This window comes from Moschus berezovskii, chromosome 6 (genome assembly GCF_049115385.1).
Source record: "Moschus berezovskii isolate FMDL1 chromosome 6, NW_MosBer_1.0, whole genome shotgun sequence".
In the NCBI taxonomy this organism is placed as follows: Eukaryota; Metazoa; Chordata; class Mammalia; order Artiodactyla; family Moschidae; genus Moschus; species Moschus berezovskii.
Window position 1 is genome coordinate 40233692 of NC_142465.1, and position 1040490 is coordinate 41274181.

A 1040490-nucleotide genomic window follows, 5' to 3' on the forward strand; every position below is an offset into this window, starting at 1 on the left:
TAGGTAGATATATTCCTAAGTATTTAATTATTTTCATTGCAACAGTGAATGGAATAGTTTCCTTAATTTCTCTTTCTGTTTTCTCATTATTAGTGTATAGGAATGCAAGGGATTTCTGTGTGTTGATTTTATATCCTGCAACTTTACTGTATTCATTGATTAGCTCTAGTAGTTTTCTGGTAGAGTCTTTAGGGTTTTCTGTGTAGAGGATCATGTCATCAGCAAAGAGTGAAACTTTTACTTCTTCTTTTCCAATTTGTATTCCTTTTATGTCTTTTTCTGCTCTGATTGCTGTAGCCAAAACTTCCAGAACTATGTTGAATAGTAGTGGTGAGAGTGGGCACACTTGTCTTCTTCCTGACTTTAGGGGAAATGCTTTCAGTTTTTCACCATTGAGGATAATGTTTGCTGTGGATTTGTCATATATAGCTTTTATTATGTTGAGGTATGTCCCTTCTATTCCCACTTTCTGGAGGGTTTTTTATCATAAATGGATGTTAATTGTGTCGACGGCTTTCTCTGCATCTATTGAGATAATCATATGATTTTTATTTTTCAGTTTGTTAATGTGGTGTATTATGTTGATTGATTTGAGGATATTGAAGAATCTTTGCATTCCTGGGATAAAGCCCACTTGGTCATGATGTATGATCTTCTTAATGTGTTGTTGGATTCTGATTGCTAGAATTTTGTTCAGGATTTTTGCATCTATGTTCATCAGTGATATTGGCCTGTAGTTTTCTTTTTTTGTGGGGTCCTAACCAGGTTTTGGGATTAGGGTGATGGTGGCCTCATAAAATGAGTTTGGAAGTTTCCCTTCCTTGGCAATTTTCTGGAAGAGTTTGAGTAGAATAGGTGTTAGCTCTTCTCTAAATTTTTGGTAGAATTCAGCTGTGAAGCCGTCTGGACCTGGGCTTTTGTTTGCTGGAAGATTCCTGATTACAGCCTCTAGTTCCGTGCTTGTGATGGGTCTGTTCAGATTTTCTATTTCTTCCTGGTTCAGTTTTGGAAAGTTGTACTTTTCTAGGAATTTGTCCATTTCTTCCAGGTTATTCATTTTATTGCCATATAATTGCTGATAGAATTCTCTAATAATCCTTTGTATCTCTGTGTTGTCGGTTGTGATCTCTCCATTTTCATTTCTGATTTTATTTATTTGTTTCTTCTCCCTTTGTTTCTTGATGAGTCTAGCTAGTGGTTTGTCAATTTTATTTACCTTCTCTAAGAACCAGGCTTTGGCTTTGTTGATTTTTGCTATGGTCTCTTTTGTTTCTTTTGCATTTATCTCTGCCCTAATTTTTACAATTTCTTTCCTTCTACTGACCCTGGGTTCTTCATTTCTTCCTTTTCTAGTTTCTTTAGATGTAGAGTTCGGTTATTTAGTTGACTTCTTTCTTGTTTCTTGAGGTGTGCCTGTATTGCTATGAACTTCCCCCTTAGCACTGCTTTTACAGTGTCCCAGAGGTTTTGGGTTGCTGTGTTTTCATTTTCATTCATTTCTATGCATATTTTGATTTCTCTTTTGATTTCTTCTATGATTTGTTCATTATTCAGCAGCGTGTTGTTCAGTCTCCATATGTTGGCGTTTTTAATAGTTTTTCTCCCGTAATTGAGATCTAATCTTACTGCATTGTGGTCAGAAAAGATGCTTGGAATGATTTCAATTTTTTTGAATTTACCAAGGCTAGATTTATGGCCCAGGATGTGATCTATCCTGGAAAAGGTTCCGTGTGTTCTTGAGAAAAAGGTGAAATTCATTCTTTTGGGGTGAAATATCCTATAGATATCTATTAGGTCTAACTGGTCTATTGTATCATTTAAAGTTTGTGTTTCCTTGTTAATTTTCTGTTTAGTTGATCTATCCATAGATGTAAGTGGGGTATTAACGTCTCCCACTATTATTGTGTTGTTGTTAATTTCCCCTTTCATACTTGTTAGTAATTGTCTTACATATAAATATTTATAATTGTTATATCTTCATCTTGGATTGATCCTTTGATCATTATGTAGTTTCCTTCTTTGTCTCTTTTCACAGCCTTTGTTTTAAAGTCTATTTTATCTGATATGAGTATTGCTACTCCTGCTTTCTTTTGGTCTCTATTTGCGTGGAATATCTTTTTCCAGCCCTTCACTTTCAGTCTGTATGTGTCCCTCGTTTTGAGGTGGGTCTCTTGCAGACAACATATATGGGAGTCTTGTTTTTGTATCCATTCAGCCAGCCTTTGTCTTTTGGTTGGGGCATTCAACCCATTTACGTTTAAGGTAATTATTGATAAGTACGATCCCGTAGCCATTTTCTTTATTGCTTTGGGTTCGAGTTTATACACCCTTTCTGTGTTTCCTGTCTAGAAAAGATCCTTTAGCATTTGTTGGAGAGCTGGTTTGGTGATGCTGAATTCTCTCAGGTTTTGCTTGTCTGTAAAGCTTTTGATTTCTCCTTCATATTTGAATGAGATCCTTGCTGGGTACAGTAGTCTGGGCTGTAGGTTATTTTCTTTCATCACTTTAAGTATGTCTTGCCATTCCCTCCTGGTCTGAAGAGTTTCTATTGAAAGATCAGCTGTTATCCTTATGGGAATCCCCTTGTGTGTTATTTGCTGCTTTTCCCTTGTTGCTTTTAATATTTGTTCTTTGTGTTTGATCTTTGTTAATTTGATTAATATGTGTCTTGGAATATTTCTCCTTGGGTTTATCCTGTTGGGGACTCTCTGGGTTTCTTGGACTTGGGTGATTATTTCTTTCCCTATTTTAGGGAAGTTTTCAACTATTATCTCCTCAAGTATTCTCCCATGGTCTTTCTTTTTGTCTTCTTCTTCTGGGACTCCTATGATTCGAATGTTGGAGCGTTTAACATTGTCCCAGAGGTCTCTAATATTGTCCTCATTTCTTTTAATTCGTTTTTCTTTTTACCTCTCTGTTTCATTTATTTCTACAATTCTATCTTCTAGCTCACTTATCCTGTCTTCTGCCTCTGTTATTCTACTGTCTATTCCCTCCAGAGTGTTTCTGATCTCATCTATTGCATTATTCATTGTATATTGACTCTTTTTTATTTCCTCTAAGTCCTTATTAAACCTTTCTTCCATCTTCTCAATCCTTTTCTCCAGGTTATTTATCTGTAACTCCATTTTGCTTTCAAGATTTTGAATCATTTTCACCACCAAAATTCGAAATTCTTTATCAGGTAGATTCCCTATATCTTCCTCTTTTTTTTGTGTTGGTGGGCATTTATCTTGTTCCTTTACTTGCTGGGTATTTCTCTGCCTCTTCATCCTGCTTATATTGCTTTGCTTGGGGTGGCCTTTCCCTCTTCTGGCCGTTTGTGAAGTTCTCTTTATTATGTAGTTTCCTCGCTGTGTGTGGGGTTGGACAGGTGACTTGTCAAGGTTCCCTGGTTATGGGAGCTTGTGTCGGTGTTCTGGTGGGTGGAGCTGGATTTCTTCTCTCTGGAGTGCAATGAAGTGTCCAGTGAAGACTTATGAGATGTCAGTGGGTTTGGAGTGACTTTGGGCAGGCTGTATATTGAATCTCAGGGCTAGTTTCCTGTGTTGCTGGAGAATTTGCCTGGTATGTCTTGCTCTGGAACTTGTTGACCCTTGGGTGGTGCTTGGTTTTAGTGTAGGTATGGAGACGTTTGATGAGCTCCTGTCAATTAGTGTTCCCTGTAGTCAGGAGTTCTCTGGTGTTCTCAGGATTCGGGCTTAAGCCTCTTGCTTCTGGTTTTTGGTTTTATTCTTGGAGTAGCCTCTAAACTATTCTGTCATTTCCAAGGTGGTTCCCTCTGTTTTAGCTTCTGTTTGCTGGTCTCTTCAGTGTCTAATTTCTGCTCTGATACTAGGGTGTGGGTGGACACTTTTTAAGGCTCAGTTGTTCAGTCCTGTTCTGGGAAGGGAGGAACGCTGCAGACGAATATCTCTGGTGTCTGTGGGGAGTGCTCGAAGCGTCTCAGCCACACTGGGTTTGCCCCCGCTCACAGCGCGTGTGCTGGCCCAGTCTACACTGCACAGGCTCTAGGTTGCTCTGCCGGGAACTGTCCGAGGCCAGCGCCGGGTTGTATGCACTTCCCAGGTCTGAGCGGCTCAAGTTCAGGTTTTCGGGTACTCCACAAAGGCGCAGACTTGGTTGGGCCTGCGTTTTGTGCCTTCCCTGGTCTGAGCAGCTCAGGGGACCAGGTGTTTGGCGAGCGTGGTCGCTGCGACTTGTCACCTCCCCAGTCCTTGCCACTCGGTTTTCTGGGTGTACAACTGGCGCATGTTCTCAGGGGGATATCGACTGGCCCGAGCGCAAGAAGTCCTGATTAGCAACAAGCCTGTCAGCAGTTTGCATCGGATGCCTTTTTGGGGCCGTGGTTGCCCGCTCCGGCTCTGGCTGCCCTCCCTGCCTGTCTCGGCGGGAGATGGGAGATGGGCCGACCTCAGCCGGCTCGCTCTGCTCAGCCCTTTGTTCTGTGAGCGGGGCTGGTGGAGTCTTAAGTTAGGGCTTTCCGCCTTTTTGCGGGGAAGCTATCCCAGTCTTCTTTGCTATCCCCAGTTCTCTCAGATTGTTCACGCGGCATTCAAGCCCAGTCCTCTCTCTAAGCAGTTCAGCCGGCTCCTCCCTGCCCAGCCCCCGCTTGCTAATGGCGTATGCAGGCGTCTGTGCTGCGTCTCCAGTGGGAGTTACCGTTTGGCGGGTAATCTGTGGGTTTTAAAAAAATCTTAAAAAAAAAAAAAAGAGGGTTATGTGGCCCTCTGAGATTCCAAGGCTCGCCACAGACTCGCCAGTGAGAGTGTTTTCTGGTGTTTGGAAACTTCTCTCTTTTTAAAGCCTCCCTTCCCAGGACGAAGCTCCGTCCTTACTTCTTTTGTCTCTCTTTTTATCTTTTATGTTTTTTCCTACCTCTTTTCGAAGACAATGGGCTGCTTTTCTGGGTGCTTGATGTCCTCTGCCAGCATTCAGAAGTTGTTTTGTGGACTTTACTCTGCGTTCAAATGTTCTTTTGATGAATTTGTAGGTCTCGCCGTCCTATTCCTCCGCCATCTTGTTCCTTCTCGTCCACATTATAAATTAAGTTAATAAACTAGTGCAAATCATTGATCTTTTCAACAGTTCTCATTAGGCCCACTTTACAGATGGTGAAACTGAGGCATAGTTAGCAGAAATGAACATTATAAAGTGTTACAGCTAGTAAGTGGGCAGAATCAGGATTAAGCACAGCAATCTGAAACCAGAGCTCACCTTACTCTAACTCTCATTCTTGATTAAGAAGGCTAAAGAAATTTGGGCAATTAATGGGTTAAATACACTTATTTGCAGACTAATGGTCCTTGAAAAAAATTATAAATGTAAAAATTATCTGTAAAAACACTTTTATATACTGTGTAGTCTCACATAAAGCATAATTTCCAGTTTATAACACAATAAGAATTTTTTCAGAGCAATCCAATGACTTGGTCATGAGAGAAACTGAGTCTGCTTTGTGATTTCTCTCCTGGAGTTTGAACACTGGTCATCATCATCCTTTAGAAGTTGTTTGATCCATTCAACAGACTATGACCTGTTAAATTAATTCCAATTAATAACATTTACCTGTTTGTGCAAGCTGTCAACAGATTACTATAAATATGGCAATTTGACAAATCAAAGGCAAAAAATAATTTATTTCTAGAGTGCAGAACTATTGATTGATTTCCTACCATGTGCCAGTTACCAAAGATTGGGTCCTTTCACTGTTTTAATTACACCTCAATAAACACAAGGGCTTCTCTATTGGCTCAGACAGTAAAGAATCTGCCTGCCAATTCAGAAGACACAGAAGACACAGGCTCAATCCTTGGTTTGGGAAGATCCCCTAGGAAAGGAAATGGCAACCCACTCCAGTATTCTTGGCTGTAGAATCCCATGGTAGAGCAGCCTGGTGGGCTACAGTCCATGGGATCACAAACAGTAGGACACAATTGAGTGACTAACATTCACTTTCAAACATAAGACTTGGTCTCCTGATTTTGGTATAGAGAAAGAAAATGACTGAATTTTTAATATGACAATTTTAGAACCAATAGTGGCTTTATATACAATTCGTTTTTTTCTCTGCATCATGATATTGTTTTCTTCTAATGAGTTATACATCAGTGCCCCTAGAAAATGATGCAACTTTCTTCAGTGATTTTCTGAAAGAATGTTTTCAAGGTGTCATTATTTGCAGAGAAGGAAGTACTATTAATAGTTGGTGTGCTAATCCAGCGCTGCCCTTAGTGACAGAGTAACCTGAGATGAGATTTGGGACACAGACTTTTAAATGTTTCATAAAATGGAAGCTTGCTTTGTGTTCTGAGTGGTGCTCACTAATTAGTGCTACATGTTGTCAAAACTTTTCCAGCATCTCATTTTGATAGCATAGAGGAGAGTGAAAAAGTTGGCTTGAAGCTCAACATTCAGAAAACAAAGATCATGGCATCTGGCCCCATCACTTCATGGGAAATAGATGGGGAAACAGTGGACACAGTGTCAGATTTTATTTTTGGGGGCTCCAAAATCACTCCGGATCCTGATTGCAGCCATGAAATTAAAAGATGCTTACTCCTCGGAAGGAAAGTTATGACCAACCTAGACAGCATATTAAAAAGCAGAGACATTACTTTGTCAACAAAGGTCCATCTAGTCAAGACTATGGTTTTTCCAGTGGTCATGTATGGATATGCGAGTTGGACTGTGAAGAAAGCTGATTGCCGAAGAATTGATGCTTTTGAACTGTGGTGCTGGAGAAGACACTTGAGAGTCCCTTGGACTGCAAGGAAATCCAACCAGTCCATTCTAAAGGAGATCAATCCTGGGCGTTCATTGGAAGGACTGATGCTAAAGCTGAAACTCCAATACTTTGGCCACCTCATGTGACGAGTTGACTCACTGGAAAAGACTCTGATGCTGGGAGGGATTGCGGGCAGGAGGAGAAGGAGTCGACAGAGAATGAGATGGCTGGATGGCATCACTGACTCGATGGACATGAGTTTGAGTGAACTCCAGGAGTTGGTGATGGACAGGGAGGCCTGGTGTGCTGTTATTCATGGGGTCGCAAAGAGTTGGACACGACTGAGAGACTGAACTGACTGACTGACTGAATCTTAGCCTGATTCTTACTGAACACCTACCTCTGCTAGTTTTCCTCAACAGGCTGTGTGGAGGGAGAAAAATCAACAGCCCATTTATAACCTCAGTGAGATGAACAAGTCCAGGAAGAGACTCAGTCAAATTTTGCATCCTCCTGACAGTGAAATACATGCTTTTCTTATTTAGATGCACAGTTTATAAGCCATAATTGACAGTTTTGCAGAACTTCTCAAGGTTAGATCTTATGGTTCTATAAGGCCTTACTGAGGGTGCTATGAGTACATCTATAACCACCCTTTCCTGCCAAGTTCAATTCCATAGAGCTTTCTATTCTTGAATGTGCTCAATAAATGTTAAGGCTAGCTAAGTAACTGGAAGAAAGCTATTCATCATCTGCAAAGCTGGGTGGTAGTGATTTAACAGAGAAATCTGAACAATCAAAAGGTACAAGTTTAGAGGGATTATGTTTTTTATTCTAAATATCTGCCAAATGTATTATGAATTTTAACTTACTTAATCTTGCTGATTGTTGGAGATAGGGATGGACTTCTCTTGTGGCTCAGCTGGTAAAGAATCCTCCTGCAATGTGGGAGATCTGGGTTCGATCCCAGGGTTGGGAAGATCCCCTGGAGAAGGAAAGGGCTGCCCACACCAGTATTCTGGCCTGGAGAATTCCGTGGACTGCATAGTCCATGGTTTCACAAAGAGTCAGACATGACTGAACGTCTTTCACTTCACTTCACTTCAGAGATAGGAATAATGGAGGGTTGATTTAATCAGAGCTGGAAGTCATTTTTTGTACTTGATCGTAATTGATTCATCCTGGTAAGTATATGGCTACTGTTACTCTTAAACTTAAGGCAGAATATACTAGTGGAAACTTACAATGGAGCAAAAGCTGCACTTTTTATACTGCTTATCATGAAAGATGCAACTCTGTTAAGTCATGACTCCTATACAGAAATAGGAATAGTCCTGGAATGTTATTTAAATGAACACTGTTGGAAGTAAACAGATTTGAGGGGAACCAGACTTTAGTTCATTGTGTCACTACTTACCTTTCCAAGAAGAAAGTCACCTATGTTCTTTTTCTGTCTTTTTCTCACCGACCTTTCCAGAGCTGTATCACTTTAACCATATATCCACCTATTCCTGCTAAACTCCCTTTTTCCAGGTGTAATGACATAAATTTCCACTAACAATCATTTACAGAATGGTTTACATCTCAAAAAGAATATCCATTTCATTTCTTAGTACAGTTCTTTCAAGTAAGATCCATTTAATTCCAGATGTTCATGTGATGAAACTGAGGCTCGGGACCATTGAGCACGATTTTCCATGGCCATGTGCCAATAACCAACAGAGTAGGGAAGGCTACATGGGTGCCACAATTATGCTGCTCTGAATATTTCTGCACATGTTTATATCTGAATTGTCTGAGTAGTTTTTACAAATGGTGATTTCTGGGCTCCATCCCAGAATTACTGAATCAGAATCTCTTGCAATACAGCCTATAAATCTCATTTGAAGTAAGTACTACAAGTAATTCTGATGCACACTCAGTTTAAGAATCCCTCTATCATACTTTAGTACCATTGAGTAAATCATGTACATAAGATTTTGGTTTTATTTTTGTTTGTTTGCTTTAACACAGCTCATCGTCAGAACAAACCTGGTTGTTGTACAGAACAGGTATTAACTTTCTGCTTCTCCCTTTCCCCCAGTGTTTTTTAAGATAGATAAACTGAGACATGTGGAAAATGATTTTTCCAAAGTCACATAGCTTGTCCCAGATTTAAAAGCATTCATGCACTTTAAAGTGCCATTACCAGAAATCATTTGAGTAAGACTGCCTTTTACTGTGAGCTTATACTCTGTTTGCTATGGAGGAAAAGATTGTTTCAGTAATGCTCATTTCTGTGGTGTAGTCTGTGACTATGCAGACTTTGAAGATGGAGTGTAGATTTCTAAATTAGGAGTAATGAGCAAATCTTGACAGAGAATGCAATACTGCTCTTTGAGAGTGACTTTCTATACTAAGTTCCATTTTGTTATATTATTTGTTTAGGTCTCTAAAGGTCTAATTCAAGAAAAGGAGGTGATAAGCTCAAAGCCTCTGCTGTGGGTCACTGGGGATGTGTACCCTTTGATTGTGACTATTGGAATGAATGATGCCCCTACAATATGGAAGACATCATCATTGACTAATGATCTTTTCTGCCTTTGTTGTCCCTTTTGAGCACTTTCCTATTTGTGGCACTGTGGAAGGAAATCAGTTTGGCATTTACCTAGGAGGACATATTTTATTTTTTGCCGTTAAAATTGGGGGGAAATGACATGGAAATTGCCGTTGAAAAAAGGCAAGTCACAGATAAAAGAGCAAAAAGATTGTGGATGTTCTGTATTGAATTGATTGGTAACTCATTCTTCTATCACTTTCTCCTCGTCCATCTCCCAAAGATGAGTGCAATTTTGTGGTAGTTTGAACATTCTTTGGCATTGTAAATTTGGAAAACTCATCAGGGCCACAGGACTGGAAAAGATCAGCTTTCATTCCAATCCCAAAGAAAAGCAATGCCAAAGAATGCTCAAACTACTGCACAACTGCACTCATCTCACACACTAGCAAAGCAATGACTCAAAATTCTCCAAGCCAGGCTTCAACTGTATGTGAACCGTGAACTTCCAGATGTTCAAGCTGGATTTAGAAAAGGCAGACAAACCAGAGATCAAATTGCCAATATCCGTTGGATCATTGAAAAAGCCAGAGACTTCCAGAAAAACATCTACTTCTGCTTTATTGACTGTGCCAAAGCCTTTGACTGTGTGGATCACAACAAACTGTGGAAAATTCTTCAAGAGATGGCAATACCAGACTACCTGACCTAAGAAATCTTTATGTAGGTCAAGAAGCAACATTAGAACAGGACATGGAACAACAGACTGGTTCCAAATTGGGAAAGGAGTACATCAAGGCTGTGTATTGCCACCCTGCTTATTTAACTTATATACAGAGTACATCATGCAAAATGCCAGGCTGGATGAAGCACAAACTGGAATTAAGATTGTTGGGAGAAATATCAATAACCTCAGATATGCAGATAACACCACCCTTATGACAGAAAATGAAGAACTAAAGAGCCTCTTGATGAAAGTGAAAGAGGAGAGTGAAAAAGTTGGCTTAAAACTCAACATTAAAAAAACTAAGATCTTGGCATCCAGTCCCATCACTTCATGGCAAATAGATTGGGAAACAGTGGAAACAGTGGATGACTTTATTTTTTTGGTCTCCAAAATCACTGCAGATGGTGACTGCAGCCATGAAATTAAAATATGCTTGCTCCTTGGGAGAAAAGCTATGACTAACCTAGACAGCATATTAAAAAGCAGAGACATTACTTTGCCAACAATGGTCCATCTAATCAAAGCTATGGTTTTTCCAGTAGTCATGTATGGATGTGAGATTTGGACTATAAAGAAATCTGAGCACCGAAGAATTGATGCTTTTGAACTGTGGTGTTGGAGAAGACTCTTGAGAGTCCCTTGTACTTCAAGGAGATCAAACCAGTCTATCCTAAAGGAAATCAGTCCTGAATATTCATGGAAGGACTGATGCTGAAGCTGAAACTTCAATACTTTGGCCAACTGATGTGAAGAACTGATTCATTTGATAAGACCCTGATACTGGGAAAGATTGAAGGTGGGAGGAGAAGGGGAACGGCAGAGGATGAGATGGTTGGATGCCGTCACTGACTTTATGGGCATGAGTTTGAGTACTTTCTGGGAGTTAGTGATAAACAGGGAAGCCTGGCATGCTGCAGTCCACGGGGTCACAAAGAGTTGGACATGACTGAGTGAATGAACTGAACTGATCCCCCAAATATATGACCACTTTGTGCAGGATGCAAGTCCTTGTTCCAAACTTGGGCAACTCTAAAGCGCTCTCCCAGCTCTAGAGCTCCCTGTACATTGGGTAAATAAATTTCAATCAAAATAAGAACTTAAGGATGGTCCAGTCACATCACTAGTTGTTGATAGGCTGAGACCAGCACAAAACAGATAGGAAATTAGAACAGCCTGTATTTGCAACAAGAAAATAGAAGTAACAGATCACAATGGCAAGGAGACAGGAGTTTCCATATTCCAGAGGGATGCTGTGGCTGGTGACTGTGCTAGAGCAGTATTGATGTGACTTCAGTAATGAAGAGCCAAGGGATATATTAAGTCTAGGGACAGGAGCAGAAGGAGAGTTAAAGGATGCTGGCTGATAACTGTATACCCATGTCACTCTCTGAACTCTATATCAAGGGTTATTGGAGTAAATGTGTGCATGAGATCTCCTGAGGGATCTTCACTGTTCATCTCGTCTATCTGAGCTCTACACTTCCACATGTTTATTATATTTTCCCCTCTCTGATTCAATCTCCTCCCCCTTGTCTCTCCTCCCCAAATCACTATTCTCCATCCCTAGCAAATTTTCCTTAATTTCTTAAGGAGATCAGCCTAGTTATCTGTTTGTCTTACTCCTCATCTATGACCCAAATTGCCCCCCAAGTTATATAGCTAGCCTGGCTGTTGTTTAAGTTTTGGACCCAGAGCCATTTAAAATATCTGTCAAAACTGGAGAAAGCTACAACGCATTTTTATTTATTGTAGATTTAAAAAATTTATTTATTCAAAATTATTTGATGATGCTTTCAAGAAAAAAAATATGAGAAAGAGAAGATTCCTTAAACTTAGGAAATAAAGGGACCCAGTGTTATTAGTTACTCAAGATGATTTGATTGCCATAATTAGACCTTAATTTTACTGAATTAAATTTTCTGGCACGAGAGAAAAAAAAAAGATGAGAGAATTATGTAGCACTGATATTCTGGCAGAAGAAAATATTTAAACTAGTCAACAGAAATTTTTTCCATAAACTAAAGTCAAGCATAAATGTATTGCATGTCATTAAGTAAGAGATGATATGACTTGCAAAAGATGTATATTAATAAATGCTTTCAGAATGGACAGCCCTTAAGTCGATGTTATTTGAAGCTAGAGGGCATGATATTACATTGTAAGGGCAATTCTGTGGAATAGTGGAAAACACACTGGACTTGGAATCAAAGATTTAAATCTGAATTTTGTAAAACATTTAGAGAAACTCTGATTAACATTTTTATCTCTAAAGAATACTGCTTGTTCATGAGTCTTTTTGTGGAAATAAAATAAATTCATATATATGAAAGTGCATATATTTGCCTCGCTTAAACTAGAAGATAAATCTTTTTTAAATCTAACCTGGGAGGAAGAGGAAGCTATGGGAACATATTCATCTATCAACTGCATATATTTGTCACAGGGCATTTAACTTTATTTTTTGCATTTTACATGTATAATTTTCTTTCAGAAATGTTATTCACATTTTAGAGAAAGAAAAGAGGTTCTTGATTCTGGGATGATCTTGGTCCATAGAGATTCACAGCTTTTCAAAAAAATTAACAGAACAACAGTAATACCATTTTTCTTGATTGTTCTTCTAAGGATGTGCTATTAGCCTCACCTTCTAAGACAGGGGAGTTTCACAGTGGGCTGAGCTGTCTCTGCACCTGAAACTGGAAACTAGTAGGCTTCATAGCTTGAGGGAGAACAGAGCACAAGGTTCTTCTTGGATCCCAATAGGGGACTGACAACCTTCCAGATTAGCCCAGAGCAACAGAAACTGTTATCCTCTCACTCGCACACAAGGGAATACTGCCGCTCAAGATGTAACTAGAAGCTTTTTAAAGATCCTATTGTGAATACATCTATGTATGGCAACAAAATATATTAACTTCTCTAAGGAAAATTAAACGTCCTTAAAGACACTCAATTATAGCCTCTCAAAGGACTGATTTTCAACTTAAATGTTTAATAAATAAATATTAAAAAAGAATTGAAATTATTGAGAACCAAAATGCTTGAGAGAACTTAGTTTCTCAAAATACAGAGGAAAAACACAAAGGTATGCAAACCATCAGGGAATATGTAAAAGACTTGGAAGACAGATTTAATAAACAGAACATAGACTAAATGGGAATTCCAGAAGAAGGTAAATGAGTATATGGAAGAAAGGCTATAATTTACAGAAGAAGAGAAGGAAGAGGAGTGAGAAATTTCACCCAAGCTAAAGAATTACTTGAATCAATAGATTAGAAGGGCTTACTGAGATCCAGGAAGGAAGGACTGAAAAAAATAATGATCACATGTACCTAGGGATATCCTGGAAAAATTTTTGAACTCTAAAAAGAAGAGGAAAACACACACGTTTCCAATAACAATGAAAACTCTTCAAAAGGAAAAACAATTTTGTATCAGACTTCTCAGTAGCAGCAATAAAAGCTAGAAACAGTGGGAAAAACCTTAGGACTGATGAGAAGAGATGACTCCAACCTAGGAATTTCTGAGCATGATATTCTCTACTGCTGCTGCTGCTACTGCTAAGTCACTTCAGTCGTGTCCGACTCTGTGTGACCCCATAGACGGCATCCCACCAGATTCCCCCATCCCTAGGATTCTCCAGGCAAGAACACTGGAGTGGGTTGTCATTTCCTTCTCCAGTTCTCCACTAGTTAGGATGAAAATTTTGAGGATACACAAATTCTAAGAATATGGCATGCTACCACCCTGTCAGAGAAAAATCACTCAAGAATAGACATAAATGGATCCGAGCAGAAACTTCATGATAGGAGATGTGTAGGAGGAAAGGCATTAATTTTGAGCAGCTAGTTCTGCACTTGCATAGTTAAATCTAAATAGTTAATAATAGAGTGATTGGAGACACGCAAGAGGAATACTAGATAATGATAATTAAAAAGAAGGAACACCCTGCGATCGGGACAATCCCTAAGAGGTTGGGTGGCCCAGAGCACCTCAACGATGTGTGATGAGAAGAATAATAGCCTCCCAAAGATGTCCATGTTCTGATCCCCATGAATGTGCTATGTTACATGGCAATGGGGACTTTGCAAATGTGATTAAGTGATAAACCTTGAGATAGGAAAATTATTATAGATTGTCAATCTAAGTACATGAGTCATTTCCATAGAAACTTTCCAAGATATGGACAGTGGAAAGTTTTACTACAGACGAATGGCCAAAAATATGCCACATCACTGACTTTCAAGAAGGAGTAAAGGTCCATAAGCCAAGGAATTTGGGAGTCTTCTAGAAACTGGAAAAAGTACGTATCCTTCCCTAGAAGTGAAGTGAAGTGAAGTCACCCAGTCGTGACCCCATGGACTGTAATCTACCAGGCTCCACCGTCCATGGGATTTTCCAGGCAAGAATACTGGAGTGGGTTGCCATTTCCTACTCCAGGAGATCTTCCCAAACCAGAATTGAACCTGGGTCTCCTGCATTATATGCAGATGCTTTACCGCCTGAGTCACCAGTCTCAAGAAAGGAACACAGTCCTGCTGATAGCTTGATTTTAACCCTTTGAAATCCATGTTAGACTTCTAACTAACAGAACTGTCAGATAATTATGTGCTGTTTTAAGTCACCAAGTTTGTGGCAATTTGTTATAGCAGCAATGGGAAGCCAAAACATGGTAGTGTCCACTCAAGTCAGCTGCACTTAAAAGAAGCCCATACTGTTACTGGTAGCACTATATGGGGCTAGCCTGACAAATTCTATTAGAAACAGGAATGGGGACTTCCCCGGTGGTCCAGTGGCTAAGAATGTGCCTTGCAATGAAGGGGACATGAGTCTAATCCCTGGTTGGGGAACTAAGATCTCACATGCTGCTGAGCAGCATGTGGTGCTGTGCACCACAATTTTTGGGCCTGCATACTATCATTGGAGAATTTGTGCACCACAACGAAATATCTGCATGATGGCATTGAAACATGTATGTTGTCATATGTGAAACGAATCAGCAGTTCAGGGTCGATGCATGTTACAGGATACTCGGGGCTGGTGTGCGGGGATGACCCAGAGGGAGGATAAAGGGAGGAGGGAGGTGGGAGGGGGGTTCGGGAGGGGGAGCTCATGTACACCTGGGGCGAATTCATGTCAATGTATGGCAAAACCAACCAATATAATATTGTAAAATAATTAGCCTCCAATAAAAAATAATTAATGAAGATAAAAAAAATAAATAGCTATACCCTACTTGACAAGTTATATTCTGTAAAAATGTATTTTGGAGAATGGTACTTTGAATATAGGCCAAAAGATAGTACCTATATTAATACTTGGGGCAAAATATTTATGTAAGAAATTTTGAATCAAAATAGTATACATTTAGAATTTGTGTAGAATTTAACAATTTCTCAATACCTGAGGGGTTATCGGCAATTAAAAATGTTGTGGTCTAAAAAAAAAAAAATATCCACATGATGCAACTAAGACCTGACACAGCCAAATTCATTCATTAGTTAATAAAATAAAAAATAACGACAGGAATGGTCACTTCGGTTAAAAAAATACACTTAGGCATTGTTACTTATAGGAAATACCCTTAAAACAAAGTAATATCATATTGAACATGAAAGGAGTCTAATAAAGTTACAGTGGCAATATTGTTGCAGGAAAGGGGACCCCTTCCAGGGCCAGAAACTGGGCTCTTGTCTAACACTCAGAAAAGAATTGTCCGAGGAGACATGTGCTGACAAAGCAAGAGACGTTATTGGGCCAGGGCACCGGGGTGGAGAGCAGCAGGGTAAGGGAACCCAGAACTGCTCTGCCATGTGGCTCACAGTCTCGGGTTTTATGGTGATGGGATTAGTTTCCAGGTGGTCTTTGGCCAATCATTCTAATTCAGAGTCTTTCCTGGTGGCACACGCATTGCTCAGCCAAGATGGATGCTAGCGAGAGGAATTCTGGGAAGTGGACAGACACACGATGTCTCTTTTCGATCTTTCCTGAACTCTTCCGGTTGGTCGGTTGGTCGTAGCTTATTAGTTCCATATTCCTTATCAGGGTCTCCTGTCATAAAACAACTCATGCAAATGGTTACTATGGTGCCTGGCCAGAGTGGGCAGTTTCAATCAGTGTGCTTCCCCTAACAATAACAGTATCAGGTAAGAGAGAATTTAAGGCTAAAAGCTCTAAAGAGTAAAGATATTGCAAAATATTAAAGTACTACTTATGAAGACAACAGTGCATCATGTACGACAACCTAAGCAGCTTTTCGCAGAAGTCCCTTTGTCTTGTCACTTTGGCAAAGCTTTATTTTAACTAACCTTTATACCAGGTGACCCCGTGCTTAACTAACCTCTGAATAAAGTACACCTTTCAAATCTTTTGATCACATGATGACTCACTTAACCTATTGATTCTTTTCTTACATTAAAGAAGCAGAAATAAAAAATAAGTAATTAATGGATGACTAGATCACTTCCCCAACTTCCCCTTCAGTAATCTTGTGAGCGGATAGTGTGAACAGATAGCTTCTAAAAAAAGATCACATGGAGTTAACAAGCCTGCACGCGCTGGGAGATGGTAAAGAATCTGACCTCCTACCTCAAGAATTAACTGAGATCATTTTCCTTTTTTCCCTTTAAAATCTTTCATGGCTGAGTGGAGTCTTCAGAGTTGGTTCCAGGACACAAGTTCAAAAAAAGAAAAACAACCTTTTCCTTTCCTATTCTTGTCTCTAGAGTATTTGTTTTTGAACAGTGAGCAGTGAAACCTGAGTTTTGTAATAGTTTTACAAACATATATTTTTAAAACCCTTATTGGAAATGCAAAGAAAATACGATTTTAAAATATAGTCATAATATTTTAAAATGTAGTCTTAATATTTGTTTAAACTTTTTGGACTTTAAAAAAAATCAGTTTTGGTAAAGGAAATTAGAGAGCTTTCTATTTTTTCCCCTAAATCTTATAATAGCTTAGGAAAAATATTGCTTTCTTTAAGAAAGAACTCCAGTTTGAATAACCTCTTGTCTCTGGTAAATTTTTAATGGTACCTCTTTAATGATTCCCCAAAATCTTCCAGAGCAATTGATCATTTGCTTTACTCTTTTAAGGGATTAACTTTGAAAATTTGTATTTTACTGGGATGCTGTGCTGGGCTTAGTTGCTTAGTCCCATCAAACTCTTTGCAACTCCATAGACTGTAGCCCACCAGGTTCCTCTGTCCATGGGGATTCTCCATGCAAAAATACTAGAGTGGGTTGCCATGCCCTCCTCCAGGGGATCTTCCCAATCCAAGGTTCGAACCCAGGTCTCTCACACTGCAGGTGGAGTCTTTACAGACTGAGCCACCAGGGAAGCCCAAGGAATCAAACCAGGGTCTCCTGCATTGCAGGAGGATTATTTCACCAGGATAGTTTTCTATAATTGTATCTGAATTTTTCTTAGTATTCCATGATAGTTTTTTGAAACTTTATCTTATTTTTCAATTTTCCATAATTGGTCTTTACTCTACATTTTCAGTTCCATCTTGAGTTAATCTGCTTCACACTTCTGGCCAATCTTCAGCAAATTACCAATCCCTTCCACATCATCCTTTTCTTTGAATGGTCTCCTGGCCTTCATGCTCTGTCTCAAGTTAGGTTTCCTCTTAAATCATCACTTCCCTTGAAGCCCTTTCAGACAAGAGAAATGCTGTGACCTTCTTACTCTTAACTGTTATTTCTAGACCATTTCCCTTCTTCTGTACATCTGTAGAAATCCCAGGTGATATCCTGCAATGTTTTGTTGTTTTTTTTTTTTGAGTCCTCTACACCCCATCATCATTTCATGACTATTTATTTGGCCCCCTGTTATTGCAAAGGGTACCTTTGCCATAAATGTATGACCAACTGTTGAAATTCTCAACCAAACTGGAGAGAGTTTCTCCCATCTAGTCCTAAATCTTGGTGATTTAAGACTGTGTCCAATGCTGTGGACCCTAGGCTCCTTAATGTCTTCTGCAATATTCTCATCTTTATCTGTGCTTGTGCCACATCCCTCTCATGGAAAATCCTAGGACATGTTACTGCTAATAACTACATAACCTTCCGTGCACATGTGTGTGCCCACTAAGTCACTTCAGTCATGTTCGACTCTTTGTGATCTTATGGACTGTAACCCTCCAGGATCATTTGTCCATGGAATGAGAATTCTGGAGTGGACTGCTATTCCCTCCAGGGGATCTTCTCCACCCAGGAATGGAACCTCAGTCTCTTACATCTACTGTATTGACAAGTGGATTCTTTAGCACTAGCGCCACCTGGGAAGCCTGCACGATCTTGGTAATATGGATTTCAGCACTCCTCTCTGATTTTAACCTGTGCTGTGCTTAGTTGCTTAGTCTTGTCTGACTCTTTGTGACCCCATGGACTGTAACCCACCAGGCTTCTCTGTCCATGGGGATTCTCCAGGCAAGAATACTGGGGTGGGCTGCCATGCCCTCCTCCTGGGGACTTTCCCAACCCAGGGATGAAACCCAGGTCTCCCACACTGCAGGCAGATTCTTTACTGTCTGAATCACCAGGGAAGTGATTGTAATCTATTAACTGGTTTACTCTCTCTGTTATCTACATTTCAAAATTCTGTGACTCTGTTCATATAGGCATATAATCAAATGGTCACCTTCACAGTCCTTCTCATCCTTTAATGTGCTCTCTTTCCTTATATGCCTACATTCCATATTCCATCTATTTTTTCTTTTTTGTGTACTCTTATCTTTTGTGCCTTTTTCTTCCTGCAATATATTTGTTTGACAAAAGCCTGTTAATGCCAACTATCTGCCTATTCGAACTCTATACTCACCGTTTATGTCGTGGTTGGTAAACAGGAAAACTGTGTTGACTTTTTCTTCTTCACTTCAAAACTAACCATTGTGTTGTCTGCCAATCTGATAGTGTTTCCCTAGCATTTCTCTCATCCTCTCAGACAAGTATGTCACAACTTATCCTCTCCCTTCAGAATTCTAACACCTTTCATCCCCTTTTACCTAATGATGTTTTCTCTTTCATTGAGGCAAAAAAACACCAAAACCTGAACCAGTAAGACCTTCCACTCCCTGGAGACCTACAGGCTCACGTTGTAGCTCCCTACTCACTGTATCTAAACACTTATGCTCTGCCCTCCCACCTGTTTCCATAGCTCTGAGTTACTCTTTCCACCTGTGCTGTAACTACTTCAGTCTCTCATCCCTGAAAACATCTAGCAATTATCCCTTATTTCCCTTACCTTTCTCTCTCTACTGAGTCATGCCTAGCAACATACAGCATAGAGTAATAATTTCCTTCATAACAGTTCTTCTCATGGTATCTTTTCTCCTCCAGCTACGTCTCATTTTGCTATTCTCCCTTTAACCAAGGGATCACCCTAGAACCATAGAAACTCAATGTTTTCACTCCCTCCTTTCTCATTCTTTCTAAAACCCACCTTAATCAGGTTTTGTAATTCACCATTCCAATAAAATAGCTCTTATCAAGGTCACCTGTGGGCCCTACCTTGCTAAACCCAATGACCATTCTCAGTCTCCATCTTACTCAACTAACTGGCAGATTCAACACATGAATCATTCTTTAAAAAAGAAGAAGATTGATGGATTGATTTTTACAGTTTTGACTGTGGTGGGACTTTGTTGCTGTGCAGGCTTTCTCTAGCTGCCATGATCAGGTGCTATTCTTCATTGCAGCGTATGGGCTACTCACTGTGGTGGCTCCTCTTATGTGGAACACAGGCTCAAGGTGCGTGGGCTTCAGTAGTTGCAGCGTGTGGGCTTCAGTAGTTGCAGCTCAAGGACTTTAGAGCACGGGCTCAGTTGCTTAGCAGCATGTGGGATCTTCCAGGCCTCGCGATCAAACTGGTGTCCCCTGTATTGCAAGGCAGGTTCTTAACCACTAGACCACCGGAGAGGCAAGATCACTCTTTTCTTGAAAAATCGTCATGATTTGGCTTCTGGGACATCATCCTCTTGATTCTCATACCTCACTGGCTACTTACACTTAATCTCCTTTACTAGTTCTCCCTAATCTCCTGACTTCTAAATTTCAGAGGATGCCCGAGCTCAGTGTTAGAATATCTCTCTACCTCCACTTGGTGATCTCATCTCATCTCATGGCAAGAAGTATCATCTCTGTCCTCACTACTTCTAAATTTATGTCCGTCTCTCCCCTGAACTACAGATTCATATAATACTTCATTTGCTAGGACCAAATCCTTGGAGTCATCTTTCACCTCTCTCGTACATCACATAAAAAATTTAATTTGTCAGTAAAAGTCTTTTCAGCTTTATTTGAAAACTACATCAAAAATTAAACTATTTCTTGTCACTCTTCCATAGCTATTTTAGTCCAAATCAGCATTATCCCCAAAATGTATTTCAGTAGTCTCTTTTTCCTGACTCTGCTTTTGACCCCCTAGATGCAAATGGCAGATAATGCTACTCCTTAAAATAGTCTCCAGAGTCCTAATATTTTCTATTTAAAAGTGATCTGTGGACCAACAATCATTGCATCACCCATGAGCTTGTTGGAAGTGCAAAATCTCAGGCCCTATCCCCACACCAACTGAATCCAAATTTAGAGATTTAATGAGCTCTTCAGGTTGTTCATATTTCACACCAATGAGAAGAAAGGCCCTCTGAGTTCTGTCCCTCTCCCACACTCCCCATCGCTTCTTGCCATGGTCCCCGTTGATCCTGCCCTGGAATCACTACATCCTTCCTTGCTCATTGCTGTTCTCTGAATGCATCTGTCAGGCTTCATCTTCAAGGTCTTTGCATTAACTGTTCCTTCAGTCTGAAATGTACTTCTTCCAGATACATGTTGTGCTAAGTCGTTTCAGTTGTGTCTGACTCTTTGCAACCCCATGGACTGTAGCCTGCCAGGCTCCTCTGTTCATGGAATTTTCCAGGCAAGAATACCGGAGTGGGTTGCCATTTCCTCCTCCAGGGGATCTTCTCGATCCAGGAATCAAACCCACATCTCTTATATTGCCTGCATTGGCAGACAGGTTCTTTACCACTAGTGCCACCTGGGAAGCCTGTTTCCAGATATTTGCAGTGTTCTTTAGTCATGATTCTTCTCAAAAGTCACCCTCTCAGAGAGATCCTTGCTGACCACCTCATCTAACAGAGCAACCAAATCCCCACCCCTACATTCTCTTTCTCCTTTTCCCAGCTATATTTTGCACAGCTGGTGTATTAAAATTTTATTTGTTTTTTATATATGTCTCCATGTTAAAATGTAAGATCTATGAAAGCAGGAACTTTTTATCATCTGCCTTGGGAGTCTCTGGTTCTAGCAGGCCATCAATAAAACATTTGCTGAGTTCATGAACAAATGCAGGGGGCGCCTCAGCTGCACCTGACTCTTTGCCATCTCCTGTGCGTACCCTATCCATGTGTCTCCCCATTGTCTTCTATTGAAATGCCATCCATACCCCAAACCTTCACCCAAACGCTGTCTTCCACCAGGCCTTGCCTAACTTCTCCAGGTGAAAATAACTTTTCTTTTCTCCTTTCATATTTAACTTTGTATTGTTATGGTAGCACCTGCCACATCCTGCCTCATGCTTTGTGTATTCAAATTATCAATGATCTTTTTTTATCAATTTGACTGAGATAAAAATTTACATGTAATAAAATACACACATTGTAACTGTGTAGTTTGAGGAGTTGACAAATGTGCACCCCATCCAACCACTGACTCAATCAAGATACAGATTGTTTCCATTACCACAGGGACATCTGTCATCCCTTTTGCAGTCCGTCTGCCTTGCCCCGCTGACTCCTGTATCAGGTAACGACTAATCAACTTTGTATCATTAGAGCTTACTTTGCCAATTATAGGGCTAAATGAATCATATAGTACAAACGCATGAGGATTTTATTTATTTTACCCAGTATACTCTTGGAAATTTACCAGTGTTGTTATGTGTAGCAGTAGTTTCTTCTTTTTTCTTGCTGAGTAGTGTTCAATTATATAGATATACCATAATTTCTTTATCCATTCACCCATTGATAACCATTTAGTCATTTCCAGTTTGAGCTATTTTGAATACAGGCCCAGTGAGCATTTGTGTGGGTGCCTTTTGTGGACATAAGATTTTATTTTGTGTAAATACCTCAGGGTCAAAGAGGTGGATTTTATAAGCATTGTTTATCTATATAAAAATTAATTACATGTTTTTGAAAGTGGTTATATAATTTATACTCCCACCAGCAATGTATGAGAGTTTATTTTGCATTTCCCTGATAACTAAAGATGGTGAGCATCTTTTCATGTGCTTATTGGCATTCTTATATCTTCTTTTATAAAATATCTATTTAAGCTTTTTACTTATTTTAAAAATGGACTTGTCTTCTTATTGTTGAGTTGTAAGAGTGTTTTATATATTATTTATACTGCTGCTGCTGCGTCACTTCAGTCGTGTCCGACTCTCTGTGACCTCGTAGACGGAAGCCCACCAGGCTCCCCCGTCCCTGGGATTCTCCAGGCAAGAACACTGGAGTGGGTTTATTTTCATATGTACTTATATTCTGAATACAAATAATTTATTAGAAATTGCAAATATTTTTCCCATTGTTGCTTGCCTTTTTATTTTCTTAAAATCATATTTTAAAGAGCAAAAATTTATCTTTTTTGTAAGTACTATTTATGGTCTAAAAAATCTTTGCTTACCTTAATGTCACCATTTTACAGTCAATAATTATTTCTAATTCTAGGCAACTTTTGCAAGTATTTAGTGATGATTATATGACTGTTGAATTTAAAAGTATTAAAGCTGGCAGAGCATGGCTCTAATGTAGCTAATTGTCACCACAGTTGTTTAGCTAACGATTAAACATATGGGTGGTCAGCTCAAGTCATACGTGACACTACCAAAATGGGATGCTTCTGTCAGAATGTTCCTACTAACTATGATCTTAGCAATCACTTTTCTATAGGCACCAAAGAAGCATAAATTCAGTATCAGTCACATAGCTGGAATCAATAGGAATCAGATCTGCTTTATGAAAAAATAGATTTGTAGAAAGGATATTGATACTTCCCTGGTGGTGGTGTGGGATCAATTGCTGGTCAGGGAAATAAAATTTCCCCATGCTGCATGCTACGCAGTGTGGCCAAAAAAGAGAATAATAATTTAGAAAATAATAATAAAATAAATAACAGAAAGGATATTGAGTAGCTCACAAGATTTAAGGGAATCTACTAAGGCAGGCTTTGTAAACAGGCAGGAACCTAGATGGCTCTGGAAATGGAAGATTCTAGCATGCTGCTTCCTCTGCCTGCACAGTGGTTTTTGTGGACATCATCTCTGGTGACTAGCTCCTCTGAACATCTTGACATCTATGGTCCACCAACTGGAGTGAACTTTAACTGTCCCTTAATTTCTGCATTATTTGTTCATAAATCAATATTATGGGGATTCCCAGTTCACACTAGTGGCAAAGAACCTGCCTTCCAATGCAGGAGACATAAGAGATGTGTGTTTGATCCCTGGGTTGGGAAGATCTCCTGGCATAGGAAATGGGAACCCACTACAGTATTCTTGCCTGGAGAATCCCATGGACAAAGGCACCTGGTGGGCTACAGTCCATGGGGTTACAAAGAGTTGGACATTACTGAAGCAACTTAGCATCACACATGCAATATTATGGGTAGAAATATCAAATCCCTTGAGTTTTTTGTGTGTCAAGCTGCATTCTAGGTGCTGAAGATCTCCTTACAAACAAAATATATAAAAGTGCTCTTTCTTATGAAGCTTAAGGTATTGAAGAAAGTGCAGAAAATAATGATAAATTTGATAAATATGCAAAATATATAATAGGGTGATGTGCCTGTTATTGGTTTTCTGGAAGTAAGTAGAAAATGTATCTCCTATTTTGGCTCCTATAATAATCAAGTGGGCACTTTATCACATATAAATGTATGTGATAATTACCTAATGAGATGTTGGGGAGGCAAAAAGAAAGAAAAATATTATAATATGGCTACAGTTTATTTTAAAGCATGGATGAATGCTTATTATTCACATTTGCCCAGTAACATTTATTGAACTCTTTATTCCAGGTACTATACAAATCAGTTTCATATGTATTATTATTTCATTTTATTCTAATAACAATCCTATAATCCCTAAATTACTATCCACATTTTCTTGAGATAAGGCAACTGGGAGTTGAGAATGATTGAACTTATTTGAGGTTGGACAATAGAATTTATCCCCAAGCCCTTTTATTCTATATCTTTTGTTTCTTTCACTATGCCATTCATTTAGTTAACAGTGAGGATTGGCTACTGGCATTTTGAATGAGAGGATGTTTCTTGTCTGTTCAAATTCCTTCACATGGTTCCTGTTCCCTACCCTGACACATGATAAATTCCACAAATGTCCCTAATCCAACAGAATAAGTGTTAATGATTTTACCTATAGACTTCATTGATATTTCAAAATAATAACTGGCCTCTACTGCAGTTCAGGGCTGATCATTTCCACTTCTGGGGATAAGAAGTCAGAGGAAGAGAAGCAATTATTGCATCTTGCACTGACTGATGAAGTGCTTCTCATCCATATCAAGTCAGATCATAAAATACATAGAACTGTGTAAAAAAATTACCAGCAAGTAGGAAAGTGTTTCTACTGACCTCAAAAACACTCAAAGTGCCACTAATCTGGGGGTCACAAGAAGGACCATTATCATTGCTTGTTTTCTTCCATTAAGTGTTTACACTTGGCATTCTATTTGGCAGTAAGCTCAAGGTTATGCTGTCAGTGCAAGATCATTAGCTTTACAATTTTGCAAAAAGCATTTACCTTAGCAAATGCTCATCCCAACCAGAGTGAACATGTTTATGTCCAGGTGTAAATTCTGTTGCTGGAAGATCTGCTTGCTAATTACACTGGCTACTGTTCTTTATTTCTCTATGCATGAATTGGGCAGCAGAAATTCATCAGAAACCTTTTCTTCCTGAACGACATTAGCTGAAGATTTTAGCATAAGCTTAAATTGTTGTGCCTTGGTAAGCAATTTCCTCCTGCCAGCTGTCCAGGGCAAGGTCTAAGGAGCTGTGCCTCTTTCACCCCAGCATCATCAAGGCAGCTAGAGAAAGTGACAAATGTCTAGTTGTTTTTGGTTAAAGTGGTGTCAGTTTGAGGTCAGAAAATGTCTAGACTGATAAATATCTTCACTTTTTTCTTCTCTGAATGCTCTTTGAAAAGGAAAGATGTGATTTAGAGGGGAGGCAGAGGGAGTTGGTAGATGAAAATAACACTTCAAAGAGGAAGTAGAGCTTGGTGGAGACTGTGTTTAGGGCTTGATAGACAAGGATGATGTTGTCCCTACCTACAAAAAACTCCCAAAACCAAACCCTAAAACCCTCAGTCTAGGAGACAGAAGACCATGTAACAAAGTTGTTGCAATATATTGCAATATATATTTGTTACTAAGATTGGCTCAGGTGATAATAGAGGGCAAGAAATCCTATAGTAATGCTGTCTGCAAGCTGGAGAATCAGGAAAGCTGGTGGTTGTAAGACAGTGGAATAAGGAATAAGGTTAGACTTGCGAGTACATTGGAGTGGCTGCCATGTGGAGTGTGTTAGAAAGTATGGCAAGATGAGGGAGAGGGAAAGTTAAATGTTTCTAGAGTTCCAAGAAAAAGAGGGAGCTTCAAAATTATGGCACACTTGGTAAGGATATAGTTGAAGTGACATACTGGATGTAGAGACTAGGCATGTGGAGTGATTGAGTAACTAAAGTCAGAGATAGTAAATCATCTAGGATAACTTCTTCTTTCATTACTTGAGCATCTGGGATCTGGGTGAACTGTAGGGCCATTCATCAAATAGGAAATGGATGCAAACTGTTTTACAGCCAGTTTGGCAGGGCAGAAGACAACAGCTTATTTGTAAATATGGTATCCTCTGGCAGAGCAGAGGTAGATGGGGGGTCTATGCTTTCTCTTACCCACAAATTTGCTACTGGCTGGCATGCCACTGTGAAAGCCAGTCTTAGGCCAAATTCTACTAAAAACTCAAACATGACTAGACAAAAGGCACAAGGACTGCTGACATGAACAGCTGACTCACTGAAAAAGACCATGATGTTGGAAAAGATTGAAGGCAGAAGGAGAGGGTGACAGAGGATGAGATGGTTGGGTGGTATTACCAGTTCAATGGACATGAACTTGGGCAAACTCAGGGAGATGGTGAGGGACAGAGAAGCCTGGCGTGTTGCAGTCCATGGGGTCGTGAAGAGTTGGACATGATTGGCAACTGAACAACAACACAAGAACAGTGCCACATGCTGCATTGGCCACCTGACTAGCACCTTGCAGAAAAGGCTTAGGATAAATGATTCCAGAACTTTCTGAGAAAAGGGGCAAACAACTTTCTAGCCTGGTTAGGTTACAGAGTTCTGTGTGGAGGGACAGATGGCCCCTGTTGGCACGTTAGCCAGAGGCTTTTCAGTTCAGTTCAGTCACTCAGTTGTGTGTGACTCTTTGTGACGCCATGGACTGCAGCACTCCAGGCCTCCCTGTCCATTGCTTTTGCTGGGTCCTTATTCTCTGCTATTGCAAGTGAAGACTGTAGAACATTCCTAGCCAGTCTATACAAAGCGTATAGATGAAAAGGAGGGATGAAATGAACTGGCCTGAGTGAAACTAAAATATGCTTCTCCTTGGAAGAAAAGTTATGACCAACCTAGACAGCATATTAAAAAGCAGAGACATTACTTTGCCAACAAAGGTCTGTCTAGTCAAATCTATGGTTTTTCCAGTAGTCGTGTATGGATGTGAGAGTTGGACTGTATAGAAAGCTGAGTGCTGAAGAATTGATGCCTTTGAACTGTGATGTTGGAGAAGACTGTTGAGCGACCCTTGGACTGCAAGGAGATCCAACCAGTCCATCCTAAAGGAAATCAGTCCTGAATATTCATGGAAGGACTGATGCTGAAACTGAAACTCCAATACTTTGGCCACCTGATGGGAAGAGCTGACTCATTTGAAAAGACCCTGATGCTGGGAAAGATTGAAGGCAGGAGGAGAAGGGGACAACAGAGCATGAAGTGGTTGGATGGCATCACCGACTCAATGGACATGAGTTTGAGTAAACTCTCTGGGAGTTGCTGATGAACAGGGAGGCCTGGCGTTCTGCAGTCCATGGGGTCGCAAAGAGCTGGACATGACCGAGTGACTGAACTTTACTGAACTGGAGCAGTATACAGATAAGCTACAAATTTATTTGCTAATCAACCCTGTGTGGATTTCCTGATTTCCATTCCTCTTGGATAATAATCAGAATATAAATCTCAAATAACCCTGTGAGGTTGTTCTTGTTCTGTCATTCAGTTTTGTTTGACTCTTTGTGACCTATGGTCTGCAGCACGCCAGGCTTCCCTATCCTTCACCATCTCCCAGAGCTTGCTCAAACTCACATCCATTAAATGGGTGATGCCATCCAACCATCTGGTCTTCTGTCATCCTCTTCTCCTTCTGCCTTCAATTTTTCCCAGCATCAGGGTCTTTTCCAGTGAGTCAGCTCTTCATATCAGGTGGCCAAAATTTTGGAGTTTCAGCTTCAGCATCAGTCCTTCCAATGAATATTCAGGACTTATTTCCTTTAGGATTGACTGGTTTGATCTCCTTGCTGTCCAAGGGACTCTAAAGAGTCTCCTCCAACACCACAGTTCAAAAGCATCAATTCATTGATGCTCAGCCTTCTTTACAGTCCAACTCTCACAAGCACACATGAAAAAACATGCTTTGACTATTCAGACCTTTATCAGCAAATTAATGTCTCTGCTTTTTAATATGCTTTCTGGGCTTGTCGTAGCTTTTCTTCCAAGGAGTAATATCTTTTAATTTCATAGCTACAGTCACCATCTGCAGCAATTTTGGAGCCTAAGCAATTAAAGTCTCTCACTTTTTCCATGTTTCCCCATCTATTTGCTATGAAGTGATGGGACCAGATACCATGATGTTCTGTTCTGTTCAGTCGCTCAGTCGTGTCCGACTCTTTGCAACCCCGTGGACTGTAGCCTACCAGGATTCTCCATCCATGGGATTCTCCAGGCAAGAATACTGGAGTGGGTTACCATTTCCTTCTCCAGGGGATCTTCCCGACCCAGGGATCGAACCTGGGTCTTCCGCATTGGAGGCAGATGCGTTAACCTCTGAGCCACCAGGGAAGCGCCACCATGCTGTTAGTTTTTTGAATACTGAATTTTAAGCCAGCTTTTTCACTTTCGTCTTTCACCTTCATCAAGAGTCTCTTTAGTTCTTCTTCACTTTCTGCCACAGGGGTGGTGTCATCTGCTTAACTGAGGTTATTGATAGTTCTCCCAGCAGTCTTGCTATTCTACTTATTGTAGATGAAGGAACCAAATCACAAATAAGTAACTTCCCCAATATCACATAAGTCCAAAAATAAAAGCAATATGGTGCCTGTGCCCTTTGCACTAAAGTAAAAATTAAAGTTTTGTTAGCAATGAAGACAAGGGAGGTGTTTTTACCAGGTGAGTTAAACAAGTAAACATAGAGATTTTCTTTCTTTTATTTCTAAAATAGAAAATCAAATTACTCTAAATAAAAACTAAATGCCCTCCTTCTGGAAGGCCCAGTCTGTCTCAGAGCTTAATGAAGCTTCTTAATTAAACAATGTGATCACTGGGAAGAAGCATTTCTAAGTGGCAAGTTGAAGGAGAGGGCAGACAGCAAGAGTAATCCAACTTGGAACTCTCTGGAAATAGTGATGTCTGATTCTCCCCATGAGAGAAGGGAATTAGTTTGGCTTATCAGGAGGTCAGGTACTCTTGAGGAACAACTCTCCCCAGACAGTCCTTACCGGCTGTGTCTCCCTGGATGGCTGTGTGTCCTCTTCTCTCTACCATATGAGGACTTGAACTGAATTTGCAGCTCTCCTGGGGCCACCAGGTAGAGAGAGAAATAGTTCCAGGTCTCAGGTCACAGGGCAGCCCTGGGTCACAGCTATGAATTCTTTGTGTGGTCCCTGAAAGCACATTCCAATGGCTTTTCCTCTGGAGACAGATCTGGCTACCAGCTCCGTGTGGCCTTTCTTCTCCTTGAGGTGGTTGCACAGGCTGGTTATGCTAGGGCCTGCGAGTGTGGGGTTTGGCATCTCACATTAGCAAAAAAAATTTTTCTTGTGAATAAAAGAAAAATTTTCTTTTTTTTTCCAAGATGACTTCATGGACCTGCATAGAGGCAGAGGCTGTGGAATGTGGGGTGTATAAAGAGACCAGCAGGGTTCAGGTGCCAGGTTTACCCTTGCCAGCTGTGTGACACTTGGGGCCCTCGTGTCATCCTTCCCTGCCTTAATTTCCTCACCTGTAAAAGGAAGATTAGGGCTTCCTTGGTGGTACAGTGGTAAAGAATCTGCCTGCAATGCAAGAGACTTGGGTTCAGTCCCTGGGTCAGGAAGATCCTCTGGAGAAGGGAATGGCAACCACTGCAGTATTCTTGCCTGGAGATTCCCATGGACAGAGGAGCCTGGCGGGCTACAGTCCATGGGGTCCCAAAGAGTCAGACATGACTTAGTGACTAAACAACAACAAACTAAAGATTATCATACTGTCTACTCCATAGCTACTGAAATTTTAATAGTCCCATGATAGGACATAGTAAGTGTTCAGTAAGTGTCAGCTGCTATTGTTAAATGGGAACCGCTAACTGAAACTGCTACCCTGGCCAGGCACCATAGTAAACACTTACATGAGTCATTTTACAACAGGGAGTCTTGGTAAACAACGCAGAACTAACAAGCTACCACCAACTGACAGCAGGAGTTTGGGAAAGGTCAAAAGGAGAGAGGAGACTTTAGGTCACATGTCCTACCAACCTCCCAGCATCCTTCTTGCTGGAATCCACCTTGGCTGAGTGATGCATGCGCCACTAGGAAGGACCCTGAGTTGGCAGAAACAACCCAGAAACTAACCCCATTACCATAAAACCAGATACTGTGAGCCCCGTGGCCAAGCAGGTCTCCTGGTTTCCCTTACCCTCCTGTCTCCACTGGGTGCCCCTTCCCAACAAAGTCTCTTGCTTTGTCAGCGTATGTGTCTCCTTGGATAATTCATTTCCGACTGTTAGATGAGTCCATTCTCAGGCCCTGGAAGGGATTCCCCTTCCTGCAAAACCACTATAATTATTATATGCAGTCAGAGAGTGAAAGTGGGAAGACTTGGCTAAGGCATCCTTTATATAACTCTACCTGTGACTCACCTGTCTGTAATATACCATGAATTAATATCTTTCAGAAATTCCATTATGATCTGATAAACAAGACAACTATACTGCAACATGCATTATATACTTATATTTTTCTATTTAAAGAATTTTTTTTAAAGTAATAAGACAAACTCGTTGGACATAAATCTCTGGATGACTGTATTTGATGATGCGGACTGACTCTTTGTGACCACCTCGACTGTAGCCTGCTAGGCTCCTCTGTCCGTGGAATTCTCCAGGTAAGAACACTGGAGTGGGTTGCCATTTCCTTCTCCTCTGCTGCTGCTGCTGCTGCTAAGTCGCTTCTGTCTCTTCTTGTCAGCACACTAATCCTGTTAGATCAGGGCCCCGCCCTTATGACTTCCTTTAACCTTAATTACTCCTTCCTTCTCCTCACAAGGATTAGTGTGCTGACAAGAAGAGACACCAGAAAGCCCACCAGAGAACCTCTCCCTCTCCCTCCCTTCCTCATCCTCTCTCTGTGTGTCTCTCATCTCAGCATGCACTGAGGGAAGACCATATGGACACACAGAAAGTGTCTGTCTGCAAATATTGAAGAGAATCTTCAAGAGAAGCTGAATTAGGTAGAACCTCCATCTTGAATGTCTAACTTCCAGAATTGTGAGAAAATTAACTTGTATTGTTTAAGCCTCCAAGTCTAGGGTATGTTGTTATGGCAACCTGAGCCAATTAATACAGTGTTCAGTTCAGTCGCTCAGTCGTGCCCAACTCTCCGCGACCCCATGAATCACAGCACACCAGGCCTCCCTGTCCATCACCAACTCCCAGAGTTCACTCAAACTCATGTCCACAGAGTCAGTGATGCCATCCAGCCATCTCATTCTCTGTCGTCCCCTTCTCCTTCTGCCTTCAATCCCTCCCAGCATCAGAGTCTTTTCCAGTGAGTCAACTCATCGCATGAGGTGGGCAAAGTATTGGAGTTTCAGTTTTAGCATCAGTCCTTCCAATGAACACCCAGGACTGATCTCCTTTAGAATGGACTGGTTGGATCTCCTTGCGGTCCAAGGGACTCTCAAGAGTCTTCTCCAACACCACAGTTCAAAAGCATCAATTCTTCGGTGATCAGGTTTCTTCACAGTCCAACTCTCACATCCATACATGACCATGGGAAAAACCATAGCCGTGACTAGACGGACCTTTGTTGGCAAAGAAATGCCTCTGCTTTTTAATATGCTATCTAGGTTGGTCATAACTTTCCTTCCAAGTAGTAAGCATCCTTTAATTTCATGGCTGCAATCAGCATCTGCAGTGATTTTGGAGCCCAAAAAAATAAAGTCTGACACTGCTTCCACTGTTTCCCCATCTATTTGCCATGAAGTGATGGGACCAGATGCCATGATCTTTGTTTTCTGAATGTTGAGCTTCAAGCCAACCTTTTCACTCTCCTCTTTCACTTTCATCAAAAGGCTTTTTAGTTCCTCTTCACTTTCTGTCATAAGGGTGGTGTCATCTGCATATCTGAGGTTATTGATATTTCTCCTGGCAATCTTGATTCCAGTTTGTGATTCTTCCAGCCCAGCATTCCTCATGATGTACTCTGCATAGAAGTTAAATAAGCAGGGTGACAATATACAACCTTGACGTACTCCTTTTCCTATTTGGAACCCATCTGTTGTTCCATGTCCAGTTCTATCTGTTGCTTCTTGACCTGCATACAGGTTTCTCAACAGGCAGGTCAGGTGGTCTGGTATTCCCATATCTTTCAGAATGTTCCACAGTTTATTGTGATCCACACAGTCAAAAGCTTTGGCATAGTCAATGAAGCAGAAATAGATGTTTTCTGGAACTCTCTTGCTTTCTCCATGATCCAGCGGATGTTGGCAATTTGATCTCTGGTGCCTCTGCCTTTTCTAAAACCTGCTTGAACATCTGGAAGTTCACGGTTCACATATTGCTGAAGCCTGGCTTGGAGAATTTTGAGCATGACTTTATTAGTGTGTGAGATGAGTGCAATTGTGCGGTAGTTTGAGCATTCTTTGGCATTCCCTTTCTTTGGGATTGGAATGAAGACTGACGTTTTCCAGTCCTGTGGCCACTGCTGAGTTTAACAAATTTGCTGGCATATTAAGTGCAGCACTTTCACAGCATCATCTTTCAGGATTTGAAATAGCTCAACTGGAATTCCATCACCTCCACTAGCTTTGTTCGCAGTGATGCTTTCTAAGGCCCACTTGACTTCACATTCCAAGATTTCTGGCTCTAGGTCAGTGGTCACGCCATCGTGATTATCTTGGTCGTGAAGACCTTTTTTGTACAGTCCTTCTGTGTATTCTTGCCACCTCTTCTTAATATCTTCTGCTTCTGTTAGGTCCATACCATTTCTGTCCTTTATCGAGCCTATCTTTGCATGAAATGTTCCCTTGGAATCTCTAATTTTCCTGAAGAGATCTCTTGTTTTTCCTAGTCTGTTGTTTTCCTCTATTTCTTTGCATTGATTGCTGAGGAAGGCTTTCTTATCTCTCCTTGCTATTCTTTAGAACTCTGCATTCAGATGCTTATATCTTTTCTTTTCTCCTTTGCTTTTTGCTTCTCTTCTTTTCACAGCTATTTGGAAGGCCTCCTCAGACAGCCATTTTGCTTTTTTGCATTTCTTTTCCATGGGGATGGTCTTGGTCCCTGTCTCCTGGACAGTGTCACGAACCTCTGTGCAGAGTTCATCAGGCACTCTATCTATAAGATCTAGTCCCTTAAATCTATTTCTCACTTCCACTGTATAATCATAAGGGATTTGATTTAGGTCATATCTGAATGGTCTAGTGGTTTTCCCTACTTTCTTCAATTTCAGTCTGAATTTGGCAATAAGGAGTTCATGATCTGAGCCACAGTCAGCTCCTAGTCTTGTTTTTGCTAACTGTATACAGCTTCTCCATCTTTGGCTGCAAAGAATATAATCAATCTGATTTCGGTGTTGACCATCTGGTGATGTCCATGTGTAGAGTCTTCTCTTGTGTTGTTGGAAGAGGGTGTTTGCTATGACCGGTGCGTTCTCTTGGCAAAACTCTATTAGCCTTTGCCCTGCTTCATTTCGTGCTCCAAGGCCAAATTTGCCTGTTACTCCAGGTGTTTCTTGACTTCCTACTTTGCATTCCAGTCCCCTATAATGACAAGGACATCTTTTTTGGGTGTTAGTTCTAAAAGGTCTTGTAGGTCTTCTTTGAACTGTTCAACTTTGGCTTCTTCAGCATTACTGGTTGGGGCATAGACTTGGATTACTGTAATATTGAATGGTTTGCCTTGGAAGTGAACAGAAATCATTCTGTTGTTTTTAAGATTGCATCCAAGTACTGCATTTCGGACTCTTTTGTTGACCATGATGGCTACTCCATTTCTAAGGGATCCCTGCCCACAGTAGTAGATATAATGGTCATCTGAGTTAAATTCTCCCATTCCAGTCCATTTTAGTTCACTGATTCCCAGAATGTCTACATTCACTCTTGTCATCTCCTGTTTGACCACTTCCAATTTCCTATTCATGGACCTAACATTCCAGGTTCCTATGCAATATTGCTCTTTACAGCATCGGACCTTGCTTCTAGCATCAGTCACATCCACAACTGGGTATTTGTTTTGCTTTGGCTCCATCCCTTCATTCTTTCTGGAGTTATTACTCCACTGATCTCCAGTGGCATACTGGGCACCTACCGACCTGGGGAATTCCTCATTCAGTATCCTATCATTTAGCCTTTTGATACTGTTCACGGGGTTCTCAAGGCAAGAATCCTGAAGTGGTTTTCCATTCCCTTCTCCAGTGGACCACATTCGGCTGTGGTCCAGTTGATGTATTATCTGCCGTGTTTGTTAGGGTTCTCCGCTTGTTGCACTCATTCTTTCTATTATTTCCTTTTTTTCTTTTAAAAAAGAACTTACCCTCTTTTTCTGCCTTCTCTGGATGGTTTGAAATGAACATTTAATATGATTCAATTTTTCTCCTCTCTTAGCATACCAATTATATTCTTTTAAAGTTCTTTTTAGTGGTTGCCATCAGGTCTGCAATGTATGTATCAACTAATCTAAGTCTACTTTCATATATTGCTGTAGTGCTTTATACGTTATGCAAGTCACCTTATAGCCAAGTATTACCACCACCCTCCCATCCCTTAAAACCATGCATTTCACTCATCCATAAGCCATAATCACCCCAAATACTGTATATTAACACAAAAATATGGAATTTAAAAAGATGGCACTCATGATCCTACATGTAGGGCAGCAGAGGAGACACAAAGAACAGACTTTGAACTCAGTGGGAGAAGGCGAGGATGGCCTGATTTGAGAGAATAGCACTGAATCATGTACATTACCACATGTAATAGAGATGACCAGTGCAAGGTTGATGCATGAGGCAGGGCGCCCAGATGCTCTGAGGTAACCTGGAGAGATTGGGTAGGGAGGGGAAGGGGGAGGGTGGTTCAGTGTGGGGGGACACATGTGTACCTGTGGCCAGTTCCTACCAGTTTGGGGCTCCAGTAGCTCCTAATCCATATAAGTGGATGCCACCTGTGATTCTCTGTGTTTGGATGTGATCCTCTGTATTCACCTGTCTTTCCCACTGTCAGGGTGACAATTTGCCCCCGTGGCCTCTATTTCTCTGACATATCTCAGAAAAGTTGTTGATTTTCAGTTAGTTCAGCTTTTTCATGGTGTAAAGATGGGAGCCTCCAAGTTCTTTACCTGTTGTAGCTGGGGTAAGAAATTCATCCATTTAAATGATCAACTGCTTATTTGTTTCACTTGCTTATTATGCTACAATTGGGCTTAAGCACTTGGGTTAATGATTGCAGAAGAACAACCACTGATTGGCTAAAAACCATTTCAACCTGCAGTGATGGAATTTTATTAGACTTTCCTTCTACCACCCACTCACCAACTTGCCAAGTTAAATACCAAGGTCTGTTACTTTCTGGCATATTCTATTCAAAATAAGGAAATAACCACACTGATGTATTCCTGCAGGTGGCCTTTAGTTCAGTTCAGTTCAGTTCGGTCACTCAGTTGTGTCCGACTCTTTGTGACCCCAGGAATCACAGCACGCCAGGCCTCCCTGTCCATCACCAACTCCCGGAGTTCACTCAAACTCATGTCCATAGCATCGGTGATGCCATCCAGCCATCTCATTCTCTGTTGTCCCCTTCTCCTCCTGCCCCCAATTCCTCCTAGCATCAGAGTCTTTTCCAGTGAGTCAACTCTTCGCATGAGGTGGCCAAAGTATTGGAGTTTCAGCTTTAGCATCAGTCCTTCCAATGAACACCCAGGACTGATCTCCTTTAGGATGGACTGGTTGGATCTCCTTGCAGTCCAAGGGACTCTCAAGAGTCTTCTCCAGCACCACAGTTCAAAAGCATCAATTCTTCAGCGATCAGCTTTCTTCACCATCCAACTCTCTCATCCATACATGACCACTGGAAAAACCATAGCCTTTACTAGATGGACCTTTAATGACCTGAATCAAATCCCTAATGATTATACAGTGGAAGTGAGAAATAGATTTAAGGGACTAGATCTGATAGAGTGCCTGATGAACTATAGAAGGAGATTCGTGACATTGTATAGGAGACAGGGATCAAGACCATCCCCATGGAAAAGAAATGTAAAAAAGCAAAATGGCTGTCTGAGGAGGCCTTACAAATAGCTGTGAAAAGAAGAGAAGTGAAAAGCAAAGGAGAAAAGGAAAGATATAAGCATCTGAATGCAGAGTTCCAAAGAATAGAAAGGAGAGATAAGAAAGCCTTTCTCGGTGATCAATGCAAAGAAATGGAGAAAATGGATCAATGCAAAGAAATGCAAAATAGAATAGGAAAGACAAGAGATCTGTTCAAGAAGATTAGAGATACCAAGGGAACATTTCATGCAAAGATGGGCTCGATAAAGGACAGAAATGGTATGGACCTAACAGAAGCAGAAGATATTAATAAGAGGTGGCAAGAATACACAGGTGGCCTTTAAGAGTAATTCAAAAGAAAGAATATGGTCATAGATCACTTTGCTTTTTAGTGAAACTCTACAACATCCATTTGGGTTGATTGTTGAACTGTGGAGACACAGAGCCCAAAGAGAATGACAGTCTGCCTACTAGCTCTCCAGATTTCCTTTCTCAGTGCCAGTGAGCTCTTCTCTTGGACTCACTTTAATATTTCCTTGCTCATGCCCTGCCACCCACTCATATACCAGGATATGATCCTGAAACCATCTGCTTCAGAATTAATCTGGACTGTGTGTATTAAAGTGCTTGCTCTAGTTCCTGGGTCAGGACCTTGGGGTTTGAGGTGTAGAATCTGGAAATACAACTCCTTCTTATTCCTGACCTACCACCACCACCATGGTTCCTATATTCACTTAGAACATTTGAGTCAGTTCTAATGAGGTGGATAAACCTGAAGCCTATTATACAGAGTGAAGTAAGCCAGAAAGACTAGTACTGTATATTAACACAAATATATGGAATTTAGAAAGATGGCACTCATGATCCTACATGTAGGGCAGCAAAGGAGACACAGACATAAAGAACAGACTTTGAACTCAGTGGGAGAAGGCGAGGATGGCCTGATTTGAGAGAATAGCACTGAATCATGTACATTACCATATGTAATAGAGATGACCAGTGCAAGGTCGAGGCATGAGGCAGGGCGCCCAGAGTCTGTGCTCTGAGGCAACCTGGAGAGATTGGGTAGGGAGGGGAAGAGGGAGGGTGGTTCAGGGTTGGGGGGACACATGTGTACCTGTGGCCAGTTTATGTTGTTGTATGGCAAAAACCATCACGGTATTGTAAAGTAATTATCATCCAATTAAAATAAGTTCATTAATTAAAAAAATTCTTAATGCCACTGCTCTTACATTAAACATTTAAGAAACCACTACGTTTAACTGAGTTTGAATGGATCTTCCCAACCCAGGGATTGAATCCAGGTCTCCCGCATTGCAGGCAGATTCTTTACCAGTTGAGCCACAATGGAAGCCCAAGAATACTGGAATGGGTAGCCTATCCTTTCTCCAGGGGATCTTCCCGACCCAGGAATCGAACTGGGGTCTCCTGCATTGCAGGTGGATTCTTTACCAATTGAGCAATCAGAGAATCCCTGAATGCATAGCAGGCAATTCAAAGGTATCAGTTCAGTTCAGTTCAGTCGCTCAGTCATGTCCGACTCTCCGCGAACCCATGAATCACAGCACACCAGGCCTTCCTGTCCATCACCAACTCCTGGAGTTCACTCAAACTCATGTCCACAGAGTCGGTGATGCCATCTAGCCATCTCATTATCGGTCGTCCCCTTCTCCTCCCGCCCCCAACCTTTCCTAACATCAGAGTCTTTTCCAGTGACTCAACTCATCGCATGAGGTGGCCAAAGTATTGCAGTTTCAGCCTCAGCATCAGTCCTTCCAATGAACACCAGGTGGATATATACTACCACTGTGCTATAAAGAACATCAAATGAAGGTGTGATTCATGCCTTCAAACACTCAAAGTTAGTAGAGGAGGCAGAATAAAATGATAAATTATGGTGTTTATTATACCTGCCTCTTGAGAAACCTAAATGAAGGTCAGGGAGCAACAGTTAGAACTGGACATGGAACAACAGAGTGGTTCCAATTAGGAAAAGGAGTACGTCAAGGTTGTATATTGTCACCCTGCTTATTTAACTTCTATGCAGAGTACATCATGAGGAACGCTGGGCTGGAAGAAGCACAAGCTGGAATCAAGATTGCTGGGAGAAATATCAATAACCTCAGATATGCAGATGACACCACCCTTATGGCAGAAAGTGAAGAGGAACTCAAAAGCCTCTTGATGAAAGTGAAAGAGGAGAGTGAAAATGTTGGCTTGAAGCTCAACATTTAGAAAAAGAAGATCATGGCATCTGGTCCTATCACTTCATGGGAAATAGATGGGGAAACAGTGGAAACAGTGTCAGACTTTATTTTTTGGGGCTCCAAAATCACTGCGGATGCTGATTGCAGCCATGAAATAAAAGACGCTTACTCCTTGGAAGGAAAGTTATGACCAGCCTAGATAGCATATTAAAAAGCAGAGACATTACTTTCCCAACCAAGGTCCACCTAGTCAAGTCTATGGTTTTTTCCGTGGTCATGTATGGATGTGAGAGTTGGACTGTGAAGAAAGCTGATCGCCGAAGAATCGATGCTTTTGAACTGTGGTGTTGGAGAAGACTCTTGAGAGTCCCTTGGACTGCAAGGAGATCCAGCCAGTCCATTATAAAGGAGATCAATCCTGGGTATTCATTGGAAGGACTGATGTTGAAGCTGAAACTCCACTACTTTGGCCACCTCATGCGACGAGTTGACTCACTGGAAAAGACTCTGATGCTGGGAGGGATTGCGGGCAGGAGGAGAAGGGGTCGACAGAGAATGAGATGGCTGGATGACATCACCAACTCGATGGACATGAGTTTGAGTGAAGTCCGGAAGTAGGTGATGGACAGGGAGGCCTGGTGTGCTGTGATTCATGGGGTTGCAAAGAGTCAGACACCACTGAGCGACTGAACTGAATTGAACTGAAACTTAGATACATGTGGTAACAGAAGCAGGAAAGACTATTTCTGAGTAAGGGGATCAGGAAAGATTAGTGGAGGGGGTGACATTTGCATTTAAGCTTTGAAAGTTAAAGAAGGAAAAGTGTGTGTTCTATGCAGAGGGAACCCCAGGAGCAATAGCAAGGATCTTGTCAATGACCGACAGGCATGTGCAGCTGTGGGAAAACTGGAGAAAGAGATGAAACCAGACAGTAAGCTGGTGACAGCCCTTGAATTCTAATGTAAGGAATTCTGTCTTATTCTCATAAAAAGAAAAGAAGTATGGGGGGTGGTTATTGAAGGTTTCTAAAGAGTGGGTGACACTGAAATAATATGGCAGAAATGTGAAAGCCAAGATCACAATGAAAGACAGGTGCGAGGTTGTGGCAATAATCCATGTGATAGACAATAAAAAGTTAGTCTGGGTGGGTAGTAGTGGAGGTAGAGAAGAAGGTATCTGAACTATATATTAGAAAGGTTTAGATTTGCTGCCAATTTCAATGTATTATTTTTGTAATTTATTTATTTTTTTGTAATTTATTTAATTGGAGGCTAATTACATTATTGTATTGGTTTTGCCATACATTGACATGAATCTGCCCCGGGTGTACATGTGTTCCCCATCTTGAACCCCCCTCCCAACATATTAAAGTTGATGCTGAAGTTTCTGGCTTCTGTAAGCAGGTGAGTGGTTAGCAGTAACCAAATGAAACAGACTTAAGTTAATTGAATGATGCACCCCTCTAGATGCTTCTATAGATAAATGTAGTCTCTAAAAACTTGAGATAATGAAGATTATGTATTATGCATTAAGGGTAGCATATCATAATGAAAGCAGATCTTAGACAAAATTCTACCTCCCAAGTCAACATTTACTAGATATTTTCTAAATAGGCATGAAGGAGTGCATACAATCTGTCTTGTAATCTTATCAATACCCCATCTCTCTGTTCTCTTAAGTGACTTAAAACAACTTGCATGAAAGATTCACCTGAGGCAGACTGACAATACTTTAGAGGCAGAATGTGGTCACTTTTCTAGTAACCATCAGGAAACAAGGATTCTCTGGTTTGGTGGCTGGTCCTGTAGGGATTAAGTCTTGAGTGCCTTCTCTGAGTGACTTTCACCAGATCTGTGAGGTTTTTATTCTGCATTCATCCAAAAATGACAAGTATCATTAAAATATCTTCATCTCTTAAATATTATTAAAATATCTTATTACTAATTTCACCAATGAGAGATGATTTCTGGCATTCATCATCCTGTGTAGTAAGATCAGTTCTGAGATCAACATAACTGGAACACTGTTGAAAACACTTTGAGGTACAACCTTTCTGATCTAATGTTAGCTTGCTAGCTGACACCCCTAGAAATGAGATTTCCTATCAGGACCACTTACTGCCTAAAATATATTTCAAATAAATATGCACATTTTGTGTCACCGTGTGTTGAAGAATTTTAAACTAATTTTTACATAACAGCAAAATCTGTAATACAAGAGGGATGGTTTTGAGGAAGAAAAAGTAATTTGCTTATGTAAATCCTGACATTTTACAAAAATATATAGCTATGCATAATAGGAGGATTTTGATCATTGGAAACAATCTCTTTTCAAATTTACTTATTCTTTGCTTTTCCTTGGTATCATGTAAAATCCTCTGCCAATAGAAGCATATAGCAAAAGCTAAAAGCGGTTTTCCACTAGTGGTTTTCCAATTTTTTTCCCCTCTGTGGGGATCTGCATTTGAGTAAACTGGTTTTCCAAAGTGAAAAAGAAAAATCCTATCAGAGAAAAACTGGCCAAAGAAATAACACATTTCCACATGTAGGAATTTTAAGTGTGTTAATTCTGAGTGTTGCAGAAAATGAAGCATACAATATGTCTATAATCAAATTTGATTCAATGGTACTGAGACTTCCCCCACTTTAAATTCTATATGTTGCAGGGAAAGCACGAAAAATAAATTCTGTTTGTAGGGCCATGGTAAAGGAACACAATAGCATAGGCAAAAAGAATGAGTTGAACTCTGCTAGGATCTCTGATTTCTCCCTCCCAGGCCTCCTGCTGTCTTCCCCTCACACTACTGGTATGAAGTCAGTGTACAGAACAGAGCAGGCTACACATATTGCCGGGGAGGAAGAAGTTACCTATTTTTCTAGGTTCTTTGGCTGATCATAGAATTAAATTGACATAAGATAGGTTAACAGGAGAAAATCAAGCAAAAGTTTAATGACACATACATGGTAGAGACCCAGGAAAACTAAGAAACTTGCCCAAGATGGCCAAAGCCCTCACCTTAAATACCATCTTCAGCGAAAGACAAAAGAGGATGTTAGGGATAGTGGTTTGAGACCTCCAAGTGGAAGAAGACAATTCACGGGGAGACGGAAAAGCAAATGTTTGCTGTGGCAGGCAGGGACAACAAGACACAGAGTGGACTCTGATCTCTAGGCCCTGCCTGGAGTTTCCTCTACCACAGCCAGCCCAAATTCTTTGCAAATATTTCTGGTTTTATTCTGCAGCCATGAAATTAAAAGATGCTTGCTCCTTGGAAGAAATGCTATGACAAACCTAGACAGTGTATTAAAAAACAGAGACATCACTTTGCTGAAAAAGGTCCCTATAGTCAAAGCTATGATTTTTCCAGTAGTCACATATGGATGAGAGAGTTGGACCATAAAGAAGGCTGAGTACCAAAGAATTGATGCTTTCAAACTGTGGTACTGGAGAAGACTCTTGAGAGTCCCATGGACAGCAAGGAGATCAAACCAGTCTATCCTAAAGGAAATCAGTCCTGAATACTCATTGGAAGGACTGATGCTGAAGCTGAAGCTCCAATACTTTGGCCACTGGATGCGAAGAACTGATGCACTGGAAAAGACCCTGATGCTGGGAAAGATTGAAGGTGGGAGGAGAAGGGGACGACAGAGGATGAGATGGTTGGATGGCATCACTGATTTGATGGACATGAGTTTGAGCAAATGCTGGGAAATATTGAAGGAGAGGGAAACACAGTGTTTTGTGGTTCATGGGGTTGCAAAGAGTTGGACATGATTTAGCAACTGAACAACAACTACTTGTGATAGCTTTATTCTGGCAACAGACCCTCTACCTGAATTCTTTTAGGCAGTTAACTGGATAAAGTCAAGGTTCCTTCTCCAAGTCTTTTGAACCTAGAGTGTTTTCATCTCCAAATAATACACAAGCCAAAGAGATGTTGTGGTAGCAAACTTTGCTTGCCTATGATAACTGTGTATCTATAGATAATTTATATGCCTATAAACTTGAATCTGGCTATACTCCTTACTAGTTCTGCAACATTGCCCACCACATCTCTGAACTTCTCTGAGCCTCAGTTTCTTAATCTGTAAAAAGGATACAATGATTATGTCTATCACGGAGATTACCTGGGGATCAAATGAGTTAATGAGTATGACGTGCTTTAAAAAGAGCCTGGTTCACAGTAAAGGGTTCAACACATGTCATTGTGTGTACTGCTGTTCAGTATTGGATGAGACTGAACTCGAAATTTTTGCAGCAGCTGTGGTTCTTTGCTAGGGCAACTCTCTTGTGTTTAGGTAAGAGTCTGATGAGTAGTTCTTCTTAGTTATGTGAAGGCTGATTTCCCTTGAGGAAGTTGGAGCAGGCCATTTGGTCATGACAAGGGAATTACCTCCCAATTCCCCTTGATATGTAAAGGAGAGTAAAAATATAGGGCCCAAAAACCTCCTGGGAGGGAGAAAGATCTCCATCACCTCTTTGAGATTCAATATTATCCCATGCTTTTAGTTAGTTATCTGGCAAAAAGGAACAACATGGGCCCTAAAAGGGTGTGTGCCGCATGGAAAGGGAGCGTCTAGGTTCAATACAAAGTTTAAAAATGCTTTGGAGGCGGGACTGCTTTCAGTCCATCATGATACCAAGGCCGATGGAGTCTCAGAACCCAGCATCCTGTCCACTGCATTGTGCTTTGTATAAAAAATGGCCCTACGCTGAGGATAAATAAACTAAAGAGCTGTACTTTGGGAACTCAAAGACAGGAGCGGGGGATTCCTCTTGAGCCTATTCTTTTTAAAGGCTATAAATTCCTAAGGGTGTCATCTTAGCAGTGTGAATCAACCCCTGTGACTAAAAGGGACCAATTTCCAACAGCAACTCCATATGGCAACGAGGAATCAATAATGAAAATGGACTTGGCACTTCTCTCAGATGCAGACGGGACTAGTGACCTGGGTTAACAACTGCAGTGAGAACACTTTAGAGAGGTGTTACTGGATTCTGGATAATTTGGGCAAGTCGGATTTTAGTTAGGAAAATGAAAACCATATTATATCACCTTATCGTATATTATGTAAAGCTCTCATACCACTTACATCGCATTCATTAATCCTTCCATTCATCTATCCACTTATTCTTTCATTAATTCCTTTATTTATTTATCCAATCAATATGTATTTATTGAAGATGCTCTTTAAGATAGACAGCTTTGTAAGATATATTTTTTTGCTATGATGGGTCAATAACCCAATCAACCAGACAAGTTTCATAGAGTAGCTCATAAAAAAATACGATTACATTCAATTCGTTACTCTCTTGCCAATGAAACATTGTATAATCTGAAAATCCAAATCATCACTTTGTGCTAAATTATTTCACTTTGTGTGTGTATGTACCTGTATGTGAGCACACATGATTGGCAAGTTTTGTGTTTATAGATTTAGGGGAGGACAGAATACTTAGGCTGGTCTGCTTGGTTTTAGTATCTGTTCCGTTCAGTCGCTCAGTCGTGTCCGACTCTTTGCGACCCCGTGGACTGTAGCCTACCAGGCTTCTCCATCTGTGGGATTCTCCAGGCAAGAATACTGGAGTGGGTTACCATTTCCTTCTCCAGGGGATCTTCCCGACCCAGGGATCGAACCTGGGTCTCCTGCATTGGAGGCAGACGCTTTAACCTCTGAGCCACCAGGGTGGTTTTAGTATAGTGACTGCTATTTTGGTGTATAAGTTTGTTTTACAAAACAAAATAAAAAATAAAAGCTCTATAATGCACTACGTGGAGAAGAAAGCCTTAGAAAACATGCCCTGGGTGGGATCTTCCTCATCTGTCTATGGAGATAATTGGCTCCTAAGGAAGCATTTCTTGTCTTTTCTTCTTATGCCCACACTGAGGAGGTAATGATGAAGATATCTTGCCTAATCATCTCATATTCATGAATATCCATACCCTAACACATCAGCTTTTGTGGTTCTAGAATAAATGAATTCCCACCTGGCTCCCTTGGTAGCTCAGATTGTAAGCAATCTGCCTGCAATGCAGGAGATTTGGGTTCACAATACCTGGGTCAGGAAGATCCTCTGGAGAAGGGAATAGCAATCCACTCCAGTATTCTGGCCTGGAGAATTCCGTGGACAGAGGAGCCTGGCGGGCTACAGTCCATTGGGTCCCAGAGAGCTGGACACGACTGAGCGACTTTCACTTTTCATGGATTAGCAAATATTTCTGCATCTGTCTAATAAAGGGAATATTATTAATAGCACAGTAAAAATAAGGCTGCATCTATGTGCATCTGTCTGTTTCTTTGCTAATCTTCTATATTTTGCTTTTTGACCTCACGATGCTGTAATAAACATGTTCTTTGGATGGAAGAAGACATCTGACCAATATTCCCTAATTAATAGACTCTCTGAAAAAGCATCCCAATATCCTTAGAAAGTCTTTGAGCACCCAGGCAGAATGAGGAAGGAGCTCACTGCCTTATTTAAGAATTCCTATTCATAGCAGCATCTCGCTGAAGTATTCTAATCAGCTGTTGGGCAGGCAAGTCTCCCCACAGCTTCTGGACAGCCCCAAGGCTCACAGAAAGACGGTGGAGAAGGGTCAGGCTGAAAGATTGTTTTTGCTGTCTTAATGAGCACAAGCTAACTGATTTTACTGAAAAATCTCTCTGGATTATGATGGACACAACATCTTTCATAACATGATATGTTTTCAGTGAGCAGTTCGGGTTTCTTCCTGTGGAAGCTGCCAATCCAGCTTACTTGTTCTAGTTTATTCCTTGTCAATATTTTGCCATGATGACTCAGCCTCAGCAATTTCCCAAATACACAAACACAAGATTAGAAAGCAGAATATGTCATATATATGTATGATCTTACGGTCCAAGTGGTGTGTGTGTGTGTGTTTATATATATATATATATCCTTTTTTTCCCGTAACCTGGGATGTCCAATGATAGAGGTTGACATCAACTGCTGAGTTATTTTTTCTATTTGGTTGTTTAATTTCTCCTTCAGGGTGAATACTTTCTGTGAGCATTAGCATTTGCTACAAAGACCTTAACACTTTATCACTCCTATGTCTGTGCATATGCCTCCACAACACTTGACTGGTTTGCCAGGCCACTTGCCACAACCTATAAGTCCATATACATTCCAAACATGGGTTACTTTTTCTTTCCACACAAAATATATGACCAGATAAACCAACCAGAGCTCTGCCCATTGGGAAGAATTTCCCTTTCCAATGTTTTTCAAGGCCATCCCTTAATGAGCCATATTAGATTTGGTGTTCAGCTGACCATCATATTCCAAGCCGAGTCATCCATAAACCAAGCCTGAGTTTTGTTTGTTTGTTTGTTTTTTCCCTTTTAGTTGGTCATTTGGGAGCTGCCACATATCTGAAAAACAGATGAGGCAAGGATACTATCATAACAGAGGTGGATACTGTCTTAGTTCAGGCTGCTATAACAAAATTTCATAGATGTAGTACCTTAAACAACAGACATTTATTTCTTACATATCTGGAGGTTGATAAATTCAAGATCAAGGTACCAACAAGCTTGGTGTCTGGTGAGGGCCAGCCTCCAGGTTCAGAGACAGCTGCCATCTTGCAACATCCTCATGTGGCAGATTCCATTCTGGGATCTTTATCTCCTTGTAAGGGTACATATCCCATCATGGGGTCCCTACTCCCAAAACCTCATCCAAACCTGGTTGCCTCCCAAGTCCCCACCTCCTACTGCCATCACACTGGGGATTAAGCTTCTGTACATGAATTTGGGGAAGATACAAACCTTTAGTTTGCAGCAGATGCCATGGTGGTGGGACGGGTCTGGCTTACCCTCTTTCACCCTTATACATGCTCTCTGGTCCTGCCTGAAGCCAGATGTATCACTCTTATCTGACAGTGAACACTCCCTGGGTGTACCCAACCTATAGTTGGCTTATAAGCAATTGAGCTATATGGTTAAGTGGTGTTCCATCTCTACCAGGGCCTAGTCCCATGTCAAGAGTTGTTTTACACATGTTTTACACTCTGCTGCAGATGGCATGGTCTAGTTCCAGAAACCCAGGAAAACTGCTGTGATTTTCTCAGTGGGACATGGCACAAACACCACTCAGCCTCTTTTCACATCACTGATGCCTCCGGCACTGTAGGGCCTGTTGATCTTATGGTCCAAGTGGTGGCAGAGTTTTTTGTTCCTCACCTAAAAACTGCTGAAGTCCTTTCTTAATCAAAGCTTAAATCCACTTAAACCTGGAAGCCTTTCATGTTGCCTGCTATATGGACTGGGGCTATGTTACTATATGTGAAGTCACATTAGCATCGTGATTCTTCTTTTCTTTTTGGTGGTAAATCCACTAATTTTGAAGAGGATGTGTCAGTATGTTCTCAACCACTGGACCCTGAAAATTTTACAAATGTATCAGGTACTTGCACTTTTTGAGGGCCCATTATCCTCTAGGACACATACCTCTTACCAAGACCTTCTGTGTGTTAACCATCTTTTGCTCATTTGGCCCTGAAAATAGAATAGCATTGGTAAAATGAGTCAGTGTGAAGTTCCATAGGATGTTTAAATGATCCAGATTCCTTTGGACCATGTTTTGATGAAGAGTAAGAGAGTTCTCCTTCGATAATTATTTATCTCCTTCTATATTTATTAATAAATAAACACTTCTGTTTGATTCATATGAATGAAATCTGACACTCCTTTTTAATTTTTTAAAAATTTTATATTGGAGTATAGCTGGTTAACAATGTTGTGATAGTTTGCAGTGGACAGCAAAGGGATTCGGCCATTCTTATACATGTATCCATTCTCCCCCAAACTCCCCTTCCATCCAGTCTGTGATACTACTTTTTGGTTAACTTAGAAAATAATGCACTTGATTTGCTACAGGAATGCTGAGTCCCTGGGCAAAGTGTCTCTGCAGCGGAGACTGGCCTGAGGAGCTGACAGTTGGAGATGTCTGCTGATCTGGGCAGCTCATCTCCAAGTTCACCACAAGTCATTAAGAGGATGTTATTGGTATTGTTGGTGTTTGGGGACAACTATTTGCAGAAACAAGGTTTCTTTGCTGTTTTGTTTTGTGAGTGGACCAGAGCTAGAACTAAGATACACAATCACCTTTTGACTTGCATGTTATCTATTTATGTAAACCCAGACAATGCTTTCAACTGTGCTGCTGGAGAAGACTATTTTGGGGGTTCCAAAATCACTGCAGATGGTGACTGCAGCCATGAAATTAAAAGACGCTTGCTCCTTGGAAGAAAAGTTATGACCAACCTAGACAGCATGTTAAAAAGCAGAGATATTACTTTGCCAACAAATGTCCATCAAATCAAAGCTTTGGTTTCTCCAGTTGTCACTGTATGGATGTGAGATTTGGACTATAAAGAAATCTGAGCACTGAAGAATTGACACTTTTGAACTGTGGTGTTGGAGAAGACTGCTGAGAGTCACTTGGACTGCAAGGAGATCCAACCAGTCCATCCTAAAGGAATTCAGTCCTGAATACTAATTGGAAGGACGGATGCTGAAGCTGAAACTCCAATACTTTGGCCAACTGATGCGAAGAACTGACTAATTTGAAAAGACCCTCATGCTGGGAAAGATTGAAGGCGGGAAGAGAAGGGGATGACAGAGGTTGGATGGCATCACCGACTCAATGGACAAGAGTTTGAGCAGACTATGGGAGATAGTGAACAGGGAAGTCTGGCGTGCTGCAGTCCATGGGGTTGCAAAGAGTCTGACAAAATTTAGCAACTAAACAACTAACCCAGACACATCTGTTGATTCAGCCTTGTTCAGTCACTGAGTGACCCCCATCCAAATTTATCAATGTCTGAAGAGAGCCATCCTCAGCAGTGTGATGTGTTCTCATAAGCCAGCTCCCGTTTGGGGTGGGGTGGGCATGAAGATATTTTTCCCTTCATATTTGGTGTGTCCAGTTGGCAGGGACAGAACACAGCCTGGTCTCTCACCTATTGTCCAGCTCTACTGGTAACCTCCCTTAAATCCCACACAACTGCACGGAGGCCGCATGCCCTAGGAAACAAAAACTGGTCAGTCTCCAAGCCCTGAGTCATCCCTATAACCCTGCTTAGGCTTCCCCCAGGAAAGCTTTTTGCTTCAAGCTAGATAGATTGCTCTGGAACCATGACAACACTGTGACAACTTTAGCAGATTCCGTTGCCACTCCTCCCATCAGATCCCTTGGATACGAAGCATTTTCTGCCTTCTTGAATCATCATTCCTTGGCCCTTTCAAATGGACGAACTGCACAGGGAAATGAAGCCCTCAGCTCTGACTCTCATTTTCCTCAATGTCGATTCATAACCTTGCTTTTCAGGTTTGCGCTCTGACACATACTTGAGCCCTTGGGTTTCAGAAAAAGACTCTGCTCTGTCCTTTAGAATAAACAACAGGGAGTGAGGTGGAGCACGATACAGCATACATTCACTGCTTGGAATTATGAGGTTGTTGTTGTTCAGTTGCTAAGTCATGTCTGACTCTTTGTGACCCATGGACTGCAGCACACCAGGCTTCCCTGTCCATCACCAACTCCCAGAGTTTACCCAAACTCATGTCCATTGAGTCAGTGATACCATCCAACCATCTCATCCTCTGTCGCCCCTTTCTCCTCCTGCCCTTAATCTTTCCCAGCATCAGGGTCTTTTCCAACGAGTTGGCTTTTCACATCAGATGGTCAAAGTATTGGAGCTTCAGCTTCAACATCAGTCCTTCCAATGAATATTCAGGGTTGATTTCCTTTAGGGTTGACTAGTTTGATCTCCTTGCTGTCCAAGGGACTCTCAAGAGTCTTCTCCAGAACCATAGTTTGAAAGCATCACTTCTTCAGCACTCTGCCTTCTTTATGGTCCAACTCTCAAAATCATACATGAATACTGGAAAAACCATAGCTTTGACTATGTGGACCTTTGTCTGTGACATGTCTGCTTTTTAATACTCTGTATAGGTTTGTCATAGCTTTTCTTCCAAGGTGCAAACATCTTTTAATTTCATGGCTGTAGTCATCATCCACAGTGATTTTGAAGCCCAAGAAAATGAAATGTGTCACTGTTTTCACTAACAGGTGACTGATGATGAAACGCCAAGGCAGCAGAATGAGAAGACATGAGACATTTCCTCCCTGATGATTTTCTCCCCACACAGCTGTCATTCCTCTGGATCTCAGGCTGGTGAGACTGGCTTAGATACTTACACTTAGACCCCACACAATTGATTCAGTTAGGGCTGTGTGCCAGTTTTTTTCTTCCAGTCCCTCCAAAACTAATCAGATTAATGGATGCCACTGCTGGTTCTCATCAAATGCCATTAAAATATAACTCTTTCATGAATAATTCTAAACATTGACTCAAAGCAATTGATTATGAGAACTACATATTTCAAATGAGAAGAATAATTGATGTTTTCAATATGTAAATGTCTTCTAAGGAATTCTGAGACACAAGTTATAAGAGTACGGCTATAATCACTGTTCATTTGAGTCCTAGAGCTCCTAGCTTCTTGTTTGTTTTCTAATTTTGGCTTCCAGAGAACGACATGTAAAATCTTGCAAATCTGTTCCATCATCTCTCTTCACTCCGAGGTATCCTTCCTGTGGATACCCTGAGTGCTTTGGGTCTGCAGAGAGCTGTGAACTACTCACAGTGCTACGTAGAATGAGGTAGTGTACTTCTTTTCTTCTAAAACCAGCATCTCAGAATACATGGTCAGTCATCATGTCACTGCCTGTGCAATCAATCAGAGTAAACTCACCCATGCTAATCTGTAGCAGAAGCAACTGACGATTCAGGTGAGGATATAGAACCTCTCTCTCATGGACTGGAACATGGACTTCCAGTTGCCACTCTGATTGACTGCTCTTTGTTTTAATTGCCTCTCCTGCTTTGTCCTGGTTTGGTTCTTAGCACCTATCTTGAGCCTCCTTTACCTGAGGAAGAGTTTGTACACATTTTCTGGCTCAATTGTGACACCCCATTTCAATGAGATTTTGGTTAATTTTATGTGTCAGTTTGAAGGGCCATGCATTGTTGCTATTGTTCAGTCACTAAGTTTAATCTGTTTTACGACCCCATGGACAGTAGCCCACCAGGCTCCTCTGGGATTTCCCAGACAAGACCCTGGAGTGGGTTGCCATTTCCCTCTCTCAAGGATCTTTCCACCCCAGGGGTCAAACCTATGTCTCCTGAATTGGGAGGCGGATTCTTTAATACTAAGCCAACAGGGAAACCCAGGGCCATAGTTGCCTAGGGTTTGCTACCATGCAATCTATTTAGGGCTTGAAAAGAATGGAAATTCAGAGGAAGGAGCAGTCTGCGCTCTTTTCCTGCTTTGCTGATTGAGAGTGAATGTCTCATCTCATCTTCTCCTGCCCTCGTACTGAGATTTGTGGCATCAGTTCCACTCGTTCTCAGGCCTTAGCGCTCTGAATTACATCACCACTTTCCCGGGTCTCCAGCTTGCAGAGAGCAGCTGTGGGCCTTGTTTGCCTCCACCATCTTTTGAGGTAATTCCTCATAATAAATCTTCATGTTTGTGTGCACATATCTGTGCATCTTCTATATCTATATGTTCTATTGGTTCTGTTTCTCTCGAGAGCCCTTGCTAGTGTACCCCTCACTCCCCAGATCAAATGCAAAAATTTATCCTATTTCCCACCTAACAAAGAAATTGTTTGGCTGAGGCCATTCCCTTATAACATTTATCATCAAGGGGGTCAGAGAATCTGAGAATATTATGCTACTCAAATGAGACAGTTTCAAGTACAATAACACTGCTTCACTATATAGCTATTCAGTCAAATTTTACCTCAAGTCATTGCTATATGCAAGATCAAGGACTTTATAATTGAATAGGAGATTCAGATATGCAAACCTATAAAGAAAGAGAATGTTAAACGCTTTGTTAGATGAATGTGGGTCATGTATGGGGAGTCGTTTTCAGTTTGGAAGGTGAAGAAAGCCTTAAAGAGATGATACTTGAGTTAATCCTAGGGGTCGTGGTGGAAAAGGGTATTTCAAACAAGAGACACTGGCAATAGCAGGGTTAAGTGATATGGTGGCTCACTAGGGGAGTAGTAAGCAGTTAAACATGGATGGATGTTCAGAACCCTGTGGGCATGGACGTCAGAGACAGTCTTTAGTGCCAGAGAGAATTCTGCACTTTAGCAATGATCCCTGAATTGATGTTTGTGAGACAGTCACCTATGCAACTTTTAAAACTCAGCTCTGTGGCAGTTCTATCGTAAAGCCACTGAGTTTGAACTCCTAGATGTGAGACATGACTGGGTTTACATTTTAAAATGCTTTCCAACTAGAAATTGCAAAAATTGTCCCTGTCCTTTGTAAGCAGGGAGCGAAACGTGTTTCCTAGAATCCCTTGTAGTTAGGCAGACCCCGAAACAGAATTTTGGCCAAGAGCATGGGCTTCTCAGGTGGCTCAAGTGGTAAAGAATTCACCTGCCAATGCAGGAGATGCAGGCAGAAGATGTAGATTCGATCCCTAAGTCAGCAAGATCCCCTGCAGGAGAAAATGGCAGACTCCTGCAGTACCGTTGGCTGGGAAATCCCATGGACGGAGGAGCCTGGTGGGTTATAGTCTACAGGGTCACAAAGAGTTGGACACAACAGAGTGACTGAGCACACACATGCTGAAAGTGATGTCGGGCACTTCTAGTCTGTTCCTAAAACTGACTGTGAGATTTTCCTCACCTTCTCTCTTTTCTCACCAGACATCATTTTAAATACACAGAAAACTCTTGTGTTCCAACCATTGTTGTAATATGTCTGGATCCCCAAATGGCTGAATGGAAGGTCACCCAGTGGACATCTGATTCAGTTGCAACACGAGCAAGAAATGACATCCTATTATGTGTAGGCATGGGGAATTTGCAGTTGTGCACAATAGTATTAAAAACTACTACTGAGCAATAAGTGGTCACTGAAAAGGTAAAGTAGTATGACCAGATTTAGAAAGATTGTTTCATTAATGTGTGGAAAACGGATTACACCGGATAAAGGCGAGCATTGGGAAGAACACTGCAGCTATCCTGGGGAGAGACGATGAGATCGCTGTGTGGCAGTCAATGATAATGACAGGTAGCAGGAGACAAGACCTGTGAGACACAAAGCAAACGCAATCTGTTCCTACTGGAGACTATTTGGATATGTAAATGGCAGAATCTGCTGGCTTTCTGGCATATTTGAAACTCTAAATATTGCTCATAAAATTCAGGAACATTATAATTTGTCCAAAAATAGTTTTATAGTAATTTCATCATTGTCAAATCTGAATAATAATTGTTAGAGTTGTCTTTCTTGATTTGGCCATTGCTTTTTCTCCCATCTTACGCATTTTGTTTCATTCGAGAGTGATTTTTAAGTACAAATCTTTTCTCATGTTGGTTAGATTGAAGTCAACTGGACTATCCAGATAAAATAATGTATTCAAGGCAAATATCTCTAAGCTGAATGGAAAACCACAATCCTGTTTTTAAATATCATTCTTTGAAGCACCATGGCTTGGCTGAAGCATCACCTTAATGCCATGGGATATGCAGTTGGGCTTTTTCTGAAAGGCAAGGCTGGAGCAACACCCTGATTCAGAAATGGCTACCTCGACTGCATCCTAATACAGTTGGAAGATGCTGAAGGGCAGGGGCTCAGGTGTGTGTGTTGGCTCTTGTTTAAATGTGAGGACACAAGCCCTTTCACTTCAGGATTTATGAAAGGTGGTGGATTACTGGCACGATGAAAAAGTCCTGATACGAGAAGCTAGTAAAGCAATCATAAAAGGAAGGAAATAATTGAAGAACTCTAGAGCAGAGGAAACCTTGAAGAATAAGTTTGGCTCAGCAGCTCCAAGGGATTATGGTCATTGATTTCAGACAATTTAGCCACTTGCTCCAAACTAAGGAATCTGAACTTCCATTAAAAGTGAAAAGGGATTACATTGCAATTTGCAGAGTTCAAAACCACTACAGAGAGACAGAAAACGGAACAAACAGGCTAACCACTTTCAATGCTGTCTGGAGCTGCTGGTGAAGGCAAGTCCCCGAGCTTCCTGGAAAGATGAGCACTGGAGGGACCTGAATGGCCTGGGACATTACCTCCCACTTGCACGGCTTGTTCACAGGGTGAGTTCACATGCAGTCTAAGCTTATTCTTTTCAAAAACTCTGTGAGCTATTCCCATTTTATGGATGAGAAACTAAAGTTCATAGTGTTCAAGGGTCATATTTTCAAGATCAGTGCTTGCAATGCAGCTTGCTCACCTTGGTAAAGACTTTAAATGATAAATTATGGATGATGACTTCAAAATATGGTTGTTTCCAGAGTCCATGTTCAACTTATGCTTTCTAAAACTGGCCAATCACTAAGCATTTTTTATAGCTTAAATATTCATAACTACATATTATTATTCTGGCATCTGCCTGAGGTTTCATTTAAAATATGCGGAGGTCCATTCTTTCCTTTCCCATCAGGAAAGGAAACCAGGCAATAAACCAGTTCCAATGTTGGAGATTGTATTAGGACAAATCTGTGTTGTGGTTCTATAAATGTAGCTTAAATCAGAACACCTGGCAATGAATGCCATTTAATTCAAACTTACCTGTTTCAATCATATGATTTAACTTGCAATTGCTTCCAGACAGCTGTTTGAAATTATTTAATTTAGATTCTTGAGAGATAAGAATTGCTAGAAAGCATGCATCTTACAGTGTTACAACTGCTTCTCAGGTCATCCTCACCAAAGATCCTGTTTGAAAGATACTCTAGTTTAGATGGATCTTTATGAAGGATTGTAATGGAAAATAATGGGGCTTTGGATTCAGGCAAATTTGGGTTCACATCTCAACTCTGTATTTGCTAGCTTTATTATCTTGGACCAGTTAATAAACCTCTCCGAATCTATTACATCACCTATGAGATTAAATTAGGGCTTCCCAGGTGGTTCAGTGGTAAAGAATCTGCCTGCCAATGCAGGAGATGCAGGTTCAATCCCTGGGTCTGGAAGATCCCCTAGAGGAGGAAATGGCAACCCACTACAGTATTCATGCCTGGAGAATCCCATGGACAGAGGAGCCTGAGGGCGACAGTCTATGAAGTCCATACTTACTCTTAATGGTTAATGGGAGGATTAAATGGGATAATTTGTTTGCACATAGAAAATAATCAAAATGGTATAATATTGATATGAAGAATGAACAAAGATCTAGATAGAACAAAATATTTAAGATGAGGAACATCTATAATTTGTTTCATTACTGTAGTTCTCAACTGTAAATTATAGTGGTCCTTCTCAACCATGCAGGTTAAGCCTTAAAAAACCTAGTAGTAAAATTATGTGGTGTTAAAAAACTTGAAACCTTATGAAAAATTATGTTACAGGACAGAGCTTAGAAATAAGCCAATGAAATATATTAGATGTGTTTCATATTCTCTGAAGTAAAATAACTGATACTTCACACTCAAAATCAGTGGTATTTTACATGTGTTAAAATAGTAATAATACTACCTTTTTAGTGTTTCTCACTAAATTTTTAGTATTTCTCACTAAAAATTTTCAGAATGTCTATCCCAAAGGATCTGCAAAATACTTTTGTTCACAAGATGTCAGCTTTTATATGCTAATAAGCTACTGCAGACGTTGCTCTCAGGTCTGTTCTCTCATCAAGGAAGCTGCAGCCTTTCAACTGTTATGTGTTGATTTCGACCTTTTCATCTCGTGTTGCCCCCTCCACCAACACCTATGTCTGAAGGTTGTTTCCAAGGTCCCATACCCCCACTTTTGGGTCTCACCACACTCCCTGGGGCAGACGTGGCATCATTTGAGTGTAAGGATGCTTAGGAAACCATCCAACCTTTTGTGTCACCCCCTCAGTTGTATTCAACATCTTTTGGAGTTTCTTGCCTAACAGGCAGGAGTATAGTCCTCATGATAACTTCATGTTGAAGTTCCTTTTACAACAGCCTCCCTCCATTCCCTGAAGTTTCAAGGCCCATTTGCACTAAAACTGCCATTTTTCGTTTCCAAGACTTCCTTGCTGCGTTTCAATCCACGCTCTCCCATCTGCCTAACCTTCTCTTTCCATTATAAATATCCATGTAATTTTCCAATTATCTTCAACAAGAGTGACTTGTAAGCCACAAATGCTACATCTCAACTTCTCTAATTGTTCAATTATAGTACAGCCTGGTCCAGTCTGAATGGTAGCAAGCCAAACATGCCTGACCTTGGGTCTCATGTCTATGTTTGTTCTCATTAATCACAACCGCATGTACACAAACATGTTTAAAAATAAAAATAGGGATAAAGAAGAAAAGTGACATTTTATCTGCTGCAAAACTAGTTCAATTGCTTTCTCCTTTCTAAGGGCAGAAGTGGTTAATAGATTATATAGTTTTGTTCTGCGGAAGAAAGCTGGGGAAAATCAGGCCAGATAGAGTAGGAAGTCACATCTCCACCTGAGAGAGAAAAGTCAATAAAAGCACAATACCCAGATTGGGGTTGCATACCCGAGAGTGGCAGAAGGCAATGGCAACCCACTCCAGTGTTCTTGCCTGGAAAATCCCATGGACGGAGGAGCCTGGTAGGCTGTAGTCCGTGGGGTTGTGAAGAGTCGGACACGACTGAGTGAGTTCACTTTCACTTTTCACTTTCATGCATTGGAGAAGGAAATGGCAACCCACTCCAGTGTTCTTGCCTGGAGAATCCCAGGGACGGAGGAGCCTGGTGGGCTGCCGTCTATGGGGTCGCACAGAGTCAGACACGACTGAAGTGACTTAGCAGCAGCAGCAGCACCCAAGAATGAGGGCTTCCCTGGTGGCTCAGAGGTAAAGAATCCGCCTGCCAGCGCAGGAGATGTGGGTTTGATCTCTGGGTTGGGATGCTTCCCCTGGAGAAGGAAATAGCTACCCACACCAGTATCCTTGACTGGGAAATCCCATGGACAGAGGAGACTGGCAGGCTAGAGTCCATGGGGTCGCAAAGAGTCTGAAACAGCTTAGTGACTGAACAGCGACAATAACCCAAGATGAAGTGTTAGTTTGCAGTAGGACAAGTAAGTGGTAAGAAATGGTAGCGTGCTGAGATTTTGGCTTAGTGTCAGGTAATACAGTTGGCATCATAAACTGTCTTCCTCAGGCGCTCAACAGTAAAGAACTCACTTGCAAAGCAGGATACACAGGAGATGCAGGTTCAGTCTTTGGGTTGGCAAGATCCCCTGGAGGAGGGCATGGAAACCCACTCTAGTGTTCTTGCCTGGAGAATCCGCGTGGACAGAGGAGCCTGATGGGCTATAATCAATAGGGTTGCACAGAGTCAGACATGACTGAAGCGACTTAGCATGAATGCATGAGTCTCATAAGACAGCCAAAGAGTGTAACAGAATTGCTCATAGAGCCCAGTCATGAGATATGACAGTGCTATCGACTCTTACTTTCAAATATGAGTGTCTGTGTTGAACAACTTTCTGTTGTCTTGTCAGCTGGTAGTGCTACTGGACACGACTTGTGAAATCTGAGGCTATAAAGGTGACAGGGGATTTTGTGTCTGAGGACTCTTAGAATAAATGAAGAAGAAATAATTCTTAACATTTCTAATAGGATTCACTGATGATCTTAGATGTGCAAGAAGATAATTGAACACAATAAGGAGCCACCATGGGGAGATGAGATAACTGACTGTGGTTATGTAATCTAAATGGGTATGTGATGATAAGATTTATGTCTAGGAATATATTATAAGGCATAAATTCAAGTGTTTATTTAATTTTTAATTTAAACTGCTAATGAAGTACTCTATGATATAGGATACTAAAATCATGTCAAATTAGTACAATTTCTACACTGCACAGAAGAAAATACTATAATTACTGAACAGTAGAAATATAATTGTTTATAGTCCTTAAGCATTACAGCAATTAAGTTATCACATTTGTTAGGCTTTCTTTAGAATTTTGGTTAGTAATTTTTAATCCTCTTCTTTTAACTCTCCATTTTCTGAATTTACTACACATTTTTTTGAGTGTCCTTGATAGTCCAACAGTTTTGCTATTCATAAAGCTCTGTGGAGTCATAACCCAGTGACATACAAGTCCAGATCTGAGACTAAGCATGGATGGGTGTGATTTTGACTTTGATTTTATTTCATTTCCTAATCTTTAGTTGGAATAGGTGTAGATGGAATGTACAATACATCAAAAGAGGTAGCAAAAGGAGGGAGACCCCTGTGCAGATGAAAAGGTCAAGAGTGGGCTATGCAACTGAATACTGGAAGCCTCTGAAGGCTTGAATCTTGTTTGACTATTTTAAAATGTCACCCTTGGAAATTATCCCATTTGATACTAAAATTCATGGAAACTTTAAAGACATATTTTCATATCAGCTGACATCCAGTTTCTTCAGTCAACCCCCTAAATCACCTAAGCATAGTGCTCTAAGGTTGATGGATTGGTTTGTTTTTTATCTTATCTCTGCTGACAAGATTCCTTCATGAAGTACTTCTTTAAGAGCCATGCAAAGATCCTCAAATAATGTTTTAATAAGGACTACATACAGATAATAACACCCACTTTCTAAATCAATTCCTTCCTCATTCTGCAAGACAATGGCTTTCAGAAAAAATAAAAATATAGTCTTAAGTGGCATAAAATACTTGTCCCAGAGCCAAAAGTTGAATCCTCCATGCTATGGAGATTTGATAATGGCCAGTGTTCCTACATATCAGGGATAATGTGGTAAGTTCCTTTGCACAGAAGGGTCAGTGGGTTACCATAGTGAGTTTGATCTCTGCAATTTTAGTGTCAGAGATATTTATGTTCCTAAGTACCCCATGCATACTATTAAAGGTAAAAGAAATAGCAGGGGCATGGTTCCAATTGCTGAGCAAACAATGGTAGAAAGATGTTTATTAAAGCTGACTCTCAAGTGACAGATAAATGCATAGTTCTATTATGCATGCTAATTTCAACATGCAGCAAGCTTAAAAGCAGATAGATCAAAACAAGAGAGGTTTTAAAAAATCATAAAGACAAAATAGAGCTATGTTGGTATGTGACAAGAAAATAATTTTGCCTTAAAAGTGAGTCTTCCTCAACCCCCTCAAGAAACATGTAACCACAATTTATGGAACAAAATTAAAAGCAAGTTGGAATTGTTCCATTTCTTAGCTTGCCTGGCTTTGAGTTTAAAAAAAGTGGGGGGAGCTGTTGTTAAATTAAGATACAATTGATCCTTCTATTATAAACAAAAAACTAGATCACATAATTACTGATGTATAATTCTGATTTATTAATGTGCAATGTTTAGTTCTTAAAAAAAAAGGAAAACAACACAAACACACACGAAACAAGCCAATAAACAGACTTTTTCATGCGCATCTTCTTTTCTACCTCACAAAGTTCCATGGCATGAATTTTAGAGGTGTTCCCTTGCTCAGGGTTGGCATATGTTTTTCAATTTTCACTGTCCAGAGCCATATTTACAGAAAGATGTACAAATATTGTAGATGGTAGGCTGCACAACCCTCACATGATTAAAACTTCAGTTCCTTGGTTTTCTAGGGCTTTGTGTAAATGCCAATAAACTTCAGAGTTTACCTAACTGTGCCTCTCAACCTTTGGTCCCAAAGGTGAAGGGCAGGATTTTTAATCAGGTAGCAATTTATCTGTAATTAGGAAAACATAATTACGTATTATCATCTAATTGCAGTTACTGGTTGGAGAAAGTCACATTTCACAGGCAGTGACCCATGCTGGATTATTGTTCTCCTATTACTGAATTCTGCATCTGTATTTGTATTTGGCAGGAAGCCAATAAAAATTCAAAGGTAATCACTATGCTTCTCTGCAGTCCAGCTGTCAAAGTCACCAACTCCACTGCTGAATAAGAAAGCGAGACATACTTTCTGAACCACATCTTGGCTATATCTGTTTCCTGCTCAGACATCAAGTGGAGATCAAAATAATTGTATACAAAAAAAACCCCATGTGAAGTAGGTTAGAGAACTGTTCCACGCTTCATTTCTGGTACAGTTAAAAAGTTTAATGTCTCAAGGCACCACTATGGTTGAACATTGGATACGCGGGTAACCAGCTAATCTAGTAGGCTGTAAAGTCAGTAAATAGCTTGTGCAACTGTGAAAAGCAATCTCTAGAGGACTGTTAGATATACTGTAGGCACAGGTATCATAATAATACAAATAGAAAACAATGAGTCCTAGAAAAAGCATGTTGAGCACCGTTGTGGCATCATTTGTATTTCTTTACCTAACGCTATGTAAACCTCACATTTACGAAAGGAAAGACTAACTTCTGAAAGTTACACTCAAGGTTGCTCTTTGTGCTTTCCCCGAAAGTGGATCTAGTTCGTTGGTGTACTTTTAGAAGTTGTTGGATCCCCATCACCCTCAGTGGTGCTGGTTGATTCATTCAAGTGCGAGCTCAAGTTCTCTGATGTTAGGTGGGAAGACTTGTAGACAATCTCATTGAAGTCAGACCTGATGCACACCAAGGCGGGGTCATTCAGTGGGTCTTCCACCGAGGCCTGGGTGTTTTCTCTTGTGATTCCCATGTCCTTGCTGTGTTCTGAGGGGGATTTTCTTCTCATGCGAGTGTAAGTTTTGTCTTGATTCTCCATGCCTTGCTCATTTTTCAAAAACCGTCCAAAGAACCAAATGAAGAATCCAAACCACACAAAAGCTATTAAACTTGGAACAAAAGCCAGACACTTGACATCAAGGCTTGCCCCTATGAACCTGCTGTGGAGGAACATGTCTCCCTCAACATAGGTTTTATTAGTCTGAGGGTTGGTGTGGTTGGACCGCCATTCCCAGGATAGCTTGGTTCTGTTCAAATCCTTTAGACTCTCTGAGTCTTTGACTGTATATATCTTCTGTCCTGGGCCAATATACTGTCCATATTCATGAGGCTTATAAAATATCTGATTCTTCCACATATTAAGATCCAAAATCAAGACGAGAAAGATAATTCCATAGTTAAACCATTTACCTGCATTAAAAAAGAAATACCGTGTATTAGTCAAAGACTGATAAAACTGCAATAGGGTTTTCTCCTATAAAATGGGGATAATGGTATTACAGCATAAACTGTTACTGTTTTAGCCCTGTTAACAATTTTTTGAGAGTACTATGCTGCCATTAAGTCAATTGGCAAAGGGAATTTCCTAAATGGATATTAAGCATGTGAAAATGTAACTCTTGATCCCAGAGCCAGTAATTTATGGTATTTACACTAACTAGACAAAGTCTCCTGGCTTTTAAGGCACCACTACAATACTCTCATTGGGTTTCATGTAGGTTATTCTCTAGAACATTTCAATTAAGGTTTAAAAACAAGTTCTAATAAAATTCTTAGAAAAGTCCAACATATGATTGAATATCTCTTTCGGTTTTATAATTATGCCTGGGAAAGAAATAAATCATTTTGCAATGTAAGCACAACAGTGCATCAATTGAATTCACATTGCTGTTTGTTGGTGACCTGTTGATTAAACTATTAGTCGATGTGGTTCAGATCAATAATCCTTGAGCATTCATTTCAAGACTTTAAAAATAATTGCATCAAATTCTCATTGAACAGAATCCATTCATCAGACATATAAATATAACCAAAGCTTTAGAAGATATCATTTGGAGGGACTATAACCACGATGACTTCTTTGTAGGATTTAAAAGTCCTAAATAAAGAAGATATTATTTAGAGACATATTATCTAGTGAAATCGTTGCATCTTTAAATGGAAATAATGTGGAAAAACTTTGAAGGGATACTATATTCAATTACAATTTTTATTATAATTTGTTCCAAATTTTACAGTATGAAGTGTTAGCTTAGTAATACCGCATAGTTTTGGTATAGCAAATAATGTGATATATTTACAGATTCTAAAAACTTGAGTTATAATTATTATATATATTATGTCCAAATTATTTTGAATTTAAAAATAACAATATTGAACATTATTAAGTTACTGCCTCACATGAGAGCTAGGATCTTGGGAAAACGTCTTAAACTAAAACTGGTAAACACGTATTTTGTAATACTTCAATAGAACACATAGCTTAAATATGACCTTGGGTAAGGAAAGGAGGTTAGGAAAATATTTTATCCTCATCATTACACATTTTCAAGCACATAAGTGCAAATACGAGGGCTTTCCTGAACTGAACTGAATGAGGGCTTTCCCAAATCCTTGTCTGGATTCTAAAACCTACTAGCTACATTAACTTGAGTTAGTTGCTTAAATTCTCCAAACTCCAATTTCTTTACAAGCAGAAAATAACAGTACTTATTAAAGCAGTTAACATTTTATGAGATTATTAGATACTAAGCACAATGTTTACTATATAATAGGAACTCAGTAATTGTCACTATTATTATCATCAAAGCCTTGCCTAAGTCATGATAATGTCTTCATTTGCATGGAAAGGTACAACTTCTCTATGAAGAGAATTTATTTAAACCACAGGAAGGGAAATTATAATGGCCTGTCCTAAAATCATTCAGCTATACAGGGTTTATAATATTTGTAATGAAAATTCTTGCCTGGATGATTAATTTGGCACACCTAAACTATAAATTAAGTGGGGACACTGGAAACATTTCCAGATATGAAAAGATGCTTATAACACCTTGTACTGTTAAGTTCAAGCCACTCCTGCCCTCTTGTATCTTCAAAATGAAAACAGAATCAACCATAAAATAAATCAAGAAAGCTCAAGCCAGAGAAATTCCACCAAATACAAAGGCGGGCATCATTGCCAGATATTTATTGTATTCATAATAGACTCTGTGGAGGATACCTTAGTAGATCCTGAGGACATATGTTACTGCCTTCAAGGGAGAAAACAGAACAGAGACATCAACTGATAAATAATAATAATAAGAGGCCACATCTAAGAGGTGCCAGAGGAGTGATACAAACCATAAAGCTGCAGATGTTGAGAAAATGGAGTAAAAACTGAGTGCTAACTTCTGCAGAAAGGATTTTGAAGGAAGTAGCAATTCATGTGGTCGAGAAAGAAAAGGAGGCCAGGGAACAGTTTGGAAAACGTTATGCTTCTTTTAGTATATGTTTTTATTATGCTGCAGGTAGAATAATGTACAGAAAAAGATGAGCTAATGTGAAAGAGAGGGGGCAGAGAGAAGGGAAAGAATGGAGAGCATCAGGAAAAGAAGGCACAGCACACTGAGAGGTGATATGAAGAGCTCAGGGATTCTCAGTCAGTATTACAGAGGCACTAAGTTTGCAGCTTTCGTGACTGAAGCAGTTAGGAGAGGAGTTTGGGGTCCTTCTCTGTTGTAGGAGGTCCGTACTTATTCTCTTTTTGTAAACTACATCGGTTATGAAGCTTTGGGGAGGGAAGAGGTCCTTGAACCTGTATGACTGACCATCAACTTTTTGACTCACAAAGTGAAAAAAGTGAAAGTGCTAATTTCTCAGTCATGTCTGAATCTTTCCAACCCTTTGGATTGTAGCTCAACAGGCTCCTCTGTCCATGGAATTCTCTTAGTAAGAATACTGGAGGAGGTATTCCCTTCTTGGGGGATCTTCCTGACCAAGGGAGGAAACCCGGGTCTCCTACACTGCAGGTAGATTCTTTACCATCTGAGCTTACAAAGACCCCTTGGAAAAACCCTGCTTAGATCACATTTATCAACTCATGAATAGAGCAGCCTCCCATACGGGGTTTCTGTTTCTAGGGTAATGATGTCAGAAATTGAACATAAGCAGCACCACAGACGGAGAAGGCAATGGCAAGCCACTCCAGTACTCTTGCCTAGAAAATCGCATGGACAGAGGAGCCTGGTGGGCTGCAGTCCATGGGGTCGCTACTAGTCTAGTCGGACATGACTGAGCGACTTCACTTTCACTTTCACGCATTGGAGAAGGAAATGGCAACCCACTCCTGTGTTCTTGCCTGGAGAATCCCAGGGATGGCGGAGCCTGGTGGGCTGCCATCTATGGGGTCGCACAGAGTCAGACACGACTGAAGCGACGTAGCAGCAGCAGCAGCACCACAGAATCAGAAAGGAAAAAGAGGAATGTTCATGAAGCTTAGAGAAGGGTGCTTTTCTGGTGGCTAGAAGATGCTCAGTGAATAATAGTAAAAGGAAAAAAAATATCAGGGAAAAAAAGTGGTAGTGAATGTACAGTGATCAAACTGAAAGAACCTTGCAGATAGAGCTTTTTTTCATACTTCCAAATTATTTCCTCTACCCAAGTTGAATGGTGCTGGGTCAGCTTGATCACTAAACATGCACATTAAAAAATCATGTTATGTCACTTCTCAAGTGACCTGGTATCCATATATTAAGACAAGAGGAAGGAGACACCAGTTAAGAATGTGTTGCCTAACATGGATACCATTACTCTGCCTCTTGATGAAAGTGAAAGAGGCGAGTGAAAAGGTTGGCTTGAAGCTCAACATTCAGAAAACAAAGATCATGGCATCTGGTCCCATCACTTCATGGGAAATAGATGGGGAAACAGTGGAAACAGTGTCAGACTTTATTTTTTGGGCTCCAAAATCGCTGTGGATGCTGATTGCAGCCATGAAATTAAAAGACGCTTACTCCTTGGAAGGAAAGTTATGACCATCCTAGATAGCATATTAAAAAGCAGAGACATTACTTTGCCAACAAAGGTCCGTCTAGTCAAGGCTATAGTTTTTCCCGTGGTCATGTATGGATGTGAGAGTTGGACTGTGAAGAAAGCTGATCGCCAAAGAATTGATGCTTTTGAACTGTGGTGTTGGAGAAGACTCTTGAGAGTCCCTTGGACTGCAAGGAGATCCAACCAGTTCATTCTAAAGGAGATCAATCCTGGGTGTTCTTTGGAGAGACTGATGCTAAAGCTGAAAGTCCAATACTTTGGCCACCTCATGCGAAGAGTTGACTCACTGGAAAAGACTGATGCTGGGAAAGATTGGGGGCGGGAAGAGAAGGGGATGACAGAGAGTGAGATGGCTAGATGGCATCACCAACTCGATGGACATGAGTTTGAGTGAACTCCGGGAGTTGGTGATGGACAGGGAGGCCTGGCGTGCTGTGTGATTCATGGGGTCACAAAGAGTCGGACATGACTGAGCAACTGAACTGAACTGAACTGAACACATCTTTACTGATTTGTGAGAGGGGAATCATAGTGACAAAAGCTGCAGCCTAGACACCAGCAGATGGAGATCAAATACTCAATACAATGTGGGTAATGTGTTTAACCTCTCCAGATCTCAACCATTTTAGTTTCAAATTGAGTTAACAGAAATAGATGCCTTTCAGTTCTATGATTCTGTCCTCTTTCCCCAAACCCTTCTTTTTGTTAACTATGTAAATTCAAATTTTTTGTGCTGTGAAATGGAGAACAACACCAGTGTTGTTGTTCAGTTACTCGGTCATGTCCGACTCTTTGTGACCCCATGTACTGTGGCATGCCAGGCTTCTCTGTCCTTCACTATCTCCCTAAGTTTGCTCAAATTCATGTCCATTGAGTCAGTTATGCCACCCAACCATCTCATTTTCTGTCATCCCCTTCTTCTCCAGCCCTTAATCTTTCCCAGCATCAGGGTAGTTTCCAATGAATCAACTCTTCACATCAGGTGGACAAAATGTTGGAACTTCAGCTTCAACATCAGTCTTTCCAATGAATATTCCTTCAGGGTTGATTTCCTTTAGGATTGACTGGTTTGATCTTCTTACTGTCCAAGGGACTCTCAAGAGTCTTCTCCAGTACTATAGTTCAAAAGCATCAATTCTTCAGTGCTCAGCCTTTATGGTCCAACTCTCACATCCATACATGACTACTGGAAAAACCATAGCTTCAACTATCTGGACCTTTGTTGGCAAAGTAATGTCTCTGCTTTTTAATATGCTGTCTAGGTTGGTCATAGCTTTTCTTCCAAGGAGCAAGCGTCTTTTAATTTCATGGCTGCAGTCACCATCTGCAGTGATTTTGGAGCCCAAGAAAATAAAATCTCTCACTGTTTCCATGGTTTCCCCATCTATTTGCCGTGAAGTGATGGGACTGGATACCATGATCTTAGCTTTTTTGAATGCTGAGTTTTAAGCCAGCTTTCTTACTCTCCTCTTTCACTTTCATCAAGAGGCTCTTCAGTTCCTCTTCACTTCCTGCCATTAGGGTGGTGTTATCTGCATATCTGAGGTTATTGATATTTCTCCTGGCAGTCTTGATTACAACTTGTGCTTCATGTAGCCCAGCATTTCACATGGTTTTTCCCGTGGTCATGTATGGATGTGAGAGTTGGACTGTGAAGAAAGCTGATCGCCGAAGAATTGATGCTTTTGAGCTGCGGTGTTGGAGAAGACTCTTGAGAGTCCCTTGTACCACAAGGAGATCCAATCAGTCCATTCTAAGGGAGATCGATCCTGGGTGTTCATTGGAAGGACTGATGTTAAAGCTGAGACTGCAATACTTTGGCCACCTCATGCGACGAGTTGACTCACTGGAAAGGACTCTGATGTTGGGAAGGGTTTGGGGGCGGGAGGAGAAGGGGACGACCGAGGATGAGGATGAGATGGCTGAATGGTATCACTGACTCTGTGGACTTGAGTCTGAGTGTACTCCGGGAGTTGGTGATGGACAGGGAGGCCTGGCGTGCTGTGATTCATGGGGTCGCGGAGAGTTGGACATGACTGAGCGACTGAACTGAACTGAACTGTGCATATAAGTTAAATAAGCAGCGTGACAATATACAGCCTTGACATACTCCTTTCCCAATTTTGAACCCGTCTCTTGTTCCATGTCCAGTTTTAACTTTTACTTCTTGACATGCATGCAGGTTACTCAGACACCCGTCAAACCACCTCAAAGGATTATCATGATTGTCGACTAAAAAATATAGTCACAACCTGAAAGTAGAGAGCTATTTTATTTGGAGGGAAGGTTTAAGACTCCAAATCTGGGAAGTAGCTCTGAGAAAACTGCTCTAAGGAGGCAGGAGGGGAAGTCAGGCTATATACAAGTTTGCAATAAAGGGGGCAGGCAGTTTGAACATCAAAGATCAGGTATCAAGTTAAGGAATTTAGCACTGTATGTACAGGAAGAGTCAAGTCTCTGGGCTCACTGAATTTATTCCTTTCATATGCACTTCAGCTGTCTGGGGCCAATCCTGTTTCCTTGTTCACCTTGCTTCTTCCATTCCCCCAGCCCCTAAGCAATCACTGTGGGGGTGGCAGCATCTGCTGGATCTCAGTTTTGGGAGTCCTCATTCACATTTGGAGGCCAGATATTGGTGAATATTGTGACATTTCTTGTTTATTAATATGGCAGGAGATAGTTTCATTTCACAGGATTTAATGAAAAACTGTGGACCTACGAGGTGATGCTAATGATAATGAACCTGCTTGCCAATGCAAGAGATGTAAGAGATGCCAGTTCAAACCCTGGGTTGGGAAGATCCCCTGGAGGAGGGCATGGAAACCCACTCCAGTATTTTTGCTTGGAGAAGCCCATGGACAGAGGAACCTGGTAGGCTACAGTCCATTGGGTCGCACAGAGTTGGACACGACTGAAGCGACTTAGCATGCATGCAAGCACAATGAGAAGTGGTCATTTGAGAGCTCGCTGAAATATACTGTTTGCCCAAAATGTAGGGTAGTATTATTTCTACAATTTCTTCTTTCTGCTTCTTCCATCCAGTTAATATACGATCTAAGTAGAGAGAAGAGCACGTTAATGGTTTCAAACAAAGATATACCCTCAGTGTTTCAGTTTAGATAAGACAATGAATTACTGAGCAGTGACATCAATAGGTGAATATCACTGGACCAATCGGGCTTCCCCTCTGGCTCAGGTGGTAAAGAATCTACCTGCAATGTAGAAGGCCTGGGTTCAATCCATGGGTGGGAAGATCCCCTGGAGGAGGAAATGGCAACCCACTACAGTATTCTTGCCTGGAGAATTCAATGGATAGAGGAGCCTGGCAGGCTACAGTCATACTGAGCAACTAACACTTTTACTTTCACTGAACTAATTACCCAAGAGGCCCCAGTGTGTATCTAAATGTAAATATGCATTGTGAATCAGCATATTTAACATGTTAAAAATCCCTAGCAATTGATAATTTGTCTACAGCTTACAGTAGTATTAGTCCAGAGAAATGCACAAAAAATGTGAAGCTAAATAACAGGGGACAGATTCTCCCCATACCCCTACTCCATTTCCACAGCTGAGAGACCACGTGGGAGTGGGGAAGTGTAGAGGGGAGAGAATTAGATGAGGCAGGATTCCTATTGATTTATTTCCTTTTCTGCTACTGTGAAGGTAGCCTCACCCTTCCCCCACTGCTGTAGTTGCTCAGTTGAAAATGAAACTGCTGAAAATAGAGAAGAAATGCCTCTCCTTACTTTTTGCGTCTTGCCCACCTGACATAACTCCTGCTCCATTTATCCATCAGTCCAGAGGAAGGATGTCCATCTTTCTCTACAGTCCTTTTTTCCATTTCCCTACACAGTATTTTGTTACCTTCGTAATACTCTCTCCTCTTTAAAAAATTACTTTTATGAGATGAAGCAAACTAGAAAGCAAAATCAAGTGGGACAACTCAACTTAGTGTACTTGTCTATGAAGTGGAGGAGTTGAGTTATATAACCCTTAAGATTTCTTCCTAGTCCTAAAAGTGTCCTTGATGAGTCTATGAAATAAACACTTCCTAAACCTTAATGTTTTATGATGGGGCAGGAAATCTCACCATTAGAGCAAAAAAGATGCAATAGACATTTTTCAGATGGAGAAAGCTTTCCTTAAAAAAAAAGATTGTATATTCTCAGAAATGCTGTTTACCATAAAAAATAATTTTAGTCTCTGAAATGACTCACATGAAAAGGTGTAAGACGCAGAAAAAGAAAAAGACTAACAGTGCTTCTATTGCCGTTTTTCCATGTCTGTTGTGAATGTACAGTCAACCAACCATAACAAGAGGTTTGGTATTTTGGCATTGATTGCATGAGAGTTTTTGCATTTCCCCCTGTTGTTTCAACTACATAGCATAATGTAAATCAGCAAGGAGGAAGGGTAAGAATCCATACATTATTTCTATTAATCTCCTTCTCGAAATACCTCACTGTCTCCTTTAATGAGAAATCCCTGCATGGTGCATGGTGTTGCGGGATTGCTTCTTTCCTGTGTTGTGTGCTTGTAATGAATCTTACTGATTGGCAAAAATGATATTATGACGGTAATTTTATCATTTTACTTTGTGGGAGCTTATAGAATTCTCAGCTAGTTAATTTTAAAAGAATTCTTCATTAAATATCAGCCTCATTTTAGCATAGGAAATGGCAAGGGTTTGGGGAAAAGTGTTATTTTTTTCAACTAAGGAAAAATACTATATGTGCTGATGTTTCCACCTATAATAAACCTTTCATGATTCAAACATGCAATTATAATATTAGGAAAAAAATCTTTTACTCAGTAGGGTTGCCAGTTAGCATTGAGGTCGAGCTGTGCTGCTAGCACCTCTATAGCAAGTGCTTTCACCATTTGGGCGGACTTTACGCCCAGCGGTCATGCTCCACAAAGTCACCGGCATCCATTATGTAATCACAGGAAACCTTGACTTTGAAGAAGATGAGGTTTGTATAATTAAATAAATAACAGTTTGCTGTAATAGGTTTCCTGGCCATGTTCAATATTCTCTCATTCCGGACCTGATCAGTGTAAACAGGAAACTCTGAGTTAGCGGCTCTTTAAGCACTGCCCCCCCACCCCCTTGCAGCCAGGTAATTTAAGACTATCCAGAAAACGCATTAAATGCTTGGGTCATGAGGAGACGGTTGAGCAAATTGAAGATACTTACTAAAAATTTATGAACTAATAAGAACTGAGTTAGTAAATTATCTCAAGACTTAAAAACAAATGAATATAGCTTCTCAAAATGCTTCTCTTGTCATTGTTACTTTCTTAAGTAGAAGACTACTCCTTTAGGACATAATCCAATATGATGAATAAAGGTAGAAACTTGTGATGATGAAAAGCAAAAGAAAAGGATGTGAAGCTGTACTGAATTCGATTACCTTCACACTCTGACTTTCTTGAGACTGGGAACTGTGCTGTGCTCATTTCTGTATTCCCTAGATCCTAGTTTAGTTTTAGACACATGTTAAGTCAGAAAGTGTCCGTTAATCAATAAGTAAAGTCTGAAATACTATGTCCAGAAAAATTTCAAGGAGTGAAGTTCTAGTCTTTCAAATCAGATGCCATTGTCGCAATGATCTGGCGAATTCTAAGATACTGCTAAAATCAGATAAAGTCTGGAAAATTGGGGAAAACAAACTATTTATGTCTCAAAGAATATGATTAGTTATATATTTCAAGTCTTTCTTCTGGCTATAAAGAGAAATATCTGAAAAGCATGTGAGTTTTACTATAAAACCTCTCATCTATGCATAAATGAACCCAGGACACCTCAGTCTGGACAGGACAGATCAGCTTAGGGGCAGCAAGGGCTGACAGACTATGGGGAGAACAACCATGGCCTTGAAGAAGATGAGTTTGGGACAAATAAAAGGAATTGCTGCTTTAGGTAGAAGTAAACAGTTAATGCTAGAGCTTCACAAATGTGTTGGAAATAGAAATTGCTGCAGGAAAGGTTCAGAAAAATTCATAACTAAGAGAATAACAAGAGATCCTTGTATGCTTTGGATGAATTCATGATCATTGGGGACTGTCATGGTGAAGAAGATGCATTGCATTTCCCTATAACAAGTCCCTTGCTAATTTTGCCAGACAGAATATTCAGCTGGATGGACCACTGGCCTGCCCTCCCCAGCACTTTCCATGATCTGATTGACACAGGAGAGCTCCTTAAAAAACAATCCTTAGGAACTCATTTGCCAGAAATCATGCACCTATGGAAATAAAATGAAGGACATTATTTATATGCACTATTTTCCACATTCTCGCCATTGTGAAGCACCTGTGCCCTGGCACTGCTCAGGAAACTGAAATAGAAAACAGACCTAGGGAGGCTTGTTGACTGCTACATTTTCCATTTTTGCCGAAAGGTTCCCATGGGCATCATCGCGCCAGTAGCGTGAATTCTCTCCTCACAGATGCACAGGCCTTCCTTCTGGCCTTTTCCCCAAACCTCTCCTAATTTACTCAGATGATGGCCACCAATGGGACACTTCTTTTGTCTGACTGGGATGACAGATGGCAGAGATTCCACCGGGATCGGCATTAATAGGACTCGGGGAGCTTCCGAGTCTGAATTGAGAGGCCATTCCTCTCTGGCCTCCAGAGACTTGGTACATCATAGTTTGAATCCATCTTTGCACTCACCTTATAGGTAAAAGGGAAAAGGGCGAAAGAGATAATTATACGGTTGTATTTAACATTTACTTTTAGGAGAATGAACAGTGGACTTGCGCTAAAAGCACCAGTGTGACCAAATCACTAACCATTTTCCCCTTTATTGCTGAAGTCAAAATTCCCAGAAAAAAATATTTTAACACACCCTTGGAAAAGAGATGATTTATTTTTATAAGCTGTAGCTCAGCTTATAAAATGAAAGCTCATACATACTGCAGCAAACCATCTGTCGGGGGGATCCAGATGAGCTAAACAGATGCAACAATTCAAGTTATTTCTGACATGCATAAATAAAACTAGCTAGGAATCAGGATTAAAAAATACTCAAATCCTAAAGCCTTTTAAAATGTCAATGGAAACTCATCAGTGTCAGATAACCCTCTACATATATAGCATTTCATTGGGAGAGAGATTTTTTTTTTTTTTTTCATTCCTAGCTTGGTCTTTCTCGAGGACTCAGAACATAACTGCTATTTACATAACAGCAAAGAACTCAGAATAGTTGATAAATAATCAGAGAACCCTCTCTCAGGCTACCTGGTATTTTTTGAATTATAGGGAAAGCAGATTCTGAATGGATAAAAGGAAAAGCTTTAGGTAAAAACAGTGAGAACTTACTGAATGCTTGCTTCACGGCAGGCAATGTTTTAAGTTCCTTGTACATATTAATTAATTTCATCCTCACTGCAATCCTATGGGATAAGTACCATCACTGTCCCCATTGAACAGATCAAAATACTGAACCTCTAAGAGGTTAAAGAGCTTGACAAGGGCCCCGCCACCAGTTCCTAGCAGGGCTGGAATCTACACACCAAATCTTTACATTCCATTGCCTCAGCATGCACTGAACGTCTTTTCCAGATCACAGAGAAATGATAATTGAGACCATAAAGCCATTCTTGACCCTGGAAGAATCCTAGCCATCCTTGTCTAGGCTCTTCTGGTGCAGAAAAAACACACAGAAAGTATTAGACAGAGCTGTCTGGCAGTCTGTAGGATCCTTTTCTAGTCCTGTCTCCAGCTTCTTCTGGACCTTTCTCCAGTCATGCTCTGCTTTGGGACCTCCTCTGTTTTGTTCCCAGCTCCGAACTTTCTAATTCCTCTTAGATATGCCTTTCTTACAGACTACCCCATTTAAAAATTTTATTTATTTATTTGGGTGCATCAGGGCTTAGTTGGGGCATGCAGGATCTTCACTGTGTCTGGCAGGATCTTTCGTTGCCCCGCACAGAGTCTCTAGTTGTGGTACATGGGTTCTGGAGCTCATAGGCTCAGTATTTGTGGCACATGGGCTGAGTTGCACTCTGTGGCATGTGGGATCCTAGTTCTCCCACCAGGGATCGAACCCAGATCCTCTGCATTGCAAGGCAGATTCTTAACCACTGGACCACCAGGGATGTCCCTACCCCATTTCTATTGTGTATTCTGCCTCTTGCGTTTTGTTTGATAAGGATTATAGAAAGTACATAAATGCTAAGATGAGAGGAATTCTGATTACAGGAAATGTTTCTCAGTAGCTGTATTTTTCAAAGTTGATCCTCTGGCTACCTGCATAGGCATCACTGGTGGTGCTCCAGAGAATGGCGGATTCTGGGCTCCACCTCATACCTGAGGCATCCTACTCTGGGTGTGTGGCTGATGGATCATTTACACAAGCTCTCCAGGTGATTCCCATACAAACTAAAGTTTCAGAACTATTGACAGATAGAGAGTGTTTCATACTTAATGATCCCAGGGGTGATTCTATATTTACTGACCAGGAAAGCATTAAGGTCTCCCTACAAAAAGAAGCAGAACTTGGAGGAAACTATCAAGCTAGCATTTGTGGTTCTCTTGGAAGTTTGTGGGCTACTATTGAGCATGTTAAAATACAACACAATGCACTATGTTTTAGAGATTTTACCTGGGTTTGCCCCAAAACAACTATTTTACAATATCAAGTAAAATCAAAGGCCTTTCAGGGTAGAAGGGTGGTGCTCCAGAATGGCTTCAGCAAGCTCTTCAGTCAATGCACAGAACAAAGAGAACAACAGAGACAAAACAGAAGGGGGCACGTTCTGATTTTCTTCAGTTTCCCTGGGTCGGAAAGATCCCCTGGAGGAGGGCAGGGCAACCCACTCCAGTATTCCAGCCTGGAGAATTCCATGGACAGAGGAGCCTGCTGAGCTACGGTCCATAGGGTCACAAAGAGTCAGACCCAACTGAAGTGACTTGGCACATACACATGGATTCGTAAGTAGAACATTCCAAAATATGTAAGCTTTGGGCACCACAAAACCTGCCCCTACCCCTGTCTCTAAATGACAGTATATATGACAAAGCTATGCATAAGAGCCCTGAATTAAATATTTTTAACAGCTTTATTTTCCTTTCCAGTCAATGGACTCTCTGAGCCTCCCTCCCCACCTCTCCTGTCCTTTCTTTAAACTTGATGTTCTGCACTCAAACAGGATATTTTTGAAAAGACTTCTGATAGTCAGAGACAATATTAGTGCCATGATAGTCTGAGACGAGAGCTGATAGTAAGAACAGATGGTTCTGGCAAAAGCCTACCCAAAGGGATATGGTGATACCATGTGTGTGATAGCTGTTTTAGAAGTCTGAGAGGGCAGTGTGCTGCAGAGATTAAGTGGGGACTCTGAAACCACACTATGTGACCTGAACTCAAATTGATTGATTTACCCAGCAAATTTAATAGATGGGCCTCATTCATTTTGAATAGGAAAAGAAACCTGCTATACCTTCCCTATTCATGAGCTCATTCTCCAATTTAGGAAGGTCGCCTCATGCTCAAAGCAAAAAACAGCCTTCAAGTTGGGAAGCAAAGGTTTTTTGCAGCACTCAGATGTTCACGTTTTCTGCGCTCAGGCTATTTTTATTCGGCAGCACAGACGGTCGTGTAAGCACAGATTTCTTTGGCAGTTTTTATTATAGCAGGTGTAGGATCCTAGGCCATTGTCCTTAAAACACACACGTTCACTACCTGCATTTGAACAGCTTGAGAACTAATGCCATTCTTTATTTGATTATGTAGCTTACTGATTCTTGCTAAAAAAAAAAAAAAGAATTATAAAGCATAACTCCAAGAAGCCTTGTTTAGATGAGAATGACTGAGATGTCATGAAATAATATTATAATAAATCATATTCAAGCCATTTCAAGAGCAGGACACATTTGAAAATGGAATAATCTAAGGATCCACAAGAGAATGACTTGAGGGAAACATGGAGCCTTGCCACAGCAGTAAGTTTCACTCAATGAAATGAGAAGTGGCCTGAACTCCCTAAAGGCACGTGGTCTGACTGGAGCGGTAGGGTACAATTGTTTTGATCTCAGCAGTAAATGAAGAAGAAAGCACAAAGAGTATTCATGTTGAAAAAATATACTGAGCCATATGTTGTGAAAAAGAAACCCACCTAATGAACAAAACCCAGGCAGAGTGGCCTATGGAGTGTGGCAGAGACAGCTAGTGATATTCCTAGGCTAGAATGTGGCTAGACCTGATGCCACCTGGCTGCTCAATGGCAGATCATGTCTCTCTGTTCTCCTTGACTCTGTGTGGGGCTGTCTCACTAGGTATTCCTCACGGAATGTGAGTAGAGGTGCCATGTTCTATTTCCAGGCCAGGTGGCTAAGAAAGACACTCTCTCAGTCATTTTCCCCATTCTTGTTATTCCCATTTGCCCACTGGATGCTGAAGCTGAAATTGTTAAAGCACCAGGAACTTAAGTCCAGAATGATGGTCCAGAGCCCCCCACTTATCTGGAACCACCTTGCACTGCTAAGTGAGTGAAACTAAACTATATAGGCAGATGCTTCTAAACTGTTACCATTTTCATTTTTAAAGCAGCCAGCATGACTCTAACCAGGAGACAATCAAATCATGTTCGAAATTTTACCTGTTATGTGAATATGATATTCCTCCTTGAAGATCTTCTGGAAGAAAGGAATCTTGAACTGCATATGAGGAGTATGCAAACCGGGAAGATTTACATCAACGTCTCCCATGAAATGTGGAAATTCCCAGTCCTGTCAGAGAAAATCAACATGACAACATATCTGTGATTTGTTTCGTTCCTAAGCAGCAAAACACCAAAAATTGACTTTTTATAAGCACTTATTTTAAAATCATTTAAATGCAGCCAGCTGTTGGGTGTATCTGTTTTGTTCTGTGATGGTTGTTTTATGTACATTAGGTAGCAGTATGCAATCAAAATCAAAATTAAGTCATAACTTATATCCTCAGATTTTCTCTTTAATGTGATAATAAGAAACCAATGCAGAATTGATGTGCATTAATATATGTTTCTTTCTTTCATTATGGAGATCTGATCTTAAATTTTTATAGGAAGGAAGTGATCCATATTTTATAAATATGGGGTAATTTAGTTATTTTTTGTTCCACTATTTTTTAAAAATAAGAAATTTATACCAGCATATTTTCTGTAAGAAGACACAGAGGATCTAATTCATTTAACCAAGTTCCTCAGTTCACATCAAGGGAGTTTTATTAATCATCTGTGCTAGCAACTATATGGAATGGAAAAATGCCAAAATCTTCTGTCCTGTTCTCTTGCAGTTTAGCATCAATTTGAACCAAATGATGGAGGGCCTGACATGCTAGCCTGAAAGATGCACAGTGAATTCATTCCAAAACTGTCATTAGTTATTTCCTTGTTGTCAAGGCAAAATCATGTGGGATGACCCTCCTTCTCACAAGGAAGGAAAAAAGATGCAAATGAGGATATTTTTAGGTGACTCATCCGCTCTTGGTTTTTGGATAGAAGCACCAAATTAAAGTTCATAACTAGCATGTGAAGAAGAAATACACTAAAATAATGAAGAAACCTTTAAGCTGAATCCACGTTTTTATTTCCAGCAATAAAATTATTACTAAATTGACAAACAGTTCTATATTTAGTGAATATTTTCTAAAGAACTTGGAGATGAAAAAATAATAAGCAAAATATTGCTTTAAAATTTTAATCCACTATTTTGACATAAAAAGTTAAATTTTTCTGAGATTTCTCTATGTGAAGCTAATAGAGGTGTGCTGATAATAGTGTGCATGGACATTTCAGGAGTTTCCATAGCCATTCCACTTCCCTCTTTGCAGCAAATTCTGATTAAGGGAGAACAAACCTTAAAGGAAAGAAGAATATGTGAGTGGTGGTAATCAGGAAAGTTTTCAATGTTTATTAATTTTTGATCTATGGATAACTTTAAGCCAGTTATAAGAAATAAATATATAAGTGTAAAAAGAAAATGATGCAATATCATCCCTTACTACTGGTGCATATGCCAGTATCTTGTTGGTCTTGCCTTTCCTGGTTTTTCAGAAATCAGCAGCAAATAGACATGTAATTTTGGAAATTCAGAAAACCCAAAGCACTGATGTTGGATGAATTTGGAATATTTTGAACTAAAATATTAGTAGAAAATGGATTGGAATAATACTTGTGAACTATTGCATTTTATTAAAGTGTACTTTTTTTTTCATTGATATCATCTTGCTCTAATCTTGTTACTCAGAAGACACTTGAAAAGAATTAAAATTGAATTTAGTCCTTTGCTAAAATATAACTGACATCTGCCATAAAAAATTATGCTTGGCAATGATAACCAGAGAATCTTTCACTAGCTCAGGATAAGAAGCATAAAACATTATCAATAGAGCAATTCCCTTTCTTACTTCTTGGTTTAAGAAAGAATTAAGGATTAACAGATACACACTACTATCTATATAAAATAGTCACACAGTAAGGACCTACTGTATGTATAGCAAAGGGAACTATATTTAATTCCTTGTTAATGGAAAAAATCTGAAAAGAATCACTGAATCACTTTGCTGTATACCTGAAACTGACACAACATTGTAAATCAACTACACTTCAATTGAAAAAAAAAGGAGTGAATATTTCTTGGTAGTAATTGGGCAAGTGTACTTAGTGTACTTTCTTTTGAAAAGATGTTCTTGGACTGTTATCGTTTAGCTTCTCATTTCATGAAATGAAAGCTTTCTACTAGGTATGAAATTGATTTTTGTTTGAAAGTAATCTCTAGAGATTTCTTGTATACTGGGATCAAATCCTCACCACCCCCCGTCCGAGTACTTCCTTAATTATATCCCAACTGTACTTGGAGATAGAAAGAGGAATTCAGGAAATGTAGACTAGAGGACAGGAGAAAGTCTTCCTCTTCATCTAGATGATGGCATTCTTTTCTTTCTTTTTTTTAAAGAGATGAAGTCAGAGAGTTTGGGGGGAAATGCGAGAGTAGTATCTTACACCATCTAAGAAATTAAAAGCAAAGAAAGAACTAATAAAAGAGATGATACATAAAGTCTCTCAGATTCCCCCTTTATATTATCCAGGGGCTTCCCTGGTAGCTCAGTGGTAAAGAATCTGCTCGCCAATGCAGGAGACATGGTTTTGATCTCTGGTCTGGGAAGATCCCACATGCCTCAGAGCAACTAAGCCTGTGCACCCCAGCTATTGAGCCTGTGCTTTAGAGCCCAGGAGCCACAACTTCTGAAGTCTGTAAACCCACAGCCTGCTCCACAACAAGAGAAGTCACTGCAATGAGAAGCCCACACACCACAGCTACCGAGTAGCCCCTGGTGGCCACAACTAGAGAAAAGCCCGTGTAGCAAGGGAGGCCCAGAACAGCCAAACAATGAATAAATAAAATTACCAGATTTGGGTTTTAAAAACTGTTTTACTTAGTCTTTCAATTCCCTGCCTCCACACTCTCCCTGCTACTCTTATTTTTGTAGTTTAGTTCCTCAGTCGTGTCCTGACTCTTTGCAACCCCATGGACTGTAACCCGCCAGGCTCCTCTCTCCATGGGATTCTCTAGGCAAGAATTCTGGAGTGGGTTGCCATTCCCTTCTCCAGAGCATCTTCCTGATTTAGGGATTAAACCTGGGTCTCCTGCATTGCAGGCAGATTCTTAAACATCTGATTCACCAGGGAAGCTCCTAGTTCAATTCCTATTCTGTATATTTCTTCAGAAGCATTGTTGAATCAGTGTAAACTTTGACCTTGACTTAGAATGGAATGGTAATAATAAGCATTGCTACCACTTCCAATACATTTTGGGCTCATCTTAATGGAAGCATCAGAGGGTAGTGATACCTCAAGTATTTTTTTTATATATATAGGAGATAAAAGAGGAAGAAGAATGATATTCTCAACCCCCATCTTCATCTCCAAATCCCACAGGCTTCTTGGGAAGGTGAGATAATGCCTGGACAGCAACTAGCACATTGCTGGGGACAGAGGGAAGAGACAGAGAAACAGTCAACAAGCATGGCTGATTTCCCAGAATCATTCCAAGGTCAGAGTATTCCTGAGAGTGAAGCAGAGGAAGCAGATAGATCTGTTTTCAAGAGAATCACACACAAAGCTGCTTCAGGGTCCAAGTGGAAAAGGACGAAGGTCATCTTCTCCTGCCCTCATCCACTGCACAGTGCTGGCCTCCTGAAGCCTCTGATGGGACTTTGGTCAGAGCAGAGTCCTCCCAGAGGGCACCAGGAGCAGGACCATAGGGAAGGTCATTTCTCTCAAAGGGACATGTGAGTGATCTCAGTGGAGGACAGAAAAACAGGAGCAAACTAATTTCTTGTGCAATGTGTATCTCACACTGTAGTGACCTCCAGGAATAACTGTGGCAGACTTTCACTGTGATGGGGGAGACATTGCTACCCTGGAGCAGGAGCTGGTAACCTAGCAACATGTGAAACTAAAGGCCAAAGAAACCCAAAGACACTTGGATCATAAATTTTCAAACACTGGCAATGTTCTAACATCATCCTAAGCTATATGCTTATATTTACATACAAAATAACCTCCAAATCTTGCTATTATTAACTCATTTTACAGAAAAGAAAAATTTGCCTCAGAGAGGTTAAATTGTGACAAAATGATAGCTGTCATATGGCAGAGCACAGGCAAAAGAATAAATACTTTCTGCTGGGCCATGCTGCCTCTAGCTATGAAAACTGATGACCCTTAACTGTTTTTGACTTATTACTATAATTATCTATACCTGCTATACCTGTTCTGGGGGCTTCCCAGGTGGTAGACAGGTAAAGAATCCACCTGCTAATGCAGGAGACACAGGAGACATGGGTTCTATCCCTGGGTTGGGAAGATCCCCAGGAGGAGAAAATGGCAACCCGCTCCAGTATTCCTGCCAGGATCATCTCATGGACAGAGGAGCCTGGTGGGCTACAGGCCATGGGGTCACAAAGAGTCAGACACGACTGAGCAATTGAGCAGGCATGCATGTACACTAATCCTGTTCTTATTGAGAACCACGGATAACAGTCATTGCATGTTCATCTCTCACCAAAAGTCAGTTCCATGTGTGGCTTTAAATGATTTCCCCACCCCAACCCCAGAAGTTTCTCGTATTTTCAGTTCAGTTCAGTTCAGTTGCTCAGTCGTGTCCGACTCTTTACAACCCATGAATCACAGCACACCAGGCCTCCCTGTCCATCACCAACTCCTGGAGTTCACTCAAACTCATGTCCATTGAGTTGGTGATGCCATCCAGCCATCTCATTCTCTGTTGTCCCCTTCTCCTCCCGCCCCCAATCCTTCCCAGCATCAGAGTCTTTTCCAGTGAGTCAACTCGTCGCATGAGGTGGCCAAAGTATTGGAGTTTCAGCTTTAGAATCAGTATTTTATCCAACCCTAATCTTGGAATGTGAAGTCAAGTGGGCCTTAGAAAGCATCACTACGAACAAAGCTAGTGGAGGTGATGGAATTCCAGTAGAACTATTTCAAATCTTGAAAGATGATGCTGTGAAAGTGCTGCACTCAATATGCCAGCAAACTTGGAAAACTCAGCAGTGGCCACAGGACTGGAAAAGGTCAGTCTTCATTCCAATCCCAAAGAAAGGCAATGCCAAAGAATGCTCCAACTACCACACAATTGCACTCATCTCACACGCTAGTAAAGTCATGCTCAAAATTCTCCAAGCCAGGCTTCAGCAATATGTGAACCGTGAATTCCCAGATGTTCAAGCAGGTTTTAGAAAAGGCAGAGGCACCAGAGATCAAATTGACAACATCTGCTGGATCATGGAGAAAGCAAGAGAGTTCCAGAAAAACATCTATTTCTGCTTCATTGACTATGCCAAAGCCTTTGACTGTGTGGATCACAATAAACTGTGGAAAATTCTGAAAGTGATGGGAATACCAGACCACCTGACCTGCCTCCTGAGAAACCTGTATGCAGGTCAGGAAGCAACAGTCAGAACTGTACATGGAACAATAGACTGGTTTCAAATAGGAAAAGGAGTACGTTAAGGCTGTATATTGTCACCTTGCTTATTTAACTTCTATGCAGAGTATATCATGAGGAACGCTGGGCTGGAAGAAGCAAAAGCTGGAATCAAGATTTCTGGGAGAAATATCAATAACCTCAGATATGCAGATGACACCACCCTTATGGCAGAAAGTGAAGAGGAACTAAAAAGCCTCTTGATGAAAGTGAAAGAGGAGAGTGAAAATGTTGGCTTGAAGCTCAACATTCAGAAAACAAAGATCATGGCATCTGGTCCCATCACTTCATGGGAAATAGATGGGGAAACAGTGGAAACAGTGTCAGACTTTATTTTTTTGGGCTCCAAAATCACTGCAGATGCTGATTGCAGCCATGAAATTAAAAGACGCTTCCTCCTTGGAAGGAAAGTTATGACCAACCTTGATAGTATATTAAAAAGCAGAGACATTACTTTGCCAACCAAGGTCCGTCTAGTCAAGGCTATGGTTTTTCCCATGGTCATGTATGGATGTGAGAGTTGGACTGTGAAGAAAGCTGATCACTGAAGAATTGATGCTTTTGAACTGTGGTGTTGGAGAAGACTCTTGAGAGTCCCTTGGACTGCAAGGAGATCCAACCAGTCCATTCTAAAGGAGATCAATCCTGGGTGTTCATTGGAAGGACTGATGGTAAAGCTGAAACTGCAACACTTTGGCCACCTCATGCAACGAGTTGACTCACTGGAAAAGACTCTGATGCTGGGAAAGGTTGGGGGCGGGAGGAGAAGGGGATGACAGAGAATGAGATGGCTGGATGGCATCACCGACTCTGTGGACATGAGTTTGAGTGAACTCCGGGAGTTGGTGATGGACAGGGAGGCCTGGCGTGCATGATTCATGGGGTTGTGGAGAGTCAGACACGACTGAGCGACTGAACTGAACTGAACTGAACTGAATTTGACCAAGAAGATCAACTGTAACTTTTTCTCCATTAATCAACTGTCCCAGACGTCGCTGATTTACAATCAGATTGTTGAGTAGGGAGATTTAACCAACAGGTGATTACTAGCAGGTACAGCAATTCTCTTGGCATCAAAACTATGGATGTATAGCAGTTTCACACGCAGATTGTATGTACATGTTATGAGAGCTATGGTATTCTTTCCTTCTCCATACATTTTAAAAATCATATTTTGAACATCAGATGAAAACATTGATTTAAGAGAATGATGAAGCAAGATGTACTCAGCTACCAAGATTGGGGTAGAAACAGGTTGATCCTGTGATTTTATATTATAATATGTTCATTTACTCTATTCTTTAAGGAATGCTGTCAGTATTCAGTCATTCAAAGCTTCCTTACTATGGTCTCCTATCACATCCAACAATGCTTTCAGCCGTCTGTCCCATTTGTGGCTCAGTGATGTGAGAATGATTTAAGTACATTGTGTCACTCATCCTACTTTAGTTATGATCAGCTTATGGTAATGAACAAACTTCCAACTTTGTATCTTGCTTCATATATGAGAAACAGCTAACTTTTATTAGGTTGGGTATATTTCCCATATAAAAACAAATGAGAAATGTCATGGTATATATCTACTCAGATTTCTTACATACAAGGGTTTACTTTTGCTTATAGCTATAAAAATCACATTTGAACACTGATGTCCAAATTGCATTTGGACGAGTAATTTGGGACTGATGGGTCCAAATGTGATTCCATCCAAGTGTGGCACTATTATTCATGGATCACATCTGGATAGACTTTCAGGACAGTGTTCAATATATAGTCTCAAGATATCCTGGATTCATCATTTCCTCACATTTTCTCACTGAAGTACATGCCCTGGGGTCCAGGAAAAGCACTTGGTACTGTGCAGAGGAACTCAAGCTTGAAACCAACATGGTTTTGAATTCCCCAACTAGCATTCAATTTCCCAAATCAAATGAAGGGGTCCCCATTTCTATTTAGAGAAGCATTAGAGGATAAAAATGTAATAACAGTGAATACTTTACCCTGCAAAAATGAAACCATGGTTTCAGAACAAAAATCATATTTTAGGAGCTAAAGACTGGCCACTTGGTTTTTGAGAAATTTAAGACACAATTTAGATAATAGTTTGCCAAAAGTATAGATAACAACTTAGAACTGACAATAAATTCTTAAATATTGATTAAAAATACCATTTTTCAGTGTAATAATTTGCATATCTCCTCTTTATAGGCATTTAGATTATAAGGATTTAAATGATTTCAAAATTCAACTTTAAAGATTTGCTTCTTTCCTTTTGTTAATCTCCATTCTTCCTACTTCAGAACTGAATATAGGTCCATGAATATCAGAACATTATTCTACACAAACTGTCCCCAGCTTGTAAAGTGTCCTTGGTTTTTCTATGCTTACCGTGTCCTAGCAACAAGATTTTAGATGACAGTGAACAGTGGTCGCCTAAAGAATTGTACTCGTGCTTTGGAAGATATTTTTGCTTCTTATTAAGAATCTCAAGTGCCTGATTTCTTTCAGCAACAGTACGCTTCTCCTAATTGGCAAAACTGCCATGGTATCACCTAGCTGAATAAATCCTTGGAAACCTTGATGTACAGTAGATGTTGCTTATTTGTTTGTTTATTACCTGCCTCTCCCATTGGAATGTAAGCTCCAACATAAGGAATTTTCTCCTGTTTTGTTCACTGTTACATTTCTCCATACCTGTAGTATATACTAAGAACTCAAATACTTGATAAATTGATGAATGGAGCTCTTTGAAAGTTAAAGATATACAATTACTTTTGGGTTTCAGGTAAATGGAATTTAGGTAAACAGAGCAATAAATACGTGGTTTTGTAAATAATATTACACATCAAACTGAGATTCATTATAATGGAAAAAATGTTTTTTTCCCCTATAAACAAGGTGTATTGCAATTATACAGGCAGTCATTACTTTTAAGAAACTTTACCATCAGGCTCTGGCATGATAGCAGAGGTTTTTTTAAGATAAGTTTTATTCCATCTAGACAGCTTGAAAGATCATTCCTTTAACCCAAAGATTAAGTCATTTGCCAAAAATCACAGAGGAAAGGAGACAGTATATAATGGGAGGAAGAAAGTGGTCAAATTTAAATACTGTTAGATGAGGCAGTTAATATTTGGGGAATTAGTAAAAATGCTCATCGTGATGGTCCAAGACACCCTTCTAATTCCCATATAAGTGTAAAGAAGCTCATGAGACACGTTCAACCAAGTCAGAGAACAAGAAAAGAGAGTGTAAACCAACATGTGATTAAAAAATGGAGGATCGTCTCCCAAGATGGGTGACACTAGGAAGGTGATCAAGGCAACAATGAGTATCAGAGATGCCCAGCAATAAACATGAAGGATGTACAAAAGAGAAAGATCAGCAGGTTAATTCTTATAGGTACCTTTTGACAATTATTCTTATAAATTATACTCTCATTTTTTAACTCCAGAAAGAATGAAGGGATGGAGCCAAAGCAAAACAAATACCCAATTGTGGATGTGACTGATGCTAGAAGCAAGGTCCGATGCTGTAAAGAGCAATATTGCATAGGAACCTGGAATGTTAGGTCCATGAATCAAGGCAAATTGGAAGTGGTCAAACAGGAGATGGCAAGAGTGAACAAAGACATTCTAGGAATCAGTGAACTAAAATGGACTGGAATGGGTGAATTTAACTCAGATGACCATTATATCTACTACTGTGGGCAGGAATTCCTTAGAAGAAATGGAGTAGCCATCATGGCCAACAAAAGAGTCCGAAATGCAGTACTTGGATGCAATCTTAAAAATGACAGAATGATTTCTGTTCGTTTCCAAGGCAAACCATTCAATATTACAGTAATCCAAGTCTATGCCCCAACCAGTAATGCTGAAGAAGCCGAAGTTGAACAGTTCTATGAAGACCTACAAGGCCTTTTAGAACTAACACCCAAAAAAGATGTCCTTTTCATTATAGGGGATTGGAATGCAAAAGTAGGAAGTCAAGAAACACCTGGAGTAACAGGCAAATTTGGTCTTGGAGCACGAAATGAAGCAGGGCAAAGGCTAATAGAGTTTTGCCAAGAGAACGCACCGGTCATAGCAAACACCCTCTTCCAACAACACAAGAGAAGACTCTACACATGGACATCACCAGATGGTCAATACCAAAATCAGATTGATTATATTCTTTGCAGCCAAAGATGGAGAAGCTCTATATAGTTAGCAAAAACAAGACCAGGAGCTGACTGTGGCTCAGATCATGAACTTCTTATTGCCAGATTCAGACTGAAATTGAAGAAAGTAGGGAAAACCACTAGACCATTCAGATATGACCTAAATCAAATCCCTTATTATTATACAGTGGAAGTAAGAAATAGATTTAAGGGTCTAGATCTGATAGATAGAGTGCCTGATGAACTCTGGACGGAGGTTCGTGACATTGTACAGAAGACAGGGACCAAGACCATCCCCATGGAAAAGAAATACAAAAAAGCAAAATGGCTGTCTGAGGAGGCCTTACAAATAGCTGAGAAAAGAAGAGAAGTGAATAGTAAAGGAGTAAAGGAAAGATATAAGCATCTGAATGCAGAGTTCCAAAGAATAGCAAGGAGAGATAAGAAAGCCTTCCTCAGCAATCAATGCAAAGAAATAGAGGAAAACAACAGAATAGGAAAAACAAGAGATCTCTTCAAGAAAATTAGAGATTCCAATGGAACATTTCATGCAAAGATGGGCTCGATAAAGGACAGAAATGGTATGGACCTAACAGAAGCAGAAGATATTAAGAAGAGGTGGCAAGAATACACAGAAGAACTGTACAAAAAAGATCTTCACGACGAAGATAATCACGATGGCGTGATTACTCACCTGGAACCAGATATCTTGGAATGTGAAGTCAGGTGGGCCTTAGAAAGCATCACTACAAACAAAGCTAGTGGAGGTGACAGAATTCCAGTTGAGCTATTTCAAATCCTGAAAGATGATGCTGTGAAAGTGCTGCACTCAATATGCCAGCAAATTTGTAAAACTCAGCAGTGGCCACAGGACTGGAAAAGATCAGTCTTCATTCCAATCCCAAAGAAAGGCAATGCCAAAGAATGCTCCAACTACCACACAATTGCACTCATCTCACACACTAGTAAAGTCATGCTCAAAATTCTCCAAGCCAGGCTTCAGCAATATGTGAATTGTGAACTTCCAGATGTTCAAGCAGGTTTTAGAAAAGGCAGAGATCAAATTGCCAACATCGGCTGGATCATGGAGAAAGCAAGAGAGTTCCAGAAAAACATCTATTTCTGCTTCATTGACTATGCCAAAGCCTTTGACTGTGTGGATCACAATAAACTGTGGAACATTCTGAAAGAGATGGGAATACCAGACCACCTGACCTGCCTCCTGAGAAACCTGTATGCAGGTCAGGAAGCAACAGTTAGAACTGGACATGGAACAACACACTGGTTCCAAATAGGAAAAGGAGTACGTCAAGGTTGTATATTGTCACCCTGCTTATTTAACTTATATGCAGAGTATATCATGAGGAACGCTGGGCTGGAAGAAACACAAGCTGGAATCAAGATTGCTGGGAGAAATATCAATAACCTCAGATATGCAGATGACACCACCCTTATGGCAGAAAGTGAAGAGGAACTCAAAGGCCTATTGATGAAAGTGAAAGAGCATAGTGAAAAGATTGGCTTGAAGCTTAACATTCAGAAAACGAAGATCATGGCATCTGGTCCCATCACTTCATGGGAAATAGATGGGGAAACAGTGGAAACAGTGTCAGACTTTATTTTTTTGGGCTCCAAAATCACTGCAGATGCTGATTGCAGCCATGAAAGTAAAAGACGCTTACTCCTTGGAAGGAAAGTTATGACCAGCCTAGATAGCATATTAAAAAGCAGAGACATTACTTTGTCAACCAAGGTCAGTCTAGTCAATGCTATGGTTTTTCCCGTGGTCATGTATGGATGTGAGAGTTGCACGGTGAAGAAAGCTGATCGCCGAAGAATTGATGCTTTTGAACTGTAGTGCTGGAGAAGACTCTTGAGAGTCCCTTGGACTGCAAGGAGATCCAACCAGTCCATTTTAGAGGAGATCAATCCTGGGTGTTCATTGGAAGGACTTATGCTAAAGCTGAAACTCCAATACTTTGGCCACCTCGTGCGACGAGTTGACTCACTGGAAAAGACTTTGATTCTGGGAGCGATTGGGGGTAGGAGTTGATGGGGACGACAGAGAATGAGGTGGCTGGATGGCATCACCGACTCGATGGACATGAGTTTGAGTGAACTCCGGGAGTTGGTGATGGACAGGGAGGCCTGGCGTGCTGTGGTTCATGGGCTCGCTAAGAGTCGGACACGACTGAGCGACTGAAGTGAACTGAACTGAACTGAATATTCTCATTTTCTCCTAATATTCATTATTGTTTTTTCCCCTCTGGGCAAATGAACTCCATACTCTTTTGGAGTTCTCTCTCAGGAGTCACTTATGGTATTTAAAAGATTTAAAAGCTTTGGGGAAAAATCTTGTCTTTCTGATTGAAGTAGGCTTTTTTCAATGAGTAGAAGAGATAGCAGATCTCATTCATCACTAAGACAAATCCAAGTCAAACTGTAAATCCTTACTTAAAATGTTGAAAGAAGTTGTCTCAAGATTTTTACGCATTCTAAGATACAGATGAACTCTCAGAATTGTTGTTCAAACAATCTAATTCATCCTAAAGGCGTATTTCATAGTGTGGTTTAACGTATTTTCTTCATCTGTAATCCTTCTCACTTGCAAAGGCCAATAGGAATTTCCCTGGCTAATTTTGAAGCCAATGTACATCAGTGAGATTTAAATAACAGTTTAGTGCCCATCCGTTCCGTTCCGTTCCATCGCTCAGTCTTGTCCAACTCTTTGCGACCCCGTGGACTGTAGCCTACCAGGCTTCTCCATGCATGGGATTCTCCAGGCAAGAATACTGGAGTAGGTTACCATTTCCTTCTCCAGGGGATCTTCCCGACCCAGGGATCAAACCCTGGTCTCCCGCATTGGAGGCAGACGCTTTAACCTCTGAGCCACCAGGGAAGCCCCATACAGAAAGCAAATAAGTCAAGTCCAAAGTAGATTTGAGAAGTGAGTGTAGTTTGTTACTTTCAAGAGACTACCATGAGGTTCTGGCACCACAGCAGTGGGTTTTTTAAGATAAGTTTTACTATATCTAGACAGCATGAAGGCATCATTCCTTTAAGCACCAAGGTGGAAGAATGTCTGATGAAAAGCAGGAGGCCTCATTTACAGATGTCCTGCCCTGGTAGACAGATGCGGTAAAGGACAAAATGAAAGTCATTCTTGTAAGTGTTTACAGCTAACAGAAATGCATCATGTGGCCTCTAGGAATAATGGGAAATCAATATTCCTCACCAGGGCAGTACAGTTCACCAATATGCACCGAAAGAGTGCTTGACATTTTACAGACTCCTATGTGTGTGGGGGGGTGAGGGGGCAGGGTGCAGGCAAACCATCGACAAGGACAAGCTGCTGAAAACTAAAGCTAATGCAAAGACTAAAGAAACATGGTGTCATAACTCAATGATAGATCCTTTTGGATAACATCTTCCATCCATCATCAAACAACAACTTGACTTACTGTGCACTTAAGATGAATGAATATTAGCTATATAAGTTGATATTTTTAAAATTGAGAGCACCCACTCTAGTACTCTTGCCTGGAAAATCCCATGGATGGAGGAGCCTGGTAGGCTGCAGTCCATGGGGTCGCCAAGAGTCGGACACGACTGAGCGACTTCACTTTCCCTTTTCACTTTCATGCACTGGAGAAGAAAATCGCAACCCACTGCAGTGTTCTTGCCTGGAGAATCCCAGGGATGGGGGAGCCTGGTGGGATGTCATCTATGGGGTCGCACAGAGTCGGACACGACTGAAGCGACTTAGCAGCAGCAGTAGCAGCAATAACTCTTTTCCTAAAGAGGAAAATGTGAAGTCTGGTGGAAGAAAGTTTTTGAACATCACATTTTCATGTTATTTTTCAGACACTGGCTGCAGTTCAATAGTAACAGCCCTTGCTTATTTTGTACTATACTGTATTTGCACATTTGGTATAAAATGTCACTGCTCCAGTTATCTGTTCTGGCTCTATGCATGCTGCCAGGAATGGTCACATACAATTGTCTGAATGACTAATTTCTTCTATAAGCTATATAGGAAAATTAATTGCATACTGTCAAAAGAGTAGATATTGTCCTTGGTAAAATTTTAATTTAATATTGAAGTCATTTTTCTCTGTGAAAAAATAATAATAGTGGAGATCAGTGGATAAATGTAATTCAATATAAAAATATTCACAAACAATAGAGAGGATACAAGGTTGATCTAAATATCAGATGTGTGGTTGAGGTAAAGGGCTCTAGTGTTTCTTGCAATAGGTTCCTTTTTCATAAATTTTTTGTCAACAGTGTCTCATGGAGCATATATTTTAATAGGAGAGAGACCAATCAGCAAATAGAAATACAGTATGATGTCAAATAGAGATAAATGCTCTAAAGAAAATAAAGCAGGGTAAGGGGATGGAGCATGGTGAGTTAGGGGTGGGTACTAGTTTAGTTAGTCAAAAGAAAGCTTCTTTAGGGTGACCTTTGTATGGAGTGCTGACTCATGAAAGAACAAGCTCTGGACATCTCTGGAGGAGGACGTCAGCTAGAGGGAGGAGCTAATGCAATGGCCCTGAGGAGGAAACGAACTGGAAATGTTCAAGAAACAGCAAGAATATAAGGGGCGTATAGGAGGATGAATTATGTGGAAAGTGGTAGGTTGGCTGCAGGAGGAATAAAGGCCAGTTGCAATGCGGGAGAACTGGGTTCAATCCCTGGGTTGGGAAGATCCCCTGGAGAAGGGAAAGGCTACCACTCCAGTATTCTTGCTTGGAGAATCCCCATGGACAGAGGAGCTTGGCAGACTTCAGTCCATGGGGTCGCAAAGAGTCGGACACAACTGAGCAACTAAGCACAGCACACAAGATGACTGTCATAATTTAGGTGTGAGATGATGGTGTGATCAGGTGTTCAAATCAAGATGTATTTTGAAGTAGCACCAACTGAGCTTCTGAATTTACCATTTGCTCCAGAAACTGGTAAATGACAGTATCATTTACTGAGAAGGTAGAATTTGGGGGACCAATCAACTTGTGGAAGATAGGGAGGTGGATAAGAAATCTAGAGATCTATTTAGACTGTGCTATTAAACACTGAGTAGAGGTATTGTGTAGGCAGATGGGAAACTTAGGGGGGGAACCAAGACTGGAGATGTAGGTACTTCCCTGGCAATCCAGTGGTTAAGACTCCAAGCTTCCACTGCAGAGGCCCGAGTCCTATCCCTGGTTAGTGAACTAAGATCCCACATGCCATGTGGCATGGCCAAAAAAAAAATAAAAAAGACTGGAGATGTAGGTGTGGCAGTCACAATGATATAAAACCACAGAGCTGGATAAAATCATCTGGAAAGGGAGTATAGAAAGCCAAAAGAAGATAACCAGGAACTGAACACTGAGGCGCACTGACATTTAGAATTTGGAAGAGGAGAAGCCAGTGAGGAAAACAGAACAAGAATGACATATGTTATAAGAAGAACAAAAGAAAGTGCATCCTAGAAGCCAGGTGAAAAAAGTGTTTCAAGAAGAAAGAAGTGGTCAACTTCACTGCATGCAGCTGAAAGTCTGAGTGAGAAGACTGAAAGTCAACCACAGGATTCAGCAATGTTGAGACTGTTGATAAGATCTCCAAGCTCCAGAGGAAGCTAAAATTGAAGACAAAGGCTGACTGCCTGGTTCAAGAGAAAATGGCAAGTGAGAAGTAGAGATAATAACTATAGATCTCTTATGAGGTGCTTTGCTCTCAGTAGGAACAGAGTAAAAAGGCAGGAGAGAGGCTGGAGAGAGACTATAGTCTTTTAATTTCAAATAAATTAGTGTTAGTAGAAAATAAAGTCAATGTTGACTGAGTAGGGGACTCTGAGTGAGACCTGAAATTTCCTTTTTATATTTTCAACAGCTTCTGCAATGGCTAATATGTGCACCAGCATGGATGCATGGGTTGTTTACAGCTGCTGTCTACTCTGGTTGACAAATACCTTCACAGTATCAGTAGTTAAATATTCTGACCATCACTCTTTGTGAGTCAAGAGGGCTGCTTTTCTGAAACAAAACAAAACAACACTAGGCTGAGTTCACTGTATCTAGAATGCAATGGAGTTTTAGAAACAGTAGGCTGGATCCTTGCGGCTCTACTAATGTGATTTCCTTCTGTTTTCATCTTTCTCAGAGAAGACAATCACAGAGAGTCTGCTTCTGACCCCCAGTTATCACTGTCGGGTGATAACATGAACAGAAAGTAAAACCTTTAGAGCAATGGATTTGAACTACCAGAAATCCCAGGCCTTTCTTCTATGAGTTTTAGGTCAAGAGTGTTCATCCTCTGAGCTCTAGAGAAAAATTATCAACCCTCAAGTAAGAGAGTAAAGACTAGAAAAACAAGATATATAGAGGCAGGTTGGAGGGATGGAAAGAACAAAATACATTTTGTTGTTGGAGGATTATACCTCAGTGAATCTAAAACTTTTCTGAATCTATTTTTAGTTCAGAGGTCATGGGCCAAGAAAAATCTAAAATACATGGTTTTACTTGTCGGAAACCTAGGACAGTGATTCTACCACCCTCAGGGTCCTTTTGAAAAACAAGTTTCCAAGCTGGGGTAAAGAAGCCTTGCATGCATGTTAGCAGTTGCCTGTCTTTATATTGACACGTTCCTTTCAGAAAAGCCCGAGGTGACTATAGTGGGCTTGGTTTATAGAATCCACTCAGCTCAGTCTAAAAAGACTGAATGTGAAGTCTATATAAGTTCCTACTAACTCATGCTACTTCCACATAGAATTGTATCTATTAATTGAATTGTATCAGACAATTCAATTAATTCAACACTTATTGAATACCAACTATATGCAATGCATTTATTCTCAAAGAATATCACATGGCATTAATAAATAAAGAAACTATGCTCTCCTTCTGCAAATATAGACAATGAGGGTCAGTGATGTCACAAGACTCCTCCCACATTATAACCCAACAGACCACTGGTAGAGAAAAGATTATATGAAATTAAATCAGTATCACTGTGTTTCACTGCATCCCCCTTATTAAGAATTCTATTTAAGGGAAAAAATATCCTGTTAAGAAGATTGCATTTTCATACTATATTCAGACAAAACAAACATTTATCATAAACTTGCTCTGTATCAAGCACTTGATCCACAATAAACCACATGCAAACACATGTGGCAAGGAAAATTTTTCTCATTTTATAAGGGAATAAACCGAGGCTCAAAGAACAGTCAAGTAGCTTGCCCAGTGCTGCATAGTGAGTATCAAAAGGGTTGGTTCCCAGGTCAGTCTGACTCCAGAGATATTTTTCTATACCATAGCAAGTTTGTTCATTACTTTTTTCATTATGCTCTAACATTGCAACTATCTTCCCACCTGAAAGCCAATTGTCAAGTCAATGTGTATTTCCCTTGGATGCTAACTTACGTCTGTAATTAAAACTTTCCTGTTAGTGGTATGTTGTAGCTCATCTTGAAATAATATTTTCTTAGAATTATCTTGGTACCTGCAGCACACAAGGAAGGAATCCTGTCTCATTTCCATTGTAAAGTCAAAGAATGGCAGTGGGTCTGTGTTTACCCTGCAAGTCACTGACAAAGCCACAAAACACTCAGGCTGAGGTGCACATTTAACTCCAGATGGTTTGTGCTGTGCTGTTCTCAGTTGCTTCAGTCTTGCATGACTCTTTGCCACCTATGGACTGTAGCCCACCAGGCTCCTTTGTCCATGGGATTCTTTAGGCAAGAATACTGGAGTGGGTTGCTGTGCCCTGCTCCAGGGGGATCTTCTCAACCCAGGAAGCGAACCCATATCTCTGGTGTCTCCTGCATTGAAAGCAGGTTCTTTACCCCCTGAGCCACCTGGGAAGCCCCTAGATGGTTTACGGCCATCTTAGAATTTTCACTGCCAATTCATAGATTTGGCTCTAAACTTAGAATACTTCTAGTAATGAATACTCTCTGCCCAACTTTGCACTTCAGTTTTATCACCTGAGGATATTTTCATCATACTCTGATGTCAGATTCCTGTGTCATTGCACTAGAAAAGAGGAATAATTTGGGGGCGATTTGGTGCCCACTAGTGTTGACTTTTCCCTAGTGGCTCAGATGGTAAAGAATCTGCCTCCAATGTGGGAGACCCAGGTTCAATCCCTGGGTTGGGAAGACCCCATGGAGAAGGGAATGGTTACCCACTCCAGTATTCTGGAGAATCCCATGGACAGAGGAACTTGGCAGGCTACAGTCCACGGGGTCACAAAAGTCGGATGATGATGAGCGACAAACACTTTCACTTCAGTGTTGTCTATTAAACTTTGCAAATTCCTAAAAAGACACAACTTTTATGTTTCTTTGGAAGTTGAATAACAGTGAGATTTGTGTTACTAACACATTGTGGCTTGACTTATTAAGTGATAAAATCTTATATTATGTAGGTGACTCAAGGTAGCACAAAAACACGAGAAAGAGAACTATACGAACAATATAACACATTTAACATATATTAACTTTGTAGCGTTCTCCCTGTGTTTATATATAAATATGGTTATAAATATTATAATTTTATGTAATGTGTATAAAGAAGGCTGAGTGCCAAAAAAACTGATCCTTTCAAATTGTGGTGTTGGAGAAGACTCATGAGAGTCCCCTGGACAGCAAGGAGATCAAACCAGTCAGTCCTAAAGGAAATCAACCCTGAATATTCATTGGAAGGACTGATGCTGAAGCTGAAGTTCCAATACTTTGATTGCCTGATGCAAAGAGCCAACTCATTGGAAAAGACCCTGATGCTGGGAAGATTGAGGGCAGGAGGAGAAGGGGGCAACAGAGGATGAGATGGTTGGAGGGCATCACTGACTCAACGGACCAGAGTTTATGCTAACTCCAGGAGACAGTGAAGGATAGGGAAGCCTGGCGTGCTACAGTCCATTAGGTCCCAAAGAGTCAGACATGATTTAGAAACTGAACAACAATACAAAAAAATATATATTCTGCATAGCTCTCTAAAAAGTCTATTTTGTTTTATCTCAAGTCTTCCTTGTTCTATATGTCATTGAAGTTACTGTGCTTCTGGGAACCTCTCCAAGGATTAATTCTTCTTGTTCATAATTATGATAGGTAGAAGATGACACAATTTTTATAAACATAATGTTATTAATAATCCACTTAAAGCCTGTCTTGATGTTTGATTTTAAACAGAATTATCAGTGTAAGCAACATTGAAAAGTACATCACTAATATTATGGGATTGAAGCCCCATATAATATCTCTGTGTAATATATTAGATTTCTAATGAAATATGTCATATTTAGAAATATTACAAACAGTATCCTGTGGAAACAAAGTAACAGTGAACTTTGGGAAAGTGGTAAATATTATCAGAAAATAATTTTATACTACCTCAGGATAATATCTCATAAAATTTTTTTGTAAAAATTGGTAAGCTTATGGTTCTGAAAATTGACTTTTAATGCACAGAAAAGCTACATGAAAGCAATCATAAAAACTAAACATAAAACATAAAATTTTGCCTTCAAGCATTCAATTTTACTTGGTGAGTCATAGGTAAATTTGAAATTATTACATTTGCAGTTGCCAAAAGCTTTGTTTTATGGATATCTGTAATACATATACATAAATCAATTAATACATTATTTTTCCTATATAAACCCAGGTGCATTTGATTTATTACTTCTCACTAGAGGAGAAGTTGGCCAATCCACATCATTATGAAACTGTTCAGGCAATAGACTGTCTTCAGAAATTAGTTTTATAAAGGTTCCAAATTGTGTTACAAAGTTATAGCTCGCTGACAGATCCCCACTCTCTCTCTCAGTTCAGAGATACTGGGCTTTTAATAACTGTATTTCTCTTTTAAATAATAAATACACTCTTTAACAACTAAATACCCATACTAAAAACTTCAAAGAATCAGGTATCATTTGCCTTTAAATATAGATACACGATTGCCTTAGCCAGAAATGCAGACTTCTTCATATTTCTCTTTTGGAAAAAATACAGACAAAGAATGCTTGGGTGTTATAATGTAAGCAACGACAGGAGATACTAATTAACTCAGAATCAGTGAAAGATTTCAATTGTACTTCCTGAGGCTCAAATACATACAATGAGAAAGAATATATACGATCATAATGAACAATTTTTCTATTTTTCTTTTTCAAGTCAACGATTATGATTTAGTATGCCCTCACTGACAATTATATAGCATGATCTATAGGTTACACATTCAATGATCCAAAATAAAGATATGCCCTCTAAAGTTACTTAAATGTAAGGAAATTGATTTCCTTTTACTAATATTTTTAAACATTCTGCTTGCCATCCCTCCAGCCAGACACTGAAACATGAACTGTTATGACAAACAGCCATTATTCAATGAGTTAATGAAACAGGCTCTGCAGCAGTATAGTTATTTACATACGTTTCCTTATTTTATCTTTAAATAATGATACAAGGTGAGTTTTCCTTTTCCCATTTTGCAGTTATGGAAACTGAGGTTCAGTAAAGGTATCTGACTGACTTACTGTAATATATAAGTGGAAAAGTAGCAGCCAAGCCCCGGTCATCTCAGTCTTATATCTGCTGATTTTTAAACCCCATTTAGAAGGATGAGTAGGAATTTAACATATCTTGCTTCTAAGTGACCTATTACTATCTTGGTTTAACTATTGCTTTTTTTTTTTAAATGTAGCTTGTCCTTTCCTTTCATGACATCATCTTTTATTGGCTAAATGTTTGTACACATGGCAGTTTGTCATGTCAGCCCCTCTTTTGCACATTGGCCATATAGTAGTATCTCTGAGTTGATCTAGTTCTAGGCTTTACCTTCATGAGGTTTACAGTTTGAATGTAGCATAAACACACAAACAGAATAATTTCAGGAAATGATTAGTGCCAAAGAGAAAATAATCTAGGATGATTGACTAGGAGAAGTTACTTTATGTAGGGCTAGAGAAGGTCTCTAGGTAGATTAAACCTCTCAAGTGAAAGGTACCAGGTAATGTGATGTATGCTATGGATGCAACAGGGAACAAAACAGACCAACAGAGCCCCCACTCTCAAGTATAATAACTTAAGTCAAGATGGCTTCCCAGGTGGCACAGTGGTAGATGTGGGCTCTACCTCTGGTTCGGGAAGATCCCCTGGAGTAGGAAATGGTAACCCACTCCAGTATTCTTGCCTTGAAAATCCCATGAACAGAGGAGCCTGGTGGGCCCACAGGGTTTCAAAGAGTCAGACATGACTGAGCATGATAGCACATACAGAGAGAGCAAAAGATGAAAGAACTAGAGTCAACTAGATGAAATGAGGTAAAATTAGTAAGTGCTATGAGGGAAATAAAATGGAGACTGAGAAACAGAATAACAAAGAGGCCACTCAGGAGGCACCCTGGAAGAGGTAATACCTGATCTGAGAACTGAGGATGGGATTGATCCAACCACACAAAGAGCCGAGAATATTGTGCAAAGCAAGTGCTCAATTCTCTACCTTATGAGGGTATTCTGCTTGGTCCTTGAGATACAATGGTGAAAAAAAGCCTATGGACACTATACTTTATTGGTGCTTGTGAACAAGTTGGACATGAATCAAATAATGGTGGAAATAGAACCCCTTGTTTAATATACTGTTTGCAGATATCTTTTCTCATTCTGTAGGTGGCCCTTTCATTTTGTTGATAGTTTCCTTCTCTGTGAAGAAGATTTTTAGTTTGTTACAGTCCCATTTGTTTATTTTTGCTGCTTGTTTTGCTGCTTGTTTATTTTTGCTGCTTGTTTTGATGCTTTGTTTATTTTTCCCTTGCTTGAGCAGAAATATACAAAAAAACATTGCTTAGACTGAAGTCAAAGAGCATACTTTGTATGTCTTTATAAGGTTTATAGTTTCATGTCTTACATTTAAGTCTTTAATTGGTTTTGAATTTACTTTGAATATGGTATGAGAAAGTAATCCAGTGTAAGTCTTGCATGTAACTGTCCAGTTTTCCCAAGACTATTTGCTGAAGAGTCTTTTTGCCTTTGTATATTCTTGTTTACTTTGCCATAGACTAATTGGCTATGTAAGTGTGAATAATTTCTGGGCTATCTATTCTACTTCACTGATCTGTATGTCTGTTTTCCTGCCAGTACCATACTGTTTTCATTACCATACTTTTGTCCTATAGTTTGAAATCAACTTGCACTATAGTTTGAAATTGCTCTTTTTCCAGCCTGTTCTTTCTCAAGACTGTTTCGTCTATTCAAGGTCTTAAAATTATTTTTTCTGGTTCTGTGAAAAATTCCTTGGTATTTTGATAGGGATTGCATTGGATCAGAAGATTGTCTTGGGTATTATGGTAATTTTAACAATATCAGTTCTCCCAGTAGAAGTACAGTGTAGCTTTCCATCTGTTCATATTACCTTCAATACCTTTCATCAGTTATCTTACAGTTTTCTAAGTACAGGTCTTTTACTTCCTTAGTTTTATTCCCAGGTATTTTATTATTTTTGAAGCAATCAGAAATGGGAATTTCTAGATTTTTTTTCTTTCCGATAATTTAGTGTATAGAAACGCCACATATTCCTGTATATTAATTTTATATCCTACAATTTTATTAAATTCATTGGTGAGGTCTAGTAGTTTTTTACTGGTGTCTTTAGGATTTTTTATTTATATAGTATGTTATCTGCAAACAGTGACACTTTTACTTCTTTTCCAATTTTTATTACTTATATTTTTCTTGTCTCATCTTTGTGGCTAGGACTTCCAATACTATGTTAGATAAAAACTGGCAATAATGGGCACTTAGCCTGTTCTTTCTCATGTAAAACTGCTTTTAGCTTTTTACCATTGACTATGATGTTAGCTGTAAGCTAGTCATATATGGATTTTATTATGTTCCTTTTATACTCTACATTGTGAGAGGTTTTATCATAAATGAATGCTGAAATTTTTCAGATGTTTTTCTGCATCTATTGAAATGATCATATGATTTTTACTCTTTAATTTGTTAATGTAGTGTATCACATTGATTGATTTGTTGATATTGAAAAATCCTTGCATTTCTGTGATCCCACTTGATCACAGTGTATGAACCTCTTAATTGTTAGATTTGGTTTGCTAATATTTTGTTGAGAATTTTTGCCTGTATGTTCATCAGTGTTACTGGCCCATAGTTTTCTTTTTTTGTGATATCTTTGTCTGGTTTTATGAATAGGGTGATGCTGGTTTTGTAGAATGAGTTTGGATGTACTCCTTCCTCTACAATTTTCTGGAATAGTTTGAGAAGCACAGATGTTGACTCTTCTCTAAATGTCTGCTGGAATTAACCTGTAAATGTCTGATCCTGGACTTGTGTTTGTTGGGAGGTTTTTTTGTTTTTTTTTTTAAGGAATCATTCAATTTCATTATTGGCAATTAGTCTGTACACACTTTCGATTTCTTCCTTTTTCCAGTCTTGGGAGAGTGTACGTTTCTAAGTATTTGTCCAGTTCTTCTAGGTTGTTCATTTTATTGGTGTATAATTATTTATAATAATCTCTTGCTATCCTTTGTATTTCTGTGGTTTCATTCCTGACATTACTGATTTCAGGCACTTTCTCTTTTTTCTTGATGAATCTGGCTAAAGATATTTTTGTATATCTTTTTAAAGAACCATCTTTTAGTTACATTAATTATATGTATTGCTTTTTAGTAGCCATTTCATTCATTTCTCCTTTGACCTTTATGATTTCCACTCCATCTACTAACGTTGGGTTTATTTGTTCTTTTTTTCTAGTTCATTAGGTGTTAAGTTGTTTGAGATTTTTATTGTTTCCTGAGGCAGGTTTGTATCACTATAATCTTCCCTCTTAGAACTGATTTTGATGTATCCCAGAGACTTTGGATCATTTTGTTTTTGTATCATTTGTTTCCAGGTATTTAAAAATTCCCTCTTTGATTTCTTCAGTGACCCATTGGTTGTATACATCACATTGTTTAGCCTCCATGTGTGTATTTTTGCAATTCTTTTCTTGTAGTTGATGTCTACTCTCTCTTTTTTTTTTTTTTTAGGTTATTCTGCTTAAGTAATTTCCACTACTCTTTCTGTTCACTGATCTGTTCCTCTGTATCATTTAATCCACTATTGATTTCTTCTATTTATTTTTTTTTTAGTTATATTGTTCTTCAGCTCTGTTTGGTTCTTTTTCACATCTTTCTAACTCTGTTAAAAACTTCTAACTTCTTACTTTGTGCATCCATTCTTCTTTGAAGTCTTTGAGCACCTTTATGATCATAACCTTTAACTGTCTTTCAAGTGTTTTGCTCATCTCCATTTTGCTTAATTCTTCTTAATTCTTTGCTTAATTCTTGCTTTTATCTTACTCCTTCATTTGGAACATACTTTTCTCTGTCACCTCATTTTACTTAATTCACTGCTTTTATTTTGCTGTGCTGGGTTAGTTTTATCTCCTGATATGAAGGAATGACCTAATATAGGAAATGTCCTAGGGGACCCAGCAGGGCACTCCTCTCTGTCATCAGAGCTATATGTCTTAGGGGGCCTCTCTATGTGGGTTATATGGGTCCTTCTGTTGTGGTGGGTTGACTACTGTGGAGAGTGTGGTAGGAGAGCTGGCCACTGGTCTGTTGCCTATCTGACCTTGCCTTGTGTGGAGGCTGCCAGTTGCTGGTGGGTATGAATAGGTTCTGGTGCAGCTGGCTGCACTGTCAAGGGCATCCTGGTCCCGGGGCTGGCCCAGAGGCAACTGGTTATGGAGTGCTGGGGGGTCCTAAGGCAAATGCTGACCCAGTGATGGGTGGAGGTGGGTCCCAGAATAGCTGCTAGTTGTGAGGTCCTGAGACCATGGTGGGAGAAGGGTTGGATGGTTGATGTCTGCCTGGTGTTGGACAGGGGGTGGGTGGGGAAAGGGGAGGGGTCCAACATGACAGAACTGGTGATGATCTGTTGGTGAAGCCAGACCTTGACACGACTTTCTAAGAGGTCCAGGATGTTCCAGAATTGGTGTTAACCTGCTAGGGGGTGGTGCTGAGGTCCTGGTAACACCAGCCTGCTGGACATGGCTGGCTGTAGGGCTTCACTAGTCCTGGGGCTGGTGGCTGAGGCTTAGTCCTGGGGCTAATACTGGCATACTGGTGGGCAGGTCTGGGTCATAGGGTCTCTGGCTATAGGGCCCAGACATTTCAGAACTGGCTTAAGCCTGCTGATAAGTAGTTTTAGGGCCCAGGGAGTTCTACGGTTAGTGCCAGCTGACTGGTGGGCAGAGCTGTGTTTCAGGGTCTCTGATTGCAAGATCCTGGGACTCCTGGAGTGACTGTTGGCTGGCAGGTGGATAGGGCTGGGTCTGGGCTCTCTGGTGGGTAAGACCTGGTCCTATGACAACTGGGGGCTTGGGGAGTCTTAAGACAGCTGGCTTGATGATAGGTGGGGCTATGTCCCTGCCCAGCTAGCTATTAGACCTGAAGTGTCCTAGGACTGGTACTGGTAGGCAGAGCCAGCTCCTGGAGCGAGTAAGCTAGAAGGCAGATTCCAAAATGGTGCTTAATGGCACCAGTGTCCTTGCAGTGGGATGAGCTCCCAAAAATGGCTCCTGTGAGTTTCTATGTCCCAGGGTGTTTGAATTGCTTCCTCCCTATCCAAAAGGCTTTCCGAGATCAATGAGTGTGTATTACCCAACTTGCTTTCAAATCACTGCGTCTACCTGGGGTCACAGAGCATTGAGATTTTGTGTGAGACCTTTAAGTATACAGTCTGTATTTTTCATAGACCCCAAATCACTGCGTCTACCTGGGGTCACAGAGCAATGAGATTTTGTGTGAGCCCTTTAAGACAACAGTCTGTATTTTTCACAGACCCCTGGCTCTCCTGAAAGTAAGCCCCACTAGTCTTTAGAGTCAAATGTTCTAGGGGTTCAGCCTTCCCCATGTAGGACCCATGGGATTGGGAACCTGATGTGGGTCTTGGAACCCTCAGTTCTTGGGAAGAAGCTCTGCAATTGTAATAATGCTCATTTATGTGTTACCTAACTGGGGGGGGTGGATGGGTCTTGACTCCATTGTGTCTTCATGCCTCCTATCTCACTGTGGTTCCTTCTTTCTATCTTTAGCTGTAGAAGTTCTTTTCTCCTTCTCTCCAGGTCACTCTCATAGATAGTTGCTCTTTGAACAGTTGTAATTTTGGTGTGTCCAGGGCAAGAAGTGAGCTTGGGGTCTTCCTACTCTGCCTTCTTGGTCACTTCACCAGATCCTCCTTTCTTATAACATTTTGACTTAAGTTCTTTTTTCCCCAAGATAGATCCTCTTACTAGAATATGTAGTAAAATTAAAAATACAACCTATAGAGCTGCCACAGTGTTCAATGCATATTATTTGAACACTATTGCTAAAGCTATAAAAATACGAATGATTTGCAAAATTTCTGTGAGCTAGTAGAAATGTTTTTGGTGTCCTACATAAACCTAAGTCAATTTGCAACATTGCTTTCAACTATAAAACAGTTAAACATCGGCATATGAGTTAAGATCCATAAGAATACTGAGAAAAGTGATTAAAACCTCAGGATTCCCAAGTCCATGGTTAACGTTATATGCCTTACCCATATTTAAGCTAGTATTGACTTCATACTCAAGTTATCATTTAGATTGATGGTCATTTAAAGTAACATCAGCCTGGCAGTTTCCTTGGCCAGTATTTACATCACATTTCAACACTTTTTAATGTTTACCTTAACCAAAGCCAATATTTTTTATCCTTGAGTCGAAGTAATTACTTTGGTAAATGACTATGGCATAAATCAGATAACCATATAAAAACTCACCATTGAAAACAGTTATGTTCATATCATTTCCCCCAGTGCCTCTATAATTAATAAGAAAACCACAATCTTATTTACCTCCCTGAAATGGGACGTTAGGTATTGATATTCACATACACACCTAATTATTTTCAGAGAATATTTGGCCATGTAAATTAAAAGGGCAGAGAAATTATCTGTTCTATCCAAGTAAATCTATTTTCCTCCATATGGTACAAATTTGTGTTCTCAATGAGTCAACTTTCTCTTTTCTATCTGGTTTCACACTATCAAAGTAATTAAATAAAGACATGATGGAAAATAAAATCAAACCACTTGTTTGAGCGTTGACAAAAAATTGATTTTTCACTTTTAAAGTGGCTGCTTTGCCAACCTATAAACATAGTAAGTCTTTAGACAGATTTATTTTCTTACTATTTCTTTTCCTGACTTACATGATAATTTTGGAGTATATTTATATAGACTTGTTATACATCCATATTATTCTGATAATTCTGCATGTGGAAATCTTTCTACTAAGGAAATAACTTAAAAAAAACCTTGTGCATAGTTTCAATTTATTATTATTTAATCTAATGACAAAAATAGAAGCAAACTTAGATAGAAGAGTAAAACTAATTATGGCATATCATTCCATGGAAAATTGTATAAGCTTCTCAGAATTATAATTATGCAAACTTTATGACATATTGTTAAGTTAAAAATACATAATTTATAAAATTGAATATGCACTATAAGTATAATCTTGCCTATATACAGTAAATAAAAATCCAAATAAAAAACTAGCAATATGGAGATAATATACCAAATTTGTTCTGTTATTGTGGCAAAATTACAGATGGTTTTAAAAGCACTTGTTTTTCAAATTTCTAAAGTGTTCACATTTTATTTTAATTTCATAGCTAAAATATTTATAAGCACACTCTAGACACACATTTTTCAGAGCAATTCCTATTTTAAAAAAATCTCTCTTTAATTCTAATAGTAAATTTCTTTCTTTAAACTCTAACCTTATATTGTCCTATAAATCTTGCTTTTATTCAATCATGCTTTTATTTACTTTTGGTTGAAGCAATTCCTTTTCAGCTCTGGGTTCAAAGGGGATATAATATCACCTGCATTCTCCCAATGTCCCCAGTGTGCCGTGAGATTTAATGAGATAACACATCCGTGCAGCACTTTAGACTCCATAGAGAAAGATGCTATATAAAAACAATGCATTATAATTATTTATGTTTTATAAAGCCCACAGAGATATTAGAACTACAATTTACCACAAGCAGACAGGGTTGGATTCAATCCAAATGCAGGCCAGACAATGTCCCTTAATGCCAGTCCTTACAAGGCAGGAAAGGGATGAAGTTGCTCCCTGTTCTGAGAGCACTGAAGGCAAACCCCAGTCCTGAACGTTAAAAACATGATACTTTGGTTTTTATGTATAATCTTCTAAAAATTACAGTGTGTCATTTGTGTTTGCTTAATATACTGTTCTCCCTGGCTCTGAAGAGTTTCAACTGAGTACATACTCAATTATTCATGAGAAATAAGCTTCCAGAACCAGGGTTAAAATTCAGCTATTACTGATTACTAGAAATCATCAGATGAGCTGAGGCATTGCTACTAAAGAAGTAAAACACAACTTCTGAATTGAATTAGAGGTCATTTCGTATAGCCACCCCTTATCTCATGTACAAATCCCTTAGCCAACTGCTCATAAGTGGGCAATCACTTTCTGAGCATTTGTAGAAAAGGGACACTTTTACTTTCTAAAAAAAGCTCTGACCCTTAGCATGTTCTGCTCTGCATTTAACTAGATCCTGCCTTCCATTGTTCTGCTTTCTGAAATCGCTCTAAGTGTCCTTTCTCTGACTTAAGTCATTTCAGCACGCTTTGCTTCTTCGTTCATTTGTTTAGCCAACACTTACTTTGCAGGTATTGTGTAGGCTCCCTGTGAGGCTCTGGGAACACACAAGTTTGATACTTCTCTCTCCTACAGGATCTCACAGTCTAATGGGACACAGACACCAGGATAGAAAAATCATCAAATATGGTAAGTGCTATGTTGCAGGTCGGCGCAACCAACCATGCAAAGAAGCTTGGCTGAGAGGAGCTACTACACGTCCAATAGGCAGTGGCTGCACGGCCGCAGGAGGGCCGAGAGGAGCTACTCCATGTTCAAGGTCAGGAGGGGCGGCCTTGAGGAGATACCCCTCGTCCAAGGTAAGGTGCAGAGTTGCGCTTTGCTGGAGCAGCTGTGAAGAGATATCGCACTACCAAGGTAAGAGAAACCCAAATAAGACGGTAGGTATTGCGAGGGGGCATCAGAGGGCAGACACACTGAAATCATAATCACAGGAAACTAGTCGATCTGATCACATGGACCACAGCCGAATGTGGTCCACTGGAGAAGGGAATGGCAAACCACTTCAGTATACTTGCCTTGAGAACCCCGTGAACAGTATCAAAAGGCAAAATGATAGGATACCGAATGAGGAATTCCCCAGGTCGGTAGGTGCCCAGTATGCTACTGGAGATCAGTGGAGAAGTAACTCTAGAAGGAATGAAGGGATGGAGCGAAAGTAAAACCAATACCTAGATGTGGATGTGACTGGTGTTAGAAGCAAGGTCCGATGCTGTAAAGAGCAATATTGCATGGGAACCTGGAATATTAGGTAAATGAATCAAGGCAAATTGGAAGTGGTCAAACAGGAAATGCCAAGACTGAACATAGACATTCTAGGAATCAGTGAATTAAAATGGACTGGAATGGGTGAATTTAACTTAGATGACCATTATATCTACTACTGTGGGCAGGAATCCCTTAGAAGAAATGGAGTAGCCATCATGGCCAACAAAAGAGTCCGAAATGCAGTACTTGGATGCAATCTTAAAAACGACAGAATGATTTCTGTTCGTTTCCAAGGCAAACCATTCAACATTAGAGTACTCCAGGCCTATGCCCCAACAAGTTATGCTGAAGGAGCCAAAGTTGAACGGTTCAAAGAAGACCTACAGACCTTTTAGAACACCCAAAAAAGATGTCCTTTTCATTATAGGTGACTGGAATGCAAAAGTAGGAAGTCAAGAAACACCTGGAGTAACAGGCAAATTTGGCCTTGGAGCATGGAATGAAGTAGGGCAAAGGTTTATAGAGTTTTGCTGAGAGAATGCACTGGTCATAGCAAACACCCTCTTCCAAAAACACAAGAGAAGACTCTACACATAGACATCACCAGATGGTCAACACCGAAATCAGATTGATTATATTCTTTGCAGCCAAAGATGGAGAAGCTCTATACAGATAGCAAAAACAAGACCAGGAGCTGACTGTGGCTCAGATCATGAACTCCTTATTGCCAAATTCAGACTGAAATTGAAGAAAGTAGGGAAAACCACTAGACCATTCAGATATGACCTAAATCAAATCCCTTATGATTATACAGTGGAAGTGAGAAATAGATTTAAGGGACTAGATCTGATAGAGTGCCTGATGAACTCTGGACAGAGGTTCATGACATTGTACAGGAGACAGGGACCAAGACCATCCCCATGGAAAAGAAATGCAAAAAAGCAAAATGGCTGTCTGAGGAGGCCTTACAAATAGCTGTGAAAAGAAGAGAAGCGAAAAGCAAAGGAGTAAAGGAAAGATATAAGCATCTGAATGCAGAGTTCCAAAGAATAGCAAGGAGAGATAAGAAAGCCGTCCTCAGCAATCAATGCAAAGAAATAAAGGAAAACAACAGAATAGGAAAAACAAGAGATCTCTTCAAGAAAACTAGAGATTCCAAGGGAACATTTCATGCAAAGATGGGCTCGATAAAGGACACAAATGGTGTGGACCTAACAGAAGCAAAAGATATTAAGAAGAGGTGGCAAGAATAAACAGGAGAACTGTACAAAGATCTTCATGAACAAGATAATCATGATAAAGTGATTACTGACCTAGAGCCAGACATCTTGGAATGTGAAGTCAAGTGGGCCTTAGAAAGCATCACTACGAACAAAGCTAGTGGAAGTGATGGAATTCCAGTAGAGCTATTTCAAGTCTTGAAAGATGATGCTGTGAAAGTGCTGCACTCAATATGCCAGCAAATTTGGAAAACTCAGCAGTGGCTACAGGACTGGAAAAGGTCAGTCTTCATTCCAATCCCAAAAGAATGCTCAAACTACTGCACAGTTACACTCATCTCACACGCTAGTAAAGTCATGCTCAAAATTCTCCAAGTCAGGCTTCAGCAATATGTGAACCGTGAACTCCCAGATGTTCAAGCAGGTTTTAGAAAAGGCAGAGGCACCAGAGATCAAATTGCCAACATCTGCTGGATCATGGAGCAAGTAAGAGAGTTCCAGAAAAACATCTATTTCTGCTTCATTGACTATTTCAAAGCCTTTGACTGTGTGGATCACAATAAACTGTGGAATATTCTGAAAGAGATGGGAATACCAGACCACCTGACCTGCCTCTTGAGAAACCTGTATGCAGGTCAGGAAGCAACAGTTAGAACTGTACATGGAACAACACACTGGTTCCAAATAGGAAAAGGAGTATGTCAGGCTGTATATTGTCACCTTGCTTATTTAACTTATATGCAGAGTACATCATGAGGAATGCTGGGCTGGAAGAAGCACAAGCTGGAATCAAGATTGCTGGGAGAAATATCAATAACCTCAGATATGCAGATGACACCACCCTTTTGGCAGAAAGTGAAGAGGAACTTAAAAGCCTCTAGATGAAAGTGATAGAGGAAAGTGAAAATGTTGGCTTGAAGCTCAACATTCAGAAAACAAAGATCATGGCATCTGGTCCCATCACTTCATGGAAAATAGATGGGAAAAGAGTGGAAACAGTGTCAGACTTTAATTTTGGGGGCTCCAAAATCACCGCGGATGCTGATTGCAGCCATGAAATTAAACAACGCTTACTCCTTGGAAGGAAAGTTATGACCAACCTAGATAGTATATTAAAAAGCAGAGACATTATTTTGCCAACCAAGGTCCATCTAGTCAAGGCTATGGTTTTTCCCGTGGTCATGTATGGATGTGAGAGTTGGACTGTGAAGAAAGCTGATCACCGAAGAATTGATGCTTTTGAACTGTGGTGCTGGAGAAGACTCTTGAGAGTCCCTTGGACTGCAAGGAGATCCAACCAGTCCATTCTAAAGGAGATCAATCCTGGATGTTCATTGGAAGGACTGATGCTAAAGCTGAAGCTCCAATACTTTGGCCACCTCATGCGACGAGTTGACTCACTGGAAAAGACTCTGATGCTGGGAGGGATTGGGGGCAGGAGGAGAAGGGGACGACAGAGAATGAGATGACTGGATGGCATCACCGACTTGATGGACATGAGTTTGAGTGAACTCTGGGAGTTGGTAATGGACAGGGAGGCCTGGCGTGCTGTGATTCATGGGGCTGCAAAGAGTCAGACACGAATGAGCGACTGAACTGAACTGAACTGATGTTGCAGGTAGGAAGTAAAATGCCAGAGTATCCTGCCTGAGTGCATTTACAAAGGCTTCCCGGAGAAGGGGATCTTGTCCTCTGTTGAAAAGGTGACTAAGATGGTTAATATTCTGTCAACTGAAGCGACTGTCAAAGAGTATAAAAATAGGTGTGAATGGTCCAGGCTTGTGCAGGGAAGGGTGAGAAGTTCAGTGTGGTTGAAACTGAGTGGCAGGTGTGGGGCTGAGTGACCAGCTGAGGGTTTATTTCCAACACTTCCAAGATTGGACTTTATGCAACATGCAAGAGGGCCAACAGAGATTCTGGAGCTGGTGAATAATGAGATCAAATTTGTCCTTAAGAAGATGACAGTAGCAATAATGTAGGAAGATTAATGATTAGAGTGGGGAAAGTCTTATATTAAAAAGTTACTGTAAAAGTCTATGCAAGGCATGATGAGGCCAATGATAGGAAGTTGGGAGTGAGATTTGAAAAATTAATTTTGGTATTGATGTCAATATATTGGATATAAGAACCAAAGGTGTGGAAGATTCAAAAATCAAATCTGAATAGATGGTGACATCATTAACAACAACCACAAAATATAGGAGGCAGAGCAATTTGGGGGACAATAGTAAGGTCATAAAACAAGTTCTGATGTCAAGTATGAGACTCCTATGGGATACTCAGTGGCAGTGTCCAGAAGTCAAGTGGTCTATCGGTCGACAGCTTGGGGAAGAGGTCAAAGCTGAAAAGAAACTAGAAAAAAATATTCCAAATAAAATAAACAAAAGAAAATTGTTTAGAGGAACTCAGTTGAATACCTAGTGAGGCACTGAGATGATACCCCTTTAGTTCAGTTCAGTTCAGTTCAGTCGCTCAGTCGTGTCCAACTCTTTGCGACCCCATGAATCACAGAAGCCAGGTCTCCCTGTCCATCACCAACTCCCGGAGTTCACTCAAACTCATGTCCATAGAGTCGGTGATGCCATTCAGCCATCTCATTCTCTGTTTTCCCCACCCCCAATCCCTCCTAGCATCAGACTCTTTTCCAGTGAGTCAACTCGTCGCATGAGGTGGCCAAAGTATTGGAGTTTCAGCTTTAGCATCATCCTGTTAATTCTGCTGACTCCATGAGCTCATTCAAAAGACAATACTATAAATACTATAAATAAGAAATGAATGAAGGAGCTTAATTTAACTACACTTTTCTCCTTTATAATTTACATTTGGGTTTAATCTTGTTGAGTGTGTTGAGTGTGGTTCTTTTATCTCTTTTACATGTAATATTGTCACTGTCATTCTTTTCTTACTCATCTGTCTTCCCCAAGGAATCTCCAGAAGAAAAGGATGTTGAGGCATTTCAAGACTTCTTATTCTTAAAAAACTGCCTCATTATCCCCCACCCTCTACCACATATACGCTATTACTGGGAAGTTGACCAATGAGTCTCACAATTGCACATGAACTTGGTTCTCTCTTTTAGCAAGTGGCTTCTGCCTTTTCCATGTCTTTCTTTTTTTCCCCTGACTTACAACAGACATTGACCATAGAAGATAATGTTCATGAACCTGCTAGGAAAATACTGGAAAGACACTGAGGATTCTCATTAGCCTCGAATTTCTAGACCTGCTGGTTTTGCCTCCTGCTAATGACTGTTTAAAATGTTTTCAATTCTGCTTCTTCTCAGGCTGATCCAGCCTCCTGCTTCAGGCATTCTTTCTGTTCCTATGCCCTCCATTCTTGTGGTGCTATATACAGCTTACTCTATCAAGTTGCTCTATTCCTCCCATAGGATGGATTACTTCCCCCAGTTCTCCCCAATCCATTATACAAATGAACTCCTCACAAGCAAGTCCCTAAATCTGATAATATCTGATTCAAGGGAAATACAGATTGGGTGATCATGGGTAATGCCACATGTCTCAAACAGAATAACTAGGCAGAGTTTATATAATTTCCAAATAGCTAGTGGAAAGGAAGTTTCAAATAAAACAGAACAAAATCTCTTTCTGTTTTAGACATTCATTTTGACAAATTCAAAACACTATCTCATTACTAAATTCAAACACAAACTTGATAATTGTAAAGCAATATAAACCAAAAGATACAGATTTCTAAACAAATATATAGAGCTGAAAAGGCCAAGTTACATAAGAAAAACTCATGTTTCAAACTATTGTGCATCATTTAAGTTTTACAATACCATGCATGAAATTTTAGTTTCCTCGGCCTTTGGAAATAATAATAAAAAACAGCACTGTATATCCATTTACTTTGGGTCTGCTGATTTTATTATTTTCAATACTAATAAAAAGTTATATAAGTATGCTGGTCAGATTAATTCTAATTTCATGCTTTTCAGAGTGATTATGGTTCTGCATAGAGTTTTCAAAAGAACTGAGATGACATAAAATTTCCTCCTATGACTAATTGTTTTTATAGCTTAATACTACTAAAAATTATTCCCCAAATTAAAAGCACTTAACTTTCTTTTCAGTAAAATGTTCTTTTTTCAGCTTTTAGTTATCAAGCATATATATCTGTCTTAAGAAACAAAAGGGGAAAAGGCAAGTAAAGTAAATAAAAATGAAAAGAAGATAAATCTGTTCACTAGTCTCCTAAATGGGAGAAGTCTATGGCACCCCACTCCAGTGCTCTTGCCTGGAAAATCCCATGGATGGAAGAGCCTGGTAGGCTGCAGTTCATGGGGTTGCTAAGAGTTGGGCACGACTGAGCGACTTCACTTTCCCTTTTCACTTTCATGCATTGGAGAAGGAAATGGCAACCCACTCCAGTGTTCTTGCCTGGAGAGTCCCAGGAACGGGGGAGCCTGGTGGGCTGCCGTCTATGGGGTCGCACAGAGTCAGGCTCGACTGAAGTGACTTAGCAGCAGCAGCAGTCTCATTAATGACCCCAATGCAGAAAAGGCTTTACTGAGGGCAATTGCTTGGGAAATGCAATTTCAGTGTTTTTTTTTGTGTGTGGGTTTTTTTATGCCATTGGTGATATATCTACCAATTTCAGTGTTGTGTAGAGAATAGGAACGTCATTCTAAAAGCAGTTCTGATTTAGAAGCAGAACTGTCAGAAAATACTCCAAACTATGTTCTAATTGCTGTAAACTCACTTGAATTTTGACAAAAATAATAGCTTGATTTTAATTTTTATTAAAAATCCACAAGCAAAAGATAATTATTTTTCCCTGTGTGACTCATATCAGATTTCCGTATCAGAATCTGAATTTATTTGTATGCCTTGAATGATTTAAAAAAAGTATGGGGTCTTGTCCGCATTCCACTGAGCTGGGAGGGGCAGGAGCCCTAGCTCGAGCTAGAAATAAACCCCATTCTTGCTTTTGCACTGCTGCTAGTGTCTTATTCTACCAGTATGGGGGGACTGGACTCAGAGCATAACATTTGGGGGCTCGTCTGGGATCCCTCTGACTGGGGAGAATAACGCTCTCCTGGCAGAAGAGGTTCATCAGCTCGGAGGAGGGCTGATTACAGCACCGGTGCCACATCTGATCAGGGGCGAATTGATCGCCATAGCCAGTGTAAGGCCGAGGCCCAGCATTCGCGCTGGAAGGCAGCTGGCTCTGCGGGAGAGAGGAGGTCTCTCCCGATCCGGAATCTGGTGGGCAGTGGACGCCCTTCGGTAAGGTTACTTTAAACTGCAGGAAGCCTCAGAGGTCTCAGAGACCTAGAGGTGTGTTTTCAGCCGACGTTTGTCTGTCCTCAGTTTGCCCTGTTATCGTGTGTGCCGGCATTGTCTCTGTCTCTCTCCTGTGTCTTTTCTCTCCCGTAATCTATTCTGTGCTCATGGGTCAAGGAAGCTCTACCCCACTCTCCCTCATGATGGATCATTTCTCTGACTTTAAATCTAGGGCGCGAGACTTGTCTCTGCTAGTGAAGAGGAATGAGTTGGTGACACTCTGCTCCTCGGAGTGGCCCACTTTTAATGTTGGGTGGCCGAGGGAGGGAACCTTCAGCCTGCCCACCATCCGGGCTGTTAGGGGGAAGGTTCTCGCGCCCGGCCCTTCCGGCCACCCGGACCAGATGCCCTATATCCTGGTCTGGCAACATCTGGTGGAAAACCCACCAGCATGGATAAACCCTTTTCTTTCTATCCTTTTCACCCATAATCCCACCTGGGATGACTGTCAGTAGCTGTTACAGGTGCTCTTCACCACGGAAATAATGGGAGCGGATTCTATTGGAAGCTCGGAAACATGCCCCGGGTGTGCATGGGAGGCCCACTATGCAGCCGAACCTAATTGATGAGGGATTTCCATTGACCCGGCCCCAGTGGGACTTTGAGCGTGCAGAAGGTAGGGAGCATCTCCGAGTGTACCGCCAGACTCTTATGGCAGGCCTCCGAGCAGCTGCCCAGAGACCAACGAATTTGGCTAAGATAAAGTTGTTCAGGGATTGGTTTCGGCTATGGAGATTAAATGAAAATTACACTTCGAATACAATCCCCAGAGCTCTGGTCAAGTAAAAAGGATGAATCGGACCCTAAAGAAACATTGGCAAAATTGGCAATAGAGACTGGTGGGGACTGGGTGACTCTCCTTCCTTTGCCCTTTTATTGTTTATGGGGCCCCTCCGCCGACCCCTATAGAACAGGTCCAACTGTTTTTATAAACTAGTAAATTTTATATTGTAATATCTAATTCATGACTAAAAACTCGCACTGTGTCTGTCTTGGTATGTCTTTGTCTCTGAGTAATATTTTTGAAGTTAATTTGTAAATGAGCTCTATTTTTTTCCAGTGAGTCAATAGAGAATGAGATGGCTGGATGGCATCACCGACTCTGTGGACATGAGTTTGAGTGAACTCTGAGTGTTGGTGATGGACAGGGAGACCTGGAGTGCTGTGATTCATGGGGCCGCAGAGAGTCGGACACGACTGAGCGACTGAACTGAACTGAACTGAGCTCTATTTAATTGGCTTAAAAAAAAGGTAAGCGCTTACAAATCAAATAATTCTAAATTAAATAATAAATTCCAGGTTCATGTAAACTGGAAAATATTCAGTATTAAATACCTGATATTAATGTTTGTTGATCTATCTAATATAGACATGTCTTAGAGTAATTAACATTAAGTAGAATATTTTCATTGCACCTAGGTTCAATATAAATTAAATATCATATCTGTTACAAGTTTGTCGACAAAGAAATTACCTTGAGTGAAAAAAAAAAAACTTCTAAAAATTGTAAATGAGATATGAGCTTTTAGATAAGCCCTATTAAGAATAATTATTCTTTAGGAATATCTGTCTAAAATAGTCTCTCCAGATTGGCATAACTTGAATTTCTAAGGGTTGTGCTAAGTTTTGGAAGTCTACTAAATAATTAGGTCATTTCCAAATAAAGTGAGATTTTGAAACATTTACTACTAAACACTAATTTCCTTTTTCAGAGAAACTAAAGAGATTTGAGACTATAAATAATGTTTGATGCCATCCTGAGATGTTTGCTAAAATTTTTTTAAGTTATCAGTGGTATTTATATTCACCAATCTATGGAATGCTAATATAAAGGTCAATTCTTGGTTGCTTAAGGGAAGTAAGATGTGTGTGCTCAGTAAAGAAGGTATGAAGAATGAAGTTACATTTTATGAAGGAAAAAGGTAGTAGGTCTGACTTACAGTTGGCTGTTCCAGGATGGGAGAACAAATGGGTACAGAAAGTGATAATAAGGTTTTGTGGAAAGTGGACCCCAAGGAAAGAGTTTTGTGTATAAATAAATGTTTTCTTGAGATGTTAAACTGCATTTGACAGTAGATTTAAGTTTATTTGCCTCTTAAATGGTCTGTTCTATATTTGTCTCTGAAATCCTATATTGTTACCAAGGCTGAGTGAACAGCTATTGTTCCACAGTGACCTATAATCCCATCTGACTGAGTGCTCTAAACCTTTCTGATATTTGTTGACAAAACTTCCTAAATCAATCTGATGAAGCACTTTTGGCTTCTAGCTAACTTTGGGATGCTTGAGAGGGCCCCTGAAACATCCCAAAGGGAGATATTACACTAATTGGGTTCAACTTCCATGTTAAATTACATGGGAAGTATTGTCAAATGAATAATAAGTCTCGGGTATATTGTATGGTAAATGTTACTAACACAGATATCCTAGAAACAATTTATATATAAATTCTGATATATTCAGGTAAAATGTTGCCATAATTCTGATTACTATCTTAAAGTGTTGTCACAGCACTCACCAAGTTTCTTGTGAAAATGCTTCCTCTTCCAGAAGATTTATAAAAAGGACTTTTGGATAAATACAAGTTTCTGAACTGGGTAAGAACTGGTGGCTCAGAGGTTAAAGCGTCTGCCTCCAATGTGGGAGACCCGGGTTCGATCCCTGGGTCGGGAAGATCCCCTGGAGAAGGAAACGGTAACCCACTCCAGTATTCTTGCCTGGAGAATCCCATGGACGGAGAAGCCTGGTAGGCTACAGTCCACGGGGTCGCAAAGAGTCGGACATGACTGAGCGACTGAACCGAGTGGGAAACCTGATGACTGTACAAAGGTTAACAAAAGGGCTGAATGAACTGGCAAATATGCTTATAACTTTTATGGTTTCTGAAAAATTACTGGTTTCAATCTGTGTTTTCCAGATCTTAGGAAACCTTCCTCTCAAACTAATTATGACTTAACAGTAATTTGGTAAAATGGTATTTAATTGACAAATTGAAGCATTTAACATTTTTCTCTATCTGACCCCTTCAGAGACTGGAAACTCTTAGGCTTCCAGTAACTTTATCAGATAAATTAAGAAGGTTATCTCACTAACAGGTACAGAAATCTCAGTTTTGGAGACGTTAAGAAAGGGAGGAATTCACTCAGATCTGTTAGGCAAAATCTGTGATAAGCCCTTGAGATGACTTTCCTAGCCCTGAAAGGTTTTAAAGTTAAGTTTGAGACTCCATAAGAGTTTCAGCAAAGCAAAAAAAAAAAAAAAAAAAGTCTATGGTTATATAAATAATCAGGTCAAGTTTATTGAGAACAGATCTATTTTGTAAACAAGTCTTAATTTGGTTATATTTAATAAAAATGAGAGTAATTTTAGGGAAAAAAAAGATGTTTCAATGAATGTTGAATCCCAGTTTGTTACTGGAAGTCTGTATCTACTAAGACTCATTTCCTGAATGGATCTTTGCTGTTATGTGATATTAATATAGGATTTGGTTGAGTTCTTGAAGAGCACCCTAGGTTTGTTTCTGAAGCTTGTCTCAGTGATCTATCTTTGGATGAAGATCAGATGCCTCATGACCTGCAACCAGGACTAGAAAAAGACATAATTTAAGGGACTGTCTCCAACCTGGATGGAAGGACTTTTTTCAGGAGAAACTACACTACACCAGGATGAGAAGATGATGACATCAGAGGTAGACAGCTTGCCCAAGATGCTGGACCTGATTCGTATGATCATTTATAATGTTTTCTTGACTTCTTAGCCCTCTGCATATAAATCAAATGCTTTTCTACCATAGGCCTCATCCTATGCTAGTTTTAGAAATTAATCCAATTGTCGGGTTTGTAGACATGTAAAAGCTCATTCTGCTTATACAAAAACTCTGTTAGACTTGTGCCATCCTAATGTCCTTAAACCATGGCAACAGTCTGCTTCTAAATTGGAAAATTAAAAACAATAGCTGGAAATCAGAGTCAGGGCTATGGGAAATCCAAGATGGCTGCTTGGCTTTTCCCAGCTCCCTGACAAACCTCATTTTTTATTTGATGGGTTAAAGCCTTCCTGGCTACAGGGTTAATGCCTCCATAATGAAAAATCACGGAATATTCAGTTTTGTAAATTGTTAAATTAAGTTCCTAGTTTTGTTAGTTAAGGTCTAGTGTTTACTAAGACTCATTGCTGAACAGTTCCTTGTTACATGATACTGCTAAAAAAATTTAATTAAGTTATTAAAAAGGACACTCTAGGTTAGTTTCTAAGGCTTATCTCAGTAACCAATCTTCAGATAAAGGTCAGATGCTCCATAATGTACAACCGGGAGATTAACACCAGGCTATAGTCATTTAACAAATGAAGTCAGGTGACCTGGGGTATACCAGGCTTTATCTAATAAAAGTTCTTGACTTATAATTCTTATTTTACTAATAACTGCTAGCTATGGCTATATTATTTTCTATGTCACTTGTTTCACTGAGCCTGTGATATAATGCTAATATGCAGTTCCATATGAGGTCAATAATTGTAATAATGTGACTCTGGGTATGGGAAAAAGCAACAAGAGGGAATATTTTCCTGGACCAGGAGGTTAATAAGACAGTGGTCCAGAGACTTTTGCTACTTGGTCCAATTTTAGCACACTGAGTGGCCCATCGCTTCCCTAGGCCTGGGAATGAGCCTTCCCAGCACCATGGGACACAAAGGCCATCAGATATGTGGCTATGAAGGGACCCTGCTGACTGGAAGTTGGTACTTGCCAGCTGCTTGTACAAGGATTACATCATGACCATTGCAAGCTGCTGACCTTCAACACCCCCTGAAAGAAGTTCAGGGTGAAAATCAGGAATGAGGCACTCTGTGCTCTGAAAAAACTGGCAGAACAGGCCTTCAGATAGTCAGATCTTTTCAGAAAAAGGTGGTATGAGTTCCAATTCTTGCATCTTCTCATACCTAGAAAAACACTGACGTCAATAATGGTGACATCTGCTTTGGCTATTAAAAAAAAATTTTACAATTAAAAGTCAAAATAGAGTAGCTATGGTTCAGACATCCTGAGAAATAACTATTTCCCAGATATCCTGAAAAATGATATTATGGGTGTGATTTCAGATTAGACGCTGTGAACTAATGTAGAACTTAATGCTTCTGTAATGCATTTTTGCTTCTGTACTTTGCTTGCTGCTCGTAAAACCAAAGTTACACTCCATTTTAGATAAGGTTGTTTTTAAGTAAAGATTCCTAAAATTGAAAAAAAAAAAAAAGTATGGCAGGCAAGACTTTCCTAAAGAAGATAGGCTATTCCCAGAAATGAACTATTTTTAGAAGAATATGGGAGGGGGTTTCAAGAAGGGGAACACATGTACACACACCCAGGGCAGATTCATGTCAATGTATGGCAAAACTAACCAATATAATATTGTAAAGTAATTAGCCTCAAATTAACAAAAAATAAAATAAAATAAAGAAGAATAGAGAAAATGATACTGAGAGTTTTTAAGAAAGTATCAATGATATGGGCATATACTTTGGATAAAAACTGGGTCAGTTGGAAACATAACCCACTGATTGGCTACTTTATCTTTCCTGTCTTTCATTTCCTTAAATTGACATTTGAAGCCAAGGCCATTATGGTCTTGCTCCAAAGAAGCACCCTGCTATTAGGAGCACCCTGCCTATGTCAAGCTGATTGATTTGGTCTTTCTCCTCTGCTACACTGTAATAACTTGAAGGCAAGAACTATGTCTTATTCATCTTATATGTTCTTAACACCTGATATAGTTTTGAGAACAGAGTAAGAGGATAAGAAATCAGGTGAAAGAATGATGGAGTGAGTGACTCAATCTATTCCATAAGGCAGCTGCATTCTACTAAGTTAGGAAAAAAATGACAGATTGAGTCCTCAGGGGAGAAGGATGCTACTTCCAAAAGAGTGCTCAGCACTTCCCTGGGAACCTCAAAAGTAGATTCTAGAATGTATTCTCACATAATGAGACATAGAACAGCACCCAGCACTCCGATCTGACAGGAATGTCAATTGTCAGGCTGTGGTTAAAAATGGAGGCATACTATAAGCACTTGGAAAGAAACAACTTGTACTGCTTAAACCAACATATTCTAAACGAGCTTAATTTTCTCCAATATGAATTCAGCTAAAACACCCGGACAACCTGATTGTAGTTTTCATAGTTGTTAAAATAACTACCTTATTCATATTTTACTGATGGGTGACTTTTTTTAGCATGTTTTATAATAAATAAATTTACTTATTGTTTGTTTAAACAAACTAGAACATTTATGTAACGGAGGGCCTGAAGAATGAGTTAAATTGATCTATCATCTACCAACTTTCATGGAAAAAAATTAAACACAGATTTGCAAAAGTTTGAAGATATTCCATCACACTTCATGTTTTTTTTTTTCTTCTTTTTAAAATTTGTCTATTTTTTGGGTATTTATTTATTTTTATTTATTTATTTTAATTGGAGGCTTGTTTGAATTCTTATACCAGTGAATCTCTGTTACCAATGTATACTTGACTAATAATAACAATATAGTTTCAGTACTCACTGTGATTAAGAAAGGCTTTCAACCCCAAATTTTTATTATCTCACTGGCACAAGACTTTAAACCTAGAGATACAGGCTAAGATGTAAAGGAATCAGCTCTTTAGCAAAAGCAGCACCCTTTAAGGATGAGCAAAGTGAGCCTTGTAGAGAAACATAAACTCTGATGGGAAAATAGGTCTAATCTATTGTAATAATCCTAATGCTTTACTTCAAGCTTCCTTCTGTGTCTTGGGTTTTTTTTCTTAGTTTGATTCTTGCTGTCATCAGCACAAATTGCCCAAAAGATACAAAAGTCTCCTTTTCTTAATCTAAAAACAAAAACTATAGTTGAAATAAAATGCTTTCCCCTTTGTTCTTTTTCATATAACTGGGTAGGTCTAGCATTAACAGTCCAAAGAAAATTTAAGAAAATAATTGAGATATAAATTCAATAAATACAACATTAGATATAATGCATATACTTATATATGTGGTAATTAATAATTAATACCATCACCTACTAGGCACTACGAACTTTTTATCATATGTGCTCCATCTTAAACTATGCTTTTGTTAATTTCTGAGATGTCCTTAGTGTTAAATATTGTTGTTCTTTTAAGAAAATCTCCATAAAAACACTTTTTATAACCTCCCAAACACAACTCCCAAAGGTCCCTCTATTTTATTTTTTCAAACAGAATGCCCATATAAGATTCTAACGAGAAGCTGAGTCAAGTACTTTCTATTACTCTGTTGGTCCCTGTTTGTGGTTAACCCTCTTACTAAATCATATACATATCCCTCTGAGGCTACGATGCTCAGGTTTGACTCCTGGATACTACTCTTGCAGAGTCACTTCAGTCAAAGTCACTACTCTATGGCTTGTGTGCTCAGTTGCTCCAGTTGTGTACAATTCCATGTGACCCCATGGACTGTAGCTTGCCAGGCTCCTAGGTTCCTGGCAAGAATACCGGAGGGGGTTGCCATTTCCTCCTTTAGGGGATCTTCCCGACTCAGGGATCGAACCTGTGTCTCTTAAATCCCCTGCACTGGCAGATGGGTTCTTTACCACTAGCACCACCAGGGTGCTACCACTAGCACCTCAAATACTCTACAGTGAGATTCAAATACAGGTATTTTGTAAAAAGCTCAGGAAATTCTAAAATGCAGCTGATTTGAAATCGTTGCTCTTAGAGCTGACTATAGAAACATTTTACAGAAAAATTCTAATGATAGGGACAGCTACTGTTTTGTACTTTTTTTTTTTTTTTTTTTACTATTTCTTTGAGTTTTAAAAAATGTTGTCCTGTCACTTTGATCCAATGACTGGTAACTCTTGTAAGAAAAATCATCTCTATTATTAAGTAAAACACAAAGTTCCCTAAGAGGGAAGTGACATCTTACTTGAAGAATGCTAGGACCCTAAATTATTTTGGGAACAGAGCCAGATATAAGAAAATCAATTAATTACCTTGATGATTGTCTCTTCAGAACTCTCCTGTGCTTATGCGTGGAGGGTTTAGAGTTTATGTGGAGAGTTTCCTTTGCAACTAAATACATACTTAAGCATGCTACCAAAACTGTGAGATTATGCTGTAAGATAGGAATCATTCAGAGAACCTAATACCTTTTTCCTCTGTGAATACTTAAAACTTAAGTGACTTTGAGCCCAAGAGTATTCTTGGGTCCATATGAGAGATTTTTATGATTCTATCACATTTGTGAGTTTTTTGGAGTTCAAATTTATTTCTAAATCTGAGGTTTAACATGCATTACTTTGAAATCCTTCCAGAATCTGTTACCTATGGGGAAAACTTCAAACTTTTAATTTAGAAAACTATTCACTATGGAATAAAATATTAAAGGATAGGTAAGAGTGATTTAATTGCAAGATTACACATACATATATTGTGTGTGTATGTGTGTGTATGTAAAGACAGACTGAATAAAAATCTTGATGGAGAAAATTAACAAATTATATTAGTTGTCTAAAGAAATGGCAAATCAATGTCCTTATCAGAGAAAAAGCAATTAAAATTAATTCATTGGCTTCTAAAATGATCTCACATGGCATCCCTTGGAGGGACATTATTTTCAATGATATGCTTACTTAATACAACTATTTGCAAAGGGACAACCACTTCAGTGAGCTGAAGATTTTACTTACATTTGGTCTAATGCATCTTTCCCCGTAAGTTAAAATTCACATAGACTGTCAGCTAAAGCAGGCACTCAACTCTGAAATCACTCTGCTGACTCAAATTGTGTTCTGGAGGAAATTGGTCAAGCTGCATTTGACACAATGAAGAACAACTCAGCAACATATGCAGAAGTGACACAGCCTGGAAAATGGAACCAAGCATGTCCTGCTGCTCCAACTTCAACTATCATGCAGTGTATGCAAGAGTCTAAGAGATAAACAGACTATGAGTCCTTTTACTGCTGAGAAAAGGAAAAAGAGGAAGAGAGAGGAGAAGAGGCTCTGTCATGCATCTTATGTGCTGCACATTGCCTGTGTATTTTGAAGAAGAGATTATGGACAACCACACTCTGCATTTTGAAGTAGGATGACCAAAGCCCTATTAATCCATTTAAAGAGTGAAGGACCTCGTACAGGCATCATTATGTAGGAACTGAAAGTTGATTTAGACCCACCCTCAAGGAACACTGCAAGTGGCATGCTGCTGCTGCTGCTAAGTCACTTCAGTCGTGTCCGACTCTGTGAGACCCCATAGACGGCAGCCCACCAGGCTCCCCCGTCCCTGGGATTCTCCAGGCAAGAACACTGGAGTGGGTTGCCATTTCCATTACTAAAGCAATATGTCATTTGTAAACTAAAATACACTGCCAAACATTTGTCCAAAATAATCTTTTCTAGAGCATAATAAAAGGAGAGCAGTGGGAACAAATAATAGAAGTCTGGCTTTCCAGCTAAGACCTAGATTGAAATGATGTAAGTTAACTTATTTAAAGGTAATCGAATTAAACAGACAAAATGATTTTATTTTTATGGAATGGATAGAATTTTAGAAGAAAGTAATTCGATGCTATAAAGGACACAGTTTCACAGATCTCAATTTCTTCATTTGTTAAAAGATGAAACCTTAGTTAGTAGACGATCTATGAGGTCCCTTTTACCTTTAAAATATTCTGTTATTCTACAAGTGAGATAAATTATCTAGTAGAGGATAAGACGCTATATTGTCCTTAATTGTCATTTTATTTGCAGACCATTAAAAAAGACACAATTAATAGTACCAGGCTCACTATTCAGTATACTTTCGATTTTAAAATAGAATTAATCACATCCTTATTGAAAAATAATATTAACAATCAGAAAATAAAGTAATAATCATGATATGTTGACTATGTAAATGAATCACAATTAGCTCTCTGTTCACCTTAATCCTTAGACTTCTGTACTAGTCTGTCTGGGCTGTCTTCAGCCCTTCACTTTTCCCCTCATTACCCTTGAGCTCAGCACTGACCAAGCCAGGCAACCTCCCAATCCAGGTTGCCCTCCCTGTGTGACTCCATCAGGCTTTCAAACTCCCTGTCAAGGCCATGGACATGGTTCTGACTCACGGTCTACCAAACACACTCAAGGATGATCAGCTTAGTGCCAAGCTCTTCCCACCAAAAATATTATTTGAGAGATGGTGACACAGCACATGCGAAACTGTGGACATTTAAAGCCAGTCACTATAAGAGTATCTTACTGACTTTAAATTTTTTTGTTTCTTTTAAATTGTGGTAAAATAATATAAAATTGGCCATCTAAAACATTTTTAAGTTCAGTAGTTTTAAGCACATTTACACTGGTGCATAGCCTTATTAGCATCCATCTCCAGAACTTTATCTGCCCAAACTGAAACTCTTGTATTTAATAAAATAATAACTCTATTCTACACCCTGGCCCCTCAGCCCTTGGCAAACACCATTCTACCTTCTGCCTTTACGAATTTGACTACTCTAAGTATCTCACATAGGTGAAACATATAATACTCATCTTTGGGGGAAGAGCTTATTTGATATTAACTTTTGATGTAAATTTGCTACAGCAGGCAGATAGCTACATATCGGCAGAGAAATGGGGGCAGGAGCCAGGTGGCAGGAAATCACATAGTGGGGGCCCGTAGGCAGACAAAGGAAAGCAGGAAATGACAGCAAATTGGGTGATAAGGGTTTGAGTAGCAAAGAGAGGTGGGGAAAGGTGGGAATCTCTCAAGTCCAAAAGTAACCTTTGGCTCACTGTGCTCTCCTTCAGTTCAGTTCAGTTCAGTTCAGTTCAGTCGCTCAGTCGTGTCTGACTCTTCGCGACCCCATGAATCACAGCACGCCAGGCCTCCCTGTCCATCACCAACTCCCGGAGTACACTCAAACTCATGTCCATCGAGTCGGTGATGCCATCCAGCCTTCTCATTCTCTGTCGTCCCCGGCTCCTCCCACCCTCAATCCCTCCTAGCCTCAGACTCTTTTCCAGTGAGTCAACTCGTCGCATGAGGTGGCCAAAGAATTGCAGTCTCAGCTTTAGCATCAGTCCTTCCAATGAACACCCAGGATTGATCTCCTTTAGAATGGACTGGTTGGATCTCCTTGCAGTCCAAGGGACTCTCAAGAGTCTTCTCCAACACCACAGTTCAAAAGCATCAATTCTTCGGCGCTCAGCTTTCTTCACAGTCCAACAATCACATCCATACATGACCACGGGAAAAACCACAGCCTTGACTAGACGGACCTTGGTTGGCAAAGTAACGTCTCTACTTTTTAATATACTATCTAGGTTGGTCATAACTTTCCTTCCAAGGAGTAAGCGTCTTTTAATTTCATGGCTGCAATCAGCATCTGCAGTGATTTTGGAGCCCAAAAAAATGAAGTCTGACACTGTTTCCACTGTTTCCCCATCTATTTCCCATGAAGTGATGGGACCAGATGCCCTGATCTTTGTTTTCTGAATGTTGAGCTTCAAGCCAAACTTTTCACTCTCCTCTTTCACTTTCATCAAGAGGCTTTTGAGGTCCTCTTCACTTTCTGCCAAAGGGTGGTGTCATCTGCATATCTGAGGTGACTGATATCTTTCCGGCAATCTTGATTCCAGCTTGTGCTTGTGCTCTCCTTATTTTACTCATGATGCACCAACACCATGACACTTCTGTGTGTGTTGGTCACTCAGATGTGTCCAAGTCTTTGCGATCCCACTCTTTGTGATCCCATGGTGTGGGATCACATGGACTGTTGCCCACCAGGCTCCTCTATCCATGGAATTTTCCAGGCTAAAATACTAGAGTGGGTGGCCATTCCCTTCTCCAGGGGATCTATGCAACCCAGGGATCAAACCTAGGTCTCCCACATTGCAGACTGATTCTTTACCATCTGAGCCACCAGGGAAGCCCAGGACATTTCTGATTTAAGCTAATGGGGGCAGAAATCCCTCCTCCCATCAGGAAAATAGAACTGGGATGAAAATCAAGGAAGTCAACCCCCAAACTCCTCCTTCACCAGTGAATATTCTGCCCCTTCATTATATGCCCCTCATAACTAGCTTGCCAAAGAAACTCAATGTGGCAGCTCCTCACCTACCTGCCCGCTTTCCCTCTAAGAGTGTATCCTTGGTTAAATAAATTTTCACATTACCTCTCTGCTTCACCTCCCAATTATTTTGTGATGAAGAAAGAACCTCAAATTCACCACCACCACCAATTTTTTTTAGGTGAATGTGTGAAACTGGAGGAGAATCACAGTTCTAATTAGGGTCAATCAATAGACAACCACTAAGTTTTAGAGAATTTGCTTATCATTGTAGGAAATAAGGCCTGAAAAGGAGAGTTGGAGCTGATTCCTGGGTTGCAAATATTTCCTTTACCTCTTCCTTCAAGCTGGCTGTCTCTTTTTCTTCACTTCTCTCTTTTTGTCAACAATGTTAACATCCTTCAAAGTCTTAGTGTCTCCATGTAAATTGCAAAGGGTTTTGTTTCTTAGGTTATTATACAGGAAGAAAAGCATGTTTTTGTCTCATACTAATAAAACAAATGGCACCCCACTCCAGTACTCTTGCCTGGAAAATCCCATGGACGGAGGAGCCTGGTGGGCTGCCATCTGTGGGGTAGCACAGAGTTGGACACGACTGAAGTGACTTAGCAGCAGCAATAAAACAAAATATCATTCAGGTAACCAGCCAACTCTTCCATTGTTAAGTATTTAGTGGTTTTTTTTTTTTTGACTAGGCAGCACCTTTTTTTTTCTTTGACTAATCAGCAGGAGGAGAAGGGGATGACAGAATATGAGATGGTTAGATGGCATCACCGACTTGATGGACATGAGTTTGAGCAGGCTCCAGAGTTGGTGATGGACAGGGAAGACTGGCATGCTGCACTCCATGGGGTTGCAAAGAGCTGGACATGACTGAGCGAATGAACTGAATCAGCACCTTATTTCTGCTTTATTTATCCTCTGCTCACCCTTTGTATTAGGAACATTTTGCCTAGATATGCAAATCGTTGCAGGCTGACCTTGATAAATGGTCTGTGTTTGTGTAATTGAGATTAGTTCAGTAATTGTTTGGAACAGAGGCCAGAAATCTTCCCAAGGGTATTAAACCTTCACTTTCAGGACTTGGTGGTCTGAGGAAGGGAAGGTGAGACCAAAGTTGCTTTACCACCTTTGCTCCAAGGTCATACCTCCTCTTGCTGCCTACAAGCAGCTGTCCTGAATCCATCAGCTGGAAGCAAGCTGAAAAGAAGGGGGTGTTCCCTGAATTTTCCAAGAAGCTAAGATGTGGTAAAGCTGGCTAATCTTTAGAAAAAATAGCAAAGCCAAATGGAAAAGGTGATAAAAGTGGTCCTGTGGCCTTTAGACATGACGAGCAATCTGCTGTGGTTCTGCTTTAAAGAGCTGGTTCCCCAGAAGAGTTCTTGAGAGACTAGTTGGCTGACTGCTAGCTTTACAACCTATTTTAAGTTTGTTTTCTTATATAGAACTATTTCTTTTTTATCTTTTAAAATATTTAAGGGCTTTTACCAACAGTGAATACCAGAAGGATTAGGATAACCACAGAACAGTCTTTGGGACTCTGTGGGAGAGGGTGAGGGTGGGATGATTTGGGAGAATGGCATTGAAACATGTATGTTGTCATATGTGAAAAAAATAAATAAATAAAAATAAAACAAGCCAACAAAGAAAAAATAAAATAAAATTTATTTTATTGAAGTATAGCTGATTTACAATGTGGTATTAATTTCTGCTGTACAGTATCAGTTCAGTCGCTCAGTCGTGTCTGACTCTTTGCAACCCCATGAATCACAGCACGCCAGGCCTCCCTGTCCATCACCAACTCCCGGAGTTCACTCAAACTCATGTCCATCGAGTCAGTGATGCCATCCAGCCATCTCATTCTCTGTCGTCTCCGTCTCCTCCTACCCCCAATCCTTCCTCGCATCAGAGTCTTTTCCAGTGAGTCAACTCGTCGCATGAGGTGGCCAAAGTATTGGAGTTTCAGCTTTAGCATCAGTCCTTCCAATGAACACCCAGGATTGATCTCCTTTAGAATGGACTGGTTGCATCTCCTTGCAGTCCAAGGGACTCTCAAGAGTCTTCTCCAGCACCACAGTTCAAAAGCATCAATTCTTCGGTGATCAGCTTTCTTCAGTCTAACTCTCACATCCATATATGACCACTGGAAAAACCATAGCCTTGACTAGACAGACCTTGGTTGGCAAAGTAATGTCTCTGCTTTTTAATATACTATCAAGGTTGGTCATAACTTTCCTTCCAAGGAGTAAGCGTCGTTTAATTTCATGGCTGCAATCAGCATCCGCAGTGATTTTGGAGCCCAAAAAAATAAAGTCTGACACTGTTTCCACTGTTTTCCCATCTATTTCCCATGAAGTGATGGTGTACAGTATGGTGATTCATATATATATATATATATATACACATTCTTTTTCATATTCTTTTTCGTTAAGGTTTATTACAGGATATTGAATTGGTTCCCTGGGCTATGGAGTAGGACTTTGCTGTTCATCCATTCTGTGTATAACAGTGTGTATCTGCTTACCCCAAACTCCCAATCCCCCCATTCTGTACCTCCCAATCCCCTTGGCAAACACAAGTCTGTTCTTTATGTCTGTGAGCCTGCAAAATCCCAAGCTTGATCTCTAGCCCTTTGCTCCCCTTACTTGACTGACAGAAGACAGTCCTGAACAGCTTTCTGAATGAGAGAATTCATTACTGACCACAGCAGCCTCCTCAGAGAGCCTTGCTGCTTAGTCTTTTTTTCTTCCATGAATCCAAAGTTGTTTCCTTTAATATCCTCCCCAATGCCATCCTATCCCTTGAGCCCACAGCCAACACATTTTCATTCCTTTTCCAGACTCTCTTTCATGAGCACTGCTGTAATTTCTATCCCAGTTCCTCAATCACCTAACTATTTAACATATCCGGATGCCTGTTTTGGCAAGACTGCAAATTCCTTTGTGACGTGGTTACTTTTTTGAACATGTTCTGGCTAGCTCACAGACCAATCTTAGAAGGTAGTGCCTATATCTGAACCCAGTGCCAACCCAGTTCATCCTCTCAGGAAAGAGTGTGACAAATACCAACCCTGTTTGAGATGTTATGCCGCTTTTAAAATATGAAAATGTGCATATGGTCAAAAATTCAAACATGCCTATAGACATATGTGGTGGTGGCTGTTTAGTTGTTAAGTTGTGTCTGACTTTTGCAACCCCATGGACTATAGCCCACCAGGCTCCTCTGTCCATGGGATTATCCCAGCAAGAACACTGGAAAGGGCTGCCATTTCCTTCTCCAGGGGATCTTCCCAGATGTGGCATTGAACCTGCATCTCCTGCATTGGTAGGTAGATTATCTACCTATGAGCCACCAGGGAAGCCTACAGACATATAGATGCCTCTAATTTAAAAACAATCCCTCCCCTCCTTCAAAGCCTCTAGCCCACATCTCCCCCGCACCCCTGCCCAAAGGCAACTACCGGTATCTCTTAAGAAAACAAATTTTTTACATGCACAGCTAAGTAGTTAAATGGCTAGAGATGAGAGGGTTGAGCTGTTTCTTCCTCAAGCCTCATATATTTTAACAGGAAAGGCCTTCCATAGCTGGAAATTGGCTAAAAAGTGAGTAGGCAAATGTGCTAAAATAGAGTTGTGGTGATACTGGCTAACCTTTCCAGAAAAGTAGAAATTACAACCAGATTACAGTGTTCATAAATGAGGTCCTATGGCCTTTATATCTGATAGGTAAAAAAATGAATCATCTTTACTTTGATTGGTTTTTCCCAAGTTATGAATGAAGTTGAATCTCCTTTAATGTTTATTATCTATTTACATTTATCAACTATGTCTTTTACACATTTTTCTCCTTAATATATTTTATTTCACCTAGAAGTGATTCTGGTGTTAAATATTTAGGTTGAGATCCAATTCTATGTTATTTTTGCAAACACCTAGCCTGTTACCTCAGCAGTTATTGAATAATTTACTTTTCCCCCACTGATGTGAAATATCTACTTCATTTTACATTAGATTATTTCTATATATCTTTTAGATGTGTTTTAAATCTCGACCTTAATCCAGTGAATTTCTATTACTTCTTAATGAAGAAACTATTTTAGTTATGGTTTCATGTTGTATTTTAATATCTGGCTCAGATATTCACAGCTAATTTTGAACATGTATTTTTTCATTTTAAATGTAGAATTGTCAGGTCCAAAAAAGTCTTGTGGATTTGGGAAAAAGTATATATATACTGTAATACATGTATTATATATTTATGTATCTTATATATGATTAAAAAACATTAAAATACTGGTGATATCAAAACTTGCTATTTAAAACAGAACATGTTTTTTCTTATATATATTTTAAAATATATATTTATATTTATATGTTATATATGTTGTATATTTATGTCTATTATAATTATATATGATTAATTATTATATAATATATAAACATAATATGTGTTTCATTAATAGTAATAATATATATTCATATATTATTATTAAAATAATATAATGTTTATAATATATAAACATATAGCATTATATATTATAATAATATAATTATTATTATAATTACAGAAATATAGAAATAATCATATAATTATCAATTATATATGAATTATATATTATATTTATTATTAACTATATATTAATATATTAATGATTATATATTTATATTATATATAATTTATATATAAGAAAAAGCAATGTAAAAATATGTTCTGCTTTGAAAAGCAAGGTTCAATATCACCATCTATATGTATTTCTAGTAGGAATTTTCAAGACCTTCTTTACATAAACATTTTTTTATTAACTTTATGGAGCTGGTATATCTTTTGTTGTGGTGGTTGCACTTGTAAATGGGATAACTTATTGTATTGTCTAAGTGGTTACTGATTATAGAAAAGCTGTTTGCTTTCTATATATTAATTTTAAAACCAAATATATTTCTAACACTGTTTCTAGTATTGTTTGTGCTGATTCTCTTGGTTTTCTGAGCATATGACCCTATTAACTAAAAACATGATAATTCTGCTTCCTTCTTTACACTTCTAATTTCTTTCTCTTGGTTAATTTCATTGACTACCATTTCCTGAGCAATGGAATTATAGTATGGCAAATGTTTTAGACCGTTCCAATCATGGCCGTTTCATTTCCTTTTTAAAATGACTTATTGCTTGCTAGAGGCTAGGAAACTAAGCCTCTAGCTTAGTTCCTAGGGTCACTTCAAGCTTAGATCCAACCTATAATCAAGCTCACACTGAGAAGAAGAAAATGTCTCCTCATGAGATTTGGAGGGTGGGAGTGAGACAAATTGTACCATGCTTCTGGTCTGTTGATACTATAAACCAGGAGCAACATCATAGACATTCTGAGGTTTTCTCAATCATACAGAGACCCTGTGTCTAATGCCTTCTTTTGTAGGTATTGAGAGGTAGTGGGCAGAGCATTTGTTTTGCTGCCATAGGTCATACCTGAGATGGTGTGGTCATGGAGCCAGCTGTTGGGATTGCTGGATTTCTCCTACTTCGTAATCCCAATGGTGGCAGCAGCTCTCCTGGCAGGCCAGTTTTAGACTGGAATTCTGGGTGATGGACTTGGAAGCTAAGCCTAGATCTTGCTCCACAGTCTTCAAACCATTTTATAATCACTTCTGCCACGTGACCATACCTAAATACTAATATTAGTTAGAATGGCTTCTGTTATCTACCAACCAACTCTAATGATAGAACACCCTTATCTTGTTTCTAAATTGAAAGGAAATGCATTTAGAATTCTAATATTTAGCCATTAAGGGTGTTGCTGGCTTTTGAAAATGTGTGTGCCTATGTGCACTATACAAATATATATGTATAATGCTTTTGAAATACTTTTGAAATTATTCCTTTAATTTCCTCTATATTCATGGTTATTTACTCTTCTAGTTTATAATTTTATGGTCTATTTCTTCCTCCTTAGTTCCTTTAGCTTCCTGCTTTGAAAGCCAATTTATAGTAAATAAATACCCACTATTCATCCACTGTTTTAAAAATATGTTCTATATTGATACATGTTACTTCAAAACCTGTTTTCCACCATCTTTTTCATGTGTCTCTGTGTGCATGTGTGCACACACACATGTGTGTTTTTAAAGCGTAGAAGCCACCTTTTACTTCTGTTAAGTTGCATCTTATTAGATTTGGCCTAGAATTTTATAATCCAATATATTATCTATACCTTTCAAGTTAGTTTCATCTGTAAATTTGACCAGAATGCAATTTACTTAGAAAGAAGTTAAATAGGAGAGGATTAAAAATAAAAGCCTGCTGCAAACCTTTAGAAATCACATTAAAGACTGACATTGATTTTTTAAATTAACATATTAAGTCCAATCTTCAATCAGTTCTGAACCCACTAAGCTAAGCTCACACTTATCCCACATTTCTTCACCTTAATTTAGATAAATATGTTGTATTAAATTTCTCAAATAATTCACAATTTCCTAGGAGGTCAAGGCCCATTTTATAAAATAATTGTTTCAATAAATTTTAAAAAATACTTCTTATAAAAATATTTGTAAAACAAATTTCTACAAACCTCAGTTCTAATGCAACACCTATAGTATCCCTTAAAATAAAAATTTTATCTACTTTAAATATTGCCAGCATTTCCCCATCATAGATCAGTGGTTCTTAATCATTCATTGCTGCTGTCTCTGTTCTGTCGGTTGCAAAGGAATGAAATATTGTTAGACTGCACATATATTTATCAACACTTAATTTATACAGTTTTGTCCAAACTATTTTGCACTTCTCAATGCCAAAATATTTTGAATGCCTATGTGTCTATATAAAGCATATCTCTAATAAATACAATAAATATATTTACACATAAAGTAAACACATAAACTCAATTATAAGATGTATTAACAACTTAATAATCATTTTTATGATGAAAAGAATATAGAAATAAAGTATTAAGTGTTATCCACTTGCTTTTGAGATGCAGATAGATGTGAAAATGTGGGAGTTAGAATGGCATACATGCTGTGACTCTGACTCCTAAAGATCTCCTGCAAGGCTGGTTGTCCTCATCTCCATCAGAAGATACATTATTTTCCTTTTCAGACAAATGTGTGATTTGGTCCTTTTGAAATACGGAGTCAGGTTTCCAGTCTCTAGCAGAGCGTGTCTCTCAAGGATGGAGATTATGATTGACCAGAATTGGGATCACACCCTCCACCTCCTTGTACCTCTTTAGCCCCTCCCAGCAGCTCTGTTACATTATTTTAATGGATGCCAGGAGGTGTTTTCTACAAGTTTCCACAACCACAAAGGAATATTATACACAGCAGAAAGGAGTAGAAGTTACTGAAGGGACTGAGTTTCAAATAATAATTTAAAAGCTCAATCTTGCTTCTCACATGCTTAAATTCATAGCACTACTTCTGTCAGCAGCTTCAATTTCTGGGCATGCAAAAACTGCTCTAGCCAAGTGGGTCTTGCTGAAGTTTACTCACATTGTTTTGAATAAATAATTTTGTAACAGCTGTGGAGTGCAGCGTGAGAGGGGAGGAAGGGCAAGGAAGAAATATCTAAATCTAAACATTTATAAAGTACAGTCATAAAGTGCTCTTACTCATGTACTTACCAACATGCACTTAAAAATGAGTGATATCATGTTTTACATATAGACCTTATTGGGAAAATGAAAAGACTTTGGTTTAAAAAGAAACTTTAAAATGTAACTTTCAGGCACTTTTCCAATGCCAAATGGAGTGCTTTAAAACCTAAAACCAGGAATCTAGGAAATATTTGCTTCTGGTTTCCAATAAAGCTTCATTAATCAACACAGATCACTAAAGATCAGTAAAATGTCATAAAAGCTTGCATTCCATTTTCCTGAAAAACTGTGTCATTTCTACAGTGAATGGTTAGAAAATGAAATGGATTAGACATGTCCTAAAATACAAATTAGTAGTTCATGGCAAATAGGAAATACATGTATGTCTGTTCAGTTCAGTTCAGTTCAGTCGCTCAGTCGTGTTCGACTCCGTGACCCCATGAATCACAGCATGCCAGGCCTCCCTGTCCATCACCAACTCCCGGAGTTCACCCAAACTCATGTCCACAGTGTCAGTGATGCCATCCAGCCATCTCATTCTCTGTCGTCCCCTTCTCCTCCCGCCCCCAACCTTTCCCAGCATCAGAGTCTTTTCCAGTGAGTCAACTCGTCGGAGGTGGCCAAAGTATTGGAGTTTCAGCTTCAGCATCAGTCCTTCCAATGAACACCCAGGATTGAATGGACTTTAGAATGTCCACCTTTAGAATGGACTGGTTGGATCTCCTTGCAGTACCAGGGACTCTCAAGAGTCTTCTCCAACACCACAGTTCAAAAGCATCAATTCTTCGGCATGCAAGCTAAACCACTGTTGTACAGACATGTACCTATGTATAAAATATATGTACAACAGTGGTTTAGCTTGCATGAGAACTTTTTATTCCTTACCATCAATTCATTTATTTATTCCTCTTCTATTTTAAAAGAATCATAAAGTTTATTATTATTATTATTTACTTTTTATAGACAAAGACAATAGGACATATAGAGGTTAAGAAACTTGCATAAGATAACAAATTAGTAAATGGGGATCAGGGTTTATCCCAGCAAATCTGAGCCTAGGATCTGTCCTCTTCATCACAAATACTACATGGACTGCCCTAAAGTATTTGTCAAGAAATTGTCACATGCATTGTTCTCTGGCCAAAAATTATGAATCAGCTAACAGAACTCAAGAAATTAAGTTAAATATGTTGATTGTCATGTCTTAAATTCACTCTATTTATAGAAAGCATATCCCCTGGTGGTGCAGTGGTAAAGAATATGCCTGCCAATGCAGGAGATGCAGGTTCAATCCCTGGGTTGGGAAGATCCTCTGGAAGGGGAAATGGCAGCCTACTCCAGTATTCATGTCTGGAAAATTCCATGGGTAGAGGAACTTGGTGGGCTCCTCATGAGGTCACAAAAGAGGGGGACATGACTTAGTGACTGAGCATGTATGCATAACACTGCTACTATTTAATAAATTTTAGTTTTAACTTTAATGATACAGATTTGAAATTCAGAAATTCTTACTTTTAATCCTGACTCTGCATTAACTCTGGAGAAGGAAATGGCAATTCACTCCAGTACTCTTGCTTGGAAAATCCCATGGAGGGAGGAGCCTGGTGGGCTACACCATGGGGTCGCAAAGAGTCGGACACGACTGAGCGACTTCACTTCACTTCACTTCACTTCACTGCATTAACTAGATGACCCTGAACATGACAACTAATCTCTCTGAGTATCTGTTCTTCTGTAAATAGTACTCTACCTGCTTGAACTGCTATGGTGATCAATGAGATAAGAGAAATGGGCATGAGTTAGATAATAAGAACATGACTTAAATAAAAAGTATTATTCTAAAATGACTTTGTTCATTGTCTTACTTTTTTGGATTTAGTTCTATCCTAAGAGGGCTTCCCAGGAGGCACTAGTGGTGAAGAACCCACCCACCCATGCAGGAGACTTCAGAGACATGGGTTCAATTCTGGGTTTCGAAGATCTCCTGGAGGAGAGCAAGGCAACCCACTCTAGTATTATTGCCTGGATAATCCTCATGGACAGAGGAGTATGGCAGGCTACAGTCCATATTGTTGCAAAGAGTTGGACACTACTGAATTAGCATGTAGGTACTATACTAAGAATCTACCCTAAATTTCTAGAAACTTTATTATGAGCATGTAAGTTTCATGTTCAGTGCCACCAGAGGCCCACATTACTAAATCCGTCAAGTGTATGTGGCTCTAGTTTTTCTTCTTTATTAAAATATTTAAACACAACTGATGTAAAGTAAAAAAGAAAAAAAAAGTCTGAGCCAAAGCTGGTAAAAATTCTGAATCAGTTGAGTGGGGTTTTTTTTCACCTCTTAAAAAGCAGAGACATTACTTTGCCAACCAAGGTCCGTCTAGTCAAGGCTATGGTTTTTCCGGTGGTCGTGTATGGATGTGAGAGTTGGACTGTGAAGAAAGCTGATCGCCAAAGAATTGATGCTTTTGAACTGTGGTGCTGGAGAAGACTCTTGAGAGTCCCTTGGACTGCAAGGAGATCCAACCAGTCCATTCTAAAGGAGATCAATCCTGGGTGTTCATTGGAAGGACTTATGCTAAAGCTGAAAGTCCAATACTTTGGCCACCTCATGCGACGAGTTGACTCACTGGAAAAGACTCTGATGCTGGGAAGGATTGGGGGTGGGAGGAGACGGGGACGACAGAGAATGAGGTGGCTGGATGGCATCACCGACTCGATGGACATGAGTTTGAGTGAACTCCGGGAGTTGGTGATGGACAGGGAGGCCTTTCGTGTTGTGGTTCATGGGGTTGCTAAGAGTCGGACACGACTGAGCGATTGAACTGAACTGATCCCTTAACTCTTTGTATTTCTAATCCCTACCTTCTTTTAGGGATTAGAGTAAACTAGACTAGAAATCTCTTCAAGAAAATTAGAAATACCAAGGGAACATTTCATACAAAAAACATAATAAAGGACAGAAATAATATAGACCTAACAGACACAGAAGATATTAAGAAGAGGTGGCAAGAATACACAGAAGAACTATATAAAAAAATCTTAATGAACCAGATAACCATGATGGTGTGATCACTCAACTAGTGCCAGACATCCTGGAGTGTGACGTCAAGTGGGCCTTAGGAAGAATCACTACGAACAAAGCTACTGGAGGTGATGGAATTCCAGTTGAGCTATTCCAAATCCTAAAAGATGATGCTGTAAAAGTGCTACAATCAATATGCCAGCAAATTTGGAAAACTCAGCAGTGGCCACTCCAGCAGGACTGGGAAAGATCAGTTTTCATTCCAATCCCAAATAACAGAAATGCCAAAGAATGTTCAAACTACCACACAATTGCACTCATTTCACATGCTGGCAGGTAAGCTCAAAATCCTCCAAGCTAGTATGTGAACCAAGATCTCCCAGATGCACAAGCTGGATTTAGAAAAGGCAGAAGAACCAGAGATCAAATTGTCAACATCCTCTGGATCATAGAAAAAGCAAGAGAATCATAGAAAAACATCTGCATCTGCTTCATTGACTACCCTAAAGCCTTTAACTGTGTGGATCACAACAAATGGTAGGAAATTCTTAAAGAGATGGGAATCCCAGAACACCTTACCTGTCTCCTGAGAAACCTGTAAGGAGGTCAAGAAGCAACAGCTAGAATCAGACATGGAACAACGAACTGGTGCAAAATTGGGAAAGGAGTATGTCAAGCCTGTATATTTTCACCTTGCATATTTAACGGAGGAGCCTGGTAGGCTGCAGTCCATGGGGTCACGAAGAGCCAACATGACTGAGCGACTTCACTTTCACTTTCATGCACTGGAGAAGGAAATGACAACCCACTCCAGTGTTCTTGCCTGGAGAATCCTAGTGACAGGGGAGCCTGGTGGGCTGCCGTCTACGGGGTTGCACAGAGTCGGACACAAATGAAGCGACTTAGCAGCAGCAGCAGCAGCAGCAGCATATTTAACTTATATGCAGAGTACATCTGTGAAATGCCAGGCTGGATGAAGCATAAGCTGGAATCAAGATTGCTGGGAGAAGTATCAATAACCTCAGATACGCAGATGACACCGCCTTTACGGCAGAAAGTGAAGAGGTACTAAAGACTCTTTTGATGAAGGTGAAAGAGGATGAAAAAACTGGCTTAAAATTCAACATTTAAAAAACCAATCATGGCATCTGGTCCCAACACTTCATGGCAAATAGGTGGGGAAATGAAACAGTGACAGACTTTAGTTTTTTAGGCTCCAAAATCACTGCAGATGGTGACTGCAGCCATGAAATTAAAAGACGCTTGCTCCTTGGAAGAAAAGCTATGGTAAACCTAGACAGCATATTAAAAAGCAGACATATTACTTTGTCGACAAAGGTTCGTATAGTCAAAGCTATGGTTTTTCCAGTAGTCATGTATGGATGTGAGAGTTGGACCATAAGGAAGTCTGGGCACTGAAAAGTTGATGCTTTTGAACTGTGGTGTTGGAGAAGACTCCTGAGATTCCCTTGGAATGCAAGATCAAGCCAGTCAATTCTAAAGGAAATCAGTCCTGAATATTCATTGGAAGGACTGATACTGAAGCTGAATCTCCAATACTTTGGCCACCTGATGCGAAGAAACTGACTCATTGGAAAAGACCCTGATGCTGGGAAAGACTGAAGGCAGGAGGAGAAGGGGATGACAGAAGATGAGATGGGTGGATGTCATCACTGACTCAATGTATAAGAGTTGCAGCAAACTCCAGGAGATGGTGAAGGACAGGCTAGCCTGGCGTGCTGCACTCCATGGGGTCTCAAAGAGTTGGATATGACTGAGTAATTGAACAATAACAACTTTCTTTTGTTCCCATGCTGTACTCAAAGGGGCTTCCCTCATGGCTCAGATGGTAAAGAATCTGGCTGCAGTGCGGGAGACCTGGGTTCAATCCCTGGGTAAGGAAGATCCACTGAAGAAGGGAATGGCTACCCAGCAGGACTTTTTCTTGGAGAATTCCATGGACAAATGAGCTTGGTGGGGCTACAGTCCATGGGGTCACAAAGAGTCAGACGTGGCTGAGTGAGGTAATGCTCACCTATTTAATTTTCTGTCAAAAGTTTTTCCTAGATACAAGATAAGGCCACTCAACTGACTCATTATTTATTGTGATCATCTTCCTTCTAAACCTTCTCCTAACTTGCCTTATTATGGTTTTTGTGAACTTTCTTTTTCTTGAACAAAAGATTCTTTAAATTCTAGACACTTGAAAAGATGTTCAACATCAGTAATCAGCAGGGAAATGCTAATCATAACAACAACGAGATGTTATCTCACACTTGTCAGAATGGCTATCATCAAAAAGAATACAAATAATGAACGTTGGCAAGGATGTGGAGAAAAGGGAACCCTCCTAACTATGCTGGTGAAAATGTAAATTAGTTCAGACACTGTGGAAAACTTTATGGACATTCTCCAAACTGTAAAAATAGAATTTCCATATGACCTAGCAATTCCACTCCTGGGTTTATATCCAAAGAACTCTTGAAACACTAATTTGAAAAGTTACATGTACCTCAATGTTCATAGCAGTGTTATTTACAATTGCCAAAGTATTTAAGCACTTTAAGTGTCCATCAACAGATAAATGAACAAAGATGTAATATATATCCATACACACAGACACACATGTACACACAATGGAATACTACTCATCCATAAAAAAGAATGATATTTTGCCATTTTCAGCAACATATGTGGACTTGGAGGGCACAGAGGAGCCTGGTGGGTTACAGTCCATGGGGTCTCAGAGTCAGACATGACTGAGCGACTAACACTTTAACATTTCTTTCACTTTCAAAATGATAAGTAAAATAAATCAGATACTTTATAATATAACTTGATATCGCTTTATGATATATGGAATCTAAAAAATAGTGAATAAAACAAAAAAGAAGCAGACTTCACAGATGCACAGAACAAACTAGTGGGTCCTTGCGGGGAAAGGAAGGGAGGGGGGAGGATATTAGCAGAGGATTTTAAAAAAGGATTATTATGGGATTATATGAAATCATATGTATGAAACTTCTAAAAATTATAAATGGCTCCTCTTGACTTTCAAGAACCTTTATTACTTGACTTCAGGCTTCAGTTCCCACCACTCACTACCATGCATCCTGCTGGACATACTCATTATCTTCCCATGTGTTCTGTCTGTTCCTTTTTCTACTCAGTCAACTCTCTTCCAGTCTTCAAAACTCCGTCTTTCCCATGATCATCCTTGGACTTCATGAAGAACTTACAGCACATACCTCATTTTATGATGCCCTTCTTATAGTGTCTGATTTTTGTTTGTGTTTTAGTCTTGCTCTCTTCACTAAACTATAACTTCTTTAAGGTGAAAGTTCAGTCTATATGGTTTTTCAGAATATTTTTATGATGCTAAGCACATAACTAGCGATCTTTTTTTCTGTCTTAGGTGATACACCAAATACTCTCTTGGCAGCATGGTGCCTATTAAATGCCAGGCACTGTGTCAAGCTCAGACGTGAGATGGGCACTATTTGCCCACTCACAGAGAACATAGTGTGGGGAAGGTTCAGTCCTATGCACACACATTCAGTAAACAATAACCTTTTCTTTTAAGGGAGCCTAGGACGTAGGAGCCTGGTGGGCTGCAGTCCATGGGGTCGTGACTGAACGACTTCACTTTCATTTTTCACTTTCATGCATTGGAGAAGGAAATGGCAACCCACTCCAGTGTTCTTGCCTGGAGAATCCCAGGGACGGGGGAGCCTGGTGGGCTGCCATCTACGGGGTCGCACAGAGTTGGACATGACTGAAGCGACTTACCAGCAGCAACAGCAGCAGGGGACTGACAATAGACCAAACCTTAGGCAGTCAGAGCAGGTTTCTCAGAGGAGGTGATCCTTAAGCTAAGAATCCCAGAATAAGAGTCAATCATGTGAAACAGGCCCTAATTTAATTTTTCAGCTTCCTATGATGATTGAGCTAAAAGGGATTTGGATTTGGGCCTGAGGCCCAGAGCTGCACCCTGACTTTTCAAGCATCTCACTTGCAATCTCATTCTCCTAGCTCTTAGTTTGGTGGGTTTTCCATTAAGACACATGACTTTACTCAGGCAAGCTAATGATATGTATAATGCTATTTTCCTAAAGTCAATGAATCCATTCCCTTAATTACACTCCTGGTCAAACACTTGACTTGAAATAAAATGTGTTGAATTGAACACCAGTATTTCTACCACAGGTAAAATTCTATATTGTAATTACCTGTCTTTGACTTGGATAGAATTTGTAAGGATATTTAAGAAGAAAAATGCAATTTTTTTTAGGCATTAAGAAAAGTTTGTCATCAAAGGAGCAATGGAGAGAAAGGACACTATTATTTACTAAGTGCTCATTGTATGCCAGGCACTAACAAGTCTTAAAGAACTGTGTTGGGGTAAATACAACAAAGTCCTTTTATAAATGAGAAAATTGAGATTTCAAATAATTTAACCAACCTACCTCAGGACAAGGAAGACATATTTGAAAATCAAGCTTATATCCATGCAAAGTCCGATGTCTTTCCCTATAGCACCTTCTTCACCTAGTTGATTGGTCAGAGAGGTAATCTGTAATCAAGCTCTGCAGACCATACCAGGTCCCTCCTTTCAACATTCTCATATCTTCTTGTACTTTTCCATAAGAAAAATCACCATAGTTTGTTCTTTTGTATATATTTCTATACTTCATTGATTAATACCAAGTTCTGCCACTAGATTCCAGGCTCCAAAAAGGCAATGCTATTTTTATCCACCACATTTAATGCCCCAGGCCTGGCATAGTGTTGGCATTTAATAGGTACTTATCAAACAAGTGACATTGATACCCTGCAGTCTGAAGCAAGAAACTTGGGAGTGGTTGATCAAAGACTCTTCCAGTAAGAACAACACAGTCTCAGAGAGGTGAGAGATATGCAAGTCGCCTGAGCTGTTTTTGACAACACAATTGTTTGTTGGTTTGAAAATATTAAGCAACGCTCTCTAGTAATCTATCACACTTATCAATTGTAATAAAAATATATATAACATGATAATAAAACTGTCAATACACAAAGACCTATTTTAAATTTGCTAGTATCAGTTGCAACTGAAAAGGTATAGCTTTACACAAAATTATTTTTAAGATAATTTAAAGTTATAGACATTTAAAATCCTCTGGTATTAGTTAAAACTATGTATACATACTGGAGAAGGCAATGGCAAGCCACTCCAGTACTCTTGCCTAGAAGATCCCATGGATGGAGGAGCCTGGTTGGCTGTAGTCCATGGGGTCGCTAAGGGTCGGACACGACTGAGCAACTTCACTTTCACTTTTCACTTTCACACATTGGAGAAGGAAATGGCAACCCACTCCAGTGTTCTTGCCGGGAGAATCCCAGGGACGGGGGAGCCTGGTGGGCTTCCATCTATGAGGTCGCACAGAGTCGGACACGACTGAAGTGACTTAGGAGCAGCAGCAGAATGTAAACACACACTCAAATGCCTGACTAGAAATAGTGTTCAATATAAATGGAATATCAATATTTCCATAGTGATATAATTCTACATTTATGTATGGTGGTGGTGTAGTCATTAAGTCATGTTCGACTCTTGCAACCCCATGAACTATAGCCTGCCAGGCCCCTCTGTTCATGGGATTCTCCAGATAAGATTACTGGAGTAGGTTGCCATTTCCTCCTCCAGGGGATCTTCCTGACACAGGGATCAAACCCAGGTCTCCTGCATTGCAGGTAGATTCTTTACCAACTGAGCTACGAGGGAAGCCCAAATACATACATTTATGTATATGTAGTTTAATATCATTTTTATAAGCCTTTAGCTATAAATTGATTCTGCCTAAAAGAAATTTCATAGGATTATGTTAGTGCCTGAGATCCTATATATTAATTATGCTGGGGTCATAAATTTTAACTTAGACTACAATAGGGTTCTACAGAACAATTTCATTAGTGGTCATATTATTAAAAAATATTTAAAGACAGTCTTAAATAAGCACATTTAGTTTTAGTTTCATTTGGCCTAGTTCTTTGATACAGAACAATCTGGTATAACACAGTGAAAGACTGGCTCATTAGTCTAAATGAGGAGATATTTTTTTCACCTTCTACTAAGAAGTGAAATGCTCTGCAAAAACTTATTCCATTTCTGCAAAGTGAAGAAAAGAAGAAAAGGGATTAAAATAAAACATTACATAATATATTTCTTACAGCAACACTTGGTAGCAGTGTTGCTGATCCCGTCATTTAAATAAGGGAAGCCAGACCCCAGAGATGTTTCGTATGTATCCATTGCACCAGGGCTGGTAGGTTGACCCATGCAGGGTGTGCTTTCACTGGGCCTCAGTGTACATACATGTAACAGAAGAATAATCAGTGCCTGATTTATGTGATAAGTTAGTAAGTGTGATGCGTCCAGCACTGAGTTGATACTTGGTAGGCATTCATATAATTATTGAGTTAATATTATTTTAATGAGCTAAATCTATTTTTGGAAGCATAGGTAAAACCCATGTGCCCAAGGTGATAAGAATGAAAAATTTCCTTGTCAGTCCATGGGTAAGTGTCACTGAGCATTGTGGTGGAGCTGGATGCCCTGAGGGACAGAAGCATGGCAGCAGGCAGGGATCTAGTCCCCAGACAGCTTCCCTCTGGATGGGAGGGAGAAATCCAGTGTACAAGAAAGGGTATCTGACACTGTGCATAGTAAAAAATGTTGACTTCTATAGGAAGCGTAGAAAGGTAGTCAATACTGTCTGTTCAATTTCAATGAACCTCACTGCATCATTAATTCATGAACAATTACCCTGTGATCCAAACTGTCAACAGTTAAGCTTAAATTGACAAGAGGTTCCTTCTTAATTATTTAAAAGCTCTTTAACTGTTTGGCATGCAGGCTGAACATAGAAGAAACAAATATGAAACCCCGAGAAACACTGAAATGGGCTAGAACTTAACAGCTATTAGTGTTCGGCTGGCCCCAGAGGGGACTCTTGGCTCATGAAATATTGCTATTATTAAAGCTGTCAAGGATCTCGGAGAATCTAACATGTCATGTGACAGCTTCCGATTTGGCACCCATGGTGCCGTATTTACAGTATAGTGCTTTTGCTTCTGCAGGGATTAAAAAGACACGTATACAATCAAGAAATTTGAATGGCACCACTTCTGTGACTCGCTGGCTACTGGAAAAAAACAAAAAGGAAAGGAAAAACTTAAAATAAGCATGCCAGGACTTCCTGGTAGTCCAGTGGTTAAGACGTCACCTTCTAATACAGGGGGTGCCAGTTTAATTCCTGGTTGTGGAGCTAAGATTTCACATGCCTCATGGCCAAAAAAACAAAATATAAAACAGAAGCAATAGTGTAGCAAATTCAACAAAGACTTTAAAATTTGTCCAAAGAAAAAAGAAATCTTAAAAAGTACGCCAATAGGTGAAAAATTAACCTTATTTGATCTACAAATCAAATATTGAAGAAGTCACCTCTATATAGAAACTGACGAATTCACAAACAGTGTGATTCCAAACTTTGTTTACATATATTGGTTCCTGGGCAATCAAAGCATTTGTGGTTCATTCTAGCTGAACCACATTTTACAATTCAGCTTAGTTGAGATACTGTAAGTTTTAAAGAAATGTAAAATAGTATAAAATAGTTCTGTCACCTTACAGTAACATAACAAAATGGAGACCCTCTGCCTGCTATTGTCCAGAAAGAGGTTTCCTTCCACCTGTGAATATGGCAGCAGGCAGGAATATATGTCATCAACATGTGGATGGTGGCGAGGTGGCAATATGTCCTCATCTACCCACGAGGTGCCCATGTATATGGGATTTCTGTCTCTTAGTTCAGTTCAGTTCAGTAGCTCAGTTGTGTCTGACTCTTTGTGACCCCATCGACTGCAGCATGCCAGGCTTTCCTGTCCATCACCAACTCCTGGAGTTTATTCAAACTCATGTCCATCAACTCCATGATGCCATCCGACCATCTCATCATCTGTCATCCCCTTCTTTTCCTGTCCTCAATCTTTCCCAAATGAGTCAGTTTCTTTGCAGCAGGTGGCCAAAGTCTTGGAGTTTCAGGTGCAGCATCAGTCCTTCCAATGAATATTCAGGACTCATTCCTTTAGGTTGGACTGGTTGGATCACCTTGCAGTCCAAGGGACTCTCAAGAGTCTTCTCCAACACCCCAGTTCAAAAACACCAATTCTTTGGCACTCAGCTTTTTTTATAGTCCAACTCTCACATCCATACATGACCACTGGAAAAACCATAGTTTTGATTAGATGGACCTTGGTTGGTAAAGTAATGTGTCTGCCTTTTAATATGCTGTCTAAGTTGGTCAGAGTTTTTCTTCCAAGGGGCAAGCATCTTTTAAATTCATGACTTCTGTCACCATCTGCAGTGAGTTTGGAGCCCCCCAAAATAAAGCCTCTCACTGTTTCCATGTGTTGATAACTGGTTGTTCTTGTCTTTGAATTTTTCATAACTTTAGTGAGTATTTAATTAGAATCAAGAGCTTAGACCTGTGCAATATGTAACTACTAGCTATTGGGGGCTAATAGCCCCAAATACTCATGGGCCTATTGAGTATTTGAAATGGGGACAGTAAAAATTGAGATGTGCTATCAGTAGAACTAAGAAAGAAGGTTGAGCACCAAAGAATTTATGCTTTTGAACTGTGGTGTTGCAGAAGACTCTTGAGAGTCCCTTGGATTGCAAGGAGATCAAACCAGTTAATCCTAAAGGAAATCAGTCCTGATTATTCATTGGAAGGACTGATGCTGAAGCTCCAATACTTTGACTGCTTGATGCAGAGGGCTGACTCAATAGAAAAGACACTGATGCTGGGAAAGATTGAAGGAAGGAGGATAAGGGGATGACAGAAGAAGAGATGGTTGGATGGCATCACTGACTCAATGGACATAAGTTTGAGCAAGCTCCAGGAGATGGTGAAGCTCAAGGAAGCTTGGCGTGCTGCAGCCCATGGGGCAGCAAAGAGTTGAACATGACTGAGAAACTGAACAGCAACAACAAATTAGTAGAAACTACACACTGATGACAGCATGAAAAAGGAATATAAAACACCTTAAGTTTTATATGGATTATAAGTTAAAATGATAGTTTTCTAGATATATTGTAATCAAATATATTAAAATTAATTTATATATATATTTTAAAAATATGGCTACTACAAAACTTAAAATTATACAGATCATTCACATTGTATTTCTATTGGACAGAGCTGTCTTACAGTACAGGAACTTAACGAGTTTACAGGGATCCTAGGTTTATCAGGAGGCAGAACTCCAAATAACTCAGAAATAAAGCTTTTCTTTTAACTGATACAAAAATGTTTATAACTTTAAAGAAAAACAAGAATGGCTCATCATTAGGGAATGCAAATGAAAACTACTTTATACCCATTACAAGTATTGTAAAAAAAACAAAACAAACCGAAAATAGCAAGTATTGGAGAAGATGTGGGAAACTGGAACTCTTGGGCATTATTGATTGGAACTGGAAATGGTGCAGTCACCATGGAAATTGATATGGTAGTTCCTCAAAAAATTAAATTAGAATTACTATATGATATGGCAATTCCACTTGTATTATATACACAAGATAACTGAAAGGACTCATGGAGATATTTGAACACCCTTGTTCACAACAGCACTATTCACAATAACCAAAAGGTTATGTGAATAACTATGATGGATGAGTGGATGAACAAAAGTAGCATATCCAAACAATGGAATACTGTTGTTGTTCAATCGCTCTGTCCAACTCTTTGTGACCCCATGGACTGCAGCACACCAGGCTTCCCTGACCTTCACTATCTCCTAGAGTTTGCTTAACGTCACGTCCACGGAGTCGGTGACGACACCCAATTATCTCAACTTCTGTCACCTGCTTCTCCTCCTGCCCTCAATCTTTCCCAGCATCAGGGTATTTTCCAATGAGTTGATTCTTCTCAATGGAATATTATTCAGTCTTAAAAAGGAAGGGAATTCTGACGTGTGGTGCAACATGGATAAACCTTGAAGATATTGTATGCAAAATATCATATGATTTTACTTTTATTAAATATGTAGTATAGTCAAGTTCATACAGACGGAATGTATAGTGGTTGCCAGGAACTGAGGTGAGGAGAGAATGAAGGGTTTTTGTTTAATGAATATAGAGTTTCAGTTTTTCACATGAAAAAATTACGGAGATGGATCATGGTGATGATTGTGTTAGCACAAAAAATATTCGGATGCTTTAAAAGGGCGGCTTTATTCAGAACTATTGCAGTAGGTGCCGAGACCACCGTAATAGGGGAGAGATACTGGGCTCAACTATAAATACAGTGGAGACAAATGAGAACTCGTATCTAAGGAGCAGAGAGGTTGGGGAAGAGGGTGGGAGGTGGCGTCAGTGGATGAAAAATTACTAATAGGACACTCAAGGATATGGAATTCTTACTAAACCAACTTAACAGGATTCTTGAAGAAGGCAGTCATGGGTGATTAAAGGTCGAGCAGTCGCTCTAAGCTGACATAGTAGGATTTTTTTCTACAAAGGGCTAGGCAGGCTTGAGCATAAGGCCAAGGCAGGAAGTCTAGCAGAGGAGAGCTCTTAGAGAAGCCTGACTAGGCTCTGGTCAAGGAGGGTGGGTGCTATAGGTATGCTAAGTCACTTCAGTTGTGTCTGACTCTTTGTGACCCTATGGACTGTAGCCCACCAGGCTCCTCTATCCATGGAATTCTCCAGACAAGAATACTAGAGTGGGTTGCTATTCCTTCCTCCAGGGATCTTCCCAACCCAGGGATGGAATCTGCATCTCCTGTGACTCCTGAATTATAGGCGGATTCTTTACCGCTGAGTCATGGGGAGCCCGGTCAGGGGGAGAGTCTTTGTCAATTGCAAAATAATGTGAATATAGTTAAAGCCACAGAACTGTACACTTAAATGGTTAAATTGGTCAATTTTATGTTATCATTATTTTGCCATAATAAAAAATTTACCAAAATAGACCAAGCTATGACTCACATCCATCATGGACTTCTCTTTTTCTCATAGTTTGAATTTTAAAAACTTCAATTCCATCTCTTAATAACGCTAAGGACTTCATCTTTAAGACAAAAATCTCTGTCTTATATTAGTGTCTCAGTATTTTAAGAAAATTAATTTGGTTGAAAACTTTCTCTTCCAGGTTTTGTATTAATCTTCACTATCCTGGACAAGTTTTCTGAAAATGTTCCAGTTTTACAGGAATTTTTCTGAACACAATTCTGGATAAGTCAGCTGAGCAGCTCAGACTAGAACTGAATTTATCATGTCAAATTTGAATTGATATTTCTTTTAGTATAGCCCTAGATTCTATTAAGTTTTTTGGTTTGTTTGTTTATTGGCAGCCATAGCATGGTGATGGCTCATATTCAACAGTAAGATGTTTTCATGCCTGTTGCTACTAAGTCTCTATTCTGTATGTTTGCAGCTTGATTTTTCAAAACCCTTACACGTCTTCATAAATAATTTAAAATTACGTTTGTCTACTGTTCTAGAGGTGTGGTGTTCAAATTTTTTGAACAGTGAAACCCTGAGAGATACTGTATAGGAATCTGCAACAAAATGGAAGGTGTTCTGATTGAGGTGGATAGTCCCACTTCCATTTACCACCAGTTTTAAGGTCTTGGTCTCCCCCTCAGTGGCCTTTGTGACTTATCTGCAGAACCTAGAGTTTTGGAAATGCAATTGTGTCTATATATATTAAGATATATTTTCCTACTTCTGACATCATATCATTTCCCTAAATTCCTTAAGCAATTCACTTTGATTTCAAGAGTCATTGAGGTAAGGCATCATGGATACAACAGACTTTGTTTATAATCTCTCTTTTAAAAACTATTTCTGACTTTCCCTTTACCTCATAACACTGGGCTTTTTGAAGGTCTCTGAACTCCCTGGAATGAGAAGATCTTTCTGTGAAAGGAAGATTCTAGAATTCACTGAAAACAAATGAGCTGAAATGGTAGCAAATATTCAAGATGCACATTAGGGAAAAATGTTCCATATCTCAAGCAAAGATAGCTTTTAGTTATGGATTATAACATTGATTATGACATATATTTTGCCTGGCTAGAATTTGCCTGACTAGAATTAGAATGTCTAGTCTGAGATAATAGTTTTCCAAAAGTAGCTGAATGAATGAACTACAAGAGTTAATAGTTTTCTCATAGCTATATTTACTTACTGGCTGAATAAAATGCACTGTTCCTTTAAACTTCAAACTCTGTGTAGAACTGACAGTGTTAGTTTTGCTGAAATTCTTGGTAGTTTCCATAATCCATGGCAAATGAAGTTAATTCAACTCAATATATATTTATGGGAACTCTTACTGCATCACATTGGCCAAATGGTGGTGATTCTAAGATAAGTATGATGGCTTCCTCCTTCTAGTGCACCCTGCACTGCTTTGGAACTTGCAAAGGAAGTCAGCCTTAGCTAATACAATTAGTATCAACTTTCAAGATATTCTATAGTCAAAGCATAAAAGGGTTCTTAATCACCTTGAGAAAAAGCTCGGATTTTTGATCAACTAGAGATAATGTCAAACTGCATTAGGATGACAAGTCTACTATTTAGAAATTATTTAGCTGGCTCACTGCTTTACAGAGAAAAACACATTTTGGTTTTTTTTCCCACAGAAGTTTATAGAACTTTTCACAGAAGTTCAGGCTTGGGTCTGGCTATTTAACTCATGTGTATAATATTGAGGAATACATTTTTCTTAATGGGCATTTCATGACAGCTCTCTAGCCAACTCTGAAAGTGTGGAGATATGGGATTAAAATATTGAGAGCTTCTGACCCCCAATTGTGGGTTTCTTACTGGCTTGGAACTTGAGCAGCACAGCACACTGATATCTGAAAGGATTGACTCCAAATACAATAATACGCTTGAGTAATTTGCTTCTAGAAAAACTACAACTCCTACTTCAAACTGCTGTGAAACAATAAGAAAAAATTTTCTTCTATACAGTGGAAAGGAAAATTATCCATTAATGGCCACAATGAAACAGAAATATAACAGATGCTAAAATATGTAACATGCTCATTATCCCAAGACATTCAGTGATTGACTATGCACATTCTCTTTTGTTATGCAAAAACATGCAGCCGCTTTATTGAACATTATAAGGATTCCTAAGCAAGTAAAAATGAGCATGTCTTTCAGTTAACATGCTGTATAACACCAATCAAATTTCCAACGGAAGCATAAACATCTTTCACTTAATCATCTCGGCAAAACTTATGCGTTTGATTCAGAACACAATGCTACTACTCTTCTATATAAGTCAGGCAAATTTAATTATTTCCCTTTATACTTATCCTCTTAAGCATAGTTTTATATCTGAATGCATTATAAATTCACTTGAATTTCAGTAACTGTGGAAATGTGAATTATGTAGTTGTGATCCTTTCTCCAATTTTTAAATATTCACTAAACTTTTCCATTTAATTTTCATTAATTCTTATTTTCAGAGATGCTGAGAATTTTAGAATAAATGATATGTATTTTATTCATTTTGTAGCCCCAGTACCTAGCCTATACCTAATAAATATTAACTACATATTAATATATGCAAGAGCAGATAAACACATCTTTGAGTGTTTCAATGACTTTTTTCTGAGTAAGGTCACAGTGGTGAAACTTCAGAAAAAAGGTCATGTGAGAAATGGACTCCCAAGGATTCTGGGCCATTTTGCTCAGGGCAGAGGGAAGGGAAGATCTATCTGTTAATAGATCGGATAACTTGTGAAACTCAGGTTTGAGAAGGAGGAAAGACTCATGAACCTGTCTAGATTTTTTGGAAAATTCAAGCCCTCATTCGGGCAGCACATTGATGTCTGTGGAAAGGGCTCACAGGAGTAAGTGTGAGACTTCCAGATGAGGTTGGGGTTGGGAGGATTCTCATAGGACACTGAGGGTTCTCCTAAAGACAACCAGCGCCATAAGAGATTCCAGAGAAGTGACATGATGAGAGATGCTGTGTAAAAGGAAATTCAAGGAGGGAGATGGATCTGATGCTCTGAATTTCAACACACTATTCTTAGTACAGCCTTCTGGTACAATAGAGAAAGGTTACATGCTTTGTTCCACTTGACAGTGGAAGATAACCACCATGTTCCTTCCTAAAGTCTATGCTTTAAGCCAAACATCCCATTTCCTCCATCATTCCTTTGTCATTCTGGTTCTCTCAACATCCTGGTTATTGACCTTTGGGCAAGCTCTCTGGTTTGTCAATGTCTCTTGAAACACAGTTCCCACAGTTTAGCATCAGGCAGAACCCACAAAGGAAAAGATTGATAGACTTCACCAGACCTAAAGTGAAAACAGCTGCAAATTGAACAAACTCAGCCACAAACAAAAATGTGAGTCTCTGATTACCTGCATCAGAATCATATTTGGGCCTTCTAAAGCTCAACATTCAGAAAACAAAGATCATGGCATCTGGTTCCATCACTTCATGGGAAATAGATGGAAAGGTCATGTATGGATGTGAGAGTTGGACTGTGAAGAAAGCTGATCGCCGAAGAATCGATGCTTTTGAACTGTGGTGTTGGAGAAGACTCTTGAGAGTCCCTTATACTGCAAGGAGATCCAACCAGTCTATTCTAAAGGAGATCAATCCTGGATGTTTACTGGAGGGACTGATGCTAAAGCTGAAACTGCAATACTTTGGCCACCTCATGTGACGAGTTGACTCACTGGAAAAGACTCTAATGCTGGGAAAGGTTGGGGGTGGGAGGAGAAGGGGACGACGGAGAATGAGATGGCTGGATGGCATCACCGACTCTATGGACATGAGTTTGGGTGAACTCCGGGAGTTGGTGATGGACAGGGAGGCCTGGCGTGCTGTGATTCATGGGGTCGCGGAGAGTCGGACACGACTGAGCGACTGAACTGAACTGAACTGAAGATTCAGACTCCAGAATCTTATCCTTACCTTTTATATTGCGTTTTCTATGAGCAGTGCTCAGGAACTTTCATAAAACATGCATGTGCACACACACCCAGACACAGACACACACATATGCAAGCACACATACACAGCCACTCCTCACCACATGCAGATACACTAGGTGATTCTTGAGCAGACTTAAGTGTGACAACACCTGCAAATGATCTTAATAACAAAACTCATGACAAATATTTATGATACATGTAACAAGAAAAGAGGTAATATCTTCAATGTGCAGACAGCAATTGCAGCCAATGAAGAAAATAGTAAGCATCTTAATAAAAAGTGAACAACCAACTTATTAAAAAGAATAAATATAAATAGCCAATTGAGAAGGAAAAAATGACCATCCTTACTACATGTCTACTGCTACTGCTAAGTCACTTCAGTCATGTCCGACTCTGTGTGACCCCACAGACGGAAGCCCACCAGGCTCCCCTGTCCCTGGGATTCTCCAAGCAAGAACACTGGAGTGGGTTGCCATTTCCTTCTCCAATGGGTGAAAGTGAAAAGTGAAAGTGAAGTCGCTCAGTTGTGTCCGACCCTTAGCGACCCCATGGACTGCAGCCTACCAGGCTCCTCTGTCCATGGGATTTTCTAGGCAAGAGTACTGGAGTGGCTTGCCATTGCCTTCTCCGTACTACATGTCTACCATCCCTTATATTCAATAAGGAAGTAGAAAAGCTCTGAAAATAAAGATTTTTTCAGCATTGATAACAGCAGTAAAATTTAATCTGACTTGAGCTCATTTGGTGGTAAAACCTGTCAAGAAGAGAGGGTATTGATGGCCTCTGTATGTTGTACTCATTGTGGATGTTCATGTTTCACTGCAGAGAGATGCAGAAGGATGTTTTAGTTTATAGTTGACTATGCCAAAGCCTTTGATTGTGTGGATCACAATAAACTATGGAAAATTCTGAAAGAGATGGGAATACCAGACTACCTGACCTGCCTCTTGAGAAACCTGTATGCAGAGCAGGAAGCAACAGTTAGAACTGGACATGGAACAACAGACTGGTTCCAAATAGGAAAAGGAGTATGTCAAGGTTGTATCTTGTCACCCTGCTTATTTAACTTATATACAGAATACATCATGAGGAACGCCGGGCTGGAAGAAGCACCAGCTGAAATCAAGATTGCCGGGAGAAATATCAATAATCTCAGATATGCAGATGATACCACCCTTATGGCAGAAAGTGAGAGGAACTAAAAAGCCGCTTGATGAAAGTGAAAGAGGAGAGTGAAAAGGTTGGCTTGAAGCTCAACATTCAGAAAACAAAGATCATGGCATCTGGTCCCATCACTTCCTGGGAAGTAGATGGAAAAACAGTGGAAACAGTGTCAGACTTTATTTTTTGGGGCTCCAAAATCACTGCGGATGCTGATTGCAGCCACGAAATTAAAAGATACTTACTCCTTGGAAGAAAAGTTATGACCAAACTAGATAGTATATTAAAAAGCAGAGACATTACTTTGCCAACCAAGGTCCGTCTAGTCAAGTCTATGGTTTTTCCCGTGGTCATGTATGGATGTAAGAGTCGGACTGTGAAGAAAGCTGATAGCTGAAGAATTGCTTTTGAACTGTGGTGCTGGAGAAGACTCTTGAGAGTCCCTTGTACTGCAAGGAGATCCAACCAGTCCATTCTAAAGGATATCAATCCTGGGTGTTCATTGGTAGGACTGATGCTAAAGCTGAAACTCCAATACTTTGGCCACCTCATGCGACGAGTTGACTCACTGGAAAAGACTCTGATGCTGGGAAGGATTGGGGGCAGGAGGAGATGGGGACGACAGAGAATGAAATGCCTGGATGGCATCACCGACTCGATGGATATGAGTCTGAGTGAACTCCGGGAGTTGGTGATGGACAGGGAGGCCTGGCGTGCTGTGATTCATGGGGTCGCAAAGAGTCGGCCAAGACTGAGTCACTGAACTGAACTGAACTGATGCTACCTAAGGCCCGTTAAGGTGGTTGAAGAATCTACAGTTCTGTATTATCTTGCTGAAAGTCAAAAAGAAATCCAAGTTTTAAGAGTTGAATTAATGATCATGGACATATGTAATTAAAGCAATGTATATAAAAATAAAATACTCCTTTTTGCCAATCAAATTGAAAACTATTAATACAAATCCAATATTATTTGATGTTGAGGTGAGTGGTCACCTTCTGGTGCTTATTATGGGATTATAAAGAAAAAAACTTCTAGAGGGGAATTTAACTGAGCATATGAGAAGTCATTATAACATGCAACACTTTTTACCTAGCAATTCAACTTCTGAGAACTTATCTCAAGGAAATAATCACTGTGTCTTGTCCATTGAAGCACCACAAATAGTAATAAAATGGAAACAAATGTTTAACAATATGGAATCTTTAAAACCATCACTGTAAAATTATAATACATTAAATAAAATAATTTTTTGAAAGAACATGTAATGATATGGAAGCATTTTACCAAACAATAATAATGCAGAGGATGATCCTGTTTGGGGGAAATATATATATATATATATATAAATTAAAGTCTACAAATAATGATGAATTTATCTGGAAGATTATATTATAAATGATTTTGTTCTTTATTCTGTTCTGGGCTTTCCAGTTATTTTTTTCCAAAAACTTGTAACCTTTTTGTAATTTAAGAGTCTATACATGAGGAGTGGAGATTAAGAAGGTGGAGTAGAAGGACATGGAGCTCACCTTCTGCCACAAATACATCAAAAATATGACTACATAGGGAACATTCTCACAGAAAATCAACTGGAACCTGGCAAAAGATCTCTTACACAGCCAAGAAAGAGTCACTGTAATTTGGTAGGATTCCTCCTACCACCAAGAGAAAGGCATCAATATAAGACCTGTGCCTGTGGAAGAGATCTGTGAGAGAGGAAAGGTTCCCTTGCTCAGGAAACCCCCACTGTCAGGTGAGAGGCCTCCAAGGACAGACAGCGACCTGGTGGGGACTGAATCTGCTCACACAGAGTGTGCAAGTGCTGGCTTGCCAAGAGGGATGGGCACTGATGGCTGCCAGTCACTGTACTTCCAAGTTGGAAACCAAAGATGGGCGGGACTGCTGATATGCACAGGTGCTAGGCGCAGAAACTCAGGCTTTAGTGGATAGGCCCTGGGAGAAGACTCAGTCTAGCTACACAGAGACAGCCAGAAGGGCCTAGAGTGTGGTCCTGGACCGTCATTGTTAACTTGTGCAGAGTGGGATGCAGTGCCACCATAGGAGCTCCAATATCAGGGCATGGGTCTGCCATAAGAATCCCTGGCCTGGCTCCAGTGGTAGCAAGCTTTGTGAGCTCACACAGAATGGAAAGGGGGTGACATCTGAGCCGATCATCATCTCTGCTAGGGGGAACGGTCCAAGGGCAGGTCCAGAAGTGGCAGACTTTGTTGGTATACACACCAAGTGGTGAGAAGCATCACATAATTTTACATCCTAGAGACAGACCCTGTAGAGGTATACTCAGCCATTCCTTTCCCTACAGGGGTACTCCAGTTCCACTGATCCCACACTGCAGCTTGGAGCCAGATCTGGTGGCTTCTATTCCAACTGGGGGGCCAACCCTAACCCCAACAGATCTGTGACAGCCACAGAATGAAGAGGAGACCTTGCTCAATATCCAGTTCAGGTTCTGGTCACCATAACACAAATCAATCACAGCCCCTATCAAGGGGATAACAGCCAGCATACTCTGAGGAAAGACACAGCAGGCATCCACATCAAAAAACAACCCTCACATTAAAAAATACTGGACTCACACAGTCTATGCAGGGGTGTGTGCGTGTATGCTAAGTTGCTTCAGTTGTGTCCAACTCTTTGAGATCCTAGCTGATCAGGTTCCTCTGTCTGTGGGATTCTCCAGGCAAGAATACTGGAGTGGGTTGCTGTACCCTCCTCCAGGGGATCTTTCTGATTCAGGGATTGAACCTGCACCTCTTATATCTCCTGCACTGGCAGTCAGGTTCTTTACCACTAGCACCACCTGGGAAGACCCTACAGAGGGATGCTCCCACATAAAAACAGCCCTTCAAGACCACATTAGATAATTGTTTCTCCTAAACTCATAGAAACTTAAGTAAAATGAAAAAAGCAGAGAAACTACTCCCAATCAAAAGAACAAGAGAAATTCCCTGAGAGAACAAAGAGAAAAATAGGTCTCATCAGTCTACCAGACGCCAAGTTTAAAAAGGAGGTAACAAAATGCTAAAGGTATTAAGGAAGATTTTTTTTTTTAAAAGGAGGATTCTTGACATAAATGCCGATCACTGTAACAAGGAACTAGAGACTATAAAGAGAAACCAATCAAAATTAGACAACTCAGTTGCCAAGATAAAAAAGTGAGCTTAAAGCAATGAATAGTAGACTAAATAATGCAAAAGAATGAATAAGTCATCGGGAACATGGAATAATGGAAACCACCCAATCAGCAGCAGACAGAAAGACAAATTAAAGAAAAAAAAGTGACATATGAGATCTATAGGACAATATAAAGTGTGCCAACCTATGTGTGATAGGGGCTCCAGGAGGAGAAGAAAGAGAAAAGGGGATCACAAATGTATCTGAGGAAATTATGGCTGAAAATTTACCAAACCCAATGAAGGAAATTGATATCCAGGTACTGGAAGCATGTGTGGACATGCTGGGTCATTTCATTTGTGTTTGATTCTTTGAGATCCTATGGACTGTAGGTCGCCAGGCTCCTCTGTCCATGGGATTCTCCAGGCAAGAATACCGGAGTGAGTTAGGCCCTTCTCCAGTGGATCTTCCTGACCCAGGCATCGAACACTGTCTCCTGCATTGCAGGTGGATTCTTTACCCACTGAGCTACCTGGGAAGCTCTAAAGAAAGCACACAGTGTCCCAAATAAGATGAACTCAAATAGATCCACACCAAAACATATCATAATTAAAATGGCAAAAGTAAAAGATAAAGAGGATTCTACAACAAGGACCTACTATACCTACTCCATAGCACAGGGAGCTATACTGAATGCTTTGTAATAACCTATATGGAAAACGAATCTGGAAAAGAACAGATATATTTATATGTGTAACTGAATCACTTTGCTGTACACCTGGAACTAACACAACTTTGTAAATTAACCATACTCCAAAATAAAATTTAAAAATTAAATAAACAAAAGAGAGAAAAGATTCTAAAGGTAGGAAGAAAAAACAAAAGCCAGTTACAAGGGAACTCCCATGAGGTCTGTGCTTATTTCACTACAGAAACTTTGCAGGCTAGAAGGAAGTAGCAGGATATACTCAAAGTCCTGAAAGGGAAAATTCTGCCACCTAAGATACTCTATCCAGCAATAATATCATTTAGAATAAAAAGAGAAACTAGAAATTTCTCAGACAAACAAAAACTAAAAGAATAGATCAGTGCTAAACCTACTCTAAAAGAAATATTGAAAGGTCTTCTTGAATAGAAAATAAGCAAGAATCTATAGGAACGATCCCACATTAGATAATATGAAAGGCAAAGAACTGAAGATCACTTAAATTTCAAGGCAAGGATTGAAAGAAAATCAAGAATTTTAAAGCAACTATAACCACAATTAACATCGAAAGGATAAACATGAAGATATAAAATAGGACATCAAAAATCACAAAATATGGAAATAAGGAGTAAAAATATAGATCTTTTAGAATGTGTTTCAACTTATATGACTATCAGCCTAAAGCAAGTAGATATAGTTATGGGTTAAATTTGAAAATCAGGGTAACCACAAATCATAAAGATACAATGGATTCAGAAAACCCTAAAAGGAACTTTAGAATAATACAAACCATCAAATCACAAAAAGAAAAAAAGTGAAAAAAGCAAGAACAACCACAAAATCACCTGGAAAACAATGTTTAACATCACAAGAAATACATGCTTATTAAAATTTACTTTAAATGCCAATGAACAAAATGATCCAATCAAATGACATAGAGTGGCAGACTGGATTTAAAAAAAAGAAGAACCTGTAATATGCTGCCTACAAGAGACTCACTTTGGAGAGAAAGACACATATGGACTGAATGGAATCAAATTTAAGTCGACAGAAATTATTTCAAGTATCTTTGCTGATCATAATGATGTGAAATGACATCAACTGCAGAAAGAAAAACAAGAAAAAAATGATTACATGGAGATAACACAACATTCTACTAAAAATCAATGGTTCAATGATGAAACCAAAGAGGAAATCAGAAAATACCTTGAGATAAGTGACCATGAAAACACAGCAATATGAAATCTGTGGCATCCAACAAAAGCAGTCTGAAGAGGGAAGTTTGTAGCAAAAAAGGATTTCCTTAAAAAAGAAGAAAAATGTCAAAAAACGACCTAACCTGCCACCAAGAATAATTAGAAAAAGAGGAACAAACAGAGCCCCAAATCAGCAAAGGATGGATTTAATAAAGATCAGAGAAGTGATAGAGAACACAAAACAATATAAAAGATCAACAAAACCATGAGCTGATTTTTTGAAAAGAAAAGTAAAATTGACAAATGTCTAGCCAGGCTAACCAAGAATAATACAGATAGGACCCAAAACAAACAAAGTAAGAAATGAAAGAGGGGAAACAATAAATATTACAGAAATCCTCTTCCTGTCTCACAGCCTTGTTATGGCACAGGGACTTGTGTAACTCAATGAAGCTATGAACTATGTCATGCAGAGCCACCCAAGATGAACAGGTCATAGTGAAGAGTTCTGACAAAACACGGTCAACTGGAAGAAGGAATTGCAAACTGCTCCAGTATTCTTGTCATGAGAACCCCATGAACAGTATGAAAAGGTTAAAAAAAAAAAAAGAAAATGACACCGGAAAATGAGTCCCCCCCCCGAGGTTGGAAGGTGTCCAATATGCTACTGAGGAAGAGCAGAGGGCAATTACTAATAATTTCAGAAAGAATGAAGCAGCTGGGCCAAAGAAGAACTGACGCACAGTTGTGGATATGCCTAGTGGTGAAAGTAAAGTCTGCTGCCGTAAGAATAATACTGCATAGGAATCTGGAATGTTAGGTCCATGAATCAAGGTAAATTGGACATGGTCAAGCAGGAGATGCTAAGAGTGAACATCGACATTTTAGGAGTCAGTGAACTAAAATGGACAGGAATGGGCGAATTTCATTCAGATGAAAATTATATCTACTGCTGTGGGCAAGAATGCCTTAGAAGAAATGGAGTAGCTCTCATTGTCAACAAAAGAATCCAAAATGCAGTAATGGGATGCAATCTCAAAAACAACAGAAAGATTTCAGTTCATTTCCAAGGCAAATCATTCAAAATCACAGTAATTCAAGTCTATGCTCCAATCACCGATGCCAAAGAAGCTGAAGTTGAATAATTCTGTGAAGACCTACAAGGGCCTTCCAGAACTAACACCAAAAAGATATCCTTTACATCATAAGGGATTGGAATGCAAAAGTAGGAAGTCAAGAGATATCTGGAATAACAGGCAAGTTGGGCCTTGGAGTACAAAATGCAACAGGGAAAATGCTGAGTTTTGTTAAGAGAACACACTGGTCATCGCAAACAACCTCTTCCAATAACACAAGAGATGACTGTACACATGGACATCACTGGATGGTTAACACTGAAATCAAGTTGATTACATTCTTAGGAGCCAAAGATGGAGAAGAGCTATACAGTCAGCACAAACAAGATCTGTAACTGACTGTGGCTTAAATCATGAGCTCCTTATTGCAAAATTCAGGGTTAAGTTGAAGAAAGTAGGGAAAACCACTAGGTCATTCAGGTATGACCTATATCAAATCCCTTATGAGCATAGAGTGGAGGTGATGACTAGATCAAAGGGATTTGATCTGGTAGACAGAGTGCCTGAAAACTATGGATGGAGACTGATAACACTGTACAGGAGGCAGTCACCAAAAGCATCTCCAAGAAAAGGAAATGCAGGAAGATAAAATGACTGTTGAGAAACTTTACAAATAGCTGAGGAAAGAAGAGAAGTGAAAGGCAAGGGAGAAAGGGAAAGATATACTCAGCTGAATGCAGAGTTCAGGGAATAGCAAGGAGAGATTAGAAGGCCTTCTTAAATGAGCAATGCAAAGAAATAGAGGAAAATAATAGAATGGAGAAGACTAGGAACATTTCATGCAAGGATGAAACTAGGAACCTTTCATGCAAGGATGGGTATGATAAAGGATAGAACCATTAAAAATCTAACAGAAGTAGAAGAGATTAAGAAGTAGCAAGAATATATAGATCTATACAAGAAAGTTCTTAATGACTAGGATAACTCTAATGGTGTGGTCACACACCTAGAACCAGACATCTTGGAGTGTGAAGTCAAGTGGGTCTTGACTTCCTTGTAGGAAGCATTATGACAAACAAAGCTAGTGGAGGTGATGGAACTCCAGCTGAGCTATTTAAAATCCTAAAAGATGATGCTGTGAAAGTGCTGCATGCAATATGTAAGCAAATTTGGAAAACTCAGCAGTGGCCACAGGACTAGAAAAGGTCAGTTTTCATCCCAATCCCAGAGAAGGGCAATGCCAAAGAATGTTCAAACTACCATGCAATTGCACTCATTTTACATGCCAGCAGGTTATACTCAAAATCCTTCAAGCTAGACTTCAGCAGTACATGAACCAAGAACATCCAGATATACATGTTGGGTTTAGAAAAGGAAGAGGAACTAGAGATCAAATTGCCAACATTCTTTGGATCATAGAAAAGCAAGGGTATTCCAGAAAAAACATCTACTTCTGCTTTATTGACTGTGCTAAATAAAGCCTTTGACTTTATGGATCACAATAAACTAAGGAAAATCCTTAAAGAGATGGGAATACCAGAACATATTACCTGTCTCTTGAGAAACTGTATGCAGGTCAAGATGCAACAGTTAAAACCAGACATGGAACAATGGACTGATTTAAAATTGGGAAAGGAATACAATAAGCTGTATATTATCATTCTGTTTATTTAACTTATATGCAGAGTGCATCATGTAAAATGTTGGGCTGGATGAATCACAGGCTGGAATCAAGATTGCCAGGAGAAATATCAACAACCTCAGATATGCATATGATACCATTCTAATGACATAAAGTGAAGAGGAACTAAAGAACCTCTTGATGAGAGTGAAAGAAGAGCATGAAAACGCTGGCTTAAAACTCAACATTAAAAACCCTAAGATCATGACATCCATTCTCATTGCTTCAAGGCAAATAGAAGAGGGAAAAATGGAAACAGCGACAGATTTTCTTTTCTTGGGCTCCAGAATCACTGAAGATTGTGATTGTAGCCATGAAATTAAGAGGTGCTTGCTTCTTGGAAGGAAAGCTATTACAAACCTTGACAGCATATTAAAAAGAAGAGATATCACTTGGCCAACAAAGGTCTACATAGTCAAAGCTAAGGTTTTTCCAGTAGCCATGTGAGAGATGGACATAAAGAAGGTTGAGTACTGAAGAACTGATGCTTTTGAATTGTGGTGCTGGAGAATACTCTTGAGAATCCTTTGGACAGTAAGAAGATCAAACCAGTCAATCCTAAAGGCAATTAACCCTGAGTATTCATTGGAAGGATTGATGTTGAAGCTGAAGTTTCAAGACTTTGGCCACCTGATGCAAAGACCCTGATACTAGTAAATATTGAAGGCAAAAGGAGAAGGGGGTGTCAAAGGACAAGATGGTTAGATGAACTTGGTATACTGCAGTCAATGGGGTTGCAAAGAGTCAGACATGACTTAGTGACTGAGCAACAACAATAACCACAAAAATATAAAAAATTTTTAAGAGAATACTATGAATAGCTATGTGCCAACAAATTGGACAATGTAAAAGAAAAGGTCAAGTTTCTAGAAACAAACTCTCTGCCAAGACTGAGTCAAGAAGAAACAGATAATTTGAAGATATTAATAGCTAGAAGTGAAGTAGAATCTATAGTAAAGAAAAACTCCTCCAGAACCAGATGGCTTCACTGGGAAATTCTACCAAATATGCAAAGAAGAACATATACCTATCTTTCTCAACCTACCCGAAAAGACTGAAGAGGAGAGAATACTCCCCAAATAATTCTATGAATCCACCATCACCCTGATATTAAAACCAAACAAACCCACTGCAAAAAAGAAAATCGCAGGCCAATATATTTGGTGAATATAGATGTCAAAATCTTCAACAAAATATTAGCAAACTGAATTCAACAATACATAAAAAGGATCATACACCGTGATCAAGTGGAATTCATTTCAGAGTTGCAAGAATGATTCAACATATCCAAATCAACCAACTTGATACAGCACATCAACAAAAGAAAAGACAAATACCACATCATCTCAATAGATGCAGAAAAAGCAAGCATTCGAAAAAAAATCAACAGTGATGCATGATAAAAACTCTCCCTGGTGGGTATAGTGGGAACATATCTCAACACAAAAGCCCTTAATGACAAACCCACAGTCAGCATAATACTGAAAAATGAAAATTTGAAAGCCCTCTTGCCGCTAACCCAATACTGTAAATCAATTGTATTTCCATGGAATAAAGTCAATACATTTTTTAAAATTTATTTTTTTTATTGAAGGATAATTGCTTTACAGAATTTTGCGGTTTTCTGTCAAACCTTAATATCAATCAGCCATAGGTATACATATATCCACTCCTTTTTGAACCTCCCTCCTATCTCCCTTCCCCTCCCAACCCCTCTAGGTGGATACAGAGCTCCTGTTTGAGTTTTCTGAGCCATAAAGCAAATTCTGTTGGCTATTTATTTCACACATGGTAATGTAAGTTTCCACGTTACTCTTTCCATACATCTCACCCTCTCCTATCCTCTCTCCATGTTCATAAATCTATTCTCCATGTCTGTTTCTCCATTTTTGCCCTGTAAATAAATTCTTCAGTAGCATTTTTCTAGATTCTGTATATACGTGCTAGAATACAACGTTTATCTTTCTCTTTCTGACTCACTTCACTCTGTATAATACGTTCTAGGTCCATCCACCTCATCAGAACTGACTCAAAGATGTTCCTTTTCATGGCTGAATAATATTCCATTGTGTATATGTACCACAACTTCTTTATCCATTCATCTGTTGATGGACATCTAGGTTGTTTCCATGTTCTAGCTATTGTGATGAACGGTGGGCTACATACGCCTTTTTCAATTTTTGATTCCTCAGGGTATACACATAGGTGTGGGATTACTGGGTCATATGGTGGTATTATTCCTAGTTTTTAAAGGAATCTTCATACCGTCTTCCATGGTGGCTGTATCAATTTATGTTCCCACCAAAAGTGCAAGAGTGTTCCCTTTTCTCCACACCCTTTCCAGAATTTACTGTTTGTAAATATTTTGATGATGGCAATTCTGACTGGAGTGAGGTGATATCTCGTTGTGCTTTTGATTTGCATTTCTCTAATAATGAGTGATGTTGAGAATCTTTTCATGTGTTTGTGGGTCATCTGTATGTCTTCTTTGGAGAAATGTCTGCTTAGGTTTTTTTCCCGCATTTTGATTGGGTTGTTTGTTTTTCTGGCATTGATTTGTATGAGCTGTTTGCATATTTTGAAAATTAATCCTTTGCAGTTGTTTCATTTGCTATTATTTTCTTCCATTCTGAGGGTTGTCTTTTCACTTTGCTTATAGTTTCCTTTGCTGTGCAAAAGATTTTAAGTTTAATCAGGTCCCACTTGTTTATTTTGTTTATATTTTCATTACTCTAGGAGGTGGGTCATAGAGGATCTTGCTTTGATTTATGTCATCGAGTGTTGTGCTTATGTTTTCCTGTAAGAGTTTCATAGTTTCTGGTTGTACATTTAGATCTTAAATCCATTTTGAGCTTATCCGTGTGTATGGTGTTCAGTTCAATTCAGTTCAGTCACTCAGTTGTGTCTGACTCTTTGCAACCCCATGAATCACAGCACACCAGTCCTCCCTGTCCATCACCAACTCCTGGAGTTCACTCAAACTCATGTCCATCGAGTCAGTGATGCCATCCAGCCATCTCATTCTCTGTTGTCCCCTTCTCCTCCTGCCCCCAATCCCTCCCAGCATCAGAGTCTTTTCCAGTGAGTCAACTCGTTGCATGAGGTGGCCAAAGTATTGGAGTTTCAGCTTCAGCATCAGTCCTTCCAATGAACACCCAGGATTGATCTCCTTTAGAATGGACTGGTTGGATCTCCTTGCAGTCCAAGGGACTCTCAAGAGTCATCTCCAACACCACAGTTCAAAAGCATCAATTCTTCGGTGATGAGCTTTCTTCAACTCTCACATCCATACATGACCACTGGAAATTAGGAAGGGTTCTAATTTCGTTATTTTACATGCTCAGTTCAGTTCTGATTCTTTGTGAACCCATGAACCACAACACCCCAGGCCTCCCTGTCCATTACTAACTCCCAAAGTCTAGCCAAACCCATGTCCATCGAGTCGATGATGCCATCCTGCTATCTCATTCTCTGTCATCCCCTTCTCCTCCTGCCCTCAATCTCTCCCAGGATGAGGGTTTTTTCCAATGAGTCAGTTCTTTGCATCAAGTGGCCAAAGTATTGGAGTTTCAGCTTCAACATCAGTCCTTTCAATGAACACACAGGACTGATCCACTTTCGGATGGACTGGTTGGATCTCCTTGCAGTCCAAGGGACTCTCAAGAGTCTTCTGCAGCACCACAGTTCAAAAGGATCAATTCTTCAATGCTCAGCTTTCTTTATAGTCCAAGTCTACATCCATGCATTACTACTGGAAAAACCATAGCCTTGACTAGACGGACCTTTGTTGGCAAAGTAATGTCTCTGCTTTTTAATATACTATCTAGGTTGGTCATAACTTTCCTTCCAAGGACTAAGCGTCTTTTAATTTCATGGCTGCAGTCACCATCTGCAGTGATTTTGGAGCCCAGAAAAATGAAGTCAGCAACTGTTTCCACTGTTTCCCTATACATCTGCCATGAAGTGATGGGACCGGATGCCGTGATCTTAGTTTTCTGAATGTTGAGCTTTAAGCCAACATTTTCACTCTCTTCTTTCACTTTCATCAAGAGGCTCTTGAGTTCTTCTTCACTTTCTGCCATAAGGGTGGTGTCATCTGCATGTCTGAGGTTATTGATATTTCTCCTGGCAATCTTGATTCCAGCTGGTGCTTTCTCCAGCCCAGTTTCTCATGATGTAATCTGCATATAAGTTAAATAAGCAGGGGACAATATACAGCCTTGACATACTCCTTTTCCTATTTGGAACCAGTCTGTTGTTCCATGCCCAGTTCTAACTGTTGCTTCCTGACCCTCATACAGGTTTCTCAAGAGGCAGGTCAGGTGGTCTGGTATTCCCATCTCTTTCACAATTTTCCACAGTTTATTGTGATCCACACAGTCAAAGGCTTTAACATAGTCAATAAAGCACAAATAGATGATTTTCTGGAACTCTCTTGCTTTTTCGATGATCCAGCAGATGTTGGCTATTTGATCTCTGGTGCCACTACCTTTTCTAAAACCAGTTTGAACATCTGGAAGTTCATGGTTCATGTATTTTTGAAGCCTGGCTTGGAGAATTTTGAGCGTGACTTTACTAGCGTGTAAGATGAGTGCAATTGTGCGGTAGTTTGTGCATTCTTTGGCATTGCCTTTCTTTGGGATTGGAATGATAACTGACCTTTTTCAGTCCCGTGGCCACTGCTGAGTTTTCCAAATTTGCTGGCATATTGAGTGCAGCACTTTCACAGCATCATCTTTCAAGATTTGAAATAGCTCAACTGGAATTCCATCACCTCCCCTAGCTTTTTTCATAGTGATGCTTCCTAAAGCCCACTTGACTTCAAATTCCAGGATGTCTGGCACTAGTTGAGTGATTAGACCATCATGATTATCTGGGTTGTGAAGATCTTTTTTGTACAGTTCTTCTGTGTATTCTTGCCACCTCTTCTTAATATCTTCTGCTTCTGTTAGGTCCCTACTATTTTTGTTCTTTATTGAGGCGTTCAGTTCAGTTCAGTTCAGTTCAGTTGCTCAGTCATGTCCGACTCTCCGCGACCCCATGAATCACAGCACGCCAGGCCTCCCTGTCCATCACCAACTCCCGGAGTACACTCAAACTCATGTCCATAGAGTTGGTGATGCCATCCAGCCATCTCATTCTCTGTCGTCCCCTTCTCCTCCCGCCCCCAACCTTTCCCAGCATCAGAGTCTTTTCCAGTGAATCAACTCGTCGCATGAGGTGGCCAAAGTATTGCAGTTTCAGCTTTAGCATCAGTCCTTCCAATGAACACCCAGGATTGATCTCCTTTAGAATGGACTGGTTGGATCTCCTTGCAGTATAAGGGACTCTCAAGAGTCTTCTCCAGCACCACAGTTCAAAAGCATCAATTCTTCGGCGATCAGCTTTCTTCACAGTCTAACTCTCACATCCATACATGACCACGGGAAAAACCATAGCCTTGACTAGACGGAACTTGGTTGGCAAAGTAATGTCCCTGCTTTTTAATATACTATCTAGGTTTGGTAGCTGTAATTTTCTTGAAGAGATCTCTAGTTTTTCCTATTCTGTTGTTTTCCTCTATTTCTTTGCATCATTTACTAAGGAAAGCCTTCTTATCTCTCTTTGCTATTCTTTGGAACTCTGCATTCAAACATAGCTGTCCAGTTTTCCTAGCACCATTTAATGAAGAGGCTGTCTTTGTCCCTTTGTATATTCTTGCCTCCTTTGTCAAAAATAAGTTACCCACAGGTGCATGGGTTTATTTTTGGGTTTTCTATCTTGTTCTATTGGTCTGTATTTCTGTTTTTGTGCCAGTACCACACACTCTTGATGACTATCGCTTTGTATCATAATCTGAAGTCAGGAAGGCTGATTCCTCCAGCTCCATTCTTGTTTCTCAAGATTGCTTTGGCTATTTGGGGTCTTTTGTTTTTCCGTATGAATTGTGAAATTTTTGTTCTAATTTTGTGGAAAATGTCATTGGTAATTTGATAGGGATTGCACTGAATCTGTAGATTGCATTTGGTAGTATAGTCATTTTCACAATATTGATTCTTCCTAGCCAGGAACATGGAATATCTCTCCATCTGTTTATGTCATCTTTGATAGAATTCTCCTGTGAAGCCATCTGGTCCTGGGCTTTTGTTTTTTGGGAGATTTTTGATCACAGCGTCAATTTCAGTGCTTGTAATTGGGTTGTTCATAGTTTCTATTTCTTCCTGGTTCAGTCTCAGAAGATTGAACTTTTCTAAGAATTTGTCCATTCCTTCCAGGTTATCCATTTCATTGCCATAGAGTTGTTCATAATAGTCTCTTATAATCTTTTGTATTTCTGCATTGTCTGTTGTAACCTCTCCTTTTTCATTTCTAATTTTGTTGATTTGATTCTTCTTTTTTTCTTGAGGAGTCTGGGTAAAGGTTTGTCCATTTTGTTTGTCTTCTCAGAGAACCAGGTTTTAGCTTTAATAATCTTTACTATTGTTTCTTTCACTTCTTTTTCATTTATTTCTGCTCAGATCTTTATGATTTCTTTCCTTCTACTAATTTTGTTTTTTATTTCTTCTTTTCCAGTTGTTTTAGGTATAAAGTTAGGTTATCTATTTAATGATTTTCTTGTTTCTTGAGGTAGGATTGTATTGCTATAAACTTCCCTTTTAAAACTGCTTTTGCTGCATCCCATAGGTTTTGACTTGTTGTGTTTTCATTGTCATTTGTTTCTAGAAATTTTTTTTATTTTCCTTTTGATTTCTTCAGTAACCTGCTGGTTATTTAGAAACATGTTGTTTAATCTCCACGTGTTTGTGTTTCTTACAGCTTTTTTCTTGTAATTGATATCTAGTCTCATAGTGTTGTGGCCAGAGAAGATGCTTGATACAATTTCAATTTTCTTAAATTTACTGAGGTTTGATTTGTGACCCAAGATGCAGTCTGTCCTGGAGAATGTTCCATGTGCACTTGAGAAGAAGGTATATTCTTCTGAATTTGAATGAAGTGTCCTGAAGATATCAATGAGATACATCCCATCTAATGTATCATTTAAAACTGTGTTTCCTTATTAATTTTCTGCTTTGATGATCTTTCCATTGGTGTGAGTGGCATGTTAAGAGTCTCCTACTATTATTGTGTTACTGTCAATTTCTCCTTTTATGTCTATTAATGTTTGTCTTATGTATTGAGGTGATCCCATGTTGGGTGCATGCTGCTGCTGCTGCTGCTAAGTCGCTTCAGTCGTGTCCGGCTCTGTGCAACCCCATAGATGGCAGCCCACCAGGCTCCCCCATCCCTGGGATTCTCCAGGCAAGAATACTGTAGGGGGTTGCCATTTCCTTCTCCAATGCGTGAAAGTGAAAATTGAAAGTGAAGTCACTCAGTCGTTTCTGACATAGATATTTATAATTGTTATGTCTTCCTCTTGGATTAATTCCTTGATCGTTATGTAGTGTCCTTCCTTATCTCTTATAATCTTCTTTAAGGTCTATTTTGTCTGATATGAGGATTGCTACTCCAGCTTTCTTTTGCTTCCCATTTGCATGGGATATGTTTTTCCATCTTCTCATTTTCAGACTATATGTGCCTTTAGGTCTGAAGTGGGTTTCTTGTAGACAGCACATATATGGATTTTGTTTTTGTATCTATTCAGCCAGTCTGTGTCTTTTGATTGGAGCACTTAATCCATTTACATTTAAAGCAATTATTGATATATATGTTCCTGTTGCCAAAACTGGCAAAAATTATGAAAACTTAATTGTTTGGGGGTGATTTTGTAGATCTCACTTCTTCTCTTGTATTTCTTGACTATATAAGTCCCTTTAACATTTGTTGTAAGGCTGGTTTGGTGGTACTGAGTTCTCTTAACTTCTGCTTGTCTGAAAAGCTTTTTATTTCTCCATCAATTTTGAATGAGTTCCCTGCCAGGTACAGTAATCTTGGTTGTAGATTTTTCCATTTCAGTACTTTAAATATATCCTGCCATTCCCTTCTGGCCTGCAGAGTTTCTGCTGAAAGATCAGCTGTTAAGTGTATGGGGTTTCCCTTGGATGTTACTTGTTGCTTCTCGCTTCCTGCTTTTAATATTCTTTGTGTTTAGTCTTTGTTAGTTTGATTAATATGTGTCTTGGAGTGTTTCTCCTTGGGTTTATCCTTATGGGACTCTCTGTGACTCTTGGACTTGATTGATTATTTCCTCTTCCATGCTGGGGAAATTTTCAACTATAATCTCTTCAAAATTTTTCTCATACCATTTCTTTTTCTCTTCGTCTTCTGGGACCCCCATAATTTGAATGTTGGTGTTTTTGATATTGTTCCAGAGGTCTCTTGAGACTATCCTCAGTTCTTTTCATTCTTTTTAATTTATTCTGCTTTTCAGAAGTTATTTCCAGCATTTTATCTTCCAGCTCACTATTTCAGTCTTCTGCCTCAGATATTCTGCTATTGATTCCTTCTAGAGTATCTTTAATTTCAATAATTGTGTTGTTTGTCTTTGCATGTTTATTCTTTAATTACTCTAGGTCTTTGTTAATTAATTCTTACATTTTCTCCATTTTGTTTTCAAGGTTTTTGATCATCTTTACTATCATTATTCTGAATTCTTTTTCACTGTTTTCCTATTTTCTCTTCATTTATTTGGACTCCCATGTTTCTATTTGTTCCTTCATTTCTGTAGTATTTCTCTGCCTTTTCATTATCTTTTAAAACTTATTGTGTTTGAGGTCTCCTTTTCCCAGTCTTCAAGGTTGAATTCTTTCTTCCTTTTGGTTTCTGCCCTCCTAAGGTTGGTCCAGTGGTTTGTGTAAGCTTCCTGTAGATCAAGATTTGTGCTGAGTTTTTGTTTGTTTGTTTGCTTTTCCTCTGATGGGCAAGTCTGAGTGAAGTGGTAATCCTGTCTGCTGATGATTGGGTTTGTATCTTTGTTTTGTTTGTTATTTAGATGAGGTGTCCTGCACAGGGTGCTATTGCAGGTTGGGTGATGCTGGGTCTTGTATTCAGGTGGCTCCTTTGTGTGAGTTCTCACTATTTGATACTCCCTATGGTTAGCTCTCTGGTAGTCTAGGGTCTTGGAATCAGTGCTTCCACTCCAAAGGCTCAGGGCTTGATCTCCGGTCAGTAAAGAAGACTCCATAAGTGGTTTGTTATGGCATTAAGTGAGATTAAAACAAATATCCAAAAATGAGAAACCAAAGATGAACCCCAGACAAATGGCAGTCACAAAATCAGGCAAATGATAATTAAAATAATGGGATATACACGTACACATATACACCCATGAGCAAAGTCAAAACAGTCCAACAAAAACAAATTACAGTAGATTGATCCAGAAAACAAAGGTAATAAAAAATTATATTTACCAGTTAAGAACAAAAGTAACTAAAGCACAAACTGGAAAATAAAACTAAAGCAAGGTGCCAAGTGGGGAATAAAGTAATGAAAACAAAACTGACAAATATGTTGAGAGGACAGGAAAGAAAGAAAAAAAAATAATAGATATGCAAAGTTAAACAGAGGTAGATGAAGATATATATACATTAAAGATTAACCTCAAGGGGAAAAGAACAGTAGGAAAGGCAAACAAATGAATAAATGTAGAGAAAATATAATAGGTTTAAAAAATTAAAAGTTAAAATTATAAAAAAGAGAAAAGAAAAATGGAAGAAGAAAGAAAAACATGGAAAAAAAGGAAAACTCCCCAGAACTACAAAAGCCCAATGTAGAGAGGCAGTGGTTTATAACAACAATAAAAAATGTGACTGAGAAAAAAAGAAAAAAAAAAAAAGCTCAAAAGTTTAATTAGATTTCATAGTGCCAAAAAAATTGACAACTCCAACAACAGCAGGGCGGGGGCAGGGGGGGGTTGAGGGAATAAAAGAAAAAAAATCCAAAAGAATCTACAGAATAAGTCAAAACATATGAATAATAAATGTTTTTCTCGAGTCACTGCTGTTAGAGTCCTTTCCCTTGCTGGGAGTCACAGTCCACCTCACCTCCCTAGGATGCCCTCCAACACTAAGCTGATCTCTGGACCTGCTGTGGGGGCAGTTCAGATTCTAATCTAGTCCTACTCTTGTGTGTTCTTTCCTCCATTGTCCACAGCTATCAGAACTAGTGCATCTTTTGTGGGAGCTCTGAATGACCTTTTATGTATTCCACAGACACAGAGTCTGCCTAGTTGATCATGTGAATTTAATCTACAGCTTGTACAGCGGTGGGAAGGTTTTGGGCCTTCTTCCTTAATCACACTGCCCCTGGGTTTCAATTGTGGTTTTATTTCCATCTCTGCATGTGGGTTGTCCACTGGGATTTGCTCCTGAGGCTTCCCTGGAGGACTTGGGTTTGCCCCTGTGAGGGCCAGGTGTGGAGGTGGTGTAGCTGCTTGGGTAGCAGCGGTGCAGTTGTTGGCTAGGACAGCAGGAAATATAGTGCTCTAGAAGGATTCCCTTTTAGCGACCAGTATTGGCCAATACACTCCAGTATTCTTGCCTGGAGAACTGCCCTCTCTGACAGAGAAGCCTGGCAGGCCACAGTCTACAGTGTCGCAAAGAGTCGGACACGGCTGAAGTGACCCTGCATGCATAGATCTATGACTTTTTTTGCCTGTGGCAGCTCTGCCCCAGAGAGAGTTGAGTGTGAAAGTGGTACAGCTGCTTGGCTTGTGGGGACCCTGACAGCACCAAGTGTGCAGGGACAGGGACTGCCTCCACCACAGAAGCTATGGCCCTATCAGAGTCTTTTTTCGAGCCTCTTGTAGCTGGTGATCAGAATGCCTATTTGGCCAGTGTTTCTCCTTAGCTCTGCCCATGCAGGCACTTAGAGGGCTTCCTTGCCTGGGGTCCTTCTCAGTTGTTTGGCGCATCAGGCACATAGAGGGCGCCCCCTGGCTGGGGTCCTACTCTGTAGATCGGCACATCAGGCAGTTAAAGGGTCACCCTGGGTGGGGTCCTACTCTGCAGTTCAGTGCTCAGGTGTTTGATGGGCCAGCCTCTCTATTGTTCATCTGATAATGCTGGTTTGTGGGGGGAGAGAGTGTATGGTGATGGCTCCATCCGCTACGTGTGACTCAGCAGTATCCCCTTGCTTCCATGGCTGCCCACTTTTCCTCCACTGGCAGTTCCTACCACAATCTCCTCCCTCACATCCTCTCGATCCATCTCTTCACAGTAAACAGCAGCCCTCACCCTGGAACTTCTCCACAATCCCCAAATTCCAGCTCCCAGCCACTGCACCTTCCAGGGGATCTGCATCCCTGTCTGGGGTATGTATGGCTGTGGCAAGTACTGTCTGATTCTCATTCCACTTAGGCTCCACAGATCAGCTGTTTCATTATCAGTCTGACTCAGACAATTGCCCCAATGTGAGGATGGGACCACTGCTTCAGTACCCCCACCCGCCAAGGGCAGGTCCAGTCCTACTAACACTCCTGTTTCCCCCCCCAGTTCCGTTGTCCTACTGAGTTTTGCGTGGGTCTATACACACTTTTCCGCTGGTCAGGTACTCCTGTCTGCTCTCAGCTGGTGTTCTGCAAGGACATCTGCATTAGGTGTATTCCTGATGGTTCTCTGGAGAGAGATGTACTCCACATCCACCTACTCCTCTGCTACTTTGTTCTCAAGTCAATAAATTTTTAATGTAGTACCCCAAACTTAACACAATTCTGCTGAAATATACTATTAAAAAATAACACGTTTTTTCCTGTATACTTCTATTAGTATAGTCTAAGTTAATATAATAAAAGATGAATTAACAATATACTTATAATTTGGCATACTACAAACAGGCTTAATTATCATAAAGCATAATTATAATAATGATGGGCTTCTCTGGTAGCTCAGCTACCCACTCTACTATTCTTGAGCGTCCCTGGTGGCTCAGGCAGTAAAGAATCCGTTTGCAATGCAGGAGACATGGGTTCGATCTCTGGGTTGGGAAAATCCTCTAGAAGAGGGCATGGCAACCCACTCCAGTATTCTTGCCTGGAGAATCCCCATGAACCGAGGAGCTTGGCAGGCTACAGTTCATGGGGTTGCAAAGAGTTGGACAAGACTGAGCAACTATGCACACATGATAATGATAGTCATAGTAATAACAATAAAACATCTTAGGGAAATAAATCTAATGAAATTACAGGCAACCAGAAGTTATGCTGCCAACAACACTTCTCCAGGGAGAAGTGCTTCTCATGTCTCACTTCCTTTTCCTCCCATAATGACAGGAATGGCTTAAAGATGTGGGAAAACAAAAACAAAAACACCCTCTAATTTTTAAAAGTTCTTTTACTCTCTAAACATAGAGATTATTGTCATTATACAAAAATCGTGTACCCAAAGAGGAATAACAAGGCATGGAACAATAGAGTGTAATACAAATAGCTCCTTTATGATTCCAGAGCACAACAAAAGTCAGAGACTTTTAATTTATGTATAGGACTAACATAACCAAGATAAAAATTAGCAGGAAGGAAAGGATACCACTTCTCATTTAGAAATATACTTGCAAAAGTGACTGCAGGAGTATATTATAAATAATGCACTATCACCTATCACAAGGAGCAATAACTCCAATGGTATAAGGATGGGTCATGGTTTACTACATCAAGAGTGCAAACTAAAAAACATACTAAGAAACAGCACCTCTACGATGTTGAAAAGTTGCCTTATTTTATAAAATGTTTACCATAAATTCCTGGGCTTCCCAGGTGGCACAGTGGTAAAGAACCTGCCTACCAATGCAGGAGACATAAGAGGCTTGGGTTTGATCTCTGGGATGGGATGATCCCCTGGAGGAGAGCATGGGAACCCACTCTAGTATTCTTGCCTGGAGAATCCCATGGACAGAGGAGTCTTGCGGGTGACAGTCAATAGGGTTGCAAAGAGTCGGACGTGACTGAAGCAATTTAGCACACACACACACAAATTCCTGATTAAAAACTTAGCAAATGCTTTTCTTAATGTGTTAGACACCAACAGCAAAAATGAAACAATGATCAAACAAATCTGTAAGAAAAAGAAAGAAAAAACTAGAACCTCAGTAATGAACAGTATCAGCTCATGTGCTTGATGTTCATAAATCATTTTAATATTGATCAAATATCTAGCAGAAGGAAATAAACTCAATCTAACTAATAATTAAAAAAAAAAACTGAAACACAATAAGGTATTTTTGACCTATGGACTAGCAAAAAGATTTAAAAGAGCAATAATATCCCACATTAGCAAAGATTGGAAAAAGATGTTAGTTTTCTAGCACTACTTATTAAAAAACTACTACAAACTTCATGCCTTAATACAAATTTATTATCTTATAGTTCTGGAGGTCAAAAGTTCAAAATGGTTCTCATGGAGCTAAAATGAAGGTGTTGGCAGGCCTGTCTTTGTTCTGGAAGCTCTAGGAAAAATTCACTTCCTTGTTTTCTGATCCTAGAATCTGCCTGCATTCCTAGGCTTATTGGCTCCCTTCCTTTATGTGCAAAGCCAGCAATACTAGGCTAACTGTTTTTCAAGCCGCTATCCTTCTGGTTCTGCCTCCCTCTTCCTCTTTTAAAGACCTTTGTAATGACATTGGGCCCTCCTGGGTAATCTAGGAAAATCTCCCTATTTTAAGGTCAGCTGATTAGAAACCTTAATTCCAGTGCAAACTTAATTTCTCTTTGCTGTATACCTTAACATATTTGAAGGTTCCAGGGATTAAGATGTGGATATCTTTTTGTGTGTGTGTGTGTGTGTGTGTGTGTGTGTGTGTGCTGGGGTGCATTATTCTGCCTACCACACCGGGTACCTTCAGTCACTGTTGGAGGTGTATAAATGATCATAATATTTCTGGTAGATTGACTTTAAAATGTCCCTGTAGGTTACTATGCATCATGGGACTGTCAGTTCAGTTCAGTTCAGTTCAGTCGCTCAGTCGTGTCTGACTCTCCGCGACCCCATGAGTCACAGCACGCCAGGCCTCCCTATCCATCACCAACTCCCGGAGTACACCCAAACTCATGTCCACAGAGTCGGTGATGCCATCCAGCCATCTCATTCTCTGTCGTCCCCTTCTCCTCCCGCCCCCAACCTTTCCCAGCATCAGAGTCTTTTCCAGTGAGTCAACTCGTCGCATGAGGTGGCCAAAGTATTGCAGTTTCAGCTTTAGCATCAGTCCTTCCAATGAACACCCAGGATTGATCTCCTTTAGAATGGACTGGTTGGATCTCCTTGCAGTATAAGGGACTCTCAAGAGTCTTCTCCAACACCACAGTTCAAAAGCATCGATTCTTCGGCGATCAGCTTTCTTCACAGTCCAACTCTCACATCCATACATGACCACGGGAAAAACCATTGCCTTGACTAGACGGACCTTGGTTGGCAAAGTAATGTCTCTGCTTTTTAATATACTATCAAGGTTGGTCATAACTTTCCTTCCAAGGAGTAAGCGTCTTTTAATTTCATGGCTGCATCACGGGACTATAGTTGTATATTAATTAGATTTGCAAGTTCCCTTTAAAGCACAGTTTTAAAACAGATCTCAAAAGAACTGTCGAAAATATTTACACTGGCCCTCCTCCATCAAGTTTGGGGGCTGATGATCTACTCTTTCTGACTCAAAAGCAAGTTACAATCATTCAGATAAGGGAATAATTTTCTAAAACATTCAAAAACACATCAGACTTATTCTTACTGAGGGATGAGGGCATCAGAAAACCATTTTAGTGTTGAGATAATGTGTCCGAAAGAATTTGAACAGAAAAGGTGAGAGTGCTTCAACACTCTAGATCTCTGGGAGTCAATAATTTTAGAGACGTTTCATTATTCATTTAGGTATTTATCTTTTGGGACCATCTCAGAAAATACACACTGTATTAACAAGAGAATTCTAGCAGTCAAACAGAAAATGTTTCTGAGCAGCTAATCATACGTATGCAGACAGAATTAACACCTGGACCATGCTGAAGATGATGTTTAGTGTCTTCTCCATGACAAGGTTTGTCTCATAAACTTCAAGTAATTTTATTCTAATGAAATTATCTTTTTATATTTCATTTGTGGCTCAGATCATGAACTCCTTATTGCGAAGTTCAGACTTAAATTGAAGAAAGTAGGGAAAACCACTAGACCATTCAGATATGACCTCAATCAAATCCCTTATGATTATGCAGTGGAAGTGAGAAATAGATTTAAGGGACTAGATCTGATTGATAGAGTGCCTGATGAACTCTGGACGGAGGTTCGTGACATTGTACAGGAGACAGGGACCAAGACCATCCCCATGGAAAAGAAATGCAAAAGAGCGAAATGGCTGTCTGAGGAGGCCTTACAAATAGCTGTAAAAAGAAGAGAGGCGAAAAGCAAAGGAGAAAAGGAAAGATATAAGCATCTGAATGCAGAGTTCCAAAGAATAGCAAGGAGAGATAAGAAAGCCTTCCTCAGTGATCAATGCAAAGAAATAGAGGAAAACAACAGAATAGGAAAAACAAGAGACCTCTTCAAGAAAATTAGAGATTCCAAGGGAACTTTTCATGCAAAGATGGGCTCGATAAAGGACAGAAATGGTATGGACCTAACAGAAGCAGAAGATATTAAGAAGAGGTGGCAGGAATACACAGAAGAACTGTACAAAAAAGATCTTCACGACCAAGATAGTAACGATAACGTGATCACTGACCTAGAGCCAGACATCTTGGAATGTGAAGTCAAGTGGGCCTTAGAAAGCATCACTACGAACAAAGCTAGTGGTGGTGATGGAATTCCAGTTGAGCTATTTCAAGTCTTGAAAGATGATGCTGTGAAAGTGCTGCACTCAATATGCCAGCAGATTTGGAAAACTCAGCAGTGGCCACAGGACTGGAAGAGGTCAGTCTTCATTCCAATCCCAAAGAAAGGCAATGCCAAAGAATGCTCAAACTACCGCACAATTGCACTCATCTCACACGCTAGTAAAGTCATGCTCAAAATTCTCCAAGCCAGGCTTCAGCAGTATGTAAACCGTGAACTCCCAGATGTTCAAGCAGGTTTTAGAAAAGGCAGAGGCACCAGAGATCAAATTGCCAACATCCGCTGGATCATGGAGAAAGCAAGAGAGTTTCAGAAAAACATCTATTTCTGCTTCATTGACTATGCCAAAGCCTTTGACTGTGTGGATCACAATAAACTGTGGAACATTCTGAAAGAGATGGGAATCCCAGACCACCTGACCTGCCTCTTGAGAAACCTGTATGCAGGTCAGGAAGCAACAGTTAGAACCGGTCATGGAACAACAGACTGGTTCCAAATAGGAAAAGGAGTGCGTCAAGATTGTATATTGTCACCTTGCTTATTTAACTTATATGCAGAGTACATCATGAGGAACGCTGGGCTGGAAGAAGCACAAGCTGGAATCAAGATTGCTGGGAGAAATATCAATAACCTCAGATATGCAGATGACACTACCCTTATGGCAGAAAGTGAAGAGGAACTCAAAAGCCTCTTGATGAAAGTGAAAGAGGAGAGTGAAAAGGTTGGCTTGAAGCTCAACATTCAGAAAACAAAGATCATGGCATCTGGTCCCATCACTTCATGGGAAATAGATGGAAAAACAGTGGAAACAGTGTCAGACTTTGTTTTTTGGGGCTCCAAAATCACTGCAGATGCTGATTGCAGCCATGAAATTAAAAGACGCTTGCTCCTTGGAAGGAAAGTTATGACCAACCTTGATAGTATATTAAAAAGCAGAGACATTACTTTGCCGACCAAGGTCCGTCTAGTCAAGGCAATGGTTTTTCCCGTGGTCATGTATGGATGTGAGAGTTGGACTGTGAAGAAAGCTGATCGCCGAAGAATCGATGCTTTTGAACTGTGGTGTTGGAGAAGACTCTTGAGAGTCCCTTATACTGCAAGGAGATCCAACCAGTCCATTCTAAAGGAGATCAATCCTGGATGTTCATTGGAGGGACTGATGCTAAAGCTGAAACTCCAATACTTTGGCCACCTCATGAGACGAGTTGACTCACTGGAAAAGACTCTGATGCTGGGAAAGGTTGGGGGCGGGAGGAGAAGGGGACGACGGAGAATGAGATGGCTGGATGGCATCACTGACTCTGTGGACATGAGTTTGAGTGTACTCCGGGAGTTGGTGATGGACAGGGAGGCCTGGCGTGCTGTGATTCATGGGGTCGCGGAGAGTCGGACACGACTGAGCGACTGAACTGAACTGAACTGATACTCTATCTCACACAGCTATATATTTTTCCAGTTAGAACATCTCATTTTTTTAGAATTCCTTTTTCAAGTTCTCCCACTTTACATTGTTAAAATCTATAATTTTTCCCTCTCTTCAATAAAATAAACCACAACTTTTCAATTATAATTTTATTATAAATAAATATTACATAATTTTATTATAAAATATAGTAAACATATATTTAAAGGTATGTTTGTTACTAAGTTTGAACCTTTGAGTGATTCTATATTAAATACCAAGCAGACTGATGTCATTATTAACATTATGTCGTAAGGAGTTGAAAATAGATGATTGTTATTTTTATAAATTAATAGATTATCACGGATTCTCTATGACTATATTTAGGATTGTGAGCTTTTAAAGTTTTAAGTATTAATTCATTTTGTGTAGTCTTCCCACCCACAATAACAGACATTTTTACCTAATGTGAAAGCAGGTTGTTGCTTATCTATCACTCCATTCTCAAGGAAGCCCCTTTTAGCCCCTTGACTAAGTCAAGGCTCAGTCATAATATTCTTAACTCTTTTCCTTCTTCTAGGAATTATAAAAAATAAAAAAGGTTTGTCATGCTCTGAATCTCTCTCTGATGACTTTTAAATCAGAATTTTTCTAACCTATTTCATAATACAGGGAGGAAAAATCATAGCACCACATTTTCCTACTCTTTCAGCCTCTTTTAAAGCTGTCTAGGGCTTCCCTGGTGGCTCAGAGGTTAAAGCGTCTGCCTCCAATGCGGGAGACCCGGGTTCAATCCCTGGGTCGGGAAGATCCCCTGGAGAAGGAAACGGTAACCCACTCCAGTATTCTTGCCTGGAGAATCCCATGGATGGAGAAGCCTGGTAGGTTAGAGTCCACGGGGTCGCAAAGACTGAGCGACTGAACGGAACGGATAACTGGTATATTAATGGTGGTCATGGAGGACAGCAGTTTCAGCTAGAAGAGTTTGCTGCTGCTGCTGTTGCTAAGTCGCTTCAGTTGTGTACAACTCTGTGCGACCCCATAGATGGCAGCCCACCAGGCTCCCCTGAGCAAAAAAATGGGCTCAGGGGAAAACACAGTAAAATTAGAACAAAGACTCTACTCTGGGTCTCCAGTGATTGTACCCTGCAAAATATCAGATGATAAATATTTCTAGAATCCACATATATTTAATGTATAAGTTGTATAATGTAACAGGACTTTAAAGAAGCCCTGTAAAAACAGACATTTCGATTTTTGATCAATAGAAATACAATTCTCATGTAGAAAACTTATAAGAAGCTCATAAAAGTACACTGGCCCCAAAGCCTAAAAAGATAATAAAATCACTTCCATTTGTAAATATCGTAAAACTTTTCATTAAAAACATGATTAATAAGTCCCAGTGACTTTTCAGGTACTGATCTAGATGCTGGTCTGAGTTTAACCAACACCTCGTGAATATTCTCTATATTTGACTTAACTACAAACAAAGCTAGTGGAGGTGATGGAATTCCAACTGAGCTATTTCAAATCTTGAAAGATAATGCTGTGAAAGTGCTGCACTCAATATGCCAGCAAATTTGGAAAACTCAGCAGTGGCCACAGGACTGGAAGAGGTCAGTCTTCATTCCAATCCCAAAGGAAGGCAATGCCAAAGAATGCTCAAACTACTGCACAATTGCACTCATCTCACACGCTAGTAAAGTCATGCTCAAAATTCTCCAAGCCAGGCTTCAGCGATATGTGAACTGTGAACTTCCAGATGTTCAAGCAGGTTTTAGAAAAGGCAGAGGCACCAGAGATCAAATTGTCAACATCCGCTGGATCATGGAGAAAACAAGAGAGTTTCAGAAAAACATCTATTTCTGCTTCATTGACTATGCCAAAGCCTTTGACTGTGTGGATCACAATAAACTGTGGAACATTCTGAAAGAGATGGGAATACCAGACCACCTGACCTGCCACTTGAGAAACCTGTATGCAAGTTAGGAAGCAACAGTTAGAACTGGACATGGAACAACAGACTGGTTCCAAATAGGAAAAGGAGTACATCAAGGTTGTATCTTGTCACCCTGCTTATTTAATTTATATGCAGAGTAACTCACGAGGAACCCTGGGCTGGAAGAAGCACAAGCTGGAATCAAGATTTCTGGGAGAAATATCAATAACCTCAGATATGCAGATGACACCACCCTTATGGCAGAAAATGAAGAGGAACTAAGAAGCCTCTTGATGAAAGTGAAAGAGGAGAGTGAAAAGGTTAGTTTGAAGCTCAACATTCAGAAAACAAAGATCATGGCATCTGGTCCCATCACTTCATGGGAAATAGATGGGGAAACAGTGGAAACAGTGTCAGACTTTATTGTTTTGGGCTCCAAAATCACTGCAGATGCTGACTGCAGCCAGGAAATTAAAAGACGCTTACTCCTTGGAAGGAAAGTTATGACCAACGTAGATAGCATATTAAAAAGCAGAGACATTACTTTGCCAACCAAGGTTCGTCTAGTCAAGGCTATGGTTTTTCCCGTGGTCATGTATGGATGTGAGAGTTGGACTGTGAAGAAAGCTGATCGCCAAAGAATCGATGCTTTTGAACTGTGGTGTTGGAGAAGACTCTTGAGAGTCCCTTGGACTGCAAGGAGATCCAACCAGTCCATTCTAAAGGAGATCAATCCTGGGTGTTCACTGGAAGGACTGATGCTAAAGCTGAAACTGCAATACTTTGGCCACCTCATGCGACGAGTTGACTCACTGGGAAAGACTCTGATGCTGGGAGGGGTTGTGGGCAGGAGGAGATGGGGACGACAGAGAATGAGATGGCTGGATGGCATCACCGACTCGATGGACATGAGTTTGAGTGAACTCCGGGAGTTGGTGATGGACAGGGCGTGCTGTGATTCATGGGGTCGTGGAGAGTCGGTCACAACTGAGCGACTGAACTGAACTGAACTGAAGCCATGTAATTCTCACAACTTTTGAAATAGTGAGATAGTTATGTACATGCAAATGAATAAACACAATGCTATAGGGGAGTAACTTTAATTGAAATTTATAAAAATTTCCATGGACATATAAGAAAAGAAGCACTTCGGTTTACCTGAGAGAGGCAGATGAGGCTTCACAGAGAAGACTGCATTTAAGCTGAGGATTGAAAGATGACTAAGGGCAACCAAACATGCACACTGAGGAGAGGCCTTTGCATTGCATGTGCAAAGGCCTGCACCATGAACAAAGACATCATGGTTTTGGTAACCAATAGGTATTTAAGAATTAAAGGAATATAAGCTGAAAAAGGTGGGGGATGGGAGGGAAGGGAGGGTGAAGGCCAGGAAGAAGCCAGCAGCAAGGCATGGATTAGATGATAAAAAGCCCACTAGAGTGTGCAAATGAATTTCTATTTGAAGAATTTTGAGGATCAAATTTTTATGTGAAAAAGATTATTTTGGAGAAATAGGATAAGCCTAAAAAAAGAGAAATGGTATTGTACTCATTAAGTGAAAGTTGATGGTAACCCAAACTGAATCAGGAGCTTCCCAGGTGGTACTAGTGGTAAAGAACCTGCCTACCAGTGCAGAAGACATAAGGGACGTGGGTTCAATTCCTGGGTTGGGAAGATCCCCTGGAGGAGGGCACAGTGACCCACTCTAGTATTCTTTCCTGGAGAATCTCCAAGGACTGAGCAGCTGGCAGGGTACAGTCCATAGGGTCACAGAGAATTGGACATGACTGAAGTGACTGAGCACACACACTGAAGCGAGGTTTATATAAGGGTGTACAGGAGAAACAAAGTCAAGAGAGGTTTAGCAAAAAGAAGGCCTAAGCTTGACTGTTGGCTGGAAGGTAGGTAAGAGAGAAACATCTTTTATATTTCCCAGTTTTGTTTTTTTTAGTCACTTGAGTGACTAAGTTGATAGTAGTCTGAGGGATTCATAATTGGTTTGTTTTGAATATGATTACCCAGAGAAGTTCATGGAATATCTAGGAGGATATAGCTAGTGGGCAGTTAGATATCCAAGTCTATCATTCAGCAGAGGCATCTGGATTTGAGGAAGATTAGAGAAAGACCAGCTTAAATGGAGGACTTGATGCTATGATGGGGAGGAAACTGTCTTGGAAAAATAGCTGGGAAAAAAAAGATAAAGAGGCTAGGGAAGAACCTCAGTGTATACTGATATATCAAGGCCGTGAGAAGAAACAAACATATCATTTGTCTTTGCGCTAACAGGTAGTCCTATGGCAATCAAACAGGAAAGAATTTCAAATATTCAATAATTAAGGGGCTGCTGCTGCTGCTAAGTTGCTTCAGTCGTGTCCGACTCTATGCGACCCCATAGATGGCAGCCCACCAGACTCCGCCATCCCTGGGATTCTCCAGGCAAGAACACTGGAGTGGGTTGCCATTTCCTTCTCCAATGGGTGAAAGTGAAAAGTGAAAGTGAAGTCGCTCAGTCGTGTCCAACTAGTAGCGACCCCATGGACTATAGCCCACCAGGCTCCTCTGTCCATGGGATTTTCTAGGCAAGAGTACTGGAGTGGCTTGCCATTGCCTTCTCCTTAAGAGGCAGTCATAAGATAAAGTGAATGTCCCCATCAGATCTTATTTCTGCACTTACTCATTACATGTAAGGGACCACTAATTTTCATATATGTATAATTGGAATATACCTTGGCCTCCATGACCTTGTCCTTCCCCTGAATCTTCCCCAGAAGCCCATCTTGAACTGAAAATAGGAGGATGGGACTGAGGGAAAATAAAGCCAAAGGATTAGAGAATATTATATGTAGTTTGAAATTTCATTGAGAAGCTGGATATAACACTGCATATGATAGACCCAAACTTTCCAGAAAATCTTCTCTCTCCTAAGTTCTGTTTGCTGTAGCAGCTGCCATCTCTATGTCGTCTCTCTTTCTTTTCCCACAACAACTCCTTCTAACCCTCTTGCTCCTACCATCCTACTGCATATGCAGGAAGCCCCTCTATGTCCCTGAGTTTCCTAATTTTGCATCCATACTATCATCCTATTCGTTAAAACAAAAGATATATCTTGGCACCTAGTCACTTTAGAAGGAATGAAAATAATTATAAACAACCAATTTTCGTTGCTTTCCCCAGGCATACTTTTATGTAGAAATTTGTTGTAAAACTGAGAAATTTATACTTTGGTTTCATGCTATTCTATTCTTCTCAACTTGCCAATTATATGTATTCAACTATTAAATATTAAACAAATAAATGGTAAGCATCTCAGAAATACATTTTTTAGCAAAGGGATATTTAAAAAATATTTTTTCATCAAAAATTAGAGAAAAATGCAACACATACATATTTGATGTTAACTGTTCAGCTTTTCACAATATGCACCACAAGAATGATGTATTTTTACAGGGGAAATGCAAAATTCAGAATAATTCCCCAAACTTCATCAAATGTGATAAATTCTGAGTACCATCTGGCAATGTGAATTTTCTTGGGGTTCTTTTATGTAATTTTATGTATAGCCATCTGAATTGTAGTAACTACAGACATTCACTTATAACTAGGGCATTACCTTAGAGCAATCAGTTTCAGAGAAATCCATTTGAGCAAATAAAAACTCATATTCACAGGCCAAATCCTCTAGCTATAAGAAGACCCAAAAATCTGCACGTTTAAGTGGCTCCCAGGTGACTGGAGTCACAAGAATCATCTGTAATGCCTAGTAATCCCTCAGCCCCACTGTATACTTCTAAATGAGAAACTTCCGGCAATCTCCCTATAGTCAGAGAATTCACACTTTTGTAAGTTTTGGTGATTCTTCCAAACAGGTAAGGGTTTAAATTATTCCCTTAGTGTACATCTCTATTAGCAGATTATGGAGGCAATGCACTGAGACTTCAGCCTCTTTATATTTCATCACATGACTATAGTTTTCTATGTATGTGTGCTCAGTAGTTCAGTCGTGTCCAACTCTTCATGACCCTATGGACTATAGCTTGTCAGGTTCTTTTGTCCATGGGATTTTCCTGGACAGAATACTAGTATGGCAAAAATAAATTCAAAATGGATTAAAGACCTAAATGTAAGACTAGAAACTATAAAACTCTTAGAGGAAAACACCGGCAGAACACTCTTATGATATAAATCCCAGCAAGATACTCTATGATCCACCTCCTAGAGTAATGGAAATAAAACCAAAAATAAACAAGTGGGACCTAATTAAACTTAAAAGATTTTGCACTGCAAAGGAAACTATAAATGAGGTGAAAAGACAACCCTCAAATTGGGAGAAAATAATAGCAAATGAAACAACTGACAAAGGATTAATTTCCAAAACATACTAGCAGTTCATACAAGTCAATACCAGAAAAACAAACAACCCAATCAAAATGTGGGAAAAAGACCTAAACAGACATTTCTCCAAAGAAGACATACAGATGACTAACAAACACATGAAAAGATTCTGTGTTTATATAACACAGAATAACATTGCTGATTATTGTGTGTTATGTGTGTTAGTCGCTCAGTCATGTCTGACTCTTTGCGACCCCATGGACTGTAGCCCACCAGGCTCCTCTGTCCATGGGATTCTCCAGGCAAGAATACTGGAGTGGGTTGCCATTCCCTTCTCCAATATGTAATATGTATGATGTGAATCCAAATCAGGAAACAGAGGACGCAGAGTTACTATTCCATGTATCAGTTGTATAACCCTGGACAAGTTACTTAACCTCTCCCAGCTTTGAATGAGAATATTATCTATCTCACAGGGTTACTGAGCAGTCAAGTGCCGTAAAGTACTTAACTGCCATCCAGAAGCGCTACATGTTGTTAGTCCCCTTCCTCTTAGAGCACATTGCTGCTGCTGCTGAGTCACTTCGGTCGTGTCTGACTCTGTGCAACCCCACAGACAGCAGCCAACCAGGCTCCCCTGTCACTGGGATTCTCTAAGCAAGAACACTGGAGTGGGTTGCCATTTCCTTCTCCTGATTATTAGAGAAATGCAAATCAAAACTACATTGAGATATCACCTCACACTGGTCAGAATGGCCATCATCAAAATATCTACAAACAATAAATGCTGGAGAGAGTGTGGAGAAAAGGGAACGCTCTTGTACTGTTGGTGGGAATGTAAATTGATACAGCCACTATGAAAGATGGTATGGAGATTCCATAAAAAACTAGAAATAAAACCAACATATGACCCTGCAATCCTACTACTAGGCATATACCCTGAGGAAACCAAAATTGAAAAAGACACATGTGCCTTGATGTTCATTGCAGCACTATTTACAACAGCTAGAACATGGAAACAACCTAGATGTCCATTGACAGATGAATGTTAAAAAATGTGTGGTACATATGTACAATGAAATATTACTCAGTATAAAAAGGAATATATTTTGAGTCAGTTCTAATGCTGTGGATAAACCTAGAGCCTATTACAGAGTGGAATAAGTCAGAAAAAGAAAAATATTGTATATTAACACATATATTTGGAATCTAGATGGCACTTATGAAATTAGTTGCAGGGCAGCATCTATGCCAAAGCCTTTGACTGTGTGGATCACAATAAACTGTGGAACATTCTGAAAGAGATGGGAATACCAGACCACCTGACCTGCCTCCTGAGAAACTTGTATGCAGGTCAGGAAGCAACAGTTAGAACTAGATGTGGAACAACAGACTGGTTTCAAATCGGAAAAGGAGTACGTCAAGACTGTATATTGTCACGCTGCTTATTTAACTTATATGCAGAGTACATCATGAGGAACGCTGGGCTGGAAGAAGCACAAGCTGGAATCAAGATTGCTGAGAGAAATATCAATAACCTCTGATACGCAGATGACACCACTCTTATGGAGAAAGTGAAGAGGAACTAAAGAGCCTCTTGATGAAAGTGAAAGAGGAGAGTGAAAAGGTTGGGTTAAAGCTCAACATTCAGAAAACTAAGATCATGGCATCTGGTCACATCACTTCATGGAAAATAGATGGGGAAACAGTGGAAACAGTGTCAGACTTTATTTTTGGGGGCTCCAAAATCACTGTGGATGCTGACTGCAGCCATGAAATTAAAAGACGCTTACTCCTTGGAAGGAAAGTTATGACCAACCTAGATAGTATATTAAAAAGTAGAGACATTACTTTGCTAACCAAGGTCTGTCTAGTCAAAGCTATGGTTTTTCCTGTGGTCATATGTGGATGTGAGAGTTGGACTGTGAAGAAAGCTGATCGCCAAAGAATTGATGCTTTTGAACTGTGGTGCTGGAGAAGATTCTTGAGAGTCCCTTGTACTGCAAGGAGATCCAACCAGTCCATTCTAAAGGAGTTCAGTCCTGGGTGTTCATTGGAAGGACTGATGCTAAAACTGAAACTGCAATACTTTGGCCACCTCATGCGACGAGTTGACTCACTGGAAAAGACTCTGATGCTGGGAGGGATTGGGGGCAGGAGGAGATGGGGATGACAGAGAATGAGATGGCTGGATGGCATCACCGACTCGATGGACAGGAGTCTGAGTGAATTCCGGGAGTTGATGATGGTCAGGGAGACCTGGAATGCTGTGATTGATGGGGTTGCAAAGAGTCAGACATGACAGAGTGGCTGAACTGAACTGAACTGAATGGAGACACCAATAGCATAATGGGCACCTACTGACCTGGGGAGTTCATCTTTCAGTGTCCTATCTTTTTGCCTTTTCATGCTGTTCATGGGGTTCTCAAGGCAAGAATATTGAAGTGGTTTGCCATTCCCTTCTCCAGTGGACCACATTCTGTCAGACCTCTCCAACATGACTCGTCCAACTTGGGTGGCCCCATATGGCATGGTTTAGTTTCATTGAGTTAGACAAGGCTGTGGTCTGTGTGATAAGATTGGCTTCAACAATACGTGAACTGTGAAATTCCAGATGTTCAAGCTGGTTTTAGAAAAGGCAGAGGAACCAGAGATCAAATTGCCAACATCCGCTGGATCATGGAAAAAGCAAGAGAGTTCCAGAAAAACATTTATTTCTGCTTTATTGACTATGTCGAAGACTTTGACTGTGTGGATCACAATAAACTGTGGAAAATTCTGAAAGAGACGGCATACCAGACCACCGTTCTTGCCTGTTGAGAAACCTGTATGCAGGTCAGGAAGCAACAGGTAGAACTGGACATGGGTCAACAGACTGGTTGCAAATAGAAAAAAGAGCACATCAAGGTTGTATATTGTCACCCTGCTTATTTAACTTCTATGCAGATTACGTCATGAGAAACGCTGGGCTGGAGGAAGCACAAGCTGGAATCAAGACTGCTGGGAGAAATATCAATAACCTCAGATGTGTAGATGACACCACCCTTATGGCAGAAATTGAAAAAGAACTAAAGAGCCTCTTGATGAAAGTGAAAGAGGAGAGTGAAAAAGTTGGCTTGAAGCTCAACATTCAGAAAACTAAGATCATGGCATCTGGTCCCATCACTTCATGGCAAATAGATGGGGAAACAGTGGCTGACTTTATTTTGGGGGGCTCCAAAATCACTGCAGATGGTGATTGCAGCCATGAAATTAAAAGATGCTTACTCCTTGGAAGGAAATTTATGACCAACCTAGACAGCATATTCAAAAGCAGAGACATTCCTTTGTCAACAAAGATCCCTCTAGTCAAGGCTATGGTTTTTCCAGTGGTCATGTACGGATGTGAGAGGTAGACTATAAAGAAAGCTGAGCACTGAAGAACTGATGCTTTGAACTGTGGTTTTGGTGAAGACTCTTGAGAGTCCCTTGGACTGCAAGGAGATCCAACCAGTCCATCCTAAAGGAGATCAGTCCTGGGTGTTCATTGGTAGGACTTATTTTGAAGCCGAAACTCCAATACTTTGGCCATCTCATGCAGAGTTGACTCATTGGAAAAGACCCTGATGCTGGGAAAGATTGAGGGCAGGAGGAGAAGGGGACGACAGAGGATGAAATGGTTGGATGAACATGGGTTTGGGTGAACTCCAGGAGTTGGTGATGGACAGGGGGGCCTGGCATGCTGCAGTTAATGGGGTCGCAAAGAGTCGGACACGACTGAATGACTGAACTGAACTGAATGTAGACACTGACACAGAGAACAGACTTATTGACACCTTCTGCTTCCCTACTTCCTTTTCTCTCTTCATCCTTGTTTTCTTTTTAGCCCAGTTTTGTTTACAGTGCAAATTCTGCCCTTCTTCATAGCTTGTTTGTTATTTCCACTAAGAAAGGTTCTTACTATGCGCTCCAGGTAATGGACCCAATCTGTAGGATCACTAGACTAGACTGGACTTTGAGACACTATCTACTCCATATTTCTCAAGGCTCATCTTGCATGTTCAACTCCAAAGTGAATGGACATTTGACTCAGAAACTACAGCTGCAGGGGGAGGAAGGAGTGGGTGGGATATATGTGGAGAGTAACATGGAAACATATGTTCAGTTCAGTTCAGTTCAGTTCAGTCGCTCAGTCGTGTCCGACTCTCCGTGACCCCATGAATCACAGCACGCCAGGCCTCCCTGTCCATCACCAACTCCCGGAGTTCACTCAAACTCATGTCCACAGAGTCGGTGATGCCATCCAGCCATCTCATTCTCGGTCGTCCCCTTCTCCTCCTGCCCCCAACCATTCCCAGCATCAGAGTCTTTTCCAGTGAGTCAACTCGTCGCATGAGGTGGCCAAAGTATTGGAGTTTCAGCTTTAGCATCAGTCCCTCCAATGAACATCCAGGATTGATCTCCTCTAGAATGGACTGGTTGGATCTCCTTGCAGTCCAAGGGACTCTTAAGAGTCTTCTCCAACACCAAAGTTCAAAAGCATCAATTCTTCGGCAATCAGCCTTCTTCACAGTCCAACTCTCACATCCATACATGACCACAGGAAAAACCATTGCCTTGACTAGACGGACCTTGGTTGGCAAAGTAATGTCTCTGCTTTTTAATATACTATCAAGGTTGGTCATAACTTTCCTTCCAAGGAGCAAGCGTCTTTTAATTTCTTGGCTGAAATCATTTGCTGTATGATTCGGGGAACTCAGCTAGGGCTCTATAACAACTGAGAGGGATGGAATAGGGAGGGAGATAGGAGGGAGGTTCAAGAGGGAGATAACATATGTATACCTATGGCTGATTCATGTTAATATTTGGCAGAAACCAACACAATCTGTAAATCAATTAAAAAATCAATCAATCAACAAATAAATATTAAAAAGAAAGAATACTAGTGTGGGTTGTCATTTCTTCCTCCAGGGGATCTTCCCAACCCAGGGATCAAACCTATGTCTCCTGACTCTCCTGCATTGCAAGCACATTCTTTACCCTTGAGCCACCTAGCCAAGATCAAAAGAAGCCTAAATGACTAATTGTAATTCACAGCATAACTCTGAAATACTCCTTAATCAAATTACTTTCCTCTAACCAGATTATATAATTTCAATATGTAAAAATATCACACTTCAAGTGCCTTCTTAAGACTATCATAAAAATAACATGGGTCAGGAAAACATTGTCACGTGGTAGATGAGAAAAAAATGCAGTGACTTAACCAAGATCACACTTTAGAGTCCTGCCTCTAGTCTGTTGCAGGAGTGTTCCCTTGATTCACGAAGCTTTCTGCTATATGTCAAGTGCTTTGCTTTGGACATTACTTGAGTATATTTGTGTATATTAATTAATTTGATACGCACAATACTACAAGATCTGAAAAAACTATGGGCTTTGGAATCATAACAGCTGTTTTTTGTTTTTTTTTTAATTCCAATTCTGCTGAAGTCAGATTCTGTGTACCTTGGGCAGTTCCCACATTGATCATTTGTTAAATTATTGACAATGACACCATCAATCCTGTAGGAGGGGTTGAGAACATTAAATAAGATATTGTGTGCATAAGCTCCAGGTCTTTGCCCAGAATATATTAAGTGCTCAGTGAATGCTAGCCTTTTACATTAGTTTCTACCCAGTATTCCTCAAGGCTCATCTTGCATGTGAACTCCAGAGTTAATGGACCTTTGACTCAGAAACTATCTATCACATGGTCTCAACCACACTTTGCTCTCTCAAGACTGCTCCTTTGAAAATGGCTTGCACTATGGGAATGATGTGGACAGGAGATATACAAACACAGAGGAGCAGAGAGGAGCCTTTCAAGTGCTAGATCCCACTTGTGGGTCAACTGGTGGGGTCACGTCCCCTTCATTACCTCCTCCAACAAACCTATAAAACTCTGACCTGTAGGATAACACTTCCAGTTTGAAACTTGCCCCAGTGAAGCTGAGGGTCTGATGAAATGACTGACTGTGTTAGTCTTCAACATTATACCTTTTTTATCGTGTTTAATTAACGCAGTGACAAACGGCAGCACAGCACAGGAGGCCCGGGGAGAATCATGACACATACACACAAAAACAGGGCAGGGGCCGGGGCTGGAGCGCTCTTCAGGGGTGATGATCGAGCACTGATCACTCCATAGCACCTGGAGACAATGCCTCCGCTGCAAAAATACTAATTTAAGGGAGTTCTGTTTTGCTGCCTCAGTGTGGCTTTGAGAAAATTACTGCCCATGTGCAATAGTGTAGAATTTATATCTTCCTAGTTTTTAAAAATCATATCCTAGCTCTTTTCTTAAAAACAGAATACCTCAGGGTCTGAGGCATTTAAAGGGGGCTACAACTTGAATGTCTCTATTTTCCACTTGCTTAAACAAATCTTATCATTCCTTCAAGCTACATTCTCCCCCACATTATCCATAAAGACTTGCATGATCTTTTCTGCTCACAATAATTCCTCATAGACCTTCCTGCTTGTTTTAAAACTGTGATCTATTTCATATGCTAACCAGACTATTAGTTTCATTTTCGAGTGAGTGTGTTTGTCATATACCTACAATTGAATTCTAAATTTTATTTTTCCTGATAACCCCAATGCTTCCAGTTTACCTGTCACCTTCTGCAAAAATCTGTTCTCTGGCAACTCCTGCCTGCTTGGTTGGCCTCCGTCATGCTGCATGGACATGACTTATGGTAAGTCTGTCTGCTATTTGGAGACCAGTTTCTGGAACTACTAATTAATATATTGAGGTTCCCCTCTGTGATTATCCTCTAACTTTTCTTTATAAACAAAATACCTCGGGGTCTGAAGCATTCAAATGGGGCTACAACTTGAATGTCTCTATTATCCACTTGGACCAACAATGATGTCAGAAGCACAAAATGGTGACAATAAAGCTGCGATTCAATCTCCTAAACACACATCATGAAGAGAATCAGCATTTGTGGTTAATCTAGGTATTATTTAAAAGATAAATCCTTATTTCATGTCATCATGTCAACCTATGACAGAAATTAGCTTTACCGTGTTTTCAAACAGGAGTGTAGAAATTGCATAACGAAAATAAAGATATAAAACAAATGTGAAGAGGAGTTTTAAATACTTTGAAGAAAGTTATATAAAGTATTCCCAAAGCTGAAGAAGATGCTAAAACTGGAGGACAGACATTTAAACAACCCTTTCTAAGTAAGCTGTAAACAAAGCAGTTGAAATAACTCATCCTAAAAATATATGCCAACTTATCAAAACACTATGGCTATTTAATTAAAACAGCTTCATGCTTGTTGCTCTTCCCATGTTCTAAAGGAACAGATTCCACTCTCAAAACAAGTGCCCTACTAAAGTCAGGTGAATGGAGTTTTTAAATAGAGTCTATCAAGAGATACAATGTCTATTTTTTTAAATAGTCAATGGTGCATGGAACAGAAAAGAAATACAATTTAGATTTGTAAATGTAATTCAGTGAAATGACTGTTGAATGTAATCTTGATAATTATTTTTTCAGTGCATTAATAATTACTTTTCAGGAAATATTACTTCTCTCAAAGTGCTTTCCAACTAGACCAAAGAGTCCTTTTTAATATATAATTGAGCATTTTGTTCAGATTTTTATTTGGATATTTAATTAATGTAGGATCATACTTCAGTGGAAATGACCTAATCTGATAGTATTGATGGTTCATTCTCCTGGTGTTCGTAAACATTTTACTTCTTGAAAAATCTTATATTCTTTGGCTTTCCTGAAATAATGCTATGTTCCATCTCTTTATTTACTCTTTCATTCATCAAAATATTTATGGCAAAGCTGCAATGTACTGAACATGAATTAGCTGTGAAAATGAAGCTTGAGCTCTCATGTTACAGGAGTAAAGTAGGTATGAAAGTAATATGCAGGTGCATAGATAAATTACAAGAAAGAGAAGCATTGAAAGGATGCATCAACAGTGTTTTCACACATATTCACCAAAATATAATCCTTAAATCTTTCTTTTTCCCTTTAAAAGTCTCCCTTTTAAAAGATTTCTCCCATCACCCTGAAATACATAAAGCTATTACATATACAATGAATATTTAATCCATATTATCTATCTATATGTATATTATATACATATATATATTTATATATAAATCTAAGAATCACACAAGATGATGAGAGAAGATTTCTAGAGGACAAGCTGCTGAAGAGAAGAAAAGTTCAAGCAAACACATATGTGTTCAAAACCTCCCTGCATTTACCTGTAAATTCTAGCAATTTAACTCATGACTTCCTCCACCTCCTGGGCACTTTGTTCAACAGATGCTATCTTGATACTCGGCTATACCAATCCAGCTGTGAAGCTCAACAGTTTTTTAATCTTCCCACACCAATCCATCAGAGTTCAGTTATGCAAAGCATTTATGATAAACGAAGAATAAATGAAAATTTAACAATAGATATATCACATCACACACTAACAAAGTAATGACTCAAAATTCTCCAAGCCAGACTTCGACAATACATGAACTGTGAATTTCCTGATGTTCAAGCTGGTTTTAGAAAAGGCAGAGAAACCAGAGATCAAATTGTCAACATCTGTTGGATCATTGAAAAAAACAAGAGAGTTCCAGAAAAACATCTATTTCTGTTTTATCGACTATGCCTAAGATTTTGACTGTGTAGATCACCACAAACTGTGGAAAATTCTGAAAGAGATGGGAATACCAGACCACATGACCTGCCTCCTGAGAAACCTGTATGCAGCTCAGGAAGCAACAGTTAGAACTGGACATGGAACAACAGACTGGTTCCAAATTGGAAAAGGAATACGTCAAGGCTGTATATTGTCACCCTGCTTATTTAACTCATATGCAGTGTACATCGTGAGAAACGCTGGGCTGGAAGAAGCACAAGCTGGAATCAAGATTGCTGGGAGAAATATCAATAACCTCAGATATGCAGATGACACCACCCTTATGGCAGAAAGTGAAGAGGAACTCAAAAGCCTCTTGATGAAAGTGAAAGAGGAGAGTGAAAAGGTTAGCTTGAAGCTCAACATTCAGAAAACAAAGATCATGGCATCTGGTCCCATCACTTCATGGGAAATAGATGGGGAAACAGTGTCTGACTTTATATTTTTGGGCTCCAAAATCACTGCAGATGGTGATTGCAGCCATGAAATTAAAAGAAATTGGCTCTTTGGAAGAAAAGCTATGACCCACCAGGACAGCATATTAAAAAGCAGAGACATTACTCTACCATCAATCCATTTTAATCAGTTCTAATGAGGTGGATGAAACTGGACCCTATTATACAGAGTGAAGTAAGCCAGAAAGAAAAACACCAATATGTATACTAACGCATATATATGGAATTTAGAAAGATGATAACGATAACCCTGTATACGAGACAGCAAAAGAGACACAGATGTACAGAACAGTCTTTTGGACTCTGTGCAAGAGGGCGAGGGTGGGATGATTTGGGAGAATGGCATTCAAACATGTATATTATCATATGTGAAACTAATCACCAGTCCAGTTTTGATGCATCATACAGGATGCTCGGGTCTGGTATACTGGGATGAACCAGAGGGATGGGATGGGGAGGGAGGTGGGAAGGGGGTTCAAGGTGGGGAACACATGTACATCCAGGGCAGATTCATGTCAATGTATGGCAAAACCAATACAACAATGGAACGAGAAAAAAAAAAAAAGCAAATAGGGAAAAAAATTAAAATTAAAAAAACCAAACCAAACAAAAGAAAAAACACTGCATACCAACTATAACCCAATAAAAATTTTTTAATAAAATTAAAAATTAAAAAAAAATCCCTCTAGTCAAAGCTATGGTTTTTCCAGTAGTCATGTATGGATGTGAGAGGTTCAGTATAAAGAAAGCTGAGCACTGAAGAATTGATGCTTTTGGACTGTGATTTTGGAGAAGATCCTTGAGAGGCCTTTGGACTGCAAGGAGATCCAACCAGTCCATCCTAAAGGAAATCAGTCCTGAACACTCTCTGGAAGGACTGATGCTGCAGCTGAAGCTCCAATACTTTGGCCACCTGACGCAAAGAAATGACTCATTTGAAAAGACTCTGATGCTGGGAAAGATTGAAGGCAGATGAGAAGGGGTTGACAGAGGATGAGATGGTTGGACGGCATCACTGACTTGATGGGCGTGAGTTTGAGCAAGCTCTGGGAGTTGGTGATGGACAGGGACGCCTGGTGTGCTGCAGTCCATGGGGTTGCCAAGAGTTGGACAGAACTGAGCACCTGAACTGAACTGACAGCATCATTGGCCTCTGTGGTCATCACCACCGCCTAATCCTGCCCACCTCCAGCCACGCACACACACTGGACAATTTTATTGGCTCCTCCTCTCACTCCTGCAGTCTCTGTCTTTCCAGCCTCTCCCCTCTCCTCCTCCTTCTCTTCCTTTCTCATCCTTCTTTCACTCTGTCTCTCTTCTTGTCTAGTAAAAACCCCAGAATGTTCTCTAGCTTATGAAGAGGAATTTCCTTCTCCTGAAGCCTTCATATCAGCAACTAGACCTTGGGAGGTTGGGTTAGTTGAATTTAAAAGTGTCAGGGCAGGAATTTTTACTTTCAAACTGAATAATTCATCTAAATACAGTCTTTTTCAAATATCTCTATTTTTCTCCTCATATCTATTCCATTAACTTATGAATTCCTCTCTGCAGCTACAGACTCCTGTGCACTGTGTTACTGATCTTTGATCTCCTTTCCCCCATCCTCTGTCTCCAGCACCTGGTAAGATGAACACTAGAAATGAATTTTTAAATGTTTTCTTATCTTAATGGAACAAAACTGAGTTCTCACATTGATGACTATGATACTACTCCTAGTTGGAAAATTTTTCTTGTTCCTTGTTCTGCGTTATAAAATTCAAGATTCCTGTCTTAATCTAATCTCATCTCTGAAGCTCCTCCCTACTTTCTGTCTATACTGCTCTCTCTCTTTTGTTTATTTTTCTTTTTTGGTGAAACCCTAAGACACATTTTGTTCTTTGCTTACTCTGTGTGTGTGTGCTAAGTTATTTCAGTTGTGTCTGACTCTTTGAAAGTCTATGGACCATAGTCCAGCATGCTCCTCTGTCCATGGGATATCCAGGCAAGAACACTGGAGTGGGTTGCCATGCCCTCCTCCAGGGATCTTCTCCACACAGGGATCAAACCAACATCTCTTATGTCTTTTGCATTGGCAAATGGGTTTATATTTTTAATTCTTATATGTCTTAGGTATATCTTTTCTTCAATATAGCAGAAAAGATGAGTAGGTGGGATATATGTGTTTAGTCACTCAGTTGTGTCTGATTCTTTGTGACACCATGGACTGTAGCCTGTCAGGTTCCTTTGTCCATGGGGATTTTCCAGGCAAGAATACTGGAGTGGGTCACCATGCCCTCTACCAGGGGATCTTCCCAACCCAGGGATTGAACCCAAGTCTCCTGCATTGCAGGTGGATTTTTTTTTTTTACCACCTGAGCTATCAGGGAATCTCAGGTGGAATATAACTGCAGATTAAATACTTAAGGAAGGAATTCAAGGAGTATATAAATGTTAAATGACATAAACAAATTTGAGACAAGCTTTCCTCAGAGGGAGTGTTCTTTACAATTTACTTATTGTGTTCTACAGTAATGTGTGATTTATATGAGTCATGTTATAGTTTATTGGCACCTGTTTATGCCTTAGTTCTAGGGAACTAAACCCAGAAACCCAGAAAAATGTGATATAACAAATAGTATTCACAAAAATGTAGAAAAAATCTATTTAAAAGTCATAAAAATAAATAATTGTACTTTCTCTGAAAATATTCAGAATGGGCCTACTAATCCTGTTCAAATAAAATCTTTATAGCCAAACTATAAGATTCTAATGGTTTCTTTTTTTTAACCAAACATTAAAATATCTTTCAATCGTATAAGTTGAATGTTCCTACCATTATAAAAGCCTAGAATTGATTACTTTTAAATCACTTAAATAATTCTAATGAGGCAAAACCTTTTAGTAAAACTACTTCTCCATTTCCACCAATTTCACTACTTTTCTATTTCTCTTTTGTTAGAAATATGTAGATATGAAGTGGATTCGATCAGAGCTTAGTTGGTTATGAACTTGTTAGGACGTTTGTGTTAGATATTTTTAAAAGCTTGAATATATATGTCTTCTGAGGCTCTGATTCCTTAAATCCACTCTCTCACCACATGTACTAGTTCCTTGAACTTCAACATGATGCTCCCAGAGGGGGACCAAGTTTGCATGAAACTCGATGCCAAAATGCCACTACTTTATCCTCATCAAGCAGTTATTACTCTGAGTCTGTTGCTGCACATATAAGGCTCTGTGCTAGAGAGGCCCCAGGGATAGATAGTTATAAGCAATGGCTTATGCTCTATCAAGCAGGAAAAGGTGAAATGCTGATTTGCAGGCTGGGTAAAATGTGCTTCAGGAGTTGCAAGGAGGAAGTCATCCCATGGCTTTAATGAGGGGGCAATGGAATGGTATTCAATGGTCAAGTCTAAACAAGCAGAGCAGGACAGAGAGACATGATCTGAGAAAGAAACAGAGGATCACAGACATCCTGGAATAAAGCTGCTGGGGTCAAGTAACAGTCCTCAGGGCTGGGGCAGAATCAGATTATAGAAGGTGTGAGAGAATACATAGATAAGGTCAGACCACATAGGGCACTAAGAGAGAGCTCCTGGAGTCTGGACTTCATTCTTTGATAACGGGTGTCACTGACAATATTTTTGGTTGAAAAGTGACATATACAGCATGATGTTTCCGATTGGAAGCTTAGGAGGGTGAGTTGTACTGGGTATATGGGCCAAAGGGACATCAGGAGGCAGAAGGTTCAGCTGGAGATTAGTTTACAATAGTACAGAGAGTCAGGACTGGACTGGTGGCAAAGGAATAAGAAGGAAAGGTAAGGTTACAAGAGGCATGTGTGCTCAGCCACTTCAGTCATTTTCAGCTCTTTGCGACCCCATGGACTGTAGCCTGCCAGGCTCCTCTGTCCATGGGATTCTCCAGGCAAGGATACTGGAGTGGGTTGCCATACCCTTCTCCAGGGGATCTTACTAACACCAGGGACTGAACCCTCAGCTCCTGTGTCTCTTGCACTGCCGGCAGATTCTTTACCCACTGAGCCACCTGGGAAGCCCCACAAGAGACATAGCAAATGATGAATCAGTATGCCTGGCTGGCTTACTAGGGGTTGAGGGAAAGAGCAAAGACGTTAATCAGACCTTCTCTGGGGGGTCTCATATTTGACTCCTCCTTGTATTAGACACCTATAAATCAAATCCCTTATGATTATACAGTGGAAGTGAGAAATAGATTTAAGGGACTAGGTCTGATAGATAGAGTGCCTGATGAACTCTGGATGGAGGTTCGTGACATTGTACAGGAGACAGGGACCAAGACCATCCCCATGGAAAAGAAATGCAAAAAAGCGAAATGGCTGTCTGAGGAGGCCTTACAAATAGCTGTGAAAAGAAGGTAAGTGAAAAGCAAAGGAGAAAAGGAAAGATATAAGCATCTGAATGCAGAGTTCCAAAGAATAGCAAGGAGAGATAAGAAAGCTTTCCTCAGTGATCAGTACAAAGAAATAGAGGAAAACAACAGAACAGGAAAAACAAGAAAATTAGAGATTCCAAGGGAATATTTCATGCAAAGACGGGCTCGATAAAGGACAGAAATGGTATGGACCTAACAGAAGCAGAAGATATTAAGAAGAGGTGGCAAGAATACACAGAAGAACTGTACAAAAAAGATCTTCATGACCAAGATAGTCACGATAACGTGATCACTAACCTAGAGCCAGACATCTTGGAATGTGAAGTCAAGTGGGCCTTAGAAAGCATCACTATGAACAAAGCTAGTGGAGGTGATGGAATTCCAGTTGAGCTATTTCAAATCTTGAAAGATGATGCTGTGAAAGTGCTGCACTCAATATGCCAGCAAATTTGGAAAACTCAGCAATGGCCACAGGACTGGAAAAGGTCAGTCTTCATTCCAATCCCAAAGAAAGGCAATGCCAAAGAATGCTCAAACTACCGCACAATTGCACTCATCTCACATGCTAGTAAAGTCATGCTCAAAATTCTCCAAGCCAGGCTTCAGCAATATGTGAACCATGAGCTCCCAGATGTTCAAGCAGGTTTTAGAAAAGGCAGAGGCACCAGAGATCAAATTGCCAACATCCGCTGGATCATGGAGAAAGCAAGGGAGTTCCAGAAAACCATCTATTTCTGCTTCATTGACTATGCCAAAGCCTTTGACTGTGTGGATCACAATAAACCGTGGAACATTCTGAAAGAGATGGGAATACCAGACCACCTGACCTGCCTCTTGAGAAACCTGTATGCAGGTCAGGAAGCAACAGTCAGAACTGTACATGGAACAACAGACTGGTTCCAAATAGGAAAAGGAGTACGTCAAGGCTGTATATTGTCACCTTGCTTATTTAACTTAAATGCAGAGTACTTCATGAGGAACGCTGGGCTGGAAGAAGAACAAGCTGGAATCAAGATTGCCAGGAGAAATATCAATAACCTCAGATATGCAGATGACACTACCTTTATGGCAGAAAGTGAAGAAGAACTCAAAAGCCTCTTGATGAAAGTGAAAGAGGAGAGTGAAAAGGTTGGCTTGAAGCTCAACATTCAGAAAACAAAGATCATGGCATCTGGTCCCATCACTTCATGGGAAATAGATGGAAAAACAGTGGAAACAGTGTCAGACTTTGTTTTTTTGGGCTCCAAAATCACTGCAGATGCTGATTGCAGCCATGAAATTAAAAGACGCTTACTCCTTGGAAGGAAACTTATGACCAGCCTTCATAGTATATTAAAAAGTAGAGACATTACTTTGCCAACAAAGGTCCGTCTAGTCAAGGCTATGGTTTTTCCCGTGGTCATGTATGGATGTGAGAGTTGGACTGTGAAGAAAGCTGATCACCGAAGAATTGATGCTTTTGAACTGTGGTGTTGGAGAAGACTCTTGAGAGTCCCTTGGACTGCAAGGAGATCCAACCAGTCCATTCTAAGGGAGATCAATCCTGGGTGTTCATTGGAAGGACTGATGCTAAAGCTGAGATTGCAAATCTTTGGCCACCTCATGCGACGAGTTGACTCACTGGAAAAGACTCTGATGCTGGGAGGGATTGGGGGTGGGAGGAGAAGGGGACAACTGAGAATGAGATGGTTGGATGGCATCACCGACTCGATGGACATGAGTTTGAGTGAACTCCGGGAGTTGGTGATGGACAGGGAGGCCTGGCGTGCTGTGATTCATGGGGTTGCGGAGAGTCGGACATGACTGCGTGACTGAACTGAACTGAACTGAACTGAATCTGGTTTTTGAGGCCCAGCTTCTCCCCTATTCTCTTTAGGACTACTTTGCTCCCAACAGGACGCAGATGGAGGCAGGACAATCTAGTCCCTGCTACTACTTCCCTGGAATCCGGAGTTAGACCCACCAGCCAGAGAGCAGTCTCTCTCTCAGGTGCTGACCATGGCCATCTTCTTCCATGTGAACTGGAAAGCTGAAAAAGCTGCTTTACAGCAAAAGAGAGTAAGAAAGAAGTGAAGGAAAAACAGATGAGAGCTGGAGGATAAGAGCTTGGTCTGGGCTTCCTGTTACACTTTAGTCTCTGCTGTCATGTGCCACTAAAACGCTTCTGCATGCGTCCTCTTTAATTCTGCAGGACAGCCTCATCATGCAGCCACACATTTCACCCTTTCTCCTTTGACGAAGTTGTCTTGGCAGGGTTATTGTTACTTGTAGCCAAAACAGTCCAAACTGATATATTCCTCAGCAGAAACTCTCCATCTTCAGTCAGGTGTTCTGGCCACTCTCTGAACACTTCAGTATTCACTGACTCCACACTTTCATGCCATTTCCTGCATCTAGAATGCCTTTCCCTTCTAAATCCTGCTGACTCTGCATGCATAAATCCTGATTATCCTTCTTTCCATCTCTCTCTTGTTAAATACTCTTGATTGACCCATAACATCTGCAAATTGTAACATTACATTTTCCCGCTTCAATCCCTGATTTTAGTGAACCTATCGGAAGAATAGTCAAAACTATATAAAAAGGGTAAAAGGTGGTGGATGGTAGTAGGAAATCAAGACATTTATGCTCTCACATACACAAATGAAAAGATAATGGTCTACTTGGCTATGGATACTTCTGACACTAACATGGGTTCAAGAGGTACCAGTAGGCCACTTGGGCAAAGTAGATATTTTACAAATGACAGTATATTAATTAAGAGGAGTGTTAGATAAAAGAAAATAAAAATAGTCTCTAAACAACTAATGCATGACACATTATTGTGTAAGTGCTATAAACTCAATTTTATAAATATCCAGAGGAGGTCCTACAGCAAGTGAGAGACAGGTAACCTTGCCAGGGCTTCCCTAGGGCTTTGATCACTATGCTAAACTATCACACAGGAAATAGAAAAGATGTATGTCAATTTTTAGATGAGACAATAATTCAATTGTATTTTATTTTAAAAAACAATAATGTATTTTAAATTGTCATCCATTAAAATAATACTGTTTCCTGGTGGCCCAGACAGTAAATAATCCTCCTGCAATGAAGGAGACCTAGGTTCAATCCTTGGGTTGGGAAGATCCCCTGGAGGAGGGCATGGCAACCCACTCCAGTATTCTTGATTGGAGTATCACCACGGACATAGGAGGCTGGTGGGATACAGACCATGGGGTTGCAAAGAGTCGGACACAACTGAGTGACTAAGCACAGCACAAAATAATAATATATCCTAAGAACCATCTTGAGTCTCATGCCTGGGCTATGTTATATACCAAAACAAAGAAACAAAAACATAACCCTTCTCAAAAACAACAACAATAACCACAAAGCAAAACAGATTGTTATTCTCTTTCAAAACACTAAAGAACATCTTTTATAAAGGCATCTCTTTGCCTCTAGAAATGAGAAAACCAGTCTAGTATGCTGTGAAATCTCACATAAATTCTGAACATAATGAAGTTTATTTTCCCTTCAGCAATGGAGCCTTTGTTCTGGTGACTTACAATGCCTCTGGAGAGGAAAACACACAACTGCCTCATGAAAGCAGTAAGAAAATGTCTAGCAAATGGATGGACATTTAAAAAACAAGCCAAAGTGCCAAGTAATAGTTAATGTCTCTTTCTGCTTGACTCAAAGGAACATCCCTAAGACCCCAAAGCATTCACACCAGAAGATTACATGAGTAGCACTGGTTAGCACAAAGCCACTGTACAAACAATCTGTTGCTAAGCAGGGCAGAAATATTGTTTACATAAAAATGGAATGATCTCTGGTGAATACTGAAAGAAAGTGATAATTTCCATAACCAGAAAAAACATTTTTATATTATTCGATTTCAACTGCTCTAAAACCCTGAGTTGCTTTGGCAATTGCTTACCCTGGCTTCGTTGGTTTTATATCATCCTCATCTCTGCAGCTTTCCATTTACTAAATGACAGTGATGTTTTTTTAACCCCCTGAAGCTTTGGCAAAAAACAAAACCATTCTGTATGGTTTCCAGGGTCACCTTGCAATGGTCATACAATGACTTTTTGGCGCCCCTCTCATAAAATCCCATTTGGCTTATACTCCCAGTAAAAATGCTGAAAATACGATCAGAGAAGGCTCCATTAGTAGCAACTGTAAACCATGCATTTCTCTAGCTTTATGGAGCCTTTCACTGAATAATGCTTACAATACAGAGAACAAAACTTGGGGTGGCTTCAGGAGAGGAAGAAAATACAAAGACACTTACCTGCATTACAATAAGGAGGTCAAAGACCAGGATGAAAGAAGCCAGAAAGGCTCTGGAAACTTCATCACTGGGCAAAAATCCCCGATTCAGCTTGTCCCAGCTGATCCAGTCAGTTGTAATGACAAGTACAACCACAGACGTCAGAGTAAAAAGAACCGTCCTGCAAGGAACAAAACAGTAAAGAACATTAGAGTAATAATGTAAACCGTGGGGAGTGCACAAGATCTGCTGTATTAAACATCTACCCTTTGCCAAGTACTTATCCTTAAGGCATAGTCCCCAAAGGAGGATGAAAAAAGAAGCAACTTTAGCTTTCTTTCAAAAGCAATTAGAAAAAGGTATGATAGTATCTCTTTCAAGATTTTTCCTAAAGAAAAATAAGGCACTGATTATAGAACAAATAATTAGAACAAAATATTATAAATAACCTTACTTAGTGCACTATATATTCCAAAGAGAGCATAGGTTGTAACTCTCATTATATATACATTGTTTTACTGAAGGTGGCAGACATACATAAAGCAGATGGGTAACAAAGTCCTTGAATTCCATGATCATCCTACAAAAGAGAGGATATAGATAAATGGGTGTCCTTCATCATCTCCATAGCCTGACGAGCTCTGTAGAGGAATCACTTCTACATGTCGAAAGCATAGCCTCTTCTCATGGGACTCATATCATAGATCACTTGGGGCCTAGTGACCTATCTAGGTCATACAACGTCTGATTCCCCCATCCCTAGTTATAAGACACTGTGTGTGTTAGTTGTTTAGTTATGTCCGACTTTGTGAATGCATGGACTGTAGCCCACCAGGCTCTTCTGTCCATGGAATTCTTTAAGCAAGAATACTGGAGTGGGTAGCCATTCCCTTCTCCAGGGGATCTTCCCAACCCAGGGATCGAACCAAGGCCTCCCACAATGCAGGTGGATTTTTTTTTACCATCTAAGCTACTAGGGAAGCCCATAAGATATTAGGGGGATGAGATTTTTCTTTTATATATTATTGTAGCCTCCATAAAATCTTACATAATTACATGCAGATGGAGCTCAAAGAACATTTGTTGAAACTGTAACAGTTATTAAATAAACTTTTAAAGAAAATACTTAAATTGGTCTTTAATATTGATATTCAAAGTGAATCTGAAATGTGGGCAGTGAAAATGCAATCTGCCAGAGAATTGCCCATAATGTAGTGAAGCCTCTGCTTTCAGAGTGATCTTTGTACAAAGATATTGTTTTGAATTATAAGAAGAAAAATGAAAAAAAAATTCTGAAAATAATTTTAATGTAAAGGAATAAATAAAATAGAGAAAAGAAAAATGGAATAATAGGAATCATCCTAGAATTCTCTTAACAATTGAACAAATTGAACACTTCCTAACACCATACACAAAAATAAACTCAAAATGGATTAGAGAGCTAAATGTAAGACCAGAAACTATAAAACTCCTAGAGGAGAACGTAGGCAAAACACTCTCCGACATAAATCACAGCAGGATCCTCCAAGACCCAACTCCCAGAATATTGGAAATAAAAGTAAAAATAAACAAATGGGACCTAATTAAAACCAAAAGCTTCTGCACAGCAAAGGAAACTATAAGCAAGGTGAAAAGACAGCTTTCAGAATGGGAGGAAATAATAGCAAATGAAACAACTGACAAAGAATTAATCTCAAAAATATACAAGCAGCTCCTGCAGCTCAATTCCAGAAAAATAAACGACCCAATCAAAAAATGGGCCAAAGAACTAAACAGACATTTCTCCAAAGAAGATATAAAGATGGCTAACAAACACATGAAAAAAATGCTCAAATCCCTCATAATCAGAGAGATGCAAATCAAAACCACAATGAGATACCATTTCACACCAGTCAGAATGGCTGCTATCCAAAAGTCTACATGCAAAAAATGCTGGAGAGGGTGTGGAGAAAAGGGAACCCTCTTACACTGTTGATGGGAATGCAAACTAGTACAGCCACTATGGAGAATAGTGTGGAGATTCCTCAAAAAACTGGAAATAGAACTGCCATATGATCCAGCAATCGCACTCCTGGGCGTACACACCGAGGAAACCAGAATTGAAAGAAACACACGTACTCCAATGTTCACTGCAGCACTGTTTATAATAGCCAGGACGTGGAAGCAACCTAGATGTCCATCTGCAGACGAATGGATAAGAAAGCTTTGGTACATATACACAATGGAGTATTTTTCAGCCATCAAAAAGAATGCATTTGAATCAGTTCTAATGAGGTGGATGAAATTGGAGCCTATTATACAGAGTGAAGTAAGCCAGAAAGAAAAACATCAATATAGTATACTAACGCATATATATGGAATTTAGAAAGATGGTAACCTTAACACTGTATACGAGACAGCAAAAGAGACATAGGTGTATAAAACAGTCTTTGGGACTCTGTGGGAGAGGGTGAAGGTGGGATGATTTGGGGAAATGGCATTGAAGCATGTATAATATCATATGTGAAATGAATCACCAGTCCAGGTTCGACGCATGATACAGGATGCTCGGGGCTGGTACACGGGGATACCTGGAGGGAGGATATGGAGAGGAGGAAGGAGGGAGGGGGGTTCAAGAAGGGGAACACATGTACACCCAGGGCGGATTCATGTCAATGTATGGCAAAACCAGCCAATATATTATTGTAAAGTAATTAGCCAAAGCCTTTGACTGTGTTGATCACAATAAACTGTGGAACATTCTAAAAGAGATGGGAATCCCAGACCACCTGACCTGCCTCTTGAGAAACCTGTATGCAGGTCAGGAAGCAACTGTTAGAACTGGACATGGAACAACAGACTGGTTCCAAATAGGAAAAGGTGTACGTCAAGGTTGTATATTGTCACCTTGCTTATTTAACTTCTATGCAGAGTACATCATGAGGAACGCTGGGCTGGAAGAAGCACAAGCTGGAATCAAGATTGCTGGGAGAAATATCAATAACCTCAGATATGCAGATGACACTACCCTTATGGCAGAAAGTGAAGAGGAACTCAAAAGCCTCTTGATGAAAGTGAAAGAGGAGAGTGAAAAGGTTGGCTTGAAGCTCAACATTCAGAAAACAAAGATCATGGCATCTGGTCCCATCACTTCATGGGAAATAGATGGAAAAACAGTGGAAACAGTGTCAGACTTTGTTTTTTTGGGCTCCAAAATCACTGCAGATGCTGACTGCAGCCATGAAACTAAAAGAAGCTTGCTCCTTGGAAGGAAAGTTATGACCAACCTTGATAGTATATTAAAAAGCAGAGACATTACTTTGCCAACCAAGGTCCGTCTAGTCAAGGCAATGGTTTTTCCCATGGTCATGTATGGATGTGAGAGTTGGACTGTGAAGAAGGCTGATCGCCGAAGAATCGATGCTTTTGAACTGTGGTGTTGGAGAAGACTCTTGAGAGTCCCTTATACTGCAAGGAGATCCAACCAGTCCATTCTAAAGGAGATCAATCCTGGATGTTCTTTGGAGGGAGTGATGCTAAAACTGAAACTGCAATACTTTGGCCACCTCATGCGACGAGTTTACTCACTGGAAAAGACTCTAATGCTGGGAAAGGTTGGGGGCGGGAGGAGAAGGGGACGACGGAGAATGAGATGGCTGGATGGCATCACCGACTCTGTGGACATGAGTTTGAGTGTACTCCGGGAGTTGGTGATGGACAGGGAGGCCTGGCGTGCTGTGATTCATGGGGTCGCGGAGAGTTGGACACGACTGAGCGACTTAACTGAACTGAACTGAACTGAATTAGCCTCCAATAAAAAAAAATTTCTAAACTAAAATTTGGAGTTTCCTTTTTACAACTTTCTGTTCGGAACAAGTTATATTTTGATAAAATGAATATAATGAACTCTTCTTTGGATTTTTACCCTATGAATAAAAAAGATACATTTCTTTATTTTTAAAAAATCAAAATTTCTTAAAATTGCAGATTCTAAAGAACTTGACTCATTATCTCCAAAGTATAAATTAAAAATTATCTATACTACTGTTTAGAACATCTTTGAGCATATCCTGAAATCCAAATGGATTAAATGAGCATGAGCAAAATCTTAAATAAACATTAAACTACAACAGAAAGAAACCTCAAATATTATATAGTCAAACATAAGAACAATGGAATTTTAAAAAAATTTTAAGTCAATTTGTTTTTGTCTTGAGTTTGAGAAACTTTAAGCAAATTTGAATTAAATTACAATCCCTTTTGTCAACAGGACTATAACAACTTTCATGAAGAATAGATAGATGTTGACTATTTTTTGAAGCTCTTTTTTGGTAATAAAGGTATTTCTTCATCACTCTTGGCTTTTCATATGTGTGCTTCACAAGGATTCTATGAATATATATACTTCTTAGTATATACTGTATGATTGTTGTTCAGTCAATCAGCCTTGTCCAACTCTTTGTGATCCCATAGACGGCAGCATGCCAGGCTTCCCCGTCTGGTACAGGTTGATAAATGGTTGGGATCCTAATTCTCTCAAGCTCATCCTTTTCTGCCTCTTTCACAAGACTTCCAGACCTTCCTGTTATCCAGTATGAGAGGGCAAAGTCTTGGTGAGTGTTACTGCAGCTCCAAGGCCAGCATCCATCCTATTGGTCTGAGCCTGTAGTTGATAGGTTAATATTTTTAATGTTATTGCTGTACTTTCCCCAAGAGACACCCGAAATCCTATTTTTGTGAAGACAGTTGATTATATAGGAATTCATATTTAATGTTACTTCATTGGTCTAAGTATGTAAACTGATACTGTAAAATTAAATATTAATGCAGAGGCATATTTTTAAGTGACAAAAATGAGGTTTTGAAATAAGTGTTTGATGAGTAATCACAAGCCTCACCTATTACAAAATTCACAAAGGAGTAATTTTGTTTCTAAAATTTATTTTATTGAAGAATTCTTGATTTACAATGTTGTGTCAATTTCAGTTGTACAGCAAGTGACGTAGTCACACACACACACACACACACACATATTCTTTTTCATATTTTCCATTATGGTTTATCACAGGGTACTGAATACAGTTGCCTGTGCTATACAGTAGGACCTTGTTGTTTATCTACTCTATACAAAATTGTTGCATCTGCTAATTCTGAACTCCCAGTTCATCCCTCCCCTATACCCCTTTTCCTTGTCAACCACAGTCTGTTCAAAGGAGTCATTCTTACTTATGCTAATAATCTCACTATAAGTAAAGTCATTAAAATTAATCATTAAAACTCTTTGGTAATTAGAATTTATCATAATGTCTGTTGTAGAGCTTCTTCAGAGCTCTACAGAACTTCCTGAGACCAGAATGTCTCAGAGCTTCCTGAGACCAAATCTATACCAATTCATGTCTTAGATGTTTAGTTTATTTGATGTATTTTATTTACACAATAAATAATAATACTCTTCCTAAGAGCTTTTCATAGGTGCTTTCTTGGTTTTATTAATTACTTCTGTTTTGACAAAGAGTATTGCTACAGATCTTAAGAGAAAGTTACTGATAATATTTTATTACTCCAGAGAGAAATTAAAGGAAGTATTCTGCCTGATATTTAATATTTAATACTACAAAAAGAATAAAAATGGTAATCATTAAATATGAATGCATACAGCTCAGAGAAGGAGCTCTAAAAATAAAGTCAAGAGGATGGAATAAAGAAAAGGAAAAGGGGATCAAAATACATTAATTGGTTATTCCACATCCAAAATTACTTTCAATGCCTTATCTAGATATTGATAAGATATAGACAGTTTGTGGAAGCAAAATTATTGCTTGTGGTTTGTTTTTCTGAGCCACCTCTTATAAAATTGATAGATTTTACCATACTATGATAATTCAGTTAAAGCACCAGTTTCAAAGAGCCATGACTCTATTCAGTTCAGTTCAGTTCAGTCGCTCAGTCATGTCTGACTCTCCCCGACCCCAGGTTATACAAAAATAGTCACTGTTATGTGAAACGTCTATGAAGGAAACAGTAACAATAACAAGTTACTATTACAGTCATGGGCTTCCCAGGTGGCTCAGTGGTGAAGAATTTGCCTGCAGTGCAGGAGATGTGGGTTCCACCTCTGGATTGGGAAGATCCTCAGGAGAAGGTAAGGGTAACCTACTCCTGGGAAATCCGATAGACAGAGGAGCCTGGTGTGTTACAGTCCATGGGGTTGCAAAAGAGTCGGACACAACTTAGCGACTAAACAACAACAAACAATTAGTCATGCCACCTGCAATGTGTCAGGGACTGGTATACGAGCTTTACACAAATTAACTAGTATAATTCTTGTGTGTGTGTGTGTATAATTCTTACCACAATCCAATATCGACTAACTCCAAATTGCAAGTGCAGAAACTGAGTCAGAGAAAGTTCAGTTAACTGAACCTGTGCTATGGATTTTATCAATTATATAAAATAAAAGATATAAGATGACTCAAACCCAGGCTGACTCATGAAAATCTGTGTCATAATTTGTACATACTGCCTCTCATTTGAAGCATTTGATTTTACCCTCTCCTCACTAGGTCCGTAGCTAAAATCTCACTCATATTCCATTTTTATTATTAATGTAAGTATAATGTTGGAAAGTTATCATCCAGGAATACTTAACATTGAAAAGTAAAACTGACAGAGCCTCTAACAAGAACTGACAGGAAATGGTTAAAAGGGATAGTGAAAATGGAAGTGAAAATGGAACCTCATGGATGCTAGCCATCAATGCAGCATCCTTTGGTTTTTATTTAATCAATACGGTTGAAAAGATGTTTACTCTGGATCATGATTCTTGGGAGTTCCAACTTCTCTTTTTAAATAGCATCCAATTAAACAATTATCTGGATTATTTCCTTTCAAGCTGCAGCCAGCAGCAGCAGGACATCCTGGCTCATCAATTCCACTGTCTCTGGTTTCTGGCCACCAGTCAAACAGCAAGAGCTCATACATAATTATCAGCTCAAGTGGTTAGTCTCATTTCCAGGTTTTCAAATTTCCAGTGTGTTTGCTTTTCCTCAATTTCTGCTAACTCCTCTTAAACTAATAGGAATTAGAATGTGAGACCACGAAGGGTTAAAAGAGCTTATTCTAATTCACTGCTTCCCAATCTTTGGGGTGGGCTCCTGGGAACCAGAGGGTTGCTATGGAATTGTGAATTTATATGTGCACTATGAGTTGTCGGTTAAATGAGAAAATTAAATGCTTCTAGAGAGGTTAGGTAACTTGTTCATGTCACACGGACTGCCAGGGACAGAACTACCATAAGAACTGACTCTGAGCCAGGACTTGCCCTGTAGTAACTACTTTCTCTCTATAGCTAAAAATCTGCAGATATGCTAAAAAATTTAATATCATCTGGATCTCATCTGGAAACATACTTTATAATCTACTCAAATATCTATTACGTATGTTGATTGGAAACAGAGTAGTGCATGTAAATGAATCAAGATAATTCCCCAATAGTGGTTTAATTCATAGTCTTAACCATTCTTTCACTCTAAATCCTTGATTTTTGAAAAAATACTGAACTTCTATTTTAAGTAACTAAATTAGTTAATGTTGCTTTCCCTCTTCCATTCATAACCACTGTAAGATAGACTTATTGAACAGTTAAATAGCTTGAAATCAGAGATTAAATCAAGAGAGAGAAGAACTGGCATTGAGCTTGGATTATCCACAAAGGGCTAACTCAGTGTTAATCATCACACAATTTCATTTTGACTAAACCAGGCAGCAGGGAAGTAGAGAATCTCCTAACTCATATATTATATGTTGAGTAAAACAAAATCATCAAAATTTGATCATGTTTTATCCTACTAAAAATAGCAGTTTCATGTGATTCAATATAATAAATGTTTTCATATGTTTTAATAGATTAGCCATTACTCATGTTCTAAAATGTTTATAATCTTTTACTCCAGTCATGAATATCATATTTTTTTCTGATTATGTTGCACAATTACTGTAATGGCTAAAAGAAGTAAAAATCACTTTAATTTCTTTTTATAGTACTCGTGTTAAAATGTTGGAGCTCAATGAAAACAAGTCAGATGGTATTTTATAATTTCTCATAAGAAAATAAAAATCTGTAAATCTTATTAAAAATGAAAGTTTTAATGTTATCACTATAAAAAAGAATGAATGCATGGAACAAGATAGCAAATTTAATCTTACAATTTAGTTATAGTTTCATATGTTAGAGTACTAAACACATAAAATGAAATGTGACATGCCAATAGAATTTAAAATGATTTAATATCATTATTTCTCACCATGTTGTTTAGAGGGGAAAATAAAACAAACAGGCATAAACAGAAGAATACTCCTCTTCACTTTCCATTGTAAAACTGAGAGCCAGTTAAAACATCCAGTCCCATTTGAAACACCAACTACCAGCACACGGAAGTTGTGACTTGAGAGATGGCCACAAGAGAATCCTGACACTTTCCTTTTTGCTTGTTTTAATGATCAATGTTCCCATTGCAACTCTGTGAGTAAAACAATCACCACTTGGGTCCTCAAGCCAGCTCATCCTGAAATTCATGGGTTTACTCAGCACCATCATGTAGCTAATGAAGTCAAGATTGCTCCTTAGAAGTCCGTAAAGAAATGGTTTTAGTGTCCTCCCTGTTTCCCACTGTTAGGAGCAAGAAGCACCAAGGGGACACAAAGGTGAGGCTTGCATAGTGACCTAGGGAAAGGGCACAGCTTCTCGTGTGGCTTTCTTTAATGCTACAGTCAGTTCTTGGCCAACCCGAACACATGTGTTAAGACAGGATCCTGAGAAACAAGATGCAGTTATTAAACTTATCTTGTTTGCGGCTCTATTGGGATTTGGAGATGGTAAAGGAAATTATTAGACTTTAATGTTATCCATTAAACTATATGTTTATGTGTTATTTATCTTGATACCCCTCTATTATTCCATGAAGAAAAGTGCCCTGAATACAGCAGGAGCTCAAAAGGCAGTGAACAAGTTGAAATGAAGAAGCTACTTAGCAACTCTTGTTTCTGAAAGGGCATGAAAGAGGTGACTGAAAAAGCCACTTCTGGGTTGGGTCTTCTGGCCATGCAGATTGTAATTTATGTGGATAGGGTCCTGGCATGTTAATCTACATAAACAATGCCCCTTGGAGTTCTGCGGTGTCCAACCATTGCAACTTAATGTGGAGTCCTGGCCATTGGCAATTTTGACATAAGAGGTAGCAAAGGAAAGGGCCACATTTCTTTTAGTGGCCTGAATTTCTCTAGCTGTCTCTGAGTGATGTCAGTTCAATCAGAGGTACTTAAAAGTAGCTTACAGATACAGAGTTTTGGTCAGAAGAAATCAATTCTGTTTCTTTGCGTTTCATAACTCTAGATGTGGAACAAAACACATGTTTTAGGAAAAAAATTACTTAGTACGCTGCAAAGTTCTTTGGATTTGGGCTGTGTTATCCATTACTAATTATCAATATCTGGCACATTACTGATATTTTAAAAACAGTAAGAATAAATCAATTGATTTAATCTAGTAAAGCTCAACATTCAGAAAACTAAGATCCTGGCATCCGGTTCTAACACTTCATGGCAAATAGATAGGGAAATAGTGGAAACAGTGGCTGACTTTATTTTGGGGAGCTCCAAAATCACTGTAGATGGTGATTGCAGCCACAAAATTAAAAGATGCTTACTCCTTGGAAGGAAAGTTATGACCAACCTAGACAGCATATTATAAAGCACAGACATTACTTTGTCAACAAAGGTTCATCTAGTCAAAGCTATGGCTTTTCCAGTAGTCATATATGGATGTGAGAGTTGAACTATAAAGAAAGCTGAGCACTGAAGAATTGATGCTTTTAAACTGTGGTTTTGGTGAAGACTCTTGAGAGTCCCTTGGACTGCAAGGAGATCCAACCAGTCCATCCTAAAGGAAATCAGTCCTGGGTGTTAACTGGAAGGACTTATTTTGAAACTGAAACTCTGATATTTTGGCCACCTGATGTGAAGAGATGACTCATTTGAAAAAACCCTGATGTTGGGAAAGATTGAAGGCAGGAGGAGAAGGGGATGACAGATGATGAGATGGTTAGATGGCATCACCAACTCAATGGACATGTGTTTGGGTAAACTCTGGGAGTTGGTGATGGGCAGGGAGGCCTGGCGTGCTGTGGTTCACAGGGTTGCAAAGAGTCAGATACGACTGAGTGACTGAACTGAACTGAACTGAATTGAGTGGAGGAAATAGTACTTATTCCTCACCCGCCCCCAAGCTCAGATACTTCTGCGACTGATGGTACTTCCTCCAGTATTTACAGAGCAGAGGAAGAGGCCTGTGCAATGCAAAATTAGGTTTCATGGACCTAACGGGCATGCTAATTCTCTGTTTCTTAGCAAACTCACCAAACCAGTTTTTCTTCCTAGTGAATTACCATGTACATGCTAAATAATTCACCAATTCAATAGAAGAAAGCATGTGAAACTACTCTACTAATTGTTACCTCAGGTATAAAATGTTACCACAAATCGGTAATGAAAGTGGTAATAAAGATAAAGCTATACATAAAAGCCTATTAACTACAGATAATGCCAGCAAGAAGTATACGTATCCTTGCTTGTTTATTTAATGAAAATAATATGAGAGCTATGATATTCCAAACATATTTTTGACTTTTAAAAATGCCAAGCAGAAATTTTAAGTTAAACATACCATGTTTCATGTTTTCCTGTTAAATTTACTTTTAAAAAAAGAAGAGAAACTAGGATCTTATGGGGTAAGCAGAACCCAAGTATGCTTTATTTGTTTTAAAAAATGGGATGAATTTATATACTGGGTTAAAAATGGAGGTTCAGGTAAAATTATGTGACTTTATTGAAGCCAAGATGTTTACATAAGTCAAGCCAAGGCCAAAAGTATATTTTCAGTATCTTTTCAAATATCTCTTGAAGAAGATGTATCATCAGGAGACTGTCCACTGGGAAGAATGCTTTCAGAACTTAGGTACCCCTGGAAGAAAGAATCTTTTCAAAGACATTGGGCACATAATATAATAGCTAGGAAAGCAGATATTACAAACATAAAATACTTCTATGAAAGAAGATGACAAAATAGACCACAGGAATAGAAAAATTCCCAACAGTCTTACAAAAATATGTAAAGGAAATTATGTCAAGTCACAATGGAAGATCAAAAAATTAATATTAGGGTTCATAAGAGATATGCTCCATTCTTGAATACTAACAGAAAAGATTTTAAAAACATCTAAAGCTTTATTACTGCAGACACATATTTATTTTCTCTTGGGAACCTGTGAAGAATCTTTGATTTGTTTATAAATAATTCAGGACAACCTAGAAAGAAAAAAATAAACTACTTAACTAAAAAAGAGGGAAAGAGCATGTCAGCACTAGTGATCAGAGAACCAACTTATAAATTTGATTTAATTAACAGTAGATTGCTGGCATTTGAAAAGTAGGTCATCCATCTTGTCTGGTCAACTCAGTGGAGAATTTTGAAGCTACATAAAAGTGCAATTTTATCAAGAATTTAGATAGCTCCTTGAGAAAAAAGGCAGAGACATTACTTTGCCAACCAAGGTCCGTCTAGTCAAAGCTATGGTTTTTCCCGTGGTCATGTATGGATGTGAGAGTTGGACTGTGAAGAAAGTTGATCGCCAAAGAATTGATGCTTTTGAACTGTGGTGTTGGAGAAGACTCTTGAGAATCCCTTGGACTGCAAGGAGATCCAACCAGTCCATTCTAAAGGAGATCAATCCTGGGTGTTCATTGGAAGGACTGATGCTAAAGCTGAAACTGCAATACTTTGGCCACCTCATGCAACGAGCTGACTCACTGAAAAGACTGATGCTGGGAGGGATTGGGAGCAGGAGGAGAAGGGGACGACAGAGAATGAGATGGCTGGATGGCATCACCGACTCGATGGACATGAGTTTGAGTGAACTCCGGGAGTTGGTGATGGACAGGGAGGCCTGGCGTGCTGTGATTCATGTGGTCTCAGAGAGTCTGACACAACTGAGCCACTGAACTGAACTAAACTGAGAAAATAATGCTACTTCAGGTAATGTACAAGACTGACAAATAGTATTGCTTTTTGAATAAGAAAGTCATATTGTAACACATGCATGGACACAGAAAATTCAAGAAATATTTGAGCATGTAAGGCACAGACATAAACTGAAGGGACATAGGAATGATCTCTGCCTTTAAGGAACTTATCACCAGCTAAAGGAAGGCAACATATAGAGACAAATCTAAAGTTAAGCAAAACCATGCTGCTATGGAAGTTTTAAGGAACATCTGATTTATTTTTATTCAAGTATGAAAAGTAGCTAGGACATTTAATGAAATTAGACCTAAAAATGAGTAGATTGCAATAGTGGAATGGATATTGTAGGTAAAAGGCAAATTTGAAGGAAAATATGGAAATAGTAGTACTGGGTAGTAGTGAAACATTTAGGAAGAGTGACAGATATCTCCAAAGTTTCTAGACTGTGTGACTAAGATTGTGAAGTCATTCCCTTAATTGAGAAATATGAAAGAAAGCAGGAATGAAATATTTTGAATCCTGTTTTGAATACCTTGTTCAGTTTAAGGGGCTGGTAGGACATCCATATAGGAATGATCAATAGCTGGCGATAGGAATTTGGGCGGCCACGGAAAGATCAGGCCCTGGATTTTGGTTCATTCAAATACAAGTAATAGTTAAAATGTGTGTTTAGTTGCTGAGTCATGTCCGACTCTTTTGTGACTCCATGTACTGCAGGCTGTTAGGCTCCTCTGTCCAATCAGAGCTTCCAGGCAAGCATACTAGAGTGGGTTCCCATTTCCTTTTCCAGGGGATTTTCCCCACCCAGAGATTGGATCCATGGCTCCTGACACATCTTCTGCATTGCAGGTGGATTCTTTATCATTGAGCCAATGTAACAACCCATAATTGTTAAAGACATAAAGCTTAGTAAGATTTTTCAGATAAAAAAAGGAAAAAAAAAAAAAAGCCAGAAAGTCAACGACAGAATCTTGAGGATCATCTCTTTTTATGGCATATCCAGAGAAGGTTGGCAGATGAGAAGGCCATAGACATATGACATGATATAAGAAGGAATACAAAATAAAACAATACTTTAGGGGATTTCCCTGGTGGTCCAGTGGTTAAAAATCCACCTTCCAGTGCAGAGGACATAGGTTCAGATCCCACAAGACAGAGGGCAGCTAATCCCAATAAGAAAAGCCAAAGAGTTGCAATGAAGAACCAGAGGGACACAGTGAAGACCCAGGGCAGCCAAAGAAACAACATTATAGAAGCCAGAAAGATAATTTCAAGAAAGAATATGTGGTCAAAAAAGCCAAATACTAGGTAGAGGTTTTACAGGATAAAGACTGAAGACAGACCACTGTTGAGGACATTTTTCTCTTTAATATATAGACTCCTTTGAAAATGGCAAAATTGGATGCAAACTCAGACATGGGCCTAATTTGTGTTTTGCTCCTGGTATCTCTACTAGCAAGGATGAAGAGACGATTGAGGAAATTATCTGGAAAATCAATTTAAGACTATTTGGTTGAAATTAACCAGTAACTGACAATTTTATTGGCATTTACCCAAATATCTCAAGCAAAATCATCATTTTGCTGAATAGCTTCAGTCCTGGAGGGAAGTTGAAGCACAGACTGGGAAAGAATAGAACACAGACAATTGCAGTAAAGCATGAATGGTATGGTTATAATGATACAGAGGATAAAATATATATACATATATATTTGAAAGGAAAATTAACAGAACTCATGCTAAACCTGGATGATAGTTATTTAAATAGGGAAGCTGGAAAGAAAGTTGGTGTGAGAACAGATTATGAGCTGTTTTTCTTTAGAGAGCCACAGAAACCTATATACCCTCTGGTATTTCGCTGGGCGCTGGGAGCAGGCAAAATCTAAGAGGACCTTCAATGATCCTTGCCCTTGTACAATCTCCTCCCTTTGAGTCTGGGCAGAACCTATGAATATTGTGAGATATCATTCTTGTGATTATATTACTTTACATATCAGAAGGGATTTTTGCATATTTAATGAAGATTACTGATTACTTGGCCTTGGGTTAACCAAATGGGAGATAATATGGGTGGACCTAACTTCATTGACTATGCTAAAGCCTTTGACTGTGTCGATCACAATAAACTGTGGAACATTCTGAAAGAGATGGGAATCCCAGACCACCTGACCTGCCTCTTGAGAAACCTGTATGCAGGTCAGGAAGCAACTGTTAGAACTGGACATGGAACAACAGACTGGTTCCAAATAGGAAAAGGAGTACGTCAAGGTTGTATATTGTCACCTTGCTTATTTAACTTATATGCAGAGAACATCATGAGGAACGCTGGGCTGGAAGAAGCACAAGCTGGAATCAAGATTGCTGGGAGAAATATCAATAACCTCAGATATGCAGATGACACTACCCTTATGGCAGAAAGTGAAGAGGAACTCAAAAGCCTCTTGATGAAAGTGAAAGAGGGGAGTGAAAAGGTTGGCTTGAAGCTCAACATTCAGAAAACAAAGATCATGGCATCTGGTCCCATCACTTCATGGGAAATAGATGGAAAAACAGTGGAAACAGTGTCAGACTTTGTTTTTTTGGGCTCCAAAATCACTGCAGATGCTGATTGCAGCTATGAAATTAAAAGACGCTTGCTCCTTGGAAGGAAAGTTATGACCAACTTTGATAGTATATTAAAAAGCAGAGACATTACTTTGCCGACCAAGGTCCGTCTAGTCAAGGCAATGGTTTTTCCCGTGGTCATGTATGGATGTGAGAGTTGGACTGTGAAGAAAGCTGATCGCCGAAGAATCGATGCTTTTGAACTGTGGTGTTGGAGAAGACTCTTGAGAGTCCCTTATACTGCAAGGAGATCCAACCAGTCCATTCTAAAGGAGATCAATCCTGGATGTTCATTGGAGGGACTGATGCTAAAGCTGAAACTGCAATACTTTGGCCACCTCATGCGACGAGTTGACTCACTGGAAAAGACTCTGATGCTGGGAAAGGTTGGGGGCGGGAGGAGAAGGGGACGACGGAGAATGAGATGGCTGGATGGCATCACCGATTCTGTGGACATGAGTTTGAATGTACTCCGGGAGCTGGTGATGGACAGGGAGGCCTGGCGTGCTGTGATTCATGGGGTCGCGGAGAGTCGGACACGACTGAGTGACTGAACTGAACTGAACTGAACCCAACCACATGAGCTCTTTCAGAGCAGAGACTGGTAGTAGTAAAGGGAAATGGAGAGCTCTTCAGTGTGAGAAGGAGGCTTCTCTGTTGTTGAAATGGAGGGGGTCATTCTCGTCTAGGAGCAGGAGGCAGCCCTGGCAGGCAACACAAAAATGGGGATGCTAGTCCTATAATCATAAGGAAGTGAAAGCTGCCCACAACAGAGATGAGCTTGGAGAGGACCCTGTCTTCAGATGAGAAGCCAGCTGACAATCTGTCTAAAGCCTGAGCAGAGAATCCATCCACATAATACCAGACCTGATCTACAGACTATAAGAAAAAAAAAAGTTTTTTTAGGCACTAAGTTTGTGGTGATGTGTTATGAAGCAATAGAAAACTAATACAGCTCTAGAAATTTAGGATTCTTAGAATCCTAAAATAGTTGCTCACTGGAAATATTTCCAGGCCAGATATAGAATAGAAATGCTTAGCTCTTGATATCTGACATAATTAAGATCAGTCAAAATCATTACCTATCCAATCTGGAAAATAAACTCAGGCTTCCATGGAACATCTATTCACAGGAAAATGCTCACTTAAAAAAAAACAAAATTAGCCTTAGAAGAAAACTTGGCCCAGTTACTTGTCTTCAAATGCACAAGTAATTGTAGAGGGAAGGTTCTTTCAATGTCTTTTCTTAAAATGTAACAAGAAAGAAAGATGCTTTCAAAGTGCATTCAAGCATGTTAAAATGCCATCTAATACCTAAAAGCCATTTCTCTTAGTTAAATTTAACTATCTTTGCTCCAAAAGGTTATTAGTCAGGATATACTCTATGAAAAAAGCTCTTCATATATATTAAAAAGAAACTTTGTCAAAGGAAAGAGAAAAAATGGTCATAGCTTAGAGTACTTATTTATGTGTACTCAGAAGAGTAAGGCTTAATTTCTTATTTCTGAAATGGTGACAATATTTATGATGATGATGAAGAAGAAGTAAATGATAATAATAACAGTTATCATGTAGTAGATAGTATATTATTGCACTCAATTCTCATATAACCAATCCTATGAGGTAAGTACTATTAATCACCTCATTTTGCATAGGGAACATGAGACTTTGAGAAATTAAGTAATCTGCCCAAGATCACACAGCTTAGATTTAAATCAGGGTATCTCTGACTTAGGAGCTTCCCAAGTGGTGCCAGTGGTAAAGAACCTGCCTGCCAATGCAGGAGATGTGAGAGATGCAGGTTTGATTCCTGGGTTGGGAAGATTCCCTGGAGAAGGGCATGGCCACACACTCCAGCATTCTTGCCTGGAGAATCCCGTGGAGAGAGGAGCCTGGTGGGCTACAGTCCATAGGGTCTCCAAAGAGTTGGACACGACTGAAGCAACTGAGCATGCATACAGACACATCTCTGACTTCAATGCCAAGCTCTCAGCCACTTTGCTATTCTGGCTTACCTACTTATGATGTTGTGAGGGATATATGTGCGATAAATGAAAATTTTAAATATTGTTTTTACATTTTAAAGGCAATAATACAATCATTCTTTAGTCTTACTTCTCCAAATTATTCAACAGGTATTCAAGGAATAGTTAAGGAAATTTTCTTTTGAATTATAAGACTTAAACTTATTTTTTAATTAGAGATGATGTGTTTAATACACAAACCCGTATTTCACATTGGTAATAATTTTCTATGCTTTGTTGGTGGCATTATGAGATAAAACGGCCATCCACTCTGGAGCCAGTGGTGTGCTTGTACAGGCACAGAAATATCTGGTTTGGCCCAATGGAAAATTGGAAAGTATCATCCATTAACCTAATGAAATTAGGGGATTTTCAAAACTTATCATCATATTATGATAATTTCAAGAATATTTAAAGGATCTGAGGTGCATGAGTCTCTGGTAGGTAGTTTTCAAAGGGAGGTTTTTTTTTGTTGTTTTTTTTAATAAATAAACTTTGAATGAACTGAACTCATCAGGTTCAAACATGTACATTTCATCCAGTCTCCTGTCCTCATTCCTCAAAGCTACAGTTTAGGTACTTAGCTCTCTAACACCATCCATTCCTCAGCTAAGAACAAAAGGCTCTAGTGCCATTCTGCCTTCCTTTCCAGTTTAGAGATTTTAGAAGGTCATCCCTTCTCCTTCATTTCCACTGTTAGATGTTATATTTTTTTCTCATGCATAGATCATTCAACACTGATGATGTCACATGAATTTAACTGTGTGTTGATAACAAGATGTTGGGACTGCATGAGCCCAATAAGCACTATTATAGCACAATGGATGGGAACCTTCAAAAGAAATGTCAAACCTCTACTTTTCTTATGTTTGTTATAATAGTTCAAACTGTTCATTGTGGGATATGATGTTTGAGGCTAAAATGTTTGTCCTAGTTAGTGGGGACTCTTTCTTTCTACATTCTTCCCGCTTCCAGACCCCAGATGGGCCACTTTGAGAAGAGGTGAGATGTAGAGAGGAGGTAGGATTGGGGAATGCTGCCACAGAGCTGAAGCTCAAATACAGAACAGTACATTCAGTTCAGTTCAGTCACTCAGTTGTGTCTGACTCTTTGCGACCCCATGAACGGCAGCATGCCAGGCCTCCCTGTCCATCACCAACTCCTGGAGCCTACCCAAATCCATGTCCATTGAGTCGGTGATGCCATCCAACCATCTCATCCTCTGTAATCCCCTTCTCCTCCTGCCTTCAATCTTTCCCAGCATCAGGGTCTCTTCCCATCAGGTGGCCAAAACATTGGAGTTTCAGCTTCAGCATCAGTCCTTCCACTGAATACTCAGGGCTGATTTCCTTTAGGATTGACTGGTTGGGTCTCAGTGCTGTCCAAGGGACTCTCAAGAGTCTTCTCCAACTCCACAGTTCAAAAGCATCAATTCTTCGGCGCTCAGCTTTCTTTACAGTCCAACTCTCACATCCATACATGACTACTGGAAAAATCATAGCCTTGACTAGACGGACCTTTGTTGGCAAAGTAATGTCTCTGCCCAGTACAATACATAGAGACAAAAAACTCAGCCATAGAAAAGAAGGAAATAATGCCACTGCAACAACATGGATGGACCTAGAGATTATCACACTAAGTGAAGTTAGAAAAAGACAACTATCATATGATATAATTTATACATGGAATCTAAAGTTTGATACAAATGAATTTATTTACAAAACTGAAACAGACTCACAGACAAGAAAACAAATTTATGGTTTCCAAAGGGGAAAGGGAATGGAGAGGGATAAATTAGGAGTTTCAGATTAGCACATATATATTGTATACACATATATATCTGTACATATACAGATATCTATACACATATATATGTATGTATAAATTAGATAAACAAGGTCCTGCTATATAGTACAAGGAATGACATTCTATGTCTTATAAATAGGGTCTCCCTGGTAACTCAGTGGTAAAGAACTTGCCTGCAATGAGGAGGACTAGGCTTTGGTCCCTGGGTCAAGAAGATCCCCTGGAAGAGGAAATGGCAACCCACTCCAGTATTCTTGCCTGTAAAGTCCCACGGACAGAGGAGCCTGTTGGGCTACAGTCCATGGGGTTGCCAATAGTCAGATATGACTGAAGCAACTAAGTTTTCTGGCTCACCTAATAAATAAACCATAATGGCAAAGAACTTGAAAAAATATATATGCATATATATAGTAGCTTTATCCTTGAATACCTGTTGAATAATTTAGAGAAATAAGACTAAAGAATGATTGGATTATTGCATTTAAAATGTAAAAACAAGCATAGATTAAGGCTATTTGAAAAGATAGGTTTGAAAAGCCATTTTAGGATCAAAAGTCATACATTTAATTTTTACCTTTTCTACCAATAGCCTTTTTTGTAGTGGTGCAGTTAGGAACTTTTAGCAAATATTAAACCCCAACTAGCTGAAAATTTAGAAATCTATTAAAGATTTAGGTAGTTTCTTAGATATCCAAAGATATACATCTTTTACATCAAGATGATAAATTGTGTTCTTTTGTTAACCACTTCAAATCCCATTGATGTTTTAGTGATGATCTACCCACTCCAGTATTGTTGCCTGGAGAATCCCAGGGACAGAGAAGCCTGGTGGGCTGCCGACTATGGGGTCGCACAGAGTTGGACATGACTGAAGCGACTTAGCAGCAGCAGCAGTAGCATAAAAGGACGAAAATCCGTAATAGCAAGGAGAACATGAGGGAGAAAGATTTTGATAAATTTTCAGAAGATAATTGGATTTGGATATGCGTGATTCAGAATGAAAGTAGCAGGAGCAGAGGCACAGACAGAGGCTTAGTAAGTCATCGTTTCAGTAAGATTCCGGGGAGCTCAAAGCAAGGAGACAGCAGGTATGAGAAACAGGAAGAGAGGTGCAGTGGGAATAAGCCTGATAGAATTCTCTTATTCTTTCACCTCCTATTCACGGTTTTGGGCAGCTATTCAAGTATAAAAGAGAGAATCTGTCTGACATTGGTACTGGTTACATGGTCTTCACTACATGTCAGATTTAATGCCATAGCCTTAATTGCATGATCAGTCATTTTATTTGATTCTTCAGTGGATCAAATTTAAAATATAACATAATTTCAAAATCATTAGTGGGTTTACAAATGTTGATCTGAATCAATAGACGAAACATGGAAGGCAATTACAGTTCCAATGACAAGTGTGTAATTAACCTCAACAGTGTAAAAAAAGATAATGTAGCTGATAGGAGTTTGAAGAGTGTGGAAGGGTAAAAGGTACAGAGAAACATGGAGCCATTATGTAAAGGAAAGAAATAGAAGAACCGATACTAAGAAAATAAATACGAAACACTGCAGAGTGGGCTGAAGAGGCATTAGAAGGTAGTGAAAAAGTGAAAGTGAAGTCTCTTGGTCGTGTCCAGCTCTTTGTGACCCCACGGACTGTAGCCTACCAGGCTCCGCCATCCATGGGATTTTCCAAACAAGGGTACTGGAGTGTGTTGCCATTTCCTTCTCCAGGGGTTCTTCCCAACCCAGGGATGGAATCCGGGTCTCCTGCATTGTAGGTGGATGCTTTTACCATCTGAGCCACTAGGGAAGTATAGGAGAGTAAATTTGCTAAGTTTTGATAGTTTGTTGTTATTATTGTTTAAAGTTGATACAGTTAAAAAGTGGGTCAGATGGTAAAGAATCTGCCTGCAGTGCAGGATATCAGGGTTTGATCCCTGGGTCCGGAAGATTCCCTGAAGGAGGAAATGGCAACCCACTCCAGTGTTCTTGACTGGAGAATCCCATGGACAGAGAAGCCTGACGGGCTACAGGTCGAGGAGTTGCAGAGAGTCTGACAGGACTGAGAGATTAACCGTTTCACTTTCAATACAATTGTTTCAGTTCAGTTCAGTTCAGTCACTCAGTCGTGTCCGACTCTCCGCAACCCCATGAATTACAGCACGCCAGGCCTCCCTGTCCATCACCAACTCCCAGAGTTCACTCAAACTCATGTCCACAGAGTCGGTGATGCCATCCAGCCATCTCATTCTCCATCGTCCCCTTCTCCTCCCGCCCCTAACCTTTCCCAGCATCAGAGTCTTTTCCAGTGAGTCAACTCGTCGCATGAGGTGGCCAAAGTATTGCAGTTTCAGCTTTAGCATCACTCCCTCCAATGAAGATCCAGGATTGATCTCCTTTAGAATGGACTGGTTGGATCTCCTTGCAGTATAAGGGACTCTCAAGAGTCTTCTCCAACACCACAGTTCAAAAGCATCGATTCTTCGGCGATCAGCTTTCTTCACAGTCCAACTCTCACATCCATACATGACCACGGGAAAAACCATTGCCTTGACTAGACGGACCTTGGTTGGCAAAGTAATGTCTCTGCTTTTTAATATACTATCAAGGTTGGTCATAACTTTCCTTCCAAGGAGCAAGCGTCTTTTAATTTCATGGCTGCAATCAGCATCTGCAGTGATTTTGGAGCCCAGAACAATTGTTTAGGATTAGAAAAAACAGAAGAACTAAATACAGGAAGAGTTTTAAATGGCCACTGTGAGGAGTGGGACTAGAAGTGGTAATGGTTTGCTTTTTATTTTATGTCTTTCAGTGCCACTTCAATTTTTGTCTTTATCATAATGCATGTATCAGTTATAGGGCCATAAAACATCACATAACAAACCGCAAAACCATTCTAGTTTAAATGACAGACAATAGAGCAGAAGAAATCATGTCTTAGGCATTAGACTTCTGTAAAGTTAATATTATTATATAACATAGGAGAAAGTTTCCCAATTCATTTATTGTCTGACAAAGATAGAAACAAAAGGAAAACTGTGGGTCAATCTTAATATGAAATTGTACTCATTAATTAAAGTTCAAGGAAATTAAATTTTAAACCACAAAGAAATACTTCCACACACCTAGTAGTTTGACAAAAATGTAAGTCTGACAATACCAAGTTATCACTGAGGATATGGAGAAGTGTGAACTGAATTATGGTGGTTAAACTATTATAGCACTTTTGAAAACCATTTACTGCTATCTAATAAAATTGAAAATGCCCATAGTATACAAGCCACAGTTCTTGCAATGACACTAGAATATTTCTAACATAATTGATCATAATGACTAACAAAAAGATAATTAGAGGCAGCAATAATTCTATGGATATGTAAACTACCTTGTATTAATGTAAATAAATATTTACAGTGATGAAAATAAATAACACACAGGTACACCAAGAACACAGGCTTCCCAGGTGGCTCAGTGGTAAAGAATCCACCTGCCAATGCAGGAGGCACAAGAGATGCAGGTTTGAACCCTGGATCAGGAAGATTCCTTGGAGTAGGAAATGGCAACACACTTCAATAGTCTTGCCTGGAAAATTCTATGGACAGAGGATCCTGAAGGACTACGGTCCATGGGGTCACAAAGAGGAAGACATGACTGAGTGACCAAGCACTGACCACACAAAAAACACAGAGCAAACTTAGAGATGTAATGTTGAGTAAAAAAAGCATGATGCAAAAGAATATATACAAATCACATAAAATTCAAAATTTAACATATGTAGAAATTAAACAACACACTCCTAAATAGCTAGTGGATCAAAGGAAAAATTGCAGGGGAAACTGCAAAATATTTTAAAATGAATGAAACAAAAACACAACAAATAAAATCTTATCAGATGTACTGTTTACAGAAAAAAAGCTGTAAATGCCTATGTTTAAAAAAAAAGATCTCCAATAAGTAAGTTAACTTTGCACGTTAAGAAATTAGAAAAAGAAGAACACTAAAACCAAAGCACAGAATGAGGGAAATTGTTGAGAAAGGCAGTCAGCTGGCGACTAATGTGTATGTGTGTGTGTCTCTGTGTGTGTTTAACATCTTTATTGCATTTATTACAATACTGCTTCTGTCTTACGTTTTGGTTTTCTGGCCATGAGGCATATGGGATCTTGGGTTCTTAGCTCTCTGACCAGGGATCAAACCTGTGCTCCATGCATTGGGAGGCAAGGTCTTAACCACTAGACTGTCAGAGAAGTCCCCATAAAATGTGTTTTATCCATACATGGAATGTTGTTTGGCAATAAAATGTAACAAATTATTAATAAATGATATATCATAAACAAATCTAAATATTATGTGAAAGAAATCATCCATAAAAGGCTACATATATGGTTCCATTTGGATGAAATATCCAGAATAGGTAAATAAATACAAACAGAACACAGATTGGTGAGTATCTAAGGGAAGAAAAAATGAGGAGCAACTGCTTAATGAGTACAAGATTTTCTCTTGGGGTAATGCAGATGTTTTGAAACTGAATAGACGTGATAATTGGACGTTTTGAACATACCAAATGTTACTGGTTGCATACTTTAAAATTATTAAATTTTTATGTCAATTTCACTTCAGTAATAAAATATTAATAAAGGTTGAAAAAAGACAAAAACCTATCCTGAATTTGTTCACTTGTCTCCATGTCCATTACTCACACCTAGTCTAAAGAACTGTCCTCTTGCATTTGGACCACACGGACACGCTTAGTTACTGCTTGTAGTTTTGACTCTCTATGATATGTTGCACAGAGCACCCAAATGGCCTGTTTAACATAATCCGAGATGTATTACTCACTTCTCCAATGGAGTCTCATACTTGGAATGAAATCCAAAACCGTACTTTCTATTTACATGATCTCACCTTTTCCTATCTCCAATATCATCTGGTACCATTTTCACTCTGGCCTATTCCGTGTTCCTAGACACACCAAGTTCCTCCCTGCCTTACGGAATCCCTGTTCTCATCTTTGCTTTTCCGGTGTCTTGTCATACAGTATTCAGCTTAAACTTCAGATAAGTGTTCCCTGAACTCCCAATAAAAAACAGTCACCCAGGTATTCTTTTTCATGTCGTCTTATTTTACTTCTCAAGAAGACATCTTTGCAAAAATGGTATTTTTTCTGTTGCTTGTTTTTCATCTGTGTGTTCATCATTCACTATCCCTATCTCACATTTTCTGCAATTATACTGCCTGGCTTCTAACTCCAGCTCTGTCACTTTGGAAACAACTTACATCATCTGTACATAACTCATAAGGTTGTTGTGAGGATTTAACAAGGTAATGTTTATACAATGCTAAAAATATTGCTAGTTTTAATATATGCTAGTTACTATTATTACTATTATTTATTTAGGTTCTTTCAGTGAATATCCATACACATGGTGAAATTCAGTATTACAAATATGTAAATATAATGGACAATATGTAGTCAAAGCATATCTTTATATGTTCTCCTTTTGTTGGTTTTATTTTACCTAGAAAATCACCTGTTTTGTCAAATTTCTGTTGTTCTCTGAGTGCCCATACACATATACACTAAATAATAACGGTTGCCCATGCTGTCCTTCACTTCCTCTGCAACAATGAGGTGAAAATTCTCTTATCTTCTATGCCTTCCTTATATCTTCTCATCAGTGTTATTCTCATCTGAGGGATCTCTGAGTAGGCTTCTCCACTCCAGTGCCACCAACACACACACACACACACACACACACACACACACACACACACCCCTTCTTCTCACAAACACTGCCCATGTTCCCCAGCCTCAGAGTTAAGGTAACAGATATTCAGGGAAATAGCACTGCTAGTGGGTCAATCTGAAGCAAATGGCTCAATGTTCACATGTGTGATTTGTGAAGAAAACAAATGCCAAAGGGTGAAGCTTAATTAATAGCTACAAAATCAAGGTGGTGAGAGAACACATTGAAAATGGATTCTGAATTTCCAGCTAGTGGTAGATCTTTTAGGTAGACAAAAGAGATAAACAATGAATGAGAAACAGATGAAAAATAATGTATTCAGAAAGAAAAATATGCTATCTCACAATTCTCTGGTTGCTCAGATGGTAAAGAATCTGTCCTCAATGTGGAAGGCTGAGGTTCGATCCCTGGGTCGGGGAAGATCCCTTGCAGAAGGGAATGGCAACCCACTCCAGTATTCTCGTCTGGAGAATTTCATGGACAGAGGAGCCTGACAGGCTATGATCCATGGGGTTGCAAAGAGTTGGACATGACTGAGCAATTAATATTTTCATTTCAATCACCTATTAAACTAATAGTTCTATTATATTAATTGTACCTCATATACATAGAGAGTCAATGTTAGCTTGTTTGCAGGTATACTGAAAATTCTTTAGAAAGCCATGAAATTGAGTAAGTAACATTTTAGAGCCTAAAACAGGGATTCTAATTATAAAGTTGAAATGCTGTAAAACATTAAACAATTACTTTGAAAATGTTAATGTGATCCTCCAGGATATAAAATGCACCTTCAATTAAATAAATTATGAACTATAAGAATATGGCCTGATTACTCTATTTTGTTTTAGCCAGTGAAGGGATATATGCATTTTCCATTTATGCTTTTCATGTACAGTAACATGTTTTTCATTTTTTCCTTACTAGAGGCATAATGACAAGTCCAAAAAAGCTATCTCACCAGTGATGGCAGCTCAGTGAAATGGCCAATTATCTCCAGGGTTAGCCATCTTATTTAGATGGCAATATCTTGCCTTAAAGGTGCCATGTCATTAAAGAAATCCTTAAAATAATAAATGCAGAACTGATCTCATGCTTTTCTAAATGGCATAAGAAATCATATTAAACAAACACACAGAGAAATATCATGTTTCTAAAAAACCTTTACATTATACATAAAAGCAATTCTGAATTTATTTTACCATATCACTAATTTCCCAAATTGAAAGTATTTTAGCTATTTCAAACAACAGCCTATTTAAAGTGTTAACTTATAAATGCCACTACCTCTTGGTGAAAGAGCAAAAATCATAGCTTTCTACAAAGTACAATTTCAATAAAAAATACTACCTAAAAAATAGAGCAGGAATTAACACAAATTCTGGTCAAGGGATTTTTCCCGTCTTCCATTCTTGAAGTTAACTGCTTCATTTAGTAAGAGAGCAATATTAAAAAAGAATCTCATTTCATGGAAATAGTGGTATATCATATTAATTGCTATAAAATTGTACAAAATGGAACACAAACCACATGAAACTTTACTCTGGGAGCTATAAAGTATTCATAACTATTACCTTTGTACCTCAGACAAGCTATCTCCTTCATCTTCCTCAAGCATATGCATTTGTGGAAGCAACAGGAATGAACAGAATTCTCTATTCTCTTAGTCTCATTGAGTGAACAAAGGGCTTCCCTAGTGGCTCAGATGGTAAAGCATCTACCTCCAATGTGGGTGACCCAGGTTCAATCCCTGGGTTGGGAAGTTCCCCTGGAGAAGGGAATGGGAACCCATTCCAATATTCTTGCCTAGAGAATTCCAAGGATAGAGGAGCCTGGAGGGTTATGGTCCATGTGGTCACAAAGAGTCAGACATAACTGAGTGACTAACACTTTCTCTTTGGGCTTCCCTGATAGCTCAGTTGGTAAAGAAACCACTGGCAATGCAGAAGACCCCAGTTCAATTCCTGGGTCAGGCAGATACACTGGAGAAGGGATAGGCTACCCACACCAGTGTTCTTGGGCTTCCCTTGTGGCTCAGCTGGTAAAGTATCTTCCTTGTAATGTGGAAGACCTGGGTTCGATCCCTGCCATCTACTTCCAAAGGAACACTGAGGTTTTACTTCTTTAGTATTACAGCTGCTGCTGCTGCTAAGTCACTTCAGTCATGTCTGACTCTGTGTGACCCCATAGATGGAAGCCCACCAGGCTCCCCCATCCCTGGGATTCTCCAGGCAAGAACACTGGAGTGGGTTGCCATTTCCTTCTCCAATGTGTGAAAGTGAAAAGTGAAAGTGAAGTCGCTCAGTCGTGTCCGACCCTCAGGCTCCTCCATCCATGGGATTTTCCAAGCAAGAGTACTGGAGTGGCTTGCCATTGCCTTCTCCGAGTATTACAGCTACCTGTTACAAAATAATAATGTTTATATTCAGATTTATAGAAATTGGAACACACATAAATACACATTACATAATATGTGCATGTGTGATAAACGGAAAAAATTGTGATACATTCAAATTTTAGAATATTGATTATAGTCAGTATAATACTTTTCTTACTTTTAAGACAGAACGTTTCTTTAGTATAAAAAATGTTTGGGAAAAGGCCTGAAGAAGTTGGCTCACACTTAATATTAATCCTTAAGGGTTTCTCTTTTATTTTTTTAAACTTTTTTTCTTTTTTTAAAAAATTTATTTATTTTAATTGGAGGCTAATTACTTTACAATATTGTATTGGTTTTGCCATACATTGACATGTATCCGCCCCGGGTGTACATGTGTTCCCCATCTTGAACCCCCCTCCCACCTCCCTCCCGCCCATATCCTCCCTCTGGATCATCCCCGCACACCAGCCCCAAGCATCTTGTATAATGCATTGAACCTGGACTGGTGATTCATTTCACATATGATAATATACATGTTTCAATGCCATTCTCCTGAATCATCCCACCCTCTCCCTCTCCCACAGAGACCAAAGACTGTTCTATACATCTGTGTCTCTTTTGCTGTCTTACATACAGGTTTATCATTACTATCTTTCTAAATTCCATAATATGCGTTAGTATACAGTATTGGTGTTTTCTTTCTGGCTTACTTCACTCTGTATAATAGGCTCCAGTTTCATCCACCTCATTAGAACTGAATCAAATGCATTTTTTTAATGGCTGAGTTAATACTCCATTGTGTATATGTACCAAAGCTTTCTTATCCATTCGTCTGCAGATGGACATCTAGGTTGCTTCCATGTCCTCGCTATTATAAACAGTGCTGTGATGAACATTGGGGTACACGTGTCTCTTTCACTTCTGGTTTCCTTGGTGTGTATGCCCAGGAGTGGGATTGCTGGGTTGTATGGCAGTTCTATTTCCAGTTTTTTAAGGAATTTCCAAACTGTTCTCCATAGTGGCTGTACTAGTTTGCATTCCCACCAACAGTGTAAGAGGGTTCCCTTCTCTCCACACCCTCTCCAGCATTTATTGCATGTAGACTTTTGGATAGCAGCCATTCTGACTGGCGTGAAATGGTACCTTATTGTGGTTTTGATTTGCATTTCTCTGATTATGAGGGATGTTGAGCATCTTTTCTTGTGTTTGTTAGCCATCTCTGTGTCTTCTTTGGAGAAATGTCTATTTACTTCTTTGGCCCACTTTTTGATTGGGTCATTTATTTTTCTGGAATTGAGCTGCAGGAGCTGATTGTATATTTTTGAGATTAATTATTTGTCAGTTACTTCATTTGCTATTATTTTCTCCCATTCTGAAGGCTGTCTTTTCACCTTGCTTATAGTTTCCTTTGCTGTGCAGAAGCTTTTAATTTTAATTAGGTCCGATTTGTTTATTTTTGCTTTTATTTCCAATATTCTGGAAGGTGGGTCATGTAAGATCCTGCTGTGATTTATATCGTAGAGTGTTTTGCCTATGTTCTCCTCTAGGAGTTTTATAGTTTCTGGTCTTACATTTAGATCTTTAATCCATTTTGAGTTTATTTTTGTGTATGGTGTTAGGGAGTGTTCTAGTTTCATTCTTTTACAAGTGGTTGACCAGTTTTCCCAGCACCATTTGTTAAAGAGATTGTCTTTCCTTCATTGAATATTCTTGCCTCCTTTGTTAAAGATAAGGTGTCCATAGGTGCGTGGATTTATCTCTGGGCTTTCTATTTTGTTCCACTGATCTATATTTCTGTCTTTATGCCAGTACCATACTGTCTTGATGACTGTGGCTTTGTAGTAGAGCCTGAAGTCCGGCAGGTTGATTCACCCAGTTCCATTCTTCTTTCTCAAGATTGCTTTGGCTATTCAAGGTTTTTTGTATTTCCATACAAATTGTGAAATTATTTGTTCTAGCTCTGTGAAAAATACTGTTGGTAGCTTGATAGGGATTGCATTGGATCTACAAATTACTTTGGGTAATATACTCATTTTCACATATTTAATCTTCCAATCCACAAACACGGTATATTTCTCCATCTATTAGTGTCCTCTCTGATTTTTTTCACCAGTGTTATATACTTTTCTATATATAGGTCTTTTGTTTCTTTAGGTAGATATATTCCTAAGTATTTAATTCTTTTCATTGCAATGGTGAATGGAATAGTTTCCTTAATTTCTCTATTTTCTCATTATTAGTGTATAGGAATGCAAGGGATTTCTGTGTGTTGATTATATATCCTGCAACTTTACTATATTCATTGATTAGCTCTAGTAATTTTCTGGTAGAGTCTTTAGGGTTTCTGAGTAGAGGATCATGTCATCTGCAAACAGTGAGAGTTTTACTTCTTCTTTTCCAATATGAATTCCTTTTATGTCTTTTTCTGCTCTGATTGCTGTGGCCAAAACTTTTAAAACCATGTTGAATAGTAGTGGTGAGAGTGGGCACCCTTGTCTTGTTCCTGACTTTAGGGGAAATGCTTTCAGTTTTTTACCATTGAGGATAATGTTTGCTGTGGGTTTGTCATATATACCTTTTATTATGTTGAGGAATGTCCCTTCTATTCCCGCCTTCTGGAGGGTTTTGATCATAAATGGGTGTTGAATTTTGTCAAAGGCTTTCTCTGCATCTATTGAGATAATCATATGGCTTTTATTTTTCAATTTGTTAATGTGTGTATTACATTGATTGATTTGTAGATATTGAAGAATCCTTGCATCCTTGGGATAAAGCCCACTTGGTCATGATGGATGATCTTTTTAATGTGTTGTTGGATTCTGATTGCTAGAATTTTGTTAAGGATTTTTGCATCTACGTTCATCAGTGATATTGGCCTGTAGTTCTCTTTTTTTGTGGCATCTTTGTCAGTTTTTGGTATTAGGGTGATGGTGGCCTCATGGAATGAGTTTGGAAGTTTACCTTCCTCTGCAATTTTCTGGAAGAGTTTGAGTAGGATAGGTGTTAGCTCTTCTCTAAATTTTTGGTAGAATTCAGCTGTGAAGCCGTCTGCACCTGGGCTTTTGTTTGCTGGAAGATTTCTGACTACAGTTTCAATTTTCGTGCTTGTGATGGGTCTGTTAAGATTTTCTATTTCTTCCTGGTTCAGTTTTGGAAAGTTGTACTTTTCTAAGAATTTGTCCATTTCTTTCAAGTTGTCCATTTTATTGGCATATAATTGCTGACAGTAGTCTCTTATGATCCTTTGTATTTCTGTGTTGTCTGTTGTGATCTCTCCATTTTCATTTCCAATTTTATTGATTTGGTTTTTCTCCTGTTGTTTCTTGATGAGTCTGGCTAGTGGTTTGTCAATTTTATTTACCCTCTCAAAGAACCAGCTTTTTGCTTTGTTGATTTTTGCTATGGTCTCTTTTGTTTCTTTTGCATTTATTTCTGCCCTAATTTTTAAGATTTCTTTCCTTCTACTAAAGCCCTTATGGATTTTCTTTTAATAGCAAAACATTGGCTGTTTACATTCCAGTTCATTAAACAAGGTAGTTTTTCAACTTTGAATAAAAGTCATTATCTTGTAATTTATACTCTAATCAATAAAGAAGTACAATAAGGTGAATTTCACGGCGTGCAAAGTAAAAAAAATGGTTATTCTAGAACTTCATTCAGAGGGGCTTGCTTTTAATTGAGCTTTACTATAGGGCTTTGTTCCAAATTCTATTCAAAATGATGGCACATGTAAAGGTTTTTCAAACACTCTTAATTTTCAATGTACTACTCAACTGGGAAAATTACAGTGGTTTTCTTTACCAGTTAAATGGCTTAATATCAACAGCCATTAATATTGAACACCACAGTATCTTCTATGTCCTATGATTAAATTGGACTGCTTCCTTAAGCTTTACTTTTTTATATGACTTTTTTGCATAACAATAATACAAACATTTGCAGCATTAAGTTTTTCAAATATACACCTTAAGTAAATGTGGTACCAAACAGGTCAAATCTTCAATAATATCTAAAGACTTTCTAACTAAGATACCAAAACTCCAGAATTTTGATTCTATAGGAACCAAAAACTTCAGATTTTATGCACTTTTCATGTTATATTTTGATATTTTGATCAATGGTGTTGGTATGGAAAATTAGGTTCTGAGTGAGGCAGAACTATATTTAATCACTCCGCCGCTGCTGCTGCTGCTACTGCTAAGTTGCTTCAGTCGTGTCTGACTCTGTGCGACCCCACAGATGGCAGCCCACCAGGCTCCGCCATCCCTGGGATTCTCCAGGTAAGAACACCGGCAATTATGTGATAATAAGCAAGTTATTTACCCTCTTCGAGCCCCAGTGTCTTCATCTGTGAGAAAAAGATAATATCTACTCTGTTTTCCCCGTTGGATGGTTGGTGGAGAACAAGATGATGGATTAAAAGGACACGGAGTCCACCTGCCCCCAAGAACACATCAAAAATACAACCACATGTGAAGCAGTTCTCACTGAAAACTGACTGAAGACTGGTGGAAAAACTCTTGTCAAAAAAACAAAAAAGCACAGCAAAAACACAAAAAATACTCTTGTTAAAAAAAAAACACAAAAAAACACAGAATCTGGCAGAAAGTCATGAGAAACACAAAAAAAATACTCTTGTTAAAAAAAAAAACACAAAAAAACACAGAATCTGGCAGAAAGTCATGAGAAACAATCAGGTTGGGACCTGCACCCGTAGGAGGTGTATGTTATATTAAATTGCTGAAAGGGAAGGCCTGCAACCTAGGATACTCTACTCAGCAAGTTTATTACTTAGAACTGAAGGAGAGATAAAGAATGTTTTAGACAAAGGAAATGGAAAAAGAGTTCACCTCTATTAAAAAAATAGAGGTGAACTAAAAGAAATGTTCCACCTTAAAAGAAATGCTAAAGGGTCTTCAGTAAGAAATCAATATCTATATGGGAGAAAAAATCTCACCAGTAAAGGGAAATATATAGTGAAGGCTGTGGATCAACTTTACTAAATAATATCAATGTGTTTTACTTATAAGTTTTTGTACTTTTCTAATTTTAAAATTTAAAGGACAGTAAACAGTAGAATTTTGTAATCTGTATATAACTATTACTCAAAAATAAACGAAAATTCCATGACAAACTGTGAAGAATTCAATTTATCAGATTAACAGAGGTACTAGTATATTGAAGTATATGCTATATAAATTCTAATATGCAACTCATAAAAACAAACCAAAATATATTTAAAGCAACTTGTTAAAATCTTTTCTTCTCCTTTTTACTTGTGGAATCTGATTAAGATGCTTAACCTCAAGATTTATGCCCATCTGCTTCTCTTCCAGCAGATGGAGCCATAATTAGCATATGGTTTCTCACTGCAAAACTAGTGGGAAGTCAGAAAGTATGGAAGATAGTTTTAAAAAAACTAAACTCTATCCATGAAGTGATATTTGTCCATTTTTTCCTTCTAAATTTGTGTAGCCTGAAGTATGTAACAGAAGCAGAAGATATTAAAAAGAGGTGGCAAGAATACACAGAAGAACTATCAAAAAAGATCTTCATGATACAGATAGCCATGATGGTGTGATCCCTCACCTAGAGTCAGACATCCTGGAATGTGAAGTTAATTGGGCCTTAGGAAGCATCACTATGAACAAAGCTACTGGAGGTGATGGAGTTCCAGTTGAGCTATTTCAAATCTTAAAAGATGATGTTGTGAAAGTGCTGCACTCAATATGCCAGCAAATTTGGAAAACTCATCAGTGGCCACAAGACAGGAAAAGGTCAGTTTTCATTCCAATCCCAAAGAAAGGCAATGCCCAAGAATGTTCAAACTACTGCACAATTGCACTCATCTCACACACTAGCAAAGTAATGCTGAAAATTTTCCAAGCCAGGCTTGAACATCTGAACCGTGAACTTTCAGATGTTCAAGCTGGTTTCAGAAAAAGCAGAGGAACCAGAGATCAAAAGCCAACATCTGTTGGATCATTAAAAAAGCAAGAGAGTTCCAGAAAAAAACATCTATTTCTGATTTACTGACTATGCCAAAGCCTTTGACTGTGTGGATCACAACAGACTGTGGAAAATTCTTCAAGAGATGGGAATACCAGACCACTTGACCTGCCTCTTGAGAAACCTGTATGCAGGTCAGGAAGCAACAGTTAGAACTGGACATGGAACAAAAGACTAGTTCCAAATAGGAAAAGGAATACATCAAGGCTATATATTGTCACCCTGATTATTTAACTTATATGCAGAGTACATCATGAGAAATGCTGGGCTGGAGGAAGCACAAGCTGGAATCAAGATTGCTGGGAGAAATATCAATAACCTCAGATATGCAGATGACACCACTCTTATGGCAGAAAGCAAAGAAGAACTAAAGAGCCTCTTGATGAAAGTGAAAGAGGAGAGTTAAAAAGTTGGCTTAAAGCTCAACATTCAGAAAACTAAGATCATAGCATCTGGTCCCATCACTTCACGGCAAATAGATGGGGAAACATGGAAACAGTGAGAGACTTTATTTTCTTGGGCTCCAGAATCACTGTGGACAGTGACTGCAGCGATGAAATTAAAAGACACTTGCACTGAATGTATAAATTACTTTGGGTAGTATACTCATTTTTACAAGATTTATTCTTCCAATCCATGAACACGGTATATTTCTCCATCTATTAGTGTCCTCTTTGATTACTTTCACGAGTGTTTTATAGTTTTCAATGTACAAGTCTTTTGTTTCCTTAGGTAGATATATTCCTAAGTATTTAATTCTTTTCATTGCAACAGTGAATGGAATAGTTTCCTTAATTTCTCTTTCTATTTTCTCATTATTAGTGTATAGGAATGCAAGGGATTTCTGTGTGTTGATTTTATATCCTGCAACTTTACTGTATTCATTGATTAGCTCTAGTAGTTTTCTGGTAGAGTCTTTAGGGTTTTCTGTGTAGAGGATCATGTCATCAGCGAACAGTGAAAGTTTTACTTCTTCTTTTCTAATTTGTATTCCTTTTATGTCTTTTTCTGCTCTGATTGCGGTAGCCAAAACTTCCAGAACTATGTTGAACAGTAGTAGTGAGAGTGGGCACCCTTGTCTTGTTCCTGACTTTAGGGGAAATGCTTTCAGTTTTTCACCATTGAGGATAATGGTTGCTGTGGGTTTGTCATATATAGCTTTTATTATGTTGAGATATGTCCCTTCTATTCCCACTTTCTGGAGGGTTTTGATCATAAATGGATGTTGAATTTTGTCAAAGGCTTTCTCTGCATCTATTGAGATAATCATATGATTTTTATTTTTCAGTTTGTGGAGATTCCTCAAAAAACTGGAAATAGAACTGCCATGTGATCCAGCAATTGCACTCCTGGGCATACACACCAAGGAAACCAGAAGTGAAAGAGACACATGTACTCCAATGTTCACTGCAGCACTGTTTATAATATCCAGGACATGGAAGCAACCTAGATGTCCATCTGCAGACGAATGGATAAGAAAGCTTTGGTATATATACACAATGGAGTATTACTCAGCCATTAAAAAGAATGCATTTGAACCAGTTCTAATGAGGTGGATGAAACTAGAGCCTATTATACAGAGTGAAGTAAGCCAGAAAGAAAAACACCAATACAATATACTAACAAATATATATGGAATTTAGAAAGACGCAAATGATAACCCTATATATGAGACAGCAAAAGAGACACAGATGTATAGAACAGTCTTTGGGACTCTGTGGGAGAGGGTGAGGGTGGGATGGTTTGGGAGAATGGCATTGAAACATGTATATTATCATATGTGAAACGAATCACCAGTTCAGGGTCGATGCACGTTACAGGGGCTGGTATGCGGGGATGACCCAGAGGGAGGATAAGGGGAGGATGCAGGTGGGAGGGGGGTTTGGGAGGGGGAACTCATGTACACCCGGGGTGGATTCATGTCAATGTATGGCAAAACCAACCAATATAATATTGTAAAATAAAAATAAATAAATAAATAAAAGACACTTGTTCCTTGGAAGAAAAGTCATGACCAACCCAGACAGCATATTAAAAAACAGAGACATAATTTTGCTGACAAAAGTCCGTCTAGTTAAAGCTATGGAGAAGGCAACGGCAAGCCACTCCAGTACTCTTGCCTAGAAAATCCCATGGACAGAGGAGCCTGATGGGCTACAGTCCATGGGGTCACTACCAGTCGGACATGACTGAGCGACTTCACTTTTACTTTTCACTTTCATGCATTGGAGAGGGAAATGGCGACCCACTCTAGTGTTCTCGCCTGGAGAATCCCAGGGAAGGCGGAGCCTGGTGGGCTGCCATCTATGGGGTCACACAGAGTCGGACACGACTGAAATGACTTGGCAGCAACAGCAGTCAAAACTATGGTTTTTTCCAATAGTCATGTATGGATGTGAGAGTTGGAATATCAAGAAAGCTGAGTGCCGAAGAACTGATGCTTTTGAACTGTGGTGTGGAGAAAATGTCTGAGAGTCCCTTGGACAGCAAGGTCCAATCATCCATTCTAAAGGAAATCAGTCCTGAATATTCACTGGAAGACTAATGCTGAAGCTGAAACTCAAATACTTTGGCCACCTGATGGGAAGAATTGACTCATTTGAAAACACCTTGATGCTGGGAAAGATTGAAGGTGGAAGGAGAAGGGGACAGCAGAGGATGAGATGGTTGGATGGCATCACTGACTCAGTGTCATGAGTTTGAGTAAGCTCTGGGACTTAGTGATGGACAGGGAAGCTTGGTGTGCTGCAGTCCATGGGGTCGCAAAGAGTCGGACACTACTGAGCGACTGGACTGAACTGATCTGAAGTACATGTTGTCATGGCAAATAATGGACATCGATATAGCCAGCTTTAAAATGAATTCACTCTGAATAGTATTTTCCCCAAACACCACATAAGAAATAATGTATAGTTTTTTTTGTATTTATTGTAGGAGATTATAATAAATGATATGACCGATGGTTTGAAAATAGAGAGTATTAGATAGCGCCCACAAAATGGAAATTTTTTCTTACTAAGGACCTCTTTTTGATAAGTAACAATTATAACATGTTTTACGTATAATTTCTTTTGATGTCACATGGCTTCTCATCTAACATTAAAGGAGTTTTTACATCTGTGCACCTGATGATCAAGGCAGGATCTGAGAAAAAGTTTAGACCTCTCCTAGACAGAAGAGAAGTCAGAAAATCACAAGTGAATTTATAAGGCACAATTTCGTAAGAATTCTCATTGTAAACACAGCGGTGACTACAAATTGCTTAAGAATGTGCTCTCTTACCTTTCTCTAGCCATAGATAACTGTGGGATTATTTTGGTGGCCAAGTCCAGTCTTCTGGACAGCACTATGTGCCTTGGAAAAACACATCAGGTACCACTAGTCCCTGTGTGTGTGCTAAGTCGCTTCAGTCATATCCGACTCTTTACAACCTATGGACTGTAGCCCACCAGACTCCTCTCTCCATGGGATTCTCCAGGCAAGAAAACTGGAATGCGTTGCCATGCCCTCCTCACGGGGATCTTCCTGTCCCAGTGATCCAATCTGTGTCTCTTACATCTGCCTGCACTGGCAGGCAGGTTCTTTACCACAAGTGCCACCTGGGAAGCCCACCATCAGTCCCTACTTTGGCCTAGTAAGCTGATATGGGAAGATGTCCCACAGCCAATTCAGACCAGTAAAGCAAATCAGAATAACCTACTTGACGCAAGAGTCAACACAATGTTCTAAATGTTCTCAAATGTCATATACCTCTGTAATCATTTTCATGTTGTTGTTATTTATTTGCTAACTTTGTGTCTGACTCTTTGCAACCCCATGGACTGTAGTACACCAGGCCTCCCTATCCTTCACTATCTCCTGGAGTTTGGTCAGACTCATGCTCATTGAGTCAGTGAGGCAATCCAACCATCTCATTCTCCGTTGCCTCCTTCTCCTAATTTTCATGTTAGTTTTTAAAATTTTTTCACAAAGAAATTTTTCATTATTCATCAAATATTAGTAACACTGGATATGGGCAAGGGTATAAACAATTTAATGAGTTTTTATAGTATATTTTTAGTTTCCAATGCATTTTTCTCTAAGAAATAATTTTAGTTCCAAGATGCTAATGTTATTCTTTAATATGAGCACTGTTATTATTTAAACACTGTAACGATACATGTGCACAGAAATATCAAACTGCCCATCTCAGTGAACGCCATGATTTATTGTTCCTGAAGTTACATATTTAACTACATACTAATCGTAGAGCAGCTAAGGTTGGAGAAATCTGGTATAACTGTTGCCCATAATCATCCTAATCATGATCACCACCTCCAAAAATTAATACACTTCTTTGGCATCACACCATTATATAAGTCAATACCTTAGTAGATTTCCTAGAAAGCCTTGAGATAGAAGAAAGAAAACCAGTTTACAATAAAAAAAAAAAAAAAAGGCTGTAAGGACTCTAGTTTTGAATCCTGACTCAGACACTTGGTCACTCTATAATATCACATAAGTTTTTAAGCCATCGCAGATTTAGTTTCCTCATTTAAACCTAGGATTAGTTAATAACTATATCATTGTGTGTTGAGAAAAATAAATGTGTTAATTTATGGAACTCACCCAGGACATTGTAGGGATTCATACTGTAGGCTGTCATATTGCATAACTAGAACAAGGTATAAAGCTTGACACCTCATAGAAGGACCCAGCTCAGGCTATTAGAAAAGCAGTTCCTCCTCATATGTAATTTAGTAAGAAAATAACTTGGACATGAATAGTGAAGCATATTTTCACTCAAATGTTTTGTACACAAAGGTAGAAATATAATACAACTCACAAATGTGAGCCACATACATAAAATTTATTTCTCTAGTAGCCACATTAAAAAAAGTGAAAAGTACCTTGAAGAAACCGTAATTTTAAAAGATGTATATACCCCAATGTACATCACAGCACTATTTATAATGCAATAGCTAGGACATGCAAGCAACCTAGATGCCAATTAACAGATGAATGGATAAAGAACATGTGGTACATATATACAATGTGATATTACTTAGCCATAAAAAGGAACACATTTGAGGTGGATGAACCCAGAGCCTATTATACAGAATGAAGTAAGTCAGAAAGACAAAAACATTGTACATTAATGTATATACATGGATCTAGAAAGATAGTACTGATGAACCTATTTGCACGGCAGGAATAGAGACACAGACACAGTGAATAGACCTGTGGACACAGTGGGGGAAGGAGAGAGCGGGACAAATTGAGAGAGTAGCACTGAAACAGACACATTACCATATGCAAAATTAGATAGCCAGTGAAATTTCCTTTATGACACAGGGAGCTCAAACCCAGTGCTCTGTGACAACCTGGGTTGGCAGGGATGGGGTGGAAGGTGGGAAGGAGATTCACGAAGGAGGGACACGTGTATACCTATGGCTGATTCATGTTCATATATTGCAGAAATGAACATAACATTGAAAAGCAATTATCTTCCAATTAAAAAATAAATTTAAAAAATGAAAAGGTGACTCTTAAAAGCTTTTTTGGTTTTTAATTTGTATTTATTTATTGGTTCGTGTTTGGCTGCACTGGGTCTTTGCTGCTTTGCATAGGCTTTCCCCAGTTACAGCACTACTCTTCCTTGTGGTGTGCACGCCTCCTTGTTGTGGAGCACAGGCTCGAGGTGCACACACTTCAGTAGTTACTGCTTGTGGCCTCAGTAGTTGTGGCTCATAGTTTCTAGAAGACAGGATCAACTAAGCACAGGCTTAGTTGCTTCATGGCATTTGGAATCTTCCAGGACCAGGGATCAAACCTGTATCCCCTGCGTTGGCAGGCAGATTCTTACACACTGTGCCACCAGAGAAGTCTGGTGACATTTATTTTAATAATACATTTAGTCCAATGTATCTAAACAGTATCATTACAACCCATAATCAAGACAACTTAGGGGGTTGATACTTTACATCTTTTTCTTACTAAAGCCTTTATATTCATGGTATACTTTACACTTACTGCACATCTCTGTTCAGACTGCCATATTTCACAAACTCAGCAGCCACTTCTTCCTGATGGCCCCATGCTGGAAAATGCAGACTAATGAAACACTCGGATGAGAGACTTAACTGATCAATTCTCATCTCAACATTCCCATAGCCTGTGAGCACAGCCAGTACTGTTTGTTAATTCTTTTATATGTAATTCTCGAGGAAATCTATCTTCTCCACTGAGATGCCTTAAAAGAAACATTGACTATTGAATTGTGAAAAGCTTTCCAAGGTAAAATGTAATTACAAATGTTCTGAACCCATCTTTAATGTTTCTTCAAAAGGGTTGGAATAAATATTGATTCTTTCATCTAACAAGGTTGATTTTTCTCCTCTAAGAGTTTAAATAAAAGAAATGTCAAAACACTCTAATCTTTTTTTCCCTGGTGATGCCTTAATGTTAAAAATATTTCCCTAGAATATACACCATATGTCATCAGGAAAGAACACTTTTTTTCATAAGTGAATGAAACTTCATAATCAGCCATATGAGCCACAAGTCTTTCAAACTATTGAAAGAAATAGAACAACCATTATTCAATGAGGCCATGTCTGTCCATAAGAGCTAATGTCAGAGGAAAAATATAAACACATATTTTAAAAAACTTGATGGAATGAATATGTAGCTTCTTTTAAGCTTTGGAAGGGTCTGTACTACTGTCTAACATCAAACATGATGCCACAGATTAATTTTGTTCACAAATGTCTACCTTATGCTTTAGTACCTACTAAGTTGAAATCAAAGCTAAGTTAAACCAAGAAATTCTTAGTAAAAAGGTAGTTAAGTTTCCATCATGAAAAAAATAACATTCGAACTATTTTTAATACATAGTGCAATTTATTTTTTTTTATTATACTGAGGTATAATTGACAAAAGGGCTCCCCTGGTGACTCAGAGGTAAAGAATCCACTTGCTAAAGCAGGAGACAGATGTTCCATCCCTAGGTGGGGAAAATCCTCTGGAGAAAGAAGTGGCAACCCATTCCAGTATTCTTGCCTGGGAAACCCCACAGACAGAGGAACCTGGGGAGTTATAGTCCATGGGGTCAAAAAGAGTCAGACACGACTTAGCGACTAAACACCTTGACAAAAATTGTATATATTTATGGTGTGCAATGTAATGTTTTGATAAACACATGTATTATGAAATTACCACAATTGAGCTAGTTAACAAATCCTTGGCCTCATATAGTTGTCTTCTTTGTGTATGATGAAAAAATTTAAGACCTATTTTCAGTAAATTTCAAAATAATAAATTAACTATAGTTACCATGTTGTATATTAGAGTTCCAGAACATATTTATTTTGCATAACTGAAACATGGTACCCTTTGACCAATGCCTCTCCATATGTTTTCTCTTTATTTAAAGGTAATAAACATGCAATGGACAAGAACTTGGGCAAACTCAAGGAGATGGTGACAAACAGAAAGGCCTGGTCTGCTGTGGTCCATGAGGTCGTGAAGAGTCAGACATGACTGCTTAACTGAGCAACAAGAAGCATTAATAACCTCTAGGTTTTCTGAATCTGCTTATTTTAAAGATATGGGATACAAATTATACTAAAGAAAAGTATGAAAACTAACAAAGTTATGACTGAACAGCAATGAGTTAAGAAAGTTAAGAAATGTTATAGCATAAAGAAGTTTGTCTCAACTGAAAAACCTATATACACAATATATAGTTTATTGAAAATAGATACACCACATTTTCTCATGGATTTCCTCCTTATTGAATATTATAACTCTTTGTTCTGAGAAGAACATGCAAAACAAAAAGTCTCTCCTGAATGATGTGTTCTGTTTCACTGAGTAGAACCAATGTACTGAGAGTAGAGTGGTGTCCAGACTGGAGTGGCGTTTGAGAAAGAGAAGTGTCTCATGGGTGTCCAACATTCCCTTCCCCTCTCTTCCAGTAACCAATACACGGGCTCTTTGAGGGGACTGGAGTGTGCCCTCCTCCAGGGGATCTTCCTATCCCAGGGATCTAACCTGAGTCTCTCGTCCCTCCTGCAATGGCAGGCTTTTTTTTTTAACCGCTAGCACCATCTGGGAAGCCTTTTCTTTTAAGTGAGGAAGGGTTAACTAGGATGGATAGGGGCCATCTGTCAGGGGCAACAGAAGCCAGCCACAGACTGGGAAATAGGAAAAACCTGTGCATAAAACTGGGCTGTTTATCCAAATAACATCCAAGTTATAAACCCTTTTGAAAAAGACTTAATACCAAACAAATTGTCATCACATACTGGGACTGGTAAAATTCAATAACCTGTAGAAAAAAACTGTGCATTTTTTAAAAATAATGAAAATGCTTTTAAGGCATTGATAATTTATTAATCCAAATAATGCTATTTTCAGAAGCAGAAATCAGGTAAAATAAAAGCCTATGTTATTTTATACTTTTTAATTGTATCTGTAAATTCTTTTTGGGGTTTGTGACATCATACTAAATTCTAATGCATTATATTACTACTGGCCATAACTTTTGGTATAAAATGCAAGAATTCATGGTAATATAAGGCAATAAAATTCTACATTGAATAAATATACATCAAAATCCACATGAAATACCCATGTATTATTTATAAGAGTAATTTCATCTTGTGATTCTGATCAAATCATAAATAATGAGATGAGGCTGAAAATGAAATTTAGCTTTATTGAAATATGCGATTGCATATTTCTTCCCTTTTTCATATTTAAAAGGTTAAAACATGACATTTTGGGTCTACACTCAATACTAACTTCTTTTAAGTATAATAATGAGATTCTATATAACTGACCAACAGAGCTTTAAATATAGCTGCATGTGGCTGCAATTTTTAAAAGTGCAGAAATGCAATAAAAAGCCAGAAAAGGTATGCTATTTCTTCAAAACATATATATTGCTTATTATATATGAACATACAAATATACATTAAAATTTTATATAAACTTCGGTATATATATATACACACATATATATATGTATAGTATCTTATCTTTATATGTGCATATAGGTGTATACATAGTATGTGGGTATATTGTTGCTGTTCAGCCGCTTAGTCATGTCTGATTCTTTGTGACCCCAAGGACTGCAACATGCCAACCTTTCCTGTCCTAAGTTTGCTCAAACTTGTGTCCATTGAGTTGGTGATGCCATCCAACCATCTCATCCTCTGTAGCCCCCTTCTCCCCTTGCCCTCAATTTTTCCCAGCATCAGGGTCTTTTCCAGTGAGTTAGCTCTTCACATCAGCTGGCCAAAGTATTGGGGCTTAAGCTTTAGCATCAGTCCTTTCAATGAATATTCAGGGTTAATTTCCTTTAGGATTGACTGGTTTGATCTCCTTGTTGTCGAAGGGACTCTCAAGAGTCTTCTCTAGCACCACAGTTCAAAAGTGTCAATTCTTCGGTGCTCAGCCTTCTTTATGGTCCAAGTCTCACATCCACTTATGCTTATTTTACTTGTACACAGAGTACCTCATGAGAAATGCTGGGCTGGAAGAAGCACAAGCTGGAATCAAGACTGCTGGGAGAAATATCAATAACCTCAGATATGCAGATGACACCACCCTTATGGCAGAAAGTGAAGAGGAACTAAAAAGCCTCTTGATGAAAGTGAAAGAGGAGAGTGAAAAAGTTGGCTTAAAGCTCAACATTCAGAAAACTAAGATCATGGCATCTGGTCCTATTACTTCATGGCAAATAGATGGGGAAACAGTGGAAACAATGTCAGACTTTATTTTAGGGGGCTACAAAATCACTGCAGATGGTGACTGCAGCCATGAAATTAAAAGACGCTTACTCCTTGGAAGGAAAGTTATGACCAACCTAGACAGCATATTAAAAAGCAGAGACATTGCCAACAAAGTTCCGCCTAGTCAAGGCTATAGTTTTTCCAGTGGTCATGTATGAATGTGATAATCAGACTATAAAGAAAGCTGAGCAATGAAGAATTGATGTTTTTGAACTGTGGTGCTGGAGAAGACTCTTGAGAGCCCCTTGGACTGCAAGGAGGTCCAGCCAGTCCATCCTAAAGGAGATCAGTCCTCGGTGTTCATTGGAAGGACTGATGCTAAAGCTGAAATTCCAATACTTTGGCTGCCTCATGCGAAGAGTTGACTGATTGGAAAAGACCCTGATGCTGGGAGGGATTGGGGGCAGGAGGAGAAGGGGACGAAAGAGAATGAGATGGCTGGATTGCATCACCTACTCGATGGACATTAGTTTGAGTGAACTCCAGGAGTTGGTGATGGACAGGGAGGCCTGGTGAGCTGCGATTCATGGTGCGGAAAAGAGTTGGACACGACTGAGCAACTCAACTGAACTGAACTGAACTCACATCCACACACAACTACTGGAAAACCATAGCATTGGCTATATGGACCTTTACCAGCAAAGTGATGTATAAATTTGAAAACAAAGATTTTTCAAAACTGCTGACCACAAATGATGCCCCTAAGTAGTGTTTCCAGCAATATAATTGGAGTTATAAATGACTGATATGAATAATGTAATATCAAATGCCCTTGGGGATCTAAGGTATTATCTGGATTAGCTCCCTAAGTCAGGTGATCAATAGTACACTTCACTTAATAACAATCCTTTGGTGATCATCAGTATCCAGTGAGGTATCCTCATTTTGAAATATGAAAGGATTGTTTTTCAAAACTTATTTTCCATTTTAAAATTATGTTTTAATGCTCATAGTTATAGAAAAGCACATAATAGAAAACAAAATTACTCCAATAATAATTTGATGGATGATTTCCTGCTAGTGCTTTGTAATTCTTTGATTGTATTTCATTTCAGTATTTTTTCTGTAGCTATATGTGCATACCTGTGTATGTGCAATGCATGTGACCACATATGTGTGCTACAAAACTATGATTATGTTTTACATCCTGATTTTACACTAAACTTGTTACATTGTGGGTATTTTTATCAGAAAATGTTTATGTTCTTCAAAAGTATTATTTTAGCTAAACAGCTAATGTTAAATAATATTCCATGACAAAAGTTATTTAGCTTATTTATAGTTGTTTTTTTTTTCTAATATGTCAGTATTACAGACCCTAGTCAATATCTTGTATTTTCTTAACTTATCCTTTTACAAGCAGAATAATTACGGAATCAAAAGTTATGATTATTTAAGGGTACTTTCTGTATTTTGAAAGTTATTTCTTAGAAAGTTGATTCAAAATACACTCCCCACCAGCAGTGTATGAGTGTCTATTTTTATCTTATACAGTAGAAACTTTAAAAATATCTAGCCAATTTGATGGCTGAAGATGGTATCCTTCAGTTTTCATTAGAATGTCTGTGTTTAATAATCAAGTTGTTAATTTTATATGTTGCTATTTTTAAGTATTTTCTATAAACTTTATTTTCATAGTGTTTTTCAAATTGATTGATTCTTTAGTAAGAATATTAATCATCTCCTTTTAAAATATGTTCCCAGTGTATCAATAATTTAAAATGTTTTAAAACTATTTTCTATTGAAAATGTATATATAAGCAAATATGCACAGATACATATTATATAGTCAATATGTCAGTCTTTTGACTTGTGATTTTTTTCTTTTGATGATTAGAAATTTGTTGAGTTTACTGAACTATTCATAAGCCATTCTAATCTATGTCTTTAAATTTTTTGTTTCATAGTGGTTACTATTACCTTACTTGAATTGTTGCCTCTCTCTCTTTTTTCTTTTCGGTCAAATGGAGTAATGGGAAAGAAAGGAGGATCAAACAATTTTTTTCCCAAGATCATTTTCCAAGATTCTGTACTGACAAGACCTTTATTCATGTTTTTGTAATGTTTCTCTTTGACTGTGTTTGTGTATTTGTAAGGGTTCATGTAGAAGGTGTCAGTATAGCGTAACGGCTTTTATGCATTCTGAAATCACAGTGGATATTGTGGTTCTTACACTTACTAGTGTGTGGCCTTAAATTACCTAATCTGTCTGCTCAAATGGCCTACGTGTGGGTAACAATGTCAGCCTCACACAGACGCCATGAGAATGATATGGAGTCAACATATAAAGTGCCTAGAGAATACGAACTTCCCGCTGAATTAATGGAATCACTCAAACAATCGCAGTTTCTAGTCTCCTTGAGCCCGTTACATAGATTTGTCTATATGAAAAGGAGCTCCTTACAACCAACACTTGAAATTCAGCAATTCTGCTCTTGTGGCTTAGAATGTGGGGAGGCTCATGTAAGTCTACTGCCTTCCCACTTTCATCACCCACTGCCTAATTATTTATAGGAAGAATAATTGCAGACTTCTTAGCATACTGTTTAACAGCAACTGGTTCATTCCCTATTTCCAGACTTTTTCCATCCCTAAACATGGTTGTGCTCCAGTTTTCTATCTTCATTGTGTTGAGTGGATGGCTGCTTCTTGCCTTAAGGTGCCTCCTTAGGGCAGAATGAATTCTGCATAAACCACAGGAGCCCACATTTTAAGTTGAGCATCCTTTCAAAATATGGTGGAAATATCAGCAATGTGTATGTTAATATTTGCATCTGCTTTTTGATTCTGGGGCTAATATGAGAATGTTTTAACTGTATAAGTGAAAAAAGATAATATATCAGGTCAAATATGACCTCTCTAATGCACAGATACTAACCCTATTCATTAATGTTTCGTTACCAATGTGAAAAAGTAAACATATTGCAATAAACAAAGGTATTACATCAATACATTGCATACTTCAGACTTACACAATATGACATGCCATAATTTTCTCAATAAAAAATAAGTTTAAAAAATTCTCAGTCATTTATTTCTTTCCTGTATTTTGATGGGTAATTTTTTAAAGATATCAATGTAATATTCAGTTCAGTTCAGTCGCTCAGTCGTGTCCGACTCTTTGTGACCCCATGAATTACAGCACGCCAGGCCTCCCTGTCCATCACCAACTCCCGGAGTTCACCCAAACTCATGTCCATCGAGTCGGTGATGCCATCCAGCCATCTCATTCTCTGTCATCCCCGTCTCCTCCCACCCCCCAATCCCTCCTAGCATCAGACTCTTTTCCAGTGAGTTAACTTGTCGCATGAGGTGGCCAAAGTATTGGAGTTTCAGCTTTAGCATCAGTCCTTCCAAGGAACACCCAGGATTGATCTCCTTTAGAATGGACTGGTTGGATCTCCTTGCAGTCCAAGGGACTCTCAAGAATCTTCTCCAGCACCACAGTTCAAAAGCATCAATTCTTCGGTGACATACCATTTAAAACCATAATTCAAACATGCATTAGGTGCAGACAAATACTATTTGATTCCTCTTATACCAGGTAGCTAGAATAGTCAAATTCAAAGAGTCAGAAGGTATATTAGTAGATACCAGAAGCTGGGGGGTGGGTAGGGAGGAGGAATTGGGAGTTAGTGTTTAATGGCAGAACTTCAGTTTAGGAAAGTAGAAACTTTGGGAGATAGATGACGCTGAGAGTTGCACAACAATGTGAATGTATTTAGTGCCACTGAACTGTACAGTTAAATGTGGTTCAAACAGTGTGTTTTACATTATATTTTATATTATATTTTTCCACAATAAAAAACATTTAAGAAATGCATTGGCTCTTGACATTTATGTTACAATCAGATTTTTTTTAAAATTAGAGGCTCAATAGAGGACTGCATTCTTCTTATCTTTCTCCTTCACCTTCTTCTCTCTCTCTTTCTCCTCTTTCTTAATTGTTGTCTTCTTTTTGCTAAGTAACAACTATCAACAGCAACAACCATAAAATCCTAGTCAATAACCTTAATTGCTCTCATTTTGCTGGAGAACAATAAGTAATTTTTCTTGGTCAGGGGTAGGTGAGTCTGACATTTCCTTAAATGTCTTTAATGCCTACCCAGTGTCAAACACCCTTAGATGCCTTCTACAACCCTGTGGAAAAAGTGAGGCTCAGAAGGTTAAACAAAGTGTTCTAAGTCTTTCAACTGAGAAAGGTATTTCATCTCAGTGTAAATCAAGACCCCATCAACACCCAACTCAAAGACTAGAAAGCAGCACTATAATGTAAAGAGGAATCAAGAGATGTGAAAATGAAAAGGTCCTAAATAAGAGAGATGGAGCAGGACTCCATAAACAATGGCACTTAAGATGAATTTTTGGATGTGTATGAAGGTGAATAACTGGAAAAGGGAGGAAGGCCCTCTAGGGAGAGTGGAACATGGTCCACATCCCCCACTTCCCAGGAGAGCATGGAGAGCTTGTATTCTTGTCCCACAAGCATGGAGAGCTTGTGTTCTTGTGAGCAGGTGGCAGGTAAGCTGGTTTACAGATGTCCAAAGATGCAAACAGTAACTGGAGGTGGACCTGATGCCCGTAAAGCCTTGAACACTATGCTAAAAAGCTGCATTTTTTGGTTGCTGTTGGAAATGAAGGTGAAGGCAGGGGGTGGAGAGGCTGGGATGGGGATGATCTCTGGGTGGCATATTACTATTTCGAGAATAAAAGTTTCTGAGAGTGATCTGGCCCAGTTAGCATTTTAAGAAGCTAGTGCTAAATGCTTTACTTTGTTATTTACTTGTCTGTGATCTCAGAAATGCATGCTTGATTTACCTACAGGTGAATATCTTTAACACCATTTTCTTGAACCATCTAGAGTACAGAGTCACTAACTAAAAGATTAGTTAGGAGTGTTGGTAAATTCAGTGTCAACTAATAAGGTTGTTCAATATTTATAATTATTCGATAAGTTAATTACAGTTTTATATATACGTGACAGAGCTATGAACCATTTCCTCAGTGATATGCGACAATGGTCAGACTATGCTTGGTCTTATGTTGCCATCACAGACCATTAAGTGCCAGGTATCAGGGGAGCTGAATCTATTATCTTATAAGCACCTTTAGGATTTCCTCAGTATAAGAAACGGAGAAGGCAATGCAAAGCCACAACAGTACTCTTGCCTAGAAAATCCCATGAATGGAGGAGCCTGGTAGGCTGCAGTCTGTGGTTTCGCTAAGGGTCGGACACTACTGAGCGACTTCACCCACTCCAGTGTTCTTGCCTAGAGAATCCCGGGGACAGGGGAGCCTGGTGGGCTTCCGTCTATGGGGTCACACAGAGTCGGACACGACTGAAGTGACTTAGCAGCAGCAGCAGCAGCAGTATAAGAAAAGCGTCCAACCAATGGCTGATAGGCCCCAAATACCAGGGTCCTAAAAGAAGTTTTGAAAGCAGGGCATTTTCACAGCTTATAAATCGACCATGACAGAACTGTCAGTAACCACTTTTTAAATGCCTCCCTGGGATTTCAGGTTTTCATTTTGGAAGGTCTGTTTTCATTTTATATCCAGTTAAATTATGGTGATGCTTCAGCTTTTTCCTTTAATAATGTTGTAAATCTATTTCAAAGACGAATGCCTGGGCTTTGTGGCTCCTCCTCAGAGGTGTCACTCACTCTGGAGCGTGGCTCTGGTCCCTGTAAAGCCATTTTCCCAGGATGAGATTATATGTAAAGGGGAAATGATAGGGGCATCCATCAGAGCAATCATGCCACTGAGAACCCCCTTGAAACCTTGACCTTCTTTGGATATTTTGCCCATTATATGGATTGCAGTTGTTTGATAATTTCAATTCCTGCAGCCTAGAATAATGAGCAACAATGCCCAATGAGAGATTATGAGTACAGCCCCATATACATTTGAATAGAAATCCCCAGAAAAACAAACAAAGCAACCTTTCTCTATTAAATATGTTTATGTTCTTTGAAATTGAAAAAAGACTAGAGCATAGAAGAAAATATTGCCTTCTCATTCTGTTGCCCTATTTTTTGCAAAAATCTCTTTTATAGTTGATTTAATCTGTAATATTACAACAGCTGCATTACTTACTAAGGACATAAAGTGCAGCTAGTCACTACCACACAGACTTCTCTTTGTGAGAGGGAAGAGTAATGATCTGAAGATACAGATTACAGCAATAACATAAGTGAGCTATAATTTGAAGGCCTAATGCCACTGCTGTGAGCAGAAATGGGAGTTTTGCTAATACTAATACTTTCAATTAAATGGGCTGAAGATTGTCTGGCGTACTCTTAATAGTGCCCAATTTATTCACGAGACAGTTCTAGGTACCTGAATGCTAATCCCAAACCCCTATTTTCCCTCCTCTCTTGCACTTCTTTAAATGATTAAAATAAACATTGTTTCTGACTGATTGTCAGTCAAAGCTCCGTGCAGGATACAGTGTATACAGGGCCCAGAAATGACTTTAGACCATCAAGCATCAGCTCACTGGAAGGTGCTGAATAAATTAAACCAAAAATATAAACTCCCGGTTGATGTCTTTGAACTTCTCAGCAAACATTCTTCATACATATTTAATTGCTCCATTGAGACTGTTACTGTTTGGAGAGGTTCCAAGCATTATTTCCATTCCATTAATTAGTAAGCTTTCAGAGTGTCTACTTCTTAACCCAAAATGATTGAGTCTATAAATGCCTTCCCACTTACTGACCTGCACGCTAATTGAGTTTGTGCATAGATTAAAAGAAAAAGTGTGTTTTCAGAAATTGTTCAAAATATATGACTATTATTTAAATTCCTTGTAGCAGGAGAAAATGGCATGTTGAAATGGTGACACTAAACATCTTGACTGAATTGACTTTTTAAAACATGATGTGCAGCAAACAAAGTTACAGAGGCTGGAATAAAAGAAGCTGAAATAGATTTTTCAATGCAAAAGCACACTGTCTTCTTTAAAGGAGGAATAAACACTGAGAGACGCCGGCCCCGGCGGCGCAGACGCGACGCGAGAGACGCCGGCCCCGGCGGCGCAGACGCGACGCGAGAGACGCAAAGAGGTGCGGCCGTGAGGAGCTACCCCACGCCTGAGGCCAGGGCCGGCGGCGGAGAGGAGCTACCCTACGTCCATTAGGCGGTGGCTGTACAGGCGCAGGAGGGCCGAGAGGAGCTACTCCGCGTTCAAGGTCAGGAGGGGCGGCCTTGAGGAGATACCCCTCATCCAAGGTAAGGTACAGCGGCTGCACTTTGCTGGAGCGGCTGTGAAGAGATTTTCCACGACCAAGGTAAGAGAAACCCAAATAAGACGGTAGGTATTGCTAGGGGGCACCAGAGGGCAGACAAACTGAAATCATAATCACAGGAAACTAGCCGATCTGATCACATGGACCACAGCCGAATGTGGTCCACTGGAGAAGGGAATGGCAAACCACTTCAGTATACTTGCCTTGAGAACCCCATGAACAGTAACAAAGGGCAAAATGATAGGATACTGAATGAGGAATTCCCCAGGTCAGTAGGTGCCCAGTATGCTACTGGAGCTCAGTGGAGAAATAACTATAGAAGGAATAAAGGGATGGAGCAAAAGCAAAACCAATACCCAGCTGTGGATGTGACCAGTGATAGAAACAAGGTCCGGTGCTGTAAAGAGCAATATTGCATAGGAACCTGGAATGTTAGGTCCATGAATCAAGGCAAATTGGAAGTGGTCAAACAGGAGATGGCAAGAGTGAACGTCGACATTCTAGGAATCAGTGAATTAAAATGGACTGGAATGGGTGAATTTAACTCAAATGACCATTATATCTACTACTGTGGGCAGGAATCCCTTAGAAGAAATGGAGTAGCCATCATGGTCAACAAAAGAGTCCGAAATGCAGTACTTGGATGCAATCTTAAAAATGACAGGATGATTTCTGTTCGTTTCCAAGGCAAACCATTCAATATTACAGTAATCCAGGCCTATGCCCCAACCAGTAATGCTGAAGAAGCCGAAGTTAATCGGTTCTATGAAGACCTACAAGACCTTTTAGAACTAACACCCAAAAAAGATGTCCTTTTCATTATAGGGGACTGGAATGCAAAAGTAGGAAGTCAAGAAACACCTGGAGTAACTGGCAAATTTGGCCTTGGAGCACGGAATGAAGCAGGGCAAAGGCTAATAGAGTTTTGTCAAGAGAATGCACTGGTCATAGCAAACACCCTCTCTCAACAACACAAGAGAAGACTCTACACATGGACATCACCAGATGGTCAACACCGAAATCAGATTGATTATATTCTTTGCAACCAAAGATGGAGAAGCTGTATACAGTTAGCAAAAACAAGACCAGGAGCTGACTGTGGCTCAGATCATGAACTCCTTATTGCGAAGTTCAGACTTAAATTGAAGAAAGTAGGGAAAACCACTAGACCATTCAGATATGACCTCAATCAAATCACTTATGATTACACAGTGGAAGTGAGAAATAGATTTAAGGGACTAGATCTGATTGATAGAGTGCCTGATGAACTCTGGACAGAGGTTCGTCACATGGTACAGGAGACAGGGACCAAGACCATCCCCATGGAAAAGAAATGCAGAAGAGCGAAATGGCTGTCTGAGGAGGCCTTACAAATAGCTGTGAAAAGAAGAGAGGTGAAAAGCAAGGGAGAAAAAGAAAGATATAAGCATCTGAATGCAGAGTTCCAAAGAATAGCAAGGAGAGATAAGAAAGCCTTCCTCAGTGATCAATGCAAAGAAATAGAGGAAAACAACAGAATAGGAAAAACAAGAGACCTCTTCAAGAAAATTAGAGATTCCAAGGGAACATTTCATGCAAAGATGGGCTCGATAAAGGACAGAAATGGTATGGACCTAACAGAAGCAGAAGATATTAAGAAGAGGTGGCAGGAATACACAGAAGAACTGTACAAAAAAGATCTTCACGACCAAGATAGTCACGATAATGTGATCACTGACCTAGAGCCAGACATCTTGGAATGTGAAGTCAAGTGGGCCTTAGAAAGCATCACTACTAACAAAGCTAGTGGAGGTGATGGAATTCCAGTTGAGCTATTTCAAGTCTTGAAAGATGATGCTGTGAAAGTGCTGCACTCAATATGCCAGCAGATTTGGAAAACTCAGCAGTGGCCACAGGACTGGAAGAGGTCAGTCTTCATTCCAATCCCAAAGAAAGGCAATGCCAAAGAATGCTCAAACTACCGCACAATTGCACTCATCTCACTCGCTAGTAAAGTCATGCTCAAAATTCTCCAAGCCAGGCTTCAGCAGTATGTAAACCGTGAACTCCCAGATGTTCAAGCAGGTTTTAGAAAAGGCAGAGGCACCAGAGATCAAATTGCCAACATCCGCTGGATCATGGAGAAAGCAAGAGAGTTTCAGAAAAACATCTATTTCTGCTTCATTGACTATGCCAAAGCCTTTGACTGTGTGGATCACAATAAACTGTGGAACATTCTGAAAGAGATGGGAATCCCAGACCACCTGACCTGCCTCTTGAGAAACCTGTATGCAGGTCAGGAAGCAACAGTTAGAACTGGACATGGAACAACAGACTGGTTCCAAATAGGAAAAGGTGTACGTCAAGGCTGTATATTGTCACCTTGCTTATTTAACTTATATGCAGAGTACATCATGAGGAACGCTGGGCTGGAAGAAGCACAAGCTGGAATCAAGATTGCTGGGAGAAATATCAATAACCTCAGATATGCAGATGACACTACCCTTATGGCAGAAAGTGAAGAGGAACTCAAAAGCCTCTTGATGAAAGTGAAAGAGGAGAGTGAAAAGGTTGGCTTGAAGCTCAACATTCAGAAAACAAAGATCATGGCATCTGGTCCCATCACTTCATGGGAAATAGATGGAAACACAGTGGAAACAGTGTCAGACTTTGTTTTTTTGGGCTCCAAAATCACTGCAGATGCTGATTGCAGCCATGAAATTAAAAGACGCTTGCTCCTTGGAAGGAAAGTTATGACCAACCTTGATAGTATATTAAAAAGCAGAGACATTACTTTGCCAACCAAGGTCCGTCTAGTCAAGGCAATGATTTTTCCCGTGGTCATGTATGGATGTGAGAGCTGGACTGTGAAGAAAGCTGATCGCCGAAGAATCGATGCTTTTGAACTGTGGTGTTGGAGAAGACTCTTGAGAGTCCCTTATACTGCAAGGAGATCCAACCAGTCCATTCTAAAGGAGATCAATCCTGGATGTTCATTAGAGGGACTGATGCTAAAGCTGAAACTGCAATACTTTGGCCACCTCATGCGACGAGCTGACTCACTGGAAAAGACTCTGATGCTGGGAAAGGTTGGGGGCGGGAGGAGAAGGGGACGACCGAGAATGAGATGGCTGGATGGCATCACCGACTCTGTGGACATGAGTTTGAGTGTACTCTGGGAGTTGGTGATGGACAGGGAGGCCTGGCGTGCTGTGATTCATGGGGTCGCGGAGAGTCGGACACGACTGAGCGACTGAACTGAACTGAACTGAAACACTGTGGCTACATTAATATCTTATTCTGCTAGTTTCTAGCTCTCCTTCATGTGGCATATATTTATAGAAGGAAAACATAAATTTCTTATATTCAGAAACAGAAAGCTGAAAGGCAGAATATCTTATCAATATTATTTACTTCTACTCAAGGAAGAAAGCTAAATGTTTCTCAACATTCTTTGATAAACATACTTTAAAATGGTGAAGTTTACATTACCCCCCCGCCGAGCAAAGTAAAATTTATGCCTTCATATATATGTTGTTAAGATAAAATAGAACTAATGAATTTTAACTTTATGTGGTTCAACTTGAGAAACTGATCTTATAATTTTCATATTTATTCACCTCTTTGCTATCCTACAGACTATGATCAAATTAAAATTCTTAAACCTCTAGACTAATATAGAATGAGTGAAAGCACTTTCTGTTTTTACAAAACAGTCATTAACGACTGTTTTGACCTAGCACATATGGAGTTATAGAAATGCTATGTACTGGCGTGCTGTGATTCATGGGGTCACAAAGAGTCGGACACGACTGAGCGACTGAACTGAACTGAACTGAACCAAAAGTGCTCATTTTAGCCCTCTTATATCCAGAGCTCTCAGTAGTACTTTCTTAGTTTCCCCCTAATTTTTCCCTTAAATAATTGAATTTAAAGAATAAATTGTTTGAATTCATTCATATTTAGTATTTAATTTGATTTTTTATCTTTATTGATCTCTTTTATTTCTTTTTTTTTAATTTGATTATTAACCTGAGAATGTAATATGTAAACTCTTAGATAGTAATGACAAATAGAGGCCTCTCCAGGGTTTCTCAGTCATGGCCTTCTAATTAATTGATCCCAGCTTTAAATTTATACAAGAAAGTAACCTAGAGGCATTTCTGCATATTCTATGAAGACATTACTTCTAATATGACCTAAATCTGATAGTGCCAGTATTGAAAAGACAATGAACAAAAAGACACAAGATGAATTAAAAATCAAAGATCAACACAAGAATATTAAGGACTTTTAATTTCTACAATTATCTACTATTGATTGAAAAAGCTTGACTAGATGACTTCAGGGGAATGTTAAAGATATCACAAAAGGGATATCAAAAAAGGGATTTATGCGAAACAAAAAAAGCAAGGAAGGGAGAGAGTCACTGGCAAAAAGAGAACAGTTTCTTAATAAAGATGTCAATAGGATTTTTAAGTATCATAAGCTCACTCCAAAATAAAATACCTGTTTTAATTTTATCTAAAATAGAACAATCAAGAAAATTCGGAAAATGAAAAACAAATGTGGACCACTCCTATAGATACCAAAGTACAAAGTTCCACTAATCAATACAGTTTATTTTTTCAGAGTATAAATAAATGAAATATAGACTAAAACAATGGAAATCATCAATGAAACTAAAATCCAGTTCTTTGAAAAGATAAGCAAAATTGATAAACCTTTAGCCAGACTCATCAAGGAAAAACAGGAGAGGGCCCAAATCAATAAAGTGAGAAACGAAAAAAGAGAAGTTATAATGGACACCACAGAAATACATAGGACCATAAGAAACTACTATAAGCAACTATGTAAATAAAATGGACAATCTGGTCAATTTAGTACTCATAGAAGGATGAAAAATATGCATCACTAAAGAAAATTTAAGAGTTCAGAGAGTAGACTGTGAGTATTGAAGTATTTCAAATCTGTGATGGAAAAGAAGGCTTGGTCAATCTTGAAGGACTATAAGATTTTCAGTCTAAAAAATAATGGTAGATCTCTTACCTTATTGTCTAAAACAAGAGAAATTCCTGATTGATCAATGGCTTAAACACAAAGAACTGAAATCATAAAACTACCAGAAGAAGGAAAAAAACTTTTTTCATAATCTCAGAGCAGGAGAGAGTTTCTAATTGGTATACAAATCCTAGAAGCAATAAATAGAAGACTGATAAGTTAAACTACATAAAAATAAAATATTTTTGCAAGGCAAAATACCCGCCACAAAACCCATAAAAGCCCACCATTACCAACTAAAAAGGAAATTAGAGGAATAAAAATCAAAACTAAAAGGAATCACCATTTTTAATCTAATAAAGGCATGGACTAAAAATTCCAATAATATGCTGTGTTGGTAAAAATGTCTAATAAAATACAAATTATCAAATAATCTCATGCATTACCAGTGATAGTGCAATTTGGTACAACTTCCAAGAAAATAAATCATTATACCTATTAAAATTAAAAGTGTATACGCCATTTAGCCCAATAATTACATTTCTAGTGACATATACTGTTTCATACAAATATAAAATAATATATGTTAAGAAACTACTCACTGCAAACATTTGAAAACATATAAATCTATATGAATAGGGGAGTGGTTAAGTAAATTATGGTTCATCTATGCTATGTGGAAATATATAAAAATATATTATTGAACAAAAAGCATGTGATGAACAAATGTCTATAATACACTTTCATAACACTAGTATACAATACACAAAGCAATTAAATATATACATGTATATATGTATAAAATATAAATGTACTTACACACATCATTTCTAAAATGATACAAAATGCAGTTAGCAATAGATTCCAGGAAAACTGAGAGACTGGAAAATGAGACTGGAGAGGATGAAAAGGTCACAAGTTGCTACAGTCTGTTCCCTCCTTTTCCAAAGGGATAAACATGTGATTATTCCATATGTACTTGGCAGCCAAACCAAGAGTGGGCATGTAATTAGAGTTAGGCGGTTTGGATGTAAATATTATGCATATGTGCAATTTTGGGGAGGTGCCATTAAAAGATGAGAGAGAGATGCATGTGCTTACTTAGACCCTTCCCCCACCCACAGACTGTAATGTGAAGATTCAAATTGGATTTCCAGAATCTACCTTGGCTTAAAGAGCAGTGCAGCAAAATGTGAAAAGGTTGGAAATCTGCAAATCATGCATCATTCTACTGACCCTGGATTGCTCACTTCTGGAGGCTTTCAAGCCACTGTTGATCTTCAGTCAGTTCAGTTCACTTAAGTCGCTCAGTCGTGTCCAACTCTTTGCGACCCCACAGCACGCCAGGCCTCCCTGTCCATCACCAACTCCCGGAGTTCACTCAAACTCATGTCCATCGAGTCGGTGATGCCATCCAGCCATCTCATTCTCTGTCATCCCCGTCTCCTCCTGCCCCCAATTCCTCCCAGCATCAGGCTCTTTTCCAGTGAGTCAACTCTTCGCATGAGGTGGCCAAAGTATTGGAGTTTCAGCTTTAGAATCAGTCCTTCCAATGAACACCCAGGATTGATCTCCTTTAGAATGGACTGGTTTCTGTAAATCTGAGTTTACATGATCCTAACTAATATACAAGCTGGAATCAAGATTGCTGGGAGAAATATCAATAATCTCAGATACATAGATGACATCACCCTTATGGCAGAAAAAAAAGAGGAACTGAAGAGCCTCTTGATGAAAGTGAAAGATGAGAGTGAAAAAGCTGGCTTAAAACTCAGGAGGGGGAACTCATGTACACCCGGGACGGATTCATGTCAATGTATGGCAAAACCAACCAATATAATATTGTAAAATAATTCAGTTCAGTTCAGTTCAGTCGCTCAGTCGTGTCCGACTCTCCGCAACCCCATGAATCACAGAACGCCAGGCCTCCCTGTCCATCACCAACTCCCGGAGCTCACTCAAACTCATGTCCACAGAGTTGGTGATGCCATCCAGACATCTCATTCTCTGTTGTCCCCTTCTTCTCCCACCCCCAACCTTTCCCAGCATCAGAGTCTCTTCCAGTGAGTCAACTCGTCGCATGAGGTGGCCAAAGTATTGCAGTTTCAGCTTCAGAATCAGTCCCTCCAATGAACACCCAGGATCGATCTCCCTTAGAATGGACTGGTTGGATCTCCTTGTGGTACAAGGGACTCTCAAGAGTCTTCTCCAACACCACAGTTCAAAAGCATCGATTCTTCGGCGATCAGCTTTCTTCACAGTCCAACTCTCACATCCATACATGACCACGGGAAAAACCATATTAGCCTCCAATAAAAAAAAAACAAAACTCATCATTCAGAAAACTAAGATCATGGCATCCAGTCCCATCACTTCATGGCAAATAGATGGGGAAACAATGGAAACAGTGAGAGACTATTTTCTTGGGCTCCAAAATCACTACAGATGGTGACTGTAACCATGAAATTAAAAGACACTTGCTCCTTGGGAGAAAAGTTATGACCAACTTAGCACAAAAAACCAAAGACATAACTTTGCCCACAAAGCTCGGTCTAGTTAAAGCTATGGTTTCTCCAGTAGTCATGTATGGATGTGAGAGTTGGACCATAAAGAAAGCTGAGTGCCAGAGAATTGATGCTTTTGAACTGTGGTGTTAGAGAAGACTCTTGATAGTCCTTAGACTGCAAGAGATCCAACCAGTCAATCTTAAAGGAAATCAGTCCTGCGTATTCACTGCAAGGACTGATGTTGCAGCTGAAACTCTAATACTTGGGCCACCTGTAGTTCAGAACTGACTCATTGGAAAAGACCCTGATGCTCGGAAAGACTGAAGGCAGCTGGAGAAAGGGACAACAGAGGATGAGATTTTGGATGGCATCACCGACTCAATGGACATGAGTTTGAGCCAACTCAGGGAGTTGGTGATGGATAGGGAGGCCTGGCATGCTGCAGTCCATGGGGTCGCAAAAAGTTGGACACAACTGAGCGATTTAACTAAACTGAAAGAGATGGGAATACCAGACCACCTGATCTGCCTCTTGAGAAACCTGTAAGCAGGTCAGGAAACAACAGTAAGAACTGGACATGGAACAACAGACTGGTTCCAAATAGGAAAAGGAGTACGTCAAGGTTGTATATTGTCACCCTGCTTATTTAATTTACATGCAGAGTACATCATGAGGAATGCTGGGCTGGAAGAAGCACAGGCTGGAATCAAGATTGCTGGGAGAAATATCAATAACCTCAGACATGCAGAAGACACTACCCTTATGGCAGAAAGTGACAAGGAACTCAAAAGCCTCTTGATGAAAGTCAAAGAGGAGAGTGAAAAGGTTGACTTGAAGTTCAACATTCAGAAAACTAAGATCATGGCATCTGGTCCCATCACTTCATGGGAAATAGATGGGGAAACAGTGGAAACAGTGTCAGACTTTATTTTTTTGAGCTCCAAAATCACTGCGGATGCTGATTGCAGCCATGAAATTAAAAAACGCTTACTCCTTGGAAGGAAAGTTATGACCAACCTAGATAGCATATTAAAAAGCAGAGACATTATTTTGCCAACCAAGGTCTGCCTAGTCAAGGCTATGGTTTTTCCAGTGGTCATGTATGGATGTGAGAGTTGGACTATGAAGAAAGCTGATCACTGAAGAATTGATGTTTTTGAACTGTGGTTTTGGAGAAGACTCTTGAGAGTCCCTTGGACTGCAAGGAGATCCAACCAGTCCATTCTAAAGGAGATCAGTCCTGGGTGTTCATTGGAAGGACTGATGTTAAAGCTGAAACTCCAATACTTTGGCCACCTCATGGGACGAGTTGACTCATTGGAAAAGACCCTGATGCTGGGAGGGACTGGGGGCAGGAGGAGAAGGGGACGACAGAAGATGAGATGTCTGGATGGCATCACCGACTTGATAGAGGTGAGTTTGAGTGAACTCCGGGAGTTGGTGATGGACAAGGAAGCCTGGCGTACTGTGATTCATGGGGTTGCAAAGAGTCGGACACAACTGAGCGACTGAACTGAACTGAACTAACAATAAATAGACCAACCAAACAGAAAATCAACAAGGAAATGTACATTAAATGACATATAAGGTCAAGTGAACTTAATAGATATATATAGAATATCCAGTAATATACACACTCTTTTCAAGTGCATATGGAGCTTTCTAAAGTACAGATGAACAATTGGGGCAGAAAATAAGTTGCAATTAATTGAAGAACACTGAAATTACATCAAGCATTTTTTCCAACCACAAGGCTATGAAACTAGAAATCAGCTATAAGAAAAAACTGCAAAAAACACAAATGCATGAAGTCTGAACAATATGAAAATAAATAACCAATATGTCTCTGTAAAAATCAAAGAGGAAGTCAAAAGACACCTATAGACAAATAAAAATAGAAACATAATGTTCCAAAACTATGGAATGCAGCAAAAACAACTCTAAGTCCACCTCAGAAAATGAAAAAAAAATCTCAAATAAATAATCAACCATAGGAACTAGAAAAATAAGCACAAATAAAACTCAAAGACAGTAGAATAAAAAACTATAAATATCAGAGCAGAAATAAATGAAATAGAGACAAAGAGGTAATAGAGGAGATGGATAGGATTAAGAATTGGTTCATCAAAAAGATACACAAAACTGATAACTTTTAGACAGACTCTTCAAGGAAAAAAAAAAATAGAGGGCCCAGATAAATAAAAGCAGAAGGAAAGATGAGAAATTACAACTGATACCACACATATACAAAATATCATAAGCAATTACAATGAAAAACTAGCAGCTAACAAATTGGACAACATAGAAGAAATTAATGAATTCCTAGAGACATACAATTTTCCAAGACTGAATCTGGAAGAAATAGAAATTTTAACAGACCAACAATTTCATTAGTAATGTAATCAAATCAGTTATCAAGAAACTCCCAACAAACAAAAGCCCAGGAACAAAGGGTTTCACTGGTGAATTCAATCAAATATTCAAAATAATATTAATATTTATCCTTCCCAAACTATTCCAAAAAAATAAAGTAGAGGAAATTTATTCTCTGAGGTCATCACTACCCTGATACCAAAAACTAGAAAAAGACACTGCAAAATTAATAAAGTTATAGGTCAATGTCCCTGATGAACATAGATGTAAAAATCCTCCACAAAATATTAGCAAACTGAATTCAACAATACATTAAAAGGTTTATACTAAGAGCATTTCAGCTAAGATTAAGATCAAAACAAGGATGCACACTCTTGCCATTTTTATTCATCATAGTATTGAAAGTCCTAAGCACAGCAATCAAGCAAGGAAAAGAAATAAAAGCCATTTGAATTGGAAAAGAAGTAAAAGTGTCACTGTTTGTAGGTTACATGATGCTTACATGTAGAAAACCCTGTAGACTCTACCAAAAACCTATTAGTATTCACAAATTCAGTAAAGTTTCAAGATAAAAAATTAATACACAAATGTATGCAGTATTTTAAACACAAGTAATGACCAGAAAGAAAAATTAAGAAAACAATCTTATTTTTAATTGCATCAAAAGAATAAAATACATAGAAATAAATTTAATCAAAGAAGTGAAAGACCTACACTATGAAAACTGTAAGACATTGTTGAAAGCAATTGAAGAAGGTACAAATGAAAAGAGCTCTTGTATTAGAAGAATTAGCATTGTTAAAATGTCCATACTACCAACAGCAATCTGCAGATACAATGCAATCCCTATCAAAATCCCAATGAAACTTTTTACAGAAATAAAACAAAAGATCCTAAAATTTGTACAGAACTACAATAGACCTGGAATAGCAAAGAAACACTGAGAGAAAAGAACGAAGCTGGAAGTATCATTCTTCCTGCCTTCAAATTACTTTACCTCCAGCTATGAATGCTCAGTCGCTCAGTCGTGTCTGACTCTTTGCAACCCCAAAGAGCCCACAGAGCTCCTCTGTCTATGGCATTCTCCAGGCAAGAATACCAGAGTGGACTGCCATTTCCTTCTCCAGGGGATATTCCCCTCCCAGCGATCAAACCTGTGTCTCCTGTGTCTTCTGCATGGCAGGCAGATTCTTTAGCCACTGGGGAAGCCTACTATAACCACCTCAAGATATAGTAATCAAAATAGTATGGTGTGAGAAAAACGGCCAGATGGACCAATGGAACAGAATTGAGAGCCCAGGAATAAACTGACCCATATATGGCCAATTAATTTACAACCAAATAGAGGAAAGAACATACTCAGAAAGGACAGTCTCTTCTAAAAGTGGCATTGCGAAAACTAAACTACCACATTCAAAGGAATGGAACTAGCCTACTCTCTCACACTACTAACAAACATAAACTTAGAATGGATTAAAGATTGAATGGAAGACCTGAAGCCATAAAACTCCTGGAAGAAAACATAGATGGTATCCTATTTGACATTGGTCTTAGCAATATGTTTTTGGATCTGTATCCTCAGGCAAGGGAAGCAAAGCAAAAGTACACCGATGAAACTACACCAGACTAAAAAGCCTTTGCACAGTGAAGAAAACTATCAAAACAAAAAGGTAACCTACTGAATGGGAGGAGATATTTGCCAATGATCTATCCGATAAAGAGTTAGTGTTTAAATTATATAAGGAAATTATACAACTCAACTTAAAAAAAAAACAACTGGTTTACAAATGGGCATGGGTCATGAATTGACATGTTTTCAAAGAAAACATACAAATAGGTGATAGACACATGAAAAAATGTTCAACATCATCATTCTCAGGAAAATGCAAATTCAAACCACAATGAGATATCATCTCATAATCTGTCAGAATGACTATCATCAGTCCACGTTCGATGCATGATACAGGATGCTTGGGGCTGGTATACTGGGATGAACCAGAGGGATGGGATGGGGAGGGAGGTGGTAGGGGTGTTCAAGATGGGGAACACATGCACACCCAGGGCAGATTCATGTCAGTGTATGGCAAAACCAATACAATAATATAATTAGCCTCCAATTAAAATAAATAAATCGGAGCACTGTTTATAATAGCCAGGACATGGAAGCAACCTAGATGTCCATCTGCAGATGAATGGATAAGAAAGCTGTGGTACATATACACAATGGAGTATTACTCAGCCATTAAAAAGAATACATTTGAATCAGTTCTAATGAGGTGGATGAAACTGGAGCCTATTATACAGAGTGAAGTAATCCAGAAAGAAAAACACCAATACAGTATACTAACGCATATATATTGAATTTAGAAAGATGATAAGATAACCCTGTATACAAGACTGCAAAAGAGACACAGATGAAAAGAACAGTCTTTTGGACCCTATGGGAGAGAGTGAGGGTGGGATGATTTGGGAAAATGGCATTGAAACATGTATATTATCATATGTGAAATGAATCGCCAGTCCAGGTTCAATGCATGATACAGGAATCCGCTCTGGGCTGGTGCACTGGGATGAACCAGAGGGATGGGATAGGGAGGTAGGTGGGAGAGGGGTTCAAGATGGGGAACACATGTACACCCGGGGCAGATTCATGTCAATGTATGGCAAAACCAATACAATAATGTAAAGTAATTAGCCTCCAATTAAATTAATTAAATAATAATAATAATAAAATAAAAAGAAAAAAGACAACAAATAACAAATACTGGTGAGGATATGGAGAAAACAGAAAACTTGTACACTGTTGGTGGGAATGTAAATTGGTGCAGTCATTGTGGAAAACATTATAGAGATGCCTCATAAATGAAAAATAAAAATACCATCAGATCAGATCAGATCAGTCGCTCAGTCGTGTCCGACTCTCCGCGACCCCATGAATCACAGCACACCAGGCCTCCCTGTCCATCACCAACTCTCTATGCTCACTGCAGCATTATTTACAGTAGCCCAAATACAGAAGCAACCTAAATGCCCTTCCATAGATGAATGATTAAAGAATATGTGTTACACACACACATACACACACATATATATATGAATATTACCCAATCATAAAAAATAATGAAATTTTGTTATTTGCGACAACATGGATGGCGCTAGAGGGTACTGTGTTTAGTGAAATTAGTCACATAGAGAAAGACAAACATTGTATGATCTCAGTCCTACGTGGAATCTAAAAACAAACCAAACCAAAACCAAAACAAAACGGAAACAGATGAACTGACGGTTACAAGAGAGGAATGTGAAAAAGGTGAAGAGGGTTAAGAGATACTGCTGCTGCTGCTGCTGCTGCTGCTAAGTCACTTCAGTCGTGTCCGACTCTGTGCGACCCCATAGATGGAAGCCCACCAGGCTCCCCCGTCCCTGGGATTCTCCAGGCAAGAACACCAGAGTGGGTTGCCATTTCCTTCTCCAATGTGTGAAAGTGAAGTCAGGAGTATATAATATACAGAATAAGAAATATAGTAAATGTATTATGACAACTTGGTATGGTGACAGATAGTTACTAGACTTATCATGGTGACACTCTCATAAGGTATTTGATTGTCAAATCACTATGTTGTACTTCTGAAACATAATACTGTATATCAACTATACTGTAGTAAAAACAGAGGATCAACCAAGACAAGGATAGTTCTTTGAAAAGATACTACTATTCAGAAACTGTAAAGAATGATAAAGGAAAAAGTAGAATCACATAAGTAAAATCAGGAATGAAAAAGCCATGGCTACAAATCTTGCAGAATATTAAGAACAAGTTTATGACAAAATTTGAAAACATAGACCAAACTGGATAAATGCTGAGATAGGCATAATTTATCATAACAAACTTAAGACAAAACTTAAAATGTGACTACAAAACAACTTGTAACAATAAAAGAAAATTAATATTTACAAAGAAAATATTGGAGAAGGAAATGGCAACCCACTCCAGTATTTTTCCTGGAGAATTCCATGGGCAGAGGAACCTGGCAGGCTACAGTCTATGGGGTCGCAAAGAGTCAGACATGATTGAGCGACTAACACAAAGAAAACATTCTCACAGGAAAGTCTCTAGACTCAAATGCCTTCAGTGAGTTCTGTCAAATATTCAAGAAGTAAAATAATTAATTTTATAAAAATTAATTATTATTTAACTAAAATGAAATCATTTAAAAAGAGCAAAATTCTAGTTTTATATAAATGCTTTCTGAGAATAGAAAGAGAGCATGTAATCCCCAACTTATTGTACAATGTTAGCATAACCAGAATATATACACAAGGGCACTGTAAGAAAATAAAAAACAGAGATCTATAATATGTGTAAACCTAGATGCAGAAATCCTAAAGAAGTATTAACAATTGAATTCAGTGATGTATCATCTCACACCTATCAGAGTGGCCATCATAAAAAAAAGAGAAATAATAAATGTTGGCAAGAATATGGAGAAAAGGGAACTCTTGTACACTGTTGATGGGGATATAAATTCATGAAACTACTACAGTTAACAGTATGAAAGTTCGAAAAACTAAAAATAGAACTACCATATGATCCAGCAATCCCACTCCTGGGTATATGTCCAAAATAACAAAAACATTATTTTGAAAAGATCCATGCACCTCAATCAATGCTCATAGCAACAGTGCTTACAGTTGCCAAGATGTGGAACCAACCTAAGTATCCATCAACAGGAGAATGGATAAAGAACGTGTGGCAAAGCTGTACAAGCAAATACTATTCAGCCACTAGAAAGAATGAAATTTTGCAGCAACATGGATGAATTTGGAGGGCATTATCTAAGTGAAATAAGTCAGACAGAGAACAACAAATACTGTATGATATCACTTATACGTGGAATCTAAATAAATACAACAAACTAATGAATATTGTTTTAAAAGAAGCAGACTCAGATACAAATAACAAATTAGTAGTTATCAACGGGGAGAGAGAAGAGTGAAGGATAACACAGGGGTAAAGGATTAAGAACTAAAAACTATTAGATATAAAAAAGCTACAAGGATATATTGTAACATATATGTATATATATAATGTTATAAGTTGTATATATACAAGATTATGTAGATTGATTTAATATTAGAAAATTAATCAATGTACAAGAATGTTCATAAAAGCACTGTGAATAATGTAAAATAACTTGGAAGCACCCTCAAATGTTCTTCCAAGTGAGAATAATCAAATTATGCTATATTCACACAATATATTTCATTCAATAGTCCTAAAAGCTAATTATATATACGTGCAATATATGGGTAAACTTAAGCAGTAAAATATTATGTGAAAAAGTAAGTGCCCCCATGATATCTTTTTCATACAAATAAAAAAAGATATAAAATATTTTAAAAAGAAAATAAAAGATTTCACAATTGTTTTTTGCTTGGGTGGGCAAGGGAGGATATGGAAGCAGGTCTTGTAAGTAAATGTCAGTTATTGTGAGTGATACAGTGTTGCTTTTCATGGCAGTGCTACACAAACTTAAAAACAGTCAATTAAAATAATTATGTGAATACCTAAGATGAGCACAAAAGAGCCAGAGGTGTTAGGGTCCTGACTCAAGAATTATGATTAATCTAATTCTGTGTACTTGAGGTTCCAAAAGATCTTTTAAGGAAAAGAATATAAGAAAATCAATCAATGTAATGGATCACGATAACTGAAAAATATATAAACAAATGATTATCTTCAGAAGTGCAGAAAATCATTTTATGAAATTCAACATCCATACATAATATAGTTCTAAGTAAACTAAGAATGGAAAGAAAATTTATTAATCTAATAAAGGCAAAGTGCAAATAAGCCTACTGCAATTATCATACTTAATAAAGATGTTATTGAAATCAAGAACAACTCAGCTCTTCTCACTTCTACTCAAGTGTTGTATTGGTGGCTTTAGTCATCAAAGTAAGGCACAAAAAAGATATAAAAGGTGTAAGGAGTGAAAAAAGTAAAAATAAAAACTATCGTTATTCATGAAAATCCAGATAAATTCCATATAAATCATTAAAATTTACCAAGAGAATTTATTAAGCTTGATGGATACAAAGTGGACACAAAATCAATATATAAAATCTAGTTTTATTCCATGTACCAGGAAAAAATATCAAATGGAACTATCAAAAAGACTATAATTTACAGCAGTATCCAAAAATACGAAGTGCCTTGTAACATATCAAAATTGTTAATATTTTAAAAAGACCCAAGTAAAAGAAAATATATCCATGTTCAAGAAATGGAATTAAAAATGGTTACAATATTAATTCATCACAGATTGATCTATTGTTTCAGTGAAAAGTTAAAGTCGCTCAGTCATTTGACTCTTTGAGACCCCATGGACTGTAGCCTGCCAGACTCCTTTGTCCATGGAATTATCCAGGCAAGAATACTGATGTGGGTAGCCGTTCCCTTCTCCAGGGAACCCAAGGACTGAACCGAAGTCTCCTGCATTGCAGGCAGATTCTTCACCATCTAAGCCACAAATCTCAGTTTTGGTAGGGAGCAGAGAACTGACACATGAATGTAACTAGAGGCACTCACCAAGGCATGTTTAAGTCTTACAAACATAATTATGAGTGAAAGAAGGAAAATATAGAGCATGATTATATAAATCTTAAAAAGGGAAAGAACTAAATCATACTGTTTAGAAATTCATGTGTGATTGGTAAACTATTTTTTTTTTAAACAAGGAAATAAATTCAAATAGTGGTTAACTTAGTTGTGCAGGGAAGAAGATAAGGAGGCTTTAACATGAAACAATCATTGGCAGTCCTCTGGGATGTTGATATTATTTTTTTTTCTTGACTTATTAGAGGATACAGAGGTGTTTACTTTATAATTACTCATTATATAATATATTATGTTTAAGTCTTTTTCTCTGTGTGTGTTTTATTTCATAATTTTAAAGAAAAAAAGGTTTTAAGTGCTCCAGGCAAAGGGGATAAAATGTATAAAGATACAAAGGCAAGTGATAGTATCAAGTTATGTGGAAATCAAAGACATTCCTTATGGCTAGAGGGAAGAGTGTCAAGGGAGTTGCAGGTGGGAAGTGACAAGGCATGAAGCTAGAGTCAAACATAAGTTTCATAAAATTGACTTTGAAATCCTGGTATAGTCTGAAGTCAAGAAACGTCCAGCTCCATTTTTATTAACACTGCTTTGGCTACTTGGGGTCTTTTGTGTTTCCGTACAAATTGTGAAATTTTTTGTCTTAGTTCTGTGAAAAATGCCATTGGTGATTTGATAAGGATTGCATGGAATCTATAGATTGCCATGGTAGTATATTCATATTTAAAATATTAATTATTCCAATACAAAAATATAGTGTATCTTTCCACCTGTTTGTGTCATCTCCAGTTTCTTCTTATAGTTTTCAGTGTGAAGGTCTTTTGTCTCCTTAGGTAGGTTTATTCCAAGGTATTTTATTCTTTTGGATGCTATTGGGTACCCATGTAAATGGGATTGTTTCCTTGATTTCTCTGATATTTTGCTATCAGTATATCAAAATGCAACAGATTTCTATATATTGACTTTGTATTCTGCAAATTTACTGAATTCATTTATTAGTTCAAATAGTTTTTTGGTGGTGTCTTTAGGATTTTCTATGAATAGTATCATGTCATCTGCAAACAGTGACAGTTTTACTTTTCTTTATAGATTTGTATTCCTTCTATTTCTTTTTCTTCTCTGCCATTCCAAAACTATGCTGAATAAATGTGGTGAAAATGGACATCCTTGCCTTGTTCCTTATCTTACAGGGAATGTGCTTTCAGCTTTTCACTGTTGAGAATGATGTTTGTTAACTGTGGTTTGTCATATATGGCCTTTATCATGTTAAGTTCCCTTTATTTCCACTTTATGGAGAGCTTTTTATTATAAATGGGTGTTGAATTTTGTCAAAAGCTTTTTCTGCATCATTGAGATGATCATATGGTTTCTATCCTTCAGTTTGTTACTATGGTATATCACATTGATTTGTGGACACTAAAGAATTCTTACATCCTTGGGATAAATTCCTCTTGATCATGGTGGATAATCCTTTCAGTATATTATTGGATTCAGTTTGAAATCCTATTAAAATTTTTGGAAGTTATTATAAGTGCTATCTTAAGTGGAAGCCATTGAAAGGCTGTAAACAAAATAGACATTTTATTCTGGCTTATGAGTGAGGAATGGATTAAGAATGAGCAAGGATATTGGCAGGAAGGCAAATTAGGTGGCAACTTCCCTGGTGGCTCAGAGGTTAAAGCGTCTGCCTCCAGTGCAGGAGACTGGGGTTGGATCCCTGGGTCGGGAAGATCCCCTGGAGAAGGAAATGGTAACCCACTCCAGTATTCCTGCCTTGAGAATCCCATGGATGGAGAAGCCTGGTAGGCTACATTCCACAGGGTTGCAAAGAGTCAGACACTGCGTGACTTCACTTTCATTTTCATGGTATTTCAGAAGAAAAAGGGTAACAATCTGAACTAGGGAAATGGCAGAAAGCATAGCAAATACGGGGCAGATTCCACAGCTACAAAAAGGAAGAATTTTTAGGACTTGATGAATTATTGGATATAGTGGTGATGAATAGAAAATAAAAGTAAATTGATGATAGTGCCATTCTGATTCAGAAAGAAAGAGAATGAGAGAGACAGAGAGACAGAAGGTGGGCTGGAAGAGAGGAGAAAGAGCAGAATAGAACAGAAAGTTCCCTTTGACACTGGGATACTCAAAATGAGAGATTCAGTAAGCAACAGCGTTAATCACCCATTTGGTACATATTTATTGGATGTCTGCTGTTCCAGGCACCGAGAATATAAAAGTGAAACAATAGAGGCTCTGCTCTTACAAAACTTTCATAAACCTGAATCTCAGGTAAAACCCAAGTGGAGAGAGAGAAACTGGAGCCATCATTTGCTTTATACTTTGCATTTTGGGAATATGAGGATTAATAGTGAATGAAAGTAAATATTTCTAGAAAACCATACCATGTGATTCAGTAATCTGGACAAACAGCAAATTGAAAGACTAATTATAATAGGACAAGATGGCATAATTAATTTGAAACCAATTTAGCCTGATCGTTATTCAAAAGCAGGGAAATGAGTGTCAGCTCCTCTACTTACTCACTATATGATATCAAACAATTCATGGACCGGACCACTCTTGTTTACTCATGTACCAGTGTTGAAAGTGTTATTTTTTCAGTCGAGTTTGACTCTGTGCAACCCCATGGACTGCAGCCTGCCAGGCTCCTCTGTCCACGGCATTCTCCAGGCAAGAGCACTGGAGTGGGTTGCCATTTCCTACTCCAAGGTATCTTCCTGACTCAGGGATTGAACCCAGGTGTCCCGCATTGCAGGCAGATTCTTTACCACATGAGCCACCAGGAATGCCCTCGTTTATGAAACTGGGATAATACTACTACTTCACAGAGTTGATGTGTTGATTCAGTTAGGTAGCATAAAAACGCCTTGCTCGGGTCAGAAGAGTGGCTTGCTTGGGTCAGAAGAGTGGCTTGACACCGAATCTAAATCTGGAATGACAATTATAGGATGCTTTTAGATGATGTATGGAAAAGCATATCACTGGCACATGCATGCAACTGCAGAGTTAAGAGCTCACAAAATTGAACAAAGGAGGATTTTTAAAATGTAAAATTAGTCTGGTTTATGTTAATCTTCAGAAGTAAACATTTCCACTAATTTATGAAATTATTGTGTAGAATGTGGCTCCATATTAAAAGCATTGAAATAAAGAGCAACAATTCCCCAAATGCTCACACACATAATTACAACAAACTTTTTTCAATATAGTGAACATTTGTTAGGTGTTGAAACACTAATTGTAGTTCCCAAAGGAAATCTTATAAACAGTGCAGTTGCTGGAAATAGAAGCATATCTATGGTCTCTACCAGCTTTACAAGGCAGGAGGCAGAAGTGTGGGAAAAGCTCCCAGGGACTAGAAGGAGTCAAAAGATGGTGTCTAAAAAGTGAAAAATGGGGGATGGAGTAATCAGGAAGTGAGCCAGTCTAGAATCCCTGTGCAATGTGCATGAACTGTGTGATATGCCCTTCCTCTAGCACGGTACATTCATTTGAGCTCAGTAAATACATGTCCCTCTCTCACAACTATGTACTAGGAACTATGGACCTTGCCTCAATCTATGAGAAGTCAGAGTGGTGTGGCTCCACTCACTCATAAATACAGAGTTTGGGTTTTTTTCCTTTATTTGGTATTGATTTGTTTAAGGTAGAATGGTCTATATTAGCTAGGATGTCTCATTAATATCTCCAACATGATGTTCATTTGGCATCTCAACTTGATGTTTAATACTGTATGGCTCACTTCCAAAAACTCTGGAAGTAACATTTCTTTTTCTTTCTCTGATCCTCAGCTTATTTGACATAATGACTGGGAAGTTTAGCAGACACCTATCCAAAGAGAAATCTTGAATCTCCTCCCCAAATTGCTTCTCGGCCAATTTCCCATCTCTAAATGGCTTCACTATCTGCCCTGTTGCTCAAGGACACAAGTTACGAGTCATCTTTGGATCATCTCTCTCTGTGCCTCCTCATGTCTATTTTTCCTCCAAGACATATTCTGAATCTATGAACACCTCTCTGTCTCTACCACCACCTTTTTTGGTGCAAGTCAATATCATGTCTTGCCCAGGTCACTGTTTTTCATATTACCTTCCTACAATTCATTGTCTACAGAATAACTGCTGCTGCTGCTGCTGCTAAGTCGCTTCAGTTGTGTCCGACTCTGTGCGACCCCATAGACGGCAGCCCACCAGGCTCCACCGGCCCTGGGATTCTCCAGGCAAGAACACTGGAGTGGGTTGCCGTTTCCTTCTCCAATGCATGAAAGTGAAAAGTGAAGGTGAAGTCACTCAGTTGTATCTGACTCTTCGCGACCCCATGGACTGCAGCCTACCAGGTGCCTCCGTCCAGGGGATTAGAATGACTATTTTTAAATATTGACTGAAATTTCACAGTGGCATTCTGCTCTACTCTTTAGAGTAACTCTCAGACTCCAAGCCACATCTTTTCCACTACTGCCTCTTGGAGTTACCTAATTTTGAAGGACTCTCCACAACTTTTTCACTCCCTGTAAGCCTCACTGGGTTTTTTCTATTTTTAGAACAGGGCATGCTTGTTCCTAATGCAGGGCTTTTGCATGACCCATTTCCTCTGCATGGAATACTTTCTCCTGATCTTCATATGGCTGGTTCCTTCTTGTCATTAAGTTCTCTAATTAAGGATCCATGCGAATTTCCCTAACGATACAGTGTTTACCCTGTTTTGTCTTCTTTATGGCAAAAACCATTATGGGTTTTTTAGTTATTTGCTTGCTTATTCTGTTTTACCTGTGTAACTTCACCAGAATGTAAACTGCAGGTTTACCAGGTACCTTATATGATTTTTCTCATATCTGTTCAGTTTCTAAAACAGTTACTGATATACAACAGGTAATAAATAACCCCCCCGTATCTGATATGGCTGCAAATCCTTACAGTTTTCCTTCCAAAATATATCTCGAATCAAGCTATATCTTTTCATCTCAGCTGCTTCCTGAGAAACCACCACTGTCTCTCTCAAGGATGCCTGTAATGTCCTTTTAATTGGTCTCTTTCTTTCCTTTAGCAGCTAGGGCAATCTTTACAAATGTAAATGAAAACATATTGCACATCTATTTAAAAGTGTCTAGTGACTTTCCATATCCCTTGGAACAAAATCTTAACACCTAAACTGATCCAGGCTCTGACTGTCCACTAGGACTCCCATATCACTACCTTGTCCATCCCAATGTCTGTTTTTTGTCTCCCCTTAACCTGACTAGTCAATAAAACTTTCTGAATGTCAGGTTCTTCAGCTGTAAAATCAGTGTTTCTGAAAAGGCATAAGAAGCTTCACAAAGTTTCACAAATATTTACTGGACACCTGCTATATGTCAGAACCTTGCTGGGTCCTGGGAACGGAAATGTGAACAGGCTCAGTCGCTGCTTTGGAGATCAACATGTAAGTAAACAGACCACATGATGGTACAATGAAAGCTGTAACAGAGGGAAAGCTGGTGACATGAGATCAAACAGAGCCCTGGAAGGGTTTGCTGAAGAGGAGACAATCCTTGAAAGGTCCTTTACAGGTTGTAAAGTACACTAGAGACACAAAGTATGTAAGTTAGCTGCTGCTGCTGCTGCGTCACTTCAGTCGTGTCCAACTCTGTGTGACCACATAGACAGCAGCCTACCAGGCTCCGCCGGCCCTGGGATTCTCCAGGCAAGAACACTGGAGTGGGTTGCCATTTCCTTCTCCAATGCATGAAAGTGAAAAGTGAAAGTGAAGTAGCTCAGTCGTGTCCAACTCTTCACGACCACATGGACTGCAGCCTACCAGGCTCCTCCATCCATGGGATTTTCCAGGCAAGAGTACTGGAGCAGGGTGCCATTGCCTTCTCCCAATGGACATGAGTTTGGGTAAACTCCGGGAGTTGGTGATGGACAGGGAGGCCTGGCGTGCTGCAGACCATGGGTTCGCAAGGAGTTGGACACAACTGAGCGACTGAACTGAACTGAACTGACCACATGATTAACCAGAAAAAGCTGTCTTAGTAAACTCAACTTCTAGCTAACTTGCAAAGCCATTTTGTTCCAACTTGCAAATATTTCAAAAATCTAATAATTCATTTCTTTCTTTTGTAGGTATAATAGACTAACCATGATTGAATCTTTGCTTCCATGGCTGCAAATAATAAAGTGCCCCAGGGTCATGTTTCTGCAAATCAACCATGGCTGTTACTCTGTAATGCAAATACTGAACATGTGGGAGATTAGACATGATATGGAATGAGTCGGCAGCATCCAGATCTTAGAAACTGCATTTTCAAAAATCTACGACATTAGATTATTTTTGTATTATTTAACTCTTTATTATTATTTTTTAATAAAATTCATTGTTTGGGGGTTGGTATCAGTTGGGCTAATTTTTTATTATATTTATATTATGCATGTGCTAAGGCAATGGCAAGCCACTCCAGTACTGTTGGCTAGAAAATCCCATGGACAGCGGAGCCTGGTAGGCTTCAGTCCATGCGGTCGCTATGAGTCAGACATGAATGAGCAACTTCACTTTTCAATTTTCACCTTCACACATTGGAGGAGGAAATAGCAACCCACTCCAGTGTTCTTGCCTGGGGAATCCCAGGGCCAGGGAGCCTGGTGGGCTGCCGTCTATGGGGTCGCGCCGAGTCGGACACGACTGAAGTGACTTAGCAGCAGCAGCAGCAGGGCTGCCATACCAAAGTACCATGACCAGCTGTCATGAAAACCAGAAATATATTTTCTCTCAAGTCGGGAGCCCTGAAGCTCAAGATCAAGTTGTTGAATGGCTTCTTCTGAGGCCTCTCTCCTTTATCTTTTCCCTGCGTCTTCACATGATACACATAGGGTATATCTGTGACTTATAGTTTCCTCTTCTAATAGGGACATAAGTTATATTGGAATATGGTCCATCCTAATGACTTAATTTGAACTTGATAACTATTTAAATTTAAATACTATTAATTACTTGCAGTCAGATTTTGAGGTATTGGGGGTTTAGTTCAGTTCAGTTCAGTTCAGTCGCTCAGTCGTGTCCGACTCTCCGCGACCCCATGAATCACAGAACGCCAGGCCTCCCTGTCCATCACCAACTCCTGGAGTTCACTCAGACTCATGTCCACAGAGTCGGTGATGCCATCTAGCCATCTCATTCTCTGTCATCCCCTTCTCCTCCCGCCCCCAACCTTTCCCAGCACCAGAGTCTTTTCCAGTGAATCAACTCGTCACATGAGGTGGCCAAAGTATTGCAGTTTCAGCTTTAGCATCAGTCCTTCCAGTGAACACCCAGGATTGATCTCCTCTAGAATGGACTGGTTGGATCTCCTTGCAGTCCAAGGGACTCTTAAGAGTCTTCTTCAACACCACAGTTCAAAAGCATCAATTCTTCGGCGATCAGCTTTCTTCACAGTCCAACTCTCACATCCATACATGACCACGGGAAAAACCATAGCCTTGACTAGACGGACCTTTGTTGGCAAAGTAATGTCTCTGCTTTTTAATATACTATCAAGGTTGGTCATAACTTTCCTTCCAAGGAGTAAGCGTCTTTTAATTTCATGGCTGCAATCAGCATCTGCAGTGATTTTGGAGATCCAAAAAATAAAGTCTGACACTGTTTCCACTGTTTTTCCATCTATTTCCCATGAAGTGATGGACCAGATGCCATGATCTTTGTTTTCTGAATGTTGAGCTTCAAGCCAACCTTTTCACTCTCCTCTTTCACTTTCATCAGGAGGCTTTTGAGTTCCTCTTCACTTTCTGCCATAGGGGTAGTGTCATCTGCATATCTGAGGTTATTGATATTTCTCCTGGCAATCCTGATTCCAGCTTGTGCTTCTTCCAGCCCAGCGTTCCTCATGATGTACTCTGCATATAAGTTAAATAAGCAGGGTGACAATATACAGCCTTTATGTACTCCTTTTCCTATTTGGAACCAGTCTGTTGTTCCATGTACAGTTCTGACTGTTGCTTCCTGACCTGCATACAGGTTTCTCAAGAGGCAGGTCAGGTGGTCTGGGATTCCCATCTCTTTCAGAATTTTCCACAGTTTATTGTGATCCACACAGTCAAAGGCTTTGGCATAGTCAATGAAGCAGAAATAGATGTTTTTCTGGAACTCTCTTGCTTTCTCCATGATCCAGCGGATGTTGGCAATTTGATCTCTGGTGCCTCTGCCTTTTCTAAAACCTGCTTGAACATCTGGGAGTTCACAGTTCACATATTGCTGAAGCCTGGCTTGGAGAATTTTGAGCATGACTTTACTAAAGTGTCAGTATCATACTATTAGTATGATACTAAAGTATTAATCAGACATGACTGAGCTCTGAACTAAACTGATGATACTAAACCCAGGGGGTCTGTTGGTTGCATTTATAACTTGTTTAGAAAGAAATAATTCATTCTATTTATGCTATTTAAGGGTATTTCCAGTGACCTTTGTCTCTGCCCTCCATCCTGTTCTTATCCAGAAACAGAGCCCATGTCTTACCCAGTGCCCACTGACATGGGGGAGACGGCCATAGTATCTTAACAAACTATAGTAAGAGTTAAGGGCAAGTTTTGAGCCAACACTGGCAGTGATTCCACGTGACTCTGGGAAAATGTGGAGGCTCCCTCAAAGCACAAAAGGACTTCTTGAAGGGGGCTACATCATATTCTTTTATTTCCTTCATTAAACATGTAGAGCACTGTATAGACATAGAATCTACATGTGTTATGATTGTTGCTGTTCAGTCACTTAGTTGTGTCCGACTCTTTGCGACCACCATGGACTGCAGGACACCAGGCTTCCCTGTCCTTCACTATCTCCCAGAGTTTACTCAGACTCATATCCATTGAGGAAATGATGCCATCCAGCCATCTCATCTTCTGTCATCTCCTTCTCCTCCTGCCCTCAATCTTTCCCAGCATCAGGGTCTTTTCCAATGCATCAGTTCTTTTTATTAAGTGCCAAAGTATTCAGCTTCAGCTTCCACATCAGTCCTTCCAATGAATATTCAGGGTTGATTTCCTTGAGCATTGACTGGTTTGATTTCCTTGCCATCCAGGGAACTCTCAAAGCACCATGATAAGGTATAACAAACATGAGTATGTGTTTTTAAAACTGTTTTATGACATTAGTTAGAAGCCTGAGTTTCTACCTGTGTATAACAAGGATAATAACATCCAGCTCATTGGGTTTCACAAAACTTAAGTGTGATAATATATTTAAAAGAGCAACTGCAGTACAGTCTCAGAGATATTAGTATTCTTTCTCCTTCTCCCAATCCCGTCCAGTAAATTAAATCCACTGTGGACACAATTTTGTTAAAGACTATTGCTGTAGTGTAGATAAATAATCAGGGATCACTTAACTGGAGTCTTCTACAGCAAGGACAGATTTACTATAAGCAATGATGCTAAGTGAGCAATTCATTAACCTCAGAGACCTTCAGTTGGCACCACAATATTTTGCATAAAAAATTACACCATGGTAAAATCACTGGTGAAGATATTTATATACTAAAATTGCTTTAATAGTTACAAATAATAAACTGTCTTCATGTAACATTTGTGTGAAATTAGAACCCAGTTGAAGATGATAGGATTTATAAACACACACACAGAGACACACACACACATACCTTATACAAAAGAAAATATAAACTCATTTATTCACGAGGATTAAAAAAAACACACACTAAATTGCTGTTGATAGTTTCAACCTTGGCAACGTTCTGTTCTTTTAATTCCAGTAACTCTATTGCTGCACTATTTTTGCAGTGCAACTAGGGTAATTCAAATGTATGCCAAGTACATTTGAATGTGGTTTCATGGCAGTTTTTTGGCCTGTCATTTCCTTTCTCTGATACTCAAATTTCATTTCGTTAAGTACTAAGTTGCTTCACAATACAAGAGAATCTCAGCCAGCATTTTAGAAGTGTGAGGGGAAATCTAAAAGTGGTGTGCTCTTTCTCATTTGAGTAAACTATTTTTCTTTCAACATATAGTTTTTGTTCCCTTCCCTGCCGCATAGCACATTTAGCACTCCACATCAAGACACATGAAAATGCTGCGCTGAGAGAGTGCAGCATGCAGTAATTCTACTTTATCAGAGCTGCAGATGTGAATAAAATATGCATATCCTGGGGCACTGAGCTCAGCATTCCCATCCCTTATGGATGGAGGGAAGAGTGGAAGCCTGGTGGTATGGGTGGCTACTCTGCCCTAAGCTTCTGGAAGACAATGTTGGGAAGACATGACCTGGGAGAGCTGAGGAAGACTGAAATGCAGTGAGCCTGTGGAGAACAAAGCTATGGTGATGTTTTTTTAATTTTCCACTTTTCCTACAATGACAGCTGCACTCATTGATTTATCATAGGGAATCACATAGCCTCTGGCATGGTTTGGTTACTAAAAGAATATTCAGAAGAAAGGCCAGCTTCACAAAGGGACTGGGGGATCACACTTACACAGTAGGGTTTCAGAGGCAAAAATGAAGCTCCCAGTGACTTCCAAATCCTACTTCACATGCCTTCTAATACTTGAAATTTTGCCAAAGGAAATTGCCTTTTAGCTTAAGACTTTAAGAGAGGGAGGTGGGAGAGGGCTTCAAGATGGGGAACACATGTACACCCGGGGCGGATTCATGTCAACGTATGGCAAAACCAATACAATATTGTAAAGTAATTAGCTCCAATTAAAATAAATAAATTTTAAAAAAAGGAAAAAAAAAACAGATATTTCTAAAAATAATTACTGATTCTTGGTTGCCCCTTGTTCTGGACATGGCACAGAAGAAGCAGGGTAGAGAAAGGTGATCAAAAAGTATGTAGATTTGAGGTAGATGGAAAAAGAGTCCAATTTAAAGTATTGTACTTTGTGGGTTCTTAGGTACACTGACTGCCTGCAATGCGGGAGACCTGGGTTCAATTCCTGGGTTTGGAAGATCCCCTGGGAGGAGGGCGTGGCAACCCTCTCCAGTATTCTTGCCTGGAGAATCCCCATGGACAGAGGAGCCTGCTGGGCTACAGTCCATGGTGTGACAAAGAGTCAGACACAACTGAGCGACTAAGCACAGCACAGCACAGGCAGGCTGATAATGACTGAAATCCATAAAGTCCAAGATTGACTTTATCTAGTTGAGTAGAATAAAGATGATATTGCATGAACCAATAATAAAACTTTCAAAGACCAAGGATTATGATTAATTCAATATATGTTCATACCTTTCTGCATGTGAGTATACATGTGTGTGGGTTTATGTGCATCTGTGTGTGCACAGAATGTGTGTGCAGCTAAGTGTGTGTGCATGTGACTGCACATGCAGGGGTGTTGTGCTTGTGTGTGGAATGTATAAGGGAGTTTGCAAAGGCAGGTAATAGATTTCAGAATGAAGTTGCAGGTGTTTTCCTTGCACAAGAAGGGAAGCAAAAGGGGTAGGTCATGGGAAGAGGAATATTTATCAAAAAAAGATAAAGGAACAAAGGAGATCAATCCTGGGTGTTCATTGGAAGGACTGATGCTAAAGTTGAAACTCCAATACTTTGGCCACCTTATGCGACGAGCTGACTCACTGGAAAAGAGTCTGATGCTGGGAAGGATTGGGGGCAGGAGGAGAAGGGGACGACAGAGAATGAGATGGCTGGATGGCATCACCAACTTGATGGACATGAGTTTGAGTGAACTCCAGGAATTGGTGATGGACAGGGAGGCCTGGCGTGCTGTGATTCATGGGGTTGCAGAGTCGGACAAGACTGAGCGACTGAACTGAACTGAACTGAAGCTTTGTAAACAGAACAAAGTTAGTAAGATGCAGGGGCGATGTGCTGACAGCCAGGGTGATGGATCACATCCCAGGAAGTCCTCATCTTCTGAAAAGGCCCAACCAACTGGCAGGGTGAGGGAGACAATTATACTTTTCAGAAGCTTCTCAGTATTTCTTTCTGAGCTAGTTAATTAAGGTGAAACGCGTGTGAATGGTAGCAGGCACAGCCCTAAAACTTGTAGGAAACTCATGGTTTATGAGGAAAGGAGCACTTTGGATACCTAATGCTGACTCATGGTGATGTATGGCAAAAACCATCACAATATTGTAAAGTGATTATCTTCTAATTAAAAAATTTTAAGAGTGGCATATTCTTAGCAGCAAAGTAAGTGCCAAGTTGGAGAAAAATAGAATATTTTAATAGCCTTTGTTTGGAACCATGTAAAAAACATAGGTAAATATTCATTTTGGTGGTAAGAAAGACACACTGAAATATGTGTTTTTAAAACAATGCGTAAAAACGGAAGCACCAAGTTCCAAATGATGGTCAAGTTAGACCCCACCCCACCCCCGCATGAGGAGAGAAGGTCTGGGGTGGAGACTGAGGGTTCTTTAACACAGCTGAAGGTCCCAAGTCATCTACAGGAATGCTGGCATTATAATGCTGGAATAAGAAGAACTTAGTATAAAGAAATTCCTAGGGAATGGCCCAGGGACTGGGGACTAAATGAAAGTTCAAGGAGAATTTTCAAATTCTCAGTTCATGACTTTTCCCCAAAGTTCATAGTATCAGCACCTTCTTGGATCCACAACCACCACACGTGATTTACAAAATAAAGTATTCTGAAAAGATTTAAATTCCTAGGAAGTGTAGCATAGGGCATTATAGTACTGCTTGCATGCAAGGCCAGGGCAGAGATGCAGTGATTATATTCTGAAACTATGGAGGCTTTCCTGGAGTCTCAGACAGTAAAGAATCTGCCTGCCATGTGGGAGATCAGGGTTTGATCCCTGGGTCAGGGAAGATCCCCTGGGGAAGGGAATGGCAACCCACTCCAGTATTCTTGCCTGGAGAATTCCATGGACAGAGGAGCCTAGAGGGCTACAGTCCATGGGATTGCAGAGTCAGGCAAGACTGAGCGACTAACACTGACTGACTGATTGAGCCAATATACTTTAATCCTTGGCATCCTTGGCAATTTCTAGTTTCTATTATCTCAAGGCTCCTCTACAAAGAGCCCTGGCTGTCCTGAACAGAGGAGTAGAGATAATACAGGATGGATACAACATGAATGGAAATAGGAGAAATTGGGTATTCCAGCCATGAGTATTAGAAGTAAAAGAAAGACAGAAGACAGATGAAGAGACCAGACAGAAAGCATCCTATCCTCCTATACAACCAGGGTACACTTTAGGGAGGAACTAGTGATGTGTAGAAATGACCACATAAAAAAGAAAGTACTCAAGCTCATCAGGGTTTCCCTGGCTGTAGTCCAAGGAAAGTGGCAGGTCTTTCTTACAAAAGAATGCTATTACAGCTTTAGGACACTGTAGAGGGTAGGACTATGTATAAGAGATTAAACCTGCTCCAAATACCTCCTGGAGAGGACAGCACAGGCCTGCAATCAAGACAAAGGGGCTGTTGAGACTTGAGTGGGAAAAAGCACATGGAATCCCTAAGTAGAAAAAAAGACTTAAAAGGTCAGACAGAATTAATCGTATGTCTGTCATCTCTGTCCACAGATAAAGCTAAATCAGCAACTCTACTGTGGAGATCAGCAAAGATACAGAGCCTTTCCTCTCCTCTATCATCAAGTAAGGCAAGAAAGCCTAGAGGGGAAGGAGATCTGAAAAAATTGAGCATTAACCCCAAACAGACAGACTTTAAGTAAGAGTGAGTCCTCTAAAAGTGACCATCTAGATCCAAAGCCTCAGAAGTATCATTAACTAGTAATTTAAATTTTGTTTTGATGATCTCCCAAACCTACAAATCCTAGTAACTGGAAGCAGGCTTATAAGGAAGGCATGATAAAGATCACAATCTATTCTAACTTCTGTACTTGCCTATAACATACATATGTTTGAGATATCTCTACATTGAGATGGGAATTAGATCAGTAAATAAAACAGAAAGTTCATAATTAGAATCTTACTGTAAGGCTAGAACACTGGCCATATGAAGCCTGTGGCTGCTACAGCCAGGAGGTCATCTAGAATAGGCATCTTCTCCCGTAAACAACTGAGTTTACTTAACAATTTGGCAGAAGGTCCCTCAAAATATTAGAAAAGGGGATAAATGGCCTTTTCTTCTCTCTGATCTTATGATGATACAGTATTTAAAAACTAAGCCCAAGTAAATATAAAATGTTTTTAACAGGACAGCATTTTAGAGATGTATGGGGTCAATCTATACGCTATCAACATGGCTCATCACTAATGATGTTAAGCTTGAACACAGAGCTGGGGTTATGTTTGCCAGAGTTTTCTACTGGCAGGTGACTTTTTTCACCCTTTCCTTAGAAGCAAGACAAAAACTTGTCTTCGGCTCACAATAAGTGAGCAGTTGAGCTTCACTATCTTGAAGGAAGGAGTTTCTCCATAAATTATTTAGAATTCTTCTACATGGGAGACTTACATCTTTTTCTTCATTTATTTACTCAATCACTTGCTTGCTTGCTTAGTTTTTCAGTCGTGTCTGACTCTTTGTGACCCTAAGAACTGTAGCCTGCCAGACTCCTCTCTCCATGGGATTTTTCAGGCAGGAATACTGGAGTGGGTTGCCATGCTCTCCTCCAGGGAATCTTCCCAACTCAGGGATTGAACTCATGATTCCAGTTTCTCCTGGATTGCAGGCAGATTCTTCACCCACTGAGTCATTGGGGAAGCCCATTCAATCATTTATGTCTATTTAATATTGGTATGAACTCATGAATACTTATTTGATACTTTGAATCACAACCCAGTACTATTTCATTTATTTTGCTGATCAAATTATTCTAACTTTGGTTATTAGAAGCTCTTTCAAATTGACTCATGAGTCCCTTTGACATGCCTCTATTTTGTTTTTGAACAGTTCCTTAACTTCTGATTCCCAGGGGTTCCCGGGTGGCTCAGATGGTAAAAGTGTCTGCCAGCAATGCGGGAGACCTGGGTTCAATCCCTGGGTCGGGAATATCCCCTGGAGAAGGAAATGGCAACTCACTCCAGTATTCTTGCCTGGAAAATTCCATGGATGGAGGAGCCTAGTAGGCTACAATCCATGGGATTGCAAAGAGTTGAACACTACTGAGCGACTTCACTTTCACTTTAAATTTTGGTATACTTCAAGATACTCTAGGATCACTTTACATATTATCTGACCCAGATCTAGGGTCGACCATTTCTCTCAAGTACGCTGATTTCTTTCTTTGAAGTACAACATTAGAAACCAAGATTTGGTCCCTAGGTGTGCTTTTTGCTACCAGAGTGTCATTCTGCTTAAGCCCTCTCAGTGTACAGAACAGGAAATAAATGTATATATTCCAACCCACATATACAAATGTACCTAAAATTATTTCTTTAAATATACATCTGTCTTTATATTAAGCTAAACATGAATTTATATGATATTTCTGACTCTAATCTAGTACCACATTGCTCACTGTAACCTCACCTACCCACCTTGCTTATTTCTAACTTTCCAATTCCACAGTTAGAAATCTGCTGAAAACCATGCACCATTCATTTATTCATTGATCAACCCCAGTATGCATGTGAAGCAGGCTCAGAATCACTAACCCGTATCCCCATGAGATATAATTTTACCAAATAAATAGTTATTTATTTCTAGCTCCTTTTTTCTTGGTTTTTCAGTTCCCAATCAAAACAGTTTCCCACATTTACTTAGATCAGCATCTTTTTTATTCATCTCCACCTTTCATGTCATTAAATATCCTGCCAAAGCACAGCTTTTAATGGCTGGATAGTTTTCCACAAAATAAGCATGCTAAAATGAACATTTCTTTACAATATTACTTGGAGTTGCTTTAATCAATATTCTGAACTCTTCATGTCTGTCCAAACACATAGATAAGCTTAGATAAGAAAATCATCTACATAGAAGGATAGAGTTTTAGAATCTCAAGAACTTTCATTTGCAAGAAGAAAGAAAAGGTTACAACAACTTATTTGTGAAAATGTGACTAATAATTATTAACTGCGCTAAATGTCTTCAAATCTTGGATTAACTGAGGCTGCTCAGTGTGATTTTGTGCAAGTTCTGATATCAGCCAGCCTGCACTCGAACCCTAGCTGCCCAACCTCTGTAAGACAGAGATTTTCTTTAAAGTGCAGATGATGACGATTATTACCTTTCAGAGTGGTGGTGTGGATTAAATGAAATGATGACAGTGAATGCCCAATGCTGGCCACATAGGAAACATGCAATAAATAATACTAATTCTGGGATAGATTTCTAAGGATATTTCAACAGTGAGGTAATAACGGAAAAGTTAATATGGTTGAAAGTTATATAAAAAGGACTTGAAAAAGTGAAATCGCTCAGTTGTGTCTGACTCTCTGCGACCCTATGGCTGGAGCTAATTTTCCTATGGATGTTTGGGCTCCTGTATGGTTCATATATGGGCTTCCCTAGTGGCTAAGTGGTAAAGAATCTGCCTGCAATACAGGAGACCTAGGTACAATCCTTGGGTCAGGAAGATCTCCTGGAGGAGTAAATGGCAACCCCACTCCAGTATTCTTGCCTGGGAAATCCCAAGGATAAGAGAGCCTGGCAGGCTACAGTCCATGAAGTCACAAGAGCTGGACATGGCTTAGTGACAAAATCACCACTGTCATGGTTCATATATAATACTCTGGGTAGGGTAAAAGCTACTTAGAGGTCAAGACCACTCCTGGATTAATCAGCACACTATGGCAATAACTCAGACTCATAACTGAAAAGTAATTACAACCCTGTGCCAGACTCATTCAGAAGACTCCAGTGAGAAATATGGTGGCCTGAACTACAAAGAATCAGGCAGAATAGCAAATGGAAAAGGTAAAAGGTCCTTGAATTGTACACATGTCTGACAATTGCACACACTAGCAAAGTAATGCTCAAAATTCGCCAAGCCAGGCTTCAACAGTACGTGAACTGTGAAATTCCAGATGTTCAAGCTGGATTTAGAAAAGGCAGAGGAAGCAGAGACCAAATTGCCAGCATCTGTTGGATCATTGAAAAAGCAAGAGAGTTTCAGATAAACATCTACTTCTGCTTTATTGACTATGCCAAAGACTTTGGGTGGATCACAGCAAACTGTGAAAAATTCTTCAAGAGATGGGAATACCAGACCACCTGACCTGCCTCTTGAGAAATCTGTATGCAGATCAAGAAGCAACAGTTAGAACTGGACATGGAACAACAGACTGGTTCCAAATAGGGAAAGGAGTACATCAAGGCTGTATATTGTCACTCTGCTTATTTAACTTATATGCAGAGTACATCATCAAAAATGCTGGACTGGATGAAGCACAAGCTGGAATCAAGATTGCCAGCAGAAATATCAATAACCTCAGATATGCAAATGACACCATACTTATAGCAGAAAGTAAAGAAGAACTATAGAGCCTCTTGAGGAAAGTGAAAGAGGAGAGTGAAAAAGTTGGCTTAAAACTCAACATACAGAAAATTAAGATCATGGCATCTGGTCCCATCAATTCATGGCAAATAGATGGAAACAGTGAGAGACTTTACTTGGGGGGTGGCTTCAAAATCACTGCAGATAGTGACCGCAGCCATGAAAGTAAAAGACACTTGTTCCTTGGAAGAAAAGTTATGACCAACCTAGCTGCTGCTGCTGCTGTCACTTCAGTCGTATCCCACTCTGTGCAACCCCATAGACAGCAGCCCACCAGGCTCCCCCGTCCCTGGGATTCTCCAGGCAAGAACACTGGAGTGGGTTTCCATTTCCTTCTCCAATGTGTGAAAGTGAAAAGTGAAAGTGAAGTCACTCAGTCGTGTCCAACTCTTAGTGACCCCATGGACTGCAGCCTACCAGACTCCTCCATCCATGGGATTTCCCAGGCAAGAGTACTGGAGTGGGGTGCCATTGCCTTCTCCTAGACCAACCTTAGTTCAGTTCAGTCGCTCAGTCGTGTCCAACTCTCCGCGACCCCATGAATCACAGCACACCAGGCCTCCCTGTCCATCACCAAATCCCGGAGTTCACTCAAACTCATGTCCACAGAGTCGGTGATGCCATCCAGCCATCTCATTCTCCGTCGTCCCCTTCTCCTCCCGCCCCCAACCTTTCCCAGCATCAGAGTCTTTTCCAGTGAGTCAACTCGTCGCATGAGGTGGCCAAAGTATTGCAGTTTCAGCTTTAGCATCCTAGACAGCATATTAAAAAGCAGAGGCATTATTTTGTCAACAAAGGTCCGTCTAGTCAAAGCTATGGTTTTTCCAGTAGTCATGTATGGATATTATGGACTATGAAGAAAGCTGAGCACTGAAGAATTGATGCTTTTGAACTGTGGTGTTGGAGAAGACTCTTGAGAGTCCCTTGGACAGCAACGAGATCCAACCAGTCCATCCTAAAGGAAATCAGTCCTGAATATTCACTGGAAGGACTGACGCTGAAGCTGAAACTCCAATACTTTGGCCACCTGATGCTAAGAACTGACTCATTGGAAAAGGCCCTGATGCTGGGAAAGATTGAAGGAGGGAGAAGAAGGGGATGACAGAGGATGAGATGGTTGGATGACATCACCTACTCAGTGGACATGAGTTTGAGTAAACTCCGGGAGTTGATGATGGACAGGGAGGACTGGCGTGCTGCAGTCCATGGGGTCGCAAAGAGTCAGATATGACTGAGAGACTGAACTGAACTGAACAGAGGAGTTGGTAGAGGATCACAGACCTGCATGTAGGATACCAGACTGTGTTTATGACATTTTTACATTCTTAAAATACTTTTTGTTTTAATATTTCGTACTGGTCTTCTGGAACATTTTGGACTCATTAACCATGACAAAGAGAAACAAAAAATGTGTTTCTTGCTTCCAGGCGGGTAACATTCAGCCGTCCAGTCGGGGTGACGGGCTCTCTGTCCTAGGACCATGGCCCAGTTTGTCCGTAACCTCGCGGAGAAGGCCCCGGCGCTGGTCAACGCTGCTGTGGCCTACTCGAAGCCTCGATTGGCCACGTTTTGGTACTATGCCAAGGTTGAGCTGGTTCCCCCAACCCCTGCTGAGATCCCTACAGCAATTCAGAGCTTGAAAAAAATTATCAACAGTGCTAAAACCGGTAGCTTCAAACAGCTCACTGTTAAGGAAGCCCTACTGAATGGTTTGGTGGCCACTGAGGTGTGGATGTGGTTTTACATTGGCGAGATCATAGGCAAGCGTGGCATCATTGGCTATGAGGTTTGAAGACCAATTTTTAACATGTGATTATATTTACTTCTTGGACCATGTGTGAGCAGACTGCTATTTGAATAAAATTAGACAATGTGTCAGAATCAGTGTTTTCTCTGTCAAACACTACATGGAAGGTCACAATTTCTCTTGATATTTAGTCAGGTTGTCTTTTACTTTAACATATTATTACAGCTCTAAATGCATGCCTTTGCTTAGCCTGCAATTGGAAAAGATATATATGAGTATACCAATCTGGTACCTGTATAAATGTGGTTAACTTTATTTTGAAGGCTTGAAATAAGTGATATTTAAGCTTTATTTCTAGAAAAGCTGGGGGGAAGGCTTTGAGAAAATGAGAACTTGCTCCAGTAGGAGAAATAATAATACCATGTGCCAAGCATGATACAGTAAAATCACGTAGCATTAAGAATACAATTTGGACTGTGTTTCTTTGCAAAAGTCAGAGAAAGATCCCTTTGACAACACCTTTTTGTCAGCTTGAATATAGCCTCCCAAAAGAACAGCATGATGATAATCTGTGTATCTTTGTAACATCTTTAACATTAGGACAGAGTGAATGAGAGCAATAACGTATTTTTCATCAGATTTTGATATTTGTTATATTATTAATCTGTCCAGATTTTAAGGACCTATCTTCGCAAAAATAAAATATCCTATAGATATTTAACAGGGTTATCATTTAGTATTGTCCTTGGGTCTAAATAGTATATTATGTCCTGAAATAAATATAAGTGATTGATAAAAAAAAAATGTGTTTCTTATCATGCTTGGCCAAGGTTGTGGTGATAGTCGCAGGAATATAAATGAGAGAACCCCAAGGGAAGAGCAATACCTCAAGGGATGAAATTGGGGTTACTCGTACAGATTAGCCCACACACACACCAGGATGTCCTCACTCCAGGGCAATTCTCTACTAAAAAATCATAAGAAAGCTCTAGTTCTGTTTATCAAAGAAGATTGTACTCATTTATTCTGGCATCATATACTGAACAAATGTTTATTAAACAGTCTGTAGGCCTTTGGAAGACTGAGCAAAACAAAACATGATCCCTTCCTTGAACTCACATTTGGAGGAACATGGTAAGAAAACCACAAAAAATGCCAACTTTCTTAACATAATTGGGAATAAAAGCCTAAATTATAAATCCCTGTTTCTCATTAGAGATTAGAGGCCTCTAATTATCTTCACCTCAACCCCTGGGGACTCAGCATCAGGCCAACACTGTTGCTCGTCTGGTTCTGAGTTTGGAGCCTAGTATGGTCAATAGGCCTCTGGAAGTTCCCAAGAGGCAATCTTGCCCTTTCAGGTAAGTCCATGTGTGTAACTCACCTGCTCAGTCACTATGTGTAGCTCAGCCCAGTGCCTCTAAGAACTATGGACAGTTCCTGCTCTGAAACCCCAGCCCTATGCCAAGATTATTCATATATAAAAAATATTCATTTTTGCCAGATACCCATTTGGACATGAGAATGCTAACTACTCCAACTTTCTCATGAGTACTCTTTTTTTCTTCTTGCTGAATCTTCCATGAGCTAGCTGAAGGTTCTAGTTCTCTGTGCTTCTTCTTGACTTCTGCTTTCTTCAAGGGCCTAATTAGATTCAATTTCCTCTGGGACTATTTCCATGACAACCTTAATCCTCTTTTGTAATGTTCTATTTCCAAATAGAACTCATGGTCAGCATGAGATAATTTCTGTTGATGAGCCATCTCATGTGACCTGCAATCACTGTATTTGCATTTTGATTTGTCCAAATCAACTGCATGGATCTGGGGAGCTGAAATCCAATACAAGTTTTCTCTCTCTTCTACAATTTGAGCCCAACATGGAATTTATTTTAGCAGCTTATTGAATGTTTGCTTAAAGTATTGCTGATTCTGAACTACATAAAACAAATATATGGACAGGTTTAAAGAAGATTGGCAGATAGCAGCATTTACTTCTCAAAAGTTCACTGAAGCAAACTGAAAATGTGTTATACTAAGAATACATTCAATTTCTAAATGTACATATTATAAGAAAATATTCATAATGTGATGTGCTATCTAAAGCTCATCAAATCTTGAAAAAGTTCTAATAAATCTTCAAAGATTAATGAAAACATTTTCTTTCAGCACCCATAAAAGAACATGCATCTAAAGAATTCTAAAGATGTTTGACAAATAAAGATATTGCATATTTCTGTAATGAGTACTAAACCAGATGAAAACAAAACAATCTTTTAATTTTTTTTTTATCTCCGACTCTCTCTCTTCAAATAAAGGACATTATTGAGACTATTGGTGAATTTGGAATAAGGTCTATAAATAAAATATTGTATCAATGTTAATTTTCAGATTTTGACACCTGAACTGTGAGAAAATATCCTTGTTTTAGGAAATAAAATATTACTCTTTTTTAAAAGAAAACAGTTTTAGGAAATACAATAGAGTACCTGTCCTTTCCTGAAAGAAGGACATTCTCTAACATGACTATTGTCTAATTGTCCAAATCAGGAAATTAATATCAGTACATTACCCTTACCGAATAATATAGCAAGTGAGAAAGAATGATAAAGCAAATGATTTTAAAATTTGTCAGCTGAGGAACATGGATGAAAGTTATGCAGGAATTTCTTTTATTCTTCTCACAATTTTGTAAGCTATAAATATTTCAAAATAAAAACATAAGATTTGTAATTCAAGTCAGCAAAATATTTAAAGTATTATTTATGTTGGACACACTGTCTTAGTGGGTTTGCTATCACAAAATACCATAGACTGGCTTATAAACAACAGAAATGTATTTCTCACAGTTCTGGAGTCTGGAGAATCCAAGATCAAGACGCCCACAGATTCAGAGTCTGGGAAGAGCCTGCTTCCTGGCTCAATGCCAGTCAGCTTCTTGCTGACTTCTTGCCCTTACTTAGTGGAAGAGGTGAGGGAGCAACCTGGGGCCTCTTTATTAAGAGCACTAACGCCATTCATGAGGCCTCCACTCTCATGACCTAATCCCGTCAAAGATCTCACCTCCAAATGCCATCACACTGGTGATTATGTTTCAACATATGAATTATGGAGAGACACAGGCATTCAGTTTATAGTACATGCTTATATAACATCTGTCTCCGACCTCTAAAGTCTCTCAACATTCTTATTTTACTTCTTGAAGTATATTTTGTTCCAAATTTTGATGTGTCATTCAGGCATCCCAAATCTTTCCTCCCCAACCACACATCCTCTGAAAATGAAAGCCCCTCATTCCATTTATAAAACTCATAAGTCTGTAAATACTAAAATACAAGGCCATGTACAAAGTGAGGGACCATGCAACACATATGTATTAATTTTAAAAATGAAGAGAAAGTGCTTTTCTGGAGTTTCATTTTTATTTCTAAATAACAATGAAAAGGATAGTCAAATATACGGTTTTTCCAGTAGTCATGTACGTATATGAGAGCTGGACTATAAAGAAGGCTGAGCCCTGAAGATGCTTTGATGCTTTCAGATTGTGGTGTTGGATAAGACTCTTAAGAGTCCCCTGGACAGCAAGGAGATCAAACTAGTTAATCCTAAAGGGGATCAACCCTGAATATTTACTGGATGCTGAAAATCACTTTGACCACCTGATATGAAGAACTGACTCATTGGAAAAGATCCTGATTCTGGGAAAGATTGAGGGTGGGAGAGGAAGGGGGCAACAGAAGATGGAATGGTTAGATGACATCACTGACTCAATGGACATGAGTTTGAGCACACTCTGAAAGATAATGAAGGGCAGGGAAGCCTGGCATGTTGCAGTACATGGAATCACAAAGAGATGGGCACAACTTAGCAGCTGAACAACAGCAACAATACTGGCATAAAGATTTTTTTTAATGACATTTTATATTTAAGAAAATAACATAATGTCTAATACCCATATGCAAAAGTTCCCCTTCCTTATTTGAATCAAAGAACATTTAAAAAGTCAAGATATTACTTCTCAACTATGTCCTTCCACAATTGACCACCTTAAAATAAAAGATGGCCCACCAAAGTCACAAGTGCTTGGTTAACCTCCAAAACAGTTAACCACACAAACAGTGGTTTGTGTAGTAGAAATCTGACAAAAGCTGAAATTCAGGAGAACTTTTGACAAGAAACCACCATGGAATAGAAGAAGAGTAGAGATGACAGTGTAATTGGCAAATGGCAAGGTAGAGAGTGCATGCGTGCTAAGTCACTTCAGTCATATCTGACTCTTTTTGACCCTATGGACTATACCCACCAGACTCCTCTATCCATGGGATTTCCCAGGCAAGAATACTGGAGTGGGCTGCCATTTCCTCCTCCAGGGGTTCTTCCTAACCCAGGAATGGGAACCAAATCTCCTGCATTGCAGGCAGATTCTTTACCACTGAGACACCAGGGAAGCCCAAGGTGGAGAGTAAATGTGGGCAATCCTTTCAAGAAATGTGAGCTGAAGAGGGAGAGAACTGGAAAAGGTTACAATACCTGGTATTTGTTTTCTTCTTACAACTTATCATTATTTATAATTTTATTTGCTTACTTATTCCTACCCAATCAATAATCTAGTTGGTACGAAAGACAGAAAATCATGTGAGGCATGTATGTGAGAGCTATGTATGTTTCCTGTTCACTGTTGCATTCCCAGTAGAACGCCTAATACAGTCAACAGTGTGTTATTCACTCAGTCGCGTCCAACTGTTTGTGACTCCATGAACTGTAGACCACCAGGCTCCTCTGTCCACGGAATTCTCCAGGCAAGAATACTGGAGTAGGTTGCTGTTCCCTTCTCCAGGGTATCTTCCCAACCCAATTTTGGTCTTTTGCGTTGCAGGCAGATTCTTTACCATATGATGAATAAATGAGTGAGACAAGCTTGAATGTTTCGTTGATCACTCTATAGCAAATCTTTGTTCAGCTTACACATGGAGACACTGGTTCTTATTTGGTTTCTGAAATGTGGGTCACTCATATGCCCAGCCATTATAATCAGATTTTATTTAACCTTTAGGCTAAATAAAGGGCTTCCCTGATAGTTCAGTTGGTAATGAATCTGCCTGCAATGCAGGAGACCCTGGTTCTATTCCTGGGTCGGGAATATCTGCTGGAGAAGGGATAGGCTACACACTCCACCACTCCAGTATTCTTGGGCTTCCCTTACGGTTCAGCTGTTAAAGAATCTGCCTGCAATGCAGAAGACCTGGGTTTGATCCCTGGGTTGGGAAGATTCCCTGGAGAAAGGATAGGTTACCCACTCCAGTATTCTGGCCTGGAGAATTCCATGGCCTGGAGAAATCCATGGGATCGCAAAGAGTCAGACATGACTGAGCAACTTTCAATTTCACTTTAGGTTAAAAATACACATGTGAGAACAAACTTAGTTTTATCTGATCCAACACTTGCCTATACATTCGATCTCTAGTTCATCAGAAAGCTTCCCAGGTGCAACAACAAACATCAAAGCAGTTCAGTCTTTAACATGGTTAATGCATCCATCCTTTCTTCTAAAGAGAGAAGGTACAGGGAGATCTGCCCAGCAGGGGAAAATGTAGGAATAGGATATTCTGAAAACAAGAGCTGGCATTAAGGAACCAGAACTGCTGGGGGGAATTCAGAAAGAAAGAAACTGAACATGGGTGGGGACTGTCACAGGCCTCAGCTTGTCTTTGATGAACCTTGCCCTGTATTCTTTAACTGCTTTAGTTTTGATCAGTGGCTCATGAAATAAACAATGATTCATTCCAGTTGATAACAGTAAAAGATCTGCCTTGCAGAGAAAGTTGAAATATTATTTACCAGCAATCCTGGTTTGAGAACCAATCAACTGTGAGTTTGCAAAAGTGAATGACGTACCACAGAAACTGAGTTGGTGGCTCGCCCATCTCAGCGCTGAATGTGAACCAAAATGAATCATGGGCACTAAACAACCAGCTGTACTTGGTGACACTGAGACTTCGCTGTTGTCTCATTCAGTCTGCAAAAAGCTGATGGACAGTTATGATGGGAGTGATTTAAATAAAGATTGACAGCCCTTCTGAAATACTAATTATCTCCTGAACAGGAAACTTTAATTCTAACAGGCAGGTTTTGACCAAAGCCCATATGCTAGCAGAGACAGTTTAAGACATTTGTACTGTGGCACTTTGTATATAAATATATATACAGGATGAAGATAAATACCTCAAAATATTCCACTAATAGTTACTAGGGAAATAGCAAGAGTGAAGATAATATTTGGGCTTTCTAATAGGTAGAGTCATAGAAATACTTGGAGTTTTGTTAATATGAAAGACTTGCATTTTTATTCTGTTAGAGAAAGTGGGGTGGGGCGCATTCATGAGAAAGAAGGAAAAGACAGGCAAGGGTTCCTACACCGCTGAGATGAACTGAGTCACTAAATTTGGTTAAATGCTGCTTTTTTTCTTCTAGAATTTATTGTTTCTATTTTAATTTTGTGCATTTATACTATTATATGTGAACTCAGGGACCTTAGAAAACATGACCTATACTTTAGAAATGTAATAAGTATGACTTAGGCCTCCCAGCCCAGGGGAGTACTCCACTTGACCAGTAAATTTAAAACTGAAGAGGAATAATTCTGTTCTACCAATAACTGTTACACAGAAAAACTATGCAGTATTTCCCAGCCATTTTAAAGGGCATTTTCTTTCAAAGATTTATAAATCAAAGGATTGTTCCTGGGCTCAGGGTTGCTATTCCAGGCTTAGCAATTAAAATCAGTTCAGTTCAGTTCAGTTCAGTCGCTCAGTCGTGTCCGACTCTCCGCGACCCCATGAATCACAGCACGCCAGGCCTCCCTGTCCATCACCAACTCCCGGAGTACACTCAAACTCATGTCCACAGAGTCGGTGATGCCATCCAGCCATCTCATTCTCGGTCTTCCCCTTCTCCTCCCGCCCCCAACCTTTCCCAGCATCAGAGTCTTTTCCAGTGAGTCAACTCGTCTCATGAGGTGGCCAAAGTATTGCAATTAAAATAAAGGCCTATAATAGGGAGGTTCATGTGTGCTAAGTTGCTTCAGTTGTGTCTGACTCTTTGTGACCCTATGGACTATAGCCCGCCACGCTCCTCCATCCATGGGACTCTTCGGGAAAGAATACTGGAGTGGGTTTCCATGCGCTCCTCCAGGGGATCTTCCCAACTCAGTGATAGAACCCACATCTCTTACTTGTCCTGCAATTACCACTAGTGCCACCTGGGAAGCCCCATAAGAAGGAAGTACTAGTAAGCAAGATAACACCAGTTTATTGAATTCCTTTTCCTTAAACTTAACTCACCTTTAAGAGATGAGGGAAAAATCCTACATTTAAAGTTTTCAGGGTCAGTGTGTGGTTAATGTTAAGTCACTGGAGAAACATATCCCATGCTATTTTAATTGACTTTACACATCTTGTAACCAAGATGATTTTTTTAAAACTGAAAATAAACATTTCTAAACATTTTTCAGAAAAAAACTCCTAAGCACTATCAGTCTTCTTATAAACACATCAGTTAATCAAAAAGTCAAAATACTTTTAATTATCCTCATCATTTTCAATGAAGTCTTTTATCTGAAGAAATTTTCAGTAATGTCATAGAGTATCATAGATTTGACAGTCCTCACCAAAGTAGTCAACATGACAAGGGTATATTTAATGCTTACTGTGTACCAGGAACACAGTCTTAGGGACATGGTAAGATGCTGTCATGCTCTCAAGTAATGTGATCTGAGCGGAAATATGGAGAGAACTGAGTCACCATTTGACTTTAATACATTTCTTTAAATTTTTAAAGATTTTTAATTTAAAACTCTATTAACTATTTATTCTCTATCTTCCTACTAAAACATGAGAATAACAAACAGTAAATTGTCACCACAGAATTTAACAACTTTTCATTCAATACTTGGGCAGCAAATAATTTCAAATGAGCTCTATCTCTTGGGGGAAAAATGAATATGCTCTGGATGAAACAAATACATTGATAACCAAATCAGTAAACTACATTTAAATTTTCCTGGGAAATATTAATTTTTAAATATAAATGTTCCTCTAGTTTTCTCTGTCACCTTCTGAATCTCCTCACTGTTCCTCTTTCCTCTTCTTCTAAACATGGGTTGACACTTGATACAAGAGAGGTACAAGTCTGGAATCTGTCAGCAACATTCCAGAAAACCATTCTAGTCAAGCTCATCACTGATAGTAATTTTAGAGTGAAATCCCATTGACACTTTGCATTTTGATCTTATTTGATATATCACCAGCATTTCACTGTTGACATGACTGTCTCTTGACATTCTCTCTTTTCTTGGAATCCATGACACACCTCTTTTGGAATTTTCATTCTTTTTGTCTCCTCTTTCTCTGTCTTCTCTGCAGATGCCTCTTCTGTCTGCTCCTAAATAAAAGAGCTCTGCAGGTTTATTCTAGCAGATCTTTTCACTGTGTACATGTGTGTGTGCGGGCACACTAAGTCCCTTCAGTTGTGCCATACTCTTTGCAACCCTATGGACCATAGCCTGACAGGCTCCTCTGACCATGCAATTCTCCAGGCAAGAACACTGGAGTGGGTTGCCATTTCCTTCTCCAGAGGATCTTCATGACCCAGGAATCGAACCCGCTCTCTCACGAGTCCTGCATTGGCAGGCAGTTCTTTACCGCTAGCGTCACCTGGGAAGCCATCTTTTCATTCTACACCCACTCAAACACTGTATATATGTAGACATTGACATCTACAAAAGTATAAAAATGTAAATCAAAATAAAAACGTTAGTTGTATTTTTGTCTCAGACATCACTCCTTAGCTTCACATCCATATAGAGAACTGCACACGAGGTGTCTCAATTAGTATATCAAATTCAATGTGCTCAAGTCTGGATTCACTACACCTCTCCTTAAGACAGTCCTCCACCAGGATTTCCTATCTCAGTGAGTACCATGATCACCTTTTCAGTGGCTCAAGCCTAACCACTCAACAATACCCTGAACGTCCTCTGCCTCACCTCAATCCACATACCTAACCAATCCTCATGTTTCTGGCTACTCCTTATCCTGGATGACATCTCACCCCTAGGTAAACCATCCCTATAGCTCACCTGAAACTACACCACAGCACTTACACCTTGGTAGGTATTTCCTCCTACTACCATATTTCTCACAGGACAGAACATTATGCTGTCGGAGTCCTTATTTTCTCTTTCAAAGTTGTATTCTCAGCATCATAGAGAGCACCTGGTGCTCATAATACCAGTTGTTACATCTGCTGTTGTTCAGTCGCTCATTTGTGTCCAACTCTTTGCAAGCCCATGGACTGCAGCACACCAGGCTTCCCTGTCCTTCACTAACTCCCTGAGTTAGCTCAAACTCATGTCCGTTGAGTCATCCAATGCCATCCAACCATCTCATCCTCTATTGCACCCTTTTCCTCCTGGCCTCAATCCTTCCCAGCATCAAGGTCTTTTCCAATGAGTCACCAGTTTGCATTAGGTGGCCAAAGTATTGTAGCTTCAGTTTCAGCATCAGTCCTTCCAGTGAATTGTCAGTGTTGATTTTTTTCAGGATAGACTGGTTTCATCTCACTGCTTTCCAAGGGACTCTCAAGAGTCTTCTCCAGCTCACAATTTGAAAGCATCAGTTATTTGGTACTCAGCCTTCTTTATGGTCCAACTCTCACATCCATACATGACTACCGGAAAAACCATACCTTTGACTACAGGGACCTTTGTCAGCAACATGATGTCTCTGCTTTTTAATACTCTGTCTAGGTTTTTCTTTGGAGAAATAAATGGCAACCCACTCCAGTATTCTTGCCTGGAAAATTCCATGGACAGAGGAGCCTGTGGACTACAGTCCATGGGGTCGCAAAGAGTCAGACATGACTGAGCAACTGAGCATACATAGGTGTGTCATAACTTTTCTTCCAAAGAGCAAGCGTCTTTTAACTTCATGACTGCAGTCAGCATCCTCAGTGATTTTGGAGCCAAAAAAAATAAAAACTGCCATTGTTTCCGTAACATACCGTAATACCAGGTAAAGCAAAATAGTAACAACTGACACACAATGGTAAGTAAAAAGCCAGGACTGAAAGTCAGGCAACCTGCTCCAGTTGTGCTTCTAACCACTCCTAACCATATTGTACCCAATGCTTAAGCATTTACTTAAATAAGTTAATGAAAATATGACTTTTTCTATTCAATAAAATTATGTCTCAAAGGGCATGGGTATTAATGCCCAGGCATAAATATATGATTGAGGGTTAAATCCCTAAGGTATAAATATAAAATTTACTTTTTACATGAAAATCACCAAGTGATATAACACATCATTCTGAAAAAACAGTAATGCAACATCAATCATCTATTTATCCAGCAGTAGGAAACTCAACATTTAGCAAGAAAACCAGGTGAAGCATATCCTTGGATCCATCCACTGTGAAGTAGCCAGATTTAAATGGAGCCTGTTAACTTAGTGTAGTGTATAAAGTGAAGGTGACTGATTCAATAGGTACGGTTACATGACCTGGGCTAAAAATGTTCTGCTTTTCCTCACAGAGGCGGCTTTTAATTAAAGATAGACAACTGCATAAAGACACATGTTGAGGTGGAAGGAAGGCTGAAGGCAAAAAGACAAAATCCATCCAGAGAAAACATATGGGCTAATTTATTACTTGGGAAGTGAGGCAAAAAACTGCATACTCTAGTTGCCCCTGGAACCTTTCATGAATTATTGTCTATTTTGCTATAATGATGACGGAATTATACAGAACATATTAAATTATAATTAGTATCCTTTCTATTAAAAATCAATATGCAGTACTTTTCTAGTTAAAAATGTAGAGTCAGAGAATCTTGGAGTTTGATGAAAATTTTAAGTGATTTACCTTTTTTGTCATTCAATGTGAAAATCCTATATAGCAACCCTGAAGGATTATGTAGTCTTAGCAGGAATACTTCCACTGATGGGGAATTTAGCAGTACATCAGGCAGGCTCATTCAGCACTCAGAGGCTCATGTTATTAGGGCATTCTTTCATACTTGGACCTAAATCTGTTTCATGGGACTTATACTCATTGACTCATATTTTAGTCCATTTGGGCTATAATGGCAAAGTATCACACACTGGGTGACACATATACACCAGACATTTATTTCTCACAATTCTAGAGGCTGGAAGTCCAAGATGAAGGTATCAGCATGGTCGAGTTTGGTGATACCCTCCTTTCTAATTTATAGCTGGTGCCTTCTCAATGTGTCCTCACATGGTAGAAAGGTCTATGGCCTTTTTTATAAATGTACTAGTCCCATTTCTACAGGCACCACCATCACCACCTAAGCACCTCCCAAAGGTCCCACCATCACACAGGGCATCAAGAGTTCAACACAGGAATTTTGGAGGGACGCAAACATTCAGACTATAGCAGTCCCTATTCTGCTCTCTGGAGTAAAGCAGACAGAATTACTCTCTAACACCTTAGTCTTAATATAGAAAATAGCATTGCAGAGCTGAAAGGACTGCATGAAGTAACAAACATCCCTTTTACAGAAAAGAAAATGGAAACTCAAAGTAGTAATATAGAACATACATCTGGATATTAGTAAAGCTGTTACTAAACCCTTCTGACTGATATTTCCCCAATTCTCCAGTCCTTTTTATTACTTTATTCCATTTATTATTATTTTTATTATGTTACTCTCCCACACATATATATTAAGATAATAATCATTTCTTGATTAGCTCTTGTCTGGTCAAATAACCTTGTTAGACTTGAGTAATAACCATAATACTCAAAGTAGAAAAACCAGCATCAGCTCATTTATTTCTCAGTCAAGAATAAAGATAATCATGATCAAAAGTTGCCAGCCCAAACCATAAGGGCACTAGATAAAGTACTTTTTTAAAAATATACAAAGTGAAAAAATTAGTTTAAAACTCGACCTTCAAAAAACTAGGATCATGGCATCTAGTCCCATCTATGCATCAATTCATGGCAAATAGATGGGAAACAATGGAAACAGGGAGAGACTTTATTTTGGGGGGCTCCAAAATCACTGAAGATGGTGACTGCAGCCATGAAATTAAAAGACGCTTGCTCCTTGGAAGAAAAGCTTTGACCAACCTAGACAGCATATTAAAAAGCAGAGACATTACTTTGCCAACAAAGTCTGTTTAGTCAAAGCTATTTTTTTTCCAGTAGTCATGTATGGATGTGAGAGTAGGACTACAAAGAAAGCTGAGCACAGAAGAATTGATGCTTTTGAACTGGTATTGGGGAAGACTTTTGAGAGTCACTTGGACTGCAAGGAGAACCAACCAATCAATCCTAAAGGAACTCAGTCCTGAATATTCATTGGAAAGACTGATGCTGAAGCTGAAACTCCAAAACTTTGTCCACCTGATGCGAAGAACTGGCTCATTGGAAAAGACCCTGATGCTGGTAAAGCCTGAAGGCATAAGGACAAGGGGATGACAGAGGATGAGATGGTTGGATGGCATCACCAACTGGATAGACATGAGTTTGAACAAACTGCAGGAATTGGTGATAGGGAAGCCTGGCATGCTGCAGTCCATGGAAAGAGTTGGACATGACTGAGTGACTGAACTGATCTGAATCATCAAATACAGAAAAAATGAAATGGAATCTCTTCTATGCAACAGAGTAGAATGGAAGAAGTCGGTTGTACCCAGACACACACAGTCATACACTATGCTTTCCAAGTCTAAGCATCTAATTAATCACAGGCCACAGTTTTTACCAAATGCTTTGGCACTCTAACATCTGCACTGCCAGCTTTCTAGCCTCCATCATTGGTTTCCTTGCCATTTTCTGTCAAGCCCTTAAAGACAAAAATTTTCACTTTCTGCTGTGACAGCACTCCACTTTTTAGGGTACATCAGGGTTTTTGTTGCCCTATCAAACATCCCCAAATCTCAGTGGCTTAACATTTGCAAAGACTTATTCCTCACTCACACTACATGTGTTGTTAAGGATGCTGGCTCTATTCTGGTCATTCATGGAGCCTGAATGACAAGGGCTCCAGGTAGACACAAACTCCAACAGTGGCTACCAAGAAAGGAGCCATTTTCAATGCTTCTTATTGGCAATTAAGTGCTTCTACTTAGAGGTAATGCATGTCTCTTCCACTCACATTTTAATTGGTCAAAACAAGTCATGTGATCAGAGGGCACAGAAAAGTGTAGTCCTCTTAATGTGTCTCCAGGGCAAGGAACTGAAGTATCTGTGAAGCCCAAATGACCCACCAGCTCTTCCAATTTCTTCTTCCACTGATACTCCTACTAATTACAAAAGAGTGTCTTCCCTTATTTTTTAATATAAGACTTTGGGAAACATCTTTGCAACATGTTTTCCCTCAAAAGCATATAAACTGTGTCTCCAGAGAGTAAATAAAGCAGGAAGATAGACGTTAACATAAATATTATACTACTTGTTATGTTATGTCCATGTTTATGTACACATTTACTCAGGTGAGTGAAAATAGGCTTTGGGCGTCCCTCTGGAAAATAGAACAGTATGCAGCATTAACTTGGGGCTTCCCTGATGGCTGAGACATAAAGAATTATCCTGCAATGCAGGATACTTGGGTTCAATTTCTGGATCAGGAAGATCCCCTGGATCAGGGAATGGCTATCCACCCCAATATTCTTACCTGGAGAATTCCATGGACAGAGGAGCCTGGAAGGCTACTGTCCATGAGGTTGCAAAGATCAGACACAACTGATTACACACACATTATGGCATTACTTTAGGATTTAGATTTTAAATTTTTATTCTTTGTAGTTAACAAAAGACCTGGAATGGGGTTTTGGAAGGGTAGTTCTATAGTCTGTCCTTTTGCATTTAGTATTTTCAAACCTACCACAGTTGAGTCTCCTTCCAAGCCTTAAAGGTCCATGAAATATACCTTTGCACATTTACTGAAAGAAAGAACCATTTCCTCTGGTGTAGAAACATCTATTACTAAGAATCAAGGAGAACTTAGCCACATAGTTGCAAATGAAATACTTTCTGACAGACTCAGAAATGTGAGTTAAAGCAGCTACATATAGGTAAAAGCTGTTTCCCACAACATAATTGCATGTTGTAATGTTTAAACTCTGGCACATAATCACACTGCAACTTATAAAGGGTTTCCTTTGCAAAATTTCTTTACTACAGATTTCTTCTTTTCTTTACATAAATTCATCTCTCCTTAACTAGGGAAAGCCAAAAACAAACAAACAAACAAAAAACCCTCTTTTTGAATGGGTGACACAGAGTATATAAATATGATCTTTTATTTCATTTAAAACCTTGCCTATGATTTCTATATTTTTATCTCCTAGAGCTTAAAAAACAAATGTTCTTTATACTTGCTAAATCCCTTTTATCTGAAAAGTAGAAACAAAAAGGGAGATTTCTTTGCTTCCCACATAATTTACTTATTCACCTTTTTACGTCAGATTTTCCTTTTTTTAAAACCATGAATACTGTTGTCAAGATAATCTGACTGTATATAATGGATAAAATAGGAAAAAATATGTTCAAAGTGGTATTTAAATTTTCCTCTGGTTGTTTTATGCTCTCCATGCTCTGAAATATAAGAATGAAAAATCATCTCTCAAAAATATTATCTAATAAACAAAGTGTGTGTTAGTTCCTTAGTTGTGTCTGACTCTTTGCAACTGCAGCCTGCGATAATCAATGGACTGCCTTTGAATACACATTTAATAATACAAAATATCTGTAAGCATAGTAAACGGATTTTTAAAAAATAAATGACTATCTTAGTTATTTATTTTTGGCCACTCCAAGGGGCATGTGGGATCTTAGTTCCTTGGCCAGGGATTGAACCCATGTGCTGGGAGCATGCAGTCTTGACCACTGGACTGCCAGGGAAATCCCCCACAGTAAATGGATATTTTAAAAGAGACATAGCCCATAACCACTTTCAATATTAGAGTTTATCCCCTTTTAAATCACGATTCTTAAAACCCCTGTACAGAATTCTATAGGGTAGAATGATCTTCCAGAATGTCAACTCTTATTTAGCACCATTACCTAAATAATGATTAAGGATAATCATTTGGAATTTGCACACCAATGTATCCTTGGTTTTTCTAGAAATAGTCTAGTATAAAGATTAAGAATTGGAGCCTTAAAGTCAGAGACCTATACTTATAGTAATAACACTTACTTATAGGGTTATCAGGATAAAATGAGTAAATACTCAGCACAGAGACTGGAGCAAATCATACCTTCAGTAAATACATGCTATAATTGTTATATTATATATTATTTGGTTAAGCTACATGGGGAGCTTACAAATAGGAAAAGATAAAAAGTTAAATGCATCATAAAAATAGGCCACACTTGACTCATAGAGACAAGTTGTGAATAAACATCTACAAAATCATATTCATTTTTATATTATTAAAAATCTATTTTTACTTGCTAATAATTGAATTCAAAATACTATATATCCAAAGCAACATTTAGTAATATTGCTAAAGCATAAAGATAGCTTAGAGTGTATACTTTCCTCCAAGTACTTAGTGACCATGATTTCTGTAGTCTGTACATGAAAATAAATATGTAAATAAACCCTCTGAATTAAATCCAAGAATAAAGAGATTTTACTTTTTCTTTTTGAAATGCAGGTAAACAGCATGCATTTTAAGCAATTTATGAAGTTTGAATTATCATCAATTACAAGGCTTCTGAGTGTCAGAGTAGATAACTTTTCACACATCAGGTTGAATCCCTGTGCTTGCGCAGTGTCACACAGCCTGGTGAAGAGCCCTTCTTGCTGTTTCTGTACTCCTACCATTTCTGTCTAAGCTTGTTCAAATATATATAAATAGCATTGACTCTGCAAAAAATCAAAGTTCCATAAGACATGGATTGTTTTCTCATTGCAATAATTGGGCTGGACAACTAAAGGAAATTACAAAGAAGTGCCAATGAGCCAGATGTGATCTGTAAAGAATTTCCCTCCTGGTACGATTTATTCAAAGCAAAATTACATCCTATCAAATATGCTGGAAATTCAGTATTTACTGAATTTTATATCAGATTTCATTGAAAATTCTAGCTTATTTTTACTGAGTCAAAAACCTACTTACCCCTTATAAAATCTTATTTGCTTTACTGTATTAGTAAAGGTATCTCTTGTAAATGGGTATATGCAACAATGTGTAGGCAAAAAGTGATTTGTTAGGATAATGGTTTTCATCCTTTTAATGATGGAGTATAGTGTCCACCAGAAATGCCTCTCTAGATAGAATTCTATATATTTAAAGAATATATATAAGAATAAAGAATTTATAGAATTCTATATATTGAAAGAAAACTCATTCACAAGTCTTTTGTGAATGAGGCAATATACAGTCAATAAATGAAACAGCCCCTTACCAGAATAAAATGATCCTAACATTTCCTTTCTTCCAGAAAGCTCTTGCAGATTTTCCCCAGTCAGGATAGGGTTTGTCCTGAAGCATCATATCAGTGACCTGCAACAATGAGAGAAACTTACTAGGCACTCTCATAAACCTTCCATTCAGTTTTAAATATATATATATATATACACATAAATTATATATATATATATAATCCACATTTTGCTAATAAAATATTTAACATTAGAACACATGCAGAGATAAAAATTACAGGATATATTTCCTTCAGTTAAAAGTTTTCACAGTTCATTTGACTTTACATAATGAATGAGCATATTTAAGGTCATTCAACATATCAAATAGTGATTTCTTTTAAAAACATCCATCCAGATGATCTTATATAAGGAAGCATCTGAAGATACTGTTAATTTCTCCATAGAAACAAAAACATAATATTTAAATTAAATGCCATATTCTTTTAAAATGTGTCTAAATCAAAAACTCCAAAATTCAAATATTTCCTGATGTGCTGAGGCTTTTACCTGTACTACTAGTTGAAATAGTGGTGTCTTTTTTCTCCCTTTTCCTTTCAGTGGTACAAACCCTTTAAAAAATATATTTATTTATTTATTTCGCTGCATCAGGTCTGAGTAGCAGCACGTGTGATCTTTCACTGTGGCATGCAGGCTTTCTCTTCTCTAGCTGTGGCACGTGGGCTAGTTGCCCCGAGGCATGTGGGATCTTAGTTCCCAGACCAGGGGCCAACCCCATGTCTCCTGCTTTGGGAGGTGGATTCTTAAAAAATGGACCACCAGGGAAGTCCCAAGACTTGAACCCTTTTTATGGCACATTTATTCTAATTATCCAGCATTCTCTCAGAAACGTTCTACTTCTTTTTCTCACACACACAGATCCTGACATCTTGGGTAGAGTCATATTACCACTGTGATGTTTTCCCTGTTCCTTCCAACTGTGGTTCTTGAGTAATCCTTCTTCTGTCACGTATCCCTTTCCACCTTCTATTTTACTCATTTATGTACTATTTCCCCTATCTTCTTTACATTTTAAAATTCTTGAAGATGAAGATTTGTCTTTGTTTCCCTTTTAATGTCTAAGAATCTTTTACATAATGAAAATGAAAGTGAAGTCACTCAGTCGTGTCCGACTCTTTGCGACTCCATGGACTGTAGCCTTCCAGACTCCTCCATCTATGGAATTTTCCAGACAAGAACACTGGAGTGGGGTGCCATTTCCTTCTCCAGGAGATCTTCCCAACCCAGGGATTGAACCCGGGTCTCCCACATTGTAGGCAGATGCTCTACTGTCTGAGCCACCAGGGAAGTCTTTTACATAAAAGACTTCAAAATATTTGCTCAAAGAAGATACAAGGAAATCAACTGATACAAATGCATGCTTGTTTTTACAAATGTATTAACAGCAAGACAGGGGTAAGAGGTTAAGAGGTATAAACTCCTATATATAAAATAAATAAGCTAAAAGGACATATTGTACCACACAGGGAACATAGTCAATATTTTATAATAACTTTAAATAGAGTATAATCTATAAAATACTGAATTATATTGTACACCTGAAACTAATATAATACTGCAAATCAACTATACTTCAATTTTAAAAAGCACAAAAATGCATTAACAAAGTAAACTGCTCACTGGCCACATCTCATATTAATAGCTTCAGCCAATATTAAAAATAATCATAAGTAAATAACCTACTACAAAAGTATTTTTAAAAAACTGATAGAGATGGGGAATCTTTTTCTAATAAAAAATAATGAACTGTATTTGTGTATGTACATACACATGTTCCTTTTTCCACAAAATATACCTTCCTTTTAAGAGAATAATATTTCATTACTTATACATTTAACTGATAGAGTTCAAACTCAAACAAAACAAATTCAAAATTAAGAAAATATATAGGATGAGACATACTGAATTGAGTTAGGAAGCATTTTCATCATCCATTAAAATATACTTTTTCTTGCTCTTTTAAAGTGTTAACATTACATTTAAGTGTGACTTCCAACAATGATCTGACTGAAATGGAATGGGTGAGATTTAATCATTTATGATGAAAGATTTTGACTGGGTGGAGGGGGGATGTCTTCTGGCTCAGTGACCCCTTCAATATTACTGGAATTTCTGTGGAAGGCACACCAATTCTCAGGCAAGCCCATTTTGATGTGCTAAGAAATGGTCTCTAGAAACACTCACTGGCATGCTAGTTATTAAGATGCAATCAGAACAGACGGTGAGGAGCCCAGTCTCCAGGAAATATTCACTCATTTCTTTATACTCTCTTTTCAACATCACCTCTTGGATAGAACTCTCAAGCTTCTCTTGGTTGATGACAACCAAAGCAAGTTCAGGGACCGCCACTGAATAACACTGAATTTATTATACCTCTGTCTAACTCAGGGCTTACACCAACTTTGTGTGACGTGGTTTTATTATTGAATCTGAAGATTCAAGCATAAGTAAATAAAATAAAATAAATTTTCAGTTTATTTCTTTAAACTGTTAGTGACTTTGGTAATTGTGAATGCAAGTAATATTATGAATTCAAAAGGGAGAAACACTTGTTTCACCTACTTTTAAAGGAAACTTATTTATTAATGACTTTATTATTATTTTCTTCACTTTACAATTACAAGATTTTATTTGCTCACTCAGACTACTGCCTATAGATTATATCTTCAGTCTATAGGGATTCATGGTATTTAACAGAATGAACAGGGGAAAGATGATACAATAAAAGTGAACCATGAATCAAGTGAGTTACATGCTTACTAGAAAATGAGTAAAGACAAAAGCAGAGACATTTAAATTCCATATATTCTTGGGCATAAAAAGAGTTTTATATCATAACTCCCCTTAAGGAAAGAATTGCTATTCTTCCAAGTATAATGACTTCATCCACTATTCCTTCATAATCGTCTTGAATAACAATTCTCTTGTCAAATTTTATTTTTTACAAAACCTCAAGGTTAAGTAAATAAATACTTAAACAAATATTTCATTTTTCACCAGTTTTGTAACAGATTTAATTAATTCTGTTCAGCAATATTTATCCTGTTTCAGAAAGTGGCTGCATGGTAATAAATATTTTCAAGGTACAGAATGATTACTGGGTGGATTTTATTCAATTTTCAATGTTTTCTCCAGGGCACTTTCTGGGAAATACTTATTATATTTTCTAGAAGGAGGCAATCTGCTGCTCTATACCAATTATTACAGCAGCATGTTTTGTAAAAATGACATTCAAGGATAAAGGCTTTTTTCAGGAAAATGGCAAGATGAGGCAAAGAACATTTTTCTGATGCCAGACAGCTGGTCTTTCTCACCGCCAGCTCCAACTCTTTATTTTAAGTCATATCATCAGATCAATGTCAGGTCACTTGCAGCTAAATTGGCAGGAGCAGAGACAGTCATTAAAGGGATGCATTCAATAAAGAAAAATCCAATTACCTTCTGCATTAGAGAAATCAAATTCATTTCTTGTATTGGTCAAGGACAGTCTTTGTGGGAAAAGATGCAGGAAAGGGGGTGCTGAGGACAATGCAAAAAAAGGTTGCTATGTAACATAAATATGATGCAAAACTTGCTGATGCTTCTCTCTAAGGAAAATTATTAGAATTTGAAATTGTGGGACTTTCTAAGCTGAGAGATATTTGTTTAACTCTTTGAGTTTCACAATTGTTCCCTTACCCTTTCCTCTTTACTAGGTCTTTGCACAAAATTTAGAACTTCATTATGTTCCTTATTACATTATGCCTTGAAGGTAGTTTTATTCAGTAGAATACAAGCTTATTTTAAGATTTGATAAAGGACAACCCACTCCAGTATGCTTGCTTTTAGAATTCCATGGACAGAGGAGCCTGGCAGGCTATAGTGCAAGGGTTGCAGAGAGTCAGACATGACTGAGCGACTAACACTTTCACTTTCATTTTGCAGTCTGACCGGAAACATGAATATTGAGTTGCTTTTTTTTTTTTTCCAGTTCTTTAAATGTTTGGTAGATTTCACCAGTGAAACCATTACATCCAGTGGGCTTTTATTTGTTAGGATATTTTTGATTACTGATTCAGTTTTCTTACTAGTTATAGATCTATTTCTTCATAATGTAGTTTTGGTAGGTTTTGCATTTCTAGGAATTTCTCCATTTCATCTAGATTATCCCACTTTTTGCTATATTATTGTTCATAGTAATATTTTATAACCCTTTTTATTTCTGTAGAATCAATAGTAATGTCCTCACTTTCATTCAGATTTTAGTAATTTGAATCTTCTCTCTTATCTTTGTGTGGCTAAAAGTTTATTATATTTATTGATCTTTTCAAAGAAAAAACTCCTGGTTTTATGAATTTTCTGTATTATATTTCTACTTTTATAGAGAGCTAGATATATATCAAGTTTTAAAAGTCAGTGTTAATTGTGTCCAGTAAGTCTTTGCGATCCCACAGACTATAGCCCACCAAGTTCCTCTGTCCATGGAATTCTCCAGGCAAAAATACTGGAGTGGGTAGCTATTCCCTTCTCCAGTGGATCTTCCTAACCCAGGGATTGAACCCAGGCCTCCTGCATTGCAGACAGGTTCTTTACCATCTGATCCACTGAATATGAAAGAAAGTAATCTCTACGGGAATCTAAGTGAAAACTTTGCTCCTGTGTGAGTTGAGTGTATGTGATGTGGAGAGTAAAAGGACAGCAGGAAAATAACAATAACGTTAGTAATACCTTACATTTGCTAGTAAACTTAATGGATTACAAAATCTTAGATGTACTTTTCTTAACAATTGTTCAATTTTATGTCATTATATCCTACCTTTTGTCCATAGAGAAAGAAAAATTAGTGAGCAGGGTTACGCTAATGTACTATTAATACTTTGTTCAGCAGTTAGCCTGCCCTACTTCCCATCCATGTTTTATCGCTAACTAGCTTTAGATTTGGGGCAAAATAATCAGCCCCTCTGTGTCTCAGTTTCTTATTCATCATCTCTCTGTGTTAACTGCACAGTCCATGGACCGTAACCTGCCGGGCTCCTCTGTCCATAGGATTTTCCAGACAGGAAGACTGAAGTGGGTTGCCATTTCCTTCTCCAGGGGATCTTTCCGACCCAGGGGTCAAACTCAGATCTCCTGCATTGTAGGCAGATTCTTTACCATCTCAGCCACTGTTCTTCATCTAAGGGCACATAATACATATTAACAGGTGTTATAATAGTAATAATTGATGTTTTGTGGTTGATATCTGGAACTTCTACCCAATCATTCTGCCTCCTGTGGCTGTGTGGAGTAACTGGATTTGGAGTCAAAGGGATTGACAACCAAATCATCACTTCCATAAAGACAAGACTATCATATACTGAAGTGTTAGAAAATGATGAAAATATCCTATAAAGTTAAAAATATGTTATAGTTTAAAATTGCTGTTAAAAAGTAAAGCAATGGAGGTCAGCAACAAAAGGCTGCAACAATCTAAGACGGTTTCCTAGAAGATTTATGTAATGTAACTGAGCATTCATTTGCATTTTAACATTCCCCACCTTTTCCAGTCTCATTTTCTTAGCCCAATTATACATGCAGGTACTCAAATGTAGGTGGTGGTGGTGGTTCAGTTGTTAAGTCATGTCCGACTCTTACAATACTATGGACTGTAGCCTGCCAGACTCCTCTGTCCATGGGATTTTCCAGGCAAGAATACTGGAGTGGGTTGCCATTTCCTTCTCCAAATGTAGGTACTACATACAGTTTTATGTTTAGCATGTGATATTACTGAAAATACTGATTTATTAAGGATACAATATCAAAACATAATAACAATAACTATAGTTATATAGTGCCTCTCTTGATATAGCTATTACGCAGTGAAGTATTATTTAAGGGATATAGTGCAATTCTATTAAGCATATACATTAACGGTATTAATGAACAAATTTACACATACAATTTTGCATTCTCATTTGAAACTTTTCTCTATTTAACCATATACCTTGCATATTATACAAAAGAACATGCACAGCTACTTAAATAATTTATTCCTTTATTTTTCTCTCCTATATCTTATGAGCGTTCTACTGAAATATGGGCTTCCCTGGTGGCACATTGGTAAAGAAGTACCTGCCAATGCAGGAGATGCAAGAGATTCAGGTTCAATCCCTAGGTTGAGAAAATCCCCTGGAGTAAGAAATGGTTACTCACACCAGTATTCCTGTCTGGAAAATTCCAAGGACAGAGGAGTTTGGTGGGCTACAGCCATTGGGGTCGCAAAGCATTGAAAGCGACCGAGTCACTGAGCAAACACACACACACACACTACTGAAATATAAAAGGTTTCTAATTTTCTGATTATTATCTTTAAAATTAAACTTCATTTAATAGACATATTTTATTATTTCTTTCAATGTCATTTACTCCCTAGTAAATCACTGTGGATGCTGATTGCAGCCATGAAATTAAAAGACGCTTACTCCTTGGAAGGAAAGTTATGACCAACCTAGATAGTATATTAAAAAGCAGAGACATTACTTTGCCAACAAAGGTCCGCCTAGTCAAGGCTATGGTTTTTCCAGTGGTCATGTATGGATGTGAGTTGGACTGTGAAGAAAGCGGATCGCCGAAAAATTGATGCTTTTGAACTGTGGTGCTGGAGAAGACTCTTGAGAGTCCCTTGGACTGCAAGGAGATCCAACCAGTCCATTCTAAAGGAGATCAATCCTGGGTGTTCATTGGAAGGACTGATGCTAAAGCTGAAACTCTAATACTTTGGCCACCTCATGTGACAAGTTGACTCACTGGAAAAGACTCTGAAGCTGGGAAGGATTGGGCGGGGGGGAGGAGACGGGGCCGACAGAGAATGAGATGGCTGGATGGCATCACCGACTCAATGGACATGAGTTTGAGTGAACTCTGGGAGTTGGTGATGGACAGGGAGGCCTGGCGTGCTGTGATTCATGGGGTCGCAAAGAGTTGGTCATGACTGAGTGACTGAACTGACTGACTGACAGCATTGATAAAATTTTTTTCCTGATTATTCTCCCTCTGCCTTCTCCCCCTCCATCACCTTATTGTACTTATTACCTTATTTTTCCTATTAACTTTTTTATTTGTAAAATATCTTAAATCCCTATTTTATTTATCATCTTTAAATGATATCTTTCCCCCTCATCTAAAACAGATGAGAACATCAGAATATTATACTTTCTTACATCATATATCATTTCTATGTTGTTATGGTTTGGGAATACATCTACATTCTTGTCTTTGATCAGAACCCATGTAGTTTCTGGACCTTAGTCCTGCAAACAAATTGCCTCAGTGATCTTTTCTAGCACTATAGCTCGAGCTTTTCCACTATGTCCAATGACTAAACTTTTTTCTACAATACATTCTTTGGAGAGCTTCATGATAACAATGCAGCCTACAAGCAAATTCTTTCTTTACATTTCAATTCAGTTCAGTTGTTCAGTCATGTCTGACTCTTTGCAACTCCATGGACTGCAGCACACCAGGCCTTCCTGTGCATCACCAACTCCTGGGAGCTTGTTTAAACTCATGTACATCAAGTCAGTGGTGCCATCCAGCCGTCTCATTCTCTGTCATCCCCTTCTCCTCCTGCTCTTAATCTTTCCCAGCAACAGGGTCTTTTTCAATGACTGAGTTCTTCATATCAGGTGGCCAAAGTATTGGAGTTTCAGCTTCAGCATTAGTCCTTCCAATGAATATTCAGGACTGATCTCATTTAGGATGGACTGGTTGGATCTCCTTGCAGTCCAAGGGACTCTCAAGAGTCTTCTCCAACACCACAGTTCAAAATCATCAACTCTTTGGCACTCACTTTTCTTTATGGTCCAACTCTTACATCCATACATGACAACTGGAAAACCCGTAGCTTTGACAATGGACATTTGTCGGCAAAGTAATGCCTCTGCTTTTTAATACACTTTCTAGGTTGGTCAAATCTTTTCTTCCAAAGAGCAAGCGCCTTTTAATTTCATGGCTGCAGTCACCATCCACAGTGATTCTGGAGCCCAAGGAAATAAAGTCTGTCACTGTTTTCATTGTTTCCCCATCTATTTGCCATGAAGTATTGGAACCACATGCCACGATCTTAAACAAAGTCTAGCAGGCTACAGTCTGCGGGGTCACAAAGAGTCGCACATGACTGAGCCACTAACACACACAGTAATTAGGTGGAATATGAAGTTACTGAATCATAATTATTTTCCTTAGAACTGAGGGCATTGCTTCCTTATTTTTAATATTCATATGTGTTAAAGTTTATTTTATTAGGCTGTGCTGGGTCTTCGTTGCTCTGCGCAGGCTTCCTCTACTTGTAGTGAGAGGGCCTACTCTTTGTTGAGGTGCTTGGGCTTCTCATTGCAGTGGCTTCTCTTGTTGCAGAGCACAGGTTCTAGGGTGGGCAGGCTTGCTCATGGGCCCTAGAACATGGGCTGAGTAGCTGTGGTGAATGGGTTTAGTTACTCTGCGGCATACAGAATCTTCCCGGACCAGCAATCAAACCCATGGCCCCTGCACTGACAGGTGGATTCTTACCTACTGCCAGAGTGGAAGTCCTAATTTGTTTTTATTTTTCACTGGAGGATAATTGCTTACAATATTGTGTTGATCTCTGCCATATAACAACATGAATCAGCCAGACCTCAGTTCAGTCGCTCTCATGTCTGACTCTTTGTGACCCTAACACTATTGAGTGATGTCAAGGAGAAATATCATAAAACTGGAGCCTGAATTTTTTTTCCATTTTTATTTTTACAAGTGAATTGGATTTTTTTATTGCTTGGAAGCCTACAGTATTTTTTTTTTTAAGTGTAATAATTTTTCTAAGTTTTTTGTTGTCTGTCTCTTTTCTAGACACAACTTGCCTTTTAAGTCTAAAGATTCAAGTCTTTCTTTAGTCTATTAAGTCTTTGAGGCGTACTTTTACTTTTTCTGTCTTCGATGTCTACACCTCTTTTTAATTTTACTCCCTCAGTCATATCCTGTACTTTGATTTTTGGGTGTGTTGATGAATGTTTCTGGAGATTCCAATTTGACTTTTATTCCTCTGCTTTTTCTCTTCTGCATCTTTCCTTGAGCCTTTTGTCTCTTATTTGCTCTTCTATTGTCTTACACCATCCTCTCTAAATTCTCTTGTTTTCCTCTAAAGTCTTGCTTTGAAATCTTATTTTATAAAGAAAATGATTCCTCTAATTTTATTAGTTCACTGAGATTTTTTTATCAAAATTTTCCTCTGGTTTGTGGTATCATTTTTCTGGTGGAGGATTCTTCAACTATTATTGGACTTTCTTGTTATTTTCTTCCTTTTTATTCTTAATAACAGAATTCTCATACTGGCTCCTTTGGAATGGATTTCCATCTAAATGATGTGAATTGCTCCTAGACTAACATTCTGCAAGAGGCTCATGTTGAAGGGTGGCAGAGCCCTCTCCCAATCAAAACACCTATCCCCATGGAGGGAGTTAAAACTTAGGCAGGCGGTCCAAGGCCTCTAGGAGGAAGTGAACATCCTCACTCATGCTTTCCTTAAGCCTTGTGCATAATGTATCCTGCCCAAGAACTGGCCTTTCTTCAGGTCCAGAACTAATGACTACACAACACAATTTTTTACTCATGGAAATCCTTTTGTTAGGCTCTATGCTAATGATTTTAACTGTAACAAATCTTGCGAATCTGTTTCTCAAGATTTGTCCCTCTGATTACACAGCAACAGTATATCTCACCCAGAGACTTTCACCCAGTACCCATTCTCCCTGGCTAATCTTGTGCCAAAATTATCTCGTATGTGTATGCCCTGGGAAAGGATCTGGTGGGATTTTTACAAACCTTGAGGTATTCTTTGTATCTGTTCTCAGCAGCCAGTTGAGAAGCATATAAGGCCCTGCTTAAACTAATGAGGGTGGGTACTCTCTCTAAGCCCTTCTGATGTCTATGTCAGAAGCTTTTTCTGTCCTGTCACTTTAAATAAAATTTCGCTGCACGAAGCTCTGAGTGACTGAGACCTGTCTTTGGTCCCACTGTTAAGTCTCCTTTGGAGACCACAAATCCAGTGACACCGTTCAAAGTAAGCTATCACCATTATTCCAGGCCTTTCAGGGAGTACCACCTACCTTAGAGAATTGTCCTTTGCCATCTGAGCCTGAGATCAGTAGCCATCATATCTCCACTGAGCACTGTCTTGAAACATAGCTGACGGTCACTACATTTGGCAACTCTACATCAAAGATCAAGCATCTGATTTACTCTTTAAGATAAAGTTAGAATCTTTGATACTTATACTTTACAGTTTGAGTTCATTGCCTACATCTCCTATCTTAAAATAAAAATTCTATATTACTATGTAAAGTGGTTATTAAGAGGCTTCTTTACAATGATGTGTATTTTTGGCAATTTTGAGACCATCAAAAATAATTACTACATCTGTGATATATTTGTCTCCTTTTTAAATAGTATCTATCAGATGACCTAAGTAACATTCAAAGTTCACTTTTATTTAACATTGTTTTAGATTAACGCCTTCCCCAAATACAACGTTATTCAAAATAAAATAATTAAGCATAATGTGTGATTTTATAGTTATTTGAACATAAAGCAGGTTAAGATTTTCTGAGAGATTATTTTGAAGAAAAGCTTTGCTTTATATTAAGTATAGTATATATATGTAACAAAATTTTACTTAGGTTGTCTGGCTACCTGTATTTATCAGATAAGTGAAATTTGAAAAAGTGTTTAGTTGATGGAATGATAAGCATTCTGTAAGAGCATTAATAATTTTCATCTCCTAAAGGTAATAATGCTAATCATTTTCCAGTAGTTTTCCCATGTCATGAAAATGAGAGCAAAATATGCTATTCTAAAGGAGATCAATCCTGGGTTTTCATTGGAAGGACTGATGCTAAAGCTGAAACTCCAATACTTTGGCCACCTCATGCGACGAGCTGACTCACTGGAAAAGACTCTGATGCTGGGAAAGATTGGGGGCAGGAAGAGAAGGGGATGACAGAGAATGAGATGGCTGGATGGCATCACCGACTCTGTGGACATGAGTTTGAGTGAACTCCGGGAGTTGGTGATGGACAGGGAGGCCTGGCGTGCTGTGATTCATGGGGTCGCAGAGAGTCAGACACGACTGAGTGACTGAACTGAACTGATGCTATCAGCAGGGACTTCCAAAGTGGCTCACTGGGTAAAGAATTTTCCTGCAATGTGGGAGATGCAGGAGATGCAGGTTGGATCCCTGGGTTGGGATGATCCCCTAGAAGAGAGCAGGGAAACCCACTCCAGTATTCTTGCCTAGAGAATCCCATAGACAGAGGAGCCTGGCAGACTACAGTCCATAGGGTCACAAAGAGTTGGACACGACTGAAGTGACTAAGCAGCACATATGCTATCAGCATATGGCATGACATAAGATGATCTTCATGGATTTCTACAATTATTTCTTAAACACATGAATAAATGTGCTTGTATAATTATTATGACCAAGATTTGTCTTTTGTTTATTCATTTTTTTACTTGCTTGTTCAAGTAAGAAAGTAAATTGAGATGATCAGTAATGTAATAATTATCCACTAGAGCTACAATATTCTTTCTCTGACTTTATTGGTGCTACTTTTATTTAGATTGAGGTATATCACACATGGGAGAAGGCAATGGCACCCCACTCCAGTACTCTTGCCTGGAAAATCCCATAGACAGAGGAGCCTGGTAGGCTGCAGTCCATGGGGTTGCTAAGAGTCAGACACGACTGAGCGACTTCACTTTCACGCACTGGAGAAGGAAATGGCAGCCCACTCCAGTGTTCTTGCCTGGAGAATCCCAGGGATGGGGGATCCTGGTGGGCTGCCATCTATGTGGTCGCACAGAGTTGGACACAACTGAAGCAACTTAGCATAGCATAGCATAGCATAGCATATCACACATATTAATTTGTACATATTAATTACACAAAATTCTTTAGATGGAGTATGAGAAGCCAGTATTTGGGCTCCAAAATCACTGCAGATGCTGATTGCAGCCATGAAATTATAAGATGCTCACTCCTTGGAAGGAAAGTTATGACCAACCTACATAGCATATTAAAAATTAGAGACATTACTTTGCCAAAAAAGGTCCATCTAGTCAAGGCTATGGTTTTTCCCGTGGTCATGTATGGACGTGAGAGTTGGACTGTGAAGAAAGCTGATCACCGAAGAATTGATGCTTTTGAACTGTGGTGCTGGAGAAGACTCTTGAGAGTCCCTTGGACTGCAAGGAGATACAACCAGGCCATTCTAAGGGAGATCGATCCTGGGTGTTCATTGGAAGGACTGATGCTAAAGCTGAAACTGCAATACTTTGGCCACCTCATGCGACGAGTTGACTCACTGGAAAAGACTCTGATGCTGGGAGGGATTGGAGGCGGGAGGAGAAGGGGACAACAGAGAATGAGATGGCTGGATGGCATCACCGACTCTATGGACATGAGTTTGAGTGAACTCCGGGAGTTGGTGATGGACAGGGAGGCCTGGCGTGCTGTGATTCATGGGGTTGCAAAGAGTCAGACACGACTGAGCAACTGAACTGAACTGAACTGAAGCATGAATAGTCAATTAATGCCAAATATTCAATACCAAGCAAATCCACACTTTGGCATGTGCTTTGTAATTCCCTACAGTGGTTCATTCGGGGACAGGATGAGAAGTTACAAAGTTCCTTCAATTTGTAGTATTGAAGGAACTATTTTTGAGGGCTTTAGTTGCCCAGAGAATTATGGTTCAAGACACACTTATTTACCAATTGCTAAAGCCAACATCAAAATGAGTGAATCTTCACATACCCAGGCCAAGAAGAAAGACTGCTTATCATTATGAATAACATGAGCATGACAGTGAGTAAAAAGTCACTGGTCACAAACCAGGAAATGTCAGCACTTAAATTGGACAGGAGGAAAAGATGGTGAGCAAGGCTCCAGTATTTCTTGAAAATGTTCATTTTACTTCTATGTTTCTAAGAAGATTGATGGGAAGTCCTTGTTCATACTGCAGCCATATATCCCCAAATTTCTCCCACCATCAACAGAATTGGAGTAAGAAGTCTCTTTTTTTTTTTTTCGCTTGATGTTTGACTACTGACTACTTTTAAGCCTCACCATCCACTCTTCTCTGGATGGTAGAATATTCCTTTTCTTCCCAACCCTGTCCCTTCACTGTTTGGGAAGCTAGGAAGTCACAGAGATATAAAATCAAGATTCCAAAAGAGGTGGAAAAGGTCTTTATCAATGCCTAGAAAAATAAAAAAATAAAAAACAATTTCAAACAAGAAGGATATTCAGTCTAAGATGCATGCTACCAAACATTATCCGTGTGCATAATATGTTTGGCTTATTATACATTTATTTATAGGTAATTAAATAAGGACATGTATTAATCATCGACTTTAAACGGTGAACAGGAGTACACTTTCATGTGCCTTATTTGCAATGTTGTTATATTGTGTAACTCTGGAGGGTAGTGTATGGTGGCCTCTGGACGTGGACAGTGCCCAGCCTATGTATTTTTATGTGGTATTCTTGTTTTATTGGTATCTCTGCATCCCTTATAGCACAGTATTATTTTCTTACCCTCCCTCATAGGTCACTCCATATGGAAACAAAGTCTAAATGTGTTTCTTTGACACTAGGGAAATATTGAACCGTATAGGATAATGCATGTAGTTTTTTCCCTTTCACTGCCATCTGACCCCCGCTGCACACACCATACCACATACAGAGACACACATACAATCTGCCTTATACAACAGCACTTCCAGTTGAGAAAAAGAAAGAGCCAAAGTCCAACCAGGAAGGATTATGCATGCTCACTGAGGTACATGAGCTGAGTATACAATTAAGGAAATGCCTTGAATGAATTGCTACAAGGAATATCTGAAAATCACTGGCAAACATCTACTGGTGAACATTAAACCTGGAATGTATTCTACAGCTTTTTAGAAGCACAACCAGGATTTCATATAGCATGAATATTAATGCACTTGCTTATTATCTCCAATGATAGCTGCGCTGCTTTTGTGATGTATTGCACCTTATTGCTGGATCCCTACTGATTTACAATGAGTCATGGGCTGTTTTATTATTAAGTAAGGAAATTAGGCATGTCTCAGAATATAGAAGCATTTAGAAAAAGATACCTGAATAACCTGAATACAGAAATAGACACAATCTAAAAGTACCTTTCCAGGCAAGGTCTGCAGAGTTCCCAACAGTGTGTTAACAGATTCAAAATAAACATGATGTGCCCCAGTACAATTTGCTGTCTACCACACTGAATTATAATTTAGAAAAAATGGGAAGAATGAAAATTACTACTGGTTTTTCTAAGCAAGAAGCCAACAGAAAAATATTTACACTATCTTCTGACATGCTATTCCTTATGAGAGGCTAAATTGTTAAATGATAGTAGCTCAATATTACATGGTTAAGCATTTATTTTTGTTTTTTAACTTGAATGAATAAGTAGCTTTCAGTTTCCAGACTTTCCTTATTTTTTTAACATAGGTATTATTGTTACTAGAGAAATTAATTATACAAAATAGGCTGTGTTATGATAGCTTTGTAATTGTACATAAGAATGGAAGGCCAACAGAAAGACAAAGAAAAGATGCTTTCAGAAATGTGATTATAAGAATCATTATTCATCAAAGCCCTTATATCGTAGAAAGAGCAAGTATCCCCTCAAAGGGAAAAGAAAAGTCATTTTAAGGACCTCAGCATTCCAGTTTCTGAATAATATGTCTAAGACAAGCTAGTTCTAATGAGAGAACCAATGGAGCTTGCTCAGTCTCCCAAACCCAGCACCATTATATAGCCTGCCATATTGCTTGTACAAAATTTATCAAAATATTTCAGTCAACTCTGATAGGTGACAAATATCCAGACCAGTAGGTTGAAAAGTTCAGTCGACTTAACATTTCTACTGTTAGTAAATAGTAAGTCCAAGAAAATGAACTTATATCAACCATCTGACATAACCACCTTCATCAGTTGTCCATGCTACTGCTACTGCTAAGTCACTTTAGTCGTGTCCGACTCTGTGTGACCCCATAGACGGAAGCCCACCAGGCTCCCCCGTCCCTGGGATTCTCCAGGCAAGAACACTGGAGTGGGTTGCCATTTCCTTCTCCAATGTGTGAAAGCGGAAAGTGAAAAGTGAAAGTGAAGTCGCTCAGTCGTGTCCGACCCTTAGCAACCCCACGGACTGCAGCCTACCAGGCTCCTCCATCCATGGAATTTTCTAGGCAAGAGTACTGGAGTGGCTTGCCATTGCCTTCTCGGTTGTCCATATTTTCCATAAATTTGAGAGATTATCAAGTAAGGCAGCCACCAAGTAACACACCTTATAAGTTTAAGCAAGCATTGTTTCTACGCTCCATTGTTGCCTGAAGACAGATGGACTAAATGTTTGGGTGACGTAACAGCAAGCTCAGAATTCAAAAGCAGTGACCTAAATATGTATCTTTGCAATAGGATTATCATTTTAGCATTCATTGTCTAAAAGTAAAACTAAGTATTTTCATTTCTAATACAAGTGAAATATTGGTTTTAGAGCATATTTTAAAATTAAACCAAGGGAAGCATCCTTTAACCAAGCTGTTTTCTGTTGTTAATATATCACATGCAGCTACATATTTAAGATGTTTTAACTAAAATTAATAAAAATTATATTTATAGAAAAGAACATATTATGTATAATAAGGCATTAAGAATACAAATAAACAGTACAGCATGTTCCCACTACTTACCTTAGAAAAACACAGAATAAAAACAAAGACTTTTAAGCCCTCTGTGTACTCACCCCTAGTCAAATTACCCTAGGGTAAGTACAGTTCTAAACTTTGTATTTTATAATTCCCATTTTCCTGTTTTTCTTTGTGGTTTTACATCATCTGGTTGTAACCATAAATAAAATATCATTTAGTTATCTATATTATACATTTATAAACAGAATAATATAGTGTGCTTTTCTTGTATCTGGCTTTTTTCATTCGTTTTGCTGATATTTATCTAGAATAAAGCATATAGTTATATTTCAACATTCACTGTACCTCTATTGTTCATTTTTCATTTTTCACATGGCTTATTTGTACCTTTTTTCTTTTAATTTTGATTAATCTCATAAAAACTTTTTAATTTTATTAGGCTTTCAAAATTTTCTTGGTTACTTTAATTTCTCTTATAATACCTTAGTCTTTATTATATGAATCTCTGCTCATATATTTCTTCCTTATCTTTTAAAACTGATTCTCCTGTTTTTAATCACCCTAAGTTCTTAATACTGAATACTTATTCATTTTCAGTATCTCTTTTTAAAATATATGTATTGAGACTATGATGGTAGATATATCAGTTACTAAATTCTGTCAATTTCTCCTTTATAAATTTTGAAGGTATGTTTATAGGGTACATATTAGTTTAAAATTGTTACACATTCCTAGTGAATTCATTTTATTCATCACAATGTGGTAACTCTTCTCAACCCTAAAAATGCCTTATTTTCCCTTCCAAATGTCCATTTAGTTTGATATGATGTAATTATATCAATTTTATTTTGGATAGTGTTTCCCTAGTACATATTTTCCATTCCTTTACTTTCAAAATTTCTCTTTCTTTATATTTGAGGCATGAGTCTTGAAAACAGCATGTGGAAGACAGAATTCTTAAAGAGATAGGAATACCAGGCCACCTCACCTGTGTGCTGAGAAACCTGTATGCAGGTCAGGAAGGAACAGTTAGAACCAGACAAGGAACAACAGACTGGTTCCAAATTCGGAAAAGAGTATGTGAAGGCTGTATATTGCCACCCTCCTAATTTAATTTATATGCAGAATACATCATGTGAAATGCTAGGCTGGATGAAGCAGAAGCTGGAATCAAGATTTCTGGGAGAAATATTAATAACCTCAGAAATGCAGATGACACCATCCTTATAGCAGAAAATGAGGAAGAACTAGAGCCTCTTGATGAAAATGAGAGATATTGTGAAAAAGCTGGCTTAAAACACAACACTCCATAAACGAAGATCATGGCATCCAGTGCCATCACTTCATGGTAAATACATGGGGAAACAGTGACAGACTTTATTTTCTTGGAATCACTGCAGCCATGAAATTAAAAGAAGCTTGCTCCCTGGAAGAAAAGATTTGACCAACCTCAGTTCAGTTCAGTCGCTCAGTCGTGTCCGACTCTCCGCGACCCCATGAATCACAGCACGCCAGGCCTCCCTGTCCATCACCAACTCCCGGAGTTCACTCAAACTCATGTCCACAGAGTCGGTGATGCCATCCAGCCATCTCATTCTCCGTCGTCCCCTTCTCCTCCCGCCCCCAACCTTTCCCAGCATCAGAGTCTTTACCAACCTAGACAGCATATAAAAAAGCAAAGATATTACTTTGCCAACAAAGGTTCGACTAGACAAAGCTATGGTTTTTCTAATAGTCATGTATGGATGTAAGAGTTGGATCAAATAGAACGCTGACACCAAAGAACTGATGCTTTTGAACTGGACTGAGCTTTTGAACTGAGAGTCCCTGGGACTTCAAGGAGATCAAACCAGTCAATCCTAAAGGAAATCAGTCCTGAATATTCATGGGAAAAACTGATGCTGAAGCTCCAATACTTTGGCCACCTGATGCAAAGAACTGACTCATTAGAAAAGACCATGATGCTGGGAAAGATTGAAGGCAGAAGACAAGAGGATGACAGAGGACAAAATGGTTGGATGGCATCACTGACTCAATGGACATGAGTTGAGCAAGCTCTGAGAGATGATGAAGGATAGGGAAGCCTGATGTGCTGCTGTCCATGGAGTCGCAAAAGTTGGACACAACTGAGCGACTGAACAATAGCAAGGTAGAATTCTAAGAATGATCCCCAAGTGATTCTTGCCTGTTGGATCCAAAGAATTCTGCCAACAAATTCAATGAGCTGGGAAATGGATTCTTCCCCACCTCCTCCAGGTAAGAGCTTCCTGCTGCTGCTGCTGCTGCTAAGTCGCTTCAGTCATGTACGACTCTGTGCGACCCCATAGACGGCAGCCCACCAGGCTCCCCCGTCCATGGGATTCTCCAGGCAAGAACACTTAGGATGGTCAATACTTTGATTTCAGACTTGTGAGATATGAAACAGAGAACCCAGTATAGCTCAAGTAGATGTCTACCTTCAGAAATCTCAATATGATTTTGTGTTAAGCTGCAAAGTTTGTGATAACTTGTGTGGAAACAGAAAACTAATACACAGCACATAGCTTAAAATTGCTCTAACCTAAGGTGTTGGAGAAGACTCTTGAGAGTCCCTCGGACTGCAAGGAGATCCAACCAGTCCATTCTAAAGGAGATCGATCCTGGGTGTTCACTGGAAGGACTGATGCTAAAGCTGAAACTCCAATACTTTGGCCACCTCATGCAATGAGTTGACTCACTGGAAAAGACTCTGATGCTAGGAAAGGTTGGGGGCGGGAGGAGAAGGGGACGACCGAGAATGAGATGGCTGGATGGCATCACCGACTCTGTGGACATGAGTTTGAGTGAACTCCGGGAGTTGGTGATGGACAGGGAGGCCTGGCGTGCTGTGATTCATGGGGTCGCGGAGAGTCGGACACGACTGAGCGACTGAACTGAACTGAACCTGTCAGTCTTGCCCTTTAAAAACTAACTGTCCTTACTAATATAATTTATTTCTACCACTTCATTTTTTATCCTCTATTGTATCTTTTCTTTTTTTCCTTCATTTTTTCTTTTTTTCAAATTGTCACTGTTGTTCAGTCACTAAGTTATGTCCAACTCTTTCTGACCTTGTGGACTGTAGCACACTAGGCTCCTCTGTCCTCTACCATCACCTGGAGTTAGCACAAATTCATGTCCATCAATTGGTGATATTATGTAACCATCTCATCCTCTGCCGCCACCTTCTCTTTCTGCCTTCAATCTTTCCCACCATCAGGGTCTTTTACAATGAGTCAACTTTTCACATCAAGTGGGCAAAGTATCGGAACTTTAGTTTCAGAATCAGTCCTTCCAATGAATACTCAGGACTGATTTCCTTTAGGCTTGACTTGTTTGATTTCCTTGCAGTCCAAGAGATTCTCAGGAGTCTTTTCTAGCACCATAATCTGACAGCATCTTTCAGATTGATTGAGTTTTTATTTGTATTTCACTTCTTTCTTCTCCATTCATTTGGATGCTATAGTATTTATTTCTGTTGACTAGGAATTTGCCCTAGAAAGTTTACCCTGTATACAAAAATAATCAGTCACAAAAAGGAAAAAAATTGAGTCGGTTGTATTGAAGTGGATGAACTAAGAGCCTGATATACAGAGTGAAATAAGCGAAAAAGGAAACCAAATACTGTATATTAATGCATGTATATGGAATCTAGAAGAATAGTACTGATGAACCTACATCAGGGCAGGGATAGAGACACAAATGTAGAAAATGTACTTGTGGACACAGTGGAAGAAGGAAAGGGTGGGATGAATTGAGAGTTGTATTGACATAAAAGATGTCCTTTTCATTATAGGGGACTGGAATGCAAAAGTAGGAAGTCAAGAAACACCTGGAGTAACAGGCAAATTTGGCCTTGGAACACGGAATGAAGCAGGGCAAAGGCTAATAGAGTTTTGCCAAGACAACACGCTGGTCATAGCAAACACCCTCTTCCAACAACACAAGAGAAGACTCTACACATGGACATCACCAGATGGTCAACACCGAAATCAGATTGATTATACTCGTTGCAGCCAAAGATGGAGAAGCTCTATATAGTTAGCAAAAACAAGACCAGGAGCTGACTGTGGCTCAGATCATGAACTCCTTATTGCCAAATTCAGACTTAAATTGAAGAAAGTAGGGAAAACCACCAGACCATTCAGATATGACCTAAATCAAATCCCTTATGATTATACAGTGGAAGTGAGAAATAGATTTAAGGGACTAGATCTGATAGAGTGCCTGATGAACTCTGGACGGAGGTTTGTGACATTGTACAGGAGACAGGGACCAAGACCATCCCCATGGAAAAGAAATGCAAAAAAGCAAGACGGCTGTCTGAGGAGGGCTTACAGATAGCTGTGAAAAGAAGAGAAGTGAAAAGGAAAGATATAAGCATCTGAATGCAGAGTTCCAAAGAATAGCAAGGAGAGATAAGAAAGCCTTCCTCAGTGATCCATGCAAAGAATAGAGGAAAACAACAGAAAAGGAAGGACTAGAGATCTCTTTAACAAAATTAGAGATACCAAGGGAACATTTCATGCAAAGATGGGCTCGATAAAGGACAGAAATGATATGGACCTAACAGAAGCAGAAGATATTAAGAAGAGGTGGCAAGAATACACAGATGAACTGTAGAAAAAAGATCTTCACGACCCAGATAATCACTAAGGTGTGATCACTCACCTAGAGCCAGACATCTTGGAATGTGAAGTCAAGTGGGCCTTAGAAAGCATCACTACGAACAAAGGTAGTGGAGGTGATGGAATTCCAATTGAGCTATTTCAAATCCTGAAAGATGATGCTATGAAAGTGCTGCAGTCAATATGCCAGCAAATTTGGAAAACTCAGCAGTGGCCACAGGACTGGAAAATGTCAGTCTTCATTCCAATCCCAAAGAAAGGCAATGCCAAAGAATGCTCAAACTACCACATAAATGCACTCATCTCACACACTAGTAAAATCATGCTCAAAATTCTCCAAGCCAGGCTTCAACAATATGTGAACCGGGAACTTCCAGATGTTCAAGCAGGTTTTAGAAAAGGCAGAGGAACCAGAGATCAAATTGCCAACATCCGCTGGGTCATGGAAAAAGCAAGAGTTCCAGAAAAACATCTATTTCTCTTTTATTGACTATGCCAAAGCCTTTGACTGTGTGGATCACCACAAACTGTGGAAAATTCTTCAAGAGATGGGAATCCCAGACCACCTGACCTGCCTCTTGAGAAACCTGTATGCAGGTCAGGAAGCAACAGTTAGAACTGGACATGGAACAACAGACTGGTTCCTAATAGAAAAAGGAGTACGTCAAGGTTGTATCTTGTCACCCTGATTATTTAACTTATATGCAGAGTACATCATGAGGAACGCTGGTCTGGAAGAAGCACAAGCTGGAATGAAGTATGCTGGGAGAAATATCAATAACCTCAGATATGCAGATGACACCTCCCTTATGGCAGAAAGTGAAGAGGAACTAAAAAACCTCTTGATGAAAGTGAAAGAGGAGAGTAAAAAAGTTGGCTTGAAGCTCAACATTCAGAAAACTAACATCATGGCATCTGGTCCCATCACTTCATGGGAAATAGATAGGGAAACAGTGGAATCACGGTCAGACTTTATTTTTTTGGGCTGCAAAATCACTGTGGATGCTGATTGCAGCCATGAAATTAAAAGACGCTTACTCCTTGGAAGGAAAGTTATGATCAACCTAGATAGCATATTAAAAAGCAGAGACATTGCTTTGCAAACCAAGGTCCGTCTAGTCAAGTCTATGGTTTTTCCCGTGGTCATGTATGGATGTGAGAGTTGGACTGTGAAGAAAGCTGATCGCTGAAGAATTGATGCTTTTGAACTGTGGTGCTGGAGAAGACTCTTGAGAGTCCCTTGGACTGCAAGGAGATCCAACCAGTCCATTCTAAAGGAGATCAGTACTGGGTGTTCACGGGAAGGACTGATGCTGAAGCTGAAGCTCCAATACTTTGGCCACCTCATGCGATGAGCTGACTCACTGGAAAAGACTCTGATGCTGGGAGGGATTGGGGGCGGGAGGAGAAGGGGACGACAGAGAATGAGATGGCTGGATGGCATCACCGACTCAATGGACATGAGTTTGAGTGAACTCCGGGAGTTGGTGATGTACAGGGAGGCTTGGCATGCTATGATTCATGGAGTCACAAAGAGTCGGACACGCCTGAGCGACTGAACTGAATTGATATACACTATCATGTGTAAAATAAGTAGGTAGAGGGAAGAAGCTGTACAGGACAGGGAATTCAGCTCCACGCTCTGTGTTCTGTTACGATTTACAGGTGGGATGGCATGGGGGGAGGGAGGCTCAAGTTGGAGGTTATATATGTATACTTATAGCTGATTCACATGGTTGTATAGCAGAAAGCAACACAACATTGTAAAGCAATTATCCTCCAATTAAAAATAAATTTAAAAACAAAGTTAGAAAAAAAGTAAAATCTAGTTAATCAATATCACCACTCTACTCCCAAACAATTCAATGAACTTATAGGGACTGAACTCTGATCACCCCTTCCTACGTAGATGCTAATTTGTTCAGAATCTTAGTTTCTTTTGGCTTTTATTATCACCTGCTTATTTTTTTTTTTAACAAATAAGTCATTATGGTACTTTTCCACAGTCATTTTTGCTTATATTTAAAAGAACAGATCTATTTTTTAAACAAGTCTTAATTTGGTTATATTTGGTAAAAATGAGGGTGATTTTAGGGAGAAAAGGATGTTTCAATAAATGTTAAATCCCAGTTTGTTAATGGCGGTCTACCAGTGGAGGTAGTAAGACTGATTTCTTGGATAGCTCCTTGCTGTTATGTGATATTAATGTAAAATTTAATTGAATTCTTAAAGAACACCCTAAGTTTGTTTCTGAAGCTTATCTCAGTGATCTATCTTTGGATGAAGATCAGATGCCTCGTGACCTGCAACCAGGACTGAAAAAAAAAAAAGGACATAATTTAAAGGACTGTCTCCAACCTGGATGGAAGAACTTTTATCAGAAGAAACTACACTACACCAGGATGAGAAGACGATGACATCAGAGGTAGACAGCTTGCCCAAGATGCTGGACCTGATTCGTATGATCATTTATAATGTTTTCTTGACTTCTTAGCCCTCTGCATATAAATCAAATGCTTTTCTACCATAGGCCTGATCCTATGCTAGTTTTAGAAATTAATCCAATTGTCGGGTTTGTAGACATGTAAAAGCTCATTCTGCTTATACAAAAACTCTGTTAGACTTGTGCCATCCTAATGTCCTTCAACCATGGCAACAGTCTGCTTCTAAATTGGAAAATTAAAAAACAATAGCTGGAAATCAGAGTCGGGGCTATGGGAAATCCAAGATGGCTGCTTGGCTTTTCCCAGCTCCCTGACAAACCTCATTTTTTATTGGATGGGTTAAAGCCTCCCTGGCTACAGGGCCTCCATAATGAAAAATCACGGAATATTCAGTTTTGTAAATTGTTAAATTAAGTTTCTAGTTTTGTTCATGTCTAGTGTTCACTAAGACTCACTGCTGAGACAGTCCCTTGTTACGTGATACTGCTAAAAGATTTAATTAAGTTATTAAAAAGGACACTCTAGGTTAGTTTCTAAGGCTTATCTCAGTAACCAGTCTTCAGATAAAGATCGGATGCTCCATAATGTACAACCAGGAGATTAACACCAGACTATAATCATTTAATGAATGAAGTCAGGTGACTTGGGGTGTACCAGGCTTTATCTAATGAAAGTTCTTGACTTATAATTCTTATTTGACTAATAACTGCTGGCTATATTATTTTCTATGTCACTTGTTTCACTGAGCCTGTGATATAATGCTGAACTGACAGTTCCATATGAGATCAATAATTGTAATAATGTGACTCTGGGTATGGGAAAAAGCAACAAGAGGAAATATTTTCCTGGACCAGGAGGCTAGTAAGACAGTGGTCCAGAGACTTTTGCTTCTTGCAAGGCCTGGTCCAATTTTAGCACACTGAGTGGCCCATCGCTTCCCTAGACCTGGGAATGAGCCTTCCCAGCACCGTGGGATGCAATGGCCATGAAATGGTGTCACATGGTCAGATATATGGCTATGAAGGGACCCTGCTGACTGGAAGTTGGTACTTGCCAGCTGCCTCTACAAAGATTACATCATGACCCTTGCAAGCTGCTGATATTCAACACCCGCTGAAAGAAGTTCAGGGTGAAAATCAGGAATGAGGCACTCTGTGCTCTGAAAAAAAAAAAAAAAAGAAAAAAACTGGCAGAACAGGCCTTCAGATAGTTAGATCTTTTCAGAAAAAGGTTTTATGAGTTCCAATTCTTGCATCTTCTCATACCTAGAAAAACACTGATGTCATTAATGGTGAAATCTGCTTTGGCTATTAAAAAATTTTTTTTTTATTTTTACAATTAAAAGTCAAAATAGAGTAGCTATGGTTCAGACATCCTGGGAAATAACTATTTCCCAGATATCCTGAAAAATGATATTATGGGTGTGATTTCAGATTAGACGCTGTGACCTAATGTAGAACTTAATGCTCCTGTAATGCATTTTTGCTTCTGTACTTTGCTTGCTGTTTGTAAAACCAAAGTTACTCCATTTTAAGATAAGGTTGTTTTTAAGTAAAGATTCCTAAAATTGTTTTTGAAAAAATAAAAATAAATAAAACCGAAAAAAAAAAGCATATTAAACATTTTTTGGTCCATATATCCCTTCTAGGATCTATTTGCTTTTTTAAAAATCATTTTTCATGCATCTTAATTATAAAGTTGCCTTGAGAAGCTTCTTTAGGAGGAGTTTGTAAAGATAAAGTTTGCTTTACTTTTCGGAACGTTTCTACTTGGCTCTCTCATTACAAAACAATTTTTACAATGCATGCTGTTCTAATTTTCTTTTAGCACATGGAAGATAATTCTCCTGGACTCCTTTGTTGCTGGTTAGAAATCATAAATCTGTCATTTTAGATAAATTGTTTTGTTCTCTTGTTATTTTTAAGGATATTTTTTCCTTTGGTAATATATATTTTCACTCTCACTTGTCTATGAATGGAAAATTTGAATTTGTTGTGATTTTGGAAGCTGAAAATTCATAATTTCAACAATTAGGGAAAATTGAAACCTTTTTTTCCTTCAAATATTACTTCATCCATCCTATTTCACCTTCTTGAATTTTGATTAGAGGCACATAAAAACTTGTTACTTCATGTCTTTTACCTTCTTTTAAATATTTTCTATTTCTCTGTACATCATTATGGAAAATATATTTCAGATGTATTTTATACTTTAATAATTATAATTATCTATCTTTGTTCTCTTTAATTCAACAACTAAAATTTTCATTTCAATCATTATATATTTTATTCCTAAAAGTTCTGTTTGGGTCATTTTCAAATTGCCCAGTCTTTCATTCCTTAGTTATATTTTCAATTTCTTCTTTATTTATTTGAATGTATTATTTGAAAATATCTTTTTATGTTATATATGGAAAATTCTAAAAACTAAACTTAGTGTGAGTCTGTTTCTGCAAGTTGTATTTATTGCTGTTACTTGTATTTTTGTATCTTTTGTAATTTTTGACAGCATGGTAGAGTTTGGGTCCTCCCAGTGACTCAGAGGTAAAGAATCCACTGTAATGCAGGAGATGTTGCAGATGCAAATTTCATAAGCTTTCTAAGTTGCTCATAACTTTTCTTCCAAGGAGCAAGCATCTTTTAATTTCATGGCTGCAGTCACCACCTGCAGTAATTTTGGAGCCCCCCAAAATAAAGTCTCTCACTGTTTCCATTGTTTCCCCATGTATTTGCCATGAAGTGATGGGACTGGATGCCATGATCTTAGTTTTCTGAATGCTGAGCTTCAAGCCAAACTTTTCACTCTCCTCTTTCACTTTCATCAAGAGGCTCTTTAGCTCTTCTTTGCTTTCTGCCATAAGGGTGGTCTCATCTGCATATCTGAGGTTATTGATATTTCTCCTGGCAATCTTGATCCCAGCTTGTGCTTCTTCCAGCTCAGCGTTCCTCATGATGTACTCTGCATATAAGTTAAATAAGCAGGGTGACAATATACAGACTTGATGTACTCCTTTTCCTATTTGGAACCAGCCTGTTGTTCCATGTCCAGTTCTAATTGTTGCTTCCTGACCTGCATACAGGTTTCTCAAGAGGCAGGTCAGGACGTCTGGTATTCCCATCTCTTGAAGAATTTTCCACAGTTTATTGTGATCCACACAGTCAAAGGCTTTGGCATAGTCAATAAAGCAGAAGTAGATGTTTTTCTGGAACTCTCTTTTTCGATGATCCAACAGATGTTGGCAATTTGATCTCTCGTTCCTCTGCCTGTTCTAAAACCAGCTTGAACATCTGGAAGTTCATAGTTCACGCATTGTTGAAGCCTGGCTTGGAGAATTTTGAGCATTACTTTATTAGTGTGTGAGATGAGTGCAACTGTGCGGTAGTTTGAGCATTCTTTGCCATGGCCTTTCTTTGGGATTGGAATGAAAACTGACCTTTTCCAGTCCTGTGGCCACTGTTGAGTTTTCCAAATTTGCTGGCATATTGAGTGCAGCACTTTCACAGCATCATCTTTTAGGATTTGAAATAGCTCAACTGGAATTCCATCACCTCCACTAGCTTTGTTCATAGTGACGGTTCCTAAGGCCCTCTTGACTTTGCATTCCAGGATGTCTGGCTCTAGGTGAGTGATCACACCATCGTGATTATCTGGGTCATGAAGATATTTTTTGTACAGTTCTTCTGTGTATTCTTGCCAACCCTTCTTAATGTCTTCTGCTTCTGTTTAGTCCATACAATTTCTGTCCTCTATTGAGCCCATCTTTGCATGAAATATTCCCTTGGTATCTAATTTTCTTGAAGAGAAATCTAGTCTTTTGCATTCCAATGTTTTCCTTTATTTCTTTGTACTGATCACTGAGGAAGGCTTTCTTACCTCTCCTTGCTATTTTTTGGAACTCTACATTCAGTTGTATATCTTTCCTTTTCTCCTTTGTCTTTCAATTCTTTTTTTCTCAGCTGTTTTTAAGGCCTCCTCAGACAGACATTTTACTTTTTTGCATTTCTTTTTCTTGGGGATGGTCTTGATCCCTGTCTCCTGTACAATGTCACAAACTTAGGTCCTTAGTTCATCAGGCACTCTTTCCATCAGATCTAGCCCCTTAAATCTATTTGTCACTTTTACTGTATAATCATAAGGGATTTGATTTAGGTCATATCTGAATGGTCTAGTGGCTTTCCCTACTTTCTTTAATTTAAGTATGAATTTTGCAGTAAGAAGTTCATGGTCTGAATCACATTCAGCTTCCGTTTTTGTTTTTGCTGACTGTATCTGCTTCTCGACCAGTCTTCTCTTATGTTGTTGGAAAAGGGTGTTTACTATGACCAGTGCATTCGCTTGGTAAAACTCTATTAGCCTTTTCCCTGCTTTATTCAGCTGCCTCACCATATTCCTAGTAACAATTTAATTTTTCCACACCCTTTCTATCACACTCACATAGAACATGAGATTTTAAAAGATTCCAAGTTTTCATCTTTAATCCTAGAGAGGCATGCCTAAGATCTAGAAATAATTAATTATAGAATGAATTAAGATATTTAATAATTTTTAAAAGTGCATAGACAAACTTATAGGTTCTCTGTTTTGTTTTCAACTCTACAAGTACAAAGCTGGATACACTAAGAAATGCCTCCCCTTACCACACATACCTTATTTCTATCTTAACTGATATGAAGCAGAGAAAATGCTAATCAAGTTTTCACTTTATATCTTTGGGAGTTTAATATATGCTTTCTTGTAGTCAATTAACATGCATTTTCTCCATAATCTTGGCATTACTATGTTCCCAGTATGGGGAACAGAAGGTGCTTGATAACTGATCCAGTGTCACACTGTGGCAGAGCTGAGATGCAGACTAAATGTCAGTATGTCTCTAAAGTCCAAGCTGTTAGCTAGTGTGCCCTGTGTCTACTTCATTAATATTAACGATTTTTTACTTCAACAATTTACCATCTATTTTTAGAATTTTTTGTAGAAGGATATTTTATTTAGTCAATGTATTCAACCAATACTTCACCTACATTAAATATACAATAATTTGCAGAGCACTCTTATTAACATCAGTTCACATGTGTCCATAGCCATTCAATAGTTTGACACTCTTCATTTAACAAATGGGGAAGCAGACACAGAGAAGATTCATGACATGCACAGAACAATTTAGTATTACAGTTAAAGTAAGACGTTTTATTCTTAATCCTCTCCCTTCCTTGACACTTACATTTGGAAAATGACAATCCCCTTTAGAAAAGACTGAAAATACTGAACATCCACCATATCCTTGAGAGACAAAGAATAGGAGCAGGAAACCCAGGCCCAAGCTTCAGTGCAAAGGATCTTGGATGCTATATATAGCCCCTGATTCTGCTATTGAAGACTCTGCTGCTGGAGAGAGAATGATGTTGACACATGATAATCCTGTTCCCTTTTAATCCATTCCCTGGTGGCTCAGATGGTAAAGAATCTGCCTATCATGCAGGAGACCATGGTTTGATCCCTGGGTCGGGAAGATCCCTGGAGAAGGGAATGGTAACCCACTCCTTGCCTTGAGAATTCCATGGACAGAGGAGTCTGGCAGGCTACAGTCCTTGGTCACATAGAGGTGGACACGACTGAGTGACTAACACTTTCACTAGTCTAGTCCACTAAAATTGAAACTATGATTTGAGGAAATTGTATAAAAGAGGGGTGATTAATGTATTAAATCTGAAAATTAGGAAGAAACATTTTAGAGCCACAATTTAGTGTCAATCTCACCCTTATACACCCCTCTTTATGTGAAAGCTGACTCTGATCATAAATAAAATGTGTATCCATTGACTCATTTATTTTTCATCACAAGATTTGGAAAATGTTTATATATTTTACAAGTATTTATTAAATTTTTCCTTTTTAAAGTTTTGACAACCACACACTGATGTACTTCTTTACACATGGGAAAACAATTCAGCTGCTTTTTCAACTCAGTTTAAAGCAATGTTCAGTTTACTAAACACTCACTGATTATTAACTCTGTGGCTTCCACTAAGCCCTATGATAGGTCACTGACTTGTTTCAAGTTGTTCATCCTAATAATGAGAATAAAAAGCCCTGTGTCCCTCAGAAGATTGTTGTGAGCCTTGTGGTGACTAATTTTATGTGCTAACTTGACTGGGCTAAGGAATACAGATACCTGATGTAACATTATTTATAAGTGTGTCTGTGAGTGTGCTTCCAAAAGAGATTAGCATTTGAATTGGTAGACTGAGTAAAGAAGATAACCCTTCTATTGATGGGCATCATCCAATCCATGGAAACCTTGAATAGACCATCAGGTGGAAGAAAAGTGATTTTTTTTTTTTTCACTCCTGTTGGGAGATTTATCTTCCTCTGTTTTGAGACATTGGTGCTCTTGGTTCTTGGACTTTCAGGAATCGGACTGGGACTTATACCATGGCCCCCTGTTCTTAGGCTTTTCAACTTACATCAGTGGACCCCTGGCTTTCAGACTCAGATTGAATTACACCACTGGCTTTCCTGGCTCTTCAGCTCACAGATGGCAGATCATGGGATATTTTGGCCTCCAAAATCTCAGGAACCAATTCCTATAATAAATATTCTCATATATATATATAAGAATATATACATATATAGGAGAAGGCAATGGCAACCCACTCCAGTACTCATGCCTGGAAAATCCCATGGATGGAGGAGCCTGGTAGGCTGCAGTCCATGGGGTCACGAAGAGTTGGGCACGACTGAGCAACTTCACTTTTACTTTTCACTTTCATGCATTGGAGAAGGAAATTGCAACCCACTCCAGTGTTCTTGCCTGGAGAATCCCAGAGATGACGGAGCCTGGTGGGCTGCCATCTGTGGGGTTGCACAGAGTCAGACACGACTGAAACGACTTAGCAGCAGCAGCATACATATACATACTCATATATATATATCTCCTACGTGCATATATATATATATATCCTATATCCTATTCATTTATCCTATATATATATCCTATATGTGAGTGTGTATATATATGTGTGCATATATATATATATATATATATATCTCACTTATATCCTATGTATATATCCTAGATAGTGTATATATATATATATATATATATCAGTTCAATCGCTCAGTCATATCTGACTCTGCAACTGCATGGAATGCAGCACATCAGGCTTCCTTGTCCATCACCAACTCCTGGAACTTGTTCAAACTCATGTCCATCCAGTCAGTGATGGCATCCAAACATCTCATCCTCTGTCATCCCCTTCTCCTCCTGCCTTCAATCTTTCCCAGCATCAGGGTCTTTTCCAATGAGTCAGTTCTTTACATCAGGTAGTCTAATTATTGAAACTTCAGCTTCAGCATCTGTCCTTCCCATGAATAAGGACTGATTTCCTTTAGGATGGACTGGTTTGATCTCCTTGCAGTCCAAGGAACTCTCAAGAATCTTCAACACCACAGTTCAAAAGATTCAATTCTTCAGCACTCAGCTTTTGTTATAGTCCAACTCTGACATCCACACATGACCACCAGAAAAACCATAGTTTTGACTAGACAGACCTTTGTTGGCAATGTAATGTCTCTGCTTTTTAATATGCTGTCTAGGTTGGTCATAGCTTTTCTTCCAAGGGGCAAGCGTCTTTTAATTTCATGGCTGCAATCAGCATCTGCAGTGATTTTGGAGACCCCCAAAAAAGTCTCTCACTCATTGTTTCCCCATATATTTGCCATGAAGTGATGGAACCAGATGCCATGGTCATATATATATATATATCCTATGTGTATGTATGTGTGTGTATATATATATATATATATATATCATATACAGACATATATCTCCTATGTGCATATATACAACTCCTATTAGTTTTGTTTCTCTGGTGAGTCTTGACTAATACAGGCTTGGAGGAAAAGATACTATTAAGTGATCCAATATGTAACGTCATTATTGAACAATTTAAGCATATCAGAGTCTCTGCCCTCAAGGAGATTAGAACCAGTAAGTAGAATATACTCAAATTGATTCACTGCTGGACAGAACAAAATGTCAGCTGAGGCCCTTACAAGTCTATCATCTCTTATCTAAAATTTATTGGGACCAGATATATTGTAGAATTTAGAATTCTTCAGATTCTAGAAGGGAAATGTGGTAGACATACAGTCTATCAGATATCACTTCCACAATAAAACGTACTGTGTTTCTGTAACAAAACACATGAGTCTTCACAACTGTTGGTGTAAATAAAGGGACAAAGAGCCTCATGTCAGTTCAGACGTGGTTTTGCCAAAAAATGAAGGCAATGTAGGTTTTGCCATGAAGTAAGTTATAAAATCTTTTTTTGCTTTCAAAGCTTTTGAGATTTTGCAATTGTGGATAGAGAGTTATAAATCTCAGGAGTGTGTAACTGAAACAAGTATTTCTCATCCATTTCTTACTCAATTTATTCCTTTCATTTCTCCACAGATTTATGTGGATAAATGGGTTCTCCTTTTGGCAAAAGCCAACAAGAGGCATCAGAATCACCTAAGCAGTGTTCCTGTCACAGGGTTGCTGAGTCTCATCCCAGGGCATTCAGATTCTATTTGTTTGAAGTAGAATCCAGGACTGAGTATCTTTTCCAAAGTCTACAAATGATTTTCTATACACCCTCATTATGAGAGCTGTGATTTCAAATATTTTTGAAGACAGTATTTTTGCTCTTTTGTTGTTCAGTCACTAAATTGTGTCTGACTCTTTGCAACCACATGGACTGCAGCACTTCCTGCACCCCAGGCTTCTCTGTCCTTCACTATCTCTTGGAGTTTGCTCAAACTCACATCCATTGGGTTGGTGATGCCATCCAACCATCTCATCCTCTGTCACCCCCTTCTCCTCCTGCCCTCAATGTGTCCTAGTATCAGGGTCTTTTCCAATGAGTCGGCTCTTCGCATCAGGTGGTCAAAGTATTGGAGCATCAGCATCTTCCCTTCTAATTAATATTCAGGTCTGATTTCACTAGGATTGACTGACTTGAGCTCACTGATGTCTAAGGAACTCTCAAGAGTCTTCTTCAGGACCACAATTCAAAAGCAACAATTCTTCAGCAATCAGCTTCTTTATGGTCAGTTCTCACATTCATACATGACTATTCCAAAAACCATTGCTTTTACTATATGAACCTTTGAAACCAAAGTGATGTCTTTCTATCTGACTTAATTAGGACTTCCCAGGTGGCGCGAGTTGTAAAGAATTTGCCTGCCAATGCAAGAGATATAAGAGAAACATGTTCGATCCCTGGATCAGAAAGATCTCCTGAGTACGGAATGGCAACCCCCTTCAGTATTCTTGCCTGGAAAATTCCATGGACAGAGGAGCCTGACAGGTTATAGTCCATGAGGCCATGACTGAGCATATTTAATAGTCTAAGAAAATCAACAAAAAAGAATGCGTCATATTAAATTAATCACCCCCCAAATCCAAAATTGAAAATCGAAACTAAAGCATTTTGGATGTTAGATTTTAAAAGTATTAGAATATCATGAAAGCGGGTTGTCCATTTCATTAAATTTGGTATTTTGAGTGGCCATCTTATCTATTATTACTTTCCCTAGCTGGACACTTCTGTAGTTCACACTGCGTACACAGCTGATGTGGACTAATGCTTGGTCTACAGCTGGTCCTGTTTGTCATCTCTGTTCCTTTAATTTAGTAATTTAATCAGCTCTTGGCATAATTCTATGAAGCTCTGTCAAAAAGTCATGCTGGAGGTTTTTCATTTTAGAACAGGTAACCCCAGAATTTCACACATTTTCAGTCATCTTATCTAGTATATCGTTTTTTTCTTTCAGAAGAAATTATTTAAACTCTGGATTTTTATTCATAAAAACTAATTTTTCTAAAGTTACTTCTATATCATCTTACAGTGATACAGAGAAGTTAATTTTGATAGTATTTCTAAGTTCTTTCCTTGTGTTGAAGAATAGTAGCACATCACTGCTTTTCTTTGCCTATTTAAGGTTTCTGAACCTTTTCCCCTTTCCCTTTTACAAAAGAGATGTTTAAGCATTGCAGGTTGCTGAGATTTCTTTTGTTGTTCTGAGGAGTAATAAGATGATATTTTAACTTTTACTTCAGGTATAGCATGTTGTCATATCCCTTCGTATGTTACAAACAACTTAATAAAATTCATGCTCATGATAACATGAGCCTAAGGTAAATACCTTTATATCCAAGAGTATACTGTTCTATAGAAGAAATTCTAACATTCTTTTAGCATCTCTAGCTTATCAGAACCATTCTCACAAACCTTTACATATGTTTCACCGTGATAGCAAATCTTTTCATACAATACAGAGGAAAACCATTTTCTGCAGCAGCACTTGAATGAAAGGAAGATTCCCAGCAAGTAGCTCTTTGAAATAAGTACTGAGAATGTAAAATAAATCCATTCCTAATTTTAGCAATGAATTGGACATGGGAATCGCTCACTCATTTACTCAATAAACATGAATTAAGAATTATCAATGTGCTAATGCACTATTCTAGATTCTTGGGCTACAACAACAAAACAAACAAAAATTATGGTATTAACATTCTGTTGGTGTTTAGTCGTTAAGTCCTGTTTGACTCATTTGTTACCCCAAGGACTGTAGCCCTGAGGTTCCTCTGTTCTTGGAATTTTTCTAGTGAGAGAAACATTTAAACAATAAACATAAAGTGATGAGTGACATGGAAAAAAGAAAAACATAAGCATGGTAAGACAGATGGGTGGGCCAGGGGCAAGCAGCAGCCCAAGATGGGGATGATTGCAATTGTACTTGGGGGGGAAAGGACAGGCTTCATTGAGATGGCGGCATTTGAGCAAAATGGACAGAAGATGCATGATGCTAAACACAGAGCAGCAGGAGCAAGGAGGCTTGTCAGTAAGGTCTGCTGGTCTCCTATGCACAAGTAGGGCTGAGTCGCTCTAGAAACCATGATAACATCTATAATTTTCAGTTTCTCTTTACTGAGTTAAGGGGCCCTTAAATGAGTTAGCCTTAGCCTTAGCCTTGACTAGACAACCTTTGTTGGCAAAGTAATGTCTCTGCTTTTTAATATACTATCAAGGTTGGTCATAACTTTCCTTCCAAGGAGTAAGCGTCTTTTAATTTCATGGCTGCAATCAGCATTTGCAGTGATTTTGGAGCCCCGCAAAATAAAGTCTGACACTGTTTCCACTGTTTTTCCATCTATTTCCCATGAAGTGATGGGACCAGATGCCATGATCTTCGTTTTCTGAATGTCAAGGCTATGGTTTTTTCCATGGTCACGTATGGATGTGAGAGTTGGACTGTGAAGAAAGCTCATCGCCGAAGAATTGATGCTTTTGAACTGTGGTGTTGGAGAAGACTCTTGAGAGTCTCTTGGACTGCAAGGAGATTCAACCAGTCCATTCTAAAGGAGATCAATCCTGGGTGTTCATTGGAAGGACTGATGCTAAAGCTGAAACTGCAATACTTTGCCACCTCATGCGATAAGTTGACTCTTTGGAAAAGACTCTGATGCTGGGAAAGGTTGGGGTGGGAGGAGAAGGGGACGACAGAGAATGAGATGGCTGGATGGCATCACCGACTCTGTGGACATGAGTTTGAGTGAACTCCGGGAGTTGGTGATGGACAGGGAGGCCTGGCGTGCTGTGATTCATGGGGTCGCAGAGAGTCGGACACAACTGAGCGACTGAACTGAACTGAACTGAACTGAATGAGTTAGGCATTAAGATGCAATAAAATGGAAAACCAGTATCAGAAAAACAAGAAGGAAAAATGAATCAGGATTAGCAGCAAACGGTCAGCAAGAAAAGCAAAGTCAAAGTCGTTTATTAGATGCTCAAATGGAAGAAAACTAAAGTTACTGAAAGAGAAAACAGAATCACAGGCCTAAAAGAGGAGCCCAAATCAGGAAGAAATAAAAGCAGATATGAAGATGTAAGTAACTCACATTGTCCCAGTAATTTAATGTGATCTTCAAGGCCTGAGTGTAAGCCTTCCTGACTCATGAGGTGACTCACAACTATTTTACTGTACAATACACCTTTCAAAGTTGTCCTGAAAGAGATACTATGTAGAAGTTCTTTCCCCAAACACTAGGTTAGATTTTTTTTTACTTCATTTCTTAAGCAATTCTCAGATCCACCTAAAAAAAAGGATTTAATGTTATCAGCTGCCTCTGGAAATAGAAAGTTAGCATATTGATTCCTCCTTAGACCTCATGGACAGACAGATCAATGCTAAGTAAATCATTTGTTAGAGCTCCATAATGAGTCAGTGAGGATCTCACAAAGCATCTCTCTGTTCAATACATTCATATTTACACCCTTACATGAAGCAGCCTTCTCAAAAATCATATACTAATGGTCCAGAGTGGTTTCTTAAGGGCAGCAGATAACTGATTTTCAAGCACTGGGACATAGTGCTTTGCCTGAGAAGCTGCCTACTTCTTCGTTTGGTTTAATTCTATTTATGACCCAAGATCCAGCACAAATACAATATGCCCATTTCCTCCATTTGACTATGAGCGCCTCTAGGTAACAGACCCCAATGTATTCAACCTGAACCCCCTCACACTTTCCTTGGCACACGGCATTATTTTGAAAAACAGTTCTGGGTCTGTTTCTGCTTTGTAAATAAGTTCATTTGTATCATATCTTTTCAGACCCCACATATAAGTGTTATCATATGATATTTCTCTTCCTCTGCCTGACTTACTTCACACAGTATGACAAGTTCTAGGTCCACACGTGTTACTGCAAATGGCATTATTTCTTTCTTTCCAGTGGCTGAGTAATACTCCATTGTATATCTGTACCACATCTTCCGTATTCATCCCTCTGTTGATGGACATCTTGATTGTTTCCATATCTTGGCTACTGTAAACAGAGCTGCAATGAACATTAGGGTGCATGCATCCTTTCAGATGATGTTTTTCTCCAGATATATGCCCAGGAGTAAGGTTGCGGTGTCATAAGATAGCTCTATTTTTAGTGTTTTAAGGAACCTCCATACTGTTTTCCACAGTGGCTGTACCAATTTACATTTCTACCACAGTGTAGGAGGGTTCCTTTTTCACCACACCCTCTCCAGCATTCATTGTTTGTGGATTTTTCTTTTTTTTTAATGATGATAGCCATTCTGACTGGTGTAAGGTGTTAATTCATTGTAGTTCTGACTTGCATTTCTCTAATAAGCAGTGATGTTCAACATCATTTCACATGCTTTTTGGTCAAGAATGACCTTAAGGTTACCAGAGGAGAAGGGTGGGAGGAAGGGATAGTTAGGGAGTTCAGGATGAAGAAGTACACACTACTATATTTAAAGTGCATAACTAACAAAGACCTACGATATAGCTCAGGGAACTCTGCTCAACGTTATGTGGCAGTATAGATATGAGTGGGATTTGGAGCAATATGGATAAATGAATATGTATGCCTGAGCCCCTTTGCTACCCACCTGAAACTATCTCAATATTGTTAACTGGCTACTCAGTTCAGTTCAGTTCAATTGCTCAGTCGTGTCCAACTCTTTGTGACCCCAATGACAGCAGTTCACCAGGCTTCCCTGTCAATCACAAACTCCTGGGGCTTGCTCAAACTCAAGGCCATCGAGTCGGTGATGCCATCGAACTTTCTCGTCCTCTATTGTCCCCTTTCACTCACGTTTTCAATCTATCCCAGCATCAAGTTCTATTCCAATGAGTCAGCTCTTCGCCATCAGGTGGCCAAAGTATTGGAACTTCAGCTTCAGGATTAGTACTTCCAATGAATATTCAGGACTGATTTCCTTTAGGATGGACTGGTTTGATCTTCTTGCAGCCTAAGGGACTCTCAAGAGTCTTCTCCAGCACCACAGTTAAAAAGCATCAATTCTTCAGTGCTCATGTTTCTTTATAGTCCAACTCTCACATCCATACATGACTACTGGAAAAACCACAGCTTTGACTAGAGGGACTTTTGTCGGCAAAGTTATGTCTCGGCTTTTTAATATGCTCACTAGGTTGGTCATAGCTTTTCTTCCAAGGAGCAAGTGTCTTTTAATTTCATGGCTGAGGTCACCATCTGCAGTGATTTTGGAGACCAAAAAAATAGTCTCTCACTATTTCCATTGTTTCCCATCTATTTGCCATGAAGTAATGGGACCAGATGGAGAAGGAAATGGCAACCCACTCCGATGTTCTTGCCTGGAGAATCCCAGGGATGGGGGAGCCTGGTGGGCTTCCGTCTATGGGGTCGCGTGGAGTCGGACATGACTGGAGCGACCTAGCAGCAGCAGAAGCAGCAATGGGACCAGATGCCATGATCTTCATTTTTGGAATGTTGAATTTTAAGCCAGCTTTTTCACTCTCCTCTTTCACTTTTCATCAAGAGACTTTTTAGTTCCTCTTCACTTTCTTCCATAAGGGTGGTGTCATCTGCATATCTGAGGTTATTGCTATTTCTCCCAGCACTTCTGATTCCAGCTTGTGCTTCATCCAGCCCGGCATTTCACATGATGTATGTAAGTCTGCATATAAGTTAAACAAGCAGGGTGACAATATACAGTCTGGTCATACTCATTTCCCAATTTGGAACCAGTCCATTGTTCCATGTCTGGTTCTAACTGTTGCTTCTTGACCTACATACAGACTTCTCAGAGGGCAGGTAAGGTGGTCTGGTATTCCCATCTCTTTAAGACTTTTCCACAGTTTGTTGTGATCCACACAGTCGAAGGTTTTGGTGTAGTCAATAAAGCGGAAGTAGATGTTTTTCTAGAACTCTTTTGCTTTTTCAATGATCCAAAGGATCTTGCATATTTCAACTCTGATTCCTCTGCCTTTTCTAAATCCAGCTTGAACATTTGGAAATTCTCAGGTCATGTATTGTTTTTAAGTCTGCTGCTGCTGCTACTAAGTCGCTTCAGTTGTGTCCGACTCTGTGCCACCCCATAGACGGCAGTCCACCAGGCTCCCCCGTCCCTGGGATTCTGCAGGCAAGAACACTGGAGTGGGTTGCCATTTCCTTCTCCAATGCATGAAAGTGAAAAGTGAAAGTGAAGTTGCTAGATTGGAGAATATTGAGCATTATTTTGCTAGCGCATGAGATGAGTGCAATTGTGTGGTAGTTTGAACATTCTTTGGCATTGCCTTTCTTTGGGATTGGAATGAAAACTGACCTTTTCCAGTCCTGTGGCTACTGCTGGGTTTTCCAAACTTGCTGGCATATTGAGTGCTGCACTTTAATAGCATCATCTTTCAGAATTTGAAATAGCTCAGCTGGAATTCCTTCACCTCTACTAGCTTTGTTCATAGTGATGCTTTCTAAGGCCCACTTGACTTCACATTCCAGGATATCTGGCTCTAGGTGAGTGATTATACCATCGTGGTTATCTGGGTCATGAAAATCTTTTTTGTATAGTTCTGTGTATGCTTGCACCCCTTCTTAATATCTTCTGCTTCTGTTAGGTCCATACAATTTCTGTCCTTTATTCAGCCCATCTTTGCATGAAATGTTCCTTTGGTATCTCTAATTTTCTTGAAGAGATCTCTAGTCTTTCCCATTGTAACGCTTTCCTCTATTTCTTTGCACTGATCACTGTGGAAGGCTTCCCTATCTCTCCTTGCTATTCTTTAGAACTCTGCATTCAGACTATATCTTTCCTTTTCTCCTTTGCCTTTCACTTCTCTTTTCATAGCTATTTGTAAGGTCTCCTCTGACAACCATTTTGCTTTTTTGCATTTCTTTTTCTTGGGGATGGTTTTGATCACCACCTCCTGTGTAAGGTCATGAACCTCCATTCATAGTTCTTCAGGCACTCTATCAGATCTAATCCCTTGAATATATTTGTCACTTCCACTGTGTAATCATAAGGAATTTTATTTAGGTCATACCTGAATGGTCTAGTAGTTTTTCCTACTTTCTTCCATTTAAGTATAAATTTGGCAATAAAGAGTTCATGATCTGATCCAAATTCAGCTCCCGGTCTTGTTTTGCTAACTGTATAGAGCTTCTGCATCTTCGGCTGCAAAGAATATAATCAATCTGAAATCCATGTTGACTATCTGGTGAAGTTCATGTGTGGGGTCATCACTTGTGTTGTTGGAAGAGGGTGTTTGCTATGACCCGTGCATTCTCATGGCAAATCGCTGTTAGCCTTTGCCCTGCTTCATTTTGTACTCCAAGGCCAAACTTGCCTGTTACTCCAGGTATCTCGACTTCCTACTTTTGCATTCCAGTCTCCTATGATGAAAAGAACATCTTTTTTTTTTTTTTTTTTGGTGTCAGTTCTAGAAGGTCCTGTAGGTCATCACAGAACCACTCTGCTTCAGCTTCTTTTGCATTACTGGTCGGGGCATAGACTTCAATTACTGTGATACTGAGTATTATTCAATTACTGTGATATTGATTTGCCTTGAAAACGAACAGAGATCATTCTGGCATTTTTGAGACTGCACCCAAATACTGCATTTTGGACTCTTCTGTTGACTATTAGGACTACTCGATTTCTTCTAAGGGATTCTTCCCCACAGTACCAGATATAGAAGTCATCTGAATTAAATTTGCCCATTCCAGTCCATTTTAGTTCATTGATTCCTAAAATGTCAGTGTTCACTCTTGCTATCTCCTATTTGACCACTTCGAAGTTACCTTGATTCTTGGACTGAAAAGTTCAGGTTCCTATGCAATATTTTTATTTACAGCAACAGACTTTACTTCCATCACCAATCACATCCACAACTGGGTTTTTTTTCCACTTTGGATCCATCTCTTCATTCTTTCTAGAGTTATTTCTACACTCTTCTCCAGTAGCATATTGGGTAACTACTGACCTGGGGAGGTCATCTTTCAGCCTCATGTCTTTTTGCCTTTTCATGCTTTTCATGGGATTCTCAAGGCAAGAGTTTATCATTCCCTTCTCCAGTGGCTATATGCTAATATAAAATAAAAAGTAAAAAAAAAAAAATTACTGGGGACCAAACATTATAAATATATGGCCCTTGCCTTTCATGGATTTTCAAATATTTGATAAATGATTAAATGAAAATATAAATATTAGGCTAACAACATTAGCTCTAAAGGGCATAATATGAGAAACGATACCTAGTCAAAATTCCTCTTTTAGCATATAACACAAAATAATGTATTTTTTAAAAATAGAAAAAAATGAGAATTTTGCTTTAACAAACATACAGATTAAAGGAACCAGAGAAAATATTAAAGATCTTAATGACCTTTATGTTTTTTCCTATTTATTTCTGTCCATCTAGATTAGCGTGATATGGGGAATATAAATATGCAAATATAAAAGTCTAGATACAATTAAAAAGCACATATACATTAAAGAGTTTTAAGAAGCCCCCCCCGTGAGAGTCCATCTGTGCAAGAAACTAATATGTACTAGAAAACTTGACTGCCTTCAGGATTAAATGAGGAAGCTTAAATATAAAATTACTGCTGATTTAATATATCACTTTCTATATACTCCCATGTTCTCTCACTTCAAATCACTCCTGAAGCGAATGTCAGGCATGCTTAAAGAAATGGTAATTCCTTCATTCCACCAGAGAACCGCTACTGATTCTTACTCTCATGAACTGAAATTTAACGTGTTTCTGAAGCACTGAGCACAGAGTAGTAATGATTTGGGAGATTGGAGATAAAATTACTTTTGCTTTTCTAGTTGTAATTATTAGTTATTTATATATTTTTTACAAATTCATAACTTTCTTTCTTTTGGTTTTCTACCATGGAGTTTTTATAAAATGAAGTATGCTAAAGTAGTTCTTCTATTGCTGCTGCTGCTGCTAAGTCACTTCAGTCATGTTCGACTCTGTGCGACCCCATAGACGTTAGCCCAACAGGCTCCCCCGTCCCTGGGATTTTCCAGGCAAGAACACAGGAGTGGGTTGCCATTTCCTTCTCCAATGCATGAGAGTGAAAACTGAAAGTGAAGTCGCTCAGTCGTGTCTGACTCTTAGCGACCCCATGGACTGCAGCCTACCAGGCTCCTCTGTCCATGTGATTTTCCAGGCAAGAGCACTGGAGTGGGTTGCCATTGCCTTCTCCAGTCCTTCTATGAGGGACAGAAAAATTAGTCTTCCTAGATATACAAGGTGGCTACTCAAATTATGTTAAACTGAACAGAGTTTTGAAAATTACTAGATTTTTAAACATATGTTTCTTATAAAAATAAGCTATTATGATAGTGAATCATTCTCATTTCACCTATCCTGTTACACAGAAAAATTTGTTAAGTGTGACACAACATATGGGGAGGTTTGAAGGTAAGCAATTTACACATGCATGTCTCTCTCTATCTTTTCATGTGCATTTAACAGCTCAGAGAGAATTTGCTAAGTTGGCTATCAATTAAAGAAACAAGTTGTAAAGTGAAGAACACTGCTCTCATTTAACTTTTCTTTGTTTGCCAACCCTACATCTCTGAAGGAGAAAATGTTCTGATTACTCTCATTGAGGCATAAGGTTCAGTTGGAAGGCAAGTCAACGATGGTTGCTTGACTCAGCTGTCAAGTGTTGGTATTGGAAGGACTAGGACTTCCCATGGTAATTATAAAAGCAGACGTCAAAATCCTAACCACACCTCATTATCACAACTCCCAAAGGCCCTTTTCACAAAGTGGAGGTCTTGGCAGAGATTCTAGGCAGATCATCTGCTGATCATTCTTATTCTCCCTGCATAAATGCCCTTTGAAGTTCTTATTGGATACATATCATTATCTGGCTTATATTGCTGCAGGACCTTCTGGTGACCTGTTTTTAAATTTCTGCCGTCTGTTGGAATGGTTGATAGGTGGCAAGTGAGAAAAGACACGAATAATAACTCTGTAAGAACATGGGAGCTTATCTGTATATATTAGGGTAGGTCTGAGAATGAACAAGAGATCCTGGAAACTGATTAATCTCAAACATGAATCAGATTCTTTTCTCCTGTGCACCATGTTGCACAAAAGTGGGCAATAAATAAATGACCCCAAAGCCATGATATCACAGAGCAGAGACCCTCTACCTGTTTCAGGAAATAGACTGCAATATTACAGCACATGCAACGACAACCATGTGGACATGCATCGAGTAATAGGGAATGTGTAGATGAACAATTGCATATTTATACTTATCAAATAATGTAACATAGTCATTAATAATAATTCTCTCATATGAATGAGAAAAATATTATAAATACACCAAAATTTAAACTGCTACTGTCTCTACCTGAGGATTATTGGCAATGCTTTTTTTTTTTATTTGTATATTTCTGAGCATACTAAATCATACAATCCTACATATGAAAAAACATACAATAATTGATTACAAATGGTTATAATGATGTCCACAGGAGCCTTTAAATACCCTAAATATGAAAAAAGGAAGCATATATAATAAGATATGGTAGGCAACTAATAGATCTAGAAAGTTATTTTAACTTAAAAATTTGGAGGAAGAGGATTTTTTTTGTTTAATTAGACATCAAAAGAAATTCTTTCTATGTGTAAGATTGAGGTGCCACTGGCCAACTCATCAAGCCTTTGCCAATCAGTGCAACCAGGCTATGAGATACCTTCAAACAGCTGCATGTCTAGGCATGTCAGGGTGTGTGCGCCTGAATTACCTATCAGGTTCTTTTCTGGGTTTGTAATAATGTTATCATTCCTCAAAACCTTTTAGTACATAGACAGGACATGGGGAAATGTCAGGTAGTTCTTTCTGTCATTCTTGCTGACAGATCTTACTAGATAAGATAGAGGGACATGAGATGCATGTGGTTTAATGAGGGAATATTGATGATAATAAGGTGGCAATTGAGGCAGTCATGGGAACCTGTTCACAAAATATGTGTGCTCGTGCATGTTACCCAGGGCTAAGTTAATACCAGGAAGTGGTCACTCACCTAGAGGCCACGTTTCCTGAGCCCTTCCTGCAGCTGGGTGAGGCATCTGATTAGTTCTCAACGGAATGTGAGTTGAAGTGATTTATTTCCCTTCCAGGTGATAGTGGTTATGAGTGGGTATGCTTTCTCCACCTCCTTTTTATATTCTACCTAGATAAAGAAGACAATGAGATTTTTAAAGAATGGCATCTTTTCCCAAATGGAAAGGGTCCAAGCCCCTGAATCACAACATGGAAGAAAGTGACCTGACAACCAGCATGGCCCACATTGACTGTTACATGGTACTAAAATCTTGGAGTTACTTGTTATTGCTGCACATGTTCCCCTAAATAACACAATGATGAAGCTACCCAGTCTTAACTGACTACTTACTAGGTGCCAGGCATTTTGCCCAGAAATTTACATACTCTGTTCCATTTAAAGTGTTTCTCAGATTTTGAGATGTAGCTATGTCATCTTCTTTTAAGGGTAAAAAAGAAAAAAACATAAGATAGAAGAACTGTATAATTTATCGAGGACAATTAAAATATTACTTCTTTTATATGGGAGGTTTGAGAATCTTACTTAGGATTTCTCACTTTTCTACACATGCTCATAACAATGTGTATTTACAGGCCTGAAATTGGTTGAATGACCTTATCCAAAGAGTTTGATTAATGAAATGACACCCACATAGAGGGAATGCTGAAGTTTAATATATCAGTCAAGGAATTGGATGACATACAGTTCTATGATTCAAACCAGTGGGTGACAGGGCACTGGCAGAATAAGTAGACTAGATTAGAAAAAATGATCAAAGCATATATTTTTAAAAATGCAGAAATGTCCTGGATTTTACAAGTTAAAATTAAATAAGGTTAAATATAATTTCTATCATCATAGGCAATAAACAAATTAGAATGGGAGAGGCATGGCTTAACAGTAGCCTATGTAACAAAGTATAGTTTTCAGTACATTCAATATGAATGAATAAATTGATGTGATTATTAAAAACAAATGTAATCTTGGCCTAAATTACTAGTGTACCTAAAACATGAAAGATGATAATATAGTTATTTTCTGGGTTGGCTAGGCCATAGCTGAAGTAATGATTTATAGAGCAAAATCCACATTTCAAGACAAATACTGACAAAATACTGACTGGGGTATCAAGCCATCTTGAAGTCAAGTCAACTGAGAAATGACTTGAGCTGTAGCTGTTTGCCCTGAGAAGAAAATATTTAGGTGAATTATGTCATGTACCTTTAAATATATAATAGGAAGTTTTGGTATGTCCGTAACAGTTGGAGCAATAATCCAAAAATATAAGCTTAAGAGAAGTGATTTCAGCTCACTGAAAGGAAAAGTTTTCAAACAGTCAGACTTATCAAGACATAGAAAGGGTTTCCCCATGAGGTAATGAGAACTCCATCACTGGGGGCATCCAAGCCTATCCTAGACAATTCACTGGCAAAGTTGCAGGCAACAACCCAGTGATAATCAAAATCAATAACATCATCATGACATTCTCTTTCAAAACTGAGAAACCACAACTAAATGGATACGTGTAAATTGTAATCAACTCATAGCTCAATCAGTCTTCACTTTATAAGGTGTGAATACTGAATTATTAATAACTTTCCTGAGGCACAGTGAATCAGGGGATGCAAAGATCTAAGAAAAAGAAGTGTGAGGAGTTTCTGACTGAGTGTACCCAGCTTGCAACCATTAATTAAATTTGCAACAGTCCATTTCACGTTACCTGCAGAATCACAGCCACAGGCAAATGTAGAACACAAATAAGTTATAAATATATAAACATTTCTGTTACACTCAAGGTTTGTGATTATATATGTGGAAAGGGTAGATTGCTTTAAGATTTAGGTGATGGGACTGCCAAGCGAGTATTCATTTGGTATTAAGCCTTAAATGATCCAAAACAGTAAATCTTTGGTGTAAAGAAGTAAAGGAAGACAGATGTTCAATATTTTGCCCAGTATATTTTTCTTCATCCAGCAAAGTTTGCAGATTTAGATAACTGACCATTTTGCCCCCAAAGAGTTGGGTATCTTTGTGTTCTAAGGCATTGTCTCCTTCCTAAAATGGTCTGTAATGTGTTATAAACAGTGCTTCTACAAGAAATCAAGGAGTAATGGGCTTTTCTTACTGGAAATGCTACTTGCATCTCTTTAATGGTTTATAACTGAATCTTTTAAGTCTGAGAAATGCAGCTGGGATAACAAGTTTGTCAATATGAGTTATATGATGGGCTTTAGGTATTTTACAAGTCACACTTAACTTGATCCCTTTGCTTTCTGGGCTAGTCCTCCTTTACACTGTACCAGAGTTCACAATAGCCATTTTTTCTCATCTTAACATGGTCACTCTCTTCCTATGTTATTTTATAAAACTCTTTGAGGGCAGCATTTTAATTATGTTTAGACCATTATATAACATTCTTTCCATCCCCAGCTAGAATTTCAGTACTGCAGCAAGGCAGAAAGTGAGATAACTACAGAGTCAAGTGTCAGCTCAGTTCAGTTGCTTAGTCTTGTCTGGCTCTTTGCGACCCCATGGACTGCAGCAAACCAGGCTTCCCTGTCCATCACCAACTCCCGGAGCATGCTCAAACTCATGTCCATTGAGTTGGTGATACCATCCAACCATCTCATCCTCTGTCATGCCCTTCTCCTCCTGCCTTCAATCTTTCCCAGCATCAGGGTCTTTTCCAAGCAGTCAGTTCTTTGTATCAGGTAGCCAAAATATTGGTTTCAGCTTCAACATTGGTGCTTCCAATGAACCAGTCAGGACTGATTTCCTTTAGGATGGACTGGTTTGATCTTGCAGTCCAAGGGACTCTCAAGAATCTTTTCCAGCACCACAGTTCAAAAGCATCAATGCTTCAGCTCTTAGCTTTCTTTATAGTCCAACTCTCACATCCATACATGACCACTGGAAAAACCATAGCTTTGACTACATGGACCTTTGTTGGCAAAATCAAGTGAAGACCACTCAATTTTAGTCTTCCAACAGAATTACTTTTAAAGGAAAAAACACTTCCTTTTAGTTTAGTAAACCAAGGTTAAAATGGTGAAAACAAGCCCTCTGTTCAGTGCCCTTAGAGTCTAGGTTGTTCATTGAACTCTCTTCCGCACGCTTCCCACCCTGCAAACGTAAGGCAAAATTTTAGTCATTCTGAACTTGAACTAATATGTTTGAGGCCTATTGGGTGATAAACTTTTAGATGGTTGGATAGTATCACTGACTCAATGAACATGAATTAAAGCAAATTCTGGGAGATAGTGGAGGATGGAGAAGCCTGGCGTGCTACAGTTCATGGGGTCACAAAGAGTCAGACATGACTTAGCGACTGAACGACAACAGCAGGTGATAAACTACATACAAGATGATGGGGATCCATAGATTAACAAACTATAGATCCACTGAGGAGTTCACAGTTTAATAGGGATCTCAGCGCATGTGATTACTAGCTAACAAAAACTTCCACATGTAAGCACTAATGAGATACCAATTACACATATCAGTTTAACAACAATGTATGGTTCACTCATTCAGTCATTCCACAGATGAATTGACTGAACACCTACCATGCGCCAAATATTACATTCTAGGTGTTACATGTATAGCAAAGAACAAAAAGATTATTTTAAAAGTCCATACTCTAGCAGAGCTTAAATTCTACTACTCTAGTTAGCCCGAAGTGAGGCAAGCACTTTCACACGCCAGTGGTGGAAGCACACATTAGTAAAATTCTCAAGAAGAAATTTTGGAACACATATAAGATTAAATTTCTTCTTTCTTAAAAATCAAACAGACAAAAAACTTTCCTTAGTTCCACCTCATTCTTGAGCTCCCATGTTATCTCTCTTTTTTCACAAACTTCTTAATAAATCATTTCCACTTACTATTCCTTGGGCTTCCTAGGTGGCTCAGGCAGTAAAGAATCCACTAGCAATGTGGGAGACCTGGGTTCGATCCCAAGGAATATCCCCTGGAGGAGGGCATGGCAACCTACTCCAGTGTTCTTGCCTGGAGAATCCCCATGGACAGAGAAGACTGCCGGGCTACAGTCCATGGGGTTGCAAAGACTTGGACACAACTGAGCAACTAAGCACACACATACTGTTCCTTATCTTCACCTCCCACTTAACTCAACTATCTTCAAGTCATTTCTATGTCTTTTTTTTTAAGATGAATTTTTATATTTATTTTTTTCTATTCTAATTCAAAATTATTTTTTTTCCTTTTTTTATTTTACAATATTATATTGGTTGGTTTTGCCATACATTGACATGAATCCACCCCGGGTGTACATACGTTCCCCTTCCTGAACCCCCTCCAACCTCCCTCCTCCCCTTATCCTCCCTCTGGGTCATCCCCATGCACCAGCCCCGAGCATCCTGTATCATGCGTTGAACCTGGACTGGTGATTCGTTTCACATATGATAATATACATGTTTCAATGCCATTCTCCCAAATCATCCCACCCTCACCCTCTCCCAGAGTCCAAAAGACTGCTCTATACACCTGTGTCTCTTTTGCTGTCTCGTATACAGGGTTATCATTGCCATCTTTCTAAATTCCGTATATATGCGTTAGTATACTGTATTGGTGTTTTTCTTTCTGGATTACATCACTCTGTATAATAGGCTCCAGTTTCATCCACCTCATTAGAACTGATTCAAATGCATTCTTTTTTAATGGCTGAGTAATACTCCATTGTGTATATGTACCAAAGCTTTCTTATCCATTTGTCTGCAGATGGACATCTAGGTTGCTTCCATGTCCTGGCTATTATAAACAGTGCTGCGATGAACATTAGAGTACATGTGTCTCTTTCAATTCTGGTTTCCTCGATGTGTATGCCCAGGAGTGCGATTGCTGGGTCATATGCCAGTTCTATTTCCAGTTTTTTAAGGAATCTCAACACTGTTCTCCATAGTGGCTGTACTAGTTTGCATTCCCACCAACAGTGTAAGAGGGTTCCCTTCTCTCCACACCCTCTCCAGCATTTATTGCATGTAGACTTTTGGATAGCAGCCATTCTGACTGGTGTGAAATGGTATCTCATTGTGGTTTTGATTTGCATTTCTCTGATTATGAGGGATGTTGAGCATTTTTTCATGTGTTTGTTAGCCATCTGTATGTCTTCTTTGGAGAAATGTCTGTTTAGTTCTTTGGCCCACTTTTTGATTGGGTCGAATATTTTTCTGGAATTGAGCTGCAGGAGCTGCTTGTATATTTTGGAGATTAATTCTTTGTCAGTTGTTTCATTTGCTATTATTTTCTCCCATTCTGACGGCTGTCTTTTCACCTTGCTTATAGTTTCCTTTGCTGTGCAGAAGCTTTTGATTTTAATTAGGTCCCATTTGTTTATTTTTGCTTTTATTTCCAATATTCTGGGAGGTAGGTCTTGGAGGATCCTGCTGTGATTTATGTCGTAGAGTGTTTTGCCTATGTTCTCCTCTAGAAGTTTTACAGTTTCTGGTCTTACATTTAGATCTTTAATCCATTTTGAGTTTATTTTTGTGTATGGTGTTAGGAAGTGTTCTAGTTTCATTCTTTTACAAGTGGCTGACCAGTTTTCCCAGCACCACTTGTTAAAGACATTGTCTTTTCTCCATTTTATATTCTTGCCTCCTTTGTCAAAGATGAGGTGTCCATAGGTGCATGGATTTATCTCTGGACTTTCTATTTTGTTCCATTGATCTATATTTCTGTCTTTATGCCAGTACCATACTGTCTTGATGACTGTGGCTTTGTAGTAGAGCCTGAAGTCTGGCAGGTTGATTCCCCCAGTTCCATTCTTCTTCCTCAAGATTGTTTTGGCTATTCGAGGTTTTTTGTATTTCCATACAAATTGTGAGATTATTTGTTCTAGTTCTGTGAAAAATATCGTTGGTAGCTTGATAGGGATTGCATTGAATGTATAAATTACTTCGGGTAGTATACTCATTTTGACAATATTTATTCTTCCAATCCACAAACACGGTATATTTCACCATCTATTAGTGTCCTCTTTGATAACTTTCACCAGTGTTTTATAGTTTTCTATGTACAGGTCTTTTGTTTCCTTAGGTAGATATATTCCTAAGCATTTTATTCTTTTCGTGGCAACAGTGAATGGAATAGTTTCCTTAATTTCTCTATTTTCTCATTATTAGTGTATAGGAATGCAAGGGATTTCTGTGTGTTGATTTTATATCCTGCAACTTTACTGTATTCATTGATTAGCTCTAGTAGTTTTCTGGTAGAGTCTTTAGGGTTTTCTGTAGAGGATCATGTCATCAGCGAACAGTGAAAGTTTTACTTCTTCTTTTCCAATTTGTATTCCTTTTATGTCTTTTTCTGCTCTGATTGCTGTGGCCAAAACTTCCAGAACTATGTTGAACAGTAGTGGTGAGAGTGGGCACCCTTGTCTTGTTCCTAACTTTAGGGGAAATGCTTTCAGTTTTTCACCGTTGAGGATAATGTTTGCTGTGGGTTTGTCATATATAGCTTTTATTATGTTGAGATATGTCCCTTTTATTCCCACTTTCTGGAGGGTTTTTATCATAAATGGATGTTGTATTTTGTGGAAGGCTTTCTCTGCATCTATTGAGATAATCATATGATTTTTATTTTTCAGTTTGTTAATGTGGTGTATTACATTGATGTGCGGATATTGAAGAATCCTTGCATTCCTGGGATAAAGCCCACTTGGTCATGATGTATGATCTTCTTAATGTGTTGTTGGACTCTGATTGCTAGAATTTTGTTAAGCATTTTTGCATCTATGTTCATCAGTGATATTGGCCTGTAGTTTTCTTTTTTTGTAGGATATTTACCAGGTTTTGTGATTAGGGTGATGGTGGCCTCATAGAATGAGTTTGGAAGTTTCCCTTCCTCAGCAATTTTCTGGAAGAGTTTGAGTAGAACAGGTGTTAGCTATTCTGTAAATTTTTGGCAGAATTCAGCTATGAAGCCGTCTCGAGCTGGGCTTTTGTTTGCTGGAAGATTTCTGATTACAGCTTCTACTTCTGTGCTTGTGATGGGTCTGTTCAGATTTTCTATTTCTTCCTGGTTCAGTTTTGGAAAGTTGTACTTTTCTGAGAATTTGTCCATTTCTTCCAAGTTGTCCATTTTATTGCCATATAATTGCTGATAGTATTCTCTAATAATCCTTTGTATTTCTGTGTTGTCAGTTGTGATCTCTCCCTTTTCATTTCTAATTTTATTGATTTGGTTCTTCTCCCTTTGTTTCTTGATGAGTCTGGTTAGTGGTTTGTCAATTTTATTTACCCTCTCAAAGAAACAGCTTTTTGCTTTGTTGATTTTTGCTATGGTCTCTTTTGTTTCTTTTTCATTTATTTCTGCCCTAATTTTTAAAATTTCTTTCCTTCTACTAACCCTGGGGTTCTTCATTAACTCAACTAAACTAACTTCATACATATCATTAAAGAGTCCTTTTCAATCGAGCCAATATTTTGCTTGCATGATTCTCAGCAACATTTCTCACTGTTGGTCACTTCTTCCTTTTAAAGTTCTCTGTCCTTTGATTTATGACACTATTTTCCTGGTTTACTCTCATTTTTGTTAGAGCTTTTATTAATCTATCTTTCATAACTATACCTTCTTTAACTAGCCCCAAATCCCAATGTTCCTTGGGCCTTTATCCTAACCTATCATGTTCACCTTACTTTATATTCAGTATGCCCACCAACCCCCATGACATCTATAATCATCTGTTGGCCACAGATGTCAGAATATGTATCTTCAACAATGTACTCTTGCCAAGTAAAGAGTCTTCAGGGATCTTTCAGCCCTCTCAAACTCAGCATCATAATCCCCATCCTCATTTCCAATAAATTCCTCCTTCCCCAGTGCTCTCTGTCTCACTGAATGACATGAAGACCCTCCCAGTTTTACCAGCCAGAAACCAGGGTCATCCTTGGCTCTTCACCATTTTCAGTGCCCACCACTAGTTATCACAGCATCTTCTCAACACAGCCTCCAACCTATCTCTCAAACAATGCTCCCATCTTTCTGTCTCTACCATAACCACCATCTTCTCTGGCCTGAACTCCTGATATTTCTGCATTGACACTTCATTTTCTCCAAAACAGTCTCCATTTTCCTGCTAAGGTTGTGAGCAAATCTGCTTAAATAGTTTCTTATACCCTTACAATTCAAGATAATTACCGTAGCCTTAAAAAAAAAAAAAAAGCATTTGAGAGCTGGTCCTTCAGTTTCTGCAGCTCTTTCTCCTCCTTACTCCTGCACTTCAGGCAGAATCTTTAGACTTCAAGATCCTTCAGTTCAGTTCAGTTCAGTTCAGTCGCTCAGTCGTGTCCGACTCTCCGCGACCCCATGAATCACAGCACGCCAGACACTTCTCTAAATCTCTCTTTGGATTTTTTCATTTTGTTGCTTCTCCGTGAGGTTCCATATTCTTGCTGCCAATGCCACTCTTCCACCCAAAGACTGATTTTCATTCTTTACATGCCACCATCAAAAAAAAAAAGAAAAAGTGTCCTGATCTCAATTTAAGCCAGGATTTTCTGATGTGTGATAATCTCATTAAATAAGTTCTGTATAAGGCTTATCAAAATGCTTGTCTAAATTCTCAACACATTTTGATATATATGTTTCTGTTAAATTGTAAACTCTATTAAAGAACAGATCATGTGTATCTTGTTTTAAGTGTATCCCCAGAAACTAATATACTGTTAGTTATAAAATATACATTCAGTATATCTTTGTTGAATAAAAGAAAGAATAAACAAATGACTAAATTAAAGTTATTCATATTCTGAACTAAGAAAACTAAAGATAAATAAAAATATAATAGGCAAAATTTCACTGCCATGTTATATATTAAGTCAAAAGAAGTAAACAACTTAGGTTGCAAAACTCAAAGAATAATAAAGTATATTAGAGCAGAGTTTAGAAACATTTTCTGTAAAAGGGATAGTAATTACTTAAGATTTTTGGTGTTTATAACTTCTGTCATAACTTCTCAACTCTGCAAATGTACCACAAAAAGTCACACACGATATGGAAACAAATGAATGTGACTGCATTCCAATAAAAGTTTATTCACAAAAACAAACAGTAGGTTGGATTTGGCCCATGGGCCAGAGTTCTCTGACTCCTTTAGTAAAGTATCTATACAACAGTATATTTGGCAATCTTTAAGGAATGGGATAATTTATTTCAGATGACCATTATATCTACTACTGTGGGAAAGGATCACGTAGAAGAAATAAAGTAGCCCTCATAGTAAACAAAAGAATCCAAAATGCAGTACTTGGGTACAATCTCAAAAACAACAAAATGATCTCTGCTCATTTCCAAGGCAAACCATTCAATATCACAGTAATCCAAGGCTATGTGCAATCAGCAATGCTGAAGAAGCTGAAGATGAAAGGTTCTATGAAGACCTATAAGACCTTCTAGAACTAACACCCAAAAATGGTGGCCTTTTCATCATAGGGTACTAGAATGCAAAAGTAGGAAGTCAAGAGATACCTGGAGTAACAGGAAAATTTGGCCTTGGAGTGCAAAACGAAGCAGAGCAAAGGCTAACAGAGTTCTGCCAAGAGAATGCACTGGTCATAGCAAACACCCTCTTCCAACAACACAAAAGAAGACTCTACACATGGACATTACCAGATGGTCAATAGAAGTTTCAGTTTGATTATATTCTTTGCAGCCAAAGATGGAGAAGCTCTATACAGTCAGCAAAAAACAAGACCGGAAGCTGAATATGAATCAGACCATGAACTTTTCATTGCCAAATTCAGACTTAAACTGAAGAAAGTAGGGAAAGCCACTAGACCATTCAGGTATGACCTAAATCAAATCCCTTACTATTGTACAGTGGAAGTAACAAATAGATTCAAAGGATTAGATCTGATAGAGTGCCTGAAGAACTATGAACAGAGGTTCGTGACATTATACAGGAGGCAGTGATCAGGACCATGCCCAAGAAAAAGAAGTGCAAAAAGACAAAATGGTTGTCTGAGGAGGCCTTACAAAGAGCTGAGAAAAGAAGAGAAGTAACAGGCAAAGGAGAAAAGGAAAGATATACCCATCTGAATGCAGAGTTCCAAAGAATAGCAAGGAAAGATAAGAAAGCTTTCCTCAGTGATCAGTGCAAAGAAATAGAGGAAAGCATTAGAATGGGAAAGACTAGAGATAGCTTCAAGAAAATTAGAGATACCAAGGGAACATTTCATGAAAGATGGGCACAATAAAGGACAGAAATGGTATGGACCTAACAGAAGCAGGAGATATTAAGAAGGGGTGGCAAGAATACACAGAAGAACTACACAAAAAACATCTTCATGACCCAGATAACCATGATGGTGTAATCACTCACCTAGAGCCAGAAATCCTGGAGTATAAAGTCAAGTGGGCCTTAGGAAGCATCAGTATGATCAAAGCTACTGGAGGTGATGGAATTCCAGTTGAGCTATTTCAAATCCTGAAAGATGATTCTGTGAAAGCGCTGCACTCAATATGCCAGCAAATTTGGAAAACTCCACAGTGGCCACAGGACTGGAAAGGTCCATTTTCATTCCAATCCCAAAGAAAGTCCAATGCCAAAGAATGTTCAAACTACCACACAACTGCATTCATCTCACATACTAGCAAAATAACGTTCAAAATTCTCCAAGACAGGCTTCAATAATACGTGAACCATGAACTTCCAGATGTTCACACTGGATTTAGAAAAGGCAGAGGAACCAGAGATCAAATTGCCAACATCCGCTGAATCATCGAAAGAGCAAAAGAGTTACAGAAAAACATCTACTTCTGCTTTATTGACTATGCCAAAGCCTTTGACTGTTAGGATCACAACAAATTGTGGAAAATTCTTCAAGAGATATGAATACCAGACCACCTTGCCTGCCTCCTGAGAATCCTGTATGCAGGTCAAGAAGCAACAGTTAGAACCAGACATGGAACAATGGACTGGTTCCAAAATGGGAAAGGAGTGTGTCAAGGCTGTATATTGTCACCCTGCTTATTTAACTTATATGCAGAGTACATCATGTGAAATGCTGGGCTGGATGAAGCACAAGCTGGAATCAAGATTGATGGGAGAAGTATCAATAACCTCAGAAACACAGATGACATACCATTATGGCAAAAACTGAAAGAGAAGAGGGAAAAATTTAGCTTAAAACTCAACATTCAAAAAATTAGGATCATGGCATCCGGCCCCTCCCTTCATGGCAAATAGATGCGGAAACAATGGAAACAATGAGACACATTTTTGCGGGGGGGGGGGGCTCCAAAATCAGTGCAGATGGTGATGAATGCAGTCATGAAATTAAAAGATGCTTGCTTCTTGGAAGAATAGCTATGACAAACCTAGACAGCATGTTAAAAGTCAGAGACATTACTTTGCCGACAAAGGTCCTTCTAGTCAAATCTACGGTTTTTCTGGTAGTCACATATGGATGTGAGAGTTGGACTATAAAGAAAGCTGAGAGTTGAACAATTGATGCTTTTGAACTGTGGTGTTGGAGAAGACTATTGGGAGTCCCTTGGACTGCAAGGAGATCAAACCAGTCAATCCTAAACGAAATCAGTCCTGAATATTCATTGATAGGGCTGATGCTGAAGCTGAAGTTCCAATACTTTGGTCACCTGATGTGAAGAACTGACTCATTGGCTGGATGGCATCACCGACTCGATGAACATGAGTTTTAGCAAGCCCCGGGAGCTGGTGATGGACAGGGAAGCCTGGTTAGGTGCAGCCCATGGGGTCGCAAAGAGTTGGATATGACTGAGCAAATGAAACAACTGACGGAAAAATATTTTCAAAGTATGTTCAATAACATGCTGTGATCATAATTTTAAGAAAAATGAGACTCTGAAAATTGTATACAAGATTTATTCAATATGGTTAAAATATAGGCATGAAAAAAAGCCTGAAAATAAACAAGTTGAATGCTAAAAGCAGTTACCAGCAAGTCATAAAGGTATGGGAAAATGTTTTCCCTTCAAACTTTTCTAAATTTTCTTAAACACTAACCAGTTATTTTACATTTATAAATAGATATGGAATGCATCATTTTAGTAATTAGGAAAAATAAACATTAAAGATCTTTAAATGTAAAGAAAATTCACCCATAGAAAACTAGAAGAAAATACAGGGAGTTTATTCAATCTGACCTCTTGATAAAGGAGGATTTTCTATGCTGTTGCCTATGCATTTTGAAAAGAAATTTCAAAAAAAAAAAAACACTGAAATATAACAAAATCCAAACAAAACATTTTATTTAAAAAATTATTTAAATTACCAAAACCAATAAAATAAAATAAAGTAATTAGCCTCCAATTAAAATAAATTAATTAAACAAAAATAAAAATAAAAAAGTAAATTACCAAAACCAAATTGGCATGTTTTTTGCAGAAAATACAACAGATGCAACATTAATATAATTTCCATATTAAGTACTTATAGATAATAACAGGAAAAATTCTTGTGTTCTAAGTGATCAAAGGATAAGTGTTAAAACAGACAATTCATGAAATTACATATATCTCACAAATGTATGGCAAAATGCACATTGTTACTCAAAAGAAGGCAATCAAACTAAACATCAGGGTAAATGGCTCCCAACTATAAAATTTCACTACAAAAATATTTTGAATTTGTATCCTGAGCAAACTACATGAAGTTATTGCATTAATAATATAAGATCAAAAGAGATTTTGAAAATTACAAAAATTGACCATATAGGTGGGTATGCAAAAGTGAAAAAGAAATACTGGCAGTATTATATGTTGAATTATGTCTCCCTAAAAGATGTGTTGAAATCCTTCCCCCTAGTACCTTATTTAGAATGTGACCTGACTTGAAAATAGGGTCTTCACAGATGTAGTTAGTTAAGATGTTCCACTGGAATAAGGTTGGTTAGCCCTTAACCCATTATGACTGGCATCCTTATAGGAAGAAGAAAGAGACACAGGGTGATGGAGAAGGGCTACTACATAAAGATATAAAGATACAAGGGGAGAAGTCAGTAATGTGAAGGCAACAGCAGAAATGAGAAAGTATCACGCCACGAGCCAAAGAATGCCTAGGGCCCCCAGAAGCTAGAAAAAGGCAAGATCCTACCCTAGGGTCTTCAAAGGGAACATGGTGCTGCTAACATCTTGATTTCAGTCTTCTAGCCTCCAAAATTGTGGAAGAATAATTATTTTTAAACCCTCTATTTTGTAATTCTTTGTTATTGCAGCCCTAGGAAATAAATACAGTTAGTAACAGAATTGATAATGCTGAAACAACCTCTGGAAACTGTCCCCCAATGGTTTTCCACTGTTCCTTGTACAAAAGCCATCCTTTTAAATAGTCTTCAAGACTGCCTGATGTGGCCACTGCTTACCACCCAACTTCATCTCCTAAGCACCTCTGCCTTGCTTACTATGCTCCAACCACACTGGCCTTCCTTGAGTTCACTGAATCCACCAATGACTTAGCTGCTTCAGGTCTCTGCGCACAGTTTCCTCTGCTTGGAATACTCTTCCCTCCACTTTCTCTCTGCCTGATCCTTCCTCAAACTTCTGGTCTGAGTAAATACTTTACTATCTCTGACCAATACCTCTAAGTTACCATCCCCTGATATTCTCTATCATGGTGCTCAGCTTTTAAAACAGAGAATATTAGAGTTGGGGGAGTCCTGCATAGATGTGGTATTCAGAGAGAGCCTCTCAAGAAGGAGACGTGTTAGCCCACTGAAGGAGCAAAACTTTTTTTATTACATATTAAATTATTGCTAATAAGCATAACTTGAGTGAAATCTCTTAGGAATTAGGTTGGCTAATTGTATTAAGAGGCTTAAAAAATGTGATCTAAATAAATAAATGGGGGAAGAAGGGATAGTTCTTCCTTTCAAAAGAAGTCCAATCAATGAATGTTAAAGGAAATGAGGGAAATATAAAATTACCACTAGGCAAATCCCACAGTAATAATTGCTTCAGGCAAAATCCACTAATGGACACTAAAAAGACTGGGCAAAAGTTTGAAGAGGAATAGAAATATTTGTGTTGTCTTAAAGTTATATTTGGAGCCATGAAATTAAAAGAAGCTTGCTCCTTGGGAGGAAAGCTATGACAAACCTCAATAGTGGATTAAAAAGCAAAGATATCACTTTGCTGACAAAGGTCCATATAGTCAAAGCTATGGTTTCTCCAGTAGCCATGTACAGATGTGAAAGTTCAACCATAGAGAAGGCTGAGCGCTTACAAATTGCTTTAAATTGTGATGCTGGAGAAGATTCTCGAGAGTCCCTTGGATGGCAAGGAAACCAAACCAGTCAGTTCTAAAGGAAATCAACACTGAACATTCATTGGAAAGACTGATGCTGAAGTTGAAGCTCCAATACTTTGGCCACCTGATGCAAAGAGCAGACTCATCGGAAAAAGACCCTAATGCTGGGAAAGATTGAAGGCAGGAGTTGAAGAGGGTGATTGAGGATGAGATGGTTGGGTGGCATCACCGACAATAAATATGAACTTGAGCAAATACTGAGAGATAGTGAAGGACAGGGAAGCCAGGTGTAGACATGCAGAGTTAGACATGACTTAGTAACTGAACAACAACAACAACAAAGTTTTATCCTCAAAGTTTTTTTCTTTTCTGTCATTACAAAGAGAAAATGTGAGATTCAGGATCAAATCTTGGAACAGAAAAAGGCACTAGCAGAAAAACTGATTAAATTCAAATAAGATCTGTGTTTAGTTAATAATGCTGTACTAACGAGAGAAGAGTGAAAAAGCTGGCTTAAAGCTCAACATTCAGAAAACATCTGGTCCCATCACTTCATGGGAAAGAGATGGGGAAACAGTGTCAGACTTTGTTTTTTTTTGGGCTCCAAAATCACTGCAAATGGTGACTGCAGCCATAAAACTAAAAGACGCTTACTCCTTGGAAGGAAAGTTATGACCAACCTAGATAGCATATTAAAAAGCAGAGATATTACTTTGCCAACAAAGGTCCATCTAGTCAAGGCTAGGGTTTTTCCCGTGGTCATGTATGGATGTGAGAGTTGGACTGTGAAGAAAGCTGATCGCCGAAGAATTGATGCTTTTGAACTGTGGTATTGGAGAAGACTCTTGAGAGTCCCTTGTACCGCAAGGAGATCCAACCAGTCCATTCTAAGGGAGATCGATCCTGGGTGTTCATTGGAGGGACTGATGCTGAAGCTGAAACTGCAATACTTTGGCCACCTCATGCGACGAATTGACTCACTGGAAAAGACTCTGATGCTGGGAAAGGTTTGGGGCGGGAGGAGAAGGGGACGATGGAGAATGAGATGGCTGGATGGCATCACCGACTCTGTGGACATGAGTTTGAGTGAACTCCGGGAGTTGGTGATGGACAGGGAGGCCTGGCGTGCTGTGATTCATGGGTTCGTGGAGAGTCGGACACGACTGAGCAACTGAACTGAACTGAAGGCATTAATATTAAGGGAAGAAGATTGGAGGATAGAAAGGAACTCTCTGCATTATTTTTGAAACTTTTTTGTCAGCCTAAAGTTATTTCAAAAAAAATATTTTAAAACAAACAAAAATATTTAACTCACAGGGAAAAGAGTGCATTGATCCATCAGGATATAAATTTTACTGGTTTTCCCTCCAGAAGGTAGCAAGAATCTACTTGGTTCTTTTAGACCTTGTTGGAGTAAAATGAATGTACATATTTCTATATAAAAATTCAGCTAAAATTCATTTTAAAAAGAAAAATGGAATTGAAGTCTTATATTTTCTGATTTCAAAAACTACTACAAAACTATAGCAATTAAAATAATATAATAATGGCACACATACAGACATAGATCAATGGAATATTCTAGAGAGTTCAGAAATAAACCCTCACATACATGGTCAAGTGATTTTTGAAAAAGGTGCTAAGACCATCAACAGTGAAAGGACAGTCTTTTCAACAGTCTTGATAAAACTGGACATCATATGTAGAAGAGTGAAGTCAGACCCTTTCCTTGTATCTCATACAAAAATTAAATAAAAAACCTAAACATATAAGAGTTAAAACATTAAAATTTTAGAGGAAAAAATAGGAGAAAAGTTTCATGACATTGGATTTGACAATGATTTCTTGGTTATGACACTTAAAGCACAGACAACTAAACAAAAAACTGATTAATTGTACTTTATCATAAATAAAAAGTTTTGTGTATAAAAGGACAATATCAACAGTGAAAAGGAAACTCATGGAATGGGAGAAAATATTTGCACAACATATATCTACAATGGTTTCATATCTAAAATATATCAAGAACTTCTACAACTTAATATCAGGAAAGTGAATGTGAAAGGCACTCAGTCCTGTCCGACTCTTTGTGACCCCATGGACTATAGCCCATTAGGCTCCTTTGTCCATGGGATTCAAGCAAGAATACTGGAGTATTCTTCTCCAGAGTATCTTCCTGACCCAGGGATCGATCCCATGACTCCTGCATTGCAAGGCAGATTCTTTACAATCTGAGCCACCAGGGAAGCCCTAATAACAGAAGACAATCTGATTAAACATGGTTAAAGGACATAAGTAGACATTTCTCCAAAGAAGATATCAGATAGCCAATAAGCACAGGAAAAGATTCTCAACATCACTAATCATTAGGGAAATGTAAATTAAAACCACAATGAAATACTTCACATTCAAATTCAATAGGATAACTATTACTAAAAAAGTAAAAAAAAAAAAAGAAAACAAACAAAAAAACCCATAAAATAACAGCTGTTGGTGATAATGGAACCCTTCTGCATTGCTGGTGGGAATTCAAAATAATATTTCTGCTTTAGAAAACAGCAAGGTGGTTCTACAAAAATGAAATACAGAATTATGATATGATACAGATATTCCACTTCTGGAGAAATATCTGAAAGAAGGGATTTGAAGAGGTATTGTACACCAACATTCACAGCCACAGATTAGCCAAAAGGTGGAAATAATTCATATATCCATCAATGGGCGGACAGACATACAACAGATAGCATATACATGCAGTGACATATTATTCAGCCTTAAAAGGAAAGAAACTCCAGTGCATGCTTACAACATGTATGAACCTTGAGGACACTGTGCTAGGTAAAATAAACTAGTCACAAAAGACAAATATTATATGATCCTACTTATAAGAGGAACCTACAGTAGTCAAATTCATAGAGACAGCAGTAGAACAGTTTTTGCCAGGGGCTGGGTGAAGGAAAGAACAGAAGTTATTATTTAATGGATATAGAGTTTCAGTTTGGAAAGATGAAAAAGTAGTGGAGATTAATGGGTAGTGATGGTTCCACAAAAATGTGAATTAATGCCACTGAAGTGTATAACTAAAAAAATGTTAACTTTTAATATTTTAGCACATATGCTTCAACATTCTCCATCATGGAAGAGTTTCCATGAAGGCATATGTATCCCTAATTTATTCTTTTTAATGGTTGCACATTATAAAATCTGAACACATCATAATTTAACTCTTTTTCTACTAATATACACTAGTTATTTTCAATTTTTGGCCCTTATACTCAACATAGCAGTGAAATTCTGAGTATATATACTTTTTTGCAATGTGCAGGTATCTTTGTTGGCTAGATTTCTTATATTGAAATTGCTGAATCAAAATGAATCAAAAAATAGTGCACTTAATATTTTGATATGTGACTCAGTTGCTTTCTTAAAAGTTGATAAAAATAGACATTTCCCCTGATAATGTATGAAAATTATCATTTCTATATATCTTTGCCAATACTAGATTTTATGACTCTTTGCCCCTGATTTGGCAATCTGATGATATGTCACTAAAATAAAATGGTTCAAATGGTAAATTTTATGTTATGTATATATTACCACAATAAAAAAGTTAAGTACATTTGTAGGGGGTTCAAAAGTTCTATTAAGAACTTTTCCTTAATCTGTTTCTCAATTAAGAAAATAACATGAAAAAATTGAAAAAACTTCATGCAAATATACATCATTATTTAGAATAGCACAACACTAGAAAGAATCTAAACAACAATGAAAGAATCCTTAATCAAACTAGGTTACGACCATACAGAGTTATGCTGCAGTCATTGAAGAGATTTTGATAACACTGAGTAAATGCTCATTCTTAGTGTGCTAAGTGATTAGCACTGAAATGTAATTATAATAATGTAAAATGGCATAAAATTTTAAAATAAAATATTAACCATGGTTTTCTCAGGTAGTAGGAATATGAGTGAATTTTCTCCTCTTTTTTATTTTTCATTGTTTCAGTAACACCCACATATTTCTTGTACAAACAGGGTGATCCATTGACGCTGCAGATCCAAGATTTTTTTAATCTGGCCTAACAGTATAGGAACTTAGGAAATAAAAGGACAGTTTGGAATTTTCAAGAGATTAAATAATTTATCTTTTAGCTCCAACTGTGTAGGGCTCAGAACTACACACCTGTATAATGCATACTATGAACTGTATTATGTAATGCAACATCAGATATGTGTATCTGTATACATCACTTTCTTTACCCCACTGGGAAAGAAGCTAGGATTTAACAAGGCTATGTAACTTAATCAGTGTCCCACATACTGGAAGTGGCAGAGTTGAAGCAAGAATCTCAACTATCTGATTTCAGAGTCTATAATTTTCTACACTGTAAATATCAAATATAATAGGGGCAAGAAGAGTGTACCCAGACATTAAAAATGTGTTATTAGTCTCTAGGGGGAGGAAAATTTAATAAGTTTTATAATCCAGCATGGCTGCAGTGCATTCAGTCTTGTTATGTTGGAGGATTTGACAGCAGAATCATCTATGGAGATATTTCCCATGGTGTACAACAAATTCATGTCCAGTATCGCAAAGTACATTTTACTGCACATGAATTTAGATAAAAATCCATTCAAAAAAAATCCTCTAGGAACTATCCTATTGTACAGATCCCAAATTTCTGGGAAGCTCAAGTAGAAAAAAGGTGTAAAAATCTTACAAAGGACGTGGCAATTTTTATAAGAGTGTTCCTTCAACAAGCATTTACTAGTCAACTACAGTGTGCTAGATACAATATTACTATGGAATAAAAAATTATAGCTTCAAGTTTTGACAGACTGTGGGTATATTTTAAGCTATTTCTATGGTTGATAAGAAACCTTGTAAATTTGGGCAAGAAGGCTAATTTCAAAGACAGACAACTTGGAGAATTCTGTGTAGAAACTGCTCTTAACCATTCAATAAGGAAGATTTTGCAGAATGCTTATATCTGTGTGAACATAGTCTGACTAGAGAGCTAATAATTTTTTAACTGCAAGGCTTATAGCAGCATGACCACTTAAGTAGTATAACGTGTTTACTTCAGATAATTTGATTTGTCCATCCAGAAACCAACGAGTCTTGTGTAATTCACCCCATACAGACAACTTGCCCAAATGCAAGCATTTTCAGTGTTTAGGCTGGTTTTCCCCAGGAGACTATTCTTAGTAAGGAGATTCAAGTTGACTCTGGTCCAAAGACTATGTGAAGCTTCACTTCTTCCACAAAATTTACTGATATACTTCCCCTGCTGCTAAGTCACTTCAGTCGTGTCCGACTCTGTGTGACCCCATAGACAGAAGCCCACCAGGCTCCCCCGTCCCTGGGATTCTCCAGGCAAGAACACCGGAGTGGGTTGCCATTTCCTTCTCCAATGTGTGAAAGTGAAAAGTGAAAGTGAAGTCGCTCAGTCGTGTCCGACCCTTAGCAACCCCACGGACTGCAGCCTACCAGGCTCCTCCATCCACGGGATATTCTAGGCAAGAGTACTGGAGTGGCTTGCCATTGCCTTCTCCGGTACCTCCCCTAAATATTCATTTTCATAGATTCACTTAAAAAAAAAAAGTTCAACTGAAGTTCTTAGTGCTACTAACCATGAAGGTGGTTTAATGTAACATCCAGAATTGCTTCAGTTCAGTTCAGTTCAGTCGCCCAGTTGTGTTTGACTCTTTGTGACCCCATGAATCACAGCACGCCAGGCCTCCCTGTCTATCATCAACTCCCGGAGTTCACTCAAACTCATGTCCATCGAATCGGTGATGCCATCCAGCCATCTCATTCTCTGTCATCCCCGTCTCCTCCCGCCCCCAATCCCTCCCAGCATCAGAGTCTTTTCCAGTGAGTCAACTCTTCACATGAGGAGGTGGCCAAAGTACTGGAGTTTCAGCTTTAGCATCAGTCCTTCTAATGAACACCCAGGACTGATCTCCTTTAGAATGGACTGGTTGGATCTCCTTGCAGTCCAAGGGACTCTCAAGAGTCTTCTCTAACACCACAGTTCAAAAGCATCAATTCTTTGGCGATCAGCTTTCTTCACAGTCCAAATCTCACATCCGTACTTAGCTTAAGCAATTCTCAGAATACAGACAGGGTCACTGTATTCATATCTGCTTGTCTAACTGCCCACTCAACCACAGCTAAAACTGCCAGTCTCTTAATTCAGAAATCTCTTTATTAAGGAATTTTCTTAGGTTATTCTTTCCGAGTCAAAACTATTATTCTACATTTCCATCCTATTGTCTTTGACCAGGGCTTTTGCCCATTTGCTCAGAATGGTATGATTCTGTGCCTTTGGTTTACATTCTGACCCCTTGGTGCTGAGATCTCTCTAGTCTCCCTCATTCCATTGTGGATTCCATGGACGATGGAGGAGACATTATGCCCAAACCCACCCAAGCTCCTGCCCATGCCCCCAGGAGTCTTGGGAGCCAATTCAATTTACGGGATTCTTCTCATTTGGGAAGGGAGAAAAACAAGGGGTTGTTCCAATCTAGGGCTCAACGCAAAGTGAAAATAAAAAAGTGCTTCAGAAACAAATCCAGGTGACTTGGTGAATTATGATGAGTGGCTTCAGTGAAGATTCATTAGAAGATTAGATATGCTTGTCTTACAACATAAAAGTAATCACGATGCTACCTAGAATGTTACATTTTAGAGCTCCCATTTCTGAATACTAGTTAATCAATGGCAATCCAACAATGTTTGAAATTAATATAGCTTAATGATGCTCATCATTTCCTTCTGGGTAGAGTCAGGAAACAGTTTTTCTAATCATCATTCTAGTTTAAGTAAAATAAAGATAGCTTTTCTCTTTCCATGTTCAATGCTATAAATGCTCACAAAACTGATGACTGTCAAAAATCTTTATCACTGTACTTTCAAAGGTGTCACACATTTACCTATTGCTTCTAAAGCAAAGCATGCAAAGATAAGAGCTTATTTACAGACTGATTCTATTACCATCTTGAAATTTCCATGAAAGATCATTTCGGACTCCAATAAAGACAGAAATTCTATTCTATTACTAGAATAGTAATACTTTCTTTAAAAAAAAATGGTCTTAGAGCACTTTTTAAGCTCTCCATATCCCTTGATGTTACGTCATGGAATCATCTTGCAGACATAGGTATTAAGGATGTTTGAAAAGCCTTGGTGAGCAATTCAAAAATGATGCCCATACTGCTGAAGAATTTTAATCTTATTTCTTAAATGTGCTGGTATCTAGACTTCTGTTTAAATGCAAACCTTATGAATTTGCTAAATTGCTCTCTTTTCTTCCCAAGAGGAACATGTAAACTTCGTAACAAGCCATCTCTAAAGTCTTCTAGCTTATATCTTCAACTGCAAATGCCTTCCGTAAGAATGTAAGTGAGCCAGAAAAGAGGGCTGAGGCTGGTCAGGAAGTGTCTTTAATCCATGAAATGGCAAAGAGAAATTAACTACATGTATTTATCCAGTGCTACTGACCAGTCAAAATATACAGATAGCATCAGTGAAGATTTCTCTAGGGTACAAAAATAACTTGGAAAAGGCTGTTCGTTTTCAATCTATGATTGAATAGTCAATTTTGAGAAAGGCAAGTCTATAATACCCATGGAGATGACTGCACAACTAGGTGCACATTAGTCTATATTTAAGAAACAGAGGCGAGATGACATCAGAGATGTTTTCAATGGAACAGGTCCTTAGGTCTCTGAGTGATCAGTATTTATTCAATCTGAGAACTCCCATAACATCATCTGTGAATTCATTCACTCCATCTTAATGCTACAAATAACAACTAGAAGACAAAAGTGTGTTTTTCTGGAGCCCAAATACAACATACTCCTTTTCTTATTCTTTAAATTCTCTTTTATGTTTCAAATAATAGGCAAATTCTGATGACTCCCAAAGAGCTGTTTAGAGCCCAGTTTAATTTCTGTATTCAACTGGTGACTCACTCAGGTACCTGGATGTCCTATAGATGCTTCAAACCAATAGCTGATCTCAATACCTTCCTCACCACTTAACTCTCACCTTTTTGAATTATGGATCTTGGTGATAAGGATCTAACATATCACCTGGAACAAGTGTGAATCACAACAAACTGTGGAAAATTCCTAAAGAGATGGGACGATCAGACCACCCTACCTGCCTCCTAAGAAATCTATTTGCCAGTCAAGAAACAACAGTTAGAACTGGATACGGAACAAATGATTGGTTCAAAATTGGGAAAGGGTATGACAAGGCTGTATATTGTCACTTGCTTTTTTAACTTCTATGTAGAGTTCAGTTCAGTTCAGTCACTCAGTCGTGTCCGACTCTTTGGGACCCCATGAATCACAGCACAGCAGACCCCCCTGTCCATCAGAGTATATCATGCAAAATGCCAGGCTGGATGAATCACAAGCTGAAATCAAGATTTCCGGGAGAAATATCAACAGCTCAGATATGCAGATGACACCATTCTAACGACCAAAACTGAAGAGCAACTAAAGAGTCTCTTGATGAGAGTGAAAGAGGAGAGTGAAAAAAGCTGGCTCAAAACTCAACATTCAAAAAACTAAGATCATGGCATATTGTCCCATCACTTCATGGCTATAGAAGGGGGAAAAGTAAAAGAAGTGACAGATTTTATTTTCTTGAGCTCCAAAATCACTGTGGATGGTGACTGCAGCCATGAAATTAAAAGATGCTTGCTCCTAGGAAGGAAAGCTAATTCAAACATAGAAAGCATATTAAAAAACAGAGACATCACTTTACCAACAAAGATCCCTATAGTCAAAGCTATGGTTTTTCCAGTAGTCATGTACAGGTGTGAGAGATGGACCACAGAGAAGGCTGAGGGCTGAAGAATTGATGCCTTTGAATTGTGGTGCTGGAGAAGACTCTTGAGAGTTTCCTGGACTGCAAAGAGATCTAACCAGTCAATCCTAAAGGAAATCAACCCTGAATATTCATTGGAAGGATTGGTGCTGAAGCTCCGATACTTTGGCCACCTGATGTGAAGAGCTGACTCACTGGAAAAGACCCTAATGCTGGGAAAGATTCAATGCAAAGAAGAAGGGGGCAGCAGAGGATGAGATAGTTAGATAGCATCACCAATTCAATGGAAACGAATCTGAGCAAACTCCAGGAGACAGTGAAAGACAGGAAAGCCTGGCATGATGTAGTCCATGGGGTCACAAAGAGTAGGACATGGCTTAGCAAATGAAAACAAATAACAAAATTTAATGAATGAATTAATCTATCCTAACCATAGATCAACAGGGAATAGGGAATAAATATAACAGGAGCACAAACTGAAGGATGGAAACTTAATGATACCATAGCAATAACAATAACTAATAGGCAGTAAGTACTTCCTATGTGCCATATATGCTAGGCATTTTTCTAAGTGCTTTGTCTGCATTAACCCATTTAATCTATATGCTTATTGAATTTTAACTGTGAAGCACTGTACTAGAGTATATCACACACATATGCATTTAGAAATGATAGCATATACAATTCTACTGATTTAATTCACAAAACTCCTACAAAGTAGACATTACACTCACTTTCCTTTTAAGGAAATAAGGCAATAAAAATAATAACAGCTAGCATTTATGATGGTCGAAGTTCCACACTGTTTTACAAGGATGTGGGTATCAGGTCATTTTACTAATACAGAAACTGAGGCTCAGATCATGTAATACCTAAGTAATAGGATTGAGATCTGAACCAAGCCCCCAGCAAACTCAACAATATTTTCACTATGAATAAAAAGGGTTAACTTATCTCTATCATTTTTTGTTTATTAAGACAGAGACATTCAGAAACATTTTCATCAAATCACAATTATAATCACAAACCTCCAGAATTAATTTTATTTTTAATTTTATTGGATTAAATACTAAATTAATTAATAAATTAATTAATTTTATTTTTAATTTTATTTGGATTAAATACTAAATGGGGGAAAACTCTATTTTTGGTGTCAAGTAAATGAGATGTTACTCAATATCCATAATTATCCCATTGCCCAAGGCTCATAAAACTTCTTGGTTGTAATCACTTAATAACTGTATAATCTTTGGCAGACAATTCCTCCATTTCTTCAACTGTAAAATAGGAGTAATAATACATATACATTTTAGCACTGGGTTTAAATTCATCAATAGATTTAAAACATTCTGGGCTTCCCTGGTAGCTCAGTTGGTAAAGAATCCACCTGCAATGCAGGAGATCCCAGTTTGATTCCTGGGTCAGGAAGATCTGCTGGAGAAGGGATACTACCCACTCCAGTATTCATTGGCCTCCCTGTTGGCTCAGTTGGAAAGAATCTCCCTCAATGTGGGAGACCGAGTTGATCCCTGGGTTGGGAAGATGCCCTGGAGAAGGAAACAGCTGCCCACTCCAATATTCTGACCTGGAAAATTTCATGGACTGTATAGTCAACGGAGCTGCAAAGAGTCGGACACAACTGAGCGACTTTCACTTTCAGTTCAGTTCAGTTCAGTCACTCAGTCGTGTCCGACTCTCCGCGACCCCATGAATCACAGCACGCCAGGCCTCCCTGTCCATCACCAACTCCTGGAGTTCACACAAACTCATGTCCACAGAGTCAGTGATGCCATCCAGCCATCTCATTCTCCGTCGTCCCCTTCTCCTCCTGCCCCCAACCTTTCCCAGCATCAGAGTCTTTTCCAGTGAGTCAACTCGTCACATGACGTGGCCAAAGTATTGCAGTTTCAGCTTTAGCATCAGTCCTTCCAATGAACACCCAGGATTGATCTCCTTTAGAATGGACTGGTTGGATCTCCTTGCAGTACAAGGGACTCTCAAGAGTCTTCTCCAATACCACATCTCAAAAGCATCAATTCTTTGGCGATCAGCTTTCTTCACAGTCCAACTCTCACATCCATACATGACCACTGGAAAAACCATAGCCTTGACTAGACGGACCTTTGTTGGCAAAGTAATGTCTCTGCTTTTTAATATAGTATCAAGGTTGGTCATAACTTTCCTTCCAAGGAGCAAGCGTCTTTTAATTTCATGGCTGCAATCAGCATCTGCAGTGATTTTGGAGCCCCAAAAAATAAAGTCTGACACTGTTTCCACTGTTTCCCCATCTATTTCCCATGAAGTGATGGGACCAGATGCCATGATCTTTGTTTTCTGAATGTTGAGCTTCAAGCCAACCTCTTCACTCTCCTCTTTCACTTTCATCAAGAGACTTTTGAGTTCCTCTTCACTTTCTGCCATAAAGATAGTGTCATCTGCATATCTGAGGTTATTGATATTTCTCCCAGCAATCTTGATTCCAGCTTGTGCTTCTTCCAGCCCAGCGTTCCTCATGATGTATTCTGCATATAAGTTAAATAAGCAAGGTGACAATATACAGCCTTGACGTACTCCTTTTCCTATTTGGAACCAGTCTGTTGTTCCATGTACAGTTCTGACTGTTGCTTCCTGACCTGCATACAGGTTTCTCAAGAGGCAGGTCAGGTGGTCTGGGATTCCCATCTCTTTCAGAATGTTCCACAGTTTATTGTGATCCACACAGTCAAAGGCTTTGGCATAGTCAATGAAGCAGAAATAGATGTTTTTCTGGAACTCTCTTGTTTTCTCCATGATCCAACGGATGTTGGCAATTTGATCTCTGGTGCCTCTGCCTTTTCTAAAACCTGCTTGAACATCTGGGAGTTCACAGTTCACATATTGCTGGAGCCTGGCTTGGAGAATTTTGAGCATGACTTGTGTGAGATGAGTGCAACTGCACTTTAAGTTACCTTAATTTACCAACAATGGGGAGATGATCAAGTTGATGAAAGGGGATATGTAATGCTCACTCTCAAACAAGATTTTTTGGGCTTGTGTGGTAGCTCAGCTGGTAAAGAATCCACCTGCAATGCAGGGGACCCCAGTTCCATTGCTTAGTCAGGAAAGTCCATTGGAGAAGGGATAAGCTACCCACTCCAATATTCTTGGGCTTTCTTGGTGGCTCAGCTGGTAAAGAATCTGCCTGCAATGCGGAAAACCTGAGTTTGATTCTTGGGTTGGGAAGATCCCCTGGAGAAGGGAAAGGCTACCCACTCCAGTATTCTGGCCTGGAGACATCCATCAACAGTATAGTCCAAGGGGTTTCAAAGTGTCGGACATGACTAAGAGACTTTCACTGAAAATGTTTAGAAGGGGCTCTGGCAGGAAACGGTAACCCACTCCAGTATTCTTGCCTGGAGAATTCCATGGACGGAGAAGCCTGGTAGGGTACAGTCCACGGGGTCGCAAAGAGTCGGACACAACTGAGCGACTTCACTCACTCACTCACTGGCACATGAGTACAATAAGTTTTACATGTGATTGTTGTTACTGTGGCAACTACAATAATTTCTTTGAATTATAATCAGAGTGCTGACAGAAGAGCTTCATAAACAGTATAATAAAATCCAATATTATTCAGTAGTTGCATTTGTAGAAAATTATGCACAACTCAAATTTTTAAAATATAAGTAACAGTTTTCATTCAAATGATACTCATTGATGGATTATTTTGCACTTTAACCAATCATTTTCTTTTATAATTTATTTTCCAAAACGAAAAATTTTTAAAGTAAGGGAGAATGGAGAAACTTGGATTTTTATATATTATTTTTCCTCCAAAATGAATTACGTATACACACACACACACTGTTGTTATTTAGTCACTAAATTGTGTCCGATTCTTTTTGTGGCCCCACAGATTACAGCCCACCAGGCTCCTCTGTCCATGGGATTCTCTAGGAAAGAATACTGCAGTGGGTTGTCATGACTTCCTCCATGGGATCTTCCTGACCCAGGAACTGAATCCGCGTCTCCTGCGTCTTCTGTATTACCAGGTGGATTCTTTACCATTGAGCCACCTGGGAAGCCTATATATATATATATAGATAGTATGCATATATTAGCAACAAAAAACCTGTTTCTTTTCCAAATACAGATACAGAACTTTGCATGTTTTGCAAATATTGCTTCAGAACAACATTCCTATATACACTGACTTCTATTCTAACAGCGTGTAAACACAGATATGTATCCATAGAGAAATGTTGACTCATCAAGGGTCCAACGCTACATACGTTCATCACTTAAAGAAACAAAATGATTAGTCAAACAAGAACTGTTTTTGACAAGACAGTTTTTTTTTTTTCTTTTTAATATAGGTGGGTTCAGTTCAGTTCAGTTCAGTCGCTCAGTCGTGTCCGACTCTTTGTGACCCCATGAATCACAGCACGCCAGGCCTCCCTGTCCATCACCAATTCCCGGAGTTCACTCAAACTCATGTCCATAGAGTCGGTGATGCCATCCAGCCATCTCATTCTCTGTCGTCCCTTTCTCCTCCCACCCCCAACTTTTCCCAGCATCAGAGTCTTTTCCAGTGAGTCAACTCGTCACATGAGGTGGCCAAAGTATTGGAGTTTCAGCTTTAGCATCAGTCCTTCCAATGAACACCCAGGATTGATCTCCCTTAGAAGGGACTGGTTGGATCTCTTTGCAGTCCAAGGGACTCTCATGAGCCTTCTCCAACACCACAGTTCAAAAGCATCAGTTTTTCAGCTCTCAGCTTTCTTCACAGTCCAACTCTCACATCCATACATGACTACTGGAAAAACCATAGCCTTGACTAGACGGACCTTTGTTGGCAATGCTATCTAGGTTGGTCATAACGTTCCTTCCAAGGACTAAGCATCTTTTAATTTCATGGCTGCAATCAGCATCTGCAGTGATTAAGAAAACTTAGGTCGTATACATATTTCTAAATGGTAACTGTAATATTTGCAAATAACAGTTTCCAGTGTTCCAGCTTGGGATTAATTCAAATTTACCCAGGAATTGGGGATGAAGCCCAATATATTTATCACTCATTTGGAGGCTTCCCTGGAGGCTCAGACAGTAAAGAATCTGCCTGCAATGCAGGAGAGCCCCTGAAAAAGGGAATGGCTACCCACTCCAGTATTCTTACCAGGAAAATCCCATGGACAGAGGAGCCTGGTGGGCTACAGTCCATGGGATTGCAAAGAGTCAAAAATGACTGAACAACTAATATTTTACTTTTCACTATATACATAGAGAGCAGTACATGACCAAAATAACTTAGATGTTCACTAAGATGATGACTGATTCGGTGATTTAAAAGAGTTAATGCTGTTTGCAAATGCATGAGCCTTATTTCAGGGAGTAGCTTGGATATTTACACATGCTCAGTCTTTATTTTTATCCTTGGAACACCTTCAGGAAATGTCATGTTGTTTTTCAGGTTAGTGGCAGAGTCCTGCTAATTTACAATCTGCTGCTTCTCTCGCAGTCTTCCATTGGCCAGGGTTTTTGTGCTTTCATCCGCACTCTGATTTGAAACTAGGAACCTGGGTGGAGATGCACATTATTCTAAATTGCCTACATTTGTTTCTGTACCTTCTCTGTCATTTCCACATCAGCACTTTGTTTCTCACCAGGTAATCTGGTAGCTTGGATTCTTTTTTTCAAGTCACTTTTAGTATCTCAAGAACCATCCCAATTAAGTTCATCCTTTTGATGACTGCAACAGATTTACAAGTAATTAATAATAATTTTATCAGCATTTTTACTTTTAATGATATGTTTAGGGAAAGCAGGAAATACACTGAAATTTGAGGGTATCAAGTGCTAATTTACAGGCATGCAGAAATTACATGACTCACAGTTTGATACCAAATCTTGTGATTATCTGGTTGCACATTATACTTACGAATTTCAAGGGTGAATGGGTAAAGCCTTCATTAAAAATTATGGACACACTGTTTAGGAAAAAAAAATGCTATCATTGAAAGTGGGGCTAACATTTGGTAAGCTTTCAAAAGCACAGCTCTGCAATTGTTTCAGCCTGATTAACCATTCACACCTTTGCATTCATTTTAGAAAACTAAACCATCTGAATTTGCTTTTGTTTGTTAAAATAATAAAAAGAGAGAGAGAAAAAAATGTTTTTAAAAAGTAAATAATGTGATTGGACACTGCAGTATGTTGTTCCTGCAGGAAAAGAGAACAAGACCTCAAGTCTAACAAGCTGGCAAATAATATTTTCTGAAGGGATGGACAATTGAAGAAGGCAGAGATTTTAAGGCGGTAACATAAGATGGTAATTATATATGAAGAGGAGCTCTTAGCATTTTGAGGCTCTACAGGTACCTGCTTTCCATTAAATATTTTTCATTCAGCCCTGACTTCCAATCACCCCAATCATTATAGAATTTCACCACAGATCCTCTCCCCTCACCAGCACAGGCCATCACACAGGCATCAGCCCAGTCGCTCAGGCTGCTGGCATCCCGTATCCTGCAACCCTAGCTCCTCCTCACCACCTTTCTTCTCTGCTTGCACATTAGCCACTCCGTCAGCCAGCTGTTCCATGGCAAGGAAACCAGAGAGCAGGGCAGTCACAGACAGCTATTGACAATACGGTCAATAATCACTTTTCCTATTGTGTAGAATCTCTGTAATTGACTTTTAGAGACTTTGCTCATTCTTTTAAAAGTGTCCAAATGAAATTTAATTTTTACAATAACATTTTTATTTTTTTTGAAATTTATAAATACCTTTATTTATTTTTAATTTATTTAATAAATGGTACAAAGCACAATGCCATAAACATTAACAGTTAAAATTTCACCAAATGAAAAAAATACTATAGAATACACAGTTGCAAAAAGCTACATTAAGTTATTTTACAACTGCCTCAAGCTGCAAAAAGAAAAAAAATCCAATGCCATACCTAAGTTATCCCTCTCTCAAAATAATGCCATTTATATTATAAACCACAAGCTCCCCATCAAAGACAGGAACTGCTTTTGTTAATTCATATATATATATATATATATATATGACTGTATCACTTTGCCATACACCTGAAACAAATGTAACACTGTAAATAAAATATAGTATAATATAAAATAAAAATAAGTAACAGACCTTTGGGGCTTTACACCGAGTTAGAGTTCCTATCAGAGGGATAACAGCACCACAGCCGCACTGGATCCTCATGAAGGAGGCACACGAATGACTGGATTACAAGAGTTACAGGAATGAGAGCTGCTCATTTCCCAGAAACTACAGCTCACAGAAAACCAACAAAGGCATGAGATACAGACCATTTACTTATGAATGTGTACAACTCAAGAAAGTCCACATCACTCCTACAACATGTCGAAAGTGCCTCAGAATTCACACAATACCAACTTTCTCATGGTTCTGGTTAAATTACGTATACCAGTTTATAACAAATGGCAAAATCTGTAATTCCGTTCAAAGTTTTAAAAGATTACTTAACAACAATTTCTTGTATTTCTATGCCACCTTTATAGTTCTGGGTTCTCATTTCTTAATTAGTAAATTCAGTGTGCAGGTTCTGTCCCAGGCTAATTTATACACTTCCAGAAGGAACGGCCTCTTAAATCCACAGAGTGTTGAGGTGGGGAGCCCCCAACCATGTCAGATTCGTTTCACATATGATAATATACATGTTTCAATCCATTCTCCTAATTATCCCACCCTCACCCTCTCCCACAGAGTCCAAAAGACTGCTCCACACATCCAAGTCTCTGCTGTTATCTCGTATACAGGGTTATCATTATCCTTTTGCTATATTCCATATATATGTGTTAATATACTGTATTGGTGTTTTTGTTTCTGGCTTACTTCACTTTGTATAATAGGCTCCAGTTTCGTCCATCTCATTAGAACTAATTCAAATGTATTCTTTTTAATCGCTGAGTAATACTCCATTGTGTAAATGTACCACAGCATTCTTATCCATTCGTCTGCAGATGGACATCTAGGTTGCTTCCATGTCCTGGCTATTATAAACAGTGCTGCGATGAACATTGGAGTACATGTGTCTCTTTCAATTCTGGTTTCCTCGGTGTGTATGCCCAGGAGTGCGATTGCTGGATCATATGGCAGTTCTATTTCCAGTTTTTTAAGGAATCTCCACACTGTTCTCCATAGTGGCTGTACCAGTTTGCATTCCCACCAACGGTGTAAGAGGGTTCCCTTTTCTCCACACCCTCTCCAGCATTTATTGCTTGTAGACTTTTGGATAGCAGCCATTCTGACTGGTGTGAAATGGTACCTCATTGTGGTTTTAATTTGCATTTCTCTAATTATGAGCGATGTTGAGCATCTTTTCATGTGTTTGTTAGCCATCTGTATGTCTTCTTTGGAGAAATGTCTGTTTAGTTCTTTAGTCCATTTTTTGATTGGGTCATTTATTTTTCTGGAATTGAGCTGGAGGAGCTGCTTGTATATTTTTGAGATTAATCCTTTATCAGTTGCTTCATTTGTTATTATTTTCTCCCATTCTGAAGGCTGTCTTTTCACCTTGCTTATAGTTTCCTTTGCTGTGCAGAAGCTTCTGATTTTAATTAGGTCCCATTTGTTTATTTTTGGTTTTATTTCCAATATTCTGGGAGGTGGGTCATGGAGGATCCTGCTGTGACTTTTAGAGGCTTTGCTCATTCTTTTAAAATTGTCCAAATGAAATTTAATTTTTACAATAACATTTTTAAAGTTTATTTTCCATCTATGCTCAAACACCCTATACGCAACATATAATACTGAACAATATAGTATTAAATTTCTTAAGATGTCATGGCAACCAAAGATGAAATTTGAATTTGAATAAAAGAAGTTGGCCTCCCTTAAAAATCTTCTCTTAGCTGGAAAGAATGCTGATGTAATTTTATGTGGAGTCTTGTCAAGTGCATTCAAGAAATGTCAAACTATATTTTTAGCCATGGAGTTTGCTTAATCCCATAAGACTCTCTCTCGCCTTTATGTTGACAAATGAACAGGACTGAAATATCAGGGATCTGAGCTTCTGTCAAGATCCACTTCACATCAAAAGCTGTTGTTCTTGCGCAGCTGTTTTCTCAAATATTCCAAATTAAAATCTACAGTTACCTTATCTTTTGATTCCCTTGGGTTTTCCATTGAATCCCTTTGTTGTCACACCTTAATTGACTCCAAGCTTTACCTTTATAGACAAGTCAATGAACTGTTGTGGAAACATAATGTGGCAGGAAAATCAGATGACAGGCTCTTGATAATTGTCATTGACTAGGAAAATGTCATCTTTTTGCATCTGCTTCTTAAGTTTGCTTCTTGAATGGCATATTTAGCCCAAACTTCCTCCCTTCATATTTTTTTTTACATATAATCCATTTTAGATACTATAAAATTAATATTTTCATAAAATCTGCAACCTGGATCCTACTAAAATAAACGACTAAAAATACATGGCAAGAAATCTTTTAAAATGAGCGTATTTTTGCCTCTAATCTTGATAGAGGAATTCCAATATATTGGAACTAAGAGCCCATCAGGAGAGAAAAATTATAAAATAAAGTTTGATGGCAGTTAAAGTTTTAAATTATCTACTTTGCATCAAGATTACACTTTAAGGTTGCTTCCATGCCCTGGCTATTATAAACAGTGCTGCAATGAACATTGGCGTACATGTGTCTCTTACAATTCTGGTTTCCTCGGTGTGTATGCCCAGGAGTGCAATTGCTGGATCATATGGCAGTTCTATTTCCAGTTTTTTGAGGAATCTCCACACTGTTCTCCAAAGTGGCTGTACTAGTTTGCATTCCCACCAACAGTGTAAGAGGGTTCCCTTCTCTCCACACCCTCTCCAGCATTTATTGCATGTAGACTTTTGGATAGCAGCCATTCTGACTGGTGTGAAATGGTATCTCATTGTGGTTTTGATTTGCATTTCTCTGATTATGAGGGATGTTGAGCATTTTTTCATGTGTTTGTTAGCCATCTTAATGTCTTCTTTGGAGAAATGTCTGTTTAGTTCTTTGGCCCATTTTTTGATTGGGTCACTTAGTTTTCTGGAATTGAGCTGCAGGAGCTGCTTGTATATTTTGGAGATTAATCCTTTATCAGTTGCTTCATTTGCTATTATTTTCTCCCATTCTGAAGGCTGTCTTTTCACCTTGCTTAGAGTTTCTTTTGCTGTGCAGAAGCTTTTGATTTTAATTAGGTCCCATTTGTTTATTTTTGCTTTTATTTCCAATATTCTGGGAGGTGGGTCTTGGAGGATCCTGCTGTGATTTATGTCAGAGAGTGTTTTGCCTACATTCTCCTCTAGGAGTTTTATAGTATCTGGCCTTACATTTAGCTCTCTAATCCATTTTGAGTTTATTTTTGTGTATGGTGTTAGGAAGTGTTCTAATTTCATTCTTTTACAAGTGGCTGACCAGTTTTCCCAGCACCACTTGTGTCCATCTGCAGATGAATGGATAAGAAAGCTTTGGTACATATACACAATGGAGTATTTTTCAGCCATCAAGAAAAATGCATTTGAATCAGTTTTAATGAGGTGGATGAAATTGGAGCCAATTATACAGAGTGAAGTAAGCCAGAAAGAAAAACATCAATATAGTATACTGACGCATATATATGGAATTTAGAAAGATGGAAACCTGAAACCTGTGTACGAGACTGCAAAAGAGACATAGACATATAGAACAGTCTTTGGGACTCTGTGGGAGAGGGTGAAGGTGGGATGATTGGGGAGAATGGCATTGTAGCATGTATATTAGCATATGTGACCAGTCCAGGTTCGACGCATGATGCAGGATGCCTGGGGCTGGTGCACAGGAATGACATGGGGGGAGGATATGGGGAGGAGGGAGGTGGGAGGGGGGTTCGGGAGGGAGAGCACATGTACACCCGGGGCGGATTCATGTCAATGTATCGCAAAACCAACCAATATATTAATGAAAGGTAATTTGCCTCCAATAAAATAAATTAAAATTTAAAAAAATAAAAAAAAAATAAAAACACAAAGCCCAAAAAAAAAATAAAAAATAAAAACGTACAGCTAGTATCATTAAAAAAAAAAAAAAAGATTACACTTTAAGATTCAGCATTCTTCAGCACTACTTTTTAATCACTTATTTCAGTAAACATGAACTCTTATTTACCCAAGATAGTCCTATTATCATTTGGAAAGTTTAGCTGACAGACAAGTATTTGTTAAAGAATATAAGCCTTTCAGTGTGAGTTTTCATCATTAAATATATTTCATGCAATTCATATTTTAATTCTTATAAGCAAAAGAGATTCTAGCAAATGATATAACATTAGCATCATGCAAATTTATAATTTAGAGTGAGCTACTTAAGACTGACCTCATTTTTAAAAAAACTTATAAAATAGTGAATATACAATCTTGATGTTAGTTCAGTTTAGCTTAGTTATGGGAATGACAGTACAGTATAGTAAAAATAAAAAGATGCTAAAATTAGTAAAAAAAAGTCTTCATTCAGAAAATGCAAATTGTGGACTATATTTTAAGATGTTCTCATTTATGAAACACTATAATTTTTAAATTAAGTAACACTAACAATATGAACAGTCATAATTCCACATGCTTCATTTTTATCTCACAGCAGTTCACAGTCATATTCTCTAAGTAATCATTATTAAAAGTTATGTACCCTCTGAGCAAATGGCAACAATACTTAGTGAAACAATACTTAGTAATATTTAATGGAAGTAAAGAATCAAAGCACGTAGAGAATTGGGGGAGTGGGTCATTTGCTGGTGGGAGGGTAGGCTAAAAGGAACTTTATGTAGAAGATACTCTATAAGAATAGGCAAAGTGATGACATGACTATCCTTCTACATCTTATGAACTGGGAGGAGGTGGGGGATGCCTGTCCTCTCTGGAGAGGCAGACTTCTTGAATAATTTGTGCCAAAGCCAAGACAGATGCTACTGGTTAGCATTTTAGCAATGCTGGTGTATATTCATGACAGTCTGCTGTGCCTATCAGAAGGAAGTCAAAGTTGCTCTGTGAGAAGCCCAAATCAAGTTCTAGACATACTGAAGGTGAGGGGAAACGTACAGAGCAGTTACATCACCTTGCGGCGATGTGTGTGCCTCTGGGGTGCTGCAGCTCAAGACCAGCCCTCTTCTCACCCATTTTGCCTTTATTCCCCACTTCATCCCTGTCTTGGACAGTCTCCCAGCAGCAACACAAGATTCCTTCCTTTGATTCCCTTCAGCCTTAATATCAGATGGTATGACCCCAAAGACTATGTCAAAATACTCCCACATCAAACTTACTGAAATCACTTAAGAGAAATGGTCCCAAACTTGTCTGCACATTAGAGCTTGAAGAATCCCACACCCAGATTACAATCCAGACAATTTAAGTCCCCTCCCTGTTGACTCAGGCATTGGCGGTCTTTGAAGCACTCCAGGAGATTGCAAATTAAAGAGAAATTTGGAACCACTGCCTTGTGAAATGCAGATAAAAAAACTGATTGGGGCTACCAATTAAACAATAAGCTTGGTTCACTGTACATATTTAGAAACTGCCTCAGAGCTTTGTAGATATTGACACCTTAATGATATTTGCATTCACTTAAGATTTGCACTGGCAAGCCACTCCAGTACTCTTGCCTAGAAAATCCCATGGATGGAGGAGCCTGGTAGGCTGCAGTCCGTGGGGTCGCTAAGGGTCGGACACGACTGAGCGACTTCACTTTCACTTTTTGCTTTCACACATTGGAGAAGGAAATGGCAACCCACTCCAGTGTTCTTGCCTGGAGAATCCCAGGGACGGGGGAGCCTGATGGGCTTCCGTCTATGGGGTCACACAGAGTCGGACACGACTGAAGTGACTTAGCAGCAGCAGCAGCAGCAAGATTTGCACAATGCATTTTCATTAGGTACCCACCTGCACACGGTTTCCCTATCATGAATCAAAGCTAGTCAGTCAGTCAACAAATCCAGCATGAGTGCTGGGTCTCTGGGTACCCATGCTGGTAATGGTGAGCCTGACCTCAATAACGAGCATTTCATTAACACTTGAGAAAGTGTTACTGGGAAAATGTTTGTGCCTACTTGAGCCTTCACTGTGTGGGTGAGATGAGCGCTAAGTGGTACAAGGACTTGGGTTGTTCTCATCAGCTGTGATTAGAGCATAGGTACTTCCTGAGTCCCCTATATGTCAGTGGTCCATCACCAAACAGGGAGAAGCAACCTTAGAGAATGGATCAGTTTAGGAGGTGTGATTGAGATGTTCCAAAATGGCACCTGCCCAAAGTTCAATTCTTATTCCCATCTCTCTGTGTTCATGTCATGTGTCAGTCTGCAGCTTCAAGAGAGCAAGAAGCAGGTGCCAAGTGGGCAGAATTTGTGCTGAAGTTACAGCCTCCTTATCATTCCTGGCATTTTGCACTAAACTGAAATTTTTTGTCTCTTTGTGGAAATATGCTCTCTGGTTCAACACAGCTTCTCCTCCACCCTGCTACTGCATACCCTTTTATCTCATACCAGATATTTCACACTGTACTAGAGTAGCCTGGCCCTTGGAGCATCTGAAGTTGAAACTCCAGTATTTATTTATTATTTATGCAAGTTTAACACAGAAAGCCACTGTCACTCATTGAAACGTCACCACAAACTGATGACTTCGGATACTGAAAGATGGTGGGGAAGATCTGAACAGACTGAAAGATGGTGCAGGACAACAATTCCTACACAGCATTAACACCCACCAACTCAGCAAGTCTTGTGAAGGGCTGGCTGGGGCAAGGCACTGAGGAGATTTCTTTAATAAGAGGAGGTTAACACTAAATGCAATGATATTAGAACTCCATTTTACAATATTTAATATATTCTAATGTTTACCTCATCACTCATTCGTTATTACTCTGTAGGTGATTTTGTTGTTCAATTGCTAAGTCATTTCTGACCCTTTGCAACCCCATGGACTGTAACCCATAGGTTCCTCTGTCCGTGGCGATTTTCCAGGCAAGAATACTGAAGTGGGTTGTCATTTTCTTCTCCAAGGCATCTTTCTAGATCAGGGATCGAATCCACATCTCCTGCATTGGCAGGTAGATTCCTTACCACTGAGCCACCAGGGAAGCCCCTGTAGTTGCTTACTATTAACAGGTATTTAACAATTGAGATTAATGAATAAGGGATGAAGTGTCTTAGGTTAGTTTGCAGCATCAAAATTTGGTAAAATATTTTAAAATTACACTTAGAGACAACTTAGTTCATGAGTTTTATCATGTAAAAATATTTGTAAAAATAAAAAGATAGTAGGAATGTAGCAAAAATATGGTATCTATGGAAATGTTTTTGCTAAAATAGTGCTAAAATTGTACAATCCTCTGTTTAGTAGAATACATTCTTTGCTTCACAGGGCTTTTGACACTAGAGAACATATTTTCTCAAAAATATTATGATCTATGCACATGTGTGCTAAGTCACTTTAGTTGCATCCATGTCTTTGCAATCCTATGGACTGTGGCCCGCCAGACTCTGTCCATAGGACAGAGAGTTTAGAGACTTTCAAGATTAAGAAAGTAAAATATGTGAATAGGTACGAAAAATAATAATTCTGCCTGTATTTTAAGTGTTCATATAATCAAAATAAAGATTTGTAAAATATATATTTTCTTTATTATACATGAATATATGTTATTTTTATATTTTAGAAAAAAATATTTTTTAAATGGTCTTTGAAAAGACATTTTATATCTCTACCAAAATAGTAAATTCAATTTGTTGGTAAAAGAAATATTTCAACAATTTTATAATTTTAATTATCCTTGAAGTGAAGCGAAGTCGCTCAGTCGTGTCCGACTCTTTGAGACCCCATGGACTGCAGCCCACCAGACTTCTCAGTCCATGGGATTTTCCAGGCAAGAGTACTGGAGTGGGTTGCCATTTCCTTCTCCAGGGGATCTTCCTGACCCAGGGATCGAACACGGGTCTCCCACATTGTAGGCAGATGCTTTACCCTCTGAGCCACCAGGGAAGTCCCCTTTTAATACTCAAAAGCATTATATAATAAGGTTGTAAAGTATGGGCTCCCCAGGTGGCTCACGGGGTAAATAATCCACCTGTAATGCAGAAGACACAGGAGATGTGGGTTCAATCTCTGGGTCAGGAAGATCCTCTGGAGGAGGGCATGGCAACCCTTTCCAGTATTCTTGCCTGGAGAATTCCATTAACAGAAGAGCCTGGTGGCCTATAGTCTACGGGGTCGCAAAGAGTCAAACACAACTGAAGCAACTGAACATGCAGTCATAGTAAAGTACTAAGTCACTATATAAATACTCATTTAATGAATAAATGAGTTTCGATATCTAGCATATGGTTAGACAGAAAGTTGATTCATTCTGCTAATCTTTATTGAAGCAAAATAAGATGCATTATGGTTATTTGAATCTGCACTTGGATTGTCAAAAATCTTCCATTGATTTTGTCACCTCTACTTGAATTGAAAATGTCAAATAGAAATTAGGATAATTATATGATAAGTAAAGGGAAAAAGTACTCAGATCTTGAAAATTATTACCTTTCATTTTTCTTCAATAGCTACAGGTTCACAGTATCCTTTTCATGATGTATTTTAAAATCTTTATGGGAGGTGCTGTTCTTTTCAATGAAAACGAAAGGCTACTCTCCAGGTTTCCTATTTCATCTCAACCACTTGACTCATTTAGGCAATACTTCTCAAATATATTCTCGGCAAAGTAGTCAAGAATAATTTGGAATTTTTAAGTTGGTATGGGTGGTGTCCTGACTTTCTTTCTGTGATCCCTGATATCTAGCGTTAAAGGAACAACTGATGTGAACTTGATCTTCTGTTCTATTTAATATCTTCATAAATGTCAAAGGTCATTTATGTTATACTTAACTGATAAGTTCCAATAGTATTGTATGCTCAGCTGAGTCCTTTCCTTGTGCAGTAGCATGTTCATGAAGCTACATAAGGTATTTCATTGAGCAACTGGTAGTCTAGTGAAGGATACTGGAGTCAAGCTTAGGTCTGGGATAAAGAGCAAAAGGAAGTTCTTTATTTCCCAGTCAGATTTCAGATATATAAGAACAGGGAAGAATATATGGCAAGCATGGTTTTACTTAATCATTCATTATCAAAATATTCCCTCTGCTTACTCAACTACTTCAGTCTCTTGGAATATGATGTACGAGCTTTTATAAACAAAAGCAATGAAACATAAGTACTAGTACTTCATTGCTATAAATTTCATTTTGATGTTTATAGAACATTTAACTACAAATGCAACATACACTGTGAATATAAAAAATCTTCACTGCTCAAAAAATCCTTGGGGCAAACAACTGCTAAAGGATAATAATTTTATGTAAACAAAACACTTGGGACTTAAAAAATCAGGAACTGAATTATCCATCTTAAAAAGAACACATAAAACTATTATTCTACTTTCTTCTGGTCTCAGAAATAAGATGGTTTCAAACACCTATATTTGTTAAAAGGGAACAGGAAAAATGTCTGAGTGTTCTAAAGTTTAAAAGTATTAGCTTGGCTGAGATGTGATGTACTATCACTTAGTACCTGAAAAGATACACACTCCCCTCTCCCAACTAATGACAAAATTAAACAATTTTTATTGACACACTGGCAGAAAAAAGTATCAAACCAACAAAAGCTATAGTCCATGTCTTGTTAATGTTTATGATTAAATACCCTCAAGAAAAGTATTTCACTTGAGAGGATAGTATAGTGGTTGAAAGCGTTGAAAAGTAACTGAAATTTTATACACACATACACAAAATAGTGCTTGACTCACAGGAAAGGCACTAAACTAAAAAAAAATGTAAAAGAGGAATAATCCAACTTCTTTCGAAATTACTAGATAAAGAAGCACATAGCTTCTTTTTTGAGGGTTCTGGGCTAACATTAATAACCAGCATTCATTTCACTATATAATGGACTTTCAGAGGAAAAAATATCAATGTCTCCTAGCTTTTGTTTAAATCTCAGGCAAATGATTGATAAATGGTGCTCTAAAAGGTGTGGAATATTGAGTTAGAAAAATCACAACAAATGTGCACACAAAAAGGACACCTGCCTTGAGGAAGTACAAACCAAGTAATAGAAATATAGTATAATGAAAAGATGCTGAAACTAAGCTAGGATGGAAAAGATGAACATGAGCATCTCCTGCCTCTAGTGGGAGTGAATCTCTGTAAGAGATGTCCATAGTGTCCTTCACATCTTAATGTAGCTCAATCCAATGCACTTTCCTGGTACTTTTCACATGCTTAGAATAATATATTCCATAAATTTTTAATAAGTAAATATAAATTACATACATAGTATAGCATACTATGGAATTTCTGATAGATATTGAGCTTAGGAGAGTTATAGCAGAGACGGACTTTGTGCCTCTATTCTTAAATATCTATATTCTATACTACAATCTATTTTACTCAGAAATCCTGTTTTTTACATCACATTCTGTTAGTACTTTAAAAATCCAAGAATCCTAAAAAGTAAAAGACTCTTGATCACCATTTGTGATGCTATCAGAAAACAGGAGGTTAGACTCTCCAGTCTTATTAATTTTTTAGTAAGAACTTATTATTTTGAAGGAACATGGAACACAATGCTAAAATATTTATAGATACATTAAAATATTTATATATGCAAGGTCAAAATGACCATATTTGGTTCCCTCTAAATTTTCTAAAGAATAAAATGGAAATGTAAAAAATATTTCCTCCCTTAGGTTTCTCATTTCAATCAAATAATCAAATGAACTGACAGTGTTTTTTGACAGTTATGGGTGCCATTCAGCATAATGTTCCTGGGTTTTTTGTGTTATAGTCAATGGTGTGTCCCACCCAAGTCCCCTTTACCTACTGGTATACTCCAACCCCCAGGAACACAAAACCTGCCCGGTGGTTCAAGTCAAGGACAGACTACCTGAGACCATGACCACATCTTTGCTCACCTCCTTCCCATCTCTGCCTTACTTCTCTCATCTCCTGACAGATTTCCCTGAAGAGCATTTCCTCAACATGCTTCCAAATCCACTGGCATAGCCTTTACTGTGGTATCTCACTTAAGAGAAAATCTTCATAGAAAGATAGCATATTACTTATTTAAAGGATTGATCCAGTTTCCAGTTTCACTGTATAAAATAATGAAAAGCAATGTAAATTTACCAAGCATGGAGTAGATGACAGTCATGAAATAGCCTCAATGAACAGGCAGAGAGAGCAAAGGAGAAAAATCTCAGCATAATGCTGGGCTCCTGGGTCCAGCTTTAACAGCTGTTCAGTCACTAAGCTATGTCCGACTTTCTGCAACCCCACGGACTACAGCACACCAGCCTTCACGGCCCTTCACTATCTCCAGGAGTTTGCTCAAATTCATATCCATCGTCTCTGCTATAAGTCTCCAATGAGTCAGTTGTGCCATTCAACCATCTCATCCTCTGTCACACCCTTCTTCTCCTGCCCTCAGTCTTCCACAGCATCAGGGTCTTTACCAGTGAGTCAGTTCTTCCCATGAGGTGGCCAAAGTACTGGAGCATCAGCTTTAGCATCAGTCCTTCCAATGAATATTCAGGGCTGATTTCCTTTAGGATTGACTGGTTTGATCTCCTTGCAGTCCAAGGGACTCTCAAGAGTCTTCTCCAGCACTACAATTCAAAGCATCAGTTCTTTGGTACTCAGCCTTCTTTACGGTTCAACTCTCAAATGTGTACATGTCTACTGGAAAAACCATAGCTTTCACTATACAGATCTTTGTCAAAAAAGTGATGTCTGTACTTTTTAATACACTGTCTAGGTTTGTCATAGGTTTTCTCCCAAGGAGCAAGTGTCTTAATTTCATGACTGCAGTTACCATCCACAGTGATTTTGGAGCCCAAGAAAATAAAATCTGCCACCGTTTACATTTTTCTCCATCTATTTGCCATGAAGTGATGGGACTGGATGCCAGTCCATTAGTTTTTTTGAGTGCTGAGTTTTAAGCCAGCTTTTTCACTCTTTAGCCCTCATTAAGAGGCTCTTTGGTTCCTCTCCACTTTCTATCATTAGAGTGGTATCATTTGCATATCTGAGGTTGTTGATATTTCTCTCCACAATCTTGATTCGAGCTTGTGATTCATCAAGCCCAGAATTTTGCATATAAGTTAAATAACCAAGGTGAAAATATACAGCCTTGACATAGTCCTTTCCCAATCTTGAACCAGTCCGTTTTTCCATGTCCAATGCCGCTGCTTCTAAATCTGCATGCAGGTTTCTGATTTTTCCTTTCAGTTTTCATACATACTTGTTCAATGAGTTTGCGGACTATGGTCCTTCTATTCAATGTTTCACAGTTTAAATTCTTTTATTATGAAGTTCAGTAAAGCTATTAATGCTACTTAGACTTTATTTTTTTGGGCTCCAAAATCACTGCAGATGCTGATTGCAGCCATGAAATTAAAAGACGCTTGTTCCTTGGAAGGAAAGTTATGACCAACCTTGATAGTATATTAAAAAGCAGAGACATCACTTTGCCAACCAAGGTCTGTCTAGTCAAGGCAATGGTTTTTCCCGTGGTCATGTATGGATATGAGAGTTGGACTGTGAAGAAAGCTGATCACCGAAGAATCGATGCTTTTGAACTGTGGTGTTGGAGAAGACTCTTGAGAGTCCCTTATACTGCAAGGAGATCCAACCAGTCCATTCTAAAGGAGATCAATCCTGGATGTTCATTGGAGGGACTGATGCTAAAGCTGAAACTGCAATACTTTGGCCACCTAATGCGACGAGTTGACTCACTGGAAAAGACTCTGATGCTGGGAAAGGTTGGGGGTGGGAGGAGAAGGGGACGACGGAGAATGAGATGGCTAGATGGCATCACCAACTCTGTGGACATGAGTTTGAGTGAACTCCGGGAGTTAGTGATGGACAGGGAGGCCTGGCGTGCTGTGATTCATGGGGTCACGGAGAGTCGGACACGACTGAGCAACTGAACTGAACTGAACTGAATTTTAGATATTAAATCAATTCAATTATACTCTTTATTCTGTCATTTTAAAATATCAGTGTAAAGAAATAATTAGAAAACTGGCATTGATCACAGTACGAATTAATAAACTCAATTTCAAAAAGGATAACAAGCTAGATGTGATGTTGGTTAGATTCTAGGTTAGTATTCACTGACACACTTAGCATTTGCAGAACAGTCCTCAAAATAATGATGTGTATATAACAGAAAAATTTGAACTAAATAAACTATGACTAATTTGGCGAAATGAAAATAGTATAAATAATCACACCCTTTCCTTAGTAAGCATGCAATAAACATGGGACAATAGAAAAACTCACGAAGTTTCAGGTATGTATTCATAATTACAAAATTTATTTCATATTTTCTATGTTTAAGCTAGAAAGAATAGTTTACTCTTGAATGCTGCAAAGATATTTCTCATCTCTATTCTGTTCTAGATTTGTAAATAAATACTAATCCAAAAGTATAAATTATTTTCAAGTATATACCATTCTTTAATTATTTCTGCCTCTGTCCACTGAAGTTTAACCAATTTTCTGTCTTATATAGTACAGTTAAAAACTCTCTGCTTAAGTGGTTGAAGGGATTTATCTCAACCTAGTTTTCTTCCATTGCCCCCAGGAGCAGAACTATGCCCCTGAAAGTAATAATGACCACTCAAGAAACCTTCTGGTGGGATCTGAGAAGCTCAGTCTTTATATTGCCAAAGACTGTGTATTGTATAAAAGGTTACATCACCATTCAGGAGAATGATACACTTGAACTTATTTACAAAACAGAGAGACTCAAAGACATGGAAAACAAACTTATAGTTACCAAAGGGTGAGGGATAATCGAAGAGTTTGGGATTAACATACTTCTACTGGGGGCTTCCCAGGCGGTGCTAGTGGAAAAGAACCCATTTGCTAATGCAGGAAACCTAAGTGATGCTGGTTCAATCCCTGGGTTGGTAAGATCCACTGGAGGAGGAAATGGCAACTGACTCCAGGATTCTTGCCTGGAAAATTTCACAGACAGAGGATCCTCATAGGGCTGCACACAACTGATCGACTAAGCACATACTCTATAAAAGAGATAGCCAACAAGGACCTACTATATAGCACAATGAATTACAATTAATATCTTGTAATAACTTATAATGGAAAATAATCTTAGAATATATATATACATATATATGTGTGTATATATATATAGTCATACTGAGTGAAGTGAGTCACAGAAAGACAAATTTGATGACATCGCTTATATGTGGAATCTAAAAAAGATACAAATTCACTTATCTATAAAACAGAAATAGAGCTACAGATGTAGAAAACAAACCAAGGGGGTAAGGGGCGGGGTGGGGGCAGGTGGAAAATGGGAGATTGGGGTTGACATATACAGACTACTATATGTAAGACAGATAATGGCCTATATGGAAATAGAGTTTAAAAAAATGAGTGATATATGTATAACATGCACTTTGCTGTACACCTATAGCTACGACAATCTTGTAAATCAACTACGCTCTAATAAAAAATTTTAAAGACAATGGATTACTTCCATTCAAGGGTGTTTCCTACCTCATGTCCTCCTGATTATGGAAACAGGCTCAGCAGGAGGAGGTGCACAGCCTTATTGTCAGAAGGCAGGAAGGGAGCTAGTATATGAAAGTGCCCCAAACAGTATAGCTCTCATCCCTCCACCTTTACAGTACTTTAGAATGCCCATTTTATAACACAAAGTGACAAAACTGAACAAGAAAAGAAGATGAAAAAGTTACTGCTATGTGTTCTTACAATATATCTATTTATTCCCACAATAAATATTTCTTGAGCACCTTTTTTAATGCCTGTGTACACAGTATGTGTTTTATGATGTAGGGTGCTTTATCATGACTTTAGTGTTTACCCTCAGAACTGTCTTCACTTTATTTTTATCCTTCTTCGCCTCTCTACTAGTGGTAAAATCCTATCTGTCAGTGTAGGAAACGAAAGAGATTTGCGTTCGATCCCTGGGTCGGGAAGATCCCCTGGAGAAAGAAATGGCAATCCACTGCAGTATTCTTGCCTGGGAAATCCCACAGACAGAGGAGCCTGGAGGGCTATAGTCCACATGGTCACAAAGAGCCGGACATGACTGAAGCGACTTAGCACACACGCAAGCACCCACAGCCATGAACTTCAAAGCTAGAACGTGATGTCCCTGTCACTATCACGAGCCATGTACCACCTACTGCTGTAAAAGAAAGTCACCAGAGCAGGAGGAATCAGGGGTTGAGGAAAAGGATGATGATTTAGGTATAGATAGACAGGAAGTAATTTTTCTTCTGGTGAGGGACAGAAGCAGGTGCCATCACCGTGTCTTCAAAATCCCCTGTCACTTTATACCTCAGCAGAGCTGTGATCTCTGTCTTTCAAAGGGGGAGGTGGTCAAGCTGAAGCCATGTGCCGTGGGACTGTCCGACCCTCCTCAGCTCCTTGCTTCATGGCACAGAGTGTGGGCAAATATGGGATACATGGCCATGGTGTCACAGAAGACACCTGTGTTTTTGCTTTTTTGTCTCTGCAACTGTTAACATAAAGGGCAAGCTCAATGTGGAATTAAATAACTGGTCATTTTATATATTTCTTTTATCCTAATTTTTAAAAAAATCTATTTTAAAAAAATATAGCAACTTTAACCCTGACACATCGCCCTCTGCCCAAGGCATACCACAGAGTCCAGAAGAACCAGGACTGCCAGGGAATTGAACCGAGCAGAGCCTGACACTCAGTAGTGTGAGGGCCAAAGATTTTTTCTGGATTGGCTTATATTGGCCTCACCTGTGGATTACATCAGTTCTGATGTGCCTTTTAAAACCAAGGGAAACTTCTGAATTATTTCCACTGGAGAAAAATTCTCTATTTTTAAAATATATTGAAAGGCATACTTTATTGGAAATGTAAATAATCACTTGCTTTTCCACAAGTCACCTTCATCATTGATATTCATTTCATGATGAGAATTCTTTGGACAAATGAAGGTCAAAGCTTCCCTAGGCTCCTCTCATGAGGAAAACTATTATTTTTTAAATGTTATCAATGCACACATATGTAGACATATAAATATTTATATGGAAACGTACTGCCTAGTCAGTGAATAGAAATGGGAATAGAAATTATGTGCTCTGGGAATCCTCTCTGTGCGACTGAACTTTCAAATCAGGAGAAAACTTTTTTTTTTCATCTCTGTCCCTGTGACTAATGGGGAAAGGTCAGTTTTTCAGATAACATAAGCAGAAAGGGATTTGATTCTTCCTCGGTTTACAGAAAGAAAGAGATGAGAGCCCTAGAAGGTCTCAAACCTGTAACACAGTTTTCTTGACTCTCAACCCAGTCTTAATCTACAGTACAGGAAAAGGCAAAAAGTTATAAGGTTAGCTAGTAGAAATAGAAGAAATTAAAGTACTAAATTTAAGGGAAACTCTGAAGATAATCCGGATGATGGAGAGAAAGACTGCAGATTGAACTGTGGAATTATTGGTATTCCCTTAAACCACAAGAGTGGGGCAGAAGACTGCGTTGTAGAAATCCAATCAGGAAGGGTTAAAGGTCTTTGGTCAAAGCCATAACCTGCACTTGCCTCTCAGTGCTGCCCAGACACTGCACCCGACCTTATGGTTCGAAAGAAAAATAACTTAATTATAAAAATAACATAACCAGTAAATACGGGCAGAGCTATATATATATCCTGTATATGTGTGTGTGTGTGCTCAGTAGCTCAGTTGTGTCCGACTCTTTGTGACCCCATGGACTGCAGACTGCCAGATTCCTTTGTCCATGGAATTTTCCAGGCAAAATACTGGAATAGGTAGCCATTTCCTTCTCCAGGGGATCTTCCTGACCCAGAGATCAAAGCTACATCTCCTGCATTGCTGGTAGATTCTTTACCACTATACACCTGGGAAACCCCTATATGGCCTGCTGCTGCTGCTGCTGCTGCTAAGTCACTTCAGTCGTGTCCGACTCTGTGTGACCCCATAGACGGCAGCCCATCAGGCTCCCCCGTCCCTGGGATTCTCCAGGCAAGAACACTGGAGTGGGTTGCCATTTCCTTCTCCAATGTGTGAAAGTGAAAAGGGAAAGTGAAGTCTCTCAGTCATGTCTGACTCGTAGCGACCGCATGGACTGCAGCCTACCAGGCTCCTCCGTCCATGGGATTTTCTAGGCAAGAGTACTGGAGTGGCTTGCCGTTGCCTTCTCCGCCTATATGGCCTAGGAAACACTATTTTGTGGGAAAGTCTGAAGAGAAGTTGGGTGGAATTGGGTCACAAATAAATAATGGTGTCATCATGGAAAAGAAAACAGTTTCTGTATCAAATGGCTGACTTGAGCCTGCAAACTTCAAAGCAGATCTTATGTTTTGTTAGCCTGTTGCTTCTCTCCTGCCTTTGGTAAGGGTCGGTGTCAGGCAGAGGTGAAAAGGAAATGGACCATATTGTTTTTGTCTGCTCTAACATGGGCAAGTAGAAAATTTCAAGTGCCTGGACCCCAGGTCTGAGATAAGGTGGGATTTTTATGCTCCCAGAGCTTCATAGGAGGGATAGAAAGTCTCCGAAGCCTAAAGTTTGGAACAGTCACCTTCCTTTGCATTATTTCAAGGGCCTGGGACCAGTCAAGAGGATGGGGATTTCAAAACATGAACAATAACAATAAAGCACTTATATCTCCCTTACACATTAGCATTTTAAGACTGGTCCCAGGACCACACATTCAATCTTTACAAAAAAACCAGGAGCACCAATAGGAACTATTAATCCTTTTAAAGACATGTGCAAACTAAGGCTCAAAGGATAGTATATTATTTGTGGAAAGTCAAACAATAGGTGGCAAGATTAAAGAATCCAACTTTCTGAAATGATCCAGTTCTCTTGCATTTTATTAAGTAGCCATCAGAAAATGAGTCAAAATCATAATCCACAATTAATGCAAAATTTTCCAAAAGGCACTGCCTCAGATTTTAAGGAAATTATGAGTTTAAAGTTGATCTTTCCTTTTAAACAGTTTTTCCCAGTGGAAACAGATGAGGCTGCCTGGTCTTAATGTCTAGCTTATTCTCATTCCTATTTCTAGTGATTACAAACAAATAACATTTTCAAATTTCAATTTTAAAGTTAATAAAATGGAAAGCATCTGGTAATGGGTTCTGATAACATTCTAAAATTAAATAGAGGAGGGTGGAAGTTCAAAAACAGGCTAGGCAAACTCTTTTATGGTCACCTGATACTTTTATGGTCACTTGCAAAATGATGACAGTAGTAGCTATTAAGAAATAACTGGTTCCTGTACCCTGAAAACACCTGTTTCAGGTAAGAAACAAAGCTGTTAACAGAAACGGCAGCAACAGTTGAAACAATCTCCCTGCAGTATCAGGAACACGTCTATAAGGCATGTCCCCGCCAAGTTGTGCTTAATTTGGGCATGATGTTTCTTTTGGTAGGTCCTCTCATTCTTAAGTGAATGAATTTGAATAAAGTTAATTAGGATTAACTACACTTACAAAAGGTGTCAGTGAATGCTAAAGTGTTCCATTTTTATAAGCCCAGGTGGCTCAGTGGTAAAGAGTCCGCCTGTCAAGCAGGAGATGCAGGTTCGACCCCTGGATCAGGAAGATCTTTGGAGAAGGAAGTGGCAACCCATTCCAGTATTCTTGCCTGGAGAATTCCACGGACAGAGAAGCCTGATGGGCTACAGTCCATGGAGTCGCAAAGAGTCAGACAAGACTTAGTGACTAAACAATAACAACAACGCTCTGCATTCTGAGACTCTCTTGTAAACTTATAGGACCCAGAGCCTTTAAGCTACGTAGTGTCTTTAATTAACTCAGTGGTTAAATACAGAAATTACTCTCCTGGCAGATGAGCCCAGCATGAAACATGGTTTGTCTAACGGTTGCAGACACAAAGACTGATAAGGCGCAAAAGAGACTAAAGCAATAACTCTCAGAAGTCCTTAGTTATCATTGAGTTAGAGGGTCAATGGGGAAAAGAAATGCAGAAATCTATTTTTAAAGTCCTTAAAGATACTTCATATGTCTTATCAGACAGCCCAAACAGTATTTCTTACCTTAAAAGTGTACATGTCAAAAACAAACAATCCTTATAAAATTATTTAAAATTTCTCAGAAGAGATTTCCATTATTTTGATGAATGTGTATGTCCCACATACATGCATATATATATATATATATACACACACACATACATGTCTATACATATACACACATATATGTACTTTATATATAAATACATTTCAGTAGACAGTCATCATTAGTATTATAATCGTATTGATGTTTTTTCCCGAGGTAAACAGATATTGCATATAATCTCTAGATTTGTCTTTCTCATGAATTTGTTCCCCTTTCAAGAGAGGTAACTTCTGTCCTAAACCATGAAAAATAGTGTGTACCGAATAAAATCCAATTCACATTAGTTGAGAAAATAAAACTGTATCTTTAACCCTTGGGAGGACAGGAATGATGTAACAAAATAAACAGCACTGCTATGTCAAAAAGGCGCTGGGCTGACAGGCAGACCAACAATTAGAGCTCAGCATTTCCAGTGACTAACTGCTTGGAAAATTAGGGATAACTGGACTTGGATTATCTAACAAGTCTGTTACTGAAATGACTGTTTAAATTTGGTGAAATAAATAAGACTTTCTCATGTTTGAGGGCTTTGCACAAATGCAATAATGCTAACCATGAAAACAAGATCCTTCTTTTTTCACTTTGGAATGTTATTTGAAATATAACATGAAATAAAGTAATTCATGAGGCTATTGTTTAAAAAAGAAAAATAGTGTATATAACATTATTAGCATGTCTTCCATCTGACATTTGAAATGGGTGAAGTTAAAATTTCTTACCATCCAAGCTGTGACAAAGTCCCCCATCCAGGTCCCTACTGCAGCTAATTTCATGAAACTTTCATTTCGGATGCCCATATAGTCTGTAATGATATAAGCTCTGTGGAAACAAACACACAAGACATTGTCCAGACTCAGAGAACCATACAGTCAAAGCTTTCTGGTTCAGCAACACTCAAAAGGGAATTTTCCCCCTTTTAACAAACTTTCTTGCTTTTGTCTCACCAGATGTGCTTATAAATCTGAAAGGCTAGGAGGAGCTCTGAGAGTGTCTGGGTCAGTTCCAATTAGATTTGAAAACTGACTGTGGCTACACCAATTACCATGTGCCTTTCATTTTTGAGCTGTAGGACTGACAACAGCTTTTGGAAAATCAAACAGAAATACTCAGCAAAGGCATCATTCCATGCTTACTCAAGTATGAGGAGAGCAGAACAATTCCTGAATTAGAGAAATTAGAAAGGAAGAAAAAAGCTCACTTTCCTCCAGTTCTGTCTTCTCAAAGTCAGAACTATTGAAAAGATGCTGGGAGTAAGTTTTAAGTATAAAGTCATATCTGAATAATATTCAGAAGAAAGTCAAGATTCGAGAAAAATTTTCACATAGGGAAGCAATGTAAAATTTTACTCAAATACATGTGACTTAAATTATTATTTAATAGCAATGGCCAGATTCCACTTCATCACTCTTTTGGCGTAGCTAGTTATTGTTTGCTTGCTATTAAACACAAGTTTATATTCCTCACAGCTCAAAGAAACGTTCAAAGGTACACCCGACTATTAAAAACAGGTAAAAAGATCATGCTTATTGCTTATTAAGCATTTTCATTTTCTCGTTTGATAGTCAAGAAAATCCTAACTATCATTTTTCCCATTTGTAATTTCACTAAGAAAACTGGGATTCAAAAATACCACTTACCCTGCCCAATCAATACCACCTAACTAATGAATGGTACCTAGGAACCAAATTTCTCTGTACATATTTTTTAATTCTAAGTATTTCTTTTTTACTCAGTTTTCTTTTACTTTAAATTTTGTTCCTTTTCTTAAACATGATAATACCTATACAATTTAGAGTACCCATTGAACATAATTCTTCTTAGATTAACTTTAAAACAATATGCAGTAGATAAATGTTTGTTAGTTATCTACTGAAACTATGCAGAAGCACATTTTTGAAGTTACTGAGAGTTAAACTGCTTCCAATTCAGTTATTTTTTTCTAGAGTTATTTCAGATAGTTTTTTAATCTGATATTTAAATACATAGATATTTAAATAGTATTTTAACAACAAAAACAAACTTATAAATTCTTAACAACTCTTTTCCCATGGGCTTCATCTACTTACTTTGGAGGGGCTATGTAAATATCTTAAGGTCTCATCTCAAAATTCTGGGTCTTATTCAATGTGTTTCCATAATAGCCAAAAATATATATATATATTTAGCTACCGAAAACTGCATGCTATCAATGTGCTAGAGATTGTTATTAGCATTTTAGAAACACAGTCCCCATCAACTTTCATATCAGAACAATGAAATGCATTGTTATTGCCATTTCACAGATATGGAATTAAGGCTTTAGAGAGTTCCTGCAACTTTCTCAAGTTTGAGCATCCAATAAATGGACAAGATTTGAATATAAATTTGATTGACTCCCAAATCCACGCACTTAACTACTGTGCTATCCCTTCTTCCTACAACTGTTAATAGAGATATAAAAAGCACAAAGAATATCTCTGTTCCCCAGTATTTTAATACGACAATGACAATCAAGGATTACTTCCTGTGGGGATAATTCATAAGAAGAAGCCAACAGAAGCATTCAGAAACTACAGCTCCCTAGAGCTACCGTCAGGTCTTGGATTCCCACTTATCCTGAGCTCACCCACCTAAACAGCTCTTGGTCACTGGGCTCAGGGTACTATAAAATAGTAGCTCTGTTAATTGTCCAGCTTTTTCAATGACACCTACTTTGAAGATTTTGTTCAGTGTTACATCTCTACCTGTTCACTCTGCCAATTAATTCCAGAATACATTGGGCTAGGATAGAAATTCCTGGCTACATTCTTTGTGGTTGTATAGATGTATGTAAGAGAAGGCATGATTCTTCTGTTTCAGTATCTGAAAACAAGGATGAGATAGTAAGCATGCAACAGACCAATGATCCAGCCAAAAAACCCTAAACAAACTAAACAAAATATAAAAATAACTCCCCAAATCTGCTTAAAGTCATCTACGAGCTGATGAAGCAATGAAGAGAAGAAAAACCAAGATACCAGATTGGCGAGCATTATGGGAAAGTTAACTGTAGTTTCTCTGGGGACATTAGCTGATTCCACATGCAAGGCAAGAAGACGAGAACCTGGATTTTGCCTGGGCAGAGAACAGTCTCAGTAGGTTAAAGAGGCAATGTTTGAAATTTAAGGAGCCAAGATTCTTGTGAGAAAGGAGATGCTCAGAAGAGAGTAAGATACTCAGCCAGTTTTCCTTTCAAGACTTTTGCCAAATTATGAACTTGTGCACAAGGAAAGCTGAGAGACTAAGCAGAAAGTCTTTATAGTCCACGGCCATACCATCCTGAACCCACCCCATCTTGTCAGATCTCAGAAGTTAAGCAGGGTTGGGCCTGGTTAGGACTTGGATGGGAGAAAATCTCTGTAAAGTACAGCAGAGGTCTGGCTACTTCATGCTGAGGAAACTATTATAGTTGAGAAAATTCTGAGAGAATGGCCCAGGATATACAAGGGTACAGAAGACTAAAGAAAACCTGTGATGTATGGGTCCTTGTTGAAATTGCAAATCAACCCTTATCCAGTCCATTTCATGACTGAATTAAGGTGATCAGCTTCTATTCTTTGTACTTTACAGAGGAAAAAGTGAACCTTTTCAGGAAGAATAAAATATCATTTATTTTTATTTATAAAATTCATCATTCAATCAAAAGTTACTAGGATGTCAAGAAACAAGATCCTATCAAGATCCTGAAAGCCAAGAGAGTAAACAATAGCTAAAACTATTCCATAAGTTACAGGAGGACTGCAAGTCATTTTTTATCTGTTCTTTCCACTGTTGATACCCCAGAGCCTAGAGCACTGCCTACAAGTGGTAAGTAACCAGTAAACATCTGCTTAATTTATGAATTAACAAAGTGACCCAAGTTATTCATATTTATTGATATATTACACAGGTAAACCTATATATACTAAATCCTAGAAATAGCAATAAAATAAGATTGACATGAAGAACTGTTACATGTCACTTCTCCAACTACATTTGTATCTCCGTGAGGGCAGAATAACTATCCTATATTCATGTAGAAAGATACATCAGCACAAAAGAGGAGGATGTCCCTCCTCTGTGGCTGTGGGCACATGGTGAGTATTGGATGCCATGATAAAGCAGAGGACATAGCATAGAGAATTTAATTAAGAATAAATTAATATATTTAAAAGTGAAGAGTCATATTTAAAATGTATTAGTTATTCTAGACATTTCTCCAAAAAAGACATACAAATGACAAACAGGCACAAGAAAAGATGCTCATCATTGCTAATCATAATATTAGAGAAGTAAAACTCAAAATTACCTCGAGATATCATCTCATACCAGTCAGTATGGCCATCATCAAAAAGTCTACAAACAATAAATGATAAAGAGAGTATGGGAAAAAATCCTCCTACACTTCGGTGGGACTGTAAATTGGTACAGCCACTATGGAGAATGATATGGAGTTTCCTTAAAAGGCTAAAAATATAGTTACCATATAATGTAGCAATCCCACTCCTAGGCATATAGCTGGAGAAAAACATGGTTTGAAAGGATATGTGCACCCCAATATTCATTGCAGTGCTGTTGACAATAGCCAAGATATGGAAGCAACCTAAATGTCCATTGGCAAATGAATGGATAAAAATGATGTGGTACATATTACACAGTAGAATACTACTCAGTCATTAAAAAGAATGAAATAATGTCATTTGCAGCAACATGGATGGACCTGGAGGTTATTACGTTAAGTAAAGTCAGACAAAGAAAGACAAATATCATAGGATATGGCTTAGAATCGAAAAGAAAAACTGATACAAATGAACTGATTTACAAAACAGAAGTAGAGTCACACATGTAAAAACAAACTTATGGTTACCAAGGATAAAAGGCAGAGAGGGAGGGATAAATCGGGAATTTAGAACTGACATATACACACTACTATATCTAAACCAGGTAAACAAGGACCTACTGTACAGCACAGGGGATTCTGCTCAACAATCTATAATAACCTAAATAGAAAAATAATTTGAAAAGGAAATGATGTATGTATAACTGAATCACTTTGCTGTACTCCTGAAACTAACAATACTATAAATCAGCTAATGCCTGATACAAAATTTTAAAAATCTCCAGGTTCCTCTGTCCATGGGATTTCCTAGGCAAGAATACTGGAGTGAATTGCCACTTCTTCTCCAGGGGATCTTCCTGGCCAGGGACTGAACCTGCATCTCCTGTGTCTCCTGCATTGCAGGCAGCTTCTTTACCACTGAGCCATGAAAGAAGCTTCTTTTTTAAAAAGAATATACTGTATCAAGAAATTTAGCAGTTATTCTAAATTTTGCTGCTCTGGACAAATGTAAAGAAGAATTACAAATAGGCAGACCTGCCATAAAAACCTTCAACCACGAGTTCACTGATTTGCATATCCATTAACATTTTACAGTATTTCCTATGCAGGCTGTAAAGGACACAGTGTGCATATATTTATATTAGCAATTCTGGCCAGTTTGAATATCACATTGGACTCTGGAAAAGTGAAGTTATGGAGCTTATACACTCAAGAGTTTTTGGATACTGATTCAAAATTAAATTTTGCTAGGGGCCACTGTTAAACAGTTTCGGTTTTGTTCAGTTTTAGCTAATTATTTCAACTATTCATGTATCTTTGTTTTGCTTTGTGCTTTAACTGATTATCCGTTGCTGCTGCTAAGTCGCTTCAGTCGTGTCCGACTCTGTGCGACCCCATAGACAGCAGTCCACCAGGCTTCCCCGTCCCTGGGATTCTCCAGGCAAGAACACTGGAGTGGGTTGCCATTTCCTTCTCCAATGCATGAAAGTGAAAAGTGAAAGTGAAGTCGCTCAGTCATGTCCGACTAGTAGCGACCCCATGGACTGTAGCCCACCAGGCTCCTCTGTCCATGGGATTTTCTAGGCAAGAGTTCTGGAGTGGCTTGCCATTGCCTTCTCCGTGCATAGATCTAAAAATGCCTGCACTCCTATCAGCCTTGCAGGTAAACATTTATCATTGATATTTTCTCTAAAAATTCTAAAAGAATTTCTTTTTAGGCTACAACTTCATTCCCCTTTCCTTGAGATTTCAAGTTTAACTGTCAAATCCATAACATAAATGTGGAAATGTCAACAGAATCTTGGAAAGGCTCATAATCATCGTAACCTCAAAACATGAGCAACTAAGCTTACTGCACCTAATGAAACTAAAGCACTAAATGGCCATAAACAGACTCTAACATGGACTAACTAGTCAATAAAAAGGTAATATAAAGAATTGGCCCTACAGGTGAGAGTCTTGAGCACAAGCAACAAAGGCTCCAGCTTACTTCATTCTATTACTTATACGTAAGTGGATTCAGTCAATGCCAGGTGATTTAGGAGCTGAATCTCTGAAAGTTTAACAAGAGGCAGTAAACATAGATCACCAACCCAAAATGGATTCATGCTTCACTGAAGATCCATCTGTGGCCAGCTGGATTCATAATGTCACAGCTATCTCTCTCAGCCATGTTTGGGCAACATAAACAAGATTGGGGGTGTCATAAACAAGTAAATTATGGATAAGGAGTTGACTTAACATGAGTACAGACCTGTATTAAACACAATGAACCTCAAGCAAAAACTCTAAGTGGTCTTAAGGCTTGAGGTGAAAATCTGTCTACATAAAATGCCAGAAATTAAACATATTATATTAGCCTTTCTCAATTTTTTTGTAATGGAATGCTTAAAAGTCTTTAATTCAGTCACTTGTTCAACTATTATCCAAATAACCACATTTTAGTATTTCTTCTCAAAATTTCTACTTCTTGATTATTGAAAAACTTAGAAGGAGATCAATACATGTGTATGAACTTTCCAGGAAAGACCTAGGGTATAAAGCTACAGAGCAAAATTCACTAGAAGGTGAAAACTGTTGCAGACAATTGTTAGAAGGAGACTGTGTGTGTGCTTAGTCGTTGCTCATCCAATTCTTTGAGACCCCATGGACTGCAGCCCACCGGGCTCCTCTTTCCATGGGATTCTCCAGGCAAGAATACTGGAGTGGGTTACCATGTCCTCCTCCAGGAGATCTTCCCAACCCAGGGATCGAACTCAGGTTTCCTGTATTGCAGGTGGATTCTTCACCAACTGAGCCACCAAAGAAGAGTCTAGAGTGACTAAAACTGCATCTAGACCTAAAAATGTTTACAAGTAAAGTTCCAACTCAAATTCCCCAACTTCAGCTATTCATTCTTTCTAATTTCTATACAGAAGACATATAAGACTGCAGATGGCGTATTTATTGGACAAACTCACCCTGACTGCTAACACACACACATATTATGTCAACTCTTCCTTTCATTCGTCGTCTTGCTTAAGCCTACTCAGTGAAATCCATTTGTAGTAGACACAGAAACCTTAGTATAACATCAATCCCTCCCTCTCTTTTACCCTCAACATTTGGTTAATCAAATGTAACCTTTCATAAGGTTACTTCCGATAGGTCCTCAAACTATGTTTTTCTGTCATCACCGCTACCAATATCTTAACTTTGTTCATCAGTTCAGTTCAGTCGCTCAGTCGTGTCCGACTCCATGAATCACAGCACGCCAGGCCTCCCTGTCAATCACCAACTCCCGGAGTACACTCAAACTCATGTCCATCGAGTCTGTGATGCCATCCAGCCATCTCATTCTCTGTCGTCCCCTTCTCCTCCCGCCCCCAATCCCTCCTAGCATCAGACTCTTTTCCAGTGAGTCAACTCGTCACATGAGGTGGCCAAAGTATTGCAGTTTCAGCTTTAGCATCAGTCCTTCCAATGAACACCCAGGATTGATCTCCTTTAGAATGGACTGGTTGGATCTCCTTGCAGTCCAAGGGACTCTCAAGAATCTTCTCCTACACCACAGTTCAAAAGCATCAATTCTTCGGCGATCAGTTTTCTTCACAGTCCAACTCTCACATCCATACATGACCACTGGTAAAACCATAGCCTTGACTAGACGGACCTTGGTTGGCAAAGTAATGCCTCTTGCTTTTTAATATGCTATCTAGGTTGGTCATAACTTTCCTTCCAAGGAGTAAGCGTCTTTTAATTTCATGACTGCAATCAGCATCTGCAGTGATTTTGGAGCCCAAAACAATAAAGTCTGACACTGTTTCCACTGTTACCCCATCTATTTCCCATGAAGTGATGGGACCAGATGCCATGATCTTCGTTTTCTGAATGTTGAGCTTCAAGCCAACCTTTTCACTCTCCTCTTTCACTTTCATCAAGAGGCCTTTGAGTTCCTCTTCACTTTCTGCCATAAGGGTGGTGTCATCTGCATATCTGAGGTTATTGATATTTCTCCCAGCAGTCTTGATTCTAGCTTGTGCTTCTTCCAGCCCAGTATTCCTCATGATGTACTCTGCATATTCATAACCACATCTAATCTGAATTACACAAAAGCCTCCTGTTTCCCTGTGATTATCCTCACCTTATTATAGATTCTTTACTGCCACTATGGTAAATTCTAGGGAATTAAAATGGTGCACTAGAAGAGCAGGAGTCCTAGAACCAGAAAGTATTGGGTTGACAAACCATCTTCCCACTCTATGACCTGGGATAAATGATTAGCTTGATAATAATCCATTCCCTTATCTGTAGAATGGGAATAAGAATATCTTTTCCTCACAAGGATTTCTTGAGGATTACATGAGATAAGGAACATAATGCTTCCCCCTAGGGCACAGGCTCCACTCTGATTTCTTCTTTTTCTTTTTTCTTTTGTCCTACCCAGTTATGTGAGGATTTTCTTGTCTTCTTGGGCATCTGAGGTCTTCTGTCGGTGCTTAGTAGCTGTTCTGTATGATTCATACCACTTGTAGATATATTTTCACTGTTTCTGTGAACGGAGGCAAATTCTACTTCTTACTTCTCTGCCATCTTGTCTGACCTCCCCAATTTTTTGCTTTTCTGGACCACTATATTATTTTGGAAATGGCAGCTATTAGGTCAGAGATCTATCCTTTATTTGCATATCTACTATGAAACAGTTATGATGTGCTGTGTGTGTGATTAGTCATTCAATCATGTCCAACTCTCTGTGATCCCATGGTCTGTAGCCCACCTGGCTTCTCTGTCCATGGAATTCCCCAGGCAAGAATACAAGAATGGGTAGCCATTCCCTTCTCAGGGGATCTTCCTGACCCAGGGATTGAACCCAGGTCTCCTGCACTGCAGTCAGATTCTTTGACATCTGAGACACCAGAGAAGCCCTTCGTGTAGCACATGAATTTATATTACATAAGCATAGTTCATATTCACTAAGTAAACTGACATAGTTCATTACTCACTAAGTAAATCCCTATAGTCTCCCTGTTTGCTAGATCATGGACCCAATATTTGCAAACTCAAAAGTTTCCAAGAGGAAAGAAATAGCATCCCAAAGTTAGGTATCACTTCCTGGATTATCATCCAGCACCTCTTGCCTAATAATTTCTTCAACATATTATCACATTTTCCCAGTCCACAGAGTCACAGTGGCAGGCTTTGAACATAGATATACTGTAATAAGAGTAAAGCATGGCAATTCACTCCAGTACCCTTGCCTGGCGAATTCCATGGAAAAGAAGCCTGGCAGGCTGCAGTGCATAGGGTCACACAGAGTCAGACATGACTGAAGCAACCTAGCAGGCACCCACATACTGTCATCACCAAATTTGCTGATATCCTAATTTTTCCCTTTCCTGGTAATTTAGAATTAAGACTCAAAGAGAGAAAGAGGAAATCTCTTTCCAGGAGGCTGACTGAAGAAAAACACAGTTATTTCTGGTGATGACATTCTATCCTCTGAGAGTTGTTTGTGTTGTTCAGTTGCTCCTTGTGACTCCATGGACTGCAGCATGCCAGGCTCCTCTGTCCTCCCAGAGTTTGCTCAAATTCATGTCGATTAAGTTGGTGATGCCATCCAATCAATTCATTCTCTGCTGCTCCCTTCTACTTTTGCATTCAATCTTTCCCAGCATCAGGGTCTCTTCCAGTGAGTTTCACCTTTAGCATCAGTCCTGCCAATGAATATTCAGGATTGATTTTCTTTAGGATTGACTGATTTGATCTCCTTGAAGTCCAAGAGACTCTCAAGAGTCTTTTCTGGCACCGCAGTTCAAAAGCATCAATTCTTTGGCACCTAGCCTCCAACTCTCACAGCCATATGCGACTACTAGAAAAACCATAGCATCGACATTTTCTCTATTTCTTTGCATTGTTCATTTAAGAAGGCCATCTGCTCTCTCTCTGCTATTCTGTGGAACTCTGCGTTCAGTTAGGATATCTTTCTTTTTCTCCCTTACCTTCTGATTCTCTTCTTTCCTCAGCTATTTGTAAAGCCTCCTCAGGCAACTACTTTGCCTTCTTGGATTTCTTGTTCTTGGGGATGGTTTTGGTCAGTGCCTCCTGTACAATGTTATGAACCTCCAACCATAGTTTTTTAGGAATTCTGTCTACAAGATCTAATCACTTGAATCTATTAATCACCTCCACTGTATAACATGCCTGCAATGCAGGAGACCTGGGTTCAGTCTCCGAGTCGGGAAGATCCCCTGAAGAAAGAAATGGCAACCCATTCCAGTATTATTCCCTGGAGAATTCCACAGACAGAGGAGCCTGGTGGGCTACAGTTCATGGGGTCTCAAAGAGTAGGACACAACTGAGCAACTAACAACTTCAACTGTATAATCATAGGGATTTGATTTAGGTCATACCTGAATGGCCTAGTGGTTTTCCCTACTTTCAATTGAAGCCTGAGTTTTGCAATAAAGAGTTCATGATATGAGTCACAGTCAGCTTCCAGTCTTGTTTTTGCTGACTGTATAGAGCTTCTCCATTTTCAGCTGCAAAGAATATAATCAATCTGATTTTGTACTGACTATCTGGTAATGTCCATGTGTAGAGTCATCTCTTGTGTTATTGGAAGAGGATGTTTTCTATGACCAGCCTATTCTCTTGACAAAACTCTGTTAGCCTTTACCCTGTTTCATTTTGTAATTCAAGGCCAAACTTGAATCTATTCATCACCTCCATTGTTATTCTGCATATCTTGATTTCCTACTTTTGCATTCCAATCTGCTATGATGAAAACGACATCTGTTTTTCTGGTGTTAGTTCTAGAAGTTCTTGTAGGTCTTCATGCTGCTGCTGCTTCTAAGTCGCTTCAGTCATGTCCGACTCTGTGCAACCCCATAGATGGCAGCCCATCAGGCTCCCCCGTCCGTGGGATTCTCCAGGCAAGAATACTGGAGTGGGTTGCCATTTCCTTCTCCAATGCATGAAAGTGAAAAGTGAAAGTGAAGTCGCTCAGTCATGTCTGACTCCCAGTGACCCCATGAACTGCAGCCTACCAGGCTCCTCCATCCATAGGATTTTCCAGGCAAGTGTACTGGAGTGGGCTGCCATTGCCTTGTCTGGTAGGTCTTCATAGAACCAGTCAGCTTCAGATTCTTTGGCTTCAGTGGTTGGGGCATAGACTTGTATTACTAGGATGTCAAATGGTTTGCCTTGGAAATGAACCAAGACCATTCTGTTGTTTTTGAAACTGTACCCAAATGCTGCATTTTAGACTCTTCTGTTGACTATGAGGGCTCAGTCCAGTTCAGTTCAGTCACTCAGTCATGTCCGACTCTTTGAGACCCCATGGACTGCAGTCTGCCAGGCTTCCCTGTCTATCACCAGCTCCTGGAGCTGCTCAAACTCATGTCCATCAAGTCGGTGATGCCATCCAACCGTCTCATCCTCTGTCGTCCCCTTCTCATCCTGCCTTCAATCTTTCCCAGCATCAGGGTATTTTCCAATGAGTCAGTTCTTTGCAACAGGTGGCCAAAGTATTGAAGTTTCAGCTTCAGCATCAGTCCTTCTAATGAATATTCAGGACTGATTTCCTTTACAATAGACTGGTTTGATCTCCTTGCAGTCCAAGGGACTCTCAAGGGTCTTCTCCAACTCCACAGTTCAAAAGCATTAATTCTTTGGCACTCAGCTTTCCACTCTTTCTAGCTTTGTGGAAGAGGGCTACTCCATCTCTTTTAGGGGATTCTTGTCCACAGTAGTAGATATAATGGTCATCTGAATTAAATTCACCCATTCCTATCCATTTTATTTCACTGATTCCTAAAATGCAGATGCTTAGTCTTGCCATCTCCTGCTTAACCATTTCCAACTTACCTTGATTCATGTACCTAAGATTCCAGGCTCCTATGCAATATTGTTCTTTTTATCATCAGACTTTACTTTCACCACCAGACACTTGCACATCATTTCTGCTTGACCCAGCAGCTTCATTCTTTCTGGAACTATTAGTAATTGTCAAAATCACTGCAGATGCTGATTGCAGCCATGAAATTAAAAGGCGCTTACTCCTTGGAAGGAAAGTTATGACCAACCTAGATAGTATATTAAAAAGCAGGGACATTACTTTGCCAACAAAGGTCCGTCTAGTCAAGGCTATGGTTTTTCCCCTGGTCATGTATGGATGTGAGAGTTGGACTATGAAGAAGGCTGATCGCCAAAGAATTGATGCTTTTGAACTGTGGTGCTGGAGAATACTCTTGAGAGCCCCTTGGACTGCAAGGAGATCCAACCAGTCCATTCTAAGGGAGATCGATCCTGGGTGTTCATTGGAAGGACTGATGCTAAAGCTGAAACTGCAATACTTTGGCCACCTCATGCAACGAGTTGATTCACTGGAAAAGACTCTGATGCTGGGAAAGGTTGGGGGCGGGAGGAGAAGGGGCCGACAGAGAATGAGATGGCTGGATGGCATCACCGACTCTGTGGACATGAGTTTGAGTGAACTCTGGGAGTTGGTGATGGACAGGGAGGCCTGGCGTGCTGTGATTCATGGGGTCGCGGAGAGTCGGACACGACTGAGCGACTGAACTGAACTGAACTGATCCCCCAGTAGCACATTAGACACCTTTTGACCTGGTTGGCTCACACACTGCTGTCATATTTTTCGCCTTTCCATACTGTTCACGGGGTTCCCCAAGCTAGAATACTGGAGTAGGTTGCCATTTCCTACTCCAGGGGATCTTCTTGACCCAGGAATCAAACTCATGATTCCTGCATCTCCTGCACTGGCAGGTGAATTTTTCACCACTGTGCCACCTGGAAGCCCTTAACTATTCTCCAAGTAAAAATTTTGGAGCTTAAAAATTCAGTTTTGAATATTTTGTTCAGTTTTAACAGTACCTTTTTCTTTTTTTCTTTTAGAAAGGAATGCCACTAAATGTGCTGCAGGAAAAGGATCATCAGTTTGGCTGACAGACTTAGGTTGCTTTTCAGACTCCTCCTAAAAAGAACAAGGATAAATATATTGTGCCCACTCTTTATGATGCTGCTTCAGACAATAAGGGGAGCTTTGTTTACATGTCAATGTACTATTTACGTACACACATTTTCTAAATGTACTAAAGTTTAAAATAAGATTCCTCTCCACAGTTAAAAATAATGTATATACATATTTTAGTTAAAACCAATATGTTGAATGTGTCTCCACTGAGATGCAGGACAACACAATGAGAGGTTGTCAACTGAGTGACAGGAGTATCTGTGCATTTAACAGATAAAAAGTAGATAAGAGGTTACATCTCTTAGACTGCTAATGTTAAGGGAGCTTGATTTTTAAATAAAACATGTTGACAAAAGACTAAACAAAGACAGATAAAGTGTAGCTTAAAGTAGAGGCTGCATCTCTGACAGATCAAAGATTTTCACAAGTCTCCTACAAAGTGTCAGGAGAAGGTAACAAAAAGATAGGCTTAAGTGGAGAAGGAAATGGCAACCCACTCCTGTGTTCTTGCCTGGAAAATCCCAGGGACGGGGGAGCATGTTGGGCTAACATCGATGGGGTTGCACAGAGTCAGACACGACTGAAGCGACTTAGCAGGAGCAGCAGCAGACATCATAGTAAAGAATACAGAGCTGAGAAACCTTCACAGAAGCTTGTGACAGGAGTCTAGAATTGAGTTTGCCAATAGTATGGGTGATTGAGGGTAGCAAATATAGAACTCTTAAATATTTTCCAGATGTTAAACCCTACTGATGTGTCATCTAGCACACACTTCTGCCCTCAAACATCTCTGGGCCTGGACCCTCTCTCTAAGAGTCAGGCTCACTCATGGGGCATCTCTTCAGCTAATTATGAATGCCCAATTATTATCAAATGTGCTTCAAATTAGAAGTGAGATCAATCATTGCTCTATAAATTTGCTCTGCAATTTCACTAATTATATAACTTCTTTTGATTTAACCATAAAGAATTTCATTTTCTGATTTTTACAGTGTTTACCTGGCCTATGGTAACAAAAAAAGGAAATAAGGCCACAATTTCACCCACCTGTGAACATTTCAAGTCCATCCAATTTTCTCCCAATAATTCAAAGAGTTTTCATAGAGTTTCATTTGTTCTTTTAGAACTAGTACTCTTAGCAACCTTTTTCCAGTTGATACAGATGTCAAAGATGGTACCAAAGATATCCTCTTTTGTATTGATGTCCACTGAAGTTGTTACTACAACTATTTATGTTGTCAGTGTGTGTGTCAAGACCCACAGGTAAACTGTAATTCTGTCATTGTGCCCTATGCCACCTTCCCCAATTCTGAGATCAGTCATCAATGTACTCACATTATTACCTTACTTCTATCCCAACACGTCCTAATATCAACAGTGCTGCTGATACCCTAAAGCTTCAAACACCCACAGAGAATATGGGAAAATTCTTAGTATTTATTATTTCAATTAACATTGGCTTATAACATTATATAAGTTTCATGAGCACAACATTATATTTCAATTTCTGTGATGCTCACCACCAAAATTTTAGTTTCTGGAGAATTCTGCCAAACATATAAAGAGCTAGTACCAATTCTTCCCAAACTATTCCCCAAAATAGAAAAGCATGGAACATTCCCAAATTCATTCTAGGAGGTCTAATACCAAAATCAGATGGAGGCACTACCAAAAATAAAAATAAAAAAAAAGAAAGATAAGAAAATTACCAGCCAATAACTCTGATGAATATAGATAAAAATCCTTAACAAAATATTGGCAATCAAATTCAATATGTAATAAGGTTCACACACCGTGATCAAGTGCAACTTATTCCAGAGCCGCAGGAGTGGTCCAATAAACACAAATCAAATACTGTGATATACCACATTAACAGGACTTTCCTGGTGGCTTGGTGGTAAAGAATCTGCCTGCAATGCAGGAGACACAGGAGACATGGGTTCAGTCTCTGGGTTGGGAATATCTCCTGGAGAAGGGCATGGCAACTCACTCCAGTATTCTTGCCTGAAGAGTCCCGTGGGCAGAGGAGCCTAGTGCACTACAGTCCATAGGGTCGCAAAGAGTCAGACATGACTGAAGGAAGGATAAAAATTAAATGACCATATACCTATATGTAGAAAAACCATTTGGCAAAATTCAACATTCGTGACAAAAATCCTCATCAAAGTTTAGGTAGAGGGAACATATCTCAACACAACTAAATCCATTTCAGACAAATCCACTGCTAACATCATACTCAATGGTGAAAACCTGAAAACCTACCCTCTAAAATTAGGAAAAAGACAAAGACGTCTACTTTCACCACTTCTATTTAACATAGTATTGAATTTTTTTGCCACAGCAATAAGACAAGAAAAATAAAAGGTATCCAAATTGGAAGGGAAGAAGTAAAACTGTCACTATTTGAAGATGACATGATGCTATATATATAGAAGACCTGGAAGTGAAAAGTGAAAGTGAAGTCATTCAGTTGTGTCTGACTCTTTGCGACCCCATGGACTGTAGTGTACCAGGCTCCTCCGTCCATGGGATTTTCCAGGCAAGAGTATTGGAGTGGGTTGCCATTTCCTTCTCCAAGAAGACCTGAAAAACTCCACTAAAAAGACTATTAGATCTAATAAAGGAATTCAGAAAAGTTTTGGGATACAAGATCAATATACAGAAATCTATACACTAATAAGGAACTATCAGAAATAGAAAGCAAGAAAACAATCTCATTTAATATCACATCAAAGTGAATAATATACCCAGGAATAAACAAGATGAAAGACCTATACTCTGAAAATTATAAAAGTTTTGATGAAGGGAATAAAAATATGATAAAAAGAAACAGAAAGTTATCTCATGCTCTTGGGTTGGAAGAATTAATATTGTTAAAATGCCCATACTATCCAGAGCAATCTACATATTTAATGCAAACCCTATAAAAATACCCATTACATTTTTCACAAAACAAAAACAAGTGATCCTAAAATTTATGTGGAACCACAAAAGACTCCAAATTGCCAAAACTATTTTGAGAAAGAAAGAACAAAGTTGGAGATACCATGTTCCCTAACTTCAGACAATGCTGCGAAGCTATCCCTGGTGGATCAGTGGTAAAGAATACAGGAGACACAGGTTCTATCCCTGGGTCAGGAAGATCCCTGGAAAGGGAAATGGCAGCCCACTCCAGTATACTTGCCTGGGAAATCCCCTTGACAGAGGAGCCTTGTGGGCTACAGGCCAGGGAGTCATAAAAGAGTTGGACACAACTTAGCGACTAAACAACAACAAGAATAACAGTAATCAAAACAACAGAGTACTGGCACAAAAACTGACACACAGATTGACAGATCAACAACAACATAAAAGGAGCCTAAAAGTAAACCTGACACATGATTAATGGGCTTCCTAGATGACACTAGTGGTAAAGAACCTGCCTGCCAATGCAGGAGATATAGGAGATGCTGGTTTGATCCCTGGGTCAAGAAGATCCCCTGGAGAAAGAAATGGCAACCTACTCCAGTATTCATGCCTGGAGAATCCCATAGACAGAGGAGCCTGGCAGGCTACAGTCCATGGGGTTGCAAAGGGTTGGATACGACTGAGCAACTTAGCACTCATAGTACCCATGCATGTTTATGATCATTTAATCTATGACAAAGGAAGCAGGAATATACAATGAAGACAAGCCAGTTTCTTTAATAAGTAGAATAATGAAATTAGAAGATTTTTCTCACACCAAATACAAAAATGGGCTCAAAATGGATTAAAGACCTAAATATCAGAGCAGAAGCCATTAAATTCCTAGTAGAGAATGCAGGTAGCACACTTTTTGACATATATTGCAGCAATATTTTTTTAAGTTCATTTCCTAAAGCAAAAGAAACAAAAGCAAAATAAACAAATGAGACCTAATTTAACTTGAAGTTTTTGCACAGCAAAGTAAACCACTGATAGAATGGAAAGATAACCTATTTAATGGGATAAAATATTTGCAAATGATACATCTACTAAGAGGCTAATATCCAAAATATATAAATAGCTCACCCAACTCAATATCAAAAAAGCAAACAACCAATTATAAATAGGCAGAAGATTAAAATAGATATTTTTCCAAACAAGACACACAAATGCTTAATAGGTACATGAAAAAATGTTCACCATCACTAATCATCTGAGAAATTACTGTATCAATGATTTGCAGTTATCTTCTCTCACCTTATGATTCACGTGTAAATCCATGGGACAGAAATAAAATATGTTATGATTTATTCATATAATTCCTTCCATTTCAACACTTGCGCATTGTCCTTAAGCAAGATATCCTTGATTTAACTGCCTATTCAGTGTTATCTTCCAGGAGGCTCTTTGGTGCCATACATCACAGTACTTCAGAGGCAGGATTGCATGTGAACTTGGTGGAGTGAGAAAATGTGCTTCTCCTCGCCAAACTCAAATGACATGACAGTATAGGAAGAGAAGAATAAACTTCCAAAGTGGGAGAAGATATAACAGAAAATGAGAAATATCAATAAAGTTTTTACAAAGCTGACTGAGAGAGGATGATGGTTTCAACTTGCCCTGTAGTATGAAATTCTTTGGGGATATTAAGGAAGGACCTAATTCTGTTTTGGAACCTCAACAATACTCAGGGACTGGAGGAGGTTCAGTATTTCTGGATGTGAGAGAGAGAAAGGATGGGACTTAAAATAGGATTGGAAATTATGCATGATAAGTAGTTTATGTACTTTCTTCCAGTCAATAAACCCAGAAAATGACTTCTGTCTCACCTAGCAACAAGGACATTTGCTAGCAATATCTAGAGAAATTCAAGCAGAGTTAGACATCTTAAAGAAAATAGAAGCCAAAAATTTATATATTTTTATATTAAACAGTGAGTCCCATTACCTAAAATACTATTTATATGGGTTAAAGAGAAAGTTCCATTTCGAAAAAATTGACCAGTTCTGACCTTCCCCCAAGAGTCATTAACAGTTGAGGATCAACCAGTGAGATAGATAAGCCAATTCCCATAGACCACAATCCCCTTCTACTCGAGTCTTACTGGTCACAAGCCTGTCTATGCACAGAGACTTTCCAATCATCTTTTATTGCCCACTACTGAGAATGAACTTGGTGCTGGAGAAGACTCTTGAGAGTCCCTTGTACTGCAAGGAGATCCAACCAGTCCATTCTAAAGGAGATCAATCCTGGATGTTCATTGGAGGGACTGATGCTAAAGCTGAAACTGCAATAATTTGGCCACCTCATGCGATGAGTTGATTCACTGGAAAAGACTCTGATGCTGGGAAAGGAAGGGGGGCGGGAGGAGAAGGGGACGACAGAGAATGAGATGGCTGGATGGCATCACTGACTCTATGGACATGAGTTTGGGTGAACTCCAGGAGTTGGTGATGGACAGGGAGGCCTGGCGTGCTGTGATTCATGGGGTTGCAAAGAGTCGGACACGACTGAGCGACTGAACTGAACTGAACTGAACTGAGAATGAACACACTTCATACATTACCATGTATTTGAGGTAAATTTTTAACAAAAAAGCTCAAAACTAAATAAAAATGAGGTACTTAGAGGAAACAGACAATACAAAAAGCAGAGAAAAAGTGTACAGATAGAATACAAATACTTTCCTGATATGCAAAGTAAAAATTCAATTATATGCTGTCTAAGAATGGCAACCTAATCCAGTATTCTTCTCTGGAGAATCCCATGGACAGAGGAGCCTGGTGAACTAGTAGTCCATGGGATTGCAAAGAGTTGGACATGACTGAGCAACTAAGCACAGCACATGAAAAATACAACAGGACTTCCCTAGTGGTCCAGTGGTTAAGACTCCATACTTTGAATGCAGGGGGCACAGATGTGATCCCTGGTCAGGAAACTAGGGGCTTCCTCTGTGACTCAGCAGTAAAGAATCTGCCTGCAATGCAGGAGGCACGTGGGTTCAACCCCTGGGTCTGGAAGATCCCTTGAAAGAGGGCATGGCAATCCACTCCAGTGTCCTGGCCTGGAGACTCTCACGGACAGAAGAGCCTGGTGGGTTGCAGTCAGTGGGATCGCAAAAAGTCAGACACAACGGAAGCGACTTAGCATGCACACACACACACACGTAGGGAACTCAGGTCTCGGATGCCAAAAAGAACTCAACCAAACAAACAAAATATATAACTAAAACTAAGGCTACATAGTGTTCAAAGAAAAATAGTAAAAAATGTTTAAAAAGTAACATGCAAATAATAACAAAAAGAAATCTGGAATAGCTATAGTAACATCAATTAAGGCAAAAATATTATTGTAAATTAAGAGGGAGTCTTACTAATGACAAAAATTAAACCCATCAGGAAGATACAATGTGCCATCAAACTTTAGGAATTAAAGTAAATTAGTAAGACAGCAAGAAAAAACAGATACACTCTCACACACACACATATACACATAAGTCCAAAATATACATTCTTTTAATGCAACAAAGAATATTAGACATATTGGAAATAAACAAGGCAAACATTTTCAAAAAGAAAATGAAAGAAAATAAACAAGACTACAAAGCAAATCTCAAAATTCTTAAATGACTGAATCACATAGAGGATATTCTTTGACCATAATGTAACTAGATCATAAATCAACAATAAAAAGATAACTTGACAATCCCCAGATCTTTGGAAACTAAGAAATACACATCCAAGTACTATATAAGTCAAAATCAAAATCTCAGTGGGACAGAGAAAATATCTTGGACTGGAAAGGAATACAAAATATCACAAGATACACCTAAAGCCATTCTTAAACTTTCAATTTTAAATAAATATACTAAAAAAGAAAAAATGCTCAAAATTAATGAATTAAAAATATTTCTCAAGAAATTAAGGAAGTAGTAAAATAAACTCCCAAAAGATAAAAATAATAAAAAGAATTCTGAAAATAGAATTTAAGTGGATGAAAAAATGGAAATATACAATAGATAAGGTGAGTGAAGTTGGTCCCGTGAAAAGACATAAAATTGATAATTCTCTAGCAAGATGGGTCAAATATAAAGAGAGAAGGTACAGATAAAGATTTCTGAAAAGTAAATATGTCACAAATGGAAAAGGGGCATTGCAACAGATCTTGCAGATATTGAACATTTTATGAAATTTAGATGAAATCAACACAATAGAAAAACATTTAAATACCCAAAATGTACATAGGAACAAAAAAAAAAGAATTTTAAAAAACAGACCTATTCACAAAATTGAATTTATAATTAGAAAGTTTTCCACAGGAAAATTCCAGGCCCAGATGTATACATGGGCACCAAGAGAAATGAGCAGTAATGTTTATAGTATCATTATTTATAATAGCCTGAAACTGGAAACAGCATGAATGTCTATCAGCAGAAGAATGGATAAATATATAACAGCATAGTCATACAATGGAGACTATTCAACAAAGAAAATGAACAAATTACTGCTATACAAAGCCTGGATGGAGCTCAGAAACTTACATAAAAGTAGCCAGACAAAAATAAAAGTGAACATGTTGTATGATTACAAGTATATAAAGCTCAAAACACAGGAAAAATGAAATTACAGTGATTAGGGAAGTATTCTAAGTGGTAAAACTACAAAGAAAAGCAAGAAAGCAAAGAGCATACAAGTGAGATATGGGTTACTTTGGAGAAACAAAAGCTTATTATTAGGAAAGACAGGGTTTCCAGGGTGCGGGCAATTTTGTTGTTGTTGTTGTTTAATACAAATGGTAATAACACAGGTGTCACTTAAAAATATTTCAGTCAGTTCAGTTTAGTTGCTCAGTCGTATCTGACTCTTTGTGACCCCATGAACTACAGCACGCCAGGCTTCCTTGTCCATCACCAACTCCTGGAGTCCACCCAAACCCATGTCCATCGAGTCAGTGACCATCTCATCCTCTGTTGTCCCCTTCTCCTCCTGCCCTCAATCTTTCCCAGCATCAGGATCTTTTCAAATGAGTCAGGTCTTCACATCAGGTGGCCAAAGTATTGGAGTTTCTCAGCTTCAACATCAGTCCTTGCAATGAACACCTAGGACTGATCGCCTTTAGGATGGACTGGTTGGATCTCCTTGCAGTCCACGGGACTCTCAAGAGTCATAAACGTTAGGGTTCTAGGTGACTCAGTGGTAAAGAATCTGCCTGCAATGCAGGAGATCCAGGAGACTTGGATTCAATATTTGGGTAGGGAAGATCCCCTGGAGGAGGGCATGGCAACCCACTCCAGGATTCTTGCCTGGAGAATCCCATGGACAGAGGAGCCTGGCAACCTACAGTTCATAGGGTTGCACAGCCAGACATGACTGAAGCGGCTTAGCATGCATGCAGGCAACAATTAAGTTACATATGTGTGTGTTCTATATGTTTTTATGTAGGTATGTTATTTCCATATTTTTTCAAAATTATCAAAAAGAAAGTACTTGTTATTATAGAAAAGATTAAGAAATGGTAGCTATTACTGTCATAGATGAAACACTAGGCTAGCAAAAGATAAACCCAGCTTTTGGGAGAAAAATTATTTTTAGGTTGAATTGGGAGGTCCCACAAAAGGAAGAGGAAGAACAAGAGAAAATTCCTGAAATATGAGCAAGTCTGTGTGTATTGGAGCAGTGCAAGTAGTGAACTATCTTGGCTAGAGCAAGCACAATATAAAGGAATCATAAAAGATGAAGCTGAAAATTAATGATGTGGGAAAGGGCACTGAGTCAGAGCCTGTTTGGAATTTAGACTGTTTTGAGTTTCTTCCACAAGGTGTTGCATTTTAAACAGCTTTCTGCTTTTTAACTAATCATGTTTCTTGGTATCTCTTATGGAAAAGTGGTGATATAGACTTATCAAATAAAAGGACTACCATTTTGCCATCCATAATGCCTGATAAGGTAGAGATTAAATCAAGTGCCATTTGAAAGACTCATAAACATGGAGATCTGCTTCACTGATTTCAAGGGATGAAGCAGAAAGTCACCTCAAAGCACGTGTTCCCTCGATTCCAGGAAGAATCATGCTGGTAATTTTCCAGAAGTTCCACGCTATTAGGATAAGAAAGTTACTGGGGAAGGGGAATAGAAAAGAGCGTATTAAACCTCTGAGACTCAAGATCCCTGACATGCAGAGCTGGTCACTGGGGAAGAAATGGGTCCACCTACTCTTCAAGAAGGGAGGTACACAGGCTTGTGAGGGATGTGACTGCAGCCTAGGGGTAGGACAGAACCCTGAGGCCTCCCTGACCAAACCTGCCAGCAAAGTGTGACTGACAGGAGCTCTTCTAAACTCCTAAACATCTGAAGGGGGATATGCTCATGGCCCAGGTCAGGTCTGGGCCAGGGAGGGCTCCAAGGCATAGTGGGCAGGAGTGTGTGTAATGATGTGGGTACAGGCTTCAAATGACATACTACATGGCAGCTAGACCCAAGAACAGTATAAGAATAATCAATAGCTTCTTCGATGGCTCACATTTGAAAAAGACCCCAGGGACCCCACATCAGATCAGGTAAGGCACAAAATTTAAGGTCAACTGGGCACAGAAAGAAAGCTGAGCATCAAAGAATTGATCCTTTTGAACTGTGGTACTGGAGAAGACTCTTGAGAGTCCATTGTACTGTAAGATTAGACCAGTCAATCCTAAGGGAAATCAATCCTGAATATTCATTGGAAGGACTGATGCTGAAGCTGAAGCTCCAATAATTTGGCTACTTGATGCAAAGAACTGACTCACTGGAAAAGGCCCTGATGATGGGAAACACCGAAGGCAGGAGGAGAAGGGGACCACAGAGGATGAGATGGTTACACGGCATCACTGACTCGATGGACATGAGTTTGAGCAAGACCCAGGAGTTGGTGATGGACAGGGAGGCCTGGTGTGCTGCAGTCTATGTGGTCAAAAAGAGTCAGACACGACTGAGTGACTGAACTGAACTGGGTAGGTTAAATTTAAAAAGGAAGAGTGGACTCCTTGTTAATGAATGCAGAAAGAGTCTCAAGTCATTAATTTGAAAAGTTAAATCAGGACCAAAGTTGTACTCTGAGTTTATGACGCATTCATGCCACCAATATACAATGCCAGAGATTTCTGCCCAATCAGGTTAAATCTGCTGGGTATATATATCATCCTCCATAAATACATAGACTTTGGGTAGGAATTAAAGGTCTATCTGTCTAGAGACTTCTCTTCAGTCACTTCAGATTTAAAAAAAGCATATCCAACCCTAAAAAATAGCCACTAAAAATGCCTCCCAGGCTGCAATTTAACTTGAAAGAGAGGGTCAGCTACTTATTCATTCTTCTGGCAATACTGACTGAACACCTCCCATATTTCTGGAACTGTGTGAGGTGCTGGGAATACAAAGATGAACAAGACGAGGTCATTACCATTTAGCAAATGAAAAAAGACATGCAAATAAGTCAACAGAGTCCTATGTGGACAATGCTGTACACAGGGGAGAGGCAGAGATGAGAGACTCCCAATTCTTCTGGTGTGAAAGAGAGGGGCCAGGGAAAAGCAGGCTTCACAGAAAAGGGACAGAGGAGGGAAGATGCTTTTGAAGTAGAAGGAAGCAGATGTACAAAGGCAGAGAGAATTGAAAGCAGTAAGCATGTTAAAGGGAGCAGCAAGGGCCACTCAAGGCTGCTGCTGCTGCACAGTGAGACAGGAAGAGGGGCCAGGAAGCCAGGGTTGTATCATGGAAGGCTTTGCACAGCCTTCACAATCTGCTACTTAAAATACTTTACTAAAATGGGAGCATCAGAACAATAAGATCCAACTCCCATATCCTAGCATTTACCTGGATGTTATATACTTCATGTCTTTAAAATGCTTTCCATTTAGGAAACTGTTATCAGTCAGGGTTCTCCAGAGAAATAGATCAGTAGGAGATGATAGATAAAACAGACAACTTCGAAAGACAGACATGCAGACATACACATCCACATACAAATATACATAAACAAAAAGATTTCTTTCAAGGAACTCGTTTATGCAATTGTGGGGACTGGCAAGCCTGAGGTATGCAGGGCAGGCCAGGAGGCTGGAACTTCTTGGGAAGGAACTAATGCTGCAATCATCAGGAAGAATTTCTTGTTTCTTTGAGAAACCCATTTTTGCTCTTCAGTCAGTTCAGTCACTCAGTCGTTTCTGACTCTTTGAAACCTATTGAACCATAGCACACCAGGCCTCCCTGTCCATCACCAACTACCGGAGTTTACCCAAACTCATGTCCATTGAGTTGGTGATGCCATCCAACCATCTCATCCTCTGTTGTTCCCTTGTCCTCCTGCCCTCAATCTTCCCCAGCTTCAGGGTCTTTTCAAATGAGTCAGCTCTTCACATCAGGTGGCCAAAGTACTGGAGTTTCTCAGCTTCAACATCAGTCCTTCTAGTGAACATATAGGACTGATCTCCTTTAGGATGGACTGGTAGGATCTGCTTGCAGTCCAAGGGACTCTCAAGAGTCTTCTCCAATACCACAGCTCAAAAGCATCAATTCTTTGGTGCTCAGCATTCTTTATAGTCCAACTCTCACATCCATACATGACTACTGGAAAAACCATAGCCTGGACTAGACAGACCTTTGCTGGCAAAGTAATGTCTCTGCTTTTTAATATGCTGTCTAGGTTGGTCATAACTTTCCTTCCAAGGAGTAAGTGTCTTTTAATTTCATGGCTGCAATAAGCATCTGCCATGATTTTGGAGCCCAAAAAAATAAAATCAGCCACTGTTTCCACTGTTTCCCAATATATTTGCCATGAAGTGACAGGACTGACTGCCATGATCTTAGTTTTCTGAATGTTGAGCTTTAAGCCAACTTATTCACTCTCCTCTTTCACTTTCATCAAGAGGTTCTTTAGTTCTTCTTCACTTTCTACCATAAGGGTGGTGTCATCTGTATATCTGAGGTTATTGATATTTCTCCCAGCAATCTTGATTCCAGCTTGTGCTTCTTCCAGTCCAGGTTTCTCATGATGTACTCTGCATGTAAGTTAAATAAGCAGCGTGACAATATACAGCCTTGACGTACTCCTTTTCCTATTTGGAACCAGTCTGTTGTTCCATGTCCAGTTCTAACTGTTGCTTCCTGTCTTGCATACAGGTTTCTCAAGAGGCAGGTCAGGTGGTCTGGTATTCCCATCTCTTTCAGAATTTTCCAGTTTATTGTGATCCACACAGTCAATGGCTGTGGCATAGTCAATAAAGCAGAAATAGATATTTTTCTGGAATTCTCTTGCTTTTTCGATGATCCAGCAGATGCATATTAGAAGCTCCTGATTTTTTTCATTTTAATTAAAAATTGTGACCGAGACACCCAAGGTCAGAAGTGGCGGCCAAAAGGATATACCACACATCCAAGGTCAGGAGCTGCGGCTGTGAGGAGATACCCCATGTCCAAGTTAAGAAGCGGTGGCTGCACTTTGCTGGAGCAGCCTTGAAGAGATACCCCACGTCCAAGGTAAGAGAAATCTGAATAAGACGGTACGTACTAAGGGAGGGCATAAGAGGGCAGACAGACTGAAACCACAATCACAGAAAACTAGCCAATCTGATCACATGGACCACAGCCTTGTCTAACTCAGTGAAATTAAGCCATGCCATGGGGGGCCACCCAGGATGGATGGGTCATGGTGGAGAGGTCTAACAGAATGTGGTCCACTGGAGAAGGGAATGGCAAACCACTTCAGTATACTTGCCTTGAGAACACTATGAACAGTATGAAAAGGCAAAAAGATGGGACACTGAAAGATGAACTCCCCAGGTTGGTAGGTGTCCAATATGCTACTGGAGATCAGTGGAGAAATAACTCCAGAAAGAATGAAGAGATGGAGCCAAAGCAAAAACAATACCCAGTTGTGGATGGGACTGGTGATAGAAGCAAGGTCCAGTGCTGTAAAGAGAAATATTGCATAGGAACATGGAATGCTAGGTCCTTGAATCAAGGAAAATTGGAAGAGGTCAAACAGGAGATGGCAAGAGTGAACATCAACATTCTAGGAATCAGCAAACTAAAATGGACTGGAATGGGTGAATTTAACTCAGATGACCATTATATCTACTACTGTGGGCAGGAATCCCTTAGAAGAAATGAAGTAGCCATAATAGTCAATAAGAGAGTCTGAAATGCAGTACTTGGATGCAATCTCTGAAACGACAGAATGATCTCTGTTCATTTCCAAGGCAAACCATTAAAAAACATGGTAATCCAAGTCTATGCCCTGACCAGTAACACTGAAGAAGCTAAGTTGAATGGTTCTATGAAGACCTACAATACCTTTTAGAACTAACACCCAAAAAAGATGTCCTTTTCATTATAGGGGACTGGAATGCAAAAGTAGGAAGTCAAGAAACACCTAGAGTAATAGGCAAACTTGCCCTTGGAGTACAGAATGAAGCAGGGCAAAGGCTAATAGAGTTTTCCAAGAGAACGCACTGGTCATAGCAAACACCCTCTTCCAACAACATGAGAACACTCTACACATGGACATCACCAGGTGGTCAACACTGAAATCAGACTGATTATACTCTTTGCAGCCAAAGATGGAGAAGCTCTATACAGTCAGCAAAAACAAGACTGAGAGCTGACTGTGGCTCAGATCATGAACCCCTTATTGCCAAATTCAGACTGAAATTGAAGAAAGTGGGGGAAACCACTAGTCCATTCAGGTATGACCTAAATCAAATCCCTTATTTTTATACAGTGGAAGTGAGAAATAGATTTAAGGGACTAGATCTGATAGAGTGCCTGATGAACTATGGACGGAGGTTCGTGACATTGTACAGGAGACAGTGACCAAGACCATCCCCAAGAAAAAGAAGTGCAAAAAAGCAAAACTGCTGTCTGAGGAGGCCGTACAAACAGCTGTGAAAAGAAGAGAAGTGAAAAACAAAGGAGAAAAGGAAAGATAATGCAGAGTTCCAAAGAACAGCCAGGAGAGATAAGAAAGCCTTCCTCAGAGATCAATGCAAAGAAATAGAGGAAAACAATAGAATGGAAAATACTAGATATCTCTTCAAGAAAATTAGAGATACCAAGGGAATATTTCATGCAAAGATGGACTCAATAAAGGACAGAAATGGTATGGACCTAACAGAAGCAGAAGATATTAAGAAGAGGTGTCAAAATACACAGAAGAACTGTACAAAAAAGATCCTGGTGTGATCACTCACCTAGAGCCAGACATCCTGGAATGTGAAGTCAAGTAGGCCTTAGGAAGCATCACTATGAACAAAGCTAGTGGAAGGGACAGAATTCCAGTTGAGCTATTTCAAATCCTAAAAGATGATGCTGTGAAAGTGCTGCACTCAATATGTCGACAAACCTGGAAAACTCAGCAATGGCCACAGGACTGGAAAAGGTCAGTTTTCATTACAATCCCAAAGAGAGGCAGTGGCAAAGAATGCTCAAACTACAGCACAATTGCACTCATCTCACAGGCTAGTAAAGCAGTGCTCAGAATTCTCCAAGTCTAGCTTCAGCAACACATGAACCCTGAACTTCCAGATGTTTTTGCTCTTAAGGCGTTTCAATTGATTTGATGGGGATTCCCACATTCTGGAAAGTACACTCCTTTACTGCAAGTCAACTGATTGCAGGTGTTTACCACATCTGCAAAACACCTTCATGGCAACACCTAGATTTGTGTGGATTCAAAAGCTGAGTACTAGAGCTTACCTGAGTTGACACATAAAACAAACCAGCGCAGAAGTCATATTCCCAATTTACATTTAAAGATGGACTTGTTTTTATGTTCAAAAATATAACTCCCATCGACATCTGATGCTATGTTTTAAAATCTCTGTGATTGTAAATTTAGAATTTAACACAGAATTCTTGTAGCATTGCCTCTACTCTCCCTAGCACACATACACACAAAAATATAAATAGAATTTCATGAAATATAGATGATACTTCTCATCAATACTCTGAGACATCCATACTGATTTAGCTAAACCTTAATATTTTGTCATTCAAAAATATTGAATAAATACTGAAATAGTACAGTAGTTCTGACATTTTAATTCAATTTCCAAGAACCACACCTGTACCTTAATCTATAATGAGTTCTATTTGAGTATCATTCATGCTCAAAAATATGCTTCTAGACTTCTTTATAGAGTCCTTGTGAACTGATTGGTTACAGGGCAGAAGAGGGCATGGGACGCACCTCTCAGCCTCTTAACAGTGGTTGCCATGTATGTGTCCCAACAACCAGAAACCAGGAAGCGAGCTGAGCAGTCAGAGTCTGAACTGGGATTCTAAATCAAGGATTAATAGATAACTAAGGTCTATTTAAAGTTGCTCGGCCAATTGAAAAAAATTAAATCAGTAGCTCCAGGGAAGAGATTATATAGAAACATGGTCACCAAAGTACACCAACAGACCATGTCCGTAGGCAGGCACAAGGGAAGCTGGGAGCAACGCCTGAGATGAAAAGTAGACCCTCTGGTTACACATACGGTTAGCTTTTCATCTAGCTCCTGGAGCTAGAGTGAGGGCATGCTAGGAGTGCTTCAAATGAGCAGAATAGACCCCAGGGAGGTCTCTGAATAGATATCAGTGTCGGAGCCTGGTGAACCTTATCTGATTTTAATAGGTAGTGCATTAAGTGCACACATGTAAGGAAAACCAAGCACATGGCACCTTTTACTTAACACTGCATTGATAAAGATGTCAGTGGCTTTAGTTAGTCTAACAATCCACATGCAAATCAGCTGCTCTCAAAATTGAGAACAGAAGACAGCAAAGAGGAAAACTATTATTTCTACTAATTTCAAGTATTTGTTGTCTTTTTAACCAATTGTCCCTTTTCCCCTGAACTTGTCTCTCTTCAATACAGTTTTACCTGATCTGTGAACACACCATCAAGGGCACCAGGTAATGCATGGCCCCCATCTCCTACCATCTGCTTTGAGTTTTCCCTCTTCAAGCTCTCTAGTCAGCAGTATATTGACTTTATGCCTGACTGTTCCTCTCTGCCCAGACTGACACTGGTTTCCAGGTCCTTCACCATGGCTAACAGGTGAGCATGCCCATTCCATCCTTTAGTTTTGACCATGCTCAACTTATCCTCAGTCTCTGTGACATCTAGACTCACCCCAGGAGATTTTAAGAAACATAATTGTCTGGACCCCTTTCCAACAGAGTCTGACTTAAGCTGGTGTGGGCTGCAGACATCAGCATGCTTTTAAATTTCCTGGAAATGCTAACACTCAGCCAGACTTGGAAACCACTGCTGTAGCTAAGGCCTCTTTACACAATTCCTGGTGGTCTGGAAGGCAATTTCGGGAAAGCATCAAGACCACATTGATCTACAAAGGTTCTTATGGGTCACTACAAAGGACCCCTGTAAAGCAGAATACATTCTAAAAATTGTAAGCTCCGTAAGAGTTATAAGCAACAAATGACACATTTAAGTACACTTGGACAGATGAAAAATGATCAAATCTGGAGCTTATGAAAAGGAAACATTTACAGCCTCTGACATGAAATTAAAAGATGCTTACTCCTTGGAAGGAAAGTTATGACCAACTTAGACAGTATATTAAAAAGCAGAGACATTACTTTGCCAACAAAGGTCCATCTAGTCAAGGCTATGGTTTTTCCAGTGGTCATGTATGGATGTGAGAGTTGGACTATAAAGAAGGCTGAACGCAGAAGAATTGATGCTTTTGAACTGTGGTGTTGGAGATGACTCTTGAGAGTTCCTTGGACTGCAAGCAGATCCAACCAGTACATCCTAAATGAGATCAGTCCTGGGTGTTCATTGGAAGAACTGATGTTGAAGCTGAAACTCCAATACTTTGGCCACCTGATGCGAAGAGCTGACTCATTGGAAAAGACCCTGATGCTAGAGAAGAATGAGGGCAGGAGGAGAAGGGGACAACAGAGGATGAGATGGTTGGATGGTATCACTGACTCAATGGACATGTGTTTGGGCAGACTCCAGGAGTTGGTGATGGACAGGGAGGCCTGGCGTGCTGCGCTTTATGGGGTTGCAAAGAGTCGGACACGACTGAGCGACTGAACTGAACTGACTTCAAACAAGGCCTTCGTTTATTCATTAGACTGAACGTTCACCAATCTCATTCAAAATAATAGTCAATCTCATTCAGAATAACCGTGACCATCCCACTAAAACGTGACCATTGTCCACTGTTTAGAGACATTAGAACTCTGCTCTGAGTGCTTGAATTCTTTTAACTGCCCAAGTTCCTGATGCCATCTCATGAAAAAAATGATGGAAATATCAAAGAACAATCTGCTTCAGAATCACTGATTTAAAAGCACACAGCATATGATGACATGATTTTACCTTTGATGATTAACAAAACCAGAATTTATTTAAATTAGAAACCTTCTGGTTGAAATGAGCTGTGATCATGAGAGGATGTGCCTGGCACCATTACATTCGAAGTAGAGTAAAAGAAATTAATCTCCAGTACTCTTGCCTGGAAAATTCCATGGGTGGAGGAGCCTGGTAGCCTGCAGTCCATGGGGTCGCTAAGAGTTGGATACGACTGAGTGACTTCACTTTCACTTTTCACTTTCATGCTTTGGAGAAGGAAATGGCAACCCACTCCAGTGTTCTTACCTGGAGAATCCCAGGGACTGGGGAGCCTGGTGGGCTGCTGTCTATGGGGTCACACAGAGTCGGACATGACTGAAGTGACTTAGCAGCAGCGGCAGCAGCACCCTAACTGTTCTTTTTCACTTTGGAGTAAGTTTTCCCATAAGATTAACTATGGGACAAACATGAATTATGAGTCAAGATGAGCAGTTTAATATTATTTTTGGTTCTTCAGAAATGTGAGAGTCACTCTGCTAATGGCTGCTTTATATTCCCCAATGATGCCTGAAAATGGGAAAAATAAAATGCAAGGATTGTGCTTTAAAACCACAGACAGAAATGAAACTACTTGTGATAAAACAAAAATATAATGAGATTTGTCCAAAGGGGTTATACAAATAAACTGTGATAAGTTTAAAGAAGTGGAAAGGTTCTGATAGTTATCCATTTTATACTTAAAGCAACTACGGATGCATGCTCGGTCACTAAGTCATATCTGAATCTTTGCAACCTCATGGACTGTAGACCGCCAGGCTGCTCTGTCCATAAGATTTTTCCAGGCAAAAATACTTACTCCAATAAAAATTAATTTAAAAAATAGTACTAAGACATGGAAAATAAATGCTGAAAAAAAACAATGCATATTAATTTTAACAAAATGATATATTGCATAAAATGATATACTGCATATGATATACTTACTTAGAGATAACTAAGAAAAAGTAGAAGACAGAAGAAAATGGCAGAGTAATAAGACAGAGAGATCACTAGCCTCCCCACAAATACATCAAACACTCATCAAGATATGGAACAACTACTACAAAGCTAAAGCTGAAACTGCAATACTTTGGCCACCTCATGCGACGAGTTGACTCACTGGAAAAGACTCTGATGCTGGGCAAGGTTGGGCCGGGAGGAGAAGGGGACGACAGAGAATGAGATGGCTCGATGGCATCACTGACTCTGTGGATATGAGTTTGAGTAAACTCCGGGAGTTGGTGATGGACAGGGAGGCCTGGCGTGCTGTGATTCATGGGGTCGTGGAGAGTCGGACATGACTGAGCGACTGAACTGAACTGAACTGAACTACAAAGCAACCTCTAGGTGACAGCAGAAGACCCCAGGCCTCCAGTAGGGGTGGGTTAAGTTCCCTGAAATGAGATAGGAAAGAGGATGGAGACATAAAAAGGGAAAAGATGGAGAAATCCTGGATGGGACCTTATGCCACATGGGAAGGATGGAGTCCTGAAACAGGACGAGTTCCCGTGCACTGGGAAGCTCCCTTGCAGGTGGGCCCAAGGGGGAGCAGTGGAGTCTTGGAAAAGCAGGCAAAGCAGGGACTTAGAGGGCAGAAAACAGAGAAAAGCTGCACTTTTCAGCCCATGAACAGCTCACACACTGTGGACCCAACCAGATGGTAGGCTTGGGGAAATGAGAAGCCCATAGAAGCCCTGCAGCCTGTGGTGCCAAGAGTGGGGAGGCATATAAACTTCTCCAGCACACACAACCCTTGCAGCACAGAGGGCAGGCTGGCATGCCGAGAGAGGGGTGGCATACCGAGAGAGGGGTGGCATACAAACCTCTGCAGTGCACACAAATTGTGAGGTGCACAGGGCAGTCCAGTGAAACTGAGACAAGTGCACATTGCCTTGAGACACAGAGGGAGGGCTCAGGGTGCCAAGGCAAGTGCACACAAGCCCTGTGACACAGAGGGTGAACTCAGGGGGCTGAGGGAAGCCCAAACAAGTCTCTACGATGCAGAGGGCATGGTTAGGGAGAAAAGAAAAGATCCACACAAGTCCCTACCTAGCAAGCTTCGGCCAGCAGCAAAGGGCAGGATCAGGGAACAGAAGCACTGGCAGTGATTCCAGGGATAAGTTAGGGGGCTGGCAGCAGTGAAGATACACTGAGAGGGCCATTTTGAAGCGGCTGTGAAAATAGATGTGTCTAACACTGCCCAAGCCAGAAAGACAGCCCAAAGGCACACTGAACCCACATACACCCCAAAACCTACTACTGGACACTGCACTGCCCTTCAGAGAGATGAGATCCAGCTCCATCAACCAGAACACAGGCACAAGCTCCCCCAAACAGGAAAACATCACAGGACACTAACCCAACCCCGTCCATGGGGGCAGACTCCACAACCAAGAAGAACTAAGACCTCAAGAACATTTTTTTTCTTATAAATCACACTGCTTATTCCCACTATATATTTCTACCTTCACATCAGCCTTTTCCGATGCTATGGAGTTTTCCTCTTTGTTTTTTCTTGCTTAAAAAAATTCATTTTTAGATATCTTTTGTCTTTTTCACCCTTTTTTTGCTGATTTTTCTGATTGCGTTTTGATATAGTCAACAGCTTTTCTTATAGTTCTTTACTAGCTGTAGCTGTTCCTGAATATATATAAATCTTTTTCACATGTCTATTTATCTTTGCTTTTCCATGTTTCTTTTACTCTCTTTCTCTCTTTTTTGTCACCCTCTTTTCCACCGCCTCCTTTTTGCTTCTCCCTCCCTTCTCCTTTAGCCAGACTCATCAAGAAAAAAAGCGAGAAAAAGCAAATCAACAAAATTAGAAATAAAAAAAGGAGAGGTTATAAAAGACAACACAGAAATACAAAAGATCATAAGATAATATTATGAGCAACTGAATGCTAATAAAATGGACAACCTAGAGGAAATGGACAGATTCTTAGAAAAGTTCAACCTCCCAAAACTGAACCTGGAAGAAAGAGAAATTATGAACAACACAATTACAAACACAGAAATCTAAACTGTGATCAAAAGCCTCCCGAAAAACAAAACTCCAGAGAGTGTCAGAGGAAAATTCTATCAAACATTTAGAGAAGAACTAATGCCTATTTTTCTGAAACTCCTCCAGAAAATTGCAGAAGAAACACTTCCAAACTCCTTCTACAAGACCATAATCACCCAACACCAAAACCAGACAAAGACAATCCACAAAAGAAAATTACAGGCCAGTATCATTGATGAACATAGATGCAAAAATCCTCAACAAAATTCTAGCAAACAGAATTCAATAGCACATTAAAAAGCTCATACACTCCGATCAAGTAGGGTTTATTCCAGGGATGCAAGGATTCTTCAATATCCACAAATCAATCAATGTGATACACCATATTAACAACTTGAAAGATAAAAACCATATGATCATCTCAATAGAAGCAGAAAAAGCCTTTGACAAAATTCAGCACCATTTATTATAAAAACACTTCAAAAAATGGGCATGGAAGGAACCTACCTCAACACAGTAAAGGCCATGTATGATAAGCCCACAGCAAACATTATCCTCAATGGTGAAAAACTAAAAGCATTCAATCTAAGATCAGGATCAAGACAAGGATGTCCACTCTCACCACTATTATTCAACATATTTTTAAAGGTCCTAACTATAGCAATTATTGGAGAAGGAAATGGCAACCCACTCTAGTGTTCTTGCCTGGAGAATCCCAGGGACAGGGGAGCCTGGTGGGCTTCCATCTATGGGGTCACACAGAGTCGGACACGACTGAAGTGACTTAGCAGCAGCAACTATAGCAATTAGAGAGAGAGAAAAAAAAGAAATAAAAGGAATCCAGATTGGCAAAGAAGAAGTAAAACTCTCATTGTCTGCAGATGACATGATCTGTTCCGTTCAGTCACTCATTTGTGTCTGACTCTTTGCAACCCCCTGGACCACAGCACACCAGGCTTCCCTGTCCATCACCAACACTCAGATCTTGCTCAAACTCATGTCCATTGAGTCGGTGATACCATCCAACCATCTCATGATAGTATACATAGAAAACCCTAAAGATACTATCAGAAAATTACTAAGAGCTAATCAGTGAATTCAGCAAAGTCACAGGATATAAGGTCAATACACAGAAATCACATGCATACCTATATACTAATAATGAAAAAGAAGAAAGAAAAATTAAGGAATCAATCCCATTCACCTTTTGTAATGAAAAGAATACAATATCTAGGAGTAAACCTACCTAAGGAGACAAAAGAACTGTATACAGAAAATTATAAGACATTGATGAAAGAAATCAAAGATGACATAAGCAGATGGAGAGATATTCCATGTTCCTGAGTAGGAAGAATCAATACTGTGAAAATGACTATACTACTAAATGCAATCTACAGATTCAGTGCAATCCCTATCAAATTACCAATGGCATTTTTCATAGAACTAGAACAAAAAAATTCACAATTCATATGGAAATACAAAAGACCCCAAATAGCCAAAGCAGTCTTGAGAGAGAAGAATGGAGCTGGAGGAATCAACATTCCTGACTGCAGACTATATTACAAAGCTACGGTCATTAAGACAATATGGTACTGGCACAAACACAGAAATAAAGATCAGTGGAACAAGATAGAAAGTCCAGAGATAAACGCATGCACCTGTGGGTTTTTTGACAAAGGAGGCAAGAATATACAATGGGGCAAAAGACAGCCTCTTCAATAAGTGGTGCTGGGAAAACTGGACAGTTATGTGCACAAGAATGAAATTAGAATACTTCCTAATGCCACACACAAAGATAAACTCAAAAATGGATTAAAGACCTAAATGTAAGAGCAGAAAAAGAGGAAAATACACACAGAACACTCGATGACACAAATCAAAGCAAGATCTCCTATGACCCACCTCCTAGAGTAATGGAAATAAAACAAAAATAAACAGTGGGACCTGATTGGGAGAAAATAATAGCAAAGGAAACAACTAACAAAGAATTAATTTCCAAAATATACAAGCAGCTCATACAACTCAATACCAGAAAAACAAACAACCCAATGAAAAAGTGGGGAAAAGACCTAAACAGACATTTCTCCAAAGAAGACATACAGATTAACAAACACATGAAAAGATGCTCAACATTGCTCATTACTAGAGAAATGCAAATCAAAAACTACAGTGACTACTACCTCACACCAGTCAGCATGGCCAGCCATCATCAAAAAGTCTACAAACAGTAAATGCTGGAGAGAGTGTGCAGAAAAGTGAACCCTCTTTCACTGCTAGTGGGAATGTAAACTGATACAGCCACAATGGAAGACAGTACGGAGATTCCTTAAAAAACTAGGGATAAAACTACCATATCCCCTGAGACAACCAAAATTGAAAAAGACACATGTACCCCAAAATTCATTACAGCACTATTTACAATAGCTAGAATATGGAAGCAACCTATATATCCATGAACAGATGAATAGATAAAGAAGCTGTAGTACATATATACAATGAAATACTACTCATCCATAAAAAGGAACACATTTGAGTTGGTTCTAATGAGGTGGACGAACCTAGAGCCTGTTACACAGAGTGAAGTAAGTCAGAAAGAGAAATATAAATATCGTACACTAATGTATACATATGGAATCTAGAAAGATGGTACTGATGACTTTATTTTCAGGGCAGCAATGGAGAAACAGACATAGAGAAGAGACTTATGGACATGGGGGAGGGGAGGGGATGGGAGGGTGAGACGTATGGAGAGAGTAACATGGAAATTTACAATACTATATGTAAAATAGATAGCCAATGGGAATTTGCTGTATGACTCATGGAACTCAAACAGGGGCTCTGTGACAATCCAGAAGGGTGGGATGAGAAGGGAGATGGGAAAGAGGTTCCGGAGGGAGAGGACATGGGTGGACCTATAGCTGATTTTGATGTATGACAGAAAACCACAAAATTCTGTAAAGAAATTATCCTTCAAATAAAAAAATTAAGTTCCAAGAAAAGAAAAAGTATTTTCCTCTCATCAATACCTACCAAAATTTATGGATGAACAAAATTATGTGGCAAACAATCTTTCTAGTCTTCTCCGGCTCATATGCATAGTTATCTCCAGCCATACTGACTCCCCCTTGCTTTTCTAGTTCTGTGAGATTTTGCACAAGGCTGTTCCCTATGCCTGAAATAGCTTCCTTTATCTTTTCAGCAGTCAACTCTTGCCTTTCTCTTGAAATAAAGTTCCAGTATCAGTACTCTTCCTTGTCCTCTTCTTCTACCATCTAAAGCAGAGTTGGGTTTGCTGTCTTCTAAATCACAGCAATTTTTCCCTTGGTTAAGGCACTTAATAAACTTCTGTTGGTTAAGTAAGTCTTAAAAAGGAATGTAGATCATTATTCTCTGAAAAAGGGACTGGCCTGAATATAAAACGTTATTATTTTTCATATATATATACATATATATATTCCCTTTATTTTGTTGATTTTCTTCCTGTTTTTTTAATTATAAAGGTAAAAAAAGGTTCACTATTAAAACAGAAAAAGCTTACAGATTGGAGGGAAGATATGATCTGACATTCACAACAACAATTACAATTTCCTTCCAATATATTTTCTACATATTTTCTAAATAAAAATATTAAGATGTGGGTAAAGACAAAATGTGGCAGAAGATTAGAGAGATGATAGATAACTAGATAGATAATAATTTATAAAAATAAATTACACATTGATTACAAGACAACTGATAATCAATATACCCCAATAAATGTATAATGCAAAGATATAGTAAGACATTTTACTGATAAGATCTCTTGACTTAAAGAAGCAGAATATACTGAAACAAGTCAAACAGTATCATTCTGACATTTTTCATGGTAAAGTGAATAGTAATGACTGACCGCAAAGATAAAAGATTTGCATGCCCAATAAAGATGACATTAAAATGATGCTCTAAATTAACTGGGAACTTATTTCATAGTTCTTTTATCTTTCTCTCCCTCACTAATCAAAAGCAAAACAGCCTGGTTTTGTCTCAAACTCCTAGTGACTTCAGGATCAGATATTGCATATTGTTTACCACCAGCCAATGCACCAGCAAATCCAGGCAGAGTAACTCTGTCAAGGGTATATCCAGAAGCCCTGGGACACAGTGGATAGATATTGGGGACAGAACCAATTATGGTGCAATTGATTCAACTTATGTGTTATGAATAGTAAAAGGCACTGAGATAGACAGCTAAAGATTAGAGAGGACAATTGCAATGCTATGCAGAAAGTGCTATAATTTAAAAAAAAATAAGCTATAACTCAAGAAAGGCTTGAATGCAGAAATGGCATCAGAATTGAAATTTAATGTATGAGTCAATTTAAGGAAGCCAAGACGAACAGGGGGAATTTCAGGTGCAAGAATAACTAGGCAAGAAAGATCATGATGCATTCAAGGAGCTCAAAGTGCTAGGAAACTGAAGCCCAAGCCAAGGGCTACTTCATAGAGAGGATCAGAGTGATGACAGATGAAGATGGAAATGCAGGTAGCAACTAGATCCTGAAGAAAGAATTGTTTACATTTAATCCTGAATGTAAAGAGGGCTTTCACTGATCCGAAGCTTGTATATCAGACATCAATTTGTATTCTATTGATACTAAGCTGGCAGCAGCATGGAGAGTTGATTGATAAGGCCACAATGAGGTGAAATTTGACTAGTCAGGAGACTGACAAAACAAGTTAGTTGAAAGACAAGCCAGACTAAGGAACCAGCAGCAGAGAAGAGGAGGTAGAGATACAGTCAAAGCTAACAAGGAATAGGAACCAACAATTTCCTCATTTGCAGGATGAGGATGCTAAGAGAAAGGGTGGACTTAAGAGAAACTTTTGTATTTCTGCTTCAGCAACTGAGCAGGCAGTGGTGTCATTCATCAAATTAGAAAATACAGGAAGAGAAGCACATGTGAAAAAGGAGATACATTCAGTATTGGAAAAGCTGAGATTTATCTTCCTGTGGAACACTGGAGACATGCAAAATAGGTAGCTGAATATATCAGTCTGTACTGGAATGCAGAGAAGGATGTAAGAGCACTTAGGTTTGTTCTTCACAGTTATAAAAGTGGGTAAAATTCCATAAAGAAAACAAAGAGGACCTGAGGTGAAAATCCCAAGAATATCAACCTCAAAACAATTGGAAGCAGAAAAATAATCCACACTGCCTAAAGAGATGACTGACCCAGAGATAGAATCTGTGCAGAGACAAAAAAACTTTGGAGTATACTAATGAAATATAGGGTTTTCTGGGTAGCTCAGCTAGTAAAGAATCTGCCTGCAATGCAGAAGACCCCAGTTCAATTCCTGGGTCAGAAAGTTCCCCTGGAGGAGGGAGAGGCTACCCACTCCACCATTCCTGGGCTTCCCTAGTAGCTCAGATGGTAGAGAATCCGCCTGCAACGTGGGAGACCTGGGTTTGATCCCTGGGTTGAGAAGATCCCTTGGAGGAGATCCCCATGGACAGAGGAGCCTGGCAGGCTACAGTCAATGGGGTCACAAAGAGTTGGACATGACTGAGTGACTAAGTACAATGAAATATAACAAAAAATTCAAGAAAATGGAACAAAATAAGAAATTTAAAAAAGAGAAAATAATTGACAGTATGAAATACTTAAGTGAGGTGAAAAATTAAGAGTTGAAATATCACTGTTACATTTAACATTCAGATCATTGTTGACCTCAACAGAAATATGCCATTGGTTGAGTAGAAGCAAATATTAGAATATAGTGAGTCTGATCACATTTAAGAAGAAATTAAAAGGAGACCATGAGTATAGGCATTCACTTTAATTCCAAAAGCCTGGCTATAAAGGGACAGAATGGCACATTGATAATTAGGCCTCATAGGCTTTAGGAGAGACACAAAATTGTGTTTCTAATGGAGGGAAGTGAATCAGAATTCACATTATCCTGAATCATGGCTATTTTTGTACATGACTTTTTTTCTCTAAGTTGCTTTACTGCAAAGGCACTAACTCATGTGGTAGTGGGTCAACAAATGTTACTTAATCAGTGAGTAAATGAATGAGGCAATCAATCAGAAAGAATGTGAAGAATATAAAGAATATTGTATTAGAAGTACACCCAGACTTAAAAATTATAGAAACAACCCAACGTCACAGAATAAAACTGGAAGGGGGACACATACATCTGAGATTTAGTTCATCCGACACCAAAAAATGTTGCACGACTTTAGTTTAAAAAATTCCAATAATATGATAAGGAATGACAAAGGTTCTGATTCATGCACAAGTCTGACAGACTGATCATAGCACTGAGTTATGCAAAAGTCTAAGGTTCTTGAACCCCAAAACAGTTCACCCACCCAGCTCTGAAAGGTAAGAAAATATGTGATTCATTTTCTTTTTCTGAAAATTAATTCAGAATAAAGTTTTAAAAAGAAAATCCTACAGTGAGTTGAAGGCTAGAGAGATGTTTTATGCATGGCTTGTTTCAGATTCCTTTTTTACAAAAACAAAACTAGCATGGCTACAAGGCTCCATGTAGGAATCTGGGAGAAGCAGCATTTAATAGCAAATAATAGTGTTTGCTTTATTACATAATACTTAGAGGAATTTAATGTGTTCCAACCTCTACCCTTCACACCATCTACTAGTACTACGCAGGCAGTGACTTTTCAGCATCCATGATGTGGTGTGTCGTAAGTATGATTAGCCTTACTGACTGGAGGGGAAACAGCACAGAATAAATTACTCTCAGAGGCTACTGAGTGAACCAGCAATGGATGTGAGAATGGCTTCTTTGGTTAAGCAGATTCAAGACCTGATTTAGGCATATGCTCAACTATTCAAGAGTTGTACTGGACTCTGTACCTCTGAGTTATTGTGTTCATCCAGTACATTGCTAAAAAAAAAAAAAAAAAAAAAAACAGTCCTAGATGCAGAAATGAGCCCTCTATGAGTTTTATCTTGCCACAAAGTAGTACAATTTGCATAGCGGCTCATCTGCAAGCACTAGCAACTGCTTCATTCCTGACTGCCATTATGCAGAGAAAGAAGAAGGAAATATGGAAGAGGAAGTTGCCATTTTTCTTTAAAATAGAAACAGTTAAATAATATGTCCCCTTTGGCAAAAGTGATTAGTGGGACAAATAAAGAGAAAGAAAGGATCAACTTTTCCTTTTAAATTCTATCTTGTGAATGCATTGATCACAGTTCAACAAATACATCTGTGAATGAAGATTTTTGTCCATTTTAAACCGTTGAGAAGATCTTACTTATTTTACTATGAAATGTCAGAATGAAAAATAAATAAAGTTATAGAGTCAAATAAACAAATACTGAAAGGCCTATTTGGCCCCTAGAAGTCAGGTCAGACACTAATGATTTTTTGTCATGTTATTAAATTGGTTCAGCATAGGAAATGAGAATTCTTATAAGCTCTATGCTACAACCACTGCATACTGTGTCTCCAGAATATGAAAAAAAATGTTTCATAGGTATAATTCTGGCCATCTGTTCACAAAGAAAATAAGACTGTTCTATAAAAGTCCATTTTAATTTTAATATTAATGTTTTTTCAAAGAAAATATGTGGATTGAGCAGATGTCCAAAGAGTTCTTGAATTTCTAGTATTTTTTGAATTAAATTTTTTTTTAAAAATTTGTATTTCCTAAAATTACTTTTTTCCTTATTTTTTGGTAGCTGTTAATACTCTGAGCTCTGGAGGCATGCAAACCCAGATTCAAATTCTCAACCTACATCTTACTATCCCTGAGGAACAGGGAAAGTTTGTTTCTTATCTGACTCCTAAAATATATTCATTAAATGTGGTTTGTCTGCTGTTGTTAGTGTTTTATTATACCATCATAAATTTATTATACTTTATTGAGAGGTAGACAAGTAATCATTTATTCTGACTGCCATCTAAGGAAGATAGCTTAAGTTATCAGTGCAATGCTAGTAGTAAACTAGCTTTAAAAAGAGAAAAGGGATATAGCATAATAAGTAAAATACTGTATAAGCTCTGTTTTACAAAACAAAGTCTACCTTTCTATGAATGGGACTAAACAGTCTTGAAATCTGATAAAGGAAATATTCTATCTGTAATTGGAACTCATCTTTTATTCTTCAAAATACTCATTATCACTCTGTCAATTATTAATTTGATGTCAAGTATTAATTTGGATTATATAAATAAGAGAAGAAATTTCCTTATTTCCATTGTATTTTCCAGATATATATTCTATAATTGTTACTCAATATTATAACAATATATAATTGTCATTCAATACAACAGACCAATTGGAACAGCTAACCTACTTATGGCAGAAAGCGAAGAAGAACTAAAGAGCCTCTTGATGAAAGTGAAAGAGGAGAGTGAAAAAGTTGGCTTAAAGCTCAATATTCAGAAAACTAAGATCATGGCATCTGGTCCCATCACTCCATGGCAAATAGATGGGGAAACAGTGTCAGACTTTATTTTGGGGGCTCCAAAATACTGTAGGTGGTGACTGTAGCCATGAAATTAAAAGACACTTGCTCCTTGGAAGAAAAGTTATGACAAACCTAGACAGCATATTAAAAGGCAGAGACACGACTTTGCAACTAAGGTCCATCTAGTCAAAGCTATGCTTTTTCCAGTAGTCATGTATGGATTTGAGAGTTGGACTATAAAGAAAGTTGAGAGCCAAAGAATTGATGCTTTTGAACTGTGGTGTTGGAGAAGACTCTTGAGAATCCCTTGGACTGCAAGGAGGTCCAACCAGTCCATCCTAAAGGAAATCAGTCCTGAATACTCATTGGAAGGACTGACGCTGAAGCTGAAACTCCAATACTTTGGCCACCTGATGCAAAGAATTGACTCATTTGAAAAGACCCTGATGCTAGGAAAGACTAAAGGAGGGAAGAGAAGGGGATGACAGAGGATGAGATGGTTAGATGGCATCACCGACTCAATAGACATGAGTCTGAGTAAACTGGGAGTTGGCGATGGACAGGGAGGCCTGGAACGCTGCAGTCCATGGGGTCACAAAGAGTTGGACACGACTGAGCGACTGAACTGCACTGAAGGTATAACAGAAAACTGGAGTCCAGTTTCCAAAAATCTTAGTCTCTTGTCAATACTAGTCATGTCTGACCTAAAGCAAGTTATTCATCCTCTTAGAAAATTGTGTCTGCTTTCATACATTTAAAATGAAGATAATACAAATCATAGGGCCTTTGTGGGTTTTTTTTTTCTACTTTGTGGGGTTTAAATGAATAAATAAATGTTTTAGTAACACCTAGCAAACGATCGGAGAAGGCAATGGCAAGGCACTCCAGTACTCTTGCCTAGAGAATCCCATGGATGGAGGAGCCTGGTAGGCTGCAGTCCGTGGGGTCACTAAGGGTCGGACACGACTGAGCAACTTCACTTTCACTTTTTACTTTCACACATTGGAGAAGGAAATGGCAGCCCGCTCCGGTGTTCTTGCCTGGAGAATCCCAGGGACAGGGGAGCCTGGTGGGCTTCCGTCTATGGGATCACACAGAGTCGGCCACGACTGAAGTGACTTAGCAGCAGCAGCAGCAGCAAATGATACTGGCTCAATAAATGTTTGTGACATACACATGAAAAATGCAACCTAAACACTACTTAATTGAAAACATTTAAATAATATAATTTTGATTAAACTGATTGTGTGTGCTCAAAATAATTTTAAAAGTAAAGAAAGAGAGAAATGGAGGGTGGGAACCCAAAGCTATAATTTAAGTGACTTGATTTTGCAATTACAGGTAATATTACTAACTAATAATTCTACCTTACAGCAACATTATTCACACTCAGTTCCCAATAACCGTTACACGGCAGCTAACAATTGGTAGCACCTGCTGAAATTGTAGTCCAGAGTGGTTATTCCACTGGCAACTCCACATCTGGCATACAGTGACCACTAATCCTTTCTCTTAATTTCTTCTCTTCTACACTTCAAGAGCAGTGTCAATTTCACTCTTCTTCCGATAGTTTATATTACAAAGCTCAAGTTCTGGGGTTTGCTGGGTCACAATGTACCTGTGATGTTGGACACTAGATTGTTCTTTTCAACTATGACGTGAATTAGTTTGAAAAAAAAAAAAGGAACAAAATTAAATTACCTTTTAACTTCTAAAATTTGGTGATGTGATGTGATGTGAAGTCACTCAGTCGTGTCCGACTCTTTGCGACCCCGTGGACTGTAGCCTACCAGGCTCCTCCGTCCGTGGGATTCTCCAGGCAAGAGTACTGGAGTGGGTTGCCATTTCCTTCTCCAGGGATCTTCCCAACCCAGGGATCGAACCCGGGTCTCCCGCATTGGAGGCCTAAAATCTGGTAAATAGATTTAAAAAAAGTCAAGGATGAAATACTGTCTCGGCTCAGGACAAAAGAAAAATGGTTGTATCAATTCAGCCATATGACTCTCACAAATAACACGAGCATTAATATCTATCACTTCATTGCTGTGTGGATTCTAGTAGTAGGTGCTGGGATCCAGTGGCCTGCCAAGTGATAAGATTCTAGTGGAGGATGCATTCATGAAGAGTCAATCTCAGAAAAAGATAAGGGGAAATGTGTCCCAGAGGCTGAAAACTAAAAAAAGAGAGAAATAGAAAAATAATCATAGGGAATAAATATGAGGTGACATTATTGAAAGACAAAGAAGAACACCACAAGCATCAATAAAAGAAAGAAGGGACATCCACACATAAGTAGAAAGATACGGTAACAGCTACAATCTATGAAATCCCAGAGGTTAGAAACGGGACCTGCAAAACTCTTGGTCAAAGGTGAGCAGGGCTCTGTGTTTCTCAGATCATTTCTATGATTAATACTCCTTCCCTTGGACTTCCAGTATCAGACAATACAGGAACTTCTCTGGTCAAGTTCTCTGTTCAAAATTTGTAGAAAAAAATCTTCTCCAAAGGAAGAGATATGAAGTTTGCTAAAAGAAGTAACTACATGGCAGGAAAAAGAAGATCTCAGAGAAAGTAATCACAAAAGTTCTATCAAAAAAGTGGCAACGGAAAGTTTCAAAGAAAGTGGTCATAAAACTTTTCTGTCCTCAACTCATTGCTGCTATTGTTTAGTTGCTAGTCATGTATGACTCTTTGCCACCCCTTGGACTGTAGCCTGCCAGGCTCCTCTGTCCATGGGATTCTCCAGGCAAGAATACTGGAGTCAGTTGCCATTTCTTTCTCCAGGGGATCTTCCTGACCCAGGAATCAGACCCTCATCACCTGCTTGGCAGGCAGATTCTTTACCCCTCAACTCATTACAGAAATAGAAATTTTCCTCTAACCCCAAATATTGTAATGCCAACCAAAAAAACACAATGAATTTGAGATAAGAAGAGTAGAATAGTAGTGTTTGGACCATTTCTGAAAAACGTTTGCTGATACTGCATATTGGGACTAGAGGATGGGACAGAGATATTGGAAGGTAGAGAGAAAACGAGGAGAGAACAAAGAGATAGAAAAACAGACAAGAAATAGAAATAGAGAGGTAGAGAGACAGAAAGCCAGAGAGAGACGTCCAGAGAGATGAATAGGGACAAAAAGAAACAAACTGACAGAGAAAAGGGACTGCACAACATCCCTAAGTTACTACTTCTCTGCATGCAGGCCACTTCGTACCTGAACTGGTTAGATGGAAGCAAATATATCTTTTTAGATCTATAGATAGACAAATTTGGGGAGTTTCATGAATAAACAATTCTACATAGCCAATCCCTTACCTGGGAAATATACATTTCCTACGGCAAATATAAATCCTACATGCTTTGCTGTGTTTTCTTCTCAATATTAATGGAGGATAGTCTGAGTTTATACTCTAGGAAATAATTTTTCACTCTTATAACTCCCCCTAGGCTTCTTCTTCTCTTGGCGGAATAATTATTCTTTTACCTATTTTCCATGGTTCTAATTTTCTAAGCTTTTAATTATCTTTATTGGTTTCCTGAGCATCCTCTGTCAATCCCTTCAAGCCCATCTCAGAATGATCTAAAAACCAGAGCCACAATGAACATGTACAGATCATTGTACCGTGCTTGGAGGAAATTCACCAGTTACACAGGCCACATTTCCTTGGGCCATCACAATCTCTTCTTAATACAGAAATTGCAGTTACTGTTACTGATGGGGAAAAGGGCATAAAAAGATTAAAGCTACCAGAGACTCAGACTGGTAAGTGGACAGATACATGGGCAGGAGCAGGAGTTCAGAGGTGTCAGCCTCTGTCACAGTGGAGAGAGAAGGGATGTGAGGCAGGGGTGGAGAAGGGAAGCCTGACTCAGGAGGCTTGTGTACCTTCAGTTCAGTTCAATAAAGTCGCTCAGTCCTGTCCGACTCTTTGCAACCCCATGGACTATAGCATGCCAGGCTTCCCTGTCCATCACCAACTCCCAGAGCCTGCTCAAACTCATGTCCATTGAGTGGGTGATGTCATCCAATCATCTCATTCTCTGTCGTCCCCTTCTCCTTTTGCCTTCAATCTTTCCTAGCATCAGGATTGACTGACTTGATCTCCTTGCATTCCAAGGGACTCTCAAGCATCTTCTCCAACACCACAGTTCAAAAGCATCAGTTCTTTAGCACTCAGCTTTCTTTATAGACCAATCCTTACATCCATATATGACTACTGGAAAAGCCATAGCTTTAACTAGACAGAACTTTAGCAGCTGAGGATGGAGAAGCTCTATACAGTCAGGAAAAACAAGACGGGAGCTGACTATGGCTCAGATCATGAACTCCTTATTGTAAAATTCAGACTTAAATTGAAGAAAGTAGGGAAAACCATTAGACCATTCAGGTGTGACCTAAATCAAATCCTTTATGATTATACTGTGGAAATGACAAATAGATTCAAGGGATTAGATCTAATAGACAGAGGGCCTATCCTCCTCCCAAGAGGAGGTGCCTTGGTGAGGACTTTTGTTTTATTCATTGGGCAATGTATGTTTTGATAGAGTGGAGAATTAGGCTTGTCTTAAGGGGTGACTATTCTGGCCACTGTTATAGTCTTATCTGGAGTTGGTGGGAGAGGTTTGTGCCCGATATTTAGGACTTTCAGTGTTTCTTGAAACACACTAGGTGAGAGGTGATGAGTCCCAAATCAAGGCAAATGCTACAGAAATGGAAGCTGTGAATCCACATTCAAGGGCCATTAACGAATAGAGGGAGGAGAACCCGTGAAAGAGACTGAGAGAAAGCAGTAAAGAAGCTGGAGGAGAATGGGAAGAGTGGCACAGAGGCTGCCAAGAAGCTCCAGGACCTGCGCTTGGTGCGTTGCTGTGGTGACCCAAGGGGCTGCTTGTTCTGAGCAGTGGGAGCAGCAAACGAACTGCAGTGGGCTGAGTCAGAAGGAAATAGAGATGAAAACTATCCAATCTGGGAGTCTTATGGTGATGGTGAGGAAACCTGAGGGAAACTGAAGGGTCAGAGGAGTTTTGCTCTGGGAAATGTTACAGGTCGAAGAGAAGAAGCAAAACATGAGCAAAGTATCATCAAGCATTACATTTTTATGGATGAAAACACATCAGAACTTGGCAATGAGTGAGGCTGAGCTAAAAACAGAATGAATTGGCACTAAACACTCCTATGATATGCTGTATCTAAGCATTAATATGTGCAATAAATCTGAGATGATTAGAATATTTAAATGGAATTTATCTTGGCATGTATAGATATTTTTATATATTCCAAACTCTTAACTAGCACTGCCCATGCAGAAAAAAATGACCAATGCTACAAATACAAAGAATCAATCTCAGTTCTAACACTACTGGTCATTATATATCATTACTCCATATATTAGCAGGTAATAGAATGCTAGTGATTCCCATCTGGCATGTTTATGAGGTATGAAATAACCCATGTCTTAAGTTTTTAGCTTCAACATTATTTTCAGTACACCATATAATATGAAAGTACCTAGCACTGTGTCTGGCCCATTATAGAGGATAAATGAATTGAGCTAAACTCTGTTGCTATTTTTGGAGTCCTGCTATGCCTGACTGTTGTGCTCAAAAAGAATCTTTCAAATTTTGATACAGTATTAAACACTTCCTGAAAGCTTCTACAGTCTACATTCCAATGTTCTCCTACAAACTGTAACTTGCATTCCCCTTAATGTAGTGTCATCTCATCTCACCGGCCTCATCTCATGGCCACATACTTCCTTTGCTCCAATTTGCAACAGTTTCTAGGTTCATTTTAGCCTTTCTACCTACACGAGTTTTTCTTGGTGGACTTTAAGTCCTGTTCCATATTCATATGGAAAAGTAATATTCAGTTTCTTTGTCTCCACCAATAACATCTGACCCTGAAATTCTGACCTCTAGATTTCAAAACTGTTGAATGAAGTTCTAAGCCAGGATTCCACCAAACTCATCTGTCCTTCCAGGCTTCAGCTGGAGTCTCTCTATGTTTATCAGTTTCACCATATTTTATGGAAAAGAGTCTACTACTAGTTTGGAAAAAAAATCAAAATCAAATGTTTTTTAAATTTTTAAACATCCTGTTATGCCACTGTTTTTCACAAACCTAAGTAATGACAAATAATTAAACAAATGCCCCAGTACGTATACCATAAAGGAAAAGTATTCATGTCCCATTTCAAATTTGGATGAAAAAAGTACAGTGCTAATAGTAATCTCTTCAACCAAGTCCACTGTGAACTATAATAGCATTTAGGTTAATAAAAGCAAAATATCACTGAGATCTGCACAGGACAATGGTAAAAATAGATATAGTCATCAGGCACAAATCTATTTAAGTATTTTGTGCTGGAAAGTTCTAAAAAGTAAGAAGGAAAGAAAAATGCTGATACCAAGACAAGACATTTTGTTAAAGGATAATTAATTGCTGCTTTACTTACAACTGCCTTAAAAAAGGGCAGGTAATTTCAGGTTTTCTTTTCTGTCTTTTTAAAATATATAGCCTGAAGTTGGCTTTGCGTATAACCAAATAACAGCAGATTTCTAGGCAGAAGGATTGGAAACAAAGCAAAGCAAATTAACACATCATGAGACCACTCTGATCCCTGAACAGCAGAAACACACATAAGATGATGGGCTGGCCCTTTGCCAGCCACACCTGAGGCAGGAAATGCCTGGGATAAGATGAGATCAAGGAATGACACAGGGAACCACTAAGGAAGCAAGAGCTTATCTATTCCATGGCTAATTTAAAAGTAACATTTCTCAAATACATGCTCTATATTATTTGAAGAAACTGAACAAGACCCATTCCTTCCAGAATTGTTAAGAGTGAACAAGAATAGCTAACAAGTCTTAATTTGGTTATATTTGGTAAAAATGAGGGTGATTTTAGGGAGAAAAGGATGTTTCAATAAATGTTAAATCCCAGTTTGTTAATGGCGGTCTACCAATGGAGGTAGTAAGACTCATTTCTTGGATAGTTCCTTGCTGTTATGTGATATTAATGTAAAATTTAATTGAATTCTTAAAGAACACCCTAAGTTTGTTTCTGAAGCTTATCTCAGTGATCTATCTTTAGATGAAGATCAGATGCCTCGTGACCTGCAACCAGGACTAAAAAAAAAAAAAAAAAAAAGGACATAATTTAAAGGACTGTCTCCAACCTGGATGGAAGGACTTTTTTCAGAAGAAACTACACTACACCAGGATGAGAAGACGACGACATCAGAGGTAGACAGCTTGCCCAAGATGCTGGACCTGATTCGTATGATCATTTATAATGTTTTCTTGACTTCTTAGCCCTCTGCATATAAATCAAATGCTTTTCTACCATAGGCCTGATCCTATACTAGTTTTAGAAATTAATCCAATTGTCGGGTTTGTAGACATGTAAAAGCTCATTCTGCTTATACAAAAACTCTGTTAGACTTGTGCCATCCTAATATCCTTCAACCATGGCAACAGTCTGCTTCTAAATTGGAAAATTAAAAAACAATAGCTGGAAATCAGAGTCAGGGCTATGGGAAATCCAAGATGGCTGCTTGGCTTTTCCCAGCTCCCTGACAAACCTCATTTTTTATTGGATGGGTTAAAGCCTCCCTGGCTACAGGGCCTCCATAATGAAAAATCACGGAATATTCAGTTTTGTAAATTGTTAAATTAAGTTTCTAGTTTTGTTCATGTCTAGTGTTTACTAAGACTCACTGCTAAGACAGTTCCTTGTTACATGATACTGCTAAAAGATTTAATTAAGTTATTAAAAAGGACACTCTAGGTTAGTTTCTAACGCTTATCTCAGTGACCAATCCTCAGATAAAGGTCGGATGCTCCATAATGTATAGCCAGGAGATTAACACCAGACTAGAATCATTTAACGAATGAAGTCAGGTGACTTGGGGTATACCAGGCTTTATCTAATGAAAGTTCTTGATTTATAATTCTTATTTGACTAATAACTGCTAGCTATGGCTATATTATTTTCTATGTCACTTGTTTCACTGAGCCTGTGATATAATGCTGAACTGACAGTTCCATATGAGATCAATAATTGTAATAATGTGACTCTGGGTATGGGAAAAAGCAACAAGAGGAAATATTTTCCTGGACCAGGAGGTTAGTAAGACAGTGGTCCAGAGACTTTTGCTACTTGCAAGGCCTGGTCCAATTTTAGCACACTGAGTGGCCCATCACTTCCCTAGACCTGGGAATGAGCCTTCCCAGCACCGTGGGATGCAATGGCCATGAAATGGTGTCACATGGTCAGATATGTGGCTATGAAGGGACCCTGCTGACTGGAAGTTGGTACTTGCCAGCTGCCTCTACAAAGATTACATCATGTCCATTGCAAGCTGCTGACTTTCAACACCCCCTGAAAGAAGTTCAGGGTGAAAATCAGGAATGAGGCACTCTGTGCTCTGAAAAAAAAAAAAAAAAACTGGCAGAACAGACCTTCAGATAGTTAGATCTTTTCAGAAAAAGGTTTTATGAGTTCCAATTCTTGCATCTTCTCATACCTAGAAAAACACTGATGTCATTAATGGTGAAATCTGCTTTGGCTATTAAAAAAAATTTATTTTTACAATTAGAAGTCAAAATAGAGTAGCTATGGTTCAGACATCCTGGGAAATAACTATTTCCCAGATATCCTGAAAAATGATATTATGGGTGTGATTTCAGATTAGACACTGTGACCTAATGTAGAACTTAATGCTCCTGTAATGCAATTTTGCTTCCGTACTTTGCTTGCTGCTCGTAAAACCAAAGTTACTCCATTTTAAGATAAGGTTGTTTTTAAGTAAAGATTCCTAAAATTGTTTTTGAAAAAATAAAAAAATTAAAATTAAAAAAAAAAAAAGAAAAGAATAGCTAACCAGAAATATTGGATGTCACCAAGTAGCCAATCTGGCTATTTCTCAAGAGACCGAGAGACTGATGATAGTATACAGTCTGGCCCCCAGCCTCCAAGACTCAACAACCTGATTCTGGCAGCAGTCTGAGAAGGGCTCCATCCCAAAGGGGTTATTATATATTATAATATATTAAAATACAGAGGATGCTAATGTCCATATCTCAAAAGGGAAATATAAATATCACACGGACCAAAGTCCTCATATGTGTTCAACTAGTGTATTCTTTCCCAATCGGCAGACACATCTGGGGAACAAAATTATGACCAGAAACCAGTATGGTTAACATGAACTCAAGCAACATCAGTTAGATAATTCAGTTCTTTAATAATAAAAAACAAAAGTACCTGCTGCTTCTGTCTTCAAAGGAGACGTGCTCTGGGCAATGAAAAAGGGTTATCACTGACACCCTCCTTCCTGGACAAGGCTCAGCCATATCATTCCAAGTGACTTCAATGACTATAAGTCCTATCTCGGGGTAGGGTCATTGTTTTCTTGTCTATCACTGTGTCCTGTGTCTGGTAGGCATTCAATCTAGATGTGTGGGCTGAATGAACTTTTTTTTTATGCTTGCAAGGCTAGCCAATAAACATTATATTTTCAAATACACTAATATCAAATCAGATTATTGTAGAACTTGCTGGGAAATTTTATTCTAAAGATGACTTTACCCATATCTGCTCTGATCTATTACATATGAACTCTCAGGAGGGATAGCTTATATTCTTTACTTCAAAAATCATTATGGATGCATATCTGAACTGTCCCAAAGCATCTATTCCAGATTATTTCTCATTTACATAATTCCAGTATGACCAGCAGTCAAGATCTAGAAGCCATCTTTGAATCATGGGAATTAACACTTACACTGGAATTAAGTGGGAACTGTGGGATTGAGTCTTTTCTTCTCTCTTTGCTCGTCAACCCCAGTGCTGCTTTTCTTCAACTTTCCTTTGAATCTAAGAGCCCATTTTAAATTTTCATTTCTATTATAAACAGTGCTGTGATGAACATTGGAGTACAGGTGTTCTCTTTCAATTCTGGTTTCCTCGGTGTGTATGCCTAGGAGTGGGATTGCTGGGTCGTATGGCAGTTCTATTTCCAGTTTTTTAAGGAATCTCCACACTGTTCTCCATAGTGGCTGTACTACTCCTGTACTGACATATACTCACCATCCAACCTCCATTCCACTCTATTTCTAATAGTTTCTCTCATCTCATCTTCCTACTTATTTCCATGTTGTCCCATCAAATTTCTATCTCTAAATCACTCATCCCCTCATTCAAAAGCATCTTCAATGCAAATTTTATGCAAGATGACTTCCCAATCCTCACCATTGGATGAGTTTGCTTATTTTTTCTCAACGTTGTTGCCAAGGAATTGTCTAACTTGAAGATTCCATACACAAAATGCCAGAAAAATATTAAACTGAATAAAGCAAATAAATATATTGATGCTTCAGGATCAGATTCTCATTAAAAGGCTGGTATGTGATTGTGTAATATTTGTTTTAGTGGGATAGGTATGTATATAATAGGCAAATGCTGTTCCTTTACACAGCTTACCACAGTGCAGACGCAGAAATAACAAAGCTATAGTGATGCAGTGAATCCAATGCCTGACATCAATGCCTGAATAATGTAATTTTTGTCTTATCATCCTCCACCAAAAAAAAAAAAGTTGATCATCATGGCAATAATGTAACTAATTAATTAGCCAATCTTGATGATATCCTACAACTAACATAAAAATGTGATGGTATATAAATATTAAACAATGTCATATATTCTCAAGCAAATAATACTTGTTAGTTGTTTACGAATTAGTTACTGTCTAACAGAATCTCTGACACAGTAGGAATTTTGAAATTTTAAATTTCCTTCTCAAAGCTTTTCTCTTCAACTGAGTATATACTATATAAATAAACTTACACATGTGAGTACTTTATTTCTCTAATTTCTTCTGTTCATTAATTGCTAATAAGTGAATTTTGAGAAAGTTCAAAATTCAAAGCTCAAAATATATGCCCACAGGATGAATTTTCTTAATAATAATGGAATTCGTGATGTATCTTTATAACATGAATGGGAAGAATTAAATATCGAACGAGAAAGAAAAAATCTAAAATGGATGTTCCTGTTGATTGAATTATGCTCTTTCATCAACCATCTGATCTTGCTCCTTGTGCTAGAGATGTCAAAGATAATTTTTAATACTTTTTACTAATGTATTGCCTTCATCACTCTTCTAGGGCTTTCTGTATAATCAGCAAGCTGGCCAAAATAAAAATTTAGAAACCATTACTATTAATAAATGCAGGCTCCTGGGTAAAGTGTCAAAACATTTCCAAAGGGCCAGATTTTAACCTCCTATTCATTCCACTTACTTCTGTCCAATTACTAAATGCATGCCGTTCGAACTGAGGTGCACATTTTTAAAGTTTGACATTGACATGTACCACACAGCGATCACAACTGGGCAAAGGCCCATGACTTACTATGATTTATAGTCTGTCATTGAAGCTAATGCATAGTGAATAGTTCAAAATCCTCTTCCCTTTCTCCAGCCCTTTAAATGGAATCAAACATAGGCACAATATTAATTTTAAACTTAACTTACTCTAATTGAATGGCAATGTTTTATTACAGTCATGTATCAAACAAGGACCATAATACATCATAAATGCCATAGAGCTAAAGCAGATCCTTTTGCGCTTTGCTTTTCATTCTCCTTAATTTTTTTTAATCCACAGCACTTGAAATACCACCATTAGTTTATTAATTAGTAAATTAGCATTGCTAAATTATCCCTATATTAAAGACAGCATTCTTAATGATATGCAAACCACTTCACACGTCTTCAAACAGAAGTGTTCTTATATCATAGAAACCCATAGCTAAAGGAATCTTAAGTGGTCATCCAGTCTATAAGCCCTCTTTCAAGAATTCATTTTCTCACACATATTCCACATCTCTGCCCCTCAGATGGTTTTGTCTCTTCAATTCAATTCAATTCAGTCACTCAGTCGTGTCCGACTCTTTGCGACCCCATGAATCACAGCACACCAGGTCTCCCTGTCCATCACCAATTCCCAGAGTTCACTCAAACCCACTTCCATCAAGTCGGTAATGCCATCCAGCCATCTCATTTTCTGTTATCCCCTTCTCCTCCAGCCCCCAATTCCTCCCAGCATCAGAGTATTTTCCAGTGAGTCAACTCTTCGCATCAAGTGGCCAAAGTATTGGAGCTTCAGCTTTAGCATCAGTCCTTCCAATGAACACCCAGGACTGATCTGCTTTAGAATGGACTGGTTGGATCTCCTTGCAGTCCAAGGGACTCTCAAGAGTCTTCTCCAACACCACAGCTCAAAAGCATCAATTCTTCAGCGATCAGCTTTCTTCACAGTCCAACTCACATCCATACATGACCACTGGAAAAACCATAGCCTTGACTAGATGGACCTTTGTGGGCAAAGTAATGTCTCTGCTTTTTAATATGCTATCTAGGTTGGTCATAACTTTCCTTCCAAGGAGCAAGCGTCTTTTAATTTCACGGCTGCAATCAGCATCCGCAGTGATTTTGGAGCCCCAAAAACCAAAGTCTGACACTGTTTCCACTGTTTCCCCATCTATTTCCCATGAAGTGATGGGACCAGATGCCATGATCTTAGTTTTCTGAATGCTGAGCTTCAAGCCAACTTTTTCACTCTTCTCTTTCATTTTCATCAAGAGGCTTTTTAGTTCCTCTTCACTTTCTGCCATAAGGGTGGTATCATCTGCATATCTGAGGTTATTGATATTTCTCCCAGAAATCTTCATTCCAGCTTGTGCTTCTTCCAGACCAGCATTCCTTATGATGTACTCTGCATATAAGTTAAATAAGCAGGGTGACAATATACAACCTTGACGTACTCCTTTTCCTATTTGGAACCAGTCTGTTGTTCCATGTCCAGTTCTAACTGTTGCTTCCTGACCTGCATACAGGTTTCTCAAGAGGCAGGTCAGGTTGTCTGGTATTCCCATCTCTTTCAGAATTTTCCACATTTTGTTGTGATCCACACAGTCAAAGGCTTTGGCATAGTCAATGAAGCAGAAATAGATGTTTTTCTGGAACTCTCCTGCTTTTTCCATGATCCAGCAGATGTTGGCAATTTGATCTCTTGTGCCTCTGCCTTTTCTAAAACCTGCTTGAAAATCTGGAAGTTCACGGTTCACGTATTGCTGAAGCCTGGCTTGAAGAATTTTGAGCATGACTTTACTAGCGTGTGAGATGAGTGCAATTGTGCGGTAGTTTGAGCATTCTTTGGCATTGCCTTTCTTTGGGATTTAGTGGCATCCAATACCGGCTTCCCTAGTGGTACAGATGGTAAACAATCCATCTATAATGCAGGAAACCTGGGTTCAACCCTGGGTCAAGAAGATTCCCTGGAGAAGGGAATGGCTACCCAGTCCAGTATTCTTGCTTAGAGAATTCCATGGACAGAGGAAGCTGGTGGGCTACAGTCTGTGGGGTTGCAAAGAGTTGGACACTACTGAGTGACTAACACACACACACACAGCATCCAATAAAAAGTAATGAGTTAATTATATTTCTTTTTTCAAACATTTGAGTAAAAAAAAAAAACCCATATAGTATGAGATCTACTCTCTTAACAAATTGTTCACTATATAATATGGTATTCTTAACTATAAGCACAATGTTGTACAGATCTCTAGAATATTTTCATCTTGTATTACTGAAACTTTACATTCATTGAGCACCAATTACCATTCCCCCCTCTACCTAACCCTAGTCTCTAGTAATCACCATTTTACTTTCTGCTTTGACTACTTTATATATCTCATATAGTTGGAGTCATATAGTATTTTTTCCTTCTGTGACTAGCTTATTTCACATGCCAGAATTCCTTCAAGATTCATCCATAGTGCTGCATATGATAGGATTTCATTTTTTAAGGCTAAATAGTATTCCAGTGTGTGTGTGTGTGTGTGTGTGTGTGTGTGTGTGTGTGTGTGCATGTCAATGTCAAACTCTCTGAGACCCCATGGACTGAAGTCTGCCAGCCTCCTCCCTCCATGGAATTTCCCAGGCAAGAATACAGGAGTTGGTTGCCATTTCCTTCTCCAGGGGATTTTCCCAACCCAGGGACTGAATGTGCTTCTCCTGCTTGGCAGGCAGATTCTTTTACCACTGAGCCACCAGAAAAGCACAGTGTGTGTGGTGGGGGGTGGTGCATGTATGTGTGTGTATCTCACATTTTCTTTACCCATTCATCTATGAATGGACATTACTATTATGTTCACATTTTAGCTACTGTGAAAAATGCTACAATGAATATGAGAAAGCAAATCTCTTCCAGATCCTGATTTCGATTCTTTTGGATATATATCCAGAAGTAGAATTGTTGAAACATATGATAAGCTGTATTTTTCATTTTTTTGAGAAGCCTCCATACTGTTTTCATAGTGGCTCCAGCATTTCACATTCTACAAGCAGTGCACAGTTTTCCATTTTCTTCACATCCTCACCAACACTTGTTTTTTCTTACTTTTTGATAATGGTTGCCCTCACTGTGATGAGGTGACATTTCACTATGAAGTGACATCTCACTATGGTCTTACAGAATAGAATTGTCATAAAAACAGATCTAGAGATCAAATGAAACATCTAGAGAAATGAAAATAAATGAAACGTATAGAGAATAGAGAGCCCAGAAATAAATCTTCACATATATGGTCAACTGATCTTCAACAAGGTCACAGTGGGGAAAGGATAGTCTCTTCAACAGATGGTGCAGGTAAAACTGGATTTCTACATGCAAAAAAAAAAAAAAAAAGGAAAGAAAGAAAAATACACATCATATACAAAAATCAGCTCAAAAGAGATTAAAACTGAAACTTAACACCTGAAGCTGTAAAAATCTAGAAGAAAACAGAGGCAAAAATCTTCATGACATAGATTTTGGCAATAGTATATTGAATATGACACCAAAAGCACAGGCAACAAAAGCAAAAATAGACAAGTGAGACTATATCAAACTAAAAAGCTTCTGCACCATAAAGGAAACAATCAACAGATGAAAAGGCACCTATGGAATGGGGGAAAAATTCACAAACCAAGGCAGTGAGAATTTGCTGTATGACTCAGAAAACTTAAACCAGGGTTCTGTGACAACCAAGAGGGGTGGGGTGGGGTAGGAGGTGGGAAGGAGATGCAAGAGGATGGGGACATATGTATACCTATGGCTGATTCATGTTGATGTATGGCAGAAACCAACACAATATTGTAAAGCAATTATCCTTCAATTAAAAATAAATACATTTTTAAAAAATTCAGAAACCATATATCTGATGAGAAGTTAATATCCAAAACACATAAGCAACTCTTACAGTAAAACAGAATAAAACTTAATTTAAAAAGGGCAGATGCTATGATGCTAATCATTTATTAATATATAAAGTATATCACATCAGTATGTTGTATACCTTAAACTTATCTAATGTTAAATATCAACTATATCTCAATAAATCCAGAGGGAAAAAATGGGCAAAAGAACAGATGTTTCTCTGAAAAATACATAAAAATAGTCAGTAGTAAATGAAAACAAATGTTCAATATCACTAATTATCAAAGTGACATGTTTAAAAGATCATATTCAATGAAAAAAATGATGATGGGGTTGATTTCTAACTTCCCAGAAAAAAAAGGAACTTCCAATAGTTGAGCTGAAAAATCAGAAATGATTTTTGTAAATATCTGTCTAACTTTCACTGTAAATATCAGAACTGGCCTAAAATGAAACTGTGAGGTCTGTGTTGACACCCTCTATTTCCCTTGAAAAGTATTCTGATCTCAGAATTGAAAGAGACACGTGTACCTCAGTGCTCATTGCAGCACTGTTTACAATAGCCAGGACATGGAAGCCACCTAGATGTCCATCAGCAGACGAATGGATACGAAAGCTGTGGTACATATACACAATGGACTCAGTCATTAAAAAGAATGCATTTGAATCAGTTCTAATGAGGTGGATGAAACTGGAGACTATTATACAGAGTGAAGTAAGTCAGAAAGAAAAACACCAATACAGTATACTAACGCATATATATGGAATTTAGAAAGATGGTAACGATGACCCTATACGCAAGACAGCAAAAGAGACACAGATGAAAAGAACAGTCTTTTGGACTCCGTGGGAGAAGGTGAGGGTGGGATGATTTGAGAGAATAGCACTGAAACATGCATATTATCATATGTGAAGCGAATTGCCGGTCCAGGTTTGATGCATGAGACAGGGCGCTCAGGGCTGGTGCACTGGGATGACCCTGGGGGATGGGATGGGGAGGGAGGTGGGAGGGGGGTTCTGGATGGGGAACACATGTGCATCCATGGCTGATTCATGTCAATTTTGGCAAAAACCACTACAATATTGTAAAGTAATTAGCCTCCAATTAAAATAAATTAATTAAAAAAAAAGCATCCTGGTCTCTATCACTCATATTAATAGTGATAATTGAATGTTATATGTAAAAACACTTGATAAACTTAATAAAAACTATACAATTACAGGATTTATGATAAAAATGGGATTGATGAAAGTGGTAACAATTAGAATATTAAAATGATAAAGAAAATAATTTTCTGGCTTAATACTTTAGGGCATTGGGAATAATTAATTTAATTTGAATACTATGAGAAAATCTGTTGTTATTCTTCCTTCAGAAAAAGCAATTTAGCCTAATCCAGCTTGAAGCCATACCAGCATTTCTGTAGATCCAGAATTTTATCATGCTCACCTTGAACTTTCATAGGCTCTCCCTCTCTCTGGAACACTTGTCATCTCTTCTTACCCCAATTACAGTCTAACTTCTAATCATCTTTCAGATTACAACTTGTAAATGTCATTGCCTCAGTGGAACTTTCCTGCCCCCAACCCTTCTTCACACCAGGTAAGGTCAATTCCCTTTGTCACAGACCTTCTAAGTACCCTCACTCTTCTTTTGAAGCACCTGAAAATAGCATAATCACAAAGTTACTTGGTTGTAATATATGCTCCATGTGCACAGGGTTTTGTTGTTTTAGTTGCTCGTCATGTCCGACTCTTTTGTGACCCCTTGGGCAGTAGCCCTCCAGCCTCCTCTGTCCATGGAAATCTCCAGGCAAGAATACTTGAGTGGGTTGCCGTTATTTTGTCCAGGGGATCTCCCCAACCCAGGGATCAAACCTAAGCCTCCTCCATTGGCAGGTGAATTATTTACCACTTTTTACTGAGCTACTTGGAAAGCACACAGAGATAATATGTGTCTTATTCTGCCCATGTCTGTCCCCTGGCACAGCATTCAAGCTAAGCAACTATTAACAGAAAAAGAATAAAAAGAGTAACTAATATTCAGTCTCTCAATCTCTATGTGGATAGTGCTGAAGCTCTTCCACACAGCTTGGTTCTCTGGTTCTCTATTTTGTCTGCCTACTTTGGAATGATTTCAGTACTTTTTGTTCCTATGAGCTGGCTTCCACAATGGATATTCCTTTGGCAATACCAGTCTCTGACGTGTGGGGTGAAAGGTGATGCAATTTCAATGCCTCCGGGTGTTCCCTAGGTGCTGATAAAGTAATGTCATCTACATAAGCCAGCATTAAAATACTTCCTCCTCCACCTCCTAGGTGAGTTGATTTCATCACCAGTCACTCAGGAAAACCTCCAGTTCTAGGTTTCATGCCCTGCCTGGTACTGGGGCCAGTGCTGAGCTCAGCTGCTCACTGGTTCACTCTGAGACAGTAACATCTTTTTTAAAATTAATTTTCATTGGCGTATAGTTGTTCTACAATTTTGTGTTAGTTTCTACTATACAGCAAAGTGAATCAGCTTTATGCATATATATATCCCCTCTCTTTTGGATTTCCTTCCCATGTAGGTCACCACACAGCACTGATTAGAGTTCCCTGAGCTGTACAGTAGGTTGAAACAGCAACATTTTGATAGAAGATGTGATTGAGAAATATACTTTCAGAAATTCTATGATTTTATCAGTATGTGAAGAATCCAGAATGCAATAACAGCCTACACAAAGTTGAGCACTTAATCCCACACACTATGGTATGAGAATGAGTTATTACTATACTTAGCTTTGGGCCGTTTTATTATAAAGAGAGGTAGCTGACATGTATCAAATACTTCACTGTGATCAGCCCAACCATTATTTGCTACTAGTGAACCATATTAATTCATATTCCAAGATGAGTCATCTAAGCTCAGTATTTCCTGTCACTTGGGGTGGTTATATTTGCCCCCTCATCAGTTCTACAAATCTCATGGCTTATAATTAATCTTCTCAGACCCCATCTTTGTTGCCAGAAAATGTGGGCGTAGCATTTGCAAGTTTCAGCTAACATATCCAAATAGATGGTTACAGCATAGCATGAATAAAAATTGATGACTGGACTACATTTAGCAGAACTTTTTACAGGCTAGCAGAGAGGGGAAAAACCAGGTACTATGCAATGTTCAATTGTTGCTGGTTTTTCTACTCAAGGTTCTCTTGGGTAAATATAACATCTTGACTGCTGTCCTTCCCAAAGCCTTGAATTTTGAAAAGAATACAAAGTTGATTGTATTCTGCCCTCTTTTGTGCCAACTGACTCTGCAATGCTGAGAACAGAAATCTTTTCCTTTCTGACCTTAGCATCAATCAGTGGACATTGTCAAACTTGACATTTTATTGTCCCTTCCTTAGTGGCATGCTGTAAATAGAAACATTATTGTTATAAATTGTTCTTTGAAGTTTGACATTGTACAAATTGCACTGTGTACTCTATTTTATTAAATGGTGAAACTCAGCAGGCTTTCTATCAGGAGGCCAACCTGTGATACTCTGTTCTCCTAAGAAATGAGGGCTGTGTTGGCAGGCTAGGCAAAAGGTCTCAACGTAACCATTCTGTCAGCAAATAAATCATAAAATCCTTTCTTAGAATACATGTCAAAGCATTTATCCTGATCTTTAATACATGTTGTACCATAGAGAGGAATACACTATATCTCAGCATGGGTTGGTGCCTGCACACAGCAAAGAATCAACACAAATTGCAGTATCAAAAATCAGTGGTGGTGATGGTGGTAGTTTAGCCTGTAAGTCGCATCTGACTCTTGTGACCCCACAGACTGTAGCCCACCAGGCTCCTAAGTCCATGGGATTTTCCAGGCAAGAATACTGGAGTGGGTTGCTATTTCCTCTGCCACAGATTGAACCTGTGTCTCCTGCTTTGCAAGTGAATTCTTTACTTCTGAGCCAAGAGTACACACACACAAAAAGGCAACAGAATGGAAGTAAAGATGGAATCAGGTATTTTACTCGATTTAAAAGGATGTTTAAATAAATCACAAATATCTGAATATATGCCATATTTAAGGTACCAGGAAAGATGTATGGAATACAAAGAATGATAAGACTGTCTTCATAGAGCTTATGGTCTAGCTGGATAAGTACTGGGTAAACACATGAAACAGAAAAAAAGAAAGTACATAACAAATGACTGCTAATCACAATAGATGTTTAGGACAAGAGTTTGCAAACTATGGCTCCTTTATATAAATAATTCTTATAAATTATTTGTACCTGATTTTATTGGAACATAGCCATGCTCACTTTAAAAAATACTATCTAAAACTGCTTTTGTGCTACAATAGTATAATTGAGTAGTTGCAACAGAGGCCTTATGGCCCACCAAACCTACCACATTTACTGTCTTTACTGAACAAGTCTGTCAACCCCTATTCTTCTAGATTGCTTTGTGCTGGCCAGGTAAAGAAGGGTTCAAAGTATGGGTAGAAGCCATGAAGGAAGGAATGAGGGAGGAACACTCTGAGCTGAGGGAACCAAACAAACAAAAGCCCAGAGGTGGGCATCTGTGGGTTGAAGTAATAGAGAGACCCACCTGGTAGTAGGGTGGTTGTCTGAAGAAGTGGTGGCCATGTGGATATGGTGGTTTTGAGTTGCATATAAGAATAACAAGCAGCTAAATGCCAAGTGAAGAAATGAGGACTTTCTCTTCATAGTCAGTAGAAAGGAGCTTTATTATGATATAACGTTATTGTCATGTGTTTTGCTTTGTTTTAGCAGATAAGTAAATCAAATGAAAGATACAGTCAAGAATACATTACCATTTTTTTAAATCTCAGTAAAGCAGTAATTTTATTTCATATAACTAGGTAAGTTTACTGCGGAGTAAGGAAAACCATCAGCTTTTTACACCATTTCTATAAATCTATCCTTCCTTTTCAATTCATTTCAAAGAAAATTTAACATTGTTATTTATAGTTTCTTACCCAGAGCATACTTGTGTTCTTTATACCTGTGATCCATATTTTCTTCATGCTTATTACTTAAAGAATCAAAGCCCTGAGCAACAACAGAGATAAAGAATGGTCTTTGGCCCCATACACCTTTTACAGGGTGTATGGTGTTGTCATTTTGATTTGTCCAAAGGTTAAAGCTTAAAGACAGTACAGAAAGTGCAGTCCTCCAAAGAGGCAAATACACCAGGGCCAGCTCCCAGGGAAACGTTATTTGATACTTTTGCTCCTGGCCATCAGCCATTTGAATCTAGTGCCGGGGCTACAGGTCAGCCTAGGGAAAGTTTAACAAGTCTGTTGCATCCACTGATTCTTGAGTGGTGGCCAATTACTATTTAGGCCTATCAGGCCTCTCTGAAATGTACCTGTACATGTACATTCAGAGGTAAAAACTCATGATGGATGCAATCCCAGGATCCAAAGAAAGACCTCCAAATCTGTGGGTTCAGTTCAGTTCAGTTCAGTTCAGTTGCTCAGTCATGTCCAACTCTCCGCGACCCCATGAATCACAGCACGCCAGGCCTCCCTGTCCATCACCAACTCCCGGAGTTCACTCACACTCATGTCCACAGAGTCGGTGATGCCATCCAGCCATCTCATTCTCGGTCGTCCCCGTCTCCTTCTGCCCCCAATCCTTCCCAGCATCAGAGTCTTTTCCAGTGAGTCAACTCGTCGCATGAGGTGGCCAAAGTATTGCAGCTTCAGCTTTAGCATCAGTCCTTCCAATACCCATGAACAAAATCCATCTCTCAAGTGTCACCCAGCAATAGCTAAATCAGACATCACAGGATATCTCTAAAGTTACATGGAGAATTCAGGTCTGCTTCCAATCAAATGATGCTCTAGACAGTGTGCTGGAACCTGACTGAACTCAACTAACCTAATTTCATGGAGAATTTTCAGGTTACACAAGTATGAAAGGAAATATGTTATAATGAAAAACACACAGGCTCTGCAATTGGAAGAAGTGAATTTAATTTTACTTATTGAGCTCCCTTGAGCCAATCACTTAATTTTCCTGAATGTAATTTTTTTTTCCTACCCACACAATGACATCCCACAGTATTACTGGGTGGGGCGGGGGGGGCGGAAATCAAATGGAAAATATTTGTTGAACTGCATTGCAAACTTCATAATAATTTATGAAGTTTAATAATTTACAAATATTTATTACCACTTCACATTTTATACAAGCAGTTTCTAAAGTATTGTCCAGGGCGCCCCTTATCATTCTTTGTATTCCATATATCTTTTCTGATACTTTAAACATGGCATGCATTCATCCCACAGACAGCAACTACTGAATGTAATTTTCAGAAGTTCTGCTAATATTAGATGGTAACAGAGAAGCAAAAGTCTCAGAGAAGTTATCCCATATAACATTTCCTTTGTTGTTGTTGTTGAGTTTCTAAGTTCTGTCCGACTCTTTCCAACCCCATGGACTGCAGCATGCCAGGCTTCCCTATCCTTCACTATCTCCTGGAGTTTGCTCAAACTCATGTTCATTGAGTTGGTGATGCCATCCAACCATCTCATCCTCTGCTGCCCTCTTCTGCTTTTGCCTTCAATCCTTCTCAGCATCAGGGTCTTTTTCAATGAGCTGGTTCTTCACATCATGTGGCCAAAGTACTGGAGCTTCAGCTTCAGCATCAGTTCTTCCAGTGAATATTCAGGGTTGATTTCCTTTAGGATTGTCTGGTTTGATTTCTTTGCAGTCCAAGGGATTCTCAAGAGTCTTCTCCAGCGCCACAACTCAAAGGCACCAAATCTTTGGCGCTCAGCCTTCTTTATGGTCCAACTCTCACTTCTATACATGACTGCTGGAAAAACCATAGCTTTGACTATAAGGACTTTTGTCAGCAAAGTGACATCTCTGTTTCTTAATATGCTGTTTAAGTTTGTCATAGCTTTCCTTCCAAGGAGCATGCATCTTTCAATTCATGACTGCAGTAATAGTCTGCAATGATTTTGGAGTCCAAGAAAATAAAATCTGTCACTTCTTCCACTTTTTCCCCTCAATTTGCCATGAAGTGATGGTACCAGTTGCCATGATCTTAGATTTTTAAATGTTGAGTTTTAAGCCAGCTTTTTCACTTTCTTCTTTCACTCTCATCAAGACGCTCTTGAATTCCTCTTCACTTTCTACCATTAGAGTGACATCATCTGCATATCTGAGGTTGTTGCTATTTCTCCTGGCAATCTTGATTCCAGCTTATCCTTGCTTCTCAGAAACTGGATTTAAGATGACCTCTCATCCCACCTGGGGACACTGGTTTAAATGTCTGATGGTACCAGCAAAGCAGAGTTCTCTTTTATATAGAAAGCAACAGCATGGAGAATATGTTTAGCTTGTGCTTCAACACAGTCATTGTTATGCCATGTGCAAAACCAATGAGTAAATTAGATTCAGCATGTGGGCCTGAGGTAGAGGGAGGAGCTCCGAAAAGAAAAGGCATTTGGGAATTCAAGGCATCACATTAGGTAGGAAAGATGACGTGAGTAAGTATCTCCAGATAGTGACCTTTTCTAATAAGGACGAAGAAAAGAATGAAAAATCCCTATCAGGGAAAGCTCATACTTCAAGGGATAGATTCTCCTCTTACATTTGAAATATCACTTTAAAGCACAGTTTGGCTTTAAAGTTGCATTTTAAATAGATACAATAATTAACACAATGATGTTTAAGTAGCTTTTATATGATACAATGTTATCACTGACAATGGCATACTACTAGGAAGGGCTTTAAAAATAAAAATGACCTATAGATATGATAGCAATGACCTAAATAATTATCATGATGAACTTTTTAATTCAATGAATATTGGAAGACTTTTCAAAGTACCAAGTATAATATAAATGATAATTAATTAGCAAAAAATAAAAGTGTCAAGCCAAGTTTAGTACTCAACTTGTCCCAATAATAGACATATTAGAATTAAAAGGATTTAGGATGAAAGATCACTCTTAGCTCTGGGTTTAAAAAACAAACATATTTCCAGCTAATATATATATGTGTGTGTATATATATATATATATAGGTTGCTGCTACTGCTGCTGCCAAGTCACTTCAGTCGTGTCTGACTCTGTGTGACCCCATAGATGGAAGCCCACCAGGCTCCCCTGTCCCTGGGATTCTCCAGGCAAGAACACTGGAGTGGGTTGCCATTTCCTTCTCCAATGTGTGAAAGTGAAAGTGAAGTCGCTCAGTCTGTCCGACCCTTAGCGACCCCACGGACTGCAGCCTACCAGGCTGCTCCATCCATGGGATTTTCTAGGCAAGAGTACTGGAGTGGCTTGCCATTGCCTTCTCTGATATATAGGTTACTATATATATAATATAATATATATATGGTTTAGTCTGGTATCTACCTTTCAACAGAATATTTAATCAGAAATGAGCATTCTTTTGGTGGAGATCATAATTTCCAATTGGATTTTAATAAAAATCAATAAGAAAAAGACAAATAACCCAACAGAGAGGGGGAAAATGGACAAAAGACATGACAAGACACAAGCTATTTCACAAAAGAAGAAATATGTAAAAGTAATAAAAATATAAAGATATTCATTTTTATTAGTAATCAGGGAAATGAAAATCAAGACTATAATGATATCATTTCACACACAATAGACTGGCACAAATTAAGAATTCTGACAATATCAAGTGGCAGGGAGGATGTAGATTAAATCAAATGTTGCTGGTAATACATTTGCGTATGCATTTTTAAAACAACGTGCCATAAGGTAAAAACAATTTGGCACTATACAGTAAAGTCATTATTTGGATAAACTATGATCTTCCATGCTTAAACTACTCTTCATTATATGCCACAAAGAAATTTTGCAAATGTCAGAAAACACTTACACTAATATTAATAGCAGCACAGTGAAAAATAAGGCAAAAAACAAACTTGCCCAAATGTCCAAAGATAGGATAATGAATAAATAGCTTGTGGTATATTCACACAGTGAAATATTTTACTGCAGAGAAAATGAATGAAAGAGTGCCAGATACAGTATCAGGGATAGAAAAAATAAATTATAAAAAAAGTTCCAAGATAAACAACATTGACAACAGTTGGTGGGGGGTGGGGGCGGTTATGATACATGAAACTGGTTTTTTTGTTGGTTGAGTCGTGGCTTGTGGGATCTTAGATCCGCAGCCAGAGATAGAACCCAAGCCCTCAGAAGTAAAAGTGCTGAGTCCTAACCACTGTATCGCCAGGGAATTCTCCATAAAACCATTTTAAAATAAAAGCATGGGATAACAAACACAAAATTGAAAATAATGTCTAAAGGGATCCAGGATACTAGTGTTCTGATTCTTGATGTGGGCAGTGGTGTTCATTATATCATTGTGCCATATAACATACCTGCATGCTACATGCATTATTTTGTATTTGTAAATTGGTATATTTAAAACTCTTTAAAGATTTACATGTAACACCATATTACATAATTATCATTTCATTGCTGTTTAGTCACTCAGTATTGTCCAACTCTTTGTGACCCCATGTACTGCATGCCAGGAAGGATGAGTAACTCAACGGACATGAGTTTGAGCAAAGTCCGGGAGATGGTGAAGGACAGGGAAGCCTGGCATGCTTATAGAACCCATAGAAAATATTTCCTTCATACACACTTAGAGATCATGTAAAGTGATCAGAAGTATCAATTATATTTCAAATTTTCCTAGTGAAAAAACTGAATTTAGACTGAGACTCTTAAAAATGTTAACTGCTGAGTTTTTTTCTCTTACTCAAATTTTCTGCACTATCAGAGACACAATAAATAGCATGAATACAGCTTTTATTTTGTATCAGTGGAAATAAAGATTAATATGGTTGAATGTCATTCTAAGAGAATTGTTCTACTTATTTTACATATAAGCAAATAGTCATTTTTTGTCCAATCTTATATTTCAAATATATAGCTTAATATTTCATAAAGAGAAGTTAGTCTTTACCTAGGAAACTTTTTTTCATATCCCTGTTTGTTCTAAAAGGTTTTAATAGTTTCTTAGATTAAGATTTATACAACTCACTCCCTCTCATGGTAATGTTGGCTCTGGTTCCAAAACCTCACTGTTGTACATGTGACTTATTATGTTATGCTGATGTGATTTTATTAATGGAATTGTGAGACACTGTTTCTAATAAGCACAACTTCCAGTAAAGCACCTGCTTGATAGGATTAGAGATTTATTTGTTTACTAACTCCGTCAGAGTTTTGCATTTTGGACTTACTCCAGCCTTGAAAGAAGTCACAAGAGAGTCATTAACTTTAAAAATAATTATAATCAATAATCGTGGAAGCCTCAGACTCAGAACCTAGAGAAGTGTCAACCAGAAGAAAGCTAAGATTTATATTCCAAGGCCATCTAATTATTGATCCTTTACAAATCAATTTCTTTATGTATAAATAGATGATTACAGATCACAGAAAATTCTCTCTCAGTGAGAATAGTCACAGAGATTTGCATATATTTTTAATACTGCATAGCACACAGGAACCATAAAAAATGAACTGGAAACAAGAAATGCTAGAACACCATGCATCTAATTAGGATTACATTTAGCTGAGTTAAATCAGACACAAATATGGTTTGTGATTTCACAAATGTATTGTTTTCAAATTTATGGCAATTAATTGCTTCAGGGAGATGACAAATATGACTAAATTAAACATGTCTTCAAACTATGTATTTACTGGGAACCTACTACATGTCATGCAAATGCTAGTGCAATCAAACATGCTATGATTATCCATTCACAATGTTAGCCCATAAATAATTATGACAAAATAATTATGCCATAAAGTCAAATTTATTAACAACTATGTACTTTTTCAGTATACCACTGTAGATCAAAATCAGAAACTTAATTTAGAACAGGAGTTGGCAAATTTTTCTGTAAAGAGCCAAATAGTAAATATTTTAGGCTTTGCACAGATTGTCCCTATGGCAACAACTGTGCATGAGTGGGTGCTAAGTCATTTTACTCATGTCTGACTCTTTGCAAACCTATGGACTGTAGTCCACCAGGCTCCTCTGTCTACGGAATTCTCCAGGCAAGAACACTGGAGTGGGTTGCCATGCCTCCTCCAGAGGATCTTCCCAACCCAGGGATCGAACTCACATCTCTTCCAACTCCTTTCTCCATTGTCAAGTGGGTTCTTTACCACTAGGCCACCTGGGAAGCCCTACTCCACTATTTCAGCATAAAAGCAACCATACACAACAAAAAATATATAATGGACAATACACAAATGAATGAGCATAGCTACATTGCAGTAACACTGTTTATGGGCACTGAAATTGCACTCATAATCTCTACATGTCATGGAATATTATTTTTCTCTTTTTTCAGCCATTTAAATGTGAATACCATTCAAATTATTCAAATTTTCTCCTATAATTCTGTAAATATCTCCTCTGTTTAGTTGGTTGCTAAAAGTTTTGGGGTTAATAAAAAGAGCATCCTCCAGTTGCTTATTACTAGTGACAGTCTTTAAAGGGCAGGCAGGACTTGGAAAGACAGAGATGGGTTAAGAGTATTTCAGTGAAGAAGGCAAATTTCAGTGACAATTAACTGCCTGCATGGATTAGAAGACACACTAGGAACGGAAAAGAGTTTGTCTAGAGCCAAAGATGCCTAGAGCGAACCACAGAAGAATAAGGACAAAGCAAGTGGTGAAAGGGCACAGAGAGCAGATCAGGGAGTCTGGGTTTCAGAGGTGCTGTGGTATGAAGGTGGAAAGCACAGATTCTGGAGTCAAACTGCCGTCTCCTGGCTCTGACCTTTATTAGCTGGGTGACTCTGGCTCCCTCTGTTTCAGTCTCCGCATTGCCAAGTGTGGACTATGATAATGCTAAACTCATTAAAGGACAGGGCAGATTAAAAGGGTTAAGACATGCAGCAGCAGGTATGGAAGACCTAGTCAATAAATGTTAACTTTAAAATAAATGTAAAAACCATTCTTAGCTCATGGGTCATACCAAACTAGGAGGGATTTGATCCATGAGCTGTAGTTTACCGAACCTGGCTTAGATAATAGTTATTCTTTTAGAAAAGTCTCTTTCCAAAAGTTACCAGCTTTTTGCACGACACTGAAAAAAATTTGTCCTTCTCATATGGCTTTAAAAGTTTTAAAATGGTACTTTGGATAGAATTACCAAACCTCAATATTCTTCCAGGAAAAAACCCTTTATTGCATTTAATTTGGATTCATTTTTAAAAGTACCTCTCTGAGGATAATGAATATTGTAATATCTCCCTTTGGTCTTATAAAATCTGATGTTGAGTTCATCAAATTTGCCTTATCCAAAATATCCTGATATATCTTTAAACACTAGAAATGAAATACGTAGAAGCAAATATATCGTAAGTTGAGTCAAAGTGCCTTCCCTGTGGTTCATCCAATCATGCATACATTCTTGAGTTGCCCACTGAGTACATCCTCTGCCACAAATGACCCACCATGGATGAACCAGCTGTGTGTGATAAACAGTGTCAAAATGGAATATCCAGCTGAGGAGAGTCCCTTTCCTCGAATGTTAAACAGTTCTTTCATATGTGCTGCATGGCATCTATTCTCAGCCAGCTCATCTACTTTAAATTATTTGATACAGTTTTATTAACTGCTACAAGAAATCAAATAATTCTGTGGGATCTTAAATATTTATGGATAGTTGGCACATCTCTCTGCTCCAAAGGAACGCTCCAGCAAAACATTCCTTGAAGGAAAAAAAGGGGGCTAATAGTATGAAAATGTCTTTTAAACAAATGGTGTTCCATTTATTAAAATTAAACATTTCAAGTAATTACAACATTTCTTTTTTCTGAGTTTTTATCAACACAGAAGTTATGGTGATTTAATTCCTATACTTTTCCTTTCTGAATTTTGTCTCTTGATTTTACATTTCTTTTGAATTACTAGCTTTATCCCTCATATTTCTTTTGAGTTTGTGTATTATAACAATATATTTCAGTATCAGAAAATTTCTAAAGCTACGTCTATGAGAAGAAAATACTTTCTATGGATAAAAAATTTTAAGATACGTAGCAGGAACCTGGAATTGTTAACAAACTGAATAATAAAATAGTGCTGTTGGAATCATTAGTTTGGTTTGAAGTACTCTGCCAAAATCATGAAGCAGTGACATTTTGCAACTTTTTCAAGGTCACAACTACAAGTGAAATTATCTTAATGTTTCTAAATTGTTCTTAGAAGGTAATCTTCATTTAAAAAAATGTTGATAGCATAGTTTGGCAGTTTAGCAGATGATATTTCAAAATGAGAACAAAATCTTCCAGAAATCATGCTCTTCAAATCAACATAAAGATGCAGTGAATTAACAAAGCTCAGGCCTAATGCGTGACACTGTATCTGGTCACTTTGAGGGCTAGAAAGTGTATAGTTCAAGCTATTGTTTAATGTTTCTAAGTGATAAATTTAGCTCAGACCATCCCAAAGTAAGCCCCCCAAAAAGTCTTCAGGCAAATATTTTCATATAGGCTATCAACCAAAATGGTTCAAACATTAAATAAAAACAAAACTCTCCAAATTTGGCAAAAATTCAGAGCAGAGTTCTTGACCTGTTTGCAGCAAGTTGTTATACCTGTGGAAATGCCAGCTTCAGAGTAGTTCAGTAAAGAAATAGGTTGGAGGGCGATATAAATGTGACTTATTTAAGCAACTGTTCTAATGAACACTTTCCACTGCCTTCAGCAGGTTAAGAATATTAAAGCTTCATTCCTGCTGAGCATGCCTGGATGTTTTCTATTTGTTAACTCCCCAGGAACTTGTTGTAATGTCTCCTGGTGAGTATAAGATGGTGTTATATTCTGTAGTTGCCAGCTGGTAGGAGCAAAAACACCTGGGCAAGGTACTTGCTAAATGGCATATTTCTTCTCCATGGCAGACACTGCAGGCTGAGAAATCTGCTTCTCAGTGTTACATTTTTTTAAATACACTGTACCAAGTGTCAAACCAATAGTTTAAGTCCTGTCTTTCCTTCCTAGAAATGGGTGGTGGCTTTTGTTTCTGTTGTTTTTGTCTCTTCCGTTGGGCTAGTGAATCCATGGTCAGCTCTTTCCTTGTAATTATTAAATAATTTTTGTTAGTTTGATTAATATGTGTCTTGGTATATTTATTCCTCCTTGGGTATATCCTGTATGTGACTCTCGGCACTTTCTGAGTATTTTCTTTCCCAAGTTGGGGAACCTTTCGACTATGATCTCTTCAAATATTTTCTCGGGTCCTTTCCCTCTTTCTTCTTCTTCTGGGACCCCTATTATTTGAATGTTGTCATGTTAATGAACTACAGAAATAATCTCTGAAAGTACTTTCTTCCATGATCAGCCTTTATCCTCACTGCTCTCAACTACAAAGTTCATCTACTAAGAAGACAACTATTTTAATCTATGCATGACCAGAAATTAAGATATTTTTGTGGACACTGATTACTCAACTATATAGCATTATTGGCTAACTGGGAATATGTGCCAATTTGTTATCCATATTTAATTCCACAGTATAAATGTAGGATCATGAACAGAATCCTTCACTTGCATACTGTATATTAGTCACCCAGTCATGTCTGACTGCGATTCTATGGACTGAAGCCCACCAGGCTCCTCTGTCTATAAAATTCTCCACGCAAGAATACTAGGGTGGGTTGCCATTCCCTTCTCCAGGGGTCTCCTGCATTGCAGGCAGATTCTTTACCATCTGAGCCACCACTTGCATACTAAATGGCCTTCAACTTCATGAGCTGGGAGGTGTTAGCAAGAAATAAAAACCTTCCTAAACACCACAATAACAATCCATTATCATTTTTTATAAAGAAGGGATGCATTAGTAACATTTCTACTGAGGTTTATTTTCCTTTGCTTTTGGTGTCCAGATTATTATTTGCTAGAATGTTACATGGCTTTATGGGACTTCCCTAGTGGCTCAGACAGTAAAGTATCTGTCTGCAATGCAGGTGACCTGGGTTTGACCCCTGTGTTGGAAAGATTCCCTGGAGAAGAGAATGGCTACCCACTCCAGGATTCTCGCCTGGAGAATTCCATAGACAGAGGAACCCGGAGGGCTACAGTCCATGGAGTTGCAAAGAGTCAGACATAACTGAATGAGTAACACTTTCATTTACATTGCCTTAAATATATAATTGAAATACAATTATTCCCCACATTAATTAACAAAATAAAGGAGGCTCATTTGTCAAAGTAACCTATATGTCATAGACCACAATAACTCAGAATAGGGTCTTAATTTTCTCAACAACCCACCTTTCTCAGATGCCATTTGCTCATTAGCTTTTAAAGTACCTCTACCCCCTTACAAAATCCATTCCAATTATTTCTTAGAGTGTGCAGAATATTCTCACCTGTATTTTTCACAGGTGCCTAAAGAAGCACCTGACATCTGCCATTCTCCTCCACTTCCTCCCAGGACAACGTCAGTCCATTTTCAAAGTGGTAGTGGCTGTGAGCGTATCTGCTGCTTGCTCTTTGAGCCCCTTTAAAACCTCCAAGGGAACTTTATCACCACTGTCAGCACTGCCCTGGCACTTGGCCAATGCCAGTCCCCGAAGCTATGACCCTGAGGCCATGATGCCAGCACCAACATGGTGGGACCACAGCTCAATTCTGCTGACATAATGAGAAACACTCTCCCTAATTATCATTCCATGCTACCTGACCATGGTTCCACGCATCTTTGCCTTATGCTTCTAATATCTCCTAGACACTCTCATTTAGAAGAGCACTTTTATTTGCCCCCACGCATGGCACAGGCCCACAGCCGGCTAAACCAAAAGACACTAAGAGGAGTGAACATCATGTGATGGCCAAGTTCAACTTTCCTCCTTAATAAATTAAACAGTGTGGATTAAGCTCACTGCCTGACTCTACCTTCCCACTGGCATGCCCTTTTCTAGGAGGAGCCCATGCACCCTAAGATGAAGGAAACTATCCCAGTTTTATATATTATTAAAATTTTTTATAAATTTACAAAATAATAAAATAAGGATTAGAAAAAAGATCTGCTACATAATTTGTGAGACCTGGTGCCAAAAGAAAATGCAAAAGCTCTGTGTTTGAAAAATACTACCAATTTCAAGATAGAGACAGGAGAGAATTAAACCAAGGGCAGAGTCCTCTTTAAAGAAGTTTGAGCTCCAAAGAATTGAGGCTTTTAAATTGTGGTACTGGAGAAGACTCTTGAGAGTCCCTTGGACTGCAAGGAAATCAAACCAGTCAATTCTAAAGGAAGTCAACCCTGAATATTCATTAGAAGAACTGATGCTGAAGCTGAAACTCCAATACTTTGGCCATTTGATGAGAAGAGCAGATTCATTGTAAACAAACAAACAAGCAAACAAACAAAAAACCCTGATGCTGGGAAAGACTGAAGGTAAAAGGAGAAGGGGATGGCAGAGAATGGGATGGTTAGATAGCATCACCAACTCAATGGACATGAATTTGAGCAACCAGGAGATAGTGGAGGACAGAGGAGCTTGGCGTGCTGCAGTCCATGGAGTCACAAAGAGTCGGACATGATGTAGCAACTGAACAAGAACAAAGGAGTCCTCCTGAGTACCAGACCCTGGGTAACTGCAGACTACACATCCTTGAAGCCAGCCCTGCACGGAGAAGTGAAGTAACTTACACAAACCCACACAGCTACTGCATGCCTGAACACAGAGATTTGAAACCAGAGGTCTGACTATAGCCAGCATTATGTGCTCAGATTCAAGTCACCAGGATCTCTATTCCTTTTGCAATATTACCAATATCCTTCAGATGTGAGAGCACAACTCAGGTTCAAGATGGGAATCACAAAGTAACCTTGGTCCAGATTCTTACATAGAGACAAGTTTACCAGTGAGCCAGTATAAGAAATCAACACTTACCACCAAGGAAAAAGCACAAGGCAAGGGTAAGTTAAAAATACTCAGTTTCTGGGAAAATTGCATGGACATTTGGAATATAGAAGAAATGGACTAGGAAAAAATAATGCATTAGTGTACATGGAAAATAGCTTGCATCCCTTTCTATTTTTTGTTTTAAATCACCTCAAAGTTAGGGATGCTCCCATGTTCTGAAAGATTCCAAGAAGAGACACTAACCTTCATAGAATGATTCAATTTACCTCTTCCTCTCAAATTATATTGCTGTTTCTGAGACACTGTGAGTTATTTTAAGAATCACAATTTTTACTTAAATGCAGCTATTAAACATCTTTCTGCTTTAAGACAAAAACTGTTGATGTAGTTTTTATAAAATCCCAAGTCAGACAGATCTGAAATTAAAGCTTCATTTATATCTATTGCTGCTGCTGCCAAGTCGCTTCAGTGGTGTCCAACTCTGCGACCCCATAGACGGCAGCCCACCAGTCTCGGCCATTCCTGGGATTCTCGAGGCAAGAACACTGGAGTGGGTTGCCATTTCCTCCTCCAATGCACGAAAGTGAAAAGTGAAAGTGAAGTCGCTCAGTCGTGTCCGACTCTTAGCGACCCCATGGACTGCAGCCTACCAGGCTCCTCCGTCCATAGGATTTTCCAGGCAAGAGTACTGGAGTGGGGTGCCATTGCCTTCTCCTATTATTTATTAGCAATGAAACCTTGAGGAATTTACGTATCTCTCTGGGTGTTATATCCATGTTGAGTGAGATGATGCCTAATAAATAATCATTCAATAACTATTCATCTTCATTTGTTTCCTTTATGTTAAACATTTTATTTTTCTCATAGCATTTGCATGACTGAGTTTTTGTAAGCTTAGTTTTATAGGATCTACGAATTTATTTCTGATATTAATTAGGAAACAACTAATGATGGATATTTAATAAATAAAAACTATCATTATGCTGCCTACATATTCGATTTACCCAGGACAAGCCCAGTTGACACGTATCTCATCTTAGTTATTAATAAAGAATCCGTTTTTATTCTCAAAAGTATCCCCTTCTGAATGACAGATGTTTTGATCACCCTGGCTATAATGCAACTGGTATAACTTCAAAAGTTACTAGTCCTCTCATTCCAGATAAGCTGTTTTTAACAAAAATTGTTCTTGTTTAATGGCTTTGGATTGGAAGGACTGATGCTAAAGCTGAAACTCCAATACTTTGTCCACCTCATGCGACGAGTTGACTCACTGGAAAAGAGTCTGATGCTGGGAGGGATTGGGGGTGGGAGGAGAAGGGGACGACAGAGAATGAGATGGCTGGATGGCATCACCGACTCGATGGACATGAGTTTGGGTGAACTCCGGGATTTGGTGATGGACAGGGAGGCCTGGCGTGCTGTGATTCATGGGGTCGCAGAGAGTCGGACACGACTGAGTGACTGAACTGAACTGAACTGAATGGCTTTGGATGCAAAAATCAGTCAGAAAAGAAGGAAATAACATTCATTCATCAACACATGCTTAATTGCCACCTGCTTCCTGTAATCTCTTTGTGAGGCATGAGAAGGCAATAAAAATGAAAAACAAAAGATTTATCATTAGATTTCTTTTTGTCTTGTATTTTTTCTTGCCTTTCCAAAATAGTTCATGTACCAGAAACTTGATTAAGAACCATGTTTCTAGATTAAAATAATCACACATCCTTTAAGTTTCCCTTACAAAAATAATTATTCTTTTTCTTCTATTACTTACTTTTTTAATATTTCTTTATTTGTGTAGCTCAAAATAAAGAACTGCACACTAAAGATCGATGTGAATCTAGAGTCAGAGGGTGGCATCATGCTGTGTCTATACCACATGGTGGAGACTGGCTCTAGGAGGCTGCTTCCAACACCTCTCCTTGCTACCATCTCCACAGCACATGGTGCTGCCCTGACCCACCTGGTGCTCATTGCAGTGCCTTGCTTTTCACCTTTAAAGACATATCTGTGTCCCTGTCTATACTGTAGGCTCCTCGTGGGTTTTAGGAAAATCTCAGTAATAATAGTGTTAGTGTTAGTACCTCAGTTGTGTCTGACTCTTTGCAACCCCATGGACTGTAGCCCACCAGGCTCCTCTGTCCATGGGATTCTCCAGGCAAGAATACTGGAATGGGTTGCCACTCCCTTCTCCAAGGGATCTTCTTAACCCATGGATAGAACCCCAGTCTCTGGCATTGTAGGCAGATGCTTTACCATCTGAACCACAAGGGAAGCCACAATCATAATAGTAACTGAAATTTATTAACTACTAAATATGTGCCAAATTCTTTATATTCTTTATTTGCTTTCTGGAAAGTCTCTAAAGTTTTACAGATTGTTTTTCAAAAACGAGGCTCAGAGGAAAGAAATAACTCAGCTGGGTTCACCCTGCTAACAGGAATCAAAAGCAAGATATGACCCAGAGTTGGTTTGACTCTTTAAGTCTATGGTCTTAGTACTGTTCTTCTTTACATGACCCCAAAATACAGAGTTCTCCAGGCACAGAAAATAGAATTCTTCAGATAACAGGCATCATAAATGCTCAAAAGTAATTTATTTAATCACATGTTTAAATAAGCTTATAATACAGAACAGATAAACAAATTTTAAAGGTTTTCAACAGGAAACTAAAGATAATGAGGTTTTCTAAATCAATTCTTTTAACTGTAAATTATTTCTCAGCTAAATACCCAGCACATATCCAACAAACAATAATCATTTGTTGAGTGATGGAACAAACTTATGTTCAAGACTACAGCCATGGGACTTTCGTTCTGCTTTATTCTTTGTGTTGCCCTGTTGAGCTCCCTATTTAAAACAAAGCCCGTGCTCAACCTGAGCCCAATGTCAGGCCTGAGTGATATCCTGGGGACCTGAACTATTGGCCTCAATGCAAATCTAGCGAATTTAGCCAGAGAGACAAGAATCTATCACAAAAGTAACTCAGAGCTCAGGAACCTAATTTTCGTCAGAAAAAGGCAAGAGACAAAAGATACCCTTTTCTACTAAGGATTCAGAAAAAAAAGAAGCAATGGGGATGTGAAGTCTGTTAGTGACAAGAGCAGTATTTTTAGCTTCCTTTGAGAATCTCTTCTAGTGTGTCTTGCTGTGTGAGTGAAATAAAAAAGTACAGAATGAAAATAAGGGGGGAAATAATAAATACGTTGTACATTTTCCTCTTCTGCATTTGTTTTAAATTTCTGTAATCTTACCTAAAAAGGGAGTTACTTTACTTCTTCTATACCTTCTCTTATTCTCAAAGTCAGATTGGAATAAATGGGAGAAGTCTCTATTGAAGAAAACCTGTTGATCTTCATCTGTGAGCAGTGCATCGGTCTGTTTTCTCTCAATTCCTGGATGTGAAAATGGAAGCCTCCTGATTTCTTGGTACTGTTGTGACTAGTGAATTTCCATTTTGAGCAATATTTCTCAGAATGTTTTTGCAGAGAATCTGCATCAACATTATCTGGATACTTACCAAGTGGGGATTTCCAGACTCTGCCTCACCCCCACTTAACCAGAGCCTCTGGGTTAGAGTCCAGAAATCTGCGTTTTAAAAGAAACTCCCTAAATGATTTTTAAGCACATAGATATTTGAGACCCAACCACACTGACCTTAAACCAGGCCATGACAAATCTCATTTATAGGATAATTATAAGATTACCTATTTCTGAATTTTGTCCCTGAGACTTCCTTGAATTTTACCACCTTTACTAATTTTTCCCTAGAGTCATTTTGTTTATTTGTTTTTGCCAGAGTGTTTATGACACAGAAAATTGTTAGTATTTAAATGAGTAAAATATGCTTGCATCCAAAACTCAGTTTTTGGTTGCTTACTGGTTGTAACTTTAAGCAATTTAATCATCTGTATGGTTTAGTTTCTTTACCTGTAAAGCACAAATAGAGTAGTAAAACAAAGGAACATCTCACACATTGTTGAAAGGACTAAGTGCAGTTTGCGTTCTCAATATGATAAATAAGTTAAAATTTCCATTCCTTATAGTGTTTTACATTTTTATTCCTTATATCTAATATGAGGGCCTTGCTGTTCTTTCTTAGCCAAGTTGGAGCCTTGGGTCATTAATTATTTCAATCCCAAGGTCTCTCAGATAAAGCATCAGTCTTGTGAAAGGGAAGGGTGAATGCACATCTGGACAGAAGATGGATCTAAGGCTGAAGAGCTACATGAGCCCCTGCCAACTGCGTCCACTCTGAGACAGGAGGAAAAATGTTTTTCTGACACAGAGAGCAGCTGCTCTGCTTCTCAGAGCCACTCAGAAACCCAGCACATCTTATAGCAATAGAAAACCACAGATTTAGTCAAAAGGCAAAGGGCAATTGTTATCTTTATGAAATAATCATGTAATTCACAAAATTAATAAAAAGATACTGCCTTTACAAAAAGTTCTTCTGGTGCATGTTAAACGTTTCTTCCAAAAAAACATTCTATCCATGAATTTTCAGCAGCTCTTCCACTGTGTCACAGACCAGGAGACTGACTCTGCCTCTTCGCTCTACAGAATGATGTTCTTCCATACTCCTTAACTTTCTGCATTGCCCCAAGGAGCTCAGATCTTGTGTAACCAAGGGGAAAAAAGCTACAGAGTGATTACAGTCCACAACCATTCAGAGAGAGCAGGTGCCCTTCAGCAGTCTCTCACTGGAAGAGGCTGGATGCATATACTAATGCATCAGCCAGGGAAGAGAAGCCAGGTTTCTCATAACAGTTCTAAAGTCAGGTGCCAGAAATAATGAATAAGAGTCAGTGACATCTTTTGTTGTCCATGTGTGTGTGCTCAATCGCTCAGTCATGTCTGACTCTTTGGACCCCATGGACTGTAGCCTGCCAGGCTCCTCTATCCATGGAATTTTCTAGACAAGAATACTGGAATGGGTTACCATCTCCTACTCGATTCTTGTCCATAGTGAAAATGAAAGTTGCTCAGTTATGTGAGACCCTTTGTGATCCCCATGGACTATACCATCCATGGAATTCTCCAGGCCAGAATACTGGAGTGGGTAGCCTTTGCCTTCCCCAAGGGATCTTCCTAACTCAGGGATCGAACTCAGGTCTCCTGCTTTGCAGGTGGATTCTTTACCAGCTGAGCCATGAGGGAAGCCCAGGAATACTGGAGTGGGTAACCTATCCCTTCTCCAGTGGATCTTCCCAATCCAGGAGTTGAATCCGGTTCTCCTGCATTGCAGGTGGATTCTTTACCAAGTGAGCTAACAGGGAAGCCATAATTTGTCACCAAAGACCCAAAGGGATGTCACCCAAGGCCCCAAAAAGCCCTACACACCTGCCCTTTGAACTCATGGACCTCATTGCTGGCTATCTTCCCCTGAGTTGTTCTACTCCATGGTATTGATTCAACACAGCAGGTACATTTTTATTACCTCAAGACTTTTTTATTTTATTTTTTTACTATTTTCTCAGCCTGAACGTTCCTCCCATCGATATCTGCCAGGCTCATTCCCTTTCTTCTGCCAGGTCTCTGTTGAAATGTTATTACCTTTCAGTGAGGCCTTTCTGCTACCCAAATTGCAAAAAATTCCACTGCCTAGCCCACTCAGTACTCTTGCCTGGAAAATCCCATGGATGGAGGAACCTGGTAGGCTGCAGTCCATGGGGTCGCTAAGAGTCGGACATGACTGAGTGACTTCACTTTCACTTTTCACTTTCATGCATTGGAGGAGGAAATGGCAACCCACTCCAGTGTTCTTGCCTGGAGAATCCCAGGGACAGGGGAGCCTGGTGGGCTGCCGTCTATGGGGTCGCACAGAGTCGGACATGACTGAAGCGACACAGCAGCAGCAGCAGCAGCCGCCTTGTTTTACTTAACCATGTTAATGTTTAAAATTAATACAAATTCATATATTTCCCAAAAACTATAGGTTTCACTCAAAAAGTTGATTTAATACTTGAGGGTTTATTCTTTTCTGAACTGTAAAAAGATTAACAACATTTTAAAAATTATTATTTATGCCACAACATCATCCAAAAAAAACTGAGGTACTTTAGAAAACAAGCCACATACATAGTAAACCATTACATAAATAAGCATTATTAAAAGTCATAAGGAGTAGAGATTTAAATGGTGATTCCCCATTTTACTTATTTTAAATCCTTTGGGTGGGCTCAAACTCCTTGGTAAGACTCAAGAGAAACAACTGTGTCAACTGGCTGTCATGCCAATTTACATGTTAGATACTCATGTCAAGTTACAAAACTGTTTGCACTAAATGTTTACAGTCCATATTCTTCAAGGCCTGGGGTTGCCTTCAATTAAGCAATGGCTTCAAATCAAAATGGGTGACACAAAAATTAGCTTGTTTATGCTGATTCACCTGAGTAGGAAGATCAACAGTTCCAGAGAATGCTTAAAACACCATCTTTTGCTTCTAAAGTTAAAGCCCATTCCCATAATCTCATTTACTTATCCCCCAAACCCTTGCCAGACTCTGACCCCATCAATCTCAAAGATACTAATTGGATCTCAAAACTTATTTATTGTTTACCTCATTTGCATGTGATGTTTTCTTTATAGCCTCATTAACATGGAGAGAGGGCCCATATAACAAGGGTAACAATGTAAATTGCTGCCCCACCTTGTAATAGGGATGAATATATCTGACTCTGTATTGGGTCCATTTCTTTGATTTTAATCTTTGTATACTATTGCTACAAGTTAAGAATATTGCTTATAGTTTGAAAGTATAAAGGATAGTCCATTCTCAAGGCTCTGACCTTTAAAGGAATAACACTTTTCCATTTATATAAAAAGTTGCCGTAGTCATGTATGGATGTGAGACATGGATCATAAAGAAGGCTGAACGCCCAAGAACTGATGCTTTTCAACTGAGGTGTTGGAGAAGACTCTTGAGAGTCTCTTGAACTGTAAGGAAATCAAACCAGTCAATCCTAAAGGAAATCAATCCTGAATATTCATTGGAAGGCTGATGCTGAAGCTGAAGCTTCAATACTTTGGCCACCTGATGCAAAGAGCTGACTCATTAGAAAAGACCCTGATGCTGGGAAAGATTGAAGGCAGGAGGAGAAGGGGACAACAGGCCACGATGGTTGGCTGGCATCACCGATTCAATGGACATGAGTTTGAGCAAGCTCAGGGAATGGTGAAGCACAGGGAAGCCTGGTGTGCTGCAGTCCATGGGGTTGCAAAGAGCCAGACAAGACTGAGCAACCAAACAACAGAGAGTTGCAGAATAGAGAATAGTATTTGTCAACTCAGAGGTTTACAAGAACATCATGATCTTATGAGCCTGGACAGATTCAAGAACAAAGGATTCTGACACCAAGAAGTTTGCAACAACCAACTACCTGCCTCCCCGTTTAGTATAAAAGAAGCCTGAATTCTAACTAGGTAAGATGGTTCTTTGGGACATTAGTCTGCCATCTTTCCAGTGTGCTGACTTTCCGCATAAAGTCACTATTTTGGCCCTAACAACTTATTTCTCACTTTACTGGCCTATCAGAAGGTGAGCACTATGAACATGGACTCAGTAACAACTTTACTGAATTTCAGCTATAATTGTTTATCTATGTAAGAGTGGGATTTCTTCTTTATCTCATTTCTGCTGCTTACCACATAAACTCTTACTTGGTTTTAAGGAAAATTTCAGTTCAAAAGTTTTTATGAAGTCCCCTACCCTGAATGGTTTACATAGATTTTTACAAAATAAGATTTGTAATTTTTTGGAGTTTTATCTTTAATCTAAATAAAAATATAATCTTATATATATATTTCTCTATGAACTATCTATCCATTTTTTTTGAGAAATAATTACTGGATGGCCACGACACTATAGTAATAAGACCCTCAGTTAACCTCCTTTCACAAGCACACCAAAATTAAAAATATTTACAGAACAACTATTGGTGAGAATGACTTGAATATTAGAAAAGATTTTCTACAACCAAAGATTCAGAAAAGAAGCACAATAAGATGGTAGGAGGGACAAAGATCTGGTATAATCAAGACCTCCACCCCAATATAATCAAGACGCAGTATAACAGGCAACACATGAACAGGAGAAGCACAGTTGCAGAGGTTCTCCTCAAGGTGCCAGGAGCCCATACTGGGCTCACCAGCCTGGTGATGTTAAGTAGGAAAGACATCTGGCGTTGAAAGCCAGCAGAAACTTTTGTACAGGAGAGCCAGGGGGCTACAGGAAACAGAAGCTCTGTCATTAAAGGCTGAATCGGAAACCTCACACACTCTGAGACCCAGTGCATGTGCAGTAGTTCATAAGGAACTTGGGTTAAACCCACCTGCTGATCTCAGAGAGCCTCCTGGAGATGTAGGAGGAAACTTTGACTCCCCATGGGGACACAGACCTGGCAACAGCCATTTTGGGGAACTCCTTCTACCATAAGAACACTGGTCCTGGAAGTGACATTTAGGAATCTTCACTCTAGTCTATCATTGCAGGGGCTTACCTCCCCGCCAGCCAACTGGCAACAGTCTTGGGACTCCCCAGAGCTGAGCAGCCAATCTTGCAGGGACTCAGCTCTGCTCATCAGCAAGCTGGCAACATCTCTGAGCCCCCTGGGAACTGCTGGTAGCTGCTGTAGGACCTGGTCAACCCACCACTGGGCCAGCACCAGTCCCAGGACATCCTGGCCCATGTCGCCATCAAACTAGGACTCAGATTTGCTCAGCAGCTGGCTGACTTCCAGCCCTGAGCCTTCCAGCCTTTTGCAGCCAGATGTACTGGGACCCAGCCTTGCCCACCAGAGGGACAGGAACTACCACATGAGATAGGGCCTGACAGCCAACCAGGCAGGAGCCCAGTCTCACTAACCAGTGTGCCCACAGCAGTCAGACCCACCACAAGAGAGCCCACACAATCCACACGGGGGGCACCCCTAGAGCTCTGGTGGCCAGAGTGAATGTGCTCCTGAGCCCCAGAGGCTGTCCGCTACATGAGGCAACTTCTATAAGATCAAAAAATGTAACCAATCTACATAATATACAGTTAAAAACAGAATTTTGAAAAAATGAGGTGACAGAAGAATATATTCCAAAGAAACAAGCTAAAATCCCAACAGAACAAAGTTAAATGAAAATAAGCTATCTGTTAAAGACTTCAAAGTAATGATAACAAAATGCTTGACAAACTTGGGAGATAATGGATGAATATGGTGGGAAGTTCAACAGAGAAAAAGTGTAAAGAAGGACCAAACAGAGATGAAGAATACAATAGCACCCCCCCCAAAAAAAAAAAAAAAAACACTAGAAGGAATCAAGAGAAGATTAGATAATATGGAGAAACAAATAAGCAATTTGGAAAATACAGTAGTGGAAGCCACCTAAGTTGAACAACAAAACAAAGTTCTTTAAAATGAGGAAATTTTAAGGGATTTTAGCACAACTTCAAGCATAAAAATATTTGCATTATAGGGATCCCAGAAGGAGAAGAAAAAGAGAGAAAAGAGGAGAATTTTTGAAGTTCTCTAAAAACTTCTCTAACTTGAGAAAGGAGACAGATATCCAGACACAGGAAACACAGAGATTCACACCAAGACTCATTGTGATTAAAATGGAAAATGTTAAAGATAAAGAGAGAAATTTGAAAGAACTAAGAGAAAAGTAGTTAGTTACCCATAAAGGAAATCCCATAAGACTACCAGTTGACTTTTCAGCAGAAATTCTGCAGGCTAGAGGGAAGTGGCATGATAGAGTTTAAATGATGAAAGGGAAAAAAACTACAATCAAGAACACTATACCAGGTAAGGCTATCATTCAGAACTGGAGGAGAGATACAGAGTTTTACAGAGAAGGAAAAGTTAAACAAGTTGAGCACTACTAAATCAGCTTTACAAGTAAATTCTCTAATCAGAAAAGAAAACCACTAGAAATACGAAAATTTGTGAAAGGAAACATCTGACTGGTAAAGACAAACATACAGGAAAGTAGTAGATCAACCACATACAAAGCTAGAAAGAATGTTAAAAGACAAATGTAGTAAAATCATCTATATCCACAATAAGTAGTTAAGGGATACATAAGACAAAAAGACATAAACTATGATGCCAAACATTACAAAACTGACTGAAAGTTAGCAGGAGGAAATAAGTAATAAAGATCAGAATGGAAATAATGAAATAGACACTTTAAAAAGGAACTGATGCTAAAGCTGAAACTCCAATACTTTGGCCACCTCATGCGACGAGTTGATTCACTGGAAAAGACTCTGATGCTGGGAGGGATTGGGGGCAGGAGGAGAAGGGGACAACAGAGAATGAGATGGCTGGATGGCATCACTGACTCGATGGACATGAGTTTGAGTGAACTCCGGGAGTTGGTGATGGACAGGGAGGCCTGGCGTGCTGTGATTCATGGGGTCGCAAAGAGTCGGACATGACTGAGCGACTGAACTGAACTGATCAACAAAACAAAGATCTGCTTCTTTGAAAAGATAGACAAATTTGATAAACCTTTAGCCAGAAGTAAATAAAATTAGAAATGAAAGAGAAGTTACAACTGACACCACAGAAATACAAAGGATCACCAGAGACTACTATGAAAAATTATATGTCAATAAAATGGACAACCTGAGAGAAACTGATGAAGTCCTAGAAATTTACAATTTCTAAGACGGAAGCATGAAGAAATAGGATAAAACCAACAAATTACCAGTAATGAAAGTGAATCATAATCAAAATCTTTCCCAAAACAGAAGTCCAGAATGAGACAACTTCACAGGTGAATTTTACTAAACATTTAAGGAAGACTTAACACCCATACTTTTCAAACTATTCCAAAAACACTGAAGAGGAAGGAATGCTTCCATATTCACTTTATGTGGCCAGCTTCATCCTGACACCAAAATCAGGCAAATATACCAATAAAAAGAAAAATCATAGATCAATAACACTGATGAACATAGATGCAAAAATCCTCAACAAAATATTAAGAAACAAAAGTCAACAAATGATTCTAAAACGGGTATGGCAACACAAAAGACCCCAAATAATGAAAACATTTAGGAAGAAAAACAAAGTGGGAGGTATACTGATCCCGAACTTCAAAGTATACTACAAAGTTAAAATAATCAAAAAAAGTATAATACAGGCACAAAAACATCCAGGTGGACCAATGAAACAGAATAGAAATTTCAGAAGTAAACCTACAGTTATATGGTCAACTGACCAAGAGCCAAGAATATACAATGATAATAAGACAATCTCTTCAATAAATGGTGTTGGGAAAACTGGGCAGCTTACCATACGAAAGAACAAAACTGGACCACTTTCTCACAGCATATACAAAAATAAACACAAAATGGATTAAAGACCTAAATGTAAATCCTGAGATCATATAACCCCTATAAGAAAACATAGGCAGTACACTTTGATACTAGTCTTAGCAATATTTTTGTGGATCTGTCTGCTCAGGCAAGAGAAACAAAACTGAAAATAGACAAACGGGATTACCTTAAAAAGCTTGTACACAATGAATGAAACCACCAGCAAAATGAAAAGGCAGCCTGCTAAACAAAAGAAGATATTTGCAAACAATCTGTATGATAAGGGGTTAATATTTAAAATATACAGAGAACTCATAAAAACTCAACTTGAAAAAAAAAAAAAACTACTAGATTAAAAGAGGACCTGAAAGACATTTTCTCAAAGACACACAGATGGCCTGCAGAAACATGAAAACATGCTCGTCACTAATCATTAGGTGAATATAATCAAAATGACAATGAGATACCACTTCACACCCATAAGAACAGCTATTATCAAAAGACAACAAATAAGTGTTGGTAGGGGTATGGAGAAAGGGAACACTTGTGCACTGCATCTGGGATTGTAAACTGGTACAGCCACAGTGAAAAACAGCACAGAGTTTCATAAAATTAGTTCCACTTCTGGACATTTTTTGAAGACATAAACCCTGATTTGAAAAGATTTATACACCCCTGTGTTCACTGCAACATTATTTACAATAGTCAAGATGTGGAAGCAATCTAAACACCCAGCTGTAGATGAATGGTCAAAGAAGACACAGTGTATATACTTCCCCACCAATAAAAAAATGCAATATTGCCATTTGGGACAACATGAATGGACCTAGAGGGTATTATGTTAAGTGAAATAAGTTAGACAGAAAAAGACAAGTACCTTATGACTTCACTTAGATGCGGATTCTAAAATACAAAAAAAGTGAACCAACAGAAAGGAAATAGACTTCTAGATACAGAGAACAAACAGGTGCTTGCCAGAATAGAGGAGGATTGGGACTTGAGTGAAATATGTGAGAAAGACTAAGAGGTACAAAATTTTAGCTATGAAACAAATGAATTACAGGGATGAAATGTACAACATGAGGAACACAGTCAGTAATACTGTCATAACTTTGGTGACAGACGGTTACTACACTTACCATGCTGATCGCTTTGTGACATATAGAAATAGGGAATCATGATGTGGTACAGCAGGAACTAACGTAACTGTTGTAGGTCAATTATATTTTAAAAAGTAAATAAATATGCACTGGACTCAAAAAATATCCAGAAACTATTCTAGGCACTGAGGATAATGGTGAAAATAACTAAAGCCTCTGCTTCAAGGAGTTTATGTGCTGTGCTTAGTCGCTCAGAGATGTCTGCCTCTTTGCGACCCCATGGACTGCAGCCCGCCAGGCTCCTCTGTCCACAGGCAAGAATACTGGCGTGGGTCGCCATGCCCTCCCCCAGGGGATCTTCCCAACCCAATGATTGAACCCAGGTCTCCCACACTGCAGGTGGATTCTTTACTGTCTGAGCCACCAGGGAAGCCGAAGAGGGAGTGGGTGGCCTATCCCTTATCCAGGGGATCTTCCTGACCCAGGAATCGAACCGGGGTCTCCTGCATTGCAGGTGGATTCTTTACCAGCTGAGTTACCAGGGAAGACCCATGGAGTTTAGAGTTTACTATAATTGTTGATTTAATCTTTATCAGATTATATCATTAAAACTAAGATAACAGGGATTTTGTAGTTGTGCACTCAATTAAGCATAAGCCTGCTGCTGCTTAAAACTGAAGAGAGAACAAGCAGTTTGTTATATCACATTGGAAATCATACCATTCAGGAGAGAAAACACTGTTTCAATAATGGATTCATCACCTGAGTCATTATACATATGACATTGCAACACATTTCGTAGAAGTCTTCACCAATAGACTTGAAGAACATGCACACACCTTCTTCAAAGAGCCATTTGACAAAATACTCTTGCAACTAAGTAACTTTAGTACCAGTTAGTAGCACAAGCATGGATTTGTTTTTTACTTAAATCGCAAATCCTAAATTTTACTGAAATAACAAATTAGCATGAGCTTCCAAATATTTCTCCAGTGAAAAACATACATGTTATACAAATAGCTAATGTTTAAATTAACTTAAAATCTGCATCAAATTTAAGCAGAAACTCTTTAAACCTTTTCCAAAGCAAACCAGAAATAATGCCAACTGATTGACATTGTCTCCATGGCTTTAAGGAAAAACCTTCACCCAACCTATTTAATTCTGGCTTCATTCCAGAAGTTTATCATCATCTCTCTTTTTAAAGAATCACCTCATGCTCTGTGATTTTCTTTTTTGATCCAGCAAGTAAATCATAGGTCTCTCTTTAGAACTGTCGCTCAACAATCCCTTCGAAGAGACCCCCAAGAGGCCCATAAATTCATCTTGGCATACAAATATATTACTAATCTCCCTACCACACAGTTTTTCCTTTAAGAAATTATTTTAAATTTCCCTCCTTCCTTCTGATTAATGCCATATTTGAAAGGAGCAAGCCTATTAATTCACAGCCTCTTCTTTGGTTGCTCCTAGCAACCACCTTTAGCCACTTTCTTCCCTTAAAGTCATGCATCCTTTACAACATCAGAAAATTGCACAGAATTTTAATTGGTCTCATTATATTTCCCAAAAATGAAATGAAGTAAGAACAATATACACAGTGAAGAAATAAAACCAGGAGTGATAATTTTTTTGTCCTCTTTAACCATATAGAAACTAGTTTTTTAAACTGGCTAATCTATGGGAGATTACTTTGAGCAGTAAGACTGCATTTTGAAAGCAAACTGGCCTTGCTAATATAATATTCAAGGTTATGCAGAGACTACAAACGGTCAATGAGAGATTTAATGGATCTTCAGCATTCTTTCATACTCTTAAAAATCTCTTCTTGCTTCAAAATAGAAATACATCTACACTGAAGAAATACTAATATACAGTCCTCATATTTTAGTGAATAAAATGATCAAAGATTCTTGGAGACAGTATTTGCAGTCTGAGTCTCTTTGCTAGTTCTGAGAACAGTCACTTCTGTTGGAGGTGGGACCAAACTGTTTCAGTTTCAGCTAAATGTTACAACTGTTCAAGGGAGAAGACATCAGAGCTCGGAGAGCAAGATGCACTGCACCCTTTGATCCATGAGTTGGAGAGTTAATGCTTTTTAAAAACAAAGGATTAAAATTATATTTTAGGATCACATCTTAAAGCCCTTTTAGAAAACAGACCTAAAATCACGATTATCCCACCCTTGTGGCCACAAGTAAACTTCAGGACATTCTTTCCATTTCAGTAAACTGTTGAAGCTTTTTGGCACAGCATTTATCAAATAATACTCTCTAGAGAGAGAAACATATTGGCCCAGCTCATCTTTTCTTGTTAGGTCATGGATCATAAGTCACTAAGTAAGTACAGCTTAGCTGTTGCATTGTCAGGGGACTCCCGTGTTCCAATCCGCTGAAGTCCAGAGAAGACTCAGACAATCTGGTTAAAACCATGGCTTCCAGGTCCATCCCTTCAGTGGAACTTTAAACATGAAAGTTCACCTTCTATGCGGCAATGGGTAGAGAAAATGACAAGAAACATACGTAATACAGCCCATAAGAGCAAAATTGTGAAGTAATCAATATGGAGAGTGGATGACATTTCGATTATTCCACCAAGGGTAGAATCTCAGAAGCAAAAAATGGAGATATTTCATAAATGAAATGGATACCTACATAGATACTTAAATTATTAGGTGCCCTAAGACACTTACATTTAGTTAGTGGAAATTTCTTTTTTCATAAAACTGTCATATACCTTCCTGATACATTTGAAGGAAACATACAGTCCTTACCTAAATATACCCCTGGACTTTATCCATTTATACTTCAAATGGCAACATTGCTAGAAAAATTTATAAAACTAATGCAATAGCATTGGAAACTATCTTTCTCTGTTCCTTGGCAATCATTTTATTCACCTGTTTACTCATATAGGCCAAAACTTTTGCCTTCCTCAAAGTCCAACATTCAGCTGTGCTTCCTCACACCTATTGTTTGAGTCCATCTAATCTCACACTGCATCTTCAGTCTCTTCTCTCTACTACTTCCTTCTTCTACTCCAGCAGTTTATTAGTTCAACTATTCTAATCTTAAAGCAATATGAAACAACCGTAACAAATTAAATGCTCATGAAATATGGGCCCTCCTTATGAAATGACTACTTCAGTACTTCACAAACAGTGATGTAAATCTTATAAGAAAACAAAACCAACTAATAGTACCAAGTATATTTTGAATTTTGTAGTTTTACTGACACGTATGAGGATATCAGGAGGTGTCATGTCATACGAAGCATAGAATTTTCACTAAAAAAAAAAAAAAATTCCATTAAACACACTTTTTTCTCAGTCTCTTTTCGTGACCCTGGCCACTATACCGTGCCAGGAAATCCACCAACTAGAAAAAGCTGAGACTAAGCCTTTCCTCTTTCTCCCTAATTTATCGTGCAGAGTAATTTTTTAATTCAATATAAAACATAGCCCAGCCAAGCTTCAGCAGCTTTCTCTCAATCATCTTCTCACAGGTTCTTCCTATCTTACAAAGACGGTCTTATATGAGCTGCTAAGATGATAACATGCTCTCATGTCATTACCCAAAACCTTCCTCTGACTCCAGACACCAAAGACCTACTGTCATATTTCTCTCCTGCACTTCCCAGTTTCCCCAGAGAATAGAGGACCTCAGCCTCTGATTTTTAACCATGAACTTCTCATTTCCCATGCAATAAATGTTTTCAGCTCTCAACTGAAACTATTTTCTTGACCTTCAACAAAGGTCTCTTAACAACCAAAGCCAATGGGTTTGTCTAATTTTCTTTCTTTGTGTATCTTCACAGAACTGCTAAAAACCTTCCTCTTTGAACTCTTGCCTTGGGGATGTGATCATAAAAGCAGAGCTCATAGTCAGATAATCCCTGGTGCAAATCCAACTTTGCCACTTAAAAAGTGCACGGATGGCCTTATTTAACGACCTCCTTATTATAAAAGCCTTTTTTTCTGTTCTGGAATTTGGTGATAGTGTTTCGTTGGGTTGTTACAAAAAATAAAGTGAGTTAAAGTCACCCATACAGTGACTGAACCTAGTAAAAAGAAAGTCATCCCTCCCAGCACAGTAGACAACTTTTTCTTTCTCCTCTTCCCTCATGAGGAACACTGGGCTGGAAGAAGCACAAGCTGGAATCAAGTTTGCTGGGAGAAATATCAATAACCTCAGATATGCAGATGACACTACCCTTATGGCAGAAAGTGAAGAGGAACTCAAAAGCCTCTTGATGAAAGTGAAAGAGGAGAGTGAAAAGGTTGGCTTGAAGCTCAACATTCAGAAAACAAAGATCATGGCATCTGGTCCCATCACTTCATGGGAAATAGATGGAAAAATAGTGGAAACAGTGTCACACTCTATTTTCTGGGGCTCCAAAATCACTGCAGATGCTGATTGCAGCCATGAAATTAAAAGACGCTTCCTCCTTGGAAGGAAAGTTATGACCAACCTTGATAATATATTAAAAAGCAGAGACATTACTTTGCCAACAAAGGTCCGTCTAGTCAAGGCTATGGTTTTTCCCGTGGTCATGTATGGATGTGAGAGTTGGACTGTGAAGAAAGGTGATCACCGAAGAATTGATGCTTTTGAACTGTGGTGTCGGAGAAGACTCTTGAGAGTCCCTTGTACCGCAAGGAGATCCAACCAGTCCATTCTAATGGAGGGAGATCGATCCTGGGTGTTCATTGGAAGGACTGATGCTAAAGCTGAAACTGCAATACTTTGGCCACCTCATGCAATGAGTTGACTCACTGGAAAAGACTCTGATGCTGGGAAAGGGTGGGGGCGGGAGGAGAAGGGGATGACCGAGAATGAGATGGCTGGATGGCATCACCGACTCTGTGGACATGAGTTTGAGTGAACTCCGGGAGTTGGTGATGGACAGGGAGGCCTGGCGTGCTGTGATTCATGGGGTCGCGGAGAGTCGGACACGACTGAGCGACTGAACTGAACTTCCCTCAGTGGCCATTCTTTTCCTCTCTTCTACTGGCGCTGCCTCTGCCCATCTGCTAAACGTGAGCATATGCCACAGTTAGTTAAGACCTTGTGCTCTCCCCTTTGTCCGCTCCTCCTCCTCCTCTTCTGCCTGTTAGCCTCTGTCTTTCTGTCCCTCTGACCATCCCTCCCTCCCTTTCTGGACATCTCTCTGTGTTTCTTTATGTGTCTCTCTATTGCTGTGTATGTCTCTAAAAATTCACCGACTAAATGGCTTTGATATATACAGCCCGACACTTTCTACTGCACCTCCTTCTTCTCTTAAAATCTCCTGTGTCTAAAATTGAATCATCTTCTTACCTTTGAAAACAACTCCTCTTCAGACAAACTTTTCTCTATAAATGTCACCACTGTTCTAGCAAGTAAAATTATTCAACTACTTCCCCAATGGTTAGAAGATGAAGTCCACAGTTTTCTGGGTATATCAGGCTGGAGCCCTCTGCCTTTAGCCGCCAATCTCAGCTGTCCCTCCACTGACTGTCAGAAACATCAAGTGAACCTCTGCTGCGCAGGGCCTCTTGCCAGAATAGTCTCTGCATTTCCCTCACTTTAGCTTACATACCAAGCCCCTTCAAACACTAGACTGCCTCTCCCTTGGTTCTTCTGCAGTTGCTCCAGCTTTCCTCCTGAATGGCTGCACTGGATATTTCTGATACCACCCTTTTGCCCCTCATATGAGTTTCCTTACATAGTTTGGTAAAGGAAAAGAAGGACAACGCTAGAGAAGAAGAAACAATGAAATATTTATGAAGTCTCTCTTATATCTTAGTCACTGGGCTAGGAGTTTTCACCAATCCTCTCAATAATCCTAAAAAGTAGATACCATTGTTGTATGTATAATTGTTCCAGAGCTGGGAGCCTTCATATTTGTCATAATTAGAAATCATTTGATGATACTTACTTTCTCATGTTTCAAATACCCAAGTTACTTGGGATAGTCCTTGCTAAAATGTGTCATAACAGAATTATATAGCAACATATAAGCTATTCTCACTATGTTCTTCTTATTTAGGCTGTCACCATTTAGCCGAGTGAGAGGATGGGTCTGTAACTTTAGTCCATAAAGCTGTCACTACGATCCTCATGGACAATTTACGGTGACATGCCCATAGGCATGTCAAGAAGAAATACACATAAATGTCATAGTCAAATACTTGGTGGCAATTTATTCTGCCTTTTCTGTTGCTGTAATTTTAACGAGCACACTGCAAGTTCTTATGTGGGGCATGCAATCCATTAGAGAAGGTTGCTATATACACTATGTAGGTACTTGCCTGTCACAGAGTGATTTGCTGACAACACGAAAAATATGCCTTATTTCCTCAATGTGACAAGAGACAAAATGGTGCAAACTTTTGTAAATGACTTACAAAATGATGCCATGACTCATTTAAAATCTTTTTTTTAAGTAAGGACCTCCCCAAATGGAAAGAGCAAGGTTATCATGTGTTTCTGAACTACTGAAATACATTTGCTAGCACAAAGACTGGCAGAATTGCCACAAACAATGAGCTTCTCTCCTCAGAATAATGAGGACTCTGGTAAAAAATAATGTGATATATAACGCTTCCACAGCTATTTGTATGTTTTATCTTTATCTTAAAGAGATTTTGATAAAGTGATAAGAAGGTGGGTATCAATAAGCTTTTCCTTATAAATATATCTGTTATTCTAATTTCTTTCTAACCTGTAGATGCTCTGAATAAACTGAAATACATTATTTCCTTCTTTAGTTCATACAATGATTTCTCTGATCTGCAAAACTGACAACGGAGAATGTACAAAATACACTGACAATACAGTGAACCAAGAAAAGCTGAAGGAAAGATCTAAAAGCTGAATGCATATGAATGTACACAGCTTCGCATCCACACCTGCAGCTTACTGCAGTAACTGTATGCACATCACAGAAACCAGTCCCCTGCCAAACAAGGAGCACTTTTTAGAATGAATGCAGCTATGTGGATTTTTTCTTAAATCACCATGACAACTTTTACTCCTTCAGTATATGAATTTGCCAACTGCTTGAAACAATGTAAAGGAAGAAGTATCCTGAAAATAAGAACCAGTGCTTGGTTCATCTTTAAACAGAGAGTGGAGAAAAATACAAAAGCCCAAGAAAGTGATTACATTGGTATTCACAGCATTGAAAAACTGATTCAGGTAATATTACCTACCAGTGCCTTCCTGGGTAACACCTGGTGAAACAGCTTTCTGTTGTGATTATAGAAGATCATGTTCAGTGAGAAAATATAGGTTTCAGATTTTGTCATACTGATTTGACTATCTCTTGTTGTATAAGTGAGCTTTCATTTTTGACTAGAGGCTGCTGAGATTCTTAGTGAATATATTATTTTGAGCAAGTTAAAACTGTCCAGTAAATGATGTCAACAAGTACGATGACTGTTCTAGAAAAGAGCACCTCTATTTCCTACATCTTTATATTGTTGGTTTTCTCCAAATTAAATATTGAATCAAAACAAACAATGAAACACAGCTGCTCTCAAATAGCTTATTATCAACACAACTGGAATAAAATAAATGTTTCAGCAATGATTTATTTTTACATAGAACAACCTTGGTTAAACAAAATTGGAAAAACTGCTGAAATCCTGACATTAAGAATTGAAGCCTATAAAAGCATTAGATAGACCATATTCACTCACAACTGCTTAAAACACTGATACCATTTAATGTAACACAAATCAGCTTCATGCAAGCTTTGTTATTCAGTTTTATCTTGATATATATTTTATAATTTTATTTCTAGATAAACAAACCAAGAAATAGAGAAGTTTATGGATTCCCCTCCAGTCACATAGCTCATCAATGGCAGAGTTTGGCCCAGAGACTAGATCTCTCTAAACACTCTGAACAATGTTCTTCAGGTTGCCCTCAATAATTTAAATTGCAATTGTCATATTTTTTTGACATGTTCAGTTTTCTAATCTATTAGCTGGCCATGTATATTTTATCTTTTTACCCAAAATCATAATCATAGTATTGACTTTTTTTTAATAGACTTTTTTTTAAAAGATTTTTTTATGTGGATCATTTTTTTAAAATTTATTCTGAATGGAGGATAATGACTTTACATATTGTGTTGTTTTCTGCAATTCTTCATACAGATGGCTAATAAACACATGAAAAGATGCTCATCATTCATTATTCAGTTCAGTTCAGTTCAGTCGCTCAGTCGTGTCTGACTCTCCGCGACCCCATGAATCACAGCACGCCAGGCCTCCCTGTCCATCACCAACTCCCGGAGTACACTCAAACTCATGTCCACAGAGTCGGTGATGCCATCCAGCCATCTCATTCTCTGTCGTCCCCTTCTCCTCCCGCCCCCAACCTTTCCCAGCATCAGAGTCTTTTCCAGTGAGTCAACTCATCGCATGAGGTGGCCAAGGTATTGCAGTTTCAGCTTTAGCATTATTAGAGACATGCAAATCAAAACTACATTGAGGTATCATCTTACACAGATCAGAATGGCCATCATCAAAAAAATCTACAAATAATAAATGCTGGAAAGGGTGTGGAGAAAAGTCACCCTCCTGCACTGTTGGTGGAAATGTAAATTGATCCAGCCACTATGGACAACTGTATGGAGATTCCTTAAAAAGCTAGGAATAGAACTACTATATGACCCACAATCCCACTACTGGGAATATTCCCTGAGAAAACCATGATTGAGAGAGACACATATACCCCAATTTTCACTGCAGCACTATTTACAATAGCAAGGACATCAAGCAACCTAGATGTCCATTGACAGATGAATGGATAAAGAAGTTGTGGCACATATGCAGATCATTTTTAAAGTCTTTATTGAATTTGTTACAATATTGTTTCTGTTTTATATTTTGGTTTCTTGGTCATGAGGCATGTGGGATCTCGTCTCTCCAACCTGGAACTGAACCCGCACCCCTGCACTGGAAGGTGAAGTCTTAAACATTGGACCACTAGGGAAGTCCTAGCACTGACTTTTTTATGGCAAATTTCCTCTCAGCACCTCTGTGACATTATCTGACACCATATGCTGATTTAGAGGAGAACATCTTCTACTCTCTTTCAAGATATGAGTGTTGTACACATAGGCAGTTTGTGTCCGGGGAGTTCACATAGCATTTCTTCGATGAAAGCCCCTTGTTAACTCCTGAAATGACTTATTCCCTGTCTGGTCTGTCATTATCTTGTGTATTTGCATATTATTTGCCTCCCACTAGAAGTTCCTTAACAGCAAGGTTTATATTTGTCTTATCTAGGCACGAATCTCCAGAACTGCAGCAGGACTGTAACTGGCACAGAGTAGGTGACTGAGAAACTTTTGTTACAAGTGATTCATTCAGAAAACACCCTTACCAACTTGGTAATTTAGACACGTAGCTTACATTTCAAACGGAGTCAGGGGGTCACATAATACAGCATCCACGTTTGATTTAACACTTCAAAGTAATATATGAATTTTTAAGCTATATACATGGAAGAATCACTATTTAAAGCAATTTCCTTCTATATTCCTAGGTACAGGCTCTCTCTGACTTTCCGTTGGAGAGTCTGAGATAACTCATAGTCATGAGACTGCTTTGATAAAGCCGTGGCATCCATTCCTCCACCCTACACAAGGCACCTGCTTGGGTCTGCTCTGTGTATCAGCTCATGCCAACCTTAAGAGGAACCCAAGCCTCACTCCATGCAACTGAAGTGAAAGTGAAAGTTGCTCAGTTGTGTCTGACTCTTTGTGACCCCAAGGACTATACAGTCCATGGAATTCTCCAGACCAGAATACTGGAGTGGGTAGCCTCTCCCTTCCCCAGGGGATCTTCCCAACCCAGGGATTGAACCCAGGTCTGCCACATTGCAGGCAGATTCTTTACCAGCTTAGCCACAAGGGAAGTCCAAGCCTTACTCCATACTTGACTCATTAAGCTTTAGGTGACCCAAACAAGGTTACTATTTCTCAGTCCTTGAAATCACAACATACACTCCATTTAGAGCTCCACTTTCTGGAGGCAATTTTCCCCAAACTTCAAATTTGTGGCTTCCTTCTTGTCTTTGATTCCTGGTTTAAGGGATTTGGAAAGGTAATATGTGTTGAGCATAGAGTCTGAACCAGACTCCTTGGTTTAAATTGTGAGACTCTATCACTTATAGCTATGAAAACGTGAGCAAGCTACAAAACCTCTCTGTAGCTCAGTTTCTTGGTCTTCAAAACTGGGATAATAATACAGCTTGTCCCAGAAAGTTATTATGAAGACTTGAGATTATGTAAAATACATGTGCTATGTATATTTATAGTTATACTTATTCACATATACACATCACTTAGTGCCTAGCTCAAGTGTTAGTTGTTGTTATCGGGTTGAATGGACAACCTATTTGTTCACTTTTTCTCCTGTGTCATACACTTTTCTACAGATGTCTTTTAAGTATAAATTTATGTTAAAATACAAAAGAGACAATCAAGCTCAAGTCCCTGCTATCTGCTAAAGTTGCCACACATACACTTTTTAAAAGCTGTATTCTAACACCCACAACCTGCTTAAAATTCCAAAATTTTTCCAATTCTCTGTTGAAGTTCAGTTCAGTTCAGTTCAGTTGCTCAGTCGTGTCCGACTCTCCGTGACCCCATGAATCACAGCACGCCAGGCCTCCCTGTCCATCACCAACTCCCGGAGTTCACTCAAACTCATGTCCACAGAGTCGGTGATGCCATCCAGCCATCTCATTCTCTGTCGTCCCCTTCTCCTCCCGCCCCCAACCTTTCCCAGCATCAGAGTCTTTTCCAGTGAGTCAACTCGTCGCATGAGGTGGCCAAAGTATTGCAGTTTCAGCTTTAGCATCAGTCCCTCCAATGAACATCCAGGATTGATCTCCTTTAGAATGGACTGGTTGGATCTCCTTGCAGTATAAGGGACTCTCAAGAGTCTTCTCCAGCACCACAGTTCAAAAGGATCGATTCTTTGGCGATCAGCCTTCTTCACAGTCCAACTCTCACATCCATACATGACCACGGGAAAAACCATTGCCTTGACTAGACGGACCTTGGTTGGCAAAGTAATGTCTCTGCTTTTTAATATACTATCAAGGTTGGTCATAACTTTCCTTCCAAGGAGCAAGCGTCTTTTAATTTCATGGCTGCAATCAGCATCTGCAGTGATTTTGGAGCCCAAAAAAACAAAGTCTGACACTGTTTCCACTGTTTTTTCATCTATTTCCCATGAAGTGATGGGACCAGATGCCATGATCTTTGTTTTCTGAATGTTGAGCTTCAAGCCAACCTTTTCACTCTCCTCTTTCACTTTCATCAAGAGGCTTTTGAGTTCCTCTTCACTTTCTGCCATAAGGGTAGTGTCATCTGCATATCTGAGGTTATTGATATTTCTCCCAGCAATCTTGATTCCAGCTTGTGCTTCTTCCAGCCCAGCGTTCCTCATGATGTACTCTGCATAGAAGTTAAATAAGCAAGGTGACAATATACAACCTTGACGTACACCTTTTCCTATTTGGAACCAGTCTGTTGTTTCATGTCCAGTTCTAACAGTTGCTTCCTGACCTGCATACAGGTTTCTCAAGAGGCAGGTCAGGTGGTCTGGGATTCCCATCTCTTTCAGAATGTTCCACAGTTTATTGTGATCCACACAGTCAAAGGCTTTGGCGTAGTCAATGAAGCAGAAATAGATGTTTTTCTGAAACTCTCTTGCTTTCTCCATGATCCAGCGGATGTTGGCAATTTGATCTCTGGTGCCTCTGCCTTTTCTAAAACCTGCTTGAACATCTGGGAGTTCACGGTTTACATACTGCTGAAGCATGGCTTGGAGAATTTTGAGCATGACTTTACTAGCGTGTGAGATGAGTGCAATTGTCCGGTAGTTTGAGCATTCTTTGGCATTACCTTTCTTTGGGATTGGAATGAAGACTGACCTCTTCCAGTCCTGTGGCCACTGCTGAGTTTTGCAAATCTGCTGGCATATTGAGTGCAGCACTTTCACAGCATCATCTTTCAAGACTGAAATAGCTCAACTGGGCCTTAGAAAGCATCACTACTAACAAAGCTAGTAGAGGTGATGGAATTCCAGTTGAGCTATTTCAAGTCTGTTGAAGTAAGTGTAATTAAAACTTTAAAAATTTAATCTCTAGAAGGAAAAGAGATCAAAATTTAAGGTAAAATGTTAGTTTGACAAATGATAAAGTTTGTGTTGGAAACACCTTTCCCAACATGGTATAAAGAGGTAGTTTGAGAGCTGAAGTTTAAAAGAGGGTAGCAATAACCTCATTCCCTGATTCTGGGAAGAAACTTAGTGGGACATTTAAAGAATAATTTTTAATGTATTTAAAAATGCTCACATATGTGTTTTCATGTATGCATCTATAATTCCACTTCTTACAACTTATCCTAAAATCAGTGCATGGGTACTCAGTCGTGTCCAATTATTTGCAACCCCATGGACTATAGCCAGCCATGCTCCTCTGTCCATGGAATTTCCAGGCAAGAATATTGCAGTGGGTTACCATTTCCTCTCCCAAATGATCTTACCAACCCAGGGATAGAAACTGCGTCTCTGACATCTCCTGAATTGACAGACAGATTCTTTACCAACCATGCCACTTGTAAATCATGACTGCTACTAATTTAGATTATGATTTCGTTTTTTTTTTTTTTAGGTAATTAATTTATTTTTTATTGGAGGCAAATTATTTTACAATATTATATTGGTCGTTTTAAAAAAATAAAAAGCTAGAAACAAGCTGCCAACAAAAGAATGTCACTTATCATGTGGTTCTAAACAAAGTACGTCATTAGCTACTGTAGTTTCTGATCTTCAACACACATTGAAAGCAGTTTCAGGGTAGTGATCAGGAAGAAGGCATTCTGTGCTCTGGGAAAACTGGCCAAACAGGTCTTCAGATAGTTTTCAGGAGAAAATTTTTAGGAACCTGATTCTTGCACCTTCCCATACTTAGAGAAGCACTAAAATCATTAACTAAGATATCTATTACTTATGACTAGCAGCAATCTTCTCCCGGCATCTGTGCCTGGGTGCACATAACCCCTTCACCAAAACCCCATGCAGACTGACCTCACCCCTTACTTCTTCTGAAAAATTTCTCTGAGAGGCTGTCTCCTGGGCTACAGTTCTCACTAAGACACTGAATAAACTTGACTCACAGCTTTTATACTGTGTCTTTTCTTTCAATCAACAAAGCTAAAAGTATAATAATAAGTTGTATACTTTTCGGATTAAATGTGTGATAAATAGTTGTTTAATAATTGAATTGCATAAAATATTTAAAACGTGAAATGGTAACACACATGAAAAAAATGGGATCAAGATATACAATAGGACAAAATTTTTGCTCAAAGAGCATGTGTGTTAATATATAACTTATTTAAAATACATTTATATAAGCACTCAATATCTTCAAGAAAATTAGAGATATTAAGGGAACAATTCATGCAAAGATGGGCTCGATAAAGGACAGAAATGGTATGGACCTAACAGAAGCAGAAGATATTAAGAAGAGGTGGTAAGAATACACCGAAGAACTGTACAAAAAAGATATTCACGACCAAGATAATCACGATGGCGTGAACACTCACCTGGAGCCAGACATTTTGGAATGTGAAGTCAAGTGAGCCTTAGAGAGCATCACTACGAGCAAACCTAGTGGAGGTGATGGAATTCCAATTGATCTAATTCAAATCCTGAAAGATGATGTTGTGAAAGTGCTGCACTCAATATGCCAGCAGATTTGGAAAACTCAGCAGTGGCCACAGGACTGGAAAAGGTCAGTCTTCATTCCAATCCCAAAGAAAGGCAATGCCAAAGAATGCTTAAACTACCGCACAATTGCACTCATCTCACACGCTAGTAAAGTCATGCTCAAAATTCTCCAAGCCAGGCTTCAGCAATATGTGAACCATGAACTTCCAGATGTTCAAGCAGGTTTTAGAAAAGGCAGAGGAACTACCAGAGATTAAATTGCCAACATCCGCTGGATCATGGAGAAAGCAAGAGAGTTCCAGAAAAACATATAATGCTGCTTCATTGACTATGCTAAAGCCTTTGACTGTGTGGATCAGATAAACTGTGGAAAATTCTGAAAGAGATGGGACTACCAGACCACCTGACCTGCCTCTTGAGAAACCTGTATGCAGGTCAGGAAGCAACAGTTACTTCCATGTCCTGGCTATAATAAACAGTGCTGCAATGAACATTGGAATACATGTGTCTCTTTCAATTCTGGTTTCCTCAGTGTGTATGCCCAGGAGTGCGATTGCTGGGTCGTATGGCAGTTCTATTTCCAGTTTTTTAAGGAATCTCCACACTGTTCTCCATAGTGGTTGTACTAGCTTGCATTCCCACCAACAGTGTAAGAGGGTTCCCTTCTCTCCACACTCTCTCCAGCATTTATTGCTTGTAGACTTTTGGATAGCAGCCATTCTGACTGGCATGAAATGGTACCTCAATGTGGTTTTAATTTGTATTTCTCTGATAATGAGTGATGTTGAGCATCTTTTCATGTGTTTGTTAGCCATCTGTATGTCTTCTTTGGAGAAATGTCTGTTTAGTTCTTTGGCCCATTTTTTGATTGGGTCGTTTATTTTTCTGGAATTGAGCTGGAGGAGCTGCTTGTATATTTTGGAGATTAATCCTTTATCCGTTGCTTCATTTGCTATTATTTTCTCCCATTCTGAAGGCTGTCTTTTCACCTTGCTTATAGTTTCCTTTGCTGGGCAGAAGCTTTTAATTTTAATTAGGTCCCATTTGTTTATTTTTGGTTTTATTTCCAATATTCTGGGAGGTGGGTCATGGAGGATCCTGCTGTGATTTATGTCGGAGAGTGTTTTGTCTACGTTCTCCTCTAGGAGTTTTATAGTTTCTGGTCTTACATTTAGATCTTTAATCCATTTTGAGTTAATTTTTGTGTATGGTGTTAGGGAGTGTCCTAGTTTCCTTCTTTTACAAGTGGTTGACCAGTTTTCCCAGCACCATTTGTTAAAGAGATTATCTTTTCTCCATTTTATATTCTTACCTCCTTTGTCAAAGATAATGTGTCCATAGGTGCATGGATTTATCTCTGGGCTTTCTATTTTGTTCCATTGATCTATATTTCTGTCTTTATGCCAGTACCATACTGTCTTGATGACTGTGGCTTTGTAGTAGAGCCTGAAGTCTGGCAGGTTGATTCCCCCAGTTCCATTCTTTCTCAAGATTGCTTTGGCTATGCGAGGTCTTTTGTATTTCCATACAAACTGTGAAATTATTTGTTCAGCCAGGACATGGATGCAACCTAGATGTCCATCTGCAGACGAATGGATAAGAAAGCTGTGGTACATTTACACAATGGAGTACTACTCAGCAATTAAAAAGAACACATTTGAATTAGTTCTAATGAGGTGGATGAAACTGGAGCCTATTACACAGAGTGAAGTAAGCCAGAAAGAAAAACACCAATACAGTATATTAACACATATATATGGAATATAGCAAGAGGATAATGATAACCCTGTATACAAGACAGCAGGAGAGACACGGATGTGTGGAGCAGTCTTTCGGACTCTGTGGGAGAGGGCGAGGGTGGGATAATTTGGGAGAATGGATTGAAACCATATGTGAAACGAATCTGATGTGGTTGGGGGCTCCCCACTTCAACACTCTGTGGATTTAAGAGGCCGTTCCTTCCAGAAGTGTATAAATTAGCCTGGGATAGAACCTGCATGCTGAATTTACTAATTGAGAAACCAGAACTATAAAGGTGGCATAAAAATACAAGAATCTATTCTTAAGTAATCTTTTAAAACTTTGAACAGAGTTACAGATTTTACCATTTGTTATAAACTGGTATATATAATTTAACCAGAACCAAAAGAAAATTAGTATTGTGTGAATTCTGAAGCACTTTCAACATGTTGTTGGAATAATGTGGACTTTCTTGAGTTTTACACATTCATCAGTATATGGTCTGTATCTCGTGCCTTTGTTGGTTTTCTGTGAGCTGTAGTTTCTGGGAAGTGAGCAGCTCTCATTCCTGTAACTCTTGTAACCCAGTCATTCGTGTGCCTCCTTCATGAGGATCCAGTGCGGCTGTGGTGCTGTTATCCCTCTGATAGGAACTCTAACTCGGTGTAAAGCCCCAAAGGTCTGTTACTTATTTTTATTTTATATTGTACTCTATTTTATTTACAGTGTTGGGTTTGTTTCAAGTGTATATATATATGAATTAACAAAAGCAGTTCCCATCATTTGATGGGGTGCTCATGGTTTATAACATAAATGGCATTATTTTGAGAGAAGGATAACTTAAGTATGGCATTGGGTTTCTTTTTCTTTTTGCAGCTTGAGGCAGTTGTAAAATTAATGTAGCTTTTTACAACTGTGTATTCTATAGTATTTTGTCATTTGGTGAAATTTTAATTGTTAATGTTTTTGGCATTGTGCTTTGTACCAAAATAAAAAAAAAAAAAAGGAAGCAACAGTTAAGCAACAGTTAGAACGGGACATCGAACAACAGACTGGTTCCAAAAGGAGTACGTCAAGGCAGTATATTGTCACCCTGTTTATTTAACTTATATGCAGAGTACATCATGAGGAACGCTGGGCTGGAAGAAGCACAAGCTGGAATCAAGATTGCTGTGAGAAATATCAATAGCCTCACATATGCAGATGACACCACCCTTATGGCAGAAAGTGAAGAGGAACTCAAAAGCCTCTTGATGAAAGTGAAAGAGGAGAGTGAAAAGGTTGGCTTGAAGTTCAACATTCAGAAAACAAAGATTATGGCATCTGGTCCCATCACTTCATGGGAAATAGATGGGGAAACAGTGGAAACAGTGTCAGACTTTATTTTGGGTGGCTCCAAAGTCACTGTGGATGCTGACTGCGGCCAGGAAATTAAAAGACACTTACTCCTTGGAAGGAAAGTTATGACCAACCTAGATAGCATATTAAAAAGCAGAGACATTACTTTGCCAACCAAGGTCCGTCTAGTCAAGGCAATGGTTTTTCCCATGGTCATGTATGGATGTGAGAGTTGGACTGTGAAGAAAGCTGATCGCCGAAGAATTGATGCTTTTGAACTGTGGTGCTGGAGAAGACTCTTGAGAGTCCCTTGGACTGCAAGGAGATCCAACCAGTCCATCCTAAAGGAGATCAGTCCTGGAAGTTCACTGGAAGAACTGATGCTAAAGCTGAAACTCCAATACTTTGGCCACCTCATGTGAAGAGTTGACTCACTGGAAAAGACCCTGATGCTGGGAGGGATTGGGTGCAGGAGAAGAAGGGGACGACAGAGGATGAAATGGCTGGATGGCATCACCAACTCGATAGACATGAGGTTAAGTGAACTCCGGGAGTTTGTGATGGACAGGGAGGCCTGGCGTGCTGCGATTCATCCGGTCGCAAAGAGTCAGACACGACTGAGCAACTGAACTGAATTGAAGTTGCTTTTTATGTTAACTGTATGAATTTAAATCATACCATTTCTACCTATTATAAATAGAGTAATAAATATGTTACCAAACCAGGTTTGATTTTCCTGATATGCAGCAGGCCAAATGGCTAAGATGCCAAAGTTTGCATCAAAGAGAGAGTTTATTCACAAGACAGTCAAGCCAGGAGACAGAACAAGTCTCAGATCTGCCTCCCTGAAAGAAAGGGGCTCGGGGTATTTATGGGAAAAAGAATAAAGAAATAGGTCTAAAGTGTGGGGAATGTGGGAAGTGTGGGGAAAAGTGACTGGAAATGGGTGTAATAATTGTCATTCTGTGTGGGTGTAGCTAAGTGACAGGTCTCTACACGGTCAAAAAAGGAGGTGCTTACTAGCAATATCTGAGGGTGGAGTTTTCGGCCCCCTGACTTCAAAAGGTCACTGAGCAGACACTCACTCATGCCCATCTGGAGGGTCAAAGATCCTATCCAGTCTTTACCAGCTCAGTTCAAACTAGACATAGGTGACTCCAAGTTGCTTGAAAACAATTCAGGTAAACACCTTATTATATAGGTGACGTGCCATTTTGAGGACATGCAAGTCTTTTGTAGCAACGATTAAATCAACATTGATTAGTGAAGGTAGATGAAATGGATTTGATTAACGATCACCATCAGTTTTACATGTGGCTCTCTGCTAAATATCTAAGTAGGGTTCACACAGGTTAACTTATGGTATGGCTGGTCTACAGACTATGCTGGTATTTGGGGGATACAGAATAGGACAGGTCTACCTCAACAATTCTATTGTTATCTAAAATATCATTCATCACACAGCCTAACTCATAAGCCTAAAAGCTAACAGAACTTTGTGCTCCAAGTGATAACAGTTACTTCTGATCTTTAAACATTTCTTGTGAAGAATTCCAGTTTCTAAATTATATTATGACATCTTTTTTGAAAGATGACATATGGTTTTTAAGATAACCTCTCCATGCAGCTTTCACAATTATTATAACCAACCCTTTGATGCAGTTCAGTTGAATTTCAAAACTGATTGTTCATATATTCAGGGAGATTTGCAAGAAAATCAATTTTCAGATTATGGAAAAGGGCAGCCTTTTGAGAAGTCTCAATATGACCCCAAGATGTTCTTCAGAGTCAAAGCAGTTTAGTTCCCTCAGACATGTTTGAAAATTTACAAATTACCAGATAAGTTATTCCTTTCTAATCCTTGATTAAGATTTATAGACACATAGATTCTTTCTAAATACAAACCTTTCAAAATAATAAAATATTCCTCTCAATATATGCTTTGGTACTCAGGGAATCTCTATTCAAATTGGTTCACCAAAGGCAGAACCTTCATGGTGTTTACAGCAAACATTAAAAACATGTCACTAGTTATCGAGGATGTCATTTTTCAGCAAGTGCTTTGATCTGAATCATTTCTTTCACTCATGATTACAAAATTCCAAAAACATTTAAAGTGGTCTCACCCAAATGTAAAGGTCACACTTCTATACGAACTAACATTTATATCAGCATAGTTCTGTTTCACTTTCACTGTTGCTGCTGCTAAGTCACTTCAGTCATGTCCAACTCTGTGTGACCCCATAGACGGAAGCCCACCAGGCTCCCCCGTCCCTGGGATTCTCCAGGCAAGAACACTGGAGTGGGTTGCCATTTCCTTCTCCAATGTGTGAAAGTGAAAAGTGAAAGTGAAGTTGCTCAGTTGTGTCCGACTCTTAGCGACCCCACGGACTGCAGCCTACCAGGCTCCTCCATCCATGGGACTTTCTAGGCAAGAGTACTGGAGTGGCTTGCCATTGCCTTCTCCATTAACAGAATGTAAAATGGAATTCTTCCTGTCTCACTTTTGGTTGGGGCTTTAAACAATAGGCACTGATCACTCCCAAATTTCAAGATGATGGTGTAATTTAAAATAAAAAGAAAAAAATGATCTTTTTCCCAGGCTCCAGACACAAAGCTTCAAAAATCTTTGGGTTTCCTAAGTCTCTTGGTTCTCATACAAGCCACTCTGGACCATATGCAGTTTATGCTAGCAAAGTGCAAAGTGACCCATGGTGGTGGGGAAGAGGGTGTATGGCCAGGTAGCTTCTGGATGGAAAGGCTGGTGGCCAGAGAAACCAACCATAGGATTAGAGGGTTAGAACTTTCAACCACACCCCACAACCTCCAGGGAGGGGAAGGGGACTAGAAATTTAGTTCAATAACATTACCAATGAATTAATCACATCAATGAAATAAAACCTAGATTACAGCTCTCAACACTGAGAACTGGAGATCTTGGTGAACATACTGATGTGTTCTGTAGGTATATATGCCTGGAGAGGGCCTGGAAGCTCTGTGCTCAGAAGCCTTCTAGAACTTGCTACTCTAAGTATCAATGACTGCTCATTTGTATCCTTTATAATAAAATAGTCTCTTTAACTATAGCACCTACCTGAGTTCTGGGTCATTATAATGCATTTTCACACCTGAAGGGGTGTATTGAAATTCCTGAATCTGTAACCAAATTGGACAGAAGTGCAGACAGATTTTGAATGGAGGACTTGCACCTAGCATTTGAAATGGGAACAGTCATGTGGAACTCAGACCCTTAAGTTGTAGGGCCTGTGCTAACTAGGATAGCTAGTAATTGAATCGAATTAAATTGTAGGATGCCCAGTTAATGTCAGAGATCACTAAAGAAACCTTACAAAGGAGGTGATCAAAAACCTCTTCAACAATACAGAACTGGATACCCACATCTAAGGCAGGAGAGACGGAGAGGAGAGGCTGCAAATTACAAGAGCTCTTTGTATTCCTTAAGATCAGGGAGTGATGTTCTTGAATGTAAAGCCCTGGGAAAGCAGAATCAGAGAGATTCATACCTGTCTTCCAGAACTAAAATGATACACACAGTCTACACCTGAGAAATCTAACATGAAAGAGACTCTGGCTACCTGACCCGACAGCCTCGCTGAGAGTGCTCCTTGCACCGAGGACAGACTGATGCTGCGGAATGAGCTAAGCTAAAGGATTTGCAACTCTTTGCCCTGGGTCAGATAAAGGACATGCTTCAGAAGGCCAACAAGAGTTGTCTTAGATTCTCGCCAAGAAAGTCCGTGGGACAGAATGGAGAGACCAGAAGAGTCTGGGAAATGAGGGCGGAACCAGAATTGATAGAGAAATCCACATCAAGGGAACTATAAGGGAGATACTCCCAACAATGCTGCATCAGGGTCTTCAAGGAAACACAGAGCACCCACGACTGCCCAGAGAGTGCCAACAGAGCTTGCCATGACAGTTAGAGTAAAGTATGACTTTCCTACCTCTCTGCCCTTCCTTTGCTGGAGGAGCCAGAGGCAGCTGAGAAAATTGGGAAAAGAAATCAGAGTGCTAGGTGATGAAATAAAGAGGCCAACCACTGCCTATTTCCCACAGTCAGCCTGAAGCAACCCGAGTCAGAAGGAAAGAGGCTTTCACTAAGCACATTGGGAGCTCTGATTATTGCCCCTGACCCAGTGAGCCTGCTTCAAGGAGGACTGCTGCTGCTGCTGCATCACTTCAGTCGTGTCTGACTCTGTGCGACCCCATAGACGGCAGCCCACCAGGATCCCCCATCCCTGGGATTCTCCAGGTAAGAACACTGGAGTGGGTTGCCATTTCCTTCTCCAATGCATGAAAGTGAAAAGTGAAAAAGAAGTCGCTCAGTCGTGTCCAAACTCTTAGCGACCCCATGGACTGCAGCCTACCAGGCTCCTCCACCCATGTGATTTTCCAGGCAAGAGTAATGGAGTGGGGTGCCATTGCCTTCTCCATCAAGGAGGACTAGAAGTAGCCAAATGAATTTATTTTTTTAAAAGATGCCAGAAAAGTCATGCGATATGGGCTCAGTTTCATCACAAGGGATTGAAAAAGGTGAACAAATCCTATAGAACCTTGCCCCAAAAATGCCTCGAACATATTGAAGGAAAAGAATCACTCAATGATATAAATGTCTTCCTATAACTTTACCAGAATTGCCAATATGCACTTTTTTTTATGTGCCACACACATTTTATCCACACGATAACTCTATGAACTATGGGTACTATTATTTTCATCTTCATATTTGATAAGGAAACTGAAGCTACGGAAAATGAAATAACTTACCAGTATTCCGTATCTACTTAGGAGTAGAGCTGGTATCTGAATCAAGATCATTTTGACAGCAGTGATGGTGCCATTCATTAATGTATCACATTAGCTTGCCAACTGAATGTCAATTTTTAAAAACATATTGATGACGCAGATAATGAGGATTAAGTCCATATGATTTCTTTTAAAATTGCTACTGCATATTCAGGTTAATTGCTTCTCTATTAACTTGAATAATAAGTGAGGAGCATGTGGGTCATGGCCATTCAGGGACTAATGCCCCCCACATTATCCCCCAACTCACCACGGCTCCCATTCACCCAGGCATTAGCTACAATTTAATGGCTTTCAGTTTCTTTATCAAGATGATATGATTTCTATTGTCAAGTAACTTGATTATAGAAAATCTAAATATCATAGATGTTCCTAAATGGCTACCTGATTTTCCACTTGACAGGAAGGGAAATATGCAGCGAAAGAACACATAATGCTCAAATTTCCTCTTACAACATTAGTTCTCCCAGGGTCCAGTTTTACAATAATTTTTAATTATTATACCTCCAGGCTTCAGTTTACTTTATGATTCATTTATTTCTGAGAAATGAAAAGAGGTTTGACATTCCTTGCATATGTATATGTATATATAGCATAGTTTTTGCTACTGCTGTTCATTAGAACAAATGTGGATATTATCTGTTATCATCATTGCTATTATCCTCCCTCTAGCATCAAATTGCTATAGCTACTGTTAGCTGGGGGGAGGGTTTGCAATACCTCTGACATTCCACAGGGTTTATCATATTTTAAAACTGCAAGTTCCCCTCAGGACATCAAGGGCATCCGTGTGTGTGTGTGTGTGTGTGTGTGTGTGTGTGTACATGCATTTCTTTCACCATTTCGGATCTCCCCACCCCAGACTTCATATGCAGTCTGCGACACACTTGGGAGTTCTTCAACTCCACAGTATATAACACATAAAGGGATTATTATTGTTGTCTTCAATTATCTCAAATCCCAAGGATTGTAATAAATAAAAGCTCAGGAATAATGAAATAATAAATTTTCATTTAGAAGAAGTAGCAATCTGAATATCTTTAATACATGCCATCACTCTCACTCCTAAACTCCCCAGAACAGGGGTGATATTGCCCTTGAATGTCCTCAGGGCTGTCAGTAAGATTAAATCTTCACTCTTTACTGATGTAAATTCTTAACTCAAAGGAATATAAGACATCCTTTGTGAAACAAAAGGTGACAGATAAAAATGGTTTAAGAAATTACTCTTTAGAAATATATTATTAAGCAGCAGATCTCTGAAGGGTTCTCTTACCAAAGTTCCTTGAGATAATGTACCTAGCAAGTACAATGCTCAAAATAGGCTTCAATATTATTTTTAAAAGGAGAGGCAGAAATAAATTCAGAGAGATGGAGACAAAGAGCTGGTAGAGACAATCAGGAAAGAGGCTTATCTACGTATCAACTTTTCAGTACCTAAAGTCAGCAAGGTAGACTGACCTGCTTTAAGGTCTCACTGCTTTAGCTGCCCTTTGGAAAGCCCCATCCAGCAAAGGCTGTGGTGTGTTTTCCCCAACTACCCAGCAGCTCTGTCCCCTGCTGGGTTCCTAGCTTTTCAGGGCCCCACCCCAACAACTCTTCACTCCAACTCCACACCTTACCTCCCTTCATTCTGCAGTAGAACTGTGAATTAATGATTGCTTTGACCTACCTGCCCCTCTATCCCTCTGGCTGATCAAATATTGACTCCAGTTAACTTTTTTGTAAAACTTTCAAATAAAGCTTTATTACTCACTGAGCATTAATCATCATTTGTTCTGGAATGTTTTTTATTTACAAGGTGACAAAAATCAAAAGTTAATTTTTTTGCCTTTCATTTTATATGAGGGTACAAATGATTACACTCTTACATTTCTTAAATAATATAACTATATTTAAAATAAATTTTGTTTCAATTTCCTTTATGTTTCCCATAGTTTTGTGTTTAATAATATATAATTTTTGAACACAATGTTTTGATTAATCCCTAAAAATATAAAAATATCAAGTATTTATACTCTTTCTAATCTGAATCCCACAATAATACTTTGAAAAACTGTAATCACTTATTTATTATTTAATTCTTCAAATTATACCTGAATGTGTGTTGTGGGTAAACATTATTTTTACAAGCAATGTGAAATTTTAGATAAATAATTTTGTAAAGTAATTTTTAAGGCTATTATTTTATTCATGAAGACATATACATTTGTCTATTGGTACTCACACATAAGTTCTCACAAGCAAAGAAATAAAGACATGGATAGGGCCTAACAGGGATTCTCCAACTACCATTAAAATTAGGATGGAATTATCCACTGTTTAATATACATTTTCTAATACAGTCCATTCAAATATCAGTACTGTGCCAAGAGCTATAAAGAATATACAGGCAAACATCACTACATCATTAAACATCACTCCTATGAAATTCTGATTTGTTATAATACTATTTATTTTGGAAAGTGTTATTTTTTGCAAAAAAAGAAACACCCCAAATGGTGTGTATTTATATTTCCTATGCTTTGAATGTTAATATGCTCACAACCATTAAAAGCTAGTGCAGACAAATACTCTTTGCACGGTTTTGGCCAACTGGTATTACTTTACCATGTTAAAAATTTTTTTAACCAATGAGCACACTACCTTGCCAGGAGTAGAAAATGCTTTGAAACACTTATTGTTCATTTAACTATGACCTCTAATTTTGCCCTGTATTTTATGCTATGAAAACTGTTTTAATCCGTAACAGCAGGGAAAAAAAAAAAAAGATTTGCAAGTGACAATATACACCAAAATTTGTCAGATTCTTCTACAGCTGTTGTATAAGTGTATAGGAATATGTATAGCCTTTAATGTATACAAAAGAGAAAGCAGAATACAAAAGAGAAAGAGGAATACCACTAACATTTAGAGAAAAAAAAAATCTTTATACAAATTCTTCCAGAGAATAGGTAAAAAGGTAACTTTTTTCAACTTATTTTAGGTCAGCATAACGCTGATATTAAATTCTGATAAGAAATTGATGCAAAAGGAAAATCAGAAGTCAGTTTCACCTATGGACAAAAATGCAAATATTCTAAACAAAATATCAGTCAACTACGCCCAGTAAAGGTACACTTTGATCAATTTAGAATTTTTCCCTGAAAGCCTAGCACTTTGGGTTTTACACTGTATAATCACGTAAGGAATTGTAGACAAAGCCTATGGAGTATGAAAATTAGCCAGTAAAACTACAGACTCCTGAACAAAGCAAAAATTTTGAAAAAGTAATACTCTCTTGAGAGACCTTTGGACAGCAAGGAGATCAAATGAGTCAATCCTAAAAGAAGTCGACCCTGAAAATTCATTGGAAGGACTGATGCTGAAGCTGATGCTCCAATATTTTGGCCACCTGATGTGAAAAGCCTAGTCATCGGAAAAGATCCTGATGCTGGGGAAGATTGAAGACTCTTGAGAATCCCTTGGACAGCAAGGAGATCAAACCAGTCAATCCTAAAGGAAATCAGTCCTGAATAATCATTGGAAGGACTGACGCTGAAGCGGAAGCTCCAAAACTTAGGCCACCTGATGCGAAGATCTGACTTGTTGGAAAAGACTCTACTGTTAGGAAAGATTGAAGGCAGGAGGAAAAGGGGATGACAGAGAATGAGATGGTTGGATGGCATCACCGACTCAACGGACATGAATTTGAGCAAACTCTGGGAGATGGTGAAGGACAAGGAAGCCTGACGTGCTGCAGTCCATGGGGTCACAAACAGTCAGACATGACTTAGCGACTGAACAACAGTCCTCTATACAAAATAATGAGTTGAAAATAAAATACACCCTACAGAGGGAAATGAGAGAGAAAAAAATTGTCTTGAATACAGACAGAGGTAAGGGATTTAGAGACTGAATTCACAATATTTATGTGGTCAAAAAATTGCAAGCCAAGATATTAATGACAAGTAATACAAGGTTGCTAGAGGCTATGGTTATGCGTGAAGCAAACTCACCTTCTCTCTGCAGTAAAGTACTTTAAATGCAAAACTCAAAAAATTCCATCAATTCTAAGTTCAAGAGTCTATATTATACTAACATGAGGAAATAAAGCAACCAGAATATAGAAATAGAAGAAAACAACAATAAAATCATACAAAAATGTTGAAATTTTATTCAGCATGTAATCTAATATAAAATAACTATGTTTAATGATATTTGAAGAATTTTTTTGCCAAGATTTTAAGAGATCATTAAAAACAAGTAAACAAACTTTGGCAGATTTCCTGAAAAATCTAATAGAACTTTAGGACTTAAAAAGTACAATGATAGATGAAAAAAAAAAAAAAAGAATAGCTGAAAGGAGAGTGAGTGAAATGGAATATAAATAAGAAGACGTTACTCAAAGGTAGTTGAGAAGCTTAGTGTGGTCAAAGAAAATTGCTTGCATGATACAGATTCTGTGAAGCTTTCTGAGACTTGCTTTATAGCTGACCTATTAAATGGCCAATTTTGTAAACATTCCATGTGACTTGAGGATATTCTGTATTTTTATACTATCCAATGGAGTGCTCTAGTTTCTTCCAGTAGATCAAGTATGGAATTATGTTCACATACATTTATTTTTTCTGTGCACTTATTTTTCCATGTCTCCTTTACTTCTGTCAATCATTGTTCTCTGTATTGTGATACTATGTTACTAGGTATTTGACAAAATACCACTAGCAAGTTAAACATTTTTTGTTACATAGTATTGATATAACGATCATCTCAATAGATACAGAATAATCATATAAAATTTAATATGACTAATGAAAAAAGGAAACAAAGTTTCATCTACGAATAATACAAAGCATTTTGTCTAAGAAGATATCAAAAAGAAAGAAAACCTTATAGCACTCATTGAAAATCAGAAGGAAGAGACTTTCCATTACCACTAAAATGTACTGGAGGTTCACATCAAGGCAATAATAGAGCAATAAGGTATAAAATGTATAAGGACTGAAAGTGAAGAAATAAAGCTGTCATTATTTATAGATGACATGATTGTCTACAAAGAAGCCTAGAAGAATGTACATATAAATTATTCCAGTTAAGAACAGATTATAACCAGTTTGCCAAATATAAGGACATTACATAATACGTAATTGCATTCCCATACACCAACAAAAAATTATTAGAAAACTTAATTTTACAAAGTGAGAAAAGATATCTAGAACAGTCACACGAAACATAAAGAATCTAGACAGTGGTATTCTGCAGTCACTATGTACAGCTTGCAAAAATTCATTGCTAAATTTTCAAGAATTGTGCAAGTCAACTGTTAAAGTCATTGTTAAAAATTAAAATATATAAACATACAATTAAATACCTAGCCACATTATTACATTTTGCAATTATTTGTGGCCTTGAGTTTATTTACATCTACTATTTCTGTTTGGTGGAATACTATGCAATAGTGTGCTACTTCATATCTCTTTCCAACTCTACATCCACATTAATATTGGGCCGGACAAAAAGTTCATTCAGATTTTTCCATAACCTGACTCTAGTAGAGCTTAGTTGCCTTTAACTTCATTTGAAATAATTTTGTTAGACTGTATTGTGACAGCTGTCATATCAGCATGCATTAAAGAAGTTCTCAAAATTAGTGAATCTTTGTGTAGCCATTTTAACATTGAAGACGGAAGGGAAAAAGCTACATTTTGGCATATTATACTTTATTATTTCAAGAAAGGTTAAAATGAAACTGAAATGAAAAAAAACACATTTGTTCAGTGTATGAAGAAGGTGCTATGACTGATTAAACATGTCAGAAGTAGTTTGCAAAGTTTTGTCCTGGAGATTTCTAACTGGATGATGCTCCACAGTCAGACAGACCAGTTGAAGTTGATAGCTAACAAACTGAGACATTAATTCAGAACAATCAACATTATACCTTGCAGGAGATAGCTGACATAATCAAAATATCCAAATCAAGTTTCAAAACTCATTTGCACCAGCTTGGTTATGTTCATTGCTTTGATGTTTGAGTTCTATGTAAGTTAAGCAAAAAACCTTCTTGACCATATTTCTGCAAGTAATTCTCTACTTAAACATAACAAAAACATTTTGTTTTAATACAAACTGTGCTGGGTGATGTCAAGTGGATATTATACAATAATGTGTAATGGAAGAGATTGTGGGGAGAAGAGAAGCGAAATAAACCACCACCAACCATGTATGGCTCAGATAGTAAAGAATCTGCCTGCAATTTATGAGACCGAGTTGTGAAGATCCCCTGGAGAAGAGAATGGCTACCCACTCCACTATTCTTGCCTTGAAAATTCCATGAGAGAGGAGCTTGTGGCAGGCTACAGTCCATGGAGTGGCAAAGAGTCACACATGACTGACTGACTAACACTTTACTTCAACCACAGCAAAGTCTGGTCTTCGTCCAAAGAAGGTGATGTAGTGTATATGGTGCGACTGGAAGGTAGTGTCAGTCACTCAGGCACATCTGACTCTTCGCGACCCCATGGACTGTAGCCTCGGCAGGCTTCTCTGTCCATGGAGTTCTCTAACCAAGAATACTGGAGTGGGTAACCATTCCCTTCTCCAGAGGATCTTCTCTACCAAGAGGGTGAACCCGGGTCTACTGCATTGCAGGCAGATTCTTTATCACTGCACCACCTGGGAAGCCCAGCAGGATTGGAAAGGAGTCCTCAATTATGAGCTCCTTCCAGAAAAACAAATGATTAATTCCAACAAGTACTACTCCCAATTAGAAAAACTGAAAACAGCACTTGATGGAAAGTGTCCAAAATTAGTCAACAGAAAACACATGCTCTTCCATCAGGATAACACAAGACCACGTTTCTTATATGACCAGGCAAAAACTGTTACAACTAGGCTGGGAAATTCTGATTCATTCACCATGTTCACCAGATATTTTACCTTTGGATTTCAATTTACTTCAGTCGTTACAAAAGTTTCTTAATGGAAAAATATTCAATTCCCTCGAATACTGTAAAAAGCTCTCAGGCACATTCTTTGCTCAGAGAGTGAAAAAGTTTTGAGGACATACAATTTTGAAATTGCCTGAAAAATGGCAGAAGTTAGTGGAGAAAATAGTGAATACATTGTTCAATAAAGTTCTGGGTGAAAGTGAAAAATGTGTCTTTTATTTTACTTAAAAACGGAAGGAACTTTGTACCCAACCCAATAGTCTGAAATTGGCCATGGTAGGATAATTTATACCATGAAAATCAGCAAACTCTAAAAACCATTCCTTTTCTCCCCTAAGTTCAGAAAACCTATTGTGAAACATTTACCAGGATATCACTGAACCAAGGAATGAATCTATCAAAAGATATAAATTATATTTCTGGTGGATTTTACAAAAATTTATTTATTGAGTACCTACTGCAAGGAGATCCAACCAGTCCATTTTAGAGGAGATCAATCCTGGGTGTTCATTGGAAGGACTGATGCTAAAGCTGAAACTCCAATACTTTGGCCACTTCATGCAACGAGTTGACTCACTGGAAAAGACTCTGATGCTGGGAGAGATTGGGGGCAGGAGGAGACAGGGAAGACAGAGAATGAGATGGCTGGATGGCATCACCAGCTCGATGGACATGAGTTTGAGTGAACTCGGGGAGTTGGTGATGGACAGGGAGGCCTGGCGTGCTGTGATTCATGGGGTGGCAAAGAGTCGGACACAACTGAGCAACTGAACTGAGCTGAACTGTGTATTTTTAGGAAATAACCAACCAGATAAAAGTCTGCTCTCACCTCTAACAATTTGTAATATGGGATTAAACACTATGTGAGTAAAAGGGGATTACAATTTTAAGTAGGCCAAATCTCATTGTGAAGGAGAAAATTAAAGAAAAGAATAAAGAGAAGGAAAAAAACTAAACAAACGGAAAAATATAACATACTCATGTTTTCAACTTCCAAATTTGAAATATATAATTTCACCACCAATCTTTCTATACATGGATTGTGATGCTGAATAAATATGTCAAAAGTTTTTGGTAGAACTTAATAATCTAATTCAAAAATTTACAAGACAGAGCAAAGCTCCAAGAATGGTCAAGATTTTGAAGGAGAGCAAGGTTGAAAGCTTTTGTTTACTAATGCTAATTTATTATAAAGCTATAGCAATTAAGATAACACGACCATGTTAGAATAAAGAATCTGGAAATAAATCTTCACAAATTTGGAGGACTGATATATACTAGAGATAGCATGAAAGACTGGATGGGAAGGGTACAGGGGACCTGGTATTACTAGTGCCTAGACAAACAGGCATTAGTTAAAAACAAAACCACTATGGAGAACAGTGTAGAGATTCCTTAAAAAACAAAATAGAACTGCCATATGACCCAGCAATCGCACTCCTGGGCATACACATTGAGGAAACCAGAATTGAAAGAGACACATGTACTCCAATGTTCATCGCAGCACTGTTTATAATAGCCAGGACATGGAAGCAACCTAGATGTCCATCTGCAGAAAAATGGATAAGAAAGCAGTGGTACATATACATAATGGAGTATTACTCAGCCATTAAAAAGAATACATTTGAATCAGTTCTAATGAGGTGGATGAAACTGGAGCCTATTATACAGAGTGAAGTAAGCCAGAAAGAAAAACACCAATACAGTATACTAACGCATATATATGGTATTTAGAAAGATGATAATGACAACCCTGTATACGAGATAGCAAAAGAGACACAGATGAAAAGAACAGTCTTTTGGACCCTGTGGGAGAGGGTGAGGGTGGGATGATTTGGGAGAATGGCATTGAAACATGTATATTATCATATGTGAAACAAATCGCCAGTCCAGGTTTGATGCATGATGCTGGATGCTCCGGGCTGGTGCACTGGGATGAACCAGAGGGATGGGATGGGGAGGGAGGTGGGAGAGGGGGTTCAGGATGGGGAACACATGTACACCCAGGGCAGATTCATGTCAATGTATGGCAAAACCAATAAATAATGTAAAGTAATTAGCCTCCATTTAAAATAAATTAATTAAAAATACATAAATAAAATACACATCAGGCCTATATCTCATACCATACATAAACATTTAATTCAAATTGAGAAAAGAAAGCTTTACAATATTTAGAAGATAGGAGAATGTCTTCATGATCTCAACTACAAAGGATTTCTTAAACAACAAATATAAACACATTAATCTGTGGAGAAAAATAGCTAATAAACTCAACTACATTAAATTAAAAACTTTTATTTATCAAGTCCAACTCTCACATGCATACATGACCACTGGAAAAACCATAGCCTTGACTAGACGGACCTTGGTTGGCAAAGTATTGTCTCTGCTTTTTAATATGCTGTCTAGGTTGGTCATAACTTTCCTTCCAAGAAGTAAGCGCCTTTAATTTCATGGCTGCAATCAGCATCCGCAGTGATTTTGGAGCCCCCAAAAATAAAGTCTGACACTGTTTCTTTCCACTGTTTCTCCATCTATTTGCCATGAAGTCATGGGACCAGATGCCATGATCTTTGTTTTCTGAATGTTGAGCCTTAAGCCAACTTTTTCACTTCTCCTCTTTCACTTTCATCAAGAGACTCTTTAGTTCTTCTTCACTTTCTGCCATAAGAGTGGTGTCATCTGCATATTTGAGGTTATTGATATTTCTCCTGGCAGTCTTGATTCCAGCTTGTGCTTCATCCAGCCCAGCAATTCTCATGGTGTACTCTGCATATAAATTAAATAAACACGGTGACAATATACAGCCTTGATGTACTCCTTTTCTTATTTGGGACCAGTCTGTTGTTCCGTGTCCAGTTCTAACTCTTGATTCCTGACCTGCATACAGATTTCTCAGGAGGCAGGTCTGGTGGTCTGGTATTCTCACCTCTAAGAATTTTCCACAGTTTGTTTTGATTCACCCAGTCAAAGGCTTCGGCATAATCAATAAAGCAGAGATAGATGTTTTTCTCGAACTCTCTTATTTTTTCGATGATCCAGCGGATGTTGTCAATTTGATCTCTGGTTCCTCTGCTTTTCTAAAACCAGCTTGATCATCTGAAAGTTCACGGTTTACGTACTGTTGAAGCCCAGCTTGGAGAATTTTGAGCATGACTTTACTAGCGTGTGAGATGAGTGCAATTATATCATATCCATTGTTGGCTATCCATTTTAAACATAGTGTGTACATGCCCATCCCAAACTCCCTATCCCTTCCTTTCATCCTTCACCCAGGCAACCATAAACACCTTCTTAAAGTCAGTGAGTCTGTTTCTGTGTTGTAAATTCATTTGTATCATTTCTTTTTAGATTCTGTTGTAGCTTGTTTTTCACTTTTTTGGTTGTTCTGTTGTTGATCACCAAAGAATTGATGCTTTTGAACTGTGGTGCTGGAGAAGACTCTGGAGAGTCCCTTGGACTGCAAGAAGATCCAACCAGTCAATCCTAAAGGAAATCAGTCCTGAATATTCATTGGAAGGACTGATGTTGAAGCTGATTGTTGAGAGTCCCTTGGTCTGCAAGGAGATCCCCAACTAGTCAATCCTAAAGGAAATCAGTCCTGAATATTCATTGGAAGGACTGACTGATGAAGCTGATTCATGGGGTCACAAAGAGTCAGACACGACCGAGTGACTGAACTGAACAGAACAAGGACCTACCGTATAGCACATGGAAATCTGCTCAATGTTAGGTGGCAGTCTGGGTGGGAGGGGAGTTGGGGGAAGAATGTATATGTATGTCTGAGTCCCTTCACTGTTCACTTGAAACTATCACAACATTTTAACCAGCTATGCTAAAATACAAAATAAAAAGTTTTCTTTAAAACGCCCTATAAAAATTATATGACAACTAGGGTTTGCTTGAGGGGGGAAGAGTGGATTGTGGGGAGAGATATAGTTGAAGCAAGAGTAACCATATACCAAGAGAAAACTGATACTATTTTAGCAAAGCAATGGTACCCATGCTCAGGGCACTATTCTCTAGTTTTGTTATGTTTGAAACGTCTCATAATAAAAGATCTAAAAGACTATAAATTTAAAGAAATTATTAATGACAGATAAACATAGAAAAAAAGATTAACCTCCAAAGCACTTGAAAAACTCATAAAAATTTAATAAGATAAAGAATTCAATGGCAAAAATGTGGAGGAGGGGCAACAGATATATTTTCCATAGAAGAATATGAAACATCACTAAGCATAAAAAGACACTCAACTCCATCTATAGTTAAGAGAATGAAAATTAAAACCCCAAGGGGATATCATATTACATCTAGTAGATGGGAAAAAGTTTAAAAGTTTGATGAGAAGGTGAATAAATAAAAGTTGAACCATAGCTGATGGATGTGTAAACTGGAATAGGCAATTTAGAGAATAATTTGGTGATATCTGACAAAGTGGCATTGCACATAACCTACAACCTACAATTTGATTCCTACTTAAGAGCCTCATGATGAGAGGAGAGTGAAAAAGCTGGTTTGAAATTCAACACTCAAAAAACTAAGATCACGGCATACATTCCTATTACTTTATGACAAATAGAAGGGGAAAAAGGGGACACAGTAACAGGTTTTATTTTCTTGGGCTCCAAAATCACTGCAGATGGTGACTGCAGCTATGAAATTAAAAGACATTTGCTCCTTGGAAGAAAACTTATGATAAACCTAAACAGCACATTAAAAGGCAGATACATCACTTTGCTGACAAAGGTCCATAGAGTCAAAGCTATGGTTTTTCCAGTAGTCAAGTATGGATGTTGAGAGCTGGTCCATAAAGAAGACTGAGCACAGAAGAATTGATAGTTTTGAATTATGGTGCTAGAGAAGATTGTTGAGAGCCCCCTGGATTGCAAGGAGGTGAAACCAATCAATCCTAAAGGAAATCAACCCTGAATATTCACTGGATGGACTGATGCTGCAGCTCCAATAATTAGGCCACCTGATGTGAAGAGCTAGCTCTTTGGAAAAGTCCCTGATGCTGGGAAAGATTGAAAGCAAAAGGGGAAGAGGGTGGCAGAGGATGAGATGGTTAGATAGCATCACCAACTCAGTGGACATGAATTTGGGCAAACTCCGGGAGATAGTGGAGGATAGAGAAGCCTGGTGTGCTACAGTTGATGGGAGTCACATAGAGTCGGACATGACTTTGCAACTGAACAACCGCAACAGTATTTTCTAGCTGTATATATATACACAGATATGTATAAGAATGTTCTTATCAACAATGTTTGAAATGGAAAAAGGACTACAAGCAACCAAAATTTCCAGTAAGAACAGAAAGGACAAATTATGTGTGGTATTTTTCTCAATGTAATACAGCAGTGAAAATGAATAGAAATTAGTCATGAACAACAATATTGATACATCTCAGACAAATAAGTGAAATAAAGCAAATCTTAAAACATTATCCATATTAAGTTCCAGAAATGCAAAAATAAATAATATATTCATCAAAAAGGATTTATATGTGATAATATCTGAGGAAAAGCTAATGATTATGAACCAGAAGTAGATTTTTTTTCTGGAATTCTCTTGATTTTTAGGTTTTTCAAAATTTAAAATAATTATTCATTTTTATTTTTTAATTTTAATTTTACTTGAGTGTGATTTGTGGAGTCAACAGCTCTGGTAGGTTTTCAATCCCTAAAATGCAAGCCCTCTTTCTTAGCAATGTTCTTCAATCCGAGACTACAATCTACCATAGCTGCCAAAAACTTATAATTCTGCATCTGCATGACTTTAGGAGCAGTCATCATAAACTTAATTGCACTAAAAGTCACACACATATTTTAATTTATTTGGACCAATTTAACAACTATTATTATATTGATTAAATCATTAGTTTATTATTAATATCTATCAATATTCAAATATAATACCAATACTATAATATGCAAAGCCAAATGTTACTGATTTACCCACAAGACCACTAAAAGCAAGGACAGAGCCCCTATTTTCATCACTCTCAATGTTGGGTCCCTGTGAATTTCCTTTACTTTCTTATGGCCACAGCTACTAATTATATTAGTAATTTTCTTGGTTTTATTTTATCTACCATTTCTAGACATTTGTAACAGGAGGGTTTGTCTGATATAAAATCTATCATAATGTAATAAATGGAAGTACAGGTTTCTCCCACTATCTAAAAGTAGAGTTCCTATGAAACCTTTCAAAAGCTGAAAAAATGCAAAGTGAAGGAGCAGGTACCTTAGGACATATTTTGCTAATGAATGGATAAAATAATTGAAAAAAAAAAAAAGCACTAATGCCCAGAAACATATTTCAAAGCTATGGCAGCTTGATGCTGAAAGGCTGCCCGTAGTTCCCAGGAAAGGAGTTTGGCAGTGGCTCTCATAATGATGCGGAGTGTGCTGTCTCCATAATGACTCAGTGCAACAGAACAAACCCTAAACCCTATTTTCACTTTCACCTTCCTTACAAAAGCAAGATTTCTTTCGGTTAGTGAAAACAAGTACTGATGTCAGTCTTTCATTAAAGTGAAGTGGTGTAAAGCAAACCAGAAAAGCAGGAAATAGCTGTATAACCCCTTTCCTAAGAAAGAATGAATTTTCCATCTCCTTATTTTTCTCATCTTTCTTTGGTTGAGGGATTTTAAAATGCACACAGTGCTCTAAGATTAACAGCACCAGAGAAAGAATGAATAATACAATAATGACACAAATGATTTTTGCTGTTGACAAGGTAGATGAGAATAAAAAGCAAAATCAGTACATCTTTCTCCACTGAATTGAAGAAAACATCAAGTTCTATTAATGGTCTTTGATTCCATCCTGAGAAAATCACCAGCATCCTTAAGCTGAAGGCAAGTTGAGTACATCTATTTGGCAGAACCCCATCTAGTCCATTACCCATCTCCAATCAAGGAGAGTTACATTAAAAGCATTTTTATTAGATTCTATTCAGTCATCCTTGAAGGAGAAAGAAGAAACCTAGAAACTGATGTCAAAATATGCTTCTACACTTAAAAAATCCTTTCTGTTGAAGAGATTAAGAGAATTACCCCCAAATATGGAAATCATTGTTAAAGAAATGTTCAAATCCCCATCACACAGTGTATGACCTTGGGCAAACCACTCCATAGTTATAAGAACTCAGCTATTTCACCTGTTACTGAAAAATGTGTGAGGAAAATCATAGTACGACATGGTATGGTTCTACCAAGACCATATTATGGAGACAATCAGGGGATCAATTTTCAGAACTGGTACAATATCATGGCATAAATCTAATCTTGAACACTGATTCACTGGTTCATTGATTAATTTACCTCATGCCTATGTTCTAGACATAGACACATGCATGGAAACATGTATTTTTTAAAAAATAACAATAACCTATACCTCATCATTGGAGAAGGAAATGGCAATCCACTCCAGTATTCTTGCCTAGAGAATCCCATGGAAGGAGGAGTCTGGCAGGCTACCGTCCGTGGGGGTCACAAAGAGTTGGACACGACTGAGTGACTTCACAGTAACATACCTCATCATACAGCTTATTGAAAGTAAATAACAAGTGTACACTTGAAATAGAAAAGCTAACTCTAGACCTGACAGAGGGCCCAGAGGCCTGGATTCACACATCAGTCACCTCTAGTTTTGAACAGTTTCAAGAATACCACTTGAAAGGCATACTGACAAACAGTATGTCTGGAGTTCTAGAAGGTAACTCTCCACTATTCGTGCAGTCACTGGTATGAAATTTGATGGAAGTGTAATAATCCAAGGTGCTTCCCTGGTGGCTCAGAGGGAAAGAATCCACCCACAATGAAGGAAGTAACAGGAGACACAGGTTCAGTCCCTGGGTCAGGAAGATCCCTTGGAGAAGGGCATGGCAACTCACTCCAGTATTCTTGCCTGGAGAATACCATGGACAGAGGAACCTGGATGGCTATAGTCCACAGGGTTGTGAAGAGTCAGACACGACTAAAGTGACTTAGCATGCATACATGCATGTGACAAGCCAGAGTGATAAAAATTACTCTTAAAAAAGAAAGAAAAGTCAAATGAATACAAACAAAAAGTAGAAAAGTGGTTGCCAAGGGCCAGAGAGTAAGGGAAATAGGTTGGTAAAAGGGTGCAAAATGTTCAACTATAAGATAAATAAGATCTGAGGATCTAATATATAATTTTGGTGATTATAGTTGATAACATTGGTGGTATAGTTGAAATTTGCTAAGAGACTAGAACGGAACTGTTTTCAAAAAAAAGAAATTTGAGTAAAACATAAAGTTTGACATCATGTGCCTCACCATATGATGCAGTAAGCCAGAAACACCTCTCAGGTAACATTCCTGACAAAAATGAATCCAATCATGAGGAACCATCAGATAAACCAAATTATAGATACTCGATAACACTACTGAACTATCCTTTCTTGAAATGCCAAGGTTTTAAAAAGCTAAGGACTTGATATGAAAGGAGAATAAAGAGATGTGGTATCTAAATGCAATGCGTGATCAAGACTTGCATCCTGGACTCATAAAACAATTGCCATGATAGATGTTAATGTAACTGATGTCAAAATTTGGATGTGAACTATGGATTAACCATTAATACCATATCACCGTTAAGTTCCCCGATTTTTACAATTGTCTTATGTTTATAAACAAAAGAGTGTTTAAAGGAGACATTTTTAGAAAGTAAGTCGAAGTACTTGGAGGTCTATATATAATAACAATAGGTATATATGAAGATGAAATGATAGGGCAAATATGACAAACATATTAATAGTGAATCTAGACAGCTGGGAGTTCTACTATTTTATAATTTCTTTATAAGTTTTAAAACATGTCAAATAAACAGAAAAGAAAATAACAATATCTTAGTCAAGGATCTGAGAATATAAAAATGTTCCAGGTAGCCATGGTGCCCACCTTAATACTGTGGAGGAGAAAGAAAGATTTTTTAAGTAACATATATAATGAATGATTATAAATTATGTCAAAGCTATGGTTTTTCCATTAGTCATGTGTGGATGTGAGAGTTGGACCATAAAGAAGGCTGAGAGACCAAGAATCGATGCTTTTAAACTGTGGCATTGGAGAAGACTCTTGAGAGTCCCTAGGACTGCAAGGAGATCCAACCAGTCCATCCTAAAGGAGATCAACCTTGAATATTCATTGGAAGGACTGCTGCTAAAGCTGAAGCTCCAATACTTTGGCCACCTGATACGGAGGGCTGACTCATTGTAAAGACCCTGATGCTGGGAAAGATTGAGGGCAAAAGGAGAAGGGCACAGCAGAGGATGAGTTGGTTGGACAGCATCACTGACTGTATGGGCATGAATTTGAGCAAACTCTGGGAGACAGTGGAGGACAGAGGAGCCTGGCATGCTGCAGCTCATGGGGTCACAAAGAGCGACTAAACAGCAGCAGCAATGATTATAAACTGTGATAAGTGCTACAAAAAATACAGTAGTTAAATAAAAAATAACAGAAGCAAGTAGGAAGTGGGAATCAGTGGGAACCATCAGTGGGAACTAATGATATAAAGGACAGGGAATGTCTTTCTGAGAATGGGACATATAAGTAGAGACACATGGAAACCTCAGGAGAAGCACCAAAGGCATATAGGACAGCATGTGCTAAGGTCATGAAATGGTCTCAGGTTTTTTATTACAGTCTAAATTTATAAGGAAAGACAGAAAGAAAAATATGGCAGTAGGGAACCAAAGAAGCAGAAGTATAAAATCAGAATAGCCTATGATATTATTTTGGACATACGGGCATGCTTTAAACAAAGGAATACCATCACAGACATCTAGAAAGCAGCCAGAGTAAGGAAAAAAACAGTACTTCTCATTCAAGTGAAAGAGTCAGAAAAATCACAAGCCAAGAAGTGATAAGTCATAGACTAACAGGGTCACTTACAGCCTCACACTAGTCAATATGCTTTATCATGCAAAGAGTGGACAAGGTTTTTGGTCTCACAGTGATTTGTGTTGACAACTAAAGAGTAACCATTCTGGGAACCATCCTTGAAAGAGAAGGACAGGTGACCTGAGCCAGCTAAAATTTCCTCCAAACATATATATAAGTGGTCCATGTGGGAATGGATATTCCTCTGACTGTACCTGGATTTTATATTTCAGTCAGAATTGCAGCTGTGTAATGAATCTAAATTTGGAATTATATCACATACATAATTGACAGAAGATTTGAAACACCATCTGTTACCATATTTAAACTTCAGAAATCTTCTAGAAATGTTCCTTTCTCAAAGAAAGAAGATTCTTAAATACAAATTTTGTAGAATAAAAAATGAGATATTCCAGCATCATTGAGGCTGCCAGCATCATTTTTTTCCCTAAAATACAACATCTGAATTCACAAATTGTCCCACTATTTCATTACTAAATGTTCCTAAATTCATGAAAAGTCCTTTCAACACATAACAATAGAGAAATGAAAAAAAGAGGAATTTCTCTCTTAATCCTTGCTTTCTACCTTTAAATAAGTGAATTCAATTTTAACATTTACTCATTTTTCTGTATCCTTCATTTACCCACATAGTTTGTTTTCCTAAACTTACACATGAGTTAAAGTCTCAACTCTGCCTATTTTTATGTTAGGCTTCCTTCTTCTCAGAAGGAGAAGCCTAACTAGGATGAATATTTATGAGAAGTTAAACAAATCTCAACTTTTCTAGTTCCTTCCTAAATGAAAACCAGCATTGTGAATCTACACAGTTGTATATTCCTTGCTTATGATGATCAAATGTTCCTAAATTGTCTCTGCTCAACCTGCCTTCTCCCTCGTTGTGTGCTAATGTTGATGAAAAATTAAATCTTTAATGTATGTCAAAATTTACAGGCATTTTTTCATCTACTCCTTATAACCATTTAAGAGTTATAATCCCCATTCCATACAAGAGGAAAGTAGAGCCTAGCAAAATCAACTTATTTATCTAAGGTCATTCACTCTTTTCGTTACTATATAAGAGTCCTATCATCTAAGTGGTGGAGCAACCTATTCATCTTTTAGTTATAACAGAAATTTAATCTGTATATATATGTATATATATATATATTGAGAAAGAGAGTGGTGGTTTAGTCGCTAAGTCACATCTGCAACCCCATGAACTGTAGCCCACCAGGCTCCTTCATTCATGGAAATTCCCAGGCAATAATACTGGAGTGGGATGTCATTTTCTTCTCCACAGGATCTTTCTGACCCAGGGATGAAACCCATGTCTCCTGCATTGCAGGCGGATTCTTTACCAACTGAACCACCAGAGAAGCCATATATATATATATATAATACATTTATATATATATATATATATATAATACACACACACATATATACATCCAAAGATATACATATGTGTGTATGTATATATTTTATACCTACACTGGCTAATGGTTAATTTTCCATATGTTAAGACAAGTCTAGTAAGAAATGTTTGGGTAAATTTGCGTCTCAGTCACCATAATACCCTGACTTCTTTTCATTTGCTATTTGTTTCCCCCCTTTGCTTTCTTCCTCCCTCTCTCCTTCTATCCTTCTCTCCCTCCTTTCCTTCCTTGCATTTGCTCAGCTGTATCCTGCTTTCTTCCACAAAAGATTTGTAGCATAGTTATGTGTGTCATATAATACACATTAAATGATCTCCTTGCTTTTTTCTTAATAATTTGTTTTTATCAGTGCATATGGTCAATCCATGCTCTCTAAATCATTCATCACAGAAATCAACACTGCAAGGTTAAGGAGTGCTCTCTTTCACATCTGCCTATCCAGCAATGATATTTTGATAGTATACATTTTCCAGGTCACCCTATTTTATTTGACTTCATTCTCCATCACTGGCATTTCTGTTGCTCAGCATACAGTCTAAGTAGAAGTACAAACTGCTTTATTTTAGTTGCTCTTTGTTGTAACCCCCTTAATGCCATGCACTAGACCAACTGCACACATCTCCTGATAGCTGCACTTAGCAGTATTGTGCATTTGTTCACAAAGAGTAAATGTCAATAGTTCATTGTGTATTCCGATCCCACTTTACCATGCTAATCTTCTGGAAAGGACTTCCTGTCCTCATGAGGACAGCTTTTAAAAGACTATGTCACCTTACTGTTGGTGTTCAAGCACAGTCTGTTTTCTCTGTTAAGAGGATCGAGTTTGTCAAACCAACCTGAATTAAAGCTTGAAAATCAGCATCATGTTTGAGGCAGTGAACTGTAGTCTTATAATTAATCTGTTTCTTCTTTTGTAGCTTTTACTAGATACTAGAAGTCACTGATGCAATTCATTGTCTGGAAATTAAATTAAAACAAGAAGCCTCCTTGGTTTTTATAAATTCATCTCCGTACTTGGATAATATTTTCATGATATGAGTATAATATATGTGAAGACTACATGTACAAGAACCATAAAAAATGGATATATGAGAATTATTTTGATCATTAGAGGGATTTTTATTTCTGAATATTATATTTTTTAATATGTCACACTATTCACTTTCAGAGTTGTCTTTCATATAAATGCAAAATTGTTCCCAAAGTCCTAATGGCTTTTTAGAACTGAGTATCATCTACTCTGAGACATCTACTCTGAAACATTTTGCTTCTATAATATGCTCACATTCCTCATGACACTTGTAGATAACTTATATAATACTTGTATTTCACTTCATTTTACCATTGAAGCATATACATAATACACATCCATGTCTGTGCTCTATAAATATTTGAAGGAGAATTCTTTTGATCCTCAGAGCAACCCTATGAAGTAGTATTGTTACCTTCATTTGGCAATAAATAAAATGAGGTTCAGGGAAGTTCCCCTAGGTCACCTAAATTGTATGGCCAAGTTCTGAATAGAGTCTATCCTCTTAGTTTCATAGTGTCTTAGAGTTTAGTGGGACTTCCTTCGTGGTCCAGTGGTTAAGACTTTGCTTCCCTGGTGACTTAGACAGTAAAGCATCTGCCTGCAATGTGGGAGACCTGAGTTCAATCCCTGGGTCGGGAAGATCCCCTGAAGAAGGAAATGACAACCCACTCCAATACTCTTGCCTAGGAAATCCCATGGACGGAGGAGCCTGGTAGGCTACAGTCCATGGGGTCGCAAAGAGTTGGACAAGAGTTAAGTGACTTCAGTTCAGTTAATACAGTTTAACAACTTATTTTATGCCCTTTTTTTTGTCACATCTGCATCAGCATGAGAACAATAAAAAGAATCTGGCTTTGAAAGCTAGGGAGCTTTTATCTTAGGAAATCCATGGGACTGGGAGAAACAGAGATTCCACTCCTGGAAGGCACACACCAAAATCCAGGGGAGTAAAAGCGGTGACCTCATAAGAGACTTGGCCAGGCCTATCTTCTAGTATTGAGGGTCTCATGTGGAGGCAGAGAGTGACTGTGGTCATTGCAGGGACAAAGACAGTGGCAGCAGCAATTCTGGGGCATATTCACTGGCATGAGCCCTCCTAGAGGCTGCCAGTAGCCCCACCTCACAGCCTGTAGCTCCAGTGCTGGGATGAATCAGGTCAAACAACTAACAGGGAGGGAACAGAGCCCCATCTACCAGCAGAGGGCTGCTTAAAGTCTTCCTGAGTATGGTCCTGTCCATCAGAGAGATAAGGTGCAGCTACACCCAACAGTGGAGTCCCTCCTATCAGGAACCCTGCACAAGCCTCTTAGACAGCCTCATCCAACAGGGGGTAGACAGCAGAAGCAAGAAGAACTATAACCCTGCAGCCTTTGAAACTGAAACCACAATCACAGAAAGCTAGGAAAAATGAAACCGCAGAGGAACATGTCTCATAGGAAGGACCAACATGAAACCCCAGAACAGCTAAGTGAATTAGAGAGAGCCAAACTACCAGAAAAAGAATTCAAAATAATAATACTAAAGATGACCCATGATATCAGAATAAAAAGGAGACAAAGATTAAGAAGATGCAAAAACTACTTAACAAAGACCTAGAAGAACTAAAGAAAAAACAGAGATTAACAATAAAATAATTGAAAAATACGCTAGAAGGAATCAACAGTAGGAAAACTGAGGCAGAAGAATGAATAAGTGAGCTGGAACGCAGAATGGTGAAAACCACTGCCCCAGAACAGAATAAAGAAAAAAGAATAAAAAGAAATGAAGACAGTCTAAGAGACCTCTGGGATATTAAATGCACCAACATTTGCATTATAGGAAACCCAGAAGGACAAAGAAAGCACCTAAGGAAATATTTGAAGAGATAATAGCTGAAAACTTCCTTAATGTGGGAAAGTAAACAGTCACCCAAGTCCAGGAAGTGCAGAGTCCCAGGCAGGATAATCCCAAGGAGAAACACAGGACACAGAGTAAAGCAACCAAACCTATGTGAATTTGAGTTTGATGCCAGCTAACTATCTCAGCCTGCTATGATGTGAACATAGAGGCCTTGTTAGGCTAACATGTACACAGATGCCATATTTGGGTCATTTACATAATCATATACAAATCTCCACTTGAAAGACTAAATGTCAGTTACTTTGTCCAGTGGAAAAGAATAATAATTAAATACATGAGTTCTCCTCCTGTTTATATTTTTAACAAACAAGCTGATAAGTTTCACTCTGATTTCAGACTCTGAGTAGAAAAAAAGAAACATCTAGGTTTTTCAAGCTTTGTAATTTCTTTCACCAACCTCAGTATCACTAGAAATTATGGCAAACATTTTTGGTTTAACAAACTGATGAGTAAACTGAAGAACAATTTTGGATTTTGTCATTTCTATGTATCGTAGCCTCTGTTGTGTTTTCAGCATTCTCCTAAACAGAGCAGAGATTGTAGGCTGAGTTCTAGCTGCTAGCTAATTTTAGCAAACTGCCAACTCCTTAAAAATATCCATAAAATACCCTGACTATTGAGAACTCAAGAATGTTTGTAAAATCATTAGAGTTTAAATGGAAACTCCCTAGTCCCAGATTTCAATCAACATTCATAGCCTGGGAGTTTGCCCAGAGTTTGAAGCATATTTGCTTAAATATTCACATAAAACTTTAGGATTAAAAGGCATAAATGATAATGTTAGGCCATTTCCTTCCATTTACAGATGGGAGTTAATGATGTCCCCAAATCACAAAACTAGATGGTAACCAATGATAGACTAGAAGTCAGGAATCTTGAATTCAAAACGAGTTATTGAGTTCTACTATGCCATGCTACCACTTTATAAATCTCACAGTTGGTCTTTGACCAGAGGAAGAATATACAAAAAGTAGTATGAAGCATAACACTATGTGTTCTTTTGAGAACACTGATTCTTGTCAGATTGGGCTCCATGTAAATTAAAGACAGGAAGTAACTGATTCATTGATCATGATACCTGAATACTGCTAACACAGAAACTTACCATGTTCACTGAAAGAGTTAAGTTGCAGACCCACAGAGAATAAATTAGTGGTTACCGATGGGGGAGAAGGGCAATATAGGGGTAGGAGAGTGATAGATACAAACTTCTGGGTGTAAAATAGGCTCAAGGATGTACTATACAAACAACGTGGAGACTATAATCAATGTTTTGTAATAACTGTAAATGGAAAGCAACCTTTAAAAATTGCATTAAATCTTTCTTAAAAAGAGTTAAGCTGTTTCTCTTACCAAATATATCATAGATCTGATCATTGGATTTGGCCAAAAGACCTGGAGTTCTTTAATCCCAGTTTGTTCTTAATTCTAAATTTATCTTTAATTAGTATAGTTAATAACTGCAAATTTATAAGGAAATTTTATTAGCAACTAAAATATTTCCTGTGCTACAGAGTGGTAGAGGAGGAAGGATTTCTATTTGCTGAGTATTATCACCAATCAGCTTCTATCACAATGTGACAGCAATCATTCTGTTTACAGAAGAGAGGCTTCATTCTGCTTCAAAGAAGTCTTTTTTCCTGAAGTTGGGGGTTACACGTGGAAAGAGAAAAGTCAAAGCAGCTAGGGGGATTCATTATTCCTGATTATAGAACCTTTATTAAAATACTTCCAGAGATATAATTCCATTTTTCAATAATTAGGAATGCATGCAGCATAAAAGGTAACATTTGACTAGTTGGTAATCTATACATATTTAAGCTGATTGATGAACCTGTCATTTTAAAGAAATAAAAGTTAACACAAAATTATGTTGATGAACTAAATCATTACATAAAACTTAAAATAATGGCCACATTAAACTTGAATTTCTTTGTTTAAATGCCTTTATCCAGAAGAAGATAAAAGAGGAAGAAAAGGGAGGTATGGAGAAGGTAGAGAAATGTACAGTGAAGAGAATTCCAGACCAGTAGGGAAAAACTAGGTCCTGGTCCTGATTTCAAGGCTTTTTAACTGTGCAAATATGAATGAGTCAATACCTTCTCAGAGCTTTGGTTTCTATGCTGCCTCTCTCTCAGGGCTGCTGTAGGTGAACATGCTTGGGAAATACAATGGATCTTCCAGCAGACAACTGCCAGTATGCAGTCACTCAGGGAAGTCAGACTGCTGTCAGATTTGCCTGAAATGATCATTGCCTTACGTTTTGGCATGATTCACATTGGGGGAACAATGAGTCTCGTCACACCAGATAATCTTGTCCCACGATCTGGGGGGAAAAAATGGCTGCCTTTCATGATAAAACCCCACCAGAAACAACAGTATTTCATACAGAAATACAATTAAACAAGCAAAAAACTCCACAGGTAATTAGGATACATAAATCATCTGCTTCCTTGACCTTTGCCCAGAGCTGGGAACCACTGACTTAGATGAAGTCTACTCCTGGTTAAGTGCAGCTACAAGAGAGGAGAGTTAATTATCAAGAGTATTTTCTGGATAAAATAATTGATAAGGCCCTAGGAGCTATTTTTCAAGACATATTACATGCTGTTGAAAGAATTCATAATAGCAGAAGTCCCCATTTTTATAACAACCAATAGAATAAAACATACAAAGAGTTAGTCTAATCAAAACATTTTTCTTAAAATAAGTGTCTCTAAATTACTCTGGTCATTTCTAATTAAAATTCTTTCAAATACATTTCATCCAATATACCCTACTCACCAAAAGCTTTAGAAAAGTGTTGAAAATTTGAGTTTTTATTGTACAGTTATAGTTCTGCAAATTCAGTAGGTGTAAGATAAAATTCTGACCTTTCCTTAACACGTACATGTCATTTTCAAATGATCTGAGAGAAAAATCCAAAGCTTAGGAACGAAGAAAACATAATGAATCTCTTCAGTGAAAGGGTTCTTCCTTTATTCAATCAGCAAATACTCCTTTTTGTCTTTTGTAACCATTTCTGGAAGTCTACTTGACTACCTAGGGTTAGCACAATTCCACACATTTTGATGTTGCTTCTGTAAATTCAAGACAAAGGCAGAAAGAGGTTGTGTCTGGGCACAGCTGCATCTCACAGCATGAAACGAAGCCCAGCAGAATGGTCTCATCACCACAAACAGCCAGCACACAACAAATTGGGAGTGATTAATGCGTGATCCACCAACTAGATAGTCTAATTAAATAACAGTGGTTAATTGCTAATTAGTATGTGACTTATGTAGATAGAAGCGCTTAGACTTGTCAAATGTTAAAAAGAACACTGAAAAAAATCAAAGTGCTGTCATTTCAATGATCTATTTAAAAATGACGCAGCAGAGTTGGCATTTTTTTTTGCCATCATCTGTCTAGTCAAAACACACGTTGGAAAACTTGTTTTATCTTTCTAAAACGGATTTCTTCCTTCCATTTAAGTAATAATGTTACTTTTGATGTTGTGAAATGGTATAAGCACTAAAATGAAACAGTATTTTGATGTGTGTATAGGGGGTAGTGTAATTTCTATTACTCATTTAAACTCCAGCATATTTGAAATGTAGCCACTGCTCTTCACCTGGACACAGCTGGTTCTCACTTCTTAGATGTTTATTTTCTGTGTACTTAGAAAGACCTGGTTTCAACCAAAAAGCCCTCTATTTAGCCAATCCAGTAACATATTCAGAATATGTAAATCTACTGTTCATGAAATTCACTGTCCTTGGGGGCTAAGGTGGGGCCTGCAGGATCTGAGATCTGCTTTTGGAAACTGTTTAAGACTTGCTTCCACAACTGTGAGATTTGGGAGGGTTTTTTTTTCCTTTTCTTTTTTTTTTTTTTGGCTTTTATAGAAAAAAACACCATCTGTCTCCTCATTACCCTTAAAAAAAGAAGGAAAAGAAAAGCCTGAGATGGCATACTGATGCCAACCTTTACTTTCAATTATTTATCATCTAAAAAGAACATACATGGAGAAGGTTTCATGAATAATGCTTTCCCCTTTTGTAGAAAGTGTAGTGGAAACGCTACACGCATACTCCTAAATGGGCAGATCAGATCGATGCCCATCTTCACTAAACATTATTTTTTCATAACCTCACCAAACAAACCAACTAAATACCTCTCCTGTCTCCTTGGTGATAGTGACACATGTGCTGCCTTAAAACAAAAACCCATAAACAAAAGATTGCAGTCTAAAATCACAACACATTCGCCTGAGAGAGGCTTGAGGATGGAGGGCCTACTGCATAATTTATCAGTGTGTGGCCTGAATACCACCCTCCTCAGAATCACACAGAATCACTGAGGATGCTTCCTGGCTCTCACTCCACACCTCTGGGAACTTGCATTTTTGATGAGCACTCCCAGGTGATACTGACACAACCTAAATTTTGAGGGCGGTTATGGTGTTTACCATCCAGGGAGGAAGAGCCTTTCACCCACACATGTTCAGACAGTTCGCTCACCCTTTTCATCCATCTTCATCCCCACGAGCTCTGAAGAGAATAAAGAAAACTGATTTTCAACTCTGAGGAGAGGGATGAATGGTGCTGTTTCCCATCTAGGTTAGAATATTCACTGATTGAAATGTAGACTAATGGAGTGAAAGCCCCAGAGAAAAGAAAACTGGATATTCCAGAAATAGTCATTAAGTTAGGAGGACAAAAGTGGCAGCAGGAACCATTCCCAGTGCAGGGGGACAGAGGGACAGAGGGGTGACTGCTGCGGCCAAGGGGGTGGTCCCATGCCCTCCTGGGAAGTGAACTGAATGAATTCCTGAAACTACATCCAGGACAGTTGCTAAAAGAAATCACCCTTGCTAGCTTGAGGCCAGGAGGAAATAGCTGCACGCATACAGCTGGCTGGACAGATGGCTGCCTCTTAACATAAAGGAAAAAAAGGAAGAAATGCTCCTGAAGAATACCAGGTGGGGAAGCAGAGGGCCCATAAGTAGTGGTCATCAGAAAGCAAAGTAGCTAATCTGGCTCCCAGTGAAGCAGAACACAGTCAACCCCACCCTCAGCCACAACAGAAGGGAGGAGGGGGCTAGTGCTAGCAGTCTAGGGGGGCACCCGCAGATTAGCAGTTCATTGCTGATGATTTCTGTTCTCTCATTTCTGAAGGAGAAGAGATTGCAGCTTTGTAATATTTCTAAGCCAGTGGGCTTCTGTAATTAAATTGACCCCTCGCCCCTCAAAAACGTCTGTATTCAGTTTTTCTTAACCCCATTACATATAAATGAGCTGTATAATTTTACTGGGGCTTTTCTGTTGTTTTGTTATTTTTATTTTTATATAGCCAATAAATCTGTTACAATGTGTATTCAATGGACTATTAGGGGTTAACTTAGGAACATATCACTACTCTTTTTATTGATTCTATGAGAAAAATGCATTGAGTTCCAAAGTAGTAATTTAAAAACAGAATCTTGGAACAGTACATGTGGGTAATTGAAGACTTCCTGTACAACTAAATTCAGACAAGTTGAATCTCCTGAATAGATATCTTTGGTGCAAGTGTTTATCCACAGTGCCCTCTAGTGGTTTTAACTGCCATTTCGAGACACACCAAAAAAAATGAAAAAGTTCTCTGAGCAAATCCTTTCCCATATTTGAAATGGCTACACGTGTTTATTTTTTTGGCTCCAAAATGACTGCAGATGATGACTGCAGCCAGGAAATTAAAAGACGCTTACTCCTTGGAAGGAAAGTTAGGACCAACCTAGACAGCATATTAAAAAGCAGAGACATTACTTTGCCAACAAAGGTCTGTCTAGTCAAGGCTGTTTTTCCCGTGGTCATGTATGGATATGAAAGTTGGACTGTGAAGAAAGCTGATCGCCGAAGAATTGATGCTTTTGAACTGTGGTGCTGAAGAAGAAGACACTGGAGAGTCCCTTGGACTGCAAGGAGATCCAACCAGTCCATTCCAAAGGAGATCAATCCTGGGTGTTCATTGGAAGGACTGATGCTAAAGCTGAAACTCCAATACTTTGGCCACCTCATGGGACGAGTTGACTCACTGGAACAGAGTCTGATGCTAGGAGGGATTGGGGGTGGGAGGAGATGGGGACGACAGAGAATGAGATGGCTGGATGGCATCACCGCCTCGATGGACATGAGTTTGAGTGAAGTCCGGGAGTTGGTGATGGACAGGGAGGCCTGGCGTGCTGTGATTCATGGGGTCGCGGAGAGTCGGACACGACTGAGCGACTGAACTGAACTGAACTGAACACGTGTTTAGAAGTCTCAGAACCATACAATCTAAGAATTTCATATCTGAGAAATACTAGTAAATATCATTTGAGTTTATTATACAGTCAAAATTTGATCACTGTTCACTTGATCATGACACAAAAATATGTTATTTGAGGAATAATCTAGGTCTCCCTTGGTTTTGTTCTATTTAATTAAGAACATCAGTATGGACACAACAAGCAATTTAAGACAGATTTTTTTTCTGATTTGAATTTTCTATTTTCTTTCTGTTTTTTTGAAGTCTAGTTTCCTTTCTTCCGGATGATGCACTATTCCGGTACAAATGTTAAAGCTAGTTACAGAGTAATAACAGCCAAAGGGGAAAAATGTTTTCCATGATAACTTCATCACCTGTGTCTAAAATCTCAGATCTCTGATTTAAACATTATTACTGTAGTCGCCCAATTTGCTTTATTCTGAACTGAGTCTCCATGGTTTTTCAGATACCCCTCAACAAATAAGACCTCCGAAGTGAAGTTAATAATAGAAATTATGGCAGGCTTTGTGCTGTCCTTAGGCTAAATGCAAGATAATTTATCTTAAGCTTAATTAAATTATATTATTTTCACATACTTATCACTGTATTTCACAGGATACAACACAACAAATAGGGTTTCTAAAGAAAGATCACAGTAAAGAGAACAAAGAAAATGAAGGAAAAAAGAAGAGAGCCAACATGAAAGCACAACATTAAAGAAAGAAAACACAGTAATAACCAAGAATGGAAATGCAAGTGTTCATTTTCCTTGCAACATCTAGGTGATTAATCAAGTTTCAAAAGATACACAACCCACGGTAATGGGTAATGTATCATAGCTTTTGATTATCCATTGAGCTACTTATACTTACCAAGTCATAAGGTTAGGAAGTTGGCTATTACATAGTACTTCGGTTTCTGGAGTGCTCCTCCAGAACCAGCAGCATCAACATCATCTGGGAACTCATTAGAAATTCTCAGGCCCCACCCCCCACACTGTCTCAATCTGAATATCTAGGTCTTCACACACCTTGCAAGTGATTCTGATGCAAACTGCAGCTGAGATCCACTGTGATAGTAGATCAAATACTGACTTTAACTGGAAGCGGAATTCAGAAAACCTGTATTAAATTTTGTGATGATTTCTGAGCAGCCTGATCTTAGGCATCAGTTTCCTCATCTTTGTAAAGAAGACAGTAATATCCACCTGATAATACAGGTAGTAAGCTCCTTAAGACTACTCATGCTTAAGCCTAATTACCCATTCATTCATAATTTTAAATACTGATTGAGCATCTACAAGATTCTGAGAACAGTTCTCTACAGATGCGTGGGATCTATCAGTGAACAAAAGAGTGAAAAATCTCTGCTTTCCTACAGTTTATAATTCCAGTGGAATAAAACACACCTTAAATGGTAAACATATTATTATATTAGTTTCCTAGGGCTGCCATCACAAAGTACCACAAACTGGATGGGTTATAGAACAGAAATGGATTGTTCACAGTTACAGAGGTCTGAAACCTAGCTGTCAGCAGCGTCGGTTCGTTCTGAGAACCGTGAGGCAGGAGTCAGTTCCTGGCCTCTCTCCTTGGTTTGTACACAGCTGTCTCTTCCCTGTGTCTCTCCATCGTCTTCCTTCCATGTGTGTCTATCTCTGTGTCTCTTTTTTCCTTTTTTGTGACACGGGGACCAGTTGTACTGAATTTTGCCTGCCCGCTGATCTCATTTAACTCAATTACCTCTGTAAAGACCCTCTCTCCAAGTGGTTACCTTCTGAGGTCTTAATCCTTCTGGGGATTAGGACTCCACCATATCTTTTATGAAGAAGACACAATCTAACCCATAACATGTATTAAAGGCAGGGATTCTCAGTAAGTTAGATGATAAAGCATGCTAAAGACAAAACTCAAGCAGGATATTTGGGCTCGGGAGCACAGGAGTTGAGTCAGGATAGAATTTAAATAGGGCCCAAACAGGTGTCGGTGGTTAGGTGATATCTTAGCACAGACATGAAGAAGGCTTAGTGGGGATGTCAGAGAAGAGACCCAAGCACTAACAGATGGCTTCTGTGTCCCCTCGGTGTCTGATTCATCATTGCCCTTTGTCTCATCCAGCTCTTTGCTGCGTGCTGTGCAAAGTCAATCTACACAGGGAATTGGTCTCAATTATTAGAGAACAGTGCCCCCGAATATTGTTTCTCAGGCTCTTGTTTCAAGAAAACCTGGAGATTTTTGCTGAAACTCACTTCTACCAATTTCCTAAAAGTCTGAGAAACAAGGATCACTAAACCCAACATATATTTCCCCAGGACATCAAAATATCATCTTCTGTGAAACCAAACCAGTAATGTTAGAGTCTATTTCACCATGACTACTTTGCTAGTCATTAATCTGATTCCCTGGAATGCAGCTTATCGTCACCACCACATCACCTACCTTTCCTAAAACCAGAATTTCCTATGCAGGTTCCCTTTCTAAATATTCAAGACTTCCTGATGGATACTGTTCACCAAATGTAGACATCATTATGAAAAGTTCATATTTTATACTTAAGTTTCATGTAGCTGAGCTTTAGAAACTAAACCTCATATTCTTCCAACAGTATATTTCTACATTTTTTTCACTATTTTGATCTCCTACAATGCATATACAGATGTGCTCTTTACATAAGTGGCTGTGTGTTTCTCCTGAGGAGAAGTGAGGGGGCACTGTAGAAATCCTACTGGGTAGCAGAGGGCCTGGGTTCAGTCCCAGCAATTAATTTACCTTGAGCCCTTAGGGTCAGTTGCCTCAACCTTAAACAAGGTACATAAATAAGGGGAAATCTGTGTAGCTCTCAGACTTCCAGCTGAAATCTACACAACTTAAAGAAAGCACACACTTCCATCACTATCAGAGGTTCACTAGAACGCTGTATGAGGTTGCAGGTGGAGGTTAAGGGTAGAAGAATTTTCTTAAAAAAATTCCACATAAAACTTTGACCCGAGACCAAGATAAGCGTAATGTCACTGCCATTTTTCAATACCACCACCCCACTCCGGTCCATCTAGTCTCTGAGCCCACCCTGAGACTGGTAACCCATGTGCCAACATTACTAGTACCATCACCCTCTCCAACTGCCACTTCTCCATCACCACTGCTCACTGCCATACTATTTCTCCCACGGTTAGTGTTGCTTGATGAGTGTTCATTATCTGACAGGCACTATGCCAAGTATTGTGCTTACAATGTTTTACTCTACAGTCCCATGTGTGCAAAAATATCCCTTTATTTTCGCTGTGATAGAAATTCCCACCTCTAACTCATATTCTGCCTGGAAGCAGAAACTTCATATTAGTCCGGTTAAATGCAATTCCTCAATGGCCCAGGTCTAAGGCCTTCTGCTCATCTTTCTTATCTTCTCATCCTTCCCATCTCACCTGACCTGTGGAGGGAACATGTCTATATCACTGTCAGAGGCAAGGGTAGAAAGGAATTTGTTATTCTCCGCATCAGAGTTCCCACTGGAATTCTATAAGGTTCCCTGCCCATTCACTTGCTTTGACCCATCTACCTGCAATGATTTCTGTTCTGTGACCACTATGTTCTAGGAATGGAGAGGCTAATGAGCATAGATTCCTACCTCCTAGGCTGTACACAATGATTAATACATAGGGTTCCCCTTCTTCAAGGTCCTCAAGGAAACATTTCTTCCTGTGCTACTCCCTTTCAAAGCCTCCTGGGTATTCTCAGCGGCCATCATCCACAGGTGTCTTACTGTCTTACTTCCAGTGATGGTTAGTTCTATGAGTCAGTTTGAATACCCCGTTATTCACACACGATTCTAGGTGTTGTTATGAAGGTATTTTGTAGATGTAGACATAGTTAGCATCTAAAATCAGTTGCCTTAGTCTTAATATTGTATGGGGGCTTCATCTAATGCATTCTTCCTCAAGACCTTAAATGCAAAATAGAGGTTTTGCTGAAGAAGAATAAATTCTACTTCCTGACAGCAGCATCAGCTCTTGCCTAAGACTTTCCAGCCTGCCGGCCTGCTCTACAGACTTCAAACTCACAATCACGTGAGAAAATCCTTGGTTGAGTATGTGTGGTGTGGTGTGTAGTGTGTGGGGGTGTGTGTGGTGTATGTCTGTGGTGTGTGTGTGCATGTGTGCGGCATATATGTGTGTGTGGTGTGTGTGGTATGTCTGTGGTGTGTGTGTGGTATATATGCATGTAGTGTGTGTGTGTGTGTATGTTTGCGGTGTGTATACATGTCTGTGGTGTGTGTGTGTATGTGTGCGGCATATATGTGTGTGTAGTGTGTGTGGTATGTCTGTGGTGTGTGTGTGGTATATATGCATGTAGTGTGTGTGTGTGTATGTTTGCGGTGTGTATACATGTTTGTGGTGTGTGTGTGTATGTTTGTGGTGTGTGTGTGGTATGTTTGTGGTATGAGTATGTGGTGTATGTGCGTGTATGTTATGTGTGTGTGTGTATGTTTGTGGTGTGGTGTATGTGCGTGTGTGTGTGTATGTTTGTGGTATGCATGTGTGGTGTGTGTGTGTATGTTTGTGGTGTGGTGTATGTGCGTGTGTGCTGTGTGTGTGTGTGTGTATGTTTGTGGTATGCATGTGTGGTATGTGTGTGTATGTGTGTGTATGTTTGTGGTATGGTGTATGTGCGTGTGTGTTATGTGTGTGTGTGTATGTTTATGGTATGCATGTGTGGTATGTGTGTGTATGTGTGTGTGTGTATGTTTGTGGCATGCATGTGTGGTATGTGTGTGTATGTTTGTGGTGTGGTGTATGTGCGTGTGTGTTATGTGTGTGTGTGTGTATGTTTGTGGCATGCATGTGTGGTATGTGTGTGTGTGTATGTTTGTGGCATGCATGTGTGGTATGTGTGTGTATGTGTGTGTGTGTTATGTGTGTGTGTGTGTGTTTGTGGTATGCATGTGTGGTATGTGTGTGTATGTGTGTGTGTGTATGTTTGTGGTGTGGTGTATGTGCGTGTGTGCTATGTGTGTGTGTGTGTATGTTTGTGGCATGCATGTGTGGTATGTGTGTGTATGTGTGTGCATTCACTCCATTCCCCCACTGGTTCTGTTTCTATGCAGAACCCTAACTAATATATTTCTCCTCCTACTCTCACTTCTTTAAACCAAAGAATTTTTATTTTAATATTTGAAAATAGAGTTCTCTTACATCTAAATTATAAGTTGACCAGGCATCCTAACTACTGTATATGATAGATACCTTTATCCTCAGTTTGTAGATAAGGGAACTCAAGCTTAGAGAGGTGAAATAATTTGCTAAAGGTCAGTCAGCAAGCAGCAAGCAAGTGTTGGCTAATCTCCAAATCGTTGGTTTAGCCCATTGGCTGATATACTCTAAAATTAGTCTTTCTAGTGGCTGTTGTTTGGCATAATTTTATGTATCAACTTGACTATATCATGGGGTGCTCAGATTAAACCTTATTTCTGAATATGTCTGTAAGGTTGTTTCCTGATGAGACTAGCATTAGAACTGGTGGCCTCGGTAAAGCAGATGGCCCTCCCCTATGTGGATGGACACCATCCAATCTGTCAAAGGTCTGAATAGAACAAAAACAGCAGAGGAAGGGAGAATCTGTTCTCTCAGCCTGACTGCTTCAGCCGGGGCATCAGGCTGCTACTCTTGGACTGAGACATGCACCATCAGCCCTCCTGGTTCTCAGGCCTTTGGACCAGCACTGGAATTTACACAGAAGGCTTTCCAGCTTATAGAGAGTAGATCATAAAACTTCCTAGCCTCATAATCACATAAGCCAGTTCCTTAGAATGAATCTCATTTTTACATAGATTATTTTTATCACATATATTATACATAGTTTTTATATTTTTTCATATGTATATGAATATATTTCCTATTGGTTCTGCTTCTTTGAAGAACCCTGGCTAATACAGCATACCTACATGCTAACACATCTGCAGTGACACCACAGCTCCCACAGACACACTTCTCCAACTTTCCCATTCAGCCCCTCTTGGGATCACTCAGTTTCTACAACCACACTTTGTTTTCTAATGCATTTCAATTATTTGCCTGAATCTAGAGATCTGTGTGCATGTGTGGTCAGTCATTCAATCATATGTGACTCTTTGTGACCCCATGGACTATAGCCCACAACACTTCTCTGTCCATGGGATTTCCCATGCAAGAATACTGGAATGGGTTGCTATTTCCTACCCCAGAGGATCTTCCTGACTCAGGAATCAAACAAGCATCTCCTGAGTCTCCTGCACTGGCAGGTGGATTCTTTACCACTGAACCAACTGGAAAGCCCAGAGATTTGCAGTGACAGCTATACTCTTGGCTGGAGCTCTGACAACCTTTCTAGTCCTTCCCTTTCTCTCTTCCAATGTCTGGATAAACTTGTCTCTGTAATTCTCAAGCAGTAATTTACACCCTATATTTAGAGCAGAACCACCATGCTCCTTGCAAAGTGATCTAAATATTGTACCAGTTGAGATACATTTTTATCTTCGATCTTATCTTGACTACTGGATTACACAACCCTTTTAAACACTGACCCCTTTGGCCCAGCAGTGAGCCCCACTACTAAAAAGACTGTTGTTGTTTAGTTGCTAAGTCATGCCCAACTCTTTCTACCCCATAAAATGTAGCTTGCCAGTCTCCTCTGTCCATGGGATTTCCCAGACAAGAATACTAGAGTGGGTCGCCACTGACTTCTCCAGGAGATCTTCTCAACCTAAGGATCAAACTCATATTTCCTGTATTGCAGGTGGATTATTTAACAGTGAGCCACCAGGGAAGCCCTTACTAAAAAGAATACAGTCTCCTTATCACCCTCTCTTTCCCAGTGCAGGTTGAGGGAACCATGCCTACCACTGAATAAGCAGTAGTAATTAGAGCGGGTGTGAGCATGGGCTTCCAGAGAAGACAGAGTCGAATTCAGATCTGGGCTCCATCAATTATATATGTGACCTTCAAAAAGGTATCTTATTTAAGAGATTCCTCATATGTAAAATGGAGAAAACAATAGCAATGGAATCAATGAGAAGAGTAATGGTAAAAGTTTTAAAAGCAGAGACATTACTTTGCCAACCAAGGTCCGTCTAGTCAAGGCTATGGTTTTTCCAGTGGTCATGTATGGATGTGAGAGTTGGACTGTGAAGAGGGCTGATCACCAAAGAATTGATGCTTTTGAACTGTGGTGCTGGAGGAGACTCTTAAGAGTCCCTCGGACTGCAAGGAGATCCAACCAGTCCATTCTAAAGAAGATCAGTCCCGGGTGTTCATTGGAAGGACTAATGCTGAAGCTGAAAGTCCAATACTTTGGCCATCTCATGCAAAGAGTTGACTCACTGGAAAAGACTCTAATGATGGGAGGGATTGGGGGCAGGAGGAGAAGGGGACGACAGAGAATGAGATGGCTGGATGGCATCACCGACTCAATGGACATGAGTTTGAGTGAAGTCCGGGGGTTGGTGATGGACAGGGAGGCCTGGCATGCTGTGATTCATGGGGTCACAAAGAGTTGGACACGACTGAGCGACTGAACTGAACTGAATGGTAGAAGTACCTAAAAAGTCTCATTAGTAAAAATTAAATGAGAAAATATCATGAAGTGCCTAAATTACTCCAGGCCTATGACAATCACTCAGCAAATATTAACACCACTGATGATACAGTGATGATGATGATGAAACATCACAGGTTCCACGTAGATAATCTTATTTTTAAAACTTCAGAGTTATGGGGAAATGGGGAGGGCAAAGGAAGAAACAAGAAACCAAATATCTTTAATATTTGAAGCAGTTGATAACTAGTCCCAGCTGTGTGAGAAGTAGTCTGGTCATTACTGGCAGGGCATACTCTGACAGTGCTGTGCGGTGCTTTGCTAAATCACTCAGTCATGCCTGACTCTTTGTGACCCTATGGCCCATGGTCCACCAGGCTCTCTGTCCATGGTATTCTCCAGGCAAGAATATTGGAGTGGGTTGCCCATGCCCTCCTCCAGGGTATCTTTCCAACCCAGGGATAGAACCCATGTCTCTTATGTCTCCTGCATTGTCAAGCAGGTTCTTCACCACTAAAGCCACCTGGGAAGCCCATGTTAACAGTAGTAGGTGGGAAACACAGAAACACAAAGGCACTTTTTCTTCACTGTTTCATATTCAGTTCTCTGTCCCTGTACCAGAAAAGAAAAAAAGAAAAAATTAAAACTAAACTAAAATTAACAGGTGCCTATGTATCATTTCTCCTGTTCTTGCTGCTATTTTTGTTGGAGAGAAACACATGGAAATAGAAGTTCCAGAAAATCTCTGCTCCAGGAATATGTTAATTGTTGAGTGTGCAGACCTTGGAGTCAAATATATCTGAGTGCTATCACAATTCTACCATTTTCCAGCTTACCTAAGCCCTCTCAGCCTCAGTTTTCTCATCTATAACCTCCAAGGTTAACGTGCTAGTCAAAATATTTTGTAGAAAGCAACAGAAACTCAGCTTAAATGAGCTCAGGGTATCAGTAGAAAGTTAGAACATGAGTCATGGGAAGCCAGAAATAAAGATGAGTTTCAAGATCAAGTGAAACTAGAGATACTGGTGGGGTCCTTTTTTCTGACTCTTGTATCTGCTCTCTGCATTGTCAATTTAATTTTTTATTACTAAGACCAACAATGGTGCAGTGGTAAGGAATCTTCCTGCCAATGCAGGTTTGATCCATGGGTCAGGAAGATCCCCTGGAGTAGGAAACGGCAGCCCATTCCAGTATTATTGCCTGGAGAATCCCAAGGACAGAGGAACCTGGTGGGCTATATATAGTTCATGGGGTCAGAAAGAGTCAGACACAACCAAGCGACTGTGCATACCCAATGCACACAGGACCCAACAAACAAAGCCAACGAAAGCGGCCAGGGTTTCAGCTACCAGAGCAATTCCAAGTTTAAAAATTTCTTGGAGAAGCACTCCAATTAGCTGAGTTTAGCCAGTGCACACCTCCAATTGAACCAAATAAGCCAGTGCTGCTGCTGCTGCTGCTGCTGCTAAGTCACTTCAGTCATGTCCAACTCTATGTGACCCCATAGACGGCAGCCCAAAAGGCTCCCTGTCCCTGGGATTCTCCAGGCAAGAACACTGGAGTGGGTTATCATTTCCTTCTCCAATGCGTGAAAGTGAAGTAGCTCAGTCGTGCCCAACTCTGAGCGACCCCATGGACTGCAGCCTACCAGGCTTCTCCATCCATGGGATTTTCCAGGCAAGAGTACTGGAATGGGGTGCCATTTCCTTCTCCAAATAAGCCAATCAGTTTAGTTCAGTTCAGTCGCTCAGTCATGTCTGACTCTGCGACCCCATGAATCACAGCACACTAGGCAATGGGATATGGTTAAATAAGAATGTGGTTTCTCCTACAGCAGTGGGGGACTGGGGATAGGAAACAAGACGATACTAGGAGGAAAATCTCACAGATATCCACTAAATTTATATATTTATATATATATTTGCCTGCACCAGGTCTTAGTGGCCACATGCAGGATCTTCAAACTTTGTTGCACCATGTGGAAAATTTTTTTTAAGTTGTGGCATGCAGGATCTAGTTCCCAGAACAAGGATCGAACTTGGGCCCCCTGCATTGAGAGCACAGAGTCTTACCACCAGGAAAACCCCCTAAATTTATATTTTCAAACCCCTTAAATATAAAAATAATACTTATAAAATAATGTTTTAAAAAGTTAAATGATACAGTTCAGTGAAAAGGGATACATTAAATTTAAGTAAAAATGGTTATAAAATCACATATAGAGCACAATCTAAATTTTAGAAAAAAATATATACTAAAATCACTGTAAGAAAATACACTAAAATATTAAGTGTTTTTCATAAATAATAGAATCATAAAGAATTTTCATTTTCATAAAAATGTTCTACTGTACTACATTTTTTCTTAAACAGGACTTATTATTACTTACACAATCAGAGGGCAAACAATAAAAGATTTGTTATTATTATTGCTGTTTTAATATCATCTATTCCATACATATTTCAGATTAAATTCTGCTGTATCTAAGACAAGTTCATACCTAGTTAGTTTATCACCCTAGTAATGATCCTAGAGCCTGAGACAGAAGTTTTATAAACTCTCTTGTGCCTCCTATAAGATATATGAAATTGTCTGGAGAACATGTACTTATTTAAAGAGAGACCTACAAGATGAAGTTTTCAGAGATGACCCATTAAAATTCCACAGGTTGCTAATTTCATAATCTGGCTGTGTATTGTTACCATTATTGCTTCAGTGATTTTTGAATTAACAGCCTGGGACTTATGATCATTCAGTATTCTACAGTCCAGAGTACCAGCTAGGCTAACTAATGAGAAGACAACTAACGGGGCTGCTTTCCTCTTTGAAGGCTATTCCAGCTCTTCAAAGAGTATGGGAAAATAGTTTCAGTTTATCTGGTAATGGTAGTTAGTTTCTGCAAAAACACTAGGGCATCTAAAAACACCTTTAGAAGACATCAGTTTTCAAAAAAGGTTATCTCATGGGGGTTAAAAAAAGCTTTTGAGGCTTCAGAGTCAAAGATGAGGTTAAAGGCCAGTTTCGCAAGCCATGTGACCTTCGGCAAATTCCTTAATTTCTGAAGCCTCAATTTTCTCACCTATAACAAAAATGCTGCTCCTAATACACAACAGGATTGCTATATGAACTAAATGAGCTAAAACCTGCAATATACATATGATGGACTAGGACACACCAGGCACAAATCAAAACTCCATTTTTCTCCTTCAAGCCCCATCCCAATCCCTCTCCTTCTCTTCTCTCCCAGTCCTAACAAAGGCCACTTCCTAACAATTACATGTCAGATAAGTAAGTAAAAAATGTGATTTCCTTTGAACACATATGTTCATGCTGACAAAGGGAAATAGAAGCCTTTCAATTCATTGAACAGGAAAAGGAGCACTGAAATGTACTGCTAGATAAAAAAGAAAAATATGAGACGGTAGGACCATGTAGCTATTGCTGATCTCCAAAATCCCGTACTTTACTAGCTGTTACTTATGTGTAGGCCTGTTTGCTTGCTTTCCAATCTCTGGTCCTCAAAAATAACAAAACTCAATGATATACAAAACTTATATGAGTTTCCAATCATCAGGCTTGTGAAGACAACTTACATCTCCTTAATCTAGCTCTCAAAAGAGTTAAAATATATTTAATTGAGCTGAGGTATATAATATTGACAGTAATAGATATCATTATAATATCCACGGTGTAGATGTGTAATGTCTTACAGGAAGTAGGTAGGAAGTAGCTGAGTAAGGATTACATTCTGGCACAAGGACTACAGTTTGACTAACTGATGCCCTGGAGTTTTATTTGAATAGCTTTCACTCCAGAAAGAAAAATCTTCCAGCTCAAGTACTTTCAACTCTGTGCTCCTTTCTCTGCCTACAAGTCAGGGCACAGTCTTCCCTTTCTGTAACTTTTATCATACTCTTTTTGAAGCAACAGTTTCACTCTGTTGTCTATTGTTATTCAACCAACATACACTTACTGAGTATCTACCATGTGCCAAGAAAAGGACCCTAGGGAAAGACAAGTAAATAAAACATGGTCCCTGATCTCCAGGCTCTTGAGTTTAAAGCTTCAGTTCAGTTCAGTTCAGTCCCTCAGTCGTGTCCGACTCTTTGCGACCCCATGAATCACAGCACGCCAGGCCTCCGTGTCCATCACCAACTCCCGGAGTTCACTCAAACTCATGTCCACAGAGTCAGTGATGCCATCCAGCCATCTCATTCTCTGTCATCCCCATCTCCTCCCACCCCCAATCTAAAGAAGATCACGTCCATTGAGTCGGTGAAGCTCTCCCACCTTCTCATCCTCTGTCTTCCCCTTCTCATTCTCCCCTCAGCCTTTCCTAGCATGAGGGTCTGTTCCAATGAGTCAGCTCTTCACATCAGGAGGCCAAAGTATTGGAGCTTCAGCTTCAGCAATGAACACCCAGGACTGATTTCCTTTCATCCAGGATTGATCTCTTTTAGAATGAACTGGTTGGACCTCTTTGCAGTCCAAGGGACTCTCAAGAGTCTTCTCCAGCACCACAGTTTAGAGGTAGGAAGTGACAAAAAGGTTACTGTAGCCCCATGTGGTAAGTAGGAAGGAATGTAGGAATAAAAGTCTTTGAGAGCACTTTACAGATCAAATTACTTATAGGTGGAGGTGAATAAATTGAACCTTAACAAGAGAATAGGAACTATGCCTTAGGAAAGGAAGTAAACAGGGTCAGGTGACGGGAAGGTTACTGCAGCTCAGACAAGGGGTGGAATGGAGCCCAGGCCAGACCTGGAGACCTGGAGAACTGCAAACCTGAGAGAGCACGGAGAGCCAACAAATCGTCTAAATTTCAGAATGTGGAATATGTTAGAGGACAGACTGTAGTATAGATAAGTCTGAAGAAGCAGTTAGGGGCTGGATCAAGGACACTGTTAGTCATATAAACCAGTTCACACTGAAGCAGAGCAGTGGCTATTAAGATGGTGATTAACATGCTCAGTTTGCATTTTAATTTCTCTTTTGTTTCTATGTGGGAAAATGGACTGCAAAGGTAGAGGCTAGAAACAGGGAGATCAGCGTGGAGGCTGCTTCAGTAGTTCCAGAGAAGTGATGAGGGGCTGACTTAGAAAATGGGGTGGAGAACAAATAAATAACTCTCTCTTTCTGTCATCTTATACATAGAAAACAATTGTCATCCAGTCCGTAAGTCATGTCCAACTCTTCGTGACTCCATGGACTATAGCATGCCAGGCTTCCCTGTCCTTCACTGTTTCCCAGAGGTTGCTCAGACTCACGTCCATTGAGTCGGTGAAGCTCTCCCACCTTCTCATCCTCTGTCTTCCCCTTCTCATTCTCCCCTCAGCCTTTCCTAGCATGAGGGTCTGTTCCAATAAGTCAGCTCTTCACATCAGGAGGCCAAAGTATTGGAGCTTCAGCTTCAGCAATGAACACCCAGGACTGATTTCCTTTCAGTTCAGTTCAGTCTCTCAGTCATGTCCGACTCTGCGACCCCATGAATCACAGCACGCCAGGCCTCCCTGTCCATCACCAACTCCCGGAGTTCACCCAAACTCATGTCCATTGAGTCAGTGACGCCATCCAATCATCTCATCCTCTATTGTCCCTTTCTCCTCCTGCCCTCAATCTTTCCCAGCATTAGGGTCTTTTCAAATAAGTCAGCTCTTCACATCAGGTGGTCAAAGAACTGGACTTTCAGCTTCAACATCAGTCCTTCCAATGAACACTCAGGATTGATCTCCTTTAGAATGGACTGGTTGGATCTCCTTGCAGTCCAAGGGACTCAAGAGTCTTCTCCAGCACCACAGTTCAAAAGCATCAATTTTTCGGCAATCAGCTTTCTTCACAGTCCAACTCTCACATATATACATGACCACGGGAAAAACCATACCCTTGACTAGACGGACCTTTGTTGACAAATTGAAGTCTCTGCTTTTTAATATGTTGTCTAGGTTGGTCATAACTTTCCTTCCAAGGAGTAAGCGTCTTTTAATTTCATGGCTGCAATCACCATCTGATTTCCTTTAGGATTGACTGTTTGATCTCCTTGCTATCCAAGTGACTCTCAAGAGTCTTCTCTAGTACCACAGTTCGAAAGTATTAATTCTTCAGTACTCAGCCTTACTTTTTAAAAATATTAACTTATTTTAATTGGTGGATAATTACTTTATAATATTGTGATGGTTTCTGCCATACATTAACATGTGGTCCAACTCTCACATACATACATGACTACTGGAGAAACCATAGCTTTGACAATATGGATTTTTGTTGGCAAAATGACATCTCTGCTTTCTAATACACTATCTAGATACTCTGGTTTCTCTTCAGAGAACATTAAGAATTGAGATTTATTGAGCACTTACTATATGTAGCAGGCTCTCTCCTATATGTTTTATGTTTGACTCATTTTGTCTTCAGGACAATTCCTCATCATGAGGAATTTGAGGTTCAGATAAGGAAAATGAGGTTCAGAAATTAACTTGGCCAAGGTCCTCAAAATCAGACATTATTTTCTATTTCTTTCATTATATAACATATATAAAATAAATTTGTATACAGGTTAATATATACATATGGTGCCCAACAAATATTTGTGCATTGGGTATTACAATTATTCACTAGTGGAACAATGTTTTTTGAAAAGAGATAAGTTTTCATCTCCCAGAGTGCTCAAGCAGAGACTGTGTGATGACTTGTCAAGCATGTTTTAGAACAAAATCCTGCTTTCTATGTAAGCTTCCAGAAAATTCTAAAGCCCCCAACAGTACTAACATTTCAATGACTGTATGATTCAGTGAGTTTGAAGGACAAACACCTGCTAGTTAACAGAAAAATACCTGAGCTTGTAAGACTCTCCATTAGTAAGAAAAATTACCATTAATCTCAAACACACTTATAGTCACCATTTTCTCCTCTGGTTACTATTTCTGATGCCTTTTTTCAGTGCTCCTTATATGACTGGATGAAAGAAAATATCTTACTGTACTAGCATACACAAGGATACTTACATCACACATATTTCTTTGGAAAGCCTATCAAAGTGTAATAGAGGAAAAGATATTTTATCAATACTAAATTCCTCTTAGGTAAATTTTAATTTCCTAAAGAACTGGGTAGGTAATAATATGCTAATTTTCATGGACAATGTAGCATTTTAGAGTGGAATTAGGAATATATTTTGAGGAAAGACTGGAAATTTCTCAAGTCAGGGAACTATGCCTTTATTGCTTTTCTGCTATTAACTTGCTCTGGGATTTTAAGCAAGTCCCTTAAGCCTCTCAGCTTCATTTGTAGTTAATTTGTAAAATAAGGGCTAATGCTTAACCACTACCTCACCAGGATATACTGAAAAAATAATAAGCTCATACAGACAGGCAAGATACTTTGAGATTTTTGAATCAAAGATCCAGCATATTAAATTCAACTAATTTAAATGAATTAAAAATGCATACAAATGAATTAATATAATATACAGCATTATACAAAACTTTTACAATGTGAGGTATAAAAACATTTAAACACAAGATCATTTTCTAAATGTTTTCACCTTTTAAATTAAAAGCACTCATCTAAATTTCATCTTCTAAAACTCCAGAAGATAGTGAAATATCTCATGATAGTATTTTAAAAGGAAATAAGGAGTTACCTTGAAGTCATTTTTGGATGATGAAATTGTTTACAAATCTAATTTCTGAAACTGTACAAGACCTCATATTTGCTTGACCCTCAATACCTACATTTGTCTACCTATGTCATGTGGGTTTAAAGTGGGCAAAGGGTTAACAGCTGCCAGGAAAGCTAGAGTTGTAGACTGGGGGGGTGATGATCCATTGCTCTAGAATCCTTCATTCCAAGAATTGCCTTTAAGAGGCTGTTTTGTGTTTGTTTTTTTTAATCATTTTTCTTACAATTAACATTTCCTAAGGCAGAACAGCTTCTATATTAGGAAATACTGGCCTTGATTTATATACTAGGTTAAATCTTTGCAAAGGGCATGTTTCTCATTTTGGAGATACAGCCTAAAATGCTATCTGAGAGCAAGTATATAATATAGTCATTATCTCATTCAAACATACTGCCTTTTAGGTATTCAGATATAATACAGAAATAAAAATCTCTTTCTTTGGGGTCAGGAAATGCTACTGATGGTGAAGATAAAAGAGACTTTAATATCTAAGCTCATAAATGTAGGTAAATCATTCCATGTTGACTTTTAAGAATAAAATCATAGGTGGAAATAAAAATGATTATAATAATTGTTATTATTACTACTACTTGAGAAATAGAGGAACACATTCTATGGAGCTAGCATTTGCTAAAAAGAGTTTGACATTTTAGAAGACTTAAGCAGCTAAGTGCAGAATCCCCTAACAGAGAGGACAACTGTCCAGAAAATACATATATTTAAATTAAAGGAGGTCATCAGTCTGACTGGAATCTTCTAAGTGAGAGCTGAAAGCTCCAATACCCAAATGTTAAGCTACATTCACAGATTATCAACCAGGTTTTGAAAAAGGATAGACAAACCAGCCATGGGTAGAATAAACTGTAGAATATTGAATAAAATTACAGTTAAAGAAAATATAGCAGTAGAGAGATTCTAGACCTTACACTTGTGAACCCAAAACTAAATTTCAAGTACAAATGAGTTATTAGGAAAGCAGAACTGCAAAACTGACATCGGCCCAATTCCTATTCCAGTAAGGTCTAAATCAGAGCAGTGACTGAAAAGCAATGAATAAAATAATCATATACCCAAGAATAACAAACCCCAAAACCCATCCCAGAAATATGAAAATAAAGTTGGCATGAATAAATTGTGCCATCTGTAATTCTATTTTCAAAATATTTTATAAGGACCAAATAATGAAAAATTGGATGTAACATTTGCTATCTTATTACCACTTGCATAAGGGTCAGTAAACACCCCACATTGTTGGAAAATGATACTTTCCACTGAGCATCTTTGCTTAAAGAGTGTATTTGAATCCTCTTGAAAACATCACCCTCACATAGTTACTACCTATCAAGTGACATTGGTTCTGAGGTGACATCTATTTCCCATGCCCAGCTTAGAAATTCAATGGGAAAAAAATTGCTTATAAGTAAAAAAAGGAATGCTTTTTCATTTATGTATCACACTTAACAAATATTAAAATACATCCAACAGTTTTGAAAAATGCCAGTTATGATTCTGAGCAACTTCTAATTGACCTCCCAAACTCTGTCCCATGTAATTCCACTGGTAGCTATTGTTAAATACTTAGTGTAGTACTTTATAAAATTTCCAAAGGCATTATAATGTATCATATTTCCTCAAATTTTAAGGTTTTCAATCAAATCTACAGCAATTCAGCAATAGCTTTCCTAAAAACAACAAATTAAACACTAATATATTAGTGTAGTATAATCATAAATTATGACCCTGACAAGTTTCAGTAATTAAAAATTGAAAAATATGTGACATATATAGAATTTATATATGCTAAACTTTGTAACTCATACTCTTTTATCTCTTGTGAAAAGTAATTCTAAACCAAGGGTTAAATAACACAAGCATACAAACCTATATCTCACTTTTGCAAATGCTGTCAGGCATCTTCTATATTTTTTAATCAACAAGTGAGTCTTATGTGCCTTTTCTGTGGAAATCTATTACCACTGAGTATCTTATTTTATTCATTTATAAGAAGATATTTAACTGAAACTTTTTCTATTATTTCAAGAGTTCATGTTTTCCAAAGTACTAATACCTTTCCTAAGACTAAGATTCTAAAAAAGTTTTAATGGAAAAGGAGTATATTATTTTAGTTGTTACAAAATTAGAATATGGTACAGTATCCTGAGAGATTGAAATTGGTGGTTTTTTATGATTAACTGCAGGTATTACTCTTGCCTGGAAAATCCCATGGACAGAGGAGCCTGGTGGGCTGCAGACCATGGGGTCACAACTGAGCGACTTCACTTTCACTTTTCACTTTCATGCATTGGAGAAGGAAATGGCAACCTACTCCGGTGTTCTTGCCTGGAGAATCCCAGGGACGGCGGAGCCTAGTGGGCTGCTGTGTATGGGGTCACACAGAGTCAGACACAACTGAAGCGACTTAGCAGCAGCAGCAGCAGCAGGTATTAAATACAGTTGAAAACAAGATTCCACCTCATTTTCAAACACTCATGTGTTTTCCTGCCAAATATAGAAATGAATTTTAATTTTCAACTTTCTGGGGGAGGCCAAGAAAGATATAACTTGCAGATATGACAGTACTCAGAAATGGCTAACACTGACTCATCAGAGAATGTAGGCTGATAAATGAACTCACTTTGCTTTCAAAAGATAATATGTATACTCACCCTAACTTTACAAAAGAAGAAATGTATGTAGTCAATGTTATGCTACGCTAAGTCACTTCAGTTGTGTCTGCATCTGCGACCCGATGGAGTGCAGCCTGCCAGGCTTCTCTGTCCATGGAATTCTCCAGGCAAGAATACTGGAGTGGGTTGCCATTTCCTTCTTCAGAGGATCTTCCCCACCCAGGGATTGAATCAGTTTCTTTACCACTAGTGCCACCTGTCACTAAGTGTATTAAAAGTTCTAACTCATTAGTACCTAAAGCAAAACAAATTAAAATGAGATTCAATTTTTGTCCATTGGATTATCATTCCTTAAGCTGACCTGGGCACACAAGACTCCCAAGAAACTAATTAAAAACTGTAAGCTGGTTCATCCTACCCCCAACCACCACTAAACACACTAATTCAGCAACAATTTTCAGAAAAATTACTTTTGTGAGAAATTCAGAAACTATTTGAAAGGCCCCTATACATCAGAGAATGCAAGTGAAGTCGCTCAGTCGTGTCCGACTCTTTGCGACCCCATGGTGTAGCCCACCAGGCTCCTCCCTCCATGGGATTTTCCAAGCAAGAGTACTGGAGTGGGTGGCCATTTCCTTCTCCAGGGGATCTTCCCGACCCAGGGATCGAACCCGGGTCTCCTACATTCCAGGTAGACGCTTTAACCTCTGAGCCACCAGGGAAGCCCAGAGAATGCAAACTCAGACTTAATGAACCAGTTGGGAAATTCTGGATAATCTCTTGTCAGAGTTCTGTCCCTGGTACAGTGCTATATGTTCAGGAAGAGACCTCTAACCCCCAGCTTCACTCAGGAAGGAAAAGAGGTTTTTTCATGTGTCCAGCAGGGCCTCTCCAGAAAAATGACTTCTATCTTGACTGTCAGACTTCGATGTGTTCAGCACAAACTAGCCACTAGGGGAAAACGGAAATGGTGTTTGGGGCTGGTCAGCACCTTAGATCTTGTCCCTGCTGAACACAGATGAGTGGATAAAAAAATCCTATCTCTGTTTCCCCCTGGGGAAGGAAAGATTCCTGTGTCCAGTAATCCAACTTCTTTGGGACCACCGGAAGAACTATCATCTTGCCAATCTTGGAGCTCCAATGAGCTCTGACATTCCAGCAGCCCAGGGGAGAATGAAGGTGACACCTTGGATTGATAGATACCACAGATCCTCCTCTTTGTTCAGCATATCATGAGCAGATGAAAAATCCTAACTCTTAGATTCCCCCCGGGAGAGAAAGTCGATCCACATCCAGGGCCCTAACTTTTCAAGGGATGCCTAAATAATTAGCATTTGTCTTACCAGTTTTGAAGCTCTGACAGGTCAAGCACAGTCTAGCACAGTTTGAGGGAGAACAGAGACAGCAGTTTGCACTGATAGGTGCTACAGCTCATCCCCCCACACTCCCTAGTTCACCACAGGACAAGTGGGCTAGAACAAAAGCTGCCTACTTCAACCTCATGAAGGAAACAGTTCATAGAGGCTTCCAGAATCCCTGGCAAGGATGCATGATGGGATCTTTTTCTGTACAGGACTGCTCTGTGAAGACTGAGATAGGTGTCTGGTTTTTCCACTACATAGATATCAACACACAGTGTCAAAAAGTAATAATAATAATGAGGAATCAGACAAAGATATCACAAGCAAAGGAATAAGATACAGCTTCAGAAACTGACCATAAAAAAACTTTTATGATTTATCTTACAGATAATTCAAAACAATTGTCATAAGAGAGGTCAAGAGAACAATGCATGAACAAAGGGAGAATTTTAACAAAGAGATGAAAAATATGTTTTAAAATAACCAAACAGAAATCATAGAGCTAGAAGGATGCACTAATTGAAATTTAAAAATTCACCAGAAGGTCCAATAGCAGACTAAACAGAAGAAAAAATTCATGAACTCAAAGGTGTATCACTGAAAATAATTAAGTCAAGGATTAAAAAAAATGAAAAAGAGTGAAGAAACCTTAAGGGATCTATGGGACACCAACACGTGAACTGTTATATTATTTGAGTCCAAGAATGTGAAGAGAGAAGGAAAACATACTCAAAGTAATAATGTCTGAAAATATGCCAACTCTAGGAATAAAAAAGAAATCCACACTAAGATATTATAATCAACTTGTCAAAAGTTAAAACACAAAGAGACAATTTTGAAAGCAGCAACAGGAAAGTGACTTTGTCACATACAAGGCAACCACCATAACACTGTAAGTGCATTTTTCAACAGAAACATTGCATGTCAGTAGTGGAATGATATATTCAGAGTGCTGAAAGAAAAACTGCCACCAAGGAATGTAAAAATATAAAATATAAAAATGTAAAGAATAAATGTAAAATGTACATTAAAAAATACATGTAAAAAATAAAAATCACACGATTGTCTCAACAGATGAGGAAAAGCATCTAACAAAATTAATGATAAAAATCTTTCAGAGGCGGGGAGCAGAGCAATGAAGCCTGTAACACTATGTAAGGAGGAAAAAGACTAATATTATTTTATTTTATATTTTGGCCATGCTGCAAGGCATGTGGGATCTTAGTTCCCCAACTGGGGAACTAAGGGGAGACAACCTGCACACTCCGCAGTGGAAGCAGTCTTAACCACTGGACCACCAGGGAAGTCCCGGAAAAAGGCTGATTTTAAAATAAAATAAAACTTATGGAAGTGAAAAACACAATCGGGAATTTAAAACTGATAGGTTAAAGAGTAGAAGTTTGGTTCAAAGTTTTGAGAGGTAATTAGTGAACTAGAAAACATCTGTGCACCATACACAGTACACCAGAGAAGGTCACAAAGATAGAAAAATAAGATTTTCTTATTCTTGAAATAATTAAGAGGGAAAGAAAATAAGACAAAATGGTATAATATATGTCTTATTGAAATTCAAGAAAGGATATTACAGAAATGAGAGAGAGACAATATATACTGGGATAATAGTTGAGAATTTTCCAAAAGTCACAAATATGTTGATTCTAAAATTTGGGAATTGCAAAAAATTCTAAGCAAGATAAATGAAAATAAATCCACAGTTAGATATATTATAGTGAAATGCAGAAAACTTCAAACATAGATTATAAAAGCAATGAAGGACACAGAACAGTTATTACCTAAAAAAAGAATAAAAATTACACAGATATTAGTAACAATAGATATAACAGGATAACAGAATAACATTTTCAAAGTGCCAAAGGAAAATAATAGTCATTTCTAATTCCATATCTAGCTACATCTTCATTCAAGAAAAGAAGAAAAAAAATTTTTTTTAATTTATTTATACCAAAAAGTTTATTGAAATTACTTCTAAGTACATTAATTGCAGGTGATTTTTGTTTCTTCCTTATACTTTTTGTGTTTTAAAAAATTTCTACAGTGAGCTAATGTTGCTTTAAACATCTAATATTTTGACATTAACAATTACCATTAAACAGAAGCAGCCAAGATGGCAGAGTAGAAGGACCCTAGAGGTCACCTTCTCTCACAAGCAACTAACTACAGAATTATTAATGTAAAAGACTGAAACTTACCAAAAAAATATCTTCAACAACTAAAAACATAAAGAAGGAAGTACAAGATGGTTAAGAAAATGGATATGAGATACAATTAAATCCTACACACCCTGGGTAGGAGACCCACAAACTGGAGAATAATTATATTACAGAGGTTCTCACAGGAGTGAGAGCTCTGAACCCCATATTAGGTTCCCCAGCCCAGGGGTCCAGTACCAAGAGGAGGATCCCCCCAGAGCATTTGACTTTGAAGGCCAATGGGTCTTGATTGCAGGAGTTCCACACAATGGGGTGGGGGTGGGGGGTGGGGAACAGAGACTTCTCTTTAAAAGTGTTAGAGAAATTTTACATGTACCAGGACCCCCCCACACCGTAAAAAAGCAGTAATTTGATAGGAGCTTGGGCCAGACCTACCTGCTAGTCTTAGAGGGTCTCTTGGGGAGGCAGAGCAAGGGGCTGTGGAGGCAGTTATGACTCACCCTGGGGATAGAGACACTGGTGAACATATCAGGGAGTATTCATCTGCATGAACTTTCCTAGAGGCTGACATCTTGGCACTAAGACCTGGCCACATTCAATAGCCTATAACCTCCTTTGCTTGGATGCCTCAGGCTAAACAACAAACTGGGTGGGGACACAGCCCTACTCATCAGCAGACAGACTGCCTAAAGACTTTCAGAGTCCACAGCTACTTCTAGACAGTATGCTGCCCACCAAAGGGCCAAGACCCAGCCTCACCCACCAGAGGGCAGACACCAGAAGCAAGAAAACTAGAGTCCTATATTCTACAGACCATATCCACAAACAAAGGCCAGATGGTTCCTTGCAACCAGCTTGTCCGTGGGTGACGAGAAGGGGCTGCATGGCTAGGATGTGAAGGATATCACCTACCGAGGGCCACTTCTCAAAGGTCAGGAAATGGAACTCATCTACCACATATGTAAAAATACAAACAGCAATTCAGAGAAAATGAGGCAACAGAGGAATACACTTCAGATGCAGGAGTAAGATAAAACCCCAGAAGAGAAACTAAGTGACATACAGATAGGCAATCTACCCAAGAAAGAGTTCAGATTAATGATCATGAAGATGGCCGAAGACTCAGGAGGAGAACAAATACGGAGGGAGAAATTAGAAGTTTTTAACAAAGAATCAGAAAATATAAAAGACAACCAAACAGAATGGAAGAATATGAAAACTGAAATGAAAAATATACTAGATGGAATCAACAGTAGGCTAAATGAGGCAGAAGAACAGATCAGTCACTATTGCTGAACAGAAAAAAGAAAAAAATTATGAAAAGAAATGAGGACAGTATAAGAGATCTCTGGGACAATATCAGACATGCTAATACTCACACTACAGGGATCCTAGGAGAAGAGAAAGAAAAACGAGCACCTAACCATGTAATGCAAATATTTACTGACATAAATGGAAAACTTGATAATAACACAATGGTAGTAGTGGACTTTCAGTTCAGTTAAGTTGCTCAGTCGTGTCCGACTCTCCACGACCCCGTGAATCACAACACGCCAGGCCTCCCTGTCCATCATCAACTCCCGGAGTTCACTCAAACTCATGTCCACAGAGTCGGTGATGCCATCCAGCCATCCCACTCTCTGTCGTCCCCTTCTCCTCCCGCCCCCAACTTTTCCTAGCATCAGAGTCTTTCCAATGAGTCAACTCGTCGCATGAGGTGGCCAACGTACTGCAGCATCAGCTTTAGCATCAGTCCCTCCAATGAACACCCAGGATTGATCTCCTTTAGAATGGACTGGTTGATTCTCCTTGCAGTACAAGGGACTCTCAAGAGTCTTCTCCAATACCACAGTTCAAAAGCATCAATTCTTCGGCAATCAGCTTTCTTCACAGTCCAACTCTCACATCCATACATGACCACGGGAAAAACCATAGCCTTCACTAGACAGACCTTGGTTGGCAAAGTAATGTCTCTGCTTTTTAATATACTATCAAGGTTGGTCATAACTTTCCTTCCAAGGAGTAAGCGTCTTTTAATTTCATGGCTGCAATCAGCATCTGCAGTGATTTTGGAGCCCAAAAAAATAAGGTTTGACACTGTTTCCACTGTTTTTCCATCTATTTCCCATGAAGTGATGGGACCAGATGCCATGATCTTAGTTTTCTGAATGTTGAGCTTCAAGCCAACCTTTTTACTCTCCTCTTTCACTTTCATCTAGAGGCTTTTGAGTTCCTCTTCACTTTCTGCCATAAAGGTGGTGTCATCAGCATATCTGAGGTTATTGATATTTCTCCCAGCAATCTTGATTCCAGCTTGTGCTTCTTCCAGCCCAGCATTCCTCATGATGTACTCTGCATATAAGTTAAATAAGCAAGGTGACAATATACAGCCTTGATGTACTCCTTTTCCTATTTGGAACCAGTCTGTTATTCCATGTACAGTTCTGACTGTTGCTTCCTGACCTGCATACAGGTTTCTCAAGAGGCAGGTCAGGTGGTCTGGGATTCCCATCTGTTTCAGAATGTTCCACAGTTTATTGTGATCCACACAGTCAAAGGCTTTGGCAGAGTCAATGAAGCAGAAATAGATGGTTTTCTGGAACTCTCTTGCTTTCTTCATGACCCAGCGGATGTTGGCAATTTGATCTCTGGTGCCTCTGCCTTTTCTAAAACCTGCTTGAACATCTGGGAGTTCACGGTTCACATATTGCTTGGAGAATTTTGAGCATGACTTTACTAGCGTGTGAGATGAGTGCAATTGTGTGGTAGTTTGAGCATTCTTTGGCATTCCCTTTCTTTGGGATTGGAATGAAGACTGACCTTTTCCAGTCCTGTGGCCACTGCTGAGTTTTCCAAATTTGCTGGCATATTGAGTGCAGCACTTTCACAGCATCATCTTTCAAGATTTGAAATAGCTCAACTGGAATTCCATCACTTCCACTAGCTTTGTTCGTAGTGATGCTTTCTAAGGCCCACTTGACTTCACATTCCAAGATGTCTGGCTCTAGGTCAGTGATCACATTATCGTGACTATCCTGGTCGTGAAGATCATTTTTGTACAGTTCTTCTGTGTATTCTTGCCACCTGTTCTTAATATCTTCTGTTTCTGTTAGGTCCATACCATTTCTGTCCTTTATCGAGCCCATCTTTGCATGAAATGCTCCCTTGGACTCTCTAATTTTCTTGAAGAGATCTCTTGTTTTTCCTATTCTGTTGTTTTCCTCTATTTCTTTGCATTGATCACTGAGAAAGGCTTTCTTTTAATACCTACCTAAATCAATGGACAGATCATTCAGACAGAAAATAAAAAATAAAACATTAAGCTTAAGTGACACATAGGTCAACTTATTAGATATATACAGAATATTACAACCAAAAACAGAATAAATATTTTTAAGGGCACATGGAACATTCCCCAGGAGGGATATTATTTGCCGTTGTTCAGTCACTAAGTAATTGTCTGACTGTGACCCCATGAACTGCTGCATATCAGGCTTCCATGTCCTTCACTATCTCTCTGAGTTTGCTCAAACTCATGCCCTTGATTCAGTGATGCCATGCAACCATCTCACCCCTCTGTTGCTCCCTTCTCCTGCCTTAAGGAGATTTAAGAACTTAAGAAGACTGAAATTATATCAACCAGCTTTCCAACCACTACGCTATGAAACTTGAAATCAACTACAAGAAAAAATTGCAAAAAAATACAGAAATGTGGAATATAAACAAAATAATACTAAACAAACTATGGATCACTGAAGAAATAAAACAGAAAGTTAAAAAAATACCAGGGGGCAAATGAAAATAAAAACACAATTCCAAAATCTATGAGATACAGCAAAGGCAGTTCTAAGAGGGATGTTTACAGACATAAAGACCTACCTCAGGACACAAGAAAAATCTATAATAAACAATCTAAGCTTACATCAAACAGCTAGAAAAAGAACAAACAAAAGTCAAAGTTAGTAGAAAGAAGAAAAAAGTAATGATCAGAACAGAAATACATGAAGACTAAAAAACAGTAGAAATGATCAATGAAACTAAGAGCTGGTTCTTTGAATATAAACAAAATTGACAAACTTTTAGCCAGACTCATTAAAAAAAGACCCCCAGAATAAAATCAGAAATGAAAGATAAGTTACAACTGACACCACAGAAATACAAAGGATCATAAGAGATTACTATGAACAAATATATGCCAACAAAATGGACAAACTAGAAGAAATGGATAAATTCTGAAAAGCATACAATCTTCTAAGACTGAATCAGGAAGAAATAGAAAATGTAAAAAGACTAATTACTAATAAGTTGAATCAGCATTCAAAAACTCTCAAGAAACCCAGAAGCACACAGATTCACAGATGCCATCTATGAAACGTTTAAATAAGAGTTAAAAATCATCCTTCTCAGATTAGAAAAAACTCATGAGGAAGAAATGCTTTCAAACTCATCCTAAAAGTTCAGCATCAGTCTGATAACAAAACCAAAAACATCACCAAAAAAAAGAAGAATAACAGAGATGCAAAAATATTCAACAAAACATTAATATTAGTAAGCCAAATTCAACAATACATTAAAAGGATCATGTATCATGATCAAGTGGGATTTATCCCAGAGGCAAGGATGGTTCAAGATCTGCCAATCAATCAATGTGATACACCACACTAACAAAATGAAGAATAAAAAACATCTGTCCTCTAAGCAGATGCAGAAACACCTTTTGAAAAAAACATTTATACTAAAAACTTTCTACAAAAGGGTACAGAGGGAGCATTGCTCAACATAATAAAAGTCATTTACACAAACTTAAACTAAAATAACACTCAACAGTGAAAAGCTGAAAAAGTTTTCTCTAACATAAGAACGAGACAAGGATGCCCTCTCTTGCCACTTTTATTCAACATACTATTAAAAGCCCTATCCACAACAATCAGACAAGAAAAAGTATCAAAATTGGAAAGGAAGGAGTAAAACAGTCACTACTTGTAGATGACATGATACTATATATAGAAAATCCTAAAGATGCCTCCAAAAGACTACTAGATTCATTAATGAATTAGCAAAGTTGCAGGATATAAAATGTGCAGAAATACATTGCATTTCCACATACTAATAACAATCTATCAGAAAGAGAAATTAACAAAACAATTTACAATTGCATCAAAAGAATAAAATATCTATGAATACAAATAATCCACAAGGTGAAAGACCTGTACTCTGAAAACTATCAGATAACGATGACAGAAAATGAAGACAACACAAATAAATGGAAATATATTCCATGCTCATGGTTTGGAAGAATTAACACTGTTAAAATGGCCAGCTAACCAAGGTAGATTCAATGTAGTCCTATCGAAATACCAAAGGCAACTATCACAGAACTAGAATAAATAATTCAAAAATGTGTATAGAACAACAAAAAACCCTGAACAGAAAAGGCAATCTTGAAAGAGAAGAACAAAGCTGGAAGGATCACACTCTGATTTCAAACTATAATGCAAAGCTTTAATAGTGAAAACAATATGGTACTGGCACAAAAACAGTCACAAAGATCAATGCAACAGAATAAAGAACCCAGACAAGTGGGTTTTACTTGTGGGATTTACCCACAAGTAGATCCACATTCATATGGTCACTAAACCTACAGCAAAGAAGGTGAGAATATACAGTGGGGAGAAAGACAGCCTCTTCAGTAAATGGTGCTGGGAAAACTGTAAAGCTACATGCAAAAGAATTAAACTGGATCACTTTCTTACACCATATACAAAAGTAAACTCAAACTGGATTAAAGACAGACTTCCCTGATGGTACAGTGGATAAGAATCTGTTAGTTGATTGATGGGACACAGGTTTGATCTCTGGTCCAGAAGGATTTCACACGCCACAGAGTAACTAAACCCCTGCAACACACCTATGGAGCCCACACACTACAGTCTGCACTCTACAACTACCGAGTCCCCATGTTTCAACTACTGAGCCCAGCTGCTGCAACTACTGAAGCCCATGGGGCTAGAAGCTGTTTTCCACAACAAAGAAGTTAGTGCAATGAGAAGCCCACACACTGCAACAAACAGTAGCAGCTGCTGCTCACTGCAACTAAAGAAAGCCCATGCACAGCAACAAAGATCCAACACAGCTTAAAATAAAAATAACAAGTAAATAAATTTTAAAAATGGATTAAAGACTTAAAGGTAAGACCTAAAGCCATATAACTCCTAGAAGAAACCATAGGCAGTAAGTTCTTCGATATCAATCTCAGTAATAGTTTTGGGTGATCTGTCTCCTCAGGCAAGGGAAACAAATGCAAAAATAAATAGGACTATATCAAATTAAAAACCTTTTGCATATGGAAGGAAACCATTAAAAACTGAAAAGGCCACCTACTTAATGGGAGAAGATATCTGCAAGATGTATATGCTTAGAGGTTAATATCTAAAATATATTAATACAAACAACACACAAAACCCCATATCAAAGAGATAATCTGACTTAAAAATGGTCAGAGGACCTGAATAGACATTTCTTCAGTAAAAAAAGCATATAAATGGTCACCAGACATGTGAAAAAATGCTTAATGTCACTAATTATCAGGGAAATACAAATCAAAATAATAATGATATATCATCTCACACCTATCAGAATGGCTTTCATCAAAAAGACAACAAATAACAATAGTTGGCAAGGATGTGGAGAAAAGGGAAATCTCATGCACTGTTGTTGGGAATGTAAAGTGGTATAACCACAACGAAAAATCGTAGAGTTTCCTCAAAAAATTAAAAATAGAGTTGCCATAGGATCCAGCAATTCCATGTCTGGGTATTTACCTAAAGAAAACAAAGACAGTAATTTGAAAAGATAAATTTATCACTGTTTACTGCAGCATTATTGACAACAGCCAAGATACAGAAACAACCTAAATGTTCATTAATAGAAGAATGGATAAAGAAAATGTGATGTGTATGTATATGTATATACACACACACAATGGAATATTACTTAGGCATTAAAAAGAAATCTTACCATTTGCATTTATGGTTATATGGATGGATATAGAGGGTATTATGCTAAGTGAAATAAGTCACACAAAGAAGGACAAATTATACCATATGACTTCACTTTTATGTGCAATCTAAAAAATAAAACAAATGAAAAAACAAAACAAACTCATAGATAGGGTGACCTAACTGGCAGTCATCAGAGCAGAGGGAGTTTGGGGGTTGGGTGAAATAGGTGAAGGGGATTAAGAAGTACAACTTCCAGTTATAAAATAAATAAGCCACAGGGATGTAATATAGGGGATAAGGAATATAGTTAACAATAATAATAGATGTGTAGGTGGTGACTACACTTATTGTGGGGATCATATCATAATATATTCAAATGTCAAATCACTATGTTGTACACCTGAAACTAGCATAATATTGTTCATCCACTACACACAAGTAAAAATATGTTAAATGGGTTAATATAAAACTGAATCATTTATGTTTAAATGATGGACAGTCAAGGGGGGTCTTGTATTGGGTTGTTTACTGTTTGGTATAACTTTGCAAACAGTAAAGGTACTTGTAACAAAAGCACAATTTCACAAAGTAGAAAAAGAACCTAAATATATAAGTATTCATTCAAAGGCTCTTACTCTTTTCTGATGAAATCTGTTACCCCCAGATGACAATTGAAGACAAGTGGGAGAGTGAGTTGCAATTCAAGTGTAATGGATTTATAACATTGTATAACAAAATATTATTAAACTAACAAATTATGAAAGTGAAAGTCACTTAGTCATTTCCAACTCTTTGCGACCCTATGGACTATGCAGTCCATGGAATTCTCCAGGCCAGAATACTGGAGTGGGTAGCCATTCCCTTCTCCAGGGGTCTTCCCAACCCAGGGATTGAGCCCAGATCTCCCTCACTGCAGGTGGATTTTTTACCAGCTGAGCCACCAGGGAAGCCCAAACCAACAAATTATAGAAGCCTCAATTTGGAGTGGCCACACTGGATCTTTTCTAATGGTTTGTTCTCCTGGCATGTGCTCAAGTCGCTCAGTTGTGTCTGACTCTTTTGCAAGCCTATGTTATGGGCTGTAGTCTACCAGGTTCCTCTGTCCATGGGATTTTCCAGGCAAGAATAATGGAGCAGGTTGCCATTTCCTCCTCCAGGGGATCTTCATTACTCAGCAGGAATCCGCGACTCCTGGGTCTCGTGCAGTGGCAGGCAGACTCTTTACCACTGAGCCACCTGCAGAGCCTTCTTCCAGCATAGATTGTTTGTTTAGCCACTTCAGTCATGTCCGACTCTTTTGCAACCCCATGCACTGCAGCCCGCCAGGCTCCTCTGTCTATAGGATTCTCCAGGCAAGAATATTGGAGAGGGTTGCCATTTCCTTCTCCAGGGTCCAGCATGGATGAGCCTATTTTATCAGCAGTCAAAAGTGTGGCCCAAGGAGCCAAAACAAGAATCCTGCTGAGGTTCTATACTCAGTTAATCTTGTTTTGTTTGAGAAATTACCTTCTTTTAATCACCTTCATTTTCAGTTTCTATCATTTGTTTGCTAAAAACATTTTTTTTTTAAATTGATGTACCTGGCACTAATTACAAGTTGATTGTTGTTACTGACTCTTTCCTTCTAAAACAATACTCCAAATACAAAAAAGTATCTGAAAATAAACTCAATAAGTAATAATAATACCACAATTACATTTTGCAAGCACTTTTAAAATGAAAAAAATTTCATGTCTTTTTAAAATTATATTCTTCATTAGTATTTCTTAAATTGGGGGTAATTATCAAAATGTGCAGCTTCCCAGGTGGCACCGATGGTAAAGAGCCTGCCTGCCAATGCAAAAGACATAAGAGACATGGGTTCAATCCCTGGGTCAGGAAAAAATCCCTTGGAGCAGGGCATGGCAACCCACTCCAGTATTCTTGCCCAGAGAACCCAATGGACAGAGGAGCATCGATGGCTATGGTCCATAGGGTCACAAAGAGTCAGACACAACTGAAGCAACTTAGGCAGACGCGAGAGACGCCCGGCTCCCGGCGGCGCAGACGCGAGAGACGCCCGGCTCCCGGCGGCGCAGACGCGAGAGACACCCGGCTCCCGGCGCAACCGACCACGTGCACAATCGTGGCTGAGAGGACCTGCCCCGCGCCCAGGGTTGGGGCGGTGGCCGAGAGGAGCTGTACCACGTCCAGGAGGTGGTGGCTGCTTGGGCACCGGAGGGCCGAGAGGAGCTGATCTACATTCAAAGCAGGAGGGGCGGCCTTGAGGAGATACCCCTCGTCCAAGGTAGGGTACAGCGGCTGCGCCTTGCTGGAGCGGCTGGGAAGGGATACTCCACGACCAGGTGGAATATAGGAATCCAGTGTTCTGGGGAGGAAGGAACAAGACGGCGAGACCACTTTCTTCCCCACAAATTCATCAAAAGAACATTTGAACGTGGAGTAAAGTCCACAAAACCACTTCTGAATACTGGCAGAGGACATCAGGCTCCCAGAAAAGCAGCCCATTGTCTTCTAAAGGAAAGAGAAGAAATCCAGCTCCACCTACCAGAACACTGACACATGCTTCCCTAACCAGGGAACCCGGACAAGTCACCTGTCCAACCCCACACACAGCGAAGAAACTACATAATAAAGAGAACTCCACAAACTGCAAGAAGAGGGAAAGGACACCCCAAGCAAAGCAATATAAGCAAGATGAAGAGGCAGAGAAATACCCAGCAAGTAAAGGAACAAGATAATTGCCCACCAACACAAACAAAAGAAGAAGATATAGGGAATCTACCTGATAAAGAATTTCGAATTTTGATGGTGAAAATGATTCAAAATCTTGAAAGCAAAATGGAGTTACAGATAAATAACCTGGAGAAAAGGATTGAGAAGATGGAAGAAAGATTTAATAAGGACTTAGAAGAAATAAAAAAGAGTAAATATACAATGAATAATGCAATAGATGAGATCAGAAACACTCTGGAGGGAACAAACAGTAGAATAACAGAGGCAGAAGACAGGATAAGCGAACTAGAAGATAGAATTGTAGAAATCAATGAAACAGAGAGGAAAAAAGAAAAACAAATTAAAAGAAATGAGGACAATATTAGAGACCTCTGGGACAATGTTAAACGCTCCAACATTCGAATCATAGGAGTCCCAGAAGAAGAAGACAAAAAGAAAGACCATGAGAGAATACTTGAGGAGATAATAGTTGAAAACTTCCCTAAAATAGGGAAAGAAATAATCACCCAAGTCGAAGAAATCCAGAGAGTCCCCAACAGGATAAACCCAAGGCGAAATACTCCAAGACACATATTAATCAAATTAACAAAGATCAAACACAAAGAACAAATATTAAAAGCAGCAAGGGAAAAGCAGCAAATAACACTCAAGGGGATTCCCATAAGGATAACAGCTGATCTTTCAACAGAAACTCTTCAGGCCAGAAGGGAGTGGCAAGATATACTTAAAGTGATGAAAGAAAATAACCTACAGCCCAGATTACTATACCCAGCAAGGATCTCATTCAAATATGAAGGAGAAATCAAAAGCTTTACAGACAAGCAAAAGCTGAGGGAATTCAGCATCACCAAACCAGCTCTCCAACAAATGCTAAAGGATCTTCTATAGACAGGAATCACAGAAAGAGTGTATAAACTTGAACCCAAAGCAATAAAGAAAATGGCTACGGGATCGTACTTTTCAATAATTACCTTAAACGTAAATGGGTTGAATGCCCCAACCAAAAGACAAAGGCTGGCTGAATGGATACAAAAACAAGACCCCCATATATGTTGTCTGCAAGAGACCCACCTCAAAACGAGGGATGCATACAGACTGAAAGTGAAGGGCTGGAAAAAGATAGTCCATGCAAATAGAGACCAAAAGAAAGCAGGAGTAGCAATACTCATATCAGATAAAATAGACTTTAAAACAAAGGCTGTGAAACGAGACAAAGAAGGAAACTACATAATGATCAAAGGATCAATCCAAGAAGAAGATATAACAATTATAAATATTTATGCACCTAACATAGGAGCACCGCAATATGTAAGACAATTACTAACAAGTATGAAAGGGGAAATTAACAATAACACAATAATAGTGGGAGATTTTAACACCCCACTTACATCTATGGATAGATCAACTAAACAGAAAATTAACAAGGAAACACAATCTTTAAATGATATAATAGAACAGTTAGACCTAATAGATATCTATAGGACATTTCACCCCAGAACAATGAATTTCACCTTTTTCTCAAGCGCACACGGAACCTTTTCCAGGATAGATCACATCCTGGGACATAAATCTAGCCTAGGTAAATTCAAAAAAATTGAAATCATTCCAAGCATCTTTTCTGACCACAATGCAGTAAGATTAGATCTCAATTACAGGAGAACAACTATTAAAAGTGCCAACATATGGAGACTGAACAACACGCTGTTGAATAATGAACAAATCATAGAAGAAATCAAAAGAGACATCAAAATATGCATAGAAATGAATGAAAATGAAAACACAACAACCCAAAACCTCTGGGACACTGTAAAAGCAGTGCTAAGGGGGAAGTTCATAGCAATACAGGCACACCTCAAGAAACAAGAAAAAAGTCAACTAAATAACCTAACTCTACATCTAAAGCAACTAGAAAAGGAAGAAATGAAGAACCCCAGGGTCAGTAGAAGGAAAGAAATCATAAAAATTAGGGCAGAGATAAATGCAAAAGAAACAAAAGAGACCATAGCAAAAATCAACAAAGCCAAAAGCTGGTTCTTTGAGAAGGTGAATAAAATTGACAAACCACTAGCCAGACTCATCAAGAAACAAAGGGAGAAGAACCAAATCAATAAAATTAGAAATGAAAATGGAGAGATCACAACTGACAACACAGAAATACAAAGGATTATTAGAGAATACTATCAGCAATTATATGGCAATAAAATGAATAACCTGGAAGAAATGGACAAATTCCTAGAAAAGTACAACTTTCCAAAACTGAACCAGGAAGAAATAGAAAATCTGAACAAACCCATCACAAGCACGGAAATTGAAACTGTAATCAAAAATCTCCCAGCAAACAAAAGCCCAGGTCCAGACGGCTTCACAGCTGAATTCTACCAAAAATTTAGAGAAGAGCTAACACCTATTCTACTCAAACTCTTCCAGAAAATAGCTGAGGAAGGGAAACTTCCAAACTCATTCTATGAGGCCACCATCACCCTAATCCCAAAACCTGGTAAAGACCCCACAAAAAAAGAAAACTATAGGCCAATATCACTGATGAACATAGATGCAAAAATCCTTAACAAAATTCTAGCAATCAGAATCCAACAACATATTAAGAAGATCATACATCATGACCAAGTGGGCTTTATCCCAGGAATGCAAGGATTCTTCAATATCCGCAAATCAATCAACGTAATACACCACATTAACAAACTGAAAAATAAAAATCATATGATTATCTCAATAGATGCAGAGAAAGCCTTCGACAAAATTCAACATCCATTTTTGATAAAAACCCTCCAGAAAGTGGGAATTGAAGGGACATACCTCAACATAATAAAAGCTATATATGACAAACCCACAGCAAACATTATCCTCAATGGTGAAAAACTGAAAGCATTTCCCCTAAAGTCAGGAACAAGACAAGGGTGCCCACTCTCACCACTACTATTCAACATAGTTCTGGAAGTTTTGGCCACAGCAATCAGAGCAGAAAAAGACATAAAAGGAATACAAATTGGAAAAGAAGAAGTAAAGCTTTCACTGTTGGCTGATGACATGATCCTCTACACAGAAAACCCTAAAGACTCTACCAGAAAACTACTAGAGCTAATCAATGATTACAGTAAAGTTGCAGGATATAAAATCAACACACAGAAATCCCTTGCATTCCTATACACTAATAATGAGAAAATAGAAAGAGAAATTAAGGAAACTATTCCATTCACTGTTGCAACGAAAACAATTAAATACTTAGGAATATATCTACCTAAGGAAACAAAAGACTTGTACATAGAAAACTATAAAACACTAGTGAAAGTAATCAAAGAGGACACTAATAGATGGAGAAATATACCGTGTTCGTGGATTGGAAGAATAAATATTGTAAAAATGAGTATACTACCCAAAGTAATTTATACATTCAATGCAATCCCTATCAAGCTACCAACAATATTTTTCACAGAACTAGAACAAATAATCTCACAATTTGTATGGAAATACAAAAAACCTCGAATAGCTAAAGCAATTTTGAGGAAGAAGAATGGAACTGGGGGAATTAATCTGCCAGACTTCAGGCTCTATTACAAAGCCACAGTCATCAAGACAGTATGGTACTGGCATAAAGACAGAAATATAGATCAATGGAACAAAATAGAAAGCCCAGAGATAAACCCACGCTCCTATGGACACCTTATCTTCGACAAAGGAGGCAAGAATATAAAATGGAGAAAAGACAGTCTCTTTAACAAGTGGTGCTGGGAAAACTGGTCAGCCACTTGTAAAAGAATGAAACTAGAACACTTCCTAACACCATACACCAAAATAAACTCAAAATGGATTAAAGATCTAAATGTAAGACCAGAAACTATAAAACTCCTAGAGGAGAACGTAGGCAAAACACTCTCCGACATAAATCACAGCAGGATCCTCCAAGACCCACCTCCCAGAATATTGGAAATAAAAGCAAAAATAAACAAATGGGACCTAATTAAAATCAAAAGCTTCTGCACAGCAAAGGAAACTCTAAGCAAGGTGAAAAGACAGCCTTCAGAATGGGAGAAAATAATAGCAAATGAAGCAACGGATAAAGGATTAATCTCCAAATTATACAAGCAGCTCCTGCAGCTTAATTCCAGAAAACTAAGTGACCCAATCAAAAAATGGGCCAAAGAACTAAACAGACATTTCTCCAAAGAAGACATAAAGATGGCTAACAAACACATGAAAAAATGCTCAACATCCCTCATCATCAGAGAAATGCAAATCAAAACCACAATGAGATACCATTTCACACCAGTCAGAATGGCTGCTATCCAAAAGTCTACATGCAATAAATGCTGGAGAGGGTGTGGAGAGAAGGGAACCCTCTTACACTGTTGGTGGGAATGCAAACTAGTACAGCCACTATGGAGAACAGTGTGGAGATTCCTCAGAAAACTGGAAATAGAACTGCCATATGATCCAGCGATCGCACTCCTGGGCATACACACCGAGGAAACCAGAATTGAAAGAGACACATGTACTCCAATGTTCATTGCAGCACTGTTTATAATAGCCAGGACATGGAAGCAACCTAGATGTCCATCTGCAGATGAATGGATAAGAAAGCTTTGGTACATATACACAATGGAGTATTTCTCAGCCATCAAAAAGAATGCATTTGAATCAGTTTTAATGAGGTGGATGAAATTGGAGCCAATTATACAGAGTGAAGTAAGCCAGAAAGAAGAACATCAATACCGTATATTAACGCATATATATGGAATTTAGAAAAATGGTAACCTGAACCCTGTATAAGAGACTGCAAAAGAGACATAGGCATTTAGAACAGTCTTTGGGACTCTGTGGGAGAGGGTGAAGGTGGAATGATTGGGGAGAATGGAATTGTAGCATGTATATTATCATAAGTGACCAGTCCAGGTTCGACGCATAATTTTTCCTCTGTTCATTTCTTTGCATTTGTGCTTTTTTAATAAAAATACTTTTAACTGTAAAGAAAAAAAAAGAAAAAGAAAAACACACTTTGTCAAACAGAATCTATATAAAGCAAAAATATCCTTAAAAATTAAAGGCAAACAAAGCTCAGAAAATTCATTGCCAGTAGACATGCTCTTTAAGAAATTTTAGAGTCTAGGCTGAAAGTATAAATGAATAAATGAAGGACTAAAAACTGAAGACTACTAGAAATGGTAAATATGGAAGTAAATGTAAAAGACTGTTTTCCTTATTTTTTAATTAAAAAAATAGTTGTTTGAAGAAACAAAATAACAATGTACTGCAGGGTTTATGATGCATGTTGACGTAAAATGAATGTGAACAGCAGCAGAAAGGATAGAGGGGAGTGAAAATAAACTATTATAATTTAAAAAAAAAAAAAACTGAAGCAACTTAGCACATACATAGCACATCTCTTTGGAATATGCCACATTTTAGAAAAATATCACCTTTTTTGTCTGAATATTGCTTTCACATAAGTATAAAGATTTGACCTTGTAATTTTCAATGTTTCATTGCAATTTTACTAGCATTTGGGCTCTGGAAGAATCCTGCTGTTTTCCTTGCAATAAAATGACTTTAAAATAACTTTCCAGCCCACACTTTACTTGGAGAGCACAGAGGATGATGGTTCTAAAAAATCTCTAATCAATCTCTAAAGCACTCTTGAGAATTTCAAGTTACTGTCTGAATTCTTTGCATGCAGAGATTTGTAGGAATTTATGAACATTTTCTTTCTATTGTTTTCTATCAAATGATTTCCAGTTTATTAATTTGCAATTTTTACTCATGTTGGGTAAGTATGAAAAAAATAATCTCAAAGGGAGAAGCTTCAAATAAACTCATCAAGCAGAAACTTATTTCAAGAAACTTCTAATAGAAATGCTCTTATTCGATTGATATTTCCTTAAAAGTCTCTTTCTCTTCCCATGTTTAATGGAAAGGTTCCATTTTGCAAATAAAAGAAGACATTTTGGTATGTGTGCTGATTTTAAAATGAACGTTTCATTTTGTACAACTGAAGAAAAATGAGATTAACAAAGAAATAGTAATAGATTGTGATAGGAAGCTCTCCCTGCACCTCTTTCAGACACCCAATCTGAGTAGCAAATGTTTCAGTTCAAACCACAGTATTGCATCCAAACTATTTCAATGCCTCTTTTGTTCTTTATTGGTTTCTAAAAGGGTTTATCAATAAGGAAAATTTATGTTCTAATCTCTTCCACTCTGGAATATCAAATCTTTCCTAAGGTCATGATTTTGTTTAAGTCTCAAAGAAATGTTAGTAGATACTGATAAAAAGAGATTAACTGCAGTGGGAAAAGGTCAGGTGCTCATCACCTGATTAAAACACTATGTCAATGTAATATAGTAGTCAAGGTACACCTTTCAGATAAAGCAGGAATGGGAAATAGTAGCATATTTTTAAATCCCCCTGGTTATGAGCATTCTGGTTTCACACACTCAAGGGAGGCCATATGGGCTAATAGAGTGGCTTGAAAACTTTTTAAAAACCTTTCCGTTAACAAGAATTTTATTATGCATTGTGAACCAACACAAGAATAAATACAGTTTATAAAAGAGTGCCTATCCTTAATACGTATCATAACTAATATTTTCTATTCTTTTCTTAAAAAATGCTTTTTGAGACCATAGACTTGTAAACTGTGACCTTATACAAGGCTTTTAATCTTGTCTTTCTTAATTTCAGTTTTCCACTCCAACTCACAAAATTAAATGAGATAAAGTATGTGAAGTTCTTAGGACCATGAACTCTCAGTGTATTAATATTTTATTCCCTCCTGTCCACACCACACTTTTACTTTCTTTAGAGTATATGCTCATATTACATTGACAAAAATAAAAAAATTAAAATGCATCAAAAATTAAATGAACACACAAATATGACAGCTGGCTATAGAAACAACTTAATCACATCTCCTTGCATCCATGACCCTGCATCATCCACTTCTTTACCAACATATGCCTTCTTTTGACCAATGAGATTTAAGCAAATTTGACACAAACAGAGGCTTAAAAATTGCTTTTTCGTTAGACTTCTCTTCCTGCTACTGGGAACTCTCTCTTGCAACTTTTGAAATGCTGCCACCATGTGAACAAGCCTGTACAAGCTGGCTGTGGACTTGTGGGCCAGCTGACAGCAGAAATGAACAAATATATGAGTAAGGTCATCCTAAAGCATGTCAGACTACAGCTGAATGAGATGAGCAAAGGAATATCCACCCTGAATTGCTGACCCATAGATACACAAACAAATAAAATGGCTATTTCATTTAAGCAACTATTAAATAAGTTGGCTTTAAGCCACTCAATTTTAGGGTGGTTTATTGTGAAGTGTTTTCAACCGTATAGTTCTCATTTTTATAGTAAGATTTTAAAAATAAGAACTTGCTTGAAAAGATACACATTAAGAAATCCTTAACCAGGGGAAATGGGGTCAAAGAATGTCATTTTTTTCCAAGAATTCATTTAGCTCAAGTCTTTTATGGCTGAGCTCCTAAACAAAATATATATTAATAATATGCAAATACTCTCTATTTTCTGACTGGTGATATCACAAGAGAAGTAGAAGAAAGAATATTTTATTCCCAGGTTACTTACAGGAGAGACTACAACTGAGGAATTTGTGGTGTGAATTTTCCTGAAGAAACACGGCAGACAAAGTAATTTTTAAAAGAAAATAGAGACCTTTCCCTAGTATGAGCAAAGTGAAAAACATTACAAGGGCCTTTCAAAAACTTGTCAAGTATATGAAGGGAAAAAATTTACTGATGGAAAAAATTAAATCATAGTTCAGTTCACTATTAATTTTTTTAAACTTTTTATTTTGTATTGGGGTATAGCCAATTAACAATGTTGTGATAATTTTGGGTGAACAGTGAAGGGATTCAGTCATATGTATACATGTATCTATTCTTTCCCAAACCACCTTCCCATCTAAGCAGCCACACAACATTGAGCAGAATTTCATGTGCTGTACAGTAGGTCCTTATTTTTGGTTATCGATTTAAACACAGTGTGCACATGCCCATCCCAAACTCCCTAACTATCCTTTCCTCCCATCCTTATGCCTCCCAGCAGCCATAAGCTCACTCTCGAAGTCTGTAAATTCATCATTAATTTAAAAAGAGACTTCACACTGGGCTTCTTGAAAACTTTATAGAAACCTGATCAAAACAGGCAATTTTAAAATATGGGTCACACTTATATGTAGAATCTAAAAAAAATTATACAAATGAACTTATTTACAAAACAGAAATAGATGCAAAGACATAGAAAACAAATTTAGGGTTATCAAAGGGGAAAGGGGTGAGTGGAGAGATAAATTAGGAGTTTGAGATTAACAGATACAAACTACTACATATAAAATAGATAAACAAGGTCCTAATGTATAGCACAGGGAACCATACACAGTATCTTATAATAAACTATAATGGAAAAGAATCTGAAAAAGTATACACACACACACACACACACATATAACTGAATCACATTATTATATACCAGAAACTAATACAACATTGTAAATCAATTATACTGTAATTTTTAATTAATTAATTAGAAAATAAAAATTTAAAGAATGGGTCATAATAATGTACTTCATGAGAAATCTGCACAATAAAGCACACATATAGGATTCAAGTAAAAATAAAAGTATCTTAAAATAACTAACTACAAGCCTATTGAATTTAACTATAACTTGATCCAAGGTACCATGTTTTAATGTGTTTTAGAAGGGAAACAGCCAGGAAACAAGAGAGTGTGGGTTTCTTGGCAAGACCTGTTTTTTCTGTACCTAGTAAAGAGGGCACCTGTCAAGTCAATGGGTCCAGTGAGTCTGCCTTTTCATCCTGTTCCTGGGGTTCATGAACTGTTTGTGGGCTTCTGAGTCTGTCCAGCAGACCTCTCCCTTTGGTGGAGATGGAGGCGTTAGAACTGATGTAAGTAAACAGGTGTGCACCTACTCCCCTTTGTTCAGGTGCATACTCATCCTGGATCCTTCTGACAACTTGAATTCAACATTAAATTCTTCAGAAAAACTGTTTAAGCTGGCCCAATTTTCCTGACATTTGTAGTTTTGTCCTAAAATAATAAATTTACATTCCTACTTGTAGATTTTTTTTTTAAAGTACTGTTTATACAAAGAAAGCTGAGCACCAAAGAATTGATGCTTTTGAATTGTGGTGTTGGACAAGACTCTTGAGAGTCCCGTGGACTGCAAGGAGATCCAACCAGTCCATCTAAAAGGAAATCACTCCTGAATATGCATTGGAAGGACTGATGTTGAAGCTGAAACTCCAATACTCTGGCCACCTGATGCGAAAAGCTGACTCATTTGAAAAGACCATGATACTGGGAAAGATTGAAGGCATGAGGAGAAGGGGACAACAGAGGATGAAATGGTTGGATGGACATGAGTTTGGATAAACTCCGGGAGTTGGTGATGGACAGGGAGGCCTGGCGTGCTGCAATCCATGGGGTCGCAAAGAGTCGGACATGACTGAGCAACTGAACTGAACTAGTACAAGTAAAACTACATATAAAATAAATTTTTAAATTGTACAAATTTTAAAAATTAAAAGCTATATCTCCTGAAAAGGTAATTTCCATAGGAGAACTCATATTACTCCTCATTTGGATTTCATTTTATGAGGTAATATTTTGCTCTGTTACAAACATTAATATCTTCTTTGTTTCATAACAATAAAGGATTTTGGACTTAGAAAAGGCCTTAGAGGTCATCAGGTTTAACCAGTCACCCAAAGCAAAAATCTTTTCAGCATTTTCCCTAACAAGTGGTTTACTAATAGCTATTTGAACCCTGACAGGGAACTAACTCATTGTTCTACCAACTAAAACAGTCCCTTTAGTTTCAGATGGCTTTAATAGTTTAAAAGCTCTTTCTTATATTAAACCCAAACTGATTCTCTATAACTGTGATTCATTCATCTTTTCTCTTTTCTGTCCCTCTGGCACTTCAAAGATTAAGACTACTCCCAATTGTACAAGACAGCTCTTGAAGTATTTGAAGACAGAGATAACATTCCCGGGACTAAAATCCAGATTTAACAGTTCCTCAAATCAAACAGTCGGAAAACTCTTTATTAGTTTGGTCTGGTCTCCAAGTACAAGCAGACGGCTGATTAACTTTTTAGTATATGAAATGAGACCTGATCAAAATGTATGAGATGTGGTCTGCTAACTGCTTGAGTATGATTCTTTTCCTTATTTTGGAAAACAACTCTATGTATTATGGCATGAGCTCTCTTAATAGTCATTTCACACTAGTGATTCTCATTCAGCCTCCAGTCAGCTAAAACCTTAAGAGCTTTACTAAACAAGCTTCCATTAAAAGTACAGCCTGGTACTGATGAAATTATTTGCAGGCATCAGTGGAGACACAGATACAGAGAACAGACTTACGGACACAGTGGATGGCGGGAGGAAGGACAGGGTGGGATATACGGAAAGAGTAACATGGAAACTCACACTACCATATGTAAAATATATTGTCAATGGGAATTTGCTGTATGACTCAGGGAACTCAAACCAGGGCTCTGGAACAGCCTAGAGGGGTAGGATGGGGAGGAGGTGGGAGGGAGGTTCAAAAGGGAGGGAGAAAATCCCATGGACGGCGGAGCCTGGTAGGCTGCAGTCCATGGGATCACTATGAGTCGGACATGACTGAGCGACTTCACTTTCACTTTTCACTTTCACACATTGGAGAAGGAAATGGCAACCCACTCCAGTGTTTTTGCCTGGAGAATCCCAGGGACAGGGGAGCCTGGTAGGCTGCTGTCTGTGGGGTCACACAGAGTCGGACATGACTGAAATGACTTAGCAGAAGCAGCAGCATAGCTAATACATGTTGATGTTTGGCAGAAACCAACACAATTCTGTGAAGCAATAATCCTTCAATTTTAAAAATTAAATAAATTTAAAAATTTTAAAAATGCACAGCCTGTAATTTTTCCAGTAGAATCCAAGTGTAGGATCTAAAATTGTCTTTAATTTTCCTCTTGTTACTTTCAACCCATTACTGGAATCTATGGTACATGGTATGTGCATGCTCAGTTGTGTCTGAGTCTGTAACCCCATGGATGGTAGTCTGCCAGGCTCCTCTGTCCATGGAATTTTCCAGGCAAAAAATACTGGACTGGGTTGCATTTCTTTCTCCAGGGAATTGTCCCAACCCAGTGAATCTGTGTCTCCTGCACTGGCAGACAGATTCTTTACCACTTGCACGACATGGGAAGCCCAAGGATTCTTAATTAATTTGGTTCAGTTCCTCAGCCTCTTTACCATCATCCACACTACTGATAGGCTGACAGGCCAGGGGAAGACCTAGAGCCCCGTAGCACACCATTAGAACTGCTAAGGGTCATCTGGCTATTGGTCTTTTTAACATGTGCTTCTCCCTGTAATCCTAAAACCAAAACACTCTATGTATTTTTTTTCAGTATAAGATAATGAATTGCTGTCACAAAGGCACTGGGTTTCTGGCAAAAATCATCTTTGTTTAGTTGAGAATGCAGTGTACCATGATAGTCTGCTATAATGTTTTCTGTTTAAATCTTTAAAAAATAAATATATTCGTACATTATATTAATAATCACCAAATGAATCCTGTAAAGCAGGTATTTTTATTTTTATTTTATAGCTGGGAAAACTCAGTGTGGCTAAAACTGCAGGTTCTCTGGAATCAGAAAGCCTGCATTTGAATTTTGACTGTGTCCAACACAATATTAGCTACTTAACCTTTGTTAGCCAACTTTCCTCCTAAGAGTTTCATTAGCATTAAATAAAATGATACATAGAAATCGTGTAACACAGCACTTGGAAAATATTAAAGTCTTAATAAGCATTATCTATAATTATTATAGCCAAAGACAAGAGAGTTAGAAAAGCGTCAGAGGCAGGATTTGAAGCAGAGCTTGATCTCAAAGCTACTGAAAATATGCCTAGTCAAGGACACATACAAATAATTTTTTTTTCTTCTTAGAAAATACAACTAGTCTTCCTAATCCTATCATTTGATATCACAGAAAATAAAAACAGGATTTTGAGACTGGTAAGAGAAACAATGGAACCAAAGATATAGACTACTTAGTCACCATGCTTATTTAACTTATATGCAGAGTATAAGAGAAATGCTGGGCTGGATGAAGCACAAGCTGGAATCAAGATTGCTGGGAAAAATATCAATAACCTCAGATATGCAGATGACACCACCCTTATGGCAAAAAGCGAACGAAAGAGCCTCTAGATGAAAGTGAAAGAGTAGAGTGAAGAAGTTGGCTTAAAACTCAACATTCAGAAAACTAAGATCATGACATCTGGTCCCATCACTTCATGGCAAACCGACAGGGAAACAGTGGAAACAGTGGCAGACTTTATTTTTGGGGGTTCCAAAATCACTGCAGATGGTGACCACAGCCATGAAATTAAAACATGCCTGCTCCTTAGAAGAAAAGCTATGACCAATTTAGACAGCATATTAAAAAGCAGAAACATTACTTTGCAAAGAAAGGTCCATCTAGTCAAGGCTATGGTTTTTCCAGTGGTCATGTACGGATGTGAGAATTGGACTATAAAGAAAGCACTGAAGAATTGATGCTTTTGAACTGTGGTGTTGGAGAAGACTCTTGAGAGTCCCTTGGACTGCAAGGAGATATAACCAGTCCATCCTAAAGGAAATCATTCCTGAATATTCATTGGAAGGACTGATGTTGAAGCTGAAACTCCAATACTTTGGGCCACCTGATGCAAAGAGCTGAATCATTGGAAAAGACCATGATGCTGGTAAAGATTGAAGGTGGGAGGAGAGGGGACGACAGAGGATGAGATGGTTGGATGACATCACTGGCTCAATGAACATGAATTTGAGTGGACTTTGGGAGCTGGTGATGGACAGGGAGGCCTGGCATGCTGCAGTCCATGGGACTGCAAAGAGTTGGACACAACTGAGCAACTGAACTGAAGAACTAGGTCACGAGATCAAGATGAGTTACAAGGTAGACATGCAGTAGCTCAATTCATGAGGCAGCAATAAATTCCTCTGCTATTAAGTATTTGAGGGCAAATGCTGAATGGCATTTTTATTTTGGGGGTTACCATAAATAATAGTGACCTCTTTAACCTTCCTGGGCCTCAGACTACCCCTAAATTTATTATGAGAGTCTATTATTATTATTATAGGATAAGAAATGAGAGATATTAGTCAAAGGACACAAAATTTCAGTTATGCATGATGAATAAGGTCTAGAGGTCTAAAGGTTAGGAAGATAAATTTATTATGCATTAAATTCACTATTCATTAGCATGACATAATACTAACAGATATATCAATATTACTAAGGATAAAAATCTCAAAAGAAGACATACACATCTTCAACAAACATATATTTTTAAACATTCAACATCACTAATCATCAAGGAAGTGCAAACCAAAATCACAATGAGTTATCACCTCACACTTCTTAGAATGGCTGTCATCAAAAAGACAAAAGAAAACAAGTGTTGTTGAGGATAAGGAAGAAAAGGAACCCTCCTAAACTGTTGGTAGGAATGTAAATTGGTATAGCCATTACAGAAAACAGTATGGAGGTTCCTCAAAAAATTAAAAATAGAACTACCATTAATGATCCAATAATTTCATGTCTGAGTGTATACCTAAAGGAAGGAAAGTCATTATCTTAAAGAAATACCCATGTTCATTTCAGTGTTATTCACAGTAACCAAGATACAGAAACAACCAAACTGTGTCCGTAGAATGATGAATGAGTAAAGAACATATAAATACGTGTGTCTATATATGTATATACATACATACAGTGGAATATTATTGTCTTTAAAAAGATAGAAATTCTGTCATGTGCAACAATGGGGTGAACTTTGAGGACAACAGGCTAAGAGAAATAAGCCACTAACAGAAATACAAGTACTGCATAACCTCACCTATGTGTTAGTTGCTCAGTTTTGTCTGACTCTGCAACCCCATGGACTGTAGCCCACCAGCCTGCTCTGTCCATGGAATTCCCCCGGCAAGAATACTGGAGTGGGTTGCCATTCCCTTCTCCAGGGGATCTTCCCGACTCAGGGAATGAACCCAAGTCTCCTGTATTGCAGGCAGATTCTTTACCATCAGAGCCACCAGGGAAGCCCAATCTCACCAATATGTTGATCTAAAAAGTTGAACTCATACAAGCAGAGAGTAGGATGGTGATTATCAGGGGTTTGGAGGCAGCGGGTGGAGGATGAGGAATGGGAGACATTGGTCAAAGAGCACAAAGTTTCAGTTATGCAAGACGAAGAAAGTCCAGAGATCTAATACGTGTCATGGTGACTAATGCATTGTAGTCTACAGGGCTCCTCTGTCCATTGGACTTTCCAGGCAAGGGTACTGGAGTGGGTTGCCATTTCTTTTTCCAAAATTAATAAAACTATATAATATATTCAAAATTTGCTAAAAGAGTAGATGGGAAAACAGTGGAAACAGTGTCAGACTTTATTTTGGGGGGCTCCAAAATCACTGCAGATGCTGATTGCAGCCATGAAATTAAAAGACGCTTACTCCTTGGAAGGAAAGTTATAACCAACCTAGATGGTATATAAAAAAGCAGAGACCTTACTCTGCCAACCAAGGTCCATCTAGTCAAGGCTATGGTTTTTCCCGTGGTCATGTATGGATGTGAGAGTTGGACTGTGAAGAAAGCTGATCACCGAAGAATTTATGCTTTTGAACTGTGGTGCTGGAGAAGACTCTTGAGAGTCCTTTGGACTGCAAGGAGATCCAGCCAGTCCATTCTAAAGGAGATCAATCCTGGGTGTTCATTGGAAGGACTGATGCTAAAGCTGAAGCTGCAATACTTTGGCCACCTCATGCGAAGAGTTGACTCAGTGGAAAAGACTCTGATGCTGGGAGGGATTGGGGGCGGGAGGAGAAGGGGACGACAGAGAATGAGATGGCTGGATGGCATCACCGACTCTGTGGACATGAGTTTGAGTGAACTCCAGGAGTTGGTGATGGACAGGGAGGCCTGGCGTGTTGTGATTCATGGAGTCGCAAAGAGTCGGACACGACTGAGTGACTGAACTGAACTGAACTGAAAAGAGTAGATCTTAAAGGTTCTCACCACAAAAAAAAGTAACTATGTACGATGATGGATATGCTAATTGACTTGATTTTAGTAATCACTTCACAATGTTTATGTATATCAAATCATCACATTGTCCACATTAAATACAATACAACTTCTGTCAGTTATATCTAAATAAAGCTGGGGAGGAAGAATATAAAGATACAAAAATACATAATTGTTTACTTTATGGTTTTCTAGTAAAAGAACTATCATTTTCTATGTTGCAACAAAGTTAAGGAGGCTGTATTAAATACATGATAACCGGGATAAAAGACAACAAAAATGTTCATCTAGAACAAGGTAAGGCAAGACAGAGGGAGAGATCAAAAATGTTGCTTATCTTAGTTACTCAATGAAGACAAAGAGAATTAAGAACAGAAATTCAGTTCTTTCAAGAAAACAGAAAGAAGCATTCTTCTACTATCAGGTATCAGTCAGTCTAATGTGTATTTAAGCACTAAGCCCTCTTAAAAATATGTTAAAGAATCAAGAACTCAGAAATACAGTAAGTCCATCATAAAGTTTACTTTCCAAAGAATAACTCCAGCTCCATATTCTTTCATTTTAAACAAACAAGAACATCAATATTCTCCTATAGAATAAAAAGGTTTCTGAATAAAGTCAAATTTTAAAATTCTAAAGTTTACGTAAAGTCTTTAACACTGGGACTCAACCAGAAATGTTCAATCAGGGCTTCTCTTGACCCTGAGATTAATGACAAAAGATGGTGAAATGCCACAGTTCTGTGTCAGGTGATGTCAGACAGGATGACACAGACAGATCTTTCCAGAGTATAACAAGGGCAGGAAATTCTTTCAATTGTGGCTTCAACTCAAATGCCGGAAGGGTATAGAAAAAGTTACTTTATTCTGTTTAATTAAACCCTTATTTCTCTTGCCTGACAACTAGAATGGTTCTGAGGAAAAGACTAGGTCACATAGAATTCTTCTACAATCCATAAGAATTCTTGTTTAATATACCTAAACTGACAAAATTATGCAAAACTATCTTTTTTTGGCTTCACAGGTGCTTCAATACTCAAGCAAATATCACTATTTTAAAATAAGAATCCATTAAATTATAGCATATAAAAATGGAACATAATCTTGATTTAGGAATAGTTTAAAAAGTTCACCTGCAGTATCCTCTAAATGCCAGGCATCCAAAGAAGTATCTCAACAAGAATAATGCCATCTCAGAAACTAATCCCAAACCAAGGACCCAAGTAAGCTTGAATGAAAAGTTCTGGAGCAGTAAGCATATGGAAGTCCCAAAGTACATGCCATTGCAAATGGCTGCTGGTCTTGGTTCAGAGTTTTACTCTTGATACACTCCAGAGTATTAACTATTTTATAATGTGGAGAAATGATTTCGAGATGTGGTACTGGAGAAGACTCTTGAGAGTCCCATGGACTGAAAGAGTTGATCCCAAAGGAAATAAACCCTGAATATTCATTGGCAGGACTGATGCTGAAGTTGAAGCTCCAATACTTTGGCCAGCTGATGCGAGGAACTGACTTGTTGGAAAAGATCCTAATGCTGGGAAAGATTGAGAGCAAGAGGAGAAGGGAGCAACAGAGGACGAGATGGTTGGATGGCATCATCAACTCAATGGACATGAATTTGAGCAAACCAGGAGATAGTGAAGGACAGGGAAGCCTGGTGTGCTGCAGTCCATGGGGTCACAAAGAGTAGGACATGACTTAGTGTGAAACGAATCACTAGTTCAGGGTCGATGCATGTTATAGGATGCTCGGGGCTGGCATGTGGGGATGACCCAGAGGGAGGATAAAGGGAGGAGGGAGGTGGGAGGGGGGTTCAGGAGGGGGAACTTATGTAAACCCGGGGCAAATTCATATCAATGTATGGCAAAACCAACCAATATAATATTGTAAAATAATTTGCCTCCAATAAAAAATAAATTAACTACCAAAAAAAAAAAAAAAACAACAAAATGTAGTAAAAAACAAATTGCCAACAACAAAATATCATTATTTAAAGTGTTACCTCACTTTACATTGCATGAACACTTTCAATCCATCATCATCATCTCTTATCCTTCTCAAAACAAGTCTGAAAGGTAGTTTACAGATATGTACACTGAGGCTTAAAGACTTAATTTGCATAAGCTCTGATAACCAATAAACAGAGCCAAGACTCAAAGCTCTACCATCTTATTGAAAAACTTACATTTGCCCAGTTACAGTTACTTTGTCTCCAGATTCCCTAAACCTGCAACCACTGTCCATTATTCCAGCTCCAAAGTCTTATCTTCTTGGTTCCTCTATGCATGCTTTCACTTTCTAAAAAGAGCAAGAAATACATGAAGGAAAATGTAACACTTTCCAAACATGTTTATCTATAACAAAAATTATATTTCTCCACGAAGGAAACAAAAATACAAGAAAGCCCAAGGAAATGGTCAGAAATCTAGAATCACCACAGAAAATATATCGGAGCACATGCCCTATTTGTGCTCATGGTGATTAAAATGACCACAAACAAACCTTCTTTTGAACTGCTGCAGTGAGGAGTACTAACTGTAGTTATCTGACCCATACAAAGTTTCAAATTTTGCCCTGCACACATTAACACCATCCATGATCAAGCAAGCTAAGATCACACAGGAATCAAAATTAAAAATTGGTTTCACATAGCCAAGTTTGCACCTGGCACCTTCAGACAGATATCAAGGTATACTGATGTGAAATTTAAAAAAGCAATGTTGTAAAAAGAAAAAGTCCATCACTTAACCTGGAATAAAAACTTTTGGCTGAAAATCAGCTCCATATTTTCATCCTATCTACAAACTCCCAGTCATGGAGGAAAACTGACAAAATATGATAAGTGAGTTGAAAAGTTTTAAAAGGTTTACTAAAGCTAAAGAACTAAATAAGTAAAATGTCAGAGGTAAACACAGTAGTTCTGTAGACACATCATCCTAAAAAAATCATTCAAAACACATTATTTCATTAACATGTGATCAGTGTATTACTTTTTGATGGGTAAATTAATGCCACAGTATTATGCCACTGACTTTTCATAAGATTTCCTGTATGTTGGACATTCATTCTCTGGTAGCAATTTAGGCAAGTGAGAATTATATTTTCCATTCACTGTAGTATCACTTAAAATGTCACCCTTTGTGCATGCTTCAGTCATCTCTGACTCTTTGTGACCCTATGGACTGTAGCCTGCTGGGCTCCTCTGTCCATGGAATTCTCCAGGCAAGAATACTGGAGTGTGTTCCTACTGGAGTGGGTTCCATTTCCTACTCCAGGGATCTTCCTGACCCAGGGATCAATTGCATATCTCCTGCAGTGCACGCTGATTCTTGATCACTGTGCCACCTGGGGAGCTGTCTGTGATTATGTCACCTTTATAGCCTGTTTAATAATAAATCTTTTAGAAAGAAAATTCAATAATCCATTCAATCAACAAATGTTCACTGAGTACTTACTATGCTGTCAATATCACAGCAAAGAAAATAGGCAGAACATTGGCTTTAATGATACATTAGACTGGACTGAATTAATAGGTATATACAGCACAGTCCATTCTACAACAACAATCACACATCCTTTTCAAGCGTACATAGAATATTCCCCATGATAGCATGCTAATTTTTAAAAAAGCCTTGATAAAGTTAAAAAGATTAAAATCTTATCAAGTAGCTTTTCTAACCACTATGGTAAAAAACTAGAAATCAACTGCATGAAAAGACTAGAAAAAAAAAAAAAACTTAAAATACATGTAATTTAAACAACATGCTAACAACCAACCAATGGATCACTTAAGAAATTGAAAGAAAATCAAGAAATAGCTGGAAACAAATGAAAATGAAAACACAACATTCTAAAATCTATGGGACACAGTTAAGGAAGTTCTAAGAAGGACAGTTTTAGCATTATAAACCTACCTCTGAAACAAGAAAAATCTTGAACAAACAAATTAAACTTACATCCAAAGTAACTAGAAAAAGAACAAACAAAACCCTAAGCTAGTAGAAGGAAAGAAATAATAAAGATCAAAGAGGAAATAAAATAGAGAATTTTTTAAAAATAGAATATTCAATGAAACTAAGAGCTGTGTTCTTTGAAGAGACAAAATTAATAAACCTTTAGCCAAACTTACCAACAGAAAAAGAGAGAGAGAGTCCAAAGAAATAAAATCAGAAATGACATGAGATATGAAAACCAACCCCAAAATACAAAGGATCATAAGAAATTACTACAAACAACTATAAATGCCAATAAAATAGACAATCTAGAAAAAAATGAGTAGTTTCTAGAAACGGACAATCTTCCAAGACTGAATCAGAAAAAAAAAAAAGAAAGAAAATATGAAGAGACCATTTACCAGTAATGAAATTGAATCAGTAATCAAAAAACTTCCAAACAGTTCAGGATTTCTTTTACAGAGAAGAATTCTACAAAATATTTAAAGAAGAGGTAATATCTTTCCCAAACAATTCAGAAAAATTAAAGAGAAATTAATGCTACTGAAGTCACCTTCAAAGCATCAGCCCAATACTCAAACAAAACAAAGATACACACATATACATACACACACTCTCACAGGCCAGTACCATTCATGAACATAGATGCAAAATCCCCAACAAAATATTAGCAAATCAAATTCAACAATACATTAAATGGATCACATACCATAATCAAGTTGGACTTTTCCCAGGGATGCAATGATTATTCAATATCCACAAATCAACCAATATGATACATCAAATTTACAAATAAAGAATAAATATCATACAATTATCTCAATGGATGCATAAAAAGAGCTTGTTACAAAATTCAACATCTATTTATGGTAAAAACACTCAATAAAGTGGATATAGAGGGAGCATGATGTAATAAAGGCTATATATGACAAAGTCATCTAAAAGCATCTACTCTAACATCAGGAACAAGACAACAGTGCCCAACTCTTGCCACTTTTATGCAACACAGTATAGAAAGTCCTAGCCACAACAATCAGACAAGATAAATAAATAAAAGAAATCCAAATTGAAAAGGAAGAAGTAAAATTGTCACTGTTCGTAGATGACATGATACTACACATAGAAAATCCTAAAGACATCACCAAAAAACTATTCAGTTCAGTCACTCAGTCGTGTCCGACTCTTTGAAACCCCATGAATCACAGCTCGCCAGGCCTCCCTGTCCATCACCAACTCCCGGAGTTCACTCAAACTCATGTCCATCGAGTCGGTGATGCCATCCAGAAATCTCATTCTCTGTCGTCCCCTTCTCCTCCTGCCCCCAGTCCTTCCCAGCATCAGAGTCTTTTCCAGTGAGTCAACTCGATTAGAACTAATCAATTAATTCAGTAAATTTGAAGAATGCAAAATTAACATACAAAAATAAGTTGCATTTCTATACAACTATCAGAAAAAGAAAAATAAGAAAACAGACCCATTTACAATTGTATCAAAAAGGAAAATACCTAGGAACAACTAACAAAAAGTAGGTTAGAGACCTGTACTCTGAAAATCACAAGAAATTGATGAAAAAAATTGAACACAATACATACATGATAAGATATACTGTACCCATGGGTTGGAAGAATTAATACTGATAAAATGATAATACTATGCAAAGCAAGTTACAGATTCAATGCAATCGCTATCAAAATACCAGAGACATTTTTCACAGAACTAGAACAAAGTATTCTAAAATTTGTATGGAAACACAGCCACAAAAGACCTTGAATTGCCAAAGCAAATTAAAGAAAGAAAAATCATGCTCCCTGATATCACCTGTACTCTCTGGTACAGGTACAAAAACAGATCAACAGGACAGAACAGAGAACCCAGAAATAAAGCAAAACTACAAAGTCAATTAATTTATAACAAAGGAGACAGGAATGTACAATGACATAAAGATAGCCTCTTAAATATACATGCTGGTAAAAGTGAATAGCTTTGTGCAAACAAATCAAACCAAACTATTTTCTCATACCATATACAAAAATAAACACAAAATAGATTAAACACTTTAATGTAAGACCTCAAACCATAAAACTCCCAGAAGAAAAGCTAGGCAGTAAACTCTTTGACATCAATCTTAGTAACATTTTTGGTGATCTGTCTCCTCAGGCAAGGGAAGCAAAAGCAAAAATAAACAAATGGGATTACATTCAACTAAAAATCTTTTGCACAGTGAGGGAAACTATCAGCAAGACCAAAAGACAATGTACTGAATGGGAGATAGTATTTCCAAAAGATATGGTCAATAAGGAATTAAGTCCAAAAAACTCAAAGAACTCATACAACATTAAAAAAAAAAAACTTACTAAAAATTGCAGCCATGAAATTAAAAGACACTTACTCCTTGCAAGGAAAGTTATGACCAACCTAGATAGCATATTAAAAAGCAGAGACATTAACATTACTCTGCCAACCAAGGTCCATCTAGTCAAGGCTATGGTTTTTCCCGTGGTCATGTATGGATATGAGAGTTGGACTGTGAAGAAAGCTGATCGCCGAAGAACTGATGCTTTTGAACTGTGGTGCTGGAGAAGACTCTTGAGAGTCCCTTGGACTGCAAGGAGATCCAACCAGTCCATTCTAAAGGAGATCAATCCTGGGTGTCCATTGGAAGGACTGATGCTAAAGCTGAAACTCCAATACTTTGGCCACCTCATGCGACGAGTTGACTCACTGGAAAAGACTCTGATGCTGGGAGGGATTGGGGGCGGGAGGAGAAGGGGACGACAGAGAATGAGATGGCTGGATGGCATCACCGACTCGATGGACATGAGTTTGAGTGAACTCCAGGAGTTGGTGATGGACAGAGAGGCCTGGCGTGCTGTGATTCATGGGGTCGCAAAGAGTCGAACACGACTGAGTGACTGAACTGAACTGAAAAATTGGGCATAGGACCTGAATACACTTTTTTCCCAAAGAAGACAAACAGATGGCCAATAGTCACATGAAAAGATACTCACTTAGTAAGCAGCAATCATTTGGGAAATTCAAATCAAAATCATAATGAGATACCACCTCACATCTGTCAGAATGGCTATTACCCAAAAGGTAACAAGTAAGTCTTGGTGAAAATGTAGTAAAAAACTGCCCCCTGTTGGTGGGAGTGTAAATTTCAGTTGCTATGGAAAACAGTATGGAGGTTCCTCAAAAACTGAAAAATAAAACTTCCATATGATGAGCAATTTCACTTCTGGGAAGCAACCTAAGTGTTCATACAAAAAAGAGTAAAGAAGATGTGATATCTATATACACGATGAAACCATATTCAGCCATAAAAAGATAAAATATTTCCATTTGTCTTAAATGGATCTAGAGGGTACTATGGTAAGTGAAATAAGTTAAACAGAGAAAAACAAATGTCACATGATCTCACTTACATGTGGAATCTAAAAACCAAATCAAACAAACAAAAAATTAAAACATAATTAAACAGTTGGCTCCCAGAGGAGAAGGGAGGATGCAAATAGGTATAGGGTATTAAGAGGCACAAACATCTAGTTGTAAAATTTTAAGTCATGAGGATGCAATTTATAGCATAAGGAATATGATTAATAATATTGTAACAACATTGTATGGGGACAAATGATTACTAGACTTATCATGATGACCATTTCATAATGTACACAAATGTCAATAAAGTGCATTTTCATCTAAAAAAAATTTTTAAAAACTACCACCCTCATAAAACTCATAATTTGATGGGAAATATATACAAGTAAAAAGGCAATTAAAACACAGTGTGGTAAATATGTTATGATGTGGATGATGCGCAGAGTTATGCAAATATAAAGAAGGAACATTTTACCTGACCTTTAAGTGTTAGAAAGATTTTCTAAGAGGAAGTGACGTCTAAGCAGAGACCTGAATAGACAGAGTTAGCCAGAGGTAAGAAAGACAATGTTCTATTTACTGAACTAAAAGTTCACTCTGGCTAGAACTTAGTCTTTGGGCAAAAGTAACAAAAGATCATAATGACAAGGTAAGCTGGGGCCATATTAGTTTGAGCCTTTAAACCATGGAAGAAGTTGGACTTTATTATGAAGACAGTGAAAACTGAAGAATGTAAGCAGGAATATCTGTGTTTTAAGAGCAATCACCATAGTGTGGAGAATGAATTGGAAGGGGTAGCTGTTGCAGAATCCAAGGAAGAAACAATAGGGGAGTAAGTAGCAGTAAGGACAGCCCTAAGTAGATCCATTTGAGAGGTATTTAGCAGGTATAATCAAAGAACCTTTGTGACTTATCGCATCTACAAAATAAGCAAAGACAAGAAAGAATGAACAGTACCTAAGTGTCTGGACTCAGCAACTGGTTAGATGCTAGTGCCATGTATGGAACAAAGCAGGGCTGCGGTGCGGGATTTGAGTTGAGTTCAATTCAGGATTTATCAAGGGTAAATATTATTGAGATGCTTGAATGGATACTTATGTCAGTTAAAATGATATTCATCTCAGAAGAAAGATAAGGGAAATATTCTAGAACTACTGACGTAAGAACTGTCAATCAAGCCAAGAGGATGGGTCTCATACAAGAAGGCTGATGAGATCCAAAAGAAAACTAAAAAGCAGTACTTGACAGGAGAGATTAAAAAGAAGAGGGGAGTATATGGATATAGAAACCAAGAATATATAGCATCTCAAAAAAGCAGAAATGATCCTAAGTGCCAAGTGCTGGAGGGAGAGGTCAAGTAAAATAACAACTAAGAAGTATCCAATAGACGGTTTGACAGTAGGGATATGTGATAGTGTGGATTTTAGACACACCTGGAACAATGGCAAGATTTATAACAGAAAGCAAGCTGATGAGACGGGTGCTAAAGCCTTTTACATGAATAAGAGAGAATAATCAGCAAGTTGCTAGATGACAGGTTGGAAGAATTACAAAGTGAGTGCCAGAAGCCTCATGGGGGTTTTATAGGAGGGCAGGGTATAACTTTAAATTACTTTTTAAAGGCATGATAATAAATTGCAGCCCACTAACAGACATCTATCACAAAGAGTATCTGCTTCTATCTTTACCTGAAACAATTACGTGAATTTTCTGCTTCATTCTGCAGAGTAAAAGGGTATTCCCATTGCTCTGCTGTGCTTTCTCTGATTAGGGATGCTATGACATTACTAGCTGAAAGTATTTTATCATATCTTTTTATATTTCTGCTTATAACATAATTCTTACTTCCTGAAGTAAAATTCAAACTCGTTTCCTGCTAAAAGGATATACATATATATCAGTGTGTCACACAAAGCTCAAGAGGAAATGTTAGGTGATTTTAGCTAAGAATTATTTGCTCAAGTGCAGGCTGCAGTAAAAACTGCCAAGTCTGGAAATAGTTTTAAATACAGGTACTTTCTCATGCCTAACTTAAAGAGCATTACACAATTACTCCTAAATTAAAGTGGTATATGGTACCTGTAATCTGATGACTCAGAGAATTTGCATTATTCTAAAGAAAGAAATAGAAAAGTCCTGCAGAGTTTTAGCTACCGCTATGGTTAGAACAGGATGAGAAGCTGCCTTGAATTAACCTTCCTTCACCAGGTTTTCAAGCCAAATATACACCTTTTCGGTAACAAACACTTAAAACATAGATTGTCTAACAACAAATCATGGAATTACATAACTGGAAAACTTTAAGATATTACCTGACAATTGCTTTTTCCTTGATCACAAGTAGAACTTTATGTCTAAAAGAAACCATCCATCTGCAGAAAAAAAATTGGCAAAAACTTTTGCCATGATGCTTGATATTGTTGAAAAAGCCCAAAAGGTAATACCCTCTCCTTGGAAATGAATGACTTCCACTTGGGTGCCACATCTACAATGAGTTAGTCCTTAAGACTGGAAATAAAGACCATATTGAGACACTAGGAAAGAATCAGCTCACTAAAATTCATTATTCTAGTTACTGTAAGATAATTACTAGGAAGATCACTGAGGGTCTTCTCTACCACAATTCATAGAAAAATTATCTCTGACTTCCATAAGAAGATGACTAGTGCCTCTAGAATCCACCATATAATACACCATACAGTCTCTGTGCCTGATCAGTTCAGTTCAGTTGCTCAGTTGTGTCCAGCTCTTTGCGACCCCATGGACTGCTGCATGCTAAGCTTCCCTGTCCATCACTAACTCCCGGAGCTTACTCAAACTTATCTCCATCAAGTCGGTGATGCCATCCAACCATCTTATCCTCTGTTGTCCCCTTCTCCTTCCACCTTCAAACTTTCCCAGCATCAGGATCCTTTCCAATGAGTCAGTTCTTCGCATCAGGAGGACAAAGTATTGGAGGTGAAGCTTCAGCATCAATCCTTCCAATGAATATTCAGAACTGACTTCCTTTAGGAGGGACTGGTTGGATCTCCTTGCAGTCCAAGGGACTCTCAAAGTTTTCTCCGATATCACAGTTCAAAAGCATCAATTCTTCGGTGCTCAGCTTTCTTTCTGGTCCAAATCTCATGTCTATACATGACTACTGGAAAAACCATAACTTTGACTAAACAAACATTTGTTGGAAAGGTAATGTCTCTGCTTTTTAATATGATTTCTAGGTTGGTCATAGCTTTTCTTCCAAGGAGCAAGCGTCTTTTAATTTCATAGCTGCAGTCACCATCTGCAGTGATTGTGCAGCCCCCCAAAATAAAGTCTCTCACTGTTTCAATTGTCTCCCCATCTATTTGCCTTGAAGTGATGGGACCAGATGCCATGATCTTAGTTTTCTGAATGTTGAGTTTTAAGCCAACTTCTTCACTCTCCTCTTTCACTTTCATCAAGAGGCTCTTTGGTTCTTCTTCGCTTTCTGCCATAAGGGTGGTTTCATCTGCATATCTGAGGTTATTGGTATTTCTCCCAGCAATCTTGATTCCAGCTTGTGCTTCATCCAGCCCGGCATTTTGCCTGATGTACTCTGCATACAAATTAAATAAGCAGGGTGACAATATACAGCCTTGATGGACTCCTTTCTCGATTTGGAATCAGTCTGTTGTTCTATGCCCAGTTCTAACTGTTGCTTCTTGACCTGCATACAGATTTCTCAGGAGGCAGGTCAGGTGGTCTGGTAGTCCCACCTTTTGAAGAATTTTCCATAGTTTGTTGTGATCCACAGAGTCAAAGGCTTTGGTGTAGTCAATAAAGCAGAAGTAGATGTTTTCCTGGAACTCTCTAACTTTTTTGATATCCAACAGATTTTGGCAATTTGATCTCTGGATCCTCTGACTTTTCTAAATCCAGCTTGAACATCTGGAAGCTCACAATTCACGTACTGCTGAAGCCTGGCTTCAGAATTTTGAGAATTTTGAGCATTACTTTGCTAGTGTGTGAGATGAGCACAATTGTGCAGTAGTTTGAGCATCCTTTGGCATTGCCTTTCTTTGGGATTGGAATGAAAACTGAACTCTTCCAGTCCTGTGGCCACTGCTGAGTCTTCCAGATTTTCTGGCATACTGAGTGCAGAACTTTCACAACATCATCTTTTAGGATCTGAAATAGCTCAACTGGAATTCTATTACCTCCACTAGCTTTGTTCACAGTGATGCTTCCTAAGGCCCACTTGACTTCGCATTCAGGATGTCTGGCTATAAGTGAGTGATCACACTATTGTGGTTATCTGGGTCACGAAGATCTTTTTTGTATAGTTCTCTGTATTCTTACCACCTCTTCTTAATATCTTCTGCTTCTGTTATATCCATACCATTCCTGTCCTTAATTGTGCCCATCTTTGCATGAAATCTTCCCTTGGTATCTCTAATTTTCTTGAAGAGATCTCTAGTCTTTCCCATTCTATTTTTTCCCTCTATTTCTTTGCTTTGATCACTGAAGAAAGCTTTCTTATCTCTCCTTGCTATTCTTTGGAACTCTGCATTCAAATGGGTATATCTTTCCTTTTCTCCTTTGCCTTTGGTTTCGCTTCTTCTCTTGGCTATTTGTGAGGCCTCCTCAGACAGCCATTTTGCGTTTTTGCATTTCTTTTTCTTGGGGATGGTCTTGATTACTGCCTCCTGTACAATGTCACAAACCTTCATCCATAGTTCTTCAGGCATTCTATCAGAACTAATCCCTTAAATCTATTTCTCACTTCCACTGTATATTTGATTTAGGTCATACCTGAATGGTCTAGTGGTTTCCCTACTTTCTTCAATTTTAAGTCTGAATTTGGCAATAAGGAGTTCATGATCTGAGCCACAGTCAGCTCCTGGTCTTATTTTTGCTGATTGTATAGAGCTTCTCCATCTTTGGCTACAAAGAATATAATTAATCTCATTTCAGTACTGACCATCTGGTGATGTCCATGTGTAGAGTCTTCTCTTGTGTTGTTGGAAGAGGGTGTTTGCTATGACCAGTGCATTCTCTTGGCAAAACTCTGTTAGCCTTTGACCTGCTTCGTTTTGTACTCCAAGGCCAAACTTGCCTGTTACTCCAAGTATTTCTTGACTTCCTACTTTTGCATTCCAGTCCCTTATAAAGAAAAGGACATCTTTTTTGGGTGTTAGTTTTAGAAGGTCTTGTAGGTCTTCATAGAACTGTTCAACTTCAACTTCTTCAGCATTACTGGTCGGGCATAGACTTGGATTACTGTGATATTTAATGGTTTGCCTTGGAAATGAACAGAGATCATTCTGTCATTTTTGAGACTGCATCCAAGTATTGCATTTCAGACTCTTTTGTTGACTATGATGGCTACTGCATTTCTTCTAAGGGATTCTTGCCCACAGTAGTAGATATAATGGTTATCTGAGTTAAAGTAACCCATTCTGGTCCATTTTAGTTCATTGATTCCTAAAATGTTGATGTTCACTCTTGCCATCTCCTGTTTGCACTACCAATTTGCCTTGATTCATGGACCTAACATTCCAGGTTCCTATGTAATATTGCTCTTTACAGCATTGGACTTTACTTCCATCACGAAGCACATCCACAGCTGGGTGTTGTTTTTGCTTTGGCTCCATCTCTTCACTCTTTCTGGAGTTAGTTCTCCACTGATCTCCAGTAGCATATTAGGCACCTACCGACCTGGGGAGTTCATCTTTCAGTGTCCGATCTTTATGCCTTTTCATACTTTTCATTCTGTGCCTGATATTATCCATTAATTATTTGCTAATCTCTTTGGGACTGCTCTAAAGTCTTCCTACCATAAACATGGAAGAAGATAGATAAACATAGCTGAAAATAAAATTAGTGCAGAGAAAGGTAAAATGGAGGAAAGCATAGAAAAAAAACTCATACCTACCATACATTCACAGAGATTTTGTGGCCCTTCTGGATGTGTGTGTGTGGTAAAAAATCCGCCTGTCAATACAGGAGGCACAAGAGATGCGGGTTTGATTCCTGGGCTGCGAAGATCCCCTGGAGAAGGAAATAGCAACCCACTCCCGTACTGTTGACTGGTAAATTCCACAGACACAGGAACCTGGTGGGCTACACTCCATAGGATCACAAAGAGTTGGACACGACTGAATGACTGAGCACGTATTCATGGGTATATATAGCGTTCTTTCTGAATGTTTTCATCACATATAACCCTCTTTTTTAAACAGTGTATTATCTACTGAGGAAAGCAAATTATCCTAAAATGTGGCAATTTAAAAATAGCAAATAATTATCATCTCACAGTTTTTGCGGATCAGGGATCTGAGAACAGTTTACCTGGGTCTTCTGGCTGAGGGTCTCTCACAGGGTATAATCACCATATTGGCTAAGCCTATAATCTTCTCCTGGCTTGATATGGGGAGGATCTGTGTGTAAGCTCACTCATGTAGTTATGGGCAGGCCTCAGGTCCTTGCTGCCTGCTGTTGGCGGAGCTCCTTGCAGACGGGCTTCTCCATAAGACAACTCTCAATGGGGCAGTTTGTTCCCCAGAATAAGGACTAAATGGAAAAGAGGAAATGAGGGAGGGGCGGGAAGGGAGGGGAGGGAGGACAGAAGTCTAATCTTGGAATTAACAACCCATCATTTTTACATACTCAGTTCATTAGAAGTGAGCCACTAGATTAAGGAGAAAAGAACACAAGGACCTGAATACCAGGAGCAGGTCACTGGGGCCACGCCAGACCCTGCTGATTGCACACACATTTACCATCATATTCTTATATGACATCGACACTTATTTACTATTATTGGGATCTGGGAAGAGAAAATGGGGCTTCTGGAGTTCCCTGGCAGCCCAGTGAGTGGTTAAAACTTCGCCTTCCAATGCAGGGGGTGCAGGTTCAGTCACTGATTAGGGAGTTAAGATCCCACATGCCTGGTGGCCAAAAAAACAAAACATAAAACAGAGGCAATATTGTAACACATTTAATAAAAACTTTAAAAATAGTCCACATCAAAAAATCTTTAAAACAAAAAAGAAAAATAATGGGGCTTCAAAATACTGCCTGAAGCAAAATGGAACTGATTTTAACTTCCTTAAACTACAGCCATGGGTGCAGAAAATGGAATCAAATTTGTCTGTCAACCCTTAACCTTGGTCTTTTTTTGGCCAATCACTAAGGCCCTTTCTGAGGCTTCACTGTGAATATGGATCCCTATAACTTCATTTTTTGCCTACAAACTCATTCTTACTACATTTTAACCTGATACCCACTTATTCCTGGAAAAGAGCAAGAGATCTTTAATCTTAAAATAATTTCATGGTTCTTATTATAACAGAGAGTGAAAGTCAGTCAGTAGTGTCTGACTCTTTGAGACCCCATGGACTGTAGAGTCCATGGAATTCTCCAGGCCAGAATGCTGAAGTGGACAGCCTTTCCCTTCTCCAGAGGATCTTCCCAACCTAGGGATCAAATCCAGGTCTCCCACATTGCAATGGATTCTTTACCAGTTGAGCCACAAGGGAAGTCCAAGAACTTGACTGAAAATGAGTTCCAACCAGGAATACTCAGTGTACACATCAAGACCAAGACTTTCCTCTAGAACAGAGAAGGAAAAATAGAATTGAAAGAGGTTCCCAGGCCCTCAGCTCTCCAAGCAGTGCTACACATTCAACGATATTTAACAGAAGCACAAGCTGGAATCAAGATTGCTGGGAGAAATATCAATAACCTCAGATATGCAGATGACACTACCCTTATGGCAGAAAGTGAAGAGGAACTCAAAAGCCTCTTGATGAAAGTGAAAGAGGAGAGTAAAAAGGTTGGCTTGAAGCTCAACATTCAGAAAACAAAGATCATGGCATCTGGTCCCATCACTTCATGGGAAATAGATGGAAAAACAGTGGAAACAGTGTCACACTTTATTTTTTGGGGCTCCAAAATCACTGCAGATGCTGATTACAGCCATGAAATTAAAAGACGCTTACTCCTTGGAAGGAAAGTTATGACCAACCTTGATAGTATATTAAAAAGCAGAGACATTACTTTGCCAACCAAGGTCCGTCTAGTCAAGGCTATGGTTTTTCCCGTGGTCATGTATGGATGTGAGAGTTGGACTGTGAAGAAAGCTGATCGCCGAAGAATTGATGCTTTCGAACTGTGGTGCTGGAGAAGACTCTTGAGAGTCCCTTGGACTGCAAGGAGATCCAACCAGTCCATTCTAAAGGAGATCAGTCCTGGGTGTTCATTGGAAGGACTGATGCTAAAGCTGAAACTCCAATACTTTGGTCACCTCATGTGATGAGTTGACTCACTGGAAAAGACTCTGATGCTGGGAAAGGTTGGGGGCGGGAGGAGAAGGGGACAACAGAGAATGAGATGGCTGGATGGCATCACCGACTCTGTGGACATGAGTCTGAGTGAATTCCGGGAGTTGGTTATGGACAGGGAGGCCTGGCGTGCTGTGATTCATGGGGTCGTGGAGAGTCGGACACGACTGAGCGACTGAACTGAACTGAACAAAAGTAGAAAAGGTTCAGACCATTGAGCAGAATTTGAAAAGATACATTTGGCAATAAAAATAGCACTTTATGGAAACATTAAAAACAAAGTAAACTAAATTCACAGAAATATATGGGCAAATCTGTTTTGACTGCCTCTTGATCCTTCTGGGCAAATGAGAACTTCCTGGGTAAGTACATATAAAAGCAGGCAGAGAAATCCATACAGCAGATGGCTCCAATCCAAGCCAATTTGCACAGGTCACCATTTCTCAGCCCAGTACTTTCTTTGGGCTATGATAGAAGAGATAATGTATTACATATGCAACCATGTGATTTACTATCTGCCCTGGCTTCAACCTAAGTCAGGGAAGAAGCACTGCTGTGTGCAGTGCTATGCCCAGAAGCTTTCAAGCTCAAGCTTAATTTAATTCTTTTTTTTTTATTTAAATTCTTCCGCTCTCATGACCTCATCCTTTGCCTTTAGCAAACTCCTCCCCTAACCTTCCCAGAAGTAGCCGTTGACATGAACACATATTTTTCTACTTCCAGTTATTACTTCACTCACACTGAAATATTACTTGCTTGGGAAGGGGGCTCTGTTGCCAGGGAAACCAGGAGTGCTTAAGTTCAGCTTCAGTTGGCTCCTCTTATACTAACTGATCAAATTCCAGCTGTGTTCTTGACTCATCTCAATTTTGTACACCTAAAATGTAAAAAAAATCCCATGATACCTCTGATTTATTATACATTTTACCAATATCTTCCTAAGATCTCACTGACCTGTGTTTTTTCTCCTGAATTTACTAACTTACCTCATTATTTCTATTAACCAGGGATGATATTCAAAGTGTTTAGAACAGACATAGCAAGAGAAGTATCATTCAGAATGGATGTAGTCACCAAATTGGTATGTATACTAGTTTTAGAAAGAACTAAACCAAGGGCATGCTACCATCAGTCTAACAAACCTTGGGACCATTCCTTCCTGCAATCAATCATTAACAACCTGATTGACTATCTAATATTATCACCATATACAAAGGAGTATTAGATTTTGATGAGAAATTCATCTATGCCTTTTATGTCAAATTACAAGATAATGACTTTTTAATCATTTTATGTCTATTCCCTTCATAGGAAGACACTGTGTAAGAAGGTGGAGAAGTCTATTAAAGGCACTTCACATAGGAAGGATAAGTACGATATATTTGTTACTAAGTAGAATTTATTTATTCAGACACTAATACAGACACTAATCTATCCTGACTGATACATCTTAGCTTTAAGATCTTTTCCTTGGAGTTTCCTATTTAGTCTCCTAATTCTGAGACACATACTTCAATGGCTTTCAAAATGAAATCCATAAACTTCCTCATATTGTACGCAAAATTTGAGACTCTGGGGAAGAGGGTCCACAGTGATTCTTAGATTCTCCAAAACTCCTGATGTCAGCTCTATCTTGTTGCAGATTTTTTTTTAATAACTGATTCTTAAGTAATCTATACATTTAGTCTATAACCATGACAGGTAATCTCTTGTTGCTGACCTTGACTTGGATCTCCTAGTCCAAGATTCTTTCCTTATCTTTGTAACCTATCATCACCCATTGTTTGACCATGATTAAATGTGCCTGTAATGTGCTTCCTGAACCAGATCTAGAAACTTCTTTGATGCCAAGGAGATCAATCTCTATAACTGGTGATTGGTACTCAAAGTGAGCAAGTGAGTGATAGTTGCTTAGTCATGTCCAACTCTTTGCTACCCTATGGAAGTACTCAAAAAGTGTATTTTTAAATCAATGAGGCCAAGTTCAGGAAAATTAACAATGTCAATAGTCTGGTTTTCTCTGAGACCCTGTTCCTAAGAAACATAAAGAGAAATGCCTATTGTGAATTTTAATTAAGAACTGTCCCACAGCTTGAGGGTCTACTTAATAAGCAAGTTCCCTGGAAGCAATTCACCAAATGGGTGCACAAATTTAGCTTCTTCACTAGTTTAGGTTACTGAATTTTCATAAATTTACCCTAAACTGACTCACCTGTAGATAGTGTAGTGAAATGATAATCAACACCATCTTCTCCAGCCACTTAAATTGCTTAAGATGCTGACTTAGCTTTCTCCCTTCTTCTGAACCTTGTATGTGCATTAACTTGACATAATCCCCACATAAATATCACATCTGTTACTCACTTAACACCTAGAAAATCTTAATTATTCCTCAGTTTTATGTACATCCATATATTCAATTACAGTGACTTTATAAGGTTCATTTTATACATACCGCTACAATTTCTTCTCCTGGGGTAGTTGTAAGGTTCATTACATACATTCTGCTACAATTTCTCTTCGCTGGGTAGTTACTCATAACTTTATCATCAGTGAATTATTTTAGGTGCTTAACTTTAAAAGTTTGCACATCAAATTCTCTATAAAAGTAAATGGCTTAACTAATAAATAGATTTGATTATCTAATAATTAACATTTATATATAAACATATATGTATATAAGCATATTGAATAATATCTATTATATCTAATGTATGTTTTCAAATATATTACAATAACATAATACACATTAAAATAGTATATGAAGAGATGAAGCAAAAAATCTATTAAGTTATTTGCTAAAAGAATACAATCATTTTATATGCAATATATATATTTTCCTATTCACTGCACATGATGTTGAATATTTTATACTTCTCAACATACCTGGGAACCATCCTCCTAATCTTTTAAAGTATGTACTTTTAAGGAGAGATAATTAAAATATTAGGTTAAAAAGCATAAGTTAAAACCTAACAACCCTTTACTTTCTTCAAATATTTTTATTTTACCTATCTTTTATTAGAGATACCAAGGGAACATTTCAAGCAAAGATGGGCTCGATAAAGGACAGAAATGGTATGGACCTAACAAAAGCAGAAGGTATTAAGAAGAGGTGGCAAGAATACACAGAAGAACTGTACAAAAAAGATCTTCATGACCCAGAGAATCACAATGGTGTGATCACTCACCTAGAGCCAGACATCCTGGAGAAGAACTGTACAAAAAAGATCTTCATGACCCAGATAATCACGATGGTGTGATCACTCACCTAGAGCCAGACATCCTGGAGTCCGAAGTCAAGTCGGCCTTAGGAAGCATCACCACGGACAAAGCTAGTGGAGGTGATGGAATTCCAGTTGAGCTATTTCAAATCCAATTATGAAAGTGCTGCAACCGATATACCAGCAAATTTGGAAAACTCAGCAGTGGCCACAGGACTGGAAAAGGTCAGTTTCATTCCAATCCCAAAGAAAGGCAATGCCAAAGAATGTTAAAACTACCATACAATTGCACGCATCTCACACGCTAGAAAAGTCATGCTCAAAATTCTCCAAGCCAGCCTTCAGCAATACGTGAACCGTGAACTTCCAGATGTTCAAGCTGGTTTTAGAAAGGGCAAAGGAACCAAAGATCAAATTGCCAACATCCACTGGATCATCGAAAAATCAAGAAAGTTCCAGAAAAACATCTATTTCTGCTTTATTGACTATGCCAAAGCCTTTGACTGTGTGGATCACAATAAACTGTGGAACATTCTGAAAGAGACGGGAATACCAGACCACCTGACCTGCCTCTTGAGAAACCTATATGCAGGTCAGGAAGCAACAGTTAGAACTGGACATGGAACAACAGACTGGTTCCAAATAGGAAAAGGAGTCCGTCAAGGCTGTATACTGTCACCCTGCTTATTTAACTTATATGCAGAGTACATCATGAGGAACGCTGGGCTGGAAGAAGCACAAGCTGGAATCAAGATTGCTGGGAGAAATAGCAATAACCTCAGATATGCAGATGACACTACCTTTATGGCAGAAAGTGAAGAAGAACTAAAGAGCCTCTTAATGAAAGTGAAAGAGGAGAGTGAAAAAGTTGGCTTAAAGCTCAACATTCAGAAAACGAAGATCATGGCATCTGGGCCCATCACTTCACGGGAAATAGATGGAGAAATGGTGGAAATAGTGTCAGACTTTATTTTTCTGGGCTCCAAAATCACTGCAGATGCTGATTGCAGCCATGAAATTAAAAGACACTTACTCCTTGCAAGGAAAGTTATGACCAACCTAGATAGCATATTAAAAAGCAGAGACATTACTTTGCCAACAAACATCTGTCTAGTCAAGGCTATGTTTTTTCCAGTGGTCATGTATGGATGTGAGAGTAGTTGGACTGTGAAGAAAGCTGACTGCCAAAGAATTGATGCTTTTGAACTGTGGTGTTGGAGAAGACTCTTGAGAGTGCCTTGGATTGCGAGGAGATCCAACCAGTCCATCCTAAAGGAGATCAATCCTGGGTGTTCATTGGAAGGACTGATGCTGAAGCTGACATATTCTGGCCACCTATATTTTGGCCACCTCATGTGAAGGGTTGACTCACTGGAAAAGACCCTGATGCTGGGGGCAGGACGAGAAGGGGATGACAGAGGATGAGATGGCTGGATGGCATCACCGACTCTATGGACATAAGTTTGTGTAAACTCTGGGAGTTGGTGATGGACAGAGAGGCCTGGTGTGATGCAATTCATGGGGTCACAAAGAGTCGGACACGACTGAGTGACTGAACTGAACTGAACTGATCTTTTATTATAAATGATGCAATACAGTATTTTTTTAATTAGGTAAGAACATTCATTTACTATGTTGCTTAAATCAGGACTGGTCTTTGAGCATCACTGATGAAAAACAAAGAAAAGAATAGATTATTGCATTCATAAAGATGTGTTCCAGTAGCATTTGAGCCAGGTGCTACGTATTACATGCATTGATTTCACTTCTAAATCAAGTAAGTTTATGATTATGTATGATGTTTTATGACATAGAAAATTAATATTGTTTGATACCTACAGGTGCCAAGCATTGATTGGGGTATTTTTTATGAAATTGATACTATTATAATTGATGATAATGTAATAAGATCATTGCCATAAAGTATATCACTTCAATATATTAACCAAAGTACTGCTGTTATTATAACAACTGATATTTAATGAGAGCTAAAGATCTGATAAACTAAAGTGTTATGTTTTCAATTATTATAACAGCAACTTGCATTTATCAGGAGCTCATTATATAGCTGGCACTACATCAATTGTTTCATTATCTCTGATTGTCACAGCACTCACTGGAAAAGACTGTGATGCTGGGAAGGATTGGGGGCGGGAGAAGAAGGGGACGACAGAGAATGAGATGGTTGGATGGCATCACCGACTCGATGGACTTGAGTTTGAGTGAACTCCGGGAGTTGGTGATGGACAGGGAGGCCTGGTGTGCTGTGATTCATGGGGTTGCAAAGAGTCGGACATGACTGAGCGACTGAACTGAACTGACATCAATTGTTTTATTATCTCTGATTGTCACAGCAACACAAAGGTAGGTACACATATCCCCGTTTCATGTTGGAGAAACTCAGGCACAGGAAGTAAAGTTTACGTAAGGTGACACAGTTAAAGGGTGTCAGGACAAAAGTCCATGCTCTTTCTACTACAGCGCATTGCATTCTATACCAAGCAAAACTAAAGGTAACCAAGATTTTTGGCAATCTTGTGTTTAATTTAGCTTGTTACTCCAATTTAGAAGCATGCATTTCCCCAGATTAATAATAATAATGAGGAAGGTGAAAACAGTAATATAATAAGAACCCTCTCACAACAACCTATTTCTAAAAAAAGAAAAACTAACTTTTTTCAGTTATTTTTGACAGTAAGTAGCTAAGATGGGGTACAATCCAGATATCTGATTCCTGGGTCAGAATTCTTCCCCAGTAACAAGCTGAGGATGAGATGGCTGAATGGCATTACTGATGCAATGGACATGAACTGGGGCAAAATCCAGGAGATGGTGAGGGACAAGGAGGCCTGGAATGCTGCAGTCCATGCGGTCATGAAGAGCCAGACATGACTGAACGGCTGAACAAAAAAAACAACAAGAATAACAAGCTGATAAACTAACAAGAGAGTTGAAATAAGCAGCTATGAACAATGATCACAGAACACCTGGTAAGTGTGTCAAATCAAAGTCAATTCTAGACAGATGATAACGCATTCCCATAGAGTAATAAGGATGCAGCAGAATAATAAGGAGATCAAAGCAGTCAATCCTAGAGGAAATCAGTCCTGAATATTCATTGGAAGGACTGATGCTGAAGCTTCACCTCCAATACTTTGGCCACCTGATGCAAAGAACTGACTCACTTTTAAAGTCCCTGATGCTGGGAAAGATTGATGGTGGGAAGAGAATGGGATGACAGAGGATGAGATGGCTAGATGGCATCACCTCGCCATGGACATGAATTTGAATAAGCTCCAGGCGTTGGTGATGGACAGGGAAGCCTGACATGTCGCAGTCCATGGGGTCTCAAAGAGTCAGACATGACTGAGTGACTGAACTGAATAAGGATGCAAAATTGAGTGTGGTTTTCATTAATGTTTTAAAATTTTATCAATTTAACCAACACTAGAAGTAAACCTGTGACAATTTAGACACACTGCGTTATTTTACCTTTTTATATCAAAACTATCAAAACAAAGTAATGTGCAACCAACAGTATTAAAAACAGCCGCTTGAGACTTGTTGCTATACTGCCTCTGGCTAAATAAATCTGTCTCTCTCAATCTCCCTCCCTTTCTCCCTTTCTCTCTCTCTCACCAGCCTCCCTCCCTAGGTCAGCCCTCTTGACCAAGTCTTCATTTGCAGCTTTTCTTCTCACCAGTCCATTCCGGGCAACCAGCTCTACACCTCCCTCCCAGCCTTAGTAATTAATTGTGCTATTATTGTGAATTAAATGTACAAGCAAGTCAATGTTTAGCCTAATTAAGAGTGAAACCAACAAATTATCTAAAGCACCACTCCAGCAGAATTTGCATTCAGCCTTATATTAGTAGCCAATCAGGCTTTTCAGCTATTGATTCAAGCACTTCCAGGCTTCCTTAAAAGCCTCATACAGCTAGGCTTTCTCCCCACCCCAGCTCCTGAACCTTACACCAGGCCTCCAACCTTTACCCATCCCTAAATTCAATGTTTTATCACATACCACCGAAAGGAGTCTCAGAGCCCTTTTTTCATTTACTAATTTAAAAGGATAGCTTTGCACTTAATAATTTTGTCAGTTTATGTTATAGGAAAACTGTATTGTTTAGCATTATTAAAGACTATTTTTTTCTTGTCATTTTATCCAAAAAAATTAATCATCTTTCAAAACAGATAAACAAACTCACAAAAATACTCCTTCCATAGCATGCAGCTACCAGTAGGTCAACCAACTTTGTATTTGAAGAGCAAACGAAAACCACAATAAAACCACAATCTTATTCTTAACAATAAAAACATGTAGCAGGGCTTCTACTTCTAGACTACTGGTGACTAGAAAGAAGTCTGATTAAGGAAACTAAAAGTGTTAGTGAAGGTTTTAAAAATAGTGAATTTAGTAAAGAAAAAAGTACTGCCTGGAGTAAAAAATTTTACCCTGATTTTTTATATTGGGTGGCAACCTACATCCCTGGCAACAGAAGCTGAATCCTTTCTGATGCAATGTATGCACACCCTGATGGACCAGAGTATAGTCATTCTTAAAAAAAAAAAAAAAAAAAAACGGGCAGGGGAGATAAGAGGGTGACAGGCAAAGGCCTTGGGCAGCTGCACATGTGGACTATACAAAGCATTATTAGATGTTGAATGATTTCATGCAACCTACAGACAAGTCTAGGCTAGTCTCTCACTTGTTTCTCTGATTCATCCTTGCTTGCTCTGCTGCCCCCTCTCTACATACAAGCCATGCATCTAGATTTTAAAATAGTGTCCATTTCAAATATTCCCTCCTGTCGCCTCCCCTCAACCAACTGCCCTTACCACATCCCCCTCACTGACAGGGCTCACCATGCTCATTCAGTGAGTACTCCAGATAATTTCTTACTAAACTGTAAAGAAAGAAAACAGAAGAGAGAGACAAAGTCTCTTCCACTGTCATCACACCCACCACCTAATTCTTACCTCCATTTTCAAAATTGCCTGAATTACTTTGTCTTATTTCTCAAATTCTGTCATTATAATACTTAACATATATTAATACATTAATTAATATTTGTAAAAGTCCCCTGGAAAAGGTTCTCTATCAGGAAAAATAAAACATTTCTTCCTAATTAACACTAGAAAACATCAGCTTCATATCCTGCCCTAAATACTATGTACTCTTCAGACACTTGTTCTAGTTCATGGAGGAATTTTTTATCAGTGAGTCAAGTGTCTCATTTCTTCAGTGCTAAACACAATATTTATCCTGGTAACACTGGAATAAGTCCATAAACATAGAAGTGTATGTGTGCAAAGAGATGTTTATATGCACTATATTTAAACCTGCTTTAGAACATAAAAGGGGCCAAACACATCAAAAAAACAGGTACTTATTAGAGAGATCACTATGTGGAGTTCTTAAAATGGCCATTAACCACTGAGAGGGCAAATATTTCAACAACAAGTTTCAAAAATTCAGAAGGGGGAGGAGACTTCTTTTCAAAGGAATAAACCTGCCTGTGATACACTGAAAACACGCAGTGAGTGATGAAAACATGCCCTTTGCTGCCATCAAGTGGTCCTTTTCGGAATCTTTTTATATATAAGCCTTAGTTCAGTTCAGTTCAGTCGCTCAGGCGTGTCTGACTCTTGGCAACCCCATGGACTGCAGCATGTCAGACCTCCCAGTCCATCACCAGTTCCCAGAGCTTACTCAAAACTCATGTCCATAGAGTCAGTGAGGCCATCCAACATCTCATCCTCTGTCATCCCCTTCTCCTCCAGCCTTCAATCTTTCCCAGCATCAGGGTCTTTTCAAATGAGTCAGTTATTCACATCAGGTGGCAAAAGTATTGGAGTTTCAGATTCAGCATCAGTCCTTCCAATGAATATTCAGGACTGATTTCCTTTAGGATGGACTGGTTTGATGTCCTTGCAGTCCAAGGGACTCAAGAGTGTTCTCCAACACCACAGTTCAAAAGCATCAATTCTTCGGTGCTGAGCTTTTTTCATAGTCCAACTTTCACATCCAGACACTACTACTGGAAAAGCCATAGCTTTGACTAGACAGACCTTTGCTGGCAAAGTAATGCCTCTGCTTTTTAATATGCTGTCAAGGCTGGTCATAGATTCCAAGGAACAAGCGTCTTTTAATTTCATGGCTGTAGTCATTATCTGCAGTGATCTTTGGAGCCCAAAAATATATAAGCCTCAATCTCAGTACAAAAGCTTTGCTTTCCCACCAGTTCATCTCTTACACATTACACATGTGGAAGAAAAGCTAGGACAAACCTAGACAGCATATTAAAAAGCACAGACATGGCTTTATAGAAAAAGGTTCAAATAGTCAAAGCTATGGTTTTTCCAGTAGTCGTGTACAGTTGTGAGAGATGGACCATAGAGAAGGCTGAGCGCCAAATAATTGATGCTTTTGAACTGTGTTGCTGGAGAAGACTCTTGAGAGTCCCTTGGAGTGCAAGGACATCAAACCAGTCAATGCTAAAGGAAAGCAGTGCTGAATATTCACTGGAAGGACTGATGCTGAAGCTGAAGCTCCAATACTTTGGCCACCTGATGCGAAGAACTGACTCATTTGAAAAGACCCTGATGCTGGAAAAGATTGAGGGCAAGAGAAGAAAGGGGAGACAGACGATGAGATGGTTGGATGGCCTCACCAACTCAATGGACGTGAGTCTGAGCGAACTCTAGGAGATAATGAAGGACAGGGAAGCCGGGCATGCTGCAGTCCATGGGGTCACAAAGAGTCAGACGGAGCGACTGAACAACAACATATGTGTTAGCCTGTGAGGGGTCTGAAAAGACCAGGTAAGCATTCCCTAAACTAGGGCTTAATACTTTCAATTCTAAAAAAACTTCCATGAGTAAGAAGCTCTTCAGAAAGACAATGTTAAAAGGGGTTTGAAGCGTCCAAACACCGAAAACCCTTCTGGACCTACCTGACTCACTGTTTCTACTAGTGAGGCCCTCAGTCTGGACCGGGAGCCGAGCCCTCCATTTCTGCCCACAGAGAATTACTAATAGATTGGCTTTGACACACCTAATGAGCACAAGTAATTTAAAAAATTGGAGAGAGATTCATTTGGAATCATTTTTAATCAAGTCCAATAACTACAGGAGAAAATGGTTTCCTGTTTCTTTCCTATCTGTGTCTCGCTGCCTTGAGGCTTCAGTCTTGTATGTAAACAAGGCAGCACACCATGGAATGTGATTACTGCATAACCTCAATTTTAACTTGGTTGATTGCTCTGCCCCTTTTTCTTTGAGCATCTTCGTGTTTTTCTCCCAAGAGATAGTTAATTAAATACACAGTTGAATGAAAGGAGAAAGGATAATTGCTATTTTTAAAACACGGCGAAATGCCATGACCGCAGCCCCTTCCTTTCTGAGAACAGTAGCATTCATCTCAGAGCACCAGTTCTCTTGATTGGAACATGTAGCAGTATGATTCTGGTTATGAAACGAAAAGCCCCAGTAAATCAAAGTGGACACAATTTGAGAAGAGAGGGAACTAAATTGCTCTGTATCAGCAAACAGAAGCATTCTGGAAGTTATTTGGGGGTGGGGAGGTGCTCCAGAGAGAAGAGTCAAACTGGGAGAAAAGAGCAGCCAGGGAGATTTGGTGGGTGTTCTAAATCCAAAAGAAAATGTATGTGAAAACCATAAATCACACATGTGGCTGAGTTCTTGGAAGACTTTTTGTGTTCCACACAAGGCCTGCTCTAAATCAAACTTCCTAGATGCTCCCTGTGCCACTGGTTATGTTTCCAGCCCATCCTTTTTCTCAGAGGCCGCTTGCAGGACCATCTAATGTGGAGGCTTCCACTTCAGTTTCTCACTTATACAAGCCAAGTCCCTTGTTTCTAATCCCGGCATGAAAGTTAAAACTCAAGTCCTTAAGCCACTGGCTCAGTGTCACTTCATAGACCCACTGTCTTGGTGTTCAGATCCTTCTTCATTATTGGCCTCAGGGTTTTTCTTTATCTTTGGGTAAGCTCAATTATGCATTTATAAAGAGCCTATCTGGGTGTGGGGAAAACTGGACAGCTACAAGCAAAAAAATAAAACTGGACTACTTTCCCAAACCACACACAAAAATTCAAACTGGATTAAAGACTTAAGTGTAAGACCTGAGACCATAAAACTCCCAGAAGAAAATACAGGCAGTATGTTCTTTTATGTAAGTCTCAGCAATATTTTTTTGGATCTGTCTCCTCAGGCAAGGGAAATAAAAGTGAAAATAAACAAACAGGACTACATCAAACTATACACTTTTGTACAGGGAAGGAAACTATCAATAAAATGAAAAGGCCACCTACTGAATAGAAGATATGTGCAAACAATATATTTGATAAAGGGTCAATATTCAAAATATACAAAGAACTCATATAACTCAACACTAAAAAAAAAAAAAAAAAGATTTAACAATGGGGAAAGGACCAGAATACATATTTGATCTCTAAAGACGTACAGATGACCAATAGGCACTTGAAAAGATTCTCAACATCACTAATCATCAGAGAAACACAAATAAAAACCACAATGAGATAGTATCTCACACCTGTCAGAATGGCTATCATCAAAAAGACAATAAATAACAAGTGTTGATGAGAAAGTGAAGAAAAGGGAACCCTTGTGCACTATTGGTGGGAATACAAATTGGTGCCACAATGGAAAACAGCATGGAGTTTCCTTAAAAAAATAAAAATAGAAATACCATATGATCTAGCATTTTTACTTCTGGGTATCTATACCCCAAAAATAAAAACACTAATTTATAAAGACATATGCACCCCTATATTTATTGCCCAACATTATTTATAATAGCCAATATATGGAAATAACCTAAATACTCATCCATATATGAATTGATAAAGAAGATGTGGTAATACATATACAAGGAATATTAATCTTAATAAAATAAATGGAACTTTGCCACTGCAACAAAATGGATGGATCTAGAGGGTACTGCACTAAGGGAAATGAGTCAGACAGAGAAAGACAAACAATGTATGATCTCACTTTTATGTGCAATCTAAAAAACAAAACAAAAACACAAGAAAATGAAATGAAGACAGTTACAGATACAGAGAAACAACAGGTGTTTGTCGGAAGGGAGGGAGGTGATGGGGGTGGAAATACATGAAGGAGATTAAGAGGTACAAACTTCGAGTTATAAAATAAATAAGCCACAAGTATGTAACATAAAGCATAAGGAATATGGTCAATAATACTGTAATAACTCTGTATGGGGACAGATGTTACTAGACTTATCATGGTGATCATTTCATAATGTATGCAAATGCCAAATCATTTATGCAGTATATCTGAAACTAACATAATATTACCCATGAACTATATTTCAATCAGTCAGTGTTAACTACATATAAAAAATTAAAAAAAATATGAAATGAGAGGGGGGAAAGTCTAAGGCTGGGCCTTACAAATAGCTGTGAAAAGAAGAGAAGTGAAAAGCAAAGGAGAAAAAGGAAAGCTATAAGCATCTGAATGCAGAGTTCCAAAGAATAGCAAGGAGAGATAAGAAAGCCTTCCTCAGTGATCAATGCAAAGAAATAGAGGAAAAAAACAGAATAGAAAAAACAAGAGATTTCTTCAAGAAAATTAGAGATTCCAAGGGAACATTTCATGCAAAGATGGGCTTGAAAAAGGACAGAAATGGTATGGACCTAACAGAAGCAGAAGATATTAAGAAGAGGTGGCAAGAAAACACAAAAGAACTGTACAAAAAGGATCTTCACGACCAAAATAATCACGATGGTGTGACCACTCACCTAGAGCCAGACATCTTGGAATATGAAGTCAAGTGGGCCTTAGAAAGCATCACTACGAACAAAGCTAGTGGAGGTGATGGAATTCCAGTTGAGTTATTTCAAATCCTGAAAGATGATGCTGTGAAAGTGCTAAACTCAATATGCCAGCAAATTTGGAAAACTCAGCAGTGGCCACAGGACTGGAAAAGGTCAGTCTTCACTCCAATCCCAAAGAAAGGCAATGCCAAAGAATGCTCAAACTACCGCACACTTGCACTCATCTCACATGCGAGTAAAGTCATGCTCAAAATTCTCCAAGCCAGACTTCAGCAGTACGTGAACTATGAACTTCCAGATGTTCAAGCTGGTTTTAGAAAAGACAGAGGCACCAGAGATCAAATTGCCAATGTCCTCTGGATCATGGAGAAAGCAAGAGACTTCCAGAAAAACATCTATTTCTGCTTCGTTGACTATGCCAAAGCCTTTGACTGTGTGGATCACAATAAACTGTGGAACATTCTAAAAGAGACGGGAATACCAGACCACCTGACCTGCCTCTTGAGAAACCTGTATGAAGGTCAGGAAGCAACAGTTAGAACTGGACATGGAACAACAGACTGGTTCCAAATAGAAAAAGGAGTACATCAAGGTTGCATATTGTCTCCCTACTTCTTTAACGTATATGCAGAGTACATCATGAGGCACGCTGGGCTGGAAGAAGCAGAAGCTGGAATCAAGATTGCCGGGAGAAATATCAATAACCTCAGATATGCAGATGACACCACCCATATGGCAGAAAGTGAAAAGGAACTAAAAAGCCTCTTGATGAAAGTGAAAGAGGAGAGTGAAAAGGTTGGCTTGAAGCTCAACATTCAGAAAACGAAGATCATGGCATCTGGTCCCATCACTTCATGGGAAATAGATGGGAAAACAGTGGAAACAGTGTCAGACTTTATTTTTGGGGGCTCCAAAATCACTGCGAATGCTAATTGCAGCCATGAAATTAAAAGACGCTTACTCCTTGGAAGGAAAGTTATGACCAACCTAGATAGTATATTAAAAAGCAGAGACATTACTTTGCCAACAAAGGTCCATCTAGTCAAGGCTATGGTTTTTCCCGTGGTCATGAATGGATGTGAGAGTTGGACTGTGAAGAAAGCTGATCACTGAAGAATTGATGCTTTTGAACTGTGGTGCTGGAGAGGACTCTTGAGAGTCCCTTGGACTGCAAGGAGATCCAACCAGTCCATTCTAAAGGAGATCAATCCTGGGTGTTCATTGGAAGGACTGATGCTAAAGCTGAAACTGCAATACTTTGGCCACCTCATGCAACAAGTTGACTCACTGGAAAAGACTCTGATGCTGGGAGTGATTGGGGGCGGGAGAAGGGGACAACAGAGAATGAGATGGCTGGATGGCATCACCGACTCAATGGACATGAGTTTGAGTAACTCCAGGAGTTGGTGATGGACAGGGAGGCCTGGCGTGCTGTGATTCATGGGGTCGCAAAGAGTCGGACACGACTGAGCGACTGAACTGAACTGAACTGAAATGTCTTTTAGGAGGAGAGGCTTCAGGTTAGCTAGTCTGCCACCTTGTAAAAAGGAAGTTGTTTATAAAACGTCTAGACGTAAAACTCCGCCCAGGCTGAGAGCCTTCTCTGCAGCAGAATCCTCACCTACAACCTCACACATTAATGTAAGATGCATTTCATTTCATCTTGGTGACTTAAAAAATAAAGAGGTTACGACAGCAGCACTTTGGTGGCAGGAGATATGCAGTGGTGGAAGCAGAATCAAAGATGACAGGAACAGGGATCGTCTGAACCTGGGTCCCTTTAGCCCATCTCTAATTCTCCTCTTACCCCCTTCATCTCATTGCCTCTCAGCTTAGCTCCCCACAGGCAGCTGAAGCCATGAGTGAGTACATACCTCAGGGAATTCAGTGCAATGAGAACTCCAGGAGCAGGCAACTTGACTCTTATCAAGAAAGCTGTGGCTCAGACTATTGAGGTTCTGATCAGATAGATCTAAGGATTTTGTTCTTGGTAACAAGGGATCAAGGGACTCTGGTTCAGCCTAAATTTACAATCAATTCTAAAATTGGGGTGGGGGTGGAGGAAAAGAGCAAATCATTCTAGGGAAACATCTTTTTTTCCCTGTCTTAAATCCTAAACTCACTCTTTGTAGGCCTAAGAGATTCTGTTCTAGAAAGGAACTGTATCAACAAAAGTTTAGCCATCATAGAAAAATCCTTGAAGTCCTCTTTGGAATGGCTGTAGACCAATATTCCTAGAAATATCTAAAGACCAGGACACATAGGAATCCTCAATACAAATCAGACACAGGGTAAAGAATCCTGAATTCCTCTCTATCACCACCAATCCTCTGGTAGAAAATCTGTCAGTCATGATATCTGTGAGCCTGATATCCTTCCTGTACCCTCTGGCTCCATCTTTCCCTGCCTTAAACAGGAAAAGCAATGCCTCAGATAACACGAAGCATCTACTCCAAAGGCACAGTGGTATCCACCTGCTCTGAGAACTGATTTTCCTTAAGGTTTGCAGTCCTACATTAAAGTGCTCACTAGTTCAAATGACATGTGTCAAAATAATTAATAATTAATAAGGCATCTTTTATAAATGGAGATTTAATTTTTTAATCTGCAGAACTAATCCATTTTTCCTTTGGTTGGATTTCTTTTTCAGTGGTACCACTAAAAATGTCCTCTCAAGAAAAGATCCTTTTCAACAAAGATGCAGCCTATTGGTGAGTTCAAGAATTACAGAAGAATATGAAATACTATATTTAGTCTGAGAATAAAGACAATCGTCTTCCATTTTAGTTTAGATACACATAAAAAATTCCAAACTATTCTCTTCCTGCACATACCTACTACTTCTTTCAATTCTCAAATTCAGCTTGAATGATAAAAATACAAAGAAAGGTTCCATATGGTATTGGAACAACAGCATCAACCATCCTTCAAATGTGTGCTAACCTTAGGGCAGGCTGTATTACTAGAATTCACTAGTTAATGGCTCAACAACTTCTCTATTATTGTTTGAGTGATGAAACCTCTCCGGTCCTCAGTTTCTTGATCTGTAAAATGGAGATAATAAAAATACCTATTTCAGAGGGGCCTTGTGAAGTCTGAAACAATTCAGGTCTGTTACTGAGTGGTCAATTCTTGCTAGCTCTCACTAAAATTAGCTTTATCATTAGCTATTGAGTGCTTTACAATGTGCCAGGGAATCTGTATTGCTGCATTTGTTACTTTTAAATCTGCTTCTTCCTTTAGAATAAGCACTTCTAGTTATCACAGACCTCAATTAGTTCCATTAAAAAAAAAAAGAGTAGAATCAAATGAAAAGTCAACTTCTAAGCAAAGGATGTACTTTATATACAAATGGTATGTAAAATTTTATTTCCAGCAACTGCTTAGAAAGAGTAAGTTTTACATGGAACCCCTCCACTTCTGGTCCCAGGGGTAAGAATGCACAATTCTCCTGAGACTTTTTTTTTTTAAAAACTTATTTTGTATTGGGGTATAGCCAATTAACTAACAGTATTGTGATAGTTTTAGGAGAACAGTGAAGAGACTGTTCAGAGACTTTCAACTATGTCAGGTAATTCCAAGAACACCATTACCCGTTTCATTACACAGGTACTGCTCTAAGGCTGAGGCTTATTCTGACTAGCCATGGGTTAGAATTTTCAATTCCACTATTTAAAAATAGACCCAGTATGAATGGCATCATTTGAAGCCCAAGAAATAACTAACAGACGATGGTTTTAATAGCTTCCTAAAGCCTGAATGTTTGATCTATTAAACAATCACATTCTTGAATTTACCACTTGTGAGTATGGATTAAAGTATAAATCTTGTGAAATACCTGCTTTTCCTTGACTATTCATCTCCTTTAATGATGGGGGGGAAACTAATGAAGTTTTAATTGAGCTATCCCTCTCAGCATTGAGCAGTGGTGGCTAAAATCTATACATAACATCAAAACAATTGCACTATAGAACTGGTCGACAGAAGTGCTTTTACTACATTTAGAAGAAAAGCTTATTAGCTGGCTTTCCAATCTTTTGGGGAGAATAGATCAAAACTTTCCTTAGGAACTGTTTCAGTGCACAACAAATATCTAAGGTGGTTTCTTACTGTCACTAATCTAATTCTTAACGCTGTAAATTAAGCCATTCTCCTTGTATTGTGCCCTTAAAACTTAAAGAGAGCAAACCAATAACTGGAGAAGTTTACAAAAATCTACAATCTACTTATTAGCACATCTTCATGCCATGGTGATTTGCTTAGTGATTTGATAAGTATAGATTACAACCCTCGACTTAATTCAGGGTGGCCCACTTTTAAAATGGCCCATTTAAAACAAAGGTCTCTCTGTTGGAACTGCCAGAGAGTTTTAAAAAAATGCCACCAGTATAAAAACTTTTTTTTTAGCCATGCATTGTAGAGCAGTGAAATTGTAAACGTGGAGACCTTCATCTCAGCACAGTTCCACTGATTGTGTGAACGTAAACAAGTCAAGATTTCCTGATTCTCATACTCTGTTACTATATTAAGACTACTGCCTACTCTCAAACTACCCCAAGAGAAGACCTAAAGAATAAGGAACACAATATAAGTACTATAAAATGCTATAAGCTTCTTGGAGAAAAGACTCTAAATGCCTTATGTAAGAAAAATGCACAAATATCTTTTCAGTTCAGTTCAGTCGCTCAGTCGTGTCCAACTCTCCGCGACCCCATGAATCACAGCACGCCAGGCCTCCCTGTCCATCACCTAGAATATTTGCAATGAAGACTCAGGCTACCCACAAACTAAAAAATTATTGAATTCTTGAAATGAAATGAAAGTCACTCAGTCGTGTCCGACTCTTTGTGACTCCATGGATAGTCCATGGAATTCTTCAGGCCAGAATACTGGAGTGGGTAGCCTTTCCCTTCTCCAGGGGATCTTCCCAACCCAGGAATCGAACCCAGGTCTCCCTCATTGCAGGCAGATTCTTTACCAGCTGAGCCACAAGGGAAGCCCTATTGAATTCTTACGAGTTTCAAATATAACACTCACCACAGGAGAAAGGGGAAAGGTAACCTACCCCATTGTCCCATCCATTAGAAGAATCGTGTTGTATATGTGAGAAAAGATGAAGAGAAAGAGAATTGTGCTGAAGAACATTGTCATCCACGATCCATGATCCTCACGAAACATTTTTAACCGGAGCAACTGACCTGTAATATAATTATTATTGGAAGTCAGTGTATATTGCAACTCAAAATACATACAGCATTGTTTTATTTTAGTCAATTTCTCATATCTCACTAATATTCTGAAGTCTTTGCCCCTAGCACTTGTCTTACAGGAGAAACTACTACCTAAGGTCCTTATTGCTCTTTTGTAAATAAATGATGAAGTCCAAGACAATCTCCACCTCATCATCCTAGAGCAAATACTAGCATGAAAATCTAGTGTACAGAGAGCACTCATCATGCTGGCATGAAAATAAGATTAATTAGAACACTTACCTTATATTTTTTACTTCAGAAACATGTTTTTGGTTCATTTACTGAAACTACTTAATTAAGGCAAATGGTAAAGATGTTGCATAAATTCTTAATTCCCTTTTGTTCCCACAGGCCCAGTCCCAGTACTGGTCAGATGACAGGCAAACTTCACTTATGATAAAGTACATGAAAACATGAACAGTAAAAATGAAGTCTCTATCATAAGAGACAGAAGGCTTATTAGCCTTACTCATAGCTAAAATATCCATTCCATATACAGGCCGATGCACAAGTGTGTGGGGTGTTTTGCGTCTGGGAGCATGAACACATGTTATGGAGTCAGTGTGGTTCCCAGCAAAACATGCTTTCTAATCATGCCCAATATTCATTTACAAAAATAATTACCAAAAATGGAGAGAATGGTCTATTAATCTATGGCAAAGGAGGCAAGAACACAAAATGGAGAAAAGACAGTCTCTTCAATAAGTGGTGCTTGGTAAACTGGATAGCTACACATAAAAGAATGAAATCAGAACACTCCCTAACACCATACACAAAAATAAACTCAAAATGGATTAAAGATCAATATGTAGAGCTGGAAACGATAAAACTCCTACAGGAAAGCACAGGCAGAATACTGTTGACTAAAATTGTAGCAATTTTGGATCTGTCTCTTAAAGTGAAGGAAATAAAAACAAAAATAAAAAAATGGGACCTAAATAAAGTTAAAAGCTTTTGCACAGAGAAAAGGTGGTGGTGGTGCAGTCACTATGTCGTGTCCGACTCTTGTGACCCCGTAGCCTGTTAGGCTCCTATGTCCCTGGGATTTTGCAGGCAAGAATACTGGAGTGGGTTGCTGTTTCCTCCTTCAGGGGATCTTCCAGACCCAGGGATCGCATCCAGATCTCCTGCATTACAGAGGGAATCTTAAATGACCGAGCCAAAGGTAACCATCAACAAAACAAAGTGACAACTTGGGAGAAAACATTTGCAAATGATATGACTGACAATGAGTTAATATCCAAAATACATAAACAACTCAAACAAGTGGACATCAAAAAATAAATAAATAACCTGATTAAAAAACAGGCAGAAGATCTAAATAGATATTTTTCCACAGAAGGCATGCAGATAGCCAACAGACACATGAAAAAATGCTCAGTATCACTTATCATCAGGGAAATGCAAGTCAAAACTAAAATGAGATACCATCTCACATCTATCACAATGGCTATTATTAAAAAAGAAGACAAATTAGAAATGTTGGCAGGGATGTGGAGAAAAGGGAACCCCTTTACACTACTGGTGGGAATGTAAACTGGTACAGCCACTATGGAAAACAGTATGGAGGTTTCTCAAAAAACTAAAAATAGAACTACCATTTGACTCAGCAATTCCACTCCTGGCATATAACCAAATGAGCCCAAAAACACTAATTCAAAAACATACTGAATCCCAATGTTCATAGTAACATTATTTGCAATTGTTACGATATGGAAACAACCTAAGTGTCCATCAACATATGAATACACACACATACATGCATACACACAAAGGAATAAGGCCATAATGAAGAATGAAATTCTGCCATTTGCAATAACATGGACGAACTTGGAGGGTATTATGCTAAATAAAAGTCAGACCAAAAGATAAATACTGTTTGATGTCAGTTATATGTAGAGTCTAAAAAATAAAACAACCGAGTAAACATAATAACAATGAAAAAAGCAGACCCACAGATAGAACAAACTAGTAGTTACCAGTGAGGAGAAGGAAGGGGAAGGGCAGTAAGGAATTAAGAGGTAAAAACTATTATGTATAAAATAAGCTACAGGATATACTGCACAACACAGGGAATATACCCAACATTTTATAACATCCATAAGTGGAGTATAACCTTTAAACACTGTGAAACACTACATTTTATACCTATAACATATAATACTCTACATGAACCATACTTCAATAAAAAAAGAAAAAAACATGTTAAGATGCAAATACTTCAAGGAAGAATGTAATAAGATGAATACTAAAGTAAAAATTACTGATATCATAAATAGGCCAGACAAATATTTTGATTTATGATAAAGAGAACTGAGAGCATAGTATCCTGAAAGGTGAGGAAGATTAAAAAAAAAAAAAAAAAACCAAAATTAAGAAAAAATAAACACAGGCCATCCTGGTTTCTCCTAAGAGAAAGTTTATCCAAATAATGAGAAAGGAGACGATGCACATATAGGAACTACAATTAAAATAGGGTAGGTTTGAAATCTTACAATAAAATTTCTCATGAGAGAAAATATTTCTTTCTGATGATATGTCAAAGCTATGGGGAAAATATGTATATTTCCATCTGGAAAATATCTCTCTAGGGACAGACAGTAGCTCTCACATAGGCTTCTGAGCATAGAAAGAAACCATCTTTTAAGATTTAACTAATTTTCCTTATCCCTTTCTTTTATTAAAATAGCACTCTAGATTTCATTTGGAAACCAGGCTTACAGAAACATTACCCCAGCTAAAACTTTAAATGGAGCAAATACAGGAGATTTGGTTACCTCATCTGGTTTCTTGATCTGTACAAGAGAAACAAAGGACAAATCTGAAAGTCAGAGGTAAAGTGAATTATAACTGAGAGAAGAATGTGGAAAATGTTCTACTGGAGCAAAGGATACTGATGCTGCAAATTATAGCCTTTCACAATCTGTGATAATTGAATCAATAATTATAGAAATCCAGGGAATTGCAAGTCTCCACACAACACCTTGTCAGGAATATTATAAATAGATATTAAACAGAGAATACTTAAGAATGAAAAATCCATGCCACAAATATCTTAAAGCAAACTGCAAAGAATATCATTCATTCTTTGAACAAATATTGAATGTGTGTTTCTTACATGCCAGCTGTGGATCAAGGTGCTAGAGGTACAGCTGTGAGCAAGGCAGGAAGATGTTCGAAGTCAGCCATCATTTGAGTAGTTAATGAAAATGTGATCTTATTTTAGACTGATGGACTCAGTGTTCCCTTTGCTGCAAGTCCTTCAGCCTTGATCTATTTATTCAATTCAGCAGTTGATATGTTGAAGAACTGCTAAGACCAGAAATTAGAGTTCTTTGAAATTAAAATGTGAATTTCTTTCTTAACATATGCAGATGTCAAAAATTTCACCAATGGATATACTTTAAAAGTCAAATAATAATGCTGGTGACTCAAGAGTGCTTTGCAAATAAAACACAGTGGCTTAACTGTACATGACGACTGAAATAATAAAGAGTTAGTAAAATGAGAGATGTGACAGGATCATTTACGCTGTCATTGCCGAACTCATTGCCTGGCACTAATTTCAGTCATTAGAGCCATTATAAAAAAATAGCAGGTTAACACGGCTTGCAATTCACTTGAAATACACAATAAAAGAGCTTCAATATATTAAGGCCAGAACCAGAGTGACCCAAATGTTGAGTTAAATCATATTTAAAAAAAAATTTCCCGCAACCTACTTCATCTCACACGCTAGTAAAGTCATGCTCAAAATTCTCCAAGCCAGCCTTCAGCAATATGTGAACTCCCAGATGTTCAAGCAGGTTTTAGAAAAGGCAGAGGCACCAGAGATCAAATTGCCAACATCCGCTGGATCATGGAGAAAGCAAGAGAGTTCCAGAAAAACATCTATTTCTGCTTTATTGACTACGCCAAAGCCTTTGACTGTGTGGATCACAATAAACTGTGACAATTCTGAAAGAGATGGGAATACCAGACCACCTGACCTGCCTCTTGAGAAACCTGTATGCAGGTCAGGAAGCAACAGTCAGAACTGTACATGGAACAACAGACTGGTTCCAAATAGGAAAAGGAGTGCGTCAAGGCTGTATATTGTCACCTTGCTTATTTAACTTCTATGCAGAGTACATCATGAGGAACGCTGGGCTGGAAGAAGCACAAGCTGGAATCAAGATTGCTGGGAGAAATATCAATAACCTCAGATATGCAGATGACACTACCCTTATGGCAGAAAGTGAAGAGAAAACCTCTTGTTGAAAGTGAAAGAGGAGAGTGAAAAGGTTGGCTTGAAGCTCAACATTCAGAAAACAAAGATCATGGCATCTGGTCCCATCACTTCATGGCAAATAGATGGAAAAACAGTGGAAACAGTGTCACACTTTATATTTTTGGGCTCCAAAATCACTGCAGATGCTGATTGCAGCCATGAAATTAAAAGACACTTACTCCTTGCAAGGAAAGTTATGACCAACCTTGATAATATATTGAAAAGCAGAGACATTACTTTGCCAACAAAGGTCTGTCTAGTCAAGGCTATGGTTTTTCCCGTGGTCATGTATGGATGTGAGAATTGGACTGTGAAGAAAGCTGATCGCCGAAGAATTGATGCTTTTGAAGTGAGGTGCTGGAGAAGACTCTTCAGAGTCCCTTGGACCGCCAGGAGATCCAACCAGTCCATTCTAAGGGAGATCAATCCTGGGTGTTCATTGGAAGGACTGATGCTGAAGCTGCAATACTTTGGCCACCTCATGCGACGCGTTGACTCACTGGAAAAGACTCTGATGCTGGGAAGGGTTGGGGACGGGAGGAGAAGGGGACGACCGAGAGTGAGATGGCTGGATGGCATCACCGACTCTGTGGACATGAGTTTGAGTGAACTCCAGGATTTGGTGATGGATAGGGAGGCCTGGCGTGCTGTGATTCATGGGGTCGCAGAGAGTCTGACACGACTGAGCAACTGAAATGAACTGAACTGAACTGAACTTCAAGGTTAACTCATTGAGTGACCATATTAATGCTAGAAATATGCATATACAGACTGTCATCAGCTGACTCCCCATCAATTTAATCAAACCAGGAACCTCAGAGTTACCTAAGGATGTCACATGAAAGTAAACTATCTCCACCCTGTGGTGTGACCACACACACATTTGGTTTCCCTGGGATAGCAGTGGCGTGTGACTGTTGTCCTGGCATAATTATTGAGTGTCCCCTTCCTTTCTGAAGTGTATTGGTTTGCACAATAAGTTATATGCCACTTTTCTTATAGGTTAAAGAATTCAGAATTTTTTAACACTCTTCTTTAGAGGAGATTCAGGGAGATACTTGAATCTTTTATTCAGTCAACTGAAAAAAGACATCACTAAAAAAGATACATCACTGACAAGGTGATAATGACTTTTATTTTAATCATATGTATATTTGTAAATTTTAGTGTATGTTTATGTTACTAATAAAATGTGTCTTGGACTGTATGGGCCATCACCTTTGATATGGTCAAGGTAATTGGAAAACAAATCTTAAAATTATCGGCAGCATTAAAATGGTACACAAGCCTAAGCGTTAGAAGAGAGGGTTGGAGGGCACAGTGATTAACTGTTACAAATGTTGGTTTTGTAAGCCTAGAATCTCAGAATGTTTCCTGGAGATACAGTAGGTTTAGAACCGCTAAGAATCATAAGATTCTAACAAGGATAATGACCTAAAAGCTAATTTTAAAATATATGATGAGCTCACATGAATTGTGGAAGATGGAAATAGATAGGTCTAAGAGAATTAGTGCTGCGATTCATGGGGTTGCAAAGAGTCGGACACGACTGAGCGACTGAACTGAACTGAAGAGAATTAGGGAGAAACTACCTTGTTTCTTGGCTTTTTTGCTGCTGTGTTCTCATCAGCAAAAGAATAAAAAGGAACCTTTGCTCTTTACCTCACAGCCAAACTTTTATGCTAAGTTCTGGGTCCCTTTTCTTTACAAGCAGTTTTTAGCAGGAGACCTTGAACAAAAAAATAAACTAAACAACCTCAGAGGAGAAAGACTAGAAGCATTTGTGCTTCCAGTTAAGAGATGGGGGTACTCCTGGGAAGTTGTTGAAGCAAGGTTAAGTAGAGGGCTTCCAGATTCAGAGAGGATACAAAGATTCTGGTCTCCAAAGTGGCAAAACCTCACTTGGGTTTGAGTCCATGGATGATGGTGAAGGCCAAAGTATCAAGGGTCATGGCCTTGTAATTCAAGTAAAGAGACCGAGCTGGCCTCAAGGGAAGAGCAACCAGCAGAGCAGTCACCCACTTTCATTAGGAACACAGCAACCTGGGTAGGATTCCAGCACTCTATTGGTGGAGGTCATCAAGAGGACATGACAGCTGGCTGACCCAGGAACAGAACCCAGGCAATGAGAGGTTCCTTACTCCATTCCTGGGCTTGGGATATACACTGCCCACTGTTTCCCTGTGCTTGTATGCTAAGTCGCTTCAGTCATGTCCAGCTCTTTGCAACCCCAAACTGTAACCCGTCAGGCTCCTCTGTCCATGGGATTCTCCAGGTAGGAATATCAGAGTGTGTTGCCATTTCCTCCTCCAAAGGGTCTTCACAACCCAGGGATCAAACCTGCATCTCCTTCGGCTCCTGCATTGCAAGCAGACTCGCTACTCTTGAGCCACTGGGGAAGCCCACACTGTTCCCCTAATGGAAACCATTTCCAAGAATGCAGTCTTAAGAGAGAAATGTGTTTTTGAGACCATCAGGATGGAATATATGACTGAACCCATTGAAGATGTCTGTATAAACCTCTGATTCTGATGTGTAGATGCAGAGATCTATTGTCTTGCGACCACTCAAGACAAGCCTCACACATAAGTTCCTTTGCTTGCTAAGCCTACCAGTCTGGAGGAGTCTGCTTCATGCTTTGGTCTGTTCCTTCCCTCCTTGTACAGGGCCAGTTTCAGATTTCATGAGGAAGTTCCTGAGGTTGCAAACCTAAAACTCTTAGTTGGCATCATTGTGCCAAAGACCATCACCGAAGCAGCAATAGGAGAGGGGAAGAACAGGTTAATGCAGACTCAAAGATTTATTTCCAGGAGTCAGTAAGCCTTGAGACTGCTTTAAATTTTAGAGATAAAAAAGATGCTCTAAAAATTACCAATTTTGTACTCTCTGTTCACCTCAATAAGTGCGAAGTCTGAGTAAGATATTTAATTTAGAGGAGAAAATGTGGCATTATGCATACTACCCTGACCAGGAAATATGAAAGGAGGCACTTTCCTCAAGAAGATGCCAAACTGAAGCTAACACTACTATTCATTAAGTCTTCTGCTCCAAAATCTCCTATATACAATGTGTCAATTACATACATAATGTATATGTGCAACTACTTAATGTATACAGATATATATAAATATAATTTGCAGTTATTTAAAGGAATATATTTAATTTGCTACAGTTAAAACTCAGTCAAAGTCAGCACAGCAGGCATCCTACATACCAATAAGAATATTTTATGTTGCCAATAACAAAAACAATTGTTCCAAACCCTTGCTTTTTATCACTACAGAATACTTGGGCTTCTGATGTACTCCAAAAATGGTGTTACAAAACATATGTTAAATAGATATCATTCTAAAATTTAAATAAATAAAACAAAAAACTAATATCAGCTTAAATTATAATAAGTTGATCTTTATGGCTTCTCATATTTTCTGAAGAAAGATATTTTTCCCTGAACAAAAAATAACTTTTTCCTTACTATAAATGTTTAGAAAATAATGTAGATTTAGCTTAACTAAACAATAATATGACTTCAAGAAAGGCTCGATCCAGCACTCAAATAATATGGACCAAGGCTTGATTTATCTCTGTTTCCCAGCTCTTTCTTCAGGGTGGGGTCCCATCTTAACCAGCTCCTTCAACACATTTGCACATAATTTTTGTAATCTTAAAATGACTGTAGCAATCTTGAGAAATGTGCCTTAATTTTTGTCTAGGGAGAAATGATTTGTAGGAACATTTCTTAAGAAAGTCATAAGATTAACTCTACCTGGGCATGTTTGGATCCTGAACCAATCACCACAGCCAGAATTATGAAAAGCAATGATTAGCTAAGCCTATGTCATATGCTTCACTCCTAGAGGCAGACAAAATTAGTTCCCTAGCATTACACTGATCCACAAATGCAAGGCAAGTATTGCAAACAAGTTGAAAAAGGTGGAGCCCTACGATGAAAAGTCCCTGTGTCCTTGAATCACTGCTTCGGACAAAAGTATCTGCCATGTTTTGGGCTTTATATGAGTGAGAAATTCAAGTGAGATATAGTCATTCTATATTTTGTAGGATTTTATTACTGCAGCTAGTGTTGTCTTACCAGATACAAGATGACCAGTGAATCAAAGGCTCTGAGAAGGTAAGAAAGAATGGGATTTATAATGGTCCAAATTGTGGAATCTTTATTTCTTATCTTTCTTTATGTCCCCAGTATTCAGCAGAAGACATGGTAAAATATTTTTATTGGATGAAATACTGATGGGCAGATTCTAGAAGGAAAATTAAGACCTGCCCTCAAGTCCTCCAAAAAATTCTACAAGTAAAATACGCAGGGAAACACATCTTGGTGATGATGTAGTCATCGCTCAGATAACTCAACCTCAGAATACCTAATGCCCAAGACTGTGCAGCTTACTGTCCGCAGTGCACGCAACACACTGCGTATAAGCTGCAATACAGTGAGGACCATGCTCATCTTCCTCACCGGTGTCTCCATGGCACTGACACACAGCACGTTTTAAATAATAAATATTTGTCCAATAGATCAAAAAAGAAGGGACACACATACAAATGAGCAAACAACATTCCACTCTACAACTAAAATCCCGCTGTCATTGTAAATCTGTTGTCTACCACACCCACCTTTTGAGCCCTGTGGAGCCCTGCAGTTCTTTGGGCTTCACCTCCTCCCCATTTTCTCCCCATCAATTAACCATGCCCTGAGATCCGTTTGCTCCTATTCGGCACTAAACTCCTGTTTCCTTATGAAACTTTCTTTTCCCCAGCACCCTTGTTTTGTGTGCACCCTAGATTTATTTTATATTTGCTCAACAAAACCCCAACTCTGACTCAGAGCTACAGTTTGCTTTCTCCAATTTCAGTAAACTTCTGTGGGAAAAGCTACACAAATGGGTTGATGCACTGCTACATAATCAAGATCCCAACTTCTGCTGTTACCACAGCACTGCGTTAACACATCCATTTTAAATTACACCTCAAAGCTTCTACTAAGTTTTTTTCACTCTCAGAATGTGGCCTTAGTCTCAACCTCAAGAAAATATCGCTACCACTAAATATGACTTCCTTCAACTTTCTCCCCACTCACATCCATCCATCCACTTATCTACTTTCTCTGCTATTTCTACTGTCTTCTTTTGTTTTTCTCTGTGCTCTTCCTGCAAAAACATCACATGTGCTTTTAAAACCACAGCCTCCCCTGTTTTGGTGCCTTGCCTCATCAACCATCTTTTCTCTCCTTCTTGTGTCCAATCTCTCTCTCTCTCTCTGGGTTCTCTTCCCTCTGCCTCTTAACCTTCTTAAGCCCATCCTAAAAACAGTGCTTTCTTGGCCTCATGTCCTTGAACTACCATCCATTCAATTTCCCTTCTCATCCAGACTTCAAGACAGTAATCTTCATCAGTCCCCCTCATGAGGGGGACATACAATGCAAGCACTATTGAAATTGTTCTGGCAAATGTTAATGGTCCCCACCATTGCCAAATATAGTAGAAATATACTGGCCTTTAACTTACAGGCTGCATCTGACACAGCAGTTATCCATTCTGTCCTTTTTGATACTCTACTTCTTTGGTTTCCCTAACATCAAATATTCCTTGCACTCTTTCTACTTTCTTGTTTTTTCTCATCAATTTGTGGGGCATCTCTTCCACTTGTCACATAAACAACAATGTTCCCCATGGTCTGTCCTCAGTCTTTCTCTTTGTCATATCCCTGCAGAGTCTCATTCACTCTGTGGGTTTTATATCCAGTGTCTCCAGCATAGACTTTTCCTCCTGAGCTTCAGACTGGAAAAACAACTTACCCGCTGTATTCCTGGATGTCCTACTGTCAATTCAAACTCAGTAGACAAGAAAGAATCCAGGATGCCATGGTGGGCCAGTGGCTAAGAATCTGCCTGCCGATGCAGGGGACATGGTTTCAATCCCCAGTCTGGAAAGATTTCACATGCCACAAGGCAACTAAACCCATGCACCACACTACTGAGCCCCCATGCACAAATATTGAGCCCATTCACCACCACCACTGAAGCTCACTCACTCATCTCGAGCCTGTGCTCTGCAATAAGAGAAGCCAGTGAAATTGGAAAGCTTGTGCACCACAAGGAAGAGTAGCCCCCGCTTGCTGCCACTAGAGAAAGTCTGAGCACAGCAACAAAGATCCAACATGGACAAAAATTAATAAATAAGTTAATTAAAAAATAAAAGAATTCAAAATTTCCACCTCTTGTCCCAACACACAGTTTACCTATGACTCCAATCTGATCTTTCCCATCCCTAAATCCATCCCTACTTCTGACTTCCTCATTTTATCATTTTCAAAATGACAAGGTTAGATTCAGTCTTGATTCCTGATTCCTGCACGCCTTCCATTTCAATCAACAGTCTTATTATTTTAGAAGCATCCATGCATGCTCTCCTCCCATAATTTGTTGCAGTGGGACCGTGGCAAAAATATGACTGATCTTCCTTACTCCAGCCTCTTTTCCCATCTCAATCCACCCACAGTAGAGCGAACTAAAATATAACTATGGTCATGCTACCCCTTCACTTTAAATCTTTCAGTGATCACTCCTCACCTAAAGAGTAAAATTCAAGTTCCTTACCATGGTATAGAAGACATTGCTTGACTTGACCCAGGCCCATTTCTCCTCTCTCACCAGCTTTCCCTCTAGTTCCAGCAACACTAAACAGACATCGGTTTCCTGTGTTCATGCTGAACACTCTGTCAAACATTTCATATACTGGAGTAATAGCCAGAAGAGCTTACAGGATTGATTCTCACAGGCGGTAATAATTTTCCTCCAGTGAAGACAAGGTGATATGGGCACTAGTCAAGCACTAGTGTAAAGGGTTGGGTTACATGACTTTTATCTCGAGGATTATTTTGTTAATGAGAGATTAGTACAAAGTCTGCTAACTCAAAAGTCTTTAGGTTAAAAAAAGGAATTAGTCTTACTTGTTAAGAGAAAAAGTATTACTTCTTATATTTTATCTATCATTGCATGCCTCTCTAATACATAAAATGAACCCAAAGTAAGACACTGATAAGATTCTTTAACATTAATATTTAACATTTTAAATACTAGCATACTTGACAATATGTTCTATTTCTTAGGTCTAGAAAAGGAGAAAGTATAAAATGAAATTGGATCAGAGCACTTAAAATTAATTGAACTTCACTTCTGACAAGACTAAAATAAGTATATGAAGAATTCATGACTGGTTTGTATAAATGTATAGTTTATAAGAAAATGATATTTTAAAATTTAGCAATTTTAAAATGCTAACAGAATAAAAATAACAACAATTAAGAGAATTAGTCCATGAATAGGACCCCAACAAAGAAAATTATATAACAAAACACACCAGAATATCATTAGGGATGAAGGTTATTCTAGTTAGACAAACACAATTTTATATAATAAGTATAAAATGATGAAACTTTTCTACCCTAAGGACACCATTTCATTAATATTCAGATCAAATCTTCTTACTTGAGTGTAATAAGAGAATTTAAAAACATTGAACAGATGTCTATCATTCCTTATTAGAAGCAGGTGTTCACACAGAAAATATTTGTGATTCATTGAGTTTGACAGAAAATCAAATATGGTGAGTTGAAATATAATTGCGTGTGAAACTAAAAATCATAATATGCATTATAAGTATAACCTGCTTATTATAATATGCATTATAATGTACATTTCAAAAGGTTCTAGAAGGAAAGGAGAATCAGACCACGTCCTCGGCCATCTCCCAGAGTTTGCTCAAATTCACGTGCATTGAATCGGTGATGCTACCTAACCATCTCTTCCTCTGCTTACTCCCTCTCCTCTTTCCTTCAATCCTTCCCAACATCAGAGCCTTTTCCAATGAATCAGCTCTTCACATCAGGTGCGAAGCATTGGAGCTTCAGCTTTCGCTTCAGTCCCTCCAATGAATATTCAGGGCTGATTTCCTTTTGGAATGACAATATCATCACTATTATTAAATTTTTTGCATCATCATTATTATATGGATACCAGTTTGAAAAAAAATAACATTTATACTTTTAAACTACGTTTTAATTTATTGTTGGGCATTCTATTGATCCAACTGAAAAAGAAAGGTTAAAATGTCAAGACTAATCCCTTGAAGGCTGATCCATTTTTCAAGCAATCCTGATCAGTACGAGGCTCAGACATTGGCTCCCTGATCATAGGTGGTGATGGGACAGAAGGGACTGGCCCTCCCACAACCATACATATTGGGAAGGTTGGGAAGCCGAAATAAAGCCAGGAGCCAAAATTCTGCCATATCCCCCAAGTTTCCTATTATCTGTATCCATGTATACATGAATTCATCACAACAAACTGTGGAAAATTCTTAAAGAGATGGGCATACCAGACCAACTGACCTGCCTCTTGAGAAACCTATATGCAGGTCAAGAAGGAACAGTTAGAACTTGACATCGAATAAATGACTGGTTCCAAATCAGGAAAGGAGTACGTCAAGGCTGCATATTGTCACCCTGCTTATTTAACTTATATGCAGAGTACATCATGGGAATGCTGGACTGGATGAAGCACAAGCTGGAATCAAGATTGCCAGGAGAAATATCAACAATCTCAGATATGCAGATAACACCACCCTTATGGCAGAAAGCAAAGAAGAACTAAAGAGCCTCTTGATGAAAGTGAAAGAGGAGAGTGAAAAAGTTGGCTTAAAATTCAGCATTCAGAAAACTAAGATCATGGCATCCAGTCCCATCACTTCATGGGAAACAGTGGAAACAGTGATAAACTTTATTTTGAGGGGGCTCCAAAATCACTGCAGATGGTGACTGCAGCCATGAAATTAAAAGATTCTTGCTCCTTGGAAGAAAAGTTATGACCAACCTAGACAACATATTAAAAAGTAGAGGCATTACTTTGTCTCCAAAGGTCCGTCTAGTCAAAGCTATGGTTTTTCCAGTAGTCATGTATGGATGTGAGAATTGGACTATAAAGAAAGCTGAGCACCAAAGAATTGATGCTTTTGAACTGTGTTGGAGAAGACTCTTGAGAGTCCCTTAGACTGCAAGGAGCTCCAACCAGACCACCCTAAAGGAAATCAGTCCTGAATATTCATTGGAAGGACTGATGCCAAAGCTTACCTCCAATACTTTGGCCTCCTGATGCAAAGAACTGACTCATTGGAAAAGACCCTAATGCTGGGGAAGATTGAAGGCAGGAGGAGAAGGGACAAAAGAGGATGAGACGGTTGGATGGCATCACTGACTCAATGGACATGAGTTTGAGTATGCTCTGGGAGTTGGTGATGGACAGGGAAGCGTGGCACGCTGCAGTCCATTGGGTCTCAAAGAGTCAGACATGACATGAGTGACTGAACTGAACTGAACTAATACATGACTTCTGCCTTCTATTCTGAAATTGGTTTTCATTCACAGCTTTCCTCTTTCATTCACAAGTCCTCTAATTCGTTGAGACTGGCTCCTTGTATTTGCAAACTTATTATTTTTCTACCCATTCCACTTAGAGATTAGCTAAATAACGGTGTTAAAAATTTATTAACAGGTTCTAAATTCCAGATATAAGAAGCTTGGAAGTAGCCACTTAAGCAAAAAGCTGAACAGATTGAAAACTCAATAACTTTTCTAAGACCTGTAACACAGGTGAGGTCAAACCATTATAGAGGCAGACAGGTGAGTACAAAGAGTCACAGCTGATTACAGCAAAAACTTATTTAAAAAAACACACAAAAAACTGCCTTGGAAACCAGGCAGTGCTGGCACAGGAAAACCTGACCTGTAATTAATGCTGCAGGCTTAGTGTGTACAAGTGCTGTGCTGTGCTGTGCTAAGTTGCTTCAGTTGTATCTGATTCTTTGTGACACAATGTATCATAGCCCACCAGGCTCCTCTGTCCATGAGATTTTCCAGGCAAGAATACTCCGTGTGTGCAAGACTGAAAGTTAAAAACTCCAGACACCTAGCATGGCAGGGGTAGGAGGGAGGCTCATTTTTAAAATGCTCCAGAACACTCTATTCTTCTTAACAAGGACTGCCCTCAGGAGAAGCTGCTTCACCACACCTAACGTGCTGAATTTCAATCAGAATCTAAGTCATCTGGAGGAAAGGAAATGCTCAACTCCAGGCCTCTCAAGCTCTCCTCTCCCACCTTAGGAAACCGTGGGATAACTAAGAAGCACATGGAGGTTCAGTCCAGGGGCATAGACTCACTAAAAACTGAGACCTAACTACAGAACTATAAAATGCCTCCTTTCCTCCACATCTTATTGCCATACTACCAAAGGCCTATGTATACCTGGTACATCATGTCCAGCTATTTAAAAAAATAAGATTACAAGGCATACTCAAAGACAAAAACAGATTTTGATGTTCATGTTAGTAGTTCATATGGAAAATTCTTCATTTTTTGGTAATATTTTTTCACAATAAAAATATTTGCTTTACACATTTGTTGAGCACCTACTATGTGTCTGATTATATTATGTACTATAAATGTAATGTAATATAAACATAATTGTGAAAACACAACAAACATACATTTTCATGTATTGCAAAGGGACCAGGAAGGAAGAAGTATAGTAAGCTAAAATTTAAAGGTACTAGTGAGCACATTTAAAATCTGGTGTTCCTTTAGGGCCATGGCCCATAAGAGAGCTAAGAAAATGAAGTTAAGCCTGGAGATACTACATATTAGGAACTGAACTTGCATCTCTACAGTAAATCAGGATCCTCCAAAGAGTCTACAGTTGTCCTAAAAGAATAGTGTCTCCTGGACTCCAAACTTGGCAAATCCAAATGTATTCTAGAGGACAACAAGCCTAATTTAAATCCTCAGAATTCCCATAGATCATATTATTAAAATACAAGTTCAGAGTTAATATTCACCAAATACAAAAAGAAATGTTACCATGCATGAGTTGACAGAAACAGAAAATAGAATATTTAGACCACACAAGGACTTCAGATTTTGGAATTACCAAACATAAAGTATTTAAAATTGGCTGTCTCAACACCTGCTAGAATTCCTCTACATTCTTTAACATGTGAATTACAGTAATACTTTTTAATACCTTTGTTGACTAATTATGTCGACAGTGTCAATTCTGGCTTTGTTCTATTAATTCATTTTTCTTCTCATCATGGGTCATATATTCATGCATCTTTGCATGCCTGATAATTTTTTTTTACTGAAATCCAGACATTATGAGTTTTCAAGTGCTAGATATGTTTGTATTCTTATTAAGTACTTTTGGGGTTTGTCCTGAGATGTATTTAAGTCCTGGAAATCATTTGATCCTATTGAGCCTAGTTTTTTGGCTTTGTTAGGTAGGATCAAAGAAGCCTTTAAACTAGGGCTAACTTTGTCCACTATCACCCCTCCACTCTACCTGATGCACCATAAATTCCAAGACTCCGCCTCTCTGACTTGTGGGGACACAAACTATTCTTGGCCCTGTATGAAAGCCAAGGATTTTACCCCTGATCCTTTTGAGTGGTTCCTTCCCTACCCTGAGTGGTTTCCTCACAGGTATGTGCTCATTGTGACTCAATCGAAGACTTAGGAGAGATCTGCAAAATCTCTGACATTATTTCTCTGTGCTCCTCTCTTCTTGCTGTCTTTTCCTCTTGAGAGATTTTCTGATTTTCAGGGACCATACGGAATACTGTGGCTTATAATCTGAGGCAATCACTGGGTGAGTCAGAAATTGAAATTTTGGCTACCAATACTACTAGAACACAAGGGACCAACTACAAGAAAAAGGAAAACTCAGAAAGTAAGCCCCAAATTCTAGCACAGTTTCCAGTACAGCATTTGCTGACACCTAAACATCTCTTTCTGTTTTACTGACTATGCCAAAGCCTTTGACTGTGTGGATCACAACAAACTGTGGAAAATTCTGAAAGAGATGGGAATACCAGACCACCTGACCTGCCTCTTGAAAAACCTGTATGCAGGTCAGGAAGCAACAGTTAGAACTGGACGTGGAACAGACTTGTTCCAAATAGGAAAAGGAGTACGCCAAGGCTGTATATTGTCACCATGCTTATTTAACTTATTTGCAGAGTACATCATGAGAAACACGGCTGGAAGAAGCACAAGCTGGAATCAAGATTGCTGGGAGAAACATCAATAATCTCAGATATGCAGATGACACCACCCTTATGGCAGAAAGCGAACAGGAACTAAAAAGCCTCTTGATGAAAGTGAAAGAGGAGAGTGAAAAAGTTGGCTTGAAGCTCAACATTCAGAAAACAAAGATCATGGCATCTGGTCCCATCACTTCATGGAAAATAGATGGGGAAACAGTGGAAACAGTGTCAGACTTCATTTTGGGGGGCTCCAAAATCACTGCGGATGCTGATTGCAGCCATGAAATTAGAAGACACTTACTCCTTGGAAGGAAAGTTATGACCAACATAGATAGCATATTAAAAAGCAGAGACATTATTTTGCCAACAAAGGCCCATCTAGTCAGGGATATGGTTTTTCCAGTGGTCATGTATGGATGTGAGAGTTGGACTGTGAAGAAAGCTGATCGCCGAAGAATTGATGCTTTTGAACTGTGGTGTTGGAGAAGACTATTGAGAGTCCCTTGGAGTGCAAAGCAAGCCAACCAGTCCATTCTAAAGGAGATCAGTCCTGGGTGTTCCCTGGAGGGACTGATGCTAAAGCTGAAACTCCAATACTTTGGCCACCTCATGCGAATAGTTGACTCACTGGAAAAGACCCTGATGCTGGGAGGGATTGGGGGCGGGAGGAGAAGGGGACAACAGAGAATGAGATGGCTGGATGGCATCACCGACTCAATGGACATGAGTTTGAGTAAACTCTGGGAGTTGGTGATGAACAGGGAGGCCTGGTGTGCTGTGATTCATGGGGTAGCAAAGAGTCGGACACGACTGAGCTACTGAACTGAAGTGAACTGAACTGAAACTATTTAGATGAGAGGAATCAACTACAAATGGGCACTTGCCATGGGCACTTGCCATCTACCTCTACAAGGATTAAATCATGTGTGCTGCAGCTTCGGATTTTCAACACCCCTTGAAAGGAGTTTAGAGTTGAGACAGAGATGAGGCATTCTGTGCTCAGAGAAAAACTGGCAAGACAGGCCTTCAGATAGATAGACATTTTCAGGAGTTGATTTTATGAGCCCAATACTTGTATTTCCTCATCTACAAAAGCTCTAAAATCCTTCATGGTGACAACTGTTCCTCATGACCAGCAAAAGTTTCACAGGACTAGTAGAGAACTTCAGGAAAAATAAATGCTTGATTGCATGTGTTTCCCCTTCACCAAAATCACATATCTACTGTCCTCCCCCCACACCCATTGGGATGGTTTCTCAGCCCTATCTGAGGTGCTGCCTCCCGGACTGCAGTCCTCATTTTGCCCCAAATAAAACTTAGCTCTCAACTTTCACACTGTGCATTTTTTTAAGTTGACAGAGGTAAGACCAAGTGTAGAATAACTGATACAAGAAAATCCCTAAATACAGGTTCTAGTAGTCTCATAATGCTGATGAAACAAAAGCTGGAATTCAGGATACACCAAATCAGAATACACCAGGAACTCGAGTGCAGTCCAGGATATCAGATGTGGTACGTAAAGGGCTATAACACAAGACGACAAACCAGAAACAGACCAGTCCAGAGTCTAAAACTCATTTTCTATCTTCATTCAAGAAAAAATTAAATCTTCCCTAGCAGGATTATATCTTCATGAATCTATATAATTCTTCACATATTACCTTTGACATTCAATTTTTAAAGAAAATAGGTACACAGGAAAATAGGATGAGGAAAATTACTTAAAACCCAATAGGAAAAGACAGATAAAGTGGTTAATGATGCACATAGAAATCAAAATAACTATAATTAATATGCTCAAGAAAACAGATTAAAGAGTATGAATTTTATCAAAGAGCTGGCATCTATTTTTGAAATCAATTAGAAAGTCAAAAACTAAAATTAATGACTAAAATTAAAAGCCAATATATCAATTAAACAGCAGGCACATATGGACACATTACATAATCCCATTTATATAAATTTCTAGAAAATGCAAACTAGGCAGAAGAGTAGTTGCTTGAGGTTTGCAGGGATCAGAAAAAGTACAAAAGCTCATGAAGAAACATTTATCTTGACTGTGGTGACAGTTCCACAGATGTATACATATGTCAAAACTTACCAAACTGTACACTTACACATATGTACTTTATTGTATGCTAATTATACCTTGATAATATTATTTTAAAGTAAAACAACAAGGGACTTCCTTGAAGGTTCATTGGTTTAGAATCCATGCTTCCACTGCAGGGGGCACAGGTTCGGTCCCTAGTTGGGGAACTAAGATCCCAAATGCCATGCGGTGCGGCCAAAACAAATAAACTAATTAAATAAAACAACAATAATATTATCCTTTAGGTTTAACACACATGTGGAACTTATGACAAAAATATGTCTAAAGGCAGAGGGGATAAATGGAGTTAAAAGCTATAAAGTTCTTGTAAAGTGTTGACAATATTAATCAAAGGTAGACTCCAATAAGTCAATTATGTAGTTACACTGTAGGGTGATCACTAAAAGAATAAAACATGTATAATAAACAAAGAAATAGAATGAGAAGAAATAAAATACAAAAAGTATTTTATTTATTTAAAGGAAAGCAAAGAGGAAGGAAAAAGAACTTAGAAAAATATTAGATAAAAAGCTAGCTTGTAGCAAAATCATAGATTTAAACATGCATATATTGGTAATTACATGAGGGAAAATGCACTAAAATTGTAACTAAAAGACAACTATCATAAGAATTTAAAAACTAGAGGAAAAATAAAACTTGAGAGCATTTATCTTCTGCTGCTGCTGCTGTTAAGTCACTTCAGTCGTGTCCAACTCTGTGCGATCCCATAGACAGCAGCCCACCAGGCTCCCCCGTCCCTGGGATTCTCCAGGCAAGAACGTTGGAGTGGGTTGCCATTTCCTTCTCCAATGCATAAAAGTGAAAGTGAAGTCGCTCAGTCGTGTCCGACTCTTCGCGACCGCATGGACTGCAGCCTACCAGGCTCCTCCGGCCATGAAATTTTCCAGGCAAGAGTACTGGAGTGGGGTGCCATTGCCTTCTCCGCAGAAAGTTACTTATTATCCATCAAATCAGAGTGAAAAGGAGACAACTACATGCTTCTATGACCAAGTACAGTGATAGCAAAGGAGGAAGTCCCCCAGTGGGGGCTTGAGTTTATCTTCTACAGAACTTCAAAAAATTTCTAAAGGTTGCACTTCAAGGAAAATGAACCTGACTCTGGGAATGACTTCATTTCTAGAGAAAGAAATATCTGAGACAAGAAAAAGTGGTGAGTAAAGAAACTGACCAACATATATCAAATCTAAACAATGTTTGTATAAAATAATGAAAATATTAATGCCTACTTTGTGGAGTTAAAAAAAGAACTAGAATACTCAACAATAATCCCATATAAGAAGCTGTTGATTTTAGTTAAAACATTCTAATAATTTTTATCATTTGGGAAGTGTTTAAAACATTGATTAGCTGTAGAGTTGCTAGGTTTTTAAATTTTACTTGAAATAGTGATATTTCAAGGGTAGACACTAAAAGAGTAGGTATTGAAAGTATAATTTATAAACCAAAGGAGGAGTAGAAGAGGGATAGAAAAGTGAAAGAAACAGAAAAACAGACAAAATGTGTTTATCCTCCCTGCCCAAAAAAACATAAAAAGAAGGAAAAGTTACATAATAGGAAAAACACAAAAAAGTGGGAGAATCAGATCACAATATAAAAGAAATATATTGATCATATATAGTATAACAATTGTTAGAATATAGAAAACTGACAGAGAAACGAAATCAAAGATGAATGCTTGCAAGAGAGACATAGAATATAGAAAGGTTGAAAGCAATAGGTGTAAAATTGTATATCAGACAAAACTAACCAGAAGAAAGCTAGAATGGGTATGAATTCTAGATGAATAGATTTTAAGTGAAAAAATATTAGGACTAAAGAGGATAATTACATAGTGACAAACATTAAATTCTCCAGGTAAATAAAATAATCTTCAAGCCGGCACAGTACATCATGTAAGATAAATTTAAAATATATAAAACAAAATCTAATAGAACTAGACAGAAATTAAGAAACCTACTACACAGTGTGAGATTTGAACATCCCTCTCTTATTTATTGATAGGTCTTGTAGACAACAAACTTTAACAAACAAACAGAATATTTGAATAATAAAATTAAAACTTGACTTATAGACATATTGAACTCTGCATATTGCATTTAGAGAATGCATACTCTTCTAACATACACTGAAAACTTTACAAATTGATCATATATTATGTTACAAAAGAAATCTTATCAAAATTAAAAGATTAGATATCACACAGACCACAGTTCCAAACACAATATAATTAATTAGCAATCAATAAAAAAGTTAATCATTTTTATATCTCACGGTCCAGAAAATTTTTTTAAAAATTTCAAAATAATTCACTCATAAAACAAAAATTCTAATCAAAGTGGAGAAATATTTAGAATTGAACAATTTTTTCAACAGAATTTACTTGTACATTTTCTATTTTCTATAATATTTGAAGACATAGGATAGCTTTGAATAAGCTTTCTACAATACTGTGTTTTAAGCTTATCCAGTAAACTGAAACGTGGTACAACTTTTATACAACTTAGGAATTAAAAAAAAAAAAAGTCTCCACAAGAGAAAACAACTCAGCAGCCCTGGTATTAAAACATTTTCCCAGAAAAAAAACAGATAAACAATTGCATCAAAAGGCAGTTTTCAAATATTTAAATTACATTAGTACTCCTTTCCAAAAAATTCCATATCAAATACGTAGAATACCAAAAAAAGCATTACAAAATGGGAAATTTAGTCACCAACTGCTTACATTACAAAAGAAGGTCTGAACCCACCTAGACAGCATATTAAAAAGCAGAGACATTACTTTGCCAACAAAGGTCCGTCTAGTCAAGGCTATGGTTTTTCCAGTTGTCACGTATGGATGTGAGAGTTGGACTGTGAAGAAAGCTGAGCACCGAAGAATTGATGCTTTTGAACTGTGGTATTGGAGAAGACTCTTGAGAGTCCCTTGGACCGCAAAGAGGTCCATCCTAAAGGAGATTAGTCCTGAGTGATCAATGGAAGAACTGATATTGAAGCTGAAACTCCAATACTTTGGCCACCTGATGTGAAGAACTGACTCATTTGAAAAAACCCTGATGCTGGGAAAGATTGAGGGCAGGAGGAGAAGGGGAAGACAGAGGATGAGATGGTTGGATGGCATCACCAACTCAATGGACGTGAGTTTGGGTAAACTCTGGGAATTGGTGATGGACAGGGAGGCCTGGTATGCTGCAGTTCATGGGGTCACAAAGAGTCAGACACGACCGAGCAACTCAACTGAACTAAACTGAGGCCTGAACATCTATAAACTAAATATTCAGCTTAAGGAAAAGAGAATATACCTGGAAGGTGATATTAAAGACAAGAACAAATAACAATTAAATTGAAGGTAAAAATAAAATACAAAGAATCTACAAAGCCAAAAATGTTGACATTTTATAAAACAGACAACACTCTTACCAGATTAATGAATAAAAAAAGGGAGATGGCTGAAAAAAGTACTGAAATGAAAAAGGTACATAGTCACAAACACCAAAAAAATGGGATACAAAATGAACAAACTTTTTGAAAAATATTTAATGTGCCAAAATTTATTAAGGAAGCATAAAACTTGAATTATTCTAAAACCATGAAAAAAATTCTTCAGTAGTTCAAATATCTTTCTATAAAGAGAATGTCACATCCAGACAGTTTGATAAGGAACTCTTTTAAACATTCAAGTAACAATTAATCTCAATCTTTCAAAAACTCTTTCCTCTAGGACTTTATAGTTCATTAAAATATCTATTTAAAAGAGTAAATATTGACTAAGATGGCTAATGTTAATTTAAACTGGAAATTCAGATGTTGTTATTTTTTTCTCAGACATATTCCATAGCTTATGAAAAAAATTTCTCAGAACTTAAGCACTGAAGTTCCTGAAATCCTATAGGTTACAAGCTTGGTACAAACATCCAGTTGGAAGAGGGGAAAAGAGGGCTGAATCTATAGTTACACAGCACTTTACATAAAATGCAGAAAAAATCAATTATCCATATTTGGGAGGGATATGCCAGGGTGCTTTTTCCTGAGTTTAGGTAAGAGTTTCATGCTGCCCATTTTAAATTGAAATATATAGTATCAAAGATACCTTGACAGGTGTTTGCAATGAATAATTCCAAGACATACAAAACCAAATCTCATTTTTCTCAACATGTATTTAATGAGCACAAAGATCAACAAGGGCTTCCCAGGTGGTGCTAGTGGTGAAGAACCCATCTGCTAAGGCAGGAGATAGAAGAGATGAGAGTTCGATCCCTGGGTCAGGAAGATCCCCTGGAGGAGGGCACAGCAACCCACTGCAGTATTTCTGTCTGGAGAATCCCCATGGACAGAAGAGACTGACAGGCTAAAGTCTGTAAGGTTGCAAAGAGTCGGACGTGACTGAAGCAACTTAGCACAGCATAGCACATAGGTTAACAATCTTCTAATTTCAGTATTTTTTCCACAAATATTATTTATGCAGCTCCTAAAAGTACTGGGGATATATTTGTTTAACATACACTATGTTGTGCAGATTGTGGCAAGTGACTAGTATGAGCCTAAAGCTGGGATTCAGAAAGGTCTGATAAATGGCAAAATACAATAATGTAAAGTAATTAGCCTCCAATCAAAATAAATAAATTTTAATTAATTAATTACTTTTTTAAAATGAAAAAGAAATGGGCAAGACAAAACTGCTTCTGAAGCATCATGGTACACATTACCATGAAGCTCAGTCCATGAATCCAAGTATGACCCCTGTGAGACACAGAAGCATCATGCTCTTCAGGTACTTAGGAATAAAATAATATGCAATTCAGAGATGCAAATAGAAACATTTTTTTCCATTCTTTGGTGGAAATTGGTACAAATCTAAAAGAGGAAGGATTTCATGGAGTTCATCTTTATTTCAGTAGTTTGAGAGATTATAGTTTTGGGAGCACTAGGAAACCAGAGGCTAGGCAAGGATTTCAAACTGAGTAGGTTAAAACATGAAGCCATAGCAATGGAAGCACCAGCCTCTACCAGTCTCAACCCCACCCCACCTCCAGGCAGTGGACATCAACTGAAGGCACTAAAACAGAATATAGGTTCATCAGCCTATATGATATGCCCCTGGGGACTGCAAGAAATAAATGTTTGAGATTTAGAAGAAGGCTAGAATGGATACATGTATATGCATGGTTGAGTCCCTTCACTGTTCACCTGAAACTACCACAGCATTGTTAATCAGCATTGTTAATACAAAATAACTGTATTTTGTAAATACAAAATAAAAAGTTTAAAAAAAGAAGCTTAGAAATTAGAAGTTTCAAAGAGTCAGTGAAATTGCTTTATGCATATAAATATGACCCCCTGTTGTTCAGTCGCTCAGCTGTGTCCGACTCTGCGAACCCATGGACTGCAGCACGCCAAGCTTCCCTATTCTTCACTATTTCCCAGAGTGTACAAATATGACCCTCTAACCCAATTTAATACTTTTAACCAAAATAAACGTTTGTAAATGGAGTTTGTGACAGCCAAACTCCAAGATGGCTCCTACTGAGTCTCACCTCTTGCTAGTTCTCTCTTGTGTAGAATCTTCCCTCACTGAACTGTGACTGGCTTGTATGCCAGGTGATAAATTGTTGAAGTGACAATACGTGACTTCTAAGACAAGGTTTGAAAGGCACTGCAGTTTCCACCTTGGTCTCTCTCTTGAACTGCTCACTCTAAGGGAATCAGTTGTCATGTCCTAGGGACAATCAAGTGGTAAGGAACTGAGGGCTCCAGCCAATAGCTTGCACCAACATGCCATCCACTTGAGAGAGTCATCTTGGAAGAGAACTTTCAAGACAAGCCTTCACATGCCTGTAGCCCTGGCTGAAATGGTCACACAACCTCATGAAGGATCCCAAGGTGTAACCAGCTAAACTCCTCCCAAATTCCTAACCCAGAGAAACTGTGACATCAAACATATTTATTATTGATTTAAGCCTCTGAATTTTGGGATAGTTTGTTACCTAGCAATAAAAACTCTAAGCTCTGTAATTATTCTGACAGCTAATAGGAGCCCCTTGAGAATCTGCAGCATGGAAATAACAAGACCTAATAAGATATATGATTTTATGATGAAAGATCTAATATCACAAAATAGAAAATAATGCTTACTTTACCTTAATAAAGTGTTTGACATTATGGTGACAGGGAAAAAGAAACTGTGGAAAGAATCTTCACAGCATGAAAGTCTTGAAATAATTGAGTAATTTTAAAAGGCAACCTTTGTGTAGAAAATGTCACTAATGATATTTTCTTTTGATCGCTACTATAATTCACATGATGTGTCATTTTCTTAACATATTTTATAACCTTTTAGTCAGAATTTTGATTCATATATTACCAATAAAATAAAAAAGACAGGAGTTAAATGATCTATATGTGTCCATATTTTAGAGGATCTATTCATTATTATTATTTTAGAGGGTTAGTTATTTTAAAGGACCTATTCATTCAGTGTCCATGCAAACTGAATGAATAATAATACATTATAATTTAGCTGTTAGGGGTACTTTTTCATCTCTGAGCCTGCAAGCAATATTGCTTTCAAGTTTTACTCTAGTAATGTTTATAATTTATCTCTGATATAAAAAGAATAAACAAGCAAAACAAACAAAGAATCACATCACACTCTGGATAGCCAACAAAATGTATTTTACAGAAAAAAGTTAAATGTATACAGCCCATTAGAATCCACTGTTCCATTCTTGTTTGAAGTCCTACTTCCATAGAATCCACTTTTTATTTAGTTCTTATACAATATGTGGACACATATGTAGTGTTAAGGACTTCAAGGCTGTGTTATAGGTATTTTATTAAAGAGTTACTTATGTAGCTTTATTATAAGGTTTGATGGAGACTATTTAATATTTATATATTAAATATTAATGTATATGCAAATTTATTTCCCATCTTGAACATCACAACTGTTTCTATATCTTAATCACTGTAGAATATTACTGACATTTATTTTTCTGTATGTGAAGGCATGAAAATCTGTGGTTAGAATATTGGTATATTTCTCAATACCTTCAATTCAAAGAACTGTTTGTCCTCAAAGCAGTACCATGACTATACAAAATGAAACTATTTTTGTGGCAATCAACTTGAAATTATCAACAGGAAATTTTGTTTTTAATCAAGTATGCAAACCAACAGTTTCAGAGATACTGGTAGGAAAATCTTTCCAAATATCTCTTTTGAGTTAGTCTCTTGTACAAACTGGAAAATAATTATTTTTCAGTGTCTAGGGGAAGTAATAACTTATGATGTGTTGGTGATGATTAATACTGATATTGGAACAGGCTAGATGCTACTGTGGTTTATCATTAAGACTTAGATAAAACAGTGATACCTATTACAGGAGCATATTGGGAATCATTTGTGTAATTGCAAATGTGTGACCAGATGTCACCCTAATTTGCACACCAAATACATGAAAAAAAAAACATTTTTAGGTAGTTGTTAAATGCAAAGTAATACGTGAATGCTCGGCTATTCCTTTTATTAAATATACCAAGATAAATATATTTTCATTGTCCATACCATTTTTCCTAACCACCAACTCATCACAAGATGATTAACACTGTTGAGGGAATGTCTACTCCCTACCCCAGGTTGCTTCCTTCCAGGTAGAGAATGCTCCACTGGCTATACCACCTCTAACCTCTCTCCACTTACAGGGCAGAAGTGACATATCTGACTGATCATTTTGGAAGAAGAAAATTGGCATATATTGTTTAGTGCCTTTTCTCTAGAGACCTGGTTTCTCCTGGAGAGCACAACAAATTCTGCTCTGCTCCTCCAGAGGAGGTATATCAGTGCAGTACTGCCTGGGACTGGAAAGCCTACTTAACTCTAGAGTTGAGTGTTGAAAAGTCCCCATGCCTGCAGATACAAGCTACACATACTCTCCAGCTCACAGTATTCCATAATAGAGATAATATCTTGATCACCATAATATTTATGTCTTACTTCTTAATTTGTTTGGAACTTGGGCAGAGATGAGGGGTGCTTCTTCCTGGATCTTCTAAAGAATTTAAAAACATCAGTGATTAGAATAACTAAATATCCCACAAAATGACAAAATAAAACCATGCAGACACCAACCAGCATTTTCATGAATTCCAGATTTCATACTAATGTAAACTACCTCAGTTGTTTGAGTTACAAAAACGAGATTCAGAGAATTTAAGCAAAGGTTACGTTAATAAGTCAACATGGTTTAACCAAGAAAACTTCAAAGCAAAGCTGATTTCTAGACCAACTGAAACATAATATTAAGATGATGTCATGTTAACATAAATTCACCAAATTCATCACTTTACTGTAATGCCTTTACTTAAAAAAATCCCACAGACATTTAAATGACTAAATATAATTAAACCAGAGACATAAATAAGGCTAGATTTGCCTGCATGTTAATTTCTATAACATTCTCTATTTTCCATCACCATCAGGAAATCATCAAGAAAGTCCTTAAGTTAAAAAAAAAATTCCAAAGAATTAGTTTCATAATGAACCTCTACAGACAAGGAAGTTACTGCTCCATTCTCTAACTATACAGTCCTTCCTATTAACAGAGTCCATTGCAAGCATACTGCTTTCTAACACCAAAGAAAGGAGTAACTAGGTAAATGTTGAGAGGAAACCAAAGTTTGTGAGATATATTTGATTCAGTGTTAAATCCAACAAAAAGACTCCTTATTGTGCTTTTCTCTGGTCCTGCTCACAAAAGGTATTCTAGTGTAGACAATCTGGAGAAAGAAAGATCTAGGACTAGGTACAGTAGAGATTCTTGAGAGTCCCTCGGACAGCAAGGAGATCAAACAAGTCAATCCTAAGGGAAATCAACTCTGAATACTCATTGAAAGGAATGATGCTGAAGCTGAAGCTCCAATACTTCGGCCACTTGATGCCAACAGCCAACTCACTGGAAAAGACCCTGTCACAAAGAGTTGGATACAACTTAGCAACTGAACAATAAAACAACAGCAGAGTTCAGGAAGAAAGCTTACCTTAAAAGCATGAGTGTGCAATTTGGGAGATGTGTGAATAACAAGAGGAAAGAGACCAGAGGGAGGAAAAGATGGAGAAGCAGCCAGTATAAAAAAGTCATTGAATGGAAAGAATGTCAACTGAGTAAAGAGGTAAACCTCATTTATCCAATGAAGATTTATTGAGCAACTCTCTATGTAGAGCCTGATCTTAACTGCTGATACGAATATAAAAACTATTCCTTCTCTCAAGGTACCTGACATTTAGTTGGGGAGATGGGACATACAGTAACAAAAAGTAAATAACAATTGCATTGCTATTTAAAATTTATGATAATAGAGAAAAAAAGAAGAAAGAATGGAAGACAGTGGGGAAAGCAAAACTTTTACTGATTCTTCTCTTTGCCAAGGTCTTTGACATAATATCTCATTCAAATGTCATAGTAAGCACCACATATGATTCTTCCCCAATAACAGATGAGAAAGTAAAGGCTCAGAGAAATTACATAAATTGTCCAAGATCATGCCAGTAGAAATCAGATATCTAGAATCTAAAGGTAGCTCTATCAGATTACAAACCTCTTTCTCTTTTAAAACAATAATTTTTTAACATAAACTGTATATAAAGAAAACCAAGCACCGGAAAAAGAGCAAAATATAATTCATTCATCTATGCATCCACCAAATATTTATTAACTACCTTCTCTGTTGAAGTGCATGCATGTGCTGTGGGGAAATGATCAGAAAGAAACAATGTGCTACATTTTTGAAGTTTCTAGGCACTTGACAGGTAGTTGAATAGAGATAGACTGACAGATCAACAAATGGAAACAATGCAGAGCTAAGTAAGAAAAGCACACACACACACACACACACAAAATAAAACATAAAATGCTATTGGGCTCAAATAAGGATATTGACATTATTTTAAGAGAACCAACTAAAGCCTAACAAAAGATGGAAAAGTGGGCAGGTTTATTATAACGAGAGTCAAAAGACTCCAGTTATGAATGACACCATGGATAAAAGATATGTAAAGCAAGTACAGATCAATGACTAATAAAAACAATAGTTTAAATGCAGTTTAAGATAAAGGAAGCAGGCTACAGGAGGGAAAGCAAACAGGTAACTGGAGTCAGGTTGTAGGACACTTCAAATATCTAAGTATTATTTTATCTACGTTTCATTTTAAAGTATTATTTTATCTAGGTTTCATTTTAAACACAGTGAATAATTGGGTTTCCAAAAAGAGAAGAGGCATTCTCTGAGTTATGCTTCAGAAGATACAGTCATACAAAGCTATCCACATTGTAAAGAATAGATTTTAAAATGCCTACTGAAAGAGTACAGGTTTGAATTGGTATGATGGCAAAAAGAAAGAAAAAAGGAGGGTGTAGGAAGAGGTACTGGAGAAGGAAATGGCAACCCACTCCAGTGTTCTTGCCTGGAGAATCCCAGGGACGGGGGAGCCTGGTGGGCTGCCGTCTATGGGGTCACACAGAGTCGGACACGACTGAAGTGACTTAGCAGCAGCAGCAGGAAGAGGTACACAACATTTAAGGGATAAAAATCTATAAAATTTGGCACCTGATAGCCTGCTGCTAAGTCGCTTCAGTCGTGTCCGACTCTGTGTGACCCCATAGACGGCAGCCCACCTGGCTCTCCCGTCCCTGGGATTCTCTAGGCAAGAACCCCAGGCCAGAGACACAGGCCAGAGAATGGCTTCAGCATTTCAAACTTGGGAACCTGGGAAATGGTAATAGCAGTAGCAGAAGAAGGAAAGGTGCAGAAATGGACAGCTGTCAGAGACAAAGCTGGAGTTCTAGTAAAAATCTCAGAATGGAGAGGTCTGAAAAGAGAAATAACATGAGTGACATTGGACCTAAAGATGTAAACTTAAACTTCATCAAGCCAGAGCCAATCAGTGACTTCTGCAGCGTATATAAGGTCACCAAAGAGAGAGCATCCGCTGAGGAAAGAGGAGAATGGCAAGGAGGGCCCGGGACACAGCATGGCCTCCAGTGCCTGAGTCACAGATGCTTGAGCTTTTGAGTCACAGAAGCAGCTGTCATCTAGTCCCCTTAGTACTTATAGGAAACTGGGAGATAAGAAACAAAAACGGAGGTGAAAAAGAAGAAAAAGGAGAGTAACAGAGTAGATAGCATTCACTATGGAAATCAAATAAGGAAATATCAAGGAGGGTATGGTGAACAGTATCAAATTTTATAGAAATTAAAAAGAATGAAGATAGGAAAGAGGATTTGGTGTGAAGATAGTCATCTGAGACTGAAGAAAACATTTCCAGAAGCAGGCTGAGAATGATACAGTGGTTTTGAGTGTTGGCTAAGGCAGACAGCTGCGAACTCAGTAGAACACAGGATAATCCCCAGTGTCAAGGAGGTAGGCACAGAGGGAGTTCCTGGCCTTCTAGTGCTTAGGATTCTGCGCTTTCACTGCTGAGGGTGCGGTTTCAACTCCTGGTCTGGGAACTAAGATTCTTCAAGCTATGTGGATCAGCCAAAAGAAAAAAAAAATGCGTACAGGAGGCTGACACAGAATCAAGAGCAAACAGACCCACATGAAAGACTGCGCCAGGCAAGTATCAAAATTAGTCTAAAAAAAAGAAGAAAGAAAAGGCAGGGAAGGAAGGAAGGAGAGGGAGACAGAGAAAGGGAGAGGGAAGGGGAAAAAAAATCAAAGAACAGGTCTAGAGTCCAGAAAGCATTTATCTTGAAATACAGAATCAGAAACAGCTTCTAATTAACTGCTCAATTATACAAAGCCAAACAAAAGGATTAGCATGGTGAAATAACCTTTTGTTTAGGCAGTGATTAATTCTTATGTGAGGTTGCCACTGAAAAACTTTGCTGTTAACCTTGTAGGAATTTGGCAACAAGTTAAAAAAGAGATTTTTTTTTTCAAAATGTCTGCAAGAGACGTTCTAAAAATGAAACAAAAATATGATTGCTGACGACATAAAAATAACCATCAACCTTCATCAGACTACACCAGATGGAGCCTGCATAAACAAAAAGGGCACAGTAATTTATTATCAAAACAAAAAAGAAATGCTTGGGCAAGGGCAGAATGATCTCTCAAGTAAGGTCTATGATCTGCCAGGAGTCCTACAGCACCATAGAGGCCATAATTTTGTTAAACAATGTGAGTGTGTCTGGCAGTTATGTTCTATCACAGGCTGTGTCCTTGATAAGGGACAGAAATTTCTGGTGGAGCAGAAATTGAAACTGAAGGATTCCCCTCCCCACTAGAGAAGAGTAAGATACCTAACAAACCAGTGAGGATGACTCAGTGCCACAGACCAAGAGACTGGACTAGAGATCAGAGCAGAAATTTAAATCAACCTCCACCAGCCAAGGTCTAAAATCACAACCTAAGTCTACACAATCAGACAATAGGACAAGGGCATTGCTGAGACTCCTCACTCAAGCTGAAACATTCTATGAGTTTATAAGTCCTCATGAAACCTTTTGCTTTTTAGCCTGATAAAAGTCTTAAAAGAAACCTAATATCAGAAGCAAGTAAAATAACTGGCTTAGATATTCAAGTAAGAATTATGAAACGTCCTGGTTTTATTTTAGCCCATGAATTTTTAAAAAAGTAAATTAAACTAAAAATTATACACGTATATTTATGATATACATGATGAGCATATCATCATGATGAGTAACAAATATCAATAACCACAGATATGAAGATGACACTACCCTTAAGGCAGAAAGCGAAGAACTAAAGAGCCTATTGATGAAAGTGAAAGAGGAGAGTGAAAAAGTTCTCTTAAAGCTCAACATTCAGAAAACTAAGATCATGGCATCTGGTCCCATCACTTCATGGCAAATAGATGGGGAAACAGGGGCTCTAAAATCACTGCAGATGGTGACTGCAGCCATGAAATTAAGAGGCGCTTCCTCCTTGGAAGAAAAGCTATGACCAACCTAGACAGCATATTAAAAGGCAGAGGCATTAATTTGCCAACAAAGGTCTGTCTAGTCAAGGCTATGGTTTTTCCACTGGTCATGTATGAATGTGACAGGTGGACTGTAAAGAAAGCTGATCACCAAAGAATTGATGCTTTTGAACTGTGGTGTTGGAGAAGACTCTTAAGAGTCTCTTGGACTGCAAGGAGATCCAACTGGTCCATCCTGAAGGAAATCAATCCTGAATATTCATTGGAAGGACTGATGTTGAAGCTGAAACTCCAATACTTTGGCCACCTGATGCAAAGAACTGACACATTTGAAAAGACCCTGATGCTGGGAAAGACTGAAGGCAGGATAAGAAAGGGGATGACAGAGGATGAGATGCTTGGATGGCATCACCAACTCAATGGATATGAGTTTGAGTAAGCTCTGGGAGTTGGTGATGGACAGGGAGGACTGGCGGACTGCAGTCTGCAAAGAGTCAGACACAACTAAGTTACTGAATTGAAGAGTAAGGGTGAGGCTCAAGAAATAGACCACAAAGGCTTGAATTCTGGTTTACTTACTGCCCACTGGGATGACCTACAGACAGCTATGTAACCCCACCCCACCTCTGGGTCTTCATATGCCAAATGAGGGTAATAATATTAACTGTATCATAGGTTTGTTAGTATCTGATGCATGGCATGTGCTCAAGGTGAGTTATTATCTCTACATCAGTGAATCACATCTGATCTCTGCATGCAACTCACCACATTTACAACCAGGCATCAGTTAAGTTCAGTCACTCAGTCGTGTATGACTCTTTTCAACCCCATGAATCACAGCACGCCAGGCCTCCATGTCCATCACCAACTCCCGGAGTTCACTCAAACTCATGTCCATCTAGTCGGTGATGCCATCCAGCCATCTCATTCTCTGTCGTCCCCTTCTCCTCCCGCCCCCAATCCCTTCCAGCATCAGAGTCTTTTCCAGTGAGTCAACTCGTCGCATGAGGTGGCCAAAGTATTGGAGTTTCAGCTTTAGCATCAGTCCTTTCAATGAACACCCAGGATTGATCTCCTTTAGAATGGACTGGTTGGATCTCCTTGCAGACCAAGGGACTCTCAAGAGTCTTCTCCAGCACCACAGTTCAAAAGCATCAATTCTTCGGCGATCAGCCTTCTTCAAAATCCAACTCTCACATCCATACATGACCAGGGGAAAAACCATAGCCTTGACTAGACGGACCTTGGTTGGCAAAGTAATGTCTCCGCTTTTTAATATGCTATCTAGGTTGGTCATAACTTTCCTTCCAAGGAGGAAGTGTCTTTTAATTTCAGGGCTGCAATCAGTATCTGCAGTGATTTTGGAGCCCCAAAAAATAAAGTCTGACATTGTTTCCACTATTTTCCCATCTATTTCCCATGAAGTGATGGGACTGGATGCCATGATCTTCGTTTTCTGAATGTTGAGCTTCAAGCCAACCTTTTCACTCTCCTCTTTCACTTTCATCAAGAGGCCCTTGAGTTTCTCTTCACTTTTTGCCATAAGGCTGGTGTCATCTGCATATCTGAGGTTATTGATATTTCTCCCAGCAATCTTGATTCCAGCTTGTGCTTCTTCCAGCCCAGCGTTCCTCATGATGTACTCTGCATATAAGTTAAATAAGCAGGGTGACAATATACAACCTTGACGGACTATTTTTCCTATTTGGAACCAGTCTGTTGTTCCATGTCCAGTTCGAACTGTTGCCTCCTGACCTGCATACAGGTTTCTCAAGAGGCAGGTCAGGTGGTCTGGTAGTCCCATCTCTTTCAGAATGTTCCACAGTTTATTGTGATCCACACAGTCAAAGGCTTTGGCATAGTCAATAAAGCAGAAATAGATGGTTTTCTGGAACTCTCTTGCTTTCTCCATGATCCAGCGGATGTTGGCAATTTGATCTCTGGTGCCTCTGCCTTTTCTAAAACCTGCTTGAACATCTGGAAGTTCACGGTTCACATATTGCTGAAGCCTGGCTTGGAGAATTTTGAGCAAGACTTTACTAGCATGTGAGATGAGTGCAATTGTGAGGTAGTTTGAGCATTCTTTAGCATTGCCTTCCTTTGGGATTGGAATGAAAACTGACCTTTTCCAGTCCTGTGGACACTGCTGAGTTTTGCAAATTTGCTAGCATATTGAATGCAGCACTTTCACAGCATCATCTTTCAGGATTTGAAATAGCTCAACTGGAATTCCATCACCTTCACTAGCTTTGTTCGTAGTGATTCTCTCTAAGGCCCACTTGACTTCACATTCCAAGATGTCTGGTTCCAGGTGAGTGATCATGCCATCGTGATTATCTTGGTTGTGAAGATCTTTTTTGTATAGTTCTTCTGTGTATTCTTGCCACCTCTTCTTAATATCTTCTGCTTCTGTTAGGTCCATACCATTTCTGTCCTTTATCGAGCCCATCTTTGCATGAAATGTTCCCTTGATATCTCTAATTTTCTTGAAAATATCTCTTGTTTTTCCTATTCTGTTGTTTTCCTCTATTTCTTTGCATTAATCGCTGAGGAAGGTTTTCTTATCTTTCCTTGCTATTTTGGAACTCTGCATTCAGATGCTTATATCTTTCCTTTTCTCCTTTGCTTTTCGCTTCTCTTCTTTTCACAGCTATTTGTAAGGCCTCCTCAGACAGCCATTTTGCTTTTTTACATTTCTTTTCCATGGGGATGGTCTTGGTCCCTGTCTCCTGTACAATGTCACGAACCTCGGTCCAGAGTTCATCAGGCACTCTATCTATCAGATCTAGACCCTTAAATCTATTTGTCACTTCCATTGTATAATCATAAGGGATTTGATTTAGGTCATATCTGAATGGTCTAGTGGTTTTCCCTAGTTTCTTCAATTTCAGTCTGAATTTGGCAATAAGGAGTTCATGATCTGAGCCACAGTCAGTTCCTGGTCTTGTTTTTGCTCCATCTTTGGCTGCAAAGAATATAATCAGTCTGATTTCGGTGTTGACCATCTGGTGATGTCCATGTGTAGAGTCTTCTCTTGTGTTGTTGGAAGAGGGTGTTTGCTATGACCAGTGCGTTCTCTTGGCAAAAGGTCTTAAAAGTTATTTCAGATAATATGAATATGCTCTGGGAAGCTCCAACCCTAACTTGGATCTAATTATAGCAGCAAAGAAGAATGGGCCACTAGGAGGAGCTGCAGAGGGAAGTGTGAGCATTGGATGCACGCATACTATGTCGCTTCAGTCGTGTCCGACTCTTTGCAACCAATGGACTGTAGCCCACCTGGCTCCACTGTCCATGGGGATCTCCAGGCAAGAAGCATTGGGCCTAACACTGAAATTGTATTGGCCAGAAGAAGCCTATATCTATTTTGGGACAACAAGAATCAGAAGGAAGGAGAGGCTCTGCCCAGTGTATCTACCCGGCTTATGGTTTAGCCCCTTCAGCCCTAGGGAACATATAGCCCTAGGGAACATATGAGTCCTGTTAGGGAGTATAAAAATTGCTACATGTAATTTGATTTTTCAGTCCCAGAAACTGTAGGGAGAGCCCCACCAGGACCCAGCAGTTACATAATTCAGCAGCAGTGATGCAAAACACTTCAGTGGGTTCACCTTTCTAACAATGTAGAAAAATGTATGGACTAAGATGTTCACACTGTGGACATGAGTTTGAGTGAACTCCGGGAGTTGGTGATGGACAGGGAGGCCTGGCGTGCTGTGATTCATGGGGTGGTGGAGAGTCGGACACGACTGAGCGACTGAACTGAACTGAACTGAACTGAAGATGTTCACATTGGAGTGATGTAACTAGTTTAAAAAGGTGGCACCTCATGAACATCCTAAATGTTCAACCAAATATCAGGGTGCAATAAAGTGACAAAATCATGCAGCCATTAAGGTGGGTGTAAAAATGACGTTTAATGGCCTGGAAGGGGTAGGACTATGATAAATATTGAATATACGGTATAAGTGCACATCTTATTCAGAGAACACACGTCAAAATATTAACAGAGGTGGTCTCTAGATGACAGGATTACAAGAGAAATTTTCTTCTCTGAGTCTTGCTACAGTTTCTAAATTCTATACAATAGTCTTACTTTAGCTTAATAATTTAAGCAATTTTTTTTAAGAAAATAAAACGGTTAACATGGCTTGTGTTAAGTCACTGAAAACATTTGGCAATGAAGAGCAAACAGCTGGGACAGGGAATCCCCCCTCACGTCTCCATTTCCCCTTGAACCTTTCTCCCTCCAAGCTTTCCCTCTTCTGATGGCCAGAGAGATCAGTACAATCAGGCTGCCCCAAAACACAGCCGGAGAGAAAAGAACGAGTTAGTAGTAGCTGTGAACTTAGCCTCCCGTTTTCCTGACCCAGTCCTCACCCATTCCCTGACACTGTTCACCATAACGGGCATGGCAGTCCTTTCTCTAGATCAAATAGAATTGTCAGTGCTGGAGGCAGGAAGTAGTAATGTGTGTAGTAGCATCAGTGAATTATGGTCATATCCTCCCATTTAAAAACTTTTTCCTTACCCTCATTTCCCCCTCTATGTGAAGATAATATATACTCAGTAAACATCACTGGATTTTTCTCTCCTCCCCTCTTCCCTTCCTCTGCCCCTTCCTCTCTTCCTCCTTCCTTCCCTCTTTCCCCTTCCTACCTCTTTTTTCTTTCTTTTAATAACGAAAGCAAACAATTCTTTATGCCCCCTTACCTGAGCAATCCTCTAATTAGGCAATTCTAGCGCTAGTAGACCGGAGAAGGAAATGGCAACCCACTCCAGTATTCTTGCCTGGAGAATCCCAGGGACGGGAGAGCCGTGTGGGCTGCCGTCTGTGGGGTCGCACAGAGTCAGACACGACTGAAGCGACTTAGCAGCAGCAGGGCTAGTAGACAGCCTAGCCTAAGGTGAAATAAATCCTTTTGTGATCAAGCAAGAGTGTTTGGCTATGCAAAGTTATCATTGATTGGGATATACATCAATTAGTATAAAAAACTAATGGAATTTGAAGTTAGGGAGATTAATTGGTCAGGGGACAAAAAACGGCAATAAAGCTCTAGAAACAAAATTACGGTGAGGCAAAGAGAGCTGTGGGCTGATAAACCAGACTCAAAACAAGATGTCCAGGGTCTATAGAAGAGGAGTGATTTTGGTCTGTCCTCCATTTCCAGCCACCTGTCACAGTGCTTGGAACCCAGCGGGCAATGGCTGGTCACGGGAGTGTTAACTGAAGGGGCAACCTAAGCGTGGAGTTCCTTCAGTAATGTCACTGAGGGGTGGGCCAAACCTCATTCTTAGGACGATGGGGAGGACCTGCACCTGAGGGCAGTGCAGAACAGGGCTACCTGTGAGCCTGAGAGGGACTGTCATTCCATACTGACAGGGTATGGAAGCAGAAAAAGAAATGGCAGTAACACTGTTCAAGTATCAGTGCTTTGCTCTGGGGATGAAAGTCAGTCAGACCATCCGTTTACAGTATAAGCTGCTGGGGCTCTTAGGCAAATCAGGAGGAGGAGGAAATCCCCAAGGAGATGCTGTATACTTTCTGATGTGCAGATGTATAATTGGTTTTAATTTATATTTTCAAGGGGGAAGTGAATTTACATCACTGAGTATTATCAAGTGATCTATAACTGTTACATTAAGTCAAATAAGATCAAAACCCTACTATCCGAAGCTTTCAGCTTCCTCTCCTTTGGTTCCCAACATTGCCATATACCCCAACTGTTTTTTAGACAGAGCCAATCAGTTTAAAATTGAGTTGATTTCACAAATGAGCACAAGAAGAATAAAGATGAGCCACTACTACTGCCCAGTTTCATCAATCCTGGCACCCTTCCACATGGAGATTTATCAGTCTGAGACTGGAAGACCAACACATTGTTCCCCGTGTTTCTCTCTATCACGCCTTTAACCAGAGGCCTAGAGCTCCAAAGGCAGGAACTGTGTCTCTTCTGTTCTCCACTGAATACCTAGCACAGTGCTTGACACACAGTAGGAGCTCCATGATGATCTGAGAAATGAATGAGTAAGTTCATGCAATCACCATATCATACTTGCAGCAAGGAAAAATAAGAAGTGATCACAATCTCAAGGAAGAATGAGGAGTGTTTTCATTTTCATTGAGATTCTTAAGAGACTTGCAGGTAGAAGAAGGGGAATAAAAGACTTAGGCAGAAGAAGAGGAGCAAAACCAAATCAGAGTCAGAACAAGTTTACTAACTCCATTTTTTCTCTGTAGATAAGTGTCGCTAGCATCAAACCCTCCAAACCTATCCTTTCCTTACCCTCCCTCCTGGCTCCAGCTCTCCCACACATCAATTATACATCAGGTTGCAGGATCTGGGTTTGCACTTAATTGAATGTAGCCCAAAACTTCTCCTGTGTTCCTCTGTCTACCCCAGGATGCACCAGAGAAACAGTCAAAAGGTTAAAGCATTTCTATCTTTCACATCTGGGTACTTATACCTAACATCCCCAAAACATGGGAGAATTAAGTCTATTGAAATGCATCAGTATAAATAGAAGATTTCATGATCTCTTTTATCTTATTTGACAAGATATATTTAATATTCTTACTTGCAACACTGCTGCTCTCACTTGTATTTCTATAAACAAATAAAAATATTTTCTTTTTGTCATGATGGAAGTGAACAAAGTGCTTAATGAAAAACAGAAGTCAAGAGTTTCCTTTATTCTCATATCAAAGTATACTGCGTGACTCTGTGCCTTGCACAAATCTAATTTATATTGATTTCCTAGAGATAATATAGTCGAGCAATAATGGCAATGCGTCACACAGTGGCAAAAACAGGAAAGATTCATAAAATTAAGAGAACAACTGGGTCCTAGATTTGGAGTAACAGTTGCACGTGGCCAAATATACCTCTAAGCTGCTCCTGCTTCCCTGTGTCCAGTTCCCATGCAAAGGCCATTTAGATAGTCCCAGCTTTCCGTAAAGAAAAGTCCTTCTGTCAGCTCCCTTCCCCTTGGACATCATATACGTCCTTTATATTACAACATGACAGGACAAATATCCAAGACAAGTTTTATTAACCTTTGTAAACATGTTGATAGTAAAAAGTTTAAAATATGATCATAAAACTATGACTTTTTTACCACTAGACATTATTTCACTTAATATTTGTTAAGCATAAAGCACTTTTCTCTGGTGGAAGATGAATCAGAATCAGACACTGAGCTCAAAAATTTGAAGTTTGGTATTATAGTTATGCCCTTGAAGTCAGGTTATCTAACCAGAGTCCAAGAACCCATAGACAGTTCATGAATAAGCTTTCGAATCCAGGTCACCTGCATTGCAGGTGGATTCTTCACCAACTGAGCCACAGGGGAAGCCCAAATAAGCTTTCAGAGGCTCATTAAGGCAAACACATTATGTGTGTGTTAAATGTTGGTATGTCCATTTGATAGGGTCAGATGTTTGATAGATATTAAATTTTCAAAAGGATTGGTGGCCCCAGTGAGGTTAAGAATGACAAACTTGGAGCTTATATAAAGAATTCCATCTCTCAAAACATTTTCAGTTGTTCAAAACATTTTTTAAACTTTTCTTTTGGAATGTTTCAAAGCCTAGGACCTCTTTTGTGAATAATTTCAATGATGCCAAGTTTCCCTTGGAGTAGGGAAGGATAAGTTATTCAAAATCACAGTGAAAAACTATGATTGGTAAACACTTAAACTGTGAAGTTTATTTCTGGTTGAAATGAAAATATAAAGAAATGAGACTAATTTCCTTGGAGGACATACAGGAGATGAAAGGCTGCGTGTTAACTGAAAATCACATGGAAAAGCACCATTAAAACATCAGCGCATGTGCTCAGTCTCAGCAACTCTTTGCAACCACGTGGACTGTAAACTGCCAGGCTCCACTGTCCATGAAATTCTCCAGGCAAGGATACTGAAGTGAGTTGCCATTTCCTTCTCCAGGGGATCCTCCAGACCCAGGAATAGAATCTGCATCTCTTGCATTTCCTGCATTGGGATTCTTTACTGCTGAGCCACGGGGGAAGCCCCCAAAACATTAGCACCTTAAAGATAATATTAACCAAGGGGAAAAAAATCACATTTTTTCATTCATTGAACAAATATTTATTGAGTATCTACCATGTGCTGCGGAGAAGGCAATGGCAAGCCACTCCAGTACTCTTGCCTAGAAAATCCCATGGATGGAGGAGCCTGGTAGGCTGCAGTCCGTGGGGTCGCTAAGGGTCGGACACGACTGAGCGACTTCACTTTCACTTTTCACTTTCACACATTGGAGAAGGAAATGGCAACCCACTCCAGTGTTCTTGCCTGGAGAATCCCAGGGACGGGGGAGCCTGGTGGGCTTCCGTCATGGGGTCACACAGAGTCGGACACGACTGAAGTGAATTAGCAGCAGCAGCAGCAGCAGCACCATGTGCTGAGCATTCTTGTAAATGCTGAAAATACAAAAAATACAGACAAAAATCCTAGCCTTCATGGAGCTTCCATTCTACCATCTTTATTTAATAATTCATCTAACGTGAACTGACCAGCAGAGACATCACTTTGCCAGCAAAGGTCTGTATAGTCAAAGCTATAGTTTTTCCAGTAGTCACGTATGGAAGTGAGAGTTGGACCATAAAGAAGGCTGAGCACCAAAGAACTGATGCTTTCAAACTATGATGCTAGAGAAGACTCTTGAGAGTCCCTTGGACTCAGTCAATCCTAAAGGAAATCAACCCTGAATATTCATTGGAAGGACTGATGCTCAAAATAAGCTCCAATATTTGACCACCTGACGTGAAGAGCCAATTCACTGGAAAAGACCCTGACACTTGGAAAAACTGAAGGCAGGAGGAGACGGGGATGACAGAGGATGAGATGGCTGGACAGCATCACTGACTCAATGGACATGAGTTTGAGCAATCCAGGAGATAGTGAAGGACAGGGAAGCCTGACGTGCTGCAGTTCACAGGGGCACAAAGAGTAGGACATGATTTAGCAGCAGAATAACAACAGCAGCATGCATTGGTCAACTATGAATAAGTATTACTAGAAATAAAATAGAAAAAGTAAAATAGAAATAAAAAGAAAATATGTTATAAAGAAATAATGTTTAGGTAGAAAAGGTAGTTTCAAAATACAATGTAATGCTTAACATGCTAGTAAAAATATTTGGTAAAAATGAACAGAATCATTGTAACCACAACATGGAAATAAGGAAATAAATTATATTATGACCATGATAATGCTAAGAAAATATATTTTCTTAACTATATTCACTCATCTGATCTCAACAAAAACAACAGAAAAATTTTAGGGATTTAGGAGCAGAGGATCATAAGAAAACATGCAGAGAATGAAAAACAATGCTGTCAATGAGAATAGGCTGGAGGCAGAGTTCACTCCCTTCTCTATAAAGAATAAGATGTTAGAGCTAGACCCGGGAGTTCATGGAAATGTTCATGGAAAATGAAAGTTCTTGCTCCAAGCCTAAGTAACTTTCCTAAATTAAATGGACGAATTAGTCTTCATTCTTCTCTAATTTGAACACTTCAGGTTATTTCTAACACACTTAAACTACATAGAAAAAGGTCGAGACATGGCATTTTTCTGATATTATTCTTACACACACACTTGAATAAAAAATTACAAGTGGTTTTAAACGTATATGTGAACTGATTTAACAGTTGATGTAACGAGAGTTCTGTAATGGGAGAAAAATCTAGACCCATGGAGTCTGTGAGGAAGAGAAGGCAGACGATCCTGCTCCCCAATCCCCATCAGGACTGCCTCCCACTCTCCCATCACATGACTCAAAAACTCAACTGGGTACAAACTGGGGATGAGAAAAAAGACAAGTATTCTAATGTGAGTACTAAGAAACTCATCTGATGTCTATCAACTGAAGTCACCATTTCAAGGCTTTCACTGCAAATTTTAGGGAGCTAGAAATCTTGAGACGGACATACACACAAACTGAGGCTTAAAAAACAGATTTCTGATATGCAAATACTGAAGCAAAAGCTATTTTTGGAATGAAGAAACTAGAACAATAAAGGGACCAGCCTGCTTGGTATAATGACACGGAGAAGTTGGTTTTCTTGGATACAGAGAGTATTAGCTGTATGATTGCTTTTCCATCTTCAGATTGGTAAAGGATCAGAGAGATGGGAGCTAAGACACTGACCTGGGATGATAAAGTGTTACAAAAGAGTTGGCCAGGACCTCTCCTATGAAAGGGCATGGTGACAACTCTAGGACTGGTACTATCAAAGGCTATTTTAATACATGGTATAGGTAATCTAATGCACTCATGCAACCTTTAGGCCTGAAGTTAAATGTAGGTTAATATACGCAGGTGGAACTGAAAAACATTTCCCTGGTGAGTAAAGACTTTTCTTCAGGCCATGGAGATTCAGTGGCAACTCTAAAATCAAGTCATCATCAACAAATCTCTCTGATTCAAACACCTGCTCTGCCATCTAGATTTAGAAACAGAATAATGCCTTCTCTGTCTAACCATGACTTTTCCCACTAATTTCAATGCTTGTTTCACTCACAAATGAAAGGGACATTTTCCCAATCTTTTAAAAACCAATTGTCCACATTATAAATAGTTGTCAGCAATCCAGAGTATACTGAGAAATTCACATTTAAAAGATGAAGATATTTAAAACACTAATATCACAAAGGGTTTTAAATTAAAAAGTTGTTTTTAAGGATATAAAATTTCTTTTAGTGAACAATTTAAAGAATCTGGTTTATTCTGTGATTTTGAAAAAACAATTTCAAATCATCCTTTTTAATCTGAGGATGCTAAATCATTCATGTAAACTGATTTCAGAAAACCTGAATTGCTTCTTTTCTTAAATTATACTACCTGGCAAGATGATCATGCATTCACTTAGATAAAACACAATACTCTGTAAATGCATAATTATTAAATATGATAGTGATTAAAGAATTGAGTTTTTGTGGAAGAGAAGTTAAGACAACAAAAGAATGGTACTTCAGTACGTAAAGGAGACATTGAGGCAGAAGTTAACACTCACTCAACCACTCTTGGTGATAGGAAGATTAAAAAGGATAGGATTCCTGTTTCAAGAGGTCAGACAACCAGATACCCATGGGTAGGCACATAAGTGGCCCAGACTGAGCTGAGCTGCCAGAAACAGGGTTGCTTGGCTTGAATCACCTCCAAGAAAAATCCACCCCCTGGCAGAAACTGGTTTTAAAGGCACAGTTATATCAGACATTTTTACATTTTCTGTAAAGTTAGGGCTCCTGAAAAGCCCGTATCTCAGGCTATAAGTGTTCCCTCATTCCCTTACCACTAACCTTTTCATCTTTATCTAAAAATCCACATCAGTGGGTTATATCTTTCAAGTATTATAAAAAATTTAAATGAAACTGAAAGCACACAATTAGTGCAACACATGAAAATCATTCTAATAAAACTTTCTGCTGCACTGATATTTCCATTTATAAAAAGTGGGATGACTCACTCCAATGTCTCCTCAGCTAATTTGTATTTTTCTCTGCTCTATATTCAATAACTCCCTTTTGTACTCAATTGACCTCAGGTCCTCAACACTCAATTTCTTAGAAGTTTTTATTAAAACAGCAGCAGAAGCAGTAATCAGTAGTGTTTAGTGACCTTTTCCCATCCAGCACTAGAGAAACCAGATTTTCCTTTCCATAATTTCATGACATCCACTTTCTTTTGACTTGGAGCCAAAACAAAATACAATACTTATTCTAAAAAGTACCTGCCAATTGGCACCAAAGAGAGGTCTGATACATATTTTATTCTTGTTCTAAATGTAACCAGACACTACAAAATCCAGTACATTTCAGGAGATATTAAAACTGGTAAGACTAAAGTTACTAATGCCTCAATTTAAAAAATCCATTAATAACTCATGAGTTTTCCAGAAAAGGTCAACTAGAAAATAAAGGTCTTCAATCCTTTAGTCTATAATTGAGTAGAAATAATTTATTGGTAGCACTTGCTTTTCTATTTAAAGGTATTGTTGGCCATCTGTCCTTGCCAAGCTACTGTTGGGTTTTAATCATTTATCCAGTTTTTCAAGATAATATTGAAATCGAATTTCCCAAATTACAAGCTACTATTTTTATTTAATGTCATTTGAATAGTGAATGGCTTGTTCTCTAATTTATCAATTTAACAGAAGTGTTAAATAGCACTATATCTAGGTCTGGCTCCTCTACATCACCATATATCTCTCTAACTTCTTCTAAAACATTGATAGTCACCTTTGGTGATATCACTGTGGACTGTCTGCTTCCAATATGTTCCAACTCCATAGCTCCTTTCTGCAGAGTGGGAGCCACTTAATCTCTCCTGGATGTTCAGTCTTATCTTAGGCTTTGGACCAATAGCATCCTCATGAGACAGAAACTCTGGCTCAATGTAGGGCAGTAGATATCAAGTCAAACTTACTCTTAGTCCAACTCTGATAACTGATCCTTTGGCAAAGTTTTAACAATTAGACTTCTGGTTTGTTCCTGAAACCGAGTCCCAATTGATCCTTTAGATGTGGTAACTGGGTCTCTTGCTCACATTCCTGTGTGCCTGGTTTTCTGTCCTGATAAAACCATTACATCTGTGCTCTGTATACAACAGAGCACCTTCCTGAATGGACTTCCTCCCAAGGTCTGTAGTTATGTCCTGGTCCCATATCCCATCCCAACCTCAGCCTCTTCCATTCAAGGGCATGTCTAGTTCCAACTTTCAGATCCTCTAAACTTCTTCTGGTCCAATGGGGTGAGCACTGCCATGCCTGACTCTGTCTCAAGATACACAAAACCAACTATAAATTCACCAACATACTGTTAAAAAGGAAGGCATCTGGGGGAAAAAAAAAAAAAACTCTTCTATGCTACTAGTGGAAATGCAACTTGTTCCATTCTTTTCGAGAAGCTATTGTATGATTTGTTACCAGGATTTTTTTTAAATTCTATTATTTGGACTCAAATAATTCCCTAAGAGTCTTCCCTTAAAATGTCAGACATTCAGGCAAAGATTTATACACAGAAACGCTTCATTTATATCAACAGAAAAAAATGACCTAGGTAATCAACTCTTGCATGCACATTTGGTTCTATAGATATCAAAAGCTCTATACTAAGTAAGTATTGCTCTTAACCTAGAAAAATATAAAGAATATGGAATACTTTAAAAGCATGAGAGTATCTTCAAGTCTAATGAAGACTCTCATTGATTTCTCTTTTTCATTGGTTTTTCACTGGCTAACAGGGATGGTTTCCCAAATAGCGTCACACTCAGTGCTGTAACTTCTTAGTCTGCCGCTGTGTGGTGCCTGCTCCCATCCTCAGAACTCTAAGGCTTGCTAAGATCTTAAGGATCTTAAGAAACAAGCAGGCAAGCAAACAAATACACCAAAAACACTGTATCTAAATATCTTATTCAAATGTAATGCAATGGAGCAAGCTCCAGCTGTCTAATCCCACCAGTAGATTGTTTAGATTTTTATTGCTATTAGGAGAATCAGACAACTTGAGAACAGATTGTGAGAAGTGTAGGTGGGCTCCAAATTTCAAAAGAAAAACTCACATTCAATTCTTACCCAAGGGATTAATATAAACACTGAGTGCTATTGATTTTGACCAGCTTTATATTAACATAAGTATGAGGATAAAGCAAGCACACATGAATGGTATGACAAACCTCTCCAGAGACAAGAAAATTAGCTGTATAAGGTTACAAATCTATAGTGGTAAATCCAGTTCTGATGGCCCCCAACGCTCACTTTCTTTCTAATACACAACTTAGCTAATGAGTCTACTGATTCGAGATAGAACAAGGATAATGTACCTTGAACTGTGCTATGCACTGGGCAAGTGCTCGATAATGATAGTTATTTTTACAGCTGCTGGAAGTTAGTGGTTTTTGTACATTCTCACTTCAAAAAGAACTAAAACGTGGTAAAAAAAAAATATATATATATATATATATATATCTAAAATGAATTTCAAAGATCTTCTATTCATTGAATTAGTCTCTATTCATTGCTAAACACAGTTTTCCACATGAGTCCAATATGCAAATTTTACTATGTGGTAAATTTCTGTTTATTCAGAATGATCAGGAAATAAGGCTGTTTAGTACTACTACTTCAAAATGCAAATATAGACTACCAATGTGTTACACAATAAAACTCTCTAACAGACACTGAAAATAAGTTTGTCTTTTGATAGTCCAGGAGACAGTTTGGAATCTTTCACAAATCATGAAATTGCCACTGTGGTCTAGACAGAGGATCCATCAGTAAAGACATTCAGGAAACTGTGCTCTACACAATCCAACTTTCTCTTCATGCCTTACAAAGTTCATTACTATTAGGATGGCTTCAACTGGAGCTAAAGAAAATATTTTCAGTTTCTTAATTAAACATACTCGGTACCAGACTTCAAGCAATATGAGTTTCAAAAAACAGCACAATCATCAACTCTCTCATGTAGTTGAATTAGACCTTATACTGAATTCTCATTAGTCTGAAAAGTGCATGTATGGGGGCAGAGGCTTCATTCTCCAGATCTTTTTGATAACAGATATAATGCTTGGTTATCACATATATTTGACAGATACTCATTCACTGACAGCTGCTCCATGCCAAGCGGAAGATGATTGCTGTCTTCTTTGGCAGGACTAAGAATCTGGAAGTTCCTGAATTAGATAGATTGCTTTTCCAACTACCTGTAAAGCTGCTTTCATCTTAAAGTCAATCTTACCTTCTGTAGGTCTCAGACTCTCTGGTTCTACTGCAAAGGTTAACAAATCAGTTCAGGAGTTGAATTTCAAGAGAACTGTTGTATAAGAGAAGCAGTCTGGTAGAGCACAAATAACTACTGTGCTGGACACTGTGAAGTAAGTTATTCAATACCAACATCACAAGGTGCTCTCACCCATACAGAACTGCTGAGGGGACACTGTATTAGGTCAACAAGATCAACTCACTGCTGTGACTCTGCAGTCACTATTTTCCTACATCCTAGATATCTAAAATGGATTACAGGTGAGATGAAAATAGCCTCCCCCTCAGTAGACAGATAAAGGCCAGGTCTAGAAATGTGAACTTCAAATAGGGTCTACTCTCATTAATTATGACTCAAGTATGGTCTGTTATCAATCATTCTTAATCATAATGTATTCTTAAAGTCTAGATTAACACTGAAAACTTAGAAGTGTATAAATAAAATTCTCATTATGCTACTAAGAGAAACATAACACTATTAAAATAAAATAAGCAAGTCATGAGGACTCAAATTCATAGGATTAATTTTAAAATTATCCAGTAGCTGTATGAACTCATCTGGAGGGAATGATTAAGAATTTTGTTTTGAATAGTGACGTTTCATATGCCAATAAGCAAACAGTGGAATTTAGAAGTCAAGACTAGGAAGGCTGTGTGCATGTGTGTATGAAGTATACTTAATAGTCACCTTCATAAAGATGACAGCTGATACCTTGGAAACAGACAAGAACAAGAGAAAAGTATGAGCAAAGAAAACAAAACCCAAAAGAAAAACCACTGGGAATGCCTGTATTTCATGGGACAAAAAGAAAGGCAAGAGGAGAAGGAGCTATCAGGAGAGGGGGGAATTAAAATAATCAATGTTTTAAAAGCCAAGGAAAACATACATTTTTCAGAATGCGGTCCTTCAGTTTTAAAATGTAGTGTGGTCCATCAGCTTTAAAATGTTTTTCAATCCATTGAAACACTGTATTAGGATTGAAAAAAGATTGAATCTGGCAACATTTTGGGTTGCAAAATATACTCAAGTGAATGTATGAGATCAAGACGATGAAATCAAGATCTCAATGATCGTCTGAGAGGCAATCTCACAAAGAAAGAAACTGAGGTGAAGTTCAGACTTGAAGGAAATTGAACTGTGGAACAACTACAACCAAAGCCATACTCTCAGAGTCGCCAATTGTTGTCTCTCTCTTTGGGCACAGACCAATACGGTTGTTTGATTCAAAAACATATTAAATTATAGGGCAAACGTCTACCGCAAACTGAAACTTTCCAGTCTGAGTGCAAACTCATTAGAAAATCTGAAAGGCTGATGAGCTGTGGTTCAGATAAAGAGTTCATCAGCCTTGGGTCCCGTGCACTTTTCCTAGTCCAAGGGGAAGTCACAGGTGACAATGATCACAGGCCCTGGAGACAATCACAGTCACCAGGGCCTTCAGCAGACCATGGCCATTCAGCCATGACCGAGGCAGAATTCTCCTGTGTAGGAGGCAGAGACCAAAAAAGATACGTTTCTTTCTGGCAAACTGGAAGTAGCTGTGATAAAGTCATCAGTGTTCCAACAGGTGGGGGTGCATATATCATACTAGGTACTATAAACCAAACCCAAATTTTTCTTCTTGCTGAATATCAATAGAGTAGGAGACCCAAAGAAGTTGTAGACAACCATACAATTACAAACTGAACAATACAAAACCTACAATATAAAAATGACAAGATGGCCAGAGAAAAAAAATGACTTCATAGAGGAGGTGACATTTTTTTCTGACATCTGAAAAATGAGTAGGATTTTAACAAGAGATGGGAAAAGGAAGTAAAAGAGGGATGAGGCCCCACCTAGGAGACACCATCTCTAAATGCTAGTATGAGAATCCCTAGAGGGTGAGGAACATTTCCCGCTCACCTTTATGTATCTAGTGCCTTGTATCTCACAAAGTAGCATCTCAATCTATATTAGTATGTAATATTAATAAGTATAAATAAAAATAAACTAGGGGGAAATATCAGAAAAATTTTGAGAAAGTTTTTGGGTCTGTTGATAAGACAAGAATATCCAGTACTTAACATGTGAAAAGGGAAAGCATAGTCACTCAGTTGTGTCCAACTCTTTGTGACCCCATGGACTGTAGCTCACCAGGCTCCTCTGTCCATGGGATTCTCCAAGCAAGAATACTGGAGTGGGTTGCCATTCTCTTCTCCAGGGGATCTTCCCAACCCAGGGATTGAACTCATGTCTCCCGCATTGCGGGCAAATTCTTTACCATCTGAACCACTAGGGAAGCCTTCCACTTAAAAGTGTAGTGAGAGGTATAAACGGAAGGATAGATTTATGACTATACTATGGAGGGCCTAGGTATTAAACCTCAACATGGTGGATCATTGCCCTGGAAATAAACAGGATAAATTACAGGCCTATATCTGCCAGAAGTCCTCTTGACTGGTCCTCATCTGTTATATGAGGATGGCAAATTCTCTCCATATACCTCAGACATGGTTATAAGAATCAGACCTAAAAATGGATGCCCCTGATGAAGGATGAAGGATGTGGAGACGGAAAAGAGCCAAGAAGCACTGAGGGAGTCAATTAGCCATCTTGCAAATGGATCCTCGAGTCCCAGTGACTCTAGCTGATGGCACACCAGGTGAACAACGTAGCAGAGCCCTTTCTGCATTTCTGGCCCACAAATCATGAGCAAAGTAAAACTGGTATTTTAAGTCACCAAGTTTAGGTTAGATTTTTGGGTATCAATAAAGTAGTAAGAAAAAATAAAGTAGAGAAATCAATTCCAAAGTGGAAAATAGGGAAGCATTCATAGAAAAGGCGTTTTGAAGAATAAGTAACATTTGGATGCAAAAGAACAATTAAAGGGGACCACAATTTTTCATAAGAAAACTTGAGTATAAAATCAGTCATGAAAGTGAGGGGAAATGTGTATTTAATTAATGGGCAGAGACTTATGCTGAAATAAATATGGAATATATAAGAGGAAATTTTGAGAAATTGTTAGTGGGAATGAGACTGGTTCAAGATTAAAAATGTGTTGAAGGCCAAAGTGAGATATCAGAACTACATATTGTAGCCACTGGGTGACTGCAGTTCTTAAGAAGTAAAGGGTCCTAATATCTTCTCATCATTCCACAGCTCCATCTCTAGTCCAACCCTCCAAGACATCTTAAGACTTCTAGAACTGAGTGTCCTTCCACTCGTGCCCTAGTTTTTGACAGCAACTAATACGATCATTTAAAAATATAAGTTACCTTCTTTGTCTCTTTTCACAGCCTTTGTTTTAAAGTCTATTTTATCTGATATGAGTATTGCTACTCCTGCTTTCTTTTGGTCTCTATTTGCATGGAATATCTTTTTCCAGCCCTTCAATTTCAGTCTGTATGTGTTCCTTGTTTTGAGGTGAGTCTCTTGCAGACAACATATATGGGAGTCTTGTTTTTGTATCCATTCAGCCAGCCTTTGTCTTTTGGTTGGGGCATTCAACCCATTTACGTTTAAGGTAATTATTGATAAGTACGATCCCGTAGCCATTTTCTTTATTGCTTATATATGATCAAAGAATCAATCCAAGATGAAGATATAACAATTATAAATATTTATGCACCCAACATAGGAGCACCGCAATATGTAAGACAATTACTAACAAGTATGAAAGGGGAAATTAACAATAATGCAATAATAGTGGGAGATTTTAATACCCCACTTACAACTATGGATAGATCAACTAAACAGAAAATTAACAAGGAAACACAAACTTTAAATGATACAATAGACCAGTTAGACCTAATAGATATCTATAGGACATTTCACCCCAAAACAATGAATTTCACCTTTTTCTCAAGCGCACACGGAACCTTTTCCAGGATAGATCACATCCTGGGCCATAAATCTAGCCTTGGTAAATTTAAAAAAATTGAAATCATTCCAAGCATCTTTTCTGACCACAATGCAGTAAGATTAGATCTCAATTACGGGAGAAAAAATATTAAAAATGCCAACATATGGAGACTGAAAAACACGCTGCTGAATAATGAACAAATCATAGAATAAATCAAAAGAGAAATCAAAATATGCATAGAAATGAATGAAAATGAAAACACAACAACCCAAAACCTCTGGGACACTGTAAAGGCAGTGCTAAGGGGGAAGTTCATAGGAATACAGGCACACCTCAAGAAACAAGAAAAAAGTCAACTAAATAACCTAACTCTACATCTAAAGAAACTAGAAAAGGAAGAAATGAAGAACCCCAGGGTCAGTAGAAGGAAAGAAATCCTAAAAATTAGGGCAGAGATAAATGCAAAAGAAACAAAAGAGACCATAGCAAAAATCAACAAAGCCAAAAGCTGGTTCTTTGAGAAGGTAAATAAAATTGACAAACCACTAGCCAGACTTATCAAGAAACAAAGGGAGAAAAACCAAATCAATAAAATTAGAAATGAAAGTGGAGAGATCACAACTGACAACACAGAAATACAAAGGATTATTAGAGAATACTATCAGCAATTATATGGCAATAAAATGAATAACCTGGAAGAAATGGACAAATTCCTAGAAAAGTACAACTTTCCAAAACTGAACCAGGAAGAAACAGAAAATCTGAACAGACCCATCACAAGCACAGAACTAGAGGCTGTAATCAGGATTCTTCCAGCAAACAAAAGCCCAGGTCCAGACTGCTTCACAGCTGAATTCTCCCAAAAATTTAGAGAAGAGCTAACACCTATTCTACTCAAACTCTTCCAAAAAATTGCTGAGGAAGGGAAACTTCCAAACTCATTCTATGAGGCCACCATCACCCTAATCCCAAAACCTGGTAAAGACCCCACAAAAAAGAAAACTACAGGCCAATATCACTGATGAACATAGATGCAAAAATCCTTAACAAAATTCTAGCAATCAGAATCCAACAACATATTAAGAAGATCATCCATCATGACCAAGTGGGCTTTATCCCAGGAATGCAAGGATTCTTCAATATCCGCAAATTAATCAATGTAATACACCACATTAACAAACTGAAAAATAAAAATCATATGATTATCTCAATAGATGCAGAGAAAGCCTCTGACAAAATTCAACATCCATTTATGATAAAAACCCTCCAGAAAGTGGGAATAGAAGGGACATACCTCAACATAATAAAAGCTATATATGACAAACCCACAGCAAACATTATCCTCAACGGTGAAAAACTGAAAGCATTTCCCCTAAAGTCAGGAACAAGACAAGGGTGCCCACTCTCACCACTACTATTCAACATAGTTCTGGAAGTTTTGGCCACAGCAATCAGAGCAGAAAAAGACATAAAAGGAATACAAATTGGAAAAGAAGAAGTAAAACTTTCACTGTTCGCTGATGACATGATCCTCTACACAGAAAACCCTAAAGACTCTACCAGAAAACTACTAGAGCTAATCAATGAATACAGTAAAGTTGCAGGATATAAAATCAACACACAGAAATCCCTTGCATTCCTATACACTAATAATGAGAAAATAGAAAGAGAAATTAAGGAAACTATTCTATTCACTGTTGCAACGAAAAGAATTAAATACTTAGGAATATATCTACCTAAGGAAACAAGCATCACCGACTCTGTGGACATGAGTTTGAGTGTACTCCGGGAGTTGGTGATGGACAGGGAGGCCTGGCGTGCTGTGATTCATGGGGTCGCGGAGAGTCGGACACGACTGAGCGACTGAACTGAACTGAACTGAACTGAAGGAAACAAAAGACTTGTATGTAGAAAACTATAAAATACTACTGAAAGTAATCAAAGAGGACACTAATAGATGGAGAAATATACCATGTTCATGGATTGGAAGAATAAATATTGTAAAAATGAGTATACTACCCAAAGTAATTTATACATTCAATGCAATCCCTATCAAGCTACCAATGATATTTTTCACAGAACTAGAAGAAATAATCTCACAATTTGTATGGACATACAAAAAACCTCGAATAGCCAAAGCAATCTTGAGGAAGAAAAATGGAACTGGGGGAATTAACCTGCCGGACTTCAGGCTCTACTACAAAGCCACAGTCATCAAGACAGTATGGTACTGGCATAAAGACAGAAATATAGATCAATGGAACAAAATAGAAAGCCCAGAGATAAATCCACGCACCTATGGACACCTTATCTTTGACAAAGGAGGCAAGAGTATGAAATGGAGAAAAGACAGTCTCTTTAACAAGTGGTGCTGGGAAAACTGGTCAGCCACTTGTAAAAGAATGAAACTAGAACACTTCCTAACACCATACACCAAAATAAACTCAAAATGGATTAGAGAGCTAAATGTAAGACCAGAAACTATAAAACTCCTAGAAGAGAACATAGGCAAAACACTCTCCGACATAAATCACAGCAGGATCCTCCAAGACCCACCTCCCAGAATATTGGAAATAAAAGCAAAAATAAACAAATGGGACCTAATTAAAATCAAAAGCTTCTGCACAGCAAAGGAAGCTATAAGCAAGGTGAAAAGACAGCCTTCAGAATGGGAGAAAATAATAGCAAATGAAGCAACTGATAAAGGATTAATCTGCAAAATATACAAGCAGCTCCTGCAGCTCAATTCCAGAAAAATAAATGACCCAATCAAAAAATGGGCCAAAGAACTAAACAGACATTTCTCCAAAGAAGACATAAAGATGGCTAACAAACACATGAAAAAATGCTCAACATCCCTCATAATCAGAGAGATGCAAATCAAAACCACAATGAGATACCATTTCACACAAGTCAGAATGGCTGCTATCCAAAAGTCTACATGCAATAAATGCTGGAGAGGATGTGGAGAGAAGGGAACCCTCTTACACTGTTGGTGGGAATGCAAACTAGTACAGCCACTATGGAGAACAGTGTGGAGATTCCTCAAAAAACTGGAAACAGAACTGCCATATGATCCAGCAATCGCACTCCTGGGCATACACATCGAGGAAACCAGAACTGAAAGAGACACATGTACTCCAATGTTCACTGCAGCACTATTTAAAATAGCCAGGACATGGAAGCAACCTAGATGTCCATCTGCAGACGAATGGATAAGAAAGCTGTGGTACATATAAACAATGGAGTATTACTCAGCCATTAAAAAGAATGCATTTGAATCAGTTCTAATGAGGTGGGTGAAATTGGAGCCTATTATACAGAGTGAAATAAGCCAGAAAGAAAAACACCAATATAGTATACTAACGCATATATATGGAATTTAGAAAGATGCAAATGATAACCCTGTATACGAGACAGCAAAAGAGACACAGATGTATAGAACAGTCTTTGGGACTCTGTGGGAGAGGGTGAGGGTGGGATGATTTGGGAGAATGGCATTGAAACATGTATGTTGTCATATGTGAAATGAATCACCAGTTCAGGGTTGATGCATGTTACAGGATGCTCGGGGCTGGCATGCAGGGATGACCCAGAGGGAGGATAAAGGGAGGAGGGAGGTGGGAGGGAGGTTCAGGAGGGAGAACTCATGTACACCTGGGGCGAATTCATGTCAATGTATGGCAAAACCAACCAATATAATATTGTAAAATAAAAATAAATTAATTAATTAATTAATTTAAAAAAATAAAATAAAAATATAAGTTAGATTGTGTTATTCACTGTTCCAAAAGCTTTAAGTAATTTCCATCACAGTTAGAATAAAACTCAAGCTTCTTACCATGGTCTCAGGAAAGAGCCCATATAATCCAGTTTCTATATCTTCAAGCTTATCTCCTTCTATTCTCTCACCTTTCGCATTCCACTCTAGCTACATTAATCGCGGTGGTTTCATTCTAGGCATTTCACTGGCTATTCTCTCTGCCTAGATGTTCTTTTGAGTCTCTACTAAAATGTCACTTCTTCAGACAGGCCTTCCCTTGTGACTCCATCTAAAACAGCACCCACTCCATCCCATTGGTCTTTATCTCATTAAGCTGCTTTATTTTACTTCATAACCTTACCACCTGACATTGTTACCCAAAATAGGAATTTCATCTATTTTGCTCACCATTGCATCTCCAATACCTAATACCATACGTAATGCATTTCAGATATTTACCAAGCTTTTAGTGAATGACTGATATCAGAGCTACTCTTTAGGAGGAGTGTGCAGAAAAGAATTAACATAGCAGTCCTGAACAGCAATCTTTATTTAGAAAGGCCAGCTGACAAAGATGGCCCTTGGCTGACACGTGGGGATTTGGATGTTGGAAGAGTTCCCATCATCTATAACTAATAAGGCTGTCTCATCAAAAACTGTTTGCATAAATAATGTGACTATGCTAAAAGCAAGCTTTCCTCTGGGAGTCTGGAATTTGGATATGCGCCAGAGGCAGAGGGTGCCTATGTGAGCAGCCCTCAATTAAAACTCAGGGCACTGAGTCTCTAATGTGCCTCCCTGATTGGCAACACTTCACATAGTTGTTACAACTCCTTTCTGGAAGAATTATGTGTGTTCTGCATGCCTTCACTGGGAAGGCATGCCCAGAACATGCCCAGGCATGGAAGAACTCTGGAAGCTTGTGCCTGGTTTCCCAGGTTTGTGCCTCAGGTAGCTTTTCCCCTCCTGGATTTTACTTTGTATCCTTTTGACATAATCACAGCCACTGAGTAATACAAACTGTGGCCTCTGAGTCCTGGTGAATCATCAAAACTGGAGCTGGTGTCGGGGAACTTCCCAATGAAGAATATTCTGCCAGCAGCTTATAAGCTGGACTTGAGGACTGAATTAACTATGGGCAAAGAGGCCAGTTAGAAAAGAATCTGCTTCAATGGTCCAAGAAAAAGGCAAGGTGGCAGCAGTGGAAGCTAAAAGAGATTAATATGTGAGTATAGTTTCCTAGAAAAAAAACTGCAAACTTTTAAGATAAGACATTAGATTACAAGATTACTGGGAATGGAGAACTAAGGAAGACAGGATACTAGATGCAAACTACTCAGACAGTGGAGGGAAAAATTAAGAAAGTATTGCAGGTTTAGGGTAGCCTGACTGTAATATAAATATATATATATATACACATACATACATATATATGTATGTATATTAAAGTGAATATCAGTATACATGTAGAAAGCTTGAAGATGCAATAGCTATTTTCCAAAGAAAACATTTAAGAGATGGAATTAAGAATGGAAATAAGGACTTATTTAGTACAAATAGAAGTTATTCTGTGAGCTCAGTGGAGGCAGGGATTTCAGAGTGTTTGTTCTTTGGCATATTCTGAGCACACCAGAACCTAACACATGGCATGTACTCTTCCACTCAAGAAAGATGAGAGGTCATGAGAGAAACACACAAAGCTTAAAATACGGGAGGATGGAGAGACATCAAATATGATTATCTCATACCTCTCAGTACAGTAAGAGGCTGCTAGGTTTAGAGGAGGATGGCCCAGGAGGAGAAAAGGTAAGGTCCATGATCAACTCTCCGGGAAAGTCATTAAGAAATCAGTAAGAGAGTAACTAAAAGTACTTTCTTTCTACCCAGATTTCCTCTTCAGATAAAAAAAAGAAACATGAATCTAAAACACTCTTAGAATATATGTTGCTGCTGCTGCTGCTAAGTCGCATCAGTCATGTCCGACTCTGTGCGACCCCATAGACGGCAGCCCACCAGGCTCCTCTGTCCCTGGGATTCTCCAGGCAAGAACACTGGAGTGGGTTGCCATTTCCTCTCCAATGCATGAAAGTGAAAAGTGAAAGTGAAGTCGCTTAGTCGTGTCCAACGCTTAGTGATCCCATGGACTGTAGCCTACCAGGCTCCTCCGTCCATGGGATTTCCCAGGCAATAATATCTAATTGGGCTGAACTGAATCACGACCTTATTTAATAACATTCGTAATAAAATAATCCTTAAAGTCCTTATCCCTAGGCCTAAAACCTGATGAAAAAAGACACTAATTTTATCTTAAACCCATCCAGAATGGCTGGACATACAAATGACCTTCATTTAACCTGGAGAGGAAAATAATTTTACACTATTTTACACTACTTGGTGTGAGGTTTATTAACAGATTTTCAACAGTGGTCTTCAAAGCAAAACTAAAGTGTGGAAACAGTCAACCTAGTATAGAAGTTGCAAAGGGAATTGTTACCATTTGAAAGAGAAACAAAGAAAATTAAGCTTCAAACAGTTTATAACTGGTAGGAAAACAGAACATAGGAAATAATTCCGTGTGTGTGCTCAGTCACTCAGTTGTGTCTGACTCTTTGTGACTCCATGGACTGTAGCCACAAGGTCCCTCTGTCCATTGGATTTCCCAAGCAAGAATACTGGACTGGGTTGTCATTTCCTACTCCAGGAGATTTTTCTGACTCAGGGATCAAAACCACATCTTTAGTGTCTTCTGCATTATCAGGGGCATTCTTTACCACTGAGCTACCTGGGAAGCCAATATTAAATGTTACTTTTCTAGTACATCATGAGAAACACTGGGCTGGAAGAAGTACAAGCTGGAATCAAGATTGCCGGGAGAAATATCAATAACCTCAGATATGCAGATGACATGACACCACCCTTATGGCAGAAAGTGAAGAGGACCTCAAAAGCCTCTTGATGAAAGTAAAAGAGGAGAGTGAAAAAGTTGGCTTAAAGCTCAACATTCAGAAAACTAAGATCATGGCATCTGGTCCCATCACTTCATGGGAAATAGATGGGAAACAGAGGAAATAGTGTCAGACTTTATTTTGGGGGGCTCCAAAATCACTGCAGATGGTGACTGCAGTCATGAAATTAAAAGACGCTTATTCCTTGGAAGGAAAGTTATGACCAACCTAGATAGCATATTAAAAAGCAGAGATATTACTTTGCCAACAAAGGTCCGTCTAGTCAAAGCTATGGTTTTTCCAGTGGTCATGTATGGATGTGAGAGTTGGACTGTGAAGAAAGGTGAGCACCGAAGAATTGATGCTTTTGAGCTGTGTTGTTAGAGAAGACTCTTGCGAGTCCCTTGGACTGCAAGGAGATCCAACCAGTCCATCCTAAAGGAGACCAGTCCTGGGTGTTCATTGGAAGGACTGATGCTGAGGCTGAAACTCCAATACTTTGGCCACTTCATGCAAAGAGCTGACTCATTGGAAAAGACCCTGATGCTAGGAGGAATTGGGGGCAGGAGGAGAAGGGGATGACAGAAGATGAGATGGCTGGATGGCATCACCGACTTGATGCACACGAGTTGGAGTGAACTCCAGGAGTTGGTGATGGACAGGGAGGCCTGGCGTGCTGTGATTCATGGGGTCGCAAAGAGTCGGACAGGTCTGAGCAACTGAACTCTCCTTTTTCCAAGTTACATGTCACCGGAAGTGTCATGGATCCTTGGAAAACCTACCAGAACCCCCTTCAAAACTGAAGGATCTGTTTTCCACGCTGCTGGGAATGCTGTCAGCTACCAGTTCCAACTCTCAATCCTCTCAAAGAATGGTCCTTTGATGAAGAGCTACCTCACCCAGGGAATTGCTCCCTTTCCCACTCTCATCCAATGGTTGCCTGGAAGGTGAATGATTTACCTGTCGTTCTAAGAATGAAATGTAAATAGAATCTATGCATTACTTTTTTTTTATCAAAGTGGTTATTAAAGTATATCCACCTCCCAAATTTCTTCTATTTAAAAAAATTAAATATGATTAAAGTGCAAAAGCATACACCTGACTTTCAAAACCACTATTTCAGTTCCCCCATTAATCCATGTGAGCTTGGACAACTTAAATGCTGATTCCCAGTTTCTTCACTATAAACACAAAGATAATAGCATATATCTCATCAAACTGTTACATACGTAAACTAAGGGGATGTACACAAAAGTGCATAGTAAGAGCTGGACAAATACCCCTTCCCTTCTCTCCGCTCATTAGCAATGCGGCAAGAGTTTAGAGTTGCTTTCCCTTAACAGCCATGCATTTACACCGATGATACAAACTCCTAATAATTAAGAGCACGCAACTATGAATCATGTGTATAGTTCATGGATAATACAGCTGATCATTAAGGTATGAGAAAGTAGTATTCACACTATACAGAATCTGATAAATAATAGTCATTTAGCACTTACTAAGCATTTACAATCAGATCTAGTCCCTTAAATCTATTTCTCACTTCCACTGTATAATCATAAGGGATTTGATTGAGGTCATATCTGAATGGTCTAGTGGTTTTCCCTACTTTCTTCAATTTAAGTCTGAATTTCACAATAAGGAGTTCATGATCTGAGCCACAGTCAGCTCCTGGTCTTGTTTTCGCTAACTGTATACAGCTTCTCCATCTTTGGTTGCAAAGAATATAATCTATCTGATTTCGGTGTTGATAGAGTGCCTGATGAACTCTGGACGGAGGTTCGTGACATTGTACAGGAGACAGGGACCAAGACCATCCCCATGGAAAAGAAATGCAAAAAAGCAAAATGGCTGTCTGAGGAGGCCTTACAAATAGCTGTGAAAAGAAGAGAAGCGAAAAGCAAAGGAGAAAAGGAAAGATATAAGCATCTGAATGCAGAGTTCCAAAGAATAGCAAGGAGAGATAAGAAAGCCTTCCTCAGCGATCAATGCAAAGAAATAGAGGAAAACAACAGAATAGGAAAAACAAGAGACCTCTTCAAGAAAATTAGAGATTCCAAGGGAACATTTCATGCAAAGATGGGCTCGATAAAGGACAGAAATGGTATGGACCTAACAGAAGCAGAAGATATTAAGAAGAGGTGGCAGGAATACACAGAAGAACTGTACAAAAAAGATCTTCAAGACCAAGATAGTCACGATAACGTGATCACTGACCTAGAGCCAGACATCTTGGAATGTGAAGTCAAGTGGGCCTTAGAAAGCATCACTATGAACAAAGCTAGTGGAGGTGATGGAATTCCAGTTGAGCTATTTCAAGTCTTGAAAGATGATGCTGTGAAAGTGCTGCACTCAATATGCCAGCAGATTTGGAAAACTCAGCAGTGGCCACAGGACTGGAAAAAGTCAGTCTTCATTCCAATCCCAAAGAAAGGCAATGCCAAAGAATGCTCAAACTACCGCACAATTGCACTCATCTCACACGCTAGTAAAGTCATGCTCAAAATTCTCCAAGCCAGGCTTCAGCAGTATGTAAACCATGAACTCCCAGATGTTCAAGCAGGTTTTAGAAAAGGCAGAGGCACCAGAGATCAAATTGCCAACATCCGCTGGATCATGGAGAAAGCAAGAGAGTTTCAGAAAAACATCTATTTCTGCTTCATTGACTATGTCAAAGCCTTTGACTGTGTCGATCACAATAAACTGTGGAACATTCTGAAAGAGATGGGAATCCCAGACCATCTGACCTGCCTCTTGAGAAACCTGTATGCAGGTCAGGAAGCAACAGTTAGAACTGGACATGGAACAACAGACTGGTTCCAAATAGGAAAAGGAGTACGTCAAGGTTGTATATTGTCACCTTGCTTATTTAACGTATATGCAGAGTACATAATGAGGAACGCTGGGCTGGAAGAAGCACAAGCTGGAATCAAGATGGACGGGAGAAATATCAATAACCTCAGATATGCAGATGACACCACCCTTATGGCAGAGAGTGAAGAGGAACTCAAAAGCCTCTTGATGAAAGTGAAAGAGGAGAGTGAAAAGGTTGGCTTGAAGCTCAACATTCAGAAAACAAAGATCATGGCATCTGGTCCCATCACTTCATGGGAAATACATGGAAAAACAGTGGAAACAGTGTCAGACTTTATTTTTTTGGGCTCCAAAATCACTGCAGATGCTGATTGCAGCCATGAAATTAAAAGACGCTTGCTCCTTGGAAGGAAAGTTATGACCAACCTTGATAGTATGTTAAAAAGCAGAGACATTACTTTGCCAACCAAGGTCCGTCTAGTCAAGGCAATGGTTTTTCCTGTGGTCATGTATGGATGTGAGAGTTGGACTGTGAAGAAGGCTGATCGCCGAAGAATCGATGCTTTTGAACTGTGGTGTTGGAGAAGACTCTTGAGAGTCCCTTATACTGCAAGGAGATCCAACCAGTCCATTCTAAGGGAGATCGATCCTGGATGTTCATTGGAGGGACTGATGCTAAAGCTGAAACTGCAATACTTTGGCCACCTCATGTGATGAGTTGACTCACTGGAAAAGACTTTGATTCTGGGAAAGGTTGGGGGCGGGAGGAGAAGGGGACGACAGAGAATGAGATGGCTGGATGGCATCACCGACTCTGTGGACATGAGTTTGAGTGTACTCCGGGAGTTGGTGATGTACAGGGAGGCCTGGCGTGCTGTGATTCATGGGGTCGCGGAGAGTCGGACAAGACTGAGCGACTGAACTGAACTGAAGCATTTACAATATGGCAGGTACAGTTTGGATTGTTTTAATACACTATATTTTATTTAACCTTCAAAAAAAAGACACTATGTGGTAGGTATTATGCCCTTCAGCAATACGAAACTGATGATGCTTAGAGAAAGTAAGTAAATTGTTCAAGATTACCCATCTGTTAAGAGGTAGAACCAATATTTAGTTTTCCTGCATATAGATATTTATATTAATCTATAAGATCTCTTTTGCTTTACTCTTCTTCTACAGATTTGCCCCAGACAGACCTCTGGCATACCAGCAATACAAAGACACACAGAGACATCTTGGAGACCACAGCCTGCAGAGCAGAAAGAAGGAATCCTTAATCCCCAATTTGCTCTTAAATCTGTTCTTCCATCCCACATTCCCTTTGCTTCCATGCTTAGTCCATGGAATCTGTCTTCTCGCCCCTGTCATCCTTGAGTAGACTGACCTTTATCTGGGCATTGTAGTGTAGCGAGGCTACAGCAGCCCTCACTCTGATCCCAAATGAGTGTAATTTCTGCTATTCCTTCTGGTCCTCCAGGTCTGGCAGTGAGAGGCAGCACATTAGATCTGCTGCGATCAGAACTGTGGGGGCCCCTGTTCTGAGCTCCCATGTCTATACTGGCTCAAAGTCCTAGTCATAAAGTCAACCGAACACTAAACAGACTCCAGTTACACCTTTTTAAAGAGCAGATTTAGTTTAGTTTCTTATAAAAGCCCCTATATATGTCACCAAAGGTTGCCTTCCAACTGTTCAAATTTTCATGATGCTTTCATGTATCATGAAACAGCAACCTGCAACAATCTGTTTTAATCAGTTTTGTGTACATTGCAGAAAATAGCAGGCAGAAAAGTACATTCTTTATTCTTAGCCTGCACTAATCATTACTCTCCCTAGAGAACGGCTATTTACAAGATACCAAATAACATTTTCTCCTAGGAAATCTCCTCCTGAGAACTGGATTCTCGCTTTGTTTCAAGCAGTGGTCCTGACTTCCTGTCATGCCGGAGAATGACAGCAGGGCAACCGTTCAACACCTGACTGAAAATAGGTGAGTCCCTTCCATCTCTATCAAGAGCAAGAGAACAGTAAGGAGGAGCTGCATCCTGTTCTCTTTGAAGCACTCACGTGTTGACAACAAGCCTATCTGGGCCTGGGGCACCTTAATCTCAAAGAGTGTCCTTACAGAGCCTGCCCTAACTAGGACCAATACACACAGAGCTGAACTGTTCACACCAAAAGAGGTCAGCTAGCCGCCCTGCGCTCAAGTGACTGAAATTGCTACTAATCCATGAGGTGTCTGCTGGCTCACTGCCTCGCTTTCACAAAGGAGATGGGATAGAAAAACAAAAACAGCAGGAAAGGAGCAAGAACATGGGAGATGGTAGAAACAGTTGCTTGGAAGACTCCACTGAAATGGATACTTTACCCCTCCCCCAAAAGAAAAAAAAAATATATATATATATATAGTTCTCCTGAAAGGACATGGGTCAAGGTCTCTCATCAACAGAAACCTTCACTGAGGCTATGGAACAAGCATAGGTTTCTGGAAACACTGGACAGAACTGAATAACAGTCATCATTAAAACTAATATTGTAAATTTAAAAGTTGATTTTTTGGGAAAAATGAGTTTAAACGAAATTCTTATTCCATCGAGAACTGATCCATCTAGTAAATAAATACTATGCAATATTAAATAATGATTTTAAAGTCTGTTCCCACATTGAAATTCATGAAGGCTTTTTAATTAATAAAGCAATAAATGGCAATACATTTTCATAAGAATGGAACAATTATTTCAGCTCTTTGTTGTCAATATGGGTAACTTCTGTCTCCATTCTCTAATGTGGCAAAGCCAACCTTATGCTTCCTTCTTATGACATATTTGGTTGGCTAGTTCCTTGGTTTTGAATTGTCCTTGTATCTGTGTTATATTTTTATAATCGGAATGGTTTTTCATATAACTGTTGGATTCCAAAAAATGTAATATGTATAAAACAAGCAAATTTTAGAAATGGGCTGCTAGGGTCTCCAAATGAAAGGAAAATCAAACTGACCCATTCCCTCCTAGCCACTCTTTATATGTAGTTTCTCTTACATCAGCTCAAAAAGGCAATAAATGCTTTGGAGAATTTTGGTTAGCTGAATGGCTGGATGTTGCCTCATCTACTAATTGTTCTGCTAGACTTGGTTATAATTTTGAATCATGAGAAATCTATTCCATCCTCAGTATTAATGTCTCAGTGATCAGCAGTTATTTTTGACAGGCTTTGAATATGAAATGGGATGATGAAGCGATATAAACTGAATAATTAATCTTTATATGTACACATGATACATCAAAAAGAAACATTAAAAATCAATAAATGAATGAACCAGACTCTTTCAATAGCTTCCCTTTTTAAAATTCAAATCTACAAATAACGAAAATCAGTTTCAGAGAATTTAATATAAATTGTTTGAATCTTTTCTCCCTCCGTTATCCAACAGTGCTTACTTGTTTGGATCAAATAATTTAAACACTTTTTGTTTTGCAAATAAAAAGGGCAAAAATATAGAACTCTTTTTATAATAAAATACAAATATCTCAGTTGGAAATTTGAGAAAGGAAAAAATAGCTCAAGAACTTGAATTAGAGCTTTATATCTTTAAAAAGCACACCAAATCAGAATGATATTACCCTGTCTCAACTTCAGTATCACATAACTAAGAAAAATCAGTCCCAGAACTGAAATAAGCCCTAGTTATGAACGAAGATGCTACAGAGAAGTGGACATCTTTATTGTTGGTCTTAGTTTCTTTCTCCAAATGTCTGAAATAAATTACTTGACTATTCCAGGATCTTAAAATCTACCATTGATAGCTGAAATAAGCTGCTATACTAAGTACATTCCACAAGACGGTGCTCTAGCGCTAAGAAGAGCCTCCTTTCTGTACACAGCTGAACGGCAGAACGCTCATGTTCTCCGACCCAAAGCGAATTTAAAGTCGACTTTCTACAAATGAAACCTCTAAGAAATGAGCAAGTCCTTGAAATAATGCAATTCTTGATGTGAAGCAATGAAAATTATTGCCTTTGGAAAGTGCACATCTCCCTAAATTGCTCTCAAATTCAGGGGTAAAATGAAGGAACTCAGTGAAGAGAAGGAGCTAAGCATACAACTATACCAAACTATTTGGAGCAGTCCTGTGCAACAGAAGTATCAGAGTCTCACATGTAATTTACTTTACTTTTTTATATCCTGTCTCTCTTTGAGCCTCTCATACATGGTGGGTCATTTTCCCCACTAAATGGCTTAACATATATTTCCATATAATGAGAGGCTTCCTATATAGCATTTTAGTGAATTTCTCAAAGCAAGGATTGAGTATCCCCTGTATCAAAATAATGTGATGCAAACAAAAGATTTTCTCAAACATTTACGGAACCAAAGAATTAATTTGCTGTATAGGACAACTTTAAGTCCCCTGAGAAATTTTAAGTAACTTTTACTTTCAAGGGAATACACACCCTCTGGCAACCACTAACCTGTTATCCATCTCTGTAGCGTCACCATTTCAAGAATGCTATATGCAATTGTAAATGTTTTAGTAATCACAATCAAAAAAGAGTGAAATTGATTGTAATACTATATCTTACTTAATCAATTTATCTGAAATATCATTCCAACATGCAATCAACATAAAAATTATTAATAAAATATTTTATATCTTTTCTGTGCTCATTTTGGTGTGCACGGTATAACATCCAACACATCTCAGTTTGTACCAGCCTCACTTCACATGTTCAACTGTCACATGCAGCTACTAAGACACCCACCCAGGTGAAGGATTGTAACTACAGATTGAGCACAAGATTCCCATAACACTGCCCTATTACCTCACCACCAAGCAATCAGAAAAAAGTCACATACAATCATCCAAGAGTTCAGTTTTTTTGACATGAGCCATAAGCCACCAATTCTCCTCGCATGGCCCTGCAATAAACCTTTCTCTGCTCTAAAAATGAGAGAGAGAGAATCAACCAAACAATGTACAATTAAAAAGTTAAACATTCAACCTATTTTTGGGGGTCAAACAATATATATAAGCAAAAATGCAAATAGATTATTTCTTACCCTCATTACTGACACGAAGAAATTCACAAATGCTTTCTTCTTATAAATGATATAAAAATAAATGATTTAAATTCCCTCATCTCCATTAGCTTTGAACTGAAGACTAACTCGTGCATACTAAGTTGTTTAAGTTGTGTCTGACACCGTGCAGCCCAATAAACCATGGCCTGCCAGGCTCCTCTGTCCATGAAATTCTCCAGGCAAGAATATTGGAGTGGCTTGCCATGCCCTCTTCCAGGGGATCTTCCTGACCCATGGATCGAACCCATATCTCTTATGTCTCCTGCATTGACAGACAGGTTCTTTACCACTAAGGCCATCTGGGAAGCCCAAAATAGATCCTACCCTTATTTAATAATATCTGTATTACTGACATAGCCAGGTATAAAATATATAGGAAGATATGACAGAGCAAATAGTTGAAAATTCACACATACATAAGATGAGTATTACACGTCATGCCTACAATAATAATAAAAACAAAAATCAAGGATATTGTTAAAAAGTAAATTTAACAAGCATCTTTTCATTATGGGTTGTAGAACTCTCTATTTAACCAGCCCTGATAGTTGGAACTTTCTAGTTCCAGACAGAAAAAAGCATAAATGGCCTATTTATCCATCCTGATTCTTTTTTTTTTTTTAATAATAGGCTGCTCTTCTACATGAAGAATGGGAAGTTGATACAAAAGTATTCTCAACAAAAATGAAAAGGATTGACTTCTCATTAGGACATTAGAGAAGTTGAAACCGTTCATTTTTGTTAAGAATCCTTTTTAGGACCTAAAGTCCTGCCTGAAAGTAGGCTGGGTTTTATTTTTCTTGTCAACAGGAGCACAAGTTTAAAAGACAACCTTGTTTCTTTTACAGGTCGGGTTTATGAGCACAGTGAAATACGATCTCTTTGTGAACCTGCAGCAGCAAGAGGTCACACATCCTGGCTCAATGGAAAAGCACCTGAAGGAAAGCACTGCCTCTGGGCCTGCAGGCAAGTCTTCAGGGACCCTCTGAGCCCAGTTCCAAGACACAACTAGCTGAAATTGGGCAATACAACTTTTTCCTTAGGATCTGAACATCCAGAATGAGTGGACACTCATCTGCAGTTCCTCATGCTCCCCAAGCTTCTGCAAAGTCTCAGCTACCTAATTTTACAAGACAATTTTGAAATTGGAAATGAGTGACTGCAGGCTGATTTTCTTCATGCACAGAAAAAAATAAAAGATAAAAATTCAAGTTAGTGAGAAATTAAATTTTTAATAATCCTCTAACCATGTAACATGGTTAGTTATATGTTATATTCAAGTAATAGTATTAATATATAGTTCAGGAAGTTATCAAAGTAATAAAAAGAAAAAATAAAACTGAGAAAGAAAACAATGCCTTAGAGTGGTACGCAAATTTATAGGAGCTTTTACTTCCCTCTAACTACTTAATCTTCACAAAACTGTAGACCTGAAGGCAATTATTACTTCAGTTTATAAATGAGAAAACTAAGACTCAGAAAGTCTCCTACTGAAAGCTGATGAAATAAGGAATGTAAAAAATAAAATGCTACTTGAAAAATGTTACAGACACTAGAGGGAGGCACTCCAGTGACTTGAAGGAAGCTTTCATTTATTTTCCTTATGTATGAATTATTCTTCTTTCCTTTCTCAAGGTCTATTACAACTTTCATGGACATTTTTTCCAGCCATTCAGAATCACTCTCAATCGAGTCACAGAGGCTTAGCAGCACCTTCTATAGCAATGTGGCTCTGTGTACCAGCAGGCTCTCAATTATTCAAGATAACACAGAAAGGCCTGGGGATAGATTTCCCCAAATGCAGTAGGAACAAATTAGCAGTTAACTGAGTTAGATAAACTTGAATAAGTGAATGTTTTAACCTGTGCATACTGATAAAATATACATTGATGAAATCTGCAGAGAGGAGTTGGGGATCCCCTTAAAATACAGCAAATGGGTGAAAGATGATGATTCAGAATCCAGCCTCTCTATGGAAAAGCCACAGCCCACATCAGACCTGTAACGAGGAATAGGTAAGAAATGCCCCTCTCTGCATGTTAACTACTGATACACTTGCCTCACCGAATAGCAAAACTAACTTATTTACTGCTTGGGGTCCTGTACTGGCACAGCTTGTAAAAGTTTGCTTCAGAGAGCTGTGTTACCCTCACTGACCTCACCAATGGGGGGAGCTGGCAATGGGATTACAGACAGAATTATATACTGATATATATGGTGTCACCAATAACCACCATGGAAGATTTTCATTTCCATTTCACCAATTTCATTGAGTACTTTAAATTTTTTGCCCATAAAGTTTTATAAATGCCTTAAAATTATTGAATAAAAATGGTTTAAAGCTTATTATAAAGTTTTAGAAAATATAAGATAAAAAATCTGCCTTATTCATTTAACTTACGTTACGACTCAAATAGGGGCTTCCCTGGTAGCTCAGCTGGTAAAGAATCCACCTGCAATTCAGGAAACCTGGGTTCAATTCCTGGGTTGGGAAGATTCGCTGGAGAAGGGATAGACTACCCACTCCAGTATTCTTGAGTTTCCCTGGAGGCTCAGAATAAAGAATCCGCCTGCAATGTGGCAGACCAGGGTTCGATTAGAGTTTAAATTCTGAAACTCTTACAGGAGAGGAATAATTTCAATATATACCTTGGATTAATCTATTTATATGTGCAGCTGAAACACAGCCATATTAAAACAATGTAGTGGTAGTGTTTGAATCCCTAATCTAATAATGTTTAACAAACTTATTCAAGAGTCAGTATGTATGACTAGCATTTATGATCATCATTTATAATTCAGCTCAAATATATTTTGTTTTGGCTAATCAAGAATAAGCACATGTACACCCGGGGAGGATTCATGTCAATGTATGGCAAAACCAATACAATATTGTAAAGTAATTAGCCTCCAATTAAAATAAATAATTTTTTTTAAAAAAAAAAGAATAAGCACAGCTTTCCAGGGATCCATTTCAATAGATACTTTCAGAGTATCACGGGTACACATTTCTAAACTGATCATCTATTATATTTAAGTCACTGTGCTGTATCTTCAGGGGCTTTCAATTATCAAACTCTTACCCGTGAGCAATAATCACTTTTATTTTTTAAATAAAGTAGGTACTTTACATTTGTTCTTTAAATTACTAAAATGTCTCATTTGAAAATGATTTTTCTATTGTACCATCCTTTAAAATTTCTAAAACATACAAAAAATTTTCCCTTTTAACTGTTTACTGTTTTTCTATGTAAAAATAAAATTTCAATCAAAATCTCATAAACTAGTGAGTTACCAAAAGCACAAATTTAGCTACATCTTATTGTTTCCACCCTATTTGATTCTCGTATTTTTAGCTGCTACAAAATTTGTTCCTCCCTCTTATCTACTGAAAATTATACATTAGTTCTAAAAACTTCCTAAATTGATACACTTCCACTATTTCATCCACTATTTCCACTTCTGAAAAACTGGTTGCTTGACATGAACCAGGCCAGGATGTAAGCAGGTTTTCTCAGTAGTCTTTCTGAGGATGATTGCCTCTGAGAACATCAGTAACTGGATAAATCCCAATAGTTTAGCTGTTTTCCTATGTAAAATAATATAACAATTAAATTAACTCTAAAAGTCATCCTGACTTCAGGGCACACTCTTCAAAACTCTGAAATTCCTCTGAGGACTGCAGGAAGCTCTCTAATCTAGAAAGCAGTGTGCATACAAGTTACAGTGGTTTCTCAGAGCTGTGATGTTTTTCCCAATTTTTAACTTTTTATTACAAAAGTAAAATTTCCTTATTGTAACATGTGACAAAAAGATAACGTTTTAAAAGCTGAGTATATCTTATCACAACTCTATGTTCAAACAAATTTTAAATATATATATACATATAAAGTGTGATTCCTGGAGGAGAGCACAGCAACCTACTCCAGTATTCTTTCCTGGAGAATCCCCATGGACAGAGGAGCTGGGCAGGCTATAGTCCATGGGGTCTCAAAGAGTCGGACACAGTTAAGTGACTAAGCACAGCACAAAGTGATTATATGTATATATATGTGTGTGTGTGCTTTTGGTTTTATAAACACAAAATTACATGTACATTATTCTGGAACTTGTATTTCTCCCTTAGCATCATGGACATCACTGTGGGTCAAGAGATTTAATTTTAATGACTACATCATACTACATAACATGGACAGTCCACATTTGTCAGGGAATGTTTAACAGGAGGATTCCTGTGTGCTGTTTTCTGTCTCTCATAAATCCTCTGTTCCTTATCAGTTCCTGGTAACGGAACGAGTGGAGCGGCACGCTGCTCCCAGGACTTAGGTCATGAGATAAAACACATGTGTGGATTTCCTTCAGTAAACATTCTTCTTATGACAAAACTGCTTAGTCACGACCCTCTTTCTTGAGATATGGATTGTCTTCTGACCTTATGACCATTGCTAATTCCTTGTTTCCTTGATAATGGTTGCTGTACATTTGGTTTTCTGATCTTTATCATTGTCAAAAGAAATTCCTTGTATCAGTTCAGTCAGTTCAGTTCAGTCGCTCAGTCGTGTCTGACTCTCTGCGACCCCATGAATCACAGCACGCCAGGCCTCCCTGTCCATCACCAACTCCCGGAGTTCACCCAAACTCATGTCCACAGAGTCGGTGATGCCATCCAGCCATCCCATTCTTGGTCGTCCCATTCTCCTTCCGCCCCCAACCTTTCCCAGAATCAGAGTCTTTTCCAGTGAGTCAACTCATCGCATGAGGTGGCCAAAGTATTGCAGTTTCAGCTTTAGCATCAGTCCTTCCAGTGAACACCCAGGATCGATCTCCCTTAGAATGGACTGGTTGGATCTCCTTGCAGTATAAGGGACTCTCAAGAGTCTTCTCCAACACCATACTTCAAAACAGCCTATATATACTCACAGAAAGATCATTAAACACACTTCCTCCACCAGAGGCTTGGGTCCCCATGTCTTTCTCTCTCTCTCTTGCTCTCTCTCAGCCCGGCTAATTCTCTGGAGTGTGGAAGCCCGCCGAGCTCACTCTCCTGCCCGGGCTTTCAAGACCCTCCTCGAGAGGACGCCTTGAGTCTTCGTGAGCGGTGCAAGCTCTGTTATAGGGTTTTATTGGTTCGGTGCGATCCCATAGACGGCAGCCCACCAGGCTCCCCCATCCCTGGGATTCTCCAGGCAAGAACACTGGAATGGGTTGCCATTTCCTTCTCCAATGCATGAAAGGGAAAAGGGAAAGTGAAGTCACTCAGTCGTATCCAACTCTTAGCGACCCCATGGACTGCAGCCTACTAGACTCCTCCATTCATGGGATTTTCCAGGCATGAGTACTGGAGTGGGTTGCCAGTGCCTTAGTCCCATAAACGTTCAAACATATTTTTACATAAAACCAGTTTTATTTCTAAAGTATAAAGTGTGAAAGTGAAAGTGTTAGTCATTCAGTCATGTCCAACTCTCTGTGATCCCATGGACTATAGCCTGTCAGGTTCCTCTGTCCATGGGATTTTCCAGGCAAGAATACTGGAGCCGGTAGCCACTCCTTTCTCCAGGGGATCTTCCTGACCCAGGGACTGACCCCAGGTCACCAACATTGCAGGTAGATTCTTCACCATCTGAGATATCAGGGAATAGACTCTCCCAATTAATAGGTCAAACAGTACAGTTGTTTTTTAATAAACATATTTTAAGTTGAAAATCAAGTTTATAGGACAAATAGGACAGATCTTAAGATTCCAATATTCTCACCAATAGAATATAACCAGAAATAATCTGTGCCACTTCCAGGCAGAGGTAGTTGAAAATAAGTATGCCTTTTCCAGGGGCTTACTTGGTAGCTCAACTGGTAAAGAATCTGCCTGCAATGCAGGAGACCTGGGTTTGATCCATGGGTTGAGAAGATCCCCTGGAGGAGGGCATGGGAACCCATTCCAGTATTCTTGCCTGGAGAATCCCCAAGGACAGAGGAGCCTGGCGGGCTACAGTCTATGGGGTCACAGAGTCGGACACGACTGAGCGAATATGCAGAATACAGCATGCCTTTTCCATCCTCTTGTCCTCTATCTGACAGCTGGATATAAATGAAAGGAGTGCCCTTGAGAACCATATGTTGAAGATCAGCCTAAATTCCTGAATGACCCTAGAGATGAGAGAATACCACTGAAGGAAACTGAGTGGACAGCCAAAACCCAGCTGAGGCGAGCCATGGTGAGGAAGAGGTGGAACACTTTGGGTAGGAGCCAACAGATGAACCAGCCAAAGACCCAGAGAGCCCAATCAGCCACACCTCAATAATCTAAGAGAAACCAAACCATGAGTTTTATCAGCTGCTAAGATCATGGCATCTGGTCCCATTACTTCAAAATAGATAGGGAAACAGTGGAAACAGTGTCAGACTTTATTTTTTTGGGCTCCAAAATCACTGTGGATGCTGACTGCAGCCATGAAATTAAAAGACGCTTACTCCTTGCAAGGAAAGCTATGACCAACCTAGATAGTATATTAAAAAGCAGAGACATTACTTTGCCAACAAAGGTCCATCTAGTCAAGGCTATGGTTTTTCCAGTGGTCATGTATGGATGTGAGAGTTGGACTGTGAAGAAAGCTGATCGCCGAAGAATTGATGCATTTGAACTGTGGTGTTGGAGCAGACTCTTGAGAGTCCCTTGGACTGCAAGGAGATCCAACCAGTCCATTCTAAAGGAGATCAATCCTGGGTGTTCATTAGAAGGACTGATGCTAAAGCTGAAACTCCAATACTTTGGCCACCTCTTGCGTAGAGTTGACTCACTGGAAAAGACTCTGATGCTGGGAGGGATTAGGGGCAGGAGGAGACGGGGACGACAGAGAATGAGGTGGCTGGATGGCATCACCGACTCGATGGACATGAGTTTGAGTGAACTCCGGGAGTTGCTGATGGACAGGGAAGCCTGGCATGCTGTGATTCATGGGGTCGAAAAGAGTCAGACACGATTGAGCGACTGAACTGAACTGAATCTTTACCATAAGTGCAAGACAAACAAGAACCAGAATGAAAGGGACAAGGCTACAGAGACAGGATGAGCCACTGGACACCATGCAGATCATGAAAGGCATACTCTTCTATCATAATTCAAGATGACATTTTGGAGAGGGAGAGGAAATCTGAAATAATGAGTTTACCCAAAGGGACCAAGTCAATCAAAATTACCCCAACAAGGTATTTGAATTTGAACAGACTAGAAGTTTAAGCTGTTCAAATTATTCCACATGAGTAAGTTTATCAAATGAGACTAAAGGCAGAGGTTCCAGCTATGCAGTGGATTGGGTCTGTGGATGCACATCATTCTGAAAAATTAATACATAAGGGAAAGAAAAAAGAGTGAGACATAAAGACAAGGCAAAATGGCCTCACATTTTTTTCCCTTATCCAGACTCAATAATGGTATGATAATTTGTCACTCTTCTTTTCAACAATAAATAAAGCAGCCCAACATGTTTTGTTCCAGGCCCTATCCCAAACTAGAGTCTTTGAATTTTAAGCAGCTAGATGATCAATCCAGCCAAAAACACAGTCAACGGTAAGACCAAATGAAATAAAGAGATTGAGAAATGAATTTATAAAGGAAACTCTATTAGACACAATCCAGCATGACTTTTAGAATGGAAACGAGAAACACAGAAACCAAATTGAATTGCCTGAGCTACTGAAGCATAAAGCAGTAACATATCTCAGAAGAAAACATGTGGATTTCCAGTTAAAACTCAGTTACATCTGGTCCATGGGTCTGAGCACCCAGGACTATGTCTAATAGGAGACGTGCAGCTACTGGATCTCCTAGAAACCTCAGCTTAGCCCTTTCGGCTTATCCTCTTACCCTACTAGACTCAGACTGTTTATATACACCTTGTACACCATACCACAAACACTCCACATATACACATACATATATTCTTCCCCATCATTCCTTTCAACCCCTTGTCCTGGGGTTTAGCAAATGACACAAATAAACTATTTGTATTTCTTTTTTTAAAAATACATCATTTATATAATACTTTGGCGCAACTTGTATCTAATAAATGATTGAGGGTTAACTTGTTTTTCACAGAGGAGAAGTAATACAGTTGGTATTAACCAGTCCAGCTCCCTTGGGGATCTTCCATTACTTGAGAAACCAAGAAAGAAAACTTATCAAATATCAAATGTTATTTACTAGTGAGAAAACATAATTCCCTCCTGGATCCCCAGAGAGTTTAGGCCATCCTGGCATCAATCCATCCCACAAGATCCAATTTGGTATCACCATTACCCTTCCAGAAATTAGAGGTTTCGGTGTGTATTTAGATGGTGACAAAGCCAGTACATTAGACAGTAGCTCAAATTAATTCAACTGATGTGTACAGTGTGTTATTTGTGTGCCAAGTACTAACAAAGGAATTAAACTGAAGAACAAGTCAAGTTAAAAAGAACACGAAGAATGCAGGATCAACTATCCAAAAACTTGCTTATATTAAAAACAAGAAGAGGGAATAGATTGGAGAAACAGACAAGATGAGGCTATCTTCCAGGATTTAATACTGCTAAGTCTTTCTGGTCTCTTACCCCTGAAGAGACAAAGTCCATAATACCTTCTTATTTATTGTGACAGAAAAGCAGAAGGTTCTCTTTAGTCTTCACTAAGTCTTTCTAATCTTTAGTATTTTCATTCCCTCCTACAGAATCATGAACTAAGAAAGTTTAGTCCATCAATCCAAAGGAAAAAACACCAACAATTACCAAAATGGGAGAAACTAGGACAGGAAAACAAGAACAAAATAAAGAAATGAAAAGAAGTCAAAACAGATGGAAGGACAGTGAGTGAAGATATGTTTGGAATTTTCAGTTCAGAGTAAAAGTAAACTACTACAAAAACAATTATAACTCATTACTGGCTGTAATGATAAATAAGGGAAAATTATTGAAAGAATAAGAAGAAATAAAGGAGAAAGCAAGTATATGCAGATAACCTTAGAGTAGAATAAAAAGAATGTAAGAAACAAAAACAAAATAGCAAAAACTCGAGGACTGATCTTGGTAAAAGGCAAGAGACAAACTCTCAGAATGAAACAGGAAGTTACAAGAAAGGGTAAGAAATAAACGCTAACAAAAAAGAATACAGTAAAAATTAGTAGAAAAGTAAAGAAAGAAAAAGACCTTTAAAAGATTAAAATGAAAATAAGCAGCTTCTTTTTAATGACAAAAAAACAACCAAAATGTTTTCCTGATTTAGGGTAAGTCTGATTTTAGTTAATATCCATGACAAGCAAAAACAATAGCAGATTCAAACTTTTTATTAAATTTGATATGAAAAGTAACTGATAAATTAGAGCTTCATCAAAACTGTGAACATCTGAATGTGTTGGATGAGCTTGATTCCTTATATTACACATTAGAGTTAACAGATTTCAGATATATGTAGATATACTCTCATATATAAAAAGGTTTTGATTAAAGTAGATCCTTAAATAATTAACTTTCTAAATAATTCCTATGCTGCACAGCACTTGCTAAATGTGCCAGCTTATACTGTACTAAGAAGTTTCTTTAAAAAGAAATGTAAAATTTTCTTTCATTTTTAAACTGAAGGATAACACTCTAAGAATTTAAATCTATAAAGCATTATCATTCCATAAAAAGGATAAAATAGAAGCAATTTTGGTAACAAATGCTGTCTCTATTTTAAACTATCAGCACATTTAATGGCTCTTTATTTGCGACATCTTTCTGTCTTTCTTAAAGCATTCATCTCTACTCAGCACCCACTCCTTAAATTTTTTTCCCATGGCATCTTTGAAGAATTTTCTCCTGGTCTTCCTCCATCCTCTTCAGCTACTGCCCCTACATTTTAGACTCTGACTTTATGATCTTCTATTGCAATATATTTTCCAATGCAGTAAAATACCTCATTTATATCATCATTTCTTTCCTTCTTTCTCTTTGCCAACAAAGAATCACAAGAAGAAAAGTAGGCTATAATCAATGGATATTACAGAAACTGCAGAATGCTTGCAAGGATATTAAGAATTCAAAGATGGCTAAATTTTACTTCATGACATTATTTCTTTGCATCATGGAGCAGGTCACACTATAACACTTGATGGTAGAGTAGCAAAATCATTATTATCTTAAATGTCATAATTTAAAGATGGAAAGATTCAAAAGTACCTTTGCAACTGGGGGATTGTCAACAAATCATGCTCAACTCCTTCAAGTAGGTCATATAATGATTTATAATCTTTCATTCTTGAGTAAGCTAGTTCTCTGGAAACATTAAAACACATATACATGATAGATAATGAGAAGTATTTGGAATTTTCAACTAAAAATTAGCAAATTAGATGCCTAAAAGAATTTTCTTACTTCTTAATACTTGCTGTGTCACTGTGTTCTCCACTGGCCAAATAGGTACAATGCCTTAGTCACAGGTTTTCTATGACAATTTTTTCATTTATTTTTAGAATAGTATCTGTGCTCATAAAGATGGTCTGTGCCAACACTGTTTTCAAGCCAATCCTTGATTACTATAGGATATAAGCCCAAAATGGAAAATGATGAGCCTGTGGTTTGTATACATAGCAGGTAGTTCTGAAGATAGGGAACTTTGAAAAGCCTTAGTCACAACTCACCCCATGAAATAGCAAAGACTGTTACACTCATTTACATCAAGTCTTTAAGAAATTACCATGCATGATTTAATCCCAATTACATATTTAATAATAAACAAATATGTTGACTAAGGAATTAAGATAGGACCTAGAAAGCTGATAAGGTGCTTTTTTCTATCAGAACAACACCTGAATGAATTGTTGAAGATCCAATAAGACCTAGTACTATACTCTGAACACAGGGAAAAAATATCCCTCATAAATGTTTAGAAAAATACCTCTAATTAATGTTTCATGAAACGTTAACTTCTTGTTGACATACATCAATTACAAAATCAAATCAATATCAAGTCAACCTTCTCTCAAGTGTTGCAAAATTGCTCTGTAACAGCTTGCTGCTGCTGCTGCTGCTAAGTCGCTTCAGTCCTGTCCGACTCTGTGCGACCCCACAGACGGCAGCCCACCAGGCTCCTCTGTTGATGGGATTCTCCAGGCAAGAACACTGGAGTGGGTTGCCATTTCCTTCTCCAATGCATGAAAGTGAAAAGTGAAAGTGAGGTCGCTCAGTCGTGTCCGACTGAGTGACCCCATGGACTGCAGCCTACCAGGCTCCTCCATCCATGGGATTTTCTAGGCAAGAGTACTGGAGTGGCTTGCCATTGCCTTCTCCGGTAACAGCTTAAACAGCTGTATTAAACACTAGTCACTGTTGTGCAGCCAAACTAGACATTTTAGTCAGAGTTAATTTTTAGTCTTAAAAGCACAATACCAATGAGGATGAAGCTGTAATGAGAAGGCTGCTTCTTTGAATCATCTAACATAATAGACACCAGCCTTTATTCACTCGTCTATCCATGTGCTTCAAGAAATGCTTATTAAATCCCTGCAATGTGAAACATGCAAAGGGTTTATTCAAAGACAAATCAGGAAGGAGGCAACATTTGAAATAAACTGTGATGAACAGATAAGGTTTGACATGTAGACATGTAAGGGAACAGACTTCAAAAGGCAGCAAATGATGAGGCAAGAACAGGGAACAGAAAGCCAGACAACTGGGCCTCATATTTCAGACTTTAACCTATTGTGTTTTACTCTGCATGCAGAAAGAAAATGAGAATAAGACACTGACTGATTGATCACAGAATCAGAGTACACATTTGAAAGCATGATTCAGTTTGCCCACAAGCTTCTGTCACTTGTGGGAAAAAAACAACCAGGTTCTGTTAAGTTACACAGCATATCTGTAGGAGGTAATCATTCCTGAAATGCTCCTTCATCTCTCCATGTCCTTACCACAATAAACATCTGACATTTTGGTTTTGTTTGTAAAGTGCTTGGAACAATGCCAGGAACATAACTACTATCCAAGTATTAAATAAATGAATGAATAAATCCTTGAATCTCTCTTTTGCGTAGTGAATAACACCAACAAGTCCTCAAGGTCACAAGAAATGGGACCATTTAACCCAGGAAATTTCTTTGTGGATAGACTTTTGATAATGAATTCAATTTATTATATCAATATAAAAGTTATTCAGATTATTTATTCTTATTTCAGTTTTGTTAAACTAAGTCTATTAAGGAATTTATCCATTTCTTTTGTGGGGTTTGGGGGAAGTTTACTGGCATAAATAAATTGGTATTCCCTGTATTTTAACATGTTTAGAAACTGTAGTGACATTCCCTCTTTAATTCTTGATACTGGTAAACTATTTTCTGTCTTTGCTTCTTGATCAATCTTAGTATAACTTCAAGTCTTATTTTTTCAAGATAATCAACCTTTGGCTTTGTTAACTTTGTCCATTGTGTGTCCTTTTTTCTTTTCTGCTGTTATCTTCACTATTTTCTCCTAATTATTTTTTGTTTGTTTTTCTTTTCCTAACCTCTGAAGATGTGAACTTAATGCAATGATTAAAAATCTTTGTTTTTTTCTAATATAAGCATTTAAAATATAAATTTACTTCTAAGCATTACTTTTGTTATATCCCATAAACTTTGATGTTATATTTTCATCATCATTCAGTTAGAAATATTTGCTAATTTCCCTTCTAAATTCTTCTTTGATCATAGGTATTTAAAGAATGTTTTTAAATTTCCAAATCTTTCCTGATTTTCTGTGTGTGCATTGGGTGCTATGTGTTTTTTTTTTATTTCTAACTATAATTCCATTGTGATCAGAAAACATACTTTGTATTAGTATCTTCTGAAATTAATTTGAACTGTTTTACATTTCAAATAGTAAATAAATTAAAAAAATAAAAAATCCTTGATTCTCCCTTTTCCTTAAAGAATAAACCTTGGTGAATATTCCATTCCACTTGAAGAGAATGTATATTCTGATGGTTTTTGTTTGATGCTTGATGTTAGTTTTCAAATAGCTTATACTTTTTATTAAATATTCTGTCAATTTAATTCTATAAATTATGAAAAGAACAATAAATCTATACAACTATATTTATAGTTTTGCTTTCCTCCCTTTAATTCTGCTAGTTTTTGTTTCTGGTGTTTTGAATCTCTATTCTTGGGTACATATATCTTCTGTCTGGATGAACTGACCCATTCATCATTTTGAAATATATGCCTTGGTTACTCTGTACGATAGTAAGACATTCACAGCAGTTTTCATGTACTGTCTACATGATATATTCATTTTCCATCCTGTCAACCTCAACTGCTCTATGCCTTCATACTTATAGTACATCTCTTACAAACAGTGAGTACACGCTGGGATAAAGCTTTCTAAATTCAGTAATGACAATCTCTGCCTTTTAATTGGAATGTTTAGCATTTTTGCATAGAATCTAATTATAGATATCACTGGGTTTAGGTCTACCACTCTGCTGTTTTGATTTATCCTTACCCGCCCTGTATACTTTGCTACTTCTTTCTTGTCTTCTTCTAGCATAATCAAAAATTTTTTGTAAAATAACTTAATGTAGCTTTTTACAACTGTGTACTCCATAGTATTTTTTCATTTGGTATAATTTTAACTGTTAATGTTTTTGGCATTGTGTTTTGTACCATTTATTAAATTTAAAAAATTTTTCAATTTTAATTTACTTCCTATTTAGATTTCTTACCTATCCTCTTTGTATTATTTTTCAGTGATTGTTCTAAAGACTGAAACATGACTTAACTTACCATAGTCTAAGATTAACACTGTGTCAACTCATGTAAAATATGAGAATCTCACTATAGTTTCATTTACCTCCATCATTTGTGTTATTATTGTCATATATTTTATAAAGTTTCATAATATTATAATTTTTCCTTTATACATCCAGTTTTAAAGAAATTAATAAAAGTAAAAAAATAGTCTTCTAATCTATCCCCGTATTTATGATTTCTAGTGCTCTTCAGTCTCCTATAGACTTTAGTGTCTGTCTGCTTTCACTGCTTTCCAGGTTAAAGAAGTTTCTTAAGCATTTCTTATAGTGAAGGTCTGCTAGAGATAAATGTCTTTATTTACCTTCATTTTGGAAATGTATGTTGGCTGGATATAGAATTCTGGATTGAAATCTTTATTTCAGTAAAGATATTTTCTGAAGTTAGCGATCATTCATACCATTATTCCCCTATATAAAATATGACTTTATTCTCCAGCTGCTTTCAAGATTAACATTTTATCTTTGATGTTAGCAGTTTGATTATGAACTTGTTAGTGGTCTTCGCATTATCCTACCTGCCAACAAACAATGCATAAACACGCTTTAAAGTCCTTGTCTGCTAACTGAGTTCTAGGTAATCTAGGTATCTGTTTCTATTAACTACTTTTTCTTTGGACTATGGGTAAAACTGTGCTTGGGTTTTGGTTTTGTTTTTGTAAATAAAATCAATTTTTATTTTATACTGGACATTATACATGATACATTGCAGAGACTCTGCATTCTGCTATCTTCCTCTAAAGAGTGTTGATTTCTTGTTCAACCATTCACTTACATTATTGACTAATTATCTTGAACTCATGTAGGTTTGATTTTATACATGGATAGGATCCGTCTAGTCAAGGCTATGGTTTTTCCCGTGGTCATGTATGGATGTGAGAGTTGGACTGTGAAGAAAGCTGATTGCCAAAGAATTGATGCTTTTGAACTGTGGTGCTGGAGAAGACTCTTGAGAGTCCCTTGCACTGCAAGGAGATCCAACCAGTCCATTCTAAAGTAGATCAATCCTGGGTGTTCACTGGAAGGACTGATGCTAAAGCTGAAACTCCAATACTTTGGCCACCTCATGCGACGAGTTGACTCACTGGAAAAGAGTCTGATGCTGGGAGGGATTGGGGGTGGGAGGAGACAGGGACAACAGAGAATGAGATGGCTGGATGGCATCACCGACTCGATGGACATGAGTTTGAGTGAACTCCGGGAGTTGGTGATGGACAGCAAAGAGTCGGACGCGACTGAACTGAACTGAACTGAACTGAGGATGGGTCTATGCTGGTTTCCTCCTCAGGTCTGGGGCAAATCACATAGCCTTAGGATACAGCCTTCGAAGGGGCAACCCTTCTGAAGTTTCCGTGGAAAGCCCAAGGTGTTTACTGATTCTTCTAACTTAGCAGGACTCAAATTCCAAAGTTCTTCTCCAGTGGTGGACAGCCAGTAAAATCTCCATCCAGCTCTTCAACCCACCAGCTATAGTGCTTTTATTGGGATTTTTGAAGATTCCTCCAAGAATGTACAGCTCAGAGTACATTCAAGCATAGTTTACACATATAATACAGGGCATACCACTCTGTGGATATGACTTTTCCAAGATTCCCCTCATTACATTGCAACTGCTCTATCAGCAATGAATGGCATATTCTGAATCCTCAAATCCAAAGAACTGTGCCTTTCTACTGGACTTATAGCTCTTCCCCCACTTAACAGACTGAGAAATACCTTCAGCATTAAAGCTATATATACATGGATCTTACCAGTATGGCTCCCTTTTATCAAGATTAAATCCTCTCCTGTTTCTGCCTTCTTTTGGTAATTCTCCAGTGCCTTAAAATAGTAGTACTGGGGGAGGAGGAAGCATAAAAAGTTAGAATTTCCATCTGCAGGAATGTTAGTCTGATATAAGCTACTGCATATTACTAGAACTGGAATCTCAAACACCCAACGTGTATTGAATAAATATGATTACAGATAGGCATTGCAAACTAAGTGTGCCCAAAATAGAAAAATGATTTTTCATATCCAAATCTTTGATTCCCCCAATCTCCCTACCTTATTAAGTAGCAACACAATCTACCCAGTTGCTCAAAAATGTACACACACACACGATCCTTCTTTAAATCTTATGAGTATCACCCACATTCAACCTATCATCAAATCCTATAGAATCAACCTCCAAAATGCATCCTAATCCCATCCACTTCTATCTATCTCCATACTACTGTCCTGAATCAAAGCATCATATTCTTTCATGAGGACCAATACCTCATGCAATCGCCTAACTACCAATTAGAAGTTAGTCCCCCTGCTTTCGTTCTTTCCGCCAAAAAGCTATCCTTTTCACAGCAACCCAAATAGTCACTATAAAAACCTAAATCAGGTAATGTAATTTCTCTGCTCAAAACCCTATTCTGGCTTAGTCTTAAAATGAAATAAAATTTCTTTACCATGACCTGCCAAGTCCTACAACATTAGCTCTTACCTACTTCTTCCTCCTCCCTCTTCAGCCTCCATGAACATCCTTGGTGTGTCTCAAGCATACCAAAAGAGATTTTTTTTTCAATTTTTCATTTTTTGTTTACTGTTCCTTTAATTTGGAGTACATTGCTTCCAGATTTCCCTTGGTTAGCTCCCTCTCACCATTCAGGTCTTAGGTCCAATCTAACCTAGTCAAAGGGAGCTAATTTGACCACTCTGTTTAAAGCAGGCTCCACACACACCCCAAGTATTTTCCACCAGCTCTTTGTCTTGTTCTCTTTATAGAATTAGCATTATTTGAAATTATCTCTTTGTAAAATAAAGGCAATGCCAAAGAATGCTCAAACTACCGCACAATTGCACTCATCTCACACACTAGTAAAGTCATACTCAAAATTCTCCAAGCCAGGCTTCAGCAATATGTGAACTGTGAACTCCCAGATGTTCAAGCAGGTTTTAGAAAAGGCAGAGGAACCAGAGATCAAATTGCCAACATTCGCTGGATCATGGAGAAAGCAAGAAAGTTCCAGAAAAACATCAATTTCTGCTTCATTGACTATGCCAAAGCCTTTGACTGTGTGGATCACAACAAACTGTGGAAAATTCTGAGAGATGGGAATACCAGACCACCTGACCTGCCTCTTGAGAAACCTCTATGAAGGTCAGGAAGCAACAGTTTGAACTGTACATGGAACAACAGACTGGTTCCAAATAGGAAAAGGAATACGTCAAGGGTGTATATTGTCACCCTGCTTATTTAACTTATATGCAGAGTACATCAGGAGGAATGCTGGGCTGGAAGAAGCACAAGCTGGAATCAAGGTTGCCGGGAGAAATATCGAAAACCTCAGATATGCAGATGACACCACCCTTATGGCAGAAAGTGAAGAGGAACTCAAAAGCCTCTTGATGAAAGTGAAAGAGGAGAGTGAAAAGGTTGGCTTCAAGCTCAACATTCAGAAAACAAAGATCATGGCATCTGGTCCCATCACTTCATGGGAAATAGATGGGGAAACAGTGGAAACAGTGTCAGACTTTATTTTGGGGGGCTCCAAAATCACTGTGGATGCTGACTGCAGCCATGAAATTAAAAGACGCTTACTCCTTGCAAGGAAAGCTATGACCAACCTAGATAGTATATTAAAAAGCAGAGACATTACTTTGCCAGCAAAGGTCCATCTAGTCAAGGCTATGGTTTTTCCCGTGGTCATGTATGGATGTGAGAGTTGGACTGTGAAGAAAGCTGATTGCCAAAGAATTGATGCATTTGAACTGTGGTGTCGGAGCAGACTCTTGAGAGTACCTTGGACTACAAGGAGATCCAACCAGTCCATTCTAAAGGAGATCAATCCTGGGTGTTCATTGGAAGGACTGATTCTAAAGCTAAAATTCCAATACTTTAGCCACCTCATGCGACGAGTTGACTCACTGGAAAAGACTCTGATGCTGGGAGGGATTGGGGGCGGTAGGAGAAGGTGACGACAGAGAATGAGATGGCTGGATGGCATCACCGACTCGATGGACATGAGTGTGAGTGAACTCCGAGAGTTGGTGATGGACAGGGAGGCCTGGTGTGCTGTGATTCGTGGGGTCGCAAAGAGTCAGACACGACTGAGTGACTGAACTGAACTGAAAATTGGGTTTATTTTAAACACTATATCAGTCAGATTATGCAATGACAACAAACAACTTCAAAATTTCAATGGCTTTAAACAACAAAAGTTTATTCCTTTCTCATACTACATGCCCACTATGGGAAAGCTAAAAGCTTTATTCCACACTGCCTTCACTCTGGGACTCTGAGCAACAACTACCTGGAAGACTGCTGCTTGCTCAGGAAATGATGAAACAAAGCTGGAGGGTCTTGTACGTGCAATCAAATACTCTAGATCAGAAGTGCTCCACATCATGCTTGCTTACAACTAACTAGTCAGTGTTAATCACAAGAGATCACAGAATAAACCATAAGACCACAAAGTACAATCCCAATGGAGAAGGGTGAGACAGAAACATCTGATGACCTGCATGAATGACCACCATTGTTTATACCCCACCAGAGTATATGACATATGAGAAAAAGAATCCTGTTTTCTTGTTTCTATTATTATTCACCATTGTATCCCCAGTGCCTAGAACTGGGTCTCCCATATAACAAGCACACTAGAAATATCTTTTGAAGGAATGTGTAACATCTCTTTTATTAATCTTTCATGGTTATCTAAGGCTAGAAAATCTAGATTTGCTCAAAGTATTCTGTCTGAAAATCTTCCTCCACCCACTGCTGGTAGTTTTCTGAGAAAGAGTAAAAATAGTCTTCTTTCATTTTCAATTTGATCTACCATCTAGAATTTGGCTGTTAAATAAATTCTGTCTTGGTTTAAACAAATGCATATGTTTACAAAATTCAGTGATCTGTTTAGGTTCTCAATAGAAGCAGGAAAACAACCTAGGAATAAATGAGTAGGGTCATTTTTCATGTGACTAAACCAACAGACTTATGGCTGGGGTTATAAAGCAGAAAAAACCTGGGAAGGGCTGTGAACCTCCATCTCTACAACACCCCACCCCCTAATATGGACAGAACATCTATTCATCCCTAGAGAAAAAAATATGTTTTTTCTTACTCTATGGGGGAAATATGAGAGTTAGGACAGACAGTTGGGACTGCCCCACAGCTGATGCCTTCAGTAACATCCTTCCCCCCTGCACTGCTAAAAACACTACTACAGAGTTAACACTGCTGGCAGAGGGATATGAACAGGCACAGAGTTGGTGTTGTTGAGTGGCTAAGACGTGTCCAACTCTTGGCAACCCTATGGGCTGCAGCATGCTAGGCAGAGTAGAGTGCCTTTAAAATTACTTAAAAACTAGCCCGTCCTTTTAAAAAAGCAGTTTTCTTTCTTTCTGTATACCACTGGAGGGGGGTGGGTACCCCCATAAAGGAGCATAATGGGGAGTTCAGAAGAGTAAAGAAATTGGCAGAATAAAAGTCATTGATTGTCCAATATTTAACAAGCAGCAGGGCTCAAGAGTTTCATTAAAATACCAATTTTAAATACAGTATATCTATAATAGGAACTAAATTCTTAAAGCTACATTGATGTATTTGCTTATTAGCATTTCCCTTTTACTTAAGGGAAAAGGACTGTTTACAGTGAAATGACTGTAATCTTGTCAGCACATGTCAACCCCACTCCTATTTTCTGCTCACACTGCTCAGCCTCTTTGCTGTTCATCAAACACTCAAAATAACCTACTGCCTTGGGGCTTTCTCTGCTCTCTTCTTTTTTAGTTTCCTCCCCAGAAAGCTACTTGGGTTTCTCATTCATCTGTTTCAGGCCTTTGCCCAAATGCCACCTTTACAGAGAGGGAATTTCAGCAACTTTCCAGGCCCCTCCCTAAAATTCTCCCGCTTTATTTGTTGCCACAGAATTTACTGCCCTCTGATGTAATATGTAATAACTTGTTTATTGTACATTTTTCCCCCCTAGAATGGAAACTCAATCAGGGCAAGGACTTTGTATTGCTCAATGCTGGATCCCCAGAGCCAAAACAATGCTCAGTAAGCATTTACTGAACGAACAAAATCAAGTCCTAAATAATTAAGGCTGCTATACTTTTCAAGTGAATTGAGACAAATCTAAAAGCATGATTCAAAAAAATAGACAAGAACAGGCAAACACTAAGCTTCAAAACAGAAATTCAATGCTGTAAGTGTCTTCACAGTTTTATATATATATATATACATATATATATATATGCACAAATCTTTTTCCTAAAGGTCTTCTAGTGTTACAAATAACCAGAAAAATACATTCAGTTCTTTCAGCAAACTGAGAAAAGAAGGTAGGATGACCTAATGATAATTTAAGTTTCAATCTTAGAAATGGATCAATATTTTATGTTCAATAAATGATGGGGCATGAACTCAGGAAACAGAAGTACTTAAAATGAAGATTTTATTTTTAAAAGGAAAAGAAGAGTGAGCATGCTAGGACTTCCTTCACACACCCCCTTCCTTCCTTCCCTGATACTCCATCTTCATTGCCACTTCTAAACCAAGCCTTGCTTATCTAAGGTCAGGTGTACCGGAGCCCTTGCAGCATACCTCCTGCCTCAGGGCCAACTGATCCAGTGTTCATCTTCCTACAACAGTATCTTGATCTTGTCATCTTGTCATCAAAATGTTTGATTTTCTTCTTTGATTTCATATATTTTGGGGGTTGGGGTTTTTCTTCACTACAATATTATACTACTTTTGTAATTTAAAATAAATAGGCTGGACATGCTCCATGACTTGCTATGTTTCCAAAATGAATTTTAAGTTCCTGAACTTTAAAGTCAATACTCTACACAATTTGCCTTGCAACTTCCCTTTACTGCCTCCAGTCAACTCACATCTGCTGCTGCAGATTCTCATTCTATCTCAAAACCATTTGTCCTTTTCCTCCCGCACAGCTTTGTGCTTGTCCGGCTTGGAATGCCCTCCTCCATCCAGCAGTGCTTGCTCTGGCTTAGAATGCCCTCCTCCATCCAGTAGAATTCTACTGGAAGTGCAAGGGAAAATTCAGATTCAGACTCAAGAACTGTTGTACAAATGTGTTCAGATACACACTTCCTGAGAGATGGTAAGTTTGTCACTATTAGAGATGCTCAAATGTTGGCTGAAAATATAAAAAGGATGCTCTCACTAAGTCCATTCACACTGAGATGCTATGGTTCCTGTGAATTCCAAATTCTATTACAAAGACTTATTTAACCATTTCTGTTTAGAATAGATTGTTCTGTTTAGAACAGACCCCTCAAAGTAGACTGCCCATCTTGCTTACATGGCAATTATCACAGGCTGGCACTGCCATTATAGTACAGCTGTATTTTCCTATATGTGTCTAATCTCTTAGCTCACTGCAACCTCCTAAAAGACAATGTCTCATGGCATCTAGCACTGTCCTTTGCAAATGATAGGTACTCAGTGTTTATTACTGATGCTGCTGAAAAATGGTACAGTTCATACAGGAAGAATGAGTGGATAGGTCAAGACGCTGCAAGAAACACCATTTTATATTCTCTCATGAGATGGTCAGCCAGGCGCGGTCACAAGAGGAAACGCAAGAAGAGACACAGGAAAGTATTATACTCACATGTTCTGGAGGGACAGTCGCTGCATGCCACAGGGCCACACAGGGACAGGGGCATGGAAGGCAAGGGAGCAGGCTCAACCAGCCAGGCAGGGAGCAGAGAGTAAGGACCCATGGGCAAGTACCTTTACAGGGGTCAGGGTCAGGTACACAAAACGTGTGATGTGTTTGAACATCACTAGGGCTTCCCAAGTGGCTCAGTGGTAAAGAATCCGCCTGCCAATAAGGGAGATACAGATTAGATCCCTGTGTCGGGTAGATCCCCTAGAGGAGGAAATGGCACCCCACTCCAGTATTCTTGCCTGGAGAATCCCATGGACAGAGGAGCCTGATGGGCTACAGTCCTGGGGTTGCAGAGTCAGACACGGTTTAGCAACTGATCATGTGTTCATTGAAATGTCACTAGGTCACAGTTTAGGGAGTTCAAGAAGAGGGACTTGTGGCAGAGGCCAGCCTCCTCATCCTGGTGCCCCTGGTCACCTGGGTCAGGAGTTTGTAGGAATGTGGCAGCAGCAGGAGAATGTGAAGTTTAAAATTTACAAACATACATTCAACTTACAATACAAACAGTCTGGGCTTGTGGAAGGGAAGTTCTGACTCACTCTCCCAAGTTTACATGTCTGGTCACGCACTTACTCTTAGTGGATCTATCCATTTCGATGGGCATATTCTCAAGAACACACAAAGAATCACACAAGCACGAACAAGTCTAGGGAAATCCTGACATATAATCACATTCCTCTGGAATCTGGGGAAGAAGTAAAGTCCAGCAAGGCTGTGAGATTACTGATGGCTACATGAGCAGAGACCATCGTGCTCAGATCTTCCAGGTCAGCACCAACCACAGGCTCTTCCCAGGAAACTGCACGACATTCTGTGGGGCAGCTAAATGACATTCTTTGTCCAAAAGAGAAGGCTGGTCAGGCAGGAGGGGATGGATGCCAGGAAAGATCCCTGCACACCAGCAAAGTGGAGTGAAGCCATGGGGAGTGGCCCTGCAAAAGCCAGTCCTGAGGCAGGCGAAGCTCGCAGGCTGTCAGTTCACCATCTGGGAACCTGAATAGGCACCTGTCCGGGCACCAGGAGACTTCAGTTTATGTTCCAGTTTTACAGCTGGCTATTGCTGTGACCTTGGAGCCAAGCTAATCAACCCTGAGCATTTCTGTTTATCCATCACCAATAAGTCTGGGTCACAGCCATGATAAATATACAAACCGAAAACAACAGGACTACTTCAACCACCACTGATATTCAAAATCAAATGTGCAGCTTCAAGTCTACCACTGAAAGCAACCAGAGTTTGTCTTTGGCAAGGCAGTGCACCTCATGTTCCAGCCTGATTTCCTGTGTTCCTCCAGTTCTTCTAATGGTCTTTCTTCTCCCCTTCTACCTACAATTTTGCACAGCAACACAGCTACCACATCAGAACACTCTCCAGCATTCTCCCATCCACTAGCACTTATCCTTGGGACCCAGATCTCCCAAGGATGTCAACTGTTAACATCTCTGTTAGTTCACCACCTTCCCAAGTAGCATAACACTTGGACCCAGTAAAAGACCTTCAAGAAATGATTCTAAGGTATGGGTATTAATAAAAGAGAAAAGAAACAAACGAGGGAAAACTTTTGTCAGTACTCTTTCAAATCACGTTCCTCTCCCACCCAGGACTATTCTATTTGAAAAACAAAACCTCAGCAATATGATTCTAAATGAAAAGTGATGAAGCACTCTTCACTTCAAATTTTACTAAGTATTGTTTAACTGGTTAGTTACATTTCACTCATCAGTGGAAGCAGTTTCTCTTAGTACCATTTGGCAGGGGCGTGGGGGGGTCTTTCTGCTGCAATCAATCCCATTTGATAGTTGCTTTCATAAGAAATTTCTACCATTACCTCCCATAAGTAGGAAACGAAAAGAGAAAGTGGAGGCCACTATTGACTCTGGAAAGGAAAGGGTACCTTGGCCCCTGAATGACTCATCTCTACCAAGTAAGTACAGTAAAAAGGACCCAGAAAGGGTCCTGGTTAATAATTGCTTAATTACCATGCCCTAATCTGAATTAGTTTTAGTAAGTCCTTGAGGTATCTTTTATAGTGTTTGTATCCTCTGCCCTATGGGAAGCAGAGTAGCCAGAGGATCCTAACACATTGGAAGCTGCAGCTGATGGCCCTTTAGTGCTAATGGATGCACAGCTGGCTGCACTGCAAACTAACCAAAGGCACCTAAGAAGCAGGTGTGGGGAGAAATGGCCACAGACTTGCCATTTCCAGCCTCACCTTCCTTTCCTGCTCAAAGACAGAGAAGAACATTAAAGTAACAGGAGAAGTTTTTTGGAAAGGGCTGCCAAGTTTATTTATTTATTTTTATTTTATTTATTTATTTAAGTTTTTTTTTTCAAAAACAATTTTAGGAATCTTTACTTAAAAACAACCTTATCTTAAAATGGAGTAACTTTGGTTTTACGAGCAGCAAGCAAAGTACAGAAGCAAAAATGCATTACATTAGGTCACAGTGTCTAAACTGAAATCACACTCATAATATCATTTTTCAGGATATCTGGGAAATAGTTATTTCCCAGGATGTCTGAACCATAGCTACTCTATTTTGACTTTTAATTGTTAAAAAAAAAAATCTTTTTTTTAATAGCCAAAGCAGATTTCACCATTAATGACGTCAGTGTTTTTCTAGGTATGAGAAGATGCAAGAATTGGAACTCATAAAACCTTTTTCTGAAAAGATATAACTATCTGAAGGCCTGTTCTGCAAGTTTTGTTTTGTCTTTTTATTTTTTTCAGAGCACAGAGTGCCTCATTCCTGATTTTCACCCTGAACTTCTTTCAGGGGGTGTTGAAGGTCAGCAGCTTGCAATGGTCATGATGTAATCTTTGTAGAGGCAGCTGGCAAGTACCAACTTCCAGTCAGCAGGCTCCCTTCATAGCCACATATCTGACTATGTGACACCATTTCATGGCCATTGTGTCCCGCGGTGCTGGGAAGGCTCATTCCCAGGTCTAGGGAAGTGATGGGCCACTCAGTGTGCTAAAATTGGACCAGGCCTTGCAAGTAGCAAAAGTCTCTGGACCACTGTCTTACTAGCCTCCTGGTCCAGGAAAATATTTCCTCTTGTTGCTTTTTCCCATACCCAGAGTCACATTATTACAATTATTGATCTCATATGGCACTGTCAGTTCAGCATTATATCACAGGATCAGTGAAACAAGTGACATAGAAAATAATATAGCCATAGCTAGCAGTTATTAGTAAAATAAGAATTATAAGTCAAGAACTTTCATTAGAGTTTAATAACTCTCAAACATCAAACACCCCTATGAAGAGGGGTGTTCCTTGGGGATTATTTTAATGCTATATGTCAATCATTTTCCCAGCTTACATTGCCTAATTTCACATATCAAAATCCTTGCTTTTTTCCTCCCATATTAAATGCCACTCCACGCAATGGTGCAACATTTTCTTCAATATGAACTCTGTGGTCACTCTGACTCTAAAATTATTTTACTCTACAAAGAGGAATTATGTGCTGACAATTCAAGTGTCTACAAAAATGACACTGGCATTGTGTATACACTGGTTGAGAACAAAGATGGTGATAAACATTAAATAGTATCTATCATGAGTATCAAACATGATCTTGTATCTTGAGAAGACAAAGCTTAAAACTATGGATATTCTATGTAAGTAGCATTTTGGCTAAATATATAGCATTTGTTCTCCAAAATGAAGTATGTAGCATCTTGAGAATGCAATACTAAAAATAAGTCAATCAATCACTTTGGGTAATAAATACACATATTTTTAATGTACTATAAACTATCAGGATAGTTATTATCAACTTTCAGGGTCATTTATACTATTCAGCTATTGAGATCTCAAATTAGCACAAAAGAGATTGGATCATACTCACATCATTGCATTAAATTAAGTTTTTCCTTCTGAGATAGCTGATGAAATCTGTTCCTTCATGTTCTGACATTCTTGTATCCCGAGGACTATCTTATCCACACTTTCTGAAATGTCTGAATATTTTCTATTTTGAAATTATAAAATCATATGTGTAACTCAAATACCAAGAAAAAGATTTCAAACTAGACTTAAAGCCAATAAAACAGAAAATAAACAAGCTTTTACCTTTATTAAATCCATTAAATGACAAAACACTGTTGAGTTACTTGGTATTTTATAGGTGACAGACTTCTGTTTAAATATAATCAAAGGAAAAAAATTCCTAAAATTTGTCTCCTCAAATTTCCAGATGTTTTAAGAATGCTTTATTTAGAACTTCCTGTTTAAAACTAAAACAGACCTAGGTACACAGAAGACAGCAAACTCTTAATATTTTGCATAATATAAACACAAGAAAAACAAACTTTCAACGTGTAGTTTTCTTTTGTTTCTTATCAGTCAAATCATCACTTTTTTCATCACAGCCTTTGAAAAAAGAATCGTGATTTCTATGCAGATAGATATCTTGAGGAAACCAAAGATTTATATGAAACTTTGCTTATAGTCAAGTACAGATCCATTATCCAATTTTTGTAATTCTTAAAACCAAAAGTCTCTATCTTTGCAACTGATTTACTGGCAAGACCTGACCAAATCTGAATTCTTGTTGTTGTTCAGTTGCTAAGTTGCATCTGGCTCTCAGCCACCTCATAGATTTTAATACTCCAGGCTCCTCTGTCCTCTACTATCTCCCAGAGTTTGCTCAAATTCATGTCCACTGAGTTGGTGATGCTAATTAACCACCTCATCCTCTGCTGCCCTCTTTCCCTTTTGCCTTCAACCTTTTGACTGAATTCACTTAGCAGCAAACTTAGCAGCAAAACCTAACCTGAGCTGATCTGAGGGTGTTTATAGCCTTTATACCACTTCATGTGACTACCTATACATTCAGCTACAGATATATTGATGTATTTGATGATGGAGTATTACTTCATTCCCGCAGGGCAACCTACTAAATATTAACATAAGTACAAACACTGAAATCTTAAACACATCCGGTCTCCAGGTTTGGGTAAGCAGTGGTGGGCCTGGATTAAGATAAGTGAATCCAACCTGTGCAACAGGTCAAGGTAAATTGGCTTTCACCTTTGTTCTCATTACCTGAACCTATCATGTACTGAACTTATTATCTCTAACTGGATTCTCCTAATAACTTTCTTTTTCTAATAAGATTATCCTTCCCTTAGTCAACCATCCCAGCTTTCCCAGATCCCCATACCTCACCCTTACTCTCACCGCCTCACAGCTCATTAGCTGTGGAAGCTGCAAAAGGGTCCAGTACCGCCCACTCTGCTGCCCACTATCTCAGCCCTATGCCAGACTGGCCTGAGGGAGAAGTCTCAAGCACGAGGCTCCCAAAATACTTTCCTACTCCTTTCAGTTCAGTTCAGTCACTCGGTTGTGACTCTTTGCGACCCCATGGACTGCAGCATGCCAAGCCTCCCTGTCCATCACCAACTCCCGGAGTTTACCCAAACTCATGTCCATTGAGTCGGTGATGCCATCCAACCATCTCATCCTCTGTCGTCCCCTTCTTTTCCTGTCCTCAATCTTTCCCAGCATCAGGGTCTTTTCCAATGAGTAAGCTCTTCGCATCAGGTGGCCAAAGTATCAGAGTTTCAGCTTCAGCATCAGTCCTTCCAATGAACATTCAGGACTGATTTCCTTTAGAATGGACTGGTTGGATCTCCTTTCAGTCCAAGGGACTCTCAAGAGTCTTCTCCAACACCACAATTCAAAAGTATTAATTTTTCTCCTACTCCTTTCTACGCCCCTAATCTCTCCCTCTTCAATTTCCAGTAGATTCTGCTTCAAGATTAATCCTGTCATCATCTCCCATCTTGTCTGGATACTTTCCTTGATTCAAATATTGCAGTGATAAAGTCCAAAGTCTGAGACTACCGTATAAGACAAAGAATTTAGACTCAGCCTTTCTACTGCATCTCCCGTTCTTTCCTAACACAAACTGTTCATTCCAGTCAAAATGAGTATGACCTCCTCAGCTTTCCCCCACTCTAAAAAAGAGCTAAATTGTTCTCATCTCTTTTGCCTACACCATCTACCTCATGACCTGAAATCTGTAATGAATCCTTTGCTTCACATTTGATCATTTTAAACTCACTCATGCTTCAGACTCCCTTAAATCCTACATTGGCAGCAGTTTTCTTTCCCCTTGTTGGTCCACTGTGACCTCCCTTTTTGAATTCCCACAGTTCTCACTATCTATTCTATTCATTTGATACTTGATATGCATTTCCTGTATTATCAGAGTAATTACTTTTTCATGCATACGTATCTTTAACCAGATTTTAAATTCCCTGAGAGCAGGGACCATGTCTGATATCTTATAAATGAAAAAATGAATACTCTTCTATAGCTTATAATAAAAAGGCAACACTGGCAAAGATAACATGTAAAAGACAAAAAACATTAATGCATTTATTCACTCAGATATCAAATAATACCACGTTCCAGGCATGGTTTTAGGCAATGAGGATTAAATGATAAGCAACAAAGCATTATTCTTGACCTTGTGAGGCTTATGGTATGGCCAGGAAATAAAAAATTAATAATTTATACAAATAATTGTGTATATGTATGTTTGAAAAAAGGAACTATACAGTATTAACAGGCCCAGGATCATTTTTATACACTATACCGGTCAGTTCATTCTTAGTCGACCTGCCCTTCACCCACATTGCCTGCCCTTCATCCAAATTAAAAAGAAAACTGCAACTAATAGAGAGACTCTCTGCAGACATTAGAAAACAGAAAGAAACAAAGGAATACAAATAGCAGGAGCAGTTGTTTGAGAAATAAGTCTGTCACAATCTTGATGTTTTAATATCCATCCCTAGATAAAGCTATTCAATCAGAAGGCATTAGACTGATCACTTTTGCCTTTCATAGAATCCCTTTCAGGGAATACAACATCATAGAATTGCTTTTATGCTTAAAAGTTACACTCTAAACTTTTAAGAAAGTTCGTTTTAAAACACAAGAACATGCAATCTACTTCTGTATGTGCCACCTCACCATTCAGTGTTTTCTATACGAAAAAACAAACAAAACAACTAGAAAACAAAAAAAAAACCTCTTTACTAGAATTTAGGGCAAGAGATTCCAGAATTTACTACACAGAAAAATTCCCCTATGAAATGCAATTTGCATCATTTCTGTCATTTCTGATATCTAAAACTATGTAATGTGTCACATACTGCCTTTTGTCCAGCCTCTAAGGAAGCACAAAACCTACAAGGTAGCAAAACTCACGAAATCAAAACATATTTGATTCTATGGAATAATTTTCTATTCTAAAGACATATGTGTTAAACATAAATGCTTTGTAAATCATTTCAATTCTTTTTTTGAAATAAAAATGATTTCTTGGATAAGCTCAAAAAATTAAGTTCCCCTTTTTATACGTCTTGTTGCTCAGTTGCTCAGTCGTGTCCGACTCTTTGCAACTCCATGGACTGCAGCACACCAGGCTTCCTTGTCCTTCACATCTCCCAGAGCTTGGAGCATAATAAGTCTTACCGGCAAAATAATTTTAGATTTCTCTATCCATGGATATCTCAAATGTACAATCCTATAAATGGCATTATTTAAATTCATGCTTAGTTTTTTAAACAATGGAATCATCCAAATAAATGGAAAACAGAGGCACTGGAAAAGTATAAACTGATAGTCCAATGAAATCCAGTTTTTGTAAATCCTAATATAATACCTCAACAAGATTCAGTGTTAAACCTAAAGAAATTTAACTGAAATGTATTAATTCTGATTTCACATGTGCTCTTATATTCTGCATTTGGGAAATCTGGGATTTGTGACCAGTCTAAAATCTTACAAGTTTAGTGCTAATATGTAGGAAAACCAATTCTCTCATTTTATTCCAGTCATACAGCACAGGGGAGAGGGGGATAGTTTTAAATGCATGTAATCATTTCTGTCTCTGATAAAAAGCAGTTTCCAATTTGCAAGAGTCGGTATTTTTATTTAGGACAAATCCCACTACAAACTATAAATCATAACAGGGTTTCACGTTATGAACTAAACTGCTTATAATTTTCATGTCTCATAAAAATAAGATTTATGACCAATGAACTGGATTAAATTGTGTGCTTATACAATCATTCACTCCTCCTCACACACACTTTAAAATGGCAATATTGTGTTGACCTTCTGAAATAGACTGAGGGGACTTTTCATAATAAAATAAATAAGGGAAAATTCAATAAATTAGTGAAATGAAAGGGTTAGTGACATTCTATTTAATATTTTTATTTCATTACAGAATTACAAAAAAAGAAACTGTTTACGTGATCAAACAATAATTTTGATTATTTTGTAAACCATTCCAATTTCTATAACAAAAGGGTCTGTACTTGTAGTGAACAATCCCATAGCTCCTAAGATGCGTAAACCATCATCACCATTAACACCACCTACCACAAGCTTGCATCTATAAACTGTTAAAGGTTTAAATATGGCCTTTTTTAAAAATGAATTATGTACAAAAGGGAACAAAGATGAAAACATTCAACACATTCCAAACCAATGAGGACAATGTGTATGCCTGCATTAAAATGTGGGTTCTTTTCCACAAGGCTGCATGGCTGTCAGTTCCAGAGTATCCTCCTGTACGTGCTTTGGTGTAAGTGGACACAGTGGGAGCTGGAGAGAAAACAATTTCATCCGATAGGAGGGAGTCAGAGAAAGTGTCACAGAGAACATAATACTTGAACTTGGATATGAAGGAAAAAGAGAAACTGGCCAAATTAACAAGAAGGGGACAAGCCTGATGAGCACAGGAGAGCACGCATGCAAAGGGACAGAGAATTGAGAGAAGACAGTAGGTTTGAGAACTAGCAAACAATTCCGGAGCATGTGGAAAGAGACCAGGTTAAAAGTCAAGCAGGAGCAGACAACAATGTGCTTTGAAGTTTTGATTTTTTTCTGCAGCTGATAGGAACCATTTACTCACATTAAAAAAAAATATATATATATATATATATTCTAGTAGCAAAATCCAGAATGAGTTGGAGGAGGAGCAAATGACCAATAAGAATTTGTGATTGAAGGAAGAAACAACAGCCATGGAGAAAGAAAGGAGGAGACTAGCTTGGAGTTCATTAAAAAATTAAATCAGGAGTCTAGTTATCCAGTAATTACCAAGAGTTGCTGAAGATTATTATCCCTTTTCTAATACCCCACATAATTTCATAGACTTTTAACAAGGGGAGAAAAGAAAAAAGTAACTTACCAAATAGAAGCGATAAAGCTGACTATTCTATAACATCTTATCTATTGTAATCAAAAAAAAAAAGAGGACACACTTTTCCATTATTTTAAAATAATTTGTAGTCAATAAACTACATGAAATCCAGAGTAATTTTTTTTCAGTGGTGAACTAGAACAGTAAGCAAATTAAAAAGCCATGACTAAATGTAATTTTAGTATAAGAGATATGACCACAATAGAGTAACTAAACAAAATGTGGTAATTACAAAGCCAAATTATCTGCCTATATTATTAAAACCATTACCTTCACCTACACTTTTTTTTCACCTTATGATTTTCATTCAGTCTTTTATAAATAGGCAGATAATCTGGTTACTGGATATTCTGGATAAACTGGCTATTCTGGTCTGAATTTGCATTAGTTTTCCATATTGAGCAAATTTATGGAATGGATTACAGATACATCCAGCCATTGCTTATAACTGACATCTATTGTTCTGTTTGTCCAGCACCCTTCACCCATCTTTGGAAACTGATCATCTCCTGATTATCCTTCCTCTTGACCTCTTATATCCATGTGACTAGTATCATAACACCACGCCTGTTCAATGTTCAGTGGATGGCCCAGATCATATCCAATTCCTAGTTATCCTTCGTGTCAATGACCTATCTCTCCAATTAACTTTAGCACCCACTATCTCATCTCACACGCTAGTAAAGTCATACTCAAAATTCTCCAAGCCAGGCTTCAGCAATATGTGAACCGTGAACTCTCAGATGTTCAAGCAGGTTTTAGAAAAGGCAGAGGAACCAGAGATCAAATTGCCAACATCCACTGGATCATGGAGAAAGCAAGAGAGTTCCAGAAAAACATCTATTTCTGCTTCATTGACTATGCCAAAGCCTTTGACTGTGTGGATCACAATAAACTGTGGAACATTCTGAAAGAGATGGGAATACCAGACCACCTGACCTGTCTCTTGAGAAATCTGTATGCAGGTCAGGAAGCAACAGTCAGAACTGTATATGGAACAACAGACTGGTTCCAAATAGGAAAAGGAGTATGTCAAGGCTGTATATTGTCACCTTGCTTATTTAACTTATATGCAGAGTACATCATGAGGAACGCTGGGCTGGAAGAACACAAGCTGGAATGAAGAATGCTGGGAGAAATATCAATAACCTCAGATATGCAGATGACACCACCCTTACGGCAGAAAGTGAAGAGGAACTCAAAAGCCTCTTAATGAAAGTGAAAGAGGAGAGTGAAAAGGTTGGCTTGAAAGTCAACATTCAGAAAACAAAGATCATGGCATCTGGTCCCATCACATCATGGGAAATAGGTGGGGAAACAGTGTCAGACTTTATTTTGGGGGGCTCCAAAATCACTGCGGATGCAGATTGCAGCCATGAAATTCAAAGACACTTACTCCTTGGAAGGAAAGTTATGACCAACCTTGATAGTATATTAAAAAGCAGAGACATTACTTTGCTAACAAAGGTCCATCTAATAAAGGCTATGGTTTTTCCCGTGGTCATGTATGGATGTGAGAGTTGGAATGTGAAGAAAGCTGATCACCGAAGAATCGATGCTTTTGAACTGTGGTGTTGGAGAAGACTCTTGAGAGTCCCTTGGACTGCAAGGAGATCCAACCAGTCCATTCTAAAGGAGATCAATCCTGGGTGTTCATTGGAAGGACTGATGCTAAAGCTGAAACTGCAATACTTTGGCCACCTCATGCGACGAGTTGACTGACTGGAAAAGACGCTGATGCTGGGAAGGATTGGGGGCAGGAGGAGAAGGGGACGACAGAGAATGAGATGGCTGGATGGCATCACCGACTCGATGGACATGAGTTTGAATGAACTCCGGGAGTTGCTGATGGACAGGGAGGCCTGGCATGCTGTGATTCATGGGGTCGCAAAGAGTCAGACACGACTGAGTGACTGAACTGAACTGAACTGATTGTCAGAACACACCCTAGCTGGGAATCACCACTGCAGAAGGGCTGCACTTCTGCTGCAACATGCCATCTAACCACACCCATCAGCCCTTCCCCTCCTCTGAGCAGGAGAACTGTTCATCGGTCAGGTTTTATCCACATCTGCAGGCCCCTGTCCACTCCTCCGAAACCACTGTCTTCCCCACCTCCTTTCCACATCCAGCCAGAACCCTCTGCTAAGCATATCAGTAACTCTTTCCCTAGAACTCTCCATTTGTTTTCCATCCTTTGTTTTTAATACAGCAAGCCTGAGCATTCCCCAACCACATGAATCACTCAAATTCTGTTCCAGGTGACAGAGCTCTCACAGAGAAAGCTGATCCACTATTCAGACTGCTGTCACTCAGATTTATAGTGACTAACCACCACAGCCCTCAGTTATCATCAGTAACCCTTGTCCTAGTCAGTTCACATCCACATTCTCTTTAACTGTTTCAAATGTTGACCACTTTTTGGGATAAGAATCCACCTTCCAATGAATGGGACATGGGTTTGATCCCTGGTAAGCCATGAATTTAAAAGACACTTACTCCTTGGAAGGAAAGTTATGACCAACCCAGACAGCATATTAAAAAGCAGAGACATTACTTTGCCAACAAAGATCCATTTAGTCAAGGCTATGGTTTTTCCAGTGGTCATGTATGGATGTGAGAGGTGGACTGTGAAGAAAGCAGATCACCGAAGAATTGATGCTTTTGAACTGTGGTGTTGGAGAAGACTCTTGAGAGTCCCTTGGATTGCAAGGAGATCCAAATAGTCCATCCTAGAGGAGATCAGTCCTGGGTATTCACTGGAAGGACTGATGCTAAAGCTGAAACTCCAATACTTTGGCCACCTCATGCGAAGAGTTGACTCACTGGAAAAGACTCTGATGCTGGGAGGGATTGGGGGCGGGAGGAGAAGGGGATGACAGAGAATGAGATGGCTGGATAGAATCTCCGACTCGATGCAAATGAGTTTGGGTGAACTCTGGGAGTTGGTGATGGACAGGGAGGCATGGCGTGCTGTGATTCATGGGGTCGCAAAGAGTCAGACGCAACTGAGCAACTGAACTGAACTGAACTGAAGAAAACCAAGATCCTACATGCCTCTGGGTAACTAAGCCCATGAGTGACAACTAGAGAGAAGCCCATGCGCTAAGATCTGATGCAGCCAAATAAATAAGATTTCTTTAAAAAAAAATGTTGACCAGTTTCTTAAGGCCCTTGTTCATCAATCCCTCTATGTTGATCTTAAGCTCTTCCTTCCTCATAGTGAAACAGAAATCTCCAGATGGGAGGACACTCACCTCTCCAGTCCTCTGCCTCAAATGTCCCTACTCGAGTACCAACCTTGATCTCACTCATCTCTGAGGAACCAAGTCTCTCTTACTGTCCTGAGACCACCATTTGTGCCTGGGTCCTAAGTCACAAACCAAAGAAACCTTCAGAGATACTGTCTTCCTTCTATATCTTTACCTGTGCTTCAGCCTAACTTCTTCCCCCACAATGACACGCAGATCAATTAACCTCACCTCTCAAATAAAACCACCATCACCTGAAATAACAACAAAATCTCCCCTTGGCCCCTTTTCCAGTTTTAGCTACTTCCCATTTCCTCATCAAATTTCTTGAAACCACATATTTTATAATGAATATAAAAGATGTACATTTTCTATGTTTATGTAATAGAAACAGATGGCTACAGTTTGAAGAGTAGCGATTAAGAAGAATATACATGTAACATAATGTGTATGTAGGTACATATATTTTTGTTTATTTCCTAAACCACTGCCATCTGTTTCTAACCAAACTTCTAGACTGAAAATACCCACACTAAGTTACCTATGATCTTATAAATGCTAAATTCAAGTTTCATTGCTAAATTTTCTTCCTAGTTGACCCAGGGGCATCTAAAGCTTTCTTTTCCCCCAAGTACTTACCACCTCTTTGCATTTTATACATTTGATTAGAACCTTTCTCCCTCCTGTAACATGTGTTTATGAGGGTAGATACCCTGCATTTTTTATTCAGAGTCTAGAACAGTGCCTGCCATAATAAGTAACTGATGAATTTGTTGAATAAATAGTACCTACCTCCTGGCCAAAATAGTTTGGGCCAAAGGAAGAAACCATACCCAAACTGAGTCAAGACATTCTAAGTGGATATAAACTGACCTTCAGGGTGAAAGGAGAATAAAGCAAATATGATAGAGAAGTTGAGACAAAGAACATCCTTTGTCTCGTCATCCAGATAGAATTCAAGCCTCTGTTTCCACTTATCGCAATTATCAAAACAAATTCTATCCCTGGTCTCTGTGAAATATCCCAAAATCCATATATAAAGTTAGTTTTAAACATAAACTAATTTAGTCTCTTATTCTGTTGCTTACTACCAAGAGATTCCTTACTATGATACGGGTCTCTGATTGACCAGGAGGCTCAAAATAAACATCTAAAACCAATGTTCAAAATTACAAAAACAAAAAGGAAAGAAATGAAAGTAACAAGTTAGAGTTCCCATTCTAATTCCCTGAATGAACAATAGGTGTAAAGATATGGGCAATGGTTAGCCTACTTTAATGACATGGAATCTTTCTGTTTATGATTTACAAACCCTTTATGACATCACACTTGGGTACTACTTCTGGGAAAAGAGCTATTTACAAGTCTTCCTTAAGTAAGATTTCACACACATTCATTTCAGATGTAACACCTTTTTTTTTTAAATTAAGTTTAGAACCAATTTTACCTCATGGTAATACTCCTCAGGCCATAGACAAGTATACCATTCAACAGAGAATACAGGAAGAACCAGAGCTACCACAGCACCCAGTAAATTAACGCTGGAAGGCAAATGAAATGCATTCTAAACTGGCATTTAGAAATAACAAAGCTCTATCTTGGAGAAGAGAATTTAGTAATTACCTACATTACATTTCATGGGTACTTACCAAACAAACGCTGATGGAATAGAAATTTGCCAGCTATTAGTCCTATGAGAATGGCAAGTAGCCATAGAAGCACCTTCAGAAGCCTCCAGCCAACTCCTCGAGGATATTTATTTGTTACAAATGAGAAACAGTTTCCAACAACAATAACATTGGCTTCTGTTTGGCTATGAGAAACTGGGTCCTCCGCAAATATTAAGAAGTTAAAGAAGATCACCAAGTAAGCCACGATCATGCGAGACCAGGGGTGCTGGAAATAATAACGAAAGTCTTTACCCATCCTTCAAAACTTCACTTCCACAGTTTACCTGCATGAGAAAAGATACACAGGGTTAGAGCAAACAAGTAGTCCCTCTCTTTCTGTTACCTGTTCAGATTTACAACAACTCAATAAAGAGGGATTTGGAAAAGACCAATTCCTAGTTATGGTACCAAGGCAAGTCTGAGACTGAGAATAGTAAATACTGTCCCTTCCCTGTTATCTCATCATACTTCTGATCATATGAGGACTTAGGGAAGTAAAAGAGTAGGGAGAGAGAAAGGGCTATGAGAGGGCAGAATGTGGTCTGAAATTGGGCTGATGACTCTTCCTATTTTAGATTATCATTTTTATGTTTTAATCATAAAACAGATCATTTAAAAATTAAAGACACACAGAGGTAAACTGATCACAAACTAACAAAAAATAAACATCCTCTTCTGCCCAAATCCTTCTCCTTGGAGTTAAGAGCCCTTAATAATTTTGTGCATATACTTTCAGATCTTCTTTTTTTTTTAACATTGAAAAATGTGTGCACGTGTACAGACTTTTGTAAAATTGTTCAGTCTTATTTGTCAAATAACTTCAGTACAGAATAAGTTTCTTGAAATAGCTAAGTCTATGGCAGAGTAGTTGCATGCAGAAGAACTTGGGCAACTCTGCTTGTGCGAACGGAGAAAGAAGGCAAAGATTTCACAGAGGAGGACATACTCAAATTGGAGTTTGGAGGATCGATAGAATTTTTTTCCCAGCGAAGAATGCACAGATGCTTAACCTAGGTGTATGCAAGGGCCCAGAGGCATTGCAAAATATGTAACATGCCTAAAGAGCTAGGCCCTAACACAGATGTGCACTTCAAGTACAGAAGCTTTATTAAAATGCTGACACCCAGGTCCCACCCCTAAGTCTTGCTCCACTCCTCTCTCTTTGCTCTTTGGGGGCCCCTCTGCCCATAGGAACAAAAGCCTTTCTAGGTCCTCCAGGGCTGGGACTGAATGACTAATTGATCTAATTCTGGGGTTCAGTCTTGGTGAGCCCACGGTGCTCAGACTAAGCTGTAACTCTTTTCTTATCCAGCAATGAAGCTGATTAAATTTAGGATATTAATAAAATTCTCATTTTACACGTAGCTAAAGATACAAAGATCATGTCACAAGCCTGAATTAACTTGAAGTCAATGGAAGATCTGAGAACAGGCTCCAAGGCTGCCTCCCAAGTTCCAGTCCAACATTCTGGGATGATGAATATCAATTAAGACCACAATCTAAGCTAATGGAGACCGGCTTAATTACTTAGAAAAGTTATGGAAACACACAAAAAGACTGGCAGTAAAATTTAACAACACAGACAGTCACTGTGTCTTCTATTCATAAAACCTCTAAGCAATTTCCTTCTTCATAAATACTCTGAAATATCTGTTCTTAGGGGCTGGAGCTCAGATCACTAAGGGATGGCAATTTTTTTTTTAACATGAGGCTCATCACCCAGTTACAGACCTACATTGTTCTCAGACCAAAGAATGCAGATAAAAGTAGTTAAGAACAAAGACAAACATCATGCATTTTCACAGTATTCAATATGCAAGAATGCCAAAAGGGGCCAGCTGTCAACTCAATTTCATGCAAAAATCTTTGGAAGTGTCCAAAGAACACTTTTAGAAGAAAAACACCTCACGGCCAATGAGTCCTGAAGCAGAAATATTTGCTACATGCCCATCAGAACTGGACAGGGCTGTCAGTTAAGAAGTTAGTTTCTCAGAAACCTCTCCTACCAGTGAGGAATTCTGGTGTGGTTCCCCCATCAACTCCCTTTGCCACCCATACACAAGCAAGGCAGCTGGATGTAGACGACTAAATACATATAACTCTGATTCACTTTTAAATAACTGTGTTGTGGAAAGTAGGCATATATTTTATTGTTGTTGTTTTTAACTTCAGACTCTTGCTCTGTGGGCTCTGTAATTTCCACATGTCCAAACTGAATTACAACATTCAAAAAAAATCTGGAGGTAGCTGTTCTTCTCCAATATTTATACTGTTTCAAGAGAGAACTGTAGTACTGAACAACAATCCTGCCTTAGGACAGGTCCTAACTCCCCCAGGCATGCAATGCATGCTACTACCACTCCCTTATGAATGATAAGAAAACAAAGAAGGGACTTCCCTGGTGCTCCAGTGGTTGGGAGTCCACCAGTCAATACAGGGGACGTGGGTTCAATCCTTGGTCTGGGAAGAGTCCACAATTAAGCCCATGAGCCACAGCTACTGAAGCTCATGTGCCTGGAGCCTGCACTCTGCAACAAGAGAAGCCACCACAACTAGAAGCCTGCACACTGCAATGAAGAGCAGCCCGGCTTCCCGCAACTAGAGAAAGGCTGTGCACAGCAACAAAGATCCAGTGCAGCCACTAATAAATTAATATTGTAATAATAATAAAAGAAAACAAAGGAGCAGAGCAGGTGCTGCCTATTTAATTAACAGACCCATGAGCAGGAGAGCCAGAACTTGAATCAAAAGCCATTCCTGGCCCTTGATCTCTCTAATACACCCCAACAAATCTGGAAATGTTTCCAAAAATATTTCCAATCATGTTTACAACTTAAGTCTTCATTTCCCCTAACAGACTCAGTCACTTAGACACTAACCGAGTGAATAGGATCATCTGCTCTTTTTCTTTTATGGTAAACATGTTTATGTATTCTTGCCTCATACTCCAAAGTAGAATCAATGTATCCTCAGTTCAGTTCAGTTCAGTCGCTCAGTCATGACCAACTCTTTGCGACCCCATGAATCATAGCACGCCAGGCCTCCCTGTCCATCACCAACTCCTAGAGTTCACTCAAACTCATGTCCATCGAGTCAGTGATGCCATCCAGTCATCTTATTCTCGGTCGCCCCCTTCTCTTCCCGCCCCCAATCCCTCCCAGCATCAGAGTCTTTTCCAGTGAGTCAACTCTTCACATGAGGTGGCCAAAGTACTGGAGTTTCAGCTTTAGCATCAGTCCTTCCAATGAACACCCAGGACTGATCTCCTTTAGAATGGACTGGTTAGATCTCCTTGCAGTCCAAGGGACTCTCAAGAGTCTTCTCCAGCACCATAGTTCAAAAGCATCAATTCTTCAGCGATCAGCTTTCTTCACAGTCCAACTCTCACATCCATACATGACCACGGGAAAAACCATAGCCTTGACTAGATAGACTTTTATTGGCACAGTAATGTCTCTGCTCTGTAATATGCTATCTAGGTTGGTCATAACTTTCCTTCCAAGGAGTAAGCATCTTTTAAATTTCATGGCTGTAATCAGCATCCGCAGTGATTTTGGAGCCCCAAAAAATAAAGTCTGACACTGTTTCCACTGTTTCCCCATCTATTTCCCATGAAGTGATGGGACCAGATGCCATGATCTTCGTTTTCTGAATGTTGAGCTTCAAGCCAACCTTTTCACTCTCCTCTTTCACTTTCAAGAAGAGACTTCTGAGTTCCTCTTCACTTTCTGCCATAAGGGTGGTGTCATCTGCATATCGGAGGTTATTGATATTTTTCAAAAGTAGGCCCAAAATTTCAAAACTTACATAACCTGAATAACAACAGCGCTCATCTCCACTTCCTGACTCCCTACGTGAGGTCGACAAAAGTCTGCCTAGTGATATCGGCCTGTTGTCCAGACCACCAAAACTGTGTCCCCTCCGTACTTCCCATAATGCATTCTGATGATCAGTGCAAACGTTTGGCGACTGTACCGTCAGCCCAGGACTGAGGCTGTTCAAACTGACTGTGCTCCATGGTATACACAGTCTAAAAACATTTTTTAAATTTTTAAAAATTCCAATTCTGCTTCCATATTGAGCTTTTCTCTTAAGTAAATGTGCTTTCACCTTAGCAGATCATAGTGAAACTATCTGTTTATGTATTTGTCTCCCTCCCCAGATCACAAAGTCTCCAGAGAAAGGGCTGTTTACTTTCAGGGCATAGCACAGTGCTGGCCTTATAGTGGGCAATCAATAAACTGGATAAACTGAGTGGAGCTACAAAAAAGAAGCCCCCTTGTATAAATGAGATGAGAAGGCAGAGCAACCTGCCATTCCTTCCACTAAAGAAAGAGAAGAGCAGCTGAATCCAAAGACTGCAAGAATGATGGGCCAGTAACAAGCACTGATACGCTCTCAACCCCATCCCTACAGCTACCATCCCATTTCAGCACCAGGTTCTGCACTGTTCTCATTATTACTAAGGCTAACATTTATTAAAGAGTTACCACTTCGCAGACACTATGCTAAAGGGCTTTACAAACATCTCATTCAAATTTCATAGGAACTTAATGAAGAGATACTCTATTGGAAGCAATGTTTAAACTGAGTTTAGTAGCTTGCACCAAAGAACAGAACAAGCCTACAGCAGAGCCAGGATTCAAACTCAAGCCACATGCCTTCAACAGTCTATACTACATCTTCCCCACACAGAGACATAGATTCCAAAATCTTGCCTTTTTTCATGTTGTTTAGAAAGTTCCTAATAATAAAGCCAATTGATATAAAAGATTCATAGTACTTCTAAGATAAATGAATCTATTATTACTATTCAAACTGACTTGATACCATGATTGGAAAGAACTGGGATCATGTCACTGACCAGGATTGCTCTAATTTTTTTCCTTCTCCTTTGAGCATCAGTATAAGTAGTTGAGTTGATCTGACTGTCCTTTTGCAATGCATCACTGACATTCATTCTGATTTTCCAACTCTACTTATACAGAACACTGCACCTCTGAGAACTAGACTAATTCACATTATTCAATTTCCTCTCATAATAGTAAAATCATGAGATAGATGCCACCATCAGTATCTTGGAAGCCACTGCTTTCACATAACAGCAGTGACAGGCTGAAACTTTACACCCTGCCTGATAATCCATAGGCCTCAGTCATGGTTTATACTCTAGAGGGACTGGTATTTAGTGTAGATATCAGAAATGTCATGCATTTTACTACAAGCCAGTATTTTACCTGGTGAAGTAAAGTGAAAGTGTTAGTTGCTCAGTGATGTACGACTCTTTGGATCCCATGAACTGTAACCCGCTAGGCTCCCCTGTCTATGGAATTCTCCAGGCAAGAATCCTGGAGTAGGTAGCCATTTCCTTCTCCAGGGGATTTTCTCAACCCAGGGATTGAACCTGGGTCACCTGCATTGCAGGCAGATTCTTAACCATCTGAGCCACCAGGGAAGTCCCATTTCACCTGGTACTAACAGCTAAGAATGGAAAAATGGAAAGTAGGTAATTACATGCAAGTTGGGAGGAGGAGCTCAGCAAAGGCTCAGGAAAGGACGTCTGGGACAGACGTAGAGATGCATCAGTAGTTCTGTGTGCCTGGAACACAGAGCACTTGGGGGCACCCTCAAGTAGTTAAGGATAATCTGGGGCTATTTTAAGGAAGACTACACAAAAGTAATGTTCTTTATTTTACTAATTACAGACTATAGAATCAAAGTTTTCAAAGCAGAAGAGCAGTACAATTGCTTGCAGCAGGGCTTTGAAAGATTTCTCTGCCTGCTTTGAAAATGACAAACTGGTAAGAGGCATGATGAAAACAGCAACACTAGCTAGGAGGCAGCTGCAACAGTTTACATTAGAGATAATCAAGTACTGGACCAGGAGAACATCAAAGCCCTGATAATTGTTTTAATCATTTACTTGATTGGACCAAAGCACCCTGCCTTTCTTACTTACTGGGGTTTTTCCAAATAAGTAAAAATCTCAAGGACTTCAAGAGTACAAATTTCATGTTTCCCTCAGCAGGAACCCTGGCTTGGGTGATGCTTTACGCATAATGACAAGTATGAGCAAGATGGAGTGTATCAGTTTCATTAAAAAAAAAAAAAGTATGCATTCATATGGCAAAGTACTCGATGAACTAAAAAATTATGCTATACAAAGGACATTATTACTAGCCAAGTGCCCCCAAAGTCCAGCTCTGCTAGTGCAGGTCGTAGCATCCAGTGATACCTAACCAGGTAATATGAACATCATCTGCACTGTGCAGCACTGTGCTAGGGTTAAAAAAAAAGAATTTCTCCAAATGTTTTGAAGCTCCTTGGTATTTATGTCTAAAAATTCACCTGAAACCCTCCTTAGCTCTTGTCAAAGGGCTTGTACCCTGCCAAAAGTGTGAACTTTATTTCAGCACCTTGAATCTAATTTCTTGAAAAATAATTGTTAAAAAGACTCCTTGTACTTTGTTTTTTGTGGTATGCACTTTGTGCTGCAGACAGCTGTGTTTGGGATACTTCTTGGCTGTTTTAGTACAAGACAAAGTTAAAGGTTATTTTCTTCAGTTATCTAGCTATAGTATTATATTAATGTATGTAAAGCTCTTTGCAGTTGACAGAACACTATTTATTGATACAATCATTTCATTTACTCCCTGGGAAATAATCACTTCAAAAATTGCCTATCAAAAGGGCAGACAGAGCTTTAAGTTATTTAATACTATTTCCTTAAAAGATAAATAACAACAGCCTATGTTTATATCACATTTTACCTCTTAGTGTTTTTATTGGGTGAAATCACATCATTAGAATGACTTTACACAAATGATCAAAAACATCAGGAAGGCAGAACAAATGGTGATGGGAGAAGTATGGTCCATTTCTACCTGACCTGCTACTCACGAGCTCTGTGACCTTGAGCAAATCCCTAACCACTCTGAGATTCCACTTCTTCACCAGCAGAATCCTAATGAAAATACTTTCCTCATAGGGCGGTAGTGGAGACTAAAAGAGATTTCATTTGTAAGTGCCTGGTCACTTTCAGACACTTCCTTACCTGAGGACCACTATTAAAATGCAAGTGACTCCTGGTAATTCCCACTAAACATGAGCATGGAAATAACATCAACTCTATATTACATTTACTGAGTGGTTTTTATATGCTATTCTCAGTGTCTCGGGATTTAACTGTAACAACACAAAGGATGAATATCATCCTATTTTACAAACATTGAAAATGAGGCTCAGAAAGCTCAAGCTACTTGTCCAAAATCATATACAAAAAGTGGTGAAGTCCAGATTTGCTAATTCCATACTAATTCCATAATTTCATCATTCATTTGTTCACTATTCACATGTTTACTGTTGCATATTTGTGCCAAGCACTGACCTACGCATGAAGGTTACAAACAACACCCCTGTTGCCTTGAACCTTAGGATCTAGATTGAGAGAAAAAGACATTAAACAGAGAAAAATGAAACAGACTATTTTAGAAAGTTATAAGTTGATGGAGAAAAGGAAAAGTTAACATGGGGTGTCAAGGAAGTTAAGAAGGTCTCACTATAAGGTGACAATTGCAGGCGTGAAAGAAGGAAGTCAAGCAAGCAGACATCTGAGGAAAGAATGATCCAGACAAAGAGAAAAGCCTGTGCTGCACGTGATTTAAGGAAAAGCCAGGAGGCTACTGTGACTGGATAGCATGTGGGTGCAAGGGAGTATGGAAGGACTAGAGATCTGGGAGGCAGTATCACGATCAGGCCTTGAGGCCATCCTACCACATGGGCTTCACTCTGCAAATGGGGGACGGAAGAGTGACGCAATCTGACCACTCTGCCTGATACTTGGAAATGTACCAGATTCTGGATACATTTAAAAAAGAAGAGATGACAAGATGTACTGATGGACCGGATGTGGACATGGCCTGACAAACCCCAGAATGGATTTGCCATTTCCTGAGATGGGGAATGCATTTCCTGAGATGAATACCTCTGGAGCAGATATAGGCAACATAATAACTAACATTTTGGAGTGCTTTTTATATTTGGGGCTCTTGGCAAGTACTTTTCATGCATTATCTCAATCAGCCCTTAGACCTAACCTTTGGATTTACCAGTGAAGAAACAGAGTTTTTAAAAGGTTATCTGCCCAAGGTCATACAGCTACCAACTGGGGGAAGCAGGCAGAACCACCTCTTTATGACCCCAAAGTCAATACTCTTAATTATTGTGTATTCCCTACACTGTAAAGGATAACCTAAAAAGTTCCAGTAGGAAGAAAACAAGGGTAAGAACAAGGTGGTGACTTACACCTACAGGGCACTCAAAAAATCTTTGCTGATGGATGAATTAGTGAAAGAGTAAATGTGGAGATGACAGTTGGGTAACAGACTTGTGTGAGGGAAAAAAAGCACTTAAGATTCTATACCAGATAGAGCAGACTCTTGATAATGGGATATCCAAGTCTGTAAAAAGAGAAATGGCAGAAGGTGAGAAAACCAAATATATATATTTGCCTGGACCAGTCCTGAGGTAAGAATAGGTCTTAGTTTACTATTTGAATTTTAAATGAAAAGGCAAGCAAGAGGAAATGACATAGTATTTTACATAATGTGGGAGAAGGCAATGGCAACCCACTCCAGTACTCTTGCCTGGAAAATCCCATGGGTGGAGGAGCCTGGCAGGCTGTAGTCCATGGGGTCGCGAAGAGTCGGACACGACTGAGCAACTTCACTTTCACTTTCACTTTACATAATGCAAGTGCTTAATACAAGTTTTAAAAATACAAATAGCAATAATAACAGAAGTAAACTTGGAACCTCTCATTTTTTAGTCCAATACAAGAGACCACACAGCCTTTTAAATAAAAAGCAACCTTTTAAGTCAATCAATGAAACCACTATAAGTGGTTTTGCACAGATATCAGGTCTGTACTTGTGGTACCCTAGCTAATTTAGAGGATCACATCCATAAATCACTTCCTAGACTTTCTCTTCACATTGTTCCAATCTTTAAATTACCTTTTTTCCTTGTTATTACCCTCCAGTCTTTGGGATAAGAAAGCACTGAACCAATGCAAGTTTTTAAAATAGAAAACCTGAAAGCAGAGCAGGTCTGGGGTTCCCTCTAAACATGACATTAGCCAACTTTCCCATCAAAACGGCCTTTTCATGTCCTAAGTCGAAAAATAATCAACAATTAATTCTTTTAAAATATTTAGACTTTGTCTTCAATGGCATGTATTGATAAAGAATTGTCATGATCATATTCCAGACACAACACCAAAAAAAGTAAGAGTTAATGAATAAAATAAAATTTACTCATATCTGAAATTGCTTTTTAACTGACTGACAATTTGAAGAAGCAAATTAAATACAATAAACAAGTACTGGTTTCTGAATACTTGTATTCAGAAGTATTCCACTCAGATGAAAGTGGAGTGGGGTGAGAATAAGTATCTGAGTCAAAATGTCAAAATCCATAATTACCTTTAAAGTACAAAGATTGGGAAAGGAAGAATAGAGAGTATAAACATGACAAAAATTCAGTGTTTTACAACAGAAATAGCTCTTACTCTAGTACTCTTTATATTCAACAAACTGGAAGAACTTTTTTCTGAAGACAAAACAAAACCCTGAAATCTTCCTAGAAGTCCTTCTCTGGATTTCAAACAACGTATCATTTAAAACTAGAGGGAAAACACATTCATTCAATGTACTTTAACTCAAAAAACACTTCGCCGATCATGAGACTTCTATCTACACATAAATTCTAAAACAAGCATGTGATGTTTACTAGCATCCCTCTCATACGCGCACACTCGCTTATTGTTCCACGGGGGTAGAACGAACAAGGGAGCCAAAGCGTACCCACATGGGTCAAACACACTTGTGGGCCTCTGGCATTTTCCAAAGTAGGAATAGATAAATTAGCTTTATTAATCATGATGAAGGTAGTAAACAATCAAAGTGCTCAAGTTTTGTGCGGTCTGGGGGGTTTTAAGAACAGTCCTGAACTACAACCTGTTAATATAATTAACGCACAATACTGGGGCTTTCACTATGTTCGCATCCTAGGAATCACTGAAGCGAGGAAAGTTCGCCGACCATCCTGGTGACGTCCCTCACCCCCGGAGCCCAGGAGTTTGCGGGTACCCCCGCCCCGGCCCTCCGCCGAGCCGCCTCCGCCCTTTCTCAGGAGGGCACCTGCGCGCTCCCTCCCGGCCGCTTCGTCGACCCCTCGCGCGCCAGCCCCGGGCAGGAGGGCGAGCAGGCGCGGGGCGGCCGGCTGGGGGCCGCGGCCGGGGCCGCAGTCGCGCGCGGGGACGAGGAGGCGGCGCGGCTGCGGGCGGCCGGGCCGGGAGGGCTTCGCCGCGGCGGGACCGAGAGGCGGGGTAGGCGCGCCGGGCGCCCGGGCCGCGTACTCACCGAGGGGCCGCGCGGACTCTGGGCGTCCGCACCCGGGAGACCCGCTGGAGCGAAGCCCTCTGCCGCGCGCGCGGCCTCTCTGGGAAGCGCGGCGAGACGGGCCAGCGGCGTCGCTGCCGCGGCTGCTGTCACCGAGCTATAAATACTGGCTCGGCCCACACCCGCCGCCGCCTACGCCGGGCGCCCTCCGCAAAGTCCGCGGGCCGCGGGCCGGGCAGCGAGAGCGGCAGCGCGAGGGCGACGGCGCCGCGCCGTGACCGCGCCGGCTCCAGCTGTGCGGCAGCCTCCGCAGCTGGAGGCACGGCCTCCGCCGCCCCCGCCCCGCCCTCCCCTTCCCGCTCCCGCGCCGCGGGCCGAGCCGCCCGGCCGGGCCCGCCTCTGCAGAGCGCGCGGCGGCGAGCGGGGGCCGGCTTTGGTACCCAGAGCAGTGGGGGTGGCGGCCGGGGGCGGCCGCGCTCCAGCCTATCCTGTCAGCAGCAGTCCCTTCCCGGGGGAATCGGAGATTTCTTATAAAACCCACCATCCTGCGGGGAACCAATGAGGTTCCCAGGTGGAACGTCCTCTTAAGAGCTGCAAACTTTCTAATGCAGTCAGGTCACAGGGCATCCTTTCTGCTTTTGTCTATTGGTGTGGAGGAGTGGGCATGGGGAGAGAGAGACCGCGAGGATGTGAGAAAGTCTTAAACTTACTTTCCAGCTCGTCTGATTTCTCTCTCTTGCTCTCTCTCTCTCTTACACACACGCTAATATATTCACACATGTATACACATGTTTATAAGCACACATTCATACACACATATAAATGAACAGATAAATGTACACATGCATACATATATATTCATATATACACATATAAATGCATAGGCACATTTACACACACATGTATACAGAAGCGCACACAAGCACAATTTTTAACGTTTTTGCAGCCTGAAGCTCAGAAAATTAACATTCTGTGGTGCTTAAATGATTCACTTGCAGCATGCAGGAGGAAGATCCTTTGACCACATCTGACCGGTTCCATTTTTCTTGATGTACTATCTTTTCTACCATATGTATGTGTGGCCTTTGTTTCTTTCCCTACCCAATAACAACTGCTACATCTGTTTACAGGTTGCTTATAATGTATTAAAAGCTGCTGTCAGGGATACTGATATTCCATGCTAATGGCAGTGATCACTAGTTTGTCTAGTCAAATGGAAGATGGGACAGTTTATAGCTACTTCCCGGAGAAGGCAATGGCAACCCACTCCAGTACTCTTGGCTGGAAAATCCCATGGATGGAGGAGCCTGGTAGGCTGCAGTCCATGGGGTCACGAAGAGTCGGACAAGATTGAGCGACTTCACTTTCACTTTTCACTTTCATGCATTGGAGAAGGAAATGGCAACCCACTCCAGTGTTCTTGCCTGGAGAGTCCCAGGGATGGCGGAGCCTGGTGGGCTGCCATCTGTGGGGTCGCACAGAGTTGGACACAACTGAAGCAGCTTAGCAGCAGCAGTAACATAGCTACTTCCAGTAGCAAACTTGGAGAAGGCAATGGCAACCCACTCCAGTACTCTTTCCCGGAAAACCCCATGGACGGAGCAGCCTGGTAGGCTGCAGTCCATGGAGTCTCTAAGAGTCAGACATGACTGAGCAACATCACTTTCACTTTTCACTTTCCTGCATTGGAGAAGGAAATGGCAACCCACTCCAGTGTTCTTGCCTGGAGAATCCCAGGGACAGGGGAGCCTGTTGGGCTGCCATCTCTGGGGTCGCACAGAGTCGGACACGACTGAAGCGACTTAGCAGTAGCAGCAGCCTCTCTCCTGGACTATCAGCATGATTCAGGAATGGACTGGGCAGCAAGAGGGAGAGCTGAGATGTCAGCAGATTTTGAAATGGGATAGAGAGAGCCATTCCCAAGTCCTGCAGTGTAGCCAGTGTACACAGGGTTCACTGGGCATCCACTGGCATACTTCTCACTGTTTGACATTTGTTCTGCTTCTAAGAATGACCACATAAATCCCCGCTGTAGTCAGTTTATGATCATCTTATTGAACTCTCAACATAGTGAAGCTTTCACAAGTTTCCCCAGGAAGAGCTGTTTCCTATGCTTGCACTTTGTACATTTTACTGTGACATTTTTTACATGTGCTGTACATTTTTATGTCTTTTCCTCCCCCATTAAGCTATAAATGCTTTTGAGGGCAGAGACTAAATCTTACCATTACATCCTCAATACTGAACATACTGAGTTATGGTAATGGCTCAATAAATAGCAGATTAATTCCACAGTTTAACCATTCGAGTCTACCATCCTTTTATATTTTTAAAAAAACTTGTTAAACCATGTAACTAATTAACATGAGCTCCATATGCTGTATCTGGTGCTTCCCAGGTGGCAAAGAGGTAAAGAATCCTCCTGCCAATGCAGGTGACACAAGAAATGCGGGTTCGATCCCTGGGGCAGGAAGATCCCCTGAAGTAGGAAATGGCAACCTACTCCAATATTCTCACCTGGGAGATTCCATGGACAGAGGAGCCTGGTGGGCTACAGTCCATGGGGCTGCAAAGAGTCAGACATGACTGAACAACTAAGCACACACACACCATATGCTATATATATGCCACTGTACCAGCAGGAAAGGCCTATATTTTAACTACAGTTGATTTACAATATTATATTAGTTTCAGATGTGCAGCATAGTGATTCAATATTTTTATAGATTATATTCTATTTAAAGTTGTTATAAACTAAGGGCTATATTTCCCTGTGCTGTACAATATATATTTGTAGCTTATTTATTTTGTACATACTAGTTTATACCTCTTAATTTCCTACCCAGTGTTGCCCCTCCCTCCACCCCTCTCCCCATTGATAATCACAAGTTTTTTCTCTATATCTTTGAGTCATTGTTACATTCATCCATTTGCTTTATTTTTTAGATTCCACTCCATGTAGGGGTGACAACATACAATATTTGTTTTTGTTTGACTTATTTCACTAAGCATGATACCCTTCTAGGTCCACCCATGCTGTTGCAAATGGCAGAAATTTATTCTTTTTTTTTTTATAGCTGAGTAGTTTACTGTTGTAAATATATACCACATCTTCTTTATCTGTTGATGGACACTTAGGTTGCTTCCATATATGTCTTGGCTATTGTAAATAATGCTATGAACATTGGGTTTCCCTGGTGACTCAGACTGTAAAGGATCTGGCTGCAGTGTGGGAGACCTGGGTTCGATCCCTGGGTTGGGAAGAGCCCCTGGAGGAGGGCATGGCAACCCACTCCAGGATTCTTGCCTGGAGAATCCGCAAGGACAGAGGAGCCTGGCAGGCTGCAGTCCATGGTATCGCAGAGAGTCTCACATGACTGAGCGACTAAGCATACACATGAACAGAGGGGTATATGTAACTTTTGAATCCAGGTTTTTGCTTTCTTCAGATATATACCCAGGAGTGGGATTAATGGATCATATGCTAATTTTCTTTTTAGGTTTTTTATTTTTTTTTTTGAGGAACTGTTTACTGTAGTAGCTGCACTGATTTATATTCCCACCCACAGTGTAATAGAGTTCCCTTTTCTCCTTATTTTCACCATGTGTTATATTTTCCTTACATCTTCATTTACAGCAAGAAGTCTTCAATCAATTAAAACTGGAAAATCTTGAAACTACAAGAACTGTGCAGCATAATACTGAGGCGTGTATTAACTACCCACCCCCAAAAAACAAGCCAAATGAAAACAAAAGGCACTTTTCCTATCCCTGAAAGACAGTGTGTACAACACATTGTATTTCAAAGGATAATGGGGTGAAAATCATTGAGCAACTTCTCTTCAGATTACTTGAGAGACAGAACTTGCTCCGCTCTATGACTGGTTGAATTACACAGGTGTCTACTAGAATGAACTTCAGTTGATCAGAACTGAAATGTCTGGCCTCTTTTACATGGTGCTGTTATCCTACCTTTAGATCCCTATCTTCTTAACATATAGTCTGGCTTCCTTTAATAATAATTTTAAGAATAAGCTTAAGCAATGCTTACTAGTTGTTCTTAACTGAGAGGTCTCAAGTTTTAAAGAATACAGTTCTCCAGAACCACTTCAAGGCAAAATATTGAAATGAGCAGGATTTTCTTCAATAACAATGTTCCCTTTTTACCACTGATCAAGAGGCTTGTGTCCTTTGCTTTGGTAGGCCACCCAGGATCTCCAGTTCAGCCCTAACAGCCAGACAGGGCAATAGCCTCGATCGATCTCACAATAACATGCAACAATAAAAGCTTGATTCATTGAAGGCTTATTGTGCACCACACCCATTTCATGTATTACAATGTTAAAATCTCTGCAACAGGCCTGTGAGTAGATGGCTGCTGTTAGTTTCACTTCCATGTTTACCTTTGAGGAAAGAGACACACAGACACTGAGCAGTTCATACAGGATCTCATGACTAGTCCGATTGGCAGAGTAAGGATCAGAAACCAGTCAACGGATCTCATCAGCCCACATTTCAACCTCTCATCTTATACTTCCTCCCGTGTACCTCAAAAGGGATATGGGTTTTTTACAGAGATCTGGAATAGGGACTATTGGAGTTGAATCTGGTTCCACTATAACCCGAGCCACACCCTGAGCAAATTGCTACCATAAAATTACAATAAGAATCCCGAAGGCTTCTTTTCATCATTGGGTTACTGTTATCCTTATTCTCTAGTCTCTTTCCATCCCAGTTGCTACCTACCACACAGACCTATTGGGAGTTTTAAATGCCTTAATATGTATAAGACACCTATACAATACCAGTTACATAATGGGTGCTCAGTAAAGGCCATTCTTCCTTCCCATCAAACTTTACTGTGCTATGAAAACCTTCTTTCAGGTCAAAGTCTACTGGTCCAGTACACAGATGATGATTGCTTACTCATAGGAATTAATCATTTCTCTAGTGTTGGTGAGCAGTGTTTGAAAATGGTATAGACACAAGCCCCAGAAAGAAGCCAAGATGGCAAGCCTGTGTATCTCCCATTAGCCCATCCATATTTTAACCAAACGACTCCATTTCTTTTCTTTATAGGCAGCAAACTGACCCCAGTTTCAGACAATGTCTGGGCAATGATAGAAATAGTGGAAGTAGGAAACTCTCAAATGAAAACTCTCCAATCATCTGCCTACTCTACCTCCTCAAGCAGAGTCAACCCTGCCGATAGACAGGCTTAAAATGTATCTTGTTTACATATAATTTCTTTGTAAAATCCAACCAAGTGCAGAAATTAGAAGTAACCACATGAGATTATGTTTTACTGCTTACCTTATCCCATTAGACTAATAATAGAGCTATACTCCATTTGAAAAGAAGAAAAAGACAAGCTCAATATACATTTCAAAATTTGATGAAAACTTTTTATCAGACCAAATGATCCTCTCTAAATGGACCTTTGAAACCAAAAGGAAACTATAGGAGAAAGCATCTGTAATCCATACCAAGTGTATCTTGAAACCCTTTCATCAATGATTTGATGAACTCCAAGCAAAACTATTTTTTAACTTCCAATAGGTCAGTCAGGATGATATTAATTGCACACTCCAAACATAAACAGCATAATTTCCTCATTGCCAAAGAGGCAAGAATAGAAGTTTAAAGCTGATCCATAATTTTCTTCTGGTATTTAGAGGCCAGTGACCCTATTGCCAGGATTCTTCTCAGCAATCCTAACTGTGAATGTCTATCCCCATGGTATGCAGTGTACTCTGATATATTTTAGTTAGTCCTCATGTCCTGAATTTTTCTTGGGGAAAGATGATCATCACATGTCTACTGCTTGGACCATTAGAGCCTTTGCTGTGGGATCCTGGTTCTGCCCAGATAGTGCAAATGTGATATTAAGCAAATTACTGAACCTCTATACATTAGTAGTACTTGCGTTATAGGTTGTTAGAGGGATTAAATAATGTGTCTTACACTTTTAACATTTGGCCTGGTTCATATTAAATTCTCCATAAATGATCTTCTTATTATCATAATCATGTATCTCCTCCCTGCCCTGCTTATGTTTCCATGGAGTTTCTCTTATCAAATGACTGATTCACCTAGCCCCCACTTTAGCCTATAAAGGGCTTGGCAGAGGGATTTTTCTGTACAGGTTTTAAAACAAAAGAGTCATGCAAACAAAGCGTAGACTAGCAGTTACAGGAAGAGTAGAGCTGTTACCTGCTTGGTGGCCAGCATCCGCCCTGTCTCATGCCCATCCTGAAGAATCTGCATAAAATGCAGCAATTCCTTCAAAGAGGCATTTCTGCTGTGATGACAGAGAGGGTCAATTGTTTCACTGCCCACTCACTTTAGTTGTTTTTACTGCCTCTTCTTGATCTCTCCCCTCTGCCTCACACCCACTCTTACATATACAGAGGCCCTAAGAACTGACCAGCCCTTCACTTCCAGGAAGCAGCACTTGACTGAGGTTGGGGATGACTTCATCCACAGGAATGTGACTGCTGGTTTTAAATGGCAAATTTGCCTTTGGGAAGTTTTGAGCTGACCTTCACTTTCTTCCTGCTTCATTTCTCCTAAAACATGTGGCCTTTTTTTTCTTCTTCAGACTGTTTCCAGTAGATCCACTTAGACAGGTTTCATAGACAGCCCAAGGGGGAGAGGCTAGATTTGAGGGACTTCAAAACTCTTGATTAGCAGCTTCAGCTGCATGCAACAAATTCTGATAAATTCTCTTTTCTTTTTTATTCTGTCAAAATATTTTCTAATTTTCCTTGTTATAGCTTCTAGATACACCTATCATTTTATAGTGGATATTTAATTTCCAAATGCATGGGTTTTTTGTTAAGTATCCTTGATATTAATTTCTCATTTTGATACTAATTTCTCATTTAAATGATTTCTTCCCTGCAATCACCCTCTGTGTTTTTTCGGCCTTCTAACTTTATTGAGGCTTACAATAGTTAAGTCAAAGATCTCTCTTGGTAAGTGTCACATTGCACTTGAAAATATGTGGGTTATTTTCAGATATCTTTTGATATTGATTTCTAACATAATTCCAGTGATAAGAGAACAGTTTCTGTTTGATTTCAATACCTTTAGAGCATGAAATTTTTGCACCTTGTTTTATGTCCCTAGAGATGTTCCAGTGTCTCCTGGTTTGTGGTCTGTGGGAACTTGAACAGAATTTGTATCCTACTCTTGTGTGAAAATTGTATAATCTTAACTATGTCGAATTGGTTCATAGTGCTTTTCAGATCTACTATATCCTTCTACTTTTCCAAATATTCATTCTGTTAATTTTTGAGAGTTTGATATTGAAACTCCAACTAAAAATCTTAATTTATCTACTTAAAAATAATGGTAACATATAGTGGAATATATGTGACTATGTTCCATATTTTCCAAGTCTCCTGTAAATGTGTTATCATAATTTAAAAAATACAAAAGAAAGAGGAAAAAATTAGAAAAGAAAAAAAAAACCTCTTGATTTCATGTAAAGTACCAAATACACCATTCAATCTATAAAGCTATCTAAAGCAAATAGTCCATTAAAGCACTGCAAGGTGCTGAGGTTTCAAAGATAAACACAGCATGCCTGTTTCCTCAGGAAACTCATAATGTAAATAAGCAGACAAGAGATGGATTAAAATCATCATAAATACTAATGAAAGGTGACATGTGATGAAGGCCAAATGCATTTAATTGACCATAAGGTCTATAGAAATATGAAACGGAGAAAAAAGCCATCATTACGAATTGCTGTATCACACCAGATGGAAGAAGATGTTTGAAGCAAACACTGAAGGATAAATATAATTTAGATAAGCAGAAAAGGGAGAAAGAAGAAATTCTAGGCAAAGGGGAATACACAGAAACAGTGCTCATTACTCATAAGGTTTTCAGTCAGTACACACCGAAGCAGGGGAGAAAGAGAGAAAAGACCAGTAGGAGAGAAAGTGGGAAGAAGAGATATGGAGAAGAAGCTGGAAGAATCAGGAAAGTTATGGCCCATTCAGGTTGTATGGGAACAGGTTGTATGGGATAGTGAATAACGTCTTTGAAGAAGTAGGGAAAGCCAGTTTGTTGAAAAGGGACTTTTCAGTTCCAGTTATTTTAGTGCTAAGAGCCTTAGGGCAGGAAGACAGGATATGGGAGAGTAAACCAAAAGATAAGAGAAATAATTAGTAGCAGGAATTTTTAAAATTAAGAAATGAAAATGATACTTCTCTATCTGAAGAAAATGGCCAAGTGTTCATGTAGCTGTGAAATGAAAAACAGTAGCTTAACTCTACCCATAGACTAGAAGGTCTGTTCTCCCTGCCTCCCTTAAGGGTTAAGGGGAGCCATCCCCCCCACCTCGACTGTCTCAACTGTTGGAAAAATAAGGAGGGGCTTTGCAAGCCTTATTTTCAGTGCCTAGGACCTCTCTTCCATCATAACTGCTCAGCCCAGAGGCCTGCCTGGCCCACTCCTCTGAGTTTTCAGTTCAGTTCAGTTCAGTCGCTCAGTCATGTCCGACTCTCCGCGACCCCATGAATCACAGCACGCCAGGCCTCCCTGTCCATCACCAACTCCCGGAGTTCACTCAAACTCATGTCCACAGAGTCGGTGATGCCATCCAGGCATCTCATTCTCTGTCATCCCCTTCTCCTCCCGCCCCCAACCTTTCCTAGCATCAGAGTCTTTTCCAGTGAGTCAACGCATCGCATGAGGTGGCCAAAGTATTGGAGTTTCAGCTTTAGCATCAGTCCTTCCAATGAACACCCAGGATTGATCTCCTCTAGAATGGACTGGTTGGATCTCCTTGCAGTACAAGGGACTCTCAAGAGTCTTCTCCAACACCACAGTTTAAAAGCATCAATTCTTCGGCCATCAGCTTTCTTCACAGTCCAACTCTCACATTCATACATGACCACTGGTAAAAACATAGCCTTGACTAGACGGACCTAGGTTGGCAAAGTAATGTCTCTGCTTTTTAATATACTATCTAGGTTGGTCATAACTTTCCTTCCAAGGAGTAAGCGTCTTTTAATTTCCTGGCTGCAATCAGCATCTGCAGTGATTTTGGAGCCCAAAAAGATAAAGTCTGACACTGTTTCCACTGTTTTCCCATCTATTTCCCATGAAGTGATGGGACCAGATGCCATGATCTTCGTTTTCTGAATGTTGAGCTTCAAGCCAACCTTTTCACTCTTCTCTTTCACTTTCATTAAGAGGCTTTTGAGTTCCTCTTCACTTTCTGCCATAAGGGTGGTGTCATCTGCATATCTGAGGTTATTGATATTTCTCCCGGCAACCTTGATTCCAGCTTGTGCTTCTTCCAGCCCAGCGTTCCTCATGATGTACTCAGCATATAAGTTAAATAAGCAAGGTGACAATATACAGCCTTGACGTACTCCTTTTCCTATTTGGAAACAGTCTGTTGTTCCATGGCAGTTCTGACTGTTGCTTCCTGACCTGCATACAGATTTCTCAAGAGGCAGGTCAGGTGGTCTGGGATTCCCATCTCTTTCAGAATTTTCCACAGTTTGTTCTGATCCACACAGTCAAAGGCTTTGGAATAGTCAATGAAGCAGAAATAGATGTTTTTCTGGAATTCTCTTGTTTTCTCCATGATCCAGCGGATGTTGGCAATTTGATCTCTGGTGCCTCTGCCTTTTCTAAAACCTGCTTGAACATCTGGAAGTTCACGGTTCACATATTGCTGAAGCCTGGCTGGGAGAATTTTGAGCATGACTTTACTAGCGTGTGAGAGGAGTGCAATTGTGCAGTTGTTTGAGCATTCTTTGGCATTGCCTTTCTTTGGGATTGGAATGAAGACTGACCTTTTCCAGTCCTGTGGCCACTGCTGAGTTTTGCAAATCTGCTGGCATATTGAGTGCAGCACTTTCACAGCATCATCTTTCAAGATTTGAAGTAGCTCAACTGGAATTCCATCACCTCCACTAGCTTTGTTCGTAGTGATGCTTTCTAAGGCCCACTTGACTTCACATTCCAAGATGTCTGGCTCTAGGTCAGTGATCACGTTATCGTGATTATCTTGGTCGTGAAGATCTTTTTTTGTACAGTTCTTCTGTGTCTTCTTGCCACCTCTTCTTAATATCTTCTGCTTCTGTTAGGTCCATACCATTTCTGTCCTTTATCGAGCCCATCTTTGCATGAAATGTTCCCTTGGAATCTCTAATTTTCCTGAAGAGGTCTCTTGTTTTTCCTTTTCTGTTGTTTTCCTCTATTTCTTTGCATTGATCACTGAGGAAGGCTTTCTTATCTCTCCTTGCTATTCTTTGGAATTCTGCATTCAGATGCTTATATCTTTCCTTTTCTCCTTTGCTTTTAGCTTCTCTTCTTTTCACAGCTATTTGTAAGGCCTCCGCAGACAGCCATTTTGCTTTTTTGCATTTCTTTTCCATGGGGATGGTCTTGGTCCCTTTCTCCTGTACAATGTCACGAACCTCCGTCCAGAGTTCATCAGGCACTCTATCTATCAGATCTAGTCCCTTAAATCTATTTCTCACTTCCACTGTATAATCATAAGGGATTTGATTTAGGTCATATCTGAATGGTCTAGTGGTTTTCCCTAGTTTCTTCAATTTCAGTCTGAATTTGGCAATAAGGAGTTCATGATCTGAGCCACAGTCAGCTCCTGGTCTTGTTTTTGCTAACTGTATACAGCTTCTCCATCTTTGGTTGCAAAGAATATAATCAATCTGATTTCGGCGTTGACCATCTGGTGATGTCCATGTGTAGAGTCTTCTCTTGTGTTGTTGGAAGGATATCATTAAAAAGATAAGTCTGTGCAAACAACGACAGGTAAAAGTGTCACTATTTTGAAGAGTTGACTCACTGGAAATGACTCTGATCCTGGGAGGGATTGGGGGCAGGAGGAGAAGGGGACGACAGAGAATGAGATGGCTGGATGGCATCACCAACTCAATGGACATGGGTTTGAGTGAACTCCGGGAGTTGGTGATGGACAGGGAGGCCTGGCGTGCTGTGATTCATGGGGTCGCAAAGAGTGGGACATGACTGAGCGACTGAACTGAACTGAACGAACTGAATATTCCATATAGAGAACCCTATAATTTCCACCCAGAAACTATCAGAGTAAATGAATTCAGTAAGGTTGCCGGATACAAGATTAATATGTAGTAATCTTTTGAATTTCTGTATGTATGTACGTGCTCAGTCACTTCAGTCATGTCTGACTCTTTGCGACCATTTGGACTGTAGCCCACCATGCTCTGTCCATAGCATTTCCCAGGCAGAAATAGTGGAGTGGGTTGCCATTTCCTTCTCCAGGGGAATCTTCCCGACCCAGGGATTGAATTCGTGTCTCTTATGTCCCCTGTATTGGCAGCTGGGTTCTTTACCACTAGCGCCCCCTGAGAAGCCTGAATTTCTCTATACCAATAATGTAATATCAGAATGAGAAAATGTTAAAAGAAAAATTTATTTTAAAAATCACATCAAAAAGAATAAAATATCTAGGAATAAACAAAGGAGGTGAAAAATCTATACTCTGAAAATGATAAAACACTGATGAAGGATATTGAAAATGATATAAAAATGGAAGATAACCTATGCTATTAGATTGGAAGAATTAATATTGCTAAAATGGCCATATTTCCCAAAGCAATCCACAAATTTAATGCAATCCCTCTTAAAATATCCATGATATCTTTCACAGAACTATAATAAACAATCCTAAAATTCACACGGATAAGAATATATGGTATATATATACACAATGGAATTTTAGCCATAAAAAGAATGAAATTATGCCATTTGCAGCAATGCTGATGGAGATGCAGGTTCCATCACTGGGTCGGGAAGATCCCCTGGAGTAGGAAATGGCAACCCATTCCAGTATTCTTGCCTGGAAAAATCCCATGGACAGAGGAGTTTGGTGGGCTACAGTCCATATGGTTGCAAAGAGGTGGACACCACTGAGCGACTGAGCACGCACATCCCTTACATGGGCCAGTACACTGTAGAAGAGAATGCCGAAGCCTTATGAGGCTAGACTTTAATATGATACTCAGTGAAATAAGTCGGACAGGGAAAGACAAATACTGTATGGCATAACTTATATGTGGATTAAAAAATACAAATGAATATATATGCAAAATGGAAACAGACTCACAGACATGGAAGAAAAACTTGTGGTTACCAAAGAGAAGAGGGGAGGAGATAGGACAAATTAGGAGTACGAGGTTAACATACAAACTGCTGCTGCTAAGTCACTTCAGTCGTGTCCGACTCTGTGTGACCCCATAGACGGAAGCCCACCAGGCTCCCCCGTCCCTGGGATTCTCCAGGCAAGAACACTGGAGTGGATTGCCATTTCCTTCTCCAAACATACAAACTACTACACATAAAACATAAGCAACAAGGACATATTTTATAGCACAGGGAATTATAATCATTATCTTCTAATAACCTACAATGGCGTATAATCTGCAAAAATACTGAATCACTATGCTGTGCACATTAAAGTAACATAATATTGTAAATCAACTATATTTCAATAAAAGTTAATTTTTTAAAAAGGATAAGTCTCACAGAGAGCATTATCTTCACTTAACTTCAAAATATTGTAGACTAATTTAGATGGTACATTCCACATCCTTCTATCTACAAGTAAGCAAATTATCTCCTGTCTTCATTGTATTCGTTTCTTAGGAGGCTGTGACAAATTACCACAAATGGTGGTTTAAAACAACAGATACTTATTTCTCACAGTTCTAGGGCCCAGAACTCTGAAGTCAAGGTGCCATCCGGTTCTTCTCTCTCCAAAGACTCTAGGAGAGAATGTTTTCTTACCTGAATCTTCTAGTGGTTCCCAGTGTCCCTCAGCTTGTCAGCTCTATTACTCTGATCTCTGCCTCCATCTTCATGGCATCTTCTGTGTCTTTGTGTCCAAATCTTCCTCTCTTTTCTTTTATAAAGATACAGTCATTGGATCTTTATAAGTGAAATCTAAAAAGAAATGATACAAAATGAACTTATTTACAGAACAGAAACAGATTCACAGGGTTGGAGAATGAACTTATGGTTGCCGGGAGGGAAAGATGGGGGATCAACGTGTATATATGTTTTCCATCAAATGGATAACCAATGGGGTCCTACTGAATAGCACATGAAACTCTACTCAATGTTATGTGGCAGCCCAGATGGGAGGAGGGTTTGAGGGAGAATGCATACGTGTGTGTGTATATATATATATATATAGATGAGACTCTTTGCTATTCACCTGAAATTATTACAACACTGTCAATCAGCTATACTCCAATCTAAGATGAAAAGCTTTTTAAAACATAAATAAATAAATCAGATACAGTCATTGGATTTAGGACCTGTCCCAAATCCAGCATGATTTCATTTCAAGATCCTTAACTAATTACAACTATAAATACCTTAGTTTAATATATAAACACTTCTGAGTTACCAAGCGAATCTGAATTTTGGAGGAATTCAACCTATTATGTTTGTATTCACAAATAAGCAAGTATTCCCTGTCCAAATGTCATGGTTTTACTTGCAGTACTGGGTTATTCCTCCAAAATAGGGTAAAAATACATGGGAGAAGTCATTTACTTAATGATAAAGTGTTTTTTGTAAACAGCCTTCTGAATAATGTTATCCAATCTCTCACATTAGGAGTCCAGCATTGTACAGCCCTGGGTCTTTTTTGCTTCTATTTGGAGAGGTATATTATACCTCTAAATGCCAAAGTGCTGAATGTTATTTAAGTTTCCATTCCAGAATGTAAAACCATCATTTTCAGGAAATGCTCCTGTGTCAGATACTTCTCTTGATATGATGGTGAAAAAAACAAAGCTTATGCTCTCATATAACTTATTTTGGGCTTCCCTGGTGGCTCAGAGGTTAATGCGTCTGCCTCCAATGCGGGAGACCCGGGTTCGATCCCTGGGTCGGGAAGATTCCCTGGAGAAGGAAACGGTAACCCACTCCAGTATTCTGGCCTGGAGAATCCCATGGATGGATAAGCCTGGTTAGGCTACAGTCCACGGGGTCGCAAAGAGTCGGACACTACTGAGCGATGGAACGGAACGGATAGCTTATTTTAGTGAGTGTATAGGTGGTAAACACAAAAGGCATAATGATACAACTTCAGGCAGTGAGAAATGCCAGTAAGAAAAGTAGGTAGAGGGGGGAGGGCCAAATCAGGGGTATGGGATTAAGAGATACAAACTACTATATATAAAATAGACAAGCAACAAGAAGATACTACATAGCACAGGGAATTATAGCCGTTATCTTGGTAATAACTTTTAATGGAGTAAAATCCATAAACATACTGAATCACAGTGCTGTACATCAGAAACTAATACAATATTGTAAGTCCACTACACGTCAATGGAAAAGAAAAAGAAAAACAGGCAGAATCAGAGCATGGAGAAAGATATGGAAATTTTAGAAAGAGTGGCCAGGGCAGATTTCTCTTGAGGGGCATTTGTGCAGAATAATTAAGGTAGGTCCTTGCTGCCACAACCTTCTATTTCCTTCATAGAATTTTTGCTAGAGGTGCTACGTAATCCCCATTCTACATTAAACATACTATTCCTGCAACATAGTGACAGATCTTCATGTCAAAGGGGTTTTCTGTGTTGCCAACCTAGCATAGATTGATACATCTGTGGTGTATGTATTTGGGATCGCTGCACTGTTCCAGGCACTATTCTACATGTAGGCAGATACAGAAAATACACAGCAAAACTCCCCTGTATCCTGAAACTCCCCTATAATGATGGGAACTTGCATTCTAGCATTTGACACAGAAACAGAAACCTGGGTTTTGATCTCCAGCTCTCCTACATCTTTCTTACCCTTAGAAAGGCACTATATGCTCCCAAGCCTCAGTTGCCAAGTCTGTAATATAAGGAAATTGCACTAGACAATCTTTGAATGCCCTCCCGACCTTAGCATGCCTGTGTTTTAGAGGAGGTGGCAACCTGATTTACTACACCATAGTTAAAAATGATTTCAATTCAGGCAGCCATTAATATCCCTGGAATCCTAGATCCTAGGGGGATCTCTAGCAGAGATCCTAGATCCTGGGATCTGTAGTTATGTGGGTGGTATGATTGTGGGAAGAAGATGACAATATCTATTTTGAAGGAGAGGTCCCAGTTGGCAACTTGTTAGATGGGGAGCAGATTTAGCCTCGTGGAGTTATGGAGCTGCCAAAAACTAGACAGAGAATTCAGTGGCTTCAAGAAAAGATTGAGGTAATACATATGAAACACTTAGAATAGGGCTTGGCACAGAGTGAACTTCAATAAATAAAGTTGTTATTATTATTGGCTTGTCCCCGAAGAACTAGGTTACACTTAGAAAGCCACAGGAGGATAGTTGAGCAGACAAGGCAAAGAACTGGATAGGAAAGCAGCTGATCGGTGGGCATGCTGTTGTCCACCATATACCCCTGCATCGTGAATGCTAGTCCTTACCCACCAAAGGTACAAATGCAGATTTCTAGCTTGGGCAACTATGTTGATGATGATGCATTTTAGTGAAATAAAAGAATAAATCTGCATGCAAGCTTCAGAAAAATAATACATTTGGATTCAGACAATAAGTTTGAGATATCCAGGTAAAGACGGTGGAGATTTCTGACAGGCAGTTGTGTATGCAAACCTATAACTTAGGCAAGAAACTCAGACTGAAATAATAGATGTGCCAGCCAACAGTCTCCATTATGAGTCAGTGTTTCTAAAGTGTGGTCTCCAGACCATCTCTGTTACAGTAAACTAATGTGGGTGTTAAGAGCAAATTCCAGAACCCACCTACTGAATCAGAATCTCCTGCAGTGTGTTTAGTAATCTCTATTTTAATAAGTTCCTGAGTGATTCTTATGTACAATTTAAGTTGGAGAAACATAGGTAGAGGGAATTATTGAAGTTATAGCTTTGTTGATGAAGTTGCACAGGAGAATGCAGGAGAAAAGGCAGCCAGGGAAGCCTTGTTGAGACAGCCTTGCAGCACCTGGAATTCCATCAATTCATGCTACCTATTAAGTGAGTAGGGCTCAACCTCAACTTCACGTTAGGGTAATCTGATGCTGGGGACTCATCCCAGACCAGTGAAATCCATCTAACAGAGGGAATGTGGCAGGTCCTTTCCCTCCAGAGTCCCAAATAGTTGCCATATATCAAAGCTTGCAAACTGGTGAACAGTTAGGCCTGTTAAATTATTTTCTTTGACCTCACACTACTCTAAAACTCTAACTTGAGGTCCAGCAACTAGGACTCTGTGCTTCCAACAGCACAGGGCACAGATTTATCCCTGGTTAGGGAACTAAGGTCCTACATGCCACATAACGAGGTGAAAAAAAAAAATTCTAACTTAGTTGCAAATATTTAAAAACAAATAGATTCCACATTAAAGAAAATGAATGCCTAGCTTCTCAGAAAACTTAAAGAACTGGCCTTGCTGTGCTTATATTCTTAAATGGCAAAACAGCTGCTCCAAAATGGCCTTCTCTAGTCATTTGAGTTACCTGCCTGGATCCTTGACCTCTGAAGGCATTTCAGTCCTATAATATACTCTATCGAGGGGCTTTATCCTCTTAGCTTTCCCCACTCTCTGCATGCCGGTCCCCTCGAATTCCAAGTACCTCTTGTCACTGACCCCAGTCCCCCTGAGCATGGCACAGATTTAGGAAAATCACATAAAACAGGCCCTACCTCACCTTCTGGTATTATCCTCTGATTCACAGGCCACTTCCTGGAGCTGGAGTCACCAACATCTCAGGTCACAAGGAGAGAACTGGGGCAGCTGTCCTGGGAGCAGCACTCACCTCAGGCCAAGGTGAAGTCTGACACCGACACTGATACCACTGCCTTCTCCAGGCAAGGCCAGGCTCCTTGCTGCCACAAATCAGTGACACCTGGGTTCCCCAGAATGAACCCGCACCTCAGTAAATCACTCTTCTTTGGGATGGAGCAGCGCTGGTTTGTTTAACCAGAAAGCTTCTGTAGGTCCCTGGAAGGCTGGATTTGGTAAGAGAAATTTTAGAAGTGTGGCCTGCTCTGTGATAATGAACTTCCTCAAATCTCTTGTTTCCCTTATATCCACAAATACCAGCTAACAGATTAGTCATTATTTTTGAAAATAGCAATACTGGACATCTGCATATAATTTTTAGTGTTTTAGTGCTGTGAGGCTATATATATTAATATAAGTAATTTGTCACTTAAAACTGCTAAGCTGGCACAAAGTGTTTTCTATCTGCAATAACAGGGAAAAACTTGAAAATTAGCATTTAAGCTGATGTGGAAACTGTGTCAACTAATTTGTCATCAGTACACAAAAAATAAATTTGTATTAAATATTTATTTTTTAAAATAAAACTTACTAATACAATTTTGTTTGAGATAGTTTTCTGCCTTACTCAAAGAGTGTTCTTGACCATCTCATCTCCTACCTTGAGTAAATAGGCATTATGAAGAAAAGATTAGTAGAGTTTTTAGAGTTATTAATAGATAGACCAGTTCAGTTCAGTTCAGTTCAGTCGCTCAGTCGTGTCCGACTCTCCACGACCCCATGAATCACAGCACGCCAGGCCTCCCTGTCCATCACCAACTCCCGGAGTTCACTCAAACTCATGTCCACAGAGTCGGTGATGCCATCTAGCCATCTCATTCTCCGTCGTCCCCTTCTCCTCCCACCCCCAACCTTTCCCAGCATCAGAGTCTTTTCCAGTGAGTCAACTCGTCACATGAGGTGGCCAAAGTATTGCAGTTTCAGCTTTAGCATCAGTCCTTCCAATGAACACCCAGGATCGATCTCCCTTAGAATGGACTGGTTGGATCTCCTTGCGGTACAAGGGACTCTCAAGAGGCCTGAGTTCAAATCTTATTTTTGCTGTATACTCTATCTAAAACAGATACTCTTGTCTAAAATATTTCGCTAATAATATATAAGTTATGGAACACAGTGAATTAAACAAAATAGTAAAATATCTGGCATATTCTGGTACATCTATTATCTTCTTTTTAAGTTTCATTTCCAGGGATAACAGATCTCATGAAAGGCCTCACATTTTTACAATAAAATTCCTATATGAATATCTCACCAAAATTTTAGTGGAAAAGTTCATCAACCTCTTTGAGTCCATGACTTTCAGTCAGTGTCTCTAATACATTTTATGGGTTCAATTTGTACAATAGGTCTAATATTGTTATAATTACCACTGTTGAACAGAATTCTCTGTACATAAAATGACTGTTAAATTTCAATGGATCACCACTTCAACTAATATGTCAATTCATTCTTCTAGCAAGCATTTACTGTGTACTGTAGAGACAACTAAGATAGCATTATCTTACATAAGATGTATTATATAAGAAGCTCATCTTTTAAAGAAAAAGACCAGTATTATTATCATTCTATTACAACATAGAACCGAGGAATAAGTAGTCTATGAACCAGTAGCTTTGCCTAGAGACATAGGGCTCACAGAAGTAGTAACAGGTGATATTACAAGATTACTATGTAAAGAATTTTATCATTACAAATAGAGAATATTTTAATAATATTTTACTTGTACATTATTTTATATTAATTTGTTTTCTTTTCTGTGAACCCATAGGTTGCTTTGTGTATGAATGCCTTGTCCCTAAATAGATTTACTGCATTTAAGAGAGGTAAATCCAGGGAACTTATTAAAAAGATTATGTTTCCAAAATATCATACCATATAACTTTTTCATAAAATATTTGTTAAACACAATAAAAAACATTACAGTGCTCTTTAGACCTTTAAGAATTTTATAAAATTAATTATAGCCATTTTTTAATTATTAAAGTCAGTTTTATCATGTAAGTGACTTTAAAATTAAAATTTAAAATTAAAATCATGTAACTGACTTTACAAAATTGTCACTACTGAACAAGCAGTAATCATGAATTTACCCGAATCTACAAAACCAAAGTTTTTATTACTTCATATGAATTTCTCTGTAGGACTTAATAGCAAGAAAAGAAAACTCTTGTTTTAATGTGGGTGTGGGTAATTATCTGGGTTCATACAACGCAGATAGACATGTAGCTATCTTTCCACAGCTGGCCTCTCATAGAAGTCAGCTCACATTTGTCCCTTAGTAAAGATACACATGGAGCTTCCCTGGTGGTTCAGTGGTAAAGAATCTGCCTACCAAAGTAGGAGACATAGGTTCAATCCCTGGCTTGAGAAGATCCTCTGGAGGAAGCAATGGCAACCCACTCCAGTATTCTTGGCTGTGAAATCCCATGGATAGAGGAGGCTAGCGGGTTATAGTCTATGGGATCTCAAAAGAGTTGAACATAACTTAGTGACTAAACAACAACCAGGTTACACATAAGCACGTGGGCTGAATCTTGTGTGCTCAGGGAGAAGTCTTGAATTCTTGAGTGTCAGTTCCATATCCACAAATGCCCAGCTCTCTTAAAGTTTATGGAACTTTATGAGGCTCATCATCTTTTACTTCTTTGTAGTTGTCCCCATGAAAAAGACAAACATAATCCTGCTAAACCCACACCCACATGGGAACATCCACAGCTAGTTCACCCACCATGGTCTTCTTCTATACCCTCATAGCTGACATTTAAGAAATACACAAAATAAATTACTAGAAAAACTTATCTTCCTTGAGGAGGTCCAAATTCCTGTTCTTCCCCACTAATGAAACACAGTGATTTAATAATTCAGTAGTCTTGCAAATAATCACATTTGAAGTATGACAAAGGAGAATTAAAAGGGGAGTCAGGGGACTTGCCTGGTGATGCAGGGGGTCCGGGTTCAATCCCGGATCAGAGAATTAGATCCCACGTACCACAATAAAATATCCCACATGTAGCAACTAAGACCCAGTGCAGACAAATAAATAAAATAAACACATTTTTTTTAAAGATACATCCCTTAATTTCTCTTTCTATTTTCTCATTATTAGTGTATAGGAATGCAAGGGATTTCTGTGTGTTGATTTTATATCCTGCAACGTTACTGTAATCATTGATTAGCTCTAGTAGTTTTCTGGTAGAGTCTCTAGGGTTTTCTGTGTAGAGGATCATGTCATCAGCAAACAGTGAAAGTTTTACTTCTTCTTTTCCAATTTGGATTCCTTTTATGTCTTTTTCTGCTCTGATTGCTGTGGCCAAAACTTCCAGAACTATGTTGAATAGTAGTGGTGAGAGTGGGCACCCTTGTCTTGTTCCTGACTTTAGGGGAAATGCTTTCAGTTTTTCACCGTTGAGGATAATGTTTGCTGTGGGTTTGTCATATATAGCTTTTATTATGTTGAGGTATGTCGCTTCTATTCCCACTTTCTGGAGGGTTTTTATCATAAATGGATGTTGAATTTTGTCGAAGGCTTTCTCTGCATCTATTGAGATAATCATATGATTTTTATTTTTCAGTTTGCTAATGTGGTGTATTACGTTGATTGATTTGCGGATATTGAAGAATCCTTGCATCCCTGGGATAAAGCCCACTTGGTCATGATGTATGATCTTCTTAATATGTTGTTGGATTCTGATTGCTAGAATTTTGTTAAGGATTTTTGCATCTATGTTCATCAGTGATATTGGCCTGTAGTTTTCTTTTTTTGTGGGGTCTTTACCAGGTTTTGGGATTAGGGTGATGGTGGCCTCATAGAATGAGTTTGGAAGTTTCCCTTCCTCAGCAATTTTCTGGAAGAGTTTGAGTAGCATAGGTGTTAGCTCTTCTCTAAATTTTTGGTAGATTTCGTCTGTGAAGCCGTCTGGACTTGGGCTTTTGTTTGCTGGAAGATTCTTGATTACAGCCTCTAGTTCCGTGCTTGTGATGGGTCTGTTCAGATTTTCTATTTCTTCCTGGTTCAGTTTTGGAAAGTTGTACTTTTCTAGGAATTTGTCCATTTCTTCCAGGTTATTCATTTTATTGCCATATAATTGCTGATAGTATTCTCTAATAATCCTTTGTATTTCTGTGTTGTCAGTTGTGATCTCTCCATTTTCATTTCTAATTTTATTGATTTGGTTCTTCTCCCTTTGTTTCTTGATAAGTCTGGCTAGTGGTTTGTCAATTTTATTTACTTTCTCAAAGAACCAGCTTTTGGCTTTGTTGATTTTTGCTATGGTCTCTTTTGTTTCTTTTGCATTTAACTCTGCCCTAATTTTTACGATTTCTTTCCTTCTACTGACCCTGGGGTTCTTCATTTCTTCCTTTTCTAGTTGCTTTAGATGTAGAGTTAGGTTATTTAGTTGACTTTTTTCTTGTTTCTTGAGGTGTGCCTGTATTGCTATGAACTTCCCCTTTAGCACTGCTTTTACAGTGTCCCAGAGGTTTTGGGTTGTTGTGTTTTCATTTTCATTCATTTCTATGCATATTTTGATTTCTCTTTTGATTTCTTCTATGATTTGTTCATTATTCAGCAGCGTGTTGTTCAGCCTCCATATGTTGGCATTTTTTTTTTTATTTTTTTTACAGTTCATAACTTTTATAAATAAAATAAATTAAATGTACAGTGAATAAGTTCTCTGAAATATTTCAATATTTCTGCAGGTTTAGTAACATCGTAAAATACATTTCAACTAAAGTTCACAAATCTAAAAACCTGTTAGGCATTTTTAGGGGTTTTAAGTTGGAAATGAAGACCAATGTTACATCGTAATATGCCAATTACAAATAGTACTTCAAATAGCAAATACTACAGTTTGTCCCAAACTTTAAAAACTATGCATGAACTCAACACTGAACTATTGATGGCTATGAGAATTGTTTCCTAGCCTTTTTGAAAATTTCAACCCATTTACGTTTAAGGTAATTATTGAAAAGTACAATCCCGTAGCCATTTTCTTTATTGCTTTGGGTTCAAGTTTATACACTCTTCCTGTGTATCCTGTCTATAGAAGATCCTTTAGCATTTGTTGGAGAGCTGGTTTGGTGATGCTGAATTCCCTCAGCTTTTGCTTGTCTGTAAAGCTTTTGATTTCTCCTTCATATTTGAATGAGATCCTTGCTGGGTATAGTAATCTGGGCTGTAGGGCATTTTCTTTCATCACTTTAAGTATGTCTTGCCACTCCCTTCTGGCCTGAAGAGTTTCTGTTGAAAGATCAGCTGTTATCCTTATGGGAATCCCCTTATGTGTTATTTGCTGCTTTTCCCTTGCTGCTTTTAATATTTGTTCTTTGTGTTTGATCTTTGTTAATTTGATTAATATGTGTCTTGGAGTATTTCGCCTTGGGTTTATCCTGTTGGGGACTCTCTGGGTTTCTTGGACTTGGGTGATTATTTCTTTCCCCATTTTAGGGAAGTTTTCAACTATTATCTCCTCAAGTATTCTCTCATGGTCTTTCTTTTTGTCTTCTTCTTCTGGGACTCCTATGATTCGAATGTTGGAGCGTTTAACATTGTCCCAGAGGTCTCTAATATTGTCCTCATTTCTTTTAATTCGTTTTTCTTTTTTCCTCTCTGTTTCATTTATTTCTACAATTCTATCTTCTAGTTCGCTTATCCTGTCTTCTGCCTCTGTTATTCTACTGTTTGTTCCCTCCAGAGTGTTTCTGATCTCATCTATTGCATTATTCATTGTATATTGACTCTTTTTTATTTCTTCTAAGTCCTTATTAAATCTTTCTTCCATCTTCTCAATCCTTTTCTCCAGGTTATTTATCTGTAACTCCATTTTGCTTTCAAGATTTTGAAGCATTTTCACCATCAAAATTTGAAATTCTTTATCAGGTAGATTCCCTATATCTTCTTCTTTTGTTTGTGTTGGTGGGCAATTATCTTGTTCCTTTACTTGCTGGGTATTTCTCTGCCTCTTCATCTTGCTTATATTGCTTTGCTTGGGGTGGCCTTTCCCTCTTCTTGCAGTTTGTGGAGTTCTCTTTATTATGTAGTTTCTTCGCTGTGTGTGGGGTTGGACGGGTGACTTGTCCGGGTTCCCTGGTTAGGGAAGCATGTGTCAGTGTTCTGGTGGGTGGAGCTGGATTTCTTTTCTCTCCTTTAGAAAACAATGGGCTGCTTTTCTGGGAGCCTGATGTCCTCTGCCAGTATTCAGAAGTTGTTTTGTGGACTTTACTCCGCGTTCAAATGTTCTTTTGATGAATTTGTGGGGGAGAAAGTGGTCTCTCCGTCTTATCCCTCCGCGATCTTGTTCCTTCCTCCCCAGAACACTGGATTCTTATATTCCACTTGGTCGTGGAGTATCTCTTCCCAGCTGCTCCAGAAGGCACAGCCGCTGTACCTTACCTTGGACGAGGGGTATCTCCTCAAGGCCACGCCTCCTGCTTTGAATGTAGATCAGCTCCTCTTGGCCCTCCGGTGCCCAAGCAGCCACCGCCTGCTGAACGTGGTACAGATCCTCTCGGCCACCGCCCTAACCCTGGGCGCGGGGCAGCTCCTCTCAGCCACGATTCTGCACGTGGTCAGTTGCGCCAGAGCCAGGCGTCTCCCGCGTCTGCGCCGCCGGAGCCGGGCGTCTCCCGCATCTGCGCCTCCATATGTTGGCATTTTTAATAGTTTTTCTCCCGTAATTGAGATTTAATCTTACTGCATTGTGGTCAGAAAAGATGCATGGAATGATTTCAACTTTTCTGAATTTACCAAGGCTAGATTCATGGCCCAGGATGTGATCTATCCTGGAAAAGGTTCTATGTGCGCTTGAGAAAAAGGTGAAATTCATTGTTTTGGGGTGAAATGTCCTATAGATATCTATTAGGTCTAACTGGTCTATTGTATCATTTAAAGTTTGTGTTTCCTTGTTAATTTTCTGTTTAGTTGATCTATCCATAGATGTAAGTGGGGTATTAAAATCTCCCACTATTATTGCATTATTGTTAATTTCCCCTTTCATACTTGTTAGTAATTGTCTTACATATTGCGGTGCTCCTATGTTGGGTGCATAAATATTTATAATTGTTATATCTTCATCTTGGATTGATCCTTTGATCATTATGTAGTTTCCTTCTTTGTCTCTTTTCACAGCCTTTGTTTTAAAGTCTATTTTATCTGATATGAGTATTGCTACTCCTGCTTTCTTTTGGTCTCTATTTGCATGGAATATCTTTTTCCAGCCCTTTACTTTCAGTCTGTATGTGTCCCTCGTTTTGAGGTGGGTCTCTTGCAGACAACATATATGTTCCTATACACTAATAATGAGAAAATAGAAAGAGAAATTAAGGAAACTATTCCATTCACTGTTGCAACGAAAAGAATTAAATACTTAGGAATATATCTACCTAAGGAAACAAAAGACTTGTACATAGAAAACTATAAAACACTACTGAAAGCAATCAAAGAGGACACTAATAGATGGAGAAATATACCATGTTCATGGATTGGAAGAATAAATATTGTAAAAATGAGTATACTACCCAAAGTAATTTATACATTCAATGCAATCCCTATCAAGCTACCAATGATATTTTTCACAGAACTAGAACAAATATTCTCACAATTTATATGGACATACAAAAAACCTTGAATAGCCAAAGCAATCTTGAGGAAGAAAAATGGAACTGGGGGAATTAACCTGCCGGACTTCAGGCTCTACTACAAAGCCACAGTCATCAAGACAGTATGGTACTGGCATAAAGACAGAAATATAGATCAATGGAACAAAATAGAAAGCCCAGAGATAAATCCATGCACCTATGGACACCTCATCTTTGACAAAGGAGGCAAGAATATAAAATGGAGAAAAGACAGTCTCTTTAACAAGTGGTGCTGGGAAAACTGGTCAGCCACCTGTAAAAGAATGAAACTAGAACACTTCCTAACACCATACACAAAAATAAATTCAAAATGGATTAGAGAGCTAAATGTAAGACCAGAAACTATAAAACTCCTAGAGGAGAACGTAGGCAAAACACTCTCCGACATAAATCACAGCAGGATCCTCCATGACCCACCTCCCAGAATATTGGAAATAAAAGCAAAAATAAACAAATAGGACCTAATTAAAATCAAAAGCTTCTGCACAGCAAAGGAAGCTATAAGCAAGGTGAAAAGACAGCCTTCAGAATGGGAGAAAATAATAGCAAATGAAGCAACGGATAAAGGATTAATCTCCAAAATATACAAGCAGCTCCTGCAGCTCAATTCCAGAAAAGTAAATGATCCAATCAAAAAATGGGCCAAAGAACTAAACAGACATTTCTCCAAAGAAGACATAAAGATGGCTAACAAACACATGAAAAAATGTTCAACATTCCTCATAATCAGAGAAATGCAAATCAAAACCACAATGAGATACCATTTCACACCAGTCAGAATGGCTGCTATCCAAAAGTCTACATGCAATAAATGCTGGAGAGGATGTGGAGAGAAAGGAACCCTCTTACACTGTTGGTGGGAATGCAAACTAGTACAGCCACTATGGAGAACAGTGTGGAGATTCCTCAAAAAACTGGAAATAGAACTGCCATATGATCCAGCAATCACACTCCTGGGCATAGACACCGAGGAAACCAGAATTGAAAGAGACACATGTACTCCAATGTTCATCGCAGCACTGTTTATAATAGCCAGGACATGGAAGCAACCTAGATGTCCATCTGCAGACGAATGGATAAGAAAGCTTTGGTACATATACACAATGGAGTATTATTCAGCCATTAAAAAGAATACATTTGAGTCAGTTCTAATGAGGTGGATGAAACTGGAGCCTATTATACAGAGTGAAGTAAGCCAGAAAGAAAAACACCAATACAGTACACTAACGCATATATATGGAATTTAGAAAGATGCAAATGATAACCCTGTATACGAGACAGCAAAAGATTCACAGATGTATAGAACAGTCTTTGGGACTCTATGGGAGAGGGTGAGGGTGGGATAGTTTGGGAGAATGGCATTGAAACACGTATGTTGTCATATGTGAAACGAATCACTAGTTCAGGGTCAATGCATGTTATAGGATGCTCGGGGCTGGCATGCGGGGATGACCCAGAGGGAGGATAAAGGGAGGAGGGAGGTGGGAGGGGGGTTCAGGAGGGGGAACTTATGTAAACCCGGGGCAAATTCATGTCAATGTATGGCAAAACCAACCAATATAATATTGTAAAATAATTTGCCTCCAATAAAAAATAAATTAATTACCAAAATAAATAAATAAAGATACATCCCTTTAAAAAAAAAAAAGAAAGGAAGGGAGTCAAGAAAGGTGGGTTTAGTCAGCTCTGCTGATACAGATACTGCCAATCTGTATCACCATGGACAAATTTATAAATCTCTCTGCCTGAGGGCCTCAAGGCACCCAGGTTTGGAATACCATGTACTTATGTGTACTTTTACTAACATACATACACAAGATTTCTTCATGTGAACAATAGGGGTATTGGACACACAGACAATTGAGCTTATTTAATCTGTAAGATTCTATAGTTATCAATAATTTATACGAGTGGTAATAAATGCAAATTTTATTCATTTTGTTTTTTAAAACATCTCATAGATAGGTTTGGTAAAGATTTAAATCATTTATTTGTCTCTGTGTATTTGAGGTTAATTTGTCTTATATTTATGGGAGAGCAGTGCTCTTCTTCCCAATGATTTTTTATTATGAGGATAATAACATGGGCAAGATGCATGAAATTGCACATCTGCAAAATAAAGAATATTTGTTCCTTATTTTTCTACAGCAATGCACTGATTCTACAACGATTCCTTTAATTACATGCTCGTAAGAACTAGAGAGCTAGAATATCTGAAAAACATGCAATGGATAAACATAGGCTTTTTCTTCTTTTTCTAATTTTATCTTACCATATTTATGCAACTGCCTTTATCTGGGAAATATCAGGTTAGATCGCTTCCGTATAGAAAAAGACCACAAAATGATTAGAATGACAATACAACTCTTCCTAGAAGTCCCCATCAGCTTAAAGAGTTATGTGCTGTAATGATGCATATTTCAATTTAACCACCTAGTCACAGCTAGGATAATAGAGAAAATCAATGCTGTTGGATCAAACATGCCTTCTGAAATATCATAAGGGGAAATGCAACACTATTCCAAGAAACAAGATAGGGAAGTTCGTCTTACAGTGGAGTCTGCCACCAATCAAGCTTTAGAATTGAAAATCAGAAAAACCTGCATGCAGTAGATAGAGACTCAGAGACAGAGGCCCATATTCTTTTTTTCCTTCACTAAAGTTAAGAAAAAAAAAAACAAGTAAAAGCGTGGCATAGACTGTGTCTACACCACTTCATAGAAAGTGAATGATTAGGTCAACAAACTGGTTCAACAAAGATTCCTCCCCCAACTTGTTTGGTGACTTAATCAGTAGCCGTTACCTAGTGCTGCCTCTCCCTCTACAATTCAGTCTTTGGCTTAATGTTAACCTCCTGTTCTCAATGTATGTGGTTCATTATGGGTAATTAAGGAAACCCCATACTGAGAGGTAATTCAAGTTGAAAGAACAAATGACAAAGCAGGAAAAGGAAAATGATGATAAAAACAAGAATGGAGAGATGTTATGAAGATATGTAGTTCTTTAAAATATCATGGACATACACATCCCTCTGATTTCTATTTCTCACTCCATTAAAAAATAAATCAAAATCTGAACTGAGCCCACAAAGGTGGTATTAAAATGTTAAGGTTAAGAGAACTGATAAACAATTGAAAAGAGAAAGCTAAGGTGGAGAGGAGGGAGTGCAGATTCCTTATAAATTAGAAAACATTTGTTTAAAAGTTAATTTTATTTTTCAGTAAATGTAATGTTGAAAAATGTCAGCACATACTTTTATGTACTTTCTATTCCCCACAGGAATTTTGATTCACTCAAATATCTAGAACTAATCATGCATAAATGGATAGAAGTGAGAATCTATTTGTATAACTTTATCTGCAAGTTTTAAAATGCAAGTAGGGAAAAAGTCTAAGTCCTAAGTGCACTCTTAAGGTGGATTTCAAATTCTATAAATTCATTAGAGAGGCATCTTTGAGAAGCAAGACCTTCTTCTCCTGTATTTTTGAGCTGCTAATTAAATGCAAGCATATACTTGTTCTTTCTCTAAGCATACATCTTTAAGAATAAGCCCAAGTGGCCATAAAGTTTCTTTGCTTCTATATATTTTTTAAATAACATCATCACTCATGAGATAAACTGAGAAGCAGCTCTAAATTTAGATCACAAAACTAACCTCTCTGAAGAATAAAACTCTTATGTTTGCATTAATATAGCTGTTATGAGTAATTTTATGCTAATAGGAAATAAAGAAATAATTCAGTGTTCAGCCTGAGTTTAGGAAAAACTGTGCTTTTATAAATTGGTGCTAAGCAGAATCAAACAATTTAGAGCGTTCCATCCAAAATAACCCAAGACAACTGTATTCATATACTAATATAATTTATAGTCTGAAAAATAAAACTTAAAAAAAAAAGCACAAAAGAAAGGTGTGGTCCTTGTCCATTGACTCTAAATTATTTAAATAGTTTCCATTGCCTTCAAGAGGAGTGGAAGCCTTCCTTAGTTGCTGTCTAAATTCATGAAAATCCTAAATTCATTCCAGTCCTTTAAGGCCATAAACTTAAGTTTTGCTCTTGTCAAGTCAGGACTTCAAAAGGAAATAAACAAATGTACATATTCTTCTCTATCATACAACAAAGGGAGTATCTCCTAAACCACCCTCGATTCTTCTTCCAAGAGGAATTTTTATTCAATAATTACTTTTTAAACATAACTCTAACAGGAATATATTTCCCTTATCAGCTTGTTATCCTTTCAGGTAAAGCCAATGCCTTTGATAGAGATCCATTAAAATTACTTTCTGAGAGTAGGTTAACATTTACACTGTCTACACAAATTGCTTCTTCCAGCAACTTAAAATTATATAAGTTTTTATTCAATTGAATCAATTAGTCTTATTTTTAAAGAGCATATTTGAACCAATATTTATATTCATTTACTTTTTGACTTTTCAAAGCCCCTTTATTTGCTCAAATGCTCCAGAATCCAGTGTGCTCCTTGACAACTGAAAGGGTTAGGGAAACTAGGATATTTCTGTATCCTTTCACAGTTCCTAGCTTCTAGATAACTTCAATTTATTTTAAACTCTTCATGAATTTAGGTTTTGTGAAATTTCAGTTATACCCTTTTGCAATAAAATTAATATTATTATATATCAGACATCAGAGAAAATAATCCTAACATCATATCACAGTTTGGGTTTCAGAAAATTTATTTTCGGTAATTTCAACAACATTACCCTGGAGGAGGAGATGGAAACCTGTTCCAAATATTCTTGCCTGAAAAATCCATGGACAGAGAAGCATGGTGGGCTACAGTCCAAAGGGTCGCAAAGAGTCGGACACGGCTGAGGCACAAGCTCACAATATTAATATGTTACTTTAAGTAAATCTTTAGTTCATGATAGGTAAGTCACTTTTAAAAAGTAATAATCATAATGTAGCTAGTTTCAGAAGCTTAAGAAATTTGGAGAATTTGTAAGACACTGGCCATCTGATAGCTAAGTCTTTTCTTTCTTTGCAACTAGTTTCTAAATCCAGGGTTCACCAAAATTGCTGTTCCCTCAGCTACTATTCTATCTCCGTCATCTCCCCAGAGTTTTAGGCTGTCACGGGTAATGCGCAGGAGGCGAATACTGTAGAAGAGAGAACTGTGGGATGACAGTGCATGCAGTGGGGCAGAATGCACAGCCCATGGTTATCCCTCACCATCCAAACAACATTTTGTTTACCTCCTCCCTTCCTCCAACGCTGACAATCCCAGACAACTGCTCAAATGTCATCTGAAGTGGTAGCCCCCGGCTTTGAGTTTAAAATCCTTTACAACCTGCATACAGAAAAAGTATTTAGAATTTTTTTCACAACACAGAAGCATCCTACACTAGTAGAAGGCTTACTCAATGTATTAAGCATATGCAAACAAGCAGATGTTTCATTTAGGCATTCTGAAATTTGACACACTATAGCTTGAAGCCATCAACAGTTAAAAAGTACAACACACATCAAGGTGGCAAACCAAATAAATGGAGAGCTTTACTCCCACTTTCTCTTGCACTGGCCTCCTGCCCTTTTGCATAACCAGCTGTCTGGTCTCTTGATTTAGCATTGTCCTCTGTTCAAAATGATTGTGTTGTTTTGCATGTGTGCAAGTGTGGCAGAAAGACACCGCATGACCAGCAGTTCCACCCATCGGGTGTGTGTGGGAAGGAGCCATTTGGTTTACGGCTGTGGTAGCAACTTTCACCGCCTGTTACTGTTTATGGCTTTGGGCTCTTCACCTCGCATGCTACCTGACACCTTGCCTCCAAACAAGTGACCTATTTTTCACTTCATGATCTGCTGTTGCTGTTTCCTGGCATTTTAGAGCCAGGCTGCCTCATTAGAAAACATACCTCTGTGTATCCTTATAACACCTCTCCTGTCTGCAGCAATCCACTCTGCTTCAGTTCCTTAGACAGCTGATACCTGGGTATTCTAGTGTCAGAACTGAGACAACTGGTGCGGGTGGGAGGCAGGGAAAGACTTCTGACTCCCTAAATGTCTCTCACAACCTGTCATATGACTTATAATTCTCATTATTGCTAAGGCACTGGTGATTTACATCCAAAGTTAAAGTGTTAAAGGTCCCCATAAATGATATCTGGAAAGGATAACCAATAATATCATAAAAGTCACTATTTCTTTAAAATCTACTCTGAGCTAGCCACTGTATATAGTTGTCCTTAAAAACCCCAAAACTCCTGCAAGGAGTTATCATTGTCTTGTATCCATTATACAGATGAGGAAAGTGAGACTTCCAGAAGGGCTAAGTAAATTTTTTCAGGATGGTATCTAGCAAGTGACAGGAAGTGATTCAAACCCAGGACTGATTGATCCAAAGCCCAAGGCTGCCACAGGATACATTGATAATGCAGCTGAACAGCCCTGGTCAGTCATTCACACTGAGCACAGGAGCTGGGCTGCTCTGTAAATGTTTAATGAATCTGTGAATGAGCACCTTGCTGTGAATTAGTTTACCAGACTGGCTTCCGGTTACCTGGCAAGTATTGTGAACAAGTGACAGCCTGGACAAGTTCACTGGGTTAGGAGGAAGGAATGGTGCGGTCCAGAGCAGGCAGTCTAGAGCAGAGGGCCCAGCACCAGTAGGCTCGTATGAGACACCCTCCAGAGAAACCAGGGAAGAACCACAAAATTACTGCAATGTTAGAGGATGGCAGTGAGGAGAACTGAAAGGAAAAAAAAAAAAAAGCAAAGATAAGAAAGCACCAAAACAACTCAGGGCTCTGTTGTAGGTCAAAGATTACTACAGGGCAATCACCCTGCCTTACCTGCTTCAATGTCTCACTTTCTCAATGTCTTGAACAACTTAAATGTCTCACTGCCGTCACACAGTGAGGCAGTCATGGATGTGAACTTAAAACCAGAGCTTTCCCCATGGGAAATATAGCCTCCACATACACATTCAGACTTTAAATTCTTAAAATGCAATTTACTTCATTTTGAGCTGTATTTTTCTTATGCCCATTACCATTATTTCAATGTATTTCTCTTCTGGACTTGAATCGTAGAACAGAAAGCTCTATATATCCTCTTGAACACCATATAATCAGGTTGCCCAAGGTGGCTGTTTTCTTGCTTTTTGTACACTCCTGCTTGATCAGACCTTACCTCACCTACATCCTACTCGCAGGGATTACCTTTCCTCTAAAGCCTAATCAGTATATGCTGACATACTTGCTCTTGGCCCCAGCTAGGGGTAGTTTTAATCTTTAGATCAGAACGTCTCCACCATGATAGCTTATCAAAGGCAGGGGTGAGGGGCCTGCTCCTCTACTGGTTTTCCTGGTAACTGAAGAGTCTACTTGACATCAGTTCCCCCATAACTTCATCCCTCCCTGGTAGCAAAGACTGCCACCATATCCTGCCTGCTATCTGTGGTAGATGTTACTCCAGGACCTCACCTCTGACATGCAAGCTCCCCCTACTCATGAAACTCGGCTCTTTCACTGAGCCCAGGCCCTTCAGTCTTGAGACTGGGCAAGTCCGGGGCTTGCAGTGTGCAACGCTTATTCTAGCGCCAAAGTAAACATCTAAGATGTGCCGCAACAATAAGAATTTACCAGAGGATCCACTGGGGAATCTCTATTTCTCGCCATTGTTAACAAGCTAGGATAGTGACATGAAAACATCAGGGCACTGACAATGGCTATAGGAGGAAATAAGGGAAGGAAGGCAGATGGGATGAAAGGCTAGAAGGAGGGAGGAAAAACAATTTTTAAAAATGAACTGGATCAAAGTTAAAGTGGGTTGGAGGTTACTGTGTCTAGAGCCAGGGAAAGTGAACTGTGACTTAACTGGACCTGTGCTGTCATCCTGTGAAAAAATGGTTCAGGAAGAAACAACAGCTAGTGAATAAGGGCTGTGAAATGAGCTTCTACGAGAGGGAGCCTAATGAACCCTGACGGGAGAAATGAACTGATGTGGGCTCATGTGAGCTGCCATGGCAAAGGGCTACAGTATAAAGAAATAAGCTGGGATGCTATTTCTAAGGCAGGAATAAAAAAGGAGAGTTCATGACATGAAAGGTGAGAAGGAAAACCAGTTCAGAAAACCTGAATGAAACCCAGCATCATCGGGAAGGCTGGTAAAAGTATTATTGTGAGGGCAAGAGGGATGGACATTGAGCCAGTGACTCATGTGACTCCAAGTAGAATAGTTCTATAGCGAAGCTGAATGAAACTAGACAGGGAACCAAGTGGCAGAGTCAGCTTCCTCTTAATGAGAGACCAGCCTAGCCCTAGGATCAAAGTAAACCAATTTAAATAAGATTGATCAGGGAATCTCCTGGCGGTCCAAAGGTTAGTACTCCACGCTCTCACTGCCAAGGGCGCAATCCTTGATCAGGGAACTAAGATCCCACAAGCTGCACAGTGAAGCCCAAAAACACAAAAAAGTGAAAGCGCTAGTGACAGACTGGCAGGTAGGAAGGAGAAGTACATGGAAGGATCTATTAACCGTGAAAACTTGGCCAACCTGATAATTGAATAGCAAGCACAAAAGTAAGAATTTGCCATTTCTTTCTCTGGTATACCAATCTACCCTTCACTTTCCTTTTACTGTATTAAATCCAAGGTGCACATGACTTGTATTAAAATGTGCTGCATGGCAGTGAGTAAGGAGAAAGAAAAAGGATGAATCCTCATGTCTCTGAGGAGTCCTTGTTCCCATTCCACTCAATTCTGCCTGCAATGCAGGAGACCCAGGTTCAATCCCTGGGTCAGGAAGTTCTCCTGGCTGGAGAAGGGAATGGCTACCCACTCTGGTATTCTTGCCTGGAGAATCCAATCAACAGAGGAGCCTGGCGAGCTACAGTTCATGGGGTCGCAAAGAGTTGGACAAGACTAAATGATTAACACACAGACACATCTTGTGGTTACAGAGCATGTAGAATACCAACTAGCGATAACATCACTTTAAAACTATCTGTATCTCTTGCTTTCCAAATTCGCACCAATTGTTATCCAAAATTTAGGAACCAAAGAAATTTGGATAACAACACCTCTCACTTTATAAACCTGCTATCCTGGGTCTCAGTGAACTAAACGAAATAGTTTTGGTGAAGCGAAGTGTCTCACTTATGAAATATATTTGGCTGCTGATAATGAAGACTGGCAATAACAGTGGCTTAAATAGGAAGGAAGATGTTATTCTGACATGTAAAGGAAATCTGAAGGTAGCATTCTAGGTCTGATACTAGAAAGCCGCAGTCAACAGGAACCCAGGCTCCTCTCTTTCAACTCTACAAATCTGTGGCTTTTTTCATCAAGGTTACCTCAAGTCCAGTACAGCAGCTAAAGCTTCAGTTATCATATCCTCATTCTAGTAGGAAACAGGAAGAAGCGGGAAATTAAAAAGGGTTCTCACCAGCTATTTAGCTTTGGTTTAAGAAGCCTGTCAAGACTCACCCAATAGCTTTTCTATCTCACTGGCCAGAATTTAATCACAAAGTCACATCAAGCTGCAAGGGAGATGGAAATTCAAATTTTATCTGGGTACCTAGCCATGTCAATAAAATCTGAACTTTCTTGTTAAGGAAGAATATTGTCTAATACCCAAAATATATACATTGTCTCACCAAAATATATTATTAATGCATTAAAAATACATATGATTCAATATAATTATTTTAATGACTTTTGAACAATCCCTTTCCTGGAATTCATTGTATGACTGTTCCCATCATTAACATATAAAATGTTAGTTAACACACTAACATCCCTAAATAAAGCCACCACATGGACTTAGTGAAGTTGCTCAGTCTTGTCCAACTCTTTGCGACCCCATGGACTGTAGGCCTACCATGCTCCCATGGGGTTTTCCAGGCAAGGGTATTGGAGTGGGTTACCATTTCTTTCTCCAAGGGATCTTCCCAACCCAGGGATCAAACCCAGGTCTACCTGCATTGTGCGCAGATGCTTTATCATCTGAGCCATTAGGGAAGCCCTCCACATGGACTTCAGTTCAGTTCAGTCGCTCAGTCGTGTCCGACTCTTTGCGACCCCATGAATCACAGCAGGCCAGGCTTCCCTGTCTATCACCAACTCCTGGAGTTCATTCAAATTCATGTCCATCGAGTCGGTGATGCCATCCAGCCATCTCATTCTCTGTCGTCCCCTTCTCCTCCCACCCCCAATCCTTCCCAGCATCAGAGTCTTTTCCAGTGAGTCAACTAGTCGCATGAGGTGGCCAAAGTATTGGAGTTTCAGCTTCAGCATCAGTCCTTCCAATGAACACCCAGGACTGATCTCCTTTAGAATGGACTGGTTGGAACTCCTTGCGGTCCAAGGGACTCTCAAGAGTCTCCTCCAGCACCACAGTTCAAAAGCATCAATTCTTCGGCGATCAGCTTTCTTCACAGTCCAACTCTCACATCCATACATGACCACGGGAAAAACCATAGCCTTGACTAGACGAACCTTGGTAGGCAAAGTAATGTCTCTCCTTTTTAATATACTATCTAGGTTGGTCATAACTTTCCTTCCAAGGAGTAAGCGTCTTTTAATTTCATGGCTGCAATCAGCATCCACAGTGATTTTGGATCCCAAAAAAATAAAGTCTGACACTGTTTCCACTGTTTCCCCATCTATTTCCCATGAAGTGATGGGACCAGATGCCATGATCTTCGTTTTCTGAATGTGGAGCTTCAAGCCAACCTTTTCACTCTCCTCTTTCACTTTCATCAAGAGGCTTTTGAGTTCCTCTTCACTTTCTGCCCTAAGGGTGGTGTCATCTGCATATCTGAGGTTATTGATATTTCCCCCGGCAATCTTGATTCCAGCCTGTGCTTCTTCCAGCCCAGCGTTCCTCATTATGTACTCTGCATATAAGTTAAATAAGCAGGGTGACAATATACAACCTTGACGTACTCCTTTACCTATTGGAAACCAGTCCGTTGTTCCATGTCCAGTTCTAACTGTTGCTTCCTGACCTGCATACAGGCTTCTCAAAAGGCAGGTCAGGTGGTCTGGTATCCCCATCTCTTTCAGAATTTTCCACAGTTTGTTGTGATCCACACAGTCAAAGGCTTTGGCATAGTCAATGAAGCAGAAATAGATGCTTTTCTGGAACTCTCTTGCTTTCTCCATGATCCAGCAGATGCTGGAAATTTGATCTCTGGTTCATTTGCCTTTTCTAAAACCAGCTTGAACATCTGGAAGTTTACGGTTCACGTATTGCTGAAGCCTGGCTTGGAGAATTTTGAGCATGACTTTACCTAGCGTGTGAGATGAGTGCAATTGTGTGGTAGTATGAGCATTCTTTGGCATTGCCTTTCTTTGGGATTGGAATGAAGACTGACCTTTTCCAGTCCTGTGGCCACTGCTGAGTTTTCCAAATTTGCTGGCATATTGAGTTTAGCACTTTCACAGCATCATCTTTCAGGATTTGAAATAACTCAACTGGAATTCCATCACCTCCACTAGCTTTCTTCGTAGTGATGCTTTCTAAGGCCTACTTGACTTCACATTCCAAGATGTCTGGCTCTAGGTGAGTGGTCAAACCATCATGGGCTTAGTCTACCACTAAAAAACAGAATGGATGCACTGAAGCTTTAGTATAAAGTCTTGGTTATGGAACTCTACTTAGTATGTTAATCCATTTTGGATTCCAACCAGAAAACTACGGTTTCACACACCTCCCAAGGGTAGTTAAGGATGTGCGTGATGAGGCCTTAATTCTCCCATAATCGTGCTCAGCTTCAGCTCCACCCATCCACCAATTATTTGATATGAACAGTTTTCTCAAATTTATTTCACACACAGAAAAACACACACAAGCACAAAACCGACTGCTAGGTAAGCTCAGCTTCACAATCCCTTGCACTGCTTTCCAGCCAGATTGCAGATTCCAGCCCTAAATTCCTCTAATATGGAAATGAAGTTGCCTCTGTTGCGACTACAAAAATACTTAAAAGGACATAGATGGTTGTCCCCCATCTTGGAATTAGTATCAGACGTGATTTCTCACGTGTGCCATTAAAATGTTAGATGAGCTTTTAGGGGTTAATTAGAATCACTAGAAAAGACAGAGAAACAGGGAAAGAAAGAGAGAGCACTTTATTTTCAAAAGAGTCTGCAAATACTCCCATGGGCGTCCCCTGGACTGCAAGGAGGTCCAACCAGTCCATTCTAGAGGAGATCAATCCTGGCTGTTCATTGGAAGGACTGATGCTGAAGCTGAAGCTCCAAAACTTTGGCCACCTCATGCAACGAGCTGACTCACTGGAAAAGACTGATGCTGGGAGGGATTGGGGGTGGGAGGAGAAGGGGACGACAGAGAATGAGATGGCTGGATGGCATCACCGACTTGATGGACATGAGTTTGAGTGAACTCTGGGAGTTGGTGATGGACAGGGAGGCCTGGCGTACTGTGATTCATGGGGTCGCAAAGAGTCGGACACGACTGAGCGACTGAACTGAACTGAACTGAACCCACATAAAGACATTAGAGATAATGAGAATGAGGTTCAAGATCCCGTTGCTAAGGCACTTCTTCAAACCGGGGTGAAAATCCCACTATAAATAATGCATTAAAAAGCTGGGTGCTTTGTGCTTTCCTGCACTTTGATTCCAATATGGATCCTTATCATTATAAACAGCTCTTTTGAACCTGAGTGTTCACTGTTTCTCGCATTAGAAAGTGCGTAAGATTACTTCAGCCTAGATTTCACTCAGGGAGACTGACAAAGAGATATTATTTGCTTGAACTTATCTTTAACCCAAACTATTCTGTTTCCTTGGTGATTCATTCAAACACAGAGCCCCACTGAAATGGAAGAATCTTCTGTAATACACTCTATTGTGTTCAAAGTTTTAGCAATCTTGCCAGGTGTTTATTACAGATTGTTGGGGGTTATAATTACATGCATAAAAAGTTGTTTCATGCTTAAGTCTTATTGTTTTATAACCAAAATTTTTCTTTTTCTTATTTGATGCTGTATAACGCTGCTGCTGCTGCTGCTGCTAAGTCGCTTCAGTCGTGTCCAACTCTGTGACACCCCACAGACAGCAGCCCATCAGGTTCCCCCTTCCCTGGGATTCTCCAGGCAAGAATACTGGAGTGGGTTGCCATTTCCTCCTCCAATGCATGAAAGTGAAAAGTGAAAGCGAAATAGCTCAGTTGTTTCTGACTCTTAGCGACCCCATGGACTGCAGCCCACCAGGCTCCTCTGTCCATGGGGTTTTCCAGGCAAGAGTACTGGAGCCGGGTGCCATTGCCTTCTCCGGCTGTATAACTCTAAGGAAATGTAAATAAGACAAAGCAGTTAGTGATACTGTGGTTTTATGGACCTATATAAGAAAGCAAGGTGGATCAGTGGGTAAAGAAACCACCTGCAATGCAGGAGACACAGGAGACGCAGGTTCAGTCCTTGTGCTGGGAAGATCCCCAGGAGGAGGGCATGACAACTCACTCCAGTATTCTTGCCTGGATGGAGAATGACATGGGAGAAGCCTGACAGACTACAGTCCATAGGGTTACAAAGAGTCAGACATGACTGAAGTGACTGAGCAGCACTCATAAGAAACCAACATTGGGTCAGTGCTTTTGATGTTTGAAAATTCAGCATAACTTTACTTGCCCTGTTTTTAATCACATTATTTTGAAACATACTGCATGTTTCATACTGTATGCTTTAAAAATATAGTACTGTGTTGAAATTAATTCCAACAAGCAGATATGAAGCATAACATATGTTGAGCACCTAATATATGTCAAAAGCTTTATAAAATCATTTATCCATGACAATCATGAGACATTGATATTGGCGTAAGAGAAAAATGAGGTTCAACTTAAACATTTTGTTCAGGGACATATAGATTCTGCATGGCTCTTTCCTCCTAAAACAAGATTTGTTCTTTAGGAGGGTCAGCTCAGTTGCTCAGTCGCGTCCAACTCTTTGCAACCCCATGGACTGCAGCACGCCAGGCCTCCCTGTCCGTCACCAACTCCTGGAGTTCACTCAAACTCATGTCCATTGAGTTGGTGATGCCACCCAGCCATCTCATCTTCTGTTGTCCCCTTCTCCTCCCACCTTCAATCTTTCCCAGCATCAGGGTCTTTTCCAATGAGTCAGTTCTTCACATCAGGTGGCCAGAGTATTGGAGTTTCAGCTTCAACATCAGTCCTTCCAATAAACATTCAGGACTGACTTCTTTTAGGATGGACTGGTTGGATTTCCTTGCAGTCTAAGGGACTCTCAAGAGTCTTCTCCAACACCACAGTTCAAAAGCATCAATTCTTCAGTACTCAGCTTTCCTTATAGTCCAACTCTCACATCCATACATGACCACTGGAAAAACCATAGCCTTGACTAGACAGACCTTGGTTGGCAAAGTAATGTTTCTGCTTTTTAATATGCTGTCTGGGTTGGTCATAACTTTTCTTCCAAGGAGTAAAGTGTCTTTTAATTTTATGGCTGAAGTCTGCAGTGATTTTGGAGCCCCAAAAATAAAGTCTTTCACTGTTTCCATTGTTTCCCCATCTATTTGCCATGAAGTGATGGGACCAGATGCCATGATCTTTGTTTTCTGAATGGTGAGCTTCAAGCCAAACTTTTCACTTTCCTCTTTCACTTTCATCAAGAGGCTTTTTAGTTCCTCTTCACTTTCTGCCATAAGGGTAGTGTCATCTGCATATCTGAGGTTATTGATATTTCTCCTGGCAATCTTGATTCCAGCTTGTGTGTCTTCCAGCATGGCATTTCTCATGATGTATTGTGTATGTAAGTTAAATAAGCAGGGTGACAATATACAGCCTTGACATACTCCTTTCCCGATTTGGAACCAGTGTTGTTCCATGTCCAGTTCTACTGTTGCTTCCTGACCTGCATACAGATTTCTCAAGAGGCAGGTCAGATGGTCTGGTATTTCCATCTCTTTAAGAATTTTCCACAGTTTGTGGTGATCCATACATTCAAAGGCTTTGGCATAGTCAATAAAGCAGAAATAGATGTTTTTCTGGAACTCTCTTGCTTTTTCGATAATCCAACAGATGTTGGCAATTTGATCTCTGGTTCCTCTGCCTTTTCTAAAACCAGCTTGAACATCTGGAAGTTCACAGTTCACAAACTGTTGAACCCTGGCTTGGAGAATTTTGAGCATTACTTTGCTAGCATAGAGATGAGTGCAATTGTGCAGTAGTTTGAGCATTCTTTAGCATTGCCTTTCTTTGGGATTGGAATGAAAACTGACCTTTTCCAGTCCTGTGGCCACTGCTGTGTTTTCCAAATTTGCTGGCCCATTGAGTGCAGCACTTTCACAGCATCATCTTTTTTTTAGGAAATCCTAAAGCAAATACTTGGAAGGAAAGTTATGACCAACCTAGATAGCATATTACTTTGCCAACAAAGGTCCGTCTGGTCAAGGCTATGGTTTTTCCCGTGGTCATGTATGGATGTGAGAGTTGGACTGTGAAGAAAGCTGATCACCGAAGAATTGATGCTTTTGAACTGTGGTGCTGGAGAAGACTCTTGAGAGTCCCTTGGACTGCAAGGAGATCCAACCAGTCCATTCTAAAGGAGATCAATCCTGGGTGTTCATTGGAAGGACTGATGCTGAAGCTGAAACTCCAATACTTTGGCCACCTCATGCGACGAGTTGACTCACTGGAAAAGATTCTGATGCTGGGAAGGATTGGGGGCGGGAGAAGAAGGGGACGACAGAGAATGAGATGGCTGGATGGCATCACCGACTTGATGGACATGAGTTTGAGTGAACTCCGGGAGTTGGTGATGGACAGGGAGGCCTGGCATGCTGTGATTCATGGGGTCGCGGAGAGTCGGACACGACTGAGCGACTGAACCTAACTGAACTGAACTGAAAGCAAATACTGCAGCTCTTTATAATAAATTATCTCACAGAGTGAAGAAGATATGCTTTCATCAAGTTTCTTATTCAGAGACAAGGTAGATGAATGATGCTTTATGCTTTATTTGTATACACAAATGCGTGGACTACATACATTAATGATGTACATATTGTTTTCTCTTTCATTGTATAAAAACTTCATGGAGGATGTGAGAGCTTATATGTCATTATGTGACAACTGACCAGACAGATCTAGGTCAGAAGTCCTAAACCACCGGCAGATAGGTCAGCTATGACCCACAGTCATGGATTTTGGTTTGCTTTTGTTTTCTCACTCATTTGGGACTTAAAAAAACGTAAACAGGAAATTTGTATAACATCCCAATTTCTGAGCTTACTTGGAAATCAGAAGATTGGTTATCTGGGCCCAGACTCCCATGGAGCATCAGTCAGTTGAAACTGAGTAGTCGCAGTTGCCTTTCGATGGAGCCTGTGCTCCATCTGGGTCCTGCAGCCTCCATCTGTCAGTTTTATTCATTTATGTTATTTAACTGTCCTTGGGATGCTATGAGTTTGTGACTTCTAACTGAAGTTCTAAGCACCAGCTCCACCAAATTTTAAAAAGCAGAAACTCTAAGACTGTCAAATCCAAGATGTATCTCCCCTCTTATAGTAATTGCATTTCATTCATAGAGCAGTGTATATTGGCTAAACAAGCCAACTTGGGCAGGACAATTTGATACCAAAGCCAAGCGGGCTCAATCATATGCTCCCCTAGGAATCTGAAACTTAGAAACAACTATTTAATTTCTGAATGTGGCTAGAACTGTGACTGTCAATTGGGAAGGGTAAGGTGGCCATACTCTATTATTGAGTGCAAGAGAGATCCCATTAGGAAAGAAAGAGAAAAAGAGAGAAGCAGAAATGAAGCCAGGCCCTGTATCCTTATAATAAATCTTGTTATTTGCATACATTGTCTTAAATGGTTTCCATCTCTTAGAAACATTTGCCCTAGTCTTAAAAGCTGCTGACTTCCTCTCTCTATGCTTCAATTTTCAAATTTCTGAAAGTTAAAAAATAAAACCTGAGAATACATCATTCAGCCTGTCAGAAAGGATTATTTCAGTGCTCAAACAAGGCTACATGTTTTCTTTCAAAACTTTAAGTGTCAAAACATTAGTCACTCAGTCGTGTCCGACTCTTTGCAACCCCATGGACTGTAGCCCGCCAGGCTCCTCTGTTCATGGAATTCTTAAGGCAGCAATACTGGAGTGGGTTGCCATTCCCTTCTCCAGGGACAAAGGGATCCCTTCTCGACCCTGGGATCGAACCTGGGTCTCCTGCATTGCATGAAGATTCTTTAGTGTCTGAGCCACCAGGGAAGCCCCTTAAAACTTTAAACCGTTATATAAATTTAGGGGACTAGTATCGTGACAGTTCTGATAAATGTTAAACAACTGGAGACATAACAGATGAGAAAAAGTGGGAAAATATTCATGGTTAGAATATTTTATATTCATATATATAAGTAATAAGAATACATAATTTGACAGGGCCAACAATAAGGTGCCACTGTTTTATATCAGTTAGTTTCTAAAGAAAGAGGTAGCATCAGAGTATGCAATTTTTATAACTGTCTGAGTAGTCACTGCTGAAAACATAATTACCATAAAAAATAAAGGTATTTTAAAAGAAGAATCTTACAATACAGATTTTTCAAAAGAAATTTCATTAAATTGCATAAACTAAATGGAACTGTCTCCAAACAGTTGTTTTACTGAGTAGATATACAATCATTTTAATTACCAAAGAATCACATGATTTGATAACTTAAACAAACATCCCTGAGAAACTGCTCAGCACTCATATTTTGCAGTTCCACTGAGGATCAGTGACTTAGCAACATTCATTTCCACATGTAAAATGAAAATCATCAACATTTTTTAAATTCCAGAAATGTTTACAGAACACAGTGATCATAATTATATCCCCAATTTCAGAAACAATGTAATGAATGAAATGACAATTGAATGAATGAGTAACAGATACATGTGAGACTCAAAAAGCAACAAGATAAAGTCCTTGGACTACAGGGTCTAATAGGAAGACGGGTCAGTTCACATACATCTGTGACCACAGGAAAGAGAGGTGCTAGAACAGACGAATGAAATGCGAAAGGGATTTGAAGACATAGACTTCTTACATATTAGAGACTGAAAAATGGCTTTATGGAAGTTGATAGGACTCCAAAGGGTGGGTTAACTATTAAAAGGTAGAGACAGCGGAAACTGGGCATATAGTTAAGAGAGTGAGAGGTTGTCTTCCAGATTAGTAAAACAGCAGAAGACAACATGAAACGTGGGCCACAGGACACTGTTAGGAAAGACACTGTAGAGAGCCTTGGGAGCCAAGATGAGGAGTTTGGACCATGTTCTGTAGGCAGTGAGAGGCAATGAAAATCAGCATGTGGGAGACTGACCAGTCAGAAAATATTTGAGGAAATGAACTTGACAATTGAGCGTGGATTTGTTCATCTGGGTCCAATATAGAAAATAAGGTAAGGACGGAGAAGCCTGGTAGGCTACAGTCCATGGGGTCGCAAAGAGTCGGACACGACTGAGCGACTGAACGGAAGGGAACGGAACAGAAAGAAGAGTAGAGCAATGAGACACAAAAAAGGAATCCAAACAAACAAACAAAAAGGGAACCTAAAAATGGATTCTGCTTTCAGAAGCAAAACCAGCTGAGTCTGTAAGAACTGGACAATAACTGGATGTGACAAGTTGAAAGACGTATAAGTGAGGGATTCCCTGATGATTCAGCTGGTAAAGAATCTGCCTACAATGCAGGAGACCTGGGTTCAGTCCCTGGGTCAGGAAGATCCCCTGGAACAGGAAATGGCTACCCACTCCAGTATGCTTGCCTGAGAAATTCCATGGACAGAGGAGCCTGGGAGGCTCCAGTCCATGGGGTCACAAGAGTCGGACATGACTCAGTGACTAAATAACAACTATGTTAATTTTGTATGTGATACCTGCGATGTGATTATTATAAGCAAGGTCTCCTAGGTCTGGAGGCAGCTGTGTGGCAGGTTAGAAGGACCTGCTTTTAAGTGATGATATCACATTGAGAAATACTGAAGTCTTGAGTAGGGCTAGTTTGATGAAGATATAATTAATTCATTTTTCACAAATATTGACAAATGAGGTAAAGACGACAGAGGAGTAAAAGGGTATTAGGGTTTCTCTAGAGAAAGAGAATCAACAGGATGTACGTATACATGAAAGGAGATATTTATTTTAAGCCAATGGCTTAGGCAATGGTGGAGACTTGACGAGTACAAAAATTTCTGATGAGGTAATCCCACAGACTGGAGATTCAGAGGAAGTTTCCATACAAGTCCAAAGGCAGTCAGATTGGCAGAATTTCTTCTTGTTCTAGAGTTCAGTATTTGTTCTAATAAGGTCTTCAGCTCATTGAATGAGGCTCATCCACATTATGGAAGACTATCAGCTTTATCAAAGTCTAGCATCTTAAATGTTAATCTCATCCCCAAAACATCCTCACAGTAACATCCAGACTAAAGTATGACAATAATACTCTGGGTCCTGTGGCCCAGCCAAGTTAATAAGATCAGTTAAGTGCAGTGTCAAAGAAAAGAAAAAGGAGTATATCAAGGAGAAGCAATCATCAAGAGTATCAGAAGCCTCAGGCATCTATAGCAGACTGATGGCTGGATCACAACACCAAAATATATGTCCACATCCTAATTTTGGAACTTGTGAAAGTTAATTTATTTGGAAAAGGGATCTTTGCATGTGCAATTAAGTTTATTGAAATGAAGAAATCATCCTGGATTATCTGAGTGGGTCTTAAATCCAATGGCAGGTGGCCTTGTGAAAGTAAAGCAGGGGAAGATTTGATACCCCAGACGAGGAGGAAAGCAATGTGACCAGAGGCAGAGATCAGAGTGATGGGGCCACAAATCAAGAAATGCCACTAGCCACCACAAGCTGGAGGAAGTAAGGAAAGATTCTCCCCTACAGTCTCAAGAGGGATGGCAGCTATGATTTTGGACTTCTGGCCTTTAAAACTGTGACAGAATAAATTTCTGTTGTGTAAGGCTGTCTACTTTGTGCTAATCTGTTAATTAGTAGCTACAGGAAACTGATAAAAATATCTGAGAAAAATACAATTGATTTTGCTAACAAGAAGAAAGACATGGTGGGTGAATGGATAAATAAAACACGGTATAATACACACACTAAAATATTATCTAGCCTTTAAAAGGAAGGAATCCTACATGCTACACATGGATGAAACTTGAGGACAGTTTGGTAAGTGAAATAAGTCAAACACAAAAAGACAGCTACTGTATGACTTCAACTATATGAGGTACTAAGAATAGTCAAACTCAAAGAGACAGACATAGAATGATGTTAGCCAGGGCCTGGAGGTTGAGTTGGAACGGAAAGTTATTTAATGTTGATATAAAGTTTTAATTTTGCAACAGGCAAAGAATTTTGGTGATTGGTTGCATAACAGGCGACTATTTAACATGACTGAATTGAACATTCAAAAATCGTTAAGATGGTAAATTTTATGTGTATTTTATCACAATTTAAAAAAAAAGATAAGGTAAGAAGTCATGTAATTGGCACCTCATTAAAGATGCAAGCAAGAGAGATTAACCAAACAAACAAGATTTTTATCATAATCCAGTGTTCTTGCCTGGAGAATCCCAGGGACGGGGGAGCCTGGTGGGCTTCCGTCTATGGGGTCACACAGAGTCGGACACGACTGAAGTGACTTAGCAGCAGCAGCAGCAGCAGTCTCTCAAATAGGTAAAATACAAGTACCACTAGCACTCTACATACTCAATAAACCGTTTCTCTGAAGTCAGTACAATAACCTAACCTGAAATGAACATCAGACATAATAAATTATGAAATTTAAGTGTACTGTGAATATTGACCAGAAACATTTTCATAATACATCCGATGAAGGCATCAAGAATCCATTTGCTAAGAAAATTATCTGACTAAATGTAGAAATGCTGATGGACAGTTAAAAAAAACATTTTGGCCATGCTGTTCACATGTTAACAAACATCTTCCCTCCTCAGATTTCCTGTTTTGCTAGAGGACCTTTGTTGTTTCATAAACAACGCAGACAAGTCCCTTGCAGTTTTAACTCAAACTACTGCACTGGCAGAAAAAAAAACAACATTATCTGGCAGATGCTGTGGTGGTCTTATCCAACCTACCTGGACTTTCCTCCTCTTCAGGGTTGAACCTACAGGGATCTTTTCTAAGAATCAATATGGGAAAATTAATTTTTCTCATCTGTACATTTGAGTAATGTCAACCTCCTTAAGCAATTTTCCCTACTCACCATAACATGAGTCAGTCAACAAATTGCAGAGGCACTCTCTGTGCTCAACAATGCTATGAAAACTGGTAAATCAGGGTGAACTGTCATGTCAGGAAGAATTTGGTTAGAATGGAACTCCTCCTTACGTTTCTTAAACGTAAGCCTTCTTATAAGGCTCAGCTTAAATTTTGCTTATTCCAAAATATGAAAATGTGTTTGAGAAACAGAGCCTAAAAAAGAAGGAACAGAACACAGCAATCTTTTTTGCTGTGAATCCCATTAAGAAAAGCAATTACCTACCTACTAATTAAAAATATATCACATTTCAAGAGTGATTTTGTTAACGTGTACTTATTGGTCTGTACAAAGTATTTGTTGATAATCAATTGTATGTTTTTATACTTGTCAGTTCAAGGCCCTAAAAATAAAACACCTAGCTTTCTACCTAGAAGATTATAATCCAGGAGTCTTAGAAAAGTAGTACAAAAATAACTACCAAGAGTATCCTTAGAGGGATTTCCCTGGTGGTACAGTGGAGAAGAATCTGCCTGCCAATGCTGGTGAAAGGGGTTCGATCCCTGTCCAAGCAGGGTCCACATTATGTGGGCAACTATAGCTTGCACACCACAACTGAGCTCACACTCTAGAGCCCACGAGCCACACTACTGGAGCCTGAGCCCCTAGAGCCTGCATGCTGCAACTGCTGAAGCCCATTCCCTTAGAACCTGTGCTTCGCAGCAAGAGAAGCCACCACAGTGAGAAGTCTGTGCACCCCAACTAAGCTACGCGTAGCCCCTCCCACCGACCCCGCCCCCTGCTAGAGAAAGCCATGGGCAGGAACAAACACCCAGTGCAGCCAGAAATTTAAAAAATAAATTATCCTTAGAAATGAAAACACACGCTCATAAAAGCACAGAATGGAAAACAGTTCTTAATAATATGCTACAACTTTATCCTCACAAATGAATCTTGAAAAATTACCTGATTAAAGAATAAAGGACCAATAGAAAGCAGAGCAGTGTTGGTTTGGAATGATGGAACTGACCACAGAGGAGTACTCAAGTCAGCTAATCTTTTTACTCTCAGTGGCTGTTTGTTTTTGGAGTGAAGAGAAAGGAAAACCTTGTCTCTAAATGGGCCCAACTAAAGAAAGAAAACGTAAGTCTGAAATTAATTTAAAAGCCTTTCAAATTTTGGTGGCAAACTGCCTATTAATTCTTTTTAAAAAATCGGGAGGAGCGGGACCCTTTACATTAAATTGTACACACAGCAGAAGAGTGAACCAAGAAGGCTCTCTTGCACATCTTTTTAAAGCTGAAAACTTGTGTTCAGTAAAACGCTGGTTTCCGTTTTTGAGCATCCTTTTGCTGAACCAGTGAAAGGCGTTGGCAGGGCAGAGCCCAGAAGGGAAAGCTATCTTGCCAGCCCTGTGGTGCTTCACGGTGGTGGAGCCGGAGAAGCGGCGGCAAACACCGGGGACAGCGACCCTCGGCAGAAAGCTGGGGTGGCTGGAGTTGAGGGCCAAAGGCGTGCACCCGCAGTGCCGCCGCCGGGAGCCGGTCCCGGTGACCCGCGGCGGCGGGCGTGCCGGGGGCGCGCGAGGACGCCGGGGGCCTAGTGGGGCGGGGCGGCGGTGGGTCGCAGGCCGATGACGCGCCGGGGCCGGCGGAGGAGCGGCCACTTCCTGGAGCCGCCGGCCGGGGCCGCTCGCTGCACTCCGCGCCGGAGCCGGGAGCCCGCGGCCGCCGCCATGTCCCACCAGACCGGCATCCAAGGTAACGGCGCCGGCGCTGCCCTTGGGGAAGGGGCTCCCCGGGGGCCCCGGGCAGGCCGGGCGGGGCCGGAGTCGGGCCCAGAGCCCTGGGACTCGGTGCCGGGGGCGAGCCGGGCCTCTGAGTCTCCCTGCGCTCCCGTGTCCCGGGCGCTCTCGTCCTGCTTCCCTCCCCGCCCGGGCCCGGCTGCCGCCACGTTGCGGACGGACCCGAAATTCGCTGGAGCGAAGGAAGTGGGTCCGGCGGCGGCCGGGGTGAAGGGGGCGTGCCTGCAGCCGCAGCCGACCTTCGCCCAACTTTACGGGTTGGGAAGACCTGGAGCCGTGAAGGCGACTGGGGTCGTTTTATTGTCGAGAGACAGGCGAATTTTCTTTTTCACAGTCCAGAAGAGTTGTTACAGGATTTGAATTATAAAAAGAAAGATGCGGGAGTCTTTTTCGTGTCTACGAAGAATGCTTCCCAAACTCTTCCGCGCTTTCTTCCAAAATGGGAACATCAGCACCGTTGTATGTATCCTGAGTAGGAGGCGTTTGGTCGTTCTTAGGTACTCCTCAGGGAACTGAAAAGTCTGATCTGTGTGGCATCGTGTAATTATCCCATTCAGGCAGTTGAATGTGCAATTTTAATTGACCTGTGTTATTTCCTGGTTTGCAAATGGGCAGTCTGAAAACTCTCACCTCATCAGAATCAAATAATATGTCCTGGGGTTACTCGCGATCACTTAATATAGTATAAACACAAGATCTTCCTGTTAATAGACAACGAATCTTTTCCCCAGATGAACATCTAATTGCGTTCTGTTCGTAAGTGTTTGACACCACCCCATACGTCCTCCTGCACACACAAAGAAAAACAAAATAGTCTAAAAGCACTCTTTTATTTGCGTTAGTTTTGATGCATGGATATCTAATTATTGACTTTGATGCTTGAGTCTAATAGCAAGCACTATTAAAAGTGGTTCTTGCTGTCAGTATACACCCCAAGAACAAAATCAGAACAAAATTGAAGTTTTTATAGCACAAGGGATAGGTTATTAAGTATACATTTGCTCATTGAGATTACTCCAGCTTTTTGAGAAATACGAGTCAGAAAAGTGTGACGAGAAGTATAAACTTGAAGGAATTTTATTGACTTCAATCAGGATAGGGCATTTGACGTTTATTGTCATCTTTAAACATGAAAATGTGGAAAATGAATTGATGAAGAAGGTGTTTTTATCATAAACTTGAAATTGGACCAGAAGAGAATGAAAGCAGATTTTCAGCATTTTCAAACAATCAATAAAGGTATTTCTCAGATTTGTAATTTATTCATTATTGGGTTTGAGAAACTTTAATATATTAATTCCCAATTCTAACATAGCTAGGACAGGTTAGAATTAATATACTTTTAAAAATACCTATGTCTCTTAGCTGTATATGGGGCTTCCCTGGTGGCTCAGTGGTAAAGAACCGACCTGCCAGTGCAGGAGAAGCAGGTTTGTTCCCCGGATGGGGAAGATCCACTGGAGAAGGGAATGGCAACCGACTCTGGTATGGTGCATGGAAAATCTCGTGAACAGAGGTGCCTGGCTGGCTACGGTACAGGGGATCGCAGAAGAGTTGGACATGCATGACTTAGCGACTGAACAACAGCAACAACAAAAGCCGTGTTCAGTGTCTGGTGTACCTTTTCAGTTTTATAATTTAAACGACTGTTAATAAAATATTGCATACTCAAGATTTTTTCTTTGCATTATATTTCATGTTTTCCTTATTCAATTAGCATTATTATTGTAGCATTAGAAAGTATTAATGCATAAATATTACTTTTCTGTATCTTTTTGCACAGCAAGTGAAGATGTTAAAGATATCTTTGCCAGAGCAAGAAATGGAAAATACAGACTTCTGAAGATATCTATTGAAAATGGTTAGTTAAACATTTTTTGTTCTTGAATTATTGGGTCTTATGTTTTAAAGCTAAGTCAGTGTCAGTGATTTGGACTATTAATAAATGTGAAGCAAGTTCAAAGCTTGCCTTTAGTTAACCTGGATCCTCTATATTTTGGGCATTTCCTTAAGGCCCCTGCTTGTCAGGGAAACAAAAAGATGTTGGTTTTGGTGTGACATCTTCCTCTTTCACTTTTTTGTGTCTCATTTTCTGTATTGCGATCTATATCTAATGTCAGTGCTTGCATCTCTGGAATGAAAATCAGTAACAGGCGATTATCTGAAAAATAAAGTTATTTGTGAATTCTTTTTCAATAAAGTTAGTTTGAAGTAGAAAGGGTTTTAAACTGCCTGTTTTCTCAACTTGATTGTAATGTGTGCTGAAGAAATGATTCCCTTTTCTTGTTATGGGAAAAAGTCCTGAGAATATAACAAACTGTAAATTGATCCTTTCAAAATAAAGCTGAAAGCAGGGAAATTAATTGGGTGGGAGATACTTTTAATTTGGCTGGTTTGAGTGTGAATAATTAAATTATAATTACTTAATCTCAAATGAATATGTTAAAACATCCCATTGGCCTAATTTCTTAATTACCTTGAAATATTTTGCTTTGGAAAAATACCTTGTTCTTTCATAAACTGAAAGTAAATGTAATTTGGTTTCCAGTTTCTCTTATATGTTAAAAATACTAAAATAGTTTGAAAAATATGCAGTTTTATATATGTTAACACACTCAGTGAGAATAAACATATACTGTAAAGTAGCCTGTTTTAGAACTATTGAACTAAAATTTTAAGTGTTATCACTTTCTAACTGAGTTAAGTAAGTAAAATGGAAAAGTTGATACAACTCACATCTCTACAACAGAAAAATGACAATAGTTTGTCACTTCTCTGGTGTTTTGAGAAAAAATTTTAAATAAGGAAATGATGAAGAATAAATGACAAATACTTCCATCTTTTCTTAAATTAATAACTGCTAACATTTTATCAATTTGCTTCAAACCCTTTGTAATTTGATGTTTAAACAACTGTACTTTCCGACCTTCTCCTGAGGAAACTATATTAGGAACTTTTTTTATATGTGCAATCCCTAAATAACATATAGTGCTGTTTTTGAGTTTTTAAGTTCACATGAACTGATATCTTTTTCTGCATCCTTCCTTTTTCTGTAAGTATTATTTTTATAATTAGTTTTGATAGAGTCTCATTCTTTTTAAATATGAATAGAATTTTATCATATGACTGCCACATATTTTATGTCCATTCTCTTATTGATGAACATGTGGGCTATTTTCAGTTTCCACTGTTATTTTATAGTGCTGCAGTGAATACCTTTGTATATATGTGCAAGAGATTCTCTATGCAGAATACAGTCTTGATTCTCCCAATAATGTCTTAAGGTGACTGTACCAATTTATGCTTGTGGACAGATTTTTAAATTTATAGTACTATGGCCAAGTAGGAGCTAAACCTGTTTTTATTTAATATTTCTTAACTGTGCAATTCAATGTTAATTTCAGAAATTACACCTTTGAGTGGTAAGATGCTTAGTTAAATACATTTTGTTGATACTTCATAACAAACATTTGAAAAATAGAGTATAACTACCCTTTCTTTAACCATCAACTCAGCTATTTATAATTATTTTTGTATGTTCCTTTCTTGTGTTTTTCATAACATTATTTTACTGCTGCTGGTCATAATTTTTACATGTTTTTAATACTACTTTATATTATGTTTCGTATATACTACTATTATATTTTATTATATACTCCTATATATTGTATTGTTACAACCAAGGTCCTTTTCATATGTTGATGTGAATAGAGTAATTGATAATTACATATTAATTTATTCTTTTATTCTTCATTATTCTACCATTTGGTATTTCAAACCATTTATGTGTCTTAAAAATTGTTCTTCACAGAGAAACTTGTGATTGGGTCGTGTAGGAAGCCTTCAGATTCCTGGGATCAGGATTATGATTCCTTTGTTTTACCCCTGTTGGAAGACAAACAACCGTGCTATGTATTATTCAGGTTAGATTCTCAGAATGCCCAGGGATATGAATGGATATTCATTGCGTGGTCTCCTGATCATTCTCATGTAAGTAATTTTTTGGTAACTTGTTTAACATTAAATGGAGAAGGAAATGGCAACCGACTCCAGTAGTCTTGCCTGGACAAATCCCATGGACAGAGGAGCCTGGTCGGCTATAGTCCATGGGGTCTCAAAGAGTCGGAGATGACTGAGTGACTTCACTTTCACTTTAACATTAAAAGCTAGAAAAATTTTTTGAAATATTTCTAGGCCAAGAAAAAGTTAAGAAGCAATAGTCTTTTTCATAGAAGGGAATGACGATGGAAAAAAATCCTTGGATTGGTAATGTAGAACCAGGGATAATTTACTGAGATTCAGAAATCTTGACCTTGATTGAAATCAGAAGAATTATTATTGATTTTAAATTTAAAAATTTGTGGCTATTATAAATGATTTTCTAGACCTCTGAAGAATAAAGGTTACTATTTTCCTCTGAGCATAATAACAAATAATTTTTACAGAACTAACTGAACATTATATGAAATATTCTAAATAGCTGCCATTCAGGTGATGAGCATACATACAGATAAGTATTTCTTTTAGGAAAGTTGAGTGATGGTTGTTTAGTCACTAAGTCATGTCCGACTCTTGGACTCTTTCGACCCATTGACTGTAGCCTTCCAGACTTCTTTGTCTGTGCGATTCTCTAGGCAAGACTGCTGGAGTGGTTTGCCATTTCCTTCTCCAGGGGATCTTCCCAACCCAGGGATCGAACCCAGGTCTTCTGCATTGCAGGCAGATTCTTTACCAACTGAGCTATGAGTGAAGCCCTTAAGTGAAAGAACAAAAAAATTAATATATGGATACAGCCCAATATTTTAAAGACTTAATTCTTTCTTCTTATTGAAAAATAATAATTCTTAAAGTTTTGTAGATATCATTCTCAAAAGTCATCCCCTCCTGTTTAACTCTATATATCTTGTCTGAAAGAAATATTGGGTTTGACAGTGCAGAATTATGAAATGATTTCTATTGGTTGGCAGTTATCTTTAGTAGTTTCCCGTAGATGCTATAAATATCAGACTCCTTAATAATAGTATATTTTGTAATTCTTTTCATCTTGGTCCCTCATAGGATGTTTTATGCCATAGTTATGCCATGAATATTTGATTTTTAATTAGTAATATCTCACCTAGACTTGCTTTGAGTAAAATGTCACTATCAAGATTACTTTAACTCATTGACTTTAAAGTAGTGTTTTAAGTAGCTTCTTTTAATTCTTGAACTCATTTTATACTTTGAAAAAATGAAGGATTTTTTAAAATTTAGCTTTTTCTACTTTTTGAAAAATGACTTATAAGTTGATGTTTTAGATGCCAGTGTTATGATGCTTATCTGTATACACACATTTAGCATGTTACACTTGATGGACTTTGTCACAGTTTATTTTTAATGTGCTTGACAGTTTTAGTACATTCATTAAATGCTATTTTTGTAATAGTTTTTACCTGTAAACTTTCACAATTACTAGGTTCGTCAAAAAATGTTGTATGCAGCAACAAGAGCAACTCTGAAAAAGGAGTTTGGAGGTGGCCACATTAAAGATGAAGTGTTTGGAACAGTAAAGGTACAAAACTTATATGGAGTCTATGTGTTGCAGTTAAAACGCTTAAAGAACTTCTAGGTAATGGGGTAATTAAAGTGAATTCTGATTGGTAAATCTGTCAACATAAGAATAAGAGAAAACATTGTTTCATATGATATGCACATTAACTGAAACATACAATACTCACCCTTGTAAAATATGTTGACATCTCAGTCTTCAAATGCTAGAATATCTCTTAGAGATAATTTAGTTCAACCCCTCATTTAGTTCAACCTTTTCATTTTAAGGACGAGTTAATAGGCTCAGAAAAATGAGAGACTACTTACAAGAAATAGTAGTTTTTAGGTATTTTGGACATTAATACTCATGGGAGCAATAACTATATTATTTAAACTAGAATATTGAGAGGTAAATTGATGTTTGGGGTAATTGTTGATTAATATGTATGTTATGATTAAGAATTTACTTCATTATAAAATTTGTATGGTAAATACATGTATTTGTACATGAAGTGAAGTGAAGTGAAGTCGCTCAGTCGTGTCCGACTCTTTGCGACCCCATGGACTGTAGCCTACCAGGCTCCTCTGTCCATTGGATTTTCCAGGCAATAGTACTGGAGTGGATTGCCATTTCCTTCTCCAGGGGATCTTCCCAACCCAGGGATCGCACCTGGGTCTCCCGCATTATAGACAGACGCTTTACCATCTGAGCCACCTAAGAAAATTATAGTATATTTTTTTAACAAATTTTTTGTTGTTATTCGGAGCTTTTATTGTGATTCAGTGAGTATTACATTCTGATGGATAGAGCACAGACTAGCTGGGAATGCTTTGCTTATTCACGTTAGTTGTGAAGTGGTCTGGTTTCTCAATTCTAGTTTCAGTCTTCCAAACCACAAAATGTTGATGAGAAGTAAATTTATTTGAAGTAATTTTTCTTTTAAATAAGAACTATAATTATTTTTTATAAATAATTATATGTCATTATAGTACAGAATTAATAATCTGAGGATGTTGATTATTAAATAATTAAGGGGAAGGCTTCCCCAGAAGGTTAGTAGTAATTGTCCTATAGACTTGAAGCATGATCATGTTCATCGTGTGTCTGGCGTTACCACCGCCACACTCATACAAAAGAGTAGTAATTATAAAGCTTTAGGAAATGAAGCATAGCTGCTCCCCTTAAAACTTTTTTAAAAATAGAGAAGAAGTAAGATTCTTGTTACCATTTATTTTCAATGAAAATATTTTTTTGTTAAATTAATAATTTTGTTTTTCCTAAAGTAGCCTCACAACTAGTAACAGTCAGTTTCTGTGCTTACAGGAAGATGTATCATTACATGGGTATAAAAAATATTTGCTGTCACAGTCTTCTCCTGCCCCACTGACTGCAGCTGAAGAAGAATTACGACAGATTAAAATTAATGAGGTATGTTACCATTTTGAAATCTTGCAAGATTTTAAGTGCTTAAAAGTATTGTAATTTTTAATTAATAGATGAAGAGGTAACTAGAGAATAAATAAGTTGAATAGCTAATAACATTCTGTCCCGTTTAGCGACAAGCCCGTGTTCAATGTGTTTTTAGGAAAAAGTTGGAAGTGTATATTAAACTTCATGTCAATTTCATAAATAGCTTTCTCCTGTGTTTATAATGTGTGGGTTAGATTAATAATCCTCCTGTTAGAAGTACAGCGGTTCTTAATTTTATACTTTGAATACTAAATAAATGGGAAACGTGTATGTTACTTACATAGTGTGAGGGATATAATATCTAATGAGGTTGCCTGAGGAAGGTTTGTTTTGTTATTTCAGAGAATACTATTGACTAGAGAGAGTAAAACATATGTGCTGTAGTGTGTTTAGGAATTTCTAGAGGCTCTGTAAGTTGTCTGTGGGCACTGCCTGGATGGGTGTGTGCACATATATATTTAGAAGATGGTTATATGAGTACTTGCTTAGCATATGAGTCAATAAATTTCATCCATATTATAGTTTATCATTTCTAATGTGTGTACTGCAGCAATTTTGAGTTAAAATAGCTACTGTATTTCTACTGGAATTTTACAGAAAAGAACAAGTAGCAGAAATTACTGTTCACTTCTCTGAGTAACAGACTAATAAGAATCAGTCTGGAAAATGAATATTATTTATATTGACCTGATAGCAAGGATCTATTATTATTTTAACTCAAGTTATCAGAGTATGGATTTTTACATGATTTTTTTTTTTAACAAGTTTGATAGTTTGTTTTATTCCTTGCAATCAGAACCCAGAGGATCTTATTGGGGTATGCATTTGCATATGTTCTGTAATGTTTTCATTATCCAATGCCATTTATGCTGTAGAATCTCCATTCATTTTTTTTTTAAGTAAACTTTCAATTTTGACTTTGTTGCAGCACTGCAAATGAAACCCTATACTAAAATATCATTTACTGAGTATAAAAGTCTTAAATATGTGCATTGAAAGCTTTCTTGAAGTACTCTCCTTCCAGTACGTGCACACCCGTGTTCTTAGGCATGAAAGCTCTTAAGTCTGGACCTTCTGCAGTAGTACAATTTGTTGAGCTGTGTTGTGTCTGCATATTGTTTGTACTCCTTTCAACTCTGCATGGTGTTCGTGTTGCACTTTATGTCTAGAGGAATAAAGTTCTATACATATTGTATTTATATCACAGTGTTCATAAGTTTTACCAACTAAATATCATAATTAAAAGTATAATCTGAAGATACTTCAAAGAGCTTGTGTATAGCTCATGGCAATTGTGCCAAACCAAACATATAAACAAAGCGCTGCTAACACTGCACACTCACTCAGATGTTCACTTTTGGCATTTTCATCAAAATGTGGCATACACTCTGCATGTTGACAAAGTGTTAGCAGAACCTGAGACAGATGTGAACAATTTGCCTTTTAAGTTCACAGTGTTTTAAGTATTACTTTTAATTATATTAAAATGGGCGGAATTAATTATATTAAAAGGGTGGAATGGCATTCACTCTGTAGAGTTTAGGTTTTCTTTGCCATCTGACACTGCTTAATGCTAAAATTCATCAGTAAATTGAATCTGTCATACTAGGTACAAACTGATGTGAGTATGGACACTAAGCATCAAACACTACAAGGAGTAGCATTTCCTATTTCTCAAGAAGCTTTTCAAGCTTTGGAACAATTGAATAACAGACAGCTAAACTATGTGCAATTGGTAAGTCACATGATTATTATGAAGTGGCTTCTCTCTTTGGTACCTTTGGCTTATATTAATATATAAGGTTTGTTTTTAATGTATTTTAAGTCTATTTTTTATTCATTGTTTTTAAACTTACAAAATCAGATATATTCACTGGAATAAGTGAAATTATGTAGCTTTCTCCTTATATCCTTGTTTTTTTAATTATAAATTTTAAATTTCTGTGAATCTATTTTAATAAGTATTTTGTTTCTGTTGACAGGAAATAGATATAAAAAATGAAATTATAATTTTGGCCAACACAATAAATACAGAATTAAAAGATTTGCCAAAGAGGATTCCCAAAGATGCAGCACGTTATCATTTCTTTCTGTACAAACATTCTCATGAAGGAGACTATTTGGAGTCTATAGGTATATGGTACTTTTTTTTTTTAACATGTTGCTTTTTGTTTGTTGATTGGCATTTCGTCACTATATTCTTTCTTATTTCTTGGCCAGAGGGCTTAGTTGTAGTTTTACAATATTTAGTATTTGCTTTAATTGATATGCTGCTCACTGGATTTATTATTATTTTAATTTACAGTTTTTATTTATTCAATGCCTGGATACACATGCAGTATAAGAGAACGAATGCTGTATTCTAGCTGCAAGAGCCCTCTGCTAGAGATTGTAGAAAGACAACTACAAATGGATGTTATTAGAAAGGTAATTACCTAATTATTTGTCTAATTTATTTTACCTAATTTATCTTATTGATATATTTAATACCTATTTAAAATTCTTCAATTTTTGTTACATTTTTATTGTTTTTCATATAATTCATGATATATTATAATTTGTAAATGAAAAGGTTTTTTTTTTTCCTTCTCATCATGAATCCTTAGGAAATCCTCTTAAGTGCTTGGGGATGATCTGTTGTGATCCCAGCCTCCCTGTAGATCTAATGTTTAGCCACAAGGTACATGTGGCTATTTAAATATAAATAAAAATTAAATGAAATTTAAATTTCAGTTCCTTAAAAACACTAGCCACATTTCAAGTGCTCATTTTAGCTACATGTGGCCAATGGCGCTATATTTGGTGCAGAATTTTGAGGATAAGTTCACGTTCCTGAAAGTTCTGTTGGACAGTGCTACTAAAGCTGCATATTTCTGATTTTCTCAAGACTTTATTAGTAAGAAACCACAGTCTTTGTTTATAATTGAGTCATGGGATGTTGAGAATCTTTCCAGTTGTTGGGAAAGAAGAGAATGGGCATAACATAAATTTGGGGAACTAAGTTACAAGTTTTCTTAAATGCAGGTGAGTCATGGGGAAACATATGGTTTATTCTTGAGCTCTTCAACTCTTAAAACACAGGTCCTTACAAATTACCAGTGTTTTAGGTACTGAGCATTTTAAGAGCTTTTAAGGGCTTCCCTTGTAGCTCACTCGGTAAAGAATCTGCCTGCAGTGCAGGAGACCCGGGTTCGATCCCTAGGTTGGGAAGATCCCCTGGAGGAAGAAATGGCAACCCACTCCAGTATCCTTGCCTGGAAAATTTCGTAGACAAAGGTGCCTGGTGGGCTGCAGTCTGTGGGGTCACAAAGAGTGGGCACGACTGAGTGACTAACAGCAACAACACGGTTCTTAAGAACCCCCTGTAGCGGGGGCTGGCTCACTTTTTCTACCAGAAGACCAGACAGTAAGTACTTTAGGCTTTGCCAGGCCACATATGGTCTTTTTCACATATTCTTGTTTTATTATTTTGTTTTTTACAACCCTTTAGAAATGTAAAACACACTCTTAACTTGAACTTGATTTGTCCTGCAGGCCACAATTTGCCAACCTGTGTAACAGAGTGATTTCAAGTGACCCAAGTGATGAAGGGGCCATTAGTAATGTTTCTGGAAAATATGTAGTGTACTAAAGCAGAACAACTTAAGAATATAGTGATGATTCCTACTATACTACTTTTAAACATTAAACTGGAGAAGAAAGAACCAAACAGAAAATATAGTGGATTATATGTTCAAGCAACTCCATTTAGCTCCCACCTCCTCCCCCCAAAAAAAGATTCAAGTGAACTATTTTCATATGGTCCTGGATTCGTTCTTACTGGAATGGGTATTATGTATTTATTTGTGAGCATTCACACCTGCAAAAGTTGTTTGTACTAAGTTTTGAATGTTGTGTTTTTTCATACTGCATCACACTTTGCTAATTTCACCTCTTACAGATCGAGATAGACAATGGGGATGAGTTGACTGCAGACTTCCTTTATGAAGAAGTACATCCCAAGCAGCATGCACATAAACAAAGTTTTGCAAAACCAAAAGGCCCTTCAGGAAAAAGAGGAATTCGAAGAATAATTAGGGGTCCAGCTGAAACTGAAGCTACTACTGATTAAAATTATTATAATACTAGTTTTTTAAAAGTCCAGCTTTTAGTACAGGAGAACTGAAATCATTCCATGTTGATATATAGTAGAGGGAAAATTGTACTTTTTGAAAATTAGCACTTTTCACTTCTGTATGTTTATAAAATTAATGGTAAAGAAGACTTATGATTTCTGAGTTAAATCTAGAAAAGAGTTCAATATAATGATGTTTAATTTCATCACAGTTTTCATAGAGTGATTATTCCACACTTTTCATATAATTCTTAAAATTTTATACAGTTGGGCCAATTCCAGAAAAGGCTAATGTCTAAAAGTAAGATACAAGTCTTATTACCGTTTGGTGATAACATCTTTTTTTCTTTTTTTAAAGGAGAAAGACCTTAAAATATTCATTCCACTTAATGAATATGTTAAGGACCAGGTTAGGTTATTTTCTAAGCTGAAAACTTCATGTGCCTAGGAAAAAGTGGAAAGTTGCTTGCTCTGAAGAGCAGTGCTCACTCAGACCGTGGGATCATATCTGCAATGTTTAAAAACAGTGCTTTATTGCAGCAGTCTTTTCTATTTGACTTTCTGGTTTTTTAAATGACTTTAAAATTGCAGAAGATCAGCTCACTCTAAACCTTAAGGGTACTAGATATTTTCTATACTGTAGGACTTCTGATGATGCTGAAAGACATGTTTAAACAACTTTAGTAAATTCTCATTCTAGTGCTATAAAATTTTTTCCATTTCAAAAGTAAGTCATTATATGTAGTGTGAGGCAAAATATTTATGTTTAATTGAATATCAAATTAATATTCAAAAGGAAACTGATGTCAACAATATTGAAAACATTTTAAACATCATGATTGATTTCTCTAAAACTATACACTAATAGGCAAATTGTGTTCTTTATCACTTTTGAGTGAATGTTCAGATTTAATAAAATTATTTTTAAAGTCCTAGTACTCATCAGCCTAACACAGATTAAGAATATGTTTCGGTTTATATCTTATTTCAAAACACATTTAACTATTTTCTAAAGCTTTACATTCTTAGTTACAACCTCCAGAGATTTTGAGCCTCATTTTCTTCAATACTTGAAATAGAGGGAGCTAGAACACTTCATCATGTGTAATCTGATAAACCTGCTGCGAGAGCCATAATTTTGAGGACTTTGCTAAGTGAACTGTGGGGATCCAGGATTTAGAATTTCTTGATCGAAACTTTATGATGCATAAAGCAAATGCCACACATGCACATTTCATAGTATGAAATAAGAAAGTCATTTTTACACTTTATTATCTAAGGTAATATATGCACCTTTCAGAAATCCAATGTGTGTTCAACTAAAGCATGTTAGAATAATTATGAGTTGACAGATTTTTTTTTTTCTAGAATTAAGAGTATTTGTGTGGGGTTTTGTTTGTTTACAAATAATCATATTTGCATATTTAAACATGCAAAATAATTGACGGTAATGTTGCACTTTTTTAGGAAAGAGTTAAGGTTTCCGGTGGGTGCACACACAAACACATGCACACTACTGCTTTGAGAATCCTGGAGCTGTGTTGACTGTAGACCAAGCTGCTGAAGCTCTTATTTTCAGTCAGGAAGAATGTTAACCTGTCATAATGGTATAAAATAATTTAGTAGTGAATGTTTTTCTGTACCATCCATGTGCAATTATACTCCTAAACTCTATTACACTACATGAAAGTGGACATTCCAGAATATAGATGTGATTATATAATCTTAAACTAATTATTAAACCAATGATTGTTGAAAATCAATGATGCATTTGTTATAGAGTATAACTCATCGTTTATGTTTTAGGTGATGTCATAACAATAGAAAGTGAATAAAATATTCCCAGTAAATTTATATAGCAGTGAAGAATTACATGCCTTCTGTGGACATTTTATAAGTGCGTTTTATATTGCAATAAAATTTTTCTCTTTAAATTGCGTCCTAAGTTGGTTTTCTATTATAACCTTTCTTTTTTAAATGTTTGGATACGTCTACATAATGCAATTGGCTTCCCTGGTAGCTCAGGTGGTAAAGAATCCACCTGCAATGCGGGAGACCTGGGTTCGATCCCTGGGTTGGAAAGAGCCCCTGGAGAAGGGAATGGCTACCCACTCCAGTATTCTGACCTGGAGAATTCCGTGGACTGTATAGTCCATGGAGTTGCAAAGAGTCGGACATGACTGAGCAATTTTCACTCAAATAATGTGATATCTGTTGATGGGTTAGAAATCCATTCATCTGTTTGTTAATTAACCTATCTAAATCAAAAAGGATTTTAACTAGTTTGAAACCTAAGCAGGTTGTATCAATAGAGTGCTTAATATATGAGCACTTTCCCACTATTGCAGCAGTAATGAAATGCCATTATTAGTTAGTTTCTACTGTGATAGCAGCAACCCAGTAGAGTAGGGTGACCAACAGACTTGACAGTAAGCTGTGAAGAGACATTCATCCAACAAATAGTGAGTGCATCTGGTTTGCAATAAAGGATCGAATTGATCCTTTTTATTAGGGATATATTACAAACTGGATGTCTCTGGTAGCAGTTTTACCAAGACAGAATTTCATTGAAAGGGCTAATTTTGAGGACAATTTTAAGAAGTTAAATTCTTTAAGGCATTTCTGCCTGAGGTTCCTATACTGTAGTTTGGTATATACATCCTTTCACGTGTTTTCTTTGCATATATGATCATATGTTAGAAAGATTGGAGGGGTTTTTGTTTTTTTTAAACAGTGATTCTAGGGCTTCCTCTCCAGAGATTTTGATAAAGAGTAGGTGGGTCCAGGAATCACAGTTCCACAAATGATTCATGGGTAACCATGAATGGCATACAGTTTGCCTTAAATGATATAAATTGAATGTTTACCTCCATTCATCCACAAACTATTCCTACCTATTGGTCTATAGTGGTTATGATTAATGGTGATAATTGGCCCATGGCTCTCTCCACATCCCTTGATCAGTCCGGTTGGCTCAGCTGCTGGCAGGACCTCTGAAGGACCAGGCACGTGGCTGCTGCCTCAGGAAGACTGCTGCTCCTCACCCTCTCTCTCCCAGTACCTACGTGCCTTCCGCCCTCATTTAATGCAGGCCTCTGCTCAAGTGTCACCTGCCTAGAAAGGACTTCCCTGACCTCCCAAGTCTGATTGTACTTCCTGTCCTCACACCTTAATCGTGCTTTATTTTTCCTCAAAGCACTTAAGAAATATGTATCTATGTTGCTTGTCTCGACTAAAATACAAGCCTGATGGCTTTTACACTGATACATCCTCAGCATCTGGAACAGTGTCTAGGACATAGTGGATACTTCATTTGTTGAATAAATGAGATTTTACCTTTCCTTGGACAGTGTGGAAAAAAGCACATTGAAGCAGTGATAGGTTCAGCACAATGGCACTGGCCTCCATTGCTGTATTTCTGGGCAGGGCAAATGTCACTAGCACTTACCCAGCCTCTTGTCTTCAGAAGACCATAGTTTCTATCCCAAGAAACTCCAGTATTGACCCATTCCTGAGTGGACTGTTCTGTGCAGACCAAAGACCAATTTCTACTAAACAGCTAGTGCTGCTCCATTACATCTGTGTTTGCTAGAATTCAGTCAAGACTGTAGTGTCTTATAAACCTTTTATTTGTATTTTTAAAATCTGTTAACTGGTATCTCTTCCACCTTTCCACTTCTAGAGATTTGGGAAGGAAAAGAACAGGAACTTCAAAGATCTACTCTCCACATACAAATAGCACCCGCACCAGCAAAGGAAGTGAAAGAGGAAGAGGTTTGAAGTCTCTGCCAGGTCTGGGTGAGGGAGAGGGGAAGGAAGGAGGGACAGGCTGAGGGGGTGGATCTCTTGAGAAAGGAACAGATGGGGCAACAGAGATGTCTCTTAGTTTGAAGAAGCTGGAAAGTTCTCTGAGGCCCCTCCCCTATGTTCCCTCCTACTCGACCAAGTCTGGTGCTAGGGCAGGGGGTCTCCTTGTGCCCCCTCCACATTCATGGCTTCATGAATGGACGTGGGGTTAACTTAATTTCTTAGTCTCCTATTATGAAGCTGCATGGATCAGAGCACACGGGTCATGTCTGTGTGTGTGTGTGTATCTGTGTGTGAGAGAGATGCTGTCACATCCTGCCTACATGACTGCATCAGTTATGTATTGCTACCATAAGAATGGTAGCTACAACTACCCCCAGATGTAGTGGTTTAAAATAGCAATTATTTTCCACAAGTCTCCTGGTTGGCTGACCCCTCTCACATCTGTGGTCTGCTGGCAGGTTGGCTGGTCTAGAATGATGTCATCTGAGATGTCTTTGCTCAGTACGGTCTCAGCAGCAGCCTGTTAGCCCTAGCATGTTCTCGTGGCAGTGGACAATGATTCAAGAGACAGAGAAGAGTAGTGCACAGGGGCTCTGGAGACCCAGGATTGGAACAGATACATCACTTTGTCTACAGTCTATTGGCCACAGCAAGTTACAAGACCATTCTGAATCTGAGGACCGGAGATATGAAATTTACCTCTTGATGGGAAGAATTACAGAAGTATATTGCAGAGGATGTGGGTCTAGTGAACAGTGGAGAATTGCTGTCTAACACAATGAAAATGACTGAGAAATTACTTAAACTTGGGGGCATCACTTTTCTCAATAAGGAAAAAAAAATAGGACCTACATTATAGAGCTATTAAATGTGATCCTGCTATAGAGCTAATACTTGGCCCCATGGACTGCAGCATGCCAAGCCTCCCTGTCCATCAAAAACTCCTGGAGTTTACTCAAACTCATGTCCATCGCGTTGGTAATGCCATCCAACCATCTCATCCTCTGTCATCCCCTTCTCCTCCTGCTTTCAATCTTTCCCAGCATCAGGGTCTTTTCCAATGAGTCAGTTCTTTGCATCAGGTGGCCAAAATGTTGGAGCTTCATCATTAGTCCTTCCAATGAATATTCAGGACTGATTTCCTTTAGGATGGACTGGTTGGATCTCCTTGCAGTCCAAGGGACTCTCAAGAGTCTGCTCCAACACCACAGTTCAAAAGCATCTTCAGAGCTCAGCTGTCTTTATAGTCCAACTCTCACATCCATACATGACTACTAGAAAAACCATAGCTTTGACTAGACAGACGTTTGTTGACAAAGTAATGTCTCTGCTTTTTAATATGCTGTCTGGGTTGGTCATAACTTTCCTTCCAAGGAGTAAGCATCTTTTAATTTCATGGCTGCAATCAGCATCTGCAGTGATTTTGGAGCCCAAAAAAATAAAGTCTGACACTGTTTCCACTGTTTTCCCATCTATTTCCCATGAAGTGATGGGACCAGATGCCATGATCTTAGTTTTCTGAATGTTGAGTTTTAAGCCAACTTGTTCACTCTCCTCTTTCACTTTCATCAAGAGGCTTTTGAGTTCTTCTTCACTTTCTGCCATGAGGGTGGTATCATCTGCATATCTGAGGTTATTGATATTTCTCCCAGAAATCTTGATTCCAGTTGGTGCTTCATCCAGCCCAGCATTTAGCATGATGTACTCTGCATATAAGTTAAATAAGCAGGGTGGCAATATATAGCCTTGATATACTCCTTTCCCTATTTGGAACCAGTCTGTTGTTCCATGTCCAGTTCTAACCATTGCTTCCTGACCTGAATACAGATTTCTCAGGAGGCAGGTCGGGTGGTCTGGTATTCCCATCTCTTTAAGAATTTTCCACAGTTTGTTGTGATCCACACAGTCAAACGATTTGGCATAGTCATTAAAGCAGAAATGGATTATTTTCTGGAACTCTGGGTTTTTGATGATCCAACAGATGTTGGCACAACAGTTAGCTCTCAACAAATGACAGGGAAGATGATTATGATCAATATGATGAGGGACAGCATAGTAAAGTGCACAGACCGATGTCAGATGTCTGAGTTAAAATTCCAGCTCTGAAATTTATTAGCTGTGTAATATTGGGCAAGTTACTTTACTTCAATTCCCTCATTTATAAAATGTGGATAATATTATCAAATTCATAGGATTGTTATGAGGATTGCTGTTGTTGTTTAGTTGCTCAAGTGAAAGTGAAGTTGCTCAGTTGTGCCTGACTCTTTGCGACCCCACCAGACTTCTCTGTCCATGAGATTTTCCAGGCAAGGATACTGGAGTGGGTTGCCATTTTCTTTTCCAGGGGATCTTCCCAACCAGAGATCAAACCCAAGTCTCCTGCACTGACAGGCAGATTGTTTATCACTGAGACACCCGGACAGCATATACTTACTATGTATTATAATATATTATTAGGGATAATATATATTTATTTTGACTATTATATATCAATGTAGTATAAATATTCAGTTCAGTTCAGTTGCTCAGTCGTGTCCGACTCTTTGTGACCCCATGAATCACAGCACGCCAGGCCTCCCTGTCCATCACCAACTCCCAGAGTTCACTCAAACTCACCTCCATCGAGTCAGTGATGCCATCCAGCCATCTCATTCTCTGTCATCCCCTTCTCCTCGTGCCCCCAATCCCTCCCAGCATCAGAGTCTTTTCCAGTGAGTCAATTCTTCGCATGAGGTGGCCAAAGTATTGGAGTTTCAGCTTTAGCATCAGTCCTTCCAATGAACACCCAGGACTGATCTCCTTTAGAATGGACTGGTTGGATCTCCTTGCAGTCCAAGGGACTCTCAAGAGTCTTCTCCAGCACCACAGTTCAAAAGCATCAATTCTTCGGTGATCAGCTTTCTCCACAGTCCAACTCTCACATCCATACATGACCACGGGAAAAATCATAGCCTTGACTAGACGGACCTTGGTTGGCAAAGTAATGTCTCTCCTTTTTAATATACTATCTAGGTTGGTCATAACTTTCCTTGCAAGGAGGAAGCGTCTTTTAATTTCATGGTTGCATTCAGCATCCGCAGTGATTTTGGAGCCCAGAAAAATAAAGTCTGACACTGTTTCCACTGTTTTCCCATCTATTTCCCATGAAGTGATGGGACCAGATGCCATGATCATTGTTTTCTGAATGTTGAGCTTCAAGCCAACCTTTTCACTCTCCTCTTTCACTTTCATCTAGAGGCTTTTGAGTTCCTCTTCACTTTCTGCCATAAGGGTGGTGTCATCTGCATATCTGAGGTTATTGATATTTCTCCCAGCAATCTTGATTCCAGCTTGTGCTTCTTCCAGCCCAGCGTTCCTCATGATGTACTCTGCATATAAGTTAAATAAGCAGGGTGACAATATACAGCCTTGACGTACTCCTTTTCCTATGGGAACCAGTCTGTTGTTCCATGTCCAGTTCTGACTGTTGCTTCCTGACCTGCATACAGGTTCCTCAAGAGGCAGTCAGGTGGTCTGGTATTCCCATCTCTTTCAGAATGTTCCACAGTTTATTGTGATCCACACATTCAAAGTCTTTGGCATAGTCAATACAGCAGAAATAGATGTTTTTCTGGAACTCTCTTGCTTTCTCCACGATCCAGCAGATGTTGGCAATTTGATCTCTGGTGCCTCTGCCTTTTCTAAAACCTGCTTGAACATCTGGGAGTTCACGGTTCACATATTGCTGAAGCCTGGCTTGGAGATGTTGAGCCTGACTTTACTAGCGTGTGAGATGAGTGCAATTGTGCAGTTGTTTGAGCATTCTTTGGCATTGCCTTTCTTTGGGATTGGAATGAAGACTGACCTTTTCCAGTCCTGTGGCCACTGCTGAGTTTTGCAAATCTGCTGGCATATTGAGTGCAGCACTTTCACAGCATCATCTTTCAAGATTTGAAGTAGCTCAACTGGAATTCCATCACCTCCACTAGCTTTGTTCGTAGTGATGCTTTCTAAGGCCCACTTGACTTCACATTTCAAGATGTCTGGCTCTAGGTCAGTGATCACGTTATTGTGACTATCTTGGTCATGAAGATCTTTTTTGTACAGTTCTTCTGTGTATTCTTGCCACCTCTTCTTAATATCTTCTGCTTCTGTTAGGTCCATACCATTTCTGTCCTTTATCGAGCCCATCTTTGCATGAAATGTTCCCTTGGAATCTCTAATTTTCTTGAAGAGGTCTCTTGTTGTTCCTATTCTGTTGTTTTCCTCTATTTCTTTGCATTGATCACTGAGGAAGGCTTTCTTATCTCTCCTTTCTATTCTTTGAAACTCTGCATTCAGATGCTTATATCTTTCCTTTTCCCCTTTGCTTTTAGCTTCTCTTCTTTTCACAGCTATTTGTAAGGCCTCCTCAGACAGCCATTTTGCTTTTTTGCATTTCTTTTCCATGGGGATGGTCTTGGTCCCTGTCTCCTGTACAATGTCACGAACCTCCGTCCAGAGTTCATCAGGCACTCTATCTATCAGATATAGTCCCTTAAATCTATTTCTCACTTCCACTGTATAATCATAAGGGATTTGATTTAGGTCATATCTGAATGGTCTAGTGTTTTTCCCTAGTTTCTTCAATTTCAGTCTGAATTTGGCAATAAGGAGTTCATGATCTGAGCCACAGTCAGCTCCTGGTCTTGTTTTTGCTAACTGTATAGAGCTTCTCCATCTTTGGCTGCAAAGAATATAATCAATCTGATTTCGGTGTTGACCATCTGCTGATGTCCATGTCTAGAGTCTTATCTTGTGTTGTTGGAAGAGTATGTTTGCTATGACCAGTGCATACTCTTGGCAAAACTCTATTAGCCTTTGCCCTGCTTCATTCCGTGCTCCAAGGCCAAATTTGCCTGTTATTCCAGGTGTTTCTTGACTTCCTACTTTTGCATTCCTGTCCCCTATAATGAAAAGGACATCTTTTTTGGGAGTTAGTTCTAAAAGGTCTTGTAGGTCTTCATAGAACCGTTCAACTTTGTCTTCTTCAGCATTACTGGGATAGGCCTGGATTACTGTAATATTGAATGGCTTGCCTTGGAAACGAACAGAAATAATTTTGTCATTTTTAATATTGCATCCAAGTACTGCATTTTGGACTCTTTTGTTGACCATAATGGCTACTCCATTTCTTCCAAGGGATTCCTGCCCGCAGTAGTAGATATAAAGGTCATCTGAGTTAAATTCACCCATTCCAATCCATTGTAGTTCACTGATTCCTAGAATGTCAACGTTCACTCTTGCCGTCTCCTGTTTGACCACTTCCAATTTGCCTTGATTCATGGACCTAACATTCCTAGTTCCTCTTTACAGCATAGGACCTTGCTTCACATTCACAACTGGGTATTGGTTTTGCTTTGTCTCCATCTCTTCATTCCTTCTAGAGTTATTTCTCCACTGATCTTCAGTAGCATGCTGAGCACCTATCGACCTGGGTAATTCCTGATTCAATATCCTATCATTTTGCCTTTTGATACTGTTCATGGGGTTCTCAAGGCAAGTATACTGAAGTGGTTTGCCATTCCCTTCTCCAGTGGACCACATTCGGCTGTGGTCCATGTGATCAGATCAACTAGTTTCCTGTGATTATGATTTCAGTGTGTCTGCCCCCTGATGCCCCCTCGCAATACCTACCGTCTTATTTGGGTTTCTCTTACCTTGGTCATGGGATATCTCTTCACAGCTGCTCCAGCAAAGCGCAGCCGCTGCACCTTACCTTGGACAAGGGATATTTCCTCAAGACCGCCCCTCCTGACCTTGAACGTGGAGTAGCTCCTCTCGGCCCTCCTGTGCCCGCACAGCCACCACCTATTGGACGTGGGGTATTACTATATAATACATATTATTCTATATATAAATATATATTTAACACAAAAGCATTAGTGGAGGAACTGAAGGACTATATATATACACACACATATTTATGTATATCCCGGATAATATTTTAATTTCCTTGTCATTTCTTTTAGCATATTTTTAAAGTTATTCTCTTAGTGGTATCCTGGGGATTACAATTAACATCTTAATTTACACAAAAATCTAGTTTCAAGTAATATAAACCTGATTGCAATAATATACTGAAACTTTGTTCCTGTGTAGATCTGTACCAGCCCCCTTCTTTGAACTATTATTGTCATATAAATTACATCTTTATGCACTGTGTGTCTGCTAACACAGATTTATAATTACTGCTTTATGACATTTATCATCATTTGGTTTATTCACACATACAATACATTTGTGATGCTTCTTACATTTTTGTGTATAATACCTTTACTGGTGTTTTTATTTCTATTTATTTCCTGTGGATTATAGTTAGTCTCTAGTATTCTCTCATTTAAGCTTGAAGGATTTCTTCTTTTCTCAAAGGGCAGATTTTCTTCTGATAAATTCTCTCAACATTTATCTATCAATGTCTTATTTTCTTCAATATTTTAGAATTGTTTTGTTAGAATTACTGGTTGACACTCTCTTTCAGTCCTTGAATGTCTGTGTTTTCTGCTAAAGAATTAGATAATGATCTTTTTGAGGATCCCTTATATCTGCTAAATCTCTTGCTTCTTGCTGCTCTCAAGATTGTCTTTATTATGATGTATCTGGGAGTAAGATCTCTTTGAGTTGATCCTGCTTGCAGTTCTTACTTTCTTGGTTGAGTGGCCTAACGTTTTTCATCAAGTTTAGTAAGTTTTTAACCAGTTTTTCTTCCGATATTCTTTCTAGCACTTTCACACCTCTCCTTCTGGAACTCTCACTATACATACTTTGGTCACCTTGAAGCTGCCCCACAGATTTCTGAGGATCTGCTCATTTTTCTTCATTCTTTTTCTTTCTGTTCCTCAACTGATTTCTCTTCAAGATTGATGATTCTTTGCTTTTTGCCTGCTCAGATCTAGTAAGGCCCTCTCATGGATTTGTCATTCCAGTTATCGTACTTTTCAACTTTGGGATTTCTCTTTGCCTTTTCATAATTTATATCTCTTCATTGATGTCATGTATTTGGTAGGACATTGTTCTCACATTCTCAATTAATTCATTATACACAGTTTCCTTTAGCTCTTGAACATATTTAAAATAGCTGATTTAAAGTCTTTGTCTAGTAAGCACAACATCTAGGCTTCCTTAGGTACAGTTTTGAGCGACCTTTTTTCCCCAGATATGAAACATACTTTGCTGTTTCTTTGCATGTCTAGTATATTTTTGTTGAAAGCTGGGAATTTAATATAATGTGGAAACTCTGGACATCAGGTTGCCTCCTCCCCAAGGTTTGTTGTTGCTAATTGTTTGAGTTGTTGTTTATTTAGTGACTTTATGAGCTAATTTTGCAAAGTTTGTAGTCTTCATGATATGTGGTCACAGAAATCTCAACTCAGCTTAGTCATCAGCTGATGAATGGACAAAGATTGCTTAGTGTCTGACACCAATAAATCCCCCAGTTTTTGCCCCAGGCTCCATGTGCACCTTGAGACACATCATCCACACTCAGCCAGGCAGTTTAGACTCTGTTTTAGTTTTCACTTCCTGCTTGTCCAGAGCCTGAAGGTCAGCCAGAGGTTAGAGCTTAGGCCATCACAGATTTTTTGAGCATACACATGACCTTTACACATGTGCATGGCTTTCTGCATCCCCAAGAATGTGTTAAAGACCTTTCAAAGCCATAATGGAGGTCTTCTCCCTCAGTTTTTCCTTTCAAGCATTTTAGCCTATTGTTTGCACCAGTGGTTATTCATCACTTCAGGCAGCTGTGATTAAAACATTTGCCAGCTACCCGATTTAGACAGAGGAGCCTGGCAGGCTACAGTCCACGGGGTCGCAAGAGTCAGACAGGACTTAGCAACTGAACCAGTATATATATATGTATATCAATGCTACTCTCTCAATTCATCCCCGACCCCCTTCCTCCCCTGTAACTGCTGTATAGTACAGGGAGCTCAGATTGATGCTCTGTGATGACCTAGAGGGGTAGAATGGGAAGGAGGAAGAGAGGCTTAACAGACAGGGCATATGATATTGTTGATTCACGATGTTGTATAGCAGAAACTAATACAACATTGTAAAGCAATTACATTCCAATAAAATAAAATATACTAAATTGATATATAAATTTCCCAATAAATGGTTTTGACAATGACTCCACATAAAAGCTTTTAGTAACGTTAGCTTTAGTCACATTGAATAGAGATAAACCTTTGAATAGAGCCTTCCAGGGAACCGCCAGACAGGTTAAACAATTGTAGTTCTTTCAGAATCAGGCTGTGAAGAACTCCAGTTCTGTTCTGTTCCCTCTGGTACCAAAAATGTGGGCTATTTTTTTTAAGTTAGTGCTGAGCTAGGAATCAGGGGATGGGAGTAGGGTAAATTAAAATGCCACACAGTTTGTTGTCTTTATTGAGATTCAGCTGTTTTCCTTGAATAAATGCTCATGGGGTTGCTGCAAGCCTTTGATTAATTTCCAGTTCTGAAAAAGTCAATTCTGACAATTTTTGCCAGCCTTTATTTTTATGGAGAGAAGAATTTTTAAAGCTCCTTTGCCATTTTCCAGGCCTGAATATTCAAGGGCTGATGCTATTATTAATCTTTCTTGGCAAAAGAATAATCTTGGTATGGCAGGGCTTCCTAATATGTTTCACAGAGTAAGTAATAGCACGTTCCCTTCATTAACTTATGAATTGATTTAAGAATATTTGACTAACGAATGCCAACAATGGAAGTGATATTATTTTTAAACAGATACTGGTCAGCATGTCAATATTTTTAAGGTCAATATTCATTAACTTATAATAGTCAAACTCTGTTATGGTTATAAAGGATGCTAGTCTTTATCTAAAATATATAATGGGATATGATTTCTTGACAATAAAAGTTCTATCATTATTTACACCTTTTAATAAAGGAGAGGATGGGCTAAGGATGTAGCCTCCATTTAACCGTTTAATTCTTTTATTTTCCAGGTTTACTGAGATGAAACTGACACATAACATTGCCTAAGTTTAAGGTGCAGAACACGGTGATTTGATACACTTACAGATTGCAAAATGATTACCACCATACTGTGAGCTCCTTTCTAATTCTTAAAAGAGGTAAAGACACTATCTGGCTGTTAGAATGACTGTAGCAGAAGAAGGGGCCTGTCACAATCTAGAGTTTAGACATCAGTATTGTGGAACAGCCTGAGATGATCAGTCTCTGAAGATTTAATTCATACTACCTAAATTTTCAAAATACTTCATTTTAAACCAGAATAGGATATTCCCAATCATAAAATTACATTCTGGACATCCCTGGTGGCACAATAGATAGGAATCCATTTGCCAATGCAGGGGACACGGGTTTGATCCCAGTTCCCGGAAGATTCCACGTGCTGCAGACCAACTAAGCTTGTGTTCCACAAATACTGAACCCACATGCTGCAACTACTGAAGCCCGTGTGCTTAGAGCCTGTGCTCTGCAATAAGAGAAGCCACCGCACTGAGAAGCCAGCACACCAAAACAAAGAATAGCCCCCGCTCACTGCAACTAGAGAAAGGCAGCTCAAAGCAACAAAGACCCAGTGCAACCAAAATAAATAAATAAACAGAATTAAACAAAACATCCCACGGTAAAAACTGATATATAGATTACAACAGTCTTTGTCACTGTACATTATCTTCCAAAAGGTGAACCCAGACCACAAAATAAAAATTAAAAAAAAGGCTGCCAGATAAACATGGCATTAGTGCAAAGCAAAGGATTCCCAGGTGGCTCAATGGTAAAGAATCCGCCTGCCAGTGCAGGAATGCAGGAGACATGGGTTTGATCCCTGGGTCAAGAAGGTCCCCTGGAGGAGGAAATGACAATACACTTCAGTATTTCTTGCTGAGAAAATCCCATAGACAGAGGAGCCTAGCAGGCTACAGATCATGGGATTGCAAAGACTCGAACATAACTGAACAACTGAGCACACACGCATAGTGCGAGGCAAACAGATTCAGTTCAGTTCAGTTCAGTCGCTCAGTCGTGTCCAACTCTTTGCGACCCATGAATCACAGCACGCCAGGCCTCCCTGTCCATCACCAACTCCTGGAGTTCACTCAAACTCATGTCCATCGAGTCGGTGATGCCATCCAGCCATCTCATTCTCTGTCGTCCCCTTCTCCTCCCACCCCCAATCCCTCCAGCATCAGTCTTTTCCTGTGAGTCAACTCTTCGCATGAGGTAGCCAAAATATTGGAGTTTCAGCTTTAGCATCAGTCCTTCCAATGAACACCCAGGATTGATCTCCTTTAGACTGGACTGGTTGGATCTCCTTGTAGTCCAAAGGACTCTCAAGAGTCTTCTCCAACACCACAGTTCAAAAGCATCAATTCTTCGGCGATCAGCTTTCTTCACAGTCCAACTCTCACATCCATACATGACCACGGGAAAAAACATAGCCTGGACTAGACGGACTTTTGTTGGCAAAGTAATGTCTCTGCTTTTTAATATGCTATCTAGGTTGGTCATAACTTTCCTTCCAAGGAGTAAGCATCTTTTAATTTCATGGCTGCAATCAGCATCCGCAGCGATTTTGGAGCGCCAAAAAATAAAATCTGACACTGTTTCCACTGTTTCTCCATCTATTTCCCATGAAGTGATGGGACTAGATGGCATAGATGACCGTAACTACTATCTTCTCCAAATTACCTTGATGCATAAATAGCCAGTAGAGGAAAACATCTGACATAATCTGAAACACAGTATTCCTTTTCCCAGGATAGTATTAGTAGTAGAAACTTTGTTCAACAAAGTCTTCTTGGCTCACTGAGACCCAGAGGTCTCTGATATCACGGTGTAACACACACAAAAAACTGATTCAGTTTAGATTTTTTATTTTCTTTTTTAAAGTTACAGTTTCAAGATGGGGAACACATGTACACCCAGGATGGATTCATGTCAATGTATGGCTCAGTGATCAATGCAAAGAAATAGAGGAAAACAACAGAATAGGAAAAACAAGAGATCTCTTCAAGAAAATTAGAGTTTCCAAGGGAACATTTCATGCAAAGATGGGCTCGATAAAGGACAGAAATGGTATGGACCTAACAGAAGCAGAAGATATTAAGAAGAGGTGGCAAGAATACACAGAAGAACTGTACAAAAAAGATCTTCACGACCAAGATAGTCACGATAACATGATAACTAACCTAGAGCCAGACATCTTGAAATGTGAAGTCAAGTGGGGCTTAGAAAGCATCACTACGAACAAAGCTAGTGGAGGTGATAGAATTCCAGTTGAGCTTTTTCAAATCTTGAAAGATGATTCTGTGAAAGTGCTGTACTCAATGTGCCAGCAAATTTGCAAAACTCAGCAGTGGCCACAGGACTGGAAAAGGTCAGTCTTCATTCCAATCCCAAAGAAAGGCAATGCCAAAGAATGCTCAAACTACCGCACAATTGCACTCATCTCACATGCTAGTAAAGTCATGCTCAAAATTCTCCAAGCTAGGCTTCAGCAATATGTGAACCGTGAACTCCCAGATGTTCAAACAGGTTTTAGAAAAGGCAGAGGAACCAGAGATCAAATTGCCAACATCCGCTGGATCATGGAGAAAGCAAGAGAGTTCCAGAAAAACATCTATTTCTGCTGTATTGACTATGCCAAAGCCTTTGACTGTGTGGATCACAATAAACTGTGGAAAATTCTGAAAGAGATGGGAATACCAGACCACCTGACCTGTCTCTTGAGAAACCTGTATGCATGTCAGGAAGCAACAGTCAGAACTGTACATGGAACAACAGACTGGTTCCAAATAGGTAAAGGAGTACGTCAAGGCTGTATATTGTCACCTTGCTTATTTAACTTATATGCAGAGTACATCATGAGGAACGCTGGGCTGGAAGAAGCACAAGCTGGAATCAAGATTGCTGGGAGAAATATCAATAACCTCAGATATGCAGATGACACTACCTTTATGGCAGAAAGTGAAGAGGAACTCAAAAACCTCTTGATGAAAGTGAAAGAGAAGAGTGAAAAGGTTGGCTTGAAGCTCAACATTCAGAAAACAAAGATCATGGCATCTGGTCCCATTACTTCATGGGAAATAGATGGGAAAACAGTGGAAACAGTGTCAGACTTTATTTTTTTGGGCTCCAAAGTCACTGCGGATGCTGATTGCAGCCATGAAATTAAAAGATGCTTACTCCTTGGAAGGAAAGTTATGACCAACCTTGATAATATATTAAAAAGCAGAGACATTACTTTGCCAACCAAGGTCCTTCTAGTCCAGGCTATGATTTTTCCCGTGGTCATGTATGGATGTGAGAGTTGGACTGTGAAGAAAGCTGATCACCGAAGAGTTGATGCTTTTGAACTGTGGTGCTGGAGAAGACTCTTGAGGGTCCCTTGTACTGCAAGGAGATCCAACCAGTCCATTCTAGAGGAGATCAATCCTGGGTGTTTATTGGAAGGACTGATGCTAAAGCTGAAACTCCAATACTTTGGCCACCTCATGCGACGAGTTGACTCACTGGAAAAGACTCTGAGCGGGGAAAGGTTGGGGGCAGGAGGAGAAGGGGACGACAGAGAATGAGATGGCTGGATGGCATCACCGACTTGATGGACATGAGTTAGAGTGAACTCCGGGAGTTGGTGATGGACAGGGAGGCCTGGCGTGCTGTGATTAATGGGGTCGCAGAGAGTCGGACACAACTGAGCGACTGAACTGAACTGATGGCAAAACCAATACAATACTGTAAAGTAATTAGCCTCCAATTAAAATAAATAAATTAAAAAGTTGCAGTACATTCTAGTAACTTCTGAGACTTACACTGGTAGCCTCCTTTCCTTTTTTTGAGTTTGGGTGTTGTTAAATGTTCCTTGTGAAGGGAATCTATGACAACACAGTGTTAATGTTTTCTTAACAGTTCTCATTACCTGATGCTCTTTTATTTACTTGTATGTTATCATTATCTGAACAGAGAATTTCTCTTTAGCACAAGGACTTTGGATATATACATTGCTTTTTAAAGTGCCTGTACCACAGAAAACAATCAATACTTGTTGAATTTAATGATTTTTTAGGTGAGAATATTTCATATTTTTCCTAATTTCATCTGAGCATTAATTTTGGAGATTCATTACGGTTGCCTCCACATTGTCTATTTTTGAGACTAGAATTTGAGTGATTAAAAAGCCAGTACTACCTGTGTCCATTCTTACAGTGGGATAGCACAAACTTTAGAAGGAGTATGGGGAGAGGTTGGTCAAAGGGTTAAAATTTTGGTTATAAAATAAGTAAGTCTGGGGGCTCTAAAGTACAGCATGGTGATTAATGTTAGTAATACTGCATTCAGTTCAGTTCAGTCGCTCAGTCGTGTCCGACTGAAATTTGCTAAAATATTAGATCTGAAGTATTCTCACCACACCAAAATAACTAAAAAGGTTACCATGTGAGGTGGAAAATGTGTTAATTAGCTTGACTGTGGTTATCATTTCACAATGAACAGTTGGGCCCCTCTACCCATGGGTTCTGCATCTATGAAGTGAAAATATTTGGGAAAAAAAATTCCAGAAGGGTCAAAAAAGCAAAATGAATTTGCCACATTGGCAACTACCTACCTATTGACATTGTATTTACAACTATTTATATCATGTTTACATTGTACTTCTGCTGCTGCTAAGTCACTTCATTCGTGTCCGACTCTGTGCGACCCCATAGACGGAAGCACACCAGACTCCCCCGTCCCTGGGATTCTCCAGGCAAGAACACTGGAGTGGGTTGCCATTTCCTTCTCCAATGTGTGAAAGTGAAAAGTGAAAGTGAAGTTGCTCAGTTGTGTCTGACCCATAGTGACCCCATGGACTGCAGCCTACCAGGCTCTTCCATCCATGGGATTTTCTAGGCAAGAGTACTGGAGTGGCTTGCCATTGCCTTCTCCATTACATTGTACTAGATGTTATAAATAATCTAAAGATAATTTAACATATACAGGAGGATGTACATAGGTTATATGCAAATACTATGTCATTTTATACAAAGGACTTGGGAATCTATGGATTTTGATATCCACGGGGTCATGGGACCAATGCCTTGGGGATACTGAGGGCTGTATATCAAAGCATATTGTTGAACACCTTAAGTATACACAATTTTTTCAACTATATTGCCATAAAGTTGGAAAAAAGATAGAATATATGCTTATTTTGTTGCTTATTTAAGTTGGCATAAAACTACATTCAGAAAACTAAGATCATGCCATCAGACCCATTGCTTCATGGCAAATAGATGGGGAAACAAAGTGAAAGACTTTATTTTCTTGGGCTTCAAAATCACTGCTGATGGTGACTGTAGCCATGAAATTAAAAGACGCTTCCTCCTTGGAAGAAAAGCTATGACCAACCTAGACAGCATATTCAAAAGCAGAGACACTACTTTGGCAACAAAGGTGTGTCTAGTTAAGGCTATGATTTTTCCTGTAGTCATGTATGGATGTGAGAGTTGGACTGAGAAGAAAGCTGAGCACCAAAGAATTGATGCTCTTGAACTGTGGTGTTGAAGACTCTTGAGAGTCCCTTGGACTGCAAGGAGATCCAACCAGTCCATCCTAAAGATCAGTCCTGAATATTCATTGGAAGAACTGATGCTGAAGCTGAAACTCCAATACTTTGGCCACCTGATGTGAAGAACTGACTCATTGGAAAAGACCCTGATGCTGGGAAAGATTGAGGGCAGAAGGAGAAGGGGATGACAGAGGATGAGATGGTTGGATGGTATCATTGACTCAATGGACATGAATTTGAATAAGCTCCAGGAGTTGATGATGGACAGGGAAGTCTGGCGTGCTGCAGTCTGTGGGGTTGCAAAGAGTTAGACACGACTGAGCAACTGAACTGAACTGATGCTTATTTTGAAAGTTAAAAAAGGAATTAGTTAGATAGCTGGGACCTATAGTCATTTTATATAGCTACAGAACCAAAAGGTGAACAGAATAAATGCTTTGTGTTTGCTTAGTCACTCAGTTGTGTCTGACTCTTTGGGACCCAATGGACTACAGTTTGCCAGGCTCCTCTGTCCATGGGGATTCTCCAGGCAAGAATACTGCCTGGTGTGTGTTGCCATGCCCTCCTCCAGGGGATCTTCCCAACCCAGGGATTGAACCCAGATCTCCCACATTGCAGGTTCAGTTCAGTTCAGTTCAATCGCTTAGTCGTGTCCGACTCTTTGTGACCCCATGAATCACAGCACGCCAGGCCTCCCTGTCCATCACCAACTCCCGGAGTTCACTCAAACTCATGTCCATCAAGTCGGTGATGCCATCCAGCCATCTCATTCTCTGTCGTCCCCTTCTCCTCCCGCCCCCAATCCTTCCCAGCATCAGAGTCTTTTCCAGTGAGTCAACTTGTCACATGAGGTGGCCAAAGTATTGGAGTTTCAGCTTTAGCATCAGTCCTTCCAATGAACACCCAGGATTGATCTCCTTTAGAATGAACTGGTTGGATCTCCTTGCAGTCCAAGGGACTCTCAAGAGTCATTGCAGGTAGATTTTACCAACTGACTCTTTGGGACCCAATGGACTACAGTCTGCCAGGCTCCTCTGTCCATGGGGATTCTTCAGGCAAGAATACTGCTTGGTGGAGGTTGCCAGGCCCTCCTCCAGGGGATCTTCCCAACCCAGGGATTGAACCCAGGTCTCCGACATTGTAGGTAGATTTTACCAACTGAGCCACCAGGGAAGCCCAGTAAATACTTTAGAAAGTCTTAAATCTGTCTTAATTATATGTCAGGAAAAGTAAAGAAAAACATTGACTATTTTTTTCTATTATCTGCTTGTTTCTCTTAGAACCTAGAGAAATTTAGAATTAAAAATTTAGTTGGCTAGTTGGCAAAATTCAATGGGTCAAAAATACAGGAAAAAAGCAATTTTTCTTTCTGTTAATGGGGCAGGCCACTGGTTGTCAACCCTGCTCTCATTACTTATTGGTTTGCACAATCAGTTGTTGGAAGCAACATGAAAAGTTCACATCAAAGTTTCCACCAAACAGTTTTTTCAAAAATCTCTCTGATTTTTTCTGTTTCTATAAAAGATTAGGGGGAAGCATATTTCAAAGGCAGTTAAGAAAATGCTTCAACTAGATGTCACTGCTGCTGCTGCTGCTAAGTCTCTTCAGTCGTGTCCAACTCTGTGCGACCCCACAGATGGCAGCCCACCAGGCTCCCCCGTCCCTGGGATTCTCCAGGCAAGAACACTGGAGTGGGTTGCCATTTCCTTCTCCAATGTGTGAAAGTGAAAAGGGAAAGTGAAGTCGCTCAGTCATGTCTGACCCATAGCGATCCCATGGACTGCAGCCTACCAGGCTCCTCCATCCATGGGATTTCCTAGGCAATAGTACTGGAGTGGCTTGCCATTGCCTTCTCCACAGGCCATTAAATTATGCCTTGAGGAAACAATGAAAAGAGCTTGTACATTACATTATACTTCTCAGAACTTTAGTCAAGTCCTGTTCAGCTCTGAGTTGAGAGCAACCTCTCTGTCATTCATTCCCAGAGCTAAGAGTCACACAAACTCCGGGGTCCACCATGCAGCACATAACCATCGGGCATGAAACAGCACGGAATCTTGCTTTGGAGTCTTGAATTTACTATACTGCTGCTTTCAAAATAGTTAAGATACAGTCTTATCCTGAGAGAAAAGCCTATCTAATTATTTCCATTTAATGGAATAGAAATATTTACCAAATTATATTGTGAAATTTTAAAAATCAGTGAAATGGGTTACTCATTTTAAAATTTTTAATATAGTTTGGACACAGTCCATAACAACTATATACATGCTTACATATGCTTTTTTTTTTCTGGAGGAATGAAGATCAAATTCTAATATTTCAACGCCAGCCAAACTGGAGAAGGCATATTTAAGCTGAAGACGACACTAGTGTTCTTGGCATTTTTACTCAGAAGAATTTATATCTGTGTAATTAGTGTTTTTCTGAAAATAAATGATTTCCTGGCTTTTTGTTCCCCAGCAGCATTGGAGATCCTGCTCACCGGATTAGTAATAACATTTGTTTTTATTTAACCAAGCAGTGACATTCATTTTTATCTGACCAAGCAATTTTCTTATTTACCTTTCCTCAACAGAATCCACTTTGTTCATGAGAAGCAATGGTGGAGGAGTTTCTATTCACTTTTCTGCTATTAGATAGTCATAAAATGTATAGGCTTTAGAATTTGAGGCAGTGGGGTGAGCATCCCCGCTCTGCCCCTTGATTAGCTATGTGTTTTTTAACAAGTCATTTCTCCTGTCTCTGTCTGCTTTTTCTTTTGTAAATCACAGTTAATAGACTCTTGTAAGACTGTTCTGGATACGGAGAGCATTAAGCACAGTTTCAGCAACAAAGAAAACTTCCTGAAACATCAGCCAAGCCACATCAGGCAACTGGCTTGTATAAAAGGAAATGCTGAGTACAGAGTAGATGCTTATGAAATTATTTCTGACTGATAAAGAGGGTAAAGGGAAGGTAACCTGTCACGTGAGAGCTCTCAGAGAACACAGTGGAGGAAGCCAATTTAAGAGATTGAGTGTGATGGAGCAGATTAGGTTAGATTGCACTTAGTTCCTGTGCAGTCTTATGGAACTAAGATCATCACTTCTGCTGCCTTTTGGCTCTTCCCCTGAGGAGGGATAGGGTCTTAGCTAATAACACACATCCTTTTCTTCTCTCTGAAAGCCCATTTCCTGAGCAAATGCATGCTTTGGAGAGGTGGTTAGCAAACAACCCAGATCCCAGGTTTAATGGACAATTTCTTTAGGGTGAAACTGAAGGGTAGAGCATCATTTTCTGTCTTTCCTTCTCACCCCTCCCCCACCTCTCAAACAACCCATCTCACAGTCATTAAGGTTCCAATGGTGCAAGAAATCTCAACTGCATACAACACGAGAGCTTGCTACATCTATACTGTGGGCATCTTTTTTTTTTTTAATCCTATTTTTGCTTTCTAATCACTTTCATTTTGCAGACAAAGACTCCTTTGCCAAAGGCAGGATAAATAAACTCAGACACATCCTGTCTCTTTTACATCTTTGTTTACCCATAAACTGTCAAAAATACAGATGAAAATCCACTAAAGAGTGCATGAAGCAGTTAGACAAAGGCCAAATGAGACTGTTGCATAGCAGCATGATGTTAGGGAAGATATTATCTAAAATGATACCAAGCCAGCTTGGTATGATGACATGAATAAAAATTAACGTTACCAACAAAAGATGACCAACTAATTCAGTTAAGAATAGACTCAATTGTGTAAAAAAGTAATCATGAAAAAAATCAATGTAAGAAAGCATCTGTATAGTTAGTAGGAAACTGACTGCACCATTGGGATCCCAATAACCATAGGATAAGTTAGTTGAGAGGTGGGGGAAGGGTGAGGAGAAAGAGAGAAGGCTGAGGGGTTAAGAGCATAGACTTAAATATGAGAGTGGATTTGAAACCTGGCTCCTCATTTACCTATTTATTTCAAGAAATAAATTCTCATTATATTTTCAAACAGCTTAATTTTCAGTTATAAGCCATACTGTACCTCAAATTATGTGGGTTACTAGCGAGACTGTTATCAAGTGATTTTACTTATTTTCCTTTTCCACTAGCAAACATTTCTTTTTACTTAACTGCTTAGTTTATAAAGGTGACTTGAAAAGTGTACTATCTTTGTTTCCCAAGAAAGCATTTAGGAAAGTCTAAATAATACAGAGGACAATCATCTTCTACTATAGCTCACTCCGCCCATTCTTCTTTTGAGAAGGTTAATGAAAGAACTAATGATAACAAGATTATTGACTGAATAATTACAGATACCTGGTATTGTGGATATAACCTATGAATATGGTGGAATGTTCCCATGGGAGAATCATGGGAATATCTACATTCATTTTCTACTGCTGCATAAAAAAATATCACAGACGTGGTAGCTTATAGCAACTCATTTATTATCTCACAATTTTGTATGTCACAAGTCCAGGCACAGAAATCCTTGTTTACTACTGAGGGTCTCACAAGGCTGAAATTTAGGTGTCAGCAGGGGCTATGGTATTATCTGAAATTTGAAGTACTCTTCTAAACTAATTCAGGTTTTTGGAAAATTGAGTTTCTTGGTGTTACACAAGCAAGGTTCCAGATTTTTCTTGCTGACTGATAGCTGGAAGGTAGTGCTCGCCTCCCAGAGGCTACCTGTAGATTATAGCCAATGTGGCCTTCTTATAACATGGTAGCTTACTTCAAGGTCCACAGGAGGATCGCTCAGACTTCTTGTAAGAGCTTACCTTATTAGGTCAGGCCCCCAAAACAGCATCTTCTTATTGATACTCAAAGTCAGCAGATGAGGGACCTTAACTGCATCTCAAAACACTTTCAAATTTGCCACATAACATAATCTAATAATGGCCACATCATCACGGGAGGACCATCAGGGCATAACTGGCTTATGGTGAATGACTGCTAATAGCACACTGTGAACATGACCCTATAAACAAATGAAAACTGTAACAGGATTTTATAATTATTTATACACACATTAAATTTTATATCCCTTTACAAGTTACAAAGTGCTTGTACATAATCTGCATCATGACTACCTGCCAGAGAGGCACAGTAGATATTACTCCAACAGGACAGGTGAAACAAATAAGGCTCAAAGCAGCTAAGACATTTCCCAAATCTTTACAGAAAATTAGTAGTAGAGTCAGGCTTCCGCTCAGGGTCTTTTCACCCTTTAGTCCCATCCTTTGTTTAGCTAATTCTGAGTTTTCAAATTGTGTTTGCTGAGGTTCCGAGGAGATAGCTCAGGGATTACTGTAAGAACTCAGAGTGACTCTAAGAAAGCTGGGTTAAGTGTTGCAACAGTGGTTCGACTATTGTTTGTTCTCTATATTGTGAGTTCTACATAAGCTTTAATAACCACTACATTTCACCATGTCGCCTTATAAAAGATAAAGAATATTTACAAAAAAAAATAGTTTAAAAAATGACTTAGATAGCTGTATTTAAAAATCCAAGAGTCTATTCCAGTAAATTTTTAAGAAACTGTCATTTCTTCTAGCAGCTGTTGAACCTTTTATAAAGAAAGAGAAAACAAATGCATTAAATAATTGATTGGAAATGTACATGTGGGAAAAAAATGAAAAACCCCACCTCCTTCACTTTTTAAATACATGTAAAAATGAATACCTTCTTAATGTCTGGCCTCTTATTTTTCTTTTCATGAAGACACTGACTGGCAACAGAGTACATAGTTTCAATGGAAGTGAAATCAATGTCATTCATCTTCTTATCAATATAATCTTCAATTGTCTTTTCTTCATCTTCAATTTCGTCTTTAATATCTAGCTTTAAGGCAAAAGTTAAAACTTTAAAAGTTTCAAATAAAAGAGAAACAAATCAGGTAAATTCATAAGTGTATTTATAAATAAATATAAATTATATGTAAAACGAATTAATATTCAGTTAAGTTCAGTTCAGTCGCTCAGTCGTGTCCGACTCTTTGAGACCCCATGAATCACAGCACGCCAGGCCTCCCTGTCCATCACCAACTCCCGGAGTTCACTCAAACTCATGTCCATCGAGTCGGTGATGCCATCCAGCCATCTCATTCTCTGTCATCCCCGTCTCCTCCCGCCCCCAATCCTTCCCAGCATCAGCGTCTTTTCCAGTGAGTCAACTTGTTGCATGAGGTAGCCAAAGTATTGGAGTTTCAGCTTTAGCATCAGTCCTTCCAATGAACACCCAGGATTGATCTCCTTTAGAATGGACTGGTTGGATCTCCTTGCAGTCCAAGGGACTCTCAAGAGTCTTCTCCAACACCACAGTTCAAAAGCATCAATTCTTCGGCGATCAGCTTTCTTCACAGTCCAACCCTCACATCCATACATGACCACTGGAAAAACCATAGCCTTGACTAGACGGACCTTGGTTTGCAAAGTAATGTCTCTGCTTTGTAATATACTATCTAGGTTGGTCATAACTTTCCTTCCAAGGAGTAAACATCTTTTAATTTCCCGGCTGCAATCAGCATCTGCAGTGATTTTGGAGCCCCCAAAAATAAATTCTGACACTGTTTCCACTGTTTTCCCATCTATTATTATTATGCTATAAAATAATACATTTTAATTATTTAACCTACATTATAATAACATTTACTCGTATTTACTATCTGCTGGTGTAACCTTATTAAGAATTGAGGACACCTAGGACAAACTCTTATTTATTTACTTACTTATATTAATACATACATACATATCTCCTTCCTAGAAACGTTCAGCCATTTGCCTTCTGATTTCTGTGTTCATGTGTACTCCTCTCATATGCTCATTAGCAGCCCTTACTAGGCGTCCGGCACAGTGAGGTCTGCTCTTCGGCTGTGCTCCCAATGATGCAAGTCCAACTCTGAATGCAGATCCTCCTCTCTGCACAAGCACACTGCTCTATGGGTACTCACATTGTTGAATCAAGAGAAAGAGGGAGGAGGAAAAAGGGGCAAGGCCATGATGAAAGGGTAACAAATAAGGAGAGAGGTGGAGAACGAGAATGCTGAGTGGTTAAGCAGTGGTCCCCCAAAAGAAATGTCCAAGTCCTGATCCGCAGTATCTGTGACTGAAACTGTATTTGGAGAAAAAGGTCTTTGCAGATGTAATTATGTTAAGCAATTTGAGATGAGATCATCCTGAATTACCCAGGTAGGCCTTAAATCCAATGATAAACATCTGAATAAGAAAGAAAGAAACACATACACACACATACACAGAGGGGAAGACAATGTGATCACAGGGGAAGACACTGGAGGGATGTGGCTACAAGTCAAGGAATGTCAACAGCCACTGGAAGCTGGACGAGGCAAGGGAAGACTCTCCCCTACAGTATCCAGAGGGAATGGTGCCTGGACAAAATTTTGATTTCAACTTCTGGTTTCCAGAACTATGAGAGAGTAAATCTGTCATTGAAAGTCCTATTTTTGTGGTGGTAATCTTTTTCCCACCTATATTTTTAATCTATACACTTTCTCTGCATAATATAATCAACATCCAAAGCTTTATGTATGCCTGTCCAAGAATAGCTCAAAAATTGTAACTCCAGGCAAGGCTTCTTTCCTGACCTCCAATAACCAATGGAACAGAGGATTTATTTCTTTGATAAAGACAAAATTTCACTATGTGCTACAGAGAAGCCTGGTGGGTTACAGTCCTTGGGGTTGCAAAGAGTTAAGACATGACTGAGCATGCACTCACACTGTATAAAATATTATGAAAATATTAACTTTTCACAATAATTGGAGGCTCTCTCTATATACTTTACTGTAAAATATTAGATACCACGTAATATTCAATTGGTAAAGAATCTGCCTGCAATGTAGGAGACCCCAATTTGATTCCTGGGTTGGGAAGATTCACTGGAGAAGGGATAGGCTACCCACTCCTGTATTCTTAGGCTTCCCTTGTGGCTCATCTGGTAAAGAATCTGCTTGCAATGTGGGAGACTGGGTTCGATCCCTGGGTTGGGACGATCCCCTGGAGAAAGAAAAGGCTGCCCACTCCATTATTCTGGCCTGGAGAAATCCATGGACCATATACTTCACGGGGTTGCAGAGTTGACACAACTGAGTGACTTTCACATTTCAATATTCATTATACATATCAAAGAACCCATGGCAAGCTTTATAATATATACTTATATAAGGGACATCTGTAGCAATATTATAATATAGAGATACTATGCTTATGGTTTTTCTTAAAAATATGGCATGAGCCTTTGAAAAAATATACCTTTTGACTTTCTAATCCTTGTTCTAGGGAAATAATGTGGTATACACATGTCTGAATTTGTCAGAGTGGTTTGTCCCATTAGAACACAGAAATCAGAATAAAGTCAGTGTAGGCCTTACAAATAGCTGAGAAAAGAAGAGAAGCTAAAGGCAAAGGAGAAAAGGAAAGATATACCCATCTGAACGCAGAGTTCCAAAGAATAGCAAGGAGAGATGAGAAAGACTTCCTCAGCGATAAATGCAAAGAAATAGAGGAAAACAAATGAATGGGGAAGACTAGAGATCTTTCAAAGAAAATCAGAGATACCAAGGGAACATTTCATGCAAAGATGGGCACAATTAAGGACAGGAATGGTATGGACCTAACAGAAGCAGAAGATATTAAGAAGAGGTGGCAAGAATGCAAAGAACTATACAAAAAAGATCTTCATGACCCAGATAACCATGATGGTGTGATCACTCACCTAGAGCCAGACATCCTGGAATGCGAAGTCAAGTGGGCCTTAGGAAGTATCACTACGAACAAAGCTAGTGGAGGTGATGGAATTCCAGTTGAGCTATTTCAAATCCTAAAAGAGATGCTGTGAAAGTGCTGCACTCAACATGCTAGAAAATCTGGAAAACTCAGCAGTGGCCACAGGATTGGAAAAGGTCAGTTTTCATTCCAATCCCAAAGAAAGGCAATGCAAGAGAATGTTCAAACTACTGCACAACTGCACTCATCTCACACACTAGCCAAGTAACGCTCAAAATTCTCCAAGCCAGGCTTCAACCACGAACGTGAACCATGAACTTCCAGATGTTCAAGCTGGATTTAGAAAAGGCAGAGGAGCCAGAGATCAAACTGCCAACATCCGCTGGATCACTGAAAAAGCAAGAGAGTTCTAGAAAGACATCTACTTTTGCTTTATTGACTACACTAAAGCTTTTGGCAGAAAGTGACAAAGAACTAAAGAGTCTCTTGATGAAAGTGAAAGAGGAGAGTGAAAAATTTGGCTTAAAGCTCAACATTCAGAAAACTAAGATCATGGCATCCGGTCCCATCAATTCATGGCAAACAGATGGGGAAACAATGGAAACAGTGAGAGACTTTATTTTCTTGTGCACCAAAATCACCGCAGATGGTGACTGCAGTCATGAAATTAAAAGATGCTTGCTCCTTAGAAGAAAAGCTATGGCCAACCGAGACAGTATATTAAAAAGCAGAGACATTACTTTACCAACAAAGGTTCATCTAGTCAGAGCCATGGTTTGTCCAGTAGTCATGCATGGATGTGAGAGTTGGACTAGAAAGAAAGCTTAGCGCCGAAGAATTGATGCTTTTGAACTGTGGTATTGGAGAAGACTCTTGAGAGTCCTTTGGACTGCAAGGAGATCCAACCAGTCCATCCTAAAGGAAATCAGTCCTGAATATTCATGGGAAGTTCTGATGCTGAAGCTTCACCTGCAATATTTTGGCCACCTGATGTGAAAAACTGACTCATTGGAAAAGAACCTGATGCTGGGAAAGGTTGAAGGCAGGAGGAGAAGCGTATGACAGAGGATGAGATGGCTGGATGGCATCACCCATGCAATGGACATGAGTTTGAGTAGGCTCCGGGAGTTGGTGATTGACAGGGAAGCCTAGAGTGCTGCAGTCCATGGGGTTGCAAGGAGTTGGAAATGACTGAGCGACTGAACTGAATTGAGGTATTTGAATAATTTTATAAAAAACATATGTGGTAGTATTTATGTAGGTTTTTAATTTTATAAGACCCTGTAAGTTCTTAAAATTTAGTACACAGAAAAATAAGGCAACACACAACTTTCCTGTAGCTTTAGCATTCAGTTAGTCCATTTATATAATCGTCAATGAATCCCTATATAATACATAGGTAAAATTTTCTATAATAACTTTATTAAAAAATATTCCACAATAGAAATGGAGAAAGAATTTTATTAGCAATTCTAGTCTGACACAAATTTCTAAGGAAGAATGTTATTTTTCCTCTGAAAATTGTGTTAGTAATCACCATGAAAGTAACAAAATAAAAATACACTAGAGGAGATCTCAGAAATCATACAGCTCCATTGTGATTTTAGCTACAAAGAAACTAGAACATAGAATATAACAGTGTCTTTTCCAAGCTTCACAAATATTTCATGGCAGAGCTGAGATTAAAAATAATTGATGATTTTTCCATATGCCATTATGTAATTGCCAACAGAAAGACTGCCAATAGAAAATGACATTTCCAGATGCCAAATTTACCCACATAAATTTAGATTATAAATGAAAGAGAAAAGAACTAGAAAAGTGAAATCTTTTGATTACCAATAACTGAGGTTCACGGTGTTCATCCACAGCTGGAAGTCCGGTTATTATTTCTAGTAAAACCTAAGAAGAAAGTAAAACCCATAAATAAAAGACTCAAGAAAACATATAGAAACTAGAAGGAACATGGCTCTTGATTATGAAATCTAATGAACCATTTCCACCCATTGCCTGCCTTTTAGGCATGAAAGTGGAAAGAACACAAGCTGTGGTCATTTCTTACCACCCTTTCTTCCCTAACACCTCAAAACTCATCCATCTCCACACACAGTTCTTTAATACTGGCAACTTACTAAACAATCAGCCCCCTAAATATGTGTTCTGGACACACTCTTTTTCCTGTCTTGCAGAAGATATTTCACAAGAACAATTTTCTCTGGCTTTTAGGAGAATACTATTTTCTAAACCTCAGGCATATCCTAGAAACTTGGGCCTTAACTTCACAGTGTTATGACAGTAGACATCCATAATAGAAACACATATGACTGTAAAAGAGAAAGGATTTTCCAATTCTCCAACCACTCCCAACCCACTCCTTACATCATCATAAAAGGTTATTATCAAACTGATAGATCAGAAAATGCCACAACATATTTCCTTCAAAAAATTTCCTCTTTAAAATATGACATTAAAATGCATACTGTAGGACACAATTTATATACTAAGTTTCATGCTAATTTATGTGCAAAAATATTATTTCTTACCGTAATTTCAGAAATCAATTTAAAAGCCTTACAAATTCAGAGTTTTTATTACTTTCTCATTTAACTAGAGGTTAAAGTGAGCAATTTACATCTTTACATATGAGAGCTAAGCAACATAGGTGTATTCAAAATACCCTATTTCAATTTCACAAGAAAAGCCAGAATGATTATTGTTACTAATTATATATATAGTAAAATATAATATATTACAAGTATGTATGCATGCATGCTAAGTTGCTTCAGTCGTGTCTGACTCTTTGAGACCCCATGGACTGTAGCCCATCAGGCTCCTCTGTCCATGGGATTCTCCAGGCAAGAATGCTGGAGTGGGTTGCCATGCCCTCCTCCAGGGAATCTTCCTGACCCAGGGATCAAACCCGTATCTCATACCTCCTGCATTGGCAGGCAGGTTCTTTACCACTAGCACTACCTGGGAAGCCTATTACATGTATACATAAATACTTTATATGAAACTTACCACACCAAAGCTGTAGATGTCAGATTTGGGTGTAATTTCTCCTCGCAAAGCTTCAGGTGCCATATAAGCTGTTGTTCCCACAATTCTGCTAGTCATGACTGTCTGGGCAAACTTCTCAGAAGCCCGTGCAAGCCCAAAGTCAGATATTTTGGCTGTAAAGTCTTCATCTAGTAAGATATTTGCACTGAAAAACAGTTTTTCTTTTTAAACAAATCAAATAGTTCCTTAGGAAGGTATAACACTGTATGTATTTACAGAGTATTCCATTTTATAATACATATCATAAAAGATTGAATTCATGTAAATAAATCTGGATTAAGAATTATAGCTAAAGAAGAATAAAATTGTCTTCCTTTTTGTTTCTGTAAGGAAAATTTGAAAAGAAACAGAAGTAAAACTCTTCACATTAGATATTTTTATCATTTCACAAATAATTTATTATAGGGTAACTTCCCCAAAGTATGCTAAAGCACCCTTCTTAATTCCTCCCCTAAAATTTCTCAATTCATTTAAAAACAAACTTCCAACCAGAGTATCTCAGCTATATCATTTCTTAGGGGGTACTCTCTCTGAAATCTTTTGAAGAGGGAAGAATATGGCTAGAAGATCTTAATTCATTTGTTTTATGCATTTGCTCATACAATCATACTTTCAGTCAACAAAACTTTATTGAAGATCCGCAACGTGTTACAGTATTTAAGCTCAGTGCTGGGCATGGGGACAATCTTAGAATCTTGTCTGTGACAAAGGTATAGAAATAATTTTTAAAAATTCCTAATGGTGATATTAGGTGCAAAATGCTGAGAGAACAACTGTGTGTGCAGAAGAACTGCAGAAAACTTCAAGGAGAAGGTGAAAAGTATGTGTAGTCTTGAAGGATTATTAGAAGTTGAGGTTACTGAGGGAAAGAAAGGCATTTGAGGCAAGTGGAACAGAATGGACACAGTGATGAAAACAAAAAACATATGATCAATTTGAAGTAACTGGTGTCAATGGAATGTGAGGAGAACTTGAACTTTATCCTGGGAGCAACAGGATGCCAGCTAAATGTTTTATAGTGGGGAATGATGTTATCAAACTTGATTTTTAAAACCACAACCTGGCAGTATATTAGAGCATAGACAAGAACTGGCACAGACCAGTTAAAGGATGTACAGGAAAGTTTGTAAAAAAGCAAATAAGAGACAGTGAAAGAGTGAATAAAGGCTGGGGAGAAAGGGAGGTGCAAATTTTGAGGTACACTCAATAGAACCTTGTAATTTGTATGGTATGGGGAATGAGGAAGTCTTTAGCTTAGAAGACGGGATGAATACTGACTTCACTTGATTAGGAAAGAAACACAGAGGGAAGAATTTGGGTTGGAAGAGAAATGAATTTGACTTCTAACATGTTGACTTAGGAACGGCTGTGGAACATTGTAGTAGGGTGATTTGGTCTGGAGACACTGAAAATATAGGACTGGAGGCTAATGATACAGATTTGAGTCACCCACACCGAGGTAGCAGTTGAAGTCAACACATCCCTCAGTAAGAATATGCAGGATTAACAGAAGAGACAATGAGGCAGCAATCAACTAGAACACACATCAGTTAGAATACACCGAGTAAGGGGTGGGAGACGGTGTATCCTCTCTTTTCTAAGGCCAGTCCCTCTACCTGGACTCCTTTCTACATTCTCAGCAACCTTATTCTATACACTCTCTCACTTCTCTCTTCTGTTCTATCACATCCCTCTTCCCATAGGCATAAAAGAACGCTTTGGTCTCTGTCATTTAAAAAAAAAACAGTTTGCTGAATGACACATCGATTTCCAGCTATCCCCCTTCATGGGCTAATAAGTGTCTCATCAGACTTGTCTATACTCACATTTCACTCTCTCCTCACTACCAACTGAATTCTGACCCAATTACTACATGGAAATAGATCTCCCGAAAGTCACTAATGACCATGGCACTAATCAAATGCTTCATTTAAATGTTTTTTATACTGGGTCATTTTTCAGTCTTCATTCTGACTTCCAAAAAGCAACTGAAAATTTTGACTAATCCTTCTCAGGCAACTCTCTTTCCTTCTCAGGGATACCACACTCTCCTGGTTTTCAGCTTCCTTGCATACTTTCTTAGTTTCCTTTTTAGACTCATAAGTCTTAAAGTTTCTCAGGGCTAAATCTCGTAACCTTTTCCTAATCTATATCTTTCTTAAAGTTAAGGTAACTATATGCTAGCTCTTCAACCTATACATAAGTAACTCAGAAATTGCTATCTTCAGCTCAGACTTCTTTCAGCTCCAACATGTACATCACACTGATTAACATCTCTACTCACTTCTGTATCTTAAAGGAACCTCTAACACAACATATAAAAAGAGAACTCACATTTTCCCCTCCCAACCTTTTCCTCTTTCAGTGCTTTCTCTGTAAATGAATCATGCCACAATCATTCCAGAATGCGATTCTGGAAGCCATAAATCCTGCTGTCATTCCTGACATGTTCCTCTCCCTGAATGCTACCCACCCACCCTGCAGCCAAGAATAAGCAAGAATCTGTTCACATTTCTTCATATAAACTGTTACCACCAAATCCTCTATGACAGGCTCCAAGCTACCCTTTCTTACAAACGAGTCTCTATATTCAAGCCAAAGTGATCTTCTCAAAACTTAACTATGATGCCACATTCCTCCTTATAATTATTCAATGGCATTTGATTATACTTATGATAAAATTAAAGCTCTTATCTTGGTCGGTTAGGTACTACACAGGGCTTAGCTCTCCACCTACCTTATAATTTTATCTTATTTATCTATCAATCACTCCAACTTCTGCACTTCAGTCATTTATTTCACCTCCTGTAATCCATCATGTTCCCTCTGAACACTGGTCTCATAAATGTGCTTCCTTATTCCTAGAATACTCTTTCCCCATATTCTATAGTTGTCCTCAAATTGTGCTCACTCATGTCCTGTTCATTCTTTGGATCTCTGCTTAAGTATAATTTTCTCAGGGAACTCTTTTTTATTCTAATCCTATAGACTATACACTAAAGTTCTACTATTATTTTGTGATTATCTGACTGCTGACAGATGCTGCAAATGCTACTTTTGCTAACTATACCATCTACAGTGCCTGTCGTATAGTGGATGCTCAATTAATATTTGTTAACTAAATAAATACATAATAAGGAAGATAACTGAAATGTACTCATGAGGAATGAAAGTGATTCAAAAAAGAGTGATGATCCAGAAAATAAGAAAATAATTCTGACAAGAAGAACAGAATAACATACTGTGAAAAACAAACAAAAAATACACAGGTTATTTAGGATGAGTACTAGAAATGGGTCACTGGGTTTGAAATAAGGGAGATTATAGACGTCCTTAGTGAGATGAGCTTTCATGGCATGTTTCAAGTTAAGAAGTTCATGTCAATAGGGAATAGGAAGAGTGAGAGAAAATTATTCTTTGAACACAGTTCTCCAAAAGCTTTTTAAAGGCAGCATTTACCTTTTAATATCTCTATGAATATGATGGTTTTCATGTAAATAACTGAGGCCATTAGCTGCACCCTGGGCAATCTTGCATCTCATGTACCAAGAGAGTGGGGGAGTACCATCCTTATGAAGTAAGAAACAAACCAGTTAAAAATAAAAGAGGAGAATAAAAAATATCTATAGAAAATATATAACAGAACATTTCTTCTAAGCCGCGACTGACCATATTATTACATTGCTAAGAATTTAAAACTACCACTTTTTAAGTTGTTAAACAATAATCACTAAATAAGATCAAATGGAAGTTAGCATTTCTTATCAAACAATAAAAATATATGAGAGCATCTTCAAAGTCTAGCCTTGACTGATAATTTTACAGTTTAGATTATCATCTGATAGAAGGGGCATTCCAATTGTTTAAATAACAACTGTATAGTTTTCACAAACTAGGAAAGATATTAATACAGTTTAAAAGATTCTGTCACAGAGAAAATATTAGAATTCCAACACAGAAACAGGAAGCCAAACAACCTAATAAAAAAACATCTTACCAAGCAAGACAGTCTGTCCAGCAATGAACCATTGGGCATGTAAACATATACTAAGCAGAGGTCATCTCCATCACTTGAGAAACCAAGTAGTTCTACTAAGTTTTCATGTTGACACCTGTGGCAAATAATTTTCCATTCAAAATTGTTATGATATATACACATATTTACCTGAAGGTTATGTTATTCAATTTAAAGCTTTAAAAGAAAAAAGAGAAAGAAATAACTATATGCTATACATTACTGCACTGTTACACGGATGTTTCTAAATCTTTATATATGTTTATTATAACTGTTTATAATTTTCTATAAACAGTTCCCTTTCAGTCAATATTAATCAACATAATTTTGATTTTAAAATTAAAGCTCAATATCCTTGGAAGGAAAGTTATGACCAACCTTGATAGTATATTAAAAAGCAGAGACATTACTTTGCCAACAAAGGTCCGTCTAGTCAAGGCTATGGTTTTTCCAGTAGTCATGTATGGATGTGAGAGTTGGACTGTGAAGAAAGCTGATTGCCGAAGAATCGATGCTTTTGAACTGTGGTGTTGGAGAAGACTCTTGAGAGTCCCTTATACTGCAAGGAGATCCAACCAGTCCATTCTAAAGGAGATCAATCCTGGATGTTCATTGGAGGGACTGATGCTAAAGCTGAAACTGCAATACTTTGGCCACCTCATGCGATGAGTTGACTCACTGGAAAAGACTCTGATGCTGGGAAAGGTTGAGGGCGGGAGGAGAAGGGGACAACAGAGAATGAGATGGCTGGATGGCATCACTGACTCTGTGGACATGAGTTTGAGTGAACTCCGGGAGTTGGTGATGGACAGGGAGGCCTGGCATGCTGTGATTCATGGGGTCGCGTAGAGTCGGACACGACTGAGTGACTGAACTGAACTGAACTGAACTGAATTCACATATTATTATTTCACTATTTGGTTGAGAACTAGTTTGGTTGAGAACTAGTGTTTGGTTGAGAACTAATGTTTACCTTTGTTTCACATAATTTTTAATGATAGCGCAAACAAGATTTTAAGAAGTGTGTTGAAACGTGTATGACAACCCTTTCAAGAATTCTCAAATACATTCAAAGCACTGATTTACAGATATCTGATTTTCAATTACATCTAATTTATACATTTTTGATCTTGAATAGTATCTGGTTATTCATAACCTAATTTGAGTTTCTTTATATACTTGAGAGTAATAAGACTAAATAAAGCTGAAGAATAACAAAACTCCAGGTATCTATGGTACAGTAAGTACAAAGAAATCTGGGCTCAAAGTCCTAAGTTTAAAGTACAGCTCTGCCACTTCCTGGAAATGTGACCTTTCACAGGTTAACAGCCTCACTGAGCCTCAGCAACTTTCCCTGGTAAATGTGGGTAATAATGCCTATTATGTAACATAAATGCTGTGAGAATTAAATGAGCAAATATATATGAGAGCCCTCTGGCTTGCCTGGTGGCTCAGTGGTAAAGAATCAGCCTGCCAAGCAGGAGATGCAGGTTCGATCCCTAGGCCGGGAAGATCCCCTGAAGAAGCAAACGTCAACTCACTCCAGTAATTTTTGCCTGGAGAATCCCATGAACAAAGGAGCCGGGTAGGCTACAGTCTGTGGGGGTCACAAAAGAGTCAGACAAGACTTAATGACTAAACAGCAACAAATGTGAGAGCCCAGAATATATTCTATGAAGAAAACAGCAAGTATTCTATTTTCCACCAAATTGGTACACTTTAAAAATAAGTAGATAACATTTGCTGAGTTTACACTAACAAGGCATGCGGTACTTGATTAACCTGCTTCGTTTTACTTAATCCTTAAAATAACTTAATGAAACATTTCATTATTAAAATAATTATCCCATTTTACAGATGAGAAAACAATTAAGAAACTTGGCTGAGGTCATTCTGCTAGTAAGGGCCAGAGATTGATACTTATTTTAAAAACAGCAATAATATTTAATGGTAGTATGCTAGCAGTTGTGAAATTGCAATAAACTGCTGATAGAAATAATGTGAAGTGAAAGTCACTCAGTCGTGTCTGACTCTTTGTGACCCCATGGACTGTAGTCCACCAGGTTGCTCTGTCCATGGGGATTCTCCAGGCAAGAATACTAGAGTGGATTGCCATGCCCTTCTCCAGGAGATCTTCCAGACCCTGGGACTGAACCTGGGTCTCCTGCATTGCAGGCAGATTCTTTACCATCTGAGCCACCAAATTATTATAACAACTACAAAGTCATTTAGACAAATACTCAGAAGGTCTTTAAAAAGTTCATGCATTCAGAACCAGTAATTCTTCCAGGACTGTCTCCTGATGAAAAATGCAGATTTGCACTTAAACATTTATGTACAAAGAGATTTAAAGATGTTTTAATTTGTAATACTGAAAATTAGAAACAAATATGGAAGGGTAATGGTTAAATAAAACAATTTGTATATACGCTAGAATGTTATGCAATAATTTTAAATGTTTCAACATGGAAAAAATGCTACACACTTATCATGAAGCAAGTACATCAAAATACTAGCAGTGGTTATCTCTGAGTGATATATTCAAGGGATGAATATTTTCCTGTATTTTCCAGATTATCTATTTTGAACAAGTTACTTTTAGGACTAGAGAGTGGAGGTAGGGGTAAAAAGAACAAATCCTGGACAGTCTTTTTATTTTTTCCAGTGTACATTATTTTTACTGAAAAAATTAATTCCAATCTATTCTTTCTTAAAGTTAAGCAACTAGAATTGGTGATTTATAGCAATGGGTCTAATGAGAATAAATTGGTAAATCCTATTAAGGATTTATTTAAAAACCGCAAGTTCTGGAGTCAGACAGATCTGGATTTGAAATCCACATATTGATGTTTTAAGTGACCTTGGATAAAGTAATTTAACATTTCTGTATCTCAGTGGAAAAAAAATGTGTGTGTATTGGGGGTGGTTACAACAATTGTGGTTATAACAATTGGTTAATGCATTACAGTTTTTGGTGTATTGTATAGAAGGTGAAAAAGAGGAGAGTAAAAAAGCTGGCTTAAAACTCAACATTAAAAAAACTAAGATTATGGCATCTGGTCCCATCACTTCATGTCAAATAAATGGGGAAACAATGGAAACAGTGACAGACTTCATTTTCTTGGGCTCCAAAATCACTGTGGATGGTGACTGCAGCCATGAAATTAAAAGATGCTTGCTTCTTGGAAGGAAAACTATGACAACCCTAGACAGCATATTAAAAAGCAGAGACATCACTTTGCCGACAAAGGTCTGTATAGTCAAAGCTATGGTTTTTCCAGTAATCATGTATAAATGTGAGAGTTGAACTATAAAGAAGGCTGAGTGCTGAAGAATTGATGCTTTCAAACTGTGGTGCTGGAGAAGACTCTTGAAAGTCCCTTGAGGGAGATCAAGCAAGGAGATCAAGCCAGTCCATCCTAAAGGAAATGAACCCTGAATATTCACCGGAAGGACTGATGCTGAAGCTGAAGCTCCAATATTTGGCCACCTGATGTGAAGAGCTGACTCACTGGAAAAGACCATGATCTAGGAAAGATTAGGGGCGAGAGGAGAAGAGGGCAAGAGGTTGAAATGGTTGGATGGCATCACTGATGCAACACACGAGTTTGAGGAAATTCAGGGAGATAGTGAAGCCTGGTGTGCTGCAGTTCATGGGGTCGCAAAGAGTCAGACACGATTTGGCGACTGAACAACATATACTCAAGTATCAATCACTATAATGATTAGAATAAATTTCCCAATTTGTTTTTCCTTCTTTTTCTGACAATTTTCAAACATACTGAGTCAATGGCTTCTAAATATACTTCCCTGGTTTATGGTGTTAACATATCAAATGGACTATCTGCCATGTATATATTAATATATAAATATGTATTTATACACACATGAATATATATAATTTACCTCTCATAAATTTTGGGAACAGAAAACATGATAATGGGATGATAGTTCCATTATCAACTATCCAGACAGTTGAAATTCCATATAATTTTGCCATGACTTAGAATGACGACTGCTGTTTAATCTACACACACATGAGTGCGTATATGTAGCCACAGAGTTGTAGAGTCAAAGTTCTGTCCAGTTCGTTAAATTATTTTAGCCTATATCTGAAAATTTCACCAGTTCATGGCACACTCTGGGTAAGAAATAGGTCCTTTCTTGTTCTGCTCTCTTCCATGGTAACATACTGCCAAATTAACTTACTTTGCCATTACTTTTATTTCTTGATCAAATTGTTGTTTCAGTTCTTCAGTACTAATGTCAACCATCTAAAAATATAAAATAACATATAATATAACACTATACAATAACCCAGAGGCTCCTAAAGCTAGAAGGGGTACAAGAGATCATCTGGCAGATCCTGCTTTTTTAAAAATATGTAAGTCATCATTCTCCCCATTATATAAACAACTGAGAACTAGAAATATTAGTGATTTGCTCCAGATCTCATGGCTGGTTAAGTGGAAGGAAGAAAACCATATAACTCATGTAACTACATATACTTCAGTGATTCATTGTGGAAACAAAATGAAATAAGAAGAGACTTTACTGTATAAACATTCTGAAAAAAAATTCAGTGTGTTAGAAAACAAGCAATTTTGAAGGCAAAAAGAAAAACAAGACGTGCAAAAGTATTTGCAACATATATGACAAAGGGGTCTTTATATAAAAAAATGCATTGTACTGATATTTTAGAATATGATAATAGATTTAAAATATAAGATATTCTAATAGAAATGTGAACAAAGGGTACAGATGAGAATTTTAAAAAAAATTTTATTGCAGTATTTTCTAAACTTTATTTTTAAATGAGAAAAGTAAATAAGGAAGATAATTTTATAAAATTTTCTTAGAATCTTAATGTTTTAATATTGATTATACATGGAGCACTGTATAGTGTTCGGCTTCTCTATTTTGTGAATCTCCCCAAATTATGTGTATAATTGTATGTACGTGAATATAACTACATTCTTGTAGAGACAGTGTCTGTAACTTTCAACAAAGTTTTCAATGTTAAGAACTGACAATTTAGAATGATGTTTACTGAGAGAAAATACACACTGAAATAATATGTTTCCTAAAGATTAATTTAATATTTATTATTCCCTCACAGCTCAGTTAGTAAAGAATCCGCCTACAATGCAGGAAACCCCGGTTTGATTCCTGGGTCGGGAAGATCTGCTGGAGAAGGGATAGGCTACCCACTCCAGTATTCTTGGGTTTCCCTTGTGGCTCAGCTGGGAAACAATTTGCCTGCAATGTGGGAGACCTGGGTTCCATCCCTGGGTTGGGAAGATCCCCTGGAGAAGGGAAAGGCTACCCACTCCAGTATTCTGGCCTGGAGAATTCCATGGATTTTACAGTCCATGGGATCGCAAGGAGTCGGACACGACTGGGCAGCTTTCACTCACTCACATACAGCATGCTAGGAAACAACTCTTCCTGTAATTTTTTCTCTTCCAGAAAATATAACTTACTGCTGCAAGCTTCTTCACTGCTACAGCCCTGTTGTTCACGTAGCCTTTATACACAACTCCAAACCCTCCTTCTCCCATTTTGTTACCACCGACAGAAATGGGCCGTTCATCAAAGTTATTTGTGACATCCTTCAATTCAAAAAATGAAAAACTGTGAAAACCTGTAATGTCAATAGAATAAGAGAAAGAGTGCTTCAATAAAAAAGAAATTGGTTTTCACAATTCCAGTATTTTCTCAATTTGGATATTTCATACCTATGCAGATATTTAAACTCTAGTCACTTATTTTCTTTATAAAATGATCCTTTCAAACTATGTAAATATTTACTTCTTTTTTTTTCACAGCTTCTGTGGTTGTTCATATGTCCTATTACATCAACTCACCTATAAGACTAAAACAATGAAGACACCGCCTAATAAATCAAGAGGAAAACAAGACCACAGAAGAGCTATTGCCAGAGTATATAAACAAAAGGAGTGCTTTATTTTAAAGCAGTGATGGTCTTATGACAAACTCACTAGCAGAAAGCATGGCAAATATTACTTACGTGTATCACTAGATTCTAAACTTGTATTTTCTGGACTTGAGGAGTCAGGTAGCACATAGTTTTGTTCAAGATTCTCATCAGATATCACAGATGTCCTATCTTTGCCACAGAGGGGCTTCGGTTTCTGCTGAACTGTTACAGTGACTTTAGAAGGCAGTGTATTAACATTTTTGGGTACAGCATCTAACAAGTGAAATAAGATACAAGTTGTTGTTACATAAGAAAAAGTGTTTGTGAAAAAGTTAAATTAGGAACTTAATTTACTTAACATCATTCCAGTTTCTACCCATTAGCCCCATATTTTCACAGTACTCATGAGAATTTACCCAGTAAGAATTTGTAAATTTGGATAAGGATGGGCAAGGCAGTGTTTCCAAAAAGTGGCCTATAAGTCACCTGCAACAGAAGCACTGAAGCACCTGTTTTAACACATTGACCTTGAACTTAATTCAAGAGTTCTGATAATGACGTCTGGAGTAAAGCCTGGGAACATACATGTTTATCATGAACTCCAGGTGATTCTTACACCATCTGAAGAGTGAGAACTACTGGTGTAAATAGCATCAAAGGGAAAAAGTAGCTGACGGGGAAGGAAGGCAACCAGACACTAACCCACTTACACAATGTAAGAAATCACAGAGTCCCATCAGGGTGGAAGTTGAGGATAAAAAAAGCAAGAGCTTTTTCTCATCATTCTAAACTTACTATTGGCATAAAGCTACCTGACTTTAACTGCATGTTCAGACTGAATCCTGAAGTCTTACCAGCTTCAGGATTTTCTCAGCAGCAAGTCTGCAGTGTCTGGAGTGCTTGTCAAAGAGTTGGAGAGAGTTGAAAGAATGAAGAATCTTAAAGATAAGGTTCATCTACTCTGAGAAAAAAGTAAGAGAAGAAACATTCCTATTTCTGTCACTTGTCTTTCCATCCTAGTCTCTGATACGGTAGACACGCTCAGTTTACCTGGTAGCAAAAGACTTGCAGGGGCAAAAAACTCATTTTGGACCAAAATATCCACAAGATCACCAACTGTGCAATTTGTGGTGCCCCAGTCAAACAGTAATTCACACGTGGGGCTTTTTCCAGTTTGCATTAATGCTTCAAATCTCCTTAAAGCAAGTAACAGAGAAATAAGATTAGTATGTAAGCAGAGTTAACACATAAGTAGGTATTATTCCCCTCAGTCCCCCTCTTATCCACAGCACTTCCTATGATTAAAAAAAGAAAGGGGCAGAGAGAGAGTCAGCAGGAATTACAGAGAACAGGAAAGACCGGCAGAAGGAAGAAAAGATGGTGAAGGTGATGATAAGTTGACAGACACTGAGTATTTACAGTGGGCTGCAGGATGCGAAACATGAACTCATATGATTCTCAAAGACACTGTGAATATCATGCTAATGTACTAAAGAGAAAGTGTGAGTCCACAGCCACACAGCCCATAAACTTGTATACAAACTGAGATTCAAACTGATGTCTCACTGAACACACAGGTGTACTCTCAACATACTAAGCTATACTAGTTCCCAACTTGACTTATTAACACTGTTAGCCATATGATTTTTAATAAAGCGGGCTGCTTAAAGAAATAGAAAATACATACACTTGGAGAATTATTCCTTGGATCATAACTATATTCCATTTCAACTGAGAGAAAAACAGATCAGTTTTTCATGAAAAATTTCTTTATAAATTTTTGAGAAATTGCTGTACAACACAGGGAGCCGGCAGTCTGTGATGACCTAGAGAGGAGGGATGGGAGAAAGGAAGGGAGGCTCAAGAGGGAGGGGATGTATGTATAATTTTGACTGATTTGTGTTGTATGGCAGAAACCAACACAACACTGTAAAAATTAAAAGAACATAAATAAAAAAGAAAAAAACTGTCAATAGTTTTGAAGGTAATATTTAAAAACCTAAACAACTTAGCTCTCCCTGTTTTTTCCTGAAAATCTGTTTATTTCAAACCTACAGAAAAGTTGAAAGGGAAATACCATGAGCAACCATCCAGACTCACCGAATGACCAGGTAATGTTTAACCGTGTTTATGCTTTTGCCCTCTCCCTCCTCATCTCGGTGTCTGTGTGCTCACTTTACAGAACTCAGACCAGATGTGTAGCAGAACTCTCAGTCTAGATTCGTCTGACGAATCTCTCACGATTAAATTCAGGTGAAAAACTGTTGGCAAGAACATTACATAGATGGCAACGTGTCCTTTACACTGAATCACATCCGGGGGCACATAATGGCGGTCTGTACCAATACTGATGACTTGGTTAAGGGGGTGTACTGCAAAATTTTTCTCTGCAAAAGTAACTTTTCCCTTTGCAATTCATAAATCATCTGTGGAATATACTTTGAAATCGTGTGGGTATCTTGTTCATCAACACCCTTTTGCTTTGGGGTTTCAGCACTCACTGACGAGCCCTCCATAATCAATTTCTCACTGGTAGTTGTAAATTGGTAATTTTTTAATTCTCTCATTCTTTCATGTTTGCTGCCACTGTTCTGTAAAGAAGAGTCTTTTCTCCTCATTCCCTCAACTATGCTCTCAATGGTTTTTTTGTTTTTTTGCCTGTGCTGTATCATGGTGTTCAGGCTTCTCCAGTTGCAGTCAATGGGCTCTAGAGCACATGAGCTTAGTAGCTGCTGCACACGTGCTTAACTACTCCATGCCTGGTACGTGTGATCTTAGTTCCCTGACCAGGGATCAAACCCATGTCCGCTACTTTGGAAGGCAGATTCTTAACCACTGGACCACCATGGAAGTCCCTTCTCCCAAGGTCTTCACTAGTTAATGTCAACAAACTGTCTGTAAAAATGGTTTTTGAGGTTTAAACTTAAGCTTCCTCCAAATAATTTAAGATGCTCATCCTTCACATGAGAAAACATTTCCTGGAAGGACTAATATGAAAACTAAAGTTTCAGATTTTTTTCAGGTTAATGCTGAAAGTCACAAATACATTTATTTCCCTTTGCTTCCACAGACATATTATGACATGAGTTTGGGCTGAAATAACTGACAAAAACAAAATTTGTACTTATATCTCATACCGAATCAAGTAGAGACAAATAGAATGGAATTCTTCTGAAGATAGTGTTGAAAAATCCAGGGTAAGAACTAAGAAGTCGATTTACAGATGCATACATGTACAAGCAACTTTAAAACATCAATTTGAAGAATTCCCCAAATATATCATTTAAGTGAATTAGAGACTCATACATAAATTTAACCGTAAAAACTTATTTGCAAGATCATGGTAATATATCACCTGGCTGATATATTGGAGAATGAAGCAAATGTCGCAAAAAAAAAAGAGGGGGTATTTATTACCATACCTCCCCTCAGTTCAGTTCAGTTCAGTCGCTCAGTTGTGTCTGACTCTCCGCGACCCTGTGAATCACAGCACGCCAGGCCTCCCTGTCCATCACCAACTCCCGGAGTTCACTCAAACTCATGTCCACAGAGTCGGCGATGCCATCCAGCCATCCCACTCTCTGTCGTCCCCTTCTCCTCCCGCCCCCAATCTTTCCTAGCATCAGAGTCTTTTCCAGTGAGTCAACTCGTCGCATGAGGTGGCCAAAGTATTGGAGTTTCAGCTTTAGCATCAGTCCTTCCAATGAACACCCAGGACTGATCTCCTTTAGAATGGACTGGTTGGATCTCCTTGCAGTCCAAGGGACTCTCAAGAGTCTTCTCCAATACCACAGTTCAAAAGCATCAATTCTTCGGCGATCAGCTTTATTCACAGTCCAACTCTCACATCCATACATGACCACTGGAAAAACCATAGCCTAGACTAGACGGACCTTTGTTGGCAAAGTAATGTCTCTGCTTTTTAATATACTATCAAGGTTGGTCATAACTTTCCTTCCAAGGAGCAAGCGTCTTTTACCTCCCCTAGCTTTATTTTCTGAACTGCAGCATTAGACAGTATTTGTACCTATTAGTCATTCTAAATTGTGATGTAAGAATTTAAAAAGAGAAAGATTTTTATGTTACCTTATGTGAAACTGATTGTATCTATCATCACCAGATGGTTTTTTAATAGCGACTGCTAACTTCTTCCATCCTTCTTGAGGATCAATAAAATCAGACAGCTTTCTAATTAGTCCAAGACTGAGGTAGCGCACGTATGTTGATGCTGTTATGGGTTTGTTCATCTTTTATTCCTAAAATATGGAAAATTCTCATTAAAATTTTACAGTAGCTTTAGTGATGACATCTATAAGCTTATACATCACAGTGTGCTCTAACATAGGAAATGCTGGCAACTTATTACACTGTAATAAAGGAAAACTCCAAGGTCAAGACATTGATATTTTAGTCTTTCTCCACCTCTAAATATTAATTAAAAATTATAGGATTTTTTTTCTGACATTAATATTTTCTAAGTGAAATTTATAAAAAGGTGCAAAAAGTGTACTTTTTCATAAAAATTCATGTAAGCATATTCAGGAATCAAATGTATTATGAAAAATATTTTTCAATTTAAAATATTTTTCTCAATCTGTATTTCTTTACTAGTAAATATTTATGCAACATTCTTTGGTAGAAGTGAAAAAAAAAAGTCCTGAAGTAATTCGTATTGCATTCAAAGATGGTCTATTCACTACCTTTTTGTATAATATGTTCTTCCTTGACTCTGCCACAATTTTTGAGTCCATCAGATGTGCCTGATTATAATTCATTCCCTACTAAGGTGAACCCTGTGGTTTACCACCTAACTACTCTTTAGGCAGAACCTTTATTTGCTCAGTCCCCTATTCTTCTGCTACTCCATCCTGGAGAGCCGTAGCTAGGGACAAAGCTCCCAATTTTTCTTGTATACCATCACTGCTGAATATAGCTGTAGCAAACCCAGCAACTGAGCAGACTGGTGTGAATACAAATTTAGGGGACCCCTTTTCACTGGGCCTTCAACAATGCTGTTCATCCGTTCACTTGCCTTTGCTCATCCCCCTGAGTGACTGCTTCACACCTTTAGCTGTCCCCATAATTAGCTCTCCCCTTGATTTCTACCTCACTCATTCTCAGCAGGCCAGTGGCCTTTCCTTCCAATTAATCAAAACAAGTAGATTTAAATATTCTCCTATCAATTACTCTCCTGCTCCCTTACATATTTTATTTTAAAAGTGCAATATAATTAATTTGGGGGTAAAGACTAGATTCATGTGGTATGAAATTCAGATTTTACAAAAGGGTAAGAAGAAAGAAGTCCTCCTGTGTCTTAGGCTCTATATTGGCACTCTCTTCTCTGCAGCCTTCTTTGATCACATCTAGGTAGGTCTACCTACTCTCAACCTAATTATCTTTCATCACTGCAATATGTTTGTAATCATATATTTATTTGTTTAGCTGCTTATAATGGTCTCCGCCATTAGACTATAAGCTCCATGAAGTCAGAGGTAATGTTCATTTTATTCACTAATATATAACTAATTACTAGCATACCCCAGGAATTGGTATTCAGTATTACAAATGAATGAATTTCTTGCCCATGCTAGGTGACTTATATTATTTCACTTGATCTTCACAGTGACTAAGGCAGGGCTGGCATCTCTATTTCATGAAAGTAGTAAGTGAAAATTAGTTCTTGAACCCATGTCTGACTCCAAATTCATGTCCTATATCCCTGTTTCTCTAATTCAATTCATTGTTCATGTCATTCTCTTTTCTAGAAAGACCAGTCATTTCCTTTCATTCATTCATACACTAAGTGACGGGAGCTACAGACAAGAGAAAATCTTTGTTTTCAAGCTTGGAAATGTGTGTTAGGCTAAGGCCAGGAGTTTGCTATGGCTGGACGTAGGATACATGTCATTAAGAAGTAAAAAATGAAGTTGGAGAGGTAGGCAGGGCCAAGTCATCATGCCCCTCATATACTACAATGGGAAATTTAAACTTCATACTAAAAGGTACAGGGGAGCCACTGCACGATTTAAGGAAAGGTAGTAAGTGATCTTCAGAGAAGGCAATGGCAAGCCACTCCAGTACTCTTGCCTAGAAAATCCCATGGACAGAGGGCCTGGTGGGCTGCAGTCCATGGGGTCGCTACTAGTCAGACACAACTGAGTGACTTCACTTTCACTTTTCACTTTCACACATTGGAGAAGGAAATGGCAACCCACTCCAGTGTTCTTGCCTGGAGAATCCCAGGGACGGCGGAGCCTGGTGGGCTGCCGTTTATGGGGTTGCACAGAGTCGGACACGACTGAAGTGACTTAGCAGCAGCAGCAGCAGCAGTAAGTGATCTTAATTGGTTAACTGGATTCCTTTGGATAAAACTTGAAGGGGTGCATATTAAGGAAAGAGAACAGTTTGAAAACTTTACAATAATCTAGAAATTAAAGTCTTAAGAAAGCATTCAATCAGGGAACGGAGAAGAAACAGCTTCAAAGATTTGGGAGGAAAATCATGACATTAGAAAGATGGGAGACTGAGGAAAACAAGCTGATTCCTGTTTTTTGGCTTGGTTAATTATGTAGATGTACTCAGCATATAAGTTAAATAAGCAAGGTGACAATATACAGCCTTAACGTTCTCTTTTTCCTATTTGGAACCAGTCTGTTGTTCCATGTACAGTTCTGACTGTTGCTTCCTGACCTGCATACAGGTTTCTCAAAAGGCAGGTCAGGTGGTCTGGGATTCCCATCTCTTTCAGAATGTTCCACAGTTTATTGTGATCCACACAGTCAAAGGCTTTGGCATAGTCAATGAAGCAGAAATAGATGTTTTTCTGGAACTCTCTTGCTTTCTCCATGATCCAGCGGATGTTGGCAATTTGATCTCTGGTTCCTCTGCCTTTTCTAAAACCTGCTTGAACATCTGGGAGTTCACGGTTCACGTATTGCTGAAGCCTGGCTTGGAGAATTTTGAGCATGACTTTACTAGCGTGTGAGATGAGTGCAATTGTGCGGTAGTTTGAGCATTCTTTGGCATTGCCTTTCTTTGGGATTGGAATGAAGACTGACCTTTTCCAGTCCTGTGGCCACTGCTGAGTTTTCCAAATTTACTGGCATTATATGCTGAGTACATCATGAGGAACGCTGGGCTGGAAGAAGCACAAGCTGGAATCAAGATTGCCGGGAGAAATATCAATAACCTCAGATATGCAGATGACACCACCCTTATGGCAGAAAGTGAAGAGGAACTCAAAAGCCTCTTGATGAAAGTGAAAGAGGAGAGTGAAAAGGTTGGCTTGAAGCTCAACATTCAGAAAACGAAGATCATGGCATCTGGTCCCATCACTTCATGGAAATAGATGGGGAAAGAGTGGAAACAGTGTCAGACTTTATTTTTTTGGGCTCCAAAATCACTGCAGATGCTGATTGCAGCCAGGAAATTAAAAGACGCTTACTTCTTGGAAGGACAGTTATGACCAACCTAGATAGTACATTAAAAAGCAGAGACATTACTTTGCCAACAAAGGTCTGTCTAGTCAAGGCTATGGTTCTTCCAGTAGTCATGTATGGATGTGAGAGTTGGACTGTGAAGAAAGTTGATCGCTGAAGAATTGATGCTTTTGAACTGTGGTGTTGGAGAAGACTCTTGAGAGTCCCTTGGACTGCAAGGAGATCCAACCAGTCCATTCTAAAGGAGATCAATCCTGGGTGTTCATTGGAAGGACTGATGCTAAAGCTGAAACTGCAATACTTTGGCCACCTCATGCAACGAGTTGACACACTGGAAAAGACTCTGATGCTGGGCAAGGTTGGGGGCGGGAGGAGAAGGGGACGACTGAGAATGAGATGGCTGGATGGCATCACCGACTTGATAGACATGAGTTTGAGTGAACTCCGGGAGTTGGTGATGGACAGGGAGGCCTGGTGTGCTGTGATTCATGGGGTTGCAAAGAGTCGGACAAGACTGAGTGACTGAACTGAACTGAACTGAATTATGTAGATGATAGAGGAAATAACGTGTCCAGTTCTGCACGCATGCTTGCTCAGAAGGTTGCAACCCTACAGACTATAGCTTGCCAGGCTCCTCTGTCCACAGGATTTTTCTGGCAAGAATACTGGAGTGGGCTGTTCCATGTTCAGTTCTCGTTAACGTTAAATGTGAAATATCTACCTTTACCACTATCTGGGGAAGCTGGCACTAAGTAGCTAAATATACAGTCTGGAGATTAGGATAGTTTTGGTAATGAATCCTTACATAAGAGCATTCTCACATATTCATATATGAATAGTTGGCTGAAGCAATAAGAAATATGGGCCTGCCTATTAGGAATATAAAGACTGTGAGGAATGAAGAGTAAAAAAAAGAAACTTTAAAAAAAGTATTGATAAGTCATGGAAGCTAAGAAAACCAGGAGAATAGCATACCAGAGATTTCTAGAATGGAGTACAGATTGGTATAAAAGTCCCTGAGAGGTCAGATAAATACTGATGGTGGGCTCAATTTGGAAACCAAAAGGCCTTTGGGTTAATTAAGAATAGCTTTGGTGGAGCAATGAGTGCATAGTAGAAATATATTTTCCAAGAAGACTTTGGGTTCTAATGTAGCTCTTCCACAAGCCAACTGTGACTAGCATCAATAACTCAGTTTCTCTGGACTTCGGTTTCTTCATCTGAAAACCAGAGATGGTCATATTTAAGAGTTCCTGTATAGATTAAAAATCAAAAGATGCCTAATCCTATCAATAATAAGTGATCAAAGAAAATGCAGTGATGATTATTGCAAGGCAGATGTTATTCTTATGTCACATTTTAAAAAAAGAAATGTGCAGAGTTTTATTTAAGCTCAATTTCAAAACAGCAGTGAAAGGCAACTGAAGGAGAGGAAGTGGAAATAAGAGGTCTGAGAACACAGCTAAGCTTTTCATGGTGACAGTCATGTTACCAAGCACAGTATCCTTAATACGCTTATAATCTTCCCAAAATATATTATTTACTCCCATGCTTTTTTCAGTAAAGTATTGTAGATAACCATTTACGTAGATCAAAAGTGGTTGTCCGTTTTTGGACAACCCAACACCATCATTATGAACAAAAGCCTGTGATACCTTCTAGACCTAATAAGTTATACAGGGCTGCCCTTCTCAAACTGCGATATTTGCTAATATGCCATAAACTAAACACAATATATTAATACCATCCTAAAAAATCAATTTAACTTAATGGTAGTAATTTGAAACATTTTGGATATATTTTAAAAAACCAAAATATTATTCATTTATGAATATTTACTGATCCAGGTCCCTGGAGATAAAGCATTAGGAAAATAAGAAAAAAAATTAACTAAATTCATGGAGTGAGTGAAGTCGCTCAGTCGTGGCCGACTCTTTGTGACCCCATGGACTGTAGCAGCCTACCATGCTCCTCTGTCCATGGGATTTTCCAGGCAAGAGTGCTTATATTCTAATAGATGAAGACGGGTAATAAGCATTTACTCTACAGTACATTGTGCTGTGATAAGTCGCTACAGTAGTGTCCAACTCTTGTGACCCCATTGACTGTAGCCCACCAGGCTCCTCTGTCCATGGGATATACCAGGTTAGGATACTGGAGTGGATTGCCATTTCCTTTTCCAGGGGATCTTCCCAACTCAGGGACAGAACCCAAGTCTCCTATGTCTCCTGCATTAACAGGTGGACCCTTTGCCACTAGTGCCACTGGGAAGTCTTTGCTGCTGCTACTGCTAAGTCACTTCAGTCGAGAACAACTCTGTGCGACCCCATAGATGGCAGCCCACCAGGCTCCGCCGTCCCTGGGATTCTCCAGGCAAGAACACTGGAGTGGGCTGCCATTTCCTTCTCCAACAGATGCCAAATGAAAAGGAAAAAAAAAAAAAAACTGAGAAGGGGTTTTAATTTTAAATAGAGTACTCAAAGTAGGCCTCAATAAGGTGCCATGGGATTAAAGGTCTAAGGGAATGAGAAAGCTAGCCACTGGGATATCTGTGGTAAAAGTTTCTGGGCAAAAGAAATAGAGAATGTAAGGCTCTGGAATGGGCTCACTGAGGAACCACAAGGAGAGAGTAAGACTGGAGAAGTCGGAGCAGCAAAGCAGAGTAGAAGAGAGGGGTAATGGGGCCAGGTTCCCTAAGGCCCTACTTCAGTTTTATCTTCTGAGGGAGATGAGAAAACAGGGGAGATTTTGAGAAGAGGACAGACATGCTCTATACTTAAAAGGACATCAGGGACTGCTGCTGAACATTATTGTTGTTTAATTGCTGTTTAAATTATTGTTGAATAAAGTATATTAAAATGAGGGCAGAGAAGCAGGAAGAGATTAATTAAGTCAGGAAATCAATAATCCAGGTGGGAGGTGCTTGTGGCTTACATCAGAGTGGTAGCAAAGAAGGTAGAATTCCTAGGATGATGGATATTTTCTAAGGTGGAAACCTCAGAAATCACACAGAATCCTGTATGCTGCTATAAAGGGTGACAAGTTGGCACCAAGGTTTCTGGCTTGAACAAGCTTCCTGACCTTTACAATAAGATGGAGAAGACTGTGAAAAGAGCATGTTTAGCCTGGAAGTTCACGATTTCTGTTTGGACAGGGGTAAGCAAACATCAAATAAGTTTAGCATGCAAACAAAAGAAAAAAGAAATCTTAACTTTCTGACAGGTCTCTTCAAGGATTACCCCCAGAAAGGGAAAAGGCAAATCTGAATATTCTCTGCTCTCAGCTCTTTAGGCAGAGACGTTTTTGAGGCATTTGTTCAGTTGCTAAGTCCCGTCCCACTCTTTGCGACCCCAAATAGCCCACCAGGCTCCTCTTTCCTCCACTATCTCTGGGAATTTGCTCAAATTCATGTCCAGTGAGTCGGTAATGCTATCCAATCATCTCTTCCTCTGCCACCCCTTCTTTTGCCTTCAATCTTTCCCATCATCCCATCCTCAATGGCTAAAATGCTTTCTGAGGTTGCCTTTCATCCCTTTGTTCCCCCTAGTTTCCAGGCTGTCGGTACACTTTCCCCATCTGATAACGTACTGACAATTACGCTCCACTTTCCAATTTCTTGTAAGCCTGAGAAACCAGCTAATTATAATCTTCTGGGGTTTCAGAATGCTTTCCACGCAGCCAGCATCTTTGTTGGGTGCTGGTCCTACTTCCTGGTTCTCAGGAAAAGAGATTTCATTTCGTAAACAGGGTTCTCGGAACACACAGCCCGGGAGTTGAGAAACTCGAGGCGAGGTCCGACAGAGCCACCGAGTGACGCCTCTCTCCGCCGCGCGGTCCTCCACGGGTCCCAGCAATTTTCTAATCCCTAGGGACCCACCCAAGTCTCAGCGCCTGGAGCAGGCGCTGCCCACGCAACCTACTTCCCCTCTAACTTCTCTCACTTGGGCTGAAGAGAAGTCGATTTTTCCTCCCGAGCAGTTCCTCCACAACCCTGAGGCTAGAGCGCAGACCTCGGACACTTCGCGGAGAAGGTGGCGCGCAGGTCCGGAACCCCTTACCTGCCCGGGCGCGGGGGGCAGGCGTGCACAGGGCGCCGTGGGGCTGAGCCAGCGACCTCAGGGCCCAGGCACTACGAAGGGCCGGGGCGTGCCCAATCCGTCAGGCCCCGCCCCTCCACGCCCCGCCCCCTTCCTCTTAGTGCTGCCCCCTGGCCGCTCCACTGCGTGAAAAATTCCGGAAAGGCGCTTCTTTAAGTGGGAGCCTGCCCCTTTAAATATGCTTCTGTCGGAGACTAGCTATGTTATGGCTTCCGGGCATGCGCACGGCGAGGTGCGGCGGGAACCCTTCAGCTGGACTTGAGGTAGACCGGGCTGAGCTTCTTGGAGCCACGTGGGCTTGTGCAGGGGGCGATGACAGTATTGGCATTGAGACCCTGACCCTCTGTCCCCAAGAGGAGCGCGATGTGAGCTAGTATCGCGCCTTGAGTTAAGCGGGGGTGCGGGAGGAGAAGACGCCCTTGGAGCCAGTGCCTGTGTCGGGGGTGCTTTTGAACGCGCCTGAAGTCTATGCTGCAGGAGTCAATCCTGCTGGTTGGCGACACAAGTAGGAAGTAGGAGTGAATTAGGTGGAGCATTGGCGGTGGAAGGAACAGGAGGAGCTGCTGTCCCTTTTTAACATCCTCCTAGACTCTGCCCTTAGCCACAATCCAAATTCCCAAGCCTTGGGCCAGCCAAACTGTCCTCTCCATGTCCGCCCGGCAGGCTTACCGACACATCTGTTGCATGGGAACTCAACTCTATGTGGAGTTGAACTCAACCCTTCAGCACGGTTCCACTCTTTCTAAGATGCTTGGTTGTAATTCCCTCATCGTTGTATTCTCAAATTATTCTCCTATGCCACTAGCTTAGAATGTTTTCATATCTTCTTCCTACAGCTGAGCTCTTTATCACATCTTGTTGCTTTTGATCTCCGATCTCCTCTAATTGTTCAACAGATTCATCCTGCCTAGTACTGTCAGTCATCTTACTAAAACATCTTTTAGGATTGTGTTATTTTCCTGCTCAGACACCTCCAGTGACCATCAATTAACCGCTCAATGGATTCTAAGCCCCTGACAGGGCATTAAGTGTTTTACCTAGTTCCGCTCTAAGCCGGCCATATTTTCCAGAACTGTTCTAGAAAACACTTTCTCCTACTGCTCTGTATCTGGGCTGTTCAGTCTTTTCTTCGTTCGTTTCGTTCCGTCGCTCAGTCGTGTCCGACTCAATGCGACCCCGTGGACTGTAGCCTACCAGGCTTCTCCGTCCATGGGATTCTCCAGGCAAGAATACTGGAGTGGGTTACCGTTTCCTTCTCCAGGGGATCTTCCCGACCCAGGGATCGAACCCGGGTCTCCTGCATTGGAGGCAGACACTTTAACCTCTGAGCCACCAGGGAAGCTAAACACGTTGCATAGTTTGCTTATGCCTTTGCCTCATTTCTGTCTCCTGAACAGTTTTGAAAATGTGGTCACTTCTTGCATTATGCTTTACTGATTATTCTAGGCAACAGTGATCCCCTCTCTCTTCCTCTTCACTCTTACTGCTCTTATTTTGTACTAGTCATTTTATTTATTCAATAATCAGTATTGATTGTGTGCCTGCTATTTGCTTGATTCTGTTCTAATTGTGAGATAATCAGTGAATAAGGCAGACAGGGTTCTTGCTTTCATAGATCAAACATTCTAGTTGGGGTAGGTATATAGTAAATAGTGAAGTAAAATGATTAAATAGAAATGATATGCAGAAAATTAAATAAGATTTTATGAAAAATAGTGACTTGCTGGTTTCTTTCGATTATTGGTCAAGGAAGATCTCTTTAAGGATATTATTGAAGAGGGACTGACTTAATCAACAGGAACAGTTGGCATAAGGGAACTGAAGAAGGCCAGTGTAGCTGGAGTATAGTGGATAACGGGGAAAGGGTACAGGATAAATTTGGAGAACAGAGTTCAGAATCTTAGAAGTCTTTGGAAGCCAGGGTAGGTAATTTGGATTTTATTATAAATGTGATTAGAGGATTTTAATAGAGTTGTGATATGATTAAATTTGCCTTTTAAAATCATCATTCTGGCTACTATGTGGAAAACTGACTATGGTGGACTAGTAATAGAAGCAGAGATTAGAGACCTTCACAGTGTATAAGAATTTCTGGAATGGATGTATTAAAATAGAAGTGATGAAAGGGCAGTAGGAATAATCAGAGAGCCAGATGCTTAAAAGTGATGCAACTTTTGGTGATGAAAAAATCAAAGCTAAGACAGAGACAAAGTGGAAGGTTTGAGGTTGAGATTAAGGAACTAAGGGACTGTGATGTTAAATGGATCGTCCATATGGATGGTTGTGGAGGTCATGCTGGATAGTAGATTTTAAGCTAGGTATTAAAGTCATTAGTGAGTGAAGAAGAATTGTCCTGGGACCAGAGAGAGGGTGGCAGCAAATAATACAGCCTGATGGCATGAACTTCGAAGGAAATGGGATTTGAGGAGGTAGAGGAGGAAGAAGTGGTTTGGAAGGAGCAGTGGCAAACACAGAAAATATTTACAACCTCCTGGTCCCCAGGTGGATATGAAAGGAAAAATAGCTGTCACATAGGAGGACTACAGAAGAAGCAGCCTGAGGGAAATAGCCAGGTTTCAGTTCAGGCAAGAAACTGAGGAAATTAAGGAATGAGGAAAAATAAATATATCCTGTTTGTTTCCTAGGAAAGTAGAATATTAGGAAATTTCTGTGAGTTCCACCTGACAGAGAGGATGGAGTGGAAGTGGTTTTTTAAATTGGTTCAGATGAATAGAATAAACTGTAGAAATGGGATGAAGGTCTAGATGATGTATTACCTGGAGAGTGTGATGAACGCAAAGAATGGAGCAGTACCAGTTCCTTGGGCATTTTATCTTGCCTGAAACTCTGTGTGGTAGCCATGGGTTGTGCAAAGAGTGAAGGTTGCTTCAAGAAGCTCTGTAAACGTGTCTTCTCTCTGATGCCAGAGAGAGATGGTTGTACTTTTCTTTCTGGTCAACTGAAAAAGTTTGTATCTGAGCTTTCATGAAGGTTTAAGGTCTAAGGTTAACATAAGCCTTCCTTGAAGCCTAATCACATTGCATGTTGGTTTTATTTTTTTGGCCATGCACTTCGGAATCATGCCCAGCAGATCTTAGTTCCCTGACCACAGATCAAGCCTGCACCCCCTGCATTGAAAGCTTGGAGTCTTGTTGAGTGAACCACCATGGAAATCCTGCAGATTGTTTTTAGTACTTCATTATATGTCAGTATGGACTGTTTTTTCCTGTCTTATCCTCAGCCTTTCCCCTACCCCTATCCCTCCATATATTAGTATCTAGTCACAGATTCTCTGAAATTAACTGGAAATTTTAGGTTTCAGGGATGGAGTTCAGACAAATCATTGTAAAAAAAAGTGTATGTTCTAGTCTCTTCTTTGTTGGTCTGCTGCTGCTGTTGCTGAGTCACTTCAGTCGTGTCCGACTCTGTGTGACCCCATAGACGGCAGCCCACCAGGCTCCCCCGTCCCTGGGATTCTCCAGGCAAGAACACTGGAGTGGGTTGCCATTTCCTTCTCCATTGTTGGTCTACCAATGATATTTTAAAAGTGAACTTGAAACTAACACATTTTAATCCTGGAATTTTAATAGATGAAAGCCTGGACTGGGTGAAGAGTCAAGATGCAAATTACCAGACATGCCATCTTGGTATAGGAGAGTCAAAATACGCATGATATATAGAAATAAATTAGTAATGTCATTTAAGGGGACTCAGAATTGGAACGGCGAGAGAGAAGCAAAATTAAATAAATCCTGCAAACCTATTTCTTTTTTTGTTATCCAGATTTTTTTTCTTCCTGGTAATTGATCACCTCTGTTTCTTTTGTAGGCATTGTTCAAGAATGGAAGAGGATACAGATTTCAGAATCAGATTTAGTTCTTTGTGTTTCATAACTGATCATGTTGGTTTTCGTGGCACCATAAAAAGCTCACCAAGTGACTTCATTGTTATTGAGATTGATGAACAGGGAGAGTTAGTTAATAAAGCCAGTGACAAACCTGTTTACAAGGTTAGTAAAGTACTACCTGAACCAAATAATTTGGCTAAAAAGGCAAAACTAGATCTTCAGATTTTATCTTTTGAAGAGACAAGCAATCAAGAGGTCAGTACTTTGGCTGGGAGCTCCAGTGATGACCACAATTTTGTGCCTTGTTCAGAAAAGGAAGATACTATCAAAGATAGAACTTACAAAGGTGAAGAAAAAAATGTTGATGTATTAGGCTCCTTGTTAGATGAAAAAACTAATGAATTACTGAATCAGTTTGCCTGTGATATAAAAGAGAAGTGGGACTCTAAAACTGAGCTAATTGGACCATTTCCTGAATTCTCATTAGGGAGAATCCTTGACAAGAACCAGAGGGCTACCTTGCATAGTGCTATTAGGCAGAAATTTCCTTTTTTAATAACTGTAGGAAAAAACAGTGAAATCATTGTAAGACCAAATCTTGAGTATAAAGAACTTTGTCACTTGGTATCCGAAGAGGAAGCGTTTGACTTTTTTAAATATTTGGATGCAAAGAAAGAAAATTCCAAATTTACCTTTAAACCTGATATGAACAAAGAACACAGAAAAGCTGTCCACCATTTTGTCAACAAAAAGTTTGGAAATCTTGTGGAAACCAAATCCTTTCCTGAACTGAATGACAGTGCTGATAATCCAAATGTAGTGATAACTGTAAGATTTCGGGTCAAAGCACACAAGCACTGGAAGAGGTCTCTTCTTGAATGCCAGGGAAGAAAAGATATATACACAGGTAACAATACATCATTACCATTTTCTTAGGTAAACTTAGATAAAATTGTGTGAAATCTGTGTAATTTCAAATGAATTAAATAGACATGTCCAGAGGGATATTGAAAACAATATATGGGTCCTTTTTTAAATGGAAACTAAGCCTTTCAAATATACTAGTTGTAAAATATTAACCTTATTGATGAAAGTGTGATTAACAAATGTTTATAGTTAATGTAGTCTCAAATGTATAAAGAATTACTTTTTAAAGAATTCTCATGGGGGTGAATCTTGATTTCATATTTTGAAAGTTATCTTAAGTATTTGGAGAGAAGTAAAATATGTTTGCTGTACTTGGGGAAGTGAAGAGAGTACCTTGTAATCTGGAACAGCCGGACTTCATAGCCTATGGAAAGAATCCTGAAGACTTACAGGGAGTTCCTTTGTTTGACACTGTCCATCTTTTAAAGAAGACTTTCTCGAAATTTTGCCTTCATATAGTCATCAAAAGGGCTTGTTGAGAGAGATTCTGAGCCCTGTTAGCAGTTTCTGATTTCTACTCTATGTAATACACTTTCTTGGTCTGTTTTTCACAGTTGGAAGTTCCTAGCCAGGCTCTTCCTATACTTTTAAGATATTTTAGTGATGTCTGTCTAGTTCCATAGATTTGGTATATTTAAAATACTATTTTTTTTTTCACATTATTGCTAATTGATACTCAAAGTTTTGGCTCCAGGACTAGGATGCTGCCAAGTCTGCCAAGTCACCTCAGTCGTGTCCGACTCTGTGTGACCCCATAGACGGAAGCCCATCAGGCTCCCCCGTCCCTGGGATTCTCCAGGCAAGAACACTGGAGTGGGTTGCCATTTCCTTCTCCAATGTGTGAAAGTGAAAAGGGAAAGTGAAGTCGCTCAGTCATGTCTGACTCATAGCGACCCCATGGACTGCAGCCTACCAGGCTCCTCCGTCCATGGGATTTTCCAGGCAAGAGTACTGGAGTGGCTTGCCATTGCCTTCTCCCAGGACTAGGATAGTTCTTGTAAATTATTATGGATCTCAAACAGGTTTTGCTTATGTTGTAATTATGTTTAACTTATTGGCAATTTAAAATGAATTTTTAAAAATATGAATGCGTGTTTATCGATGAAGGTGATCAAAAGGTACACACTCCCAGTTATAACATAAATAAGTCCTGGAATATTGTGTACAGACAGCATGATTGTTGTTGTTTTGTCACTAAGTCGTTTCCAACTCTTTGCGATCCCTCTCGCTGTGGCCTGCTATAATCCTGTCTGACTCTTTGGGGCCCCATGGGCTATGGCCTGCCAGACTCCTCTGTCCATGGGATTTCCCAGGCAGGAATACTGGAGTGGGTTGCCATTTCCTTCCCCAGGGGATCTTCCCTACCCAGGGATCGAACCTGTCGTTCTTTACCACTGAGCCATCAGGAAGCCTGTATAGCATGGTGACTATAATCAGTGATATCGTACTATATATTTGAAAGTTGCTGAGAAAATAGGTCTTAAAAGTTGTCATCTCAAGAAAAAAAATTGTAATTATGTGTGGTGATAAATGTTGGCTTATTGTGGTGGTCATTTTACAACATGTTCAAATATTGAATCATTATTGCAGATTTTTAAAACTTTTCATGAATATACACCCTACATATTTTTGAAACTTGCTGTTTCCATGTTTTTAGAGATTCTTTATAGAGAGTTATAAAGAACATACAGATCTTTTATTTTCTTTATGATTTCTAAAGAATAGATATTATAAGCTCTTGTTTAGCTATTTCATTTATTCAGAGATAGATTTCATATCATTCTACTTCCTGAGTCAGGCTTATGTTAAATGTTCATTTTTCTTAGAGGGATCTTCAGAGAGACTCTTGTAGCTCCTGATGATGGTTACAGGAGTTTAACAAAACAGAAATTATTCTGCAGAATACTTTGAATTTCCTTTCCATGATCTGAAGGAAGAGGGCAGTACTTTGAAGTGTTACATGTTTATGGTGAACTGAGGACTGAGATATTTTCTTACTGTCAGTGTTGGTAGGTTATATTCGCCAACAGGTTGGCAGGGGTGGGGTAATTGTTACTGGGCTTGTTCCTCCTTCCAGTTTTGTGATCTCATTCTCACCTTCTCATCTAATAGACATTTGAAGGATCTACCATGAGGCAACAAGCTTTGTTTTATTTACTGATTTCCTGGCATGGAACTCTGAGTCTACAGGGCACACAAATTTAAAGAGATAAATTATGGCATGGTATTCAGTGTCATGTGAAGACATGTAGGTTTAAGTAAACAACTCCTTGTGACGTTCATTTTTTCATCTATTCAACAAATATTTGAATACTTACTATGTGTTAGCCTGAGGGTATAATGGTCAATACTTTATGTTTTTGAGCTCCAAAACCACTGTGGATGCTGATTGCAGCCGTGAAATCAAAAGACGCTTGCTCCTGGAAGGAAAGTTATGACCAACCTAGATAGCATATTAAAAAGCAGAGACATTACTTTGCCAACAAAGGTCCGTCTAGTCAAGGCTATGTTTTTTCCAGTGGTCATGTATGGATATGAGAGTTGGACTGTGAAGAAAGCTGATCGTTGAAGAATTGATGCTTTTGAACTGTGGTGCTGGAGAAGACTCTTGAGAGTCCCTTAGACTGCAAGGAGATCCAACCAATCCATTCTAAAGGAGTCAATCCTGGGTGTTCATTGGAAGGACTGATGCTGAAGCTGAAACTGCAATACTTTGGCCACCTCATGCGACGAGTTAACTCACTGGAAAAGACTCTGATGCTGGGAAGGATTGGGGGCAGGAGGAGAAGGGGACGACAGAGAATGAGATGGCTGGATGGCATCACCGACTCGATGGACATGAGTTTGAGTGAACTCTGGGAGTTGGTGATGGACAGGGAGGCCTGGCGTGCTGTGATTCATGGGGTCGCAAAGAGTCGGACACGACTGAGCGATTGAACTGAACTGAACTGAACTGAAAACAAACATGATCCCTACTTTGGCAGCATTCAGCCTTGAAAACCTGTAAGGAATTTGAGGGAAAACTGCTGTGGCCCTTGGATCTTGAAGCATGAATGGAAGTGTGGCAAATAATAAATGGAGGGAGCATGTGTTTTAGACAAAGGACCTCAATACACAGACGTCCACAGCAGTGAAAGGCTTTAGTTTATCCACGGATTGTTGCAAGTTCTCTGGGTTACAATTATAGGATATATAAAATAGCCCAAGTGCAGACTGGAGGGCCAATATGAATGCCCAATCAAGGAATGTGGATTTTTTTTTTTTCTGTAAGCCTTTGGTGAACCAACTAGCATTTTTAAAATGAGAGCTGAAATCTGTGAGATTTGTATTTTACTGATTGTATTTTGATTAAAAAATACTCATCTAAATTAATGGTTTGATTCACTATAATGATCTGTCAGTTTGCTAAGAATGTAAATGATGTATTTAACTGCCTTTTTTAGTAATTGAGGATTTTTTGTTTGTTTCAGCTTTTACCCTACGAAAAGAAAATCTAGAAATGTTTGAAGCAGTTGGTTTTTTAGCTGTCAAACTTGGTGTGATTCCTTCGGATTTTAGTTATGCAGGACTTAAAGACAAGAAAGCCATCACTTATCAAGCGATGGTGGTTAGAAAAGTGACACCAGAGAGGTAATAAGATGTTTAAAGGGTAGAACTTTGTTTTCTTATTGCATCAAATAAATAAATACTAGATTAAAAACTGAGAATAATACTGGGAGCATATTAACCTCACTATCAATAGTAATAGATTATAGGCTTATTGAGCAGCATATTCTGCATTAATAGTATAATTATCTTCTAAATAGACTTTTATTATTGTATAAGTAACACAGGGAGGCCTGGCGTGCTGGGATTCTTGGGGTCGCAAAGAGTCGGACACGACTGAGCGAATGAACTGAACTGAACACATGTTTATTGTAGAAGATTTAGAAAAATATAAAACAATATTAAATGTCACTAAAATTTCTCTTACACAGAAATAACCACACAAACATTTTGGTCTGTTTCAGACATTTTTCAGAGACTATGATATATGCAGATGCTATAGAGGCCTTTTTTATATATGCGAAAATCGTACTGTATATGTAATTTGTATTTTACTTATAAAAGTAAAATAGTGTTTTTAATGAAAATTTATGTCATGAAATATTTCAAAGTCATGTTCATTATATGGACTAATTTGTTTAACTTTCCCCTGTTTTGGGATATAGAAATTTGTTCCAATTTTTCACTGTAAATACTACTATGATTAATTTTATTTCACTTAAATCTGTGCCTTGTGGATGCTTTCCTTAAGGTAAAGATCAAAAAAGTTGAATCATTGGACTAAAATTCTGCCTAACTTGACATATTAAAAATATATTAATCTTTAGTCATCAGATATTTCAGTACTATTTTCTGGTAGATATTTTTAAGTTCTTATATGAGGAACAGAAAAATGTTTATGATTTTGTCTTTGTGGTCAAAAAGTGCACTATACTAAGAAGGAATGACTTTAGATGTTGAAAGGTATTTAGATGTTAAAAACTGTTTTATAACCACCAAAGACAAAATATTTTATTAGTTTCTAGGAGGAAAGAGTAGTTTGATTTGGCTTATGGGTATGGAATTTTAATTACCCTTTAACCAATAGTGAGATTTTAGCAGATGCAAAAAATCTGAAGATATTTTGGAGGGCCTGTAAGCAAAACAGTCTGTCTGATAGAGGAGATTTTTCCTTTAAGGACTACAGAAAATATAGAGGTAAAGAAAAATTTACATCAGTTCTTATAGGATCTTAAAAGTTAGAATAAGACAATTGGGAGCTAATATTGGTGGCGAACTGAAAATTTGAGTAAAGAAGTGTTCAGAGCAGAATTTTAGGAAAGTCCTCTGGCGCTAATGTTTTTTTGGTAACATTGGAGAAAAACTGAGGAGGAAAGGAGCAAAGTCTAAGGAAAGAAGAGCAAAGAACAGTTAAGAGGTTCTATCACTTGAACTAAGGAGAAGTCAGAAGGTTACACAGAGTGATAGCATTAGGAATATGTGTTCCAGTTCTTAGAATAACTGTTAATATAATCCTATGATAAAGGGTTTTAGTGCACATTTATTGAAATAAATGAAAGATGTGTTTTTGAAATAATCCCCCCAGTTTTTCAGTATTCCAGTATAAGTGATTTTTATGCCATCTGTCGTTTAAACTTTATTTTAAATTAATTTTTTGACATTTTTAACATTTTAAACATATTAATCATTTTTAACATTAAACACAAACTATTTTTTTAAATGTAAGAGTTAACTGAATCTAAATGATAAATGATTTATCATTTATAGGTTGAAAAATATTGAAAAAGAAGTTGAAAAGAAAAGAATGAATGTGTTTAACATTCGGTCTGTAGAGGATTCCCTTAGACTTGGTCAGCTTAAAGGAAATCACTTTGATATTGTCATCAGAAATTTAAAAAATCAAATAAATGATTCTGCAAACCTGAGAGAGAGAATTTTGGAGGCAATAGAAAATGTTAAGGTAAGAAAACTGCACTGTAGAGTATTTTAAGAAAATCTTTATTTACATTGAGATATGAAGGAAAATTTTTCTTTTGTACATTTTCTCTTTATGTGCATGTATAATTATTTTAAAAAAATTATAATTGGGTCCATTTTACTTATTTTTTATTTTTCTTCTTAGTATATATCTTTGTATTGAAAAAAACACAACATTAGTGTAATTTGAAAAATTGTATAGACTCCCCCAGTTGGAAGAGTAAAACCAATCTGTTTAAAAGGACAGATTTTTATTTTATTTTTTTTAGCATGTGCCATTTTGAGTAGTATTACAGGCAAAGAGATTAATTTGGGGGGAGACTTTGTTCAGCATTTCTTTTCAGAAATCTTTGGTAAATAGTTTTTATATTACTTTTCAGAGTGTTTTTTCTTTTCAATCTAATTTTGAATTTTGTTTCAATGTATGCAAATGGTAAATCATATACATTTTATTATTCTTACAGTAATAAAATTACTGTAAGTTTTAAAATGATATTTGCTGGGCATCTAAATGTGCACATATAGCCATAGCCTTCATTCTGATCATATAGACTGTGGGTCAGCAAACTTTTCTCTGTGAAGGGCCAGAAAAGAAATGTTCGTGTTTTGTAGACATATGGTCTCTGTTGCAGCTACTCTAGTGCTATTGTGTAGAAGCGTCCCTGAACCATACATAAATGAATGAGCATGGCTGTGTTCCAATAAAACTTTATATGCAAAAGCAGTGGTTACAGGGCCAGATTTGACTTGTGGGCCAGTTAAATAGCTTGCCAACCCCTGATCTGGACCAGAAATTCTCAACCTAGGGTGTTTTTAAAAAATTTCAATAATCTGTTTTTTCTCCCAGACCAATAGAATAAGAACATTTGGGGATGTAGCTTAGGAATTAGCATATTAAAAAATCTCCCTAAGTGATTCTACTCCACAACTAACATTGAGACACACTGCTTCAAGTTTCTGACCACAAAGACCTTTTCATATAATTTTATGCCTCTCCAACAGGAAAACAAACAAAAACCAGATTTTAATCACTATTATACCTAACAGTCAGGAAAATATCTTAACTAAAGATATTTAAAATCCCATATGGTTGTTTTTTCCTTTTCTCTAGACCTACCTAAGATTCTTTTTTTTTTTTCTTTCTTTTCTCCTTGTTAAACTATTAGAAAGATATCTCTTAGAAAATGGAGTGGGGCTTTCTGAACTCTGATGGCATTTATTGCCTATCTTTCATTTGGGACCTATTCATATACATTTTAAAATCTCCATAGGAATAATCTGAGATTTAGCCAACTTTCCTTTAGTTGTCATGATGAGGAGAAGCAAGCTGAGAAATCCTGAAAATAAGAAATCTTTGGAGTTTTGTTTTAAAGGATTATAACTCAGATTGCTACAAACATTTTATTGTAATCAACCCTGAATAACTTGGCAGGGGTACTTAAAACTCTTCTGGTGTTTTTAGGATATTGTCTAATGTTATTTTTCCAAATTTGAAATAGTTAAAAGTATTTAATTGTGAGACTTAATACGGGGGTACTTATTCTATCTGCAGTTGATCTTAGTGTCATGAGGTCAGGATGCAATTTCTTGTGTAGCATGCTGATTACAGATTATCTTTTATTTGCATCTTTTATTGGACAGTCCTGGAGTTGGTGCTCGATAATCATCATTAAATGAATATATTAATATATTCCCCCCATAGAGTGAGTGTAGAGAGCTCTTTTGTCTTTCAGGAAACCATATGGGCCTGTTGTTTGCTTTGTGAGGACATGTTTAACCACCAACCAGTGTCCTTAATGGTTGCAGTAGTAGATATCAATTTTCTGTTCCTACTGAGGTGATGCTGTGCCATTGTCTTGGCCCAGACTTTCAGAAACTGAGATAATCGAAAAACCAACCATTATATACAAAAAAGTCAGGACTTGCTGGGTTTGAAAATAAATCTGCTTCGTATTTCAAGCACCTGCAGACAGCCGAATCCTTGAAATCAGAAGGAGCTTCAGGGATCAGAGCAGATGCAGTACTAGGTAACCAGTTCATCCCAGTTATCCCAGAGCTTTCCTGATTTTAGCACCAAGAATCCCACATGCCAGAAAACTCAGTAATGGGAATGAAAAACTTAAATATTTTTAAAGCTTTTTCACTTATTTTCTGATTTTCAATCATTTATTCTTTTCCTTTGTATTCTTTAACCATATGGTGTTTCTCAGCTCACTTGGTATCCATGTGTATATTGCCAATTACAGGATTGTTTTATTATAATAAAGACAAAGAGAAAGACTTGGTTACATATTTTGACCCAGTAATTGTATTTACTTATCTTAGTTTGAGACTGTAACAAAGAACCACAGGCAAGGTGATTTTTTAAACAAGAGAAAATTACTTATCATAGTTCTGGAGGCTAGAAGCCTGAGATCAGGATACCTGCCTGGTTTTCTTATTGTACTCACATGTGGTGGAAAGAGAGTTGGCTAGCTCTACCACCTTTTCTTGTAAGAGTTATCCTATTCATGAAGCTGCTATGCTCATGATCTAATTATCTCTTTAAGTCCCTATCTCCAGATACCATCACACTGGACGTTAGGGTTTCAACATGTGACTTTTGGGAGGACACAGACATGAGTCTATGGTAATATATTTTTAATTAACTGATTTTTTGTGTGTTTATAGAATAAAGGGTTTGTGAATTACTATGGACCACAGAGATTTGGGATGGGAAGGAAAGTTCACACAGACCAAATTGGATTGGCTTTGCTGAAGAGTGAAATGGTATGGATTCTGAAAAGATATGAACTTACCTGTTTTGTCAGATGTACTTATTACAAGCTCACTGCTTTCTTAACCCAGCATATAAATGCATGTATACCCCATATATATGTACTGTATATTACATCATGTTTATTGAACAGCCACTATGTTCATGATATCACTTTATAACAAAACAGATGCTGAATAATATTTGTTTGAATGAATGACTAGTATAAAAGAAGAGTGAGTTGGAGGCTAGATTGAATGCCCTGTTTTAAGATCCTTTCCTACTCTAAGATGCATACTTAGAAATAAGTTGTAGTACTGGAGACAGTGATAAAATACAGGAACTAGTAGATTTTTCTTTTTTAAAGGAGCATCTTTTAATCTGTTTATGTTTTAAAAGAAAATATTGAAGTTGGGAATTTTTAAAACTTTTATTTACATTAAAATTTATTTTTAAGACCAAAGACAAAGAGTTCTGAAACTTGAGAACACAAATGAAATTAGTGCCTTGCCACTTGCCTGTGCTTGTTCTCTCCCCATTTTTTGTTGTGTGTGTTGGATAAGCCTGAGTTTTGTGTCATCATTTAATACTGTGTTCTTACTTCTATGATAGAGGCAAAAAATGACAGAAGAACATCTATGGAAGTTGTATTGACCACTTTTCCAGTCCATAAGATTTTAAATCTGTGTATTAGGTTGCTTTGCACTGGAGGTTAATTCTAAATTGTTTAGCTTCAGTTCAGTTCAGTCCAGTTCAGTCGCTCAGTCGTGTCCGACTCTGCGACCCCATGAATCACAGCACGCCAGGCCTCCCTGTCCATCACCAACTCCCGGAGTATACTCAAACTTATGCCCATCGAGTCAGTGATGCCATCCAGCCATCTCATTCTCCGTCGTCCCCTTCTCCTCCTGCCCCCAATCCCTCCCAGCATCAGAGTCTTTTCCAATGAGTCAACTCGTCGCATGAGGTGGCCAAAGTATTGGAGTTTCAGCTTCAGCATCAGTCCTTCCAATGAACACCCAGGATTGATCTCCTTTAGAATGGACTGGTTGGATCTCCTTGCAGCATTGTTTAGCTTATGAATGCTTAAAAATAGAATTGCATTGTCAAATATCATGTTAAATGCCTATTCTTTCAAGATGTACTTTTTTTTAAAGTAAGTAATTTGTCTTTTCATCTAATACATATTTGCTTGTTTGGTCTTTAAAGGTGAAGGCTATAAAATTGTTTTTTACACCAGAAGATTTGGATGATCCTGTAAATAGAGCAAAGAAATATTTTCTTCAGACTGGTACTTTAAGTTTCTTTACCTTGAATATAGCTAGGCAGATATACAAGTGTTATATCATCAGGATAGCATTCATTACAACATAAGTGTGATAAGAAATAGACTGTAATATATTATATATTTAAGCATTTTTAATATGTGCCCTAGGTACTCCATTTTTATGGGACTTTTGTATAACTCTTACTTGGGGTTGGGTGAGGGGAAAGATGCTTTATGAGTTTTTCTTGGCCTAAATCCTCAAAAAAGATGAGAGTTCCCAGTTTTAAACTGACATTGATAGAAGTATAATTCACTGCAATCAGGAGACTGAAAAATAAACTAAATAAAAGTACATTTGTTATATCTGGTACTTTGTACATTGTTTTTGATCTAGTCTCCATTTAGCCCTGATTGCTAATTTTGAAAACTTTAGCTTAGTATATGTAGAATACTTAATGAGAAGCACTAAAAAAAATTTGTTGAGTGTGGTTCTAGAGTCAGTCTACAGGGGTTTAATAATCAACTTTAATACTTCCCAGCATATAGTCTGGTGCAAATGATTTAGCCTCATTCTTTTAGTTTCTTCATCTGCAAATTGAAGCTAATGATGATACCTAAAAGACTGTTAATATTTAAATAAAATAGCAGATTTAATGCTCTTAAAATAGTGCCTGACTTATTCTGAGTACTGAATAAATATTATGTGTATTTAAGTAGTAACAGCAACCATAAGATTTTAGATTCATTAAATATATGATCAGCATATATGTGCATATTAAATTTCACTTGCATAGAAATAAAGGACATCAGTTTCTAATATCTCCATTATTTTTAATTATGTACATATTACATATATAATGATTCATAGGTGAAAAATATTTTTATGCCACACCCAAATCTGTAAACCATATGAACATTTCACATTGTTATGAGTAATTTAAGTAATACTAAACAAAGTTCAAAATTACATCTATTGTAGTGTCCTGAGAAAATAATTTCCTTATGGCAGTGATTGTTAAATTTTAGTGTATGCAAGAAACCTGGTGCATTTGTTAAAATGCTTACTCCAAGGCCCTACCAGATTAAGCAGCTTTGCCATGGAGTCCAGTAATCTAATTTTAAAAAGCATGCTGAATAGTAGAATGACTGAATAGTATACTTGAAGGATCCAGATGTCAACCCTTTCTTATTCAAAAAATTCTGTAAAATGTCTCTAATAGCTCTTTAAAATCTCAGCTCAGGGACTTATATAATGCTTTAAAAAAGTGTTCTAAATAACTACAAATTAGTTAATCTCCATCCTGAAGTTGGAGTTACTAATGTGCTCTTTTTAAAGCAGGAAAAGTGAATGAACCACATGATTAATGATTTTTAACAAACAAAAAACCTCTTCAAAGGTAGCAGGTAGCTCTGGTTTATAGTTGGTGCTGAGCCTCATCTTCATATTCAGGTTCCCAGGATAGCTCAGTAGTACATTTAGATAGTGTGGTAAAGCTCTTAATAACTGGCCTTTGGATAAAAGGAACTGACTGATCTCTTTGTTTCAGAGGATACTAAAGGCACACTTTCACTGATGCCTGAATTCAAAGTTCGGGAGAGAGCACTGTTAGAGTCACTACATCGCTTTGGCGTGACAGAGGAGGGCTGCATCCAGGCGTGGTTCTCCTTCCCCCATTCTATGCGCATATTCTACGTTCATGCATACAGCAGCAAAATCTGGAATAAGGCAGTATCTTACAGACTTGCAACTTACGGCTCAAGAGTTGTGGAGGGTGACTTGGTCTGTTTGGATGAAGATGCTGACAATGAGCAATTACCAAGTAGTAAAGTAGGTATCATTTCATCAAGAGTAGTTATGCACCAGGAGTACTTATTTTCAGAAACTCTTATTTTAGAAAAAATTTAAAACTAAACATGCTTTTTTTTTAAACTTGTATTTGCTCATCTGCTTCTACTCTGCTGTCAGCTGACACTTAACATGCCATTAAATAGAAGTATAAAAATGGTCAGTGGTGTGAAGTGAGAGTTACAAAGATAGTAAGCCTTCCTTAAAAGAGCATGTTCTTTAGAAAATTACACAAGCAATTCATGAAGTGGGCTTCCCAAGCGGCTCATTGGTAAAAGCATCCGCCTGCCAATGCAGGAGATGCAGTAGACGCAGGTTCCATCCCCAGGTTGGGAAGATCCCCTGGAGAAGGAAATGGCAACCCACTGCAGTATTCTTGCCTGGAGAATCCCATGGACAGAGGAGCCTGGCAGGCTACAGTCTGTGGGGTTGCAAAGAGTCAGATAAGTCTGAGCAACTGAGCACACACCCAATGCATGAAACAGGCTCCTTAAAAATCCAAAACAGTACAGATGTAGATGTCATTCCTGCCACCACTCTATTGTAATTTTCTCTGCCACTATCAGAAAATCAATCTCTTTTGACATATTTCCTTCTAGATCATTTTCTATGCTTTCCCATAAATATCCACAAAAAGTGGATTTTTATTGTTAACAATGAGAAAAAAAATACAGAATTTTGAGACTTGAAACTCAAACTATGAAAAGGAAAAAGAATAAAATTTCTATAATAATGATATATAGGATATGAAATGTCGTTTCTTGTATATAAGTGTGGTTTTACAGTTTGTTTTTTTCTCTCTTAACAATATCTTAGAGACATTTATATTAATGAAATATAATTTGTCTTGTAAAATTGATCCTTCCATTTCCTCCATGGTATTTTGGATATTGGTATTTCCAACTAGTATTTTTATGGTATTTTAATCTCTGTGAATTTGACCTAAATAATGAAATTGAATTCCATAAATCACATAAAGAAATTTATTTCGTAGCATTGTAATGCAAAAAGAGACTATTCATCATTATCTTAATTCAATCTCCAAAATATATTTTAAAAATTAATGAAGGGATTTGAGTAGTGCTTTTGTATGTAACATCATAAAATCATTGAACCTTAGGGGAGAAAAATATTTTAGAGACTTCTTTTCTAATTCCTCATTTCATAGAAATGAAAATTGAGACCCAGGCTGGAGAGGAGACAGGTTAAGTAATGTAGGTAGCAGAATTCAGAAGACCTAGTTGTCTGATTCCTAGCCCAGCTTGGTCTCTACTAGAAAGATCATGGGGTGTAGAAAAGTATCAGCATGCGGAGATAGGGCATGGTCCTATTTTTCAAAAATGGAGAAAAAATAAACTCTGAAATTACCATAAAGGACGATTTATCTAAATTAACAGCAGAGTTTTAGATGTATAAGTTAGGAGTTTGTTTGTTTGTTCAAGTGATAGAAGCCCACCTCAGACTAACTTAAGGAAAGCAGACAAGAATTTCTTGGCCCTCATAACTGAAAGTCCATGATTGATTCAGGTACAGCTGTATCAAGGAGCTTAAACAGTGTCCTAAATCATCCATCTCATTTTCTTCATCTTTCAGCTCTGCTTTCATCTCTGTTAGATCCATTCTCAGTTTCTTCTCCAGAAAAGAAGTGTTTTATTTCCTAACAGTTTCAGTCAAAGCCATGGAATTTGAGTCTCAGAATGGCTTGGTTTGTGTTCCATGTCCCCAAACCAGTTACTATGGACTGCAGTATGTGATTGACAAAGCCTGTGTTCCAAGGACTCCTTCCTGGAACTGTCCCACCCAAACCACATTCAAGAACTGGGAGGGAAGCTCCCAGGAAATTGCAGATACACTATCAGAAAAGGAGTCAAGCCTGAGTGATGAGTGAGCCAGAGCCAAGAGGTCTTCTTTAGTATTCTATTAAATGAATGACTTGTGAATATTTAGATAAGAAAGTGAGAGACTCCTGGTGATCCAGTGTCTAAGACCCTGTGCTCCCAAGGCAGGGGGCCTAGTTCCATCCCTGGTCAGGGAATTAGATTCCACATACTGCAACTAAGAGTTCTCATATTTCAACTAACAGTTCACATGCCACAATAAAGATCCTGCTAGCTGCAACAAGATCAAAGATCTTGGTGTGCCACAAGTAAGACCTGGCACAGTCAAACAATAAAATATAAGAAAAATTAAGAAAAAAAAAAAAGTGATCACTAGGAGCTTCATTAAGAATTGTCATTTAACTGAGACACAGATTCTAAAACTGTGTAAAAACAAATCTAGCAGCATCTTAGGTTTTATTTTACCTCATATAAATGGAAAAAGAGCTATGTCAGTTGATTCCATTTTGATAAATAATGAAAAATATTAAGTTTTTTTAATACCTTTCAGAAAACATGTCCTTTTAAATATTTATTGGCAACACATTATTTAGTAAGTCAGCCATTTCTAATTCAAATTTTCAGAAGTTCAAGTTTACATTGACAAGATATAGCAATAATCTCTGAAATGCGTGTGTCTCATAAGACTTTGTTCCAGGTAACATTTGCAAGGATATTTTTGTAATCAGGATTTTGTCTGCTTTTCTTTCAGGAGATATAGGAGAAAAGAAAACATTTCCTCTTTCACATTTTGCAGAGTTTCCTTTTATTAGCAGCAAAAATTATCTGTATTTTTAAAATCAGTTATTTATACTTTATTAGTTAGCACTGAGAAAAGAAAAGGCAAGAATTGGAGGCTCAGGACATAAAATATGGAAAATATGGAAAAGGAAAAGACAAATTAATATTTGTATAATATTTCATGTTGTGCATCTACATTAAAAATTGTAGGAAACTAATCTGAGTCCCTTTTTGATAGAATTACTAGGCCTAGTGACTTGCTGCTGCTAAGTCACTTCAGTCATGTCTGACTGTGTGTGACCCCATAGACAGCAGCCCACCAGGCTCCACCGTCCCTGGGATTCTCCAGGCAAGAACACTGGAGTGGGTTGCCATTTCCTTCTCCAATGCATGAAAGTGAAAAGTGAAAGTGAAGTCGCTCAGTCATGTCTGACTCTTCGCGACCCCATGGACTGCAGCCTACTAGGCTCCTCCATCCATGGGATTTTCCAGGCAAGAGTACTAGGCCTACAGATGTAGCTTAATTTCAGGTGACTTGGCAGATTTTCATAATTTTTTTGTAAGTAAGATGGAGAAATGTGAATTAGACAGTGAGAAAATCACGTGGATTCATCTTTGTGGAGCTGCCATATGACAAAGAATGGTTAGTTCATCAGTTGATATCAGCATGGAGGGAGCTCTCTAAAGAGAGCTACAGTGTTCTGTACTTGAAAGTGTTTGTTCAGTATTTTCACAAAATGCTTAAATTGTAGTATTTTAGGAATGCTTATGAATTTGTGAAAGGCAAAGAACTGGAATTGATGATACAAGAGAGATCATAGCCCCATGTATTTTGGTCAGATCACATCTAGAGTATTATGTCCATTTCTGAATGCAGCAGTTAAAATGGGTTATTAACATGTAAACAAACAAATAAACCCAAAATGAAAAACCAAAAAGGAGGGATAGTATTGATCTGAGTAGGGAGAATTGGGAAATCAAGCAAGTTTAGAGAAGATCTAGGCATTATACGGTGAATGCTTTAGGAAAACGAGACTGTGTTAATCCTCATGGAGTGATGGTAGCTGCCTTTATACTTTTGAGCTTTCATGTCTCGGATATATCAGAATTATTTATTCTGTGTCCTAGAGCAACATTTCTCAAACTTATCACTCCTTTTTTTTTCCCCCGTGTACGTGTGACAGTTACTACTAGTCTATGAAACACATTTTGAGAAGCACTACTTCTCATAGAGTATTATGATACCTGTTGGGGACAGAGGTTGGAGACAGTTCATGGAAACATTTTTAATTCAGTGTAATAAAAAAATAATTTGTGATTTAGAAAAAGATGATCGGTAACTGAGGTGAAGGTGTTGCTTCAGAGTGATAAGCTACCCCATTCTCTGTTTCCCCTGCAGTTACCAGGTTAAAGCAAGAAGAATCATTCTAACTTTTAAGTAGTCTGCTCCTATAGAAACAAGCTGTGAAAAGGTCTTATTTGAGTATGAGTATATTCAACTAAGAACTTGTATTATACATAACAGAAAAAGTTGAGGGAATTTGGAACATTTGAGAATCATCTGTATTTTCATCATGTTTTTAAAAAATAGGTTCATCTAGTAACTGAAGAAGAGGAATCAGCTAACACATATGCAATACATCAGGTAAACTTGCTTAAAAATTAGTATCATTTAGATTTAAGTGTAGACATTATGCTGAAAAGACAGTAAACTAACCATTTCTCCTCCCTGCCTTTTTTTCTACCACTTCTTTTTCAGATATTCTTTATATACAATAAAATTCACTTCTTAGTTTATAGTTCTTTGAGTATTGATAAATGTAGACAATCATATGACTACCACAAGAATCAAGATAAAGAACAGTTTCCTGTCTCCCTCAAACTTCCTGTGCCCCTTTGAAGTCACCTCTCACCCCTGCCCCAGCACCAACTGAACTATTTTCTGTCCTACAGTTTTGCCTTTGAAAGAATGCCATAGAAATGGATTCATATAGTATATGTGATTTTTTTGTGTCTGGCTTCTTCCAATGAGCATAATGAATTTGAAATTTTCATGTTGTGTGTATTTGAGTTTTTTACCTGGTACCTTTACCTGACTACATTTTGGTTCCAGGTAAAGGAAAAATATCTAGAAGTCATCAGCAAAGGAGGAAACCTCCACAAAATGTAGTTTACTCATGAGCAGCTGAAAAAATAGAAATTAATTTTGCAGCTTCTTGTGTGGTTTCATGTTTTTATTAATAAGTAAGCAAGGAAAATAAAAAATTGTCAAATTTTATGTTATTGGGCAGTAGGGATTATTCTTTTTGTTCCAGAAAGAATATGCTTTTAGCATTGTATGACTGTGTAAAGATTAACTCTGTTGGGTAATTATATGTACCTTAACTTCTTGTTCCATTTCTTCTACCTTAACAGCAATTTGTCAAATAATATCTGACTTGAGTTGGTTACCTTGTTAACTAAGAGTCCTTCTTGATTTCAGTTAGCTCTTCTTTTTGCCTGGCAACATTAAAAAGAATCAAAATAGTGTAGTATTCAGTGGCATGTTTTAGAGTGATTGCAGTGTTTGTATTCTGTGTTTTTACATATTCAAGTCCCAGTCATAAAAGTAAATTTAAAATATGATTGCATATGGACTTCCCTGGCAGTCTAGTGGTTAAGACTCCATACTTCACTGCAGGGGGTGCGGGTTCAATCCTTTGTTAAGGAAGTAAGATCCCATGTGCTGTGCAGGGTGGCCAAAAAAGAGAAATGGTCACATATATTTCTGAAGGCTGTTTCATGTACCTTTTTTTTTTTTCCCTTTCCCTTGCATAGGTGGTTCTTCCAGTGCTTGGATACAATATTCAGTACCCTAAAAACAAAGTAGGGCAGTGGTACGAGGAAGTACTCAGCAGAGATGGACTACAGACATGCAAATTTAAAATACCTACCCTGAAACTGAATGTTCCAGGGTGCTATAGAAAGATTTTGAAACATCCCTGTAATCTTTCATACCAACTGATAGAAGACCATGGTATTGATGTCAAGAAGGAAGGTTCCCACATCGATGAAGCAACTTTATCCCTTTTGATCTCTTTTGATCTTGACGCTTCGTGTTATGCTACAGTTTGTCTGAGGGAAATAATGAAGGATGACTTTTAAAACTGATACCCCTGATATAATCATGTATGTGCCACTTTTTAAAGGAAAGTGAAAAGGCAGCTAAAATTTCTTGACTGTCTACCCTGTGCTAGGAGCTTTATAATTGTTATCTCCTTTACTTACACAGCATCCCAATGAAGTAGGAATTTGATACTTACATTGAAGAGGATATATAGCTAGTAAGTGGCAAAATCTGAACTTAAGACTCCAAAGCCTTTGTTTTTTCTATTATCTAATGTCTCAATGACCTATATTCTGTGCTGTAAAAGTTAAAATCTTTCTGGACTGTTAGGAACATGCTACAAGATAACATTAAAGAAGGTAAACATTAAAGAAAAACTTTTGGAGTAATGTATAGCCTCAGACTCCTTGCTTAAGATGTAGACAAAACTAGGTTGTAATGAAAACATATGATTGAAGAGAAAGATAAAAGAAGCATTTTGTTAATTAGTGCCATTCTTTTCTATTTTTGAAATTATTGATCAGAACAGTATTTCAGGAAAATATTATCCCTCTATTAATATGATATCCCAGGGTAGTTTACCCCTTTATGAAATAAATGATCTTTGATGAACATTGAAATAAATTTTTATACAGTTTCTTTATTTTGACATATACTGACCCCTTTTTTGGTTATTTTTGTTCTACCATCTAGAACATAAACTTAGAGTCAGATCTGCACTCAGACTCCAGCTCTGACACTTACTAGTGACTGAGTATTACCGATTCTTTTTGAGGCTTATTTAAGGAATCAAGATGGCACCAACCTCATAAGCAAGAAATAATAGAATTATCTCCACCTTTTTAATGTTGCTAGAGGAATAAAACATTTTACCCATTCTGAAATTTAAATATGTCTTAAATTTATTTGTTTGTTTTAATTGGAGGATAATTACTTTACAATATTGTGATAGTTTTTGCCATACATTGACATGAATCAGCCACAGGTGTACATGTGTCCCCCCATCCTGAACCCCCTCCCCCGTCCCTCCTCACCTCATCCCCCTGGGTTGTCCCACAGCACTGGCTTTGGGTGCCCTGCTTCATGCAATGAACTTGCAGTGGTCATCTGTTTTACATATGGTAATATACATGTTTCAATGCTATTCTCTCAAGTCATCCCACCCTCGCCTTCTCCCACAGGGTCCAAAAGTTTGTTCTTTTCATCTGTGTCTCTTTCCCTATCTCGCATATAGGGTCATCATTACCATCTTTCTAAATTCCGTATATATGCATTAGTATACTGTATTTGTGTTTCTCTTTCTGACTTACCTCACTGTGTATAATAGGTTCCAGTTTCATCCACCTCATTAGAACTGACTCAAATGCATTCTTTTTTATAGCTGAGTAATACTCTATGTGTGTATGGACCACAACTTCCTTATCCATTCATCTGCCGATGGACATCTAGGTTGATTCCATGTCCTAGCTATTATAAATAGTGCTGCAATGAACACTGGGGTACTTGTGTCTTTTTCAATTTATTTGTTTATTCCATGTGACAAATCTCTTTAACCACTTTGTATCAGTTAAATTTGGGAGGAAATGGAATATACTGATTGGAAAAATCTGAGCATTCTTTTATTGCTGGTAGTGTTACATAATGATTTAAATTTAAAATACTGTAGAGAGTATTATATGTTAGTAATGTGGTTCACTTGAGTCGCTCAGTTGTGTCCGACTCTTTGCGACCCCATGAATCGCAGCACGCCAGGCCTCCCCGTCCATCACCAATTCCCAGAGTTCACTCAAACTCATGTCCATCGAGTCGGTGATGCCATCCAGCCATCTCATCCTTGGTCGTCCCCTTCTCCTCCTGCCCGCAATCCCTCCCAGCATCAGAGTCTTTTCCAATGAGTCAACTCTTCGCATGAGGTGGCCAAAGTATTGGAGTTTCAGCTTTAGCCTCAGTCCTTCCAATGAACACCCGGGACTGATCTTTCAGTTCAGTTCAGTTCAGTCACTCAGTTGTGTCCGACTCTTTGCGACCCCATGAATCACAGCACGCCAGGCCTCCCTGTCCATCACCAACTCATGGAGTTCACTCAAACTCAGCTCTATCGAGTCGGTGATGCCATCCAGCCATCTCATTCTCTGTCGTCCCCTTCTCCTCCTGCCCGCAATCCCTCCCAGCATCAGAGTCTTTTCCAGTAGGTCAACTCTTTGCATCAGATGGCCAAAGTATTGGAGCTTCAGCTTTAGCATCAGTTCTTCCAATGAACACCCAACACTGATTTCCTTTAGAATGGACTATTTGGATCTCCTTGCAGTCCAAGGGACTCTCAAGAGTCTTCTCCAACACCATAGTTCAAAAGCATCAATTCTTCGGCGATCAGCTTTCTTTACAGTCCAACTCTCACATCCATACATGACCACGGGAAAAACCATAGCCTTGACTAGATGGACCTTTGTTGGCAAAGTAATGTCTCTGCTTTTTAATATGCTATCTAGGTCGGTCATAACTTTCCTTCCAAGGAGTAAGCATCTTTTAATTTCATGGCTGCAATCAGCATCTGCAGTGATTTTGGAGCCCCCCAAAATAAAGTCTGACACTTTCTGCCATAGGTACTTTTATATATTTAAGTCAGTCAAACCATTTTGGATATATTAACATGAAATAAAATTCAAAAGAAGGAAAAAACGATATGCAGTGTGAGATTTGCTTAGTGTAACATTTTTATATATAGAATCAGTTTGAGAGTTCAGCATTAGCTAACCTAAAGTAAAATGAGATGGAACAATTTGATGGCAAAACATGTAGGTATTAAAAATGAAGGTTTTATGTATGTGAGAAAATATTGCCCCTCAACAGTATATGTAAAACACAAATGGAGTATATATACTAAATGCAGCGTTTACACAGGAGGGGCACTACAGAATAGTGATTAAAAGCATGGGTACTGGAGACAAACTCATCTAGTTTGAAACTTGGCTCTGCCATTTACAGCAGTGTGGTCTTAAGAATTTGTGTGCTTCAGTTTCAGCTTCTATAAAAACAGGGATGGTAATAGCGATACCTCTTAGGATTATTGTGATGATTTTCTGAGTTAATATATGTAAAGCAGCTTAGAAAAGTGCCTAGCACTTAGTTACAAATCCAAGTTGAAGGGAACAGAAAGTAATGAAAAGGCCATTCTGTTAAGATTGTAGAATGTTTGGAATTTTTTTAATACTGGAAGATTCCTGTTTTGTCTTTATATATTTTAATAATAAATTCAGGACAAAAAATTAAAGATTATTGTACTGTGGATTTTCAAAATTACCTTTATTACCTAATGTTCTTTGAAATGATGCTGTATTAAGTAGTAAAAAAAATTAGAAATAATGTTTTAACTTTTATATAATAAATTATATCTTGTAAATATAATCTGAAAGTGAATTGCTAAATAAATCCCAGTTTTCTTTTCTTTTTTTTCTTTTTTTTATTTTTATTTATTTATTTATTTTTTACATGCTACAATTCCATTCTCCCCAATCATTCCACCTTCACCCTCTCCCACAGAGTCCCAAAGACTGTTCTAAATGCCTATGTCTCTTTTGCAGTCTCTTATACAGGGTTCAGGTTACCATTTTTCTAAATTCCATATATATGCGTTAATATACGGTATTGATGTTCTTCTTTCTGGCTTACTTCACTCTGTATAATTGGCTCCACCTCATTAAAACTGATTCAAATGCATTCTTTTTGATGGCTGAGAAATACTCCATTGTGTATATGTACCAAAGCTTTCTTATCCATTCATCTGCAGATGGACATCTAGGTTGCTTCCATGTCCTGGCTATTATAAACAGTGCTGCAATGAACATTGGAGTACATGTGTCTCTTTCAATTCTGGTTTCCTCGGTGTGTATGCCCAGGAGTGCGATCGCTGGATCATATGGCAGTTCTATTTCCAGTTTTCTGAGGAATCTCCACACTGTTCTCCATAGTGGCTGTACTAGTTTGCATTCCCACCAACAGTGTAAGAGGGTTCCCTTCTCTCCACACCCTTTCCAGCACTTATTGCATGTAGACTTTTGGATAGCAGCCATTCTGACTGGTGTGAAATGGTATCTCATTGTGGTTTTGATTTGCATTTCTCTGATGATGAGGGATGTTGAGCATTTTTTCATGTGTTTGTTAGCCATCTTTATGTCTTCTTTGGAGAAATGTCTGTTTAGTTCTTTGGCCCATTTTTTGATTGGGTCACTTAGTTTTCTGGAATTAAGCTGCAGGAGCTGCTTGTATAATTTGGAAATTAATCCTTTATCAGTTGCTTCATTTGCTATTATTTTTTTTAAATTTATTTTATTGGAAGCAAATTACCTTACAATATATTGGTTGGTTTTCCATACATTGACACGAATCCCCCCGGGAGTACATGTGTTCCCTTTCTTGAACCCCCCTCCCACCTCCCTCTTCACCATATCCTCCCTCCAGGACATCCTTGTGCACCAGCCCCAAGCATCCTGTATCATGCGTCGAACCTGGACTGGTGATTCATTTCACATATGATAATATACATGTTACAATGCCGTTCTCCCCAATCATCCCACCTTCACCCTCTCCCACAGAGTCCCAAAGACTGTTTTATATACCTATGTCTCTTTTGCAGTCTTGTATACAGGGTTACCTGGCGTGCTGTGATTCATGGGGTCGCGGAGAGTCGGACACGACTGAGCGACTGAACTGAAATGAACTGAACTGAATACAGGGTTAAGGTTACCATCTTTCTAAATTCCATATATACGCGTTAGTATACTGTATTGATGTTTTTCTTTCTGGCTTACTTCACTCTGTATAATAGGCTCCAATTTCACCCACCTCATTAGAACTGATTCAAATGCATTCTTTTTAATGGCTGAAAAATACTCCATTCTGTATATGTACCAAAGCTTTCTTATCCATTCATCTGCAGATGGACATCTAGGTTGCTTCCATGTCCTGGCTATTATAAACAGTGCTGCAATGAACATTAGAGTACATGTGTCTCTTTCAATTCTGGTTTCCTCGGGGTGTATGCCCAGGAGTGCGATTGCTGGATCATATGGCAGTTCTATTTCCAGGTTTTTGAGGAATCTCCACACTGTTCTCCATAGTGGCTGTACTAGTTTGCTTTCCCACCAACAGTGTAAGAGGGTTCCCTTCTCTCCACACCCTCTCCAGCATTTATTGCATGTAGATTTTTGGATAGCAGCCATTCTGACTGGTGTGAAATGGTATCTCATTGTGGTTTTGATTTGCATTTCTCTGATTATGAGGGATGTTGAGCATTTTTTCATGTGTTTGTTAGCCATCTTTATGCCTTCTTTGGAGAAATGTCTGTTTAGTTCTTTGGCCCATTTTTTGATTGGGTCACTTATTTTTCTAGAATTGAGCTGCAGGAGCTGCTTGTATATTTTGGAGATTAATCCTTTATCCGTTGCTTCATTTGCTATTATTTTCTCCCATTCTGAAGGCTGTCTTTTCACCTTGCTTATAGCTTCCTTTGCTGTGCAGAAGCTTTTGATTTTAATCAGGTCCCATTTGTTTATTTTTGCTTTGATTTCCAATATTCTGGGAGGTGGGTCTTGGAGGATCCTGCTGTGATTTATGTCGGAGAGTGTTTTGCCTACATTCTCCTCTAGGAGTTTTATAGAATCTGGTCTTACATTTAGCTCTCTAATCCATTTTGAGTTTATTTTTGTGTATGGTGTTAGGAAGTGTTCTAGTTTCATTCTTTTACAAGTGGCTGACCAGTTTTCCCAACACCACTTGTTAAAGAGACTGTCTTTTCTCCATTTTATATTCTTGCCTCCTTTGTCAAAGATAAGGTGTCCATAGGTGTGTGGATTTATCTCTGGGCTTTCTATTTTGTTCCATTGATCTATATTTCTGTCTTTATGCCAGTACCATACTGTCTTGATGACTGTGGCTTTGTAGTAGAGCCTGAAGTCCAGCAGGTTAATTCCCCGAGTTCCATTCTTCTTCTTCAAGATTGCTTTGGCTATTCGAGGTTTTTTGTATTTCCATACAAATTGTGAGATTATTTGTTATAATTCTGTGAAAAATATCGTTGGTAGCTTGATAGGGATTGCATTGAATGTATAAATTACTTTGGGTAGTATACTCATTTTCACAATATTTATTCTTCCAATCCATGAACACGGTATATTTCTCCATCTATTAGTGTCCTCTTTGATTACTTTCAGTAGTGTTTTATAGTTTTCTATGTACAAGTCTTTTGTTTCCTTAGGTAGATATATTCCTAAGTATTTAATTCTTTTCGTTGCAACAGTGAATGGAATAGTTTCCTTAATTTCTCTTTTTATTTTCTCATTATTAGTGTATAGGAATGCAAGGGATTTCTGTGTGTTGATTTTATATCCTGCAACTTTACTGTATTCATTGATTAGCTCTAGTAGTTTTCTGGTAGAGTCTTTAGGGTTTTCTGTGTAGAGGATCATGTCATCAGCGAACAGTGAAAGTTTTACTTCTTCTTTTCCAATTTGTATTCCTTTTATGTCTTTTTCTGCTCTTATTGCTGTAGCCAAAACTTCCAGAACTATGTTGAATAGTAGTGGTGAGAGTGGGCACCCTTGTCTTGTTCCTGCCTTTAGGGGAAATGCTTTCAGTTTTTCACCATTGAGGATAATGTTTGCTGTGGGTTTGTGATATGTAGCTTTTATTATGTTGAGATATGTCCCTTCTATTCCCACTTTCTGGAGGGTTTTTATCATAAATGTATGTTGAATTTTGTCAAAGGCTTTCTCTGCATCTATTGAGATAATCATATGATTTTTATTTTTCAGTTTGTTAATGTGGTGTATTACGTTGATTGATTTGCATATATTGAAGAATCCTTGCATTCCTGGGATAAAGCCCATTTGGTCATGATGTATGATCTTCTTAATGTATTGTTGGATTGTGATTGATAGAATTTTGTTAAGGATTTTTGCATCTATGTTCATCAGTGATATTGGCCTGTAATTTTCTTTTTTTGTGGGGTCTTTACCAGGTTTTGGGATTAGGGTGATGGTGGCCTCATAGAATGAGTTTGGAAGTTTCCCTTCCTCAGCAATTTTCTGGAAGAGTTTGAGTAGAATAGGTGTTAGTAGGTGTTAGCTCTTCTCTAAATTTTTGGTAGAATTCAGCTGTGAAGCCGTCTGGACCTGAGCTTTTGTTTGCTGGAAGATTTCTGATTACTTCCTCTAGTTCCGTGCTTGTGATGGGTCTATTCAGATTTTCTATTTCTTCCTGGTTCAGTTTTGGCAAGGTGTACTTTTCTAGGAATTTGTCCATTTCTTCCAAGTTATTCATTTTATTGCCATATAATTGCTGATAGTATTCTCTAATAATCCTTTGTATTTCTGTGTTGTCAGTTGTAATCTCTCCATTTTCATTTCTAATTTTATTGATTTGGTTCTTCTCCCTTTGTTTCTTGATGAGTCTGGCTAGTGGTTTGTCAATTCTATTTACCTTCTCTAAGAACCAGACTTTGGCTTTGTTGATTTTTGCTATGGTCTCTTTTGTTTCTTTTTCATTTACCTCTGCCCTAATTTTTACGATTTCTTTCCTTCTACTAACCCTGGGGTTCTTAATTTCTTCCTTTTCTAGTTTCTTTAGATGTAGAGTTAGGTTATTTAGTTGACTTTTTTCTTGTTTCTTGAGGTGTGCCTGTATTACTATGAACTTCCCCCTTGGCACTGCTTTTACAGTGTCCCAGAGGTTTTGGGTTGTTGTGTTTTCATTTTCATTCATTTCTATGCATATTTTGATTTCTCTTTTGATTTCTTCTATGATTTGTTCATTATTCAGCAGCATGTTGTTCAGTCTCCATATGTTGGCATTTTTAATAGTTTTTCTCCCGTAATTGAGATCTAATCTTACTGCATTGTGGTCAGAAAAGATGCTTGGAGTGATTTCAATTTTTTTGAATTTACCAAGGCTAGATTTATGGCCCAGGATGTGATCTATCCTGGAAAAGGTTCCATGGGCACTTGAGAAAAAGGTGAAATTCATTGTTTTGGGGTGAAATGTCCTATAGAGATCTATTAGGTCTAACTGGTCTATTGTATCATTTAAAGTTTGTGTTTCCTTGTTAATTTTCTGTTTAGTTGATCTATCCATAGGTGTGAGTGGGGTATTAAAGTCTCCCACTATTATTGTGTTATTGTTAATTTCCCCTTTCATACTTGTTAGTAATTGTCTTACATATTGTGGTGCTCCTATGTTGGGTGCATAAATATTTATAATTGTTATAGCTTCTTCTTGGATTGATCCTTTGATCATTATGTAGTTTCCTTCTTTGTCTCTTTTCACAGCCTTTGTTTTAAAATCTATTTTATCTGATATGAGTATTGCTACTCCTGCTTTCTTTTGGTCTCTATTTGCATGGAATATCTTTTTCCAGCCCTTCACTTTCAATCTGTATGTGTCCCTCATTTTGAGGTGGGTCTCAACATATATGGGGGTCTTGTTTTTGTATCCATTCAGCCAGCCTTTTTCTTTTGGTTGGGGCATTCAACCCATTTACGTTTAAGGTGATTATTGATAATCCCGTTGCCATTTTCTTTATTGTTTTGGGTTCGAGTTTATATACCCTTTCTGTGTTTCCTGTCTAGAGAAGATCCTTTAGTATTTGTTGGAGAGCTGGTTTGGTGATGCTGAATTCTCTCAGCTTTTGCTTGTCTGTAAAGCTTTTGATTTCTCCTTCATATTTGAATGAGATCCTTGCTTGGTATAGTAATCTGGGCTGTAGATTACTTTTTTTCATCACTTTAAGTATGTCTTGCCATTCCCTCCTGGCCTGAAGAGTTTCTGCTGAAAGATCAGCTGTTAGCCTTATGGGGATCCCCTTGTGTGTTGTTTGTTGTTTTTCCCTTGCTGCTTTTAATATTTGTTCTTTGTGTTTGATCTTTGTTAATTTGATTATTATGTGCCTTATAGTGTATCGCCTTGGGTTTATCCTGTTAGGGACTCTCTGTGTTTCTTGTAGTTGGGTGATTATTTCCTTCCCCATTTTAGGGAAATTTTCCACTGTTATCTCCTCAAGTATTCTCTCATGGTCTTTCTTTTTGTCTTCTTCTTCTGGGACTCCTATGATTCGAATGTTGGGGCATTTAATATTGTCCTATATGTCTCTTATATTGTCCTCATTTCTTTTAATTCTTTTTTCTTTTTCCGTCTGTTTCATTTATTTCTACAATTCTATCTTCTAGCTCGCTTATCCTGTCTTCTGCCTCCGTTATTCTACTGTTTGTTCCCTCCAGAGTGTTTCTGATCTCATCTATTGCATTATTCATTGTATATTGACTCTTTTTTATTTCCTCTAATTCCTTATTAAACATTTCTTGCATCTTCTCGATCCTTTTCTCCAGTTTATTTATCTGTAACTCCATTTTGCTTTCCACATTTTGAATCATTTTCACAATTAAAATTCGAAATTCTTTATCGGGTAGGTTCCCAATATCTTCCTCTTTTGTTTGTGTTGGTGGGCATTTATCCTGTTCCTTTTCTTGCTGGGTATTTCTCTGCCTCTTCATCTTGCTTATATTGCTGTGTTCAGGGTGGCCTTTCCGTCTTCTGGCAGTTTGTGGAGTTCTCTTTATTATGTAGTTACCTCGTTGTGTGTGGGGTTGGATGGGTGACTTGTCAAGGTTCCCTGGTTAGGGAAGCTTGTGTCAATGTTCTGGTGGGTGGAGCTGGATTTCTTCTCTCTGGAGTGCAATGAAGTGTCCAGTAATGAGTTTGAGATGTCAGTGGGTTTGGAGTGGCTTTGGGCAGCCTGTATATTGAAGCTCAGTGCTATTCTCCTGTGTTGCTGGATAGTTTGCATAGTATGTCTTTCACTGAAACTTGTTGACCCTTGGGTGGTGCCTGGTTTCAGTGTATGTATGGAGGCATTTGATGAGTACTTATCACTTAATGTTCTCTGGGACAGGAGATCTCTGGTGTTCTCAGGATTTGGACTTAAGCCTCTGCCTCTGGTTTTCAGTCTTATTCTTGCAGTAGGCTCAAGGCTTCTCCCTCTGTTACTTCCAAGGCAGTTCCTTCTGTTGAAAAAGCTCTTCTGTTTTCTGGTCTCCTCAGGGTCTAATTCCCGTCCTGACACCAGGATGCGGTGGTGGACACTTTTTTTTTTTTTTACTGGCTCACCTGTTCAGTCCTGCTGTGGGGAGGGAGGAACGCAGCTAACAAATATCCCTGGCGTCTGTGGGGAGTGCTCGCAGTGTCTCGGCTACACTGGGAATGCTCCCGCTCAAGGCGTGTGTGCTTTCCCTGTTTATGCTGCTTAGGCTCTAGGTTGCTTTGCCGGGAGCTATCCGCGGCTGGCGCTGGGTTGCATGCACTTCCCAGGTCTGAGTGGCTCAGGTTCAGGTCCTCAGGTACTCCACAAAGGCACAGACTTGGCTGGGCCTGCGTTTTGTGCCTTCCCCGTCCAAGCAGCTCAGGTGACCAGGCGTTTGGCGAGCGTGGTCGCTGCGACTTATCGCCTTCCCGGTCCCTGCTGCTCGGTTTTCTGGGAGTACAACCGGCGCAGTTTCTCAGGCAGATATCGACCACCCGAACCCAAGAAGTCCTGGCCAGCAAGGAAGCCTGCCTGCAGCTTGGCATGGGAAGCCTCTCTGGGGCCGTGGCTGCCCCTTCTGGCGCAGGCTGCCCTCCCTGCCCATGTCGGCGGGGGCTGGGGGATGGGCCTCCCGCTGCTGGCTCGCTCAGCTCCGTGCCCTGTTCTGTGGGCGGGGCTGGCGGAGTCCTTCAGTTCAGTTCAGTTCAGTTCAGTTGCTTAGTCGAGTCCGACTCTTTGCGACCCCATGAACCACAGCACGCCAGGCCTCCCTGTCCATCACCAACTCCCGGAGTTCACTCAAACTCATGTCCATCGAGTCGGTGATGCCATCCAGCCATCTCATTCTCTGCCGTCCCCGTCTCCTCCTACCCCCAATCCCTCCTAGCATCAGAGTCTTTTCCAGTGAGTCAACTCGTCGCATGAGGTGGCCAAAGTATTGGAGTTTCAGCTTTAGCATCAGTCCTTCCAATGAACACCCAGGATTGATCTCCTTTAGAATGGACTGGTTGGATCTCCTTGCAGTCCAAGGGACTCTCAAGAGTCTTCTCCAACACCACAGTTCAAAAGCATCAATTCTTAGGCGATCAGCTTTCTTCACAGTCCAACTCTCACATCCATACTTGACCACGGGAAAAACCATAGCCTTGACTAGACGGACCTTGGTTGGCAAAGTAATGTCTCTGCTTTTTAATATGCTATCTAGGCTGGTCATAACTTTCCTTCCAAGGAGCAAGCGTCTTTTAATTTCATGGCTGCAATCAGCATCCGAAGTGATTTTGGAGCCCCCCCAAAAATAAAGTCTGCCACTGTTTCCACTGTTTCCCCATCTATTTCCCATGAAGTGATGGGATCAGATACCATGATCTTCGTTTTCTGAAAGTTGAGCTTCAAGCCAACCTTTTCACTCTCCTCTTTCACTTTCATCAAAATGCCTTTGAGTTCCTCTTCACTTTCTGCCATAAGGGTGGTGTCATCTGCATATCTGAGGTTATTGATATTTCTCCCGGCAATCTTGATTCCAGCTTGTGCTTCTTCCAGCCCAGCGTTCCTCATGATGTACTCTGCATATAATTTAAATAAGTAGGGTGACAATATACAACCTTGACGTACTCCTTTTCCTATTTGGAACCAGTCTGTTGTTCCATGTCCAGTTCTAACTGTTGCTTCCTGATCTGCATACAGGTTTCTTAAGAGGCAGGTCAGGCTCAGCTCCCTGTTCTGTGGGCGGGGCTAGTGGAGTCCTGGGTTGGGGCTTTTCGAAGGCTTTTCGTAGCCTTTTCGCCTTTTAGCTGCAGCCTCTGCTCACTATCTTAAGTTCGCGCCCTCAGTTTGCCCTGGGGCGTTCAAGCCCGGTTCTTCCTCTAAGCACCGCTGCAGGTGCCTCCCTGCCCAGCCCCCGCCTGCTAGTGAGGGGCGCGGGCTTCTGCGCCGCTTCTCCGCTGAGAGTTCCCTCTGGGCTAGTCTGTGAGTTTTAATTATTTATGTCTTTTGTCTCCCAGTTATGCTGCCCCCAGAGGTTTCACTCCCCAGTGTTTCCAGGTGTTTGGAAACTTTTCTCTCTCTCTCTCTCTTGTTTTTTTAAAGCCTCCCTTCCCCGGACAGAGCTCCTTCCCTCCCTCTTTTGTCTCTCTTTTTATCTTTATACTATTTCCTACCTCCTTTCAACGACTATGGGCTGCTTTTCTGAGTGCCTGATGTCCTCTGCCGGTATTCAGAAGTTGTTTTGTGGGATTTACTCAGCGTTCAAATGTTCTTTTGCTGATTTTGTGGGGGAGAAAGTGGTCATCCCGTCCTATTCCTCCACCATCTTCCGGTGCTCCTCCCCAGTTTTCTTTTGAATATTGGGTTGCTACTGCTGCTAAATCACTTCAGTCGTGTCCGACTCTGTGCGACCCCATAGACGGCAGCCGACCAGGCTCTGCTGTCCCTGGGATTCTCCAGGCAAGAACACTGGAGTGGGTTGCCATTTCCTTCTCCAATGTGTGAAAGTGAAAAGTGAAAGTGAAGTCGCTCAGTCGTGTCCGACTAGTAGCGACCCCATGGACTGCAGCCCACCAGGCTCCTCTGTCCATGCGATTCTCCAGGCAAGAGTACTGGAGTGGCTTGCCATTGCCTTCTCCGTGAATATTGGGTAGCAGTTAGAAAATATGGAAGCACTGTGTGCCATCATGACAGTATTTTCATAGCCTCTAGGTGGCACTATCATTTTAGCTATCTCTAGCACTTTGGCCCTGTGTAAAGAAAGGATCACTAAACTTATTTCAGGTTACCATAAAATGTATTCAGATACTGTTCATGTGGAAAATTATTTCACATACTATTTGCCATGTTAATTTCTTTTTTTCCCCCGCAGTAAGGACATGAATAGACGTTGGACCAAATGATGAGTAGTCACCTAGGGTTTTGCAGTTTTTCTGGAGCATTTTAGGCTCTCAGAAGAATCTTTGGATTAGCTTTAATTTTCAATGTAATATTTGAAACTGAGCAATAGTGACTCAGGCTTACTAAGGTAAAACAAATTTAGGTCTTTTATTAAGATAAAAACACTTGGATTTTTTTTAAGTTATAATAAAGTCATATGCAACTTTGATCCAAGTAACATTTACTGAGGGTTGTGACAGGCACTTCACTCCTCTTGTTGTAATCCATGTTTCCACCCTGTAGGTGGGTAGTGTTTTCCCTGTTTTTGCAAATGAGAAAATATCTGAGTGGTTTACTGACCTGTTCAAGTTCAAGCAAGATGGTATTTGATTGAACTTTATTATGCTTCTAGATCAGTACTGCTTTCATCCACTTAATATTTGCCTTCTGAAAACAAGTTTTTGGTTAATAATAATTTCTATTTCTACCAACTTAATATTTCTTGATATTGATTAATAGGCATATTGGGGCATGTCTTGAGAGAAAGAAAATTACTTTTGAGATTCTGAGAACAAAATAAAAGTAAAGGAGATCTTTTAGGGAATTTCCAAATCATTTTGGGGTGTTTTCTAGAATATTTTGGGCCTTGTATCTCAATGATAGGCAACACCGTTATAGGCTATTGAAGGTTTTTTTAGATGATATCTGGTACAATATTAAGTTTCATTGAAAAAGTACAGTGAGAAAATTGTTTTGTTTTCCCAGTACTCTTCCAACCTTTTCATCAACCATTCTGTTTAAGACAAGGTGAAAAATGACTCTTCCACATTTACATATCATTTACTGGGTTTACCTTTTTAACAGAGCTAGTGCAGGCCCTAGGCTCAGGCGTACCACCAGGCAATAATATCTAATGAGAATTTCATAGTATCGCTGTGTTTTATTGACTTTATTTTTCTAGGTACCTTTTTTTTAATGGCCAATAATATTGGTTTTCCACTTTTTTGATGTTTCTTTGAAAAATAAGTTTAATTTTAAAAAGAGGAAATCAATGTAAAGGTAATAAGCAACTACTAGTATAGATATAGCAGTAATTAAAACAGCAATACATGAATGAGTGAAGTTTGGGAAACAGTGAGAGTACCTGAACAGAGAGGGCCTGTCACTGTGTTAGTGTGTACCTTTAGTAACCCACTGAATTTCTCTGTTGTGATGTCAGGTGTGAAGTAATGTTAGTAATCATTTTTCAGTCCAGGACAGTATAGCATCAAACAAAATAATGAAAATACAAAAATTCAATATATTATAAGCACAAGTACTAATGATCATATGTCATATCTTAAACTGATAGGGATTTTCTTTTAGAAAATCTTATGAAACACTAAGAACAGTGTCTAGCACCTAGCAAATTCTTAATAAATGTAACTAGTGGGCTTCCCTGGTGGCTCAGAGGTTAAAGCATCTGCCTCCAATGCGGGAGACCAGGGTTTGATCCCTGGGTCGGGAAGATCCCCTGGAGAAGAAAACGGTAACCCACTCCAGTATTCTTGCCTGGAGAATCCCATGGACGGAGAAGCCTGGTAGGCTACAGTCCACGGGGTCGCAAAGAGTCGGACACGACTGAGCGACGGAACGGAACGGAACGGAACGGAGTGTTATTTTAGTTAATATTATATTACTGGTCTCTCTGTTGAAAATTTTATAATTGAATGGCTAATGAATTTCCCTTGAGATCTGATTTGACTCTGTCAGCATAAAGTGATTATAATTCAACACACTTTTAGATTTATTTATTTTTTATAAGTAGAAGGAATTACATATCTCTAAATCTAGGAATTCAGCAGTTCATTCAAATTTAGATCTTTAAGGACTATCTGGGTCAGTGTTCTTCAATATTTTCCACCTGAGAACTTCCCTTAAGAGACAAAAAAGAAATGAAGCTGCATATAACAATGGAAAACTTTCTTGCATTAATGTTGGGATAGGAGAAGAGGTTGGAGGGAGATATGGAGAGGAAGGTAAATAGGACTTGTCATATTTTTTCTTTATTTACTTCGGAAACTGAAGAATACTTAAAGAATACTGAAATTTCAGTAAGTGTAAGGTGAGGAAATGGAGGGATTATGATTGCATTTTTTCAGAATGGTCTGATTGCTCATGCCAACATATCACTAGAGAGACAAAAATTTATGCATTGTACATTTTCATGATACTAATGTAAATAGTTTAATAATTAATTTATCTATTTATTTGTTTGACCATGCCACAAGGCTTGTGAAATCTTAGTTCCTGGGTCAGGGATCAAGCCCAGGCCCTTGGCAGTGAGATCGTGAGATCCTAACTACTGGACTGCCAGGGAATTCCCAATATAAATAGCTTAAAATGTAGTAGCTGTGCTATAGATATTGCTGTCAGATTCAGAAAGATTCTTAAGGATAGCTTGATGTCTTATGGTACTGTTTTAATTTATTTTCCTAAGCCCTTCTCCCTTTACCTATTTTTGATAGGCCCACAAAACATGCCCTTAAATTCACAGCACTCTGTAAGATGCAATGGGGAAAGACAAATCAGTAATATCCCTGCCTTTGAGGGATATCCTTGATGATATCATTTGATTTGAAATGCCATCTGCAAAAAGAGTATGCAGACCACTAGATGGCGAAGAGAAAAACAAGTGGTGTCTGCATTTCACTTCTGGCTCACTGTAGGACCAATAATAGGCTTCTTGACCTCTCAGCACCTCATTCTGAATCCTTAAATGATACTTATATTAGCATTTCTAAGCACTGTGAGATCTTCTCTTAAAATATGCTTTGAACTATTCAGTCTAGATGCTGCTTTCTAGAAAGCTACTAGTTTAATGAATGGAAAATGGTGTTAATGGAGTTAATCTTGTGTAATTTCAGTGTGGGCTGTCAGGAATACCTTTAAGTAAGAAAATGACTCTAATCTTCTTAAGCGATTCATATTCTCAGCAACTGAGAAGCAGGAGCTAATTTACTCTGCCAGTCTTACTCAAGGAAAATTTTACTTATGGAGAGAAGTCACAATACCCATGAAATTATTTATATTTAGACATTGGAAAATAGGGCAAAATATAAGAAACATTAAATTGCCTTTCCTTTATCAGTTTCCTTACTAAAAACTCAATTACTAATATTTTCTGTTACAAAGAGGAAATTTAATCATTGAGTCAAAACAAGAGCTATTTGGTTGTTTTTAGGGGGAAGAGAACAAAGAGCTGGTCACTCCTCAGCTGAGGGTGTTTGAACAACAAGATGAGTGGGGAGTGGAGGGGGTTTGGGACTCGATTCTTTCTGCTTTGATTCCAAGTCACCCTTTTCTGGTAAGCCTTACTGGCATTTTCTTAGACTTGTTAAGTCAGAATTCTGAATTTTTCACTACAATAGGGTTTTAATCTTAGCTGATTATTGTTTCCACCCCCACCCCTGGTCATAAAGGACTAGTGTTTGTTTCTGAAAAGGGAAGGTTAAGACTCTTTCTATTAACATAACCTTTATAATTTCCTTAGGCTATGATAAAATGTGCTGGGTTTTTTTGCATATGATTTTCAAAAGGAAACTAGTTTTTCCATGAAATATCTTAAGTGAAATTAATAGATTTTATGATATGTAAATAATAACAATTCACTTTTTACATTTAGAAACCAATGGACAAACTGAGAAGCAGTTATTCTGAATTCTAAGAGCATTCTTCCAAGGCATTGAAAGAGAAAACTAATTTCATATGAAGCATTTGATGATTTGTGTTTTTAATGTACATATTGTCTCTCGTTTTGATTGTTGTTATAATTTTCTAACTGACTGCCCCTATTCTTCACTCTAACTGGTCTATCTTTGTATACTAATGTCAGTTACCCTCCTCCCCCGCCTGAAAAGTAGAAATCTGATCCTGTCATTGTGTTGAGACCATATAACATTTCTGTGGCTTCCCAGTATTAATGGAATGAAAATCCAAATTCCTAAACACAGCACATGTAGACCTGAACAGTATGGCTTCAGATTATCTTTCAAGAGTCATCTGCCTCCTGTTCAGTGAAACATACCTTTTGGTTCAGTTCTGTTTGTTCCTTTCCAAATATAGCAAGTTTTCTCAAGTTTTGCCTCTCAACCTCCCCATCCCTTTCTGCTTAGGCTAAATAAATGTCTCATCTGTGAACTCTGTGTCCTTTAACAGTGCTATATCACGTTACACTTATTTGAGTGACTATCTGGTCATCTATACTAAGTATTCAAGGGCATTCATTTTTATACCTCAGGGACCCATCCATGCCTGACATGTAGCAGGCTTAAAAATTTACACCTAGGTAAGTTTACTTGGTAAGTATAGGTATCTCAGGAAAATTCTAAAATAGTCTTTTATCCTCACAGAAAATTTAGAGTATTAGAATTGAAACTCCTTATAATGCTTTCCACTTCTACATGAATTGCCAAAATAATTTTAATCTTTTCATCTTTGTCAGCACTACCTATGAAATGACCACTTTTGATTTAAATATTAAATGAATTGCAGAATTTCACTTACAACTCAGAACCAGCTCTCAGGGAATGTAACCATTCTCATTTTACAAGCGAAGATTCTAGGGCTTAAAGAGGTTAAGTAATTTACCCTAGTTTCCAAAGAATATTTATCCTAGTTCTCCTTGTTTTCAAGCTGGTGGTGGTAAGTACTTTGCTCTGTTGGTTCCTAATGCAAAGTGCCTCAGTGCACTTTGCTTATTAACTAGTGGTTAATTTCTTCCCATTTCTGCAATTTGCATGCATATTTCTAATACTTTATGACATTAAGGCAAGTTGGGGGAACATAATGATAATGGGATTTTAATCATTGAGCGCTATGTGTTTAACATTTTACATCTTACCAGTAAGTACTTGCCTGTGGGTTAAGTACTATTATTTTTATTTTATAGATGAGGGCACAGAGATAGAGTGCAATTAAGAAACTTGAGAAGGGTAAAACATGGAGCCAGAACTGAAGCCCAGATACTTTTCCTTATAGAATCCAGAGACTCTTAAGCCATGAACTTGGTTTGAACTTAAGTGATAGTCATTCCATGTCACAGAAGCTAGCACAAATGTTCTCTTGAGGAAACTTATCCCAGGTTTCCCATTTATGTTTAGACACTAAGCAGCACAGGAAACAAAGCAATACATCACGCATGAGTGTCATCTGAAACAAAAGATGGTATAAATAGACCTTCAAAATTCTGGACATGGACTTCATGTTGACTACTTTTAAAAAAGTAAGAAACAAGATTGAAAATATGCAGGAAACAAGAAAATTAAAATACTATCTAGCGTATTTGAAAAAGAACTAATATACTTTCTAGAAATGGAAACTGTAATAAAATGAGTTTAATAACTTATGAGTTTAATAGCAGTACACAAAATAAAAGCAAAACCAGTTCAGTTAGTTCAGTCACTCAGTCATGTCCGACTCTCTGCGACCCCATGGACTGCAGCGTGCCAGGATTCCCTGTCCATCACCAACTCCTGGAACCTACTCAAACTCAGACTCATGTACATTAAGTTGGTGATGCCATCCAACCATCTCATCCTCTCTTATCCCCTTCTCCCGTCTTCAATCTTTCCCAGCATCAGAGTCTTTTCAAATGAGTCAGTTGGCCAAAGTACTGGCGTTTCAGCTTTAGCATCAGTCCTTCCAATGAATCCTCAGGGCTGATTTCCTTTAGGATTGACTGATTTGATTTCCTTGCAGTCCAAGGGACTCTCAAGAGTCTTCTCCAACACCACAGTTCAAAAGCATCAATTCTTCAGCACTTAGCTTTCTTTATAGTCCAAATCTCACATCCATATATGACTACTGGAAAAAACATAGCTTTGACTAGACAGACCTTTGCTGGCAAAGTAGTGTATCTGCTTTTTAATATGCTGTCTAGGTTGGTCATAGCTTTTCTTCCAAGAAGCAAACATCTTTTGATTTCATGGCTGCAGTCACCATCTGCAGTGATTTTGGAGCCCAAGAAGATAAAGCCTCTCACTATTTCCATTGTTTCCCCATCTATTTCCCATGAAGTGATGGGACCAGATGCCATGATCTTAGTTTTCTGAATGTTGAGCTTTAAGCCAACTTTCTCACTCTCCTCTTTAACTTTCATCAAGAGGCTCTTTAGTTCTCCTTCACTTTCTGCCATGAAGGTGGTGTCATCTGCATATCTGAGGTTATTGATATTTCTCCTGGCAATCTTGATTCCAGCTTGTGCTTCATCCAGCATGGCATTTTGCAATATGTACTCTACACATAAGTTAAATAAACACGATGACAATATACAGCCTTGGTATACTCCTTTCCCAATTTGGAACCAGTCTGTTGTTCTGTGTCTGGTTCTAACTGTTGCTTCTTGACCCGCATACAGATTTCTCAGGAGGCAGGTAAGGTGGTCTGGTATTCGTATCTCTAAGAATTTTCCACAGTTTTTTATGAACCACACAGTCAAAGGCTTTAGAGTAGTCAATGAAGCAGAAGTAGTTTTTTTTTTTTTCTGGAATTCCCTTGTTTTTTCTAGGATCCAACGGATGTTGGCAATTTGATCTCTGGTTCCTCTGCCTTTTCTAAATCCAGCTTGACATCTGGAAGTTCATGGTTCACATACTGTTGAAACCTGGCTTGGAGAACCTTGGGCATTACTTTGCTAGTGTGTGAGATAAGTGTAATGTGCAGTAGTTTGAGCCTTCTTTGGCATTGCCTTTCTTTGGGACTGGAATGAAAACTGACCTTTTCCAGTCCTGTGGCCATTGCTGAGCTTTCCAAATTTGCTGGCATAATGAGTGCAATTTTCACAGCTCATCTTTAGGATGTGAAATATGAAAATAGTAAACTGAAATATAGGCCTAAAGAAATCCAGAATGGAACAATGAGGTTAACAACAAGAACAAAAAAGTGCAGAGATGAGACATGAAGGTTACAGTGAGAAAATTCAAAATGCATTTAATTGGAATCTGAAGGAACTGAATCTGAAAAAAAGAAAGAATAAGGTAAATACAACACTTCAACAGATAGTGGCTGAGAATTGTCTGGAGCTAATGAGACAGTCCGACCAGTCCATTCTAAAGGAGATCAATCCTGGGTGTTCATTGGAAGGACTTATACTAAAGCTGAAACTCCAATACTTTGGCCACCTCATGCAACGAGTTGACTCAATGGAAAAGACTCTGATGCTTGGAGGGATTGGGGGTGGGAGGAGACGGGGACGACAGAGAATGAGATGGCTGGATGGCATCACCAACTCGATGGACATGAGTTTGAGTGAACTCTGGGAGTTGGTGATGGACAGGGAGGCCTGGTGTGCTGTGGTTCATGGGGTCGCAAAGATTTGGACACGACTAAGCGACTGAACTAACTAACTAACTAATGAGACAGTAAAATACAGATTTAAGAAGTCCAATAAACTCTAAATAGTATAAATAAAAATAAAGCCACTTTGAGATACATAATAGTAATATGTAGTATATCAGTAATAAAAATCTTAAAAACATCCAGGTAAAGATTATTCTCAGGGTATGATAGCTAACTCCAGAGTAGGGATGAAATATAATGAAATAACTCAGAAAGCTTATCACCAGAGAAATTAAAACAAAAATAATCCTCAAGCAGAAGATAGAGGATCCCAAATCAAAAGCCTAAGGTAGAGGAACAAGTGATGAACAAAAAGTGTGGTAAATATGTAGTTAAATATAACCAAGCATTGACTTGATAAAATGCTGATGTCTATAATATCTTCAAGGTTAAAAAAATGATAAAACATATCACCTGGGAGGGAACTAAAATGTAGTAACAATATAAGTTTGTTTTATCTGTAAAAGTGGATAAATATATTAACTTTAATTTTTGATAAATTGGAAAGGTATAGTATACTGTCTATAATGATCACTAAAAGAATAAAAACAGTCATAACATCCAAACTAGGTGCTGGAGGATTGCTCTAACAATGTGTGCTCCTCAAATTAGAGCTGTATGATTAGTTGATAAGAGACACTTGATTAGATACAAGAATCATTTCCATTGTCATGAAAACTTTTAACATTGAATTTTTCAAGAAAAATAGGAAGAGTTAATTCCTTCAAACATGATTTCAAGCATTTTAAACTTGAATACATGATGGAACAATGGACTGGTTCCAAATTGGGAAAGGAGTACATCAAGGCTGCATATTGTCACCTTGCTTATTTAACTTATATCAGAGTACATCATGCTGGACTAGATGAAGCACAAGCTGGAATCAAGATTGCCGGGAGAATTATCAATAACCTCAGATATGCAGATGATACCACCCTTATGGCAGAAAGTGAAGAGGAACTAAAGAGCCTCTTGATGAAAGTGAAGGAGGAGAGTGAAAAGGTTGGCTTAAAGCTCAACATTCAGAAAACGAAGATCATGGCATCTGGTCCCATTTTTTTTTTTTTTTTTCAGTCGCTTAGTCATGTCCGACTCTTTGCGACCCCATGAACCACAGCACACCAGGCCTCCCTGTCCATCACCAACTCCTGGAGTTCACTCAAACTCATGTCCGTTGAGTCGGTGATGCCATCCAGCCATCTCATTCTCGGTTGTCCCCGTCTCCTCCTACCCCCAATCCCTCCCAGCATCAGAGTCTTTTCCAGTGAGTCAACTCGTCGCATGAGGTGGCCAAAGTATTGGAGTTTGAGCTTTAGCATAAGTCCTTCCAATGAACACCCAGGATTGATCTCTTTTAGAATGGACTGGTTGGATTTCCTTGCAGTCCAAGGGACTCTCAAGAGTCTTCTCCAGCGCACCACAGTTCAAAAGCATCAATTCTTCAGCAATCAGCCTTCTTCACAGTCCAACTCTCACATCCATACATGACCACTGGAAAAACCATAGCCTTGACTAGACGGACCTTGGTTGGCAAAGTAATGTCTCTGCTTTTTAATATTCTATCTAAGCTGGTCATAACTTTCCTTCCAAGGAGCAAGCATCTTTTAATTTCATGGCTGCAATCAGCATCTGCAGTGATTTTGGAGCCCAAAAAAATAAAGTCTGACACTGTTTCCACTGTTTCCCCATCTATTTCCCATGAAGTGATGGGACCAGATGCCATGATCTTCGTTTTCAGAATGTTGAGCTTCAAGCCAACCTTTTCACTCTCCTCTTTCATTTTCATCAAAAGGCCTTTGAGTTCCTCTTCACTTTCTGCCATAAGGGTGGTGTCATCTGCATATCTGAGGTTATTGATATTTCTCCTGGCAATCTTGATTCCAGCTTGTGCTTCTTCCAGCCCAGCATTCCTCATGATGTACTCTGCATATAAGTTAAATAAGCAGGGTGACAATATACAACCTTGACGTACTCCTTTTCCTATTTGGAACCAGTCTGTTGTTCCATGTCCAGTTCTAACTGTTGCTTCCTGACCTGCATATTACTTCATGGCAAATAGTTGGAGAAACAATGGAAATAGTGAGAGGCTTTATCTTCTGAGGCTCCAAAATCACTGCAGACGGCGATTGCAGCCATGAAATTAAAAGACTTGCTCCTTAGAAGAAAAGCTATGACCAACCTAGACAGCATATTAAAAAGCAGAGACACTACTTTGCCAACAAAGATCTGTCTAGTCAAAGCTATAGATTGTCCAGTAGTCATGTATGGATGTGAGAGTTGGACTGTAAAGTAAGCTGAGCACCAAAGAATTGATTCTTTTCAACTGTGGTGTTGGAGAAGACTCTTGAGAGTCCCTTTGACAGCAAAGAGATCAAACTAGTCAATCCGAAAGGAAATGAGTCCTGAATATTCATTGGAAGGACTGATGCTAAAGCTGAAACTCCAATACTTTGGCCACCTAATGTGAAGAACTGACTCATTGGAAAAGACTCTGATGCAGGGTAAGATTGAAGGCGGGAGGAGAAGGGGATGACAGAGGATGAGATGGTTGGATGGCATCACCAACTCGATGGACATGAGTTTGAGCAAGCTCTGGGAGTTGGTGATAGACCAGGAAGCCTGGCATGCTGCAGTCCATGGGGTCGCAAAGAGTTGGACACAACTGATCAACTGAACTGAAGTGAAACTTTGAATGATCGTAAAAGATTTTAAAATATTTAAATTTTCCCCACAAAATGTATATATATAATATATATATGCAGTATTTACTATTTTTTATACAGTGGCACTTAATCATAAGTTTGACCAGGAAGTGTGTGGATGTTGCTATTTCACACACAAAATCCATGATAAAGACATGATTAGAGAAGCAAGCTCAAATTCTTTATTAAAATTTTGAAAATATTTTTAAACTTTATATATTTTCAATACTTATTGTCTTCCACAGTAGATGTATTTTATTTTTCTTATATTTATGTAAAGAGAATAATTTTTTCAGTAATTCATACTCTTGAATTCTTTCTAGCCTACTTTAGTGTGATACAAATATTTTCTACATTGAAAAAAGAGACTGGGAACACTGTAGTATATAGAGCCAGCGAGAGTGGAGAAGTGTATGTTCATTCTGCATTTTAAAGGCTATGTTAAAAACAAAAAATATTAGAAAATATATGTATATAAATATGACTACTCAGAGTTATTTCCTTGTGTGTTTCTCCTTTTCTTTCTCTTTGGTTCATGCCCCCATGCTCTCAGTCTACATTTGACAAGTGACTTGATCAGTTCCATAGCCACAAAAAGTCATGTCGTTGGCTTCATAAGATACTTCTGTGACCTTTGTACTGATGGTTTCTTAGTATTCCCAGAAGAAAATTCAGTAGGAGACAGCCTTCAACTTCAATGCCTGCTCTAATTTCACAGTGAAATATATCCTAGTACTTATAACCCCTTCATCACTTGTCTAACTCTACTAAGTATTCTCCATGTTTTAGTGCTCTAAGGAAAGCTGGGGACTATTTCAGAATTTACTCTGCCTGTTTCTGAAGTGTTAGAATGTTTATTTTTATCATTCTAGGTGACAAATCAAGTAAAGTAATTTGATAATCAGCTTAATTGCTCTAGTAATTGCAGTGGAATAGAATTTCTCCTAGTTGGAGCTATTAGGAAATATTTCACATGTGTTTAATAAGACAAATTAGAGAACTTAACAGTTAAATTCTCAGTTACTGTTTTTATAATTGGGTTTAATGTCATCCAAGAGACATTAAGTCTTATAAGTCATTAGGTCTCTGCCAAAACAACTTCAGGTGACTTGTGATATGAATGTGGTTGTGTAACTGGGCTTTTTCACCCTTCTCCTGAATGGAAATCATAGCAATATGCAATAAGGAAAATAGCATTTTTTAAAATCAGCAAACAATATGATAAGCAAATTTAAAGAACATGTAAATACTGCCAAGAGCAGCTGAGACCTGAACAAAATTTCATGGTAGGAAGTGGGGGGTGGGGAGTGACAAGAGAGTTCATTAACAGCAGATCTCAAAAACAGCAAGAAATGCTTTTTCTAAATATGAGGGGTGTATGCTAAAGAGAAAAATTAAGTAGGTAGGCTGGTGGCAAAAAATACTGCCAAACCTGGTTTGAGGCTAAAAAAATCATCTCAAACAATGATGTTGTATCAATACTTGTAGGAAGCAGATGTCATAAATCATGGAAGATTATCCTGGCCTTACCTTCTAACCAAGAACCTCCTGCAAATAACTGGCCCATGAAAATTCAAGTCATTCAATACTGAGTAACAAAGAAAACTGTCACAGTCTCAATACAAAGATGAATATGTGGGGGAAAAAGATAAACCTGTGGAAAAGAATAGCAAAATTTACTAACAGCCTGCAAAAGAGTGACCATAAAGAAGATAAAAATTGTGACACATACTTTTATATTTTGGTAAAGCAATCACTTCTATGAAAGAAGATAAAAAAGAAATTCAAGGACCTTCCCTGTCTGTGGTTAAGACTTCATGTTTACAAATGCAAGGGGTGCTGGCTCAATTCCTAGTTGGGAAACTTAAGATTTCACATGCCATGTGGTGTGGCCAAAAAATTGAAATGGAAGAAGAAAGAAAAGAATGTAGGAAATATAAGACATGATAAATGTAGTGAGAAGAAACCCGAGACAGCAGATTTCAAAAAAAGGTGCAGAAGACAAAAACAAAACCATCAGAGAAATGAAGATGAAATTGAAGCCACTACTAAAAACAGTAGAAGTAGAAGAATATAAGGGACAAAAAAGGTAAGGAGAACGAAATTGAACGGGGACGACAGAGAATGAGATGGCTGGATGGCATCACTGACTCTGTGGACATGAGTTTGAGTGTACTCCGGGAGTTGGTGTTGGACAGGGAGGCCTGGCGTGCTGTGATTCATGGGGTCGCGGAGAGTCGGACACGACTGAGCGACTGAACTGAACTGAACTGAAATATTTGAAGACTTACATACACACAGAAATGACAAAATATTAGTGGTTAAGATGCCCAAAACCTTTGTGTTTGTGATGACAAGAAAATCTGGGACAACATAAAAATTATGCTTTCCTAGGGAATTATAAAAGAGTGCTGTATGCCAGGAGGTGTGATGGACTGAGCGCTGGGGTGAGGTGAGTTCTTAATAGTTACTAGAGAGTCATGTTACTTCCATATCTGAGGGAAGGTAAACCCACTCTAATTAAACTGTGGGCTAGCCTCAGAACAACTCAAGCCCCAGGAAGATTCAGAATAAACAGCCTTTCTTTCCAACAGCCAAATTAGGAAGGAACTTGTACTGTTTGGGAAATAATCTAAAAAATACTGATGATCCTTTATACTTAACACTGGGGATGAAATTTTAAAAAATAAAACAGTCAATGAAGCCAGAAAATATGATCCATAATTAAGAATAAACTTAGTGGTGAAATATTGTAGTTTCTGTTAAGATCAGAAAAGAAAGGTAATATGTCTGCACTCATCACTTCTGTTATACTAGACATCCTAGCCAATGGATAAAGCAAGGAAAAGAAATGTATAAAGTTTGGAAAGGAAAAATTAAATTTTTATCTTTGGAAGGCAATATGATTTTACACAAGAAAATACAAAGAAATCTACAAGAACAAAAGAAATAGCTGGAACTAATAAATGATTTTAGCTGGTTAACAAACCACAAACTCAATGTACAAAATCAAGATTTCTTTCCATATAATAATGATGAATAATTGAGCAGTGGTATTTTAGAAACAACACTACAATAGCATGAAAACATGAAATATTTAGAAATATGTTTAACAAAGTCTTCCATGTCCTCTATATCATTAACAGGAGAATATTTCTGAGAGAAAAAAAACTAAGAAAATGAAGATTGATATGATATTCATTGAGTGGAAGACTCAATTTTGTTAAGATGTCAATTCATCCCAAATTGGTATGTACATTTAATGAAATAATAATCAAAACACAGCCAACTGTGTAAAAAATGGCACAAATAATTTGAAGTTCTATATGACACTTTTTCATATATTTAAACATATAACATGAGTCAGCTGTCCAATTCCTAAATATTTATCAAAGATTAATGAAAATATAACAAAATATTTATCAAAGATTAATGAAAATTTAACAAAATGTTGTACAAAAATGTTAACAGTGACTTTGTTTGTAATAGTCAGCAATTGGAAATAACCCAAACATCTATACAAGGAAAATGGATAAACAAATGGTGGTGTATTCAGACAATAAAAGGAAAACCTTAAGATACATGCAAAGGCATTTATGAATATCAAAAGTATTCTTTGCATGAGGGAAGCCAGGAACAAAAGAGAACATGTGCTGTGATTCCATGTATATAAAGTTCAAAGAATGCAAAACAAACTGTGGTAATAAAAATCAGAACTGTTGGTGTTTCAGTGTGTATGCATGTGTGGTGGCGGCAGAAGGGAGGGAGGTTGGATCTAAGGCCAGGAGGGAATATTTTTGTGTAAAGGAAATCTTCTACATCTTATTTGGGATGGGGTAAATGGGTTTATAAATTTGTTAAAATTTGTTAGACTGTATACATTTAAGATTTGTACATTTTACTATATGTAATGGTTCAGTTCAGTCGCTCAGTTGTGTCCGACTCTTTGCGACCCCATGAATCACAGCACGCCAGGCCTCCCTGTCCATCACCAACTCCCGGAGTTCACTCAAACTCATGTCCATCGAGTCGGTGATGCCATCCAGCCATCTCATTCTCTGTCGTCCCCTTCTCCTTCCACCCCCAATCCTTCCCAGCATCAGAGTCTTTTCCAGTGAGTCAGCTCTTCGCAAGAGGTGGCCAAAGTATTGGAGTTTCAGCTTTAGCATCAGTCCTTCCAATGAACACCCAGGGTTGATCTCCTTTAGAATGGACTGGTTGGATCTCCTTGCAGTCCAAGGGACTCTCAAGAGTCTTCTCCAGCACCACAGTTCAAAAGCATCAATTCTTCAGCGATCAGCTTTCTTCACAGTCCAAATCTCACATCCATACATGACCACTGGAAAAACCATAGCCTTGACTAGACAGACCTTGGTTGGCAAAGTAATGTCTCTGCTTTTTAATATGCTATCTAGGTTGATCATAACTTTCCTTCCAAGGAGTAAGCGTCTTTTAATTTCATGGCTGCAATCAGCATCTGCAGTGATTTTGGAGCCCAAAAAAATAAAGTCTGACACTGTTTCCACTGTTTTCCCATCTATTTCCCATGAAGTGATGGGACCAGAAGCCATGATATTTGTTTTCTGAATGTTGAGCTTCAAGCCAACCTTTTCACTCTCCTCTTTCACTTTCACCAAGAGGCTTTTAAGTTCCTCTTCACTTTTTGCCATAAGGGTGGTGTCATCTGCATATCTGAGGTTATTGATATTTCTCCCGGCAATCTTGATTCCAGCTTGTGCTTCTTCCAGCCCAGAGTTCCTCATGATATACTCTGCATAGAAGTTAAATAAGTAGGGTGACAATATACAACCTTGATGTATTCCTTTTCCTATTTGGAACCAGTCTGTTGTTCCATGTCCAGTTCTAACTGTCGCTTCCTGGCCTTCATACAGGTTTCTCAAGAGGCAGGTCAGGTGGTCTGGTATTCCCATCTCTTTCAGAATTTTCCACAGTTTATTGTGATCCACACAGTCAAAGGCTTTGGCATAGTCAATTAAGCAGAAATAGATGTTTTTATGGAACTCTCTTATAGCATGTCTGTAGCAGTCATTGAACTCTTTCACTCAGCTATCCCTTCAAAAGTGACCCTGCCATGTGGCAAGCTATTCGCCTATCACCTCCAGCTGCAGCATCTTCAGAATGTGCTGACGCACTGGAGATGACATGTTCTGTCTGCAACTGCAGCCAGTGGCTTGGATGACGGGGATAGCAGAGATGCCTCAATGGGCAGTCTCTCTGTAGACTCCTTCTCTAGACTGGTCATAATGTTTTCAGGGAGCTGCATTAGCCTGAGGCTCTTTCCTAACCAGCTGTCCTTCCTTTCTCCTCTCTTTTCTCAATTTTCTGACCTGTACCATGGTCCAAAAGCTTTTCCAGTCTACTTCTGTTTCCTCTCACCTTAGCTTTCAGAGACAGTATCCTTAGTGATCTCCTGCATGTCTAACTCCATCTTGGTTTTGGACACAAACTTTCAATTAAACAGTAATCTGGGACTGAAATGAGGCCCAAAACATTTATCAGTACATTTATAATGGCTTCATCCCAGAAAAGTTTTTTTTTTTTGGGGGGGGGGAGATATCACTTTTTGTGCTTTTATGCTGTATGCAACAGGCTCAACTAAAACAAATATTTTTAATGGTTGGATATAAAGTTGTGAACAAAGGCAAATGCCAACAGAAAGAAGAAGTCATGATCTTAATATCAAATTATCAAGTTAAGAAGTCTTAACATCAAGCTAATATTCAAAACACACTAAGAAGAGGAAATTTTCATTTTGGCTGCATGAGGAGACATTCTGAATGCAGGTAATTTTTAAAGGCAACTGACAAACTTAAGGATAAAGAGAGTTAGGTGAAATTTCCCTTGTAAACAAATATGTGAACATGCAAATCATTCTATAGTTAATTTAGTAAACTTTGTAGTTGAGACAAAAATTTTAATTTATATTGTATATTCTTGGATCCAGCTCTCTCGGCAAAGTTATCTTCTTTAATATCCAAAATATATATTCTGTCTGAGAAACTTTTATAACATCTGTTTTAAAAAGCTGTTTATAGAAAGCCCAGAGATAAATCCATGCACCTATGGACACCTTATCTTTGACAAGGGAGGCAAGAATATTCAATGGAGAAAAGACAATCTCTTTAACAAGTGGTGCTGGGAAACCTGGTCAACCACTTGTAAAAGAATGAAACTAGAACACTCCCTAACACCATACACAAAAATTAACTCAAAATGGATTAAAGATCTAAATGTAAGACCAGAAACTATAAAACTCCTAGAGAAGAACATAGGCAAAACACTCTCCGACATAAATCACAGCAGGATCCTCCATGACCGACCTCCCAGAATACTGGAAATAAAAGCAAAAATAAACAAATGGGACCTAATTAAGATTAAAAGCTTCTGCACAGCAAAGGAAACTATAAGCAAGGTGAAAAGACAGCCTTCAGAATGGGAGAAAATAATAGCAAATGAAGCAACTGAAAAAGGATTAATCTCCAAAATATACAAGCAACTCCTGCAGCTCAATTCTAGAAAAATAAGTGACCCAATCAAAAAATGGGCCAAAGAACTAAACAGACATTTCTCCAAAGAAGACATACAGATGGCTAACAAACACATGAAAAGATGCTCAACATCCCTCATAATCGGAGAAATGCAAATTAAAACCACAATGAGAGACCATTTCACACCAGTCAGAATGGCTGCTATCCAAAAGTCTACAAGCAATAAATGCTGGAGAGGGTGTGGAGAAAAGGGAACCCTCTTACACTGTTGGTGGGAATGCAAACTGGTACAGCCACTATGGAGAACAGTGTGGAGATTCCTCAAAAAACTGGAAATAGAATTTCCATATGATTCAGCAATTCCACTCCTGGGCATACACACCGAGGAAACCAGAATTGAAAGAGACACATGTACTCCAAAGTTCACTGCAGCACTGTTTATTATAGCCAGGACATGGAAGCAACCTACATGTCCATCTGCAGACGAATGGATAAGAAAGCTGTGGTACATTTACACAATGGAGTACTACTCAACAATTAAAAAGAATACATTTGAATTAGTTCTAATGAGGTGGGTGAAACTGGAGCCTATTATACAGAGTGAAGTAAGCCAAAAAGAAAAACACCAATACAGTATATTAACACATATATATGGAATATAGCAAGAGGATAACGATAACCTTGTATACGAGACAACAGCAGAGACTCGGATATGTGGAGCAGTCTTTTGGACTCTGTGGAAGAGGGTGAGGGTGGGATAATTAAGAGAATGGATTGAAACATGTATATTATCAAAAAATAAATAAATAGCTATGCATATTTCCAAAGTAATTCAAGTCCACTCCCAGCATTTATCTCATTTGAAACTATAAATTTATTTCTGTGATTATTTGATTAATGTCTCATCATACAGTGGCATCCATGAGGGCAGGAGCATTATTTTTTGGTTGATTGGTTGTCTTACTTGTATCATTGTATCCTTCATATCTTACACACAGTGTGTGGCACATAGTAGGTCCTCAATGATTCTTATGAATGAATAAATGAAGAACAGAGCACAATAACATTAGCATAATTCCTTCTGAAGGATTACAGCTAAATTTATTCCTTCTAGATGCAAGTCTTTCTGGAAACAGAAGCTGTTCTCACTTAATTGAGTCATCTCTTCATTCAACAAATATTTAGTTGGCAAACACTATGCTAAGCATGAAATTTATACAGTGATAGCAGGAATAGATAGAATTCCTGACCTTGAGGAGCTCACAACCTGGTCAGTAACTGCTTAAGAAATTCTCAATTCCCTTTCTAATATTTTATGTACAACTATAATTATGTATTTGTAGTAGTAGTGTATCAGCACTCATAAGCTCTTTTTGTATTCAATCCTCAAAGCACAGATATCATCTCCATTTTACAAATAAAGGAACATTTATAAAAAAGTTATGTTTCACATAAATTAGTTCATGTTATTTAAAAATTACTTATTGAATGCCTACTGTATTTCCGAAGAATTGATGCTTTTGAACTGTGGTTTTGGAGAAGACTCTTGAGAGTCCCTTGGACTGCAAGGAGATCCAACCAGTCCATTCTAAGGGAGATCAATCCTGGGTGTTCATTGGAAGGACTGATGCTAAAGCTGAAACTCCAATACTTTGGCCACCTCATGCGACGTGTTGACTCACTGGAAAAGACTCTGATGCTGGGAAAGGTTGTGGGTGGGAGGAGAAGGGGACGACAGAGAATGAGATGGCTGGATGGCATCGCCGACTTGATGGACATGAGTCTGAGTGAACTCAGTTGGTGATGGACAGGGAGGCCTGGCATGCTGTGATTCATGGGGTCGGAGAGAGTCGGACACGACTGAGCGACTGAACTGAACTGAGCTGAACTGTATTTCAGGAACTTTTCTAGGGTCTGGAATGCAATAAACAAGACAGAGAAGGACACTTCTAGTGGGAGGTTGCAAAAAATAAAGAAGTAAAAAAGCAAATTTGAATAGCTTTAGTATGACAGAATAGTATGACAGGAGAAATGATCAAGCGATGGAGTTAGTAAACAGAGGGATTTCAGGAGAGGACTCTCTGAGGCAGTGACACTGAAATTAAGAAAGTAGAAGTTAGATAGGACATTTGAAGAGTTATGAAAAAGAAAACCTTCATACGAAAGGCAGAGTGGAAGGCATTGAGCAGGATATGAATGAGCTTAGCATATTCAAGGGGAAAAAAAGCTAATATTGGGGCTATGGGTTACATGGTATGAGTTAAGATTAAGGCTGATATGAGTCAGATCATATAAGGCCCTACAGACCATGGATCTATTCTGCATGCATTGATAACTCAGCTAATGGGAATTCATATAACTAACTTAGCATGGGTATTCAGAGTTGAAGATTTCTTAGCATATATAAAGAAGGGAAATTGTGGTTAAACCTTATAAAGAAAACGACTCAATAGAGAAGCTGAAAGTGATTATAATCAGCTGGGTAGTTTCCCTTAGGTTGATGAATTTGCCTTGCAGACATTAAAAGGGGTCTCTTTCAGAACTGTGTGTGTGTGCAGGGGCTGGTGGGGTGGGACTAGAGGAATGGGTGGAAATGCCCAGGAGACCTCAGCACGTCATTCCTTAGGCCAATTTTTGAGAAGACTTCTTGTCAGCAGGAATAGGATGTAATAAGAGCTTTTGAATTTGTGAAATTTAAAAGCAAAATACCACCACGTCTTAAGGAAAAGAAAAAGAAGAGTGATTCTGGTCCTTTATGTGATAAAGAATGGAAACAGCCCTGTGTGAGGAATCAAGTGTGGGGCTAACTTTGTGGGGTTTTCCCTGGGTGAATGAGCTCATACTTTTCCCCTGACCTGAGGCTACCTGAACAGGGGTGTACGTCATATGAACACAGTCTGTTGGTGGCACTAGATTTCAACAGTAGCACCAGATACCATAAAAACAAGAGCAGAACTAGCTCTCTGCTTCAGTGTGGAAGATACCTTTTTCTACTGGGTAAAGCCAGGGTTTTTTGGAGAGTTCAGGGGAAAGGAGGATCCCAAAGAGAGATGCTGCACTTCCTACTGAAGAGGCAGATATGAGCCTAAGGGATAAATTGGAAAAATATAGGAGAAGTAACTGCATGCACGTACCCCAAGTCTACATGGCAATTTGCAAATTTTACATACGCCACTAGAATTTTGGCTTGTCTGTGGGATCAAAACAATTTGTAGCATACAAAATTTGAGATACAGTATCTCCTTCAGAGTTGTAAAATCAGGCTAGTTCCAGAGTTTGTGTTTAAAGATAGTAATTTTTTTTTAAGTATAGAGTATCCATTAAAGTCCACACATGGACATCACCAGATGGTCAACACCAAAATCAGATTGATTATATTCTTTGCAGCCAAAGATGGAGAAACTCTATACAGTCAACAAAAACAAGACCAGGAGCGGACTGTGGCTCAGATCATGAACTCCTTATTGATAAATTCAGACTTGAAGAAAGTAGGGAAAACCACTTGACCATTCAGATATGACCTAAATCAAATCCCTTATGACTATACAGTGGAAGTGAGAAATAGATTTAATGGGCTAGATCTGATAGACAGAGTTCCTGATGAACTATGGATGGAGGGTCATGACATTGTACAGGAGAGAGGGAGCAAGACCCTCTCCAACAAAAAGAAATGCAAAAAAGCAAAATGGCTGTCTGAGGAGACCTTACCGATATCTGTGAAAAGAAGAGAAGCGAAAAGCAAAGGAGAAAAGGAAAGATATACCATTTGAATGCAGAATTCCAAAGAATAGCAAGGAGAGATATGAAAGCCTTCCTCAGCGATCAGTGCAAAGAAATAGAGGAAAAACAATAGAATGGGAAAGACTAGAGATCTCTTCAAGAAAATTAGAGATACCAAGGGAACATTTCATGCAAAGATGGGCTCGATAAAGGACAAAATGGTATGGACCTAACAGAAGCAGAAGATATTAAGAAGAGGTGGCAAGAATACACAGAAGAACTGTACAAGAAAGATCTTCACAATCCAGATAATCACAAAGGTGTGATCACTCACACTCACCTAGAGTCAGACATCCTGCAATGTGAAGTCAGGTGGGCCTTAGGAAGCATCACTACGAACAAAGCTAGTGGAGGTGATGGAATTCTGGTTGAGCTATTTCAAATCCTACAAGATGATGCTGTGAAAGTGCTGCACTCAATATGTCAGCAAATTTGGAAAACTCAGCAGTGGCCACAGGACTGGAAAAGGTCAGTTTTCATTCCAATCCCAGAGAAAGGTAATACCAAAGAAAGTTCAAACTACCGCACAGTTGCACTCATCTCACACGCTAGTAAAGTCATGCTCAAAATTCTCCCAGCCAGGCTTCAGCAATATGTGAACCGTGAACTTCCAGAATTTCAAGCTGGATTTAGAAAAGGCAGAGGAACCAGAGATCAAATTGCCAACATCTGCTGGATCATGGAAAAAGCAAGAGAATTCCAGAAAAACATCTATTTCTGCTTCATTGACTACGCCAAAGTCTTTGACTGTGTGGATCACAATAAACTGTGGAAAATTCTGAAAGAGATGGGAATACCAGACCACCTGACCTGCCTCTTGAGAAACCTGTATGCAGGTCACGAAGTAACAGTTAGAAATGGACATGGAACAACAGACTGGTTTTAAATAGGAAAAGGAGTATGTCAAGGCTGTATATTGTCACCCTGCTTATTTAACTTATATGCAGAGTACATCATGAGGAACGCTGGGCTGGAAGAAGCACAAGCTGGAATCAAGATTGCCAGGAGAAATATCAATAACCTCAGATATGCAGATGACACCACCCTTATGGCAGAAAGTGAAGAGGAACTAAAAAGCCTCTTGATGAAAGTGAAAAAGGAGAGTGAAAAAGTTGGCTTAAAGCTCAACATTCAGAAAACAAAGATCATGGCATCTGGTCCCATCACTTCATGGGAAATAGATGGGGAAACAGTGGAAACAGTGTCAGACTTTATTTTTTGGGGCTCCAAAATCACTGCAGATGGTGTTTGAAGCTATGAAATTAAAAGACACTTACTCCTTGGAAGGAAAGTTATGACCAACCTATACAACATATTAAAAAGCAGAGACATTACTTTGCCAACAAAGGTCCATCTAGTCAAGGCTATGGTTTTTCCAGTAGTCATGTATGGATGTGAGAGTTGGACTATAAAGAAAGCTGAGTGGCAAAGAATTGATGCTTTTGAATTGTGGTGTTGGAGAAGACTCTTGAGAGTCTCTTGGACACAAGCAGATTCAACCAGTCCATTCTAAAAGAGATCAGTCCTGGGTGTTCATTGGAAGGCCTGATGTTGAAGGTGAAACTCCAACACTTTGGCCACCTGATGCAAAGAGCTGACTCATTTGAAAAGACCCTGATACTGGAAAAGATTGAGGGCCGGAGGAGAAGGGGACAACAGAGGATGAAATGTTTGGATGGCATCACCGACATAATGGACATGGGTTTCGGTGGACTCCGGGAGTTGGTGATGGACAGGAGGTCTGGCGTGCTGTGATTCATGGGGTCGTAAAGAGTCAGACACGACTGAGTGACTGAACTGAACTGATCCATTAAACTTTTTTTTAGTTAGCTTTTATCTTTATCTGGCATTCCATTTTTACAGGGTTTTGATTTCTAAGTGTTTTCTATATTCAGTCATTTTTGCCAATACTCAAATAGCAATTATCAAGTTGTTTTTGTAACTTATTTTCTATGTATTGAGTGAACATGAATTTGAAGCTGTTATTTCTTTCTAGACCATAAGGAAATGGCAACCCACTCCAGTACTCTTGCCTGGAAAATTCCATGGATGGAGGAACCTCGTAGGCTACAGTTCATGGGGTCGCAGAGTTGAACACCACTGAGCAACTTCACTTTCACTTGCTTCACTATAAAACCTCACAGAAATTTTCTGTTGTAGCCACTCAATATTTGATTCATTTTTTTTTTTTGGCTGTGAGACTCTATTACCCCTTCCTAATGGCACTCTGATTTGCTGTTTTCAATTTAGCCACCTTTTGTTGTGTGAAGTGTTGCCATGATGGAAACCCAAGTGCTTGATTAGTTCCTACAGAAAAACAAAGAAGTTCATTGACTGTTCCTGCCAAACACTGCCTCTAACCTTCCCCAGTAGTGTGAAGAGTAAGGTAAATACCTTAATATGACTAATCCATTGCTTTCCAGGGACAGAGTACTTGAGTGAGGTAATGAGAGATAGAAGAAATGTTTATATTTGAGCATTTATGGTCACATGGGATCAGGAAGACCTTCTGGGGTTGTCTGGTTCCACTTTTCCAACCTTGTTCTTCAGCTTTCCCTAAGGGCATGCTACTCATATCATTATTTTCTTTTGACTTAATTTACCCAGGTTTGGTTTCTGTTGCTTGTTATGAAAGAATCCTAAATAATACACAAACCATGCCAAGGTTTTCCTCACTTCCCATTTCTGCAAATAAATCCTCTAGGACTACAAGTCCTACTAGGAAAATAGATAGCAAGCTGATAACGAAATGCTTATCACAGTTTTAATAGTGGAATGTATTTCTCCTGCCAGAGACTCTGCATTTTCATAAGAAATGCTTTAGTGGAAAAAACGTTTTGGTAACAGTGTGGTAAGGTCTTACCCCAGAGTTGCCCAGGGACCACTTAAATGGTGTTTCTCACATTTCTAACGCAGCGGCATTCCCTGTGACAGCTTCAGCAGGAGCCAAAAGGGCAAAGGAAAGGGATGAAGAGAGATGAAGACAGCAGGAATTGTTCTAAGTTCCATGCTCCCTAGAAACGCCTTGTAACTTAAGCGCATTTTCCTTTTCTCTTAAGTGTGTTATATTTGTGTTTCTACTTTTTGAGTGTCAACTTCGTGCTTTCAAAATGAGTAGATGACACAGTGCAGATTTTGTAGTTTGTAAGGCCATGTTGTGGCAAGATTTATCAATTTTTTCAATAGTATATAAAAAAAAGTCCTAAGATTCAATTTTTCTCTAACTTCGGTTTTCTTAAGGCCAATGACAACAAGCATTTATGAAACTGGATATAATTTTATTAAACCTCTAATCTGAAATAAGCATTAAAATCCAGAAGTAATATTTTAAAATAAGGTTATTTTTTAGTGATACAGTATTATTTTGACTAAATAAATAAACTTTGTCTAAATAAATTCAGTCTTTATAAAGATTATGGTTGTGTTCATTTTGGCTTACAGTTTCTTTTGTTGTTTTTTGGTTTCTGGTTGGTATATCCCATTGTTGTTTTTAAGTCACTCAGTCATGTCTGACTCTTTGTGACCCCATGGCTGCAGCATGCCAGGCTTCCCTGTCCTTCACCATCTCCTGGAGCTTACTCAAACTCATGTCCATTTAGTCAGTGATGCCATCCAACCATCTTATCCTCTGTCATCCCCTTTTCCTCCCAGAGACATTTTATTTTAACCATCCTTCAATTAGCAAAATAGAAAATTATTTTATATTATTCTATATGTTCTATATCGAACATATTTCTATTTATTGGAGTTAAATTATTATTTGCAGCTATTTTCCTCTGTTTCAATGACATGTAAGCAACATTTAACATTTCTATTACATTAAAAATTTTTTATCTCTTTAACACAGATGGACTAAGTAATCTGAATTCTATGCTTTATATTTCTAGCCTTATTATTTTGCCATTTTCTTCTTTTCTTATTCCTCATTTGATTAGTCAGTTCCAATCATTCTAAAAACATGGCTGAAGTCTTTTCTCTTCCAGGAATTTCTTCTAAGAATGTTCCAGTATAAACCTCTGTATCTCTAACACTCATCTAGTATGAATTATGGGTTTCTTTGTGATAGTTTTTTTTCTGTTGTCTCATTATTTAACATTCCACATATTTCCCCTTCAACTAGATGGCAGAGTTGCTGAGCTCAGGGACTGAGGCAGTAGAGTTAAGTATTTTAAGATCACAGACTTTTTAGTTACTGTGCTTTAAGTGAACCCCTGCACTCTATTTCCTTGACAGCAAAAAACAGCTTCTCTAAGTCGTTTCTTCTGCTGCTTAAAACCACTGTAAAGTAAATGTCCACTTCTATTTTTCAATAATATGTACTATTTATATAGCAATTGGGCACAATTTATTGGATTTAGTCTTGACAATATTCTATTAAATATATATTATTATCCTCATTTTATAGACAAAGATCCTTTTGTTCAAAGAAACAAGGATGTTGCATAAGATGATAATGTAAGAGGTGGAACCAAGCCTTGAACCTTACGGCATTCATCTAGACCACAGTAGTTTGCATACTGATAGTATTAAATTAGGTGATTGATGAGTTGTCTCTTGCTGAAAATTTTTTCCTACTTGGGCATTTCTTACATGTAAACAACTGTTAATATCTTTGAAATTCTCCCTATTCATTTCCTTACAAACTTCTCTCTTCCTACTTCAAGACTTTCAAGAACAAGAGAGGATTAGTTTTGTATCAGCTACCATTTCAGTATGTCTAATCGGACCCTGAAATTAATTTGAAATTTCCTGCTTGACTTGAAAAGTCATTTTGTGCTTTCTAACCTCATCTCTTGATCACCTTGCTGTGACTGCAGAGTGAATCACTCTTTCATGTTCACTGCTCCATCGCTTACTTCCTTTCTTCCCCTTGAGCCATTACATATGTCCCTCTGTACAAAATATGTTTCTTGTTGTTTGAATCTGTTTTTAATTCCAGTCTTCAATCATCCTTCATTGCCTGGAGTACTTACAGCTTGTCTGAAAGCCCATTTGTAACTTTACCCCTTACTTTAGATTTCTTCTCTCTTTCTCTTTAGGAATATTGTTCTATTGATTTTCTTATAGTATTATCTCTATATCTACTGTTTGTTCAAACTTTACTATTTTTCTCTTCTCACTATAGCAGAGTGAGTTGAAATTTATCTGTTAATCACACACATATTTTTAATTAGAGGTCACTCTGTAACTATATGGATTGAAAAAACCCTATCTCTGCTTCTTTATTTTTTATCAATCTAAAGTTTAAAAACTAGGATTTTATCCTGTTTTAAATATGATAGAATTTCAGGAGTAGGTAAAATTTGGATAAGGTAGAAATTTCTGTGAAGACTTGGATAGATTGCATCAAAATAAATAAGCTGATTTTGGTGTAAATGTGGTGCTTAGTATCTGTTAAAGATTTAAGCCTCCATCTCTTTCTTTGTTGGTCTCTCTCTATCTCTGTCTCTCTCTTTATCTCTGTTATGTAGGAGAATCAAGATACTGCCTATCTCTGTATGTTGATTGCTTTTCTTTCGCATAGCAGCATGAAAACATGGTTGGATGTGATGACCCAAGTTGCCTCAACCCCTTTCTTAGATTATTCCAGTTTCAGGGTTTAGCTATCAGGCCTAGAGCCAAAAAGAAAAACAAACAAACAAATAAACTTCATATTCTTACATATGAAACCAAATTGTCTTATTTCAGGCTCCCATGTAGAATATATATAGTTTATGTATTATGCTTGAGAAAATGCAAGACTAGTCAGTAATACTTAATTCTACTAGAGTGAGAGTGTCATACCATGGTCTTCATTAAATTGGCTTAACTCTTGACTTTAAGGGATCCTATTCCCTGATGGCGCAGATGATAAAGAACCTGCCTGCAATGTAGAAGACCCGACTTTGATACATGGGTCGGAAAGATCCCCTAGAGAAGAGAATGGCTACCCACTCCAGTATTGCCTGGAGTGTTCCATGGACAGAGGAGCCTGGCAGGCTACAATCCATGGTGTCACAAATAGTCAGACATGACAGAGACTACATTTTCATGACAGCTATTGTGATCTTGTATTTCATAAAATTCTATCATGCTCATAAATTAGCTCAAGAAAGTCTAACATACCTAAAGTTTGAATCCCTGTATCAAGAATTTCTTTACTCTTTAATTCTTTTACTCCTTCTTCCCAGCCAAGGGTATCTAAAGTTTCAGATCAGTTACTTATTATGAGATAAATTCTAGCCTTGTGTTAAACATATGGGGAGCTCTAAAATTACAGACTCCTCAGCTCAATAATAGACCTCATTTTTACTGTTGATTATCCATGACTGTTTGCTTAAAGCCTTCTAATGGGAACCTAAGCCCTTTAGGGAGAAGGCAATGGCAACCCCATCCAGCATTCTTGCCTGGGAAATCCCATGGACAGAGGAGCCTGGCAGGCTACAGACCATGTGGTTGCAAAAGAGTTGGACATGATTTAGCAACTAAACAACAACAATAAAGCCCTCTGTGCTAAGCTCTTTGACGTGAGTTTCTGATCTTCCATGGCTCAGAATCTCTAATCTTAGGTCTCATTCTTCTAGTGTGTCTTCAAATCCTCCCAGATTACTGATCTACTGATTTCTAATCAGGGTTCAAGTACTTGGCAACTCCAGTCTACCTTTGCTAATTTTGTTGACCTGGATCTTTGCCTGCTTAGATCTTCTTTAGTCACAGCCTTGATGACTCTTATGACCACATTTCTAGTTCTGCCTCTGTGAACTCCACCTTTTTTATTTCTATCTAAACTGTGGCTAAGTACTCCAGTTAGTCATTCTACAACTTGCACATTATGTGAAATGCCCTCTCAAGACGTCCCTCTCAAGACAACTTAGCACCTCGCACTGATATTTTTAATAGCTTATACATGGTAAAGAGAGATCTCAGTACTTGACACTAATATCCAAGAAAATTAGTTGGTGCAATATCCAGTGTCAGATATGGTAATGTTCAGTTGCCAGTAATAGAAAATCCAAATAACAATGGTTTAAATAAGAAAGTAATTAATTTACTTCTCAATTAAAATTCTAAAATGGGAAGTGCAATGCTGTAGAAGAGATTTATCCTGCAAGGTGTTTTGGAACCAGATGTCTTCTATCTTGCTTTGCATACACAGATTTCCGTTCCCAAGGTTTGCTTATTATCCAAATTGACTGCTATACCAACGTTTTCAAGTGAGAAAGGGAGAAAAAGACCAAGAGAGTATCAAAAGGTCTGGGCCCAGTATTTTTAAAGAAACTTACATGTCATTAGCTAGAATTCAGTCACTTGCCCATTGAGCAGCTGAGACCAGGAAATATGGTTCATATTCTGGACATCCATAAGTCCAACCAAAATGTCAAAAGCTCTTTAGTTATGGAGAAGGAGAAGACTCCATGAACATTATGAGAGGCAAAAAGATATGACACCAAAGATGAACCCCCAGGTCGGTATGTCCAGTATGCTACTGGGGAATAGTGGAGAAATAGCTCCAGGAAGAATGAAGAGGCTGAGCCAAAGGAGAAATGATTTTCAGCTGTGCTTGTGTCTGGTGGTGAAGTTGAGTTTGATGCTATAAAGAACAATATTGCATAGGAACCTGAAATGTTAGGTTCATGAATCAAGGTAAATTGTACCTGGTAAAGCATGAGATGGCAAGAGTGAACATCAACATTTTTGGAATCTGAACTAAAATGGACCAGCATGGGGGAATTTAATTCAGATGACCATTATATCTACTACTGTGGGCAAGAATCCCTCAGAAGAAGTGGAGTAGTCCTCACAGTCAACAAAAGAGTCCAAAATGCAGTACTTGGGTTCAGTCTCAAATACAACAAAACGATCTCTGTTCGTTTCCAAGGCAAACAATTTAATATCACAATAATCCAAGTCTATGCCCCAGTGACTAATGCTGTGGAAGCTGAAATTGAACAGTTCTTTTTTTTTTTTTTTTAATTATTTTATTTTATTTTTTTTTGTGACTTTCTCAAAATTTATTTATTTATTTATTTTTTATAATTTTTTTTTCTTTACAGTTAAAAGTATTCTATAAAGACTTATAAGATGTTTTAGAGCTAACACCAAAAAAAGGTGTCTTTTCATCACAGGGGATTGGGATGCAAAAATAGAAAGTCAAAGGATACCTGGAGTAACAGGCAAATTTGACCTTGGAGTACAAAATGAAGCAGGGAAAAGGGTAACAGAATTTTGCCAAGAGAACACACCGGTCATACCAAACATCCTCATCCAAAAACACAAGAGATGACTCTCCACATGGACATCACCAGATGGTCAATATTGAAATCAAATTGATTATATTAGTTGCAGACAAAGATGGAGAAGCTCTATATATTCCGCAAAGACAAGACCTGGAGCTGACTGTGGCTCAGATCATGAACTCCGAACTGCAAAACTCAGGTTTAAATTGAAGAAAGTAGAGAGAACCACTAAGCCAATCAGGTATGACCTAAATCAAATCACTTATGATTATTTAGTAGAGGTGATGAATAGATTCAAGGGATTAGATATGGTAGGTAGAGTGTCTGAAGAACTATGGACGGAGGTTCAAAACATTGAACAGGAGGCAATGACCAAAACCATCCCAAAGAAAAAGAAATGCAAGAAGGCAAAGTGGCTGTCTGAGGAGGCTTTACAAATAGCTGAGGAAAGAAGAAGGAAAAGGCAAGGGAGAAAGGGAAAGATATACCCAACTGAATGCAGATTTCCAGACAATAGCAAGGAGAGATAAGAAAGCATTCATAAGTGAGCAATGTGAGTAAATAGAGGAAAACAATAGAATGGGAAAGACTAGAGATCTCTTCAAGAAAATTAGAGATTTTTCATGCAAAAGGGAAAATTTCTTGCAAAGATGAGCACATTAAAGGACAGATACAGCAAGAACCTAAAAGAAGCAGAAGAGATTAAGAAGTGGCAAGAATACACAGGAGAATTGTAAAACAAACAAGCAAACAAAAAACACAAAAGGCCTTAATGACCCAGATAACCACAATGGTGTGATCACCCACATAGAGCCAGACATCCTGGAGTGTGAAGTCAAGTGGGCCTTAGAAAGCATTACTGTGACCAAAGCTAGTGGAGATGATGGAATTCCAACTGAGCTATTTCAAATCTTAAAAGATGATGCTGTTATAGTGCTGCACTCAATATCCAAGCAAATTTGGAAAACTAAGCAGTGGCCACAGGAAAAGGTCAGTTTTCATTCCAATACCAAAGGAGGGCAATGCCAAAGAATGTTCAAACTGCCACACAATTGCTCTCATTTCACAAGCAGCAAGGTAATGCTCAAAATTCTTCAAGTTAGGCTTCAACAGTACATGAACCATATCAACAACCTCAGATATGCAGTTGCTACCACTCTAATGGCAGAAAACGAAGAGGAACTAAAGAGCCTCTTGATGAAGGTGAAAGAGGAGAGTGAAAAAGCTGGCATAAAACTCAACATTCAAAAAACTAAGATCATGGAATCTAGTCCTATCACTTCATGGCAAATAGAAGCGGGGAAAGAGGAAGCAGTGGCAAATTTTCTTTTCTTGGGCTCCAAAATCACTGCAGACAGTGACTGCAGACACGAAATTAAAAGACATTTGGTCCTTGGAAGGAAAGCTATGACAAACCTAGACTGTGTATTAAAAAGCAGAGACATCACTTTGCTGACAAAAGTTCATATAGTCAAATCAATGGTTTTTCCAATAGTCATAAACAGATGTGAGAGTTGGACCATAAAGAAGGCTGAGTGCTGCAGCGTTTGTGCTTTCGAATTGTGGTGCTGGAGATTTTTGAGAGAGTCCCTTGCACAGAAAGGAGATCAAACCAGCCAATAAGGGAAATCAACACTGAATATTCATTGGAAGGACTGATGCTGAAACTGAAGCTCCAATACTTTGGCCACCTGAGGCAGAGAGCCGACTCATTGGAAAAGACTCTGATTCTGGGAAAGATTGAGGACAGGAGGAGAAGGTGGTGACAGAGGGTGAGCTAGTTGGATGGCATCATCGACTCAATGTACATGAGTTTGAGCAAACTCTTAGAGATAGTGAAGGACAGGGAAGCCTGGCATGCTGCAGTCGATGGGTTTGCAAAGAGTCGGACACGACTTATCAACTGATCAATGAGAGGAGAGTAAATAGGCAAGGAGGAATCTCTGCCACCATGTATGAGTTACTTTAGGTTAAGGGTTCTCTGGAAGCAATAGAGATTTAAATAATTTCTTTGATTAGTCATTTAGGGATTACTACTAAGAAGTCATAAAATTTTAATATAAAAAACACAATATGACTATATATTATAACCTACTATGCATTATGTCAATTTTGCAATTGAAATATACTTGGAATTAAACATACAAAAAATAAGGGAAAAGAGTAACATTAGCCAGAACTTCTGATTTTTAGTATACGAAACTAGGTCAAGTATAAAGAACTGCTCAAAGTTATCTGAAGTTAAAAATTCACAGTACAGCAACATTTTAGTAATTTTATATTTCTACATTATTGCTTTGAGTATGGGGGAAAAATGAAGAGAACAAAACACTTGCTTGAAGCAGATCAGATTAACTAGAAATTCGGATGAACACCATTTAACAGAAGCTAGGGGCTAGTGGGCTAGCATCAAAGAGAATCAGAAGTATGGTATATATATGTACAGTGGAATACTTATTCAGTCATTAAAAATGAAAATTTGCCCTTTGTACCCACCCTGGAGGGTATTATGCTTAGTGAAATAAATCAGACAGAGAAAGAAAATTATTGTACATCATTACTAATATGTGGAATCTAAAAAATAAAACCATCTAGTGAATATAACAAAAAAGAAACTGACTCAGAGATATAAAGAACAAATTAATGATTATCACTGATAAGAAGGCAAGGAGGGGCAAAATAGGGGTAAGGGATTAAGAGTAAAGACTACTATGTACAAAATAAATAAGCTACAAGTATATACTGTACAGCACAGGGAATATAGCCAATACTTTATAAAAACTTTAAATGGAGTTTAATCTACAAAAATTTTGAGTCACTGTGTTGTACACCTGAAACTAATGATTGTGAATCAAGTATACCTCAACTGAAAAAACTTCAAAGAATTAGGAAGATGTAAATGTGTTGAAGGAAGCTGATCACCGAAGAATTGATGCTTTTGAACTGTGGTGCTGGAGAAGACTCTTGAGAGTCCCTTGGACTGCAAGGAGATACAACCAGTCCATTCTAAAAGAGATCAATCCTGGGTGTTCATTGGAAGGACTGATGCTAAAGCTGAAACTGCAATACTTTGGCCACCTCATGCTACGAGTTGACTCACTGGAAAAGACTCTGACACTGGGAGGGATTGGGGGTGGGAGGAGAAGGGGATGACAGAGAATGAGATGGCTGGATGGCATCACCGACTCGATGGACATGAGTTTGGGTGAACTCCGGGAGTTGGTGATGGACAGGGAGGCCTGGCATATTGTGATTCATGGGGTCACAAGGAGTTGGACACGACTGAACGACTGAACTGAACTGAACTGAAACATGTTGCAGACAAATATTTACAATAAGTACTGACTGTAACAATGTTAGATTTTGCATTTCTTTGATATTTGCATATTGTGATGAATAAATTACGAAATGAGGAAGAAATGTCCAGTAATTTATGTTCTACATATAAAGAGAATATTAATTCAAGAATGTTTCAACTTTGGTGATCTCTTACTTCATTATTAGTATCTTCTGTTTTCTGCAGTCTTCTTTTTCTTTTGCACTTGCATTTGCAAAATATGAAAAATGTGCTACACCTTTTTCCCCCAGAAATGCTCTGCTCGATTTATATTTTACTTTGGAGAGGGAAGCTTAGAGGATTTTTAACGTTTTTTCACTTGAAAAGACTGAATTTTCAAAGGCTATTTTCCAACATACGTCATTTATTAAATGGCTATATTTCCTTGTTAATCTTAACATTTTCTCATCTGTCCTGCAACGAAAATGTAACCAAAATAAAACTTTACGGACAGTTTGAAGCATCTACTGCACATTCCTTTCCTTTCTTTGCCTCTGGAAGCATCCATGTCTTAGAACAAGAAGGGGACGATAATACAAACAGGGCTTTCTTGGTCTCTTCCTCTACCATTGCTCAGTTCAGTTCAGTTCAGTTCAGTCGCTCAGTCGTGTCCGACTCTTTGCGACCCCATGAACCACAGCACGCCAGGGCTCCCTGTTCATCACCAACTCCCGGAGTTCACTCAAACTCACGTCCATCGAGTCGGTGATGCCATCCAGCCATCTCATTCTCGGTCGTCCCCGTCTCCTCCCGCCCCAAACCTTTCCCAGCATCAGAATCTTTTCCAGTGAGTCAACTCGTCGCATGAGGTGGCCAAAGTATTGGAGTTTCAGCTTTAGCATCAGTCCTTCCAATGAACACCCAGGGTTGATCTCCTTTAGAATGGACTGGTTGGATCTCCTTGCAGTCCAAGGGACTCTCAAGAGTCTTCTCCAGCACCACAGTTCAAAAACATCAATTCTTCAACGATCAGCTTTCTTCACAGTCCAACTATTAAAAAAGGTATAGAACCATTCAGTTCAGTTCAGTTCAGTTCAGTCACTCAGTCGTGTCCGACTCTTTGCGACCCCATGAATCACAGCACGCCAGGCCTCCCTGTCCATCACCAACTCCTGGAGTTCACTCAAACTCATGTCCATCGAGTCGGTGATGCCATCCAGCCATCTCATTCTCTGTCGTCCCCTTCTCCTCCTGCCCGCAATCCCTCCCAGCATCAGAGTCTTTTCCAGTGAGTCACCACCACTATCAAATTCTAGAATATTATCATCATCATCTTTGCCCAAACAAACCATATTCCCATTAGCTATCACTCTCAATCAGTCCCTTATCCCAACCCCTGGCAATCACTATTCATTCATTCATGTTTTGCATGAATTTGCCTTTTCAAACATTTAATATATTGAGTCAAGCAGTATGTGTATTTTTGTTTCTGGCTTCTTTCACTTAGCATAATTTTTTCAAGGTTTCAATGTATTTAAACATGTTGTAGTATATTTCAGTTTCATAATTCACTTCTTTTCATGGTTGAATAATATTTCATTGTATACATATAGCACATTTTGTTTATTCCTTCATCAGCTGACGAACACTTGGATTATTTATACTATTTGGTTATTAGGTTCTATAACATTCATCTGTGAGTTTTTATGTGGACATAATATTTCATTTATCTTGGTTGTATACTGACGATTGGAGTTGCTGAAGCATATGGTAACTTGATATTTAGGTTTTCGAAGAAATGTCAAACTTTTCCAAAGTGGCTGCATAGTTTCATACTTCCACTAGCAAGGTATGAGGGTCTGATTTCTCTGCATCTTTGCCAATACTTATTATCTCTCTATTTGATAGCTATTCTATAGTATGATGTGGCATTTAATTGTGGTTCCAATTTGTATTTCTCTCATGATTAATGACATTGACCAGTATTCCATCTACTTTTTGGCCATTTATATATTTTCTTTAGTGCAATGTCTATTCCAATCACTTAGCCATTTTTTTTAATTGGATGGTTTGTCTTTTTATTTTTGAAGTGTAAGTATTCTTTATATTTTAGATACAAATCTCTTATCAGATATAAGATTTACAAATATTTTCTTTCATTATATGGGTCATCTTTTAATTTTTTTTTTTAGTGTAAAAGTTTTAACTTTGGTGAAGTCTAATATATTTTTGTTTTTCTTTTGTTGCTTGTGCTTTTGGTGTCATATCTAAAAGTGAAAAGTAAAAAAAGTGGAAAAAAAAGTAAAAAAAAGTAAAAGTCTCAGTTGTGTTTGACACTTTGTGACCCCATGGACTATAGAGTCCATGGAATGTTCCAGGCCAGGAATCTGGAGTGGGTAGCCATTCCCTTCTCCAGGAGATCTTCCCAGCCCAGGGATCAAAACCAGGTCTCCTGCATTGCAGGCAGATTCTTTATCAGCTGAGCCATCAGGGAGCCCAAGAATAGTGGAATGGGTAGCCTATCACTTCTCTAGTGGATCTTTCCAACCCAGGAATTGAACTGGGGTCTCCAGCATTGCAGGTGGGTTCTTTACCAGCTGAGCTACCAGGGAAGCCTGTCACATTTAAAAAGCCAATGCCTAAATCAAGGTCACAATGATTTGTGCTTGTGTTTTCTTCTAGGAGTTTTATAGTTTTAGTGCTTACATTTGGTTCTTTGGTGAATTTTGAGTTAATTTTTGAATATGATTTGAGGTCGGTCAGAAATGGCAACCTACTCTAGTATTCTTGCCTGGAGAATCCCATGGACAGGGGAGCCTGATGGACTATAGTCCATGGGGTCGCAAGAGTCGAATACGACTTACCTACTCAACCACCAGCACCACCATGAGGTGGGTCTAACTTCATTCTTTTACATATGGATATGCATTTGTCCCAGCAAAAGTTTTTGAAAAGACTACTCTTTTGCCATTGAGTTTTCTTGGCACCTTTGCCAAAAGTCATTCCATGTAAGGGTTTATTTCTGGACTCTGAATTCTATTCCAATGGTATACATCTAGCTATGCCAGCACCACATTGTCGTGATCATTGTAAATTTGTAGTAAGTTTAAAGTCAGGAAATGTGAGTTCTCCAACTTGTTTCTTCTTTTCCAAGATTGTTTTGACTATCCGGGTCTCTAGAATTTCCATGTAAATTTTCTAATTTCTAATGTCCATGTAGAATTAGCTTGTCTACTTATTGCATAGAGCCAACTGGGGAATTTCCCCAAATTACATTGAATCTGTAGATCATTTTGGGGCATACTGCATCTTGACAATATCAAGTCTTCCAATCTATGAACAATGGATACCTTTCTATTTTTTTAGGTCTTTAATATGTCTCAGTGGTGTTTTCTGGTTTTCAGAACACCTCTTGCTTTTCCTTTGTTATTTTTTATCCTAAGTATTTTATAATTTTTATAACATTGTAGTTGGAATGGTGTCTGTTTTCTCAGTTGTAAATTATTTGATGAACAGTTTTGATGGGTTTGTATTGCATGATATTTTAACTGTTATGCTTCTATGAAAAAAAATGATGTCACAACTTTGAACAAGACAATTTTATGTGAAAGGCCAGCCAGACTATTTTGGCATTGTTCTGTTGCTATTTACATGCTAAGTTCATCCTTTAACCCAGTGTATCCCAAACTTCATCATCTTCCTTTCTGCCTTCATGACTCTTGTCATATCTGCATGTCACTTAATATATTTTTAAAAATATAATCACTTTTTAAACTTAAATATATTTATCTAAAGGAAATTTTATATCAAATATTTAGGGAGCAAATACATAAATAACTTGTAATATATATTATTATAAATTTATTATTGTTAAAATGTTCTTTTTTGTACTCCCTAAAATTATTTTTAGACAATGACAAGTTTGCTTCTTTTTGGGAATCTCTGTTGTAACCACCTTAATTTACTGGATAAAATAGAAATTTTCCTAAATTTTATTTTAAGGTAGCTAGGTTATCCCTTTGTGACATGAAGCAGAGATTTAGAGTCATTATTAGAACACCTAGACAAAAAACAGGGGCAATTTTTCCAGTTCTTCATTTTTTTGCCTAAGGAGTAGCTAAAGGATATATTTTGGTTGGTGATACTCTCATGAATAAAATCTGCTCTCATTCAATGCTCCATGGATTACATCATGCTGCTATCTGATAAATATAAATAATTTCCTTCTAGAGGGTAGAGACTGTGTATTTAACTTGCCTCATACAGCATGCAGCATAACATTATGTTCATTTGGGCACTTAATAAATGCAAGTTGATGATATAATGCATTTGTTAATCACCAATCATCCTGAAAAATAATGATGTCCCCAGAGCTGATGGGTCCACCCCAGAGTTTTCTTATTGAGGGTAGAACATTATGAGAGGCCTCCACTTAAAAAGAAACAGTAGAAAACTTGTTCAGCTTTTCAACAAAAAGAGGGAGCTTTTGTCCTTGATAATTAAATTTCTTTTCAAAGTTAAGAATTACCTGAATGTTTATTTAAGTTGGAGAATAACAATATTTTTTTAAATAACAATTTAAACATTTTATCCAGAAAAGAAAACACTTCCTCTCTCTGGATTTTTAAACAACTTTTCAATAGAAACCAGGCCACAGGATCCTTGGTGCTAAGAATTAGTTAAGGGTTAAGAGGTAGGGAAAGACACTCTGGGCTATCTCTTGATGCAAGAGTGTTGATACATTTACAGAAACACCAAAATTAGCATTATTTCACTCTTCTATTTACCTGCAAGCACTTCTGTCTCAAACTCCAGTTCAGCATCTGTGAAGCTAGGGATAATCTTCAAGAAGGAAAGGCCTTTATTTTATATTATTTTTTAAATCAGTTATTGCCATGGTCTAGCAGTGGGAGAGCTAAAAGACTAGCTATATTCTGACCAGTTACGGCTAGAAATACATAATTTACGTAATTCGACTTTGAGCATAAAATTTCATAGATGGAGCACTTTGGGAAAAAAGAGAGAATCCATGCAGCTAAAGAAAGGTGAGAGGGTATCATTTAAAAAAACACACAAGAGTACTTAGGAAGCTTTATTATCAAATATGTATAGATTGTGAATTACTTTATAGACTAGTACCATGTTGCCGTATGCCTGAAAGATACACCTGAAATGAATTATAGTGGTTTTTAATTTACTTTTAAATTTTTATTGAAGAAACAGTGAGAGCCTTTCCCCTAAGAGCAAACAGTTAAATGTACTGTGTCATGACCTGCATCTTTCCTATTTAAAAAATGTGTGTTTCTATATGTGTTTTGATTTAATTGTAACCTTGATTGAAGAGTTGTTAGCTTGATTAAAAAGATGATAGGGCATCTATCTGACTAGTAATCTAAATAGAAATTCCTGCCTAAATGTGACAGGAAACTTCTTGATCAAATGCCCAGACTAAAGGTAATGTAATTATTTGTCTTCCTGTTAAAAATGCCCTTTATAATTCAAGATGTTTGGATACTTGAATGCAGTGTTTAGGATTAATGAAACGCTCAGTATTCCTAAAGCCTTAAACATCTATAAGGCTATAAATTTGGTTTGTTTGTTTCCTCCTGAAGAAGTTTGACTTTAGCGTCAAAGTATAAACTCTGGAGGATGAACTGTTTTGCAAGAGCAAAATTAAAACTAGATCTACATTTCTTTTCTAAGATTTTTTTTTTTTTAGAATAGCAAATACATCAAATAAGAAAGGCAAACAGAGAGATCTGTGTGCTTAAGCAATAGAAAATTGAAGTGAATAGCTAAAAAAATCTAAGGTCAGGTCTCTTGATGCTGGGAGAACTCAGCCCTTTTGCCAGTACATGTACAGTTCTGCTTTCATATAGTCAAGCTTGTTGGATTAATATGTCAGCAAATTTGGAAAACCAGCAGTAGCCACAGGATTGGAGAAGGTCAGTTTTCATTCCAGTCCCAAAGAAAAGCAATGCCAAAGAATGTTCAAAGTACCACACATTACACTCATCTCACACGCTAGCAAAGTAATGCCCCAAATTCTCCAAGACAGACTTCAACAGTATGTGAACCAAGAACTTCCAGATGTTCAAGCTAGATTTAGAAAAAGCAGAGGAACCAGAGAGAGACCAAATAACCAATATCCGTTGGATCATAGAAAAAGCAAGTGAATTCCAGAAAAACATTATTTTAGCTTCATTGACTATGCTAAAGCCTTTGTGTGGATCACAAGAAACTGTGGACAGTTCTTCAAGAGATGGGAATACCAGACCGCCTGACCTGCCTCCTGAGAAATCTGTATGCAGGTCAAGAAGCAACAGTTAGAACTCGACAGGGAACAACAGACTGGTTCCAAATTGGAAAAGGAGTACATCAAGACTGTATATTGTCACCCTGCTTATTTAACTTATATGCGGAGTACATCTTGTGAAATGCCAAGATGGATGAAGCACAAGCTGGAATCAAGATTGCTGGGAGAAATATCAATAACCTCGGATATGCAGATGACACCACCCTGATGACAGAAAGCAAAGAAGAACTAAAGAGCCTCCTCATGAAAGTGAAAGAAGAGAGTGAAAAAGTTGGTCTAAAACTCAACATTCAGAAAACTAAGATCATGGCATCCGGTCCCATCACTTCACGGCAAATAGAAGGGGAAACAATGGAAACAGTGAGAGACTCTACTTTTGGGGAATCCCAAAATCACTGCAGATGGTGAGTGAAGCCAAGAAATTAAAAGATGCTTACTCCTTGGAAGAAAAGCTATGGTAAACCTAGACAGCATATAAAAAATGCAGAGACATTGCTTTGCTGACAAAGGTCCATCTAGTCAAAGCTATGGTTTTTCCAGTAGTCATGTATGGATGTGAGTGTTGTATCATAAAGAAGCTGAGTGCCAAAGAGCTGATACTTTAGAACTGTGGTGTTGGAGAAGACTCTTGAGAGTCCCTTGGACTGCAAGGAGATCAAACCAATCCTGAAATTCAAAAAAGCAATTCTGAATATTCATTGAAAGGACTGATTCTGAAGCTCCAATACTTTGGCCCCGCAATGCAAAGAACTGACTCTTCAGAAAAGACCCTGGTGTTTGAAAAGATTGAAGACAGGAGGAGAAGGGGACGGCGGGATGAGATGGTTGGATGGCATCACCGACTCAGTGGACATGAGCCTGAGCAAGATCCAGGAGTTGGTGATGTGCTGCAGTCTATGGGGTCACAGAGGGTCAGACATGACTGAGCGATTGAACTGAACTGAACTGATCCTGTGTCTTCTCGGTACTGGGCACAACAAATCCAGCCATCCTGCACCTTTGTCATTCTCCTTCTCTCCCTCTTTCTCCTTTACTTTTCCTCCCAATGATTTGGATTTTTAGTCCTTGTTAGAGCAAATTTTCACATTCCTGTTGGCCATTTGTGTGTCTTTGGGAAAGTGTCTGTTCAGTTCTACTGTCCAATTGTTTGTGTTTTGGCTATTGAGTTGCATGAGGTGCTGATATATTTTGGATAATAAGCCCATATCAGAAAACAGATTTGTAAACATTTCTCTCGGTTGATTTTACATTGTTTGATGGTTTCACTTGCTGTGAAAATCTTTTGCTTTATAGTTTGAATGGTCCCCCTTGTTTCTTTTCACTTTTGTTGTTTTTGCTTTTGGTGCCAAAAAAAAAAAAAAAACATTGTCAACACTGATGACTGATTTTATTTGATAAAAATAGACAAATGGGAATATATCAGTATTTTAAAATGTATGTTCATCAAATGACACAATCAAAAGATTGTGCAACTTGTGGAATGATAGAAAATATTTGTAAATCCTATGTAAGATAAGGGCTTCCCTTATAGCTCAGTTGGTAAAGTCTGCCTGTGGCACAGGAGTCCGCCCACAATGCAGGAGATCCAGGTTCAATTCCTGGGTTGGGAAGATCCCCTGGAGAAGGAAATGGCAACCCATTCCAGTGTTCTTGCTTGGGAAATCCCATGGACAGTGGAGCCTGGCAGGTTACATTCCATGGGGTCACAAGAGTCGGACATGACTTAGTGACTAAATCACCAGCATGTAAGAGAAGGGATAAATATTTAGAATATATGAAGAATAATTACAATCGTATGGAGTTATAGCTCTTCTATATTTTTCAGTTGAATGATCTGCCAAATAAGATTTTAAGTTACTTGTAAAAATATTCTAAGAATATAGTGTACCCATATGTACAGATGTGTCTGATAATTCGTTATGTACAGGGGTATTATGAAAATGAGACCTTTTTGATTTGGTCTGTTTTTCTCAAATAAGAAAAACTAGTAACATTTTACCTCAGGCTTATAAAGTTTGAATTTTTCTCTGTGTATGAAACTAATTTTTATAAATAAATGCCAAGTTTTATGAGCTTCCCTAGTAGCTCAGTGTTAAAGAATCCACCTGAAATGCAGAAGACACAGAAACTCAGGTTTGATCCCTCAGTCAGAAAGATCCCCTGGGGAAGGAAATGGCATCCCACTCCAGTAATCTTGCCTGAAAAATTCCATGGACATGGGGGGCTACAGTCCATGGTGTTATAAAGAGTTGGACACGACTGAGTGACTAAACAACAATAAAAGTCATAGCTCTTTCTTCAAGCTTCTGGTTTGTAGACCAAAACTAAGGCTCCTGTCTCATACTTATTTGCCATAAAAATATGTATATATATATATATTGGAATTTAGATTTTTGTGTCCTGTGACCATACAACTTTTAAGCAAAAATAGTTTAAGTTTTCATTATGATTATTATGAATATGAAGCTGATAAAGTACATATATTTTGATAATGAATGGTAAATACAAAAATAAACTTTTATTGGTAATGTATCTCTTAATGAGATGGAAATTTTGCTAGCTCTACTAATCAGTTTGTGTATCCATAGATGATTATCCATGCTAAGTATATTTCCTGAAACAATATACTATAATAAGATTCAGGATGGATGAGAATTATGTTTTCCCTTATAAAAAGGAAAATGGCTATCATGAAAGGGGCTATGGGCAAGAAAAAACTTGCCTTTTTATGAAAGGTACTTTCTCAGGTAGAGTCTTGGGACATTGTGAAGTCCTTTTATAACCAATTATTTAAAAAAATATCTATGAAGATTGCAGCGATGCTGCTATGAGCCAAAGAGTGACAGCAGCCACCAGCATAGGTAGCACATACAGAGGTATAAGCTTAGCTCAAGCCTCAGGCTCTCTGCTAGATTGAGCTTGTTGCCTGCAGAATGCTAACTTGAAAGTATCTGGAAACAACCAGGAGACCTGGAGAGTATTCCAGAGAACCTAGATTTTCTTCAAGGTATACCAGAGGCTTTGAAATTGTGAATGACCTAAATTAATTTAGAGGCTATGCCATAGATTGAATGACATTAATTCATTTTTGTAATCTTTAAACTGATTTTCTATGTAATACCCTAATTGAGAAATTTGGCTCCAAAGTAAAATTTTCTAAATGCTCTAATCCTCTGACAGTTTCTCAGAGTGAGTTGATTTGCATTTTCCTTGTCTTGATATTTATCATTATCTTTTTTTAGTTTTAAAAATTCTGAGAAGGAAGAAATGAATAATTACTCTTAACCTATGACCCAGAACTAATAGCTGTTAACATTTTGGCTTTTAGGGATTTATTTTTGGTCTTTTCCCTTTGTGTATTCTTTAGTTTTAGTTTCCCATGGCTGCTGTAACAAATCAGCAGAAACTGGGTGACTTAAAATGACAGAAATTGATTCTATCTTAGTTCTCAAGAACCTATGTCTGAAATATGTTCCACCAGGCCAAAAACACAAGATAGTTTCAAGTCTACGCTCCCTTTGGATGTTCTTGGAGACAATCCATTCCTTGTCTCTTCTAGTTTCTGGTGTAGGCTGCTATTGCTTGGCTTGTGGCTGTCTATCTCCAGTCTTCAAAGTCAGCATCTTCAAATCTCTGTTCTATCTTCTTATTGCCTTCATCTCTGTGTGTCTGTGTCAAATCTCTTCTACCTCTCTGTCATAAACATGCTTTTCTTTTTTTAAATAAAATGGTCTAGACGCTTAAAAGTTAATTAATTAATTTTATTTATGGTTGTGCTGGGTCATTGCTGCCTGCAGGCTTTCTCTGCTTGTGGAGAGTGAGGGCTACTCTTTAGTTGTGGTGTGTGGGCTTCTAACTGTGATGGCTTCTTTTGTTGAAGAGCATGGGTTCTAGGCACATAGGCTTCAGTAGTTGTCACATGCGGGCTCAGTAGTTGTGGCACATGGGCTTAGTTGTTCTGTGGCTGTGAAATTTTCCCAGCCCAGGGATTGAACCCGTGTCCCCTGCATTGGCAGGTGGATTCTTATCTACTATACTGTCAGGAAAGTTCCTATAAACACATTTATGATTGGGTTTAGAACTCATCTAGATAATCCAAAACATCTCAACATTTTCAGTTAATTCACACCTTAAAAATCTTTTCATATAAGAGAATATCTATAGATTTTGGGATTAAAATCTGATATCTTTGGTTGGGGGGCATGTTCAGCCTATGACCCATATGAGTATATAGACCTTTTAAGTTAAAAGTTAGGATGTTGCTGATAAAGTTAAAATCCCATGTGATGTTTGCTCCCAATTCCAGCCCTTTCCACATTCCCTTAGAAGTCAACCAGGTTTAGTTTGTTATTCTTTTAAGAAGTTTTTACCTTTCTATACATATACATCCATAGGAAACGTAGGACATTTCTGTGTGTAAGCCCCAAAATGTTAAAAAGATATTCTGGTCATTTTTGAAACTTGGCTTATTTTTACTCAAAATTTTTTGGGATGAAGTTGCATTGATATAATTTTAAAAACACTATTTTGTTAAATTACAGCATTTCATCTTTAATATGTAACACATTTTATCTATCCTGTTATTTATGGATGTTTAACTTATTTCTAATTTTTGCTGCTATATACAATATCCTCATACAGATATCCTTCAGTATGGACATGTACTACTGAAAATTTATGAAAGAAGAGCTTTCCCTACAACCTGACATATATACTTCATGTTCTCAGATATCTTACATTTTTTCAGATTATTAATCTAGACATATATATCATTGAGGTAAAATTAGTTTTATTTTCCATTTTGTTTGCCAATTTTCAAATGATGCATATTAACTCTGCCACACTTTCTCCATTTGTTTCTTCTGTCATGTAGCAGTTTATTTTATATGCATAAGTCTGTTTATTTTGTCTTTATTCTACATAGTGAGATAAATTTTATATTAAGTCATTCTACACATTAAGTGCCTTCTCCAGAGCACTTGTTTACACTTAAATTGCTCACTTGTTCAAAACCTCTTTCCTGCCATTATAATAGAAATCCTATTGATTTGTTCACATTTGCATCTCAGCACATAGAATAAAATCTGGCACGTAGTAGATGCTCAGTATACGGTTATTGAATACATTTGTCTGACTGGTCAGCTAATACAGTCATTTTCAGTGATATTTTCTCTGATATATTATTACCTTTGTGTGTGTGTGTATCACTAGATATATAAATACAGTAAGTCTCCTACTTATGAGTGAGTTCCTTTCTGAGAATGCATTTGTAAATCCAATTTGCTCATAAGTCCAAGTTAGCCTAGGTACCCAACTAACACAATCAGTTAATGGTGCCTTAATACGTTTATAATACGTTACACACAAATGATATGTACATAAAATCACAAAAAATAAAACATTTTTAATCTTGTGGTACAGTTACTTGAAAAGTATAGTAGTACAGTATAACAGCTGGCATGCAAGGGCTGGCATACATGTTCACATCTTTTAAAGTTCACGACTTGAAGGTTTGTATGTAGGGGACTTACTATAGTTTAAATATCTGGCCTTAAACTAGAACTGAGAACTGCTTCATAACGTGGGGAGGCTTTCATATTTTTGTACATCTTGTGAGCAGAGACACTGATTGGCCTTTGTTTAATTTTGAAGGATGATTTTACACTAGAGGTGGCCCATGGATCAATTTGGCTTGCCATCTGTTGTTGTCAATAAAGTTTTATGATAACTCACCACATCAGTTTATCTACATATTGTCTATTTCTGCTTTCATACTACAATAACAACAGTAGAGTAATTGCAACAGAGACCAGATGGCCTGCAAAGCCTAACATATTTACTGCCTGTTTTCTTTAAAAAAAAATATTGCTGACACCTAGTACAGCAAATAGCCTTGGAGATAGAAATAGTATCTCCTGCAAAGCAAAGGCAGGTTTGCTTGTTGTCAATATAGAAATATATTATTCTTTGTTAGAAGGTCAGACAGGCTTACTGCCCATTATGAAAGATTTGAATTCCCTAAGCTCAGGATTACAGTCCTGTAATGTAACCTACCACATGTGCAGATATCACTGGCTCTTTGTACATCACCCTATGTGGATGAGGCTCAGGGACACAGGAAAATTGCTGATATATAGCCTGTTGGTATTGCTGTGACCAGCGAACTTCGTCTTTTACTCCAGAGACTCCTGCTTTCCACAAGCATCCAGGAAACTGACAGACTGATTTATTAGCTTCAAGTAGGGAAAATCTTGGACATTTCATGCTTCTTGACTGTAATATCTAACAGACTTTTATTTTTAAGATTTAAAACTTATTTATCTATTGACTGCCAAAAAATGCTCTATTAACCTATAACAGTTCAGTTCAGTGTTACCTCTAATATCATAACTGTGATATAACAGTTTCTGTTAAAATGCATTTAGAAATTTCTGTGTCAGATATCCTCTGCCACATAGTCTTGACAGTTTTTTTATATCAGTGTCACAAAGGTAAGGACATATCAGGCTAAATCTTCTTTAACAATGTAGAATGTAATTGTAATTTGTGATTTCTTTTTGGCCTTAGATATATTTTTAATCTAACCTTCCTAAAAAGACAAGAGGTTTACTACAGTCTCAGTTCAGCTCAGTTCAATTGCTCAGTCCTGTCCGACTCTTTGCAACCCCATGGACTGCAGCACGACAGGCTTCCCATCCAGCACCAACTCCCGGAGCCTACTCAAACTCATGTCCATCGTGTCAGTAATGCCATCCAACCATCTCATCCTCTGTCGTCCCCTTCTCCTCCCGCCTTCAATCTTTCCCAGCATCAGGGTCTTTTCCAACGAGCTGGTTCTTCACATCAGGTGGCCTAAGTATCGGAGTTTCAACTTCAGCATCAGTCCTTTCAATGAATATTCAGGGCTGACTTCTTTTAGGATGGACTGGTTGGATCTCCTTGCATTCTAAGGGACTCTCAAGAGTCTTCTCCAACACCACAGTTCAAAAGCATCAATTCTTTGGCACTCAGCTTTCTTTATAGTTCAATTCTCACATCCATATATGACTACTGGAAAAACCATAGCTTTGACTAGATGGACCTTTGTTGGTAAAGTAATATCTCTGCTATTTAATATGCTGCCTAGGTTGATCATAGTTTTTCTTCCAAGGAGCAAGCGTCTTAATTTCATGGCTGCAGGCACCATCTGCAGTGATTTTGGTGTCCCCCGATATGAAGTTTCTCACTGTTTCCATTATTTCCCCATCTATTTGCCATGAAGTGATGGGACCAGATGCCATAATCTTAGTTTTCTGAATGTTGAGTTTTAAGCCAACTTTTTCACTCTCCTCTTTCACTTTCAAGAAGAAGCTCTTTGGTTCTTTCTCACTTTCTGTCCTAAGGGTGGTGTCATTTGCATATCCGAGGTTATTGGTACTTCTCCCAGAAATCCTGATTCCAGCTTGAACTTCATCCAGCCCAGCATTTTGCATGATGTACTCTGCATATAAGTTAAATAAGCAGGGTGACAATATACAGCCTTAACATACTCCTTTCCCAATTTGGAACCAGTCTGTTGTTCTGTGTCCAGTTCTAACTGTTGCTTGTTGACCTGCATACAGATTTCTCAGGAGGCAGGTCAGGTGGTCTCGTGTTCCCATCTCTTGAAGAATTTTCCATAGTTTGTTGTGATCCATACAAAGACTTTGGCATAGTCAATAAAGCAGAAGTAGATGCTTTTCTGGAACTCTTTTGCTTTTTTGATGATCCAATGGATGTTGGCAAGTTGATCTCTGGAGCTTCTGCCTTTTCTAAATCTAGCTTGAACATCTGGAAGTTCTCTGTTCACATACTGTTGAAACCTGACTTGGAGAACTTTGAGCATTACTTTGCTAGTGTGTGAGATGAATGCAGTTGTGCAGTAGTTTGAACATTCTTTTGCATTGCCGTTTTTGGGGGATGAAAACTGACCTTTTCCAGTCCTGTGGTCACTGCTGAGTTTTCCAGCATATTGAGTGCACCACTTTCACAGTATCATCTTTTAGGATTTGAAATAGCTCAACTGGAATTCCATCACCTCCACTAGCTTTGTTCGTAGTGATGCTTCCTAAGGCCCACCTGACTTCACATTCCAGATGCCTGGCTCTAGATGAGTGATCACACCATCATGGTTATCTGGGTCATGAAGGTCTTTTTTGTATAGTTCTTCTGTGTATTCTTGCCACCTCTTCTTAATATCTTCTGCTTCTGTTAGGTCCATACCATTTCTGTCCTTTATTGAGCCCTTCTTTGCATGAAATGTTCCCTTGGAATCTCTAATTTTCTTGAAGAGATCTCTAGTCTTTCCCATTCTGTTGTTTTCCTCTATTTCTTTGCATTGATCACTGAGGAAGGCTTTCTTATCTCTCCTTGATATTCTTTGGAACTCTACATTTGAATGGGTATAACTTTCCTTTTCTCCTTTGCCTTTAGCTTCTCTTCTTTTCTCAGCTATTTGTAAGGCCTCCTCAGACAACCATTTTGCCTTTCTTTTTCTTGGGGATGTTCTTGATCACTGCCTCCTGTGTAATGTCATGAACCTCCAGCCATAGTTCTTCAGGCTTTCTGTCTATTAGATCTAATCCCTTGAATCTGTTTGTTACTTCCACTGTATAATTGTAAGGGATTTGATTAAGGTCATACCCGAGTGGTTTGCTGCTGCTGCTGCTGCTAAGTTGCCTCAGTCGTGTCCGACTCTGTGCGACCCCATAGACGGCAGCCCACCAGGCTCCCCCATCCCTGGGATTCTCCAGGCAAGAACACTGGAGTGGGTTGCCATTTCCTTCTCCAATGCATGAAAGTGAAAGTGAAGTCTCTCAGTCGTGTCCGACTCTTAGCGACCCCATGGACTGTAGCCTACTAGGCTCCTCTGTCCATGGGATCTTCCAGGCAAGAGTATTGGAGTGGGGTGCCATTGCCTTCTCCAACCCGAGTGGTTTAATGGTCTTCAATTTAAGTCTGAATTTGGCAATAAGGAATTCATGATCTGAGCCACAGTCAGCTCCTGGTCTTGTTTTGTTTGCTGACTGTATAGAGCCTCTCGTTTGACTGCAAAGAATATAATCAATCTGATTTTGGTATTGACCATCTGGTGCTGTCCATGTGTAGAGTCTTCTCTTGTGTTGTTGGCAGAGAGTGTTTGCTATGGCCACTGGCTTTTTATTTGGCCATATTTGCACTGTTCTAATATTCTAGGAAGTTTTGAACAATGCATATTTACTTGCTGTGGTGTCATTATTGATTTTTTTGGTTCTTAATTCCATTTTTTAAAACTCTGTCATCATATCCAAATCTCATAGATGTTCTGCTTTATAATCCACCAGGTCAGCTTTTCTCTCTCCCTGAAACATCTGCAAATTTATTGTATATTTTCAAGATTTGAAGAGAAATATTTCTTATCTATTGGGAGAAAATCACTATTTTTGGTCAATCATTAGTTTTTTAATGCACTCGAGTAATTAACCTAAAATTTCACAGTAGAAGAATACGACCATTTCCCACAATAAATATGACACTATTCATAGCTCAAAGAGCAGAAATAAGCATGGAAGAGATCCTTTGGACTCAGGTAAAAGCATGTTCCACCTGAAGAAATAAGAAGAAAAGAAAACCACAATAATTTTTAACATTGGAGTTGTTGGATATAAGATATAAAAGTAAGATTTATATTATCTAAACACAAGCTGATTTTTATAAAAAGGCTATAAGAAACTTTTTTACACACACATTTTTCATTAATCCAGCCTTATAGTTTTCATCTTTTTACAATAGTTGAAATGATCTCTCATAGTCAAAGCAAAGCTGTCAGTATGTTTTTGGAAAGATAATGGGTCACAGATGATGACATGAATCCTCATGAACTTTTTTCTTATAGAAAGAGTTCATGACCCTTCAAGATAAGTGATTTTACCATGGAAATAAGGGATAGTGAAGGAGATCCTATTTCAAAAATAAATTTTCTTCTACTTTAACATTTGAATGGAATCATGTTTTTCTATAATAGATTTTTTTTAAGCCAAAGGTCAGCATCTAACATGATTACAGATGTTTAAATTAACGTGAAGAACGTGTTCCAAACAAGAAAGATGTTTGAAGGGGACACAATTATCTTTATCTTTTTTAGCAATATCAAAAATGGCTACAGGAAATCTGCTTCTTAGTTGTTTTTTTCTTAGGATTGTGTGCCCTTGAGCTAACCAGCCATTGTATTTTTTTTATTGCCTAAGAAATTATTTAGATTAATAATCAGTGAGAAGCAATGATTGCTAGAGACTTTAAAATAAAATAGGTAATTATACTTTGTTAGTGAGCCTTGCTGTATTGGTCAACTTATGCCTACATGCCTTTCATAATAGCTACACGTCAAGTTACCCATGGGCCACTACTGTGACTGCTAAGAGGTTTGATCACTAACTATTCATAACTTTACCTTTCTACATTATGACTTTCCAACATTTTTAGTGTTAGCCACTTCTTTTCTAATAGCTTTCCTGGAATTAGTGCATCTGCTCTATTTCTTCCATGTTTCCTACAGTTACGCCAGAGGTTGCAAGTATATTATTACTAAGCTTTAATTTCTTTGCTGCCTGCCTGGCATATGGACAATGTATTTCTGCTCTTGGACTGTCCGGAAATTCAACCATTTCTCTTCACATAAACTAAACCCAGTTTCAATGATGACAGCTTGGCCATATGCCAAGATTTTGCTTTTAGTTATTCTTGCCTGGTTATTTATTATAAACCATGTATCACATGTAGTCATTAGGAAAATGTTATCAGTTGTAAAGAGTGAAAACTGTAATAAATTTTAAAACGTGACAGTGAAGAATCTTATTGCTTACTTGTTAAAACTAGAAAAAATATCCTCATGTCCCATATGTCAGACACAGATAATGACACCAGTGGGGTTTCTGATAAGACTATTTAAATTACAAAAGAAAAGTTTTTATTTGTATAATATTTGTTAGATTTACATAAAACCAACCTGATCCACACAATTCTATGATTAGATAATTTTAAAACTCCATTTATAGTTGATGAGCTTAAGTTTTAAGAATAAGGACTTGTTCTAGTAAATATGCTTTGTGAGTTACAGACAGGGTTTCAAATTCTAGTATTTAGCTTCTCTACAACAGCATGCCTACCTTAACAGAAAAGATGTAAGTTATATTATAGGAAGAGAAAAGAGGAGGAGAAGATATTCATGTTCTGTGTAATTCCCTGATCTTTTCCTTTTTTATTTAGCCAGAAAGTATCTTTTATTATTCCAAGTTATTACTAAAATGTATTTATTTGAGGAGGATGGAAGGCAATTTCAGGCTTTTCTATCCATTTCCATTAGAATGGATAATTTATTACAGTTATTACTTCTATTTAGCCATTTTGGAAGAATTCAGTTTGTTGGTGGTCAAAACCTGAGAAAGTCTTTTTAATAGGAAACAGGGATTTGCCTTGAAGGGAGTTGTGGTGCGGTGACTAGTAAGATAGGGAGACAGAAGAATGTGGGAGTTGAAAGGGTATGAAAAGAAACCCTAGACACATATAGCCACTTCTCTTCTGTGCTCAGGGCCAGACAAGAAACCTGGGATGGAAGGAAGGCAAGGGTAGGGTTAGCAAAATGATACTCTGATTCAATTTTCTTTCCTGCCTCATTCATCTTATCCTGGTTCTGCTTGATTTTCAGAAAGCCATTGTCAAAAGATAAGGTTTCATAGGGGAGCCCTCCTGTTCATGTCAGTTAAGAGAGCAATGTGTTGTGGTGAAGATTGACAGGGGTGAACTGAAGTGGTTAGGGAGGCAGAGGTAGTAGCTGCCTCTTGTGCTTTGCTCTATCACTAATGGGAAGCAGATAGTCCACAAACCTCTTGCAAATGCTCAAATCTACTTTTGGCAGACACTGTAAGCACTGTTATGGCATCCTTTATTCTATCCTTATCTTATGAGATGTGGACCTTTCAAAAGGCAACTGCATTTTTAAAACATGCTTTATTCTACTAAGACTTATCTGAATTGGAATTACTGAGTTCCTTCCTAGGATCTGGTTATGTGCCACTGCACATATTTGCCCTTCACAGACCCATTCTTTTTTGTTTTTTCCTTTCTTTTCAAGTCAATTTATTTATTTTAATTGAAGACTAATTACTTTACAATATTGTGGTGGTTTTTGCCGTACATTGACAAGAATCAGCCACAGGTGTACATGTGTCCCCCATTCCGAACCCCCCTCCCACCTTCCTCCCCATCCCATCCCTCTGGGTTGTCCCAGTGCACCGGCTTTGAGTGCCCTGTTTCATGCATTGAATTTGGACTCATAGATCCATTCTTTTACAGTGACTTAAAGGGCTTAAGGGGCAGCTGGGTATTTAATATAGGGAGAGAGAATTCTTTATAAAAAGACCTCATATTTGGTGAAGAAATTTTACCTAAATTGAAATGCAGTGAAGGAATTACAGATTCCATTTCAATTTAATAACAGGTCCTTTAAAACATGAAGTTTTATTTAAAAGCTTAACTATACCTTTGCAAGTAGAGTAACTTTTCCACACAAATTCCTTTTCATTCATGAGTTTTTTCCTACTTAGAAAATTTCCATTCCTTAATGATTTATATTCATTCAGTGATAGGATTATATAAGAATTAGAGATAAATTCAGCTGAAGAGTAAAGAATATGATTTTTCATTAGACAACATCTTTAAACTATTTTTAGAAAGATTTAATAATTTAAAACAAGTATTCTACATTTTAATGGTTGGTGTTCTCTGATTTTGTGGACTAGATCATTAACCAGTAGGCTGCAAATTATGGGACGAGTCAATGAATGCCCATGTGGGATTATAATTCATAGACAAAGACAAATAGTAATTGAAATGATTTATTTGGGTGAATTCAACATATGTATTACTATTTTGTAAATTTCTACAGTTTGATTGTAAATAATGATTTCAGGGAATTTACCAGAGCAGGACCCTGACGGACCTTCCTGGGGGCAAACCTTTGTGTCCTCTGTATCTTGTTTATAGAAAGGCTTTAGACTCCTAGGCTGTCTCCAAGCTCCAACAAGCAAATTTAATCACAGAAGTGAGAAATGAAGAAACAAGGGAAAGCAGACAAGGAAGACAAAACAGTAAGAGTTCAGCCATAAAACAAAATCCAGGACCTTTGGTTCCTCCTCAAGAAGGGCTATAAGCAATATCCTGAGCCAAATCCTTGGGTTGTTTTGCAGATATTTAAATCATACCAGGTGGAAGAAGCTAACTGCATGATGACCATGAATACATAAAACTAGACTGACTGGAGTCAAGGATTGACTCCCAAAATACCACCCTGTTACCTTACTACCAACCAATCAGAAGAATGTCCATGGACTGATCAGGTACCCTGTGATACACTTCCTCACCTTGCCTTTATAAAGCTTTCCCTGAAAGCCATCTAGGAGTTCAAGTATTCTGAGCGTTAGCTGCCTGTTCTCCTTGCTTGAATTTACAAAAAATGTACTTTCCTTCATTACAACCTAGGATCAGTAAACTGGCTTTGCTGCAGATTGAGCAAGTACACCCAAGTTTGGTTTGGTAACAGATGGTAATTAGCATATTACATTTTCTTCTTTATCTGAGGACCCATTTGGACTTTAAAATGTACTGACAGTTTACAGTGAGATGAATAGCTCACTGTAATCCAAGACAAGTGTTTGACAAATGCAAAAACTGCTCAACTTTTTGGCCCAAAGGGGTAAGTTAATTTAAATAGTTTCCTGTAGAAAAGCCCTAATTTTCTACCATCTTTCAGGACTCTCATGGTACTCAAGCTCCAATTATTAACTTGTATATTCATAGGTTGTTTAATTCAGACCAAAGTGACTACAAAGGAAAGACTTTGGGCTATTAGGTGAAGCTTACAATTATGTTCTTATTGGTGTAGAAAGGGCCAATTGTGAATTTTTTTCTAGAAAGAATCTATCCTAGTCTCTATGTTGTATATGAGGTTGAAGTTGTAGTGATTAGCAAGTTTCTCTTCATGGGTTTGAGAGAAAGTAACAGATAACTTACTAGCCTTGTCACTCATTTTCTAAAATCTGAACATTCATAGTGATTAGAAAGCCAGAAGAGGTGATTGTCAAGGGAGAAAAGTCTGCAGAAGCTGTGGAAGTGAGCAGAGTTAATGAAGCAGAAAGATCCAGAAAATATAAAGACAGAAAGATTACATTTCATTCAGCAATTTGGACTGTATTGGTGACTTTTCTGAAGGCAGTTTGAGTGGAATGGTGCAGTTGGAAATCAGGTTGCTGAGGCTGAAAGACAAAATGGAATGTGAAAAATTAGAGATGGAAGATTGGGTTCATTTTTCAAGTCTAGTTGGTTAAAGGCAGGCGAGGGAGCCAGGAATTCACAGGGCTGAGGGGGATATTAGGGATGAAGGTAATTGAGTGCTTTGTACACAGGAGAGAAAAGCCCACCTTCAGGAGGGAAGGTAAAAAGAAAGGAGATAAATAATAAAAATAAATACTTATTGAAGTATTGGAATAAAAAATAAATACTTACCGACGGCCCGAATTCCTTTATTCCATTAATACAAATGGAGTTACACCAAGAAGCAGTTTCTTTTTGAACTGTTCAAAATTCAAAATTAGGACAAGGAAAAATAATTTCTTTTTTAAAAAGTTTTTATTGGAGGCTAATTATTTTACAATATTATATTGGTTGGTTTTGCCATACATTGACATGAATCCACCCCGGGTGTACATGAGTTCCCCCTCCCGAACCCCCCTCTAAAAATCATAAAAGTTTATTTATATCTAAAGTTTATTGAAGATGCATACTTTCCCAAGTTATTTTTTAAAATCTTTTCATCATTCTTTTTTCTTATCAAATTTAATTTAGTTGGAAAGTGTTTCCTATTTTGGAGAAGTGTTTGGATAAAAGTTTTGTTGGTGGTGGTTTATTTGCTAAGTTGTATTTGACTCTTGTGACACCATGTACTATAGCCCACCAGGTTCCTCTGTCCATGGGATTTTCTAGGCAGGAATAGTAGAGTAGGTTACCATTTCCATCTCCAGGGGATCTTCCATACGCAGAGATTGAACCTGGGTCTTCTGAATTGCAGGTGGATTCTTTACCAACGAGCCACCAGGGAAGCCCTTGGATAAGTTTAATATTTCTTAAATGTTTAGTATAATTCACCAGTTCACCAGTTCACTTCTCCCTCCTTTTTCTTTGTGAGAGGATTTTTATTATTATTCATGTAATGATGTAGAAATACATACGTTTAGAAATATAGGACTCTAAGTTTCTACTTCTTTGTCAGTGTTGATAAGTTGTGTTTCTCCAGAAATTTGTCTATTTCATTTAAAATTTTAAGTTAATTGGCATAGATATTTTGATAATTTTTATTGTCTTCAAATATTGGTAGGAAATATAAATCATTCCTTTTATTGGCAATTTGTACCTTTTTCTCTTTTTCTTTGGTCAATTTTCTCAGAAATTTACAAATTTTATTAGTCTTTTCAAGGAATAAACTTTTGGCTTTGTTTATTATATTTCACTGATTTCTGCTCTTATTTTTATTATTTCTTTTCTTCTACTTTCTTTGGGTTTCACTTGTTATTCTTTTTCCTAACTTCCTAGGATGGATACTTAGATAATCTATTTTAGTCTTTTTTCTAATATAAGCACTTAACAACAAACTTTCCTTGAAACACAGCTCTACTTGCAAAACGGGGTTTCCCAGGTGCTGGTAGTGGTAAAGAACCTGCTTGTCAATGCATGAGACCTAAGAGATCTGGGTTTGATCCCTGGGTTGGGAAGATGCCTTGGAGGAGGGCATGGAGGGCACTCCAATATTCTTGCCTGGAGAATCCCAAGGACAGAGAAGCCTGGCAGGCTACAGCCCATAAGTGTGGCAGAGTTGAGCGACTGAGCACTCATGCACTACTTGCATAACTCAAGATTTGAAATATCATATGTTCATTATGATTCAGCTCAAAATATTTTTAAAATTTGTATATTTCATGTTCAACTCATGGGCTATTTAGAAGTATATTCCCAAGTGCAAAGTATCTGGGGTTTTAAAAATGGTATTTTTGGTATTGATTTCTAGCTTAGTCCTATAGAACTCAATTATTTTAAATTTGTTTTGATTTGCTTTGTTACTTAGCATATTGTCAGTTCTGGTAAATGTTTTATATACACTTAACAATAATGCATATTCTGAAGTTTGAGGGGAGGTGTTATGCTATTTAGGTCAATTTGATAAATGTCTTATTCAAATTGTCTATGACTTCACTGTGTATGTCCTTGTTCATCTGTGTATGTCCTTGTTCATCAGTTGCTAAGTGTATTAAAATCTACCCTTATGATTACATATTTGTCTGTCCTTTTAATTTTTGTCAAATTTTGCTTTATATACTTTGAGGCTATGTTACTATGTGCATAACAAATTTGAATTTTACATTTTTTTTTTTTGGTGGACTCACACTTCCACCATAATGAAATGTCTCTATTTCTAGTAAAGGTTTTGCCTTAAAGTTTATTCTGTCTGATTCAGCTACATAAGTATAGCAAAGCAAGTATATTGCTTCTTACAGTTTATGTCTGTGTGGTATAATATTATCTACTTAAAAAATTTTTTTGGATGTTTATGTGTTTTTTGATGTTTCTCTTGTAAGCATATGTTGTTGTTCACTGCAAAGTGATATCTCTTCTTTCTAATACACTGTCAGGTTTGTCAGCTTTCCTTCCAAGGAGCAAGCATCTTTGAATTTGTGGCTGCAGTCACTATCCACAGTGATTCTGGAACCATTAGTTGTTATTTAATTCATTCTAGTGATCTTTGGAGAAGGAAATGGCAACCAACTCCAGTGTTCTTGCCTTGAGAATCCCAGGGATGGGGGAGCCTGGAGGGCTGCAATCTGTGAAGTCGCAAAGAGTTGGACACAACTGAAGTGACTTAGCAGCAGCAGCAGTGATCTTTGAGTTATAATTGGAGTATTTAGTTATTTTATATTGTTAATTATTGGTATATTTAGTTTAAATATATTTTCTTTATTTTCCTGTGTTTTATTAGGCCTTTCTTCTTTCTTTAGGATTAATCATGTAATTGCCATTATTTCACCAAAAAAATAAATCTCAGCAGGTGAGAAGCAAAAGAATGAGATATAGACTCACTTTATACATCATGAGGAACGCTGGGATGTAAGAAGCACAAGCTGGAATCAAGATTGCCGGGAGAAATATCAATAACCTCAGATATGCAGATGACACCACCCTTATGGCAGAAAGTGAAGAGGAACTAAAAAGCCTCTTCATGAAAGTGAAAGAAGAGAGGGAAAAGTTTGGCTTGAAGCTCAACATTCAGAAAACAAAGATCATGGCATCTGGTCCCATCACTTCATGAGAAATAGATGGGGAAACAGTGGAAACAGTGTCAGACTTTATTTTTTTGGGCTCCAAAATCACTGCAGATGCTGATTGCAGCCATGAAATTAAAAGACGCTTACTCCTTGGAAGGAAAGTCATGACCAACCTAGATAGCATATTAAAAAGCAGAGACATTACTTTGCCAACCAAGGTCCGTCTAGTCAAGGCTATGGTTTTTCCCGTGGTCATGTATGGATGTGAGAGTTGGACTGTGTAGAGAGCTGATCGCCGAAGAATAGATGCTTTTGAACTGTGGTGCTGGAGAAGACTCTTGAGAGTTCCTTGGACTTCAAGGAGATCCAACCAGTCCATTCTAGAGGAGATCGATCCTGGGTGTTCATTGGAAGGACTGATGCTAAAGCTGAAACTGCAATACTTTGGCCACCTCATGTGAAGAGTTGACTCACTGGAAAAGACTCTGATGCTGGGAGGGATTGGGGGCGGGAGGAGAAGGGGACGACAGAGAATGAGATGGTTGGATGGCATCACCAACTCAATGGACATGAATTTGAGTGAACTCTGGGAGTTGGTGATGGACAGGGAGGCCTGTGGTGCTGTGATTCATGGGGTTGCAAGGAGTCGGGCAGGACTGAGCGACTGAACTGAACTGAACTGATACCTCATGTACTTTCATGAAACCACTTTTTCTTTTTCCTGTATTTTAAAGTGTCTTTTTTGTTCAGAGTTTCTGAGAAGCTATTTTAGATAGCTTATTATAGCATTTTCTAGTACCTTCACATGAAATCAATGAAAGTTATTTTTTGGATCACATTTCAAAAGAATCATTTCCAACAGGTAGGGAGTTGTGGCAGAAGTTAAATATGCAGATTTAATCTTGAAACTGAGAGGAGATTATAACTGCTGATTGTTGCCAATGACTCAAGATTAGCATTCTTCTTACAGGAAAAGTCTGCCTCAAATCAATAGGATAAAAAAGTAACAAAAAAAGAAGTCAAAATAACTATTATGCTATGCCTGAATAAATAATTATGGAATAATGTGCATGTAGCTATCTCAACATATAAAGGGTCAATTGCTCCTTTAAATACATCAGAGATGGATACATAATTATTGTGTATCTTGGTTCTTGTTTTCTCTCTTAGTATAAGGACAGTGCAGCAAACACGAAGTCTTTTTTGTTATTGTTCCAATACTTTTTCACATTAGACTCTGGGCAAATTTCTAACAGTATTTGTACCTATCTAATCTGTCAATCTGTTCTTTGGACTGCAGAAGATAATTATGAGATACACTGAAACCTTGATTTGATGGTGTTTATGAGCCACTGAAATTTCCAGTTCTTGTTGTAAATCTTCTAATCCAGTAGAAGCAAATGGAATTTGGATCGTAATTCAAGCCTCTTCCCACCTAACTTTAAATTTGGCTTTGATTTCCTCACCTGTTGGTTAAGAGTTTTTAATTTCATGACTGAAATTATTTCATTTTCATTTCAATTAAAAGAATGTTTGCACGTGGTTGTTTCCAGGAAGTGAAGGGCCTCCAGTATCTGTTACACTTTTTCCAGAATCAGAAACTTTGTATCCTGAGGTCATTTTCATTCTATTGATGGTGAAGAAAAGCAATGACACAAATATAGATGGTTTTCCCTCCTCTGTGTTCCTTTATCCTATCCCCAAATGAACCCAAACAACATAAACTTACTAAAGTCTTCTAAATAGATGAAATATGTTAAGAATGATAAACCAAACAGGACAAAAAAATCTCTAAGCACCACAATAGGTACTTAATCAACATTTATCTAGCACTTACCATGTGCCAGACCTTGTGTTAAACATATCTAAGTGTTAACTTATTTAGAACCTCCTAACACTCCTACTGGGAGGGATTGGGGGCAGGAGGAGAAGGGGATGACAGAGAATGAGATGGCTGGATGGCATCATCGACTCGATGGACATGAGTTTGAGTGAACTCCGGGAGTTGGTGATGGACAGGGAGGTCTGGCATGCTGCGATTCATGGGGTCACAAAGAGTTGGACACAACCGAGTGACTGAACTGAACTGAACACTCCTATGACTAAATAGCAATGACAAACACCCCTACGAGGTAGATGCTGTTATTATTCCACACAGTTTCCACAGGAGGAAATGTAGGTATTTGAGAGGCCGAGAAAACTGGCAAAGTTCACAAACCCTCTAGCAATGGAGCTGAAATTCCAGCTCTTCCATCTGTGTTCCTAACCACCTAATTGTGCTGCATCTCAGTAGATGATGATGCGTTTATTGATTATTTTAAGTAAAAATATGATGGCTTGGTGAATCTGAACTTATAGTGAGTTCTTCGCTTTACAGTGTGTAGCCTCCTGGCCTGTCTCCCTCATTAGATGGCAAAACGTGTGAGGAAAGGAACATTATCTGATCTATTATTAGGTTAGCCAAAAAGTTCATTTGGGTTTTTCTGTAAGATGTTATGGAAAAACCCAAACAAACTTTTTGGTCAAAACAATATCTTTGTAGCCTTTGAGTTTTTAACAAACCACACTGTAAGCATTTAACCATTTACAGTCTAAATAGAGTCTTATTTGCAGATGAATTACTAGTCCTTCCTTATAAACCTCATATTGCCTTGAATTGAGCCAGGAGGTGTCACTCACATTGTATATGTGGCACACGAAGGGCAAATATTATTAAAATGGATAAATATATAATATAATAACATATTTAAGGCATTCCTATGTGTTATGATTTTTTGAACAGCTGTCAATTTGGGAATCTATTTTTTATTATGTATTACGAAGTAGAGCTTATTCTTCCAATCTTTTTTCTATATTATGTAGTTTTTTCACAGTTAAACTTAGAAAATATTATTTCACATGAGAATGCTGACCAAAAACCGAAAAAAAAAATAAATTTTACTTTATTAGGAATATTCTGGAAAAACTGAGGCAGTCCAAGCCATGCTTTTAGTACAGCTGGGGTGACTGGCCAGTGAGGGCTGCAGGAAGGGGACTCACTAGTTCTCTTCACATGAGGACTCTGAGTGCGATGGGGTCACCAACTGCTTCAAAAATGAGAGGCCCAGGATTTATCTTGGAAGAATGTTTTGAACCAGAACAATAATATCAGACCATGGAAAAGTGTTTGGAAACCACTGGGCTAGCTGAGCTTTTTGAGTTTGACTACAAATTACCTGATTCTGGAAATACAAACAACCACATAGACATTGCTTGCAAACCATTTGTGCTATCGCTTCAGAAATTAAACTAATAGGAATGAAAGAATACAAAGGAAATACATGCCAAATAAATGGACAAGCTCTACAGAGATCAAAAGGTTTGAGAATAATAGAAAGTTGAAAAAGTAGGAGAAAGAGAAATCTCTCTGTGTGGGAGTCAGAGCATGAGTACAGGCACCAAGGATTGGGCTCATCATAGATCACGCCAATGCCAGTGGGGGCTTACCAGTATAAGTGGAATGGGTCTTACAGAAGACTAAAAATGTTAGTTATGTAAGAAAGAACCAAATTAAACAGGTCTATAAAGTTAGGCAGCAGAGTTAGACTACGGACTGTGATGAATGAACATGTATATATTTTTGAGGAGCCGAGTGATTTAATTTCTTTGTGTGTGTTAGTTGCTCAGTCATGTCTGACTCTTTGTGACTCCATGGACTGTAGCCCGCCAGGCTCCTCTGTCCATGGAATTTTACAGGCAAAAATATTGGAATGGGTAGCCTTTTCCTTCTTTAAGGGATCTTCCTGACCGAGGGATCAAACCTGGGTCTCCCACATTGCAGGCAGATTCTTTACCATCTAAGCCACCAAGGAAGCCCTTAATTTCTTTAGTATATGTATTTATTAGTACTATGCAGAGGGTCTATAAGGGGTGGATATGTCAGATGTAGTCAGGGCTGCTAAATGCTTAACAACTGGTTGTCTGGGGGGAAATGGACCCTGATTGGTAATATTCACTGACTTCTGTGACATCAATACCCCCATCACAGTCAGCTTCAAGCTACTCACACTGAATTCAGCATTGAAATGTGTACAGTCTGGTCTTGCCAGCTGGTGCATGCCAGCTCCAGCCCATCCCTGTATAATCCCAGTTCTCACAGTTCTTAAAAGTGAAGTCTTTGTAAGAGTTGTCTAGCAATATTGCTGAGGGTAACTTGGCAGAGGAAGTTATCTAGCTGTTTGCTGTATCTAGGCATAAAGCAATATGTAGAAATGATAGCAGTGGAAATGGGGAGAAAAAGATGGATAATAGAATCATTTAAAAAGAAAAAATGGCTTAATTGGAAACACAACTGTAGGTAATGAAGGGAAAGTCAAAGATTGACTTCAGAGCATTGAATTCAGTATACTGGGAGAACTATTATTAGGAACAGAATGGTTAGTATATTAGCCTTCCCTACTCTCCACTCCTGTGACCTTTCACCCCAGCAGCTGAGGCTCTTTCACTTCTTTTTTTGGCTTAATCCTACCCCAGGCACTGGGAATAATCTTGGCCTATGCAAAGAAAGTGCTTAAAAACTTTATGAGAAGCAGCTGTGTGATAAAATGAACTGAACCAAGTCCTGGGTTCAGGGACTGAAGGTTTGATTTCAAATCTGGGCTTTACTACTTGCTAGCAATGCAGCCTTTGACAGTTTGCTTCCAATAATTAGCCTTTAGTTTCCTCATCTGAAAAATTAGGATCATTGTGATTAATACTTCACTTTTATATCTATTATCTCATTTAATCCTCAAGACAACCTTGTATAGAAGGCTGCTGCTGCTGCTAAGTCACTCCAGTCGTGTCTGACTCTGTGTGACCCCATAGACGGCAGCCCATTGGACTCCCCTGTCCCTGGGATTCTCCAGGCAAGAACACTGGAGTGGGTTGCCATTTCCTTCTCCAATGCATGCAAGCGAAAAGTGAAAGTGAAGTCGCTCAGTCGTGTCCGACTCTTCGCGACCCCATGGACTGCAGCCTACCAGGCTCCTCCATCCATGGGATTTTCCAGGCAAGAGTACTAACTCCTCATATTCCTCATGACAAAAATCCAAGTTAGAAGATTTAGGACTCATAGAGCTAATGATAGAGACAGGAATCCAGGTGTTCTGATGCAAATATTAATGATTGTTATAATTTTAAAAATCCTGACTATGGACCAGGTATTTTATATGTGCTAAGCGTTTTCCTTATATCAGTATTATCCCAATTAATCTCACCATCACATTGTGAGCTACAATCTCTATATAGAAGTTGAGGTTTAGAATTGAAGTAAACTGCCCACATTCAGAAAGCTATTAAGTAGTGAAATCCATGTGTTCTCCATGACACACTAGCATTCTCACTCTATTTTGAGGGATAGTATATCCAAAGTTGTAATAAAAATTTAACTCCACTGTGGATTTCATTTTATTATTCAATCTCATCTGAATTAATTATTCATAAATATCGCAGATATGTAAATAGTACAAAAGTTCAATCGCCATATTTTAAGAAAGTCATATCTTTACTGCTCTAAACCAAAGTATAAAAATATATTTTTCAGATCATGTTTTAATCATTATTTTAATTAGAAGAATGGATGCATAATTAGGCATTACAATTAAAATCAACATTAAACTGATAATGCAGACATGATTTTAGGGGCATGATTTTTTTGCATTTTTAAATGTATATTGCAGACAGAACTTAACATTTTAGAAAAAAGTATGCATTTCTAGGAGCTATGTAAGTGAGCATCATTTCATAAAATTTCAAAAACTGTTTCCACAAATCAAGAAATAAATTTAAATGATACAATTAGTAGATAGATTCAATTTCTTTCAAAGAAAGTATTTCTGGGAAGTTCCTGAGGAAAATACCATCTGACCAAAGGTCATTCAAACTGCCAGGATGCAAAAACAAACTTAAAGTATTTCAGGAAATTATATTTAAGTTGCCTAATTATCAGTTTTTCCTATAAAACTCCAATTAAACATAAATCCAAGAAGTGTGTCCAATTATAAGTTTATACAATTAAGTCTATTTGTAAAATTACAGATTATTGGAAATAAAAGGCTAGGAAAATTTCTTCCTTTCCTTGGTACATTAGACAAAATTGCTCTATGACATAACCTCAAATTTGTGATGTGTCCTTTGAAAAGACAAACTTATACTGTTATGCCAATGTCTTTGTGCATGTTTAGCCGCTCAAATTGTGTCCAGTTCTTTGGGACCCAATGGACTGTAGGCCACCAGGCTCCTCTGTCCCTGGGATTACCCAGGCAAGAATACTGGGGTGGGGAGCCATTCCCTTCTCCAGGAGATCTTCCTGTCCCAGGACTCAAACTCAGTATTCTATATCTAGAATTATTGAAAACAATAAACTAATTGTTTTCATCTTCCAAAATTCCTTTTAGAATCATTTAAATCTAAACCAAATATTCTTCAGACTCTAAAACCAATTTCTAAAATTGTCATCTTAACTTGTATTATAAAATTTTCTCTAAGTAATATTTTCTCAGGAAGGTAAAAAAAAGAACCTATGAAATCCACAAAAATTAATCATTCTTATTTCTATCTATATCTCAGAATGGGTTCCCCAAGAACTCAAAAGAGATTAGTATATGGGATAAGTATTAGGGAGTATTCTTCTAGGAAAAAAGGAGGTTTCAGAAGCAGAAGTGGGCAGAACAAGTTGAGCTATGTTATGGCCCCAGTGATAGTCTCAGGGGAGGCTCTGGAACTGAAGTGGTCCTTCAGATTATCTGGAGTTGGCACAAGGAGGCTAGATCTTTATATTCTTTGTAGTAGTCATTGGATGTGAACTGACCTTGGGGCTTCCCAGGTGGTAAAGAATCTGCCTGCTAATGGAGGACATGCAAGAGACACAGGTTCAATCCCTGGATTGGGAAGACCCCCTGGAGTAAGAAATGGCAACCCACTCAAGTATTCTTGCTTGGAAAATTCCATGGGTAGATGAACCTGGAAGATTATAGTCCATGAGGCTGCAAAGATTTGGACATGACTAAGTGACTGAGATCATGTGGACTGACCTTGGAAGTGGAAATGATATCAGGGGAGGCAATTTTTTAAGCTAAAGCTTTCCACATAAAGGTAGTTGTTTTCAGGCCACACTCTCAGTGGCTCTGTTCTTACTTGTTTTGACTTGATTTCATTAGAGACCAACCCCCTCCACCCTGCCCCCACTCAGAGTTGAATCCACCTGTAGACTTGCTTTGTATGGCCCTTCACAATGTTTTAATAAAATCATAAATTCATTGGCTTCATTTGAAAACAGAGTTTTTATATGAATGTTCCTGGGTTTTCTGAAAAAAATCAGAAAGGCTGGCAATTCTCTGTGAAAACACTTCCTCTGGCAAAAATAAGCAGCTGACCCTTTGTATAGGTAGGCTGCCCAGTGCTCATCACTCAGGTCATATACACATCTAGCATCCCTAGGGCTCCGAGGTTGTCATATATACTCTGCTCCTCCTGAGCTATGAAGAACGTTCTCCAGTCTGTCCCCAGGCTGCAGTATTTCAGCTCCTTTCAGAAGGAAGTGCAAAGGATCAATCTTTCTCTCTCCAAGGCTCCAGTTCCTTCTGAGCATAGCTCCGGAGTCTTCTGGTTCTAAAAGTATCCTGGGGCCTCCTTGAAGGCCAGATCTCCCCAAATAGCTAACTTGTTCTCACGTAAATGGGGCAGTTTTTCCCAGGTGGCAATAGTGGTAAAGAACCTGCCTGTCAGTGCAGGAGATGTAAAAGACAAAGGTTCAATCCCTGGGTGGGGAAGATCCTCTGGAGGAGGGCACGGCAACCCACTCCAGTATTCTTTCCTGGAGAATCCCATAGACAGAGTAGCCTGGTGGGCTACAGTCGATAGAGTCACAAAGAGTTGGACACAACTGAAGCGACTTAGCACACATTAAAGCTTTTAAGAAAACTCCTCAGAACCAAAAATGCTTTTATTGTATATTTCTGACAGGACCATGCCACTGCTAGGCAAACGTTTACATAACCAAGGGAAATGGTGTAAGTGATTCTCCACAGAATAGGGAAGATCTATCTCTTTCAAGTAACTTATCCTTTGGATAGAATAATGGGGCCCATGGCCCCCACACTTAAGTGAGTCTTCACTAAAGAAAGTTACCTATTCGTTCTGTGGTGGGTAACAACCACTAATAGGATTCTTTGCTATATATGTAAAACAATTTTAACACAGAGAAAAAAGTATTACAGAGATATGAGCCTGTTCGTTTTAATTTAGTTGACAAATTTTAATAGACTCAATGATTCAATTAATATTAAAGTAGTGAACATTTTCTTCTGATAATTGTCACATTTGAATGTTAAAACTTAGGCAGTCTTGCCTGAAAATGAAACAGCATTCAAAAATCTTGTGTAATTTAAAGTTCTGATACTACAGCCATTTGCTAGAGCCCAGTTTTTCATGGCTAGGCAAGGCATGCTTTCTTTTTTCAACATTAAAAAATACTAGCATGAAAGGATGCATGTCTTCTTGGTTTTTGTTTCATAATATAATATTATATGACAATAGAGCTGAAAGAGTTTTTAAAGATCATCTAGTAGAACCAAAGTATTTCATTTTTGCACATTAAGCCCTTGACAGATGTTTTTAGATCTAGTTGTATTCAACTAGTTTCCATTATGTTTCTAGGCTTTGATCTAGAAGATTCTTTATCTGTGGTCTACATATTAATAAAATGAATTAAAAACCATTAAAAACCATTGGCTTTCATCTCCTAAAGCAGTATGTGTGATTCACTTGCTTAGCCCTGCTTCTTTTTGATGATGTGTCATTCCTCTCACTGGTTCCTGGTAAAAATCTTTTTTTTCCTTGATGAACCAGTTCCTTTATCTTTTTCTACAAAAGGGTCGGCAGATGTCACTTCACATTTGTCAAGCCTAAAGCACATAATCTTTTTAGCATGGGATATTTTTAAGTATCTTCCTGGGGCTTTCTCTTTACCATCTTAATCCTCCAAATTGCTAAGTAATTGAATTACGTAATCAAGAAACATTTGCAAACTTTGGGAAGTGAGCATGAACTCTGTATCTCATTTCCACATACATGGGACCATTCAATGGCTGATTTGGGGCAATTCACTCAATTGTCTGAAATAACTATAGTTTCAGAATTTAGGGCAACCATATTTAAAATTTAACCACAAACTTTTAAGATTTAGCTATTTAAGTCACCATTTTAGAGTTATCATCTGTGGGTGCTCAGTTGCTCAGTCGTATCTGACGCTTTGTAACCCTATGGACTGTAGCCCGCCAGGCTCCTCTGTTCACAGGATTCTCCAGGCAAGAATACTGGAGTGGGTTGCCACTTCCTCCTCCAGAGGATCTGTCTGACTCAGGGATCTAACTGGCGTTTCCTTCTCCTGGAGACCTTCCCAACCCAGTGATTGAACCCAGGTCTCCCACATTGTAGGCAGATGCTTTACAGTCTGAGTTACCAAGGAAGTCCTTCTATTATTCAATATTTGACCTGATCCTTAGGAAAACTAGTTTAAAACATGCAGCTGTTACTTTAATTGCTCCCTGGGAAGACTGCAATTTATCACATACTCACAAGCAATTAAAAAAATGTATTTCCTAGAAATTCAAATAGTTTGAAAGAATTTTGTAATTTAAAGTTTAAAATTAGTCTTGCCTTAAAAATTACAGTAATGTGTTCCAAATATCACGTTGACTTCTTCATATAATTATGCTTTTTTTTAAACAAAAGCTTCAAAGCCAATTGTTTCATCAAATAAACAATGGAACAGATGGAAACACTACGTTGGCTGTGGCTTTGAAATACCAAATTGATAATCTATTATTTTCTATTATCACTGAATGTATAATATAGTTTTACTAGTTTTACTTTGTCACTATTAACCATTTCTGTGTACAAAATGTTAATGGAAACATAAAAATCTTGTTTTTGAAGTTATTTTAAACTTGATTTTTAATATGAATGACATATGACAACAGCTTGTGTTATGTTCTGTGTGCTCATGCTCAGTTGTTTCAGTTGTTTCTGACTCTTTGAGACCCTATGGACTATAGCCCATCAGGCTCTGCTGTCCATGGGATTCTCCAGGCAAAAATACTGGAATGGGTTGCCATGCCCTCCCTCCAGGGGATCTTCCTGACCTAGGGATCAAACTGAAGCCTCCTGCATATAATGTGTTGAATTTAGGTTCTTTAGTGCCACAGAGGCACTGGAGAAACCTGTATCAAGTACTAACAACCTAAAATTAACCAATACGTACCTGAAATGGATAACACTGAAAAAGGTATAAAAACTGAATTCCTGGAAAATTTTAGGAATTTTGGTTGCATCTTCAATGAGGTTGTTGTTACTGCTGTTATAATTAAATTATGGCCTTTCTGTATCAAGCCTTACCTGAAAGTAAAATTTTCTGATCAAGTTATTAATTACTAAATGTAAGGAAATGCCGACAACTCATAATTTAATCATCAGAGAAGTAATAGTTCTGTTATAATTAAAGGCTAATCTAATCCAACAAGTCTATAAAATTTGCTTAGTTTAATTTTAAGGGTATACTTATACTGTGGTTTGTTTGATTAGAAAATCATTTTTGCTTTGCTCTAGTGGAAATTAAATATCTCTCCCAGGAATATATATTATTAACCTACATACAAGATGTTAGAATGTAAGGCAAAGTTTGTTAAAATTCTCAGATTAAGAAAATTTAATATATCTAAAAGTATTTGGACTACTGAGATTTGCTGAATGATGATTTCCATATGACTTTTTCTACAGTGGTACAGACATTACTAAATAAATCTTGCTTGCAGTTTATGAAATTTCCTATAAACAGATTATCCTGTACCTTTTTGTAAAGTTTATTTTGTTATAGTCTCAGTTCAGTTCAGTTCAGTTCAGTCGCTCAGTCGTGTCCGACTCTTAGCGACCCCATGAATCACAACACACCAGGCCTCCCTGTCCATCACCAACTCCCGGAGTTCACTCAAACTCATGTCCATCGAGTCGGTGATGCCATCCAGCCATCTCATTCTCTGTCATCCCCATCTCCTCCCACCCCCAATCCCTCCCAGCATCAGAGTCTTTTCCAGTGAGTCAACTCGTCACATGAGGTGGCCAAAGTATTGCAGTTTCAGCTTTAGCATCAGTCCTTCCAATGAACACCCAGGGTTGATCTCCTTTAGAATGGACTGGTTGGATCTCCTTGCAGTCCAAGGGACTCTCAAGAGTTTTCTCCAGCACCACAGTTCAAAAGCATCAATTCTTCAGCGATCAGCTCTCTTCACAGTCCAACTCTCACACCCATACATGACCATGGGAAAAACCATTGCCTTGACTAGACGGACCTTGGTTGGCAAAGTAATGTCTCTGCTTTTTAATATACTATCTAGGTTGGTCATAACTTTCCTTCCAAGGAGTAAGCGTCTTTTAATTTCCTGGCTGCAATCAGCATCTGCAGTGATTTTGGAGTCCAAAAAATAAAGTCTGACACTGTTTCTACTGTTTCCCCATCTATTTCCCATGAAGTGATGGGACCAGATGCCATGATCTTTGTTTTCTGAATGTTGAGCTTCAAGCCAACTTTTTCACTCTCCTCTTTCACTTTCATCAGGAGGCCTTTGAGTTCCTCTTCACTTTCTGCCATAAGGGTGGTGTCATCTGCATATCTGAGGTTATTGATATTTCTCCCAGCAATCTTGATTCCAGCTTGTGCTTCTTCCAGCCCAGCGCTCCTCATGATGTACTCTACATATACGTTAAATAAGCAGGGTGACAATATACAGCCTTGACATATCCTTTCCCTATTTGAAACCAGTCTGTTGTTCCATGTCCAGTTCTAACTGTTGCCTCCTGACCTGCATACAGGTTTCTCAAGAGGCAGGTCAGGTGGTCTGGGATTCCCATCTCTTTCAGAATGTTCCATAGTTTATTGTGATCCACACAGTGAAAGGCTTTGCCATAGCTGAAGCAGAAAGAGATGTTTTTCTGGAACTCTCTTGCTTTCTCCATGATAGTCTACTGCTATTAATTCCCATTGTATTATCCAAATAGTCTCACCATATTATCCAAATAGTTTTAATGAGTTAGTTACGTTTAACATGTTTGAGAGAAATGTCCTTACTTGTATGAAGTACAAAATTATTTGATATTCATTTTGTATGACTCGTTTAACTGATTATTGCCTGTGCTTTCCCAACCTTCCAGGGTGTTTCTCCTTAATGGGCTAGATCAGCATATTCACTTTTGCATAGTTCAATTCTCACCTTCTTTCTAAACATTCAGCAGTTAAGAAGCAGCACAAATCAGAATTTTTTTGAGAGTGTGGAGTCCAATCTTCCAGAAGTGAGTATTTGGACTTCTAAGTGGAAGTAGAGTGCCTGGGCCTCCGTTTATACTATACTTACATGTTCTCAGCCTTGCTGAAACCAGATCTGAAAGTTTCATGGGGCTCTTGTTTCAGGATTTCCACTTTCAAAGGTGCTAAAAATTTATTTAATTTTTCCATGAGGACTGAGGAAGTGTTATGTTAATGTTAAAGTGTTAGTCTAATGGTCAGTGTTAGTCTAATGATCAGTGTCCATTAGAATAAAATCCCTACACTTGATCTAACCACTGCTCTGAATCACAGTCCTGGAGGCAAGAGGAGTTCTGATGAGCCTTAGGAACGCTACTGAAATGATTAGCTATTAGACTTTCCTCTCTCAGAGCAAACTCTCATATTCTTTCTGGGTTGAATAGGGATGTTGATCACAACTGACATTAGCCATTTTGTATTAGGGACTTCTCTGATGGCGCAACTGGTAAAGAATCCAGATGCAATGCGGGAGACCTGGGTTTGACCCCTGGGTTGGGAAGATGACCTGGAGAAAGGAAAGGCTACCCACTTGAGTATAGTCATAAGGGATTTGATTTAGGTCATACCTGAATGGTCTAGTGGTTTTTTCCACTTTCTTCCAATTTCAGTTGGAATTTGGCAATAAGGAGCTCATGATCTGAGCCACAGTCAGCTCCTGGTCTTGTTTTCGCTCACTACAAACAAAGCTAGTGGAGGTGATGGAATTCCAGTTGAGCTATTTCAAATCCTGAAAGATGATGCTGTGAAGGTGATGCACTCAATATGCCAGAAAATTTGGAAAACTCAGCAGTGGCCACAGGACTGGAAAAGGTCAGTCTTCATTCCAGTCCCAAAGAAAGGCAATGCCAAAGAATGCTCAAACTACCGCACAATTGCACTCATCTCACACGCTAGTAAAGTGATGCTTAAAATTCTCCAAGCCAGGCTTCAGCAATATGTGAACCGTGAACTTCCAGATGTTCAAACTGGTTTTAGAAAAGGCAGAGGAACCAGAGATCAAATTGCCAACATCCACTGGGTCATCGTAAAAGCAAGAGAGTTCCAGAAAAACATCAATTTCTGCTTTATTGTTTATGCCAAAGCTTGTGTGGATCACAATAAACTGTGGAAAATTCTGAAGGAGATGGGAATACCAGACCACCTGACCTGCGTCTTGGGAAACTTGTATGCAGGTTAGGAGGCAACAGTTAGAACTGGACATGGAACAACACACTGGTTTCAAATAGGGAAAGGATATGTCAAGGCTGTATATTGTCACCCTGCTTATTCAACATATATGCAGAGTACACCATGAGAAATGCTGGGCTGGAAGAAGCACAGGCTGGAATCAAGATTGCCAGGAGAAATATCAATAACATCAGATATGCAGATGACACCATCTTTATGGCAGAAAGTGAAGAAGAACTAAAGAGTCTCTTGATGAAAGTGAAAGAGGAGATTGGAAAGGTTGGCTTAAAGCTCATCATTCGGAAAACTAAGATCATGGCATCCGGTCCCATCACTTCATGGGAAACAGATGGGGAAACAGTGGCTGACTTTATTCTGGGGGGCTCTAAAATCACTGCAGATGGTGGCTGAAGCCATGAAATTAAAAGACTCTTACTCCTTGGAAGGAAAGTTATGACCAACCTAGACAACATATTAAAAAGCAGAGAAATTACTTTGCCAACTAAGGTCCGTCTAGTCAAGGCTATGGTTTTTCCAGTAGTCATGTATGGATGTGGGAGTTGGACTATAAAGAAAGCTGAGTGGTGAAGAATTGATGCTTTTGAACTGTGGTGTTGGAGAAGACTCTTGAGAGTCCCTTGGACTGCAGTGAGATCCAACCAGTCCATCCTAAAGGAGATCAGTCCTGGGCATTCATTTGAAGGACTGATGTTGAAGCTGAAAGTCCAGTACTTTGGCCACCTGATGCGAAGAAATGACTCATTTGAAAAGACCCTGATGCTGGGAAAGATTGAGGGCAGGAGGAGAAGGGGACGACAGGATAAGATGGTTGGATGGCATCACCAACTCAATGGACACGGGTTTAGGTGGACTCCGGGAGTTGGTGATGGACAGGGAGGTCTGGCATGCTGCTGTTCATGGGTTGCAAAGAGACAAACAGGACTGAGTAACTGAACTGAACCCACTCGAGTATTCTGGCCTGGAGAATTCCTTGGACTGTATAGTCCATGGGGTTGCAAAGAGTTGGACGTGATTGAGCGAGTTTCACTTTCACTTTTCAACATTAGACTGTCTTCAGAACTGATTCATATGTGTACCATGATACACATACACATATATATACATGACATATTTTTATATTGATTAGTAGGCTAAATATGTAAATATACTCTAAGAATATTCACTTAGGGATAAAATGCCTCTGGATAAAAATGTCAGACTAGCCTAAAGATTAAATAGTTTTTAAAAATCATTGTTGTCAAACATGTATGTCAGTTTTATCATACAAAATAAACATCTATGACTGAGAAAGAGAGAATAGGAGGGAGGAAAGGAGAGAGGAAAGATGAGAGACGGATTCAATGCTGACTACATTTGTACTTGTAGCGTCCAACAGCATTACAACCTGAAAAAATGTTCATGACCTTCTATGCCAACCCCTTCATTTTACTTGAGAGGCAAAAAAACTCCAGTAACAGTTCAGCCTCTGAAGACCAAAGTTGAAAAACCACTACCAATATTTTTAATGACTGAAAGGATTATTTTATTCATTTCTATAATCTGGCAATCCTGGAACGAATAGTTTCCAATGAATTAATAAATCAGTAGTTATCCAATCAGATAAGATAAAAGAAATCTACTGCATTTAGCTTAAAATACAATGATTACATTCAGCATTACTGCTTGAACACCAGTCTTTCTCAAATGTTAAACTGGGAGAAAGATAGACCCTCAAACATTGGGAGTGTCAGGGAACAGAGACTCAAGGCCCATGGAAATGATTTATGAAGAGGGGTGGTGAGAATTTATGGAGTGGAAACTAACAGATGGTTCACACTTTTTTTCCCTTCCCACAATCAGCCCTCCCTGAGCTCCTGCTGGAATATTCATTCTGCATATTTGCACAAAGGCCAAAAGCTTTTGGGAAGCTCTGCTGAAGTCACATGCAATGATGATTCTCGGCTTCCCATCTACAGATTCATACTTGTGGGTATTGTGGGTGATGAGTTTTTCTTCTTCTTACAAAACTGTCTTACCAGACATAATTTAGCAGAGGCTTGGGGAGTCACAGGTGTGCTTTTTAAGCTTCTAGTCAAGACAGAAAGTATAAAAACATTAGTCAACCTCTTTGAATTTATTTAACTGAATCATGAGTTAATGTCCTTCAAATCCATTTAATAAACATAAGTCACTAATATTTTTCCTTCTTTTAAGAAACAGTCATGGTTGAAAAAATATTCTTTAAAAAACCAAGTGTGTTTTAAAAAAGCTTATTTATATTTCAACCTGCTTAAACATTTCAGTAAAGTAAAATGGAGCTTGTAAAATATGTACTTCATTCTGTAAGGTTCTTGACTTAATTTAATTTTGCTTAAAATGTAAAATAGATTTCTAACCATATAGTACTATTGAACTAGGAAGTTGAGTTTAAAAGGAGCTTTCAGTTCAGTTCAGTTCAGTCGCTCAGTCGTGTCTGACTCTTTGCGACTGCATGAACCACAACACACCAGGCCTCCCTTTCCATCACCAACAGGCAGAGTCTACCCAAACCCATATCCACTGAGTTGGTGATGCCACCCAACTATCTCATCCTCTGTCATCCCCTTCACCTCCTGCCCTCAGTCTTTCCCAGCATCAGGGTCTTTTCAAATGAGTCAGCTCTTCATATCCAGTGGTCCAAGTACTGGAGTTTCAGCTTCAACATCAGTCCTTCCAATGAATGCCCAGGACTGATCTCCTTTAGGATGGACTGGTTGGATCTCCTTGCAGTCCAAGGGACTCTCAAGAGTCTTCTCCAGCACCACAGTTCAAGAGCATTACTTCTTTAGCGCTTCGGTTTCTTTATAGTCTAACTCTCACATCCGTGCATGACCACTGGGAAAACCATAGCCTTGACTAGACGGACCTTTGTTGACAAAGTAACGTCTCTGTTTTTTAATATGTTGTCTAGGTTGGTCATAACTTTTCTTCCAAGGAGTAAGCGTCTTTTAATTTCATGGCTGCAGTCACCATCTGCAGCGATTTTGGAGCCCCCAAAAATAAAGTCTGCCACTTTCCAATCTTTCTCCATTTATTTGCCATGAAGTGATGGAACCAGATGCCATGATCTTAGTTTTCCGAATGCTGAGCTTTAAGCCAACTTTTCCACTCTCCTCTTTCACTTTCATTAAGAGACTGTTTAGTTCTTCACTTTCTGCCATAGGGTGGTGTCATCTGCATATCTGAGGTTATTGATATTTCTCCCGGCAATCTTGATTCCAGCTTGTGCTTCTTCCAGCCCAGCGTTCCTCATGATGTACTCTGCATAGAAGTTAAATAAGCAGGGTGACAATACACAGCCTTGACATATTCCTTTTCCTATTTGAAACCAGTCTGTTGTTCCATGTCCAGTTCTAACTGTTGCTTCCTGACCTGCATACAGGTTTCTCAAGAAGCAGATCAGGTGGGTCTGGTATTCCCATCTCCTTCAGAATTTTCCACAGTTTATTGTGATGCACATAGTCAAAGGCATTGGCATAGTCAATAAAGCAGAAATAGATATTTTTCTGAAACTCTCTTGCTTTTTTGATGATCCAGTGGATGTTGGCAATTTGATCTCTGGTTCCTCTGCCTTTTCTAAAACCAGCTTGAACATCTGGAAATTTATAGTTCATGTATTGCTGAAGCCTGGCTTGGAGAATTTTGAGCGTTACTAGCATGTGAGATGAGTGCAATTGTGTGGTAGTTTGAGCATTCATTGGCATTGCCTTTCTTTGGGATTGGAATGAAAACTGACCTTTTCCAGTCCTGTGGCCACTGTTGAGTTTTCCAAACTTGCTGACATATTGAGTGCAGAACTTTCACAGCATCATCTTTCAGGATTTGAAATAGCTCAACTGGAATTCCATCACCTCCACTAGCTTTATTTGTAGTGATGCTTCCTAAGGCGCACTTGACTTCACATTCCAGGATGTCTGGCTCTAGGAGAGTGATCACACCATCATAATTATCTCAGTAGTGAAGATCTTTTTTGTATAGTTCTTCTGTGTATTCTTGCCACCTCTTCTTAATATCTTCTGCTTCTGTTAGGTCCATACCATTTCTGTCTATTGAGCCCATCTTTGCATGAAATATTCCCTTGGTGTTGCTAATTTTCTTGAAGAGATCTTTAGTCTTTCCCATTTTATTGTTTTCCTCTATTTCTTTGCATTGATTGCTGAAGAAGGCTTTCTCATCTCTCCTTGCTATTCTGTGGAACTCTGCATTCAAATTAGTGTATCTTTCCTTTTCTCCTTTGCTTTTTACTTCTTTTCACAGCTATTTGTAAGGCCTCCTCAGACAGCCATTTTGCCTTTTTGCATTTCTTTTTCTTGGGGATGGTCTTGATTCCTTTCTCCTGTACAATGTTCCGAGCTTCCAGCCATCATTTAATCTAACTGTCTTCCAGTGCAAGAACCATGTAATAACATGTAATAATGTAATTCTCATATTTTGACTTTTTGTTGGCCAATTCTCCCTTTGGGAAGCCAGCTACCCTACAAGATAGCCAATTTTATTGGCTACTTTCTAATTTTTCTCTTTAAAAAAATTAAAAATGTTAATTAATTGATTTTCTTTTTCAAGTTCCAATCTGCCTTTAGGAATGATACTACCATAGATCAATATTTTTTTCTATATTCTGAGAGTGTACAGATGTCTAATCTGTCTCCAAGAAAGGTCTTTTAAGTATGTGGAGGGACATATTGTGCCTCTGCTTCAGACTTTTCTAGATTATGCATTCATACTTCAAAATCATTTTTCATGCAACATTGATTCCTGGATCCTTTCAGCCTAGTCACATTTACCAGGAACACTTCCTAGTTTGTCAGTGTCCCGTCTACAAATTTATGATAAATGCTTTTATAATAGATTTTTGGATAACCTCAAATATTTTAAGGAATCTAAGTACTTTGACTTTAAAACAAAATACCAAAAGATAACTTATAAATAAAAATTATTAAAGTTTACTATTAAGTATTTGAATATTTTTTCTGATATTCTGCACTATACATTTACAGGCAAAAAATTCACCTCTGAGTTCTTCCTTCTAATATAGAATAACTAAGTATTTCCAGCTTTACCTAAGTAAATCTGTCATTGTCTATGCACACACATCTGCTAATATTTTGCTATGTATATTTGCATGTATTCTTTCCACTGACAATTCTTACTTCCTCAGAGAAGCCTCATTAGTAAGCTTCTTTTGCCCTTGACCCTTGAACTGAATTTTTTTCCTCTTCCATGTAATTCATCAGGCCAGAAGAAGAAAACAACATTCTCTTTGCCACTATCAATAAACAACCTTTCTCTTTTCTTGAGGTTTATACCATTTTCTTTTTTATTCTCTTCATATAAATGGGTTTTCCTGGTAGCTCAGCTGGTAAAGAATTTGCCTGAGATGCAGGAGACCCTAGTTTGATTCCTGGGTTGAGAAGATCCACTGGAGAAGGGATAGACTATCCACTCCAGCATTCTTGGCTTCTCTGGTGGCTCAGCTGGTAAAGAATCTACCTCCCATGTAGGAGACCTCGTTTCGATCCCTGGGGTGGGAAGATACCCTGGAGAAGGGAAAGGTTACCCATTCCAGTATTTTGGCCTGGAGAATTCCATGGACTATACAGTCCATGAGAGTCATTAAGAGTTGGACTGAGCAACTTTCATTTTCATATTGTCAGTAACACCATCTATTAACTTCTAGGACAACCTCTCTTCTTCCATAAGTAGTTAGATCACAGTGCACTTATCTCCATTTTATATATATTACATTGGAATCTCACCATCTCCAGTGTTTTACATGTCCATCCCATTTTCCCCATCCAGCTGCACAGAGCTTGAATAATTCTTCATTGGCAACTTCCAATAAAGTTAGAAATTGCCTCTCCTGTAATTTTCACTGATCAGTCCTAACTTTTGCAACTTCTTCAAACTTTTACACATTCTGTAAAGAGGCAGGCAGTCGGTTGCATTTCTATCTTCATTTCTAAATCTTAAGCTCTAAAAATAACGTTTCTGACTTGAAGTGCTTTATCTTTCTAATTTTGGGACCTACTGAACCTGCATTGAGTACCCATTGATTCTTGAATCCTTTGATTTCACCTAATTCTCTCATTTCATCATCTCTTTAATCCCATCTTTCTTTTTATAGACTGCTTCCTATGGCCAGCTGTTTCAGTCAGACTTTTACAACTTCTCTACAATTCCCATTCAGATCTTAACTTTCCCTTTTTTTAGTTTCCACTTGCTAGGTGGTAATTATTGATAGTCAAAACCTGACTGATGAATCCTGTGCACTTGAATTATTTAGCTTCAATTATCTAATTGTTTCATTTATAAGTATTGAGGAGATACTACATGGGCCAGCAACTGTGCTGAGTCCTAGCTATGGAAAGAGGAACTCAATTCAGTTCTTGTCTCTAAGGAGGTAGCAACCTAATAAAGAAAATAGTCACAAACAAATAATTTTATACCCATGAAATATGCTGGAATGTAGGAAATTTCAATAGTGAAAGCTATGGTTTTTCCAGTAGTTATGTAGTAGTACATAACATGTTGAGTAATCTTTTCAAGACAAGACTCTTGAGAGCTCCTTGGACTGTAAGATCAAACCAGTCAATCCTAAAGGAAATCAACCCTGAATATTCATTGGAAGTACTGATGCTGAAGCTAAAGCCCCAATACTTTGGCCACCTGATGTGAAGAGCCAACTCGGAAAAGACCCTGATGCTGGGAAAGATTGAAGGCAAAAGGAGAAGGGGGGCAGAGGATGAGATGGTTAGACAGCATCACTGACTCAGTGGACATGAATTGTCCAGGAGATAGTGAAGGACAGGGGAGCCTGGCGCACTGCAGTCAGTGGCGTTGCAGAGTTGGACATGACTTAGCAACTGAACAACAAAAACATAAAGAACAAAAATAATTCTGCCTGAGTGTACAGAAAGTAGGAAGTTTTCAGAGAAAAAAAAGAAGTATGACTTTTTTTCAATATCTTGACTTATCCTGACTGATAAGAAATATTTTCTTATGTGCTCCAAAGATTGAGAGTGTGCACAGAGGAGGAAAGGCAGGCTGAACTTCATGAATAAGAACATAAAGCATAGAGGGAATCGCCTGGTGGTCCAGTAGTTAGGACTCAATGCTTTCACTGCCATTGGCTCAGGTTTGATCCCTAGTCAGAGAACAAAGATCTCAGGATCTGTACAGTGTAGAAAAAAAAATCAATTGTGGAAATTCTGAGAGGGTTACAAACCTAGAGTGAAGATAATCAAAATAAGATACTGAGACAATAATAAAAAGACAGAATTGAACAACATTGAAAAGATTTTTATGCTCAGGAATTTCAGATTTATTTTATAAGCCAAAATTACCAGGCTGGAATTCTATGAGCAATAGTTTCCCATGTTTCGGTCCATGAAAAATGTCTTTGTGATCATATTTGTTGTTTAGTTGCTAAGTCATGTCCAACTCTTTTGTGATCATATACATTGGGAAAATTCTATAATACTTAACCCTTCTGAAGTATTAATAATTCACATTCATGCATTAAAACTTATGAAATTCCTGTATGAATAGCTATTTTATTTAACCCAGGATCTTCTAATGCAATCAATCAGGTGTGATTTCTCCTTCCTCCGAATCCCTCCTTGTTGCTTAAATGGTGGCCATTTGAATAGGGCAAACTCTTGGCATCTGAGCACTTTTAGGAAAACAGAAGTCTGTGGCATATATTTCCTTAGGTATCATTTTGAATTGTGAGTGCTTCAAGGCTGATGTGTGAGCATGAGTCATAGAGCAGGTAAGAAAGTCTAGACAGACACGCAGAGATTGCGGACTTCAGGGCAACAGTACTACTCTCTGTGATATCTTATTTCATTTAATTATCAAAACAACCCCATAATGCTTGTATTATTATATCAATTTTAGCGAGCAATTGCTAATGAAATTATAAGCTGGTATTTGGAGATTGCAAATGTCTTTGGGCACATGTGTAATAATTTCAAGATCTACTATATTTATTTTGTCCTTTAAACTAGTTTGCATGCTTTTTGTAGTCAGGGCTTAATTTGATGGCTCTATTCTTCTTTTTTTTGTTTTGCTATCTAAATTTTATTTATTTTTTAAAATTTAGTTTATAGTAGTATGATGTATATATTCTTTTCCATTATGGTTTATCACAGGATATTTTTTTTTTTTAATTTTTTAAAAATTTATTTTATTGGAGGCAAATTACCTTACATTAATATATTGGTTGGTTTTCCATACATTGACACAAATCTGCCCCGGGTGTACATGTGTTCCCTTTCTTGAACCCCCCTCCCACCTCCCTCTTCCCCATATCCTCCCTCCAGGTCATCGTCGTGCACCAGCCCCAAGCATCCTATCACAGGATATTTAACATGGTTCTCTGTCCTATACAGTAAGACCTCATTGTCTATACATCCTACACATAATAGTTTGCATCTGCTAACCCCAAACTCCCAGTCCATCCCTCTCCCTCCCCCTCTTCCCACTTGTGATGGCCCTATTCTTCTACCACCTTCAGTACTTTGGACAATTTGTTGAAACCTTTAAGTTCTCACTCAGTGTCTGAGAAATGAATCAATAATATGGTTTCAGAGGGAGGAGGTTATGTAGTGTACATCGACTGGTTAATCTGAGGGGAAACGTCTAAGAGGAAAGTACAATATGGTGAAAAAAACTAGTAGAGCCAGAGCAATGCAAAATAAATTTCAGGTAACATAGTTATGAATTTAAATGCAATGAAATATTTTCAAGATCCATTGGAAGTTTCATAGGAGAAGTATAACAAGAGATATGCTTCCATGGACAGAAGAGCCTGGCAAACACAGTCCATTGGGTCATAAGAGTTGGACATGACTTAGTGACTAAACCACCGCTACATAACAAGAGCACATTAGTAGTTGCATTTTAATTCACTAAGTTAAAAAGATATTCAGTTAACTGAATACCATTAACACTTAATAATGAAAACAGTGCCAACTGCTAAGCCCAGTGAACATTGCTTAGCATCCAGGAATGGTATTAAAGATTAAATAGAAGTGGCAAATTAAAAACATATAGACAAACTTACATAGAAATAACTGCTGAATTGCACTGTGTATTAGTTTGCTATGGCTGTAGTAACAAAGAATCACAGACTAGGTGACTTAGACAACAGAGATTTCAGTTCAGTTCAGTTCAGTTCAGTCGCTCAGTTTTGTCCGACTCTTTGCGACCCCATGAATCACAGCACGCCAGGCTTCCCTGCCATCACCAACTCCCGGAGTTCACTCAAACTCATGTCCACAGAGTCGGTGATGCCATCCAGCCATCTCATTCTCTGGCGTCCCCTTCTCCTCCCACCCCCAATCCTTCCCAGCATCAGAGTCTTTTCCAGTGAGTCAACTCGTTGTGTCCAAAATCTAGGTGTTGGCAGGGTGGGTTCCTTCTGAAGGCTGTGAGTGAAGGATGTGCCTAGGCCTCTCTTCTTGGCTTGTAGTTAGCCATCTTTTCTTCACTTCATCTTTTGGCCATCTGTATCCAAAATGTCTCTTTTTATGACAGCACTAGTCTTATTGGTATTCTTGCCTTGAGAATCCCATGAACTGTATGAAAAGGCAAAAAGGTATGACATTGAAAGATGAACTCCCCAGGTCGGTAGGTGCCCATTATGCTACTGGAGAAGAGTGCAGAAATAATTCCAGAAAGAATGAAGAGACACAGACAAAGAAAAAACAACACCCAGTTGTGGATGTGACTGGTGATGGAAGTGAAGTCCAAAGTTGAAAAGAGCAATATTGCATAGGAACCTGGAATGGTAGGTCCATGAATCAAGGCAAGTTGGAAGTGGTCAAAGAGGAAATGGCAAGAGTGAACATTGATATATTAGGAATCAGTGAACAAAAATGGACTGGAATGGGTAAATTTAACTCAGATGACCATTATATTTACTACTGTGGGCAAGAATCCCTTAGAGGAAATGGAATAGCCATCATAGTCAACAAAAGAGTCTGAAATGCAGTACTTGGATGTAATCTCAAAAATTACAGAATGATCTCTGTTTTTTACCAAGGCAAACCATTCAATATCACAGTAATCAAGAAGCTGAAGTTGAACTGTTCTGTGAAGACCTACAAGACCTTCTAGCTAGAATTAACACCCCAAAAAGATGTCCTCTTCATTATAGGGGACTGTAATACAAAAGTAGGAAGTGAAAAGCAAAGGAGAAAAGGAAGGATATAAACATCTGAATGCAGAGTTCCAAAGAATAGTTAGGAGAGAAAAGAAAGCCTTCCTCAGTGATCAATGCAAAGAAATAGAGGAAAACAACAGAATAGGAAAAACAAAGATCTCTTCAAGAAAATTAGAGATATCAAGGGAACATTTCATGCAAAGATGGGCTCGATAAAGGACAGAAATGGTATGGACCTAACAGAAGCATAAGATATTAAGAAGAGGTGGCACGAATACACAGAAGAACTGTACAAAAAAGATCTTCTCGACCCAGATAACCATGATGGTGTGATCACTCACCTAGAGCCAGACATCCTGGAATGCAAAGTCAAGTGGGCCTTAAGAAGTATCACTACGGACAAAGCTAGTGGAGGTGTTGGAATTCCAGTTGACCTATTTCAAATCCTGAAAGATGATGCTGTGAAAGTGCTGCACTCAATATGCCAGAAAACCACAGGACTGGAAAAGGTCAGTTTTCATTCCAATCCCAAAGAAAAGCAATGCCAAAGAATGTTCAAACTATTGCACAATTGCACGCATCTCACACAATAGCAAAGCTCAAAATTCTCCAAGCCAGTCTTCAATAGCACGTGAACTGTGAAGTTCAAGTTGGATTTAGAAAAGGCAGAGGAATCAGAGATCAAATTGCCGACATCCACTGGCTCATCGAAAAACCAAGAGAGTTCCAGAAAGATATCTACTTTTGCTTAAAAAGTAGACTATCCTAAAGCAGATGACACCACCCTTATGGCAGAAAGTGAAGAAGAACTCAAAAGCCTCTTGATGAAAGTGAAAGAGGAGAGTGAAAAGGTTGGCTTGAAGCTCAACATTCAGAAAACGAAGATCATGGCATCTGGTCCCATCACTTCATGGGAAATAGATGGGGAACCAGTGGAAACAGTGTCAGACTTTATTTTTGGGGGCTCCAAAATCACTGCAGATGCTGATTGCAGCCATGAAATTAAAAGACGCTTACTCCTTGGAAGGAAAGTTATGACCAACCTAGTTAGCAGATTAAAAAGCAGAGACATTACTTTGCCAACCAAGGTCCATCTAGTCAAGGCTGTGGTTTTTCCCGTGGTCATGTATGGATGTGAGAGTTGGACTGTGAAGAAAGCTAATCGCCGAAGAATTGATGCTTTTGAACTGTGATGCTGGAGAAGACTCTTGAGAGTCCCTTTTACTGCAAGGAGATCTAACCAGTCCATTCTAAAGGAGATCAACCCTGGGTGTTCATTGGAAGGACTGATGCTAAAGCTGAAACTCCAATACTTTGGCCACCTCATGTGAAGAGTTGACTCACTGGAAAAGAGTCTGATGCTGGGAGGGATTGGGGGCGGGAGGAGATGGGGACGACAGAGAATGAGATGGCTGGATGGCATCACCGACTCGATGGACATGAGTTTGAGTGAACTCCGGGAGTTGGTGATGGACAGGGAGGCCTGGAGTGCTGTGATTCATGGGGTTGCAAAGAGTCGGACTCGACTGAGCGACTGAACTGAACTGAACTGAAAAATACATATTAAGAAGATTAAGGGAGAGATCAGGGGTAGAGATAAGATCTGGTAGTCATCAGTGTACATGTTCACTCACTAACATAGCAAATATGTATTGGGTGCCTACTAGAAACCAAACACTGTGTTTTGGTGAGTATTAAAGCTAGGAGATTGGATTGGGTTTTCCTAGTGAAAACATGAAATAAATATAACTTGGGCTCTGGGAATCACCAATATAAAAAGAGTAACATAGAGAGAGGAATGGATAAAGTGGGTTGATAATGTGCAGTCAAAAATTAAGAATTCAAAAATTGGAGATTATCTAGAAGGAAGAGATGTTTAAGAGCACCAAATTCCATTGTAAGACAATTTCGATAAAGACTTTAAGGACTTGAACCAGTCAGAGTTTTGCCAGGAAACAACTGGCTCCTTCAAATGGGGTAATTAAGAAGTATGTATGTGTGTGTCTGAGAGAGAGAGATCGAGAAACTGTGCTGTAGAAGAGAACCTCCTGACATATACCTCCCACACATATTCTGGTTCCTTAAGTGACTCTCACTGACAAAATTCAACGGGTTGCCAGAACAAAAAAGAAGAGCAGTTGAAGAGGTTCATCTAGGTCCGCTTCCTTGGCCAACAAGCAAAATGGAAACGAGTGGAGAGTAAATCTGCTCGGGTAGAAAATATTCCTTTCAGGTTTTAGAAGAGATTATCATATTTGGCAATTTGAGAAGCCAGCTCACAGTAGGCTGAGGGGTTAATGAAAAGTGTGAAGCCTAGATACATCTGTAGGTTTTCAAATGCTTAAGTGAGAAAAGAAGGGAAAAGACAAGTCTTAGCTTTATGAAGGTGCAGTGCTGATGCAGAGCTAAGATGAGAGAGATTTGGTGACATATTGATATTTAGGCTGAGAATAGGAAAAGGAGTACGTCAAGGTTGTATATTGTCACCCTGCTTATTTAACTTATATGCAGAGTACATCATGAGGAATGCTGGGCTGGAAGAAGCACAAGCTGGAATCAAGATTGCCGGGAGAAATATCAATAACCTCAGATATGCAGATGACACCACGCTATGGCAGAAAGTGAAGAGGAACTCAAAGGCCTCTTGATGAAAGTGAAAGAGGAGAGTGAAAAAGTTGGCTTGAAGCTCAACATTCAGAAAACAAAGATCATGGCATCTGGTCCCATCACTTCTTGGGAAATAGAGAAACAGTGGAAACCGTGTCAGACTTTATTTTTTTGGGCTCCAAAATCACTGCGGATGCTGATTGCAGCCAGGAAATTAAAAGATGCTTACTCCTTGGAAGGAAAGTTATGACCAACCTAGATAGCATATTAAAAAGCAGAGACATTACTTTGCCAACCAAGGTCTGTCTAGTCAAGGCTATGGTTTTTCCAGTGGTCATGTATGGATGTGAGAGTTGGACTGTGAAGAAAGCTGGTCGCCGAAGAATTGATGCTTTTGAACTGTGGTGCTGGAGAAGACTCTTGAGAGTCCCTTGGACTGCAAGGAGATCCAACCAGTCCATTCTAGAGGAGATCAACCCTGGGTGTTCATTGGAAGGACTGATGCTAAAGCTGAAACTCCAATACTTTGGCCACCTCATGTGAAGAGTTGACTCACTGGAAAAGAGTCTGATGCTGGGAGGGATTGGGGGTGGAGGAGATGGGGACGACCGAGAATGAGATGGCTGGATGGCATCACCGACTCAATGGACATGAGTTTTAGTGAGCTCCGGGAGTTGGTGATGGACAGGGAGGCCTGGTGTGCTGTGGTTCATGGGGTCGCTAAGAGTTGGACACGACTGAGCGACTGAACTGAACTGACCTGAACTGAAGGCTGAGTGAAAAGAGTGAAGAGATGCATATCTGATAAGGCAATGTCTAAGGGGACATGAAGGAGTAGGTCCCAGAATACGAGGAAAGAGGTACTTTTGGCCTTCTCCAAGCAAAGTGCTATATTTATGAAGTGAATATATGAAGATATGGTAGAAAAGGGAACCATGGAAATCTTGGGCAGGATGATGGTTCCATGGATGGCTGTGGTCACCTCCTCAGGGCACTCAACTCCCAGGCTGATATAGCCACTGTAGTCCCCAGTGGTGACAAGTTCTTTGAACCTTATCCACTGCCCAGCTTACGTATGTTTTTCAGTTCAGTTCAGTTCAGTCGCTCAGTCGTGTCCGACTCTCCGCGACCCCATGAATCACGCAGACACAATTTTGAAAACCTCATCCTTGATGGATATCTCCAGGAAAAGTCAATATCTCAGACTCCTTGATGGGCAGATCTACACAACTAGTTTTTCTATTTTAGGTATTGCTCAATGATCTGCTTTTCTCTATGCTTTTCTTTTTCTTTTCCCTCTCTTTCCTCCTCTCAATATTTAACTTTGGTTATTTTTCATTGTCCAAATGCACATTCTAACCTTGAGTCTACTTAACCTTCCAGCTTCACAGCTCACCACCAACTTGCATTATCTTCCATATCTGTTATTTTCAGCTTTACATGGTAAATCTGATTGACTTAGCTCTACTTTTCCTGTGTAGTCTTTCATACCAAAGCATGTTATAGATTTCTGGTGGACTTAATGTTGGGTTACTTTGGTGTTACTTGCTGACACCTATCTAGCTATCTGTGGTATGAAGAGGTAAAAGCATATGGTCCATTGTTCACCTGGTAAAAACTGTGAGAGACAGAAGATCCTCCTGGGGAGAGTCTGATAGAATAGACATTCCACAGCACCATTTTTGTAAAGTAGAATTTAAATATCTGCTTCAAATCATTTCTTTTACTTCTTGAATAGTGTTCTTTTTAAATTCACTAATACTCATATTAACCAACTTTGATATTCCATTTTCAGGCTTGGTGCTTATGGTATATAACTTCTAATTCATCTCAATTTTATATACAAGCATATTGACCTAAAGTAATCATATTCACAAAATCTCTGTGTAGTCAAAGCCATAAATGTGTAAGATTTCATTATAGCAAAATAGTAATGCAACACTGTAGACAGTAACATAGTAATTCAAAGAACCTAGCATATATTTATAGTTGACATTGCACATTGGGTCTCTTTCTGCCTTGCTTAACTCTGGGATTAAGATTTGAACCTGATCTCCTTGTCCTTGAGTTTATCTACCTCTTTTCAAGAAAGCAAATGATTTCTGTCTAAAGCTAATTATAATTTACATGCAGTAAATTTACCAAATTGCTTCCAGATCTGCACTTTTTTATTTTAAGGAACGGATTAGAAAGAAATATTTGTTCTTTAAAAAGAATCACTGTTTGTCTAAATGTACATTTTCTTTAGCTACGTATGCTCAGTTAATTTTCTTTTGGTTGAAAATGGTGCCTAGAGAAACTTGAAAGAATTAGAATGGACATTGTTTTCTGCAATTACCTTACAGGAATGCAAATTTATTTATGAAAACTGGCAGAAACACAACTTTCTGGGAAAGTTTTTTGTTGTTGTTATGACTATGAGTTTAGGCTCATACTCTGGGAAATAGGAAAGGACAGGGAAGCCTGGCATGCTGTGGTCCATGAGGTTGCAAAAAGTCGGACACAACTGAACAACAACAAAGAAGAAAGGGACTATATAATTTTCTCCTGTTTCAACATGGTTTGATCGGCAGTGGTTGACTTAGGGCTGTTTTGAGAAAAACGTTAAGAGTGAAGGAAGTGGGATATAGGGAACTTTTCCTTAGTGATCGCTGCTGTACATATGGAATGTGTGCTATGCCTCCCATCCCAATATTAATGCCATATCAGAAACAGATGAAGATCATTTCTACTAAAAACAAACATGTCTATAACAAACAAAATTTGAATAGGAGGAAGCATGTATGACTCTGTGTATTGACATATACTCTCATGTATGACTGCATATGATTCTCTGATCCACTTACATATAGACTATCCAATAAGTTACCAGAGGCTTTTGAAGTAGGAAAGGCATACTGTCATTCTCTTACTTCCACTGAGGGGACTATTTGGATATGAGGGCAATAGGACCTTGTGTTGCTCCATTTCCAAGTACAGATCCAAAATAAAACTCCTAAGAATATAACAAGACTTCAGATGTAAAGGAAAAATAGCCTCTCTAGCTTAAGGAGGATAGAATGATAAGAGGCTGTAGAATGGGTCCTGAGGTTGACATACTATCAGATCTGAGGCAAGAAGTTGAAGACAAGAAGTTAAAGAAAGGAAAATTGACACCATCCTGTATAAGAAATAAGCAGGAATATGATTATGGCAAGCAGCAGAGAAGATGATATGGGAGAGTGGAGAGAGAGAGATCAGGCACCATGCTGGGGGCCTGCAACTTAAATGTCGTCAATAGGCGATTCCTGATTCTGGGGTAGTAGAATTTTTAACAATGGTTCTAGCTTTCAATTCTATGACATCATGTAAGCTCTCTTTATCTTTATCTTCATAAACAAACTGTAAAACAATCAGTGTAAACATTTTGAAGGAAAAGATGTTGTTTATATAAACTCTGTTAAAAAAAACCACCCACAAAACCCTATACTGTAGCTATTGTAAAATTGCTCTTGGACCTTATTTGGTCCACATTATTGCAGATCACCTCCTAGGATGCTTAGATTTCTGTTTCTTGTGATAGGGTACATTTTCCACTTTCCCCAAAGAATTCCTTCACACAAGACTAGAGAGGTAAGGTAGACATTTTTTTAATTTGTCTAACTACCATCAGTTCAGTTCAGTTCAGTTGCTCAGCCGTGTCATACTCTTTGCGACCCCATGAATCACAGCATGCCAGGCCTCCCTGTCCATCACCAACTCCCAGAGGTCACTCAAATTCATGTCCATCGAGTCGGTGATGCCATCCAGCCATCTCATTCTCTGTCGTCCCCTTCTCCTCCCGCCCCCAACCTTTCCCAGCATCAGAGTCTTTTCCAGTGAGTCAACTCATCGCATGAGGTGGCCAAAGTATTGGAGTTTCAGCCTTAGCATCAGTCCTTCCAATGAACACCCAGGATTGATCTCCTTTAGAATGGACTGGTTGGATCTCCTTAGAGTGAACTAAATTTTAAGAGATATTTTTTCCTCAAACCCATTTAAAAATAAGCATGCATTGGGATTTCCCTGGTGGTTCAGTGGTTAAGAATCCACCTGCAAATGCAGGGGACACAGGTTTGATCCCTGGTTCGGGATGATTCCACATGCCACAGAGCAGCTAAGCCTTTGCACCACAACTACTGAGCCCAGGAGTCACAGCTATGAAAGTCCATGTGCTCTAGAGCCCATGCTTCACACCAAGAGAAGCCACCACAGTGAGAAACCCATGCAGCACAATTAGAGAACAGCCCCCTCTCGCCACAACTGGAGAAAGCCAATGCACAGCAATGAAGACCCAGCCCAACCTAATAAATAAAATTTTTTAAAAAATGCATATTTGTGCATTATGTTCACTACTATACTCCCCGTGATCAAAAATAGTTTTTGACACTTAGCTGGTGTTCAATAAATTCTTGTTGAATAAAAAGCAAGTAAAAATTTTATGAGATAAGTTAGTTTTACTACATGTGATGCAATCTGATATAATCTAGACAAGTTGCTAACACAATTTTTAAAATGTGAATCAACATCCACTAAATATATGACCGACAGGTGGTCATAATCCACAATTTGAGAAATATTGATTTAAACAATAAGGATGGGATTTCTGTGTCCAGCATGATTATGTAAGCCAGCTATAGACATATTTTCTACTAATTACAATTAAAATATTAGACAAAAAATAATTATCCGAGGACTCTGAAAGTTTATTTTTTGAGGAATGGATTCAAAACTAAAGGCACAAGGTATATTACCCACTTTTTTTTCCTCTTATGCTTTGCTGCAAGGGTAGATCCCAGTCACGGAACTGCATATAATGGAGTGGATACATGAGGGGCTAAATCTTCAATAGAAAGTCCATCCTTATAAACAGAAAAATAGCAAAAGAGGCTCTGGGGACTGGAGAATGAGGAGACAGTGTCAAAGCAGAGAGTATCCAGAGAAGAGATACTTTAACTCTGTGCATAAACTTCAAAAGATCTTGGGCTCATTTTTTTTTTTTAAGGTAGACAGGCTCAAACAAACTTAGAATGTGTTTTTTAGCACTGAACCAAGATTTGAACCACCACTCACAAAAAGTGAGAAGTTTAACAAAGAGAAAATATAAGGAACAAAATAGAGCTGAAGATATAATAGCTGAAATAAAGATACACTAGAAGGAATCAGCAGGAGATTTAGATGATACAGAGGAACAGATCAGCAAACTGGAAGACAGAGTAGTGGAAATCACTGCATCTGAATGGAAAAAAAGAATTTAAAAAATTGAAGATACTTTAAGAGACCTTAGGAACAGCATCAAGAGTACTAACATTTACATCATATGGGTCCCAGAAGGAAAAGACAGAGAAAAGGGGGAAGAGAACATATTTTAAGACATAATAGCTGAAAAATTCCCTAACCTGGGGGAGAAAATAGACATCCTGGTTCAAGAAGTACAGAGACTCCCAAACAGAAACAATCCAAAGAGTATCACATCAAGATATATTGTAATTAAAATGACAAGATTAAATATAAAAAGGGAAAACAAGAAATTATATACAAGGGAACCCCCATAAGGCTATACAAGGGAACCCCCATAAGGCTATCAGCTGACATTTCAGCAGAAACTCTGCAGGTCAGAATGTAGTGGAATGATACATTTAAATTAATGAAAGGGAAAAACTCACAACCAAGAATACTCTACCTCAGTTCAGTTCAATTCAGTCCCTCAGTCGTGTCCGCTCTTTGCAACCCCATGAATCACAGCACGCCAGGCCTCCCTGTCCATCACCAACTCCCGGAGTTCACTCAAACTCATGTCCATCGAGTCGGTGATGCCATCCAGCCATCTCATTCTGTCATCCCCGTCTCCTCCCACCCCCAATCCCTCCCAGCATCAGACTCTTTTCCAGTGAGTCAACTCGTCGCATGAGGTGGCCAAAGTATTGGAGTTTCAGCTTTAGCATCAGTCTTTCCAATGAACACCCAGGATTGATATCCTTTAGAATGGACTGCTTGGATCTCCTTGCAGTCCAAGAGGCTCTCAAGAGTCTTCTCCAGCACCACAATTCAAAAGCATCAATTCTTCGGCGATCAGCTTTCTTCACAGTCCAACTCTCACATCCATACATGACCACAGGAAAAACCATAGCCTTGACTAGATGGACCTTGATTGGCAAAGTAATGTCTCTGTTTTTTAATATGCTATCTAAGTTGGTCATAATTTTCCTTCCAAGGAGTAAGCGTCTTTTAATTTCCTGGCTGCAATCAACATCTACAGTGATTTTGGAGATCAAAAAAATAAAGTCTGACACGGTTTCCATTGCTTCCCCATCTATTTCCCATGAAGTGATGGGATCAGATGCCAGGATCTTCGTTTTCTGAATGTTGAGCTTCAAACCAAACTTTTCACTCTCCTCTTTCACTTTCATCAAGAGGCCTTTGAGTTCCTCTTCACTTTCTGCCATAAGGGTGGTGTCATCTGCATATCTGAGGTTATTGATATTTCTCCTGGCAATCTTGATTCCAGCTTGTGCTTCTTCCAGCCCAGCGTTCCTCAGGATGTACTCTGCATATAAGTTAAATAAACAGGGTGACAATATACAGCCTTGACGTATTCCTTTTCCTATTTGGAACCAGTCTGTTGTTCCATGTCCAGTTCTAACTGTTGCCTCCTGACCTGCATACAGGTTTCTCAAGAGGCAGGTCAGGTGGTCTGGTATTCCCATGTCTTTCAGAATGTTCCACAGTTTATTGTGATCCACACAGTCAAAGGCTTTGGCATAGTCTACCTGGTAAGGCTATTATTCAGATTTGAAGAAGAGATCAGAAGTTTTATAGACAAGCAAAAGCTAATTGACTTCAATAACACAAAACCTGCTTTATAACAATGTTGAAAGGACTTGTATAAACAGAAAAGAAAAGATCACAGATATAGGAATATTAAAATTACAAAAGAAAATTCTCATTGGTAAAGGTGAACATATTGTAAAAGTCATAGATCAACCAGTAGTAAAGTTACTAGGAAGGTTAAAAGACAAAAGGAATAAAATCATGTCTATCCACAATAAGTAGTTAAGGGATGTACAAAATTAAAATATGCAAAATAAGATGTGAAAAACAGTAAATGGAAGGGGAGGAAAATTCAGGGTTGTTAGAATACTTTAAAACTTAAGACATATGCACACACAGACTCACACCCTTCATGGTAACCACAAACCAAAAATCTGTAACAGGTATACATACCAGGAAGAGAAAGGAATCCAAACATAAAGCGAGTCATCAAATCAGAAAAGAAGAGAGCAACAGAAGAAATGAACAAAAAAAGAACTATAAAAACAACTCACAAGCAATTAACAAAGTGGAAATATGTGAATATGTATCAATAGCTATATTCAATGTTAATGGACTAAATGCTTCAATCAAAAGATAGCTGAATGGATACAGGCTGAAAGTGAAGGGATAGAAACGGGTATTCCATGCAGGTGAAAATAAAAGCAAAGCAAAGGTAGTGTTACTAATATCAGATAAAATAGACTTGAAAACAAAGGACAACATATATGCAACCAACATAAAGACACCTAAACACATAAAGTAAATATTAACAAACATGAAGGAAGAAATTGACAGTAACCCAATAGTAGTTCAAAGCCCTCAAGAACATTAACAGATTAATCTAATATATTAAAGGATTATACATCACAAACAGGGGGTATTTATCCCAGGTATGCAAGTTTAGTTTAACATTTGAAAAGAAATTCATCATATAACTGACTAAAAAAGAAAAATCACATGATTATATGGAATAGATGCAGAGAAGTCTTTGGTAAAATCTGACAACCATTTATGACAAAAAAAATCTTTCAACAAAATAGGAATAGAGGAAAACTTCTACCTTAAAAAGAATATATACAAAATTCCCCTGTAGCTAACATCACATTTAATAGGGAGAAATGTGAGTCTTTCCTGCTAAGATCAAGAGGAAAGCAAGGGTGTTCCCTATCATCACTGCATTTCAATATCACACTAGAAGTCCTAGCTAATGCAATACGTTACAAAAAAAAAAAAAAAAAAAAGACATAAAAGCTATACAGAATGGGAAGGAAGAAATACAACTGTCTTTGTAGATGACATGATTGTTTATGTAGAAAATCCAAAAGAAATTATTAAAAACAACAAAGCAAAACAAATGCTGGAATAAATAAGTGATTATAGTAAAGGTGTGGATAAAAGGTTAATGTATAAAAGTCAATCAGTTTTCTATATATCAGTGATGAACAAGTGGAATTTCAGATTAAAAACACATTACTGTTTACATTAGCTTTCCCCAAAATGATAATTTAGGTATAAACCTAACAAAATATGTACAAGATCTATGAGGAAGACTATAAAGCTGATGAAATATATCAAAGAAAAACTTAAATAAATGGAGAGATATTACACAGTCATGAATAGTAAAACATACTATTGTCAAGATATCAGTTCTAACTAAGTTGAGTTGTAAATTCAGTGTTATCTCAGTCAAAATTCCAGTGAGTTATTTTGTGGATATATACATACTGATTCCAAAAGTCTGCATGGAGAGGCAAAATCCCAGGATAGTCAACTCAGTTTTGAAGCAGATTAAAGCTATCTGCCACTATGAAACTTCAAAACATACAATAAAGTTACAGTAATCAGGACAGTGTTGTGTTGGCAAAAGGATAAGCAAATAGATCTATGGAAGAGAAGAGAGGACACAGAAACAGACTCCTTTAAATATAGTCAACTGTGATCTGACAAAGGAGCAAAGGTAAAAAAAAAAGGAACAAAAATAGTCTTTTAACAAATGGTACTGGAACTTCTGAACATCCATGTACAAAAAGTCAATCTAGATATAAACATTAGACACTTCATAAAAATTAGCTTAAAATAGATCATAGACCTAAATGTAAAATGTGAAACTACAAAACTTCTAGAGGATAATATAGGAGAATATCTAGATGATCTTTTATGATATAATACCAAAGACATAATTCATGAAAGAAATAATTGATCAGTTGGACTCACTGAAAATAAAATCTTCTGCTTTGCATAAAATGATATAAAGATAATTAGAAGACAAGCCAGGGACTGGGAGAAACTATTTGCAAAAGACACATCTGATAAAGAAAATACTGTTATTAAAAATATGTAAAAGTGGATATCAAGATGGCAGAATAAGATGTAGAGTTCACCTTTCCACACAAACATCTCAAATGTATCTCCACGTGGAACAATCCTCACTGCAAACCAACCCAAAACTGGCAGAAGAACTCTTACACAACCAAGGCTGTAAGAATGACATACCTGGGCTTCCCTGGTGGCTCAGGGGTAAAGAATCCACTGGGCAATGTAGGGGACATGGGTTCCATCCCTGGTCCAGGAGGATCCTACATGTTGCAGAGCTACTAAACCTGTGCATCTCAACTATTGAGCCAGCACTCTAGAGCCCATGAGCTACAACTACTGAAGCCCTTCTCTGTGCTCTCAGCAACAGAAGCCACTGAACCACAATGGAGAGTATCCCCCACTCACCTGAATTAGACAAAGCCCACGATCAGCAACAAAGATCCAGCACAGCCAGCCATAAATAAATAAGTGAAAACTAAAAAGAAATAAAGAAAGAAAGATACTCACAAAATTGTGTCTGAAGGGAAGAAAAGTAATCAGATAGGGACCTGGGCCCCTGGTAAGAAAATGGAGACTGCATGAGCAGACATCCATTAGGGGGAGTGGCTGAGTTGAGCCACAGTCTGGGGATCCTAATCCTGGGGTCCAACGTAGAGGGACAAATCCCCTTGTCTGGTTGAATGACTGCTGGGTCAGTAGAAAGGCTGGAGAAAGCTAGACTCTGCTCATAAGGAGAGAGGTCTTCCACAGCAGTTGCTGCGTTTCCTGTGACTACCACTCTGCACACCTTAGCTCGAGCTGAGCAAATCTCACCTTCTCCAAGCCACAGTGTGGCACTAGATCTGGGGCTAGAACCAGGGAAAAGACTTGACTGTGGGATGTAGAGGTGACCTAGCCCTGGGGTGGAGTTGGGGTAGAGCAGCAGCCATTTTTGGTGCTTACTCAGCACCACAGAAGCTGCCAAAATCTCTGATGGCAGCCATTCTACCACAGCTAACCTCCTGATACACGCTGAGATTTCACGCGGGTCCCTGCCAGCCCTGCGAAGCACTTTCACAAAAGGGTGGGGGTGGCAGAGGCAGGAGCAGTGACCAGTGGCTATGGGAGACAAAAGAGGCTTACACCCAAGGCTGCATATGAATGGAGCTCCAGATGCCTACACAAGTACACTGGACCTCTGTCTGTTGGGGGTGGGGGGCACTTGCTTCAGCACTCCCCTCCTCTGGGCCAAAGGTCCTGGTAAGGGGAGAGGGAAAACACAAACTTAAAGGGAACAAAGCTAGCTCAAGCCTGACTCTCAGGGCTTCTGCTCCAACAACTTTGGCTCAGACTCCTCCCCTGACAGGGTGGTGATGGCCACTAAGCAGAGAGGAAGTCCAGCCTCACACCCAGCACAGGACTAGCCCCCCTATCCCAGCCACTCCCTCTACCAAGGTGGTAGCTGCCTGCACAAATTGAGAAAAGACATAACTGGTGTCCACATCAAATCCAGCCCTCCACCAAAGACTTTGAGCACACACAGTCTGTAGAAGAACACTCCCACAGGAAGACACTCCTTCAAGAACTGAAATAGGCAACTATTTCACCTAAATTCATAGAGGCAGAGAAAGTTAAGAGGAACTTCACAGGGGAATTCTACCAAACATATAAAGAAGAACTAATACCTATCTTTCTCAAACAGTTCCAAAATATTGCAGAGGTTGGAACACTCCAAAATTCATTCTATTAGGCCAGTATTATCCTGATACCAAACCCAGACAAAGGCACTACCAAAAAAAAAAACAAAAACAAAATGACAGACCAATATCTTTGATGAATGCTTTAAAAAATCTTCAAGAAAATATCTTCAGATGGCAAACATTCTTAAAATGCACAAACTGATTTATAAAATCAATGCAATCCCAATCAAAATTAGAGGTTTTTATTTTGTAGAAACACATTTTCATAGAACTTTTATGGAAAGGTAAAGGAGTTTGAATAAACAAAGACATAAAAAAGAAGAAAGTTGGAGGATTTTCCTTCATAAATTTCAAGACCTACTGTAAAGTTGGTTTGCTATTGATGATAAAATAGACACATTCATAAGCAGAACAAAACCAGAATTTAAATGGGAAAAAAAAAACAACCCTTAAGACACACCATATATAAACATTAGTTTAAAAACAATCTAAATGATCTAATCTAAAATGATAAAATTTCTATAAGAAAATGTGGATGAAAACATTAACTTGTATCCAGAATATATAAAGAACTGTTTCAAGTAAATAATAGACAAACATAATGGAAGATTATATGCTCAAAGTTGTTAATCATCAGGGATATAAATACAAATTAAAACCACAATGAGAACTCACACAAAATAATGTCTAAGATTTGAAAGTTCAGTTCAATTCAGTTCGGTCGCTCAGTCGTGTCCGACTCTTTGCGACCCCATGAATCACAGCACGCCAGGCCTCCCTGTCTATCACCAACTCCCGGAGTTCACTCAAACTCATGTCCATCGAGTCGATGATGCCATCCAGCCATCTCATTCTCTGTTGTCCGCGTCTCCCCCCACCCCCAAACCCTCCCAGCATCAGAGTCTTTTCCAGTGAGTCAACTTGTTGCATGAGGTGGCCAAAGTACTGGAGTTTCAGCTTTAGCATCAGTCCTTCCAATGAAAACCCAGGATTAATCTCCTTTAGAATGGACTGGTTGGATCTCCTTGCAGTCCAAGGGACTCTCAAGAGTCTTCTCCAGCACCACAGTTCAAAAGCATCAATTCTTCAGCGATCAGCTTTCTTCACAGTCCAATTCTCACATCCATACATGACTACAGGAAAAACCATAGCCTTGACTAGATGGACCTTTGTTGGCAAAGTAATGTCTCTGCTTTTTAATATGCTATCTAGGTTGGTCATAACTTTCCTTCCAAGGACTAAGCGTCTTTTAATTTCCTGGCTACAATCAGCATCCACAGTGATTTTGGAGCCCAAAAAAATAAAGTCTGACATGGTTTCCACTGTTTTTCCATCTATTTCCCATAAAGTGAAGGGACCAGATGCCAGGATCTTCGTTTTCTGAATGTTGAGCTTCAAGCCAACCTTTTCACTCTCCTCTTCCACTTTCATCAAGAGGCCTTTGAGTTCCTCTTCACTTTCTGCCATAAAGGTGGTGTCATCTGCATATCTGAGGTTATTGATATTTCTCCCGCAATCTTGACCCCATCTTGTGCTTCTTCCAGCCCAGTCTTCCTCATGATGTACTCTGCATATAAGTTAAATAAGCAAAGTGACAATATACAACGTTGACGTACTCCTTTCCCTATTTGGAACCAGTCTGTTGTTCCATGTACAGTTCTGACTGTTGCTTCCTGACCTGCATACAGGTTTCTCAAGAGGCAGGTCAGGTGGTCTGGTATTCCCATCTCTTTCAGAATTTTCCAGTTTCTTGTGATCCACACAGTCAAAGGCTTTGGCATAGTCAATGAAGCAGAAATTGATGTTTTTCCAGAACTCTCTTGCTTTATTGATGATCCAGCGGATGTTGGCAATTTGATCTCTGGTTCCTCTGCCTTTTCTAAAACCTGCTTGAACATCTGGAAGTTCATGGTTCACATATTGCTGAAGCCTGGCTTGGAGAATTTTGAGCATGACTTTACTAGCGTGTGAGATGAGTGCAATTGTGTGGTAGTTTGAGTATTCTTTGGCATTGCCTTTCTTTGGGATTGGAATGAAGACTGACGTTTTCCAGTCCTGTGGCCATTGCTGAGTTTTCCAAATGTGCTGGCATATTGAGTGCAGCACTTTCACAGCATCATCTTTCAGGATTTGAAATAGCTCAACTGGAATTCCATCACCTCCACTAGCTTTGTTCGTAGTGATGCTCTCTAAGTCCCACTTGACTTCACATTCCAAGATGTCTGGTTCCAGGTAAGTGATCACGCCATCATGATTATCTTGGTCGTGAAGATCTTTTTTGTACACTTCTGTGTATTCTTGCCACCTCTTCTTAATATCTTCTGCTTCTGTTAGGTCTATACCATTTCTGTCCTTTATTGAGCCCATCTTTGCATGAAATGTTCCCTTGGAATCTCTAATTTTCTTGAAAAGATCTCTTGTTTTTCCTATTCTGTTGGTTTCCTCTATTTCTTTGCACTGATCGCTGAGGAAGGCTTTCTTATCTCTCCTTGCTATTCTTTGAAACTCGGCATTCAGATGCTTATATCTTTCCTTTTCTCCTTTGCTTTTCACTTCTCTTCTTTTCATAGCTATTTGTAAGGCCTCCCCAGACAACCATTTTGCTTTTTTGCATTTCTTTTCCATGGGGATGGTCTTGGTCCCTGTCTCCTCTACAATGTCACGAACTTCTGTCCAGAGTTCATCAGGCACTCTATCTATCAGATCTAGTCCCTTAAATCTATTTCTCACTTCCACTGTATAATCATAACGATTTGATTTAGGTCATATCTGAATGGTCTAGTGGTTTTCCCTACTTTCTTCAATTTCAGTCTGAATTTGGCAATAAGGAGTTCATGATCTGAGCCACAATCAGCTCCTGGTCTTGTTTTTGCTAACTGAATAGAGCTTCTCCATCTTTGGCTGCAAAGAATATAATCAATCTGATTTCGGTGTTGATCATCTGGTAATGACCACGTGTAGAGTCTTCTCTTGTGTTGTTGGAAGAGGGTGTTTGCTATGACCAGTGCGTTCTCTTGGCAAAACTCTATTAGCCTTTGCCCTGCTTCATTCTGTACTCCAAGGCCAAATTTGCCTGTTACTCCAGGTGTTTCTTGACATCCTACTTTTGCATTCCAGTCCCCTATAATGAAAAGGACATCTTTTTTGGGTGTTAGTTCTAAAAGGTCTTGTAAGTCTTCATAGAACCGTTCAACTTCGGCTTCTTCAGCATTCCTCATTGGGGCATAGACTTGAATTACTGTAATATTGAATGGTTTGCCTTGGAAACGAACAGAAATCATTCTGTCGTTTTTAAGATTGCATCCAAGTACTGCATTTCGGACTCTTTTGTTGACCATGATGGCTACTCCATTTCTTCTAAGGGAATCCTGCCCACAGTAGTAGATATAATGGTCATCTGAATTAAATTCACCCATTCCAGTCCATTTTAATTCACTGATTCCTAGAATGTCTATGTTCACTCTTGTCATCTCCTGTTTGACTACTTCCAATTTGCCTTGATTCATGGACCTAACATTCCAGGTTCCCATGCAAAATTGCTCTTTACAGCATCGGACCTTGCTTCTATCACCAGTCACATCCACAACTGGGTATTGTTTTTGCCTTGGCTTCATCCCTTCATTCTTTCTGGAGTTATTTCTCCACTGATCTCTAGTAGCATACTGGGGACCTACCGACCTGGGGAATTCCTCATTCAGTAGCCTATCATTTTGCCTTTTGATACTGTTCATGGGGTTCTCAAGGCAAGCATACTGAAGTGGTTTGCCATTCCCTTCTCCAGTGGACCACATTGGAACCAACCCAAACACCCATCAAAAGAACAAATCCAGAAGTTTTTGTATAGTCAGACAATGAATACTATTCATCAGTAAAAAGGAAGACATTTTTGCGCTTCCCTGGTGGCTCAGTGGTAAAGAATCTGCCTGCCAATGCAGGGGGCACGGGTTCAATCCCTGGTCTGAGAAGATCCCACATGCTGCAAAGCAACTAAGTTGTCCTTCATGCTGCCACAACTACTGAGACTATGCTTGTGCTCTAGAGCCTGGGAACCACAACTGCTGAGCCCACGTGTCACAAGTATTCGCGCCTAGAGCCTATGCTCTGCAACAAGAGAAGCCATGGCAACAAGAAGTCCATGCACCGCAAGGAAGAGTAACCCCCACTCACAGCACCTAGAGAAAGCCTGCACACAGCAAAGAAGACCCAGCACAACCAAAAGTAAATAAATAAAATTATAAAATGGGAAGATATTATCAACACACATAAATACTTTAGTGAATCACAAAATGGTTATGCTGAGTGAAAGAAATCTGGATAAATAGAGCACATGGTCTATAATTCCACTTGTATAATACCCTAGAAAATGCAAACTCATTTCTAGGGACAGAAAGATCAATGATTGCTTGTAGACTGCATGAAGGGAGGGATGGATTACCAAGGGTCACACGATAACTTTTGGAGGTGATGGAAATGTTATTTTTTTTGATCATGGTATTCACAGGTGTATGTGCATGTGTGCTCAGTCACTCAGTTGTGTCTGACTCTTTGCAATCCTACGGACTGTAGCCCACCAGTCTCCTTTCTCCATGAGATTCGCCAGGCAAGAATATTGGAGTGGGTTGCCATTTCCTTCTCCAGGGCATCTTCCCAACCCAGGGATCAAACACACGTCTCTGCATCTCCTGCAGTGGCAGGCAGATTCTTTACCATGGAACCAATACTATGTCAAGACTGATCAAACTATAGACTTTAAATATATGAAGATTTACCTCACTTATATACCTTAATTATAAAATGAAACAATATCAATGGACATTCTTTGTAGCTTTATACCAAGCAAAAGCAAACCTTGTTTCTCCCTCAAAAAAAAAACACCTAGAATTTGATGCTAAAATATTAATTTTGGGGAAGTATACTAAATACATATAGTATGTATATAAATAAATACATATTTAATATTTATTTTGTACATTAAATCATAAGCTTCATGGAAAGTAAGAATTAACCATAACATTTGTATCTCTGTCTTCCATTGACCTGGAACAGAGACAGTAGTGGAATTTTAATGCCTTTTTATGAAAGTATCTTTTATTAGACTAAAAATGTTGGGGCAGTTTAACCCACCGTTCCTATTTAAGATCTACTGAAGAGTGTCAAAAAGATCAAAAATGCATAAAACATATTTAAGATGAAAAAAGAATGGAAAATTACCCAGAAATATATCAATAAAACAAAAATATATTTCTGCTAAGAAGACCATCAGGGTACTCTCAGGACATAAATTTATAAAAGCCTTTCAACTGAAACACGCACACATACACACTCCACTTTTATCTTTGCAATAAATGAAAAGGAGAATCATAAATTGGAGACCCCTCACACTGTATTTAAAAGTAACCTACAATTAACTTTAAAACAAGTTACTTTATCCAGACTAACTGAAGGGTAAAAGCTTTGAAAAAACTCAGCTGTTCCAGTCAGTGCTTTTATGCATTTAAGTAATGGGTCATGCTTAGAGATGCTCTATTTTCTGCCCTCCACCGGGAAAACCTGTGTTGGGCTGTGACTTGAAACCCTATGCCACTGCACATTTGTTAAGTCTGAATTCCAGTTGATGATCTCTTGGTCACTTGAAATCTTCCCCTAAATTTTTGTTGTTGTTGTTGTTGTTGTTGTTATCCTTTGGCTGATGTTCTCCAAAAACAAACTCCCAAAGAAACTCGGCTTTTCCTCCTAACGGTGACTCAGAAGAAATGTTCCCTGATGTTTGTTGATTTTTAACTCCTCTGGGTGGCAGTGGAGAGGCTGCAGCTAATGGATTTGTCTCAAAACAGAGGGTATTTGTACAGAGTTTTATGTTACACAGTACATCAGACACTTCAAATTCCAAAGTGCTGTTATAATTTTTAAATAATACATCACTGAAATTTAGTCTTAGTGTAGAACATTCCAGTCCTCCACAAACATTTATGAGCTCCATTGTTTTCCACTTATTAAACAGCAATCTCCCTGGCACATATATCGTACTGTGCATCCTAGCCAAATAAACTACTGTCAGATGAAATTAGTTAAATTTAATGCATATTTCATGCAAGGTTGCAAACAAATTTAATACCCACTATAAATAAAGATATTTTGATGTTAGGATGTGAAATTTTGGTCATCTTGAATTTTTGAGTCTCAATACAATTTAACATTGATTTGTTAAGGTAGTGTGCATTTTGGTTGCCATTAGATCTAGTGATATGATACACAGAGGCGATTTTGCAGCTGTGGAAAGGATTACCAATAGTTTTGCCCTGCCAACAGTTACCACTCTGAAAGAGCGTGAAATACTGCAGTTCATTGCTCTGTGTGAACATAATCGTTATACTGAGCTGCCTTGTAAAGAACTGTGATCTTTGAACTTTGGGAGTTGCTTAGGCACTGCAGAAATGAAAGAACAGTTAACTGGGAAAGTTTGAAAATTGGCATTGCAAAATAACTTTCCTAAAATGATTACACTGAAAGAAAAAAATGAGAAGAAACACCCTTCCCATTCAATTTTCATTTTTCTGAGACTCAAGGAATGAGATTATAAAATTAAAAACTAAATTTTTCTATCAAACTGTAAGCATCTAGTTTGGGGTGAATAACAGAACTCTCTCACTGGTACTTTTTATTTCTTTGGCTCCCTTCATTCATGGAGAGAGTATGAGGAAAAGCAAGTGGTAAGCTTAGTGCCTGCGGATTTGGTGCCAAGCAGCTTCTGTGAAACAGAACAGAGAACATTTGCTTCTCTAGCAAGTCCTCTTAGGAATCCACATTATCTCCCTTAAAACACGTCCTTTATGTTGTGTGGAATCTCAACTTCACTGCTGAAATTCACCTTCGTTACCAGAGGAGGTTCTGATCTGCAGTGGAAAAATTCCTCCTTACTTAGAACATTCGTAGATCACAAGCATGGCAGGAATTTGTCAGTTAAATTGATCTCATTTATTCATTTTTTAAAAGATTGTATTTATTCAATCATAGAGTTTGGAACTATTTCATCATACTCTTCACTCTATCTTTCATATTCCTCATTGTTTTATTCATTTATTTTATTTAAACCCCACTGTTATTTTTTCTTTGAAATCATTTTCGTGATGAACTATGGAACAAAGGGTGTTAGGGGTGTAAGGGGTTTGTTAAGTCACTTCAGTCGTGTCCAATTATTTGCGACCCCATGGATTGTAGCCCACTAGGCTTCTCTGTTCATGGGATTCTCCAGTCAAGAATACTAGAGTGGGTTGCCATGCTCTCCTCAGAAGGGGCTTTAAGGATCATCTAATCCAATAGTCTCATTTCACAGTTGAAGAAATTAGGGTTCGGGACATGAAGCTAGTTGGAGAGTCCAGAACTAGCTTTCTGAGTCCCCAGCTTGTAGTTAATGCTCCTTCTGTCTTTCCTTACTTTCTCTCAAGACACAAGATCTCTCCTTTTTGGGGGTGGGGAAATTTGAGATAAGTTTTTACGTTGGCAGCCTTATGTGTTATAATGGAAAGGCATCAGTAATCCTGCTTGAAGCAACATTTCTTCACTGCTGGCAAGTACGCAGGGAATTTCCACCATTAGATCATCATCAGCAACAACAAAAAGAGATGTCTACTGTTTCTTATGAATGGATGTTGGGTCCAACACAAAGATTTGCCCTTTGAAAACTCCTACAATGATTCTGGCAAATGGATATTCTGTCCCTTGATCCTTACCTTTGACATTCATTAGTCCTAGCTCATTTCATCAGAAACAAGGAAAATTAGAGTCATCTTTTCTTAGGATATTTGTCACCAGTCTTGAAGAATGTACAAAGGAACTTCTGATATTATACGTCCTAAGTGTGTAGATTGCACAATGGTTCTAAACAACAAATATTGTGTTAATGGTTTAGAAGTAATTAGGAGGAAAATAGGAAGGAATGAAAGAAGAAAGGAAAAAAGATAAGAAAGACAAAACTGATGGGAAAAAAGGAAGTCTGAATACCATTAATTGTTACAGGCTTGAGATTTTCCTAACCTGGATATGGATAAAATTACAAGTTCTATGAGCTTATAGAGCCATGCAAAATTTGTCCAGAATAACAAAGGAAGTCAGCATTAAAACGAATTTTCATTAGATTATTAAATGAACTTTTCTTGAGTCCATAGGAGATTAATCCTGGGTGTTCATTGGAAGGACTGATGCTAAAGCTGAAACTCCAATTCTCTGGCCACCTCATGTAATGAGTTGACTCACTGGAAAAGACTCTGATGCTGGGAGGGATTGGGGGCAGGAGGAGAAGGGGACGACAGAAGATGAGATGGCTGGATGGCATCACCGACTCGATGGACATGAGTTTGAGTGAACTCCGGAAGTTGCTGATGGACAGGGAGGCCTGGTGTGCTGTGATTCATGGGGTTGCAAAGAGTCGGACACGACTGAGAGACTGAACTGAACTAAACTGAAGGATAAAGAAATTGGAATTAGGGTTTTTCTAAGATAATAATAACCAAATAAAGTGAATAGAGAGCTCATGAGCTTTAACCACAGCTAGAAATTTCCCTATTCTGGTGCATCAGTGTCTTCTGGTCACAAGTGGGTTTAGGATTTCCTTGTTCCTCTACTGCTTTAGTGGAATGGAACACATGGATTTCTTTTGTTTATTTATTTGTCTATTTCTTTGCAGTTTTTAAAATTTTATTTATTTATTTATTTTGGTTGTGTTGGGTCTTCATTGCTGGGCATGAGCTTTCTGTAGTTGAGGGGAGTGGGGGATACTTTCTCTAGTTGCAGTGAGTGGACTTCTCACAGCAGTGGTTAAACTTATTGCAGAGCACAGGGTCTGGGGCACTCAGGCTTTAGACGTTGTAGTTCACAGGTTCTAGAACATGAGGGCTCAGAAACTGTATTGCACAGGCTTAGTTGCCCTGCTGCATGTAATTGTCCCAAACCAAGGATCAAACCCATGTCCCCTGCATTGGCAGGTAGATTTTTAAACACTGGACTCCCAGGGAAGTCCTATTTATTTGTAATCCTTTTCTTTAAAATTTTTTAAAAATTTATTTACTTTTAATTGAAGGATAATTGCTTTACAGAAGTGTGTTGGTTTCTACCAAACATCAACATGAATCAGCCATAGGTATAAATTTCCTAACTTAGTGTCCTTGAAACTTCAGTGTTGTATAGATAAAATGTTGTCATCCACGATGAACAGAGTGATAGCTTCTAGAATCACTGTCTAAGAATGGAAAAGTAGGTTATGCTGGTTTTGTGTTTTTAAGTTTTTGATATACATATATATTTTATTGAGATATAATTGACATACAGCACTGTTTAAGGTATACAATATAGTGATTTGGGTTACATACATTATGAAAGGATTATCACAATAGGTTTAGTGACATCCATCATCTCATATAGATACAATATTAAAGAAACAGGAAAAACTACCAGGATTGATTATATCAGGGAATAATTATATCATGGAAGGAGCAGGGATGAAGTTAGAGTTTCCAGTGTAGACCTTGATAACTGGATGAATGATGATGACATTCAACGGACAAAATACACTAAAGGAGCACGGGGGAAGAATTCATTCAGATTTGGAGACATAAAGTAGGACAAATGCGGGAGATTTGGCAGGTAGTTTCATATATGGGTCAGAAGTCCAAGTGAGAGGACGGGTTGCATAGAAGATTTGGGGACTGTGAGTTTAGTGATACAACTAAAGAAATGAGAACAGAAGCTACTCCCTATGGAGAGTATGAAATTGAGAATTAATGAGGACTGAAGGCCGCAAAGAGTCTGACACGACTGAGCGACTGAACTGAACTGAACTGAAGGCTGACATTGGGAGAGCCCCTACATTAATGAGATCCTCAGAAAAAAATGCACATTTGACTTCTGTGATGTAGAGGAATAGCAATTACCTGAGATGGCGGTGGTCAGGTTCTCTCCGCATGTCCTCTCTGTCACCCCGCATTCTGTAAACAATGACTTCGCTTGGTTATGTAACAGCTGAGATCACTTAGAGCAATGCGCATCCGCGCCATGATGTACTCACTTGGCCACACGCCCCCTTTGTTCTGTATACCTTTATAAGCACCACCTGAAAATCGCTTGCTGCAGCAGCAGCTAGCAGCCATTAGAGAATAAAGCATGTCTTACAGTTCCTATCGGAGAAGGCAATGACACCCACTCCAGTACTCCTGCCTTGAAAATCCCATGGGCGGGGGAGCCTGGTAGGCTGCAGTCCATGGGGTCGCGAAGAGTCAGAAACGACTGAGTGAGTTCACTTTCACTTTTCACCTTCATGCTTTGGAGAAGGAAATGGCAACCCACTCCAGTGTTCTTGCCTGGAGAAGCCCAGGGACGGGGGAGCCTGGTGGGCTGCTCGCTATGGGGTTACACAGAGTCAGACATGACTGGAGTGACAGCAGCAGCAGAAGCAGCAGCAGTAGCAGCAGTAGCAGCAGTTCTTATGGGTTCTCAGATTTTTTCCAGCTTCCCCACTCGAGCTTTGCCTACCCTGGGCTCAGCGATCAGCAAGACCTATGGTGACAAATTTTTACCCGTTGAATAACAAAATAGTAGCTATACTGTATAATTAGCTCAATAAACTGTCTGGTCTCCCATACTTTGATTCTTTTAAAACTAATATATATTTCAGTAAGTACCAAATGACTCCATTCCTATAAGTATATACAGCAGCAGCATCATCAACAACGAAATCAAAGCTCTAATGACTAGACGGAGTGGATTTGATATGTCTTCTACCCCAAATTGGTGACACATGTATGTGGGCTCTTATCTCATCAGGCTCGTGATGTCTCTACAGCAGTATGATGTCAAAGCAGTAATCAGGCAAGCTTATTCTGGACTTCCACACAGCTGGCATTCTTCACCCAAGGACATGGCTTCATTCTTCCGTCTTTATTGGTGCTCTGTCGTTGAAAACTTAACAAAAATATTTTAAGGACATGTAGCAATTATAAGATATTCATTGACGTGCAGCAACAGAGTTAAAAGTAATAAGGGTTGCTATGAGTTAAAAGCAATTATGCTGTTTTTACAGAAGCGTATAAGCTGAGTCACTGTTAGATCCCTGTGAACAGTTTGTTTAGAATACTTTTAAAAAGATAATGGATAAGAGGGGAAAGACAGTGGAAGTAAATTAAAAGAAAAAAGACTAAGTAAAGTTGCACTATGTCAACCATCTGCTCCAGCGGCGCAGACGCGAGAGACACCGGCTCCCGGGGCTCAGACACGAGAGACACCAGCGCAACCGACCATGCGCAGAAGCGTGGTCCAGAGGAGCTACCCCAGGTCCAAGGTAAGGTACAGCAGCTACGCTTTGCTGGAGCAGCTGCAAAGAGATATTCCACGACCAAGATAAGAGAAACCCATTTAAAACAGTAGGTATTGCAAGGGGGCATCAGATGGCAGACACACTGAAATCATAATCATAGAACACTAGCTGATCTGACCACATGGATATCAGCCCTGCCTAACTCAATGAAACTAAGCCATGCCGTGTGGGGCCACCAAAGACGGATGGGTCACGGTGGAGAGGTCTGACAGAATGTGGTCCACTGGAGAAGGGAATGCAAACCACTTCAGGATTCTTGCCTTGAGAACCCCATGAACAGTATCAAAAGGCAAAATGATAGGATACTGAATGAGGAATTCCCCAAGTCAGTAGGTGCCCAGTATGCTACTGGAGATCAGTGGAGAGATAACTCCAGAAAGAATGAAGGGATGGAGCCAAAGCAAAACAAATACCCAGCTGTGGAGGTGACTGGTGATAGAAGCAAGGTCCGATGCTGTAAAGAGTAATATTGCATAGGAAGCTGGAATGTTAGGTCCATGAATCAAGGCAAATGGGAAGTGGTCAAACAGGAGATGACAAGAGTGAATGTAGACATTCTAGGAATCAGTGAACTAAAATGGACTGGAATGGGTGAATTTAACTCGGATGACCATTGTATCTCCTACTGTGGACAGGAATCCCTTAGAAGAAATGGAGTAGCCATCATGGTCAACAAAAGAGTCCGAAATACAGTACTTGGATGCAATCTTAAAAACGACAGAATGATTTCTGTTTGTTTCCAAGGAAAGCCATTCAATAATACAGTAATCTAAGCCTATGCCCCAAACAGTAACGCTGAAGAAACCAAAGTTGAACGCTTCTATGAAGACCTGCTGCTGCTGCTGCTGCTAAGTCACTTCAGTCGTGTCCGACTCTGTGTGACCCCATAGACGGAAGCCCACCAGGCTCCCCCGTCCCTGGGATTCTCCAGGCAAGAACACTGGAGTGGGTTGCCATTTCCTTCTCCAATGTGTGAAAGTGGAAAGTGAAAAGTGAAAGTGAAGTCGCTCAGTCGTGTCCGACCCTTAGCGACCCCACGGACTGCAGCCTACCAGGCTCCTCCATCCATGGGATTTTCTAGGCAATAGTACTGGAGTGGCTTGCCATTGCCTTCTCCGTCTATGAAGACCTACAAAACCTTTTAGATCTAACACCCAAAAAAGATGTCCTTTTCATTATAGGGGACTGGAATGCAAAAGTAGGAAGTCAAGAAACACTTGGAGTAACAGGCAAAAAATTTGGCCTTGGAGCATGGAATGAAGCAGGGCAAAGGCTAATAGAGTTTTGCCAAGAGAACGCACTGGTCATAGCAAACACCCTCTTCCAACAACACAAGAGAAGACACTACATGTGGACATCAGCAGATGGTCAACACTGAAATCAGATTGATTATATTCTTTGCAGCCAAAGATGGAGAAGCTCTATTCAGTTAGCAAAAACAAGACCAGGAGCTGACTGTGGCTCAGATCATGAACTCCTTATTGCAAAATTCATACTGAAATTGAAGAAAGTAGGGAAAACCACTAGACCATTCAGATATGACCTCAATCAAATCCCTTATGATTATACAGTGGAAGTGAGGAATAGATTTAAGGGTCTAGATCTGATAGAGTGCCTGATGAACTCTGGCCGGAGGTTCGTGACATTGTAGAGGAGACAGGGACCAAGACCATCCCCATGGAAAAGAAATGCAAAAAAGCAAAATGGCTGTCTGAGGAGGCCTTAAAAATAGCTGTGAAAAAAAGAGAAGTGAAAAGCAAAGGAGAAAAGGAAAGATATAAACATCTGAATGCAGAGTTCCAAAGAATAGCAAGGAGAGATATGAAAGCCTTCCTCAGCGATCAATGCAAAGAAATAGAGGAAAACAACAGAATAGGAAAAACAAGAGATCTCTTCAAGACAATTAGAGATATCACGGGAACATTTCATGCAAAGATGGGCTCGATAAAGGACAGAAATGGTATGGACCTAACAGAAGCAGAAGATATTAAGAAGAGGTGGCAAGAATACACAGAAGAACTGTACAAAAAAGATCTTCACAACCAAGATAATCATGATAGTGTGATCACTCACCTAGAGCCAGACATCTTGGAATATGAAGTCAAGTGGGCCTTAGAAAGCATCACTACAAACAAAGCTAGTGGAGGAGATGGAATTCCAGTTGAGCTATTTCAAATCCTGAAAGATGATGCTGTGAAAGTGCTGCACTCAATATGCCAACAAATTTGGAAAACTCAGCAATGGCCACAGGACTGGAAAACGTCAGTCTTCATTCCAATCCCAAAGACAGGAAATGCCAAAGAATGCTCAAACTACCGCACAATTGCACTCCTCTCACACGCTAGTAAAGTCATGCTCAAAACTCTCCAAGCCAGGTTTCAGCAATACGTGAACCATGAACTTCCTGATGTTCAAGCTGGTTTTAGAAAACGCAGAGGCACCAGAGATCAAATTGCTAACATCCGTTGGATCATGGAGAAAGCAAGAGAGTTCTGGAAAAACATCTATTTCTGCTTCATTGACTATGCCAAAGCCTCTGACTGTGTGGATCAGAAGAAACTGTGGAAAATTCTGAAAGAGATGGGAATACCAGACCACCTGACTTACCTCTTGAGAAACCTGTATGCAGGTCAGGAAGCAACAGTTAGAACTGGACATGGAACAACAGACTGGTTCCAAATAGGAAAAGGAGTAGATCAAGGTTGTATATTGTCACCCTGCTTGTTTAACTTATATGCAGAGTACGTCATGAGGAACGCTGGGCTGGATGAAGCACAAGCTGGAATCAAGATTGCTGGGAGAAATATCAATAACCTCAGATACGCAGATGACACCACCCTTATGGCAGAAAGTGAAGAGGAACTCAAAAGCCTCTTGATGAAAATGAAAATGGAGAGTAAAATGGTTGGCTTGAAGCTCAACATTCAGAAAACAAAGATCGTGGTATCTGGTCCCATCACTTCATGGGAAATAGATGGGAAAACAGTGGAAACAGTGTCAGACTTTATTTTTTGGGGCTCCAAAATCACTGTGGATGCTGACTACAGCCATGAAATTAAAAGACGCTTACTCCTTGGAAGGAAAGTTATGACCAACTTAGATAGCATATTAAAAAGCAGAGACATTACTTTGCCAACCAAGGTCTGTCTAGTCAAGGCTAGGTTTTTTCACATGATCTTGTACGGATGTGAGAGTTGGACTGTTAAGAAGGCTGATTGCCAAAGTATTGATACTTGGTTGTGGTGCTGGAGAAGACTCTTGAGAGTCCCTTGGACTGCAAAGAGATCCAACCAGTCCTTTCTGGGGGAGATCAGTCCTGGGTGTTCATTGGAAGGACTGATGCTAAAGCTGAAACTCCTATATTTTGGCCACCTCATGCGACGAGTTGACTCACTGTAAAAGACTCTGTTGCTGGGAAGGATTGGGGGTGGGAGGAGAAGGGGACAACAGAGAATGTGATGGCTGGATGGCATCACTGACTCGATGGACATGAGTTCGAGTGAACTCTGAGAGTTGGTGATGGACAGGGAGGCCTGGCGTGCTGTGATTCATGGGGTCGCAAAGAGTCAGACATGACCGAGTGACTGAACTGAACTGAACTGAGAGTTAAGACATATTTCTCTGATATTTTAGAAATATTATAAGTTTTCTGTTTGCTCTGTAGATTTAATGCAGTTAGAGGTTCGGTTTGGTTTGGTTCAGTTGCTCAGTCGTGTCCGACTCTTTGCAACCTCATGAACTGCAATATTCCAAGCCTCCCTGTCCATCACCAACTCTCAGAGTCCACCAAAACCCTTGTCCTTTGAGTCGGTGATGCCATCCAACCATCTCATCCTCTGTCATCCCCTTCTCCTCCTGCCCTCAATTTTTCCCAGCATCAGGGTCTTTTCCAATGAGTCAACTCTTCGCAGGAGGTGGCCAAACTTTTGGAGTTTCAACTTCAACATCAGTCCTTCCAATGAACACCCAAGACTGATCTCCTTTAGGATGGACTGGTTGGATCTCCTTGCAGTCCAAGGAACTCTCAAGAGTCTTCTCCAGCACCACAGTTCAAAAGCATCAATCCTTTGGTGCTCAGCTTTCTTTATACTCCAACTCTCACATCCATACATGACGACTGGAACAACCATAGCCTTGACTAGACAAACTTTTTGACAAAGTAATGTCTCTGCTTTTTAATATGCTGTCTAGGTTGGTCATAACTTTTCTTCCAAGAAGTAACTTAGAGGTTAGGTCTCTGCTATTGTCTCAGGTAATCTCCTGCTATTGCATGCCAGTGAAACAGGATATTACTTTAAGATTAGAAAGACAGTTTGTTTATTTTACATCCACATTTGGGGAAGAATATACTGTAGCCTCTTATTGACATATGCTGAGGATCATTGCCATGCACAGAATTATAGCCATTCACAACAATCTGAAGGCTGACCGAGAGGAACTATCCCACGCCCAAGGTCAAGGGGTGGGACCGTGAATGCCAGGTAGCGACAGCACAGGACTGGCCAAGAGGAGATACACCACATCGGAGGACAGGGGCAGTGGACGAGATGAGCAACCCCATGTCCAAGGAGCAGTGGCTGTGTGTGTGCAGGAGGGCCGAGAGGAGCTACTTCACGTTCAAGGTCAGGAGAGGTGACTCATCCAAGATAAGGAGCAGCGGCTGCACTTTGCTGGAGCAGCTGTGAAGAGATACTTCACGTCCAAGGAAATAGAAACCCAAGTAAGATGGTAGGTGTTGCGAGAGGGCATCAGAGGGCCAACACACTGAAACCATAATCATAGAACACTAGCCAGTCTGCTCACATGTACCACAGCCTTGTCTAACTCAATGAAACTAAGCCCTGCCGAGTGGGGCCACCAAAGACGAATGAGTCATGGTGGAGAATTCTGACAGAATGTGGTCCACTGGAGAAGGGAATGGCAAACCACTTCAGGATTCTTGCCTTGAGAACCCCATGAACAGTATCAAAAGGCAAAATGATAGGATACTGAATGAGGAATTCCCCAGGTCAGTAGGTGCCCACTATGCCACTGGAGATCAGTGGAGAAATAACTCCAGAAAGAATGAAGGGATGGAGCCAAAGCAAAACAAATACCCAGTTGTGGAGGTGACTGGTGATAGAAGCAAGGTCCGATGCTGTAAAGAGTAATATTGCATAGGAAGCTGGAATGTTAGGTCCATGAATCAAGGCAAATTGGAAGTGGTCAAACAGGAGATGGCAAGAGTGAATGTAGACATTCTAGGAATCAGTGAACCAAAATAGACTGGAATGGGTGAATTTAACTCAGAGGACCATTGTATCTACTACTGTGGGCAGGAATCCCTTAGAAGAAATGGAGTAGCCATCATGGTCAACAAAAGAGTCTGAAATGCAGTACTTGGATGCAATCTCAAAAATGACAAATGATCTCTGTTCTTTTCCAGGGGAAACTATTCAATACAACAGTGATCCAAGGCTATGCTCCAACCAGTAATGCTGAAGAAGCCGAAGTTAAATGGTTCTATGAAGACCTACAAGACCTTTTAGAACTAAAACCAAAAGAAGATATCTTTTTCATTTTAGGGGACTGGAATGCTAAATTAGGAAGTCAAGAAACACCTGAAATAGCAGGTAAAGTTGGCCTTGGAGTACAGAATGAAGCAGGGCAAAGGCTAATAGAGTTTTGCCAAGAGAACACACTGGTTATAGCAAACACCCTCTTCCAACAACACAAGAGAAGAGTCTACACATGGACATCAGCAGATCGTCAACACCAAAATCAGATTGATTATATTCCTTGCAGCCAAAGATGGAGAAGCTCTATACAGTCAGCAAAAACAAGCCTGGGAGCGGATTGTGGCTCAGTTCATGAACTCCTTATTGCCAAATTCAGACTGAAATTGAAGAAAGTAGGGCAAATCACTAGACCATTCAGATAGGACCTAAATCAAATCCCTTATGATTATACAGTGGAAGTAAGAAATAGATTTAAGGGACTAGATCTGATAGAGTGCCTGATGAACTATGGACAAAGGTTCATGACACTGTATAGGAGACAGGGATCAAGACCATCCCCAAGAAAAAGAAATTCAAAAAAGCAAAATGGCTGTCTGAGGAGGCCTTACAAATAGCTGTGAAAAGAAGAGAAGTGAAAAGCAAGGGAGAAAAGGAAAGATATAAGCATCTGAATGCAGAGTTCCAAAGAATAGCAAGGAGAGATATGAAAGCCTTCCTCAGCGATCAATGCAAAGAAATAGAGGAAAACAACAGAATGGGAAAGACTAGAGATCTCTTCAAGAAAATTAGAGATACCAAGGGAACAATTTATGCAAAGATGGGCTCGAATAAGGACCCATGGTATGGGTCCTAACAGAAATGGTATGGACCTAACAGAAGCAGAAGATATTAAGAAGAAATGGCAAGAATACAGAGAAGCACTGTACAAAGAAGATCTTAATGACCCAGATAATTGTGATCACTCACAAAGAGTGTGATCACTCACCTAGAACCAGATATCCTGGAATATGAAGTTAAGTGGGCCTTAGGAAGCATCACTAAGAACAAAGTTAGTGGAGGTGATGGAATTCCAGTTGAGCTATGTCAAATCCTGAAAGATGATGCTGAGAAAGTGCTGCACTCAGTATGCCAGAAAATTTGGAAAACTCAGCAGTGGCCACAGGACTGGAAAAGGTCAGTTTTCATTCCAATCCCAAAGAAAGGAAGTTCCAAAGAATGCTCAAACTACCACACAATTGCACTCATCTCACATGCTAGTAAAGTCATGTTCAAAATTCTCTAAACCATGCTTCAGCAATATGTGAACCATGAACTCCCAGATGTTCAAGCAGGTTTTAGAAAAGGCAGAGGCACCAGAGATCAAATTGCCAACATCCGCTGGATCATCAATAAAGCAAGAGAGTTCCAGAAAAGCATCAATTTCTGCTTCATTGACTATGCCAAAGCCTTTGACTGTGTGGATCACAATAAACTGTGGAACATTCTGAAAGAGATGGGAATACCAGATCACCTGACCTGCCTCTTGAGAAACCTATATGCAGGTCAGAAAGCAGCAGTTAGAACTGGACATGGAACAACAGACTGGTTCCAAATAGGAAAAGGAGTAGGTCAAGGTTGTATATTGTCACCCTGCTTATTTAACTTATAGGCAGAGTACATCATGAGAAACGCTGGGCTAGAAGAAGCACAAGTTGGAATCAAGATTGCCGGGAGAAATATCAATAACCTCAGATATGCAGATGACACCACCCTTATGGCAGAAAGTGAAGAGGAACTCAAAAGCCTCTTGATGAAAGTGAAAGAGGAGAGTGAAAATGTTTGCTTAAAGCTCAGCATTCAGAAAACTAAGATGGCATCTGGTCTCATCACTTCATGGGAAATAGACAGGGAAACAGTGGAAACAGTGTCAGACTTAATTTTTCTGGTCTCCCAAATCACTGCAGATGGTGATTGAAGCCATGAAATTAAAAGACGCTTCCTCCTTGGAAGGAAAGTTATGACCAACCTAGATAGCATATTATAAAGCAGAGACATTACTTTGCCAACAAAGGTCCGTCTAGTCAAGGCTATGGTTTTTCCAGTAGTCATCTATGGATGTGAGAGTTGGACCGTGGAGAAAGCTGAGCACCAAAGTATTCATGCTTTTGAACCGTGGTTTGGAGAAGACTCTTGAGAGTCCCTTGGACTGCATGGAGATCCAACCTATCCATTCTGGGGGAGATCGGTCCTGGGTGTTCATTGGAAGGACTGATGCTGAAGCTGAATCTCCAATACTTTGGCCACCTCATGCAAAGAGTTGACTCATTGGAAAAGACCCTGATGCTGGGAGGGATTGGGAGCAGGAGGAGAAGGGGATGACAGAGGATAAGATGGCTGGATGGCATCACCGATTGGATGTTTGTGAGTTGGATAAATTCCGGGAGTTGGTGATGGGCAGGGAGGCCTGGCGTGTTGCCTTCATGGGGTCGCAGAGAGTCAGACTTGACTGAGCAACTTAACTAAAATTAACTGAGGACCACTAGAGCAAAATATATTCTCTCAGATTGGAAGCAGAAGTGGTGTGTCCACTTAATAAATTCATACTCCATATTCGATCTAAAAAACAAGATACAAATTGACTCTCTATCTGAGGGGGAAAAGGATCATCAGTTTGGTCGGTCACGCAGTCGTGTGTGACTCTTTGTGACCCCATGATTTGCAGCATGCCAGGCCTCCTTGTCTATCACCAACTCCTGGAGCTTGCTAAACTGATATTCGTCGAGTCGGTGATGCCACCCAACCATCTCATCGTGTCATCCCCTTTGCCTCCTGCCTTCAATCTTTCCCAGCATCAGAATCTTTTCTAATGAGTCAGTTCTTCGCATCAGGTGTCCAAAGCACTGGAGATTCAGCTTCAGCATCAATCTGAAAAGGATCATAATCAAGTCACAAGGCGTCTGTGCCTGGACAGCTCTTCCCCATCTTTGGTCAGAGCATGGCTGACTTGACATTATCCAGGCCACTTTTCTGTCTATAGCTTTATCTGTGCTGTGACATCTGTGCTTGTGTACTTCGAGCAAAGAGCAAAGGACTGAAAGAAAAGAAACACTTGCTCACAAATGTCTTGTTTTAAAGTTGGGATGTCACAACACAGTTATGCTAAACCTGTCATGGGGCTATGCGAACAATGGCACCTGGAAGAATGCTCTTAGAAACAATGTGTTTCTAATGACTTAGCCAGTGTGACACTTCTGAGTGTCACATATATTTAAGTTGGGCTAAGTTTTCCTGATATATCTCAGGATACCTAGTATGACTGGAAGCTTTTACCTTACAGTACATTTTCTTTTATTTTCATAGCTTTTATAATTACCAGATATTTATTTCAAAGATTGATCGTCTTCGTCTGTGTGCAGTTCAGTTCAGTTCAGTTGCTCAGTCGTGTCTGAATCTTTGAGACCCCATGGACTGCAGTGGGTCATTATTTATGGTTTCAAACAGATTGAAAAATACATATCTTGAGATAAAAACTCTTTGCACAAGTAAATCAATCTAATCTAAAATGGTTTAAATGTGTCTATGTTCTTTTCATACTGTGAGAGAGAAATTTTAGGTCTAAATAAGTAAGGGTAGTATCTTCAACTCTGACTTTGAGGTACTTTCTCAAAGTATTCTGTCACTTTTGGAAACCGAGTAGGTGTTTGTTTTTTTTTCCCTGCAGTTACATTGCTATAGTTCTCTGGCCAATTCCAGCTTATTCCACCCGTCTTACTGCACTGTCCAGAGCATCTTGAGGCAGCAGATGTTCTGCTGAGAAATTGATGTGATTAGCATTCTGAGTCCTATCCATCTTTCTTTTAAAGGAGGTACAATTTGACCTATTAATTTTTTTTACATTGGATGTGATGTCTGTGTAAAGGGAAGATCCTCATCCACTCCTCTATGGAATTCTGGGGTATATTTAACATTATTTTCCAAATCTCTCATGTGAACAAATACATCAGTATCTTTCATTATCCATAGTTTGACCTACCGGTCCATTATTTTGCAATACTGTTCCATTTTGCAGAGTACTATTTGAAGTAGTTTATAGATGACATGTTTGGAAAATACAGAATGTGTTCACCAAATCAGCTAAGAGGAAAACAACTTTAAGGATTATCTATGACCTAAAGCATAGATTTTAATTTAAAAAGAACCACAACAATCAGTGTATAGTGACATTATGAGTGCTTTCAAAACCCATCCTAGCAAAGCTCTACTTGATTGTTACTGCACATACTGATTCCTTTAGTGATAAACATAGTTTTTGTAAACTCAATATTCACATGGTAGCAAGCGGCATTTCAAATGAAGGGAAATGATAAATTTGTCTTTATGTCTCCTACATAAAATAGAAGGGAAAATTTTTTTCATTTAATAAAAGAAAAATGGAAACATAAGTATGCATAATCCATGCAAAATCATATCAATAAGCCTGATATTCACAGTTGTCTTGATTCTAGCTTTGCACTGCCCTTTTGGACATGGCAAAGAACCACCTTCTGAACTATCATGGTGCCCCAAGGATGAACAACTGAATGATCTTCTCATATCCTTTTCACTTTAATATCTTTTTACTTCCATGTTAATATCTGTCTAAATGCTCCAGATTATAATCATATTTTAAAAGAGACTTTTGGTGGCGCAGCAGGTAAAGAAACTGCCTGCAATGCAGGAAACTTGGTTTTGATCCCTGTGTCAAAAGGGATCAAAGGGTATAGTAACCCATTCCAGTATTCTTGCCTGGAGAATTCCATGGACAGAGGAGCCTGGTAGGCTACTATCCATGGGATCACAAAGAGTTGAACACAACTGATAAAACTAAATTCGGCAGCTAATCTATAAAGAACAATATATAAGATGTCTATAAGCTATTTTTACTATTTATACCACCGGGTACAAAAATTTAATTGCAAGAAAAACTATTATTCAAATATGAAGCAGTATCTTGTAAGGTACATTATGCATTGTACATCCGTTTGTACACAGCACTAAACCAAATCCTTGCTCCTCATCAGATATTTTTAAACATATTACCAGCATTTATAACTATCTGAAATTACTGCATTTACTTGTTGATTTATTATTTATATCCTATCATGAATATGTAAATTTCAGGAGAATAGGGACTTCTGATGGTCTTTCCCATTGCTGTATCCCATGTGCTGTATCTCCAGCACTGACACAGACAAGATACCCAGTAAATATCAGTTGAATGGATAAATAAATGAATGAATGAATGCTATATATCAGGATCTGCATCTGGGGGTCTTCCTTCTAACTGTTTTATTTAATAGTTGGAAAAATGGAGTTTGAAGGAGATGAAATAGCTTGTAGCTATCTACTTGGGATTATCAATAGTACAGTGGGTACTAAAATATGGTCTCTTAATTCCTGGTCTAGTGTACTTTCAAATGCAATTGAATTTGATCGTGAACGGTGGTGATTTTTTAGATGGCAATGGTAGAAATTACTTCTCCAATTGGTTCAAGTAGAGACCCTAATAATGATACATTATAGTAATTTGACTACTGTGTATGAATATATGTATACAAAGAACTGGTGAATGAAGATGCAAATTTGAGTATACTGTCTAATAATAACTATCAGTTGTTGTCTAATAACAACTATGTGTACCATGTCTATGCCAATGAATAAGAGCCAATGGATGTAAATGGTTATAAGTTGAAATAAATTTGACTTTTTCTATAAAATTAAAATTAATAAAGGATCATTCTCATTTTAGCTCTTAAATTCTGCTTCTTGTTACTTTTTAGATAGTGTTAGCTTCTGGTATTAATTTAAACATTGCTTGGAATTATTTGTTATTTATTCAAAGACTTTGTATCACAATATAAATGTCCACATACAAAACTTCTCATGTCTTCTGATAAGTTAGTCTCCTTGAAATCCTGTCGGTTATTTCTTCTGTCTTTCCTATGCAGATATCATCCCCCAAAGAAATATATTGCTCTTACACTTATTAAAATATTAATTTACATTTTTTACAACAATGAGTCATTACAAATATATTTTTACAGATAGCTTATGATCACTGATGATAGATAAGCTGGAAGAAAGTCTTCTGAATATTCCAGGAGGTAAGGGAATATTTCAGGTCAAAATCTTTCCACAGTGTAATGACTAACACTTTCCACACTGTAACTACAGAAACAGAGAACTTTCACCTGGAAGTAGCATCCTATTCTGAGCTTTCTCCCAGACTCGCATCAGTTAAACTTTCTTGACTTTGAAACTTTATCATATAGTTCATTAACAGACCTTTTTCAAATTGATTGGAAACCTAGTATAATGTGATGTCCACGTTAAAATTCGATAAGAAATACCAAGGGAAATATCAGTCCCATATCATTTTCTTTGATTTTTCACTTTTAGAGTATTTGAACTATGTCAATCCTTAAAGGGCCTTGTGCTGACAGGGCCAAATGAAAATTCTTCAGAATACCTTTCCAAAGGTACCTGAGGGGTTGCTTTCCGTCTGCGACTCATTCTCTCCCCTGGGCTTTGTTTGCCATAACTAGCAGGTCACGTGATTTTTCCACTCTCCCTGACACTTATGTTTTATTCTCTACTTAAAACCATCTTCTAATATTTCCATGTAAATCCCACTTTTAATACCCAGTTAAAATATCACCTCTATTGTACCATTATTTTCTAATTTCTCTCTGTTCTTCACAGAACATTGGTTACTTCATTCCTTACCACACAGTATTTTACATTTACCTCTGATACGTTGTATCAGTTCAGTTCAGTTTAGTCACTCAGTCATGTCCGACTCTTTGCAACCCCATGAATCACAGCACGCCAGGCCTCCCTGTCCATCACCAACTCCCGGAGTTCACTCAAACTCATGTCCATCGAGTCGGTGATGCCATCCAGCCATCTCATTCCCTGTCATCCCCTTCTCATCCTGCCCTCAATCCCTCACCATCAGAATCTTTTCCAGTGAGTCAACTCGTCGCATGAGGTGGCCAAAGTATTGCAGTTTCAGCTTTAGCATCAATCCTTCCAATGAACACCCAGGATTGATCTCCTTTAGAATGGACTGGTTGGATCTCCTTGCAGTCCAAGGGACTCTCAAGAGTCTTCTCCAGCACCACAGTTCAAAAGCATCAATTCTTCGGCGATCAGTTTTCTTCACAGTCCAACTCTCACATCCACACATGACCACGGGAAAAACCATAGCCTTGACTAGACGGACCTTGGTTGGCAAAGTAATATCTCTGCTTTTTAATATGCTATCTGGGTTGGTCATAACTTTCCTTCCAAGGAGTAAGCGTCTTTTAATTTCATGGCTGCAATCAGCATCTGCAGTGATTTTGGAGCCCAAAAAATAAAGTCTGACACTGTTTCCACGGTTTCCCCATCTATTTCCCATGAAGTGATGGGACCGGATGCCATGATCTTTGTTTTCTGAATGTTGAGCTTCAAGCCAACCTTTTCACTCTCCTCTTTCACTTTCATCAAGAGGCTTTTTAGTTCCTCTTCACTTTCTGCCATGAGGGTGGTGTCCTCTGCATATCTGAGGTTATTGATATTTCTCCCAGCAATCTTGATTCCAGCTTGTGCTTCTTCCAGCCCAGAGTTCCTCATGATGTACTCTGCATATAAGTTAAATAAGCAGGGTGACAATATACAACCTTGACGTACTCCTTTTCCTATTTGGAACCAGTCTGTTGTTCCATGTCCAGTTCTAACTGTTGCTTCCTGACCTGCATACAGGTTTCTCAAGAGGCAGGTCAGGTGGTCTGGTATTCCCATCTCTTTCAGAATTTTCCACAGTTTCTTGTGATCCACACAATCAAGGCTTTGGCATAGTCAATGAAGCAGAAATTGATGTTTTTCCAGAACTCTCTTGCTTTCTCCATGATCCAGCGGATGTTAGCAATTTGATCTCTGGTGCCTCTGCCTTTTCTAAAAACAGCTTGAACATCTGGAAGTTCATGGTTCACGTATTGCTGAAGCCTGGCTTGGAATATTTTGATCCTGACTTTACTAGCGTGTGAGATGAGTGCAATTGTGCAGTAGTTTGAGTATTCTTTGGCATTGCGTTTCTTTGGGATTGGAATGAAAACTGACCTTTTCCAGTCCTGTGGCTACTGCTGAGTTTTCCAAATTTGCTGGCATATTGAGTGCAGCACATTCACAGCATCATCGTTCAAGATTTGAAATAGCTCAACTGGAATTCCATCACCTCCACTAGCTTTGTTCATAGTGATACCTTCTAAGGCCCACTTGACTTCACATTCCAGGATGTCTGGCTCTAGGTGAGTGATCACACCATCATGATTAACTTGGTCGTGAAGATCTTTTTTGTACAGTTCTTCTGTGTATTCTTGCCACCTCTTCTTAATATCTTCTGCTTCTGTTAGGTCCATACCATTTATGTCCTTTATTGAGCCCATCTTTGCATGAAATGTTCCCTTGGTATCTCTAATTTTCTTAAAGAGATCTCTTGTCTTTCATATTCTGTTGTTTTCCTCTATTTCTTTGCATTGATCGCTGAGGAAGGCTTTCATATCTCTCCTTGCTATTCTTTGGAACTCTGCATTCAGATGCTTATATCTTTCCTTTTCTCCCTTGCTTTTCACTTCTCTTCTTTTCACAGCTATTTGTAAGGCCTCCTCAGACAGCCATTTTGCTTTTTTGAATTTCTTCTTCTTGGGGATGGTCTTGATCTCTGTCTCCTGTACAATGTCACGAACCTCCATCCAGAGTTCATCAGGCACTCTATCTATCAGATCTAGTCCCTTAAATCTATTTCTCACTTCCACTGTATAATCATAACGATTTGATTTAGGTCATATCTGAATGGTCTAGTGGTTTTCCCTACTTTCTTCAGTTTAAGTCTGAATTTGACAATAAGGAGTTCATGATCTGAGCCACAGTCAGCTCCTGGTCTTGTTTTTGCTAACTGTATAGAGCTTCTCCATCTTTGGCTGCAAAGAATATAATCAATCTGATTTCAGTGTTGACCATCTGCTGATGTCCACGTGTAGAGTCTTCTCTTGTGTTGTTGGAAGAGGGTGTTTGCTATGACCAGTGCGTTCTCTTGGCATAACTCTATTAGCCTTTGCCCTGCTTCATTCCATGCTCCAAGGCCAAATTTGCCTGTTACTCCAGGTGTTTCTTGACTTCTTACTTTTCCAGTCCCCTGTATGAAAAGGACATCCTTTTTGGGTGTTAGTTGTAAAAGGTCTTGTAGGTCTTCATAGAACCATTCAACTTTGACTTCTTCAGTGTTACTGGTTGGGGCATAGGCTTGGATTACTGTAATATTGAATAGTTTGCCTTGGAAACGAACAGAGCTCATTCTGTCATTTTTGAGATTGCATCCAAGTACTGCATTTCAGACTCTTTTTTTGACCATGATGGCTACTCCATTTCTTCTAAGGGATTCCTGCCCACAGTAGTAGATACAATGGTCCTCTGAGTTAAATTCACCCATTCCAGTCCATTTTAGGTCACTGATTCCCAGAATGTCTATGTTCACTCTTGCCATCTCCTGTTTAACCACTTCCATTTTGCCTTGATTCATGGACTTACCATTCCAGGTTCCTATGCAATATTGCTTTTTACAGCATTGGACCTTGCTTCTATCACCAGTCACAATACAACTGGGTATTGTTTTTTCTTTGGCTCCATCCCTTCACTCTTTTTGGAGTTATTTCTCCACTGATCTCCAGTAGCATACTGGGCACCTACCGACCTGGGAAATTCCTGATTCACTATCCTATCGTTTTGCCTTTTGATACTGTTCATGGGGTTCTCAAGGCAAGAATCCTGAAGTGGTTTACCATTCCCTTCTCCAGTGGACCACATTCTGTCAGACCTCTCCACCATGTCCCGCCTGTCTTGGGTGGTCCCACACGGCATGGTTTAGTTTCATTGTGTTAGACAAGGCTGTGGTGGGGCATCAGGAGGGGCGGCCGTGAGGAGATACCCCTCATCCAAGGTAAGGTGCAGCGGCTGTGCTTTGCTGGAGTATTGTGAAGAGATACCCCATGACCAAGGTAAGAGTAACCTTAATAAGATGGTAGGTATTGTGAGAGGGCATCAGAGGTGACACACTGAAATCATAATCACAGAAAACTAGTCGATCTGATCACACGGACCACAGCCTTGTCTAACTCAATGATTACATTGCATAGTGATTGAAAAAATGTCTATGCTGGTAACAGACTCAATAAATCTGTTTGAATCAGAAACTAGGACTTGTTTCTGTTTCTTCAGGGTCTAGAACAGTACCTGGCACTCAGTAAGATCTCAAAAACTAGTTAGTGAGTATGGGTAAATGAAGGAATTCATTAGCGACATGAAACAAATGATTTATTGTCTGTATTAATTTGCTAAATGTGAAAAACCTGGTAAATACAGAGTTTATTCCATATGACTTAAATAGTCTTATTTAGGAAAACAATAAAAACATTTGAAGCATATAAAATGCCAAGAAAAAATTAATTGTTTCAACTTTGCACATTTAAGCATAAAAAACACATGCTATGATTTAACAGCTCAAAATAAGGTGAAAAATTAGCATACAACCATCTGTTCTGATGAAACGCCTTGAAAAATTGGTAGAACTCATTGTCCTCAAAAGTTTTAGTAATTTTTACAGCAGGAATAAAGGTCAAGGTATTTTTATTTCAGTTTATTTGAGATTATATAGACTATTCAGGGATGTCTGTTGGTAGATCCAAAATTGGAATATAAATGAGATTTTGCTGCAGTTAATTTATAGATTGTCTGTTTTATTTCACTGAAATTTTCCTCACTCAATACTTCTTTGTTTTTCCCATTCTCCTTTCCACTCCCTGGAGAGATGAATTTCTTTCCTTTTCACATATGTGCTCAATATGGAAACTAATTATTTCTTCCTGATATTGTAAGCGATGATATATAAGGATGTGTATTGATATACACACATATATGTTTGTACACATACATTTACATGAATTGGATATTATGAGTAATATGTAATACTGATAGCTTTGAGTACTTATTATATGGAAAGTTTTGCCAAGAGACAACATCTCACTTATTTCTTATAGTTCTCTTTCAAGAAAAGTATTTCATAAATCGAGGCTCAGAGATTGCCTCCATTGGGAGGTGCATTGAAAAGGCAATGGAGTGTCTGAACTTTTATTTTAACTAGGGAAGAATCCTTTACAAGTTGTTCACAATTTTCTCCATCTGGAAGTGGAGCTGTCAATTCACCAGTGGAAGAGATTTTGATTTGGTTGTGGAGGTTATGGGAACAACCAGAAGCCAAGCCTAACTTACACAAGTGGCTGGATGGCATCACCGACTCTGTGGACATGAGTTTGAGTGTACTCCGGGAGTTGGTGTTGGACAGGGAGGCCTGGCGTGCTGTGATTCATGGGGTCGCGGAGAGTCGGACACGACTGAGCGACTGAACTGAACTGAAGACAAATATCCCCTAATGTTCCTGGAAGAAATGATGACCCAACCATCAACTTGAAAGATAATGCTTCCACTGAGATGTTAGGGCTTCCATTCAGTACTAAACACTTGACACTTTCAGCAGGACCATTCCACACTGAAGACAGAATCTCTCCTCCCTCCCACCAAATCTGCTTTTAAGTTTCTAAATGCCTAAAAATACTGATAATTCTTGGGGGAAGAGAGACAGACAGAGATAGAGAGAGAGAGAGAGAGAGAGAGAGTGTGTGTGTGTGTGTGTGTGAGAGAGAGAGAGAGAGAGACAGAGAGAGAATTTTCTTTTTACCTAAACATTGCTGTTACAAGGTCCATAAGACTAGACTGTAGCAGAAAAGCACAGATCCGATTTCTTCCTCTTTGTGCAGGGAAAGCACAACACTAACTTGACTTCACTTTGGTATCCCACACAGTGTTCTTTAAGGCTGATTTCTCTGTCTTTGAGAACCATGCTGGGGTGCCCACAGTTGTTTCCTTCTTCGGGCCATGGGTCTCATGCACACTTGGTGAGTGCAGAAGGGGCTTTTCTCCCTGAAGGAGTGTGTGTTCTCACTGTCGTGTTCCCATTGGAGCTTTGAGGGAGGGGGAGGCTGAGGCAGAAATAGAAGCTGCGTGTGATCATATGGAGTCTGGAATTTGAACTCTTCCCTGGTGGCTCAGAAGGTAAAGCGTCTGCCTACAATGCAGGAGACCCGGGTTTGATCCCTGGGTCAGGAAGATCCCCCGGAGAAGGCAATGGCAACCCACTCCCGTACTCTTGCCTGGAAAATCCCATGGATGGAGGAGCCTGGTAGGCTACAGTCCATGGAGTCGCAAAAAGTCAGACACGACTGAAAGACTTCACTTTCACTTTCCTTTGTCGAGTACTCTGGTGATTGATCTAGGAACCAGAGGTGACGCTGACATCTAGTTTCCCATTGCTGGGTGGAAATAAAAGGAAGTATGGTGGCCTCGGCCACTTCTAGTGTTGGGTCCCACATATTTCCATTACTCTGGGGTATCGATAATTTCAGTAATTACTTAGCCGTGCCTACCGGAGAGTGGGAACAGGATAGTAAGAGAGCAACCTGAATACTTGAGTAAGAGAACAACCTGAATACAGAATACTTGGGAGGCAAAAAGAGGTGACCTGCAAAGCTCTAGAGCAGGGGAGGTCCTGTATGAGGGGAAACACAGATTTGCAGAACACACTGCTGCTGCTGCTGCTGCTGCTGCTAAGTCACTTCAGTCGTGTCCGACTCTGTGTGTATTGCTTAATGTGGCGATTTTCTGTGTATCAACTCAGCTTCTATAAAATAACATTCCCAAGAATTCCTTTTCAGCATGTTTTGAGGTTAGGATTGGCCAGGGAGAAACTGGAAGGCACACATGAAGCAGTAGCGACCACGCTCTGAAGGTCAGTGGAGAGTGCCAGTGCTGTGCATTGTTGCCGATCTGCTGGCCTTGTGTGCTGGTGTTGGGCCACCACTGGTCTGCAGCCCTGCAGCTCCCCCCAAGTCTGCCTTTAGCTTCTTAGTTTCCTGGGCCAGGTGGGTGTGCAGCGCCATGGAGAAGGGGATGAGCCCTTTCTTCAGGTCATTCACATCTCAAGTTTGGACACCCTGGGAGACAGATGTGGGGTCTACTTTTTACTTGTGGCTTCCAGTTTGTCCTGTGGAGTACCATTTTGCCCTCACACATTCCCATTTCACACCCAGACTGTGGGCACTGTGGACCTGCTGGCACTTCAGACTCAGATGCACAAGTATCTTCCATTGAATTCTTCATCAGCTCCCACAATTTCATAAGGACCAACCCCTATTTTTAAAAATCCCTTATTCTATGTCAGTTACAGCATTTTCACTTCCCTGATCAAACGCTAACTGATACACTTGAGGAAACTTGAAGACTAGAGAGAGGCATCTGGGTTGCCTATGTTCTCAATAAAAATGTTTGGAAATACTGTGAACACCTGTAATTAGAGAGAATGATTAATACACTTATGAATCACAGTTCTATTATCATTCCCTTTGAAGGGTAATCACTTATCATCTTAAATAGGACTATATATTATATGTCCATAATGTCCAAGGATAAGCCTGGGACATACTGAAAATCCAAGTGATATTACAGCATAATTAGCAAGTGCTCATTTAAATAGTCACTAAGAACTCCGCTAAAATTTTTAGTTTAAACTTACAGATGATTAGTGTTCCATCCCATTCAGTTTTTTTTTTTAAGTGCTACCACTCCTATTTTACTGATCAAAGCAGGTCAGATAACTTTACGTTCAAGAGATAATCATGCTGTATGTCCAGAAGTAGGAAGAGATGGAGAAATACTGACATGCATCAACAATAATTATCAATTAAGTTCAAGTTCTAGTTCTTGATCAGTCCCTCCACCTATCCTATCAGCTTCAGACCACATTCACTATGCCAGGCACTGTATGCCAGGGACATAATTATGCATAACAAAGACAGAGCCCTTTAAGCTAGCATTTGGGCGTTCATTTCTGTGACTGACAGCTGAAAGTAAGACTCAGAAAGCCACATCTTTTGAAATCGTTTTTCCAGGCCTCCGCTCTGGCCCTTGACTCCCAGAATTTCAAATCCCTAGTGACACACTCTTGGATTCCAAACCTGCTTCTGCTCCTCCCATCTGTTTGGAGACCGCTGATTTTCAACTCATTGGATTTCAATTTCTCATTGTGCTCTGCTTCTTCTTGCCTCTGACATCTTCTGAAGCCTTTTCCAGTTCTGCCCTAGGGAATCCAAGGGCTAAATCAGCCCCACCCCCTCTCTTGCTGAGGAGGTGTGATTCAGGTCAGTGAGGACACAGAGGTGAAATACAGATTTGTAATACAATGAAACAAGTGCTATACTGTTTATGTATGAAGTGTTACAGATTCATCAATGCTGACGTAATCAGCATTGTAAAGTGTGACCCCCATCAACTTCCTGCCCCAATAGCTATGTATTTATATTTGCACCCTGTTATTCTTCCATTCATTCTACAAATATTTATTATGCAACCACCTTATGCCACCCACATATGCTGCTTTCCTCCATGGTACAGATACCTCTTCTGCTGTTTCAGACTACCACCTTGGCTTTGGGTATGCAGTATATAACAGTGATTAGGCTGCTGCTGCTGCTAAGTCGCTTCAGTTGTGTCTGACTCTGTGTGACCCCATGGATGGCAGCCCACCAGGCTCCTCTGTCCCTGGGATTCTCCAGGCAAGAACACTGGAGTGAGTTGCCATTTCCTTCTCCAATGCATGCATGCTTGCTAAGTGGCTTCAGTCGTGTCCAACTCTGTGTGACCCCATGGACAGCAGCAGGTAGAGTTAATCTGCCTGAGTTCAAGTCTTGACTCACACTGCTGTCTTTTTAAGCTTTTTCATCCAGAAAATGAGGATAATCACATTTACCTCTTGGGAGTATTGGTAAGGTTAATACAAACAATGCTTTGAAGCCCTACCCTAGCGCCTGGAATAGTTAGGGAAATACTCAGTACGTATAATTGTTATTATCATGAACGGCCCCATCTTTTCATCTGTTGTAAGACCAGTTTTTCATTTTGCTGTATTTTCAATCTTTTTTATTTGCTCCTTCTACCCCATACAGTCTACAAATAAATGCTCCTGTCTCATTTATCAATAAATGTCCTCCATTCTATGTATCTCTCTGGCTTCTACTCTGGTCATTCTCCTTTCCTTTAGGATCAGAGCACTTAGAATATTGACACTATTATTTTATTTCTTTATATTCAATTCAGGGCTTCCCTGATAGCTTAGTTGGTAAAGAATCCTCCTGCAATTTAGGAGACCCCGGTTCAATTTCTGGGTCGGGAAGATCCCCTGGAGAAGGGCTAGGCTAACCACTCTGGTATTCTGGCCTGGAGAATTCCATGAACTGTATAGTCCATGGGGTCACGAAGAGCCGGACACAACTGAGTGACTTTCACTTTCAGTTTCATTTCACTTTGAGCCCTTTCAACCATGCTGCTGCCTTGACTTCAAAAACCCTACTAATTTTCAAGTCCAAAGATCAAATTGGTCCTCTTTAATTTGACTTACTACATCTTTCCTGAAACTCTCTTTCTTTGACTTTGCACTCTGCTCTTTCTGGTTCTTTGTCCCATTTTGAACCATTTCTTCTCAGTCCCTTTTGCAGAATCCTCCTATTCATATGCAGTTGGATAGAGAATTCTGCCATTTCAACATTCTGTACACATCTCATATCTTTCCCTTCTTATCTTTTCATACGAAGTTTCCTTCGCCCAGATCCTTATTGTATTTTTCTGAATCATTGCAATAGTCTTCAAATTGGTCATACTGTTTAGTTTCTTGACCCTACTCCACGTTTTTTCTATCATAGTGATTTTTCTAAATACAAATACATTTTACATGTCCCAGGCCAAAGCAGTGTAGAGATAAATGGATGCACAACATCAATATCAAAATAGTTTTTCTCCTCCCCAAAATTCAGTCTAATCATGTGAAAAAATCAGGAAAATAGAGGTGAGCCCTACAATCTACCTGGCTAGTCCTCCTCAAAACTGTTAAGGTCATTTAAAAAAGGAAAGTCTGACAAAATGTCCCAGCTCAGAGGAGCCTAAGGATATGTGACAGCTAAATGTAATTCTAGGTGGTGTCCTGGATAAGATCATAGAGCAGAAAAAGGACATATGGTAGCTACTAAAGAAATCTGAATAAACTATGGGCTTTTGTTAATAATCATATATCAATATTGGTTAATTAATTGTAATATAGGTACCGTATTGATGTAAGATGTTAATAATATGGAAAAGCAGTGAAAACTCTCTACTATCTGCTCAATTTTTCTATAAATATAACCTGTTATGAAGAATAAAGTTTATTAATAAACAATAGTATTCCTCTTTATATTTCACTGACCCCTCCCCATTGAGAAACCTCTAGATCTCTCAAATACTTCTCCAAACATGGGAGCCTGGGGACCTGGTGGCATTCCGTGTATTCTCTGAAGTACGTAGTCTTTTGGTCATCCATTATTTTCCTTCTCCCTTGTTCTACCTCTAAAGAAAAAAGAGAATAATGTTTTCTGCTGAAAGATCTGGAGTCCTTGCCAGGGCACTGATGCCAATGATGGTGTCCAAAGTTTAAGGCTCCAATGTCCTTGCAAAGCAGCCAGTACCTTTCGTCCTGCCAAATCTACTGACTCCACTGCTGTTGATTTGGTGATATTGTCTTGGGATCTGAGATTCTCCTGGGAATCTTGTGAAACAGTCCTTTTATTTTTTTGAAAAAATAAAGTGTATTTATTTTATTTTTAATTGTAGTTTTTTGTTTTTTTTTCCCCCACATCACACAGCATGTGGGATCTTCCCCCTAAGCTGGGTTGGAACCCATTCCCTCTGCAGTAGAAGCCTGGAGTCCTAACCACTGGACCACCAGGGAAGTTTCTGAAATAGTCTTATAGATTCTTTCTTGGACCTCAGGCATCAATGTACAGGGACAGGAATTAAAGATAATCAGAGCTGCAGACATTGAGTTGCTAAGCTTAAAGCACTGCTCTTCTGCCACTGACTTTAAGAGTCTTAGGAATTCTTGCTTCTTACAGATTGACTTATTTTCCAGGATTTTTCTTGATCACTCATGCAAACAGACTGCTGAGGGTCTGCACCACTTAGTCCTCAAAAACCTGTCCAGACATGTCTGAATCTGAGAGAGAAAACTGCACAGGCTCAAGTTACATAAATATGATCGTGTTGTCCTGCTGTTTAGAATTCTTCAATGCCTCTTTTCTCTCCACTTTCCATGACCTCACAATGCACTCTCCTATGGTGGTTTAGTACATCTCTCTGGGCTCAGCTGGAGACAAACCCTACCCTGACTCTCTAGTCTAGTGATGCTGAATTACTTTAAGCAACACATTTCATACATTTGCCAAGTTTCTCATGTCTGCATGCTTTACCCGTTATGTCCAGAAGTAACATATTTTCTTTATGTATTTTCCCCACTGTAATAGCCTTTTGTATTAGTTACCTATTGAGGTTCAGTAAATCGTCTCCAAACCTAGTGACTTAAAACAATGAATACTTATTATACAGTAAGTCCCTTACATGTGAATGAGTTCTGATCCAAGAATGCATTAAGTCCAATTTATTTGTAAGTTCAACTAAGTTAGCTAAGTACCCAACAAACACAATCGACTATATAGTACTGTACTGTAATAGGTTTATAGTACTTATCACACAAATAACATCAATATGTAAAAAACAAACATACACAAAAACTAAACCATTTTTAACCTCCCAGCACAGTGCCTTGTAAAGGACAGTAGTATGGTGCAACAGCTGGCACACAGGAGCTGGCATCCAATGAAAAGGCAAGAAAAGTTACTGACTGGAGGAGGGAGAGGAGGCGGGAGAGGGTAGGGCTGAGGAACTGCCAGCAACTGAGGACAGAGGGCATCTTTCCATCTTCGAAAGTCCACAACTTGAAGGCTCGCAGGTAGGGGACTTACTGTACCATAACTTCTGTGGGTCAGGAATCTGGTCATGGCTTGGCTGGGTTCTTTATCCAGGGTCTCTTACAAGGTTATGATCAGGGTGTTGATCAGAGCAGTGGTCTCATCAGTTCAGTTCAGTTCAGTTCAGTCGTTCAGTCGGGTCCGACTCTCCGCGACCTCATGAATCACAGTACGCCAGGCCTCCCTGTCCATCACCAACTCCCGGAGTTCACTCAAACTCATGTCCATCGAGTCGGTGATGCCATCCAGCCATCTCATTCTCGGTCGTCCCCTTCTCCTCCCACCCCCAATCCCTCCCAGCATCAGAGTCTTTTCCAGTGAGTCAACTCGTTGCAAGAGGTGGCCAAAGTATTGGAGTTTTATGAAGGTTCAATTAGGGGAAGATCCACTTTGAAGCTCACTGACCTTGCTCTTGGCCAGTTCAGTTCTACATAGGCTGAGGGACTGAGGGCCTCAGTTCTTCATTGGCTTCTGCCACCGGCTTCCTTCAGTTCTCTGTTATGTGGACCTCATAGGTAACTCACACCATGGTAACTGGTTTCCTTCAGACTGAGGAAGACAGCAGGAGAGAATGAGCAGAGGAAAACAAGTCTTTTGCATTCTAATCACAGAGGATTACTTTAACTTCTTTAAAGGGACTTCTCAAGTGGCTCAGTGGTAAAGAATCCATCTGCCAATGCAGGAGATGAGGGTTCATTCCCCGGGTTGGGAATATCCCCTGGAGGAGGAAATAGCAACCTACTCCAGTATTCTTGCCTGGAAAATCCCATGGACAGAGGAACCTGGTGCGATACTGTCCTTGGGGTCGCAAAGAGTCAGAGAGTCAGACATGGCTTAGCACAGAGGCACACAATTCTTTAAAGTGATGGGATACACCTGTTAGAAACAAGTCACTAGGCTCAGCCCACATTCAAATACAGGGGATTATATAAGACCTGGAACACTCAGGCGGGTTCATTGAGGATGTTCTGTGATTGTCCTGTGGCAGCAATAAATCCCACCCATAATTGGTTTGCATGTCCAGACTGATGACACCACACATGCACCAAGATGGTACAAAAATGTTTATTACTCACATAATAGGGTCTTTCTGAAGAAAGTAGGGCAGGCATAAAAGCCAGTCTGGAATGTCTTGAGAGAAGAGAGAAGCCGGTGGCTTTAGTTTTTATTATAGTGAGGAGGTGGGGCCTTGGTCAGGGTTCCCACGGGAAAGGGGTTTGGATAGTTTAAACTTTTCCACCAGAACCAGTGGATGGAGCCCCAAGCCTTTCTCACTGTCTTGCTCTGATATGGGTGGAAGGGAAAGGGGGAGAATAGGGCAAGAGAGGTGTCAGGAATCAAAGAGAAAAATGAAACTGAGGTCAGACTCCTTGTTCCATGAGGCTATTTTAGAGGCTGTCTACTGTATCCATTATCATATAGTTGCTTATTTTACTTGTTTGCCTTTTACAAGATAAGAATGTATCTTAATTTATTTTTATGTTCTCAACCCTTAGTGCAGTGCTTGACATATCATGGTCACTCAATAAATGGCTGAACAACTGAATGGCTGCATATATAGTCTCTCCCTTTCCTCTTGATTATTATTTATCCCCTGTTGTATGCCTATTGATGTTTTCAAGATTCAGCTCAGGAACTATCTTCTCTATGATGTTTTTTGGACCTATTCCTCCTTGCTCCCTTTGCCCCCTTCTAGAACTGATCACCTTCTTTGTGTTCAACCACTCTGAGTACAGATTTTTGTCATAGAACTGATGCACTAAGTGGCATTTCTTTCTTTCAGAACTGTATCCCTTACTAGTCTGAAAGCTCACTGAAGGCAAGAATTTGTCTCATTATAAACATTGTACCCAAAGTATTTGGTATGATATCATACATAGATGTTCAGTTACTGTTGCACAAAGGCTTCAGTTCATTCTCCCAAGGAGAAAGGAGTAAGACAAAGCTGCAAAAAGTGGATATTTAGTCTGGATATTGAAGAATAAAAGCTTGACAGGTAGGGACACAGGATTGGGGAGACTTTAGAAAGAGAATAATTTAGACCCACTAAGAAGCAGTAGCAAATACAATGCATTACAAAAAATCATAGTGTAATAGTAAGATTTAGCTGGTTCCAGATGTGGCTAAAAAGGAGGTTCACATCTGGGTTGTGAAACTTTGTAGACTAGATTAAGTAGGGCAGAATGTCTCTTTATGACAATGGGGTTTTAAAACTTGGGTACAGCTGTTAATGTAAGCAAATCTATTTCAGAAAAACAATTTTGATGGCAGAGTAGAATGGACTTGAGTAGGAAGTGACCTGGAATCAATCAGGAGTAGGAATTTGTGGTTTCATTGGAACAAAGTGAACTCTACCTGTGGGAAATCAGAGTGTAGATAGGAGGTAAGCACCAGCATTCTGAGTGATGCTGAGAGGAATCCAGTGCTCTGATATTTGTGAGATGTGAACAACAGAAAATTCCATTGAAAGGATTATGAGGGTATATAGGCAACACAGATAAAGAATATGGAAGAATCAACTAAAGAAAGAAAGATTTACTCTGATTATCTTGATAATTGATCAATTGGTATCCCAGATAAGAACTTTAGCTCACTTTCAGTTTTGGATACATGTAAGACTAATGATCCAACCAGTTCATTCTAAAGGAGATCAATCCTGGGTGTTCATTGGAGGGACTGATGCTAAAGCTGAAACTCCAATACTTTGGCCACCTCATGCGACGAGTTGACTCACTGGAAAAGACTCTGATGCTGGGAAAGATTGGGGGCGGGAGGAGAAGGGGACGACAGAGAGTGAGATGGCTGGATGGTATCACTGACTCGATGGACATGAGTTTGAGTGAACTCCGGGAGTTGGTGATGGACAGGGAGGCCTGGTGTGCTGTGATTCATGGGGTCGCAAAGAGTCGGACACGACTGAGCGACTGAACTGAACTGAACTGAAGACTAATGAAAGAAAACAAAAGAAAAGGAAAAAAACATGTTTATATAATATGTATATTACGCCCAAAGCATTATAATGAATACAGTATACAGTTTTTCTTGTTTCTGTGGTACTAATTTCATGGAAGTATATTATCTCTCTAATACTCTTTTTTTATTCTGAAGGAATTATTTCATTTTTCTCATGTCAAGTCTAAAAACTATTTTCTAATATGGAATTTCACAGCCTAAGCTTTGTGTTCAAAGAAGAATGTTGCAGTTGTTACAGGCTAGATTATCTTCCTGGAAAAAAGAAATAGACATGTTTCCGGTCTTTGGTATTCCTAGTTTAAGCTGGAGTCTGAAGGCACTGTGGTTAGAATCCACAGCCATGTACACAGAAAAATTCACCTTAATAGTGAGGCAGAAAACAGGATAAAGGGGTGCCCAATAGCTCTATTTTTACATTAGTATAGCCCTTTTAAAGAGCAGCCTAAGAATTTTGCACGGAATTTTTTTCAAGGATTTTTAACATTTCAGAGTTGGCATAATCTCAGATTTCACCAGATACTTTAGTAGGACCTCTCAGATAACTTCAATTGTAATTTTTTGCTAGATGATTAATAAAAATGCAAAATAACAAAATGCTTTTCTGAATTCAGTAAGCCTTTTAAATGAATTTATAATCTACTAAAAGCAGCAGTATAGGCATACATTTGAAACATTAGTAATACATGTGTTAGTGTGATAGTAAGGTTTATTCAGTTGTCCATTTGATTTATCTGAACCTTTTTAGTAACTTCATTGCGCTTAACAAGTTTTTGACCCACAGGTTAGAAACTAACTTGATCCAACTTCCTTACCTCACAGATGAGGGAACAAATGATTTAGAACAGGTCGTTCACATGAATTGCTCAAGGTAACAAAGACGGGGTAGAATACAGAATATAGAATTCCTGACCTTTAGACCAGTTAATACCAAATTAGCTGAAAACATTAGACCTATGAACATAAAGGCAGAATTAAATTATAACGTGGTTGATAAATGGTCTGATGTATCAATTCTATTCTTCAGAAGGTGCTCTCAGACACTGAGTTCCCTGGCATGTATGACATGTCATATTAGGCCATATATTGCTACTGAAAGTTAAAAATTATTTTCCTGATTTGAAACAAGCTACACACAGAGTTTAAAAATCTAAGTATGAGAGAGTCTATCTACCTGGTTATGTATATATGCCCAAGAACTTGGTACTGTGGCTCCGTTTCTTTCACATTCATTTTTTTCTTTCTGAGTGTAGGAAGGATGAATAAAGAAAATAAAAGTCAGAATAACTTGGCTTGCAGGAAGAGGAGCTAAAAAGGGTCAGAAGGGTAGACGTTTGAGATGCTCAACCTGTGTGTGGATGGCTCTATTCCACTGATCCCACTGGAGGAGTGTATTTGAAGTGGCATAATAATTAGGCTCAAAAATTTACCCTCAGTGTGCCCTTCAAACAAAAAGCTTGGGTTGAACCTTGGGGCAATTCATTTCAGTGATTTTTAGACCTCTGTATATTACAGCTGCAGAAGAGAAGTCTCGAGAGAATGGGGTTTTATCCTTTTTGAGACCTAACATTGCACATTTTCTGATTAACCAGAGTGTTGGTAAAAACCACTTCCCTTTAAATTTCATATTGGTTATTTATTCCTTATGATTAAACCATTATGATTAACCATTATGATTAAACCATCAAAACCACAGCATAAAATTATAATTAAACCTCATTTTTATGAACTTACACATGTCTTAAAAACCTTATTCTTATTATTAGATTCAGTATCTGCAGACAGAAGTGTAAAGTTTTCCTAGCCAGAATCTAAACTGTATGTATTATTTATTTCAAATAATCAAAACTAGGAAATGATAATGACATTACAGAGTTAAAATACAGTTATCACTTCTTTCATGAAATATGTTAAATATTTGTCTTTCCTTGATTTGTGGATGGTTTTGAAATAAATATAAGTGAATCAGATGAAATAAAGGTTTGGATGTTATTTATTTAGAGCAAAGTTAACATATAATCTTATGTATAACAGACACTCAGTATTGTCAATCAAAAAGATCTTAAATATGCTTAAGGAATATGGATTTCAACAAACAACCACTTGCTGACACTTAAGATAAGCACTTTAGAAGTGCATGAGAATATAATGTTATGTTCTGGCATGGAGCCAGAATGTTTTATTTTCTTACCAACATTTTATTTTCCTGAACTCTAAAAGAAGTGACAGGTTATTTTGTCTGTAATGGTGGTTATTTTCAACTTCAAAAACTTTTCTGTGATCTTAAAACCTTATAATTTGTTCACAGTTACAAGTTAATACAGGCACGGAGCAGCATCTGTATGCAATTTTAGCTGAGAGATAGAGTGGGAACTTTTAGTCCTTCCAAACTTATTTCATTAGACATGCATTATTTAGACAAGCATAGTACTGAGTTAGCTTACGTCTGATTTGTTGGAAACTGGAAACGTGGACATTTAGTCTTTTGAGGGGGTGGGTCTTGGCGGTGTCCCTCACTGGGCAAGTTCTCTGTTATATGGACAACCAGGAAGAAGGGCAGAAAAGGAGTCACTATTCAAAAGCTCTTTCTGCCAAGCTGTGTAGTAGTGCTTTCTCCTAGGCTAAATCACCTAGTGAAGGGAAGCTGTGTCTGACTCTTTGTGACCCCATGGACTATACAGTCCGTGAAATTCTCCAGACCAGAATACTGGAGAGGGTAGCTCTTCTTCGGGGGATCTTCCCAGCCTAGGAATCAAACTGGGGTCTCCTGCACTGCAGGCAGATTCTTTCCAGTTTCTGCTTCCCTCATAGCTCAGTTAGTAAAAAATCTGCCTGCAATGCAGGAGACCCCTGTTCCATTCCTGGGTGGGGAAGATCCCCTGGAGAAGGGATAGGTTACCCACTCCAGTATTCTTGGGCTTCTCTTGTGGCTCAGCTGGTAAAGAATCTGCCTGCAATGCGGGAGACCTGGGTTCGATCGCTGGGTTGGGAAGATCCCCTGGAGAAGGGAAAGTTACCCACTCCAGTATTCTGACCTGGAGAATTCAATGGACTGTATAGTCCATGGGGTTGCAAAGGGTCAGACACCACTGAACGACTTTCACTTTCTTTACCAGTCAAACTATCAGGGAATCCCTACATCACCTAGTTCAGCTCAGTTCAGTTCAGTTGCTCAGTTGCGTCCGACTCTTTGCGACCCCATGGGCTGCAGCACGCCAGGCCTCCCTGTCCATCACCAACTCCCAGAGTTTACTCAAAGTCATGTCTATTGAATCGGTGATGCCATCCAACCATCTCATCCTCTGTCGTCCCCTTCTCCTACTGACTTCAATCTTTCCCAGCATCAGGGTATTTTCCCTGTGAGTCAGTTCTTCACATCAGGTGGCCAAAGTATTGGAGTTTCAGCTTCAGCTGAAATATTCCTTCCAATGAATATTCAGGACTGATTTTCTTTAGGATTGAGTGGTTGGATCTCCTTGCAATCCAAGGGTCTCTCAAGAGTCTTCTCCAAAACCACAGTTCAAAAGCATCAAATTTGGAAAACTCAGCAGTGGCCACCTGACTGGAAAAGGTCAGTTTTCATTCCAATCACAAAGAAAGGCAATGCCAAAGAATGCTCCAACTATTGCACAATTGCACTCATCTCACACGCTAGCAAAGTAATGCTCAAAATTCTCCAAACTAGGCTTCAACTGTACATGAACCATGAACTTCCAGATGTTCAAGGTGTTTTAGAAAAGGCAAAGGAACCAGAGATCAAATTGCCAACATCCACTGGATCACTAAAAAAGCAAGAGAATTCCAAAAAAACATCTACTTCTGCTTTATTGACTATGCCAAAGCCTTTGTGTGGATCACCACAAATGATGGAAAATTCTTCAAGAGATGGAAATACCAGGCCACCAGACCTGCCTCCTGAGAAATCTGTATGCAGGTCAAGAGGCAAAAGTAAGAACTGGACATGGAGCTGGACATGGAACAACAGAATGGCTCCAAAGAGGAAAAGGAGTATGTCAAGACTGTATATTGTCACCCTGCTTATTTAACTTCTATGCAGAGTGCATCTTGCGAAATGCCAGGATGGATGAAGCACAAGCTGGAATCAAGATTGCTGGGAGAAATATCAATAACCTCAGATATGCAGATGACACTACCCTTATGGCAGAAAGCGAAGAAGAACTAGAGAGCCTCTTGATGAAAGTGAAAGAGGAGAGTGAAAAAGTTGACTTAAAACATCACCTAAGTCTGCAACAAAATTCACCTCTCTTTCGCTACATCTTTTCAGGTGTTCCTTTGCTGGGCATTGCCATGACACTCCTCTTTTGAGTCTGCCCTTCCAAGACAGTGATTAACCCTCTCCAGCTTTCTTCCTCTTTTACTTTCAGGCATTGTTCAACAGCCTTACCATGGCTTTCCAGAGATGAAGGACTTAACATAAAGTAGTCTGAGAAGAGAGAAAAAAAAGTATTAGGGGCAAGGCTCTTCAAACTACATAGAGACTACTCTGCTTTCATGAAGAAATAAATCCAGTGAATAGTCCTACGGAAGTGAAGGTAAAAAAAAAAATTTTAAGTTTATTTGAAAAGAAGGGAAGAAGAAAATAACTGCAGTGTTTTGTTGAAGTCTTAATTATCAAAAAATATATGGAGTTGGGAGGCAGCAAATTTGTAGTAAAGTTGGAGATGGTCTATTATATAAACTTAGTATAAATGCTGGCAATGTCGATGTAAAGATCACAAGTTGGAGAGAAATGATAGGAACTGTATCCACTTTTTGAAAATTAACTGCTTTATTATATCCAGTCTTTATATTTATTTGCAATTGTGCCCAATGTTAAAGCAAATGATTAAAGCAAGTCTTCCCTGATAGATTATTAGACAAATTTGCTGGGTAAAATTTTGGATGGAGTAGGCTTTCTGAAGAAATCTAAAGGTGAATCTGTATCACTTAAAAACAAAACCAGGGACTCTGCTTGTTAATTTCCATGCAAGGTTCTTGCCGACTGGCAGTCAGGACAGGAACTGGGGTGCTTTGTGGTGGCAGCAGAAGGCTGGCAGTGAAAAGTATATAACAATGCCCCTGTTTTCTGTTTCCAATTCTTGCAGCATAGAGCTGGAATCCAGAAAATGTGCCGCTTTGAATAATTCAACTTTCAAGTCTGTTGGTGGTTCATGACAATTTTGATTTACTTTTCCTTAACATTTTATTCTTTGCTTAGTTTTCACCCCTAGTTGTTGGTTTTTTAAAATTCCTCTTCCTTAAGTTCTTTGATTTTAAGAATCAGTGTGATGGTCTCCTTTAGAAATATTAAGCAAGGCTATTGAGTCAGAAATAGGATATACAAAGAAAGATATATGAGAAAAATCAAAGACAACTTCTAAAATAAGTCAGTCTGAATTTTACAAAGCTTTGTGGATTTATAATGACTCTCTCACCCCACGCTAATGTTCTAGGAGAGCTTTAGAGCTCAGTTCTTACCCAGAATCTCCTTTGTAGATAACAAGCTTGACATGCTTTAAATATTTATAGTGGGGTCCCAGAGTGTTACTGAAAACAATGCAGCTTCTAGCATATGGACTATGAGGCCAGAATCTTCATTACTGTCACACATGGTGATAGAGTGGAAATAAACAGTCTAAAACAGGCAAGTCTGGAGAGGCTAGATCAGCTAAAGGATGATAAACATTCACATGTGTCCTCCCAATTTGTGTTTTATTATATACGTTTGTGTTTTCTTCTGACTTAAAAAAAATAATTTTTGTTTAAACAGCAGGAAAATGTTTAATAAAGAAAATGTACACTGAAAAATATAATTACTATTTTCCTAATAAAAATTTCTCTACTGTCTCTGTCTCTCTCTCTTAAAGACACACACACACACACACACACACACACACACACACATCTCTGAGCTTATCTTTGCTGGCCTTCATTCTCTTCTCCTCCATTCTGGCTTTTTCTCCACATGATCGTGAACATGGCTGGGAGCAGCAGCTCCAATGTTGTTAACATGGTAGCTTTGTTACTGTGGGGAAAGACAGAGTTCCTGCTTTAGCATATGACATTTCTATGGAAAAATGCTAATTAATTGTTGCTAAAACAATGGAACCATTTGAATGGCAAGCCTGGTTCACGTGCCCACGACTGGCAGCCTCACTAATATCAAAAGTTAGAGCCAAGGAGGATCAGGGCCGTCAGAGAAGAGCTGCATTTACTTGAGGAAGGGGAAAGGGGCATGTTCAGCAGGTAAAGATACAGGTGGCTGAAAGTGAAAGTGAAAGTGTCAGTTTCTCAGTCATATCTGACTCTTTGAGGCCCCATGGACTGTAGCCCACCAGGCTCCTCTGCCTATGGGACTCTCCAGGGAAGAATACTGGAGTGGATAGCCATTCCCTTCTCCAGGGGATCTTCCGGACTGAGGGACTGAACCCAGGTCTCCTACATTGCAGGCAGATTCTTCACTGTCTGAGCCACCAGGGAAACCCAAAATACCAAATTTAATTATTTTTTTTTTGCACCATGAGGCATATGGGATCTTTGTTCCCCAACCAGGGATATAACCTGTCTCCCCTGCAGTGGAAGCGTGGAGTCTTAACTACTGGACCACCAGGGAAATCTTTAAAAGTGTTAGTCATTCAGTTAAGTCCGACTCTTTGCGATCCCATGGACTATAACCCGCCAGGCTCCTCTGTCCATGAAATTTTCCAGGTAAGAATACTGGAGTGGGTTGCCGTTTCATTCTCCAGGGGATCTCCATAACTCAGGGATCAAACCCAGGTCTCCTGAACTGCAGCTGGATTCTTTACCGTCTGAGTCACCAGGGAAGCCCTCTACAGAATATTAAGGATACAAAAAGAATTGCCAGAAACACTGTTTTGCAAGAACTGATAATGAGATCTTCCATAGAACATGACAACATCCTTATTATTTATTAAGTGTCTCCAACTGTAACCCTTGACATTCAGTTTCTTCTGTCTTGGAATATAGGAGTGAGAAGTAGGTGAAACTCAAATGCAAATCCCTTTCTCTGGTGGAGGGATTTACTCAAGCTTCTTGTCACATTAGGGTGGCCCCTATAGCCATAAGAGGTTGTTTCTCTAATTCCAAAGTATTTCTGTAATTTGTCAGAGGCCACTGCTACTGATATGTCATAGTATCACAGTCACACGTGGTCTGTTGATTTCCTTTCCTCTGTGCCTGTTCACACACTGAGCCCACACACTTGCTGCTTGGCCTCTCATGGCACCCATATGGGCAGACCAAATCACAATTCAGGGTTTGTCATCTTCCCTCGGATATCATGCTCATATCCTCATGCTTTTCAATACTTTCTTTTTGTCTCTGATCACTCTCACCTTCAGCTGAAATAAGAAACAACTTTCTTCCCTCCAATGAAATAATTTTTAAAACCTTTTTATTTTATGTTGGAGTATAGCCAAGTAACAATTGTGATAGTTTTGGATGGACAGCAAAGGGCCTCAATTATACATATACATGTATTCATTCTCCCCTAAACGTCCCTCCCATCCAGGCTACCACATAACATTAAGCAGAGTTCGATGTCCTCTACACTAGAAATATGTTGGTTATCCATTTTAAATACAGCAGTGTGCACATGTCAATCCCAAACTCCCTAACTATCCCTTCCCCTATCCTTCCCACTTTGGAAACCATATGAAAAAACACTTAACTGGCTCCCAAATAACATCACTGCAGCACCTTAGAGATAAAAATACGTTCTTAAGTTCAATTTCTTAAATTCTTCTCCTGAGGTTTCTAAACCCAGGTGTTGGGGACTGGTACCACTTGTTATGGATCCTTCAGGTTTGTCTCTGGTGCATGTCTGCTGGTACCTCAAGACTGAGCCTGACCACCTCCACACTGTTCATTCAGGTTCATCTGAAGACCACACTCCTCACAGGTAACTAGGTTTGCTTGACACTGAATGTGGTTCAAAGGTCTCAATCACTGCTCATTCAAGCAGACTCTTTGAATCTTCATGAAACTGGAATCTGATAAATCCATCTTTTTATTTCTTGATAAATTGAAAACTGGGAGTGAATGCACAATTGGGGCTTTTGTCTTGCACCCTTTCTACATGGCTAACTATAATATAAAACAGAATGAAACAAGATCAAAATGAAAAGAATACAGAAAAGGTCAGGAGAATACAGACCAGAGACTAACTGATTCCAACTGGGGGAATCAGGTAACATTTAAGAAAAGGTGATATTTGAGCTGAACTTTGAAGGGTGATTGGATTTTGATTGGGGTTATGGAAGCATTTCAGCTTGAGAGACAGAGTTGTGACATTCATAGTAAGTTTGGGGAAACAAAAGTCCATATTCACAGAACTTTGTGGGGCCAAAATATATTCTTAGAGATCTATTTAAATTTTCCTCTTCATACTGGGTCCAAATACAAGTCAAAACATTTATATGTTGGAAAATGAATACAGAAAATTTTGAATCCCTTGCATGATACTGAAGAGTTCAATCTTGACTGGGAGGGAGCAAGCATTAAAAAAGGGTCAGAGCAAAGAAGTAATATTTCTTTTGGAAAAGTATTATTGAAAGCAATGTAAATGTTGGATAAAGAACTGCTAGACTGAAGATAAGGTGACCAGTTAAGAAACTACAGCGGAGACCCTCTAGTCATCTGTTGCAATCCAAGGAGGCCTGTCCATGTGGCAGGCAATACCTAGTTTCCACTGAGTCAAAGATCTCTGTTGTGCTCTTGTACACTGGCTGGAACTCAAGTAAAGGCCCTTTCATTTTGAGTGAAATTCCTCTTGGTACATTGGACCTAGGCTGGTCTTTGGAGAGAGATCAACCCCTGAGCCTTTGGAGTGGGAGCACTGACTCTAAGACCCTAGACAACTAGAGAACTAACGCTAGGGAGTATCAAATAGTGAGAACTCACACAAAGGAAACCACTTGAATACAAGACCCAGCATCACCCAACCACCAGTAGTATCCTGTGCAGGACACCTCATCTAAACAACAAACAAAACAAAAATACAAACCCAATCATCAGCAAACAGGATTACCACCTCATTCAGCTTTGCCCATCAGAGGAAAAGCAAACAAAAACTCAGCACAAATCTCACCCTATATGAAGCCTACACAAACCACTGGACCAACCTTAAGAAGGCAGAAACCAAAAAGAAGAAAGAATTCAACCTTGAAGTCTGGGAAAAGGAGATTTCAAACACAATAAGTTAAAAAAAATAATGAAAAGGCAGACAAATACTACACAAATGAAGGAACAAACTAGAAACACAGAAGTCCAAATAAATGAAGAGGAAATAGGTAAACTACTTGAAAAAGAATTCAGAAGAATAACAGTAAAGATGATCAAAAACCTTGAAAACAAAATGGAGAAAATGCAAGGGTCAATTAACAAAGACATAGAAGAATTAAGGAACAAATATAAAAACAACACAATTACTGAAATTAAAAATAGTCTGCTGCTGTTGCTGCTAGGTCACTTCAGTCATGTCTGACTCTGTGCAACCCCACAGATGGAAGCCCACCAGGCTCCCCTATCCCTGGGATTTTCCAGGCAAGAACACTGGAGTGGGTTGCCATTTCCTTCTCCAATGCATGAAAGCGAAAAGTGAAAGTGAAGTCTCTCAGTCGTGTCTGACTCTTAGCGACCCCATGGATTACAGCCTACCAGGCTCCTCCATCCATGGGATTTTCCAGGCAAGAATCCTGGAGTGGGGTGCCATTGCCTTCTCCAAAAAAATAGTCTAGAAGGAATTAATAGCAGAATATCTGAAGCAGAAGAATCAGTGAACTGGAAGATAAAATGGTGGGAATAACTTCTGAAGAGCAGAATAAAGTAAAAAGAATGAAAAGAACTGAGGATAGTCTCAGAGACATCTGCTGCTGCTGCTAAGTCACTTCAGTCGTGTCTGACTCTGTGTGACCCCATAGACGGAAGCCCACCAGGCTCCCCCATCCCTGGGATTCTCCAGGCAAGAACACTGGAGTGGGTTGCCATTTCCTTCTCCAATGCATGAAAGCGAAAAGTGAAAGTGAAGTCTCTCAGTCGTGTCTGACTCTTAGCGACCCCATGGATTACAGCCTACCAGGCTCCTCCATCCATGGGATTTTCCAGGCAAGAATCCTGGAGTGGGGTGCCATTGCCTTCTCCAAAAAAATAGTCTAGAAGGAATTAATAGCAGAATATCTGAAGCAGAAGAATCAGTGAACTGGAAGATAAAATGGTGGGAATAACTTCTGAAGAGCAGAATAAAGTAAAAAGAATGAAAAGAACTGAGGATAGTCTCAGAGACATCTGCTGCTGCTGCTAAGTCACTTCAGTCGTGTCTGACTCTGTGTGACCCCATAGACGGAAGCCCACCAGGCTCCCCCATCCCTGGGATTCTCCAGGCAAGAACACTGGAGTGGGTTGCCATTTCCTTCTCCAATGCATGAAAGTGAAAAGTGAAAGTGAAGTCGCTCAGTCATGTCTGACTCTTCGTGACCTCATGGACTGCAGCCTACCAGGGTCCTCCATCCATGGGATTTTCCAGGCAAGAATACTGGAGCGGGGTGCCATTGCCTTCTCCACAGAGACATCTGGGACAATACCAAATGCACCAACATTTGAATTATAGGGGTCCCAGATCCAACCAGACCATTCTAAAGGAGATCAGTCCTGGGTGTTCATTGGAAGGACTGATGCTAAAGGTGAAACTCCAATACTTTGGTCACCTCATGCGAAGAGTTGACTCACTGGAAAAGACTCTGATGCTGGGAGGGATTGGGGGCGGGAGAGAAGGGGGCGACAGAGAATGAGATGGCTGGATGGCATCTCCGACTCAATGGACATGGGTTTGAGTGAACTCCGGGAGTTGGTGATGGACAGGGAGGCCTGGCCTGCTGTGATTCATGGGGTCGCAAAGAGTTGGACACAACTGAGCAACTGAACTGAACTGAATTGAACAGAAGAAGAAGAGAAAAAGAAAGGGTATGAGAAAATTTTTGAAGAGATTATAGTTGAAAATTTCCCCAACATGAAAAAGGAAATAGTCAATCAAGTCCAAGAGGCACAAAGAGTCCCATAGAGGATAAACTCAAGGAGAAACACACCAAGACACATACTAATCAAACTAACAAAGACTAAACACAAAGGAAGAATACTAAAAGCAGCAAGGGAAAAGCAACAAGTAAGATACAAGGGAAATCCCATACGTTTAACAGCTGATCTTTCAGCAGAAACTCTGCAGGCCAGAAGGGAATGGCAGGATATATTTAAAGTACTGAAAGGGAAATATCTACAACCAAGATTATAGTACCCTGCAAGGATCTCATTCAAAACTGATGGAGAAATAAAAAGCTTCCAGACAAACAAAAGTTAAGAGAATTCAGTACCACCAAACCAGCTTTACAGCAAATGTTAAAGGGACTTATTTGGTTAAGAAATACAAGAGAAGAAAAAAGATCTACAAAATCAACCCCAAACAATTAAGAAAATGGCAATAGGAACATATATATCAATACTTACTTTAAATGTAAATGGATTAAATGTTTCAACCAAAAGACACAGACTGGCTGAATGGATACAAAAACAAGACCCATATATCTTCTGTCTACAAGAAATCTACTTCAGACCTAAAGACACATATAGACTGAAAATGAGAGAATGGAAAAATATATTCCATGCAAATGGGAAGCAAAAGAAAGCTGGAGTAGCAATTCTCATATCAGACTAAACAGACCTTAAAATAAAGAAGAAAAGAAGAGATAAGGAAGGATACTATATAATGATCAAGGGATTAATCCAAGAGGAAGACATAACAATTGTAAATATCTATGTGCTCAACATAGGAGCACCTCAATACATAAGGCAAACATTAACAGACATAAAAGGAGAAATTGACCATAACACAATAATAGTTGGAGACTTTAACACTCCACTCACACCAATGGACAGATCATCAAAACAGAAAATTAATACAGAAACACAAGTCTTAAATGATACATTAGAATGAGATGGATCTCACTGATATCTTCAGGGCATTCCATCCAAATGCAGAAGATTACACCTTTTTAAGTGCACAAGGAACATTCTCCAGGATATACCAAATCTTGGGTCACAAATCAAACCTTAGTAAATTTAAGAAAACTGAAATCATATCAAGCATCTTTGCCGACCACAACTCTATGAAACTAGATATCAATTACAAGAAAAAATCTGTAAGAAACATGAACACATGGAGATTAAACAACACATTTTAAAATAACTAACAGGTTACTGAAGAAATCAAAAGGGAAATAAAAAAATTTCTAGAAACAAATGACAATGAAAGTACGACAACTCAAAACCTATGGGATGCAGAGAAAGTAGTTCTAAGAGGGAAGTTTATAGCAATACAATCATATCTCAAGAAATAAGAAAAAAATCGAACAGACAAAATAACTTTACACTTAAAACAACTGGAAAAAGAACAAAAAACCCCCAACATTAGTAGAAGGAAAGAAATCATAAAGATCTGATAAGAAATAAATGAAAAAGAAATGAAAGAAATAATAGTAAAGACTAATAAAACTGAAAGCTAGTTCTTTGAGAAGATAAACAAAATTGATGTCTTTAGCCAAACTCATCAAGAAAAAAAGAGAGAAGAATCAAATCAACAAAATTAGAAATGAAAAAGGAGAGGTTACAACAGACAATGCAGAAATACAAAGGATTATAAGAAACTATTGTGAACAACTATATGGAAATACACTGGACAACCTGGAAGAAACGGACAGATTTTTAGAAAGTTCAGTCTTCTAAGACTGAACCAGGAAGAAATAGAAATTATGAACAACCCAATTACAAACACTGAAATTGAAGCTGTGATCAAAAATCTCCCAAAAAACAAAAGCCCAGGACCAGATGGCTTCACAGAATTCTATCAAACATTTAGAGAAGAGCTAATGCCTATCCTTCTAAAACTCTCTCCAAAAAATTGCAGAGGAAGGAACACTTCCAAACTCATTCTATGAGGCCACCATTACCCTGATACCAAAACCAGAAAAAGACAACACAGAAAAAAGAAACCTACAGGCCAATATCACTGAAGAACATAGATGCAAAAATCCTCAACAAAATCTTAGCAAACAGAATTCAGCAACACATCAAAAAGCTCATACACCATGATCAAGTTGGGTTTATTCCAGGGATGCAAGGATTCTTCAATATACTGAAATCAATCAATTAGATACACCATATTAATACACTGAAAGATAAAAACCATATAATAATCTCAATATATGCAGAAGAACCCTTTGACAAAATTCAGCACCCATTAATGATTAAAACTCTTCGTATAATGGGGATAGAAGGAACCTACCTCAACATAGTAAAGGCCATATATGATAAGCTTACAGTAAACATTATTCTCAATGGTGAAAATCTGAAACATTCCTCCTCAGATCAGGAATAAGACAAGGGTGTCCACTTTCACCACTATTATTCAACATAGTTCTGGAAGTCCTAGTTACAGCAATCAGAGAAGACAAACAAAAGGAATCCCGATAGGAAAAGAAGTAAAGCTCTCACTGTTTGCAGATGACATGATGCTGTACATAGAAAACCCTAAAGAAAATTATCAGAAAATATTATCATATTATCAGAAAATATTATCAGAAAATTACTAGAGCCAATCAGTGAATTTAGCAAAGCTTCAGGATACAAAATCAATACACAGAAATCAGTTGTATTTCTATATAATAACAATGAAAAATCAGAAAGAGAAATTAAGGAATCAATCTTATTCACCATTGCAACAAAAAGAATTAAATATATAGGAATAAACTTACCTAAGGAGACAAAAGAACTGTACACAGAAAATTATAAGACACTGATGAAAGAAATCAAAGATGACATAAACAGATGGAAGCATATTCCATGTTCCTGAGTAGGAAGAATCAATATTGTGAAAATGACTATACTACCAAATGCAATCTACAGATTCAGTGTGACCCCTATCAAATTACCAATGGTATTTTTCACAGAACTAGAAAAAAAAATTAAACAATTCATATGGGAACACAAAAGACCCCGAATAGCCAAAGCAGTCTTGAGAAAGAAGAATGGAGTTGGAGGAATCAGTCTTCTTGACTTAAGATTATACTACAAAACCATGGGCATCAAGACTGTATGGGACTGGCATAAAAACAGCATTATAGACCAATGGAACAAGATAGAACAGAAATAAACTCGTGACATATGGGTACATTATTTTTGACAAAGGAGGCAAGATTATGCAATGGGGCAAAGACAGCCTCTTCAATAAATGGTGCTGGGAAAACTGGGCAGTTATGTGTAAGAAAATGAAATTAGAACACTTCATAACACCATACACAAAGGTAAACTCATGATGGATTAAAGACCTAAATGTAAGACCAGAAACTACAAAACTCTTAAAGGAAAACATAGGCAGAACATTCAATGACATAAATCAAAGCGAGATCCTCTATGAACTACCTCCTAGAGTAGCAGAAATAAAAACAAAAGTAAAGAAGTGGGACCTGATTAAACTTAAAAACTTTTGCATAGAAAGGAAACTATCAGTTCAGTTCAGTTCAGTTCAGTCGCTCAGTCATGTCCAACTCTTTGCGACCCCATGAATCATAGCACGCCAGGCCTCCCTGTCCATCACCAACCCCCAGAGTTCACACAAACTCATGTCCATCGAGTCGGTGATGCCATCCAGCCATCACATTCTCTGTCGTCCCCTTCTCCTCCAGCCCCCAATCCTTCCCAGCATCAGAGTCTTTTCCAGTGAGTCAACTCGTCGCATGAGGTGGCCAAAGTATTGGAGTATCAGCTTTAGCATCAGTCCTTCCAATGAACACCCAGGATCGATCTCCTTTAGAATGGACTGGTTGGATCTCCTTGCAGTCCAAGGGACGCTCAAGAGTCTTCTCCAGCACCGCAGTTCAAAAGCATCAATTCTTTGGCGATCATCTGTCTTCACAGTCCAAATCTCACATTCATACATGACCACTGGAAAAACCATAGCCTTGACTAGACAGACTTTTGTTGGCAAAGTAATGTCTCTGCTTTTTAATATACTATCTAGGTTGGTCATAACTGTCCTTCTAAGGAGGAAGCGTCTTTTAATTTCATGGCCGCAATCAGCATCCATCCACAGTTATTTTGGAGCACAAAAAAATAAAGTCTGACATTGTTTCCACTGTTTCCCCAACTATTTCCCATGAAGTGATGGGACCAGATGCCATGATCTTTGTTTTCTGAATGTTGAGCTTCAAGCCAACCTTTTCACTCTCCTCTTTCACTTTCATCAAGAGGCTTTTGAGTTCCTCTTCACTTTCTGCCACAAGGGTGGTGTCATCTGCATATCTGAGGTTATTGATATTTCTCCTGGCAATCTTGATTCCAGCTTGTGCTTCTTCCAGCCCAGCTTTCCTCACGATGTACTCTGCATATAAGTTAAACAATCAGGGTGACAATATACACCCTTGACATACTCCTTTTCCTATTTGGAACCAGTCTATTGTTCCATGTCCAGTTCTAACTGTTGCTTCCTGACCTGCATACAGGTTTCTCAAGAGGCAGGTCAGGTGGTCTGGGATTCCCATCTCTTTCAGAATGTTCCACAGTTTGTTGTGATCCGCACAGTCAAAGGCTTTGGCATAGTCAATGAAGCAGAAATAGATGCTTTTCTGGAACTCTCTTGCTTTCTCCATGATCCAGCGGATGTTGGCAATTTGATCCCTGGTGCCTCTGCCTTTTCTAAAACCAGCTTGAACATCTGGAAGTTCACAGTTCACGTATTTCTGAAGCCTGGCTTGGAGAATTTTGAGCACGACTTTACTAGCATGTGAGATGAGTGCAATTGTGTGGCAGTTTGAGCATTCTTTGGCATTGCCTTTCTTTGGGATTGGAATGAAGACTGACCTTTTCCAGTCCTATGACCACTGCTGAGTTTTCCAATTAGGCTGGCATATTGAGTGCAGCACTTTCACGGCATCATCTTTCAGGATTTGAAATAGCTCAAATGGAATTCCATCACCTCCACTAGCTTTATTCATAGTGATGCTTTCTAAGGCCCACTTGACTTCACATTCCAAAAGTCTGGCTCTAGGTGAGTGATCACACCATTGTGATTATCTTGGTCGTTAAGATCTTTCTTGTACAGTTCTTCTGTGTATTCTTGACACCTCTTCTTAATATCTTATGCTTCTATTAGGTCCATACCATTTCTGTCCTTTATCGAGCCCATCTTTGCATGAAATGCTCCCTTGGTATCTCTAATTTTCTTGAAGAGGTCTCTTGTTTTTCCTATTCTGTTGTTTTCCTCTATTTTTTTTGCATTGATCACTGAGGAAGGCTTTCTTATCTCTCCTTGCTATTCTTTGGAACTCTGCATTCAGATGCTTATACCTTTCCTTTTCTCCTTTGCTTTTCGCTTCTCTTCTTTTCACGGCTATTTGTAAGGCCTCCTCAGACAGCCATTTTGTTTTTTTACATTTCTTTTCCATGGGGATGGTCTTGGTCCCTGTCTCCTGTACAATGTCACGAACCTCCATCCATAGTTCATCAGGCACTCTATCTATCAGATCTAGACCCTTAAATCTATTTCTTACTTCCACTGTATAATCATAAGGGATTTGATTTAAGTCATATCTGAATGGTCTAGTGGTTTTCCCTACTTTCTTCAATTTCAGTCTGAATTTGGCAATAAGGACTTCATGATCTGAGCCACAGTCAGCTCCTGGTCTTGTTTTTGCTGACTGTATAGAGTTTCTCCATCTTTGGCTGCAAAGAATATAATCAATCTGATTTTGGTGTTGACCATCTGGTGATGTCCATGTGTAGAGTCTTCTCTTGTGTTGTTGGAAGAGGGTGTTTGCTATGACCAGTGCGTTCTCTTGACAAAACTCTATTAGCCTTTGCCCTGCTTCATTCCGTGCTCCAAGGCCAAATTTGCCTGTTACTCCAGGTGTTTCTTGACTTCCTACTTTTGCATTCCAGTCCCCTATAATGAGAAGGACATCTTTTTTGGGTGTTAGTTCTAAAAGGTCTTGTAGGTCTTCATAGAACAGTTCAGCTTTGGCTTCTTCAGTGTTACTGGTTGGGGCATCGGCTTGGATTACTGTAATACTGAATGGTTTGCCTTGGAATCTAACAAAGATCATTCTGTCGTTTTTAAGATTGCATCCAAGTACTGCATTTCGGACTCTTTTGTTGACCATGATGGCTACTCCATTTCTTCTGAGGGATTCCTGCCCACAGTAGTAGATATAATGGTCATCTGAGTTAAATTCACCCATTCCAGTCCATTTTAGTTCACTAATTTCTAGAATGTCGACGTTCACTCTTGCCATCTCCTGTTTGAGCAGCTCCAATTTGCCTTTATTCATGGACCTAACATTCCAGGTTCCTATGCACATTGGACCTTGCTTCTATCACTAGTCACCTCCACAACTGGGTATTTGTTTTGCTTTGGCTCCATCCCTTCATTCTTTCTGGAGTTATTTCTCCACTGATCTCTAGTACCATATTGGGCACCTACCGACCTGGGGAATTCCTCATTCAGTATCCTATCATTTTGCCTTTTGATACTGTTCATGGGGTTCTCAAGGCAAGTATAATGAAGTGGTTTGCCATTCCCTTTTCCAGTGGAACAAATTCTGTTAGACCTCTCCACCATGACCCACCTGTCTTGGGTGACCAAACACGGCATGGCTTAATTTCACTGAGTTAGACAGGGCTGTGGTCCATGTGATCAGATCGACTAGCTTTCTGTGATTATGATTTCAGTTTGTCTGCCCTCTGATGCCCCCTCGCAATACCTACTGTCTTATTTGGGAAGTGGTCAAACAGGAGATGAACACTGGTCATAGCAAACACCCTTCCAACAACACAAGAGAAGACTCTACACATGGACATCACCAGATGGTCAACACCGAAATCAGACTGATTATATTTTTTGCAACCAAAGATGGAGAAGCTGTATACAGTTAGCGAAAACAAGACCAGGAGCTGACTGTGGCTCAGATCATGAACTCCTTATTGCCAAATTCAGACTGAAATTGAAGAAAGTAGGGAAAACCACTAGACCATTCAGATATGACTTAAATCAAATCCTTTATGATTATACAGTGGAAGTGAGAAATAGATTTAAGGGTCTAGATCTGATAGATAGAGTGCCTGATGAACTCTGGACGGAGGTTCGTGACATTGTACAGGAGACAGGGACCAAGACCATCCCCATGGAAAAGAAATGTAAAAAAGCAAAATGGCTGTCTGAGGAGGCCTTACAAATAGCTGTGAAAAGAAGAGAGGCAAAAAGCAAAGGAGAAAAGGAAAGGTATAAGCATCTGAATACAGAGTTCCAAAGAATACCAAGGAGAGATAAGAAAGCCTTCCTCAGTGATCAATGCAAAGAAATAGAGGAAAACAACAGAAAAGGAAAAACAAGAGACCTCTTCAGGAAAATTAGAGATTCCAAGGGAACATTTCATGCAAAGATGGGCTCGATAAAGGACAGAAATGGTATGGACCTAACGGAAGCATAAGATATTAAGAATAGGTGGCAAGAATACACAGAAGAACTGTACAAAAAAGATTTTCACGACCAAGATAGTCACGATAACGTGATCACTGACCTAGAGCCAGACATCTTGGAATGTGAAGTCAAGTGGGCCTTAGAAAGCATCACTACGAACAAAGCTAGTGGAGGTGATGGAATTCCATTTGAGCTATTTCAAGTCTTGAAAGATGATGCTGTGAAAGTGCTACACTCAATATGCCAGCAGATTTGGAAACTCAGCAGTGGCCACAGGACTAGAAGAGGTCAGTTTCATTCCAATCCCAAAGAAAGGCAATGCCAAAGAATGCTCAAACTACCGCACAATTGCACTCATCTCACACGCTAGTAAAGTCATGCTCAAAATTCTTCAAGCCAGGCTTCAGCAGTATGTAAACCATGAACTTCCAGATGTTCAAGCAGGTTTTAGAAAAGGCAGAGGCACCAGGGATCAAATTGCCAACATCCGCTGGATCATGGAGAAAGCAAGAGAGTTCCAGAAAATCATCAATTTCTGCTTCATTGACTATGCCAAAGACTTTGACTGTGTGGATCACAATAAACTGTGGAACATTCTGAAAGAGATGGGAATCCCAGACCACCTGACCTGCCTCTTGAGAAACCTGTATGCAGGTCAGGAAGCAACAGTTAGAACTGGACATGAAACAACAGACTGGTTCCAAATAGGAAAAGGTGTATGTCAAGGTTGTATATTGTCACCTTGCTTATTTAACTTATATGCAGAGTACATCATGAGGAACGCTGGGCTGGAGGAGGCACAAGCTGGAATCAAGATTGCTGGGAGAAATATCAATAACCTCAGATATGCAGATGACACCATCCTTATGGCAGAAAGTGAAGAGGAACTCAAAAGCCTCTTGATGAAAGTGAAAGAGGAGAGTGAAAAGGTTGGCTTGAAGCTCAACATTCAGAAAACAAAGATCATGGCATCTGGTCCCATCACTTCATGGGAAATAGATGGAAAAACAATGGAAACAGTGTCAGACTTTATTTTTTTGGGCTCCAAAATCACTGCAGATGCTGATTGCAGCCATGAAATTAAAAGACGCTTCCTCCTTGGAAGGAAAGTTATGACCAACCTAGATAGTATATTCAAAAGCAGAGACATTACTTTGCCAACCAAGGTCCATCTAGTCAAGGCAATGGTTTTTCCCGTGGTCATGTATGGATGTGAGATTTGGACTGTGAAGAAAGCTGATCGCTGAAGAATTGATGCTTTTGAACTGTGGTGTTGGAGAAGACTCTTGAGAGTCCCTTATACTGCAAGGAGATCCAACCAGTCCATTCTAAAGGAGATCAATCCTGGGTGTTCATTGGAAGGACTGATGCTAAAGCTGAAACTCCAATACTTTGGCCACCTCATGCAATGAGTTGACTCACTGGAAAAGACTCTGATGCTGGGAAATGTTGGGGGCGGGAGGAGAAGGGGACGACGGAGAATGAGATGGCTGGATGGCATCACCGACTCTGTGGACATGAGTTTGAGTGAACTCCGGGAGTTGGTGATGGACAGGGAGGCCTGGCGTGCTGTGATTCATGGGGTCGCGGAGAGTCGGACACGACTGAGCGACTGAACTGAACTGAACTGAACTATCTTGGTTGTGGGATATCTCTTCACAGCTGCTTCAGCAAAGCGCAGCAGCTGTACCTTACCTTAGAGAAGGGGTATCTCCTCAAGGTTGCCCCTCCTGACCTTGAACATGGAGTAGCTCTTTTAGGAAACTATAAGCAAGATGAAAAGACAATTCTCAGAATGGGAGAAAATAATAGCAAATGAAACAGCTGATGAATTAACTTCCAAAATATACAAGCAGCTCATACAATCCAACGCCAGAAAAACAATCAACCCAATCAAAAAGTGGGAAAAAGTCCTGGGCTTCCTGTAGGAGATGCCTGAATGCTTCTTTTCCTCTGTTGGAGTTCCTTTTGTGACTCCTCTGAGACCCACCCACAATGGTCTCAGGACCTCCATACTGTAACATCCCCTGTCATGGGTGATACTTTCTCCAGCTTATCTTTCAGGGCAACGTTCAGCTTTTTAAGCTCTGTCCTGGAGGTAGCGCCATCATAGTCTTTCCCTGCTGGATTCCCACCCCAAACCAGACAACTCTCTTAGGCAAGGATCTGGCTTACTTCAGTGACATTTGTTTGGTCCACCAGAGCTGGGCTGTGCATCCGGGTTCTACCAAACTCTGGAAACACAAGTTGGTCTTCCCTACCACCCCACCCTCTTCTCTCTACTCACCAGATACCACTGCCACACTGCTCCAGGGGTGCATCTCATACCTAGGCTCTCTGCCGTCTGAACTCCAGGGATTTACTAGGTTCTCTCAAGGACTCTTCTACTTCACTCTTGTATTATACCAGGATGAATCAAGGGGTTTAACCACTTAGAAAGAGGCATACAATGGGAGAATGAGATGTCTGTTTACCTTTCCTTATGAGTAGGCCACCTCCAAAGAATGTTCAAACTACCACACAATTGCACTCATCTCACTCTAGCAAAGTAATGCTCAAAATTCTCCAAGCCAGGCTTCAACAGTATGTGAACCGTGAACATCCAGATGTTCAAGCTAGATTTAGAAAAGGCATAGGAACCAGAGATCAGATTGCCAATATCTTGAATTACCAAAAAAGCAAGAGAGTTCCAGAAAAAAAATATCTACTTCTGCTTTATTGACTATGCCAAAGCCTTTGACTGTGTGGCTCACAACAAGCTGCGGAAAATTCTTTAAGAGTTGGGAATACCAGACCACCTGACCTGCCTCCTGAGAAATCTGTATGCAGGTCAAGAAGCAACAGTTAGAACTGGACATGGAAAAATGGACTGGTTCCAAGTTGGGAAAGGAGGAGGAGGTCAAGGCTTTATATTGTCACCCTGCTTATTTAACTTATATGCAGAGTACCTCATGTGAAATGCTGGACTGGATGAAGCACAAGCTGGAATCAAGCCTGTCAGGAGAAATATCAATAACCTCAGATATGCAGATGACACCAGCCTTACGGCAGAAAGCGAAGAAGAACTAGAGAGTCTCTTGATGAAAGTGCAAGAGGAGAGTGAAAAAGTTGGTTTAAAACTCAACATTCAGAAAACTAAGATCACATCAGGTCCAATCACTTCGTGGCAAATAGATGGGAAAGCAATGGGAACAGTGATAGACTGTATTTTTGGGGGGCTCCAAAATCACTGCAGATGGTGACTGTAGCCACGAAATTAAAAGATACTTGCTCCTTAGAAGAGAAGCTATGACCAACCTAGACAGCCTATTAAAAAGCAGAGACATTACTCTGGCAACAAAGGTCCGTCTAGTCAAGGCTATGGTTTTTCCAGTAGTCACGTATGGATGTGAGAATCAAAGAATTGATGCTTTTGAACTGTGGTGTTGGAGAAGACTCTTGAGAATTCCTTGGACTGCAAGGAGATCCAACCAGTCAATCCTAAAGGAAATCAGTCCTGAATATTCATTGGAAGGACTGATGCTGAAGCTGAAACTCCAATACCTTGGCCATCTGATGTGAAGAACTGACTCATTGGAGAAGACCTTGATGCTGGAAAAGATTGAAGGAGGGAAGAGAAGGGGATGACAGAGGATGACATGGTTGGAGGGAATCACTGACTTGATGGACATGAGTTGGACACGACTGAGAGACTGAACTGAACAGATGCCACCTCCATCAGTCTATCCAAAGATTGTTCTTTGCTCCCATCACTAGGAATTCATCTTGCTAAAACCCCTAGGGAATTTTTAATGAAACTCTATCTTGATCTTCCATAGATTTTTAGAAGTGATGACATCCAGAATAGTTATGGTAAGTCCTGTTATGTTGAGTCCTTTAGATCAGAGACATAGTACTTTTCATCCATTGACCTCAGATTTGGGACCTCAGCTGAAGACTCAAGAATGCTGTAGAAGTCCTATTTACTACTCTTTTATATATAAATATATGCCTAAATTATGTTTATAGGAAAATAAGCACATTATGTTGGAGAAGGAAATGGCAACACATTCCAGTAAACTTGCCTAGAGAATCCCATGGACAGAGGAGCCTGGCAGGCTACAGTCCATGAGGTCACATAGAGTTGGACACGACTGAGCGAACAAGTACAATTAACACATGCCTAAATATGAATATGAGTGAAAGGTTCTCCAGTAGGAGTGTGGGCTCTGGAGCCAGAGAGGCAAGATCCAAATTCAGAGTCTGCCGTTTCTTAGATACATGATGGAAACACCTAGTACTTCACTTTCTTGAACTGAAAAATGGAGTGCTATTTTTTCCCATCTTCTGTGAGACAATACTGTGATGAATAAATGAATAATAAATTTAAAGAGTTTAGGTTATTGCTAGACCATAATAGTATTAGCTACTATTGTTGTTGTTCAGTTGCTAAGTCGTGTCCCACTCTTTGTGACCTCATGGACTACAATGTACCAGGCTTCCCTGTCCTTCACTATCTCCCAGAGTTTGCTCATATTTGTGTCCATTGAGTCAGTGATGCTATTTAACCATCTCATCCTCTGCCACTCCCTTCTCCTTTTGCCTATGATCTTTCCCAGCATCAGGGTCTTTACCAATGAGTCAGCTCGTTGCATCAAGTGGCCAAAGTATTTGAGCTTCAGCATCAGTCCTTCCAATGAATCTTCAGGGTTGAATTCCTTTAGGATTGACTGGTTGGATCTGCTGGCTGTCCAAGGGACTCTAAAAAGTCTTCTGTAGCACTATAGTTCGATAGCATCAATTCTTTGGCACTCAGCCTTCTTTATCATCCAACTCTCATATCCGTACATGACTATAGGAAAAGCCATAGCTTTTACTATACAGACCTTTGTCAGCAAAGTGATGCCTCTGCTTTTTAAAACACTGTTTGTCATAACTTTCCTTCCAAAGAGCAAGCATCATGGCTACAGCTGCTGTGATAGCAGACTCCAGTGATTTTGGAGTCCAAGAAAACGAAATCTGTCACTGCTTCCACTTTTCCTCCTATTTGCTATGAAGTGACGGGACCTACTGTTACTTTTTTCTATTTTAGGTATTTTAAATTTTTCTTATAGTGGTCTTTGTTTCTTGCTGCTCTCACATTACAGTAATGGAATAATAGCAAAGATTATTATGACAGAATTTCTCTCAAATATCTGAGTTAAAAATATGTTCCTAAGTTATGAGTTACAATAGATCCATTTCAGTTTGGTCAAAATTGTTAAGATCAAAATGAATCCAGTCACTTAGCTAAGGGTGAATTTTGTTCATTGAGTCAATGAATTGGAATTAGGTGGTATTTTAAATTAATGAAATTACATTAATATGGAATTAATGCATCAGGGTTTATGGCTTTCAAGAATGGATGAGAGATTGTTGGGCTAGGGATGAAGAGACCTGAGTTCTATTCGTGGGTCTATGATTAACAAAGTGTGTGAATACAGGCAACTCACTTTATTCCCGAGCCCTGGTTTCCACATTAGACAAATGAAGGGTTGCACTAGATAAAAAGACAGCATGGGGAAGAGAGTAGACTCTGGTGACAGAAAGAGCTAAACCAATATGAACCCTGACACTTACCAGATCTGTACTCATTAGCAAGTTATTTCATCTCTCTTAGTTCCCTTTGTACAAAAAGAGGATGCTAATAGTGCCTGTCTCCCATGGTTGTTGTAAAGATTAGAGAGTTCATCTAAAGTGCTGAACCCAGAACATGGCACATAATACCTATCCCAGAATGTTATTTTAACAATAACTACTGTTATTTCTGGTTTTATTACTGTTATTTCATGATTAAGTCTTTGGATCATCAGTTGAGGATGTGAAATTTGTACTGACTGTATTCCCCAAGGTCGTCGGCCCTCTGTCATTTGGCTCCTGTCTCCTACTTTCTCCTGACACAATAGTTAAATATGATAATCTCCTTTTAGTAAGTGTACCTGGATCTCTTTTAAATCGTATTCTTTAGTAATAAACTAAAAGTACATGTATGTCTTTCCACATGCAATTTGCCAGTAAGTGGTCTACCCTTCTTTTACTTTACACTGATGTGTATGCATGCTTAGTCATTCAATTGCGTCTGACTCTTTGCAACCCCATGGAATGTAGCCTGCCAGGCTCCTCTGTCCATGGGATTCTCTATGCAAGAACACTGGAGTGGATTGCCATGCCCTCCTCCGGGGGATCGTCCCAATCCAGGGATCAAACCCAAGTCTCCCACATTGCAGGTGGATTCTTTACCATCTGAGCTACCAGGGAAGGCACTTTACACTGATATTTTATGCTGATCTTTTTACACTGATACTTTATACTGATTTCTTTTGGTCTTGAAAACAAGTGACCAGTGTTCTGTTTTCACAGTATATTGAAGAAACCCATCCCATAGCAAAACCCATAGCAGTAATTTAAATAAATATTTATCAACATTTATTGTGTGCTTGGCCCTGTTAGATCCTGGGGCACAGTGTCAGAAAGGCATATCTCTGGCCTCAAATAGACTTACAGTGATTAATTCCTAGAAATATGAGAAATGTGGTGTGCCTTCCAAAAGGTTGTGTATGCATGTATTTAAGTAGGTCTTTAAGGCTGGCAAAAATAATTTCCAATAGGTGATATAATTTTAGGAATATTTTAGAAGGCCATTCTATTTTTCCTCAATTGATTCTAGTGGTTAAGAACCCACCTGCCAATGCAGGAGACATAACAGACACAGGTTCGATCCCTGGGTTGGGAAGAATCCCTGGAGGAGGGCATGGCAACCCCACTCCAGCATTCTTGCCTGGAGAATCCCATGGAGAGCAGTCTGGTGGGCTATAGTCCATAGGGTTGCACAGAGTTGGACACAACTGAAGTGACTTAGCCCCCCCCAATATTCTTTTCTACTAGGTGACTAGGTCCTGCTGAAGAAAGTGGCCTACACATGGGTTTGGTGCCACCATAAACTCCTCTCCAGCCTTAGGTGGTGTCTCAGTGCTTCTTGGCCATCCTTAAATATCTCCCCCAGAATCTACTTCTGTGCCCTCATCAGGACCAAAACCTTTCAGACTTTCTCAACTTACCTGACACCTCTAATCTGCTTCCTGACCTTCCTTTTCAGAAGGTGACTTGGTTACTTACCTTAGGGTGAAAGTCTAACTCCAAATGTAGAATTCCCTTAACTTCCTGCCACCACACTGAGATGTTAATTTGGGTTATAACCTACCCTTTACCAGCTGGGTATCTCTTTCTGCCCATGGCCAGTCCATCTGCTTCTTCCCAGGATACTATGAGGAGATAGTATCCATCTCTGACTTCTCTCATTCTTCAACTGTTTGCTCTCTACTAACCCACTCCAGTGTTCTTGCCTGGAGAATCCCAGGGATGGGGGAGCCTGGTGGGCTTCTGTCTATGGGGTCACACAGAGTTGGACAAGACTGAAGTGACTTAGCAGCAGCAGCAGCAGCTCCACCCTGTTAGTGTTTGAATATACTCAAGACACTTCTGCCTTTAAAACGTTTAGGAAACAAAGCCCTTTTCAAGTATACATCTCTCAGATGCCATTCTCTCTTTGCAAAGCAGTTATTTGAACTTCATTCTGAACTCACTGTCTGCACCTCCTCACCTCTCCTCCACATTAATCCTACTCCAGTTTTACATTAGTGGCTCCATGAAGGTCATCAATGATTTCCTTTGTGTGAAATTCAATAGATATTTATCACTCCTCATTTTATTTGACCTTCTTACTTGACTACACCTGTCCTTCTGGAAATACTTTGGTTCTTAAGCAATCTACTTTTGAATCATTTTTCAACATTCTGTACTGATATTTCAAGACAGCATTTTGAACCATCCCAACAGCTCTTTATTCTAGTTCCAACTGTGATGAACCAAACGTGCAGAGGTGCACATATCTCTATGCTTGTTACTATATTTAAAAAAAAAGATATGGTGGCAGAGCAGAGTGATTGAAAGAAAGAGATTGGGAGAAGGAAAGAGAGAGAGGGTGAGAGGTGATAGATGTTTTCAATATGCTTTGAGAAATGTTGGGCCAGATTTTGAGAGAAGAGGCTGTTGGGGATCTCTGGTTACATGGCACTAAGGCACTACTCTGGAAAAAATAAAGCCCTGGGTATTCTTTTAACTCAAAAGAGAGACAAAGTGAGAGGGAATTTAAATAAGTTCACATGTGGGGCTTTGTAATAATAAGTGCAAAATCATGCCTGCCTGTTCTTACTCATTAGTCATAGATGTGGTTTCCATGGTGATTTCACACATAGGCAGAGCTCACCACTCTGCTCCTCCTATCTTCATTCTGGCTTACATTAAATGAGACAAAGCACTATCAAGAATAATTAACAAATATTTCAGTGCTTTAAGCTCTGATCCAGATTGTGGAAAACCACTGTTCCTTACTTTGTATTCATTCAAGGAAACAGGGATCTAGGTATTTTCCAGATTTCCAACTTCATATGGCTCAAGCTCAGCAATCATGTTAGAATTCTTGTTTACTTCTGGAAGAAGGGAGAAAACGATGGTAAGATGATAGCTGGTTTGCGTTTCAGCAGCATTTCTATTCTGGATACTACAAAGTTTGTGTGTTCTCAGCATTACCTCAAAGGTAATGGAAAGTTAGAATAGCACCTATTTGTATTGATCCAAAGCCACAGAGAGAAGGCAATGGCACCCCACTCCAGTACTCTTGCCTGGGAAATCCCATGGATGGAGGAGCCTGGTAGGCTGCAGTCCATGGGGTCGCTAAGAGTTGGACACGACAGAGCGACTTCACTTACAATTTTCACTTTCATGCATTGGAGAAGGAAATGGCAGCCCACTCCAGTCTTCTTGCCTGCAGAATCCCAGGGACGGGGGAGCCTGGTGGGCTGCTGTCTGTGGGGTCGCACAGAATCGGACATGACTGAAGCGGCTTAGCAGCAGCAGCAGCAAAGCCACATAAGTGAAAAAAATCTATATAAAGAATCGCTTGGGAAGATATATGTTCAGTGATTCCTAAGAGTTCATTTAATTTAGCTGTGCTTGACAGAAGATGGTTTTGTCTTTTAATTATATACATTGGATAATTTTGGTCAAGCAGATTATGTGGTAGATAGATAGGTTATGCTCACAGTTCTAAAAATAAGAATATTTTCACCTAAAATATTAAACAAAACATATTTGCTTTTACTGCACTATGTGATAGGGACGATTAATGTTTCTTAAAACAGATTGAAATGATTTTTCAAGAATTTTTCTTGGAGCCACTACAAAAGAAATTTTAAGGTCCCCAATGGAGGCCTTAACATTTATTTGAATTTCCAATACATTCACTACTCAACTGAGAGTAAGTCTGGTAAAATATGTAACTTGGACAATGGGTTAATAAAATGTATGTAGCAATAAAACAGGTAAAGTGATTTTCTTATATGGCTCATAATTGGGCTCTGAAACCTACACTTTTCCAAGCATTTTTCCTGAACTTGCAGACAAAATTAGGAAAAAGCAAACAACCAGAAAATAATATAGAATTACACTTGCTTAATAATGTCTTTCTGAAGTTTTCTGTAAAAACATCATGCTTTCACATGAAATACATATTCTGTCTCAGTTTACACAGGTGAGTATATGAAATAACGGAGACCCTGCATTTCTGTTGAGCTTATTTCAGTTATTACCCTTATAATTAAAGGAGTTCTTTCTATATTTGTGTGCACTGTAAAAGGATGGAACTAAAAAAATCAGTATGCATAAATCTTATTTCTATAAAACATCTTAAAAATGGTTGTGAAATACATTCTTTTCACTTCAATGTGTTTGTGAAACTTGGTTGACCACATGTAATTTATCTGAGCTGCACACACCTGCACTGGATGGCGAAATTTGGTTTTAGCTTTTGGTTCCCACCATATTTTGTTTCATAAAGGAGTAAAAAATTACTTCAAGTTCCTGTATTATATCCCAAAATGCATTGTCCATTTTTGCTACCCTTCCTTTAAAATGAAGATCTAATATCCATATTGAACTATTTCAGCCCACAAACTCTTCCACTCCCTGGTGATTGTGTGTTTTTTATACTTTATTTCAAGTCATAAAATTACAGAGACATAACATGTTACGCTTGTAAATGGTCACAAAATTATCCAGTCCTGTCTTTATAATTTATTGATAAGAAAACACATTGAGACCTCAAAGGGCTAAGTAAAGAGATTTGACATGCTTGCTCTTTTTTTGTGACATTGTCCTTGAGTATCTGTCTAACTAGTCCATATTTTTATAAAATAAATAGTTATAATTTTTGGAAAATGTGACAATGTATGTTGAAATGAAATGCCTAGATAGATTTTTGCTCAGTGTCATTTTTTCCTGAGTGCAGGCATGTACTTGACTTTTTGCAAACATACTGGTGAAGTGAAGCGAAGTTGCTCAGTCGTGTCCGACTCTTTGCGACCCTGTGGACTGTAGCCTACCAGGCTTCTCCATCCATGGGATTCTCCAGGCAAGAATACTAGAGTGGATTACCATTTCCTTCTCCAGGGGATCTTCCTGACCCAGGGATCAAACCCGGGTCTCCTGCATTGGAGGCAGACGCTTTAACCTCTGAACCACCAGGGAAGCCCCCCCTCCAAAAAACACTCAGTCATCATCTTGTTAGCCTGATGGATTTCCAGGCACCTCCCCAGCTAGAACAGAATTGTATTATTAGCTCCTCCTTTGCTTCCAGAGTTTTGTAATTCAAGGTGGGCTGGTAAGAGCACTCTTTCTTCTTCTGCCCTTGGGAAGATAACACTCTTTCCTTCATCTGTTTGCTGAAGGCTCCTTGCCTTATTTTCACTCCATCCTGGTGGCATTTCAGCTTATTTGGCATTCAGTCATGTCACTGGGGTAAACTTCAAGAATGGCTCCTGTGTTTTCTGATCTTCTGCCATTTTTTTCCCTGGAGAAAAACTACTGGTTGTATGCCACAGTGCTCATTACCAATTTAACACCTCCTTCATTTCAGTTCAGTTCAGTCGCTCAATCGTGTCTGACTCTTTGTGACCCCATGAGTCACAGCACGCCAGGCCTCCCTGTCCATCACCAACTCCCGGAGTTCACTCAAACTCATGTCCATCGAGTCGGTGATGCCATCCAGCCATCTCATTCTCTGTCGTCCCCTTCTCCTCCCGCCCCCAATTCTTCCCAGCATCAGAGTCTTTTCCAGTGAATCAACACCTCCTTAGAGGAAAGCTATTTTTACTTTTTCTAAATGTAGTATATCTTTGCTCTCTACTGTAGGATTTTAAATAAAGCTTAGTGAGAATAATATTTCCTGACATTTTCTATCCTAATAGATTGCTAGAGTTTTGTCTTATTAGCAAAATGAAATGAACAATATATTAAGTCTAGAAGGAAGCATTTTGTTTATATGTTTCTTTATACTATAAACAATCAAGAAGTTGCTTTCAATAATTTTTGACCAAAAGACCAGCTTTTAGGAGCAAGGCACATCAATTCATAATACTTTGCAGAATTCCAATTATAAAGGCCATTTAAACAGAAACAATTGTGTAAATGTTTTGAAAAACTTACATCCTTTTAAAGCAGTTGATGCTTCCAATTATATTTCATTATTCATGGACTATTACTATTTATCTCCATAGAAACTCAGTTGACTCAGTTGATGCATTCAATGTGAATCCATTGTGTCCCAAAATGCTTCTATCAAATAATCCTATAATGTTTATACAACCAACAGAAGTTATTTTTATCAGAATTTTCCTGACAATTTTGGCTTGTGAGATTTCTAGTTATGACTCTAGTTTTGGATTAAATTGTGTCTGGAATTAACTATTTATTTTAAAAGATTATTTTAATATTTAATTACCTAAAGCTCTTTCAAATTTTTTTCATATAGCAAAAAAATAGTGAAGTTTCTTTATAGTAACATGTTATTGTAAAAATGTCTATTATAGAATGTATTGCATCACATATACACAGAAAAATGATACATATCATTATGATATGAAAATACTCAAGATTTCAGAAATATGAAATTTCACAAACTACCTGTACAACTAGAACAAAGATCAAGAAATAAAAAGGCACCAGCGTCTTAGAAGCTCACCCATCTTTACTTCAATCTTTATTCTCCCCATCCTGAAAATTAGCCACGTCTAATAAAATTGACTAGTTTGCCTGCTTTTGTATATTGCAAATAGACTGAATCATATTGTATGCACTAGTTTTCGGAGGAGGGGGCTCTAAGTCTGTCTCTAAATATTTTTTGGTGAGATCCATTGGTGTTGTTGCATGTATATTATACACCCTCATTCTGCCTAGCATTCCACTATGCACATACATCACAATCTGTTGATCTAGTTTACTGTTGATTGATTTTGTGGTATTTTCTCATTTTTGGCTATTGCAAAAATAGTGCTGTTGTGAACATTCTTGTACATGTCTCTTATGTCTCTTCTTGAACTCACTGATGCGTTTCTTGTGAGAATATACTCAGGAGTTATGTACTACACATACGTTCAGCACTTTCTAAAGTGGTCATAGTGCTTTGCGCCTCCAGCAGTGTCTGAGTATATCAAGTCATTATCACTATTTGGTACTTTTCATCTTTTAAATCTGTCCATTCTGTGGGTATGTGATAAACTGTGTAATTTTAAAGTTTTGTGGTTTTTTAATTTTAATCTGTAGTTTCTTGTTGACTAATGACGTTGAGCACATTTTCCTACATTTACTGGCAATTTTGATATACTGCTTAACCAAATATATTTTAAATATTTTGATTATTTTTATATTTGGTTGTCTATTTTTTTATTTCAGGTTTTTCCTAATACAGTCTGATTACAAATTTTTTGTCAGATAAATGAACTATAGTTTCTTCCATACTTTTCATTCTCTTAATAGTGTCTCCAAAAGAAGCTCTTAATTTTATTGTAATTCCAAGCAAAATTTTTACCTATATATATTTAGAATAAGTCCTTTGTCACATACATGATTTGCAAAGCATGTCTTCCACATTCTTTATTTTTCTATTGGTATCTTTTGATTAATGAAAGTTCCTAACTTTACTAGTCATTTTTGACTGACACTTTTGTATCCTTTGTAAAAAAAAGTTGGGGGATAGTTGCTTTACAATATTGTGTTAGTTTCTGCTGTACATCAAACTGAATCAGCTATCAGTTCAGTTCAGTTCAGTTGCTCAGTCGTGTCTGACTCTTTGCGACCCCATGAATCACAGCACGCCAGGCCTCCCTGTCCATCACCAACTCCCGGAGTTCACTCAGACTCATGTCCATCGAGTCGGTGATGCCATCCAGCCATCTCATTCTCTGTCATCCCTGTCTCCTCCCGCCCCCAATCCTTCCCAGCATCAGAGTCTTTTCCAGTGAGTCAACTCGTCGCAAGAGGTGGCCAAAGTATTGGAGTTTCAGCTTTAGCATCAGTCCTTCCAATGAACACCCAGGATTGATCTCCTTTAGAATGGACTTGTTGGATCTCCTTGCAGTCCAAGGGACTCTCAGGAGTCTTCTCCAGCACCACAGTTCAAAAGCATCAATTCTTCGGCGATCAGCTTTCTTCACAGTCCAACTCTCACATCCATACATGACCACGGGAAAAACCATAGCCTTGACTAGATGGACCTTGGTTGGCAAAGTAATGTCTCTGCTTTTTAATATGCTATCTAGGTTGGTCATAACTTTCCTTCCAAGGAGCAAGCGTCTTTTAATTTCCTGGCTGCAATCAGCATCCACAGTGATTTTGGAGCCCCCAAAAATAAAGTCTGACACTGTTTCCACTGTTTTTCCATCTATTTCCCATGAAGTGATGGGACCAGATGCCATGATCTTTGTTTTCTGAAAGTTAAGCTTCAAGCCAACATTTTCACTCTCCTCTTTCACTTTCATCAAGAGGCTTTTGAGTTCCTCTTCACTTTCTGCCATAAGGGTGGTGTCATCTGCATATCTGAGGTTACTGATATTTCTCCTGGCAATCTTGATTCCAGCTTGTGCTTCTTCCAGCCCAGCGTTCCTCATGATGTACTCTGCATATAAGTTCAATAAGCAGGGTGACAATATACAACCTTGACGTACTCCTTTTCCTATTTGGAACCAGTCTGTTGTTCCACGACCAGTTCTAACTGTTGCTTCCTGACCTGCATACAGGTTTCTCAAGAGACAGGTCAGGTGGTCTGGTATTCCCATCTCTTTCAGAATGTTCCACAGTTTATTGTGATCCACACAAGAATCAGCTATATATATACATATATCCCACTCTTCATTTTCCTCTGTTATTCTCTCATGATCACCTTCCTTTCTTGTTTCACTCCCTTCCCTGCTCTCAAAAACAGTTGGGAAACTTATGGACACCTAGGATGACTTTTTCTTATGCCTCAACCACCTTTTCAGATCTGTCTCAGTTTTAAATAAGTTAAGTGAAAGAAACAGTGTTTTCTGAAATACGAATATTATTATCAATACAGTTTTATGCAACAGACTCTGCATACTGTTAATCTCTCTTGACAAGATCTACAGATTATATTAGGAGGATGAAGAAAGAAAAGAACAGAGGAGACTCTTGGAAGCAACATGTGTTTTCCTCAAAAGTCAGAACAACTGCCTGGTGATAACGACACATTTAAATCAGATTAGCTTTCCAAATGATTTAGATGTCACTCTGCAAAGTATGGATCTTCCCTGTAGCTCAGACAGTAAAGAATCTGCTAGCAATGAAGGAGACCTGGGTTCAATCCCTGGGTTGGGAAGATCCCCTGGAGAAGGTAATGAAAATCCACTCTGGTATTCTTGCCTGGAGAATCCCATGGACAGAAGATTCTGTAGCCCACAGAGGAGGGTTACAGTACAGGGGGTCACAAAGAGTCAGACATGACTGAGCGACTAACACTGCCACTATCCCCTCCTTCTTGGACTTCCCATTCACCACCCCAACCCCACCCTTTTAGGTCATCACAGAGCACTAAGCTGAGTTCCCTGTGCTATATAACAGCTTCCCACTAGTTCTCTATTTTACACATAGCAGTGTATATGTGTCAACTCCAATCTTCCAATTCATCCCACCGCCTCTGTCATGTCCACATGCCTGCTCTCTACGTCTGTGTGTCTATTCCTGCTTGCAAATAGGTTCATCTGTACCAGTTTTCTAGATTCCACATGGGAAGAATACTCTTTGACATAAATCACAGCAAAAATATTTTTGACCCACCTCCTAGAGTAATGGAAATAAAAACACAAAATAAATAAATGGGATCTAATTACACTTAAAAGGTTGTGCACAGCAAAGGAAACAATAAACAAGATGAAAAGACAAGTCTCAGAATGGGAGAAAGTATTTGCAAATGAGAAAGAAAGTGAAGTCGCTCAGTCATGTTGGACTCTTTGCTATCCCGTGGAGTGTACCCCACCAGGCTCCTCTGTCCATGGGATTTTCCAGGTAAGAATACTGGAGTGCATTGCCATTTCCTTCTCCAGGGGATCTTCCCAACCCAGAGATTGAACCCAGGTCTCCCACATTGCGGGCAGATGCTTTAACCTCTGAGCCACCAGGGAAGCCCATTTGCAAATGAAGCAACTGACAAGGGATTAAGCTCCAAAATATACAAACAGCTCATGCAGTTCAATATTGAAAAACAAACCCAATCAATAAATGGGTTGAAAATCTAAATAGACATTTCTCCAGAGAAGACATGCAGATGGCCAAGAGGCACATGAAAAGACGCTCAATATCACTAATTATTAGAGAAATGCAAATAAAAATTACAGTGTGATATCACCTCACCCCAGTCAGAATGGCCAACATCAAAAAATTTACAAATCATAAGTGCTAGAGAGGATGTGGAGAAAAGGGACACCTACTGCACTATATAGTGAGAAAGCATCACTACGAACAAAGCTAGTGGAGGAGATGGAATTCCAGTTGAGCTATTTCAAATCTTGAAAGATGATGCTGTGAAAGTGCTGCACTCAATATGCCAGCAAATTTGGAAAACTCAGCAGTGGCCACAGGACTGGAAAAGGTCAGTCTTCATTCCAATCCCAAAGAAAGGCAATGCCAAAGAATGCTCAAACTACCGCACAATTGCACTCATCTCACACGCTAGTAAAGTCATGCTCAAAACTCTCCAAGCCAGGCTTCAGCAATATGTGAACCGTGAACTTCCAGCTGGTCAAGCAGGTTTTAGAAAAGGCAGAGGCACCAGAGATCAAATTGCCAACATCCGCTGGATCATGGAGAAAGCAAGAGAGTTCCAGAAAAACATCTATTTCTGCTTCATTGACTATGTCAAAGCCTTTGACTGTGTGGATCACAATAAACTGTGGAACATTCTGAAAGAGATGGGAATACCAGACCACCTGACCTGCCTCTTGAGAAACCTGTATGCAGGTCAGGAAGCAATAGTCAGAACTGTACATGGAACAACAGACTGGTTCCAAATAGGAAAAGGAGTACATCAAGGCTGTATATTGTCACCTTGCTTATTTAACTTATATGCAGAGTACATCATGAGGAACGCTGGGCTGGAAGAAGCACAACTGTAATCAAGATTGCCAGGAGAAATATCAATAACCTCAGATATGCAGATGACACCACCCTTATGGCAGAAAGTGAAGAGGAACTCAAAAGCCTTTTGATGAAAGTGAAAGAGGAGAGTGAAAAGGTTGGCTTGAAGCTCAACATTCAGAAAACAAAGATCATGGCATCTGGTCCCATCACTTCATGGGAAATAGATAGAAAAACAGTGGAAACAGTGTCAGACTTTATTTTTTTGGGCTCCAAAATCACTGCAGATGCTGATTGCAGCCATGAAATTAAAAGACGCTTACTCCTTGGAAGGAAAGTTATGACCAACCTAGATAGTATATTAAAAAGCAGAGATATTACTTTGCCAACCAAGGTCCGTCTAGTCAAGGCTATGGTTTTTCCCGTGGTCATGTATGGATGTGAGAGTTGGACTGTGAAGAAAGCTGATCGCCGAAGAATTGATGCTTTTGAACTGTGGTGTTGGAGAAGACTCTTGAGAGTTCCTTGTACCGCAAGGAGATCCAACCAGTCCATTCTAAAGGAGATCGATCCTGGGTGTTCATTGGAAGGACTGATGCTAAAGCTGAAACTCCAATACTTTGGCCACCTCTTGCGATGAGTTGACTCACTGGAAAAGACTCTGATGTTGGAAGGGATTGGGGGCGGGAGGAGAAGGGGACGACCGAGAATGAGATGGCTGGATGGCATCACCGACTGGATGGACATGAGTTTGAGTGAACTCCGGGAGTTGGTGATGGACAGGGAGGCCTGGCGTGCTGTGATTCATGGGGTCATGGAGAGTCGGGCACGACTGAGCGACTGAACTGAACTGAACTGAACTGACTGTGGGATAGAGATTCCTCTTTTAATTATTACTATTTAAGGGAGAAGGAAATGGCAACCCACTCCGGTGTTCTTGCCTGGAGAATCCCAGGGACGGAGGAGCCTGGTGGGCTACCGTCTATAGGGTCGCACAGAGTCGGACACGACTGAAGCGACTTAGTTGAAGCAGCAGCAGCAGCAACAAGGGATACATTCCCATTGTAGCTAAAATGAAGACTACATATTAATTACGCTCTACCATCCAAGAATACCATCACTGACACTGCTGCTGCTGCTGCTAAGTCGCTTCAGTCGTGTCTGACTCTGTGCGACCCCATAGACGGCAGCCCACCAGGTTCCTCTGTCCCTGGGATTCTCCAGGCAAGAACACTGGAGTGGGCCCCCATTTCCTTCTCCATCACTGACACTAGTGTGTTATCTTTCTACATACTTCTTTTGCTATCATTTCTTAGTTTTATTACTTAGTGATACTGTTGCAAAAGTTATTACTTTTTTTATTCCTCTCATTTATGAAGCAGAAATAAGATGTCCAGTTTTTTTTTTTCCTCTCCCTTATCACCCATGACAAAAAACAAAACAAATAAAAAAAGTTTGTCACTAAGATAATGTAACTACACATATTTAAACTACATATATTTACATACTAACTTCTCAAGGATACTTTTGAGTTTTCCTTCTGTGGCAATTTTCTTTGTTTGTGGCAATTTTCTTCCACCAGGCATTTAGACACATTATCTTTAGTATAATTTAAGAGCGTATAGTTTGTTTTCTAGTATTTTATTCTGCTTGCGTAATTATTAATTTCTTCATTCTGTTTTTAATTTTTAAATAATATTTGAATTACTTGTTAATTAACATTTCCTTTATGTTTTTAAAGTTATCTGAAATTTTAAAATTATAAATAAATTTCTTCTGAGTCTTGTTTTACTTGTTCAGCTTTTTGTTATTGCTGATATTCTAAAACAATCTTTTAGAAGTCTTTAGTATATGTTTTCTATTTGACCTAAGAATTATTTTAAAACTCTCTCTAAAAGCAACTTTAATTTTCCTGATTTTGCTATTTTTTATTTTATTAGACTGTAATCAAAGAATGCTGTTGCTGTCAGAACTATTTTTATTTTTTGGAATTTATGCATGTTACATGCTTATACAAAAGTCATATTTCAAGACACATGTTCTTGCGTTCTGCTATGTCATGAACTGATGGATGTGTTTTAAAAACTCCTGCAATTAATCTGTTCTTTCTTGTACCTCCTTTTAATTCAATTTCTACTATATGGTGTTTGTTTCTATGCAATACAGTTTTATATTTAAAACGGTGATGTATTTGTATTTTATTTTTCATCTTTGTTGTTCAGTTGCTTTTTTTTTTTTTCAGTCGCTCAGTCGTGTCCGACTTTCCGCGACCCCATGAATCACAGCACGCCAGGCCTCCCTGTCCATCACCAACTCCCGGAGTTCACTCAAACTCATGTCCATCGAGTCGGTGATGCCATCCAGCCATCTCATTCTCTGTCGTCCCCTTCTCCTCCCGCCCCCAATCCCTCCCAGCATCAGAGTCTTTTCCAGTGAATCAACTCATCGCATGAGGTGGCCAAAGTATTGCAGTTTCAGCTTTAGCATCAGTCCTTCCAATGAACACCCAGGACTGATCTCCTTTAGAATGGACTTGTTGGATCTCCTTGCAGTCCAAGGGACTCTCAAGATTCTTCTCCAGCACCACAGTTCAAAAGCATCAATTCTTTGGCGATCAGCTTTCTTCACAGTCCAACTCTCACATCCATACATGACCACGGGAAAAACCATAGCCTTGACTAGACGGACCTTGGTTGGCAAAGTAATGTCTCTGCTTTTAAATATACTATCTAGGTTGGTCATAACTTTCCTTCCAAGGAGTAAGCGTCTTTTAATTTCATGGCTGCAATCACCATCTGCAGTGATTTTGGAGCCCCCAAAATAAAGTCTGACACTGTTTCCTCTGTTTCCCCATCTTTTCCCCATGAAGTGATGAGACCAGATGCTATGATCTTAGTTTTCTGAATGTTGATCTTTAAGCCAACTTTTTCACTCTCCTCTTTCACTTTCATCAAGAGGCTTTTTAGTGCCTCTTCACTTTCTGCCATAAGGGTGGTGCCATCTGCATATCTGAGGTTATTGATATTTCTCCCGGCAATCTTGATTCCGACTTGTGCTTCCTCCAGCCCAGCGTTCCTCATGATGTACTCTGCATATAAGTTAAATAAGCAGGGTGACAATATACAACCTAGACGTACTCCTTTTCCTATTTAAAACCAGTCTGTTGTTCCATGTCCAGTTCTTAGCTTCAACTTAAAATTATTCAGAACTATCATTAATTTTGCCATCATTTACCTATCCTCTCTTTGCATTTTGGCTGCCATAAAAATATTCTCTGAGTTCCTGTATATTCAAAATTGTTTGTCTGTTGTCTGTACTTAAAGGATAGCTTGGGTGGGTACAATCCTTGGCTCATGTTTTTTTTCCTCAAGTATGTATATTAAGGATATCATTCCACTGTCTTGAGATGTTGAATATTACTGTGGACAATGTGAATATAACCTATTTATTTTATTCTCATAAATAATATTTATTTTATCTGATTGGGTAAAAAATTTCTCTTTGTTTTAGAGCCCAATAACTATTAGGACGGAGAAGGCAATGGCAAGCACTCCAGTACTATTGCCTAGAAAATCCCACGGATGGAGGAGCCTGGTAGGTTGCAGTCCGTGGGGTCGCTAAGGATCGGACACGACTGAGCGACTTCACTTTCACTTTTTACTTTCACACATTAGAGAAGGAAATGGCAACCCACTCCAGTGTTCTTGCCTGGAGAATCCCAGGGACGGGGGAGCCTGGTGGGCTTCCGTCTATGGGGTCACACAGAGTTGGACACGACTGAAGTGACTTAGCAGCAGTAGCAGCAACTATTAGAAAATGTCTTGATGGTGACCTTTTTTGTCAATTCCTTTGTAGCCAGTGTGTCTTTCTAGATACACTGATTCAGGTGTTCTATTTCAACAAAATCTCTCTTGAATCATGACTTTAACAACTTATTTTCTGTTCTTCTGTTTTTTTTTTTTTTCCTTTCAGGGATGACTCAAAATACATGCATGTTGATTTCTAATACATATCTTTTTATTTTTTTCCTCCCTAATCTGTCCATTCTTCTTTCCTTCTTTTCTTTCCTGCCATAATTTCCATTTCAACATGGTCACTTTCCTAATTTTTCCAAATTCTTTATTTCTTAATATTTTTCAATTTTCTCTTAAATTGTTTTCAATTTTGTTTTAGTTGTGATGCTCCCCCCATACTTCTTTTTAAATTTTGCTAGAATATGTTTTATTACTTCCTTTTATCTTTCTATTCTGTCCCTGATTTCCTGTATTTCTTATTTGAGGTCTAATTTCAAAAGAAATTTCTTCATTGTTTTATAATTAATTCTAAAATATTTGGCCACAATTTTTATCTGCTCCATAACCAGAGTTTTCTGACATTCTTCTTTCCAGTGGTAGGTAAATTCTGATCCTCTTTCCCAGCTTGCTTCTTAGAGTATATTTGCATTTATTGTGGGAAGTCCTTGAGAAAAAAAAAAAATCTTTGAATTAACTGAATTTTTCTGGACCAGCTCAGCTACTTGCTGGGGTTGAGAGGTGCAGTAGCTTTCCAGCTACTTACTTTCTGTCTCATCACAAAGCTTCCTATAGCTCTGGCTTCTTTTTTATTGTTTGTATAGTCTGTTTCCTCTGCTTCTCTTGACAAAACATGGTCTAGGAGAACTCCTGCTAATGGACCTTCTCACATACTCAACTTTTGATGTTTCACACAAGGTCTATAATTTTCAAAAAACAGGGTGAATACTCATCTTAAGAAAGTGTATTTTCCCCTCATATTACTTGATATCTGTGCCTGCCAAGTCTTCTTTCACCTTTGTGAGTATTTTATTTATTCCTGTCCTTTATTTCTTTGTTTATGGTAACTCTTCTATAGGCTTGGAGTTACCATTATCCTTTGTTTTTTAAAGAAATTTACAGAAGAAGGTGAACTATCCAAATTTATGCAGCAATGTTCACCTTTTAAGTTGACTTTTCCACCATAACTGAACACTATGAACTATGCTAGTCTTTAAAAATAGTGCATATGCATGTGAGACACTCTACAAGAATGAGGAAAGAACCACCCCAAAGAATCAGAAGTAATAGTGCCCTTGGCTCTTAGAGGATTAGAAATAGTGTCTGTTCCCACTAACCAGACTGGAAAACCTTTCCATTCATAAGCATTGATGTACACAGAGAGGCCTTGCCTCTAAATAATTATTATTAATAAGAATACATAAGGGGAATAATTATCCCTATATTGAGCCCTGTTTACTGTTGCTTAATGCATTTAAAAAGTAGAATCAGAAAGGATTTAACTGCATCCCAGAACAAAGCTCAGGAAGATTTATAGGGATACAAACACATGTAGCACCCCAAAAGGTAATATTCACAATATTCACAAATGTAATATTCACATCCAATCAAAAATTTTCAAGCACTCAAAGGTGCAGGAAAGTATGACCAATACTGAGGGGAAAAATCAATTAGTCAAAACTTGACTAAGAATTTTGCTCAATGTTAAAAACAGACATCAAAAGAATGATTGCAACTGCATTCCATATGTTCAAAAAGTTGAATAGAGGCATGTAAGCTACAAAAAAGACCCAAGCTAAAGTTCTAAACTACAGCTTGTGAAACAAAAGGTACATTGAATAGGATTACTATCAAATTAGACATCGCAGAAGAAAAGACAAGTGAATTTGAAGACAGCAAATAAATAAATAAACCAAAATGAAACACAGAAAGGAAGAAATAGTATTTAAAGAACTGAGCTTTAGATCCTCCAAGACCCACCTCCCAGAATATTGGAAATAAAAGCAAAAATAAACAAATGGGACCTAATTAAAATCAAAAGCTTCTGCACAGCAAAGGAAACTATAAGTAAGGTGAAAAGACAGCCTTCAGAATGGGAGAAAATAATAGCAAATGAAGCAACTGATAAAGGATTAATCTCCAAAATATACAAGCAGCTCTTGCAGCTCAATTCCAGAAAAATAAGTGACCCAATCAAAAAATGGGCCAAAGAACCAAACAGACATTTCTCCAAAGAAGACATAAAGATGGCTAACAAACACATGAAAAAGTGCTCGACATCCCTCATAATCAGAGAAATGCAAATCAAAACCACAATGAGATACCATTTCACACCAGTCGGAATGGCTGCTATCCAAAAGTCTACATGCAATAAATGCTGGAGAGGGTGTGGAGAAAAGGGAACCCTCTTATACTGTTGGTGGGAATGCAAACTAGTACAGCCACGATGGAGAACAGTGTGGAGATTCCTCAAAAAACTGGAAATAGAACTGCCATATGATCCAGCAATTGCACTCCTGGGCATACACACTGAGGAAACCAGAATTGAAAGAGACACATGTACTCCAATGTTCATTGCGGCACTGTTTATAATAGCCAGGACATAGAAGCAACCTAGATGTCCATCTGCAGACGAATGGATAAGAAAGCTTTGGTACATATACACAATGGAGTATTTTTCAGCCATCAAAAAGAATGCATTTGAATCAGTTCTAATGAGGTGGATGAAATTGGAGCCTATTATACAGAGTGAAGTAAGCCAGAAAGAAAAACATCAATACAGTATACTAACGCATATATATGGAATTTAGAAAGATGGTAACCTTAACCCTGTATATGAGACAGCAAAAGAGACATAGGTCTATAGAACAGTCTTTGGGACTCTGTGGGAGAGGGTGAAGGTGGGATGATTGGGGAGAACGGCATTGTAGCATGTATATTATCATATGTGAAGTGAATCGCCAGTCCAGGTTCGACGCATGATACAGGATGCTTGGGGCTGGTGCACGGGGATGACCTGGAGGGAGGATATGGGGAAGAGGGAGGTGGGAGGGGGATTCAAGAAAGGAAACACATGTACACCCGGGGCGGATTTGTGTCAATGTATGGCAAAACCAACCAATATATTAATGTAAGGTAATTTGTCTCCAATAAAATAAATTTAAAAAAAGAAAAAAAAAAAAAGAACTGAGCTTTAAAGAGCTGTAAGACAATTTCATTCAATTTCATATAGGTATAATCAGAATCCTTAAAGGAGAAGAAGGAAAAATAAAAAAATACATTTGAAAAAATAATGGCTCTCAAATTAGTACATTTGATGAAAATGATAAACTTGTAGTCCCCAAAATTCAAAGAACTCCAAAAACAAGACCCATGAAAAAAATCACCTCAGGATACACCGTAAACAATTCACACAACAATAGTGATTGAAAGAGAAAATCATAAAAACAGTCATTACAAAGATACCCCATATACAGAGGATAAGGATGACATATCTTTATTGGCAAAACACTCAAGGAAGACAATAGATCAAAATCTTTACATTATGAAAGAGAAAGAAAAAAAACCCTAAACTGAGACCACTATTCCCAAAAAAATAGAAGGGAAGAGAATAGGAAACAAATAGCAGGATATTATACTTGAATGTAAACATGCAATTATATTAAGTATAAATGGCATAAATATCATAATTAAAAGAGAGATGATAAGATTGGCTGATCAGTTCAGTTCAGTTCACTTGCTTAGTTGTGTCTGACTCTGTGCCCCCATGGACTGTAGCACGCCAGGCATCCCTTCCATCACCAACTCCAGAAGTTTATTAAAACTCATGTCCATTGAGTTGGTGATGCCATCCAGCCATCTCATCCTCTGTTGTCCCCTTTCCCTCCCACCTTCAATCATTCCCAGCATCAGGGTCTTTTCAAATGAGTCAGTTCTTCACATCAGGTGGCCAAAGAATTGGAGTTTCAGCTTCAGCATCAGTCCTTCCAATGAATATTCAAGACTGATCTCCTTTAGGATGAACTGGTTGGATCTCCTTGCAGTCCAAGGGACTCTCAAGAGTCTTCTTCAACCCCATAGTTCAAAAGCATCAATTTTTCAGCATTCAGCTTTCTTTATAAGTCCAACTCTCACATTCATACACAACTACTGGAAAAAGCATAGCCTTGACTAGATGGACCTTTGTTGGCAAAATAATGTCTCAGCTTTTTAATATTCTGTCTTGGTTGGTCATAACTTTTCTTCCAAGGGGTAAGTGTCTTTTAATTTCATGGCTGCAATCAGCATCTGCAGTGATTTTGGAGTCCAGAAAAATAAATCCTTTACTATGTCTACTGTTTTCCCATCTATTTGCCATGAAGTGACGGTACCAGATGCCATGATCTTAGTTTTCTGAATATTGAGCTTTAAGCCAACTTTTTCACTCTCCTCTTTCACTTTCATCAAGAAGCTCTTTAGTTCTTCTTCACTTTTTGCCATAAGGGTGGTGTCATCTGCATTTCTGAGGTTATTGATATTTTTCCCAGCAATCTTGATTCCAGCTTGTGCTTCATCCAGCCTAGAGTTTCTCATGATATACTCTGCATATAAGTTAAATAAGCAGGGTGACAATATACAACCTTGACGTCCTCCTTTCCCTATTTGGAACCAGTCTGTTGTAAGACTGGCTGATAATTTTCCCTAATTCTCCTAGGTTATAGAAATTTTAATATTGGTACTTACACAGCATTTGGTGATGGAGGCTACTTCCTCAAACAGTCTATTTATAGTTCTTCTTCACCTGAAGCTTATAATCTAGTTTTGTTGGCAGACATGTAAATAGACAATTAGAACATCATTTAATAAATCCTTGGGAAGTGGAGCTTGGCTTTTTTCTGTATACCTGTATATGAATACTGCAAATAACAATTGTTTAAAAGTTATTAATTCAATGGCCACAGCTTGTACTATTTAACTATAATAACAAAAAATTTCCACATCTACTACAACATATAAAGAGTTTCTACTAAACAATTGGTCATTTATAATTAAAAATTAAACAGCAACTATGGGGGGGTCTCTTGGCAAACTCATTTTCTGTTCATTTAACATTTTCTAACTCTCTTCCCCTGTTAGTTCAGTGGTTCTCAACTGGGGCCAATTTGTTTCCCTGGGGGCACATTTGACAATGTCTAGAAATATTTGGGGTTGTCACAACAGGAGTGAGGTATTCTTGGCACTGAATGCAGAGAGGGCAAGGATACTGATAAACATTCTAAAATGAACAGGGCAGCAACTCTATAACAAAGCCTCACCCAGCCCGAAAAGTCAACGGTGCCTTACTTGAGAACCTTTGACCTGAGTGAGCATTCATCCCAGTTTGCTCAGCACATCCCGTTTTCACACTGAAAGTCTTGCATATCAGAAAACCCTCCAGTTTTAGATAAACAGCGAAGAATGATAAACCTAAATCCTACCTACTAATACTAGATAAGCAGTCTGTATTCATTTAGTTGTTTCTTTTGGTATGAATCCTCAGTCTCCTATTGCAACATAATAAAAATCATAATCAGCATGAACAAACATTAAACACATATTTTGTTCAATATTATGCCAAATACGTTATCTCTTTTAGTCACCTTAACAATTGTCTGAGATAACTATTATTGCCTTTATTTTACAGTTGATAAAGAGTAGGCTTGTAGAGTTTGAATACATTCTTGAACTTTACACAGCTCTTCACGATCGAATTCAGATGATAAAGCAAGGTCTATCTTGAGTATAGTGCACATATATCCCTGCTTTGAAAGATTGGAATTACTTCTTCCACACTGTGCCAATATCATAACTTGTATTTATAATGATAATTGTTGGCATTACAAATCAAATAAAATTACATTTGATATAATTATGGCTTTATTTTCCAAGTTGTTGCTGGTTATGACTATGCTGCGTGAGATTTGAGCTAGTATGAAGAATACAGTCTTCTCTTAAAAAGTATGGATTTTGAAACCAAAGAGATTTGAGTCTAACTTGATATGTGATCTGGGTTGAATTACCTAATTTCTCTAAGTCTCATGGGGGGAAATGCATAACTAAATAAGGTAATCTTTCTAAAGTCCCTGTATAGAGCTTGGTATGTCAAAGGAATTCCATAAGTGGTAGCTATAATTGTCTGTGTGGAGAAATGTTTGATTTAGATGGCATAGATTAGTTTATTCATGACATGTTCACCAGTAGGAAAGGAAAAAGGAAGAGAGATAAACAATGTGAGATAATAAAGAGAGATAAGTAAATGTTGCGATATTCATCATAACAGTTCTAGTCTGGAATAATGAAAAAACTCTGGTGTCAGGGTTTTTAGAAATTCAGTTAGTTATTTAGATACTGTGTAACATTTATCTTTTATAAAAGGAAAGCAATAATGCTCTTTACTAAACACTGTGCAGATTGTAATGACATAAAATACATATCCCATACATCTTCCTGCTTCTTTAAAACAAGAAAAAACAGTCCTACTCCTAGGACATTGTTTCCAAAATGTTAAAGCAGATCGGAAAAAATCAAATGCTCCACTGCAAATACTACTTTGAATGACAAACATTCTGTGATGAAAATGAAGTATCTATTTTGCCTGCAGTCGGTAGTCATAATCAGTTAAACAGGTGCAGTTCTATTTTCTGTCATTTGTATGAAGGTAGGCATGGCACCTAGGCTTCCCAGGTGGCACTAGTGGTAAAGAACCTGCCTGCCAAGGCAGGAGATGTAAGAGATGCAGGTTCGATCCCAGGATTGGAAAGACCCCCCGGCAGAGGGCCTGACAATCCACTCCAGTGTTCTTTCTTGGAGAATTTCATAGACAGAGGAACCTGGTGGGCTACAGTCCATAGGGCTGCACAGAGTCATATGACTGAAGTGATTTAGCATGCACACACAGGCATGGCTCCTAAGGTAAGATGCATTCAGAGCTGCAGGGCAATTGGAATGACTCTAAATTACAGTATACTGAAGGTAACCACCAAATAGTTTTGGGTCAAGTCCATTTTTGCTTTGTTTAGAGTAACAGTAGGATTAATTTAGAGAGAAACCATGGGAAGTCTGTAATTCTGTGATGAATAAAAATGACACTTGTGAGCAAGGGGTAGATGAGAAGGGGATGGATTGTGGAAGAATTATCATCAAGCTGGGTAATTTCCTTGCCAAAAGTAAGAAAAATCTTCCTTGGACAAGACTTCCACATTTGTGATGAACAGATGGACCAAGGGCATGAAACAGAAGCTTGTCATGAGAGGTCAACTCAGAGTGAACAGTATTTTCATTGTTGAGAGCTCAGAGGAGAAAGGACAGCCAGGGACTAAATTGAGAGTGTATTTCTTTATGTTTGTGAAGATTTATTCATCTGATTCCTTTATTTTTTATACTCATGCTTTTTTTCTCCCTTGGTTGGATTTGGAGAATATCTGACCACTTCCTCTTCTTTTTTTTTTTTTTCCATAGTGGTTGTAGAGAGGAGCAATATGGAACCTGCAAATTAAACAGGTGGATTTGGGTAATGAGAGAGGAGTTCTGAAATGATGCCACTTTTTGCTGCCACTGAGTTTTATTCAACTTAACAAACTACAAGATGACACAACTGGATTCAGAGCTGCAATAAATGCTGAGGAAGATAACTGTGAACGCATGGGGCTATTTAGGTATTATAAACAAAGGGTGTATGAATAATGTGAAACTACCAGCAGAAAGTCTCATAAACACAATGGCCCACAGACAGGGGTAGATCCAAATTTTGTGGTGGCTGATATTTACATAATTTGGTGAGGCCCTTTATGCAAAATCAGGTAC

At 38.9% G+C, this 1040490-nt stretch overlaps 4 protein-coding genes and 1 pseudogene across 9 annotated transcripts; 3 read left to right on the top strand and 2 right to left on the bottom strand.

Moving 5' to 3' along the window:
- Positions 1 to 58324: 58324 nt before the first annotated feature.
- On the bottom strand, positions 58325 to 718532 carry TMEM117 (transmembrane protein 117). 3 transcript variants are annotated; one of them, XM_055394055.2, is made up of 8 exons: positions 718236 to 718532; positions 707794 to 708098; positions 607335 to 607467; positions 392213 to 392312; positions 299429 to 299526; positions 197745 to 197904; positions 74361 to 74490; positions 58334 to 60120 (listed from the first exon to the last, which is right to left on the bottom strand). In XM_055394055.2, the coding sequence occupies exons 2-8, from the start codon at positions 708068 to 708070 to the stop codon at positions 59474 to 59476; spliced, it is 1545 nt and encodes a 514-aa protein (XP_055250030.1). In that variant the 5' UTR covers positions 708071 to 708098; positions 718236 to 718532; the 3' UTR covers positions 58334 to 59473. The 3 variants fall into 3 exon arrangements, with proteins under 3 accessions (XP_088693089.1, XP_055250031.1, XP_055250030.1); XM_055394056.2 differs by lacking the exons at positions 707794 to 708098; positions 718236 to 718532 and adding an exon at positions 653715 to 653898 and having other exon boundaries at positions 58327 to 60120; XM_088836963.1 differs by lacking the exons at positions 607335 to 607467; positions 718236 to 718532 and having other exon boundaries at positions 58325 to 60120; positions 707794 to 707898.
- LOC129535583 (ATP synthase F(0) complex subunit g, mitochondrial pseudogene) lies at positions 282666 to 283052 on the top strand (annotated as a pseudogene).
- A 47027-nt stretch (positions 718533 to 765559) lies between the features above and the next one.
- TWF1 (twinfilin actin binding protein 1) lies at positions 765560 to 778778 on the top strand. Its single transcript, XM_055395868.2, has 9 exons — positions 765560 to 765686; positions 767514 to 767591; positions 769542 to 769720; positions 771186 to 771281; positions 772584 to 772688; positions 774340 to 774465; positions 774713 to 774863; positions 775036 to 775157; positions 776671 to 778778. Exons 1-9 carry the CDS (start codon positions 765560 to 765562, stop codon positions 776839 to 776841), a joined length of 1155 nt encoding a protein of 384 aa, XP_055251843.1. The 3' UTR covers positions 776842 to 778778.
- A 21395-nt stretch (positions 778779 to 800173) lies between these two features.
- On the bottom strand, positions 800174 to 828556 carry IRAK4 (interleukin 1 receptor associated kinase 4). 4 transcript variants are annotated; one of them, XM_055395603.2, is made up of 13 exons: positions 828310 to 828373; positions 823988 to 824067; positions 821016 to 821185; positions 817980 to 818125; positions 817020 to 817202; positions 816472 to 816632; positions 815198 to 815262; positions 810971 to 811085; positions 810433 to 810542; positions 806935 to 807118; positions 805753 to 805815; positions 800852 to 801010; positions 800174 to 800735 (listed from the first exon to the last, which is right to left on the bottom strand). In XM_055395603.2, the coding sequence occupies exons 3-13, from the start codon at positions 821174 to 821176 to the stop codon at positions 800700 to 800702; spliced, it is 1383 nt and encodes a 460-aa protein (XP_055251578.1). In that variant the 5' UTR covers positions 821177 to 821185; positions 823988 to 824067; positions 828310 to 828373; the 3' UTR covers positions 800174 to 800699. The 4 variants fall into 4 exon arrangements, with proteins under 4 accessions (XP_055251578.1, XP_055251580.1, XP_055251579.1 ...); XM_055395605.2 differs by lacking the exons at positions 823988 to 824067; positions 828310 to 828373 and adding an exon at positions 828427 to 828556; XM_055395604.2 differs by lacking the exon at positions 823988 to 824067 and having other exon boundaries at positions 828310 to 828459.
- A 41-nt stretch (positions 828557 to 828597) lies between these two features.
- On the top strand, positions 828598 to 853782 carry PUS7L (pseudouridine synthase 7 like). Its single transcript, XM_055395910.2, has 9 exons — positions 828598 to 828728; positions 832294 to 833219; positions 836710 to 836869; positions 838553 to 838745; positions 841433 to 841531; positions 842727 to 842808; positions 844332 to 844612; positions 848840 to 848893; positions 850066 to 853782. The coding sequence occupies exons 2-9, from the start codon at positions 832307 to 832309 to the stop codon at positions 850390 to 850392; spliced, it is 2109 nt and encodes a 702-aa protein (XP_055251885.2). The 5' UTR covers positions 828598 to 828728; positions 832294 to 832306; the 3' UTR covers positions 850393 to 853782.
- The last annotated feature ends 186708 nt before the right edge of the window (positions 853783 to 1040490 follow it).

Excerpts from the sequence above, each read along its gene's own strand:
- TMEM117 (XM_055394055.2), bottom strand. The coding sequence starts at position 708,070 with ATGGGTAAAGACTTTCGTTATTATTTCCAGCACCCCTGGTCTCGCATG. Across the intron at positions 299,527-392,212 it reads ACTTTGTCACAGCTTGGATG|GTCACTGATATGATGCTTCA; the intron begins GTAAGAAATTTT and ends TCATTGTTGCAG. Across the intron at positions 60,121-74,360 it reads ATATCATATTCACATAACAG|GTAAATGGTTTAACTATGGA; the intron begins GTAAAATTTCGA and ends TTTTTAATGCAG.
- TWF1 (XM_055395868.2), top strand. The coding sequence starts at position 765,560 with ATGACGCGCCGGGGCCGGCGGAGGAGCGGCCACTTCCTGGAGCCGCCG. Across the intron at positions 765,687-767,513 it reads CCACCAGACCGGCATCCAAG|CAAGTGAAGATGTTAAAGAT; the intron begins GTAACGGCGCCG and ends CTTTTTGCACAG. Across the intron at positions 767,592-769,541 it reads GAAGATATCTATTGAAAATG|AGAAACTTGTGATTGGGTCG; the intron begins GTTAGTTAAACA and ends TGTTCTTCACAG.
- IRAK4 (XM_055395605.2), bottom strand. The coding sequence starts at position 821,176 with ATGAACAAACCCATAACAGCATCAACATACGTGCGCTACCTCAGTCTT. Across the intron at positions 815,263-816,471 it reads CAGTGAAGAAGCTTGCAGCA|ATGGTTGACATTAGTACTGA; the intron begins GTAAGTTATATT and ends TTATATTTTTAG. Across the intron at positions 810,543-810,970 it reads TGGACAGACTGTCTTGCTTG|GATGGTACTCCCCCACTCTC; the intron begins GTAAGATGTTTT and ends TTACTTCATAAG.
- PUS7L (XM_055395910.2), top strand. The coding sequence starts at position 832,307 with ATGGAAGAGGATACAGATTTCAGAATCAGATTTAGTTCTTTGTGTTTC. Across the intron at positions 836,870-838,552 it reads AGAAAAGTGACACCAGAGAG|GTTGAAAAATATTGAAAAAG; the intron begins GTAATAAGATGT and ends TATCATTTATAG. Across the intron at positions 844,613-848,839 it reads AGCAATTACCAAGTAGTAAA|GTTCATCTAGTAACTGAAGA; the intron begins GTAGGTATCATT and ends TTTAAAAAATAG.